We start from the raw sequence: 1,094,526 nt of genomic DNA, 5'->3' as shown, positions 1-1,094,526 counted from the left end.
AGAAATTCTCAACGGGATTGGCTAAAGCCTTTGTTGAGACTGCATCACACCCAAACTCATCCCTCTGCTTAATCACGCTTTCTTTGCCCCCTCAGAGATGTTATTCCCCAAGCACTCCCCATTAAATTTCCTGCACACAAATCATCTCAGAGTCTGGTCCCAAGGAACTCAACCTGCCACAGCGGTGCAACAGCTGGTTGGGAAAATGAAAGGGTAGGTGTTGACAGCAGTTACCCTTCCTTTTGGACTCCATTTTCCAAACTTACACTTGACTTTTCATTTAGCCTCTAGGATAAAGGTAAGACTCTGAGAAGGATTACAAAGCAGGAAAGTGTTCACTGGTACTATCCTCCTCTTTTTGTGCTTCCTCTTTCATATACTGGAATAATCATCTTCCCCACCTTCTAGGGTCCAACATATTCCTACTAACCAGAGAGCCCCAGTTATGGTCCCTTGAAGTGCCTTTAGTTCACCCACAACACTGCAAACTATTTCTCAAGTGTCAAAAAGTTGAATCTGATTAGATTCAACTCATTCATACTAACACACTAATGAAAAGCCACTCCCTTTAATCTTCTCATGGGAATTTACAGGTGAAAAAATCAGATTGTTGGAATTTCCGGTGGGGAATAGTTATAGGAGTGGAATGCCTTCCTGGTTCTCATAAGAGCAAGGAAGTTGCGTCATCTGGACTCAAGTCTTCCCTGCTCTTCAGTTACTCCAGCCAACGCATTCCTATCTCAGTCTTTCCCCTTTAGTTGTGTTCTGCTAGCTTGGAATGATGGTGGGAACAATGACCACAAGGCCAAGTCATTTAATCTAAACTGACACTAAGCCATTCATTCACAAATACTTGAATGCATATGATGTGTCAGGACACATCATATAAATTTTCATATATCACACAACTATACTAACTTTTCAAGATACTGCAGTAGATACAATGAATCCATGACCCTAAGGAATATATAGTCTCACCAAATCTTGAAGTAGGGGTTAGGCAAAAAGTCACAGAACTTCCCATAAGACCAGCCTTGGAAACAATTTCTTTTGCTTGCCTTTTTGCATCTCATCTGAAAAAATGCAGTGCCATCACTTTGTACCAGTCTCCTTAAACTATCTTGAGAGGTATTTGATTACTACAGGGAGTTAAAAAGAGGACATTTTCATCACAGGGTAGCTTAGAAGCAATATTGGGTGGACCCATCCATATGTCTCACCACACTCTCCATACTGTCACTCAGAGAACCTTTCTTGGAGGCACCCCCATTCTCTCCCACATCTGCCCTGTTCTTTCAAATAACTTTGAGAGCACCTTCAACCACACATAAACCTTTCTGGCACCTAGTAAAACACTTCACCTGTAGGTCCTAGATTCTAAGTATAAAGAACTTTTGTTTGCCTAAAGCTTCCTCTGTTTCTAGGAATGCACACTGATTGGAAGTAAAGAACATAGGATACTACAACCCACCACCCCTGGTCATATCCATCAGTGGATCTATGTGCCTGGTCTCCATTTATAAAAAATGGGTAAGGCACAGTCTCTGTCCCCAGGGTAGTTCCTGTTTATGGGGAATCCTTAATCTACTTATTTATTAATGTCCCCAATTCCACCATCCTTTCTCCCTTACCCATAGATCCTTGGAGAATACAAGACTGAAGCATACACACCAGAAGTATTCATGAATGACTCAACTCTATTGGTGTTATTAGTGATGTGGCCATTTTAAGAGAGGAAGAAAATGCTTAAGAATGACATGCATATGCAATTCAATTTATTTGCTGTTTTCCAACTTATAATTCCAAAGGCTTTACAACATCCCGTTTTCTTAACTTGTTTGTAGGTATAATAGCTTTATTAGTTCAAATCAAGAGAGAGATCACATGCTTCAAACCATCACGACAATGCAATATTTAGCTCTTCTTTGTAGGTGGAACTCAGCAATTTGTTTCCTATGAAATAACAACAGAATGATACACTTCCTGATATCTGTTGTATAACAGACTCAAGATACATTATACACAGAATCATTAGGAATCTTTAGTTTCCATCTCTGTAAGATAAAGCTAAAGGTTCTGACATTTTGCCTGAACTTGGTTATCAGTCTTTCCTTTATGACCAATGTATGGCGGGAATAGCCTTTAAAGCACCCTCAAGTGACTGCTCCCTTACCCCCCAGGCCTAGGAGTTGGGGCCGTGGTAGGGATACTCAATGCCAAGACTCTGAAGGAAAGCCAGTCATGCTATCATGCTACTAGCCCCTTGAGGGAGATACTAAGAGTTTCCAGTACCCAGCTTCAAACTGGGACACTTTAAGAGTGAAGCCACCACGGGGCTGGCCCCGTGGCCGAGTGGTTAAGTTCGCGCGCTCCGCTGCAGGCGGCCCAGTGTTTCGTTGGTTCGAATCCTGGGCGCGGACATGGCACTGCTCGTCAAACCACACTGAGGCAGCGTCCCACATGCCACAACTAGAGGAACCCACAACGAAGAATATACAACTATGTACTGGGGGGCTTTGGGGAGAAAAAGGAAAAAAATAAATCTTTAAAAAAAAAAAAAAAAAAGAGTGAAGCCACCAGGGTAACTTACTAAATCCCATATAACCCACAATTTACTATCAGTAGCAACATCAGGAATTAAAAGTGAAAAACCAGGATAAAAATAACATTCCATCAAACTGAAAGGCTTTGGCTCCAATAAATTTATAAGCTAGGGCCTACAGAAATGTCTATTAGCTGGTTAGAATGCTGCCATTTTTCATTGCCCACAGGAAGTATTAGTTTTGGAGGGCAGAAAAGGCACTGAGTAGGAAACCCTAAACAAATTAAATCCGAAAAGCAAATCATAAAACTGGACACAAGATAGATACCCACCTCTATATTTGCTGGGTATTTCCTAAACTTTACTGCATCTGCCTCAAATCTTTGTTTTTACTTGTTAATTTGTAAGGTACCTTGGTTTTCGCTCTCTCACAGTTACCTGAGGGAAGAAGGGATTCATACATTCAATAATCCAAGTTGCTTAAAAACCAGAGAGAAAAACAAATCAAAAACATCTCTTTCAAGAAAATTACCTATTTTTCAAGATACTATTTTATACCATTCTACAATTCTTAGCAGCAAAAAAAATTATTTAGCAAAAATAATAACAAACACAACCTAGAGGAGAGAGCCTTCAGCCTGGAAATTAAAATCCTGACTGTGTAACTTAGAGTAAATTAAAGTTCTCAATATCCGCTTCACACAGCTGTGATAGGACTACCCAAAAAGACTTTCTTTCAGATGTGGTCAAAGGAGAAAGTGCTCAAGCTGATAAACTACAGTATTAAGGTAGGCGAGGGAATAAAGTTAAAACCAATGTCGTTTCCCAAGACAGAAAAAAGGCTTCTACACACTATGATGGGAAATGACAGCAGAGGCAATTAAGACTAAAGGTCAGGTGGCCAGTGTTTGACTATTAATTTTACAATGTTAGTCGTCAGGAACTAGGGCTTACACATCTGGAATGCTCCCATTCATTACGAAGTTTACCCCATGCTTCCATTTACTATGCATGAGGGTTCTGTAAGCACAGTGGCCCAGAACATTCATTCTTGCCCTCCTTTATAAGAAAGGACTAACCATACCAAAGCCAAAAAACTCTGCTCATATCATAAAGTCAGCTTGTTTTTAAAAAAAAAAAACCCTTTCCAAATCACTGGGTATGAATCAAAGTCAAGACAACTAACAGCCAAGAGTGAAGGTTTGACAATACCCCCACTTTTAAAAGAAAAGGTAGGCTTAAATACTTGTTGGGTCTAAAGGTCTTGGGGCTAAGAATGGTACTTAATTAAATTTCCCTGGGGCCCTTATGCCTCCCATTCACTTACCTGCTTTCCTTCATCCTTTGCTCCCCAGATGTGATCATTCCCCAAAGCTCTACTTTGGGCCCTTCCCAGTCCTCCTTGAGCTCCCTCCCACCCCCCCATTCACAGGGTGGTCCAAACTCCAGCTTCAACCAGATGTGGATGATCTGCTAATCCAGTCCCTCAAACTCACCATTTTATACACTCCTCCCACCCACAAGTACGCAACAAAGCAAAACAACGTCTCTTCCCAAACTGTTTCCAGGGATGTTATCATTGTCTCTAGGTATCCTAGTTCAAACCTCAGCATTTTTTTACAGAATCAATTTTGTTAATAAATCCCCTGCGGTGTTTTTACTCCCATGTGAGTTGGGACTCTCATCTCTCCATATCCAACGTTGAATTTAACTTTATACAAGATTTTCAGCCAAATAAGCACTCTCCATTCTAACTCTGCCTAACAATACTGCCAGTTGAAGATTCCTAGAGCACATTTCTTCCTGTCATTTCTCTACTCAATTTGAATTGGCCCCTTATTACCTACAGAATAAAAATAAAAACTAAAGGGTAAATCTATTACTTTAGCCCAATTCTGCTTGGCCTCTCTTCTGTCCCAATTCATCACCAGTCTTCCCTCTGGCAGGATGGTCTCAGGCTGAATCCCTGGAAACTCTTGACCTGCCCTGGCTGCACATCTGAGTTCAAGCTACTGTCTCCATTCCTACTCCAAACTTTCTCTTCTTTCCCACTCCAAACCACAACTCCTAAATCCATATAAAAACTCACTGCCTCGGGGCTGGCCCACTGGTGCAGCGGTTAAGTGCACACGTTCTGCTTCAGTGGCCCAGGGTTCGTCAGTTCGGATCCCGGGTGTAGACCTGGTACCGTGTGGCAAGCTATGCTGTGGCAGGCATCCCACATATAAAATAGAGGAAGATGGGCATGGATGTTAGCTCAAGGCCAGTTTTCCTCATCAAAAAGAGGAGGACTGGCAGCAGATGTTAGCTCAGGCCTAATCTTCCTCAAAAAAAAAAAAAAAAAAAGAATTCACTGCCTCCACATGGATTGCCCATTCTCAGCAACTCCAGCTCCATCTATGTCCATCTCTCTCTCCTTTGCGATCTCAACCCAACTCTTATTTACCAACATCACCTGGTTCTTTATCATCGTCTACTAGAGGTCTTTGTTTCAAATTACATTATAATTTCATAGAAAACAGAAACTCTTAACTAGAGATTCTCTTTGCAAATCCTACAAATATGGCACCTATAGCTTAAGTAAGGACATGCTTTCCAAATGGAGAAATACTACTCATCCATGGCTGCTTCTACATCTAGGACCCAATATGCAACAACCAGAGACAACCAAATGTATAGGAGCCCATTAGTCACTTACATTCCAATGTTTTGTGAGAGGCTCTCTTGGACTCCAATCTCTCCTGCTTGGCCATGGTATGTTTCTTGTGGAGCCTGCCGTAAGTGATTTCACAGCCATCCTGTCTCTTCACCTTGTAAACCATAGGGATGCTCTCATATTCACCACACTTCAACTTGTACCTATATCTGGGCCACACAATAAGTTGGGGAGGGAGAGAGCTCTCAGGTGGCATCCTGATTATCCTGCCAGACTTGCGATACAACCTTCCTATGGAAGATGTCAGAGGGCCCTGTGGACTAACCTCCCCAAAAAGGCATGCTACCTCATACATTTCATCTTCAACTTCCTGTTCCAACTCAGTGTCTTCTGAATCCTCAGGAAGTACAACGTTCAAGGCAGCGTTTTTCTTCAACAAATAGACTGTCTTACCATTTGAGAAGCTGTTCAGCACATTCAGCTTCCTGCCTTTCGCAGTCTTTTTAGTTTTTGCATACTTTGTGAAGTTCTCATTATATACCTCCTCAGTCTTATCATCTATGATCATTTCTTCTTCATCTGTGTTTAATTTCCTATTCCTGATTGACTTTTTCCATGATCCCTTTATTTTGCAGTCTGGTGACAACTCTTCATCTATAGGGGGCATTTGCTCAGTGGATTTCTGGAGCTCTGCATCCTGCCACCAGCTCCTATCACACTGGATGCATTCCCTACTCGTCCCTGACTTGTCTGATCCCTTAGAACTGCAGTCTTGCAATGACTCTTCATCTTCTGAGGAAATTTCCTTAGGGGTTGTTCTGACCTCCTCACTGTGGCACAAGCCCATATTGCACATGATGCCTACATCCACTCGTTTGGACTGGGCCAACAAGGTAGGGGAAGGGACATATTTCTCAGGGTAGCTATTACTCTCTCTCGCTTCACCTTCATCCAGTTTCCTATTCCCGACTGACGTTTTGCCTGTTCCCTTTCTACTGCTTTTTGGTGATGACTCAGGGGATTTCTCCAGCTCTCTATCCTGCCACCAGCTCATGTCACACTGGATGCCTTCATCTACTCGGTTGAGTGGGACCAACCAGGTATGGGAGGGAAGGCACCCTTGGGAGCAGTTATTATTCTCTACCACTTCATCTTCATTCAGTTCCCTACTCCCAACGGACTTTTTCTCTGTTCCCTTTCTACAACTTTCTGGTGATGACTCTGGAGATTTCGCCACCTCTGCATCCAGCCACCAGCTCATATCACACATGATGCTTTCATCCACTCGGTTGAACTCTGCCACCCAGGTAGGGGAGGGAACACACCCCTGGGGGGAGTTATTACTCTCTACCACTTCATCTTCATCCTGTTTCTCCAGGGAGCCATGGCTCCCACTACTGTTGTGGGGCTTTCCTTCCCCAATGCTAAGGGGTGTCTGGGTTTGAGACTGTAGGCTCAGGTCATTAACTGTTTCCATGCTACCGCTGAGTGGGCTTTCCTGCTGGAGTTTGTTGCCATCTCCAGTAGACTGGCACAATTTTGAGATCAAGGTATTCTGGATCTCATCTTCACCTTTTACTTCATCTGGAGATGGCAGGATTTGGGGAACAGCTGAGAATCCCTTCTTTTCTTTATCCAAGTTCACTTCCATGGTTAATCCTGACTTTGACATCTCATTATGCCTTACAATATCAAGATGGTACTCCAACGGAACAGCTCTTTGTTCATCTTCATATGTAATGCCATCTTCATCCTCATGAGGGTTACAGAGCATACCCCTACTTTCACATGAACTCTGTGAAATCTCATTTTGCTGCACCATGTTCTCTGGCACAGCTTCACCGTATGCTAGGTCAAGCAAACGCATGATTTCTTTCAAAGTCTTCCGGAACTGTATTACAGGGGATCCTTCACCCTGTTCTATCCTCATTTTCTCTTTCTCAGATGTAAAGCTTCTGTGAGGCGTGTTTCTATTAACAGCATTATTAGAAGGGCTCTTATCAAGTAGCTCCCTCTTCTGGGCAACAGAAGACAGAGCCCCAACTGCTTTTGCAGGAATGTTGTCAGTTTCGATGTCAACATTAGTAGCAGGGATACTGGTCACCCTACCTGTGTCATGGCCATTGACTTCTGAGTGGATGTCTTGTTTTTTGCTCATGTTTTCAGCCTGCTGAGGTTCAGTTTGAGTCTCTTTTGTTTTCATTTTTTTTCCATAGCCACTATAGTGCCGGAATTGTGCTGGATTACAAAACACAGGGAATATGGGTCTTCGGTTAAGTGTAGTGGGCAATGGGGACTGAGGTACAAGAAAGCCAGGATATTCATTGAGTACCACTGAATATGGGAAATACAGACCTCCATTTCTGAAACCTAGAAAGAGAATACAGTAGCTAGTCATTTTGTCTCTTGCAGCCAATATGCACCTATATGGCTGTACCAATTAAAATGTTGAATTTCTTCCATGCCACTTGGTAACTAATGCCCCCAGTTCCTCCTTGGATATTCCCAGGATTCAACAAATGAAGGGGCAATGACTGTAACAGTGGCCTCTGGGACCCCTCTTCAGCACTAGAGTAGGCATCTGTACTCACTGGTTAGTTCCTAGGCCATATCAGTTAGTCGGCATATCACAAACATCACCCATATTTAGTGACTCTTTTTAAAAGAGACCGACTACCACTAAGCATAATTTAGGTTGTCATCGCTTCAGAAAGGCTAATTCATGTCAGGCCTTACAGAACAAATGGCAACAAAAGTCCTTTGGATTTAAAAACCTTTCTAAATCTACAATTCAGCACTATCCTTTAACACACACATCTTCTCCCATTTGAATTCTTCAGAGGTAATCATTGCAATGGTGTCAATAATTCCAGGCATTTCTCTCATACAAATACATTTTTGGGAAAGCCATTTGGTTTTGCAAGACAGGTTTATATAACTGACAAATGAAGTTAAGATAAAACTTCTACTAAGTTTATAGAAGAAGCAATAGTTATACTCAAATCAGTGCTCATGAGGCGATTTACTCAATATTGTGAGGTTGATCTTACGAACTCAATTTCACTGCTGAGGAATGTATCAAAGTGCCTCCCATACCTGGAATAATATATCTGTACAAGCATTTGGGGTTTTTTTCCTCTAATGAAAGAAAGGAAAGAAGTCTCAGCTTGGATTTCAGCATTGTTTTAAGAGTTTAGAAGCCAAAAGAATGAAATTCATGTAACTACAGTGTCAGATAACTTCCCTGATAAAAATCCCACAATACACATTGTACTGTCTAAGACAGTACGACAAAATACCTTAATAGCAGATCTCTGCCACTAGAAACCATCACAGGACCACTATCCAGTCACCCACTGCAAAAAATAGGTATTAAAGTTGTTTTTTTCTCTCTCCCTAAACAAAACCTATGTCTACTCTTCATAAATGCCTTCCCTCTTCTGTTACCAATGCAAAGGACTTGAAGTCCTCTCCAAGTTTTTACCCATATATTTACTAGTAACTTTCTTGACCCATCCCTGACCATCTCACAGGTCGGTAACCCATACTGCTTCCAGAACAATCTTTCTGACCCAACTTTGATCCCTCACTCCAGTTACAGTATTTGAATGGCTTACCATTGCCTGTCAGGAAATGCGGAACAATGACCATATACCTTAGAATGCCATAAAGACCTTCATTATCTGGTTTCTCACTGTATTCTCTCAATACTCTCCCATTAAGAGTAAGCTGTAGGCTCCAGTCATGTGTGGGTTTCTCCATTATGCCAACTTCTCTTCCCTTTTCTAGGACATCCTCCTTCCCCTGCTCCCTTCCAACTGCTACCAAAACCTAATTCATTTTGTTAGAAAAGGAAATCCTGCCATTTGCAACAACAGATGGACCTTGAGGGCATTTTGATAAGAGAAATCAGCTGGACAGAGAAAGACAAACGCTGTATGATCTTACTTATATGTAAAATCTAGAAAAGATGAACTTATAGAAACAGAGAATAGAACGGTGGTTGCCAGGGGCTGGGTGGTGGCAGAAATGGGGAGATGCTGGCCAATGGCAAAAAACAACCTAATTCATCCTATACAAAGGAGGACACTGAGACAAAAAGAATTTAGTATTTATTCAAATTCAGCCCCCTATTTCAGTTGGACTGCAACGCGTACTGCATGTCCAACTAATATTACAAAGTGGTCGACTTCCTCATTCTGAATATGTATGAAGCTTGGAAGTTACTCATTCCTAATGAAGTAAAAAAAGTTGAACTGAAAAATCAAGAACTCTTCTTAGATCTGTCACAGCAGTGAGGTTACAGGGCAAATTGCTACCCTCAATATTGAAGAGACATGAATACAATCACAGCTCACAGGAGCACAAACCCAAGAGATGAAAACTCCACAGGAACTAGGAGTAGGGTAGGGAAACCTGAAGTCTTACTGACAAATTGTAGGCTCAGGGTCAGCAAGTCCGAGAGTTAAAAATTTCAGGGGACCCAGGCATAGGGGGACCCCCACATGCTTTTCTGAGTTTTACCTGCAGTAGTTCAACCAGTTTCTCACAGTAAACCTAGGGGAAAAAAATCCCCTGTGCTTCTCGCCGAGAGAGGGGAAAAGAAACCACTGCATATACACCAGAAGCACTCTACTCTTCTTAACCAGGTTGGCCCTCAGGAGTAATAGTTAATCAGCTCCTCAGTGACTTGGGGAAAAGGAAATAATTATCTCCAGCCCACTCTAGCACCCTTCCCAACTCAGTGGGTGGGGAGAATTGAAGCATATGTGTAGTTCACAGTCCAAAGGCACAATCTCATTAAAAGACTGAGACCTAATCATAGCCCTTTGATAACCATAGGACTATGATTCCCTTCCCCAGCTCCAAGAACATACCACATTACTAAAGACCTGTTTAGAGCAGTTCCTTTCATCCAGTACAGAAAGACTGGTGATCAAGAAAACACCACAAGGCATACTGAAAGACAAATACTGTTGGGTATAAAAACTCACTTTAAAATTAAGACAGCAATTAAAACTAAGTGGATGGAGAAACATGTACCATGCTAACACTAATCAAAAGAAAGTGGGAGAAGCTGTGTTTATTTCAGACAGAGCAGACTTCAGAGCAAGGTAAGTGATCCGGGATAAAGAGGGGCATTACATAAAAGGTCAATCCTTCACTGAGATTTAACAATCTTTAAACTGTATTCCCCTAACAGACGGTGATACTACATGGGGCAACAAGTGAGAGAACTGCACGGACAAAGAGATTAATCCATTATTATCGTTAAAGACTTAACACTCCCCTATCAGAAATGCACAGATGCAGGAGGTAAAAAAATCAGTCATGACACAGTTGAACTCAACAGCACCATCAGCCAACTTTGACTGACATCTATAGACTACTTCATTCACAAAGAATACACATTGGTCTCATACTCACATGGAACATTTGCCAAGACAGACCACACAGTGGGGCATAAAACACACTTTTACAAATTGAAAAGTATGTTAATTATACAACGTCTGCTCTTAGACCACAACTAAATTAATGTAGAAAACAAAAAGAGCTGGAAAATCCCAAAATACTTGTAGATTAAACACACTACTAAATAACACATGATTGAATGAAGAAATCTCAGGAGAAATTAAAAAGTACTTTGAACTAAATGAAAATACAACTCGTTAAAATTTGTTGAACAGCATGAAAGCAGTGCTTAGAAGGAAATTTACAGCATTGAATGCGTATGCAATCATGCACCACATAACAATGTTTCGGTCAATGATGGACTGCATATATGATGGTAGTCCCATAAGATTAGTACCATGTAGCATAGGTGTGTAATAGGCTATGCCACCTAGGCTTGTGTAAGTACTGTAGGTGAGGAAGAAATTTTCCTCTCCCCTTCTAAATTCTTTTGGCTGGTCTGAGAATTAAATTGACATGAGACAGATTAACAGGAGAAAAACAAACAAAAGATTAATAACATATATACATAGGAGAAACCCAGGAAAACTGAGTAACTCGCCAAAATGGCTGAAGCTCTCACCCTAAATATCATCCTGAGCCAAAGACAAAAGAAGATGTTGGGGGTGGGGAAAGTCAGGGACTCCAAAGGTAAGGAAGGCAATTCACAGGTAGGTGAAAATGAGCAAACATTGGGAAAACAAGTATTTGGCCACAGAGAAACAGGAGAATAGGAGCCCATCAAACAGGCTTTTCTAGGTTCCTCCCTGTCTACCACCTAGTTCATATTATGCTAAAGTGATAGCTCACTTTCTGGGACAGGTTTTTTTAATCTGAATTCTTTTAGGCACTTAAGAATGAAGTAACAAGAAAAACTTCTCTGAGTCTTTAGTTTCTTAAAAATATTCAGCCAAAAATAATCCTCAAGTTAATGAGACACATTTTCACGTGGCAATTTTATTCCCATTCTATGATGTTCGCACAACAATGAAATCATCTAAGATGTGTTTCTCAGAACATAGCCCATCGTTAAGTGATGCATGACTGTCTTAAAAAAGATCAGAAAATCAATCATCTAGCATCTAACTTAGGAAACTAGAAAATGAACAGCAAATTAAATCCAAAGTAAGAAGAAAAGAAATAAAAATTAGAGCAGAATCAACTAAATTGAAAACAAGAAATCTAAAATAGAGACAACAAAACCAAAAGCTGATTCATTGAAAAGATCAATAAAGGTGATTAAGCCTCTAGCCAGGCTAATTAAGTAAAAAAGAGAAGACACAAATTACTAATATCAGAAATGAAAGAGAGTACATCACTACAAATCCCATGGACATTAAAAAGATAAAGGAATACCATGAACTCTATTCCCACAAATTTCATAACCTAGATAAAATGGACCAATTCCTTGGAAGACAAAATTTGCCAAAACTCACACAAGAAGAAATGGACGATCTGTGTAGGCCTATATTAAAGAAATTGAGTCAATAACTAATAAACTTCCAAAATAGAAAGCACCAGGACTGGAGGGGCTCACTGGTGAATTCTACCAAACATTTAAGGAAGAAATTACAAATAGATCAATGGAACCGAACAGAGAGCCCACAAACAGACCCAAATCAGTATAGTCAACTGACCTTTGACAAAGTAGCAAAGGCAATACAATGGAGCAAAGACAGTCTTTCAACAAATGATCCTGGAACAACTGGACATCCACATGCAAACAATGAGTCTAGACACAGACCTTACACCCTTCACAAATATTAACTCACGATGGATCACAGACGCAAATGTAAAACTCAAAACTATAAAACTCCCAGAAGACAACACAAGAGAAAACCTAGATGACCTTGCTATGGTGATGACTTTTTAGATACAACACCAATGGCACAATCCATGCAAAAAATGATAAGCTGGACTTCATTCAAATTAAAACCTCTGCAAAAGACACTGTCAAGTGAATGAGAAGACAACCCACAGACTGGGAGAAAATATTTGCAAAAGACATATCTGATAGAGGACCGTTATCCAAAATATACAAAGAACTCTTAAAACATTAAGAGAACAACTCAAGTAAAAAAGAGGCCAGATCTTAACAGACATCTCACCAAAGATATATAGATGGCAAATAAACATATGAAAAGATGCTCTGCAGAATTATGTCAGTAGGGAATCACAAATTAAAGCAATGAGATACCACTACGTATGTATTAGAGCGGCTAAAAGCCTGAACACTGACAACACCAAATGCTGGAGAGGATGTGGATCAATGAGAACTCTTTGTCATTGCTGGTGGCAAAGCAAAATGGTGCAGCTGCTCTGGACGACAGTTTGGCAGTTTCTTACAAAATTAGATATACTCTTGCCAAAACCTGGAAGCAACCAAGATTAGGTGGGTGAGTAGATATATAAAGTGCAGTACATTCAGAAAATGTAATATTATTCATCAGTAAAAACAAATGAGTTATCAAGTTATGAAAACACATTAAGTGCATATTACTATGTAAAAGAAGCCAAACTGAAAAAGCCACATACTGTATGATTCCAATGATATGACTTTCCAGAACAGGTGAAGTTATGGAGACAGTAAGACTATTGGTGGTTGTCAGGGGTTAGGAAGGATGGAGGCATGAATAGGCAGAGTAGAGGATTTTTAGGGCAGTAAAACTATTCAGTAGACTACTATAATGGTAGACACCTGTCATTATGCATTTATCCAAACCCACAGAAAGTACAGCACCAAGAGTGAACTGTAGTGTAAACTATGGTCTTCAGGTGATCATGTGTCACTGTAGATTCACTGATTGTAACAAACGTACCACTCTGGCGGAGGATGCTGATAATGGGGGAGGCTTTGCGTGGTTGAGGGTATATGGGAAATCTACCTTCTGCTTCATGTTGCTAGGAACCTAAAACTGCTCTAAAAAATAAACCCTAATAAAAAGAGGTAGAGAATATACATAGACTATACATGGAAAAATAACCAAATAACTGGCAACAGCTTTTGCCTCAGGAGGGGGGACTGGGAGACTGGGAAAAGGCATTGTAACGGAAAGACCTCATTCTATGCTTGTACACTATTTTAACTTTTAACCACATGTATTTGGTTACTTTTTCAATAAAAAATAATTTAAGCCAGTTTCAACTGGAAAGATGTTCTGTAATTCAGAGAGCAGTTACATCTCTAATTCTAAATAATTTCTAGTTAAAACAACTAGGTATAAAACAGGCCATGAGAAGCTGACCTGTAGGTTAATACAACCAGAATGCTTTGAGTCCACTTGCTCAACTGAATTCATCTTGTATTCACTCAAGGAACGTCTGTACACCTGGGCCATGACACTGTCATGCTGTTTACTACACAATTTCATCAAGCTATTTAACAACTTCTAATACATTCCTCTCACTTCGTAGCTCACTAACTCTATCCAAAAACGATGTAAATTATCTTCAGTGAATCTATAGTCAACATCTTTTCTGTACCCAGCATCCATTCTATCTCCTTGTGGTAATAGGCTCCCAAGGTCCTCTGAAAAACGACAGACCTTCTCTGTCCAAATGGTATAGGATAGGCTCACACCACCTTCAACATGGGGCAGATAACCTAGACTGGTCTAGAAGACTAGTCCATCTCCCTGGCTTGGTAATTAAAACGGAGGGCATGCGACAAAGCCAGACCAAGGAGAATCAGCTTTGAATTCTTGCTGAAACTACTGGAAGAGAGGGCTCTTCTTTGGGAACACTAGCCATAAAATCATTACAGGCCTGGAAATGCTGTGACCCTGTTTGTCACTTTGAAATGATGGCAGAGAATGAGGCCAACACAGAAAAAGTCAAAACCTAGAGAGAAGGAGATAGAGACTCAAAAATGGTTTATATCCTTTGATTCCCTATCTAGCAGCCTGAAGTGGCTTCACTTTTGGAATTCCAGGTTACACAAGACAATAAATCCTATACATTTATTTTTTCACCAAAATCTGTTAGGTTGCAATAAAAAAAAAAAAATCCCATTCCTGCTGCCAGTACTCACTACTTTAATTCTCCTAAACCCCAACTTTAAAGGACAAATATTTTAAGGGACTCAAACTCCACAAGCTAAACTAGCCTGACCACCAAAGGACAAATATTTTAAACCTTAAGGGGAATGGCGTGGTAAAACCACAGAGGTATAGAATCTCAGCCTTTTAATTCAAAGAATGTTGAAGATACAATATGTATTTCTCTCAGGAATTTCCCACCCTCTGTACTCAAGGGTTTTTCTCATACAATTTCTTCCTCTGCACCACTTCAAAATAGCATTTCAACATCTGTTAGAGCTCTCCAGAGAAAACAGCCAACGGTTTATATAAAGAAAAACTTCTCTAAAGAATTGGCTCACGGGGACATGTACCTCCAAAATCTGCCAGGTAGACAGTCACTCTGGAGACAGAGTGAAGGACTGAAGTCCACAGGCCATATACTGGCAGAATTCCTTCTCGGTCCCACTGCAACTTTGAAATGGCTGCCGCCAACAGCTCTATGGATGAATTAAAGATTCTACCACCCAGCTGGGAGCAGTGACTGATGAACTCAAAAGCGTTCCTCATTACACCTGGTTTTCTACTTGGAAAACAGTTGCATAAGGTACACAGCATGCCTTATCCACAGCAGGGTACACACTATCTTTGCTACTGGAGGTGTGGGAAGGGAGACTCACCCCCTGGAGGCCTCCACCCTGCCTAGAGCCCCTGCCCTTTACAGTAAACCATGTACTCAACGAGATCCCAGATATCCACCTTCCAAACACTTTGAAGTCTTGCTCGGCATTCTTCCCCCAGAGTACTTGTTGACCTCAACATAATAGCTTTTAGAATCTTCAGCTTTGTTGAAAACATTACAGGACTAGGAGCCCTAAAGTACCTCTTCTAATCAGACTAGTCTCCGAACATAAGGACATTTGGAGTTGACTACTGTGTGACCCTGAGCAAGTCACTGACTCTCCAGCCTCAGTGCCGTCATTTGGGAAGCAAGAAGAGCAATAATACGTAGCTCACGGGGCTGCTGACAGGTCTCCGGGAGAATCTATTTCTAGTATTTAGTACAGTACCTGGCCTAGAGCTAGACTCCAAATCTCTCCTAATAACGGGAACTTCAAACACTGCCCCTGTGTGCTACCCCAATCCCTCTTGTGTCAGGACAGGGGCAGGAAAGGGAGGTAATGGAGAAAAGCGGTAGAAAACCTTCAGGCACTGGTTTACAGGGAGGGTTCCCAAGCCCACTAAACCTCTTACCTGCCCCAGGAATAGGGAACGGGCTGTAGGCGAGATTCTGGTACCAGGGACTCGGGCAAGGATGCTGGCCCATGGCGTGTACATAGAAAAAGGGTCTGGTGTTATTGCCCTCAAAAAGTGCGTGGTTTTCCAAAGAAGAGTTCATTTTGTAGGCTGAAAAACACATGTTGGTATTTAGGAAAGGACCGTCGCGCTGAGCTCTGTGAAATGCCGGGAGGGTAGAGACGTCATCCTAGTCTCCCTTGGAACCGCAGCCTGGCCGGCAGGGTCCTCAGCTTCTCTTCCCTCTCGCCCGGGATAGGGGACAGAGGGCTGCACTGCGTTTACGACCAGGGAGCGGCGCCGAGACGCCGGGCCCACGGTCGTGCCTGGACAGGTCGAGGCTCCCGGGGCCGCAGCACCGAGGGATGACTGAGGCCTGGAGGCCCTGGAGGGGACCCGCACGGCGCTGTGCTCGAGGGCGGCTCAGGCCCGGCCCGCACCACGCTGGTCCTCAGCCTCTCCAGCGTGCCCGCCCGTCCCGGGTCCTGAGCACTCCATCCCCGGGGCTCAGCTCTCCTTCCCCACGGCTCACCCCACCCGGCCACCGAGGAGCCCCTCACCTCCCCCGAAAGCCAGGGTGAGCATCACCGCTCACCCCACACGATCCTGTTCCGCGTTCTGCGTCCCGACCTGCTCTAGTTCGACGTCTGCGACTGGGAAGGTCTACGGTAACACACCAAGGCACGCTCGTCTAACCTCTGCAACCGGAGTGTGTACGGCAGCTCTTGCACTGGCGTCTGCCTTTACCTGCGCCGCGGGGCCAGCACGTGCTGCCTGTTGCGCAGGCGCCGCCCGTCACCCTTCGCCCGCGCATGCGCCATGTGCAAGGCCGCCCCGCCTGAAGGCGCGGGAAGTAAACCCTGGTGCGCTGAGACCTGGCAGCGTGGGGTACTGCTCCGTGTGCGCTTAATTCTCTCTTCTGCGCATCCTTCATGCGTTTAGACGCCCTGGTATCTGTTCTTCCAGAGGACGGAGCAGTTCCCTCATGCTGCGGGACTGCCCCCTCCATTTGCGTGTGTTGAGTCGGGGCAGGTTCTCTTCGCTCCTCCGAGCTCCTGGTCTCCTTCCCTCCTGGGACCTAAAGCCGCTGACCGAGCAGAAGGAGAGAGGAAGGAGGAGGCCAACCTGGACAGAGTACAGGCCAGCGAGGAGGAATATTCACACGGGAGGGGCCCTCAAGCATGCTTGATGCTGCTGAGAGTAAAACCTGGGAGAAGGGGCTCTGGCTATTAGGACGCCGTTGATATGGGAAAGTGGTGGGACGGGAAGTTGTCTTCTAGTTGCATGGATGATGGATGGACACTTTGAAAGTGAACCTGGCAAATACAGACTACTCTTTCTTTTCATGTGAGAGAAGGAAAAGACGTAGGGTGGTAGTTAACGGGAGTCGTGGAGTGGTAAGGAGGATTTGGCTTTTTTGTTTTATTTTTCAAAGATAAAGATTTAAGTATTTTATTGCTTGAATGGAGAGACCAGGAGATGTCACAGATGGTGGAGGGAGAAGGGATGTTAGGAGGATATTCTGAGGAGGCAAAAGGGGAGAGTAGGTAAGCCTGGTTACAATGCTTTGCTTGGACAGAACAAAGAGGTTGAGACAGAAGGGAAATGAAGTCCTGAAGGCAGGAATTTAAGTATATTAGCATCTGATGACCTTGATTTTTTTCATTGTAGGAGAGCAGGAATAAGATTTGCAGGGAGCATTGAAAATGTGAGATGACTGACTGCATTAATTAGGTAGCAATTGTGTTTGACCAGAAATAGCAGTGGCTGAAACTAGATAAAAGTTTTTCTTTCACATAAAGAAGTCTGGAGCATGCCATCTACAGCTGGTCTGGTAGCTCCTTGCTGTCACAAAGAACCCAATCTTCTCTCTTTCTACTCTACCATTGTTAGCACTGGCTTTCATCTTCAAATTGCCCCTGTTCCAAAATGCCAGTTCCAAGTATAAAGCAGGGGGATTAGTAGGGAAAGGGTGAAAAAGAGTAGAAAGGGCACACAGCAGCTTCTGCTAAGTTACCAGTTTTGCTCTTAAGGAGACTTACCAGAAGACCCATGCGACTTCAGATTGTACCACATTGACTTCCCCTGGCTGAAATGATTTTTTAGCTGGGCACATTGCCACTTGGAATAAACTGGGATTCTGTGACTAAGGAAGAGAATGGGTATTAACTGAGCAGACAACTACCAATGTCTGCCACATTGCTGTAGGGAATGGAAAAAGCGGTAATCTACAGACAGCAAAAGGGTTGCTGGTAGAATTGAGGGCTGACCTGGGGTGGGGACCAGTAGTTTATATTGGCCCTCATCTGCAGTGATATGTCACTTGCTCAGTCATATTCAGTCTCTTGGGAGAGACACTGAATTGTTAGATGGATCGAGACTGGTTTTGCAAGGCTTATGGGAAGAAAAGTCAAGGTTCAAGAAAGTTCAGTGCAATGGTGAGAAATTAAAGTAATATGTCATAGCACATAATGTATACCCTGCACTTGCATTGCCCCTGAGTGTGAGGGCCTCCTTAAATTTTGCACCGTTGGTGCCTCACCTCACTCTATTTAGTGGCCTAGCATATAGTTAGGAAGAGAAAATAAGTAATGCCAGAAAGGAGCTGATCAAATGAAGAAAAAGTGGTGGCAGTCTTCTACATGAGAATGAAAGAGCTAGAGGAGGGGGATATGGTCAGACAATGGAAATTTTAAGTTTAGGATTTCCGAGTTGGAGCACTTGCTCCACATTGTGGCCTAGTAGTGGTTTGCTGCAGTGCTGTGGGGGTGAAGGTCACTGGTGTTGAGGAAGAATCTGAGAGGCTCAGATTTTGGATGAGTCACCCCCTCCTTCATATTGTAGTCATTTAGAGATTCCCATGTCCTCAACGAATGTGGCAGAGTGACCAGCAAGATGAGAGATAGAACACAAAATGTTTATATTTATAATTTTTTAATGTTTTTCTTAAAAAGAGTCCCCAAATTTTATAATATTCATTCCCCAGAAAACTTGGGCTTGCCACAAGCTAGTGGCCATGTCTCAGCCCTGCAGAGCATAGAGGGTGGGAGAATGAAGAACCTTCTTATGAGGGCAGCTCAGGACAGAAGTGTCCTTGGGAGGGAACAAAGTTCAGTGACTAATCAGTGAATAGGTTGATGGGATATGGTGGCTTGTGCTTGGCCAAACAGGGCTTCCAGGTGGCATAGTTGAGAGGGTTGGCAGATAGAACAGCAGGGAGCAGGACTGGAATGAGAGTGTCTGAGAAAGGCCAGCTAATTGGAAGCTTCGGATTTGAGACATTGCTGGAAGGATCAAGGATGAATCATAGAGTAGATTCCAACTACACCTGTGATGTAAGGATGTTTTTGTGCCAACTGGGGCATTTTCTGTGGTGTGTCTGAGGTTAGATGGTGGTTGCTATTTTTGTGTTAAGATCTAGTTAGTAAACAGTGTGCTCTTTTCTCAGGATTCCAAATGGGTATTATCATCATCATCTCTATTTTAAGATGAGAACACTTGGGGCTGGCCCAATGGCATAGTGGTTAAGTTCGCATGCTCCACTTTGGCGGCCTGGGGTTTGCAGGTTTGGAGCCTGGGCGCAGACCTACACACTGCTCATCAAGCCATGCTGTGACAGCATCCCACATACAAAATAGAGGAAGATTGGCACAGATGTTAGCTCAGGGCCAATCTTCTCACCGAAAAAAAAAATAATAATAAAAGATGAGGGCACTTGAGAGTCAGGGAGTAATCTGCCCGTATGGATGAAGTTGTAATCCTACTAGTTGGAAGGGGAGTAGGCTGAGGTCTTTGGATTCCTAGGCCCAGGGCCTTTTCTAGTGCTTGCATGGTCAGTGTTGCCCTCATTTTAACAGTTTGATAGTCTCTATCTGTCAAAAACAGAGTGATTTTTACTATCCCCTCAGTTGACATGCTGATTTCAGATTGAAATTTGTAAAATGAGTGTAATGATAGTCTTGTTTCCCACACCTTGAGCTTCCTCTCTAACATACTGGTCAGTAATAAAAACATCAAGGATGCTCAGCCTCACTAGTGATTCTTTCTCCACCCATTCCCTCCACAAATATGAGTCCCTACAATTGGATGGGCCCAATTCTAGCCCTGAGGAAACAGCAAGGAAGAAAAACAGTTACAGTTCCTAGGGAGCGTACATTCTTGTGGAATTTGCAATGAGAGGGCATTAATAACCATAGGTTTGGAGGGAAAAATGGAACAAGTGTGACAACACCAAGGGTTAAGGAGGAATTAGAGTGACTAGAACATGTATACACTGCTGGTGAGAGTGTAAATTGGTAAAATCACTTTGGAGAGCAAGTTGACAATATCTAAAAAAGTTGAAAATGTGTCAAAATCCATGCATGAACAATTCTTCTAGAACTATCTTAGAAAAGAATCTTGCATATACACACAAGGAACTACTTATTAAAACTGTTTTGTTGCAGCAGCATTGTTCATAACAGAAAAAAATTGAAAACCATTGAAATGTCCATGAAACAAGAGAATGGATAAATAAATTATACTATCAATAGATTATGGGATACTACATAGGAATTAAGTGAATGAACTAGAATCACATCTGTCTCCATGGATAAATCTTTATTTTGTGTGTGTGAGGAAGATTGGCCCTGAGCTAATTTATGTTGCCAATCTTCTTCTTTTTTTTTTGCTTGAGGAAGATTGTTGCTGAACTAACACCTGTGCAAATCTTCCTCTATTTTGTGTGGGATGCCACCACAGTGTGGCTTAACCAGCAGTGCTAGGTCCACGCCTAGGATCCAAATCTGCAAACCTCAGGCTGCCGAACTGGAGCACACGAGCCTAACCACAATGCCACCAGGCCAGCCCCTCCATGGATAAATCTTAAATACAAGGTTCTGATTTATAATTTCCTTTATAAATACCTTATAGAGTTATAATTTTTCTTGCTATTGAGAACAATTTCTTATATTAATTAGGTTTTCTGAGTGTGTTGGTGGTGTATAGGAATACTATTGATATTTATATACTGATTTTATATTCTAGCAACTTTGCTGAACTCTCACTGGTTTCAATTTTTGGTAGATTTTCCATATGGGTACTCAAATCATCTGCAAATAATGACAATTCTTTTCCTTCCTTTTCAATGAATATCTTTTCATTTCTCTTACTTGTCTTAATCTTCTAAGACCTTCAGCACAATATTCAAATTAAAAAACTGGTAGCAGGGGATTCTGGGGACATGGCAGCAGCGTGGGAAGACTCTGAACTCACATCCTCTCACGGACATAAATCTACAACTACCTGTGGAACAGTTTCCTCTGAGAGACATCTGGAAACTGGATGAAAAGAACCCCCACAACAAGGAACAAAACTGACAAGGGTGGAAGAGGCAGAAATATACCTCTGCTGAGCAAAAAACCACATCCTAGCCATGGCGCTTCACAGCCAGAAGCAATCTTTTTTTTTTTCCCCCAGGAAGATTAGGCCTGAGCTAACATCTGTCAGTCCTCCTCTTTTTTCTGAGGAAGCCTGGCCCTGAGCTAACATCCATGCCCATCTTCCTCTACTTTATATGTGGGACACCTACCACAGCATGGCTTTTGCCAAGCGGTGCCATGTCCACACCCAGGATTCAAACTGGGGAACCCTGGGCCACCAAAGCAGAACGTGCGCACTCAACTGCTGTGCCACTGGGCCGGCCCTGCCAGAAGCAATCTTAAAGGTATGAAGGTTTTCCCAGAGGAGTAGGGGGATCTGAGTGGGATATTTGTGCCCCAATAGGTATCCCAGCCTTTAGATTCAGCAGAGCTGAGACAAGACCCATAATACCTGGCTTTTCTGGCTTTGAAAACCAATGGGGAAGCCCTCCAGAAAAACTATCAAACTTCAGAGAAAGGAAAACTGATAGCAGATACCACCGTCTTGTACTTAATTTCTAGTGATTCACGGTGAAGGATTGTTGTAGGTTATTTTCTAGGTACCCTTTATCAAGTCAGTGGAGTCTCTTTTATTCCAGATTAACTGAGAGGCTTTAAAATTTTGAATGAATGTTGAGTTTTAGCAAATGGTATTTCTGCATTATTGAAATAATCATATTTTTTCTCCTTCTTCACCTTGCTAACAGGGCAGATTCCTTAATAGATTTTTTTTATCATTAAACAATCTTGTATTCCTGATATATACTCAACTCTGTCTTGAAATATTTTAATACACATTTCAGGATTCCATTTGCTGGTATTTTATTTAGAATTTTGGAATCTAAGATTACAAAGGAAATCATTTTATAATTTTCAATTCTTACCTTGACTTTTCTTGCTTTTGAGATATCCTAGCCTCATAAAATAAGTTAGAGAACTTGTCGTCTTTTTCTGTACTCTAGAGCAGTTTGCATGAGAGAAGGATTATCTACTTATTCCTTGAAGGTTTGGTAGAACTTCTCTGAAAGAATATGTTGTGTATTTTGTTTATAGGTAGACTTGGCTACTGATGCAATTTATCTAATGTTCATAAATCTATTTGGTTTTTTAGTTTCTTGATTTAGTTTTTTTTTTTAAAGATTTTATTTTTCCTTTTTCTCCCCAAAGCCCCCTAGTACATAGTTGTATATTTTTAGTTGTGGGTCCTTCTAGTTGTGCCATGTGGGATGTCACCTCAGCATGGCTTGATGAGCGGTGCCATGTCCGCGCCCAGGATCTGAACCAGTGAAACCCTAGGCCACCGAAGTGGAGCGTGCAAACTTAACCACTTGGCCACGGGGCTGGCCCCTGATTTAGTTTTAATAACTTGAATTTTTTTAGGAAATTATCCTTTTTGTCTGAGTTTCCAAATTCACAGGTATAAAATTTTTCATAATTTTTGCTTTTTAAAAATGCTTGTGGGCCAGCCTCGTGGCCTAGTGGTTAAGTTTGGAGTGCTCCTCTTCAGTGGCCTGGGTTCAGTTCCTGGCACGGACCTACACCGCTTGTTGGCAGCCATGCTGTGGTGACAACCCACATACTAAAAAGTAGAGGAATGGGGCTGGCCTTGTGGCTGAGTGGTTAAGTTTGTGCGCTCCACTTCAGCAGCCTAGGGTTTCACCGGTTCATATCCTGGGTGCAGACATGGCACCACTCGTTGGGCCTTGGTGAGGCGGTGTCCTACATGCTGCAGCTAGAAGGACCCACAACTAGAATACGCAACTATGTACTGGGGTCTTTGAGGAGAAGAAGCAAAAATAAAAAAGAATAAAAAGATAAAAATTTTTAAAAATATAGTATATTGACAAGGAGATCTGATCGGTGGTTACCAGGGAAAAGGGGGGTTGGGGGGAGGGTACAAAGGGGGAAGTGGTGTACCCACAACATGACTAACAATAATGTACAACTGAAATCTCACAAGGTTGTAATCTATCATAACATTAATAAAAAAAAAATTTTTTTTTAATAGAGGAAGATTGGTGTGGATGTTAGCTCAGGGCAAATCTTCCTCAGCCAAAAAAAAAAAAAAAAAGCTTCTGATATCTGTATAAATGTCCTCATTTTGAGTCTTACTATTATTTGTCTTTTGTATTTTGTTCTTGATCAGTATGCTTAAAAGTATGTCTGTTTCATTAGTCTTATCAAAGAATCAGCCTTTTCTTTTGTTGTTCCTCTCTTATATTTCCTGTGTAATAAATTACTATCCTTTTATTTCTGTCCTTAAATATCTTTGGGTTTCCTCTGTTGTTTGCTTTTCTAGTTTCTTGAGTTGAACATTTAGCTAATTAATTTAATTTTCCTTGTACATATACATATAGATGTTTAAAGCCATAAATTTCCTTCTAAATAGTTCTTTAGTTGCATTCCACAAGCTTTGTTATGTAGCAGTCTCATGGTCATTTATTTCTAAATATTTTCTAATTTCCATCTTTGCTCCTTTTTCTAATTTACAGTATGCTTTCTTTTATGATCCATGAAACATCAAGAAGTAGGTTTTTTGGGGCCGGCGGGGTGACACAGCAGTTAAGTGCACATGCCCCACTTTGGCGGCCCGGGGTTCACCAGTTCAGATCCCAGGTATGGACATGGCACCACTAGCACACCATGCTGTGGCAAGCATCCCACATATAAAGTAAAGGAAGATGGGAATGGATGTTAGCTCAGGGCCAGTCTTCCTCAGCAAAAAGAGGAGGATTGGCAGCAGTTAGCTCAGGGCTAATCTAAAAACAAAAAAAAAGAAATAGGTTTTTCAATTTACAAACATCAGATTATTTTGGTTAACATTTTATTATTGATTTCTAATTATATTCTATTTTGGTCAAAGAACATGATTTGTAAGCTACCAATAATTTGGTATTTGTTTGGGTTTGTCTTAGGGCCTTATAAGTATCCAAATTTTGTAAATGATTAACATAAACTTGAAAAAAATGTTTATTCACTAATTATTAGATATTCTTAGTTTATAAATGTCCTTTAGATAAAATTTTTGTTCTGTTCAAATTCTCTATCCTCCTGTTAATTTTTGGTCTACATGATCTATAATTTACTGAGAAACATGAGTTTAAAATCTCCCATTATGAGAAAGATTTTTCACTAGTAGAGGAGAGATTTACAAATATAGAAAGGGGGAATGAACCCAGTGGGATTGGATTAAAATTAGAGACATTAGCGCGAACTCATGGTTTTAATAGATATATAGATGGATAGATATAGGTATATATGTAAATTAGTGCATACATGCATGTATGTACATGTATATACTACATCTGTTTTCTGGTTCTGTTTGATGAGAGGGCCTAATGCAACAATACCTCAGGAACAAGGAGCACACCTAACCCTCAGATCTTGGTTTCTAAATACCATCCTGCACTAAAAAGAATCAGAGCTTAGAGAAATGGCTAATTCTAGGAGAGGTGAATACAGAGAATCTCAATACTGGAGCAGAAACCCAAGAGCAGCAACCTCTGTGGGAACCAGCACCAAGTAGGGAAACCTGAACTGTAACTGACAAATTGCTGGAGGCTCAGGGTTGACAAGTCTGAGAAATAAAAACTCTAGGGAGACCCAGTCATTGGCAGGGCCCCCACACCTCTGTGAGCTTTACCTCCTTGAGCTCTACCAGCTTCTCATGGTGCATCCTGGAGAATAATCCTCAAGTGTTTTCAGCAGGGGTTGGGAACAGGAACTGTTTTTAAATATACCAGATTATTCTGTTCTTCTTAACAAGGTCTGCCATCAGGAGAAACTATTTAACCAGAGCCTTACCTGCTGGGGTTTTCTCAGAGCCTAAACTACCTCTGGGAAGGAAAATTCCCAGCTTCAGTCACTCTAGTTATCCTAGCGCACCTAAGGGTTGGGGGATGGGACAGAGACGCATATGTGAGGTTCGCAGTCTAGAGGTACACACTCACTGAAAGACTTAGAACTAATCATGGGACTGTAGAATACTTGCCCTCCCCTATACCTTACCACCACATTGCAAAAAGCCTATTTACAGCAGCTCTTTATCCAGTACCCATGATGTACTTTACCTAGTACCTTACGTCCAACTATCAGGAAAAAATTCCAAGACACACAATAACAGTTTGAAGAGATAGAACAACCATCAAAATCTGTCTCAGATAAGAGAGGGATGTTGGAATTATCAGACCAGAAATTTAAAACAGCTATGATTAATATCCTAAGGGCTTGAACAGATAAAGTAGATAGCGTTCAAGAACAGATGGATAATGTAAGCAAAGAGATAGAAATTCTAAGAAACAATCAAAGCAAAATGCTAGAGATCAAAAATATTGACAAAAATGAAGAATGCCTTCAAGGAGCTCTTTAGTAGACTGGATACAGGTGAGGAAAGAATCTCCGAGCTTGAGGATATGACAACAGAAACGTCAAAAACTGAAAAAGGGAAAAAAGACTGAAAAAAGCAGAACAAAATATTCAAGCACTGTGGGAAAATGACAAAGGGTGTAACATATGCATAATGGGAATACCAGAAGGATAAGAAAAAGAAAATGACAGAAGGAATATTTGAAGCAATAATGACTGAGAATTTCCTTCAAATTAACAGCAGACACCAAAACACACACCCAGGAGTCTCAGAGAACACCAAGCATGATGAATACAACAATAATAATTTAAAAAAGCTACAACTAAGCTTTTCATTTCCTAACTACAGAAAATGAAAGATAAAGAAAAAATCCTGAAAGAAGCCAGAAGAGAAAAACACTTTACCTGTAGTCAAACAAAGATAAGAATTATGCCTGGCTTCTCCTAGGAACCATGCAAGCAAGAAGAGAGTGGGGTAAAATATTTAAAGTGTTGAGAGAAAAAAAACCAACCTAGAAATCTGTACCCTGCAAAATTATCCTTCAAAAGTGAAGGAGAAATAAAGACTTTTTCAGACAGACAAACATTGAGGGAATTTGTTGCCAGCAGACTTGCCTTGCAAGAAATGTTAAAAGAAGTTTTTAGAGAGAGGGAAAATGATGTGTCAGAAACCCAAGGAAGATCATCACAGAAGGGATATGTGATGGTAAAATAAAGACTTTTTTTTTTTAAGATTTTTATTTTTCCTTTTTCTCCCCCAAGTCCCCCAGTACATAGTTGTGTATTTTTAGTTGTGGGTCTTTCTAGTTGTGGCATGTGGGAGGCTGCCTCAGCATGGCTTGATGAGTGGTGCCATGTCTGCACCCAGGATTCGAACCAGCAAAACCCTGGGCCACCAAAGCTGAGCACGGGAACTTAACCAGTCAGCCATGGGGCTGGCCTGTTTTGGGGAGGTTTTTGATTACTGTTTCAACCTCTTTACTTGTGATTTGTCTATTCAGATTCTCTGTTTCTTCTTGATTCTGTTTTGGGAGGTTGTATGAGTCTAAGAATTTAGACTTCTAGGATATCCAATATGTGGGCATATAGTTTTTCATATTATTCTTATAATCCTTTGTATTTCTGTGGTATCCATTGTAATTTCTCCTCTTTCATTTCTAATTTTATTTATTTGAGACTTCTCTCTTTTTTTCTTAGTGAGTCTGACTAAGGGCTTGTCAATTTTGTTTGTCTTCTCAAAGAAACTGCTCTTAGTTTTACCAATCCTTTCTATTGTTTTTTAAGTTTCTATTTCATCTATTTCTGCCCTAATTTTTATTATTTCCCTCCTTCTGCTAACTTTGGGCTTTCTTTATTCTTCTTGTTCTTGTTCTTTTAAGTAAAGTTTAAGATTTCTTATTTGAGACTTTTCTTGTTTGTTGAGCTAGGCCTGTATTGTGGTAAATTTCCCTCTTAGTACCACTTTTGCTGCATTCTGTAAGATGGTATGTTGTGTGTTCATTTTCATTTCTCTCCAGGTATTTCTTGATTTATGCTTTGATTTCTTTTTTTTTTAATTAAATTTTCTATTGAGTTAATGATAGCTTACAATCTGGTGAAATTTCAGTTGTACATTATTATCTGTCAGTTGTGTTGTAGGTGCAACCCTTCACCCTTTGTGCCCATCCTCCAGCCCCCCTTTCCCCTGGTAGCCACTAATGTGTTCTCTTTGTCAACATGTTTAAATTCCTCATATGAGTGGAGTCATACATAGATTGTCCTTCTCTATCTGGCTTATTTCACTTAACATAATTCCCTCAGGGTCCATCCATGTTGTTGCAAATGGAATGATTTTGTTCTTTTTTATGGCTGAGTAGTATTCCACTGTGTATATATATATATATATATATATATACACCACATCTTCTTTATCCAATCATCTGTTGATGGGCACTTAGGTTGCTTCCACATCTTGGCTATTGTAAATAATGCTGCAATGAACATAGTGGTGCATGGGACTTTTGGAATTGCTGACTTCAAGCTCTTTGGATAGATACCCAGTAGTGGGATAGCTGGATCTTATGGTAGTTCTATTTTTAATTTTTTGAGGAATCTCCATACTGTTTTCCATAGTGGCTGCACCCAGTTTGCATTCCCACCAGCAGTGTATGAGGGTTCCTTTTTCTCCACAACCTCTCCACCATTTGTTACTGTTTGTTTTAGTATATTTTGTCATTCTAATGGGTGTAAGGTGATATCTTAGTGTAGTTTTGATTTGCATTTCCATGATGATCAGTCATGATGAACATCTTTTCATGTGCCTATTGACCATCCATATATCTTCTTTGGAGAAATGTCTATTCATGTCTCCTGCCCATTTTTTGATCGGGTTGTTTAATTTTTTGTTGTTGAGTTGTGTGAGTTCTTTATATATTATGGATATTAAGCCTTTCTCAGATGTATTACTTGCAAATATTTTTTCCCAGTTAGTAGGTTTTTTTTGTTTCAATCCTGTTTTCCCTTGCCTTGAAGAAGCTCTTTAGTCTGATGAAGTCCCATTTGTTTATTCTTTCTATTGTTTCCCTTGTCTGAGAAGACATGGTGTCTGAAAAGATCCTTTTAATACTGATGTCAAAGAGTGTACTGCCTACATTTTCTTCTAGAAGGCTTATGGTTTCAGCTTTAAATGTGTAGAGGCTTGCCTTGTTTCCCAACATATGGTCTGTCCTTGAGAATGTTCCATGTGCACTTGAGAAGAATGTGTATTCTGCTGTTTTAGGATGAAGTGATCTATATATGTCTATTAAGTCCAATTGTTTTAGTTTTTCATTTAGCTCCACTATTTCCTTGTTGATTTTCTGTCTGGATGATCTGTCCATTGATGTGAGTGGGGTGTTGAGGTCCCCTAGTATCATTGCGTTGTTTTTAACATCTTCCTTTAGGTCTGTTAATAGTTGCTTTATGAACTTTGGTGCTCCTATGTTGGGTGCATAGGTATTTATAAGCATTATTTCTTCTTGATGAAGTGTCCCTTTGATCATTATATATTGTCCCTCTGTGTCTCTCTTTACCTGGCTTATTTTGAAATCCGTTTTGTCTGATATAAGAATTGCAACACCTGTTTTCTTTTGCTTGCTATTGGCTTGAAGTATTGTCCTCCACCCCTTCCCTCTGAGCCTGTGTTTGTCCTTGGGGCTGAGGTGTGTTTCCTGGAGGCAACAAATTGTTGGATCTTGTTCTTTAATCCATTTTGCCACTCTGTGTCTTTTTGTTGGAGAGTTCAATCCGTTTACATTGAGGGTGATTATTGATGCATGTGGACTTAATGCTGTCAATCTGTCGCTCGTTATCTGGATTTCCTGCTTTACCTTTGTTTCTCGTCCTGTATGTTTTAGCCTACTCATTGACTACTGCAATTTCTTATGCTCGGTTTCTTAGATTTTTCCTTATTTATGTTTTGTGGCTCTGTTCTGTTTTTTAGTTTAGTGGCTACCCTGAAGTTTGTATTTAGAATCTCATGTATAATATAGTCTATTCTCTTGTGGTCTCTTACTTACTTGACCTAGACTGATTTAGTCCCTTTGCTCTTCCCCTCCTAAATTATTATTTTCATTTCTTATTCCAACTCGTGTTATGAATTTGTAGTTAGAGTGATAAGATCGTCCTTGCTTTGGTAGTTTCCTTCCCTTTATCCTAATGCTATAGTTGAATATTTGCTATCCTATTCTGGTTCTATCTATCTGTCTCCCTACTCTGTGGTTTGTGACCCTTTTCTCCCTTTTTCCTTTTTTCAGGTATGAGAGCCTTCTTGAGGATTTCTTGTAGTGGAGGACTTTTGGTTACAAATTCCCTTAACTTTTGTTTGTCTGGAAAAGATTTAATTTCTCCCTCATATCTGAAGGATATTCTTGCTGGATAGATTATTGTTGGCTGAAGATTTTTATCTTTTAAAGTTTTGAATATGTCACTCCATTCTCTCCTAGTTTGTAAGGTTTCTATAGAGAAATCCGCTGAAAGTCTGATAGGAGTTCCTTTCTAGGTTATTTTCTTCTGTCTTGCTGCCCTGAGTATTCTTTCTTTGTCTTTCATTTTTGCCACTTTTACTACTATATGCCTTGCAGTAGGTCTTTTTACATTGACAAATCTATGAGATCTGAAAGCTTCCTCTACAGACATTTCTCCCTCAATCCCTAGATTTGGGAAGTTCTCTTCTATAATTTCATTAAGCACACTTTCTGCTCCATTTTCCTTTTCCACGTTCTCAGGAATTCCTATGATCCTTAAATTCTTTCTCCTCATTGAATCCGCTATCTCTCGGAGATTTTCCTCATTCTTTTTAATTCTTAGTTCTCTTTCTTCCTCTGTCTGGAGCCATTCAGCCTGTCTGTCCTCGATTATGCTAATTTTCTCCTCTATGGTGTCTACATGGGCATTCAGGGAATCCATATTCTGTTTTGTCTGGTCCATTGTGTTTTTCATCTCTAGTAATTGTTTGATTCTTCTTTATAATTTCAATCTCTTTTGTGAAGTAACTCCAGAACTCGTTGGCTTGTTTCTCTATCTTTCTACCTCATTGAGTTTTTTTATTATAGCTACTCTGAACTCATTTTCACTTAGTTTACCTATTTCCAAGTCCTCAGGACTTAATTCTGTGTTTTTATTGTTTTCCTTCTGGTCTGGAGCTTTTATAAATTGCTGGATGGTAGAGGAGTGGTTTTTGCGCATGATGGTAGAATTCGGTTGCAGTTACAGCGTGTCGCCACTAGATGGAGGTCGATAGCCACACATTCTGAGCGCTCCGCCTTCAGGCAAGATGGTGGCACCCAGTGTGGTTTGCCAGGGGGGAGGGGCAGTTTCTCTCTCTCACCAATCTGGATTCGGATCAGCTCTGTTCTCTGGTCTCCCAGGGCCCTGGCTTTATGGGGTCCCCGCGCATGGAAGCTTTCCCCCATCAGTGGGTTTCCACTGTACTGGCGGTGGGAGTCCTGGACAATCCCCCGGTCACGCGGCCCCTCCCCTGCCCCTTTCTGCACCCGCGGCAGCGATCCCAGTCTCTAGGGGAGGGAGCAAAGTTCTCTCTTACCCCGTTCCAGCTCCTCCGAGGCCGGCTGCAGCCTCTCCGTCCTCTGTCTTCTTGGTGCTGTAGGTCTCTTGACGGTCTGGCATTAGGTTTATTAGCTGAAATTCAGTTTTTCCAATCCTTTGTTGTAGTTTGGAGGGGAGGAGTCCCGGGTCAGCTCACCCTGCCATTTTGCTCTGCCTCTTCCTTGTCTGTCTCTTTATCTCCTTGCATAAAGCTTTGTAAACCTTTGCCTTTTTGTTTCAAGCAGGAGGGCTCCCTTCATCATTTCTTGTAAGACAGGTCTAGTGGTGATGAACTCTCTCAGCTTTTGTTTATCTGCAAACGCTTTTATTTCTCCATTGTATCTGAAGGCTGCTGAAGTGGAACGTGCACACTTAACTACTATACCACTGGGCTGGCCCCACAAAGAACTCTTAAAACATGAAGAGAACAACCCATTTAAAAAAGAGGCCTTTTTTTAAAAAAACAGACCTTAACAGACACCTCACCACAGAAGATATACAGATGACAAATGAACATATGAAAAGATGCTTTCCACATCATTATGTCATTAGGGAATCACAAATTAAAACAACAATGAGATACAGCTACACACCTATTAGAATGGCCAAAATCCTGAACACTGACATCACCGAAGTCTGGGGAGAATGTAGTGTTCCCGGAACTCTCATTCTTTGCTGGTGGGAATACAAAATGGTACAGCTGCTTTGGAAGACAGTTTGGCAGTTTCTTACAAAACTAAACATACTCCTACCATGTGATCCAGCCATGACACTTCTTGATATTTACTCAAATGCTTTGAAAACTTATGTCCACACAAAAACCTGCACACAGATGTGTATAGCTGCTTTACTCATAACTGCTAAAACTTGGGAGAAACTAAGATGTCCTTCAGTAGGTGAATGGTTAAAAAAACAAAACAAAACTGTGCTACATCCAGACAATGCAATATTATCCAGCACTAAAAAGAAAGACGCTATCAAGCCATGAAAAGTCATAGGGGAAACAAATACATGCTACTAAGTGAAAGAAGTCAATCTGTGAAAGCTACCTACTGTATGATTCCAAGTATATGATATTCTGGAAAAGGCAAAACTATGGAATAAATAAAAAGATCCGTGGTTTCCAGGGGTTGGTGAGGTGGGTATGAATAGGCAGACCACAGGGGATTTTTAAGGTAGTGAAACACTTCTGTGTGATACCTAAATGGTGGATACATGTCATTAAACATTTTTCCAAACCCAGAGAATGTACAACACCAAGATTAGGATCAGAGATGCTAAATAACTTGCCAGGATTATATAGCCTCTGGATGGCAGATTGACGATAGAATTTACCCCAGTACTCTTCCTGAAGTACACTCTCTTTTACTAAGTTGGTCTCAGGGGTTGATGTCTTTGTGGCAGACATCGTTGGTAGTCTTACTAATAGTCTCACCCACTTCTTGCTTGCTGAGAGATCCAAGATTTTGTCTGGATAAAGAAAAGCAACGTGCTTAGAGAAGGTTAGTCTCTTTGCCCTCTTCCCCATCCAATGACTGGGCACCAATTACAGCAAACTCATTCTCTTGGCCAAAAAGACATAAGAGGAACTTTGCTGAGGATTCTGGCAAATAGTTTTTCTATCTGATAACCCAAGAGAGGGGAGAAGAAAAATCACTTTCTTTTCCTTCTTGCTCATACTACTTTAACCATGTTGCTGAGTTAATCTGGTAGTTCCTAAAATTTGAAGTGATAGAAGAAGCTATTGCCTACAAGGAAAGACGGCAGTAAAACAGAGTGGTTAAGATCATACACTCTGGAGCAAGACAGCCTAGATTTTAATCCTGGCTCTGCTAATTTATTAGTAGTGTGATCTAGAGTGAGTTATTTAAGCTCTCTGTGCCTCAGTCACTTCAACTGTAAAGTGGAGACAACAGCAGCAAACTCATATAGTTGGTGTATGGATTAAATGAGTTAATATGTATACAGTGCCTGGCACATAATAAGTACTCACCAAGTGTTAGGTGTTATTTTTCTTGTTATTATTATTGGTGCAAACAAAGTCCTAGGACACTCAGAGGTTCGTAGACATATAATCCCCAGAGTGGGACCTGCAATTACTAACAACCTAGCTTGCTTTCCTCTGCTAACGCACAAACACTCAGGTTGCGTTTTGACCTTTTGGGACATTGCTACATTTTGCTTCTTCTATACTACTCTTCATGATCTGTATCTGTCTCTTGCCTTCTTCTCCAGATATCTTGTCATTCCCCCACATGCATTCCATGTTCCAGTCATGGCCAGTGACCTCATTCACTCAACAAATACTTATGAGCGCCTAGACATGAACTGTGTAAGGCATTGGAGAGTCAACAAGATGTAAAAGTGGTTTCTGCCTTCATGGAGGTTACATTATAAAAACATTTAATTATAATCTATCTTTTATAAAAGTTAAAAGTACAGTGTGCAGTGAAAACATATAGTAGCTAAACCTACCATAGCTCATTTAAACCTCTATGCCTTGAGCCCTGCTATGTTCCTTTGCTGGTTCCCTTCTTTTTCTACCCTCCTTGCTCCACTTTTTCTATGAAGCCTTTCTTGACTGACTTCTTCTTCTTGTGTATTCTCATAACACCTTGTGCATAATTGCTTTCACAGAATTTATCACACTGTTGGTTTGCTTGGGTCTTTCCCTACAATATTCCCCTTCCTCTATGAGTCTTTTCTCTCCGTATCTCAGGGTATTAAAAGAAATCTTTGGGGGCCGGCTCCGTGGCCAAGTGGTTAAGTTCACACGCTCTGCTTCGGTGGCCCAGGGTTTCGCAGGTTCAGGATCCTGAGTGTGGACATGGCATCGCCCATATGCCACAACTAGAAGGACCCACAACTAAAATATACAACTGTACTGGGGGGATTTGGGAAGAAAAAAGCTTGGAAAAAAAAAAAAAGATTGGCAACAGTTCTTAGCTCAGGTGCCAATCTTAAAAAAAAGAAAAAAGAAATCTGTTGAATGAATGATGTCCACTTTAAAAAAACTTTTTATCTTGAAATAATTATAGACTCAGAAGAAACTGCAGAAATAGTACAGAGAGTTCCTTATACCACAATCGAGATACAGAACTGTTCTGTTACCACAAAGAACTCCCTTGTGTAATAGTGATGTACATTTTAACTAGATTTTCTCTGCATTATTACAGGGAAGAGTGATAGGATCTATAGCATATTAGCTCTGGAATGCAGTGTCTCCCTCAGAGATGGCCTTGGTAACTTCCTTTCCTAAATCCTAGATTTTTAAATAGGTTAAAATGTTAAAATTAAGAATATTTTAGATTATCTTACTATCTTACGTGATTATAACATTCAGAAATGGTTAGGCAAAGAAAAGACTCAACTTTAGAAAATTTGTAGTTGCGTCTTTGTTTTTCCAGGAATCATTTCTGTTTCCTTTGTTTTCTAGAATCAGGGCAATGTTTAAAACGCAGTCTTAAGAGGATTCTGTTTCACAGCCATTGGCACTTAATGAAAAGAAAATGCCTTTTAACTAAAAAGGAATGCTTAAAACAATGTCATGTGCTTAGTTTTGGATATGGATGACATGGGAGCTTGTTATACATTCCAAAAAAGTTAGTTTAAATTGCTAGAAAATACTTATTTATGTTCTCCCTAAACTGGACACTATAACTAGCTGTGACTGTTCAGCTTCCAAGCTGAGAGGCAAGATCCGTAAGGAAATCAAGGCGGTGTTAATACTAATGACGCCAAGCACCCTACAGCTGTTCTACTATAGCACCTGCGGAAGAAAACCTGACTAAATCGGCCCCCTCCGACAGCAGCAGCCCCTTCCTGATTCTTCCAGTGCCCTCTGAGACTTTTTAAGGGGATGGCAACCTTGAGGGAAGGAATGGCAAACAAGTACAAATATTTGAGGATAAATATTCAACCTGTTATTTTCCCAGTTAAGATTAAACACCAAAAAGATTGTCTTCTTTGAAACTCCAGAAACATCGTCAGCCTGCCAGCCCTCAGTGTTTTAAATGTCCCTCAGTGATGCTTTAAGTATTAACTAGCAGACAGCTGTTTGTCTGACCCAACATCCATCCCCAATGCTTTTCTCCCATGTAGCCTTGTGCTAGAGCTTGGAAAAACTAAGTCTTTGCAGCTATAGTTGCCTAAATTACAGTTCTAAAAAATGAGATGTATATGAAAGTCTGCTGAGTTGGGCCTATCAGGTATTGTCCTGGGAAACCTTTTACTTTCCTGAAAAAGGAAAAACATATAGGTGGCTGAAGTCACTCCTTTATCTAATCACTCTAACTAGAAAATTCAGTCATCCTTCACTTCTTATTTTTCCTCATCCTCTTAGTAACCAAGTCTTGTTTATTATACCTAGTTTCAAATCCATCTCTGTTTCACTACCCTCATTGCCACTAAATTAGTGTTGACTCTCTCTCCATCTGTCTGATCTATTTTAACAGTTTCCTGGATAGTATCCCCAGTTTCAGTCTGATCTCCATCGTGCTTCAGAATTTTTTCTAAAATCTTATTGAGATATTCTCCTCCTCAAAAATCTTAAATGGTTCTCTGTTGTCTATAGGGTGAAACACAAACTCTTACCATAAGTATTGTTTGTTGTTTTTGTCTTCTTCTTCAGACTTTACATCTTCAGGATCCAGTCTGGCACTGAGTAGGTGTTGGAGCGTTTGCTAAATGACTGAATCTTTTGTGTGGCTTCTTTGTTATTTAATACCAAAACCACTTAAAACATTTAATCAGACTAAGCAGAGTGATAGCATGCTGGGCAGTCAATAAAGATTTGTTGAATGAATCTAGTTTCTAAATTATACTGTAAAATCCTCTATCAGTAGTCCCAAGTACATACATGTTGGTGTGCAGTCAGTTGATCTAGCCTGCCCTAAAGGAAGACTCTTCAGTACCGTGTATGCTTTTAGTTTACAATTAGTCATGCACACTTCTCCAGACTGGGCTTGTGCCAAGAGTTACCAACTTAGGTGAAGTGTGTGTGGGCATTTCTGACAATTTCTGATCCATGAATAACTTCTATCAAATGAGAGAGCAAATCCACAACTTTCTGCTTGCTAGCAAGCTGCACCAAGTTAACCAAACCAGTGTGGGCCACAGCCATTAGCTGCTACAAAGGCTTCGCTTTGTGAACTGAAGGCGCTCCTTTGGAACTTGCTGACGGGGAGCGGGGAGCCACCGCATTGCAGCACAAAACTATCTGAAGGCTTCTCATGCAGAGGCTCCCCTCCGCCCCCCTAGAACTGCGAGCCCTGGAGTTTTTCCTTGACCTTAAGAGACCAGGGCGTGAAGCCCTTCTTGATGAGATCCGGGAAGCCCAACATGCTCTGGAAAGTGGAGGGCGTGTTCTGGAGAGAACCGGCTGAGGAGACAAAGCCCGCTCAGCCAGCCGATCAACGTCTACCCTCCTTCCCCTGGTCTGGTTTAGCCCTCCTCATTTCCACTCCTCGAACCAGCCTGCAAATTTCCATATTTCAAGGGGGTGAAAAACAGCCTACAGCATAAAACTTGGTGCTTTGCTGTCCACATGTCCTAGCACTGAGTTCCTCGGGCCGCTCCTTTCTCCAGAGTAAGCCTGAAGTCTCCGACCCCACTGGCGCCCCAGGTCCCCACATCTCCGGGGGAGTGGTGGGGACGAACCCTCCGCGGCGCACGCGCTCTTCGCTGACCTTCCCCGGGAAACCCCCTCAAAAGCGCTTCCCCAGCACCTCACGCCGCCCCCACCCTTCCTGCTCTTTCCGCTTCCTTTTTCGCGCCTGCGCGGACCCAATTGTTTTGGTTTTCCGGTGGGATCCGGCAAAGGAAAAAGGGCGGGGGAAGCCAGGGTAAGGGCGGGGGCGCCTCGAGAACCCGGGAAACTGCAAAACTGCCGCTTGGGTCGCTAGGCGCGCGCGAGCGGCGGGAACGAAAACCTGGCGAGGGCCGGCCCACAGTCCCCAGCCCGCGCGTTCCCGGGCCGCGCCAGGGGCCCGCGAAGGGGGCGAGAGCGCGCCGCAGGGGCGGGGCGGGAGCGGCGAGCCGGGCGTCTCGCGGCCCCGGGGCTGACGAGGCGGGGCGGGCGGGCGGCGCGGCTCCCGGGGGAGGAGTCTGGCGGTGGTCGGGCCCTGAGGAGCGTGTGGCGGCGCCCGCAGAGGACGGTGCTTTCCGCGCAGGACGGACCCACCGAAGGAGGGCGCAAGGGAAAACCGGAAGGAAGAGGCGGCGGCGGCGCCAGCCTTCCTCGGCGGGAGGCGGAGGCGAGACCCCGGCCCTGGCCGCGGCGGGAGGGCCACGCCCCCGCCGCCGCGCCCGAGGGGCCCAGTGTCTTTGGGGCGGCCGGCCGCACCGGATCCCAGCCCTCGGGACCGAGGGACGCGGGTGAGCAGGCGTCGCCAGCGCCGGGCCGGCGGGTGGGGGCAGCCCGCGGCGAGCTGTGAGGGAATTGGGGGAGGGCTGCGGCGGGAGGGGGCTCGGCCCTTTGTGGCTCGGCGGGCGGGGGGTGGCGGCATCTTTCAAACCCCAGACGCTTCCGCCGCGGGCGGGGGAGGGGCGCGGGCGGCTGGCGCCGCCCTCCGCAGCCCGCCGCGGCCCCTCTGCGCCCGGCGCCGGGCGGGGGCGCGGGCCCGGGGCGGCGGGGCGCGCCGCTCGCGGGGGCGTTTCCGGCCGCGGGTCTCCGGGCGGCGCCCTGGCCCGGCCCAAAGAAAGCTGTTTCCCGACGCGCTCGCGAGGTGGTGGGCCGGAGCAGGGCCGGCCCTTCCGCGGCTTTTCTTCTCTCCTGGTAGCTCTGAAGTACCCGAGAGATGTCTAGATACGTGGGGGTCCCCTGATGATCTAGGAATGATCTTAAAAAGAAAGCAGAAGCTGCCCTTTGAAGCGGAAAATTGTGTACGTGTTTACTTGAGACTGTGAAATCGTGAACTTATTTGAACTCGACCACCTCCCCCTCCTTATGAATTGAGAAACCGTGGAGTAGAAGGATATCCTTTAGTTGGATGCGGGGCAGTTATTTTGGTTTAAAGTCTTGTTCTTCTGGTTTAGCAATCTCAGATCTCTTATAGCCAGCCGCCTGAAAGGGAGAGGCGTCTCCTCCGCACGAGCCCCAGATCTCTAGAATTGTCCGTTATCAGTGAAAATAGAGAAAGAATCCAGAATGGAAAATTAACTTTGAAAGGGTGTGTTTGTGTGAAATATTTTCTATATCGGTTAGTTTTACGAAAACGTAGGGTGCGGGACTGGTCACGTGTTGTTTATACATGAATCTGTATGTCTGGCTCACCGAGCTTTCAGACATTCAGAAAGAAAACCCTGTCAGCAATGTGGTCTGACCAAAATTATATTTTCTTCTATTGAAGCAACTAATTAACGGGGTGGGGTTTTTTTTCCCCTCTCCTTTGAGTTGCGAATTTTGAATTTGAGTAGTATGAACTTCAAAGTTCTTGCCGTCGTAACTTATTTTAGTTAACCTTTGGTAAGGACTTTTTTTCCTGACGTTGTTTCAGAAGGACTTTTTTTTCCTAACGTAGAGTAAATTGAAAAGTCGAACTATAGTCAGTTGTTTTCTAGGCTTGGTGGTGTGGAATTTTGCTGTTCTTTTCAGCTGGCTGCCAGCTATTGTTAAGCTGACTTTTTCACTTTGATCTTTTGTTGGTCGAGTGCTTAATGAAGCTCTTTTAAATTGGGCCCTGAAATCCTGAAGAGGTGGTTGTGTGTCAGTGAACTCTGCAGGACCGTGGCATTTCTGTTGAGCATGCTTCATGGTCCACGCTTGTCCACATAGTGCTGTGTTCTCTGCACATATTGGGTAGGAAGAGTTTTAAGTGCTGTAACTCTTCTCTTTTTGCTCTCGTTAAGAAGCATTGCCATAAAATTTGTTAACCTTATTCACGGGGCCTGTAAGGAGATGAGCGGGGGTAGAGATGTCGTAGTCCACACACTTTCATAGGTTTTCTTTCTCCTGGTTAATGGAAATAATGAGATGTTTCATAAGATCCAAACATTGAACACTGTGTTTAAGGTGGATCGTAAATTCCTAGAAACTTGAATGTAGTCTTAAAAGCCAAAAGAGACATCGATTTTCCCAAAGATTGTACACAGTTATTTAGAAAAGAGTTGTTTTTCTCCTTGCCCACATTCTGAAGACCAGGAAAAAGGATTGGTCCTGCTGTCATAAAATATGTGAATGAAAATGTCAAAGTCGATTATATCTCAGCCTTGTCGTTTTCAGTTTTGGGGAGTTTAAATAGAACAAGTGGTATTTAAATAACTCATAGTATTAGAAATAACAGTGGATTTCAAATCCACTTTTTAAGTATGTGAAGATTACTCCTGGTTCCCTTGCCAGGAATGTGCAGCACCTAGATTTTTCTGTGTGAGAAGGGATTATTATAGGAGATTTGGGGAAAATATAGTCATTTAATGAGAGATGCTTCTTTTTCTGTGTTCCACTCCCATACCCGTGACAAGTTGTGACATATAACACCTTCCATTGTAGGCCGAGAATTCTAAGTATTCCTCAGTTTACCTTTTTTTTTTTTTTTTAAAGAAACTGAGAAACTTCAGTAGCCCTAATCACTATTAAGTAGCTATACCCTTAATGACCTCATGAGTATGTTTGAACATCTGGGAAATATTTTCTTCTGCTGTTGTGATTGGAAAAAATCATTGACTTGGTGGAAAATGAAATCCCAGTGAAAAAGTTGGGGTCAATTCTGCTTTAGCCTCTATTTCTCCAGCTTTCTTAAGTCACCGTGCAGAGCTGGGAGGAAAAGAAGAAAAGCAATAGCCACATCAAAAGAACATACTACACATGTCTATCACAGATGGCATCTCCTTTATGTTCTTGTTTAATTTTTTAAAAGTGAGATAACTTATTAATAATAATGTAGTACAGAAGCTTATGCTTGTGACCTGAATTTACTTAGGGTAGTGAGCATAATTAACTTGATGGAGCCTTTTCTCTGTGGTTGGAAAGGGGAACACAGGGGAATAGACCATAGCTCTGAATTTGATTAGAGTAGGGGAAGCTATACCGAAATTTATCAAACTTGATAAATTCTTCAAAAGGCAAGGTGTTTGTTTTTTACTTGATGTTTGTCACAACTCCAAAAAATTCTCTGTAGTGGTTGACAGTCAGTCTAAAGACCAAGTGGTTTTCCAAACGTTCCCAACTGTTAGGGTGGTTTTGATAAGTTTGAAAGCAAACTGTTTCTGGCACCAATGTTTTGTTCTCCCAGAGGAGAAACCTGTCTCCTCAGTGAAATGAAGAAAAACCTTGTTTTCTGCACAGGCATCAGCCTTCTCAAGATTAGTGTTTGTTGAACTAGTTTGTTTCATGATTTGTACCATCAAAATACTCCCTAAAAGCCTTGAATGAGTTTGTCTTATCTAAAAAACTATTCTCTCAGGGTATAAGAGAACTGTGTTTGAGTGCTGAGACCTGGTAATTGGGGCCCCTAGACCTGGTATAGGTATGGAGATTCAGAAGTTGGGAAAGTGCTATCAAAAGTATGACTAGTGAACATGTTAATAAAAATAATTGCAGATATTTATGTAGTAGTGCTGTGTGTCGGGCACTGTTCCAAGCTCTTTATGAAACTTGTTTAATCTTTAATCCATTGAACAGAGTTCTACTTTTATCCCCCATTTTACAGATGAGCATACTACAGCACAGAAAGTAAATAGCTTATGAAAGGTCAGGCAACTAATAAATTGCAGAATTGGGCTTTCCACCCAAGTAGTTTGGCCCCACAGTTCAAGATCTTAATTTTTTGGTGATACTTAATTTTTTGGACGTTCAGAATGCCTTGAATCATTTCCAACAAAAGTTTTCAATCTTCTGTATTGAGGTTTGTAGCATTAGAAGATGAGGGGCTGGCCCCATGGCTGAGTGGTTAAGTTCGCACACTCCGCTTCGGTGGCCCAGGGTTTCACCGGTTCAGGTCCTAGGCACAGACATGGCACCGCTCCTCAGGCCATGCTGAGGTGGCATCCCACATGCCACAACTAGAATGATCCACAACTAAAAATATACAACTGTATACTGGGGGGCTTTGGTGAGAAAAAGGAAAAGTAAAATGTTTAAAAACAAAAAAAAAGATGAAGCATCACCTACATTAGTAATATACAACTTGAAAGTGCTTCATGCGGATGATGACCTGTAGCCCACTGCCCTTCTTCTCTATCACTGTTTTATCCCTACTGTATAATTTCTGTGCAATCCTTGTTCACAGCCTCCTCCCCATCGTCTTTTTGTCTGCCTTTCAGTTAATATACACAGCCCAGTTAATTGCTATAATCAGTCTCATTTTCACTTTCAGTAGTTATTTAATCTTTTGTTCTTTCCTTGATCATCCAGGTCTTGCTTGGTTAATGTTGGAAAAGCTTGGTTTGCTGCTTTTGTGTTTCTGTAGCTACTGGAAGAGTGCTACAAATGACACACCTGTGGGATTGAAAACTAGGTTTAAAAGTGAAATTAGACACCTTCCTTTACCCTAGTAAAAACCACTGCCATCAACCCGTGAAACCTTTAAAATTATTCAGTTATTTTTTAAAATTTCAGCCTTTCTCCAATTATTCTTGGTTTCTGTTCTTTTAATATCAATATTCAGAATTTATAAGATGAATGTAAAATTTATTACTAAACTATTATTTCTTTAATTATGAGTGTTACAGTAGTATTTACTTTGTGTAACTTTTCCTTGCAGATATACTTTTGGGCATATTTTGGGTTTTGCGGCCTGAGGGCTTAAACACTTTTTTTATAGTTTTTTTTTTTTTTTTTGAGGAAGATTAGCCCTGAGCTAACTGCTGCCAATCCTTCTCTTTTTGCTGAGGAAGACTGGCCCTGAGCTGACATCTGAGCTGACATCTGTGTCCGTCTTCCTCTACTTTATCCATGGGAACCTTCCACAGCATGGCGTGCCAAGCGGTGCCATGTCTGCACCCGGGATCCGAACCGGCAAACCCTGGGCCACCAAAGCAGAACGTGCGCACTTGACAGCTGCACCACTGGGCTGGCCCCTGCCTTTTTATACTTCTATAAGAAAGTGAAGTGAGGACTTAAACTGCCTGATTACAAGTAATTTGGAAGTTGGGTTTTTCTACATTTCTGATTTTACGTGAAAGTGAAAAATTCGGTTAGCTCTATGAAGATTTACTTTGTAGTCACGTTGACTATTTAAGGGAGGAAAACCTGTTGAAATAGTTTTTCCATAAGGAGTATTTCAGACTTTAAGTAGAATTCTATATATTACTATGGATTGCTGACTGATTTAATCCTGACAATCAGTTAATAACAGTGTTTGTTTTGAAACTATTTTGTGTGGTAGAATTCACCTTGGAGGCTTGGGTATCCTAGAGAAGATGTATTAGAACAAAAACTTTTGTTTTTTGTTTTTTCCTCTCAATCTCAATTAATTTATAAATGTCCTACATTTATAGGAAACCCTTAGATTTAAAAATAAGTTGGTCTTGGGGGCCAGCCTGGTGACGCAGCAGTTAAGTTCCACTTCGGGGTTTGCCAGTTTGGATCCTAGGTGCGGACCTATGCACTGCTTGTCAAGCCATGCTGTGGCAGGCATCCCACATATAAAGTGGAGGGAGATGGGCACAGATGTTAGCTCAGGGCCAGTCTTCCTCAGAAAAAAAAAGGAGAATTGGCAGCAAATGCCAGCTCAGGGCTAATCTTCCTCAAAAAAAAAAAATTTGGTCTTTGTTCCCTATTATTTACAAAAAGTCAGTGGGTAGAGAGAAGAAGATAGGCTCTCATGCTATCCTGCTATTCTCTACCATTAAGCAAATCAATCAAAAACATTGAATTGAGCCCAGAACTTAGAAATAGGAGGAAGAGTATCCATAATTTTTATATCAAAGTACATTGCCCTTTATTAGATTCTGAATTTCATTATATCATGTTTGTATGACTCCCATTTAATTGTTATTTTAGTTGGCATTTTTCACTGTGGAATATGCTCAATGACCAGCTTTAGAAGATAGAACTTTCCTATTAAGCTTGAAGTGCCAGTTACCAGGAATTGTGGCATATAACAGTCATTTCCCAGTCTCTGGCCCTTCATTCATATAATGAATCTGTGTGTCCACTAAATGACTTTACACAAGCATTTTCTTATATACGTGTTTTTCAAATATATCTAGATGTTGCTGTAGTTGAATAGTATTTTTGACTCTATAATAGTCTTTTCTCATTGTGGGTTTTTCCCCAACAAATTATCTTGGAGAGGAATGTCTTTTTTTTTTTTTTTTAAACTTTAATAAAGCATGCTTCAACTAGATAAAAGAAAAAGCGTTTCAGAAGTCCGCTGAACCTCCAGTAGGTGGGGAAAGCAGTTATGTGGTTAGATAAAAGACGTTAGAATATTTCAGTTGAAAAGTAGAATATATACAGGTTAGATCAACGAAGCATGATATTTAATTCAACTTTCAAGCATTTAAGGTTTGTGCTTTTTCCTTGGTTTTGTGATCTGAAAGGAAAACATTCTTCTAGAAAAACAACTTGAGTTAGGCATTTTAGGTCACTGACTTAGTATTTGATCAAGAAGCAGTCTCAAGCAGAGATTGGTACATGTGGCCTGCAGCCTGTTTTTGTAAATAAAGTTTTATTGAAACACAATCATGTCCATTTATTTACATATTGTCTTTTGCTGCTTTCAGACTACAACAGCAAGAGTTAAGCATTTGGGAGAGAGATTTTATGGCTTGCAAAGCCTAAAATATTTTGTCTTTGTAGTATACCTTTTGAAAGATTTTTTTAAATTAGATAATCGTTGCGTATATTAATAAAACCTAGAAGGTTTAAATAGATCTTAACTAAGTTTTCTTCCTCTGCAATGTGAACCACTGTTAGCAGTGAGACCAAGTGCCAACTACCTCTTTTGTTCGTTTTACTTGTACTGCACTTTTTCTTATGGTAAAGAATAAAATTTCTTGGACTTTTATGTCTCTATTGAAAGTTTGGAAATGAAGATCAAGGCAGCTAGATTTCAAGAAAAATGTTTCTTATACCCAACTTGCTTCGCTCATTTGCCTCCCTCTTTTGGCTTTTGAGTTTATCAGAAAAATTAGTTTTTAAAACACCCTGTTTTTAAGTGATAGTCATGGTTTTGGCTGTAGTCTGTATTAAAAGTAAGTGCACTTGGTATTTTGGAGCTCTAGTGGTTGGCAAGCTCTCAGTCTTGAGTACTTAGAGTACAATGACCAGCACTTGATAAATACTCAATAAACATTTGTTAAGTTATCATAGTGATTAATTTATAGTAGAAAATTAAGGAAACAGTTTCCTTGATACCTAATAATCACTCAATCTGAGGATGCTAACTTCTACCGATAATAGGATGTGACTTATTTTGAAGCTAATTTTAGCTGTAATACAGAATGATATATGACGATATATTCATTAGAAAGGGAAATTTGTAAAATGTTTGAAATCACTGGTACAGACTATTTGACATGTTTAAGAGTATTTAGAGTATTGATTTCACGTTTTGTTTTTAGGAGAGAAGGAATCTTGTTACAGAATATGTTCATGTTATGGCCATTTGAAGGTTGTTGGTTGATGATCTTCAACTTTGCAGCTTTTCACATTTTTAGTTAATACATTTTGAAGTCTATGTTCCCAGAGAAATGATAGTTTTGTTTTGGATTGTCCTAGATACAGATCTATTTAAATTATTCATTTATTTACTTATCTGAATGATCTACTTTTTCTGCCTATTTTAATATTAAGATATCCTAAATAAAAATTACCTTATCAGGAAGAAAATGAACCCTAGATTACAAATGAAGGGGTGGGAAATAGGGGTGTATAATTCAGTGATAATGAGGATTACATAAAGTTGGCTCACTGTGTAATTTTCTAAAAGCAGACTTCAGTTGTTTTAATACAGTTTCAGTATATGATTAAAAAAAATCAAATCTAGTAAAACCAACGTAACAAATTAAATGGGGCCCAAAATAGTCATTGCAAACATCCACAGTGAGCCTGTACAGCTAGTCTGCAAGGAATTCTGGGATCTGGCAGTGTGATCCAAATCCATCCTGGTCCCAGCTGCCAAGTCCTGTCACCTGGTTTAAATATGGATGGCGACGATTTTGGGTCCTGCAGCTGAGGTTATGACTTTCAGTTTATTAATGCATGCATTTCTGTAAGATAAATTTCTAGAGGTACAATTGATAGATAGAGGTAGTGAGCATTTACAGTGCCAAATATTGTATCTTCTATAATACTTCACTTGGAATTCTGAAATTCAGAAAGCTAAAATCAAGTTTTTAAAAAAACTTTGCCTGCAAAACCTGACCTGAAGTAACATGAGGCTATTTATAGTATTATTTTTCACACTGTTCATATTTCCTGCCACGAGTATGGTAATATGTTCAATTATGAAGTACTGCTCCAGACTCTTTGAGAGAGTCTTGTAATACATAGTATATGTACCACATTATTTCCGTAAAATCTGAAAAGTTCTAAATTCCAGAATATATCTAGCTCCAAGAGTTTTAAATAAGAGCTTGTAGGTATGTGTTGACTTACACTCCTGTGTAAGAATGTTCATTTTCCTACACCCTCACTAATACTAGGCCTTGCTGCATTATTAATATGTGAAAATAGCCAGTGATACTAGGTATTGTTAGCCTTAGAGGTTGTAGTGGTAGAACTTAGATTTATAGTGTAACTTTCAGATTTGAAGAGCAAAGTCATTACCTTAAATGACCCAAAGTGTCACTCTGCCTTTGCACCTGTTTTAGTTACTTCTGTAGTTAACTTGGCTGGAAATTTGACGGTCTGTATCAAGTTAGCAGTTTGTGTAATAGTATAGTTTGGCAGGAAGTACAATGTGATCTTCTCTTTGACATATGGATGATATTTGGTGAGAAAAAGTATTAGTGGTTCCAATGATGGTCACATTCATATGTTTCATGTCAACAGCACTTTATTGTTATGGGAACTGAGAGTCATTTAATTAGAAAAGAGGTGATAGTTTTTAGCTAACTGTAACTGGCATTCCCTTTGGGTTTTCCCTCTTCCCAATTTGTAATTCCTCTGCCGTATGTTGTAAATACTGATTTCCAAATAACATTTTAAAGTTAAACTTTAATTCAGCTGGAATTTCTTTTGATGAGTGGTATGCAATATGCAGTATGACTAAAACCTAAGTTATTTTTTTTCGAGTATTTAGCCAATTGTTCCAACATCATTTGTTGAAATAAGCTGGTCTTCCTAATTTGAAATACCATGTTTATCATATCTAATTTCTTATGTTTACTTGGGTTTATCTTAGATTTGTAATACATTTTAATATTTGATTAGAGTCATGAGGAAAAACTTGCCCTTTCTTTCCCTCAGATATCTTGGCAACTTTTGTTCATTCTTCCAGATGAATCTTCTGCAAATAGGATTGAGATTGGATTTGCGTTAAATTTACAGATTTTGGAGAACATTCATATTTGTGTAACATGAAGTCTTCCATGTAGGAACACGTCTCTCTATTTTAACATGTTTTATGTTTTTCCCCCCAGTAAAATTGTATGCTCTTATAAAGTTTTCTAGGAGGAAACCACTCTATGAAAAGAATATTGCATATACTTCCCTTACAGGATCGAACGGCAAATTTAAAAAATATGTAGTTTATACTTTGGAAATAGATTGAATCTATTTGCCAAATAGTTTAAGTAATTTAAATTAAATATAAAACCTTTGCTAATACATTTAAAGTATATCCCCAAAATGAGAATCTCCATGCAAGAGAAAGGAATTTTTTTTCCTTTTAAATTGTGGTCATATATTGCTACTAAACAAATAACTAGCAGATATAGTTTTGCTGGTAATTTAAATTATTTTATTTTTAAAGAACTTTAAAAATATATGCTTATTGATGTGCTCCTTATTTTCTAGAATGTTTATATTTTGTTTAGTAGACAAAAAGTTAACTTAAAATTAGAAATGTTAATTTTTTTCAGCCTGTTTTTTGTTTTAAATGTAAGAGATTTTTTAAATGTTGCTTTTCTCATGTTTTATTTTTTTGGTAATGTCTAAAGTTGAACTTCAAATAAATATAATTTATTTATATTTAAGTCTGCCATTTTAAACGTATTCTAAAAATGTATTGGCCTAGATACGCTAACCGAACTTTTTTTCTTTTTAGTTTCTCCGGAGGATCCACAGAACATAAGATGTTGCCACCAAATCTACCTCGTTTGTTACTCTCTTTGACTCATGAGCTGCACAACAATTGCAAATTTGAGCAAGATGTCTGCAGACTGTGTTGAAAAACTCTCAAGAACCTAATTAACACAGGATGACCTAGGAGTGATTCTAAGCCTATAACAAGATACTATTCATTAGTAAATGTGTCAGTCTTGGTTCTGAATGCTGCAGATAACAGCAAGCAGAGTTTCTCCTTTCTTTATTACTGAGGCATTCACTTGACCTTCCATCAGTAAGACTTTTCTAATCTGTGCTGGGAGATTTTAATGGAATACAGTCATGTCCACTCAAGACGAGAGGCAGATCAATACTGAATATGCTGTATCCTTGTTGGAACAGTTAAAACTGTTTTATGAACAGCAGTTGTTTACTGACATAGTGTTAATTGTTGAGGGCACTGAATTCCCTTGTCATAAGATGGTTCTTGCAACATGTAGCTCTTATTTTAGGTAAGTGCTTTAATCTTGGTTAGTTGGTAATTTCAAATGCAGAATGTTACCTTATTTTAATATTTTAATAGGAATTCTTTTAAACATTATTTAAATTAAAAAATAGATATCTTAATGTTTTCCTTAAATTTTTTATTTGCATGATGTGGTATTTACCAAATCACTTCCTTGCCTGTATAAGTAAGGGACAAGTAAAAGAAATTTTACAAGGATTTAAATACAAGAAATTTATTGAAATTAACTAAAATTTTAATGATGGGGAGGCAAAAAGATTCAGAATACTATTTTTCCATTAAAAGAGAAAGAAAAACAAATGGAGTAATTTTCCCCTTGAGATTTTAAAATACTAAATTTAGAAAACTGGTCATTGTTTATAAATTTAAGAGTTACAGTAGGCTCAATAATAACTTTTAGAGGATAATTGGCACTGTATAGACATATTAAGGACTTTCATTTCCTTTGCAAAAATGTGTTTCTTTTTCTCACTCAGTTACTATTATCATTTGATACCCTTTTAGCCTTAGCAGGCTCCTTGTCAGTTTTAAATATTTAATAATTAACAACATTGTAGGTATTCTCTTTGCCTCAGAATGTAGAAGTTGATTTAGTTATTTATTGTTTGCTAATTACAAATAAATGAAGCTTAATTTTACATTTTTATAATATTTTGCAACTTGTAATCTTTTTAAAGTAGATTGCTCTTTATTATGAGTTCCATGAGAGGAGTAGAAGCTAAGGCATAGAAATTCTATTGTTTTATGCCCTTAGGTTGAATTTTTAACGTAATGTTTAAAAGAGAGAGGGTAAATAAAGATGAATTAAGTGTGGACCATTATATTCCTACTACGAATGTTTAGCGGCCATGAATGGAGATCAGTAAAGAAAGTTAGTTTCTTCTGCTCTTTAGTGGCAGCTATAGACAGCTGTAGTCAGGTTTAATCTTGACTTTTCAAGACTAACATATGTGAAGGTGTAGAAACTTCACATTCCTCAATGTAACATATCTTACCATAATTACAGAAGCTAAGGCCCAAATGCCAGTTGTCTTTGCTGTACCTGCAGTTTTTTCAGGTTAAACTGTGGATTTTTTGTGTAGTTTCAGACACTGATTGTCTTATGTTAGAAAGCTTAGCATATTTGCAAACAGTGGTTCAAAAACTTGGTTGATCATCGGAATCCTCTTGGGTGCTTTTACAAATAGAGATTGTTGGATTTCAAACCTAGAAATTTTGATTCGTTGGGTCTGGTTTAGAGTTTCAGAATTTATACATTTAAAAGCTTCCCAAGGGGCCAGCTTGGTGGCATAGTGGCTAAGTGTGTACGTTCCGCTTTGGCAGCCCGGGGTTCTCCAGTTCGGATCCCGGGTGAGGACATGGCACCGCTTGGCAAGCCACGCTGTGGTAGGCGTCCCATATATAAAGTAGAGGAAGATGGACACGGATGTTAGCTCAGGGCCAGTCTTCCTCAGCAAAAAGAGGAAGATTGGCAGCAGATGTTAGCTCAGGGCTAATCTTCCTCAAAAAAAAAAAGCTTCCCAAATGATTGTGATGTTCAGGGTGTTTTTTCAGATCTATTGGCTTAGTAAATGATGTTATGAATTTGAGGTTACAGATTCAGTCAATACCTGGGCCCATTAGCTCTCCCTTTTTAATGGCCATTAATTATAAATTGATTACCCATTATTGGAAAGACTTTGTGCCTTAGTTATGGATTTTCAGATTTACATTTGTAATCAAAGGGTAGAATCTTTTGTGATAATAACCTTAGCAGTCATCTAGTCTAACTTAAAGCTATGCAGAAACTCTGTCGCTTTAAACTCTATCTGTAATATTTTCTGTATTATTGTCTTTATCAGCAAGTAGCACATAGGTTTATTTACGTATCTTCCTTTTTTTCTTTCCTATTTAAGTTTATTTGTGACTATATAGGTAATAACACAGTTCTTTTAAATTCTCTAGCCCTGAGATTATTATTTATCTTAACTGGTTGGGTTGGAGTTGGTTTTCCTGAAGACCAAGAAACTTAAATTTTTCATTAATGTTACAGTCTTAAAGACAATACAACCTTTTATTTTTTTGAGGAAGATTAGCCCTGAGCTCACATCTCCTGCCAATCCTCTTTTTGCTGAGGAAGACTGACCCTGAGCCAACATCTGTGCCCATCTTCCTCTACTTTATACGTGGGACGCCTATCACAGCGTGGCTTCCCAAGCGGTGCCATGTCCTCACCTGGGATCCAAACTGATGAACCCCGGGCCTCGGAAGGGGAATGTGTGAACCTAACTGCTGCGCCACCAGGCAGGCCCCTAATACAACCTTTTTAAGGCTGCTATTATTTCCTTATTACTAGCTAGTTCCCTTCTTTAGCATCCTTGGCCTTCTGAGATAATATATTCTGCATAAAGTGAATCAGGTAATAAGAAGTAGGAATAACAGTAAGTAGAAAGAAGAGTCTCATACATGTCTGAGATTAAAGTCACACTCATCTTTAAAATCCTCTGTCTGGGCTGGTTTTACAATGCACAAAATGAAAGCACTCATAGAGTAGGTTTTTTGTCCCATATATATTTTTTCTCTGGGTTGGGTAAATTATCACATACTCCCACAATAATAATTTGATTTTTTCCTAGATGTTCTTCAACTGGATTCTGCTTTCAGGTTTATAGATTTCATTATCTTTGCATATAATGCTACTAGCAATCTTTACCGTTAGAAATTTACTATTGGAAAATTTGCCTTTTGAACTAGATACGTTCTTCCTTTGAAGTTTGAGTTACCAGTTCCATCCCACCTCTGATATCAATAGAACCTCTGATATCAAAAGAACCTCTGAAATAGTAGTTTCTGCTTCTTAGTAACATTTACAGTTCATTTTAGACCCTAAATGAGAGATTATTTGAGAATTACTGAGCACCTCTTATACTGTGGTACTTCAGCCTGTCATAATATTATGTAATTCAGTATTTGCTGTTTCTTAAAAATGTCTGTTTAAAATTTTCGTGATCAGATTGGCTAGGCTTCTACTGTCTTTGGTCTTCAGGAAGCACAGTTCCTTCCCAGAAGTCCATCATTCTGGTATCATAAACTGTAGTCTAGAATACCCAGTCTCGGTGTCATCTGTATAGTCAGCTGTTTCCTTGCCCTACTCCCTCTTCCAAGTTACTACCTATACTGGAATAGACATAAAACCACTTGACCCCTAAATCTTCCGTTTTTACTTGGAGCTCTTATATTTCTTTTTCAGATTTCTGTTAGTTATCTCCTATTCTCCCGTGTCAAACAGGTAAAGCCAGTAGCAATAGGTGTTTTTTTAAGGGTTTCATGTTATGTCTTGGATGTTTTTCAAGAATACTTCCTGCTCTCCATTGCTGGGTTGGGTTTATTTATAGCCATCCTGTATTCTTCGGGAGATAGTCATCAACTGCCCTGATTGAAGTTGTTTGTGCCTCTCCTCCCCTCCCCAGCTGCGTGAAGTTTAGCTGCTGTCTGCACTGCTCATTCTGAGCTACATCAGAAGTCACCAGTGACAACCTAATTGCTCTTGCAGTGTTTGTTACCCATCACTCCAGTTTTTTTTTTTTTAAAGATTTTATTTTTTTCCTTTTTCTCCCCAAAGCCCCCCGGTACATAGTTGTATATTCTTCGTTGTGGGTCCTTCTAGTTGTGGCATGTGGGACGCTGCCTCAGAGTGGTTTGATGAGCAGTGCCGTGTCCGCGCCCAGGATTTAAACCGATGAAACGCTGGGCCGCCTGCAGTGGAGTGCATGAACTTAAGCACTCGGCCACCGGGCCAGCCCCATCACTCCAGTTTTTGACACCCCACCTCTCTTGCCCTGAGTAGCATGGTACTGGCCTGGTTGGTCTTATTTCTCTGACGAATCTTTCTCAACTTTCTGTCGTTCTTTTCTCTTTTTTATCCTTATTGAACTCTCCCTCAGGTTGATCATTGGGATTCTGGGTGGATTTTTCTTTTAGTTTTTTCACTCTCCTTCAGGTAACTTACTTGGCTTGAACACATCACTTTGTAGATAATTCACAGTCCATTGTGTTAACGCCTTACCTTCTCTGAAGTTCCACTAATACCAAATACTTAACTGATTATTGTATTATTTCCATTTGATTCAACTGTCCTTACCTCAAATTAAATATATCCAAAATTTAACTCACCTTTTTCCCAGCGTTAACTTTCTTCCTTGACCTTGGAATTTTTCAGTAGTTCACAATATTTTTTCAAGTCTTTGCTTGAAAATAAACAGGTAGCTTTGATTTTTATCCCCTACCTATTTCCTACTCTATCCCTTTCCTTATCTTCAGAAAATCACCAGATCTTGTTAGTTGTTTGTAATAGCTTTTGTATCCATTTCTGCCACCCTAGCTTAGGTTCTTCCTTCTGATCTAGATTATTGCAGTAGCTTTGTAACTAGTATTTTGATCTCTAGCCTTTGACCCTTGAGGTCTGTCAGTACAGAGTATTCATCCTAGAATATATTTTATTATGCTAATAATACCATGCTAAAAACTCTTCAGTGTTTTCCACTTATCTACAAGAAAAAGCTCAGACTCCTATGTCTCATTTTAAAAGCCCTCTGTGATTTGAGTGCCACTTATCTTTCCAGTTCACTTTCCAGTCTCCTGCATAAAGCCCTTATGTTCAGCCATGCCCCTGGAGAGAACAGTTCTTATGTTCTACTCTCACTCACTGTTTCATCCATTTTGAGTGCCTTCCTCATCTTGTCCTTGAGGGGCCCAGGCTAGTGACTGTTGTGATAACCACTTTTGATCACTACAGGCTTTTCTCTCCCATGCGTACAATAATATTCTTTGCATTGCGTTTTCGTCCTCCCTTTATATGGGCTTTCTACTTTGTATTCTCCATAATGCTAATTGTCTTTCCAGTATGGTTTCCTATATACAGTAAATTTTTAGGAAACTATTCTGCATGTTTTTAGGAAATCATTTGAGTAAATTAAATTTTTAACCTTTTTTTTGAGGAAGATCAGCCCTGAGCTAACATCTGCCGCCACTCCTCCTCTTTTTTTGCTGAGGAAGACTGGCCCTGAGCTAACATCCATGCCCATCTTCCTCTACTTTATGTGTGGGACACCTACCACAGCATGGCTTGCCAAGTGGTGCTGTGTCTGCACCCAGGATCTGAACCGGCAAACCCTGGGCTGCCAAACGGAACATGCAAACTTAACCACTGTGGCAGTGGGCTGGCCCCACAATTTTTAACTTTATTGAGATATCATTTACATGCCATAAAGTCCACCCATTTTAAGCATACAATTAAAATGAATTTTAGTATATTTAAAGAGATGTACAACCATCTCTGCAATCTAATTTGCAACTTTCCATCACCTTGTACCCATTTAAAGTCACTCATTGTTCTTACAGCCCTATGTAACTACTAATCTCCCTTCTGTCTCTTTATATATTTGTTTTTGGGGGCATTTCATATAAATGGAATCATATAATATGTGATCTTTTGTATCTGGCTTCTTTGAGCATAATTTTTTTTTTGAGGTTCATCTGTGTTGTAGTATGTATCAATACTTAGCTCCTTTTTATCGCTAAATAGTATTCCATTGTATCAATATAAGGAATAAATGAATTTTGATGTTTTCATTCAGGGTGGCAGAGTGGAATAATTTGGTATATATCTTTGGCACTAGATTGTACTTTTCTGTTGTCTCCCTTAAAAGTGTTCCCTTTAAGTTGTCCATCAGTAAATACCCTAAATAAAAATCCCACGTTATGCAGTTTTTCTTTTTAGCTCTACATTTGTTTTATGCTAAACCTGTAAGCTTTGTTTTTCCCCTCCTGTAGAGCCATGTTCATGAGTGGACTAAGTGAAAGCAAACAGACACACGTACACCTGAGGAATGTGGATGCAGCCACCTTACAGATAATAATAACTTACGCATACACGGGTAACTTGGCAATGAATGACAGCACTGTAGAACAGCTTTATGAAACAGCTTGCTTTCTGCAGGTAAGCAGTTTTTTCTTTCAGTAATATATATTTACTGGTTTATTTTCTCAGGAAACATTGTTTCATCAGTGATGTCTTACAGCTATATAGTTTTCTTATTGCAGGAAGGTAAAAATTTTCTTCTGTTTTTAAAATATGCAAGAGAAAACCAGAATAGAATTTGATGAACCAGTAACCTTGTTTAGTTTTATGATGAGAACTTAATTAATAAGGTAGGTGTAAATTTTATACTGGTTTCATATTCTGTCTACCCGAGAATTTAGATTTCAAGTAAAAGCAATTTTTAACAGTGTTTATTAAATTTAAGTGCTTCAAAATTTTTTGCTAAAAGCTTAGATCTACTAATTTTTGATGGTGTTACTTTTCATAGAAAATTTCTAGATTCTCATGGAAATTACCAAATTTGAATATTTGTAGTATCATGTGACCATACTGAGCTATTAAAGTAGTTAAACTAAAATAAAAAGTGATGATTGATATATTTACATCGATAAATTTTTACTCTGTATTTTCCCCTCAAAATTTTTTTCAATTTTAAGAGGAATATAAAGTGTTTTCCCCATTCTTTCCCCTGCTTTGGAATAACACTTTGTATTTCAGAAACCGAAAATTTCTTCAAAGGGAGAGCCTTCAGACTAAAGGTTAAAGTTTGGAAGCACACTTCGTGGTACCTAGTAGGTACTTGATAAATGTGTGCTGAATGGATGTGAATGACACTTGGTTGAACACCAGTATATGAGTGTAACTTTAGGAACCAGAACTCAGTCCTTGCCTTACGTAGCTGTCTTCTTTTTTAGTTCTGTACTGGTTTTTTTCCACATAAAATTGTGCAGTATCCTGCTGTACCCGTAACTCTTGGGAAATTGAGGTCATGGTATCTTCCTGGTGCTTTAAGAGTCAAAGACATTCACATCCTAAATCCAAACTTGAAAGAGGGAAATGCCTACCGTAAGCATTTTCTATAGCCTGTAAGTTTTTATTACCTTTTTAAAAGCCAGGAACTAAAAGCAATGTTTTTTAGAATTACTAAAAAATTGAGGAATTTTAAGAAATTTGAATTCCAGGACACTTTGCTACTGTAAATAGTGGCACTGTACTTTATAATTTTTTTCCAGCATGTTAGTGAAACCCATATGCCTATGCTTGTCCAAATGTAAAACAAGACTGCCACTTGAACTGGGTCACCCTGGCAAACCTGGGATAGGACATTTTGTGACTGCCAACATGAATTTCACTATTAGCCACATGAAATGATAATATTTTTATATGCCAGATACTGTACTAAGGCTTTATATGGCTTCTTATGTGATCTTTACAATAATCATTTGTAAGAATTTCCCCATTTTACACAAGAGAAAACTGAGGCTTAGAGAAGTAAAGCTACTTGTCTGTTGTTTACACACTGAATCCAGGAATCTTGCTTTGCACCTTAAACTGCTTCTAGTTAACCACTATGATGTTGCATAGTATTTATTAGTAGGTAGCATTTCTGATTCAACTGAGATCTACTTTTCCTTCTTAAGAAAAAACAGATCTAGATAACGTAAAAGTGGCTAAGATGGGTCATTTAAATGTAGTAAATTATGACTGCATATAAATGTGTTTATTGTTCCTTTGGTTATCTTATTTCACTAGATAAGAAAGGCAAATAATAACTACTCTTAGTCACTGTGCATGATTTTCTGGTTTTATAGGTCTTGTCCATGTTGAGAAAACTGGATTCTAGCTAGTCCACAATAATCGTTTCTTTTACTATGATGTATTTACATTGTTTTCATTTGGTTCTCTCAATTATGTGTTTTTTAAAGCCTAGAAAAGTATAGAACTTATTCATGAATTTCCTTACTGTTCCTTTAAGGCTATTTGGTTTTTTAAGAGCCTATTTAATGTTATACTACTGGCTCCTAAATAGGGCAGTTAAGTAGGCCAGTGGACAGGAAGAAGAAATGCAAAACTGGGCTCTGTCTTCTGATTTATTACTGGAAGATGACACCTCTTAGCCCAAACATATATATCTAAAAATATAAACTACAGTATAGGGTTCTGATTAATATACCTGAGTCTTACATAAAAATAAAATTTGTCTATCCTGCCTTTTATCAGCCTTTTTTTTCCTTCCCATTTTAGGTAGAAGATGTGTTGCAACGTTGTCGAGAATATTTAATTAAAAAAATTAATGCAGAGAATTGTGTTCGACTGTTGAGTTTTGCTGATCTGTTCAGTTGTGAGGAATTAAAACAAAGTGCTAAAAGAATGGTGGAACACAAGTTCACTGCTGTGTATCACCAGGAAGCGTTCATGCAGCTGTCACATGACCTACTGATAGACATTCTCAGTAGTGACAATTTAAATGTAGAAAAGGAGGAGACAGTTCGCGAAGCTGCTATGCTGTGGCTAGAGTACAACACAGAATCACGATCCCAGTATTTGTCTTCAGTTCTTAGCCAAATCAGAATTGATGCACTTTCAGAAGTAACACAGAGAGCTTGGTTTCAAGGTCTGCCACCCAATGATAAGTCTGTGGTGGTTCAAGGTCTGTATAAGTCCATGCCCAAGTTTTTCAAACCAAGACTTGGAATGACTAAAGAGGAGATGATGATTTTCATTGAAGCATCTTCGGAAAATCCTTGTAGTCTTTACTCTTCTGTCTGTTACAGCCCCCAAGCAGAAAAAGTTTACAAGCTGTGCAGCCCCCCAGCTGATTTGCATAAGGTTGGGACTGTTGTAACTCCCGATAATGATATCTATATAGCAGGTGGTCAAGTTCCTCTGAAAAACACAAAAACAAATCACAGTAAAACAAGCAAACTTCAGACTGCCTTCAGAACTGTGAATTGCTTTTATTGGTTTGATGCACAGCAAAATACTTGGTTTCCAAAGACTCCAATGCTTTTCGTCCGCATAAAGCCATCTTTGGTTTGCTGTGAAGGCTATATCTATGCAATTGGAGGAGATAGTGTAGGTGGAGAACTTAATCGGAGGACCGTAGAAAGATATGACACTGAGAAGGATGAGTGGACAATGGTAAGCCCTTTACCTTGTGCTTGGCAGTGGAGTGCAGCAGTTGTGGTTCATGACTGCATTTATGTGATGACACTGAACCTCATGTACTGTTATTTTCCAAGGTCTGATTCATGGGTAGAAATGGCCATGAGACAGACTAGCAGGTCTTTTGCTTCAGCTGCAGCTTTTGGTGATAAAATTTTCTATATTGGAGGGTTGCACATTGCTACCAATTCTGGCATAAGACTCCCCTCTGGCACTGTAGATGGGTCTTCAGTAACTGTGGAAATTTATGATGTGAATAAAAATGAGTGGAAAATGGCAGCCAACATCCCTGCTAAGAGGTACTCGGACCCCTGTGTTAGAGCTGTTGTAATCTCAAATTCTCTGTGTGTGTTTATGCGAGAAACCCACTTAAATGAGAGAGCTAAGTATGTCACCTACCAATATGATCTGGAACTTGACCGGTGGTCTCTGCGGCAGCATATATCTGAACGTGTACTGTGGGACCTAGGGAGAGATTTTCGATGCACTGTGGGGAAGCTGTATCCATCCTGCCTTGAAGAATCTCCATGGAAACCACCAACGTATCTTTTTTCACCGGATGGGACAGAGGAGTTTGAACTGGATGGAGAAATGGTTGCACTACCACCTGTCTAGTTGGGGAGTTCAGGGGGTGCACACTTGATCTATGTGCTTTGTCATTTTCTTTGCTAAGCAAGAGAGGCTATGAAAGGACTAAATATGAGTACATAAAAATCTATCTTTGATAAATTTTATTTTTATGCCCTACTTAATATTTGCATCAGTATAATATATATCAGTGAGTCTTACAGAAAGATATGCTTCCATAATATGAAATAGATTATCCAATAATTGAGAAACTTTTATGTGTATCATGAGAGCATAAGAATCTGGATTATCTAACATTGATAGCCCTGTGTATGTACAGTTCAGAAAGTTCACTAATTAAAGTAGTTTCCTGTTCCTAGTGTGGTATATCGCAAATTGTGCTGAGGTTATTTTAGTATATGTATTTCATTCCCGTGCTTCTCTTCTGAAGTCCTGGAATACGGTTTTTTCAGTGTAATTAATTCAGCTGCACTTAACACTAATAATGTCCATGTTGGTATAGAAATGCTTTCTAAATCCTATCCTAGAGTTGAGGAAGATCTTCCATTTTATGGTATTGCACAGGGAAGCTATGACTGCAGGATCAGTCTAACTGTACTAGTAGGTGCATGTATTCTCTTTTCACTAACTTATCCTTGTCTATCTAGAATACAGGTCTTCCAATCAGCTGGTCATTTATCAGGTGTGGACTTAAGTTGCTGGGCTTGCAATAAGAATTGCTAGTCCCTCATTGTGCGGGTCTGTGTGGAGCTTTAATCAGTAAATGCCTCCACTTTCTGTATTACATTAACATTGGCTCATGCATATAACTACCTGCTGCTGTTGTATTTCTCCATCTTAAAGATCTAGAGTGGGTTAACCAGGTCATTACATCTTAATTTAATAACAAGCATTACTGTAGAGTGATTGTGTATAGATACCTGTTAGCTGTCAGGGTGTGTTTTTTTTAACCTGTTGTGTGTGGGGGGGGGTAGGATTAGAAAGGTGAACTGTTCAGGAATTCTCTGCACTAGCTGTGCAGAAGAGCAGATAACTAGTGCTGCTCTGGCATTAATCCCAGGAACCACTAGCAGTAGCGGGGTGCCGCCAATCTAACATGAGCACAGGTGCTTCATGACAAACATTACTAGCATGTTCAGCTGCATAATGTTCTGGCACTGTATTTTGAATGACATTAATTTATTAAATAAATTGTATATATTCAATATCTTTTTCTTTTGTGATGAGAATGGTGTAATGGTCTGCTTTTAGTTTTAATTTTACTGGGTCAGGTTAGCTTGTTACAGGTGGTTTTTTCAGAATTTTTGCTTGACATATACATACACATACATAGCAGATGTGGTATAAAATATATGTATTTCCCTTTTTATTGTCTGATTGAGCCTTACCATATCAACAAACTACAGATCAAAGGCGATGCCTTTCAACCCTATTTGCCTAGTAGCTTCATCTGGGTACTTTTAAAAGCTTAGGATGATGCCTGAGCCTCATCCCAAACAAAAGGAACCAGTCTCTGGTGGGTGGACCCAGCAACAGTATCTTTCAAAGCACCGTTGGTGCTGCTTTTCTGCAATCCCATTGAGAACCATTGGTTTAGGCCTTAAATATAAGGATTTGATTCTAGATTACCAGTCTTCCCAGAACACATTATTGATCATGTTTACAAACTTTAACTGCATGAAGTCCAAATTCTTGAGCACATTTAAGGCTCTCTGTAATTTGGCTTTAAATTACCTTTACAGCCTTATCTTAAACTGTTTTCCCACAAACCTTAACTTCTGATCAGGCTTTTGCTATACTTTGCTGCCTTTGCCTGTGCTACTTGCTCTACTCAGAATGGTCTTTTCATCCCAACTCTCCATGTGGCTCTCTGTATTCAAGATCTGCTTAAGGCAATTTTTGAGTGAATGCTTCCCTGATACCCTGTGCTGTAAAGAATGCCTTCTCACATCCTTAGTACCTTGTCCCTTCATCTGTTGATTGTACCGATCATTCTCTTTAGTATTCTTATTGGTCTTAATGCTTTTCTACAAAATGATCAAGTTTTTGAGGGTAAGGACTTTTTTATATATGGCTGCATCCCCCTACAGTGTTGTAGCATAGTTGGTGATAAAAATGTTGAATGAAAGCAGGTATATCCAGATGCGTTTGAGTCAAACCCAATATACCAAATCCTTTGTTCTCGTTAGGAGTTCTATTAGTCACCTTTTTTCTTACCTCTCCATCCAGCTTAGATCTGTCGTCTTAGTACTTCTGCCACTCTCTTGGCAATATCCTAAACTCCTTTGCCTTATTACCATTTTATAACTGTGCGGCAAAACCTGAATCTTAGATGAGTTCAACTCTATCTGCCTTATCTGATTACTGTTGGGTTGCTGAGCACTGCTACGGAAAACCACGTGATGTCACAGATTGGTGCCACTATATAATTTGCAGTCACCATCCTCAACTATGTCCTCAACATTAGCAAGCTGTCCTTCATTCTTCAAAACAACTTGAAACTTCCAGTCTCATTAAATCTTTACCTTCCCCAGCTCTGCTATTAGCAGATTCTATTTCACAAGAGAAACAGTAGAAGGGAAACTTCCTGAGCTATCCATCACCAAATCTGTCTGTACCCGCATCTACTATAGGTTCTCTCCTAATTCAGAAAGAGTAAAAGTATTAAGGATCTGTGTTAAAGATACCATCCTTTCCAACCTTCGTACAAAGTTTGCTCTTTGTGAGACTCTCCTGGCTCCCACACTTGCTTGTGCGCCAGGATCATGTCAGGAACTTAAATACAGATTCCTGGACTCTACCCAAACCTTAAACCTTAGGCCTCCTCCCCAGCTGATTTTTATGCAGTCTTCTCATTCCTTCACTATCTTCAACTTCTCTATTTTGCTTCTTCCTTTAAACATAACCAAACCTTTTTAAATGAAAATCTCCCTCTTCAACTCTTCCCCTCTTTTCCCCTTCACAAACCTGATTTCTTTCCTGAATTGTCTTTTGATGAACTACATGTCACCATTTGCCACGACCCATGTGAGAGTGGTTTCTGCCGCTGTCCACTCGAACTTGAACTTCAATTTTTTTTTTTTTTTAAGTTCTGAGGCAACTTTGTTCATTTTGTTTGCTAAACACTTTATTTGAAAGATTCTACACTGGATTGTGACATGATGCCACCTGGTTTTCTTCTACCTCTGGGGCCTTTCCTCAGACTCTTGCTGATTTCGCCTCTAACCATCTCTTAAGTCTTGGTCTTCTCTTCACCCATGCCCTAAGCAATACTGTTCACTTCAGTGACTTATGTTGACTCCCTTCAGCTTAGACCTTCACCTGAGAGCCACACTGGGAAATTGTCTTAGCTTGGGCTGCTATAACAAAGTACCATGGACTAGGTGGCTTATAAACAACAGAAATTTATTTCTCACAGTTCTGGAGGCTAGAAGTCCAACATCAGGGTGCCAGCATGGTCAGATTCTGATGAGGGCCCCAGTCTGGGTTGCAGACTGCCAACTTATGTCCTCACATGACAGAAAAAGTTTTAGCAAGCTCTCTGGCCTCTTGTAAGGGCACTAATCAGATTTATGAGGGTTCTACTCTCATGACCTAATTCCTTCCCCCATGGCCTCACCTCCCAAACTGTCACATTGGGATTAGAGTTTCAGCATATGAATTTTGGGGGACACAGTCCATAATAGATATCTACCTTGAATATCTCAAAATTATCTCAAATTCAACATCTTAAGATCTTCTCCCACCCCCACCTCACACACCTGCTTCTGGTTCCACTTCTGTCAGTACATGGCTCCATCATCCATCCTGTTGCTTAAGCCAGAATCTTGGAGGTTAAATTTGGCTCTTCCCTATGCTTCACCTCCATATCGTGTCAGTCACCAGGCCTTGTAGGGTAAGTATCTGTTGAATTCATCCTCACTTCTAACACGTTAATGTGGAACCCCTATCATCTCTCACCTGGAGAATTTAACAATTTCCTAAGTCACTTAAAAACAACAACAGCTTTATTGAGCTGTAATTCACATACCTACAATAGAATGGTTTTCAGTGCATTGACAGAGTTGTGCAATCACACAATTGTAGAACTTTCTATGACCCCTGAAACCCTTATCCACTCTCCCTTGCCCCCCTAAGTGATCTCTATTGGTACTGTTCTTTGCTCACACTTTCTCCACACTGCAATCAACTTATCTTTTTCAAACAAATTTAATGTCATTGCTTAGAACTCTTATCGTCCTTGTAATAAAGTCCAAGTTCCTTTCTGATTTACTAGGCCTTTAAAATCTGGTCTCTGCTTGCTTCTCTGGCCTAATTTCCTTCCTTACAATTTACAAACTCACTAAATTGAGATTTTTAATGAACCTTGTCCTTTTTCATATACAGTTTTTTCTGCCTCAAACACTCTCCTGCTTTGACTTGTTAGATCTAAGGTGACCATATGTCCTAGATTCTGTTTTCCCGTTCACTTTGAAGAGTGCCCCTGTCTGGATGGTAAATGATACGGTAACCCTGGTTAAATTCAATTCACAGTTCAGATAACTTCCTCCAAGTAGCTTTTTTTTTTTAATCCTACTACTTTGTGCTTCCTTTATTTAAATCTCACTTGTACCCCATATTGCTAAACACTAATCAAACTGTCTGAGAGTTACTTTTTTTTATTGTCTTCACCACTGCTGAGAGGGCAAGGGCTTGTGTCTTTCCTATTTATTTCTGTACCCTCAACATCTAGCAATGCCTGGCACGTAGTAGGCACACAGTCAAATCTATATAAAGGAGTGTATAGGTCACACGGGGAATTTGAATTACAGTAAAATCACTCAAGCCACTACTTTGTATGGTAGTAATTAGTGCTGGAGTGTCTCTGATACTATGGAAAAAGAATTTGTCAAATTAACATCAGATGAGCTGGCATTAAACTGCAGCATAAAAAGGATTTGACCAAGTATGGTTTATCCCAGGAATGAAAGGCTGGTTTAATATCTGAAGATCACATAATATACCATATTAACAGAATAAAGGAGAAAAATCATATCATCTCAATAGACACAAAATATTTGACAAAATCCAAGACCCATTTATGATAAAAGTAAATTAGAAAGAGAAGGAAATTTCCTTAATCTGACCAAGAATATCAGTGGAAAACCCACAACTAAGATCATACTTAATGGTGAAAGACCGAAAACTTTCCCTGTAAGATTGGGAGCTAGATAGGGATATCTGCTTTTGTCACTTCTATTTGAAACTATACTAGTCAAGGCAAGATGGCAAGAAAATGAAAGGGCATATGGCTTAGAAACAATTTTAGAAGAAAAAAGCTACTAGAACTAATAACTTAGGAAGGTCATAGGATACAAGATCAAAATGTAAAAGTAAAAATCAGTTGTATCTATATATTATCAATTAACCATAAAAATTCCCTAACGATGATATAAAAAAAAACACACTTAGGAATAAATATAACAAAAGATGTGTAAGACCTGTACACTGACAACTACACAACATTGCTGAGGCAGATTGAAGAAGGCCTAAAGAATTGGAGAGATATACCGTGTTTGTGGATTGAAAGAATTAATATCGTTAAGATGGCGAGTCTCCAAATTGATCTACAGATTCAATGCAATCCCTATCAAAATGCCAGTACACTTTTTCCCATAGAAATTGATAAGCTGATTTAAAGATCTATATAGAACTGCAAAGGACCTACAATAGCCAAAACCATTTTTACAAAAAAAAAGTTGAAGGACTTACATCAAAAAAATTTTTAATTTTACTATAAGGAAGACAATGTGGTAAGCCGTAAGGATAAATATAAAAAAGTGGAATAGAATAGACTCTAGAAATAGATTCTCACATGTGTATGGTCAATTTTTTGACAAAAGTGCCAAGGTAATTCAATAGAGAAAGAGAGCCTTCTCAACAAATGGTGCTTGAACAATTTGTTCATATATATTTTTATATGTACGAATATATATATTCACAGAAGCACTAGAGGAAGCATAGATGAATTCTTCTTTAACCAGGGACGAGGGACAACTTTCCTAATAATATCTCAAATTCTAGAAGCAATAAGATAAAATATAACTTTGCTTACAAAAACAAACTTTTGCTTAGAGCAAGACAACATAGGCAAAGTAAAAAGACAAATGACAAAATGGGGAAAAATATTTCCAAGTGTTAGTATTTCTAATATCTTTAAAGAACTTTTAAAAATAAAAAGACCAAGAACTCCAGAGGAAATTGAACTTGTGAGATGAACAATCAACAGGAAAAGAAATAGCTCTAACCATAACACTCACCTCATTCATATTAAGAGAAACATAAAACAATAAAAATAAAACCAACACTGAGATACTAGTTCTCATATATTAAATTGTCAAAAGTCCAAAAGTTTGTTGATGGAGAAACAAGCACGCTTGCTGATGGTCCTGCAAATTATTTTGGGAGTTGTGGGGGATTTGGCAATACTGGTAAAATTACCAATCCCTTTGACGAGCAACCTCATATCTGGTGATCTCTCCCAAAGGTAAACTGGCAAAAATATTTTTTAAACGTATGCGCTATCTTGCCCTGTGGCACATCCATTACATCCCATTTGTCAAACACGTGCACAAGGCTGTTATTTCTTACAACAGTGTTTGTAAAGCAAAAAGACCAGAAAGATCTCCAATGTCCATCAGTAGAGGATTGGTTAAATAATGTCAGATCCCTATATTAGATCTCCAGAGTATATTATTAAACAGCAGAGTGGAGAAAACTCTGCATGTGTGTGTACAGTAAAATGTATACTATATTATCTATAATATCTTTGTTCAAAGTAGAGGATAAATTATAAACATTTTAAAGTGGTTAACTAGAGGGAAAGGGAAGGCACAGGATGAGGGATGAAAATAAAAGTCTTCTTTGAATATACTTTGTTTTGTAAATTTGACTTTGAAACTGTGTAAATATTTTACATAATTATAAAACAAAATTAAATTTTAAAATTTTAAGATGAAGCAAACAAATCTAAATTAGTATCCAGTGGGTGGCATAACCACACAAAAAGGAACTTTTAATCAACTTAAATCAGTAATTTGTGCATCCCTAGCAGAATAAACTCTAAAGAAAAAAGGAAGGAAAAAAAATCTTTAGTTGTGTGATGAGTGGTAGCATCGGTATCAATGTTCTGAGACTATTGTGTGTACTGTGGGTTAAAGCAAATGAGTAATAATCTAACCTGTTATTACTAGAATCTTTTTAGACCTGGGATTCTCTGCACAGGAGAAAGGAGATCCAGATGTAAAATGGGAGAGGATAAGTAAAGCCCTTGTAGTCCTGAATTTTAAGTGCAAGCATCTGTATGAACTCACATTTTATCTTAAAACAAAACGTATTTCCTTCTTTCTATGGAATAGGCCTGGAAAAAATCACAAATCCTCTGGCAATGAGCAGCCTAGACCCTGGATTGTAGTCTTGAAATACTATTTCCCACTAAAGGAACCAAGGATTCTTAGAGAAAAGGCTGATTCCAGTTGCTGGGCAAGAAATATACAAAGGAGGGGCTGGCCCGGTGGCACAGCGGTTAAGTTCGCAGGTTCCGCTTCTCGGCGGCCCCGGGTTCACTGGTTCGGATCCCGGGTGTGGACATGGCACCACTTGGCAAAAAGCCATGCTGTGATAGGCATCCCATGTATAAAGTAGAGGAAGATGGGCATGGATGTTAGCTCAGGGCCAGTCTTCCTCAGCAAAAAGAGGAGGATTGGCAGTAGTTAGCTCAGGGCTAATCTTCCTCAAAAAAAATAAATAAAGTAAAATTAAAAATTAAAAAAAATATACATACAAAAAAGCCTAGAACATTTTATTATACCAGATAGCAAGGAAGCTATCAAAGACTATCAGAGTCATGTGAAACGACTTGGGAACCAACTCGCCAACAAGAACCATTGGCCAGACCTGACCAGGGCTCCGTGGGATGGGAGACACCTAGGATTCATGATTGCCAGACAGGCCCCAGGGCCCATAAGAACAGCAGGACCTTAATGGGGTCTGATGGTTACTACCAGTCAAAACTGTTCATCAGTGGTGTAGTGTGAGAGAACAGCTGAAGTGCAGGAATACGGCCTTGTGGGCTAGGACAGGCCCTGTCCAACAGCTAGGAGGGTCTGATGCCTGAGGGCGGGTGCGGAGGAGCAAACTACACATGCACATGCAGGCCTGACTCAGCATACAAGCTCCCGGGGATCAGTCCCCAGGTCCCTGCCATGTAGGTCTACACTGGGCCACAGGAAAAAAAACAAAAAACAAAAAACCACTGGCCAAAGAGGACCCTATGAGCAACAGCAAGAATAATAACTCCAATAAGAGGAAGACACATACATTAATTATTTGTTGATATTTAAATCTTCTGAATTATAGCACATTTCCCCTTCACTTATTGTGGTTAATTTTCCCTGCCATTTATCATTATACCAGTATTTTTAGAGGGGAAAAACAGTAAAGTGCAAACATTAATATATGTATTTGAAAGTAGACATTTTTCCAGTACCAACCACATGTTGTGTCATATATCTTCCATGTTGAAAATAATCCTTTTTCTGTGCAAGGGTGCCAGCTGTTTAATGAAACATAAAGGAACAACTTTTACCCTTAATCCACTGAACCTGCTAGGGAATACCACTAAAAATATGCCAGTGCTTTTTTCCCTGGAAATGGTCTACTAAATATCTAATGTCTTCTCTTTATCTTCTTCTGAAACTAAAATATTAGCATGAAAAATTTCAAATGTTTTTTAAAAACAATTTTTATTTGGAAAACATGTACCCACCAGAATATTTGAAATATTAAACCCTAAATAAGAGGACCTTATATCAAAAGAAATATCATCACTAATCATCTAATATAATGAATGTCAAGAATTCTATTCATGTGTTTCTGCCAAAATATGGAAACTTATTTTTAAAAACAGAGCTATTACATAAAGCAAGAATAATAACTCCAATAGATTAGAATAAATTAAATACATTTAATCCATGAGTTCATTTTTAAAACCCACAAATAGTTGGTCATTATTAGAGGATGATAATGAGCCAATTCATTTTGAAAAGTAGTAAATAAAGGGAAAGATTCAAGCATTTTAACCTTCCTTTTATATGCAAACTGAATCATGCAGTAACAACATAATTTGGGGCAAATTTTTTCTTTATACCATATTCTAGCTAATAAATAAAGACGAAATTAAACTATCACTACTTCTCATCCCATGAGGGATCTGAGCAATGATCATCAATGGCTGCTAATATCAAAAAAAGAGAGACAACTAGACATTGTGGTGGTAGAATAACAGCCTACCTATAAGGTAATCTTGCCCTCCCCACATCAAGTCTGAATCTGATCAAGCCTCTATACCCAGCCACCCATTTACGCAACTACAGATGTAAGAAGAACATGTTAAATTACACCAGGAGGATGCAATCAACAAAATCCAGATTTTGGAAAACTGTACAGGACAAATGACTCAATTTCTTCAACAAATTGGAAAAAAATATACAGTTGTGGAGGAGAAACCTACAGAGGCTTAAAAGACTTATCAACCAATGGCATTGTTTGGACTTTCTTTTGGTCCTAATTCAAACAAACAAGCTAAAAATAAATATAGCTTCACACAAAAAGTTGTACATAAGTGTCCATAGCAGCATTGTTTGGAATAGCCAAAAAGCAGATAAACAAAAAGTGGTATATCCATACAGTGGAATATTATTCAGCCATAAAAAGGAATGAAGTACTTATTCATGCTACAACATGGATCAACCCTGAAAACTTTATGCTAAGTGAAATAAGCCAGACATAAAAGGCTACATATTGTATTATTCCATTTATATGAATGTTCAGAATAGGCAAACCCATAGAAAGTTTATCAGTTGTTGCCAGCAGCTGAGTGGGAAATAGGAAGTGACGGCTAATAGGTACGGGGTTTCTTTTTTTTTTCCCTTTTCTTCCCAAAGCCCCCTGGTACATAGTTCTGTATTTATTTTTAGGTGTAGGTCCTTCCAGTTGTGGCATGTGGGACGCCGCCTCAGCATGGCTTGATGAGCAGTGCCATGTCTGCGCCCAGGATTCGAACTGGCGAAACCCCAGGGCCGCCAAAGCAGAGTGCACTAACTTAACCAGTCGGCCACGAGGCCGGCCCCGGGTATGGGGTTTCTTTTTGGGGTGATGGAATTAGATAGTGGTGATTACTGTATGACACTGTGAAAATACTGTAAACCGCTGAATTGTACACTTTAAAAGGGTGAATTTTATGGCATGTGAATTGTATCTTAATAAAAAACACAGCATCCCTGGGGCTGGCCCAGTGGCCAAGTGGTTAGGTTCGTGCACTCCGCTTCGGAGGCCCAGGGTTTCGCAGGTTCAGATCCTGGGCATGGACATGGCACCTCTTGTCAGGCCACGCTGAGGTGGTGTCCCATGTACCACAACTAGAAGGTCCCACAACTAAAAATACACAACTGTGTACCGGGGGGCTTTGGGGAGAAAAAGGAAAAATAAAATCTTAAAAAAACCCCACAGCATCCCTGAGACAAAGGGAAATTTAAATACTGATTTGCTAATACTGATAAACTTGATATCAGTTTATAATATTAAAAAATATTTGTCTTTTAGAGATACATTCTTAAATATTCAGATATGACGTGATGCTGAGATTTGCTTCAAAAATAATACAGGATAGTTGGAAAATCATTATTTTGCAGCTATCAGAGTAAAGATTGAAACAGGCAAGAATCATCAGTGGATGCTGTGATGTTCCTAAAATATGTCCACAAATTCTTTAATATTCCCCTTGCAAGAGTTGGAACTTTTTTAGAAAAAAATGTTGGAGCTTAATTCTCCTTCCCTGGAATGTGGGCTGTACTTGGTCACTCACTTCTAATGAGTAGACTGTAGTGGAAGCGACAGTGTGTGACTGCCAAGCCTAGGTCACAAGAGGCATTGCTCTTTGCTCTCTTGAGGGTCACTTGCTCTAGAGGAAGCCGGTGCCATGTCATGAGGACACACAGCAGCCCTAGGGAGAGGTCCATGTGGCAGAGAACTGAGGCCTCCTCAGTTCCAGCACTGACTTGCCAGGCATGTGAATGAAGCGGCTCGGAAGTAGATCCTCCGGCCCCAGACACCCTTCCGACGGCGGCAGCTTCTGGCTGACAGCTAACGGCAATCTCACAAGAGACTCGGAGGCAGAACCATCCAGCTGAGGCACTGCCAATTTCCTGACCCACAGAAACTGTCTGAGATCATAAACATTGTTTTAAACTACTAAATTTTGGCATACTCTATGATTCAGCAATAGGTAACTGAATACAGATGCTGAGTCTAGGGGAAATTTTGATGACAAACAGAATATTTGCATGATCTCAAAGTGTCTCCCCACAGACGGTTTATTATTTGCAAGGGAGGGAAAAAAACTCCAGTAATTGAACGATGATGAAATTGGGCAAGATTAACATCACTAATAACGGGCAGATGGACATCATATTCTCCAGATGTGATACCCCGAAAGAGACACAACATCACCTAGGCAGTATTCCGCACAAAAATGTCTATCTTGAATCTAATCATAAGGAAACAGCAGACAAACCCCAAATGAGGAACATCCTATTAAAAAAAGGAAGAAGGATTTATTTTTCTAAAATGTCAATGTCATAAAAGACAAAGGCTCTGGAAATGCTCCTGATTAAAGGAAGCTGACTAGTAAATGCAATACCTGACCCCAAACTGGGTCTTGTACTGGAGGGGAAAGAAATGAGAGAACACAGTGGACAAACTGGAATACGAAAGGTAGAGTAGTTAAGATGGTGTAATCAACGTTAAATTTACTGAAGTTGATAACAGTAGTATGGTATGTAAGAGAATATCTTTATTCTTAGGAAATACACAATGAAGTATTTAGGGATAAAGGGCCGTCATGTACGTAACTTACCCTCAAATGGGTCAGAAAAAAATGTGTGTGGGGAGGGTGTGTGTGTGTGTGTGTGTCTGAGAATGAGAGAGAGTGCGCAAATAAAGCAAACGGAATAAACGGTTAATAATAGATGAATGTGGGTAAAATGTAACAGGTGTTGCTGTTGTTACTATTTTTATTTTTGCAACTTATATGTATGTTTGAAATTATTTCCAAATAAAAAGTTTAAAAAATAAAAATTCTAGAGATGGAGGAAAATAAGTGAGGGTAAAGATGAAATAAGACTGACTATAAACTGATAATTACTGAAGCGAATGGTTTATTATATTATAAAAGGCAGTTTATTATCCTCTTCTGACTACTTTTGTATGTATTTGAAATTTTCCATAATAATAGAAGGTAAACGACAATGAAGGGGGTGAGCTTGAAGATCCCAAGCGTTTCTTCCAGCTGCACAGTTAGCTCCACGTTCTTTTTGAGTGTGATGGATTACGTGCGATCTCAATTTGAGCTCCACCTTGGTTCAAGTTTTTCCTCCCCAAATTGGGGATAATAATTTCTACTAACGGGATTATTAAATATATGGTACACGTGTTAAAGGGTTTAGCACATTTCCTGGCATGTAGCAGGTGTTCAATATATGTTAGTAATCACCGTTATTATTGGATGAATAAGTGAAACAAAAAGATGAATTTCCACTTGATGCTTAAAAAACAGAGTATTGTCCCATGGAGTTTGCTGGGAAGGAATTACCTGCATAACCACTATCATTATTGGCACAAGGTATTGGAAGAGATTCATTGAAGGTGCTACAGAAAGAATGTTTTTATCATTAATTAGTTTGACTCCTCTGTATTAACATATGTTTCTTTTTTTTAACAGGATGTAACAGAGTCCTCTTTTTACCAAAAATAAGATGTGTAGAGAATAATTTGGATAGTGCCCCCAGTAAAAGTAGAAGGCAGAAAATTAGCGGCTTTCCCATCACTAAAGAAAGGAACTGTGTTATCAAGTCTAGATTTTAAAAAATTGTGGTAAAATACACATAAAACTGGCCATTTTAATCAGTGGCATTAAGTACGTCGACACTGTGTGCAACCATTTCCACCATCCATCTTCAGAACGCTTTTTTATCTTGCAAAACTGAAACTCTGTAGCCATTAAACAACACCTCCCCATCCCCTTGCCTCCCCCCAGCCCCTGGCAACCACCCTTCTACTCTCCATCTCTATGAGTTTGACTACTCTAGGTACCTCCTATAGGCAGAATCATACAGTATTTGTCCTTTGGTGACTGGCTTATTTCACTTAAGATAATGTCTTCAAGGTTCATCCATGTTGTGGTATGGATCAGAATCTCCCTCCTTTTTAAGGTTGAATAATATTCCGCTGTATGTACATACCACATTTTGTTGATCCATTCATCTGTTGACGGACACCTGGGTTGCTTCCATACCTTAACTATTGTGAAAAATGCTGCTGTGAACACAGGCATACATATACCTCTTCAAGTTCTTGCTTTCAATTTCAAGCCTGGATTTTTGCAATTTGTTGGAGAAAGAAAGTGATAGTTTAAATTCCTCTTACGATCTGGGATTTAGTTTGATGTTTTTAGGTGACCTTTAAGGGGACAATGATAATGGTTTTTCTGATAAAACACTAACACGGTCTTGACCTGTTCGCAACAGCTAAGCTTGTTTCATTTCAAAAGAGTTTCTTCACAAGCCACGTTGCTCACACAACTATTTGGAAATTATTTCTATTGGAGGGATTTGATGAGAGAAACCGTGTTTTAGGCTTCGGACACAGGGTGAGCCTGGGGAAAACTGACTGAGGTTGGTCAAGTTCATGAGAAAGGGCACATGAGCCTGGTTTCTCTTCAGTAACAAAGTCCTCTTCTGTGAGGCCTGAGAACTGTTCTTTTCTCACACTTGATTTTCCTCATACACCCCAGTACGATGGCACCTCTTGCCTCTTTCCTAAAGGGTCACATAATTATGCAGATTAGCATCGTGGGCCTTCTTCCCCTTGGACAGTACTTTCTGGAACTGCTAGATTTCCAGATGAGAACTATTTATTCTGGATCAGACTTAATTTGGTCAGCTGAATTCTCTTGGGTACGGAGAGTTTTTCTTACCCTTGGCCTACTTTTTGTGGTACTAAATATCCTTTTACAGTCTCACCAAACACTTTGTAAAAGAGAAAGGGTTGAAAGCACTGCTTTCTTAGTTCCTTTTGCTGTTTCAGGATGTCAGTGACATCGTGCTTCTTGGAAAGCCACAACCACAGAGCCCTGTGTTGGAATGGCTCTGTTTGTGTCACAGTATTCATCAAGTGCCTACTCCTACTATGTGCCAGGCTCCCCGTCCTCATAGTTCATTACAAAACCAGATAGTCCCCTAGAACAGTAAGGAGGGTGAAGGCAATATGCTTAGACCTAACGGGGAAAAAAGGCACCGGCCTAGCTGAAGGCCTGAGAGAATTTTACTCAGAGGCAGTGTCTTCTCCACCTCTGCTTGTGCTTGGATTCCGTCCCCTCCCAGTACAGTAACAGTTCAGAAGCAGAAGATAATCACCATAGTGTCATTGACCTCATAGTCAACTCATTTTTCCACGGTCTCATAGCAACAGGGGAGAAACTGAGAAAAGACACAGGAAGGAGGAAGAAGAAATGCAGAGGGAAGCAAGTTGGACTCTTACCCTCCTGCAATCTGCCTCCCTTTGTAGGATTTTGTATTCTGCGTTTTTCTCTTCTCCACATTACCCCAGTTCTCAGCGATTTTTTTTTTTTTTTTTGGTGAGGAAGTTTGGCCCTGAGCTAACATCTGTTGCCAACCTTCCTTTTTTTTTCCTTCCAAAGCCCCAGTACATAGTTGTATATCCTAGTTGCAGTCTTTCTAGGTCTTCTACGTGGGATGCCGCCTCAGTGTGGCTTGATGAGCGGTGTATAGGTCCCCGCCCAGGATCCGAACTGGCAAAACCCAGGGCCACTTAAACAGAGAGCAGAACTTCACCACTATGCCACCGGGCTGGCCCATTCAGTGATTGTTTTAACAGCTGTCTAATGTTACAATGAGCATCTAAGTGTGATTAGTATTACAACTAAATATCACTCAGTCCTTCTCTGTTGGTTGATCCCAATTTTGCATTATTCATTATAATGAAAAATGCCATGACAGAGAACTCCATGCAGCAAGCTTTTTCTTCGTTTTAGATATTTCTTTGACATCAACTCCCAGAAATGGAATGCTGGTCAGCCTTAGGATGGGATTAAATCCATTTAAAATGAACAGGAGGGGGCTGGCCCAGTGGCACAGTGGTTAAGTTCACACGTTCTGCTTCTCGGCAGCCCAGGGTTCACCAGTTCCAATCCCGGGTGCAGACATGGCACCGCTTGGCAAGCCATGCTGTGGTAGGCGTCCCACATATAAAGTAGAGGAAGACCGGCATGGATGTTAGCCGAGGGCCAGTCTTCCTTAGCAAAAACGAGGCGGACTGGCAGCAGTTAGCTCAGGGTTAATCTTCCTTAAAAAATAAAAAAAATTAAAAAATGAACTAGATGCTCTCCTAATTAAGGTACAGGACCATAAAAATGTTCTCTCCTGCTTTATTGACCAGGGCTTCTTCAAAGCACCTCTCTTTTAAAGCAATGAAACAAGTGTTAGCTTAACATTCAAACACACTCAAAAAAGAACTCCAGTGGAGAGTGAGAGCAGATACAGTACAGGAAGCATTGAGTCATGGAAACCTAAATATGGAAGAATAAATGGTCAAGTGCTGGGGAGGTGCCCACTTCAGTCAGAGCGGCCTTACTCATCATTCATCCGGGGCAGGATATTATTTGAGCAGTTTCCCATCTAAGAGAGTATTTGAAAACCACTAGAAACATCTCCTGTATTTTATTCAGAACATAGGCCCAGAGAGGTCTTTTTTTAACTTGCCCAAGCTCACACAAAAATGTAGCACTGTCTTCTGCCTTCTCCTTTTGGGGTTCTCCGTACACAGAAATCCTCCCGCAGTCAATGAGGGAAACTGAGGTAGTGATTGGACTGGGAGCCCAAGGGAGGAGGTCCATGTGGGAGGAGTCTGACGTGCTTCCCGCTGCCTTTCTTCCCTCTTCTTCCCTTCTCTTTCCTGGCTTAGAGGGGTGAGACACACCATCTAAGTCAGGCGGTGGAGTGTTTATTTTGTTATCCTTTAGACTCTACACGTTAGGTAAAAATTCATTTGAATCTCAATTGTTACTATACAGAATTAAAAATGATAGTAATAGCAAACGTGTATCCAGAGCTAACCATATATCAGATACAAGGCCAGTTTGAGGATGCATAAGTACATTCCTATTTATAGCCAGTTTTGTCATTCATTTCCAGTCCCCGCTCCTTGAACCCCAGGAACTCATACTATCCTCTTCATTCTCCTGTGTTCTGTCAGTTACATAAATCTCCTTTCTCTCCCAGTTACAAATCAGAACTGTCTGTCCATCCATTCATCCAATGTTTGCAAAGTGCTTACTGCATGCCAGGTACTGTTCTAGTCCCTGATGATACAGCAGTGAATGAATTAGACAAAAATCCCTCCTTGCGTCGTATGGGTGAAGATGGACATTAAACAAATAGGAACACAAACGAATGTGTCTACATGTTCGTCATCTAAACCCAGTGCATGCAAGAAAAGCCCAAGGTTCAGAGATGTTAAGTAACCAGCAGGTGTGGGTGCTGGATTTCAAACCCAGGCCTGTCTACCTCCTATTTGTGGGGTCCTAACTTGTAAGTTACAAAGCCCCGAGGAAAAGCATGGGGTGATGCTGATTATCGTCGCCAAAGCCTAGCGAAATGAAAATGCGGGCCGTTTTTTGTAATTCTCTGTCAGAGATGCCAGCCTTTTTGAATTTGCAGTTTTCTTGAAAGATGTGCATGAAAAATGTAAACCATATTCCTTCCATTGACCATGCCTACCTAACTCCAGGAATAAATGACATTTTGAAATGGTTGGGTTTTTTTTACAGTTAAAAAATTTTTAATGTCTTATGTATACAACTTGATTTTAACTATGTGTACTCCTGTGTAACCGCCTAGATCAAGTGAAACAGTTGATTTTAATGAATACTGTGCTTGGTCTGGAAATCTGTCACAGCTTGAAAGTGCATAAAACATCTTTTGGTCCCCAAAGAAAACAAATTGATGTTTCTTTTCAAAATGTTTTGGTTTGTGAAGTTGATATCAAGGTAACTGCAGTTTCCAAACTTTCCGGCTTACTTGATGGAAGGTATTTCGCACTCCTGACCCTGGAAGGCCAGCCACCCGACACAGGTCCTCGATACAGATGACCCCTCACAGGTGCTTCCTCTTCCTCCTGTATCTGCCACTAGGGGTCTCCCCTCCTCACCCTGTTTTGCTTAATCCCTGTGTTCTCACCAAGAGTGACCTCGGAGGTGGTTTCCAGACTTCAGGCTCCTTCTGGCTATAGCATCCCTTGAGAATGTTTTCTTCCTTAACCCTCCTCTGTCATCACTCTTTACTCCCTCCTAGAACTTTCCTCACTCTGACCTCCTCCTCTCCTGCATCACAAGCCATGGCTCCCCATGGGTGGACTGAATATCTGCTCTTATCTTTACTGCTCCTATTCAAAATCTTACCATCTTCACTCAAGGAGCAATGTGAATGACGCTTCCTCCAGGAAGCCTTCTCTGATTATTCCAGCGGAAAGGACTGCCATGGCACTTTACTGGACCTCGCAAGACACTTCACCACTTTCTATATATCAAATTTTTGAGCAGATCTTTTGTTGTCTGGACCCCAGACAACAACTCAACCACAGTAAGCAGTTTTGTGACTGAGTGGATCTTACTCCTGCTAGGGCTGAAGCAGAGGGAAGTATGTTTTTAGCTGTCAGGTTGTAAGTTAACACATTTCTCTGTTGTATGGAGCATTTCGGTTCTCTAGCATCTTCATCCTGTGCTTTGGAATAGACTCTGGCTCTCTGAATGCAGGTTTCTATGAATTGAGACTCAGCTGCCATAAACAACACGTCTGTGAAGGAAACCCCTTCCACATCCCCTGGGAATTGTATCAGAAACTTTGGAAACACAGCCTGCTCTTCAAGGGAGAAGAGTCACAGAATTTAACCTGATCACTTAAAAGGAAACAAAAACCAGGTTTTCCAACCAGAGGAATAGGGACTAGTATCCTTTACTTCCAACAAAGCCCCAAAAGAAAAATTCTAAGGGTTCATTAAGCTCAGATGCTCAAAGGATTGGAATTAATGGCTCTCAAAAATATTTTAAACTTTGAGGCTCAAAATGAGGGATCTATCGATAAAGGAAAAGCACACTTTAATGGTTATAAAATACGTAAGGTTTAAAAATTCCAGTCCTGCTGGCCGTGTGCTTTTAAATGACCATAAAATGAGTGACACACACAAAAACCCTCATTCATCTTCACCTGTTAAAACTTTACCTGGGAATTTCCATTTCGAAGGCATTTAGTGGGAGTGAATGATCTGTTGAGGGCACAGAAGCTTTGGTGTCTAAGGGATGATCGTATACAAAGAACCAATTCAGGAGCACGGCAGCCAAGGACCGGGTAGCTTGACTTCTGTCTCCGTGGTTTCTAGGAAGCGCTGCTGAGTGACTGTTTTCTAGGGCAGAGCCAGGAGGGGCAGGTGGAAAGCCTCCTTTTCAAATTCTCCAACTGTCCTACTTTGCCTTAATCATTCCCCAGAGCACGAGGCTCATCTGGTAAAGTTTATCAGAGAAAAAAATGTCATGGGGTGGATCGAGTATAAATGAAAATCCAGATGTTAACCATAGAACATAAAGCACTCCCTTCCTGCTTGTAAACTACAGGAAGAAAAAGTGAGTTTTACCCAAGTTTAAACACAGCAACACAGCGCTGCTGGCAAGTGTCTCCTGCGTTTCCACTTTGCCCAGAGAGGTACTTAAATAGATGCTAACCTGTTCCCTGTGCTATCCTTGCACCGTTCCCCTGTTATAATTGCTTTTCACTGACAACCCTGCTAATCTAATCTCTGATGAAATCAGAGGAAAACATGTCTTCTCACGGTGGCTGGTTTTTGACAGAGGGCTGTGTCATAGGAGTTTCATTCTTGGGCCTAAGTGTTTGCAGCAAATGTGATTTAAAGTGGGTGGACAACTGTGAGATGGGCCACTCGGTTGTTGAGTTCAGAAAAACAACATTGAATTCACAGGTAAGGGCAGTGTGAAGGCAGCGGTGCCCCAAATCAGAAAGCTTTCTCAAATGCAGCACCCACACTGCCACTTGCCCGTGGGGAAGCCCATCGAGGTTTCCCCTTGCCTTTTAGGTCAAGCCTACACTCCTTTACCAGGCTGACAGGGCTCTCCTCATCCTTACTGGCCTCATTTTCCAGCCTCATCTCTGGCCCAACTCTCCTTGCCATTTAGGTTCCATGACACCAAAGAACATTCGCTCCTTCCAAGTCTTTGCCTGTGCTCTTCTCCCAGGCCCTGGAGCCCGTCATCTTACGACCTCTTCCTCTACCCCCAACTTGCCCCTAAAATTGACACTTAGACTTTGGGTCTCAACTTAGGCTTCCAGGGGAAGAACCATCTACTCAACCCTGTCAAAGAGGAGTTGGCCACCATGATGTACTCAGACCTAGGCTTACCCTCGACCCAGCTGTCTTTACCCTCTCTGGTAACTGCCCATCTCCCCCTGCTGAACAGCAAGCTCTAAGGGGGCCTGGAACTTGGTGTGTGGCATGTACTACGGGTGTACATAGTAGGCACTCAAATACTTGATGCGGAGAAGGCAGGGTTTCAAATGCAGTGTGAGGGACTTGGGTTAGTCTTAAGTGTGACTTCCCAGTGCAAGTAGCCAAAGACATTCAAATCTTGGGTCTCTGGAGGCCAGTGTGGGTCCCTGGTGCAGTGCTAAAAGTCCTTAGGCTTTGTGGCTGCCCAGGACAGGTCTGAAACACTGGACATTTATATGATTGTTAGACTTGGGGAATTTCAATCCTTCAGAGTCAAAAAATAAGGTTCCTTCATGCATCTCCATGAACTGGTGCTGAGGCAAAGCTTTGCATAGGACCTGCAACAAAATGAGAGAAATATGGACAAATTAGTACAACTCAAACAGTTAATTATTTGATTTAAAGGATTCTCCTTTCTTCTGACCCTATGTTCTTCCCATATTTTGGTATTAAAATTTCTTTGTATGAAGCAATAGTGATGAGCGAAGGTAGTTTAATAGAGTCCTTACTTGGCAAAACAAAAAATGCCAAAACATTCTAGCCCTATGGGGGGCGGAATTTGACCCCCACCTCGCACTGTTCTAAAATAGAAATTCCAGGTGGATAAAGCCCTAAATTTGAAAGGCAAAACTGAAAAACTTCTAGATTGGAGAGAATATCCTCATGACCTCAAGGTAGAATAGGGTTTCTTAAATAAGACAAAAAGATATGATTTCCCTTTAATCGTAACAGGAAAGATAAATTTGACTACATTAAGAACTCTATGCATCAAAAGACACCATAACGACTGAAGATATTTGCAAAGTCACAGAATGAGATATTTGCAATACATGTAATTGACAAATAATATTCAAAATACATACATATATATGTACATAAAATACTCAAGGAAATAAAATAAAAACTACACTAATATATCACCTTATACCCATTAGAATGGCAAAAATAACCAAAACAAGAAGTAACAAATGTTGGAGAGGTTGTGGAGAAGAAGGAACCCTCATATACTGCTGGTGGGAATGCAAACTGGTACAGCCACTACGGAAAACACTGGAGATTTCTCAAAAAATTAAAAATAGAAATACCGTATGACCCAGCCATCTCACTACTGGGTATCTATCCAAAGAACCTGAAATCAGCAATTCCAAAAGTCCCATGCACCCCTATGTTCATTGCAGCATTATTTACAATAGCCAAGATGTGGAAGCAAGCTAAGTGCCCATCAACTGATGAATGGATAAAGAAGATATGGTGTATATATATGGTATATATATATATGGTGTATACACACACACACACACACACACACACACACACACACACACACACAATGGAATACTAGTCAGCCATAAAAAAGGACAAAATCGTCCCATTCACAACAACATGGATGGGCCTTGAGGGCATTATGTTAAGTGAAATAAGCCAGACAGAGAAAGACAATCTCTGTATGACTCCACTCATAGGTGGAAGTTAAACATGTTGACAAAGAGAACAGATTAGTGGCTACCAGGGGAAAAGGGGGGTGGGAGGTGGGCACAAAGGGTGAAGTGGGGCACCTACAACATGACTGACAGACAATAATGTACAACTGAAATTTCACAAGGTTGTAAACTATCATAATCTCAATAAAAAGTTTAAAAAAAAAACCTCAAGCAAATAAAACACAGACAACCTAATAGAAAAATGAGTAAAAGATTTGAACAGGCATTTCACAAAAGTGGAAATCTAAATGGTCAATAAATAAATGAAAAGTACTCAACGGTATTAGTACTCAAGAAAACGCAAATTAAAATCCACAATGAGATACCATTTCACACCCACCAGATCAGCAAAACTTTAAATTCCTGGTGATATCAAAGCATTGGAGACAATGGAACAATGACATTCTCATACCTGCTGGTGGGAGGGTAAAATGGTAGCATCACTTCGAAAAACAAGTTGGCATTAACTAAAAAGGTTGAAGATGTACACAGCCCCATGACCCTGCAGTGTCACTCCTACACTTAGACAGGTACGCTGGGATATCAGACTAGAATGATCAGTACAGCACTGCTGTTCACATTAGCCCCAAGCCGGAAACAGCCAATGTCCACCTATAGCATACTGGATACACGGTGGTACAGCCATACAACTAGAAAGCAATGAGAGAGAACGATCTCCTAAAAATAAGCAGAAAAAGATATAATACAAATGGTGTGATTCCATTTGTACAAGTTCTAAAACAGACAAAAAATAAACTATGTTGTTTGGGATACATACACAGGAGGAAGGAAGTCAAATTACAAAGAAATGATTATCATAGCAGTCAGAAGACCAAACACCTCTGTGGGAGGAAGAGTTATGATCCTGGAGAGACAAGGGGGTAGGGCCTTTTAGGTGCTGGCAGTATCCTATTTCTTACTTGGGTCGTGGTTGCTTTGTATTTATTTTAATGTCTATGTTTTTTGCTCTTTTCTGTCTGTGTATTTCACATTTCAGTTGCCCAACTTAAGACAAACAACTTAAGCTGCCCATCCCTCTTCTTAAAAAAGTTTTACTAATTGCAAATCTCTATGACTGGGAAGCACCTATCTATGCAGTGCTCAATAAACACCAGGTCCAGGTACTTTAGAAGAACTCAAAGTAGGCCTGGGGGAGACTTTAAGGAGGAAGAAAGGCTGGAGCTGGGCCTTTGGTTAGAGTCTATTGTCGGTTGTCTCAATAATGCTTCTGCAAGAACTAAAGGGTGGGAAAGCAATAGTCTTAGCAAAGGTTTCCGCTGGGCTTGTGGAGGCCAGGGAGACAGGGGAGGAACTAACAGGGACCGAATGTGTGATGGACCCTGAATGCCTGATTGAGGAATCTGGAATTAATTCTGTAGATAATAATTAGACATTGAGGGTTACCATGCAACGAAATGACAATTAGAAACATCCTAATGTGGGGCTGGCCCTGCGGTGCAGTGGTTAAGTTCAAATGTTCTGCTTTGGTGGCCCAGGGTTTGCGGGTTCGGATCCTGGGTGTGGACCTATATATCACCTGTCAAGCCATGCCATGGCAGGCGTCCCGCATATAAAGTAGAGGAAGATGGGCATGGATGTTGGCTCAGGGCCAGTCTTCCTCTGGGAAAAAAAAAAGAGGATGGTTGGCGGTAGATGTTAGCTCAGGGCTAATCTTTCTCAAAAAAAAAAAAACCACCCAGCAAAACCCTAATGTTTTGGGGAGATGAATCAGGGTGTCGGACGTACGACATATTGGAAATAGGGAAACCAGTTAAGGCTCATGCACAAGACGCTGGAATGATGGAAGTGAAGCTAGAGAGACGTGGAACTGATGTTACCGAGGAAGAACAGTGAGAACTTAGTGACTGAATAACAAAATTTTCCAAAAACTGACTTCCTGTTCTTTTCTAGCCCTTCCATTCTAAAGCTAACTCTAGGGGTACAAAGAAGAACTCAAGATAGATTCTGCTTTACCAGGACAAGTGACTAGAACCACACAAGGTCAGAACAGGACTAGCAGATACACTACACTGATTTGATGCCAAGAGCACAACCTAAGGCTTTAAAATTCCCTGCAACCATTGACGAGAATCGCCTGGGCAGGAATAAGCAGGCAAATTAAAGAGTAGTAGTGGTGGTGGTGTTGGGGCATGGAGCCTTTTCGCCAGCAACAGAGTTGTTCAATGGCTAGTAAGTTTTTAACCTTCATTATGGAAATTCTCAAACATACACAAAACTAGAATAGTCTAACAAACTCCCATGTACTCATCACCTGGCTTCAACAAGGATCCATATTCCATCAAGTGGCTGTCTTCAGTTTCCCACAGTCCCAGTCCACACCCATGTGCTCCAGGAGTGTAGCCGGGTCCAGCGAAGGATAAGACACACACGTTTAAAAATATCTGAATCTTAGTTTTTGTGTCATGTTGAGATGTCTGCAGTTCCAAATGCAGGTGTTCATAGGATCAAGAGCAAGGAGCACAACCATTCTGATCTCTTGCTCCCCTGTTCCTTGGATTCTGACACCATGATCATACAGACTGTTCATGTGTGCTGAGTGGCTGTCAGTTATGCGACTGGAAGGTCACTTGGGGATTTGCTGATTGTGAACTTGGACAGATCGGTCCTGTCCCAGAGCAGTTCCCCAACCCTGTGCAGGTGACCCCAGCAGAGGGAAACCCTTCACGAGGTGCAGTTCTTTGGAAAAAACTGGCTCCATAATCACACTCCTTCTAGATGTTGCCAGATTCAAGAATTGCAATGCCCATCCTATCAGAGTGAAGAACAGGCAGCTCTGCCCTGGGAGATGACGGGGAACCACGCCATCGCCTCACCACCACGCCACAGCCCAAAGCCCAGCCAGAGCAGGTCCTCGGAAAAGAGGAGATGCCAGCGGTGCAGAGTTCTACTGTCCAAGTCACCTCAACAGCCCCAGGGCACTAACGGTCCATGTCAGAGGACACCGGTACCTTAAACTTAAGGCTACACTCAAGGAAGTGTCCTTTCCCAGGGCGCGAAGTTTGTCTGCTTCTTCTGTGAAGCACATCCCAAAGCGCCTGTTCGGTAGAAGAGCTGTATGAAAACTCAGTATGTGGAAATATACATGAAAATGTGCCAGGAGTCCTCGGTGGAAATGTCAAGGCTATTTTGAAGCTTACCAGTCCGGGTGGAAAAACGTCCTATTCCCCTGGGGGGTCTGTCAGTGAGCACGTGATGTTATCAGGACCACCTCTGTTGGGTTGTACTTGGTGCAGCCCTGTGCACTTAGCATTTCACAGAAACTAAGGGGCTCTTCCTGTGGGGTCACCACCTTAAAAACTGAGGCACCACTGTAGGCAATGCCAAATGAGAGCGTAAATGAGAAACAAGCCCTCTAGCTCATTCTGTGTGGTGGGTTCTTGATAAATGAAGCTGGCGCTGCTGTCCAACTGTGAAGCAGGCCAGAAACCACACTGACAACGTGAAGGGTATTTCTAGAAAGACAAGGCAAGTATAACTGTATGCAGGACAAACAGGATAATTTTATTCTCATTTTTCCTTAAAATAAAGACACAGCAGAAGTTTTACAATTCAGTATGATTAGATGTGATTTATAATTTTAACTTTTTTTTAAACAAATGACAACAGAAATAAAGAACCAGTACAAATCATAAAACTACGAGAGCAAAGAGAAACCACCATTCTGATCAAAACGTGTGCCACAGCTAAACTTCCTTAGAAAACTTTCTAAGATTTCTAAGCTAAACTTTCTTAGGGACTGTAGAAAGCCTTTAATCTCAAATATTTAAACTATTTTTGTAACCACTAAATGCCTTAGCCAACTTGTTAATCAAATGCTTCCTAAAGTTAGGAACCAATGACCAAGTGGCCCGAAACACATTAAGTCTTGATCCTATTTTTCCAGCTATAGATTATTACTATTTCAAGAAAACAAAACATTTTCTAAGTACAGAAGCTTTCTAAAAGCTTCAATTACCTTTTCTGGCTCAGTACCTGACTGAAATGTTCAAATGTTTATATTGCACACAAAAAATCTGAGCAGCATACTATGTGTGAGAAGCTGATGAAAGATAAGATTGGGAAAAAACCCTAAATTGTGTCCCACTTACATGATTTAAATATATACTTCCTATATCTTTAATTAATATAAGTAAAAAGGTAAACTTTAGAACAGCACAGAAATACAAATGCATTAGAGTTTTACAAAATATATTCAACCCCTTATCCGTGCACAATCTTTTAATTTTGGAGTTACCATACAAGGGAGCTAGTTTCTTCTCCTTCATACGAAAGCAGGAAGTCATGTGTACAAAGTTATTCATATGAAAAGAATAAAGATCCACATTCCCTTTCTTTGTCCTTGACAAATATTTATGGAGTGTTGGAAATTATGAAAAAATAATTCCAATGTTATGAAGTCCAAAGACTTGGAATGAAAAAACTCTTAGTGGCACACTGTGCTATGTGGAATGACAGTCATCTTCCAGCAACGAGGGCTGCGTTCTGTGTCATGTTTAAAGGCTCCTACGGAACTGGGTAGAAAGGCTGTGAACGCTGTGCCCTCTGGTCAGGGTCAGAGCATGCAAATGTCGATGTTGTCTCAAGAGCCCCAACCAACTCCGCCATAAAACAACAGGCAACAATTGGCAGCTACCATCCTAACGGGCTACCTTCTAGGATCAGGACTCAGGATCAGTCCACCGGCCCCTTACAGAAGCTCACTGCTCCCAAACTCATCACCACGTCTGGAGGGAAAAGGACCACTGGCTATAACTTCCACAAAACATAAAAGAAAAACAAAACCTGTCTGCCAGGGAGATGTTGTAGCTTCAGTTTAAAACTTATTAACTAGCAGATTAGTATTCTAACCCCATTGTAAAAGAACTCTTATAACCTTTAGCATATTAAATACTTTCAAAATACTTTCCATTCAGATTTTAAGTACCTTCTTCCTCAGCCTTGCAACAACTTCTCACTTCTCTCCTTTCCTAATTTGCTTTCTCTTGCCTTTCCAAAATAAATTATTCTAAAAAAAAATTCATTGCTTAATATAGAACTTGAAAAGCAAGGTAAGGTTGAGGAAACATGTCGTATGCTCTGGTTTGCTGCCCAAGGATATTACTGCTGTGTTTCTTAAAGAAAACAAGAGGAGAAGTGTTTTAGGGTTTGGGGGCTAGTAAATCATAGATGGATCTGGGGATAGACTATTCATACTGGTTCTGTGAGCCAAATGCATAAGCAAAATAACTCTATGCCTCACGGTGACAAGCAACTTTTTCTATTCACCGAGCCTAGGACGTGGTAGCTTTAATTTTCTTTTCCTTACCTATGTCATTGTCATCCAGTGCCCAGTAGGAATTAAAGTATGCCACGAACTTTTTCCTACTGTCATTTTTAAGTCACCTAGACAGCAGTGGGGCCACCACTAAGCTACAGATGCAGTCTGTGTGCTTGGCACACCCTGAAATAGCCTGCTGACCTAGCTCCCTCAGGCCTACTTACAGATACTCAGTTCTTAGTCACAAAAGCTCTGGAGCCAGTGTGGCCAACCCTAACACACACCTTTACCTGTGATATGTCCGAAGGTGGCCCAGCGTTGGCTCCTCTGGCTCACAGAGCCAGTGACTGGAGGGAGGCTACTGCTTCTGGGCTGGCCACTCAGCTGGAGTCTGGCACCTAAGCGTGAAGCAGAAGGCTCCCAGGACGAGGGGTCAGGCTTCCTGCCTTCAACTGTGCTGGCTGCCCCTGAGACCCTGTCAACACAATCACCTGTGCTCCCTGAAAACTCCAATCCCTCCCAGAACCTGAAGGAAACAGAGTGATGGTCTTTGACCATTTCTACGACAAAGGTTCTACCTTCTGAGATATTTATTTTACGCTGAAAGTCAGTTAAACGATCACTTTAAGAGTTGAACTCAACTAAAACATTAATAGAAAGTTCAATTGAGGTGTATATTAAAATGGGGAACCAGTGATACGAAAGGAAAGTTAAATTTCATTTAACTATTTTTATTTTAGTGGATTCCAAAGTGTGGATGGGACTCCTTTGAATAGTGAGAGATGGGAGTTTACCCCAATCATCCAGACCAGACAAACTAAAGGAGGAGGCAGCAGCGTGCTGGCCAACCCCTCACAGAGCTCTCAGCGCTGTGAACTTCTGGCAGTTGAGGGAACAATTGCAAACCAATACACTATCACACTCCAACTAATGACTTGGCCTCATGAAACAGCAGGATGTTAGAATGAATTCTTTATAGTTTCAGTGCAAAACTGATTAAAGTACCTTTTAAGGTTTGGTTTGGTATTACTTTCCTCTCTTCAAATAACATTTCCTGAGAAGGTCAGCTTTCCTAGCAGAAGCAGAATTAACGGAGTTCTCCACAATAAGCCCTTTGATTTATCATCACTGAATTCTGGAGTTATTATGCTCAAATGGAAGGATGCTTTTATATTTGCTGGACTTGTGTTAAAACACAACTTGGAAAATTTAGGGATATTTAGATTATGTCCCTCTGTCCATGTCAACATGCCCTGGAAGGATTTACTTTTTACATAAACATTTCTGAAGGGATAAATCAAATATAATCAAGTGTCCTCCTTAATTAGACCCCTCATTTTCCCAATACTCTTTACATCATATGTAGATTATACTCACAATGTATTTTCCAAGTATCCTTTGTTACTGAAAAAGCAGTCTGTCCCCTGTAAGTACTCCCTGAGAACACCCATCCAAAGTCCCCTTGAAAAGCAAGCGGCAGATACGTGAGGTCCAGCTGTGTAGTCTTCAGCAGACAGCACACTCACGCAGGGTCCACGCTGAAACCTGATGTCCTTTATGAAATATGACTGATGTCACGGCTGTAGTTTGCTTCTTTTGCCTCTTGCTTTTCTAAATGTGAGCCAAGATGCGATTTCTTTCCATTATTTACAAATCATCTTGTTTTTCTTTTATAAATACTTTTAGAAGGGGGTAGGGATTGATTATAGGAGGATTTTCCGTCAGGGAAGTAGGAAGGCCAACCGCCTTGAAAAGCTTATGAAGAGTAAGACAGAAAAAACCTGTAGGTCTGTAAACACCCAATGGAAAACTGTTCAAAAGAAGAGATAGAAGGCACAAACTTTGGGTTAAAAAATGCTTGTGAAAGACTAGAGTTGACAAAGCTAACACCTGGGTCTTCTAAAGTCTTGCCCTAAATACACATTCACGGTAAACTGCTTGAACACCGCTGTAACCATCACTATGCTATTTCCTCGCGCATCTACTTGCACAATTAGGAAGAGGAAGAAAGCACAGTGACGTTCCTTCATGCTTCAAAGCAAGTGTGTAGGATTGGGAAAGAATAAATTAAAAACAGAAACAAAATACTCCATCCTCAGAACTACCACCTCTGGCTTTCATGTTTCTGGGAGGAAGTGAATCGATAAATGTGTTTCGTGGGTAGAAAACCAACAAACAAAAAATCATAACTCAGTAAAATAATAACAAAGAGCTGAATTGTATGACCCCTTAACTCTATAAGCACATTTTAGGGCCAATCTTAGAGAAATTAAAATAGTAATATAACTTAATTTTAGCACATACAAATTACAGTGACCACCCTGGATATTCAAACAGTAAAACAAAACAATTTACATAAGTAAAAACTTTTCTAAAGTAAACAAGTGTATAATATCAGAATTCAAAATTCATTACAAGGTTCACTGTGTGTTTTAATCAGGCTCAGATTGAAATAAAAGTAGTCAATTTAAACCCCAACCTGGAAAGCCATCCCTGCTATGGTTGTGATTTCATCTTCTCAGCACCCTGCAACATTCATTTAGACAGAGGGCAACCGTCCATGTAAACAGTTTGATGTAACGGTACCCTGCTGTGGACCAGTGGCTGACGAAGAGGAACAGTCTGGGAGCAGCAGACAGACAGGGAACACTTAAACCAAGAAAGCAACAGCAGCAGACTCTGGACGCCTTGCTCAGGGCTTCCCGTCGGGCGGCTCAGTGAGACTCTGGGGGGTGGAACTGGTGAAAGTAGAAAGCCATGAAGACATAGCTGTCTTTGCACTGGAAAAAGCTCCTCCAACTGACTGGCCTGGATGGAAACGAAAGGAAAAACAAAAGGAAAAATGTCTTCACTTTTGCTAAGAGACAGTGAAAGATCAATGTTAATTAATAAATGTTAATTTTCTATAACACATCAATTTGTTAATAGTTACTAAATTACCATTTAAATTTCTAGTTTCAAAATGATCTCTTTCCTATTTATCCAAAGAAGATGAAATCAATAGTTCAAAAGGTATATGCACCCTTACGTTCATTGCTGCATTATTCAAAATAGCAAAGACATGGAAGCAAACCAAGTGCCCATCAGTGGACGAATGGATAAAGAAGATGTGGTATATATATGCAATGGAATACTACTCAGCCATAAAAAAGACAAAATCATGCCATTTGTGACAACATGGATAGATCTTGAAGGTATTATGTTAAATGAAATAAGTCAGAGAAAGACAAATACTGTATGATTTCACTCATATGTGGAAGATAAACAAACACATAGATAAGAACAGATTGGTAGTTACCAGAGGGGAAGGGGGTGGGGTAGGGTGAAAGGGGTAGAGGGGCACATACGTAAGGTGATTAAAAACTAGACTATTGGTAGTGAACATGATGTACGCTATATAGAAACTGAAGCATAGTGATGCACACTTGAACTTTATGTAATGTTATAAGCCAATATGACCTCAATAAAATAATTTAAAAGCAAACAGACTAAAACAATCTCTTTCCATGGGAATGCCTAAAAGGAAGCCAGATAATTTCTGGGTGTAAGAGCCTGCTCTCCTAAGCATTCTGAAAGTATTTAGCAAATTCTTTCCTCAATACCCACTGTGTGAGGCCCACGGTTCTCAACACTGGCTGTGCATCAGAATCACTTAGAGAGTGAAAAAGTCCTATGTGCTCTCTGTACCCTAAATCCAAGTTGATAAGTGACAACCATCAAGAGAGGGAAGAACGGTTAGGCTGCATTAGGGAAATTTGCTTTTGTCATCTAAATGTTGCATTACTGAAGACACACAAAGCTCTAACTGCCTCAGGTCCGTTTTATTTTTATTTATTTTATTTATTTTTGGTGAGGAAGATGGCCCTAAGCTAACATCTGTTGTCAATCTTCCTCTTTTTGCTTGAGGAAGATCGTCCCTCAGCTAACATCTGCGCCAATCTTCCTCTATTTTGTATGTGGGTTGCCACCACAGCATGGCTTGATGAGTGGTGTGTATGTTTGCACCTGGGATCCGAACCCATGAACGCCAGGCCACCAAAGCAGAGCATGTGAACTTAACCACTGTTCCACCAGGCCGGCCCCAGGTCTGTTTTATTTTAAAGAACATTATCCCCAAAGTTGACGCTAAAGTGAAACTAAGTTGAATCATATACTCCCACTATTCCTGGAGAAGAAAGTGTGGAAGAGAACTGGCCTTAGAATTTAAATAGCAGCAGCGTTGCTAAATATTAAGTAACAATTGACATCATAAATCTATGATGTAGAATTTTTCTATTAAAAAGTAAGAATTCAAAATAAGTCAAATGCATAATATTGTATGGAAATAAATGCTTATATATCAAATTCCATTCCCTTGTAATAAAGCAAACCTAATGAGAGGGCTGTGAGCCCTGTGTTTGTTCTCAGACGAGTCTGTAAAGCAGCACTCTAACGCTGTCTATCTCTAGGCACACAGAATGTTAGAGCTACGAGGACCCCGGCACAGAAATCACCTAGTCCTGGGGCTTCTGAACTGTGTTCAGTAAGGGTCAGTAATCTCTCTCAGGAGCTAAGGAAGGAGGTTGGTCCTATTTTTACATACTGATATGACAAAACAAATGTGGCAAAATGTAAATAATTGGTGAATCTGAGATCATAGGGAGTTCCTTATACACTGCTGCACCATTTCTTTAAGTGTGAAATTATATAAAAATAAAAAGTTAAAAATACAGAAAAGAAGGAATGAGAAATTTCTTTAGAATGGATACGGAATAGCCTTCCAAATATTTTAAGTGAAAAGGCTAGGTGCAGAAGAGGCTATCATTTGTCTGGCTTTGGTATCAGGGTAAACTGGCATCATTAAATGAGCTGAGGGGTATTACCTCATCCACTACTTTCTGAAAGAGGTTGTATAAAATTAGTATTACTCTTTAAACATTTGATAAAACTCATAAGTGGAGCCGTCTGGGCCTGGACTAAATTAAAAACCTTGTGGCCAGGTTTTAAATTTTTAATTCAATTTATTTAACAGGGCTACTCAGATTCTCTATTTCTTATTGCATCAGTTTTGGGCACTTTTAACACTTTAACAGCATTAAGCACAATTTGAGTCTTTCAAAGAATTTGTATATTTCATCTAAGTTGTCAAAAAACTGGCATAAAGTTATTCATAATATCTGCTTACTATTTTTTAAATTTCTGTAAGATCTAGAGTCATGTCCCCTCTTTCATTCCCAAGACTGGCAATTTGTATCTTCTCTCTTTTTCTCTTTATTAGTCTATAAAGGTTTACTAATATTGTTGATCTTTTCAAAAAATGAACTGTTGGTTTCACTGATTTTCTTTATTTTGTGTTGCTCCCTTAGAAGACAGCAGCTCCTAATCCCTCCTTCATCACGGCTCTCTACTGTCTATAAAGACCTGTGGGCAGCTCAGGGATTGGGGAGAAAACTCCCGTGAAGCTTGAATCCTGGGAACAGAACAGTGAACTCAGCAGAAAATTCTGTCACTCTCTATCAGATGTGGCAAATTTGCTGAACTTTGCTTGATATTATCTGGTGCCATAAGAACTTTTTTTAATGAATAAGACAAAAATAAAAAAAACACCTTTGTATTTGACCACCTTGTATTATTATGTGATATACAGATCTCTAAAACTTTATGTTCTTATCAGTGATATATTGAGGACAGAGGAGAAATGTGTTATGATTCCAATCTGTTCCTGGCTAAAGGCACGCCTTACCAACAGCTTTTCCTGTTTGTACGACATTCCGGCTGGTTGTAACCACGACATTTCCAATTTTTTTGCCACGTTCACTGTTTTGAACAGAACTGAGTAAAGGAAAGAAGTGTTAAGTACAATTTTTAAAAATCACACACCCCCTGCATTTTATGACCATCCCCCAAATTAGCATTGAGAAAAGAAGCTAAATTATTATGTTATGATCAATTAATTTACTAACCTTTTAAGCATGCGAATTTTCAGGAAACACTAAAATGTTTAAGATGAACCAAAAAGTGATAAGCACATAAGGATGTATGGTTAATTCTCCCTACAGTCATGATTGCTAAAGTTACTTCACCAGAATAAAAATGGCAAATCCTATTATTAGTTCAAACCATTCTCCATGAAACAGCAGTGTTTTCACTTTGAAACATACACACTGCTGAGCTAGAGAATGTTATGCACATATTTGGTTACTATTTGAAGCACAAGTCTATCAAGTGGAGAAAACAATTCCCAATTAGCAATGAAACACATGGCATAAATTCAGACATAATAATTTTCCTAGTATTTTCACTGAATACTCACTGTGAGAATCTTAACTTCATGTCTGACACTGAGTACTGGCCTTGAAAAGGGTGGCTGCAAAACAAAGTTGGAGTTCAGGTCATGAGTGTTTTCACCAGTAAAGGCACAAATCAGGGTTATCACAAGGAAGTCTCATAAACATCGCAGGATGACTCAGCCGGGCGGCGGTGCTCTGAACGTGATGTCCGGAAGCCAGGCTTTGATCACGGCTCTCCACTTGCAGTTACGGGAGCCTCTCGTGCTTATTTCCTCACTCGTAAAACAGGTGTTTATTTTCTTGGGTGGCAAGGTTTGTGTTAGCGCTACTCTGATGTTCTGATTTATTTGTTCTGGGGTGGGGCAAGCCTCAATATTTTTAAAAAGCGTCCCAGGACAGGTAGGGTTGGAGTTACTAACTTAGCCATGGCCCGGCTTGTATCTTGATTCTGGCTATCTTATAAATGTGTGCTATTGATCATATGAAGATCTGCAGACGGATCAGGAACATCTGTACTTTCTATTAGAAAAAACTCAAAATGCAGGTCTTAAAAATACACAAAAGGGGAAAAAATTATATATATATTAAAAAAATTAGGCAACTTGATCAAAGTTACACTAAAAGAAGTCAACAAATATCCAAATTCTTATCACATACTCTAAGGTCTCTCTGTCAATGTTTAACAAAGAAAGCGACCCTAGTGAAATCTATAGCCACCTATAAAAACAGCAGAATGCTATTTATGGCTTTTCAGATAACATTAAATTTCTTTATTGGCCATATTAAGCATACGTAACAACTTCCCTCTCTTTCTGGATTCCTGAATCACAGGTTGAAAGAGCTGAGAGAGAATTTACCCATTCTCCATATTCCTGGAAATGCTGTGTTTTAAAGGATGAAATATGCCTGCTGTTTAAGGCAAGTTAGAGGACTGCCTTCTCTGATCTTTAAGAGAGGAAGGCAGGCTTTCATAGATCTCAAATCTTACAATTAGTTTGGAATATTTCTAAATTATACCCCTGATAACAAGCAAAGACTATCGTTTCTTGTTTTTAATTTGGTAAAAATATTGAAAATCTGCTGGCTATCATATCTGCATGGTTTCCCTACCTATGTATTTCAGGGCTTTCTTCAGCCTTCTCTTCAATCCAAATAACCTCAATTTACCTACACATTTTTAAAAGTACTGTTTGACAATCCTTGAAAACCCATTCCAGCTAAGCCTCTTATGCACCCGTATGAACATCAGTAGAGCTGGTTCAAGTGAAAGGCACTAGCAGATGCAGAGACTGGCTAGAGAGGTGACCAGGTTCCCTGTGCGCAGCACCGGGGGAAGAGACCGGACGGCCCCGCATGCTGTACTGACGGGTGCCACCCCCTCCACCCCCTCCGCACCACTACAGTAAGTGCCACCAGGCAAACAAGTCACATCTGTTTCTCCTCATCACTCTTTAGAATACAGACCTTGCAGTTAGTGAGGAAAATACTTTGAACTCTTATTAGCCCTTTCATTTAATACTTTTAAAATGTTTTTGCCTTTTAATTCTCTATGTTTTTACCATATTCAAAAGGCAATAAGTTTCTGCTACAGCCCAGTATAATGAATAATTCACTGAAACTAGTGCTAAATAATAAACCCAGTCATTTTTCCTGATAGATACAAAGTTTAACAGACATATTCTCCAAAACCCTGCTACAGTACCTCATCCTTGCAGATGCTTCTCCAAGTTACTATGACATCAACATCTAGATTTTGTGTGTGGGGCGGGAGAGGAGCATTCTTTCCAGGACCGCTTAATTCACATCCCCGGCTAGCTAAGTTGACCTAGCTCCCAAAGAATATGGTAGTCAGTACAAAGTCGATTTTTGTTTAATTCTCATCAAGAAGGAAAAGTTTAAAATACAAATGACAGCATTCAGTGTATGCTTGTATCATAAAAAACCATCATTTTAATCTTTTAATTTCAAAAATAAGTTCCCAGGATGTACACATTGTATCAATTGATTTCCTTAGCCTCTATTCCTTTTCATTCACATAAAGATGGTGTTATTTCATAATGGCCCCACTCCACAGCATGCTTAAATGTCTTTTATGCCCATGTGGGAGAAAGTCTTTGCCCAGAAAACATTCAATATTGTGACAGGTATTAAATTTTGTTGAATTTTAGAATCTGATGTGGAACCTAGGTTTGACCACTTATCCAGGAGTTCAAATATCAACTTTAGTTTTTCACACTTCATGTTTTAAAATAACCTCTCAGTTTTAACCAGTGCTATTTCCTTCAAGATTTCTATCTTGTTTGACCATCCTGCTGAAGTGCAGATCCGGGGAAAGGAAAGAAGAAGTATCACATACTGAGCATTGCCATGTGCCAGAGCTTCCTCTCTCAATTACACCAAGAGCTGGGAGAAATGTGAGTGTTTCCAAAAATGCCTTGTGCTTTTTGTGTAAGAAGTGTGAACGGGGAAGCAGTCTTCAGCTGCTCCTCTGTATTTGGGAGCCCTTTTATAATCTACTTAAGGAGATTCTTGAAGGTACTCACAATATCATCAAAGTTAAGATATTTTCTTTATATTGGGGCACACTTGATAAAACAACCATTTTACGTCTATCCATCTCCAGAGGATGTGCTTACTTTGGATTTATCTCTGCAAGTGCTGGATGCTTGTTGCTGTTCCAGACCCTGTAGTTGTGAGTATTCTTCCATGCTGTAACAAAGGCTGTCCCATAGTCCGACAATATCTTTTCATTATCTGTCAAGCAAATATTTGAAAGTTGAGCTGGACTGTAGTCTGTCAGGGATGTGAAGATTAACAACCAAACAGGGTAAAGGAATGGCTTTATCCCCCCACCTCCTGCTCTTTTGGGGAGACAGCCTACCAGACGTCCGGAAACTTGGGTCTTGTTCCAGAAATCCTGTTAAAAAGCTATGTGGCCTTTGGCAAGTCACATAATCACTCAGAACTTCATTTTCCTAACCAGAAAATAAGAGGGTTGAGGCAGATGTTTTCTACAGTTCCTTACAACTCCAAAATGTTTCCATGTTCTCCTTACCAAAGTTAGAAGGCATAGTATTACTTATTAAACAAAAACTACAGGCTAGGGGCTGGCCCGGGGGCGTAACGGTTAAGTTTGTGTGCTCTCCTTCAGTGGCCCTGGGTTCACTGGTGCAGATAATGGATGCGGACCTGGCACCACTTATCAAGCCATGCTGTGGCAGGCGGACCACATATAAAATAGAGGAAGATGGGCACGGATGTTAGCTCAGGGCCAGTCTTCCTCAGCAAAAAGAGGAGGATTGGCAGCAGATGTTAGCTCAGGGCCAATCTTCCTCAAAAAAACCCCACTGCAGGCTGGACTGAGTATATGTACTGATGTATACATATAAAGTAGGCAATCAGGGTATCTTTCTATCTTTTCACAAATGTCATTTTCTACAAAAAAAGATTAGAAAGAATATGTGAATTGGTTCTATTAGCCATTATTTTTATTTTGTCCTCTCTGGACTTTGTCTATTTAGTGAAACTCACTCTTGAGCTTCCATGCATTTCACTGTCAAAATACTTAAAATAACAAGGTGAATTTTCATATTTAATGTTTAAAACTTTCCCGCTTTATCAGTATCATGGAGAAACTTCAATGCAGAGTGTTTCTTCTAGTTGGAAGAGAAAAAAAGGTTTGGAGAACTGATTCAAATGGCTATTGCTTGCTATATTAATTGCAAGTTACTTGCTTTGAAGGTGAAACGTGACTTTTGCTGCTGGGAAAGGAAGAGAAGGATATACATGGTTCCATATGCACCTTAAGGAAGTTCTTTTACTAACATATTCCTCAAACAACACTTCATTGCGCTGAATTTCCTTTAACAGCACGGGCCTGAGCCAGACTGCTTGGGTTTAAATTCCAGAAGAGCCTCTTACCAGATGGATGGGAAGCTATTTAACCTTTCTGTGCCTCATTTTCTCTTCTGAAAATGAGGATAACAAGGTATCTACCTCCAGGACTGCTGTGAGGATAAAATGAGTTAGATGTAAAGTGGTCCAAACAGGTCCTTGCACATATTAAGTGTTCAGAAAAAAAAAAAAAAAGTTAGCTGTTACTATTATACAGTGCTTACAGGTACCTGGGAAAATATTTTTTTATTTTAATTTTTTAAATTTTTTTGAGGAAGATTAGCTCTGAGCTAACATCCATGCCCATTTTCCTCTACTTTATATGTGGGACGCCTACCACAGCATGGCTTGACAAGCAGTGTGTGGGTCCGCACCCAGGATCCGAACCTGTGAACCCTGGGCAGTTGGAGTGCAACGTGCAAACTTAACCGCTGCACTACTGGGCTGGCCCCAGGGCAAATATTTTTAAAAACTAAATTAATTACTCTTAAAGCTACATGACTGATGGAGACTCAGGTTTTCTTACTAAATTATTGAATGGTTCCAGGTTAAAGGATTTAATTTTGGTGTCTCAGCTGCTACATTTGTAGAAGAGGCAGACATTTAAAAATATCCCACTAACAAATAAGGACTTGCTCCGTAGCTTTCCCTTACAAATGAAGAATATGCCTGAAGCTTGGCTTTCAAACTCCATATATACTATGTCAAGAACCAACCCTGGAGGTGGCAGTGGTGGGGTTGATTAAAAAAGTCTACTGACAGGGCCAGCCCAGGGGCATAGTGGTTAAGTTCATGTGCTCCACTTTGGAGGGCTGGGGTTCAGGGTTCAGATCCTGGGCATGGACCTATACACTACTCACCAACCCATGCTGTGGTGGTGTCCCACATAGAAAAAACAGAGGAAGACTGGCACATATGTTAGCTCAGGGCCAATCTTCCTCAGCAACAAAAACAAAAACCCCCAAAGCAAGAACAACAAAACTACTGACAGAACAATGTGAATGTACTTAATGCCACTGGGAAACTATACACTGATAAATGGTTCAAATGGTAAATTTTTGGTTACGTGTATTTTACCACAATTTAAAAAACCCGAAAAATTGTGGCAGAGATAATGGAAAAAAGGAAAAACAAAAGTTCAACACTCTTTTAACAACAACAACAACAACAACACATCCATTGAACATCTGCTAAACACTACACGTCCAGGGTGGCAGGCATCCCTGGTGGGAAAGCCCACCGCAGAGCTTCGCTTCTCTTTTCATGTATTTTTTTCTCTAGGGAATGAGATAGTTTCAATATAGGAGTGATTCGATGTTTACCTGCTCAATTTTAACCACTTAACGGGAATAATATATCTTAGAATGGGGAATAAATTTCAAGGTTTAATCACGTAGAATGTGATTTCCATTTTTTATATTTCTCTTTTCTCCCTCTTTATATCTTAAAAACATGTAAGTAATGTTTATAAATAGCTCCCAAATACTGATATTCCCTTCCACTTGGTGGAATACTAAGCAGTCATGTAAAAGTGACAAGGATCTGCATTTACTGCCTTGATACATATCTAGGTTTTTTTATTATAAAGAAAAACTAAGTTTCAAAAACACGTATAATGGGACCCATTTTTGTAAAAGAACTACCACAAATATTACAAAACTAAAATCCAAAATACATGCATAGAAAAAGGTCTGGAAGGATATAAACTCAAAATGCTAAGAGTAGTTATCTCTGTATGAGGAAATAACAGGTAATTTTTCTACAATGAAAATGTATTTCTTACGCAATTCAAAACATCAAAATGTTACAAAATGAAACAGTGGCCATGTGCTCCTTACCTAACTGTAGTGTGGCAGCCAGCAGAGCATGGATGTAGACTGCAAACTGGGCTCGGATCCATTCGTCACCTCCCTCCCAGCCCGTGCCATCCAGGAAGACATCATCCCGGTTCTCAGTCACATGCCTCACTAGGTAATCTGCGAACCTTAGGTCTGCAGTGGTTGGGTTAAGCAGCTTCCTGAGTTCTGGATCATGGATCTGGATCAGAGCTTCTTCTACCTAGAGGGTACCCAGGTACAAGTCAGAGTCTGGGCATTCACGCAGATATCCATGCCACACTTTAAAGAGTAACTACTGGGAAGTTGGAGCTGGAAATAAAAAATATGAATAACAGCATTCTCAAAAGGTGAGTCTAAGAAAGAGATAGGTTTTTACACTAAAGTTTTTTTCTTTCTCTATTTAAAAAACGCTCATTTTCTGTTTTTAGAAAACACACACATAAATATTTAATTCTGAATTATAAAATTCATGTGGATTGTAAATATTTTGGAATATATAGAAATGTGTAGTAAAAATCACCTTTATCACACAACCAGAAATGAATACAATAAGTCCTAAGTTTTTCTGTTGAGTGCACAGATATGTTGGAATATTTTTATTATGTAATATTTGATATACAAAGAAATATATGTAACTTACAGGTTAATTTTGCAGTGTAATAACAAATACCCATGAACCCCCAACCAACTTCAGCACTAGAATGTAACTAATAATGTTGAAGCAACTCTGTGGTCCTCCCATTTGTATCCTCTTGTCTTGGAAGGTATATATATATTTTTCTTCCTCAAAATTGGGATCATAATACCTATAGCTTTGAATCCCAGATTTGTCATTTATTATATTATAAACATTTCCCTGGAAGCACGTTTTGGTACTTTCTGTTAGAAACTATAAAAACCTCAGGGTGACTGAAATTTCCCCCCCCTTTTTTTTACACAGTACTTCATTTGTAAAATGGCTTAAATTTCTTATATATTGATAAGATGTCAAATATCTATCTCTAGCTCCTTCCTCTTGATATCAGGAGCTTATTAAACAGGCTACGAGTATTGAGATTATTTAAATGACACATTTTAATTGTGAGATTGTGGTAGGACCAGACTGCCCGGGTCAAAATCCTGGCTCACCCACTTATTAGCTGTTTGATCTCTCTGTTCCTTAGCTTTTGCAGGTGTAAAATACGGACAGTAATAATACCTATCTCACAGGTAGTTATGAGAATTAGATTAGTTAATATACCTAAGGTGCTTAGAACGCCTGGCAGAGAAAGCAATTATTACCATTATTAGTGTTATTACTATGCCCTCACAATTCTATTTAAGAAAGGAAAACACGGACCAGCAGTGTCAAGGACATGCGCTCATACATAAACCTACTTCCACAATGGCATCACTGAGGTGTTTCTGTTGCCGAAAAAGGATGTTAGTAGCTCCAGCAACAAATCCCCGAACGGTGACATCAGAGAGAAGATGATGTTGCTGCAATGCCATGTAAGGCAAACACAGATATCCCTATGAATTACAAGAGCAACAGAAAATATTAGAAGAGCAACGGAAAAGCCACCTCTCTTCAAGCCTAGAGAGCTAGCGGTAGGAAAAGACATCCCCCATCCTCCCCCATCCCCAGGCCATCCCTAACGCAGCTGACCTTTGACTCACTACAATCCGTTCCAGAGGAACCTCAGGTCTTGACTGCGTTAAGTCCAGTTAAGCGCTCGTCTTCTCCACGAATGGTCACATCTTGGCAAAGCGGTCTAAGAGGAACGCTGTGCTACTTGATCACTTTGTTCTCGGGTCAACTTAAAAAAGCCTCCACAGTAACTAATGAACTGGACTTTTTCATTCAGGAAATGAACTTTTGAGCCCATTAAAAAGTATGTTGTTTAGTAGAAAACTGTTAGTTTCTTCCAGTAAAATTTTAAAATGTACGCATCTGCCCATAACCACTGAAGTACCATATGAGAATAGCAAAGCACTGCATAGCATTTGTTTTATTGTCTTTGTTAAAAATCACGCAAAGGCGCCAGACCGGTCACGTAATGGTTAAGTTTGCATGCTTTGCTTTGGCAGCCTGGGCTTCGTAGGTTCGGATCCTGGGTGTGGACCTACACACTGTTCATCAAGCCATGCTGTGGCAGCATCCCACATACAAAAAATATAGGAAGACTGGAGCAGATGTTAGCTCAGTGCCAATCTTCCTCAAGCAAAAAGAAGATCGGCAACAGATGTTAGCTCAGGGCCAACCTTTCTCACCAAAAAAAGACAGACAGAAAGAAAAAAAACCCATGCAAAATACATTTCAAGATATTTGCTACTAAATGTTTAAAGCAAAAATGACACTGGCAGTAGTTGTCTATTTAATTAATTTCCATTTGAATTGTATTTGAAAATACCACTGCCCTGAAAATTATAATTGCTAAACCACAGCAGGCAGTTAAGCATACAAAAAAACAGCATGTTTCCTGAGAATAAAGGTGTTAATGCTGGAATGATGCACTGAAGGAGGAAGTAGAATTTCTGCTGAAAGATTCGAAATCAAGACAGATCTTCAATCAGTGGCACAATTTGTGTACCAAGTCAGGAGGGCAGACTTGTGGAACCCCTGAACTTGTTTTCAATCTCAAGTCCTATGACAGCTTTATTTATTTATTTATACTTCTCATCACTTTTTTAAAAAACACTGAATTATAGTTGTCTGGACGATGTCTTGTTTATATCACAAGATGAATCTCTCTGAGGGCAGAAGATCTCCCTTTTGGTACTTCATGTTCTTTACTGTATCTAGGACATGACTTGTACCTAACAGTGGTTGTTAAATACTTAATACGGGAGAGAAGACTTCCAAAAGTTGGAACATAGGTCTAGCAACTTGTTTTTATTCTTATTCTTCTTCACAATGTCTTCCTCTGCTCGACAAAACACTAACAGAAGTAGCAAAAATAAATCCCTGTCTGCATCAGAGACACTCATCAGTGCTTCTCACCCTATGCCCTCTTGCGACGAAAGGCTGACAGGACCCCTGTTCCTCAGTCAGAATCAGTCAGAACAGCCAGGTCAAGGTTCACGGTTCACGCTTTACTTTGTGTGCTATGTGCTTAAAAACAATAAACTCCTCCCTCCAAACTGTTTCCAAACATAAATATTACAATATTGAATGCTCTTTTAAACTTGATGTGGACCCCAGAACACCCACTCCCCCAACTAAGATTGAGAATCCTTCTTGATAAAGGCACTTTCAGAGCTGCCAATTATTACAAAAGATTTATATTGCAAAATAGTAATAAGAGAATTTAATTGCTGACAGTATTACATTTCATAATTGACTGTTAGGGAAGAAAAGTCTATTGTCAACAATGGAATTCTTGGCCAAGTCTCTAACAGTAGGAAAACTAAGAAGTCTGTTTTAAAAAATAAATAGTTCAAAGCTTTTTAAAAATATGAAAAAATACATTCCTTAAAAAATTATACATGTATATACTCTTTGACCTAGCATTCTACTTCTTGTAGTTTATCCTATGGATATACCTGCTCAGGTGTGAGATTTGTAAAAAGTTTTTTATTGCAGTATTTGTTATAGTTCAAAGACTGGAATCCTAACCATTCACGAACTGAATAAATGATCATCGGAACAACAGGACAGCAATAGAGCAATGAAGCTCATCTCCAAGGAATATTTTGTAAAAAGGAACATAGGCATAAAAATGGGTATAGTCTGCTACCATTTGTGTAAAAAGGAACGGGGAAAAGTATCTATGCATTTTTTTATGCACAAAATACCCGCAAAGTGAAACAGAAGACATTGATAACGGTTGCCACTGGAGACGGCAACTGAATAGAGAGGATGGAATGAGAGGGAGACTTTTTATCACAGACGCTTTGGACTCTTTTGAATATTGAATTCACCATTACATATTTATATAAAAGTATTTAACATAGTTCAAAATAACTTTAAAATGTTGCCTTCATTACTTTTAATGATGATCAATTTAGCCTAAATCTTTTAAAGGTCCTTAATGTAGTGACAGCAAGAGCGTGGGTCCTATCACATAAAGCAGCCTCTAAACTCAAGCCCACCCTGGCTTTCCACTTTTCTAGGGTACTTTAAATTCTATATTTGAAGCTGCAGAATGTAATGGTAAAAAAAAAAATTGAAGAGATATATGCATACTCATGTTCATAGCGGCATTATCGACAATAGCCAAAGTGTGGAAGCAAACCAAATGTCCACCATCAAATGAATGCATAAACAAAATGTGGGATACACATACAGAGGAATACTATCCAGCCTCAACAAGGAAGGAAATCCTGTGATATGCTACAACATGGATGAACCTTGAGGAATTATGTTAAGTGAAATAGGCCAGTCACAAAAAGATAAATATTGTAAGATTCTACTTACACAGGGCATTTAAAGTAGTCAGATTCATGGAAACAGAAAAAATGGTGGTTTCCAGGGGCTGGGGTGAAGGAAGAATGGGGAGAGTGGTTGTTTAGTGGGTACAGAGTTTCAGTTTTGAAAGACGAAAAAGTTGTGGAGATCTGTAGCACAACAATGAATATAACTCAACACTACTCAATATATGCCTAAAAATGATAAAGAGGATACATTTTATGTTTTTACGATTAAAAAACAAACTAACACACCTCAGCTTGCTAAATCTTGTAGAACTATTGTGAGCTGATCTGCTAAAGAGCTGCAAAGGCTTCTCTCTTGCGACTTGGGAAGGCCTACAATATGATCAGGAGCAACTGCCATTTTCTCACCTCTGCAGGGATGTCAGTTCTCTCCAAAATTGATCTAGAGTTTAAAGGTAATCCCTATCAAAATCTCAACCTGTGTGAGAACTAAAGCTGATTCTAAAATTGATGTGGAAATGCAAAGGGCTAAGAAACTCTTGAAGAAACATAACAAGAGGGGAAGACTTTCCCCTGCCTGACATGACATACCTGGTAATTAACACAGTGTGGGAATGCCCCAGGGAGAGACAAATACACCAGCGGAACAACAACAAAAAGTCCAGAAACACACTCTCTCCCCGCAATCTTACACACAAAAATTAAACCTGGTAGATAAAAACCAAAATGTGAAGGTCAAACTATAAAGCTTTGAAAGATGATATAGGAGATTGTCTCCATGACCCTGAAGTAGGGGAGGATTTCTTAAATAAGGCTCCCAAAGTATTAACTATAAAGGAAAAAACTGATAAAGAAAAAAGGTATCCAGGATATATGAAGTTCCACAAATCAAGGAAGACGATCCAGAAGCTCTGAACAGATACTACACAAAGGGAAATCCAAATGGTTACTAACAATATGAAAAGACATTCAACCTTGACGGTTATTACTGAAAAAATTGCAAACTAAGATCCACAAGATATCATCAGATTGGCTAAATATTAAGAAGTCTGACAATATCAAGTGTTGCTGAGAATGTGGACTAATGGGAACTTTTACAACCATGGGAATAGAAACTGTCACAACCACTTTAGAAAACAGTTGGGAATTATTCTAGTAAAGCTGAAGAGACCCATTCCCTGTGATCTAGTATTTCCACTTCTAGGTACTGAATCCTAAAGAAACTCTTGCATGTGTACAGCAAGATTCCTGAGTAAGAATTTCCTAACAGCATTATTTGTAGTAGCCAGAAATTGGTGACAATGTAGATGGTCTATCCACAGAACTGATAAACTGTAGAAGAGCTGAAAATTAAAAACTACACAGGAATAACAATATTCAACTTCATGCAAAAACAAGGAGGAAACTAAAAACAATGTCAAGAGAAAAAAAAAAGTATGGTTCCACTTAAATAAAATTCATAAACACACATCCATGATATTTTAGCTAGTCAATCGTTATTTGTAGGTTCCCTAAATTTGAAAGTGACAATTGGCAAGCAAGTAAACCAAATATAAACTCTAAACTCAGAAGCAATACTTAAAGGAATTTAATATGTGTGGCAGATAAAAAAATTTGGTTTCCGACTACATATCCTTTTAACTCTTTCAAAAATTTGTTTTACTAAAAAAGTTACAACTGAAATTTAAGAGAATTCTAAGTGATCTGGTGGAGGCAATTATGTATGGATAAAAAAAGTACCAGATACATACAATTAAAAAAACTAAAAAGTGGCCGCTGATCTTTTAAAAAAAGCAAAAAACTCACAAAGAGATTTTCTTTAGTGATTGCCTAAAATCATCTTCCCTATTCCTCAACCACTAAAAATCACTTTTTATTCAATTAGAGATTGAGGTAACTTTTCATCGGAGTTCCGTTTATGGTAAGACTCAACTAATTTTACGAAATAATAAATATGATCTCTAACTGGAAAAGAGGAGGGGGACAGACGATTCAGGAGATGAAAACAGGCAGGAATCCTCACTCCCGAGGCTCTAGTCCCTTCTGGCCCGTCCTACTCTTAAGCGCTTTGCTCCAGGGTGTGGCCAATTCCAGAACTCTTTCAGTAGTGAGGTAGGAAGATTTAAAATCAGGGAAAAATGGAAGAAAAGCCCTCAGGACAGTCTTTTGACATCTGAAAACAGCTACTCCAGCTTCCTCCTTGTCTTTTTTCCATCTCCCTCACTCCCCTTCGACTTTCCTCTGGTTATAAAGTGGTGTGGTCCAGCGGAGCATCCCTAGCACACATACATCTTCCAGTTTCCCTCCTTCTCCTTTGGTTCCCCATTCCCTTCCCCTCATCCCATGGATATTCGACCCCAAAGTTGCCTCTAGTCCCATCACCTCTCCCTCAGTATCCCAGTTTCTTCCCTATACTTCTTAAATCAGCTCTCGGGAGAGGTTCAAGCATATTTTACAATCTGGTAGCCACAACATTTATGCAGAAAGTCTTATCTCTTATGATGAACATGAAAGGCATCACCCTCAGGCAATTTCAAGTACCAGAGAAAAGACAGGAAGGCTGGAGAGCTGGGGACTTTCTTCCAGACATAACTGTTTTATTATGTAGAAATTTGTTTCCATGTATTCATATGCTAACTGAATCAGGGGACCAGTCAGCTTATTATTCTCTTCAAAGCTCACTATCCTACTTCAGCAATATTTATTCCCCAGGCATCCAAGCTTCGCTCGGGCTATTTTTGAAATTACTTTTCAAGATGCTTTGCTAACCTAATTTCTTTTGTACAAGCATTTTAAGATTTTCAAGAGAAAAAAACCCTGAAGACAATTCACTTTTAAGAATATTTCATATTCTAAAGTTACTGGCATGAAAAAATCAGCATTTGTATTTAAAATTGTGATTAAACAACAAATTAGATTTTAATCAGGACATCATAGAACATAAAACCAAAAAGAAAAATGTTTTATTTACCATGATGATGGTGGTAAACTCATTTTATATTCAGTACTGGTATAATGCACACAAATAAAATATTCTGCCAAACATGGTTTATTGACAGCACACAAAATACACGTTTACACTGCTTTGTTTAATTCAGCAGCCTCACAGACAAAAACTAAATCCCTCCCCAGTCAATCTCCCTCTTGATATCTCCACAATGATAAAAATTAGAGAGTGGGTGGGTCGGGCCTCCCTCAATTAAGGGTTCCAAAAAGTATATGCAGTCATGTCAACCACATGGAAGTTGAGAGAACCCGCAATTTGTGGCTACTGATTATACCTAGTAGGTTTGAGAGCCCTGAGTTTTCTCCCCAGGTTCCTAAATCCCAGTTTTAAGAAACTGCATTAGTTCAATCATGAAACCAATTAAGACAATTTCAGAATCCCCCAACAGGCCACAAAATGAACAAAGACACATTCTCTGAGACACAGGGCAACTACGAATTTGTAAAGCTGGATAAGCCCAGAAAGAATTTATCACAGACTACAGCGGAGGAAGAAATATACTTTCAAGTCAATATTACCCATCTTTCTTTTCCACATAAAGTTTTATTTCATGCATATAGGATGGTATTTAGAGAAAAACAAATATTTGCTCTAGTTACTAGAAAGATGTATCTGTTTTTCATGGTAGACTACAAGATCGTGGATGTAAGAATTTAGAACCTAGTATGGTGCCTGGCACATAGGAAGGCAATAAATACTTGTTGACTAAGGAGTGAAATGGAATGTCTTTTTTTCTGCTCCATTTTGAAAAATAATTCATGAATGGCAATAAAATAAGTGGTTTTTCCTAAATAGGATGAAAAAACTAAAAAATCCAAATAATGTAGCTTCCAGAATCTTAACATATTACTGGCATTAAGAAACGATATTCTGGGGCAGGGGGGGAAGGCAAAAGGGGTAAAGGGGCACATACGTATGGTGAGTGATGAAAACTAGACTATGGGTGATGAACATGATGAAGTCTATACAGAAAGTGATATATAATAATGTACACCTGAAATCTACACAATGTTATAAAACAATATGACCTCAACAAAATAATCAAAACAAAACCAAAAAGAAACGATATTCTGGGACATAAGATCCTGAATCGAAGATTCAGTTTGATTTACTATGTTGTATTTAAGCTATTAAAAAAAATAACAAATACATTTTAAATGGTTTTTGATTAAAAAAATAGTTTTTAGAGCAAGTTAACCAAAACATTATATCTATGAAGTGTATTAATACTTAAGTCAGCCATCTAAGCATTTTTTCCTTATAAAATTACTTTTAAAAATAGCTTTTGGAATTGTAGTATTTTAATATCTATTCATTAAGTATAAACAAGACTGTTTGAACTTTCTGAATTCATCTTTTTTTCAAAGATAAATGTGAATAATTAAAAAGACCCAACTCAGTGATGGCTGACCTCACACCTACTAAGTTTCCAAACTTTCCAATCAGAACCTCCTGAATTAATTCCCCGTAGCTTACACTATGGCCACAGATGCCACAGCACTACACATCTGCTATGTATTTTACAGTTTTCAAGGAAAATTTTCAGACCTGAAAATGTGCTCAACACTAAAAGTTAAATTCTAAATGGATTTTGTCAGATTCTTGAAGGCCCTCAATAAAGGACATTAAATTTTACCTTTGTGAAGATGGCCAGGGGCATGCCATACTGATCCTCTTCCAAACCGGAAATTAGCCCTGGTATCAGGACAACCTGGCCGGTATTAGCTTGAGGTTGTACAGTAATTGGAGGACTGTCAGAGGGCACAGACTCCTTTGGAAATAAGTTTGTCTGTTCTGACCCGACCTGTTCCCTTTCTTTCAAGGTGGAGTCCTCTAAGACACTAGGATCCAAGGTCTCCCAGTCACTTTCTGAAGACTCTGGAGACGGGCGAGAAGGAGGTTTCAAATATTGATTGGTATCATTGGGTTCCTGTCCTTTGCTGCTGTCATCTTCTATTTGGAACAAAAGTTCTTCAGTCTTGACGGCGGCATCTCCTCCACGGTTTCCTGTCATGCTTTTCTTGACATTTCCCAAGTTGGCATTCGAAAGGTCAGGAGCAGATAGAGAAACAAAGTCATCTGCAGGGGGATTACTTTCTTGAAGCGCAGCATCTTCAGACATACTCTTTCGGGGTCTGTACTGAGAAGAGTCACTGAGACCATGTTCAATCATGCCTAAAACATACAATATTGGAGAAAAGCCTGGCTTATAATAAGGCAGAACAAAATAAGAGTTGTATATTCTGTTCTAAATAGTGGAACTTGCCTGTAAAAATTTTAATAGGCTACGCTTGCACATTGTTTGAATTAAAAGAAAGAAAATTTTAGCCAAAGGGTATTTCCAAAATAAAAATGTCATATTAAAATAGAAATGTTAACCCTAACGAGTTTATCCTTGAAAACTTTTACCCAGTACAAGTTAAACAAAACAAAGAGAGGATACTGCTACCCTCTTACCTGGAAAAAGGGATAACACAGTCATCAGGGCACCCACCAATTTATTCACTGGAGAAATATAAAATAGAACCTGAAATGGATTCAATCAAAATTAAATTAGAAAATCCATTAGTCCACAATGATACTAAAATAAAGGGGGCGGGGGGAAGAGAGGGAAAATTCTTCTTTCCAAAAGAGTTTTCCAGAAAAAAACTAATATATATAGAATTAATGATAGAATTAGAAAATCACCAGGCATACTTCAGGTAAAATTATCAATGGATGCTAAAGCTATTGTGAAAGCTTGTTGGGTAACAGGATATTCACAAAGCTTAAAATTTATCATCCCAGAAATTACCTATCAATTGCAAAGGCAAAACAAGTACCTTAATATGAAGAAATTTGGCAACCACCACCTTAATCAAATGATCAAACTTCCCGTCACCAGTAATACTACAAACAGTTATGGGCTCCTGATGTGATGCCATGAGAAGGACACACCACCACCTGCATTGTATTCTTGCCAAAAAAGCTTAATCTGAAACTAACCACAAGAAAACAATCAGACTAATCCTACACCGCAACTAGTCTGGATTCTTAAAAAATAAAAGCACCAGGGGCTGGCCCAATGGCACAGCGGTTAAGTGCGCACGTTCCACTTCTTGGTGGCCCGGGCTTCACTGGTTCAGATCCCGGGTGTGGACATGGCACCACCCGGCACACTATGCTGTGGTAGGCGTCCCACATATAAAGTAGAGGAAGATGGGCACGGATGTTAGCTCAGGGCCAGGGCGCCTCAAAAAAAAAAAAAAGAAAGAAAAAAGAAAAGCGCCAATGTCATGAAAAAGAAAAAAAGAGCGAGGTAGTGGAATTGTTTGAGATTCAAGAGACCTAACAATGCAATGCATGATCCTTGGTCCCAGACTGAAAAAATAACCAGTTTTAGGACATTGTTATCATGACATCTGGAGAAATTTGAAAATGGACTGTATATTAGATATCATTTATTGTATTACTGTTAAATTTCTTCTTTGTGAAAATGACATTTTGGTTATGAAGCAACATAGCTTATTCTTAAGAAATATATCCTCTTAAGGGGTGAAGTACCATCATGTACAGAATTACTTTAAAATTATTATGATTCAGGGGGGAAAAATGAACATACATAAAGCAATATTAATACAAAAGTGGCAAAATGTTAACAATCGGTAAATACAGACGAAGGGTGTAAACTGTTCATTATATTATTCTATCAACTCTTTTTGTAGGTTTGACATTTCTCAGAGCAAAAATTGAAGGGAAAAAAAAAAAAATGGGGCCAGCCCCGTGGCTGAGTGGTTAAGTTCGAGCGCTCTGCTATGGCGGCCCAGGGTTTTGCCAGTTTGAATCCTGGGTGCGGACATGGCACCACTCATCAGGCCATGCTGAGGCGGCGTCCCATATGCCACAACTAGAAGGACCCACAACTAAGAATATACAACTATGTACCGGGGGGGCTTTGGGGAGAAAAAAGAAAAAAATAAAATCTTCAAAAAAGAAAAAATATTAATCAGAAACAGGATTCAGTTAGATACTGCACTAAAACTAACACTGGCAATAATTAAATGAGTGAAAAAAAAAAAAAACAAGCAAAGACTTGCTTGTGAGCTTTTTTTCTTTTGTAAACAAACCATTTAGTGACATTAAAGTGCTATTTGACAGACCACAATCGTCTGTGTTCTCCTTCTGCTTTGGTCTTATTTAAGGAGTCCCTTGTAAGCACAGAGAAACCAATTGTTGCATTAAAGGATATCCTTATTTTACCAAATCAATATAAAAAGAGTATACCTGTGATTTGCCACATTAAATAAAGTTTATTTGATCATAAATGCCACTGCATGTAGCTAGACTAAATATTATTTTGCAAAACTTTTGTTTCAGATGTGTATATCCATGTGTGCTCTAGGCTGCAAGGTAAAGTATTTTTATTATGAGTTGCAATAAAAATGTTTGAGGGCTGGCCCAGTAGCACAGTGGTTAAGTTCACGTGCTCTGCTTCATTGGCATGGGGTTCACTGGTTCAGATCCCGGGCATGGACGTACATACTACTTATCATGCCATGCTGTGGCAGGCGTTCCACACATAAAATAGAGGCAGATGGGCATGGATGTTAACTCAGGGCCAATCTTCCTCAGGGAAAAATAAAAACCAAACACAGAGGAGGATTGACAGTGGATGTTAGCTCAGGGCTAATCTTCCTCAAAGAATAAAACCAGTTTGAAACCTGCAACTCAACAACAACAAAAAAACCTGATGAAAAAATGAAAAGGACTTTAATAGACATTTCTCCAAGGAAGATATACAAATGGCCAACAGCACATGAAAAGGTGCTCAACATCACTAATCACTAGGGAAATACAAATCAAAACCAGGAGATACCACTTTACAGCTATTGGGATAGCTACTATCAAAAAACTAGAAAATAATGTGTTGGTGAGGCTATGGAGAAACTGGAGAGAGGAATGCAAAATGGTGCAGCCGCTATAGAAAACACTATGGTGGTTCCTCAAAAAACAAACAACAGAATTACCATATGACCCAGCAATACCACTTCTGGGTATATACCCAAAAGAATTGAAAGCAGAGATTCTGTACATCCATGTTCATAGTGGCATTATTCACGAGAGCCAAATAGTAGAAGCAAACTAAGCATCCACTGATGGCTGAAGGGGTAAACAAAATGTGGTATGTACAGACAAGGAAATATTATTCAGCCTTGAAAATGAAGGAAATTCAGACACACGTTGTACATGGATGAACTCTGAGGACATTATGCTAAGGGAAATAAGCCAGTCACAAAAAAACAAATACAGCATGACTCCACTTATATGAGGAACCTAGACAAGCCAAACGCACAGAGAAGGAAGCAGAAGGGTGGTTTCCAGGGAGGACTGGGGGAGGGCAGAATGAGGAGCTATTGTTTAATGGGTTCAGAGTTTCAGTTTTGCACAATGAAAGGAGTTCTGTGGATGGATGGTGATGGTAGCACAACAGTGTGAATGTATTTAACACCATTAAACTCTACACTTAAAAATGATCAAGATGGTAAATTACATGTTACGTATACTTTACAATTAAAAACGTTTTTAAAAAGGTTGAAACATTGCACTGGTATATGTTAGATTCACTTTTTAAAAAATTTACTTTTTTCTCTTTGAAGGAATACATATTCATTGTAGAAAACTAGAGTACAGAAAAGTACTTCCTTCTTAAAAATATAAACTACATTCTCATCAAATAGTTGATGTCTTTCCTTTCAGTCTCTTTCCAATAAGTATACATTTATTTATAGAATTAGGATCATGGGCTTGACACATAGTTGGACAAACGTTTTTTCACTTAACATGCCATGAAACATCTTTACAACAATAAAAAGTCTCAGAATCTTTTTTGTTGTTTGGAATTTACACAAGATAAACCATTTCTTAGTTATTCACTGATAATTCATTATTAAAAATGACTCAGTGATAGAATTTCTTAGAGCTTTGTGTCCAACTTGGATTAACTCTGGAAAATAAACCTCTAAGAGAAGAATTACTGGGTCAAAGGAATAAATATTTTTAAGGTAAAGAGTGATACTGGATGTTATAAATGGTCGACTCTCTAATATCCATATCACCCCTACTCGAGTGAGCACAGTAATATAGTATATAAAACTGGCCCCAGATCCAGGGATGGCTCCTGACTAGTCTAAACCAGAGATCAGCAAACTTTTTCTACAAAGGGTCAGATATAAGTATTTCTCCTTTGCGGGCCACATGGTCTCTGTTGCAACTACTCAACTCTGCCACTGTAGTGTGAAAGCAGCTACAAACAATAAGTTGATGAATGGGTGTAACTGTGTTTCAACAAAACTTTACTTATAAAAATAGGTGGAGGGCCAGATCTGGCCCTGGGGCCTAGTTTGTAGACCTTTGGTCTAAAATCCCTGATCTAAATCTTTGGTCTAAAATCATAGCAATCTTATCCCTTTGTACTAGACAGCGTGGTCTGAAACCCAAGTTTAAGCCAGTCAGTACATTTCTTTGACAACAATTATTGGTTCAGGTAGGCAAAGAATATAACCCAATTACAGTTCGCAGATATCCTAGACTACAATGGAAACCAGGCTCAGAATAAAGCTAACACTGCGGACTGTAGAGCAAAGAGATGCAAAAAATCTACATACTTAATTATACAGTTGAACCAGTTTGTCAACCAATCCTGAAGTCTGAAGTGAGTCAATACATTTCTGTATTATCTAAGTCAGTTTGAATTGGGTTTTCTGTTACCTGTAGTCAAAACCATTCTGATAACTAAATACTATTAAACTGGCCCCAGAAAAGACTGATGAATTTATACGTCTATGGTAGTGAACCAGAATATGGTGCTTTGGCTCACCACAATGTGATAGGCAAAAAGTCTTAATTTATACTTTACCATTAGTTTTAATTTTATATAGTATTTAAGAAATGTCACTAAATGTTAAATATTCGATCCCTTCAAATCTCACCTTTTTTTCAAGAAGAATTAATTTAAACAGGATTAGAACCTGAAGAAAGAAAAAAAAATTGTATTAAAATAAGAAACTCATGTCCATATGCCTTTTCCTTTCTTCAAGCAGAGCCATATATCATTTAACCAATAATATTAAATAATTACAGTGCTTTAAAAAATGCATTGAAAATTACGAACTTATACTGAGAAATATTATCTGTGTCCTCTAAAAAATGTGAGAACCACATAAACCTCTAACAAATTGTGCTTTTTGGAAGGAGTTGTGCCATTTTTGCTTGAACTATTTGAAAGCTCCTTAAAGGGCAGGGACCATTCATTTATTTCTGGATGTCTAGGGCATTCACATAGCACATATTCAATAAATGTTTGTTAAATGAATGATTAATGTGTGTATGTCCTAGTCAACATATGCTTTAATAATAAAGATTACAAGGCAAAACATAGATATTTTATTGGAAAATGTTTCATTCTCAGGGCAGCATATAAAATATTCTGCAAAATTAAAACATGTTTCTCTCCAAATTTCATGATATCTGAAATTACAAAGACAATAGAAAAAAATATCCTATCCTGCATAGAAATAAACAGACATTTCTATACTTTAAAGAAATTTCTATCATACAAGCACTACCAACACTTTCGACTTCATATCATTAAGAGAGCTGTCTTACAAGAACTAAAACACAGTTATGCCACAACCTGCATTAGACCATGTAGCACACGGAATTTGCCCAGTTAAATGAGCACAATTTTCGTACATCATAAATTAAATAAGGTACCATACCTTGTGTCGAAAATGAAGCACAAGATCTCGAGGAGACAGACCTACAATGTTAACAAAAAAGCTAATTTGTGATTACAACCTACTGGTTTTGTCACAGAAAGTTTTTTCCCCCCTCTAAGGAAAGGCAAGTAAAAAAAGAAAGTAGGGATACGCAAATATTAAAATATTTAATATTTGATCACACAAACATATACTCAGAATTTACCAAATTATTGTTAATAGTCAAACACAGCGCTTCCAAGAGAACTTTCTGCAATGATGGAAATGTTCTAAATCTGCACTGTCCAATACAGTAGTCACACGTGGCCACTGAGCACTTAAAGTGTGGCAAGTGTGACTGACAAGCTGACTTTTTGATTTTACTTAATTTTTAGTAATTCTAATCAAAATGTAAATAGTCACACGTGGCTAGTGGCTACTGCTGTGGACAGTGCAGCTCTAATACCTTCTCCCCAATGAATAAACATCTTACCAATTACACAAATCTAGAAATTATGAAGTTTATATTGCAGTGGCAGTCAATCATTTAAACATGGTTTTTGGTCACTATACTCCATAGGCTACTATTTCTCAATCACAGTCTTCTCTGATCATTTGCCACAGGACAAGAGAAAATAATTTAGAGAAAAACATGTTCTCAAGATAGGTGTTTTGTAACCAGTTTACACTACACACAGGACTGCAAAAGTGAACTACCACAGTTTGGCTACTTCAGGCTAAAATAGGAATTGAGTGAGTATAAATCATTATGTAATTAAAACCTTTTTTTAAATCATGTAAAGGATATTTATTGAGTGCTTTCTGAGTACCATGGACACCAATGGACATTCTGGGTTGTCAAAATAGTATAAATTAAACAAAGCCCCCAACTTGGAAAATCTTAGAATAGAAAAGAGCTAAGCAGATCTCCTTCTCTCTTGTTCTCCCTCTCTGTTACGACATGGAATTGACCTGGTCAGCATTAATATAAAGAAAAGAAAAAATTTCCACTAGTATCCTGAAAAAGCATAAATTTGCCTTATATAATAATAGTTGTAAATATTCATATAAGTATGTTATAACCCTTCTCAATATAAATGCTGGTTAAGAAGATATTTAAGGAAGCAGTAGCATCAAACATTGAAGAATTCAGATCCCATTCAGAAATGTAAATCTGATCATGCAGTTTTATATGCAACCCAGGATGCCAAACAAAAAGGCCTGCATTTCTTCTGACTTGTAAAAAAGCTACTTACCCAGATATACTTGGGATCCTTCTAACGAAGTTCCTCCCAAGGAACTATTCATATGTTCATAAAGTTCCTATAAAATACAGATTCAGTTTAGAACATTTTACTATCATTTTAGACACTGAATTAGAAATATGATGATCAGGAAAAAATTGGTTCTTTAATTAAGGCAGTTTGTTTTGCCAGGCCCTAAATTTAGAAACAATCGAGGTCTGTCTGAAACCTTGCCAGTTTCTAGCACCCCTTCCTTCTCTTCCTCTACCTTTTAGAGCTTGACTCATTCACATGGTGGTATGGATTCCTAGGATAAATTCCCTCTACATCCCTGCTAACTACCTAACTGTCCTACTCTCCGTAGAATCCAGGAGAGATCCATGTTCTACACATTCATGACAGCCTGCAGAAAAACATGTTATTCATCTTCAGAAAACAGTCACGTGGTTTTTCTGGTTTTTTGATGTGGGAGTTAGAAACCAAAAGCCTGATATATAAACATACTGTGCAGTGTATTAGCACTGCAAAGATAGGGAAACTCAGAGAAGCAATGCCATAGCAAAAGGGCGATTATCCATTAATAGAAACATTTATGCTAGTTACAGTCACCTGTAGCCATTATTTCCTAATAAAAGACAGTTTGGTTAAATTCTTAAGCTAATAAATGATTACCTTTCACAACATTACTGACAAGATTTACTTGATTTGTGAATCTGTCTTCAGCCAACACATCTAGAGAAGGGTATAAAGTTACCTTTAGAATGGAAATTTGGGAAAAATCCTTTTCTTCAAAATATGCATGTGTGATGAGCTGAAGTTTTGCTTGAAGTAAGCCATAGAGAGGCTTAAAGAAAAAAAGAGATATTACCGCTGGTTTGATAAGAGTAACAAACACACACTCTACAACTTTTTAACTTCAAGCGAACAGGGAGAAAAAAGTTGGTAACTGTCAACTTTAATATCTTACTATTCACAGCTGAAAGCTGTTAAGTGACCTGCTCTGGCTCTTCAGCTGCAGTTGAAAAGTGCCTGACACACTGAGCAAAGTGACTGAGACTGAGCATAGACCTCCTGGGTCTGCTCCATCACTTGGCCACAACACTCTGGACACTTAACCTCTCCAGACCTGCTGACTGATGTGAACATGAGTATGCGAAAAAGTGCATCTTACGGGGCCCACTGAATACCTTGGACACCAATGGAGATTCTGGGTTGTCAAAATAGTATAAATTTAAAAAAAACCCCAACTTGAGGGGCCAGCCTGGTGGCGTAGTGGTTAAGTTCAGTGTGCTCCGCTTTGGTGGCCCAGGTTTGGGGGTTCAGACCCCAGGTGTGAACCTACACCACTCATCAAACCATGCTGTGCTGGTGTCCCATATACAAAAAATAGAAGAAGATTGACACAAATGTTAGCTCAGGGCCAATCTTCCTGAAGCAAAAAGAGGAAGATTGGCACAGATATTAGCTCAGGGCCAATCTTCCTCACCGGAAAAAACCAACACACAAAAAAGTGAAAAAAAAAAAAACCCAACTTGAAAAATCTTAGAATAGAAAAGAGCTTATGGGGTTGTTTTCAGAATTAAATAACACAGGTAAAAGCACTTAGTAGAGTAACTGGCACACGGAAAGCATTTAAACAATAGCTATTATTATCATAACATTTTAAACATTCTAATTCTGCACACTGTTCTGCTGGCTTGTGGCAGCTTTTAATCATCCTGATAGCAGCCAGTTCTTATATCTAATTGCACGTTCATGAGTAAATTTAAGTTCATTTCCCCTTTTTTGTCCTCTGTGGAGGCTTAGAATAACTAATCTGTGTCCTCTACCATAATACTTTTGTATACTTGAGCAAAGTTATTCCTTAATTCTTAACTTCTCCTATTTAAGACCCTCTTCTACCATTTCCCTTCTTGTATTTTTAATGTTCTTTTCTAGATGTTTTCTGATTTAAATTAAATTGATTTAAATCAAATTGAATTAAATTATGATTATTATTATTCATGGTTTTTTTCTTTAAGCTTGGTAATAAAAGCCAAAACAAATCCTATTTTGCAAAACTCAACTTATATTAAGCAAACTACATTTAAATTGTCTGTGGATATAAGAAACTGGACAATTGCAGAAGAAATAATTAAACAAAACCTACATACATTTGGTGACTAGGCTAATGAAGTAGTCTCAATTTTGGTTTAGGTTAACTGCAGAAATGTTTGTATTCAGTAATCATATAGATCTCAGATAATTAATGTGATAGAGGTCTGGATTTTTCCCCACACAGGGTATTTGGGCGACTATATTTTACATGTAGAATTAGGCAGTTGGTGTAACTGGAAAAGGTGTTATTATCCCATTAATAAAAATGGAACACCACAAATGATTTAATGAAGAGAGCTACAAAAAATACAAAATGTTATATATTTTATTTTTAAAAATAAAAAGTTAAAATGATTGTACACTTGCATCTGATCAACTTGTACTGAGAAGGAACAATTTTAAAGTATTGTTATAGTACAATTCATTACGTCATTTCCTTTCCTCAAACATTTCAAGTTTTTAAAGAACAAGTTAAGGCTACAATTTTTCATCGCACAAGAGTCACGCACTTCTATACTGTCAATAAAATCTGAGCAATTATAATATTTGGAATTTTAGTAAAGTATTATTTATCCAAAGTCTTGAGAACAAAACAAAAATGGATAAATGAACTTTATCAGCTATCTCATTTTGGTCGTGTCAACCTCCTTCCCTAAAACCTATCTGTTAGATCTCCTTCCTCTCGTCTAGTTTTGGGCAGAGGAGCAAACGAGAATAAAACTGCTGAAAGGCAAAGAGAAAGAGGAGATGCGAGAGCATAAATAATGAGCTCCGAATTTCAATATATTACTGCTTTCATAAATCTCTCCACATTCTAATAATGCCTTATCCTCAAATAAAAATCTGTCATGAATGTTGAACAAACACATTAACAAGTTATTTGGTCTCTCACCAGCTTGCTTAGAACACAGACACTCTTCTGGACAGTCTCTCTGGTGACATCTGCTTGCCGGACTTTCAATGCCTATTATAAACAAACAGTCATCATTAGAAATATTTCACAGAAATATTTAAAAACCATTATTTTTAAATATAAAACTAGCAATTAGATAGAAAAAATTTCTTGCATTTAGTTAATTTAATTCAAAAAGTATATATTGAGAATCTCAGAAAATATTTATTGAATGAATGGATTCGGCCAGAGCGCTATGCACCAGAATCTGGCAGGCAATGGGAATATAACAGTGAGAGACAATCTCTACTCTCAAAGAACTTACAGTCTGCAGGGGAATACCTTATGTATAAGTTGCCACATCCATAATACAAATCAATGGTCCCTGGTTCTGGTTTTAAAATAGGCAGCCCTCTCAGAGACCACTGTTTCTGGTGAGAAGGGGATAGTTTAAGAGATGACAAAAACAGGTTGTTTCTCCAGATGGAAGAACTGTCAGCAGTTTTGTTAAGCTGATTGTTCTATGGTACCTGGAGTCTATCCTGCTGACTTGTATTGTAGCCCAGACCTGAGCCATAACTCACACCTCAGCATTCTGGGGATGACCATGTGAGATTTCTACAGTTCTCTGCTGGGAGAAAACAAGCCTTGATTTGATCAGCCTCAGGTGAGGCTGCGAGGGGAGTAAGAACGACTCTTCCCCATCTCGTGTACTGCCTGATGTCTCCCTGGATCTGTCCTGAGGACTGAGGGGCCTCAGTGTCTTCAACTGACTGATGATTAGTCATTAAATTAAGCCCAGAATAGAGCTTTTCCTCAATCTGTTTTCTATCTCTCCGCCTTAACTGGATTCATCCATCAGGTCCCACCTTCGTTCAGAGGGAATTAAAGTCTTTCTCCTAGGCTCTAGATCCCTCTGATATCTGGAATATTTGTTTGCTTATCAGATGAGGCTAGACAAACCTGGAGAAATGAGCAAATCCAATATACCGTGGAGTGACCGGGTCAGACCCAGGAAGTGAGAGAGACAGGCAGTACGAAATGCCATTTAAAGCCTTTGCAGAGCATGAGAACTGTTGTTAATGACAACATCTCTAGAGAAATAATTTTACTAGTGCTTATATAACATTTAGGAGAAAAGAGGTAGTAAAAGGAACAGATTTCCAAGAAAAGGCAATAGCTCAATTCATCTCATATAAAAGGATGTAAGGATAACAGTACATGAAGAAATCAAATGCACAAAGCTACCAGACTAACTCTTATTCTCAGGTTTCTTTATCTTTAAATTCAGTTATTCATTCCACAAAGATTTACTGGGTGTGTCCTATGTCCCAGGCCCTGGCATGGAGGGTTCTTTCACGGAAGTTAACTACTTTGGGTATGCTGGAATTTACACCTGCAGTTTACTTTCAAATGCTTCAGGGAAAAACACACACACACAGCAAATATGGTAGAACATTAACAATTGTTACATCTAGACAGTGGGTATACAGGTGTTCATTGTATGATTCTTTCAATTTTCTGCATCTTTGAAATGTTCATTATAAAACGTTAAAAATTTTTCAAAAGATTACTAAGTTAATTATTCACCTGAGGAAGTTTTTAAAATTTATAATTGCCTAGGCTCTACTCCCAGAGAGTCTAATTCAGTCAGTAGAAGGAAAGGCCAGGCAAATATATTAAAAAAAAAAAAAGCCTCCAGGTAATTCTGGTTAAAAACCATTGTTTTGGAGCAGTGGTTTGCGATCTTGGCTATCTATTAAAATCAGCTGGGGAGCTTTCCAGACCATTAAATCAGAATCTCCGGGGTTGGGACCCAGTCATCCCTGGTATTTAAAGCTCCCCAGGTAACTCCAGTGAGCAGCCGAGGCTGAGAAGCACTCACTACTGCAGAGTATTAAATAGTGCTCTCACGAGAAGAAAGAGATTTTTACTCATAAAGCGTATCCTCACCACGAAACAGCGCTGCTCAGAAGCAAACCAAGAAAGGGAGAGCTCCCCATCTTGGTTTATTTGAATTTATTATTTAGAGCTATTATACTAAGTCAGGCATTAAACTAGCAGGTAGTTTCAGAATTATCAAAATCTTAGTTATACATAATTAAGATAACTTGTGAGTAGTTTGAGGCTATTATAAGTATTTTCCAATACTTCTAAAATGCTGCTTTAAAGAAAATACATTACCACTCCATTTTTCTAAATTACATACCAAACATTGGAAATAGGAAATTCAAGGACACCATGAAATTTAAATACAGTATTCTAAAGACATATGGATAATTTAGGTATCACTATCTAAAAATAATGTACCAAATATTATGATACAAGATAATTATAGTCACCAATGTCAACTAAGAAAAACATTCATGTGAATAAACTGGTAATACTGGTAAAACAGCTACAAACTGTTTATAAATTTTTTTGAGGAAGATTGGCCCTGAGCTAATATCCATTGCCAACCTCGCTCTTTTTCGCTTGAGGAAGACTGTCCCTGATCTAAGATCTGTGCCAATCTTCCTCTATTTTGTATGTAGGACACCACCACAGCATGGCTTGATGAGTAGCGTGTAGGTCCACAGCTGGGATCTGAACCCACGAACCCCGGGCTGTGAAAGCAGAGTATGTAAACTTAACCACTACGCCACTGGGTCGGCCCCTATAAAAATTTTAAACAATATCACAAGCACCACATGAAAAATAAGCACTATGTATTTCCCCAAATCTTACATTTTGTTAGAATTTGAATTGGTAAGAAAAGAATTTTGGAGTGTTTCTTTTTTTGTTCATTCTAACTATCGTACCTTGGCTTCAATTTGTCGATAGCAAGAGATACCATATACTGTGGCTCCATTTCCGTTTCTGGGTGGCAAGTGAAAAAACACAGTATCTAAGAGATACACAGAAAAATGTAAGTACCAAAGTGAATTACCCTTTACTAGTAAATAAGGAAATGTGAAGTTATTATAATGCAGTCACTGAAACAAAAATGATAATGTAATAAGGAAACCTGTATTATACTTATTTCTAGCATCACAACCACTAGTTTCTTAGAATTCCTCTCACCGCCTTACAGTGTACACTCATCACAAAAAGCCCAGGAGGCTGACTTATAACAGGTTCAACTGAGACTACAATCACTTATCTCACAAAATACTTTATCTAGGATTATATATAGGATTATTATAATATGTAGAATATAATAGTACAGGATTATTCCAGATTAAAAGTAGAGAATCATAAAACCCAGAGGCAACACATGAATCTCGACTAGATCCAAGAGATTCTTGGGACAACTGGGGTAATTTGAACATAATTAGGCGGTATTATGGGATTACTGCTAAATCCCTTACCTGTGATAACAGTACTACATGTTATCCTGGGGAATGATCTTATTCTTAGGAGATGCATGCTGAAGTATTTAGAGGTAAAGTGTCATGATGTTTACAACTGACTTTCAAATAGTACAGGCAAAATTGTACACATACACAAATAAAAAGAAAATCTGTGGAATATTTGCTGTATTATTCTTTCAAGATTTCTGTATGTTTAAAAGCTTTCATAATAAAACAGAAAAAAGATTTGTGACGTTAAAAATACTATACTTAAATTTTATGTTAAACTGTGTAGTAACATTTGCTTCATTTCATACAAAGATTATTAAATATTAGGAAAACAGTTAATCAAACCAAGTTTAATCTAGTGTTTTCGTAGAGCCTCTCTAAGACTATGATAAAATAGTCCTTGATTAAGCCAGTCAAGCGCTCATTTACAAGGTGGTAGGAGACTCAGTACTAACTTCAGGACACTGGTCTCTTTAAGGGTGTTAGCAAGCTCCGCACGCATGTAAGCAAACTTTCAAGCATAGCACTGTGATAGCAATGGCTCCAGGCCTGGAGAAGCAATCTCAGCTGTTTCCAGGTGGGCACTGGAACACTGACCTAGTAAGTCTGCGGCTAGAGTGCCAGTCAGTCTGCAGCTGGTGCAGGTAAGCCCTTTAGTCTGCCTCTGAGAGGAGTCTCAAGTATAAATGCAGGAAGTGCTATCAGTAGCAGATGTCCTAATCAGGCTCATCACTTACCTTGGCCAGGGCTACTGGCAAGAGTGGACAAGGTTCACCAGCCATTACCAATATAAGCCTGGCACCCCTCTGGAGATCCTCTACTTGATGACAAGTCATCTCCAAACAAGCATTTAAATATTTTATGAATAGTCACAATAGGCCAAAGCCCTTTCATTTATCAACGTACTTAGAATCTAAGATGTCTTGGCAAATTAAATAAAAAAAGGCACCTACCAATTGCTTTGCTGTGTGTTTACATACCTTCCTGGTAGTTGTGTGCGCCATCTGGTAAGGCAAGGAAGGGCAAGTATTTCCACTCTTCAGGTAAAGTGTGACTATCATGTCCCTCTCCTGGAATCAGGGGCGGGTAGGAGAATTCAACCTAAAATGGGAAGAAATGTTAGCCAAAAGGTTGTTGATCAAAGGGCATTTCATCCTGACAGGCAAAAATGCTTTTAAACTCTGAATGAGAGAAGCAAGGATAAGACACTCTTGTTGATGCATTTGACATTATCAGCAAACCTACTGCATAGAATAGGAAAAAGAAAAAAGGAGTAAGAGGAAAGATTTGTAAGCCTTTTTCTCTTTCTAATTTAAAGGTTGTGATTTAAATTTTAACGTGCATAAGAAGGTAGTGGGTAGGCGCTGGACACATGGTCAAGTGGTTGGGTTTGTGCGCTCCACTTCGGCAGCCCAGGGTTTCACCGGTTCAGATCCTGGGCGTGGACATGGCACTGCTCATTAGGCCATGTTGAGGCAGCGTCCCACATACCACAACTAGAAGGACCCACAACTGAAAAATATACAACTATGTACTGGGGGGATTTGGGGAGAAGAAGCAGAAGAAAAAAAAAGAAGACTGGCAACAGTTGTTAGCTCAAGTGCCAATCTTAAAAAAAAAAACAAAAAAAGAAGGTAGTGGTAGTGAGAGGACTGGATATTTACATTTAGGAGTTGCCACCAAACAGATGGTAATTGAAGCCATGGAGCCCTGAGGAAAACCAGCTTTTCATTGAACTGAGTAGAAAGGGTCCAACAAAGGAGCCTGAGAAGTTGAGCCAAGATCCAGGTTTACTTCCCATCAATTGGTTCCCTTGCTCCCAACACTTGCAGCTTTGAGCTTATGGTTTTAGTGGGAGGTTGGTGGGGGGTGAGTGGACATTAACCAACAATTCAGGTTATATTTTTTAAGACAGAATTGATAGATTAAAGTTCAGTGAAGTTCTCTCTCCAACAGTGTGTCTTGTAGAAATAAAGTTTTTAGTATGCGCCCCCAGTTTCTGGCGCTCCCCAGGTTTATTAGGATGTTCTCTGTGCTTCTGGTTTTTTTTCGTTATTTCAATGAGACTCCTGGATAGGAAGGCAGAATTAAATGCATGGTACTTGAGTTAGCAAATTGATGTAGAAGTTTTAGGTGACTTATGTTTAATTTTCTTTCAAAGTATATTTAAGCAGGAATTTCCACTGCATTAGTAATATATACACTAAAGTTGGAACAGCATAGTAAAAGGAATCACTTTTAGATCCCATCTTTAACATGGAAAGATATGATGGCTCATCTTCCCACATCTCAATGGAATCAAACTGCCACATGAATCGCATAAGAGCCAATTATAAAAGGGTTTTAACAATGATGATTATTTTTAATATATGATCTAGTTCCACATTCGAAATGTTTAAAATCACCGGAAGGACTATAGGTACAGTAAAAAGACTCCCTCCCCGCCTTGACACTACCCCCTGGCTACCCAGTCATTTCCCTGGCCCCATCTCCAGATGCAATCAATGCTTTCAGTTTGAAAGGATTTTTTTTCTTTGAGGAAGATTAGCCCTGAGCTAACATCTGCTGCCAGTCCTCGTCTTTTTGCTGAGTAAGACTGTCCATGAGCTAACAACCGTGACCATCTTCCTCTACTTTATATGTGGGACGCCTGCCACAGTATGGCTTGCCAAGCAGTGCCATGTCCGCACCCGGGATCCGAACCAGCGAACCCCGGGCTGCCAAGAATCAGAACGTGTGCAATTAACCCCTGTGCCACCCTGCCGGCCCCTGAAAGGATTTTTAAAAGGTTTGGATTACGGAGTAAAAATGTTCTCTCAGAGATTGGTCATTTAAGATCGATTAACTGAAGGCTGGGCACAAACAAACTCAAACTACATTTTACGTTTCTCTGTTTTCTCTATATATCCATCATAAAGGTTTTATATATCGACAAGTCTTTAAAGTGTGAGGCAAGGAAGAACGTGGCAAAGAGGTAGTAGAGACATTTACAAATTCAAAACTGATGCTATGAAGCTGGTAGTTATAGAGTTAAAAAAAATTTCCCAATTCAGAATTCTTGCTTTAACACCAGAAAAAACAGAAACAAGGAAATAAATTATTGCATTTTATGTAATCAACACCAAAGTCCAATATATATTTACCATAAGAAGTCTTCGTATTACAAAATGATTTTAGAAAACCACTAATTTTAATGTATATTTATTTAAAAAGCATTTAGTATAGAATAAACATGCTTTTAAATAAATATAAACATCATGGACCCAAATTCTCGTGAGTTTATCATTTAGGATCCAAAAAGTTTAATATAGAAAATTCTAAAAGAAAGTAGTACAAAAATGCTCAACCTCACTTTTAATCATGAAAATGCAATCTGAAAAACTGAAAACCTAAATATTCATCAGGAGAGTGGTTAAATAAATTTTACATCAGTTTTATCCAGCTGTTAAAAAGAATTCACGTATATGGATAAAGCAAGATAAGTATGATATACTGTGTGTAGGCAAAATAAGAGCCCCCCAAAACGTCCATGTCCTGATCCCTGGGATCTGTCAATGCTACCCTACAATGCAAGAGGACTCTGCAGATGTGATTAAGGACCTCGAGATGGGGACTGCCCAGGGAGGCCCAAGGTAAGCACAAGGGTCCTTAGAAGAGGCAGAAGAGTCGGACTCAGAGATATTCGAAGACGCTGTGCTTCAAGAGGCTTTGAAGATGGAGGAAAAGACCATGAGCCAAGCAATGCAGGCAACCTCTAGAAGCCAGAAACGACAAGAAAATCCAGTCTCCCCTAGAATATCCTGAAGAAACACAGCCCTGCCAACACCTTGAATTTTTTTTTTTTTTTGGTGAGAAAGGCAGGCCCTGATCTAACATCTGTGTCAATCTTCCTCTATTTTTCGTATGTGGGATGCCACCACAGCATGGCTTGATGAGCATGGTGTGTAGGTCAGCTCCGGGATCTGAACCCCACAAACCCTGGGCCAGTGAAGTGGAGTGCATGAACTTAACTACTACGCCACCAGGCCGGCCCCACCAACACCTTGATTTTAACCCAATGGAACCCAGTTCAGTTTCTGACTTCCAGAACTCTTTAATAAATTTGTGGGGCTGGCTCGGTGGGGAAGAGGTTAAGTTTGCGCGCTCTGCTTTGGTGGTCTGGGGTTCACTGGTTCGGATCCTGGGTATGGACCTATACACCGCTTATCAAGCCATGCTGTGGCAGGCATCCCACATATAAAATAGAGGAAGATGGGCACAGATGTTAGCTCAGGGCCAATCTTCCTCAGCAAAAAGAGGAGGATTGGCGGCAGATGTTAGCTCAGGGCTAATTTTCCTCAAAAAAATTTATAAATAAATAAATTTGTGTTATTCTAAGTCACTAAGTTTGTGGTAATTTGTCTCAGCAGCAATAGAAAACTAACACATACTGTTAAATTTAAAAAGTGGAATATCAGTAAATATAGTATAATCCTACTTAAACTTATTCCATTTATGCAAAAAATTATACTTACATATCTCTGTAAATGGATTAAAAAACACGCTTGAAAACATACAAGCTAGACTGTTAACAGAGGTTTTATCTCTGGAGAGGTGAACAGGGTTGGGGATCGAAGATAAAGGAATATTCTAGTTAAGTTTTTTTAATCCTCTTTTTTTCTTTGAAAATTTCAAACTTACAGAAAAGTTGAAAGAATATGAACATTATAACCTTTATCTATATTCACAAACTGATCATTTTTTTGCCACATTGCTTTAGCTGTGTTGCATGTATGTAACATACACTTTTTCTGAACCACTTTATAGTAAGTTGACAATATTTTCATTCATTTTTAAGTAAACTGGTATTAATTTTTAAATGGATATGTACTGTTTTTAGAGTTCAAAAACAAACCAAAACAAGCAACAGATAACCACAAGCAGTTCCTAACTTCTGAAGGAAATCTTATTTCTACCCTATCCTCTTGGAGGCAAAGGGAGATGCAGAAATCTCTTTTCTGAAGATTCACCTAACAAGTTACCAATGGCTAGAGTTTAATTAATATCTGATGCTATGCTATGTTCAACATATTCTCCCAAGTCCTGATTCTACTGAAGGAAGATCTGTTTTGGGTGACTCTAGTTGGAACTTAGAATTCAATCAACTCATAAAATTGTTCTAAGTTAAGTGCAGAGACACATATACTCCAAGAATTCCATAGGTAAAACTAAGCTGGCTTTTAAGCTGACTTGGACCCAGAGGGTTTATAACATTTCTTTGGGAAAATGTATTCAGAATTTCAAACAGCTAACTTTTGGGACACAAGTTTTTCATAAATTGTACACTGCCTGTATTGTGTTGGCAGCTTTCTAGAATTCTTTTCTTCTCCTGGTATATTTGCTACCAACAAATCCTTGCATTTGGAAACCGCAGAACTTGCTAATCAAGTTCATACAAACTCCTGTGTCTACACATACACAACAATTTTAATGGCTATATAGTATTGTTTCATTATTCAATCAATCTTTATTGTTGAACATTTTTTTCTAGTTTTTTTTAACATTATTATAAACTACTCAGTATTATTCAAGTGTGGTAATAAAAAATATACATATTTTGTCATTGTCTCTGGTCCTGGCCCAGAGCTCCTAAAATCCTTGAAATTTCCTGGGCGATGGGAACATCTTTTGTTATTCATAACAAGACCCTTTCAACCATACCAGGGTTTATGCTAACGAGGTGACTCTCCGTGGTGGTGGTGGTTGGTGGTGGGGCTAAATAGCTTCAAGATGGGGCCGAAGTCACCAGAAGGACCAAGCCTTGATTAGAAGGTTGGAACTTTCAGCTCCACCTCTTGACCTCCAGGGAGAGGAGAGGGGCTGGAGATCGAGTTGAATCACCAATGGCTATTTAATCAATCCTGCCTATATAATGAAACCTCCATAAAAACTCCTAAACTATGGGGTTCAGGGCACTTCCTGGTTGGCCAAGACACTGAGGTGCTGGGAGGGCAGTGCGCCCAGAGAGGGCATGGAAGCTTCATGCCTCTTCCTCCATACCTTGTCCTATGCATCTCTTCCATTTGGCTATTTCAGAGTTGTATCCTTTATAACAAACCAGTAAAGGTAAGCGGTGTTACCCTGAGCTCTGTTAGTTGTTCTAGCAAATTACAGAACCTGAGAGGGAGTCATGGAAACCTCCGAATTTGTAGCTAAGTTGTTCGGAAGTGCAGGTAGCCTGGGGACCCAAGACTGGCATCTAAAGTGAGGGCATCTTGTGGAACTAAGCCCTTAAACTTGTGGAGTCTGATGCTAACTCTGGGTAGTCAGTGCAGAACAGGACTGAACTGTAGGACACTCAGTTGGTGTCTGGGGAAAAACAAAATAAGAATCTGTTATTTCTTAAGCAATGGGACTTTTAAATCTTAAATTGTATATTCTTCATATTTTGAACAGACTAAATATTCTATGTATCTTTTGATACGTCCAAAATAATCCAGACACACAGTTCATGGCACAGAGCCTTAAGAAGAATTCTCTTAGAAGTTACTTGAGACTTTTAAATAATATTCAGTTGAATCAAAAGGCCATTTAAACAATAATGCAATTAAATGAAGCAGTACAACAGAAAGTAAAGTGAGGTATGGTAGGCTGCCTCACTGCACAACTCCAGGGGAACCACCGACTCTGCAGTTTACACGAAGACTCTCCCTGCACAGCGGGGCTGTGCAAAGTCTGTACAGCTGGATACGGCAGCCTAAGCGTATGTGAAAAACCACTGACAAAAATCAAAGTCAATCCCCAGAGATTAAGAAACATTTAGAATGAATTATCATCTGGTAGGGTTGATAATTAAACAGTGAAAGTTCATAGCCTAAAATCTAAGTTAAATTTGGGGATCAAAGACGGTGTCTGGTAGGGCATTAGCACATGTGATGTGTGACAGATACATCAAATGTCTCCCCAAAGGATAAAGTTACTAAAATTATGCAAATTTCAAATCTCTTTATATGTCAACCAATATTCATGTGGCTGAATCTATTTTGATCCCAATTAGTAGTAATAATTGACATACACGATTACAAAAGAAGATAAGAGGGAAAAAGAAGACAATGACTGATTTCTAAAAAGTGAAAGCTGAATAGAGATGCTCTAATCACAAGGAATAAAAAAGCAATTTTTCTAAATGCTAAATGAACCATGTGAGAAATGGTAACCTAAGTCTGTCCTCCAGGAATGGTAAAAATTACCCCTTTTCATAGTTTACAAATCAAACTGGTGTCCTCTCGTCAGATTCCATTTACTTTGTCCTCAGAAACAAAAGAATGAAAAACTACAAAAACAAAACAGTAACATAGTATCCTGTGTGAGCCCTGAGTACTTCAAAAGTACCCTTTGTTTACTTTCTAACAACGCATTCAACATCCATTCCGCTGTTAGAGAACCATACAAGTAACAGAAGACACAAAGCCACAGAGCGCACAAATTAAACACTTCCATGGGCCCCACAGCTACTGATACAAAGGGGCTGACTGAGAGAAGGAGAGTGCTTCCTAGAAATTCCGGCTGCTGCTCTGCCTCTCCGCTCCCTTTCTAGGCACCTCAGGGATGCTGCCCCCTTCACTCAGAAGCATGGGCTATTTGTTTTCTTAAGAGTAAAAACATTTGAGGCATCAAAGTCAAGGCTCTGTTACACTTTAAAGAAAATCCTGGACGTAGAAGACATGTCTTCTCTAAGTTATGTTTTCTCTCCCAAATCTTTTGAAGGATCAATACTACAAAAGAATTGGCACTTTTCCTCTTCACTCTCTTATAAAGCTGGCAGCAAATGACTATATTTGTCAGCTGCTTATTTCTGAACCAGCTTGTGCTTAACACTCTTCTACCTCAGCATGTCACACTATAGTTTCATGAACCCACTAGATGCCCAGAAAAATAAAGTGTACACTGTAAAGCTGCAATGTTCCTATTGAGACTTACCTATTAAAATAAGTTTTATTGTTTTTAAAACTAAATGGAAATAAGTTTAAAACATTTGCTTTCATATATTTAAGTGAACAAAGGCTGCTAGTTCTATTTTTTATCTAGAATTAAAGAGCTATTTTACTATTCCATATTCCTTTACTTAAGATGAGGTACTTGGTTTATGAACAGGAAAATAGATGATGCGTATTTTAATTTAAATATAAAAATTTATTTTTTATATAATTATGAAGCCCACTACAGTGAATCCAGAATCATATCAAGACTCTATTATAGAAGAACATGACATTTTGCTGGTATCAATAAAATTATACGGGGGCCGGCCTGCTGGCGCAGCGGTTAAGTGCACACGTTCCACTTCTCGGCCGCCCGGGGTCCGCCAGTTCGAATCCTGGGTGCAGATATAGTACTGCTTGGCAAGCCATGATGTGGCAGGTGTCCCACATATAAAGTAGAGGAAGATGGGCATGGATGTTAGCTCAGGGCAAGTCTTCCTCAGCAAAAAAAGAGGAGGATTGGCAGATGTTAGCCCAGGGCTAGTCTCCCCAATGCGCCACCCCCCCCCGAAAATATATATATAACTATATGAGGGAAGTTAATTTTCATACTAAAGGTACTTGAGGTATCAAAATTAAGATGTCATCACTCTGTTTTTCTACTTTAAAACCACTGGAACAAACAAACAAAACAAGAGGAAAAAAACCCCACTGGAACTTTACATAGGTATACACGTTCATTAACATGATGTATATACACAGCCAATTAAAATAAGACTTTATAGAGCCATGCTCCTTTTAAATAAATTATTTCTTCTAGGAAGGAAAAATCTTTACTATCTAGATATGAATAGTGAAATAGAGAAATTCTACTAAGTATTCATCTCCATTAATATTAATGATACAAATATATCTGATATGAGAATAAACAGCACTGTTATAAGGATTTGGCATTCATTGAAACATCATTATTTGCAAATTTACAATTCACAAATCAGAAATGCCAACAGATAGAGAGTCAATGCAGTTTGATTTGTAAGTGTTTCAGACAAATAAAGTGTCATTCATTTCCAATAAAATCAGATTAGTTTTGGAGAGCTACTTTATGTAAGCTAGATAGGTTTAAATGTGTTTACTAATTATGAGCTCTTATTTAAAAGTAAAAAATAGTTTTGAAGAATCTTAAACATACTTGACTTACTAGGATCTTTTACATTAAAGAAATCTAGAACTTCTATATTATCCTAGGTTCCAAGTAAAATAAACACTTTGGTCACGTAGCACAAATGTGTATAACTACATGGAAAAAACTCCAACTTTTACAAACTCAAACCTGATTTAAAAAAACAAAAACCAAATAACAACCACCTAAGTTTTAAAGTAAAATGTTTTTTGTTTTATTTGTAATAACCAAAAACTGGGAATAACCCACATGTCCATTAACAGGAAAATGGGTCAATAAATCATGGTATATTTATACAGTGGAATACTATACAGAAACTACCGACATAAGCAACAACACGGATAAATCTCAGACATAATACCGAGTGAAATGAGTCAGACACAAAAGAGACAACACCCACCTACAGCGACATAGGTCAGAACAGTGGGTACCTTCAGGTGGGGGCACATGCGGGATCTTCCGAAGTGCCGGAATTATTCTATATCTTGATCTGGATGGTGGTTAAAAGCATGTATATGCATGTAAAAATTAAACAAGCTGTATCCTTAAGTTTTGTGCACTTTATTCTTGATAAGTTATACCTCAATTTAAGAAAACAAAATATTTAGGGGCTGGCCCAGTGGTACAGCAGTTAAGTGCGCACATTCCGCTTCGGCGGCCTGGGGTTCGCCAGTTTGGATCCCAGATGCGGACATGGCACGGCTTGGCAAGCATGCTGTGGCAGGCGTCCCACATATAAAGTAGAGGAAGATGGGCATGGATGTTAGCTCAGGGCCAGTCTTCCTCAGCAAAAAGAGGAGGATTGGCAGCAGATGTTAGCTCAGGACTAATCTTCCTCAAAAAAATAAATAAATAAATAAATAAATAAAATGCAAATATCTGAAGTGTACAGAGTTCATATGTTTTGAGGATTTATACATCTACGGGCAACCACCCCGTCAAGACACAGAATCTCATCATCCCAGAAAGTGCCTCTGTTCAGACTGCTATGACCAAACATTGGTTCTGCCTGCTGAATTGAAGGGGATGTTTCTGAAGGTAGCATCTAACGCGGGCACTCAGTAAATGTTTGCTGACTTCATCTTAGAATCATGGAAGTGGAGGGAATCTCAGCAGTCATGTATTTAAAAACTCTCATTTTACAGATGAAGAAACTGAAGTCCATAAACATTAGGCAATGTGCTCCAGGTTACACACCTAATAACCATCAGGGTCAAACTGAAACTCAGGTCTCTTGATTACCAGATATACTTTGCTGTTGATCAAGCAGACAGTGGTAAAGGAGAATCTATCACAGCTGAAAGTACGAAGGAATATTAGGAATACTGTATATAAAGTTCCTCTACCAGATGAGACAGAGGACAAGGACTTGTACAAAACATACGGTGGAATGACAAAGACTGGCCTTCTGGATGAGACGATATAAATGGAACATTATTTATTGGTAGGTTACTGAAAATATATACAAACATGATATCAAAGCTACAAAAAATATTTTCTTGCAAGAAAAAAATTAAAAACTTCCTAACAAATGATTTAAGTCAATTTATTTTAATGAACTCTACCCTAGCAATCTTTTATACATTAATTTATTTTTAACATTTCAACACTGAACTTTTTCTTTTTTTTCCTGAGGAAGATTTGCCTGAGCTAACATCTGTGCCGATCTTCCTCTATTTTTCAGAATGTGGGCCATCAGCACAGTGTGGCCACTAACAGAGCAGCGAGTTTTGTGCCCAGGAACAGCGTACTGAACTTAACTACTAGGCCACCAGGACAGGGCCCTCAATACCGAACTTTCACATGGCAAAAAAGATTCCAGTTTCTAGGAGTGCACCAAACCCACCAAGCAGAGCTGACAAATTACTAACATCACCAGTGAAGGCCATGGGTGCAGGAACAGGTTTCATTAACAACCCTGTAGTCATTTCCTTATACATGAATACACAGCATACCTCGTGACCATGAACATCAGTTGGATGAAGAAAATACAAGTGCAGAGGGCCATATTTCAAATCCAACTGGACACCCACACATAATTTATTCAGAAGTCAGACTTTTGATAATTTAGTTACCTAGAACACTGCCAAGAACCAGAAAAAAGTGAGAAAAGCATCTATCAGCCTAACTAGCTATCATGAAGCTCCCAATAATATACCAAAGAGAAATATTTAGGGCGTCTTTCAAAAACTATGAGTAAGTCATTTTATTTCATACACAGTTCTAACGCGTTTAGTAGATGTGGTCTCCCAGTCCATGGAAGAAAGGAGAAATGCAAAATGAGAAAGCAGGGAAGGGAAGCTGGAAACTACAGTGCAGTTTCAGGTCAACACTGAGGAGTAACTGCTAACTGCTCTGTCATCTCCCTCTCTCTGACTGGCTACCCAAAGCCCAGCTGAGGCAGAGGCAGGTGCGAAATGCTCTATGTTAAAATAAACTGAGAATGCCACATTAAGGCAGAATCATCCAGACTAACTTAAACTGTATGTGGTATATTCTGCTCAAAATCCATTTTAACAAGATGTCCATGAAAAAAAGATGGCTTAAAATGAAGTCTCCACACTTAAGAAAAAAGGTGCAAAGATTTAGTCACAAGGATGTTCTTTGCAGCACTATTCAAAATAGTAAAAAATCAAAATGCCACCTAAGTTCTAAAAAGGAAACCAGTTAAATATTTCTATAAAATATTATTTAGCTATTTAAAAATGTTATAATATTTATTAATATGGAAAGATATTAATGGTATATTGTTACATAAAAAGGCAGGTCATAAAACTTGATTACAATATAACACATTTTTGGAAAAAGCTACGTATAGTCATAAAAAATAACTGGAGAACTGGAGGGATATTCATCAAGGTGTTAAGACCAGATTTATCTAGGATACAGGATTTTAAGTGATAGTTTTCTTTATATTTCTTCACTTTTCTTCTACAGTGAGTACACATTACTGCTGATCAAAAGAAGTGTTATTTTTTTAAACAGGTGGAATACAATCTAAAAATTGTCAAAAATATCAATTTAAATAACATCCTCTAAAAATATCCTAGGGAGAAACTGAGTTCTTAATCTGATGGCACCTTAACCAAAGAATATAATAGGACTAGCGCCTCTCAAAATTATTAAGTAAATAAAGACTCCTCTCCCTATATGTCTCCATCTTCCTCCTGTAGCGCCCATCCCTAGTAGACCAGGGCCCTTCTGCGGTCTTCCCTTATCTGGCAAAATCTGTGCTCAGCGAAGGATCTGAATCACCTTAATAACATGGAGGAGAGGGTTACCCTGATACATAAGCATTTTACTAGGGATCAAAGACTTAAGCCAAAGAAAGAAATTTAGGCACTATTCTGCACTTTCTAGCTACCTGGAGGGAATTATAGGAGGACCAAAGAATTTTCCTGATATTTCTAAATTTCCATTACACAGGTTGATACCCACTCTGCTTAGCTGTGAAGCCAAGGCCTAAATGAAAACGATTCCACCGCTCTGTGTTAATGTTGCAGCCCTGCAAAGTCAGAGACTATCATCACTTCAGCATACAAAAGGCATGGCTAACATCAGGAAAAAACCTCCACCACAATATTTAAGTTCAAGAAATAAAAGTGCTGTGGAGGGCCAGAAAATACAATCTTGTTTCAGGACAGTTTCTCTAAGTACCTAAGGAGTCTTTAGATATTATTCTTCCCTAATCGCTAACTCTCCAAAAGTTTGTTCTTTCTGTTTCAAAGGTCTACTTATTCCAACAAGAGTCACAAACAAAACCTCCTCAATGTTTCATCATTGTCATCACAGGATTCCATCAACAGCAGGTGCCAAAACTACATGCTTGTCAGCCAGCCATCTGTCCCCAAAACCTGAATGGGCCAGGGCTTGACACTATCACCCTAACATAAACCAACCCCCTCCCACCATCTCCTCAACCCATCCCTGAATTTGCAATGCAACACCTTGCTACTTAAGGAAACTTTCCTGTGATCAGCTCACTCAGACCAACAGGAAAATATATTGTTTTCTTCACCACTTCTAGTTGCTTTATTCACTGTGAAACTAGTGTAAACATGAGTTCTAATTCTTTCATAATTCTACTTTTTTAAGAAGTACAGTCTGGTAAAGCCAGTTTATTCAAGAATTAAAACTGCTAGCAACGTACTATACAAAGCCATGAACTCAGAACAGTGGTCAAAAATCAAGTAATTCCAACTTTTCATAACATCACTTTGGAAAATAACTATTCCCTATTAACTTGAGTGTTTAAAAAAATTCCAGTCTATGAAAGAACCAAAAAGTTTATTTGATATACACTTGATTATTTTGCCAAAAACTATGCTAATCTGACAAATGCAGTGTATATATTTACTGCTACAAAGCAAATAATAAACAAAAGTCTGGAACACAATCTATAACAAGCAAACTACTACAGAGAAGGTGTCCTTAAATGAGCTCATGTCAAAAAGTCTCACTGCAGGTGAGTTTTTAAGGAAGAAGTGTCTTTTGCTAAAGGCTAACTTTAAAAAAATTTCAGAAAAACAGAATGGATAAATATTTCAAAACTATTTTCAACGTCATGGTAGTACTTTCACTAAAAATGTTCTAAATAAGCATATCAATAAACTAGAATAATCACCATTAGAAACTAACATGTTATTTACAGAAGAATTCATTCCTACAAATTACCCAAATAAAACTGAAAAAATGAAGTGATAAAGTTAATAGATGTTGATTTTAATATAAGTGAAGAAATTTTTCATTTAAAATACATCTGAAGGCCTCAAAGGTGGAAAAAATACAGGAAACAAGATGAATGAATACCTACACGTCTAGTTTGGGGATCTTCAACACAGTTGTATTAGAAGGTGGCTTTATCCTTGTGGTCCACGTGAACTGGCCTGACTGCTTTATCACGCCCTATAGAGCACCTCTGTAGCAGAAGAGTCTAAAAGATTTAGCATATTTTCCCATGTAAAGTTATCGTGCTTAACCCAGTAGACTGATGAAAGGAATTACGTTTAAACAAAGGTTTTACTTTGGTTCACCTGAATCTAAAAATTACAAATTACAACCAAGTATGGGAATTTTCGCTATGAATAATCTCAGTACACGCAAAGAACGGAGACCCACATGACCCGCAGCATTTTGGAGACTTGGAAGAGCAGCCTCACAAAGCACCCTCACACATTCTGAAACAATCTGAAGTCAGTCACAATTCAACGAGCCATGCACTTTGAATCCTTTACACCTGGAAGTAAAATCTTAAACGGAGAGTAAGGCACCTGATTAACCTATCCTGAGGGAAATCGTATATAATTAGAGCCTCTGAAACACTTGATATACTGATTAAAAAAGAAGCGTCTCTAGAACAGTAATTCTAAGACAATGCATGTAACACATGCACTTTCCGGAACATGAAATGTATGTGGATTTTGAAGGGTGAGGAAAGCAGAGTTATAGCACATCTAAAAAGACACTAATTTGCCCAAACGAAGAACATTCTTTAAGAATTAACATAACATATATTTGAAATTTTAGTACACTTTCTTTTATAATACTCCTCTTTACCTGGCGAGATCAACACTGTTCTTGATATTTTACAAAAACTAAGACAAACATGGGAAAAAGCACAGCAACCCAAAACGAAAAAAAACGTAGCTGAATCAACTATTTCCACATCTTTCCCAATACTATTATATATCCATTGAACATCCTGTTCCACCTGCATGAACTACCATGAATTTCTACAAATTATGTCTCCAGCAAAAGTTTCATTGTTTTTGACTAAATTGACCTGTCAATTTCACAACCAACTCAGTGTGAGAGACTTTTTTCATTCATTTGCTCTGTAGTCTGAGTGGACTGGCTGTGTCAGCAGCCCCTAGACACAACCTGGCGAATACCAGAGGGTTTCCAATGAAGGTTTTTCAGATTCTCCACTCACCCAACCTTCACTCTCTTTACAGTCCAGAAATCATAACAACATCTATCCAACCAACCTTCACTAGAGGAATAACAGAAAATTAACAGCATGCTAGTAAGCCAAATTTTTTCTCTGAGAAACAGTAATAGTTCTATTAAAATTATAAATGTTTGACTCACGCAAAAGCTGCAGAATAGACCCGTCTAAAAATCACTTTTTACTCATTTTACATTTTGACTTTGACTAGCTATTACAAATTCTCGTTTGATTTGCAAAACCAGGTTCTTAGCTCTTCGTTTTCTGCTCCAAGAGAGGTTAGGTGTAATTTTAGAAAGCTGCTGTCAGGGCCAGCCCGGTGGCGCAGGGGTTAAGTTTGCACGTTCCACGTCAGCGGCCCGGGGTTCACAGGTTCAGATCCCGGGTGTGCACATGGTACTGCTTGGCGAAGCCATGCTGTGGCAGGCGTCTCACATATAAAAAGTAGAGGAAGATGGGCATGGATGTTAGCTCAGGGCCAGTCTTCCTCAGCAAAAAGAGGAGGATTAGCAGCAGACGTTAGCTCAGGGTTAATGTTCCTCAAAAAAAAAAAAAGTAAAAGAAAGCTGCTTTCTTTCAGTCAGCAATAAGAAAATAATCCATTCTAGGTTTCTCATCTTTCATTGCACTTTGGCAGAACCCTCTGCATTCTCACTCAACAGGTATATTTATTCAAAAATAATTGCCCTTGTCTCTGCAAAGCACCATGTGGATTACAAAAACAAAAAACCAAGCATGCCTTTTTCCTTTTTACTAAGAGCCTACAACTTAAAAGTGTTATTAAAAGAGATGTGGTTATAGAGACTAGGGACATGCAGGTTTCACTGTTAGTGCTGACAGTCTCTCCTGGACCAAACTTCAGTCAGCCTCCTCGGAACTCTCTTCTCAACCAGCTCCTGACTTTTGGGCTTCTGTATCTGTCTCTGCACTGTCCAATTTTAGCAAGAATCCTGTTAGGTGGGTTTAGCCAAAAACCCCCATAACCTGCTGCTGACTCCCACTCTTCTCCTTGGCTATAAATTCCCGATTTTCCTTGTTGTATTTGGAATTGAGCTCAATTCTATACTGAGGTGTCTTTCCCCTATTCCAATAGCTTTTCTGAATAAAATCTGTTTTTACCGCTTTAACTACTGTCCAGCTCTGGTTTTTCTGATAGCATCAAGCTATCTGTGTAAGGATGCTTACGTTACTTCATCTTTCTGGGTTTCAGTTTACTCATCTGTAAATGTAAGGGAGACAGAGTAGATGATCTCTAAGGATCCTCGCCAGGTCTAAAATTCTCATGAAGAAATCTGGTAGAGGAAAACGAGGTACAGAAAAATTAAGCAATTGGGACTTGCTGGAGGTCATGGGAGCTGTGAGGCCAGGATGTCATCCAGGTCTCCTGACTCCCAGCACCGTGTTCATTTTATCAAACCAGTCACCTTTACCTCAGTGCCGAAACCAAAAGCCAGACAAATCCAGAGAGATGCCACAGCGCCCAGGGCGCTACTTCAGCCCAAAGTGCCTCTTTCATCTTACAATCTGTTGCTAAGTTTTCTTTAATCTCCAAGCAGCATTACATTTTTGTTTCCTAAAATAAATAATTTTTCCTTTCTGGAAATACAAATTATATTACTTTTGCCAATAAAACAGGTACAAAACATAATAATTAATCGATTTTAGAGGACAGCAAAAATTAAAAGATTTTATTCTATCTCCTATCAGTATTTCCTTCTTTTTTGTCTTTAAAAGTTCCATTCAGTTTGGTCCAGAAGTGGGCCCCCACTTCTTACTCTACCTAAAAAACTCCTAAATGCCACATGGCTTAGAAGACTGAACACATATGGTGCCAGAAGCAATTCTAAGTCTGACTCCAGGTCTGTTTTGCAGTGTGACCTCAGAAAGATCATTCTACTTCCTCCAAGTTTGTTACTTCACCCATAGCCAAAGTAAGTTATAAAGTGACAATTAAGATCAAAGCTGTGGAGTCTTAAAATATTAAAAATCTAATAATGATGAACACTGTGTTTGCATGCCATGGTACAATCTCAAATATCTATTCTCTTACCTCTAAATATAGGGCCACATTTAAAAAACTTATATTCTACTGCTGCTGCTTGGAGGAGGTGGGGTTTTTCTTTGGTGAGGGAGATTGGCCCCGAGCTAACATCTCTGCCAATCTTCCTCTATGTTGTATGTGGGACGCTGCCACAGCATGGCTTGATGAGCCGTGTGTAGGTCTGTGCCTGGGATCTGAACCTGAGAACCCCAGCTGCCCAAGCAGAGCGTGCAAACAACCACTACACCAACAGGCAGGCCCCTGCAATGTTTTTAATACCACAATGAATAACGCCACTTCCTCCTTGGTATCTTTCTATGCCATTTTTACCCGAGAGACAAGGAATATGATCTTTTGAAGGTAAGCAGTCTTTAAAACACATACAAACACAACCATCTTTTCATTCCCTTCATCACTTTTCTGTTATCATTCTCTAACAAACTTAAATTTTGCCAATAAAAGTCTTCTAAATTGTTACATTTTCTGTGAAGAGCAAGCAACGAAATGCTTCGTTACCCAGTGGTAGCAATCAGTATTTTTAATACCTTAGGCATTTCAAATAACTGTTCACTAACACATTATGACATCATTGCCTTCCAGTGTTTGCTCTCATTAAATAATTCTGTTTCTATTTTGTTCCCTTGCCTTCAATACACAGACTGCAAATGTTCCATTGTTCTCGTTCATCATTTCAGCGAAGCAGCTTAAAAATGACTTTGTATTTGCTCGGTAAATACACTTTCTCTTATTGCAATTACCCTGGAGAGAGGTCACTCTCACCAAAAGGCAAGATCTGGACAGGATCAAATAGCAAAACCGAAGCTCAACTGGAAGGGGGGACAGAGTCAGTACGCCACGCTAATACCCCGAATTCCAGGGCTTCCACAGATAAACAAAGGAAGTTGATTTCCCCACGGCGCCGCGAGTGCTTTAACCAACCTGAGGCATCCGTGTGGAAGCCCACCGAGCTCATCACTTTGGAAACGCAGTCCAAGTGCTGAATTTTTCCAAAGGCTTCCATGATAGGCGGACACCCAGAAAGTCAATGGAAACAGATGGATGGGGAAGAGAGTGGGGCCGATCTTTGATTCCTTCTTCCCACTACATCCAAGAAGCTAAACACCTACCAGCCCCAACATACCAACACTCAGCTCCTCCGCCGCTCAGAATACAATTTCCGGGGGCAGGAGAGAGAAGGGAGTGTGGGGGATGGACTTCAGGGAGGGAGAGTTCGAGGAGCCGGAGAGAGGAGTCCAGTCCGGAGGCGACGAGCCGCGCCGAGGGGAGTGGGCGCGGCGGCGCGCGAGCACCCGACCGGCCAGGGGTGGGCTCGGGCCCTTGCTCACCTGGCAACCCTTCTTGTGGTGGAAGCCGACCACCACGATGTGCAGAACGGGCCCCCGCGGGGCGCCGTCGCCGCCCCGCCCGGCCTTCTCCATGGGCAGCCGCCGCGGGCCCGCACGACGACGACTTTAACCGCCAAGGGCGGCGGGCCGGGCGACCCCGCGGTCCCCAGGAGCACGGCGAGCAGCGGCTTCCAGGTGTCAGCGAGGGCGCCGCATGAGGGCCGCGCAGAGGGCCCGGAGGAGGCCGAGGCTCCCGCAGCTCCGCGCCGCCCCCCGGCGCCGCGGCCACGCTTCCCTCATCCGCTTCCGCTGCTTCCGGGCTGTCACCTGATGCGGCGGCCGCCGCCGGCGAGGCGGGGCTGGGCAGGACCCGGAGGGGACCTGACGGGGCGGGGCCTGGGGAGAGGGGCGGGGTCTCTCGGGGGCGTGGCCTGTGGGCGTGGCCTGTGGGGCCTCCTCGCGCACCTGTCTCCTGGTACCCCGGTGCGGCCTCGACCCGCTTTTGCCCTCTACTTCCTCCTTAAAATCTCCGTCGTTTCCCTCTTCTTTCCTCATATTTTTCCTTTTTTTTTTTTAAAACGTCTTTTCCCCTCACTCTCAGTATCGAATTCCTTCACTTCCTTTCTGTCGCATCTCTGGCCTAGGGTCTCTCTGCCCTTTACTATTAAATATTTGATAAGCCGGAGGCATATTGGTGCGGCTCTGTATCTGTGCATTCAGCCTTTAAATTACTTGCTTACCCACGGTTGCTTCGTTCTGGGTTTTATTTTCTTGTGTAAATATTATGTATAGGAGTTTGGAAGCGTTTTAAGGCCTCAAGCAGTATATCCTTGACAACAAAGGTAGTTTACAGAGAGATCTTTAAAATTATTGTCCAAGTCTTGCTATTTTTAAAAAATATTTTTGGGGGCAGAACGGTGGCGGAGCGGTTAAGTTCTCAGGTCCTGCTTTGCGGCCCTGGGGTCACGGGTTCGGATCCTGGGTGAGGACATTGGCACTGCTTGGCACACCATGCTGTGGGAGGCATCCCACACAGAAAGTAGAGGAAGATGGGCATGGATGTTAGCAGAGGGCCAGTCTTCCTCAGCAAAAAGAGGAGGATTGGCAGCAGTTAGCTCAGGGCTAATCTTCCTCAAAAAAAATTTGTTTTTCATTTTGTCTTTTCCTGGGTTTAGTACTCTCGTCAGCACGAAATATATGGGATCTGTTGGTATCAGGGTTTTTAATTCCTTAAATTCCTTACTCATTGTACTACAATTTTTTTAAAAAAGCATTGAATCTCTTCCTATGTCAATTTAAAGTGAATAGTGGAAATCCTAACAGATTTAATAAGTCTTATCCAGGGCAGTTTTGGGATAAACTAACGGATAGCGGCCTGCTTTAAATAGAATTCCAGATTACTGTAATAACTGACTGTGAAGTTTACCATTGCTAGTTGCACATCCCTTAGTTTAGACAACCTTAGCAGTTATTATTTTCCATTCCTGGTCTTGAAGTTTAATGACCTGCCTTATAATCTAAGTATAGCTGAGAAAAACAGTAGGCTTCCTATAATCAAGTTTAGTTTCTATGATTCAGTGGAACTGTTTTAATGCTAATAAAAATACTGTAAAAATTTTTCAAGATGTTACCATTTCTTTTCTGTATTACAAAATTCTTGGCATAGGCTCAGAACTGTGTGTGAAACTATATTATTCCCTGTATGCAGGATATATTGTTTTTTTCTATCTGCCTTGACATTTTCCACAATAGCCATAGCTAAAATTAAAATCTAAGTGAACATCTTTTAAAAAATATGTTAAGGACAGGGCATCTTAGAATTCTATATCTACAGTGAACACCAATTGCTTAATTCATTGTGCAGGAGACCCAGTAGTAGATTTATAAAAATCTGTGTCACTTTGCATCCTAGAGCTTCCAACTAAGAAGAAATCATTTATTCATAACTATTATGTTGCTTAAATGTTTAAAATATATATCACTTAGGGGCCAGCCTGGTGGTGCAGCGGTTAAGTGCACACGTTCTGCTTCGGAGGCTCAGGGTTCGCCGGTTCAGATCCCGTGTGCAGACATGGCACCACTTGGTAAAGCCATGCTGTGGTAGGCATCCCACATATAAAATAGAGGAAGATGGGCACCAATGTTAGCTCAGGGCCAGTCTTCCTCAGCAAAAAGAGTAGGATTGGCAGCAGATATTAGCTCAGGGCTGATCTTCCTCAAAAAAAAAAAAAAAGATATTGTCTACAAGGACAAATATCTGTTGCGGAAAAAAAATAAATTACTCCTTTATTTTAAAAAGTGTTGAAAGGAGATTATCAAGATTGGAAACAATTTCAGACAACATAATACTTTTGGAACATTATTTTGAAAGGAAAGTTTTATTTGTATTTTTATGATGACATTTGTCTCCCAGGAAAAAATTAGAAATTCTTTTCTGAATATATAATACACTGAAGAGCCTCTTCTAGTTACATGTATTTTATGATGACTTGTAAATTCTATTTCATGTCTGCGCTGTAAGAGCTAAAGGGAGAAAAACCCTGGAGACAGAGCTATGACATATTTTCTAGTTCATTAAAAATGAACTCTCTATCTGGAATTGGCCCCTTGTTTCTTTTTGCATCTTGCCTCAGGAAAGAAAACGATAAAACCACTCCCTTCCTGCAATCCCCATTAACTCTACTGTGTAAATGAACTATATATCTTTTTTCAGAGTATAAAGAGACTTTCTTTATTCTTCATCAATAGTATTGAAAATTGCTACCGTACATTTTGTTTTTGTAATGGAAACCAAAGTACTGACTTTCTTAAAAGCATGTTTTTCTGAACTTTAAACTCTATCAAGTAGCAATAATGCCTTGAATTTGGTCTCTACCCTTATTATGGTATGGAAAAAATAAAACAAGGATAGAAATAGAAAAGAAAAACCAGGAAAAGAAAACAGCTTCACAAACAAATCTGGCATTACTTTGTCTTTAGAATCTTATGAAGATTAAGGAGGATGTTGATGGGTATGAATGAAATAGTAAGAATCAATTTAAAGAACATTCATTAAACCCTACAGTACACCTGGAACTGTGATAGGCACAGAGCAGCAACAACAACAACAAGAATTAAAAAGAAAGAGGAGAGTTGGAGAGAGAGAGAGAGAGAAAGAAAGAAATTGCTCTCTTAAAGTGGCTTATATCTTATTATAAAAATAAGATAAACATGAAACAAGCTAGCAATGCTAGATTTTGTAGCACCTACTCCAAGCCAATCATCATGTTAAGTATTAGGAAACATAGATAAATAAGCAATGACAGCTCACATTTAATGAATAAGCACTATGTGCCAGTCCTCTGCTAACTGCTTTTCATGGATTATCTCATTTAATCTTCGCAACAATCCTATAAGTAGATACTATTATCCAATGGGTAAATTGAGAACTAACAAGGTTAAATAACTTGCCCAAGGTCAAATAACTAGAAGGAAGTGTGGTGGAGATGAGATTTGGACCAAAGTAAATTAACTTCAGAACCAATGGATTTAATCACTATACTGCTTCCCAAAATTCTTGACTTTCAGCAACTCACAGTCTTTTTCAGGGAGAGGTAATCCCCTGGATAGATAATTATAAGAGAATGCCTTGAGAGCATTCTGCGAGCTATTAACATTCTTGCAGGATAATGAGAAAGCTCACCAAGTCTGCAAGTCGGAGAAGCTTCACAAAGATGGTCACATTTGAGCAAGGTCTTGAAAGATGAGCACGATTTATAAGAACTTGGGGGCAGAGCATCCTAAGTGCAATAAAGTAAAATCACTAAGGACGGGAGTTATTAAACAAAAACGTTTGGGAAGGGAAGGGTTTTATGCTAAACTTAGTGCAAGTACGTAAGATTTAAATTAAAGTGCAAGAGATGTTTGGAGGTGAGCACATACCAATTGCATACAGTATTCCCTCTACTTGGAATGCTCCTCCTGCCCCTTTTCTGCCCATCCAATTCTTACTCATGCTCCAAGACTAGACTCCTGTCAATTCTTTGTGAAGTTTCCCAAGCTATCTATGTAGCCAGTGGGCAAATTATTTAACCTCTGAGTATGAGGAACTTCATCCTAACATCTGTCTCAAAGGATAGTCATAAAGATTAGTAATAAGTGTGTTTGTAAATTTCCTGGAACACAGTAGGTGCTCCATTTTTAAATATGCAAAAAAGCCAGGATTGGCTTTGTATTTAGAAGGAGGCTGAATGCTATGGGGCTTCTGAACCTCCTCACTGATGTTTACCTTAAAGCCTAGCTACTTCTCTAGGATTCTTGAAGCAAAAAAAGGTCTTTTTGCTTTATAGATTAAATTTTATGTGCCTTGTACGTAATGTTTATTAGTTGTCTTTCTCTCCCATTCATCCATAAGCTCCTTCAAGGGCAGAAGACCTTTTAGTTCTGTTCTGTACACCGTTTTATACTGAGCAAAATGCCAGACAAACAGTGTGCAATTAATACATACTTGTTCAGTGAGTGAATGATGGGTGCTTTACAACCGTTTGTTGTGTGGATGAATGATGTTCTTTCCGGCCTTTGCTGTTTAGACTCTTTAGCTTTAAGTTCCTAGGATACAAACAGAAAACAGACGATGGAAGAGAATTTGCTTTCTATTCTTTTCAAAACGAAAGTGCCAAAGCATTAAGCTTTCTTAAGTGTGATGACATTAACATAGAGTGACATCTGGTGGTTGCCTGTTAGACAATGTTTGTTGAAGAAATACTGAATACAAAGTCTATAACGGACTCCTAGATATAAGAAGAACGATGAATTAAAGTAGTAGAAAATAAAAAGAAAAGATACTTTATTTTTAAATGCATTTTTATTTTCTTAAAAATTTTTTTTAAAGATTATCACATGAGCTAATCAACTGTTGCCAAACTTTTTTCTTTTTTCTGCTTTTTCTCCCCAAACACCCCCAGTACATAGTTGTATATTTCAGTTGTGGGCCCTTCTAGTTGTGGTATGTGGGACACCGCCTCAACATGGCCTGATGGGTGGTGCCATGTCCACGCCCTCCAAACTGGTGAAACCCTGGGCCGCGCAAGCAGAGCGTGCCAACTTAACCACTCGGCCATGGGGCCAGCCCTAAACAAAATTTTTAATTTATTTTTTTTAATTGAGATTTATAATAGTTCACATCATTGTGAAATTTCAGTTGTACATTATTTCTTGTCTGTCACCATGTTCCCCTTCACCTCCTGTGCCCACCCTCCACCCTCCATCCCCCTGGTAAACACTGAACTGTTTTCCTTGACCATGTGAAGAAAACACACTTTAAATCCCCACCCTGGAAGTTTTAAAAAAATGCTGGTTGTGGATTTTCAATCCACCGGACTTTTAAAAGAAGCTGTAGATTCTTTAAGGAAATGAATGAGTTTTACGAAAATTGCAACACAGGGAATTGGTGGCGGGAAAACCAAATTGACTTACACTGGTCTTAAGAGCGTCTTGCCTTGGGAGAGGACTCACCTCAAATGGGAAAATAAGACAGACTCAAAGTTTTCCTATTTTGCAAAATCTTCCGGGTTAGAGGAAGAATTTATTCACAAGGCAGAATATCTTTAACGTCTCTCGAAAATTGCGAGGGGAGAGTGAGCAACTGTCGAGACAGTACAACGTTCAGCGGACAGAAAGATTCCCCGGGATCTCACTGCCAGGGAAAGAAGCGACTGGGCGCGATCCACGTGGCCTGGCCTGATCGCACGCTCGGCCTCAGATTGGTCGAGCCTGTCCGGACTGCAGAAAAAAGCGGAAGCGCGCTCTTTGAAACTCGCCGTCGTAACGTCGATGGACGCAGGCCACTTCCGGCGTAGCCATGGCGGCTAACGCGACCACTAACCCGTCGCAGCTGCTGCCTCTAGGTAATGGTAGTCCTGTGGGGAGCGGGGACGCGGATCCGAAGCTTGGGGTTGGGGGCCGAGGGGCTGCAGGGAGGCTGCCCCTGGCAGAGTATTAGGAAGATGTGTCGGACCCGCTGCTTTCCACCTCCGCGGCTCGTCTTTGGGTTTCAAGTGTCTGCGGCCGCAGGCTGCCCGTGTCTTCTCGGCGTGGTAGGATTCCTTGAGCCAGGGACTTGTGATTCCTGAAACCAAACCGTCTCCAGAAAAGGTCCACACTTAGTGAATGCGTCGTGGGCCGCCTTTGTTGTGAGCTCACCTCTACAGACGTGGCTAGCCGTCCCGCTCCTCAACCTGGCGTTTAAATTCCCCAGATTGGACCCTGTCGTATATCTGGCCAGTTATTGAGAGAAGCACCGGGGTCTGGAATGAGCCTTAGAAGAAGAATCTGGAACTAGTTCTATTTGTCAGTCATTCATGCAGCAAACAGTTATTGAGCATCTGTGCACCATACGACGTGGCTGGGCACTATTCAAATTTAAATTACGGCCATTGCCTGCCAATAGCACACAAACCAGTGGAGGAGATAGGATACTGGACAAAAACATCATACCAAAGGACGCTAAGGCTGCTAAAAAGATGTTCAAGCTGCTATCAGACAGAGGATAGACTTCTCAGGGTGAGGGAGGTGGTGACAAGAAGGAATCTCTGGTGGCGACAAGTTATGCCTCTCTCTCCCTGAGGTTTTGTAGCTGAAGAGTGAGTTAGCGAATGTGGCCGTGATTGAAAAGTTTTTCCTTCATTCGACAGACTTTTTTTGAATGCCCAGCATATGCCAGGTACTGCCCATTGGGGATACAGTGATCTGCCCTTATGGAGCTTAGAGTCTAGAGGGCGAGTCATATGTTAATCTAAGATAATATAAAAACACAGCCATGATAATTTGCTTGCCAAAGGTAAGTGGAGAACAGGGAAAATTTGTTAATGTAATGATTGAACAGAGATATGTAGTCTAAGATCTAAAGCTTTTGAATAAATTCTTTTCCTGGTTTGTGTTTCTCCGTTTGTGAGTAATAAGTGTCAGTAGGCACTCAAATATTTGTGAAAGTAATGAGTGGGTAAAATAATCTTTTCCGTCTTTCCTCCTTTTCCTTTCTTTAAAAAAATTGTATCTACAGAGCTTGTGGACAAGTGTATAGGATCAAGAATTCACATTGTGATGAAGAGTGATAAGGAAATTGTTGGCACGCTTCTAGGATTTGATGACTTTGTCAGTATCCTTTTAAAAGGTGGTGGTGGCATGGGTTTTTCTTCAGTATTTAAGAACAGAAGAACTATAGACAGTCGGTACTTACTAATTATTACAGTAAGAATCAATTTATTCTCAGGGAAGTTGTAATGTGTTTTAAAAGGTGTTTGTACTGAAAGATTAAGTTCCTACCAATCACAAGCATTTTGAATTTGAGCCATTGTGTTAAATGTTATGATTAAAACTGAACAAAGGCAGAAGCCAGAGTAAATTCAACCTGGTATATTTTCTTAACACCAAATTTCAGATATGGTACTGGAAGATGTCACTGAGTTGTGAGTAGTGTTAAAAATTAAAGAATTGGGGTGGGGGTAACCTCTCGCTTTTTAATTTAAGGCAGTTTTAGTATTATTGAGGCAGTAAAATGATGCATGCAAAAACATTGTCTGTTGGAATTACCTTAAAATAGAAATTTTATCTACTGACACTAGTAATTGGATTGGAGGGTTATTACCTCAATGTAATTATTGCTAAACTGGTAGGGAATTAGTGGAGGCAAAACTTTAAGGTAAAAGATACTGAAAAACAGCCAAGAATCTTAGGGCTCAGGTCACATCAGGGAACTGATAATAAGATCATTTACTGCTTTTAATTAAATTAATTGCTCTGTAATTTATGTATAATATAAAATGTAGATGATGAGTCACTTATATTAGTTATAAAGATCACAACCAATATCTTCACTTTCAGAATTGAATTGAATACAGATTGGGTTTAATGGATTGGAATCAGTAATAAGTAATAGGAAAAAGATTGAGGGAAGTAAGCATTTCATATTTGATCTCCTTGGCAAGTTTCAGCTTTTATGAAGATCAGCCCTAGTAGATGTGAATCTTAGGCAAGGCAGTCCACTCTGTTGCCTTTGGGGAAGAGTATACATCACCCAGTGGATAACCTTTGTCTCTGAAAACTGTTGACCTAATTGCCTGACCTCACATTCATTTATATACAATAATTAATCTTTCCAGGGATCAAAACGTTGGCTTTGATTATCACTGTTTATCCTGACTCTTTTTTATCTATTCATTTAGTGAAATCACACCAGAAGGAAGAAGGATTACTAAATTAGATCAGATTTTGCTAAATGGAAATAATATAACAATGGTAAGACAGTAAACCTAATTTTATTTAGATGTTAAACCATTTTTTGGGTCAGGACTTACAGAACTAACTTGCTGGATGAAATGTTCACGGCCCAGTGGTGCCTGAGATGGGGAAGGGGTGCTCTGGTGGTCAGGCTCTAGAGCTGAGCTGTTGAAGGCGACATTGGGCCTAAAGATTAGTTTGTGCTTTTTAGTATTTCATTTTATTTTTTTTTATTGTTGAGACACTAAATGTTAATTGATTGTGTTGGAATTATAAACAGCAGTGACATGGAGAAAATGGGGATGTGGAGGAGGGGCTGAGGGGCAGAAGTGGCTTTGGTCAATGAGGAGCTCTCAGTAAGGGTTTTTAGAGGATGTAGTGGTGGTGTTATTAAACTTTTTCCTCCTTTGCAGCTGGTTCCTGGAGGAGAAGGCCCTGAAGTATGAATGGATTTCCTTGACTTATGCTGGATTCTGTTTTGTCTTATAAGGACAACAAAATAGAAAAATTTTTTTTAACCTTTTAATGTTTGGATTCTATGAAGCTAAGTTTCCCGTTAAAGGGAAATGCTTTGAAGATGCATTGTAAATGCCCATTTTTTAAGTTAATCATGATTGTCTTGGAGAAAGAAGAACAGTTCGTTCTTTGAAGACTAAAATAAAGGTGTTTTTGGTTAACTGTCAATTTGTTTATTATACTGCAATATCCAGTGGAACAAAGCTTGTAGTTATTTTGTCGCTTGCTTTCCTGTCATTTTACTCCTATTTGCTTCCTGATTTACTTCATCATTCGATTCTCAAACAACAGTTGTTCCAAACAAAATGATGAACTTTGCTTTTGAACAGGTGCATTTAAAAAACCTGTAATAATTACTTAGAAAATTCAGTTCAAACTCTGATGCTTTGAAATGAGGACTTTTCCACTGAACTCAAGTCCCATTAACGCTTATTAAAAACAAACAAGAAAAATACCCAGGTAATGTATACACATTATAGAAGTGAAGATAAGTCAAAAGGAAAATATTCATCACACTCTGCTGTATATCCTCTTAGACTTTCTCAGTACAGTCTTGGTACACATTTTACTTTTACAAAACTTACTCATCCCGAATATACTGTTTTGTAGCCTCCATTTAAGACTTTTTGAATTTGAATGGTGAACATCTTTCCATGTCAAATATTTCAGCAACATTAATACAGGCATAGTATTCCATTAAGTGGATTTATAATAACTTATTTAGCTTATTCTTATGGGTCACTAAGTCCAACTAAGTCTTTATACATTTTTATTTTTCTTAGAATAAGTTCATAAATGTGTCAGGTCAATTATATTGTCATGTTGCCAACAAAAAATCTGTACCAACCTACACTTCGTTGTTGTTGTTGAGGAAGATTGGCCCTGAGCTAGCAACTGTTGCCAGTCTTCCTCTATTTTGTATGTGGGATGCTGCCACAGCATGGCTTGATGAACGGTGTTTAGGTCCATGCCCGGGATCCAAACCCATGAACCCTGGGCCGCCAAAGTGGAGTGTGCAAACTTAAGCACTGTGTCACCGGGTTGGCCCCTCAACCTACACTTGCCGGCAGTTTTTCATAGTACCATTTACATGCTTACCAACATTGGCTATATTCTCTCTTCTCCTGTCTTTGCCATTGTGATAGGCAAAACCTCACATGTTAGAAATTTTCTTTATTAATTTTGAACTCATTTATATTTTGTGAATTAGTTGTGTGAGGCTTTTGCCATTGAGACGTTTGTGTTTTCCTTACTGATTTGTTAGAATTCTTAGTAGGTTACTCTTGAATTTTGCAGATAACTTCCCTAGTATGTAGTTTGCCTGTCAGTGGTACTTTTTTTCACATAAATAATGTATTTTTGTGTAGTCATTGGTTGGTCTCCTCCTTTATGGTTTTTGTCTATGGTACACGTGGATCAGGAAGACCGTCTTTGCTCTGATTCTATGTATTTTTGGTACTATATATTTTGTTTCATATAAATCTTGAATCAGTCTTCAATTTTTGTGTTTCCACATGAAGAAAGGCCTCAACTTTATTTTCCAAAAAACAAAGCACTGATGTATGGTCTTTTTTGACTTTCATGGTGTAAGTACTCCTGTGGCTGGTTTCATGCTGCCAAGGGTATAACAGCTGGCCTGCAAACTTCCTAAAGAGTGAAGAGTTGGTTCTCAGGAGCCAGTAGGAGCCTGTTACTCCAGCCACTGCCTCTGACCCTTGTTGGGGTGGCAGGGGAATGCTTTCCCTCCTCTTGTTTCTTTCCCTTTGGAGGGAGGTTAAATGATGTAATGATACTACACTTTTTCTACCCTTTTACTCATCCTCTGGGAGCTGGGTAGTCATGCTCAGCTCTTACTTTTTTCCATCTAGGAGTTAGTAGCCTGCAGGGAGCACATGTTAATTCCAGCATGCTATGAGTTTTAGAGGAGCCTGACCTCACTTAGGGAGGCGTACAGTTACCTAGTCTGTGGCTGGGTGGATGAGCTCACTCTGGGGTTCAGTAAGAGGAAGTTCACTTGCCTACAGATAAGCTGTCTCTTAATCTGGTCTTTAGCAGTAATAAAGATGATGATATGACTCTCATTTGCTCACACTCTTGCCTTCTCTCACAATTCGTTTAGATTGGGTACTATTCTAAATAAGGGTTTCTCATCCTTGGCACTATTGACATTTTTGTCTGGATAATTCTTAGTTGTGTGGTCCCTCCTGTGCATTGTAGAATGTTTAGCAGCATCTCTGGCCTCTACCCACAAGACGCCGGTGGCATCCTTCCTTTTCTTCCCTGCTTCCCCCAGATATTGCCAAGTGTCCCTTGAAGGCAAAACAATCACCTGTGGTTGAGAACAACTGTTCTAAATAATAGGGATGCTATTTACTGGACCTTCCAAAATCTAATATTTGGTGTATGGGCAAGGAGCATTGGATCTAGACCATGAGTAAAAATTAGGGAGAAAATGCTGCGATTGAGGATTCCAGCAGGGTAATATGGGTGGTTTAAAGTTGAAATGATGTATTTGGTGCTAACCATATAGGGTTTTCACTTTGGCAGGTTGCTGGTGAGTGTCTCTTTATAGAGGTGGTGTTTCATTTCCATAGAGGTAGGGCTGTATGTGCTGGGCCCTAAAGCAAAAGTGTGGCCTCCGGAAAAGTGAGACCAGAAAAGGCAGAAGCTATGCTGGCATTGGTGACTTGATCAGTTTTTCTCAAACTTTGGTTTGAAAACTGGTATCAGAATCACTTGGAGAGCTACTAAAGAATGCAGAGGCCCAGGCCCACTGAAGTAGGATAGGGCCTCCGGCCTTTGTATTTTTAGCAACTTGCCCAGTTCCCCAGGTAATTCTGTTCCTTACCAAAGCCCTAGACCCACCACACTGGAGTGTAGGCTACTGCAGGTGTAGCTTTTTAAAGCAGGTATGACTGAAGCAAGGATTTGATAATAGACATGTGAATCTCTGTATAGATATTTTATACATTAGTGGATGGAACTGTATTTGCCACATTTAAACTGCAAGGCAGCTAAGTTCTGTGTGTGCTGTAGAGCACTAGTGGAGTTCTAGTTTGAATTGTTAGTGCCAGGCCTTGGCAGGCAGTGATGCATCTCCTGCCCCAAGAGCCAGCCTTCGGTGTGGAACAACGAGGGACCCGTTGTGGGGCAACGTTGGATTCACATGGCTTGTCCTTAGGCTTGAGAGTCACTTCCCATCAGTGCAGTCTCAGTTTTGTTCTCGAGGGATGATTTGTTGATTATACAAAGTGTAGTCGTGTCTTTAGATTTCAGGGTCCAAAATTGCACCTTCACCCCTAGAGATGAGGTGGGATTTTGCCAGTAGAGAAAAAAATGTGAGCCCTTATTGTAGAGAGAATATGCCATCTTCTAGAATTGAAGGTGAGAAAAATTTCAGTGAAATTATTGTAAACCAAGGGAGGAAGGCCTGTGCTTGGGGCATTTTATTTTTCAAGTTTTATTTTGTAGCAGTTTCACATTTAATGAAGAAAAGTTGCAAGAATATCAGAAAGAGCTCTTACATACCCTCACAGAGACCCCACTCAAGTTTTTTTGCCCCAGCAATGTCCACAGTGAAAGGATCCAGTCCTGGGTCATGTGCTGTACTCAGTTGTCATGTGTTTCTAGTCTCCTTCAATCTGGAAGAGTTCTTCAGTCTTCCCTTGACCTTCATGACCCCAACATTTCTGAAGATTGCAGACTAGCCATTGTAGAGTGTCCTTCAATTTGGGTTTGCTTGATGTTTCCCCGTGAGTAGGCCCCAGGTTTATCACAGGAGTAAAGCTATTCTTCCCAATGAGTCTCATCGGGTGGCACATAATATCGACGAGTTCCATTTCTGATGGTGTTAACTTTGAGCTTTGATGGGTGATGTTCAGCAGCAGTTTCTGTTCAGGAATCTGCTGGTGTGATTGTTCAGTTGAAACAAATGTAGAAAGGGGAGAAGTCTTACCCAGGAAAGAGATTGCCAGAGTTAAGCCACTTCATCAGCAACAAAAGCAGAAACCATGCAGCAGGACTAGACTAATATTCTGTTGCTGAGTGAGGCCGTGTCACTGGACAAAGCCCACCTTAATGCAGCACTAAGGTACCCAAAACTCAAACTCATTTCCAAGGGTACATAGAAATTGGGAGGTTTAAAATATGTTGGATGAAGAAGACAGGCTGTCTCAAATAAGACCTGGTCTGTACCTGTGCAAATTTCTCAACTCTGCAAGAAGGCAATGTTATTGCGTATGCCAGTTGCTGAGAAAGAGAGGAGACTGTTTTCATAGATGGAATTTCCCCCAGATGTGGGCAACATAGTGCCATAATTAGCCTCTTAAGGTAACTAACCAACTGAATTAAATAAGCAATCCAGTTGAAGTTCTAAGGTCATGGGTTCTGAACAATTGGCAGAGACTGACAGGCATCCTGCAAGGCCTAAACCTTCCCTTAGCTGCTTCTGAGTCTGCCATCATCCTGAGCACTGCCAAGTTTTATGTTATAAGGGTATAATTTTACCTAGGAGAACCTTTTTAGGAGCTGTTGGGTGCACAACTGCATGAATATGCTAAACACCACTGAACTGTATGTTTTAAAACAGTGGATTTTATGGTACATGAATTATATCTCAACTTTTAAAAAAGCAAGACCTACTTGAATCATATCTAATGTAACTTCTAAGGCTTTAAAAGAAATACTGGCTGTGGCTGTTGAAGGGACCCTGCCCTCACCCAAGCGTCAAAGCCCCCTCTGGTTAAGATTGAACACAAGAATTTGGGGAAGGTTGTTTTTGATCTGGACTTTGGTCTTTTAACTCACAAAGACACGGAACTTTAGTTTTGGGTTTTAATTGTAGTGGTCTTTAACATTTTGGATTTTTATTTGCAAGATTTAATTTTTGAACCTTGATTTCTCTCTGTAAATTTAATTATGGGAGGGGATGGTATTTAAATTTGGGTGTCTCTAAGTTGTTGGCGTTTTATTGTCTAAACTTCTTTTGGCTTTGTTTACTTCTACTCAAACTTTAAGAGTAGGTTCTACCACTTCTCAATGCTTATACATGACAGATCATGGAGACCTCAAAGTGCTTTTCCATAATACTGTCTTGAATAGCTGCTCCCTTCTAAAGAAAATAGCCCCAAACAGTTCATGCTGTGCAAAGTTCTGGTTTCCAGGGAAACAAATCCTGTTACACTGTTGGACCAGAAACTAGAGTCTGGGCCGTCACTACCACCATGAGCGCCACCATCATCTGAATGTCTTTTATTTTTTAATTCTATAAACTGATGTTAGGGATATTCAAGGATCTGGTTCTTGAGTTTTTGTGAACATGTGTTTTATTATCAATGAATTAATGATTTAATCAATACAAATGTAGAAACAAATGAAGAAAAAGACACTCAAATGCAGACCAATGGTGAAGACTCGTGACATAGGAGTCATGGATGATGAAAGTACATGTCTGAAACTCTGAGGTCCAGCATGAAGTATTAGTCTTAGTATTAGCAAGGAATTAATCTATTCCTTCTATTGAAACTTTCTACAGAGAGACGCTAGGAGTATTCAAAGATCATATTCTTGTATTGATTTTATAAATATAGATTTGTTATGAATTGAATAATGATAGAACCATTAAACTAATATAAATATATAAAGAAGAACAGACTGAAGCATTGTTTAACTATGAACACGTGTGGTGAGGCAAAAATGTATTTTTGATAAGCATTGAAAACAGTGGTGCCCATTAAGAAATAAGTGGGTAAAGGTCTCACCTCTTCAACTAAGGTTATGGAGATTCTGATAAGGAAGAGTCAATTTTATTGTTCTGTGGCAGTCTCAAGACAGAATTGTTCCTTTTGGGAAGATAAAATTGTATATATTAAGGAAAAATAATAAATGCCTAAATACTGAGTCAAAGAAATGTAGAAAGCCAGGATTAATGCTGATTAGGTGATTCTCTGAATATCTTGAGAGTTTGGCTGGCATGGTCAGTCGACCCTGAGTGCAGTGATGAAACTGGACTCTGGCTGTTAACAGGGAAGCTGGGAGGCAGAAACTCAGGGAGCTCCAGCATGGTCCTGCTGCTCTGTGAGTCTCACTCGTTGACATCTCTAAGTGGTGGAGCTGGCACTTGATCTCAGGTCAGCCTGATGTCCAAATCCATGCTCTGTCTACTCCAGTCATAAGGAGTGTGAGGTCAGTGGGCATGAGGCTGGAGCAGAACATGGCCAGGAAACAGACTTAATCTACTTTATCCAAGGTTGACCCTGGCAGCATCTTTGGTGGTTAAACATTTCACTCCTGAATTTAAGAAGGAAAACCATGCATTATATCAGCTGGCCACCAGAGGGCACTGTGGAACAGGCAGCTAGTTGCTGAAGCCAAGGCTGTTTAGTTTTCCCCAGATCCTGCTTCAAACTCAGATTCTGGTCTTTCCGTCTGCTGCACTTAGTATTGGGTCACACCACAAGGCCAGCTAAAGGTTTGAATCTATACTATTTTACACTTACTTTTGAAAAAGAGAAATCTATTTTTCATGTTTTCTACATAAACTGCCTTTTTTGTGCTGTAAAAAATTGTCTTTAGGGGCCAGCCCGGTGGCTCAGCGCCTAAGTGTGCACCTTCTGCTTCGGCAGCCCGGGGTTCGCCGGTTCTGATCCAGGGTGCAGACGTGGCACCGCTTGGCACGCCATGCTGTGGTAGGTGTCACTCATATAAAGTAGAAGAAGATGGGCACGGATGTTAGCACAGGGCCAGTCTTCCTCAGCAAAAAGAGGAGGATTGGCAGCAGATGTTAGCTCAGGGCTAATCTTCCTCAAAAAAAAAAAATTGTCTTTAAGTATAATGTTGTGAATAAAAACATGGGCTCTAGATTTGGACTTACCTGGACTCTAATCTCAGTCAATCATTTATTAGTTGTGTGAGTTTAGTGGCTACTTAATGTCTCTGGCCTCAATTTCCTCATTTGTAAATTGGGAAAAATAACCATCTCTCAGGTTTGTAACAATTAACTAAGATAATATATGTAAGGCATTGGCATAGTTTCCATCATAGAGTAAGTGCTCAATAAATGGTGATAGTTACTACTACTATTTAAAGAGCCCTAGATCAACTTATTTTTATGGTTTTTCTGTGACTGCAATTCCATTTCAACAACACAAGCTAACTGTCACTTAGTCCGTAACATTTTCCCCAAGAATTGAGTCCCTAGTCTAGTCACCTTTGAATCTTCCATCACAAACTACAGTGCTTAGGCACAGGGGCTCAAATGATATTTGTTGAACTAATTGGTGACAATAGAGTGAGGAGCTTTTTTTTTTAAGATGAGACTGAGAAACTGGGCTTTATTACTCAGAAAATGGCTCAACTTACAAAGCAGTTAGCTTTAAGATTAGAAGGGGGAGTAAAATGAAGAAGCGAGGAGATTTGAAAATACATTCATGGTGATCACTAATAAAGCGATCATTTCTTGAGCACCTACTTTGTGCCTGCCCTCCAGAGGCTCACTGCCTGGCCGGGAGATAGAGATCTCCCTAGTTGTGATACAGTGTGATGAATACGTTAGCTTTTGAAGCATGTGAAGAGGAGAGGATGGATTCTGCTTGTGGTGGGAGTGGGAAGCAGGGAAGGCATCTGTGCCAGTTAGTCTTTTTTTCCCCGCCTCCCCACCCCCAATCCATTCTCTATCCATTCTCTGCCCTGCTCTGTGTCCTGGGATGCTGAATCCTGCATAGGCATGCCAGTGCTCTGTTGCCCTCTGGCATCTGGTTGGGTTCCTCCAAAGGGAAGCAACAGTGGGAGATCAAAGGGTGGGAGGAGAGAGAGGCTGGGGTATTTCTTGCCTGCTTCAGCACCGTCTCTAGCAGTGACTGTGAATGTCTGTGCAGCCCCTCCTTTGTGCCTCTAGCTCTCAAAGGGCTCGTGTAACAATATTTCCTCCTCTTGGCCCATTCAGTCTTGGGGTAGTAATGGCTTCCTACATTTGCTGTTGTCTGGGTGCCACCCTATCCCTCATTTATTTTTTTTATATTGCCCATATCTCTGTAAGTAAGCTTTCCACTTAAGAAAATCTCTTCATCTGGACTTTGCTGGGACCCAGATCAATACAGCATCCTAGAAGAGGAGACACTGGAGCTGGGCCTTGACAAATGAGCAGCATCTTGTCAAGCAGAGAAGAGAGAAAAAGGTATTCCAGACAAAAAGGACAGGCATGGAGATGGGAAAGATTTGTCACTTGGGGCTGCGATGGGTGATGTAGGGTAGCTGGAATACAGGGTGCAGCTGAAAATTGGATCTGGCTGAGACAGAACTGAGCCTGGTAGCATCTGGAGTGTGGAGTTAAGGGATTCCCTTCTCTAAAGGGTCTGTTTGCACCTTCCAGTTTACAAGGAGGATGGTGAGTCTTGGAGGTTGTATGTTCAGACCTGTTCAGGTTTATCTGATGGATTTGGAAGAAAGGTGCTGTGGAAGTCAAGATAAAGGGAGAGATTCCAGAGATCTTGAGATTTCATCACAAGGGAAGAAAGAGTCACAAGTATGAAGTGGCTTCAAAAAGGATCAGAAAGGAGTGATGGTCCCAGGAAAGCATGGTGACTATGCTTGAACTAATCCTAACTCGTCCCCCCAGGGGTGCACATCCTGAGGAGGAAAGGGGTTTTCTAAGAAGGGTTAAGAGCTGTCTCTCTAAGGTCTCTATATCTTCAGGGCCAGGCATTTTCCCTTGGGTACCTTGATAGGAGTCCTGTGTCACCAGGACTATCTCAGTCACACACAGGCCAAGTGGGCAACTGAACAGTTTGGAAAGAGGAGCGGAAAGACAATCAGGAAACCCGAGGTTGTTGCCAAGTGCCCATGTAACCTTGGGCAAATTACTCCCTTTTTTCAGGACTTCAATTTTCTCATCTAGCAAACAAAAGTTGAAATTGGATGTTTGGGTTCCCTTCTAGAATCCACCCTCTACCTTTGGTTGTCTCTACTTCAGTGGAAGAGAAAGTCAGCCAAGGGCCTGAGGTCCAAGTAGGGAGGAGAAGTGGCTGACCATGAGTGGCAGGTCGCATCCTCAAAGCCAGCCATGCTCATTGTTTCCTCCAGCCATCAGTCACCCATCACTGCCAGCTGTGATGTGTTTGGAATCTGTTGAGCATTGGTGGCCATTGAGAACTTGGGGGCACATTCCCACATCTGCTGATTGCCCATGACTTATTGTCCTGTGGGAATCTAGTGGTTTGGATACTGCGGTCAATCTTTTAAAGCTGTGATGCTTCCTGTTCTCCTCCTGCCTCTTCCTTTTCTTTCTTTCTTTTTTTTTTTTTGAGGAAGATTAGCCCTGAGCTAACATCTGCTGCCAATCCTCCTCTTTTTCTTGCTGAGGAAGACTGGCCCTGAGCTAACATCCATGCCCATCTTCCTCTACTTTATATGCGGGACACCTACCACAGCATGGCTTGCCAAACGGTGCCATGTCCACACCCGGGATCCGAACCAGCGAACCCCAGGCTGCCAAAGCAGAACTTGCGCATTTAACCGTTGCACCACAAGGCTGGCCCCTGCCTCTTCCTTTTTTGTTCTGTTTCAATGAGAGTGAACTTGAAAACTATCAGAGTGGAAACCACATACAGACGAATCATGGTCTGATGTAGAAGCCCTGTTGCTTACAGATTGAGTGAGGTCAGGCAAGCCATTTATCCTTTTTGAGTCTTGCTTTCCTCACCTTTTAAACTGAGGCAAAACTCATGCCTTTCTCTTCCACGCAGATATTCTGAAGATGCAGGAGGCTCTCAGATGTGAGATGCTTTAATTTGACCAACTTTCCATATTGACATGAGGGCCGACCTTGGATCCTTATTCATTCATCATTGGATACTGGCCGGTAACTTCCTGGTTGACTTTTGAAGCTATACTCCACCACTTTCCAAAAAGAACTGTGGCATCTACAAAATAATTGGTCATTATATTTCCTATAAAATAGAGAAATATACTAGAATAAAAGACCATGACCATGGGATGTGGTGAACCCCCGTAGATATGTGGGCCATGGGCTCACCTGCTTCCCCTGCTCTCTGGGAAGGAGTCTATTTACTTCCTCTTAAGGATTTCCTTTTGTCTCCTAATTGCTGCTTCTTGTGCCATGGGCCCCATTAACACTTCTTCATAGCAACCCTGTTATTTGTCATTGGTTTTAGCCAGCTTCATGGTCAATGTCTCATGAGGGTAGTAAGAAATGGGAAGGACCTTATTTTTCCCTCTACTGAATTGCCTGGAGATCATCTCTTAGTGACTGCAGCTGGAAGTGTGACATTTAATTAGTGGAGAAAATTGGGTCAGGCAACAGGCAGCCTGTGCCAGTGAGAGGGTAAGAAGAGGCTGGGGAAGAAGTGGCATGCTCAGTAGGGCAGTTTGGCCCAGGTTTTCTCCTAGATCCAGATCGGGTGCTCACATCACCACAGGTGGAGATTGTAGAAGCTTAGGGAATTTTCCATAGTGATGGGAACCACAAACGAGCCCCCACATACACCTAGTTTCTTCTAGTCCACCCTTTATCTATTTGGAAAATAAATGATGAATTCCCGAGAGGTAAGGACCTCACCCAACAAAGCCTGGCCTCCTGCTGGCCTAGTGACTGGTGCTTGAGGATGGCAAAATCTTGCACTGAGATTTGTGGCCTCTCAGATCACAGAACCCAAGATGTGATGAGCTGGGAAGGAGCTTACAGCACCTCTAGACCCAGTCCTGCACTTTATAGAAGAGGAAACCAAGGCCCAGAGAGGGGCCTTGACTTGCCTAAGGGACTCAGGGGCTGAGCTGGAACCAGTGCTTAGATCATTGGAACCTGGTTCGGAGCTCTTGGCTATGTCACTCCACCTCCATGACCAGATGGTGATGGTTGGGTTACCCTGGGTAAAATTACCCTCCTCTGCCCCAGAAGCCAATTGAAATCACTTGTGTCTGAGCTCCTGCTCTTGTCCATGGGTGTCCTAGAGATATGCATTCCCAGTTTATTTCCAAAGAACCATCTTTCTACTTGGAGTGATGCCTCAGCTGCCTTTGGGCTCCTAGCACCTTGAAAAGGCTGATAATCAGCAGCAGGAGCCAAAGGGCGCAGGGGACAGGAGGAGGGGCTTAGATGGAGCAGGAGCCAGAAAGGAAGAGGGCCCAGGAAGGAATTTAAAGGAAGTGTGTGTGTGGGGGGGGGGGGGGGGGGGGGGAGGGAGGGCGGTGGGCGGGGGGGTGGCATGGATCTGGCTTTAATACCTGCTCGTTACTTCTCAGTGCTGTGACCTTGGAGAAGTTACTTAACAACTCCAAGCCTTAGTGCCCTTCTCTGTAAAACGGGAATGAGGACATGTACTTCAGGGTTATATGAGAATTAAAGGAGGTACTGTATGTGATAAATAGATATGTTACATACATGTGTAAGAGATGATGTATGTGAAGTATATGAGATATGAGAGCACCCCACAGTGCTGGCTGTGCAGGAGGTGCTCCACAGGTGGGAGTTTCCTCACTCCCTCTCTGGTAACAGCGGCGGCAGCGCCTGGAGCGCCTCACATCTTTCACCCTTTGTGGAGCTCCCTCCCCTCAGGTCTCCTCCAGCTGTGCGGGTTGCATGTTCTAGTGACAAAGGTCAAAGTGGATAGTGTTTTGTTATTGTTTTTAAGAAAAAAAAGGGGATATTTATTGCGTCACATAATTTAACATTCTGCTTACCACCATGGCTAGATCCGGGCGTTCTAATGACATCAGCAGGATGCAGTCTCCCCATCTCTTAGCTTTGCTCTCCTCTGTGTTACGTCCATTCTCAGGCAAGCTCTTCCTTGATGGAGTTAAGAGCAAGGATGCAGACCCACATTCTGATGTCATCAGAAAGCACAGCAGAAAGAGCACCAGTAGAAGTGATAGAAAGATAATGTTTTTGTAGGGGACCCTGGAAACCTGATTTTTGCTACCCCATTCTAAGTGGTCCCCAGGAGAAACATGTGCCCAGAGGATAATAACGCTTGGGCATGGTAGTGGAAACTGCTGGTTGTCCCCTATTCTTCACTCTCTCCTTGCATGGTTGATCAGCTAAAGACTACATTTCTAAACTTCCCTTTCAGCAAAGTGGAGCCATGTAAGAATCATGCACAAAATTCTGGCCAACGAGATATGAATGAAGTGATAGAGTGTGAGATGGACATTACAGAGTACTCAGAAGAAGTAGTTCCTGGCAATTGTGGAGCTCTTGACCCATTCCTAGACCACCTACCTGGGCATTTGCATGAGTGAGAAAAAAAAAAACTGTCTTATATAACCCACTTGGTTAAGCCTAACCAATACAGGCACAAATGCAAAATACGGTGACCTAGTGAGCTAGATTAGACCATGCAGGGGACTCCTTTTGCCTAGGCTAGAGGCTGTCTTGGGCCTAGATTCAGAGCATATTGAAGACAAGCTAGGATTTTCCAAAGCAAAAGTTAGAACAGCTTTGCCTAGGGGGAGCTCCTGCTCTTAGTTGGTCCAGAGGTATGTGGCCGACAAAGCCCTCAGTGGCTGGTTCTCAGAAGGCTGGGAAAGGCTGCGTGAATGAATTGCATCCAAAGATCATCTGGCATTAATTTACTAAGTCCTTTACATTTCCTTTTCCAGAAACCCTTTTAAAAAACTGTTTTATTATGAAAACATTCAAACATTCACAACGTTAGAGAGAATCTTCATGCCCAGATCCAACAATTATCAACATTAGGCCATATTTACTTAATCTTTGTTTCATCCTCCTTCCTTTCTCCTTCCTTCTTTCTCTCTGACCTTCCTCTCTCTCTTTTATTTTATCTTTTGGATGTAGCCTTTTAAAGCAAATCTCTGTCAATATGTTATTGTGTCCCTAAATGCTTCTGCACATATTTCTTAAAAATTTTCTTACAAAATAATAATAAAATTGTCACACTTAATTAAATTAGAAATAACTATTAATATTATTTAATACTCGATCTGTATTCAGATTTACCATTTGCCTCAAAACTGCCTTTTTACAGTAGATTGTCTGAATTAGGATCTAAACCAGATCCACCCACTGCATTTAGTTGTTACACCCACAAACTTTTTTTTTCCAATAGTTTTATTGAGATCATAACAGTTTATAACATTGTGTCATTTTGGATGTACATTATTATTTATCAATTTCTGAATAGATTTCATTGTGCTCACCACCAGTAGTCTAATTTTTGTCCATCATTGTGTATATGTGCCACCTTACCCCTTTTGCTCACCCCCCAACCCCCTTCTCCTCTGGTAACCACTGGTCTGTTCTCTTTATCCATGTATTTGTTATCTTCCACATATGAGTGAAAGCAAGCAGTATTTGTCTTTCTCTGTCTGGCTTATTTCACTTATTTCATCCCCTCAAGATCCCTCCATGTTGTTGCAAATGGGATGATTTGTCTTTTTTATGGTTGAGTAGTATTCCACTGCAAATATATATACCACATTTTCTTTATCCATTCATCTCTAGAAGGGCATTTGGGTTGCTTCCATGCCTTGGCTATTGTGAATAATGCTGCAGTGAACATAGGGGTGCATAAATCTCTTTGGATCACTCATTTCAAGTTCTTTGCACAAATACCCAGTAGTGGAATAGCTGGATCGTATGGTATTTCTATTTTTAATTTTTTGAGAAATCTCCATAGTGTTTTCCATAGTCGCTACACCAGTTTGCATTCCCACCAGCAGTATATGAGGGTTCCCTTTTCTCCACATCCTCTCCAGCATTTGTTGTTTTTTTGCTTGGTAATTATAGCCATTCTGACTGGTGTAAGGTGATATCTCATTGTAGTTTTGATTTGCATTTCCCTAATAATTAGTGATGTTGAACATATTTTCATGTGTCTGTTGGCCATCTGTATATCTTCTTTAGAAAAATGTCTGTTCATATCCTCTGTCCATTTTTTGATCGGGTTGTTTGTTTTGTTGTTGAGTTATATGAGTTCTTTATATATTTTGGAGATAAACTCCTTGTCAGATAAATGATTTGCAAATATTGTCTCCAGTTTATACCAACAAACTTTTGACCAGAGCTGCTGCAGCCACAGAATCTGACAGACAGCATTATGATAACTCTGCCTGTCCTTAGAGAGTGGCCACTCAGAGGGAGGTAAAGAACAACGGGTGTGAAAGTCGGGTAATCAAATCCACAGGTCCCTGCTTTGCTCAGACAGGCAATTTCTTTAGTTTTTGTGTTTGTAATAGCTCACTGAAGATGAACAATACAAGGGTGAGACACCTGTAGCTCCTGATCCAAATCCAACCCTTGGCTTAGTTTTATACATATGAGTTCATTTGAAATTCACTAATCCATGCCTTCTCATGCCACATATGCTGAGCATGAATTATATGTCATGTACTGTGTTAGGTACAGTACAAAGGGCACAAAGATCCTTAAGAAAAGCTAGCAGGGGCCAGCCCGGTGGCATAGTGATTAAGTTTGCGCACTCTGCTTTGGCAGCCTGAGGTTGGCTGGTTTGGATCCCAGACATGGACCGAGCACCACTCATCAAACCATGCTGTGCTGGCGTCCCACATAAAATAGAGGAAGATCAGCACAGATGTTAGCTCAGCAACAATCTCCCTTAAGCAAAAAGAAGAAGATTGGCAATAGGTGTTAGCTCAGGGCCACTCTTCCTCACATAAAAAAAAAGAGAAAAGCAAGCAAAGAAGCTCTTAATTAGATGGAGGACACAGGTGTGCCCCTTGAGCTGTGGGGTATTATGCAGAGATGGAGCAGAAAGAGGGGCTGTGGGTGTACAAAGGGAAGAGGAGTGTGATCACCTCTACCAGGAGTGGCCAGGAAAGGCTTTCCAGAGAGGTAATTATTGAGCTGAGTTTTGTTGGTTGTTTGCCTGGTAAGAGGAAAAGCATTGTGGGTAGTAGGAACAGAATATGCCAAGGCACTGAAACTTTCTAAAATGCTGCAAAGATCTTGAGCATCATTGTTTTTAAAGTCATGTAATGGATGTTTGGCCTAGGAAAACCATTCATTTTATCTGCAAAATATGCCTTCAGATTTTAAATAGGGGTGAAAATGCTTTTTAGAAAAAATTTGACAATGTTATTTTTTAAAAGTCTACTGGATTATGCACCATTCATCCCTGCCCTGCCTCCATCCCTTCCCAGGCCAAACAAGATTCACTCTTGGCCAGTTCCATTTCTTTCTGAGGCCCCCTTTACCATTTCCCAACCTCTTTTCTCATGCTGATCAAGATAAAACCAAAATAAAATGCTAAAAATGTCCCCATGCTTAAAAAAACCCGAACCTTTAATAAATTACTTGTTACCTTTATGATTTTGATTAGCTATTCATCATGAGTCAATGACACTTGATGGAAAAGTGAAGTCCCCACCTGTGGCTTAAAGCCAAGCCCAGATTGCAGCTTTGAGGGGATTCTTGAGGGAGTCCCATTAATAACCCTAATGCCCTTAGGGAAGAATGAGATGGTCAGATTCTAGTTGCATCTCCATCACCTGAGCAGTGAGACCCAGCCATTTTGTGAATCAACTGATAAAGGAGGTGGCGAGGAACGTAGGAAATGTGTTCTCAGTTCTCACTCGAGTAGCTCTGAAAGGCAGGCCAGATTGGTACAACTCTCTGTGCAGTAGGCAGAGGAAATATGGCGTGTGGTTTAAAGTCTTGACTTTGGGGACTCAGCTCACAGCCACCAGCCAAGTGGTCTTGAGTAGGTGACATTTAGCATGGTCTTTCCCTTGTGTCAGGCACTGTTCAAAGCATGCTCCTTCTCACAGCAACTCTGTGAGTTGGGATGTGTTATTGTCCCCTGTATCAGTCAGGATTCTCCAAAGTAACTGAACCAACAGGAGACATATGTCTGTCTGTTTGTCTATCTATCTATCTGAAGGAATTGCATTATACAATCGTGGGGGCTGGTAAGCCCAAAGTCCATAGGGCAGGCCAGTAGGCTTGGGCAGGAACTGATGTTGCTGGAGGCAGAATCTTCTTCCTCTGGGAAACCTCAGTTTTGGCTCTTGAGGCCTTTCAACTGATTAGATGAAGCCCACCCACGTTATTGAGAGTAAGCTCCCTTGTTTAAAGTTAACTGATGGTAGCTGTCAACTACATCTGCAAAATATCTTTACGGCAACACCTAGATTAGTGTTTGATTAAATAACTGGCCACTATAGCCTACCCTAGTTGACACATAAAACTAACCATCACATCCCCTTTTATAGATGAAGCAACTGAGGCAGAGTGTTAAGAATGCGCAAGGTCTGATGTGGCAGAGTCAGAATTCCAGCCCAGGCTCCACAGCTGTGCCCTTCACCACTGTGTTGCTCCATGGCCTAGCTGGTTGCATTTTCCTCAAGTACAGAAGAGGCTAATAATGCCTGTCTCTTTTTACTCCCAGGATTCCTATGCTTATTGATGTGTTTTTCTTTTGTCTCATTCCAAACTGGATTCGAGGAGGCTCTGAGAAATCAACCAGGCAATTCCCATAAAAGCGTTTTGAAGAACAGTAAGGGAAATGTAAGAAAACTAACATTGACTGGGCACCTATATGTGCCAGACACAACACCAGCATCTGCATATTTGTTGTTTAACACTCAACAAAAATTGCAAATCTTCCATCACTTGAGGTTCTTTGAGGGCAAATAGACCTTGTTCATATGGATATCCTTGATGCTTTTCACAGGGCTGGGAGTAGTGTAGACACCCAATAAGTGCCTATAAATCAACGGAATTATTGCCCAGTGGTGTGATATGAAACCAAGGTGATCGTTGCTAAGAGCTTCTTGGGCGGGCAAAGGATTTTCTGTGGGATCCAATATGTTCCAGGAGGTGAAAGAGTAATCCCAGCTCCTGTTGCCCTGGAGAGGGAAGGAGGAGTCTTCTCCAGAGACTCACTGGGGAAATCATCAGCAGGTGAACTTGCTAAATTTATCTACTCCTTTTATGCAACACACTCCCCAGACTGAAAAACACTGCCACGTACGTCACCTGGACTCTTCAAAACTTGCTCCTCCTGTAGGCAAATCTCTCCATTTAATAGGTACTGAGTTCCTGTAATTCCCAGCCCGGGGAAGTGTCCCCCTGGAGGGAGGTAACATGTGTGGGTTTCTGCCCTGTGGCTTATTCCACATCAATCCCTCTTCACATAAACTCAAAGCAGCAAAATAGCCAGCCCAACATGCAAAGGGCTTTGTGTTAAGCGGATGTATATTAAGGAGTGGTTACACGTAGGCAGGGTTCAGGTACTATTTCAGTATTAGTGAAATATATCCTGCCAGACAATCAGGTTTGTCGTAGGCTCTGGGAGGACTGGAGCTTTCTGAAATTCCTAGGAATTCTTTAAACATGGGTCTCTTGATCTAAGGGAAGTGTTCTTCCTGAGAGGTGAAGAGGCATTGGCCTCTCTTCTTGCGTCAGGAGGAAAGCGTGTGAGGTTTTGGAGTTAACCACCCATGGTGACTGGCTCTGTCACTTCCTAGCCATTTGAGATGGAGCAAGTTACTTTCCTCTCCAGGTCTCGTTTCCCATATGTATATGTACATACATATAGAATTGGGAGATATTATGTACATCATAGGGCTGTTTTGAGCATTACCATGAGATTATATATGTACAGAACCTGGCCTGCAGTAACTACTCAGTACATGTTGGGTCTCATCCTTTCCCAAACCACTGCTGAGGGCTGGCCCAATGCACACTGTGGGAAGGCCACTCTTCCCCCATTGCTGAATGAATCTAGAAGAAATCTAATTAAAATGGACACCAGGAAGATCTGAGAGGGGAGATTGTGGCTGAAGGTGTGGAGGTTGAGGTGTCTGCCTGTGGGGTGGGTTCTGGGAACTATAGCATGTGCTGTCAGTGCCTCCTGCCATATCCTCTTGGCCTACCCTGTAGGTCGTTTGAATCTTGGGTTTCCATGTCACACCAATGACCTCCCTTAAGCACATGATTCTTTCTTTTTAAAGGTCTTCTTTGGTGAGCATGCTATGCTTGGAAGTGCTGGGTAATTAATGCCCCCAGGAGTGACACTCATCTGATGGGGATGGGAGTTGATGGATAAAAATCCCAGAAATTCTGGGATGTGTTCTACAGTCTCTTGGAGCGTCCCTAGTAGTCCATAGCAGCAATGCACTTATTAACACATCTTGTCACACCCTGTAACATACTTCTCTGCTCCCTCACTTGCTTCCTGGGATGACCTCCAAAAGTACTTGTACCCAAATCATTTTCAGTATCTGCTTTTGGGGGAACCTCAACCAAGAGAGAAACCCATAGCCCTGTTGCCTCCTGAGGTGTCAGCCCTGCTTCTTCATCCTGGCCCAGCTCCTAGATATTCTCTTCTTCCTTTCTCATGAACTCCCGCTCCATTTCACAACTGCCATCTTTTTTTTGTGTGTGTGGGGGGGGTAAAGATTTTATTTTTGCTTTTTCTCCCCAAAGCCCCCTGGTACACAGTTGTATATTTTTTAGTTTTGGGTCCTTCCAGTTGTGGCATGTGGGATGCCCCCTCAGCATGGCTTGAGGAGCGGTGCCATGTCTGCGCCCAGGATCTGAACCGGCGAAACCCCGGGCCGCCAAAGGGGAGCGTGCAAACCCAACCACTTGGCCACGGGGCCGGCCGCTGCCATCTTTTTTTGTTGGAGAAGATGACTTCAATTCCCAGGATTGTGGAAAATAACCAGTCTCTGATTCTCTCCTTCTTTCCTGTGTTTGAACCAAGCCAAGAGTGTCCCTCTTTCAGTGAGAAAGAAGGCACTTTCTTTTGCTTTGCCAAACTTGACTGCAATTGTCAGTCTGTTTATTATTTGTAATAATACCTGGGGGGATTTTTCTTAAGAAATATTTTTGCAAATGAAAGAACCCTCCTCTTGGAATGAGAACTCAGTTTATGACACAACTGAGCATAGCTATTGTAGTGGACACTTAGGATTGTCCTCCCAAGACCCCTTTCCTTGGAACTGCCTCTTCATCCATCCACGCAGTTAGAACAGAAGTTCTACTGTTAGTACAAGCTGACTCCCAACTCCTGGCTTCAGCTGATTTATCCAGGGATTGGCATCTAACTCAAGCTCAGCCAATGAAGCCCTTTCCAAAGATTTTTGACTTGGGACCAGATAGACCTTGAATTCAGTTTCTCTACAGTGACTGAAGTTGTGAGATGTAAATTTTGGTTGCTGTCAGCACCCAAGTTTCCTGCTATGTGAAAAAATCCAGTCTGAGTGGGAAAGAGTGACATCAGTATGCAAAGAGGAGCAGAGGTGAGCGAGGGAGGGAGAGTCCTGGCAGCACTCATGGTCCTGTTCCAATCGCAGCCCAGCTGCATCCCTGGACATCCCCTCAGGCTGGAAGTTTAACCTTTTCCTGGATACTGAGAACAACCAGTTCCATTTAGCTAATTGAATTGTATTTCTGTTACTTGCAGCCCCAAAGTCCTAAATAACAGAGAGAGAAGCTTCAAACTCTTAAGGCTATATGTAGGGTTCCAGCATGACTTCTAGTTCTTCCTAACTAAGGAATTGTTGGAAAACTATAGTGGATTTTATGGTATCTCTTAAACATCAATCCTACCCCTCCACCACTCGGGAGCAGTCATGCCGTGGGGGGATTGTCTATAGCTCCAGGCGAGGGTCTGAATTGTTTAAGGCAATAATGATCATCTCAACACCTGTGCAGTGATTGAGTCAGAAGAAGGCATGTGACTCAATTTTGGGATGTTTGCTGGGGGGTTTTGGGGAAAGTTTATCCGTTCTTGAGAGAGACCCAGAGGAAGAGCTGTGCTGTTCTTTCCCAGAGCCTTGTTGTGTGTGGATGTGAGGCTGGCACCCGCTGTAGCTATTTCCGTGCCAGTCTAGGGATGAAACCCAAACTTGGAGGAGGTCAAAGAAATGGAGATAGAGCTACCCTATGTCTGTCTTCCAGTTTAATGGACCAATGTATTTGCTTATAATTTAAGCTAATTTGGGTTGGGTTTTCTGTCTTATTGTTGTTGTTTTGCTGCTGAAAGCATGCTAACCAATACAGAACTCTCAGCCAATGGACCACAGGAATAATCTTGTTCAGATCAAGCCTTCTGTATCAGAATCTATCACCCCTCTTCCATTTGTCCCGTGTTGTTCTCATTCTACTGGGATGAATTCCAGTAGATGGTACCCTCGTATCAAGGCCTGTGATTCAACTTTTGCAATTGTTAGCAAAAAGTTTATGTTTATTCCAATTTTCATCAATCGATTTCTGCAGAGGCTTGTTTTCTCCAATATGTGCTGCAAAATGCTGAGGTCATTCTGTTTTTGCTTTTCTGGGAGTGGCTTTTATCTTTTTGCTTGGCTAAGAAGCTCTCTCTCCATCTGATGCTTTGTCTGGTGCCTGTTTTCAATCTCAATAAACTTTCTCTGCTTTGTTGCTCTAGTCTCTGTGGCAAGAAGAGACACCTTCTGATTGGGGTGTCGGCTGGGCACAGAATTGTACCCCCACCCCACTGCATAGCACAGTGACACTTCCTGTAACATGGTCTACATCCTCTCTGGTAAGAGTAGCACAAGGACATGCCTAATGAACTCAAGGGCTCTTAGTGCCGGGCCACAAAGCACACAGGCCTTTTTTCTTCTAAATGTTTTCCTACTAATCATAGGGAAGGAGCATCCAAAGAAACGCATATTGGGGAAATTACAATGGATCAACAAATCTCAAAAAGTTCTAATTGCAGTCATTTTATAGTCTATACTAAAATATTGGTGGGGTCATTTTCTTTTTATGTGATAGTCCTTTTCTTTGCTCACATGGCAAGAGAGTGGATGAGAAAGATGTGAAGTAATGTGTGGCATAAATAAGAATATCTCTTCAAGGGGCCGGCCCTGTGGCCGAGTGGTTTAGTTTGCATGCTCTGCTGCGGCGGCCCGGGGTTCACTGGTTCGGATCCTGGGTGCAGGCCTACACACCGCTCATCAAACCATGGTGTGGTGGCATCCTACATAGAATAACTAGAGTGACCTGCAACTAGGATGTAGAGCTATTTACTGGGGCTTCAGGGAGGAAAAAAAAAGAGGAAGATTGGCAACAGATGTCAGCTCAGGGCCTGTCTTCCTCACACACACACACACACACACACACACACAAACAAAAGAATCTCTCTTCCAGAGCTGGATTCACTGCCCCAGGCCAGCACCCCCCCCCCCCCCCCCCCCCCCGCTTCCTTCTCCTCTTCCATCGTGAGGGGCAGCTCTTTCCTGCTCCTGCCATTACCACCTTAAGGATCCTCTGGCTCTGCCAATCCCCAGGCATACCCAATATGGTGGTGTTCTGTGGCAGCTCACACCAGGACCTGTCCCAGAAAGTGGTGGATAGACTGGGGCTGGAGCTGGGCAAGGTGGTCACTAAGATGTTCAGCAATCAGATCAGCATAGACATTGGTGAAAGTATGAGAGGCCAAGCTGTCTATATCATTCAGAGTAGCTGTGGAAAAATTGACACCTTGATGAAACTTATTATGATCAACAGTGGTAAAGCCACATGGTCCTCCAGAGAGAAGGTGGTACTCCCATGTTTTTCATCCTCCCGACAAGAAAAAAAGGATGAGAGTCACGCTCCAGTTTCTGAAAAATTTGAAGCCAATCTGCTTAGAGTAGCTGGGCCAGATCACCCCATTCCCATGGATCTGCCTGCTGCTCAGATCCAGGGCTGCTTTGATATCCCAATGGGTGACTTACATGCAGAACCAAGAGAATATTGCTGACTGAAGGAGCTGTGTCATTGTTTCCCCCAAAGCGGATGGCTACATCATTTCCGGACAGACTCAATGTGGAGTTTGCTTTGCTTCATCGAGAGAGAAGGAGAGCCATGGGCGTGAATAGGGTGATTCTGGTTGGTGATGCTGAAGATCAGGTGGCCGTCCTCGTGGACAACATGACTGATACATGCAGCACAAAATACAATGTTGTAGTCAAGCTACTCTATGACAGTGCCAGCAAAGTTTACGCCATTTTTACTCATGGAATCTTCTCTGGGCCAGCTATTTCCAGAATTTATAATGCTCCCTCTGAGGCTGTTGGCGTCACAAACACCGTTCCCCAAGAGGATGAGATGATGCACTCCTTTAAGATTCAAGTTACTGATATTTCAATGATTTTGGCGGAGGCAACCCAAAGAGCAGACAACAGCAACTGTCTCTTACTTGTCAAGCCATGGCCCCCTAGGCCTCCAGAATATTATGACTTCAAACATTGTACCCTGAGTTTAAAAAATTATTTTGACTTTAGAATTCAATAAAATATAGAATGATGAATACTAAAGCATCAGATCTCTGTTGTAAACCTTGGAACATATCTTTATGGTTTTAGGAGACAATGGATAGGGATAGAGGACTGTTTGTTTTTAACTGAACTTGTCTTGAATGAGAAATGTCTGTTATTTTTCCTTGTTGTGATGGATAAGGTTTACCTTTGTTCTTATGATACTTTGAGGCCACAATCATATAATGTAATTGCTTTGCTGTGATGGATTTATACTTCAAGTTAAGGTCTAAAAAACTCCAGCTGTGGAAGCAACATAAATGGATTCTAGACAGTACTTCATCTAAGTTTCCATGCCCAGAGAAGCTAATGTCAACTCATCATGTGATACTCAATTTATACCATAAATTATGAACCTGGGGAAAAAAATAAAATAATGATCCTCAGATAGAAAACATGATTTAAAAATCTGCATTGTCTTTCCCTGGCTTGAGAATTTGTTATTCTATCATTACTTAACATTATGTTTGTATTTTAAAGTATTGTATACACACTTGTGAATTAATTAGGCTGGATTTGGCCATACTAAGCAGCCAAATTTTAATTTAAGGATATTTGAAGGTTGTAATCCAGCCCAGTTGATAAGGATCTTCAGTATGCAGCTGATCCCGGTGCTTGCCCATCTCTGGCTCCTCACTGATCCAGAAGCTGTAAGACCAACCTCATTTTCTGGTCACATCTACCTCTGTTGAACGCAGAAAGATCTAACCTCTATCTAGTCAAATAAAGGAGTCAGGGAAATATGAACATGCAAAAGTCATTGAACCAAAACATAAATTGTATCAACCAACCAAATAACGTGTTCATATTAGACCATATTATATGCTGACAATATCCAGAAATAGTGGTACTGTGGTGTCTATATGGAATAAATGTTCCTCCAGTTCAATGGTAAACATTTTCAATAAAATCATGTAGGAAACTAAAAGCAAAGTGACAAAAAAGAATATCCCTTTCTTCTTAAAGAATGTCTCATTCCTTTTTACTGAGTGTTTCTTGGAAGTTGGTCTAGTCATGAGCTGAAGGAGCAAAGAGGCATATCAAAAATGTCTGGGATCCACAGAAACTTGTACAAGAATGTTCGTAGCAGCATTATTCATGATTACCAAATGGTAGAAATAACCCAAATGTCCACCAATAGATGAACAGACAATTTGTGGTATATCCATACAATGGAATATTTTTCAGCCATAAAAAGGAATGAAGTACTGATACATGCTACCACACGGATGAACCTGGAAAACATTGTGTTAAGTAAAGGAAGCCAGACACAATAGGTCACATAATGTGTGATTCCTTTTCTATGATATATCCAGAATTGGCAAATCCATAGAGACAGAAAGCAGGTTAAAGGTTACCAGGGGATTTGGGTAGGGGAAAATGAAGAGCAATTGCTTAACAGGTACAGAGTGTTTTTATGGGGTGATGAAAAGGTTTTGAAACTAGAGACAGCTGGTGTTTGCACAACATAGTGAATACACTAAATACCACTGAATTGTATACTCTAAAATGGTTAATTGTATGTTATGTGAATTTCACCTCAATTTTAAAAAAGCAGCAGGGAAGGAAAAATCTGAGCCCCTACCCTTTCCCAGCTCCACATTCTGATTTGCCTCCTAGGGAGCAAATTGATGTGCAAGCTCACGTTATAAGGGATGTGAGGTGACTACCTGACTTAGGGTGACTCATCATCATTTATTAAGTAACCTGGAGGCTTAAGAGCAGTGCATTTTGGGCAATTTGCTGATTCCTTTAGGCAATCTTAACACGAAGCCCCGTGGGTAGCAAGAAACAGCATGTGATTAGAACAGAAGCAATTACTCTTAGAAAAGCATCATTAATTTCAAAAGCTCTTGTCCTGAGCTATGTGGCTAAGTGGAGACAAATTAGGATGCTGTCTAGAGGAAGGAAAGTGAAGTTGTTTTCCCCTCTTTAGGACAGAAAGGAAATCTAAAGTTCTCTCTTCCTAGTAGTTATTTCTTCCTCCGAGCGGTGGGAGTGGCGAGTTTGGGAGGGGGCGGTCGCTGGTAGGTTAGTCGTAGGAAGCCTGGCGTTTCTATCAGTTCTACTGCAAGCTCCTTCAGTGATAAAAGGAACTGTGATAAAAAGGAACTGCTCATAGTTCCCATTTGTCTCCATCATAGAGTCTTTCTGGGGTCTAATTAGTAGGATGGAAAGGGCAGTGGTGCCTTCTCAGAAAACCTGGTTTCTGGGGTCTATTCTGGGATCCACTGTGTCCAGCCAAGTCTTGTCCTTTTTTGGGGCCTTGCTCTTCAGTAAAGTAAATCAAAGCAAAGCAAGATCATCTCCCAGGTCCTTATATAGAAACAGATCCTGAAACACAAATTCTTACTGACAGTGTTCGAAGCATTTGGACAGTGTGCTCTTTTACTCTTCAGTTCTGAAACCTGACTCAGACAAGATCTAAATAGAGAACAGAACAAAAACCTCAAATGAATGTCATAGGAGTTTGTCAAGATTATCAGTGGGATTACCCAGGATAGTAGTTGCTCTCTCTCTGAGGCGTAAAATAACATATTGGGCACATAGTATGTGCTAGTCCTTGTGCTATGTCCTTTTATAAAGATTATGTCATTGGATGATATTTTGAGGTATGACTATTCCACTTTACAGATGCAAAAACTAAGGTCCAAAGAGATTGCATAACAAGCCCCAAATCTCGTAACCAGGATTCAAAATGCACGTTTCTGACTCCAAATCCAGTGCTCTTTCCATACAGTATAGCTAACTTTTTTTTTTGAGACTTATCTTAGCAGTTGTACCTACTCTTCCTCTTCCCACCCTTGTCCCCTTTTTAGCTCCATAAGCGAATCCTTATTCCTTCAAAAGAAAAAAACCACATTCAGTTTCTAGAATTCTATACCCCCTATTTCATTTTTTAGCCCAGAGTGATATGACTTCTGCCTCCATCTTTTCACTGAAACACTTTGCAAAAGGTGGTTTCCAAAACACATGGGCATATTTAGTCCATATTCTTACTGGACTTCTCCGTGGTGGTGGCATTGGTGACCAGCCCTCCCTCTTCCTCTGCTTGCCCGTCCTGGTCTCTCCTGGTCCTTCTCCTCCCCTGAATGTTCCTCCTCAGTCCCCTTTGAGGGTTCCGCCTTCACTTGGAATGATCAACAGTGGAAACGCCCATGCACTGCAAGTGAAGCCCCATCGCCTCTCACAGTTGCGCAATGCTTGTGCATTTCCCGAAGTTGGATGATTCCAGGTAAATGGCACCACGCAAAGTATGATTCTCGTTCTAGGCTGGGACCTTCTTCGCTTCTGAATCCTCACTGCTTGGCATATTATTAGTCTAGAGGGAAGTATATACTGAATAAATTCAAAGAATGATGGATAGATCTTCGAAAAAAGGAGTAAGTCCGCTCCATGCAGAGGATGCAGAAAGTGCCCAGGAAGGTGGCCAGAAGGTTGTGGGGCTTTCCTAGGGAACTGTGAGGAGCACAGTGTGGCTACAGTATAAGGTGGAGGGCTGGAGGAACTACTGCTGATGAGGCTGGAAAGTGTAAAAAAATTGTCAAAGACGTTGAAATGGAAAAAAAAGAAAAAGAGAAAAAAGATTACTAGCTGTGTTATTAAATTAAATTAAATTAAAAAGATTACTAGGTGTCTTATAGAATGCTGGGCATTGGGGCTGGCCCTGTGGCCGAGTGGTTAAGTTCGCGCGCTCCGTTGCAGGCAGCCCAGTGTTTCGTTGGTTCGAATCCTGGGCGCGGACATGGCACTGCTCATCAAACCACACTGAGGCAGCGTCCCACATGCCACAACTAGAAGGACCCACAACGAAGAATATGCAACTATGTACCGGGGGGCTTTGGGGAGAAAAAGGAAAAAATAAAATCTTTAAAAAAAAAAAAGAATGCTGGGCATCATCTAGTGCACTCTTCCATGTTATCTGGTTCTACAGTGGTCTGCACCTTTTACTGTCTGAGCTTTTTAAGAACTCTATAAGTTATAAAAATCTGTAAGATTTACAACTCTGAGAGCAATGCAAATGATTCTTGTCTGTAAAAATGAAAATGAATTTTGTCAGGTGGAGGTGCAGTTGCTTCCCCGCCTCCTCCACCCCTGAACTCCGCAGGTGGAAGCATCTAGTTTTGCATCTGTTGGATTCATTTCAGCATTCCTGAGGGCCTGTCTACGTGTCTGCTCTGTGGACACTCCTTTGAACGGGGTTTTAACACCTTACCAGTTCCTCATTAATTAGTATGCTAAATAAAATCTTTGACATGTGTTCATTTTATATTTGTATGAGAGTCATGATTTTACCCTTTATAAAAAATTCTCCTTTAACAGAAAGTAGATGGGAGTTAGGTTCTGAAGGAGCTTAAAAGCTCAGAGGTTTTAAAAGCAGAAACAAAATGGGTTTAGATTTATGTTTTTGAACAAATGCTTTGGAGCACATGTGGTTGGGATGGAGAGACCAGCTATTGTGCAACTGCCAGAGTCCAGGTAGGAGAAGGTGAGAGACGGAATAGGTGCAGCACGAAGCCTGAGCACGTGGAGTGTTGCCTGGTGCTTCATTAACACTAACCGGAGAATAAAGAAGTGGATGAAGTAAGTACTAACTTTAGGAAAGTGTCAGATCAGAGAAGCATGTCTGAAGACAATGCTTCCATTAGGCACACCCACTACCTTCCAGACTTAATAATTTAAGCCTTTCTGATTAAATTATCCGGGTTCACATTTTCACGGACCCTTATATATATATATACACATATATATGCATATTTTTTGGTAGCACCAAGTACCAAGTCTTCTTAACACATATTCTAAAATTCTCTCTAACTCAATCCTATACTCCAGTTGCAGGGTTGTTTCTGTTGATTCAGAGAGTCTTTGGCCCACATGGTCTCACAGTTGTGCTCCTGGCAGAGTATAATGCTCCCCAGAGAGGAAAGTAATGGAACTGGTGCTTTAAGATTGTGATAGACAATGGAACTGGGTCCCCAGTGAACCCACTTGTGTAGTCTCCCCCTACATTGGCCCTGTGATTTTTTTTGGCCAGTGGAACACTAGCAAATATGATAAAAGCCGAGGCTGGACACACACTTGTACATTGTCCTCTGGAACACTCTCTTGGAACCCAACTACCATGCTGTATTGAAGTCCAGGCTATACTGTTGGAGAGAGACCACATGGGGAGAAGCTGGAGTTGGAATAGCATACGGAAAGAAAGAAAGACCATGTGACGGAGAACTGGGGTCCCTGTCTGAGCTCCCAGATAGATGCAAGCTGCATGAGTGACCCCAGACACAATCTCCCACAGACTTAAGTGAAATGATAAATTGTTACAGTTTTAAGCCACTATGTTTTGGTGTGTGAGTGTGTGTGTGTGTGTATGTGTGCTTTTCATAGAGCAATGGAAAGGTGAAGCAAGATGAGAGCAGCTCACCTAGAGGGCAACTTGGAAGGGTACATCTGACCCAAGTTCACTGTTTGACAAAGTCTCAGTCAATGGCCCCAGCGATTCTGTTCAACCACAGTTCGTATCTCCAGTAAGGTAGCAAGTGCCCCCCCTTTGTGAGCTGTCTCAGCCTCAGGTCTCAGCTGACTAAGGTCAGTGGGTCTTTGAGTGCCTCATTTACTCTATCCTCTGCCTGCTCTGCCTGGATCTCACCGGAGGGAAAGATAGCACGGCAAGTCCTCAGGTACAACTGGGATTCTAGAGGGATCCCAATAATTGGCTATGTCAGACAGACGCCTGTAAATTGGTTTCGCCATAGCAAGCGCTCAAGGGATTTTGGGAATTGTTTCCATGTGGTTAATTATCCTTGATATTTAACACACAGACACCTGAATGTAAAATGTTTGAACATGAAAGTAGAGCTAATGAGAATAAGGTATGACAACCTGAAGTGACTTTGCCTTGTTCTTGCTTTGGGTATATTTTTTATCTCACAGAGACAGGAATTTTAATTGTAAAAGTTAACTTCTCTTGGGTGACCTAAAAAACGAATACTTGTCCAAAGATATAACAATGAACACTCTCCTTCTAGTATTCCCTGTCAGAAATTGCTCACTTTAATCTCTACCCTTTATCCCTTGCTCTCCTACTCATTCTACTTATCAACATGCATAATATTGAATGAGAATTTTAATTGCTTTGCTTGAGGAATAATATTTGGTTCTAGACCCAGGAATGGCTGTTGGGCCTTTGGTTGAGTGCATAAAGTAAGCTGAAGGCAAGAGCAGATTACTCAGGACGATTTTTGTAGAGGACGTGTGAAGGAAGGGCAAAGAGGGGAGGTGCGAGTAGTGGAGAGGCAGGTCTGGAAGGGTTATTTAAGGGAGAATTGTTGGGGTGAAGGGCTATGTGCTGATGCTCTCCACTCCTCTGTTTCCATTTCTGTGGAATCTATAGTACACTATCCATGACTAGTAAATTTGCTGTGGAATTGGTTTGTTTTGAGATGTGATGAAGTGCTGAGTCCTTGGATGTGAGGGATAGCAGAGACTTCCCGTGGACACCTACACCATCTGGGTGCCACGGGTAATGTTTGTGGCAAGAACTTCAGTGGTATTATTAGCAGAAACTGGCCCTCACACAAAGAGCCTCCCCACTCACTAAGGACTCTCTTCTTCTGTGAGCAGGCCAAATGGATTTGATTACTCAAGGACTAAGTTCTTGGGGAGGGGGAAGAGGTAATGAGTAGGTTGGGAGTAGGAGATGGAGCCACTGCTGCTTGCCTAATCTTGTTAAAAGACCAATTTTGTTTGGGAGGCCATTCCCAGCCCCAGCCGAGGAATCAGGATTGACTTAAGCTAATCATGGGATCTCATTTCTCTTTGCTAGTGATTGATTTAGGGACCTGCACATATGACCTGGTTCTGGCCAATGAGATGTAAGGGGGGACATTTGCTGGGTGATTTCTAGGGGACAATTTTCTTCCCTAATGAAGGAGAGGTCTGTGCTAAGACAAGGCCCTTTCCTACCAGTCTTTTTCCTTCCTGCTTGGATGTTATTGTGTGAAGATGCAATGCTTGGAGCTTTGGCAGCCATCTCGTGATCATGAGAAAAAAGCCAACATAAGCAGAGAGAGGTTGAACAACCCTGGAACTACCTATCTCCAGATATTTTGTTAGGCTAGATGAATAAATATGCTTGTGGTTAAGCCACTATTGGTCAGGTTATGTGCATCTGATATAGAAACCAAGTATTTTCCCTGTCTTTGGTCATGGGCTAGATGAAGTTGGATGCTTCGGTGTCCTCACCTTAAATGCAGAGTTGGAGTTTCCAAGTTCCAGCCAGAGGCAGCTGCAAAATTGAGGTAGTGATCTGGGGTCATGGAGAGTTTGCTCTGGGTGCTGGGCAGCACACTGGGGTCTGGTCCCTACAGAGCATGCGCTCTCTTTCTCTCTCTCCGCCCCCGCCCCCCCCTCCCTTTTTCATGACTCCTTTACCTTCATCTACACTCCCTCCCTACTTCTTCCAAGAACTGCCTGTGGGGGAGGCAGCCCCTAGCCTGGAGGGAGACCCCAGAGGCAGCTCATGCTCCAATTGGACTTGGGTATGTTCCACTTTCGCTAGGATCCTTTCAACCTAGACAAGGCTCCAAGAGCTCCCCGGAGCTCACGAGTGTAGAGGCAGTGTGCCACCTGCAACCACCTTGGGTGATCTCTGATGAATGCTCTGTTGTTGTGTGATCTTCCCTTCAACAAACACCATCTTCTTCCCCTCCTTGCCCCACACCTTAAGCTCTAATACAAGTCCTGGTTATAGCGTTTACATAAAAGGCAAGTCATTAACCTTTCTATGTCACAGTTTCCACGCTGCTAGATAATTGTACCTATATTTAATTGTTATCATGGAGACCAGGGGAAGTGGAAATGCCCTGGTCTCAGTTGGGTATTGCCGCTTCTCCTGCTCTGACCTCCTGTTCAGGTTAGCTTGCCCCTGGGCTCCCCAGTGGCTGCTGGGACCCAGCCCCTTCCTCATACAGCAGAACTGGTGACTTGTCCTTTGTTTGTCAGGCCATGGCTTGATAGTCTGTTGTGACCTTAGTTCCATTCTGAATAAATGGCCCTTTAGACAAACTAGCAAAAAAGTTTCTCAAAAATTAAAAAATAGAATAAATGCACACAGATCCAAAACAATTCTGTCATTTTCAAAATGCTGCAGATTTGATAAATGGTGGGAGTTTGGCATAGCACAGTGGTTGAGAACATGCGTGGGTCTGAGTCAGAAAGACTTAGATTTGAACTTGCATAAACTTGGACAGGTAGCTTAACCTCCCTGAATCTATTTCCTTGTCCGTAAAATGGGATTAATACTATACTGACCTCACTATGTTGTAGTGATGACATGAGAGGATGTGTGCTAACGTGTTAATATTTACTATGGACCAGCACTTTATATAGAGAGTTCGATGGCAAACTTCTTATTATCTTTCCCCACTTCACAGATGAAGAACCTCAAGAACAGAGAGGTGAGATAATCCCCCAACATCACACACCCAGTAAAGTGGGGAGCTGGGCTTTGAATCTAGAATATCTGTCATCAGAAGCCCTGCTCCAAACAAGAAGCTAAGTGCTGCATTTAACATCCCCCAGCACACAGGAAGTGCTCAAGAAAGACTACCTATGATTGTTATTGTTTATAAATGCCCGGTAAGTCTGAAGTATCATTAGAAGAATTTGTTTAAAATTCCTTGAAATGCTCCAAAGACGGTAAAAGATGAATAATACTAGCCAGCAAATGCAGACACTAAAAGTGTTAAAAATTAGTTTTAGTTTGTAGCATAACTTGTAATAATTTATAAATTATTTAATTATGGGGCCGTCCCCGTGGCCAAGTGGTTAGGTTCGTGCACTCCACTTTGGCGGCCCGGGGTTTCGCAGGTTTGGATCCTGGGCACAGACATGGCACTGCTCGTCAGGCCGTGCTGAGGCGGTGTCCCACATAGCACAACCAGAGGCACTCACAACTAGAATATACAACTATGTACTGGGGGGCTTTGGGGAGAAGAAAAAAAAAATATTGGCAACAATTGTTAGCTCAAGTGCCAATCTGTAAAAAATAAATAAATTAATTAAATTAATTAATTAATTATTCTGAGGAAGAGTCGTCCTAAGCTAACATCTGTTGCCAATCTTCCTCTTTCTGTGTGTGTGAGCCACCACCAGAGCATGGCCACTGACAGATGAGTGGTGTAGGTCCACACCTGCAAACTGGACCCTGGGCCGCAGAAGCAGAGCATGCCTACTTAACCACTAGGCCACCAGGTTTGGCTCTATAAATTATTTTAGACACACTGAGAAGAGCCCCAACTTCCTGTGGCCTGCCTGCTTGTCTTTGTGTATACAACCTTCTCATAGCCTCCCAGTCATCATTTTTGCCTCCTGATGGGCCCGATGAGCCTCCGAGACAGGCCCTGGGTAATACACTCCTCAGGCTGGCTTCTCTCTCTCCCCGGGCTGGTCACTGGGCCTGCCTGCCACTGACCAGGTGTGATGCCTCTCCTAGTTTTGTTTGTTCCACTTCCAGAGTTTCTGTTCTATTGCATAAGTGCACAAATCTTAGTTTGAAATTTTGATAGCCAGTCTCAAATAAGTTATTTGAGTAATATTATGTGTAATTGTTAACTACTTCCCAAGCATTAGTCCATTTAATTTTCTCAATGAGATAGATACTATTATTAATTCTAATCTTAGTATAGACCTTAAAACTCTTTGTTTAAATAGAAAGATCTTGGAGCCGGCCCCAGGGCCGAGTGGTTAAGTTCGAATGCTCTGCTTCAGCAGCCCAGGGTTTCACCAGTTCGAATCCTGGGCGTGGACATAGCACTGCTCATCAAGCCATGCTGAGGCGGCATCCCACATGCCACAATTAGAAGGACCCACAACTGAAAATACACAACTGTGTACTGGGAGGATTTGGGAGAAAAAGGAAAAATAAAATCTTAAAAAAAGAGTCCTAAAATAAATAAATAAATAGAAAAATCATAGGTTTTATTTTAGCTTGTACATGTGAGAGAAAAGGAAAGTGCCATTAATTTTTCCTGGCTTAAAGAAAATTTACAAATATTTATACCTTTCAGAAAACAAAGATATCGATTTAAATATAATTAGCGGGCAATACGTTATTAAGAAAGAAGACCAAGTAAAATTTCAGACTTTAAGAGGTGAAGGCTTACTTTCATAGTCTGGCTGACTTAGAGGAACTCCTTTGTTAGAAAAATCATTTGCAAGGGCAATTTTGTGACATAGGCTCCTTGTTGCTTTTCTGCAGCTGGAGGGGAGGCCTATCTTGTGGAGCTGTCTATGACCAGGTGGTGGGAGGGCATTTCTTTTTCTCAGCCATGCCTGGTATTTTTCACTAGTTAGTAATGAGAGAAATAAAGGCTGGCCAGAGAAGCTCAGAACCAACAACAAGGAAAGGAAAAAGGTAGGATAGGATTTGTTAATACAAAAGGAATATGGGCACTGTGCTGGATAGTCTCATTTCACCCCTCTGGATCCACCCTCCACTCTTCTTTACTCTGTTCTGTGTCCTGGGACATAGATGAAGTACAAGAGGCCCAGGTAAATTTGAACTTGAATTTTAGTAAACAAATACATTTTTAGTATAGGTATGTCTCATGCAATATTTGGACGTACTTATTCTAAAAAAGCATTTGCTGTTTATCTGAAATTTAAATTTATCTGGGCTCCTGTATTTTGATTTGCTAAATCTGGCAGCTCTACCTGGCAGGCTGCTCTGTCTTTGCTGCACCAACAGGTTCCTGTGCCCTGGCTTCTTTTTGGGTGTGATCAATGGGAGGTGCTGACGGGAGGGAGCAGGACAGAAGAGAAGGAGGTCAGGATGTTGTTCTCCTCTGGCTCCCTGCACGTCCCTTGTTAACCCTGAGATACTGCACTATCCATGTTTGGTTTCCCTAGACTCTGCCCACACTTCTGTAGATGAGAGCCTTTATTAAACTCTTGTCAAATTGTCCATTTTGAGAGTGCCATCTGCTTTCTGCTGTACCCCAACTGATAAAGACATATAATATTTTACATCCAAAGAAGATACTGTTAATATCTTATTTTTGCAGATGAAAACAATGAGGATCAGAGAAAGGTTAAGTAACTTGCCCAAGGTTTCAGTGTTGTAAATGCCGAGAAGTAGGTAACAAACCTATGTCTATCTATTCCAAAACTCAGCCTGCTGCTATGCTGTGCTTTATTAATGAGCTTGAGGAGACTTGAGGCTGGAGCTGCAGGACAGATTTCATGAGCTTTATTGTTTATGCTTTTACACCAGCATGCAGAGGCAGAAACAGATGCTGTGAGGTAGACTGTGTCATTGGCCCTGATTCTTTGCTGCTTCCTGTGCTTTGGGCCCACTTCCCTGCCTTCTTGACTTGGGTTTGGTCATGTGGCTTGCTTTGGCCAATAGAATGAGGCAGAAGTGATGCATGTCATTGATAAGCCTCAAGGAGCCCAGAGGACTTGTAAGATCCAAGAAGCACAGATGAGTGGAGCAGCCCCAAGTACAAAAGGGAGTGTGAACTAGGGCTCCAGGTGGAAAATTGGGGATTCTGGCTAATTGGGACAGAGGGGTTCCCATTGCCTAGGGTATAATAATTGCTGATTGGGTGGTGCCATTCAATATTTAAGAATATATTTTTAAGAAATCAACAACCTGGTTGTGAGAAGCTGTTGCACCTTAGTTGAGTCTAATTTTTAGAGTTTTCACTCTTCTGGTTTGTAAGAGTGGAAGCAACAGTGAATCAAAGAAAGTCCTATTGTCAGGACTTAAATTTAGAAAAATGTCAAGTAAAGAAATTTCATGAATTTATCATTTATCTGAGAAGGCTTTGAGAACATTGCCTTAAATGTCAGCAGGACAGATATAAAAACATTTCCTAAATCTAAGGAGCTTGCCTTGTCTTTGAAGGCAGTGGCATCTCTTTTTGGAGGGTTGTAGGTCTACAGCTCTTTTTAGAGAAGGTTTAATTCCATCTCTACACGAGATAAAAGGTTCGACTGCCCTCCTTACAGCTTTTTATGTGCCTGCCTTTCCCACAATGTAGGGTGGCGGTCATGTCACATTCGTCTCTACTCCTAGCATCTGATGCAGTTCCTGGCATATAGCTAGTGACTTTATAAATGTTCATGGAATTGAAGTGAATTTTAGTCTTTTGCATTTGAAAGATGAATATACAAACAGACCATGATGAGACCGTATATAAAAATATAACCCTGACCCGCTATCTGCAGCAACCAGCCCAGGAAGACTTCATTAATAACTGACAGCTTCTCCGATTTTTGCCCTGCTTCCAACTTGGGATCAACTGGAGAAAGCCAAATATGTACCCCTTACAATCATATAAGATGTTCCACTTCTAGTTAGCCTGACTACAGCTCTCCATGCCAACAGCCTCCAACCAGGGCATTCCTAAAGTCTTCCCTTTTCCCACTATAAAGCTTTCCCACTCCTCTGCCTGCCTTTGAGTCTCTGCCAACACAAGTGACATGGTAGTTGATTCCTTTGTTATAGCAAGCTCTGAATAAATAGCCTTTGCTTGTTCTCATTTGGGTAGTCTTCATTTATTTCCACACATTTGGAGTAACTGCTTTGTTTAATGAATTGAAATAGGAAGATTTAAACTATTTCAATTGAATGCAACAAACGTTTATTACGTGCCCAGTATAGACCAGGTGCTATGTTATTTGCTGTTTCCTATTTAAAAAGCAGATAGTTATTGTAATGATTTTTATTGACTAATTTTAAAAACTTAAATTTTTAATTGTTTTTTAATTTTAAAAATATTTAATAATTTTATTACAATAACCATTGTATTTTGATATTTTGTTAAAACATTCAGACTGAGCTATCATTTATTAAATTGTTTTATGTGAAGATCTGTTATAATAAAAGCACATGGGTAAGGACAAACCCCAAGTCACTTGAAATGTTATCTGCTTTTGGATCCAAAATAGAAATTACAATGCTGAATCTGTGAAAGAAACTGTATCCTGGTCATGATCATGGCCACTGTCCCTTAGATCTTTTTCTATGAATGGCTAGATAGTGAATATTTTGGCTTCGTGGGCCATACAGCATCTATCAAAACGACTCAACTCCATGGTTGCGGTGCAAAAGCGACTACAGATAACATGTGAACGAGTGAGCATTGTTCTGTTCTAATAGGTCTTTATTTATGGGCCCTGAAAATTGAATTTCATATACATTTAACATGTCATGAAATATTCTTCTTCATTTAACTTTTTCCCCAACCATTTAAAAATATAAAAAACATTCTTAGCTCACATGCTGTGTAAAAACAGGAGACAGGCCAGATTTGGCTTGGGGGCCATTGTTTGCCTTATAACATAAAAATACACTGACCGTCTTGTAATTTAACAGTAGGAGTACAGAAGATATTGAGATTAGTCCTTGCTTTTCCTATGTATTTCTGCTATGATTTTACATGTCCTTATATATGGTGTATGGTTTAAGGTATATGTAATTAGTGAGGATTGATTCACACACACACACACATTTCATATAAAATTAAAAGAATATTTTCACATACATATGTTTCATATAATATTATGTATAATTAAAAATAACATCTTAATGTTTTCTCTACCCTCTGCTTTCATTTAGAGTTATGTTTCCCGTTTCTAATTTAGACTCTGGCTCAGAACTGGGTGGGTGGGGATGAAACAGAATGATCAGCCCAGCACACGCAGATGTCCTTCAAAGTCTGAGGGGATGACAGACATTAGGTTTCCTTTTCTAGCTTCATTTCCTACTACAGGGTAATGACAATTAAGAGCAAATGAGGCACTCCTGCTAATATCCTTTAGCTTTCAATCATAGGACCTTCAGCAGAAATTCAACCACAGTAAAACCCATAGGGCCTTGCTGGCAAATAGGTTGTACATTTGCTTCTCTCTCTTGCCTCTGTTTTTGACAGATACCTTTCATCTATCACTGTGTCCTTTTGCTCTGCTGGGATGTGGCTCCAGATTCCTGCAGGCAGCTGTTACCAAACTCAGGCACATTGAATGAAGCTGATTTGCCACGTCTGCTGTATTTCGTCTCGGTCTTGGTCTAACAAAAGCTCACTTGTTAAAGTTTGTTACGTGAAGAATAGTCGAAGAAGCTGGCAAGGCAGACTCATGTGACTTTCAGATTTGGTCTTTTTATTTAGACCATGAAATCTAGTGTTTTTCCCTTCTTCTTTGATTCTTGGAAGTGGTTCAATTTAATTTAATTTAACACAGCTGAGGCAAAACATGAACTGAAATAGAATACGAATAAATTAAAAATTCTGCATTTAGGCTCAAAGACCCATGTAACAAATGGGGGAAGCAGCTTCCACAAAATGACCTGGGGTTTTAGTGGATGACGTTCTCACCACACACTGATGGAGGGCCAGGGTCTGCTGGATTATGCAAGGAACAGTCCCAAAGTATTCTATCATATTTAAATCATAATCTTCCATCTGGGAATTCAATTTTAAGAAAAACATTAAACAACAAACAACTAGAGAGTATTAAAAGGAGCACAATGGAGAAAAACAAAGGGTCTGAACAGCCTGTTAAATGGGGAAGAGATGACGAAGCTGCTAATGGTTGGCTTGAAAAAGAGAAGGCTGATGGGAGCACAATGGCTATCTTCATATGCATACAGTTTTATCACCTAGAAGAAGGCACAGCTTCATTCTGTGTTGCTTTGGGCAGTCAGGCTTGCTTTCTTTCCTTTTTTAAAAAATACTTGGATTTAAGAAAAAATTGTGGTAAATTCCACACAGCATAAATTTTACCATCTTAATCATTTGTAAGTGTACAATTCAGTGGTGTTAAATATTTTCACAATGTTGCGCAACCTGTCTCCAGAACTTTTTCATCTTGCAAAACCGAAACTCTTTAACTGTTAAACAACTCCCCTTGCCTTCTTCCTCCCAGCCCCTGGCAACCACTATTCTACTTTCTATTTCTCTAAATTTGAGTATTCCAGGTACCACACCTATGTGAAATTATATAGTATTTGTCTTTTGGTGATAGACTTGTTTCACTTAGCATAATGTCCTCAAGTTTCATCCATATTGTAGCATGTGTCTGAATTTCCTTCCTTTTAAGGCTGAATAATATTTCATTGTATATATATACACCATATTTTCTTTGTCCATTGATCTGTTGATGGACACTTGGGCTGTTTGCACCTTTTGGCTATTGTGAATAATGCTGCTATGAACACGTGTGTACAAATATCTCTTTGAGATCTCGCTTTCAATTCTTTCGGGTATGTATACAGAACTGGTATTGTTGGATCATATGGTAATTCTATGTTTAGTTTTTTGAGGAACTGCCATACTGTTTCTACGGTAGCTGCACCATTTTACATTCTAACTACCAGCATTGCACAAGGGTTCCAATTTTTCCACATCCTTGCCAATGCTTGTTATTTTCCGGTTTTTAAAAAATTTTATTTTATAGAAAGGGCAATTTTATGGGTGTGAGGTGTTATCTCATTGTGGTATGGAGTGTTTCTTAACCCAGGGGAATCCATGCTCCTTTTGAAAAAAAGTAAATATCCCAAGTCCTTTTTAAATGTTGCTTGAAATTTCAAAATAAATAGAATATCTTGTCCCAAAACACATCCAAGCAATAGTAAATTTTAATGTGCTTTCCCGATCACACAGACCCTAAAATGTCACCATGGTGACCATCTTCCTCCCCACAATAAAACTTTCCATTTGAAAATCTAGAGCAGAGGGTGGCAAACTGTAGTCCACAGGTCAAGTCTAGTCTGCTGTTTGCTTTTTCTTTTTTTTTTTCCGCTCTTTTTTTTTATTGTGGTCATAATAGTTTACAACATTGTGAAATTTCAGTTGTACATTGTTATTTATCAGACACCATATAAATGTGTCCCTTCACCCCTTGCGCCCATCACCCACCTGCATCCCCCTGGTAACCACTAAACTGTTCTCTTTGTCTGTAAGTTTGTTTATCTTCCACAAATGAGTGAAATCATATAGTGTTTGTCTTTCTCTGTCTGACTTATTTCACCTAACATAATACCCTCAAGGTCCATCTGTGTGGTTGCAAATGGGATGATTTTGTCTTTCTTATGACTGAGTAATATTCCATTGTATATATATATACCATATCTTCTTTACACAATCATTAGTCAATGGGCACTTGGGTCACTTCCACATCTTGGTTATTGTGAATAATGCTGCAATGAATACAGGGGTGCTTAAGTCTCTTTGTATTGTTGATTTCAAGTTCTTTGGATAAATACCCAATAGTGGGATAGCTGGGTCATATGGTATTTCTATTTTTTTTTTAAAGATTTTATTTTTTCCTTTTTCTCCTCAAAGCCCCCCAGTACATAGTTGTATATTCTTTATTGTGGGTCCTTCTAGTTGTGGCATGTGGGACGCTGCCTCAGAGTGGTTTGATGAGCAGTGCCATGTCCGTGCCCAGGATTCAAACCAAGGAAACACTGGGCCGCCTGCAGCGGAGCGCGTGAACTTAACCACTCGACCAAGCGGCCAGCCCCTGGTATTTCTATTTTTAATTTTTTGAGAAATATCCATCCTGTTTTCCATAGTGGCTGCAGCAGTTTGCATTCTCACCAGCAGTGTATGAGGGTCCCCTTTTCTCCACAACCTCTCCAACATTTGTTATTTTTTAATCTTGGTGATTATAGCCATTCTAATGGGCATAAGGTTCTATCTAAGTGTAGTTTTGATTTGCATCTCCCTGATGATTAGTGATGTCGAATATCTTTTCATGTGCCTATTGGCCATGTATATCTTCTTTGGAAAAATGTCTGTTCATATCCTCTGCCCACTTTTTGATTGAGTTGTTTGTTTTATTGTAGTTCAGTTGTGCGAGCTCTTTATATATTATGGAGATTAACCCCTTGTCGGATATATGATTTGCAAATATTTTCTCCCAATTGGCGGGTTGTTTTTTCATTTTGATCCTGGTTTGCTTTGCCTTACAGAAGCTCTTTAGTCTGATGAAGTCCCACTTGTTTATTTTTTTCTTTTGTTTCCCTCGTCCAAGTAGACATGGTATTTGAAAAGATCCTTTTGAGTCTGATGTCAAAGAGTGTACTGCCTATACTTCTTCCAGAAGTTTTATGGTTTCAGGTCTTTCCTTCAAGTCTTTGATCCATTTTGAGTTAATTTTTGTGTATGGAGAAAGATAGTGGTCTACTTTCATTCTTTTGTATGTGGCTGTGCAGTTTTCCCAGCACCATTTATTGAAGAGGATTTCCTTTCTCCATTGTGTGTTCTTGGCTCCTTTGTTGAAAATTGGCTGTCTGTAGATACGTGTTTTTATTTCTGGGCTTTCAATTCTGTTCCATTGATCTGTGTGCCTGTTTTTGTACCAGTACCATGCTGTTTTGATTACTATAGCTTTGTAATGTATTTTGAAGTCAGGGATTGCAGTGCCACCAGCTTCGTTCTTGTTTCTCAGGATTGCTTTGGCTATTTGGGGACTTTTGTTGCCCCATGTGAATGTTAAGTTTCTTTGTTCTATTTCTGTGAAGAATGTTGTTGGGATTCTGATTGGGATTGCATTGAATCTGTAGATAGCTTTAGGTAGTATGGACATTTAACTATGTTTATTCTTCCAATCCATGTGCATGGAATAGCTTTCCATTTCTTTATGTCATTATCAATTTCTTTTAGTAATGTCTTATAGTTTTCCTTGTATAGGTCTTTCACCTCCTTGGTTAAATTTATTCCTAGATATTTTATTCTTTTTGTTATGATTGTAAATGGGATTGTATTCTTGAGTTCTATTCTGTTAGTTTGTTATTGGAGTATAGAAATGACACTGGTTTTTGTAAGTTGACTTTGTATCCTGCAACTTTGCTGTAGTTGTTGATTATTTCTAATAGTTTTCCAATGGATTCTTTAGGGTTTTCTATACATAAAATCATGTTATCTTCAAACAGCAAGAGTTCTCTGTTCATTGCCTCTTCTTCATTGCCTATCTGGATTCCTTTTACTTCTTTTTATTGCCTAATTGCTCTGGCCAAAACCTCTAGGTCTATGTTGAATAAGAGTGGTGAGAGTGGGCACCCTTGTCTTATTCCTGTTCTCAGAGAGATAGCTTTCAGTTTTTCCCCACTGAATATGGTGTTGGCTGTGGGTTTGTCATATGTGGCCTTTATCATATTGAGGTACTTTCCTTCTATACCCTTTTTATTGAGAGTTTTTATCATGAATGCATGTTGGATATTGTCAAATATTTATCTGTGGAACTTATCATGTGGATTTTCTTCCTCATTTTGTTAATGTGGTGTATCATATTGATTGATTTGCAGATCTTGAACCATCCCTGTGTCTCTGGTATAAATCCTACTTCATCATGGTGTATAATATTTTTAATGTATTGCTACATTTGGTTTACCAATATTTTGTTGAGGATTTTTGCATCTATGTTCATCAGTGATATTGGCCTGTAATTTTTCTTCTTTGTGTTGTCCTTGTCTGTCTCTGGGATCAGGGTGATGTTGGCCTCTTAGAATGTGTTAGGAATTTTTCTGTCTTCCTCAATTTTTTTGGAATAGTTTGAGAAGGATAGGTAATAAATATTCTTTGAATGTTTGGTAGAATTCTCCATAGAAGCTATCTGGTCCTGGACTTTTATTTTTTTGGGAGATTTTTGATTACCATTTCAATCTCTTTACTTGTGATTGATTTATTCAGACTCTTTATTTCTTCTTGTTTCAGTTTTGGGAGGTTGTAAGAGCCTGAGAATTTATCCATTTATTCTAGATTGTCCAGTTTGTTGAGATATAGTTTTGCCTTTTGCCTGCTTTTGTACAGTCCTAGAGCTAAGAATAATTTTCACATTTTTTAAATGGTTGGGGAAAAAACCAAGAGAAGAATAATATTTTGTGACAAGTGAAAATGTAGGAAATTCAAATTTTAGTGTCCTTAAATAAAGTTTTATTGGGACACAATAATGCACGTTCATTTATGTATCATGTGTGGCTGCTTTCATGCTACAACTGCAGAGGTAAGTAATGTGACAGCAACTATATGGCTTACAATGTCAAAAACACTTACTATTTGACCCTTTATAGAAAAAGTTTGCTGACCTCTGCTCTAGAGGAATGTTTTTCAATAAATTTGTGCTACAATCTGGAGTAAGAAATATAATTTATGTTGTGAGGCAGGAAATGGACAAACACCACCCATACACACAGAGTGGATCAAAACATTCACGAAACAGTTCTCCACTTAATGTGTTGCCTTCTGATAGTCTATTCCATTCTTTTATATTTTGTTCTATTCTATTCCATTCCATTCCATCCATATAAAACAAAGGCCAGCAGAGACTTACTAAATTCATTTCATGACCCAACGGAGGGTCACGACCACAGCCTGAGCAATACTGCTCTAGAGAACAGAACTAGAGCACAAAATGAAGCAAGACCATTGTGATTTCAGCCCAATATCAAGAATAGCTCAAAAAAACCATTTTGTTATGGAAAACTTAACACATATACAAAAGTTGAGAGAATGGGGTAAGTAACTTTCAAAGGCCTATTACCATGTTTCAATAGTTATTGATTCATGGCCAATCTTGTTTCATCTCTACACCCCTCATGCCTTTACTCTGGTTAATGTGAAGCAAATCCCAGACATATCATTTCATCTGTAAACATTTCAGTAAGCATCTTTAAAGTCAAAGAATGTTTATAAAAAATTAAGCATAAAATTTATTTCATCTAAAATATTAACAATAATTTCTTAACATCATCAAATATCCAGATAGTTTTTACATTTTTCCAATTATTGTACAAAGTTTTTTGGTAGTAGTTTGCTTGAATCAGGAACCAAATAAAGTTCATACGTTACAATTGGTTGACATGTTTCTTAAATGGCTTTAATGTATAAGATTCTCCCCTGCCTCCACTTGCAATTTATTTGTTGAAGAAATCAGTTGCTTGTCCTGTAAAATTTCACAGTCTAGACTTTGCTGATTGCAACCCTGCGGTGTCATTTGCCACGACCCTCTGTTCTCCATATTTCCTATAAATTGGTAGTAGATCTAGAAGCCTGGTCAAATTCAGGTTTGATTTTTTTTTGGCAAGACACTTCACAGGTGGTGTTATAAACCTCCATCAGGAGGCATGTTCTGGTTGGTGGTCTTGTCTCTCTTGTGATATTAGGGGCCATTGATGATTATTGTCTAGAACCATTAATAAGGACAGCTTTTAAAAACATTTTTTCTGTCTAATTGATAAGTAGACTGCTTTGAAAAGAAATGAGAAGAGTCAATTTATCAAATCTCTTTAGACTAATCTGTAATATTTACTGCATTTCAAATAATATCTCATTTTTTTAGGAGGATGTTCTAAAAAAGTGTCTAGAGGAAAATTTGAGTAAGAATATCCAAGAAGATTTTGGAAAATTTTATTAAAACTTATTATAAAGTTGCAGTGAATAAACTATCACAGGAATAGGCTAGTAGATTAATGTTCATTCCATGTTATTTTTGTAATTCTGAAAAATAGCAACAATCTAAATGACCAACATTGGGGTAGAAGTTAAGTAAGTTATGGTATGTCAAAGAATGAATGAATATATTGTAAACAATTCAAATGTTTTATGGAAATTTTAAATTATATTCTGAAGATGATATATTCAGGGAGAAAATCTGGTCACAAATTAGTAATTAAAGTATGATTCTAATTCTGTAAAATACAGATATATTGGACTGGGTGTATATGATTGGATGGATATATATGATTGGAAGACACTATTCCAAAAAGTAATATAAATCATATCTTGGATATTATCCTGTGTAATACCACTAAAAAATCAACATATACTTCATTTGTATTTTAATAGCAAGTAGAAAATAAAGGATATGTCAATGTGGTGGGATTATGGGTAGTTTACATTTTATTCTTTATGCTTTTCTGTAGTTTCCAAATTTTATGCCATGAGTGTGTATTACTTTAATAATTAGAAAAATAATATATTATAAAAAAGTAATGAACTCTTCATTACTGAGACATTAAGGAGGGGCTATAAATTTTAATTTTACTTTTTTTGTCAGAGCCCTGTGGAAGGAAGTCCTACACTGGTTGGTAAGTTGGAATAAATAGATGGCTCAAAGATTCAACTTAAAAGTTTCTTTTTGATTTTTACAGCAGACAGAACATTGGTTGGAGTCAGAAGACCCGAGATCTGGAGCTAGACTTGTGCGTATCCTTACCCATCACTTAGGTTTGTGCAATCCATTTGAGCTTTTAAGCCCTTGTTTTGTTTGGATACAGAATGAGGGTGAATAATACCTATAACCTTTCTAATTCACCAGGATACTGCAAAGACAAATGAAACAATGGAACGTCTAGCAGGAAAACATCCTGTGTGTCATTGTTTTTAAGAACAGTTTTGGGATGTTTATTCCTCTACCGTACCCAGAGGCTTAGCAATGACGTCACAATGCCAGGGCTCTACATCCCAACCCTTCTCTGACTCTCAGATTTCCCTGGAGCAGGTCACCCTCTGACCTTTCAAGGTTGAGTTAAGTGCATTTTTCCTTTTATTTACCAATGCCTGTGGTACAGATCAGGCTCCCGGCATTATATTATATTCCCGTAGTCCCTACTAGGCAGGACCTATGTCTAATTCTGTGTTTGGTTTACCATAAAAAGCTGCTGGTCCCTAGTTGATGTTAAAGGAGCCCAGCTGAGTTGCTTCTTTGCTCCTGTGTGTTCTGACTGGATTTGAAATCATTTGATTAGAGTAGTTCCCCCTTATCCGTGGTTTTGCTTTTCCTGGTTCCACTTACTTGGGTTCAATCACAGATATCATCTGCTCCTGATATCCAACCATTGCCACCATCATGGCTCCATGATCTTCCTTCTGACATTGTGAGAAGGACAATAGTAGCCTAACAGTATGTCACAAGGCCTACGTCATTCACCTCACTTCATCTCATCACATAGGCATTGTGTCATCTCAAGTCATCACAAGAAGGGGGAGTACAGTACAACAAGATATTTTGAGAGAGAGAAAGAGACCACATTCATATAACTTGTATTACAGTATATTGTTATAGTTGTTCTATTTTATTATTAGTTATTGTTGTTAATCTCTTACTGTGCCTAATTTATAAATTAAACTTTATCATAGGTATGTATGCATAAGAAAAAACATAGCATATATAGGGTTCACTATTTCAGGCATCTACTGGGGGTCTTGGAATGTATTCCCTATGGATAAGGGGGTGATACACTATAGGAGTTTGGGGTCTTCTCTGGAGCCCTCTGAACTCTCTTGGGAATTGTTAGACTCCCTCAGCAGACAGTAGTTAGAAGAAGGCTGAAAATGAGATAGAGCCGTGAAGCTGGTGAAAACGGTAACTGTGGTTGTGCTGGAAGGAGATGGAGCCTGGGGTGGAAGACTTGGACCCTACTCTGGGCTCTGTTGCCACTAACATTCTGGTTGATTCTAGTTTCCCCAACCTGACCAAGGAGTCTGGTTAACAGGCATTTTGTCCAATTGATCAGTGGGGATGAAAATAGTTCAGCTAGTTGCTTATGAGGCAAAGAATGGGAATTTGGGGTGTTAGTGTCTAGCCTTGTCATAGGTAAGCAAAGGGGCATCCTTGAGTCTTTTCCAAGTCGTTTGGGGAAGGGTGGTTTTTTCGTAGTAAGCTGTTTTCCAGAACACAAAAGGGTGAGGATTTCTTCACCTTCACTCTTTTCCAGGAACACAGGCCTCAGATAAAATTCAACATTGTCAATGGTAAAACTTCAGGATCCAAAGTCCTCCAGTTGGTGACAAGCTTACAAGATTTGGCTAGGTGAGTCAGAAGATCTTTCTAATGCCCCTCAGTGCACACTGGGCTGAGCACCCACTGGTGGAAATCCGGAGGGAGCTCTCCTGTGCTTGATGGATGAGGTCAGAGGCCTGGAAGGAGAAAGGCAAGGACCATGAGAACGAAATCGCCTGCAGCTGGCATCTGCTGACAGCTTCCTCTCATCAAGCTCTAGCCGACCGTACACTTTTTTAAAATGCAAGCGGAAGAGGAGACTGGGAGGGTTGTTTTGGTTTTACAGGTTCGTCTCTTCTCACTGACAGGAGAACTGAATCTGATTATCAGCCAACCAAACTCTTAGTTATCTGAGCCTCCCTCCTAGAGGAGGGAGTGTGTGTGTGTGTGTGTGTGTGTGTGTGAGTGTGTGTGTTGTCCTGGGGGAAGGCCTGGGTCAGCCATTGCAGCAGGGGGGATTCTGGGGGCTTAGGGTAGCAGCTCTTTGTTATCGCATTCAGTAGAATTATGTTTATGTATTTTCACAATAGGTACAGGCAAGTGGACTATGTCACTTAGGGTAGGTCCAGAACGTCTTACCTCCATCCACGCCCACCTTTATGTTATTTCTAATGATGTCCAAATCAGCTTTTCAGGAGAATCAAGTGAAGATGTGAGAATAGGAAATGTCTGCCAGGGAGCTCCCTTTCTTAAAAGTCCTTTGCCCAGAGAGAGGATTTACTTGTCCATCAGGTGAGCAAGGGAAGAATAAAAAATGATTAAAAACTTTTAAGGAAATTACTATAGTCATACAAACACATGGGTAGGTGAACCCTGTTGTGTTCCTTTTGCCTGCCCTGAGAAGATGGGTTCCTGATGTTAGCAGACAGGAGAGGACACTGCCCATGGTCCTTGCAGGGTGTGGGGATCATGGTGCCTATTCCCTTAAATGGCAGACAGTCCTCCATGTAATGTTAGCTCAGGGCCTAGGATTTCAGCTTCTGCTCACCTCACAGGAAACACTGCCAAGGACAGAGGAGTGTACTGGACCCACAGATGTCCCATCCCAGTTAATTCTCTGACTTGTCTCTTCTCTAAATACCAGTTGAGGGTTCTTAAACCCTCTTTTTCTCTTTTCCCTTCTTGGGGTTTGTTGATCTGGAAGCTACCTCCATAATACTACTACTTGACACATACTTATTTGTATGCCATTTTACAGATGATAGTGTCAAGAGTCATATTATGCTGTCTAGAAAAAGTACTGGGCTCTGAGTGAGGACAAGGGGAGGTTGAATCCCAGGCTGGCTCAGGAATCCCTGATAAAGTCTCTCTACCTTCATACAGTCCAGCCTTAGATATGCTGTGTATTGCACAGTTGTCTTGCTTCGTAATTCAGTGTCTGAAAACATTTGGAATGGGGTGCAGTGTGGACAGGAGACTGGATCTAGAAAGAGGAGACCCAGCCACAAGACTCAGCTCCACCACTAACCAGCTGGGTGACCTTGGGCAAGAACTAAAACTTCTCTGGGCAATAGGATTTTAGCTGGAACATAATCCCAAGCTACTCTTTTTGCTTCTGGCCCCACATTAGGCGTCGCCACCTTGCAGTCAGAGAAAGCATGGGGCCAGTGGGGCACGTCTATTAATAGGGTCCCTGGCTGCTGTGGCTTCCCGACAGGGGAGCCCCCAGGGCCAGTTGGCGTCTGCCTCCCGCCTCCTGCTTTCCTTCAGAGAACTAGCTGAGCTGCCTTCCCTTGCCCCTCCACCGCCTTGCTCAACCCCTCACAGGAAGGGTGGGCAGTCTCGGTGCCCACCAGAAGGAGGTGCCCAGAGTAAGGGGCACAGGAGGAGGCATGCTGAGGAGGGGAATTGCCAAACCTTCCTCAGGGACAGCAGCGAGCAGGGCTTCTCAGGAAAGCACAGCATATTAGAGTAGTGATATTGGCTGTAAGAAGAGTAATTGAGAAGAAAACAAATCTAGGCTCCTCCTTCGTCCTCAGTAAACCCTCCATCCTCCCCGGGGACAGAGGCAGCCCAGATGTCTCTGGAGGAGCAGGAAGGACGTGCCAAGCCTTTGGCCCCAGGTGAACCAAGTGCAGAAAGTAGATAAGAAAGTATCTTTCACTTCATGCCACGCTCCTTCCTCCCCACACCCCTCAGTAAAGTCTCCGGACAACCTCTGCACACCGTCTCTTCCAAGTGTCCCCGTCCACTCCAGACTGCCAGACAGGCGCGGACACCGCCGAGGTTGTCTCCTGTCCACCCAGGGTGGGCGCGGAGTCCTCCCTGAAGCCTCCGCCGCCTCCTCCTTCGCCAAGGAGGGGCTGTAACCCGCGGGGGCAGAGGCGGAGCAGAAGCCAGGGCGCTCCAGCGCGGAGAGGGACTAAGCATTTGGCAGGCAAGGGGTACGGGTCCCACAGGGAACCGGGCCGCTCACCTGGGCCCAGCCCGGCCCGCTGAGATGGGCTCCATCTCCTCCGCGCTGGCGCGGTCCCGCAGCGCCGTGGTGCAGTCGGGCTCGTCGCCACCGCAGCCCGAGGCGCCACCGGCTGCTCCCGCTGCTCGCCGAGATCTATTTGCGCTCCCGAAGCCCCGGAGGCTCGGACCCGGGCGTAGAGAGCCGACCGCCCCGCCCGCAGCCTGGGAGGCTCAGCCGGCAGCGCCGAGCCCGGAAGGGCGCGCGAAGTTGGCGAGTCCGGAGCTATCCCCGGTGCTGAAGAGTGAGGAGAGTAGTGTGTCCCAGCTCTCCTTGACCCGAAGCCACAGCGCCGGGGGTAAGTCTGCTATCTCGCAGAGGGATCGCGAGGACCAGCTGCTTGGAGACCTTTGGGGGGCTTTTTACCTTAAGGGAGAGAAGTGAAAGCTCTGTCTCCCAATAGGATTTCGCTTTTCTTGTCCTCTCGCCTATAACTTCTTTTACAACTTGACTCATTTGTGGTTCAATAGGGGGTTATTTCAGAAGGACCATCTTTCACAGGGATTTAAACAGGAGCTGGCAAGGTAGTTTACACCCTAAGTATCCCTCTCCCCAGCTTTGTACTGGCGCCAGCATCGTGGGGAGAATGCTTCCTTGTTGTCTTGGAAAGACAAGGATAAAGGAGGCGCTCCTTCCCGTCTCCTCCTAGGGAGATTGGGAAAAGGGCAGGAGAGTCCTGCTTGTCCAAGATTTAGTTCCATCTGTGAAGAAGGAAACCAATATTTGAACCAGTCTCTTCTGAAGGGACTTGGGGTGTGTGGTGGAGGGAAGAAGTTTTTAGGGTAGGTAGCAAGGAAGAAGTGAAAAGAGCACTCAACATTTGGAGTCAGAGGTGGATCTGAGTCTCCATCTGCTGTTTTCATTGTGATCTTGGGCAACATACTCTCCTTGTGCCTCAATTTTATCATTTGTGATACAAGATGACAATATGTATCTCACTAGGTAGCTGGAAAATCTGACCTGACACGGTGCATGTAGAAGTACTTTGCAAACTGTAAAGTGCTATGCAAATATTCAGTATTATGCCTGAGCCAGATCTCCAAACCTCTTCAGCTGAAACTGAAGGGAATGGAGAAACTTTTCAATTTTCAGTTTGAGATGTGCAAAGGCTCCATTTCATTATGGGATGTTGTTTTTTGTAAGTGGGAGGAAAAGTTGGGACATGTAATTTAGAAAAAAATCTCTCACACTAGAAAAGTTACTAATCCCATCAGCTGGCCTTTTAGTCTCATACAGAAATCCCCACTTCATATCGGGCAAGGTTGTGATGCTTACTGCTGTTGTCTGCTGACTTTTCAAGAAGGATTCAGCAGATTCAGTGGGCAATGTTGGTTCCCCTAAAGAGAAAAAGATGAGGTTAGTGCACAGGGGCAGTTGGCGTAGACTTTGACTCACTGAAAGGTAAGGATTCACGTATCCTTATTCCCTTGAGAATTTTAAAAAAAAAATATTGTGACTGTATCCATTAGTTTTTATTTGCTCTTATTTCATTCAAACAGCCTTTAAAAAATTAAAAGATGATACATACATATTGACTTGCAAAGGGGGATGTATCACTGTAAAATATATTAGTTTTTTTCCATCCATTGGACATATCATTGTGGTATTAATAGAAAGAGAACCAGATTTTGAGTCAGGATATCTGGGTGCTGCTAAGCTCTGCGTCCTTGGGCAGGACACCTATATTTTCTAAGCCTGTACTATCTGTTTCTTTAAAATGCCATGAAGCTCAAAGGAAATTATAGAGATAAAAATGGTTTATACTATACAAATGTAAGGCATTATTAAAGTATCTGGAGTCTTAATATTTTCTAATGTGTAGGATGCAAATTTAGTTATGTAATCTTATCAAGGTCTATCTTAGTTACATTGGATGAAACATAGACTTCCTTTGTGAAATTCTTCAATATCAATTTGTGTGTGTGTGTGTAAAACATCAGTTGAATTACAAATTTATGTATCCATGGAAGAATATTACCATATTTCTTTTCTCACACTTTTGATAGTGTGGACAGAAGATTCAGATATTGCAATTAATTCATAGATTTATAATTCCTGAAAACTAGTTTCTAGGAATTTGCATTGAATTATTTTCTGTTCTGGATTTGGTGAATGCACCTTCGAAATACTATTAACTTTTTGGTTGTACAAGAATTAATTTTTTTCCGTTCCTCCCATTTTATTTCATGAAGATTTAACTCCAACTAAAAATGACATTCTGAGTTTGATATCACCTAGGATACTTGGGCAAAGTTATTCAATTTCTATATTTTGCTTTTTAAAAAAGAACAGTATTTGAGCTTAAATCTTTGAGGTGTGGTGGGTTTAGATAGCTGAAATTGCAGATAAGGCTCAGTTTTACCATCAGCAAAAATGAGGTGAGTTGCCCCTACCTGTGAAGCTGAGTGGCCCTTTGTTGGACTAGATTGAATTTCTCCACATATTGGTTAGTACAGCACAGAACTTATGAATCTGTGAGCAAACTAAATCTTGTACTTTATAAGCCTAACTGAATATGTACATGCTATATACCAGATGCTATTTTATGAGATGGTGGGATGGATATTTTCATTATCATTTTACAAATGAAGATATTAAGGCACAGAGAAGTTAAGTAACTAGTCACACAGCTAGTAAATGATAGTCAGAATTTAAGCCCAGGTACTCTAGCTCTAGAACTGTATTATTATCCACCTCTCTATGTTACTTGTCTTAAGAGCTATGTGTTTATTTCTCATTTGGTAGTTCTTTAGTTTAATATTTAGTAATGTACTTTGAAAGTTTCATCTTGTCCCAACTATGGTCAGGGGAACTAAGGGAAAGTGCATTGGTCCTGGGAGGGAGGTGTCAGAGTATTAAGGAAGAAACAGCCATGTTGGATATTACTGTGGTAGTAATTAAAGCCAGAGAACTTTAGGGTGAAAGTAAGACTCAGGGTGCACAGTCAGGGCAGTAAGGTCAGCTGTCTCCCCTCATCTAAATTTAAATGCTTTGAGCCTAGGAGATTTACTTTACTAAGGAGGGTGATGGTTCCCTGTTCCTCTCTCATCATATTGTTATGAAGATTAAATGAGATATGGTGTCAAAACCCAGTGGGGACCTGGAAAATATTAAGCATGGGTAACTTGTATGTTTGTTTCTTTCCAGAGCTTTGGGGCCCCACTCACTGATAGACAGGAGGGAATAGCTTGATCCATTTTCAATAAAAGGGTATCTCAAAATAAACAAACAAAAAAATTACAAGGCAGCTGATTGTTCAGATGTTTTCATCTTAGAGTAAATTTCATACTATTTTGTTAATCCCTTAACCACTATTTGCCTCTAACTCTGTTCCCTCATATGTTAGGATCAGTGGTTTTCAAATTTTGGTGTTTATCACAATCACCTGGAGAGCTAATTCCAGAATCCCAGGCTTTTGGGTACGGAATAGGCCGGAGGTGGGGGGGGGGGGGGTCTTAGTACTTTAACCAAATTTCCCAGGTGATTCTGTTACCCATGAAGTGTGTCTCACAGTCACCTGGAGCCTTGCTAAAACACAGAATCCTGGGCGCTGCCTCCAGAGTTTCTAACTAGTAAGTCTGGCAAGCAACCCCAGAATTTGCATTTCTAAGAAGTTCCCAGATGCTGCTGCTGCTGCTGGTCAAGAGATCACTCTTTGAAAACCCCTCGTCTATGCATAGAAACCACCCAGAAGGGACACTATTCTTAGATGTGTTGTGTTAGCCGTTACTGAGTTCTTGATTGGGATCTTGACAGGTGCTATTGAGGGGAGAGACTCTAGATTCAAGGCAGCTTTCATTTACCTGATCTCTCTGCTTCACCTGCCCAGTCCCTTAGCAACCACTCTCTTGCGGATTTCTAAAATGTCAGGATAATTATGATTCTTTACCAGTGATGCCTTTAATTTGAGATTAAGTTTTCTGGAAATGTTTAGCTGAATTAAAAGGACTAGTTAGTGTGAAAATAAAACAAAACATCATTTTGAAGATCAGAGGATGGTTGGATGAAATGGTGATGCCACCAGTGTCTTAATCTTCAACACTCACAGCATCCTCTAATGTAGGTCCCTGTTCTGAGTTAATTTAAACAGATACATGCAGCCTTCTAAAAGCTTAGGTTAGTGACAGGCAATAAATGTGACGGGCAAGTGCTGGACCCCTGTGGATTTGGCATTACATCCAGAAACTGCCCCCGCTTCATACTGTCTTCCCCCTAGGGAGGCAAGCCAAGGTTCCAGTGTCCTATCAAGACTGAACAGTCTCTGAACCACTTTCCTTTCATTCTGTTTGCTGGCAGTTACTAGAGTCATTGCCGTCAGAGGCAGTCTCAACTTAGGGCAGAGTTGACAAACCTCTTTAGGCCTGAGCCACCAGGCCTAAAAAGCCCCTAGAGAGTCTCTTTATCATTTGTCTTCAGGACATTTTTCTGAGGTGGATAGGACAGATGGCCTTATTGTTCCTCTTTAGTAAAGAGAGGGAATTTAAATCAACTTTTTATTTATTATTGATGACTTGCAGTTAGTTAGACTTTCAGGTGGCCCATTATTGCTTTTTCCAGGAAGCATAGTGCCAGGAAAAGAGGCTCTGGAATCTTAATCCTTGGTCCGGTACTTCCTGGCTATGTGAACTTAACTTCTTGAGACCACTCCCTCATTGGAAATGAAAATGGAAATAGTTTGGACCTCATCTAAATAAGGTACTTTACACAAGGCAGTTAGCACATGCCTGGGACGTGATAATCATTTAGCAAATATTGGTTATCTTTACGAGATCAGAGATGGAGGTGTCTGTCTTGGAGTCCCACAACCAATGGACTGCAGAGTAGGAAAGAGGGCTTTGATTTCTAGAAATCAAAGTTCTCTTTCCACAATGTCATGATGGTACTTCAGCGGAAATAAAACAATTAATGTCATGAGGAAGGTAGGCAAGAGGAGGGTGTACAGCTAGAGAAAGACTGAAAGCAGAGGGGAAGCGAGCAAGAAAACACAAATAGTTCGCTTGGTGTTAGGGGGCTGGGGCCTCACATCACTTGTTTCTGGGGTAAGGACGTGGATCTCATATACGTATGTCGTCTTTGGTGCTATATGGTCTGTAATTTACTCAAACTGTTCAACCTAGATAGTGATGTGTGTGTGTGTATTAGTTTTAATCTGCCTTCTAGGAGTGGGTAGTGAACATTAATACCCTAGTCGGAAATACTCAGGAAGAGGTGTATTCCTACATTCTTCAACTATTCCTCCAACTGTTATGTCTAATTGCCTTAAAACATTTTAAAATCAACATAAAGGTAATTAGAAATAGTTTTTCATTGGTCAAAATGAGTAGTGCTTAGCAGCATCAAGCAGGGTGGGATGGTGACACATTTTGTAAGTGTGAACTTAATTTGTTACCAATTATTAACTCTCAACTTATAGCACTCAACCACTTAATAATACTTTGAATTTGGTGTTAATGACCAGTTTCTCTAAATACTGCTAAATCTGTGTAAGATTCTCCATTGCCATGAAAATACTATTATTATTTGGACCAATAGTTACTATTAGAGAATTTTTGTTTGCAGTTTTATTACAGCTATGATATTTGTGTACAAAAAAAAAGAGTAGTGCTTAAGGTATGTCAATTAGTTAGAAATCTTGTCAGGCACTTCTGCCCTTGCATGAATGGAGCGAGCATAAGAATCTGGTGAGTCCGGAATCTATACCTGCCTGAGTGGCATCTTATTCCTAGGTTTCTGATTTGATCCTATATTCCACCTCTTAGCAGAGGATTTGGAGCTTGGTCCTGCTTGGACTGCAGACAGGTCCTCCTGATATATGGCCCTACCTTTGTGCAAGGGGCTGGAAATGTAGTTTTCCATGTGTCTAGGAAGAGGAACAGAACCATAAATATTGTGAGCACTAGAGATGTTAGCACATTTAGAGTTGATTTTCCTTCTTTTACAGCTGAGGAAACAGGCTCACGAAGATCGTGTGACTTGCCCAAGATCACAGAGCTATTAGGTAGCAAGCCTGGGATTCAAACTTGAAATCGAGTTGGGGAGATGATAAATCTAAGTTAAACAAAGGTGAGCAGTGTAAGATGAACTGTAGTTAATACAGATGCACAGTATGCACCACAGCGGTATTTCTCAAAGTACACGTGGAAGCCGCCCGCCTCAGAATTCCTCTGAGTTTTTGTTAAAATGCACTCTTCTGGGCCCCCTTTTAGGTCTAACTGATTCAGAATCTCTCACAGTGAGGCCCAGAAATCTGCATTTTTTGCAAATAAGATGAATCTTATTCACTCTAACTTTGAAAATTGCCCCCCGCCCCCATGTTGTTCACTAAACATTCTGGAGGATACTAGAAAGTTGTTAATTTGAACAATTTATGAAGTAAATTAGAAGTCCAAATTCAGTAACAGGCACTTTCCTCCAAAAAATTTGACCCCCCTCACTTTCTTCTCCCCGGTGTACAGATTTCAGGAGGATTCTATCACATTGCCATTTTTCCTACCAGCACTACCAGAGTGCTGGGCCCCATTACTGATGTCAGATCTTCCTAACAGCTCTGCATAAAATTGAAGACATAATGGGAAAAAAGGAATTGGATCAGTACCTACATATCTATTTATTTATCCTTCTTGGTATCGTGGTGGGTTTTGCCGGTAGTGCAAATGTTCCAGGAGTTGAGTGGACCTCCTCTTCATGCTCTTTTGAAGGTTGCATGGCAAGGCTGTTTGAAAAAAGGGTTTTCTTTACTTCTCAAGCCCTGTCTGGCTGTTGTTTGGGCGACAGTTGAATTAGTCCCCAGACTTTGATACTCTAACAACTGGGCACCACCAGGAGACAAGAAATGTTACTAATCTGAGGGCATCCACTCCAGAATAAAGCCTCTGTTCTGAAGGCAAAAAATGGATCAGTGTTGAAATACAGGTGCCGCTCTATCTTCCCATGTCTGAATCTTGTTGTGTAATGATACTGTTTGGAAAGGCAGCAGTGTGGTTTTTTTTTTTTTTTCCCAATGATTGGAAAATTGTGGATCAAAAATTAAACCGTTACATTGCGTAGCAACAATAGTAACATTTATTGAGCATTTACTATGTGCTAAGGCACTGTTTTAAGAGTTCTTTATGTATCAGCATTACACTGTGGCATGTTTGTTATCTCCTTTTTATAGAGGAAGCACTGAGGCTTGGAGAAGTATCCCAGGTTACACTCTAGTGAGATCACACATCTAGTAAGTGCTGGTGGTGGGATCTGAACCCAAGTCCTAAGCACTGTGCTGAGCTTCCCTAGACATCAGCAGCTTGAGGCTGATGAAGACATTTGGCCAACTTGCTGTTGCCATGGGAACAAATAGTTTGTGAGGAAGACAACAATGCTGTAAAAGTTTCCAGAAGTATATTTTATAGTTATCATTCATTGTTTTAATGTTGTGGTCTAAACATAACTGGTAAATAAATTGATAGATTGGCTATAGATAATATTCAAAGTATTATGTTGAATCAGATTATTTCTGTTTAAAGTTGAAATAGGAATATATATTTATATAGCATATAGATATAGATATCTATATATCTGCATATATATTTAGATTATAAGATAATATAATTACAATATCAAGAAAAACTTGAGATAAAGGAAAAAGGCTCCTAAAAATATCATCTCCTTAATGAAACAGCTATTTTGGCATTTGAGTATACTTTCCTATTTTTTTGTTTATGTGTGTAATATGATTTTTACCTACTTGGGATTATAGTATTAAAAAAATCAAATTTTGCTCTGGGAGTTAATATTATTTAGCAGTTACAAGGCCAGGTTCTGGAGTGAGACAGATGGAGTTAGAATCCTGGTTCTGCCCATTATTAACTGTGTAGTCTTGGGGAAGTTAAACTCTGAAACTCAGATTCCTCATCTGTAAAAGAGGGATGCAGACAACTGGCTTATTGGGTTATTTTGTGGGCTTAAGGGTTTAACGCAAAGCTCCCAGCATGGGGCTAAGCGCAGAGTCAGTGCTCAATAGGTGTTAACTGTTATTTTTGTTATCAGATATTGTTAAAGGAAAAATTATTCTGACACTTGTTAAAATGGGCATTTTTAGTATAGCTTCCTTAAAACTAGGACTAAGCTGTTGTCATTGCTTAAAAAAAAGGTGTCACTTTCTAAAGGAAATCAGTCAGAACTAGGACTCCCTCCTGCTTTGTACCAGCTTTGCTGGGTGCCTCTGAACTTTTCTTCTTGACGTGGTGCCTGTGACACAGAGCTGGGTATTCCAGCTGGGAGCCGCTCAGCTCAGAAGGGCTTCAAGACAAACTGGGGCAGTAAAAGGCCCTGATGAGCCAGCTGAGGGCCAGGCTTTGCTCCTGGTGGTGTTTGCAGCTCATTAGAGGCCCAGAGCTTTGGTTCTTTGGAACTTTCAGGCCAGGTCAGTCTGCCCTGAGGGCGGACAGCAGCATTTTAAAACATTCTCGTCCTCCTGAGTCTAGGCAGAGTGTGTCGGTTGGCAGAGCAAGGCATGGGGTGGTGTTTAAGGCTAGTTCTGTCTGTGGTTGTTCTCTGGGCCCCTGTAGACTCATGCAGGCGAGCAGATGCCCCTGGGTCTCTCCCTGGGTCACTCCCTCCACAGCTCTTCATGGCTGGCAATTCCTCCTCACTCATCCCCCGCTAGACCTGTTCTGATTTAGAGAAGTGCATTCTGAGTATATCATATTGTGACTTGACCCAAAAAAGAGTTTTTCCAAAGAATATGTACAGACCACTGCCCCAAGCTTGAGCCTCACCCCATCTCTCACCTGGACCCGATGCTTCCTCAATCCCTGACAGTGTCCCTGAGCTCTGGCCTGTCTGTCATCCCATGCCCACCTTTCCTTACACTTTGAAGAGAGTATACACTGGGTGAGGGACAGGAATGGGGGTGGGGGACAAGGGACCAGGCCAGCTGATTAAACTGTGCTTATTGCTTAATAACAAGTTTTAAAAAAACAGTTGGCCACATCAAAACAGCCATGTCAAAATGGCTGTAAAAACGGCCATCAAAATGTCACACATGCTGTGACCTTCTAATGCACAATGTCATCAGTTTTTCAGTAGGGAGCAACCACTTGGCCAAATCCCTGTGAGGTTACATTTTGAGTTTCCTAGAGGAGCAGGGCAGGGATGTCTCGGCATCTCTCTCCCTTGCAGACCACACAGCGAGGTCAGGGAGGGTCCAGGGGCTCTTCTCACCCCTACCCTTTAAATATAAACCTGCAGGCCATTCCCAAGCACGATGGAGCCTCTGCATCCCAGAGGGTTCAGTGAAGACCTTCCGAAGCTAGGCTAAAGAAACTCAGTGCGTCCCGCCAGCGCGGCCTCGGCCCCATGTACTATCAGCGCCCGTCAGCGTGTTTATTTATCCCTGTGCCACCGACGGACTCCAAGGTCCCAGTGGCAGGCATATCAGGTCGCATTACTTTTAAAGGCTGCGGGGGGTGGGGGGTTGGGAGTTGGGGGATGGCGGGGTGGGGGGGGAGGGCGTCCGTCGCCCATCTAGGTCCTCTGCCCTGGGAGGGGGCGAGGATGGGCGGGGCCGACTCAGCTCCCCTTCCCCGCCCGCCCCTCCCCCCCACGCCTTTCGCACTTCTCGGGTCCCTTCCCTAAGAACGGTCCCTGCCCAACTCAGGGGAATACTGTTCTGCAGAGATTTTCACCCACCACGTGGCCTTGGAGATGACTAGCCTATCAATCAGCCAGCAAGAGTTTTTGCTTTTTCCGCTCTGTCACTCTTGCCATAGCCATATTAATTGTGGGCTCCCCAGGGAGAAGGAAAGGAGACGGGAGCTGTGTTCCCAGCCCCTGTCCAGCCTCCAGCCTTTGCTTGGTTATCATCAGTCCTGGGATTCGGCTCCACTGGGTCAGGAAAGGGGGGAAGGGTAAGAGTGTTGGGTAAGGAGGGGCCTCAGACCTCTCACTGCACCCCCACACCGCCTCTCAAGCTGTCCTGTAATGAAATGACCCAAATTCAAGGCAAGTTCTCTTTTTCTTCTTTAAGAAGATTTCTCAAAAAAAAAAAAATTTTTTTTAAATGGCCTACTTGAACATACAAACTTTGAAGGGACTAGAAAAGAGATCACATGTGTACTTTTAATATTTATTTTGTTAGTTTGGTTACACCTATTTAAAAATCTAAAGTTGCAGAAAATACATTAATTTAGAAGATTACTTTCCCCCTTTTACATTTCGTAAAACAATTTTATTTAATCTTTTTACATGCATTTTTATCACTAGTATCATCGCCTTCACTAAGGTCATTTTGGGGTCATCTGACACTCTTCCAGAGCACATCCTTTTCACTTGTGTCTCAGTTGTTTGTATCACAGCGCTTTTGGGATCTGTAATAGTACTTGCACTGGAAATTTACAAGACAAGCATTGACTGAGGTTTGGGTTTCAGCCATTCAGATTTATCTCTCCTCCCCTTTTTGTGAAGTCTGAGTTCTCATCTGCTGGAAAGGAGAGACTTGATGAGAACTCACGTGTAAGTCAGTCCCTCTTCCTGACGGCTAATTTTGTGCACAAACACACACACACACACAAAAATCCTTCTCAATATTTGGGCATACACAGCATTAATGAATCTTTATAACTGCAAGAGACCAAGGAGATCATTTGGTGGTTGATAACAACTCCTTTCAGTATTTCAGTATGCCTTGAAAGTGGTTCTGTTATTTTTATAAAAATAATGAAAGCTTGTGGCAAAAAATGTCAATGTAGAATAGTACAAAGAATAAAGCACTAACGAACTACCAGCCAGAGACAACCACTGTTAACATTTTGGTCAACACCCTTCCGCATATATCTTTAGGCATACATGCACACATACATTTTATATAAATGGGATCATATTGTACATGCTATTTTATAATGTCATGCTTTCCATTCAATAATATTTTGTGAGCATTTTTTTTTTTTTGAGGAAGATTAGCCCTGAGCTAACTGCTGCCAATCCTCCTCTTTTTGCTGAGGAAGACTGGCCCTGAGCTAACATCTGTGCCCATCTTCCTCTATTTTATATGTGGGACGCCTACCACGGCATGGTGTGCCAAGCAATGATGCCATGTCCACACCGGAGATCTGAGCTGGTGAACCCCGGGCTGCTGAGGTGGAATGTGCGAACTTAACCACCGCGCCACTGGACTGGCCACAGTGAGCATTTTTCTATCCATATGGTTATACACGATTATTTTCGATGGGTGATCTTCTGTGTATATAGTATGATTTACCTCTTACTCTCCAACTGATGGATTTTGGGCTGTTTCCAGTTTTCTTTATTATAAGCAATTCCGTAGTAAACATCTCTAGGTTCTGAGTCCTAGTTATAGAGATAAAGGCCTTCTCTAATCTTATCCAAGGTTATAAAGGAGTTCTCCCATGTTTTCTCCTAGTATTTTTTTACTGAACAGATTTATTTTTGTTAACTGTGGTAAAATATACATAACATAAAATTTAGCGTTTTAGCTGTTTTTAAGTGTACAGTTTAGTGGCGTTGAGTACATTCACATTGTTGTCCAACCATCACCACTATTCATCTACAGAACTTTTTCATCTTGTCAAATTGAAACTACACCTGTTAAATCCTGACTCTCCATGGCCCCCTTCCCCAGCCCCTGGCAATCACTCTACTCTCTGTGTCTGTGAATTTGACTACTCTAGGGACCACGTGAAAGTAGAATCGTACAGTATTTGTCCTTTTGTGACTGGCTTGTTTCACTTAGCAAAATATCTTCAAGGTTCTTCCACATTGCGGCATGTGTCAGAATTTTTTACAAAACATGTTATTATTAAAAATTTAAAACATACAGCAAAGTTGAAAGAACTTTATAGCAAACACTCCTATATCCACCACCTAGATACTATGATTAACATGTTTCTATACTTGCTTTATCACATATCTATTTATCTACTCATCCCTTCATTTATCTTATTTTCGGTGCATTTAAAACTAAATTGCTGATACCAGTACACTCCCTCCTGAATTAATCCACATGCATACCACTAACTAGAGTTTGATATTTGTTGACCATTTTTTTTGTTTTGATATAAAATCTATATACATACAAAAAATATGAAAATCTTAATTAAGGGTATATTTGCTGAGTTTTGAGAAATGCATACACTTGTGTGACCCAAACCCCTGTCTAGATACAGAGCATTACCATTATCCCAGAAAGTTCCTTCATGCCCCTTTCCACTCACTCTCCACCCCATTCCCACCCATAGATGCATCTGCGGATTCAGTTATTTGTTCCCCACTCTAGATTAGTCTTACCTCTTCTAGAATTTCCTATAAGTGAAATAAATCATACAGCACAAATTCTTCTGTGTAAATCTTCTGTCATTCCACGTTTTTGAGATTCATCTCTCTTGATGTGTGTATCAATAATTCATTCCTTTATACCACTGAAAATATTCCTTTGTGTGACTATACTACAATTTATCTACTTCTAATCTTTTTATGGTTTTATTTTGTCTTCACTTAATATGATTTGGAGTTATCTTGGTGTACCATGTGAGGTAAGGGTTTAACTTTATATTTTTCCAGATGGCTATTCATTTGTCTCAACAATATTTATTAAAAATGTCCATCCTTACTCCATTGATTTGAGATGCTAACTTTATTATACACTAACTTCCCTGTGTATATTTGAATCTATGGATTGTATATTCTGTTTCGTTAGTCTATATATCAGTCAGGTTCCTGGTAGGAAACAGAATTCCACTCAAATTGTTCAAATGAAGGGACTTTAATGGAGGTGTGGTTAGGGTTCAGGGAACCTATAAGGGATGTTGAAAGATCCAGAGACCAGCAATGGTGGGAAGCCATTACATTCCTGGGTCTGGAGGAGCAAGGAGAGGAAATAGTGTTATCAGGGTCCTATGAGAGCTGGAGTTGTGCAGGAGGGAGCACTGGGTAGGAGCTATAGTATTGAGGGAGCAGAGCCACTCCCTGAAAAGCAGCGAGGTAGCAGGGGGGAAACACCTTCACCTCTCTCTTCTCTCACCCTCTGATCTCCAACCAGGGCCTCCCATTGGCTGAACCCACAGGAAGCCAGAGGGCAAAAATCAACTGATGCCTCAGGGACACAGGGTGGGGCAGAGAAGGGTGGAAAATGATGAGCAGGTAATGGCAAGTGGAGAAAGAAGCAGCACAGTTTACCTCTGTGTTTCATGACAGTACCACACTCTTCTAATTAATGAGGCTTTAGTAAGACTAGTTCCAGCTCATTGCTTTCTTTCCTCCAAGATTTTCTGGCTGTAGTTGCTTATTTAATTCACCATATGAATATTAGAATCAGTTTGTCTAGTTAAAAATGAAACCGAAATAAAACCCAATTTGTTGAAAATTTTGTTTGGATTAAGATAGATTTATAAATTAACTTAGAAGAAAATGGACATCTTGATGATGCTGAATTGTCCTGTCTGTGAACATGTCTTTACAGTTGTTCAGGTGTTTTTCATGTATGTGTGTGCTTCAGTAGTTTCCTACATTCAGGTCTTATATATTTCTTTTCAAGTTTAGTATTTGGCATTTGGTATGGTTGCTATTTTAAATGGGATCCTTCCTTCTCTTACATCATCTAACTGATTTTAGTTAGTATGAAAAAAAGCAGTCAGTTTCTAAAAACTACTTTGTGTTGATTTTATATTTCTGTATCTTACTGAATTTTCCTATTGTTTGTAGTAGTTACTTGTTGATTCTCTTGGGGTTTCCAGATATATAACCACGTTATAGTAACAGTTTTATGTTGCTATTTCCATTTTTTATGTTTCTCATTTCTTTCTCTTGTCTAGTTACATTCACAATTACATTCATATTACCTCCAGGACCAGGTTAAACTGTAATGGTGAGAGTGAGACTTCTTGTTTCTATTAGAATGCCATCTTTAGAATATATGTTATATATACACATATATATGGAAAACAATACATATTATATTAAGGGATGTAATATCATGTTAAAGATACATGTGTGTATACATATTTGGAAATATATATATATATATATACACATGTATATATACACACATATACACATAGAATTATTCAAAGATTCCTATTTTCTTTGGCTTTAAAAAAATCAAGAATAGGGGCTGAGGTTTGTCAAACGCTCTTTCAGCCTCTAAGGAGTCAGGACGGTTTCTCTCCTTAGATCAATAAATATGAATAATCAATAGATTTCCTAATATTGAACCACTCTGCCTTCCTAGAATCAACTTCACTTGGATATGACATATTATTGTGTTAATGTGCTGTTGCATTCTGTTGGTTAATATTTTATTTAGGATTTTTGCATTGATATTCTTAAGTGAGGTTTGTCTATAGTTCTTACTGTTACAGTTTTTAACACGCATGAAATATTTATCAGGTTTTGATATCAATGTAATATCCTCTTTAGAAAAATAACTTGGAAATTTTTCTTGCTATACTCTAGACAAGTTTAAATACCATTGAAATTAGCTGTTCTTTGAAAGTTTGTATAATTCTGCTGGGAAACCTTGGGCCTTGTGCTTTTTAGGGGCAGTTTTTTGTTAACTTCCTCTCTCCTCCAGAAACTGGACCACTTAGATTTTGGGGTTCTTCTGAGGAATCTTTAGGCAAGTTATATTTTGCTAGAAAATTATTTCATTCAGATTTTTTTAAAATGTGTTTATTTAGGGTTGAGTGGTCTCTTATGCTTCTTTGACTTTTATTTAATGTTTAAGCAGGATGGGCTCAAGCTCCCCGACCAATTAGCGGGCTGTGCGCATTTCTCCCAGTGACCCCAAGTTCCTAATTTCTAGATTCTGTGGTGTTGTCCATTTCTCCCCTCTGCATGTCATTGCCTGTCCATCACCCCACCGCAGCCTCCCTGGATACTACTCTGATTCCATCAGTCCCCGAAATCCCACTGACCCAAGATTGGGCGGGGGGTAGCAGTTTATGGAAGTTTAGGGACAGGGAAATGGACAACTTTGAGCTCAGCACAGTAAGCAACTTGAAAGTGTGTGTTAAACTGCTCTGTTCTGTACTTTTCGTCCTCTCTTGGCCTACCTCTTGTTGCTTTGCTCTTTTCTCTTTCCTGCCTGGTATCATCTTCCCTACCCCTTTATCATGAGAGTTTTCTAGTTCTCTTGGTCTTACTCCTTATCCAGTTAATATCCTGGAACTTATCTTTTCACCATTAAATACAATAAACCCCAGCAATAATGGTGCCCTGGGATGACAAAATTCAGACATAACACAACTGACAATATTTCCCTCCCTCTGCCCAGCTGGATTTTAAATTCCAGTCTCACTTGTGGGTGTGGGGAAGTGTGGTGGGGCGAGGAAGTGAATCCTCTGTGATCATGTGGAACTTCTTTGGTTTAAAGTAAAGCGTTTCTGTCTCCCATCAAGACATTCTCTCTCTTCCATGGGGAGGAGGCCACAGTCCTGCCTACACCAGCTGGTCAGGTGCAGAGTCTGAGCCCTGTGCAGTCCTGGCTCTTCCCTTCCTCTTCCCACCCAGGTTACATCCACCCTGTGCAGGGTTTTGACTGGAGGGTGTGTCTCCCTGTCTCCTTGTCTCAGTCAAGAAAACCAAACAGCTCCAAGGAGCACCCCCACAGTCCCATATGCATGCACACTATATAGTAACTGGAAACCTTCCTGAAGAATATTGCTTTTCATTAACCTTTCGATTATGCAACTTTAGCATTTCGTGCATTGGATTTTCTGGATTTTACTTTTTGCGTTACAGAGGAGTTTTATTGTAAACATCAATATGTTTTACTGAACAAGGGGAAGTCTGTAGCATTTGAATAGCATCCTTTTTCTCCCTCATGTACTAGAACTAGAGGTCATCAATGGCCTCTGGGCAAATTCGGTGCTCACCTCCTTATTCTTCTCTCTACAGTTTGTACCTGAGTGTGTTGTATTTGAGGATTTTACTTATTTTCCTCTGCCAACCTAGGAGCCCTTAGGAAGGGCTTTTTATTTCCTTTTGCTTTTTTAATTCCAGTGCCTGATCCTGGGTCTGGCTCAGGGTAGGAGCTCAAGAAGTGTGGTGGAAGAATTCACAGGAGAGGCCAGGGAGTGGATCAGTGTGTCACTATGACGAGAGCCTGATGGTGCAGGTGAAAGACAGTGGGTGAAACCAGGAGGCTACTCCTGGCTGTGCCTCCAGTTTGCTTTTTGTCTGCTGTAGGGTAAGACACTTAGCTTCTCTGGCATCTATTCCTTTTCTATAAAGTGAAGATAATAATACCCATAATGTCTACCTCATGGGGTTGTTGACTTTACCAAAGAATATAATGGACATGAAAGGCACTTTGAAAAGTATGCTGAGCTACACAAGCCTGGTGACTGAACTAATGCACGGGGGACGGGTGTGCACCTAATGGACACACAGCTATACTAATAGGCTTCTGGCTTCCGTCTGATCTTTACAATGGAACAGGTATCCTGAAAACTCTTCTTACAAATTCCTAGAGTAATTGATCAAGCACAGCAAACATCTTTTTGAATGCAGAGCTGAGCTTGCAGCAAATTAAGGGAACCTCTTGGGGGCCGAAGAAGTGAGGTGTGGCTGCAGATCTCGGGCACTGCACTGGAAGACAGGAGACAAGGCCTCAGGCCTGGGTGAACCAGGGAATTGGAACCGAAACCCCTGCATAAAGCTAGCACTCTTGTGAATGAATATGCTAAAAGAAATTTTACCCACCAGCAATAAGAAAGAAATAACAATATGTTATATATCTATTTTATTTTGTGTTTGGGCGAAGGAAAAAAATAAAGACATATCTTTTAAGCCTTGATCTCTGCAGGTCTGCTGTTGCTTGTGTATGAGTTCCTGATTCACACTACCTGTATGACCTGGGACATTATGCAGTAGACTTTATAGTATACAATTTGTCTAATATAAAAGTATGTATATTTCTATAATGTACAATATAAAGTAGACTTGGGTTGGTAGTGCCCGGTGTTCCAAGGAAAGAAAATGTAAACAATTGCTGGAGAGATATATCCTCAACCCAAGACCCACAGGGCTCCCAGAGATAAAGTCCTGCTGAAATAAATGCTCTATCTAAAATTACAAGTACAAACAAGGCACCGTGAGCTGAGGTATTTTTGTTCTTTTTTGAGGAAGATTGGTCCTGAGCTAATATCTGTGCCCATCTTCCTCTATTTTATATGTGGGATGCCTGCCACAGCATGGCTTGATACGTGGTATGGAGATCTGCACCCAAGATCCGAACTGGTGAACCCCTGGCTGCCAAAGCGGAGCACGTGAACTCAACTGCTGCATCACTGGGCTGGCCCTCAGCTGAGATATTTTAAGTGAGGAAAGTAAGATGCATAGAAATGTATTATAGTATGATTCCATTTTTAAGAGAATGAATACTCTTGTCTCCCACACCTACTCACGCATAGCCTTCTCTCTGTAAGTTTACATATGGTTAGATGAGCATCAACAAAGGGCGGGATACCCATCAGTTGTGAACATGGGCCATCTGGAGGTGGGATATTGTAGGATGAGGGACAAGAAGGCAAGCAAAAGTGGAAAAGAGGTCTACCCAATCTTGGCTCCTCCCTTCTTCCTCCCACTACGGCCACGCCACCCAGTGCAGGGTTTTGACTGGAGGGTGTGTCTCGTTGCTTCCCTACCTCAGCCAAGAAAAACCAAATAGCTCAGAGGAGCACCCCCACCCCTGGCATATGGAGCACATGGGCACAAAGAATAAGTAGAGTCAGCAATGCCAGTGAACAGACAAATAACAGCTATTGAAGATTAAGTTAAACACTGGTGTGGATGCCATAATTAACAGCCCCCATTTATTTATTGCTTGCTATGTGGCAGGCACTTTCTAAATGCTTTCCATGTATAACTCCATTGGCTCTCATGACAACCCTATGAGGTAGGGGCCACCCTTGTAATTCCGATTTTACCCACGAGAAAAGGGGAGCACACAGAGTCTAGAGAACTTGTCCAAGTTCTTGGGTCCACCTCCACAATGGGGGGAGGCTACATTCAGCCCCAGCAGGTCACTCTGCAGCCCAGGAGCTTTGTCACTGGGCTAATACGTATGTGTGCAAATGGAAGATTTGATACAATAGTGATGATTTTGGTGTTGAGGGTAGGAACCTGGGTAAGTTTTGAATTGTTATTATTGTAGTCTCATGTTTTCTTAACTTTGCTATGCTTAAAATTAAAAAAAAGGAGAAAGGATGTCTTCTCAATTCTTTGAGTCAGGAGTGTTTTAAAGTTTTCCTCATGTAGGTTTTCCTGGGGATCCTTTTTACTATATCTCTAACAGATTTTGTTATATCTCTAACAAATGTCTCTGGCTGCTACTGGTGATTCCTGGCTTTATAGCTTTAGCTAATTAAAATGTTTTTCCTTAGGGGCCGGCCTGGTGGCGCAGTGGTAAATTTTGCAGGTTCCACTTCTCAGCGGCCTGGGGTTCGCTGGTTCGGATACCGGGTGTGGACATGGCACCGCTTGGCACGCCATGCTGTGGTAGGCGTCCCACATATAAAGTGGAGGAAGATGGGCACGGTGTTAGCTCAGGGCCAGGCTTCCTCCACAAAAAAAGAGGAGGGCTGGCAGAAGTTAGCTCAGGGCTAATCTTCCTCAAAAAAAAAATAAATAAAAAATAAAATGTTTTTCCCTATAATTTATAACTTGACCCCAGGTTTTAGTTTAGCTCCAGTAGAATAAAATATAAGAACTATAATTTCCCTTCCCAGTAGGAGTTTGAGCCCATCCTAACCGGCCTCCGTGCCCCTGTCCACCTCCGCTACCCCTACCTCCCACCCTCACTTTGCACCCCAGCGATATGCAATCACATGTATCCCCACACACCCCATCCCTTTTCATGCCTCTGTGCTTCTGCTCATGCTTCTGCCTGCGGTTCCTTGCCCCTTCGTCTTTCTGGTAAATCCCAGTTTTTCTATGTAAACTCAATTGAAGAGTCGCCTCCTCCAAGAAGCCTCCCTGACTTCCCATGGCACACCTGCTCTCACAGCACACTCCTCCCTATACCTGTTTTGATTCCTGCCCTCATGATGTTGTGAGGTGATGTGTTGTACGTGTCTTTCCTCCTTGGTGCCTGTTTCTCCCCATTCTTGTATTACTAGCATGTAGTACAGCTCCTGGCACATTGTATGTACTCAAATATTTGTTGACTAAATGAGTAGTTACAGGCCGATTTATCACCTTTTCCATATAGCAGCCCTTTGAATAGTTAGCGATCCCTGTCATGCCTGTCCTTCAGCCTCCTTTTCTCAGTTCTTTTAACAGTTTCCCCTATGGTGTACTTTCCAGATAATCCCTTACTGTTTGAAGGAACGTTTAACCAGAGAGACATTTCATAGTTTTCCACATCCTTTGCATCACTAGCAGACTATGCATCTTAGTTACCAAACTCCGGGAGTCCCAATGGAGGGTTAGATAACTCAGAAGCTTTTTGTGTACTTATTTCTCAACAATTCTCAATTTTGCAGTCTTGAGCAATGACAACTCTATATGAGGTTATTTTTGAGTCATTAGTAACCTGCATTTTTTCTTTTATCATTCCTTTTTTTTTTTTAAAGATTGGCACCTGAGCTAATATCTGTTGCCAATCTTTTTTTTACTTTTTCTTCTTCTTCTCCCCAAAGCTCCCCAGTACATAGTTGTATATTCTAGTTGTAGGTCCTTCTGGCTCTGCTATGTGGGACGCCATCTCAGCATGGCTTGATGAGCGGTGCTAGGTCTGTGCCTGGGATCCTAACCGTCAAAGCCCTGGGCTGCTGAAGCGGAGTGTGTGAACTTAACCACTTGGCTACAGGGCCAGCCTCTCTTTTATCATTCTTAAGCAAAGCATAACAGGTATGTATTTCCCATAAATATTGAAACATTTGTGGCATTGGGGAAATATCTCATAAAATGTAGTTAAGGGGGGCTGGCCCCATGGCTGAGTGGTTAAGTTTGCCCACTCCGCTTGGGTGGCCCAGGGTTTCGCCAGTTTGGATCCTGGGTGTGGACATGGCACCACTCATCAAGCCATGCTGAGGCTGCATCCCAGATGCCACAACTAGAAGGACCCACAACTAAAAACACACAACTATGTACCAGGGGGCTTTGGGGAGAAAAAGGAAAAAAATAAAATCTAAAAAAACAAAACAAAACAAAAAAACCAAACATAGTTAAGGGAAGACATAAAATGGGGTATGTGTTAATGATCTCCTGACAACAATAAGACAAAATACATGATTTGAGTGTTGGCACAAATTTAGGCAAAACACTTGGCAGGAAATCTGAAGAAGCCTCCAAATGCAAGTGGCATAAAGTTATGTTTTTAAATTATATGAAGACCAGGTCTATGCTTTCTCAAAATGCTGGGTATTTCAGGCTCCCAGCAGCTGAAGCGAGCATGTTTCCTGGAATTATTCAGGACATAACCACTGAATAGGAGGGCTGATCCATCCTAGGAAAATGGCAATAATTTACAATTGAAATAAGGGCCAATATTGTCCCTTTAAGTCATGGCCTTGTAGATTAACTTAAACAATTAAAGCAATTAAACGATGGACCACAGAATTTTCTTTAGATCTGCAGAGCCTTAAACAGAGTAGACAAGTTAGAAGGAGAAGAAATCTGTAAAATATGTTACATGCTTCTTCTACAGGTTTCTTTAGATTTTCTATTTCTGCTTGAGTCAATTTCAGTAAATTATATCTTTTTGAGAATTTGTCCATTTCAGCTATGTTGTCTAATTTGTTGCTGTAAAGTTGTTTATAGTAGTTCCTTATAATTGTTTTTATTTCTATAGAGTTGGTAATGATGTCCCCTTTTTCATTTCTGATTTTAATAATTTGAGTCTTTGTTATTTTTCTCTTGGTCGGTCTAACTAAAAGTTCGCTAATTTTGTCATTCTTTTTGAAGAACCAACCTTCAGTTTTATCAGCTTTTCTCTATGGTTTTTCAGTTTTCTGTTTTATTGATTTCTGCTCTAATTCTTGTTATTTCTTCCCTTCTGGTTACTTTGGACTTAGTTTGCCTTCTTTTTTTAGTTTCTTAAGGTAGAAGCTTAGGTTATTGATTTGAGACCTTTCTTTTTTTCTAATATAGGCATTTAAAGTGATAGCTTTCTCTCTAAGCACTGTTTTGTCTTTATCCCCACAATTTTGATATGTTCTGTTTTCGTTTCTGTTCAGCTCAAAACATTTTCTTATCGCCCTTGTGATTTCTTCTTTGGCTCAGGGGTTGGTTAGAAGTGTGGTGTTTAATCTCCAAATATTTGCAGATTTCTTATATAATTCCATGATGGTCAGAGAGCATACTTTGTATATTTTCAGTCCTTTTAAATGTATTGAAACTTGCTTTACGCTCTAGCATAGTCTATCCTGGAGAATATTCCACGTGCACTTGAAAAGCATGTGTTCTCTGCTGTTATTCAGTGGAGTGCTCTGCAGACGTCAGTTAAGTTGGTTGGTGGTGTGGCTTGAATCTTCTACTTGCTGCTCATTTTACATCTAGACCTTCTAACCATCACTGAGAGTGGGATTGAGCCTCCTACTACTATTGTCGCGTTGTCAGTTTTTCCCTTGAAATCTGTCAATTTTTCTTCATGTATTTTTGGACTTTGTTGTTAAGTGTGTATATGCTTATAATTGATATATTTTCTTGGTGGATTGATTCTTTTATCATTATAAAATGTCCTTTTTTGGCTCTGGTAATATTTTTTGTCTTACAGTCTATTTTGTCTGACGTTGGTATAACCACTCTGGCTCTCTTACAATTACTGTTTGCAAGGTATATTTTTTTCCTTTTTTCTCTCAGCTTTACTGAGATATAACTGATATAACATTTTGCAAGTTTAAGGTGTATGGTGTCGTGATTTGATATACGTATTTGTGTATACAAGTATATTGCAAAATAATTACTACAATAAGGTTACTTAACACATCCATCACCTCACATAGTTACCTTTTCTTTTTGTGGTAAGAACAATTAAGATCTACTCTCTTAGGGGCCAGCCTGGTGGCACAGCAGTCAAGTTCACACATTCTGCTTTGGCGGCCCAGGGTTTGCTGGTTCGGATCCCGGGTGTGGACATGGCACCACTAGTCAAGCCATGCTGTGGCAGGCATCCCACATATAAAGTAGAGGAAGATGGGCACGGATGTTAGCTCAGGGCCAGTCTTCCTCAGCAAAAAGAGGAGGATTGGCAGCAGATGTTAGCTCAAGGCTAATCTTCCTCAAAAAAAAAAAAAAGAAAGAAAGATCTACTCTCTTAGCAACTTTAAAGTATACAATACAGTATAGTCAACTATAATCACCATACTGTACATTAAATCCCCAGAACTTATTCATTTTATAACTGGAAATTTGTTTCTTTGAATTCCTTCTCCTTTTTTTTTACTTTAAATTTGTGTCTTTGAACCTAAAGTGTGTCTCTTGTAGACTGCAGATAGTTGAATCCTTTTTGTGCAATCTGACAATCTCTGCCCCTTGATTAGAGTATATAATTAATTCACATTTAATGTTATTATTGATGTGATTGGATTTACATCTGCCATTTTGCTATTTGTTTTCTGTATTTCTCATTTGTTTCTGTGTGCCTCTTTTACTGGTTTGTTTTCTATTAAATAGATATTTTTGAATGATCATTTAAGTTCCTTTGATTTTTTTTCACTATAACTTTTTGAGTTATTTCTTCGTGGTTGCTCTAGGGCAGGATTTCTCGACTTCTGCACAGCTGACGTTTTTGGCCAGATAATTCTTTGTTGCCGGAAGATGTCCTGTGTGCTGTAGGATGTTTAGCAGCACTCCTGGCCTCTTCCCATCAGATGCCAGTAGGGCTCCCAAGTTGTGGCAACAAAAATGTCTCCATACATTCCCAAATGTTCTCTTGGGGGCAAAATCCTTCCCAGTTATGAACCATTGCTCTAGGGATTACAATATGCAACTTAATTTATCACAATACACTTGATATTAGTATTAATTTAATTCCGATATAATGTAGAAATTTTGCTCTAGTGTAGTTCCATTCCCTGTGCCCTACTTTGTGCTTCTTTTTTATATGTGTATGTTCTATATAGTCTATATATTCTAATGCCAGCTATACCGTGTTATAACTGTTGCTTTATGCTATGTGTTTTACAAAGTTAAGAGAAGAAAGGAGAAAAATTTATTTACAGAATCTTTTATGTTAACCTGTATATCTATTAACCTAAATATATTAACCTATATTTTCTACGTCTGGTACCCTTCATTCCATCCTGTACATTGAATAATGTTTTGGTGTAATGTCCTTGCTTCAATATAGCTCATTCCTTAGGCTCAGAGAGAGGAGATGAAGAGGAAGTATTTTCAGAGAAACTTTGTATCACTTGGACTTGAACTGTAATCCTGATTCGCTGACGAGCCCTGGAAACTTGGACAAGTTTTCCAACATTTTTAAGGCTCAATTTGCTCATCCCTAAAATGGAGATATAGTAATACCCATTTTTCATGATAGTTTTGAAGATTAAAGAGAAGATGTTTTAAATGCCTGATAAGTTGTATCTACTTAATGAATGTTATTATTAGTATCATCTGGGCTGCCTCCAAATCATTTACAGATATCCCCCAGGTGCGATGGATTAAGTGCTCAGAAAAATGGCAAAACAATCTTCTTTGATGTTAAAGCGGTGTCCTTTGGGACTGCCTTATTGACTCTCCTAGGACTTACAGGGCTGGGGTAGGAGTAGCAGTCAAGGAGGGCTTCACAGAGGATGTCATACCTCTGTAAGCTAGGCTTTGTGGCATGTTGGGATCTTAATGACAAATCACTTTGGAAGGGAAAAGAGCCAGGAACCCATGGGGCCAGGTCCAGATGGCTGCTTGAATATGGCAGGTCCTGCATCCAAATTACAGATACCAATATCTAAGTTGACTGGATTCATGCTTTTACTCACAGCTAAGAAGTTCAGACCAGGTAGACGATCTCCGGCTGCAAGGAATTTTAGACAGTAGTCTGATTCTCTGGGTCTCTCTAGTTTGGAACAGACTCTAAGGGAGAGGCTAGGATGAGCCCAGCAGAGGATCTAAGCCCCAGCTGTGTAGGCAAGAGTTCAAAGCAAGGCTCCAGCTATCGACTAAATCTAGGAAATGCAGGAAGAAGCCTGATCACATGGACTGGGTGAATTTGGTGTGGATAAAGAAAACCCAGGGCTCACATCAGCCAGCAGAATGATTATTCTAATTGCAAATCAGAGATGGAGATGGGGTGCTAGTGTACTGCCAGACTCAGTCAGGGTGAGCTTAGGAGGCAGGAGCTCACTGAGGAGGACATTTGAAGGGCATTGAGGATGAGTATGGGTTTTAAAAAGTGAGGGGACATGGTGGAAAGGACTATTGGCTTGTGACAAGAAGTATTCAATGTGTTTGAAGAACAGTAAACAATGCAGTAGACTGAAGGATACATTGAGGGGTCCTCTGGCAGTGAGATTGAGAAGTTCCCTTAAGAGCCAGTGGTGAAAAGCCTTGAATGAGGTGCTTAGGCACTGGAGGAAGCCACAGGAATACCTGAGGGGGAGAGTGACAATCTCATATGTGTTTTAAGACTGTTGAGGAATAAGTTGGTCATTATACTATTATTCTAAGGATCCAAACATGCATATACACAAATATATAATTTTTGGGGGGGGGGCCTGGGGGGAAGATTAGCCCTGAACTAAATGCTGCCAATCCTCCTCTTTTTGCTGAGGAAGACTGGCCCTGAGCTAACATCCGTGCCCATCTTCCTCTACTTTATATGTGTGACGCCTACTACAGCATGGCTTGCCAAGTGGTGCCATGTCCGCATCTGGGATCCGAACTGGAAAACCCCAGGCTGCCGAAACAGAACAGGCACACTTAACTGCTGTGCCACCGGGCAGGCCCCTACACAAATACATAATTAACACAATTTTTATTACAACATTCCTCATGACAGTGAAAAGTTAGAAACATACAATTCCCATTTCCAAGATTATGGTGGACTAGGTTAATTCAACCAACATTCCCCCTTAAAATAACTAAAAGTACTAGGCACAAAAGTAATGATGTGGCCAGGACTTCAAGACAGGAGTCAAGGAGAGATGAGGCCAGTTCTGGGGAGCTGACTGGGATCTTCCCAGAAAGCCCACTCTCAGAGACCAGCGATGATGTCTATGGATATCTCCAGGGTCGGGACCGGAGAAGATGGGGAGAAAAAAGGAGGAAAGTTGGGCTTCTAAGGGAGGGCTTTCATTTCTTTTTATTAACTCAGACAAGGTAAAGCCACTCTGGGCTCTCCTCAGCTTCATTTGCTTCTGACTGGTTTGTCTTTCTGCTTGCCCACCTTCTTGCTTCCCACTGGGGGAAAAAGAATGAAGATGGGGAAAGAAGCAACAGTTATCGGCTACCTACTAAGTATCAGGCACTATACCGGTGTTTTGTAAACATGGTCTCCTTTAATCTTCAAAAGCGCCCTATGAGGAGGATGTGATTGTCTCCATTTTACAGACTGGGGACCTGATGCCCAGAGTAGAATTGACTTGTTAAAGATGATGAGCCTGGTTCAAGGGTGGCAAATGTATGGTAGAGCTGGGACTTGAATGAAGGCTGTCTGACTTAGGGGCTCGAGCTTTTTCTGTTACCCCTGGGATCTTTTTTTCTTTTCAAATTTCACATTGTGTCCTTTTGCTAAGACAACTGTGTCTTTAATTTTCTGGGTTGCTCTCAGTTTAAAACATTCTGTCCTTTGGTCATCATAACTATCCTCATACTTGTTATACTTATATGCTCTGATGTTTTAAGAATAGAATTGCTTAGGGGTCTGCTCTTCTTGTTTACTCCTTGTTCCAGAATTATGACTGGAGGATCTTAATCTGATTTGCTAGCAATAGATCTTTCCATGGACTGACACCCATAGTTACTGTTATTTTTTATTTTCTGTCTTGAAAAATGTGTGCCTTTTGCACTATCACAGAATAAACTGAATTGTGATATGTTTTGTACTTTATATAGCTGATTTCATGTTACTGGCATGTTTTCAGCTCTATTACACTTTGGATGGTTACAATTTTCTTTTCCTCTGAGGACACCGGAACCTTACGTTGTGCAGGGAATAGAAGAGGAAACTGTAGCTTTTGAGGGAGACGTGGTGATTATACTTCTGAGGGAAAGCATCCAGTAAGAGCCAAATGCAAGTGAAGGGCATGGATAGAAGTGTAAATGAATCTTTCAGACTTGTAAGAGACCTCAGAGCTCTTCAAATTCAGATCTATTTTTTTAATTGAGGGCTCAGAGAGGAGACGTTACTTACATGAAGTCATAAAGCTAAAAAGAAGTGGTGCCAGAACAATGTTCCTTTACTTTCAATATAGTGCGTTTTCCAAAGTGAAATGTGATGAGATGAAGGGCATTTACTCTGCAGGTCTGACAGCCAAATTAGGAATTATCACTGACATTTCTTGGGTTCCTTTTTATGCTGAATGAAATAATATTGGGGGAAAAAGGAAGGTAGTACTCACAGGGCAAGAGAGAAGCAATGGCTCTAAGAGGCTGCTTCCCTGCTCTTCTCCAGGAGGAAATTTGTGCCACATGAAAGCAGGGGAGTAGGCAAATCACTTGGTGGGCCTAGATGGGCCCCAGATTTGTGCATTCCATGCAATTCTGTCATTTTCAACTTCCACTGTTATGAGAGAAGTCAGCTGTCAGTCTAATGGTTGTTTGACTACAGATAATCTGCCTTTTTATTTTGTTTGCTTTTTAAGATTTTATATTTAATGTTTTGAGTTAGAATACAATGCGTTTGATGTGGTTTTCCTTTTGTTCATTCTGCTTGGAATTTACTGGTCAACCCGGGACCACTTTAAACTGAATGTTTGACTTGAGGTTTTTCTGTGCCCACAGGTAGCGTAGATTTTAGTTCTGAATCCATGTGAGTAAAGCCTTGTGGCTCAGAATTCTTTAGGGAGATGTCTCCCCTACTCCCTGCACCCCCTCAACCCCCCCCAATTTTTTATACTCTACTCAAAGTCAAGGTCAAAACACTCAAGCTCTCCACTGTTTGCCCATACTGTGGGGAAAGCTTTTTTAAAAAATCTAGTTTATACTATTGAGGATGGTGCTTTTTGGAGGTCCTAGTTTTTGGTGAGAGCTCTAATGCAGCGTCTTACCTCATTCTGGTTCCAGGCTTTACTTCCTGTCCTCGCATGCTCATGAGGCCCATTAAAATCAGTCCCTAAGCCACCAGGGATTGACAGATGTCTCCAGAGAGAATGCTAGTTTTAGTAGTTGCTCGTCTCTCTGGATTTATGATTTCTCATTGTTCCTAATCTCTGAGCATTTCTTTTATTCTCATGCCAGATGAGCCATGAAAGTGAAAAAACATTTAAAAAATGTTTTACTAGCATTTTAGGTGTCTTGGGCCAGGAGTCTTTTTCCTGGACAACCAATTCTGTCATATTGCTGAAAATAAAGTCAGTCTATTTGTTCAGTGGAATAGCCTGGCTATTACATTTGGACATTATCTTGATGTCACTTTAGTGCAGTAGCCATGTAGAACTCACAATTTATTGAAAGCAGCAGACATTAAACCGTTATACACAATAAATTGATGTAGAGGATAGGATGGTCATCCATACAGGGTAAATGAGGACAGAAAGGCAGGAGTGGAGGGTCCAGGGAAGTCTTCTGGCAAAAGCTGACTTGAGCTGGGTTTTGAAAGGAAAGGGTGGAGAAACAAAGGAAAGAGCGGAGGGAGCTGAGTCAATAAAAGCATGGAGGTGTGAAGCAGCATCTTTCTGCTCCCATAGCCAGAGCTCCTTGGCCATCCTAGTCTCTGGGACAGGTCCAAGTCCTGGTCTTGGGGTTTTTAAGGAGCCCCAGGTCAGTAGCTTGGTGTGTTAGCAAGCAGCAACTTCATGCTTGGTTCTGCTAACCTTGTGCCTTGAGTTCCATAACTAGTCTGATGCACAGGGACAATTTGTCTTATACTTGTTTTTTTAATTGTGATATAATTGACCTATAACGTATGAGTTTAGGGTGTAGAAGATGTTGATTTGATTATACTGCAACATGATTACCACTGTAGTGTTAGCTAACACCTCTATCATGTCACATAATTATTTCTTTTTTGTGGTGAGAACAATTAAGATCTAGTCTCTTAGCAACTTTGAAGCTTATAATACAGTATTGTTGACTATAATCACTAGACTGTGCATTAGATCTCCTTGATTTATTTATCTACTAGTTCCCAGTTTATATTCTTTTTTTTTTTTTAAAGATTTTATTTTTTCATTTTTCTCCCCAAAGCCCCCCGGTACATAGTGTGTATTCTTTGTTGTGGGTTCTTCTAGTTGTGGCGTGTGGGATGCTGCCTCAGCGTGGTTTGATGAGCAGTGCCATGTCCGCGCCCAGGATTCGAACTAACGAAACACTGGGCCGCCTGCAGCGGAGCGCGCGAACTTAACCACTCGGCCACGGGGCCAGCCCCCCCAGTTTATATTCTTAAACAACCTCTCCTCAATTCCCCCCCCCCCCACCTAATCCCTGGTAACCACCATTTTACTCTCTGTTTTTACAAGTTTGGCTTTTTTTCAGAGTCCACATATAAGTGATATCATACAGTAGTTTTCTTTCTCTGTCTGACTTATTTAGCATAATGCCCTTAAAGTGTGTCTGTGTTGCTGCAAATGGTAGGATTTCCTTCTTTCTCATGGCTAAGTAACATTCCATTGTGTGTGTGTGTGTATATATATATGTGTATACATATATATATATATATATGTATGTATATATGTGTGTCACTTCTTCATCCATTCATCCATTGTTGGACACTTGGGCTGTTTCCATATCTTGGCTATTGTGAATAATGCTGCAATGAACATGGGAGTGCAGATATCTTTTTTATATCCCTTTTTCATTTCCTTTGGATATATATCCAGAAGAGGATTGCTGGATCATATGGTAGTTCTATTTTTAATTTTTGAGCAACCTCCATACTGTTTTTCATAGTGGTTGAAGCTATGAAGGAGTTTGAGTTTGAAGTTCAATGGGCAGAAACAAGGTCCCAGGACGAGCTTCCCACTTCCAAGTCTGCCAGAAGGAAGGCAATTGCAGCTCTAGTCTCTTTGGCATTATAGAGAAGGAAAAGTAAGAATCTATCTGCTGATAGCTCCTAGATCTATGCTTCCAATCTAGAACTCTCTTCTGAACTATGGATCTGTACATTCAACTGCTTACTTAGTATTTCTACTTAGAATTTTCAAAGAAACATCAAAAGTGCAGTGTGTACAAAGATGAATTCATCTTCCCTCCCAAACTTGGCTTCTCCTTTTGGGCCTTTGTGTTGGTCAACGTCACCTTGCTTCACTCAGATTTCCAAGCCAGGAACCAGAGCCCCACCTCTGCCTTCTTCTCCCCAGTGACTCCTGTAATATTCCATCTCTGCTCATCTATTTTATTCCATCTCTGCTACTTCCTCAGCCCATTTCCTCACCATCACTCTTCCGATTGGTGCCCCTGCCTCCTTGGTCCTCTTCTCTTCCAATCCATTTTCCAAAATTAGCTAGAGTGACCACTTTAAAACCTTGGTTCTCAAAGTGTGGTCCATGGACCAGCCCCGTTGGCATCACCTGGGAGCTCATTAGAAATGCAGAATCCAAAGCTCCACCTCAGACCTACTGAGTCAGATGTGCATTTAACAAAACCCCTAGGTAATACCTAAGTACATTAAGATTTGAGAAGCATAGCTCTAAAATGAATATCTAATGATGTCTCTGCCTTTTAAAAGCCCTTAAAGGCTCCTTGCTGCCCTCGGGAAAATCCACCCTACTTAACGCCGCAATGCCCTTTAAGCTCTAGTCCCTGTGGACCTCGGCAGATTTGTCTCTTCTCTCACTGCTTGTGACCCCTGAGCAGCAGTCACTGACCGGCTCTCAGTTCGCTGGCAGGCTGAGCTCTGTGTCTTTTCTCCAGGATTTGCATATGATTTTCCCTCTGCCTGGAATATTCTTTCTCTGAAACATTTCTTCCTCCAGGAAGCCCTTGTGACCTTCCATATCTGACTTTGATTTCCCTTCTGTCTCCCACAACACTCTGGATTTCTCTTATCTAGCTAATTAATTCCTTTTTTCACTTCCTCGAATATATTTATATAGCACCTGTGTGCTTTGTGTTGGGATGCAAGCGGCTGAGAATACCCTGGACTGGAGATGTTGTTTTCATGTCCATCTCCCCCTCTAGACTTGAAGCTCGGTGTGGATGGAAACCCTGTTTATTTATTCACTTGTGAGTCCTTAGACCCAGCACAGTACCTGGCACAACACGACACTCAATAAAAGCTTGTTAAATGACTGAGGAGCTCCAGCTATACTGACGGTGCATATGGGATGTACAGGAACTATCTGGGGAATTCGGGGGCTCATTTTGGCTTCTCAGCGGTCCTGTGTGTGTCCAGGCTTCTCGAATGGGTGCGTGATGTATACGCTTCGACCTCCTTTGATCTGACTGTGCTCAAACAGGTCTATTGTGAGTCTTCTGGAGCCTGGGAAATGGAGGCAACGGGGACTGTTATCTCATTTTAAAGATGTAGAAACTGAGATTCAAAGAAGTTAAACAACTTGCCAAGGGTTAAACTGATTGTAAGAGTTGGAGCCGGGACTCCAATCCAGGAGTGGCTGATTCCAAAGCTGGAGACACGTTCCAGGGTCAGGACCTCCGTAAAGTCAGGTTGGCCTTTTCTGTCCTGCATGAATGAATGAGTGCATGCAGGCATTCATCCATCATTCTGATAAGTACTTTAGTATATCAGGCATTTCACATTCAAAAAGCCAACCGTCTCTGACAGAACAATCCTTCCTGGTCTTTTCCATGGACAGCAACTCCCCAAAGAGACTTTCCTTTGGCCCCTGCTGTGTGGGATCTGAGGCCTCTTTGCCTCTCCATAGAATGCCAAATCCAGAAGAGACCTCATTAGAGGCCAATTAGTTCCGTTCTCTCTTTTCACCAAGGCTCAGAGGCACAGAGTGACTTATTCAGGGTCACACAGCAAATAAGTGGTAGAACTGGGGCTCACACCTTGACTGTTGAGTAATCAGTTCAGAGCTCTAGCCCCCAGGCTTTGCTACCTGGTATGCAGTAGGTATTCGAGAAATGCTTGTTGATAATCTTGTGATTGTTACTCACTGCTGGGAACTCTTGCAGTGTGTGTGATGACTCAGACCTCAGTCACAGGCAAACCCTCTGTGATTTTTAGTAGGCATAAGAGAAATGCATGTCTTGAGCTGTGATTATCTGTTCAAATTCCTACAATTAGTGTCAAAGATAATAACTTGATCGTTATTATTAAATGTAAATGTGGAGAGTCCTGAGATGCCCCGATGCAGCTGTCTGTTAATTTTGAACAGAGACATCTGCTGGCTGAGGTCTTGCCTCATGACTCCGTGAGTGTGTCGTGTGTGCGTGTATATGTGTGTTTGAGTCTAACACTCAGACAACCAGGGCAATGTGCTTCAGAATTTTCTATCCCCTGTTGTCTTGGAGATGCAGGAGGAACAAACAGACACAGACTGGGAAGGGGTTGCCTGGTGACAGTGAGGAGGAGTAGAGAGTGCGGGTGCCGGAGTCAGACGGACTGGGCTCTCGTGCCCTCCCTGACCTTTGGCAAGTTTCTAAACTTTTTAAATTTGTGAAGTGGGTTCGATAATACCTATCTCACAGGATTACATAAGGTCGTGTGTGGGAAGTTCTGTACACGGTGCCTGGCACATTGTACGTGACAGGAATGGTTATTGAACTGTGGACTAGCAGCTGGTAAGGTTACCTTGTGGACAGGCTTCTCCCCACGGGCCAGTTTGGGAGGCAGTTATTGGGCTGCCAGCCATGTTCTGAGGGGTGAGCCGGCTGCAGCTCGGCGGCGCTCCTGGGATAGGCTCTCTCCAGATCACCAGATGGTCAGCACCTGAAGGCCTCTTGGCCTGTGGCAGAACTAGAAGCCCTCTTGTCTTTGGGGAGGCCCCTGGCAGGGCCTGGTTCTGGCGACAAGGACTTTAGGCAGGTGGTCTAAGCCAGAGACTTAGGACTCTTTTACCAAAGAGTAAAGCAGAGATGAAGCTACCAGAATTGGGGCTCAGGTGGGGCCCAGCTCTCAGCAGGGCAGACCTAAGGGGCTACATGGTAAGTCTGAGCAGAATGGAGCCTCATAAATTCCTCCAGACTAGACACTGAGCTCCTTAAGGGAGGTGCATTGTGGTGGTGTCAGACAGCAGGTGCTGGGGACAGGCTGCCTGGGTTCAAATCCTGGTTTTGCCATCTACTAGCTATGTGATTCTGGGCAGGACATACCACCTCTCCATGCTTCCACTTCTGTGAAATGGGAATGGTAATCACACCGCTTACCTTGTAGTCTCTTTGGAGGATTAGGAGTTCATTTATATGAAGCACTCTAACCAGTGTTGGCATATGGCAGTGCTCAGCATATGGCAGTGCTCAATAAAGATGTAGAGAGTTCTATGTGCCGGGCACTGTTCCAGGCTCCAGGAGTATGGTAGGAGACCAAAGTTCCTTCTCTCATGGAGCTAACATTCTAGTGGGTTGGGGGGCAGACACATGACAAACAAATACACAGATAAATAAACACTGTTAAAGGGATAATATGTAAGCAGAGCAAAAGAGTTGAAAGGGAGGAGCTATTTTGGATAAAGTGGTCAGGAAAAGCTCTAGCTAGGAGACTTGAAAAGAGGCATGGATAACTGAGAGAATCATGTGGATATTAGAGGAGAGTAGCTTTCCAGGCTGAAAAAAGAGTAACTGGGAGGCCCTGAGGTGGAAGGCTGCGTGGGCATTCAGAGACCGGTAAGGAGGCCAGTATGGCTGGTGGAGGGAGCCAGCAGGATAGTGGGGAGTGAGGTTGGAGAAGTAGTTGGGGCAAGTACACACAGACTCAGGGTGAGCCACAAAGAGGGTACTGGATTTATTATAATGGAGATGGAATGCCATGGAGGCTATGCAGCTGAGCAGAGTGGTGCAATTTCACCCAGGGTGTATTGATAAACAATCTCTCTGGCTGTTGAGTGGAAAATAGACTGGTGGTGGGGAGATGGGACAACATTTGAAGCTATCACCATAGTACAGGCCAGAGAGAGTGGTGGCTTTGACTAGAGAAGAAGTGGTGGGGTGGTAAGGAGTAATCATATTCTGCATGTATTTTTAAGGTGGAGTGGATGTGGAGTAAGAAATAAAGAGTGGAGTCAAAGATGACTACAATATCTTTGGTCTGAGTGACTAGAAAATGGAACTGCCATATCCCCCTGGATGTGATGAAGACCCTGGGAGGAGGTGGTGTTGAAGGGGGAGAACAATCCTGCTTTGAATGTGTTAAGCTTGAGATGTCTATGAGACATCTAATTGAGGTTGTCAGGAAGTTGTTCGGGGGAGAGACTGGAACTGGAGGTGTAGACGGGGCATTGTTAGCATGTGTGTGGGCAAGGTCACCTGGGAGTGAGAATAGATAGAGAAGAAGAGATTTCCAGGAACTCAGCCCTGGAGCCCCCCAAAGCTGGAGGTCAGAAAGAAGAGGACAATTCTCAAAGGAGGCTGGGAAGGAATGGGCAGTGAGGTGGGAGGAAAACCAGGAGCGTGGTGTCTGGAAGCCAATGAGGTGTGTGTTCCAGAAGTGGATAGTGATCAAATCGTTACCGCCCAAGGGGGGATCATCGGCCCTCCACAAGACATGAAAATAGTCAAGAGGTAAGGTGGCAGGAGAGAAAGGAATTTATTACAGCTTGCTAGGAAGAGGGAGGATGCCCGACCAGTACTGGAAAGAACCATCTTACAAACAAAGACTGCAGGCCAGTTATATAGGGGGCTGGTCTCTGAGTGGGGGCATCCATCTGATCTCTGTGGGGGCAGACATCTGGTCTTAGTTCCTGATAGTCTTTTGTTTTACTGGGTATGCTATCAGAGACAGAGCAAAACCCCATACCCTGATCTTTCAGTTGTCCTCGATGATGGCTATCAGCATAGACTCTTTGCCTGGGGGGTCATCACATTCTTAGAGAATTCAAAAGAACAAAGTTATCAACTTATAGCAGCTGACAGGGGCCATAAAATCTACAGAGCATGTCTCGGTTAGTTAATTAGACATCGTTCAAAGTTACAATATGGTTTCTTTTCTACAATATGGCTCCCCTTGTGTCAACCTTGTGCCCGGATCAAAATGTGTCACAGGCTGCCGGAGGCTCAGTAAGGTGAGGATTGAGGATGACCTTTGATTTGGGAACAGAGTCATTGTTGAGCTTGATAAGGGCAGTGCCAATGGAGTGGTAGGGATGAAAGCCCAATAGGGGCAGGTTCAAGAGAGGATGAGAGGAGAGGAAAGAGGGTGATAATTATGGATGCACACTTTGAGGAGTTTTATTATAAAAGGGAGCAGAGAATTGGCACAGCGTCTGGAAGAGTGTGTAGTCAAGTGATAAAGGGTTTTCTTTTATGATGGAAGAAATAACAAATTTCTGTGCTGATGAGCATGATCCAGTAAAAAAGGGGGACACTGATAATGCAAGAGAGAGGGGGCGATGGCAGGAGCCAAGTCCTTGAGTAGACAACAGAGGATGGACCTGAGTGCCCTGGGGATAGGCTGGCCTTAGCAGCTCACACCCCAGTGGAGCGCTAGGTGCCGGCTGGCGGTTCCTGAGGGGAAGGGCGGCAGTGGCATAGTGAGTCCTGCAGAGACTAGAGAAAGGCTTGTTCCAGGGACGAATGCTAACTTCTTTTTATAGTTTCAGATTTCTGGGGGTAGATGTAGAGTGAACTGGATGAATTTATTACCAGAAACCAGAGAGGGCAGTCACTGATAGCAGCTGTAGGAAATTCCTGCCTTCCAAATTATGCAGTTGTCCATCAACAGCTCAATCAAAGCGCTCAGGCAGCAGCAGTTTGTCAGCTGTGTTTGCATTAAAAAGGGTCAGAGAGAAGTCCTCAGGAAGGTTAATGAGAGGAAAGTCCACCAGTGGGCTTATTTTCGATATTCTAGGCAACTCTTGTATGGGTGGAATCTCGGGCTGCTTTATTTCGATGTTGCTGGGAATTGACAATTGAGAGGATGGCCCTTCAAATACCAGACAGCTTCCTGCAGGTCATGGGCAATGGCTTGGCTTTTTCATTCTAGGGCACAGCTTCTTTTTTTTTCAGGAATCTTGGGTTGTAGGAAGTCTTTGTTTGCCAGCCCTAATTATGATTTATAACTTTGCAAACCATCTGAGATAGCTTGTGGCATTGCCCTGAAGCAGGACATCTGGGGATTCTGTTGTGACTGACAGCATCTCTCTGTTTCTGACGTTGGTTCTGTTTTCCTCTCTTGTCGAAAGCCCAAACTTCTCTCTTTGTTGCTTTGGTTTGCATCACAAGTGACCGCCTTGCTTGGTGTCTCTGATCCTTGGGTCCTTGGCTCAAGGAGTCTCTACCCATGGTGTCCTTAGCTGTCTGGACGTGGCCTCTGTGTGTCTTACCTGCACGTCTTGCCCAGTATGGCTGCTGAGTCTCTGGCTGCCAATGTCATGATCTGATGCCCTGGGCCCTACCTGAGCCCTGAGGAGACCCACCTGGCTGTCTGGACCAGCCCCAAACCTATATTGATAGCCTACACTGGGCCAGGCTGTGCATGGCAGTGGGGACTCAGAGATGAATGGGATATGCCCTCAAGGGGCTCACAGTACAGTGGGGAGACCAGCCACAGGGAAGAGGCAGAGAGCACGATCTCTCTCTCAGGGAACTGCACCTCCTTTATTGGGGCTGGAGCTGAAGTGCAATGGAGCTGGAGCTGGGGAGGTAGGCAGACCAGAGTTTGGAGTTAAATACTGAGGGCAGTGGGGAGCCACTGAAGTTTGAAGAAGGTCACTGACTTGTCAGAATTGCATTTGAGATTTGCATGCAAGAATCTCTCTGGATCCAGCTGCTGCTGTGAAGAGTATGGATTGGAGGGGCAGGAAGACCGATGAGGAGGCTTTGTTCATCTTGGCATCTGCCTGAGCCAGGGAGGTGGCAGAGGGGATGCGGGGGCAGACATCAAAGAGGGTAAATGCGCTCAGTTGGCAGGCCTCCCAGCTTGGCTTTAGAACACGATGCCAGTGAAGTACCTTGCACAAATCTGATTCCTTTCAGTCTTCATACAAACCCGTTACTCTCCCCAAGGCATGAGGTTAGCAGTAGTGTGACTTTAAATGCTGCGTCCCGCTCCCACAAATAGTCTCTCTTCCTAGAGATTGGGGGAGGCGTTATCTTGCTTTGTGGACTTCTGTGCTCCAGAAACCACAGTCCCAGTCCATGAGCCATTGAGACAAAACAGAAGAGGGAACTCACATGCTGTTTTCACTTTTCATCCTCTGTTGCCGTTTTGTTTTGCTTGGTGAGAAGCAGTAGATAGGTTACAGTGTTGAAGAGTGTGAATTTTGTAGGAAGACCGCCTGGATTTGAATCCAAGCTCCGCCATTTACTAGTGACTGTGGGAGAGTTACTTAAACTCCCTGTGCCCCAATTTCCCCATCTCTAAAGCAAGCATAATAATAGTAACCTATATTATGATGTTGTTGTGAAAATTGAATGGAATAGCACCTGTAAAGTACTTAGAATAGGGCTTGACCATAGTAAGATTTAATGCACCTTACCTGTTATTGTTGGTGACTTGGAACATTTGAGGACAGGAGGGCAAGGATGAAATGCTTCTCAATGGCAAAGCTACTATAAAGAGACCCAGCAAAATAGCCCCTCCCAACTTGGGTACCAAAGAGGCAGGGATGAGGCCCATAGACTATTTTGAAATAGCCAATAGGAAGTGCACATTAACCTAAGGTTAGCATCACAGGTTAACGATATTGCAACGCAATGTGGTTATAATGGTGATATGAACAAGGTCTTCGGGAAAACTGAGGGCGGCATCAACGCTCCTTTTGGTGGGAGAGATGGGGGTGGGGAAGGAGGTTAATCAGCCTCCTGAACTCCTTCCCAGAGACCTGGCCTTGCACACTTGTGACTAGTTGGACCACCTCTGGGCAGCTTCCACTTTGCTCAGCTATTGAATGTCCTGGGGTCATTGTCTAATCCTTTCCACTTCATTCTCTAGATTGACTGAAGAGTAGAAAGGTAGGGGGAGAGATGGCTGCATGAAAAGACATAGTAATTCTTCCCTGGGTCCATGAGGGGGTGCTCACACTAGATGAATGGCTTACAGGATCTTTGGAAAGAGGAAGTCATCATATTTTTACATTTATACAAAGAGACATGGGTTTAGGAAGCTCGAGAAAACTCTGATTGAGTCCACTAGATTAGCTGCCATGGAGGATGCCCCATGGGAAAGAGATGACCTGAAGGTTAGGGAAAGAGAAAGGACGGAGCAGTCCTTCGCATGGGGGACCTACCAGGAGCAGCAGTCATCCCTTCTCGGGGTGCAGGACTCTGTGGCTAACGACCTTGCCTGACCTTCCCAACGACCCTAGTGAGCAGGGAGGCAGGTGGAGAGGTACTGCATTTTGTGAGAATTTTAAAAAGCCTGATATAAAATATTAATAAAATCTTACTTTATGCATGAAATTAATGTGATTCTCCCAAGTGTAAAAACCTATCAAGAATCACATAATTTCAAAGCTGTCTGGCAGATGGAATTACCAATGGTGTTTATGCTATTGCCACATGGCTGCATGGGTTCAGCTGGTAAACAGAATGACCCGCCACTCCCTGTAAGGATTGGCTTTGAATTATTCAAGGTTTAAGTTATATCTAGTCTTCAAGAATGCATCTTTTACATAAAAAGCAAGGGCCCTATATGATCATAGTCCTAATGTGACAGGTGTGAAGGAGGCTCAGGGAGTGGTGTCACTGGCCCAGGCCGTAAAGCTGTTGGCAGCACAGCAGGGGCTGGGAGCCAAGTTGCATGACCCCAATACCAGGACTTTTCTGAGAGCACCCTTTAGCAGCCTGGGCACTATTGATGTTTTGGGCTGGATTCTGCATTGTGGGGGCTGTCCTGGGCATTGCAGGATGTTTAGCAACATTTCTGGCCTCTGCTCACTAGATGCTGGTAGTCCCCCAACCCCCCAGTCTCTTTGAGCCTTCCTCAAATTATCTTTTTTATTATCTGTTTCCTAAGAGGACTCGGGAAATACAAGGAATCTGGGCAGCCTGGTTCCTGGGAACTCAGTGGTGCTTATCCAGAATCAGAGATGATGTGTGACTCCCAGTTTTGGCCTGGGCCTGAGTGGACTGGGCACCATGGACGTGAGATGGGCTGAGAGCTGGGGTGAATTGAGTTCACATGATGTCAGGGATTCAGAACGTTTCTATTTTGCTCAGAGCCTTAGATCAAGTTTACCTTTTGAGCATCTGTTCTGGTGACAGTCGCTGTATAACAAAGCACTTCCATACTTAGGACTGGTTTAAAACAACAACTGTTTAATGATTCAGTAGGTCAGGAGTTGGGACAGATTCAGCAGGCATGGTTTGTCTCTGCTCCACGGTGTCCAGGGCCTCAGCTGGGAGGACGTGGAGGCTGGGTGCCTCTTGGCTGTGGGCTGGAATCATCTGGAGGGTCATTCACTCACGTGTCTGACACCTGGGCTGGGGTGACTGGAAGACTTAGCCTGCTTCTCCATGTGGCTTGGGCGTCCAGCATGGCAGGCTCGAGGTGGTTGTTGAACATCTTACATAGCGGCTCAGGATACCAGGTGTGAGTGCTCCAGCAGACCATCTTTTATCTAGCCCTGGAGGTCACATAGTGTCACTTCTGACACACTCTGTTGGTTGAAGGAGTCACAAGTCCACCCAGATTCAAAGGGAGAGAACATTGCACTTTTCCATGGAAGGAGTATCAAAGAATTTTGTGGCCATTTAAAAAAACAACTTTATTAAGATATAATTCACATACAATATAATTCACCCATTTAAAGTGTATAATTCAGGGGTTTTCCTGGTATTCAAGAGTTGTACAACCACCGCCACAATCAATATTAGATCATTTTCCTCACCGCGAATAGAAATCCCATATCCATCAGCAGTCACTCTGCATTTCTTCCCCACTCCACCCTAGGCAACCATCACTTTACTTTCTGTCTTTATAGATCTGTCTATTCTGAACATCTCATATAAACGGAATCATATAATCTGTGGTCTTTTGTAACTGGCTTCATTCACAGCATAATGTTTTCAAGGTTCGTCCATGCTGTAGCATAGATCAGTACTTCAACATTTTTTTGGCTGTATAATATTCTATTGTATGTATAGACCTCGTTTTATTTATCCTCTCAGTATCTGTGAGGGTCTGCTTCTTAGTTCATAGATGGCTGTCTTCTCTCTCTGTCCTTATATGAGAAGGGGCAAGAGAACTCTCTGGGGTCTTTTTTGTAAGAGCATTAATCCCATTCACGAGGGCTCCAGCTTCGTGACCTAGTCACCTGCCAAAGTCCTCACCTCCTACTACTATCACATTAAGGGTCAGGATTTCAACATATGAATTTTGGGGGGACACAAGCATTCAGTCTATAGCAGCATCCATCCATGCCATTCGTTCAGTAAACGTTGGCTATGTGTGCACTGTAGTCAGGCACTCTGCCAAGCACCGGAGCACAGTGAACAGCGAAAGCAGGCACAGCACCTGACTTCCTGGATACACAAACCAGGGGAGAACAGACATTAGTCAAATAATGACTCAAACAAATTGTGATTATTCACAAACTGAGAAGTGCCATGAAGGAAACTCTTGGTTGCTTGGAGGGTATGTAACAGGGGGACCCAACCCGGCCTGGGGATCTGGGAAGACTTCCCTGAGGAAGTGATGTTTGAGTGGAGGTTGGAGGGATGCAGAGGAGTTGGGTGGGCAAAAACAAGGGATATTTTTGGCAGGGGGAGAGGGAGAGAGAGAGACAGGGTAAAGGATAGTGTTCAAGGCAGAGGAAGCAGCATAAACAGAGAACCAGAGACTGAAAGGAGCACAGCAAGGGTGACGGCGATGTGAATTAAGGTCCATGGGGGTGGACTGTAGAGCCAGGGGCAGTATGTGCCCTCTGAGATAAGGCTGAGGAGGCGGGCAGAGCCGTGTTAAAGAGGGTGTGGATTTAAGAGTTCAGATGCTAGATTCTTGATGTCACTGATAGGCTCTCTAACCTTGAGCAAATTACTAACCCTCTCTGTGCCTCAGTTTCCTCATTTATGAAATGAGAATGTTATTCTCATGTAGCCAGTAGGGTTGTAATGAGGAATGACTGAGGTAATACATATAAATCACGTAGAGCAAATCCTGGGACACAGTGAGGGGCCAGTAAGTGTTGTCTGTTACAGGTACCGTGGATTTTAAGAGAAATAGGTTTTTAGCAGGGAAGTGCTGATCTCGTCCTCAGCAACTTTTAAGCAGCAGCTAGTTGTGAAAATACAAGTGTGCGTTTGTGTGATGTTTAACATATTTAATGAAACATTTTAAGCACGTTAGAAGCACTCATTTAAATAAGATTGACAGGCCACTGACTCATCATTTTGATCCATTTGTTAAAAGAAGAGCCTCAGATACTCTTCTTGACAATCTTCTCTAAGTGTGGAGAATCATCCAAGTTCATTTCTTTCAACATCCTGTCATTCAGCCTGACTTTACAGCCAGTTCAGATTAATTTAGGGCTCACTTTACAGTCTGGGATTTTTTGTCTCCCAGGGAATATTCTGGATTTTGCTACAACACGGGGCTTTGCAGAAGGCAACAGAGGATCATGGTGGGACGTCCTGGCTTGGAATCCCAGCTCTGCCGGTTACTTGCTGTGTGACGTTGGGCAAGTTGTTTAGCTTCTCTGAGTCTGTTTCCTCTTCTGGAGAAGAAATTAAAATAAAACTTACCTCATGGAGTTAAATGACTTAAACTTATACGTAATGGGATGACCGTATATTTCAGTTTGTTCCAGGGTGTTCCCTGATTTTCCCTGTGGTCCTAATGTAATTAGTCATGGTGCCCCCTTCACTCCCAAAAGTGCTGCTGTCTTAGACAATAAATTATGTGCTCACCATATTTATAAAGAAAGCTGAATGGTACTTGGCACATAGTAAAGCCTATATACGTGTTAGCTATTGTTATTGTGTCTTTGCCCATGAATGGGTTGGTTTTGTGATTGACCTCCTCCTTCTCTCCCCATGGACATGGAAGGACAGAATGATCTGCCACAAAGGTCACACGCACGCAGCCTTCCCCTATCTGCCAGATGCTGCTGGCAACACCCCAGGTACTTTTGTGTTAAGTCCTTCTTTCACCTTTGGGGTTTAGCACATTTGCTCAGAGGAGCTCTGAGGATGTCATGTCACCGAATCAGGGAGTATTGTGGGCTGCTTCGAGCTTGGAAGGTCACCTACTTTAAAATCTGCCCCTCGTCTGCTTTGGGGAAGGGCTGGAGAGGAGGATGAAGAAGAGATGCTTCGGACCCAGGCAGGTCATTGCTGCCTTACCTCTGGGATTGGGGTTTTTGCTTGTGAAATCACCCTCAATGAATATTGTGTGGCTGTGTGTCTTCCCTTTCAGGCTGAACTAAATCTGTTATTAATCGTGTGTTCTAGAACATCCAGCTGAAGTGAGAGATGGAGTGGTCAAAGTGAGGGAGAAGATGGTGGGGATGTTTTCTTCTTGGCGACTCAAGTTCTGAATCAAGTGACCGAAGCCATTGAGAGAGAGACGGGGTTGAGATTCACCCATCGAGGCAGGTGCAGGAGGCATGGGGACTGCCACTTCTAACAGGGCAGCTTGCAGAACACTGTCCCTTGGGACACCCCTGGAAGACAGATATCCAGAGTCTCTCCATGTCTCTCTCACACACACCCACACACCCACACACACCCCTCTGTGACATTGTACACACCTTTCCTCTGGTTAGGATGTCTTTTTTCCCCTCTCCATCTGGCTAGCTCCTACTCACCCTTTGGTCGGACTTGGACATCACCTTGTCTAAGCCTATAATCTTCTCCACCTGGTAGGTGTCCCTGCCCCTTTGAGGGTAGCCCTCACTCTGCTGCATTGAAATTGCATGTGAACTTGCCAGTCTCCATGGGACGGCGCGCGTTCACCCATCTTTGTAACACCACATCTGGCACAAAGCAGGCAGTGTTGAATGCAAGACTTGAGGAACCTAGGTTTGAACCATTTCTAGGTTCTCGTGGAAAGAAGCGCAGACTCATTTAATTTTTCATCCTGTAAACATTTCTGAGGGCCTACACGGTGCCAGGCCAAGACAAGGCGGTTCGGGAGGGGAGACACATTAGTAAAGAAATGACCGTGATGCGCTGTGATTAGTGCTGGGGGTGCACAGACGGGAGGAGTTACTTCCTCTGAGGTGATCAGGGAAGGTGTCATCAGGGGCGTCTGAGGTGGACCTTGAAGGAGGAGGGAGCCTCAGGATTCCCCCAGGGCTGGGAGGGCAGAGGGCGAGACGCGAGCAAAAGCCCTGAGATGTGCAGTACAGCGTGTCTGAGGACTGGGGCAGCTGCATGCAGGGCGCGAGCGGGGGAACTCCTACGCCCCAGAGGGATGAGGCTGTCCTGCCTTGCAGCCACCGTAGGGGCCACAAAAAGGATCTGGAGGCAAAACTGCCCCTGTGAGAACCTGCGCAGTTAACTTCGGCCCCTGGTACAAAGCTGAGAGTGTTAAGTGAGGCCCCGAGGGTGAAGGCGCCCAGCTCAGCGTCTGGTACTTAATAGTTGTTCAGTTAAATAAGTTCTCTCCCCTTCTCCCCTCACCCATCCTTCCTTTATGCCTCTAAAATGGGGTAAAGCTAACGCCTTCCTCATAGAATTGTTTTTAAGATTAAAGGAGTTAATCCCTGGAAAGCTCCAACAGTACGTGTCTGTTGCTGCTGCCGGTATTATAGGTCACCCCACGGGTTTCTGCTGTTGTCTTCTGTCTTCCTATTTTCCAATCCTGAGCCCTGAGTTCAGACAGAGGATTTTACACCTGCAGACAGCAGGAGCAAATGTGCCTTTCTGTCTGTTTCCTGAGGGGTTTCCTCAGGACAGGCTACGTAATTTGCAGGGCTCAGTGCACATCGAAAACCCAGGGCCCCTTGTGTGAAAATTAGTAAGAATTTCAAGCCGGGGACAGTAAGGCATTAAACCAAGAGTGGCCGCTCCTGAGGGCAGAGCCATGTGTGATTGCATGTGTTGCACACCCAGGAAGCCGGCCCTGGGTTCCTCCGCCTGCAGAGCTTTGACTCCACGAGGATCGGAGTAGTGCTGATGCTCTCCTGCCTCCCTTTGAAGTCAGATTACAGTGGTTTTCAAAATAAGACCTGCACGTTTGAGGAAGAGGTGGGGAAAGTGATACTGCATTCGATGTTGTGTTTCGTCCTCTCCAAACCCATTGGATGTGTTTTATTACTGCCCATAATAATGGTAACCACAGCAACAAATAGGATGGTTTTCGTTGGATCTTTCAACTTACTCATCACAGTCCTTGCCCAGACCTTATAGATCACAAATAAAGGTACCATTTACAGGTCATCATAGATGGCCCGTTAGTTGCTCCCTTCATTCCAGATAGGTCAGCCCCCACGTTCCAGCACTGCCAGGCCATGAGGGTGAGCTGAGCAGCTGGTCTCTCCCCTATAAGAGGTGGTCACTGAGCTTCTGATGTCTACCTCCTCCCTGCTGGGCTCTGTCTGGGGTTCAGAGTCAGGGAACACATCATTCTTGTCCTCCCCGCCCCCCGCCCCGCCCAGGGGAATCTCCCATCAAGTACGGGGACTCTACTTGATTTAAAACAATTAAATATCGAACTAAGTCTATTTGTAACGACAGGAGAATTCGGAGGAGAGACAGACATGTGTGGGCCGGAGGGTTGGAGACAGCTTCCTGGAGTGGGTGGGGTTTGAGCTCACTTTGAAGGACAGATAGGATTTGGATGGGCGCTGGGGGGGAGAGCAGGCATTCCAGGCAGAGGGGACTGCGTGAGCAAAGGCTCTCCAATGGGAATGGTACAGTTATGCTGGGACAGTGAGGGAATGGAGCAGAACAGACACAGTGATTTGGGTAAAAAATAAAACACTTAATAACAATCCCTTACATTTATAGTTTACATTTACATAGTGTAAAAAGAACAGCCATTCATAGAGAGGTGGTATGACACGGTGGTTACTTGCCATGCTGTGTTGGCGGCCCACATAGAGAGCTAGAAGTACTTGCAACTAGGACATACAACCATGCACTGGGGGCTTTGGGGAGAATTAAAAAAAAGAGGAAGATTGGCAACAGATGTTAGCTCAAGGTGTATCCTTCACCACCTTAAAAAAAAAAAAGACTAATCTGAGAAAGGGAAAAATTTCTTCCATAATATCATTTCATAGACTCCTGCAAGCTTCAGGTGTTCTAAAGCAAGAAATTTAAGCAATCTAAAAGGCAGCAGATAACATTCAACAAATTAATTGCTTCGAAGAAAAGAATGGAGGTGATACCTACAGACTTTAAGAGATTTAAAGCCATATCAATCAAGTGCTGTGTGCAGACTTTAGTTTCTAACAAACTAAAAACTGTTTGTTGGACCCTGATTCTAACAAACTAAAAAGGAAAACAACAACCATTTTCGGGGATCATTTGGATATTAGAACACTGAATATTTGATGATATTAAGGAATTGTTCTTAACTTGGTTTAGGTATGGTAATGGTATTGTGGTTGTGTTAAAAGAGAAGGACACTTTGTGTTTTAAAGATATGTAAGATGAAATGATGTAAGATGAAGTGATATGATGTCTGGGGTTTGCTTCAAAATGATGCCAGAGGCGGGAGAGGTGGATGGAGGTGCAGAAAGGACAGAACTGATGGTGGATTGATGGTAGTTGGGGCTGGGCAATGGGTACATGGGGGTTCGTTATATTATTTTGTTTACTTTTGGGTATGTCCGAAAAAGACAATACAAAGGAATGCCACAGACAGGACATGATTAAGGATCATGTGATTGTAACAGAGCAGGAATGTGAATACAAAGTAAGGAACTTGTTATTGTTCGTGGAGTAAAGGAACTTAACTTATTGCTACAAGCAGCATATTCTAAACAGAGCTTTCTTGGATCTACTTTTATGAATAGAGGAGACAGCTCTTATTGATAAATGCATTGCTTAAGAGATGTTATAAGGGCCACTTTTGAAAATGCTTTGTTCTAAATGTTCTTAGGAAACAGTTCTCCAGAGAGTGCAAAAGTTAGCTTTAGCCCATGCCTGCCTGACTAAATTTAATTTTGGATCCCCTCTCGGGAACTTGCAGATCTGCCCCCCCCCCCATCCCTTCCTCCCCTCTGCGTCACCCGTCTATGTCTTTATTAGATCAAGCATAGTTGTCCTGTGCCACGGTCTGCCCCACTGCCTTGAGTTCCTTCAGAGCAGGGACGGGCGTCGTCCCACTCTGTGCCCCCACCCACAGCCCAGGGCCTGGAGCACCGTAGGCTCAACAGAGATGAACTGAACTGAATTGAATAACGTTTGGTCCAGTCCGTGAACTTTCTGCCATATCTGAAGAAGTCCCAGGAGGCCATACGTCACCTCTGTGGAGGGACTTGGAAAGGGTCCTTGACATTTGAGAATGAATTTGAAGTGAACCCCTTTGAGGGGATGGTTCATTGTTTCTTTATAGCATGACACCCCCTGGTGGTTCTCTATTAGAATAGCTTCTTCAGGGAGCTATCTTATCCACCGTTTTGGTTGGGTGGGAGGAGGGTTAGGATCCTTCTTTGACATAAGTTTAAGCTGCAACTGGCATCTCTTGGTCACTTATTGTTCTTTATTGTAGGAGTGGCCAGTATGGGTGAGCTCACCTGCATATGAAGGGGCCCATTCGATGGTGCAAATGGGGTGGCCATATCCAGCTCTGTAATAAGGGCTTCAGGGAGTCGCTGGCTTAAGATGCAAACTTGGTGGCCCCCTATGGAGTCCTTCTGCCTCAGATAAGAAAATGAAGCTGGATCGCTTGTCTCTCGAAGGTCACTATTAAAATGCACACTCGCGTTCAGGGGAGAGGGGGTGTCTTCATACGAGCAAAGAGTAAAGTAACATTTGTTGGGCACCTGTTGTGGGCAGGATATTGTTATAGGCTCTTTCACGTACCTTCCCATCTTTAAGCTATGGCCTCCACCCGTTCTGATGTTTGTGGGATAAAATCGATTTCAGCCCCAGTCCCACTGCCCCCATGAAGTCCTTTGCAGTCGTCAGGCTATGGATGCTGATTTTCAGCTCAGTAAACCACACTTACAGTCTACCAGGACAGCAGCTCAGACGCCTGCATTAGATGTAGCGATCTGTCTAGGGTTGGACAAAGTTAAAGATGCCTCTTTTGTGTGGCAAGTGTATAGTTTTCTCTTGTTGTGTAATGAATTACCATAAAACCCCGTAAAACAACATACACTTGGTATCTCTCAGTGTCAGGGGTCTGGAGGTTGGCACAGCTTAGCTGAGTCCTCTGTGAAGGATCTTGTGAGGCTGCGGTTAAGGTGCTGGCTGGACTGCATGCTCATCTGGAGAAGTATCTGCCTCTAAACTCATCCAGGTTATTGGCAGAATTTATTTCCTTACAGCTATTTAACTGGGGGCTCCAGCTGTTTGCTGGCTTTCAGCTAAAGGTGCCCTCAGATCCTAAAGGTTGCCCACAGTTCCTTGTCGTGTGTATTTCTTCAACACAGATGCTTACTTCATCAAGCCAGCAAGGAGAAGCCCTGACCTCAAGGAGGGCTTTCATCTAATTAAGTCAGGCCCACCCTTGATAATCTCCTTTTTGATTAACTCCAAATCAACTGATTTGGAGCCTTAATTACATCTGTAAAATACCTTCACCTGTGCTGTATTCTGTTGGCTAGAAGCAAGTCACAGATGCCACCCACACTCAAGGAGATTACACAGGCCATGACCCTGAGGGGGCAGGGATCCATGGAGGCCATCTTAGAATTCTGCCTACCATGATAAGATTGGTCTTGATTCTTTCTTATTCCAATATCACAGAAACTGTAGGTTCTGTGAAGACAGAAACCGGCCAATAGAGTTCCACTCTTCCTTGATTCCTCAAAAAAATTCAATACTGTGTACTACCCAGGTGTCAGCTGTGCTGTTCCACCTCTTGGCATAGGTGGGGGGCATTCTTTAATTGCCCAGGTGTTCTCAGCCTCAGGGCTCGCAGTGCTTCCTTGGCCATAGCGTGAGGGGTCCCTATGCTGTGCAGCCCTGTGTGTGAGTCTTTGCTGGCCTGACCAGACTATGTTACAAGACTTGGGTGGGTTGTGAGAAATAGGGGTGAGGACTTCAGATTCTTTTTTAAACAACTTCATTGATATATAATTTGCATATCATACAATTTACCCATCTTAAGTGTACAGTTCAACAAGTTTTAGAATATTTATGCATTTAAATCATCACCACAATCCAGGTTTAGCATCCTTCCATTAACTCAGAGTTCCATTGGGCCTATCGCACTCAATCTCTGCTCCCAACCCCCAGCCCCAGATAACCGCTGATCTGCTTTCTGACTCTATAGTTTGCCTTTTCCCCCTAGAAATAGAATATAAATGGAATCATGCAATACGTGGTCTTTGGTGTCTGGCTTTTATCAAGCAGAATGTTTGTGAGGTTCACCCATGTTGTTGTGTGTATCATTACAGGCATGCCTCATTTTATTGTTCTTTGCTTTCTTGTATTTTTAAATATTTTTTTTGTATTGCTGAAGTCTCAGAAGATGGTTAGCTTGTTTTAGCAATAAATTATTTTTTAATTAAGGTATATGCATTTTTTTTAGACATAATGCTATTGGACAGTTAATAGACTACAATATAGTATAAATGTAACTTTTTTTTTTTTTGAGGAAGATTAGCCCTGAGCTGACATCTGCTGTCAATCCTCCTCTTTTTTGCTGAGGAAGACTGGCCCTGAGCTAACATCCGTGTCCATCTTCCTCTACTTTATATGTGGGACACCTACCACACCATGGCTTGCCAAGCAGTGCCATGTCTGCACCCGGGATCCGAACTGGCAAACCCCAGGCCACTGAAGCGGAACGTGCACACTTAACTGCTGCGCCACCAGGCCAGCCCATAAACATAACTTTTATATGCACTGGGAAACCAGAAAATCCATGTGACCTGCTTTATTGTGATATTTGCTTTATTGTGGTGGCCTGGAACTGAACCCACAATAATTCCAAGGTATGCCTGTACTTCATTCCTCTTTATCACTGCATAATATTCCTTTCAGGACTGGCTACGTAATTTGTAGGCTCAGTTCAAAGTGACAATGCCAGTCCCCCTGTTCAAAAAGCAGGAAAAAAGTGCCATTACCCTATTAGAGTGCAAAGCGTTTCCCTTTGTTCTGCAGTCTCTTTCCCAGCTGGTCACATGTTTTATTCACTATTTAGGGTTGTGTTGTGCTCTCCCAGGCATGGGGCTCCTCACTGGGCTCACCATGTGCCCATGGCCCACCAGCTGCTGGGGTGCCTTTCCCATCGGCCGCTGGACCAACATGCTATGGCTTGGCTCTGGGTGGGGAAGTTGAGCCAGGCATCTCTCTTTCGCATGGGCCAAATGCCCCAACCCATGGTGACAGGTGAGCCCCAAGGGCAGTGCCACCTCTACGCTGGGATGCACGAGGTACCTGGATCTGATGCATGTCCTATTCACTTACTTCACTTACCGAATACAAATTTAAAAATAAATTTATTAAGAATTTCAAAACAGCAACTTAAGACATTAAACCTTAAGCGTGGGGCCCTTCTGAGTGTGGGGCCGTATGCAGCCACACTGGCTGCATGCCCATGAAGCTGGCCCTGATTCCATTGTACGAGGCATCATTTTGTTTATCCATTCACCAGATGATGGACATTTAAGTTGTTTCTAGTTTTCGGTCATGATGAACATTCGCTCATGAGAGTCTTCATGTGGACGTGTGTTTTTCTTCCTCTTGGGTGGGTGCCTAGGAGTATAATATCCGGGTTATGTGATAAGCGTGTGTTTAACCTCTTAAGAAATTGTCAAATTGTTTTCCAAGTGGCTGTACCATTTTACATTTCACTAGCAGTTTCTGAGGGTTTCTTCGCATCCTCCCCAACACTTACTATCTGTCTTTTTGATTATAGCCTTTCTGCTGAGGAGTGTGTGGTGGTATCATATTATGGTTTTGATTTATATTTTCTTAATGACCAGTATTAACATCTTTTCATGTGTTTATTTGCTATCCATCTGTTTTCTTTGGGGAAGTATCTATTTAAATCTTTTCCCCATTTGTTTTTAAATTGGGTTGTTAGTTTTATTATTGAGTTGTAAGACTTAAAAAATACGTCCAGATACAAGTTGGTTCAGTTATATGATTTGCAAATATTTTCTCCTGGCCTGTGACTGGTCTTTTCACTTAATGGTGTCTTTTGAAGAGCAAAAGTTTAAATTTTAACGTAGTCTAATTTATCATTTTTTTCTTTTATAGTTCATACTTTTGGTATCAGCTGATTCTTTTTATTACTCTCCTCAGGGAAGAAACTAGGGGCCACGGTGACTATCGTCACTCTTTTACTTGATTTGGGACACTGAGAGACAGATGTCTCTTGATTGTATTGTAGAAACACACAGGGAAAATGAACGTGATTTTTAGATTAACAAGGGCTTTGCGGGCTCTCCCTGCCCCCTCTCCCTCATTGCGGACGTGCAGCCCGTGTCTGGGGAGAGGCCTGGGGGCAGGCTTTGGGACAAGAGAGAAGACTCACAGCCTGACACGTCCACTCTGCGCGTGAAAAGGGAAAACATCACATGGAGATTTCAGGGATCGGGGATCCTCAGACCCTGTCTGAGGGATTTTCCCAGAAGATCTGACCTCACGATCAGGCCAGAAGGGGTTCAAGGCTGAAGCTCTCCTAATTCTTTGTTTCAGAATCGAAGCACCGTTCAAGGTGAACAATGAGCGCCTCAGTTTTAGCTAAAACTGCAAATGGGATGATAGATGCAATACTCATAAATGATGAAGAGATGACTCAGGACATTTTGATATTATGAATACCTTTTTGTTAGTTTAAGAAATATTTATTGAACACCCATTATGTGTGGGCACTGTTCTAGGCCCTATGATTGCTTCAATAGGACAGAGCAGACAAAAATCCTTGCTCTGGTGGAGCTTACATTCTAGGAAGGGAGACAGACAATACATAAAAAGTAAGGAAAATGATACAGTGTGGTTGAGGTGATCACTGTTATAGGAAGAAAAAGCAGGGGATGCTGCTTAGGGATGCTGAAGATGCTTCGTATCATATATGGTGCTCAGGTGAGAACTCACCCAAGGGGTGATATTTGATGTGGCGAAGTGATATCTGAGTAAAGAACGAAAAAGGAAGAGGCCCCAGCCAGTGCAGAAACCCCAGGATGGCGCGCCCGGCAAGTTCAAGGGCTGGTGCAGAGGTCAGGGGAGAATGAGGAAGGAAGAATAAAGCAGGAGACCAGCCAGAGAGGAAACAGGGCACATAAACTAAGACTCTTACATGGAGTGAACTAGAACGAATTTTGTGCAGCTATAATATCTAAATTTCTATTCCATTCAGGTGTTTAATAGTTATATTTTCCTCAAATGATTTCCCAAACAATACAAGGAATTCAGTGTGTCACTGACTAATAGTTGACTTTTTTAAACGGAAAATCATACTGTGCGGATAGTAAAAGATAACAAATGGATCTAAAATGTTATTACAGAGCTGCCAAAAAGATGAAAGTACTGGCCTCTGTGCAAATGAATAAAAATTTAAATACAAAAATGCATCTATTTTCTTTGAAATAGGTTTTCAATGGATTAAATATAGAGACCATGGGAAATTACAAGAGAGAAATTATTACAAAGCAGGCTGTAAACAAGGAACTACAATGTCACAGTGAAGACCTAGATTTCAAGAATGACTCACCAGAGTATGCGCTTCTTAGATACGAGTAAGATATACACCTGAAGCTATTTTTACTCATACCTGAGTAGTATGGAGTAGCGTGGACCATAATTTAAACGGACTATCTCTCTCCTTGTGGCGTGGGCTGGGCCCCCCTGTGGTGGACTGTGAACCCCGGTCACCATCTGCGAGGGAGTGAAAGAGACTTGCAACCGGCTCTACAAGTCCGGGGCAATAGGACTCTGAGAAAAAGCTGTGGGGTATGTGGCTTAATCAGTCATTTAAATCAGAAAGTTCTCCAAGCCAAGGGGTCCTATATTGCCAAAATTGGACCTTTAAATGTAAAGGAAAAAACCTGCCTCCATCTGACTGGAGTAGACTCTGAAGTATTTCTGGTGTAAACTGAGCTGTTTCTGCCTTTCCGGATATTCACCTTGGCACGGCTTTGTCAGAAACCCACTGTTGGCGCCCTCTGGTGGCGGATTCGAGCTGCGAGCTAGCGACTGGCGATACCCTGGAGCCAGCATTTTCTAACAGCCCTTATTTAATGAGAAAGCTTGTACCAACTCATCTCGTGTAAAATCTAGCATTTCCCATTGCTAATGATGCATATTCTAGAGTTTAATAAAATGACTTGAACGCTAATATGGGCTTAAAAAATAAATAAGCACAAAATAAATAAGTATAAAACTTTGGTGGAAATAGCTACTATTTTGGGGGTTCTTACTATTCTAAGTGTTTCACATTTATGAACTCATTTAAGCCATACAACAACTCTATGAGATGCTGTTATATTCCCATTTTACAGAAAGGGAAACTGAGACACAAAGAGGCCTCATTTGCAGAAGGTCAACCAACTAGTAAGTGGGAGAGTTGAGTTTTAAACTCAGGAAGTCTTCCGACTCTGTGCTCTGAACCACGGCACCATACTATCGCTCATGTAGCTGGTTTCACGCAATGCCTGGTTCTCCAGCATTGACTATCATTCTTCAGATGCTTTTGCTTTTTAAAAGCAAAGCAAGATAATGTATTTGTATATATGTATGCACACGCACCTAAACAAAACATATATGAAGTCAGATATATCATTTAAAGACAGGTATGTAAAAAGGAAGAATTATATATATGAAGCAAGATAAATACGTGGTTTCAATTTTAAAAGAAAAATATTTAAAGGTTTTTATGTGGGATGCATATATTCCAATAATAACATTTGCTGTCATTAATTAATTTAAAGCATTCTTCAGATGGGGATTGAAAATGTAAAAAATTCTCCATGTTGGGGCCGGCCCTGTGGCCAAGTGGTTGAATTTGCACACTCCGCTTTGGCAGCCTGGGGTCTCGCTAGTTCGGATCCTGGGCACGGACATGGCACCGCTCATTAAGCCATACTGAGACAGCATCCCACATGCCACAACTAGAAAGACCCACAACTAAAATATACAACTATGTATCGGGGGGCTTTGGGGAGAAAAAAGGAAAAACAAAATCTTAAAAAAAAAATTCTGCATGTCAATCTGTTAGTCTAAGCTTCTTGACAGCAGAATGGGTACAAGTTATCTGAGTGCCAGTACAGTGGGGACTCTAGAATACTTGTGGAATGAATGAATGAACAATGGAATGGATGGGTAAATATGTCAGCTGAACTTTTTTCTAAGTAATGAGCATTCATAATATTGATAGCAAATTCTTGTATGATGTCTATGATTCATTGCTTTCCTAACTACTTTATAAATACAAACTCAATCTACAGCAACCCTATGAGGTAGGTACTGTTATTACTCACCATTTTACAGATAAGGAAACTGAGGCACCAAGGTTAAATAACTTGTTCAGGCTGGTAGGTGGCAGAGCTAAGATTCAAACGAGGAGGTTTGGTTCTGGCCACGAGCCCAGCCATCAGGCCGCCCGGCCTCATGCATGCTGGCTTGAGCCGCCTTGGCTGTGATGAGTGTGTTTACAGAGCTGCAGGGGCGCATGCTGAGGGCTTTTCCTGTGCTTAGTGCTTTTATGGAAAAGGTATTGGGCATGGACTCGCTTCCGCTCTGGGAAAATCAGACTTCACGTGACCACTCAGACTGAACTCACCGTGCTATTCCCCAACCCCCCAGCTCACTCTCATTCTGTGCTCTATGTCCCACCAATGGCAACAGCGGTCTCTTGTCTGGGCTCTCCTTCTCCAGGGTTGCCCCTGTCCCACTCATGCACACAGCACTCCAGAGTGGTTTTAAAAAAATCTTAATTTTAGACTTTATTTTAAGCATAACTCTGCAAAATTGAGCCTAAGGTTCAGAGAGTTTCCATACACCCCCTGCTCCCACACGTGCTCAGCACTCTCAACATCCCGTGCTACAGAGACACATTTATTACGAGCGATGAGCCCACACTGACACAGCCTTATCACGCAAAGTCCATAGTCTACATTAGAGTTCACTGTAAGTGTTCCACATTCTATGGGTTTGGACAAATGTGTAATGACATGCATCCACCTTAACAGTGTCATGCAGAGTAGTTTCACCACCCCAAAGATCCTCTGTGCTTGGCCTGTTCATCCCTCTTTCTCCCCTGACCCCTGGCAACCACTGATCTTTTTACTGTCTCCATAGTTTTGCCTTTTTCAGAAGGTCATATAGTTGGAATCATGCAATATGTAGCCTTTTCAGATTGGCTTCTTTCGTTTAGCAATGTTCCTTTAAGTTTCCTCTATGTGTTTTCATGGCTGTATTGCTCATTTCTTTTTAGCATTGAATAATCTCCATTGTCAGGATGTACCACACTTTGTTTATCAGAGAGATCTTTTAAAAACATAAATCTGATTGTGGTTCTTTCTACTTAAAATCCTTTTTATCCTTAGGATAAAAAAGAAACTCATTAGCATGCATTCCAAATTCTTCACAAAAATGGCCTTGCTATTCCACTCCAGCTTCATCTCTCCCATGGTGCTCTGTTCTGCATCCTTAATGAACTTCAATGTGACATATTCTCACTTACCTCAGGGCCTTTGCACATGCTGTTCCCCCTTGCTTCACATCCTCCCCCTACTCTCTGCCTTAGCTCCCGTTCTCCCCTTCACATAACTTGTTGTTCTTTGGGGTGACTTCAGCATCCATGTTGGTGATCCAATCAATATCCAGAACTCTCATTTCCTTGACCTCCTTAGCTCCAAAGACCTTTCATTCTACCTGATTAAACCACCCACTTACAAAGTTGTCGAAAATAACTGTCCCACTTCTGAACTCTAGATTCCCAGCATCTTGCTCTCTGATGCCTCCCTACTATGAGTCCAGCTCACTTGTTTAGGACTCCCACCCAGGCAAGTCCCAGACCACAATGCAGCCTCTACTTTTCCACCTACCCCTCCTCATACCCTCATTTCTCTCTTTGTGCGGCATAGATTCTATGGCCCCGCATTGCAATCCTTCCCTTGCAAAGTCCTGTAAACCTCTTGTCTCTCTCTTTCCTCTGTTGTCTTTGCCCAGAAAAAACCACAACCTGGTTAAAGCCCTAACTCTGCCCCTGGCCCTGAGCAGCTGTGTGTAGGCCACCACCACGCCAATGAGACTCTGCCAGCCTTGACCCCACGCCCTCCTCCAGCTGTGGCCTCGCCTCATCTGCTTCGGTTCAAAGGTCAAAAGTTCGAAGAAGTTAGTATCCTCACCAGCTCTATTTCCTCACCTCCCGGTCTCTCTCCTCCCTGCATTATTTCCATCCGACGTCTGAAACTCACTCTCCTGAAATGACTTTAACGAAGTCTCTGATGCCATATTTTGTCATAGACAGTTCTGTCCTCATCTTATTCAACCCTTATTCAACCTACAAAATGAACTACTTATTCATTTTCTTATTCTTCAAAAAAATTCTAAAATTGTGGAAAAATACAAATAATGTACACTTTGTCATCTTAACCATTCTTATGTGTACAGTTCAGTGGTGTTAGTACATTCACATTGCTGTGCAACCAATCTCCAGAACTCTTTTTTTCTTGCAAAACTGAAACTCTGTACGATGTTAAATAAGAACTCCTCATTCCCTCTTCCTCCCAGCCCCTGGCAACCACCATTCTACCCTCCGTCTCTGTGAATTTGACTACTCTAGCACCTCATACAGGTGGAATCACACAGTATTTGTCCATTTGTGCCTGACATTTCATTAGCATAATGTCCTCAAGGTTCATCCATATGGTAGCATGAGACAGGATTTCCTTCCTTTTTGAGGTCGAATAATATTCCATTGTATGTATGTAGCACATTTGCCTCATCCATTCATCTGTTGATGGACGTTTAGACTGCCTCCACCTTTAGGCTATTGTCAATAATGCTGCTATGAACATGCGTGTACAAACATCTGTTTGAGTCCCTGCTTTCAAGTCTTTGGGGGCATACACCCAGAAGTGGAATTGCTGGATCATGTGATAATTCTATGTTTAACTCTTTAATGAACCTCCAAACTCTTTTCCATAGTGGTTGCAACATTTTCCTTTCCCCACAAGGTTCCAAGTTCTCCACATCCTCGCCAACACTTGGTATTTTCTGTTTTTTCAATAATAGCTGTCCTAATGAGTGTGAGGTGATATCCCACTGTGGTTTTGATTGGCATTTCCCTAATGATTAGTGATACTGAGCATTTTTTCATGTGCTTATTGGCCATTTGTATTTCTTCCTTGGAGAAACGTGTATTCAAATCCTTTGCCCATTTTTTATTTGGGTTGTTTGTTTTTTGTTGTTGTTGAGTTGTGTGAGTTCTTTATATATTCTAGATATTAACCCCTTATCCGATATATTTTCTCCCATTCCTTAGGTTGCCTTTTCACTGTTGATTGTGTTCTTTGATGCACAGAAATTTAAAATTTTGATATAGCCCAATTTACCTATTTTTTTCTTTGATTGCCTGTGCTTTTGGTGTCATACCCAAGGAATCATTGCCAAATCCAATGTTAGGAAGTTCTCCCCTATGTTTTCTTCTGAGAGTTTTTTAGTTTTAGCTCTAATGTCTAGGTCTTTGATCCATTTTGAGTTAATTTTTATATGTGGTATAAGATAAGGGTCCAACTTTATTTTTCGCATGTGGATATCCAGTTTCCCCAGCACCATTTGTTGAAAAGACTCCAAAAAAAAAACCACTTTCTTTTCTAGTGTGCTGTGAATCCTCATGCACCTGCTTTGCCTCCTCCCTCAATGACTGTTTGTTCTCCTCTTCTTTCTGACCCCTAACAACTGGATCTCCATAGGCTCAGAGCTTTCCCCTCCCCTCCTGCTTCTTCCCTCCCCTCCCTAGAGATCTCCTTCAATCCCATGGCTCTAAATAGTGACGACCCCCAGTTCTCTATCTCCATCCCAGGTCCTGGACTCTGGGCTTACCCATCACTTGCCTTTTTGATATCTTCATTCAGGTGTCTAATAGCCATCTTAACCTCACATTTCTTGATTACCCCATTGAAATCAGCTCATTCTGATGCTTCCTCCATGTGCCTCTTTGCTGATCCTCTCCGAGAAAGAATATGTACAGCAGTCAACATTTTTCAATGGCAATTTCATTTCCTTTTACTGCACTGGTTTGGGTCTCCCGGTTGCCTGCTCTTGTAGCACGTGTTCTCATCTGCCAAAGTGCTCGTGGTACTAGTTTATTGTAATTATTTGTTTCTAGCAACTGGCTCTCGCTCCCACTAGACTGTCACCTCCACGGCGTGTACCTGCTTTGTCAAGGGTGAATCCCCAGGGCTCAGCATAGTGTCTGGCACACAGTATGGGCTCGCTAGATACCTGTTGATTGAACAAATGAATTATCAGGCAGTGGATTTGGGGGGGTTTTAGAGGTGAGATGACCAGAGTCAGGGAGCCCATTTCCGAGTCTAAGTAAAGGTGATGAATGCCTGAGCTAGGAAAGTGGGGCAGCAAGGAAGAGATATATTTAAGAAATGTGAAAGCTGAGTCCATGGATTATGAATGTCTGGGGATGGGGAGGGAGGGGTGTAAGATGACTCGGGACTTGTGCAGAAAGTACGCTTCAATGATGTGGCTAGGGGCTTGTTCAACGGTGCTCGCCAGAGTTGTTTGTTACTATAATTTATGGAAACGCTGTCAGCAAAGAACTGTATTAGGCAGTTCCTTACTTTGCTGTAGAGAATTCACTTCTTTTCTATAGAAAGTTTCCTATAGGCAGTTCCAGAAAAAGTGTGCAAACGTCACATTGCCAGGGAAACTCCATTCTCTGAGATCTAAAACGTGGTTTCAGTCCCAAGTTACATCTCATCTTTTAGGCCCAATCTTTGGTCACCTGGCTTTGGAACTTAGTCTCTGTTCTTTGGCTTTTTTCTTTTTCTTTCGCAGATGTACACACATCGGCTTAAGTTCAGTGAACTCCCAATTGACAGAGTCCCTAATTCAAGCCCACATGATTATTCCCATTTTTGTGTCAATTGTAGTAAGGTTATGAGACTTAACGTTTCCAATCACTAGTTCTAACCTGTCATTTTCCCATTTTCTACACATTTATTTGACATAATAAGGGCAAAATGCAGTAAAATATTCAAACAAGTGCACAAACAATGTCTTTAATGGATACAAGTGAAGGTGCTGCTAAAATTGAGCTATGAGCTGGCAGTTGGCATGACAGCTCCAACGTCTGCTTGTTGGATAATATATGAAAGCTCTCCCCGGCTGAGGGCAGCTTCGTTAAGCAGTGCCCTGATGAAAAGAGGCGTGAAGAAGGTGGAATTCTAGGTTTTAGAAAATTTGTGGGTAGTTCTGTATAGAACTTTCCTCCTTCTATCAGACCCACTCTCTATGTTCATTTCTTTGAGGGGGGTTTGTTATGGGCTGAATTGTGTACCCCTAAAATTCATATGTTAAAGTCCTGACCCCTAGTCCCTCAGAATGTGACTGTATCTGGAGATAAGGTCTTTAAAGAAGGAATTAAGGTAAAATGAGGTCATATGGATGGGCCCCAATCCACAATGACTTATAAGAAGATGAGATTAGGACACAGACTTGCACAGAGGGAGGACCATATGAAGACATAGGGAGGAGACGCCATCTATAAGCCAAGGAGCGAGGCCTCAGAAGGAACCATCTCTGCTGACACCTTGATCTAGGACGTCTAGCCTCCAGAATTGTGAGAAAACGAATTTCTGTTGTTTAAACCACCCAGTCTGTGGACGTCGTAATGGCAGCCCTAGCAAACTAATGCAGAACTCTTTGACGGAACACTACTGGCCTTGCTGAGACCTCTTGGACACCCTCTCAGCCTCGCAGAGTCTCCTGGGCCTTAGAGGGGAGAGGCAGTCTCTTAGGGCCCAAGTGAGGAACAGAGGTTATGAGCAGTTGGACAACTTGTCCAGGTCACAGGCCCAGGGGGAGGCTGGACTGCCGACTTGAGTTTACTGTTCACCACATAGTCTCCTTGAGAGATGTGGACATGTCCATTTTTCAGTCTATTTGAGAAAATGCTGTTCACGGCCTAAAATCTTGAATACATCCATGTAATCACTTGCAAACAGATGCTTATTCTTCTTTAGATCACCTGATAATATTCATAAATGTTTCACATGAATGGCCAAAATGAAAGAAGTTGGAAAGGAGAGAGCAATAATAGGAGAGGTTTGCAAATCTATACTTAGGCTTCTGCCAAGATGTAAAACACATCGAAAAAGTAAAAATCAGGGGCTGGCCCGGTTGCCGAGTGGTTAGGTTCATGCGCTCTGCTATGGTGGCCCAAGGTTTCACCAGTTCAGATCCTGGGTGCGAACCTAGCACCACTCATCAAGCCATGCTGAGGCGGCGTCCCACATGCCACAACTAGAAGGACCCACAACTGAAAATATACAACTATGGACTGGGAGCTTTGGGGAGAAGAAGGAAAAATAAAATCTTTTTTTTTTAAAAAGCAGAAATCAATTGCAGATCATTTCTTAAAAGAAGAATCTTTTCTTATTATGAAAGTAATAAATATTTATGGTGTAAAAATTTTTTTTATAAAGATTTTATTTTTTTTCTTTTTCTCCCCAAAGCCCCCCCGGTACATGGTTGTATATTCTTCGTTGTGGGTCCTTCTAGTTGCGGCATGTGGGACGCTGCCTCAGCGTGGTTTAGATGAGCAGCGCCATGTCCGAGCACAGGATTCGAACCAACGAAACACTGGGCCGCCTGCAGCGGAGCGCGCGAACTTAACCACTTGGCCATGGGGCCAGCCCCCAAGAAAAAAGTTTTTTAAAGGGCATATTGTATCTTCAGTTTCCCCCAAATTAAGGACCTTTATTTTGGCAATTATAACTGAAGTTATTCTTTCTCGGTAATGATGTATTGTCACTGGAGGTAGTTTAGTTTTACCAAAAAAAATCTGATTAAAATAAGAAATTAAAGTAAAATTTATTTTTATGACTTTTTTTGGACCTTCTTTTCATTGAATTGTTAATTGATGGTTTATTTTGTTTTCGCTTTTAGTGTGTGAACCCAAAAAGGTGTTTGTTCCGTGAATTCAAATTTAAGATTCCAATGCCCTTCCTCCTTATATTTGTCATTTTCTTTCTGAAATGACAGCGCCTGGCATATTTTTAAACATTTTCTAAAAATGTCCAGTCTGTGAAGCAAGTTCAAAAGGCCTGGTCTTTTGTCCTCATTAAATTATGAAGGAAATAGAGAATGTTAATGCATTCACTTGAAAACGGATAGAATCGCAAGATAGGGAATCAGATAAATTACTACAACTGTCTAGCATTGGTTAAGGGCTTAGTATGTGCCAGGCACTTCCCTGTAAACTGTTTTATTTAATTCTCACTCTAGTCCCACAATTTAGGTAGTATTTCCTCCATTTTATATGAGCAGACACTGAGTCAAAGAGGTCGAATCGCTCGTCCAGGGGCACATAGATGATAAGTGGTGGGCTCCAAAGCATGTGTTTTTTTCATTATGCAGCACAAGTTTTTAATAACCAGGACAGCTCCTCAAATAGTTTTTGGACTTCTTTAATGGGCATTCAGTGGCAAGGAGCACGCCCACAGACCAGGTGTGATGATAAAGTAATCAGACTCATTTTGTGGGTGGTTATGGAAATCATTCTCATTGTTTTGTAGGCACAGGCTTGCATATGTACAGTACATAGCCTGTGGGTGGATGAGTGTATACAGACACACACGTACAAAAGGCTACCCTGAAAGGGAGACGATAATGCCTTTGCAATCCTCCAAAACACAGCCAAATCCTATAGCCAAAAAAAAGTTGGCAGCCAAATGCTGTAATAACAATATATCAAGGCCCAAAACTTGAAAAATGCTCAGAAAATTAATATTTGAAAGTGCAATGATTTTTACTGTTTATTATTATTTTTTGATCTTCATTCTTTTAACTTGGTGCTTGGCACTGATTGGCCAGGACCTTAGTTTATCTTGACTATGACTTTGGTTATTTACTGCAGCCATATTGCGTCTGGCTGCCATAAGCAAATACTCTTCCTAGATGTCCTTAGAGTACATTGTTTACTGTATAACATAAATATGTTTAAACGTAGACAAACTACAAGGTACAGGTTGATGGATTTTCATGAAATGGACTCACCTGTGTAGCTGGCACTCAGACTAAGAAAAAGAACATTACCAGCCTCAGAGAAACGACCCCATGCCCAGTCTTAGTCACCATGGCCCCCTCCCCAGACGGGAGTTTTATCAACATAGGTTAGTTTTGCCTGTTTTTGAACTTGATATAAATGGAATCATAGAAAATACACTATTTTGCATTTGGTTTCATTTTTCAACAGGATGTTTGTGAGATTATCCTTGTTCTTACATGCAGCATCAGATTATTCAGTTTCATTTCTACATGGAGTTCCTTGGTGTGCATGTCACAATTTATTTTATCTGCTTTCTTGTGGATGGACATGTGAGTTTTCCCCGGTTTTTGATTGTTGTGAATAGTGCCCCTAAAAACATTCTCATACAGATCTTCCGGCACAAATATGTACATATTTCCATTGGATAAATGCCTAGGAGTGGACCGCTGGGTCATAGGGTAAGTGTATGTTCAGCTTTAGTGGATGCTGCAAACACGTTTTTCCGAAGTAGTTGTATCAAGTTAAATTCCCATATATAATACGTGAGAGATCTAGTTGTTCTGAATCTTTCCCAACAGTTGGTATTGTTAGTCTTTTTCATTTTAGCCATTTGGTGGGTCTGCAGTGGTAGCTCCTTATGGTTTTATTTTGTGTTTCTCTAATGACTAATGAAGTTGAACACTTTTTCATATGTTTGTTGTCAGTTTGGATATCCTTTTCTGTGAAATACCGGTTCAGATCTTTTGCCCATTTTCTATTGGGTTGTCTATGTTTTTCTTATTGATTGTAGGAGTTCTTTGTGTGTGTGTGTGTGTGTGTGTGTGTGTGTGTGTGTGTGTATATACGTATCCCAGATAACACAGTGGCAGGAGGCAGTATGAGGGTCCTGGGATCCTGAGGGTGTGGCACAGAGGGGAAGGAACAGAAAGGGAGTTTAGGGATCAAGTAAAACCTCACTTTCTTCTCCTTTCAGCCCCCAAATGGGAAACATGTTTTAGGTAGCAATGCCTTAAGTGCCCCTTGGTGGCTCTCTGCTTCACCAAGGGGTAGACTGGCCCCACCTCTTGGCCTGTTAATCTGGGTTTTGAAGTCCCACAGCCTGGGGATCTATACAGTATTATAAACAATTTCAGATGATCTTGTCCAGTCCCAGATTGGGAGTTGTCTCCCTTCTCCTCACCTCTCCTCCAAGCCCTCCCCTCTCCAGTTCCACCAAGTCCTGTCAGTTCTATGTCCAAAGTACGCATCAGATCACTTCATCCCACTTCCACCACCATCACCCGGTTCAAGGTTCACATCCTCTCTCCCTGAGGCCAATGAGACAGCTTCCAAATGGGCCTCCGACTGCCCCAGTGACCTGATGAAAACATAAATTTGAACTCTACTTAAAGTTCTTTATTCTCCCTTTATTGTTCCTCGCAACCCTCTTTTATAACTCCTTCCTTCATAGCACTTATCACAATTAGTAATTACGGGTTTCTTTCTACCTTTGTTTTCATGTCTGTCTTCTCCCTGGACCTGTCAATTCCATGATGGGATCAGGCCTACTTTGTACACCAGCGTAGCTCAACAGTTGTTGAATTTAACATGAGCGATTGAATGAATGCCTCACGTCAAATCTGAATCTCCAATGCCCCTTCAAGTGGTCATCCAGCCTCTCCTGGGTACTTCAAGGGATGGGGCTCTCACTACCCCCGAGGCCACCTAACCTGTATTTGAAAGGAAAATATCATACCTAATTCAATGTTCAAACAGGAGGCAAAGTGTGTAAGCTAAAGGAAGGCTGGGGCCTCAGCAAGACGGAAAACAGGAAAATCTTCCCAAGGCACCAATTGTTTTAGTTGGAAAATTGTTTTAGTTGGAAAACTCTGTAGTTAGCAGATGCAGTTCCTGGCTCTTTGGCCTTAACTTCCCTCCCACCCATAGTGTTTCTAGGGAACTGGGTGCACTTCTGTTCCAGGGACAAAGCAAGCCTGGGGGGTCGATTCTGTTCCCATGCCCTGCCTCTGACCTTTCCCTCTGGAAGTGAGGTCCAGAGTGGAACAAATCGTGGCCTGGGGCTCCGGAACGGGTCTTGCTCCTCTCTCAACGGCTTAGCTCCTTACCCAAGTGTGGATTATTTAACACAAACTCGTCAAAGGCGGTGGCGGGGAGCTAGACGTCCAAATGCATTCCCCGAAAGAGACAAGACCGCAGTTTGAAGTTCAGGCTGTATGGAGGCCGTGTCCCCAGGGTTTAGCTAGTCTATTAAGTAGTAATCTAACCCTGTGAAGATTTCAATTAATTTGACGTTTTCCCCAGTCCCCTTTAGATAGTCTGCGCTCAGCACTGTGGGTTCACGACAATTTTAAATCCAGTACAGGAAATGTCCTCCTCTTTTCTTCCTCCTTGTGTTCTCACAGTTTGCAGCCAAGGAGAAGTCTATCAGTGTTGCTGAACAAGGCCTTGGAGCCAGAGAGGTCTGGGTTCAAGCTTGATCCAACCACTTACTATGTGAGACCCTGGACGGTTCACTTACTTCGCTGAGCCTCACTGTCCTCATCTGCAAAATGGAGATAATACTTACCTCCAGGGCCATTGTGAAGGTTAAGTAAGCTAGGAAAGCTGTCCAGCACTGTAGCAAGGACAGAGTCAGAGTCCTGAATGGGATGGTTCTTTTTCCAAAAGGAGTCTCCCATCTTCTGGGAAAGATGGCCAAATACGGCTTCTGAATCTATTTGGTTGTTCTAGGAGATACTACATTTACTCTTGATTCCAGGCCAGTGTTTGCTGAATTGCTATAGGTACTGCTGGGCTCTTCAGCATCCCTGATGGGGAGACAAAGGCAAAGTGTGGGAGGTGAATTGAGCAAATGGTCTGGAAACAGGTCCAAACCATGAAGCTTTTAATAATCTATCTCCAATTCATTCTCAATTCATTCCTACCATCGAGGGCATAGAGGACTTTAGTTCCCTCCCGCCCACAGCGCAGGCCTGAATAACTAGAATCCGCCCAATGCCCTACTTTATACAGATGTTCCAGACAGGTCCTCTCCCGAGCCTTTTGAACAACACTGACGATCAAGGAAAAAAGAAAGAGCAGAGACTTGGAGGAGATCCACTGATTTTTCCAGGGTGGTAGAAGTATGGATGGCTATTATTTTTCTCTTATCAATTTCCCACATTTTGTAAGTGATAATTTAGTAGCATTATTATCAGAATCTCCCCCCCCCCCCAACACACACATACAAACTTTCTGAATTAAAACACTGGGCAAATTAGTTTAAATGCTGCTGCATCTCTGAGACAATGGTGAACCTATATAAAGTAGTCAAAGCTCCTATACAAAGTGAGCAGGAGGCCAAAGGCACCTTGAGGTCATCCCTCCTGGATTAAAAGCTTGTTCGCAATTGAGAGGGAGCAGTGATGTGGTTTCTGTTGCAGAGCATGTGGGCCTTACCCCATGCATCGTAGGTACTCAGTAGACAATGGCTAAGTTGATGAATAAATGATGCTTCCTTTGAACATCTCAGAACATTTTGCCTTATCTATTTTCCTCACTGAGAAAGGGCTGCTTAGCTTAGATCCCCCCAGATAGGAGTACTATTTCTTAAACCAATCGGCTGATAAAAATTTATTGAGCTCCTATTATGTGCCAGGTACTGGGTATGCCGTAGTGACCAAGAGAGTCATGTTCTTGCCCCCAAGGACCTCATATGCCAGTGGAGAGTATAGGATATGAACAAGTAAATAAAGAAATAAGATGTGTGTAGACATGTCGGGACTGCAGAGGAAATAACTCCTGATAGGGAGGGAGGGTAAGAGTTCTCACCTGAGGAAGTGACTCGTAAGTTGAGATCTGACGGATTAGTAGTAGTCAGGCATGCAAGAAGTTGGGGTGAGGGATGGGGAGTGGGGTTGTGTTCCAAGCAAAGAGAATAACATATGCAGAGATCCTCAAGTGGGAGAGAGCTTGGCTTGTTGAAGGGGGAGAAGGGGGGCTGGTGTGCCTGGAGCACAGTGAGAGTTGGGGGGTGTGGTTGGTGTGAGATGAGTTGGACAGATGGGTTGAAGCCAGATCATTCAGGCACTTGGAGGCTGTGGTTATGAGTTTGGGTTCACTCTGAGTGCACTGAGAGCCATTGGAATGTTCTGAGAAGGGGAATGGTGTTCTCTGATTTGTGTTTGAAAAATACTTCTCTGGTTTTTATTTGTGGAGTGGTTTGGAGGGAGGCAAAAGTGGAAGCAGGGAGATTGATTAAAAGGCTGTTTTACTAAAACTTCAATGAGGTAGCATTACACTCCATTGGAATGGCTAAAATGAAAACAAGCACAATATCCAGTGTTGTCAAGGCTGTGAGCAATGGAGCCCATCTATACTGTGATGAGAGTGTAAAATGAGGGAACCATTTTGGAAAGCTGTTTGGCATTATCTTCTAAAGCTGAGTGTATATGTCACTTGTGAACTAGCAGTTCCACTCCTGAGGACACGCTGAGCAGAAATGCACTCTTAGGTGCACCGAGAGATAGGAAGGAAAATGTTAATGACAGGTGATTCACAATAGTCTCGAACTGAAAACAATCAAATATTCATTAACAGTAGAATGGATAAATAAATGGTGGCATATTCATCCAAAGGAATACAATACAGCAAAGAGAAAGAATGAACTATTTCTATATGCATACAACATGGGTGAATCTCACAAATATAATTTTGAGTGAAAGAAACCAGACACAAAAGGAGCCAAACTGCATGATTCCATTTATGTACATTTAAAAATAGACAAAAATACTTTATGTTGATAGAAGTCCAGACTTTGGGATGGTGGTGAGTGACTGGGGAAGGGCATGAGAGGGGCTTCTGGGATGCTAGTAATGTCCTACTTCTTGATCTAAGTGGTGGTTACCCTTGATATGGGTGTGTTTACTTTGTGAAAATTGATTAAGCTGTATCCCTATGATTTGGGTACTTTTCTATATGCATGTTATATTTCAATCAAAAGTTTCTCTTAAAAAGGAAGAGTGAGAGACTATTGTAATAGCACATAGAGAAATAAATTTGACTTCGGTCAGAATGATAGTAGAGGAGGCAGTTAGAAATTGTCAGATTTTGGCATTATAGCCAATGGAGATTATTGATGGATTAGGTGTGTGTGTTGTGGGTGGGAGAGGTTAGGTAAATAGGAAAGAAAGGTGACTTGGGTGTTTTGCCCATCTTATTAGATGGATGATGGTGTCATTTGTGGGGCATCTACTTTTGCACTAGATCCCAATCCCTATGGCCTCGTCAAGAACATGCCTCCAATGAGTACCCCTTTCCCTTCTCTGCATCATTCATTTTTCCCCTCTAGATTGTTTCATTCTCATAGCATGCAAACATGCTGTTATTTCTGTCTCCTTAAAAAATGTTCTCTTGATGCCTTTTATCCACCAGCTACCAGCCCACTGATCTGCATCTATGTGGAGAAAAATACCTCCAAACAGGTCTCTATACTCTGTTTCTAATTTCTCTCCCCTCTTTTCTTTTAAACCCCCTCTAATAAAGGTTTTGCCTCTGTCCTCCACAGGAACTGCACTGGTCAAGGCAGCGATGACTTGAACATTGCTAAATCCGGTAGTCAATCATTAGTCCTCCTCTCTGCTTGACCTGTCCTAGGTGTTTGACTGAGTTGGCCACACTTTCCTTCTTCACTTGGTTTTCAGGATACCATATTCTCTTGAGTCCTCACTGGCTGCTCTTTTACTGTCTCCTTAGCAGGTTCTTCCTCTTCTCCCAAATCTCTTGATGTTGAAGTGTGCTAGAGCTTAGTCCTTGGTCTTTTATTCTCTATCTGTGCCCTTGGTTATCTCATTCAGTCTCATGGCTTTAAAAACCATCTATATACCAGTGACTCCCAAGTTTGTACCTCTAGCCCAGACCTCTGACCTGCACCCCAGACTTGTATTCACAACTGCTTGTTCAATGTTGGGTGTCATCTAAATGACAGCCCCAATTGAACAAGTACAAAACAGAACTTCTGCTCTTCTTCCTCCAAATCTACTTCACCTGCAGTTTTTTCCATCTCTGTTTTTGGTAATCCCATCCTTCCAGTTGCTCAGGCCAAAAACTTTGGATTTATTCGTGACTCCATTCTTTTCCTCACACCATATCTGATCTGCTGGAAAATCCTGCTGCCTCTTCCTTTAAGTTACAATAGAGTATCACCACTTCTCACCACCTCCACTCCTCTACTCTGATCCAAGCCACCATCATCTCTTGTCTGAATTACTGCAATTGTTTCCCAGCAGCTTGGGCTAAGAATGCTAAGTCACACGGTGGTGGTATAGTGGTGAGCATAGCTGCCTTCCAAGAAGGCTAAGTCAGGTTATCTCTCTCTTGTGGTCAAAACCTGCCGATGTTTCCCCATCTCACTCAGAGTGAAAGCAAAAGTCCTTGCCATTGTACAATCTGGCCCTTTCCCCGTCACCTCTTAGGCTTTGGATACAATGTTAGTGGGTGAAATACTGGAGGGGGAATCAGTGGCTACAACCATTCATTCTTTCAGTCATTCCTTCAACAAACGGTTATTGAGAGCCTACTATGTGCCAGGCACTCTTCTAGGTGCTTGGGACATGTTGGTGACAAATCAGACAAAAGTTTCTGCCTCATGAAGCTTGCACAATAAATAAGTAAGTTACATAATTTGTTAGAAGGAAATAAGAGTTAGGGGAAAAGGTAGGACAGTAAAGAAAATCCATAATCCTTGCTGGGGGGAGAGTGGGGAGAAATTGTGGTTTTTAAATACGGTGGCCTTGTTGAGAAGGTGATATCTGAGCAAAGCCTTATAGGAGGAGAGGGAGATAGCATTGCAGGTGACAGCAGTAATGGGGTCTTTCAGCAGCGGCCATGCTGGGAGTCGAGCAATGGCTGCTCCTGACAGGGTGTTGCAGGCAGTGGTAGCGGTGGTCATAGTTGGGCCAAATAATTTGGGTCAAAACAGTGAGCTCTCCATGTAGCTTTGATGAAAATATATTTGTTAGATTTCTACTTCCTTTAGAATCAGATTCCCAAAGTGGATTCTGAGCAATAGTTCTCAACAGGTCAAATAAGTCTGGGAAATGTTGCTTGGAGTTTCACAGGAAACATCAGCATCTTAAAGGCTTTGAGGGGTTCGCCGGTAAAGAAGCATGTTTAGCTCAACATTTATTAAGCTTATTTAGTTGTGGAATTCTTTTTTTAAATGGAACTCCTAGTCAAATTCCATAGAACTACAAACTTGGAAATGTTTATGTAGACATATTGGAACCAGCCAAACTGGGAAGATTTGATTGGGTTCTCACTGGGGGCAATGTGCTTAGAGGAGCTAGAAAACAGAGCTAGTTGCTAGGGTGAGTGGGGTCCTCTAACCGGGAAAGTCTGGACAGTCATGAGGTTAAAAAGGGCTGGGGATGGGTCTAGAGTCAAGTAATCATTGATTAAATATTTATTCAATGTTTCCTTTCTTGTGGCATATTATGTGCTGAGAGTTGGCAAACTTTTTCTGGAAAGGACCAGATAGTAAACATTTTAGGCCTGTGGGCCATAAGGTAGTGTGAAAGCACCTATAGACAATATGTTATTGAGAGAGCATGACTGTGTTATAATAAAATGTTGTCTATGGATACTGAAATTTGAATTTCATATAATTTATATCTCTCATAATATGTATTTTTCTTTTGATTTTCTTTCCAATCATCTAAAGATATAAAAACCGTTCTTAGCTTGCATACCCTAAAAAAAGTAGGTGGTGGGCTAGATTCGGCTCCTGGTTGATGTATGCCAACTCCTGCTCTTTGCTATGTGCGTGCAGGAGCTCAGAGCCTAGCGGGAGGCATCTGTGTGGATAATTACAGTGTATTGTGGAAAGGGTTGTGGTCCATGTCAGCACAGGATGCTTTGAGAGCCTGCAGGAGGAGGTCCCAACCCATGCTGGGAGGGCTTTGGGTGGGTTGGGAGGGGAGCTAACTGGTAAGGCCCTCTGGATTTTTTGCTTCGTCTTCAAGAACTGGTTGGGTGTTGCCTTCATGGTGTACCTGCCTGAACTCAAGTGTTTCTTCTTCTGCCTGGGCATCTCTTTCCCTCAGGTCCTGGTCCTGACCCTCAGTGTTCGCCTTGGGTCTCTTTTCTGGTGCTACTATTTTCCTTCTGGCCCCTTGGTTGGGTTCTATGGTTTATATCCTCGTTTGCCCTCAGTTTACTATGGAGGCCTTACGTTTTGAGGATGGGCCCAGCTGCTGCAGCTTTCTCAAGTTTGGGTGTGTTTCCTCCCTCCTGGCCTCTCTCCCTCAGGGGTGGTATTTGCTCTTGGCTCCGTCAGTTTCTGACACTCACTACAAGAACTTCACACAGTGGTGTGCTGGAGCCAGCTCAGCTGGTTCCTGCGACCCAAATGCATGCACCTCATCCCAAGTGAGTTCAGTGATGTCTGGTTGGTAGTTTGAAATCTGCCACGGTGGGAGTATTTACACCACAGAAATTGGCAAAGGAAATCTGCAAATGCAAACCAGGGCTTTTTTTCTTTGTGGTGACTATTCCTGCCCTGGAGAGCAGGTTTACCAGCATAGCACTCTTTATAAGCCCAGGCAAAGTTATTTTATTTTATTTTTGTGAGGAAGATTGTCCCTGCGCTAACATCTGTGCCAATCTGCCTCCATTTTTTGTATGTGGGATGCTACCACAACATGGCCTGATGAGCGGTGTGTACGTTCATGCCTGGGATACGAACTCGCGAACCTCCGGGTCAGGGAAGCAGAATGCACAAACGTAACCATTACACCACCGGGCCAGCCCCCAAAGTTATTTTTTAAGGTATAACACAACCCTACTCATGGATTTATAGAATGGTAGAGCTAGGAGAAATTTGGAGTTAGGTGTAGTGTCCGCTACTAAACTGTCAAAAATGCCTGGGATATCTCCTCACTCCTGTGCCTTCCTGACAAATTCCTATAAGACTCTCCCAGTCGGTGCTGGTCACCCTTCCTTAGTATGTGCAATCATGTCACACTTTTTTGTCATCTTCTGATTCCACGTCTATCTTTTATTCAACTATGAGCTCCTTGAATGTGGGCCAGGAGGGACAACTGTGGGGTAGTGATTAATTGCCAGGGCTCCAGAGCCAGGCTGTCCGAGCCCCAATTCTGGTTCCATTACTTATGATCTGAGTAACTCTGAGCAAGCTACTGAGTAATTCTGTTTACTTCATCTGTAAACTTGGGGTAATGGTAGGACATTCCTCGTAGAGTGCAAGGGTGAAATAACTTAATATACACAAAAGCACCTAGAACAATACCTGCCTTCAAGAGGCATTCAGTGAACTCAGCTCTTATTAGCAATCATTATGTCTTTAATTCCCATCATATTGTCTGGCACATGTCAGATGGGACATATTTAATAGGTACGTGAAAATCTAACCATATGAGCAAAAGTGTAAATGGAGACAGAGAAGGGAGTGATTTTTGTGGGCTGGAGTGAGGGAATTTAAACAACTGATGAGGTTTGAAACAGGACTTGAAGGGTGGGTAGAGCGTGGCCAGATGGGGAAGGTTAATGGTTAATTCAGCAGGCATCCGTAGGAAGAACTCTCCACAAGTGAGGCCATTTGGTAAATATAGAAACTGAATGTGAAAAATAATTAGCATTAAGCTGATTTCATCTCAAGTTAGTAGCAGGCCTGCTATCAAAATTCCATTTCTCTCCTCCCTAGTGTCTGCTGAGGTGTTACTAAGTGTTTTGCTTTAGGAATATAATGGATTTTAATCATTGAACGAAGCACTTGAAGAAAAAGCAGGAGGAAGTCTGGAATGTTCTGTAACTCTAGGCATGTATTTTATGCATGCTGAGAAATTAACACAATATGATAACATTTCTACAACCTTCCAAGAGTGATTTTACGATGACTTAGAGATTGCAACCCCTTGATTCTTCCCTCTCCCACCTCCATTGTCACTTTGCCTTTTGTGAATTATTCTTCCTTTTGGAACTCACCTGTACTTTCTTTTGGCAAATCAAATGCAGACTAATAACGTGAGGCTGGGCCCTGAGATTATGCTAAAAGAGAGACTGCTTCACAAGAGAAGGGAGGAGGGGTATTAATTTATCTTTTTTAGGACCTACACAGTGATTGAGACTGACATAATTCTCTTTGAGGTTTTTATTCCTTTGTCGTTGAGCAATTGTTCTTCAGTTGATAAGAGTAGATCAGACAAGAGAGGGCGACTGCTACATAAGAGAGATCAGGACTGTTGTGAAATTTATCTTTAGTCCTCTCCCCACTCCAGAATTCATGGCTTCTGGGGCAGGACAGATCTGAGTTTGAGTCAGGACTCTGTCATTTTGTAGTGGGTGACCTAGGGCCCATGACACACCTTTTATTTTGAGTCACACTTTCCTCCTCTGTCAACACCTGCATGGCAAGTGATGTAGGTTTCAATGAGGTGGAGCTTGGGGGGGTCAAGGGGGCGGGGACAGTATGAGCCTGAACCCCGGAGGCTTAGGAGACGCTTGAGAAGTGCTTCCTTCCTTGCTCTTGCTTTTCAAAGTTCTTTTCTTCCAGAAGGTGTTATATGTGTTAACGAATGGTGGGATCTTCCTTACACATATTTAAACTGATACAGATATGTGAAAATTAACATCCAGATGGAACTTTTATTTTGTGAATGTGTGCAGGAGTATGAATGTGTGTGTGTGTGTGTGTTCCTGGAGGGCCTGCAGGCACAAGTATGATAATATTCCCACAACAATTCCTTGCATCCTACCCTCAACTCCATTTTTTTCTTCTCTTCCATCAAGAAAGCAAATCTGTTAACCAAGGAATAGAAAAAAGTAGCAGACTGGTCTGAAAATGCATTGGACAAGAAAAACCCATTCTATTCTTGTAAAATCTTGGAGATTTATGACAAACATGATACTTGAAATTCACAATACACAAACAGTTGTCATTCTCAAAATATGCTATATATTGGGTGGTCTCAGTGAAATCCAAACTTTTGTGAACTTTACAAAACGTTACTGCAAACAAGGGTTTGGTGAATCAGTAATGTCAATTAGTAGATTGAAGATTCGCTGTTTGGTAAATTAGCATTCATTGAATTGACCCAAATCACCTTGTCTACCGCCTCCCCAGCTTGCCTGGGTATGGGCAGGAAAGCTTTGCCTTGTGTCCAAGGCCATGGCATTCAGAGGGGTCTTTTATCCACCTCATTCATTTTAGATTTGGGTATAATAAAGCATGTAATTGTGTTTTATTTTCTATGCTCAGGAGGCATAAAAACTAAACAAAGTTAAGAGAAAATACTTTCCGTCATAAAATATATGCAATTAAACAACATCTTAAGAAAAATTTCTGCAGGCCAATTTTCACTTTAGAATGGACTTCTTAACTTTTCAGTCTTCATACCCAGAGGGGGCGCTGTGGAAAGGAAGAAAGTGCACTAGCCCTATTGAAGACCGGTGTTCAAATCCAGACTCTGCCACGTATGAGCTCTGTGACCTCGGGCGTATTACTTCACCTCTCTGAGTTTGTTTTTCCACTCGAAAAATGAGTCATTCTAACTACTCACAGAGTTCTGGCTAATGACATTCTATAGTGGCCTTTAGCCCACTTTTCCTTTCCTGCCTCCTCTGGACCAGCGCTCTCAGGATGCAGGAGTATTTGCCACATGGGGATCATTCCAGGGGTCTGGAGGAAGCCCATCTCACCTTCCCAGCTGATTCCTTTTTCAGTGATGGCTTGCCCATTGCCCAGATGGACTGGTCCCTTCATGTGCTAGCTGGAGAGATAGGAGTCAACAGCACTCAAGGGGATGGATGCCATCCCTTGGAGGGTGAGAGGAGAAAAGGGGCCTGTAACAGAACTCTTGGGAACACCAATGTTTAAGAGACAAGGGGAGGGTAGAAGGCTAGCCCGGAGGGAGCTGGGCATGGGAGAGCGGGAAGATTCAAAGGCAAAATCAGGCAGAGGAGCTAGTCAACTGCATCGGACACAGCGGAGAGGCCACGGAGGACGTGCTCCTCTGGTTATCTTCAGGTGCCTGACAGGGCATGTTTCTTTGCTGCTAGAGGCAGCAGCCAGGAGGACAGCAGCTGCAGAGGAGTGGCGGGGCCGGGGGTGGGGTGGGGCCCGTGGAGGAACTAGAGGGCCCAGGAGAGCAAGGTAAGCCCCGCTGAACGCAACTAACTTCGTCCAAAATCGTCCCAACGCCCTTCTTTCGTCTGCTCTTGCAACAGCTTAAGAGAGCACAGTTCCACTGAAGCACGATCAGTTCCACTGAAATGATGGAAAAACCAAGACTCAGAGGACGAATGCTGTTTTCAGCCATCGTGGAGCTGGGATTCGAATCTAGCTCTCCCGAACCTCAGTCCCGAGCCCTTTGCGTCTTTGGGAGTTTCCTCAGCGTTTCCAGTTCCCAGGGAGCAAAGCCGCGCTTGTGCGGTATCCCGGCAGGACTCCACGCTGGCTCTCTTTGTGGGAGAATATATGGGCAAACGGGGTCCATCGTCCTCATGGCAAATCATGGCATGATTTCCCGCCTTTACTCCGCCGCCTGCGCTCACTGCCTTTCGCCCTGGTCACTTCTGCTAGATAAGTGGGGCGTCCTTACAGCCTGGCGAGGAGAGACCACAGGGCAGCCCAAGAAGGGGCGGTCTTGCCAAACCCACAGGCGCCCTCCAGCGGGGCTGGCGGTAAGCACAGCCGTGTGGACAGCGCCCAGGCGGGCGGGAGTCTGGGAGGAAGGCCTGTGTTATCCAAAGTGAGGTTCCTGGTGCTGGGGGCTGTGGCCATGGTGGGGGATGTCTGGACAAAGGGACCCTGTGAGGCTCTTTGGAATGGGGAGGAATTTTATCACAGTTAGTAGGAGATTGGGTTTGGATTCTGAGAATCCTCAAGTTACCCCTGGGTGTGACAATGTTGCCAGTCACATTGTCACCTAGTGCCATTTCCCTCCTTGTTTTTGTGAAAGGAACACTGGCGTCATTAAGGCTTTTGAAGTGCCTTTCTTCTAAAAGTTCAGGGTTTCTTTTTTTTCCTTTTGAGGAAGATTAGCCCTGAGCTAACATCTGCTGCCAATCCTCCTCTTTTTTGCTGAGGAAGACTGGCCCTGAGCTAACATCCATGCCCATCTTCCTTTACTTTATACGTGGGACGCCTACCACACATGGCTTTTGCCAAGTGGTGCCATGTCCGCACCCGGGATCCGAACCGGCGAACCCTGGGCCGCCAAAGCGGAACGTGTGCACTTAACTGCTGCGCCACCCGGCTGCCACCTAAAAGTTCAGGGTTTTTACATAACTTTATAAAGTGTTGTGGAGCATTGGAAATAACACGGGCAGTCATAAGTTCTGGTGGCAGAATCACACGAACTAGTTTGGGGAATCTATCCCCTTCTCTGACCCTGTCCCTCTCCCTGAACTTCTCACCCTTCACAGCTTGCTATGTCAAAGAGACATGGTGCAAAACTGCCCTGAGATGCATAAGGTGCAAAAAGACAGCAACGACAATGAGAGCAGCAGCTGATGTTTATTGAGCGGTGACTATGTGCCGTACGTTGCTCTAAGCACCATTCATGGATTAAGTCATTCAGTCCTCACAAGAGCCATATGAGGTACCACAATTATCTGTGAAGAAACTGAGGCAGAGCCCAAGGTCATGCAGCCAATAATAGCAGCGCTAGGATTTGACCCTGGCTATGGAGCTTGTGCTGTTTGTCGTGATGTTTTACTGTGTTAACATGAGTGTAGGTAGGATGAAAATGATGTGGGTACTGTTAGGGTGAAAATGACAATAATAATGTCAAAAAAAAAAAAACCCTATCACTTTGGCTCATGTCTTTTTATCACTCTCATCTCAAAAAAGAGACTAGCGTAAATGTTATCTCCTCCAGGAAATTGTGGGTGGAACTAACGGCCCCGTGCTGGGCTCCCCCCACCTCCTGAACTTCTCTCTGTCTTAGAATCATGTGAGATTATCATCTACTCCCTTGTGGGTCGGCCCTCTAGACTGTGAGCTTCCTGAAGGCAGGGACCGTGACCCACAGCCTGGCCCAGGCAGGGTGACCATGGAGCTTGGACCCTGAGCCTCTGGGTACTCTCAGCGTTTTCTCGCCTTCCTCTCTTCCCTCCCACTCCTTTGAGGCAGCTGGATCTCCCTCCCGTCTTCCTAAGAGGGTCTCTGTTGAGACGTTTCAAGATCTATCTGGGAGTCAGGAAGGCAGGTCTGTGGTCCTCTGAGGGGCTGCTGACTAACGGGTGAGTCATCTTGACGACACTAGTGGTTTTCTCATTTCCCTTGGTGCAGCAGGAAGCTGAGGTGGTCAGTGCTGGGGGCCTGTGCCATGTTGTGGATGGGAACCAGGCTCACCTAAGATACCTGGGGGGATAGGGTGGGGGAGAAGCTTGGGAGGTGGCTAAGGGCTCCCTCCCCCAGGGACAGAAACCTTAAGGACAGTTCAAGGGCGGTAAATCTCAGGGCCACCATTCTGTATTCCAGGTGCGGGGATGGGAAAGGACTAGGGCCTCCCCTATGGGCTCTAACTAGCACCTGTCTCCTCTCTGCTTGTTTATTTCTTTGGACTTTATTCAAAAAGGAAGAGGTTGAAAAAGTAAGAGTGGGTGGAAGGCCATCGGATGAGACTGTCTGGAACTTTAGACCCTCTCAGAAGATGGAGAAAGACAGCGTAGGACAGGGCATGGGAGCCTGGAGAGGAGTCGGACTGGTCTCCATTTAGATCTCACGCTCACCTTGCTGTAGCCGGCCTCAGTTTCACCACGTGGGAAATGGGGATTGTTGTGAGGGCTCAAGACGATTCTGTAGGGGACAGGTTCTCGTGCAGTTACCTGGACAAACATGAGTTGAAAATGAAGAAAACTACTAGAAAGATCCACTGACTTTTCTCTCCTTTCAATTTAATCATTGAATTAACACTTCAGTTTTTCCCTTTTCCACTTCTTATTATTTCCAACACGTGGGCTAGCATTTCTAGCTCACTGCCACTGTTCAGTTTTCCTTGTGATTTGCTTCAGTTGTCACACGTTTTGAGTCAATCCCATAACCGTGTGCTGAGTGCAGGCTCTGTGTCAGGGACGATGCTTTGTGGTTTGGAGGATATCTTCAAAATCAGAGGGAGAATTCATGAAGCATCTCAGGTGAAAAGAGGAAATAAAGTTGCCAGCCCATTCTCCCAAATGCCTTTGTTGGCTTGAGAGGCATTTTGTTAAAAATTCAGTTGCCAAATGTACATGGAAGAATTTATCACAATGAAAAAAATACCTTTTGGGAACTTACATACCTGACAAAAGCATCTTAGCATTAAATCGTTAATACTCCCACCTGCTGCCAACTATAACTGCTCTCTTTTGTCATGATAATACAGACTGGCTGATGCTCTGGGAGAGGTTTTGGGCAACAATATAATCAACATCTGGGAAAATTTGCTTGCAATTCTGAGATTTCAGTCATCTTGTCAATGTAGAGTCTTTGTACTTTGCCCACCCATGAAGATTTTTATAATTCATGATTGTAATTTAGAATTCCAACCACACAAGTCTGTAATCTATTTCTTTTGGCATCAGCTTGCCTTGTATGGTGAACATGCCTAATAGTTTATAAGGCACCAATACATAAGGTGTCTCATAACTGATGATGTGGTATCAGGACTTTTCCGTTAGGCTGTGGTTTGATGGAAGAATGAAATCCCTTCAGAAGAGAGGAGCCAGGAGTCTCGAGACAACGAATACGAATTCTTCTTTACTCAATCAGTGGGAAGGATGGACCATCTTAGCCTGATTCATGAGGATGGTTAGAGCACATCCCTGACACAGAAAGCTGACATGCTAATTTCTACATTTCTTCTTAAAGCTACTGCTGTAACCAGAATATTTGTGTATTCATTCAACAAGTATTTGTTAACTGCCTCCTCGGTGCTAGGCAAGTTCTAGGTATTTGGAATACATCAATGAACGAAATAGGATAGCCTTCACGAAGCTAACAGTCTGGAGATGGGTTATTCATCTGGCTCAGGATAATTTAATCTATATTTTACATTATAAAATGGCTTAAACATGAAAAATACGGAAAGTAATTTAGATGCCCATATCTGTATTGACAACTGACTTTTAACATGTTTCTTTTTTTCTAATTATGGGCGCAGTACAAAATTTGGAAGACACATAGAAGAAACTAAACTCCACCAACCTTCCTGGTGGGAGGCCACCCGGAGTGCAGCCAGTTAATGTCCTTAGGAGCTAGGAGAAACCTGAGCTCTCTGGCTCCAGGAAACCAAGTTACCTGTATTCCCAGCCCTGGCATATAATCACTGTTACCATTTTGGTGTGTTTCCTGCCTGTCTTTCTGAAGTGCATTTTTAACATAGTTGCAACCACATTGCATCCTACTTTGTTGTTGCCTCTTATTTCTTAAATGTACTTTATCTTTACTCTTAGTAACTGTGTTATTCTGTGACATATCCTCCAAAACACCAGCATCCTTATCATTATCATCAACAGAGGCCACATCCAGGACACAAGAGTGTGGAGTATGTGTGTGTGTGTAGCTAGCTGTGTGTATTTGTGTGAGTGTGTGTTTGCTGGTGACAAGAACATGTTTGCCGTCCTCGTTTGAGGTGAATCACGAAGCTGGAAGAAAGTCCTAGATGAATTTGGCTACCAGTGAACAACAGATGGAGGAGAATCTCCCTATTACAAGTCATTTTGGCAAATAGTTGCATCCACTCTGGTGTCGGAAATCCCCTTTGGGCTGCCCGTCTGTTCTCTTTGGTTCCAGCGTTCTCGGTGCTCTTGGTAATTCTGTTGCCAAGGTTGCCACTGAGAGGAGTTACCTCCTCCAGGGATTTCAGAGCCATGGTAAGAAAATCTAACTCCGTAATTTTGTTTATGGTTATTGGAGGGCTTGAAATGAGATGCATATGTAAAATACTTAGCATAGAACCTGGCACCTGGTGGCCCGACCCATGTTAGACCCCTAAGAAACCACACTCCCTTCCCCACGTCCAAGTGCAGGTGTGTGCCGACTCTCCCCACAATGCACGATCCATCTGGGACCTATTGCGGTGCAAGTCGTAACCTTGGATGCTCTGTATTTATTCTAATCCCCTATTCCCCAGACCCTCGTCGAACATCTTTGATGTGGCAAATTTTGCTGGCCTACTAAAGATTATTCACTTAATTTCTCTCTGCTCTTCCTCTTGCCTCTTGACACAGTGGCATTTTTGTATTTCTATATATTTATGTTTCCTAATTACAGAAAGAAAAAAAAAACATACGTTAAAAGATGATGTAATTTTCAACTACTAAATGAATTATGTCTTGGCTTGTTTCCTAAAGCCAGAGCCATAACTACTATTAAAATTGTTTATACTCTAAAACCTATAAGTGACAAGAGCAACAACAAACCATATGAAAAAGAGATGTTCTTTCTGGGGCAAATCTTTAATGTATATTATGGTGGTGGGCTTAGGTTCTTCAACTGAGTGAGCCTAGACTTAAGATTGAAATGTTAAACTGTCATTTGGGGACAGATTTTTTTCCTCAGCCCTGCGCACACAGGTGGAAACCGTGTCTGCACCTGGTGAGTTGGAGGTCAAATTGGGTCAAAACAGTGGAGAGGATAGAGTTTCAAAGGATCTATGTTTACCAAACCCTCTTTTCTTTCCTAATTTCATTTCCCCGGCTCTTTCTTGCAGTTTGATGGGGCCGTATGACTAATTTCTGGCTATTGGAATGTGGGAAGAAGGGATATGTGTTTCTCCCACACCTGGTCCCTATAATCCTTCTTCATGGACCTCCACCTTATTTTTCCTCCTTCATCTGTCAGCTAGATGTGGAGCATCCCGTGGAGGACTCTGGGACCTAGGGCTTGGTGCAGCAACAAGATGGAAGGATCTTAGGTCCCTGAATACCTCCAAAGAACGAAACCCAACAGCTCCCTGCTCTGATCTACATTGGGCTTTGTAATGAGCAAGAAATAAACCTTTATTGTGGTGTCAGCCTACGGAGAATTTGTATATTTGTTATGATGTTAGATACCCAAACTAATACAGGATTTGGCACATAGTAGGCCTTCAATAAATATTAGTATTTTTTCCTGTTGGTCCCCAGGAAGCACAGAATGTCAGAACTCTCTCAAGGAAGGCTGAAATGAGAAGAATTGATAGGGTATGTCTCAGCAAAGTCCTTGAGAGAAAGTCAGGAATCAAGTGGGGAAGCCAAATACATTGCCAATGGCACATGGTGGGGTCTGCAATGGAAGATGTGGCCTTGCCTCAGGAGCCGGATAGAAACATGATGGAAACAGGTTGGAAATAGACTTGGAGTATTTGGGATAAATGTTGCAAACCAGTAGTAGTTCTTATCCCTGGTTTCTCACTAGAATCATCTGGTGAGCTTTAAGAAATGCCAATGCTTAGACCCCATCTCCATTCAAGACCAGTGAATCAGAAGCTCTTCTGGTGAGCCTTGATGTCTATATGATTTCCTAGTTCCAGGGGTGAGCTCAGCTTGCTGTGTTGTTGAGAACCTCTGCGTAAATAATATTGAAGCATTTGTGTCTCACCTTTACTTAACAGTGGGTACTTGTGTGAGGCATACTTGGGTACCCAAAGGGACCGAGTAATCTTAAGGTGTGCTAAATAAAGTCCAGAGATAGTTGCAGCCAGAAGAAACTATGGCTCAAATACGCCATTTCCCGAGACATGTGTGACTTTTTTTTCTGCAGAGATGTGGAAGGTCAGACTGTCGGATGGTCCTGATGCCTTTGAGTTCTGTTCCAGTGTTCTGGGTGCTCAGTCAGAGGACTGTCCCAGAGTCCTGGAGCCAAAAGCTCCCCTTCCACAGTTGTCATGAGCCATGTTCCTGCTCTCTTGGGGAATTATGGAGCTTCACGTCTCTGAGGCTGGTTTTGTGTAGAGATGAAAGAGCAAGGAGTTAGTGGCCACTGTGGATAATGGAGCATACTGACAGTGATCGCTAGTAAAATATGATGCTTTTGAGGATGTGGACAAGTTGAATGGGAGTCATATTTCAACTGAGCTTAAATACCTGCTATGATTTTGGAAACCTTATCAAATTCAGTGCCATCTTATTAAAATGACCTAAAGAGGAAGATTGAAAGGCGGTACTGAATCGCCGGCTCTGAGTTGCCTTTTCTTTGAGAGACACTGTACTACGGGAGGTCCGCTCGGCACTGTGACCCCTGTGCACTATTCACCCACTCATTTTTTCAACAACTTCTAATGGGAATTTACGTGCCAGGCATCGTGCAAAGAGCTAAAGAAGTGAATAAGACATGGTCTCTACCTTCAAAGATCTTTTTGAAGGAATTTTCACTTGTAATTTGTGCATTTATTAGGCCCTGCAGGAGAGGCCTGATTACGCCCATTTTACAGAAGAAAATGAGACAGAGCAATTAAGCAACTTGCTGAAGGTCACACATCCTCTGGCACCTGTATCGTCACCCCGGGCTTCTCACTCGGGTTCAGAGGCCTTTCCACAGAGGCCTCCCCAGGGAGAAGAACCAATGGCTGTTGGAAGGTGGAGGGGAGAAAGGTGCTTGCCAAAGCTGATGTTCCTGTCCTGACCTACCAGGGAGGGGCTCTCTGAAACGAAGGCATAAACGTGAATTCAAAACTATTCTAATCATTTCACCACAGGGAAAAGTGTATGAATCTGAAGGTGGATGAGGAAATGGAGGTGGCCAAGAGAGGTCTTCAGGAGTCATCAAGTGCCCCAAGCTTGCTTGGACCAAGGAGCACAGTCAGAATCATGGAGAGAAATGCCTTCCTGAGCCAAGAGAGGTCTCACCACAGACAGTCATTGTGCTGGGGGCTTCTCCAGCTCGTGCTGCCGTTCTCAAACTGGCTATGGCCTTCAAACTTTCCTTGGGGTCTGGAATATGATTTATGCAGATGCTCTGATTCCTGGGTCCTCTCAAGCTGCTTGATGGCCACTTGTATCTATTTCCCATCTTCTCCAGATTCTTTCTTACTACGTTTGTATTAGTCATGGTTCTCCAGAGAAACAGAACCAACAGGAAGTGTGTATGTATGTATGTATGTATGTATGTATGTATGTATCATCTCTCTAGGGAGAGATTGATTTATTTTAAGGAATTAGCTCATGTGATTGTAGAGGCTTGGTGAGTCCAAAGTCTGCATAGTAGGCTGGCAGGCTGGAGATGAAGGGAAGAGTTGCAGTTCAATGGCCATCTGTTGGTAGAATTCCTTCTTGCCTTGAGGAAGTCAGTCTTTTTTCTATCAAGACCTTCAACTGATTGGATGAGGCTCACCCACATTATGGAGGGTAAAGCTTTCCTCAAAGTCCACTGATTTAAATGTTAATCTCATACAAAAAAAATCTTCACAGAAACATCCAGAATAATGTTTGAGCACATAGCTGGATACTGTAGCCTGGCTAAATTGACATAAAATTAGCCAGCATAATCCCCATGCCTCTCACATGTGCTCCCTACCTGTCAGAGTGTGCATGAAAAATGAAACATCCAAATGCTCCTTCTCTGGCTTGTTCTCTGCATCTGCAGTTAGAGTCTTCTTTAAGAAAAGCAAATCTGATGGTATCAGTGTAGCAGATTCTGTAAAGGCCCTGTCCCTATCCTATGCTCTTACTGCTGCATCGGCATTTCTTTGCCTGAGAGCTTCATCTGGCCACCAGATCTTGCTCTGCTGCCATTTCAGCAGGCCAGAAGTGCCAGGGAGTTGGTGCCTTCGGGGAGCAATCCTTAACCAATGACTGACAGGAATGCCCCGGCTCCTTCTCTCCTCGAGGTGATAGCTGAGGCGCGTGCCTTACCCTGGCCCCTGCTGTTCCGCAGAGGATTAAGCTGCGGTTGCCCACAGTGCTAGCCTGTCTTTACTGCTGTTTTTCCTTCCTTGTCTAACTTCCTCACTCCCTTCCTGAGAGTTCCCATTTCCTGTAAAAGCATTTCACTCTCTGTAGGAGACAGTCCAAACTTCCCAGCATGAAAACCAAGGTCCCCCGTGCCTCTCCAAGGATCACCTAGGCTCCCCTGGACCAGTTCCCCCCAAGATTCTGGAGGCCCTATGAGCCAACATAAGGAGTTTTTACTTAATTTTAAGAGTCTACTCTATTAGTTTATTCTAAGAGTTTTTACGTTGTTCTGACAGTTTTTCTAGAGTGATGGGGAGTCACTGAAGGGTTTCAGACAGAGGAAGGACATGACTAAATTTTTATTTAAAAATGTCACTTTGGGGGCTGGCCCCGTGGCCGAGCGGTTAAGTTCGCGCGCTCCGCTGCAGGCGGCCCAGTGTTTCGTTGGTTCGAATCCTGGGCGCGGACATGGCACTGCTCATCAAACCACGCTGAGGCAGCGTCCCACATGCCACAACTAGAAGAACCCACAACGAAGAATACACAACTATGTACCGGGGGGCTTTGGGGAGAAAAAGGAAAAAATAAAATCTTTAAAAAAAAAAAATGTCACTTTGGCTGCTGGGTAGACAATGGCTTGGAGCAAGGATTCAAGCAGCTTGGGGAGTTAGGAGGCTGTTGTGATAGTTCACGTAAGAGATAGTGTAGCCTGGACTAAGGGAAGGAGGGGCATGGAGAGGAGTGGATAGATGCCAGCCATTTAGGTCGTAGTTCTGCCAGGACTTAGTAGCTGTTTAGATGAGAGAGACAGAGGGGACAGTAAGGACTCACAGGTTCTGATCTCATGGTAGTGGTTGGGGGGAACTTTTACAGAGATGGGGCTATTGGAGGTTGAGAGTGAGGCTTTGATGATATTCTGGAAGTATTATGGCTAAGAACCCAAAAACGCCTGTCCATGAGGGGCCATGTGGGAACAAGCCCATGCTCCACTTTCCACACTCTGTGTTTGTCCTCATATGGGCTGCGTCACCAGAAGGGCACCGTTTGCTCATCCTCACAGGGGTGCCATATGGCCTCTCCCCAGCAGAGGACCTTGCCCTAGGAAGTTTGGCTCAAAGAATGCCTTGGAACCCTAATCAGTCAGAGAAAGAAATTCTCCTCCTATAGGGATAGGTGGAAAGAGGGCAGCAAAGGTGGTCCTGGCCTGGGAAGGGGGATGGAAGCACTGTTCCCCTCCTCCAACATCCCAAGTGAACTCTGGAGGGGGGAGTAGGAAGGTGAAGTGTTCAGATTTGGATGAGTTGAGGTTGGGTGCCTACAAGACTTTCTGAAGAAAAAGGAGATAGTCTGTTGCTTGGGAAAGTGATCTGGGTTGTGGAAATAGATACTGGAGAGTCATTAGCAGAGCTATCAAGAGTGAAGAGGCTTGCTCAGGGGAGAGGGCATGGAATGAGAAGATCAGAGTTTCCCTGGTTAACAACAACAGTAAGGGAATTGGCCAAGAAAGCTAGAACGAAAACCAGGAGTGAGTTGTGCCCTGAGGCCCAGGGAACAAAAGACATCCTAACTGATGCACCTGTGGTCCACGGAGTTACATACTGCCAAGAGGCCTAGGAGTTGAGCGCCATGATACATCCACTAAATGTGGCGATGCCTAGGTGACAGAAGTATCATAGAATGGGGATGGGGCTGGAGGCTGGTGGGCGGCAGAGTAACTGAGCACTTCCTGAGGGTGTTTCCTGAGCCAGGTCCTGTCCAAGCTCCGGACTCCAGCTCTAAGAAAGCCCACGAGTGTCTGCAGCTCAGTTGAGTGATGGAGGCCTGGAACCTCTGTCTCGATGGCTCATGGGGGGATTGATATTCCAGGGCTTTGGACTGAGGAGTGAGTGAGCTCTGAGCCTCGTTCTTCTTGCCTCTGAACACGGATTATCTCAAAACTCTATGTAGAAAACAAGCACAAAAGGGACCCAGTGTCCTAGTGATGATGGTGATATTAAAAATAATATTTATTGAAAGTTTACTAAGGGTCAGGTTCAGGATAAGTCTTTAACATAAATTATCAGATATTCCCTATGAGGTAGGTATTACATCTCCATTTTATAGAAGAAAAAACTGAGAGTCAGAGAGGCTAGGAAACTTGCTCAAGTTTACACAGCAAGAAAGTAGAGGAACTTTTTGTCCTTTAAAATTTATTTTTAATGTTGTTAACCTATTTATTATGAACTAGCACCAAAGTTCATTATAGAGGAAGATGGAGAATGAATGGAGAGAGGGAATGACGGAGAATGACCATCCTGCCCCAATCATGTCACCTCCTTGGCAGGCAGCATTGTGTGTTACATCTGTGTTCACTGTTCAGTTCATCAAATGTTTTAGTGAAGGTCTCTCTGTGCCAGGCACCAGGCTGGGGCTGGGATGGAAGACTCACCCCTGTGGCCAGCAGCTCCTATCCTTATGGGGTGACCAGTGCACAACAAGCGGTGTGAGTGTAGCGTGATGATTTTAGGATGGGGATGCAGAATGGGGGCCAGGGGAGGCTTAAAGTGGAGTGGCCACCTCCCTCCAGGAAAGGCAGGAAGGACATGCTTTCTGGAGGACTTGGGACATCAGTGGAGACTTGAAGGATGAGGAGGAGTCTACAGGCAAAGCAAGTGGGCTGTGGGCGAAGAATATTCCAGGCTTGATATTCTGAATTAGGAAAAAGAAATTCAAGACAATCATTTTATCTCCCCCACCCCCAGCACAGAGTGTCTCCAGTTCTCAAAATCTCCTAACTGCAAAAGCTATTGGAACATTCTCCCCAAATTCTTAATGCAAAAAAGAAATTTAATTTACTCTAATTTGCTACCTACTATTATGGCAGAGCATTGGTCTGGGAGCCCCTCAGCTAATATTTTTTGAGATATTGAAGAATTTTTTGAGACACTGAAGGCAAGTACTGAAAAATAGTCAATTTCACAGGTGCACTAATAATATGTAAACAGAAAAAAAATTGAAGAATAGACAGAGGCCATCCCTAACACAAAGAAAAATCACCAGTGTGTGCAAATAGGATTCTGTAATCTGCATCAGGCCTTCCAGGCATTTTTCTGCCACCTGTCTCAGGCCCTCAAGTGTGTAGGCACTTTGCTTTTTACTCTCCCTGTTTATTTAGATGGTCTCTGCCATCCTTGGGCCGAATTAATATGAGAAACAAAGAATGGGCTCTAGGGGTGCAATAAAGTAGAAGCAAGATGAAACAGAAAAGGGCATTAGTGACCACCGAAGAGGAATTGCATCCATAAATACAGACTTTCTGAGACCACTCTCATTCAGACCTCTGGTTCCAGAGGTTGTTCTGGAACTTACTCTTCTTGTAAAGTCCTCAAAGGCAGGGACTGTTTCTTGGTTAGCACGATGCCTAAAACACAGTTGCCACTCAATAATGTTAGTTTAACACTTCCCTTTCTCTGTTCATTTCTTCCTCCTCTCCGCCCCTCCTTGAAGGTAGTGTTTGGTAGATCAGTTAGGATTCTTGGTTGCAAGCAACAGAAACTCACAAGAAGGGAATACAGTCTAAGGTACTAGGGCATCTCATGGAATTTGGGAGGAGTTTATTTTCAGATACTAGCTGAAATGGGGCCTGGAGTGTACTGGAACTTTCTCTTCACTTTTCTCAATTCCTATTTCCAGCAAAGATACTTACCGGCCCTATCTGGATCCTACCTCTTACCACCAGAGGAGCAGACTTGCAGTTCAGAAACTTCATTGCCTGCAGCCGTGTCTGTGATCATGTGAATGCGAGGGGGCCCTTCCCAGAAGTGGGAGTGGTTGTCAGGCAGCCTGTTGGGTGTCCGTGATGAGTATGAACAGCCGCTCTTATTGGAGAAACTTGGGTTTACAATTCTTGGACCATTGGCTGTTGGGAGAATTCCAAATGGTAGATGGCTTCCTACCTGCAAATGGTTGAAATGCATTAATGAACTGCTGAGGAGCTATCTCCTCTTTGGTAAAACAAAAAGTTATTTTCTTAGAAAGCTGGCTTTTTGATAACATATGCTACATATAGTGTCTCACTTTTTTCCAGAGGTTTAAAAACCAAGGAGCAATATTTACTTGCCATCGACACTCTTTCTCTTATGTAGAAACAGGTATCAGCCCCTTTACAGGGAATATTCAAGGACATGATATTAGTGCCTGAGTCAGAGGAGCATCCTGCAGGTTTTTATTTTCCCATATACAATTGTTATGTTTTGAAGGACATTATTTGATCCATGAGCTATGAATTGATTTAGGTACTGAGTTCAGTTCCTACTCTACTTTCTCGGGCTGAAGCCAGAGTCACACATTACATCTTGAGAGAAATTAATCTTGGCTAATGACTAGATCAAACCATTTTATGCATCTTGTTTCTTTCCTTCCTTCCTTCCTTCATTCATCAAACATTTGTTGCTGTGCCTTCCCTGTTAGAATCCATTCCAGTGCTTAAAAAAAGATCAATCCTTTCCAAACTTATTTTAAAGTAAACGTAATAAAACTAGAAGCTATCCAAGCCTGGACAGGTGTGAGATATTTACTATAATCTAGAAGTCAGCAAACCTTTTCTGTAAAGGGTCAGACAATAACTATTTTTGGCTTTATAGGCCATACAGCCTCAGGCACAACTACACAACTCTGCCTTTTGGTTTAAAAGCTGCCATAGACAACAGGTGAATAAATGAACATAGCGATGTTCCAATAAAACTTTATTTGTGGACACTGAAATTTGAATTTCATATAATTTTAACCTGTCACAAGACTAGCTCTTCTTTCGAATTTTTTTCAGTCACTTAAAAATGTTAAACCCATCCTTAGGTGGAAGACTCTGGAGAAACAGGTAGCGGCTGCATTTGACCTGCACGCATCAGTTTGACAACTCCTGCTCTACCAAGACCATCGGATCCTCTCATCTGCCTGGCTGTCCTTGTTTAGTTTTTTTTACTTCACAGGCATCCTTGAAGGAGCATTTCTGAAAGAGCAAGCCAAAGCAATGCTTCTTTTGATCTTAGTCTTGAACTCCTTCCTTCTTGGCTTATGTAATGGTCGCATTCGCCTTCACCCGGTTTGGTATGAGAGCCCCACACTGAGAAGGCTGCTTGAAGACTCTGCACTTGAAGCGATGCCTTTAGTGGTTCTCTAGGTGTGCAGTATCTAAAACCAGGGAGAGAGATAATGATTCTGGGGAGAAGCAGTTTAAAAACAGTTCTAATTGTTCAGGCAGGTTATTTTTACCAGTCTTTAGGCGACAGATCAATGATCACATTGTTATTATTTTTATAGATGATATTTCAAAAAGCTTTTCTGCTAAGAGTGATTAAATACCAAGTTTTAATTTTACTCACTCAAGGAAAAATTTCCATCGCACTAGGATATTTTTTCTTGATAATTTACTATAGGAGACTATCACTTGGAGCTTTCAGGTGACACAAAAGAAGGCATGCGCTGCTGATGAAGGTTTGGGAAAGAGGGAGAAATACAGGGTAATGGGAACTGTAGGAAACTTTTGGTGGTTACTATATGAAAAAATATATAGGGGCCGGTCCTGTGGCCAAGTGGGTAAGTTCGCGCGCTCCGCTTCTGGCGGCCCAGGGTTTTGCTGGTTCGAATCCGGGGTGTGGACATGGCACTGCTCATCAAGCCATGCTGGGCAGCATCCCACATGCCACAACTAGAAGGACCCACAACTAAAAATACACAACTATGTACCAGGGGGCTTTGGGGAGAAAAAGGAAAAATAAAATCTAAAAAAAAAATTTTTACATATAAAGATTTCTTTACTTATAAAATTAATGGTGATAACAATAAGTAAAATATATTATTGCCATGAAGAAGAATTTTCCAGTGTCTGCGTAATGAAACTTGGGAGTCACCTGGTGATTGCAATAACTGAACGCCTACTGCATGCCTAGGTTTCACCCATTTCCTCTCACTTGACCCTCATTGTAAGACAAGGAAAGCCAGACTCAGGGAGATAGAGCTGGTAAGTGGTGGAGGCGGGATTCAGACCCAGGTCTGTCTGTGGAGCCCTTTGCAGGTTTTCACACTGTAACCAGTTCCAGTCTCAAGGAGGACTGCAGGGTTAGAAGCACCCTGACTCCCAAGCTGAGGTGGGCCATTCTGTGTGACATGAGGTCCATGACACCCATTGCCTTTTGGATCAATTAATCTTGCCATGCACGTGTGCAAACTGTCAATGTGACCCTGGTTCTAGACCTTCCCTGAGAGAATTTTTAACTGAAGTTCCAATTACATCTGACATAAAGAAAAAAACATTTCTCTAAAAATATATGGTGAATTGAAGAAGATTTAATTCCTAAGACAATCATTAACCTGGATTCCAGTGGGCTTGAGAATTTTATGGGTCCCCTGAAATTGTATTAGAATATTGCACGTGTGCATACGTGCCTTTTTTTGGAGAGGGTTTCTAATTTTAGATTCTGAAGATGTGTGGACCCACTGTTCCCTAAACTCAGCTGGAACCAGTTAGGGATATACCTGACTGACTATCTTGTTATTGACAAGGGTTTGTCAGTTGTATCAAATTCCATCACAACAAATGAGGTTAAATTAACTGTAGTCCCATAATAGCCTGAATATGGCACTGTCATTCCACGTTACCCTGGGTGGACTCCACCAAGGGTCTCAGCTCTAGTCTCTTCCCATGAGCTGCACAGCCCCTGACACAGAACAATGCAACTGTAGATCCTTAAGAACTGCTTGCTGGTTGGAGGGAATGATTTTCCCTATTAGAAACCTTGCCTAACTCAGTCATTTCAGGTCCTGGAAGGACCAATGATTGACTTGGCGTCATAAAGCGAAACTCCTATGTCCAAACGCTGCCACTTTCCAGCTGAAGGGGCTTAGTCAAGCTCCCCTTGGGCTCAGTTTCCTCTTCTGTAAAAAGGTTAGCTGTAGCATTGGTAAAATCTCTCCCACTTCCACAAATTCCAGGAGTCTGGTATGTGGTACAACCAAATCAGAAAGCGCTGGGACAAGCCATTTGGAACGGGCTACAGCTTGGTCGTGAACTGCACATCTTAGCGCCTCTATATGAAAGCGCTCGGCCACAAATATGGGTTACCTTGATAATTATCTTCTGGCCGGGTCTGCTGAGAGTACAGTAATCTTATCGGGGCTCCAGGCTGGTTAAGGGGACAGCTGCAGGGAGGAAGTGGGCGTGGCGATTTTCCTGACTTCCTTGTTTGGAGTAAACTTTGGCAGCATCTGACCGGCTTAGAGGTTTGCTTTCCCATCTGTTGATGTGCTTTTTGGGAGCTCTCCTGCCTGCCAGAGAAAACATCTAGAAGAAGCACGACGCCAAATCTTAGCCATTCCCTTGGGTCCCCAAACCCCACCAGCCTCCAGAGAGGGGAAGGCGAAGCTGAGATAGAAAACAGACGTGCCTGTAGCGCGCTGGCTTCAGCGGCTCCCAGAGAGCAGATTGGAAAATACAGGGATTTCGGCACCCAGTCACCAGCCCCCATAACACGCACGGGTGCGCGTCGCCTCCCGTTCTTAGCGCTCCTCTGGCCGTATCTGGAACTTGGCATTGGAGATGGGGCAGTTGCGATGCTCGCTGACTCCGCCGTGTGCCTAGAGCATTAGGTGGCTTTGCGGTCCCCGCGCCTGCAGCCGGCGCGCTCCGCTCAGAGCGCGCGGCGGGTCTGCGGGAACAGCGCGCGGCGCGGCGGGGGAGGGGACGCGGCTGAGCGCGGGGCGGGGGCGCAGGGCTGCGCGCTCCGCCGCGGGGGACCCCGGGACGCCACCGGCTGAGCCATGACGGACGCCAGCAACAGGAAAGAGGGCTTCAAAAAATGCCGGAGCGCCACTTTCAGCATCGATGGCTACAGCTTCACCATCGGTGAGAACTTTCCACCCTCTGACCGACTCCTGGCTTGGGCAAACACCCTTTCCGGTGGCGGCGAGGGTCCTTTCTAAGCGAGGGGGCCGGGGGTGGTCAGGGGTCGGGCTGGGCCGCGAGGCGCTCACCACGCGGCCCCGGGGAGAGGCGACAGGGCTGGGAAGTCGCGTGCGTGGCCAGGTCGCCGCGCCCGGGGCTGTCCCCGCGACGCCCCTCCCGCCGCTCTAATCCGGCATCCCGCTGAAGCTGGTTTTCAGGATCTCACCTTTCTGAACTACTCGATTTCTTTGCTGAGATTTTAGTAACGCAAGCCAGAAGAGGACCGATAGAGACTGGGATGAAGGCAGAGAGATGGAGAGTTGGAGACAGAAATATGTAGAGAGGGAAGTCAGAAAGCGACAGCAGACGTGGACGTGATAGACGCTAAGACAGTCACACAGAGAAACAGAATGACAGAGACATCTAGACACGGAGACATTAATGGAAACACCTAGACACAAGGTCAGAAATACACAGACAGAGACGCCAAGACAGAGACTAATAGAGAGACAGAATGACAGAGAAGTGGAGACAGTGAGGGAAATAAGAGAGATGCAGAAGCTGAGAGAGATGGACAGAGATAGATTCAGAGAGAGACTGAATGAAGCTTCTACAAAAGTTGAAACAAGGAGAAAGGAACACATGGAAAGAGAGAAAGAGATGAGAAGGGGAGGGTGAGGAGAGAGAGAGACAGAGAGCGAGAGAGGCAGAATTCAGGGAGGGAGGGATGTACCATGTTACTGAAATATTTGAGAAAAAGCTGTCCTCTGGATTCCCAATGGCTCCCTGTTTTCCTGCCTTCCCAAACTCTTTACTGAAATGGGTACCAGCTTGGGGGCTGGAGCTGTCTTCCCCACTCTGAGAGGGAGCAGGACCACACGGCTGCCCCTCTGGAGGCTGAATGTGAAGAGATCACTTCTTGATGCTTTTACTCCTGGTCCTGTGCTGTGCACTGTTTTGAAGCAACTGGTCCAGGGGTTACCTCCTCATCTTCCCAGGAGTGAGGGCAAAGCTGGGGAGGCTTCCTCTCTTGAATGTTAGAGTTTGGAGAACAGCGGGGCAGAGCCCGGTGCTGAGGAGCTGCTCTAGCATTTCTACTTCTGAGTGTGCTCAGGTCACTATGCCTTTAAGCCTAGACTTCACCCCAAAGCCTTTGAAAATGTGGGGTATATTAACTTGCTTTGTGGTGGGCTGCACCTGCTTGGAGGTATAGCAGGAAATTGCTAGGGACCAGAAGAGACCGACGGAGAGGAGCTCATCTCTGGGCCACTTGTGCTCCTTCTAATGAAGTGGCCCAAGATTTCTGGGGCATGGATTGAACACGTTACTTCCAGAATTGTCTAAACTCCTTAGCCTGCTTCCCAGGGCTCTCCATTCTGGCTTGAGTTTGCCTTTCCTGCCTCCACTGTTACTTCAAACCTGTTTCTTCCACACATTCATCATTGCTTGCCCTTCTCCAAATCCCACCCCTCAGAGACTTTGCTTGGGCAGTTCCCTCGGCCAGGAGTGCCATTCCTCCAATTCTGCATTGAGAGATCTTGTCTATCCTTTGCTCTCCTTCCCCTTCAAAAGGAATTTCGCCCCCTGCACTCCCCTTAGCCTCATAGTCCTCTGGGAGAGCTCACATCCTGCCTTGAATCACTTATTTTGGCACCTCTTGGTTGTCCTCCTTGCATGACAAATTCCTTAAGGATGAGTGTGTTTAATTTATCTTTCACCCTCTAATGGTGATGGTGGCTTCTTGTTGGGAGTTTTTGTAGAAATGAATTAAAGGTTGCCAAGGTCAAAAGTGATTCATTGAAAGGCCGTTGTCATGTTAATTTTAGTTTTCTTGAATCTGGTAAGAGAACTTCCACAAGGGATTTTTATGTTTTACTTGGTAGTTCCTGTGAAATCTTATCTTCCAAAAGAAATGTGGCTTCTACAACCCGGGTTCACAGTGTGATCTTGCCCCTCCCAACCCCTTGCCTCCTTTTGCTCCTATCCTCCCTAGAAGAAATGGTCTGGCATATTGGCATGGTCTGCTGCTCAGAAGGGACCTCAGGAGTGAGCTGATCACTTCCTGGTAAGGGAGCTGCCAGCTTATTTCAGATCTCTGGGCATTTATTCCTTCACTCTTTTCCATCTAGCCTCCTCCTGCCCTCTCTCCTTCAAGGAATACTTATTGAATTTTACTGTATTAAAAGACACAATTTGGCACAATGGCAAGCATTCAATAAATGGTAATTGTTGTAATTATTCAAGGCCTAAGCTAATATTATGGGGAGTTTATGGAGATAAATCAGACTTAAAACCTGCTATCCGAGGAATCTGTATTTTTGGGGTGATGTGATATGTTCATACCATTTTACAAAGAAGAAACTAGTAAGTTCCATTAGCGACATTTTTCAGCCCTTATAGACATTTTATAAAACACAGATAACAAAAAAGAAAGAAGAATATCACTTGTAATTTTGTCACCCAATGCTAAGTATTATTAATATTTCTTGTATATACTTTCAGTACATTTTTGTATATACAAAATTTTTTCAACAAAAATGCAATCATAATGTTTGATAGTCTTTTATTTAATATCTTATTAGTTTACTTTAATATCTTATTTGTTTCATGCTATATATAAAGTCTTTAATCAGTCTCCTATTTGCTGGCTATTTAGGTTGCTTTTAATTTTCACCATAATAAACAATGAGAAAAGACTAAATCTTTGGGTACATCCATGAATACTTTTGAGGATAAATTTCTAGAAGTATAATTGCTTGGTCCAAAAGTATGCATATTTTTAGGGATTTCAAGACATATTGCTCAACTACCTGGAAATACCAACTTTCATGCCCACCAGCAGTGTATAAGGGTGCTCACACATTCTCACGAGTACTGGACACTATAATTAAAAAAAAAAAGGTGCTGCTTTGAGAGGTGGAAGGTGATATCTCAATTCCACATGTTTCACTTGTTTTGTAAAATTGCCTTTTTATGTTCTTTGTGTGTTTTTCCTCCGAGGATTTCATCATTTATTTTTAATTTGCAAGTACTTAATGTATGTAATACATGTTAATTATACATTCAATCAATATATTAATTATACATAATATGTAATTATAATTACTATATATTAACTATAATATACTTTATATTATATAATTACTATATATTAATCACATAATTATATAATTAATGTCTATCAATAATATACATTATATGCACACATATATGTCTCTGTGTATGTAGACATATGTGTGTGTGTGTGCATATATGTGTAATTTGCAAGAGCTGTCTGTCATGTACGTTAGAAATATCTCCTCCGAGCATGAGGACTCACATTCCTGCAACATCAGCGTGTGGCACTTAGGACTTGCTTTGTGAATGTAGACACCTTGTCGCTTACACCCATGGTTGCCAGCTTGTCACATGGCTTCAGCAGGGTGGAGTAGGTGCACAGTCTCCCTCTTACCACGGGAGAGAGGAGTCCTGAGGAGATCCTGGTGGCCCCCAGATCTCTCTTTTGCTCAGGTGTCTGACATTCTGTCATTAGGAATTACCTCCTTTTCTAGTCTGTTAATTTTGCAAAATTTCCGGGTCAAAGGACTTGACTAAAGAAAGTTATATTATGGTATTGGTGACTCAAAAAATTCTTACTGGGGGAGACCTGTGAGGACAATAGGAGTATTGGGGGTTCTGCAGGAGGGGAGCTGTGACCCACCCCTGTGGCAACGTCAAGAATAAAGTTTCCTTAGAGGGCCCCTGACAAAACTTCTCTCTGCTGAGTGGTCATTTCTGGGCTAAGGGGAGGCATCTGCTTCTGGTTTAGACTGGTAGGGAGCAAACTTCAGCTATGGTTCTCCATGAGGGGGGCCACTCCCCAGGCGGTGTTTAGACATGTGCAGTGTACTTTTGGTAGTCGCGTGCTGGGGTTCTGGGGACAGGCTCTGCAGACAGTGAGCAGAGGCCAGAGGAGTTCACTGTTCTGCAGCGTGAGGGACAGTCCTGCACAGTGAGGAATTGTCCTAAACACCAATCACACCCCTGTGGAGAAACCCATGAGAGTTCCCTCAGACATGGAAGCCTGGGGCTTGGGAATGCCCTGCCTGCGGGGACTCTGACAGTCAAAGCTGCACTGCGAACGGTCCTGTGTAGCTGTGGGGTGTGGAGCGGGCACTGAGCTGGGTTCTTCACTCAGCTCATTCGATCACCTTTCACAGCAACTCTGAAAGGTATCTGTTATGACCCTCATTTTAAGAGAAGAAACTTCTAAGACTCTGAGAAGTAATTTGCCAGAAGTCACAAACTAGGAAGTGGCCGAGTTGGGTTCAGACCACGTCTGCCCTGACTCCTCAGCCCAGTGTTTGCCCCACACTCCGCTTCCTCCCACAGTGGACCTTGTTTCTGCCTGAGCTTTGGGACCAGCCATCCTCTCAATGAAGAGTTTGTCAGGTCGGCTGAGTCAGCGCAGGCTGGGTCTACACCAGAAGGAGGGGACTGTTGTCACAGGGGAGCTGGGGCTGCTTGTAGGAGGATAAGGTGGAAGGAACAAGGTTTGTTAATCTGCCTCCCACGGGGGCTGCCTGTTCACTCCCATGCTCCCCCACCTCCCCTGGCAAATGGTTTTGTGTCCTCTTCGTATAATTTTCTCAGATCATGAAATCAGGTATGTGGTCAGGAGGTCTTAGAGACAAGACTATGAGGTTGAACATGTGCCACATCCAGAAAGCGTTGGCTGTCCTTGAGCCTTTGTGATTTGAGAGGTCTATCCCTAGGAAACCATTGAATTTATGATTGTAGCAAATGATTATACTGATTAGCATTAATTGAAGGCCATATGTAGAAGTTCAAGTGTAATTTGACTCTGGTGAGGTACTTGCTAGCTAGTATTTGAATATGAAATGAATGGTTGTGGGGAGAGTTGCAGGATCATTGTTTTCCAGAACTTTCCTTGTCTTCTGCAATTTGGATATCTATTTGGGTTTGTAGTAAGTGGATTCACAGATTCCTACTTTGTCCATGAGGCTGCCTGAAATACAAACACACGTCCACCCCCCCAAAGGTGAAGTATGTCTCCAAAAAACAAAAGCGCTTTCTTTTTTGACCTGAGAGGGCCTCACTCCAACTCTTCTGGTACTCCTTACCACTCACCTTACACAAGAGAAAGCCAGGCTCAGGGAGGGCCCTCATTTCCCCTTCTTCCCTCAGTGATGACCTCCAGGGTGTCAGGAGGAAATGGGTGAAACCAGAGGCGGGGAGGGTGTGAAGTTGGTGGGCTGTATGGCAAAGAAGCTGCTTTCTTCAAAAATGAACCTGGTGGTGGTGTGGAAAATTCAAGGCCTGTAGTGAAGAAGTATTGCTAACAGAGGGATGTGTTTCCTGTAGCAACTACCGCTGGCTCCCTTGCCCCTGTGTTTCTCTCCATGGGGTTGACTCAGAGGAGGAAAAACAGGGGCACCCTAGATAGCAATTGGAGGCCCAGGAGACTGGGAGTGAGGATTTTATGTCCCACCCTTGGACTGCTGGGAGCTGGGAACCCACGCTGACTGCAGGAAGTCTGCTGGCAGATGCTCCTCTCACAGGAGTTCTGGAGTGGGCATGGGTGGCTGAGGCCAGGGGGACTTGGCTTCATGCGCTGGGGGTGTGGCCCCCTCTCCAGCCCAGGCCTAGTGGCCTCTGGCTTCCCTTGGTGCATATGACTGAGGACTTTCTCAGCCCAGACTGGGTCTCGGGGTTCTCTCGGCCGAGTGTCTTGTCTGTCTTCTGTCTGCCTGCTTGTCTGACTAGGAGGAGGCCTCTGGGCATTGTATGCTTGGTTGGAGGCGATGGTGGGGAGCGAAGAACTGAATAAGGATCCAAGGCAAAATACTCTACAGCCACCTCTCCCATTGACCTAATTCTCTCCTGCTCCTCACATCTCTGGGAAGACTGAAGTGGAGTGAGGTGAAGTGGGGTGTGGAACGAGGGGTGGTGCAAACCAGGGCTTGAGGTCTCTGCTCTGGCACTCGTCTCCTCCTCCCTCCGCCCTGCCCCCATTCTGCATCTTGGGCAAATCACTCTTTGAGCCTCAGTTTCCTCATATGTTAAATGGAGGGTGTGATCCTTAGTTACAGAGCTGTGGTGAGGATCAAGTGAAGTTATGCATCAAAGGATTGCTTTGTTAACTCTAAAATGCCGTTAAAACGCTTCTTATCAGGGAAGACAATACCAGTTAAAACTTGCACACCCTTCTTCACAGCATTCTGCTTCAGCAGAGAGACGCCAGTCTTTAGCTTGAGGAAAGGAGCTCTCCCCATGCAGCTGATTCTCAGCCAGTAATTGGAGTGCACGGTTTGGTTTTAGGATGCATGTCAGCTAAGAGGTCGCATTTGTAGAGGGAAACCCTGGGCTTTGGAGTCACACAATGACTTACCGTGCTAGCCAGGCCAGTTGGGTAGCTTCTCTGAGCCTCAATTTCCTTCTCATAAGAAATGGGACTAGTAACACTTTCCTTGTGGGTGAACCATGGCCAGGGGAGTGAAGTGCCATGCACAGTGCCTGGCTGTCACACCTGTGTCTTTGCTCAGTATCACTTTCCTTCACCTGAGATCATACTGTGACTAGAGTCGGCTCTGGCGGGAGTGAGTGAGGGTCAGTGTTGTGATCCTGAGGGTTTGTGGGTGCACTCTGAAGCGGGCTCAGAGATGGGTCAGTATTCACCTGTACTGGTGTGGGAATGGCCACCAGGAAGCCCTGTACAGCTGTCACCAGACAGGAACAAGAGCAAAGTGTGCACTGGGCCCCCTCCTGCCCTCAGCTGGGCTGATCAGCCTCCCAAGGCCACACAGTGCACCTGGCATGTCTACCCAGCCTCCGCAGACCTGGGTGGAGCCCTGGGTAGAGTACACCTGGGGTCATGGGGACATTGAGGGCAGGGGGGAGAATAGCATTGCAGGAATGACCTTCTGAGTCTGGCTTGGGGATCTGGCCTGGGACACAGAAGGAAAGGGAGACCACGATGGTTAAATTGGACTAGTAGAGTCCAGAATATACAAGCTCTGGAGTTAGACACTTGGGGTTCAAATTCTGAATCCTGTCTTCCTTTTGTTGTAATCTGGGAGAGGTGGCATTACATGGCTAAAGTTCAGTGTCCTAAGCTGTAAAATGGACATAATAAACAGTATCTACCCTACTGGGTTGGGAAATTAAACGAGATAATGCAGGTAGGGCTCCTAGCAGGGCTGACTGATCCACTGGGTGCGGTAGGCATAGTGCCCAGGGCCCACAAGATTTTTAGGATCCCAGGACATGATTTTAATTTCTTTTAAAATCAGAATAAAAAATGGACTTTTAGGTTGAATAAAATGTCTCAATTTATAATATTAATATTCTTCAAACCAATGCAATCCTAGAATATATTTAAAATTTTTAAAAATTATTTTTTGTGGAGGAAGGGGCCCACAAAGGCAAAAGTGTCTAGGGCCCTTGAAAGTTAGAATGTGGCTCAAGCTTCTAGGATAATGCATGTACTAGGCATTCAAAATTGTTAGCTATCTGTCTTAGTCTGTTAGGGCTGCTGTAACAAAAATACCATAGCCTGGGTGGCTTATAAACAGCAGGAATTTAGTTCTCCCAGTTCTGGAGGCTGATCAAGATCAAGTCACCAGTAGATTCAGTGTCTGGTGAAGGCTTGCTTCCTGGTTCATAGAATGGCTGTCTTCTCTTTCTCTCACAAGGTGGAAGGAAATAGAGATCTCTCTGGGGTCTCTTCTATAGTGGCACTAATCCCTTTTATAGGGGCTCCACCCTCATGACCTATTCACCTCCCTAAGGCCCTGCCTCCTATTACCATCACATTGGGGATTAGCTTTCAACATATGAATTTTGGGGGGGGGGCACCTTCAGTCTATAACACTATTGTTGTTGGAAGTTAACAAACATTTGCTGAATAGGCCCTCTGGAAAGACGAGAGAACCACAGAGGGGAAAGTGCACAGTGTAGTGGAAAACACATACTAGACTCAAAGTTGAGGGATGGGGTTCACTTCTTACTAACTTGCTATTTAATGCTATTGACTGGGCAAGTCGCTTAACATGGGCCTCAGTTTCTCTATCTGCAAATGAACTGGTTGGGTAAGGAAATCTCTTTGGTGTCTGCCACTCCCGAAGGAGGTGGATTTTGAGCCCTGAAGGCCTCATAGCTTTCCCAGAGAGGGAAGGTGCAGGGGAGTGGCTGAGTGAGGCTCACCTGGGATCTTTGGTGAGCGATGCTTTGCAGAGTTCAGAGCAAAGTGGAGGCAAATTGGATGTAGGACTAGCGAGTTCGAGATTATTCTTGAAGTAGACTAGACTTTGTGTATACAACTTTGTACAGTAATTCTTACTCACAGTGAGAAGTTTGATGATTACTGAGCGAGACTCAAGGAAGGAACCCAAGGCAAGTTAATGTGTAGCTCCCTGGCCTTCCAGCCATTTCATGTTTATGATATCAGATCCCAGTGGGAAATAGGGGAATGGGTGGAGATTTCCAAGCGTTCCTGCTTGCCTGCAGGGTTAATTCCATTCTGATGTGACATGAAGCCTTTATGGCTTCAATTCATGTTACTAGATTTGTTTGTTATGAAGAATAAATGTGATAATAGATAATAGTTATGGAAGCACCTACATGGGTCCTGCTTAATAAATGCTAGCTGGATTTGAGAGACAGTATGTATAGGGTTAAGAGCGTGGATTGTGGAGCTGGACTACCTTAGTTTGAATTTTGGTTCACAGTTTATTAGCTGTGTGATCTTAGACAACTTGTGTAACCTCTCTGTATCTCAATGTGCTCATCTGTAAAATGGAGATAATTATATTACCTGTCTGCTAGAGTGTTGGAGGAGTAAATGAGTTAAGGTATATCAGGCGCTCTGAATAGCACCTGGTACATAGTAAATTCTATATAAATGTTTGTCATAATATTATTTTCATAATATTGTTATATATAATAATAATAAAATTCCATAATATTGTTATTATTAATGTGAAAATAATAATAATAACCAACTCTGAATTCGTCTTGATCAACCACACATATATCTTGTTCCTTGAAAAGCTGTAAGGATGACCTTGGTCTTCTGCATTCCATTGTTCAAAATTGGCATGTCCTTCCAAAAGGCATTCACTTCTGTGTCCTTGGGCGTTGGTGTCCTGATGATGTACGCTAGTCTTGATGAATCCATGGTGGATCTCCAAATGTTCTCATCTTCTCAACCAGTTAATCATCATTTAGGATGGCTTTGTGAAGTGAGTCCCTGGCTGCCAGTCCCTTTTTAGATGGTTAGCTCTCCTAGGCCAGGATGCTAGGTGGAAAGGAAGGTGATGCAGAAGACCTGGGCTCTAGACCCACTTCTGGCCCTTCCTGTCCCTATGACTGTGGAAAAGATTGTTAATCTCTTTGAGCCCCAAGTCCCTCATTTGTAAATGGGATAACACTTCCTTCTTTGTCGTGTTCTTGGGAGAATTCAGTAGGATGAGGAATGGTAAGAACCCAGCACACTCTAGGTGCCCCATAATTGGTAGCTGTTGGCTGTGATGATGGAGAGGCTCTGAAATCAGGGCAAGTCTCCCAGACCCGCAGCTGCTTCCCTAGATGGTGCTCACCAGCCTCCCCCCTGGCTTCCTTCCACAGCCCCCGACCAGCCACTCATGTCAAGTGCTGGCACTGCTGCAAAGCTGTCCTTAGGATTTCTGACCAGGCCCGGGATCTGGCATGGCTGCCTCACCCCAGCCGAGTGCTTCCAGCTGGGTCTGGGTAATTGGTGCCAGCTGCTCTGGGGAGAGCTGGTTGGCACTTCCTGTGCTGTTTGGCAGGCAGGCTCTGGAGTGTGGCATGAGCTTGGCTGGAGAACCAGGCCTTCCCCAAGGGGCCCTGCAAGGGCTTGGAGGCAGAGTTGCTGGAAGTTGGTTTCTACTCGTCAGAGGACAGCATCTGCTGGACAGCGGTCCAAACCACTGAAGTCTGTCTCCATGAATATTAGTCCATGTGTGCTGCTGCCCAAGTTTGTTTCTCTGAGAGGAAATCACGTTGATTTGCTGACTCCTGCCTTTTCTCTCTGCTTCTCCAGACAGCTGTTCTTTCTCTCTTCTTGATAATGGCATATTGTGGCTCAGGTTTGATTCCATGGGCTTGGAGAAGAAAAGAAGAGAAGAATCAGCTATCCTGGACTTGCGTCACTAGTGACTATCAGTGTTTGTTTAGTGTTAGAGAAAGGGCTTTTTGCAGATGGTGCAGTTGAGCTTCTACAAGTGGGGTTACAGGTGGGGCCGTTACCGATGAGTGAGGGTTTCAATGCAGGTCTTCAGAGTTCAGATCCAGTGCTCTTTCCTGTTCTTTTATTTTTACTTTTTGGGTTGGAATGCTATGTTAGACTTGCTGAATCATACGTTGTGTTCATCAGACATCTTGACTATTGGACACCATCTCGAAGAAGTTTTGTGGTGTATGAGGTGGAAAGAGTATTCCTTCTTTACTTTTGGACAAACCAGAAGTTGAGTTGCTGAGCTCTGATGCTAGCCATTTATGAGATCTCGGATCACTCTCTTTACCTTTCTGAATCTTGTAAATAAAGTAAGAGTAATAATATCTATATACAATTACGACAATTATAAAGTGCTGGCCCAGTAATGAGACCATCCAGGTGCTTGTAACTCTTAGTTCCTTCCCCTTCCCTTTTCTCCTTCCTTAGTTCATGCCAAACCTGAAGGTATTTTGGCTGGCTTAGAGGTTCACCCTCTAATCACAAAGTCTGGGAACCCTCCAGCCCTTTGGAAGCCTCATCTGTCTGAGAGGCCTCAGGAGAAAGCTGGCATTGTTTTTGTCTGACTCTTGGGCACAGGGAGCCCAAATGAACACAACAGGATTTAGGTAGCGAGTGGGAAAGTGGATGGATTTCTATTTTAAAGTCATTAGTTTACAATTCCCGAGAAAGGCTCATTGGGTCTAATGACTCACCTTTCTTTAACTGTTGGAAGTTACTTTGGATTTTCAAATTTTGTCAAGTCAGTAAGTATTGAAAGGGAATCCAGCATCTGTGAAACAGGGAGCCAGCAGGACACTGAGCAGAACCACATCCCAACCATATGCTGGGCCCCAGGGAATCCCAACTTGCCAACAAGATCTCTATGCTTCCTTTTTCATCTGGGTCATTCATGAGGTCAACTGTCTAAGACAGTGAAAAAAGTTTTAAAGATGCAGAATTTGGGCCAGTTGTGCAAGACTGTGAGCCTGGTCTTAGTGACTATTTCAAGGAGGCTATTATGTAAGCTGTTGCCCCATATCATGTTGTTGATAATGATAATAAAGTTTTATCATTTGTGGAGCACTTTCCAAACACCAACTCACTTGATTCTGTCAATAACCCTGCAGGAGAACTATGAGCAGCTCCATTTTCCAGGTGGAGAAAAAGTGACTTATTTTAGAACTCGAATCTGGTTTCTACATTTTGGAAAGCTCAGGTAGCTGAGGCAAAAATCTGGGAACCTTCTCAGATTCTCTTTCCTCTGTCTCCACCTCTACCTCATCTAATTAGTCATCAAGTCCTGTGGAGTTTCTTCTCTAAACTCTTTCTATTCAACTTTTCCTCCATCTCCCCTACCTTAGTTCAGAGCCCCCTCTTCTCTCACCGAGTCTATTGCAATATTTCCAGGTGGTCTCTCTACCTCTCAACTTACCTCCCTTCCAAACTCCTCTCAACACGGCAGCTAGAATGTTCTTTTGGAACACACAATTGATCCTGTTGCCCAGACTGTCTAGAAGCTTCCCATTGCTTGCAGGATCAAGCCCACATTCCCAAGTAGGTCTCACAGGCCTTCCATGATCTGGTCTTTGCTTTTCTCAAGACTCATACTTAGCTGTGTCCCTGCCTGCCCATGGATTGTAATTATTCACTTTGCCTTTTGTTTATGGAGTGCCCACCAGATGACAGCTATTGTGTTAGGCACTAGGAATACCATGTGAGTAAACCTGACTAGCCCGGTGGGGCCCATAGACATTAGTGGCATAACTGTGCTTTGTCCTCTGACAGAATGACCAGGGTGCTGTAGGAGTGCCCGGCAGCGGGATGACACCTAGTCTGGGAGATTGGAGTCGGCTTCCCTGATGAAGGAGGTGGTGGGGGAGCATCCAGGTGGAGCAGACAGCCTGTGTAGAGGTCCTGTGGCTGGAGGGTGGGTAGAGGAGGAACATGGATCAAGAAGAGGCTGGAGAGGTGGGCAGAGGTTCTCGGAGGCCAGCTGCAGGGTTTTGATCCTCTCCCCAAGAGCAGTGGAAGGCAACTAATGGTTTTGAGCAGAAGTGACACAATCAGATTGGTGTTCACAAAAGCACACCCTGGCTCTACTGTGATGAATCAGTCTGGGAGTGTTTGTTGATTGGTCTTGCTGTTGTGTGATAACCAGCCACTACTGTGTGTGCGGCATCGTTGCTCTGTTTCTGGGTCTTCCTGCGTGCTTCTGAGTGTTCATTCTCTCTTTGGAACAAATCAGACAAACATTCAGGCTGCCAGAGAGGCAGGTGGTCCGTGGGGGTTGGAGGCTCTCTTCATTTTCCTAATTACTTAATTCATTTTTTGACAAAATGAAGATAGGATTATTAATTTTATTTGCCTGTGATAATGGTTCATATTCCTTTTAGGAACTCAGGAAAGAAAACCTCATTGTCCAGAGATGACCTCTGTTAATATTTAGGTGAACCTACTTCCATGTTCTTCTTTGTCTGAGTTTCACATAATATTCTATTGCAGTTTTACATTTAAATGGGATCATACATGTTGTTCTAGTACCTGCTTTTTAAAACTTAACTGTATGTATAGACATTGAAAGTTACTCAGCTCGCTCTCTCTGACAGTGCCTGGGCCCTCCTCTGTGCTCATCTCGGCTTCCCTAATCCCGATACCCCATGAGCCAGGTGAAACTTCTCTGAGCAATTCACAGCGTGGCCTTTTTGGGCAGTGCTGTCACACCAGTTATACATGCACAGGTTTTATGTACAAACACATGTACTCACACACGCCACGTATACTTGTTCCCTCTCTCTCTGTAATTAAGCATTTGCTATTTGCTGGGCACTGTTCTAAGGGTTTTGAAAGTACTAGCTCATTTAATTCCCCATTTTCTTTTTTTATTTAATTATTTTATTGAGGTCACATTGGTTTATAACATTGTGTGAATTTCAGGTGTGCATCATTATATGTCGGTTTCTGTATAGGCTGCATCATGCTCACCACCAATAGTCTAGTTTCCTTTCGTCACCATACATATATGCCCCTTTACCCATTTTGCCCTCCCCCCACCCCCTTCCTCTCTGGTACCACCCATCTATTCTCCTTATCTGTGTGTTTGTTTGTTTATCTTCCATGTATGAATGAGATAATATGGTGTTTTCTTTGTCCATATGGCTTATTTCACTTAACATAATACCCTCAAGGTCCATCCTTGTTGTTGCAAATGGCACAATTTTGTCTTTTTTATGGCTGAGTAGTGTTCCATTGTATATTTATACCACATCTTCTTTATCCATTCATCCCTTGGTGGGCACTTAGGTTGCTTCCAAGTCTTGGCTATTGTGAATAATGTTGCAGTGAACATAGGTAGTTCCCCATTTTCTAATGAGGAAACAAAGATATTTGCCTGGGGAAGTGGAGAGACCAGGACTTGAATCCAGGGCATCTGAAGCTAAAATGTTTATGTGTGAGCCTGACTCTGCATGGGAGATGTCACAGGAAGGGCTCTTTGTACACCTGTGGGACATGCCTTTGGTAAAAATTCAAAGCACTTTCGGGACGTCCAACATCTCCTCTTAGCATCCCAATGAGAGAGTTTGTCACCCTATATGAAGGAGGCAAACTGAGTATTAAGCTCTTAGGACCAGAATGTTTCTTATAGTTTATTTCACCTGAAAGCTCAGTCAGCCACTCATTCCTTCATTCATTCTCTTACAAACATTTGTGCAAATAAAGAGACATTAGACAATTTTCTCAGTTTTGAAAAGTGTGAAAGCTTGTGGTAAGACTAATATTAAAAAATAATGTCCTTGGGCCAAATGTTGTTTGAAGGATTTATAAAGGATGAGGGTAATAGGGCCAGGAAGGTCGCACTAACTGTGGGAGTCAGCAAAGGCTTGGACTCAGTTTTTTCCCATCTTGTGTCATCTTCTCTTCCCCTCTCTCCTTCGTGCCCATCCTTCAGTTTTATTGAGGTGTAATTTACATACCATAAAATTCACCCATTTAAAAGTACAATTCACAATTTTCACTCAATTGACAGAGTTATGCAGTCGTCACCATGTATAATTACTTCATTGTTTTATTTTGAATAGTGTGCATTACATTGATATATACATTTGTTTATTCACCAGTTGATGGACACGGGTTGTTTCCGTTATTCGGCTGCTATGAATAATGCTGCTATAAACATTCACGTACAAATCTTTGTGTGTACATAGGTTTTCATTCTCTTAGGTAGACTCCTAGGAGTGGAATTGCTGGGTTGTATGGTAAGTTAACTTTTAAGGAACTATCAAAGTGTTTTTTCCAAAGTGGCTGCACCATTTTACAATCCCACCAACAATGTACCTGAGTCTTTGAACTGAGTTTTAAGGAAGTGGGAATTAGCAAGATCAGTAGTTTTCAAATACTGCAGGGGCAGGGCTGGCTTCATAAGGACCAAATGGAGAGCTTGTTAAAGATTTCTGGGCCCACGATTTGGAGATTCTGATGCTAAAGTTATGGGATGGGGCCCAGGTGTGTGCAAATCTCTCTCGGTGACTCTGATCTGCCACTTTGTTTGGGAATCACTGAACTGGATAAGGTTGAGGGTGGGATGGGCGCGGGAGGGATTTTGGGAAAATTCTAGGCAGAGAAAACGGCGTGTATAAGAATAGCATAGTATGCGCTTGTTATGGTTAACAGTAGGAGTGGCTGGAGAGAGAGGCTGATCAAGACCTGAGGTGGGGACAAATTCATTCACTGACCTATCCATCTAGTTGTTTATGAACATTTTTTAGGGGAACTAACTTTTTTTGTGTACCAGGCACTAGGCTCAGAGGTTTATATTTAATTTTCAACAACCCTTTTTACTCATTATTATTGTCAGTTTACAGGTGGGGAAACTGAGGCTCAGGAGATTAAGTAATAGGGCTGGGACTTGAAAGCAGATCTGTCTGGCTCTTTCCATTATATCAGTTTGCATCTACTCTGTGCAGAGCACTGTGGGAACAGGGTCTCGGGATTTCATATTCATTGTAGGAGAATTCGTTATGCATTCTAATATTGCAGTTGATTCTCTGGCTTGCTGTGCAATCACTGCTATTTGCTCTTCTTTTCTGTGCGTTAGAGGTGTATTAGATTTTCTCTAATGGAAGTGACAATATTTCAACATTCTAGGGAGATGCAATGTAAGATCTCTTAGTTAAACGCCTTGAGGCTTTAGTTTCTGTCTGCTTCAGTGAAAGTCTTCTGGCCGCTTCTTCCCTCCTTGTCCTTGTTGATGGAGGTTGCATTTACTGACGGTGTTGACACTTGACCCTGGATCTTGGTGGCTGTCAGTCTGAGCTCTACAGAAGTGGGAGATTAAGGCCCTCTGTGAATCAGGAGTTGGAGTTCTGCGGTAGGGCTGTTTTCAGAGTTGGATGCGTGATGAGGGGAAACTTGTAGTAATTACTGAACAGATGCCCTTAATGAGGTCTCTGCTGGATTTCCAGCTGGCAGTGAGAGCTCTGCACTGGGACGGGAACACGCAGTCACTGGATCATTATGTGACATCACATCCTCCCCCTTGTTGTCATAGCAGCTGTAATCATCCCACTGAAAGTGTCCCTCAGGGTGATGACAAGCCACATCTTTTTCCATTAATGAGAGTCCGTGGTGCTTTCTTCTATGCTAAGGAGAAAAAGAACTAGCATATTAATGATCTCTGAAAGGAGAAAAACTTGATTTTCAGCATGATATTACACCTACTGTTGTTATTATTTTGACAGTTATCATGCAAGTCGTACATGTTGATTGTGGAAAAATTTGTAAAATAAAGATTGGCAAAGAGAACCACAAAATCCTACTTGTGATATCAACATGTACAGAGAATTGCTCTTAACATTTTGGTAAATATGTTTTTTCTGCTTGAATTTTAACACATATGTGTATTCATTATTATTTTTTCAAATATGGGACTATTACTGTATTGTTGTTTCCTTTTTTCTCCTACCTAACAATGTATAATTAATATCATTTCATATCAATAGTCTTCGACAGTGTTTTTAAGGTACCATGGTCCATTTAGTTGGTCTCTACTTTTGGATGTTTAAGTTCTTTCTGCTTTCTTGCTGTCACAAATACAACTTAGTGACCATCATCATTTCTACATCTTTATAAATCCTTTTTGCCTCAGCATAAATTCTTAGACATTTTTGAGTAGAAAGAGCTGAATATTTTTGAAGTATTTGAAATAGTCTTACTCCCTCTCCCAATGTTGAACAAGTTTACAATTCCATAAAGTTGTACATAAAAACATGCAATATGCGTTTACCTGTTGACCCTTACTTACATTGGATCTCAACTTTTAAAAAAGTTGTAAGTTGATAGGTCAAAAAATGGCGTATAACTCTTCTGTTAATTTATTTATTTGTGGGGTTGAGCCTTTTTTTCTCATGTGTTATTTCTTCTATAAAGAGCATCTGTATTTCTTTTATAAATAACATATTTGTTTTTCTATTGGCGTACTCTAATTTATATAAACTTTTTATATATTAAGGCTATTAAACTTTGGTGATATTTGCTGCAAATAATTTTTACCATTTGTAAATACGCCTTTTAACCTTGTTTGATATTTGGACATTAAATTCTAAAATAAACCATTTTTTTCATTTATGGTTCGTGTTTAGAAAAACCTTCTTCATAGAAGAGATTATGAAAATATGCATCACTTTTTTTCTAGTACTTTATAGTTTTATTTTTATAAAATCCTTAGTTGAAATCTTTGAGTTTATCTAAAATTTATTTTGTGATGAGGTAGATGAAGATTTAATTTTGTTTCCCTTCTAAATTTACCCATTTTTCCCTGCGCTGATTGAAAATATTAATTTTGTGATAGTGTCCCACACACGTATGTACAATACATTTACATCTCCTCTTGGAATTTCTACTCCATTCTTCCATCAGTCAGTCTTTTCCTGTGCGGGTGTGATGCTGTTTAATTATTGTAGCTTTATGATAACATTTTAATACCCAATACGATAAGGCTATACTCATACATCTTTTTCATAAAGTTCTTGGCTTTTCCTGCACATTTTTCTTCTTGATGAACTTTAAATCTGTCAATTTGCATTAAAAAGTCCTTAAGGTTTTTGACAGGGTTGTAGCTAAGAACGTGTCTTAGCAACCTCCTGGGTGCTCTCCTTCTAAATCACCTTTTAAAAATGTTCCATGGGCACCTAAAAATAGAGTGTATTTTCAGTTTCGTGTCTGTCATTCAGTATATTTATTAAATTGATTGTGTTTTAATTATATAATCCAGACTAATTATCCAGATTAATAATCATATTATTACTATTATTCAGATCCTTCTCTATTTCTTTTGGCTGCTTGACCTGAAGAAGACTGTTTATTAAAGGCTTCTCATTATTATATTTTGTTCTTGTAAATTTCTCTTTGTATTTCAGTTTTAGCTTTATATATATTTTGGTACACTGTAACTTGTTTACTTGTTTTGTAGGATATATAAAAATTATGTGTTTGCTGTCAATTTTACTCTTTTTCAATATAAATGATTCTTAGTGGCATACATACCACTAGGTGGTGTTTACCATTTTCTTTCTTAAAATTTACAATATCCTTTTTGTGTGTGTGTGTGAGTATATTATATTCTCATTGTTAAAAACTCCAGTTAATCAGACCTCCCCACTCACTTCCCAAAGCGTTAAACTCTCCCTAAATCTACTTCTGACATCTTGGTGAACACCCTTTACTTACTCTATTGGTTGTGTGTGCACGTAAACACACACATTCACAGTTTGCCGTGGGATCATTCTGTACATGCTAGCGTGTACTCTTCATTTTTTTCCTACTTAAAAACATGTCATGGTCATCTTTCTGTTGCAATAAACATAAAAAATCACCGTTTTAAATGAAGTTCTTCGTGGTTCGAAATGTTTATATTTTTCATCAGCTCAAGAAATTAGGCTTCTCATTGTTTTGCCTTCATCCTTTTTGTTTCACTCTGCTTTAGGTACAATATTTTGGTTTTTGCTCCAATTTGATAGTTTTAATTTTTTTAGTTGGGGAGGTTAATATAATTACCATTATAATTGTTATATTTGCTCTTCTTTCTGATATATTAACAATGTTTTCTACTGAAAAAACTGCCACATTTCTCTTTCCTTTTTTGTTTTTTGGTATATTGACTGTATTTTCTTTACCTTTTATCTTTTCTGGTGTTTGGAAGGCACATGTTGTATTAGTAGTTACCTTTCATTTTTCAAAAGCTTCTTTAAAAAGCTCTTTCGGATTGTCAGAATCAAGTGTGAAATGGCATCTTTGGTGATAAGGCATTTAGCACATTTTTACTTGTCTTGCCTACTTCTTAGGCTATATTGATATAACCTTGGGTTTAAAAAGCCAGATGTTTTGATATTATTATTTTTAGCATTGTATAGTTTTCTTTTTGGATACGTTTTTGTCTTTGATTTTGTTTTTTTAAGCACTGATGGTTAATTTTATGTGTCAACTTGACTGGGCTAAGGGGTGCCCAGATAGGTGGTAAAGCATTATTTCTGGGTGTGTCTGTGAGGGTGTTTATGGAATAGGTAGACCGACTATAGATTAGCCTCACCTAAAGCTCGTGGGCGTCGTCCAATTTGTTGCAGGTCATGGAACAACTCACCTCCATAATTGTATGAGCCAATTCCTGTAATAAATCTCTTATATATACCAATATATATCCTATTGGTTCTATTTCTCTTGAGAACTCTGACTAATAGTTTTATTGAGGTATAATTTACCATAAAGTTAACCTACTTTAAGTATACAATTAAATGATTTTTAGTAAATTTACAGAATTGTGCCACTGTCACCACCATCCAATTTTAGCTCATTTCCATCACCCCAAAAAGAACCCTTATGCCCATTCATAGTCCTTGAATTCAGTTTTATAGCCAACTTTCAGCTAATTATTTACTCTTTTAACAAATTTTATTTCTCACCTCCACTCACTGTTGTGCCTTTCTGGAACTCTTGTCTTAATCTTCAGATTGTTGGATTACAAATTAAAGAAACTTTCTAGAAGTTCCTGTGTATCTTAAGAGCTCATGTATCTGAAAATCCCTTTCTAACATGGCAGATAAATGGGTGGCATAAAATGCTGGATGGTAACTTTTTTCATCTTCAAAATTCTATAGGCGTTGATTTAATGTCCCCTTGTATTTAGTCTAGCAGTGGAGAAATCTGAGGCCTGACTGATTTTTCATACTTTCCAGGCAACCTGGTTCATCTGCTTGGGTGCTTATAATGGTTTTTTTTTGTTTATATTTTGCTTTTTTTTGCTGAGGAAGATTTGCCGTGAGCTAACCTCTGTTGCCAATCATCTTCCTCTTTTTTATATGTGAGCTGCTGCCAGCATGGCTACAGATGAGTGGTGTAGGTCTGTGCCCGGGAACTAAACCTGGGCCACCAAAGTGGAGCACTCCAAAGTTAACCACATGGCCACTGGGGCTGGCTCACTTATAATGTTTTTTAAATTAAAATTGATCTTTGTAGTTAAATAGTTTTGCAAACATGTAGGTAGATGGGGTATCTTTTAGGTGACTTTTAAAGAAAGCCAAAGGCCCGTTTGATCTGCTTATGCAGTTTTTCTTCATGTTAGGGATGATTTCTTCTATGATACCTTTGATTATTACTTCTTTCCCATTTGTTCTGAATTCTCTTTCAGGAACACCCCTTATCCCTACATTGACTTTCTTTTTTTTTTTTCCTACATTGACTTTCAATTCTCTATTTTCTACAACTAGAATCACTTTAATTTCTGTTTTCTTCCCCTCTGATTTCCCTTTGCTTTGACCATGAAATAGATTTCGTATACCATTAATTTGATTCTTTAACTGAATTCTTTACTTCCCACATGTATGTTACTTTTGCTATTGCATTTTTATTTTGTTCAGGTCCTTTCTCTCTTGTATTTGTTTTATTTGCAAGTTTAATTGTATTTTAATTTACATCTGCCCATGTTTCTATTTTTTTTGCCATATAGTCTGTGGCAAAGCCTTATTGTGCTCGGGGTGTGTTGGTGTGCACTATTCCCAGCTCAGCTTCCTATTTCCATAGGCTGTTACCCAATGAGTCCTGCTCTACTGAAGTGGCATCTTCTGTCTCCTCCCATTGCCTGATTCTCTGACACTCTGAATGTGAACAAGACACAGTTACCAGTATGCATTGCTATCAGGGTTCATCCTGGTGGTATACTGCCTTTATCTAAGAGGGATGTACTGTGCTACCATCAAGTCTCTTCTCACCCACATCGATGTTGTATTTTCTAGAATTGTGATTTCTGCTTAGATTTGGAAGAGGTAGGGGGTGGAGTTGGGATGAGGATAAGGGAACAGAATCTGAGGCTGAAAGATGAAAGGGGAAGTTTGAAGCATCTTTCTTTGTTTCTCTCAGTCTCTCTTTCTTTGGTTTCATGGTCTCTGTTTCATTCATCAAAGCCAGGCTATGTCAAGAGCTAAAGTCTTCACAGCTATTGTTTTAATCCAGTGCCATCTATTCTATGCTCATCAGTTGCTCCCAGGTTCGGGTATGGGACTGTGATCAGTTTTAATTTTGTTAGGACTTTTTTATCTTTTTCTATGCCTTCTTTGCTGTTAATGAGAACTGAAGAGTATCTGCATTGGGGGCTTGTGACTTTATACCATTTTGGGCTGGCAGCATCATATTTGATTTTCTAAGACTTGTATAAAAGTTTTTAAATGCCTATTGGCAATTTGTGAAGACTTTGTAAAAGTGAGATTTATAGAGGATTAAAAAAATAACTCTTCATATCTGAGTAGTGTCATATGTTGCTTATTGTTGGGAAATTTGGCCTATGTGCGGATTTAAGTGATGTGGAATGTAGAGTTGTTTTTTTTTAAGAATGAGTCCAGGAGCAGAATAGTGAACAACTGTTTTATAAGAGCCAGGATTTTGTTCTTCCTATGCTAAGCGAAGCCTCATTTCCCGGTTTTTTCTTCCTCCACTGGCGGTATTAGTAGTTATAGTAACAGTCACTGATGTCTGTTGAGTGGTGCTTGTGGAGCAGGTACTATGTTAAAGCTTCACATGTAGTAGCTCATTTAATCCTTACAACAAGCCTGTGAGATAATTATTATTATTATTATTTCCACAGAAAGGTTAAGCGATTTGCCTGAGATCCCAGAGCTTACAGGTGGCCTAGCCAGGGTTGGAATCCAGGCTGTGTGGCTCTGGGGCCCTAACTCCTAACCATCACACAGCACCATGTCTCAAAATAGCTGCCTTTTGTGTAGTTACCCAACATCCTTCCCAGATCCTGAGTTCAATTTCACCCCTAACTCTAGGATTTAATGTCTGCTTGCTCTTGAGTTAAAATGCCTCTCATTTGTGTTAACAGAGAGCTGAAGATGATGTTTGGGATGTTTAAACTTCTTCTCTTCCTTGTTTTTTGAGTGATGGTTAGATACGATTTTATCTAGATGGGAAAAGACACATGCTCGTTTAAGTCCTGTTTACACTTGTTTTTATCAGTTCTAATACTTTATTTCTTGTCTTTGCTTCACTTTGCTTTGATGTAAAATGAGGCTGATAATAGTACCTATTTCTTAGGGTTACAGTGAAAATGAAATAGATAAATAATCTATGAGTATAGTAAATAATCTAAGAGTACTTAGAACAGAGCTTGGGACATGGTTAATGGTCAATAAATCTGGTGACTATTGATTTTATTAGTCATGTTATTGTAATAAAATTTTCTACTTTCATTATGACCATTTACACCTCAAGTAAATGAAAATATGTTTGCATTTTCTCAAACTGGATGTCCTGTAGTTCATGGGTAAGGTTTGCCGACTTGGTGAGCTGTCATCTACAATTATGGAGTCTTACTAAGTGAGCATGGTTATGTATCATGTCATTATGTCAATGAATTTGCTGGGTGTTTTTACCCACTGCAAATAATATCTCATCTTAGACGTTCAGTTAAACTCAGGAACAGTGATTTGTCGGCTCTCTGTGGTCATGAGGTTTGAGAGTGCGTGTATAAATGAACCACAGGGAACTCTACACTTAATTTCATTGCTCTCCTGCCACCAAAACCCATTCCAGAAGCTCTTTGCAGGGGCAGTGCAGGAAGACTTGTGACTTTTTTTTGTTTCATTTTCCCCAGCCTTCCTGCCACCTTGCAGGTCGGGAAGTCTTAAGTTAGAGCCTGGGATACAGAAAGGGGGTTTGGAGAATTTTCCTACACCAGATGGCTGTAGCTAAATTGAGCTGTTTTCCTGCTGCTGATATTTCTTTGTTTGGTGCTACACGCTTACCCTGAAATGTGTTTTCAAGTTCACTGGCTTTCTTACTTTTTATTCAGCAAGATTCATTGAGAAGGGACAAAGTATGGGCCATGAAGAGAGAGGCCACTAGTGTGACTGGCTGTGCAGATTATGTGCCTACACGGACTTGCATGAACCTGCTTGGCTCGCTGCACCCACTGACGTCAATGGAGGCTGGGTGTGGGCACCCTGCAGAGAAGTCTTTATTTAGAAGTTGTTTTTTTTTTTTTCGTTTTAAACTTTGAAATATATGTCAAGGTGTTCAAGGTCCCTTCTGATGAAATATGTCAGCTTGCTTTCTTTGCGAGCCATAGAAAGGATGCTAATATAGAAGGGGAACAGCTTTTCTTAGAAGGTGGAGCATGCTCATGGAAGTACCTTGGAACGTGGGGTACAAAGTTCTGGGTTTTAGTCCTAGAGACATACCTTTAACTTTATGACTTTGAGCAATCATCTCCCCAGTCTGGGTTTAAATTCTTCATCTATAAATTTGGGGAATTTAATTTGATCAGTGGTTTTCAAACAGTTCTGTAGAATCCTAGGGCATGGTAGAGGTGCTTTAGGAATCGGGCAAGTGTTTGATTTTCAAGCATCAGTTGGAAAATATATTTTTAACTTTTAAAAAACTATTATACATGTTCACCTGTCTTATCAGATATACAAATTTCTTGAACACATCAGCACTTGTAAACGTGTTAATTTACATTGCAAGATTAGCTATTTTTCTAGTGGAATTTAGGAATAAGCTTCCTCTATTTCGATTTATTTGAAAAGTGTCCTGAGATTGCAGGGTGGATAGCAAAGCTCATCCAGTTCATCCCTACTTAGAAATACCAATCAGAATTTTTTGGACCCTGTGTAAGCAATGCAAGATCAACAAATACATTGGATGCTGAAGCTGATGTAATGCACAACCATCATCCTTTACCCCCAATTTGAAATTTTCATGTCCAGCAAAACAACATCTAAATGATCTCATTGACCCACTTTATAATAAATATAAAAGTTTTCACTTTTAAATAAAATTATGATAATTAAATACCATTATATCTGTATTGGGGTTCTGTGTAAAATTCCATTTGAAGACAAGGTTTACTGCTAACATGTTTGAGATATCATACTAGATGTTTCTAAGTGTCCTTCTAGTCTAAAACCCTCTTAAGAATTGAACCTTAAGCCTTCCTGTTATCTCTTGGTGTATGTTCGTTACTAAACAATTCTCCATTCTGCTCCTCTATAATGAGAATAGTTCTCACGTTGTGTTTTGAGATCTCTAGAGAAGAGGCAGCAGCATGAACTGATATTCTGAGTACATTATTCTCCTCAGGAACCAAATAAGACGGTGATACTAGCAATCAGTGTTTTTAGATTTGGGACACTTTCACATTTGATTTCTGTGAATTAGGCTGCCACCACAATTATGGTGTCGATGCAACCGGTTTTGTTGCTGAATCAGTTGGCTTCCTGCTGACTGTAGACACAGCCATGGTTGTGGTGCCTCCCCACCCCCCCAAATTGGTTGTACTAGTCTTTGAAGGCAAAGTTCAGACTTCTCCCTCTGGTTCTCCAGGATATCCTCCTCTGACCATCACCATGCTCGTCTGTCCTGCTGACTGAGCACGAAAGTGAATTCCGGCTTACTAACAAAGAAATGTGAGGACCCACAAAAGAAATCCGGTGGGTTCTGAAACCAAGTTCCAGTTCTCACTGTGATGACTCTATGTCCACTGTGGCTGAGGAAATAGTTGTGGGATGACCTGTGTCCTTTGGTGTAGCCCCAACATACTTTCAGAAGTACTGTAGTTACAGGAAATTCTTGGTTTATGTTTATACCTTGGATCAAAGCACAGGAGCAAGACTTTATCACTTAATTTTTATGGATGGCTTTGCTTTCCTCTAATATGATTTGCAAAATGCTGGCTGCCTACTTCCCTGGTTCATGGGACTTCCTGTGACAGGCTGTACATTGTAAGCCTCTGACTGGGCACCCTTTGCCTTATGTCTATCATTGCTGCTGCTGTAACTACTGTTGTTGTTTTTTTTTTACAACTAATGTTATTTGAGTGCTGTGCTGGAGGAGTCACTTCCTGGGTATGCTCCAAGCTGAAGATGATTTCTCCGTTGCCAGGTTTAGGGCATTTCTTATTTAGTAACGTGAAACACCCCCACCCCTATCTCCATCTTGAAGCAGATGCTTCAGAGGTTACTGATGAATTATTCCCTACCGAATATAGAGTTAATTAAGCATATAGTAGATGCTTAATAAATACCTGTTAAAATTAGAGCATGGGCCTGTGTCCTTTTGCCCTGTGTATTCTTCTACATTGTCACATTTGACATATATGCCCAATAAAAATAGCTTTATAAGACTGAGCATTTGTTCTCCAGTTTATCACTTAATGGTGGCCATGTGGCTGCCTCAGCAGTTATCCCCTTAAATCTCATTGGCTAGAATGAGGTTATATGCATACTCCTAGACCAATCACTGGCTTTGTGGAAGGGAACTGTCATTATTGACTTAGACCAATCCATGGACTGGGTCCCTTTCACCCAAATGTAATCAGGATTCTGGTCGCTAGTCTTTGAAGGGGGAATGGCTGTTGGTTAGTCAGCCAGGAGTGACTGACCCAGGCAACCTAACACAGAATACTTTGCTGGTTGGAAGTCAGGGTTTTTGCTATATAATAAATCTCACTGTAGGCTTTGAGACCCTATTGATTTGTGCAAATAAGTGTTTAGAATTTTCAGAATTTAGTTAAATGGGAGGATTACGTCTTTGTTGGTTCTGTGCGAAGTAAGTTATTTTCTGAAATTTCCTTGTGAAACAGGTGGGTGTATACGTGTCTGATCTGGTCTGGTGGGATGTTTGGAATGTTTGTCCTGGATGTGTGAGAATTTAATCATTTAATCATTTCTTAGTCCAGCACAGGTCAGTCAAGCTGGGTTATGAGGGCTCCTGCTGAGACTGGGCCTCCCCCTGCTTCGTGGGCCTCATTATTCACTGCTGGCCCTGCTGTTCTTTCAAACCCATCTGGCTAGTCTCCATGCTCCTGGCTGATCACAAGGGGTGGGGAGAGCTCTCCAAATTTCATGGCGCTGCCTTGCTACACTCCCCAATCTACTTGCCCAAGCTAATGAACGTCTTCATTTCTCAGGCATGACCCCTCCCAGGCTGAGATGCTGCTGGGGTGAACTGGTGAGACAAAGTCGAGGCAATTTATTGGCACTTGTTGCAAATAAACCAGTAGAAGAAATGACAGGTCTGCAGCACCCACTCCAGAAGTTCTCTACCAAGAAGCCCCAGTTTATCTCCTCAAATTCTTCCCTCCCTCACTTTGTCCTTTATTTGCCACAAAAAGTCCTCCCAGATGCCTGCCCAGGCATTCTGCAAGGTGGACCTGGAAAGACCACAGGAGGCTTCACCTCTGACCGGTGTTCATTTCATTTGCGAGCATTTTCCCATTTATCATTATTGTAAGGTGGAGGACTGTTACCAAGTCAGGGAGGGATGGGGCACAACCTGCGACAGGTGTGCCAGCTTCTTCCTGTTTTGCCTACTTGTCGGGAAGGTCTTGTGGGACTGTTAATTTTCTAAATTTTCACAAGTAATTTATTTAATTTCAACTAACTGGTCTGATACCATAACTTCCTCCGATGTACTGGATTTCTTTCTGATGAAAACTACCCATTTCACAGCATCATTCCTATTTCAGAAGTGATTTGTTCCTGGGTAAAATATTCTTATGTTTAAACTATTTCTCCCATTTATGTTTCTTTAAAAAAGACATCTCTTATTGTCTATCTATTATAGACTATCATAGCATTCTATCCTCACACGAACTCATTCAAAGGAAGGAATGTGTACCCAGTTTAGCACAATAATATGTGCTGAGGTTAAAAAGAAAAATTCCTTCCATGGGCACCGACCCTGACAAATTGATTAGATTGTCAGAGAGTTTACCACTGAGCAGGCCAGGATTGTGGAAGGGACTTCTCAAAGGCCGTCTCATTTAACAATTCCTCAGAGCCCCGTTTGCACCTCTATTTTGCACGTGAGGAAACTGAGACATGGAGAGGTTAAGGGACTTCTGCTAAATGGCAAAGAAGGAATTTGAATCTGGATCCCACCCTCTCCAAAGCCTGTGCTGTCTGCACTGTGCGTCCCCATGTGCCATAAGATCATGGAACAGGATCTTGAGGGTCATGGCATCCGGCCCCTTGCCTGCAGGCTTGGGGGGCTTCAGGTCTTGAGGCCAGGTGGCATCTTGCTTACTTTTCCTAACTAGCTCCTTATATTTCGACTTGTCACGCATGGAGTTCTTTCCTCAGGTCAAGCCACTGGAAACCAATCTCCTTGTCTAAAGGCCTTGGGGGCACCCTGATGAGTGGCACAGTCAATAATGAAGTTAGCTTGACTTCCCCAGAGGTCTTTCATCTTCTTTGCTTTCTTGACTGTGCCTGTATATATTCTTGTCTGATAATCCAGTGAGAAATCCTTTTCCTGGGCCTCATAAACTCTTACAGATTTCTTTTTTGTTTATTATCCAAATGCCACTTGATTATTGTAAAAAGAAAAAAAATTAGAAAATGCAGTTGCATGAAAAGAACAATTAATTAAAATCACTCAAAATCTACCACCTGGAGATAAATACTGTTACATGTTGTAGTGTATTATTTTAGTTTTTCTTACGTGCAAAATTTGCATATAATATAGAATTGTAATGTATATACTGTTTTGTGTTCTTTTTAATTGTATAGTCTGCTGTTATTGCTTAACAATCCATCCTAAACTCTGTTCTATGTTAATTTATATAGAGCAGCCGCATCATCATTTAACAGGTGCTCATTATGCCAATGTACATTTGTTATAGTTTAACCAAGGTCTTGCTACTCAAAGTGTGATTTATGGGCCAGCAGCATTGTCTTGATCTGGAAGCTTGTTAGAAATGCAGAATCTTGCCCCTAGCCAGACCTACGGACTCTGACTCTGCAGTGTAACACGACCCCTGGGTGATTCATGTCACATGAAAACGTGAGAAGCACTGGTTTAACACAGTCCTCCTTGAACCTGTAGGTTGCTTCCAGTGTTTGAACTGCAAACAACACCGTGGTGAACATTTAACAGGCATTTTTAAGGAGGTCTCTATATACTGCTACTGTCACAGCTGTCCTGGCAACGTGAGTTCAGCAAGTTTGGGTGGCTTGTGTTTTATAGCTTATTGCCTCTTTCAGGGCTCATGGGACAGAATTCACAAGATCTAAGAGGTTCTCTCCAAGTCAGAATAACTGATAATTTATTATCAGGGGTGCTAGCTGGTCCTGCCACCTCTCTGGCCGCCTCCCCGACCAGCAGGCAGCAGTCCTTTCATACGCATGCGTTTGACGATGGGGTTGGGGCGGGGGGAAGCATAGGGAGGGAAGGTCGAGTTCAATGTGATTAATCAGTGAAAAGCTGCATGTTCTTTGAAATGTTACCTATTGTCCTAACTGCATTCAATGCTAGACTCATATTTCCCCCTCTCAGTGAAAGGCTTGAATTCAAATCATTGATATTAAAAACAACCTAATGAATTTCACTGTAGGCAATTTTTCCTCATTTTCTCTTTGAGCCTCTCTGAGGAGATCAAGCTCATTAGTGTCTATTTTACATTTACTCAGCCAACAAGTGTTTACTGTGCACCAGCTGCCTTAACGCTCTGGGGACCAGGCTAGGTAGAAATAAATAAATGTGGAGCTCCTACTTAAAATATCTTTTTCTTTTACTGTAGCACTTCTGGTATCCTCCACGTGCTATGCTTTATATATGTTATTGAATCCCTTCTATCATTCCAGAAAGAGCGGTATCATTAGTCTCATTTTCTGGCAGAGGGACTGAGGCTGGAGAGGTTGGTGATTTGCCCGTAGCCATGGGGTCAGTATGTGGTGGCACCAGAGTTTAAACCCAGGCCCTGTCTCCAAACTCCCCCTCCCCCACCAGTCGCCAGTCCTGCCCCTGCTGTCACCAGGCCATGCTGAGTAACACCTTCCCAAGCCTTTTGGCAAAAGGTAGGGAATGAACCATTCAGAAACTTCGAGACTGAACTGAACTGAAGTTCAAGACATCAGGTCTTCCTTACCTTGAGTATCTCAGGGTCTAGGAATGGACCTCCACAGTTTGAGCTCCGGGTCTGGTGAGGCCCACGTGGCTGGGCTGGCAACCCTGGAGGAGCCTGCTGTTTCTCTCATCTCCCTGTGACCACCACATCTGGCATGCTTGTCTCCGTAGCACTGCCAACCTGACTTTTCCTTTACTGACGGACGCGCGGTGTCATCTTTAGGACAGTCGTCCTCTCTGAGCCTCTGTTTCCACTTCTGTAAAATGGGGAGAATAATCTGTAATTCCTAGAAGTGCTGTGATGATTAAAAATAATAATTTCTGTAAGGTGCCTGAGCGCTCCGTAATTTGGAGGCATCAAAATTGTTGTCTGTGGACGGCCCCTGCTGGGAGATGAGGCAGTGACCAGGAGGAAACGAAGTGATTTTGGATGGGATTTCCTGCCACTTAGACATTATATCCTTTCCCAGTCATTGCCAGGGGCGTGAGAAGAGACCCCACTTCAGGGATGGGGGTGTCATTTGCTGGGATGTTGGGTGGTGGGTAGAAAGAAGGAGAGACAGAGAGAGAGAGAGAAAGAGAGAGAGAGGGAGGGAGGGAGGGGTATTTCTCTGCAGTTTGAGGGGAGAAGGCCCTTCGGCTCCCCCTTCTTCCAGAAGCCTTCCCTGCCTCCAGTGCTTGATAGCTGCCCCTCCTTCTACCTGACTCCCCGTCTTCATCGGCTCCTTACATGGCGGTGCCCAGGTTTGGGCCTCAGTCTCCCCTCCCCCCTTTTCACTGCACCTCCTCTGAGCGTTCCCATTCACTCCAAGGTGTTTGCTGCTGCCTGTGTGCCAGACACCCCTGGAGATCTCTCCCCAGCCCTGAGATCTTTCTCAGACTCCAGAGCCATGCTCCCCACTGCCCACTGGATGTCTCCACCCTAGTGTCCCCTAGACGCATCCTGCTCAGCACGCCCCAAACTGAATGCACCCCTAGCGCTCCCTCTGCCCTTAGATGAAAGTCCCCTAACCGTGGCCTATGACCCGGCCTGTGCATCCCTTGCTGACCTCATCTCCACGCTTGGCCTTGCTCACAGTATTTCGGTGGGAAAGCCCCTCACCAATTTGTAACTAAGGAGTATGATTGACCATGGGCGTCTCTGGAGGCTAGGCCTCCCAGGGCCTCTCCTGGCCATTGACTGGGCGGCGGGAAGACTGAGGCAAGCGGGACTCCTCTGACTGCTGACTCAGGCTCTGTGCTGCCCTGCCACACCTCCTGTAGACTGCTGTGGTCTAGGGTGCTTCCACCCAGCCTTCTCTTCCTCCCTCCTGCCCTCCAGTCAGGCATCTGCTTTGCAGTCACATGGCTCTTCCAGCTCCATCCCCCAGCTCCCGCCCACCCTTTACTCATAGGCCTCTCATCTCATGAAATTCTTGCCCATTTATTCCCATTTTGCATTGAGGATGGAGGCCAACACACTCTTCTTTGAGCTGAATCACACCTCACGGCTTTTGCACTTCTAATTCTCTCTGTTTTGAATCTTCATCCTCGCGGCCAGCTGCATCTCATCATTCAGGTCCCTGCTCAGATGCCATATCCTCATGCCCTGACCATTCTGTCTAAAGAAGTGCCCCCCCATCATCCCAGGCCCTGGATCTTATCTATCACATCATGGATTTTAATTCCTTCCTAGCCTCCTGAATTCTTTTTATTTGCCGAACTTGTATTTTGTTGCTTACTCCCCTCCCCCACCCGTCAATGAGAATGGAAGCTCTAAAAGGACGGGAGTTTCATTTGTCTGGTCCTCAGCGGGGTTCCAGTGTAGGGAATAGCACCTGGAAGGCTCTCAAAAAAATTTCTTGAATTGATTAATTTGTTCTCCTCCAAGTCTCTCTTCTGCTTCTGCTAATGGTGCCACTTGCTCACTCCACCCTTCACTTTCATCGGAAAGTTGGTTTTCATCTTTGATTCCTCTGCTGGAGATCTTCTCTCTTATATATTGTCAAATCCATCCCTCTCTCCACCTCTTTCCTGCATGTGTTTCCACCAGGATCACCACTGGAGCCTCCTAACTTGTCTAGCTTTGGCAGATTTGTCTCTTCTAAATTTTTGAGAGTGATCTTTTCAAAATGTAAATCTGACTGTTCAAACCCTCTGGTGCCTGGCTTGGGTCCTGATTTGAAAAAAACAAATATAAAAATACACTTTGGATACGACTGGAAAATTGAGCGCAGACTGGTTATTAGATATTAAGGCAATGTTGTTTTTGTTGGGTGCAATAAGGATCTTGTGGTTATGTTAAGAAAAGGTCTTTAAAGATAAGTATTGAAGATTTTATTGATGAAATAGTGTCTAGAATTTGCTTTAAAATACTGCATGCCTTTGTTTCTCGTGTTCTTCTGGCTTGGTGCTGTCTTGCGTCTCTCTTACTACTTCCTCCTTGTGTCCCCCCTCAACCCCCAGGGGAGGTTTCCCAGATATTCCTACATATTCATTAGGAACTTGCTCAAGTACTACCTCTTTCATGCAGCCTTCCATGATTGCTCCCTTGGAAGTGATATCTTTTTCTTGTGAATACACCTAACACCATGTGTTCTTAATTTCTCACAGTACCACTCTGGTCCATTTTTTGGTTGTTTGGATATGTATCTATCTCTGTTAGTCAGGATTCCTTTGGTTGTGGCCTGTGAACTCAGCCGACTTCAGTGGAAAACCTTTACATACTGACTCACAAAACAGAAAATACCAGAATTACAGGGTAACCTAGCTTTAGGCATAGCTGCATTCAGTGGCTTGAATTGTGTCCTCAGGCTTGGTCTCTGTCTCTTTCTCTTCATCTCTTGGCTCTACTTTTCTCTGTGTTGGCTTCACTCTCAGACGAACTCTTTCTAGGTGGTGGCTTCCAGTTACATTATCCTTGAAAGAGAAAGCACATTCTTCTCTTTCCCTATTATTCCAGCTTAAAGTCCTGTGATAGAGTGTTGTTTGCTTGGATTGGATCACGTGCCCATGTGCTGAATGAATCCCTGTGTCTAGGGGACAGTTGGATGCACTGATTGGCCAGGCTCACATCAGGTGACCACCCCTAGGGCTGAAGGACGGGGCTGACTTCATTCGGTGTTCCGTGTGCCCTGTCTAGATTTGCTCATTAACCATTAGTAGCAATCTCATTATCTAGGCCAAGGGGTAGTGAGAACAGCACAAGGTGCTGGTGAAATGAGTTTCCTTCTTTCTTGCTAATCTTGCTGTCTCAGGACTGGTTCACCTTTTCTGTTTTGTTAGCTGCTTAAACCCAGTACTACTCTTTTTTTAAAAAAAAAAATTTGTACTCAGGTATAATTGACATAAAATTATATTAGTTTCAGGTGTACAGCATCCATCACTACTCTTAATTTTACATATCTCAGTGAGTTTCATCACAGACTGGACTATTGCCCTTGCTTCTTGGCAAAGCCATCCCAGATTCCAGAGGGAAGTGTAATTGGGATTAAAGAACAATAGGGTAAATTGTAGTGTGAAACTAGAGGAACAAAAAAGCCTCTGTTTGGGCATTTTGGAAAAGTCTACTTGAAAAGGAAGGGAGAAGTGCAGGAGGCTTCCAGGCAGAACTTTCATTAGTGTTATATGGTTGGCTGTTTTCTAGCTCCGTGATAGGCCCAGAGAATGTGGCGCATGGAAGACTCTGGTTCATTAACTTTAGGACAGATAAAAAAAGATAGGATCAATGTGGGCACTGAACCCAGTGGATCCATTTGAATAATTTCTAGTGGGCTTTATCAGCCATTCCTTGAGCATTGCATGTGGGCAGCTGCACCCAACCAAAGTCCTGGATGGCCTGGGGTGTTTCTGCATGAGGTCTCTCATCTAGTGGACACAGTGTGATGAGAGACCTAGCAGCTTGGATCCATTTTGGAGGGAATGAGAAACTAGCCATGAAAGCAGCAGAGTGTAAAAAGTGTGGGCATTTGAGTGAGAGGGACCCATGTTCAAATCTCAGTTCAGTAACTTGGTAGCTGTTTGACTCTGGGCCTTTTAGCTAATCCCTCTGAGCCTCAATTTGTTAATCTGTGAAAGAATAAAAATACCTGCCTCCCAGGGTGGTCAAGAAGGGTCATCGAGATCATGCATACAAAGGGCTTGATTATGGTAGGTGCTTGATAAATGTTGGCTTCCATTCCTGCTTTTTAATTTTTTTTGAGGAAGATTAACCCCTGAGCTAACATCTGCTGCCAATCCTCCTCTTTTTGCTGAGGCAGACTGGCCCTGAGCTAACATCCGTGCCCATCTTCCTCTAATTTATATGTTGGGTGCCTGCCACAGCATGGCTTGCCAAGCGGTGCCATGTTCGCACCCGGGATCCGAACCAGTGAACCCTGGGCTGCTGAAGCGGAATGTGTGAACTTAACTGCTGTGCCACTGGGCTGGCCCCTCCATTCCTGCTTTGATAAACACGAATAACATTATCTTTTATGTCCCCTAGTTTGCACGTTAAATCTTCAACACCTGTCAGTGTTTTAGGGGTTCTCTGTCTAGTGGTTCTCAATTGTTTGGTGTATAGAGAGGTACCCTAGCGACCTGGGGGGCATTCACAAGCAACATTTTGTAAACATCGTAGTAAAGATTGGATCAGGCAAGAATCATCAATGGATCCTAAGTCTAGGGGGTGGGTGGGATTTTGGTGACGAGCAGTATATTTGTTTGGTCCTAAAGCATCTTGCAAGGGAGGAAACAAAACAGTAGGGACATTGTGGAAAAATCTGACATTGCCTTTGTCAGGTGATCAAAATTAAAATGGCTTTTGAGGGACAGAAGGACATTACGCCCCTCCAAATGTGAGACTCTCAGAAGGAAACCACATCGTCCATGCAGTCTTCTGGCCAAGATTACAAAACCTCAACCTAATCATAAGGAAACATCAGACACACACAAAATGAGGAACATTCTCATATAAAAAAACAAAAGTTTCGGGGGCAGGGCTGTACTCTTCAAGAATGTCAATGTCATAAAAGATATCGAAAGGCTATTGGAAATGTTCCAGATTAAGGGAGGCTGAAGAGGCATGACAGTTAAATGCAACACATGATCCTAGACCAGATCCTGTGCTGGAGAGAGAAATGCCTTAAACGATGTATTAGATCAACTGACAGAACTGGAATATGGATGGTAGAGTAGGTAAAAGTGCTGTCAGTGTAAATTTAGGAAGTTGCTAACTGTTTTGTGTTTATCCCTATTCTTAGGAAATACAAACTTAGGTATTTAGAGGTAAAAGGCCATAATGTATGTAACTGACTCCAAAATGGTTCAGAAAAATAAACTTTTTACATATACCCACAACTACACCTATGTCCATATACACATTATGTAAATAGGAACATATACATGTGGAAGGTGGAGAGAGGAGGAGAAAGAGAAAAAGAGAGAAGCAGAGAGAATAAAGCAAATGGGGTAAAATGTTGACAGTAGATGAATCTGGGTAGTGTTTGTGGGTGTTCTTTGTACCACTTTCGCAACTTTTTGTAAATTTGAAATTATTTCCAAAAAGTTAAAGACAATACATTGTGCTCTTCCCCCTTCCCTGCCCCCAAAGACCTGCGTTACTGGGATGTTGAGGTGGTGGTGATGAATAGGTGTGCACTGAGAAAACTTTCATGGTGATTCTGATAAACTCTCAACCATGCCTGACTAGAAGGAGGAAGCTGGCCTCTGTGGTAGGAATCACATTTGACATCTTAATTCTTTAATTACAATTCAAAGGTGGTAAAACCAAGAATCATAATTTTGTAGAATCTAGAATGAAATGATTTTTGTGACTGAGGACTAAAGGATTCAAGAAGGAAAGAGGCAACGAAGGCCTTGTGGGCAAGGAGAGCCTTTATAGGAATTTTCATCCCCACACCTAGGTGTGAAGGACATATTCTCTTTCTAAAAGTCAATTTAAACTTTATTCCAAGCTCCCATTCCAAGTGGTTGGCAGGAAGTTCCAAGAGTCATTACTGGGGCTCCCCCTTCTCAGGTCCTAGGAACGAGAACATCGCTGCTTCATACTGGGGACCGTGGAGCTCCCCAGCCCCAACCTGATTCCCTGCAGGTCTGGTTGGTGGTTTTGCTAATTCTCCACCATGTTCGGTACACAGGAAGTCTTTGGCCAGTCTGGGAACCTGTGTGCCTGGGACACTGCCATGCTGGGGGCCTCTTGCAGTTACCTCTGTGAGGTCTTGCCACCACCACCTGGTGCCTTGCTACATAGAGGGTATGGGCCACTGCTACTCATGGGACCCCTCCCCCAGTCTGGATCTCTTACCATCTGGGGGATTGTCTCCCTTTCCTCCTTCAGAACCTTCAAAGTCACATAGCACCGTCTGTGCCATCCTCCCAGACCACCTGCTCACTCCACCAGCATAATTTTTTCAGTGAGTTTAGGATTTTACAAAAGGTAAGAGAGGCCCACAGACTTAGCTACCTGGTTACTTGCTTGGAATTGGGTGTGAAGTGGAGGTGGGAACCATAGAAAATACAAATTCATGTCAAAAAATACAAATGAATGCCAAAAATTAACCTGACACATAACTTTTTATCTCCTATGTATAGTCCAATTTAGAATTAAAAAAATTAAAAAATACTCCCATCAATATGGGCAAATTAGAAGTTCAACCTGGTTTTTGGCAGCTGTTTTCTCACCAACCACCAGATGTCACATCTGAAAAATAGGGCAGCCACAGGTGTGTACCACCTATTTCAGGATCAGCACACAATTTTTTAAAAAAATTTTTTGAGGAAGACTGGCCCTGAGCTAACATCTCTGCCCATCTTCCTCCACTTTATATGTGGATGCCTACCACAGCATGGCTTGATGAGTGGTGCGTAGGTCTGCACCCGGGATCCGAACTGGTGAACCCTGGGACGCTGAAGTGAGCACGTGAACTATGCTACCAGGCCGGCCTCATCAGTACACAAGTTTTATAAATATTTTGCTGTTCAGAATGGAAGCCTCAGGATAATTTTAGTCCATCAGTGTTTTATTTGTTTAAGAACGATACTTTAGAACTGGTGTCACGTTAAAAGAAAAATCTACAAAGTAGCGATATTGAACTGATGCCAAGAGAATAAATGATTTCAAATTAGTGAATGGTTTACACCCACCAAAATATCTGTCTAGCCCTTCTGATTCCTATTGTCTAGCTGTCACATTAATAGACACTTATGGGCAGGTTCAATGTAGAAATCAACGTTGACTTAAGTCCTGGCTTCTGATCCAAGAGGCCAATAGGGAACTCACAGAGCAGTGGTGGGCACTTTCTGGCTTCTCTCCGTCCCCCAGGGATGAGGAAGTTGAGATCTCCCCACAGAGGAACGCATGGAGGGCTGCTCTCCACGGACTGAGCACTCTGCTCGTGAAACAAGGAATTGGAGTGGATGAACTTTGAGGGAAAAGCGACTCATGTTTCTCTGGAATCTTCTCTGTGTCAGATGTTTTGCACATGCATCGTCCCATAATGCCTACGGCACTCCTGCAAAGTGGACTTAGTTACACCTCCCCAATTTGCAAATGGGAAAGCTAAGGCCCAGAAAGGATGCATAACGTTTCCCAGGTCCTGTAGCTAAGGAGGGCTGGAGCCAGGCTTCCCGACCTCTCCACTGCTGACGGGTTTGTTCATTTACTTTGGGTTGGACTGCGTTCAGTGCTGCTCTTCCCTTCTCTGCCTCCCTCCCTGACTTTGACTGCTTTTCACAGACTTCCTGCTCTGAGTCAGACTTGAAGGCAGAGTCCTGACCACTGAAGTCTCTCCTGTGAGGTGACCCTCGTCAGTGAGCTTGGAAACAGGAAGATCCACGTAGCAGCTCTCTGGAGACTGGTTGGGCCCAGTCCTCAGGGTCTGATGACACTTCTTTGGGAACAGCCCAGTGTTTAGGTGGGACAAAGAATTTCTGGGCGCCCGTCCATGGCTGGTGAAAGGAAGGATGTGCTGTGGGTTGGTGTTGTGTGTTTATGCGGTGACATTGACAGATGCCTCTGACGGAAGCTGTTGAGAAGTGAACACGCAGAATAAATCGACTCATCCTCTGCTTGGAGGCCAGAGGTGCTTGCTGGGGTGACAGGTGGCCTCTGTTGACAGTGTTCTCTTTCTCTAGATTAATCGGGTCTACGTCGGCTACCATAGCGATATGGTAGGGTGGAAAAGTGATGATGTTTGCTCAAGGAATTTCCCTGGGGGTGGGTGAGAGAACAAATAAAGCCTTCCTTAAGAGCAGTGTTTTTGTTTGTTTTGCTTTTTAAAATTTCATCCCAGTGTAGTGAGAAAACCACGAGATTTTAAGTCAGATCCAGAGTCAAGTCCTGGGAATGCCTCTTCATCCCTACGGGGACACATGGAGGACTGGGAACTTTCCCAAGGTCCCCCAGCTGCTGAAAGGTGGAGCCCAATTCCAGTCCACTTGGCCTTCCTCCAAGGCAGTGTCCTGTCTAGAGCAGAGCCTTGCCCCGGGCCCCGAGCACATGAGGCGTTTGTCCTGAACCTTTGGGGCCCTTCTCCAGGTACGCTAACGCATAGGTGGAATGTCATGAAGCGCTGATGAAGGGAGAGAGGAGAAGGAAGAAAAAAGGCAGCAGAAGGAAAGGCCTGGGTTTGGGTCTCAGTGCTGCCCCTCACCAGCCTTGGCCCCCTCTTCCTGCTTGTTTAGAATATGGCAAGGCAGTTTATCAAAACTTCTGTTTGGGAGGAGAAAAATGCTGACTGCATCCCTGGGTCTGAGGAGTTGGGAAACACACTCTATATGAAATATTTAAAAATCAGAACTGTAAAAATATCTTATTCCATTTGATAAGCCCTTACTGACTGCCCACAACGTGCAGTGCTATTGAGGTTCAAACCATGGAGTGACCTCGGGGAACTTTCCGAGGACCTCCCTCGTGCTGGGCGCATGGCAGACGTTCCCTCCTTCCGTCCTCATAATTGCTCCAACAGGTAGATCCTATTGTTTCCAATCACAGATGAGGAACGTGAGGCTCCAAGAGGGTCACTGACTTGGGTCTAGCCAGCCCTTTGAGAGCAAGAGCTGCCCCTGGAAGGAGCTGAGCCTTTTGCAGGATGCTTTGAGGGTACCAGGAAAGATGTTCTTTGGCTTGAGTGAAAAAACCTCAGCAGACTGCAAGCTTGTCCAAAATAAAGTTTTGGGAAGTTGGCTGCCTTGCCCACTGGATTTCCTGGAGCTTCTATGTGTGAGCCAGTTCCTAAATGGAGCCAGGCTAGTTTTTTCATTCACTGGCTGGGCTATTTATTTATTTATTTATTTTTAACATCGTGATCCCTCAGGGACTCCAAAGTCTTGAATTCCCTTGCCTGGCACAGGGTGTGCTGGGCACGCCTACAGCTTGTTAACTGAAAATTCGGGTGTGCCCTTGCCCTTGTCCCTCTGCACACCAGCCCTCCCTAGGTCATGCCCCACGCAGGGGCCCAGCTCTCGAGGGTGAGAAGGGAAGCACATGGAAATGTACTGGTGAGAGAGTCACTGTCAGGCTTTTGTGGTTTGAAGAGGCAGGTGAATAGGCAGGGGCCCATGTGATACCACATCCAGTACAGGCTCCTTTTCACCTCACTATTTGAAACGCCTGCGATGTGCTGGCGCTTGAGCTGGGATATGATTAATTCTGAGAAGTAGGTTTTATTATCCCATTATATAGATGAGGACACATAGATGATAAGGAGGTGAGGGAACTTGCCCAAGGTCCCCCAGCTGGTGGGAGGCAGAGTCTAAATTCAAACCCAGAGGCATTTGTCCTGTACCTTTGGGGCGTTCGCCGGTTCATCTGCCCCTGGAGACTCGGCAGAGGGCCCCGGTGTCTTTGATTCTGCCCGTCTGGCTCCTTGGAGATTATCCAGCTTGCCCGAGCAGATGGATGGAAAAGAAAGCATGTAACCTGGTACCCATCTCCTTGGCTGCTGCACAGCCCCTTTGAGAGCTGGTCTCTGCCTGTCTCTAAAGGAGGCATCGTCAGGATGCAGTGAGGTATTTGATTCTGCCCCCAGAGGCACACTGTGGCCTTGCACAGTCAGAGGGCACCAGGCAGAGCCTTTGCTGGTGTCTGGTTGGCTGGGAGCAGCCCCGCTCTGGAGCTCTAGGCTTGCTAGGAGCCTGTGCTAGGCTTGGGCAATTGAGGTACATGTGAACTTGGGTGCATTGTCTGTCCTGCTGCCTGAGAGATAGCCGCCACCCCTTCTATTTCATGATTGCTCAATATTGATAATAATAATAGTAGTAGTAGTAATAATATAACAATAATGATAATAGCAAATACTGTGGAATGATTACAGGCACTGTTCTAAGCATTTTACAAGTATTAACTCATTTTAATCTTCCCAACACTTAAGAGTAGGTATAATCATTATCTCTTTTATAGATTAAGCTATCAAGGCACGGAGAAGTCATGTAATTTGCCCATGGTCACACAGTAAACGAGGGAGCTGGGACTTGAATTTATGGAGTCGGTTTCTGGGACATCACTTCAACGTCAGTCAGTCTTCATTGAGCCCTCACTCTATTTCAGGCACGTGCTCAGGCCTGGAATAGAGGGGAAGCAGCCGATGCAGCTGGTGGGAGTGCTGACACCTGAAAAGTTGCCATTGCTTTTTCTTGATTGTTTTTCTCCTTTCCCTGACTTTCTCTAGCTTCTCTAAAATCTGTTATTCACCTTTTCGTCATCCTCACTCTTTCCTCGGTTTGCACTGGTGCATGGAGGCTGGTCATCCCGCTTTGGGTGAGCAGCTTATCTGTGAGCCCTGGAGGTCAGGAACTATGTGCCTTATGATCCCAGCAGCCACACAAAGCCCGATGCGTAAAACGTGCTTGCATATGTTTATGGAATGGAGGGATGGATGGACCGATGGACTGATGAATTTCAGCCCTGCCTCCCAGTGATCTACCTCAAAATGATCTTTCTTGGGTGAGCAAAGGAATGGGGAGTGGCTAAAGAAGGTGGAGACAGGGGCTGGCCCCGTGGCCGAGTGGTTAAGTTCGCGCACTCCGCAGCAGGCGGCCCAGTGTTTCGTTGGTTCGAGTCCTGGGTGCGGACACGGCACTGCTCATCAGACCACGCTGAGGCAGCGTCCCACATGCCACAACTAGAAGAACCCACAACGAAGAATACACAACTATGTACCGGGGGGCTTTGGGGAGAAAAAGGAAAAAATAAAATCTTAAAAAAAAAAAAAAAAAAAGAAGGTGGAGACAAAGCAGGAAGCTGAAACTTGGGGACTGGCTTGGAAATAGAAAGAATGGCACTGTATGCTGATTGGCAGTTCGTGAAACATTTTTATATGCCTCGCTGTCTTTAATCCTCACAAGAGCGTGTGTTAGAGATGGGGAAGATGCTATTACTTCCATTTTACAGATGAGAAAACTGAGGCTGGGAGGAGAAGTGACTTGCTCAAGGTCACATTACAGTGTATCTGGTGGTGCTCCCCCTACGCCATGGGATTGGCCAGACCCAGAGCCGGGCACGGGAGCCAGGTGAGCAGCCTTTGTGGAGGTGAGGCTGAGTGGGTGACAGAAGTCCTTTGGCAACTGGCAGAGATGTTGGCAGAAATACAGGCCCCATGGTGAGCTGGCTGCCATTAAGCCCTGACGCTCATGCTTTGGAAGAAGGGGAGCTAGGTTGTGGATGCGGGGCTTTGCCACCAGGCAGCTGTCTCAGCCTCTCTTGGGCCTTCCACCCTGGTCACCTGGCAGGACAGTCATACTGTCAGGGCTGCAGTGGGAGCCCCTTATCTCTAACTCCAAAGAGGATGTCTACACTAAGGTTTTGGCAAACTCTACCAAAAAGCTTCTTTTACCTTATACCTACTTGAGTGGAGCCTCCTGGGAGATGTCCCTTTGTTCAAGTTCAGAGGCTCAGGTCTCTGAGGATTAATTCCTTCTGTGAACCTCGTCTTATGTGAAGTGGTGAAATGCATTGGAATGAGTTTGGGTAATTCTTGTGAAACGTCTGGTGATTTCGTCCCCTCGTTTCCTCCCCTCTGCAATCACTCTGGGTCAGATTCTTAGCATCTCTTGCCTCCTCAATGCGTTCCCTACTTCTAATCTTGGTCCTCCAATGCACAGTGTCCTACCCAAAATACACGTATGGTTGTGTCCCTTATCTGCGTCAGTATTCAATATGTCCTTATTTCCCTCATGGGAGATTTCTCACCCTCCACGTATCCGAACTAGCCTCTGCCTCTCCTGTCCACCCTCTCTGAAGTCTCACAACAGTACAAGCCACTTCTCTTGCAAGCTGGCCATCTGTTGTCCGGCCTCTGTGCTCTTGTTTCTGTTTGGGGTGTCCTTTCTCCTCTTCCTGTGTATCCTTCAAGGCCCATCACAAACGTACCATTCTCAGTGAAGTTTTTCAGGCCGTTTGCTTCCTTGTAGGCAGGACAAATATCCTTTCCTCCTCTGTTTCCGTGGCATTTCATAACGTTTCCAGCGTTATACTTAAAACAATGCATTTTAGTCATTTGCTAGTGTCTGGCTCCCATGATGTTCCCAGGGGCAGGAGGGGAGGCATCTTCAGCTCAGTCCAGGTGCCCAGCACAAACGGTGGCTCCAGCTAATAAATGTTTCATTACTAGATGACAGGGAAGCCAGTGGCCAGGTGTGTGAGTGTGTGTGTGTGCGTGCATGTGTGCACAATACTTTCTTTTTGAGATTTGGGCTTCAAGGCTCAGGATTCTACTTGTATTACTGTCTTGGAACCTCATGGCTGTCTTGGTGCGAAACTCTAGATTCCATTTAAAATTCTGGATTCCATTTATCAAAGGCCTCTTAGGTGCCAGTCACTGAAAAACATGTTCTCTCATGCAATGCCCAAGGTGACTCTCGGAGATGGGTATTCTTATGCTCATTCAAAAGATGAGGAAACTGAGGCCTGGGAAGTAAGGTAACTTGGCAGAGGTCACAGAGGTAGGAAGTGATAGCTCAGAGCTGCTCAAAATGTGGTCCACAGGCTGGCTGCCTTGGCCTCATCTGGAAGCTGGGCAAAATGCAAATTCTCAGGCCTACACCAGCCTCACTGAATCAGAAACTCTGGTGGTGAGGCCCAGGAATTTGTATTTTAACAAGCTCTTCAGGCAGTTCTGATACACACTCAGGTTTAAGAATTTTAAGTATGGTCTGGCCATGTTCAAACTGAGGTCTCCGCTTCTCCAAAGCCCGTGCTCCCCTCCTCCCCTGTGTCTGCTGCTCTCTCAGAGGGAAAGATGGAGGGCAGGAGGGCAGGAGCCCTGTGTCAGAGAACTAAATCTGGGCAGTTTATCCTGGTGTTTTCATCTGAGTGGCCTTGGGCCCCATGAACTCATTAATGCTCTTAACAGCTTTGCAAAGTGACGTCAGCCACCCTGGGTTCATGCTCTGGGCTCTCGCCAACCTCTGGGACCGCTTGTTATCAATGTGGGTGATTTCCAAAACAGAGGGACTTGGGTTTCATAGCTCTTCTGGGAATGGGTTGGTAATGGGGAAAGGGCCAGTGTTTCAGCTGCTTGAGATGGGATGCTTTTGATAGACGCCTAAGAAGAAAGGAAAGATGTTTCTTTGATTTTTTTTCCAAGTCATGTAAGGATGTGCGTTGGGCTTCCTGGGGCAGACATTATCTCCTGAGAGAATTTCAACAGCAGGGAAGGCCTCCTTGGAAGCTTAGAGATGATCGTGGGGTCCTAGGCCCCTCTCTGGGGCAGCCCATCTGGGAAGTAGACAACTCCTCCTAGCAGGGGTCTGAGATCTCCTCTGCCTTCCCCTCCCTCACCTGCACATGCACGCATACACATGTGTTTGCACACACATGCACACATGCATGTGCACCCAGGCACGCGCACAGCACACACACACAACTCAAGTTCACCACTCTGGATGGATTTCTCTAAGTCAGTGCTGTCTCTGATGAATAATAGAGAAAAGTCAGGATCTTTCTCTCTTCATCATCTGCCTAGAAAATAGCGTTTATTTATTGCTTTTGGAATACGGTGATATCATTGGGTGAACAAAGCCATTGGACTTTCTGGCTTCATTTAAAGTTGAGGGGAAGGGAGAGGATTTTTCCCTGCTTTCTCAGGAGATCTGGGAGAGAAAAGTGGTTCTTTTTTACCTGGGACCAACACCTCATCTTGTGCCTTCAAGTGACTGTGCAGAGGACCCAAGTTTCCTGGGCCTGTCAGTACAGGTGAGGTCACAGTAGCAAGTCAGATGTCACTGGCTTTTGTCCCCACTTGCATAACATAGGACTTACAGCCCCCTCAGGCTCTCATTGTTGTTTCTGGAGGTATCCATGGAGTGTCACATGTACACAGCTGCTTTTTTGTTCTCTTTAGCTACAACAATAATGACAACAACCCTCACTCAAATGTACTCTTCTAGTCTAGTCCCAGATCCTCGGACATGCTCCCTATCGTCTCATTTCATTGTTTCACTGGGTCACAAGGCCGGTTGTGATTCCCTGCCCCTGTCCTGCCTTATTCCTTTTCCCTTATTTCCACACATTTTCTCAGTAATGAGCTACCTGTGGTTTCCAAATGCATCATGCCGATCGCTCTCCCTAGGATGGTGTTCTTAGGCTTGTCTGCTTAGGAAATCCCTTTATCTGCTTCGTAAGATCAGCCACCACCTCATCCAGGAGCCCTTCCCCAACCCAGTGTCGCCCTGCCCTCAGAGTGGACACTCCTTCTTCTGGGCACTACTTTGTGTATGTCTGTGGATTGCATCCACTATGCAGTGTTGTCCTTTATTATTCACACCTCGTCTCCCCATGCCACAGTGTTGAGATCAATACCTGGCACATTGCTTGTGCCACAGAAGCACAAGGAATTCACTTGTTTGAATCAAATTGAAAACATCTTTACATTAGCCCTGCGAGTAAGCCAGACCAGAGATTATTGGCTCCATTTTGTAGACAAGATGAGAGGCTGCTCAGTAGGCACCGGGTCTTAAAGCAGATGCACCTTAAAGCAGATGCGCTATTGAGGCAGGTCATAGAAGCCTTCTATCTAAAGGCAAAGGCCTCTGCTCTTGCTTCTGAGCTGAGCTGCCTCTTGGCCTTCCCTGAACCCGGCTGCATAAACTCAATTGTCTCTTAAAAGTCATCAGGACCCTTTGGAAATTCATCACTTTAAGAGAGATGAGAAAATAATGAAAAGAATAGCCTATTATAAGCAGATTCTCTTTATACCTCTTGGGTTTCATTCATTGCAAGGCATTTGCATGAAGAATGGCAGCTGTGTTCTCTGGAAGGCTGGGTAACGCTGATGGATCATCATGGGGTTTCAGTAAAGGCCAGTTGGGCTGTGGATGGCACAGAAAGGCTATTTACAGAGGCAGCAAAAAGGATCTTGTTATAAGGTCACCAGTAAGGTGGCCCTAAGGACTGTATTTAAATAAGGCTTTGGAGAGTCTGCATTTACTAGGTTTTTGGGAATGTGAATCTACTTCTGGAGATGACCTTAAATCTGATTTAATAATGGATGTTGATGACTACGTCATAGCTTGTTGCAGGCATTAAATGTCATTCTCTCCAAGGTATATCATCTCTCACCAAGGCACCTACAGTAGCCCTAGTTGCCCCTTCTACCCCAAACCCATTCCTCATACAACAGCCAGAATGATCTTTAAAATACAGAATTCCGAATTTACCTTACCTGTGCTTAAAGCCCTCTGATGGCTTCCCCATCCACCATGCTACTCAAAGTGTGGTCCGTGGACCGGCTCCTGTTTGTTATTAATAAGCTATGAGAAAGGGCACAAATTGAGAGCAAGCATTTAGAAACCTTTATAGTAACTGGTGGAATAATTTATGCCTGTTAATTCCAATAGTAAAAAATTTGGGCTTGTATTTTATATGTCTTTTAATTTTAATTTTCTAGAAATCCATTTTTGTTGTATTTTACAAAATAATTTTGGATCAGTCCCTGACACATTGGAAATAAATAGTTTGAGCAGCACTGGCCTCCAAGGCCTAAAGGTTCTGGCCCTGCCTGCCTCTCAAGATCTGTTTTTTGGTCCTTTCACATCCTTCTATGTGCCGCAATCACCCTGGCCTCCTCAAACATTCATCTTCCTCCCTAGTGGAGCTTTGCAAATGCTATTCCCTGTGCCTGGAATGCTTCCTCCCTGCCTTTCATCATTGTGAATTTAATTCCTGCTTATCCTTCAGGTCTGAGCTCACACATCAGTTTCTCAAAGTCATCTTCTTTTTTTCTTTTTCCTTCCAGACTAGCTAGTTATATGCTCTCTTTGCACCTGGTTTTTCTTCTTCACAGTACTTTACAAAATCATCATCAAATAATTAATTGTATAATTTGTTGTTTAAAGCCTATTTTCCCACTAGAATATATGTTCCATGAAGGAAGGGGCTGTGCCTGCCTTGTGGTTTATAATCCTGAGATCTTTTACAGTACCAGGCACAGAGTAGATGCTCAATAAACAGTTACTGGATGAGTGAATGAAGAGTCCATTGGAAAAGGCACTTGGTACATTGTTTATATTATTATATTAGATATAATTTTAAAACGAGAGAGCACTTGCCTAAGAATAAGCAAGTCAGAGAGGAGGGGACACAGGTGATCTGTATAACACATAATTAGATCATCATCTTCAAACAATTGAAATTTGCCTAAAATATTCATAAACCCTAAGTATCTGGCTCTATAGGAAAATACAAAATGGAATCCTCCTTGGAGACATTAGCCAACAATTGGGTTGTTTTTACAACCCCGGGGTTGAGATCTAATTGATATGATCAATCAGATGAGATCTCAACTAAAATGATTTCACTTTGCTTGGAGTGAGGAGTGGGATGAGGGAAGCAGCAAATGGCACATCTGGAGAGATGACTATGACCTACCTTTGTAAGCAATCATAAGGAGTTTGGACTTTATTTTAATAGCAGGGGGGAGCCGCAAAAGTTGAAATGAGGGGCAGGGTAGAGGATGGATAATGGGGCTAAGGCAAGAGGTAATGAATATTTTAATAAGATTTTCATTATTCATGGATTGATGATTTAGTGTGTACATTACTCTCCTCTGAGCCAGGCACCTCCTCTGTGCGGGTGCTGGGGAGAGAGCAATTGACAAGACATGTAAGACTCTTGAGGCAGGAGAGTGTTGGAGACTACCACAGTAATCCCAAGAGGATGTCTGGTGGCTAGAATAGGGAACTAGAGTCATCCTGGCAGCGGTGGGCTGGAAAGAGGCAGCCAGACTAGATGTAGAATTGATAGGAGTTGACGATGGATTCGATGTGGAAGGTGAGAGAAAAGGAGTTCAAGAATGATGGAGTTCAGGTGCCTGGACTGGAAAACCGAGTGGATGCTGCTGCTGAGCTGAAGCTTCAGGCTGCTCGTGCTGTGTTTAGATTGGGCCAACCCAGCTTCAAGTGTGGAGGCAGAGGTGGGTTGGAAGAGAGCATAAGGGGCTTAGCCCTCGGCTGCTGACTTAGGCCTACGTCTGCCTGGCCTGTGGACGTGGCAGCTGCAGGTGGGCAAATGCAGAAATATATCCAGCTGTGAGAGGCTGGGGACCCCAGAGGCCAGGGAACAGGAATAGGCTGATGGGGGATCTGCTGCCACAGTTTAAAGAATTGAGCTCTGTGTGTGTGTGTGTGTGTGTGTGTGTGTGTTGATAATCCATCATTTCTTTATCTGCATCATGCTTCACTAAACCTCTTGACTTAATCCGGCTTGACTTGCACAAATGTCACCATCTGGCACTAGATCATGTGCCTTTTCCATCAAAAGGAGTGGAATGATTCCATTCAGAAATGTAAGTCCATGACTGGATGCCTTCGTGGTGTGTTGCAGCCAAAGCTGAACTTGTAATCAGCCTTTGAGGTGTTTTTTAAGTAAGAAGCTTATTTGGATTAACTATGAAACAGATTTCATGCAGGAAAAGGTCTACAGTTTCAGGGGCTTGACTTTGTCCTGAATCATTAAAACAAACCCCGGGTGGCTGGGTGTATTTATCAAGGGACTTGGGGCATGTCGCTCCAGAGATGAGTGGTGAGAGGATGTGGCTATAGCATTATCAGTAATCACCATCAAGCATTTTATTAATAGCCCTCACAGCACTGGCAGACAGTACTGACATGTGATTTTGTAGAAATTACATTAAGTACGGAGTTAGAGCCTACAGCAGGGTTTCTCAAAGTGTGGTCTGTGGACCACCCACATCAGAGTTGACTGGGAGGGGAGGCAGGATTCTGAATCAGTTGGTCAGAGATGGACCTACGAAACTCCATTTTTAACAGGCGTCCTCCCCAGGTGATTCTGGTGCACACCTCATGTGAGCATCATTCCTAAAAGCCCATGTTGGTGAGTCTGACAGAACTCTGGCTCCAGCTCTGCCACTTACTGGCTGTGTGTGTGGCCCACGGTAACTACTCCTCCGCCTCAGATGTGTCACCTATAAAATGGGGATAGTAGCAGTGTTTACCCCATAGACAGAATGGTTGAGAGGATTCAAATAAAGGTCTCCACACAGAGCTTGGCAGGCAGTAAATCCCCGGTAAATGGGAGCTATTGTGTCATTACTCAGGACTGGACAGGCCAGCTGATCTAGGGCAGCTCATCCGTCTTAAAACAGAGCTATAGAGTTTAACACGCTATGCATATGGTGGAGCAGTAGTGTATGCACGCTTGGTTTATAAAAACTTAACTGTATTCCATTTTTCTCTTGTATAATTTAAAATTCTCCAAATTTATATTTTGCGTGTGTTTTCTTTAATAAATACTCTACTGCCTGCATTCATCTTGTGTACTGTTTAGGATTATATATGTAAGATCAAAGAGACTATACCTTACAATTGATTTAAGGGATTTTCAAAGGCAATCCTTGAGCACATGTGATTTTTGCCTTCTGAGCTAACTTTGGAGCCTCACCCCCACAGAAGGTGTGACTCCACTGTACTTAAGACACGATGATTGACTTATTTTTGTGCGTTGATTTTTTTTTTTATCTGCAGAATTGCAATAATCTCATGGGCTGTTGGGTGGATACATGAGATAGCAGTTGTGAAAGGCACTTAGTTCTTAAAAAGAAAAAGTTTTAAATTAGTCCGAAGTAGAATTGATAAAAATAGTCGCTAAGTGTTGGGAAGCCCTTTAAGATCAACTCTTGGAAACTGGTCTGGGGCATCTTTTGTCCTCTTCCCACAGCTGTGAACAGGCTTTTTATTAGGCTCATGTTTAAGAGTACCCTCTCCTTTCCCCCAGCCTCCTATGAAACCACTGAGGGGACACCCTTGTGTGCAGCACCAGGTGCCATTTCCTCAGTCCAAGGAAGCCTTGGGCTTTGTTGCCGAATAGATCCTCTTAACATGTGGTTAAATGCTTGCGTCTGCAGGCTTGCATTTACCCCGCCTCAAGGAAAGGAGAAGACCACCAGTGGTTCTTCCAAACAACTTTTGTAACATTCAGAATCACCACCTTCAGTGAAATGATCTAAATTCTTTACCTAATAACTATAGAACCTTAGAATCTTAGGGACTTTCTGTGCCTTATTTGAATCTGCTCCATAGCATCCTGATAAGAGTTTGTCCAGACCCTGTATGGACAATTCCAGCGAGGAAAGGGAACTTGTTATCCCCCAAGGTGGCCCACTCCCTTCCAGATATCTTTGGCTATTGGACATCTTTCTAATGCTTTATAAAACATTTGACTCCCAAGAGCTCCCATCCCTTGGCACCTTAGAGCATATGTCCCGTCCCTCTTTTGTATGACAGCCCTTCATACATTTGAAGACTATCGTTACTTATCTTCCTTACCATAAACAACTCTGCTGTTACTCCCACCTAACGTGTCGCATGCCTGTTCTTCACATATGCGGTAGCATTTATGTACAATGCACATGAACCAAAGGAAGCTTTCACAGTCTTTTCTCTCTACGTGTTTTGTTTTCCAGGTGTTGGTGACATTTTGCCCATTAGTGTGGTTAGAAGTTAATTTTGGTGCAACACCAGGGTCAGAAGGCATCTGCTGCGGCAGAGGGTCCTGGCGTGTCTGTTTGATGAGAGGTGGTAATGGTTATTTGCAGAGGTTGTATTTTCCTTTTGTAAATCTTACCTATCCTTCTAGGTCTCTACAGAGCTCACCTCCTCTGGAGGTCTTCTGTCAGTCTGTCGTGTCCTCCGACTTTGTATCGATGTGATTCACTGGGTAGGCTTTCCTCCAGGTTCTGGGAAATCCCTTCTGGGGCTGAATCAAGCTGTCGTTTCAGTTTTACATGCTGTTTTACTTCTCCATATGTTTATCTTTTGAATCCCCTGCTATATCATAAGCCCATTTAAGTACATATAAGTATTTAGTACATAAAAGTATTTCTAGTCCAGTGTTTTCTACATTCTTGATGTTCAACGACTATGATATTGATTTGAAGAGGGTTTGCTCTTACCTTCAATGCTAAATTCTCTCCCTTGGGGACCTCACCTATTGCAGTGGTTTCTGTATGGAGTCTCTCACTGTCTATATCAAACTCCAGACCCAAATGTCCCATTGCCAAGTGGATCTCTGTATTTATATTCCACAGGGACCTCAAATGCAACGTGTACAATATTAACTAATTATCTTTTACACCCTCGCCTTGGCCACCTAAGCCTGTTCTGATGGGCAACATGTCTTACTTCAACTGACAGCGAGCCTTGCCTGTGCCCATATAGTATATTCAGTTATTTATTGAGTTGAGTCAATTCAACTTTGGAAAGGTCTGTGAAATCCATTTCCTCCTCTTCGTCCTCACTCTCATGCCTCCTTGGAAGCCCTCACTACTACCATAGTGTCCTAGTACTCACTGTGTCACTTATCCTTCTTCCTCCAGGCCAACTTTCACCCCATTGTTTGAGTGGACCTACTAGGTGATAGGTCCACCTATCATCTATAGGATAAAGTTAATTCATTGACTTAACAATGGTTCTTGAGAGCTTACCATGTGCAAGTCCCTGTTCCGGGCACTGGGGATACAGCAATGCACAAGGCCAAAGCCCCTGTCCTCATAGGGCTAACGTTGTGGTTGGAGAGACAGGCCATAAATCAAAAATCCTGAGGTTGGACAATGGGCCCTTGGCTTTCAAGCCCTTATCTTTGTCTCCTGCTCCATCTTGCACAGCGTCTCTTCTAGTCATTCCCAAACACACTACCCTCATAATCCCTTCTTGGCCTTTGCACATGTTGATACCTTTCTTCGTCTATAAAACTCCTACTCCTCTTTAATAGGTTCAAGTGTCACCTCTTCTGTGGAGCCTTCCTTGGCTTTCCCAAGGAGGTTAGTCACTCCTGGATCTCCACAGCACTAATTTCTGTGCTTTATTATTGACCCTGTAAGGTTATGATTATTTGTTTGCGTGACTGTCTCCCCCACTGCCTTCTTGAAGGCGGGCACTGTGTTTTATTTATCTCCTTAGCTTCAGTGCGTAGTATTGTGCTTGGCACAGGGAAGGCACCCAATACATTTAATAAAAATTATAGTCATCATTTATTGACATCTTATATACCATGCATGGTGACACGAAGTTATTAACATGAGTTAATCTCATTTTATTCTCATAACAGTCTTATGAGGTAGGCACTGTTATTAAACTTATTTATGCCTGAGGAGACTGAGGCTTTGTGAGGTTAACATGCCTAAGGTCACACAGCTGGTCATTAGGAGAACCAGGTTTGAACCCTCATCTCTGGTACTCTGGAGCCCCTGTTCTTCACAAACATGCCTCCCTGCCTCTTGCAGTAGATATTTCTTGAATGTGTCGCTAAAAGAACTTCCTAGGAGTTATAGATTTCCACGTTCCTACACTCCTGTGCAGCCTCACCTTTGCTAAATGCTTCTCTGTGTCCTAAGAAGATCTCATATACATAAATAGTATATAGTATGGCCAATAGCTAATTAGGGTTATGTTCCCTGGTGGAGCACCTGAACATCTAGGTTTTCCTGGCGTTGTGTAGTTGACCTTGGGAACAGAGAGAGTACACACCTCATCCCCTGCTCCTGCCTCTGACCTTCCTCCAAGGGGGCAAAGCCTTTCTTTCATCATGAGTATAAGAAACAATGCCTGATACACTTGGAAGGAACCCAGGAGCACAAAATGCTCAATAGTTGTCATTGGCTGGTATTAGGCCCTCTCCAGAGGGCAGAAGGCGGGATGGGAGGGGATGGTGGTGAAAAGGGGGAAGTGGATGGGGTGGGCTGGAATACGGACAGAAGATGGCATTAGACAGCAAAGCTCCTGCAGAAATGATTTCTGCTTTCTTCATAAATGGACTTACGACCAGCTTTGGGTAATCAAGGAGCTCATTATATTGCATAATTATTTTATAAGTGCATGGTATTTCAGGATTGGAAGGAATCTTAGACATTTTGTTGTTTCAGCTAAAGACAAGCAAAGAGAGGAACTCCCTATCTGTCTGCTTAGGCCTGATGGGATGGCAATGCCAGGTAGGGTTACCATGGCTCCCACCAATTTATGTATTTACAGTGGGAAATTTAACTTCCCAGGGGACAAGCACACGTGTGTTGTTGGCGAGTGCACTTTCTCCCTGGGAAGCACACTTGGCAAAGGAAAGAGCACAGCCTTTGGGGTCCCTCTGACCTTGGCTGGATCCCATCCTGCCACACACTGGTTGTGTAAGCTTGGCCCAGTGACACGCTGTGAGGATTAAGGTGCCTGCCTTGCAGGGCTTTCCTGGGGTCTCTGTGAGCTGACATACGCAGAGCACCCAGCACTGCTCCAATAGGAGGTTGAACTCAAAGAGGTTAGTTCTTTAGTGGGGATGGTTTATGTGAAAAGCCACGTAACCCTCAGAAGTGTGCTTGGTAAGATTAGAGTTCACATTGAAATATGCATGCTTTGAAAGGCTCCTCTTGTCGAGTTGTGACCTGCTGAGGCAGCTCGCTTCCATCTGGGAACGTCCCTGCCAAGGGACTGTAAAAATCCTGGCTGTTGTCAGGGCAGCTTCCGGAACAGTGTTAATGTTCTGGCATGTAACTGACACATTCCATTTCTTGGGCTTCCTTTTTTGTTAGTCACTGTGAGCTCAGTGTCATCAGTTTCTGTTCTTGGTTTCTTCAAGTCATGTCTTTCCCAAAAGCCCTTTGTGAACTCTTTAATAGTTTTGGAAATCCTGGGTTTGGTGGTTTTCAGACATAAGCATGGATCAGAATCATGTGGGGAAGCCTGTTTAAAATGCAGATTCCTGGGGACCCCCGCCCCCGAAATTCTGATCCAGAGGTCTGGGTGGACTTGAGTATTTGCATTTTAGCTAGCTTCTTGGGTGCTTCCAATGCAGGAGGTAGGATGACGACATATTGAGAAATATTTGCCTACTCCCATTAACAACATTTTATGTGATGTTTCTCAATCCATAGATTTGTGGAAACAAATGTCAGTTTGGGGGAACCAGGTATAAAATCCCTATCCTCACAGTCTAAAATAATCTCCAGGTGTTGGTTAGTGGTCCTAGATACTCATGCGACAATAAGAGAGGAGCCTTAAAATAGAGAGGATCTTCACAATGCCTCCTAATATCCTTGGTTCAGCAAAATTGCCAACCTTCCCCTCTTTTCAAGTCCTACAGCATCTTCTTTGTACCTCTTTCATGATGCCAACATCTTAAAAATCTTTGCATTCTCCATGTTTATTTGTGGAATGAAACAATGCAAAGTCTCTTCGCGTTTGCAGACCCCAAGTCTTTAGCTTAGGTCTGTTTAGTGGGTGACTGGGCAATGAAACCATCTGAGCCACATCTTGAGGATTCCCAGGAAAGCATGAGTTCCAGGGGGATGTTTCACGGATGGATGGGAAAAGAGTTGCCTAGTCACATACGTTTTAGAAACACTGTTCATCGGGTTTCTTTACAGCAGAACATCATGAGCCTTTCATATGCCATGTGCCTTGTGCATCTCTGGGATGGGGAGATTGTTTGGAGGGTTGACCAGCATTATCTGATGAGGCACCTTTCCTGCATGGACTGTCTCGTGGTGCTGGTGTTCCACAGACTGCTCATTGGAAAACAACATCCCAGGCCTCGGGAACTTGTGATTAGGTGGAAATAGTAAACACCCACAAAGGAAAAAGAACTAAAGTGGATTCCATTTTCCATGTTCAATGTGAGGGCTCGTTGACACCTGTTCTCAGAATACCGCTTCAGTGCAGGACTGGCTGGGTCAGGGCAGCTGGTTCTGGAATACCCAGAGTGCTCGGGAGGCCAGCTTTCACGTGTCATTTTGCCTGCGTGGCTTCAGGTGTGCGAAAGCTTCAAGAACCAGTCTGGGCTCTTGAGTTGTTTCTTGTTATCCAGCACTACTACTTGTCTCAGCCCAGCGACCAGGTCCCTAACTGCCTCTGTGCTCCCTCCTTGGGCCCCATGTGGCCACTTTTACATGCCCTTCTCCTTTCTCTTCCCCCATCTCTACATGAAGGAAAAACGCAGGCTTTGTTCATTCATTCCGCAAATTGGGTGTAGTGAGTGCTGCCTTTGTATCCTGCTTTTAGGCCTCTTCCTCCTACATTTCTATCATTTGTCAGAACGTAGAAGGAGCTCGCTGAGAGCAGGAGCGTGATGTTATCTTGTTTTTGTAGAGGGAGTGCAGCTTATAGTAGCTTTTGTAAAATCTGTCTCCTTGGAAACCCATTGACGTGTAAGTCCTCATCTTGAAAGGGTTTTGAGCCATGCTTCATTCTGCAGCCAGTTCAGAAACATTTGTGTCTTAGTGTCCTTCCTGGTCAGGAATACCAATACTTACTTGTCCTCTTACTCAGGTCTGTAGGTCCCAGATTTCAGTGTTTCATTCTGGGAAAGGTGATAAAGAAAACTAGCACTGATTTAGTACTAAGAGCTCAACTGACTTTGCTCTTCACAATGACTCTCAAATGCCAATATCATTATCTTCCACGTTTACATGCAGAGAAACTAAGACTTGGATAAATGACTTCCCCAGGAAAAAGGCAGGATTTGAACCCAGGCTTGCTGACTCTTACCTCCAGCTGCTGATCATTAGAAGGGCTCTTCTGGGCCCCACTATCAGCACCTCCCACCCCAGCCACAATGTTCTTGAAGACCTGACTTTCCTTCAGATCTGTGTGATGGAGGGGGACTTGGTTTTGCTGCTTCTGGTGCGTGGTTTGAACCATTTTAAGTCCACCCAGAGCCAGTTCCCATGACAGGTGGGTCAGGCAAAGTGTGAAATTGAAAACCACAGATAATTTCCACACTCTATTTTAAACTAGTGTCATCAGCTTCCTCCCACTTGAAAACGTCACCTCAAGCTGCTGATCTATAAGGCCTGAACGGACTAATCTGAGTTCCCCATTCTTCCTGCCTTGTGAGCAGTTTGTGCGTATCAACCCAGGAAGACAGGCACTGCCTGTGTGTGGAGCCACCTCTTACGGCATTCATTTGTAAAGAGCTCTTTGTCTCAGAGCCATTTCCTTAAAAAATATATCATGCATATGTTCATTGTGCAAGACTGTGTAGTGCCTATATGATCCAGGCAAACCCCATTTTCCCTCTTCCTGACTCTACCTCCTTCCCACCCCAATTGCCTAAGAGACATCTCCTCGTAGCTGTCCACCAGGAGTCACTCATTTGTGTCAGGCACCCCAGGAAGCCAAGACATGGGTCACCCATCACCATCTCCCAGACACTCATCTCCATATGGCTGTTCTATCCTTTAATCAGACTCAATCTCTGTCTTCTCCTGGTTCCCCTAAACTTCCACATGGCCCTATGGAACCCTCATTCTTTCATTGGTGAAATCCCCTGTGTAGCAATCTTTTCTCTGAATTTTCACTTTATTTTTTTGCTCCAACTAAAACTGGACTGTCTGCAGAAGACACTGCTTCCACTGACTGTTTTGCTCTCCTGTGCCCCACCAGGCCCAGAGGCATATGCGTGGACTTCCCACTCCTCATGGTGGCTTCAGGCCATTGTTCTTGCCTCCTCCTGGGAAGCCCCCAGGTCTTTTGAAGCTCCTCTCTCAGTCTGTACCACCCACCATCCCTCTTTGTTATAATCATCTATAAACCATCCCCAATCATTCCTTGAAGACTTTTACACTTGGTTCACTACTCTTGTCACAATTTTTGGTGGTTTTGATATACCAAGTAGATGATTCTCTAAATATCATGCCCTTTCTATTAATTTACTTCCTTACCTTGAATGATCTCGTCCTCTCTTAGCCACTCACTCCCATGGGTCAACTCTACACTTTTTCATTACTGATCACTGTCCCCCTAATCTCCCCATAACCCCATTAACAACATCCCACTTGTTAACTAGTCCTTTCTTCCCTTCCAGATCATTTCTTCTAGAAGCCCACCTCCAACAATTATTTGACCCCCCTAGGAACTCAAAACTATTGAACCTACCTTCTTTTCACTGGCCATCACCCCTGTCATGTCCTCAGTTCCCTTCTTACCCATCTTGTTTCCATGGGCGGCCTTTATAGTCACTCCTTTGCATGCCCTTTCTACTCACCCTCTACTTGCCTAGCAAAAACCCATAGCCAGGTGAACCACCAACTCTCTGCCTCCTCTCTGGCAGCTGAATGTGGCTGAGAAAAACATACAACCATGTTGTCTTATTTAAAAGTTCATGACCATGAATCTCTTATTGGACCTGGCAAATCTTAATCAATACCTTCTCCCACTTTGAGAGACAACTATTTTAGATCCTCTCTTCCCTCCTCAAAATTTTCACAACTCCTACTCCGTCTTCATTCTCTGCTGATGAATTTGCGTCTTCTTTCCCTGAGAAAACAGAAGCAATCAGAAGAGAACCTCCACGTGCTCCTATTGCCACATCTTCCACCCTTCCTGCACCGTACCCATATATTCTGCATTCTTAGCCTACACTTGTTTCTCCCTGCATACTCTCTCATCCTACAGCAGATAGACTATGTCCAAGGCCAACAACTCCACTTTTGCAATGGATCCTATATCCTCTCACCTTCTTAAGAACTTTGCTTGCAATAATTCCCCCTCCACTGAATCCTCAATTTTTCTTTTACGGCTGGATCATTCTCACCAGCATGCAAACATGCTCTAATAGCTTCTATCTTAAAAAAAAAAAAAGAACGAAAAAAATCCTAGATGGACATAACATTCTCCTCCAGTATTGCCCTATTTCTTGGATCTCCTTGGTAGAAAAATTTCTCAACATAATTTTTTATACATGCTGACTCAGTTTTCTCTCTTCAGTCTGTGCCAATCCCACACCCCACCACAGCTTCAGTGGCATTGCTTCTGTCACGATTACCACCTCCACAGTAGCCAAATCCAGCAGCCATCATATTTCACCCTTGGTAGGTTTGACATAGTTGCGCGCTCCCTCCTTCTTCAAACCTTCCTTCACTTGGCTTTGAGATAATGGCCTTGGTTCTTCTTCAGGGGAGGCTCCTTCTAGGTTTGCTGTGCTGCCTCAGGGTTGAGTCTTTGGGTCTCTTTTCTATCTAAATTTTTCTTGTAAGTGATCTAATTCAGTCCATGGCTTTGAATACCAGCTATGTTCTGACCACTGTAGCCCAAACTTCTCCCCTGAACTCCAGACTCATGTGTCTAATTGCCTATTTGATCTCACCACTTGGATTTCTAATAGGCATCTCAGACAGAACATAGCCAAAACCAAACTCCCGATCTAGTCCCCTCCCCCTAATCTGCTCTTCCTTCAGTCTTTTCTATTCAGTTAATGGCATCTCCATTCTTGGCAATTGCTTGGGCCAAATGCTTTATAGTCTTCCTTGACCTGTCTCTTTCCTTAGATTACATATCCAACCCATCAGCAAATTCTGTCACATCCACCAATAATCCTGAATCTGATCATTTCTCACCACCTCCAGTTCTCCCCTTTGACCAAGCCACCATTTTCTCTTGACTGAACTGTAGTTCCTACATAACTGGCCTCCCTGCTTTCACCTAGCCCCTCTTAAAGATTCTCCATGGAGCAGCCTGAATGACTCTTTTAAGACAAATGTCAGACCATATCTGTCTTCTGCTCAAAGCCCTCTGATGGCCTTCCATGGTCTAGATGGCTCTACATCATCTTGTTCTCAGCTCTCTTGTTCAGCTCCAGACGCAAGGGCTCCCTTGCTGTTTTTTGAAGAGACTTCTGCTTAATCCCCTCTCATTTACCCCCCTAAATCTTTGTACCTTGGTCTCTGCTCAGGTAATTCTTTGTCAGAGACTTTCCTGACCACGCTATTTAAACTAATGAGCTTTTACCCTCTATCCCTTAACCCTGCTTTATTTTTCATCATAGCAAATAATGCCATCTGACTTATTACATATGTATTTGTTTCCTGCCTCCCCTCCTTTAAGCTCCACAAAAGCTTTTTGTACTTTTGTAAGCAGTTGAATCCATGGCACCTAGAACAGTGCCTGGCACGTCATAAGCCCTCAATATTTGTAGAACGAAGGCATACATATCCCATACTTAACCTAGGTAACAATTCATTACCGTAAAGCATTCTTTAAAAAATTGTGAAATATTTTAGGCTCACAAAATATAGTGAATAATATAATGAGCGTCCACATGCCTACCACCCAGTGAAAGGAATGAAATGCTCTTCTATTAGAATGGGCTAGTTTGTGCTGCTATAACAAACAGGTCTCAAGACTAAACAAGCAGTTTTACTTCTCACTCGTGCTGCATGTTTATGTAGCTAGTGGAGGGGAGCTCAAATATTTGTGAATAGCTCTAGTCACTGTCACAGTTATGCATATAGTTAAAGCTCTCTGTGAAGCCCTGCCTGGTCCCATTTTTTTCCTTGTCTCTAGAGAACACCACTATACTTAATTTGGTGACATTTCATTGTGGTGTTAGTTTTCATTTTCCTGATTATTAGTGAGGTTGAGCATCTTTTTATGTTTATTCACCATTTCAGTTTCCTCTTTTGAGAGTTGGTTCTTTATATACTTTATTTAATTTTTAAAATTATTATATTATCTCTTGCCTTTGTATTGATTAATTGGAGTTCTTTATGTATTTTAGATACTAGCACTTTATTGATTATATGAGTTATAAATATATTCTTCTGCTCGATGGTTTGTGTCACACTTTATTTATGGAATCTTTTGAAACAGAAGTTTTTTTTTTTTTTTTGAGGAAGATTAACCCTGAGCTAACTACTTCCAGTTCTCCTCTTTTTGCTGAGGAAGCCTGGCCCTGATCTAACATTGGTGCCCATCTTCCTCTACTTTATACGTGGGATGCCTACCACAGCATGGCATGCCAAGCAGTGCCATGTCTGCACCCGGGATCTGAACCGGTGAACCCTGTGCTGCCGAGAAGCAGAACATGTGCACTTAACCGCTGCACCACCGGGCCGGCCCCAGAAAAGTTTTAAAACACTTTCTTGTTTATTTTTTTATCTTTTATTTTATGGTTTACGCTTTTTGCATCTCGCTTAAGAAATCCTTTCCTACCCTGAGGGAATAACTTTTTGTTAGGAAAGTTTTCCTTTTCATATTTAGTCTTCATTCTTCCTGGAGTTGAAAATTATAAATGGCGTGAATTAGGACTTTATTTTTCTCTAGTATGGATAATGAGCAGTTCCAGCATGCACTAATTTGTAATGCCTTTTCTGTTGTAGATTGAGTTTCCATATACCGAATAATTCAGGACTCTTTATTCTATTCATTAGTCTGTGTATCTATTCCTAGGCCAATAAAAACATTTTCTTAATCGTTTCATAATTAAGTGCTGATATCTGATAGAATGAGAATTATCCTTCCTCCCACCTCTGTTCTTCAAGATTGCTTTGGTTATTTTTGGACCATTGTTCTGCCTTAAAAATTTTAGAACAAGTTTGTCAAGTTCTGTGAAAAACCTTGTTGAAATTTTAATTTATTTGTTCAATAACAGTTATATATCACTTACTATATGCCAGGCACTCTTCTAAATGCTTTGCAAATACTTCTTTAGTTGAAACGCATACTTTCATCTGGAGAGAACCGACATCTTCAGGCTGTTCAGTCTTCCCGTTCACGAACATGGCAAAGGTCTGGCCGCCTTTAATATCTCTCGTTAAAATTGTATAATTTTCTCCATAATGGTCTTGGTGTTTTAGCTAGATTTATTCCTTAGCACCTTGTAAGTTTTTATTGCCATTGTTGAAGATCTCGTTTCAAAAATTACACTTTCTAATTGTACATTGCTGTTGTCAAGGAGTCTGTTATATATTTTTATTGTTAAATGTAAATGCAACAACTTTGCTTAACTCTGTTACTAATTATAATTATTTGTCTGTGAATTCTCTTGGATTTCCTGGGTGAAAATTATAGCCTCTGCTGCTTGAGACTCCTGGGTGAACAGAAGTGGTGGTGATGGCTATCCTTATTTCATTCCTGGTTGTAGAAGGAATCCTTCTCATTTTTCACCACTAAGGAGAATGCTTGCTATAGGTGTCTGGTAGATTTTCTTGATCAGATTAAGAAAATTTGCCTTCTATTTTTTCATTGCTGAGAGATGTTTTGGTTTTGTTTTGAATTTTATTTCTTAAATTAACATATAAATTATTTTCTGGTGTAGATAGAGTTCTGTAGATCTTAACGCATGCGTAGGTTTGTGCATGCACCACCACAGTGAGGGTGCAGAACAGTTCCATCACTCCAGAAAACTCCCTCATGCTATCCTGTCCCCACCCCAACCTCTGCCAACTACTGATCTGTTCTCTGTCATTACTATAATTTTATTCTTTTCAAGAATTCCACCTGAATGGAATCGAACAGTATATAGCCTTTTGAGACTGGCCTTTTTCACTCAGCAAAATGCCTATGAGACATCCAAGTTGCATGTAATAGTAGCTTGCTCCTTAGTATTCCATTGTATGGACATACCACAGTCTGTTTATCCATTCACTCACTGAAGGGCCTTTGGGTTGTTTCCAGCTTTTGGTGATTATGAATAGAGGTGCCATAAACATTTGTATACAGGTTTTTGTGTGACATAAATTTTTATTTCTTTAGGATAAATACCTGTGGTAAATGTATATATAACTTTATAAGGAACTGCCAAACTGTTTTCCAGAGGGGCTGTACCATTTTGCATTCTCACCAGCAATGTTTGAGAGTGTCAATTGTTCTCTATCCTCACTAGCACTTGGTATTGTCAAAAGTTTTTATTTTAGTCATCCTACTCATCCTAAGAGGTGTATAGTGGTGGTTTTAATTTGCGTTTCTCTAATGACTTTTGATGTTGACTATCTTTTTCTGTGTTTTTTAAGCCCACTGTACAGCCTTTTTGGTGAAGTGTGTAAGTCTTTGCCCAGTTTTTAATTGTGTTGTTTCATTTCTTATTATTGAGTTTTTAAAACTGTGGTAAAATTTACATAACATAAAATTTACCATTTTAGCCATTTTTAACTTTACAACTCAGTGGCATTGACACTGTTGTGCAACCATCACTACTATTCATTTCTGGAACTTTTTCATCATCCGAAACAGAAACTGTACCCATTAAATAATAACTCCCCATTCCATGCTCTCCCCAGCCCCTGAGAACCTCTATTCTACTCTCTCTCTCTCTATGAATTTTCCTATTCTAGGTATCTCATATAAACAAAATTTTACAACATTTGTCCTTTTGTGTCTGGCTTTATTACTTAGCATAATTATCAGGGCACATAGTTTTCAAGGTACATAAAGGTTGTAGCATGTATCAGAATTTTGTTCCTTTTTATGAATGAATAATATTTACTGTATAGAAATACCATATTTTGTTTATTTATTCATCTGTTGATGAACACTTGAGTTTTTCCCACCTTTGGTTATTGTGAATAATGCTTCTATGAACATTGGTACACAAGTATCTGTTTGAGTTCCTGCTTTCAATTCTTTTGGGTATATACTTGGAAGTGGAATTGCTGGGTCATATGGTAATTTTATGTTTAACTTTTTGTGAGGAACTGCCTAACTGTTTTCCTTAGTGGTTGTACCATTTTACATTCCTGCCAGAAACTTACTGCTGAGTTTTCAGAGTTTTATTTTATTTTATCTTTCGTGAGAAAGATTGGCCCTGAGCTGGCATCTGTTGCCAATCTTCCTCTTTTTGCTTGAGGAAGATTGTCCCTGAGCTAACGTCTGTGCCAGTCTTCCTCTATTTTGTATGTGGGACACCACCACAGCGTGGCTTAATGAGCAGTGTGTAGGTCCGCACCCGGGATCTGAACCCGTGAACCTCAGGCCACCAAGTGGAGCACGTGAACCCAACCACTATGCCACAGGGCCGGCCCCTTGAGAGTTTTTTATGTATTCTGAATATGAGTCTTTTGTTGAATATGTCATTTGTAAATATTTTCTTTCAGGCTGTAGCTTTTCTTTTCTTTCTTTTAACAGTGTCTTTTGCAGAGCAAACGTCTTAAATTTTGGTGAAGTCCAGGTTATCAATTTTTTTTCTTTTATGGATCATACTTTTGGCATCATGTCTAAGAACACTAAGATTTGTGTCTTCCAATCCATGAACATGGCATGTCTCTCATTTATTTAGGTGGTCTTCTAAAGAGTTTTATGGTTTTTATACCTTATACTTAGATCTATGTAATATTTTTAATTGATTTGTGTATAAAGTATGAGGTCTAGGTTGAGGTTCATGTTTTTCTTTTCTTTTTGCATATTGATGTCTTATTGTTCCAACACCATTTGTGGAAAAGATTATCCTTTCTTCATTGAAGAGCTTTTGCAGATTGTCAAAAGCAATTGGCCATGTTTGTGAGTCTGTTTCTGGACTCTCTACTCTGTTCTATTGATTATGGGTCTACCCCTTTGTTAATACCACACTGCCTTAATCACTGTAGCTTAAGTCTTAAAATCAGGTAGTGTGATTCCTCCAAATTTATTCTTCTTCACAGTGTTTTGGTTATTTGAGTTTCTTTGCCTTTCCATATACATGTTAGAATCAGCTTGGACATATCTACCAACGTTTCTGCTGGAGTTTGATTAGAATTGTGTTCCGTCAGTAGTAATTGTGTTCCATTGGTAGTAGTTTGTGGGGAATTGATACCTTTACTATGCCGAGTCTTCCAATCCATGAACACAATATGTCTCTACATTTATTTACACCTTTGTTAATCTCTTACATCAGCATTTTGTAGTTTTCAGAACATAAATCCTGTACATGTTTCACTAAGATGTATAACTAAGTATTTTGTTTTTTGGAGGGGAGTTATTGTAAATGGTATTGTGTTTGAAATTTTAGCTTTTAATTGTTCATTGTTGTTATATATAAGAATGATTGATTTTCGTGTGTCGATTTTGGATGCCGTGATCTTGATAAACTCACTTCTTAGTTCTAGGATACTTTTTGTAGATCCCTTGGGGGTTTTTTACATAAATAATCGTGTTGTTTATGAATAGGACAGTTTTATTTTTTCCTTTCCAAACTGTGTGCCTTTTCTTCCTTCCTTCCTGCCTTCCTTTTTTTCTTCCTTTCTCCCACCTTCCCATTATTTTTTTCTTTAGGCTGTTAATATGGAATCCATTGATTGCTTTTCTAACATTAAGCCATCTTTGTATTCCAAGAATAATTCCCACTTGTTTGTTTATGTGTTGCTATATCTAACTTGCTAATATTTTACAGAGGGATTTGCATCTGCATTCATGAGAGATATTGGCTTGTAGTATTTTTTTTTTCTGTCTTTGCCTGGTTTTGGTGTCAGAGTAATGTTGGCTTCATAAAATGAATTGGGAAGTATTTCCTCCTCCTCCATTTTCTGGAAGAGATTTTGTAGAATTGTGTTTATTTCTTCTTTAAATGTTTGCTGGAATTCACCAGTGAAGCAATCTAGACTTTGGTGTTATTTTTCCCCCTAGAAGGGTTTTAACTACAAATTCAACTTATTACTAGTTGTCAGACTATCCAGGTTATCTATTTCATCTTGAGTGAGTTCTGGTCGTTTGAGGTTTCTAGAGTTGGTCCATTTTATCTAAGTTGTCAATTTTATGTGCATAGATTTATTTATAGTTGGTTTTTAAATTATCTTTTTAATGTTTTGCTGAGTCTGTATTAATATCTCGTTTTTTATTCCTGATGTTGGTAATTTGTGTCTTCTCTCTTATGTTCTCTGTTAGTCTTGCAATAGTTTCATCAATATTATTGGTATCTTCAAAGAACCAGCTTTTGGTTTGACTGATTTTCTCTACTGTTTTTCTGTTTTCCATTTTATTGGTTTTTGTTCTTGTGTTTGTTGTTTCCTTTATTCTGCCTGTTTTGGGTTTAATTTGCTCTTTTCTTCCTAGTTTATTAAGCTTACGTTGTTGATTTTAGACTTTTCTTATTTTCCAATATAGGCATTTAATGTCATAAAGTTTCTTTTAAAGCATTGGCTTTAGTTGCATCCCACAAACTTTGATGTTATATTTTTATTTTCATTCAGTTCAAAATATTTTCTAATTTCCCTTGAGATTTTCTCTTTAACCCATAAGTGTGTTGTTTAATTTCCAAGGGATTGGAGATTTTTCTGCTATGGACTTCCAGCTTAATGCCATTATGACCAGACAACATATTTTATATAATTTTAATTCTTTAAAGTTTGTTAAGCTTTGTTTTATAGTTGAGGATATAGTCTATTCTGATGAATGTTCCATATGCACTTGAAAAGAATGTGTATTCTGCTGTTATTGGTTAGCATCTTCTATAAAGCCAGTTAGATCCAGTTGGTTGATGGCATTGTTGAGTTATTCTATATCCTTACTGATTTTCTGGCTACTAGTTCTACTGATTACTGAGAGGTGAGTATTGAAGTCTCCATATAATTGTGGAGTTGTCCATTTTTCTTTCATTTCTGTTAGTTTGGCTGCATGTATTTTGAACTTCTGTTGTTACGTATACATGCTGCTGTTGATTCTATCTCTTTTCTTTCTTTAAAAAATCAAAACTAACATTTATTGCAAACAATATAATGTCAGGCACTTTTTAAGCTCTATACATGTAATGTCTTGTTTGGTCTTTTTTTAAAAGCAGCTTTGTTGAGTTATAATGATGTACAAAAAAACTTCACCTATTTAATGTATACAATTTGTTGACTTTGAACATATGCATATACCGTGGAACCATCACCAAATCAAGGTAATAGATATATCCATTATCTCCAAAAATTTCCTCTTGTCCTTCCTCCTTTTTTTGTGTGTGTAGTAAGGATACTTAATATGACATCTATCCTCTTAACAATTTCTTAAGTGCACAATACAGTATTGTTAACCATAGGCTTTATGTTATACAGCAGATCTCTAGAATTTATTCATCTTGTACAATTGAAACTTTATACCTGTTGAACAACAACTGCCCGTTTCTTCCTGACTCCAGTCCCTGGAAGCACCTATTCTATTCTCTGCTTTTATGAGTTTGACTATTTTAGGTACCTCATATAAGTAGAATCATGTAGTATATCGCCTTCCGTGACTGGTTTATTTCACTTACCATAATGTCCTTCAGGTTCATCCATGTTGTCACATATGGCAGGATTTCCTTCATTTTTAAGGTTGAATGATATTCCATTGTAGGTATGTACTACATTTTCTTTATAAGTTCATCTGATCTTGGATATATAGGTTGTTCCATATCTTTGCTATTATGAATAATGTTGCAATGAATATGGGAGTGCAGATATGTCTTAGAGATCCTGATTTCAATTCTTTTGGATATATACCCAGAAGTGGGATTTCTGGATCATATAGTAGTTCTATTTTTAAATTTTTTTTTTAAAGATTTTATTTTTTCCTTTTTCTCCCCAAAGACCCCCAGTACATAGTTGTATATTCTTCGTTGTGGATCCTTCTAGTTGTGGCATGTGGGACGCTGCCTCAGCGTGGTCTGATGAGCAGTGCCATGTCTGCGCCCAGGATTCGAACTAACGAAACACTGGGCCGCCTGCAGCGGAGCGTGCGAACTTAACCACTCGGCCACGGGGCCAGCCCCCTCTATTTTTAATTTTTTGAAGAACCTCCATACTGTTTTCTGTAGAGGCTGCCCCATGTTACATTCCCACCAATAGTTTACAAGGGTTCCAACTTCTCCACATCCTCACCAGCACTTGTTTTTTTTTTTTGATAATAGTCATCCTAACAGGTGTAAGGTGACATCTCAGTATAGTTTTGATTTGCATTTTCCTGATGATTAGTAATTTTGAGTATCTTTTCATATGCCTGTTTGCTGTTTGTGTGTCTTCTTTGGAGAAATGTCTATTCAGGTGCTTTGCCCATTTTTTGATAGAGTTATTATTATACATTTTTTGCTATTGATTTCTTTATATATTTTTGGTATTAGCTCCTCATTAGATAAATGGTTTGCAAATATTTTCTCCCATTTTTTAAGCTTGCCTTTTCATTATGCTTATTGTTTCCTTTGCTGTGCAGAAGCTTTTTAGTTTGATGAAGACCCACTTGTCTATTTTTGGTTTTGTTGCCTGTGCTTTTGGTGTCGTGTCAAGCAATCATTGTCAAGACAATGTCAAGAAGCTTTCCTCCTATGTTTTCTTCTAAGAGTTGTGCAGTTTTGGGTCTTAAGTCTAAGTCTTTAATCCATTTTGAGTTGATTTTTTTTGTATGGTATAAGATTAAGGGTCCAGGGGCCGGCTCCGTGGCCAAGTGGTTAAGTTCGCGTGCTCTGCTCCGGCGGCCCAGGGTTCGGATCCTGGGCGCGAACATGGCACTGCTCGTCAGGCCACGTTGAGGTGGTGTCCCACATCCCACAACTAGAAGGACCTGCAACTAAGATATACAACTATGTACGGGGGGTGGTTTTGGGGAGATAAAGCAGGAAAAAAGAAAAAAAAGGAAAGAAGATTGGCAACAGTTGTTAGCTCAGGTGCCAATCTTTAAAAAAAAAAAAAAAGATTAAGGGTCCAATTTCATTCTCCTGCATGTGATTATCTAGTTTTCCCAACACCATTCATTGAAGAGACTATCCTTTCCCCCATTGTGTATTTTTGGCATCCTTGTCAAAGATCAGTTGACTGGTATATGTGTGGGTTTATTTCTGGGCTCTTAATTATGTTCCATGGGTCTATATGTTTGTCTTTATGCTAATGTCCTTCTTTATCCCTGGAAGTTTTCTTTTTTATGTAGTCTACATTGTCCTATATAAATACAGCTATTCCTTTATTTTGATTAGTTTTTTAATGGTATATCTTTTCTCATCCTTTTAATTTTAACTTTCCTATAGCATTGTTTTAAAAATTAGTTTCTTGGGCCAGCCTGGTGGCATAGTAGTTAAGTTTGTGTGTTCTGCTTTGGTGGCCCAGGATTCACAGGTTTGGATCCCAGGTGCAGACCTAGCACTGCTCGTCAGGCTATGCTGTGGCAGCATCCCACATAAAATAGAGGAAGTTTGGCACAGATGTTAGCTCAGCGACAATGTTCCTCAAGCAAAAAGAGGGAGATTGGCAACAGATGTAAGCTCAGGGCCAATCTTCCTCACCAAAAAAAAAAAAAAATTAGTTTCTTGTAGACCTCATATAGTTCGGTCATTTTAAAAATTATTCTAACAATCTCTATCTTTTAATTGGTGTATTTAGACCATTTACATTTAATATATTATTGATGTGTCTGAATTTAAGTCTACTACTTTATTATTTATTTTATGTTCATTCCCTCTGTTTTATCTTTCTATTTCCCATTTCCTGCACCATTTCCTCCCATTTTTGGGTTATCTGAACATTTTTTAGTCTTTCCTTTTATCTGTAGTGTTTTATTGAGACTTTTTATCTTTCCATTATTTCAAGAGTGTTTGCCCTTACTTATTGGAGAATTTTTATAATAGCTACTTTAAAATCTTTGTTAGATAATTCCAACAGCTTGGCATTGCAACATTGATGTCTGTTTATTGCTTTTACCCATACATGGTTCTTCGTACCAGAGTAATTTCGAATTTTATCCTAAACATTTAAAATATGTGTGTTGGGACTTTAGGTCTTATTTAAATCATATGGAGAATGTTGATGTTTTTGTTTTGGCAGCCAGTTGGGTTCAGATGGAAAGTTGGGTTCAGACAGGAAGTTTTGACCCGCCTTCTGTGGGTTATGGTTAGAACATCAGTTCTGTTTTCAAAGCCTTTACAGTGTTATTCAGAGCTGTCTCATGTGTACCACTCAGTAGTCAGTCTGAGATGGGTGCTGGTCTGTCCTTTAGCTCAGTTCTTGAGGCCTATGCTATTCGAGTCAGATTCGTACATGTACTGCTTAGAAGTGAGCCTAATAGTTCATATGACTTTATTGGTTTGCTTTCCTAAACTTCTCCCTCTCTATAACTCCCCTCATACTTTATGATTTTCCTGAGTCTCTCATTTTAGGTCTCTGGCCAGGAAGCTGGAACTTTATTTAAGTTTCTCTGCTACTCACTTCCCATGATTGTACCTGAATCCCAGGCCAAGGGGTAGGAAGACAGAGAGAGAAAAATAATGCATTGGGGGTTTATGTCACTCTCTTGGGACCACAGCTCCTTTGAAAAGAGAGGAAGCTGCACCTCCCTCAGAGTCTTAGGGGCTTGTGGGTTTGTAAGGGCTGAGATGCAAGACAATACACAAAAGAGAAAAAATACATGGATTTCTTCTACTCAGAGCATTAGGAGATCCATTTCCTAATCCTTGTGGTGGATTAGGATCCACCAGGAGCTCTATTTATTCATGCCGATGTCCACTTCATGGTGATATCCACTGTTTATTCATGTAGGTATCCACTTGGACTGCCTTGAGGCAAGGCCAGAGGGTAATAGAGGAAAAAACAGAAAACTTACTACCAGTTTGGTGGTACTTTGAATTTTTTTCCCCTTAAACTGCTTGCTACTGTTTACTTTCCAGCATCTTCAAGTAGGTTCTTCATTTATTCCATCCAGTTTTGTAGCTGCCTTCAGTAGGGGAGATAGGGCGGAGTGTGTTTACTCCATCTTACTTGCAACCAGACTTCTTCCTTTTTGTTTGTTTTCTTTTAAATATGAATAAATCTAGACTTTTTTGAGAGACTCTTCCTATGTCTATTGAGATGATATTTTTATTTCTTCTATGAATCTCTTAGTATGCTAAATTGTATTATGAGATTAATAGATTCTCTAATATTATTCTTACACTTCTGTGATAAGCATAATTTGTTTAAGCTGTATAATAAAAAATGTGTTTTTGTTTTCAGTTTGCTAACTGGTGTTGGCTCTGGTGTCTATTACTATTATTTCACTTATGTTCATGTTCATGTTAGTAATATCATGAAAATATTAAATTTTCCCGTACTCTCTTTCAACATGTTTCTCTTTTCAATAATTATCCCCACATGCTGGCTTTAAGATTTACTTAGCTCCTGTGAAATGATAAGCTGGTCTTCATAGTTTATAAAAATTGGACTCCAAGTGTAATGGAAGAGTGCTAAACTGGAAGATAGCTGTACAGAGAGATCTGTTGGTGGGTCACTCGATCCTTCTTCCAGGAGTGATGTGAAAGCTTCTTCCAGCACCAATTTGCAGGTAATTCAGGAGTCTGTTCTCTCCTGGGCTGTGCAGGGTGTGGAACTGGGAGTCTGGAGTTCTGGATCTTCTCCTTCTGTGGTTTCTAACAAGCTGTGTGCAGGGGCAGTGTCAGTGACTGAAGCTGGAAAATAGGTGGATAGGTTCCTGTAAGGTGGGAGTGACCACTGTAAGTGATGTCATCTCATGATTGCTGTCGAACCAGGAAAGGTAGTCGAGTGATGTCAGGTGGGTCATCCTAACTCCCTGAGCTTCGGTGTCCAGGGGGAGTCTCTGTGGTTCTAGAGGTCTTTAAGGCCATCATGCCTTTAGCCTAACTTGGGCATGCTTGGGCTCCAGTGTCTGGAAAGGAAGCTGCGTGGGTCTTGGGGGGGGGTCCGGAAGGGGCTGTTAATGAGGCAGCCCAACAGGAGCGGGGCTGAGTAGCAGCCCCAGAAGGGTGAAGCTTTTTTTGTTGTTGTTGTTTGGGTGAGGAAGATTGGCCCTGAGCTAACATCCATTGCCAATCTTCCTCTTTTTGCTTGAGGAAGATTGTCTCTGAGCTAACATCTGTGCTAGTCTGCCTCTGTTTTGTATGTGGGATTCTGCCACAGCATAGCTTGATGAATGGTGTGTAGGTCTGTGTCCGGGATCTGAACCTAGGAACCCTGGGCTGCTGAAGCAGAGCGTGCAAACTTAACCACTACGCCACTGGGCTAACCCCTGGGTGAAGGATTTTAATTGGCATCTTCCACGGAACAGCAAATTAAGCGCTCGGATTTCCTCCCTGTGTTCTTTCTCCCTTGGCTCCTATCACCTTGGCTGGAGTCCAGACAGAACTGAGTTGCCGCTTGGGGGCCATCACCATGGTTTCCAGGGGCTCCCAGGGAGGCCTGTGCAGACTCTGAGTCCTCCCTTCAAGGTGGATGCTGACTACCTTGAGAGCCACCAGGGAGGGCCTGGAAGCTTCCACTTAGCAACGGTTTCCCTCCCAGGACCTGAAAGGCCTACAGAGGAATGTACTTCTCGCCTGTTCTGGAGAGCCTTCTGAACTGTGGCCCTTTCAGCTCCCCCTTCCCTCCAGCCTGCTTTGTTTTGAAGCTTGGACTTCAGAAAGTTGTCTGGTGAGGGACGCTCCCTCGAGACCCTTCACTCACTGCCTCCACCTACACTTGAAAAAGTGATTCTGATGCAGAAGAAAGTGAGACTACCGGCCTAGATAACCTAGCTCTGGTCGTCTATGGTTGCGCTTAGAACAATGTTACATCAGGGCTGGACCTGCCTTCACTTGCACAGGATGCAAGTCCCAGCTGTGCCACAGCCAGCTGTGTGATCTTGGGCGGCTTACTTCCCCTCTCTGGACCTTGTATTCTTCCAATGCAGAGGGAAGGTTTTGAGGTATATTATTGATTGCCAACATCTTTTCCAGCTGGGATGATCTAGAGGTCTGTGACTCCGTCTCTGCCAGCTGAACTGGGAAGCACTTGATATGGGAATGCTTGACGTTATCCCAAGCAAGGTGTAGAGGTCTGGTGGAAAGAGCAAGGGCTTCGGAGTCAGACAGACAAAGGGTCAAATCACTACTGACCAGCAGGGTGGTGGTTATCTAGTAGAACCATTATGGACCCATGTGCCTTTGTGCAAATTAGAAAAAGATGCCCCTTCTGAAGTCACTTTCTTATGGAAAATTCTCATGACAGATATGTAAGTCTATGGTGATTATTATGTGACTTGCGCTCCCTAGAATTGTGCAGTACTCAACCTACCCAGCTGTACACAACAGCTGTCTGTGTCCTTGGGCAAGTTACTCGACTTCTTTGAATCTCTGTTTACTCACCTAAACAAAGAGGATAGTGATGCCTATCTCACAGGGTAGTGGTGAGGAGAGAGAGAGGTGGAAAAAGCCCAGGGTCCATACAGAGTAGTTGCTCTGGAAATGGAAATTTCCCTTTTCTTTTTCCAGGAACAGTCTTCCTGGAATATGGCCTTCAGGGCCCAAAGCACTTCCCCCTTCCAAAAGAGCAGCAGTTGGTGGCCTGGTGTTTTTAAGGTGGGTTTGGAACCCGGAATCATACCCTGTCAGCTTGCCTCAGCTTCCGCTGCTGTCTTGGGAGTTCATTCCGAGATGCCTTGGAATGCTGTCTCTGTTTGCCCTGAAGGAGGGAGGGGTGGCCCCTGGGGGCAGGGCAGTCACCTGGGGCATAGAGTGGCGTCACTGTTGCTAGGCAGTGAGGACACTCATGAGAGCCAGGGCTAGCAAGGAAGGGCGGCACAGACTGCGAGGAGTTCTTACCTGGCCGGGGGTGACCCTGGAGAGCCCTCCATGGGATGGAAGCAGAGGCACATGGGCTGTTCATGCCTGGCAGGCAGGGCAGAAGCACTGGGTCACCCACTGAGTCTTGGGAACTGGGATGGAGGCTGCTGTGGCCCCTGGTTGAGGAGTCATGGAGCTCTCCTAACACTGAGGTGTTGTAAAGAGCGCCAGCTCTGATGTTAATTCCTCTTGCCTTTGAATTTCAGGACTGCCGCTTTTGTCTCTCCCAAATTCAGATGTTGAAGCCCTAAGGCGATGGTATTTGGAGGTGGGGCCTTTGGGAGGTGATTATGTCAGGAGAGTGTAGTCCCCGTGTTGGGATCAGTGTCTTTATGAGAAGAGGAAGAGAGCTAGCCCTCTTTCTCTCAGCCATGTATGGATACAGTGAGAAGACAGGCGCCCATGGGCAAATTCCCTAACTTTCTGAGCTTCAGTTGCCTCATTTATAAGATTAAAATAATTATTCCCACGTCTAAAGAGTCCAAATCCTTTAACATAATATTCAAGGACTCTCAGGATGCAGCCCCAACCTCCCTTTTCAGTGCCATTCCTAGTACCTTGTGCTCCAGTCATCTGAGATGCTCTCCCATTTCCCAAACACACAGTCCCCCATGCCCTCTCCATCCCTTTCCTCATATTCCCTCTGCAGGAAATACAGTGTCAGGGCCTGGTGAAATCCTCCTTGTTCTTCAAAGCCCTGTTCTCTGAAGGTTTTCTAGTCCTTTCCTGTATTAGTTGTCCAATGCCGAGTAACAAATCGTCCTGCAGCTTAGCAGCTGAGGGCAACACTGAACACTTATTATCTCACACAGTTGCTGTGGGTCAGGAATCTTGGAGCAGCTTAGCTGGGTGGGTTTTGACTCAGGGTCTCTCATGAGGTCACATTCACGCAGTCAGCTGGGACTGTATTCATCTGGAGGCTTGACTGGGGCTGGAGGAGCTGCTTCAGTAAGGCTCACTCACATGTCTGGCATGTTGATTTGGCTTTTGGTGGGAGGCCTCGGTTCTTCACCATGTCGACCTCTCCACAGGGCTGCTTGAGTGTCCTCACAGCATGGCTGCCTGGTTCCCCTGGAGCAAGGGATCCCAGAGAGAGCAAGGTGTGAGTAGCCATGGTTTTATGACCAAGGCTTGGGAGTCATACACCATCCCTTTCATGTGTTCTGTTGGTCGTGTGGGTCAGTCCTGACTCAGTGTGGGAAGGGAGCACACCAGGGTGTGAGTATTAGGAGGCGAGGCTCACTGGGAACCATCTTGGAGGCCGATATCACATTTCCCCAACAGAATTAAGTGTTTTAGTGTTTAGCAACATTCATTTGTTTACAGTGTCTTTATATGCCCCTGCCTCATGCCAGCCATGTGTTAAGTCCTAGGAATATGGGTGTGAACAAGACAGACAAGGTCCCTGCCTAATGGGCCCAGTCTTATCAGGAGAGACAGATATTAGTCCCACAAATCATTATTCCATTATAGTTTTCATAAATGCTGTGAAAGAAAGGAAGGAAAGGAAGTGGGTACAACGAGAACATATGATGAGGGATCTCAAGTAACCTGTGTGGGGCTGGAGGATGGGCTTCCCTGAGGATGTTCCCTCCTCTGCGTTCCCAGAGCATTTTGTACTGAGGACCACCCTGCTCCTTCTTCTTCTATTTTGACCAGTATTTTCTCCATACCAACCCACCACCACATAGTGAGCTCCTCAAGAGCGAAGATCCCACCTCATGCGGTTCTGTGTTCCCAGTGCCTGGCCCAGAGCTGAACACACACTTAGGGTTCAGCAAATGTGAGCCGAGTGACTGCATGATCTGTCACCTACAGAGACCTCCTTTCCTCAGGAGGTGTGTTTGGGGGAGAGGGAGGTGGCAAATACGGAGGAGGCAGAATCCAATTGACAATGAAATAGAGTGACTTTGCCACCCTCCTGTGCAAGAACTACTTCTTAATGACCTCTGCCCACATGTGGCTGTTTTCTGTAGCAGCGTTAAAAGAACCCCAGAACTGAATTTGGACTTGGAGGCTGTGATCTGAAGGGGCCCTAACTAACATCTGTTGTGATGTATTGGGTTTCCTTGCTTTGGCTTACCTGTGAGTGGAAACTGGCTGTTTTTTTTTTGTTGTTGTTGTTCTGCTTTATCTCCCCAACCCCCCCCCGTACACAGTTGTATATCATAGTTGCAGGTCCTTCTAGTTGTGGGATGTGGGATGCCGCCTCAACATGGCCTGACGAGCAGTGCCATGTCCGCGCCCAGGATCTGGACCCTGGGCTGCCACAGCAGAGCACGCGAACTTAACCACTTGGCCACGGAGCCGGCCCCCTGAAACTGGCTGTTTTGGCAGCAGTGAGAATGGTAATTGTTATCACAGTAGCCCCTGCTTATTGTGTGCTTATTATGTGCTGGGCACTGCACTGTACTTTCTCTCCACTCCATCACTTTCCACCTCAGGCCCTTTGCACTTGCTACCCCCTCAGCCTGCTGTGCTTTTCTCTGGACATCCCCACTCCATGTGGGTGTCGGCTCAGATCTCCTCCTCAGAGGCCCCGCCTGATCCTGCCATCTAAAACTGCACCCCAGGCCCTCTTCATCTTCTCACCTGGCTCCACTTCTCTTCATTGTACTAATCATATCAGCTATTATGTTATTTTAAATACAAACTCTGCCATCTTAGCCTCCTTGGGCTTCTAGAAAGCACCGGAGACTGACAACAAATGTTTATTTCTCACAGTTCTGGAGGCTGGAAGTCTTGGTGAGGGCTCAGTTTCTGGCCAGCCCACAGCCTCCTCCTTATTGTGTGCTCACATGGCTGAGAGACAGAGGGAGGGCTAGCTCCCTTCCTCTTCTTATAAGGCCACTACTCCCATCAAGGAGGCTCCACCCTCCTGACCCAGTTACCCCCCAAGGCCCCACCTCCAAACACCATCACATTAGGGCTTCAACCTGTCAATTTTGGGAAGACACAAACATTTAGTTCATAGCACGTGGGGATAAAGAAAAGGGTCACAGTGTTCATCCAGGGGAGTAAAACATTAAAATTCTTTGTGTTAGTGGAGATATAAAATTTCACAGTGTGACCAGAAGTCCTATTGAAGTCCTCATCACTTTATGTCTACGGAGTGTTTTCTTATAAGGCAGCTCATTTGGCCCTTTGTTAGAACAACACTGCGAGGAAGGCAGGACGGGAATTCTGCCTTTAAAGCCATTTTCTAGGAGGAGCAGCTCAGGCCCAGAGAGGCTAAATGAGGGAGTCAGGGCCAGGCAGAAGGAGGCTGGGATGCAGACCAGGCCCTGGGATTCTAAATCTGGAGCTCTGTCACGGCGCTGTGTTGTACATGATAAACTACAGTGGACATCAAAGTCTGCAGTCATGTGAAAGTAACTCTCATAAGACAGCCTTGCTAACACTCAGTTGCCCAAAGTGAGTAGAAAGAACTGTTTCCATCGGCCTTGCTTATCCTCGGCCTTTCTTTTGAGGTTCTTTTTTGCAGGGCTCCGTGTAAAGGTGAGCTGAGCGAATGTTGGAGATGCAAAGGCAGTGTAGTTTTTAAAATCTCATTGTATGAGCTTGAATTTGATTTCCTCAGAGAGTCCTATTCTGCTCCCCAATCTAAAATACGCACCCCCATGACCTTCCTCTCTCCAAGGGCACCCTGGCCTCTTCTGTCACAGCACTCACTACAATTCTTGGCTGTGAGACTCCAGCCTCATTAGAGGAGAACCCTGTGAGAGAAAATGAAGACGGCTCCGCTAATCCGGGCAGTTGGGGCATGTGAGAGTGTGTGTGCCAAATGCTTGGAGGAAAAAGATGGGCTTGTGTGGAAACTACAAATGGAAACAGAGAAAATCGCATCAGGCGTGTCCCTTGAGCTTTATACCGTGCGCTCCAGAAGCACAGGGGCCGCCTTACCTCCCCTTAACATTATTTAGTTGAAATATGTCTTCTTGGTGGGGATGCTGGAAATTGAACAGATCCAGCCAGGCTGCCAATATATGATGAGGATCCCCCTTCTTTGAAAATGGATAATGATCAGTTTGCTTTTAATGCTTCATTTCTTTCCAGTTCATCAATTGATTGTGGCGTATTTAGGTTTTTTCCTTTAGTGATAGAGAATCAAGTCCATCACCAACGCCGTGTCCCTGGGAGGGCTCTTCCTCTCCAGCTTGTCCCCCTCCACCTCCTCCCAGAGGCAAGAGCCGCTGTTTTTTCTAAACAGTTTTTCTAACATAAGATCAAAGGTGCTGAACACAGTTTTGTCCATCTCTCAATTTTTCCCTTGTTCATAGTAAAACAGAAGGACCAGAGCAAGGTTTTGACTTCCTGCGATCCCAGAGGCATCTGGAACCGGAACCCAAGGCCCCTACTCACCCATTTCTGCAGGGGACGGTCGTTGAGATTTCTGTGTCGTGCACGTGCTGAGCAGGGATGAGACAAAGAGGATTGAGAAGGTGTCCTTCCTTTCATGGAGCACACTTAGTATTGGGAAAATAGACCCTAAAGAAATAATGCTCTCGAGCATCTCATCTTGACTGTGTGCCAAGATGGTGCTGAGTGTTTCACACATTTTGTCTCCCATCCTGACAACCCTGAGAGGGAGGTGTTGTGACTTAATTGTGCACGTGAGGAAAGTGACTCAGAGAGGTCTGGTGACACAGCAGAGCAGCCAGGGTTCCAAGGCCCGTCTGTCTGACTCAAAAGCCAGCAGTCTTTCCACCTGTCATGGTAGGAAACTGGCATCAAGGGACAAGAACAGACCACAGAGGGACTTGTTCTTTGGGACGGTTGCGTTTAGGCCCTGGCGCATGGGTGGGCGTTTGTTAGTTGGAGTTAGTGGAGAAGGACATGAAAGTCAAGGAAAGGGTATGAATAAAGCCTTGGGGTGGGAAAGTGCCCAGACTGGGACATGCAGGGAGAGCGCTCAGGATCCCTGGTGTGCAGGGGTGTGGAGGGAGGGTTGGGGGGATGAGGCCAGAGGGATGGCTGGGGCCACGCTTTGCAGGGCCTCAGCACCCGGGCATGGACTCTCTCATGTAGCGCAGGCCATGGCGTGTCTACAGATAATATTACAAGAGAGACAAGATGGAGGATTGAAAACTTGAATGCCTTCGGGGGTCAGGCGGTAACATCAACCATGTAGTAGGTCTGTTAATGTTTGTTGAGAGGGCTTTGTGCCAGACACTGTCCTGAGTTCTGGGGGTACAGAGAATAAGACTGCTGGGAGCTGCCTTCAGGGAGCTCATATCCTCTTGTGTCAGGTGTTTGTGTTGGAGAAGTGTGTTAATTCCAGATACTGACGGATGCTTGAGACGAGGGTGTTCAGGGAAGGCCTCTGGGGACATGCCATTTGGGTTGAGACCTGAAGGTGAGGAGGCTATTGTGCAAGGGGTGAGACCTGTAAGAGGCAGGGTACTGCAGTGGGTAAGAGCTAGGCCCTGGAACTAGACTGCCTCCATATGAATCTGGCTCTGCCATTTACCAGCTGTGTGGCCTTGGGCAGGTCACCTAACTTCTCTGTGCCTCAGCCGCCTCATCTGTAAGTGGGGACAACAATAGTGCTACCTCCCAGGGTGGTTAAGAGGATTACATGGATTAGCGCACGTGAAGTGCTTAGACTGGGACCTGGCGTGTGGAGGGGCCTGTGAGGGCAGCCACAACCACTCGAGTCCTTCTTCCCAGGAGCCTGGCATTCCCAGCAGGAAAGGCAAGGGAAAAACACTGACATGGGATACGTTTGGTGGCTTTGGGAGAGAGAAAGGTGGCCAAGGTGGCCAGAGCTCGCTCAGCTGGCAGATGAGGCGGGGAGATGAGGTGGGATCAGGGTGGGCTTTGGAGGCAGCCGTGTGAACACAATGCGAGCCCTGGAGGGTTTGAAGTGGGGAAGCGATGCAGTCTGACGGGCTGGCGGCTGTGCGGAGAAGGGGCAAGAGTGGAGCAGGAGACCTGGGAGGATGTTGGGGTCGTCTAAGGAGGGACCCTAGATGCTTGGGCTAGAGTTTTAGGAGAGGAGCTAAAAGGAGTGGTAGGAGTTAGGATATATTTTAGAGATAAAGCCTACACGGTTTGTTGATGGAAGAGCGTGGGTATGAAGGAAGGTAGGGAAATAAGAGTAACTTTGCATTTTTGTCCTGATCAACTGAGGGATAATAGGAGAAGGGTAGAGGGCGAGAGGAGGGTAGAGGAAGATGGTGCCATTTACTGAGGTGGGAAAGCCTGGGGGAAGAGCAGATTTCTGGGAGAAACAGTTCTGCCGTGGCGTGTTTGGTTTGAGAGTCATAATGCACACCCGTGTCTCAGGTAGGCAGCTGGGATGAAGCAGGCCTGGTGTGAGCGGTAGGCATTCATGCAGCTGTGGTGAACAGTTCCTAAGGGAATTCGGATCATTTCCTTTTAAGCACTGTGCTTGCCAAGCTCAATACACCTGCCTGCAATTTGTGACCCTTAGATGATCCCCAAACTTCCATCCAGCTTAGAAGATAAATTACCAAGCTAAGAGTGAGCCTTTAACTGGTTGATAGCAAGGCTCTTTGGCTTCCACAGAGGAGAGTTCCTGGCAGCCTGGCCAGTCTCCATCCCAGGGCCTCTGTGACTTCATGACCGGGCCTGGCTTCCTCCACTCATTCCCCAACCCCTCACTTCGCAGCCCGTGTGTGCCAGGGCCTGTGCTAGGCTGGAAGGAAATAGTAGGAAGAGATGAGGGCTCTGCTGTGGAGAGCTCAGTCTAGTGGGCATGTGAGTTCCTTGCCCAAGGGTACGATGTCCCTTGCCTAGTTTTATTTATTTGATGCATTTGATCTGTTCAGCCTGCAGCCAGTTGGGAACAATGTGATGATTTATGCTGCTGGACGTAACTGTGCTTGCAGTGCATGCTTGAACCACATTTGGGAGGGGGGTGTGTGTGCACCTGTGTGTATGCACGCCAGCTCTCATGAGCTCAAGGTACTGCGAGGAGCGTGGATAAAAATGGAGCAGTTCTAGTTAGTTCTGGCTGGGAGGTTGACTTCTTTCCTTGGAGCTGAGGAGCGCTGTTCGTTTTGGGCTCTGTGCCCGCTGGCAGCTTGCCCGGGGTGGTAGTGATCTTCTAGGTCAGCTCTGTTCTGTTTAATGCCCATGGAGGGGGGTGCGTTTCCCTCTCCCCCTCCACTTGGACTCTCCTTCTCACACGCACACTCTCTCAGTATCTGTCCTTAAGTAGGTTTCAAGGTCGTGCTGTTCACAGTTCTTTCTCACAAAAATTACTGAAAGAAACCAAGGAAATTGGACATTAAATTCCACAGTGTGCATTTTCAAAACTGCCCTGGGGCTTTCCAAGGAGCTCTTAGAAAGGGCGCTTGGCTGTTCCTTTCCAAAGTGGGTTATGTCCTTTAACACCTCACTACTCAAGAGTGTGGTTCCCGGACCAGCACCATCGGCATCACCTGGGAGCTTGTTTGAAATGCAGAAGCTCAGCTCCACCCCAGGCCAGCTGAAGAGAATCTGCATTTTGGCAAGATCCCCAAGTGATTTTTCTGCATAGTAAAGTCTGGGATGCAGTGCTTCAGTCTGGCATCCTTCTGGAAAACGCGCAGTCCCTTTGGATGGCTCCTGAAGATTCAGTGCAGAAGATGGTTCCCAAGTGCCCTTTATGTTTCCTGAGAACCAAACAAAAAGACTGAGAAGACAGAGTTTTGGCTCAGCCTGAAATCATTGTGGAAGTGAATGTTGTTAAGCAGTGGGTCGCTGAAGGTTATTGAAAATAAAACATGTCTTCTCTTCTTTTGGCAATGATTTAAGTGACTTTACTTTTGTGGGTAAAGGCCTAGGGATATTTTTGTCAAATGAGGAGGGAACTGGGCTTGTCAGCATGGAGAAGAGAGGACTCAAAGGGTGAGGCCATGACAGTTGTCCTCGAATGTTGGAGGGGCCCTTAGGAGGAAAGCTAATCAGGCAGAAGGAAGATCTTCAGAAAGATTTCATATCATGAAGAAGAGCTTCCTAAGGTTGGAGAAGTGGTTAAAAGTGAAGGGGCCTGTCTCCAGAGGGGTGAGCTCCCATCCCCAGGGGCAATTCAGGCATGAGCTGAACATCCTCTTATTTGGGATGTCATAGGGGATTCAAGCAGGACATGTGGAGTTGGACCAGACAATTTTTAATGTGTTTTCCAGCTGTGTAAACTATCGAGAAAAGAGCAGGGCGCACAGAACTGGGTTTAAGTCCCAGCTTTCCCATTTACTAGCCCTGATTTGGACAAGTTTCTTAACTCTTCTGAGTCTCAGTTTCATCATCTGAAAACAGGAATAATAATACCTCATGGGATGGGGTGAAAACTAAATAAAAATTATGAGTGTAGAGTTCCTACCAGTGCCTGGCATGAACTAGGGGCTTAATGAATTTTAGCGTCTCTCCTCCCTCTTCTGTATACTTCTTTGCCTTGTCTGGGGTGGACTATAATTAGTTGACAGTTTGAGCTTGATATTGGATTTTAATCTCATACATTTTTGATTCTTGTGAACTACACTCTTGAGAGGGTAGTTGGTGAGTCTTAATCTGCTCTGAGGTTCTAGAATGTACCACACCTCCTCCCTCTTCCTGGAACAGCTTCCATCATCCACTCCACCTCACTGACTCTCACCTGTCCCGGGTCTCCTGGAAGCCTCCTCGTGCTCCTCACTCCAGGCCACCACGATCTCTCCCTTCAATGAACAAGGACCCTTCATTTAGCATTCAACAGAGTTTGGGTCATGTCATGTATTAATATTATGTTTCCGAACTTGGCCTCAGGCTCCTTGAGTTCATGGCTTGGTAGCTTGGCCAGGTGATTTCCACAGAAATGCCAGATACCTTGATAATTTCTTATTGCTCCAACTCCAAAAATCCATGTCAGGAAGCTCAGTACCAGGCATCTGGGTCTCAGCTGGACTCCTGGCCACTCGAGGACCACTTACATCCATCCTTGAATCCAGCACAGCGATGGGTTGGAGGGGGCTGAGGGGGGCCTCAATAGAGGTTACTAGATTATTTGATGGGAGTAACAGGGAGCCATGGAAAGTCACTCTGAAACCTGGCAACTTGGAAAGAGGGATCTGGAAAAGGGAGCTAAGAAGTGATTGAAGTAAGTAAATTTCACTTTTATTAATATCCCACTTTATTCCATAAAGGATTGGTGCATAGAGCAAAACAGAAGTAAAATATAATTTGTGGAATGAGGCAGAATATAGATAAATCAACAAATGTATAAAATCAGCACCAGGGAAGAAAGAAATATATCACATGAGTCTTTCCATATGACCCAAGTTCCTCCAAATTAAAAAAAAAGTAAAGGAAATATGTTTCCCAAGCTGTCTTTTCAGGTTGGCAAGGGCTGATTTGATTTTCCCTCTGTCTGTATTTCATTGCTCCAGGGGCTGAGTGAGCCAGTGGGCCATTCTGTCCTCTGGCAGACAAGCCTTGTCCTCTGTGAGAATTTGCCCATTTCTCTAGGAGAGAAGGGCCTGGAAGGTGCGATGTTCCTGCCACTTTCAAATCATCAGCCCTGATGAGTCATCACTACAAATTGGTTTTATTTTCTTTTGTGCAAGAGCCTGATTCAGAGTAGATTTGACAGCCAAATTGGCCCAGAAGGTATAATGAGGCAACAATGCTGAGCATTTCTGAATAAAGGAGGGGGAAGGAACAGGCTGAGGAGTGGGGATGCTTTTATGTCGCTGGGGCACACCTTCCGGCTGGATGGCAGAGCTCAGTTCTGGTTGAGGAGCAGGAGAGCAGAGCGCATTCCTCTGTGGTGCTCCTGACTTGAGGCTAGTGGAGGGGAGGCCAGGGGCTTTCCCGCCAGGTCTGGGCTTCTTGGCAGTAAGGTGCATCAAACAGTGCCAACATTCGGATATTAAAAATGTGATGGACAGCAAAGGGATTAAGAGCACTGGTTCTGGAATAAGGTGGTGCCGGATTCAGTTTCCAGATCTGCTGCTCACGAGTTGTTTCATCTCAGGCAATTAAGTTCTCAAAGACTCAGTTTCCACACCTGGAAAATGGGGATATAATGGCAATAACTTCAGAAAGTTGCTGTGAAGATGAAATTAGGTAATGAAGGAATGGTACTTAGTCTGGTGCTTAGTTATTAAGTTATATAGCATCTCTCATTTTAAGCAACTCCAATATCATATTTTACATCAAGTATTTAATTAACTCAATTATCTTTGTCAGTTATCCATTTCATGGCCCTGTTCTTTTATGTTCCGTCTAACCTGGCAGGGATTTTCCCATTTACCCATCTTACCTTGCCCCTCCAGCCTCCCCCTCCCCCATCCGTGGCAGGCTTTGGTAATGTGTCACAGACACATCTTGCTAAGCTCAGACTCAGCATCAGAACCCTTGTCGACACAGCACTTGATTCAGCCATCGCCAATCAGTTATACATTTTTATGCTTAAAACAGATCCTGGGTTTGTCAAGCATCAATATTTATCAAACCCAATGGGAGCAGAGGAAGCCAAATTCTTTACTCTACCCTTGACAAACGACTACATGGGAGTTAAAGAGGTAGACTACATCTCCTTCTCTGAGAATGCTGTACCCGGAGCTGGAAGAAATGGAGGACGCTTCTGACTCTGCTGCTTGGCCTTGGTCTGATCTTGGACAAACCACTTGATCTCTTGGAATGTCAGTTTCCTCACCTGTTAAAGAGAATAGATCTTGCCTCCTAGGGGCTGTTTTTATGAGTTGTCCTGCTTTTCATGCTAAGATGAATTTGATTCTTGTTTCTCTTCCCTTGTTACTGTTTTCTACGTGGGGAGGGTGTCATAGGGTTAGGGAGACACCTGGCAGCTGGTAGGGGCTCCTGCATGAACGTGGCAGTGAAGCTCCTCCCTTTGTAACTAGCTTCTCCTCCTCTAGATCCCATTTCTGTGAGTCCTGGACCTCAGGCCCCCCTCACAAAAGGGCCTCTCTCTACTGACAGTCTCCTGGGCTTGTGCCCGGTACAAGGTCCTAGGCAGTTGACCGCGCACTGCCCCCCATTCTCTGCAGGCTGGCATGGGTGCTCACTGGAGCTAGAGGCGTGGGGGACGGGGCCAGGCTCAGCGAGGCTTTTCTCTAGGTGTAGCCCTCTCTGGAGCACGGCTCCTATCTCTCTACCATTCTTAGAAGGCAAAGAGGCTGAATGGAGAGGACACAGGCTTTGGAGCTAGGTACAACTGGGTTTGGATTGGAGTTCTGCCACACAACTGTGTGGTCTTGGAAAAGTTACCTGACCTTTCTGAGCTCCAGTGCCCTGTTTGTCTATGAAATGGGAATGACTGTCTTCCTCAGTATGAAGTCAGCGGGCCATGGTTGTTGGCAGCTTTAGCTGATATCTGCAGGTTAATCAGTGCTTGATAAATATTTCTGAAGGGCTGAATGGATATTTACAGCACGTGTAAGTGCCAGTGCGTGTTAATGTCCTTGCACCTTCCTCCTCCAGCTCTCCTTCCTTCTTGTCCCCCATTGCACTCTGCCTGGTAGATTGGGAGAAGGTTGGTCATTGATTTGTGCAATAAATATTGTGTGCCAGGCATTTAGGCACTGGGGATATAGGAGTTTTTTCACTGGCAGAGAATCCATGCTTGTGTGGGCTTACATTGTAGTGGAAGGAGAAAGGCAATAAACCCGATGAATAAAGTGTAGAGCTTATGAGGAGGGGAGGAATAGGGCAGGGAAGGGGGATAGGCAGAGGAGGAGGGGAGTCGGGGCCTGCAGTCTTAGTAAGGTGGTCATGGAAGGCCTTACTTAGAAGGTGACTGCTAAGCAAAGATAGTTAATGATGACCTTCGACCAACTCTTTCTCCCCAGCATTCCTTCCAGCTTTCCTGGATGTTGCTTGGGTCTTTGCAAGTTGAAGGCAAGGAGAGCTGAGGCCAAACATCTGTGAGAAATTCCACGCTTCAGCTTCTACACTAACTAAGAAGGTGCCTAGAACCTCCTTCGAGGGTTCTCTTTTCTTGGAGTCCCTTGTGCCTGGCTTTCCAGCCACCAGGCTTCCCAAAGGATCTTACCTTGGAAGGTCCCTGGGCCTGCCCCAGAGATCATGGCAAAGCAGCAGGAACCAGCGCGTCAGGCAGATTTCCTTTCAGGAAGCCTGGCTCTGCCCCCGGCTTGCTTGCTCACTCGGTGCTTGCCCTGGCACCTGGCACCCCAGCTGGGTTTATGCTTGCCCAGGTTCCAGGGTGTTCAAAACAAGGGTGGCAGTGTTTTTGGTGCGAGTTTTGGTTACAAAGCAGTGTGCACCTGCCTAGGCCACCACCACAATTATTTGGACCGCCCTTGCCTGTCCTGTTCTGATGGCCTGGATTGTTGTGGCTTAGCTGGGACGTCAAAGCTGCCTTCATTGCCTGGGGTTGGGATGCTCATTGCTCTGAGTTAACTTCCTGCCTCACCTGCTTCCCTCCCACTGATCTCCATGACGTGTCCTTACTTTAAGATTTGTTTCTGGCCAATTTTTGGGGGGGATACGTACAACAGCCATACCAGGGGCCTACTTCACTTAGAATGCCACTTCTCAGATGTGAGTGTAGCTTCTGAGGCAATTGCTTAAAACCTAGACTCCAGTCCCCACTTGCAGGGATTCTCATTCAATGGATCTGGGACCAAGGAATCTGCATCATTGTCATCATCATCTTAAAGTCAGTTCTAAGCTGATCACACTGGGATAAGCCCAGATTGAGAGGCACAGCTTACCTCCCTCACTTACCTGTCTGTCAAGGCTGAGTGGAATCCATTGTTGCAGTAGTCCACCCAGCATCTAACCCAGTGCCGAGCTCCCAGTTGATGCTCCGTACACATGTGTTGGAGGGTGGAGGCAATCCTTTTATAAGGAACCCTTCATCATTTGAAGAGTTGCTCCCTAATTGATCTCCATAGTTATGTTTGTAGTCCTAACAGTTGTATTTTTCTTCAAATAGAGGGATGTCTCCATTCAGGATTTTAATGACTAAACGATAGCATCCTGAAAAGAACTGAAGAGGAGTAATTATTTTGAAAGGACTCTGAGCCACACCTTCCTCCCTGAAGGTTGCTTTGATAAAGATGTGTGAAGTGACATGTCTGTTAGTGCTTCTCAGCCTTAGCTGTTCACTGGAATCACCTGGGAGCTTAAAAAGTACCGGGGCTTGGGTCTCACCCCCTGAGGCCCTGTTTAATTGGTCTGGGGTGTGGCGTGGGTGTCACGATTTTAAAAAATTCCCTAGGTGATTCTAATGTGTGGCCAGGGCTGCAAATCACTGACCTAGAATTTGTGGAACCTCCTGGAAAGCAAAATGGGAGATTCATTGCTTGAGTCTTACAAGGAGTCCTCTTGGACTAGAGTTGGAAAGTCCCCTGGATTCTGTGATCCAAGACTGGTCTGACATCTGAATCCAAAACATAATTTACATAAATAAATAAATAAACATACATATACAGTATCTAAAATTATACATATATATATATAAAATAAGTTAATTGTTTTCTACCCCTTTAATAAAAATAAAAATTTTTCCTGAGTATAAACATAGTGCATGCATATCATGAACTATTGGGTTTATGTAGAAAAGTCTAAAAAGGTTAAAAGTCTCCCCAAATGCCAACACACAGAAGAAATAACTGTTAACGTATCTGGTGCACACCCTTCCACTCGTTTCTCTGTGCATATATGCACATGTAGCCTAGACATGCAATTCAACGTCAATGGAATACATCAATGGATACATAGTGATCTGTGTGTTTTGCCCAACAGTGTGACATGGATAACTTTCCTTAAATCTACATAATCATTTTTATGAGATCTTACCAAATTCAAGCTCTAATTGCATCTAAGTGGAACATCTACTTTATTGTTAAAGCTTGCCATGTATTTTTAAAAATAAAAGGCAAACAGCAATGTGTGAAGGCTCTTTTGCTGGTCAAGAAGCCTGGGTGTGTCCGCACAGTTTGTTGAATGTGTCTGGGCAGTTTGTAGGCTGGGGACGAAGAGCTTAGCACGCTTGGCCACAAACTCTGTCTAGTGCTGGTCTCAGTTGAGTTTTACCTTCGTTCTTTAATCCTTTTAAGAGGTCCTGTTTCACTTGCCTTGCTGAGACTATAGAAAGCCCAGTGCCAGTCAGCAGTTACCTCCTGAACATCCAGCAGGTGGGCCCACCCATAGAGGACATTTCCTTGGTGATCTATTACTGGGCTGTGAGACTGGATAGTCTTTCAGTTATTGAGAGAAGCTGACAATCTTTATTTATATTTGAAATCTCTTGATTTGTAAATGCAGAAAACTAATTGTTTAAAAATGAAAACATTGTGGGACTGAACAAAATATACCTGGGACTTTTTATAGTCCCCTGGAAGCCAGTCTGAGGTCTTGGTCTACTAAGCCATCTGTGGCATTTGGTATTGATTCAGTCTACTTCATTCAGTTCTAAAAATATTGACTGAAGGCATTATTCTGTGTGCCAGTCACTGTTCAAAAGGCTGGAAATACAAAAATGAAAAGTTATGGTCCTTGTCTTGGGTGGGGTAGCTTGTATAGTTTAGAGCAGCTGTCCTCAAAATATGGTCCCCAGACCAGCATCCTCAATATCACCTGGGAACTTGTTAGAAACGCAAATTCTTGAGGTCCACTGCAGACCCACTGAATCAGAATCTGCATTTTAATGAACTCTGCAATCTATTTTAACAAACCTTCCTCATATTTGCCTGACAAAGTTCGAGAACTATTGGTCTGGAAGGGGAGTCAGGCAGATGGGCAGAGATGGATGGGATGGAGAAGGTGTGATGGGAGTCAGGGAAGCTTTTTGGAAATGAATGGCCGCAGCTGAATCTTAAAAGATGAGTAGGAGTTGGTCAGGCAAAGCAGTGGAGAAGGGTGTCTCGGGGGAAGGGGCAACAGGAGCAATAGTAAGGAGGAGAGAGAGTGTAGAGTATGTTGGGGGAGTTGTCAATTTAGAGCGTGTGGCTGGGCACTGAATGATGCTCTAGGAAATACAGTGAGCTAAGACGAATGGATGGGGCTAGGTTTTTGATACCAGGCCAACTTGGCTGGATTGTATCTTTGTAGGCGTTAGGACATCACTGGAGACCTTTTAACAGGGAAGTGTGGCATTGGGTCTTTGTCTAGGAAAATCATACTGGTAGCAGAGTTCAGATTCCTTTAGGGTAGAGACAACTCTCTTGGTACTCCACTGGCCTAGATCTTGATTCTTGCCTCTCCTGGTGTGACTCAGATCTGGGTCAGCTATTCGCATCGTAGGACAGAGTGGAGGGGAGAGGAAGAAAAAGCCAGTGAGTGGGGAAGCAGCCATGGCTGCATGTAAAATAGTGACAGTAGCGTCGTTGCTCCTCTTTCTTCCCATGGGGAAGACGTGCACTCTTCAAGTTGAACATTTTAGTGGTTGCTGGTATTTTCAGCAATTGCAGTGGTCTTTGTAATCCTCCTGTAAAAGCAGCTCATCAGTTTCTGCGGCAAATATTTTGGAAAAAACCTTGGTTTGTTTCTTTCTTTAGAGATCTATGGTGTCTAAAGAGGAAACAATTTGAAGGCAAGGCAAGGGAATCTCACGTCTGTACCTAACTAGGGCTCGCTCCTTTCTCCTTCTCTGCCTCCCTCTCTTCTCTCCATCTCTCTTCTTTTTCCTTTTGAAATGCTGGGGTGTGAGAAAGAATGGAAGCAGGATGCAGTGTCACCTCCCCCTGCTGGTCATTTTGTACAACGTCTTGTTTGTAATACAAAGAGAGCGGGGACAAGTGGGGCAATGCAAATAATATAATGCAAATACAAAAGTAGGTTGAGATTGAATCCCTTAATGTAAAAAAATTGTCCACGTGTAGTCGATTTTAAAGTGTTTACCTTTGTGAGAGGGTGAAAGGAAGTTTTTGACTCCTTCCGTTCTTTGCAAGATATTGTAATGTTTATGAAGTACTTATTTCTTTTGTCCTACGGCTGCAACTTCTCATATATTAATGATTACATCAGCAGCCTCTTTATCCTGCCTGTGTATTGAATGTTTTTTCTAAACTAAAATGAACAGGTTTTTCCAGTTGATTGCTTTGGGTGTTCGTTCAGGTCGATCACAAGTATCATGCTTATTTACGGTGTATATACAAGACAACCAAGGTGTCATCTCTATGTGCGTTGAAAGTGATATTTAAAGAGAGTGAAACTTGTGTCTCTACTTAATAATTTATCTCTTTTTTAGTCACAAAGAGGGTGTCCATAAATATAGGGCATATTAATTATGACTCTGTCGACGTGATAAATTATGTGGAGGCTTTTCAGGGGAGAGTAAACTGCCCTGCTGAGGAACTTTAGGGATAAGCTTTTCTACAGCTGTTCTCGGAACAATTTCCTCCATCCCCCTCTTTGAACTCCTTGTTGATTAGCCTCTAAATTTAAATATCCTTCTTAACAAAAGCCAACTTTGTTGTTATCTTCTGAAATCCCTGCCTTCTCTTTGCCGCTGTCCATCCCAGCAAATCGGACTATGTCAGGTGGTTGGGGTGCATTTGCATGATGAAGGACAGCCCCATGAGAGGAAGCTTGAAGCAGAAGGATATACCTCGACTTGGAAGCCAGGCGTGCAGGCCTCTTACCAAGTGGATGTGAGCCAGTTTACTCCCCCGGGCAGAGTAAACTGAATGTGGTTTAGGTCCTCTTCAACCTTATTTGGATGTTCTAATCAAAATGATTAAGACATTTGACCTCATTTGGGTGTTGAGAGCAGCACTGGAAATATGGAAAGACGGGGAGTGAAATTGCTGTTATTCTCCTACAAAGACTCTCAAACATAGCTTAGTGTCAGATCATCCAGAGGGTTCGCTGTATGTTGGGCATATTCTGTGGACCCACGTGCCCTGTTCTTAATTGCATCTTTTTCTTTTTTCCAGTTGCAAATGAAGCTGGAGACAAGACTGCCAGGCCCCTTGCCCGCTTCTCCCGTGAGTAAATCTTCAGTCCTTTCCTGGGCTCCTTCAGAGGGCTTTTGTTGGCATGCTTCACCCCTGTAGTGCTGCCAGCTGTCAGTAAAACACTGTTAATAAATGAATGATGTAGGAAATGTCTTCAATGGGGAATATTACATTTGAGCCCCATCATGCGGAGCTATTCATTGCTATTTTCTTTTCAGTCCTTAGAACTGTGTTTTATCAAACTCTGCTCTGTGCTTTGCTGCTCAAGTGTGGTCCTGGGAGCTGGAGAGTCGACATTACCTGGCGGCTTTTTAGAAAGGCAGAGCCCCAGGCTCACCCCAGACCTACTGAATCAGAATCTGCCTTTTAATAAATCCCCAGGCGGCTCCTGTGCACTTTTGAGTCTGAGAATTGCTGTGCTGGGGAATCCCCGCTGAGTGCCTGCCATGGGGTGGGCTTTTCATGAAGATAGAAGGAGGGAGAGTATATGAAATGCCTGTAGGTGTCAAGGTTCATACATGTGTGAAAGCATCATCACCACCCAAGATGGATTTATGAGCTGGCTCTGCTGGCTTTACCTCACTTAGGTGACATTTGAGGCCCAGGTAGATTGAATGGTTTTCCTTCGGCACAGGGATGTTTGTCAGGGCCTTGGAGCTTCCCATCAATTTCACTTGATTCCTTTGTCTCCAGGTCTTGATCCTAACGGGAGAGCAGGAGTTGAAAGCCTCTTAGTGTTTTCTATGTCAAATTACACAGCAAGTTAATGCACTCCCTGGAATGAAAACCCAGATCCCAGTGAAGGGAGCAGTAATACCAAGATGGAGCAGGGTTGGGTCGAGATGCTCCCCAAACTGCCCAGGCAGCAAGTGGAGAAATGGTGGAACTGTAAATGAAATAGATGGACTTTTCTTTCCAGCGTCATTGCTACTTGCTGACTTTCACTTAAAGTAATTTCACTTATATTTTCTGGGCCTGAGTTTTCCCATCTGAAAAGTAGGACATTCATACCCATCTTCTCTCCTTTATAAAAATGTTGCCTTTTTTTGAAGTCATGGCTACTACAAATTCCCAGTCACTGCATTGTTCATGTAAGGCCGATCAAGTCTTGAGTGTGGATACTGCTATCATTAAGTCTGAATATGTAGAGTTGAAAGTATACTTTCTCTATTTTGAGGCCTTTTTCTAAATTCTGCCTTCTAGCTCTCTGGAGGAGGCTTCAAAACTTTAGGACTGATTCCTAGAAACGATTTTTATAGAACTGTAATAATATATGATAATGAAAGAGCGTTAAGTGCTCACATTTTAAAAATTGCGTAATAAAACACTTGCCTCTCCCAGGCCCCATTTTTCACTACCCTCCTACCTGGAATCATTATTTCCAAAATAAGTATTTCATCCCACAGCTCAGTGAGGGTGATGAATAGGCTTTTAGTCCCTTTATTTCTCCATCTCTTGAGCAGTAGTGAGGCAAATTAATCAGCTGGAATGGTAACCTGGCCACACTGTGCATGCTGCACTGTAGGCACCTCCACGGGAGTGCCTGGCATTCTGACACTCATCACGAGATGGAAGAAGGGCCTGGGGCCCTTTAACCATGAAGCTAGACTGGACCCTGGGGCAGCTAGTCCCTTCTCAGAGAGAAGACAGTAACTTCTCTTGTGCGTGGCTTCCACAACTTCAAAGTTATGTGATGGGTTGGAAAGATGATGTGTTCCTTGGAAGCTTATTAGTAAAAGATAAGTGAGGGCATGAGGGAAAAAATATCTATATAGGAAAAAAGTAATTAGTGGCAAACCCATTAAGTTGGGCTGATTCTGGGAAAAAGAAAAAAGAAAGGAAAAAAAATTTCCTGACGCAGTGTAACATCCTGGAAAAGGTCAGATGGCACATGAGCTACTGAATCTTTTTGTAACAAATATTAGAGGGAAAAAATTAGATGGCTTTTAGGAAGGAAAAAATAATTCTTAATGTAGTGTTGTCCGATTGTCACTTTCTTCACTTTACCACATTGAAAATGACCTTGATCATGTGGTATGGTGTGAATGAAACGTTCAGTTTGGGAAGATTGGAAGGATCTGGATGATAGACTTTTCTTTGGAGACTGGAAGATGAAGTACTGCAACATTCTCTAATTTTTGCATCCAAGAAGACGTTTGTAAAGCCCTCACAGTGTGGATTACCCAGCATGGAATTAGGTCCCATGGGAGTGGGAGGCAAGAATGTAGGCTAGAAATGCTAGGACCCACCAGGGGGTCAGCAGAAAAGAGCTTGGGGTGGGAAACAAGGGACTGGCCCAGTGGCCCCTAACTAGTCCCAAAGTTTTCACTCTCTTTGGGGTTCTCAATTTCTGATTCCTGATGCCTCTGGAATATGCCGCTAATTTCTATATAGATTTTGCCCACACTTGAATCAATATACTTTTCTGGCTTCCCATATTACAACATACGTGAGCTGCAATGATTAGATTAAGAAATTCTAAAGGAGAACCAAAGGGGAATAGAGTGTAGGAATCATGAAAACGTCTAGCTTTTCAAAGGGCTGGTTTCTGATCCTACTTTGGCCAGCTGGTTTACCAGCCTTGTGGGCCTCATTCTGGTCCACTTCTGAAGAGGATCACTTCCACAACACAACCCCATGCTTGGGGCTTCTTCTTGACACCCCTATCTATAAGTGGCTGACACAACCACCCAGAACCACTGTGCCTTCCTCAAAGAAATCGATGCCAAAGCCCATGGGTCAAGCTCAGTTCCTGTCACCTTTAGACTGGAGACATGGATGTGCCATCAAATGGCAGTGATGCGGTGGTGGACGTTGTGGAATGAGTCTTGTGAGGCTTCAGATCCTGTCAGAGGCCCCTTCACCACCCTGCCCTTATCATTTTAGGCTTAGCAGTGGCTTTTGATCAACCTGACCTTAATCAGAGATCTGTCTAACAATCATGGGCACACACAGCAGCAAGGAAGTCATTCTTCTAGGAGTGGAGGTGGAGAAGGAGATGGAAGGAAGGAGGGAGGAGGGTGAGATTCAAAGGAAGTGGAGAATATTTTCCCCCTTAAAAACCTATAGAAGAATGACAGTGTCTGAGAGAATGAGAAGTTGAGAGTGACCCTGGCTCTAAGGTCCAGTTTATCTATTTCTTCTCGGGTTTGCTTTGGTAGTTTGTGTCTTTCAGGACGTTTCCTATTTCAGCCGAGTTGTGCAGTTTATGGCATCTGGTCGTTCAGCGTTCCCCGTCCCTTCTGTGTCTGTAGGGCAGGTGTGGCCCAAGGCACGTTGGTTTAGAATGGCCAGTGCTCACATTAGTCTTGTTGTGTCTCCATTTTACAAATGAGGACAAGGTTGGGGGAAAACATTGAGAATTGCTCGCTGCTGGAATTCTAGATCTCTCAATTCCAAATCTTGGCTGTTCCCAGTGCACATTACTTTCTCCCTGGTCTAACGGCTGGAGTTTGCCAATTCTGGAGCTTGGGGACTTGGGGGTCTGCCAGCTTAGTAGCAGAGGGGGTCAAGCCTTAGCAGTGGGCAGGCTGTATAGATCCACATTATAATCACCCCACTATAATTGATTCCATTGGGTCGGGAAGACCATTCCTCAAACGTCTCCTTCTAGATTGTAAATTGGCACAGCCACTATGTAAAACAGTATGGAAGATTCTCAAAAAGTTAAAAATAGAACCCGCATATGATCCAGCAATTCCACTTATGGGCATATAAGCCCAGGAGACAAAAACACTGACTTGAAAAGATATCTGCGTCCCATGCTCACAGCAGCATTGTTTACAGTAGCCAATTTGTGGAAACAGCCTAAGGGTCCATCGGTGGACGAATGGATAAAGAAGTTGTGGTATATATACACAATGGAATATAATTCAGCCATAAAAAATGAGGAAATCCTGCCATTTGTGACAATATGGATGGACCTTGAAAGTATTGTGCTAAGTGAAATAAGTCAGGCAGAGAAAGTCAAATACTACACGATCTTATATGTGGAATCTAAAAAATAAACAAACAAAGAACCAAACTGATAGAAAAAAAGATCAGACATGATCAGAGGTTACCCAAGGTGTCAGGTTGGGGGAGGAGGAATTGGAGGAAGGTGGTCAAAAGGTACAAATTTCCACTTAGGAGATAAAGTAAGTCCTAGAGATGAAACGTATATGATGACTATAGTTAACACTGCTGTATGATACATGGGAAAGTTGTTAAGAAAGTAAATCCTAAGAGTTCTCATCAGAAAGAGAAAATTTTCTTCCCTTCTTTTCTTCTTTCTTTTCTTTTTATTATATCTATATGAGATGATAGGTGTTGGCTGAACCTATTGTGATAATCATTTCACAATACATGTAAGTCAAACCATTGTGTTGTATGCCTAAAACTTATACAGTGATATTTGTCAATTATTTCTCAATAAAACAAAACAAAACAAAACAAAAACAACCAAAACCCATCCGCTTCCATCAGCTCCCTGATATCAGAAATCCCTAAAATAAGAGAAAAACTTGAAGACTTGAAAAGCAGATCCCCTTGGGAGTGGAGACACAGGGATCCATTCTTACTGTGGAGAAAATGATTGACAGCAGACCTTTTAACTTTTCCCCGAACACCTGAAAGTTTATTCTCAGCGTATAAACAGAGGGGACAGAGGGGTTGTTTCATGTATTTGTTCGTTTACTCATTCATTTACCAAATAGTTACTAAACACTCACCATGGGCCTGGCACTCTGCTAAATGCTGAGGATACAAATTCAAATTAAAACAAGATCCCTACCTTGCAGGCGTTTAAGGCTTGCTGAGGGGAGACAGAGAAGTTAGTCAGCAGTGTGGAGAGTGCTCTCAGAGGGGCTCAGTGTGGGGCTGGGGGTGTAGGAGGTGGGGTCAGTGGGAACACAGGACAGGGCCACTGAATGAGTTGGATTAGGTTTCCCTGGGAAGGCAATGCTTACATTGAGAGCCGAGGGTACTAGGAGTTACCAGGTGAGGGAGGCGTGGGGAGCACATCCCAGGCAGAGAGAACACATGGGCACAAAAGGGGCTCACATGTTAGGGAAACTGGCTGCAGAGGCAGCCTGGGGTCAAGCCCAGAGGGGTCTTTGTGCTGGCCTAAGGAGGGACTCTCAGTCAGGGGAAGCCTTTGAAGGGTTTCACACCTGGCTGGAATCTCACCCTCCTCCTGGAGCTGGGGGGTGGCCTCTGGGGACCAGGGCTGGGCCATGAGGAGCTGGACCTCCCCAGCCCAGCTCCAGGCTCCAGTCAAGTGAAGAGCTTGTGAGGCCCTCTGAGGCCGGGGCTTCTGACAGACTAGGGCTTTGGGGATGACATCATCTGGCTGTGGGGCTGGGTCCCCTGCTCGTCCAGACATCTGTGATGCTGCTGCCGCTGCCCGCCAGTGCCAGGCTTGGAGAGCCCTCCTCCATGAAGACATCTGTTTTATGTGTATGTTGGTTTCTGCATTAGAAAGCAGTCTCCTGGAGGCCAGGGGCCCCATTTGGATGAGCTGTGTACTAACCGTGCCTGGTGTGCTTGTTGAATGAAGACTGAGTAAACTAGTACCTGCCTGCAGCTGTTCCCCGCTCCTCTTCCTCATCCTGACTTCATAAGCAGGGGCAGGCAGGCTGCCCCACTGCTAGCACACACGCTCCCGGAACCACTGCAGAGTGTGTCCTCGAGGGTCTCCCACACACTAGTGTGAGGGTCCTCAGAAGCCATTAGGGACACAGGCTCTGGTGTTAGGCCTGGATTTGGGTTGTGTGTTCAGGAATTCTGAATTCCATGTGAATTGGAGCAGGTAACTTAACCCCTGGAAGCCACACTTTCTGCATCTGGCTTCTGGGACAATACTAGAAGTTACTTCCATGGTTGTTGTGGATGATCACATGCAGGGGTAAGTGCCAAGATACTTAAAAACGTGTGACATGGTCACCAACCAATTAGAACAGATGTCGACCATGGGAGATGTGAAGGGCCAGGGTCCAGGAGACCCCTGATAAGCCAGTTGCTAGATGAGGCTGGGGCAGCTGAGATGGAGATTTCCCCGATAACGTGTGATGATTTATTTAAAGCACAATGCCTGCACACTGTGAGACCTCAAAAAGCATGGGTGATTGTCATTATATATATTATTACCCATGGGTGATTGTCATTATATATATTATTACCTTGAGTCACCCCTCTCCTTCCCTCCCCACCTTCCTCTCTCCCCACCTTCCTTCCATCCACATATATTTATTGAAGACTTTTCTGCGCCAAGCCCTGAAGACACACAGATGAGTAAGTTTGTCTTCAAAGAGCTCACAGTCTAGTCAGGGAGATGGGGAAGTAAATGGCTACAGAACAGTGTGTGGAGGGAAATGCTAGAGATTGGTACAAGGAGCTGCGTGAGCCAAGACGGGGGAGACCTCATCCGACCTGGAGTGGGAGTGGATTCAAGGGAGTCCTCCTGGAGGAGACGAGCATTAGCTGAAGCTTGGCGAGTGAGTCGGGGTTAACAGGTAGAGAAGGTGACTTCTAATCTTTAAGAAAAAGCCCTCAAGGTCCTTCCATGTTCATTACGCTAAGTTAAATAAGTCAGACAGAGAAAGACAAATACTGTATGATTTCACTTATATGTGGAATCTAAACAAAAACAAAAACAAAAACAAAACCCACCACCACCAAAAAAACAAACTCATAGATACAGAGACTAGATTGATGTTTGCCAGAGTCAGAGGGGGTGAGCGTGGGGAGTAGGCGAAATGGGTGAAGGGGGTCAAAAGGTATAAAATTCCAGTTATAAGATAAGTAGGTCCTGGGCATGTAACGTACAGCATCGTGACCATAGATAATAATACTGTATTGTATATTTGAAACTATCTAGAGACAATAGATCTTAAAGTTCTCATCACAAGAAAAGAATTTATAGGGGCTGGTCCAGTGGCGCAGTGGTTAAGTGCACACGTTCCGCTTCAGCGGCCCGGGTTCCACTGGTTCGGATCCCAGGTGTGGACATGGCACTGCTTGGCAAGCCATGCTGTGGTAGGCGTCCCACATATAAAATAGAGGAAGATGGGCATGGATGTTAGCTCAGGGCCAGTCTTCCTCAGCAAAAAGAGGAGGATTGGCAGCAGATGTTAGCTCAGGGCTAATCTTCCTCGAAAAAAAAAGAAAAAATTTTATAACTGTGTGTGGTGGTGGATAACTGGACTTATCGTCGTGGTCACTTCACAATATATACAAATATTGAATCATTATATTGTATACTTGAAACTAATATAATGCCATATGTTAATTACATCTCAAAAAAAAAAAAAAGTGATACGACTATACAACTTTTCAGGGAAGAAAGGCCACATGTAGTGTTCAGATGTGGCCACAGTGTGGCAGGAAAAGCCCAGAATTTGGTGTGCCTTTCTCCTCCAGGGGACTGAAAAGAGGCTGTATTCCATGTAGTGGACAGAGCATTTTGAAGGGAGTCCAGGGCACTGGAAGAGACTATGCAGAGGGAGACATTGGCCCCAAAGCTTGTGTAGCTGGGCAACTCCAATCTGGAGTTTCGATTGCTTCCCTAACTGAGGAGAGAATAATTTCTCCCCAGAAATGAGCAAAGGTTGAAAAGAAAATCGTGGTATCATAAACAGTAAGAAAATCGAGCCGAATTTGGCCCACTTTTGCTTTGGGAGGTAAAAGTCCAGATAGTGTTGAAAATAGATTATCCTGTTGAAAAGCTGGAGTGATTTGAGTGGATGAATGATGATAAAGCAAAGGGAGGTGACCTGCTATTTTTGTACTGTGTGTGTGATCCAGGTGAGATCCTGGGCAGAGGTGGGGAGGGGCAGATAGGGATGTTCAATGAGCACTGGGGTTGGGACAGAGGGTGAGTCAGTACATATTACATGGTGACGCCCATTGGGGAACCCCAGGGCAAACTCAAAATCATGTCTGAAAAAGTGCTAGAGTGTAGGCAGAGAACTTTTCCAAATTGCTTGTCACAGCTAGGAGGGCCTGCTTCAAGCATTGGGAGCTTGAGTTGGGGGTGGATGGGTTATGGAACCAGGATGATAAGAACGAGGAGAAGATAAAATGGATGCGAGGAGGGGCTGAGAGCTGCCATGAGCAGTGGGCTGTGGCTGGTAGCTGATGGCTGGGTGTTCAGTCTTCTCAGGGGCATGGACAATGGATGGACCACAGCCATATAAGGAGCCCAGGACAGGAACTGGGTCTGGAGAATTTCTGATTTGTCTTAAACAACCCTATTTCTAAAAAGTTCAGATCCTGTGTAGAGCTCTGGGTCCCACCTCAACAATATTCAAGGACTGAGCATCCTCATTTCCCACTGTTCCAGCAGAAAGCTATCTTCAACAATGGCAGCTCTAGAATTTCTATGCATGAACGGCTTAGGGGCAGCAGTCTAGCTCAGTGGTCCTCAAAACTGTTAGGAGTACAAGTACTCAAACCCCTTTCTCTATCTGCTGAATCAGAAATCCTTGGGGTGGGTCCCAGCAATCTATATTTTAAAAAATTCTATTGGTGATTCTCATGCACGCCAAAGTTTGAGAACCACTGCTCTAGTTGTGATGGTGGTGATGGTGATGGAGATAGAGGCAGAAGCCAGGGTGCAGAGCAGTACGATGTTTTTATTTACTTTATATATCACAGAATAATACAATTAACAGTTTTCTATAGCCACTTGTAATTACATATACATAAGACAGAACAAATGTTAATTGTCCTTATCCAAAATGAGTATGTAATTATTTTTCCTGGAGGGGTTTGAGGGGCTAATGGTGATTACGGGAAGATGGTCTAAAGGTTTCCCTACTTGACCCTTGGAACTGGCACTGCTCTGTATCATCTCTTGAAGCTAATCCTTTCTTTCTTTTTCTAAGGTCATCCATTGCCTAGTCTTGGCCTTTCCCCTCCACAATAAGAGCTGCTTGGCCAGCCCACTAGCTTCATGCTTGCTTCTTCAAATCACCCCCTGTGTAGTAACCTATACCATCATCCTCAAACTCTAGTTTTTGTCATGACATGTTTGTGCTTCAGAATCGGAGACTGTTACTTCCCAACTTGTGTTCACCCAAGATTTATCTGCCTGACCACAAGGGGCTCCACTGCTTTATCTTACTTCTTTTCTCCACCCCTTTCATCAAATACAGTTGTTGTCAGCCAAGCAAATCTGCTTGGTTCAGAATAAAAAGATATATCAACCTATCCTCTTAGATACGAAAAATTTCCAGTTAAATGAGAACTTAAAAATGATCTGGTCCAAAGCTCACCACCTCATGTAAAGCTTGCATCCTCTCTGTGGCATCCCTGTCAGGGGATCCTAAACTCTCTGCAGGAATCCATCCAGTGGGGAGAACTCACCTTCGCCTGGAAAGAGTTGATGGCCATGGTCATAATGAAAGACTGGAGCGTGTATGTGTGTCTGGGGAACTGAGACTCACTCTACTTTTCTCTTTTTGAGTGTATGTGATCGAGTTCTGGAACATGTCCACTTTATCACTTGGTCCCCAGTATGTTAACCATTGGTCTACTAGTAGACTGTCTGATGGTGTTATAAGTAGCTTCTAGGAACTTATGGATGACATAACCCAGATGTCAGCTGGAGGCTCCTTGTCCATTGAGATCTAGGCTCAAATCACTATTGTGTGTCGTCTGGAAGTTCAGAGCAGTCCTCAATGTCTCTGTGAATACCTGGGATAACCTAATGTTCTTCTTGCCCTGATTTCCTACCTCTGTTGATTGTTTCCCTCTATGTGCTTCTGGCTATCTTTATATCTGCTCTGACATAGATACAGATATGAGACAAATCCCCTTCTTCTCTTCCGGAGAAACCAAAAGTTATTGGTCAGAGCAGACCTTGACTGAAGATTAGAGATCCACAAGACAGAGCACAATATGCATTTGCATGCAGACAATTTAAATTCATAGTTCTGTTCTCAACAGCCCTTTCGTCCATCTCACCACCAATAATGTTTTTTAAAGACCACTTTGCCTATACAGCTCCTGGCCTACCACCCCTTGATCCTTCTCTCGCCACCCTCCTCCAGTATTTGCGCTTTATTTCCATTTCCCTCTTAGGAATAAAAAGACACTCTTCCCAGTTTCTCATGCAGAGTAGCTTGACCATCACATTAGTTGCATTGGTATCTGCTGACACCTTTGCCCTCAGCATCTCACCTCTACTTCTTTCACATAATTTTTTTTTTACTGCATACAATTTCTTCTTCCATAATGGGAGTTGTGGTCCAACCTGTTGAGATAATAACAAATATTTACACTTTGCTGCATGTGTATGAACTCATACGATTAAAAAATATGATTACAAATTTTTGTGTGTAATGTGACCTCAGGCTGGACAAAGAAGACATGAATTAGCTGCTGCATGCCAAGCACCTCCTCCCTTCCCCCCTCAATGTACACTCCTTTGAATAAAGTTAGGATGAAGTTTCTGGTTCCAGCAAAAGGTGGACTAGGATAATCTAAAACCCTCCCATTTTTTATAAGCACATAGAAATGCTAAGTAAAACATTAAAAAATACTTTAAAATGCATAATTAAACTTGCAATAAAGAAAGAGAACTTTGCAGGTGACAGAAATGAAGGAGGAATTTAATATCAGTACAGCAAGCTGTGAACACGCCTGCTGATTCTGCACCTCTGCTGTGTGGGCTAGTGTGGCTAAGTCCATGGGTTCTAGTAACATATGTTTTAACAGCCACATAGGGAAGGGAATTAAGGCCTTGGGCTGTGCAGGGTGGGGAGCTGAATCTGAGACTTCTGCCTGAACTTGGACTCTTAAAACATATGGCACATTGTGTTTTCCAAAAATATTTGCCATTAAATCTCCTATCCTACATGCTCTTCTTGCAATGTGATGTTGACAAGCCTCTCACTGAGATGTGAAACCTGCGCTCTCTCCCCTGGAATCTGGGTGGCTTGTAACTGTGGCAGAAATGATACTACGTGACTTGGAAAGTTAGATCATCAAAGGTGATGCAGCTTCCACCTGGGGTCGGTTGAGATGCTTGTTCTTGGAACATTGTCATCATGCTGTGAGGAAACAGAGAGACCATATGGAGAGCCCACTGCTGGGCCTGTCCCAAATTGCAGGTTTGTGAGCAAAATAAATGGTGGTTGTTTGAAGACACTAAGTTTGTGGTGATTTGTTATGCAGCAATAGATAACTGGAACAGAGGGCTCTGTCTTCAATGAAAGAGGGATATGGAAAATAAAAGGCAGCCATTAGCATAGGGAGGTAACAACGAAACTTGTTTGCCTCCTTTGGTTCTTGAGGAAAATGTCCTCTGGGCAGGTGAAACTACCTGCATGGTCTAGGAACCCTTTCAAACTAAGAAATTAATGAAAATTGGTTCTAGGCTAGTAATGGCAGAATCAAATGAAGAAAACCTGGCAGAATCAGATGTAAAAATCTTTTGAAATAGAACCTAAGTCATGAGATATTCTCATAGAGAAAACATGACCCACTAAACATAAGCTCACAGTCAAAATTAAAACGAAAATATTTGTAGGAGGCAACAATCCACCGTGATAAGCAAGAGTCAATGAGTGCAACAAATAGAGAATTTGAACCTTAAGACCTTAAGATAAAATAGAGAATTTGAACCTTAAGACCTTGAGATAATATAATGATGAATTGAAAGAAAACAAAGTCTATTTAAAAATGATTAAAGATATAAATAGAATTGAAACTCTAAGAAAGGAAGAAGATATTTTGAAGAACAAAAGTAATACCTTAAAGAGAACCTATAGAACTTCAAGAAATATAAAAGATAGCATAAAAATACCCAAACAAACCTCAGACACAGTTTACCCAATAGCGTTGGATAGGACTAAATAGGAAAATAGTGAACAGAAAGATACATCTGAGGAAATGATCTAGAATGCAGCACTGGTGAACATGAAAGAATAGTTAGGGATTTTGAAAGATGAAATGAGAAGGTCCAACATACATCAAACAGGAATTTTAGAATGAAAGACCAGAGAGAATATGAGAAAATGAATAACTGAGAATCTAATGGCTGAGAATCTTCCAGAATTGATTAGTGATATGAACCATGAGATTGAAGAACTATTCCTAGTTTAAATTAAGACCATGAAAATTAGCCCATTGCTAGAGAGTTTATAATCAAACTGCAGAACACAGATTACCCACTGTGGCTAAAACTGTGAGTTTAGTTCTTATATATTAAAAGAACCTTGATCTTTTAGTTCTTATGTCTCCACACTCCCAAACAGAGTGCATTCTCCAGCTTCTCTTCAAGCTGGGTGTAACCTTCTAACTAAGTTTTGGTCAATAGAATGAAAGCAGAACTGTCAGGGGAAGGTTTCTGGAAACTTTCTGCAGGCTCTTGTGCATCCTTTATTTTTTCTTTCCATCCGGTGGTTTCCACTTTTTGGCTATTGTGAATAATGTTACTATGAATATTTGTGTATCAGTTTTTGTGTGGGTGTATGTTTTCATTTAGCTTGGATATATCCCTGGGAATGGAATTGTTGGATCACGTGGTAACTCTAAATTCAACATTTTGAGGAATTACCAGACTCTTCCAAATTGCCTCCACCATTTTATAGTCCTACCAGCAACATATAAGGGTTTCAATTTCTTCAAATCCTCCGCTACACTTGTTATGGTTATTCTTTTAAATTTTAACCCTAGTGAGTATGAAGTGGTATCATATTGTGGCTTTGATTTGCATTTCTCTAAAAATGTTTAGCATCTTTTCATATTGGCTATTTGTATATCTTCATTGTAGTTAGTTTTTAAGAAAAAGAGCCGCGTCCCATTCTCTGATTTTCTAGTGGAAGGCAGTACACATAAGATGGAAAGCAGCCATCACAAGGAAGCTGCTAAACTTACTTATGAGCCAGAGGTGGAAGAGACCAAAGACCTCAAAAGCAACAGTTCCCAAACTGGACTCATCATCTCTATACAAGTTCCTGCTCCTGTGTTTCCTAACTGAGTTGGTGCTATACGGTTCACTAGACTACATCAACCAGAAACTTAGAAATCACATGCGCATCCTTCTTCTCCCTCGCCAATCACTAAATTCCACCGAAGCTATCTCCTGAATTCTGTCTCCTTCAGATCCTTTCATTGCATTCTCACTGCCATAGCTTTATTTCAGTCCCTTGCCATCTTTTACCTAATGATTCCACTGAGCCTCCATTTTCCTCCGTGAAATCCATTCTCTTCTCTGTCAGAATGATCTTCCAAAAGGTAAATCTGATCATGTAATTTCTCTCCTTAAATGCTTTCAGATGTCTGCTTCTGGGAAGATGGAGTAGACATACTTTTCCCTATTCCTCCAATTAAGTATAATTAAAATCTCTGTCATTGTATATAAAATAAGCAAAAAGAAATACTCTTAAAGGTGGATAGAAGAAGCCAGACCAGTTAGAAATATTGGGACTTGAGGAATGACACAGTGGTGAGTTCTCTGGGTTTTCTTTTTGCCTCAAATATCCCAGATGTGGAGACTGAGAAGCCAGAAACCTGGAAATGCCCACAGAACCAGACAAAAAAAGCCCCAACAAACCTCTGCTTTCTTTATCCAAAGGGGCAGGAAAGGGGCAGACAAAACTTTTAGACAATCACTAGACACTCCACTCCAGCCAAACACAACAGAAAAAGTGGGGCCCCATCCTCACCCATGCCAACAACAGTTGAGTGGGGAAACTGGATGTTCAGACTTATAAGACTATGAGGTAGCTTAACACGCCCACTAGGGTGGTCTCAGAGAAGGCCAGGTATGGGCCTGGGACTTTGATCTCACTGGCCAGTAATGAGGCCTCCTTCCTACCATGGTATCAATGAGAACATGTGGGTAACATGGACTTACACTTCCTATTGGCAGTATCCCTGGTGGGGTGGTGTTAGAGGAGGCCTAGTGGAGAGTCAGGTGTACGTCATTGTCCAATGGTACAGAAGCCATCCTCACCAGGTATCAGTGGAGATCACTTGGGAAGCTGGAATGCTCACTCCCTCCCATCAGTAACAAAGTTACCCCCTCCTCATGTATCAGTGGAGAAATGGAGGCCTAGTGAGTAACCTGGACTTCTCCCTCCTCCTGTCAGTAGTGAGATGGTGCTCTGCCTTCCTCTGCCAGGTCTAGTCAGAGAGAGTCAGTTAAAACAAGATAGACCTCAAACCAAGAAAAGCCCATCTTGAAAACTCAAGAAAAATCTTCAAAGAAGCCAGGGAAAAAAGAAGAAAGAGTAAGAAAACTTAGCTATAGGGGAAAACAATTTGAATGACAGCAAATTTCTCATCAGGAGGCCAGAAGGAAGTCGCACAGTATTTTTCAAGTGCTTAAAATAAAAGAACAGTCAAGTCAGAATCTCACACCCAGTGAAAATAGCCTTCAGGAATGAAGGCAAAATCAAGACTTTCTCAGATGAAGGAAAACTAAGAGAATTTGTTGCCAGCAGACCTGCTCTAAAAGAATGGTTAAAGGAAGTTCTCCAAACAGAAAGGAAATAATAAAGGAACTCTGGAACATGAGGTAGGAAGAAAGAACACATAAGCAAACATATCGGTAAATACAATAGGTTTTCTTTCTCCTCTTGAGTTTTCTAAATTATGTTTGATGACTGAAGCAAAAATTATAATTCTATCTGATTTGGATCTAAATGTATATAGAGGAAATATGTAAGACAATTATATTATAAACAGGGGAAGGTAAAGGGATGTAAAAAGAGGTAAGTTTTCTATATTTCACTGAAACTGGTAAAATGATGACACCAGAAAAGGATGGCAAGTTATGTATATACACTGTAGTATCTGGTGCAAGCACTTGAAAAGCTATGCAAAGAGATACATTATATATAAATCAAAGTAGAAGTCTAAAAAATGTCTGAGTAACCCACAGGAAAGCAAGAAAAAGAACATAGAGAAACAATAAAAAAGAGAGAACAAACAGAAAACAAAAAATGGTAGGACACATTTAAGCCCTGAAAATCAGGGCTTAAATTAAATTAAATTTAAATAGTTTAAATATATCAATTAAAAGACAGATATTGACAGAATGTATTAGAATATGTGACCCAACTATATGCTGTCTACAAGAAGCTTATTTCACATATAACAATATAAGGAGATTGAAAGTAAAAGGATGGAAAAAAGTGTCTCCTGTAAATATGAATCAAAGGAAAGCAGGAGTGGCTAGACTAACATCAGATAAGGTAAACTTCTGAGCAAATAAAATTACAAGAGGGAGGGAGGGAGAGAAAGTGAGAGAGAGGGGCATTATACAATGATAGAAGGGTCAGTCCACCAAGAAGACGTAGCAATCTTGTATGTGCATGCATTAGGCAACAGAGTTGCAAAATCTGATGGAACGAAAAGGAGAAATAGAGAAATCTAAAATTATAGTTGGAGACTTCTCCACTCGCAACAATTGGTAGAACAACTAGGGAGAACATCAGCAAGGTTACAGAAGAACTCAACCACAGCTTCAACCATGAGGATCTAATTGACGTTTACAGACACTTCACTCAACAGCAGCAGAATGCACACTTTTTTAAAAGTACCCAGAGGACATATACCAAGATAGACCATATCCTGGGTCATAAAACAAAACTAAACACATTTAAAACAATTGATATCATATACAATATGTTCTGTGATCACAAGGAATCAAACTAGAAATCAATAAGAGACAAGTAACAGGAAAATCTCCAAACACTTAGAAACTAAACAACATACTTCTAAATGATCCATAGATCAAAGAGCAAGTCTTGAGGAAAATTAAAAGCACACTGAACTGAATGAAAAAGACAATACAACATATCACAATTTGTGGGACTCAGCTCAAATGGATTTGAGAGAGAAATTTATTAATTAAATAATTAAATATATACATTAGAAAAGCATTAAATATATACATTAATATATACATTAGCATTAATATATATACATTAAATATATTTATTAATTAAATATTAATTTATATTAAAATATATAGCATTAAATATATACATTAGAAAAGAGGAAAAGTCTAAAATCAATAATCTAAGGTTTCATCTCAAGAATCTAGAAAAAGAGGAGCCAAATAAACCCAAAACAAACAGCATGAAGGAAATAATAAAGATAGGAGCAGTAACCAATGAAATTGGGAAAAAGAAAACACTAGAGAAAATCAAGGAAACAGAGAACTCATTCCTTGAAAAGGTAAGTAAGATTGATAAGCCTCTAGCAAGACTGAAGAAAAAAAATTGAGAAGATACAAACTACAAATATGGGGTATGAAACAGGGATATTACTACAGATGTTGAAGACGTCAGAAAGGATAATTAGGGAGTGATAGGAACAATACTACACAGATAAATTTGACAACTTAGAGGAAATGGACCACCTCCTTTAAAAACACAAACTACTACAAGTCACCCAATATCATATAGCTAATGGCCCAAGAAAAGTTCACATCAATTTTACACAATCTCTTCCAGAAAATAGGAAGAAGGGAACATTTCCCAATTCATTTTATGAAGTTAGTATTACCTTGATACCAAAACCAGAGAAAGACTACAGACCAATATCCTCATGAATATAGATGTAAAAGTTCTTAGCACGATATTAACTAAAGAATTAAAAATTATGTAAACATAATTATACATCATGCCAAGTGGAGTTGATTCCCTTTTAATATTGAATCAATGTAATTCACCATATTAATAGGCTAAAGAAGAAAAATCACATGATCATATCAATTGATGTGGAAAAAGCATTTGACAACATTCAACATTCATGCTAAAAACTCTCAGGGAAGTAGGAACATCCTCAATTTGATAAAGAGCATTTACAAGAAACCTACAGTGAACATTATACTTAATGTCATCATCAGGTGAAAGACTGATGCTTTCCTTCTAAAATTGGGAACAAGGTAAGGATACCTGCTCACATCTTTTTAGTCAACATAGAGCTGGAAGTTCTAGCTGGTGCAGTAAGGGAAGAAAATGAAATAAAATGCATCTAGATCAGAAAAGAAGAAATAAAATTGTCTCTCTGTTTGCAGAAGACATGATTATTTATGTAGAAAATTCCCAGGAATCTATTAACAAAACTCCTAGAACTAATAAGTGAGTTCAGCAAGGTTACAGGATACAAGATAAACATTAAAAAATCAGTTGTATTCCTACACTAGCAATGAACTCATGGACACCAAAACTAAAAATACAATAGCATTTTCAGTTACTCAAAAAAAGTGAAATGTGTAGATGTAAATCTAACAAAACATGTGTAAGACTTAAATGTGGAAGACCATACAATAGTTTTGAGAGGAATAAAAAAAAAATCTAAATAACTGGAAAGACATACCATGTTCATGGACTGGAGGACTTAACATAGTAAAGATTTCAGTTCTTCCTGAATTGAAATACAGATTTAACACAACTCCTCTCAAAATCCCAGCGAGATTATCTGTAGATATAGACAAGATTATTTTGTAATTTACATGGAAAGTCAAAGGAATTAGAATAGCTAAAACAATTTTGAAAAGGAAGAATAAGGTGCAAGGAATCAGTCTATTCAATTTAAAAATTTAATGTATAGCTGCAATAATAAAGACTAGGTGGTACTGGTGAAAGGATAGATCCATAGATCAATGGAACAGGATACAGAACCCAGAAATGGATCCACACAAATATGCCCAAATGATATTTGACCGAGGTGCAAAAGCAGTTCAATGGAGGTAATATAGCCTTTTCAACAAGTTGTGCTGGAGTATTCGGACATTCATAGGCAAAAATGCAAACCTTGAGGCTGGTCCTGTGACCTAGTGATTAAGTTCAGCCTTCTCTGCTTTGGTGGCCCAGGTTCAAATTCTGGGTATAGACATACACCACTAGTCAGCCACACTGTGGCAGTGACCCACATATAAAGTAGGGGAAGATTGGCACAGATGTCAGCTCAGGGCTAATCTTCTTCAAGCAAAAAAAGAGGAAGATTGGCAACAGATGTTAGCTCAAGGCTAATCTTCCTCAGCAAAAGAAGAAAAAAATACAAACTTCAACCTAAATCTCAAACTTCACACAAAAATTAACTCATAATGGACTATGGACTTAAATGTAAAATGTAATATTACCAAACTTTTAGGGAAAAAATACCAGAGAAAATCTGTGGAATGTAGAGCTAGGAAAGAAAGACTTGTCACCAAAGGCATGATCCATAAAAGGAAAAAATTAATAAATCGGACTTCATCAACATTAAAAACTTTTGTTCTGCAAACGACTTTGTTAAGATGTTGAAAAAGACGAGCTACAGAGTGGGAGAAAATATTTGCAAATAATGCTGCCATTGAAGAAAGTTCTGGTATCTATAATATATAAAGAATTCTCAAAACTCAGAAGTAAAAAAGTAAACAATCCATTTAGCGTATGGCCAAAAGAGATGAAGAGACATTTCACCAAAGTAGATATACAGACGACAAGTAAGCACTTGAAAATATGTCCAGCTTCATTAGCCGCTAGGGAAATGCAAATTACAATGACAATGAGATACTACTACACACCTATCAGCATTGCTAAAATAAAAAGTAGTGACCATACCAAATTCTGGCAAGGATGCAGAGAAACTGCATCATTCATACATTGCTGGTGGTACAGCCAACTCTAAAAATGTTTGGCTGTTTTTAAAAAATTAAACATACAACTACTGTATGACCCAGCAATTGTACTCCTGGGCATTTACCCCAGAGAAATGAAGACTTATGTCCACACAAAAACTGGTACATGTGACCTCACACCTATTAGGATGGCTAGTGTAAAAGAAAAAAAAAAAAACAAAGAATGTAAGTTTGACAAGGATGTGGAGAAACTGGAACCCTTGTGCTCTGTTGGTGGGAATGTAAAACGGTACAGCTGCTGTGGAAGGGAGTTTGGTGGTTCCTCAAAAAATTAAAAACAGAATTGCCATGTGATCCAGCAGTTCCACTTCCGGGTATGTACCCCAAAGAACTGAAAGTATGGGCTTGAACAGATATTTGTATACTCACATTCATAGCAGCGTTGTTTACAATAGCCAAAATGTGGAAGCAACCCAAGTGTCCATTGACAAATGAGTGGGTAAAAAAAAATATGGTATGTTCATACAATGGAATATTATTTAGCCTTAAAAATGAAGGAAATTCTGGCACATGCTACCACATGGATGAATCTTGAGGACATTATTCTAAGTGACATAAGTTAGTCACAGAAAGACAAATACTGTATGATTCTACTTACTTGAGGTAGCTAGAGTAGTCAAATTCATAGAGATAGAAAGTAGAATCATGGTTGCTAGGGGCTGAGAGGAGGAGGAATAGAGTTTAATGGATATACAGCTCAGATTTGCAAGATGAAAAGAGTTCTGAAGGTGGATGGTGGTGATGCTTGCATAACAATATGAATGTACTTAATGCCACTGAACTGTACACTTAAAAATGGTTAAGATGGTAATTTTATATTTAAGATGGTAAAGTTTTATTCACAATAGCCAAAAATTGGGAACAACCCAGATGTATTTATCCAGTGTATGGTTAAACAATCTGTGGTACATTCATACCGTGGAATACTACTTGGCAATGAAAAGAACAAGCTATTGATACATGCAACAACCTGGATGCGTCTCCACAGGATTATGCTCAGAGAAAAAGCCAATCCCAAAAGACTATATACTGTATGATTCCAGGTATACAACACTTCTTAAAATGACAAAATTATAGAAATGGAGAACAGATTGGTGGTCGCTAGGAGTTAAGGAGGGAGTAGGGTGGGAGGGAAGTGGATGTGGTCGTAAACAGGCAACATGAGGGATCCTTGTGATGATGGCAATGCTCTGCCTCAGTGTCAACATCCTGGTTGTGATATTATACTACGGTGTTACAAAATGTTACTACTGGGGAAACTGGGTAAAGTGTACATGAGATCTTTTTATTCTCTCTTACCAAGTGCATGTGAATTTGTAATTTCTTCAAAATAAAAAGTTTAACAAACCAACCAACCAACTTTCAATGACTTCCCATGGCCTACAGAATAAAGTCAAGGTCCTTGGCACACCACACAAGGCTGTTCAAGATCTGGCCCAGCTGACCTCTCTCGTCAGGCCCTACCTCATTATTTAAGCCCCAGAAAAATGAAACTAGTTGCCTTCCCATACTGTTTCTCTCCTTCACGCCTTTGCACATTTGATTCTCTGTGTCTGAAATGTCCTCTCCCTCTGCTAACCACCAGGCCAACCCATTCGTCTCTCAAAACTCTGGTCATAGGCCACCTTCTCTGTAAAGCCACCCTGACCCCAGGGACAAAATGATCGGTCCCTCCTTTGTTCAGCTTCTGTATATTTCTACACAGTTATATTATTACTTGCTTCATAGTGTATTATAAGTATGTCTTTCATGACTGTCTCCCTACTACATTTTGAGTTCCTTGAAAGCAGGAACTGTGCCTTGCCAGTGCGGTTATAATAAGTGTTCGATAAATGTTTGTTCAGTTGGACTGAAAGCAGAGTAATGGAAATGTTCCAGATCTGTAACTATTCCAAAGGGATAAAACCCACTCATTGCCTGGACAGTTCTTAAGGATTCATGCTCAGTTACCTTACTAGAAAGAAGTCGGATGCATTTTAACTTAGGGACTCCCATGATTTACCATCATAACTTCCCGTGATACCTTTCTTTCAACAAATGTTTATAGAGCATTTACTGTGTGCCAAGCACTGTGTCTAAACCCCCTCCCTGGATAGGCAGGTAGACCAAGGTGGTGCCACAGTTCCTGCCATGGTGTGCATGGTGTGGGTTGAATCCCAGGGTGGACACATACAGTCTTTTAGGCTGTGAAATGTGTGACTCCAAGGGCATCATCCTGCAGACTAAGCTATGGCCTCTGCAGGGGTGCAGTCCTGGGAGCTCTGTTGAAATTCTCATGTTTGCAGTTGCAATTCTTGCAACCTGTGGAAGAATTGCCTAGTTTCCAGGCCAGTAAATGTTATGAAGCTAGGTTCCCTAATCCACTAGGGCAAGATAGGAAGGGAGGCCAAGGTGTGAAGCCAGTTGGGTGAGAAACTGAAGAAAACTCATGCGTGATGTAATTGAAGCACACGGAAGGAAGACAAGACTGATAAGATGTTCATCCAAGTTTTTAATGTGGTTTTTACAGCCTCAGAAGCAGATATCTGAGAAGCAGACCAAAAAAGTTAACCTTGAAAGGACATTTTGGGTGCAGGTGTATAAAAATGAGTAAGTCACAGTTCTTTCCCTGAAGGAGCTTACCACCAACAGATGATGTCTTTATTTTATTACTGGTAATGGCTGGTTTGGGCCAAAATTCTTCTCTGTGAACAATGTATTACCCCAAAACTTTTGTTTTTCTGGAGCTCTTGATTAAAACTTCATATCGCCAACCAATTATTTTCAAACACTTTTATTTTTGATCAAGTACACATACCATTTAAACATGTGTGAGATGAATGTGGTACATTCTTCTAAGTCCTCAGAGCTCTTTCATACATACTGCATTACTGAATTCATTCCCACCCAGTTTTTTTTAATGAGGTTAAAAATCAGTCCTCGAACTTCCCAAAGGAATACTAGGCAGATTTACAAATGAATCATCCAGCAGATGGTAAGACTTGGATTTTTGCATGCTTTGCAGACGTGAGCATACTTCAAGGTAGTTATGCATTGAAAAATTTTCACATAATTATGGGGGATGTGATATCTGAATTAGTGAAAGTCTGAATTATGGAAAACTTAAAAAAAAATGCTGTCTTCTAACTCTCAAGTACCTAACTTACACTAACCATTAACAACGTGTTTGTCAAGTAGATTTCACTCTTAGTAGATAAGCTTCTCTTTTAATTAGTCTACTAAATGAGTGCTGTCAATGTTCTTGAAAACAGTCTCGCTTTAATCTTGTCTACATCATTACTCTGCTGAACAGCCTCATTCTTTTGATGTATGACAAAGAGTAATCGAGACCTTTCCTCTTGGAATTGATGATCTCACTATATAGTGAACCACCGCACAAGATGAATTTCTAAATAGACTTTGAAAATTATATAGGAGCTGTGCCCATTAATTGGGTAAAGACAGATGCAAGGTTTTACCTCGAAGCATATTGGGCACCATTTCTCCTGTTCACTCTTTAGGACTGGGTTATGCATTGCTCATTGTGATAACTAGCTGTTTGCGTATAAATGTGAATCTTATGGTTGGTTCTTTCTGCTGAGTTTATCTGGCAGCCCCAGTAGGTAGTGAATGAAATCTAAAGTGACCTACACACCTTGCCCTTTGGAAAATAAGCTCTGTATGAATCTTTTTGCATTCCAGAATGATTAAACTAACATTAAATCCAAAATAAAACTCCAAACAAAATATGAAGAACTATGGAAATGAAACACCATACTAAAGCCTTAGGGGAAAGGTGGGCTTCTGAAAAATGATTTAATATAGAAGCCAAAAGAAAAAATGCAAGTGCTGCTTTGTATTTCCCCTAAGAAGCAAGAAAACATAACCCTTATGAGATAGGAGCAGAAAGCCATAAGAAGAGAAACAGGTTGATTTTGAGTTAAGATGCAAAGAAAGTAAAGATGCAACATAGGACTTAACATCCACACTGAAATATAGAAATGACACTGAAAAAAATTTTACTCAATGAGTGGAAGACAAACTTGAGGAACAGTGTCTCCAACTATAGATGGAAGTGACACAGAATTGAAAAACATGAGAAAAGATAATTGGAGATCAGAGAAGAAAGAACCAACATAAATAAATGAATCATAGATAGTCTGAGACTAAAGCCAACAGTTGGAACAGAAGGAGAAATCAAAGGTGAAGTTGAAGGCAGCTTGCTTGAATAGAAGAAAGTAAGGCCTGAGTTTGCATATCGAAGGGGCTCATTATGTTCCAGAAAAATAAATTTAAGAACCAGTAAAAATAACCCCCAGTTACATATATGCTAGCAAAATTTCTGAAATACAAAGATAAAGAAAAATGTTTGCCTACAGGGGAAAAAAAATCTGTCAGACTTGGTTCCTGATTCTCTTCTACAGCATATAAATAGCAGAAGGTAATTAAGAAAAAACATGGTCGAAGTTTAATGTGAATTCGGTAAATCTGTACCTAAGTTGTTGTTCATGTGTGTCTCATTAATCGTCTTGTCATTCTTGGAAAAATTATTCAAGGATGTACTTCAGCCACTTGAAACATGGATCAGAATAAATTCTGTACAGCCGTGCTATCCCATGCAATGTGACTGTTGAGCACTTGAAATGTGCCTAGTGGTAACTGAAATGTACTGTAAGTGTAAAATACACACTGGGCTTTGAAAAAAAGAATAATATAAAAACCTCACTAATAATTTTTATATTGATTGTTAAAATGATAATATTTTGGATTTATTGACTTCAAGGAACCATAGGGGTGCATGTAACTTTTTGAATTACTGTTTTCATTTTCTTTAGATAAATACCCAGAAGTGGGATTGATGGATCATATGGTAGGCCCATTTTTAATTTTTTGAGGAGCCTCTATACTATTTTCCGTAGTGGCTGCACCAGTGTACCTTCTCACCAACGGTGCACCAGAGTTCCCTTTTCTCCACGTCCTCACCAACACTTGTCGTTTCTTGCCTTTTTGATAGTAGCCATTCTAACTAGTGTGAAGTGATATTTCGTTGTGGTTTTGATTTGCATTTCCCTGATGATTAGTGATGTTGAACATCTTTTCATGTACCTATTGGCCATTTGTATGCCGCCTTTTTGATTAACTGAAATTCGAATTGCCACATAGGCTAGTGGCTACCATATTGGATAGCACAGCTCTAGAAAATAATTAGAGAAGAAAATAAACAAATACTCAAAACTATGAATACATAGATTAAGATTAAAACAGAAAATGCATAGGAATCTATTCTAACAAATTTGAATATCTCTGAAAAATGGCAATTTCTAACAGAAAATACTGACTCCAAAAGAAATAGATAAACTGAATGCAGCAATCGCAAAAGATGACATTGAAAAATTTGTGAAATGATTACTTTGCTAAAAATACTTTGGATCCCAAGAATTTTATAGGCAATTACATTCAAATATCAGGGAATATGTTATTTCTATGATGATGAGTATATAAAAGAAAAAACTAAGGCCTAACCTTTATGAACACAATTACAAAGAGGCTTAAATAGAATTCTAGCAATACAAATGTTTAAGTGTACCAAAATAACAATACAACATGGCCAAATAGAACTTATTTGAGTAATGCAAGGTGGCTTCACTATTATAAAGTGTTTTAACGTATAATCCACATGTCATATAGACATGATGTTTAAGACCTACATATGACTGTCTCAAACCTCACATCCCACATCCAATTCTAATCCTTAAAATTCAATCAGTGAATTTTTCAGAGGTTTCTCTAAGTTTCTTCTTGTTACTTCTGGCCATTGTTGCCTAAGTCTGTTGAATTTTGTCCTACACTTTGGGTCTTGCAGCTGTTTATTTACTTTTTTCCCAGACCACAAACAAAAGATGAGACATGGCCCATTCTTCATAATTTTTAAATCTTCTCTCCAATATCACTTTCATAAACAGCAAGTGTGTAAGACTTTCACTTTTCTAGAGAGGTGATTACATTGCAGTTGCATACAGTATTTAACTTAAACATGGATATCGGCTTATATGTTCTTTGAAAGTTCTTCACTTATTTCTATCAAGCATGGTTCCAGCTTGGAGCTATATTGCTCAACTTTCTCTCTCTCCTCTCTTTTTCCCTTTTCTCTGCTCTTGCCCACCTTTAAATTCTCTTCATTTTGCATACAGAATAGTTTAACTCTTTCTTTGTTGTCTCCTTCAATCAGTGCCTTTAGGGCTCTTCACCCCTTCCTCCCACCATCAATTATTTTTCTAACGAAGTTCCTTAGAGGAAATTTGATTCCATCTGGAAAGTAAGTTTTTTCCGTTTAGCTACCAGTATAACACATCAATAGGTCAAAGAGAGAGAGAGGGAGGGAGGAAGGAGGAAACAATACATGATCATCTCAATAGAAGGTAAAGCCTTTATCATTGAATTTTTTTATTTCTGGAACAGACAGTTAATGAAACTAGATTATAAAATGGAAATAAGGCTACAACAGAAAATTTCATAGACATTTCATAGATAGAAAATGAAGTGAAGCTATCAAAATGATCAGGTTGCTTGCTATTGCCAATATAGTTTAAAATTCTTCTGGAAGTTTTAGCCAATGCAATAAGACATGAAACAGAAATAAGAGGTATAACTATTAGAAAAGAGAAAGGAAAATTATTGTAGATGGTATTTATGCTTAGAAAAATAAAAACGAATAAACAAAGAAATCCTTAAAAAGAGTCAGAGTTTAGTAAGGAGACAGACTGTTAAGCAAATACACTAAATGAATAGCTGTCTTTTATCCCAGCAACAACAATTTAGAATATAATCTAAACCTGTACTCCATTAACACAGGTGGGTTAAGCATGTAAAATGCCCAGGAAAAAACTAAGAATTTCCAGGACAAAAGAAAATTAAAACTATACTGAAGCAAATAAAAGTTTTGAATACATGGGAAGACATTTTGGTTGGCAGGTGACAGAAACCCAATGCAAACTCTTAAGCTTAAAAGGAGCTTTGCTGGAAGGAGACTGTAGCAATTCACAGACCTATAGAAGAGCTATAGATCTCGGGATATGACGGATTAGAACCAGGGACATGCCACTCTCAGGACTCTTCTTTTATCTGCTTTCCTTAGGGTACTAGCTTTGTTTTCTCAGGCTCCTTCATGCATTGGGATGTGGTTGCTAGCACTAGGAATCTAACAGGAAAGAAAAGGCCCTTCCTTTTGGTTTCGGTATGAAAAATACTAGAGAAGAACTGTGATTATCCAAGCTTGAGTCATATACCTACTCCTTGACTTATCACTGAGGCCAGGGCCATAGAGTAACATAACTGAAAGTCCATTAGACTCACATGGAAGGAGTAATGAGCGAGGAGATGTTCTCAAAATAAAGCGAGAAGGGCTATTATAAATAGGGAGGAGAAGGTGCTTGGGTAAATAAATACAACAGACATTCCATACCGAAAAGACCAATCATCTACCTGGATGAGAGCATGATAGGTTGTTAAGATGATAATTCTTCTGCTAAATAATTAAACAATTATATTTTTGTTAAATACTATATTGATATAAATTCAAAAGGGAGATTTCTCTTTAGAAATTACACAACAATTTTAACTAAAGTTTTCTTAGAGACTTAAGCAAGTAAGAATAGCCAAAAAGAGAGAGGAGGAAATCTTGCACTATCAGATATTAGTGGATATTATAAAGCCATAATAAGGGAAATAATGTAATCCAGTTATTAAAAAAAAAAGACAGGTTAATCTAACAGTATAACTCAGAAATAAACCCTAACATATTTGAGAATTTAGAATATGTCATCACAAATCAAGTTGTATTCTTAGACTTTGATAGGGGAGCCCTCCTCACCTTGATGTGTATGATATCTGAAATAAAGTTAGATTGCAAATCTGTTTGAAATTGTGGAAGAGAGAATTTCTTAAAGTTTCTAAAACCAAGAGTTGGCATATTTAAAATAACAGAGCAGTACCTATGTGACTGGTTTAAAGATAGTCAAAACGTTATTGATACTTTTTTTTTGTGCTATCTTTATTGTTTTATTTTTGTGAGCATAAAACTCTTCATCTGGGTCTTTATTAGGTTCATTCCTGACCTCTGTACCCCAGCCCCAATTTTTCTGCCTTTTAGGAATTTTTGGAGCCTTATCCTCCCAGAAGGAGAGGATATCTACAAAGCCATGTCACAGATGTTTTGAGACCAATTGAAGGTTTCCAAGATTTTTTTTTTGACCTTTCAGAGAATTAAATCTCTTCTTTTCTCTGTTCTTTTCAGGACTCTAACTTCTCAGCCTTCTGTCAGCATAATCTTTGTGTATTTTTTATCAGGAACTGAGTTGATAAGTTACTTGTTGGATTTAAATGGGATTACCACATCACCTTGGGCTCCTCCTGCCAACAGTTTATCAGGCTGCCACCATTACACACTTCAAAATGAATCTGTAGTTATTTCTGTTGTAGATTCTTCTTATTTTCTGCTTTCTTGTCTTTTCTCAACCCATTAAACTCACCGTGCATTATTCATCTCCACCTGTAGCCCCAACTTCCTTCTTTAAAGGAAGCTGCAAATTGCTTCATGCAAGAGACTAAGCAACAATAAGGCTCTCCCTAGTTACAGATACAGTGTGTCTTATTTCATACATAAAAGGACGTCTGTTTCGTGCTAAAAAATGCAGAACATTTTGCTTGACGTATACTGTGTATTTGTTTATTTACGTATAAATAAAGTACAAACAGTGTGATGTGTCACTCTGAGCCCTGAATTAGGAGAATGAGAATTTTGGTCAAAGCAGTCTGATCTAGGTTATTTAATCTCCTGGAGCCTTAATGTCTCAGTGTTCAATAATGTTTCAATAATACATTCTTTGAAGGGTTGATTTGATGATCAAATAAGGTAACATAGATGAAGGCATCATGACAGTGCCTAGCACATACTGAACAAATGTTTGTTACATTTGATTTGAGCTCTTGTTCTCTTGATAAATTCAGTAGTATGGATGCTGCTACGAGAGTTTATGACTGTGGAGGATTTATAATCAGTCTGGAGGGTTCAAGGCATACACAAGAAATTGTCCTTCTGAAGAGAAAGGAGTGGATTTATGGCAGGGACAGAGGGGAGATAACAGGAAAGGAGAATGTAAAAGGCATCGAATGAGAGTCAGGAACAAAGGAGAGAGGAGAGCTGGGGTGGGGAGAGGTGGGGGAGTGGGCAGAGCAGATGAGATGGAGTGGGCTGAATGGAGTTTCTCAGCTCCTGCACCTGAGTCACATTATTTTTGGTACCCTGAAGGCTTAGTTTATCTATGATTTCCCTCATGGGGTTTTTGATATTATTGAAGAGAGACCTGTGTGACTCTATCTGTTCCCGTATTTTTACTCCTATTTAGTCATAGACATTTCATGCTTTCAAAATCAGTTTAAAATAAATCAGAACAGGGGAATTTTTATTTTTCATTTTGTCAGAGCAGACCATTCCATTGTCCCTGGAGAGTGCTCTGTCCATGTTTGTGGAGAATCAGAGGAAGAGTTCTTTCTCACTCACTCAGAGTTCAAAGAGGACAGTGCTCCAAAAGGCTCACTCAGGTTGAGTTGGGACGAACCATGGCAGGGGGCCATTGTGATCCTCCAAGGCAGGGATAAGTAGTACGTGGGACTCTGGTTGTATTTTCTAGGATACAAAAACTGTGTGGAAACTCTATATATTGGGTACCTCTTGAGCCCAGCTTCAGATTTTCTTGGCCCGCTTTTTAAGCTCTAGCTATATTGCTTTCTCTTGATTTCTGTCCTGGGGATTCTCTGATGATGTGGGAATTGCCCCACAGTCATGCATAGTAGACCAGAAGGGCTAGGGAATTAATACCCTGTGGGGTTACCCTTGTCCTTGGGATGAGAGCCTGCAGATAAATCTTCCCTCTTCCATTCCTCGGGAGGATAATTCTGAGCATCACCCACAGCTCTGAAGATCTCTGACAGCAATGATACGAGAGATGAGAGGGAGGAATTAGGATTATTTTGTTATTATAAGGTACTCACACTATGTGTAAAGTAGTATAGTGTTATTGGAAACTGAACTTGTATTAGCTGTAAATGTATATTGTGAATTCCAGGGCAACCACTGAAAAAAAAAGATAAAAGAAGAACTGTAACCAGTATGCTAAGAAAGAGAGGAAATGGACTCACATAGGATGCTCAGTTAAAACCCCAAAGGCAGAAAAACAGTGGAAGACAAAAATAGGAGCAAAAAACAAGGGCAACACTAGTAAACAGTAATGAATATGGTAGCTATTAATCCTATATCAATAATCATTTGAATGTCAGTGTTCTAAATGCACCGATTAAAAGACAGAGATTGTCAGAGTGGATCAGAAAACAAGACCCAACTATAGTTGTCTACAAGAATCCTGTTTTAAGTATAAAGACTCATATAGATTAAAAGTAAATTGGTAGAGAAAAATATACCGTGCTAACACTAATCAAAAGAAAGCAGGAGTAGCTGTGTTAATTCAAACACAGCAGACTTCAAAGCAGTGGAAGTTATCAGGGATAAAGAAGCGCATTATATGATAATAAAGGGGTCAGTTCTTCAAGAAGACATAACAATCCTTACAACAGAGTGTCAAACTATGTGAGGCAGGAAATAATAGAATTGCAAAGAGAAATAGATGAATCCGTTATCATAGTTGGAGATTTTCCACACTCTTCTCTCAGAAACGGACAGATCCAGCAGGCAGAAAATCAGTAAGAACATAGCTGAACTCAACACATCATTAATCTGGTAAAATTGGGTTAGAAAACTGTCTCTAAATCACTGGTCCATATATTTTAGTATTTAGTTATGGACCCCTTTGAAGATCTAATAAAAAAATCTGGAATCTTCCCTCAGAAACAAAACCGAAAACGTTTACTTATTGAAAGTTGCTATAAATAAAAATAACAGGTTTTTTTTTACACTATAAAGTTTTCATAACAAATTAATTTTAATTATGATAACACTTATGAATGGATAGTTCTTTAGGTGCTAATTAGGACAACTAACTGGAAATATTGTTTTTCCAAAGTATCATCATAAATCTTTAGAAGTATTTTTCTCTCTCTGGGATTGGGTAGTGAGAGGAGGATGTGCTACAAAGTTATGGGAAGGGGCCTGGGAATCCACATGTGCATCAGGAAGTATCTGTATACTGAACAAATAATAACTCATGTCTGTATGTAGCAATCTTTATATATATAGATGCTGTTTTGATGAATGAAATAAAATTTATTTAAAAGGGAAAAAACCCCACATCATCAATCAACTGAATATAATTGACATCTATAAATTAACTTTATCCAGCAGTAGCAGAATACACATTCTTCTCAAGCTTACTTGAAACATTTACCAAGATAGACCACTTTCTGGGATGTAAAACACACCTTAACCAATTTAAAAGAATAGAAATCGTACAATGTCTCTTCTCAGACCCCAGTGGAATTAAACTAGAGATCAATAACAGAAAGATAACTGGAAAGTCCCCAAGTATGTGGAGATTCAATAGCACACTTCTAAATAATACATGAGTCACAGAAAAAAATCTTGAGAGAAATTAAAAATACCTTGAAGTAAATGAAAATAAAAACATAACATCAAAATTTATGAGATGCAGTGAAAGAAATACTTAGTGAGAAATTTATAGAATTGAATGCATATATTAGAAAAGAAGAAATACCTAAAATCAACAATCTAAGTTTATTGTTTCTACTTTAGGAAACTAGAAAAAGAAAAGTAAATTAAATCCAAAGTATGCAGAAGAAAAGAAATAATAAGAATTAGAGCATAAATCAATGAAATTGAAAGTGGGAAATCAGAGAAAATCATTGAAACCAAAAATTGGTTCTTTGAAAAGTTCAGTAAATTCAATAAATCTCTAGCCAGGTGAACTAAGAATAAAAGAAAGAGGACACAAATTACTAATATCAGAAATGCAAGAGAGGACATCACTACCGATCCTATGGACATTAAAAGGACAATAAAGAAATACTCTGAATAACTCTGTGCCCATGAATTTGATAACCTAGATGAAATGGACCAATTCACAATTGTAAAAAGGGTGCCACTCTGATGGGAGATGTTGATGATGGGGAGGCTATGCATGAGTGGGGGCAGGGGATATATGAGAAACCTATGTACCTTCCCCTCAGTTTTGCTCTGAACCTAAAACTTCTGTAAAAGTTACATTGTTAAAAAATAAAAGATAATTATAATCACAGATTGCAAGAGAAAGGGGTACATCACACCATGGGGGCCAGACAGGGAAGCACCAGTGTTCGTCCCCAGGCAGAGGGAGAGCAGGCACTGTGAGCAAGAGCCTTACTGTGGTTTCCATAGGAAGGAGTGGGTGAGGCAGGGTAAGCAGGTCTAGGATTGGCTACTTTGACTAATTTCAGTGGCCTCTGGAGCATAGGGACTGTCCTTAGTTGTTTGGTACCCGGCTATGGGGTGATTTGGGCAGAAGGATAGTGGCCCAGAGTATGAGAGCCCAATAAAGGAGGTGGTTGGAGATGTAGACTCTGGATTGGTTGGTTTGTATTTTAAAAGCGTGCCCTTGGGAGATGAGTCTCCCTGAAGGGCGGGGTGGGGTAGGGAGGTGAGGGGAGGGGGGCAGCAAAGGAGGCAGGAGGCTAAGACAAGGTGAATCAGGCATATTATGGGGTTGTCCAGAATAAGACATACCTGACACATGCATATAGGACAGATGGTAAAGCATCAAGTTTACCGAAGCCAGAAACGTGGTTAATACACCCAGAGTGGTGATGACTCAATATCATACCTGTGTGTTGGCTTTCCTTTGTTGTTCCCTGATTCATTCTCTGTCCTCCACTCCTGCTTCCTGGAGTCACTTCCAAAATAAACTACTTGCTACAAGCCTTTGTCTCAAGGTCTGCTTTCTAAAAGGAAACTAGGCCAAGACCCTATGTTGGAAGCAATTCACGATGGCCTAAGAAAGGCCTCATTTCTCTGGACATGGTAGTATTCTTTGCTTCACTCTTAGTATATTTCTTGTTGTGTATTTTTTATTTCAAATTGTGGAAACTATTTTTGCTCACCTTTTGCCTTAAAGGTTTATTGTTCTTTTTAATTCATTTTTTTTCTGCCTTATCTCCCAAACCCCCCCGTACACAGTTGTATTTCTTAGTTGCAGGTCCTTCTAGTTGTGGGATGTGGGACGCCGCCTCAACGTGGCCTGACGAGCCGTGCCATATCTGCGCCCAGGATCCCAACCTGGGCCGCCCCAGTGGAGCATGTGAACTTAACCACTCGGCCACGGAGCCGGCCCCAAATTCATTTTTATTTTTATTTTTTTGCTGAAGAAGATTCACCGTGAGCTAACATCTGTGCCAGTCTTCCTCTATTTTGTATGTGGGTTGCCGCCACAGCATGGCTGCCGATGAGTGGTGTAGGTCTGCACCTGGCAACTGAACCCAGGCTGCCAAAGTAGAACATGCTGAACTTAACCACTAGGCCTCAGGGCTGGCCCCTTAAAGGTTTATTTTTTGAAAAAATAGTCTATCATTTATGAATTAATTTATTCAGCAAACATCTCTTCAAGTCCTGGTGAATATGATCATGAGTTCATACTGATTGTTCTAATTCAAATCCAACACCACAGGGTTCTTCTTTGCATTCTTCCATTCCATTGCCTATTTATATTTTCCTTCTCCTGAACTGAGAGCTCTGGAGCCCAAAATCCTTGTTATAGCTGCTCATTTTCTCTATCCTACAATATACGTGACATAGTTTAGATTACTACTTTATGATTACTACTGACTAGAAACCTACTAAGGGAAGTTCAGGATTTCTTTGCAGTGTGTGTGCATGTGCATGCATGCTTAGAATTAATTGCTCTAAGGATGTACAGTTGGAGTACTGTATTCAAAAGATATTTAAATTAATTCTTGTTTTCCATTATGGTTGTGTTACCAACTTGATATACAGTTAGGTTTGTTTGTTCCTGTTTGTATTCAGTTTTAGGATTTCTTTATTCCTTGTTGATTTTATTTTATTTTTGAGTATTAAAACATTTACATAGTTCAAAAGTAAAAAACTATCTATAAATGTGAAGTCTTTCTCTCATCTCTAGCCTATTCTCTCTATTTTCAACCTATCCCCTGTAGGTAACCATTTTCATGGTTTCTAGTCTATTATTCTTGTTTGTCTTTTTGCAAAAGTAAGCAAATACATTTCCTCTTGTTTCTTACTCAAGAGATAGCATAATATACTTATCAGATACTAGATAGCATAGTATGTGACTCATGCATATTGCTTTTTCCCCAGCTTACAATACATATTGGAAATCACTCCTTGTCAGTTTACAGAGATCTTTCTTTGGAAGATATTAGTACCCTATTATAGTTAATTCAACTGGCCTAGATATGGTGAGGTTAATTATAGAACTTTTCAAAGAGGTGCAGCAAATGTTGGTTGTGGACCGCATGAGAACTTTGTTATTGCTAAAGGATAATTTAAGAAAATTTATACAAATACCAAGTGAATATGTGTCAAAGATCTTATTTGTCTCATTAATTGATGAAGAAACCAGTAAGATGTTACAAGTGGTTTGAAGGAGAATCTGGAGAGCAGACAGATATACAGGTCCATCAGGAATGTTGAAGTGAATTTCCTTAATAGTTGTAAAACTGCCTAAACTCATCAGTAACTACAGGCAATAATTAATTGCATTCCGTGGGACACAATTTACATTTCTATAAACAAGAATTATTTGCATGGCTATCGGTTTCCTCCAATTTACAGAAGTGTAAAATAGTTCCAAGATAATGAAAAATGGAAATAACTGAGGTGGGTGAGGTAGACAGCATACCCACTAAACTTTTTTGCCCATTTCAAAGTCTTTAACCATTTTTTGGGCAATGTTTTAGGAGGGGATGGGGATGAGGAGTAGGGGAAAACCAGTTCATTTTTCCATAGACTGGCTCTAATCTGAACCAGTCAGTAGGCGCTTTGCGTTTTTCTGGCTCTCCAAAGCTTCTTGAGGGCAGGGATGGTGTAGTGAGGGTTTCTGTAGGTCTTTAAGCATCCAGCACCGAGCTCTGAAGCACTCAGCACTGTGCTGGAGTGTTGGGGGCACAGACATAGTCCCCTTCTGTTGGTGGTTGGCATGTGTCAGTGGACTTATCCCTCAGGCATACCCAATATTCTTAAATCTTCCCATTTTGTGTTGTGTTCACCTCAAGCAGACTGTCGTCAATGATTTACCTTCTGAAAGAGATTAAAACAGAAATAAGCAAAATTTTCCTCAAAATTTGCCAGCTTCTTGGATTGCTCTGGGGTTTACACCTTCGAGCCAGGTTATAGGTGAGGCTCACTAATGAGCTGTTATAAGTAGATCCTTGTGGCTGGAGCCCAAGTTCTATGTAGTGACAACTTTGATCAAGTCAGAGAACAGCTGGAGCAGTCCAGGACAGGGCTGGGGCTTTGATATTGCCCTTCTTTAAAATGTTTATTATTATTTTAGTTATTAGTTTTTGGATTAGATGAGAACCAAAAATTTTTTTGAAGAAAATTTTTGTTTCACTTTCTCATGCTGCAGAAGTTTTTCTAATCTCAATTGTGATAGATGTGTTTACCGAAATATAGTATTCTCATTTGAGTCATGTGTGCATCAGCTGCATGCTCCCTCTTTATGAATATGGAGAGGATCTTTGTCTGTATTTTCTATCTTGAAATACAGCTTTTCAGAACATAGTTCAACTCTGGGCCCAAAAGCTGCTCTGCCCCCACTATTTTTTAATGGCATCGTTGCCTACCTGGCCGCCTAAACAGAAACCTCAATCTATCTTGACATGCTCTCTTCTTTATCCTCTACATCTCATCAGTTACCAAGTCCTGTTGATTCTGTTTGCTTGTCGCCTAAAATCACCCTCTTATGTCTTCATTATCACCAGGTTTTTCCAGACCCCTCATTTTCTCATGGCTGATTTCCCTTCCAGCTGATTGCCCCAGTTCTAGGCTCATGCACATCTCCCAGCTAGGACATCCTCTGTGTCACTGGTTCCCAACATTTTCTTGAACAGAGATCCCCTCCCCACTTTTTTTTTTTTTTGAGGAAGATTAGCCCTGAGCTAACTACTGCCAATCCTCCTCTTTTTACTGAGGAAGACTGGCCCTGAGCTAACATCCGTGCCCATCTTCCTCTACTTTATATGTGGGACACCTGCCACAGCATGGCTTGCCAAGTGGTGCCATGTCTGCACCCGGGATCGGAACTGGTGAACCCCGGGCTGCAGAAGCAGAACGTGCGAACTTAACCTCTGCGCCACCGGGCCGGCCGCCCTCCCCACTTTTTAACTTAAAAAACAAACAAAACAAAACAAAATCACAGGCCACCCCATGAGAGTAATTATTCTCTTGGCTCTCAAAGGTCAAGAGAAACACAGATCATTTCTATTTTTTGACTTTCCCAGAATCTAAAATAGGTTATAAAAATTCTGCTGTGTTTGTTCACGTTTAACAAATTAACAATTTAACATGAGAAAAGTATGCAATGTAATTATGCCTTTCAGAAGATAGTTGGAGGATTTATTAAGATATCAGTTTCTAGTGCTTTATCGATGGTACCATTTGGATATGGGGAATACCTTTATGTTATGTGATAAGCATACATGTAACATTTAGGAATGCATTTGGTTGCAAACAACCAAAGACCTAAGAATGTACTAAGTGGGTATTTATATGTCTCACAACAAAAAATCTGGAGATGGGAGAGACCAGGGAAGTTGTTCAACTGTGTTGTCAGGAACCCAGGTTCTTTCTACCTTTCCACTTTTCTATATGCAAGATGTCAGCTTTTGTTGTAATGCTTGCCACTTCATGGTCACAAGGTGGCTGCTGTAGCTCTAACACCACGTCCACTTTCCAGTGAGAAGAAGAAAGAAGGGCAAAGGGGAAAAAAGGGGCAAAGTTTAAAGGGACAAAAACGTTTTTGTCCTATTGAGACTTTACTTTTTTACTTGAAAAGAGACTCTAGCCCCAGGAATTTCCACCCACATTTCATCGGCCAGAATTATAACATTGTTAGCCATAGCAGTAAGGGAGGCTGGGAAGTGGAATATATTGTTTTCTTGCCTCTTTAGAAGAGGAATGCAAGTGAACAGGGGATTGGGAATGAATGTTGAGTGAATCCTATTCATAGCTTATAACACAGTCTTCTCTTAAACTTGCCAGTGTCTTTGTAGCTGTTAGTACAACTTCTGGAGGTGCTGTCATGTCCATTTGGGACCTCTAATGAAGAGAAAGCTTAGGTCATGTGATCCTTCTGATTCACTGACTGAGAAAATGTTGAAAAAAACTATTATGAATTCAGTAGCACTTTGACATGAATTTGTAGTTTATTCATCACATCCACATATACTTAAAAGTCAGTCATATATATATATATATGTAAGACTTCGTTATTTTGTCTACAGATGAAATGGGTCCATAGACCCCTTCCTACAGCCCTGCTTTTCCTCACAGGGTCACTGCTCTATGACACACTGGTTTCCTTTCTGAAACACAGATATGCTCATGTCACCACAACCTTGCTTAAAAATCTTTAGTTCTTTTTTGCCTACAGAAGAAATTCTAAAATGATTACCATTTTATTCAAGACACTTTACAACTGGCCCCCTCAGCCTTTGGCCTTATCTCTGCTCACTGCCCCCTCTCCCTTTGCTCCAGCCTTGACAAGCTGCTTTGTTATGCCTCTGAGCCTTTGCACATGCCTTTTGCACTGAATGTTTTTCTCTCTTCCCCACCTGCTGAAGATCTGTTCCTGCTTTAAACCCACGTTGAGGTCATGTCCTCTGCTCAGCTCTCTCCAGGGCCCTAAGGCAGAGTGGGTGAGCTCTCCTCTGCTCACTGTAGCCTTTTATTTGCCCCTTAGATATGGTGCATTGCCCATTTATTGTGATTGCTTATGGGTTGACTGGTTCCCAAGGGGAACATTCTCATTCATCTTTCTATTTCTGGGGTCCAGAATGGAACCTGGCATATTGACGGAATTCAATATGTATATATTGAATGAGTAAATGAAAGAATGAAGGGAAATGGGGAGGAAGTTTATTGTAAGGCCTTCACTTAGATCAAATTTAAGAAAACAGGCTGCTGCTGTTGTTTTTCCTCCTAGAACCAGACCTTGGTTAACATAGAACAGACCTTTGTTAACGTAGAACCAGACTTTCATTAATAGGACCAAATCTTATTAAGATATATGTTTAGGAGTTTAAAAGAGCTGTCTTGCATTTCAGAAGTGGGAGGGGTCTGTTTTCTGCCACTAATGTGCTTTAATTTTCTCTTGATTGACACAAGCAGTTTGGATATGGGACACCCCAAGGGGGTCAGTCATGGCCATGGTCCTTAGACCAAAAGAGTTGTTTGACCCCTGGGTGTCCTTGAAGGTTCAGGGATCCTCGTGAGGGGCTCCCTTTTGTGTGTGAAGTTCTCTTGGTCTTGGTGACAGAGCTGTCCTTCAGGCACAACAAACCACAGTGATTTCTTCTATGGTGGGCTGCAGGCGGCGGGTCAGGGTCTTGGGGAGGTGTCCCCTGTGCATACAAATTAGTCTGTACACACCTGTCACACGCATGTGTGTTAGCTGTCACTGCTCCTTACCCCTCCATGCACACCTCCTTATGCCCCATGAAGAGCCTTTGTGTGAGTTAGAAAAAGGTACTCCTTCTGCATGGATGGGGTAGAAAAAGCCAACCTCTTCTGGGTGGACAGCTCCATGGGTGCATAGCTTGGCAACTGGACAGTATCTTTGTGCAAAGGGAAATGCTTTCTTTCCTCTGGGAAGAGGAAACCCAGCACAAGCCCATGGCAACTGGGTGATGGTGATGAGGCCCTCAGGCTCTACTTTTTAAAAAAAGTTTGCTCATAGACTTCTTTTATAATAATTTTATTTATAGTATTTTATTTATTTGTATTTTTATAATAACTTTTTATTTTAGAACAGTTTTGGATTTACAGAAAATTTGCAAAGATAGTACAAAGAGTTCCCATATACCCCTCACCCAGTTTCCCCTATTATTAACCTCTTATATTGCAATGTATGGGACATTTGTCATAATTAATGAATCAATATTGATACATTCTTATTAAGATGCTTTATTCAGATTTCTTCAGTTTGTACCTAATGTCCTTTCTAAGTTTTAGGATCCCATCAGGATGCCACATTACATTTAGTCATCATATCTTCAAGGCTCCTCTTGGAGGAGTTTCTCAGACTTTCCTTGTTTTTCGATAACCTTGACAGATTTGAAGAGTACTGGTCAGGTGTTTTGTAGAATGTCCTTTAGCTGGGATTTGTCTGATGTTTTCCCCATGACTAGACTGGGTGTTTTAATAGGTTTTATTATTATTTAGCCAGCCCTGGTGGTCTAGTGGTTAAGATTCCGCACTCTCACCGCGATGGCCCAGGTTCTTTTCCCAGTCCAGTCAGGGAATCATATCACTCATCTGTCGGTTGTCATGCTGTGGTGGCTGCCTGTTGCTGTGATGCTGAAAGCTGTTCCACTGGTATTTCTAATACCAGCAGAGTCACCCATGTTGGACAGGTTTCAGCGGAGCTTCTAGATTAAGACAGAGTAGGAAGAAGAACCTGAACACCCATTTCTGAGACAATTTACCGTGAAAACCCTATGAATAGAACCAGAGCATTGTCTGCTACAGCACCGGAAGGTAAGAGGATGGCGCAAAAAGACTGCGCAGGGTTCTGCTCTGCTGTACACAGGGTCCCTAGCATTTGGAATCGACTTGAGGGCACTAACAGCAAATTATTGTTTAGGTATGGTAAGGCCAAGAGATCAGGGGGTGATGGTCATTGAAAAGATAGTTTGTTAATATTCACAGACCCCCAAAGAGGGGTTAGATGTCACACCATGGAGGCCACACTGAGAGGCGCTGGAGTCACTGAAAAGAAGGGGAACTATGGGAAAGAGTCTTTATTGTGGTTTCTGCAGGAAGGAACAGGCGAGGCAGGGTAAGCAGGCTTAGGATTGGCTCGTTTGAATGACTTCAGTGGTCTCTAGAGCATTGGAGCTGTCCCTAGTTGTCTGGTACACAGTCCTGGGATGACTGGGGCAGGTGGATAGTAGCCTGGAGTGTGAAAGCTCGGTGAGGGGGTGTTAGGGATGTAGGCTCTGGATTGGTTGGTTTGTATTTGAAAAGCGTGCCCCTGGGAGGAGGACTCTTCCTGAAGAGTTGGAGGAAGGGAGGAGGTGGAAGATGAGGGAGGCAGGAGGCCAAGGCAAGGTGACTCAGGCATATTATTGGGTTGTCCAGAACAAGGCATGTCTGGGATTCTGGGGTATGTATGTAGGGCCGATCTTAAAGCATCAAGTTTACAGAAGCTAGAAACATGCTTAAAACACTGGAGTTATGTGTTTTGGGGAGGAACACTACAGAGGTAAAGCGCCATTTTTGTCACATCATATGATGGATACATAATATCAGTGTAACTTATCACTGTTGATATTGACCTGGATTACCTGGCTGATCCGGCCCTATTTTGTGACACCGTATCCACTTCGTGTCTGCCTTTAACATTCATCTCATGTGTTTGAGGTATTTGAAGAGTAAGATGTCAGTAAACATGCAGTGTAATTTTCCTTGGATCTTGATCTTCCAGAAGAATGAACTTGTCTGTGGTGAGTTCTGGTTCTTAGAGGTGGGGCCCTCTATGGGATCAGTGTCTCCCAAAGTCTTGAAACTTGGGCCTCACGCAAGCTGAGTTCATAGGGGAGACATGTGTTTGAGCATCTTTACTCTTCTCCAAAGGTAGTCCTTTGTATGCTTCCAATTGCTGAACAAATTCCTAAGTAGATACTTGTGGCTCTATCAGGAGTTTGGGTTGATCACCACTGAAATGAGACAGGATATATATCCGTAAAACTTAGTTATGATTCAAAACAGTCAGAGTGATAGCCTATTTTCTCCACAAAAATTAAAAAATTCCTGGTTACTCCATAAGTTGCCTGACCCATATCTTTTGGAGTCCTCTGATGTTGGTGGAGATCATGAGAAATAGGTAAATTTCCCTGCTCTGCTTTTGAAAATCCTGAGCTGGGCAAGGCGGGACATAGAGTTGATTGGTAATTCACTTGCACACCTTTTTTCCCTCGTTCTTCAGGGTCTAAGTCGCAGAACTGCCTGTGGAACTCCCTCATCGATGGGCTCACAGGGAATGTCAAGGAGAAGCCACGGCCAACGATTGTCCACGACCCCCGGCCACCGGAGGAAATCCTAGCTGATGAACTGCCCCCGCTTGATAGCCCGGAAGCCTTGGTGAAGACATCCTTCAGGTTTGGCGGATCGCAACTCAGTTTGTTCCTTCTTACTTGCTTGTGGAGTTATTTCAATCCAGTTGGATGCATTGTCAGCATGGCCAGCAAATTACCTTGTTTCTTTACACTGAGTAAATTAGAATTGATGGGGAGTGCTGGAATTAATGCTAGCTGGACTTCTGGCTGGATTTCCTGAATGTAGTGAAGATCATATCAGTAGTTAAGTTGCTGTTGGTATTTAATTGGTATTGGCATTTAAATGCTGAGGCAAAGGATTTACTGATGTTGGCAATTTGAATTGGATTAATGAGTCTTTGCTTCAAAGGAGGATGACGCATGGAGATAAGTGCACAGAGAAAAAGCACGTGGTGGGAATTAATTCAGTCCTGTGCCTTTTGAATCTCTTGCTGGGGGAAGGTTTCTAGTTGTAAGAGATGTGAGAGCTGCTGCCTCCTGCAGTGAAGCGAGGATCTTCTCGTGTGGTTCCCAGGTGGCCGTTTACTCTGTTCTTGTTCATCGTTTAGTCTTGCATCTTCCTGTAAAGACCTCTTGCGTTTTCTTTCTGTATTATACTCCACTTTCATCATGATTCTGTCCCTCACTTTCTCACCCTTGTTAAATAAAAATCAATCTGGGTATGGATTTAGTGTATAAAAGTGAGATTTTTTTCTGAATTGGGTCTTTCTAACTCACTTTTGAAATACACAATAGTACTGGTATTAAGATTAAGAAATTAAGATTTGATGATTTTGCCAGCCTGCCTTCCTCCCCCTTTCTCCCTGTTACCCTAATTTTACTTCTTTCAGTTTCCTTTCCATTATATAAGGCTTTCATACTCTCCACATGGCTAGTGGAACATATAAACCTCCCTTTTCTTCCCCATAAACAATTCAGACGACTCTTGGAGTCCATGAAATATATTTGAAAAATGTGCTCTCTTTTGCATCCAGGTGACGTGTGTAATCGCTTGGTAAAAGCCATTTCATTGTGTGAAGGTTCCTAGTGTAGATTGAATTATAGATGAGTTCTGAAAAGAAGTGATGAATAGGGGTTTGGATTTCTTTATAGAATGTGACTGATGCAGTGGCGGGACAAGAATTGCAAGGCAAATGCTTTCTTATTCCTAGTAAGGGTTTGGTTACTGCATTGTGAGGTTTTCTAAAAAAATAAAACCCACTCAAGTAGAGAGAAGAACATTCTCTGAACCTGAGATTCTCTGCAGGTGACTGCGGTGGGAAAGGGGAGGGTGAATGGCTTTCTAGGTCTGGGCGTTCTCATCTTGGCTTCTCTGGTGGAGTCAGCCCCTTCACAGACAGTCTTCTTGTAGCTACTCCTTCTGCTCCAGACCAGGTTCGTCATCTTCTTCAATGAACAGCTAAAGAATTGGTCTCATGAAAAAAACAGCTTATTTGCTAGCCCGACTCCATTACCATCTTCCCTTCTTTTTGCATTCCCTCAGTGCTCTTTAATAGAGAAGAATGTATTGATGGCCATGAACTTCATTTGATCTGCTAGTTGTATTATGTGTCCATATCTTGGTTCCAGAAGGAGATTAAATTATAAGTTCGTTAAGGTCAGGACTTATTTCTGGTTCCTTGTAACACTTGGTGCGGTAGGAAAAACACGGCAGGTGTAAATGTGCCAACACTTCAGCAATTGAAGCTAGAAATCCATTGGCATTGGGTATTCGTTTATTGGTCTCCCTAATACAACTGTGTCCTTTCTTCCACAGAAGATGGTTGATTTCAATGGCAACGCCAGAGGGTAAATATTCTCTAAAGCAGTTGTGGTAGTCACATCAGTTGTGAGATTTGTTGTACATAAATTATTATAAGCAAAGTACTAAAATGTGGGAACAGTTTACTTATCAAGAAATAAATTAGAGCAGAATCAAGGTTACCCTTGTGATAATGCTGCTTGTTATCTATCTGCATTTTGGATTGCAATGAAAGGAATGAATTGTGGCTGAATTTTAAATAATACTGGTAGGAATATATCTCTCATGTCTTCTCTCCCCATTTCACTCAAGGAGTGAAAAAACCTGAGAATTGCTGACTCCCAATGTTAGTGATTCTGGGAAATCTAGGAAGAATGGTATATTATACTCCTATATTTTTAAACTTTGGAGATGTGTCAATGATCAGTGCTCTCGGCTCCTAAGATAACTCCTTTTACCAAGCAGGACAGTCTTCCTTTTACTGAGGTTGAGGTGTTGAGTTCTTTTTTCTGACCCTGAAATTTAGAGCCTCTCAGCCCCCATGCCCTGTGTGTGTGTGCACGTGAACATATTTATACTCGCCCCCTCTGCCCCCACAGTAAGGAATCTGAGCCTGCGATTGTTAACATCCTGTCATTCTCAGTTCTGGAGGGTCTTGTTTCCTGAGGAGGAGCACATGGTTCTCATGAATTGGCATTGTCTGTCCTCAGAGCTCCTCTGTCCGGTGGTTACCACTGAGCAACACAGGGTTAGTGAAAGCTTTGGTTACTCCCTTCTCTTTCTCCTGGTTCATACCGGTCATCAGCTTTCATTGTTCACTAAGATCCAAAATGCAATGACAATAAGCCTAGTGTGCCAAATGATCAGGAAGTCCAGTCTTTTCATGGGGTTCTTCAGCCTAACTCCTCCCAAGGACCCCCAGGCTTACTGACAGTGGTTTGAGAGTCACCCCTCACCCTGCTCTGTCTCCTGCCACCTGCCGGGGAAATGGGGTCTCGCTTTGAAGGTGGACTTTCTGACCTCAGTGAAGTTATGTTTACATCATCAGTCCAGATCTCCTCTTTCTTTGTGATGTCTTCTCCTGCTGGCTTCTGTTGTCCTTCCCTGACACCCGGCCCCAGTTACCACAGTTTCTCAGACAGGTTCTAACAACGTTGATCCTCAAAAGGAAGGGGTCAGATGCTTCATGTCACTTTCCCCAGAAATCTTTTCTAGCTATTTGTGAGTATGCGGAGACAATTATATACACACCGTTCCCAGGACAAAGAGTGTAACTTGTTTTATATATGCATAATATTTTCTTTCAGGTGGTTCTTTCTAGAATCAAAGGAACAGTCTGTCTTAAAGGTAAATTCTATGCTCTATTCCAAAAAGTAGGAAGTGTTTATAAATTTGTAAATGCTAGGTGTTTTACAAAAAAGTTTCTAACGTTTGTATGTTTCCATCTCCCCCAGGCTCCCTGTTTCAACAATAACAATAATAGGTATTCTTAAATTACCAGGCATGATCCTAACAAACCAAAGATTATGTCCATTTTAGAGATGAAGAAACTGGCCCAGAAGTGTAGAGCTTATGGTTCTGATTGAATTCAAACACAAACTAATACGGACCAGTGCTTGTAGACTGGTGGTCACCGATGGCGGAAGCAAGGGGTAGCTTGGGTAGACTTTAGTCCTGCTTGATCTTTCCCAGCCCCTGGAATCCCACCCCAAATAAGCATGTCATCTATAAACTCACATAAAAAGCATGCCTGTGATACAAATGCAGCTTCAAGACGACTCTTCTTCCAACCAAACTGCCACTGGTGGCCAACACTGTCTCTCTGGGTCAGTTAGCAAGAATGCCAGAGGCTATAGGAGAAAGTGAGAACTTGACACATAGATTTAGAAATAAAGATTTTGGAAAATGAGAGGCCTCTTTTATCACCTCTTTCCCCCAAGGCTTATGAGGTGATAGTTGAAGTGTGTGCAAATGCCATCTCAATTCTGAATACGTTCCCCCATAAGCTCCTATCTGGTCCTTCTCCTTGCTGGGCTGTGGTGGTGGGGCACATGTTCCACGTCATGGAGCAGACAGATCAGCAGAGTCTTGGGAGAAGGACACCAGTGCCTAAAGGGAAGGGTCTCCTCATTCCTGTGCAGGGTCCATCCCAGCCAATATCGCTGGAAAGTAACACGGTTTGGTGCTCTGTTGTACTATGGACTTTAGTCTCTACTCCTCAACAAAGGGGCATTCTAAGATACCCAGGTAGGAAAATTCAACTTCTGAAAGCCGCTGTCCTGGGCTTTGGTCTCAGTTCAATTACCACTGGCACATTGCTTCGTCTGTTTGAATTTCTCTTTTAACTGTCACATCTGAGGTTCTCCAACTTGAGTGTGCATCACTATTACCTGGAGGGCTTGTTAAAACAGATTGTTGGGTTCACCTCCAGGTCTGGATGGGGTCCTAGGATGTGCCTTTCGAACAAGCTTCAGTTGGTGCTGACGCTGCTGGTCCAGGGGCCACACTTGGAGAAGCACTGGACTGGATGATATTTAATACCCCTTTGAACTCTGAAATATTTTGCTGTGTTAATTTGAGCAGGTCACTTATCTAATCTGGCCTCAGTTTCTTCATCTTCGAAATAGGGATGAGGATGCCCTCTTCCCAGGGTTGTTGGGAGGATTTGGAGGAGCTAATATAAATCAAAGAGACAAGCACAGTATCTGGCACGCAGAATGTGCTCAGTTAAGTACTACTTCGTATTCCTGCTCAGCACTCGCTGGAAACCTTGCATGCCTTTGAGCGTATACATGCAGGGTAAATAGCATCAGACTTGGGTTTTGTGGCTCCAGGTGCAGATACTGTGGGCTCTGAAAGCTCACTAAGCCTCTGGCATGAAAAGTCTGCTTTCAAAACCTGAGACTTTTGAAAAGAAGAAAGTGGGAACCATAAGTAAATAAAAAGGCTTTGCAGTCTACAAAGTAGATACCCCTGGGAATTGTACCCCGGAATGCCTGTTTGCCTTGTTTCTCATGACCTGTCCCTTTGAACCTATGTTCTGCTCAGGTTTTTCTTAAGAGATGAAAGAGTAAACTGAACCTGGAGCTTCAGGGAGACCCACAACTCCAGTCAGTCTGATTAGTGATGGGAATCTCAGTGCCTGCCACTAGAGGACCCAAGAGAACAGGAGAGAGCTGGGTACTGAGAGCCCTTTCCCCAGCCTCTACTGTGCACCTTTGCACCGGTGAGACCCAGCCCAGACTGCACTTTAAGACAAGAAACCAGTGCTTCTTGAGCACCTGCTTTGTCCAGAAACTGTACATTCATTTGCTCATTTAATCTCCCCAAACCCTGGCAAGGTGAGTATTCTTATCCCAGTTGTAGAGATTAGGAAACTGACGCTCAGAGACTCAATCAAGCAACTTACCCAAAGTCACCCAGAAGGTGGCAGAGGTGGAAATTTCAACCCAGTTCGCCTGGCTCCAGAGCCATGCCCTCTCCACCATGTTCTACTACTGCCACATCAGCTTGGCTTTCACGCTGCTGGGTTCATCGTTGGTGAAATAAGGTAGCATGATTGGTTCTACTCATTTGGGCGTGTACTTTGGATATGTAGTTTGATGCTTCTCCTATGCAACTGACTCTGTTCTATTGCTGTAAATCCTTTTTCTAGTCCAAACTTATGTTTTTAAGCCATCCAGCCTTTTCAGATAGGAGCCCTTTAAGGCAATGCTTCTCAAACTTTATGACCAGTGAATTTCTTGGAGGATGCTACTAAATGCAGATCCAGATTCAGTAGTCTGGGTTGCAGCCTGTTAATCTGCCTTTCTTACAAGCTCCCAGTGCTGTGATGGTTCGAGGACCACTCTCTGAATAGTGAGGCATAGGCTTTGGAATACCATAGGTATGAGTTTGCAAACACTTCTGAACTATGTGATTTGAATCATGGTTTTTATTCACAGTTTCCTCATTTTACAAATGGAAAGAGTGAAATAAAAACACAGGCCTTGGGGGCTGTTACTAGGATAAAGTGGGCTAATGAATGTGACAGCCCCTAATTCCTTCTCTCCCAGCTTTCAAAACCCTATTTAGGAGTGGATTAATCCTCTACACCGTGACCCCTTCTTCTGTGACCCGGTTGTGCACTGAGCCCCAGGCTGGGAAGATAAGCCCCGTGGGTGTTTTGTGAACAAGGCTGGCCACTGGCCTGACCTCCTTGGGCAGCAATGGAAATTCTGAAGCCACCCAGTGCGTCAGCCATCTTGGTGACTTGCCTTGAATTATGTGACTCTCAATATAGGTTGAGCTGCCAGGTTTTGATAATTCTGCATTTGGAAGAGTAGCACGCTCTCTCCATAGAGAATCACTGGGGGCTTGAAGAGCTTCTCTTCCCACGTAGAATGGACTTATTTGGGCTTTGGCAAAAGTGTTCCTGATTCTATACATAGCTTCCTAAGAATATGTTGCAGAGAGCTGAACTGCATTGAGCTAACACACGGCTACAGATGAGATTAAGGCCTTGTCAGATCCCGTTTAATGGATTGTGTTTTCCATGCAGAATTAAATCGTTGAACTCATCCTCATTTTGGCTTTTGGCAGTCATTTTCCCACCAGGGGCTGCAGCCAAGAAGACAGTTTCTGACTTCATTACTTTCAGGAAATGTGCAATCTGGCTGATGATATGGCGTGGCGTGGGTTGGTGTCCCCTGCAGCTTTGGACCCCACCCTGGGATGAGTCATGGGTTAAAATTCTTGATTAGCTCATGGGAAGTCTGGTCGTCACACATCTTTCTCTATCGCCATATGTTGGTCACCCACTGGGAACTTTGGGGGCACCTACTTTCCTGACCCAGTGCTGCCTCCCTCTAGTTGACATTTTTCCACTCTAGTCTCCACTAATCCAGATCAGTAGAGTCTTCCTCAAGGTTGCGAAGGGGAAAAAATGAAAGAGTGATTTCTGAGTATTTTTTTAAAGCTCAGAGGAGTTTCTAGTGCAATGTTGGTTTCCCGTAAGGGAAATATTTAGGCTTCCCTATGTAAGTAAATTTTTATGGACAGATTATCCTATATTGGAAATAGACAAGCATATATCATGCAGACACTGTTCCTCTTGCGTTCTTCCTTGTTCTCCCACAGTATTTTGGGAAAAGGAATTTGTCTCTTATGGTGGCCATGTGCGAGCTGCTATGTGAGTGCTCTCACGTCTCCGACCACAGGGAACATAATTGACCCATGGCCCCAGCTTCTGTGTGAGGAAATTTATCCCTGTCTTGGCTGAGGCTGTGTTTCCCAAGGGTACTCTTAAGCCGATGACTGAGTGTCAGGGATGCTAAGGCTGGCGGTTCCTGGAGACATGGGCCTTCTCTGACATTGGCTCAAGGACTTCCTGATGGCCTTGCTGATCTTTCTTTAGAACTGCACTGTGGTCCACCTCACTTCCACCCAAACTTCCTTTCTTCTCTCCTTCACTGGGAGTCAGACCTGCATCTCGACTCTTCTAGCCTCCATGGCTCCTTCCCCGTTTTCTCTTACAGATGTTTCCCCTGATAAATTTCTGGCATGAGTAATCTTGTCTCAGCATCTGCTTTTCAGAGGACCCAAGCTAATAGTCTCCCACCATGCTGTGATCCTCTGCTGGCCCACCACTGCCAGCTCTGTGTTGTGGACACAGCTCCAAGGCTACTGGCCTAGAAATCCTTGGCCAGTCTTTCTCTATTTGATTTTCTGTTTTACATTTGATGTGTCTTCTCCATGGGCTCTAGTGGTGGGGTTAAACATGGGGCAGGCCATGATTTTTCTCACTGTCTTGTACTTTTATTGCCCTCAAGAGACTTTGCTGAAGCATTGGGATTAACTAAAGTAACTACAACATAAGAGGGAAGCATTTAAAATCATACCCAAAATACGACTGTTTCTCTTGTCCAAGGGAAATGCTCAAAAAATGTTGAACACTGTACAGATGGTTCCAACACTGTACATTCACATTCCAGTTCCCAGCCAGTGGGCCTGTCTCCAGGGATAACTTCCCCTAGAGAGCTCATCCTTCAAACCAGACACATTCTCACCAGGCTATTGGGGAATCCAGGTTTCTACCCATAGGAAAGGAGCTCGTCTGAGGCGTCCTCCACCCCCCAGTATATGCCTAAATCAGAATCACTCCTAGCAGCACATTTGACAAAGTGTGAGTGACTCATCCTGCAATAATCCCACAGGGGAAGAGCAGGGAGCTTCAGTACTGTCAGGCGGGGAAGGAGGGACTGGGATAGTCCTGGAGCCTCCATCGACATCTCCCTGCCCGAGTGAAGTGTGGATCAACTGCCCCATGCTTCCTGATTAGCAACAGGCACTTCTGTCCTAGGCCACACAGAGACCTGAAGTGTGTGGGGAATCCCTGAAGTTCTCTCCAAATGAAGGAAGGCCCCCCGCCCCCAGCCACGCAGACCCCTCCCCCAGCACTGCTCTGGGTCCCATTGAAGTCTGGTCATGATTCTCATATGGTTCTGGATCAGGTGGTCCAGGCTTTATCCTTTGGCTACTTTGTCCCCATGTCAACCTCACTGGCCAAGTCCTCAATCACAGTCCCGGGTTGTTTCTGAGCTTTAGCCTCAGGCGCTTGTGGGAACTTCTGAGGACAATTTGGGAAAGCTAAAATGCATCCTCCCTCTAAGTCTACTGGCCACTGAGTTTACTTGGCTGTAGATCCTCTGGTTTGTAGACAGATGTCCCTCTAGAGAGAGAAGAGGAAGCCTCACTCCTGTTTCTTCTGACCGGGTTTCCCTTCTCCCTATAAACCCCTGAGTCAGAAAAGCTGGACATCTCGCTTTCCACTTCTAGATTATATCCTCCTTGTTCCCCAGTATCAGGCCTTGGGCTAAGTCTTAATGATGGATGAGGTCAAGAGACAGATTGGCCTACTGATATGGGCCCCTACGCTGGGAGATCTCTCAAAAGCACCGTATGTTATCCCCTATAAACTTTTGCGATGAATGACTTTACTGCATTTTTTTTGCTGTAAAATTAAGCTACCCTAAATAAAAATAAAGCAAAACCCTTTAACACTGTGCTGTGCAATAATGCAAATCTGCATATCCCTTGGTTGGTGATCAGTCCCTGGCATCTGCAGCGGGGTCAGAGGGTGGGCCCTGGTTACATTATTAACCTCATGATAATGTGACCCTGTGTTTTACTCTGTGGAAGTTTTTGTTCCCACTTGCAGCATTAGGGCAGGGGTTCTGCCCTTGCTAGAGGAAAGGAGCAGTTTCCTTTTTTATTAGACTCTTTCTAATAACCTATGCTCTCTTCCCATTCAAGTGCACGTTCTGTAGTCACATCCTGTTCCAGGAACTGGAGCCACATGGGATGTACTGGACCATGCCCTGCCTCCCTGGACCTCACATAGATCAATGAATATGTTGAATGGTACTTGGTGTAACTATGAAACGGGCCACACTGGATCATGGTGGACAGAAAAGGGAAGCCACAGAAATATTGTGAGCCAGGGTCGGGAGGCAGGAAGACGTGGCATGTGTTGGAGCAACTGTTGGATTTGCCTCTCAGGCATGTGAGAGGTAAAGTTGGGACCAAATATGGTAGTGTCTTGTTTACCACAACAGTTTTATTCCACAGGCAGAGATCTTTGGAGCTCTTGGAAATCTTTGGAGAAGCAGGAAGAAGACTGCATATTTTTTCATTAAGTTACAGAATTAGGAATTATATTTCCATGCCTCGGTCCCCTACACACAGAGCACTGAAAGTGTTTCCTGGCCTGCAGCAGAGGTAGAATAATGGAGCTGGAGAACAGCCTGGGGTCTGAACACCCATGGTACCGGGAAGAAGTGCATGGGTAATCTTGGGAAGAAACTTGTGAAAATGTTTTTCCTCAAGAAATGGAACAGAGACCAGTTTTTTAAATTTCTTCTAAATGCAGTAGTAGCTAATGGCTATTGAATATACTGTCCCATAACTGTAACCTAGCTGCTCCCCATTTATTGATTACTGTTAAGAGCAGCCAGAAGTGAATTTGCTAGGATGAATTACCTCCAGACCCTGGAGGTCAGCTCTGTTGAGGAAGGATTGTTATTTGAACAAGAGCTGCGGACCTGCTTGTCCTCATTTGAAAGAGGTGATAATTCTGGCTCAGGTGATAGGGCTCAAGTACTTGGAGGCAGGCACATTGTACTGCCTGAGAGTATGACTTGGGCACTCTCTGCCAAGTCAGAAACAGACATACGTGAATCAAATAGCAAACTTGGATTACAGATCCAAAACTTTGATCTATTCATCATTTTCGTTCTTTGAAAACGGTCCAGATTTAGAATTAGAAAAGGATGTCTGAAAGAGGGCTGAATTATATTTATTAAATTATGTGTTTCTTGAATATTCTGCTAATTATTCTGTCTTTGACTATGTCTGGCCATGTCAGGGTTGAGTTTCCTTGGTCATTAAATTTCCCTGGGTAGCCCTGAACTAGGCTGTCGTGTCTGGCTCTAAGCCAACTCATAGGTACCTGTATTTAAGAAATGCCTTTGCATGTGTTTTGTAAAAAACTATTTTGACAATTTTTAAACCTTCAGAAAAGTTGCAAGACTAGTAAAATGAACAACTCTCTTCCACCCAGAGTTGCATTTGCTTGCTTACTATCAAATCTATTCTCTATCTTTTTTTTTTCTGAATCTTTGACCCTAAGTTATGGATATCATGACCTTTCAGCTCCAGCTTGTATCTCTTAACAATGAGACCATTTTCTTACACAGCCACAGTATAATTACCAAATTGAGGATGCTTAACATTGATATAACACTGTTATCTAATATACAGCCCATATTCAGATTTCACCAAATGTTCCAATGATGTCTTTTATGGCAATCTTTTTTTTCTGATCCAAGGACCCATTCCGGAAGCACGCATTACATTTAGTTGTTATGTCTATAGTCTCCTTTACCTTGAAGCAATTTTAACATTTTGAAGCAAACAGGTCATGTGTTTTGTTTTGTAGGACATTCCTCAATTTGGGGTTGTCTGATTGTTGCCTCGTGATTCGATTCAGGTTATTCAGGTTGACAGGGATACTACATAAGTGATGTCATGTCCTTCTCAGTGCAGCAATAAGGGGCAGGATTGCCAGTTGTCTCATTACCGGTGCTGTTAACTTTGATCTTTTGGGTAAGGTTGTTTTCCCCAATCTGTCCACTGTAATGGTGCCTTTCTTCCCGTTGTGGGAAATAAGTTATCTTTGGGGAGATACCTCGAGACTATGTAGATAACCTCTTTCCAACAAACTTTTATGCAATGGTTTTCATGTCACTTAATGGTTCTTGCCTGCACAATGGTAATTTCTAACCCTGTCATTCCTTCTCTGTTTATTAAATGACATCTGACTGCAATAAGAGCTTCCCCTTTTTCTCCCTCTCTCCCTCCCTTTCTAGATTTTAGTATCAGTATGGATTCTGGATTCTTTTTTCATCCAATATTTTATAAGCCATTGTATCTTCATCCTAGCTGGAGCCCAGGGGGGTTATTTGTGAGAGAAAGGACACAAAGGCCAAGCAGGGGGGCAGTATGGGTGGTCTTTCAGTCCAAAATGCATCAACCCTAACAGGCAGAAATAAGCTTGACTTGGAATATGAAGAACTGTGTCAGCAAATCCAGGGACTAATGCCCTTCCCTGCCCGTAGGGGCTCTTTCAGGGTCTTCTAATCTGGTCGAAGGCAGTGTCTTTACCTGGACCTGTTGGTGCCACTGGAATTATGGGAAATTGCAGAGTGGAGAGAGTCACGTGGAGTGGGGGGTGGGGTGGAGTGGGCAGAAGGCCTTACTTAGCTTGAGAAAGGAGTTTGAATGCATCATCTGATTTTTTAGCTGGGTCTCCAAGGCTTTCCTCACTTGCCTCTTTTTGCCGTTTAGCGCTGCTCCCTGCCTGCCACTCCTTCTGGCCAGTGTCTGAGGGCTATGCCAAACACCGTGGTCCAAAGAGTTGTCTATGTGTTATCAGTGAGGGGTATGGTGGGAACACCTGAGCTCTGGTTTTAATCCCAGCTCCACTCCTTGCCTGCTATGTGGCCTTGAGCATGCAGTTTAAACTGAGCCTCAGTTTCGCCATCTATGTAGTGGGATTAGATGTTCTTTTCCTCATGGGATGCCTGTGAGGAGTGAAGGAGGTCATGCATGTCGAGCATGAGCAGTGTCTGGCCTCAGCAGGTGCTTTATGATTAGTAGGTAGTATGATTCAGCATCAGCATCCTGCTTAATGCTCTCGGAAGGTGTACAGTTAGCTCTAGGCTGTGTGAAGGATCAACTTTATCAGGCTTAAACAGCGATGTTCACGTGTCCCTCAGCACTGAATAGCTGCTCTGACACCTGGGACCTTTGAGGTACCCTCTCTCTTTCTTTGGTTTCTAGCATTTTCCTCTTAATCCTTGTCCAGTCACATTGTATATGGTAATAATAGCTAACTTGATTGAAGGTTATGTGTCAGTTGCTTTTCTATGTGTTTTATATGCTATCATTTAATCCTCACAATATTTTTATTACCTTTATTTTACAGATGGAGAAACTGAGGCACAAAGAAGTTAACTTCTCCAAGGTCATACCACCAGTTGGTAGATGTGGGATTCAAAGCCAGGCAGTCTGGCTCCAGAACCCACATTTAACTGCCAGCTATACTTCCTCCTTGGTCTAGCATTGAGGGGAGGATCTCTCTCTTTTGGTTTCGTTGCTGGTGTGGACCTGCTTTCCGGTTAGGATCCTGCTTTCTGCCTGCCTCCCAACCTTCCTGATCCAACGCTGGGTACCAGTATCAGCCTGTTTGCTTCGTTTCCTTCCATTTCCTTATGCCTGGTGTGGTCTGTCACTGCATCACCATCTGACCTGCTCCCTTGGGTTTCATTCCCTGTGTGCCCCTTCCCCCTGCAGTACATTGCTCAGCCTATCAATGCAGCTTTAGCAGCTAGGCTGGAGAACTACAAAGCCTTTCTTAAGATTTACTGCTTTTCTATGAGCTAGTCACCAACATCATGCTGTGGTCTCTCCAGAGCCCTTTCTCTCCAATGGTCGTGAACCATGGTGGGGTGCACCTTTTAGTTTGGGGACCCGGTAGAGGATGGTGTTTTAGAATCAGGACTTGGAATCAGACAAAGCTGAGTTTCTATTCCAACTCTGTCACTAAACCACCTTGGGAAAGTTAGTCAGCTTCTCTTGGCCTCAGTTTTCTTTTCTGCAAAGTGGAAATAGTAATGATGGGAGGATGGAATGAGAAAATATGTGTAAAAACACTTAGCATAAAACTCCATCTAGGTAATTGTATTGTGTCAATGTCAATTTCCTGGTTTTGATAATATACCATAGTTGTATAAGATGTTATTGTAGGTGGAAGCTGGTGATGGGTAAATGGAAACCCTCTCTACTATTTTTGCAACTTGTGTGTCTATAATCATTTCAAAAAAGGTTTAAAAGACATTTATCATAGTACCTAATATCTATTAATTGTAGTTTTTAAATTATAAAATATCACCAAGAATTCTGTTGTTTGGCGCAAGTTCGACTTTTTGTGGTAGATGTGTGTGGGTGTGTGTGTGAAAGAGAGAGAGAGACATCCACTTAAGAGAAAGTAGACCAAACAAATCGTAAAATTATTTCCCTTTTCTGACACATTGAACAACATCGATGGCATCACCAGTAACCACAAGTGAATTCTCTTCATGCTGTAATTTCATCTTCCCCGGTTGAAAACCTTTTGACTTTTACTACACTTAATGGTCTCTATTCTCTTCACATCTATTATCTACCTTCTGTTTCAGTGGTTCTTAATCCAGGCTGCACAAGAGACTCACGAGTGATTAAACCAGCATCCCTGAGGTGGAGCCAGGCAGCTGGATGTTTGAAAGGTTTCTTGGGTTTTGTTGCGTTCAGCAGGCCCGAGAACCGCTGCTCTGCTTGTGCCGCAGGCTCCCCTTTGGCCTTTCGTTGCTTCCCTTCCTTCTCCCACATCTACATCGCCTTGGCGTGTGCTGCTTTCACAGGGCACCATTTTTCTAATGACCATTGAGGCCTTTCCTGACCGTAGTTACCAGATGCAGAGTTTGCTCCCTTCTTGTAGTATTTTTCTGGAATGAGTGTCTAGAGTTTTGGAGCAATCACAGAATGAGCTCTCCCACCTCCCGAGATGCCATATGTCCATGCCATTTTAGATAACTGAAGTGTCACCAAATGTCCCTTCTGTTGTCTTCCTCCAAAAGCCAATTCAATAGAATGCAGGCTAATTGCATGTTTTCTTTTGGGAATGTAATATGTGGAAATTTTCAAAAGCCTGTTAGGCACTGACTATTTTTACTTACTATTTCAACGGCTGACGTGTTTTCACCACCTTCTGGATACAGTGACTTTGAGATGTTGCCTCAGTTTCTTAGTCACCAGTCCTCCGTTTCAAAATGAAATTTTGTCATAAAAATAATGTACTTACCTTGTAGAGCGTTTGATAAATGGTAAAAGAAAAAAAATTTCGAATGTGATTCCTGCTATCATTTTGGCATCTTCCTGAAGTCTTTATATCTATGCATTATTCTTAGAGTTGTAATTATGGTATGGATACAATTTTGTATCCTAATTTTTTTCACTGAACATTTTATCTTAGGCATTTTTCCATGTTGCCCTCTAATGTGTCTGTGTGAATGTATATTGGACATTTAGGTTGTTCCCAGAGTTTCACTCTTTAAGGAATGCTATGATAAAAATCTTCATGCGTCTGGATATTGCCATATTTTAAGCTGCATCTTAAGGGTAGATAACTAGGAGTGCAAACACTGGTTCAAAGAGCATCTTGACTCTTGAGAAAACACATTACAAGAAGAGTCCTGGGTAGCCCCTTTCAGTGGGGCTTCTTCCAGCAATTCCAGTCAGCATCGAACCCCTTAGACTGAGTGTGATGGTTCTCATTTCTCACAGCTTTGAATTGATTATTATTAGTATATTTTTCAAGGTAGCCTGCCTTCCATTAAAGCCATACAATGCCTCTGCTGACAGTTTCTGTGTCTGTTGCTGACATGCTACTCACTGGAGTGAAATAGTCACTTATTGTTCTGCTCCTGGTAGTTGTCAATATCATTCCTCTTTTACATATTAGCAAAGCAAGGTTCAGCAAAATTAAGTGACTTGCCCAAGGGCACACTGAAAACTAGCAGAGCCAAGAGTCAACCCACATCATTTTGACCTCACAGTCTTTGCGCTTTCGACTCCACTTGACTGCCTATTTGGAAACAGGAGCACGGAGAACGGAGTCATAAATGGTTCCTGGGGCGAGGAGTTAGGGGCAAAGAAGAGGAGAAAACACGTGCCCAGAAAAGACTTCAGGAAGGTTCTTGCCCTCAAGGAACTTAGATTTTAGTGGAAGAAATATAAAAGTAAATCAACAATTACTGTATGGTGCAGTAACATTTGTTTTATTTATTAAAATATCAGTTACTTTGTATAATTAATATTAAAATATAACTAAAATAAATGCTATCATAAGAATAAACAGAGGAGCATTTTTACAAACAGCTTTATTAAGATATCGATATAGGGAAAACCTGCACATATTCAAGTATTCAGATGGATAAGTTTGACGTTTGTCATACCTGTGAAATCATCACCGTAATCTAGATAATGAACATATCCGTCACTCTCAAATTTTCCTTGTGCGCTTTTGTAACTCTTCCTTTCAGCCTCTCTGTACTATCCCCAGTCCGTCCCCAGGCATCCACTGATTTGCTTTCTGTCATTATAGATTGTATAGATTAATTTGCATTTTTTAGATTTTTATATGATGCACTCATACAGTATGTATCCTTTTTAAAGAAAAATATGGTGTCTTTCACTTAGTATAACTATTTTAAGAGTCACCCATGTTGTTGCATGTGTCAACAGCTTCTTACTTCTTATTGCTGAGTAGTATTCTATAGTGTGGCTATACCACTATTTATTTATCCATTCAGCTATTGATGGACTTTGGCATTTGCCAATTTCTGTAGTGTAAATATTCCCACTATGGCCAATTTCAAGTTACTACCGTGAAGTCACAGAATGTGGAGCTGGGAAGAGATGCAAGAGACAGTCTGCTCCATATGTGCTAGGAAATTTGTCCTGGGCAGTAAATGGGTATGAAGTGAAGGGGATTGGAGCATCTCATGGGAGCACTTGGTTAATGGAACACCTTCATCTTGGGGAGTTCTTTATCATTCTATTTGTGAGGATGGGGCTGGTTCCCACTTACAAATAGCTGGTTTGGACTTTGCCCATGTGATTACTAAAAAGCACTGCTGTGTTTACAGAGACTCTTTGGTTTGAAGGAAGATTTATTGCTTAGGAAATAACTGTTGAGAATGGGTAGGAGTGAGAACTGTACGATTTTATACAGTTATGATTATTTTAAAGAATGAAAGTGAATATGTGAATCTTTTTTTGAGGGAGAGTTTCTTTAAAACTCTTTATATTACCTGCCTACGCATATTGTTAAGTTGACTTCATTTTAGATGTCATGTGGAATGCAAAAGAGCTAATTTTCAAAGTTAATAGAAAAAAATGTAGAAATGTGCTGCTTTACTTCTTCTTTCAATGTTTTACACATTTTCCTCTCTGGGAATAATAAAGCATGTTTATAGTGTAACAATTTACATTTATAGTAGTGCTTTTTATTCCACAAGTAAATCCCCAAATGTTCCGCTCTGATCTCTTCATTCATCATTGAATAGCAGCCATCACCCAAGAGAAACAACACCAACTGTGTCCACGATGCAGAGGAGGTCTAGTCAGGGAATGTGGTCAGAATGCCAGGAGAGGGGAGGTGGCTTAGAAAAGAGCAGTTTTTTAAAAGTAGGGGAGTTGGGTCAGGCATGGACTTGGGAAATCTTTTGCGTTCATTCATGTGTAATAACCATTTGTTGATCTCCTACTGTGTGCCAGGCATTGGAGTAGGTACTAGGTGTACAACGGAAACAAAACTGACGTGATCCCTGTCCTTGTGGAATTTATACCTCCAGTACATGGCAGGGAGCTCAGGACTTTCTCAAACCTGGACTCAAAGAGGCCTTCCAAAGTGACCATATTTACCCCAATGAAACATCAAAGAAATTATTGGACCAAATGCTAGCTTTTCTGCTCTGAAAAATTTAGGCCCTGTGGTTACTGGGTGTTTGCCCTGTAAAGATGTATCTGGAACTTACAGTTACCAGGCATTCTTTGAAGGTTCAGGTGGATCCTTCACTTCCTTGTCTCACGTTGACTAAAGCAAAATAATGTTGAGGATTTTTTCTTGAGGAGTCTGTCTTGACCAAGGTCTCTGCACCTCGTTGTGGCTCCAGATCTTCAGTGTTTCTTCCTTGGGTTAATGTGGATGGCCAGTGAATGTAGTGTAGGCTCTTAACCTGGGGTCACACATACATGGATGACTTCAGGGGGCCTGGGAATGTCTAAAATGAGGGCCTAGGGTTACATGTTTATTTTTCAGGGAATATGAAACTTTCAACAGATTCCTATGGATTTGTGATTCAAAAAAAGCTTCAGAACCTTCAGTGTGTTGGAAAGAGCGTTGAATTAGTGTCAAGTAACCTGGGCCCTTCTCCAGCTGTATGTCAGGAAGCTTATGAACCTCTTGGTGCCTCAGTTTTATCATCTGTATGACGGGGATAAATAGTTTCCCTTTCTACTCATTGAGAATATTCCAAGGTCAAAGGAGATAATTGTGTATGGAATTGCTTAGGAAATGGCCCAATACCATGCAAAATGAAGTGTGATATCGCTCATATTCTTACGACAGATTATAATGGTGGAGATGGTAGCTAGGGCAGGGGGTGCAAGACAGGGAGAGGAGCCAAAGGATGGATGAGGCATCTTCCTCAATCATCTGATAGAGGATTAGCAATCTTTCCTATCACCTCAGTGTCCTTAAGTTATCCAAGCCCTGGGACTGTTACTGTTGCACCCCAGCTCATCCTTGGATGAGAAACAAAAGTCAGGAGAAGGAGGAGGAAACCTTGTGTGAGTGACAAACACAGAAAACAACAGAACTCCACACCAAAGGGAAAGCACACTTATTAACAGAGTAGGTCAACCTTCTTAACAAGTAAGTATGACAGAGAAATATACCTCTTTCTCCTAAATATGTTTAATCTGAATCTGGCCCTCACCAAGGAAGACATTTTGTTTTTGAAGCCCGAGAGACCTGGGTTTGAATGGGGACTCTGTCACATGTGACCCAGGCAAGCTACTGAACCTCTCTCAGCATTAGTTTCCTCACGTATAGAATTGAAATACTCATAGTTACACTTCATGGCTGTTGTGAGGATTAAAAACAATACAGTATGTAGAGCTCAGCAGGGCTTGGCCTGTGTTGGTGGACTACAAATGTTTGTCCTCTGGTACTAGGAGGCAGTCAACCAATATTTGTAAATGAATCAGCTCCAACCCTTTTGTGGTTCTTACTAAGGGCCTGGACCTAGTCTAAATGCTTTATATACAGTAACTCACTTAATCCTTACAATAATCTTTTGAGATAACTACTACTATTATGCTCGTTTTGCAGATGGGAATACTGAAATATACTTAAATAACTTGTCCACATCATGTAGCTCTCAAGTGGTGGAGCTGGGTTTTGAACCCCTGCAGTCTTTCTCCAGAATCAAAATGATTAGTCGCTGAACTGTGCTTAACCCATCAGTTGAGTTTGAGGGGTTCTGCCTGTCTCTTTGGATGCCCATCGGCAAGATGTGAGATTTTGTCATCCTGGCAGGGATCCTTCTGCATTTTAGCCTCTGCTTACACTTGGGAAATCCTACTGACTTTAGAAGGAAGATGGCCTATTTCACAGGCAAGACCAAAGGGAAGCCTGGGAGGGTTTGGGAGCTGTCTTTGCCAGCCCTTGGCTTTCTGCAAGGACATTTCCTATTCCAGTCACTCTATCAGTGAGGACTTAAAGTGGCTGACTTTCTTGAATAGTGTGAACAACATCTCCCAGAGCTGGGTGGCGATTATCCAGTTGTTTAAGGCCACCCATACTGATGTGGCCCCATATGAAGCGGATCTACTGGAAGCCAGCCAGAGTACTTTGGGAATATGAGCTACTCTGCTGTGACAGTTGAGTTATATCTGTTGTCTGGACTCAATTCTGCAGAGCTGTGAGAGCTTGGACATCAAGTTAGACTGTCACTGAGCAGTTGCCACTTCCTTCCAAAGGGTGATGATGATTCTTGACCCACCCAGTAGCTTAGATCAACAACTCAGGGAAAGGATTATGTCCTTGATTACGAGTGGAAGCCCATTTTCTATACAGAAAGTAAGAGAAGCTTTTCCCTCATGGGGGTTTTGTTACTCATAGTAGGAGGAGGAGGAGGGTGGACATGAGCTGTGTTAGCCTGTTTGGAAATGTTTTTTTAAAAAAGAAATATGTTTCCATTATAAAAGTGATACATGCTCGTAGAAAAGGGAAAAAGGGAAACTATCACTCATTGTTCTTTCTTTTCACATTGTTAAAATTTGATTGATTTCTTCTATGAATGTGTTGTGTTTAACTTCTCTTTAATCACACAGTATTGTGTTCTAAAATTTAACATTATAGCCCACCCAACATTTCCCTGTGTTTAAACTTTCATGAGCATCAAAAAATTTTAAATGTCGCTTGGTGGATGTACCATAATTTAGGCAACCATTTCTTGCTATTTTCCCGTGTTTTTGCAAATGTAATATAAGCAATGCTGTGATGGACATATCTGTGTAAGTAGATTTTTATAGATTTAGGGCAATTTACTTGGGATAGATTCTCATATCCCAGGCAGAATTTGTTGAACTGCCCAGATGAGCAGTGTGGTCTGAGATCAGAGGTACTCTGGCTAATAAGGCCTTTCTTATCCTTTGGACACTGTTCTAACACTCCTTCACTTGGCATTTTCTTATCAAACAGTCATTAACTGCGATCTCTTGGTCCTAGAATGTTTTGCCTTGACCCTTCCCCTAATTGATGCACAAGATCTGTGTAATTTTGGTATTCATGTTACCTGTTGATACAGGAAATTGGGGAGAATCCATTCTCAGCTGTACTCAGCATTCTTTGTGCAGTCTGCAGTGTTTAATTCAATTCCACATGCATTTGTTGATCACTAAAGAACAGTTCTGGATCGGTTGAAGGAACTTAATTGAGATTCAGAAAATCTGGGTTCAAAATCTGGCTCTGCCCTTTACTAGTGACCTTACCCACCGCAACTAAGCTTTCTGATTCTTCTTCTAATTTTATTTTCCACCTGAAAAGTGGAAATAATGTCTTTCTCAGTGGGTATTTGTCAAGATAAATAGATGTTGAGCTTAGTAAACTGTGCAGTAAACTGTGTTATGTAAATAAAAGGTACAATTACTGCCATATATGCAAAATGTTCTACTGGATACTGTGGGTGACACTAAGATGAACAATTCATTCATTTATTTACTCAACAAGCATTTATTGAGTAACTACTACGTGTGAAGCAATGACCTGGATGCTGGGCATGCAGTGGTGAGCAAGGCCCTGTAAGCCCTTGAAGAGTTTACAATCTAGTAGTGTAGACAGCTATGCTGTCCAGTGTGGTAGCTGTTTGCTACATGTGGCTAGTGACACCGAGCAACAGAATTTTTAATTTTATTTAATTTTAATGAATTGAAATATAAACTTTAAAACTGACATCAATTCAATTATTGGAACACTCTAATGTTTTCCATTAAGAGTTATGTCTGGAACAACTTGAGTATGTGAATCTACACATTCAACTGTACATTTTATGAAATCTAAATACAGCTGGATATTTACAATGAAAATTTAGCTTCCAAATTGAGATGTGCTATAAGAGTAAATTACACACTGATTTCTAAGGCTTAATATGTACAAAAAAGTAAAATATCTCATTAATACGTTTATTATTGATTATGTGTTAAAATAATATTTTGGATATATTAGGTTAAATAAAGTATATTATTGATTCATCCATTTCTTTTTACTTTCTTAAATGTGGCTACTGGAAAATTAGATATGTGGCGTGCACTATGTTTCTGTTGGCAGCGCTAACATGAGTAAAGAGATGCGATTCACAGCATGAGGTTTAGTGCAGACGGCCGCTGAGGGGCAAAATGCTCTGGGAATTTTCGGGTTGAGGAGAAGAGAAGCAATCCACCGGCAGGGTTCAGCAAGGCTTCTTGGAACAACATCATTTGACCGGGCCTTGAAGGCAAGATATGGTTATGTGTGTGGTTAGGTTTTGTGAGGGGAGAGCCAGCTCCAGAGAGAGGAAGTAGGTTTTGCAGAAGCACAGGGGTCAGGGAGTTTGGGGCCTGCTATTAGGAAGTATAATGGCTTAAAAAAAACTTGTCATCAGCAAAATTTAACGCCACCAGCTTCAGCTCTGCCTTAGCTGACGTCTCCGGGGTTCAGAGGCCTCTCAGGGTCAGGCTCGGCCCAGGTGTCCTGCAGTATCATCCATCCCCTGGAGGACGATGGAAAATGTGTGGGAATTTTGCTTGTCACAATGCTTAGAGTTGGGAGTTGGGGGAGAATTTAAATTCCTAATAAATGAATGACAGCCCAAGACAAGGAGGAATTGTTTTGCCCCAAATGTTGATAGCAACCCCATTGAGAACCTCATAATATAACCAACCGAATTGCTTTGGGAGCTTTTTCAACACCCCCCAAACTACCTACACCTTCTCATTTCTCCCTATTTAAATTTTCTTCTTGGGAAAATGCGAGTAGCTGAAAATCCAAAAGGTAGATGATAATCCAGTTAGGTTGGGAGCAGTTTTTATTTATTAATTTTTACTGCAAATAATGAAGTGGAAAATCTTGGTCCTAGGAGTCAGAAATCTGGAGTTTCAGCCCTGTCTCAGCCACTTATCTGTTGTATGATTTTGGGCAAGTCACTCAGTCTGATAAAGCTTGTGGAATGGGATCAATAATACATGTTCCAGAATTATTGAGAAAATAAAATAAATGGAGATAAGTGAAAGTGTAAAGTGGTAGAGTGCTATAATACATAAGGCACTGTTTTGAACAGTTATTATAATTATACAATAACTCACAATTACAAGTATTAATAATAATGCCCAATCATTAATAATCACATAAAAATCACCAATTATTATTATAAATTATTTTCTTATACTTTAAAGTACAATTAATAAGCAGTTATGAAGAAACACTCCTTTGAACCTGATAGCAAGATCTTTGCTTAGACAGGAATCCCCATACCTGCCCCCTATCATTTCCTTTTGTTCAGTGTGTATGTCATAACTGGTAGGCAAGTGAAAAGAGTTAATGGGAGGAGGAGGTGAGAAGGGATGGTTTGGAAGCTGTCAGCTAAACCTGAAGCATCTTCTGTTGTTGTTCTCCACTCAATAAATAGTTACATCCTGTGCAATATCTCTGTAATTAGTTTCTTTTTTTCCATTCTCTCCAGCTATTAGTCCTCCGCACCTCTCACCTTTCCACCATAATAGCCTCCCAACTGGCCTGTCTGCCTTTAGAATCTCCTCACCCAATCTCTCCTACTCTTGAAAACCTTCAGTGGCTCCCCATTGCCTACAACATCTGTGCTCAACTGAGGCATTGGGAGATATCGTTGAATCAAAGTAATTTGTTACTACTAATAATTAGAGAGCAGAAGTCTGTGAATAATTTATTCTCTTTTCGTTTTACTCTTTCAAAACCAATTAGAGCAAGGTTCACTGTATCACTGCTGTCTAGTGTGGGAGAATAAGGGTGGAATCAGAGCTAATGCATGGAAAAATCACGACTAACCCCCGGATATGCCTGCAGATGGTGTCATTCATCATTTATGTTGTGGGAGAAAATAGTTGAGAACCAGTAGCCTGAAGAATAAAATCCACGTTTCTTTGCATATTGTAAAAGGGATCCATGATATGGTCCTTATTTCGTTTTGATCCTTCCCTCCCACCACCTCACCACCCTGACATCCCTACCCCCTGTGCTCTTCCCCAGCCTCACCAGTTGTAGTGACACTTGTTTTCTACCCAGCTTGTGTTCTTTCTTCTTGTGGTGACAGCAGACTGGTTCCCTTTGGGGGAGCTCTGTTCCTCTACTTTCAGCCTGCATGGCTGAACCCACCTCCAGCCTCTCCCAGGCTGGGCCCTGTATCCAATGCCTGGCTGGCAGAAGTACAGGAGGCCTCCAGTGGGTATTGGTTGAGATGGGCAGATACCTCTAGCTGGGCCAATCAAAACCAACGTGTAATTTGGCAGAAGTTATTGGGGAAGTGGTGCCAAGCTGGTAGCATGTGTGTCTGGCTGCCAGGGACCATGTTGTCACTATGGGGAAAAGCCTATATGAGTATGAAGCTGACACAGAGAGAGGAACACTGAGAGATAGGTGGACACAAAGTCTTGGTGGCATCATTTGAGCTCTCAGATCTACTTGAAGCTAGATAATGCTTGGTTTTATGAGCTGACATGATGTCTGTCTATCTGTCTCTCTTGCTTAAATCAGTTTGAGTTCACTTTCTCTCACCTCAAACCGAGAGTCCTGATCAGTATACTGGACTCCTTACCATTCTCGACCCTGGCATGCCCTTTACCGTGGTGTGGTTTTGCTTCTGGAGTACCCCTCCCCATCTCTGAACCCAGCACATCCTCTGCTTCTGTCCAGGCCCAGGTCAGATATCCCCACTGCCTTTCCATCCTACCTGGGCAGAATGAGTCTCCTCTCCGTGTTCCTATAGCCCAGGGTCACACACATCATTGCACTTTATCTTGTGGTTAGTTACATGTGCCTTGGAATTTCTGACCCCTTACTTAGGAGATACTTAATTTCAGACACTTATTTACACTTATATCCCTAACATTATATGCAGCTTCTGTGAATAGCCAATAAATATTTGTTGAGCTGAATTTAGTAGAAAAGGAGAAATAATAAAAGGGGAAAATACAGAAAGAAAAGAAAAGAGAAAAAGTGCCTTTTGCCCTTTAAAATGTGAGTCTTGGACTTTGGCTTTGGCTAAAGGAAGATGGGAACAACTTGTTGAGTAACAAGTTCGATCTACTTAAGCTCTTTTTCTGGGAACTGTTTGTACCTGACAGCTGCAAAATATATGGTAGCCTCTAGATGGGAGGAATTTAGCATGCCCATGGGGATGGCAAGAAGAGAGGTTGAAGCAATGATTCTAAGTTACGTAAAGTCACGGTCAGTGACACTGTGTCCTGCGTGGCTGAAAAACTCCTACCAGCTGATGGGATATCAATTCCTGGAATGTCTCAGGATTCTTGCCTGTCACCACCTCCTAGTTCAGGCTGTCCCCACTAGACTACTGCAGTCGGCTTCTCACAGGGATCCCTGCCTGCCCTCATCCTGTATGTTGCGTCAGAGCAGTCCTGTAGATCAGCTCGACTCCTGTCACATTCTTGCTTACAAACCTTAAGTACCTAAGGTATCTCTTTGAGGTGTCACTTAGGACTTGCTATGGTATGGCCTGACCTTTCTTTCACAGACTCATTTTCCAGTATTCCCATTCTTCCCTGTAGAGTTCCAGCTAAAGTGAACCGTATGCCAGTCCCTACTATTGACCGTGCCCAGCCATTTACTATCTCAGTAATTCTCTTAGGGAGATCTCTCCACCTGGAATATTCAGTTTCCACCTCTGCAAGACCCAAAACTGTCATCCTTTGAGGCCACAGACTAATTCTACCACCTCCCCTTTCCTCACTCTGAACTGCCTTAGACTGTTTTAGTCATTAGAGTTATTTGTATATATATTCTTTATTAGGATGGGCTAGTTGCTGCAACAAACAAGCCTCAAATCTCAGTGGCTTAGCACAGTAAAACTTTATTTCTCACTTGGCCACCATCTTATGCAGCTTGAACATCTCTTCTTTGTTGCCGTTGCCAAGCAGGGACTCAGGAATCTGAGCATCTTCCGTAATGTGGCTTTACCATCTCAGAGGCCTTAGCTTCCGCCCGCCTCTCTAGAGAGCTGGAGAGAAAGAGAGAGGGTGATGGATGACATGCGATGTTGTGGAGGCTAGACTGGGAGTGATGCATGTTATGTCCACCTGTACACCACTGGCCAGAACTGAGTCATATGGTACCAGTCTGAAAGCAAGGATGGCTGGGAAATGCGGTTTGCTTGTGGGGCTTGGAAGAGGAAATGGCGTTGGTGAGCCTCTGGCCAGTCACTTCCACCTCCCTACTGGAGAAGTTTGTCTCACCATTTCTGCACCCTTTGACATTTATGGACAAAATACCCTAATCATACCGGACAGCAGTGACATTGATGCCCTTGAGGACTGTGTATGAGCAGCGCTGCCCACACTGTCTTTTGCTACTTTAATTTCATTTTGTTGCTCCTGAGCAGGGACGAAATAAGTGCCTTCACCTCTATACTTTCCTCTTCTCCTTCTTCTCGTCCTCTTCCTTCTTCTCTCTCTATTTTTCCCCCTTATCATCTAAATATTTTCCTTTGCCTTCTCTTAACCTACTATTCATTCTTACCTGAAACCCAATTGCAAAAGGCCGAAGTGCACACAGCGTCAGGGATGGATATGTGTGTGGTCTTGGGCGGGTCGAAAAGAAGGCAGCCATTTGACTTCCTTCTATTCTTTTTTTGGGGAAGGGGGAGGTGTTAAACTTTTTCTGGGATAATTTTAGATTTACAGAAAAGTTGCAAAGATGATACAGGGTGTCTCCATATATCCCTCATCCAGTTTTCGCTACTGTTAACATCTTACATTTCTGTGGTAATTTTTTCAAAACCAAGAAACTAACATTGGTATGTTGCTATTAACTAAACTCCAAACTTTGTTCAGGTTTTACCAGTTTTTCCACCAATGTCCTTTTTCTGTTCCAGGGTTCCATCCAGGGTACCACATTACATTTGGCTTTCATGTCTCCTTAAGTCTTTTCTGGCCTGTGACAGTTTGACAGTCTTTCTTTGTTTTGGATGACGTTGGCAGTTTTGAGGAGTACTGGTCAGATATTGTGTAGAATGTCCCTCAGTTTGGGTTTGTTGGATGTTTTCTTATGATTAGTCTGGGGTTGAGTTCTTGGGAAGAAGACTGCAGAGGTGAAGTTTTCTCCTCATCACAGCATGTCAGGGGGTGCATGACACCCACATAACATCACTCATTATGATAAATTTGATCACTTATTTAAGGTAGTATTTGCCAAATTTCTCCACTGTAAAATTATTTTCCCATTGCTATACTCTCATTCATTGGATACTAGTCACTAAGTCCAGCCCACACTCTAGGAGGATGGGATTAAGCTCTATCTCCTGGAAAGGAGAGTGTCTACTTAATATTATTTGGAGCATCCTAGTCTTTATGCTTCCCCACTTAAATGCTTTCAAAGTCCCTAAAGAGAGTTGTCTCCATGTAGAGAGAAATCATGGCCTCGAAAGCTATCTCCCTGACAGCTAAATGAAGAGCCTTGCAAATTTCTATTCCTCAGGTAAGAGAGAGTCCATCCTGAGGAATCAAAACAGAGCAAGCAAATGAACCTATTAGCATATAATCACTCTGTGAAGTAGCACACCTTGGAGTGGGCTAATAACCCCAAAATGCTGCTTAATTCACTCACTGCCTCCATTGTTCCTGAATGCACATCCTCACTCTTGGGTGGATGTGGGGAAGTGCCTAGGCTTTTCAAAATTACTCCCAGCCTTTGTGGCAGGCCAAGGTGCTCTGGCAGCTGGTGAGGTAAAAGGGCAGGAGGCTGCATTTTGCTGCTGTCACAGCCACTATCACACCCTAGCGGAGAGCATCAGGCGTGTCTGAGTGGAGCTGGGGAATGTCTTATGGGAGGCGGAGTTTCTGGCTTCGACCTGCTTTCTCAGCTGTCGGGAGAAGTGTGAAGGGAATGCTTTGAAATAAAAATTGAAGTGAATCACAGCTCTAATTGTTTTCCGTTTATAATCATAGCTGGGTGAGATAATCTGGGCGGATTCACTTTTTTCTACACGTGAGAAGATGCAGGTGATGTGAAAGTTAATGCAGCTGAGTGCAGGAACCAGGCCACCTCAACTCTTCTCTGCTAATTCACGTGTTCTTCGGGACATGCAGTTCTGAGATGCAGCAGCTGGAAGAGAAGTATGTGGGTTTTGGCATCAGGTACACCTTAGTTTCAGTCTTGACACTACCATTTATTAGTCAGGCGACCTTTACAGCTTCATCTCTTGAGCCCCAGATTTCTCAGCTGCAAGGTGGAGTTAGTGAAATTTGCTTTGGATGGTTGTTGCAAAGATTCGACAAGATAACACCTTTTGAGTGCCTTCCTCTTACTCAGTAGATGGCAGCTGCATCAGAATGCTTTTGGTGCAAGTAACAGAGAGTCCAACCCAAAGTGGCCAAAAGAATTAAAAGAATATTTATGTTATTTCAGATAAATAGAAGTGTAGTAGTAGGATTAATCCCAGATTGGTTGGTTCAGAGGCTAAATATTGTCATCAAGAGCCCAGGTTTTTTCCGTCTTTCTGCTCTGTCATCCTCCGCAGGGTGGGTTAGTCCTCAGACTAGCTTTCCTCACAGTTATGATATGGCTGCTGAAGTTCCAGGCATCACATTCATAGATGAGAAGCTCTAGAGGAAGATGAAGTATCTCTTACAGTGTCTTAAAAGTGATGAACCCATTTTCAAAAGCAGCCCCCCGCTTCCTTCCCCACTTGGCTAGTCTTCATGTCTCATTGACTAGAATTACTTCACAGATTTGTGTCTAAATCATGGGTTGTCATAATTGGCTTAGACCAATCAGGCTCCACTCCTGGGCCACCATAATTGGTTTAGACCAATCAAGATGCACTCCTGAGACAAAGCTTGGTCCAGCCTCCCTGATGCAATGGCCACATTTTTACCTGAAAAACAAGATCTGGATTCTGTTAAGAAGGAGGAGCATTTGAATATGTCAAACCTTTGCAGATTCAGACAACAAGGTTACTGAGTTAATTCATGAGACTGGTCATTGGTCTGATTGATTAAAATGTAGATATCTCTTCCTCCCCTTTAAATTGGTCGTTTGGTTAATTCTTTAATATTGTAGAATCTCTGAGTTTGAAGGAATCTCTCTAAAGCACATCTAAAGAATGATTACTCTTTTCTTGAATTACCACCAGGATAGAGGAGTCTGCCTCTGAAGCATGGCTGAATGGCTTCTGGTGAACCCACCCTGCAGTTACATCTTGTAGTGATTATTTAAATTCAAATTAATTAAAATTAAATTACAAATTTGGTTCTTTAGTTGCACTTGGCATGTTTCAATTTCTCAATAATCATATGTATCTAGGAGCTACTGTATTGGACAGTGCAAATTATGTAACGTTTTCATCATTGCAGAAAGTTCTACTTACTGCTCATGATTATCCTCGAGAACCTTTCAATTTTAAAACTCTGAAGAAGTGAGAGACTCAGGACTACTACTGTTTATGTATGGATTTAATAATTTGATGGATAAATTGATTGGTTAAAAAAATAACTAAAAATTATTTATGGGTCAACATTTAGAAGTTCTTACCATAAGTTATTTGTCAGTTGATCTCTATGAACTGAAGTTAATGATTCTCGATGTGCCTACATTTGCAATATGTTTTAATTAGTATTTAGTTTATTTCGTGCCTACTCATTTATGCCCACAAACCTCAACTCTTCGGTACTCTGACCTTATTATTTCCTCTCTTGTCTTGGTTCGCCCTCTACTCTGCATTTCCCAGCTATTAACACGTTCATCATCCAGAAGATAGGGAAAGGAGAACATATTAAATTCAAATAGTGAAAAATTATAGCTTGCCAGTGTCTTGGGTGAAGGTTTGCTGGGAAAACATTGGTTCAAATAAGGAGTTTGGACCATCTGCTGATTTAATTGTCTACAGATATTACTAATAATAGTACCTTCTATTGGAATATTCCTTTCGTGTTTGTTATTCATTTAATCTAACAAACCTGTGAATTGTTGTGTTATCCTAACTTTCAGACAAGAAAAGAAACTAGATTACCGCTATGTAATGTGATGCATTAGTTGGGGTTAATGTTTTTTAATAAGAATCTGGCTCAGTAAAACTCTCACTGAACATATACAGCATGTATTTCAAAACGTTATAAAGCTAGAACTTGAGCTCAGAACTCCTAAGTCAAAATTCAGTGCTATTCTTATTATCCCTGGCTATCTTTCTTTGTTTTCTTCTATATCTTTGTGCATTTCTCCTTTGCCAGAGATAATTGACAAATGTCCATGCTCAGCTCTCATAGGAAGTTATGAAATACACAATAAATGGACTCAATTCATAAATAATCATGGAAGAGCTTGGGGATCTTGACATAAAAGGTATGCTGAATTATAATTATATAAAGGTATATAAATTAGAATTTTTCTCGACCATCAGAGATGTAAACACTTATGGATTGATGCAAGCCTCTTGTTTGCTATAAATAACCATTTCCTTGTATCCAGTGGGCTCAGAGAGTGGAGGGTAGGAGTATGAGATGGTGAGTTGAATCGACAGATACATCTCTTTTCCCTAATGTATTCTCTGTTAATATTGTTTCTAGAGAGGAAACACTGTTTCAACTGATGTAGACAAAACTTGAATAATAGGTCGAGTGAATTGCATAACAAATATTGAAGTGGAAAATGATTATTGGCTCTTTTCATTATTTTATCTGATGATGAACAACCTTGGTCACCTCCCCTTCTGCTGCATCTTCAGGGGACAGAGGACATAGAACAGCTGGCAATGAGCTCATTGCTCACTTGGTTGATTATTGAGTTTTAGGGTCTTTATTTAACTGTGATTGCTAATCAGCTCTTTTCCAGGCAGTCTCCACATTGCTTTTTGGTAATGGTGACACCCAAGCAAAGCATATGACAGGGATTAATTTGATTGTGTTGTCCAGAAAATGGAGCATGGGCTCAAAGGGTGCTGCAATTGCACAGCCCTTGAAGAATCAGGTGATGCTGACGATTTTCCTAATGGAGAGTGAAGATGGAAAGTGCTGGGGCTGGAGGTGGATCCTACTCTATTTTTAGATTGCTGTGGATTGCTTGCTATGCATCTTTGCTTGCAGCATGAAAGCTGGTTTCTTGAAGCAAACTTCCCTCCACAGTGCATATGATGTTTAGTATTTTGTAGGCTCTTTATTGAACCAGACCCTTACTGTATAAAAACATCATAATATTCTTATGCCCCATCCTCGATTACTATATACAGGACTAAAATGAATGAATGAATGAATGAATGAATGGATACATGACTCTGGGAGTAAGGGGGAACTGCTTAAAGAAAATGCAATCCTTTATAAATGCTAGATTTAAAAAGAAAGGCTTCTGGGTATAATTGTTTCCTTCTTTTCTGTTAAGGACTGCCAAATAAACAACACTAAACTACTTTTAATCAAACAAGTGAACTCTGCATGTCTTTTCACATGCAGGCAATTTTTTGGAAAAAGAGGAAACATTTTAGATTCTGTTAGGCCCAGAGACTTCCTCTGTTTAATTACAATGCAGCAGAGATTTTTTTTTTATTGAGATACAGTTGATATATAACATAATATTAATTTCAGATGTACAACATAATGATTCGATATTTGTATATATTGCAAATGATGCAGTATACATTTATCTTGGGAGCAGAGCTGATCTAAACCTACCTCAAAATGGATCAGCATTTCAGCAACTTTGGCCTTGCTGTTATTGCTACATGCTTGTTTTAGCTCCTCTCTCTTTGTAACTAAATGTGCATTTTTATCAGATACAGTCCATTAATAAGATATAAAATCCAAGGGAAGAGTAACATTCAGCCATTTTGAACCAATTTATTCTTTCAACAAATATTTATTGAGCATTTGCTATGTGCTAGACACTTCTGGGCACAGGGCAAGCAAAAATGGATGAATGAATTAGGGTAAAGTTACTGGGGTTGGTCATAGAGGGCTATTTTTCAAAATATCCCTTGAAAAGTCACACTTCTCACCATCACTGCCCCAAGAGATTTTTCAAAGTTTTATTTCCCAACAACCAACAAGACTCACTATGCGAGGAGTTCTGGTAATGCAGTTTTCTCCGTTGGATTACATTTCCCTTGATGTTTTAGTGTTCCTTCTAGATTGGCATGTTGGGAAGCAATACCCAAGACCCTTAATCCAGTGTGAACTCTTTTTTGAAGACTTAGATCTCTGTATTGGGGTCACTGAGATTCCTCTGAATGGTTTTACTTAGGAGCAGGGCATAATAGGTTTTGCAATTTAGAAAGTTCTCTGTCATCAGAGTGAAGAATGGAAGTCCTTGCCTTTCTTCTTTGCCTTTCTCTCTCAACGTCTTCCTATTATACTGTTTTCTCTACCCCTTCACTGGGACTGCTCTTATCTAGGTTTCCTCTGATTCTCATGTTGCCACATCTGATTGCCACTTCTTTGCCTTCATCTCACTTGATCCATGCTACTACGTGGTACATGGTTAACCATTTCCTTCTTCTTAAAACACTTTTTCTCTGGCTGGGTGATCACCACATTCTCCTGTTTTGTTTTATTTTTTTAAAAATACTTCATTGGCCCTTTTTTTCTCAGTCTCCTTTCCTGACTCTTCATCCTCTACTTGACCGCTCCAATTTCAGGATCCTACGGTTTAGGGCTTCAGTTTCTTCTCTATCCTTACCTTAGGTGATTTTATCTGTCCCAGGTCTTTATCTTTTGTTTTGATACTCATATTATGATGTGCCTAGGTGTGATTTTCTTGAATGTCCTCTTCCTGAATCTGCAAATTTCTGTCTTTTACCAAATTTTGGAAGTTTTGGTCATTCTTTTTTAATAACTTTTTCTGGCCTAATTTCTTTCTCTTCTCCTTCTGGGAGTCCAACTTCCTTTGTGGTAGACCTTTTGAAATTTTCCACAAGTGCCTGAGGCTCTTTTAATTTTTTTCAATATTTTTCCTCTGTTCTTCAGATTAGGTGATTTTTATGAAATCTATCTTAGAATGTACTGAATCTTTCTCTTGTTATCTTATTTATGAGGTGAAATACATCCAGGGACTTTTTAATTTCAGATACAGTATTCTTCAATTATAAATTTCCATTTGGTTCTTTTTTATATTTTCTATTTATTGGCTGAAATTCCCTATCTTTTCATTCATTATGAGCATGTTTTCTTTTACTTCAATGAGAATGATTATAATAGCTGCTTTCAAGTCCTTAGCTGGTAATTCCAACATTTATCTTAAAGTTGGCTTGTTGAGAATGAGTTACATTTTCCTGACTCTTCATGTATATACTGGACATTGTGAGTGTTATGTTGTGGAAACTCTAGATTTTGTTATATTGCCCCACAGAGTGTTGATGTTTTTGATTTAGGAGGCTATTAAACTTGATTTACAGTTTAATTCTAAACTGTCATGCCTGTGTGGCTTAGATCTCATTTCAGTTCTTTTAAATCTTCATTGCAAGGTAAGGGGTCAGCCAGACATTTGTGCTAAATTTATATACTGAATTTGGGTTCTCCCTTACTCTCTGGTAGGACTGGATACCCCAGGCTCCTTCCCTGGTTCCTTCAGCCTGAAAGATGTCAGGCTTTCTATTGGTGTTTAAACTCTTCCCTCTCCCACCGCTATGACATTCCTCAGAGTGAAGCTGCAAAAAAGGGGAAATTCATAATTATCATTTGCCTCCAGTTTCAACTTCCTCCAAAATCTCCCTGCCTTTGTTTAGTCTTCAGAGCCTTCAAGTAGTTGCTTTGTAAATTTTATGGCTGTTTTTTCTTTCCTAAGGATGCATTTGTTAGGTGTGCACTCCCCCATGTCAGAAGCAGATGTGGCCCATATGTTCAAATGTTGTTTATACACCCATGACTGCCAAATTTATATGTTTGTTTTGCCCATTCCACCCCTACCCTCAACTCTGACCTCTGAGCTCCAGACTCAATTGTTCAACTTCTTATTTAATATTACTACTGGATGTCTAATAAAAATCTCAAATTTGATGTATTCAAAGCAGAATTTATAATTTTTCCCCCAACTCTTATTTTCCTTACTATTCCCCATCTTAGTAAATGACACATTATCCACTCCACTTTTTAAAATAAAAAATAAAAAAACCCAGGAGTTATTCTTGATTTTGTTTTCTCATATATCCCACATCTAGCCTAACACCAAATTTTCATTAGTCCCACTTCCAAAACATTCCTTAAATTTGCTCTTCTTTTCACCCTACTGTAAGCCACTCCCATTTTCATCTGGATTATTACATTAGCTTCCTAACTAGACTGGTCTCCTTGATTCTATTTTTGCCCCCTACACTTTATTTTCTGAGTTGCAATTAAACTCATGTTTTTAAAGTCAAAAACATTTTATGTCACTTTCCTGCTTAGAACCTTCCAATGGCTTCCCATCCCACTCTTCTCCATGGTCTAGGAGGCTTCCCATGGTTTGGCTCCTGTGTGTCTTTTCCACCCCACTGGGTTCCCCTCTTCTACTTGCTCACTAGATTTCAGCTCTGCTGGATTTATTACTGGGCTTCAACTCTACCAAGCTTCTTTCTGTCCAAAGCCTTAAATTTACTATTTCCTCTGCCTGAAGTACGTTCATCCAGGCCATGATCTACTGGTTCCTTCTTGTCTTTCATCACTTTGCTCAATGTCATGTCCTGAGACAGGCCTTCCCTACCCACTCAAACTAAGCCAGGCTCTCAGTCATTTTCTATTACATTATCTCCCTGTTTTCCTTGATTGTAAATTATTATTATTATCAGTAGTATTACTATTATTACTATTCCTATTACTGTTATTATTATCTTACTGATTTGTCTGTCTCCCCCTACTATAAACTCCATGAAGTTAGGGTCCATTTCTGTCTTGTTCACTGCTGTCTCTCCACTGTCTAGAACAATGCCTGGCAGTGCTAAGTAAAGAATTGTTGAATGGATGAAGGAAAGAACGTGAAGCCATTTGGAAGGCAATGTCTATGTCTGGAGTGAGGCAAGGAGAAGCTGAACTAGGGCAGTGGCAATTGGGAGGAAGAGAACGTAGACTCAGAAGGATATCTTATCATGAATCATATTATCAGGTGATTGAAATTCAATACAAATAAACTATCCTGGGGCAGGGAGTGAATGAATTAAGCCTAACAGGCCTCATTGACTCTAATGAGATGGCTTCACTGGGGCTTCTAAGGGTCACTAATTCATTAATGGGAACTCAAGTCTCAGCTCTGATGTCCAAGTGACCAAGCATTTGCTTCCTTCTAAGCATCTGAAGATTTAAAATTTTCAATTCATTCATCCAATGAACTAAGCAAGCAACCAACCAACCAGTTATTACCCTCACTGAGAATCTACCATGAACTTGGGCCTGGGCTAGACCCTGGAGATTAGGTATAATCTAGATTAGATGTGATTAGGTATAGACCCTATGTTGTCAGACTAGTAAAGTCAGGCCTTAAAAAAAAATCAGTGCCGTCCAGCATGAGGAAATGCTTGAATAGGGGTATGTGCCAGGAGCTCTCACTCTGAGAATGAGTGTAAAAGGTTCGGGGAGCATTTTGAAAGGAAATGCTTGAGTTGTGACATTTGAAGGATGAATAAATGCTCCTCAGACATCAAGGGAAAGGCTTATGTGCAGATTCATGTAGAGAAACCATCAAGAGGTCCATAACCTGTGGGAAAATCCCAGCACTCTTTACGGTGGAATGTGGCAGTCTTGATGCACTTAGATTTATTCTGTCCTCCTCAACTTGAAAAGACTAAGAATGTGAAACAGGGCTTAGAACACAAAATGCCCAACAAAAGTTAGTGATTATAATGGCACTTATTACCATGATTAGCATAAAGGGAACTGGGCAGAGCAGGAGCTCAGGAGATGCTCTTATACTTCTTGTCATCACTTGCCCAGTTGGAAGGTAATAAGAGGAGAGAGGCTGTTGTCTTTCCAGGGCTTTGCTTTTCTCCTTTTCCTCAATATGAGGTACACGGTGATGCTATTTAAGTACTTCGTTATCTCCTGCACCACAGCTGGTAGAGGTGCAAGGGAATCTGCTTTCCTGCTGGGTAGATTGTGAATGCTGCAACGACAGGAGAGGTTTGGCCAAAAGCAGTTAGGGAAGTAAAGGACTGTGCAGATCCTTTTGCACTTGAGGGACAAGGGGTCTAATGAGACAAATTCATTACGCTAAAGTTACACATATGAACAATGGCCATTCTAGGACAGTAGTACTTGAGCATCCTAACTCCTACTCTGGGACTTTTTCCAGAATAGCACAGGAAAAGGAGGGAGCGAGGAAGGAGGGAAGAGAGGGGGAGGAAAAACGGGAGAAGAGGAAGAAACCCTTAATTAATATTCATATCTTGACCAAGTTTATAATGTATTTTCCTTGTCTTAGTTACCTTCTATATTTTGTAATGGAGAAATGTTAGTTCCCACTTCTTCCAGGAAAAAAAAAATCTATGGTGTTTTTCCCTCAGAGGGTGGGTAGATCGCTTCTGTGATGACAGAGAGAAAGAGTTGTTTTGAATGTGAAAGAGACAGTGTTCCTGTTGGCTCTACCTTTCCTATTTGCATATATTGGCACTATTTTATGAAAATAAAAACAGACAACCATCAGAAAGAAAATCTATATTATGGGAAACACTAATCTGAATAAGCACTTAGCTTGGTTTTTGGACTCGTGTGTTGGAACTGTGCTTCTGTTATTGCGTGAGGTATGTTGTTTCCAGGTGACAGTGAAGAAAAAGCTTGGAAGCTCAGAATCACAACTTTATAATTCTCTAACTTTGTAAGGTACTGTATAAAGGAACTTGAGGCCTAATTATATTGGAACAGTGTGTGCTCTATTTTAATCCTGAGCTGAGATAACAGAGTCATCGGTAAGATTATTTCTTTTAAATCAAAAGAAGAAGAAAAAATAAGCCCATTAAAACAATTTAGGGTCTTTGAATGAAAGCAATAAAGATGTTAAACTATTACAAGACTATTTTTGTATTACTTCAAGTTAACGGGGAGTGACTCAAGGAAGTAAATGCAAAAAGTTTTGAATCTGAGGAAAACTAGTTAATAGAAGGCAATTGAGAAAACAAGAGTGAGTTCATTAGCCTTGTTTTTTCTTCGGATAAATCACTGCCATTGTAACACCTTGATAAAGAGAAACTTGAGAGCTATTATATTTTAAGAAATTAAAAATAATTCTTTTTCCTGTTACAAAAGTATTATGTTACATGTTCATTAATATATTGAATTTGGTAAGCAAATAATATATTGAAATTAGTATAAAAGTAAACAGAGAGGAAAAATTTAAAAATGTAATTCCAATACCCAAATATAACCATTGTAACATCTTTTATATCCTTTTACTATTTGTGTATGTGTTTCTCAAAAACAATTTTATGATTTGAAATTATAATTATATCTAATTTAAATTATAATTATAAAGCAAATTATAATCTGCTCTTGGCATGAACACTCTGTCAGGAACATCCTTCTATGTCAGTAGATGTGCATCTTCAGTGCCATGGTCTCAGCCATTCTTTTACTCCAGCACAACTGAGGAATTAAACACAGTCTTGATAGTGGTATTCTATGTCACTTCTTTTTTTTAATGGTCAAGGAGATAGGGCAGAGAGGAGGGAGGAAAGATGGTCAGTTTATGTCACAAAAAATCCATGTGACAGATACTGATCTGCAACATCACTTTTAATGACTATATAAATTATAGTGTTTTAAAAACAAATTTCCAATTGTTAGCTATTTAGGTTGTTTCTCATTTTTAACCAGAATGTGTAATATTGTGCTAAACTTTTTAATATCAGGCTTCCCCCCCACATCTGATTATTTCCTTATAATAAATTTCTAGGTGTAGAATTACTCTATCAAAGAGCTTTTCCTGCACTAGCAGTACATTGATTTTAGGCCATTGCCAAATTGTTCCCAGAAGTGTCATACCAGTTGACGCTATTGCCAGTAGTTTATGAGATTGTCCATGTTCTACCAGTTAGGCCAAGAGTGTTTAAAAAAATTGCTGCCAATTTGATGGGATAGAAATATTATCATCGTTTCATTTACACTTTAAAACTGAATAATGAAGTTAAACATTGTTATAATCTTACAGACCATTTGAATTTCTTCTTTTTATGTGTCGCTTGATAATATATATTTATTTTATTGAATTCTAAAAATTGTGACATTACTTCATTTGTAGGTCATGCTTGTTACAATTTCTTCCTCATATGTTTGCTTTTAATTTTATGTTGTGTGTTGACACATAGGAATTCTTACAAAGTCAAATTTCTCAATCCTTTGTTTTTCATGCTTAGAAAAATAAATTTTCTACTTCCGTGCCATATAAACAGTTCCTTAAGCTGTAATTTAGCATTCGTATGGCTCTATTTTTTTTCATTTATATCTTTAATACACTGATGTTTATTCTGGTGTCTTGCATACGATAGGCACTAATTTTTTACTGGATTGCTCTATACCTAACACAATGTCAGCTCTTAAAATTCTATTTCCACCAATGTTAAATGCCACCTTTTCATATGCTAAATTCAGAAGTTTACTTCAGTTCTTTCTTAACTTCCAGTTCTAATACATTAGTCTGCGTTATTTTTCCTGCATTAGCATCACATTGTTCTATTTACTGTAACTTTATAAAATATCTATTAGTATCAGGTTGGGTAAGTTTCCCTTCATTGCTGTTCTTTTATTTTTCTCAGAAACATCTTAATCAATGTATACTTTTAATCTTCCAGGAAAAATTTGGAGTATCATTGACATATTGACAAATATCCCATTGAAAGGACATTAAAAGTATAGATTATTTGGGGGATATTTTACATCTTTACAATATTGTGTCTTTCAATACAGGAATTGGTGTGCTCTCTACTTATTTTAGTCTGCTTTTATATTCTTCAAGAGGGTTTTATCAATTTTTTGTTATGGTTCTTGTTATGCTTATTTCTAGATATTTTGTATTTATTATTGCTATTAGGAGACCCCACCTTCCACATTATGTCGTCTTGCTTATTGTTGGTATATGGGAAAGTTATTATTTTTTATAATGTATTTTGTTATTTTTCTTTCTGAGCTCTTATTGGTTCTCTTTTGAGTTTTCATGGTAGATAATCATAGTGTTACCAGACAAAGGTCCCAATCTGCTTGCCTTGAGACTACAGGCAATCATGAAGATGCAAGATGGTAGCAGAGAAAGGACATTTTATTACAGCTTGCTAGCAAGGGGGAAGATGGCTGACTAATGTTCGAAAGAACCATCTTAAGGGGGCACAGAATCTTGAAGCAGTTATACAGGCCAGTGGGTTATAGGGGAGGGGGTTAGGAATGTTGACCCTCTGGTGTTACAGACTGAGATTTGTTACACCAGATCTTTCAGTTTTCATTGATGATGGCTATCAGCATAGACTCTCTGTTCAGGGGTCATCACATTCCTAAGGAACTCAAAATAACGAAGTTATTGTTTTATCATAGCTGGGAGGTACATGCACAAACAGGGGCCCTACAAGCTACAGAGCAGGTGGATCTCCTGGAGGGCACATATCCAGCTGGGTTAGTTAGTCAGAGGTTGTTCAAAGGTACCATATGGTTTCTTTTCTACAATATAGTTTCTTTTCTGCAATATGGCTTCCTTTATGTCAACCTTGTGTTGAGCCAGTATCAATTGCATTTGCAGATCAACCCAGAGATGTTTTCTTCTATTCTCTTTGATTATTACTCTTGTTTCGTTGGTTCTACTCTTTCTTAGGAGCTCCTATTATTCTAAAGTACTCTCTCAGTGTTTTTCTTTGCATTTTGAAGAGCTCTTACATTGGTCTTCCACGTTAATCTCTATATTAATTAGGGTTCGCCAAAGATACAGAACCAATAGGATGTGTGTGTAGATAAAAATAGATTTATTATAAGAAATTGGTTCACATTATTATGGAGGCTGAGTCCCAAGATCTTCAGTTGGCATACTGATCACCCCAGAAAGTCAATGGTGTAGTTCCAGTCCAAATGTAGGCAGGCTTGAGACCCAGAAAGGGCAGTTTGAGTCCCAAGACAGGAAAGAACCAATGTCCCAGCTCAAGGCAGCCAGGCAGGAGTTGTTCTCTCTTGCTCATGAGAGGGTCAGTTTTAGGCTGTTGTGGAAACTGGAGCATTTCCCATTAAGCTGTTGCTTTTCTGAGACCCCTCTGGCAGCTCCGAGTAGAAGACTTAAATGAGGCAAGCTTAAGTTGTATTTAAGATTTTGGATTAAGCTGGGCCTTTTCAATGTCATTCTGCATGGTTCCAGCTGGCAGTTTTGGCTTAGTAGCTTGAGCGTTTGCAGTCTCCCTTTATTTCTTTCAGTTCCCTGGGAATCCTCTTGAGCTTTTTGTAGACTTGGAATTTTGGTATAAACAGAGGATGTCCAAGTATATCCATGATCAATGTGAAAGGCAGGGATTCAGTGGGGGAGGGAGAGAGGAGAAAATAAAAACTCACTTTCAGCTTGCCATTGAAGCTGGGGCCTTTCAGCTTGCCAGTCTCCATGTCTTGAATACCCTCTCACACATTAGCTGGCATTTAGTACTACTCCCCGTCCTGGAGGAGTCTGTCTAGAAGGAATTCTGGGCAGGATCAGAAGTCAGCCATATTACCATAGTATCACAAATAACATAGAGCAACTGCAAAATGCTTTGACCTAGAGGTACGAATAATTTCATGTTTTATTTTTATGTTTTTAAATGAAATCAAACCTGGCTTTAGGCTCACTAGCTATGGTTGGGGAAGAATTCTAATGTTCATTTTTATTGGGGCTCTCTTTATTCTCTACTTTATCATGCAAGGACCTCAGAAATTATGTGTGTCTTGGGAAATGGAGGAAGGACCTGACCTTAAGTCCATGGTGGTCACCATGATTGGTGGCCTTCCACCTGTTCCTAGTCTCCAGTTGAGACTTGGGTCTTTGTATCTGTGGTCATGCACATAGGATTGCTCCCCGCTGATTGCAGGCTTGACCATGGTGATGCTCTGCAACCCTCCCCTCCTCTCCCTCCTCCCTACTATTTACTTCCCAAAACATATTCACATGACTTCCCAGGCTCTGGGAATCCAACCCTTAGAGAAGGGACAAGTCTTCCTCCTATTGCATCAGTGTTCATCCTGTCCTTTCCTTGAACAGTCTCTCCTAAAGTAATGTCTTGTTAACTCTTTCCTGAGGGTAACAGAAACCAGCCCTCAAGAATGCAGAGCCCAGCTCCCTCTTGAGAGGAGAAGGAGAGTATAGCTTTATTTTTTTTGTCTAACAAGTTCAAAACAGTATCTTGCCCGCCAAATTAAAAGCATGGTATCAATTTAATTTCCCAATAACTCACTATATTCCTGAATTTCCTTAGGCATTTAGAGGAAATAGGTGAGCAGCGGATTTTGAACATTCTTAACCACAACCTACCATAAGAAATATAGCCTCTAGCGAGACCAATCAAGAAAATGAGAAGACAAATGACCAGTATTAGGAATGTAAGAGGAGGCATCACTATAGATCCTAGTACACACATGCGTATATGTATCATGTGTGTACCCGCATATGTGGCAGACTCAGCAACTGTTATAATAAGTTTGAAAGACTTGAAGACACAAAGAGGTAAGAGTCCTATGCTGGAATTAGAAGGCTTAGATTCCAGTTGGAGCTCCAATAATAATTTTGAGCAAACCTCTCAGTTACTATGGGCCTGAGTTTTATCATCTATAAAAGAGTATAATAAACCTGCACCCATAGGCCCTGAGGCCCAAAAGGAATCATGTATCTAGAATCACCATACAGACTATAAAGTTCTATTTACATGTGAGATAGTTTTCTTACAGTTATTATTACTATTAGTGGAGTTTGGTCAAATAGTTTGGAAAGCCTAGCCTGCCAACCTATTTGAGATCAATACTTTTCTCTTGACCTTTAAAAGAAACTCTCCCTGAGGCGTTGGCTAGAAAAAGAAGTTGATCCTGTCAAGAGAGGATGTTTTCCCTCTGATGGGCTTCCATCTGCATACCAACTGAAGATTTTGATGTCTAAATGTTGCATCTGCATGCTCCCAGGAGCAGAAAAGCAGAGATTTTCACTTGCATAGTTGCGTAATAACTTGCAAATAAAAATGCTTTTTGCCATATGGCCCAGGAAATCACAGTGGGATGAGGAGTGTTAGCACTCCGTTTTGATGTTTAGTTTACTGCCATAAAATGGGCTATAGGGTGCTGTTAATGAACTTGTCCAGAGATGTGACTGAAGCTCTGGGAAGAAATAACTGTGTGGTTACAAGGGGCACAAGTATTATAATTCTATAGTTTTGTGGTTCAAATCAATAGCAAAAGATGGCACAAATCACCGAATAGGGAGTGTGGACTGAAAGGGCTTCCAGACCGACCTCTCTTCTGGCTTCCTCTCACTCTCTAGCTCACTGCTCCCTCAGCTCCCAGCTTTCCAAGGTTACTGCACCTTCTGCGTTTCCAACAACTCATCATCCCTCTCACCCCAGGTGGTGGAATCAGGAGAAGAAAGTACAGGTGGCAGAAAAATTCTGGCACCTTCTCTTTTGCTGTTTTACATATGTATGTGCCTATTATGAGCAGCCCCCCTGCCATTTGGGGAGGTCATGAAGGTGTTTACTTGGAATAAATCTGACAAACCCCTGCCTGCTTCTTGGTTATTATGATGCATCAGCTTTAATCAGAAGCAGCAAGGACACGCTCCTCCCATCCCCTGAGAATAGCAGGTGTATTATCTTAGGGGGTTTGCACATTAGGAGTGTCCTTTGGCAATGAGGTAGGTACAGCTCTGTGCTAGGAGGAAGAGAAGTGAGTCAAATCTTCCATAAACTGAGTGGCAAATGAGCGCCCCATAGCAGACCTTGGTGCAGAAATATAAGGGGGACTGTGTTGATTAAGGTGATGCTATCAAAACACCACCTGAAGTTTCAAAGCGCTGTATAGTTCCATCCCAGGGAAATGCCACATTTAAAGACATAACTTTCTTGACTCAGACTTCTTTAATGTTCTAGGGATTTTTAAGGGCATGATTTAAGGAAACTCTTTTTAAAAAGTCCCTCATTCTCTCTCTTTTTAACACCCTCATCTCCTGAGATTTTCTCACACTTCTACTTGAGTAGCCCTCCCTCATTCATGCCATTTTGTCCCCACCATTTTTGTCTCTTAGTCATGCGCAGCTTTGCATGATGGGCTGTTGACAAATTGCATCTTTCTACTGTGCAAAGCCTTTTGGGAGGTGTAGTTCTTCCCTCTGGTGGCTGTTCTTTTCAGAATCTGCCCTTGTAGCTTCCATCCTTTCTCTCCTCAGAGAGCTGGGGACAAGGAAGAAGCTAAAAGGGCAAAGGAATTGGGGCAATATGGGAAAGTCTCCTACATTTATAACTGTATCTTATAATGATTAAATTATCACAGTGTTTTTGATCGGCCATTTGGCAGATTGCCCAGACTGGTTGGCCTTTTTCCCTTATCTTTCCTCATTAGGACTACTTAGCCTCACAAAGTTTAGAAATTAAAAGATGCAGTGAGCTCAACGTCACAAATAGTGGTTGTGATTTTTCTTAGAAATTGTACTTCAAAGACAACTACTGGCCAATCTCATTTCTGAATATAGATGCAAAAATTCTAAAAACATTATCAAATCAAATCTAACAGTCTCACAACCAAGTGAAGTCTATGCTAGAAATGCAAGGATAGTTCAGTACTAGAAATTCATTACATTACTAGATAAGTTGATTTAAAAAGGCAATATCCACTTCTTTCCCTTTTTCCCCCTAAATTATTTTATTTTACTGTGGTAAAAACTCTTAACATGAGGTCTACCCTGTTAACAGATTTTTAAGTGGAAGTTTGCAATATCCATTACGAAGCAAATCTCTTAGAAAGGTAGAAATAAAAGGACAATTATTTTTAGAACACAAAGTATAGTGATGAGGAGGGATTTTCACCTTGGAAAAATGTATTATGAAGCTATAATGATTAAAACGCTGTGTACAGACTCAAGTATAGACAAACAGAGATGAAGAAAACTGAGCAAAAAGTCCAGAAATGAACCCAAGTATATATGAGTTTTATAAGTAGTGAAGAAGGTTTTTTAATTGTTGGGTAAAAGATGGCCAATTCAATAAAATCTGTTGGGACTGTTGGGAAAACATTTGTTAATAATTAAGTCCGACCACTTATGTCATTCATACAATAAGCTTTGAAGATTTTATTTTTCTTTTTTCTCTCCAAAGCCCCCTAGTACGTAGTTGTATATTTTTAGTTGTGGGTCCTCCTAGTTGTGGCATGTGGGACGCCACCCCAGCATGGCTTGAGGAGCAGTGCCATGTCCATGCCCAGGATCCGAACTGGCGAAACCCTGGGCCATGGAAGCCGAGCGTGCAAACTCAACCACTCGGCCACGGGGCCGGCCCCCATACAATGAGCTTTAGAAGGAAAAAAATGGAAAAATAGGAAGAGGAAGGAAGAAGATGAAGAAGTATGAGAAGGAGGAGGAGGAAAATGACCTAAGGAAGTGGAAGAAAGCATAGAAAAGACATCATTTTGGAGGTGAGGAAGGCTGTGTGAGCAGCCTGAGGTGATAACCTAAAATTGTGAGACAACCCATGAGAAGACTTGTACCCTCCTTGAGGGAGAGACATACTCTCTTCAATACAGAGAATCCTTTCTGATTCCCAGGGTGTTTAGAAAGTTTAGGTTTCTGATGACCCATCTTTTGGGAACAGAAGATTATGGTTTCTTGACTGAACGGTAATATTATAGCCATGAATGAGTTCAAGCAATATTGGGTGAAGATACCGAAATGAGGTTGGGAGAACATCAAGGCAAACCAGCCTTATTTATTTTCCATCAGTATTTTCCTGTAAAGTGGGCAGGCAGATAACTTACAGGGATTTGTTACTGAATCCTGTTTTGTCTGCCCTTCTTCTGACTCTTCTGCCATTCGTGTGCTGACCCATAAACGTTAGCTTCTAGCTCCCACAGAGTGGTGGTGCACCTCCCCCATTCCCAAGCTGTTCTTGTCCTCATCCTGTCTCCTTAACTCTAAACTTTTTTCCTGCGGTTCTGGCTGCTGCCTGACTGTGATCCAGAGGTCTCTCGGTCTTGGTTTCCCCAACAAACTTTGACTTGGTGGGCTTGTGGCTCCCAACACTTCTGTGCCCCAGAAGAACCCAACTCCCAACTGTGGTTCCACAATCTCAGGCTAATTGTTTGTGACCAAGCATCCTTGCCTGCTGCCTCACTCCACCTCTACTCCCTGCAACATTTCCTATGATGGGGGAAGGGTTCCAACAAGTTTAATGTAACCAACACCTCATACCTCACAGAATTTTGAGTCTTTAAAATGCTATGAATGTGGTGATAATCTTTAGAAGATTTCAGGATCTATAACAAATCTACTATCTTTGGTGTCTCAGAAATATCCTTATCATTACTTCATACCTGCCCTCCTGCTCCAAGCTCAAAAATCTAGGGACTTTGAACTAGTGATATATAATTTTTGTACTTTCTGATTTCATTCGCCTTCAATTCTTCTGACTTTTAAGAGATTTTGTCCTTTTGAGCCTGATTCAGAGAGTGCTCTTGAGTTTGCTGTGGGACAGAGAAGGATGGGAACAGCCCCTCGCTCTCAGAGATCTTGTTTTGCCATCTGGTTGCAAACCCTTTTTCCTGCTGTGGTGTGTGTGAAAGGCCTCACTACGAATTTAATTTGCCTCAGTCCACTGCCTCCCCTCACATCTCCCAACAGCACCCTCCAGCTTTGTTCACTTAATGAAATACATTTGATTAAGATGGTTTATTTCTAGCAAATGTGTAGTTGTGCTTGGAGCCGCTCTGGAGTTTTTGAAATTTCTCTGGGGAGTTTAAGGAGATGTTTAGTTTCTTCTGAGGCAGTGAAAGTCATCTTCTTGTAAGCTCAGTTGTTACTTTCCCCACCTGTTTCTGAGATCTAAAATGCAGTTGTTCAGAAAATATCACCCATGTGTGGGGTTTAATCAGATGGCAGTCTCTGAAAGGCTGCTGGGTTAGTGGCAGCAGCACCATCTTGAGGGACGATGGTTCATTGGCACCGTCATTATGATGGTGTATAAATTGAGGTTAGTCTGTCACTTTAAATTAGGCAGAGAGAGAGAGAGAAAGAGTTGGAGGGAAAGAGGTGATGACATAAACGGCCAGGGGAGTGGCACTTGGTGGGACAAATGTGGAGCTACAGTCTTTTTTTGGTCAATCAAAGGAAAGACCCATTCTTCTTTAATTGTCATGGGTTCTTCGTGCCACGCAGCCAGACTGTAATGAAAATAATGCTGATATATGTATCTCACCATGTGCTAGACCCTGTCCTAAGTTCTTGATAATAGATATCATTTAGTGGAAAGTTCATGGGGTTTGAAGACAGACACACCTAATCTATCACTTGTATATTGTAATCCTGGGTGAGTGGCTTTTTTAAACCTCAGTTTCTTCATCTATAACCTTACTTTGAAGGGTGGTAAAAGAACCTGCTGTAACACTGGCCCATGACAGGCCCTCCCTGGCAGTTTTGTTTCATGATCCTTCATTGATTCCTCTTGGCCTGGGTATGGCATACCTCATCTCAGCTCCAAACATGTCCTCATCTTGCTCCTGTAAAATATACTTCCCCTCCCTTGTGCATGATCTAAACCTGTTACTCTCGTTTCAAGTAATGGCTTAGCAATTCTGTTTGGTTGTCCCTCTGTCTTGTGCACATTCATGTGTCCATTTTGAAATGCAAAGCCCTGCGAGGGGAGTGGTCAGCTCTCTGCCACTCCCCCTCTGCAGGACCAGGCTGTGGCCAGGCGGAGTTAAATAGAAAATGAATACGCTTTGACGACTATCTCAGTGCTTTATGGAGATAGCAGATGAGAATACGTGCACACTTCCCCAGCCAGAATCGGCTTTCCATTGGTTGCCTCAAGAAAGCTAATGCACACACGTGTATGAGTGTATGGGAGGAACATGTGTGCCCATGGTGGTGAGTTTGCATGCTTGGTATTCAGGTGTTTATTTAGAATGTTGGCATGTGCAAGGCACTGTTCTAGGTGCTGGGCATACAGCAGTGAACAAAATAGATGAAAGTCCCTGCTTGTATTTAGCTCACATTCTATAGCTAGTGGTAAATAAGTAAAACATAGAGTGTGTCACATGGAGACAGGGCTATGGGGAAAAAGTCACACAGGGAAAGAGGATAGGTGGGGAATGGGGTAAAATTTCACTTAAGGCCCCCCTGAGAAGGTGAGTTTGAGCAGAGACCTGAAAGAGGTGAGGGAGTGAATCGTGCAGAGCTGTGCGAGAGGATTTCAGACCCAGAGAAGGGCAAGTACAAAGGTCTGAGGAGGGAGTTGGGTGAGGAACATCCAGGAGGGCGGTGGGCTGGAGCAGAGCAGGGTGGGGGTGGGAATGGGAGGTGGGAGAGGAGTGGTGGGTATCCGTGAGGCCAGAGTAGGGCAGGACCTTGTGGGTCCTTGTAAGGACTTTGGCTTCTACTCAGTGAGGGTTGGGAGCTCCTGGATGATTTTGAGCAGAAGAGCAATATGATTTCAGAGGATCACTTTGACCCCTCTTCTGAGGAAAGACTGAGCAGGGATGAAGGCAGAAGCAGGGAGACTGTTGGGAGCCATCGCTAGAGTCAGGGTGGGAGATGCTGTGGTAGAAGCAGTAGAGGTGTGAGAAGTGGTCAAATTCTGGATATATTTCCAAGGTAGAACTAGCAAGATCTGTGGACGTGCAGGGAGAGAAAGGGAGAACGGGAAGCAGAGATAGCTACCTGTTGCTCTCGAAGGCAGAACTGGGGACAAAGGATGTTACAGAGGAGCTGGTTTCAGCTTAGGAATTAAAGAAGCAACAACCCCAAACTAACACTCAAAGCTGTCCAGTGAAGAAATGGGCAGCCCCTCATCGGTGAAGTGCCTGTGCCTGGGAGAGTCTCAGTCTGTTGTCCTGGAGGAGATGCCCATGCTTGGGAGGAGGGGTCAGCAAACGCCTTCTGTAAAGGGTCAGAGGGTAAATATTTTAGGCTTCATGGGCTGGTCTCTGTAGCAGTTGCTCAGTTCAGCCAATGTAGTGTGAAAGCTGCTGTAGACAATACATGTGGCTGAGTTCCAAACAAACTTTATTTACAGAAACAGGTAGTGGGCTGGATTTAGTTCATGACTGTAGCTTGGTTATCCCTGGACTAGAGGGTCACTAGAGGTCCCTTCCACCTCTAAGATTCTGTTATTCCTGGAACTGAAAACTCATCTCTATTTGGTATATATAAGTATGGACATTCAAGGTCCAAGCACAGAAATAGTACATTTCATTTTGGGTTTATTAACAAAGTCCGTTGGCCAAGGCAAGTTCTTTGTTTCAACCTGACGATGCAGTATTTTTAAAATACTAATAACTCCTTAAGAAATACATGTTCATGCTATAGAAATCTGAAGGCACTTCAGAGGACCTCTTCACTCTAAATAGAAGAAAGGACAAATCATTTGTCATTTCACCAAGCAGAGACAGCTATGGTTAAGATTTGCTAAACAGTAAATACCTAACTAAATTTGTGCTGTGTGCCCTTCCAGACTTTTTCATTTAGGCCAGTCATTCTCAACTGGGGATGGTTTTGCGCCCCAGGTACATTTGACAATGTCTAGGAGACATTTTGGGTTGTTAAACTGGGGAGTAGCTATTGGGACCTAGTGGTTAGAGGCCAGGGATGCTGCTAAGCATCCTACAATGCACAGGACAGCCCCCACAACAAAGAACGACCTGGACCAAAATGTCCATAGTGCTGAGGCTGAGAAGCCATCATTTAGACCTATTAGATGTGTTGTCTGTACTTTTTTTGAAAAACACGAATGGACTCAAAGGTATATACTATTCTGTAGTCTTTCTCCCCACTTGGGATAAACATCTATCTGAGTGTATAAACTCATCTCGCTGTTTTTATTAAAGCCTGTGTTGTCTCTTCCTTCATATGGATGTACATACTATGATTTAAATAAGCTCTTCCTTATTTTCAGATACTTCAGTTATTCCCAGTTTTTTGTTTTTGTTTGTGTGATCATAATCAACAGTATGAGGAGAATTCTTATACATAAATATTTATGCACTTTGTTAAATTTTGTACCTCAGTGACTCACACCGTGCCCGGAGTAGGAAGGGTACTTGATAAATGTGCCCCAAGGCGGAGCTTTCATTTCTCTCTCATTCCTCTGCTCCTATGGTATCTATGGCCAATTTCCTGCGTGTTCCTTTGGCAAAGTGGCCTTATTTTACCTCAAGTCCTGGAGTGAGGACCAGATGAATCAGAATATATGTGTGCCAGGGGGAAGGCTGAGCTGAAGGGAAGGCACGAACGTTGGAACAGAAGCAAGTGGTAGCTGGCATACTGCACCGAGTGACTCAGATTCCATTTGAAATCTCCACACTCTGGCACAACCTGCAGGCCTGCTTCTGTGGACATGGACAAGGCCAGAGGGGACCTGGGCTGATATCTGACAATGTGGATGCAGGAAGAAACTTTGGCCAGATTTTCTAAATCATGAACATTGGTGCTGTGTATCCTGTATGCTTATTAGAACAAGGAGGGAGCAATTTGATACAGGTTTGGAGCCAAATGCTGATGTTTGTCATGGTACTGGGAGCGTACACACTTAGGGAAGGACTGAGGTTGTGTATCTTACATCTCTGTAATTTTCTTCTGGAATCACGGTCTGGGCAAACCCTTTGAGCCTTCCCTGTCTCCTGGATTGATCCTCTAATTTTTTTTATCTTTTCTATTTCTCTTTATGTTTTTTTTCTTTTTTGCTCTACTCTATGGAAGAGTTCCTCAACCTATGTTGCAGTGCTTTGATTGAATTTTTAATCTTTTTTATCATATCTTTAATTTCCAAGAGTTATTTCTTATTCCCTTATCTCACTGAAGGTAAATATGATAGTGTTTTCTTGTAGACCACATATAGTTGGGTCTTATTTTTTATCCATTCTGACAGTCTCTGTCTCTTAATTGGTGTATTTAGACCATTCACATTTAAAGTAATTATTTCCATAGCTGCATTAATATCGACCATACTTAACTGTTTTCTATTCATTGCCTTTATTCTTTGTTTCTTTTTTTGTCTTCTACTCTTTTTCTACTTTCTCCAATTTTAATCGAGCATTTTATGTGATTCCATTTTCTCTCTTGTCTTAGTATATCAACTATATTTTTTTCAAATTTTTTTTAGTAGTTGTTCTAGAGTTTCCAATATACATTTACAATTAATCCAAGTTTTCAAATAACACTCTACTGCATCACAGGTAGTGTAGGTACTCTATAACAAAGAATTCCTAATTCCTCCCTTCCATCCCTTTTAACATTGCTGTCATTCATTTCACTTACCCATAAGCTATAATTATTGAATGAATGATTACTATTATTATTTTGTGTTAACTATTACCTGTTAGATCAGTTAAGAATAAGAAAAAAGATTTTATCTCCGTTTATTCCTTCTTTAATGTGTTATCTTTTTCTTTATGTAAGTTCAACTTTGTGACCTATGTCGTTTTTCTTCTCTCTGAGGTATTTCTTTTAACATTTCTTCAAAGGCAGGTCTGTTGGTAACAAGTTTCCTCAATTATTGTTTGTCTCAGAAAGTCTATTTCTCCTTCACTCTTGAAGGATGTTTTTCTGGATAAAGAATTCATATTGGTGGGTTTTTTATTTAACACTTTATATTTCACTCCACTTTCTTCTTGCTTGCATGGCTTCTGAAGAGAAGTCCAATATAGTTCTTATTATTTTTCCTCTGTAGGTAGGTGGGGTTTTTTTCCCCCTCTTTGTTTTCTTTCAAAATTTTCTGCAGTTTGAATATAATACGCCTAGGTGTGGATTTTTGATATTTATACTACTGTATGTTCTCTGAGCTTCTTGGATCTGTGATCTAGTGTCTGTCATTAATTTTGGAAAATTCTCAGTCATTATGACTTCAAATATTTTTCTGTTCCTTTCTCTCTTTCTTCTCCTTCTGATATTCTCATGATGTAAATGTTACACCTTTTATGATCGTCCTACAGTTCTTGAATATTCCATTCTACCTTTTTCATTCTTTTGCATTTCAGTTTTGGAAGTTTCTATTGACAGACATATATTCAAGCTCATTGATTCTCTTCTTAGCCATGTCCAGTCTACTGGTAAGCCCATCAAAGGCATTTTTTATTTCTGTTACAGTGTTTTTAATTTCTAGCATTTGCTTTTGATTCTCTCTTAGAGTTTCCACTTTTCTGCTTATATTATCCATCTGTTCTTTTCTGTTGACCACTTTTTCCATTAGAGCCCTCAGTATATTAATGATAGCTATTTTAAATCCCTGTCTGATAATTCCAAAATCTCTGCCACATCTGAGTCTGGTTCTGATGTTTACTTTTCGTTTTTTGCTTTTTACTATGATTTGTCATTTTTGGTTAAAAGTCGCATGTTATGGGGGCTGGCCCTGTGGCTGAGGGGTTAAGTTTGCGGGCTCTGCTGCGGCGGCCCAGGGTTTCGACGGTTTGGATCCTGGGCGTGGACATGGCACCGCTCATCAGGCCACGTTGAGGTGGCATCCCACATGCCACAACTAGAAGGACCCACAACTAAAAAAATATATGCGACTATGTACTGGGGGGATTTGGGGAGAAAAAGAAAAAAGAAGTCACATGTTATGTAACGGATAAAAGGAACTGAGGTAGATAAGCCTAATTCTTTAGGAGTTAGATTGTGTTTACTGTAGCGTGGCGTCAGAGGGTGGAATTTCCTCGAGTGTCCTTGTTTTTGTCTCTCCTGTTGTCTTTGAGATTTCCTAGAGACTCCTTACATGGGGTCTGAGGTTTGCAGTTCTTTTATCTATAATCCTTTTTTATTATATAGGAGCCCTACTGATGTGGTGGGAAAGTGTGGGTGGTGATAGTTTTTTTTTAATTTAAGTTTTCATCTCTTTACAAAATCCCTCTTTCCTCTCAGTCTTTCTCTCCTCCTCCGTCCTCATCTTTTATGTTAGAGACTAACTTCAGATGTCTGATATTCTTCAATAAGCTGTTTGTATTGAAGAGAAGGGCACTGAAACACCAGTTGTAAGCTCTCTATGTGAGTGGGGAGGCAGAGGTGGGATGGTACTTGTAGATTGTGGACTTTACCATCATCTGGTTGAGTTGTTTTGGGGCAGAATCTCTGCTATCACTATATATATTTTTTTTTCTTGGGCTGGTCCAGATTGCTCAGGAAGACTCTTCCAGTCTCTTACCTGGAAGCTAAATGCTTATCTGCCAACACACTGGGAGGCAAAGGGGAGGAGGGCTGGGTATCCTCTTTCCTTCCAGAGACACTCTGCTTTGCCCTCCCCAAAGATTAAACCTTCAGGCTTGTTGGGATAAAGGAAGTGTCTATATATATGGAGCATGGCAGAGAATCTTGACGTCTGATTCTAACCAGATTTTCAACCCATCTCCTTATTTTCAGCCTTTCCTCTTCCAGAGGAACATGGTACTGCCAATTACCAAGCCTTTAGGGGATTCCTTTTTGGGACTCCTGAGTCAGTTACCACTCATCTCTTTGCTTTCCAGGTTCCAAGATATTGTTGCTATTCTATTTTCTTTGTCTTTGTATGCTTATGCCTTAAAAAACCCATCATGTTCTTTTTAGTGGAAATTTGGGAGAGCGAGGGAGTGAGTGTGTAAGTTTTGTCTACCACCTTTAGCTAGAAGCATGCCTTCCTTCTCTATTTCCTGCCACATCTCATTGGTGATGGCAACTGTGGGGACTTCCAAACAGACACGCTTAGATCTTCCTTTGCAGTTAGACCCTTATTTTCACCAGCTTGGGAGAAGTGGGGTTTTCAACCATAATATGTGTGGGAAGACATTAGAGTGAAAAATATGTTTTTCCCCCAGAACTTTGAAGTAGGAAAACAAATTGAGTTCAGATCTCAAAGAGAAGATGTTTGAAGTATTCTTTCTGCCTTGCATTTGAACTGAATTACTAGTCAGTTATTCTTTTGAAGTGACCAGTCTAAATTCTGTGGTGAGTCTTGGTTAAGTTTTTGGTCTTTTTTCTTTTAAATTAATATTTATTTTTTTGTCAAAATGATACATGCATACAGTACTATTCTTTTTTTCTTATTAACCTCCTGTTCTGGTAGATAAACATTCAGTTTTCTTGGATCACCATTCCCATTTCTACTCTCTCCATCCACTCAGTGTGTTTACATTATCTTTTTGGCTCCATCACCAATATTCATTGTGTTTACAGTATCTTGACATGGGACCCAAGAAACAGGAAATCCAACTCAGGAAAGAAGGCAACTTAAGCCATGGGGGTAGCTTATGCTCTATAGCTGCCTGAGAAAAGGAATACATTTTGTTAGTTTTTTGGTGAACTTTGCACATCTGAAAATTTTTAATTCTACCCTTATAATAAATACCCTTCATTCTACCCTTCTACCCTATACTTGTTTGAACTTTTAGCTAGGCATAGTTTAGGTTGAGGAAGGTATTTTTCTCAAAACAATTAAGATATTGCTCTATTGTCCTTTAGGTTCTTGTGTTATAATTGAGAACTGTGATGCTTCCTGATTCCAGTTCTTATGTGAACTGTGAGCTCCCACCCCCTGAAACTTTTTAGTATTTTCTCTTTAGCTCTGGTTCTCTGAAATTTTATGATGATATACCTTGATATGCATCCTATTTCTCATTATGCTGGGCACTTTGAGGACACTTTTAATCTGGGAATGTGTGTCCAATTCTGGGAAATGTGGCTGTATTATTCCTCTGATAATTTCTTCTCTTCCGTTTTCTCCATCTGGAACTCTTCTCAGTCAGGTGTTGGATTTTCTGGATTGTTCTCTCATTTTTAAAGATCTTTCCTACAATTTGCTATGTCTTTTTGTTTTACTTCATATTAGATTTTTTCAACCTTTTCTTCTATTCTTTGTGTTGAACCTTTTTATTTTTTCTAACATATTTTTCTTTCCTTTTTTTGAGGAAGATTAGCCCTAATATCCACCGCCAATCCTCCTTTTTTTTTTTTAAGATTGACATCTGAGCTAACAACTGTTGCCAATCTTTTTTTTTTCTTTCTGCTTTTTCCCCCCAAATCCCACCAGTACATAGTTGTCTATATTTTGGTTGTGGGTCCTTCTAGTTGTGGCACGTGGGACGCTGCCTCAGCGTGGCCTGATGAGTGGTGGCATGTCTGTGCCCAGGATCCGAACCAGTGAAACCCAGGGCTGCTATAGTGGAGCGCGTGAACTTAACTGCTCAGCCATGGGGCCGGCCCCTAATCCTCCTCTTTTTTTGCTGAGGAAGATTGGCTCTGAGCTAACATCCATTCCTATCCTCCTCCATCTTATATGTGGGATGCTTGGCACACCATGGCTTGATAAATGGTGCACAGGTCCACACCTGGGATCTGAACCAGCGAACCCTGGGCTGCCCAAGCAGAACGTGCAAACTTAACCACTGCACCACTGGGCTGGCCCCTGTACTTTTCATTTTTAATAGCTCTCTTGTTCTCTTTCCTTTTATTTGAGTAGCATCCTATTCTTGTTTTTTTGCCTGCAAAATTTTTCCTTTGAAAGTTTCTTCTCTTCCCTGCATTGGATTGATTTCCCCCAGGTTTCTTTTTGTTCTTTGTTTTTGACTCTTATCATGTTGAAAGATTTTCTTAAATGTATGGCAGTCATTGTCCATTCATATTTAAGAGTGCTAAAGCAGGGCTGGCCCCGTGGACGAGTGGTTAAGTTCACGCGCTCCGCTTCAGTGGCCCAGGATTTCCCGCATTCAGATCCTGAGTGTGGACATGGCACCGCTCATCAGGCCATGCTGAGGGGGCGTCTCACATTGCAAAGCCAGAGGCACTCACAGCTAGAGTATACAACTATGTAGTGGGGGGCTTTGGGGAGAAGAAGAAGAAAAAAAAGAAGATTGGCAACAGATGTTAACTCAGGTGCCAATCTTTCAAAAAAAAAAGCGCTACACCTAATAGCAAGCCCTCTGTACGTGGTTGGGCTTGTCAACTGTTGGGCTTTACTGTAGGGTAATTGGGCAGCTTTCTAGCTGGTTTCTTTTTGGGGAGTCACATGTTAATATCTAGCGGTATTTTCTCTGGAGCTCTTCAATGCCTCAAGAAAGAATCTTACAGTCTCCTCCCTGGGCCAGAGGAGGTGAGAGACTTCTGTCTGGCTGCCAGCATCCTGGGGGATAGGAAGCAGGCTCAGACGCCTGTCCTCGGCTCTATCCTCACCCCTACCTTCCACTGAACTTGACTCCTTCAAGTCTTGGGTTTTCCCAGGGTTGAATCAACTCACTGCTCTTTTGGAAGAGTGTAATCGTTTAGATTGTAGCCTTCTCTGCTCTGTCTGGTGGCATAACCAGACTTCAGCTTCTCTCCTCCCTTCTCTGTTCCTAAGTATCTATTGGAATCTCTCACCCTTTGATGTCTCCTCCACATTCTTTTTGTCTATTTTTATTCTTGTGGGGTATTGAGTGGGAGAGATGAGGTGATAAAACCCAGAACTTAATTGATTATGTTTAACCAGCATCCTCTGAACCTGTGCTTTTAGCTCAAGCAACTCTCCATTACTTGTATGTGGCAACTGAGTTTCAACTGGCCAAGGCAGAAACTGTTTTCCTATTGAATGGTGTGGTTTTATGTGGCTTTTCCTGAGCGCTTCAATCGCCTGGGGAAACCCCTCCATCCTGGCTTCTCTATGTGAAGCAACCCCACAGAGGCAAAGGGAGGGCTGTGAAAGCCCCATGAATGCATGCGCGGAGTGCAACATGCCCATAATGAATCAGCTTCTTCAAGGACTGCCCTTGGCAGCAGGTGAGTGCCCAGTGCTCTGCCAACAGTCTCCAGCAGACCACACCAGAAACACGATGGCTAAATAGCAGTCACCTCGAAAGTCACCCTTTGTCCCTCTGTCTCCCTTTGGCAGCATGCTGTGCTGTGGAAGCAGATGTCACTCCAGATTCCTCAGGAATGAGTGCAACTTTTCCTGGACAGTTTGCCTCCTGCTAGATAGGAAAGGAAGGAGGGAAAGGAGTTGACGTTGACTGAGGCAGGCACCGTGTGAGGCGCTTTGTTATAGGTTTGCTAACTTCATTCTTGCAACCACTCTTGGAGAATAGTGTTATTACCCTCATTTTACAGATGAGAAAGCTGAGATTCAGGGCGTTACATGGCTTGCCCAAGGGCATGATTGGGAAGTGGCAGAATGGGGATTCGAGCCCAGATTTGTCAAGCTCAAAAACTAGTAGACATCCCGTAGATCCATGTGGATGATGATGAAAAAGGGAGCCTACATTCCCAGGATGCCTCAAAGGCACCGTTCTCTGTGTTAATACATAGCCAGGAGGTGATCAATAAATGTGGTCTGAGTGAACAAATGTGATGGAAGGATCCTCCTTTCCTATTCACTTTAAGAGCCTTAAGAATACCTGGAATTGTAGATCATTGTGTAGAAGAATACAGAAATTTAAATACCTAGCCAGGGGGCCCCGTGGCCGAGTGGTTAAGTTTGCATGCTCCATGTCAGTGGCCCGGGGGTTGCTGGTTCAGATCCTGGGTGCTGACCTACTCACTGTTCATCAAGCCATGCTGTGGCAGCATCCCACATAGAAGAACTAGAATGACTTACAACTAGATATACAACTATGTACCAGGGCTTTGGGGAGAAAAAGAATAAAAAGAGGAAGATTGGCAACAGATGTTAGCTCAGGGCCAATCTTCCTCACCAAATAAATAAATAAATAAGTAAATAAATAAATACCTTAAATACCCAGCGAACTTTCAATTGTCCTTGACCAAAAAATATACCTTGGGTATCTGATAATACCCAAACCAAATTTTTATCATTACTTTCAAGTAATTCCCTCTGTGGGGAACCTAATATAAGAATAACTTTGTCAGTTGACATCACATCCATATGTTTGAGAAGTAGGTTGACCTTTTGTGATAATTTTTTTAAAATTAAAAATTTTAAAAAGTAAAAGGGGAAAAAAAAAGATATTCAGAGGACAAGAGAATTTGGATCTGAGTCTTGTTTCTTAATTTCCAGCACTATGGTCCTATGTTTAGCCAGGGGTCCCAGTGTGGGAAGTGATATCACATGTGATCAAAACCTTCAGTTGATTCTATCTACTGTGCCATGTGGAAATCCCATTAGTTAGAATAAGGTGAGGGTGAATCAAATCAATCGCTTCTTAAGGGCATGTTTGTCCAATTCTTTCTTTTTCTCTAGCACATTTGTTCAAGTCCTGGGGAGAACATAGGAGCACCAAGTCTGGCCCCAGGTGGGGATGGGGCTTGGGACTAAGTTGTTCAGCAAAGAGAAAGTCAGGAGCAGGAAAACAAGTGTGTGTATATGTGTGTGTGTGTGTGTGTGTGTGTGTACATACTTGTGTGTGTGGGTGCACGCACGTGTGGTTGTCTCAGGCATTGCTTCAGATACTGTTTGGTGTTTTGGGTCCACCTTTCTTATTCTGGCAAGTAGGTGGGTCATGATGGATCAGTCTAGGTTAAAGAGGAAGGTCAATGCCTGACGCTATAAGGCATTATGTACTGTTTTAGCCAAGACTGAAGTATTTACATGGCTTTCTGAAAAATCCAAGTGAAACATCATCTTCACTTTTTCCTTAATTTAGTAGAGATCGGCAGCTCAAAGCATATGGCTTGGGTGTGTAGTTTAAGGGAAAGTAGATGAATATGCCACCAGGCAGCAGTTTCATTTATGGCATTGGGTGACTAATGGGAGCAACCAGAACTATGGACTTATTTTCCTATCAAACATAGCAGAATTTATGCTACTTATTTCCTCAAATAAGAAATTCGTCTTGGGGCCGGCTCCATGGCCGAGTGGTTAAGTTTACGTGCTCCGCTGCGGCGGCCCAGGGTTCGGATCCTGGGCGCGGACATGGCACCAATCGTCAGGCCACGTTGAGGCGGCGTCCCACATCCCACAACTAGAAGGACTGGCAACTAAGATATACACCTGTGTACGGGGGTGGGTTTGGGGAGATAAAGCAGAAAAAAAAAAAAAGATATTCATCTTTAGGAATGACATAGTAAAACAGCCTGAAGTTTGATGGGACATACAGAAATGTTGCCTGCCTGCCTTCCTCCCTTCCTCCTTCTCCCTCTCCATCTTTCTCTTCCTCCTTCCTACCCTGGCTTTCTTCCTTTCTTTCATTCTGTCCCCAAAAACTGAGAGATGGCTGTTTGCCACCTGCTGTGCTAGGCACTTGGGAGGGGAATGGAGTCTCAGGGGCTGTTCCCTGGCACAGAGTGACTCACCGTGCAGATGGGCATATTAAAAAAAATTGTGCAATGTGAGTACAACTGATAGTGAGATGTAGAAAACAGAGATGCAGAAGGTAGGACAACTGCTTTCATGTTGGTGGTGATGTTGATGAAGGGTGGGGGCGTGTTAAGGGGAAGGTCAGAGAAGACCACACTGAAGAGGTGATAGTTGAGTTGGGTTAAAGGGAGAGTCAGAGTAAACCAGGGGAAAGTGTACCTAGGTTAAGGGTGGGTGTGAGTGGGGGAAGGCAGAGCAAGGACCTCTAGCCAGAGGAGAGAACATACTCAAAGGCGCGGTGGATGGTACCCTTGACAAAGGCGAATGACTATAGCCTGTAAAAGGTAAGCATCATGGGCACTGAGGAGGCTGGAGCTCAGGAGCTCAGGCTGGATTTTATAGACAAGAGGGATCCAGCAGAGGTTTTGTATTTTTTAATCGGTTAACGTAGTATTTATTTAATCATATAATGTACAAGGCCTTTATACAAAACATGCAAAAGAGTCCACATTTCTAAAATGTTTCAGTTGAAAAGGACCTGAGATATCACTTAATCCAAGTTTTTTTTCTAGATGACAGCATTAACACAGTGGAGGTGAAACACATGCGAACACAGCGCTTTGCAGAACAGCACACAGCCAGTTAGTGGAAATTTTTAGAAGCAAAATCAGATTTCCTGATTCAGTCCAGGGTTCTTTATAAGGCCAAAGGTGACATGAAACCAAAGTCTGTGCATAACTTTCTTTTTAAAAAAAGATTAAAGGTTAAAGGTAAAAGGTTAAAGACTTAAACCTATTTTTTTGGCTAAAAATGTATTTTACTTCATTTTTTTCATGTTTATATAAAAATATTTATAAATCTCTTTTTTTGTTTTATTTTTTCTGTGTATTGGCAAGAGCAGTTGTTGTTGCTATAGCACTCTAGCAATTTTTTAGAATAATTCACTGGTTTTCCCAACATTTAATTAATTAATTAATTAGTTAATATGTGATAAGATATACATAATATAAAATTTACCATTTTAACTCTTTTAGAGTGTACAATTCAGTGGCATTCAGTACATTCACATTATTTAGCCACTATTGCTATTTCCATCTCCAGACAGATTTTCACCTGGATCTGATGTTTCATCATTTCAAACTGAAACTCTCTCCCTACCCCCGGCCCCTGGAAGCCATCATTACACTTTCCCTATGAATACTCAATATTTTTAATGGAAAATTTCAAGTATATAGTTAAGATGATAGAATTGTACAGAGAACCTCATATATGCACCACCTTGACTCTAAGATTAACAATTGCTATATTTGCTTTCCCACACATCGGTCATCCATCATTCCATGTTATTTTTTCCCCATGTTACTTTTGATGCATTTCAAAGTAAGTTGCAGACATCAGTATCTTTCCCCTAAAAACTACAACATGTATATGTTACCAAGAGTTAAACATTTGTTTATGACAGAAAGGAAATGTTATTAATTTCAACAACAGGAAACTAATGTGTTTAGATAATTCAGTGCTTTAGAGAAAGAACTCTGGGCCCATTCAGTAGGAGAGAGAAGATGGCAGTGATCGAGAGGAAATTACTCAAACTTCTATTGCAGGCCCCAGATATATAGAACGAGAGTCACCCTAGAAGGTTCTGAAGGATGTGAAAACAGAACAAAATGACAAAACAAAAACCTAGTTCAACTAAATCTCTCCAACTTAATGAAGTAAAAGAAGTAAAAGCTTTGGAATCTGATAAATCTAGATCATCGTTCCAGATGTCCTATGCATCCATCTTTCTACCTATCCTTCTACTTTGATGCATAAAAGATTTGATGTGGCTATAAAAACAAGAGAAAACAGAAATTAAAATCCACGAGTAAGGATTATATTAAGATCATTTGAATTTGAGTTTCCTGGCATCTTTTAACAAAAGGGCAAATACAATCATTTGTATACTTTTCATTGTTCATAAGGAGAGAGGCTATCCAAGGTCTTATAACCTTGCTGTGAACCCCAGTTCTCTCATCCATAAAGTGGGGGAAATAAATGCTTACCTGCCTCAGGATTGTGGTGAGAGGTGTGTGGGTCAGTGTCTTTAAAGGGCTCAGCACAGTGCTTGGCACATCAGTGCTCAGCCATTGTTAGTTCCTCCTTTCATGCCATGTTGCCTTGTGGCCTGTGTTCCTACTAAAAGTGAAGTGTAAAGAGTCCAGCATGATGAAGGTTTTAGTTAGAGTCTCATTAATGGAGATTTTAGTGCTCATGGCAACTGTTCTTCCTGTTTACGCCCTCATTTCCTAGTGGTAGTCTAGTGCATTCTTTAATTGTTCATTTTTTTCAGTGCTGGCAGAAAGTTGCTGGGGTGCCTCATTGTTTTTTTCTTTTAATATGCACCAATAAAGTAGAGCTATATGATTATTAAGAAAAACCACATTGCTGTCAGCATGGGATGCTTTATTTGATGGCTTAGAGCATTTTGTCTTCAATTTATCATTCTCCAAATGTTGGCATGGAAGTTGGAGTGATGATCTGCTGATCTCTGGGGGTCAGTCAGTGGGTAACAGACAAGATTGTTGAATAGTTCAGTCTAGCCAGATTATTAAATGATTCCTCCAGTTTATTTAGCATCTTGGCACTGAAGTTGGGTTGTCATTTGGCATTCCAACTTGCTGCTTGGCTCTCTGGTCTTCCAACAGCCAGCCCCAAATCTTGATTTACCTAACCTAGTTAATTCAGTAGCTGTATTTTGATGTTGTGATGGTTAATTTTATGTGTCAATTTGATTGGGCTATGAGGTGTCCAGATATTTGGCCAAATATTATCCTGGGTGTGCCTGTGAGAGTGTTTCTGGATGAGATTAGCATTTGAATTGGTAGACTGAGTAAAGCAGATTGCCCTTCATAATGTGGGTGGGCCTCATCCAATCAATTGAAGACCTGAATGGAACAAAAAGGCTGAGAAAGAGAGAGCTCTGCCTGCTTGACTGTTGATCTGGGACAGTGTTTTTTTCTGACCTTTGGACTTGAACTGAAACATCCAGTCTTTTTTGGTTCTTAAGTCTGCTGGCTTTCAGACTGGAACTTATACCATTGATTTCCCCTGTCTCCAGTTTGCCCCTTGCAGGTCTTGGGACTTTTCAGCCCCCATAATTGCATGAGCCAATGCCTTGTAATAAATCTCTTTATCTGTGTATGTGTCTGTCTGTCTATCTACTTTATCTATCTATCTATCTATCTATCTATCTATCTATCTATCTATCTATCTATCTGTCTGTCTGTCTGTCTGTCTATCTATCTATCTCCTATTGGTTCTGTTTCTCTGGAGAACCTTTACTAATACAGATTTGTCCTGCACCAGGACATACTCTAGAGCTTGGAATAGAACTATCACTTATCTATAGATAGAGCATAGGTTATTTGCATAAGCCATGGTAGGGTGTTTCCATATCATAGAAAAATAATACTTTTTAAGGCATGTATTAATTGCTTTTTATCATGTGATAGTGTTCGTTGTCTTATTTAATTCTCACAACAGTCCTGCAAGGCAGGTTTAGAGCCAGTGAATAGGAGCATAGCCAAGATTTGCACGCAGGTGTGTCTAATTCCCAAGCCTGTGCTCATTCCACCATGATGAGAATTGATAAGAGGTCAGGGGGGAATGAACAGTTTATTCTCCTGGCAGTATTTGATGCTCTCTCTGTCTCTACAACTGAGGATTAAAAAATTTTGGTTTGGAGATATTTTAATATTTTCTGTTTGATATTCTGTTGTCTGACTTCAGTCTGTATTCCCCTCTGATAAGGGGGGAGTGTTAAAAAAAACATGTTCCCAAACCATTAATGCTTTCTTTCCCTGGCTTTGGTTGAAGTGCGTCGCCTGCTCAGTGATTGAATGAGTTCGTGAGGCTGAAGCTGGATTCCCAAAGTTATGCTGGGAGAGCATTAATGGCTAAAGACCATCCACCAAAGAAGGAGCTGAGTAGGGGTTTCCATGGTCCATTTAGTTTGGGAAACACTGCATATTATACCCATTTAGGAGGTTCATGATACATCTTAGCGTGTTAAAGCTCTCAAATGTCCTCCAATATAGATCCCGCTTCATACTTTGTAACCCAGCATTTCTGTAATTTATTTGACCAAAGGCCATTTTTATGATGCCAGTTAATAATTCCATGCAACATAATATTATGAGAAATGTTGGCCCAGGCATGGGGTAGATGTTTGCACTTGATACCTGTTGAGGCTGGAGAGGGGCCACTTGTGAGGGACATTGTATTGTGCTGTTCTGTAGGCAGTTTACTTACAGCCTAGTTTGTTTAGGTCTTATCTGGGGTGAAGGCCTGGAAGGTATATCCACATTTGCGTAAGGATAGTCAACCTCCTATGCACCCAGTTTCTAAAGTTCAAGAAGCAGAAAGAGATGCTTCCCCAGAAGCAGCCTTCTGATTCTGCATACTGAGTTGATGAACATCCATGGTAGAAGTAACACACTGGGTATATTAGAAAGATGAAGCAAAGTCATAGCTATATTTGAGGTGTGAAATGGGCTATAGAACGATGATAATAAGCACTTGTGTCCTGCTTGGTGTTCCCTGACCTAGGTCAAGGCCAGCGTGATTCTGGCCAAGCGGCATCGCCTCTGCAGCTGTGCACTGTAACACAGCAGCAAAGGGCAGGCCAGTCCCGGCAGAGGAAGCTGCTGGGAGTGACATAGCTCAGATGCTGTTGTCTGGAGGGAAGAAACTGAAGATGAAGGTGGGATTTAATCGTTGGGGGGGGCCTCTGGATCTGTCCATCCTGGAACATAGTCTTTGATTGTTGTAAGACTTCAGCCTCATCAGAAACGCCATCTCTGTTTGGTTTCTTTCCTGAGATGACTAACAGTCTTTGGGCAATCTGAGCACGCAAAAGTCTTTTGGAGCAGCAGGACTGTTTTTCTTAATGAAATAACAAGATGATTTAGCAAGCATTTATTCAACCTTCCCTATATGTTCTGGAGGATAAATTAGCCCAGCTGTTGCCTTCAAAGAATTTATTTAGTATAGAGGGGCAGACTGTCTTTTAAATAAATAAGGACAATAAATTAATAGAACAATATGCAGATCTTAGCTTGGGATGGGAGATGGGCAGAGAGGAGGCATGTCCCGAGTAGTGGTGAGGGGGAAGCTGTGACTCAAGACCAGAGCTGGGAAAGAGCCAGTCATTTCAAGGAAACTCCAAGCAGTGAGGCTGGAGTTTAGACAAGGTTGCAGGTCCAGTGAAGAGAGGTGAACAACGAGAGAGAAAGCTGGAGAGGACGTGGGGGCAGGGCAAAGGTGGCCTCTGTGCCATACTGCATATCTGAGAATTTATCCTGTGAGTAATAGGGAGCCACTGAAAGACTGAATCTGGGGAGCCCCATTATCATACCTACACTGTAGACAGAACCCTTGGGCTCCTCTGTGGAGAGATGTGAACAAAAGAATAAATAATAAATAGGGCTCAGAACTCGGATTTAGTTGTTGGATTGGCAGTCTTACCCACTCTGAGGTGGTCTCCTTATCTCTTTAATAATAACTGCTTCCCTTCTTTCATAGCAGTTTTTTAAGTTGCACTAAAATAATACATGTGAACTTGTTCAGCACTCAAGAAAGAAATTACTTGACTTTTTAAGTAGTAAAAATGCACACACCCTCTACTACAGTCAAGCAAAATGTCATGCGCTTCCTCCATCTGCTTTGTTGTTTGGTTATTCTTACAACAACACAGTTCCCCCACTCCTTCATTCAAGAATTGCAAGAACGTGGAACTGAAGAAGAAGAAGGGGTTGAGTTCTTGGTGTGGGGATTTGAGTGGTGGTGTGCTTGAGGTGGCTCATGAGAGGTGACTGTTAGCATCTCTTCCTAACTCTGTGTTCAGTGACTTCATGTTGGTACCTTGAAATTGGCCACGATGGGAGTATTTACACCATGGAAATCCGCAAATGCTACAAATAAGGGCTCCCTCGCCACCACCAGAGAGCTGGTTGTTAAACACTTACCAGCACACCATTGCAATGGGGGACACTTGCCTGAGCAAGAGAGAGATAGGCAGGGGGCCCACACCCTCCTGCTAGAGAGGGAGGAGTCCCTTTCCATCTATTTCTGCGCCAGAGTGACATGCTCAACCTTCCTGTCCATTTGGGCATTATCCCCGAGATTAAGAGGCGGGCCAGAAGATTGTACCTTCCCGTACTTTCAGCCTGTGGAGAGAGGTGTAGAGGACTTGTCTGCCCCTTGGGTCCACCCTGCCAGCAGTGTCCAAAGCACACAAGCTTGTGTCAAGGCCTCTCACCCCAGGCCCAGCTGGGCTGGCTGCACAAAGACATAGGACCCAGAGCAACAATTCAACTGTTTTGGCTTATTTTTGCCCTTGAGTTTCTTTGAAGTCACTGGATGATAAAGAGAAGGATAATGTCTTCTGTGTCATCTGTCACAGTCTAGGTCCCAGGATATCATATCAGTGAGACTCCTTGAAGAGAGAGCCCTTTGCCAATTGACAAGTCATGTGAAGACAACAACCCTGGGCCTGGCACAAAGTTGGCATTAACGTTTGTGGAATGAATGAGTGAGCAGTACTAGCCAACGGTGCATCCCAGCCTCTGGAGAAGTAACACCGCCTTTCTGAGCAGCTGAATCTTATCCCAAGCAGCTGAATTCATTGATGTCCCCTCAGCAAGATATTGGGCCAGAGACCTGGAGTAAATTAGTCAGGGGTATAAATTATAATGACCAAAGCAAGAGACACAGTTGACATTTTGCAGCAAACAGATGCAAAAGGGAACTGGAGTTTGGAACACACACAACTGGCAAGCTTGCTTTGGGAGTCAGCCGGTGGAAGCAGTCCTGGTGTGGGGTTGATGGGTAGGAAATTGGGGATTAATGTTCTGCAGCAAATTCTCACCAAAGACTCCACTCTTGTGATTGCAGAAGATGACTGGCTATAAACCTGATCTTCTTAAAGGTGAACCCCCAGGAGCCCATATTTACCTTAAATAAGGGTGTACACTTGTAATTTTCTCAACGATGTTTTAAAGACTTCAGTGGTTCTACCGAATTTTCTAGGTATTCTTGAAATGATTGCATTTTATATGTGCATATTTTTGTTTCAAGAAGCAGCTAGAATGACTGTCTTGTCCTGGTTTGCCCGAGACTTTCCTGCATTTAAAATGGAAAGTCCCTCATCCCTGGAACCTTCCAGCCCCAGGCACACGGGGACGGTCGGTCATCGTAGAGGCAGCTGTGCTGAAAGCTGTACTTTGAAGTCGGACATCTGTACTTACTAGCTAGATCACTTTAGGAAGTTGCTTAACCTCCCTAAACTTTCCTTCTCAGAAAAATAGAGAAAATAGTATTGATTTCCTGGGGTGTTGTGTAGATTGAGCAGGACACTAGTGCCATGCACATAGTAGAGGTACAACAATACATTTTTCCTTACAAAAATGTAGTTTTTTCTGTCATCTTGGTTTTTCCATTTTAGCATTTTTAAATTTTTTTGTGTTTGTTTTTTTTTTGAGGAAGATTAGCCCTGAGCTAACTACTGCCAGTCCTCCTCTATTTTGCTGAGGAAGACTGGCCCTGAGCTAACATCCATGCCCATCTTTCTCTACTTTCTATGTGGGATGCCTACCACAGCATGGTGTGCCAAGTGGTGCCATGTCTGCATCTGGGATCCGAACCGGCAAACCCCGGGCCGCCGAGAAGCAGAGCGTGCGAACTTAACTGCTGCGCCACTGGGCCGGCCCCTAAAAGGAAACCCTCAAAGGAAGTAGGTGGGAGACTCCTCCTCCTCAAACCCTTCAGCGCTTCCTGCTTTAACCTCCTGTAGATTACCCTCTGCTGTCTCCTTGCCTGAGCAGTGTGATCTGCAGGGGAGCTCCAGATTCACTCTTGATTGTTTCCAGAACCGATGGCTGGACCTTTGCCCAGCAGCCTAGGCTGACCTGGAACGCCTGTCTTCTTCACAGGGGAGAGGGGACAGCTCTGGCTTCTTACTCTTGGTGTCAGATTTGGGTCACCTGGAAGTCAGCAGCTCTCTAGAGCTCCCAATTTCAGAAAGCTGCTTGAAAGCAGCAGTGTTTGGTGGCCAGCAGGGGTGTGTTCAGGTCCTGACCTGGTATCCAGCAGAGCAGCAGAGAAGAGCATGCAGCCATAGACGTAAAGGCACGGTGTACAACAGAGGAAACGCTTTCCAAAGCTTGCTTTCCAAGACTCAAATCAAGTGAAAACCATGCACTTTTAGGAACCTCTTTCCGTCCTCTTTTCTCGTAAGGCTACATGGAGTAACGTCTCTCTCATGAAAAAAGAAACATCTCTGGAAATTGTAACCATATCATTTCTCTCAGGCTGGTTTTGAGGCCTTGAGAATAAGACAGCAGGCATTCAAGGCTTGTCTTCTTAGAATGCAGGGATGAGTTAAAACAGATGTCACTTTCGTTCCTCGGGCCAAAAACCTTGGAGACATCCGTAACTCCTCTCTTCGCTCACATATCCAGAATACACTTCTCTTCATTGTCGCTTCTACCACCCTCGCCAAGCCACCATTATCTTTTGCCTGAATAACTAGATGTGGCCTCCCACCTGGTCCCCATCCTGGCCTTCATTCCTGCCATGCTCTGTCCTCATGCCAGCAGCTAAAGTGGTCTTTGTAAGATGGGAGTCAGATCATTTCCCTGCCCGGCTCCAAATCTTGCACTGGGTTCCCATCTCACTCAGAGTAAAAGCCAAAGTCCTTGCAATGACTGACACGCGGTCTTTCGCAGCCACCATTACCTCTCCAACCTCACCTCCCTGGCTCTCCCAGCTCCGGCCGCACTAGCTCCTTGTTCCTTGAGCCTCCAGGTGTGCTTCTGCCTCAGAGCCGGGCTGTAGCTGCTGCCCGGCCTCGCATACTCTTTGGCACAGCTTACCCCCTCACTTCCTCTGAGGTTTTGCTCAAAGCTCACCTTCTGATGCCGCCTGCCCTCCCCCTCCACGTACTCCCAGTTCCCTGCTCTTCTCCTGTTTCTCATGCTCTTGCCACCAACATAGCATAGTTTATTTATGTTTATGTCTTTGCTTTCGTCTCAGAGAAGATCAGTCAAATGTCCATCAAGGTGCATGGGAAAGGGCAGAATTTGCATTCAGATTCCTCCTCCACCATCTATTCCCTGTCTGCTTTGTGTAAGTTAGTTACCTAACCTCTGAGAGGCTCAGTTTCCTCATCTACACAATAGTAATAATTAACTCATGTGGCAAGTATTGAATGAGCACCAGCACTGTGAAAGGCACTGGGGATAGAGAGGTGAATGCAGAAGTCACAGTCCTTTTTGTTGTACGATTATAAAGAGGGTTAAGTGCAAGAAGGCGTATCATGTGCCTGGTGGAGGACTTGGCATGTATTTGGTGCCCATTAAATACAGTTCCCTTTTTGAAGAACTTGAACTTCCTTTTTATTAGTTACCATTTCCTTTTAGTTCACATTATTTTATTTTAGTGCTAAGAAGAGCAAACTAGATTAAAACACGTACACACATACCCGTCACTGAGCCACAGAAGGATTTGGGGCAAGGAGGCTGGATGAGGTCCAGGAGGGTCCGAGAGCCTCCTAAAAATTTATGCAAATCATAGTCTACACATTTTATTTAAATAGATAGAGACAAAGTCGGTAACTTTACAGATTCTCAAAGGGTGCCCTTGATCCGTAAAAGTTTAAAACCTTTCCAAAACCCCATGATTGGTCTGCTGTTCCAGGCTTCTCTAAACAAAGATTTGTAATGGAAACTCTGAAATGCTGATTAATTCCAGGGTGGAAGGTGGCTTCTGTCTGGTATTGGTGCTGAGCCCCTGCTTCCTGGGTAGTGAGAGGAAAGCCTGTGTATGTCAAGGTCACTGTCTTTTGAGTCCCTGGTACCACTGGAATTTAGAAGCTTGCTCCCACGCAGATGAAGCCACCCCTGAGATGGCTGGGATGACAGTGCAAGAAGTGTAAGCACAGGTGTTGTGAATGCTTCATTAATCTGGGTTGAGTACAGATCACAGAGGGTAGAGCCCATCGGGCCTTCTGTGTAATTCTGTGTTCTGATTTGGGAAGCCTGAGAAAAAGACTGTTCCAATGGGAGATAAATGCAGAAGTGTTGTAATTCTATTATTATTATTATTATGTTGCTGACAATAAGGCTGCTGACTCATTTAGCTCCATGCATTATTTTCAGCTCTGTAGCATTTCTTCTCAGCTCCTATCTTTCTAGCCAGCCCTGGTGGTCTAGTGGTTAAGATTCATTGCTCTCACCACTGCCTCCCAGGTTTGTTTCCTGGTCAGGGAACCACACCACTTGCCTGTCAGTTGTAATATCGTAGTGGTTGCTGTGATGCTGGAAGCTGTGCCACTGATATTTCAAATACCACCTGGGTCACCCATGGTGGACAGGTTTCAGTGGAGCTTCCAGACTAAGACAGACTAGGAAGAGGGTCCTTCTTTCTAGGAAGAACTGGCCACCCACTTCCGAAAAAAATGGCCATGGATTGCCTGATAAAGCACTGAAAGCGGAGAGGATGGTGCGAAAATATGGCGCAGGGCTCTGCTCTGCTGTACACAGGTCATTAGGAGTCAGCCTTGACCCAACAGCACTAACAACAACCTATTGTTCTGTCTTCATTTTCATTTATCGTTCTGGGAAAACATTTTCTTGCAAGAGAAAAATTAGACAAAAGGAATGAAAGAAGTTTTAAAGGCAAGAAAATGGTATGAAGAAACTACTTGTCCTGCCTTAATGAAGCAAGCAAGTAAAATTTTTACCGTAGTATCCTCGCCTCTTGGAGAGAAGGAAAAATGCTGCCAGTGGCGGGGGGGGGAAAGCAAGAAAATGGAGGGAGCGAAAGAGGAGTTTCCTGGGTATGTGATACGCAGGGCTTCCCATCTGGAGCCCCTAACTCTGCTTCCATTCCAGGCATTGCTCAGCATGCTTGCGTATTCCCTTCATGTTATTTGAAACCCTTGGGAAGACAGCATGCCTCCCTGTGAACCCTGCGTGTACCCACCCCCTGAGGTCTTGGGTACCAGCATGGCCCTGCTGTGGCTTTCTGAGGCTGTGGGTTGATTTGTAGACCCTCAAATGAATGATTGAAGCAGTTCCTATAGTGAAAATTTCAGTCTCCTTTTTTCCCCCAGCCTTGTTGAGGTATAATTGACAAATAAGAGGATGAAAAGACAAGCTACAAAATGGAAGAAAATATTTGCAAACCATGTATCCAACAAACAACTGGTATCTAGAATATATAACAAACCCTCAAAACTCAACGGTAGAAAGACAAACACTCTAATTAGAAAATGGGAAAAAGAAATGAAAAGACATTTCACAGAATAGGAAATACAGATGGCAAATACATGAGAAGGTGTTCAACAAAAGCAATTAGGTAAATGCAGATGAAAACAACAAGGAGATATCACCACACGCCTATTAGAATGGCTAAAATAAAAACTAGTGACAATAGCAAATGCTGATGAGGATGTGGAACAACTGATCACTCATTGCTAGTACAGCCACTCTGGAGAAGAGTTCGGTAGTTTCTTTAAAAAAACTAGACGTGCAACTGTTATACAATTCAGTAATTTATACTACTGGGCATTTATCCCAGAGAAATGAAGAGTTACATTCACAGGAAAACCTGTACATAAATGTTTATAGCAGCTTTATTCATATCAGCTAAAAACTGGAAACAGCCCAGCTGCCCTTCAACCAACTGTGCTCTGTCCGTATCATAGAATACAACTCAGCAATGAGAAAGTGTTGATATATGCAACAGCCTTGTGAAATTTCCAGAGAAATAAGCTGAGAGAAAAAAAAGCCAGTCCCAAAAGGCTATATACTGTATGTTCCCATTTGTAAAACCTTCTTGAAATGACAAAATGATAGAAATGGAGAGCAGATTAGCCATTGCCAGGGGCTGAGGAGAGTGTGTGGGGAATAGGAAATGAGTGTGGCTATAAAAGGGCAGGGTGAAGGATCCTTGTGATGATGGAAATGTTCTGTATTTTGTCTGTCAGTGTATCCTGGTTGCGGTATTGCACCATGGTTTCGCAAGACATCACCATCAGGAGAAACTGGGTAAAGGATACATCAGATCTGTTTGTACCGTTACTTACAACTGCACGTGAATATGAATCTACAATTATCTCAAGTAAAAAGTTTAATTAAAAAAATGTATATATTTAAGGTGTACGAGGCGATGTTTTGATATATGTATACATTGTGAAATGATTATTCATGATCAAGCTAATTAACGTATCCATCACCTCACATAGTTACCATATTTTTTTGTGGTGTGGACACTTATGATTTACTCTCTTAGCAGTTTGATTCATAAAAGCAGGGAGTAGAATAGTGGTTGTGGGGGGGTGGGGGGTGGAGCGAGACGGGAAAATGAAGAGATGCTGGTCAAAGGGTCCCAAGTTTCAGTTATGCAGGATGAATAAGTCTGCAGCTCTGACGTATGGCATGGTGACCCTGGTTAATGATGTTGTATCGTGTTGAGATTTGCTGAGAGAGTAAGTCTGGTGCTGTCACTGCAGCATTGCCACGGTCTGCAAGCGTGGCCTTGGGCTGGTGGTCTCTTCTGTACTCTCCTCGTTCTTATTTTTACAGCTGTTTAAGGATGGCTTGAAGTGGTCGGTCCCTGCGAAGTCATAGCACTGTCATCAGAAAGCTTTGGGTCAGAGGGCCGTTTGTTGATTAGACACGTAGAGTTAGCATCCCAACTTACACAAAACATACCTACATCGGGGAGACATCATAGTGGGGGTAGGGCAGTGACAGGCTTCAGTTCAAATCCAGTTCTGCCACTTACTGCATGACCTTGGGCAAGTTAAGTTTCAGTGTGAGGGTTTCATGGGATCTCATGTTTGTCAAGAGGGTAGTATATACATACATTTAATAAATAGGAACTATCATCATCATCATCGTCATCATCACTATACTACTCATTACTATTACTACTCATGTTGGTAGCAATATTTATGTTTGGGGAAAGGAGAGAGACTGGATATGTCCTCTGGATACCATCCAGGGTTAAACCTGCCCTTTCAGTAACAGTGACGGCTCTGTCCACACGTGGCCTTTTCGAGCTATATTTTGACAACTGCTCAATTACCCAGATAGCTGAAAAATATGTCAGCCACGGGTCCTGATGCGTTATTGATGTTGGCCCTTTTCTTCCAGCTGCATTTCACGGTCCTTGTCTGCTGAGAACAGGAAGGGTATTCTCTCTCTTGTGTCCCTTGGAGTCAGGCCAGTGTGGAATCCTGCTCCAAAATGTTACTTCTCTTCAAAGGTGAAAAGCATGAGTCACATCTGGTCGTCCCCGTGGGTTATTTCCGAGCAGCCTCTCCTCCGCACCGATTCTCTCCTCCATTTCACGGGTGATTAGAGACAGGCAAGCGCTCTGCTGGAGTGAGGTCAGAGCCGGAGGTGCAAAGAGGGATTTTCCTCCGCTTTGCAAACACGCGGCGACGTCACCGAGCCTCGGGGGCGCTATCAGTTGCTGCCGCGAATGCACCGACTGACTGACGGGATATTAGTTGGACGCGATGGTTAGCAGCAGCTGGGACAAATGGGGCCTCCTCTTCGCTGCGGGGCTCCGGCTGCCTTGGCAGACCCGCCCCGACAAGAAAAGCATGGCCCGAATGTTTGCAAATGCCAGGCGAGATGGGCTCAGCCAGCGCCGCGAAGGGACGCAGCGCCAGGCGGCTGCCAGGATGCCCAGAATAATGCGATCACGTGCACTTTTGAAGAGCAAACTCTGATAAGCTCTCAAATTTAAGCACCTGCTTAATTGGTTCAAAAACAGAGAGAGAAAGAGAAAGAAAAGTCCAATCACTACATTTTCAGAAGTCTATCTGCCTTGAAGTATTCAGCAGCTTTTTTCGGAGTGGTTTTCTTTCCTTCCTCTTTTTCCTCCTTTCTTTTCTGTTTTAAATGGTTTATGATGATGCGTTTATTAGTCGTGGTTTCCAGAGCTGCATAGTAACCGTGGGAGGTAGGTTATCACTGAAATTCTAATCAAATTTATAATCAAATTGAATGATGTAAGTCTGCCTGCCAATATTCTGACAAAAACGCATTTTCATTTTGATGAGAATGTTGTTTCTGAAAGCCACAGTTATCAAATAAATCTCCCCAGGTCACCAATAGTCAATGACCAGCCCTCTGTCAATAAATCCTGAACCCAGTTTGACTTTGCTACAGGAGGTGGAGAGGTTTTGAAAGGTCATGCGTTAAAATTTTCTCTCTGACCAGCTGGTTCCAGCACAGAGTTAGAGACACAAAAATTCTGCAATAAATGAATAGGGAAAGTAGTCACAAGTCCCAGGCAATAGTGGCATCTTTAGGAATTGCTTGGAATTGATCTGGCAGAAATGGTTGGCTTGTGGTAAATTGAATCATATGTAGAAGTGTATGTAAAATGATTACTCTGATCATTTAAATTGGAACCTCCATGCAGATGAGACTGATCTGCACTGAGGCTGCAGTGGGTACTTCTGCTATGTTGTATGGATGGATGAGGTGGGGACTGATTTTCACAAATGCTCTTGGTACCCGGGTCGGGGAGGGGAAGTATTAAATGAAATCTTTCTTATTTAGAGACTAATTGATTCAGAAGGCTCTGTTTGGTTTGCCCATAGGGAAAGCAGAATGGCTTCTAACAGGACCTTCACTGACTTGATTGGAGCTATTTTCAAGGACTTAGCACTCTTTCCTTTCAAAGCTTTGGTTAAAATTCTCAAGTGCTTCCTAAATCCCACTGAGGAGAATAATATTCATTTTTCCATTTGCTTTTGGCCCAGGCAGTGGGGAAGCCATGTAGCTGTACGTGTGAGAGTCCACCTGGGTTCCACGGGGGTCCTGGCAGCACGTAGTGCTTTTAGAGTCTCTTGCTGAGATTTGCTTTGCCTGCTAATTACTTTAAATTGTGTCCATAAGTTTCCATTCCTCTCCATAAATCAAGTTCCACTTCCTGCTTATGGGAGTCTGTTTATATCTCCGAAGTAGAGATATAAGCGTATATCAACCTCAGATGGGGCTGTCAGTCTGGACGTGTGAAGGATTATGGGCCAAATCGAGGTGCCTTCAGGGTCTTTTTTATTAGCACGAATCTGTCAAAAGCATGTGAGTGGAATGCACTCATGGAGACGTTATTCTTTTGTTCTCCTGGGTTTTAAAAATCCTTTCACTTCTGAGAACCACAGGGACTTGAATGGACCATTTAGATGTCCCCAAGGACAATTTTGAAAATACTGTCAGGAGTTGTGCCTGTCCCTCATCCCTCTTGTGTGCTGAATCAAGCAAAAAGTAACGTTTCACTTATCTGGAGGCACAGCTGCTAGCTTACTGAAAGTTAATCCTTTATGTACCAAACTGTAACCTGGGCAGGACCTTATTGCCTTTCCCTCAACAACCTCGCATTAACTTATGGTCTAGCTGAAGATTCATTTGTTTCCATGTCAGGTTTGCTCATGAATATAGTTTGTATTGCAGCAATCATCTTGGACCATAAAACAAATAAATTTCATAGTCCTTCTCTGAGAAACTCAGTTGGTCATCAGTCAGTTGGTCTGTTGTGCACTCAGGAGACAGTTAGGGACAAGACATTTATGATCTCTGCCCTCCAGGACACTAGTCTAGTGAATCCTGTGATAATACTATCAACAGGGAAGTTAGTGCATCATCACTGATGAATTTGTTCAGTATGGTCACTGTTGATTTTGGATGCTGGAGCTCATGGGTCTAGAGTCTCTTTTCAGTTCAGGTCACTTCTTGAGATCATTTAGCATCTCTGATTAAGCCAGGGAACATTCTTGCTCCTTTCTAACCATTCTTCGCATAGCAACCAGAACCATCCTTTACAGATATACATCTCTTGAAATCCCTAAACGATTTCCTGTTGCACTTCAAATGAAAGCCCTTAAATCTGCCCTCAGCACTCTTCTATTGCCCCACCCGCCTGCCTCCTCCATCTCATCCCAGGCCTCCATCTCTTCCGTTTGCCTGATCACTCCAGCCACAACTTACCTCCTTCTAATTCCTTGACTATATCAAGCTCCTTCCTGCCTCAGAGTCTTTGCACATGCTATTCCATCTTTTCAGAAATGTTTTCCTCATTCTTGTTACCTGATAACTCCTTTTCCTCCTTTAGGTCTTGGCTCAGATGTCACCTGCTCACAGAGGCCATCCCTGACTACCTAGGTGGATTCAAGATGGCTATAGATCTGTGATACTGCCCCCTCCCTGCCCAACCCTCCCCTCTACCCAATCCTCATCTTGGGAAATGGAGTTTATTTCTCTTGCCCTTGCATCAGAGCTTCAGTGATTGCTTCAACCAACCCAATGCAGTGGAAGTGATGCTGTGCCAGTTCTGGGCTGGCCTTCAGAGGACTGGCAGCTTCCACCTCCTCCCTCTTGGAGCTCTTGCTCTTGCAATCTAGCTGCCTTCTAAAGAAGTCTAAGCCAGCCCTCATATTGAGAGGCCACATGGAGAGATCATGTGGAGAGAGAGAGGTCCCGGCCTTCCAGCCGTCCCTGCCAAGGCCCCAGACACGAGTGAAACCATATTGGATATTCTAGTCCCTGCTGCCATCTGACTACAGCTGCATGAGAGGCCCCAAACAAGACCTGCAGAAGAGCTGCCTGGTTAACCTACAGAGTCATGAGAGACAAAAGGTTGTTGCTGTGTTCTGAGCCACTCAATTTCAGAGAGTGGTTTATTACACAGCAATAGTTGGTGGAAATGCCAACCTACTTATAAATTGGCCCCACTTTCATTGTTCTCTGTACTGGACTTTATTTTCTTTTCAGAACTTTCCACGATTACAATGACACATTTAGTGTTTTACAATCTGTTTAGTATCTGTTTCCTCAATTAGACTGATGCTCCTTGATGCAGGCCCTGAATTTTTTTTATTGACCACTGCAGACCTACTACCACAGAGTGCCTGGCATGTAGTCAGCGGTCAGCAAATGCTTGTTGAGTGAATGAATGAATGAATGAATTTAATAGTTTCTAGTACTTATTTATTTGTGAGAGCCCCCCCACCAATACAGACAAGAATCTGAAAATCTTCTCTGGTTGCAGTTCAAATACCATTTTTGAAAGATTTTTTTTATAAATAAGTCATACTTATTACATCACAGTTTTACTTTGTATCTCCTACACACCTGCTCTGTGGATTTTAATGATTCCTTATTGGAAGGAGCATTAAAAGACTAAGCTTCCATACGGTAGTCCAGGCCCCCCTCAGTCTGCATATGCAACCTGTGCCCATTGTCCCTCTCTTGACCCCCTCAGACCCATCACATCAGGTTCCTTGCTGTTACCTGGGCCACCATGCACATTTCCACTTTCTTGGAGTCTCTCTTCTCTAGTCCTTCCCATTTCCCAAGAGAGCCTTCTCCTGCAGGGAGCTTTGCCAATGGCCTGTGCTTTTAGTGGGCATTTCTTCTTATCTATGACCAAACCATTGAGCCAAATCCTTGGGTGGAAGTGGGAGCCATTCTTGAGAACTGAGAAGGAAGTTAACAGATAATAGAGCCCTGGGCTGGGAGTTTGGGGACAGGGCTTCTGGTCCCAGCTCTGCCACCATTAAGCATTAGGCTTGGGCCCAGTTATCTAACCTGCTTGGGCTGCTCGTTCGTGTCAGTGTAACCAGGCACCTGGGTGAAGGGATTGCTGAGGTCCCTGTCCGCGCTGAGGTTTTTCCACATTCAAATGTGCTTTACAGCAGCGGGAAGAACAACCCACTGATTTATGTGCATTTGGGTCAGAATTTGGCTGACTGTAGCATCAGCAGTTTTACATGAACAAAAATTTCAATTTCATTAGTACAGCCAAGTTAATTTTGCTGGATTGGCAGTGCGTTCTGAGAAGCAGAGTGGCCACTGGGGCCAGGAGTCAGGAATCTTGTGCTGTCGTGCTGCCTGGCTACTAGCTGGAGGGGGAACTAGCCCGAGGGAAGCCCACGGACTCTCGGACACCATCCACTTCATTTCTAAAATGAGAATGATGATAATACGTATTTCAATCACTTCAGGGTCTTTTGGAGGGGCTAATGTGTATAATATAGTAAGGCTTTGCTAGGTCATTATCAAAAGGTTATTGAAACATTATTGATGTATCTATTTATCAAGGTAATAAAGGCTCCTTATATTTACCTTGGATGCTTTGCCCACTCCAAGGTTCCTGTACCATTTTCTAATTTCCTTCCCTTCGTCTCCTGCTGGATGGATGAGTTGAACGAGGACCTGCTATTTTATGAGAGCCTCCAATATTTAAGGCACTGGCCATACGTTGTTTTTCTAACTCCTTATAACAGTCCTCTAAGAGAAGAGTTGAATTAGCCAGTATTATTTTAGTTGTCAATGACAGAAATCTTATTCAAGCTCGTTTAAGTGAAAAAAAAAAACATGATGGGGGGCATTTATTTGGTTCATGTCACTTAAAAGTCCATGGGTAGCTCTAGCTTCAGGCACAGCAGGATCAAGGTGCTTGAAAGATCCTTTCACATTTTTTCTTTGTCTCTCTAGTTCTTTTCTCTGTGTTGGTGTCATTTTTCTGGTATACTCTCTCCACATGGTAAAAAGATAACCCTAGGGCCAAGACAACCTCAAGCTTTATAGCTTCTTATCTCAAAGAAAAGAGAAATAGACCCCCTCTCCCTCTACCAGTGGCCACATCAAGTCTCCCATAAGGAACTAGGATAAGATCTGCTTTAGTCACATCTCACCCTCGGACCAATCACTTTGTTCAGAGATATGGGCTCTGATTGGCCAATCTAGTTAAGTTTATTACAGTTAAGTCTAGCCAGGGTCCAGACTCAGGTTTTGCTACAGCTGTTTTTTTTTGGCCCACAAAAAGCTTGATTAGCTCAGGCCAGGCTGTGGGTTTCAAATCAGGGTATGTGAGGGCTGGAAAGGGATCCAGAAGTCACTGAGCCCAACCCAGCCATGACCAGGGAAGAGAAGTGTCTTGCTCTAGGTCACGTGTAATTCAGTGCTACTCCAAGTCCTTTCCTTTGCCTGCGCCACCTCCACTGGCAGGGTTACATGAGGTTCTCCCATCAGAGCAACTGAAGGTTCTTGCCAGAGTGAGGGGCAAAAACTCTGGGTCACATGCAGGTTACGACGGACCTCTCCTGAGCTGGAACTGCATCCTGTCTCTTCTCCCATCTCCTCTCTCCGCCTCTCTGGGCCACTCTTGGGATAGTTGAGATGTTGGCTACTTGGAACTCCATTTCGTAAGGAGCTGAGAATGGGGGAACTCTGGGCTTAGCCAGTCCACTGCCTCTTCCTGCACCTCTTCTTTCTAGGGGACGTGGTTCCCAGGGCAGAGTCTGCCCCAAAGCGTAAAACCAAACAGAGGAGACATCAAAGAGAAAAGCAGTGTGACTGTCACCAAAAAGGCCCCCTGATGGAAAGGGGAGCCAGTGGGAGAGGAGAGCCTCTGCTGATAATGTGTTATGGGGGCTGGCTCACGTCTAGTGTGGGCAGGAAGGAGGGGCTGCTGTGCCCAGTGGCGCTACTTCAAATATCCTAAATGCTTCTCCAGAACTTCCCTCTCAACAGACTCTCTTGATGATGCCGCTGCCAAGTTGTGAAAAATGTGTCAAGGGCACTGGCTTGCTTCATGGGGGTTGAACCAAGCAGCCATAATCTTGTGGCTGGGAGGTGGGTACTCATGGGAGACAATGCTGTGCTTTTTCTGATTTTGTCTCTTTTCTTTGTCTGATTCTTCCCTCTTTGTAACCTGAGGAGCTTGTTTGCATTCGGTAGCTGGATTCCTCTTATAAGCCCCATAGTTGTTATGTGCCCCTGTGGCAGGTTCCTGGGGAACTGACCTCAGTGTATGATGCATATTCAGGGCAGCAAGTACCCTCCACATGTGACCATGCCTTCCTCTGCCTGGAACCACCCATGGCTGTCTATCTTCTGCAGGAGAGAGCCCACGCTTCTTCCATGACCACAAGGATTTGGCGGGCCCTTCTAGCATTTTCTCCTGCTCTTCTTAGTCATATGTTTCTGTTTGTGGATTGCTGGATACCCCACCCCTTCTCATATTTCTGTGCCTCTTTTCATACAGTGCCCTCTTTCCGGAACCACCTGCCTCCACTCACCTTCCATGTAAGCAACTTCTATTCATCCACCTTTAAGATCCAGTTCAAATGTCACCTCCAGTGTGTAGCCTTCCTAATTTCCCCACAGTCTTAGTGACCCTTCCTCTGAGCTCCTGCAGTCCCCTTTCCCTGTCATTTACCTTTTTACTTGTGTTTTTATATGTCTGTAGGGAGGTGGTGTAAGAAAGGGATAAGAAGATGAGCTTTGCACTCTGGTCTGGGTTTAAAACCTGGCTCTGCCCCTTATTAGCTGTGTGTCTGCAAAAGTGATCTGACCTTCGGGACCCTCTTCTGTCTTTACCTGTAAATGGGCATAATGAACTCTTCAGAAGTATTCTGTTAAGGATGAAATGAACCAACCTATGATGTGCTTAGTGTGGTGCTTGGCACGTGGTGGTTCTCCATACCTGGTGAGGGGAGTGGTTGTGGTTATTGTGATTATCACTGAACCGTGAAATCTTAGAGAAGAAAGGGAACTGAGGGGTCATTCTCATGTCCACAAAGCTTGATTCCTTCTCCCTTGTCAGATAGTCATCCAGCTTCTCCTTGAACTCGGCCAGGGACAGGGAACGATACCTAATGCTGGTGCTGCAGAGGTTTGCTAGTACTTAGGCTAAGTTACTATATGTCTATTTGGGGGACTGTTTTAAATTGGCAGTTATCTGTATGTATGTGTGTGTATATGCATGTCTCTATATATTTAGTGATGTTTCGCCATAGAAGATTTCCTAAAATGTCTTACTAAAAAAGCTGGATTAGCAAGTCACAATGGAAATTCACCTTCAAAGCAAAGTTGTGAATGGCTTTGCATTTTCTTAGATCTTTTGTTTCTGAGTGAGTTTGCATGGTTTTTTGCTTGCTTCTGAGTGGAAGGCCAGTAGAAATTGTGGCATGTAATGTTGCTACAACTCTCAAGCATACCCTTGTCTATGATAGATAAAGACAGAACAAAGCCTGAGCGACACCATAACATGGTCACATGCATTATAACATGCATCTGGAAGTAGTAATGTTTTGTTGGCAGAGAGAAGACACACTTTTCCCACAGTGGTTTGGAAAGAACACTGGATTAGGAGTAAGGAATCCTAAGAATTATATGGTACTTTGGCCTCAATTTTCCCATCTGTGAAGTGGGAGCATTGGTCCCTCGGAGATGGGATATGGAGAAGGCAGAGGTGGACTTTGTCCCTGAGAACTAACTGCCCCCCTTCCCCACTGAACCAGAGCAGCTCCTTCTTTACTTTTTAAATCTGAGGTGTGCGTTGGAGTCCCTTGTAGGATGTTATTTGAAATAAAATATTCTGTTGCTTAAAAAGTTTGGAGACTTCTAAACTAGATTATCTTTAAGGTCCTTCTACCTCCAAAAACGATTATAGCTCTAAAATAAAGCAAAGTCATATCTTTATCAATTTTCTAATACATGTTTAGTTTTGAAAATTTTTGTGAAATGTGACAAAATCATGTTTCAGAAACTTTTTTAAAGACTTTTTTTTCTCCTCCTTCTCTGGTTAGCTTAATTGCAGTGAAAGGCTAGTCCTTTCCTTTTCCTCCAAAATTTGCTTTTCTCTGACTTAATCAAATCCCACTAACACTAGGAGAAAGTCTTAGGGATGGTGTAGGGCAGGAAGGCAGATATCATCGTCTTTATTAATCTCTTCTCTTCTTTCATCCCAGGCTGGCCGTTGGAGAAACCATGACGTAGTTAAAGTCTGTATTCGGCAATATCCATCTCTCTTTTCATCAATTCCTTTCCCCAATTCTGTCTACATGACCTCACAGAATCATAAAGGTGGAACAGATGTAAAAAATCTTTTTGCCTAAATTCTTTCCTTTAAAGATATGGACAGTGGGACCCTGTGAGGGGGACAAATTTGTCCTGGGTAAGGCAATGAGTCATAACTCAACTGGTCTTTTCCAGTTCATTTCTCTTTCAAGTAGGTCTAGATACCCTCCTATTGCTTCAGTTTTCTTACTGTAATATGGAGATGATAATAGTAGTATTTGCTTCATAGAGTGGCTAATATTATGTGAGCGTAGAACCCTTCGAACAGTGAACAGCACAGCGCCTGGAGCATAGAAAGTTTCCGATATGTTTGCAATTACTATCATTACTACGCTTCATATACTGATAGTAGGCTGCCCAAGGTGTACACACTGATGGAAACCCTATTTGAGGACCATCCTCCTGTCTTGCATCCCCAAAGCACGTTGTTAAAATAATCTCTTCTTTTAACATCCCATTCCCCCAGGTGACCATTCCCTGCTGGATGACAGTAGGTGGGTAATTGGTTTTATTCAGATAAATGAATTTCATGTTAGTGTGTTGGCTGCTTAATGCTGGATTTGCCTGGTAGTAATGCCTTAACTCACTGAAAATGTGTGTGCTTCCAGAAAACCCTTGAGGACTGACTTTAATGGGGCAATTTCAGATTGTGTGCCAGGTCAGTGTGTAAGTCCGTGTCAATCAAACAGGTCTGCCATCTCACCTTGAGGCAGGTGCCTTCTCCACTGGAATGTAAGGGGCTAGTCATGCCATCCTCATCACTCTCACCTCTAATTTCTGGAAAGTAAATGCCAGCTACCAAATGGGTGAGCGTTTAGAATTTAGATACTATCATTTTAACCCTTTATGAGGGTTGTATGAATGGAACTTTACTGGAGCAATGCAGAAAAACTAGTTCTTACCTTTGAGTTTATCTTACTTTTGAGAAGCAGGCAAATATCTGATGGATAGAAAAAGAATACTGGGAGCATGACTGAAAGAATCATTACCTGGTAGCGAGGAAAAATATGGTTATAGGGCAAGCTGCATCCTGAATGTCAGGAGCCCTGAGTACCAGGTTTGCAATGGACCCTGGGAAGTGGTGGTGGCTTCATGTAGAAGGGAGTTTGACTACCAGTTCTGTGAGGTCAGGGCTGCGGTCGGTCAACCGGAGCACTTCTCTTTTTCTCTTTATGGTCCCTCTCTTAATGCCGCCTCCCTCCCCCATACTGGGTCCCAGTCTTCCAGAGCATTCTATTTTATTGACATTGTGAATGACCTAGGGGGACAGTGACAGCGAGTTGCAGCTTTGTGGAATAAAAGCTCTTTGCCAGTCTTAACATTCACTCAGCCACCACCATACGGGGACCCCTTGAGGAGTATGTGGCATTAATCAGTGGAAACTAGCACCTTCTCACTGTTGGTTTATATTTTCCTTTTTTCCAACCATTGAAAAAGAGAGAGAGAGGAGCGAGAGGAAGGAGAGGAGAGGGAGAGAGGGAGAGAGGGAGAGGGGGAGAGAGAGAGAGAGAGAGAGGGAGGGAGGGAGAGAGAGAGAGAGAAAGACTCCTATTCCCATTAGCAAGAAGATACCAGGACTTTCTAAGTGTGATGTGTGGTTACTTCAGTGCCTATCAATTGCTTTAATATTTCAAAATGGAACCGGCTCTCTGGCGGGAGTGTAAGTGAGCGCTGTAAATGAAAGCTCAAAGCACCAACTCCGGGAACCTCGCGCTGCTCTTTGCCCCACCAGCCCCCTGGGAGGACACAGACCTCGCTTCCCTCGGATTTCCGTGCCCTGTTATTTATTTTGTGCGGGCTTCGGGAGCCACCGACACACCCGGGCTGGGGGCCCTTCGTGGCGGCAGGCTGCCCTGAAGCGCGGGACGCCCGGGTCGGAGGCTGGAGCCCGGCGAGCGTGTGCCCTGCAGACGGAGGTGCCCGGCGCGCCCCTCCCTCCGCGCCCGCGGGTGCCAGACCAGACGCCAGCCCTGGCGCGCTGACAGACGACTTTTCTCAGTTGTCAGTTTTCTCGCTTGTCAGCAGAGCTGCTGGTAAGTGAAAGAAAACAGAGAGGGGGCTCGAAAGCAGCGAGGCACGGGAGAGAGAGCGCGGGGATGGAGGAGCCGCGAGGCGTTCCAGGGCAGGGGGCGCAGGGCGGAGCTCGGGGGCCTCTGGGTCAGACCACCCCGCCTCGCGCCAGCCCCACCTAGGCTCATCTCTCATCCCCCTCTGGACTCCCCCTTCTCACTTTCTCCCTGCTCGCTTCCTCTCCTCCCCACTCGGTCTTTCCTTTCTCTCCCAAATCGTTTAGCTGCCACACTGATCGCTTCTGCGGCTTTGTCTAAAAAAAAAAAAAAAAAAAAAAAAAAAGACTCTGAATAGATCCGAGGTGCTTTCTTCTTAAGCAGAAGCACAATCTCTATTCCTGGGCATTAGCCCGGGACCATGGCTGGTTACCACAACTACCTCCAGGGGGCACCCGGGCCCGGGGTCGCCCGAAATCCGAGCCCACTTTAAGTCCGGATTTGGGGGGCGCAGGCTGGAGAGCGCACGGAGAAAGTGACAGACTGGCTGGGGGCTCATGCTGGGCCAGGAGGCAGGGAGGGGACAGCCCAAACTCTTTCAGCCTCACTCCCAGTGATAACTTGCAGCTATGGAGTCGCCCACCAAGGAGATTGAAGAATTTGAAAGCAACTCTCTGAAATACCTGCAACCCGAACAGATCGAGAAAATCTGGCTTCGGCTCCGAGGGCTGTAAGTAAATCTATTTACTTCTCTTGCCCCATTTCCCTCTCCCGTCAACATTTTACTACACATCCACACTCACGGCTGCTCACCCCGTTCCTGCACGGCCCTTTGAATACAGCCCTGGAAGTTCCACAACTCCTTCTCTGTTAATTACAGTCACTGCTACCTTCCTTTCAACAGAGATTTGTCTTTCTGACTTAAATTGCCTTGCTATTTCCGAGCTGTGCTTTCTTTGCGGGGAAGGAGAGATGTCTTCAGATTTCAGTTCTAGTAGGTCAATAGCCACAGAGATGTTTCTGGACCTTTTTCCCCCGTGAGAAAAGTTTGGGAGCTCAGGTCACAGACTTTTAATCAAAGGAAGGGTTTTTCTCTGCAAAGTGCTTGCAAACACCTTGGCAGGTGGTCCAAGAACTTACCAATGGCTCAAATTCAACATGCATTCTGGCTGCTAGATTTGTCTCTCCCTTTCCCCAGCCCAGTTCAACTTCTGATATTTTCTTAGGATTCTTTCTAGCAGGAAAATAGTTACTGGAAAGAAGGGCTATTTTTGGAGAAAGTGAGGATCAGAACCAGTATTGGAATTTCCTAGCAATATTTGAACAGTGAAATAGGGCGCTTGCTTTCAATACAGTGGCCTGAATTCTAGTTGGACTGATGCACGGAGATCTCTGAATTTCATTCAGCTCGTTGGGTTCTGTCTGTCTGGGTATAGAGGAGAGGTGACCTGAAAATACAGGGTCTTTTCTGTGAAATGATTTTGTAAACCCCAGTCGGGAAGCTGTAGTGATCGCTGTAGATTTACAGCTTCTCTTCAGTTGACCAGGCAGGTCCCAGATATTTGGCATCAAATATCCAGTACCGTTTAAAAAATAGTTTTTCTCCAAGTATGTTCTTCAGACACTTTGTTTCTACTGAGGACGGTGATGGGGAAACCAGCTCCCTGGCAGTTTGTTTTGCTGAATTTATTGTTTTTGAAAGCACACACACACATACACACAGCACCCAAAAGAAACCAAATCAAAAAGGCACTGATCTAAGTTAGCTTAATCTTAGCTAAGGGAGACCACATCCCAAGCAGGATAGTCAGAGTTTCTAAGGGGAAGCAATAAGGTAGTATGTGTTTCTTTAAGGGGTCCCTATTTAAATTGCAATTTGTAGAAGCCCTTCCATCAATAATCTAAGTGAGCTTCACTGCCATTGATCGCAATGGGAAATCATACCAAAAATATGGTCTTTGAATTGTCTGGGTGCTGCAAGCAGAGGCTGTAAGATTATTTGGAAATTTTGTCTTTCTGGCTGGCAGGTGGTCCTGACGGTGGAGATGTGTGCAACACAACACCTCTCTCAGAGCAGTGTTTCCAGTAAGCCCTTGTCATATGTAATGAACATTGTATCTGATTATATGGTGGCCCATACAGAAAGTTTGTTGCGTCCACAAAGTCTGGGTCCGAGATATACAATGTGAGAGTGTTGTCAGGCTGGTCTCCTTGCCATCCCGGCTAGAGGGACTCCTGTGCACACTCGGGAACTGCTTTTCTCTGGCTGTGCTACAATTCCAACCGGCTCTATAGAGCTGCTCAGGCTAGAGAGAGCGTTTGGGCACTTCAGCAGGGCTGAGGTGGGAGCTTGGGTGAAAAAGCATTTAGCGCTTGCAATACACCGTCTTGTAGCTTTCTTGGCTTCGAATCTGTTAGGCTTCTCTCCCTAAGGTGTTGTGTGTGATGCATCCACGTTTTCGTTTTCCAGTCTGTCGTATCTACCCAGCACCTGGTGCCTTTGAACATAAAAGGTGTGGGTTGATTCTTCTCCAAATGTGTGTTTTGAATTTCTCTCTTTACCCTTCCTACTGAAATACCCCGCTCAACAGCAGTCCCAGGAGATATGTGGCTTCACTTTCTAATTTGAAGAGGACATGCTACTATTGTTATTATGACTTTTTTTTAGTAGTGTTATGGTTTTTACTACCACTTTTTTTTTTACGCAAGACAGTAGTGCTATAATAAGTTGCTAAAGACTCCAGAAACCAAAGCACATGCTTATTTCTACAACTTGGATAACATTTTGCAGTTCACAAAATAGAAACCCGTAGGAGATGGAAGGTTGTGTGTCTATTTATCCACACAACAGACTGTCAGTAGGAGAAATGAAGTTGTTCTTTCAACATTTTGGAAAGACCCAATAGCCACAACTGGATTTTCATATCAATTTATTACCATGACACCCTTAGAGAAAAGGCTTTGTAGATGACCACGGATAGTCAGGAATTCAGTTCAGCTTGTTTGAGAGCCATCTAAGTTCAGGACTTGATCATCTCGTGCCTGGGCTATTCAATGGTATCTGTTGTCTTCTTGTCGGTATCTCCCCTGTTTTATCTATTGTTGAATTTTTCGTCTCCTCCATTGGAATGTACGTTCCTCTAGGACAGACACATGTGTGTCTTGCTTACTGCTGTACCTCCAGTGCCTAGAACAGAGTTTGGCATAAAGTAGACGCTTAATCAGTAGGTGATGAAAGAAGCTTAAAGAACCAAATGTGAACTTTCCAATGTTCAAAATGAAGATAAATATATATTTGGGTCAGCTTATAGGCCACGTGACTCATCAACAGGGTGTTCCATGAGCTGGAGGGGAGGCAGGTTTTATTGACAGGATTACCCAGGTTGGGACACAGAAATCTACACCAAGGTGGGAACTGGACAAAGCCATGACCCAGGGCTGAATCCCACTCTTGTGTTTACCCAGGTGCTCTCTTTCCCTCTCCTTATCTCTCCCCTCTCCTGTGCTGGCCGGGAGTGGTCTTCACCAGCAGGTGATGAGGATTGCTGCGGTGGTCATCTGCCGAGAATCTACAGTGGAGAGAATGCAGAACATGAGCCTCTGTCTATTATAACTCCCGCCCAGCCCCCTGCCATGCTTTCTTTTTTTCTCTTTCTTTTCTTCTTACTGTCTGGATACTATATGTTTTATTTATTATGTTTATTGTCTGACTCCTCCAACTAGAGTATAAGCTCCCTGAGGACAGAGTTTTTTGTTTCTTTTGGTCACTGGTGTCTTCCTGGTGCCTACAATACTACCTGGAATACAGTACATTATCAATATGTATTTGAAACCTAGGGCTGTTTCACGTGTTTCTCTGGGGAAGAATTAGGAAAAATTCTTAACCTGGCCTTGCAGCATCATCAACATACTAATAGTGCATCGAGTATTGGAAATGTGAATTTTAAACACTATCTCCCCTAGCTGAGATTACAAAACCCTGCAAGCCTAGGTGGATGCTGTTATGACGACTCCGTTTCCCCTGAGCTAGGTGCCGCACCGAGGCAGAGAGGCCCGCTGTGATTCGAGGGGTGTGGTGTCCTCAGCCTCCCTCTGCAGCCCTGCCCCCTGCTCAGACACATGTTCACATTCCTGTAAGCCGGAAGGGAACAAATACCACACACTTGAGCTTCCTTAATTCTCTCTCTCAGAGGGATGCTGTCCTCTTACGTTTCTGGGAGGGGCCTTTTCTTTTTCTCATTTCAGTTTCTATAAATCTCCGTTGTCCCCAACGAGCCGAGCCGTCATCATACCTCTTTCCTCTGTAGGAGTGGGTGGAATTTTCAGGAGCCTCTCCCAATGGCTGTTTTGTTGGGGAATCTTCCAATCAGAGAAAATACGTCAATGGCTGTGCTTTATCCCTCTGATGATGTGCGGAGCCTCACGGCTGCATGGCTTTGAGTCATGACTTGTACCTTGGGTCCTAACCAAGAGTTTTTCTATTGCCATCCTGCTCTATGATGACGAAAAGGTACTTTTATGCTTTTTTAAAATTGAAAGTGAGAGAACACTTATTCCTTGGCATTGTCACAATTGTAATTAAGCTGTCATGTGTTTATTTTGGTCACTGGTATATCCCCAGTGAGGTAATCAGTATAATAAATGTTATGCTTATACAACACTGTCTATGAAGATGATGATGCTTTTTTTTTGCATTATCTAAAATAATATTATGAATGTAAAGGGAGGTCAGTGGCTATTAAGGTAACAGACTGGGACTCTTGTTTTTGTCTATCCAGCAAGCTTTCTCATTTTCCTTATTATGTGACAGACCCTGCCCCATTCCCCACCCCCACCTCCCCGCCATAGAGATGGGCTTATGATCTAGGACTGGCCAGTCATACAGTTTCACCTTTCTGGCAACAGTGGTGGGTCTCAAGCACGTCAAAGAACCCAACCAGGAGCATTAGGGTCCTTCACTGAGCTTTCTCTCTTGGCCATGGGAGAGTGCTACTTTCCCTTTTTCTGGGTTTTCCTGGTGGTGGCCAGTGGCTCTATTTCCCACTTTTGGGGGAAGACCTTTTTATGATGGGACACACTGAGGCCAAAGCTCAAGGAGAAGCAGAGGTGAGAAGATGGAGTGGAAATCCCTGGGTCTGCTCCCAGAGGCCCCAGCTCCTGCAGATGTTTCTCTGATTCTGTCTGCTCTTCTGGTCAGGCTCTGTTTCTGCTTAGGCTGCTTTGAGTTTGGTTTCTCTGAAAAAGTCTTCACTAATACCCCACAAAAACACACAGAATGTAAGGGACCCTTCCAAACTACTCAGCCAAGATGGGAGGAAGAAGCCATAGGCGAAGAAGCCTGGATCTTTGGTTTCATATTTCTTATTTAATAAAGCCCTCTCACTCTGTTTTCTTTCTGTTCATCTAAAATTTTTAATGGTATCATTAATGTCGGATCACATGAGTTTACTCAGTTAACGTTTACTGAGTGTCTATTATGTGCCGGGCACTTTGATGAGCTCTGGGTATGCAAAAGTCCGTAAGATGCTTACCTGACCTTCAGCAATTCCCAGGCTAGTGAGAGAGACTGACACGAATAGCTGGAAGTGATGGCTATAGTTAAAGAGGGATGCAAAGGGAGCTACTTCTGCCTGGGAGGGCCAGAGAAGGTGTTGCGGACAAGCAGTGAGCTGAGTATTTATTCTGGGCAGACTCCTTAGAGTCACAGGGAAGAAACTTGCATAGATTCCTTTCACTCATATCAGCCTTTTGCAAAGATGCAAAGAAACCTTTTGCAAAGATGCGAAGAAAACGAGGAGTCACCCAGTCGGCCCAGAATAAATCAGCCCAGAATTCTGAGCTGTTTTTATGGACAACTGGAAAAGCTGCTTATACTTACTAGGGATACAGCCTGAATCCTAGTGTCCTTCTCTGTGCTCACCCCTCATTGTTAATTTCCAAAAGAGAGGGTGTGGTTGAATCTGTTTGCTGTTATTCAACATGGAGCTGTTGGTCAGAAATCTCCCAGATCACCTCAGAAGCAGCTGACCCCCAAATTAGCCCCTGGTCCATCAGCTGTCCGGGTAACAGGGTTACCTTATCCCCTACACATCAATCTCCAAGAGCTCTGGTTACTTTCCTTAAAAGGTCTCTGTGTGTTTTTTGTTTTTTTTTTTTTTGGAGGAAGATTAGCCCTCAGCTAACTACTGCCAGTCCTCCTCTTTTTGCTGAGGAAGCCTGGCTCTGAGCTAACATCCGTGCCCATCTTCCTCTAGTTTATACGTGGGACGCCTACCCCAGCATGGCTGCCAAGCAGTGCCATGTCTGCACCCGGGATCCGAACCAGCGAACCCCGGGCCGCCGAGAAGCGGAACGTGCGAACTTAACTGCTGCGCCACCGGGCCGGCCCCAAATCTAGTGCAATATTGAGGGATAGACAGAAGGTAATGAATGGGGGTAGCAGAGTGTGCAAGGGTACAGAGGCGCGGGAGGCCTTGGCACTTCGAGGAGAAGTGAGAGGTAATGTCGGAAAGGAGGGCAAGGGCCAGGTATGACACATGAAATCAAAAAAAATTTTCTTTTACTCAAAATTATACACATTCATGATTTAAAGAGTCAAGTATTTGAACACATTTTACTACATTGCACACAAAAATATGTTTGAGGTGTTGCCCTTCATATCTTCCAGAGATCCTTTTTTTTTGATACATAAAATTGTAAAGAGTTTGCATTTTATCCTTTAAGTTGTAAGGAATTGTTAAAAGGCTTTAAACTGGAGAGTAACAAAATGAGATTTGAATTTTAGGATGGCTATTCTGGAAGAATTGTGGAGGACGATTGGAGATGACACTTAAGGCCTAGAGACCAGTTGGAGAAGATGCCTAAGTTGGGGTAGTGCCACTGAAGGTGAGAGAAGAGGGGGCGTATTTGACATAAAAATTGACAGAATTTAGTTTTGGAGCAGAAAGAGAGAAGGAGAAGTTGTCTTCCATGTTTGTTTGGCTTGGATGTCTTAGTAAGTTTGGTGTCATTTGCCTTGTTAGGGACCATGGAGAGAAGAGCAGGCTTAGATAGAGCAGAATGATAAACTTGGGTTTGGACATGTTGAAGTGGAGTAAACTCTGGAATGTCCAAGTAGCCGTTGGCAATAGCAGTCAGGAAGTGTGGAGAGACCTCTGGCCTGGAGTGGTGAGTCTGAGAGTCATAGTTCTGAGTTAAAGCCGTGGGAACAGATGACCTATGGAAGAGGAGCTGGACCTGAATCTCAACTAATAAGGCAATTCCAAAAGAATAATTTAAATAATTGTTGATTTCCCCCAGATTACACATTTTAGTGTTATTAATTGGTCTTTTCACTCTCCCATTTAATTGGAAATGTCAGATGGTTCAACATATTTTTATTGGACTCCTATTCTGTGCCAGCTACTGGGAGCTTCAGAAGAGATATGAAAACCTCAGAAGAAAAGCCCTACTCTCAGAAAACTTGGAGCCTAGTTAGGGAGACAGAGAACTCTGTATACGTGTGAAAAGTTAAAAAACAGCAATAAAAGGCTGGGCAATAATTAATTGCTAAATAAGTGATTTTGACACTATGTCCTAGGGATCAGAGAAGGAAGACATTTGCGTATGAGGGATTATTTTTGTCTTTCTTTTCCTGATAAAGATCAATTAAGTCTCGCTGAAGTATGTTCTTAATGTATATTAAAGGGGAGAAACAGGTGAATGTCAAAAAGAATAAGTAGGTTTGGAATGAAATTTTCTTTACTTGAATACTAATGCAGTCTGTTAGTGCATCATCACTTGCTTATCATAATTTGGTTGCGTTTATTAGCTAATTACAACTCAATATTTAGCCGTGAAGTGTTTGTTATTTTGACTAAGCTTTACAGCCTCTGTCGGTTGGGAAGCAGCCCCAAGCAGAGAGATTTGTGCATTTCTAGCCCTGATTTTCTGTCTTTAATTTTCTTTGGCTCATAAAAAACTACTTTCCCTGGTTCCGGTTTCCCCATATGGAGAGAAAGTGCTTGTATGACCTGCCTCATGGCTTTTTGAGAAATGACTAAGAAAAATAATTGTTAAATATGAGGCACATAAAATAGTCTATAACAGCTTTGGGAATGACCATCACAATTTCCCCTTAGTAATAAAAAATGAATTCCAGAACAAATGAAACGCTCTATTTTTGGAGAAAGTATACTGAATCCATGTAAAGCGTTGGTATTCTTCAGGCTTATTGGAGTGTCTTCTTTATTTAAAGACCTCTTGACAGCTGTTACTAAACAAAATAAGTGAGTCTTCATGAGTGTAAGAAAAACCTGTATGTTCCTAGGTTGTGAAATTCTGAAAAAGCTTAAGAGAATAATTTAATCAACAAGACATAATTTATGATTATAGGTAATGACTTTTATTTACATATTTGAATGAATACACACGCACATCTGTATGCAGGAAACTCATCCATGACTCGTTCACTCAGCAAACATTTTTCTAACACTTACCCTGTGTCAGGCGCTATGTTAGGCACCAGGACACAGCGGGAAACAAAACAAAGGCTCCCTCCCTTAGGGGGCATTCAGTCTAGAGGCAGAGGCTCTAATATTAAATATATAATCCCACAAGAAATTATTTACTGTGATGAGTGCTGCAAAGAGGTACAGGGTGCTGTGAAAACATTTAAGAGGGGCCCAAGCCTGGGCCAAAAATCAAGGAAGGCTTCTCTGAAAAAGTGAGATTTAGGCTGAGATCTGAAGAATAAGTAGGTATTAATTACATAAAGAGTTGAAGCAAAGATTCTAGGGTATTCAAGGCCTGGGAAAACACCATGTGAAAAGAGCCAAAGGAACACCTCAGAAAACAAAAGAAGGCCATGTGGGTGCAGCATAGATGCTGTGGAGACAGGAGGCTGAGGGCACTGCTGGAGAGGGGTTAGGTATTGCCTTCTTTTAGACCAGTGTGCCTTAGCAATGGGAAGCCATGGTAGGTCTGTAGGGGTGGATTTGAGAGCTTTTCAGGAGGTCGACTCAACAGGACTTGGACATGGGGGATGAGGAAGAGAATGGAGTCTAGGATAACTCCCAGGTTTGTAGCTTGAGTCTCCAGGTGCTATTCACTGAGATTAAGAACAGTGAGGAGGGAACAAGTTTGCAGGTTTGGTGGTGGGTGGGAGCAGAATGAATGATGTAAGGATCATGAATTCAGTTTTGGACGTATTGAATATGAGGGGCCTATAAGATATCCCTGAGGAGATGTGGTGAATTCATGAGCAGTTGGATAAATGAGATTGGGAGAAAGGTCTGGGTTAGAGATAAAATGTACAGCTCAGCAAAGTAAGAAGAAAAAATATTGTATATTTATATGTGTGTGTGTGTGTGCCTGCATGCATGTTTGTGTCTGAATGATGCTAAATTAATATTCCTATGACTATTACAAGTAGAGAGAACCAAGTTTAGCGTGATCCCCTAAAAAGTCTGACAGAAGGTGCCAGGAAACTATAAGTTTATATTTATTTTCTCATTGGCATTTACTTGTTCATAAATGGGGAAGACCAGCTAGCAGTCAATGCACATAGCTTTGCGTGGAACCCTTGTATTGATTACTTGGTGTCATGCCCACCACAACATGGATTTAGAACAGAGACAGAGGGTGGGTAGGCAGGATGATTCTCAGTATTCCATGGGCAGAAAGAAACCATGACGCAAAAAGTCAAATGGACTGAGGCCCTCATCAGGGACCTTCTGAGAACTATAGGGCATGAGGCCAGGCAGCAAGACCCTAAGCCTAGAGCCCAGCCCACCGCAGAGGGGCCTGGTGAAGCTTGGCTGGGTGGAGGCTCCCTAGACCTTGCAGGAGGCCATGCTATTGTCTAGGCTCCTTCATTGGGCGCAGCCTCCCACTGCTGCTCCAGAGGTGCCCTCCAGTGGACACACCTGGCCTCTGTCTCTTGGGGCAGTGCACAGCCCTGCCATAGTGCTCACTCTCCACACCTCTGCCTCATTCATAGCCCTTTTCCTGCTCTTTAAGGTCTTTCTAAAAAGAGCCTTCCCTCTCTCCACTTCCACTCTTGTCCAAGGCCCTATTGCAGAGACCCAATATTCAATATTCTACTGAAATACAGCTTTCCTTTCTTTTAAGGCCACCAGAAGAGTGAATATTTAGACAATCAACATGAGAGTGCATTGAGTGTTTTGGCTGAAAGTCACTATTGGACATCCAAAGAACATTAAATTCTGTTTGCCCAGATTCCAAACAACCAAAATGCTTAAATAACCAAGTCTTTTCTTACACTCCAGAGACATGCTGAGTAAATCCAGTAGTGAAAGATTAATTTTTGAAAGCTACTTCCAGGTGTTTTAGGAATAGTTCAAATTCAGACTAATCTCTCACCCCTGTTTTCCTCTAGCTCTCTGACTTTACTCTAAGGATGGCTCTGAGGGGTCTTACACTACCTTTAAATTAACCCCCCCCCAAAGTATATTACATTTAGTATACTATTCCAGGGGGTTGTTACTTGGAAAGCCTGTCTGCTAAGGATGAGGAATGTAAACACTGTTGTGAATAGGGTCTTGTGTAGCTCATTTTTGAAATATAAGGATTATGTTGCTGAGAACTGCCATTCTGTCTATAAAACCACTGACCGAAATTAGTCATTCTTAAAAAAATGAAAGAGTTGTTCAAAGCACCTGTTTCTGGCAGTCTTGTCATGGTTTCAGTGAAGGTAACTATAACTGAGGAGAATTTGGCTGGAATGCTCAACTGATTTCACTTGACAGTAGAGCTCAAAATGGTCCCAAGGAATGCGTCTGCTACTTGGGTTTTGTTGTTGTTGTTGTTCTGTACTTTGGATATTGGCCCCATTTTTGCCATATTTAAACTGTTGAAATTTACGGAATCTGTGTCCAGAGAAGAGCCTTATACAGATGATGCTACTGTGAGAGAAAGCTGTAGAGGAAATAAGAAGGACTTCTCTTCCCCACAAGCTCTTGTGTTGACTTAAATTCTCCTGGAATTGGAAATGACCAAGAGCTACTTTCCACCAGGAGTAGATTTTGATAAGAGTTGTGAGGAAGGGAGTGAGAGAGGAGAGAGGGAAAGAATGCTGCTGGAGTAGACAGGAAAGGATTGAAAAAATTAGGCTGGTCACTAAAGTTAAACTTGGCAGAAGATGCAGTTTTGGTTCTGGCTAAATCTGCATGGGGAAAAAATGAAGAAGAGAATTGAAGCAACTCTCTGAGTAATTCAATTCAAAAAAACCTACCCCTCCCCTGATTACAGAGATCTATCTGTGAAGAGTGAGATTTTGTCTTAATCCTTTGGATATATCTCCAGTTGGGCAGTGTTGTCACAGATGTTAAGAAATATGTGTTTTCAGCCTTTCTCATTGATGTTTATCTAAATAGGAGCCAGGATCCCAAGAAGGAGGTCAGAAAAATCTCTTCCATTCCCACCCGCACAGTTTTGCTGTACTTATAACACAGCAAGTGGTTTTAGTAAATATGTGAATAGATGAATAAATCATTTATGCAAATACATACTGCTTGGATTTCTACAAGCGTGACATTTACTTTCTATTTTCTTTCTCTAAAAACCTCTCCATATTTTTTCGTTGGTGCCACTGATTAGCTTATTGCCCAGCTTTTAAGCAGTAGATTTTTAGCTAGAGGGAAATAGTGCTTGGTCTGCTCAAAAACCTTGCTTTCCAGAGGAAGATTTCAGCTTTCTTTGGGGAGGGGTCCCATTTGGGGGCCTGTCCGACAGTAATCTGAGTGCTGGAATTTTTAATCCGGGCCCAGAAGAGAAGCAGGCAGGAACAGGAGATTGGGATCCCTGTGTCTGGCCAGCTGTCTGCAGGGCTGGGGAGAACAATGAAGAGACAGGCCTGGGGAATGTGGGAGCAGCGGGCGAGGTGTGGATTGGCTGTGTGTGAGTTGGGGCCATTCCAGATGGGAGTTGTTTAGTTTGGGTTAAACCTCCTCGAAGATTTCTCTTCTTTCCACTGCCCAGCCAGCACTAGATAGAACCACATTCATTTGCTTCCAGGAGTGAGTTAAAAATTGATCGTCTTATTTACAGCTCTGTTTCAGATTAGCATTCTTTCATTTTTCGAATTCACTCTCCCCAGCCCCAAACTGCACTGTGAAAAGCTTCTTTCATTTGACTTTGATCTTATCATTTTGGGTTAAACATACTGGAATTTTATACTTTGGGAGTTGCTGTCCCTGAATATGACTTTCCTTTTCTAAGAGGGCTGAATGAAAGGGCGTGAGTCTTTAGGATGATTTTCCCCAATAGAAAACCTAGGAGAAAAATTCTCTAGAAAATTTAAAAAAAAAAGCTCTTTCCTGATTATTGAGTTATTCCAGGTAAAAGTGAGTTTATGTCATTTCATTATTTTTTATTTTTTGTCTTGCCTTGGATCTTTAGCCAAGCAGGAGAATAGAATAATTGCCCCCATGGATTTTTCTTCTGTAGCTAATCAGCTAAAAACCTTTGAGCTGGTAAGAGAAGAGAGTCACTTTCTCTGGTATCTCCCACCCGCTCCCGATAGTCTGCCAGAAGGTGCCAGGAGACTGCAACTTATATATATTTTCTCATTGACATTTACTTGTTCAAAATATGGGAAAAGCCACCAAGCAATAATATACATAGCTCTGCAAATCTAGGTTTTAACGTACACATCATGGAAGTGAAATCACTGGTAGGAATGAGAAGAAATGTATAAGGACCCTCGAATCTCAGTAACACATCCAGTAGTTCATACAAATGATTTAAGACAGATTTAGTGGATGTTTCTAGAGATAGCCAGTTCTTTTCAGTCTGCACCCCATGTGCCAATGAAAAATAAAACCAGAGGCTCAGATGACTGTTCAGAGCCTCCCTCATTTCATGGGTATTTGTGGTATTTTATCTCGGTCTTCTTTCCCATGAGTGAGCCGCATGTGACCTGAACTCGTGAGAACTTGTAGTTAACTCCATGAGTCTTGCTGCTAACTTTGTTTTTCTGAGTCTGTCCCCCCATCTCCTCTCCCTTGAGGGAACTGAGAACGGAGGTTTCCACAGCTATCTGTACACTGGCAGTGATGGTGACCTCGGTAGGGAAGGCCAGAGATGGGATCTGATGGGATCTGGAGCAGAGTGAGTCCTCGTTGGCCAGGAACCCCGGAGGACACTGAAGGCAGAAGTGGGATTCTCGTTGTGCCTCTGCAGTTGTTGTCTACTCACCTTTCTTTACCAGAAAACCTTCTTGTGCCCTACTGGGAGGCATCTTGCTGTCAACTTTGAAACTGAGCACAAATTTTGGTTTTTCGAAGCCAGCTTGTTTGAATATTAAGCCTATTTATAAACCTCATTATTCCAGCACCCATATGGCTCTTACTCAAAGACACTCACTTTAAAGAAGTGAAAGCCTGCCAGGCACTTCATAATTTAACATTAGTGCTGAATGGACTCTCGCTGATCCAGGCTATCAGGAATGATTCCCAAATCGTCTGTTTGACTTTGGAGTTTGTGAAACTTACGTTTGATTGCAGGTGTGCTCAGTCTCCGGGAACTCCTAGCCCTCAGAAGGCAAATAAAGCCCCTCACAACCATCCTTGCTCCTGCTTCACTGTTGTCTCTTGCTGTTTCCTAGCTGTCTCTACTCTGCCCCTAGGCAGGTCCATGTTTATTGTGGACAGAATCACCCCTTATGCTTTCTTAGTTTCATCCTTTCTCTCCCTGATTGGGACCAGGAGAGGTAAAATGAAGTTCAGGGGCTAGCAGCTTCTTCTAGATGACACAACTATGAAGAGCTTTGAGGAACCTTTTTAAATATTGGGGGTCAGTGCTCTCTGCTCTTTGATGATGCTCCTGTCTCTGTATCCTCCTGTCAGAATGTGATCAGCTGGATGTAAATGGACTGAAGCCTTCGGGGGGGGGGCGGATTTTCCAGCTCCTCACTCCCCCTGTTGTGTACGCGTGCACACATGCACACGCACACAACATTTGCTACTTCATGGGCAATCCACAGTTCCATAGAAACATTCCAGACTTAAACAGACATTGATTTTCAGTGAAGACCAACGATCTTTTAATTTGCTGAAGAGATAAGTGGATCCGGGTCAATCAGTCATGCCAGTTATAGCACATGGTATCTCTGCATTGAGTTACATCTTCTGGGGATGCTTAGGGATTCTGTGTAAGCAACTCACTGGGCTTCAGTTTTTAGGGAATTATTAATAAAAAAAAATCTTCAGTAAAAGATAATTTCAGATATTTCTGAGAATTATGATGGTCTCTCTCTCTTATATACCTAGTTTTACTTTCTTTTTACCTGCCATCTGAGAGATGGCCCAGGTTTGACATTGGAGGGAAGTGTGTGGTTCTGCTAGGCTAGCTGGGACCCCTGCCGGGTGGGTGTCAGAGAGCACAGCCTGCAGAGCCCTTTGGGTGTGGCGGGGAGGGAACGCTGGGCAGGGTTTCAGCACCCCTTGCTCTTGTCAGGACTGAGATTAGCACCTGCTTTCTTTGTGGTTGAGTCTTCTAAGATAAGGAGAATTGGGAATATTCGATTTTTCTACTTTAGAAAGCAATCTTCAACCTTTTTTCTTTACTTTTTTAATCAATGAAAGGCTTTTTTTTTCCAAACAAAATTTGGAAACCTATTGAATTATAATACCATTATCATTTATGCAGTGCTATTCTTATTCATACAGTAGCTGACTCTTTCTTGAGCATTTACGGGGTGCCCAGCACTGTGCAAAGTGCGGTACATTCAGCATTACATTGAACTCTTACATCACCTTGTGAGGTGGATATTGTTGTTACCTACGTTTCACAGATGAGGAGTCAGGCTGTTGGGAAGGTGATGGAAGTTACTAAAGGTTGCACAGCTTATTGGACACAGTAAGTTAGAGAAGGGATTTGGGCTCAGTCAAGTGATCTGAAGCATTATGCTGTAATTGCTCTCTGTAGAAAAACAAAAACAGACAAACACAGAATATGCTGTGTGTGTGTGTGTGTGTGTGTGTGTGTGTGTGTGTGTGTGGGTGTGTGTGTGAAGGGCAGACCCTGTTCTGGGGAACAGTTTGAAAAACACTGCTCAAGACCTTCATTGAGGTGGCTGCCTTAGCCCCGCCTCGTGAAGAAGACCTGCCTTCTGCCTGAGCATGAAGCCGTGCTCTGTCCATCTCCCATCCTGCCAGCACTGCCAGAGCCCAGAGCACAACAGCTCCTGGTCATTCCCTACTTTCTACATCAGCTCAGTCTAGCTACATGGATCTTGAGATTTGTGATATATTGTTTCAAGTTTGAAAAAATTGTAAATGTTTTGGAAAAAATTTGCAAAAACAAAACAGAACATTTAAAAACATTCCCTTTGTCTTTCAGGTTATGAATCAGGGATAAATTCTGTTGAAGTTCTTAAAAACAAAAGGCCAAGAATAAACTAGATTCTTTTCCAGCTCATTTCCTGGGTTTGGCTGGAAAGAACCTAGTATGTTTTACTGTTGGTTTTGTTTGTTTTGTCTAGTGTCTAAGTTTCCTCCTGGCATCTTTTGACTTCTTTGCATAATTTCCTCACTTTTCTTTGAAGGCTTCAGAGTTTGCTTTCTGTCTCAATCACTTTAAGATTCTGTATCCTTAGACAACTTACTTAGCCTCTCTGAGCCTCACTTCCATCAAGTAAAAAGTGAGGTTAGCCTCCCAGGGTCTGTAGGCAGTCACAGTGAATTAATTTATGTAACAGGCATGAAACAGAGGAGATGCTCAGCAATTGTGAGCCCCGCATCTTCTCTCATTATGTCCCTCCTGTGTGTAGAAAACCATGCCTGTGATTGAAGTCCTCACTGCTTATAGTAAATCATTGCTAAACACAAGGAAAATTACAAACAAAGCAGTGAGCAATTTTTAGATCAGTTTCTTGATAAAAAAAAGTTTCATTCATTCATTTCACAAAAATATATCGAACAGCTGACATTTGCCAAGCACTGTGTTAGGTAAGGGAGAAACACAAGCAAGTAGTGGACAAGCCATCCATCTTGCCATTAGCGTAACAGATCCTACCACTTGGAGTGATAAGTGCAATGATTTGTGTGAACCCTGGCCACCATGGGACACACAAAAGGGACATTTTCCAGTTTGGGAGGCGCTGGAAGGTTTTCAGGAGGAAGTGATGTCTCAGCTGAAGGATGAGTAGGGCTCAGTCAGGTCTCACCGATCTTACCCGTCAAGATGATCTGTGAGTAGGCTCTTGAGGAGGATAATTTCCATGGATCTGCATTTTCTCTTGTGCTTTTAAGTGCAGACTTCCAACTCCATGGTAAGATGACACAATTTGGATTGGGTCTGCCTTGATTTGGGAACTGTCTGTGTCTAAATGGGGTGAGATGGGAAGAGAGAACTTTAGGACTTTGGAAGCCAAAAACCACGTTTATGAAGGTGGGAAGTGAGAGTCAGGAAGGTGAGTTGGACTGAAAGTCAGGTTTTTGGTCTCTGTTTCTTTGGGTCGACCAAACCTATAATCCGTATTTTGATAGGTGTGAGTGGCAGCCTCAAATGATTTATTTATTTTGCCAACAGACATTTGTAATGTGCCAACCATGTGCCAGTCAATGTGCAAGCCCTTGGGAAAGGTGCAAAGATCCATATGACATCTCTGACCTCAAAAAACTTAAAACAATGGACAAAGGCACTTAAAATTTTTAGAATGCCCTTTACACGGCATGCACAGTACCTGGAAAATTCAATAAATTATGTGCTCTGAGATCATTCCTTTCATTTTATAGATGTGGAATCTAAAGCTTGATTTGGTATAGAGCTTGCCTGAGGTCTCACAGCTAGAGATGGGGGAAGTTGGGTTTTGAACCAGGTCTATCACGTTCCAGAGCTCTGTTGTCTTTCACATAATCAGAGATGACACAAAGCAATGCAAGAGGTGAGCCTTTCCTTCAGGTACCATCTTTTTCAAAAAAGTATAAATTTCATTACTTTTCTTGATTAACTCTGTATTGCCTGCTATCTCCCTCCACATCTGGCTGGACTGGGCTTGGCTGGGCTGGTTTGAGGCCACTAGGCATGCCTACCTTACCTACTTGCCTCATACTTACACATTTCTCCTTGTTGAAATCCCACCCATCAATCAAGACTACCTCTTGAGGTCACAAAGCTTCCTGAGCCACCCTTTGTATTGCTTGTTAAAACAAAACAACACTTTAGGTACATGTCTTAACTTCTTTTTTAGAGTTCAAATTCTTTCAGAGAGTGGATCTTACAGTTATTATGAGGATTAGTGGTGTATGTTAAATGTTTGTTACTAGTAGGTGCTGAAAATGGAAGCTATTCTTATTTTTGTTCTTCTTTGATCTTTTTGGTTCTCCCAGCGGTGCCTTTGTGTGGTCCTTGGCAGAAAGCTGGGAGAATTCTATGGAAGCCAATACCAAAGATTTTCTTCTTCTGGCCTCCAAAGACATCCTCTGCTGACAGAACTAGTTGGGCTTCTGGATAGAAGCCAGGGGCACCCATCTGTCCCGCCTACCCCATTGCCTTTGGTCTTCACACACTCTCAGTGGGTTATTTTCCAGTCTTGCCAGAGTTTCCTTAATCTAGCTTATTAGAGTGTGGTGCTAACAAGGGCCAAGGGCATGGGTCCCACCCACAGCTCACTGCGCTCTGTGCCTATAGATGAGACTTATTCCCTTGGCTACTGCCTGGAGAGGGTGAGTTGTCACTGATGATGGGGTCTAGTGAGAGACAGTGGATTGTCAGTGTGCATCCATAACAGCTTTTGAAGGGAGTGAAAGTCAGTGTTTCAGGCACTGGGTTATAGTAGAGAACCACAAGAAGAACCTGCCTGTGGGGAACTGACATTCAGGTGGGTTATCTCATTTATTTCTCACCACGAGGTCTTGAGAGAGGTTCTTTGATTATTCCCACTTTATAGTTGAAGACACTGAGGCTCAGAGGGGTCGAATAACTGGCCCAACACTGTAGAGCTAAGTTCCAGAGCCAAGACTGGAACAAAGGTAGTTTGCTTTAAAGCTCAAGCCTTAACCCACAGTGTTAGTTGACCTTTCTCCCTATATATATGATACATTTCAAGCATGTAGATACCTCTGTATATTCACATGGCCCTATGTATGTGTCTATCTGTAGATGTGACTATGTCCTATATATTGTATATCTATGGATGTGACTATGTATGTATAGGTATATACATATTTTTATACATTTTTTTCTAATTATAATCATAATGCTTATTTTTAAAAGCAAAATTCATAAAAGTAAACATAAAAGAAGTGATCCATTGACCCACCAGCCCGAGACCATGGTTATCATTCTGGTGCATTCCTTTCAGATAAGTAGATATCAGTATGTATCTCATCAAGATCACAGTGTAGGTTCTGTGTGCATGCTCCTTTCTTCACTTGACATCTACCACTGCCGTGTACGTTTTCATCCAAACAGAGATGGGTAACAGGTTTTGGTGATTCTGAATTTGAAACATCTGTGGCTTTTTTTTTTAAACATGTGACATACAGCTCTATTAGCAAATTGGTGGCTTGGCTTCCTGGGTGCAGTGACTGTAATGGGAATGGAAGTGTGGAACTAAGGACACCTGGGAGGCATTGCCCTTCCTGAAGATGCTACCGAGAGATGTAGCTTCCTCTCGCAGCACATCCTTTCCTCTAGGCCCCTCCACTGAAGAGCCTATTAAAACTCTTTTGAGGGTCTTCAAAGTCTATGAAAACTGATACCAACATGAAAAACATTGGGATACTGGGAAAATAAACTTTTATAGCCATTTTCTCCTTGAATGCCACTATGACCTAGGTGAGATAGCTAGGGCAGATGTGATCTCTGTTTGATAGATTAAGAAGCCCTATGCTGGAGGCTAAATGAGGACTGTAAATAGCAGAGATAGACTGGAACTCCAGCCACTTCTCCTTCCTTGGGAAGAGTTCTTTCAGGAGACTGAACCCACAGCTGAGCCATTAGCGAGTTCCTAATGCAGCTCTCGCCACTTTTGCTTCTAGACTCATTGTCTCCTTCCTCACTTTTTCCTTCTCTGGATACCTTATATCTGAGCTTTTGCTTTAGCTGCCTGACTACACATTTACATTTTAAAAGGCACATCTGTAAAGGGACTTCAGAGCTAGATGATGGGGATAATAGTGGCAATAGTGACAGTACAAATAGCTATGAGTTATTGAACATTTAATATATGCCAAACAAAAGAAATGCTTTATAAGCTTCTGCCCATTTACTCCTCCACAATCCCATGAACCTGGTAAATGGAAGGGCTGAGATTTGAAGCTGGATCTTGCTGTCTTTAAAACCTGACCTCAACCAAGAGGCTACAGTGCCCTAAGAGGGGAAAGGGAAGAATGTAGAGGGCAGAACTGTTGAGCTCTTGGGATGCTATTTGTAACTGTTAAGACTATGGTTATACACATCTGACCACAATCTAACACAATAATCCAAAACTTTTAATTGAGCTTTGAGACCCACAAGCTTCACAGAAAGAACCTTCTACGAAGTGTCCATCCCTACTGAAGCTATCTTTTTCTAACCCGCTGCCTGCCACAAACCTTTTCTGATATGTGTTTGTGCTTCTTTTCCTACAGGAGGAAATATAAGAAAACGTCCCAGAGGTAAGAGTGTTTTTCCGAGAAAGGGGAGCTCATTGGTTGAGTTATTTGTGGCACAACTCTTCACATGACTGGCTCATGGTGGACGTTCATTGTAATAAACAGTCTCTTGCTTCCTTCCTAGTGAGTTGTCTGCTTTATCTTACGATTGCTGTTGCTGCTGTAATTAAAAATTAGTTGCAGACATTTAGTGTGGTATTAAGTGTATACTTTCACATGAGAGTGGATCTGGTGGATTAAAAAGCTTGTTACCGCTGAGCTTTCTAGTGATTTTACTAAAACATTGACCAGAGAGGAACTGAGCTAGGGGTGGGGGTGGGGGGGTGGGAGGGTTGTTGAAACTTTATGGATGGGAACACAAAAGGGTCTTTAAATACACTTTTAGTGTTTGAATTCTCCTTTGCCTGAAATTTTCCTCCGCCTGATTCACTGACCCAGTACTGTTGAGCTCAAAGCATAGTTACAAATTCTTTTAAGGGCACTGATGTTTTTTCTGATTTATCTGTGGAAAGGGTAATTTAAAGTAGAATATCCTCCGTCATCACCCTCCATTACTCTGTTTTATTGAGAAGAGTTTGGAAAGCACGTTCCAAAGAAATAGAGTTGCTTGGACATTTTGTTTGCCAAGCATTAGAAGCCCACAGTAAGTCTAAAAGGCTAGTGTCTGCTTTTCATTGATTGTATTTGACTGGTATTATAGCTTTAAACAGATTATATTCAGATAAAAAATCACTAATGCAATTAAAATCTGCCACTAGGTTTCAACAATGGTACTTTCAGATGACCACTTTAGTCTTACCTTTTCTAATGAGCATCATCTCATAGCAGAGATTCCTGTGTCCTATGGTTTCCAAATAAAGTCAATAATTCAAAGTTGTGGTGTTGTAATTTGATATGCAATGTAGAGGTGCACAAATCATTGAGAGAAAATGAACTGAAACTTTAAAGCTTCCTGAGGTTGCTATACTTTTCTAAATATGGTGAGCTTATACAGTTGGGTAAATGATTCTGTCTTGTTCAGGTTCATCGGGTTCATGGTAGTAATTGCATGTGAACCATTGAGCAGAGTGTAAATTATCATTCAGATTAGAGGGTATAGTAGTTATCAGTAATGAAAGGTAATTTATCATTTTCACATGTCGTTAACCTGGGGTATGAGATGTTTCAAAGTTGCTTCAATTTTATTTTAAGGGGAGATAAATAAATAGGTAAGAGGGAGTGAGAGCTGCTCAAACCTGTCAAGTTTCAAATTACTCTGTTGATTATTTTTGAAAGCATGTTTTTGCATATCTGACATGAATGCTGTTGCATTTTTTATTACATTGATGTAATAAAGAAAGACTGTCTTGTACCAGCTTCATTAAAATCATATGAAATGAAAATTAATAGAGCATTGGTTTGACCTCTTCTATTTTTAATCACATACATATTTTCATATGAAATAGATCCATGTCTACTAATCTATCATTCAGTAATAAACCATCCCTAAACTTAGAGCTTGAAACAACCATTTTGTTTTGCTCACAGTTTTATGGGTCAGGAATTCAGGAAGGACTTGGCTGGGGGATTTGTATCTGGCCCACTGCTGTGAGCTGGGGCTGCTGGAGATGGAAGATCCACTTCTGAGATCGCTTCCTCTGTCACATATGGGGAGTGTTGGTACTCCTTGTTTCTTTCTCTCTCTCTCCACATGGCTTTCATCCTCCAGGGTGTCTCCATGGAGCTTGGGCTTCTTAGTGCATGGTGGTCTCAGAGTAGTTGCACTCTCAGCTGGCTTCCTAGCCTGTATCTTCCAAGACAAAAGGCATGGAAGCTTCTAGTCTCTTAATTATGGCCTGGGCCCAGAAACTGGCACAGTGTCACTTCTGCTGTATCATATTAGTTAGGGTATCACAGAACCCACCCAGAGTCAAGAGAAGGGGACATAGATTACATCTCTTGATGGAAGGGTGTTAAAGAATTTGAGGTCTTCTTAATATACCAAATTTCAACATTTTTCAGAATGATTTTGCTTGAGACCTTTACCAGGGATCTGTAAATTTGGATTATGTGATACCTCATTTGATGAATAGTAGATGCTTTTAACTATATCTTGATACTCCTGTCAGATGCTGGTCCGTTTGAATGTATTCTTGTCATTTGGTGATTAATTCGGGCTGGGAGCAGCTGTGATTCCTTTTTCACATTAGGGACAAGCATACTGTGTGGACGCAACTGGTTCGTTGAATTCTATGTGTAGTAGTATGGCTTCAGTTAATAATTAGTCAAACAAAGCTGGTGGCTTCATGTAGGAAAACTAAATGACATAAATGTTCTGTTGAAAAGCTTTAGATCAGATAGGTTTGCTTTGGACATCAGGGAAGAGACATCCAGGATACAAAAATAATCTACCTTTGTTTAAACGTTTTTTTGCTAAGGTCTCATTTCATTTCATTTATGTATTTATTAATCTTTCAAAGCCATGTTAAAGAAAAAAAAATCCGCAAACTTTCAAAGTCATCATCATCCTGCTCTAACTCAACTGAGGCAGATATCTTCCTTTAAATTTTTTATGAAGTGCTGGGCAGACCGGAGTAGTCCGGGAGAATGTTTTGATGTTTGTGGTTCTACTGAGTCTCACTTTTAGCGTTAAGGGAAATGTACTCATCTCTTCCAAGACCAGAATTACAACCCAAAGAGTGATGTTATAAGTACTCTTTACTGGGTTGGCAAGGGCACCAATAGATAGGAGGTACGCTCTCCCTGCACAGAAAACCTTATCGGATTGGGCTTTAAATCAACTCGATTTAGAGGGAGCATCCTTTTGCCTTGTGAATGGTCTTGTTCACGAGGGCCAGTCATTCCAAGAGATTTACTGAAGTAGTGAAATGGTAATTTGACAGCTAGCGAGGATTATACCGGAAACCTGCTTCCCCATAAAATTCCCATCAGGTTGTTTTTAATACAGCTGCAGCTTCAAGTTATCAGGTTTGGCTTTGAAAAGTTTATATCCTTGAGAAAGCAGGCCAGACCATGTACAAAATAATCACAAATGCCTAGAAATAATCTTATACTTCTGGGCTGCCACTGAAGGAAGGAATTGCTGTCAGAAATAATGTTATAAGCTGACTATGTTAGGAGTGTGTCTGACACACACACACATACACATAAACACACTCATCCCTATTTCAGTATGCTAGGGAATGCTGTGATTGATCAGCACAATCAGAGGCAGAGGTCCAAATAAAGACATACGCACAAACCCGAGGGACCTCTGCAGACATACGTCCAGTTTTCATGTCTGGATTGTGGAAATACTTTGGTCAGGATGACCAGGAGTTGGAGTTTTGAGCAAAACCCTCATTAGTATGAAGGTTTTTGTTGATTTATTTGTTGTTAATTCTAGCTCTGTTTAGATAGTTTAAATAGAAGTTCTCATTGTGACTATATCTGATTTACCCATTTTATAAATCTAGACATTTCTTGAGCAATTACTTTAGCCAAAGGCATCTCTCATGTTTTTGATAATCATATTATTTTGGTAGTCATGTGCATAGTACTTTAAAGAAATCTCCCAATTTACCAAAAATTTACTTAATACTATTGCCGTACACTTAAGTAAATACTGGAAATAAGAAGATCTGTAAGAAATAGCCTCTGTGAAGAGGTGCACAGGCTTCTAGGTGAGACACATGAACAAAATAATTATAATAGAAGGTGGTAAGGGCTACAACAGATACAAACATTGAAGGTCGTTGGGAACAGTTAGGTATTTTGGGAGGAACTTACATTATCATACACTCTTCTCTCACTAGATCACAAAGATAGCTTAAAATATTGCTTATTATTCATGGCGTTTGAAAGTTTGGGTTTATTAAAGTCTAATAGGATGGTCCAGAATCTTTTCTCTTAGTTTTCTTTGTCAGATGTATGTTTTGCCAGTTCTTTAGGAATATGGATAATAGATTGGTCTCTGTCTGTTGCAAGGCAAAACAAGGAGTTATTTTTCCCTTAAGTGTCTAATGCCTTCTTTCACTTGGATTTTTATGTGGCTCAGTAATCAGGTTTGATGAGCCCAAAAATTGATTAAATCCAGCAAATGATTTCCTTAGTCAAGTCTGCCCATGTTCCGCCTTAATGAATCAGCATACTTAATGAGTCATCAACAGAACTGCCACCTTTGCTGTTAATAATAGATTGTCGTGTGTAGGGGGTGGGAAGGTGAGTGTATATCACCCTGTGGGAAAGTTGCCTTCTAAGAAGTTGTATCGTCGTGTTAGCAGGTGCATCTTTTGCTTAACTGTGCTCCCATTTCATTCCCAGAACACACTAAGTCTCATTGGTGGATTTTGAAGCTCTTTCAGCATCATTGACGTAGGATCAGTGGACTGTTGTTCTCTACCTTTGCAATGGAAAATGACAGCTAAATAACTTGCTGGGAAAGTTAAAGGGATAATGGGATAAATCAAGGCACATATTTTTGCATACTTATGGATAACCAATCCTGTGTATTACTACTTACTTAGTAGTACTGATATTTAGAGCCCGAGGATTAGTGATGACATTAGGGACAAGAGGATCTTCTAAGAGATAAAATCCTTTAAAAAGTATTTTCCTATTGTGATGACTGATATATTCCTAAAATAGTAAGAACATATGCATCAGCTATGAGAATATGTCCAGTTTACATTCCAAGATTTGCAACTGAATCAGGGCAACTTTACAGTGAATGGTGGCAGGTCCGGGTAGACCAGAAAGAGCAGCAGAGTGGTCTGGTTAGAGCACAGATCACAAATGGACATGAGACTTAGCCCACAAAGGATAATGCCCAAGGCAATTAATATGGGAAAGGCCCTACAAGTACTATAAATTGCAGGTGAAACATAAGGGAGAAAGGAGGATGATGGAGAGTCTACATAGATAGTTTGGTCAGAGTTCAGAGTGGCAGGCAACTGCCACTCACTTATTCCTTACTCACTCAGTCACCCTCCTACTATATCAGCAGGAGTCAGAGGAGCACAGGTGCAAGGATGTAGACCCAGAAAGACCGAGGCAGGAGTTAGGAACTAGGTTTAGTGAGAGAGGGTGCTGAGATATGTAAGTAACTCAAGCACTGAGTCGGGGTAGTATGTCTAGACTTTAGTAGAAGGAATGACCTTGGCATTGAACTTTCATTTTCTGAGTCAAGAGAATCATCTAGACACAATTGAATCTTCTTTTCTTTTCCATCTTCATGTCTGCTAATTACTACCATTCTCCCACTCACTCAGGATCCAAACCTTTGAGTCACTTTATATGTTCTTCTGTTGTATGTGTTTCTTCAACTTTAACTTTTTGTTCTCTCCCTTCACCCATGATAAATGGGTGTCTTACAGGTTGTGGGCTTTTCCTTCTCACTATTTTCATTCCCGTGATCTTGATCCAGTGTCATTACCCATCTCTTAGAGTATTGAATAGCCTGCTAACCTCTCTCTTTATTGTGCTGTCTTTGTCTTTTCCATTCTGCCCACCCATGACTGGTTACTTTTTCTACAGTGTCTCTGATTGTGCCGTATCTGCTTAGAAAATAACAACAGCAACAACAAGCCTCCGCTGGCTTCCTTTTGGCTAATAAAGGCCTATCTTGTCTAGGATTTTAAGGGTTTCTACGTCTGTCTCTACCTCAACGTCCCTGCCTTTTTTCTGTTACTCCCTTCTATTCACCCTGATTTCCAGTCACGTTGAGCTCCTCGCTGACTGTCATATTTGCCTTGTATTTTATATCACCCCTTCTTCATTCATAATCTTTCTAGTATTTTGAGTGTTCTCATTTTTACCTGCTGAAATCCTGTCTTTTCTTCAAAGATCAAATTCAAATGCCATTTCTTTCCCTGGAGCCTTCTTAGATCTTTCCACCTAAAAGAGATCTTGCTCTCCCAGTTACTAATTCCATGTACTACTTCCATGTACAAGAAGTAGTTGGGTGCCTGTCATTCTTCTTGGCATCATTGTGATTTTATTGAGTAGGGAATATGTTCTCCAAAAGTATGGTGCCTTGGACATAATTGTTAAGTGTAGGTTGAATTTATGCGTGAATCAGATTGGGATCCTCCATGTATTTCTACCATGGGCCAGAAATAAAGTTAGAATTACCAGGTGGAACTGTGGGTAAATAAGCTCAGATTGATAAATGACTCATAGTTACAAATGTCTTTGCAGATCACCACGTACTTCCACATTTAGGTCTCTTTGGCCCTCACACTGGCCAGAGTGGAGGCCTATGAGGTCAGCAAGCCAGCTGGCATGCATGAGCAAGAACCAGAAAGTACATAATTGCTTGGATCATTGACTCTGCTTTTCTTTTCGATTTAAGTTCTTTCAACATGAACCTCTAGCTTTGGGTGGCAACTCTGAGAGTATTTTTGCTGTACGTCAGTGCTTCAATCTCCATCTTTCCTCCATTCAAATAATTAATCCTGGAGATGTTCAGAGTAGTGCCACATATATTGGTTTGGGGTGTATTATTCTGAATATTTAATAACTGCATGGTGTGCATCATTTGGCTTTTCTGTGGGGTTTTAGCAAAATGTTTTTGATAATCATTTTCTTAGATTGCCTAATAAGGCCTAAGTACATCTTTAAGACTTTAGCATCACTCATGCTGGGCATATAAAGTTAAACCCAGACTTTAAGTTGCCTGGGTAGGCAAGTCTCTAAATCCCTCCTAATCCCAGTACTCTTAATACTGAAGAGGCAGAATTGACTTGATTGATTCACTCATTGGTGAGAGCTCCCAAATTTGGGCCAAGTCCAACTACCAACAACAGCAGCTTAAGAGGCAGATTTTGGAGGCACTGGGTCCAATAGTGTAGATTAGAGTTTCTTACCCTTGGCACTATCGATGGTTTCATTGTGGGGCTGTCCTTTGCATTGTAGGATGTTTACTAATATTCCTGGCCTCTACTCACTAGATGCCAGCAGCAACCCCACATCCCCTAGTTGTGATGACCAAAAATGTCCGATGGAGGGTTAAATCACCTCTGTTGGAGAACCACTGGTGCAGGTGAAAGATTAAGAATCATATGTGGATTCTGTCACTAAGTTAGCTGTGCCAACTGACTCCTCTGTGGTCTCAGTGTCCTCGTCTATAAAGAGAGGAGGTTGAACATGAGGATTTCTCTGGTTTTTTTTTTTTGGCTCAAAAATGATAGTCTCTGATTCTGATTACTGGGGTCCTCCCACAAGAAAGTCCAGACCACTAAACAACGTTTATTGTGAGGGCAAGCACTCTGTGTCCTGTGGCTGAATCACCGGAGAGGACTGAATCATTGCCGGTTAGCACGGAGGTCCCTGGGCAGGTAACATAATCTGGCCCCATAGTGATGGTCCTTTGGCTACAAGCCAGATCACTCTTGGTTTGGATACTTCTAATTTCACTGAAATAATGTGAACTAATCAGGAGAAGGGTATTTAAAGGACAATTGCCAAAACACACACTTTGGCAGAAACATAGGTATGCCTAAAGGGCACCCTGTTGATTAAACTTATTGTCTGTCCGCTGGGGGCCAGGTGCTTCACACACATTATCTTATTTAATCTTCACAATGATTGTGTTTTACAGATGAGGAACTCAGGGAAAATAAGTAGCTTTACTGAGGTCACAAAGCAGAGAAATGGTTGGGCTAGTGTTTAAAGGGAGGTCTTTGAGATGCTAGAAGCTTCTTGGTTCTTTCCATTTCAGTGGTTTCATAATTTTTTACAGCTGTTGAACCTCCTCCCCTCCCCCCCAACCAGTGCAGCAGCTTAAAGCTGAATAAAATCAAAAGGTCAGAAAGATACGCCTTTTAGAGTTCGTCTCCCCACTCTGCCAATTGCTCTTTTCTCATCAGGACATTTTATATTTGAAAATTTTATGTTTGGCCTCAAACCAAAAGTTGAAGCTCTTAGGAAAGTTTAATGAAGACATAAAAAAACCCCTACAAGCTATATTTAAATAATGTCATTGAAGGGGGAAAATCCTTCACCTCTACCACCAGGTTTTTTTCCAAAATCTTCTATTTTAGTACTTAACATCTTAAAGCGCTTTGAAGGGATGTAATCAGTCATACATGAATATATAACTTTTTATGCATAAAAAGTAAATAACAAAAATAGAATCAGGTAAAAGAAAACCTGTTCTGTACTTTTCTATCCTCTGATTTAATAGATAATACCTTTTTGAAGTTCATGAGGTCGCTGCCTGAATTTTTCCCTTTGCCTCTCTACAAGTGGAATCACTCTCAGCTTTGGATTGTTTATTCTCGTAATTTTGGGATGTCAAGGAGAGGGAACCTGGATGAAAATTTCTAAGCAAGCTGGAGGCGGTAGACTAAGCCCAGAGTGTGTATTGGAAGAGACGTGTCTGTAGTCTCTGCTCATTCACGAAATGAGAAGGGCGTAGGGTTGGGTCAAGAGCAGGGGTTTGGAGTCACCCATCCTTAGGTTGAAATCTGAGTCCTGTCTTGGTCAAATGGAAATAATACTTGCTTCCTAGGGTTCTCGGAACCCAGAAGGAAATAGTCTATGTGCCGCACATAGGAAGTCTTTGGAACCCACAAGGAAATAGTCTATGTGATGCACATAGGAAGTCTTTGGAACCCACAAGGAAATAGTCTATGTGATGCACATAGGAAGTCTTTGGAACCCAGAAGGAAATAGTCTATGTGATGCACATAGGAAGTCTTTGGAACCCAGAAGGAAATAGTCTATGTGATGCACATAGGAAGTCTTTGGAACCCACAAGGAAATAGTCTATGTGATGCACATAGGAAGTCTTTGGAACCCACAAGGAAATAGTCTATGTGATGCACATAGGAAGTCTTTGGAACCCACAAGGAAATAGTCTATGTGATGCACATAGGAAGTCTTTGGAACCCAGAAGGAAATAGTCTATGTGATGCACATAGGAAGTCTTTGGAACCCACAAGGAAATAGTCTATGTGATGCACATAGGAAGTCTTTGGAACCCACAAGGAAATAGTCTATGTGATGCACATAGGAAGTCTTTGGAACCCACAAGGAAATAGTCTATGTGATGCACATAGGAAGTCTTTGGAACCCACAAGGAAATAGTCTATGTGATGCACATAGGAAGTCTTTGGAACCCAGAAGGAAATAGTCTATGTGATGCACATAGGAAGTCTTTGGAACCCAGAAGGAAATAGTCTATGTGATGCACATAGGAAGTCTTTGGAACCCAGAAGGAAATAGTCTATGTGATGCACATAGGAAGTCTTTGGAACCCAGAAGGAAATAGTCTATGTGATGCACATAGGAAGTCTTTGGCACATGGAGAGTGCTCAGTCAGTGAGGGCTTGGGGGATCTTGCAGAGAGAAACCAGAATTCCCTGGCCACCGTGCAAAGGGCTTTGACCTTGAGATGGCGCAGGGTGGAAGTCTTGGGCCCTCTAAGAGAACTGGTCAGAGGCAGATAGGCCCTGCTCTTTAGGTGCTCTGTGAGGGCGGGGCTGTGTGTTATTTACTGAAGAGTAGAATCAGCCTTAACAAGAGATTGGTGACTGTCTTTTGGGGCCTATGTAAAAGGATGGGAAGAAGATTCGGGTAGGTGGGGCAGGAGAGCTAGCTATGCGAGGGCAGTAGTTAGTGGGACATGGGCCTTAACTAAGAAACAGAAGTTTGGAAGGGCCCAGTCTGGTGTGGTTATAGAAGGTCTTTCCACAGAAAGGCACTCACAGTTCATCTTCATTTTTAGTTTTCTGTTTTGTTTTATGTTCTATGTTCTTTAACCTATCACAGGGTGAATAGCGCTATATTTTGTTGGTTGGTAGCATGCATTCTAGAGTCAGAAGGCCTAGCTTCTAATCCCTGTTCTCCTACTTCCTGTGTGTGTGACCTTTCGTAAATTAATTTCTCTAAGCCACTAGTTCTCAAGTGAAGGCAGTTTTGCCCCTAGAGGACATTTGGCAGTGTCTGGAGACATTTTTGGTTATCACATCTGGGAGTGGGGTATACTACTGGCATCTAGTATATAGTGGCCAAGGATCCTGCTAAACGTTCTACGATGCACAGAACATCACCACCATAGCAAAGAATTATCTGGTCCAAACTGTCAGTAGTGTTGAGGTTGAGAAACTTTGCTCTAAGCCTCACTTTCTTCATCTGTGTAAAAGAGAATAATAATAGTACTTACCTCATAGGGTTGTTATAAGGGTTAAATGAGATAAGGATTGAAAGCATTAAGGACACTTCCTGGCTTTTAGTAAGTGTAAAAAGAATTTTAGCTATTATTATTAATGTTACTCTTTTGACCTATGATTCATTGTTTATGTAGTGGATTTATGAATTCTGTTTCATGGTTTATGTAGCTGACATATACGATTTTACAGGTGAATTAGATGCACTTAAATTTTATAAGGAAAAGATTTTAAAGTACTTTATATCATGCATTGAAAGAGATTTTGAAGTTGTCTTGAAGGGATAATATTGTTTGGTTTATGTAAATACAGTGTTCTCTATACTGAAACAAATCAGAAATTATAAGTTCTACATGCTGTTATAGTCTGTTAGCCCTGAAAAAGCGTAAAATCACAGATCTCAGAAGAAATTCTTTGATATTATTGCATATTGTTACATAGGAGGCAATAAAACTAAACAAATTTGCTGGGAAATGAAGTCCCATCCCTTGCATGCAGGGAGTGCAGAAAGTAAATTATCATAATAATTTTAGCGAAAACTAGTAGCTACAATGTAAGTCCCAATATAAATTGGAATGGATTCCTATGTAGTAGATCAGACAACAAAAATATTCCTTGAAAGTGATACTTTCACTCCAGTAACAAGTACAGTACCTCTGAAAACATGGTTCTGTCTGGAATCACCAGACAAGCTCCTCTCTGCTGTTGAGTTTGTGAATTGAGGTGCTCTGCCACTAGGGGATAGACTTGTCCTGGCTGTCTTGTTGCCCTCTGGTAGAAATACAAATGGAGGACTTGTGGGTTGACTTTTCTATAATCAGTTCCTTAATCTTTAAGATATGTTTTATTATTTAGATCATAATCAAGAGTTTATTTTATCATTAGCACAGCAATTAGATAGCTTAAGAAAAGAGCCTGATGTGTGCCATATGGATGGTGAGGTGTGTATCATCCTTCTGCTGTTATGTCAAATTTGTAATTCCAAAAAATTTAGCCATGATTTTGTGATAATTTTACTAGTTCTAGTGTACTATGTTGTTAGTAATAGTAATACATTTAGTAGTCCCTACTGCTTACTCATAACCCGTTATCAAGAGAGAAAGATAGAAAATTAATCCCTTTAGTAATGCAAGCAGTACCTGTTGGATGGGTGAACAGAAGCCTCATTCCTTCAGAATACATAGTGGTCCCCTTTGGAAATGAAGGCGCTTAATAATAACAATAGCAATGATGGTGATGATGGTGGTGACGATGACTGTGATGATGGCAGTGATGGTAGTGGTGGTCCATGAGCACAGCTCTTCACGAAGCCTGTGCTTTATGCTTATTAGATCGCAGTAACTTCGTACTTTCACCTGTTTGTTTTACATCTGCTTTTTCCCCTGCTGATTTTCCTGTATTGAGAAATGTGTTTAGGAGCCTGATTTGGAGGTTTGACAGATGAGGTTCTGATGAAGCCATTGTAAAGCTTAAATCGCTTCCCATTTAGCGTCATTATTTTGAATAGAAAGAAAATTTCTTTACTTAGTCTCTTGTGTGGAAAATGAATTGTGTTTAAAGGGTATTTTGGCCTCCAGATTGGTTCCCCCTCCTTGATATCAGTGACTTACTTCTGCCATTGGTTTGTGTGGGACACTGTAGGGGCATAATTATACCAGAAGTCAATAAATAAGGCAATACAGCACTGGCACTCAGAGCATGGGTTTTGGGGTCTGCGAGACCTAAGTTTAAATCCCATTTCCATCCGTCCTTAACTTCGTGATTTTTCAGCCAGTTAAGCATACGTATTCTCAGAGTATGGGCTACTAATAGTAGCTACCTCATAGGGTTGTTGATAAGGATTAAATGAGACCATGTATGTATGATATATGGCCCAGTTCTAGGTATATAGTAAGTGCTTAATACATATTGGCCATTAATATAATACCCTCCCTCCCAATAAAAATTTATGGCCACAGAATGCCATTCTTCATCATAATTAAGAGTGAGACCTTGCAGAGTCTCTGCAAAACTTAGTCTCCCCCAAGGACTTATTCTGCTTGCACAAAAGATTCATTCTTTAGGATCTCATTTGTCAGGGGAGCAGTTGGAATGGTGCCAGAGAGTTATGGGCAGAGGGGAGAGAAGCTGCTGCCTGGTACTTCAGGCTGATCCACAAAGCTGTGAAGACACAGTATGGGTCTGCAGATAGAGCCTTAAAAAAGGACTCCAACTGTTTTAGCCAAAGATTCTCAGTTTCACTGGTTCACTGCTACTCTCTTGGTACCTATGTTCATCTCTAAGAGGTCCTGCGATTCACAAGTCACTGGGTGGGGACCTAACATATCCACCAGAGATTTAAAAAAAGAGGAGGTCAAATTTACAAAATGAAAGCCAGTCCACATGGTTGGCATTAACAATACTACTGAGAGGTTGAAAGAAGAGCAAATTAAAAGTATTTAGTTTTAAAAATGAGTTCTACTGAAAGTATTGAGTAAAATAGAGTTAAACACATTTTATCTGTGGATGTAGGTTTTGTCTTGTCTGACTCCACTCCCAGACCAGACTCTTCATTTCATTACATGTTTACTGAGTATCAGCTATGTTCTGGTCACGCACCATGAGACATTAAAAAAAAGAAGCAAGATGTAGTTTCTACCCTCAAGGAGCTAATGGCATAATGGGAGAGAGAGGGACCCAGGCAGGTTATTTCAGTCTAAGTTCTTTGATAGAGATGCAGAGATGCAGAGGAGGGGCACTCCGGCTTGGTTTAAAGCTTCAGAAAAGGCTTGGTGGAAATCACACTTGAGCTGAGACTTAAAGAGGAATAAGAAAAGATAGCCACATATGGAAAGGTGGTATAGGTATTTATTTAGAGGAAATAACATGAACAGGTAGTTGATTTTTATCACTGCTTTTGTTACCTGAGTCCCAGTCTCTGCTCTGGCTTGAGTGAGGTTTGGGATGCAAGGGTAGGGCTGCTTCAGTGTGCTCTGGGTATCCTTGAGGGTGAGCTGCGAGCCTTAGTTACCTGCTGCACAGAGAGGTAGATAATCACCCCTGTAAGGGCTGCAAGCAAAGGAAAGAAGACAATTAATAAAGACTGTTCTCTACTTGAGGGCATGCAGGGTGGCCCCCTTGACGCTATGGACTACTTGTCTGTCAGAATGGCTCATCCCAAAGAAACCAGGGATCGCTTCAAGATAGGAATCCAAAGGCAGATGAAAAGAATCTCTTAGACCTTCCATAAGGGAGTAGAGATTAAAAGTGATGGTGAGAAATGTTCCCTCCTCCTTGATTTTCTCAAGGAGTTTTTGTGAGGCTGATATTATTTCTTATATGTTTGATAGAATTCATCAGGGAAACCCTGTGGGCCTGGGTTTCTTGTGGGACGATGTTATTCAAAGAATTCTTAAATGATATCAGAATCACTAGGAAGATGTGTTAAAATGGAGCTTGCTGAGACTCCACCGCCAAAATTCTGATTCTGTCGTCTGGGGTGGGGCCTGAGGATGTGCACTTCAGAAAGTTCCCAGGTGCCACTGGTGTGAGGAACCACACCTGGATAACTACTGCCTTAATAGGGATAGGGCTATTCTGATTTTCTCTTCCTTCTTGTGTCATTCTTGGTGAGTTATGTTTGTCAAGAAATTTGTTTATTTCACCTATGGTGTGGTATTCATCGGTACAATGTTACTTACCATCTTTTTATTGTCTGCAAGATCTGCAGTGACGTCCATTCTTTCCTTCCTGATATTCGTAATTTGTTCTTTCCTTATTTCTTGATCAATCTTGCTACTTATTTATTACTTTTATTAATGTTTTAATAAAACCTAACTTTTGTGTTTAACTTTTTCTATTAATTATTTTATATTTTGTTTCATTTTGCTCTTTATTGTTTCCTTTCTTCTGCTTACTTTGTTTTTTTAAAATTTTTGATGGGGAAGGTTGGCCCAGAACTAATATCTATTGCCAATCTTCCTCTTTTTGCTTGAGGAAGATTGTTGCTGAGCTAACATCCATGCCAGTCTTCCTCTATTTTGTATGTGGGATGCCACCACAGCGTGGGTTAATGAGCAGTGTTTAGGTCCATGCCCGGGATGTGAACTGGCAAACCCTTGGGCCACCAAAGTGGGGCAGGCAAACATAACCACTACGCCACTGGGCTGGCCCCTTACTTTGGGTTTAATTTTCCAACTTCTTAAGGTGAAACTTAGAGCACTGATTTTAAACCTTTCATCTTTTCTAATGTGAGCATCTAAGCAATGCAGTTCTCTGTAAGCACTGTTTCTCCTCTTGTCACTCCCTACTGCCTGCTCCATACCCCTGGTGTTGCACTTGTCACACTTGACTCTTGTTTGCCTCCCCAACAATCCTATAAGCAACTTCATAGAAAAGACCCTTTTCACTCATTTTCATTTCCCAGGTAGACACATAGGATGAGCGTGTTGGAGCAGGTGGATGAGTGAATTTGGCTGACCTGGTGGCTTAGATCCCTCTTCCTTTGTCCTTGTGTCTTGCGTATGTGGTTCTCAGATGAAGGAACACCATTTAAAGGAGGAAACATCATTTCTGAAGCAAACCTTGTGGGAGTGGAGAAATCCTTGTTTTGAAAAAGTATTATGGTAGGTGGCAGTGAGGCTGGGCTGGCACTCAGAGAACCTTATGCCACTGCCTAAGTCAGTTGAATTTTTTCTTAGCTGCCCCCTCTCCAGTGTTTCATTTGGAGGCCAGGTGCCCTTCGTGCTCATGACCAAATGGGGTCAAGATGAAATTTCTCTCCCTTCAAGTTGGATTTCACAACTGACCAGGTGCATGCTAGCTGGAATGAGGAGTTGCTTTTCCCTGTTCCTCAGCAGCAGCTGGCGTCTGTTGCAGTCAGGGGCAAGGACTGCCCTCTGCTAATATACTCCATATACTAGAACAGATAAGAATTCATCCTGTTGGGATTTTGAACTCCTGGATCTTCAGAGATAAAAACTCTCAAATGCATGGATTTTCTGACTTTTGAACAGCTTATTTAAAGGGAGAGGAATTATGGTGTTCATTTCTCCAGGGGAAATTGGAACTTCCCTGGGGAATTTAGTTTGGGGGCTCAGCATTATGTAAATCACTTATAATAAAAATTTATAACAAAATATCACTTCTTTATTCTCATACTTTTAAATCTATACCAGTGGTATAGATCTCCAAATAAACAAACAAAGCTATGCTGAGGAGAAAGTAAACTGCTTTGAAATAATAATGACTATTCTGGTAAAAATAATAATAGCTATAATAATACGTGATGATACATGGTCATCATAGTGTTCCTGGCACTGGGCTAAGTGCTTTCCACGTTTATCTCAGTTGATTTTTATTATACCCTCTGAGCTAGGTGCTATTATTGTCCCTGTTTTATGGGTGAGAACATGAGTAACTTTCTGAAGCTTACAAAATAGTGGGGCTTTGTTTCAATCGAGGCCGGTTTAGCTCTTGACCCCGAGCTCTTCGCTCCTATGCTATCCTGCCTCTCTATCTGACTTTGGGGATGTTGGGAGATAGTGACAGAGTCGGGTTATGACTTCGCGTTTGCCTTAAATTCATCATCAGTGCTGATCACACTCATTCTGTGCAGTTGATCTGGACATCTGCTTCTCTTCTGTTTGGTTTTCCTGTGCATCGAAGCTGAGCATGACTGGGGGCTAGCATGACCATACCTGGGGGAGAAAAGGAAAATAATCTTTGAAGAGAACGAGGACCTTAGTGAAAACTGTGCTAAGGAAAAGGGTCTTCAAATTGCTCAGCCTCTTCTTTCCCTGCTAAGGGGAGTCCACATACCAGATTGGCATCTCTGTGTGAGGCACAAATCTGTGCTGGCACAAATCAGCTTTTCTTCCTTTTTGTGAGATTGATGATGAGCTGCGGCTTCTGATTGAGCCATAATTGGGGGAGGGGAGAAGAGCGGGGGAGGGGACTGTCTAGAAGCTCCAGTCCCATCTGTCAGGCCATAAGAGGACTTGATTTCTTCCTCTTTCGGTTTTTAGAAGCTCATGATGGAAGCCGGCTTTTCCAGTTCTCTTCCCATGAATTCTCCTGGCTTCTCTTTCCATCAAGGCTCTGATTTCCAGGTGCTGTAAAGCAGTAAGTGGCTTTCCTGCTTACTGTGACCTGCAGTAAGAAACACATTTTACACCGTGACTCAGAGCGCACTCACACTCACACACACATGTTCACACATACACACGCCCACATGCTCACAGCTGAAATAAAAGTTTTATCTTACTACGAGTGATTAAGTCTATTTCAAATTGTATTCTATTTTATTAACATAAAAAATGTTGGTTGTGACCCAGTAAACTGATTTTGTTATCCACTGGTGGGTAGCAGCCCATACTTTGAAAATTATTGATGGTGATCAGTGGGAGCTGAGTATAAGAGCATAAACTGTATCCTTTTGTGGATATATTTGAATGTCCAGGTCCAGCCTAAATGCATTAGTAAACCCAGGTGCCATATTTTCCTCTAATCTGAATCAGAAGCGAGTCGTTTGAACATCCCTCTCAGGTCTGTGGGTCAGGCCAAAGGAAATAGCCCACATAAAACAGAACCTGGTGGAGTTTCACGGTGAAGGCCCAGGGCCCTTGACCTTTGCCTGCCTACGTGGTGCAAGGTGAAAGCACTAAGTAACCGGAGCCAACTGTGTCTTGGGAATCACCTCTGGCTCTAAGAAGCCCCAGAGAATCTGTGTTCTTTGGGACTTCACAGTAGATAACAGCAATAATGGAAAGCAGGTTTTTGTTTTTTTCCTTTGCCAAAGTGCCTCTCTTTAATAACAAAGGGAACTGGGCTTCTCCGATGCACAGGGTGGCATGAAATGCTCCCTGCTAATACATTCCATATGCGTTCTTCACCCAGCCTATGAGACTGTAAGTTCATTAAAACTGTTGAATGAATTCCAGGGTGAGGAAGATTAAGCTGTAATTTACTGTATTTCATGGCTCCCTTCTCCCTTTTCTTTAAGCCCATTCATCTGTGGGTGAGTCACAAAGACAGCAAATTCCCCGGAGAGTATCACACATCCTAGGGAACTGACTTTTGATTCTGCTGGGATGCAAACAAGAGAGAGTCTGCCCCTCCCCTCTTGCCTCTCCCTGCCTGTGGATTCAGTCCTCAGTTCACCGTGGGAAGGTCTTAGAGTTGTCAGCTGATCTCAGGTGAAGATGAGTTTGAGAAGTCACCTTCTGAATAAATTGTGTTGGTAGTAGAGCTCATGGTCTCCAGTTATGGACTGGTCTTCCCCATCTCCATCTTTTGGCTCACTTGTGAGTCCTTCTTTGTACGTCCATGCTCTGCTGTTGTGTTATGCCTGGGAACTCTACAAACAGCACTTCTCAAACTTTAATGTGATAACTGGAGGATGTTGCTAAAGTGCAAATTCTGATCCGGCAGGTCTGGAGTGGGGCCTGAAACTCTGCATGCTGATGGGTGATGCTGATGTCTTGGTCCCTGGTGCTTCTTTGAGTAGCATGGCTCCACAGGCTGGTGTGCAGATGGCTGAGAGGACACTCTCTGAATGTTTATCATCTTTGTAATACCTAGTATGCAACCATGGGATGGTAGATTTTAATCTACAGTAAGAGACTCAGGAATCAGCATTCCTTCCGGGTAGAGTTGATCTGTACCCTCCAGACTGATCACTCCTCTAAATGCGCTTGTCTTGTATCTTATGTGCCTTTTGGGAGTAAAGGTCCTGTTTCCTGTCAGCGGCTGTGTTCACATATGCTCAGCAGTGAGTGGATTCACTGTGAACTTGATTCTTGCCTTGGAGTTGTGAGGAGTAGGGTATGCTCAGGTGGCAGAGAGGTGGGAAAACTCTCAGGATGTGAGAAATTCTTGATAGTGGCACATTTAACCAGAAGAAAGCAGTCTGGGCTTGTTGTGAAGTCCCTGCTGATCTGGGACACAGCCTGACAGTCAGTCGAGTGACAGCAAGTAGCTTTGTTTTCCTCTTTAGGCTGTGGGGTCTCCACTCCTCTCCCTAAAAACCCCTTGATGCGGCCTCTTCTCTCCAGGACAGCATGTGGCTTTTCTAACTAGTTGTGGTAGCCTGGATTTCTGTGACACGTGGTTTTAACTTGACACATCACCATGGTTGATTTAAGAGGAAGTATTTGATCGTGCTGTAGCTTTTGGCCCTAGAAAAGTCTTAAGTGTCTTCTTGTTTTGCCTCAGGTGAAGCCAGAAGCTCACATGATGAAGGGTTGTGCCCAAGGTCAGACAGCCTCATGTGTCCTCTCCTGACTTCTGGGAAAGTGGAGAACTCATTTCATAACATCTTGGTATTTCTCCACCAACGAGTATTGCTCCTGGAATACAAACCTATGGCTTCCACTGTCTGGTGCCCCCTGACGATGTCTGGATACAGAGTCTCCTTGCCCCGCCTCCTCCCTCTCCCACACCCCACCTGTGTACAAGCCCTTGGACCCTTGTGCTCAGGGGGCCTCCTCCTGTTCTCCCACCACACATCCACACTGTGTTCTTACCTCTGTTTCCTGTTTATCCATCAAGGCCCTGGTTGAATTCTACCTCTTCCTTGAACTGAAGATCACTAGGCTGGGTGTCAGGAGCCCTGGGTTCTAGCCCCTACCCCAAAATAAGCTATGTGACATGGGCAAGATCTTTATAATTTTGTGCCTCAGTCCCCTCTTCTGACAAAGGAACTGGACCTCGAATTTCTCTAATTTCGTAATACTCCGATTCCGCACTAATCACTGCTTTCTCAGAATGGTTGCCCGTGAGACACTGTGGAAAAGGTGTCAGCTAGACCTGAGTTTAGATTTCCAGCTCTGCTGTTAATCAGTGTGTGGCTTTAAGCAAGTTATTTAATCTCTCTGGGGCTTCATTTCCCATTAGTAAAGGATGAGGTGGTTAGGAGGATTAATTGTATAGTGAAATTATCTAACGTATTAAACACTGTCAGGGTAATTTTTAAAAAAAAAAGTAAAATTATACTCATTCACATGTAAAATGAATCTGTATTAAAGATATTATTTAACTCATTATTAGTGAGGGAACTGGTAAGATGTTACAATTAGTTCAAATGACAACCCAAAGAACAGACGCATTTATAGACGAGGAAAGAGTAAGTGGAAGGCAAAACTTTTCCCACAGTGGACGGGGGAAGTCGACTGACTCTCCACGTGACAGAATCTATTTGCGTGTCTGTAGACAGAAATTATTTTGTGTTGTTATCAGTCATCCACGATTTACAGAGCTGTGAAATAGCTCAATGGCTGTATGGGATGTGCCTATTGGACAAGAATGGCTTACCTTCTTGGGCAGAAGCAAGAGAAAGACAAACCACTTGGTCAACTTTAAAGCTTTTTCTTCCTTCTAGTATATGTCATGACTCATCAATGGGATGGAGGAGCATAGCCCTCCCATAGAGGGAGAAGATGTCCATATTAGCAAGGGACAATGGTACCTACTGCAGTTGGCATTTATTTTGTAAATTACTCAGATTTATTATAAATTCTTAATTAGGTTTATTATAAAGTCAAAGACAATGAGGAGCTGTGAATCGCAGTTGCAGTCTTGCATCAAGCTGAGCATCCAGTTTATTTCTCCATTTTATTTTTATTTCGTAGTATCATCAAGGCCCTGATTCAAACACAGATAAGTAGAAGCATAGTGGTGTGTTCAGTTTCACCTGAGAAGATTTGCAGAGGTCTGAATTTTTTTAAATAAGCAATTCAGGGATTCATCCACATATTCAAATATATACGTAGATATGGAGGGAGAAGCTTTATTCTTAGGACAGCACAAATGGAAGTGAGGTGGGTCCCAATATATTAAATTTTGACTTGGGATAAATGCATTTGAGAGTGTGTGTTGTTGTATTAAATTCTTTTGTTTTTTTTGAGGAAGATTAGCCCTGAGCTAACTGCTGCCAATCCTCCTCTTTTTTTCCGAGGAAGATTGGCCCTGAGCTAACATCCATGCCCATCTTCCTCTGTTTTATATGTGGGATGTCTACCACAGCCTGGCTGGGTACCATGCCCGCATCTGGGATCTGAACCGGTGAACCCCGGGCTGCCGAAGTGGGACGTGTGCACTTAACTGCTGTGCCACTGGGCCGGCCCCTCTTTTTTTTATATAAGGAAAATATGAATATATTCTCTCTATAAAATATTAAAATATGACTGAGAAGGCTAAAGCGTCCATTCCTCTTTGACTCCCGTCTGTCTCCTCACCCATTCTTATCCCAGGTTTCTCCTGAAGTAGTGTAACTGAAGCCAGTTTGGGGTGTGTGCATTTTATATGATATTTATTTTTCTACAACTCACTTTTTCACTCACTCATTTCTTGGAGATTTTCTATGTCAGCTCATAAAAATTTACTGCTTTCTAAAAAATTCATAGTATTTAGGTTGTTTCCAGTTCTTCGCTGTGATAAGTTATGCTGGAATGAAATAAGAAGGCCCGTTACTGTGCTTATTAAGGGGCAGTCTCTAAAATGCACGATGCCGTGACTATCCTCTGTGCGTCCTCGCTCTTTCAGATGTATTGGTGCATGTAATCAATGTTCATTGCTTTGAAAATCCCTTTTATAACATTACACAATTTTTTAAACCTAGATTGCATTACCTGTTTGGGTGAAAGTTATTGAATGTGAAAACCTTGCTCTTAAATTAAACTCTTGATTCCTTGGGTTTGTTTCTATGAAATACTGTGATATCGGCCCCTCCCCTGCCTTCTCTCCTCCACTTCTCCTTTCCTCTCCTCTCACCTCTCACTACATTTACCTTCACTTTTTTTGCAGGCCCCGGAGAGCATTACACGTTTTATTTCATGATTTATTCTGCTTCTTTAACATCTGTAGATGATTGTTAAAGCAGAGCTGGGTGCAGCATCAATTTGAATCACAAAGATAAACTTAAGATGAGAAATTCTTTGCTTTTCCAAACAACGTGGGAAAGATATAAACTGGAAGTAAAATAATAAGAATAACCTGAAGTCGAGCTGGTTTTCACATCAACATAGATCTCCACCTTTGTCTATGGTTTGTGTAGATGGAAGGGTGAATTATGCCGTTCCTGCTGACTCTGGTGAACTTCTAGAAGCAAGAATAGTGAAATGTGTGAAGAGATTTCGTCAGTGCGCTTGAATGAATAAAGAAATATTTGAGAGGGGGAAGCCTGGGCCCTTTTAGATTTACAAGGAAAGTCAAAATCTGCACTTTCTCGTATGGTAACCAATCACGTGGCTATTAACCTTTGAAATGTTGCCACTACTGCCACATGTTAATATGGTAATTATTTGGATGCATCAAGTTAAATCAAATATACCATTAATATTAATTTTACCTGTTTATTTTTTAAGATGTAGCTACTAGAAAATTTAAAACGCAGTATGTGACTGGCAGTGTCTTTCCGTTGGACAGCATGCTCCGGCTGTTAACAGCAAAGAAGGCTGGCCCTGAGCCAGGAATGCTTCTGCCTCACCCTCTCTGTTACGGACGTGCTTAAGTTCTGATCCTACCTTTAGTCACTAAAGGTGATTAAGTCTGAATCCCAAGAAGACTTGCCTGTGCTCTTTTCCTGATTGGTTTTTGTAGATTTAATACGGTTTCAGTGTAAGACTTATTATATCAGGCTTTTGCGACTCTAAAAATGTGAAGTGAAGACTTTAAGGAAATAATAATCCCTACATTAGCCTAACAGATAAAAATTTTTGTTCTTTTTAGTTTTTCTGTAGTAGTTTGTAATGCAGCCCATGGCAGTGAGGCTCATCTTGATAGAAGAGCTGTGATAAAAGAGTTGTGATTTTTATTTTTGGTGAGGAAGATTGGCCCTGAGCTAACATCTGTTGCCAATTTTCTTCTTCTTTTTTTTCTCCCCAAAGCACCCCACTACATAGTTGTACATCCTAGTTGTAGCTTGTTCTGGCTCTGCTATGTGAGACGCCACTTCAGCATGGCTTGACTAGCAGTGCTAGGTCTGCGCCCAGGATCCAAACTGGCGAAATCCCGGACCGCTTGACCACTTGACCACTTGGCCATGGGACCAGCCCCCAGTGTTGTGAGTTTTTGATTGCTAAAAATTCCTTCCTTTTATCTCCTTACCTTTTTTTGGTGGATTTCTTTGCCCTTGCAAAGAAAATCGAAACAGTAGCCTTCATTTGTGGCATATTTGGAGTCTTCTATTTTCCCATATTGGTAAAGATGCATTCCTTTAGAATGCTGTAACTTGGTCTCTATTTAAACACACACATAAGCTTACACACAAACACACATGCAAATATAACACACAATACACCATTAATTTTGCTTGTCAATTTTTTTGGTTTGGGTGCTTTGTCAGTCTCTGAAGTTTTTTTTTAATCAATAAGCTTTATTTTTTTAGAGCAGTTTTGTCCACCTTTGTCTATGGTGGACACAGCAAAATTGAGTGGAAATTACAGAGAGTTCTTGTATAACCCTGCCCCCCTCCCATCCAGCCTCCCCCACTATTAGCATATCAAAACAGAGTGTACAATTGTTACAGTTGGTGAACCTGCATTGACATATCCTTATCACCCAAAGCTCATAGTTTACTTTCAAGTTCACTTTAAGTGTTGTACTTTCTGTGGGTTGGGACAAATATATAGGACATGTATCCATCATTATGGTATCATATAGAGTAATTTCACTACTCTGAAAACCCTTTGTGCTCTCTCTGTCCCTCCCCAAACCTCTGGTAGCTCCTGATCTTTTTATTGTCTCCATAGTTTTGCTTTTTCCATGTCATATAGTTGGAATCATACAGTATGTGGTCTTCTCACATAGGCTTCTTTCACTTAGTAATATTGCATTTAAGTTTCCTCCATGTCTCTTCATGGCTTGATAGCTCATTTCTTTTTAGCACTGAATAATATTCCATTGTTTGGATGTACCAAAGTTTATTTATCCATTTACCTACTGAAGGACATCTTGGTTGTTTCCAAGTTTTGTCAATGATGAATAAAACTGCTGTAAACATCTGTGTGCAGGTTTTTGTGTAGACATAAGTTTTCAATTCATTTGGGTAAATACCAAGGAATGTGATTCTTGGATCATATGTTAAGAGTATGTTTAATTTTGTAAGAAACCTCCAAACTGTCTTCCAAAGTGGCTGTACCATTTTGCGTTCCCACCAGCAAGGGATGAGGGTTCCTGTTGCTCCACATCCTCACCAGCATTTCATATTGTCAGTGTTCTGGATTTTGGCCGTTCTCATAGATGTATAGTGGTGACTCTTGCTTTAATATGGTCAGTGAGCAGTTCAGCTGGAATTCTCTTGTCCTGACAGAGTGTTGTTCTTAGAGGACAGAGGTATGTTCTTGATGTTCTGAGATGGACAGTGAGTCCCTTCAGTGGTGGCTTTCGAGGAGTAAGAGAAGATGGCAGACCAGCGATGAGGCACCAGCATTTCATCTAAAACTGTGAGCCGTGGCCAGCTCTGCTGTATGGGTGAACATAAATTTGGTGCAGGCTGTGGACTTGGCAAAGGAAAAGTGGGAGTGCTGAGTCTAAGCTGGAGGCAGCCTTTGTTCCATTTGGTGCTGGATTCATTCTAACCACGGTTTCTGAATTGTATTGGGGGAGAGTGTGTGTGTGTGTGTGTGTGCGTGTGCACGTGTGTGTATGGGAGAATATTGGTTACCTCAACATGCAGCTTTTGTTTTCTGAGAACAGCTTGTGTAACTAGCTGTCAGATGGAGGGGCCTCATTAGCAGAGCAAATTCTTGGGAAGGTATTACAAGGAAACAGAAGCTGCCAGAACTTGGTTGGCCTGAAAAGGCACCGCTAGTTCTGATCCTCCTCCTTATGATCAAAAAGAGAATGTGCTCCCTCCTGATCAGAACAGTGTGGTGGGGGCCTGTATCCTCACCGTGTGACCTTTGGCTGTAAATATGGTTTAGAAACTGCATCCATAACGTGGGTGCTGAATAAGTAATTATGGGCAAGCCAGTCTGAGTCAGCCAATAATTGACCTCAATCGTCCTCTCCCTGCTGCGGTGAAATCCCACCCATGGTGAACCTACTGCGTGGCTCTGCCTCACTCAGAGCTGCTGTTCCCACTTTTCCCGCACTGCTCGCTTTTGCAGGCATCTTTGGTTGCCTGTCCTAGCTTAGAAGCCTCGGCCAGCCGTGCTGGGATCAGCAACTCATGTTCTGAGTGGTAGCAGGCAGCTGTTTCAGTCATGTCTTCAAGCAGTGAATACATACATGCTCCTAATTACTGTCATATGCCCTGTTGCCCACTGGTTTCTGCTGACTCCCCTCTTCCCATTTTCTTCCATCGCTGCCTCCTCTCCACTCTGACCTGGACCCTGGCCTTGGGTTTAAGGCTGTCCTTGTGCCTGACCTCTCTCTTATTACTATCTTTTTGGTGTCTGGCATATAAGTTAATAAATGAGTAGGCACATTTAGAGATGGGAAAGTGTATTCTGGAAAGATGGTATCTCTATGTGAAGATGATTCTTAACATGCTGCCCCTTTTCTGCACTGTCTGCTTTGACCCTTGATGCCAGCAAGGACTCATTGCAGTCTGGGATATTTGCCTCTTCTGTCAGCTGATTCTGGGACAATTTCCTGCTTTGCTGGTCCTCAATTCTTCCATTTTAAGCCCCCTGGATGGATTCTCTCATTGGGCTGGTACTTGAAGACAGCACTTTTCTAGTGTTCTGCTTGCCATCTGTCCAGGTCATTACAATTCACTAAAAGGAAAACAAAGGGGGGATTATATTCACCGAGAGAAGTGGAATTGCAATTACCTCAGGAAGGAGACAGAGGTAGAGAGCTTAGGTGTTAAATGTTCAAAGCATGACTCTTGTTAAAGTGCTACATTTCAGCCCTGTGGCTGAACTGTGTGTGGGATTCTGTGCTTCTGAGAGCTTACAGAACTGTGACTCAGTGGTTCAGTGATTCAACCTAGGCCTACTTACAACAAATGTGCCTGGATGAAATGAGCTCTGACTTTAGTCTTTGCTATCTCTGATAGTTGTTGAAGGAGGGAGAAATAACCATCAGAAGTAAGGTCATGCAATAAGGGAGAAAGGAAAAAAGCATAAAATGGTGGAGAGTTTTCTTTTCCTTTTTTTGTTTACTGGAAGAGAATTAGTACTTCTTGAGTCCCAGGCTCTTACTAAATGCCATATATGTTTCTTCAATTTGCACAACTACCTTAGAAAGTTGGTGTTAGTGTCCGCATCGTATGAAGCTATATTGAAAGCTTAAGACAACTTTATAACTTGTTCCCCAAATCGGGTTTTCATCAATTTTAGATCTAGTAGGGATGGTTGTACATCTTCCTCTCTTCTGCCTCTCTCCCTTCTTTTCAAAAAAGTATTTATTTTGTACCTTAGTCTTCATTCAGTACTGTATTTACTACTGTTCACCTTAGTAGAGATAAACCTCATGACACATCTTGATATGAATTGACCATATATTTTTAAAACTTTTTTATTTTTAAATAATGATAGACTCATAGGAGTTTATGGAGAAATGTACAGAGAAGTCTCACGCATTCATCCCCCAGCCTCCCCCTGTGTTAACATCTTATATGATAGTAGTAGGATATCAAAACCAAGAAATTAACATTGGTACAATTTGTAGAGCTTATTCAGATTTCATCAGTTACATCTGCACTCATTCACAGGTGTGTGTAGCTCTGTGCAATTTTATCACATGTGTAGCCCTGTGTAATGCCCCCACAATCAAAAGACTGTACTGTACCATTACTATAAGACTCCTTCATGTTATTCCTTTATAGCCACACCCATCCCCTCTCCTCCATCCCTTATCCCTGGCAACTACTGATCTGTTCTTCAACTCTCTAATTTTATTATTTCATGGTTGTTGCATAAATGGAGTCATACAGTGTGGATCCTTTTAGGACTGGCTTTTTATTCACTCAGCCCAATTTCCTCAAGGTTCATCCAAGTTCTTATGCATTTCAATACTTCATTCCTTTTTATTGTTGAGTAGCTCATAGTATGAATGTACCACAGTTTGTATAATCATTCACTCACTGAAGGATGGTTAGGTAGTTTCCGGTTTGGGGCTATTACAAATAAAGCCGCTACAAACATTTGTGTACAAGTTCCTTCGTGAAAGAGATTAAATTCTTCTGATGTGTGTTTCAAAAGTCATTTGAGCTTAAGCATGAAAAAAATCATCATGTCGTATGGAAGTTTCATAGCTATAGAGTGAAAGCTCAGGCAGAACTTAATGATAGTGGTTGGGGTTGTTTTCAGCAAATATAATCTTTAACAAACATCATGGGTCAGAAGAGATTTCAACCATTGCAAGCTGTATGTTAAAGCTTTCACTAATCCCACAGGCTTTTATACTGATTTTGTTTTATCTATCTTATTCTAGAGTGAACGTTTCTGCCGGGACCAGTTATGTGGCAGTATGTCCTATTTCTTTGTTCTTTAATAGAAATAACTCAGCCATAAAAGCCAGCAGGAGAGAACTTCGTTGACAAATTGGTTGGCGAGTCTTTAATGTGGATGTGTATTAAATGGTGGGGAGCAAATAGGCAACAAGAAGAACCGGAACAAAGCCTTTTTTTGTTTGCTTTTAAATGTTAAAAAATATCAGAAGTAAAAAGAAAGGCAAGAAAAGCAAACTCACACTGGATTATTGTGTTGGTAATAGGAAAATAACAATCTATTTCATATTGATTTCCTATTTCCCTGGGGTTAAAATAAAATGACATGTAAACATTGGAAAACAATTAAAATTCCTTCATTCATTTTTTTACTCAAGTAGATCCAATTTGATGAAGAAGGCTTTCCCACAAGATCCTTTGCAGAGAGGTAGAGGTGTAATTTGCAAGTGGCATCAGCAAATGGATAGTAGAAATCATATTCGTATTCTTTTAAGTGCCAGGTCTAAGCTAATTCATTTGTTTGCTTATTCCTTTATTTATTCATTTATTCAAATGATCTCCTAAATCATTAGTAATACTTCTGCTCTGTCATTGTAAGCCTGGATACTAAAAGGGCTCCATTCCATATTCTACACTCCCCTTAAACCACTTTATTTCCCATCCTCCCATGATTGCTCACATTCATGACTTCTTGGAATTACATTTGTCCCTTATGATCACTTGTCTGAATTCCACCTGTTCTTCAAGGCCCGCCTCAAACATCTTCTCTATTGACTTGCTGTTGATTTCTAGCTAGAAATTACATAACTTTTTTCTGATTTCCCCCAACATTTTATCTGTAGTGCTTTAATATTTTCTACTTTGTATTATGGTTATTTATGTACACTTCTCATCTTTGCTTCTCTATTGTTAATTTCTTGGGTGCCAAATTCATGCTTGATTCTTCTTTGTACTTTTTGTTCTCTCCTTCTCTCTCTTTCCTTTCTTCCTTCATCCCTCTCACTCTTTCTACAGCCTTTTTTCTGACTGTCCCTCCGTTCATTTTTTTTCTCTTGTAGGTATTCACTGAATATTCATTGACCACCTACTGTGTGTCAGACATTGTAACAGGGCCTTTGGGTAGAGAGAATTAAAACACATACTAGGCCCCTGGGTTAACTTGATTATGTTCCTAAGTTAAACATTAAGAAATAAAACCAAAATTTCTCTGATTGTTAGATTGAGATACCAGAGATATCCTAAGAGAGAGCGTATTAAATATTCCTCTTCAGAATTTTAAAGGAGTAAACTGTTTTTTTCCTGAGAAAAGGGTGTGTAAATGTAGTCTTCCTTAACGGCAGTTGACTGAATAGGACCCTTTTCACTCCCAGATCTAGGATTCTGTGAACTTAAGAAAAATTATTGTGTCCCTAAGCTTTGGTGACAGACATCCACTCAGTGTCAGCTGATGATATAAACTGAAAATGTCAAAGTAATACATGAATGGAATTCAAATTATGTGTTAAAATAACTTTTATTGGTACACAAAATGCTTCCGCCAAGCATTTTGGAAGCTCTGAAAATATAAAGAAGACAAGTAGAAGTAGAGATTAAGCATTTGGTTTTCTTATCACTTACCTGTGCGATATCTAATTTTGTAACTTGTCCTGTGACTGAGGTGCTTGATAAATGATAAACAGGAATTGTGTCTATAAAAGACAGGATGCGTTTTCCTTGTGCCATCCTCTAACGCTTCTCTGCTTTTCTCCCTTCTCAAAAAACGCTATTGTGGAAAGAACATGCTCAAAGCTGAGAACTTCCGCTGAGCACAGTTTGGTTCAAGAGAAGTCGGCAAAGTAGGGATTTGTAGGGAAAAGCCTGCAAAGCTGTCAGAAGTAGGGTGCCCTGGATTTTAAGAAAAAAAAGTAAAGAGACTTAAGGAGTCCATTTCCAAACAACAAAATCTCTGGGAAACCTTCTTTTTAATGAAATGTGAGGAAGACCTGTGGAACCCTGAATGTGGGGATATCAAAGAGACTGGCCGAGAGTACAGAGTCAGGGCAGCCATTAACGACTAGCTTAACTTGGGATAAAATCAACAGTGACCGCACCAGTAAAGTTGGATCCTAATGTAAATTAGGGAAGAATGTGGAGGGATGAATTGAGGAGCACTTCACTGATATATCCTTCTCAGACATTCGTTTTATGGAGTTTCTCTCCTCTGTATAGTTCATTTCTTTCTGGAGCAAAGCATTTGGCAGCAGAGAAATACAGCTGCCCCACCTGTGTCATGGGTCATAAAAGCTTACCAGACTGAGAGTATAGAAATTACAGCAGTGCAAAACATGGCTTTGAATTTTGTGTTCCTGGCATTTGTGGTGAAAACAAATGCTATGTCATCTGTACTTTGTCAGGAAGATTTTGATTTGCTCCCCAGAGTAAAATTTTAGATTTGTGTGAAATTTGTCTGACACAGACTGAACTTTTTTGGGCCTTGTTTGAATATGGTTTGAATTCGTGTACAAATTGCCAGAATTTGTGGCTCCAGTGTGCTTTTCAGAAAATGTAACAGCAGTTTTACAGTAAATGCTTTTACTCTGTAAAAGCAAGAATCTCTGGTTTTTTTTCTATCTTGATTTTAAAGGATCTCCAAATTTCTGTCCTTCAGATCTATGGAATTTGGCTTAAGTGTCCAAATTTGAGAAAAAGACCTTTAAAATTTTGATACTTTGGAAGTCCTTGTATCATTTTCTGTGCTTATTATTTAAGAAAAACAAAATCAGAATTTGTAAGTTTAAATTACCATCCTTTATTTTTTGTTTACACACGCAAAATAGTAATACGTAAAGGAGGAAAAAATACAGAGAATTTCTGTATGTTTAGTTTTGGTTATTTTTCAGGTGTAATGAAGAGATAGAGGAATTGCAGGTACATTACGTGGAGCTGTTGGTCCCCTGTTGGCCAGCACAATTGCTCCTCCAGTTATCAGTATTTGCTACGAGTATATTAACATATAGCAAAATGATTATAAGCTAACATTTGTGTTGCACTTTTGAAAGGCACCCTGGGGAGTGGGACCTGGGGTCTGGCTCCTGGGTTAGAATTTTCTTTTTACTGTTTGCTTTTTTAAAACGCAAACCTCATCAAAGCACTCTCCAACTCAGAGTCCTTCAGTGATTCCCCTGCTCTGGAAATAAAAGGATTTCTTCATTTGCACTTTGAGCTACAGCCATTCTGAAATACTTACATCCCCTAAACGTTTGATTTCTTCTCTTCCTTTGAAACTCACACCCTGGAGGCACTCTCTGCTCGGGCCTGCCCACACTTCCTGAGAAGTGTGCTCCTCTTGTGGCTATGGCCCTCTCTAGTACCGCTTGGCACATGGTCCTGATGTCACTTGCATTCTTTTTTGTCTTCTGGCCCAACTAGGCTTTCCTAGGGCAGAGGGTTTGTCGGCTTCTTTATACCCAGCACCCAGGACAGCTCTTGGCACATGGCATTCCCTTAGTATTCTTGGGATAAAGTTCACTGAAGTTGCACAAAGGGACTGGTGTGTAGGGGCGAAGGAAGGAAGACCAAGTTCTTCAGTGGTCTGGCCCTAAGTGCCCGTGCCAACCAAGCTGACCACTGAGGGCAGCTGTGGGAGGGAGACCTGTGGGAGGCTGAGGGAGCCTAGATTGGGGCTCCCATGGCCTGGATGCTCATTGCTTCTTGGAGTCTGCCCCACGCCCTCTTCATTTTCTTTCTTGACAGCTCACCTACTCCCAGAGCTTCATCTAGTCTCCTCAGACTCACGAATGACAAATCTGTACCCCTTGGTCAGCACTCTTCCCTAAACTTCAAACCTATATATCCAACCTGACATCTTCACTTAGAAGTCTCGTAGACACCTTAATTTAGCAAGTCCAAATGGAATATGTTTAATATCTTTCATTCCAAATTTGCTGTTCTTGCATGTTCCCTATTTCTGCAAGCGGCATCATCGTCCATCCAGTTGCCACAAATCTGGGGATCATCCTTCCTTCCTCTTGTTCCTCCATCCGATATGCAAAATTGTGTCCCACCTGTGTGTGAAATACCTCTTGAATCCAAATGCCTTTCTCCATCTGTACCATCAAAAGCACAAGTTGTCATTTTTTAACTGGTGGATTCCAAATTCAGATATTTGCTTCTTGTTGTATTCCCTTCAAATCATGTGTAGGTATATTGAAGCCAGAATAATCTTTCTAAAGCGTCAACCATCAATGTTACTGTGTAAGTTTTCTGTTTGATGGTTCTGCATTGTTTTCAGATTAATATCTCTACTCCCTAACATAGTGTACCTGGCCTTTTCTGAGGAACCCTACTTGCCTTTCATCACCATAGTGCACACTGTCTATTCCACCCATATTGTATGTGTTTTAATTCCTCAAACAATATATGCGTCTCCAGGCCCTTGAATATGTTCCTTCTACCCAGAAGCAGTTGATTCTTTCTTTCTCCAATATGCTTGCTTGCTTACTCTAATTTGTCCTTCAGTTCTCAACTTAGACATCGCTGCTTCCACAATGCTTCCTTTCACCAGCCTACCGCGTGCTGTCAAGTCCTTATACTTTGCCCCTCTTGGCATTAGTGTGACTTGTGGTGCTCCTCCACTCAATGCTAAACTTGATTAGTTGATCATCTTTGTGTCCCATTAAATCCTAGCACTATGCCTGGCTTATCACGGGTACTCAGTAAAGAGCTAATGAGTGAGTCATAGAGGAGTGAGTCATGGGTGAAAATGAAAAGGAAGTGTCTGGAGCCTCAATAGTACAGTAGGAGATTTTTCAAACTGTGTTCTTTTGCTTCCCTTATAAACTGCTGACTCTTCCTAGGATGTTCTTAGGAAGTCCAGCTCAGAATTGTTAGGGAATTACAAAAAAAAATTTCAACATCTTTATTGAGATGTAATTCAATACCAAAAAATTCACCCAAAGTATACAATTCATTGGTTTCATATATTCAGAATTGCATGACCATTACCAAAATTTACGTTCAGAACATTTTTGTCACTCAAAAGAGAAACCCCATACCCATTAGTATTCATTCCCCTTTCTTGTCTCCCATTCCCCTTCAGCTCTAGGCAACTACTAATCTACTTTCTATCTCTATATATTTGCCTATTTTGGACATTTCATGTAAGTGGAATCATATAATGTGTAGTCTTTTGTGTTTGGCTTCTTTCTCTTAGCATAATGTTTTCAAGATTCATCCATGTTGTGGCACGAATCAGTATTTTACTCCTTACCAGGATGATAATAATCCAAAAGACAGATAATAACAAGTGTCATTGACGATGTGGAGAAATTGAAACCCTCATTCATGTGCTTATAGGCCATTTGTGTATTTTCTTTGGAAAAATGTCTATTCTGATCCTTTGCCCATTTTTCATTGGGTTATTTGTTTTTTTAATTATTAAGTTTTAAGAGTTCTTTATTATATTCTCGGTACTAGTTCTTTATCAAATATATGATTTGGAAATATTTTCTCTCATTCTGTATGTCATTTTGTCAATTTCTTGATAGTACTTTCTGAAGCACAAAGATTTTTAATTTTGATGTAATTTTATTTATTTTTTCTTTTGTCAAATTTTTTTTTGGTGTTACATTTGGTGTTACATTTAAGAAAATATTGTCTAATCCAGCTTCATGAGATTTACTCTTATGTTTTTCTCTAAGTGTTCTGTAGTTTTAACTCTTACATTTAGGTCTATAATCCACCTGCATTAATTTTTGTGTATGATGTAAGGTAGCAGTCCAATTTCATTCTTTTGTGTGCAAGTATCCAGTTGTCCCAGAACTATTTGTTGAAAAGACTATTATTTTCTCTTTTAATTCCTTTGGCATCCTTCTCAATGTCAAGGTATTTTTGTCTTAATTGTTCTCAATATTTTTATTATTTATCATATAAGTAATACATGGTGGAAAAAATAATAATTAGCATTTTTGAGTCTTTAGTAAGTGTCAGGCACTGTTGTAAGAGATCTACCATTTGGTACACATAATAACTTTATGGGATAAGCACTGTTATTATCCCCATGTTATAGATAAGGAAGCAGAGGCATGGAAAGGTTAAATAACTTGAAAAAGATTACGCAACTGATAAGTGTTGGAGCCAGGATTTGAACCCAGGTAGGCTGACTCTACAGCCTATGTTCTTAACCATTAAACTATGCCTGACTGTGTCTTGTTCACAGGAAACATAAAAATTTAAAACAGCCAAAATTCTACTCTCCAGAGAACTGCTGTCGACATTTTCATACACATCCTTTCAAACTTTGTTCAATGCAAAAAATGTTATAGCAATAGGATTAGACCACATAAACATTCTCAAAGTGGTTTATTCACTTTATTGATATATTATTACTGAACTTCCTTGTCCATAAATCTGTACCTAAAACATTAGTTTTTTTAATTGAAGTATAGTTGACATACAATATTATATTTGTTTCAAGTGTACAACATAGTGATTCAACATTTATATACATTATGAGTGATCACCACCATAAATCTAGTAACCATCTGTCACCATGCAAAGTTATCACAATATTATTGACTATATTACTATCTGTACATTACATCTCCATGGATTATTTATTTTATAACTGGAAGTTTGTCCCTCTTAATCTCTTCACCTGTTTGCCTATCTCCCCATTCCCTTCCCCTCTGGCGACCACCAGTTTGTTCTTTATACCTGTGAGTTTGTTGCTATTTTGTTTTGTTTGTTTGTTTTGTTTTTTAGATTTCACATATAAGTGAAATCATGTAGTATTTGTCTTTTTCCGTCCGACTTATTTCACTTAGCATAATACACTCCAGGTCCATCCATGTTGTCAGATTTGGCAAGATTTCATTCTTTTTTATGGCCGCGTAATATTCTATCGATGGGTTCTTAGATTACTTCCATATCTTGGCTATCATAAATAATGCTGCAAAGAACATAGGCATGCATACATATTTTTGAATTAGTGTATTTGTTTTCTTTGGGTAAATACCCAGAAGTGGAATTGCTGGAATGTATAGTAGTTCTATTTTATAATTTTTTGAGGACCCTCCATACTGTTTTCCATAGTGGCTGCACCGATTTACAGTCTATCAACAGTGCCTGAGTGCTCCTTGTTCTGCATATCCTCACTAACACTTGTTATTTGTTGCCTTTTGATAATAGCCACTCTGGTAGGTGTGAGGTGATATCTCATTGTGATTTTGATTTCCATTTCCCTGATGATTAGTGATGTTGAACAGCTTTTGATGTGTCTGTTTGTTATGCCATCTATATGTCTTCTTTGGAAAAATGTCTTTTCAGGTCCTCTGCCCATTTTTTAATCAGATTGTTTTTTTGATATTGAGTTTTGTGAATTCTTTTTGTATTTTAGATATTAACCCTTTTTTTAGATACGCCATTTACAAATATATTCTCCTATTCAGTAGATTGCCTTTTCATTTTGTTGGTGGTTTCCTTTTACTATGCAAAAGGTTTTTAGTTTGATGTAATCCCATTTGTTCATTTTTGCTTTTGTTGCCCTTGTCTGAGGAGACACATCCAAAAATATATTGCTAAGATTGATGTTAAAGAGTTTATTGCCTATGTTTTCTTCTAGGAGTTTTATGGTTTTAGGTCTTACATCTAAGTCTTTAATCTATTTTGAGTTTATTTTTGTATGTGGTGTAATGAAGTGGTCCAGTTTCATTCTTTTGCATGTAGCTGTTCAGTTGTCCCAAAACCATTTATTGAAGAGACTATCTTTTCCCCTGTCTTGTCTCTGGCATCAATTAATTGACCATATAGGCATGGGTTTGTTTGTGGGCTTTCTATTCTGTTCCATTGATCTATGTGTCTGTTTTTGTGCAAGTACCATACTGTTTTGATTACTATAGCTTTGTAGCACAGTTTGAAATCAGGGAGCATGATATCTCCAGCTTTCTTCTTCTTTTTCAAGATTGCTTTGGCTATTTTAGGTCTTTTGTTGTTCCATACAAATTTTAGGATTAGTTTTTCTAGTTTTGTGAAAAATGCCATTGGTATTTTGACAGAGATTGCATTGAATCTGTAGATTGCTTTGTGTAGTATGGACATTTTAACAATATTAATTCTTCCAATCCGTGAGCATGGTATAGCTTTTCATTTACTTTTGCTATTTTCTGTTTTTTTCATCAGTGTCTTATAGTTTTCACAATACAGGCCTTTCACATCCTTGGTTAAGTTTATTCATAGATATTTTATTCTTTTTGATGCAATTTTAAATGGGATTTTTTTCTTAATTTCCTTTTCTGATAGTTTGTTGTTAGCGTATAGAAATGTAACTGATTTCCATATGTTGATTTTATACCTGCAACTTTACTGAATTCATTTATTCTAATTTTTTTTGGTGGAGTCTTTCGGGTTTTTCATATGTAGTATCATGTCATCTGCGAATAGTAACAGTTTTACTTCTTTCTTTCCAATTTGCTTGCCTTTTCTTTCTTTCTTTTTTTCTCATTGCTGTGGCTAGGACTTCAATACCATGTTGAATAAAAGTGGCAAGATTGGGCATCTTTGTCTTATTCCTGATCTTAGAGGAAAAACTTTAAGCTTTTCACCATTAAGTATGATGTTAGTTGTGGGTTTGTCGTATATGGTCTTTATTATGTTGAGGTACGTTCCTTCTGTACCCACTTTGTTGAAAATTTTTATCATAAATGGATGTTAAATTTTGTCAGATGCTTTTTCTGCATCTATTGAGATGATCACATGATTTTTATTCTTTGTTTTGTTACTGTGATGTATCACATTGATTGATTTGTGGATATTGAACAATCCTTGCATCCCTGGGATAAATCCAACTTGATCATGGTATATGATCTTTTTAATGTATTGTTGAGTTTGGTTTGCTAATATTTTTGTTGAGGATTTCTGTATTCACGTTCATCAGGGATATTAGCCTATAATTTTATTTTTTTGTAGTGTCTTTGTTTTTGGTATCAGGTTAATGCTAGTCTCATAGAATGAGTTTGGAAGTGCTCCTTTCTCTTCAATTTTTTTGGAGTAGTTTGAGAAGTATAGATATTAACTCTTCCTTAAATGTTTGGTAGAATTCACCTGTGGAGCCATCTGCTTCTGGACTTTTTTTCTTGGGAATTTTTTGATTACCAATTCAATTTTGTTACTAGTAATTGGTCTGTTCAGATTTTCTATTTCTTCTTGACTTGCTCTTGGGAGATTGTATGTTTCAAGGAATTTATTTCTTCTAGGTTACTACAATTATATGTCCAATTTGTTGGCACATAATTGTAGTAATCTCTTATGATCCTTTGTATTTCTGTGATGTTTATCATAAAGCATCATTCTTAATGGCTACATTATATTCTACCACATGTCTGCACCATCATTGATTTGACCAACCGACTAATGTTGTACATTTATGTTGGTTTCAATTTTTCATTTCACAAACGTTATTCTGATACATGTATTCTTTTATATACTTTTCCACTTTTTTCCTTAGGATAGGGGAAAAAAATGCCTTTAGCGGGATTTTAAGGAGTATGAAATGTCTTTAACGCTTCTAATGCATATTCTTCAGGAAGTTTCTATATGTTTACCATTGATATTTTATATTTTATATCTAATAGATGACTCTGATCCTACATTGCCTTAGTGAGCATCTTTTTGATTATCAGTGAGGTTGAACATGTATTAGTAATGATTATAATTTTTCTTTTGTGAATTACCTAGTCATATTTTACTCATTTCTATGTAAGAGCTCTTTATATACTGAAAAATATTAATCCTATCTCTTTTTTTTTTGCGTTTTCCTCTAGTTTATCATTGTTTTAAAAATTTTTCTCATTTTTTTTGGATATATAGAAAATTGAACTTCTCAGCAAAATATACTAGCAAAAAATATATCAGTCTTTTCCTTTATGGCATCTTTGTATTTAAAAATAAAAGGTCAAAGTATTGTTTCTAGTGCCTGGCTTCCATGAGCTGGGGGAGGATATAAGAAATCATAGTAGTTTTTCTTTATATTTCTCTGGCTTGTTTTATCTTAAACAATGGTCATCTGTATTGCTTTAGCTTACAGAGAAATAAAGCATTAATTTAACCATTTGGCATTAAAACCTTTGGTGGTGAGACAGGCTGGGATGGACAACTGGGGTCTCCTCTAGGTTGTATGATTTTCAGCAGCATTTTCCTCCTCATGGTTCGTGCTCATTTAAGTTTGCTCCTAGCATTTAGACATGTTGTCTTAAATCTCAAACAACTTAATTTGTATGAGATAGTATGGACTTCTATAGCAACATTGGTTAGAAAAGTCACATACTATCCAATCATGAACTTACTCAAGTGCCATCTCAGTTAACATAACATGGAGATTTGGGATTTTCTGCCTGAGTAAACTGGTTAAACTGGTTATTCCTTAACCAGTGGACAAATTTCTCCCCTCCTAATCTGATTTGTTGTTAAGATGATGATGGCAACCAGACCAATTTCACACAATTGATTTAGAAAATGGATTTTTTTTCATTTTAATCTGGTTTTCCCATATGTATGAAGTACATTTCTCATTTTGACTCCAGCTCAATTTCAGTTTTATTCTTTTTCAAAGAGGCTAGGCAGAGGGCTAGAAATGTGCCTGCCTTAATTAGAAGCTAATTCTAAGAACTGTCTTTTGCAAAACACTGTACTGAACACTTTATAAGCTTTATCTCATTTAGTCCTCACAATAAAATCTACTATTCTTATGCCTATTTTACATAGGAGGAAACTGAGACTGAGTGAAGTTAAGTACGTTGTTCAAGATCAAAGAGCTAGGAAATAGTTCTGCAGATTCAAACCTTGGTCTCAGGCGGTAGGGCTGTACCATAACACATTGCTCAGGAGGAGAAGGAGTTAGTTAGATAACTTTATTGACTTTAAGTATAGTTGAAACCTTACACATATAGAGATAAACCTTAGTTCCTGTACATGTTGGAAACCATTTTTATTATAAGTATTACTACATTAGTAAAGATCTACAAACTAGAGGGCCTCCATTTGTATTGTCAACTGAGCATTTGATTCCTCATTTTTGGTTATTTGTTCAGCAATGTCTGTTTTGCCTCTGAAAATTCACACCTAGAAAATTAGAGTTTCAGCAACATCCTATATATAGTTGAGATTTCCATGTAGAACTGTGGACCCTGTCTCTTTCTTTGAACTTGGAAAATATGTGCTAGGGATACATGAGTAGTTTGTAATCTCAGAGTTACAAAAAAAATGATATTTCTTAAAAATACAGTAAATAGAAGTTCTTGAAGGTATTTGCGCCTAAAACAAACCAGCTCTGTAGGCATTAAAACTATGACACTTTTTCAGGAAGGATTGCTGTGAAGGTGCGATCTTTTAAGTCAGATTACACCAGAAGTTTTTTGTTTGGTTTATTGTATAGGTTTTAAATGTTTTCAAACTCTCTTTTTACTGACGACATCTAATGCCTTTTGCATGTGAATTTTCCTTATTTCATTTTCTGAAATCTTAGCAAAGTGCTTGTGTATCTTGCCTTTTTACTAAATATTGCGGTATTTACGGACCCAGGCTTGGTCTTCCATCCACATATTATGAGGATGCTACTCAGACTTGTCTGTTCTCTTGCCCAATCACACAGGCCCAGCCATGTGGTCTATGGGAGGAGACAAAAATCATTCCTATTTTCTTTCTCGAGGGTCTAAACCACACATGTGTGAAAAGATCTTTAAGTTGAAAATTTTGAGATGCATGTATGTGTGTGTTACAACTTGAAATATGGTTTTGCCAACTGCAGTTGAGGAAGGATTACATATAAAACAGTGTTATTTTTCTGACACTGTATGACTATTTAAACCCATTGTGTTTATAACAGGGTAGGTCACAATTCACATTTGAAGATATGATTTTAAAGGATCAAAAAAACACACTTTTGACTTTCTGCAAAGCACTTTTTGACTTAGCAAAACTTATTTACATTAGCACTATCTGAAACACTGAATAAGAAAGTGGAGAAGACTCAGCCATCTAGGTTCTAAAAATATGGGCTGTATGTCTTGTCTTTCAAGTTAGCTTTCATAGGAAGTTAAAAAGTAAGAATAACTATTATTGTAATTAGTAATAATAGCTACAAATTATTGAGTCTCTCTTATGTGTCAGATGCTGATCTAGTTATCAGTTGCTATCCACAATAATCCTGGGAAATGAGTGTTATGAGTTACCTTTTTACGGTTGGAGAATCTGAGGCTTGTTAGCTTCCTTAAGATAACAAAGCTCAAAAGAGATAGAGCCAGGTCTTGAAATAGGAGGTCATCTGAATGTGAAATGCATCCTTTAAAATCAGCTTTATTGAGTATAATTCACATACAATAAATTGCACTTCTTTAAAGTGTACAATATAAGTTTTGACATGTGCATACACCCATGAAACCATTACCATTTTCAAGATAAAGAACATATCCATCACCTTCAAAACTTTGCTCATGATCGCTTTTAATGCCTCCCTCCAGCTTCATCCTGCCCTTCTCTCCCTATATGCTCATTCCCAGGCAATCGATTATCTGCTTTCTAGCACTGTAGATTATTTTGCTTTTTCTAGAATTTTACCAATTTGGATTCATACAGTATGTACTCTTTTTAAACTGGCTTCTTTCTCTTAATTTTACTGTTTTGAGAGTCATTCATGTTCATGTATCAGTGGTTCACTCCTTGTATTGTGAAATATTATTCCATGGTATGGATTATATGCCACAATGTTTTTATTCATTCACTGTTGATGGGCATTTGAGTTGTTTTCAGTGTGGTGCTGTTGCAAATAATGTTGCCGAGAATATTCATAGGCAAGTTTGGGTGCACATAGACTTTTACTTCTCTGGAGTAAATACCTAAGAGTGGAATGGCTAAATCATGTGCTGGCTACATGTTTAAAGTTTTAAGAAACTGCCAAACTGTTTTCCAAATTTGTGCCATTTTACATTCCCACCAGCAGAGTATAAGAGTTCCAGTTGCTCCACATCCTTGGAGCACTTGGTGTGGTCAGTCTTTTTAATTTCAACTGTTCTAATGGGTGAGCGGTGGTATCTCATGGTTTTAATTTGTATTTCTGTAACATCTAATGATGTTGAACATTTTTTCGTGTGCTTTTTTTTTGCCATCTCTACATCTTGTTTGGTAAGATCGTTGCTCAAATCTTTTCCTTATTTTAAAAGTTGTTAATTTATTATTGAATTTTGAGAGTCTTTGTGTATTTTAGATACAAATTGTTTACCAGACATGTGATCTGGAAATGTTTTCTTGCAGTCTGTGGCTTGCTTTTCATTTTCTTAACAGTGTCTTTTGAAGAGCAGGCATTCTTAATTTTCATGAAGTCAAGTTTGTCAATTTGTTCTTTTTATGGATTGTGCTTGTGGTGTCTGTTGTGGCTTGCATTGGTGTCACTCCAAAAAAGACATGTTGGAATCCTAAACCTTTGTACCTCAGAGTGCGATCTTCTTTTATACTTGTTGGAGATAGGGTCTTTGCAGACATAGTGAAGTTAAGATGAGGTCATTAGGGTGGTCCTGATCCAACATGATTGGTGTCCTCGTAAAATGGGGAAATTTGGATACAGAGACAGACAGACATAGAGGAAAGAGAATGTAAGGAAACACACGGTGTTGCTGACCATCTACAAGCCAAGGGGAGAGGACTAGAACAGTCTCTCTCTCAGCCCTCACAAGGAACCCATCTGCCAACACCTTGAGCTTCCAGCCTCCAGAACTGTGAGACAATAAATTTCTGTTATTTAAACCACCAAGTTTGTGGCATATCATAGCAAACTAATACAGTGTCACAAAGATTTTATTCTGTATTTTCGTTTGGAGGTTTTATAATTTTAGGATTTATATTTAGGTCCTTTGATCCATTTTGAGTTGATTTTGGTATGTGGTGGGAAGTATGGATTGAACCTTAATTTTTGGCATATGAATGTCTTTTAGTTCCAGCCCTATTTGTTGAAAAGACTATACTGTCTCCACTGAACTTCTGTTACATCTTCGTTGAAAATCAGTTTTCTGTGTATTTGTGTGTCTGTTTCAAGACTCTTATTCTGTTCCGTTGCTCTTTCTTGATGCTAATAGCAAACTGTCTTTAAAATAAGACTGGAAATCAGACATCAGTCCTCCGTATTTGTTCTCTTTCAAAGAAAAAGAATTGCTTTGGCTAATGTAGGACCTTTACATTTGCATAGGAATTTTAGAATCTGTTAATTTGTACAAAAAATTCCTCTGTGATTTTGATTTGGATTGTATTGAATCTATAGATAAATTTGGGAAGACTTGACATCTGAATATCGAATCTTCTGACCCATAAGCACAGTTTATCTCACCAATATTTTAGGTTTTCTTTAATTTCTCTCAGCAACATTTTGTAGTTTTCAGTATTTAGGTCTTGACAATCTCTTGTCAGATTTATTAAAATTTCATATTTTTGATATAATTATAAATGGTATTATTTTAAAATGGCAACTTCTGATTGTTCATTTATAGCATATAAAAATACAATTGATTGTCGTATAATGATTTTGTATTCTGCAAGCTTGCTAAACTGATTGAGTAGCTCTAGTAGCTTTTTTGGTAGATTCCATCAGGTTTTCAACATAAAAGATCATGTTGTCTCTAAATAAAGAGAGTTTTACTTCTTCCCTTCCAGTCTGTATGCCTTTTTCTCCTTTCTCTTGCCTTAAGGCACTGGATAGAAGCTCCAGAACAGTGTTGAATAGACGTAGTGAGAGGGGACATCCTTGTCTTCTTCCTGATCTTAGGAGGAAAGCATTTGGTCTTTTATCATTAAGTGTGATGTTAGTCAGGAGTTGGCAATTGTTTTCTGTAAAGAGCCAAATAGTAAATTTTTGGCTTTGAGGGCCATGTGGTCTCTGTTGTAACTGCCCAACTCTGCTGTTAGAGTAGAAGAGCAGCCGTGTCTCCCCTCACACACGCACTTGGTTGCGTGTACTCAGGTGGGATTCTCCGCAGATCTCTGCTGTTTGCTCTCTGCGCAGATCTTCTTTCTCAGGTAGTCTGTCCTGCATATCCTAGCTGCCTTGCTCTCTCTGGAATCTCAACTTTGTCTCCTAACTCAGGGAGTCCACTGGGCTTCACCTGGATTATCCCTCCCTGCACTGAGCTCTGTCAACTGCCCCAAGGCGGTGTGCCGTGGCAATCATAGAGCTTCCCTCATTTATTTCTCATGACTCAGAGGCCACTCTTCATTTCCTGTTTGTTGCCTTGATGTCCAGTGTCTTGGAAACCATTTTTCTATATATTTGGCCTGTTTTCAGTTTGTTTCTCGCGAGAGGGTAAACCTGGTCACTGATACCAGGTTTGATCAGAAACGTAATTCCCCATGTTTTTTCTCATAAACTTACATTGTTAGGTTATGCATCTTTGTGGAGAGTCTATTCATCATTATCCAACTTGGCGGAATCTACAGCCATGGAATAAAATAGCAACTGGTTGACAGCTAAGCCAGTAGAGTAGGGACTTGGGCCAGTGGTTCAGATGGCATTAGAATATCCATAGCTGCCATTTTTTATGTCTGACAGGTTGTACATAGGTGAGTGAGACCTGCATAGCCCTAGAATTGTAGAAGACATCTGGAAAGCTTTTTTTTTGCTAAATGTTTATTGAAGGAATGTTGGAAAACAAGACTAAAAACCATACTTTAATTGCTATGAGAAGATTTTATTTGTAAAGAACATGTTTCTACCATTTATCTTGGAAGCTTCTCTGATACCCATTATTTAGTATTTCCATATTATATTAGCTTTTACTTTGCATGGCATTCTTTTTAGAGAGAAGGTCTCAAAGAAATATTAGACCTGACTATTTATTCAACAAATACTTTTGAGCGCCTGCTCTGTGCCAGGTACTGCTTTAGGTATTGAGGGTGTGGAAGTGAAAACAAACAAATTGATGATTTCTTCCAGCCTCCATTCTAGTAGAATGATACATGAAATGAAGAAAGTAACTGAGTAAAGTATATGAAGCCACCAGTGCTGTGGAGAAAAATAAGGCTAGTGGGGACTGTGATGGTGGTATTAGTGGTGTTGGTGTGCAAATAAAAATAGCGAGGACAGAAAAGGCAAAGATCTGAAGTGGGTGATCATTATTTATATTATTAGCTATTTTGATTATTTATCTTGTGGTAAACCTCCATGATATATTATAAATAACCATTACAGTCATTTTACAACCTCAATTCCTTTTAGTGACCTCCTGTACTCATATTTCTGATCCTAGCCAAGAAAATTAGTGATACCACCCATCTGATTTACAGTGTTCTAAAAGCCAGTGGCTGAGGCTTTGTTAGAAACAAAATAGAGCCAGGAGGCCAGCATGGTAGGTGTGCTGAGGTGTCTGTCTGTGGGAAAAGAGTTAATGGTGCATATGTAAGGGTAAGGCTTGTTTCTTAGGACACAAGGTCTATGTACAGACAGAAGTATTGAACAGACAACAGCACACAATTAACTCTGACACAGTTAAGTGATTCTACTTTTAAGACTTCTCTAGGTCCTAACAGAGTTAATTAGGCTAATTTAATGAAAAATAGGTTGCTTATGGGATTCCAAATTCTATACTGACTATTTTAGTCATGGAACGTGCATTTGAATAGCATCAAAAATGAGGTAAATTTTGGAAGACGTGTGGGGCTTTGATTACACCTAAGGCCGTCATAGAAAGTGAGTGGGGAGAAGAGAATGGGAGACCACTACCATTGAAGTGTTGGTGTGCTAGGTGCAGGACTCTTCGTATTCTTGTCTTGCTACGTGGCAGTGAAGCTGGAGACTGGCCGAGCTGGGATTTACACCTGCCCTGGCTGACTCCATAGATAGAGCACTTTGCATCATGGCGGCCCTTTTTCTGACTATATTTGGTGGCTCCAAGGGCTGTGGCATCTTCCTCTTTCTCATGTCTGTTGGCCGTAAGTCCACCTCATTGCCAGTGTCAACCATATTTCTCTTCTATACCCAACTTATCCATTGATGGAATTTCATCATGTTTTTGTTTCTTGCTGTGCCTATAAGTAGAAGGAGAATGTTCCAACATTGAGCTCTTATGTTCCTATGGAAAATGGCACCAATCTGTCTTGTACTGCCAGCACCAGCAGTAAGTGATGGGCCTGGCAGTGGAGCCCTCCTTGAACACAGGACTTGTGATCTGGGACAACCATCTACTGGTGGTTTCTGAAGGATTTGGGACCCAAGCCATGGTTTACTTCCCTGTAAACCTTCACTACAGTGGAAGCATTTCTTTTCTTTTACACTTATATCCTCCACCCTCTTGAATTGTATAGTGTGGGAGAGGATTTTGTATTTTAAGGTGAATAAGACAATTTTTCTAAATTGATCTGCCAATGCAGAAAATGTTAATTCTTCTGAAAGCATCTTCTCTATAAAGTGAAACTGCTTCACCAATTTAACGTGCCAGGAGAACAAGAGGAGAGTCATTTCAGGCAAAGAAGTAGAAATCAGTTACCTGAAAAAATTTAAAAATTCTTCTTTTGGGTGAATTTATTTCTAGATTAAATAAATGAAATTTGTTACCTGATTGGCTTCTTCAGTCAGAAACGGTGGAACCAAGAAAGGGACAACAGACTTATTATTGATCTGCAAAAAGAAAATGCTACTAAAAAGGCAGTAATGACATTTTAAAGAAGTGACTTAAAAATTTTTTTTCATGGATATGTTAGGCTATTTCCTACTTTGCACTGGAAAAATCTAATTTAAGTCTGGCTTGAATATTCAGCGTTGTCTGTAGGTACCAACAGAATTTGTGCAAAATTTCTTTAAAATAACCACCTTCAAAGCTGCCAAATCAGCAATGGTCTAGAAGCAATCTCATAAACTCTGGCTCTGTGCTTAGTGGTGAAGTGTCTGTTCTGAACCACGCTTTCAAATATACCAGCTAGTTCAGTGTGGCTCCTTGCTGGTGTGATTGGAGGAACTCCTTCTTTTATACTTTTATGAACACGCCAATGAGGGAGAGTGGGAAGAATACAGTTAAAATTCTGGACCTGTCACTCCCTAGTTGTGAGGTTTGGGAGATTTCTCAAAATCTTGACTTCCTTGTTCAATTGTGAAGATGCAATGAGATGATGTAGTAGGAGATTGGTGGGTACTTAGTAAAGAGGGCCACGGATGGGGCAGTGATGAGAATTCATAAACCAAGGATTTTGACTTATCTAGTCTGATTCTATTCACCTGAAATTCCATGTTTTAAAAGTGCTCTGTAACCTATAAAGCTCTATGGATTAGTAAAGCATTAGTCGTAGTGATAGATTGTAGGATATGCACTTTGAAGGCAGGAAAGCAATGTTTTATACATTTTCACCCTCCACAGGAGCTGGGACCAATGTGAACACATAATATGTGCCAAATAAAGAATTACTGATTAATGGAAATAGGAAGAAACCTCATTTTTCTCTTGTAACAATCTAGAATTCTTTACAAATGGCTCTTTGGATATATCGAGAAGTGTGTTCTGTTCTCTATAGTTTATTATTAAGGATAACTTACCCATGGTATGTGTTTGGACTTTTTCTATGGCATATGATAGAAAACCCATATTAACCTAGTATAAGGGAAAAAAAGATAATTTATTAACCAATGAATTTGAGAATCTGAGAATATATTAGATTTAGGTGTAACTTGATCCAGGCGCTCAGATGAAGGCATGTAGGCCCAGTGTCTCACTCCATCTTCCCGTATTCCTGCTCTGCGTGGGCTCTGTTCTTTGCTAGGCTTACCAGTTGCAGTTAGGCCTCACATGCCTCTAGCTTCAATACAGCAAAAAAAAGCTGTCTTTAGTAACTCTTGCACAAATCCCAGGACTCTCTTGGACCAGAGAAGTGTGGGCCACATGCCCATCCCTTACCAGTTCCTGTGGAGAGGGAGCAGATTCATTGTACACACTGGCCAGGTCTGGGTCAGGCATTCCCTCTTGGAGCTGGGAGTAAGATCCTTTCAAAGCAGGCGACTTGAGAATGGGGGATGAAATGAGTGTGCTGCTGCCAAAACAAATGGAGGAATGGACACTAGGTGGCCAGTATACACTAAGTGTCCACTCCATCTATGGACCCCTTGGTTGTCTTCTCCAGGCCTTTGTAACTCACTCCTCCTCAGATGAAGATTAGAGAAGGGATACTATCCTTAATGAGGTAATGAAAATTCTAAATAAGCTATTTTGTTGCATGATTCCTACCTGTTTTTAGGTGTCTTGGGGGCCATTTTGTGCTCACAGGCGATAAAAGAACAGAGGCTTTCCCCAAGTGTCTCAACTATACTCAAGGGTCTGACAAGATCTCTCTAGGGATCTAGAGATTTTGGTGCATGGAGCTGAGTTCAAATTCTCGTGGTCCATCTTAGCTGTGACTTTCTGGCAAACTGAACAATATGGTTCTTCCATAAGGCTCCACAGAAATATGAACTGGTCAGCCATTTTAAATTCTGTGCAGAGGACAATCTTTCCATGGACCCTCCTTTCTCATCATCCATATTTCACCTCATCAGCACGGCCTTCCTGATTCTTCTTAACAATATATCATTATCTGAAATTAGCTTTTGTTTAATTTTTTTGTCTGTTGTCTCTCAATAGCATTAAACTCCATGAGAGCGAAATTTGTTTTGTATCTCGTTTTCTTCAGTAGCTGCAGCACCTGGAGTAGTGTAGGGCACAGAGTGGGCACTCAGCAAGCAGTTACTAGGGCATGAATGAGGGGCTCCTAGAACTGTTCTTCTACTGGCTCTCTAGGCACAAACTGTCCTTTGTAAATGAGATGGGCTTGAGAACCTACATTAGCTGAATCCAGCCACAGCGATGTTGTTATAATGGATGAGCCATGTACTGTAATGAAGTTATTAACTCCCCAAGTTTATACTTCATCCAAAAGACATATTACTGGCTTTGGGCGAGGAATGAGTCTGGCTTCCATGATGGATGGGGCTTACACTTAAAGACAATAAGCCCTGTACTATAGAGTGTTTTATCTTGAACCGCACAATTGCATCAGAGGACAGACGTGATTGCGCTATACAGAAATGCAATAAGGTTTGTTGTTAATCTGTTCCTGGATCTCAGAGTCTACTTGGGGGAGATATAGAAGTAGTTACCCCACTCACAGAATTTTACCGTCGTACCTGGAAGCGAGTTAGAATTTCCCATTGTCACTTCCTCCACACATGCCTCCCCCCTCCCACTGAGCTGTGAGAAAGAGGACTGATTCCAGTGACTGCACTTGTTAAAGGGAGTCTGCGTTTCCCCATTCCAGGAGAACACGTTGATTGGATCTCTGTGTAGGTCTTTGGCAGTCTGGGCTCCTTAACAGATTGGATTCATTTGGTCAAATGTGTTGGCTTAAACTTTGCGGAAATGAAGGTGAATGAAATCAGGAGAAGCTACGGGGCTGATGGTTTAGCACATTAGTGGACCTCAGAGTACAAGTTAGCTTTATTTATAGATATTGCATTTATGGTGAGCTATCCAAAAAGACATCAACACAATGAAAAGAAACTGCATTTCAATTTTCAGAATATTGCTTGCAGTTATCACTCTGTGAGTCTAAATGATTCAAAATTTTTCATTCCATTTTGACATTTTTAACAAACATATGTGAGCACTTTCTAAGTACTAAGCATTGAGGAAATAAAATTGAATAAGATACAACCTGTGCTGGTTTCAGAAAACACTCAGTCTAGAAAGCAGAGACAGATCTGTACACAACTAATTTTAGTATCTGTGATAACTAGTATGACAGGAGTCTGTGTAAAATACCATAGGAGGTGGGAAATAATTTTTCCTGGGGTACAGTATGTGTGTGTGTGTGTGTGTGTGGTGTTTATACTTTGGCTATGGCTTTTTATCTCTAATAATAATAGGAACAGTAGACACACAGTACTTTATATGTCAGGCACTGTTCTAATTACTTTATATCTATTCTTTTATTTGACCCTTGCAGTACGCCCTGTGGGATAGGTACCTGGATCATCCTCATTTTACAAGTGAGGAAAATGAGGCTCACAGAGGATCAGTAACTTGCCCAAGGTCACGTGGCAGTGCCTGTATTCAAGGAGGTGACTCTTGTCAGCTGTGGCTGCCCAGCACCACTGGGCTTCCGGCTTCCATACCGATTGGCACAACTCTTCTGGGAGTGCTCTCTGTGGATCTTAAGGGGTTGTTTTCTATGAGTTACTCTCTTCCTGTTTAGAATCTATGCACATGTGTGTACCTCTAAGGTGGCTTTGCTAGTGTGATGGTTAATTTTATGCTTGGCTGGCCACATGTGCCCAGATTAAACATTATTTCTGGGTGTGTCTCTGAGGATGTTTCTGGATGAGATTAGCATTTGAATCAATGGACTCAGTAAAGTAAATTGCCCTCCCCAATGTGGGTAGATATCACCCAGTCCACGGAGGGCCTGAATAGAACAAAGAGTGGAGAAAGGAGGAGTTCACCCCTTTTTTCCAACTGTGGTTCTCACTGGATTCTTAGTATTAGTCTCCAGCACTGAATCTGATTGTGTTTTAATGCGTCCACTGCTGCTGGTGGAAAGTTCTGACTAGGAGTCTTGGGGACCTGGATTTTGTTGGAGCTCATCCCCTGACTTTTTGACTTTTGGTCACTCGCATGACCTACTGGAACACAGTTTTCACATATGCAGAATCGAGATAAGACTGCATTTGTTCCCTCACCCATGGGTCATTGGGCAGGGCATTTATTCCTCTGTGTTGGTTCAGTCAGTTAGTCTGCGACAGTGATCTGCTCTGTGGGAGGCGCTGTGTGTGCTAAAGCAAAGGCCAGTCCAGACAGGAGCTGTCCTCGTGGAGCTCATGGCCTCGCTGGGAGATCTGATGCACAGTTATAAGCTGGAGCACACTTATTACCATGCACCTAGTTATTCTTATACAAATAATTAATACAACTATTAATTATATAATATACAAATAGTAGGAGTAGTGGCAATAGGTAACTGCCATTTACCAACAACTTACGATATACCAGGAAAACGTACTTTTGTTTAGGCATTAGAATCAACTTCTGACATGGGATTTCTTGTTTATTTTTTAAACTCACTTAAAAATTTCTTTTCAAAGTAGTACATACGCATGGTATAAAATCAAGACATACAAAAGTGCATTAAATGAAAAGTTAGTCTCTTTTTCCAGGGAGATTGCTCAGTCTTACTCTCCAAAGAAAACATTCTTTTGTATCCTTCAAGAATTTTTATTCACCTACTGGCAATATGCTCATGTCCGTTCTTTCACACAGACACCATCATATTATATACAGCTCTACACCTTGTTTTTTCACTTGTTGCACTTTGTCTGTCTCTCTCTACACATATGTGTGCACACACACACTGAGAGAGAGAGAAAGATGAATCCCTACCTCATTATTTTTGATAGCAATTAGTACTCTTTCTCAGGGAATCAGTAGGTAAAAAAACATCTTATCATGTGCAAGTGTACTGTAAAAGTAAAAATATAAAAAGTAAATCTAACCCATGAGAACTGGGTGGAGTATTGGAGCCTGAGGTAAGTGGCTTCAGGAAAGGACTCTGGTTCTGGGCCTCCTTGGCCATTTAATGGAGGCTGAAATGTGGCTTTCTGGGTGACGGGCGTGTGTGGAGAGTCTTATTGGGCGTGTGCCTGTTCGGGGCTCATCATGGGCACCTGCTGTGTGATGACAGCACTGATTCCCACGCCTCTGCCTGGTATCAGAGGCTGGTGAGAGGCTGCTGTGATGGTTGAGGAACTGGCTCGGGAACTGGGTGGGACAGAAACAGCTGATGACAGGGACCTGAGGCGGTAAGGGCTGCCATCTTAGGTCCCAAGCCTCCCAGACCCCTTTCCTGGTCTCTGTTTTTTTTTCTCCTTTCTACATTTCCACCCGTCCCACCCGACCCGTGCTCCCACCAACCTTTCCTGGTGAAATCCTACTCTTCCTTCAAAACCTTCCCCAACATGCTCCCTGCTCCTTCTCATATAGCAGCATCAGGAGGATGGCAGTACCGTGAGCTAACTTCGGTTCTCACTACATTCCAGACACTGTTCTAAGTTCTTGGCTTGAGTTTCCTCATTGAATCCTCACCACCACCTGGTAAGAGCCTGTTCCCCTCCCCATTTACAGATGAGGAAGGTTGAGGCACAGAAAAGTCACACCTTTACTGGTAAAGCTCAGTGTCAAATTCTGGGAGTCTGACTGAACTGTCTGACCTCATAAGCACAGTTGCTGTCATTTAGTCCTGCAGTAGTAAGCAGCAGAAGTGTGTTTTCTGTCTTATTCTCACGTTCTTTCCTGACTTGCTGCCTCTGCACATACACCTTTGGCACTGAAGGCCCTTGTGCCCTATCTATCTACCACTGCTGGGGTCTCCTTTTCTCCCCCAGCACTGGCCATGCGTGGCATTGCTCCTGGCATAGAGCAGGCACTCAGTCAATAATTGTTGCATGGTCCATCTCTCTCTTGGCTGGTCTCTGAGGGTTCCTCACCTTACCTAAACCTAAAGGCATGCCTCACTCTAATCATTTTGAAATTATATATGGAAAAGTGTAAAAACTTGTGATGGCTTAATGTTGACATGTCACCTTGAGTTTATCCGTGTTCTTGCCTAAAGGTATTTTCCTATCCATGCAGGAGCGCCTTTCCCTCTAAGCTCCTGACCTGGCATGCGATCAACAGATTTAATAATTTATCAGTGTCACATGGGGCTTTTCCTGAACTGAGCTTGAAGTGGCTGCAGGGTCCGATTGCTGGGGAATCGCAGGGATTCCTGGGGCTCCTTCCAGGTTCTGCTGTGTTCTACCGAGCATGGTGTGCACAGCTTCCCTCACCAAGCCCACGCCAGCTGTGCAGACCCTGAGATGGGTGTTTGGATGGAGTTGTCATAGAGTGTGGCAGTGACATTGGATCATTTTCCCAAGTGCAATTTGAGCGTGTTGAACAGATGATGTGCCCTATGAAGAGCATATTTGCATATTGATTTGCCTGCATTTTGATTCGAAGCCCTCTACTTCCATAGGACTGTGCCCCAGGAGATTGTACTTAGGTCTGAGAATTTCTGCAAATTCTAGCAGGGCCATCCCTGTGTCCGATGTGACTCTGTCCCCTAGCACAGTACCTAGCACACGGTGAGCAGCCATAAAAAGGGAGAGAATGAATGGTTGTGTCTTTAGTGAGGTGACAAAGGTTCTGGGTAGGAAAGAGCATCTGAAAATGCACCAAGTATATTGGTTCCTATGTTACTGAACCCCGACATTTCCTTCCTGTTTCAGTACTTGCAAATGCTTTGTGATGTTTCTGACAGCATAGCCATTAGGAGGTGGCACACTAACCTTGCCTGTGACCTTCTTGGTTGCAGCGGCTTCTGCACAGAGAGTTGCTAAAACTAAACTGTTGCTTTGGCTTAGTGCTGTTAACTTCCTTTCATCGTTTCAGAAAATGTGCAGACATTAGAAAATTTGCCAGGGGCTGGAATTTGGCTGTGGCAATGACTGTTGGTTAATTCCTCCTTTAGCTAAAGAATTTCTAGTATTAGAATTTGTGTGTGTTAACCAAATCATCTATTATGCTCAAAGCAATGTATGTGGGGACTACATTACCATAATTTTGCTGCTAATGGTCAGTTTCTGCTTCAGTCCCTTTAATTGTATTATGGACCATATACGTGATCACATAGCATTCTTTAATTTAGTTTAATAGTTCTTTGTGCATCACTAATAAAAACTTACATTTGTACCTAGATGTGTACAAGAGTAATTGATGATGATAATCCAATGTATTATCTTTGTTTTCCTCTTGCTGGAATTAATTGAAATAATATACACGCAAAGGCCTAGCACAGAGTCAGACATATGGTAAAGGATTGCTTAGTATTTAGTCATCCATCCAACATGGGTACATCCATTTTTCCATCTGGTGATAGTGCTATTAAAAATAAGATTTTTTTAGCAGCCATATAGAAGCATTTTATTCTTTGGTGTTTTTTCTTTTTTCAGTAGGTGACATTTATTCTTTAAATATTCCAAGTTCAAATTATTGCTCCTTTGCTCTATGATGCAGAGTTGTGGAATTCAAATTCGTTCTTGTTGAAGCATTTGAGAGGTTCACAGTGTATGTTTTCTTTGAAACAAAGAATTGGCTTTGTCTATATTCGTGCTTATAGCCAACCCTCTATGTGGAGGTCGGATGACCTATTATCTGGGTGAGACAGTCAAAAAGATGTTAATCCTATCACTTGGCAATGAGTGTCTCAAACAGCCAGCTCTCTTGTCAGCAACAGAGTATCTGCATTTTAGGTGCTTACCAGACAGCTGAGTCTTGACACTCCTGTAGCAGCTCCCTGATTGTGGTTGTGACCACTGTCAATCTAAGAGACCGGCCAGCCACCATTCCTTGAGCTTCTCCAAGCTCTGTTGTTGCATTTGGCTAGCAAGTTATTCAGAGCATTGTAATATCTATACTCTCAGTGGAAATGCCTTCAAGAGCATAAGGCTCCATCTACGCAAAGACCTGAATCCAGCCACTGTGAGTGGGGTCAAAGGATGGAAGATGGACCCAGAATTTCTTGTGCACCTGCCAGTTAGTTACTGTGCGAGAGCATTGACCTGTGTCATCTCGTTTAATCCTCAGGACAACCTTAAGAGGCTGGGAACATCACCTCCATTTTCGAGATGAGGAATCAGAAGCTTCAAGGGCTTATGTAGCTCGCCTGGTGTCCTGATTACTAATTCGAACCCAGGGCTGTCTACTGCAAAACCCATACTCAAAACTTCTGTGCTGACTTGCTTCATGCTGCACTATTTGTAGTTATTTAATGTTTTGTTAATATTTGTCAATCTATCAATCCATCTCTCTACATTTTCATGCAATAAATTCCTTCTAAATTCAGTGCCAGAAAGGTCTATTTTTCTGTAAGCTCATAATGTTTCTTTTTATTACATTGTGAGGGTTATTTCGCTTCTCATGATTTTCTTTTTGCTTGACTGGAGAGCCAGACTGAGTGTTCAATTGCAATATTCTCATCTCTGATTTTTGGTCCTATCTCCCTCTTTCTGTCTAGAATTTCCTACTACTCTCTTTTCTCTTATTTTAACTGCCTCTTAAGCTTCTTAATTATTTCTTAAAGTAAGGTATATGTTATAAAATCGTCATAACATTTTTCAAACAGTTAAACAGCTTTCTTTGACATCAGCCTAACCATATGCGACAATAGAGAGATGGTAGATTCATTTAATCAATAGCTTTGTGTCTTGTCCTTCCACACACGTGTATATACAAGCATGTGCATGTGCGTGCACACACAAATATTAGTAGGTCATGCCCTTTGAGTCTCTTGCCCATGGCCGGCATCTGCTTGTCTTGTGTGACATTAGTCACATTAGTCACACTGACCCTATTCTGATCTGACCAACCACGTAGTGTAATTAAAGGTCATCCATCCAAAGGACACTTTCCCTCCCACTCCTCTAACTCCCCATATGAAGCTGTTTTAAAAGGGATATTTTATGAGCGTTTGAAGACTTTATAATAGATTTATGACCTTGACATTTTGTTTTGAGCATCATCTTAGATGATCTTTATTAAGTCTTTCAGGCTATAAATTTCTGTTCTAGGGGCTGGGGCTGGAGTGGGGCATATTTTCCTCCTATATAGGAACAAGTCCATGCAGTAATCATGATGGTTCTTCATTGTGTGTTTCTTCAGCCTTTGCTGGGAGGTAGACGTTTTATGTTGCCAGCTTCTCTCTCTGACTTTGGTTTCATACCCAGTTAATGCACGGAGGAGTGTGTGTGTATGTGTGTGTGTGTGTCCCCTGAAGCATAAAGAGGCAGATGGTTCTGAAGCCTGGCAGAGAGTGGGAGCTTCCTGCTGAACAGATGTCCCTCTTGGGGTAATGCCGGCTTCCCAATAAACCTATGTTTTCTGGCACCTGCATCCATTGCCAGGGGTCCTTCTGAATAGGCAACCTGAACCTCAAGTAGGCCTTTAATCTTCAAGAGGGAACATGGGCCAACCAGAAACATGAACAGATACAAAGGCATTTCTTTGGCTTGGATGCTGGTGACAGTTCAGAATTGATGCTTTTTTTTCTTTTCTGTTTTGGTCCTAAGATTTGGTGCCTTTTGCTAGGAGGCCAGTTGGCTCATCAGCTATAAGGAGCTTTAGCTCTGTATAGATGTAAAACTCTATGAGGTTCTTTGGGCAATTTTAAAGTGGAGTAGAAAATCTATTCTTGCTCACAAGAAACTGACGATCCAATCGATTTTTCCAATGCCAAAATCTACAGGGAATGAGAATTAAAAAACACCAAAGAAACTCCTCGGTGCAAAATTAGGAATATAATATGATGATTATGTTATAATTTTAAACGTAATTTTAAAAACGGCTTACTATGAAATGGATTTAGATGCTTTTAGATGCAGAGTTGGAAAAGTGTTGGAGAAACAAATTCTGCTGTAGAGCAGGGCTTCTGGGCATTGGAGGTGTGGTGGAGAACAAGTCATTGCAGGTGGGTGTATAAGTTTATCTTTTGGGTCTTCAAAAATTGAAGAATGGACTTTCTTGTCGCATTAAGTACTTTTCAAAATAGACCTCAAATCAAGAGGGGCCTCACTGGCTCTCTTCCTTCCCCTTCCCCTTCCCACTATAATTTTAGGAGGTCCTTGGATAGTAGCTATACCTGTAATTAAAGGTAATACAGGGGGTACTCAGGGGAAAGAAAAAGCTGTCTTTCTGAATAACAAAAAATATCCAAAATAGTATCTGGAAACAAGCATGTTAATGAAACGAGCAAAGATCATCTGGAATTATTTGTGCGTCTCTGCAGGGTGGTCCTGTCTGGGATGCAGGATGGAAAGCATTTCTTGAGAGTGTTACTGTGGTCCAGTTAGTCCAGACGATGTGGGTTTTTGTTCCATAGGTGAAGACCCAGATCATTATAGACTGGCTTTTACTACATTTTGAGTGGGACCAGGGGTTTTGCTGCAATATAGACTTGTTGCTAAACAAGCATTTGTGGATATTTTGCTTTTGTTGTTTTGTTGTTTGACAAACCAATGAAGAATGATGGTTAAACAGGTTCTAACAATTATCAGTCTTCCCAGATTTGCATAAAGCTGTGACCCTTAGGTTGAATCCACATTTTTGTAGATGTTCTTGCACCTTTTGGGGATTCTGAAGTTCCCTGATTCACAGGTGCTGGACCTGTGAAACAATGCTGAGGGAGAGTGGAAAAATGGCCCCTGGCTTACTTCTGATTGCGATGAGGCTATCAAGAACTCACTTTTTATCGCCCTCTGTAGTTTAAGGAATGACACACAATGGATAATCTCATTTGAAGACTTAAAAAATTTTCATCCTTTTTATGACAAACATAGTTTAGATAATGTCAATTACATACCCAGATGGGAGAACTGAGGCTTAAGAAAATTTGGGGCTTACTCAGGGCCATAAAAGGAAATTAGAGCTAGAGCATCATGAGAATTGTGGCCCTGTCCACCCCATGTTGTGATTGCCGTTTGTCTTCGTATCCGGCTTCCACAGGCTTAGAGTGCCTGCTGCTGCTTATGATACTGAAGAAACACAGGAAGATGGGAGTTGGTATTGTGGGGACCTGGAAATGGCCACCCCAAGATACGTGTCTTTGGCATCAGGATTATTTGAGGCTGATTGCTTTTGATAAACTGGGACAGGGAAGGAGGCTCTGAGGAATGGAACTTGCCCTTTGTTAGGACACGTTTAGATTTGTAAGGTAAATCTCTATCTGTAAAAGGTGCCTCCCTCTCTGTACCAGGAAGAAGAAAGGAGATGACCTTCTCTCTAAAAACTCTTAATCAATACCAAAGGCAAGGACTTAAATCTGCATTTTATTGTGGTAGTCTGGTAACCTCCTGTAACTGACTTCCCTCCCCCTCCCAACTTCGGCATTTCTTTAAGGATTAAGCATCTTTCCTTAGGCTAGGAACTGATTGCTGCGCTCACCTGTGACCGCCCAGCTCCAGACAATCCACTTGCCTCCTGCTACGCCCACCGAGATAGCAGACCACTACCTGCTGTGTCCATCAAGCCCTGTTCTGACAGGGCAATCTTGTGACTATTGTGGGAGGGATATTTCAATCACATGTGAAACACCCCGTTTGGGGGTATGTAACCACTATGTGCACCCCACTTCTTCGGTGCCCTTTCTTCCTTTGGGAAGAAAGGCCCCGGGCCATGGTTCCTCATAAAGCTTTGTTTAATTTTCTCTTGCTATTCTGTCTCATGTGAATTTAATTCGTTCTCCGGCCAGACGAACCCCCATTTGGGGAGAGGAAATGTCCTCCTCCCCTACAGTTTCACACACTCACAGTGATTCGGCAACATTGTGGAATTTCCTCTTTCTATTTTCTCTTCCTTGAGGGTTAATGATTAATTCTGTCTTCTACACGGGGCAATTGAGAAGAACACTGGTAAGTGGGCTGTATGCTTCTTAACATAAATATATTCAAAGAGGGAAAACTCAGGACTATTGCATTTGTCCAGTTATAAAAGTTTTTCTTGTTTGTTTTTAAGAAATCACTTTCTTTCATCATTTTCTTTTTACTTATGAGGAAAGAGACTGAGGGAGATGAAAAGATTTGTCAAGGTCACAAAGTAGGTTAGTGTAAGCGTTAGGATGAGAACTCAGGCCTTCTAATTGTCTGTTCCATTCATTTTTTACTCTATTTTGTCTTTTGCATATCTTGGGATTCAAACCATTTGTTATTTAATGTTTCCTGCTGTTTTTAAGATTTTATAGACTTCCCACTCCAAAATGTCTTCCTTTGATTTCCCATATCCAAAGTTTTTATGTCTATAACCTGTTATTTAGTGCAATAGGAAAAACATTAGACTTCTAGAGGATATCTATCCGCCCTCCTGATTTCTAGTTGATCACTTAGGGTATTTAAAAATATCTGTCCTGGGTTCCTGTGTCTCACTTTCTTGTTTCTCCTAAGTTACAGTTCTGAACACCTGCCAACCAGGCTCCCCTGCCCTCGGTGTTTGCCCCCCTCCCCCCAGTCTAGCTCAGACTATGATCCTTTGAATATTCCAAGATCCTTTGCAATATCCTGAAATCGGCTGATTCAAGTGTTAGTCTGGAAAATAGCAATGATCGATTGGGTCAGAAATTCATATTGAAAGTTCAGGAATGATTGTGTCATGGTTCAGGTAGAGAGTAATGCCACAGCTGTTCTCTATCTTAGACATGGCTGAGACATAGTCAGAAAATTGCTTTATATTATCTCAGTGTGAAACCACTTAAATATGAACCGGTACATATTGGCACGTATTAGAAGACACCAACAGCATAATTACTGGATAAGAAAAGCCCCTATAAGAAATGATCTCAGAGCAACCGGCATACACTAATCAGAGTTTAACTTTTAAGTAGGTACTGATTGTATGGTGTGAGGATTAGAGATCAAAACTTCATTATATTACATATAAAATTGTTGAGTGGAAAAGAGTAAAACTTCAACTGACTATAATTTGCATTTATACAGTGTCTTCCTCCCAAGATCCTGAGAAGTGCTAGCAAGCCATCATTATCTGTCACCTCTATGTGTCAATGAACAGTAAGGGTTCAGCATATGTTTGTTTAAAAAAAGATTCGTGCTTATGAACATTGGTGTTATGATTTTTAGAAACTATATTACTTACACAGCTACAATGTAGCCATTTATTCTGTTCTGACATCGAGCCCCTGAAACTTAGCTCCCCCCATTGACTGTGAGCACTGCTGCAGACACCCCTGACTTAAGGGCTGGACTCCCTCCTTAGATGTACCCTCTCTCTGCACCCCTCCTCCGACCTTCTTAGCCTACAGATGCAAAATGAATCTCATCGAGGGAATTCCAATTTTCCTGGCTTGCATCACCTGCCACTGAAGTCTTAGTACCACCTCCCTGCCCCCCAACAAAATCTTTTCCTAGTTGCTTGGGCGTTCCTAGGGGTGTGTCATATGTGATCATGAAACTGGAGCTGGTGGAAAAATAAACCAATATTTATTGAGTTCTTACTATTCCTTGGGCCACATACTTAATATTTACTGATTTTATACACACACATACACATAATAAATGAGCACACATATATACATGCATTTCATTTAATTCTTTGTTTTCAGCCCTACAACAGAGGTCATTTTCTCCGTAGGCTAGAACAGATAACAGGTTCAGAAGGCAGAGGAAGGAATGGAAGGGAACCACTATTTCCTGGGTGCCTGCTCTGTGTCGGGCATGGTGGAAGTAGACTGTGCATCTTACCTTCCTTAATCCTCACAGCCATTCCCATTTTGTAGGTAAGGGCATGAAGACACAGAGAACGTAATTTGTCGATGGCCACAAAGTTAGTAACTGATGAATCTGAGGTTCCAGTCCTGGTCTATTTGAGTTCAAAGCCTTAATTCTTTCCTTTGTACAGCACAAGAGCCCCAGAGACCCCACTAAACTCTGTACCCACCACCCCACTTCCAATCTTTGCCTGAGAGGCCCTAACCTCATTTACTGCATCAGAATCGGGACTCAAGGCCTCTGAATTTGACCATTACCCTTATTTTCTCCATAGAGATGTTGTTTGATGTGGTGACCACATACTATAGTGTAATAGACTCTTGAGGGCTAGCCTGGGAACCCAAGCACTATTAAATATCATTTCTATGGGAAAATGCATGTCACATTCCAGTTAAACGGCTTAGGAGTAAACTTTGAATATGTAATACATATTCAAATACATATATATGTAATAAATAAACTTTGAAAATTTGTAAGTTGAGTTATTCATAGCATTAATAGAGTTAAATTTATTAAAAAATAAAAATATTTTCACTAGTCTCCATAACCATCTTTCTTAGTCAAGTGAGAGGACTCTAGGAGCCAGGAGCCTCACTTGCTGTCTGGAGGCAGCTCCGAGTTGCTGGTGAAAATCATGTAAGAAGCTCTTTGATATCAGGAGAAAATTGTAGTAGTTTAAACATGAAATAAATATTGTAGTAAGATCACACTGATATATTGAACTTTTAAGTATCATTTTAGTTTAAATTAATTTTTTCCTACATCTTGCTGCTCTAAGCGAATCTCCAGCAGAGGAATAATTTAATTTTGAAGCTGAATTAAGTTCAGTAGTCAGACTCAACAAAGCACATCATTTCTCTTTACACATAGTAGAGTTCAAATAAATTTGTGTTTCAGATGTGAAAAGCATCCTTCTGCTGTTGCAACTGTGACTGATATGGTTTCCATAATTCTCAAAATCAACCAAATATAGAAGGTGTTTCTTTACTGTGTAACTCTGTCTAACTCCGACTTAGAAATAGGGGCTTGGTTTAGTGGTCCCTTTCTGGGAAGTCTTCCTTCATCCCTTGCCACCAACCAACTGGACTGGCCCCCCTCCTGTGTGCTCCCACAGGCCCTGCACCAACACCCGTCACTTCCCCATACCTCATGCACACACACACTGTAGTTGCCTCTCTGCTCTTCTGTGCCCCCACCAGACTGTGAGCTCCTTGTGGGAGGGGCTGCTTCAGATTCCCCCTGTCCCCTGTACCCAGCACAGTGCCTGATCCTCAACAAGTGGTTACTGCATAATTGAATCAATGAATGACTAAATTATTCCCATTTTTTCTAGTTGAGGGAAGTGAAGCTCAGACAGGATAGATAATTAAATATGATTATATAACTAATAAGTTAGGGAGCAAGCAGGAGAAAGTGGCTGCCCAGAAGAAGGCCAGAGGCAAAGACACAGCTGGTCTCTGGAGTTATGATAGCCAGGAAGAGTGAAAGACAGTTCACCCATCAGGATCCCAGCAGCTGTAATGGGAGCTCATTAAAGGGAAATGGGAACAAGGGAGAAAGTAAATTTTCTCTGGGTTAGCAGAGACACTGGAGAATAAGAATGTACATACTGTTTGGAAAACTACTTGACCAATAGTGAAAACTCATTTTATATCTATATCTATATCTATATCTATATCTATATCTATATCTATACCTGTACCTGTATCTATATCTATCGATATCAAAATGGAAGAGGAAAAGTTGGCTTATCAAGAAAATTTCAGTGTAGGGTATGTATGTAGGTATATAATATATAATGTATGTAATATATAAAAACTTGATATGCGTGTTTATGGAAATGTTCTTGGTTTATTTATTTATCAATTAAAAAAATGTTTTTTTGAGGAAGATTAGCCCTGAGCTAACATCTGCTGCCAATCCTCCTCTTTTTGCTGAAGAAGACTGGCCCTGAGCTAACATCTGTGCCCGTCTTCCTCTACTTTATATGTGGGATGCCTGTCATAGCATGACTTGCCAAGCAGTGCCACATTTGCACCCGGGATCCTAACCGGCAAACCTCTGGCCGCCAAAGCAGAACGTGCGCACTTAACCACTGCGCCACCGGGCTGGCCCCTTGGTTTTATGATGGGAAAATAATTGAAAATACCTACCCGGCTAGAGCTTACAGCAGCAGCACACATTTACTGAGTGTATATACTGGCACTGAACTAGTTTCTTGGTTGGGAGGAGAGAGAAAAATTAGTACCATTCTGTTGTTGACCTTAAGGAGTTATTAGCCAGAGAAGTAAGATATGAGCTGAACACAAATGAAAATAAAGCAGAATGAGAAAAATGACATGTGTATAGCCCCAAATAATAAAATTTAAAAATTATATAGTGGCTCAAATGTGGAAGAAACTGTATGCAACTAGAAAGTATGTTAAAGGAACCAGCTGGTGGTGCAGCAGTTAAGTTTGCACATTCCACTTCCACGGCCTGGGGTTCGCTAGTTCGGATCCCAGGTGCAGACCTATGCACCACTCATCAAGCCATGCTGTGGTAGGCATCCCACATATAAAGTAGAGGAAGATGGGCACGGATGTTAGCTCAGGGCCAGTCTTCCTCAGCAAAAAGAGGAGGGTTGGTGGCAGATATTAGCTCAGAGCTAATGTTCCTCAAAAACAAAAAAAAAAAGTATGTTAAAGATGGTTCTTGAAGAGTAGGCAGAATTTCAACAGGTAAAGGTGGAATGGAGAGAAGGTAGGTAAGGTAAAGCCATCTTACGAGTTGTGATTATTTGTGCAAATTACATGAACATATTTAAAATTGACTTACAGATGTTGGCATTATTACTTATGAGTCATGGTTTTGGCTAGAAACCAGTGGCGACCCAAAGGCTTCCCTCGGGGCCGTTTAATGAAGGTGCTCTTCACAGACACATGGGCAGAGTTAACAGAACCAAAAGGTATGGTGAGGCACCCAGGGGCTGTCAGTAGCAGGAAGCTGTGACTGCCTGGGCTGATGGGGCATGGGAGGGGTAGAGTAACTGGGGGCTGGAGACAGCTCAGAGCTGTATGAAAGGAACTGCCCCAGTGTCACTGTCTGAACAACCGTGATCTCAGGGTGGGTCATGTCATAAGTACACCATCCACACCAGCTTCCCTCTCTTTCCACTCTCTGATCTGCTGGTGCCTCCAACAGAAACAAAAGGGAGCAGAGGGCCAGAGTGACGCACAGTCATGGGAGTCACCCCCATGGGAGGCACACAGAGAAGGGTGGAGAATGGATCTGAGTTGGCAGAAGATAGCCAACACAGATACGTAATATTTTCTACTGATTCCAGCTTTATACTGAAAGTTCATTATAGAATTCTTCACATCAGAGAAGAATTCAGTAAAAGATAGCTTCATATTAGATCTCAATTAAAGGGATTTTATTACTCAAGGTACCAGAAATAACCCCTTTTAAGTCTGCTTTGTATCCTAATGAGGCTATAGCATAGTTCTCTAGGGGAAAAAAATTGTAATGATGCTTCAGTAAGTTAGTTTTATTAGGGAAGAGATGTTTTATTATCCAAGACCCTGCCCCTTCATATCATCCAGGTGCTTTGCAGAGATGGAACTCGAGAGAACAAAGCCCTCTGAGGAGGTTGTAGCTGGAGACATCTTCTTAGTTTTCCAGTGAATTCTTCTCCCTTTAGGCTTGGGTGTGGTTTTCTCTTTAGGAAATTTTAGAAGTTCCAGATCTCTGTAGTGTTTTCCATGGCTCCTGAGAAGGGACTGGGGAACAATTTAATTTAGAGCCATTCTGGAAGAGTGAGGTGGAGGCAAGATGGGCTCAGCTCCATGGGCCCACCCTGTCCTGTTCGTAAATGCCATGGGGAATAAATGCTTTGAATTGCACATCCCATTTGCATCTCTCTGTTTACTTTTCTTAATGTCCCCAAGAATCCTTGGTTTATCAAGAGCTGGTGTTTCTTTAGCAGAGATTTCCTGATAAGCAGTTTAAAGGTCTCTCTTTTCTAAGAACTCCACTGAATAAATAAATACATGAATGAATAAATAAATAAAGGAAATATCTAGTAGCTTCATCCCAGTCCGTCCAAGAATGTTTTCTTTCATACAGCTGTTTAAGGCACAGAGTCAATAAAATTTAAATGGTTCTGACATAGCTGGGAAGATGATGGCATAGAAGGACTCTGAACTTACCTCCTCCCGTGGACACAGCAAATTTACAACTACTCTTGGAACAATTACCTCTGAGAGAGAACTGGAAACTGGATAAAAATAACGCCCACAACAAGGGACAGTGCTGCCTGAGGTGGAAGAGGCAGAAATTCGTTTCTGGAGAGGAAAAAAGTCTCCTTCTAGCTGTGGCGCTTCAATGCCGGGAGCAATCTTAAGGTACAAAGCTTTCCCTGGAGGACTAGGGGATCCAAGTGGAAGAGATTTGCCACAATAAGCTGCTTTTGAACTCAACACCGCTGAGATGAGTGTCATACTATCTGGCTATGCTGGCCATTAACAACAATGTGAAATATCCCCAGTAAAGCTATCAGACATAAGGAGAAGAAAAGCCTGTTCTTAAAGGGCCCATGCACAAATTTACCTGTTTCGGAAAGTAACAAAATCACTGGAAAGAAATGTTCACAGCCCTTTGGTGAAAGAGACTCACTTGATTGGCTCTGGGCGCATCATAGGGAGGCAGGAGGTGGCTGGCACCATGTCCTGAGGGACTGAGACATTGGTGGCAGCCATTATTATCACCTAGTACAGGCGTGCTGACACAGATGCTGGCAGATGCCATTGGGGTTCTTCCCCTGGCCTGTTAGTGCAGGGGTTTGCCTCCCCCACTATAGCATCCATTTAATCCAGCTCTTCCAGGGCAGGCAGCCCGCCCCGGGGATGGGCCCCACTCACCAGCAAGCCCTCAGGCAACTTGGGGGCTGAATATGCAGGATGTATGGGACCTCTGCGGCGGGTGGGTGGGTCTGCCTTTGTGGGGCAGGGTGTGAGCAAGGGACAGGCCTGCCTTGGTGGAGTGTGTGGGGCCTCTTCAGCAGGGTGAGTGGGTCTGCGTCAGTGGGGCAGGGCCTGTATGTGGTGCGGGACTGCATGGATTGGGTGTGTGGGCCTGTGGGCAGTGGGGCTTGTCAATGGCAGCAGACTTGTGCTTCTCAAACAGCTATATAGGGGATCTCCCCCACCTTAGATCTCCTGAAACAATTGTGTGCTGTCACACCTGGGGCTGGCCCCACCCAGCTGCTCTACTAAGGGAGCCGACGACAGCCTTGCAGTCTGGAGGCCTACAGCCATTGTGACCCCTTGAGCCTAGCAATGAGCCATGCTGGGAGGCTACTCAGTTAACAGAAAAACTGCAGCAGGAATACGCTATTAGACCTTGCAGCCAACTGTGGTGGGCCTCCCCTCTCCCAATAAAGTGACTGAAGGGACTGAGCCTTCAACTAACTGGCCAGGGGGACAGGCTAGCCTTCCTGTGCACCTGCAGTAAGAACAACTCTGCCAAAACAGTGGGACACACATAGCCCACACAGGGGACACTCCTGGAACATTTGGAACTGGTGATGAGTGGGAAGCACATTGCTGGGCCTCATAAGGCATCTCTTACATAAGGCCACTTCTCTAAGATCAGGAGATGTAGCTGATCTACCTAACACATGTAAGCACAGAGAAAGAGGCAAAATGAGGGACAAAGGAATATGTTCCAAATAAGGGAACAGGACAAATCCTCAGAAAAAGAACTAAATGAAACAGAGATGAACAATCTACCTGATAAAGAGTACACCCTAATAGTCATAAGCATGCTCACTGATCTTGGGAGAAGAGTAGATGAATATAGTGAGAACTTCAACAAAGAATTCAAAAATAGAAAAAAGAACTAATCAGAAATGAAGAATACAATAATGGAAATGAAAAGTTCACTAGAGGGAATCAATAGCAGAGTAGATGATACAGAAGAACAGATCAGTGAGCTGGATGAAAGACTAGAGGGAATCAACCAAGCTGAACAGACAAAAGCAAAAAGTACTAAAAAGAAGAAGGACAATCTAAGGAACCTCTGGGACATCAAGCACACTAATATCCATATTATAGGTGTCCCAGAAGGAGAAGAGAGAGGCAAAGGGGCAGAGAATCTATTTGAAGAAATAATAGCTGAAAACTTTCCTGACCTAAGGAAGGAAACAGACATCCAGGCACAGGAAGCACAGAGAGCACCAAACAAGATGAACCAAAGAGGCCCACACCAAGACATGTTATAATTAAAACATCAAAAACTAAAGATAAAAATAAAATCCTAAAAGCTGCAAGAGGAAGGCAACAAGTTACATACAACAGAAACCCCATAAGGCTATCAACTGACTTCTCAGCAGAAACCTTAGAGGCTAGAAGGGAGTGGCAAGATATATTTAAAGTGCTGAAATGAAAAAACTGCAGCCAAGAATACTCTACAAGGTTATCAATCCAGAATGGAAGGAGAGATAAAGAGTTTCTTAGACAAACATAAACTAAAGGAGTTTATCACCAATAAACCATTATTACAAGAAATGCTAAAGGGACTTATTTAAGTGGAAAAGAAAAGACCACGAATAAGAATAACAAAATTATTAAAAAAAAATCACTGGTAAAGGCAAAAATACATTAAAGGTAGCAGATCAACCACCTGTGAATCTAATAAGAAGGTCAAAAGACAAAAGTACTAAAATCATCTGCTTCCAAGATAAGAGGTTAATGGATACACATACACAAAATAGAGGTTAAATATGATATCAAAAACATAAAATGTGGGAGGAGGAGAGTAAAAGAGTAGAACTTTGAGCAAGAGGTCAAGCTTAAGAAACCATCAACTTAATATAGATTACTATTTATGTAGGTTATTATATATGCACCTCTCATGGTAAACACAAACCAGAAACCTATAATAACTACACAAAAAATTAAGAGAAAGAAACCCAAACATATTCCTAAGGAAAGCCACCAAACTACAAGGGAAGAGAGCAGGAGAAGAAGAAAGGAACAGAGAACTAGTAAAACACCCAGAAGAAAAGCAACAAAATGGCAACAAATACCTACTGCTCAATAGCCACTTTAAATGTCAATGGACCAAATGCTCCAATAAAGAGACATAGGCTGGCTGATTGGATAAAAACCAAGACCCGTAATATGCTGCATACAAGAGACACACTTTAAACCTAAAGACACTGACAAACTGAAAGTGAAGGGATGGAAAGATACTCTTTGCAAATAGCAATGAAAAGAAAGCTGGGGTAGCAATACTTATATCAGACAAAGTAGGCTTTAAAACAAAAACTGTACCAAGAGACAAAGAAGGGAACTACATAATGGTAAAGAGAACAATCCAACAAGAGGATATAACACTTGTAAATATTTATGCACTCAACATAGGGGCACCTAAATATATAAAGCAATTATTAACAGACACAAAAGGAGAAATAGACAGTAACTCAATAATAGCAGGGGACTTTAACACTCTGCTTACATCAATGGATAGATCATCCAAACAGAAGATCAATAAGGAAACATTGGCCTTAAAGGACACATTAGAACAGATGGACTTAGTAGACGTATACAGAACATTCCATCCAGAAACCACAGAATGCACATTCTTTTCCAATGCACAGGGAACATTCTCCAAGATAGATCACATACTAGGCCACAAAAAAAATCTCAATAAATTTAAGAAGATTGAAATAATACCAAGCATCTTTTATGACCACAATGGTATGAAACTAGAAATTAACTACAGGAAGAAAACTGGAAAAGCCACAAATATGTGGAGATTAAACAAAATGCTGAACAGTGACTGGGTCAATGATGAAATCAAAAAATTCCTGGAGACAAATGAAAATGAAAATACAACATGCCAAAATTTATGGAATATCACAAAAGTGGTTCTAAGAGGGAAGTTTATAGCAATACAAGCCTACTTCAACAAACAAGAAAAATCTCAAATAATCTAAGAGTGCACTAAAGGAACTAGAAAAAGAAGAACAAACAAATCTGAAAATCAGTAGAAGGAAGGAAATAATAAAAATCAGAGTGGAAATAATTGAAATAGAGACTAAAAAAATAGAAAAAAATTAATGAAATGAAGAACTCGTTCTTTGAAAAAATAAACAAAACTGACAAATGTTTAGCTACATTCACCTAGAAAAAAGAGAGAAGGCTCAAATAAATAAAATCAGAAATGAGAGAAGAGAATTACAATGGGCACCTCAGAAATACAAAAGATTGTTAGAGAATACCATGAAAAACTATATGCCAACAAATTGGATAATCTAGAAGAAATGGATAAATTCTTAGAATCATACAACGTTCCAAAACTGAGTCAAGAAGAGAGAGAATTTGAATAGACCAATCACCAATAAGGAGATCGAAACAGTAATCAAAAACCTCCAAAAAAATAAAAGTCCAGGGCAGACAGCTTCCCTGGTGAATTCTACCAAACATTCAAAGAAGACTTAATACCTCTCCTTCTCAAATTCTTCCAAAACATTGAAGAGGATGGGCAGCTTCTTAACTCATACTGTAAGGCCAACATTACCCTAATACCAAAATCAGACAAGGACAATGCAAAAAAATGAAAAGTATAGGCCAGTATCACTGATGAACATTGATGCAAAAAACCTCAACAAAATACTAGCAAATTAAATACAACAATACATTACAAAGATCATCCACCATGATCAAGTGGGATTTATTCCAGGGATGCAGGGATGGCTCAACATCAATCAATGTGTTACATCACATTAACAAAATAAGGAACAAAAATCACATGATCATCTCAATAGATACAGAGAAAGCATTTGACAGGATACAGCATCCATTTATGGTAAAAACTCTGAACAAAATGGATATAGAAGGAAAATACCTCGACATAATAAAGGTCATATATGACAAACCCACGGCTAATATCATACTCAATGGAGACAAACTGAAAGCTATCCTTTTAAGAACAGGAACCAGACCAGGATGCCCACTTCCTCTCCTCTTATTCAACATAGTATTGGAAGTCATAGACAGAGCCATCAGGCAAGAAAAAGAAACAAAAGGGATCCAAATTGGAAAGGAAGAAGTGAAACTGTCACTAATTGGAGATTACATGATTTTATATATAGAAAACACTAAGGAATCCACCAAAAAACTTTTAGAAATAATAAATGAAGTAGCAGAAAGAGAAGTTAAGAATACACTCCCATTTTCAATTGCAACAAAAAGAATAAAATACCTAGGAATAAATTTAACCAAGAGATGAAAAACCTCTACACTAAAAACTATAAAACGTTTTTGAAAGAAAATGAAGAAGACACAAAGAAATGGAAAGATCTTCCATGCTCTTGGAGTGGAAGAATTAATATAGTTAAAATGTCCATACTTCCTAATGCAATCCACAGATTCAATGCTATTTCCATCAAAGTTCCAATGAATTTTTTCACAGAAATAGAATAAATAATCCTAAAATTTATATGGAACAACAAAAGACCCCAAATAACCAAAGGAATCCTGAGAAAAAGAACTAAGCCGGAGGTATTGCACTCCCTGATTTCAAAATAAACTACAAAGCTATAGTAACCAAAACAGCATGGTACTGGAAAACAGACATGTAGATCAGTGGAACAGAATTGAGATCCCAGAAATAAACCTATACATTTATGGATAGCTAATTTTTGACAAAGGAACCAAAAATATACAATGGAGAAAGGAATAAATGGTGCTGGGAAAACTGGACAGCCACATGTGAAAGTATGAAAGTAGACCGTTATCCTACAAAATACTTGAAAATTAACTCAAAATGGATTAAAGGCTTGAATATAAGTCCTGAAACTATAAAACATCTAAGAGAAAACATAGGCAGTATGCTCTTTGATATTGGTCTTAGCAGCATATTTTCAGATACCATGTCTGACCAGGCAAGGGAAACAAAAGAAAAAATAAACAAATGGGACTACATAAAACTAAAAAGCTTCTGCACAGCAGAGGAAACCATCAAAAAAACTAAAAGACAGCCTAAAAATTGAGAGAAGATCTTTTCAAACCATGTATCTGATAAGGGGTTAACATGCAAAATATATAAAGAACTCATGCATCTCAACAACAGAAAAACAAACAACCCAATTAAAAAATGGGCAAAAGATCTGAACAGACACTTTTTCAAAGAAGATATACAGATGGCCAACAGGCACATAAAAAGATGTTGAATACAACTAATTATCAGGGAAATGCAAATCAAACTACAATGAGATATCACCTCACTCCTGTCAATGGCCATAGTTAACCAGACAAGAAATAACAAGTGTTGGAGAGGATGTGGAGAAAACGGAACTCTCATATACTGCTGGTGGGAATGCAAAGTGGTATAGCCACTATGGAAAACAGTATGGAGATTTCTCAAAAAATTAAGAATAGAACTACTATATAGCTATCCCACTGGTGGGTATTTATCCAAAGAAACTGAAAACATGAATGTGTAAAGATATATGCACCCCTATCTTCATTGTGGTATGACTGACAATAACCAAGACTTGGAAACAACCTAGGTGACCATCAAAGGATGAATAGATAAAGAAGATGTGGTATATATACACAAAGGAATACTACTCAGCTATAAAAAATGTTGAAACCTTGCTGTTAGCAACAAGATGGATGGACCTTGAGGGTATTATTCTGAGTGAAATAAGTCAGATGGAGAAAGTCAAATACCATATGATCTTACTCATAAATAGAAGATAAAAACAATAACAAGAACAACACACAAACACATAGATACAGAGATTAGATTGGTGGTTACCAGAGGGGAAGGAGGGACAGAGGAGGGCAAAAGGAGTGACTGGGCACATGTACATGGTGATGGATGGTAATTAGGCTTTGGTTGTGACCATGGTATAGCCTACACAGAAATCAAAATATGATGAAGTACACCTGAAATTTATATAATGTTATAAACCAGTGTTACCTGAATTTTAAAAAAAAATAAAGACAATCGTATAAAATATCTTTTAATCAAAATATTATTTTCATGAATACACACTTAAGTAATATAAATTTGTTACTTGTTTGAATTTGTGCAGTTCTATTAATGTAATTATATTATGTTACGTACAAACTCTTAGGAACAAAAAACACAGTTCTGACTCTTATAGTATTCCTTTGATTTAATAGATGTTGACATTAAATTACATACATTTGGAGTTTGTCTTCAAACAGATACGTTTCTTCCTAGTTTCTTTCCTTCCTTTTTTTTTTTTGAAAATGGAAGTTCATGTATGTGTTGCAATCATTCATCTTCATTAACTCTTCGTCCCTCACCTGTCTCGTTAGTTTCTAGGGCTGCTGCCACAAATCACCACAAACTTGGTGGTTTAAAAGAGTAGGAATTTATGCTCTCACGGTTCTGTCGGCTGGAAGTCCAGAATCAAGGTGTTGGTGTGCCACATCCCTGTGATGACTCTAGGGAAGAATCTTTCCTTGACACTTCCAGCTTCTGCTTGCTCCACACACCCCTTGATTTGGGGCTGCACGGCTCCAATCTCTGTCTCAGTCTTCACTCTGTGTACTGTCCTCTTCTTCTAAGGACATCAGCCATTGGATTAGGATACACCCTCATCCAGCATGATCTCACTTTGATCCTTAATTAATTACATCTTCAAAGACCCTATTTCCAAGTAGGGTTACTGTAGTGGGTTTGAACAATGTCCTCCAAAATTCATGTCTTCCTGGAAACTCAGGATATGACTTTAGTTGGAAATAGAGTCTTTGCACATGTGGTTAGTTACATTAACATGAGATCGTATTGGATTAGCTTGGGCTCTAAATCCAGTGACTGGTGTCTTTACAAGAAGGAGAGAAGATCCAGCAGGAGGAAGGCCTGTGAAGTAGGAGGAAGAGATTGGAGTTACACAGCTACAAGACAAGGAATGTGAAGGATTGTTGGGAACCAGCAGAAGCTGGGAAAAGACTAGGAAGGATTCTTCTCAAAGTCTGTGGAGAGTGCGGCCCTGCTAACACCTTGATTTTGGATTTCTGGGCTCCAGAATTGTGAGAGAATAAATTTATGTTGTTTTAAACCACTGAGTTTGTGGTAGTTTTTTACTCTAGGGAGCTAAGAGTCACCTTCTTGGTTTCCAGGAATTTTGGGCGTCACTGTTCCATCTACTACACCCCTTCCCCTACTCCTCTTCTTTGCCATTTTTCAAACATTTACTGCATGCCAGCTCTTGCCACACACTGTGCCAAGTGAAGGGTCCAGAAAAATTATATAGTAATCACAGCCTCTGCCTTCAAGGAGCTCCCTGTATAGAGAGGGAAAGAAGGACATCTGAAGGAAACTATTACAATGTGCTGTACCAAGTGCTGTGATAGGATTGAATGTGGAGTGGGATGCGAGAATGCAGGAATGCCATTGCATCAGAAGTGGGGTCAGTCATTAATTTAATTTATCCACAGGAGCCCTGCTGTTTTAAAATGTGATCTAGGGCCCTTTTATGCTTTAGTGGAGCGAATGAGAATCCTGGGGAAGCTCATCCCTTCCCTGTGAGGATGTGGTGTTATTTCATGACCCGTATGGTACCTATTGATAGTTTGCTCTCAGTCCTTGTTCCTGGGCTGATGGGTCTTTCCTCAGAAGAGAAATTATGCACTCATGGCTTGATGGTGTCTCAACAGTGGTCTCCCAGTATTTTTTCTTTAAGCATCGATTTTCGATCATCGCTTCTCTTTCTCCTCTACTATTTTGAAGTAAGGGTCATCTTTCTTTCAGAGGAGCTGAGGAGTGGACTGGGGGTAGGAGCTTTAATGAATGGCTGCTCTGAAGGATGATGTCTTGTTAACTTCCTGGATTTCCCATCAGAGGCTTCTGTATTGCAATTTGTTGATTTATTGGAATTTCTCAGAGAGAAAAAGAGTCTGTATTTTCTCACGACAATATCCATTTACGTCAACATTTAATTTAACAGTCAATTTTTTTTTTCATAAACCAAGGTTATAGAGAATTCGCAAACTGAATCAATTTTTAAAAGTCGTTATACCAGAGGTGACCTTCCTCAGGAATTGTTTGCCAGGACTTTCCATCTAGACTTGTGAATCCCTAAATCTTCTAGGCAGGATCAGCTACATAATTTGCAGGACTCAGCACAAAATGAAAACACGGGGGCCCCTTGTTCAAAAATTAAGAATTTCAAGACAGCAACATCAGTCCATTAAATCAAATGCAGGTGTCCTTCTGAGCATGGGCCAATGAATCTGGCCATGCTTCCATGACAGTGACCCAGGATGAAATGGGAGAGTGGAGGGTACAGGTTGGGTAGGGTGGGTCAATGATGCTGAAAGCTACCTAGAAGGAACAAGCAAAGAATAAGGCAAAAAAAAAAAAAAAAAAGACAAGAAAATAAAGGGGTGGGAGAAGACAGTCAAAAAAGAAGGAGAAGGGGCTGGCCCCGTGACCGAGTGGTTAAGTTTGCACGCTCGGCTGCAGTGTTTCGTCGGTTTGAATCCTGGGCGTGGACATGGCACTGCTCATCGAACCATGCTGAGGCGGCGTCCCACATGCCACAACTAGAAGGACCCACAACTAAGAATATACAACTATGTACTGGGGGGCTTTGGGGAGACAAAGGAAAAACAATAAAATCTTAAAAAAAAAAAAAAAAAGAAGGAGAAGGAAGAGTAACTGAAAGGCGGAATGGGAGAGAAGGAGAGAGAGAGGGTTAGATCATCTGGATGCAGTTTTCCCCCGACACTGCTTCAAAGTTGTTGCCCTTATTTTCTCTTTCCTTAGGATCCTCGCACCATCTCCCAACCTGAGTGTTGCTTTCTCTGCCTTGAAGAGTCAGTGCAGTGTCCCTCCTCTTGGAGACTTTCTTGAAGTCCCAGGATGAGTGTGGGAGAGCAAGCAGCTTTCAAGACATAGCAGATAATTCAGGATTTGTGCTTTGACTTTCAGTTATGCTGTACTTAGCTAGACTTCTCCACCCTCCCCGCCCTCATACTGGGTTGCATCCTGAATGCTTCTCTGCTGGAAGGTTTAGTGCTTCTCCAGCCTGGAAGAATGATTCTGGAAAACAGACTCTGGGGATTGGTCACTTCTTTTCTTCCATAGCAACCAGAAGATACCTTGGTTGTATAGTCACATGTCTCTTAATGATGGGGACATGTTCTGAGAAATGTGTCATTCAGCAGTTTCATCCTTTCAACATCATGGAATGTACTTACACAAATCTAGATGGTATAGCCTACTGCACACCTAGGCTAAATGGGACTAATCTTATGGGACCACCATTTAATATGCAGTCCGTCATCAATTGAAACATCATTATGTGGTGCATGACTGTAGTTCTTACCAATTGACTGGAAACTCTGTCAGGTCAGGCTAGCGTCCATGTTTTTCATTCCTCTATGTCTAGTACCTAGCGTCATGCTAGGTACATAGTAGATATTCAATTAAATATCTGTTTATTCCATGACTGAGCATTCCAGATTATTATTCTTGGCTTGCTCATATATTTATACTCTAGACTTTGAGTTTTTTTCTTGTGACTAGATCTTATTTATCTCCAAATTCCCAGTGAATGAATGAGTGATTGACTGATTAATTCATTGATAAGGGCCACCAGAATGTGAGAGGGAAATAGTCCAACTGTGTGGAAGAAGTGCATTTGGCTCATCCTGGGTGAAAATATTCCCCAAGAGATACAGCAAGTTGGAGTGTATGGAAGGGAAAGCTGCTTCCTGAACAGAGTTTCTCCACCTTGGCTGCACTTAGGGAGCTTCTAAGAATCCCAATGCCTAGGTCATACCGCAGAACTCTTAAGTAAGAATCTCAGGAATCAGGATTTTTTAAGACTCCCCAGGAGATTCAAACATGAAGTCAACTTTGGGAACCGCTAGTGTTGACAATGACTCTGATGTCTCCAGAGAGAGAGGGGCTGCAAATTCATCTGTCCACGTTGTTGTAAAGGATGGATGAGACAGCATAGGCAAAACACTTTTCACAATGCCTGGTATTCTATAACTCACCTGTGTATTATTTTCTTACTGAATGTATCATATGGGCCCTTTTATGCATGCTCTCATATTTCCTCTTGCTCTCTTAGAGAGGTGTCACCATCTCCTCACTACAGATGAAATAACAAAACTCAGAAAGGTGTAATAACTTTTCCAAGATTTCCCAGCTGGGTGGTGGCCCAGATCTGTGTATTCCAAAGTCCCTGTCTTTCTATGACAAAAGTCCCTGTCTTTCTTTGCCACTCAAAAGTTGTTAATCCTCAATTGATGTTTTTGCTGAATACCTTCTTCAGCTGGACTTGGTTGGGTTAGACAGTTACGGAAGATTTCATCTGCTCGTTAAAGGTTTGCTTACAAAGGGTAAGCAGGCCTCTTCTTATTCTTTCTTTACAATTTTCTGCATAGTTTGTTCATGAATTCTATGTAGTTTAGTCACTGATTTCTTTTTTTTTAAAGATTTTATTTTTCCTTTTTCTCCCAAAACCCCCCTGGACATAGTTGTGTATTTTTAGTTGTGCATCCTTCTAGTTGTGGCTTGTGGGACGCCACCTCAGCATGGCCTGACGAGCAGTGCCTTGTCCGCGCCCAGGATTCGAACCGGCGAAACCCTGGGCCACTGAAGCACAGCACACGAACCCAACCACTCGGCCACGGGGCCGGCCCCATAGTCACTGATTTCTAAAACGACTTTATGTGGTTCAGTCACTAATTCCTGCCGGTGTTATTTCTTTAGCCCTGACTACAGCCATCTGGGGTGGCCAAGTGCTGGGAGCTACAGGTTGCCTAAAGGGAGCAGGCAAAATAGAAAGATGAAAATGGAGAGGAAATGCTGGAATAGGGGGTTGCTGAAGCAGCCAGAAGAGAAGGTAGTGTATCTGAGAGGTGGGATGGGAGAGAAGGAAGAGGGAGGGGGCATGAGGTGTGTGGAGAATGAAGTTTGCCACCCATAGTAACTCGGAGAATTTCTTTGCGTTTCTGCTGAGAATTGCTCATTTTTTTTTGCTGAGTTGGTTTTACAAGCAAAATAAGTAAGGTGTTGGAATTATAAATCAGAGGGCTTTCTAACAGTTAAATTAACACTCGTGTATAGTGAAAGGAATAAAGAGGCATTTTCACAATGCTTTGGGACATTAAAGTTCTGTGTGATGGTGGTAGTGTTCTTCCCTGTAAACCATGGCACTTTCTGATGCTCATTTCACTTTTTCAGGAGCACTAGTCTCACTTTCTAATAACAACAAAATGTTTGGGATTATCAGCTGTGACGGTAAATAGAATTCATGATTTGGTGCATTTGCTCTTGTACCAGATTTTCTGTGGTGTGTTAGGGAGTCATCCGTAAATTGGTCTTAAGTAAAACCTCTCTGTGTATCTCCCTCCTCCTGGACACCCCCCTCTCCCCGGCTTTCATTTCCTTTCTCTGTGTAGAAGCTTCTGTAAGACTCTTTTTTGATTATTCATCGTTTAGGGAGATTTAAATTCACTGAGGAGTGTGTAAGGCGTTAGAATGTTCATTGTACCCATCTTTGAGTCTGCGTAACTAGGAGCAACTGGGAGATGCTTCTGTCATTGCTTAGCTCTGGGGCAGTTTGTACTCTGACTTAAAAACAGTGTGACAGGGGCAGTTACCTGAAGAGAGGGGCGGGTTTGTAATATTTTAATTGCCGTCTGAGTACGTGTCAATATGACATGATCCGCAAAAGGAAATTCCTCTAAAGAATTTAGCTCTGTACCAGTTGCATTTTGTTCATTCGGAAGAGGTATAAAGTAATGTGGATTTCCATTTTCTCAGGTGGTAGATTTTATGTAAATTTTTTGGGGAGTGGTGGGGCTGTATAGGGAGAGATGAATCAACTGGTTTGTCTGAATATGCCTCAAATTTACACAAATTTCTCAAAGTCCAAATGTTTCAAAAATATCTTATGAATGATTTCCTTTTCTATTTTACTTTTTTATTTCCAACTTTTGATTTTGAATTTTTTTCAAACATAAAGGAAAGTTAAAAGGTTAATATAATGAACACCCTTACACCCACCACTTAGATTCAATTGTTATAGTAGAGTGGGTTATTAACTCCAGTTAGACAATTTTGTTGTGTTACTCACAGGACCCTTTCAAATTATGTTGGTTTGGCTTATCACTCAGAATTTTCCAAACTAAGTGAGACCCATTGACTTTTGCCTATATGCAAGGAAAAAAAAGGAAGCCTAGAACCTTCTCTAATAGTGTCTTTAATGATAGGAAATTGTTATACCTATTGGTTCCAATGAAGTATAAACTTTATTTATTTTTATTCTATCTTCTTTTTTTTTTTTTTAGATTGGCACCTGAGCTAACAACTGTTGCCAATCTTTTTTTTTTTTGGCAAAAAAATCCCGGCAGTACATAGTTGTATATTTCAGTTGTGGGACCCTCCAGTTGTGGTATGTGGGATGCTGCCTCAGCGTGGCCTAATGAGTGGTGCCATGGTCTGCGCCCAGGATCCAACCGGTGAAACCCTGGGCCGCCAAAGTGGAGCTTGCGAACTTAACCACTCGGCCACGGGGCCAGCCCCTATCTTCTTTTTTATAGGCTACTGAGAGTTGACTATTATGCCTAGCTGAACACAGAGGTTTGACGTTAAATTCCTGTTTTGTAACTTACCATAGCTGCTCCCAGGACAAAACAATCAGATGAATATTATATGGGACTATTTTTCATTCTTTTGTATTCATACTGATGTGCTCATTGAGAGAGAGAAATGTCTGAAAAGCAGGAACCTCAGTGTGACCTCTGCTGGCAGTGCCGCCTGTCTAGGGCACCATGACCAAATGGCTGCCACGTCAGGGGTCCAGGTGAGAGCCATTCCCTGGTTGACTTTTGTTCCTTGGAGGAGACATTTCACCTCCACAAAACTCTGTTTGTATATTAGCAAATGGAAAGGATAGTGCCTCACGCTGCATTTAAGGTGGGACATCAGGCAAGACAGTGAATGAATTGTGTTGTACAGCTTAGAAGGGAGTTATTTAAGGTAATACGAGGCTATTTTTAAGGCACAGACAAAAAATATGATATATTTGAGACTTTGTTTCAGTAGAGCATCTAGAACAAAACATCCCATAAAATGTGCTCAGAAAATGCTCTATTTCCATTTCCAAGGCATCAATTTCATCTGTAAGGAAACTGTCTTTTTTCTATCTCATATTTAACTTTCAGATATAAAACTTTCTAAATTGCTTTGATATCATCAAAAGATATAATATATGCAGTTAACACTTTCCCTGTTATCTCCTCTTTTCTTTTATGTGTATTGACACATGCAACTATATATAGTGGTATGTAAGTGTCATCTACTTAAGCTAGGAAAGTAGGCATGGCTGTCTAGAAAAAGTGCTTATACGCAGACATACTTTTAAAACTAAAGCAGTGATAAAATTTTGTCATTTGAAGTAGTGGGGTAAACTGTAGAAAATAGTTTGTAAAATCTTTATTTTTCATTAAAAATATTTTTCATCAAAATCCAGAGAGGGGACTTTGTTTGGCCTGATGGATCTATTGGAACATTTGAGTAGGAAGCAAATTAATTTAATTTGAATTATTTTTAACAAAGAGTTTTATAATTAAAATATGTTAAATGGACCAATTAGAGACAAATGATATATTATGTTGTTAAAATTTACTTATAACCTTATCTACCAAATCTCAATTATCTTTGAATACATAGATATATAAATGCACAAAAGCAGAACTTAAAATTTAAAAATTTTTTACCATACTTTTTGTCCCTGGTTTTATGTAGGTGATATTATAATGCCAATATTCTTGGCTATAGTGTGACGTAACTTATTATTAGGAGGTCTACTTACTAGATATAGACAAGGTAGTATATAGTTGCAAAAATAACTTAAAATTCAGTATTTTTGACATTTAGTGATATAGAGTAGGAGAAAAGACTTAGAGAATTAGAATCTTAAGGATCACTGTGGTAGGTAGAATAATGTGTCCCCACCCCCCCAATCCTAACCTCTGAAATCTGTGAATATATTACCTTGTGTGGCAAAAAGGACTTTGTAGACATGATTAAGTTAGGGATCTTGAGATGGGAAGATTATCCTGGATTATCCAGGTGGGTTTAATGTAGTCACAAGGCTACTCATAAGGGGGAGGCGGGAGTGTCCGAGATCAAGAGAGTTTTCAAGGCACTACGGTGACTGACTTTAAGATGGAGGAAGAGGCCATAAGCCATGGAAGGCAGGCAGTTTCTAGAAGATGAAAAAGGCAAGGAAACGGCTTCTCCACTAAAGCCACCAGAAAGAACACAACCACACTGATGTCTTCAAACCCATGTTAGCTGTCTGATGTCCAGAACTGCAAGATGAGATATGTGTGTTGTTTTAAGCCACTAAGTTTTTGATCGTTTGTTACGGCAGCAGTAGGAAACTAATATAGTCAGGAAGCAAGTTGGTCGTAATTATAAATATGTTTTTGATCAGGAAGGTGATCAGAAACACATGCTTGTAGCTCATTTCCTAAAGTATCAACCCCAAGATCTTATGAAGGTCAGAAAAAATTAGTAATCTTGCTGCCCAGGATTTCCTGAGGCCCTTGGAAAGCATCATCTAGGAGATGTTAGGCAAATTCAAAGTACTTTTATCAAGATTAATCATCATCATTATATTAGTAGGTGGCAATTAATCCAGAATTTAAATCATTCTTCACAGGGTAAAACTTTAATTTCCATATTTCTTAAAATTAAATATTATTTCTGAAGAAATAATTACTTCCCGAAATTTTAATCCCTGGTACTTAAGGACTCACTTTTTATCCGTGACTCAACCTGAACCCTTGTGATGAAGTGGATCTGCCCAGCTTTGTGCTGAGGTACCAGGACAATGCTAGATTGAATTGCTAGAAGAAGCCAGCATTTGCTGACTGGAAGGCTCATCCTCTGCAGAGCAGAGAAGTGCTGACACCCATGGGTGCCTCCTTCCTGAGTCTGCTCTGGTGTGAAGAAGGCTACTTTTTGCTAAAGGAGCTCTCGCCTGGAACATTTACTTAGGCCTCCATCTCCTGATGGTGATTTTTATGTTATTTCTCCTTTGCCATCAGAGTAAGATGAGTATTTTCAGGTCTTATGATTTGAGGAGTGTTGGTACTACTTGTCACCTGTCAGGAGGATGGAGACTACCGTGTGCTGTAGTTGTCAACCTATAGCAAAATAACCATACAGTCAGTCCTGCTGCTTCTATTTCTCCTTGGCTGGTGCTTGGAAGAATAAAGTAATTCTATGTATTTTTTTTAGCAGCTTTCACATAGAGATTTCAAAGCAAAGCCTGCAAATATCATTTACTTACTTTCATGAAGCCCTAGCAAATTACTAAAGCAAAAAGCTAATAAGCATGGGAATTGTCTTCTTAATAGTGCAGTGCTTGCACATGCACACTCTGGCTCACATGGCCGAGGTTTGACTCCTTGGCTCTGCTACTTACTGGTTGTGTGATTTTGGGCAAGTTACTTCACCTCTCTGTGTGCCTGTTTCCTTAAGATGGGGATATTAACACTTTTTATTTTATAAGATTATTTGAAGATTAGATGAGTTAATATGTGAAAAGCACCCAGGCTAGTGCTCAGCTCATGTTTATAAGATAATGACTATATCTTTATTTGAATCATTTAATCCTTATAACCTCCATATGATGAGTTAGGGAGTATTTTTATTCTATTTTAAAAGAGGAAACCATGGTATGAATAATTTGTCCAATGTCACACTGTTGGTAAGTGAAAAAGCCAAGATGTGAACCTCTATCTGTCTGACTCCAGAGTGGAGCTCTTAGCTGTCAATCTACGCTGCCTCATATACTTTATTTCCATACGATGACTCATGATTGGGGAGACACAATATTTTTGAGTGCTAATTCTGCTTGGTGAAAAGAGGATTCTAAGGCTGTGATTTATTAATGAGGTCTGCCGTGAGTCCTGGAGTCGGGAAGGTGAAGGCTCAGCATATTCTCCTACGTGTGATAAAATGTCTTTCCCTGAGAGTTTATTGTTCCCACAGAGTCTTATAAGCAGGTATGACTTGGCATGTAGCATCATTTATAGACCAACAAATACATTCTAAAAGGAATTTTGAGAATGAGACTTCATAATGAGGAAATATACCCAATTTTTCTGAATAAAATGAAACCAATGAATGAAAATAAAGGCACAATTTGATTAAAAAAACCTCAGAGGCCATTGCCTCCTCTGGAAACCTGTAGAAGGATGATATGAGCATGTCCTTTAAAGAGTAGGATCTCATTCATTTCTTCCAATGATCTCTATTGAAAATGTGGATTTCCAAGACAGTCTCAACATCTCCAGCATCAGATTAATGGCTAAGAAAGCTTTCCAAATTTTCTTCCTTTTTAAGCTGAATAACATAGCATTGTATGTATCTACCACATTTTCTTTATCCATTCATTTGTGCATGGATGTTTGGGTTGCTTCCACATTTTGGCTATTGTGAATAATGCTGCAGTGAACATGGAAGTGCTTATCTCTCTTAAAGATCCTGATTTCAATTCTTTTGGATATGAACCCAGAAGTGAGTTCTACTTTTCATTTTTTGAGGAACCTCCATACTGTTTTCCATAGCAGCTACTCCATTCTACATTCCTGCCAACAGTGTGCAAAGGTTCCAGTTTCAATCATGCAAGATGAAAATCTGCATGTGCAACATTGTGCTTATAGTAATAATATACTACACACTTAAAAATTTAAGACCTTGTGTTATATATATTTTTTTAACCACAAAAATAAAGAGAAAACACTCCGTTGTCCTGTATTCCAGTGCTGCATCTACCAGCTGCTGAACAGTCTTGGCAGGAGAATCCACCCTCCTTTCAACCCATCTGAAAGCCTTTAGCTCAGTCCTTCAGCCCCAGGCTTCAGGCCTTTTACTCTGTCTCACCCTCCGGCAGATCTGGGCTCCCCTCCCTGGTTTCAGAGTTGGAGGACCACCTCTGAATAACCTCGCCTGCTTAGCAAGCATGCATTTCTCCCATCCTGACCCAGCTACCCAAAAAGACCAATTTGGTCTGCCTTAATGTCTGCTTAATGCTTCCTAATTTGATGCTAATCTTCTAAACATCTGTTCTCAATTTGAGAGTCTTCTGAAATGTACATTCTCTAAGTACCCATCAGTTAACGTCATAATTTTGTGAGGCTCGGATGAAAGAATTGGCCACCCCTCTGCCTAGCTTCCATCTGTAGGTGATCCGACTTGGGAAGACTGCTTCCTCCCTGGGGCATCCATTCAGAGAGATGACAGAAATCCATTTGAAAACATCTGGGCAGATGCCTTTTTCAGCAGAGGCACGATAGGGAGGTGGTGAAGACTATAAACTTTGGAGCTGGACAGCCTGGGTTTGAACCCTGGCTCTGCAAATACTGGCTCTGTAGTCTCAGGCAATTTATTGAACTTCTCTACATCTCAGTGTCTTCATCTCTAAAGTGGGGATGATGATACTTCTGCCTCATTGAGCTCTAGGGAGAATTAAAGGAGAAAGTACCAGGAAAGATTTAACTCAGGGACTGGCCCATAAGAAGCAGGCAATTTGGATAATTGTTATAAGTCAGGAATGAGTCTTTATCACTATGATTATTCTAACCTTATGTTAAATGGGTGTATTTTTAAATTTATTTAGTAGTTGTTGAACAACTGTGGTGTGTAACCATTGGGGCACGCAGTGGGTGGTAAGACAGACAAGTTCTTTGTCCCAAGGAGGTGGTGTTTTAATGGACAGGCAGAAAATGAACACACACGCCAAATAAACAAGGCAAAATCAGCTTGGACTGAGTGTTCTGATGGAAATGAATAGTGTGATATGGTAGAGAGTGACTAGGGTCGGATGCAGTTTTTACGTAGTTGATGGGAAAGGGCAGTTAAGGCAGTAGTGTGGAGTGGGCACGTTCTAGGCAAAGCTACAATAATGCAACGGCCCTGAGATGGAAAAGAGGTTGGAATTTTCTAGCAATAGAAAGAAGGCTAATGAATCTAAAGCAGAAATTCTCACATTCTGTTTTCTGAATCATTGAGGGGCTTCTTAAAACTGCTTTATGGGTCTCAAACCCAGAGTCTCTGATTCAGCAGGTCTGAAATGGGGTCTGAGAGTCTGTATTTCTGAAAAAGGTCTCAAGTAATGTTGATGCTGCTGGTTCCGCGATCACATTTTGAGAGCAGCTGGCTGGTGAGTGGTAGATGATGATGAAGAGTCAGGCAGGGGCCAGGGTATGAGTGTCATGGGGTTAATGAGACAGGATTTGCTTATTATTCTAAGTATGGTGGAAAGCCTTTGATAAGTGTTAATCTGGGTCATGATATAATTTTTTTCTTTTTGAGGAAGATTAGCCCTGAGCTGACATCCACAGCCAATCCTCCTCTTTTTGCTGAGGAAGACTGGCCCTGAGCTAACATCTGTGCCCATCTTCCTCTACTTTATATGTGGGACGCCTACCACAGCATGGCGTGCCAAGTGGTGCCATGTCCGTACCTGGGATCCGAACCGGCGAACCCTGGGCCGCTGAAGCGAAACATCTGAACTTACCCGCTGCACTACTGGGCTGACCCCTGGGTCATGATATAATTTGAAGTATGTTTTCAAAGGTTCACTCTGACTGCTGTAGGGGAGACTGGTTAGGAGGTTACTGGAATTGTCTGCATGAGGGACTGCAGTGGCGTAGATCAGATTGGTGGCAGTGGGGTACACAGATTCAACATGCATTTTGGAGGTAGACTTTCCAATGCTTGCTGGCAGTTTGGATATGGCTAGAGGAAAAAGTGCCAGTCAAGGATTACTTAACTAATATTGCATAGTTAATGGAAGCCCCATATCTGCTAAGAGATGTTCATCTTCAATTATAATCGTACTGGTTGGTCTTTCACACAGCCATTATGAATTTAGTGATCACTGACCCTGAATCTTTCATTAACTTTCTGAAACTAAGGGCCCAGGAGTCTTCCTCTTATGCTCCTTTGTAAGGTACATTCCACTTGCAGATCACAGGTTGCCACTTCCTAGACTGGTTCTTTCATCCTTTCATTCATCTGTTGTTCAACAAATGTTTGAATGGTTGTTGAATGAAGAAATTTCTTCCCTAGTCTAGATTCCAAATAGAGATCCTATAATTCTTCATCTACTGCGGGATCATGCAGTTACATATTATTTAATTTCCCTGATTGTATGTTAATTCTTTGTGTTAAGATGTTAACCTTCCTTTGAAGGAAACCCGCCTATAGTCCATATAAATTTCCCTGCCTTCTTATACAACATTCCAAGCAGAGTTTATTATTTTCTTGATGGCTTATGGCATGATAACAAACATCGTTTATTGGAATAAGCTCTACAGATGTGTGATTTTAAAAGCAGATGGAGATGCTATGGGACATGAGACTGAATACTTATCAATCTCAGTTGTGATGCTTTTTTGGTTGGCCACTTCTGGGTCAACTATGGAAGAGAGTATAAGTCAGTGATGTGGTTCTTAGCACATCTGGTTTTCAGTAATGTAACAGTCACGTGTCGCTTAACGATGAGGAGATGCGTCATTAAATGATTTCGTCATTGTGCGAACATCATAGAATGTACTTACATAAGCTTAGATGGTATAGCCTACTACACACCTAGACCATATGGTATTAATCTTATGAGACAATCATCATATATGCGATCTGTTGTTGGCTGAAACATCATTATGTGGCGTGTGACTGTAGTTATTGACTCCATAACTAAATAAGGAGGGTAAGTGGAAGTGAAATGATGTATATTGAGTGGCACAACTGTTCCTTACAATAACCTGTGAGGTGGGTATATCTCCAATTTACAGATGAGAAAATTACATGCTTGTCTTAGTTAAGGCTGCTATAAAAAAGTACTACAGACTGGGCGGCTTATGAACAACAGAAATTTATTTCTCAGTTCTGGAGGCTGGAAGTCTGAGCCAGCATGGTTGGGTTCTGATGAGAGCCCTCTTCTGGGTTGCAGACTGCCAGCTTCTCGTCATATCCTCACATGGCGGAGAGCACAGAGAGTAAGCTAGTTTTCTGACTTCTTATAAGGCCACCTTCACGACCTAATTACCTCCCAAAGGCCCCACCTCCTACTGTTACATTGGGGATTAGATTTCAACATATGGATTTTATGAGGACACAAATATTCACTCCAAAGCAGTGTTCCTTGGGGAGGTTAACTAGTGTTGTCATATAACTGGTAAGTGGTGGAGCAGGGTTTGAACTCAGGTCTCTGACTCCAAGGCTTATGTTCTTTCTACTAGATATGGCTGTAATATAAATAAACAAAAAATCTAGGAGCTGGCCTGGTGGTGCAGTGATTAGGTTCATGCACTCCACTTTGGCGGCCCAGGGTTCACAGGTTCCGATCCCAGGCATGGACCTACACACCACTCATCAAGCCATGCTGTGACAGCATCCTGCATACAAAATGGAGGAAGATTGACACAGATGTTAGCTCAGGGACAATCTTCTTCAAGCAAAAAGAGGAAGACTGGCAAGGGATGTTAGCTCAGGGCCAGTCTTCCTCATACACACATACACAAAATACTTACATAGTAAAATTTTTATTTTTTTTAACCCATTCTTTTCATTCCTGCTAATGTAGTTCTTTGACTTGTGTACTTCTGGCAGAATATAAACTTTATTCTTTTGACTCCCTTCCACACAGTGGAGCACCTTCTTTTTAGCCCCAATATATCTTGCTCATTATCTTTATAAGTCTGAGGAGGAAAGGATTGGTGCTACCTGGCTATTTTGATAGAATTGCAAATGTCTTTGTCAGCTTTAAGGAAAAAAGTGTTTACAGACAGTGAATTCCTGGGCGCTTTGGGGGCACACAAGAAGAAATGGCTGATTCTACCAAGAGGGTCAGGAAGCTTTCCCAAAACAGGGATTAGGTTGAGCTGTGTCTTTTACCCCCATTCGGTGTTTGTCAAGCAGCTGCAGTGAGGAAGGCTCGAAGGCAGATGGCAAAGGAGCAAGGGGAGCGGATGCATGGGGTGTAAAACCAACTCAGATTTTCTGGAAACTGCAGGTGGTTCAGTAGAGAGAAGATAAGTGGAGTGGTGGATCAGAGGGTTGGGGGAACACAGGTGGCAAAAAAGATAAGATGTGAGATAAGCAGGAGACTTATCATCAAGGATCTTACATGCTTTCATAAGCCTGAGCTTGATTCTGAAGGCAATGGGGAGATTAAAAAAAAATAGCTTTATTGAGGTGTAATTTCCATTTCATAAAATTCACCTAAGCGTACAATTCAATAATTTTTAGTAAATTTACAGAGTTGTGAAACCATCACCACAACAGTTTTAGAAAATTTCTGTCACCCCGAAAAGATCTTTCATGCCCATTTACAGTCAATTCCCACTCTGCCGATTTTTTAAGGCATTGGTTTTGCATCTCATTGAAGAACTCCAGGAGTGAGGTAAGAAGAGGTTTGAGGGAGATAAGCCCAGAGTCTGGGTCTCTCTCCCTCCCTTTCTTCCTCCCTTTTATCCATCAAACTGGTATTGGACACTCAGTATGTCCCAGGATGCCCAAGTGGCCTCCTGTAGTCCCAGAGTAAACGTCAATCATCAACAATGCTGTCATCTACAGTGAGTGGCAGTGTAGTCTAGTGTGACAAAACACTTCAGATTCCTTTTAGTCTACAGGAGATGACATATCTGGAAATGGTTACACATTAGAACAAAAAGATAATATTGGCCTGGCAACCCTAAAGAGGACAATTTAATCTTGAGACCTGTGCCATTTCCAATTTGACAAAAGATTTTCATTGGTCAGTGTGCCTGTATTGTTTAGCTGTCTAATTTCTTTTTTTAAATATTTCCCTTTTAATTAATAGAATAATGAAAAGACCTGCTGTCCATATTTGAGTATATCTGTCTTAATAAAAACCTTTAGGACGTTGGTATGTGGAAAAAGACATTAGCATTGATGTTTAGTGAAAGCATTAAGCCAAGAAGACTACTGCTTAAGTGCAACTTTAAAAAAAATCACGGATGTCTTTTACTGTATGATTCTGGCAGAAAAAGTTATTATCCTCATCAAGTACAGCTTCAGTTTAGACTTGGTGCTGAACAATGAAAGTTATTAATATTCAGGGCTGCATGAGCTGGCAATGTCCTAGTAATAAAGTCCTAATATATTTTAAAGAAAATCTTTAAAACAAACAAACAAAAAAACACCTGTAACCAAGTCCTGCATTATTCCTTGTCTCACTGTGTAGTTTATAAAGACTTGTCCTTTTTGACTCTTGGTTATAATACTCCTTACATGCATAGTAGTTAACAGTACAGATTCTGGAGCCAGACTGCCTGAGTTTGAATCCTGGGCTCTGCCCCTCACTAGCTGTGTGACCCTGGTCAAGTTAATGAGGATAAAAATACTTACCTAGTAGGATTGTTCTGAGAATTGAATGAGTTAATATTTGTCAAAGGGCTCACGAGTACCTGACACATTGTAAATGCTGTATTGCATTATATTTATATCTATGTCTGTGTATTTATTTGGCAGAAATCTGTTTACATTTTCAGTATGCAAAGGCTTCCTGGAGCATGATCTTATCAAACTTCGGCTTTTCTTATATTATTCCTGTTCCTTTTTTTTGTCATTAGTTTTCAGAAGTTTAATTATGATGTGTCTTAGTGTGGATTTCTTTGAGTTCTTCCTGTTTGAGGTTCTCTGAGCTTCTTGAATCCATAGGTTTGTCTTTCACTCAATTTGGGAAGTTTTCAGTAATTATTTCTTTGAATATGTTTTCAGCCCTTCTCTCTTTCTCTCCTCTTTCTGGGACTTTGATGATACAACTGTCAGAGCTTTTGTTCTTGTGGTTCTGTCTTCAAGCTCACTCATCTTTTCCTCTGTCTTATTCTTTCCGCTGTTCAGTCCTGCCAGTGAGTTTTTAATTTGTTATCGCATTTTTAAGTTCTATGATTTCCCTTTGCTTTTTTAAAATATCTTATATTTTTAATGAGATTTTCTATGTTTCATTTGTTTCAAAGGCATTTGTAATTCCTTTATTAAATAAAAATTGAAGCATTTCTATGACAACTACCTTAAAAGCCTTGTCAGATATTTCTAACATCAGATTCACCTCAGTGTTGACCTCTGATTGCCTTTTCTCATCCACATTGTGACTTTCCTGATCCTTGGTATGATCTGTGATTTTTAAAATTATATCCTGGATATTTGGGTATTGTGTTAGGAGACTGTGGATCCTATTTTATCTTCTATTTTAGCAGGCAGTCGCCCTGGTTAGATTTAGCACACAGGTCCTGGCCTACTTTTGTGAGCTATATAGTCTCAGTGATAATTTTGCCTTCGGAGCCTTTGCAGTGTGCTATTCGGGTCAGCTTTGTTAGCATAATGCTGCTGAAGCTTCTACTCAGTCCCTGCTGGTGTCACCTATGGAGGTGGAAGGCACGTCCCGGGGTCCACCTGGGACCACCTGGAGGGGGAACGGGAGATACCAGGCCTGCAGAAGTGGAAACTTCTCTCTTGAGCTCAGGCTGGCCAGTGCTGGCAGAGCTCTCACTCAATACTTGCTTGTGCTGGCCACGAGGTCAGAAGGTGCTTCTCTTGGTCTTTTTCCTGGCAGTGCTAGATTGAGGAATAGAAGACGCTAGACCTGTAGGGGCAGAGTGCTTCCTATGGCTGCCCATGCTGGCTGGGCTCCCTCTGTCTTTCTGTGCTGTGTGCAGGGGAAGATAGCACCTACCTTGGCTGTCTTCTGCCTCTGGGCTGGGGGTCATGGGGGAGATACCAGGCCATGGTGCTGTTCCTTAGGTCTTGAGGTCCCTAGCCAGCTGTCTTCCTCTTTCCACCTTTTGGAATCCTCTTATGATTGTCTGTCGTATACTTATAAGGTTTTTACTTGTACTTAGTGGGGAGGAGCAGGAAGTGGAGTCTGTGCCATCTTGTCTGAAACTAGGCAATCCCGTTACTTTTTCTCAAATATCCTGCAACTGAGACCTTGGGATTGCAGTTGGACTTCTCCCGCACATGACAGGAACAGTAAGAATTACTCTACTATCTAAAATGTTTGTAGCACTTTCTCGACATTATCATTTTATTTGATCCCCAAAACAGGTCTGTGAGGTAGCCAAGGCGAGTACTGTCTAGAGCATCCACTCATATCACAGAGGGTGACACTGAGACCCATGGAGGAGAAGGGAATTTTGTTCAGTCTCACAGCCTGTAGGAGGAGGCGGCAGAGCTGGGGCTGGAGCTAGGATTTTGATTGTAATCTGGTCCTGGCCCAGTGGGTTTATTTGGACTACCTCCCTCTTTATCTCCATTGTTCCGTAGTACTGGAGCCTTTTGAAGTGGAGGATCTGCGGGTGTGTTAGTCAGCTGAGCTGCTATGAGAAAATACCACACAGACTAGGTGGCTTACACAACTGAAAGTTATTTTTCTCACAGTTCTGGAGGCTAGAAGTCCAAGATCAAGGTGCTGGTAAGGTTGATTTCCCCTGAGAACTCTCTCCTTGGCTTGTAGATGGCCGTCTTCTTGCTGCCTCTTCTCCCTGTGCAAGGTGCCCCTGGTGTCTCTGTGTGTCCTAATCTCCTCTTCTTATAAGGACGCCAGTCAGACTGGTTGAGGGCCCAGGGTAACCACCTCATTTTAACTTAGTTGCCTCTTTAAAGACCTTATCTCCAAATATAGTCACGTTCTGAGGTACTGGGTATTGGGATTTCAATGTATAAATTTTGAGGGGACACCATTCAGACCATGATGGAGGGGTGTCATGAGCACTTTGACAGACTCTGAACTCAGGTCACCGCATACTCATCCAGGAAAGGATACTCTGCAGAAGGAATTGGTAGGAGGGGAACGTCGATTTTAAAGGTGTTGTTACTTTCTCATTTCCTCCTTTGACCATGAAGTGATTCAACCTGACTTCACTTTGGTTTTGCTCGTCATCTGTTCTTCCTCCCCTACCCTCTTTCCCAGTCTAGGGAGCTGGAAGCTCAATGTCTGGCCCAGACTGCTGTTAATTAGCTCTGTGACTTTTGCTTAGGAGCATCACCTCCTGATGGGCCTGAGTTTCTTTAGTTTTAGAAAAGAAGGGGCTTAATGAACTCCATGCCCTATACTTTCCTTTCAAATGGAAACAATTCCATGATTTTATTGACATCTCCATGCCAAATTTGCTGTTTTTCTCCCTGTGTTTTGGCTTGGTACCATTGCTTAACTTTATTTGCTGTTCTTTCCAAAATGTAAACGACTTCTGTGAAAAAGATATGGGTAAAAACTGACAGGTGCATTTTAAGTCACAAATGTAGCACTCGGGTGAGGGTACAGCATTTTTTTAAATTGTTCATACTGATGATAATGAGCATTTATTGAGGAATTACTATATGCCAGGTATAGTTCCTCCTGTAGTGGCTGATTACAATGGATCTGTTCTGGCTACTGCAAAGGTACCCAGGAAGGGGAGCTCCATGAGGACAGGGTGGAGTCCCATGTGTGATTTTTTGAATGGATCAATAGAAAACTGACGTAGCAGCTGGGGTTGGGGCAAGACAGGAGCCAAGCTTGTTGCTCTGGTTGAAGCAGCAAGAGTGCCAATTGAAGCCACAGGCTGGGTTCTCCAGGTGTGTACAAACCAGGTAGGGTCTGATGGGTGTAGGATGCCCATGATATTTGGTGTGAAACAGTGAGTGAGGGGTATTAATTAATCCCCTCCTTCATTTATCAAGTACTTATTTTTGTCTACTATGTGCTAGGCAATAACCCTAGAGCTAAATAAGGGTTGGCAACTGGAGAGATGAAAGTAAATACAGGGACATCCTGGCATAAAGGATGGATAGGTCTGGATGAACAGAGTGCATGCAAGGAGGCCCAGATGACAAGGAAGTGTGGCTGAGCCTGCCTCTTTCTTCCTGAACTCATTTAACTCCAAGTTATTCTTAGGGCACTTCTCTCTAATAGGAAGAACTTTTATAAGCCATCGCTTAATCCATGGTAGAATGCCCTAGCTTCTGGGGCAAAACCCAGCAGCTGTGTGGCTGTGTGGTACAGTGTACAGGGCAGGAAGTGGGTAGAATCTGTATCCAGCTGACATTGCAGCTGGGAATTAAGATTGGCAGAATATAATTATTGAAAGTGGCAAGCCGCCAGTTCTCAGAGCTCATACTCTGTGCCTGCCTTGCCAGCTTGATGCTTGTTGATGGCCAGCAATTGTCAAGAGCACTATTTTATCGCTCCATTCCAAAACGGGAAATTTGCAATGTTTCACTAATAATGTGGGGTCACTTATAAAATTGCTTCAAATCATCAAAACTGATTACAGTCATGTGAAGCACCGTGGTGCATTACTTTGAACATTTCATCTAACACGCCTAACTTCACACAGCAAAACTGAGCACCAACACAAAAACTATAAAAAGATCCGCAAAAACAGCAAAAAGGAAACACTGAAGCAAACACAAATTGGAGTCTTTGAAAACATACAGTACGCCTCTTTTGGATAGTGTATCCAATATCCCTTGAGCTTGGAGGGTACAAATAAATGGCCATATAATTACTCTTTAACTGAGTAATTACATGCTTATTCATGCCCCGTGGATTGATTAGCAATTATGCTTGCAATTGCTAGGGAAAAAATGAGACCAGCTAAAGTGACTTCTGTCAAGTGCTAACTGAACACCGTTGAAAATGATGGTTTGCAAAGTGGTTCTAGTGGTATTTCAATAACAGTGGTTTCAAGAGTTTGAAGTTTGTGATAAACAGTTTTCAGATGCACTGAGAAAAAACTGCTGGCTACAGTTTGGGAGTTTTTCTCCAAGATTCTATGAAGAATCTTGGTCTTCCTTTTTCTCAGAATGAAGTCAGTTTGGCATTTCTCAGAAAGAAAGTTGAGTTGTAGTGGGTGCTCTGTGCAGGAGTGGGTTTGGACGAACCTGTATGGTTAGGGCCTTTGGAATGAGATAGAGAACGTTTCCAGTATCGTCAACATAAATCACCAAATGGGTTTTTTGGTAATTGCCATCTGTACTTTAACAATGCTCCTCTCCCTTCTAAGAATGGTTACTTAGTAACATTTGGTTGTAAAAGTTTTTGTACTCTAGTTTAAATTACCATTGGCAAGTGAGGGAGCTCTGCTAATGCATCTTTAAGAGAAAGCTCAGGTCCTAGAGCAGAGCAGAGTAGGCGGGAGGATAAGCCAGAGTCCGGGGTGGAGGCAAACAGAAAAATCAGTGCAGATTGTGATAATAATGGCTGCCATCTGCTGGATTCTTACTATATGCCAAGCACTGTGCTAAGTGCTCTACATACATGATCCTCAGTGACCCTAGATCCTGATAGCGCTCTACATGCATAGTCCTCACAGTGACCCTAGATCCTGATAGCGCTCTACATACATAGTCCTCACAGTGACCCTAGATCCTGATAGCGCTCTACATGCATAGTCCTCACAGTGACCCTAGATCCTGATAGCGCTCTACATGCATAGTCCTCACAGTGACCCTAGATCCTGATAGCGCTCTACATGCATAGTCCTCACAGTGACCCTAGATCCTGATAGCGCTCTACATACATAGTCCTCACAGTGACCCTAGATCCTGATAGCGCTCTACATGCATAATCCTCACAGTGACCCTAGATCCTGATAGCGCTCTACATGCATAGTCCTCACAGTGACCCTAGATCCTGATAGCGCTCTACATACATAGTCCTCACAGTGACCCTAGATCCTGATAGCGCTCTACATACATAGTCCTCACAGTGACCCTAGATCCTGATAGCGCTCTACATACATAGTCCTCACAGTGACCCTAGATCCTGATAGCGCTCTACATGCATAATCCTCACAGTGACCCTAGATCCTGATAGCGCTCTACATACATAGTCCTCACAGTGACCCTAGATCCTGATAGCGCTCTACATGCATAGTCCTCACAGTGACCCTAGATCCTGATAGCGCTCTACATGCATAGTCCTCACAGTGACCCTAGATCCTGATAGCGCTCTACATGCATAGTCCTCACAGTGACCCTAGATCCTGATAGCGCTCTACATGCATAGTCCTCACAGTGACCCTAGATCCTGATAGCGCTCTACATACATAGTCCTCACAGTGACCCTAGATCCTGATAGTGCTCTGCATGCATAATCCTCACAGTGACCCTAGATCCTGATAGCGCTCTACATGCATAGTCCTCACAGTGACCCTAGATCCTGATAGTGCTCTGCATGCATAATCCTCACAGTGACCCTAGATCCTGATAGCGCTCTACATACATATCCTCACAGTGACCCTAGATCCTGATAGCACTCTACATACATAGTCCTCACAGTGACCCTAGATCCTGATAGCGCTCTACATGCATAATCCTCACAGTGACCCTAGATCCTGATAGCACTCTACATACATAGTCCTCACAGTGACCCTAGATCCTGATAGTGCTCTGCATGCATAATCCTCACAGTGACCCTAGATCCTGATAGCGCTCTACATGCATAGTCCTCACAGTGACCCTAGATCCTGATAGTGCTCTGCATGCATAATCCTCACAGTGACCCTAGATCCTGATAGCGCTCTACATACATATCCTCACAGTGACCCTAGATCCTGATAGCACTCTACATACATAGTCCTCACAGTGACCCTAGATCCTGATAGCGCTCTACATGCATAATCCTCACAGTGACCCTAGATCCTGATAGCACTCTACATACATACCCTCACAGTGACCCTAGATCCTGATAGCACTCTACATACATAGTCCTCACAGTGACCCTAGCCCCTCATGGTGCTCTACATACATAATCCTCGGTGACTCTAGACCCGCATAGTGTTCTCCATACATAATCCTCATAGCAACCCTGAGGCTTAGAGTAGTTTACAGCATAACTGAGGCGTATGCACACAGGCTTGGAACATAAAGCTAGAGTTGAAATACCAGCTCTGCTGTTTACTATCAAAAAAAGATCCCCACCCCCAACCTATTTTATTGATGAAGAAATGAAACCTCAACGTGTTTAAATAAGTCACTCGAGATCACACAGCGAGTAAGCAGCAGAGGTGGTATTTGAACCTCAGCCTTATGTTCCAGAGCCTGTGTGGATACACCGCAGTTACGCTACAACTACTCCAAGCCTTGGTTTTCAAGATGGAAAATAAGGGTAATATTCCTACCTCAGAAGGTCATTGCCAGGGAAACCCTGTAAAATGTTGAGCACAGTGCCAGGCACATAGGAAATGCTCAACAGTGATTCATTTCCTCCAAATCCCCCCTTTAGTCATTTTCTTTCCAGATCAAAATTGGAAAAAAAGTGTGGCCTGCAGCCCCGCGTGGCCAGGATGCTTTCCTTCCCGGTGGAGGTGGAGTGCTTTAAAAAGTCTTTGTCCCTTGTTCCTTCACAGATTCTAATCAAGACATCAGTTTAGATCTAGTGATGTGTTGAGAGAAGTGACTAAATAGAAATTCAGTGCAGGAAGCAAAGGTACTTAATAAGGGTCAGTGAAGATAGATAGCTTTACACGTTGTTTGTTCGATGTCGCAATTTTCATTTCTTAAGAAAGATGAAACTGCGATAAATTCTTAACCAAAAAAGAGATTTGTGTCCAAGATAATTGAATAAATTAGGACTCAAGGAAGAAGGCAGCCTCATGCTTTTTGACTTTCCTGTGTCTTAGAAACAAGTTCCAACTTTGAGAAGCAATTTCATAGATCTCTTCCCCTTTCCCTCTTTGCCCCAAGATTTTTGAGTAAGAGTATTGTTTTTTTTTAAAGATTGGCACCTGAGCTAACAACTGTTGCCAATCTTCTTTTTTTTTTTCCTGCTTTTTCTCCCCAAATCCCCCAAGTATGTAGTTGTATATTTTAGTTGTGGGTCCTTCTAGTTGTGGCATGTGGGATGCCGCCTCAATGTGCTCTGACGAGCAGTGTGATGTCCGCGCCCAGGATCTGAACCAGTGAAACCCGGGTCACCGAAGCGGAGCGTGCGAACTTAACCACTCGGCTACAGGGCCATTCCCAAGAGTGTTGTTAATTGTTTTCACTGTTTGAGGAACTACAGTGTTAGAGTTTAGTGGATAATTGGGGCTCACCATAAAGATGTTATTCTGGTTTTATATTAAAAAAATCTGTGTTTATGTGTTTATGTCTTATCTGCCAACTGTCTACTGACTCAATGATAATTTAAGCTTGTTTGTTTTAGTGGGATCTTCTTCCGCCATCTCAACTCTCTAGACACTTTGTTTCTTAACAGCTGGCATGGAGGAAGTCATGTTACACAATTTGGTATTTACTATCTCGGCAGGCACTAGCTGATTTTCATTCGTGAACTTCCAACCTCTCAACCATTTTGTAAACTCTTTCATGTCAAGGTCAGTGGTTATAAATTCTTGTATAACCCTCCAGTGCCTGATTCAATGTCAGACCAAGTCAATGAGTACAGGTGCTGACTGATGTTTAATGTCTGCTGCATTTATTTATGTCCCTTGCAAGGAAATTGATTGAAATTACTTTCTAGTTACCCCTCCCTTCATCTGGCCCTGGCTTTTAATCCTTATTAGAAAATCCCTTTTGGTCCCTTTCTCAAATGTTACAGATTACTCTCAAAACTACAGGGAATCCAGAAGAAATAGACGAGCAATAATATAACCGAGAGAAAAGGATCCTAGTCATAACTGCATCAAAATTAAAGAATAAACTCAACAAGATATGGGCAGAACTTATATGAAGAACACTGTAGTTCTTTCCTGAGAGAAGCTCTGAATAGATTGGGAAATATCCCATGTTTGTGAATGGGAAGATTTAAGATTTTAAGATGGAAATCATTTCATCACTAAATAAATGCATAAGTACATAACAAATAAACAAACAAGCAGATGTATGCTGAGCAATATAACCTAGTGACTCAGCATGACATTTGGTCTCAAACATCTGAGTTTCACACCTTTTATCGTTCATTTTCATTTTTTTTTCAAGTTTTACTTTGAGGATTAAACAGGATAATATTGTAAAATGCTTAGTAGAGTAAGTGGCATATAGTGATTGATCAGTCAATATAGGCAGTTATTCTTATTTTGTTTTCATTATTACCCTTGCTATATACCTAGTGGCTAATAATGCTTATTTCTGTGGTGAGCATCTGGTTTGTTTTTTTCTTATTTGTATTTTCTAATTTTCCTAAAGCATTGCTTTTGTAGTAAGAAGTTAAGAAAGTTGCTTTTAGTCAGAAGTGAAAAGGACAACCCAAGGACACCATAAGCAAGATAATCTTTGAAAGGGCTGAACTTAACCAGGAGGTTGAGCTGGTGGTGGGCTGTCGTCCCAGTGGACCTGTCTTTTTAGAGTCCCTTGATGTGTTCATGTTCAACTTGTGGCTTGTCTTGGTTCCCACATTATTCCTGCTGACCTCTTATCTAGCCCGCTCCTGACCCATATGTGTGGGTCTTGTCTGGAATAAAGATGGAGGGAACTGAGATGTCAAACTCAGATGTGCGGGAGCTGAATACACTGGACATCTGGACCCCTCATGTTGGTTTGCTGACCTCTCATGCCCGTTTCCTTTCTGTCAGCCATCTTCCTTAGGATCCATTGAAAGTAGCCATGTCATCTCCTCTTTCTTCTCTCTCCTACTGAAGCCTTCTCTAGATTCTCCGATCAGAGAATTTTCAGGCCGCTTTGCTTTAATTCTAATTCTGTACCTCCTCCATCTTTCCTCTGACTCCCTCCTGCCCAGCCCCACTCCTCTCTAGCCCTTTGGAAATAGCAGTTGAAGCAGAAGTGAGTCACTGCTCTTTGAATGGAAAAATGTGGCTCTTAAACCTATTCATTTCGGGATGTATTTTCTGTCTCAACAGCCTGACGTATATCGAACTGAAAATCTTTGGTTTTCGATGGTTGCAAACAGCAGCAAAGGACTCACTTTTCTGTGCAGGCTCTTGGGGGTTGTTGACACTTACCAGCTGAGGTGAACTTGCTTTGAAAGATGTTTGCACTTAGTACTTCCAAGGTAGAGAGATTTTAGGAGTAGCAACACTTTTGAAATATTATCTAAGCTCCTCTAGTTAGAATTGATTTGCTTTCAGTAAAAGTCCTGAGAGGTCAGTGGAAACAAGGTTCTTCTTAATTTTGTGCTATTTTGATGAAAAGGTGCTGGAAGGTTTTGAACATTTAGAAGCCAGAGTTTGATTTCTAATTATGAAACTCTGAGTGTCCTGGACAGACAGTATATCAGAAATTTTCTTTTGACATTTATTCCAGATATTATAGAGATCGCTGGCTCTTTTATCATATAAAATACAAGTTTTGTCTTTTGAAATTTGAAGTGTGGCTTAAGGATTACTCAGCAGCCTAAGGCAGGATTTTTTTTTGCAAATATCTTCTTTCTTTTATTCATGTATTCATTAATTCCTTTTATTGATAAGGGCATAAAGAAAAAGAATGGTTTCTGGAGATACTTTTATTGGTATTGGTTCTTGCCTGGGTTTAGGTGAAATGATTTACATGTTTATATATTCATGTGTGTATATTCATACACGTGTATATATGCAGCATATATGCATATGTGTAGTTGTACACTTATATGTGTCTATGTATGGGAAGTGGAAAAATTCCAGCAGATCCCAGCATGAGCCAGTGTGGAACAATAGACGGACAATTGGGAGGGCTCATTTGTCACTCTAAGTGACCAATCTCTCTACCTCTCATTTTGTACGGTACAAGTCCCTTGTCCCATTTTGCTCCAGTGTTCTTTTCTGTCAAGTGGGATTATTTGCTAGCTATTTTCTTCAGAAGAATGGAGTAGAGATAAATCAGAGTGTTTTTACCACACGCTCCAAGACCACATATAAAACAAATATGAAATATGCATTTAGAGTCACTTTAGTCCTTTTAAAGAGAAATTTCTATGTTGTACTTTATAAATTTTACTAGATACACACAAAGCCACTTTATTCATATACTCTGAACTCAATTTATATATGTGAACAGTCATATACCTCATAATGATATTTCAGTCAATGACAGATCGCATATGTGATGGTGGTCCTACAAGATCAGTACCATATAGTCTAGGTATGTAGCGGACTATACCACCTAGGTTTGTGTAAGTGCACTCTGTGATGTTCGCACAAGGATGAAATCACCTAGTGATGCATTTCTCAGAACACATCCCCATCTAGTAACTCACGACTGTGTGTGTATACTGTGTATACTATATGGTATATATGAAATATCGTATCTATAGGCTATAGATACAGGTGATCTAAAAGTAGTGAATAGTTTTGGATACATTTTGTTTTCCACTGGAAAGCTTTTTTTTTTTCCATATGCTGACAATGTAAACTCAGCTACATTAATTTAGATCATTCATCTTTTAGTTTAATTAATTCCTTCTTTTCTAGGCAAAGCAGTTTATGCTTGTCAAATAGAAAGTGACACTTTCTTTAGTATTTCTTAAGAGGATGGCAGACAGAGTGTCAATTCGTTAGACAAAATTGAGAAAGAAGATGATAAAATTGAACATACAGATCTTGTTGCTGGAAAATATGTGAACAGGAGGAGCTGAGGAGAGTGGAAATTGTATGACTGACAAGGATCCTGAAAAGATAAAGAAACAATCCAGAATTTGCTGCTTTTTGCAACGCTTTGATCAGTATACCTGATAAGATTTTGGAAAATTATGTAGTCACTCTATATTTTAATTTGACATGCAGATTTTATTGTATTTACTTTTTATTTTGAAGTAATTGCAAACTCACAGAGAATTATAAGAACAGAACAGAGAACTCCCATATACCCTTCACCCAGATTCATGAATTGTTAATATTTTGCCAGTTTTGCTTTATCATTCATTATCTCTTGTCTATTTGTCCATCTCTTTATCTAGTTTTTTCTATGAACCATTTGAACATAAGTACTCTCTTACTCTTACATACTTCAGTGTATATTTCCTAAGAACAATGACATTTTCTAACATAATCACAGTACAGTTATCAAAATCAAGAAGCTTAACTGATAAAGCACTATTATCTAATTTACAGTTTTATACTCAAATTTCACCACTTGTTTTTATGCATAACATTTTTCCTCCAGTTCAGGATCACCTGTGCACGATTCCCAAACACTTCCTCCACCTTCCTTTACCTCAATGACCTTGACATTTTGAAGAGTCAAGACCAGTTATTTTGTAGAATAGTCCTCAATTTGGATTTGTCAGAAATTTCCTCATGATTAGATTAAGGTTATGTTTCTTTGGCAGGAATAACCCAGAAGTGAAGCTGTGTCATCACTGTGACACATCAGGAGGCACAGAACACCAGTTGTCCCATTCTTGGTCTGTTAACTTTGATCACTGGATTAGATAGCGTCCTCCACACTTCTCCACTGTAAAGTTATGATTTTAATTTTAGCACATTGAAAATTATGTTATTTCTGGTGTATTGTAAATATTGATAATGTAAAATGAAACTCTTACATCACTCCTTAAAGTGTATGCAGCAGAATATCTGATATGATACCTAATATCATCTTTAAAAAAAATTTACAGGAACAAGTTCTTCTTTAACAGTTGGAAACTGTTTTCATTCCACTTCTCTTAGATACTACTATGTTTGAACATCTCTTATTGATCACTCTATCATGGTGTCCTGAAAAAATATGAATGTTAATCAAATTGTATTTATTTTCAATTTCCTGTGACTGTAAGTCCTTAAGTGTTAAATTTTTTTCCTCTGGATAGAGTTGTCTTTACATTATTGTTAGTATAAAATTGATCAAAACTACGTGAGTGAATTATAATTTTTTATAAATAATTGTCAACCGTGAATAGTAAAGCTAGCAATATGTTTCTTAATAAAATAGCTGAAGGTGGTTATGGTGCCTTGATTAGCTAGATATTGAGGACTCCTATTTTATCTTGTCTTTTTTTTTTTGAGGAAGATTAGCCCTAAGCTAACATCCGCTGCCGATCCTCCTCTTTTTGCTGAGGAAGACTGGCCCTGAGCTAACATTGATGCCCATCTTCCTCTATTTTATATGTGGAACACCTGCCACAGACACCTGCTACAGCATGGCTTGGTAAGCGGTGTGTAGGTCCATGACCAGGATCCAAAGCAGTGAACTCCAGGCTGCTGAAGCCAAGTGCACAAACTTAACTGCTACACCCCCAGGCTGGCCCCTTCTCTTCTCTTTTTGTTGCCACTCTGAGGTTTTTACATGCAGGAAAGGGGTGGTAGGAAGAAGAACTGGCAGTAAGCCTTGGCTTCAGGAAGATCACTTCTGGGAAAACTACACATAGAAGTTGAGGATCTGGAAATTTATTTCCCAGGGGAATGCCTCTCTGTTAGTTAACCCATTCCAAAGATTTCTCTAGAATTAAAAAATTCCATAGAGTCATCTAATACTTAAAAGAGAATTAATATGCCCAAATTATTCCCAGATCATAAACTTCTACGTAGTTTTTGAAATATGTCTGGGTGCACTGTGATATATTGTATATGATTTTGTGAGTTTCCTGAAACTGCAGCAAGATCACTAAACCAGTACATTTACTGAATAACTACTATCTGTCAGGCACTGTGATAGGGACTTTTTTGATATGCTTGATATATGAAGGTTGGGAGTTAGATAAATCAGGGCTGGATGTTCAGATTGCAGAAGGGAACTTTGCAAAAGGATTAGTCACAGGGTTTCTGTAGATAATGAGTACTCTCTACTGCATGTTTAAATTGCTCAATTTACCAAAAAAAAAAAAAATCAATTTACAGACAGTTCCTTGGGAATATTTTGACCGTATATGTCAGATGCACCTCTATGCCTGAAGCAAGTGTTCACAAAAGCTAAAACCTGTCTAGATGTGAGTGTAATTTTTAAAGGAAGCAATTACAGATGTTAGTTGGAGGCTTATCAGGGTAAACTGATGAGACCTGGAAAAATGCATGACCCTGAATGGGGAAACTGAGGTCAAGCCCGTCATGTCTCTGTCACTTCATTTGGCTGTAGCATGAATGCAAGGTAATTAACCCTGCAGATGCCTGGATAAGAACACATTGTACAATGTTAGCTTTAAAACAATTTGTAAACCAGAAAAGGCATTTCATTTAATCATGCAGTGTATTCAAGGTTAACGCCTCAGTGAGTGGAAATCCAACAACTCGCTGGCACTCAGCATTCCATGTGGGTCAAACTGGAGATCTGTGGCTGGAAACAGTGCTTTTAATATAAGCCAGTTGATTTTCAGAGTCATTGAGCATTTGGATGGCAACTTATTAAAAAATATAAAGTGCGTCAGGTCCTGGTTGTTGCTTGGTGTCTCGATGGGGATGATGTTTTCTACCTGCCCTGCCCTCACCCCCCACCGCCACCAGTGTAACTGAAGCCGTGTCTGGGAAGCAAACTGATGAGAAAATGCATTTTTGCTGAGCTCCTCAGGAAGAGAAGACCAGTGTATGTAATGCTGCGTGAAAGCTGTGCTAATGTGGCCAACGTTTCCCATTTTAAAGAATGACAGTGCTAATAGCAAAAGGAAGAATTTTCTTGTTATATCTTACAGAGAACCAATCTGAATTTGGCAGGGATGGCACAGTTCCCAAAGGCCGAGTCACTTCCCATTGTCCTCTTGCTCTGCATCTTGATTGTGAGAACCAGGTGTGTCAGTGGGGGGTTAGATAGTTTGTTCTGTCCATAGGGAATGAATTACCCAGATTCTGCTGAGGTCTAGTCTGCAGCCATTTTCAAGGACCACGTAGAAACTTCTGAAAGAAAGAATTAGGTGATACCAGGGTTATAGGAAAAGACTTATATTTGTGCCTAATAGCCACAGGCTAGCTAATGTTCACAGTAGAACAACAAATGGAAAACTGACACATTATCCTTAGGCTTGAAATGCCAGATTTTGGGTTGCATAAACCTTCTTTATGTCTACATCTGAAGGGCTTGCTGACCTGGCTGTCTAGTATGAAGTGTAAGACTGGGGAAAATCATGTGTATTTTAAAACTTCTATTTTAACAGCACCGTGGTTTTAATATGGAGAAATTTTTTTTTTGCCTCCTTAAAAAGGATCATTAATGAATTTTCCAATTTTTATTCCTTAGTGCACATGTTTAGCAATCTTGCCTCTGGCACTGGCATATATTTAGATTATGATCTCTTTGTAGAGAAATTTAGGTAGGTTTATTAAGAAGAATATTTGCGCTCCTGGAGAAAAATCTCTTCTGCAGAGTTGGACATGCCAGTTTATAAATGGGTGGCAGAGACCTGTGCAAGTACAAATTGGTTCCGTTGTTTATCTGCCCATGATTTTGACCAATTGGTGTTCAATTTTCTGTGGATATTTTGAAGGACTCTTACAGTTGTGATAAAGGTTAGGAATTTTGGCTTGGTTGTCAAGTCTTTGATTCTTGGAAAACAAGTGAGTTAGATTTTAATTCAAATTTTGCTTGATTAACTCATTCTGAATTTTCTTGTCCCTTGGTGGCTACAGGTGACGTGGATAGGTAGGTTAAACAGAAGTGAATTTTAGGACTGGGTTCACCAAAGGGCGAGCTGAGATGACTCTCAAGTTGACACTGTGGTGAGAGAGAGAGAAACTTATTAATTACAAATAACTTCAACTCAAACCTCAGTTAACAAATTTTCACTTCTCTTAACTTGTCTCTACCTACCGAGAGATTTAAATAGCACCTTCTCCCCAACAAGAAAGTTCACGCACACACGTGGAAGCTCACTTTGTAAATGTGTTATTGAGCACATTCTGAACATACATTAACTCTAGGTTTTAAATATTGAAATGTTAAAAATGTAAATATTGGAAGTTTGAAAGTCTTTCCTCCTTCATGACTTGCCCTCAAAGTCAAATTGATCATCTTCATCTCTGAGCTGCCAAGGGACAAGCGCAGATAGGGAGGATCTGAAGTCATTCATGTGAGGAGATTTCCTGAAGCCCTCAAACTCACATCTCCAAAAGTGGGAAGAGGAATTTTCTTCTTCCAGGAGTTGGCCTCTTCTGTTTGCTTATGGGCACTTCTCTCTATATGTAAGTTGCACCATTAAAAAAAACAAACCAGAATCCACTTAATAATGGTTAAAGAAATAGATCGGTCAGGAGGGGCTTGCCCTACTATTATGGACTGTCTGACTCGATGTCCAGTCAGGAAAAAAATGGTAGACACTTGCTGAAGCCACATTCAGTGCCAGGACAGAGGGCTCTGCGAGTTCCCACCACAGCCCTTCCACATGGGCACTGTTATGAATTCCACTTTACTGGCAAGGAATCTGAACCTCAATGAAGGTAAGTGACTGAGTGGAGGTCATTCGGCTCACAGTCAGGTCTGCATATCCCTAAATCTTAGCGTAGGCATATTGCCTCGAAAGAAAGGCAGTGCAGACAGAAGAGGAAGTCTATAGTGAACTTCTGACACCAGGGTGATGTCGAGCCAGGCAAGCGGGAATCTCTGGACTGTTACATGGCGAATTAATATGTGCCTTTAGTGACCATGGGAAAGTCCCTTAATCTCTTGGGGCCTCAGTTTCCTTACTTTTGAAATGAGACAGCTGGGCAGGAAGCTATAAGGACCTCATCATATTCTTTAAGTGCCCAAATATGTACTTCCATGAGTTAAATATCCAACCCAAAGTACTGCAGCTACTTATTGAGAATGGGGGACTTTTCAATTTTGAGACAATTAATCAATATACTTCGTATTGACCCACCCCATTTTGGGTACAAGGAAATTCATGTCTTTAAACCTACTCTCTGGGAATTGCCTACTGAACACCAAACTTATTGACTTCTCTGTTAGACTCTCTCTTATTTAACTGATGGTTTTGGCATTTTGCTTTGATTTGATGGTAAATAGCTTTACCAGTGAGTGTAAAACTTTAGCCTTATTTCCTTAACTGCCAGAATAAGGAGGAGGAAAACACTTACGCTGGGTGTCCATGAGTGTTCCGTTTCAGCAGAAAGGATTTAATGAAATGCACATCGCATCGTAGATATCAGTTTAACAAATCATACAAATTTATGTGACAAGTGAGCGCCACATCAAATTGTACATAATGTAATCCAAATTGGGGGCAGGGAAGATCGTCAAGATAAACTGTCCCGCTGCAGATGACGTTGTGGCTGCTTCCAGATGTGCTTCTTATTTGTTACGTAAATAAGATTCCTTATCCCGGCACTATTGCCAGGTCTTTTGGGCAGTGATTCAAAGTGTGCAGAAAGATATGTATGAAACTGTTTGGGACTGAGTGAAAAGTTCTCTCTTCATGTTTTGAGATGAGAGAATGAAATGTGAAAGCAGAGGTCAAATGTGTCATTGTCGTTTTACAAAGGAGGAAACTGAGGCTTGGTGAAAGTAAATAATTTGTCTAGATATTACCAAAATCAATATTCAAACTTAACGTCTATACACTGCACTACAGCTCTGTTCTAATCACTTCCATCAAATAGTAGTAGTTTGGTATAAGCCAAGCTGCTACAGATAAATAGAGAAAAAAATAGGTAGATAACTATTTCAGTGAGCCAGAGGGACAGATTCTTGGCAGTCTTCACAGTACATAAAAGCCAGGAATAGATCAGAGAATCAAACTGTTATAGAGTAAGATACCTATTAAAAGACACATCAAAATGAAAAGCTATATAACAGAGAGAAAATTAAAATAGCAAATTGGATAAGTTAAGGTAACGCCAGCTCCCATAACAAACATCAGACTCTCAGTGACTTAGCATTCCTGAAATTTACTTCTTGCTCTCAAGTTCATGGTCAAGTGGGTGACCAGCCCTCCAACTGGTGATTTGGGTACCCTGGCTCCTTGTATTTTGTGGCACAGCCTGTAAACCTCTGTGGCCTCTGAAACCTCTGCATTCAGCCAGAGAATGGGAAAAAAGAGTGAAGAAGGAACAGTTGCTCCTTAAGGCTCTTGGTCCTGAAGTGACATACATCACTTCCACTCAAGAACTGGTGCTGTGGCCTCACCTAGGTGCAAGGAGGTTGAGAAACATAGCCCCTGGCTGTTCAACTCTTCCTGGCAACACCTCTACCCTATGAGTCGGTGGGAGAGCATCAGCCACTGGACTACACAAATAGGACCTTCTTTAACCTTCTAGGCCTCACATGAATAAGTTCTGCTTACTTATCATAGCAGAGGATTGAATTGGAGAATATAGTTGGTGGAAGGAGTGGGGTGGTGCTTAACTGCCAATGGCAAAGTTTTAAATCATCACAGTTTAAAATAGTCTCATCAAAATATTGTATGCCAAGGTACTAAAGGCACCCTATTTCTTTATTTCAATTCCTCCTGGGTTTTTTTATTGACTTTTTTTCTTTTTTGCTTAACATTTTACAAACAAAAAAGAACAGGACTTATTGCCTTTTTTTTCTTCCTCCTTTCTGTTTACTGTTTCATGTAAGAAGCCATGAAGCAGTCTGAGTTGTAGCTCCCAAAACACAGAGGCTTGCCAAGACCCTTTTTAATGGCATCATCTGAGACAGTTTCTACTACTATGCTGATGTGTCAAAACGTGTTTCTGTTAGCATGGAACTCCTGGATCAAAGTACCTGGTGGGCTGAATAGATATTTTCTCTAGAGAGACTGGTTTGAAATGAAAGTAAAATCTGAGTTTACCGAGGAAATCCAGCACACACAGCCTTCCTAGTGAAGATGCTCTTATACTGAGCCATCAAGTACCCTGATTGTTATCTATTTCTAGTTTTAGTTCCTGTAATTTCAGTAATTTCATATCAAACTTACATAGTGGGGCAAATAGTTTTGCATTTACTTGGAGACTAAAGAATCAAAGCCTCCCTCTTCTCTTCCAAGATTCCCCCCGCCTTCAGAATGGAGCGTGGGTTCTCTTAGCTGTGGAAATAGGATAGAAATGGTGGAGTCCAGTAATCTGAGTGATGGGGAGAACCTGCAGCAATTACTAACTGAAACATCCCAACTGCTAACCTCTGTGCTTATCGGTCCAAACAGATTCAGGCAGATTGGTCAAAGATACAGCTAGTAAACATTCAGTTAATTGTGAAATAACTTTAATCTCTTATTTTAAATGACTATCAATTAGTGCCAGCTCTTTGGCAGTAAGAGTGGACAATCCAACAGCTTGATATTTTTTGAATACCTACTGTATGAAAAAACATGCAGGACAGTATAGGAAATATTAGGAATAATGAACATAATCTCCAAAATCGAGGTACTTGGAGGCTCATCCATGTTTCTAGATAGATGCATGTAAAAAACTTAATAATACTAGTTGTAGTGTATGTTTCAGGGCCACGAGAGTGAAACAAACTGAGTCCTTAGAGGAGTTTGCAGGAAGGAGGGAACTTGGATGGCTGGGATTGTCATGTCGAGGGAGATATCATGGAGAATTGTATTCTTCCTTGAATTTGGACTAATATAAATAATTTATGTTTATTTAACTTTTTTATTGATGTTATTATTTGTTGATTTTTCTCAAAATTCATTCACATGCAGCATCTCATTTCTTTTTTCAACTCCGTGCACTGTTAAGAGCAGGTATTTTGGTTCATTTTCCAGATGTGGAACTTGAAGCACAGAGAGGCACAGCCGTAGCCCCCCTGGGAGATAAAGACTGTATGAAATCCAAGACTAAAACAGAGGTAGTGTTTTTTCCATGAGACCTCTCTAGTTCCTAATATAGGTACATTCTTTAAGTTGAACAGGAAATTTGTGCTTGGGTAAGTAGGAAAAGATAGTAGATAAAACTTTTGAGAGTTGGAAATAGAGAGATTAGGATATTAACTCTGCCATTTACTAGTTGTATGACCCTGGGGGAGTTACTTAACCACTTTGAGGCTCAATTCTCCCTTCTGTAAATACATGAGTTTGTTGAGAGGATTTATGAAACAATGAAAGGAAAACACTAAGCACTGTCCCTAGCACACAGTAAGCACTCACTAACTAGTACCTATTATTTTATTTTAATATTTGAAATTATTTATGGATTTCATAACAGTGTTGGGGCAATTGGGACTGTAAAGTTGGTATTTCCTTGTGGAAGACCGAAAGGAGGGTAAGAGTTGAAACCCGAACCAGCCTTTCTATGGAAGGCAGAGGGAGTGAGGCCAAGATTCTGCTCCAAGTGGGTGAGGAGAGTCCAGCTCTCTCACACACATGGATTAGGCTGAGGTGGCTTTGAAGGCCAAGAGGAGATTTAGCTGAGCTTGGGCTCAGGTGTTGGGTCAAGCAAAACAAAAACTACTCACCAAGGGAATGCTGGATAAAGGAAGGCCTGCCAATGTGTGGTTAACTAAGAGAGGGAAATCTCAGCGTCCTGAGTGATGCCCACAGCTGGGAAGAGAGCCTGAGAACTGTGCAGTAGCAAGTGAAGTAACTGTTAGTTTCACCATTTCTCCTTTGCCTCATTGTTCAGACCTACTTGGCCACCAACACCTGCTGATAGCAAACTGTAGTGAGAAAGAGAGTGAACTTGAGGAGGGGAGACAGCTCAGCTGAGGGCTGAGCCAGGAGCTGGTAGCTGACCTACCTCACATGCCTCGATAGGTGTGGAGCTTACTCTTTTTTGATTCTATTTATGGACAATTTCTGGGTCAGATGGTTCTTATTTTAATAGGAATGATAGCTAAACTCTTGGAGGTTACCTTGCAATCAGTATACTCTGTACCTTGGTGAAGATACTGACATTTATATCCTTCTCTAATACTATTCAAGTTTAAATTTCATCATTCTGATTTAACATGTAGAATTTACACTAGATTAGATTCTCTGGGTAATGTCCACTGTGGATTGGTCTTGTGGGGTTTCACAAGTGGTTTGTTACTAATAATAAAACAACAAAGTTTGTGAATGATTCACTTAAGTTAAAGAGTGGACTCAAGGCTATTTGTATAACTCTTACTTTCCTTCAAATATGCGTTTCATGAGTGAGAAGGGAAAGGAGTAGAGTGATAATAAGAACATAGACACACGTGTGTGCATGCTTACACTCGCACTCTCACATACTGAAAATCTCTGCCAGAGAGATCCCTTATCTGATCTGTGGGTATCAATGTTGGTTACAACTATTGATTCATTCTGTTCTACTCTGCATCCTTTTGAGGGCGTTATGGAAATTGGGTTGAACTATGAGAGTGTGCTTCAGTTTATTGAACTTGGGGTAGCTATAAAAGTGTGTTTTAGTTTAGCAAAGTTGGGCTGGGCTACAGGAGTGTGTTTCACATGACTTATATTGATTAATGATCAACCCTTCATTAGACCTCTGTTTTTTCTGTCAACACTCTCTCGAATCCCTTGGGAGTAGAACTTCCCTCTTCTTTATCTTTGCATGTAATGCTGCTTGATCACAGTGCCAGTCAGATACAGGGGTTTATAGATATTTAAATGGAATTTCAATTTTTTAACTTGTGGAGGGATAGCTTGGGGACTAGGTTAGTTAACTGTCACCAAAATAAAGCAAGAGAAACGGCCAAGAAACACTGTCTTCTCAAGCATATAGCTTTTCTTTATTAAGTGAGAATTGAAAGATGTATACTTTTTTTAAATTTAGAAGCTGAAAAATTATACTTTGAAGCATATGAAGCCTCCACACTTCACTGGAGCAGGTCTTTAAGGAAGTAGGGAAGTCAAATACCAGTTAATCAGGAAAAAAGAAAACCTACTTAGAAAGTAAACTAGCAACTGTGATAACAGTTGGCTGTTATTTGGGGAGCTCCATCTGCATAACTATATAGTTCATTCATCACGCATCATTGGGGAATGTAGTGCTCCACAAAATTTTCCAGATTACCCCTTTAAGTCAAATTAAGAGATGAAAATGCTTTATTTTGGGTGAAAACTTTTGTAAAATGTTGAAAGCTCTTACAAAGGCAGTGAACCCAAGTCAACCTCTTTATGCATATTAATTACCTAGTTTCTTCTATTCCAGATTGTGATATACCATTACTGAATTTCATTAAAGAAAAGGAACTTTTACATTAAAGGAACACCTCAGTTCTAAGATTGATTTCAATTTCAGAAATATTAAAAAGTGAAAACATACATCTAAGAATAGAGAAAAAATGGTAGTAATGTTTTTTAGACCAATCTGGATGGGGCTGTTGAATATAGTTCATCAGTTTAAAAGCCCCCAGACTTCACTGTGTGGGCAGCAATTCTGTCTGTCATTGGAGGTTTTCTCTTGTCCAGTATGACCTCTCACTGGAGACAGCTTGTCAGCCTTTTGTCCTTGCTCATGCCTTAAGGTTTTCAATTTCTAGTATGTTGGGAGTGGTAAACCAGTTTGTTACACAAAGTTAGGGCTATCTGTCAAATTAGGGACTTTCCAGCAAACTGTCCGAATTTGGGTGCATCGACTTTGAGGAGCTCTCTTTTTGCTTTGTTCCAGTTTGGGGCTTGTCGTGGATCTTGGTTGCCAGATTTGTGATTGCTATTAAGCTGCGATCTGTAACTTTAAGAAAATATCCCTCACCCGGATGATCAGGAAAGAGTACTAGGTGTTAGGATGATAATAAAAAAAAGCAACTCAAAACTTAAAAATCTTCCCCCTCAAACACCTATCTCCCTTCCTCCGAAAAGGATGAGTAAGACTAAAACATCAAGGACAAGGACAAGTGAGGAAAGAAAGTTGGGAGAAAGAAAAAGTTCTGGAGAAGATGTCAAGAAGTAGTAATTTTGAATACTACTTTATTTTATGCTTAAAATCAAAAAAGTACTGGTTATATACAACTGTCATGGAGCTAAGTGACTGTAAAAGAATGAACCATTTCTAAGTGGTATTAATACAATAGACTTCAATTCTCACTTTAAATAATTAACTGTTTTTAAACTTCAGATGATATTCTCTTTGGCCAATATCTAATCTGTTGTCTTAAAGGGAAACTGAACTACACCTGTGCAGAGTTTATCATTTACAGCTCCTTTTTCTGGTTGCCAATCAGCTAAGATATCTATGTTTACTGAGTTAGAGAGTTCCTATTAGTCAGGTCCAAAGTACACATAACTGTATTGATAAGGGAGGAACTCTCAAATGAGTCACTGAAACTGGCATCACTGGAGAAATTGGAATGTATTTTTATGTGAGTGTTTGAAAAGATGTCAGGTTGTTGGCTGGTGAACTGAGTTTTTAAAATGTCCCAGAGAGAAGTCATGATTGAGGACTAGCAGTGTTTCAGATGCTGTGCAAGTGGACAGGACCTCATCACTGATCTGCTTAGTATTGAGTTTAGTCTCTCAATCTTTGATGTGATCCTGAAAATAGAGCTAAATCTCTTAACACTGTCCATCACATTTTACCACTGTCAGCTGTGCATCTCACTGAATTTTCTTTAGACTGGTAATATAGCTAGAGTGGACTTTCCCAGGTAAATATATCTAGTATCTGGACTCGACCTCTCCTTAAGGATGTATGTTGGAGTGGTGCATTGTATCTTGTCTCTGCAACTACATTTTAAGCTCCTTTAGGTGTTTACTACTATGTATCTCCTACAAAGACTTAATTGCAATAGTTGTTCAATAAATATTTTGAGTTAATGCTGAATTAATTTTCTAAAAGCTGCTTTGGGACAGAGACTATGAGAATATTTACCATTGGTGACCCTACATTTGTGAAGATCACCGACACAGCTCAATAAAATGATACTTGGAGTTCTTTGCTTAGCACTGGTGAATATTTGGGGGCTTCCCCTATGGTGAATGGAGTACTGTGAAGGCCTGACTGACTTTGTAGGGGTGCAGTGATGCCTTTGGAAGTGAAAAAGATCCAGCCTAACTTGGCCTTAAAGGCCTGCCAGTTGTTAAAGGTTAATTTTTTTTAATAGAGGTAAATCATGGCTCTCATTCAAATATAGCATGAACATATATTATGATGTTTAATGTTGTGTGTCAACTTGGCTAGACCGTGGGACTCAGACATTTGACCAAACATTATTCTAAATGTTGCTGTGAAGGCACTTTTTTAGGTGAGATTAACATTTAAATCAGTAGACTTTGAGTAAAGCAGATTGCCCTTTACACCATGGGTGGGCCTCATCCAGTCAGTTGATGCAATCAATTGAAGGCCTTAATAGAAAAAAATACTGACTTCCCTGGAGGAAGAGGGAATTCTGCCAGCCATTGCCTTTGGCCTCCAGCTACAACATTAACTCTTCCATGGATATCCAGCCTGCTGGCCCATCCTGCAGATTTTGGACTTGCCAGAGTCCACAATGACATGAGCCAATTCCTTAAAATCTCTCTCTCTCTGTGTATATTTATCATATATATATATATATATATATATATATATAATTATATATGTATGTATGCATTTCTTATTGATTCTGTTTCTCTGGAGGAATCTAGTACAAGTCAAATGTTTTATTTAACTCATTATTAATGAGAGAACTAGTAAGATGTTGCAACTAGTTCAGAGGAGAATTTAAAGTACCGACACTTTAATAAAGAATATTTTAAGAAAAATGACACAATTATTTACGGATAATCTGGGGCTTGGAAAATGGTAACATCAGTCATCCAATTTGAGAGATTTTATTTTTAAACAAATTCCATTTGTGAGAGTGAGTGTGAATGTATGTTGTTGAAACAGATTTCGCGACTGAGTAAAACTGTTTATTAAATTTCCTTAATGCCAAGTCTCTCCCGACATTGCTGAGATGGCCCCTGGGGCTATCTCACTTGAAGGAATTTAAAACTTTCACATCCTCAAATTTGATTTTTCCATATTTAGGCAATCAAATCTATTTAGCATTACTAGAACTTAGTATGATATTTATACGGCTAAAGAATGTACTTATTTAAATGGCTTGGGGATGGAGGATTATGATTTTTCTGTTAGAAACTTTTTTCCTAATCAATTGATCAGGTAGTGGATTTCTAAACCCAGTTATACAAGAGATTATAAATCATAAATTTGAAATCTTAATTTCAAAATATCAAATAGTAGTGAAAATGTTAAAAGCAATAAAATGGTAAAATAATAAGCTAGTAAAATTCTTGTTTTATGAAAATAATTCACAAAGAGCCCACAAAAGCCTGTAGTAAATATGAACGAAAAGCAATGTATTACCTGTTAATACTGATAAATGACCACTTTATTAGTTTTCTACTGTTGCCCTAACAAATTACCCGAAACCTAGCAGCTGAAGACAACAAACTCTTTCTTGCTGACTGTTGACCAGGGCTGGGTCTCAGCTTCTAGAGGCCACCACGTGCCTGAGCTTGCGGTCCCCTTCTTCTGTCTTCAAAGCCAGCAGTGGTGGGTGAATCCCTCTCCTGCTTTGAATCTCTCCTGCCTCTTCTTCCACCTCATCTTTCTGACTGCAGCAGGGGAAGCTCTCAGCTTTCAAAGGCTCATCTGATTAGATTTGATCCACTTGGATAATCCAGGATACTCTCCATTCTGATTCATAACCTTAATTATATCTGCGAATTCTCTTTTGTTATGTATTCACAGGTCCTGGGGATTAGCATGTAGACATCTTTGGGAGGCCCTTGTTCTGCCAACTCCTAGCCTTGTTGTGACTCATGTGCTATGTACTTGTTGACCTTGACTTAGGTGAATGCTTGAGCATGGCAGTGATGGGGAGAGAAAACTTGGAAAGAGCAGAGTAAGATGAGGAAGCCTCAAAAGAGTTTGAAAGTGGTAAAGGATACCTTTTGGTGGGTCTTGTGCTGTGATTTGAAAAGTGGAGTTTGGCATACGTGAAGTTTAAATACAAGGTAAGGAGGAGTTCATTTTAGTGGAGAGGAGGCCATTAGTACAGGGACAGGAGGGCAGGGAATGGTGCTGAGAATGATGTGGGCAGCTTCTGCTTGACCACAGGATGAATGGGGGTGAGGTCACTTCTGAACATTAGAAGAGATTTAACAAATATGAATTTTGTCCTAATTGATGGGATTCTTTATTTTTTGTCTAGCTATCCTACTACAGTTTTTTTGAACTTACTGTTCTTTCACTGGTGGGAATTCAACAAAGTCCCCTAGTTGGTTTTGATCCCCAAATCTGAAATTCTGATCCTATTCCAATGGAATGCATAGTTTCCCTTTACCTGAGAGGAAATCTTCATGCACATGCCTCCAGAAAGAAGACCCTGTGTATACAGAAATTCTGGAGAGAATGAATTAGGTATCTTGAAAGAGTTAGTCGTTATTTAGGGGTTATCCTCCTGGTCATTGATGTTTATGAGACTACTATTGGTGGACTTGCTCTCACCTTGAGATTTGAGTACTAATTTGGGGTCAGCAGAAAATGAGGACTCTGATACCTCCAGCTGTTTTACCCTGGGTAATACAATCAGCTTGCTTATCCATTGCAATTTTGCAATACAAAATTAATCAACAATCAATATAGGTTTATGTTGAACAAGATTTCCCTTGGAACAAATTCCGTGAAGCAACTCCCCTAGGCTTCTGACCCTCAGATGTCTGGCGAGCATTGATGGCGGGGCAGAGATCAAATCTCGTGTGTTCTGAGTCTCACTGGGCTAGACGTCATGTATCCTTTTGAGGTTGAGAGAGAGATCATAGGCATATGGCTCTTAATTGTTACCTTACATGGAACTAACCCAGCAGCATTTGTGCCGCGTTTATACTTCTTCCACATGCATCCTGTATCCCAAAGTTCAAAGGTTTCCAAACTGCTGAAGGACGGTCTTTTTTAGGGGTAGCCTAACCAGAGGGCACACCTTGCATAGGGAATGTGCATGCTTACAGGCATCAGGAATTGTCTTTATACTAGGGGCCTGGCCTTGGCCCACCTCAGTGGCTACAGCTATTCATTCTCCACCAATCATGGCCATTTGTATTTTTGAGCATTACTGACACCTTGCTCCTTTGATAGCCCACATGGTACTATTTTTTTCTTTTGTTCATGTGCCTTTATTTTATTTTTAATTTTTAAATTTTTTGTAACAGCTTTATTGAGATATGTTTTCATGGGTTTATGCATATATCCAGACTCACCAAATTGTGTACATTAAGAATGTGCAGTTTTTGTATATCAACAACAACAACAATAACGAAACCCATGGTACCTTTAGAAAAAGCATCGTTGTGACAGGAACAAGATTTTTAGATGTATCAGCAAAAAAAATTTCCCTGAGTGAATGAAGAATATTGTTACCACTTGTGAGGATCAGCTCCTACTGGATGAAATTTAAGTGAGGACAATACAGATTGTGTTTGCTTTTTACACTTGGACATGTCTTAAGGATAGCTGTCAGCCATCATGATAGATTTAATCCAGGCGAGACCATTCTTTCTTGTTATGCCTCTAGACAGTAACTATCACTCACCTCTTGAAATAAGTGGCTTCCAAGAAGAGTGATCTCAAGTTACTATCTCAAATCCTTCTAATATTTTGCATTACCTCTTACTTGTACAGCATCCTTTATTACCTATGAGACAAAGGGCAGCACACATCCATTTTAATACCCCTTGGATCAATTTCAATTCATGCCATTTCTAGGGTGTATTTCTACTGGGAATTCAAATGACTGACATCATTCTGCCAGGTTCATAAATTATGGAGAGTCATAACTTTAAAATGCATTGTTTTCTGGTACAACTCAGGCAGCCTGAGGGAACTGGGTTATGATAAAAGTCTAGTTTAAGGGCATAATTTGGGAGCTAGCAACCCTGAAACTGATGCCATTCCTGGAGGGGTTTGGAGGAGTTCATGATTCAGACTGACACAAAACACAATGCTTGATATGGCTTATGATTTCCCTCCTGAGCTTTGAAGCGAGGTATTCACAGACTCTTCAGCTGGTGTCTGTCACACAGAGGGCTCTTATTAGTGTGGTTTCCTCAGGCTCTTGAAGGGAAAAATGGGCTGTTCTTTTCTCTTCTTAGGAAGATGTTTAGCTACTGTCTTAAGAGGTGAATGTAGAAAGAAAACCCAGAAAGATTATCTACTTCCGCCGTATACATTCATGTGAGTGGATATCTGTTTCACAGATATCTGATTATCTGTGTTGCTGGAAGTATTGTTCCTGGTTTTGTACATCTTTGGTTTCTTGATCTTAGGTATCAATACTATTTATTGCTTGATTTTATCAAACAAAATCACTCAAAATATCACTAAATTGTGACTAACAGTTTTCAAAGCACTTTCATACCTCATCTTATTTGACCAACATAGGAATGCTGAGAGTCTCACATTGTCATCATAAAATCACGAATGACAAACTCCTTGATGTAAGAAGGTAAAGGATGTGCCCAGGTCATTGGATTGAAGAGCAATAGACATAAAATTAGAAGCCAAATTCCCTGACTTTAGCCCAATGCCCTTTTCCAAAAATGTCCAAAAGACTTTGATTAGGAGTGACTAACAGAAAGGGATGTTGAGAAGACAACTCCTTGATATTTACATATTAATTTAGAGTACAGACATTACTCTGTACCTTATCCTGGATCTGTCAAAGATCTCAGGAACACATACACTCTTTGATTCAATTCTGGAAGCCAGGAGTGTAGTAAGGGTGACAGAGTGACTGCGGAAGAACGTTCCGAAGAAAGGATAGATTCCCTTTCTGGACTGTCCAAAGAAATTTCTTCTTTGACTTCAGCAAAGAGATCTTCTGTGTCATCATCTAGCACAGTTTCTCTGCAGATTTTGGATCATTGAATTTGTACTGATATCTTCTGAAGGAAGATTCGCTGATTCTAGAGACAATGGATTTGACTTTAGGGTGGAGACAGTGCTGGTGAGCAGGTCTTCTCCGTTCTTCAGCTCCTCAAAGTCAGTGGGCTTCCCATCCTCTAGTAGAGGCGGCTCCTCTCAGCTGCCATTGTCACTTGCCACCATCATTGCTTTTCAGTGTTATTGCCTCCTTAGGACCTAGTTTCCAAAGGTTCAGAGCAGCCAGAGTTCAGATCACCTTTGCTCTACTGTGGAATACTTTGGTAACCTCGTGTCTTGGGAAGCTGCTCTGTACTTGAGTGGACAGCTTAGGGAGGTGGCTACTTAGTATTTTGAAACATCTCTGTTTCCACTTAGAAGACTGACATTTTGCTTATTATCTGTCGTATGCAGAAATAGGGCTTTAGCTGGAATTAATTTCATATTTGAATTTAACCCTGAATTTCAGTGAGGATGTATGATGTGGAAGGTGTATTCATGGTCTGTTCTTATAAGGTGTAGGATGAGCAGGGCAAAGGGACCTGGAGAGAGGGGATGTGGGGGGAATGACTTGGTGGGTCTATGTGTCTAGAGGAAGAGGACCCAGTTAGATTGTTCAGAGTGAAACTCTGGATTTACCAGCCCACAGAGAGTGACTAGGTTTCAGTCATCTTGTCATCCTCAATTCCTCGCCAGAGTAAGGAATGAATAAGCTCAGTAAATGAGTAAATGAGGACCAGTGAGGGAGCAAGTGTGCACATAAAGCAGGTTCCTGCTCAGGTTACTGGACACAGGCCTTGTTGCCCTCCAGGGAAGCTCTGAGTCATGACCCCTCTTCTGAGTGCCTCAGGGCCTCCATCTCCCTGGGTTCTGGAGAGTTCTCTAGACTCCTTGGCCCCTCTCATTTCTCCTGCCCCCCCCCCCCTTTCCTCAGCTGAATAGACCAGCAATACTGGACTATTTGCATTCTTCTAGGGCTCCATTCTTTGCTTTGACTTCAAGCTTTTGCACATATTTTCTTCTGATCCAGAAGAGAATGAATCCACAAATCTACTGTGTGTAGAAGAACTGGAAAATCATTCAGGCGAAAACCCAACATGGGTCTCTCCCATATGCTCTCCCAATTACTGCCTCTGCTTTCATCTCAGGCAACAAGTCTGCATTTACCTGAGAGTTTCTCAGAGGAGAAAATACAGCACAGGCAACTCCACCTCTCTAGTATAGTGTGGTTGGTCAGGGCTAAGAGGAGGCAGAAAGATTCTGGGATTTGAGGTAAGATAGATGTGAGTTCAGATCTGTCTCTGCTACTCACTAGAGGGAGACTTGGACAAATAAGCCCACCCTTCTGACCCCCATTTTGTTCTGTGAAGTAGGGGTAATAATACTTACCTTAGAAGGTGGTTATGACAATCAGAGAGAATATAGATGTAAAAATCCCTGACACAGAGTGTTTGATAAATAAATGGTAGCTAGGACAATCATGATTAATAGTAACCTCTCACCTTCCTCTAAGCCTGTTTTCTTTCATGGCCCTTGGATCTATTTGGCCCCATTTATGATTTGAATCTGAGAATCAGAACCGCATCCCAGCTCTCGGATCAGATATAGCAGGGTTATGGAGACCTCGGCCAAGTCACCTAGAATGCTCAGTCTTCTCTATGATCCACCAAGGAGCATGAGAACGTGGGAATTACACAAACAATGTGTAATTCAACTGCTTCCTTTTGGGGGTTTAGAAATTCAGACTAGTGCTTTCCCTGACCAACAGCTGGAGATATCCCAGAGAGTGCTGGGAACTCAGGCTGAGACTCTGCACTGAAATTGAAAGAACCCCAGAAATGGTTACTAGCCGCCTTCCTAGGAGCTCCTCATGGACTGGGATCTTATTTCAGTCTTCTGTGCTTCTCTGGGGCCAAGCAAAGAAGGTGGAGAGAGCAGGAACTCAGTGAATGTTTGTTGACATTGGAGCTGCCAGTGAATAGCAGAGAGATGAAACATAATTTTTGTTTTTCACAGCTGTTTCCTTAAAGAGTGTGTTGGTTTGCAAAGCACAGGTTTGAAGAAGCTAAAGATCAGTTCTTTGAGAAAGTGTAGGCATACTTTTCACCCCTTGACAGATGAGGAGCTCAAGGCCTAGAGAGGACAGATGCAGACTTGGGAGAAGGACAGTTGTTTGCTGATTCTTATTTCTAAGCTCTCCTCCTAGAACCCAGTATCTAGTCTTCCAGACAAACGTGCCCCTGGGAGTAGCTCCATCCTGCCCATGCACCGTTTGCCTGCCTGGTGCATTCTGGGATGAGCAGTTCCCCAGTGCAGACATTGCTTTGAAAAGCTGGGCTTCCCACCCACAGGGCCACAGCCATACGCTGAGGGCAGTGTCCTGCCTGAGGACTTTCCTACCTGGAAGACCCGGAGCCTCTTGTCCAGCGTTCTTCCTTCCCCTGCTCTGCTCATTGTACTGTACGTCTTCCTCTTTCTTAGATTCATTCCTTTTTCCAATCTGAGAATTCTGAGGGATGGTCTGTAGATATAAAGTCTCTGAATGCTAGAATTATGAAAAAATCTCTTTTTGCCTTTCTACTTGAATGCTAGTTTGATGAGGTACCAATTCAAAATAATATTCTGTCAATATTCAAAGAGAGTGGTCCTTTCTCTCCTAGCATCCAGTGTTGCCATGAAAAATTTGATGTCAGTCGGTGCATTTGTAGGAAGTCTATTGCTTCTCTTTTGAAGCTTGTGTTATTCTATTCCTTGCTAACTTTGATGTTCTGAAATTTCACTACAATAGACAAGGTATGGCTCTTCTTCAATTCATCCTGCTTGACACTTGGTGGGCCCTTTCAATTTGAGACTGTGTTTTTAGCTCTGGGATTTTTTCCCCTAAAATTCCTTCACTTCTTCCTCTCTGTTGTTGTTGTTGTTGTTTCCCTCCTTCTGAACACCTATTAGACATATTGAACTATCTGGATCAGTCTTCCATGTCTCTTAACTTTTCTTCATATTTTGGAATGCTGTATTTTTGTTCTGCATTCTAGGAGAGTTCCTTGATTCCTTCTTTCAGTTTCCTAAGTTCCTATTTAGTTGAATACAATCAACTTTTTAACCTCTCCATTCAGTTTTTTGTCCCATGATCAAAATTTTAATTGAAAAGATCTCTAGTTGATCTATTTATAGATATAATGTCAAATCCTATCTCTTGAAAATAGTAAGTATATTCATTCTAAATTTATCTTTTCTTTGCTCTATTTCCTCAGGTGTTAGTTCAGTTGAGTTTGGTGTTGGGTTTCCTAGAACAGCTGGTGATCCATTTTTATCTCTTCATCTTTGTATTTGAAAATCCCCGTTTTCCTCTGTTTTGCCTCCAGTTAATAGGAAAGCTCCAGTTAATGTGGAGGGGATCAGGGCATCCTCTGGGAGATGTTAGCTGGTAGCTTGTCTTCTGGGGATTAGGGGATTGCTGTCCTTCCTAGTGTTCAGTAGCCCCCCACCTCTCTGATCCTAGCCCCACTCTCATGTGTTAGCCAATGGGCAATGTTCCTGCTGTCTGTTAATTAGCACAAGAAGGACAGTGGTGAAGGGTTAAATGGTAAGGAACTTCAAATCTAGCTCCCTAATGGATGGATACCCTGATGGCTACCCCAGGGGCTTCTCCTGTGTCCTGCCTCAGTTGATTTGGGTTTGGCTTTCCCCAGATGCTTCTACTTTATAAGCAGTTTTTGCCTCTGTGGGTTTTGGGATGTGGTTTCTTTCTGGTTTTGCTTCTGAGTTGAGCTGATCCTGTCTGTTTAGGATCTCCCTTAAACTTTCTGTTTCACCAGGGGACCTTTTTTGGTTTGCAAGAATGTTTTACACATTTGAAAGTATATTTTTAGTTATTTCATGAGATTTTAGGTAGGATAAAGGGAAGATCTCTGTGCTCAGGCAGTCATCAACCTCCACCCCCCCACCCACCCCCATTCCATTTTTCTATTTCTGATGCATGGAACAAACAGACTTTTAAAAATTTCTCTTTGGTTGTTTACATCACATGTTGTAACATCAGTGAGAAATCTTATCAGAGCCAGAGGCTTATCACAGTTTGGCAGAGCAAACTCTTTTGTGGTGGGCAGTGGTAGAGGGTCCTCTGAGGTAGCAGAATATGTATCTGATGGTAATGTCCCTCAGTCTCACCCTCTAGTGCAAGGATTGGCAAATACTTTCTGCAAATGGCCAGATAGCAAATACTTTTAAGCTTTATTAACCATATAGTCTCTGTTGCAAGTACTCACCTCTGCTGTTGTGGAGTGAAAGCAGCCACAGACAGTATACAAATGAGTCAGTGTGGCTGTGTGCAAATAAAACTTAATTTTCAACAACAGTCTAGTGGTCTAGATCTGACTCAAGCCATAGTTTGCTGACTTCTGTTCTAGTGTAACCTTGCTGATTCAATTTGGGGTCTAGAGTATTATTTAGAATGTAAAATACTTGTATGGACCAAGATTTTATGACAGTTGATCCATCAGGTAGACCTCTTGTATAGAAGTTCAATATCAACATAATATTAAAAATGTCATTTATCTTCTTGTTTATGCCTTCAGTTATCCTCAGAGTCAAACATTATTGGAGAGCTTTAAAAACATTGTGGCCTGGGTCAAATCTGGAAATATTATCTTCTGGTGAAGAATTTATAGATGTTAGAGGAAGCCCTCTCATGAGTACTCGGCTATGAGTTTCTGAAATGAAGAAAGAAGAGCCTTCTTCATGTCTCATGAATAAACTTGGTGTAGAGAGAAGAGTGGGTATCAGCTGATGGTGATGCAGAGATGACAGTGATGTGAATCTTCTGGTGACTCAAAAGACTTTGGTAGCGGCAGTGAAGAAGAAGAGAGGACACTTAGGAGGAAGTGACTTTAGCAAGAAAATGGCCTCTCTACACTGCAGAGGAGTTTGTCTAACTACCTGACTCTTCACTTTATCCTTATGGAGTAGAAAGCTTGCCTGAGGTGCTGTAGGTGAATCAGGACTTGGAGCAAGACCTCTGGTTTGCCTGTTTGTTGCCTAGTCTGTGACATATGTTGTCAAGAGATATCCTTTTCCTAAAGAAAATGTCAGAAAATTGTTGGAGAAGATGTTTATGATCTGTTTATGATCTCTCCTTAAACTTTTTGTGTCTGTGGTTTTTCTCTGTCAAACGATTGGAGGAGAAATTGTGGTTCTCATCCTTGACTATCTATTAGAATCACTTGGACGGCTTTAAAATAATTTCTATACACAGATCCAACCTGAATCAGATGAATCAGTCACTCCAGATAGGGCTGGGGCATTGGTGTTTTTTAAAGTTCTCCTGGTCATTCTAAAGTGCAGCTGGAGCTGGACACCATTGGTCTGACCTTTCTCCCATTTACAGCCCCCAGTTTGGGGGAATCTCCTGGTTTCACGGTTTCTATGTTGTACATCTCTTTGGGATGATGGGTGATTCATCCTCTCCCCAGGCTGTGGACAGCCGAACCTGTTTCCTCTTATGAATCTCAATTGGTCCTGAGCGGACTGTTCTTTGAGAATTGCAAATACTTTTTATCTTTCTAGATGACTTCTTTTCCTTATGCATCGACCTTTGTCACATACTCTCTTGCGTCTTCCTTCTCCCTTCCTTTCTATTATTTTGATCAGTTTGTGGTCATATTTCATTAGTCCATTTGGTAGAGAAGAGATAATTACCATTTTCTGTCCTAACCATGGCCTGATGAGTCAAGCAGAGTGAGAAATGCTCTTGTATGTGTTGAAGCTGCTGTTTGAAATCTCTATTTATACTCTTTATCCCCCTACCAATTCTTTCCTCTTAAACATCTTTTGTGGGGCCGGCCCAATGGGACAGCAGTTAAGTGCACATGTTCCGCTTCTGCAGCCTGGTGTTCACCAGTTCAGATCCTGGGTGCGGACATGGCACCGCTTGGCACACCATGCTGTGGTAGTCATCCCACATATAAAATAGAGGAAGATGGGCATGGATGTTAGCTCAGGGCCAGTCTTCCTCAGTGAAAAGAGGAGGATTGGCCTCAGTTAGCTCATGGCTAATCTTCCTCAAAAAAAAAATCTTTCATTTTTCTCAACTCTCAGATTTATTTCTTATTTGTCTAATATAAGATGCTTGTCAATGTCTCTTCAGTGTTTTCTGGCATTATGGCAATAGAGTGATCATAGTACTAAATATTAAAGAAGATCATATCACTAAATATTAAAAACAAAGCAAGGGTTTACCTTTAACACTTGTTTTCCTTTTAACTCTTGTCAAGCTCTGTCAACTCTATGGATAGCAATCTCAAAGAATCCGTGAAGTTGTCTACTCATTGTGTAGCCAGGTCAATTATGCATAACTGAAATCTAATAATATTGTAATAGTGTAATGTAAATGTAAATAATTAGCTACTTTCTTTAGTCTGTGTATGTGACTTGAAAATATAGAAAGTAGTCTATCCACCTAAATAGTTTTATTCCCATAATGCTAGAGTAATAACTTTAAATTAAAAGTTTTGCTGGTGCTTGGGTTTGTTTAATTTGGATTCTCCTGAAGGACTTGGATTATGTGTCTTAACTTTTCTGTGCAATGTCTAGAACATGCCACTAGGAGCCGTGGTGCTGGTGGTAGTAGTGTTGCTGAGGCCTTGACAATGATGCTGTGTGCACAGTGCACTGTAATCATCATTAAGGTTAGAAATATACCATTTGCCATTGTGTCACTGAGACCTGTAAGATAAACCACTCATTCAATTACTCATACAACAAAAATTTTAAATTATTGAATATTTGTATGTGCCAGGAGCTAATATGATGTATGAAAATGACTCAAAGTGGACCTAGAGTAAACTTTTGTCAATATTTTTGGCATTAGTGAGGTAGAGGCAGATAATTATAGCACCAAACACATGATTAAAAGGAAAGTATTCTAAGGGTAAATATTATATTAGGTTTAAAGGCCTTTTCACCAGTGAAATTGATTCTGGCTTTAAGCTCTCAGGTCTGTTGACACTCACTTTGTCCAGCTGGCCTGCTCCTTTTTGAGATCTTTTACAAGACAAAAGCCACATGGAAACTCTTTGGGATGACCAAAATTTGTGAATAGTTTTGAAAATTGCCAGTTCTAGACCTCTACAAACCCATTTTAAATGTGTTAGATAGCTACTGTTTTTTTCCAGGATACTAGGTTAATAACCATTGTTGAATCACAAACAGATCCATCTTCCAAAATGACATTCTTGCAAGAATTTCAAAATTGCTTTCAAGTCCTATAATAGGTGTTAGATTGTATGTACGCAATATGAAATGTGTGGTGAGTAATTAGGCAGAGGGCTCAATCAATATAGATCTCCAATCTGGATGATTAAAGATAAAAAAGTCCAAGATGATGATTTTTCTTCATCATAAGGGGCTTTATTTTAAATGAGTATGAAACATCTTTATAAATAAGACAGGTTTTTTTTTTTGAGGCAACATAGAGAAATGCTCTATTTATCTTGCGTTGTCTGGGAATGGCGTGCCCCATGTTAATGAATTTTATGAACAACTGAAATTTGCTACTGCAAAAACCACCTGCAAAACCTAACTATTTCCTATTGGACAATCTGGAAGTGCATAGTTCACGTCCATTCTGGAGCATAATATGCTGAAGAAAATTTGAGTTTCTTAATGGTCAGTATCATCAGCATTGGCAAATAGTAGTAAGCATAACTGATGTGTATAAAAACTTATAGGGGCAATAAACAGTTCTGGGGGGTCTTCTTAAAAAGATTTTTAACTGTAGTAAAAACATGTAACATAAATCTTACCATCTTAACCATTCTTAAATGTGTAGTTCAGTAAAGTATATTCACATTGTGCAACAAATCTCTAGAACTTTTTCATCTTACAAAACTGAAACTCTGTATCCATTAAACAACAACTTCTCATTTCCCCCTAGCTCCAGCCCCTGGCAAATACCACTCTCCTTTCCATGGCAAATACCACTCCCCTTTCCGTCTCTATGAATTTGACTACTCTGGGAGACTTATATGAGTCTTATATGACTCATATGAATCAGACAGTATTTGTCTTTTTGTGACTGGCTTATTTCACTTAGTATGATGTCCTCTGTGTTCATCCATGTTGTAGCATGTGACAGGATTTTCCTCCTTTTTTACCCCAGTTTTATTCCGAAATAATTGACATACATCACTGTGTAAGTTTAAGGCATATCACATAATGGTTTGATTTACGTATGTTGTGAAATGATTATCACAATAGGTTCAGCTAACATCCATCATGTCATGTAGATGGAATAAAAAGAAAAGAAAAAAGACAAAAATTTTTCTCCCTGTAGTGAGCACTGTTAGGATGTACTCTCTTAATGACCTTCCTGTGTATCATACAGCAGTGTTAACTACAGCCGTCGTGTTGTACGTTACATCCCTACTACTTATTGATCTTATAACTAGAAGTTTGGACCTTTTGACTACCTTTTTCCAATTCTTCCTCTCCCCACCCTCGACCTCTGGTAACCACAAGTCTGATCTCTTTTTCTATGAGTTCGTTTTCTTTTTTTCGATTCCACATATAAGTGAGATCATACAGTATTTGTCTTTCTCTGTCTGACTTATTTCACTTAACGTAATGCCTTCAAGGTCCATCCAGGTTGTTGCAACCCAACACATGCAATGAGTTTTATGGGCCATTCCCTAATTTGTAAAGGCTACTTGTCAAGTATATAGCCATATGTGGTTCAGTCTTTAGGTCTTTAAAACTGTTTATACAAATCTATCTAGCTTTTAATTTGAAAAAACTTATCCTTTGTCAGAACACCTGTCTCAGTTTTTGGTTTGCAGAGTACGGTCACTGTAGAAGTAGATAATGGGAAATGGTTGAAACCTGGCTTTATTACCTGGAAGGTATTCTCTCCTATGCTTCCTATAGGCAGTAGAGTGAAGACCCTCCCTCTATCAAAATGTGAGAAGTGAAGGTAATAGGCCTTATTTGCCCCCACCTCTCCCCGACCCGTGCTCAATGTAATGAATATTGTGAAAGGTGCCATTACTGCTAGAATTGTCTTTCTTCCCTACCAGCTGCCCCTTGGTGGTGGTGTGGTCTGATAAATCGGAGGCCGCAGAGGCAATGAACCTTCAAGGCAAAGATCCCAGAACCCTGTTCTTGGGACTACTATATCATTTTATTAATACTTCTCTTAGCACATGTACCTTAACTTTAATTTATTTTGTTCGCCCCTGACCAGATTTTAAACACCTTAAGACAAGGAATTAAGTCAGATTTGTCGTTATATCTGTCTCCAGGGCCTAGCACTGGGCCTGCCACCGAGTGGGTGCTCGTGAACAAATAAATATATGAACGAATGTGCTCTTGTATCATTGGAACGTTTCTCTGACCTTGGCATGACTGGCTTTTCATTTGTTCTGAGAGCTGAATTATAGGATTTCTTTTCAGGAATATGAACTTCAGTGTCAAAAGCGAGAGCCGGAGGAGAATGAGCTTGTGCCCTGAAATCAGTGAGAGGGATATTCTATAACAGAGTGAAGTAGGGGCATGGGAAATGGGTTAGGGGGCAGAGCTGAAACGACTGACTTGATTTGTTAAGGAAATGGAGAATGCCCAGGGCTCTGGGTTGTCAGCCAAACGTTTTTTTAAAGTATTGATTTCAGTTAAAAGAAGGAGTTTTGTGTCAATTTGTGAAATATTTTCTTCCTCTCCATCTACCTAGGATGCCTTCTATTCACTATTTCAATGTCTTGACATTTTAGAATTTATAGACCATGCATAGTGGTAGCTTTATTCATTGGCCCTTATTAAAGAAGGCATTTGAGCTTTTGCTGCTGTTATCATAAGAGAAGGTTGTATGATAAAACAAATCCATTAACTTGACCTTTTTATTCTTACATGTGTGTTCCACAAATGAGATTTTTAGTTTAAAAATCCAGCATCATCATTACATTTAAAAAATGAAATTGGACATAATGACTCACTTTCTTCCATTTTTTTCCCCTGAAATCAAGTGATTGTATTATTGGAAAGTGAATCCAGTTTTGAGGACGTCACTTCTTCCAGAACCACACTTTCCTGGTCTTCCGGCCCACAGTGATCCTACAGAGAATGGAAGGCAAACCTGGCCATCAGTCCGCCCAGAATGATAAGTGCTACAAGTGACTTTAGGAAAAGTTCTGGTCACAAACAGGCTCTTAAGAGAATGATGGCATAAGAAGAAATTACTCTCCCTCCTCTGTACTACAAATTAGATAACTTTAGAGTATTTTTACTATTAACTTTTAGAGTACGAGGCAAGAGTCAGACAGTTTTATCGTATAAACCCGACTGGCATCACCTCACTCAAGCTAATGTGATTTTTTATCAGTTGTGCTCATTGAATTTGCTGGAGATTTTTACATCACAAACTTTCTGCTTCAGGGATGTTGTGCTGCGAACATAAACTAGTTTCAATGAAAAGCAGGTTACACAGGGAAAGGTGCCACTGGAATACATGGCAGGGGTTACAGTAATTATTATGTTGTTTTCTGAATTGTACTTATCAGAACGATGTTACTGAGGAACTGAGGCTCACAGTCTTAGAGATCTACACCATAAACATTTGATTCTAGTAGGTGCACTTAAAAAAAATGGAATCATTTTTGGAGTTGGTGTAATTCTCACAGCAGAGATATGTATCAAATATAGCATCCCTTTTCGTGCTCTGAAAAGCTGCTCTGAAATCAGGGGAACCCTGCACTTGGTGGTGTCTTAGCATTGTGGCAACGAGAAGGTAGAGGGTATGGGGGTCTCCTGCTAGAGAGCTGGGAGGGCGCTCTTAACATTCTTGAGACAACTCTCTATTTCCTCCCATAAACTGGAACAGTGCATGTACAAATGCCTTGAAAAAGTTAAATTAATTCTTTGGGTGCTATTTATTTAAGTTTCATCCTAAAACTGTTATACACTTTTTTTTTTTAACATAATGGGCCCTATTGGCTGTGCTTGGCACAAAAACTAGTTGTTTAGGTAGAAAGTTTCTTTTAATATGGTAGTTGCTGTTAACAAGCAAAAGACTCCTCAGTGCTGGAAAATTAATTGGAAGCTGTTCCTCAATGTCAGCATTTACTGTAGCATCACTTCCAGAAATAAATACTTGGGTGTTTACCCCTATCCATGTTGTAATAAGTTGAAAATACTGTATTTATTTATTGATATGTTTACTGTTTTATCTAATCAAAGAGCAAAACATCTAGTAAAGTATTCAGATTTTTAATTTTCTAACATAACTCTATCTTCTAAAAGTTCTTATCTAAAATGTTCGTAGGTCTGCATTCACTTTCAACACACGTGTTCAACGCACTCATATTCCACAAACCTTTATCGAGTGACTCCTTTGTGCTCGGATCTGAGGGGCTCTCCCATGCTTCAATTTATCTAGTTCTCATGACAATACCATATATGTAGGCTTGAACATTAGCCTTATAAATCTCTGAGTAGAAAAACATTTTGTATCATAGGCCAGTAAATGACTCACTGAAAAAGAAAAATCATTTGAGGACCCACAATTAAAAAATACATGAATGTCAGGCTGCATTTGTGTGTATATTTTTGTGTGTGTGTGTGTATGCACAGGCATGTATGTTGGGTAAATATAATGTATTCTATTAATACACCGTGAATATGAAACACTGCTCTGTTTCCACACTGCAATGTGTAATAGCAGATATACCTGTGTCTTACATCACAGCCAGTTTGAGAGGAATGGCGGCCTTGTGTGGGAGTGGGCTGGGCGGGCAGGAAGAGAGCGATTTAGCAGAGTGTGCACACATGCACACAAGGAAATCGGGTTTGGGGGTGCTGACAGATGTAACTGCACGTTTGCCAACCTCTAATCATTTATTGAATACTAATTTTAGTTGAAAATTTATAGTCCTAAGGTTTAAAATAATTGAGCACTAGGTAAAATTATGAAAACTTATAGTTCTCTGAAATCAGTTGTTTCATTATTGGTGAAAATGGTGTCTATTCTAGAAAATGGTGCTGTGGCTTTTCTTTTTAATTATGAAATATGAAATATAGATGTATATGGTAAAAAAAGTTGTGAACACTGTGATGGAAATTGAGTTTCCCTTGCACCCCAAAGGCACCCCGCCAATCCCCAGAGATTGTCAATGGCTTCTTGTGTATTGTACCAGAAGTTTTCCGTGTAATTATGTGCTCATACAAATACAAATACAAATAATTTTTAAAAATACAAATGAAAGATACTATGCCATGGTCATCTTTCTTTCTTTTTTTTTGAGTTTTCCTCAAGTAGCTTGTATAGATTTTCCCCATTCTTTTTAGACTGTGTGGAATCTTGTTGTATGGATGACCCAGCGTCTTAACTAGTCCCTCACACCTGATAGAAACCCTATAATTTGGTGACGTAATAACTCAAGTAATTTATTTAACTATTCCTCCCATTGATGGAGAGGGGCATCTGACTGGTAACAGATATTCAAGGAAAAAAAAAAAACCCTACAATGAGTAAAACTAATACTGAGGTTGAAGTCAGCGTTACAGACCTTTATCCCCAGGAGTCCAGTTAGTGGTGGGGCTCTGTGCTCTGTTTAAAGAAGTTCTTCGGCTCTGATCTCGGTAGTAATGAATCTCTCTCTCTCTCTTTCTCTCTTTCTCTCTCTCTCACACACACACGTAAAGAAATGTCTGTTCTTAGCTGCTTCAAGCATATGGAAGAAATTTTCTACCAGGTAATTTCTATATATCTAGCAGATTGAGCCGTATATTTGGGGTTTTACATTGGTATTTGAATTAAGGCCTTCATTTTCTGCTCTGCAGTAAAAGCTGCTTGATTACTATAGTTTGGTTGGGGTTGATTGAACACTGAAGTTCCATGTTCTTTTCACATCTCACAAGGGTATGATTCTTAGATCCATCTTTCTTAGATATCATCCTTCACTCATTCGTTTCCCATCTTGAATATATTTTGGCATTAGGTGGTGTGTTTATCAGCTGACCTGGCAAATGTAATCTGAATAAATACACTTCAGAAAGTGTACTCTTGGCTTATAAAATAGTTATGGGAGTCTAAGACTCTTCTCATTCTTTGCTGATGGTTCTGTGTTTGAACATCACTCTTTGGGATCCTAAAATTATTTTAATAAGAAGACCATGTTGTCTCCGTAAGGCATCAACATTTCCTCCTGGAGAAAGCGCAATGCTTTGGTCTTTCCACTTGGTTCCAGCAGCAGAACAGCCTGTGAACCATTGCCCCATGTCCTTGAAGGAGGAAGGCATCAGAGGATACACTTTCAGTATCCTCTTTCTGAACCTTGTCTATATATAAATGCGAGGTCCGCAGTAGGAAGGAGCAGTTGCTGGATCAGAGAAAGAAATTAAAAGGCTCTTTACATGGGCCAGGTGCCTGTGCCTCTTGTTGATTTGTTGATCAAATTGTCTGAAATGCTGCGAGGCAGGGATTTATTGGTCAGTCATGTGCCTGCAGGCAACAAGCAAGTCCTTTCTCTTCCTTAGGTTAGAATCCAAAGCTGATCACAAGGAGGAATGGGAAATGCTTGTCAGCTCAGAGGAATCTTCTACTGAGCTATGTTGCAGATTAAAATAGCTTCTTTACTCATTTTGGGGAGACCCTATATTGCCCTCCTCTACTGAAAGTACCCAAAACAAATAGTGCCAGCCAAGGTGATAGGAATGCTCACATTTGGCTTATTTTATTTTTTTGCTGAGGAAGATTTGCCCTGAGCTAATATCTGTTGCCAATCTTCCTCTTTTTTACTGAGGAAGATTCACCCTGAGCTAACATCTATGGCCAATCTTCCTCTATTTTGTGTGTAGGTCACTGCCACAGTGTGGCTGCTGACGAGTGGTGGAGGTCTTGCACCTGGGACCTGAACCTGGGCTGCCAAAGTGGAGCACGCCAAACTTAACCACTAGGCCGCGGGGTGGCCCCACATACTTGGATTTTAAAACTCAGTTTTCTATTGACTTAAAACCAGAGCAAGGTCATAATGAGACCCTGTGTAATAGAAAAAGCTCACCTTAGGAAGTCAGGACTATTATACTTACTACTAGAGATACCCTTGGTGTAAGTGCTGGACTTGGGTGGAACTCACCTTGGCCAAATCCCACTTTTGATATCTTGCAGGTTTCTAACTTTTCTGGGCCTAAGCCTTTTGCAAGTATGCTGTGGGACACAGACATACATAATTGACAAAATATTTTCAATTATTCATAAGCAAAGTTTTATTTTATGCATGTATGTATTGAAGTATAGTTAACATACAATATTGTATTAGTTTCAGGTGTACAACATAGTGATTCAACATTTATTTACATTACAAAATGATCACCCTGATAAGGATAAACGATTTCATTCCTTTTTATGGCTGAGTAATATTCCGCTGTGTGTATACACCACATCTTCTTTATTCATTCCTCTACTGACAGACACTCGAGTTGCTTCCATATCTTGGCTATTGTAAATAATGCTGCAGTGAACATAGGGGTGATGTATCTTTTCAAATTAGTGTTTTCATTTTTTCTTTGGATAAATACCCAGAAGTAGTATTGCTGGATCATATGGTAGTTCTATTTTTAATTTTTTTAGGAATTTCTGTATTGCTTCCCATAGTCTTGATGTGGGCCTCTTTAGATTCACCTTCTTTGGTGCTCTCTGTTCTTCCTGTACCTAGGAGTCTCTTTCCTTCCCCAGGTTAGGGAATTTTTCAGCTATTATTTCTTGCTATATGTTGTCTGCCCCTTTGTCACTCTCTTCTCCTTCTGGGACACCTATAACACAGATGTTAGTATGCTTGATGTTGTCCCAGAGATCCCTCAGACTGTCCTCATTTTTTAAATTATTTTTTTTTCTGTTCATCTTGGGCGAGTTCCTCCACTCTGTTATCCAGACCACTGACCCGTTCTTCTGTCTCATCTACTATGCTGTTGATTTCCTCTAGTGAATTTTTCATTTCAATTATTGTATTCTTCAGCTCTGAATTGTTCTTTTTTTTGTGGTGAGGAAGATTGGCCCTGAGCTAACATCTGTGACAGTCTTCCTCTATTTTGTATGTGGGACACCGCCACAGCATGGCTTGATGAGCAGTGTATAGGTCTGTGCCTGGGATGTGAACCCACAAATCCCAGGCCACTAAAGCAGAGCACATGAACTTAATCACTATGCCACTGGGCCAGCACCTGAATTGTTCTTTTTTATATTTTCTAACTCTGTTGAAATTCTCACTGTATTTATCTATTCCTTTCTTGAGCTCAGTGAGCATCCTTATGACCATTGGTTTTACTCTTTATCAAGTAGATTGCTTATCTCTGTTTCACTTAGTTCTTTTTCTGAGGATTTGTCTTGCTCTTTCATTTGGAACATATTCCTTTATCCCCTCATTTTGCCTACTTTTCTGTGTTTATTTCTCTGTATTAGGTAGATCAGCTATGTCTCCAAATCTTGGAAAAGTGGGCATATGTAGGAGATGTCTCGTGAGGCCCAGCAGTGCACTCTCCTCTGGTCATCCATGCCAAATGCTCCAGGGGTGTCCCTGGTGTGAGTTGTGTGTGCCCATTGTTGTGATGGGGCTGTGATTGCTACACGTGTGCTGGTAGATGGGGCTGGCCCCTGGGCTGGCTGGCTGCAAGGCCTGGCCACGTGCAGCTGCTATGGGTGTACTACTGGATGGGGAGACCCCCAGTGTGGCTGGTTGCCAGGTCTGGCAGTACGTGACTGCTGTGAGCTTGCTGGTGGGTGAGGGGGCCCCTGTGGGTTGCCTGTGCTGCCTGGCTGCTCACAACTGCCTCAGGTGCACTAGTGGGTAGGGAGGCCCCCTGCTAGACTAGAGGGAAGATTCCAAAATGGCACCTGCCAGGTGTTGGCATCAGCGTGGCTGAACTAGGTGACCAAAATGGCTGCTGCCAGTTTCTCAGTCCTTGGGGGCAGCCCTAACTGCTTCCTGCCTCTCTGGGTGGTTCTCCAAGCTTAGTAAGCGAGTCTCTTTTACCTATAGACCATGCACTTTTCTATCTGGTGTTTTTGCACTGGTTTCCGGGTTGAGTGAGTCTGTGCGTGAGCCCTTTGAGCTCAAGTTTTCCTTTCCCTGAATTTCTGTGGTTTTCCTGAGTGTATTCCTTGTTGGTTTTCAAAGCCAAGTGTTTTGGGGTCTTATCTCTCCTGTGCTGGATCTAAGGGCTGAGGTGCCTGATGTAGAGCTCGAATTCCTTGCCCCTCTGGGAAAAGCTCCATACCTTTGAGATCACTCCTGACCATGAAATGCCGTGGCTAGGGTTTGGTTTTCCTCAGCGGGACTGTATCACAGTCTCTTCCACCCCTCTTGGTTTTGCCCCTTGTTGTGGAGGTTCTTTTCATCCAGTTTCCAGATCTCCCTCAGAGGAAATTATTTCATATGTAGTTGCAGATTTGTGTTCGTGGGAGAAGATGAGCTCAGGATCCTCCTGCACCGCCATCTTCCAAACTCCACAAAGTGTTATTTTAATTTTGTTTAATACTAGCTGACCTCTTCCATGTTACTTAGGAGAGAATTATTAACCACCATTAAATAAATTCTGGCTGTGCTCACCCAGAATCAGTGGTTCTCAGCTCTGGTTCCCTTTTAGAATCACCTGGGGAGCTTTAAAAAGGCTGGTGCCTTGGGACCGCTTGTCCATTTCCCTCGCCACCCTCCCATAGATTCCAATTTAACTAGTGTGGCTGGGACCTGGGTACCCATAGTGTTTAAAAGCCCTCCAAATGGTGCTAACATGCAGCCACTGTGCCTGAATCATGCTGTATGGCTCAGGTCAGAAGGAGCTCAATCCAAAACCAGAAGAGCCATTCAGAGCATCTGCCATTGGAATGACTGATTTGGGGGCTCACGTTTAAAATCTCTGTAGACTGGGGCCAGCCCAGTGGCATAGTGGTTAAGTTTGCATGCTCTGCTTCAGTGGCCCAGGATTTTCTGGTTCAGATCCTGGGCACAGACCTATGTACTGCTCGTCAAGCCATGCTGTGGCAGCATCCCACATAGAAGAACTAGAAGGACTTACAACTAGGATGTACAACTATCTACTGGGGCTTTGGGGAGAAAATAAAAGAGGAAGATTAGCAACAGATGTTAGCTCAGGGCCAATCTTCCTCACCAAAAAAAAAGGAACTCTTTCTAAAAAATAAAATAAAATAAAATAAAATCTCTGTAGGCTTTCTCTATTTAGAGAATCCCTGCATGTTGCAGGGAGCTCCCTACTGTGCTTCAGCATCAGCTGCTCTCAGTACCCCCACCTCTCTCTGCCCAAGTCACTTCAGCATATGTCATTGGTCTATGTTTAGTTATATCTTCCCAAATGTATGCTCCAAATTTGATGAAAATGTACCCAAGCTGACAGAAATGTCTTAATATAGAGAGAGACACAGAAAGAAAGAAGGACAGAGGCTTCTGCTTTTGGAACACAGGATCCACTTTCCCAATAGTCATTATAAATTGTGTTGTCTTTTACATTCTTTCAAGGACTTCTGTAATGAATTTTTTTTTTATAAAACTCATTCTTGACTCCATGCTTTTGTCTTGAAGATTAACGTTCTTTTTACCCTTTTGCTTATAAACCACTGAGTGAATAATTTTATTTGCTTCTTCAACTGTTTCTCTAAGCATAGCTGTCAGCCTTACTATTGTAAAAGTATTCCATAAACAGGATGCAGTTCACACATTTCGTCCACCCAAATCACTTTGTTATATCCTCATTTGCTTCAAATACCCAAATGTAATTTGGTTAACCGTAAGAGAAAGATATGCCAGGGAAGTTTTATGACAGCCTGTGCTTAGATTAAAGCCTTTGGAATACATTTTACCTCTGAAATATACTGCTTAAAGAAAATAAACATTTATACGTATTCCGAAAAATAGGCATACAGAAAAGTCAGTAGGATTACAGCCTCCAGATTGACATTTTTGGAATATAAATTCAGAATTAAAACACTATAAAAGCTGCATCACTATGCAAATGATGGAGAAAAGGAAACTATTTAATTATAAGCAAAATCTGGCTCTAATTTCAGAGAGCATTCTTGCTCAGGGCAATGAGATTTTATATTTTAAGAGCTCGATTCCATTGGTGTTTACAGAGCATTTCCCTAAGATTGTTAAATAGAGTCTACCCAAAATAATCTGAAGTATTTGTAAGAGGAACCAAGGACATTGTACAAGAAGATATTTAAAGAAAAGTTAAATATTGTCAATGCAGACTCCCCTTTCCCTCTTTGTATCCTGGAATTTCACAGCATTTTAAGGTGGTCTAATAAAGAGGTTAAGGATGAACTTTGGGGGCTGACAGGCTTCAGACTGTAGGTGTTTCACTTATCAGCTGTGCAACTTTGGTAAATTATTTCTTAATCTCTCTTAATTCCAATTTTGTCAGCTTTACAATGGTACTAATAATATGTGTCTCATACGGTTGTGAGGATTAAATGAGTGAATGTACATTAAACCCTTGGCCTAGTGCCTGATAACAAAACAAATGGTCGACAAGTAGTTATTACTTAAGTAGTTAAATATTATAATTATTAATAATAGAAGCAGTATTGATTCTGTTGATCCCATTGAGGAACGAAGACTAACCTTTCACCAAGAAAAAAATAAAACTCAAGACTCCAGACCAAGATGGTGACATAGGAGGCTCCTGAAGTTATTTCTTCCCATGGGTGCCCTGAATATATGGCTACACACAGAACAATTCCCCTTGAGAGAAATCCAGAAACTAGTTGAGTGACTCCTACACATCAGGCGAGTGAGAAAATACCCACATCAAATTGGGTAGTAAAGGCTGAGACACTCTCACCATAAACCCCACCAGTGGCGCAGCATCATATAATTGAGAGGGAACCCCCAGCTCCCAGCTTCTCCCTGAAGAGCGAAGGGTTTGGGCCACACGTCTAGCACCCAACTTTTAAGGCTACTACGAGAGGGACAGGCCCCCAAATCACATAGCTCTGAAAGCCAATGGGGCTTGCATTCATGAGTCCCACAAGACTGTAGCAAACGAAGAAGCAGTTGTTAACAGCTCGTGAGCACTCACTGTGTCTCTCTCCCCAGGGCTCGGTACCGAGGGAGCAGATAAAAATGCCCATCTCCCAGTCTTTCTCTGGAAGAGGTTTGACTGCATACTTTACAAGCCGCTGTCTGAGGGTCCACCTTCTAATTAGCATGCTTCTAGGTGTTAACTGAAATTTTCCTTGGAACCCAAAAGAGCTGGTGGGCAGTTCCCTCACCTTTGGCCGGTAGCTCACTCCAACAATAAAACCAAGTTGCCAGCATCTCTCTGGAAGGAGCTTGTCCACACATCTTGCTCCCCAACTTCTGTGGTTGCCACCCAAGGGACGGGCCCCCAAATCACCTAGCTCTGATAGCTAACAGGGCTTGCATTTATGAATCCCACAGGACTGTAGCCAACAAAGAAGCAGTTTTTAAATGGGCACAGCAGCACCCCCTGTGGCTATACACGTGGGCTCAGTGCAGAGGGAGAAGGCAAAAATGCACTTCTCCCAGTTTGTCCCTAAAAGGGGTTTGACTGCATAATTTCCCAACTGCTGCCTGAGTGTCTGGCTTCTGATCAGCCTGCATCTAGGTGCTGTCTGGGATCCTCCCCTTTGGGACACTGATGAGTCTTGGCACAGCCTCAAGTGCTTGGAGCCGCTAAGAACAAAGATGATGGCTTGAACAGTCACAAAGATTTGAGAGGCAAATAGGAGCTCAGCTGGGCTGATGGACGAGGTTCATCTCTTACACGAGACCACTCTGTCAAGACTGAGAGAGGTGACTGATCTAATGCACAGAAACACCACACAGAGCCGAGGAAAATGAAGAAACAAGGGAATATGTTCCAAACAAGACAACAAGATTAATCTCCAGAAACCTAGCTTAATGAAACGGAGATAAGTGATTTACGGAGTAGAGAGTTCAAAATAATGATAATAAAGATGCTTACTGAGGTAAGAAAAGCAATGTGCAAACAAGGTGAGAAATGCAGCAGAGATAGAAAATGTATGAAAGTACTAAACAGAGATCATAGATGAAGAAGATAATTGAACTGAAAAATTGAATAGAGGACTTCAACAGCAGATTATGTCAAGCAGGAGAAAGAAAGTGGTGTTCTTTAATCGTGTCATCTTTGCTCCATCAACCTCACTCTTATTACTCTACCTACAACTGCACTGTCTATTCAGGGTTGTATGGGTTATGCCCTGACACCAAGACTCACTATTTCTGTTGTTCTGAGCATTATTCCCTATTTTAAATATCTTAATAAGGTAGTAAGTAATTAGCCAGATATTCATATTGGAACTTTGGCATTATTCTATAAGCACCACCCTGATAGATTTATTCATAGCAGTGCTGCTGCCCATTATTATTTGCATATAACCTGATTATAGAAACAGGAGCAGGAAAGAAGAAAAAGAATGTCATTCGCTTTATTTTATGTTAGCCTGTCCCACCTTGGGTCAAATAGATTTAGATCTGAGTGGTACACTATTGTACCGTGGAGACTTCTGGCTAAATATGGCAGATTAAACACGTGTGTTTAGCTCTGCTCCTTTATAAAACTCTCACATGTAAAAGCAATGAAGTAAAGCAGTGAAGAAGGCAGACATGTGCAAGAACAAACAGGGAGAGGAAAGGACACAAGAAAAGAGAAGTCAACAAAAATTTGAAAGCTGGAAATTGCATGAAGTAGTGCTAACTGTCTTAGCAGACTGGACACAGTGGAAAAACCTTCAGAGAGGGAAGGAGACAAGAGGCAAGCTCATTTGTGCTACAGGACAGGAGGCTCAGGAACCAGGGCCATGAAGAAGCTCTGAATGACTGGTTCACAGTCTTCACAGGAATAGTTAGATCTCCAGGTCCCCTCTGCCGCATGCACAGCTAAGCGACTCTCTCTCTCTTTACTCTGGGATGAAGGACAAGTCACTTGGGTTTTCATGAGTCTATAGAGCTGGCCTGAGTGTACACGCATGACATATACATATACACAAATGAATAATATTTTACCTCAGAGTTGGCACTTTAGTGCAGATTTTGTTTGTTGACTATTTCCAAAACTCTGAGGCCAGTATAGGTTAAAATTGTGACATGAAATGTCCCTGTCTTGCTTAACTTAAGCCAAGGACACTGAAACCACAGGTGAGGGAGGGATTCTGATGAATAATTAATTGTTATCTGTCATTGAAATAGAAAATGAACGTGTTAAAAAGATCAGTAGCTGCTCATGGATCTGTTTGATACAATAAATCAATAATGAATTTATATTCTAATTAAGGAGTTCTAATCACTTTGACCTCTTGAACATCTCCTGGGGCGTAGTATTGGAAAGGCCTTCAATAATAAATATCTTTGACGGTCTTTGATGTATGGGGTTGTGGGTAGCACTCAATATTATTTACTATGATATTATTATTTCCACAGGGTTTAAATCAGGGCAATGGTTTGAATTTAAACTATTCAATATATCATTTCTAACAGAGGCTTTCCCACAGCAGAGGTATAGATATTTTTAACAAGTCGTTTGGCAAGGCAAGTTGATTATCAAACATCGTGACTGAAGAGTAATATCTTCCTGAGGAGTGTGGTTATTGTGAAGAAACATAAAGAATTATAAAGAGTAGACCAATAGCTTGCCAGGTCCTTAATGCAGGTTTAATGTAGTAATTTTGGGAAAAAGAACATTATTGACTGATTTCTATATATCAAGAAATTAATGTCATTAAGTAAAATATTTCTTCAGCAGGCTTATTCACAGAGCCAGAGAACTAAAGCTGCTCTGCAAAGGCTCGGTTTCGGCAGTGTAATGAACCGTCATGCTCAGAGACTCATAGGTCTGACTCATTTATACTTAGGTTGACATTAATTTGCTTTAAAGAGCAATACCCATCTGTGATTGTTGCATTGGTAAAAGGTCATAATATCTTGAAGATGCCTCAAAAACCTTAAAATGAAATTGATTACTATAAAAATCTTACTTTTCTTTAAAAGATTATTTTCTTTAAAATAATCCCTGGGATCTTACAGCACATAATCTAACATAACATTGCATATTTTCTATTTGTAAAAAGGGAATTATCCTTACCAAGAGAATTGGTAATTTCTGTTTATCTTGTGGTTGTATTTGAGGTGGAACCTGGGTCAGGGTTGGGGCCGTTTATTTCTCGACCTGTGGCTGCATGGAAGTGATGCCTTTCCCGTCCAGAAGAGCTGCCCCACTTTGAGCTGCCGGACCTTCTTAGGGCCACTTAAGCTTCTGTCCATACCTGGTAGTAGGATTCTTCCCCAGGTAGGCTGTGAAGTATGTACTTTGGTACAGGGATTATCACAGAATAACAACGTCATACCCCTCTTAGCATCAAATCAGTACGTTTCCCTTCGCTGACCAAGTGTTGGAGAAACTGGTCCCGTGGCTTCTAGAAAGGGATATGAATAAATGGGGCAGCAGCTGATATTGTCATTACGGGTGATATGATGGAGCAACCTCTCAATATTATGCTTCACAATTTAATCTAATGTTTTGTTTATTGTCTAGAACCTACCACTCTCCCCGAAAATGTAAGCTCCATGAGGCAATGCTTTTTGTCTGTTTGGTTTATTGTAGTCGCTTTACACATAAAACAGGGTCTGGGACAGGGCTGCTCAATAAATATATGAATGAACAGACAACGTCTAAGCCACCCCATGCCCCTGCTGTTGCCCAAGGAGAAGCACATTTATGTAAAACTTAACGTCGGAATAAATGCACTGGTCCTCGTATCAGGAGAGCAGTGTGCTGTGAAGTTGGTGCGTGGAACCAGCAGTATGAGCTTATGACTGTCTTGCATTCCTGGCTCTTTTTGTGACTTTATGTCCGTAAGTAGGTAATTTGATTTCTATGGTCTTACTTTCTACTGCTATATAATAGACACAATATTTCTAAATATCTTTATAAACTACTCAGTAATTTGATTTTATTTGATAACTACAGTTGTCCCTCCTTATCCTTGGGGTATATGTTCCAAGACCTCCAGTGGATGCCTGAAACTGCGTATAGTACTGAACCTTATTTATACTGTTTTTTCCTACACATACATATTTGAGGTACGACAGCAAAACTAGCATGAATTTCTTTTTCCTTCCTCACAATTTCACTGATAGAAGATTTGTTCTTACCGTAGATCTTAGCAACCTCAGCATATGATTTTTTTCTTTCCTTATTAAGTCAAGAACTTTCCCCTTTTCACTTAAAGGAAGCACTTTAGAGCTTTTCTTTGGCATATCTGAATTGCCACCATCACTACTCTTGTGCTTTGGAGCAGTTATTAAGTAAAATAAGGGTGACTTGAACACAAGCACTGCGATACTGCCACAGTAGGTCTGATAACCAAGCTGGCTACTAAGTGACTAATGGGCAGGTAGTGTATCCAGTGTGGACATGCTGGACAAAGGGCTGAGTCACGTCCGAAGCAGGATGGAGCTGGATGGCACAAGATTTCATCACGCTACTCAGAACAATGTGCAATTTAAAGCTTATGAACTGTTTATTTCTGGAATTTTCCATTTAATATTTTCAAACTGTGATTGACTGCGGGTAACTGAAACCATGGAAGGCAAAACTGTGTATAAGGGGGGACTACTGTACTTATTGCCCGATATATGCAAATCACCCTTTAGTTCTGAAGAGTTTTAGGAGTGAAAGACTTAGTCTCCATCTTCAGGGATCCTACAGTTTACTGGAGGAGGTCAACAATAACAGTAATAATGTTAACAATAACACTTAGCATGTATTATCTGCCAGGCACTGTTTTGAGTTTGTAAGTTTCATATGCTTATAAAACTTATAAAATATGTATGTTTTATATACTTATGAAATACAAATAATTTAATCTTCATAGTGTTCTCTGTGGTGGGTACTAACATTTTTCCCCTTTTACAGATAAGGAAACCAAAACAGAGAAGTTACTGTAGACAGTTTAGGCTAAGCAAGCCCAGAGAAAAATTCTTTAGATTCAATGAAATGTGAAGTATACATAGATATCATTAATCCCAAAAACGCCTAAGTAGCATCAGTCTAGGCCAATTTTGCCAATGTGAAGCTGGTGATTTGGGAGATTTTCATGGTGAGATAATTTGGCAGCAGACAACAGGTCTAGTGGGCAGGCAGGGAGTTTTAGGAAGATGTAGTCATGTCCAGCCAAGACCTAGGTGGAAGGACCGTAACTTGGTTGCTGAACCTTGAGTGTTGGAACCACTAGAAAGCAAGGCCAAGCCTGGATCCGGGGCTGCTGGGAGCATCTAGGTTGGGCTGTTATGACAGAGGTTGGACATGAAAGGACAGCTCTCATTTGGTAAAGCAGGACTTTATTAAAGGACACAGGTTCAGAGCCCACAGATCAGAGTCTACATAGCAATAAGGCTGACTTTTGCTTGGATTCTCGGGGGACCCTAAATCCCATCCTGGATAGCAGTGGATTGGTTCCAGGATAACGGAATGAGTGAATATTTGAATGAATGAATGAACATCGTCTTGGTGAGCCTAAGTAAATAGAGCTAAATGAATTGGAAATATTTAGGGCAGACAGACACATCATTGTCCCCAAGTGGTTTTTCTCTGATAATGGATTTATTCTCGAGCAAACCCTCTCATAGCTTCAAATGAATAGTGACTGTCTTTCATAATTAAAACAGAGTCTTCTCTTCCAAACTCTTTACAACTGGACAGCAATTTTTTTGTTATTATAGATGCTAAAGGCAGCATTTAAAGTAGAAGGAAAAACTTGATATGACCATAAATTATGTTTGTCTAAGTGACATGAACATCTTTGCCAAAGTTGTTCTTGAGGCAATGTCTTTTTATGTATTTGGTAGCTTAGTATTCAACCTTTGTGATGAGTGAAGAAGACAATTGATAATGGGAATAAAGGAATCAATTTGCTTAATTCACATATCCTTGCCTTGAAAACATGTAAAAGAGTGAGTTGACTACAGTTAAAGTGAGAGGTGTTATGATAAGTTTGCTATTTGCTTTCACTACATTCCTTTTATTATAATAGCCAGGGTAAACATTCATATTTTATACACGAATAGAAAAAGCAAGGTATAGGTTGACATTTGAATGTAGATGGATCAAGTTGCATGTAGAATTGCTGACTTCTTCCCTGAACTCCTTGTCGTAAAGCTTTTTCTTCCAGCCTGTGTTTATTTTTACACATATAGTTCAAACTATTATATTTGTCTTGATGTGATAGAGTTTTCCAATGATAATCTTCACCTTCTCTAAAGTAAACTGTATTTTAATTAAGATCTTGGCCTTTGACTCCTTTTATAGTTGTTAGGGAAATATTTATGTAATTGATTCATACTTGATATAGAACTGGCTTTGGAATCTGACCAGTAAATCAGATGGGGTCTGCTTGAAAATCATCTGAAGTAGATTTTGAGCCAATCTGAGTTATGTTTGTGTGAATTTATTTTAGCTAGGATATGCTTTTCTTCTTTTTGCCTTGGACCTAAACCAGACCAACTGTATGGAGTGTCAATGAGAAGGACTGAGGATAATTACTGGTTTAAAAATATAACTGTTGTGGATTTAACTGGCATACAACCCTGACATGTAGGTGGAAGGTAGCAAGCTGAGGGCAACTAACGAAGTGGACTGTGTGGTTCTTTTTGAAAAACTGTTCTTTGTGCTCATGAACAGACATGATAAACCAGCACATAAATGCTGCTCAATAGCCACAGCTGAACCAGTTTTGTAAGGCTAGGATTGGAGAACTCTGTGTAAGGCCGAATACCAGTTTGCACTTGGTCCTTCAGAAGGGGTTCCAATGCTATCTCTTGAAATTACTCCAGACTATTCTTGTCTTGGTCCCAGACACCACAAATCTAGCAGACTTGATTTGATCACTTGTGTTGCCTTTAAACCTCAAATCACCGCACTACTTGCCCTATTCAGATTCTGGTGTCTTTTGTCTGCTATTCCCTTGCTCATCCGTAGTCACGTCTCTAATTGGACACGTGCTGCATGACTCCTGCCCTTCTGACTCCAGGTTTTGGATTTGTCTTTCTGGTCCAATGTTTTCTGTTCCCATTAACCTCTCTCCTGCTGCATGATCCAAGTTGGCCACAACTCATTATTTATGTTTTTTTCCCTCCAATTCACTCCCTAATAAAATGGAGCTGGACACAACTGTTTCAAATCATTGCCTTATACCCTGGGGATTGCTTTTCTTTTGAGTAGCATCAAAATTGCATCGAAAAATTTTCATTGAAAATTCACATGACTGGCATTGTACCCCATAGAGAGCTAAAGTGATAGTTGAAAACAGGGCTTATTAATTGTAAATAATGTGGGGCAGACTGTAGCCCCAAAGATATGCATCTTTTCACTGTGATGATAATAATAAGCCCTTCCCGCCACCCCTTTTCAGAGGAGAAAGCTGAGGTCCAGGATGTTTGTGTCTGCAGATTTACATGGTAAATCAGCAGAGCTGGGAAGGCATCTTGGTTCCTGAGCCCTAGCCTCTCTTGATCACCAAAACCACAGGTTGAAATATGAAACACTTGGTCTAGCCAACCGTTTGGGGCCAAGAAGATAAAAATCAAGTTCAACTACGTGGGCAAACATTGGAGTAACAATCTATGAAACACAGTCATCTTCAGTGATTACCTGTTAGACATGTTTCTGTGTGCAAAAAATAATGTATATTTTCCTTAGAATTTCTAGCCAGCTGACTCTGTTGTGTTTCTGAAAAACAGCCCTGTTGGATGCATTCTGCTGTTTTATAGGGAGCTACCTATCTCAAAGGCCAAAATAATTTTTTTAATTATCTATGTTTTAATACACTATGATGTGAAAATAGTACTTCCTCTCCCAAAGTAAATTTTATTTCAGAAATACATGTTTACCCAAGTGGAAAGACCTCTTTATGTCAAGTCAAAATATTCTGAATATTTATGGTAATAACCAAGTGGCTATAAGACCATAAGACTAACTAGATTTGAGATAGAGTTCTTTCTCCTCATCTGTTGTTTCAGAATTGATTTTTATCCTCCATCCTGATCATGGTGGCTTGTATGTATATGTATCTCTCGGTCTGTTAACGTTACTTCTACCTCTGTAGAGTAACTCTTTGCTCCCTGGAAGCCAATGAATTTAACTTTTGTTTAAAAGGAAATGAATACATTGAATTTAATGCCACCTGGCTGACAGGGACAACAGAGGAGACAACAGCTCTTGTGACACTTTGAATAGAAGGACATGGAGTGGTGGTCCTGAGAAGGGGAACAGAGAGGTGAAACCAATTTTGCTTCCTCAGGAGGTGTAGAGAAGAGGCAGCACACTTTGAAAGGCAGCACAAGGAATCTCAGTGGCTGGATTGAGATACAGGCACTAGGGTTTTCACATGGCTTTCTTAGTTGACTTGAGGGAAAGTTAGTTACCTTCTCTCCGTGTTGGTTTTTTTCACTTGTAAAATGGGCATAAGAAAAGCACCTAACTCGCAGATTGCTGTGAGAGTTTTCAATGACATGAGCACACCTCGCTCATGGTAGATGAAAATGATGTTTACTATTTTAGAGGAAACCAAAGGGAGGCCTCCCCGGCTGCACAACTAATAGAATGGGTGGAAGTGGAGTTCCAGGGTGAGTCAGGGAAGCTGATGCAGGAATGGTGTTGGGGAGATTCACAGCAAGGACCACCTTCTTTGGAGATGAGCTAACAGGACGAGGTTTGCTTTCCCAGTTATGGTGACTAATAAAAATACTGTAATAAATGTGGAGAGCTCTGAGGGCCAACTTAGAGCTTCCGTGATTACTCGGCTCCTTGAGATTGTCCTGTTCCTGGTTACACACCGGGCAGAAAGGCCACAGGTAGCACCATAGATACCATATAGGGCTCTCTCATTTTCAAAAGATTAAGTCTTAGTAAAATATACTGATAATTAAGCTGAAACGTCCCAACTGTTATTTCATTTTTATGATTCAGAAGGTACTTCATGATTTAAGGTCATTGTTTTATATCTATATCTCTATCTCTTATAATAACAGGCAAGTGCCATTGTATAGTGTATCAGATGTTTCAGAAATGATTGTTCATAAAATACTGATAATTTTACCATTTCTGGAATTTTGCTAGTTTGTGTATAAACTAAATCTAAAATGATAGCCTAATTCTGTCACCCTGCTCTGAATATATATAAGCAATATGCTTATATATTTTTGCGGGTTTTGGGCTTATTATTTTGACCTGAGTATTCTATTAAAGAATTAGGCTGACAGATTGGAAATCACACTATCAAGCTAAGCAAAAGTGCACCTGAATTGTTTTTAGAATGAGGTCACTAATAATCACAAATGCTTCTCCTGGTGTTTGCACAGGCCAGGCCCTCTCCCAAGTGCTTTGCTCACTTATTCTTCACAGCAACTGCATGAGATGGAGGCTGTTATTTTCCCGTTTGACAGGGGAAAAGACTGAGGTGGAGAAGCTGAAGCTCGCAGTTACTGAGCAGCAGAGCTGGGATCGAAACCCAGGCCTTTCAGCTGTAGGGGCAGTGCACTCACCTACCTCTCAACTTACAGGCTCCTGAGAACAGATGGCTTCTCGCGTCAGAATATATTACAGTCAGATCCTCTTCTTTCTTTGCCTGGGTTTCACCATACTACCAGCTTTTGAAAAACGTCTGCTTGGTTTCCTCATTTGGCCAAAGCTGGAGCAAGCAGGTGGTTCCTGTCACCTATTCTGGGGTGTGGAGTGGAGCTGGTACAAGGCAGCAACAAGGGAGCATGGAGGGCTTCACCAAGATGGTCCCTGCCTGTGAAAGGCAGGTGCCGGGGACAGGGGAGCAAATGCTGTCAGCACCTCCAGAGTGGTCCCTTCCAAACAGAAAGTGAAAACTAAGTGAACTGAAATGGACATGGGAAGAAGATGGAAAAAATACCGCCTGCAGGGTTGTGCCAAGTTAAAAATGGGGAGGACAGTAAGAGCAGGGTAAGAATAAAAGAAGAAATCAGGGAAAAGGACCATCGTAAGGGGGAAAAGTTACGCAAAGCAGTGTTCCTGATTTCTGGGGAGGACCTGACTTGTTTCTGGCTGTAGTGCAAGTCATGCTGGGTATGTCTTCATTTTTAGGGAAAAAAATATATTGCATAGTGATTAAACATACTCTAGAGCAGTGGTTCTTATTCAGGAGTGATTTTGCCCCCAGGGGACATTGGGTGATGTCTGGAGACAATTTAGGTTCTCACAGCTTGGCAATGGATGCCACTGTCCTCTAGTCGGTAGAGACCAGAGATACTATTAAACATCCTACAGAGCACAGGCAGCCCTCCACAGCAAAGAATGATGCAGCCCAAAATGTTACAAGCGCCAATTTTGAGAAACCGTACTCTAGCGTCAGACTGCCTCAGTTCAAATCCTGCCTCTGCCACTTGCTATTTGTGTGACCTTGGGAAAGTGATGATAACCACATTTTTATATTTCAGTGAGCCTCTGTGCCTCATGGGATAATGATAAGACCCTGTTTCATTTAAAATAAGATCCTGTCAAACATAAGTACGCCTTCATTTTATGGAAGAGAAACCATTGCCAAATAAGTCATGATATTCTATGGATTGTACAGTGCGTCTCTATTTTAGAGATATTAAAATGTGAAAATAAATGTATCTTAGAATTGATAACATATAGTGTAACCTGATTAATAGGGTTTTGGAAAGGTTAAATGGATGTGTGTTCTTAGTTCTTGGCACAGACAAGGTGCTATATGAGCTTTAAGAGCAATGGGGAATGAAGAAGGGAAGTTTCTTTTTCCTTCTTCCCTCTCAGTACTTTCTTTGGTGCTAATGAACCTAGAAGAGCCAGTGCCCTGTAGGCTTTATTTATACCAGAGCACGTGTTCTGAATCATGGTTATCAGCTCCAAGTGGAACAAAATGAGGGAGCCAAATTTGAGGGCCAAGAGAGTCCAGGCGGTTGATGGTGAAAGGCTTGATAGAAAGGGTGACTGGAGTCATTCCTCAGATGAGAGGGCATGGAGCCTTATTTAGAGAGTTCCAGTGGCTTGTTTATGATATGAGAGGACATCCAGGGAGCTGTCTTGTTCTCTGACAATGATTTGACTAAGTCACTTGATCACCAGTGTGTAGAAATAGCTATGATGGCCCAAACCATCTACTTACTTAGTTATAATTGGAAACTGACATCTCTGTAACTAACTATGAGGACTTAGGCCTCATTTTTAGAAGTTGTCTTTGACTGGCTCATTTTCCTATTTCTCAGTGATGATAACCACATTTTTATATTTCAGTGATTATTCCAGTGGGATTCGGGGTGAGAGAGTTAGACAACTTGTGGGTGCAAAGTACTATCTTAAAAATGGGAATTCATTGGGCCAGCCCCATGGCCAAGTGGTTAAGTTCACACACTCTGCTTCAGATCTCACCAGTTCGGATCCTGGGCGCGGACATGGCACTGCTCATCAAGCCATGCTGGGGTGGCATCCCACATGCCACAACTAGAAGGACCCACAACTAAAAATATACAACTAGGTACCGGGGGGGCTTTGGGGAGAAAAAAGGAAAAATAAAATCTTTAAAAAAAAAAGGGGGAATTCATGTGGGACTTCTGAAGAATGAAAGCTCTCAAGCAATTATTTATCAGAAGTTTCTGTTCTGGGGTCTTGCATCCTTTTGTACTCCAAACATGGCAATGAAGAATCTGAGAGGTAAAGCACAACAGAACTGCCAGCCAAATCAAGTCATTTATTCACTCAATTGTTCATTCACTCATTTATTCACTTATAAGACATTTGTGAGTGCCTATTGTGTGATAGAGACTAGAGTTATAAAGATGAGTAAGAGTTCAGGGTCTTTATTAAAAATCCACATATCTTGTCTTGTTCTTTTTTAAAATTTGTTTTTCATTAAAATGGTGGTAGGAACTGCTAGCTGTTGCTCAGCTTTATATTACTTACAAAGCCTGTGTGTTTCTTTTTTTTTTTTGAGGAAGACTAGCCCTGAGCTAACTACTGCCAATTCTCCTCTTTTTGCTGAGGAAGACTGGCCCTGAGCTAACATCCATGCCCATCTTCCTCTACTTTATATGTGGGATGACTACCACAGCATGGTGTGCCAAGTGGTGCCATGTCTGTACCCTGGATCTGAACCAGCGAACCCTGGGCCTCCGAGAAGCAGAACATGCAAACTTAACCACTTCGCCACCAGGCCGGCCCCACCTGTGTGTTTCTTGAGTAGAGGCTGATAAACTCTTCAGAATCACTACACTCTTTGCCATGTGAGAGTGCAAGAGTAATTGTATCAGTCAGGGCTTAACCAGAAAAGTGAAGCCAGTAGGAAATACATATCAAGAAAGTTATTGCAAGGAGCAGGCTTACTCAATTCTGGGGGCTGGCTAGGTATGTCCGAAATCTGCAGGGAAGGCCGTCAGGAGGGCAGCCTGGATCTCTCAGGCACGGTTGAAGCTGTGGTCCATAGTCAGAATTTCTTCTTCTAGGAAGCCTCCGTTCTGCTTTTAAAGCCTTTCAACTGGTCCATTAAATTGTCTACTATAATCTCCTTTATTTAAAGTCAACTGATTATGGACTTTAATCACATGTACAAAATATCTTCACAGCAACACCAGATCAGTGTTTGATTTAATAACTGGGCTTAGCCAAGTTGACACATCAGAAAGACCATCAAAGTAATGTTTGAAAGAAATTTATTTTAAACTGTATGTTTTAATGGGTAAAGTAGTCCACTATTAATTTTCTAATAGTACTCTGTCATTATTACGTTATCTGGGCTGTATTTATAAAACATCACAACAGGTAGTTGATGGAACCAATGAAATGGAAAAAAATAGTTGCATTTTTGCACCAATTTGGTCAATTTATAAGCTAAGGTTTAAAATGTATAACTAGTTGTATCAGCATTTTGAGGACACAGTCTCTGGCTACTAATATTTCTCTTCATCACTTCAGCTCGCTCATTGGATAGCCGGGTTCATAATACTGAGCATGGTCTTTGGCATCTAATTCCCTTGACTTGGGAAATTTACAAACTTAAATTTAAGAATATTCTATTGCAAAGAAACTTGAGAGGCCGAATAAGAATATGATAATGGTGTTTAATTCATTTTAGTATGTATTATTCATTTGTTTAGTCATTTGTTGAAACATCTAATTTATATTGTTTGTTGAATAACGTAATGGTTAAAAACACAGGCTCTGGAGTCAAATGCCATCACTTTCTAGGTGTGTGACCCTGGAAAAATTACATAAACTAAGCCATTTGTTTCATTGTGAAATAAGAATAATAATATTAACCGCTTCATAGATTTGTTTTGAGGACTAAATGAGGTTATTCGATAAAGACAAACTATTTACTTCTTCAGGCCATGGACCTGACTTTCAGTCTTTATATGTCTTGATATGGCACATGGACTGACAAAGGCATACAGACCAACTATTGCAGCATACTGTGACGTTCCCATTAATGGTGGATATCCAGAGCGTGGTGGAAGCACACTGGAGTGAGAATACCTGCATACTCTCCCGGTGGCAGGGTGTTTTGGCCGTCCACTACCCACACAGACAGTGAACCTTAGCACCATCATCAAAACTTGGCGTTGAGATTAATGATGTGGTAAAAGAGGGACTGTTCCACCCAGAAACAACAATAAAAGAAAGAAAGCTATATTGAATCTTTTCATGAAAAGTCAGGTCCACGACCTCAAGAAGTAAATTTAAAGATCCTAAAGAAATTTCTAGGTTATAGAGAAATATTACTAAATGATTGCATATCACTTTCTTAGAGATTTACCTACTGAGAGTTGTCAAATGAAATCAAGATTATAGGTATTCCATAGTTCAATCATTATGTGATTACTAGGTCCATTTTAACTTTGTCTTTCTATTACTGTTTTACGTCTTTCTCTCTTCTCTGCGTAACACCCTGCCCCCCCCCCCCCCATGGCTTTTTTTCAGTGTACTCATCTATTTCTCCCATAAGGTTTTATTTTGCTCTGGTTTTTAGGCTGCATATAAATACTTCTTGACTTGTAGGGTAATTTTCACCTGTACCCAGGTGATTTCTGACATTGCAAGTAAATGACTCTGTCAAGTATATTTCCAAAGAGAACTTCTGCACGGATAAGTTAATTCACTTTATGAATGCCTTCATATGAGAGATGTATTTTCCAGCCATGTATAATAAATCTAGTTATATCTTAGGGATATTTTTTCACATTCATAGATTTCATTGTTTTTTATTAGATTACTTTTCACTCTAAAATAAATTGCCTGCCAATGAGTTGCAATACATTAACTTTGAATGAAGAATGAATTGAAAGGGAGGAATGTAAAATTATAAATAGATGTATAAGGGGCATTACCGTAACAACAGGAGACTTGTCACAGTCTAGTTTTTGGGGCATGTGGTTGCATTCCCATCATTGTTCACAGGCAGAACAACCTCAATAGTTCATATAACCCTTTTTGTTAGGCTCATGTTCTGTAAAATGGGACTCAAACACCTGCTTCCCATAAAGTTTTACAGGTTCCAATTTATTAAATACCTGTTGTGCTTGCCGATTTTTCTCGGAGATAGTCTCTGTATAGAGTGAGTTATGAGTCACAGTCAATCCTATCTATGGAGGCCTGTACGTTTTGGGAAGGGAGGAATCATGCACAGGAATGCAGATAATGAGGCTGGATTCCCATATCATATGATTTAGATGCCACTTTTCTTGCACTTTGTTTCCTTGGACAAGAATATTTATCCTGCTTCTTCCTATAGGCTTGGAACTTCCCATCCTCTGAGGTTAGTTCTGAGTCTCCACAGACACTCTCGTGCACTCACTCACACACACACACACACACACGTACGCTCGCATGCATGTACTGTGCATCAGGAGGCACTTGGCTCATTCTTCAGTTTAACTCCTTTTTTTCTCATCCTTGCTTGCATCATAGTTATTTATATACCTAGCAGAGTACCTGGCACAAAGTAGACACGCACACAGACACCTACACACACATTCTTGTGCACACAAAACAGCTACTGAGGGTTTAAAAGCATTATGTTAACCTCTCTATGTAACGTTATTTTGTGTAATCATCACCAAACCTATGAAGTAGATACTCTCATCATTCCTATTTTACCAAATAAGAAATGGAAATAATGGGAGTTTGAAAGACTTGTTCAAGGTCATACAACTAGTATGATGTGAAAAAGCCAGGCTTTAGAATGGAAGGCTCTGTATTCTACAGGCCATGCTAGACTGCTGGGCTATCCCTTCTCTTGTCCACTCACTGTTGCATGAATGGATGCCTGTCTCCCTCACTCAACTGGAAGCTTCTTGCCTCTTTTCTTTCTATAGCCCATCTGGCACCTGCCAGGATTGACTCAACAGCACAGTTGGCCAAGGGCATGGGGATTTCTGATCTACATGTCTTCCTATATCAAGACCAACCAAAAGAAAGTCTATTTCACTGTACAGCTAATTTATTTAAAGCAAAAACAAAGAGGGGATTCACAGATTGACTGTCATCCAAGTGTAAACTTATACTGTAATATAAAAAGTTAACATGATCTTGGGAATTATTAAGAGAGCTGACATTTTAGAGATAATGACTAATTAGAATCTCATGATACTAACACTTTAAAAAGAGCCTGGAGGAACTGGAAGAGTCATATAAGAATGAGTGAGATGATTAAAGGTGTTAAGTGTGGTGTTTGTGAGGATATGACTTGGAAATATTTAACATAAAGAGGAGAAGGTTATGGTTAGATAGTAACTTCAAACTTGAAGATTCTGGGAGAAACTGATAGTGACCCATTTTGTATTCAATTTATGCATGAGAGAAAATATACTTAAAGTAAAATGTTGGTTTGGCTTTTATCATTTATCCAACATATTTATTTAATGCCCACTATGATCATAGCGCTATAAAGGAAATTTCAACCACAAGGTCTTTAAAAGAAGACAAAAGTTTGTGCACATTAAGTTATATCGTTCCCACTGTCCAGTTGAAGTGGCAGATTGTTTCCTGGCCCTAAAGTGTAGAAGGAATTTATTTTACAGATCTTTGCATAGAGTAATTTTGCAAGAAAAGCATAATCTTTTCAAATAGACATTTTTGTCTCTAAAAGCTTTCTAGAAATAGGTGGTATAACATTTTATCTTAATTGAATTTTTTCAGGAAGTCAGGATAACAAAGTCCAGTCTACTGATATCTGGTCATGTAATATAGCGATAATACTTAGCTAATCTATAACAATAGAGATGTTCCCTCTTATCTGTATGCCTGAAACCAAGTAGAATATTGTCACTTTGTGACACATTTGCTTTTGTTTCCTTAGGTCTGTAATAATATATACCACATTGGCAGTCTTTGAATGTTTATTAAATTAAGTGGAAGCAATCATTTAATATTTTGTATTGAACTTGTACTACTAGGCTATGAGCCATATGAGACCAAGGTCCATGTCAGATTCCTCTGTTGTTTTCCACAGAGTCTAACATAGTGTCTAGCCTACAGTAAGTATGTTCACCTGATAAATAAAAGAATAAAATAAACAAAAGTCTTAGCCAAATTTTTACCAAGTTTTTCAATTGAATAATAATTAAGTAGGGGCCGGCCCTGTGGCCGAGTGGTTAAGGAAGAAGGAAAAGCAAAATAAGATGAAAAAAAGAAGATTGGCAACAGATGTTAGCTCAGGTGCCAATCTTAAAAAAAAGTAATTAAGTAATACATTCAACTGTTCGTTAAGATGCTCCTAGTTTATGACGATAAAATCATCTCATCAACAAATATGGTCAGTTGACAGAGCATCCAAACCATTTCTACAAGCCATTTAAAGATAATTAGTTATAAATATGAACCATAGAGGGTGGGATGTATAATTTACTGTTGAGATAGTAATTTTACTCACTTCGATTGAGATGAGAGGTCTTTATTGAGTTGGTTTTTTCTTAGAGGAATGATGGAAGGTCAGCGAATGGTGGAAAAAATTTTGAACTCATTTCTGTAGTGAGTTGAAGCACTACTTAGCAGTGACCTGTAGGAGAATAATTATGCATAAAACCTGCTTGTGGGGGCCTTCCCGATGGCTGAGTGGTTCAGTTCGTGTGCTCCGCTTCCGTGGCCCAGGGTGGCACCGGTTTGGATCCTGGGTGCGGACATGGCATCGCTCATCAGGCCACGCTGAAGCGGTGTCCCACATAGCACAACCAGAGGAACTCACAACTATGCACTGGGGGACTTTGGGGAGAAGAAGAAGAAGAAGAAAAAAAAGGATTGGCAACAGAAGAAAAAAAAGGATCAGGCACCAATCTTTAAGCAAACCCCCCCCCTTGTTTCATATTTAGGTATTTGGACACATTGGATTTAGATTTTTTTAAAAAGTGAGTAGAGATGTGATGTCTCCATTCAGGAGAATCTGAAGAATCTGCAAAATTAATTGTCACAGGGCCCTAAATTTTAGAGAAATTTCTTTAATCGTATATAAATTTTTTTCACTTTGAGTGATTTTGCTTGCAAATTTCATGTTGTAAAAGCAATGCCTCCAAGTCCAGATTCATTGTTACCCCTAAGGAGAAATACGAAAGTCTTCCATTGAGATCTGTTTTAATCCATTTTTGCTTGTGAATGTTGTCTTTCAAACAATTTGAACTAAAATATATATATATATATATATATACATGATTTCATGAAGGTTTCCTCAGAATTATTAGCACATTAAAGTTTAGAGTTGTTCCTCTTAGCTTTTTTCATTTTGTTCTGTGTTTCTGTTTGGCACTTATCAAACCAAGAGGTGAAATGATTTATTTCCTGTTGCCAAGTCCCGAGTCAATCCAGGCTGAACTCAGCTTGTGCCCTGGGTTGGTGTAGAGCTGGAAGGACAGGCATTTCCCAAAAGCTGGAATGTGGAGCCCTGTATGTTCTTGTGTACTCAGAAGAATGCTCATGAAATTGAGAAAATTCTCACTGTCTGAATTTTCTTGTGAGTGTAAGTTTACTGCTCTACTCACGTGTGTGAGTATAAATAGGGAAACCGAGATTAAGGGTCAGGGTAAGTTTAAGAAGGAAATCACCACTTCCTATCTTGTCTCAATCTTATTTGTCTCAATGATAGAGATAACCAAAGAAGAACTGATTATTAAATAAACATTAATGCTGGTCCTTTGATTAAAGTTGTAAATATAATTTTCTCAATGTCCCATGGGCAGCTGTAAAACCTGATTAGATTGTAATAGTAAATGAGTTTGACCAGTTGTTTTCCTGTTTGGCTCAGGCTGCTGTCTTTGGAGAAATCTCCCTTAAGGAAACAGTCTTCTCATTCCACGCGCTTATTTTGAAGCTTTGGCAAAAGAATGGACTATCCTGGTATTTAAATTCTTAGAATTATTACGTTATCTACAGGCTGACTAGAGTATCTAGTGCTCACAGATCGACAAGTTGTACAATAAATATTAATGCAAGAATTGATCTAAGAACCTGGCCTTGTGGTATCTGAGTGCCATTTAGACTAGGGTACAAGTATGAAAAGTTCAATCCTTACCAGTTGAATTAACTTATTTTATCAGTGGTGTCCGCAAGAGATTTTCTTTTTCCTTGTATTTTATGGCGTATTTGTAAAAATAGGGTATCTCTTGACTCTGGTGCCCAGCAGGGTATTAAATTACAGTTTATTAAAAGTTTTAATCATTGCATGTATTTTTCCATTTTCTATGGAAAAATTTATTTTAGTATTTTAAAACAATTTCTTTTTAGCATCTCATCACCCTAATAGTTGCAAAGGCTTTATTTTCCTTTTAAAAGTTCCTTTTTCTTGAAATTTTAAAAATATTTTCATTAGGAATGGAATGGTTTTATATAAGTCACTGTTCCTTATCAGTGCCTTAATTGCTAGTGAATGATTATATCCTTAAAAAAAGCTTAGTATGGCTGTGGCCTTCTTACATGTTAGTACATGACATTTATTTGTTTAAATGAAATATGAAGTTATAAAATATTCCAATATGTAACAGAAACAAAAGGTAACATTCTGATTTCAGGATTAAGACATACTTGTTGAGTATTTTCAGCATTTCATTTGGGAAGGCTAAGAAAGAGCTCTTATTATGTGGTCGCTATAAGATAACTGACTTACCCGTTTTACTTAATATATTATGAACATCTTTCAACGTCAATAAATGTTAAAAATAATTATACTATATGTATATTATAATGGAAAGAGAGCTTGATTAAAAGTACATTTATAGTGGAAAATTTAAATACATCTCTTTTCAAATCAGACGGAGACCTAAGAGCAAGAAACAAAAGACATAGAGAAATTGAAAAGTATAACCAACAAATAATTAAAAATACATAGCTTGTGTGTCTCAAATGGAGAACCTAACATCCCTCTACAGTCTAGCTCAGTATCATCTCATTAGTGGGAGAGATGAGCGTGTAAGCATGACCTGGCAACTCTCTCTGACATCCTAAGGCAGGATGGAGGGAGGGGACAGAGAGAGAAAGAGACAGGAGAGAGAGGAGAAGAAGGAGGGCAGGGAGGAGGGAAGGAGAGAGAGAGAGAGAAAAAGAGAAAGAGAAGAGGGTGAAGAGCCAGAAGGAGATGGAGAGAGAGAGCAACCAAAAATTATACTGTATGTTATATAATTGTAAGTTACATGTTTATAATTATAATACAGAGCAATAAAACTTGAAGATTTCTCATTGTATGGAATTACAATGATATAGTTAGTTATTTCCCTATTAGTGGAAACTCCGTTACTTCCCATTTTTGTGGTTATAAGCAGCACACTGATGAGCGTCCCTATGGATGAGTGTTTCAGAATATCCTTATTTATTTTATTAGGGTGAATAACTAGAAGAGAAATTGTTAAGTTAAAGGATACCTACATTTTTCAAGTTTCTGATAAACCTGGGCAATTGCCCAGTTGCCCCCTGAGAAAATCATACTAATTTGCACACCCGTCAGTGACTTCTGAGAGAAATCATTTTCTCCTGTGCTTCTCTACACTGAGTCTTGTCGTTGTTTATGATTCTAGCCAAATTAATAAATAAAATGGAAGCTCAGTGAAATTTTAATTGCATTTCTGAGGCTCGTCAACTTTTCTAGGCTTATTGGACATTTATGTTTCGTCCTTTGTGAATTATTTTTGTTCATTTTCTTTGTGTATTCTCCCTAAAAATCGTGTTTGTGTTTTTTTATTGATTTCAAAAACCTTTTACAAATAATCCTTTGTTATAATATGTTGAAAATAGATCTTCCTCATTTTATAATACAAATGGAAACCTTTTGCAATGGTAAGTTTTTTTTTTTTTTTTTGAGGAAGATTAGCTCTGAGCTAACTGCTACCAATCCTCCTCTTTTTGCTAAGGAAGACTGGCCCTGAGCTAACATCCATGCCAATCTTCCACTACTTTCTATGTGGGGTGCCTACCACAGCATGGCTTTTGCCAAGTGGTGCCATGTCCGCAACTGGGATCCTAACTGGTGAACCCCGGGCTGCCAAGAAGCAGAATGTGTGCACTTAACCACTGTGCCACCGGGCTGGCCCCACAATGATAAGTTTTTAATTGTTTGTGTGATCTATTGGTCTAATACTTTTATGCTTACGAGCTTTGATGCCTAGCTTCAAAAAGCCTATTCCTACTCCCAAATTAGTCAGATATATACTTTTTGCTTATTTTGAGCATTTGTATGGGTTAGTTGTTTTTTGTTGGTTTTTTTTGGTGAGGAAGATTGGCCCTGAGCTAACATCTGTTGCCAATCTTCCTCTTTTTCCTTGAGGAAGATTATTGCTGAGCTAACATCTGTGCCACTTTTCTTCTACTTTGTATGTGAGATGCCACCACAACATGGCTTGACGAACAGTGCATAGGTCTGTGCCTGGGATCCGAATCTGTGAACCCTGGGCCGCCGAAGCAGAGCATGTGAACTTAACTACTACAACACTGGGCCAGTCCCATAAGTTTGATTTTTAGATTTTTAAAGCTGAAAATCAGACCATGAAACAGGAATTCTAAGAAATTCGTGATGTCAATAGAGCTCCATAGACAACATTCCTATTTTGTTGTGATAGATCTGCAAAACATGGATATATATAATATATATGATATAATATATAGATATATTGATATATATTTATGTACATGTATACTACTGTGCTTTTGTCTCTTTCACATAAATATTACATGGAATGTTGGACACAGTACATTCTTGACATGTTTTATTTACATATTTATTAACTAATAGTTGTCGTGTTTGTATAGTAAGTTTTAGCTTACCATTAATATAAAAAATGAACTAGTTATAACTTAATCTTTTGCTAGTACTTTAACAACTTCCAGTAAAAGGTTATATACTATAGTAAAGAAATAACCAGGAAGAGAAAGCTCATGAATGTTACTTGGTTCTTTTTCTTATTTTCAAGAAGATGTAACCTTAAGAATGGCAATTTCAGACAAGAAAGAATGAGCACTTGATAAGAAAGTTTGCTGCATATGTATGATTAATACGACAGATGTTTAATATGAATGGGTTGATAAATAGTGTGATGAGAGAGAAAATGAAATCAAATTTGAAATAGATATATGTTGTTATTGTTATATGTGTAGTTTATAAATAAAACAATTGTTTGATGGGTAAAATGTTTCAGTTATGCTAAATGAACAAGTTCTAGAGACCTGCTGTAAAACATGGTGCCTATCGCTCACATGTGCGCTTCAAAATCTGGGAAGAGGGTAGATTTCATGGTAAGTGTTCTTACCACTTAAAACAAAACAAAACAAAAACAAAGGATTACAAGGAAACTCTAGGAGGTGCTGCATCTGTTACCTTGATGTGGTGTTTGGATAGGTCCAAATTCATCAAAATTATACACATGAAATATGTGCAGTTCCTGTATATCAATTATACATCAATAAAGCTGTAAAAAATAAAAGAAACGAAAACAATTAATTATGTAAATAGGATATCTGTGATCTGCTAGAGATTTTTCTTTTTCTTTTTTTTAACTTATTTCATATGTTGGGTTTTTTTTTATTGAAGAGACAGCCAATGACATGGCTTTTCTCCAATAAGAACAGATAATCAAACTTTCGTTTTCCTTGGAACGAAGTTTCTTGGCATTATTAACCTTTTCAGACAGATAATCGTTGGTTGTGGGCTGCTGTCCTGTGCATCATGGGATGTTTAGCAGCATCCCTGGCCTCTAATATACTACATGCCGGTAACAGACTCCTGTTATTACAACCAGAATGTCTCCAGACGTTGCTAAATGTCTTGTGGGGGACAGAAGCGCCCCCGCTTGAGAACCGCTGCCTGAGGATGAGACAGAGATGATGAACACATTCAAGAGTCAGTTTAATCTAATGGAAGCCTTTGGGTGAAATGAAATAGGTGGCAGATTAATTGGCTTCCTTTCCCTTACTGGGGGAAACACAGGATGCTCTTTCCAAGGGTTTATCTATTTTTTCATCACTCCTTTCTCCTTTGCCTCTGGCCTTCTTTGCCCCTCCAGCCCCTCTCTCTTTCTTTCTCTCCTCACCTCTCTCTTTTCTGTCTCTTTTTCTTCTCTTGATCCCAGCACTTTTCTCACACATGGCATAAAATATGTTTGTTTTTTTTTTAAAAAAAAAAAACCCACTTCTGTTAATTACTGGATATTTGAGGATCTTCTGGGGCTTACGGTATCAGTTGCCACTGCTTGATGCACTGTTACCTACAGTCAAGACTTACTGGTATGAATGAATGTTCCTGGTAAAGACTAGAACTCGCAGCAGCGCTATGCTGGGGACACAGTGGCGGGAGGCTAGATTGCGTGAGTGATGGAAAGCTTCAGCGTTGCCAGGCAGAGGAGCAGGGAGGACCGAAGGTGACTTCGTTACTGTTTTATATTAGAAACATAAATAACTCCCTTCAGTTAAAATCTAGTTGGGATGGAGGGAGCCATTCCAGTGAAAGATGATCATTTAATCTCAGTCCTTTATTTCCCCCCTTCCTAAAATTTCCATTGAAAATCCAAGGAATACAAAAATGAAACAAAACAAATATCTATGCAAATATATTTCCATTGCCTTTCAAACAGTCTTACTAAGTATTTGTGAAGATTTGGAGAAGTGGGCATGCTTGTGTTCTGCTGGTAAAAATGACGAGACTGCTATAAATTTTTTAGTGGCAGATTTTAGCAATAACTGTCAAAAAATTTAAAAATATTCCTTTCTTTAATCCTGATATTGGACTTCTAAATTTTGTCCTAATCAAAAGTAAGTGCACAAGAAATGTAGTTATAAAAATTTCATTTAAATATAGTTCATAATACCAAAAATTAGAAACAATCTAAATGACCTACAGTAATGGATTGATTGTATAAATTATGATATATTTAGTGGCAAACAATGTTGTTTTTAGAGTTATGTTGGAGAAACACATTCAATAACACGGGAAGAGATTTACAATATATTAAGTATAAAAGCATTCTACGAAATAATTTGTGTAGGGAAGGTTAAAAAATCATGATTAAAAAATCTATCTATAGATGTATGATAAAATACTAATAATTATTATTCCTAAGTGGAACAATTTGCTGTCATTTTTATTTTCTCTTATTCTCTAATTAGTATTTTACAAATTTCCTGCAATGGCCTCGTATTCCTTTTGAAATACAAATAAAACAAAGGTTTGTAAAATTTAAGAAAATCTAGCAGACGAGTACATGGGGAAATGCCAATGACAAATGTGTTGATCATTTGTGAAATACTAATTTCATGTGGAATCTTCTCTGATATTTTTTAAAGAACATAAACTAAAGAAAACTTTATTTTTATCTCACATTTTTGCATGTGTTACAGTAAAACAAAACCCGACAAAACAAACAGTTACTTAGAAGAATGTTAGAAAAAGTGTTAAATAAAATTCAAGAAAAATTAAACACCACCGTTGTAATTGAGAATATTCTATGGTAGATAAACAACTTATTGTTTGTTTTCTGACTGCTGGAAAGGTGAAGAAGTAAAAATTAATATGTCAGGTCACTTTTAGTCTTGACTAGAAATTCTTATAACCAAAAGCATTGAATGTGGAAGAATAAATAGATTGTGGTGGTTTTTGTGCTTAATTCAGGGACAATATTCCAAATACAGAACAGTACACTTGAGAATTGGCAATCATAGTGATATGCCCATTTGTCCTCCCCATAGCTTTGACCCAGTGATAGTGTAAACCGTTTGAAATGACCAACAGAGAGAATCACTCTCCAAAGCAAGGACAGTCCTTCTGACCAACATTTGCTCTCGAGATTCGGTTAGGATAGCAAGACGAAACTCACTACAAGAGCTCCCATATTTACTGGTGTTTCTGTCCCTTGGGAATCCCTTCCCTTCCTTACAGACCATATGTTGGAGTGGAGAAAACCTAACTTTTTCTTTCCTCCCCTTATGTTGTCTGTCTGAGGCAGGGACTACTGCTGCCCATAGGAAGCCTCTTAAGTGGGCGGTCTCTCCTTGCCTGCCTCCTCCCTCCCTCTCAGTTTGTGTTTATTGTTCTTTCACCCTCTCTGGAACAGGGCTGTTGGCTGGCAGATGCACTGTTAATGCTCTAGGGAGACATAAGCAGGATACTGGACTCATATTTGCCTCCTTCTTCAGTGGGACCAAAGGTATTAAATTCCCAAATCTGAAGGGAAGACGTTCAGGAAATCACTTGGAAATAGTCTCATATTTCTCCCCTTACACACACCCCTTCTTGTAATATCTCTTTTAAAGTACTCTTCACACCTAAGCAGGAAGTAGAGGGTCCAATGAACTTTGGCGCTGATGGCTTTCAACTTTGGGTTTCTTGGCGTTCTTTAGAAATTGAAATCGTCGAGTTCAAACTAGGTGACTTCTTCCAAAATGCACAGTGCAGTCTGTTTTGAGACTTAATACATTATACGGAATTTATCTGTTTGCGTTCGCCTCTCCTACCAGATGTACCCTCAAGATGCATGGACCTAGCACAGCGGCAGATGTGTTCTGGGTACCTAGGAAATATTCGTTAAATTAAACTCTTGAATCCCACTTACATGTCACAGCCTTGTCCTATCGTGACTAAGAGTAATTTCCCTCTTCTCTGTGCTTGAATAATATTTGGTTACCATTCTGCCACAGGATTTGACATAGAAATCTATGGTAGTTTTTGCATTTGCCTCTAACGCCAGGTGTGAGTGCCTTGGGAGCAGGCATGGCATTGCGTACATCTCTGCTTCCTGTGCACCCTACCTGCCGCTGAGGAGCTGTTTGATGCTGTGGATACAGCAGGGCCAGTCATTTATTCACAGCACCCTAATGATGTGCAAAGCAGTGGTGGTTTCTTTACTTCCTGTGTATGATCTGATCTTTTTCATGAGCCCTACCCTGCTGGGTTGTAGTAGGGCATTTTGTGTGTGTGTGGGGAGGGGGGGGAGAGAGAGAGAGAGAGAAAAGAGGGAAACTCATTATAATCCCATTCATGAAACTCCACCCAATTTAATAATTTAGTCTTTTTAGGTAGCTCACTTTTTAAAGAATTTAAATACTTACACTTCCAGATTTCCTATTCCTCTCCCCATTCCTCTCCAAGACAGCACAGGTCTATGTGTTCTTGTGTTGTCCCTGGCATCTCTTGTCTCCATGGTGATGTCTCTCATCCACTTGGTCACTGCAAGTCTTAGTGACATCTCTAGCCAAGATCTGTGACTGTGTTCCTCCCCACCAGCTTGGCTCTGCTCAGCTCCTATGGCACTGTGATCCTGCTGAGGTCTGGCTGTAACTCCCACTTGGTCCCTGGCGTGGGAAGACATCCCTGTCACCCTCTGCCATGGCAGCACCCCTGCCAGTTAGTGCTATCAGCTGCTTCCCGTGTCCCTTTGTAGGGCAGAGGGACCTGACACACTTCTCCTCCTTGCCCAGGAGCCAGGGGAGACTTGAGGGGTCTAAACTGTGGCCTCCCTCTGTCTAACTGTCATACAGTAGCTGCTTTTACTCTGATGTCACCATCCTTGGTTGGTGTGAGGATGCCCTTGGAGTCACCTTGGAGGTCATTTCCTTGCTGAGTCCAAAAAAGGAAGTGAGGCTAAATACCTCAGCTCTCAGCTTTGCCCTGACCCACCCAACAACCTCCCATCTCAAGACTTTGGACTAGGACTCTACCCACTTCATAGACTCCTCTTCACGCAGACTCCTGTTTCCTCCGCTTGGCGGGGAGCTTATCACGGTGGGAGTGGCTGTTGGCAGCGGTTGTGGGGGTGGAATGAAAACACAAAATACTCTTTTCCATTACATCCCAATGGACTCAAGTGGTGGAAATCCCTGCACTAGGCAGAACTAGGGTTTTAGGTGAAGGAAGTCTAAAGCGACAGGTCACTAAGGCCACAGGTTTTAGCTTTTCACTTCCAATTCTAATGGCATCTTTGTTCAGAGAAATGTGAGAGTGGAGGGGCTGAGGAAGAAGGGTAGGAAGGGATCTACACCTGGTCCACAGCAAGCAATAGTAAATAGCCCAAAGACAAGGGCACACGCTGAGGTGGCTCGGGCTGTTCATCAAGCCATATGTGTGACTAAATTTTAAAGACCAGTCCCAACTCCAGTAAAGATACTCATGCTGTTCTTGTTTCATAGCAGTGCTGGACCAAGCTCAGCCACTTCTCAGCCTCCGTGGGGAGATCCATAATCAGATGTCATACCTGCGCTGGCTGGCCTTTGGCTCTGCCAGCTTGTAGGCAGAGTAGATGCCCCCTGTGCTGCTAGGCCAGGTCAGGGACGTCACTGATCCCCCAGGTGTTTGTGTTTGTAGCCTGGTAACAAGAAAGGAAAATTCCCCCTAGGAACACTCGCTAGCATAGGTGTGAACACACCACTCCTTTTCCAAATCTTGTGTACACTTCCAAAGAGTCAATATCAAGTTTTGAACATTTTGTGATTCCCTCTCTGTCTCGTTTTCTTTTAATAGAGAATCAGCTAATGGGATTGTTTCTTCCTCTTTCCAGTCCCTGAGACAGAGTCTAAAGCTCAAGAAAGTTCTTCTGAAAAAAACCCTTCGTTTTGCATTCACTAATAAAACATATTATGACACCATGTAGGTTCAGATGTCATTAAAAAGAATCTTGCAGACTATGTGCTGAGATTTAGGAGGTTTTAAAAAAGCTAAATGAGGAGGTCCTAGTACAGTGGGGGCCCACACTGCTCCTAGGGGAGAAACTCCAGAGCACTAGATAACATTTTTAAATGGCAAAAATTACCATTGCGAACATCGAGGAATCGTCTGCTTGGGGCAAGCAGAGTGCTTTATCCACATTGATCCATCAGTGTTTGCTATGATTGCTGCTATTTCCTTAGAAAATCAACTCTCTTTGTGAATTCTGTCAGAAAATAGCTAACACGGGTGAGTTTTGTTCCTGAATAGTTATGGGAGTTGGGTCCTGTCTGAGCATTTACCTAGTTTAGCTACCTGACTGTATCAAGCTTGCGTTTCTAACCACAGGGGGAGACGGGAGTGCCATTTTAATAGAAGGGAAAGTGAAACAGGTCCCAGCCCTTATATACAAGGAGAGGGAGGCAATGCTGGTGAGTGAGATGGTAACTCCTGCCTAAAAAGTCTCAACTCTTATTTTTCTGTAACATGTAGAGAAAAAATGGAAAAGCTTTTGGCTTTTGACACAATCACTTCTGAGAATGCTCTAGAGCAGACAGACAATGAATGATCATGCACCACAGGTCCAGATCCCTACCCGCCCCCCCACCCTAAAGCTGTTACAAAATGATTTATGGTTGGCAGGAAATTGAATGGTAATTATGTTGAGAACAAACTTGAAATGTTAATAATATGCAAATTGTTTTCCTATTTGATTGGAAACACTCTACAGTACAACACAATCACCATGACAGCTTCTTTCACACCCCTACCTCCCCCACTCCATTAGCCTCATCCTTAGCTTTGGGTTTCCTTTTTTACACACGCTTCATGGTCAGCCTGTCCTAGTGAAATTACCCTCAAAATGAAACAAACTTCTGAGGATGAACTGAAAATGGGGAGGGAAAATGCAAGGAGGGAAAGTGCCTAATTCCTTAGTGGTCCCAAGGGATTGTGGCCAGTCAAGGTGGAGTTGGTGACCCTTCGGTAAAGCCGCTGGGGTTCTTCTTCTCTCATCTTGTTAGTGTGCTGACCATTTGCTAGCATCTCAGTTTCTCTGGTTGATCTTGGGAACCTCGAGCATGAAATAGCCTCAAGTCTTACTCAGGTTCTCACCAAGCTCTAAACATCACTAATGGTTGTAAGCCCTCCTTGGATCCTCTCCAAAGGCATCAGACATGATTAACAGCTCACCCATGAGCATTACTCCCTTCTTCTGTACTGCTGCTGAAGCCAAGCAGAAGGATCTGGGAGATAGATACTAAATAGGCCACATAAGCAGAGAGGCCCTTACGAAGCCAAGGTGAGGACAACTTAAGTTGAGCCTATTATCATCAATATTCTAATGAGTTGGAGGGCTGTGTCCTGTTTTTGTAAATTAAACTTTTTATTTTGAGATAATTATAGATTCACATTATTATGATAAATAGTACAGAAAGATTCCCTATGGACCCCTTTCCCAATTTTCCCCAATGGAAGCATCTTGCAAAACTACAGCAGAACCAGGATGCTGACATTAGCACAATCCCCATATCTTCCTTAGGTCCCCCAGTTTTATTGTACCCGTGTGCATGTGTGTATGCAAATGTTTAGTTCTATGCAATTTTATCATGTGTGTAGGTTTGTGCATCCAATACCACAGTCAAGATAGTCAAAAAGTCCCCTTTTTACACCCATCTTTTTCCACTTTCCTGTCCGTCTAACCCATGGCAACTACTAATCTGTCCTTCATTTCATAATTCTGTTATTTCGAGAATATTATATAAATGGAATTACATAGTATATAACCTTTTGGGACTGGCTTTTTTCGCTCAGGATAATTCCCTTGAGAACTATCTCATTGTTATCAGAATGTTTGGGAGGTTATCTCATAATCAGGATGATTATATCTCTCCATTCAGTAGAATTGTAAAGTTAACTAGCCACTTTTTATACAGTATTCCATTTGATCCCCTCAACAGGGTAGAAACAAAGGGCTTAAAAGAAAAAACAAGTATAAAGGACAGGATTCCATTTTCTAGCTGTGATAGAGATTACCTGGCTTGCCACCAAACCTGCTTCCTTGTCCTTCAGCGCATACAACTGGGCTACATCTTCCAATTTCTCCCTTGGAAAGGTGTGGCCATGTGACTGGATTCTGGACAACGGGAAGTGACGAGAGGTGATGAGTTCCAACTTCAGCCTGGTTCATAAAAACTTCCCACACATGTCTTTCCACATTCTTTTTCCTTCCGTGGCAATCTTGGAAACCTGTGTTGAACTTAGTGAAGCCACATGGTGGGACAAACAACCCTGATTAACTCTCCAAGATCTCTTGACCTTTAGAGTTCTGAGTCACCCGAGGCATGGGGCCACTGTGTATCTGGAGGCAGTGGAGAGAAGAGAAACAACAGCAGACTCCGACACTTCCTTTCCTATCATTTCCTCCCTGGGTCTGGTGGGGCTGCCTCCTGTCCTAGACCAAGGACACACACTGCACTGTCCTCACATATTCAAAGCAGTGCCCTCAAGTCCCCGTAGGAGTTTCTCACAGTTTTCTTTGAGTTTTTTTTTTTTTTTAATTTCTATAATTCTTCTGGAGTGAATCTTAAGGAGGGGAGCTATGCTAATTCAGCATCTAGTTAGCCATTCTTTGTAGGTTTTTATTCATGAATTAATTTTATTTATTTTTTAATTACAAAAGAAAGAAAAGCCAAAAGTAGGGGGAAAAGGTAATCTTGGGTTTATCTTACTGAAACATACTATGTTTCTAGTATGGTAGAATTCCTGTGATTTTGCTGGGTGACTGACATTTAGCTTCTCTGTATGATCATACCAACACAATGCAATTCAGATTGAACAGGAAACTGAATTCAGGGAAGGAAAATGAGGGAGCCATGGGGCTGGGTTAACTCTTAAGATGTAGAGAAATGTGTCTATGCATGGTTTCAACTTCCTAAATCTTCCTGCAAACTCTCTTCTGATTTCTGCTCATCTTCCTTTTCTCATTACTACCATTCAAAGATGTTTTTAGTTCTCATTTCTTTGGTCTCTTGAAACAGATGTTTTTGAAGTGGCATGTTTATCAGCAGAGAAAAGTGATGGTGATTCTTTCCATATGAATAGCTGCAAATGAAAAATGGCTTCTGGAACTTACCTTTTGGCAGCCTAGTGGGAATTCATCTCCTTCCCTTCCTATGGTCCCCAGCATGGCCTGTGGTAGATTCTGAATGATGCTCTGGGTTTTCTTTTCCATCTTTTAATTTCTTTTTCCTGAAGAACAATGGCCAGTATAGTGGGTCCTTATGTTAGCATCCTTTCCCCATAAGCTCTGCCCTCCTAGAGCCATACTTTAGAGAAACAATGTTTTCCTTCAGGAATAAAGATTTTCGTAGCATAATTGTGAATCTTGCACTTCCTTTTTGCAATATTTCCTTTTAACAAAATCTATGAGTCAAGTGATGGTAAAAACAAGGGATAAACTGTCTTTTAAGAAGTATTTATAAGACCAAGAATGACTGGGTGGAGGGACCCCTTTCTAAATTACTGTGTTATGTTACTATGAGAACTCCAAAGGAACAAAATCAATATTATAAACTCCAAATGAATTGAAACTTTAACTCTGAGTCATAATACCTCCTAGAATACCATAAAAATATAAGGCTGTACTTGGACCAGCCAGTGCTCTCTGACTAGCGTTCACAGTCAGTGAGCTTGCATATGTGTAGAAGCACAGTCACTCAATCACTCGCACACCCACGAACACGCATCCTGAAAGGAGATTTGCTCTATAGAACAGAAACTAGCAGAAGACTGAATGTGCAGGGCTGCTCCTTGGCATAACTTCATGAAAACAAAGGGAATGCAAATATTTATCAGAAAATCCTCAGCAATCAAGCGAGTGTGTAATGATACCATCGAGTGGGCATCCAAAGAATGGGTCTATGCTAATGGAATAGAATAATCACATGTGGAATAGGATAATTCTAAAAAAATTTATATTTGGTTGTTATATTTTTTCTTGTAGCAGATTTCCTTGCTTACTTATGTTGTACTTATATTAACATGAAGGCACACGTGTACATCCTTACACTTACCAGCTGGCTGTCGAAAGGAGAAGGCTGGAATAATGAGGTGGTCAAGGGACGCAGGCCCAGAATTGAATGCTTTATAATGTCTTGATATATGGGAGTGTAAGTCCTTCAGCTTTGTTCTTTTTTATCAAAATCATATTGGGTATATTTGGTTGTTTGCATTTCCAAATGAATTTTATAATCAGTCTGTCGATTTCCACCAAATGACCTGTGGAGAATTTGTTTGGGATTACATTGAATCTATAGATGAACTTAGGGAGAATTCATATTTCTAAAATACTCAGTTTTAAATTTACGAACATGGATTATGTTTCCGTTTCTTTAGGCCATTTAAACTTCTCTCAATAATATCTTATAGTTTTCTATGTTGAGTGCTTTTTTGTCTTTTGTAAGATTTATTCCTAGATACTTTTTATTTTGATGCTTTTGTAGATAGTACCATTTTCTAGTTATTTATTGCTGTTTATCCAGTGACCTTGTTAAATTCTCCTTTTAATTATAATAATTTATTTGCAAGTTCTTTTAGATACCCTGTCTATGCATTATTTCATCTGTAGTGACAGTTTCAATTCTTCTTTCCGGTCTTTCTATCTTTTATTTCTTCTTCTCTCCTTATTGAACTGGTGAAAACTTCCCATACAATCTTGAAGTGAAGGAGTGGTAGGAGGTATTTTCATATTATTAGCTAGTTCAACAATGAAGCTTTCCATATTTCAGTATTATGTATGATGTTTGCTCTATCTTTGTTTTAAAGAAACAGTATCAGATTTAGGAAATTCATTTCTATTCCTTGATTGCTAAAATACTTGTCATGAATAGGTGTTTTCTCAAATGCTTTTTCTAAATCTATCATGATGGTCATATGATTTTTCTCTTTTATTTCTGTTGAAATATTGAATAACATTTTTCATTGATTTAAAATGTTAAACCAACCTTGCATTCTTGCAAATTTGCGTGGTGTTTCCTTTTCTTTTTATTTATCACTGGATTTAATCTGTTAAAACTTTGTTTAGGATTTTTGCATCCATGTTCCTGAGAGAGAATGGCCTGTAATTCTTTTCTTATAATGTCTTTGTTTGGTTTTGGAATCAAGGGTATGCTGACCTGATAAAATCAGTTGTAAAGTGTTCCCTCTTTTGCTTTTCTCTGGAAGACTGTGTTATTTCCTCTTTGAACGTTTAGATGAATTCATTGGTAAAGTGATTTAACACTGTAGTTTTCTTTGTGGGAAAATACTAAACTATAGATTCAATTTCTTCAATAGATACAGAAGTATTCATATTTTATCTTTTTTCTTGTGTCAGTTTTGATAAATTAAGTTTTTATGGAATTTTTCCAATTTATCTAAATTTTTAAATGTATCTGCAGAAACGTATTTATGATATCCTCTTATTATTTTTTGAAATGTCTGTGGGATCTGTGGTAATATTCTCTTTTTTATTCTTGATTTTGGTTGTTTGTGCCTTTTCTATTTTTTCTTGATCAGTCTTGCTTGAATTATCAATTTTATTAAGCTTTTCAAAGACCCAACTTTTGGCTTTGTTGATTATTTCTGTTCTGTTTGTTTTATATTTGTTTGGGGTTTTTTTGTTTATTTTTTGCTATCTTTTCCTTTCTTTGAATTAGCCTCTTCTTTTTTAAATATCTTGAGATGGATAATGAAATCACTTATTTTCAGAATTTTTCCTTTTCTAATATATTCATTTAAGGCTACACATTTCCCTTTAAGCACTGCTTTACCTACACGCCACAAGTTTTGATGTGTCATATTTTCACTAACATTTGAAATTATTTTCTGATTTAATCTTTGATTCATGGTTATTTAGAAGCATATTCCTAACTTTCCAAACATTTGGACTATTTCTAGTCATTTTTTTTGTTATTGATTGCAAGCTGAGTTCCACTGTTGTCAGAGAACATTATCTGTATGATTTCAGTTATTTGAAATTTGTTGAGATTTTCGCTATGATCCAGCATATGGTCAGTTTTTTAAACTGTTAACTTGTGCACTTGAAGAGAGTGTTATACGCTGCAACTGGGTGTAGTGTTCAGTACATGTTCAATTAGGTCAATTTTGTTAATCATGTTGTTTAAAATCTTCCATAACTTTACTAATTTTTTCTACTAGTTAATAACATATAAAGAGAGATGTAAAAATATAGATAGGAACCTAGGCACCAAATTTTTTTTAAGTGAAAAAGTAATTAGAGCTCAATAATTTATTTAAATCTATTTGTACATCTGCTTTAAGCATGTGTAATTGGGAACCACGGAAGCAAAATTCTCTTAATCTATGGCATTAACAAAAGGCAAAGGTTACATAACTGGGCTGTTCTTGCCAGTCATTATCTTGTTGCTGTTCTTGATTTTGGTTTGGAGGTCGCTAGATCAGGAAACCACATGTGCAAAACAAGTCCTTTCCCAGAAATTATTAAAATCAAAGCTTCATACTACCACCAAACTCATGTAAGACCCTAACAAAGTGCCGTCACATGAGAGAGAATATTGATGCTGCGCTGTTCAGAGTACCAGACAAGACTAAATACAACAAAAACATGTAGAATTTTCCCTCTCACTAAGCGCCTGTGCTCGTCTACTTTGCTGCTAGATTGATCTTCCTAAAATCGAAATCCTACCATACCACCCAGACCCCATTTAAAAATTCTCCAGTGGCTCCACATTCTCTCCAGGAGAAAATTAAATTTCTTTCGTTTGGCATTCTGAGCCCACCGGGATCTGGCTCCTGCCTTCTTCTGAAGTTGTATCTCTTCACATACCCCTGAGTTCCAGCCACCCATGTTATTCCCTGAATGGGTCAGTCCTCAGCTGCTCCCTCAGTCCAGAGTCCGCCATTTCTCCATTCTGTCTTGCTTGCCTGGCTGATGTCTACGGAGGGCCCTGTTATTTGGAGGAGCCTCTCCACAGCGCTTTTTAGCACCCTTGTTGCACGTCTGCCATCACACTTGCTATACTGCACAGTAGGTGCCGGTTAGCTGTCTGTCTTCCCTAATTGAGGGAAGGCACTGCATTTTCTCTTTTGTATTCCTAGAGGCTGTCGCAGTCCCTGCACACAGAAAACCCCCAGTAAATGTTGAATGAGTGTTTCAAGTGCAGCCATCTTAATTAATTATAGAAACAAACAAATTGCCAGAAAAATACTCAGATGGCGTCAACGGATGACATTAAAGCATAAGCTTGACAGTCAGGCTTCAGGCATCCCATTTGGAGGAGTTGTTTTAATTTACTTTCCGTGGCATTTAGGTAAGTGGCAGGGGATGGGAGTGATGGGGGAAGCAGGTGTGTGAAAAGTACACAAAGACGCCTTTGCCTTACAAACACGGATGTGATCCACTGAAATGGTGATTTTTTTCATTCAAATGAGTCTTTAAGACTCCTGAGTCATTGAGACATGTATGGGAAGTGCTGTAAAACATCCGGTTCCCTTTCACATTCTTTCAAACTAAACAGAGCCTGTCTGAGACAACAGCCATTGGTCGCCACACTGGCATTTTAGGAACTGCTTATTCATTCTCAGAGGGAATAACCTTGGGCAGAATGGACAGATATAAGAAAGTGTGTTTCATAGCTTTTTATTCCAGTTAATGTTTGCTTGTGCTTTTCTGATGATTTCATTTTAGTAGTGTCTATAGTTAAACAAATGTATATGCTCTCAAGGCGCAGTATTGTAGGGTTTTCTGGACCTCACTTGGGTAGGGAATAGTGCCTGGTCCATGGTAGGTCAGTTTTCTAAGTTATGAAGTTGAGTCAAAAAGTTACTTCCTAATAAAGTCAACCCCATTGGTCCTAGAAATTATCTTTGTAGAAAAAAAAAGGTTTTTTTCTCTTCTACTTTGACAGCTTTTCAAATTCCAAAGTATAGTGTTCAGGCCTTCCCTTATTTCGTCTCTCTCTTCCAACACTTTTATGGATCTCAAATATGACGTGGTCTCAAGATACCTCAGCATCCAGGACTTGCTCCAGACTTGAGGGCACAGAGAGCTGAAGTGATACAGCATTTCTTCCTAAGTCTTGTAGCAAAGAAGCACATAGAAAGCAAAGAGTTTATGTGGTGAAATGAAAGACTCACGTAAAGGCCCATGGCTCGTAAACAATGAAATTATACACTATCTTAACAGAAAGGCATCTTGCCAAAGTTTGAAAGCATAAGCTATTCCTAAAATGGTGTGGCGCTTCTATACTGGAACTATCATCTGGCAACCACAGTGACATAAATGGATGGAGTGCTGGGAACTAGGAACATTCACTCAGAAGAGAAACTTTATTATTGTTGTATATTTCCTTTTCCCCTCCCTCCCCCTCTCCCTGTCTCCCTTCCTTTAGATGCCCAGACCAAAAATCCTTTTGAATAGCTTTAAAAAGCTGCATATACAGACTACAGCTTATTATGGGACCCATCCTTGGGAACATTGACCTTTTCGGTAAAATGAATTCACATGGAAAAACATCCAGACTTTGTTTTACTAGGAAAACAAAGGATGGCATCTGAGCCTTCCTGCCTTAGCTAGTTGTCTCCAAGTTTAACAAAAATGCTTTATAAAATGGGTATGAAAGATCTTGGCTACTTTTAGACAATCCCTCTGAAGATGGATTCAGATCTAGGGCAAACCTGTACTGCGATGGAAAATAGGGAAGGCTACCTCATTATTCCCAAAAACTTCAGGAAATTTTTCAGTTTTTGGCACTAGTTGGTGACCAGTGGGCAAAGAGCTAATTTGAAACTCCTCTGCCCACAAAGCAGCAATGTGATCAAGAGGGAGATGGTAGGTAGGAGAGGGCAGGGCAGTGTTCCAAGAAGGATAAAGAACTGGAGAAGGTGGACTGACAGACAGGCCAATGGAACAGCGCCCACCAGAAAGCTCTCCTAGAGCTCAGCAATAGCTGAAAATAGGGACATTTGGCATTTCCTAGGGTTTGTGCGGCAGCTAAATAGAGCAGAAAGCTGGCAGCTATGTGGACAAGGACAGCTATAGCTTGTGTCTGACGGGTGCTAGTCCAAATAGGAGCTGGGTATATAGAAAGTTGGTCACCATTTACTCGTTTTAAAACAGAGTTCTTATAGTGTTTGTATTGTCATGTTTTGTTTCTTTTTAATTTCTTCTCTCAATATGTTCACGTTTTTATTACATAATTATTTCAACTTTCCTCTTCATTTCACAGATCTATGTTTTCTTGAATTTTATTGAACACACAGCAGATGCTCCCTAAAATTTACTTTTGTTTCCATTAGTGAATTTTCTTTTCAAAAGTGAGTTCTTTCTCTGCATTTTGGGTGCTGTATTCTTTGCTTGCTTTATTGCTGAATCTTTTTGTAGATTTTTTTTTTCTGTTTAGTCATCCATGAACAAAAAGAGGTGAATGTTGATTAGGTGTTTTCCATAAACACAGTGAGTGTGTTGTCCTAAGTTCCCTTCGTGTCAGCCAAGGTAGAATCTTCTTGGTAGAATTGGTAGAATCTTCTACTCATCTTGTAAGCTAGAAAGATGGGAGTAGATGTGAATTTCTGGTACCTCTTATGCATCCTAAAGGTACTCTATTCTGTGTCATTTCTTCTCTGAGTTTGTTGAAGCCACTGGGCTAAGGGTTTACTTCTGTTTACAGCTTTCTGTCAGGTCAGACCTTCATACGGGACACATCACTGTGGCTGTGCCTAATGTCAGTCTGGCACTACTGGTGACTTTAGCAGGGGAAAGCCCCACACTGCTGATTTCCTGCTAACTGTGGCGCTAAGCCTGGGACTTTCCAGGGGAGATGATTTTCAGGGCTGCTGATCTGAACTGCTGAGTGGGATTCCAAGTGATGCTTCCTCTGGGAGCACGTCTCCTGGTCTAGCCTGGAGTTCTGGCTACCAGATGGCAAGACGATATGATGCTCTTCATGACTTGATTCCCCTGATATTGTGCTTTCTCAGGAGTAGGAATTATTAACAATAGTGGATATAAAGTAATATTCTGTATAATGTTCTTAATAATTTCAATTGTTTTTTGGCTGATTATAATTAATTTTTAGTTCATAAAAGTGACATAGGAAGCATTTATACTAGGAATAGGATTTGTCTTAGGAAAGGAGCGTCAGTCATTTTCGTGTTTAGTTGTCTTTGTATAATTAGCATTTTAGACTACTTGTCTATTTTGTAAGGGTTGGCCAAGTTAAATCTAGGTCATAAATCCACAATCCACTTAATTGGAGATCTATGAATCTACCCCTTTTGAAAGACCACTGTCCTAGAGTATTCGTTAAAGTTTTTTGTTTCTGTTTTCTGGAAGAGTATATTAATGGTGAAATTTTGGACTTGCCCATACCTGAGAATATATTTGTTGTCTTCACATATACATGGTAATTCTACTAAATATAGATATAGATATTTTGAATTATATCATATTCGTCTCAAAAACTGGTATTGTTGTTAAATTACCTTCTGGTATTTAACATGGTAGAAGTCTATGGCCAGCTTGAAATTTTGTTGCTTTGTAAGTAATATATTTTATTTTCTCAAACATTTTCAAGTTCTTTTCTTTATTCTTTGAAATAAAAAATTACAACAGCGTATGTTGGATATTTTTGTTTATTTTTTTTCTGGTTTTATTTGATCCCTTTTCATCTGCTTATAAAGGTTTTTCTTCAGTCTAGGAACACTTCTTTGCTTAAAGCTGCTTCCGTTTGTTTCTTTCGAATGGAAGCCTTATTATCGGTAGGATCACCTGGTTCTTACTTCTATTAGTCTTGTATTTTCCCTCATCATGTTTTACGTTTCGCCCTTACTTCTTAGGTTTTGAGAATGGTGATGGATCCTATTAGAGATTCATGTCACGTCCTGGTAGAATCTTTAAACCCCTAATGATGGGAGAAACATAAAAAACATTTAAATTTACCCCCGTTTTACTTTGTCAGTTGAGAGTCCAAACGGTCTAGCGGGTATTTGGGCCCCTGGAGGTGAGAGTCAAAATTAGAGGCAGACTTAGCCAGGAATGTGTTCTGCTCAAGAGCTTCCATTCCTTATTTGGACCAGCTCTCAGGGCTCGCTGCTGCAGTCTCCCCATTCTTTGGCAGGCTGGCTGTCCACTGTGTGCGAGTGACTGTTGAGCCCTTCCGTGCCAACTGCCAGTCCTGTTGCTGCCTCTGAAACCCAGAACACTTCCTAGTGCTGCTAATGGGAGCCACGAGGCTTACCCTCACCTCCAAGCCTGCAGAGAGGCCTCTGCTGATTTCCTTTGTATATTTCTCTTTTGCATGTTGGAGATTCACAAGTCAGGTCGTGACTGCCCTCAATCTGATTTCCCCTGTCTTTTACATCATTGAAATTCCTGGAGAATTTCTTATATATGACTGACCCTCTTGCCTACTTTTTAAGGTCGATCCAGAGTTTTTCCTCATTCTCTATTGCTGATCATTTTTGCCTAGATCTGGAGGGGAGTGGTTTATACCTTGCCAAGGAGTCGACCTATTCTCTCTTATGAATGCAAGTCTGAGGATGTTTTGAAGTCAGGAAGGTGGGAACAGCCTTGGGAAATGGAAACTTGATAATAATCTCAAGTATCCTGCTAGAATGTTTCTTATCTGGTTACCTCTGATGATCAAGATCACTGAATAACCACAAAGACAATAATGATAACAATTGCCTTTTTAAAAAACAACTGGGAAAAAGAGGATGTTGGTCCAAGAGTACAACCTTCCAATTATAAGATGAATAAGTTTTGGGTATCTAATGTACAACATGGTGATTATAATTAGCAAGTATTAATTTCAAGTATTGTACACTTGAAAGTTGTGAAGAGAGTAAATCTTAAACGTTCTCACCACACATATGAAAAATTGTGATTGTATGAGGTGATGGATATGTTAACTAACCTTATTATAGTAATCATTTTGCAAAATATATGTGTATCAAATCATCATGTTGTACACCTTAAACTTACACAATATTCTATATCAATTATATTTCTGTAAAGTTGGAGGAAAAAACCCCACATGATGGATGTGGCTATATCAATATCAATTTGATTTAATCTTTATATCAACCTAGGAAATTTGGTGGTTGGATCTCTACTTTCTAGATGATACAGAGAAGTTTAATAACTTGCCAGGTATTGCATAGCTAATGCATTGTGAAGTGGGATTCACACCCAAAGTTATCCTCAAAGTTTTTGCTCTTTTCTTTGCTGGTTGTCAGACAGCCCAAAGAGTTGTCCAATCTCCAAATCTCTGTGGCATTTACAGTGTTCCCAGTTATTAGACTTCAATCGTCTGTTGGCATTTTATCGCTTTCATATATACTACATCCTTCTCTGTGGGGATAATGTTGATATAAATAAGAGGAGAGCATGTTTTACCATTTTTTTGTACTCTCTGGAACTCTTGACTAGCAATGGAGAAGAGCTTGTCCTCAGTACCTTGGTTTGTCATTCTTCCTCATTTTTTTAAAAAAATTAAGGTATTTATCTGCTTCTAGGGGAATTCCTCCTGTCCAGTAAAATAGTTTGCCTTCGTGTATCCCTTATGTAGCCCTCTGTGGTGATTTTGGTGGTCTAAACCTCCTCACCTGTCTTGGAACACCCGTGAGCCATGAGGCTGCTCTTCTCTATGGTCACTGCTGCTGAGCCAAGTACCTTCAACAGCAGAATGTCGGGTGGTGTTTGGTGATGCTGTTGCTGGCCATGCTTTACTACATCCAATTAGAACAAAAAAATTCAATCATAGAAGAAGCAAAATCCCTGGCAATTTAGAGAACTCTTAGAAAGATCAAGGGTAGCTAGAAAGTGCTGGGGGTGGTTAGTGCCTGGTGGATGAGAACATATTTGTTCTTGCTTCACAATGGCAAAAATGTATGCATTTATTCTATAACTTGTTCCTTTGAGAAATACTGGTCGACTCCATCATTAGATTTATATTTTCGTTTCAGATATATTGGAATAAATAAAAACAGTCAATGGCTGTAAAATGTGTCACTACAATTGTAGGATTATTCTTTGTTTTCTCTATTGCAATTGAATCCTATCTTTTTTCCCTAGGTTACGGTCTTTGGTCAAACAATTAGAGAGAGGGGAGGCTTCAGTGGTAGATCTTAAGAAGAATTTGGAATATGCAGCCACAGTGCTTGAATCTGTGTACATCGATGAAACCAGGTAAGCTAAAAATGACAAGAAGTCAGTGCAGTGATGGTAAATTTTCTGTTATATGGCTTTTCTGAAATGTCCCCATGGCACGTATGGGGTAGCATTCAAATGACTGGTCTAGGAGCTTGTTTCCACAGCCAAATGGGGTAGATTTGGACATTACATATCCTCTGTACCTCCTTATCTATGAAAGAGTATAAAGATAAGTTAATAGAACTTATCTTACATAGGCGTTTTGACAATGGAGTGAGACAATGTAAGAGGAGAAAGAGTAATTTTTTAAAATCTTGTAAGATTTTAATCAAATGTAGAGTTCCACTGTAATTATTGCATGTTGTTAGCCTCAGTCTATACATTATGTTCATGTTTTAATTCACAATATCTATCTGTAAATGGAGGCTCCTGAAGAGACAAATGGAGAAGCATTTGTCCTCTTAAGCACCCAGTGTTCCTCCTTCAATCTTAGATATGGTACGGATTTTCTTAGCAGACTCTTTCCACTTGAATTATCTAAAGTATTAAAGCATTTCCAGTTACTGAATGCATCTGAAAGTAACAAAATTTACTTTTGAAAAATGTTGAAATAGTGTACATGAAAGGCGTTTCTTCTTTTTTCTTGTGCAGACAGGCTCTTCTGTCAGTATTTGTGATGTCTGACTTTTCTATGTCAAATTCCAATCTGAAAGGATTTCCTGGTAATCTGAGAAATGTGTGGCTTAGTTTTTGGTGACGTGCTTGGTTCCTTATTTAAGAATATTTGATATCATGGTTTTTTCCCAAACGTTACGTTTTCTCCTCTTCCCCCCCCATTCATGTGTTTAAAGGAAAAAAAGAACCAAACTTTTTCGTTGACACCTGTTTTTATTGCTTATTTTTAGTAGACCTTAATATAAGTATAAAATACAATTTTAAGTCTTATTGTAACTTATTACTATTTATGTTTTGTTCTCGTTTTCTGATCTATGAACAAGTTTGAAAAATTAGCTAAGCACACCTGACAGGTGACTGAAATCACTGTGCTCAAATAAAGAACTGCGTTATTTTAGAATTTTTGCTTGAATTTAGACATTTAAATTTCTGTAACGTCCTATCAAACTAGAAGGTATGTCAGTTGCCATCAATTGGGTTCATTACTTCAGGGGAGTGGGTTGATGTGATTTGGGCAATCCTTTGCCAAGTCTTTATTTCTTTTTCTTTTTCTTTTTAACTTATTTTTATTAAGATATAAGTGACGTATAACACTGTGTAAGTTTAAAGCGTATAAAGCATTGACTTTATGCATTTATATATTGCAATATGATTACCATCATTGCGTTAGCTAACACCTCTATCATGTCACATTATTATTATTTTTTTTGCGGTAGGAACAAACTAGTCTTTTAGCAACTTTGAAGTTTATAATACAGTATTGTTGTCTATAGCAAAGTCTTTAAATTTTTTTTTTTAAAAAAAAACAAATAATGCCACATGGTCTATCTATGAAGTAAACATCCCTATGAATGCATTTTTAAATGTTAGGTGCAGAATCCATTCAAATTCCACAAACCTTCTAGGAATAAAGATACTGGGTACTCCTGAGTGCAATGGTTCTGAGACCCACAGAGCCTGAGGAGTGTATTTGACTTTCCCTGACTCCGTTGTTCCCGTGTCCAGTCTGGTAGAGAGAGCCATCCTGAAACATAAATGATGGGAAAGACCATTCTGGAACACAAATGATGTGCTTTCACAAGCTTACCATAAAGGTGCTGTATTTTTTGTGGCCAGTTTAATTTGGTTTCCTTGTGCCTGTGTATGCAGGTCGGGTGGAGAGAAGGAGCAGCTGTTTTGAACAGAAAGTTCTAACTTCAGATTTAATCTCAGTGTCCTGATTGTGTTTCTTGTGTTCAGGCGACTCCTGGATACAGAGGATGAGCTCAGTGACATTCAGTCAGATGCGGTGCCTTCTGAGGTCCGAGACTGGCTGGCCTCCACCTTCACGCGGCAGATGGGGATGATGCTCAGAAGGAGTGAGGAGAAGCCGCGGTTCAAGAGCATCGTCCATGCAGTACAGGCTGGGATATTTGTGGAGAGGTAAAGAGAGCTGTCATTCAATGACCAAAGCAGCAAAGGACCACCAGTTTGCAATAAATAGAAGCTTTGCTTTGATGTGTTCTGGTATCTTTACAAATACTGTAAATTCTGAGTGGAAACAGATAGTCTTGAATGAGAGATGACAAAAACATATCTATTTTAATCTCTATAGCATCATTAGGACAAGCTTTTGCTTTTGCTCAGAATTCTTTTTGTTAACTAGAGAAGATTTAATGAGTTCAGTCTCTAATTTTTAAAGAAGGACATCATCTAATCCATCCTCCTTTGACGTATGTGGATGGTATCTGCATTTGTAACGGGTTAGGCTGCCTTGAGGTCGTTGACCCAGAGAGGACAGTTTACTTAAGGGGTGTGAGTTCTTCACAACATTTTCCAATTTTGTTAGCCATTTTGTGCATTGAAATTGATTTGCTTCGCTTCCCCAGAAATAGATTCCAGAAATCGATGTATTCTTTCTATAATCCTTCTTGCACAAATTGATTTATTCTTCCTTTGACCCTTATTGCACCATTATGGCTTTTCGAAGGGCCATAGTCAGTTCAAACTTCACCCGGGACATTTTTCATCTTGTTTTTGACGGTTCTGACGAACAAGCTCTTCTCAATGGGTTGCCCATAGGCGTTCTCTGTTGAGGTTAAAGTGCTCCTGTGCATGGTGTCCGTGCTGTGCTGTAATTCACTTCTGCTGGAAGAGGTGGTACACTTTAGTAATTTAATTTCCACTGTGGGGCACATAGATTAATTTTTGTTTGTTTGTATCCAACAGTTCCTTAGTTTAGGACTGCTTTAATTTCTTTAGAATTTAAAACAGGCCACTTCAGAGCCTATGAAAAAGGATATAAAAGAAATTTTAAGTTTCTTGGGTCTCCGGACAACATTACTTCTCATTGTTTGTCACTACTTGGTATAAGTCTGTGGCCTGCTCATTCTTCTTTGTAAGATATAATATGGCATTTTTCCCCTCTGACTTTGCCAGAATGTATAGACGGACATCAAACATGGTTGGACTGAGCTACCCAGCAGCTGTTATTGAAGCATTAAAGGTAATACCCATGAAAAGATCTCACAATGTACACGCTACCCCATAGAAAGTTCAGTTAAATTTGTTGTTAGAAAATAAGAGCCTTTTATTTACAGCTCATTTATGGGTTTCCCAGTCATTCCTGACTTTTGTCTTTCATTATCTTTTACTTACTTATTCTAACAATATCACTATCTTTTTCACCTTCGTCTTGCTAGTTTTTTAAAAGTCAAGCTCTGTGAGGGTTTCATTTCGTTCTACTCCCTTGGAGCAGTTTAGTGATCTGTGCAGTGATCTGGCCTATGAGACTCAGTTTGACTTTGGCCATAGGAGATCAAATTTGTTCTGGTTGTAAATATTCGACATCAGGAGGATCTTTGGTGATCATAACTGTGTCATTATCCGATTACCTACTCTATGTCCATTTTATAGAAGAAGAAACTAAGACTCAGCAAGATTAAAAAAAAGGACACAGTTAATTAGAGACAGAACTAAGGTTTGATGCCAGAGTTCCAGGCACATAGGCAGCTCTCAGTAACATGTTACAGCATCAATGGATGCCCCAGAGCCCATGGTCTCTCCGTATCTCCTACTGTTTTCCTGAGACTCACTGAGCCCAGAAGTTCTATGGGAAGTCATGCATATATTTGAGTTTAAATGGGCTAAATCCTGCAGAATTAATCCCAATCAGGCAAACTCTCGGAATTATCTAGAATGTCTCTAAGCGCCCCAAAGCAGATGTATTCCTCTAGGTGTGTGTTGATTCAGATCTGCTGGGCTGAGGGGGTCCCGGCTATGCTGAAGCTGACTTGGCTTTTGGATTTGAGGGGGGTACTACGCTAATGTCCAGGATCACTATGCTGGTTGACATTGTGTGGTACCTACACATGGAGTCACGTCCACTTGCTCAGGGATGTCCCACCATTCTGACTATTGTTAAAACTATTACTGTCTTTGAAACCTGAAAAATGTACTATGTGATGATATTTTCAGAAGAGAACCTAAATTACCTATTCATGAATCAGGGGTGAGAGTGCTTCTTGATGAATTTAATGTCAAGAAAGAGCTCTATAGGGTCATGTTGATTGTATATTTCATAGTCCCTTTCTCTTGTCTCAGAGACATTCACTCACTGAATTTGTGAGACCCTATATATTCAGATTCTCGGTTCTCCATTTTCTGTCTCTTCTTAACTCATTTTAAGAACAAGAAGGATACTCAAGAAGAGTATTGCAAGAAGACACGTTTTCTCTCCCTCCTCTTTACCCCCACTCTAATGCCCAATACCTCAGTGTAATTTACTGTGATATTTCCCACTTAATCAGTGAAATCACTTCATGAGATCCAATGTTTCATAACATCTGCTACGAAGTTACGTTGATTTTTCTAACTGAACCTGAAACATTCAGTGAAAGTCTTAGGAACATTAAAAACATCTTTTATCTTTAATTTCTTCCTTTATTCTGAACATAAATACAGGTGGTTGTACCTGTACTAAGAAATTTATGAAAATATTTCCAAATTAGAGCATCTTTTCTATGCAGAATAACTGAAGAAAATGTGGAACACCTTGTGATGTGCATGAATTGTTATTTTATGCTTAGGGAAAAGTAATTCTCAGATGCACACATGTTGTCTTTCCGAGGGGAAAGTTACCTAGCGACTCAGACGAAGAGTAAGTACTCACTCTCTGAATTACCACCCTTCTCCACCAGTATTGCTGATACGTGCATAAGGCTAAAGCTGCTATTTCTCTTGGTCCTGTCCCATGTTTACTGGGCAAGTTTAAGGCCTTTATACAATGTAATATTTTTCCTCCTCCCTAGACTCTGTTTTTATTTGCAGTGAGTTGGAGGTGAGTTGGAGAGATCACACAGATAAATTCTTTTTTTTTTCTTTTTTTTATGTAGTACCTGTTCGAAAAAGGTTATTTCCACTTCACTGCCTGCAGTGTATATGGAACCACTATTATTTTCTTCTATTGCAGAAAGTTTCCCCAAAGGCGGAGAGAGTACAATTCAATAAAATAGCCAACATGCTAGTGTTGTGTTAACCTTTGTGATTAATGTAAGAATGTGGCATAAAATTGCATTTAAGTAAGAGAATAATTGACCACTGCCAATCTCTAAATATGAGATAGGTTGCATTTTTGTTCTTTTTATTTTTTCCATGTGATATATGCTAGCTTCTCATTTGGGATGTTTTCTCTCTAATCTTCTGGGGTGGGGGTTATTGGAAATGGAGAAGTGTGCTGTTCTTTAGAAGGGCATCTGCTGGGTGACTCAGGAAGAGACACCGTGGATGGACTCCAGGTTTAAAGTGGGAGGAAATGAGGAGGTTCCAGGCTTCCTTTAGGTTAGACTAATAGGAAGTTCATGCAGTTTCTTCATGGGAATGGTCCTTGGTCTGAGTTTGTAAAAGAAGAAGAAAAGTTTAAGGCAGTTAAATTAGGTGCTTGTTAAGATGCAGATTCCAGACCCCACACCAGGATTCTGCAGAGTCCTCCACCGGAGGATGAGCATTTTTTCCAAGCATCCCAGGTAGTTCTGAAGAAGACTAAAATTTGAGAATCACAGCTAAGTCCTCCCAAAAATAAGGGGCTGGAGAAGACACCCATCTTACTGTCTCTGTGGGAGTAACTATTTATAGATAAATAAGACTTTGAACTTCAAGAAGGAGTGTAAAGAGTGTGTTCAGCTTAGCTCTTAGTTTTACTTTTTTCAGTAAAATAACTTACAGATTTTAGGACCACGTCCGCAGATCAGTGATTCCAGAAGTGGTAGCTTTTTTCTGTCCTATGAAATGAAAGCTTTCTCCTTGGTTTCAGCTCAGCGGTTTGGATTGAAGTAACACATTATTTTGTATTCTCTATCATGCATGTTTCTGAAACTTTTACGTGGGTTAACATTCTGAACTGTGGACTAAGAGGAGGTTAGTATCAAGGGGCTGGGGAGAAGTTTAGAGTAAGGAAGCAGCCTTGGTTGTTGTGAAGTGAATTGAATATTTGAAATTTGGCGGAAGTAGTTGAAGGGCTTAATGGAAAGCACCTGAGTTTACGCATCAGTTGAACGTGTGTGTGTGTTCTGGTCCCACTTGTGTCCCTAGCACTTAGTTTCCATGTGTCTTAGGGAAACTAGGTAACTTCTCAGTTTTCTCATCTGTAGAATGTAACTTATAATACCCATCACTAAGAGTTGGTTTTAGGGTAAATTCCATATTTATCACTGATCACAATGCCTAGAGCATATGGTAGGCACTCATTAAATTATAGCTGTTTTTAATGATAATAAGACTGTTTAATATTTTATCAGTAAATGCTAGGTAGGACTGCCAGATTGGAAAAGTTTGAGAGTGGAAAGGGTGTTAGAGTCTTAGGCTTTGAAATCCCAGGTGAGGGCTGCAGGCTAGCACCAAAGTAGGGAGGTTGGTAGCTGTGTAAGTGACTGTGGACTAATGCATTCTTTCTCTCTGTTCTGTCCTGCAGGATGTGGACAAGTGGTCCTTTGATGTCTTTTCCCTCAATGAAGCCAGTGGGGATCATGCACTGAAATTCATTTTCTATGAATTACTCACACGCTATGATCTGATCAGCCGTTTCAAGGTCAGTGCCTAATTAAAAAAAAAAAAAAAAAACTACACACATTCTTCCATGACTTTTGGGCTAAGAGCAAGAGAATCTTTTACTGTAGACCCAAAACTGCTCTGGATAACTCAGGAAGCATCGTTGGGACAGCCACTGCCATGAACTCCTCTGTGGTGGGAACTTTTCATGACTCCCTTGCCTGGTGGTCTCACCGGCAGGGGAGGAATAGAGCCGCCCAGTTAGATCCCAGTCTTCCTACAGGTACAACTAGAAGCCTGAACTAGCAGAGCTCCCCATCGGGCTCTGCCTGCAGACCTCATTTCAGCCTAGCTTGGTGTACTATCGAGCACCGCCGGCAAGGAGACGGGAATAAAGACAGAGCGCGCATCTGCTGTCTCTGCAAACTTCTTTTTCCACCACTTGGTTCAAATTCAGATAAATACTCTCACTTATCATCTGTGACAGATCATTGGTATTTCCCAGCCATTCACGCTTCAAATTAATTCTTCAACTTTAAGTAAAGAGCATGACTTGTCTCCAGAGTTCAACCACCTCAGCCTTCTAATACCTCTGGAGATCGGGCCAGGTTTTCCAGGAACCTGTGCATTCATCTGCTGACAGCCACTGTATCCCACTCCTCAGACTTCTCTCATCATATGGATGAGGTTCTGAAAAATGTAGGTCTTTCTCTGTGTAACATACTGATTTCTCTGAGCAGCTCCATTCTATGTTGCTTTTCTAAGGACAGTTTATTTGGCGGTGTGTTTCTTACATAGCCGTAAGTACTTTATGGCAGTGGTCCTTAATTTCTTTTGCGTGAGAAACCTGCTTGAAAATCTGGTGGATGCCTGAGACTGTTTCCTCAGAACAAATCTCCCATGCACATACACACCCCTTTATCTAGCATTTCAGTAGCTCATAGAGCTCCAGAGAAGTGTCCAAAGAACCCGGGTACATTGGGTCTTCATTTTTAAAAATGGTAATGAATCAATCTCTCACATCTAAAAGGCAATATTTAAATGTTTAAAAATCCTCAAATGGTAGGGGCTGGCCCCATGGTCGAGTGGTTAAGTTCGCGCGCTCTGCTGCAGGTGGCCCAGTGTTTCGTTGGTTCGAATCCTGGGTGCAGACATGGCACTGCTCGTCAGACCACGCTGAGGCAGCGTCCCACATACCACAACTAGAAGGACCCACAACGAAGAATATACAACTATGTACCGGAGGGGCTTTGGGGAGAAAAAGGAAAAAGTAAAATCTTTAAAAAAAAAAAAAAATCCACAAATGGTGAATATGGAAGAATGTGCCCAAGGTATTAAGGACTCTCACGAGGTACTATTGTGGTGTTTTCTTTATTTTTTCTTATGAGTGTGACTTTTAGTCTCCTAGAACAGACACTCTCTCCTTTTCCCCCAGCCTTGTACTAGATAATTTATCCTAACCAATAAATTGATCCAGAAAACTAATACAGTGAATGTTTCCAGTGTCTCCTTATTTTGTACAAGCTTCTTGCAATTGTTCACTTTCTGCCACATAGAAAAAGAAGATATGTATATTATACATATTGGAGATAGAAAGCAATTAGGCTAATTGGAAATTGCAAGTCACCAATAATAAGTTGCCAAGTAATAAACCTAAGAACACAACCTGTTTCTGTGTTTCAGAACAGACTGTCACGTGTTTGTTTTTCCCGTCCGTCCAGTGTATATAATCACTCCTTCTAAAGGGTCCAGTCTTCAGGAGGGGGCAGCTCTTGTTTGTTTTGCAGTCATTTTATTACTTGAGATCTTTGTGTACTTTATGTTTTCCCACAGATAAATGAGACATGCTGCGTAGTATGTGTTCATTTATTTCTCAAGAAATAAAAGACTTAAGCCTTTGCCTGGGAGATAAATGAACACATACCCTTCTTCCCTGAATGTCTCTGAGATGATCCTGTGTCATTTCCCTGGGCCTCTGGACTAGAGAACAATGAACAATTTGCAAGGCAGACCAGGCATTTCCTGTTAGAGAGTAAAATTATCTGATAATTTCTTCTGTGATTTATTTTTTACTAGCTTTGAAAGGTTCTAATTTCCTCATGTGATATGTTATGCCTCCAGAAAGAGGCAGCTAGAGCACCTTAGACTTTTGTGTCCTCACTTAAAGCCACTAAATCACTAACCAAATAACCTTGCTGCTCCCTTTCAGATCCCTATTTCTGCACTTGTCTCATTTGTGGAGGCCCTGGAAGTGGGATACAGCAAACATAAAAATCCTTACCACAATTTGATGCATGCTGCTGATGTTACACAGACCGTGCATTACCTCCTCTATAAGACAGGAGTAGCGGTAAGTACAGATAGATTACATAAAAGATATGATGATGATTTTTTATTGGAGTCTGGTCCCATTTTGAGGAGGCAGAGCCCACACGTGCACTATTTTGTGGACTTCCGGTTCCCCAAGAATTATCTAACCAATCATGGAAAGTCTTGGGGTTCCTTATTGTTTCTGAAATTTTCTTCATCGTGGACTTGATGAAATAATAGCTAGTAGTGCCAGGCATCCTTACTAAGCTATGACCAAATTAAATATAATTTCTAGAACTAAATATGTATTTCCAGAAATGGAGAGTGATACTATTAACCTCTTGCTATGGTCAATCACAATGATATTCAAGCATCGTGAAATCGTATTGGTTATACTTGGCAAAGATATTGGAAAAAGTTAGCTTTTGGTTTAAACTGCTGGTTCTTTTTCACAAGATAATTCTCATCCTATTTATATGTGTTTGATTTTCTTTGAACCTAAGGGTCAATCTTTACCTCTAACTGTTTGAAACTTTTCATGCTTGTTTCGGCCCAACATTTCATCTCTTTAGATGTTTTTGAGTCCCTGTTCTGTAATCCATTGTATTAACTGACCTCTTCAACCTGATTTTGCCTTTGTCCTCTTTGCTTTAATGTAAGCTATTATTTTACAAGATATAGCTTTAGTGACAAACAGCTAGGTTTCTATGACTTTTTACCTTGAAATCTTCTTCAGAATTGACATTAAGGTAGCCATTCTTTGGGTATGGTTGTTAATTAGCCCATAAACTCAGTACACATTTATCTTTTCCACTAGGACATGTTGAAAGATTTGGTGTAATAACTCACTGAATTAAATAATGGAATACAGTGGGAGGAGTGTGGGCTCTGGAGCTAGATAAAATTGGATATAAATCCTTGCTTAATTACTTATTAGATTTTTTGACCTGCAATAAATTGCTTGACTCTCTGAGTCAGGATTTCCTGACTTCTAAATTTCAATTCTTCCTTACTGTAAAACGTATTTCTTAAAAATATTATTATGATTTATTATTTAAAAAGCTATTTTTAAAATTATATAAACATCACAAAGGGAACCTGTTTAATGTGACCAGAGGTTTCTACCATAAACTTAGAGCAAACATCATAGTTACTAGAGGTTCAGTGAAAGCATGGAGCACAACAGGGATGCCCACATTAATATCGCTATTGAGTGTTTTTCCGGAGGTCTCAGCCAATGCAATATAGTATCTGAAAAAGATGAAGAAGCATTCTGTGAAAATAATTTGGTCATCTCCCTTAAAAAATCAAGAGAACTAACTACAAATTATTAGATCAAATAAAAGACCTCAGTAAGATCTGGATAAAATAGCTGTCCTATACACTGGAAATTAACAAATGTAATAGAAAAACATACATTCCCAATGATTTGAAAATATCAATAAATTACCTATGAAGAACTTCAAAACTGATAAAAAGGAAACTGTAAAATCTAAATTAAAGGGCACAAAAATAATGTTTCAATAATTGAAGACATATACCATGTTTTTAATGCAAAGCCTCAGTATTATATAGATGTCAAATTTCCTCAAACTAATCTATAAATTCAAAGCAATACTAATAAAAATTTCAAAAGGATTTTCCATGAAACATGATAAACTGAATCTGAAATTTATGTAAAATACAGTTTTGAAAAAGACAATATGTGTGGTGGGTAGTTCTCACTCTACTAGATGTTAATATATTTACTGAAGCTATTGTGATAAAAAAACAGTGTGATATTTGTGCAAAAATAGACAAATATTTCCATGGAATTTATTAGAGTTTCAAAAACTAAGCTCAAATATTTGTTGAGCACTTATTGTGTGCCAGGTACTTTTTTGCAGGATGAGGATGCATTGGTGCTCTTACAGAGCTTGCATTCTAGTGGGAGGTTGTAGATAGAAGACCAGTGAAAAAGTAAAGAAGAAAATATCACTAGTGTTCTGCAGAGATTGAATATAGGGCACCCACATTGGGAAAACAGGGGGTTTTATTAGATGGTCAGCAAAGGCCTCTCTCTGGAGGTAATCTTTAATCTGAGATAGTTGAGCTTTTAGGCTTGAGCCATGCTAAGAACTGAAGAAGGATATGGCAGCAGAGTTAGAGTAGGATTAGTACAAAGTCCCTCATGAGAAAGCAGCTTTGTGTAGTCAAGGAGCAGAAATAAAGCAAGCATGGTGAGAACAGCACGTGACGGGGTCAGTAGTGCAAGAGAAGGTTGGAGAAGAAGGCAGGAGCCAGACCAAGGTCTGGGTAATGAATTCCAGTTTTATCTAAGTGCAGTTTGAGACGACTAAAGTGCTTTAGACAGCCAGCAGAATGATGTGATCTGATGAAGATAAGAAGAGTGTTAGTGTGGAGCATGGCTTTTGAGGCAGCCTGTTGGAAGAGTAATATAGAAGTCTACTGGAGACATAGTGGTAGTTTGGACTAGGAAGGACATTGCTGAGATATAGAGACAAAAAAAAAATTGTTTCTCAGTGATGTATGGCAATTGCTTCTCAATAAAACTGGGAAAAAATTCTGTTTCTGAGATAGAGTTAAAAGGATTGGGTGGTGAAAAGGATTTAGAACATTAAAGTGAGGAAGATTTTTGGTTTGGTAAACAGGGTTGGTGAGACAGCCTGGTGGCAAAGCAGGCTTTGGGGAAGGGGAATCAAGAGTTTTGATTTACACATGCTAAGTTTAAGATCTTTGTTAGACATCAATGTGGAGATGTCAAGCAGGAAGAAAACTAAAGGAGTCCAGTGTTCTGAGAAGAGGTCAGGGATGGACGTAGAGATTAGACAATCGTGGGCATATCAATATTATATAAAGACATGGAACCAGATGAGATTATCTAAAGAGAGTGTGAACAGAGAAGTAGAGGGGCTCAGAAGTGAGTCCTGGAGCAGTCCAGAGTTGACAGTGAAGGTAAAGAATTAGAGCCAACAATAGTAACTAGAAAGGAGTGGCCAGTGACATTAGGACAAAAACTAAGAGAATGTGGGGTCCTGGAAGCCAGTGAAAGAAAGTGCTTCAAAAGAGAATGGTGAATTGTGTGGGACATGCCAACAAGTCAAGAAGGCTGAGGATAAAGAAGTGACCACTGCCTTTGACAACATGAAAGTCATTCCTGCCCTTGACTGAGCAGTCTAAGGAGTTTCGTGAGGATGGAACACTGACTAGAGTATAACGAAGAAAGAATTGCAGATGAAAAGCTGAGGACACATCTGTAGACAACAACATTACAGGGAGAATTCCTCAGTTCAAAAAATGTTTGGGGGACAGTTGTTCATTTGGAGAAAGATGAGTGTTTTTGTCCTACTTCAAATCATTCACCACATATTGGACAAATGAATGAAAGATGTGAGTACAAAAATAAAAATTTGATCATATTAGAAGAAACTATGAGAATATATTTATAGGCTTGAAAAAGGAACTTCTTTCTTAAATAAGCCTCAAAACACAAAAGTTATATGGCAAAATATTGACTGAGTATATTAAAATTGAAATCTTCTGTAGGATAAAAACCATTGTTATTATGAAGTGCTTAAGGAAAATACAGAGAGAGCAAAGATTAAGATCGAGATTATATGAATAAATCAACAAGAAGAGAACAGAAATTCAGTAGACAAATAGGAGGAAATTTATTCACAGCGTTAAGATTGCCCTGTCATAAAGTCTCTGTCATGGGCTAAATTTTGTCCCCCCCTTAATTTCATATGTTGAAGTCCCAATCTCTAGTGCCTCAGATCATGAGTGTATTCGGAGATAGGGTCTTCAAAGAGGTGATTAAGGTAAAATGAGGTCTTATGGGTGGGCCTAATATGATATGACTGGTGCCTCCTATGAAGAGGAGATTAAGATGCAGACGTGCATGTGCACAGAGGAAGGACCATGTGAGGACACAGTGAGGAGGTGGCGTCTGCAATCTGGGAAGAGAGCTCTCACTGCAGATACCCATACCTTGATCTTGGGCTTCTAGCCTCCAGAACTGTGAGGAAATGACTTTCTGTTGTTTAATCTGCTTAGTTGGTGGCATTTTGTTATGGCAGCCTTAGCAAAACAATAGAGTAGCAGAGCCAGGATTAGGTCCCGGATCTGTCGTCTGAGGCCATGCATTGAAATATTTAGCCATGCTTCTACAATGCCTGTGGCAAAAAAATAGCCCCTGATATTCTTACACTTCAGTATCCTCACGTGCTTCTTCAAAATATTGTGGTGAGGATCAAAATAGATGTGAAAAGGTACTCTGGACTCATCTATTCAACATAATGTTTGGTTGGTACCTAGTAGGTACAATGTACCATGGAGATATAAAGGAGAATTATGCACAGCTTTCTTAGCTCTCAAGAAAAACTCCCAAACGTTTATACTAATGCAAGTTATCATTAATATAAATGTTATATCATAGCAGCCAATGATCATGATGTACTGCATACAGTTCTTAAATGAGCTCATTTGCCATTTGTCACTGAATTTGCATTATCAATTCAGGCTATATTCAAAAGCATTCTTAAATATAGAAACTACTTCCCACCCACTCTCTCTTGGAAATACAACTCAAAACGAACTTCTTTCATTGCCAGCTTACAAAAACAGTGGGGAGCATTCTGATGAATGGAGAACATATTGTTACTCTAACCTTTCATTACAAACCAAAAGGGAGAAAATGCTTTAAATTATTTCAGTTTTGTAAACTGTGAGACACATGGGGAATCAAAACATCCCATTGATAAAGTGATGTCTGGGCCTCAGCATCAACAGTATTACTCATTGTAATGTGTTTATATTACTCATTATAGCTTAACTTAGATGCCAAGAAGATGCTTGAATCCGTTCAGAATTGTTTTGCTCACTCCTAAGAGAAAATCCTTGAACAGAATTAGATTGAAGAGTTGTTGATTGAATAGATATGAATCAGACTCTGAGCTCTAGTCTGCTTTTCATTCAGGTCAAAAAATTCCAAACTTCAAAGCGGTTTCTTGGGCCCTTTCATTGCTTTGTCAGGCAAGGTGCCATTAGTTTCCCTTTTGCTTACTTTTTTAGAAGAGAGAAGCTGTGTCTTGTTCTTTTGATTATATGTGTCATCATCATATTTGTAAGGGAAACACTACGGACATCTAAATGGCATCCTGGTTAATGAGTGCTGAGTAATTTTATTAGGGTTTGTGGTCAGCAGAATTTCGGCCCCCATTGTCCTTTGCCCCCTGGTTTCACACTTGTTAATATGTTACATAGATGGCAAAAAGGACTTTGTAGATACAATAAAGGTTACTAATCAGAGGGCCTTAAAATAGAGAGATTAGCCTGGATTCTCCAGGTAGGCCCAATGTAATCACATGAGTCGTTAAAAGTCAAGAGGTGTAGGGGCCGGTCCCGTGGCGCAGCGGTTAAGTTTGAACGTTGCGGTTAAGTTTGAACTTTGTGCTTCAGCGGCCCAGGGTTCACTGGTTCAGATCCCAGGTGTGGACATGACACCGCTTGTCAAGCCATGCTGTGGTAGGCATCCCACATATAAAGTAGAGGAAGATGGGCACGGATGTTAGCTCAGGGCCAGCCTTCCTCAGCGAAAAGAGGAGGGTTGGCAGCAGGTCTTAGCTCAGGGCTAATCTTCAAAAAAAAAAAAAAAAGTCAAGAGGTGGAGCAGAAGTGTGAAAAGGATGCAACCAGCCATCACTAGCTTCAAGATGGAGGGGACCAAGTGGGAACGTTGAGAAGGAAATGCATTCTGCAAGTGCCCTGAATGCACCAGGAAACAGGTTTTTCCACAGAGCTTCCAGAAAGGAATGCAGACCTGCCAACACTTTGATTTTAGCCTGGTGAGATCCTGACCAGAACATCCAGCCACACTGAGCTGACTTCTGACCCACTGAGCCGTGTGCTGATAAATGGGGCACAATAATGGGTGTTCTTTATGCCTTTAGTTTGTGATAATTTGTGAAGGTAGAATAGAAAACTAATATAGGGGTGGAAACAGATTTCTAAGGAAATTCTATCATTTACATATCAAAGTCAGGAGTGACTAATAATGTCTTCTCTGGCAATGGGAAATCGCCCCTGTCCTTTTCCTTCAGGTTTCCACTGCCCCCATTAACTCCTTCCCCACCAGCCCCCCATGGCTTGCTTTCCTGAGTCACACACAGCAGAATTCAGAACCCACTGTTACCAGCTGTCAGGGCCTCCCTGTCATTGAACTAGTTGTGACACTCATATTTTGTAGATAGTGAGGTACTGATAGGATCTATGGCTTGTACCTTGTCACATTTTGATAAATCTGGAATAAAATTCACATGGGACTTAAATTTCTGACTTCTTATGAGTTATAAAACTCATAAAAAAAAAGCTATGTCACGGGTACTTCAAATAGCGGCAGGGTCACTGTAGTGGACAGGTTTCATTAGCGCTTCCAGACTAAGACAGACTCGGAAGAAGGACCTGGCCTTCCACTTGCAAAAACATTGACCATGAAAACCCTATAAACAGCAGCAGAGCATTGTCTGAAAAAGTGCCAGAAGGTGAGAGGGTGGCACAGAAAAGAGCAGGCAGGGTTCCGCTCTACTGTCACTAGGAGTCAGAATCGACTCAATGACACTAACAACAAAAATAGCCACCCAGGATGGCTTTTGCCACCCAGGCCAGGAATGTTGGGGTCCTCTTTAATTTGTTCTCCTTCACTACAACCCCTCCTACCCCCCTCTGCCTCAGCAGGCATGAGGCATGAGGCCAGGCGTTATCTTTCCATCTGTCTCTGTCTAATAGACATTAGGTTTTCTGTTACTCTTAGTTCTTGGTATTGTGTTGAAATTTTTAAATTTTTTTTCTCTGTCTACCTGGCAACCTCATTCGGAATTTGAGAAAGGGTACCTTGAGGACTTTTAGAGTCTTCATGTTCTTTGTTTTTTGCTGGAAAAAAATAAAACTACTAGTTAGCTTTTTCAACCTTGCTGGGCATGCTGTTTTCAAATCACGTGTTCCTTGGTCTCCTCACAGAAAAAAAAAGATTCTGTCTGCCAGAAAATGTGTATTTGGCAATAGCTTGCCAGCTGCAGGGTGGAAAGGCAGCAATGTTCGTGTGTTGTCAGCAAGCTGAAGACTTTGTCTGAGAAAGAGACAGATTATCTGATTGCTCTGTAATCTCCCTTTCAGAACTGGCTGACGGAGCTGGAGATCTTTGCTATCATCTTCTCAGCTGCCATCCATGACTATGAGCATACTGGAACCACCAACAATTTCCACATTCAGACCCGGTGAGGATGTTGAAATGCTTGCCGAAGAGGCCAGAGGGGGCTGGGATGGAGTTTGGGAAGTCAGAAAGATGCGGTCATTTAGACTTTCTGAAAAAATGAACTCACAAACAGGAGATCAGCCTGGTCCACTTTGATGAAGACTTAGAGTTTAAGAAGCCATCTGCTCCTAATTCTCGTATTTTATTCACGTCTGATAAGGATCTCCTTTTCTTCTCTATTCAAATGCTATTTGTGTATGTATGTACTATGCACACTGTACCTATTTCTAACAGGAGGTAGAACAGTCCACGTAGAGGCACAGGTGCCATGGGGACTGACTCTGTGAGGATGGGCGGGGACTGCAGTGTTCATGTTGGCATAGCGGTAGCTGAGCCTTCCCACCCTCTGCTCTCTGGGAGTCTGGTGATAGTGTTCTCATCCTCCCTGACTTCATCTCTGCTGTGTCAGTGCTTGCATCGCTCCCTGGCACAGGGCTTGGGGAGCCAGGTTGTCTCCTGGAGGCCACCTTCACCAGGGCAACCTGTGCACCCTCTGTGATGAACTGCACAGGTAATCGCAAACCTCTGTAGGAGATATTGAAAAGGGGTCCAAGTGCCCCACTCTGAACTTCTTGACTATGACAGACATCACTAATCAATTTGGGGACTTTTTTCTTACCCAGCTGCATATTATGCTTCATATTCCACTCAGCACAGAATTCTAGGCGAGCAGTACAGTCAGTTGTCAATTCCGTTTAGGATGAAACCTTATCTGCCCTCTCCTGACCTAAGAACTTATCTTCTCTTAGAAAGCAATGTGGAACTGGAGAGACTGTGACAGTAGGGTTAATTGGGTCTTGACATAGGAATCAAAAGAAGCTAGAATTTGGGGAAAGATGGCAAGGCAAAGAGAATGGGTATAGCAGGAGGGGCTGGCCCAGAGGCATAGTGGTTAAGTTTGTGTGCTCCACTTTGGTGGCCTGGGCTTCCCCAGTTCATATCTTGGGCACAGACCTACACGCCACTCATCAAGCCATGCTGTGGAGGCATCTCACATACAGAATAGAGGAAGACTGGCACAGATGTTAGCTTAGCAACAAATATTCCTCCAGCAAAAAGAGGACGTTTGGCAACAGATGTTAGCCCAGGGCCAAGCTTCCTCACACACACACACAAAAAGAACATAACAGGAGGGACGAGAGTTAAACACCAAATAAATACTCACTGATTTCACTTGAAAAAGCAGGTGCACACTTCAGATAGGTTTGTATTCATTAAACCAATCTACATGTGTTTAATGAAGCCAACATTTAATTATGGGGGACACAAAAGAAGACAGTATCATCTGATCTCTCTTCAGAAGGGGAATTTCAATAGAATGGCAGCGGACAAAAGGACTTCAGCCGTTCGCTTCATTTTCTGCCTCCTGTCTCCTCACATGGAGTAGTCTCAGCTGCTGGGGAACCGCCTTTTGTAGTTGTGTTGCGAGGTCTTCAAACACAGGGAATTCTATAGAGCAGCTCTGTTTAGTGGATATCTGCGAGTGTCGCCTTTGCTCTGAGGACAGAGACGGCAGTGAATAGTGCCTGCTGGAGGAAGAGCTCTGGGTGGGACAACTGTACCTAGATCTTGGCTGGAGATCAACATCAAAACCAGTCACAACTCAGAGGGAAATGCCTTGATTACAGGAGGTGGAAAATAGCTCGTTGTCACAAAATACACACCAGTTGGTGCCTTCCTAACCTAAAAGATGGAAGATCAGCTCTTTCACCTCAGGATTTGCGTGTTTCATGTTATCTCTGTAGGAGTGGGGAAATTCCAGTGGGTTCAGTTAAGCTTGGTTTGGAGTGAAATTTAAACATTGGCCTTCTTTAACAGAACTTTATCTAGAGCATCTCAGCCTGTAGGCTCCCTGTTCAGAAAACTAAGTCTGTGACCGGGTTCTGTGTCCTTTGATAGACAAAATATTACCCCTAACACTTTAAAGGTGTGCTAGATACATCCCAAGGTTTGACCAATGACAGGCAGAAGTTATCTTGGGGAAGAATGACCCAGCTGTGAGAAGACCTTGCCTTCATCCCAACCCTGCTACTCAGCCGCTGTGGGGCTCTGTGAAGTCACTTTACATCTCTGGGACTCATCTTCCTTGATGAGAAACAAGCTCTAATCACTAAGGTTTCATTAAATTAAAGATATTAAAATAGCATACAGCTCTGTGTCTGTTGTCATTTAGCTGTGGAATGGTCTTTGAGAAAGTGACTGACAGTTGTCATATAATCCTTATATTCTTTATTCTCAATTTTCCACAAATGGCTTCTGCATGGTAAAATTTTAAGATCAAGCTACAGCCAGAGAAACTTGCAAACTGTACCTCCCGGGTGGTCTGTGTTCAGTGAATTGCAGTTAAAATAGATAAATTCTCTCATTGAACAAAGTAAAAATAAAAAATTAAGTAGTTCCAGAAAATATAAGGAAGTTTGAATTGACCCACATCTCAAATCATCTTTGCCGCTGGTACAGATAAGTGAGATATGGTTAGAGGAGCAGTTTTCAGAGAGTTCTCAGCTTGCATATCCACACGTTGCACATTCACACAGTGACATTAAAATACCCTGTGTACAACTGACGATAATTTGTAGTGTTGGTTTTCGCTTTATGGTTGATAGAAAGGGCATGGGGGCAAGGATAGTTGCTAAACCTAAGAGAAAGAGATGGTGCGTTCTAGCCTGGGAGAGCGACGTGTGAAATCTCAACTGTTTAATATCCTCAGTTATTTTGCTTGGCTTTCTGTTCAGGTCTGACCCGGCTATTCTGTACAACGATAGATCTGTATTGGAAAATCACCATTTAAGTGCAGCCTATCGCCTTCTGCAAGAGGATGAGGAAATGAATATATTGATCAACCTCTCAAAGGATGACTGGAGGTAAGGATGAGGCAAGAGAGAGGTTTGCAGGCCAGGAATGGAGCTGTGAGGAGCGATGAAGTGTGCAGCTTTTGAAGAAATAATATTCTGTTTGAAATGTTTATGGCTGTGTCTCTCTGTCTTTTTCCCCCCTCCTTCCTTTGCTCCCTCCGTTCCCTTTATCATTCTCTCTCTCTGTTTTTTCTCTTTGACACCAATATTCAAGTATATTGTAGGCACCTTGTAAATGTTTGCTGTTTGTTATTTTAGGAAACTTAGGTTGTTTTTATCTCAGCTTCTTAAATCTGAATTTTATCATTTAACATGTTTTCACCTTATATTTGACTGGACTTCTTAAAAAATATTTCAAAATGTGCTAAAGAAATTATTTTGAGACTTCAAAAAACTCATGAGGGGGCTGGCCCCATGGCGTAGTGGTTAAGTTTGGTGTGCTCTGCTTTGGTAGACAGGATTCACAGGTTCCGATCCTGGACACAGACTTACACCACTTGTCAGCCATACTGTGGTGGTGATCCACATATAAAATTAGCTCAGAGCTAATCTTCCTCAGCATAAATAAATAAATAAATAAATAAATAAATAAATCATGAGTACTTAATCCTGTTGTCTAAATGACATAATCTCCCTGCTTTTTTTTGTGGTGAGGAAGATTGGCCCTGAACTAGCATCTTTTGCCAATCTTCTTTATTTATTTGCTTGAGGAAGATTGTCGTTGAGCTAACATCTATACCAATCTTCCTCTATTTTGTATGTAGGATGCCACCATAGTGTGGCTTGATGAGTGGTGTGTAGGTCCAAGCCCAGGATCTGAATGGTGAACCCTGGGCCACCGAAGTGGAGCACGGGAACCCAGCCACTTTGCCATTGGGCTGGCCTCGACTGTGTGTCTTTTGATTTAGGCATGGCTGAGTTTGAATGTGGACACAGTCATTTACTAGCTGGATGATATTTAGGAAGTTAACCCCTTTACACCTTTTTAAAATTTAATTTCTAGAAAACAGATAATAACATTTACCCTGTGATTTGGTTAGGGTTATAATAAATGAGACAATCCATTTAAAATGCTTAGCACACTTTATGACATATATAGCAAGGCTAAAAATCATTGCAGCTGTAAATACAGGTCAAGGTGTTTCAAAGCTTATAGGCGAAACCATTTAAATCATTACAAAGTCCTGAATCTACCGTGATGCAAATAGTACTTATATTTTAATTAAATGATCAGCTGTTTATTGAGTGGTATCTCTGTGCCATTATGCAAGGATTCAGAGAAATAAGCTATAGGAAACAATAAATCCGAAACAGATTTTCAGTAAGAGCTGGCTATTAGTTTCCATGCAGCTCTAGTTTATTAAAACATAGAGGAACATTTGGCTTGAATTTTATTGTAAAATGCTAGATTCAGCCAGCATCTGAAAAATGCAGAGCATTTCAGTTAATCAATGTAAATCTTCTGGAAAAAAAGGAACCCTCTATCCAATTTAAATGTCTGTAAAAGTGTAATGAAAGATTTGAATATGGCTGAGAACAGCTTCACGCATCTTCAGATACATCACGGTTTTGAAGGATTTGTGTGAGGGCTTGTTTAGATGGGGTGTATTCCTGGCCTCATGACAATCTAATCAAGTGATACAAAGCTTGAGTAATTGCCTCTTTTTTTTTGAATCTCAGGGGAAGGAGAAAGGGGAGGAAACTTGAGTAGAAGCAGCCTAGATCTCCATGCAGTCTAAGGAAAGTTTAGCAAGGCTGGGCAGCGTGGGACGCCAATGATGGGGATACTTTCTGAGAAATGCATCATTACGCGGTTTCGTTATTGTGCAAACATCATAGAGTGACTTACACAAACCTAGATGGTATAGCCTGCAGTACCCCTAGGCTCTATGGTACAAATCTTTTGGGACCACCATTGTATATGCGGTTCATTGTTGACCAAAATGTCATTGTGTGGTGCATGATTGTATTGTTTTATTATTTATTTATTTTTTAAAGATTGACACCTGAGCTAACAACTGTTGCCAATCTTTTTTTTTTCTTTCTGCTTTTTCTCCCCAAATGCCCCCAGTACATAGTTGCATATTTTAGTTGTGGGTCCTTCCAGTTGTGGTATGTGGGATGCCACCTCAGCATGGCCTGATAAGCAGTGCCATGTCCATGCCCAGGATTTGAACCAGTGAAACCCTGGGCTGCTGAAGCAGAGCACGTGAACCCAACCACTTGGCCATGGGGGCGGCCCCTGTATTGTTTTATTATTTTGTCACATTTTATTAATGTTTAGATACAGTGCCCCAGGACAATGGTATTATCGTATAAATAAAATATTAAATTATTGGGGCTGGCCCCATGGCCGAGTGGTTAAGTGCGCACGCTCCGCTGCAGGCGGCCCAGTATTTCGTTGGTTCGAATCCTGGGCGCGGACATGGCACTGCTCATCAAACCATGCTGAGGCAGCGTCCCACATGCCGCAACTAGAAGAACCCACAACGAAGAATATACAACTATGTACGGGGGCGGGGGGCTTTGGGGAGAAAAAGGAAAAAAATAAAATCTTAAAAAAAAATTAAATTATTGTTTAGGGCTCTCAGTAAATCACATTAACCCAAAGATAACATGTTTAATCTCCTATATCTTTCTAGGAAAGCAGTTTTACTATCTGATAGATTCTGTTTGGATACACAAGTGCATTAGGCTTTTTGGGGCCTTTGTAAGTGAATGTATTACCAGATATTTGCTGCATTTCACAGTGGAATAACATGGAATTCCACTTTTGGCAGCCCAAATTAGCTGCTAATAAACCAGTCCTCCCGCAAATAACAACTCTAAACTTTGGACAAAATACAAACAATCACAACTCCCCATGACTTGAGGGCTCTAGAGAATGAACAAAATCAAGCAAATTTTGAAGGCATGTCAAAATTTGGAGACAATGACAGGATGAGGAGAGTCTGACATTTTTGTTACTTTACCCTGAAGGCAGCCTCAGTCAAGGCAACAACAGTAGATGGTGAAAACCATATGTATACAGAAACTGCCACTGTTTTTCTGGGTAGAGAAACCAGGGTAGGAACAAACAGAGCTGAGCAAGTTAGAATCCCAGCCAAGAGAAAGCCAAATAAGGAGAAACTCAAATTCTGTGACAATCTAAATGACATACAAAGAAAATGTGACTTATTTTCAAGGGAAAAGGCAATCAATAGATGCAGGCTTCAAGATGAACTATTGTTGGAATTATCAGACAAGGACTTTTAAAGCATTAATATATTTATGCTCAGTGAAGTAAAGGAAAATATGCTTGTAATAAATAAAATACAGTATAATTTAACCAGGGAAATTAAAATGAAAGCAAGAGGAAACAAATTTTAGAACTGAAAAATAAGATATCTAAACTGAAAATTCACTACATTGGCTTAGTAGCAAGTTGGAGAAGATAGAGGAAGGCATCAGTGAACTTGAAAAGATCAGTCAAAATTATCCCTTTTGAAGAAGTAGGAAAAAATTATTTACAAAATGAACAGAGACTTAAAGACCTGTAAGACAATTTCAGGTGGTCAAACATAAGGAGAGTTGGAATCTCAGAAAGAGAGGAGAGAGAAAGTATGGGGCAGAAGAAATATTTAAAGAAATAATGGCTCAACATTTCCCAAATAAAGTGAAAGATATAAATCTATAGATTCAAGAAGCTTAGCAACCTAAAAGAGGATAAATTCAAAGAAAAACACACCTACACACATATTATAGGCAAACTGCCAAGAGTCAAAGATAAAATTAGAGAAAAACGACACATTACATTCAGTGGAACAACTCAAATTACTGTAGAGGCCAAAAGACACTGGAATAACATCTTTAAGGTGGTAAAAGAAAAAAATGTTGACACAGAATGCTATATCTTGTGGACACATCCTTGAAAATGAAGGTGACATGACGTTATTTTCAGATAATGGAAAACCTCAGAAATTTGTCACCAACAGAGCTGCATTATAAGAAATGCTGAAGAAAGTTCTTTAGGTGGAAGGAAAATGATACCAGGGGAAATCAGACTTTTAGGAAAGAATAAAATGGTAAATATCTGGGTACGTATAAAAGGCTATTTTTCTTAATTTCTTTCAGTGCATATAACAGTTAAAAACAAAAAATACAATATAGTCTCATGAGTTTATAATGTAGGGAAGTGTAATACATGTAAAAGCTATAACATAAAGACAGCTAGTCATGTGCTGCATAATGACATTTCAGTTAACGATGGATCGCATATATGACAGTGGTCCCGTAAGAGTACTGCGATATAGCCTAGGTAGGTAGTAGACTATACCATCTAGGTTTGTGTGAGTGATGTCTATGATGTTCACACAATGATGAAATTGCCTAACCACGCATTTCTCAGAACGTATCCCTGTCATTAAGCAATGCATGATTGTATAACATAAAGACTGGTAGTAAGTAAATGGACCTATACTGTTACAAAGTTTTTACATTCAGGCTGGAACTACACTCCCGATTCTCCTGGTTCTCAGGCCTTTGGACTTGGACTAGATCTACACCATTAGCTCTCCTGGGTCTCTAGCTTGCCAGCTCACCTTGAGACTAGTTAGCTTCCATAATTACATAAGCCAATGCTTCATAATAAGTCTCTTTCTGTATATATATGTACATTCTATTGGTTCTGTTTTTCTGGAGAATTCTGACTAGTACATAAGGTTTATTCCTGGAATGCAAGGTTAGCTCATTACTTAAGAATCAATTCAAATAATTCACCATATTAAAAAAAAACAACAGAAAAGTGTATGGTCGTTTCAATAGATGCATAAAAAGCATTTGACAAAATTCAACACTCATTCATGATAAAAATTCTCTGCAAGCTAGGAACAGAAGAGAACTTCCTCAACTTGATAAAGGGCACCTGTGAAAAAACCTATAGCTAACGTCATGCTTAATAGTGAAGAATTGGATACTTTTCCTTCAGATTGGGAACAGGACAACAATACCTGATCTTACTCTTGTCAACACTGTAAGATGTCTGTATTAGCAGATGACCTGATTGTCTGAGTAGAATATCCTAAGAATCTGTAAAGCAGCTACTAGAACTAATAATGAGTTTTGCAAGGTCACAGAATACAAATTTAATGTAAAAAAAAGTGTGTGTATATATATATATATATATATGCATATATGTACAGCAAACCATTAGAAAACGGAATAAAAATAATTTATTTTACAATAGCACAAAAATATAAAATACTTAGTATTAACTTTAAAAAACAAGTGTAGCTCCTGCCCTCTGAAAACTACAGAACATTGCTGATTAAAGAGGATCTAAATGAATTGAGAGAGATATTTTCCTCATGTAGTGGAATAAGCAGTATTATAAAGATGTCAGGTCTTTCCAAATTTATCGATAGATTCAACACAATCTCAATCAAAATTCCAGCAGAATTATGTTAGAAATTGGCAAGGATATTCTAAGATTTATGTAGAAATGCAAACAAAACAATTTGAAAGAAGAACAGTTAGAGGGTCCACACTACCTGATGTCAAGATACACTATAAAGCTACAGTAATCAAGACAGTGTTTTATTAGTGAAAGGCTAGACGCAAAGACTCGTGGAACAGAATTAAGAGCTCAGAAATTGATTCATCATTTATTTATGACATAGGTTCCGAGGTAATTCAATGGGGAAAGGAGAATGTTTTTACCAAATGGTGTTAGAACAAATGGATATCCATATGGAAAAAAAATAACTTTGACCCTTACCTCACACCATACTCAAAACTCAACTCAAAATTGATCATAGACTTAACTGCAAAAGCTTAAAATGGTAAGGCTTCCAGAGGAAAACGTATCAGTCTTTGGAGTAGGTAGAGTTTTCTTAGATAGGACCCAAAAAGCATGAAGCATTAAAAATTTTGATAAGTTGAACTTTATCAAAATTAAAAACTTTGGAAGACACTAAAAAAGAAAAAATCAAGCCAAGAAGTAGGAGAAATTATTCACAACATATATGTTTTACATAGGATTTGTATCTAGAATATATAAAGTACCTTCAACTCAATAATAAGACAAACAACCCACTTTTGAAATGGGAAAGGTTTGAAACAGACATTTGTCTAAAAAAAAGATACAAATGGCCTTGTAAGTACGTGAAAAAGGGCTTGACATCATTAGTCGTAATAATGTCATGCAATAAAGAGTACAAATTAAATACAATAATAAAAAAATATAAATTGAAACCACAATGAGATACCACTAGACATCCCTTAGAATGGCTGAAATTAAGACTGACAGTAGTAAGAGTAGACAAAGATATAAAAAACTGGAACTTTCATACACTGATGGTCAAAATGTAAAGTGATACAACTACTTTGAAAAATGTTTGGCAGTTTCTTATAAAGTTAAATACTGAGTTGTTATAAACCAGCCATTCTACTCCTAGTTATTTACCCTAGAGAAATGAAAACATATATCCACACAAAGACTTGTATATGAATACTGATAGCAGCTTTATTCATAATAGCTCCAAAATATAATCCAGTAGCCCAGATGTCCCTCAGCTGGTGCATGGATAAATAGTGGTGTACTTGTATGATGGAATACCACCCTGCAGTAAAAACAAATGAACTATTGGGGCCGGCCTGGTGGCCTAGTGGTTGTTTGCCCACTTGGCTTTGGTGACCCAGGGTTTGCAGGTTTGGATCCCAGGCGCAGACCTAGCAGTGTTTGTCAGGCCATGTTCTGGTGGTATCCCACATAAAGTAGGGAAGATTGGCACAGATGTTAGCTCAGCAACAATATTCCTCAAGCAAAAAGAGGAAGATTGGCAATAGATGTTAGCTCAGGGCCAGTTTTCCTCACACACTCAAAAACCCAGAAACAAATGAACTATTTACCACTACATGGACGAATCGCAAATCATTATGCTGAGTAAAGGAGGCAAGAAGTGAAAGAATACATTTTGTGTTGTGTGTGTGGGTGTACATACGTGGTACATGTGCATATATCTAGTTTAATATAATATATGTGTGTATATATATATGCACACTATCCATTTTTATACACATACACATATATATCTGCATTATGTCTCTCTAGATCATTTGTATTTTCTAGTTTTGTATGTACAGTTATGCATTGCATACCAATGTTTCAGTCAACGATGGACCACATATATGATGCTGGTTCCATAAGATTAGTATAGTATAGCCTAGGTGCGTAATAGGCTATACCATCTAGATTTGTGTAAACACACTCTATGATGTTTGCATGATGACAAAATTGCCTAACAACTCATTTCTCAGAACATATCCCCATCATTAAGTGACACATGGCTGTATGTTTGTATATAAATATGCACTACACACACACACACACACACATATACATAAAACTCGAAAATGCAAATGATGTAGAGGTGGAAAGCAGATCGAAAGTTGCCTGTGGCAGAGGGAGCGGTGAACTGCCGAGGGGTTTGAGGGTGGTGGAAGTGTTTAGTATCAGGATTGTGGTGGTGTTTTCACAAGCTTATTCAACTATTAAAACTCATAAAAGTATTCAACTTACATGGGAGCAGTTGATTCTATGCAAATTCTACCCTGGTAAAGTTGTTAGAGAGGTAAAAAGATGAGTGTTTGGCAGGTCTCGGGGGAAGGGCAAAGGGAGTGGATAGGTGGGGCACCGGGGATGTTAAGGTGTTGACACACCTTTATCAAAAGTGTAATATGGATGATCAGTTTGCCTCCTAGGCTTATCTTCAAATTAATTTTCTCTTAAAACTTTGAATTCTGTTGAGAGAGGAATGATTTACTACACTTTCACTTTCATTGGAATTTTTCTTGTGAGTTAATTTTCCAAATGATGTGTGGATTCCACATGTCATATTCCTAATGAACAATTTCCTTAACGCTTAACCTTCATTTATTCCTCATAAAAAAGTCCACCTAAAAGGCTCGACTTAGATTAGAAATGTCACAACTTATTAACTGATTTTGATTGGAAGTGGCAAAAAATAAACTAATTTTTACTTTTCATTTTTTACTTCCATCCTTTTTTCTCCATGGTGTGGCCCTGAAAGGGAGTTTCGGACTTTAGTAATTGAGATGGTCATGGCCACGGATATGTCCTGTCATTTCCAACAAATCAAAGCGATGAAGACTGCTCTGCAGCAGCCGGAAGCGTGAGTGGGCCTGTGACACCGTGTGTTTTTATTGCTGTTTGAACTGGCACCTGTCCATGTTGTTGCACCTTTAAAGTGTACTTTTTTCAGAGAACTTTATCGAATGGTCTCATAAAGTGAGGCTGGTTGGAGGAGAGAGCATGAGCATTGTATATATCACAGATGGGTTCTCATCAGGGTTGAAATAAATAATAGGGCCAGGGACAATTTGCCCCAATTAGAATTTAAAATATTTCCCTGTGGGAAACTAAATCATCAAAGATCCCCTCAATGAGGAGGCAACAAATAGAAGTCAGTGAGGGCTCTTGGCTTCTTGTTGTCTTGTTGAATGATGCGGTCCTTCCAGAAATAGTTTTGAGGTGTCTAGCTCAATAAACATGGAGACCAAGCTTTTAAATATCCCAGTTGTGGGATGAAACAGTGCCTTTCCCGTAATTCAGCTGAAATGGGGTTTGAGAGGGGAGAATGGAAGGGACTCAAAAATTAATGATTTTTTAAAATTCTTACTGAGGTTCTGAAAGTTTGGTCATCCTGTGTTTGGGTTCACAGAATTGAAAAACCGAAAGCATTATCCCTGATGTTGCACACAGCAGACATTAGCCACCCAGCAAAAGCATGGGAGCTCCATCATCGCTGGACAATGTCACTCCTGGAGGAGTTCTTCAGACAGGTACCTTGTTTTTATGCTACCGCTAAGGCTGTCATCCCTGGATAGTTTCTTCGTTTTAAATTTCAGCAATGCTATGATAAGGACTATTGAGATTACAGTGATTTTCATCAAGGAGGGAGCCTCCGCAGCTTTTTTTTTTTGCCTCTGGTCATGTGATGTGTGACTCTTACCTAATTTCTGATTCTCAGAGCGTTATGGTATTTCTATCTTATACATTTCTGTGTGGAAAAAAGTATTTCCTTTTGGCAGTCTTTTGTCAAAATATCATCTGGTTACTTTCCCTCTTACATTTTTTCTAGTGGGTTGACCAGATAATGGTTGCTTTGGCATTGCCTGCTTTAAGATATTAATCTTTAACTCATGTTTCTGTTGTAATTGTTTGGGTTGTTTCTTTTGAGCAGATAAGCCGTGTTGTCAAATTCCAAAGCCAGGTGTAGCAGTTTGGGGTCAGGAAATCACTAGAAGCTACTCTTCCAATTATATGTAAACCTACTACCTCCTAAGACATAGGGTTGTTTTCTACAAGAATAGCCAGAGTCTTTGATGAATATGCAGTGCTTTAATATAAAATTTTAAAAAAGTATACGGAAATAAATGTGTAGCACTAAGACTGATGTTTTCTCAAGAAGAGCTGCCACTAAAACATGTGTTTCAAGACATGAGGTCCTGAGGTTGAGGGCAAGATGACCTGTAGATTGTGGAACCGAAATCACTGTTAATTCAAGTTAATGTAGTTAATTCAGTTAATTCTTGTTAATTCAAGAAGAAGATTCACATCATGGATTCAGAGACCTCTGAGATTCCATAAAACACTGCTTATTAGCACCAGTCTCAGCTTTGTCCTCAAACTAGCAAAAGATATACTCTTGTACTGGTTATTTGGATTTTTGGAAGCAAATTACACCTATGATTACTCTGATTCTCATGATTTTAGTTTGAATGGACAGATTGTAGAAGACGTCTATGTGTGTTTGTTTTTTCTTCTGAAGCTGTACACAATATCTGGTAATGAGGTGGGACTAGAGTTAACAGTGTGTTAAAGGAAGTCCTGAAGGCCCTTTATCAGAGTTTTTATTTTACCTGGTTTGTGGCCTGAGACTAATCAGATCATCCTCTAGTTCCCAATGGTCCTATCTGTGATTTGTTTTTTGGGAGCTTGGGGGGTTTCAGGGGAAGGTTGGACCAGCTGTTTTCTTAGGGTCTTTCTGACATGAAATATTGTACCTTCCTTCCTTCTATCCACGTCAACACATGCACAGACACGTACCTCGAAGCTGTTAGATGAGTACCCCAGCAGGTACCCTACTCAGCATATGGCTGTTTCCTCTTGCAAGGTCATTGCTTGGCCTTACAGAGTAGTTCTCAAGGAACCCAATGGTATGAGAAGAACTAGAGCTTTACTGGGGTGGCCCTGTTGTATATACAAGAATGACGATCTAAATTCATCCTTAACTGAAGCCTAATTTTGAGCCATTTTTTCAGAAGTTATTTTTCTAATATTAGTGAGAAGATGTTCTCCAAATATCCACTCCCCTTATCATATGCTTTCTTTGATACCACTTTTGCAATCACACCCCCTACAGCTAGGAGTATTTAATCTATTGCCAAAGGTGGATCATAGCTAACTCATACGAGTTTGAAGTATTGAAGTGTTCCCCTCTCTAGTTGTGAGAGTGAATGTGAGAAATTATTTAATATGTCAACATTTTTCCCCATAAAAGAAATCTTGTTTGCATATACATATGCTTGAATTGAATGGAAATGTGCTAGAGGCGTTGTGAAAATAACCATATTGAATTTCTTGCGTATTGGGAATGGAATGTTAGCTCACTGGACTGGAACTATTTTTTAGTAATTATGATTCAGTAAATTATTTTTATTGACTTAATATTTTAATCCAGATGCCATAAGCCATTGTAAGTAACCCATGCAGGAGAAATTTTGCCTCGGCTCTTAGCTATAGATTTTAAATTGGACAGTTCAAATGGGAAATCTCGATGGGACTGTAGAGTCTGAAAAAATTATGTTTGGAATAGTTGGGTTATATTTCAAAATATGGGCATAGCCTCAGTGCTAATAGACCAGACCTCCCATGCTTTGCTAAAAGAGCAAATACATCTTCAGTTTTATAACCATATTTTACAAAATCCAAGCCACTGCCTCAGGGTGATTTTCAATGAAATATTGACTTTAAAGAAATATAGATTTGACTCTTTGATAAATTCACGTTGTAAAAGTCTTGAGGTTCATTTCCTTTGTATTGCTGTATATTTTCATATTTTGCAATTTTTTAAATTTCCTCTGTGTTTTTGGTTATTTTCCCATTTTTATTTCTCATTTCATATATTAGTGTTTTTTCCCTTTCTTCTCTATGAAATTAGCTAATCGTTTGGTTATTTTATTGTTTCTTTTTTATTTTATAATGCCTTAATTGGTGCTTTCATTTTTATTCATTTCTCTGCTTGAGTTTATTTTGTTCTTTTGCTAACGGGATGCTCAATTCGTTTATTTTCATTCTGCCTCTTTAATATTAGAAAATATAAGGCTAGGAGTTTTTCTTTTTCTTATCATGAATCTCATAGGTTCTGATATGCAGTGTGTTCACAATTATTCTTTTCTAAATATTACGTAATTTTGGTTTAGATTTTTTTCTTTTGCCCAAGAGTTGCTTCAGATAGAGGTGTTTTTTTTAATGTAATTTTCCAGTGGCAGCTTCCTTTGCTTTCTAATTTTGTAATTAATTTGTGGCATACTGAAATTTGATCAAAGACTTGTTTCATTGCTTGGATTTTACTGTGAAATTTGTTTGTCACCTACTATGTAATTAACTTTTGTGAATGTTCATGGCTCTTGAAAAGTATATTTATCTTCTACTTGCAGAGTACAGAATTCAAAGCACGCTATATACATCTACCTTATTAATTATCTTATTTAGGTGATTTATATATCATTTAAAAAATTTGATTGATCATGGGTTGCAAATATTGACCTCTTTAATGAAGAGGAAAGTGTATGAATAATTTCACAAGGGCCAGTAGTTATAAGGGCATACAATACTGTATCAATCAAGTTGGATTCACCTGTAGAAGTACCTTCTTCCACATTACTTTTTTTGTTGTTTTTTGGTGAGGAAGATTGGCCCTGAGCTAACATCTGTTGCCAATCTTCCTCTGTTTGCTTGAGGAAGATCTGCCCTAAGCTAACATCTGTGCCAATATTCCTCTATTTTATATGTGGGATGCCACCACAGCACAGCTTGATGAGTGGTATGTAGATCCATGCCGGGGATCCAAACCCGTGAACCCTGGGCCGCTGAAGCAGAACATGCGAAATTAACCACTACACCCCTGGTTCGGCCCCTCTTGCACATTACTTTTTGTGCATATCTTTCCAATTCATAAATGTATCTGTCCTCCAAAGGGAATTCAGTGGCTGCTGTTTTAAAATAAGCTTTTAATAGTTAAGTCCACTCAGCTCAATTAAATCCAAAAGATGTAAGTGATGTGCAGATGTGGGTATGACAAGACCATAGGATAAGAAGTTGTTTAATATCGTACACTTTTTCAGTAATAAAATCCAAATTAACGCTTACATCTTACTAGTCAAGTGGTTAGTGTTCACCGCCTCTTCTACCCCATCTCCATTAAAATGTGCCAAGAAAACAACTTGTATCACTGCTTGGTAGGGAATAAGAGTGGGGTTTTTTTTTGTTTTGGCTGAGCTATCCCACTAAACCATCAACACAACTACAATTTATGTGATAAATACTCTCCCTTCTCTTCATACTACCCAAGTGGAAATAGCTAGGGAGTAAATTATTTTTGTCATGCTACTTGAGCAGTAAAGCAGCCCTCAGCAAAGCAAATTCGGAAACAGAGGCGCCATTGTGTCCCACGGGGTGGCTATACAGGAAGGGGCGCAGAAGGAACCAAGCCACTTCAGGACTGTTCCTGAGACCGTTGGATGTCCTCAGTGCCTTTTGTGGCCCCACTCTTCAGCTTCCTCAGACGCCCATTCCTTTTCCTTCCTTTCAATAGACATGAAATGTGTGCATGTTCTAGCATCCTTTTTCTTTGGTAACACGCCTTAGAAAGAAAAAGCTTTCAGTTTTTGAACTAGACCTGGTTTTGAGCCAGGTTGTTGTTACTCTTTATTTACTATCAATTTATTAGTTATATTTATTATAATCAGAGTGTGTTAGATGTAAGAAATTCCTAAATGTTTCTCAAATCTTGACTTAAATATTAGAGATGCCTATTGGAAAACGATAACAGTTCTTCTTATTTATTTACATACATTTTCTCATTTAGTCCTATCATAACCTGATGATATAGGGATTATTATCCCATATTTTATAGATCATGAAACTGAAATTTATAGAGGGAAAATAAACTTCCTGTGATCACAGAGCTAGATGCCAGCCCAAGGCAGTAGCCATTAACCTAAGATTCTTTCCTGGTAAAATGAATCAGCACAGCTTCACTGCTGTAAGAAAGGTGACATATTTCCCCTTTCCTCTAGGTGTATGGCTGAAGTATTAAGGTCTGGTTCAGGTTTTTAAAATTCATCTCCATCATTATTTAGACTTTCCATAGCACTTGATTATTATCGTGATATTTTTTGCTGAGATTGAAAACGTATTGGCTAGAGAACCTTGTTTTATTATTGACTAACTTGATAAATGCAAGCAATTATTTGCTGCTTTTTTGATCTACTTTTCACTGTGGACTGAGCCCTGTGGTTAAGACCCCAAAAGCACTTACTCTTGTGGTATGTGGCTTTAGGTGGCACTTCAGAGAATAAATCCAAATCAGTCCAGTTTGAATTTGCTTCTTGGAAACTGCCCACAGCTGGGAGGGGTTCACTGGCTCAAGAAAGACCACAGGTTGACACAGGACAGCTCAAAAACACACAGAAATTCTGACTGCAGTGTTGGCTCTAGGCCACAGAACGTGTTGCTTTTCTTATTTTCGTCGGGGGACCTATTGCTGCCTGATGAGGCTTTCTATACAACAGCATGAGCCTTTGCAGTTGGCTGGAATGATTGGACCCCAGAGGCTTCAGCCTCTTGGTGTCTTTTCTGCAGAAAAGCAGGCCCCATAAGGACTTATTACATAATGTAATTGTAATAATTAAAATGAAGACCAGGGGCCTTCGTGGCAGCTGAAGTTGTTAAATAAAATCTGGGCAACTTAGCCTACTGTTCTTAATTTACTGTGACCTTCTGTTTTTCTAGGGTGACAGAGAAGCAGAGCTGGGGCTGCCTTTTTCTCCTCTGTGTGACCGAAAGTCAACCATGGTTGCTCAGTCGCAAGTAGGTACGTGTTTGCCAGCCCTTTGGATGGAAGGAAAAACCAGAAAGAGATGTCTGGAAGTCAGCTCCGATGCTCCCGGTGGTTCTCTGGCTGGGAACCTGGGTCTGTTCTGCTATGCTGTGCTCACGGCCTTGGTTGGTTGGGTTGATGGAACCACTCTTCCCGTCCTTCTCCCTGGAATGTGGCTGGTTCATGGGAATGTTAAACAGTGACTCTCTGCTGTCTCCATCATTTCCTGCCAAGAGAAAGAGAGGCCTCAACTTTCCAAGGCGATGACAAAAATCAGTGGCAGGAAGCCCATTCTATTTTAGCCTCTCCATTCTGTGTGCAATACTGGAAGTCTCCATGGCATTTCTCCTCAGCAATTCTTTCCCCAGCTCTGTTTCCAGGACAAGCCCCATTTCCTGAATTATCCTACTCCCATGAATGACTCTTTTTAAGTGTTTCTTTCCTTCTTTCCTTTTAAAAAACTTTTTAGCACCTTTTTAAAATTTTTTTGGTAAGAATAACTTTTGTACTGTTAATAACCATAATATATGTACATTACAAAACTCCTCAGATATGCAAGAGGGTACTGGTGCCATATAGAAATGAAATGTCATCAGTGACCTCCACCTTGGAAGAGTCTGAAGTCGTTCAAAAAATAAATTCAACAAAGATTTATTGATTTCTTTTCCACTTGTGTTTTGAGTACTTAGTGATTTTTGTCGTAATAATGTATTGAGTCTCTGTTAAGTGTAGGGCACTGCTAGGCACTATAACAGATGTTATAAAAAAAACAAAGACAAATTTGACATGTTACCTGCTCTCAAAGACATTGAGCCAGTTTTGGGTGGTGGGCAAGACATTATGAAAACAAAATCTATTAAAGTGTTACGGTGCTAAGGTGGAGGTTTTGTACGTGGTGCGACCGAGTATGTGAACCGTTAGACCCAGAAAGACTTGTTGAAGGGTAATATTTGAGGTGAGTCCTAAGAGAAAAGTAGGCAATATTTGTGCAAATGGTGATATGTGTTAGAGGTATGTTAAGGGTAGGTGGAAGGGCATTCCAGACAAAGGATTAGCATATACTAAGCAGGGAAATTTAAAACAGCCTTGTATGGTGGGGGAATTACAGACAATTCCATGACTGGCATAGTGTGAATAGAATGAAGTGAGGGACGTGTTTAGAGAGAAAATCAGACCTAGATTATATATTATATTAAGAATAGTTTATGATTTCCTGTAGGAAATGAGGGCATATCGAAAGAATTTTAAGTAAGGTTTTAAAATGTATAAATCAATGTTTTAGAATAAGAATCAGCAACTATAGCCTGTGGGATAAATCTGACTGACCACTTGATCTTGTAAATAAAGTTTTATTACAACACAGCTAAGCTCAGTCATTTGCATATTGTCTGTGGCTACTTTTGTACCACAGTGGCAGAGTGAAGGATTTGTCATAGATATGGCCCAAGAAGCCTAAAATATTTACTATCTGGCCCTATACAGAAAAAGTTTGCCGGCCCCCATGTTAGAAAGATGTCTCTATCAGTAGCTTGGAGGATTTTGACTAAGACTAGAGGCAAGGAAACCAGCTGGGTGCCTCCTGCAGGATTACAGGGGAGAGATGCTAAGTGTGGGAACTAAGGTAGTACAGAGACTCTCCAGAAAAGAGATGGCATATAAGATATTCTGGATTCAGCTGGATGCAAAGGTAAGGTAAAGGCAGCAATTTAGATTAAGTGGTTGGACCATGGTCCCTTTTGTAAGGGTTGGAGGGAAAGCTGATGAGTTAGTTCTGGTTCGCACACGTTGAGTTTAACTTGCGAGAAACAAAATGTGAAAATAGTGTCATCAAACACTTCACTTTCAGCTTAAAATTATACTGCAATTTACTAGAATACAAATTTGGCTATCAGTGTTTCCTTATCAGGACACTATGGGTATTTGATTGGGACAATTCTTATTTTGCCAATTACATTATAGGACTTTTAGCATCTGTCATTACTGGGCATTAAAGGCCAGTATCACCCCCACCTGAGTCATTGTGAAAACCAAATAGGCATTTGTACATTTCCAAACACCATATTTCCTTCGATTGATATTTCATTTCCTTCCAGCTTTCATGTGGCTTTGTAAGGAATTACTACCAGTAGTTCCAGATCATATATTTTCTCCTGATGAGTCACAGAACATTTGGGTATTTTTGAGCTGTTGAGACAGTCACTCTAGCTCAATGTGGCAATCTCTCAAAGGTATCATTCCAGAATGACTCCTTTCCCAGTTTCTAACCCTGTTTCTTCCCACTCTGCCCTCTCCCATTCAGATGTGTCCCTGTATCTCAAAGTCAGCAGATCTAAGACTGATCCCATCGTTTTTCTCCCCAGCCACATTCTCCCTCATCATCTCTGTGTTCTCTGCTTTGCTGTTGGAGTCTCTGACAGATCCAACCTAGAGGCAGTACCACTTCCTGCTGTGCATGTATCTGTGCCTCCATTGTATTCCCACCTTACAACAGAATGGGATCCCACCTTCTTTATCTTGCCTTTCAACTATTGTAACAGCTTGTGAAATGATTCTCCCAGCCTCAGGCCCTGCTGTTCTCTCCTATCCATCGTACCAGGTTAATTTTCCCAAAGAACATTAAAAAAATCTTATTACAATGCTGCCCAAACATCTTGAGGGGCTTCTAGTGCCCATCTAAGTCCCAACCCTTTATCCTGACACTTAGAAGCCTTCCTCCCTGAGCTGGTGATGACCTGAATTCTCAAGCTTTCCCTCCCCAGCTCCAAAAGAATCTCTAAGCCCCAGTCATTCTTCAGACACATCCTGCACTTCTTCCCATCCTTGACACCTTGCTTATTCCACCTGCTCCACCTAGAGTGAAGAGCCGTAGGGCTCCACTCAAACATCACAACCTCTATAAAACTGTTCACAGCTCTTTCCACGGGAGGGAAAATATCCTCCCTCCTTCCCTTCCCAGGGGCATTTATTTGGGCTTCTCATTTGGCCCTTTCCATATACTCAAGAGGTCATTTTTGAGCTCAATTGGTCTCTCCTATAAACTCCTTGAGGGCAGGCAGGTTGTGTTATGCATCTTTGTCTTTCATTCAGCACCCATCACAGCGTTTATTCCACAGTGGATGTTGAATATGTATTTCTTAAGCACTTTATTGGGCTATCTACTGAAAAGTCATAGGAAAGTTATATAGGAGAAATGGAACTGACTCATAGTATTCAAATCAAAGAATATATTAAATGAATAAGACCAATCCATTCTCTCCTAATCTGATGTGGAGCTCCTATGTAGATGAATTTTAAAAGAAAAATATGACTCATCAGTTTCCATGGGAAAATATGGAAAGGCCCATGTTAATATGTAGTTCCTCTGAAGCACTGCTGTTTCTCTTCAGGTTTTATTGATTTCATTGTGGAACCCACCTTCACTGTGCTCACGGACATGACCGAGAAGATCGTGAGTCCGTTAATTGATGAAACCTCTCAAACTGGTGGGACAGCACAGAGGCGTTCGAGGTCAGTGGAGAAACTTGTCAGATTGGCCTGTCCTTGAGGGCAGAATTCTTCTTTTGGAAGGGGTAGGGATGGTGTTTCATAATGATGTTTGCCCTACCTCCTTATAAGAGAGATGTCTGCCTCTTTCTTCTTTTCAGAGGAGTTGAAGTTGTACTCTCTGTACTTTCCAGGCTGGCCTGGAAAGGAGTGACCAAGGTCCAAATCATGACCGGCAGGTCCTCGGTACAGACCCCTGTCCCATTCTCTCTCGGTGCCTTTGCTCATGGCAACACCAATAACTCTGCTTTTACCTGCTGTGCCCAGACAGTCCTCGCTCCAATACTCCAAAAAGAAAGTACCACTGATCAGAATTATCACAAGAAATGAAAATGATTTTCCTTTCTAGGTTCTGGAAGAAAATGATGTAGAGAAAAAAACGGTGAAATTTTAAATTGCCTTCTGCCACAGCATCATTATATTGAGCATAGATTAGTAGTTAAAGAGTATAGGCTCTGGGGCCAGCCCCATGGCTTAGTGGTTAAGTCCAGTGCACTCCACTTCAGCGGCCCGGGTTCACGGGTTCAGATCCTGGGTGTAGACCTACACCGCTTGTCAAGCCATGCTCACATACAAGATAAAGGAAGATTTGCACAGTTGTTAACTCAGGGCTAATCTTCCTCAAGCAAAAAAAGAGGAAGATTGGCAACAGATGTTAACTTAGAGTGAGTCTTCCTCACCAAAACAAAAGAAAAACATGTAACCTCTGGAGTCAGATTGCTGGGGTTAAACATCCTGATCCCATTGCTTCTTAGCTGTACAATCTCAGGCAAGTTGCCTCAGTTTCCTCATCTGAGAAAATGTGGATTATAATACCCATAGGTTTCAGGGAGGATTAAATGAGTTATTCAGTCTATGTAAAGCCCTTAAGACAAGGTCCAGCACAGAGGAAGTGCTAGTATGATAAAGCTGACACTTAGTCTTTATTCATGGTACTACTGTTAGTGGTACCTGGGCTTTGACATGAGAAAGGAAAGAAATAAAGCAAATAGAAAAAAGAGAAGAAACGAGCAAGAGAAGGAATAAATAGGGAAAAGAGAAGGCAAGAGGAATATTAAGACAGTGGGACCCTAGAGATGCTCAAGGTAGATGGATTCAGTCAAGGCTGCTAACAAGGAGGACTGACGCCCCCTGCTGAGTCCCACAGCCCCACAGCTCTGCAGCACTGGGCTGAAACGTCCTCTACTTATCTGCTCAGCCTTAGTTGTCATTCGGTGGGTTTCCATTCATGTCAGTCACTGCTTTAGCCACCTAGAAGTGTGTGGTACTTCTTTAAATTTACCCAGAAGGATGACACTTTCCCTATTTGCAAAGTTGCCTATGTTAAAGATTACAGTAATGTTCATATTTACAAAAGGTCTCTTGCACAACTGATCTCCCACAATCTCCAAGCCATCTGTGCCTCTCCACCTCCCCCTAGGAACGTAAGGAAATCACCTTCCCCTGGCCTTGGGGATCCTGGAATCAGAGGCACCCAAGTACAGGGGGAAGTGGAGCTGGAGAGAAAGAGGACCAAGTGGTTGGGTAACTTGGAATCATGGTCATTGTGGAAGCGGGTGGGTGAACTGTGGAACCAAGTAGAAGTCTAAGTTCAAATTAGTTAATTTCATAGAGTAGAGAACAAAAAATTCATGTGAGTGGATCCTAGTCATATTGAAAAAGAGAAGAGACCAAGCAACAGAAAAGAAATATGGAAATATTTCATGAGGCCAAAATCTTGATTTTTTTCCTGCTGAAGATACAGAATTTCCCACCGGTCACATATGGAAAATAAGATAATCACAAGCCTCAGGACCCAGGAATTTCACAGCAATAACTTGACGAGCACTAACTGCTCCTCTCATGGGCTTCCTCGTTGGCATACATTGTCAAACATTAACCTTCCTCTTTGGTGTGATATTTTTGTCCTCCAGTTTGAACAACATCAGTTCGGCAGATGCCAAGCGATCAGGCGTCAAGAGCTCTGGCTCAGAAGGAAGTGCCCCGATCAACAATTCTGTCATCCCTGTTGACTATAAGAGTTTTAAAGCCACGTGGACTGAGGTGGTGCACATCAACCGGGAGCGATGGAGGGCCAAGGTGCCCAAAGGTAACATGCCCCCGGGTTATCTTCCAGGAGACCTGTCCAAACCACTCAGCACCCACTCCAAAACAAGCTTTGCCACCCCTGATTTTAGGTGTTGCAAATGAATCACAACCTTAGGATATAGATTCAAATTGCTGAAAGTTAGAAGCTACTATCTTTTGCTCTTCATTCTATCTGAAACTCAAGGATGATAGAATGGTGCACACGGCCAAGCTTTTTGACAGCATGACCTTTGTGCTACATGACTGAACTCCTTTTCTTGGGATGAAGATTCTACAGAGGATGGGTGTTGTTATTTCTTGGTTTCTGCTGAACCATCTTGTCACTATCATTTCATGTCATGTGGCACAATTATGAGGCTTTTATTCCTTTTTTTATTTAAGTAAAGCCTGGCTGGCAGCCACCTCGGCCATTATACTCGGATAGAAGGAGCTTTCATTTCCTCACATGCATTTGTATCTTCCGTTCATGTTCACAATGTCCCTTCAGTCATCTCAGACTTGTCTTCTGAGATGAAGGTAACTTGCAGGTGAATGGAAATTCACTGAAGCAAACATCATCAAAATTCAGATCAGAAAAGTCGTGACTCTTGGTACTATACACAAGATACGATTGAAGTGCATTTGTTTCTTGAAAGCTGACGTTCCTTTGTTCACGTGTGCGTTTGTGTTTATTGAGCATGTGTTACACGATCAACACACCCTACATGCTCGTGCTATCGTCTAGGTCAGGACACATACCTGGGAGAAGGGATATGAAGCTGTGAGGCCTGATTCCAGGGAGGGACACAGTCCTGGATGGCTCTTGGTGCCCAGTGAGGGGCTGATCCCAGTGGATTTTGTGGAGGTGAGCTTTCAACAACGGTTTTTGGTAACATCTATCAAGTGCCTACTGTGTGTCAGGCTCTGTGCTCCAAGAAGGGTGCAGAGATGAGTAATATACATCCTTGTTCTCAAAGCTGCTAGTCTCTTGTGGGGAGGGAACGTTACTATAGAGTTTCTGTCAAAGGAATAAGAGGAGTTCGGTCAAGGCCTTGCACTCATCGCCAGCACCCACGGGCTCTGAGCCCCAGATCCTTATAGCAACAGGCAAGGAGAATTTTAGCCCCAGACACAACACCCCACACTTTTATCCACCCTGTGTCCATGGAAGTGAGAAAAAGGGTGGGAGTAGCCAGGCAGAGCATGTTCTGGCAGTCTTGATCCCTCATATATTGGGGGGCTACTTCTAGAGTGGGAGAGAAGAGACCTCACTGTTGGAATTATTCAAAGGCCAATTATTCAACCACTGTGACTTGTCCACAAAATCCTATCCAAGTGGCTGCTCATTTCAGGTAGGGCAAAGGGTTTATATTTATGGCACTTTTGAGGCATAATTGGGCCTTATCATTTTGGGACAGATGTTGCACCCTGAGCTGTGGAGGGAGCCCACGCCTCTTCCGTATTTTAATTTTAGCCTCTCAGTCTATTCATATACTTTAGACATTGAAATCCTCCTTGTTGGCAGGCATTGCAAGCAGCGACGGCAGCTACTGCATCGTCTCAAAAGAAGCACACTCATAATCAATTACACTCATTACACTTGAAAATCCAATTCCTGACAACACGCAATTTGAAGAGGTACTTCAAAATAATTTGTTTGCAATTATCTGGCTTCCTAAAATTACCCTCTGAAACTGATCACCTTGGGGAGCATTAAACAGTTTCTTTTCCAAGGGAAAACTGGCCCTTTAAAAATAACTGATAAATAAGTGCTAATGATTCTAAACTCTGTTAGGTATGCTGATAGAGATATGCTTAAGCTATTTTGGAAGAACAAAGGGGCTTATTGCTAATCCTGCTTGGAGTGTGTGGGAAGGCATCTTGTAACCAGGCCTTGAAGGATGCCTGGGGTTAAGCCCTGAAGGAGGGATTGTATTTGGAAACGGGGAATAAGGAGAAAGGGGATGGATGAAGGCACAGAGACTGAGTTATTTGTATTTTGTGAGAGGATGGTTTAGGTATCAAAGCAAATTTCCATCAGTGGGGAAAGGGGAGAATTGAATCTCTATTTGCCCTGTGTGCTCCTTGACCAATTCAGGTAGATTCTTTGAGAAAATTCCCTTTTGGGGATGATAATACGTATCATGGAGTTGATGCAAACAATGGAAATAATGCACATAAAGCACTGAAAACAAAACCTGCATGTGGTTAGTGCCTGATACTTGGTAGCTGTTATTTTAACACATTGGAAAAGAAAGTTAGAGGTGCAAGTGCAAAGTTGAGATGACGTGTTAAGAAAAAAAACTATAATATTTTATATCATTTTCAGCCTCCTTAGTAATGCTGTCGGCTGGTTGGCAGGTTTTAAGAAATTCAGTTGGCATCTGTTTTTCTGCTGGTGTCCAGTTTGTACTAGATTATTCCAGGCTGTTCTACTCATTGTTCTTTTTTTTTTTTTAAAGATTGGCACCTGGGCTAACAACTGTTGCCAATCTTCCTTTTTTTTTTTCCCCCAAAGATTGGCACCTGGGCTAACAACTATTGCCAATCTTTTTTTTTTTGTTTTTATCTCCTCAAACCCCTCTTGTACACAGTTGTATATCTTAGTTGCACATCCTTCTAGTTGTGGGATGTGGGACGCTGCCTCAACGTGGCCTCACGAGCAGTGCCATGTCCGCGCCCAGGATCCGAACCCTGGGCCACTGCAGTGGAGCGCGCAAACTTAACCACTCGGCCATGGAGCCGGCCCATACTCATTGTTCTTTTTCACCAGAAAACTCTGATTTCAAGAGAGCCTGCCCTGCACGGGGCACTTGAACATATGTTGTTATTGAATTGATGAGAAATGGGATTGGATCTAAAATCTTGGTTTTATTAACCTACTTGATTTGCAAAGCTAGTTGTTAGGAAAGATTAAACCAACATTTTTTTACAGCTCTTATGGCTGAAAATCATTATTCCGTTACAAAGATGTGTAGGAATAACAATTTGCAAGACTGATCAATATTGATCAATTTGCATGCAGTATTTAATACTTTTCAAACATTTTTTTCTGGTATAAGAATAATATGTGTTTAGGTTACAGGGCTGAAATATAAGTAAAATATATAAAGAAGAAAATAAAAGTCACTCATAACCTCTCCAGCCAGATAAAACTATTGTTGAAATTCTGACATAATTCTTTTTGATTTATTATGCATATATATAAGTAAAAATTTTCCCCATAAATTGAGATCATAGTATAATATTGTCTTGTATTTTACTCTTCTATTTCTATTTTGAGCATTTTATTCTGATACTGAATATTCTTAGAAAGTATGATTTTTTTTTTTTAAAGATTGGCTCCTAAGCTAACAACTGTTGCCCATCTTTTCTTTCGTTTTCTACATTTTCTCCCCAAATCACCCCAGTATATAGTTGTGTATTTTACTTGTGGGTCCTTTTAGTTGTGGCATGTGGGACACCGCCTCAGCATGGCCTGACGAGTGGTGCCCTGTCTGCGCCCAGGATCCGAACCAGTGAAACCCTGGGTCACCGAAGCGGAGTGCGCAAACTTAACCACTCAGCCATGGGGCCAGCCCCAGAAAGTGTGATTTAAATAGTTACATTGTGCATAATATCGTAGTTGAACCACTCGGTTTTTACCGAGCATTTTGGTTTTCAGGTCTTCATTATTGTATACAGATGGTCCCTGACTTACAATGATTTGACTTAATTTTTCAGCTTTACAATGATGCAAAAGTGATAAGCAGTCATTAGAAACCATACTTCGAATTTTGGTCTTTTCCCGGCTCACGATATGCGATACAGTACTATCTTGTGATGCAAGGCAGCAGCAGTGAGCCACAGCTCCCAGTCAGCAACGGGATCACGAGAGTGAACAACGAAAGCACTTACAACCATCTGTCCCCATTCGACCATTCTGTTTTCACTTTCAGTACAGTATGCAATAAATTACATAAGATTCAACACTTTATTATAAAATAGGCTTTGTGTTAGATGACTTTGCCCAACTGGAAGCTAATGTAAGTATTCTGAGCATGTAGGCTAGGCTATGATGTTTGGTAGGTTAGTTGTGTTAAATGCATTTTTGACTCACAATATTTTCAAGTTACAATGGGTTTATAGGGACGTAACCCCATCATAAGTCGAGGAAGATCTGTACAACATTGTTATGAACATACAAGTTCAAAAGTCTTTGAGCCTACCTCTATTTATCTGGGATAAATTTCTAGATGTTGAATTCCTCTGTCAAAGTAGATGAAAAATTTTAAAGCTTTTGATATAAGTTATCAAATTCCGCTTTGGAAATTTTTTTTTTTTAACCAGTGTTTTCTCCCAGTAGAAGTATAGGGAGAGTACCTATTTCCCTATATTTTTCCTTTCTTCATGTTTCCCATTAGGATGTTTATATTTTTATTATTGATTCATAATAACTCTTTATACATTAAGGATGGTAATTCTTCAGTTGACAAAATATCTTTCAATTTCTGCCCTACCTCAGTTTTTCATATGCCTTTTAAGTTTGCTTATAATCTGTTTTTATACATCCTATTTTTATTTCACTAAAGATTACCTTTACATTTATTATTGAGTTATGTCTCTATCAATGTAGATGTCAAATAGTATATAATGATACTCCTTTGCAAATACTGAGAAATTTATTGGATTTTTACTTTATTTCCTCTGTCATTACTCAGTTTTTATTGAAATGATATGAGATTTCAATCTAGGTGATTATAAGCAAATTGTTATTTTATAATTAACTTATCCTTTAATATTATTTTTAATATTTGCATCAAGTTTTATATCTACCTTAACAATTATTTTTATTTAACACTAAGATTTACTGGTTTTATTGTACTTCATTAACATGTTTTCTCGTTCTTGAGTTTTTAATATTGATTGAATTTTTCTGTCAGTTGGAGCACTTCTTTGGCTGAAACTTTCAGAAAGGTCTTGTCGGAATACCTTCTGAGTCCTGAGAAGCATAGAAATACCTTTCTGTTGTTCTTATATATAATTGAGAGTTGTCTATTCAAAATTCATATAGTATTTTGGTTGTTTTTTTTTCATGAGTCAATTTCTCTCGTTTTCTTTTTCTCTCCTTGTTTGTGGGTAGTTTAAATAGGCATTTCAGAAAATTATATCAAGGGACAACTAGCCCAATACCATTTTTATCCAGGAGCCTATGGTATCATTATTCCAAAAGACAAATTAAATGGAGAAATCAATGTATTTCTCCAAGACTGCGCAGACATTCAAGGTGGGGTAGAACCAGCTCTCAGGAAGAATGTAGCTTGTGGATCCTGAGGGCTCTGCTCTACCTTAACTCTATAGCTGCCTGCTTTTGGCCACTTTCATAATGAGTCAGTCACATCATCACAGATGGTCTAAAATGGAAATAAAGAAGAAGTGGGATCAAGCTACGATGTTTGGTTCCTGCTAGTCTAGAAGCCTATGAGTACCAGAGGTGTTAGATCTAAGACCTGAAAGTTAATCCTCTCTCTATATGTCATCATTGGAACCTGTTAGCACGTACAAATTAATTGTGCTCTTCCCTCCTTTTTCCCGTCGTAGGAAAGTTTTACGTGTCTTAATAATTTCACTCAGAAAATATAAAGGAATCTGGTACAGCAGAGCAGTTGTACCTCCTGTAAATTTGTTTTCTTTTTTCTATGTTTGCTTGTTTTTGTCTACTTATTTTAAGTAGTACCACTGGGCGCTGATGGCTGATCACACTGATATCAGATATTTCATAGATACAAGAAAGAGACAGAAGTAGAGTAGAGAAGTTGAAGAACATTGGGGAGTCACCGTTGGGAACACAATTGCTGCAGGAAAAGGAATCATGTAGCGGGGCAGGCTCATACTGGATCTGACTATGATGTCAGAAGAGCTACCATTCGTTAATCTAAACGTGAATTGCCTGCTGTCAGCTGTAGTTGAGCAAAAATGGATTTGTTTCTGAGATGTACCCCCCCGCACCAGTTTTTTTTTGCTAGAGTTTCCATAGAAAATTGGTCTGACTCAGTTGTCAGATGAATTTTTCTTGCCCAGATAATATTTTATGCTCTGTTGTAGCAAACCGCAGTTTAACACCTTCAGCTTTTATCAAAATTACTTTTAACTTGGGGATATTTTGAATGTTGAAAGTTTGCTACCGATTCACTGGAGGTTCTGGGAGGGGATTATAAATCATTTTACCTGATGCCTGAGTATGAGTGAATTCTCCTCCCCTTTGCCTCAGTTTCCCTCTCTATAGTAAGCACAGTCATCTTTTTACTCACTGAATTAGTGGTTAGGGAAATTAACATTTGTCAAATGACTAACTCCTCTGGATAGGACTTCAGACTGTGTACACTTTCCATATTTTACACCAGTCTAGATTGCTGACAATGGAATATGTGCAAGTCAGGTTCATTGGCAGATAAGGTGAATCACACCCGTTGTGTGCTTCATTTAGTCAACGAATACTCCATGAGCATCTGATATGTTCCAGGCACTGTACCAAGCATTGGGAATTCAGTGATGGAGATGACGTTTGACCTTTGTCCTTGGGACACTACAGAAGGATGGGGGAAGTCTGGATGAACTTTCTAGGGGCCCACAGTCTGCTGAGAATGCCGTCTCACCATCTTTTTCTTCAAGGGCATTCTTTTACTCTTTGGTTGTATCTTTCTTGTATCTTTCTGTAAAAGTCAGAAGACATTATACTATATATGCACATAATTATGTTATTTTGTAGAAACATCTTTCCTTATCTTTTCATTGTAAATTATAAATACATCCTGTTGGAAAGTAGAATGTCACAAAACACTGAATGGCAAACATTTAAAATTTAAATCAATGCTTGACAACACAATCAATGCTTGTGTGTTAGAATCATCTGGAGAGCATTTAAAATATCCTATTCTTGCCCCTTTCCCTCCAGCATCTGATTTAATTTGTCTGGAGTGAGGCCAGGGCATTGGTTTGGTTGTGTGGATGGATAAATCAATGAAAGGATGAATAAAAACTTCATAATATAGTAAGGAGGACATCTGAGCCAGGGAACTATAGGGACAGGAAAAGTAAAATGAACCCAGAGATCACAGACAGCCACAAAATGCAATGCCATACAGCCCAGGAACATGTGTACCTGGGCCACGTTTCGGCTTTGTACCCTTTAGCAGCCAAAACAAAGAGAAACGAACACATGCATAACCACTCTGGTGCCCATTAGGTTAAAAACAAAACTTTTTGTCTGTGAAAGCCAGCTTTTTTCAGGGCCAAGACTAACCAAGGGAAGTAAAGAGGACCCCTGATAATGAGGTGTGGGACATTTTGAACACATCTAAGGACAAAATGCAATAATGCTTTTCATAATGGAGATTGATGGCTCAGTCTGGAAGGCCTTTTAAGTGAATTAAATGCTAAATGGGATGAATCTTTAGACTGAAGGCAGGACTGGTCTGTTAGGTGCCTTCCATTTATGTCACTTCCTACAACGCAGCTCCACTTTATTGCCTCCAAGGCCCTGAATGATGTCAACCCTGCCTATCCTTGGTCATTTGACCACATCGTCTGTTACTAACTAACTTTGCTAAATTTATGTTAGCCTTACTGGCTAACTCAATGTCTCTTGAATATACCAAGCTCATTCCCACCCCATGGTCTTATGTTTTTTCTTTCCTCTGCCTAGAATTTCCTCTGATTACTGCATGGCTAGCAATTCATCATTTAGGATTTGGTCAAATGTCACCTTCTTCAGCTCCTTATGTAATGCCACCTCCCTCCCTATCCTGATCACGTTCCATCATATTACTCTGCTTTACTTTTTTGCAAAGCCCTTTCACCATCTAAAATTATCTCAGTGGTTTGTTTGCTTAATAACGGTCTTCTCTGCTCCATAAGTCTTATTGCTTGCTGCTATCTTCCCAGTGCCTAAAATGTGTTCGACATGTAGCTGCTCAATAAATATTAGTTGAATGAATGAACCAATTTTTTCATGAATGCTTGGCCATAGGCACTTATGCTGTGTTTTTGGTTAAACATAAAGCCAGACCCTTTCATAGTCAACTGAATTGGAAATAAGGCTGACATTGTCTCAGTAGGGAAGAAAACACAGACCAGGGTAGCAGGCCAAACTAAAGGCCACCTCTCATCTTGTGGACGGTTTGAAGACCGTGTTTTTGTCAGCCTTAATTATCCTCTTCCTACTTTTCAATTCACAAACAGTGGCCTGAAAGTGTATTGTTCTCATGGTGTTTATTTTCCCTTTTTTTTTTGTAATCAATTGTTTATGTTTAAACTCCAGATCCGAAGCAAATGCACATGAAACTCCAATTTTTACTGTGGCTGTGGGCAATTTTCATAATGTCTCTGAGCCTCGATTCCACATTTGTAAATTAGGGTTACCATATTAGTAGCTGCCACATAAAGTTGTTTCGAGAATGAGAGGAAGTAACCTTGAAAAGCACTTAGCTTAATCCCTGATATGGAGGACACACTCAAGAGAAGCTATTGATCATAATAATAATATTAATAATGCCAGTTACAATATTGGTTTATTAATTATTATTATCCTTATTATTACTTCTTCCCTGCTTCTTCTTCTAATCCACTGTTTTCACAAATGACATCAGTATGAACTGGTTTTATTGGTTTTCTGTATATACATACCAATCTGACTTGAATTAACCAAAAATATATCCCAAACACTCAGTAAACACCTTGGGTCATTTTAGTGTATTAATTCCCAGTGCAAATACTTGCTTTTGTTCAAAGAGGCAATTCTCCTAATGTCCTGACCTCTTTTTATCTTTTCTATGCCTTTCCTAACTTGCCACGGCTGCAGAGGAGAAGGCCAAGAAGGAAGCGGAGGAAAAGGATCGCCTGGCCGCAGAGGAGAAGCAGAAGGAAATGGAAGCCAAAAGCCAGGCTGAAGAAGGCGCAGCTGGCAAAGCTGAGAGAAAGACGTCTGGTGAAACTAAGAATCAAGTCAGTGGAACCCGCACAAACAAAAGCGACAACCCTCGTGGGAAAAATTCCAAAGCGGAGAAGTCTTCAGGAGAAAAGCAACAGAATGGTGAGTGGAACTGTGCTGGTGAAAGGCTCTTTTTGGGCTGTTAAGGACATGATGAATGGAAACTGGCAAACAACTGCCCCTCTGAGGACGGTTCACTGGGCGGGGCTTCCCTGATCAGCCAGCTGCTGCTGATTCACCTCACGGGGCTGTGGATCCCGTTAGGATCCCAGCAAAAGCAGCCAGAAGCTTGCTTGGGCCATTCTCTCCGGGGAGATTAATTCCTTTCGGGCCCTTCCCAGCTGTCCTGGAGACTCTAGCCAGTGTCTGTCTACCCACTGGGTAAATTAGTATTAACAATCCCAGCACATTCCTGAGTGCTTACTGCCAAAATGGGTGAGTGGAAAGTCAGGCTTCCCTTATGCACCATTCCCCTAGCAGGGCCGGGCTGCAGGTCTGCCTAAGGTCTCTTCCTGCAGTAGATGTCTACACATCTGTAGGTGAATAAATGCACATTAGGGTCACCTTGGACTGAAGGGTTTCCTCGGATGCAGGGCTTTCAGTTTTAAAACCAGAAAAGTTCCAGGCGAACTGGGATGAGCTGCTCACCATCTTGTGCATACAGTTGATGATTTCTTATATTTAATGAAACAAATATGTCCTGGTTAACAACTGTGTGCCAAGCACTGTGGTTGGCACTGAGATTTTAGAAATAGAAAGGCCACAAGAAGTCCACAGTCTCACAGGGGATATGGACATCCTCAGAAATAATGCTGAGCAAGTAATGGTGGTGGCATGGCACATAAAATGCCCAAAGGACAGGTGCAAAAAAGAGGCATTGGCTTTGTTGTGTCTGGAGGTTGCAGGATGGAGTAAATGTCAAAGGAAGCTTCAAGAGGAGGTGATTGATGTCTGAGCTGGCTTTTAAATGCTGAGCAGAGCAGATGGGAGGCAGGGACTTCTCACCAGAGAGAGCAAGAAGAGCGAAGGCGCAGGGGCGTGGAGTTGGTTACCCTGTTTTCAGAAGAACAAGAAGTTCAGAGTCTCTGGAGCTTTCAATTGCCAGGTTGTGGCAAGGTAATTCAGCAGCCCAGCAGACCTGGAGTCAAGTCACAGCTATGCCTCTCACTTCTTGGTGGCGTGGGCCAAATTCCTTACTTTCCACTGCCTCTGTAAAATGTGCATAATAATACCTGCTCACAGCAGGGGCCACTTGTGAACTTCTAATGATAATGATGATGGCAAAAACAACAAAGACAATAAAATGACTAGAATAGCATTTATTGACTATCCATCAGATGCTGTTTTAAGTTCTCTCTTTACATCTTCATTCTCTTACCTGCCTGGCAGGGCCAGGTGATCTACTCTGAACCATGCTCTACTATTATCCTAGATAGCCTGGGTAATTAGAAATGCGGAGAAAGTGCTATAGCGCGACACTCTCCCATTATTTTTTACAGTTAATATATATAGCATGTAGAGTCAGAAAACAATATTCTAATACACATAATAATGATAATGGCTCCTATCATGTTCTAAGAACTTTGCATAAATTCCCTCAGATAACCCCCGTGACACCCCAGGAGACAGGGAAGGCTGTCATCTGACTTGTCCAGCCCCTCAGCAGCCTGGTTCTAGAGACTGTTGATAACTAGTTTGCTTTGTATTCAAGTGCATCGTAGTCCAGAAAATACGTTCAGTTCAATACGAATTTATGATACACCTGCTGGAGTTTTAGAGGGCAGTGCAAAACACCCCACTGCCCCTCCTGAGGTCAAAACCAACTGAGAAGGGGGTGCTGGAATCAGAGAGTCAGTGATCAAAATGTCAGCTCCACTGCACCTGGAGCTGAACTGGAAAATGCGGACCTGGTCAGCTGAGCATGGGCCTCTTCACACGTCTGCCCTGAACTGAGCTGAGCAAACCAGACGCTGACAGAGCAGCGGGCTCAGGAGGTGTCCCCTCACCTCCATCCTAGCACCCAGCAGGCTACTTCTGCAGGGACAGAAAAGGTGTGTGTCTCGTGGAAAACACATCTCAAAGACGGCTGGGGACTGGAGAAATGGGCTGAGCTGTGCATACTCAACTCCTCCTTCTATATGAGTCTCTCCTTCCCACGGGAGCACTATGTAAGGGCTGGTGAGAGAAGCAAGATGTGTTTCTTCCCTACTTTTTTCTTTTAGGAAAGTGGGTTAAAAATGTCTTTCCTTTAATAAAAACAGCCATTATAATATCATTAACATTTATTGAATGCGTGACAGGTGCCAGACAGTGTACATGAAATTTTACCTACATTAAATCATTTAAAAATCCTAATAAAGGGCCCGTCCATTGGCATAGTGCTTAAGTTCATGCATTCCGCTTTGGCGACCCAGGGTTTGCTAGTGTGGATCCTGGGCGTGAACCTATGCAACACTTATCAAACCATGCTGTGACAGGCATCCCACATATAAAATAGAGTAAGGTGGGCATGGATGTTAGCTCAGGGCCACTCTTCCTCAGCAAAAAAAAAAAAAAAAAAAAGAGGATTGGCAGTGGGTGTTAGCTTAGGAACAACTCTGTGAGGTAGATAGACTCCTTTACGTTTTCTGATGTGGAAACTGACTCAGAGAGGTTATGTCACTTGTTTGAGGTCAAGCAACCACCAAGTAGAGATTTCAGGTCAAATTCAGGTCTATATGAGTCCAAATTCTATATTCCATAACCAGCATGTCCCTATTATTTGCAAGTTTCCTACTCTCTCCTATTGAGGAGAGTAGGAAATCAGAGAAATATTGAAACTTAGCTCCTGTCCACAAGAAGCTTATAATCTGTTTATTCCAGGGGATGTCACACCTTTTCTGTAAAGGACCAGGTAGTAAATATTTTAGGCTCTGTGGACCATTCAGTGTCTGTTGCAACTACTTCACACTGCCATTTTCTCACAAAAGCAGCCGCAGATCGTATGTAAACAAATGAGCGTGGCTGTGTTCTAATGAAACTTTATTTATGAAAATTCAAATATGAATTCTATATAATTTTCATGTCATTAAATATTCTTCTCTCTTTTTTTTTAGCCATTTAATAATATAAAAAGCATTCTTAGTTTATGGGCCACATAGGACCAGGCATTGGGGCCAGGTTTGGCCCATGGGCCATAGTATGCCACCCCCTGGTCTGGTCAAGGAGAGAAACCATTGAAACCAAGGCCGGTCACGAAGAAGCTCATCAATTCTACAAGAGAGGTTTAAATGAACACCCAGAGAGGGCAGAGGTGGCAATAAGTTATTTTGAAGACAATTAGGGGGAAAGCCTGAAAGAAACAAACAGAAGCCTCAGTCTTCAACTAGGTTGGGTTGATTTCACAGCTGTGTTTATTTCCCAAAGTGAGCGATAATGTACCATTTCTCTTAAAAATTAAGTATTAAATAAGAAGTGGGAAAAGAAATCAATTTAGAGCAATAATAAGAAAGGCTAATGGTGGTGCAGGACTGTGTTACAGCAGCCTAATTAAAATGATTTATAACTGCCCAGAAAGACTCTCTTGTTTCCCCCTGTTTATTGAATAACAGCTCACATTGGCCATTACTCCATATATAACCCGTGGGAAATTACCTAATGGATTGTGTTCAGGGAACATCATCAGACAAACATGTGTCACTTTCCCAGCACCCCTCTTTGTGGTCGCCTAAAATACTTCCAGGATAGAGCTGAAGAACATTGGTTAAGTGGAGTTCTATAGGTTTAGTCTCCTATCAGCAATTATGGGATCCCCTAAGCTTTGTTCTCCATCAAGGCACATCCTCTCTCAGCCTCCCCAACACTGACTGAGGAGAAGGCATTCTGCCATGGGCTGCTGGCTAGCATCCAGCAAATAAAACTGCTCCTGCTGACTCCTGGAAAACATCCTGTTCTTGCTGCAGCTGTGGGTAAAGCTCCAGTCCAGGGAAACGTTGAAGGTTTGAAGTATTGTGAAGGTTCATTTAGGAAAGAAAGATCCTTTTCCTGCAGGGAATTAATTTGACAAGAGGGCTTAAGATCCTTGAGTCTGTCTCTGGCGTCCTTGAAACAGGAAAAGCCAGTAGTTTCTGAACTGATTCGTGGGCCCTCCAAAGGAATCCATCTGTTGGCCAGTGGTGGTGGTGAAAAGTGATGATCACGTCCTTCACTTAAGCTCCTCCTGCTTGTGCCCTGGCCAGAGTCAACTCCGCTTCTCCTTAGTTCCTCCGGCCAGTTCATCTCATTTCAGAATCAACAAAAAGAGGAAACTTGGAGCCTTTATTGACTCCTGACTTAGCTTGGGCTTTGTCAAATCCCATTAAAAGTATTTGCTTTGTAGAATACATCACAACCCAGAATGGTCTTGAATTATCCATAGGTAATCATTTCGTTGTAAGTGTGTAGGCCAAAGGCATTTAGGAGATGGCAATGGTAAACAGAAGCCTGAAATCTAAAATTTACGCTTCATCAGGAAGCTGCAAAATATAATAGTTGGGAGGTTAGCCTTGAGAACCAGCCTCATCTGTGTATACTGTAGTAGATTACTCTCTCTGTGCCTCAGGTTCCATAGCCGTACAATGGAGATGATGATACGAGTTTCACATCTATTCTCCGCAAGTTGCTTTAAGCAGAATCACTTTGTCGAAAGATCAGTTGGCCATTTGTCCAAAAACTGTCAGACAGATGTCTTAAACCAGATCTGCAGTGGCCAACCAGAGCAGTTTTGCTGCTAGAGGGAGATGCACATGCAAGGTTAGGGGCAGTGGTGGGGCCCAGGTGGTGTGAGAAACAGGCGGGCGGGCAGGCCACTGCACTCAGTGCAGCTGGACTGACCAATGTGTGACAGAGTGGCTGCAGGGAAGTCGAGGAAAAACTCAAACTTGAAAAACATCTACAATCATTTGATGAGATTGTTATTCAGCAAATTGATCATTTAGTGAATTAATCTTTGATGAATCTGCCCACTATCAGTAATACTACCTCCAAAATGGGGTTGTTATAAGAATTTAATGAAATGATGCACGCAGCATTTAGCATGCTGCCTGGCACAAGGAAAACAAAAAAGATACTGTCTTGCTCCTACCTTGGAGCACTGCTCACTCCTTCCTGGTTGCAACATTGTTAGGGTCTTTTTGCTTCACTAAGTTCCAGTATTTTAGTAGCTAATGTATTTCTTGGCTTTATGCAGGCTAAAAAGAAAGCTGCTGTTAGTAAGATTGGTGAGAAAAATATTCAAAACTTGAGAATGAGGCTAGGGGAGGGGGTACCATGACCTTTCAAGGTCACACTGGCATACAGTTGAACAGACCTGCCCGAGAATTATTTAATTGTCTATCTTAGACAAGGGTCAGCAAAGTTTTTCTGTGTAGGCTCAGGTAGTAAATATTCGTGGCCTTGCACATCTCTGTTGTAACTATTCACCTCTACTGTTATAGCATGAAAGCAGCCACAGACAAGGTATAAATGAACATGTGTGGCTATGTTCCAATAGAACTTTATTTCCAAAAACAGATAGCAAGCCAGATTAGCCCACGCGCCATAATTTGCTGACCCCCTTTTTAGGAGAACATGACTGTATTTAACTTTGTCATTTACTGTTTGAATCAAGCCTAGATACTGTGAAGTTATGTGCCAACTTGTAGATTTTTGACTGGTAGAGGCGATAACCCCAAAGGTTGTGGTTTTATTGCCCTGTGGAACATAACCAATTTTGTCTCTAACCTAGTAATGTTATTTGAACATATTTCTAAAATGCCTCTAAAAACCCATTTCCTTGAAGGCTCTTGGGACCATCCTAACTATCTCCCTGGTTCCATCATAAATGAATTAAGTAAGTTTTTGACACATGTTCATTCTATATTTGTATGCATGGTGTTTATTAACTTTTACAAATTGCATTTTGACCAGCTCATTAGTTAGAATATCATTTATAGCTCCGTTTTATAGTAACGACTGTCACTGCCAGATTTCACATTCAATACCTTAAATAAAGTTGTCCTTATCTTAAGCCTGTAAAGTAGGTATTATTACCCACATTTTGCAGATAAGAAGACTGCAGCACATAGAGGCTAAAGAGCAATTAATTGATATAACTTACATTTCACCCAAGTTTTTCCTCACTCCACAGCCTAATCATAAAGCTGAATTGCCTTTCTTGGAAAATAAACACTATTGACTTAAGTACAACCCTGTTTAATGGGAAGTTTCAGTCTTAATTTCTGGGTCATAATCCAATTTCCAGGCCCTAATATGTGGTGAAAAGAGATATTTATACTCAGACATGTACCCCCTCATGACTAAAATTATACTGTACTTCTTTTTTTCCCTTCACAGGTTTAAAGATATTTATAACTTCCCCCTTAGCTGTATGCATATACTGTTTCTCATGTTTGTTACTTTCAGGTGACTTGAAAGATGGTAAAAATAAGACGGAAAAGAAGGATCAATCAAATGTCGGAAATGATTCAAAGAAAACAGATGGTAAGAGCAAAATTCCCATTACATTTTTCAATTAATTGTGCAATTTAATGCAATCTTGTTATAATTACACCTATAATTGAAATTGTGGTTGTTAATATATTCTTATCTTATACCCTGAAAAAACACTTCACTACATTTAAAGAGTACTATTCTCCCTTTTTCAATAATTTACGAATTATTGTTGTCTCTCCACCATACTTTCTCCATCACAAATGCATTCTATACCCTTTTTTTTCCCACTTGCCATTTTTCACTTTGAACTTTATAAAAAGTTGATTCTGGACTTGCTGACTATAATGGAATGAAATACGAATCTTTGATAGTGAATTGTGCAGCATAAATGGGAAATGGTCCACGTTTTTCCTTTTCACATTTTTTACCTTTAATAGATTATTACTTTTGGCAAAAACAAAAACAGAAATCTGTTCCGTGTCATCATTATGTTGAGAGGCCTACGTACTGGGGAACATGCATAGCTATAGAATATTGTTTGATCAGCAAGAGTAAGTCTTAAAGGCAAGCTTTGAATGACAATCCCAAACCAGTTAGAGTGAACCTGCATTGTAATGCGCTTCATGAGCACTGCTTGTACTTTTCATAAACAGCATTCCACTCTTTCTAAAACCTGAAGATTCAAATTATATTACCTTCTAAACGTTGAGCTATCAGATTGAGAAAACTACTTTCACCTTTTATATAAATCTGTTTCAGTTGTAACATGGGTTCGTTCCTAGTTATTCCTTCATTCATGTATATAATATTAAACTAAAAATGAAAGTTTCTTGGGAGTGGTTTTTGTTAGAGTCCCAGACTCGCTTTGAATCGTATCTCCCTGGAGACATTGTATTGGATGCTAAGCTGTTTGAATGGTTTGGTTATGATGCCATTGAAGAACGAATGCTGGGTAGTCAGGTCAAGGAATCAGAAGAAATGTGAACACACTCCTCACACATCTGTTAATAGAGGAAACAGCCCCTTTAGCTTTTATCTCTAAACCTTTGTGATATGCTCTCTTTACTCGTATGCATGAAATCCGTTCTCAAACTTTCCTTTAAGATCATTCAAATAATTCACTCCACGTGTCTTATCACATAATATTTGGGTAACACACGTGTAGATTTTCAGGAAATTTTTTATGCCATCAGAAACCACTTACCTAATAAGTATACCCTCTTTGAATGATTGTGACTAAGATGTGAGGTACACAGAGATAAAATAGAATTCAAAATGACAGTCTCTTAGCCAGACTCTGTTAGGGGTAACATTTGTTCAAATACCAGAGGCTTTTTGCCAGATATCATTCGACACAAGTCAAGGTACCACAAACAAGAACATATACAGTAGGGGAGAACGATGTTGACTATAACCCCAATACCTGGACACCTGGACCATCCTATATCCAGTGACTAACCCATCTGAATTCCTACAGCATAAAAGCCCAGAATAAACTGAATCTCAAATCTTTAGCATGGGGTCTTGAATCTTGTTGAGTTTTGTACTGTGCTGCAAGTATCTGTTATAACGTCATGTGGGCATTGTGGATTGAATTTTATTGTCTTCATTAAGTCTTTTTGTTTTGTATTTTTTTAACTGACTTTTCCCCAAGTATTTAAAATAATTAAATGGTTTGTGGCAAGGGGTGATGAAATAGATATTATGTTCTATTATACAAGTAAGTGTAAAGCTTGATTATTTAACGAGCAGGATTCTTGATCCCATAGGGCAGTGAACAGAATGCAGTAAATAAAGAAGAGATATTTTCTGATGTCTATCCCTTTTTCCCTCCGTAACACCAACCTTCCACTTCTTCAAATGGGGTCTGGTGTGTCCACATACTTGCAAGTTTGTACACAAACTTGGGCATGAGCAACTTTGTATTTTAATTTCGTTGATGGACTAACATGACATCAGTCATTATCATTGCTTTGATCTCATCAGGACTTAGATAATTGGGCTTTAGCTACTTGTGCTATCTCTGCCCCAAATCTTTCCTAGAACTAAAGGTAATTCTTGGTTACATGAAGTGGAAAAGAATTTGATCAGTCTCACCTACCCCTTCACACCGTGGTCGTTAAAACTCTTTATTTTAGAAAATTTTTAAAAGGATACATATGTAGATCTGTGGATATATTGATTTTTAAAAACTAGGAACAACCAGAGACACATTTTGAGCATTTCTTTTTAATGGATCCTATTACATCTTATGACCAGAGGGAGTCAATTTAACTGTTTTTAATGTCCTTACCTCTGATCCAACCCTTGGGAACCAATGGTGACCAGCTCTGTCTAATTTTTGAGAGGGAATATCCAAACATAATTCAGTGCCCAGTGTGATCAAACCCACTATGGTTTTAAGTTTCAACATTGTATGCGTTCAGAAAGAAACCCATTGGAAACTGGACTGCAGTTGGTTATTCTCAAACACCAATGAGCTTAGGCATGCACAGAGGGAAGGAGCATGTGCTGAAGAGTAAATTATATTCTGGCATAATGAACACATTGCAGTTGTACATTATCTCTGTCAGGCTACTGAGGTACTCTTTGGTACCTGCAGCACTAATTTTCTAACTGACTTCAAAGAATGAATGTCCTTTGAAAATACCTTGTTTAGGGAGAAATGTACTAACATGAAAAAATTGGGTCTGTGAGCCAAGAGTCTCTCAGGGCCTAGACTTTTATTGTGTCATTGGGAGACTTATGGGGTACCATATTAAAGATCATTTTCAGTGTGTTTAGTCATGTTTGAAACAGTATAACCTCTTGGGCATGCCGTAATTTTTTTATAGTTGTCCAGAAGTATGAACTTGTCCTTAACTTTACTTGACTACATTAGCAGAGATATAAGAGATAGCCACTGTTTGTGTCACTCAAAAGATTGATTATAATTAGGTCCTGCAGGGTTATTTGCCAAGTCCCAGGAAGGGAGTTCAGCAGGAACTTCTCCTTCATTGAATGTTCTGGGAATTGGGTTGTATAAAGATTTTGGTTCATAAAATTTAAAAGTCAGTCGTGAAGAGTGGCAAGAGTGGGCAAAAGACAATGTATGGGACATCTGCTTCTGCCAAAGAGGATTAACAAGAATTAGATTTAGCCATCCACCTGAAACAACAAACAGAAAAGACAAGATGTGTGGAGGAATAGTTTTCAAGATACTGGACATCAAGAAATGAAGGACAGTGATCTCTGAGAGACAGGAAACCAATGAAGTGAGCCCTACAACTGCCCCAGCTTGCTGCCTTAAGAGGGTTCCCAGGCAGCAGAGGGAGGGGAAACCCAGGCAAACCTGATGGACTCCTTGAGTTTAGGAGTTGAATAAGGATCCAGGGAGACCAAGGTGGCTAGAGTTAACAGGATAAAGTACCAGAGAGGAGAAAGCTGCAGGGAGATAAATATCCAGAGATCTTAAGAGTGTTCTTCAGAGTACTGATTGACCCATACAATGAGGAAACTACGTGAGACCAGGAAAGGACCACTAGAGGGAATAATCCAGATGTTCACACTTCACACAGGACAATAAAACTGCCTATTCCCACCAGCCAGACTTGAATACTTCATAATTTAAAAGAAATTGGGTAGAATACTCATATTATCTTGCCTTAGTAGTAAGGAATAATTAGCTTAGGCTAAATGCTGCTTTTGTCCCACCTAACAAATCTTAAAAGCAAGACATAAAAAGATCAAAGTGTTTCCATGTAACTGCATCCCAAAATAAATCTCATACGTATATATATGAATACAAAAGTATCCAGTACCTTCACAGTGTCTAACATCGAACCAAGAATTACTGGAAATGCAAAGAAGCAAGAAAATACTATTCAATAAAAGGAAAAAACCAACCAATTGAAACTAACCCAGAACTGAGATAGATGTCAAAATTAGCAGAGGAAAATGTTAAAGCAGTCTGATAACTGCAGTCCGTATATTTGGAAGTTGAATAAAGTTGAATAGAAACATAAAAGATATAAAAAAGCCAGAATAAAACTTATAGAGATAAAAACTATAATATCTGATATGAAAAATACACTGGGTGGTATTAAGCAAATAACATTGTCCAGGATTAATGATAAATACACTGGATGAGATTAGACGTTGTAGAAGAAAAGAGTAGTGAAAAATTAGCAATAGAAACTACTCAAAATGAAACACAGAAAAAAAGACCAGAAATTATTGTAAAGAGCATCAGTGAGTTTTAGGACACCTTTAAGCAGCCTAATGTATATGTAATGGGAGTCTGTAAAGTAAAGAAGAGAGAGAGGAGGAAAGAAAAATATTTGATGAAATAATGACTAAAACTTTGCCAAATCATGAAAACTGTAAATCCATAGACTCAAGAATCTCAATAATGCACAAGCACAAGAAATATGAAGAAAATTACACCAAAGCATATCGTAATCAAATTACTCAAAACCAGTGATGGAGAGAAAAAAATTACAATAGCTAGAGAAAAAACCCACACATATGTATAGATGAACAAAGATTAGGGTAGCCATAGATTTCTCATCAGCAACAATGCAAGTGAGAAGACAGCAGAGCAACATCTTTAAAGTGCTTAAAAAAAATTTCAACTAAGAATTCTATACCCAGCAAAAATATCTTTCAGCTATAAAAGCTGAAAGAATTCAGCACCAGTAGACTCACGCTACAAGAAATGTTAAAGAAAGGCAGAAAGATAACTATGCCAGATGGAAAAAAGGATCTGCACAAAGGAATTAGGAGCACTAAAAATGGTAACTAGATGGCTAACTGTACAAGATTTTTTCTTATTATTTAAATCTCTTAAAGATAATTGACTGAACAAAATATTATATTGTTGTGTTTATAACATATAAAAATGTATGACAACAATAGCACAAAAGATGGAGGGGAGAAATGGAAGAATACTATTGTAAAGTTCTAATATTATACATGAAGTGGTATAATATCATTTTCAGGTAAATTAAGATAAATTAAGAGCATGTACTGTAAACTCTAGAGCAATTACTGAAATAACAAAACAAATACGTATAACTAATAAGCCAACAAGAGAGAGAAAATAGTATCATAAAAATAATTAATCCAAAGGAAGGTAGAAAAAGAATAAGAAGGGAACAAAGAACAGATGAGACAAATAGGAAACAAATAGCAAGATCATAGACTCAAAACTAAGCATAGCGCTTATCACATTAAATGTATATGACAGAAACATTTCAATTAAAAGGCAAAAATTTTCAGATTGTAAGACCTAAGTCTATTCTGCCTTTATCTAAAAAGACACAAGCAGGTCAAAAGTAAAAGGATAGAAATTGGGATACCAAGCCAACAGTATCAAAAGAAAGCTTGAATGGCTATATTAATATCTGACAATGTAGATTTTATAGCAAACACTATCACCAGAAGTAAAGAAGTTCATTTTATGATAAAATTGTCCATTTATAAAGAGGACATGATAATCCTTTACATTTATACACCAAAATACATGAAGTGAATGTAAAAAAAATTTTAATCTACAGTTTCATTTGGAAACATGAATATGCCCCTCTCAATTATTGATAGAATAAGTAGATGTAAAATCAGCAAGGAATAGCTGACTTGAACCACACTGTCAACCAACTTGACCTAATTGGTACCCCACAGCACCCAACAGTAAGAGAATACACATTTTTTTTCAGTTGCACACAGAACATTTATCAGTATAGACTAGATTCAGGGACATAAAACAAGTCCCAATAAACTGAAAAGGATTCAAGTCATACAAAGTATGTTCATAGGTCACAATAGGATTAAATTGGCATAAAGATGTTTATATTATTTTATTATCCTTTTAATAGCTATAGAATCTGTAGTGATATTATCATTTTTCATACTTATAATTTGTGTTTTCTCTCTTTTTTCCTAGACCAGTCTGGCTAGAGGTTAAGAAATTTTATTAATCATTGTCATTGATATTTTCCATTGCTTTTCTGTTTCTGTTGCATTGATTTCTGATCTGATCTTTATTATTTCCTTTTGTCTGCTACTTTTGGGTTTGGTTTGCCTTATTTTTCTAGTTTTGTAAGGTGGAAGTTAATGTCATCGCTTTGAGATCTTTTTCCCTTTTCTAATATAAGCATTTAGTGCTGTAAATTCCCTCTTAAGTACTGCTTTATAGCATGCCACAAATTTGGGTATATTGTATTTTTATTCACATTCAGCTCAAAATACTTTATCATTTACATTTTTATTTCTACATTCACCCAAGGGTTATTTAGAAGTTTATTGTTTAGTTTCCAAATATTTGAGGGTTTTCTAGTGATAGTTGAAATTTAAGTTCTCTTTAAATTGATGTATAGATTCCATGCAATCCCAGTTAAAATTCTAGCAGGGTTTTGGTAGAAATTGACAAAGTGATTCTAAAGTTTAATATGGAAATGCAAAACACCCAAAATAGATGAAGAAACTTGAAAAAAGAAGGAAAAAGGTGGCCTGATTTCAAGACTTACAAGGCTATAGTAGTCAGGGAAGTATGGTGTTAATATCAATATAGACAAATGGGTCAATGGAATAGAATAGAGAGTCTATAAATAGATCCACATGTATATAGACGTCTTGTTTTTGATGAAGAACAATCCATGGAGAAAGGATAGTCATCAACACATGGTGATGGAACAACTGGATATCCGTACTCAAAATGGTGAACTTCTATCTTTACTTCACATCAGATACAAACATTACCTTCAAATAGATTATAAAATAGATCATTAACTTAAAATGATCATAAAATAGACCATAAACCTCATTTTAAAATGTAAAACTATAAAACTTCTAGTTAAGACAACAGGAGAAACTCTTTGTGATCTCAGGTTAGGCAAAGACTTCCTAGATATGATGTTAAAGGTACAAACCATAAAGGGACAAATTGAAAAATTATACTTTATCAAAATTAAAAACTTCTGCAAATTCAAAAGCATCTATATAAGATAATGAAAAGACAGCCTACACCCTGAGAAAGAATGTTTGCAAAGCATGTATCTGTTAAATGACTTTTATCCAGACTATATCAAGAAATCTCAATATTCAATAATCTGAAAACAAATAACCCAAGTTAAAAATATGCAAAAGAGTTAAATAAACATTTCACCAAGGAAGATGTACAGCTAGCGAATAAGAACATTAAAAGATCATTGACATCATTAGGGAAATGTAAATTAAAAGCCAAATTAAGAACCATATTGAGAGAAAACAAAACAAAACGAAGCTTATCCAGGGGGAGATGATTTTACTCTTGTGTGTTATATTCACCTAGTAATTTCTTAGCTCTCTACTTTGCATGTCAGGACGCTTTGTCACCTCGTTTTCTCAGTAAGGAAATGGTGTTACTTCTAGCCACTCGTTCTGAATATTTCTCAAGTTGCTCGTGTTCTCCTCATTAGGATCTCAATACAGGAAAGATGGAAGAGGCAGGAGAGCCTATGTTCTTGTTAGTCTGCCTAGAACAACTAATCGTGATTTAAAAGTTTGTTGTGTGTGTTAGAGGAATTTGCCTGTGATGTGATTCTTCACAAGACTGATGTCTCATGACCTTGACTTGCTACAGGGCTCACAGGAGTCACCTAAAGCAATGAATGTGTTTTTCCTGTTTTCTTTCTAACTGATCCCTACCAAGTTAGTTTGGAATGGAGTAAATAAATGCAATGGATGACTTGAGTTTTTTAGATGACTTTCATTCTATTATAATAGATGTAACAAGTTATTAATAAAAACAGTGGAAGGATGTAGTCTGAACCTTTACGCTTGAGTTGTACTTAAAATTCTTATTTTTCAAGTCAAGTTGAAAAGTTTCTGTTCGTTACTTAAAGGGCAGGCATCATGACTTGCTCTTCGCTGGTGTTGGCAGTGAGAGATAGCTGGGGCCTGTACAGGCCTGGAGGTGTGCCCTGCTCTGCAAATCCTAGGCAGGAACAGTCCAACAGCAGGGGACAGGGAGAGCTGACACACATGTGTATCTTTACAACAGAGTTTGTTTCTGCCTTAGGTTCATGTCTAGAGATATGAGGAACAACAAAGGCACTGGCACATTTACCACTGTTCAAGAGGCTTGCGTTTGTTGAGGCCGTCATCAGTTTTTGTATCTGCATTGGCACCTGTATCCCAGTATTCTCAGAGAATCATACTCACCTCATTCTTCCTTCCAAATGTTTTCCCCCATACTACTTAGGACAATGGCAGTAGGCTATCTATACACCAGAATAAAGAACTGTCCTATTTCAGACCCATCAAAACCTTGGCTTGTAGTTGATGCCTCCTTTTATCACCTCATTGTTCCAATCCATGCTATTTCTCCTACAGGGCTCATTGTTATCACTTGTAGCTGATGCTGGCTTTGTATTGGTCCATGCAGAGCCAAAGAAACACTTGAACACGTTTACTCATTTTCAGCACACTGATATTTGAATCAATTCCACATACCCTAGGCATGGGGACAGCACAGGACATTTTGTATTCATTTAATGTTTTTCCCAATTTTGGAAAGATTTGTTTCTAAGCAACTGTCAATTTGATTTTACCCAGAATTCTAATGGATTCACAAGTCTTAGAGGACTGTGTTCTTAATGGCCATCTTAGTTCAAATTTTGGTGCAATTTGTGTTGCATAAGCCAGCCATAAGACAGTTTAGTAATAGAAGAGACTATGGAATCTTGAGAATTCTTGACATAGGAGTTTTGAAGTCAAAGTCACTTTGTGATTCTTCATTCTGGTCTCTATGTAAGAACTGTCTCATCTGGGAACCTTCATCTGGGAACATACAATGTATGTGAGAATATAAAAAGAGGCCTGCTGATTTGCAAGAAGGTCTCTACACAATGGCAGACAAAGGAGTTTCATATTGATAGTAAATGAAGAGTTGGTTATGCTGCAGAAGACTTGTTGACACTTAAATGAATACTTGTGACCAGTGCCTAGCTTTGACTTCCAATTCACTCATGTACAATGTGAAGTCTATCCTCCATGTATGCTGCCATGCTTGTGTTAACTGGCCAATCAGTGGTTTCTTTGTCCTAAAGGAAAACCTATTTGGGAAGACAAACCACATCAGAAAGTTGCTTGGTCAGCTGAGAATGCAAGGGGAGTTAGTTGATGAATTGTGACCTCGGGTAAAAGATCCTGATACATCTGCTTCCACCGTTTGGATAGGGACCATCTTGTGTACCCTATATCCTGACAGTGCAAGAGGCACTCCTCCATGACACCCCTTTTTCTAGTTTCCTTTTCGACCACACATTCAGCCATTAGACACGTTGATATCTTGGAGTAAATTATCATACTTATTCACTTTCAGTTATCCTTCATTGCATTTTTGGACCTTAATTTTGAGGAGAATTCTTTGTTTTTAAGGCAGATGTTCTCAAACTTTTTCTTTCTCATTTTTTTTTGACCTTAGCCCCCATATTTCATAGGCTTTATACACCACTGAAGGTATGCCCAGATCATGAGCTGTGGTGGGTAAAATAGGCCAAGGATGGTGAACAGCTCTGGGAACACCAGCTATTACCCTGTCCTTTTCTCTCACACCCAAGACAGTGCTACTATGAGAGCAACCTTGAATCCTTTCTCATTTACTTTAAAAATTAAACCTGTAAAACTTCACTGCTTAGCTGTTTTTAGCAATGAATGGTTTTCAATACACCTTGCCATTGATCATGCCACTGAAGTAAACGTGCTGCCTTGAGGTAGTTCCTACAAATAGTTAATCTCATCCTTTGGGTTTTTTTACTTGTTTCCTTCTCAGTGGAAAACCTTATTCTCAGTTCTGGGAGAATATCTCACTGTAACCATCTATGTATTGACAAAAAGTAGGCCTATCTTTTTTAATGAAGAAATTGCCCTCAACATGAGAATCCAGCATCCTTGTCAGTTATTTTCCATGAGTGTACAGGGACAAACATCTGGAGCACCCTGGGTCCCAAGTGAGATAAGTCATCATAACAACACATGTTCTGATTAAGATCCCATTTCCCTTAGCCATTTGTCCATGAGAACTCTTGTGACCCATTTACTTAATGTACTAACACATGGAACATCATCAGTAAACACTGTGGTTTAGCAAGAAGAGTCATGCAATATTTGTTTTTCAAAACAGTTTACATCCTTATTTTCTCAAGTAGTGTAATAATCCAGGTGTCTAACCCTCTAGTCCAATGTCCCTGTCAAAGGAAAACAACAAAAAGTTAATAAATGGAGGAGATAATTGCAAAATTATTTTTAGATACTTGTTATTCTCATGCATCTGGATAAGACCTCACTAATTAGATTCTAAAAGATTTTCTTGCTTAAACATTTGATTGATATACCTCAGTGTCATTTTCTAGTTAGTTTTAGAAGCTGTACTATAGGCTGATGAGTTCAGTGTAAGAGTTATTGTGAGTTCAGTGATGCTGAAACCCTACATAATTGTTGCTTGGAAGGATTTGGGGGAAAACTATTAACTAATCCATGATATGTGGGTGGTAAGTGGTCAAATGGGGTGAACTCAAAAAATTTCCTTGCTCCTTTTTGCTACAGACTTATACTCTCGAGAGTCTGGAAGAACAAAGGCTATTACTTACACATGGTTCTAGCATCGAGGAGTCACAGTGAATCAGAACAGTTACCTCTTGTGGTTACAAACAGCCCTTTCAAACCAATGTATTTTTTATATAGTTTTAGGTTCAGTGAATATCCTTGTACTTTTCAAGGAGGGTATATAATAGATATCCTCATGGTGGATTATAAAGGAACAAGATGACATGCTACTACTATTATCCTCCTTAGGTTTTTGTGTTATTAATATTCACATTTGTACCATCAAAACAGCAACCGAAATTGTATAATATGTGTATATATATATATATAGTATATAAGTATATACATATATGAATATATGTATATTGTGTGTATATATGCACTATATCTGTATAGCATGCTGTAAGATTGATGAGTTTAGAAAAAAATTGTGTTATATTAAAGGAAGCTTCTAAAGTCAATTCATGCTTTTCACCTAGCCATTTAGATTTCAGTCTCTTACCAAATAACTACATAGTAGAAATGTCAAATAAAAGTATATTATGTACTCTTTGTTAGTGACAAAATTAATCTTTTAAAGCAAGTTTTCCCTTGAAATTATTGATATATAAGCTTTCATTATTTCACTCTATCTTCTAGACATTTCGTTACATTCTTAATGTACCATTGTATTTTTAAAGGAACTCTGTTTGACAGAGAGGATTATAATTTGGGGACTACTGGGGAAAAATGTGATCTTTCTTTTTGTTATTAATACATGTTCAGGATTAAAAATATCTTCTTAGTATTCATGAAATGAATATTTATCTGTTTTCCCCCGAGAAAAATTATATTTTGTCAGATTCTGTGCAAGGGATTGGAGAAACACAGTTAACAATGCATTTGTCAAAAGAGACTCTATCAACCTTTAAAAAACTTCTTTAAAATAACAGCTGCCTTTTTAACTCAATAAGAATTAAAAAAAATAAAATAAAATTACCCATTAAAAAATACGTAAAAAAAAAAAAAAAAACAGCTGCCTTTGAAATGAATATATGGCAAAGTGAGGAGCCAGCGCTGTCTGCATTGTTAGTGCCATTTCTTTTCTAGGCACCCGCATGCTAGAAGAGCTGTTGAAAAGGCAATATCAACAGAGTATTGAAGCTCCCTCTGTATTTATTCTTAGCATTCTCCACAGACGGGCACCATGATCTCTAGGTGACGACATCTATATTTCCTAAGTATTAGCCCTCTATGATATATGCTATTTTTATTCTATACCCTGGAGCCACAATGAAAACATGAGAAAAAATGTTTGTTTTTCTTTCATTCATTCTGAATCTCTTATTGCTTTTTGAAACTAACAAAATTGGGAAAAACATAAAGAGCAATCAGAATGATTCAGGTCTAAAATCTCATCTCATCCTCACTTAACTTTCTCTGAAGACTTCCTTAGTCTGTATGGTCTCTGGCTTCTTGTTGGCTTCAAAAATAGCTGATTCAAAGACTGATCGGAAACAAATCTCTTGTGTGCAGACCGCTCTACCCTCACCTGCACCAGAGGAGTGGTAGGAGCTGTTGATAGCTGACTTTTTTTACTTACTTCTTAAGAGTGGACCAGGCCCTGGGGCACTTGGAAAATTGAGTGTTTTCACTGTTTCCTTGGGTGTTAAAGTACCAGGTTCTTAATACAGAGAGTAATAGCAGTAAAATGCTTGGGCAGTGTGGGGCAGAAGAACAGAGACAGTTAATCACGTATTTTAAATTTGGAAAGAAAGACCAGGCTATATAAAGGAAGAGAGAAGGCAGCAAAGTTAGGGAATAAAAGTTTAACACCGTCATTATTCTCAGTGATAGCACAGATGCCATGGATCAAAAAGACAAAGAAAGAGCACAACAGTTGGACTTAAGAACAACCATCCTTTCCACTGTTCTTATACTGTGTATGTGGATCAAATGGGTAAATTTTAGGAGATGATGGCATGAGCAAGGTTTCAGGAAGTTATATTCCCACAGGTTTACTCACTGTCTATCTATCTATCTGTCTGTCTATCTATCTACTCTATTTTTCCATCCATCCCTCTCTCTTAGCAGGGCTGTTGCATTGGTATTATATCCAGTGAAATCATAGAGAATGTTTGTTCTATAATCACATCCTCTATCATTTGGGGCAAGGAGAAAGCCTGCATACATGCTTTTAGGTATTTGGTGATAATCATTTCAAATCATTTAAAATAGCTGTCTTTCACTCATGACCTAGAATGGTGAACTCCTTGCCTGAATAATCCTAAAAGCTGTCTCTAAAATAATGTTTGTTTGTTTGTCTTTAGTATTTCCCTATTATTAAAAGACAAAACAAAGCCAGCACCACTTATAAGCCCCACAGAAATTCTCCTAGACATTTAAAATTGTTTGGTTTTACAATATTTATTTTTCCCCAGTTTTTTCCCCTCTATTTAGTCTTTTACAACTCTTTCTGTTGCTTACAGTATCACTTTGTTGTTTTTGTAGAAAGTTGACTCCATAGGGAGGGAGCTATGGAAGACTTTCTGGGACTTGAAAATTTGGTTTGAATCCCAGCTTTGTACTCAGTTTACATCTTTGAGCTTGGGTGATAGTTGAATCAGGCTGTAAAATAATCAGACCCAAGAAAAATGAAAAAGAGAAGTGTTTACAGATGTTTTCTAAGCCCAGTGCTAGATTGTTATGAGGCCTGCCTCACAGATGCTCACCTTGTGATCTAGGAGTGAAAATTATGAGTGATAAACACATTTTTAATCAAATCATGTTAACTTGAACTTTAATCCACTTCTTAAAACAATTATCTTTAAACCAAATGGTTTTATGCAGCATCTCCACTTACCTACACGAGTGGCACAAGAAGGCTGGAATAAACAAGGCCACGTTGTTGTAAATATCCATCTTCTATCTCTCTAAATGAAGTTGCCTAAAGATTCTTCGTTATTCATTCCCTTAGAGTAAATACACTTCTGTGAATTTATGCACCACGTGCTTCAGCCTTCAGAGCCCCCTGGCTGCACCTTTGTGAGATGTAAGAAGTCTTTGGTCAAGGGTCGGGGGAGGGGATGACACTTGCTCAGATATTTTCTTGAATTATCCCAAGTTGGGTGGAGATATTTTCTATTTCAGTTCATCCATCACTCTTAAAAAGCTGGGTGAAATTAAGTACTTTTTGTGGCCTCAAAAAAGGCAACATGGATTTACAATCAATGGAGGTCAAAGCAGCTATAACAAAAATGGTCACGTATCTCAGTTAAATAGAGTGGCTTCTTACACTTTGTCTTTAGGCCCTCATTTTCATATACTTTGTAATCTTACCCAATTTTAGTTTAAAATGATTTTGCTATTTTAGCTTAAATTGGAAAGAAATAGACAAAATGGAAACAAAACAAAGCAAGGATAGGGCATTTGAAGTTCAGGAGAGGAAGTGTGGAGTGAGGAGAGGAGCTGACCTGATTCACAAACCATGTCAAAGTGGCCTGGACAGCAAGTGCTCTTCCCCTGGGAGATTAGTGCCACAACTGGCCATCCAGTGTGGGGCTATTTCTCCATAGGGTATATAAATTTTGACATATCATACCTTGCTAGTGAATAAAATATAAAATAAAAGTACTTGTGTTTCCTTTTTAATTTTTATTTCACGCTATGAAAGTCAAGATTAGAAAAGGGTGGAGAGAGATTTCCTACTCATCATTATACCTTTATCTGTCCCATCCACCTCATGCTTATTCAATTCACATCCTTTCAATTGAAAATTAATAATTTGTTGAACATATGCTATGTGTCAGGCATGGCACTACGTGAAAGAAGAATTATAAAGATAAATAAGGTGTATTTTCTCCTGTCCTCAAGGAGTCTACAGTTTCAGGTGGAGCATCTTCCAGCAGACAGCTGGATACTAGGTACCTTAGGGTAAGTGCCCTAAGAGGTTCGTAAATGGAAGTTACTTTAGAAAGAGCTTGTGTTTGGGAAGGCTGGGGACCGTCACTCAGGTCACAGACCCAGCTACACAATATATGCCTCTTTTTCTTTTACTGTTGGTTGTCCTTAATGACAATGAACACAGGCACAGCTCACACATACAAGCTTCCCTTATTTACCCCTTCCCTCTGCTCCTTGATCAGCTCCTTCCCTCTATCTCTTGACCGGAAGGTTAAGGAGGGGTGAGTGGAGACCTGTAGCCAGCCACCCCACCATCTGACTCATAAGCAGTGACTAGAAAGGGAGGCAGATCTCCTCTCAGGGGTCTTTGGGTTCCATTAACACCCTGGATGGGCCTTTTTCCATCCCTGGGACCCAGCAGTTTGGACAGCAGGCCTCTGCTGACTCAGGCTGCATGAAAGAGGAGGTGCAGCACTTTCCTTGTTGGCCAGTTGAGGTTCACTGTGTGTAACAGGGGTCCTTGTCAGCCATCTCCAGCTATCTGTCCCTAGCTTCCTTCCAACCAATTGGTCATTTGTTAAAAAATGAAACCTAACCTTATATCATCATAACAAAATTTGGCGTTGTATTTGAGGGCCTCAGGCTATCTCTTAGGGTGGTTAATACTATGAACCATCTGAAAGGAGTCTCATTACATATGAACTCAAACTAGTAGTGACGGGACCAGAGCACTAAGGAGGCGTGTCTTATAACTTCCATGTGGACCACACTGCACATAGACTATCACAACAAGGGAGAATTTCCAGTTCCTGATTTCAGTTTTTATTTCGACTCCTTCCCTCATGGGCAAGTCCCAGAGAGGTCCCTGGCAACGTCCCTCACTGGTAGCATTAGCCTCAAAGTAAAGTGATTGGTCAGAAGTTTTTCTTTTTTCTGTGATTTCTCCCAGATGGGTGAAGGTGCCAATGGAGGGTATAAACATATTCAAGACCAGAATGAAGAAAGAGGAACAGTGGGAGGCCTGGATCAATGCTCCCTGGAAAACTGAGAATTGACTGTAATTACAAGGGTTCAGAAAGGGGGCTCGCCTGTCTCTCAACTAGTTTGTTGTCAATTTTCCACTAAATCTTATTTAGGAAAATATATTAGTCTTTAAAGTTGAAGGAAAATGTTCTTTGTCTTCTGATGACTCCTGACATCTCTGTAGATGATGGTGTTATCCTTCTTAACACTCCTGTCCCTTTGGAGTCGTGCACAGGAGGGAACCCTCTCTGACTATAAGGCGTGATGACTTGCAGAGCATGCAGCACTTATGGGAAGCAATAAAATAGTGGGTTTTTGTTTGTTTGCTTGCTTTTTTGCAATTCTGTCCAAGCCCATTGAGGTTACGCGTTGTAGAGTTGGCCAGGTGATAAAAATCCAATATTGTGTATTTCCATTAACTTAGTCCTGTTTCCATCTTTGTCTTTTTCTCCCTCCACCTCACTCTGGGTCCAGTAGAGAATTCAGATGATTTACTCATCTGCACAATGATTTCAGTTGGGACATGTCTTGCTTTAAATCTTTGAGAAGCTTCTGAGGGTGGGGCAAGAATTCTGATAGAGGAACATTGCTTTTGGTGTGGAAATGGTTGGGATTAGATGAAACTGATTTCTTCCAATCCACTGACCCCTGAGGCAAATTGACCAGACCTGACAGTCACTATCATCCTGATTGCAAAATAAGGTGTCTTAATATCCTTCTTGCATGAACCAAATGTCTGATAATCTAGTTTAAAGCAACTATTAAGGTTTCAAATGTAACTGGTGTTTAAAATTCTCCACTGAGATTTTTCCTGAATGAATAGAATGATTGTGTTACAAAGGAGACAGCAATGACTAGTGTTGAAGTGTGTAATTGATCTCCCTTTTTTTTGTCCCTCAGATTTTCTTCTCAGACCTGGAGGGTGGAGAAGGGGGGGAAAGGCAGCATTGACACTTTTCTTTTTCTTCTTCTTTTTTTCAGATTCAGAAGAGTAAAAAACACCTCATATACAATAAAAGAGGCTGCCAATGTCTTGCATCATTTTAGCTGAGCTTCTTCATTCTCCTTCTTCCACAAAGACCCATATCTGGGGAAGGTGTACAACTCTCAAAAACAAGCCCCCACACTTGGCCTTCTCTCATGCCATCTCCTCGCAGGAGATGACTGTCTGGGAGCTGGTTTGAAGTCTTAGAACTCTGGGGAATTTCCCCCCAAGCAAACAAAACAGCTTCAGATTTTTGCACAAACAGAACAAAACATGAAGGGACTTCCTCAAAATCCTTTGCTAATGCCCTGACTTTCAAGGCACCTGTCTGGCCTCATGAGAATGGACATCCTGGATTTGCTGAGAGAGGCTTGAAAAAGCCACACACATAATAATTGCCATTTTATTACTGTCAATGCTTTTACTTTAAATGTTATTTTTGCACTGGCTGCTGATGGTGGATACAGCCATGCTGGCCTTTATCGCGGCTAAGATGATGATTCCAGCCTCTGGTTGTTCCTTTCCTGAGTCAGGAATATTCTTTTTCTCCAGTTTCCTTTCAGACTTAAAAATTGTTCTTATGCTTTTCTTTCCATTTATATACTATGAAATTCTTTTTGTTTTATAAAAAAGGAGATTTTCCTATAGGAATCTTTGTTTGATGCTTAATTTATCTGTGCATTCATTAACATAAACCTGGATGTTTCAGCTGATGACCACATTGTTCAGGTGGGGAACCCAGTGTTTTCATTGGGTAACATCCATAACTAAGTGGTTACTGAAATTTTTACCACTGGCTGGTCCTCCTCTTTTGGATATCTGTGCTTTGATGTAATCACTCTTCTTTTTCTTCAGGGAAGTGCCAAGGGAATCAGTATCAGAGAGATATGCCAGATAATTATTTTCCTTTTAAGGAGCCTTTAGAAATACCAGATAGGAGATGATTAATAGCACAAATCAAAAATAAGAATAGTGAAACCAAGTCAAAAATGGGATCCAACGGAGTGCAAGTAAAGTAATTTTATGGGTCTAACTGGTGTGATTTGAATGAAACTAATTTTTAGAGTGTGGTTTTGGTTCACAAAGGAATCTTTGAGTCCTTCCCAAGGGTAAATCACATGAAAATGCTGGTGATGGAGTGGGATTAGTAACACGAAGAGGGAGAGCTGGATGCTAGGCTTAAGTGCATTCCCCATTTCAGATTTAATTTCTACATTAAAACAGCACAAAAATAAACATTTTAAAAATCCTCTCCTTCCTAAGGCAAAATGTCGGTATTTCTTCAGACAGAAAGGAGGAGAGTATGTGTATAGTCTATAAGGCCTTTGCCTTGCTGAAATATTCCCCAGCAGAAAGATCTCTGTTGTGTAGAATGCACAGTGATACGCTGATATTTGAACATGGTTCTTTACTCAGCTTTACATTTTGCCTGGTAATAACATGTATTTTTCTGTTGCTTCCCATGCTTTCCTAACAGTCATCACAGTAAATAATGTGGTCACACATTCAAATCAGGGGCCAACCAGGTCAAGTAAATGAGCAAAGCAAGCCATGGAATATCATAATTATTGGGATAAATGGCGATTCATAATAGGCCTTGGCATCAGTGAGGCAGTAGGGAGAGTGGGGACGCTGAGGAATTGGAGAGGGCGTGTGCTGTTGAAAAGGGGCAGTTGCTGATCAGCTACAGGATTAGGGCTCTGTAGGAATGGGGGTCCTAGATCTCTAGGATTTTATCTAAACTTTCTCCAAATTTTTTAAATGTTGGAGACTAGTTCAGAAATTTACAAACGCTGTACTAGTCAAAGAAAACATGCCTTTGACCTGCTTTCAATGCATGGGACATCAGTTTGCAAACTATGTACTGTGAGGTGGTATGGTTTTGTATAGGAATGAAATACAACCAGTCCATGTCAGTTCTTGACCTTGGAACCAGAACATTTTACCTCATTTCTATTCTGTATTTTTTTATGTAGAGCTTTGCAGCCAGTCAAAATAAAAAGTCTACAGCTTCCCTTTTGTACTCTAACAAGCAAGACTAAACAATATTTTGAAAAGAAACAGGACTATAGCCATTTTTTTCCAGCACTAATAAAGATGGAAGTGTTTTTCATTTGCTTCAAGTCATTAATTAACTGAAAAAAAACAGGCAGAAAATTTCATTCAGTACCCAACTCTGCTTGGAACTTTCAGTGTGGAAAAACACGTAACTTATTTTTAAATTCTTAAAAAGTGTTTCGAAGGGACATTGAGTAAAAATGCAAAATTACTTTTTAACAATATAAAACAATGTATTATTATGTTATAAATCGATGCTGGAGTTGATGAACATTAAAATGATGATTCCAAGTCAGTAGTGACTGGAAGAACAATATTTCCAAAGCTCCAGCTCACTTGCTATGGTCTTTTTATTCTCTTGAAATAGCTCTTCCAAGTTGAGCAGCAATACGGGACACACTTTCTTCCACTGCACGGATTACGGCATCTCACTCTGTGTTACATTGTCAAAAGAAAGCAAGGGCTTATGCATCTGAATTAAGAATTGACCCGTATGTGGGGAAAGCAGTAGGGACATTCCCACTATTGACAAACCGCAAGTTCTACATGTCCCCAAGTAGAAAGTGACAAATGGAGTTGACTCTTGAGTTTGGGTCCCCATGTCATCAAATAGCTCTACATCCAAGTTTTGTTGATGTGGTATGTTTTGGTTCTATAATGACCCTTCCATTGGGAGGTGTTCCATTTTTATTCACACCAACCTTTCTTGAGCTGTGAGCCATAATAGCTTATATCAGCAGACAAGAGGCTGATTTCTAACCCATTAAATTCAAATAGATTTTCTTCCATTCTCTACTTCATTCTTGGAGCTTTTAAAAACTATTGAAAACATCTGCCAGGATCCCACTAAGGACCTAATATACTTAAACAATAAAATGATATCTAAACATCCGAAAGCCAAAGAATAATCTAGTGCACCTGTTCATTTCATTTGCAGAATTAAAGCCATTAATATTATATTTTCCATCTGGAAGCATGCTTTTACTCAATGTGAAAAGTAAAAAGTAGAGAGCAACTTTATCACAGGATCTGAGGCAGAGAGCAGACAAAATGATGGGACCAATTTTGTAATCCATATTTTGGGAGTAAGGATATGATCTCTTAGCATCACTTCTGTCATGAATCACTTTTCTTTATATAGATGACAGAAAGAAAGAATATATAGTATATTTTCTTCTATTCTTAACCTTTGAGCAGAGACTTACATGATAGAAATGACTTCATAACATTCCCCATGGGGTATGGGGGAAAACAAAAGAAAAAAAGCACAAAATCATTTTTTCATAACGAGATAGACAAGATTCTGAGTTTAAGCTTCTATATGTAGTATTAGGTCCAAAATAAAGGGGATTTAGGGAACTTTTTCTTTCCAATTGGAAATTTTATTCTGATTCCGAGATCCCAACACATCCCAACAGGAGTTGCGGCACTGGCTCACCACAGTGCCTGGCGCACAGTCGGCATTCAGGAAGCACATGCAGAATTGTCCGACTGAATTCCACCATCCACCTGTGAGTGCAAACAAGAAGTTCAAACTTACCTGAAAATATATTCAACATCTCCTGTAAGCCAAGCATATGGCTAAAGGCTTACGTTCTGTGTACCCGTGACACAAATAGTTTATCATAAGAGAGGGGAAATTGCAGGTAGTTTGGGGAAAATTGTCAGAGCCAAGCTTTTGAAAAATTAAAAAATTAAAATTTCTCTATAGCCTTTAGATTTAAGAAAAACTAAAAACCTCCCAAAACAAAACAGGATTTACCTGAAAATGCTCTTCCAACAGCGACGATGACATTAATCTATATGAAGTACCAATGGATTTGTTTATAATCCAAGTTGAAACATTTAGAATCCAAAATGGACTCTCTTGGAGCAAATAGTGCAGTGTGGGGAGTCATTGCTCCATTTTTCTCTTCCAGTATTATGGTCGGTATAGCTTTGAACCACGGCAAAATTGGACATTAAAGAACATAATGTTGCAATAATGATGTTAGAGTGGATCTTATGTGGTGAATAAATGGAAAGTAATACTTGTAATTCATCAACGGTCATCCATGGTTTATGGCCTCATTATCACTTAGAAAATGAACTTAATGAAAAAATTCTAATGAACAGCTCAATATTTCTAAGAAATATCTCTCTGAGGACCAAAAGACACATTGCCTGCCAAGACCAGATTTCAGTTGTTAAGATTTCTGCTCATCAAAGACACTGATGGGCACAGAGGTGACACTAGAATTGGAATGGTAATAGACCGCTCTGGGACATTAGACAGAGTTCATCTGATAAGTAAATTTGGGTCCGAGGAGGTTAGAAAAATGGGAAGCCATGCTCTGGATATCCTCATTGGACATTTGTAGAAGACTGGATGCTCTTCCAGGAAAGTCAGCTCTAAGCCAGTAGTGTTTCATTGAAAGAACATCTTCTTTTTACATTAAACAAGAGTGGGGTGCAGTGAAAGACTTGGACTAATAGATTCATGTAGTCAATTTAAAAATTATTAATTTATGGTTGTTTTAACTAATGTCCCCACCTAACCTATTTTGTTTTTAATATTGGCAGACATATTTGAAATGAATTTACAGTTATTCTGGCTTCTGTTCTCAGGCGGAAGTAGATTGACACTGGCAATGACTGGCTTCACTAAATCTGGGCAATCAGCCTGGATTGCCATCCGCTGAACCAGGGAAAGCAGGGGGTGGTGTGTGGGCCCTTTCACCTCATTCAGGGCACGCTTACTCAGTCTCCCTTGGGGAGACCTCTCCTTCTCTGGGGTTAAATGCTGGCTGTAGTAGCCCAGCCAGTGCCATCATGGAGGCCCTCAGCTCTCGTCAGCCTCAGCCATGATTGAAGCTCACCCATGTATCTTCATGGGAGCTGGCTTCTGAACCAGGAGAAACATTTCTCTGTCAGGTGATGGTGCAGGATAACTCATTTAAAATAAAGCCTGCTAAAACTTAATGTCTAAGGAATGGCTTTTAAATAGATTGCCCTGGAGGCACATCATTGTATAGCCTTTGCTTCTGTGTCACGATCTGTCTTGGAGTAGGTGTTTGTGTATTAGAGTCCTTGTCTTTGAGTGAGTATATGTGTACAGAAATATAGTTACACACCAGTATACATAGGTTTATAGTAAAAACCTACAGCCATAGGTAACATCCAGTAACTGATTCTAGAGATAGAACTGTAGTGTATACGTTTTCATTTCTTCTTGCTTTGATGATATTTTTATACAATTTTATATGCTGTAAAAATTTTTTAAAAAATATTTGCTATTTTCATTTGTAGAGCTTGGTTAGGTTTTTATCACCTCTGGTGCCCACTTTACAGCCAGATTCCTCTCCCCACCTAATTTAAGAATCCTCTCCCTTTTTCATACCTTTTCTTTTGCCTTTCCCTTCTTTTTTTCTCGTTTTTGTACCTTTCACAAATCCCTTCCTTTGCCTCTGTTCAGGCAAGCCATTCTGCTTGCGGTATTATTTTAGCACCTGGAAACACAAGATAATGGAAAAAACAAGAACACATTGTTCCAGTATAATCCACATGAGGAGATGTTGGGTGCCAAGGGTGGGGTATGGGTAGTTGGGGAGAAGGGAATGGATTAGGGAAAGGAGGCAAGCCAAAGGAAATCCTCATGGGAGATCAATTACCCAAAGCAAAGTGAATCACTTCGAGGCTAGTATAATGCTGTCATTATCTTCCTTCAGTGCAGAGCACAATTTTGCTGTCGCAGGGTTTTTCTCCTTAGGGTGCTGTGCCCTCACCACGGGTCTGTAGACTCTCTCCTAATAAGGGCACTGGCCATATGTCAATGGATAACTCAGCTTATCTCCTCAGCCTTAGATTTTGCTGCTGTTCAGGTGGATTTGGGGGAGATTTCTGGATTAATATAAAAAATGTTTAACAAGACTCAAAAGAGGGACAAGCAGAACCAAAATCCCAAATCTCAGTGCAAATCATACCGAATAAGTAGTGTTTTGGAGGAATAAGGATGGAATTTCTGGATATGTTCTAAGAATGCTCTTCCAAAAGGGAAGATGGTAAAATGGACTTGTCTGTATTTCATGGCAGTGATAGAATGTACCTCCATGATGTGAAATATGTTTCTAGCAGATAAAATGCAGGTTGCAATTTGCATTTGTATATCATAGGGCAAGAGAATGACCATCCCTTCTGAAGAAGAGTGCTTGTTCCCTATGACGCTGATTTGTCCTAAAAGAAACTATTCAAATGCCATAGCATCACATCTCCAAATGCAAGAATAAATCATAGGAATTCGTGTAAAACAATATGCTAAACTGCTCTCAATAAATTACATATTTGTTGTAAATCTTTATTGCACAGATGAGGCTGACAGTGCCTCAATGTAATAATTTTCCCCCAGCATCTACTAATGAATAAGTACATGTATGTTCTTCTGATTACCAAATAAAAACAATGAATTAACCTCACTATTGGAATTTGAAAAATGAAAAGGCTGCTTTTTCTTTCTTTTAATGTTTTTCGTTGTCGTCTATGTTCTGTCCCAAATATGGGGCGTCCAAACTCACTTGACCATGTGTCTCTCTCGTGTTCCTCCAAATGCCACATAATATCCAGGCACCAAGTGCCTTTGCCTGCACCTTGAAGATATACATGATGTATCGCGTCACATATAGTCTTTTCTGAGGGATGAGGTAGATGGGTTATTGGAAGCTCCTTAGAGGCATAAGAAATGTCAGTCTTATCATGGAACTTGACTGCCTTCCATATGTTCACTTTTCTTCTGGGTACCGTGATATTACAGTTTTACAGTCCCGCAAGGTTAGTTTTCAAATTCCAAACGTTTTTTTCCTTCTCCTGCTCTCGAAAGGGCTACAGCAATATTTTCTCTCTCTCTAGCCTCGAACATAAGGAGTCTGACTAAGGAATAGTCATTCCCCCTGTTTGTGGGCACACAAGCAGTTGACTTACTGGATGGCACCCAGCCGGCCTCCTTCAAACCAGCCGCTAAGAGGGCCTCCCCTAGTGGCGATGATGCATATTACACAAATACCACCCTCTTATCCGGGCCACCTCTGTGTACTGTTCCTATGTAGTAACTCCACTGGATTATTACTCCGACAAAGGGGGCTGTGATGTTCCTCCCAAGCAGCTGTGTTTGCCATGCATTGAAACATGTTTTTTTAATTTTGTTTTTTTCTGAAAGCAAAGACTGAACTTACTCATTTTGAAAAATACAGAGAGGTATAATAAAATTAAAATCACTTATAACAGCCCATCTAATGATTATTCACTGCCAGTTCTTTACTGTATTTATTATGGTCTTTTGCTATGTATTTTTACACAGTTGAGGCCATACAGTACAGTAATTTAATTTTGCATTATGGTTTGTTCACATAACGTTGGATTGTAAGCATTGTCCCATTTTTTTAAAAAAAACTTTATTAATATAATTTCAGTACCAACATAATATTTTATTTTGTGGCTTTAGCACAGTTTACTTAACCACCTCTCTGCTGTTGGACAATTAAGTTACACACTTTTATTTTATTTTTTGCAGTTGCAAATAGCATAGGCCTGGAGCTCTTTGTACATAAGGCTTTGTCACATTTCTGAATACCTCCCCTGGAAAAATTCTTAGTTGTAGAATTACTGGGTCAAAGGTTGTGAACAGCATTTCGGACTCCTTGTTTATATGCCCAATTCCAAAGCATATTCAAATGTGAAAACAGCCATATTTAAATAGCATATAGTGTTGCATGTCTGAATAGCTCTTGTCTTTGTGATCATTGTTCTTTGATAAACAGAGGTCAAGTCACAGAATAGCAAGCTTATTATTGATGGTAGTTGCGTTGTGGGGAAAAGTGTTATTAAACACTCTGAATACGCCACTCTAATTTAGCTGCTTTTGGGAAACAACACTGAGGGAAGTCCGGGTGGGTCTGAAGCCCTCCAAACTTTCAGTGATTCCACAGCCCCAAGCAGAATGTGAACTTCTTTGGATGCTCTTTTTTCAAGGCTGTAAAGAGGCAGAAATGATGATTTGTTCTGAGGCATCAGGCAAAAGATTGTTGATCTCTGCCACACCCCAATCGAGACATAGAGAAGATGTTGGTAGAGGTGCTTAGCAGTCGTGATCAGAGGTTGTGGAGCTCATAAAGTCAGACGTTGCAATGTGCTAAAAGAAAGAGTGGAAAATGCCCAGTAGGGTGACAGACGCTTTCCCTACTTCACTCGTTCAGCTCTCATCTCTGCCTGTGGGATCTGCTTGTGTTATAACAGCATTGCTGTTGTTGGACCATTTCTAATGATGACACTTGGTCTCAAGGGCTCTTAAATCACCCTTTCCCAGTGGCTTGGGCTTGGCCATGGTAACCTTATGTTGCAGAAGGGAAATTATTTGTTTGAGGTCGAGCTGCAAATGACTTGGGTTTAGTGCTAACCTCACATCCTGAGTCTTCAGTGTGTGTATTTGCCCCAAGGTGGGCAGCTTTGGCTGTCGCCTCCATCACTGTCCTCTTCTCCAGACTCCTGATGAATTGGATTCATTGCCCTTTAGCTGAACCAACCAAGGATGTTAATTTGAAATATCTGAAAGCTATTCTTTTGTGAAAATATACTTCTAGTCACACAAGCTGCCGGGATGACATTTCTGCCCCGAGCTGACTGATTGGGTTGTTTCCTCTTTGAGTATTCCCATGCCGTGGGTCAAGGACGATGTAATTTGTGACCTTAAAATGCTTTTCTGCCAGGGATGACATATTAACTACTTTACACACACACACTCACATCACTTTCTTTTGAATATAAACTAACAAACACTTAGTTGCACTGCACAGTGTGCTAAGCACTTCCACATGTGCACTCTGACTTGATCCTCACAATTACGTCCTAAAACGAATGTTTTTAGACGTGAAGAAAACGGAGCTTAGCAATGTCAGCACTGAGGTAGTTGTTTATTGATGTTCTCATTTTCCCTTCCTCGTGTATAAAATATTTCCAAATTCCAAAATCACATACATTTAATCAATTTGTTTTTAAAAAATTAAGAAAGCAGGATAAAACCAGAGGCAGAAAGTAGAGCTGGTGTAGACAGAGCAAACCAGGGCAAATGTCACGCAGGCTCAACAGGCCTTCGTTGTCCCCGGTGTTAAGTCATAAATTGCTTCTGAGTTCCCTGGAAGCCTAAGTAAAAACAAAAAGAAAGTATTTACAAGATTCACGTCATCCAGGAGGATAAAGCACACCAGTGGCTCGGAAGAAAGGTCACTTCCCCCGATGCTGGAAGAAACGTCTTCTACAGGCATTCACGGAGGGCGGTGCCTCTCACGCGTGGCTGCAGGTCACGTGTACCCGGGAACTTGAAAAATCCCCAGGCCTGGGCCCCACCCAGACAAATTAAACAGCAATTTTGGGGGAAGGGCCCAGGTATCAGCGTCGTTTCTTTAAAACTCCCCAGATGATCCTAATGTGCAGCCAGGATTGAAAAGCACTGACAGAGTGAATTCAGAGTCACTCACAGAGCAGCATCCCCCGTCAAGTTCTACAGTAAGTCCCAGAGCGAGTTATGTGTACCCGTAGGCGATCTGCCACATGAAACAGTAGGGGACAGTTTGGAAACTGATCCCGAGCTGGATCTTCCAGCTCAGTTTCTGATGTTTTCCCTGAGAATGGGAGCAAGGAAGGGGTAGGGTTTTAGAAAATGAAACTTGGGGGGCTGGCCCCATGGCCGAGTGGTTAAGTTCTTGCGCTCCGCTGCAGGCGGCCCGGTGTTTCGTTGGTTTGAATCCTGGGCGTGAACATGGCACTGCTTATCAAACAACGCTGAGGCAGCGTCCCACATGCCACAACTAGAAGGACCCACAGTGAAGAATATACAACTATGTACTGGGGGGCTTTGGGGAGAAAAAGGAAAAAAAATAAAATCTTAAAAAAAAAAAAAGAAAATGACACTTGGATTAAGTTGAATATTATTCCCAAGAATGGAACTTTGAGTACAGTAATAGGTAATTTGGTGGCTGCGGAGTGGAAAATGATTTCAGGAACACCTCCTCAGTTAACAGGAGCCAGTGAGTGGCTGGCTGACTCAGAACCCCACCACCCCCAATGGTCCATGGTGCCGCCCGAAGGTCTGAGAAATCACAAACAGGTTTATTTTATGTGTCTCCACCTGCTACCTGTTTGTGACACGATTAGGAGCGGCGTGGGTGGTTTCTCTTTGTCCTGAAATATTGGGCATTTCACCAAGCATACAGAGAAAATGACGGCATTTCTAGAGGGGCTCGTGGTTCTGTTCTTCCACTGACCCAATGGCGCCAGAAGTTCCTATCTCACTCAGTGTCTGCAGAGAAGATACCAAGGGGATGAAAAGCTGCCCCAAGGAAAAGCCATCAAGCTGCAGGCTTTTGGAAGATCATAGTAGGTGATTTTTTAAAAAATTGCACCAAGCCTTCCTGTGAAATGGGCTGGCACTAGTGAATGTTTCTGCAGGTGATGACACTGAAAGCTTGTAGTCATTGGGTCCTCTGCAGGTTTTAAGTGCTCGCATAGGCAACGTTAAAGTGATCGCTCAACTTCACAAGAGTATCCATGGAAAGCAGAGTGCCAGGTTTTCCAATAGTTAGACAAGAAGAAGCAGATCTCTGTCACACGAGGTTTGCCAAGCCCGTCTGAAGGTCAGGATCAGCTGGGGCCCTTGTGAAACATCCAGGCCCCTCCGGAGATGCTGGCTCACGGGGCCTTGGCCAGGCCTGGGGATCTGGTTTTGTTTTTCCTTTTTGTTAAAATAATTGTTCCAGGTTTTTCTTATCTTCAGGCAAGATGAAGCAGACCTGGATAATGGGTTGGTCAAGAAACAGCAAGAGTCATTGGGAAAAGTTTCTCTAGGTTTAAACTCTGAAGGATCTTGGCTTAAATTTTGCCCCCCAACACTCAGTAAGTTTGTGCAAATTACTTAAGCTCTCTTTGTCTACAAATTTTGTAAAATAGGAATAATTTTATCATCAGATAGTATCAGAAAATATAACTGATGTACATTTAATTGTCCATCCCTAACAAGGTGCCTATAAAACATAGTAACTGCTTGATGTGTGACAGTGGCTATTACTAATGACCAAGCAGTCAAATTGTGAATCACAGCTCTGAATGAAAAACTTAAACCCTACATCCATCCTAAAGTGATGGTTCTCAACTGCGGGCAATTTTGCTCCTAGGGGACATTTATCATTGTCTGGAGGACATTTTTGATTATCACAACAGGGAAGGTGCTACTGATGCTGAGTCGGTAGAAGCCAGGGATGCTGCTAAACATCCTACTATGCTCAGGACAGCCATCACAACAAAGAGTTATGTGGCCTAAATGTCACTGTGCTGCTGTTGAGAAACCCTATCCCCCAAAGGGACAGTGAGAGAAGTAAAAAGTCTTGAGGGATAAACACTTTGAGTCACTGGCGTCCCCACAGTGGAGGTGGATCCAGTGGGACACAGAGGCATTTCTGGTGGATCAGGAGTGGCTCTGAATAAGAAGGTCAGGGGCGTGGATTTGCTTTCTGGTAATGCCTCTGATCAGGCCCAACTTGTTACACACTCAGGCTCACTATTCCTTGTGTAGGATTCAGTGTGAATGGCACTCCCTGGAGTTGAGCAGTGAGGCAGCCCTGACCCTGACCCAAAGTATCACTTTGAGTAAATCTTTTCACCTTGGGGTGTCTGAGACACCTCATTTAACTGACGATCATTAGACTTACTGAGGAACTCCTTGACATGCAAACTTCTGGCTCCATTCCCTTGAGATTCCGCTTTGCTAGGCTCAGGAAAGGACCCTGGAGGCCATATTTCTAAAAATCACCTCAGGGGATTCTGAATCAAAGTTACAGCTGGGTTTAGACCTTCTAAGTTCCCCACCAACTCTGACATTCAGGGCATCTACGAGACCTGGAAAATGGAGACATAAGGTTCTGCCAGATACAGCTTCTCTCACCTCATGCAAATTAACAGTTTTTGTGGGTTTGAGGTGTTTGGATTTTGCGTTTTCCATTTTCACTATTACTCCTTCTACTGCTAATAATAATAATAATAATAATTAACAATAACACAGAATGTTAAGGCTAGTACCCTGTTCTTTAAGACTGAAATGAAACTGTCTCAAACACCATCCCAAAGGTCTCTCTCCACGTGTCACCAGGGCTTCTGGGGCAGGGAATGCTGACCCACTCGCCTCCAACCCCCAAGTTCCTGCTTCCTCTGATGTCGATCAGTCGATGGTCCTCTTGCTATCTTTGCCCATGACTGTGTTGACTCTGACAGAGTTTTCTCAACCAACACAACCTTCACTCACACCCATCCTCTGCATGTAAAGTAGACTTTACAAAAAGTTTGGGTCGGTTCAGGGGACTTGTAACAGAAAGAACTTAACACTGAAACATGTATGTCCTCTGCTTAAGATTCTCTCTGCGTTTCTGCCAACTCAGACTGAGTATCTGCCGTGTTACTGGATTCTGGCCTGCAGGCCTCTTTTGCCCCACTCTGGATGGCAAAATAAAGGAATGAGTGAATAAATAAATAATATTTATATTTATTTATAAAATGTACATGTATATAGGTATGTGTGTACATATCTAAGTACAAAATAAAATACATATGTAGTGTATGTATGTATACATATGTATGTGCAGGATTACTGACTCAATGAACACAAAATAAGCCCATGTATATACATACACACACACAAACATATATATAAATATATGTTCTTTTGCAGAACTATTCAGCCCTCCCTTCATTTTGCTCTCTTTCCTGATCCCCACCCAAGGGGCTGCCTTTTCATTCCCTCGTGGCCCACTAAACCGTTTATATGAACAGAGATAATCCCTTTCCTAGTAAGAATTCTTCTGCCAGCTGCAGAGACGTCACAGAGCCCGCTGACGCAGCATTCGTGGAGTCTCCCACATTCCTGAGCACTCACACACTGGGTCTTTGAATCTTCGCCAGAACACTTGGATGCGATTGTTGTCGTTTCTCTCACTTTGCGGATGAAGACCTGAGCTGCAGACAGATCAATTTAATTGTTTGAGGTCCAAAAGCAAGTAAAGGCTGTAGGGACAAAGCAGGAACAAACCCCTGGTTCCTCGATTCTAAACCCAGAACTTTCCCTTCCACAGCAGTAGTTCTCCATCCTGGAGGCACATTAGAATCATCTGGGGGACTTGAAAATATACTGATACTGGGGGCCGGCCCGGTGGCGCAGCGGGTTAAGTTGGCACGTTCCGCTTCTCGGCGGCCCGGGGTTCGCCGGTTCGGATCCCGGATGCGGACATGGCACAACTTGGCAAGCCATGCTGTGGTAGGCATCCAACATATAGAGTAGAGGAAGGTGGGCACGGATGTTAGCTCAGGGCCAGTCTTCTTCAGCAGAAAGAGGAGGATTGGCAGCAGTTAGCTCAGGGCTAATCTTCCTCAAAAAAAAAAAAAATACTGATACTAGAGCTCCACCCTAGTACAGTGAAAAGAATTTCTGGGAGTGTCCTCAGGCAACTGCATATTTAGAAAGTTCCCTGGTGATGCTAAGGTGCAGCCTTGCCCAGTCCTGCGCTGGTTGCCAACATGCCAACCTCCACCCAGGAGACTGAGAACCATCATGCGCACAGAGGTAAAGGCTGTGCTCCTGGCTCTTGTGGATCATGGAATATGTACTGCGCCCACAACCTCACCCAACCATCCTCTAAACATTGTTTTCAAACCCAGATTTTGGCTCATTTGGTTACAGGTGAGCATTTACCTGTCCCAAGAAGTCTGTGCACAGCCCTACTTTTCCTTCTCCTCTTTTTCCTCTTCACAGGCACAAAGAAGCGTTCTCAAGGCTCACCAGCCCCAAGCACCAGCTCCGCGAGTCGCCTCACCTTGCCAGGTGGGTAAATAGCATTGCGCCATAATCTGAGCACTTACAGACAACAGAAAGGACTGGTTTCTCAGGAGTCGAGGTTAGCAGCTGGTAAACTGGCAATCTGGCCCCTTAGTTATCCAGGCTACCCCATGTTATCAGAGAGCTTTGTCTCTGTCATCCACATTTGTAAGGTTCCTCCGGGAATGGACGTGATATAGCCATAGCTGGTTCACAATGCCTCCTGTTCACTGATGGAAAGAATAGAATTTTGATCTTTCTTAATGTTCATCTAGACACACTATGGAAATGTTTCCTTGAGAGACAGATGATGCAGGGGAAAGAGTATGAGGCTTCAGTGTGAGAGAGAGACTTGGGTTCAAATCTCAGCTTTGCCATGTTCAAATTGTGCAAGCTCACTGTACTTATTCAGCTTCTTGGAGCTTCTGTTTTCTCATCTGTTTGCATGACAGGAATTAGAAATAATACTTGTAGGGGGCCGGCCCCGTGGCCGAGTGGTTAAGTTCGCACTCTCCGCCTTCGGCCACCTAGGGTTTTATTGGTTCGGATCCTGGGCGTGGACATCGCACCGCTCATCAGGCCACATTGAGGCAGCGTCCCACATGCCACAACTAGAAGGACCCACAACTAAGAATATACAGCTATGTACTGGGGGGATTGGGGGAGAAAAAGCAGGGAAAAAAGAAAAGAAGATTGGCAACAGTTGTTAGCTCAGGTGCCAATCTTTAAAAAAAATAATGTAAATTAGCATAGTACCAACTCATGGTGAGTGCTCATAGCTAATCTCTACCATTGAGAAATATGGAAGTCATGAACAATCTATATTTGATCCCATCTAACATTTACTAAAAATGTTAAGCGTTCATGCTGATCCTATGTGATAACTATGTAATATGAAAGGCACCTAGTGGTCATTCTGTCTCCATGCATAGACTTACAATCTCTACCACGATTTAATTTTTACAAGGAGATCTTGGAAAAACACATTTGTTTGGGAGGAAGGAGAGGTTATAAAAGGTAAATATGGACATTATAGAAAAATTGAAAAATAATTCAAATTATAAGAAGGAAAAATGTTGCCAATAATGCTACTACTCAGAGCCAACCAAGATTACCCCTCCCTCCGGTCTTTATTAAATAATTTTTTCCCTAGTTTGGAATTATACTCTACATGGAATTTTGTTTCCTCTCTTTTAAAATTTACCATTGCATTATGAGATTTCCCCCATGTTATTAAATATTAAAAAAATTTCGGTGATGGACTAACATTTCATATGATTATACCACAACTTATTTATATATTTGTTGATAATTTGGCATTTATATAGCTTCCACTTTTGTTATTGTAAATAACCTTACATTCTTGTACATAAATCTTCTTCTGAGTCTGTAAGTATGGGTTTAGGACAGGTTTCTGTAGGTAGGGTTACTGGCTTAAAGAATGTGTACATATTTAGATTCTTGAGACATTATTATCAAAGTGATTTCCAGAAAAGGAGTATTATTTCTTACTTTTAGCAGTATTTGCCATTTCACTATCCTCTTGCTAATGCTAACATTAATACTTTACCAATTTGATAAGAAAAAATTATGTCCGTGTTTCGTTTGCATTTATTTTATCTTTTTTTGAAAAAAATCTGTTTTCTAATGTTAATTTATCTTTTATGTTTCTTCTTTTGGGAATTGCCACATTGCATCCATTCTGAGAGGGACAGTGCCTTGCATTTTAGCCCCTCTGAAACAGGAAAGTTTTGCAGTCAATGGTGTGTTGTAATTTAATTAGCAGCATTTTTTCTTGGTTGTACATCAAATAATAGTTCCTTAAGAATCAGTGGCATCTTAGATTAGATGAAATATAATCTGTATCTATCTGCTTTGTCAACCTCAACTTCTGTAGCTTCCCTACCCTAGTCCAGCAACTTGACTCACTGTCCACTGAATAGCCCTTGAACTTTCTTGCCTCTGTCACCCTGCCTGGAACATTCCTTTCCCTTTTCTCACCCTGGCTAGTTTCTCTTCGCAGTCCCTCTAAATCAGCTGGGTAGAATTAGTACTGACTTATAGTGAATTGCTTATAAGTCTCTTTACCCATTGACGGGTGGCTTTTTCAGGGGTGGAGACTGTCTTATCCTTTCTACCCCAGTGCCTGGCAAGGTGACAAGCACATATTGGGTGCTCATTAATGATATAAGTCTGGGAGCATGAGTGTGTGAGTAAGCACTGTCCAATTTAATGTATGACCATCCTCTGCAAAAGGCTCATTTTCAATGTTGGATTTCATCAACTATACTAACTAGCCTTTTAGTATTGAGTAGTCTTTGCTCTGCAGTCTCTGTAAGCCACCTTCATCTTGTCCCTGCTTGTGATTATTGTGCTCCTAGGAGTATAAACATTAGGAGGAAAACAGCTCTGAACCAAGCAACCCTAGTGTGCAGTGATGGTGTTTGCTCTTCTTTGTAAGGTTATAACATTCCTGGGTCAGGTGGGACCTCTGAAGCCATCCTGGACATCTGCAAGAATATGCAAAGCTGACCTAGTTCCCCCCAGCTGTGCTGGGGGCCTATTGCTGGCCTGCTGTGTTTCCAAGGCCTCTGACTCAGAGTCTCAGCCACCTTGTGTTTGGGCTCAGTCTGACAGTTTGGAGTGGTCCCAAACTGGTGTTGTAGGCTTTGAGTTATGACCACTACAAAGCCTACAGAGATGGAGTTGGTACTTCTCACAACACTTGATATACTTAACCATGGTTTGTCTAGCAAACACCCTCCACCTCCACCTTAATACAATGGCCAGCTCACTACTTCTCCTACCTACCTCAGGAATACCATGTGTTGCCTCCCTCTGATGCAAATGCCTCTCCTGCAAGCTCTTGGTGCTGTCAAACAATCTAACTATCATGTTTTAGGATACTCAAAGAGCCAAATGGAGGAATAATCCTTAAAAAACAATAAAGTAAAATTGTACAGAAACAAAACAAGAACAGAGATATGCAAAAGAAGCAATTCAAAATCTGAAATTTTAAAAAGCAAACATATAGTTATTGGAATTTTTAAAAGAAATAAAAACACAGTTGATGGGATAAACTCAAGATAGAACACAACTGGAAAAACAATCTTGGAAGATAGTCCTGAGGATTTCACACCAAAACAGTCTAGAGAGGGAACCATATGAAAAATGAAAGAGCATGAGCCATAAAACTCTTAAGAGAAAACATAGGGGTAAATATTTGTGACCTTGGATTAGGCAGTAGTTTCTTAGGTATGATACTTGAAGGCCAAGCAACCATAGAAAAATAGATAGAACAACTTCATCAAAATTAGAAATTTTTGTGCTTCAAAGGATGTTATGAAGAAAACGGAAAGAAAATCCACAGAATGGAAGAAAATATTTGCAAATCTTATATCTAATAAGGATCCAGAATATGTAAAGAATTCTTACAATTCAACAATAAAAACACAAATAGCCTAATTAAAAAGTGAGCAAAGGATTTGAATAAACACTTATCCAAAGACAATAGACAAATAGAACGTGAAAAGATGCTCAATATCATTAGTCATTAGGGAAAGGCAAATCAAAACCACAATAGATACCATTTCAAATGCACTAGAATGGCGAGAATAAAAAAGATGGATAATAACAAGTGTTGATGATGATGTGGAGCAATTAGTACCATCATACACTGCTGAAGGAAATGTAAAATGGTGCAGCCACTTTGGAAAACAGTTTGGCAGTTCCTCCAAAAATTAGACATAGAGTGACCATATTACCCAGTAATTCCACTCCTAGGTATATTCCTGAGAGAACTGAAAACATATGTTCACACAAAAACTTGTCCACAAATATTCATAGCAACATTAGTCATAATAGCCAAAAAGTTGAGATAACCTAAATGTCCATTAACTGATGAATATATAAACAAAATGTGGTATATCCATACAATAGAGTATTACTTGGCCAAATTAAAGGAAAAAAGTACTATGCATTCTACAGCATGGATGAACCTTGAAAATATTTACTAAGTGAAAGAAGCCAGACACAAAGGGCCACATATTGTATAATTCCATTTATATGAAATATGCAGAATTGGCAAATCCATAGAGACAGAAAGTAGATCAGTGGTTGCTGAGGAGAAAAGAGACTGGGGAGTGAATTCTCATGGGTGTGAGCTTGTATAATGGTGGTCATGAAAATGTTTTGGAATTAAATGTTGGTGATGGCTGCACAACCTTGTGAAAATACTAAAAGCCACTGAACTGTACACTTCGAATGGTGAATTATGTCTCAATTAAAAAAATGAAAGAGGCTGGAAGATAGATAAGTGGCTCTCAAGACTCCAAATCTTAGATGGAAAATGTACCTCAATTGCCCTACTTAAATAAAACCAAATACATACCTAAAGCTGTTGTGTAAGATTGCTCAAAATTACGTCAAGGGTGAGAAAATCATAAAATGGTTTGAAGCTGGTTACGTTCAGGGGAGCTGCAAGCAGGTTACCTATAATAAAATGACAACCAACTGACAGCAAAATTTGTGCTGGCAACGGTAGATGCCAGAAAATAATGAAGATATATCTTCGATATGCTGAGGGAAAATAAACCAATATATAATAGCTGAATTACTAGTTATGAGTGAAGGCAAAGTAAAAACATTTTCAGGTACACGATGACATAATTTACCACTCACAGACTTCAATAAAGAAGCAGTAAGGGATATACTTCAACAAGAAGAAAAGTGAACCCAAAAGCAAAGTGTGAGATATAGGAATTAATGATGAGCACATGAGTAAATAAAACATGTTGCTAAAGTTGAGTAATGACCATAAAAATAATGTCCAGGGGCTGGCCCCGTGGCCGAGTGGTTAAGTTCGCGCGCTCCGCTGCAGGCGGCCCAGTGTTTCGTCGGTTCGAATCCTGGGCGCGGACATGGCACTGCTCGTCAGACCACGCTGAGGCAGCGTCCCACATGCCACAACTAGAGGAACCCACAACGAAGAATACACAACTATGTACCGGGGGGCTTTGGGGAGAAAAAGGAAAAAATAAAATCTTTAAAAAAAAAAAAAATGTCCAATTTTTGTGTTAAAATAGGAAACAGAATCTATAGATGGAAGGAGGGATATTCAGTAGTTAAGGAGTGCTAAGATCTATTTGTCTTTGGGCAGAACTTGGTAATTTGTACTTTTTAACACAAAGAATCATCAGTAAAATATTGAAATATAACATATACCATCTAAATCAGCAAGCAAACAACAAAAAAGAAAAGGAATATAGAAAATGGATCTGCTTAAAAGAAGGCAGAAAGGAAGAAAAAGAAGGAAGGAATAAAAAAGGATTAAAAAATTAGATAGTAGGATCAAGTCCAAAAATATCAGTGATAACAATAATTGCAAATGGCTTAAACTCCAGTATTAAAATAGAGAGATTATCTGATTAGATAAGAAAAGCAAAATCCAGCTCTATTCTGCTTTTAAGAGACAGTTTGCTAACGTAGGGTAAAAGAAATTCTATGCAAAATATAAAACGTCATCCATTTTAACATCTGTATAGCAGTCTATTATACAAATGTGCCACAGGATATTTAATTATTCTCCTATTGATGGTTGTTTTCCATTTTTTGATATTACAAACGATGCTTAACATAATGTTGAACAAGAAAAGCGAGTTGCAACAAGATATATGCCATCTAACACAATTTATATTATCTTTTAAAAAAACCAAAAACATTAAATATTTTTATGGATACATACAAATGCAATAATAGAATGAATATATGCTCAGGAATAATAAACACCAAATTCTGGATGATGATTTTTTGCAGGGGAGAAAGAAGAATCATGGAAGGGTATGCTAGGTACTTCAACTCTACTTGTGATTTTCAATCTCTTTAAATAAACTTTTTGAGCAAATATACAGAATGTTAAGATTTGATTAAACCGTATTGAGTGGGTATCTGTTATATTATTATTTATAATTTTCTGTATGCTCAAAGTATCATATATCGAAGAATCTTTTTAAGTGAAAAATCTATGGCTGTCCTCCAAGACTGCTTTGTTTGGTTTCATCCCTGCAGACATGATTTTACATATATTTCAGAGTAATTTAATGCTTTCCGTTTCTAACCTTTAGGGAGAGATGGGTGTTGGGGTGTTAGAATTCAGATATGAAGAAAGTTCTGCAAATAACATGCTTCAATCCAGAAGCCACCAGAGATCACTTCGCTAAAGAACTGCTTATGTGGTTTCCAAAATTATCAAGGGGTCCTCCTGAAGCTCCAGCACCAAAGAACTGTTCTGGGGACATCACTTTGATTCCTTGCACATCTATAGCAAAGTGACTCTTATATGGTAATATAAGAATAATATGGTAAAATAATAGCACCTGCAGTCAATTTTTTTCTAGAGTCAACTTCAGCTATGCCCCATGTTCTTTGTGAACCCAGTCAAGCTCCATGGGTGGGCCATAAGTGATGGAGAGTTGAGGGAATGTTGGCTCTCGCTGGAGGAGTGGCCCAGAGCTTCACCACCACTTACAGGCATGACCGCTAATGATGGAGACTAGTCAGTGACTTACTTCTGAGCAGATTCCCCAGGGCACCTCCGTCACATCACTTTCCTGAAGTGGTCCTTAGACGGAAAGGTACAGTACCGTAGCCATTCGCTGATGCAGATAGCTGACTGCTCCTCTGTGTGTGTAGCTGCTGGCGTGCACGGTAGTGTTGGCAGTAGCTGCGACTCTGCTTCTAATCTCCATTGCCTGATGTAGAAAGAGTTTTGTGTGTTGAGATACTGGCTGGCTTACAATGACATTGTTATGTGTCCTTTTCTAGGGGACTACGGCTAAAACATCTTCTCCAGAGGATTCCTCAGATGAGACCTGACCGGCTCTGAGGTCTGAAGACATTTTAGGAAGCTTATGTTTCTTTTACCAAAACAAAATATTATGTGTATTTTAAGTTATTGAGTGATTAACTTCAAAAAATGATAACTTCCGATCTCCCAAATACAGGTTTTTAAAAATAAATACTTTTACATGTATTACACATCTATTAAATATCAGGGACAATGCTAGGTGGTTAACATGTATTATCTCATGTAATCCTCACAACAACCCTCTAAGGAAGGTACAGTTATCTCCATTTCATAAATTAGGAAACTGAGGCACAATCAGGTGAATAGCTGCCCAAAGTTAGCAGGCTGCAAGCCTGTGTTCTTTGCTTGAGTTTTGTTGCCAGTGGATAAAGACTGATGTCAAAGAGTCCCTACTGTAACCACCTTTCTTTCACACTTGTACTCTGCCTGGAGATTAGATCAATTACCCATGTACCAATTTCACGCACAGTGGGGTGCTGAGGGACCTTGCACTGTCTTTTAAGTGAAGATTCCAATGAGTACTCTTTTTGCAATTGTCTTTTATCTTGAGTTCCATTGGAGGGTTGGCAGTTGTCGTTTGTACTGTGGACTAGAGCAAAGCTCATTTGTTATACGTTGACCTAGCACTTCAGAGCTCTAGAACCCTGAAGAAATTTATCTTTCCAGGCTTCTTCTGGCGTAGGTCATGGTTGGTGTGAACAAATCACAGAGCTACCGATTGAGCCTTACACTTCCCGTCTTCATATGCACACGTGGAAAAACGCACACGTTGATGAAAAAAATCAAGCAAAAGACGTAGCTTTCATAATCTCCCAGATATTTTTCTCCTTTGAAACAGCATGCCTTGTGTACTGTGTGCTTTCCAGGGCAAACGAAATAAAAACAAAGAACCAAATTAAAGTAGGTCATCTCCTTGAGAGAGGACTTTCTTATTCTTTTTTATTAAAATAATTTTATTAAACTAAATCGTTAATCATTAAATCATAAGGTTGCAGGGCATTTAATAGCTGGCACTTGTTTGAGTAAGAAAAGAGCTTGTTTACCAGCCTTCCTCAATTGCACCCCCTCCTTCACCTGTTTGTCAGAAGGAGCGGGGCGTGTTGAAACTATGCCTCAGTGCCTCTCCATACTGTAAGAAGACCTATAGAAATGAGTTGAGATTGTAGCATTTGGGTAAAGCAAAAGGCCTCAACTTGCAACTGCAAAGGGAAGCAATTGCTGACATTCTTCTTTGAGCAAACATGGCCAGCAAATCTAGGTATCAAGACATTGCTAAAGCAAGGGAGGAATAGTAGGTTCTGTAGATTCTGATTAACTTTGCCAGCTGGTATGTATTCCAAGTGATTCATTTACTCTTTAGAAAATGGGAGATTTATGAAGGTTACTGAGTGTGATGCAGAGTAGTTTCCTTATTCATTGTATATTTCTCAGCACCGACTGTTATTGGTGCTGTGATTAAGCTCTGGGGATCCAGGTGTGCATAACACCCTGTCCCTGGCCTCATGAAGTTGATAGCCAGGATTAGTTATCTGTGGGAGAAAGCACAAAGAAGAAGCATCTAAAAGACCAAAGTATCAGTGGTTCAAGAATGGCTTCCAATGAAGGGGACTCAAAGAATTATTATGGCTCAGCATAATAATGCAAAGAATCTTAAGAATCAGAAGTGCCCTTGTCATTTTCCTAATTACATCAAGATTATAATTCAGGGACTGAAACTTCTTCTCTCCTGGTTGGTTGTCTCAGCCTCACTTCCCATCCAGGATTTCCAGCACTGCTTTACACTCCTGGTTAGGCATTGCCCAGAGTGATCCCTATCTGTACATTGTATAAATAGTTGAGGATGTGGGCTAGAAGTTTCTGCTTTGCTTAGGATGGCACTTGGTTTCAGCAAAGTGGTTTCCTCAGGTAGCTGAATGGAAAAAAATACGTACATATATATTTTTTCACAATGCACATTTTGGATAATTAGTCTTTTGTGAATCAGAGTGGTGTGTTCTCTGCCAAATATTCACAAATAAATTCATTAAGTTAATCTCTTCATTGTGTGCTGAGTTCTTTCATGGAGTAAAATCCAGTTGCATGGGGAATTACATGACTTTTCTCTACTACAATGAGAAATCCACCAGAGAGGGCACGGTTAAAAGGCCCCTAGTGATGACCTTTCATCTTCTGTGCTATGTAATAATGGTAGCCATGTACCGAGTACCTATGACTTACTGGCGTTCTGCAAGTTTGCAAGGTACTATGCATACATTATCTCATTTATATCCCCATTAAAATCCTCACAACATACAAGGCAGTGACTATTTTCCCCATTTTACAGAAAAAACCCCAAAAACCAGAGTCCCAGAACAGATTATCTCCTTAGGATTTCACAGCTAGTAATAGCTTAAGCTAGGTATGTGTTGCCCCAAACCCATGCTTTGCTCATAATACCATACCACGTCTCCCCAAAGTAAATTTTCATGGATCAATTTTTGTCACAGATCTTAGCACATGGCCAAGGGTTGGTCACTCCTGTATGTGATGACCAGACCCCTTGTCAGCTACCCCAAGTGTCCTTTGAAACCTAAGTATAAGCCAACTTATTCTCAAAACAAACTTAGCACGTAAGCCAGTGGTTCTCAACCTGGCTGCACATGAGAATCACTGGGCATTAAAAACATACTGATGCTTGGGCTCCACCTTAAAATAATGACTTATTTCACAGACTCTTTAAGGTAGGGCTTGGGCACCAGTAAATTTTAAAGTTCTCCAGGTGATCCGATGTGCGTCCAGAGTTGGGAACCTCAGGTGGAAGAAAACAGCTTCAGGTTGAATGAAGGGCAACAAAAATATGTGGTTTACCTTTTCCCTGTGGACATGCATTCCTCTGGGTACCTGGAAATGTTGGTCAGGTAATCTTTCCATACTAGATAGTCGTTTGGTTCAGGCAGTGTCAACTCAACTTCTTCTGGATAGCTTCCCAGAGAGCAAGCTTCCTGTCCCCTGCACTCTTTGCTCTGTGAACTTAAAATATGGAACCAGTAGATTATTTAGCATTCTCATTTTGTTGAGGTAAAATCCTTGGAGTTTTTAAAAATGTAGGTGATGTGTTTAATTATTCTAGTTTCAACATAAAATCCACCTTGAAGAGGTTAAGAATAGATCGTCACCTTAGACAGCACCACATTTAGTGTGCGTGGTTTGAGTAATTTTCCAGCTGGGTTAATGTGGCTAAATTGTGTTTCTACATAAGGAAGGGTCACCTATCATTGTGGCCTCAGTATAATGCTTTTGTGTCTTAAGGAAACAAATGTGTTCTCTAGCTGGGAAGGTATGCTGCTACTGAATTTTCCTGGCAATTGCAAATCTTCCAGATAATTCCTGAAATGTAGGACCCTCCTCTGAGGAAAGGGATGGAAACTGATATTGAGTGAGCACCTGCTAAGTGTTAGGGCCTTGCTGACTGTTTCACACACATGATTTCTTCTCATCCTCACTACGGCCCTCTGCAATGAGTGTTATTATCTCTGTTTTTACAATGGGAATCTGAAATCATGTGCCCAAGTCATATGGGGGCACAGACAGAACTGAATCTGGCCCCCTTCCAAGGATGGTGGAAGAAGGGGCTACAAATGAGATAATGGATGTGAAAACACTGAATGGTACAGAAGAGGAAAGCCAGGCTACTGGACTCCTTAAACAGCACAGCCCTGGGTTTATAAAAGGTAGTTACATTTCACTTTCATTTTTTAAGAAATCTCATGGGAAGCTTAGATAATGAACAAGGACAAAGTCTCCCTTTCTGGTGAAACAAATTAATATCTTCCACCTGCCCCATAAGGAAAAGACCAGCTTTGAGAGCCAATTCAGCCAAACTGCTAGAGGTTTGAAGGGTGTGTTTCTGTTTTTGGGATTGGGGTCAACCCTTCTTGATTCAGTCCTGCCTGGAGCTGATGTTGACATTGAGAGGAGTCTTTTAGCTGATTTTGTGTCTTCTCATGAGCTCATCTTCAAAACGCAATTGGTTCATACCAAATTAGCTAATGTGTCTGATGATCAGAATCAGGCATAAGCCAGGTTTGGAATTCTAGATACTCTAAAAATATGCCACAGAAAGAAGCTAGGAAGAGTCCAGAGAGAAGACCAGTTGGAGACCTAAGCTGATATCAGGCAGATTATCTCGAAAGGGCCAAATGAGCTGAGCAACACCCTATCTGCCAGCGTGAAGTCAGTACTGCACAAAATGGCGGTGCCTGTCCTAGGAGTCTTTCTGGCATTCTGTCTATTCAGGGTTTTATTTTCACCTTATCCACCAGTATTTCCTGTCAGACATGATCATTATCACAACAATAATGATAATAGAAGTTGCCACTAACCAAAGGCATTCTTTTTGCCAGACCCTGTGGTAAATCCTCTACATGCCCAATCTCACTGAGTCCTCCCAACAGCCCTGTTGGTTACGTAATATTGTTATACCGGGTTACAGAGCAGAAAGTGAAGCTCAGAGAGGTGCAGGGGCTTGCCCAAGATAAAACAACTGGAAGTGGTGAAGGAGGCTTGGAAACCAGAGCTCTCATTCTTTCCCCTGAGTCAGATATCAGGAAGTCCCTCTTTGGTCTTATTCTTTCCTCTCCCAAGTGTTGGATTTATTTAGCAAAGATTGGTGACTCTCAGTGTTGGCTCTTCTTGCTGTGGACTTTCTCACAGTCCTCAAATGACAACATCCAAGTTGCTTTGTCCAGCAAAAGAATGCCTTTTCGTTTCTCAGAGCTTTTGTCTTCATGGTAGACTCAACAGGAAGCAAAAATATAATGGACAGGAGAGAGAGAGGAAAAAGCAGAATTCTGAAGACCACAAGTAATTGCTGCCTAAAGGACTCCTCCCCAGCCAGGCAGTTTGTTGTGAGAAAATACAGCAACAGCGTTGGCTAGCCATTTATAGTTGACAGAACATTTTCAGGGTGTGCAAAACACGACTATTGTTTCTTTTGTGAACATAAGGAAGGAGAGGATTGACTCTGCTTTAATTGGTCTGGGGTGCAACCTGAGCACGGGATTTTCAAAAGCTCCCTGGGTGGTTCTCATATGCAGCCAGGGGTGAGAACCAAGGAGTTAAAAATTGCACCCCCAGGCTCCTGGAGCTCACCTGGCTTGACTGCTTATCTCCCACAAACTAGACTTTCGGAATTCCTGTTAACATTCCAACTTGGCATAGGTGAGAGAAGAGCGGGAAGCACTTATATAAGAGACCTGTTAGCCAGTACCTTTATGTCCTTCCTTCCTGAGCCATTGCCAGTAATTGTGTTAAGCAGGGCGATTTGCTTTTGCTTTGGGGAAGCTTGATTATAGCTACTAACAAGAGTATTCCAGAATCCTGTATATAACACAGATACATACTCAAATATTGACAGTATAGATGAGGTACAATTGTGGTGTTTACTTGACTCTTTTAACTTATCATGGAAGTTATTAAAACCCACTGTGAACTTTGGTCCAAGGTTGTTTCAAATATCAGAGAAAGGCTCTTGAAGTCAGACTGCTTGGATGTGAATGCAGAATCTAGACTTCTTGCACACTAGCGTGTAAACCTGGGCAAGTTACTTAAGCTCTTTCAAGCCTCAGTTTCCTCACCCAAAAAGGGGTGATAATATGCTTGCCTCCTAGGACGGTAGTGAAGATTAAAGGCTAATTCATATTGCATTCTTAGCATTGTGCCTAGTATACAATGTATGTCAGATATTATGATTATTTTATCACAGCGGATCCTGGAATGGAAATCACAGGCTCAGTTCTTATATCGTTCCGTCCTCAATGGAGCTGATGTTAACATTCCAATCTCTTGCAATTCAAAACTCCTGGATGGTTTTTGTAAGGACTTTCCATCAGATTTCAGATAGACATCCCAAAAAGACACCGATTTCAGAAACGGAATGTAAGGCAGTGGGATTTTGTTCTTCCTGTAAAACAGCATTTAAGAGGCAATAAATGATTATTTTTTATCTTGTTAGTTTAGTGTCTATGTTGTGTGTGTGTGTGTAAATGCAGATAAAAAATGTCTATAGATGGAAACGTTTATCCTAAGATCATATCATGGAATTATCTTTGAAAGAGGAGAAAACACATGTTCAATCATTCTTTTTTAAAAAAGGTTCCAATATTAGAATTTATTCAGAAGCTAAGAGTGCCAAGTTGCTGCTTTTGGAGGTGGTGCTCTGCAACAGAGTTTCAGAAATTCTCCCTATGGAGTTGCCACTGCTGCTGTGTGGTGGTCCCAAAAGATCACACTGAAGCCATAGGGGATTGAAAGAACAGAGACGGCTTCTAATGCAGCTTGTTGTTTAACTCACAGGAATTAGGCTGGCCCTAGATTAGATGAGGACTGGTGACCATTCTGCTCTCATTCAGCGCAATACGACGGAGTGTACTGAATTCAGAGCTACGATGTGATATGATATGATAGTGAATTAACCCAGTCTTTCTGAAAGTGTTTTATGCTACGCACTCTGTGAGATGCTCCTGATGAAAAGGGTTCCTTAGCTTAACAGAATTGGGAAAAACTACATGCTATCGACTGTTTTAGGGATTTGTGCTACACGTTACCCTTGTTTAGGTCTCTGAGCTGTCCTGCCATGAAAATACTAGTTTAACTTTAACCCAGTTAAGTTTGGCTGAGGAACCCCTGCCTCCTCCAACAAGAACTATTATATTCACAATTTTAGTGAGGGTACTTTGAGAAACAGTAGATTAAATAAATAATCAAACAAGGAGCTTTAAAAACCTCATTTGTATTTCAATACCTGAATCCAACTAACAGCTATGTTAATTTGATATATGAATAAACCTCAATCTATCTTCTGAAGAAGAATAATTCTATGCAGTAGTCTCCCACACCAAAAAAAAAAAAAAAGTAACCACCAAGCAAAAAGTTCTCAGAGAGAAAGAGACAGAGAGAGAGAATAAAAGATGGGCTGGTGGTGACAGAGGAAAGGGAGAAAGTCATAGACACCTTTGGGAGGAATGGTGTTTATGAAAAAGATGAAATTTAAACAAATGAGTATTAAAACTTCTAAAAGAGCATCACTTTTATGCAAAACAAACATTGCGTGTAATTGTAAAATAAAGGATGATGTGTGTATTTTTGTCTTGAACTTTTCTTTTCCTAAGCACGTTTGAAAGTAATAGAGATAATGACTTTCTCAAGTTCAGGCTCTGTGCAGAGATATGTGCCTTTGTCAAATCTTCATTAGCTAATTAGATTGTTTTCTCGAAGTAAATTACTCTATGAGGTGAGGAAGTAAATTACTCTAAGAAGTGAGAGTAGACTTTGTGAATGCGTCCCTAAGAGGAAAAGGGTCCAAGTTTCTTACAATCAAGCATATGGAGAGGAGGGGCTTCTGTTCCCAGTTTGGTTCTTCTCTACCTGGGGAGGATTGTGTCGCTGCTGCTTGGGTTCAGCTGTGGGAAGTACCTGGTCATTGAAAGGAGAAGGGTCAGACCCCCTTCCAGGAATATCTCAGGGATAGCCGGAAGACGAATAAGAGTCCTCAGGAGGCCACACCAGCACCCCAGAAGAAAGGTTCCCATTCAACTCAGGATGGTGCCCTCATGCCAGGCTCCACTGTTTTGCCCTGTCATCAAATCGTGTTCCCCTGCAGAGGGGAAAGGCAATCAATGCATACAAAATAGCCCTGTATGAATTTTCCTTTTTTTCCCATATTTTGAGTGAGGGTGACAGCAGGCATACGAGTATTTCCACAACCTCGGTGGGGAGCCGATCTCTATCAGCGGGCTCAACTCTTTTTGCAACGACTCCGGTGGCAAGGAAAGTTTTTGCTGTGACAATCAGAATCCCGGCAAACGGTAAATGTTTCTGCATGCTGAGAAGTGGGAAATTCAATAATACTTTGGCTGAGTTCATGCTGAGCAGCGAAAATAGAATGAATATGGAGAGGGACTGTGGCTTGAAGAGCAGTAAATCAGTTAGCCCAGACATTTGCAACAATCAGTTTTGATCTGAAGCCCTCTCCTGTCTCTACTCCATTCTCCAGGGTAACAACCACTGTTTTTATGTTTGTTCCTAGAGTGTTTTGTGCTGCAATCCTTGTTTACCCTAAGAAACAGAACTGAGCACTCTGAGATCTTAACAACAACAAAATCTCTGTTCTTCTGTATATGTCTTGTTACGTCACTATAGGACCATTTGCTGGAAGTCTTTACTATGGGTTAGGATAACTCAAAAGACGAAGTCGGTGTAGGTATTATGGAGATTATAGTAACAGCATCACTTATTTTATTTGAACATGTTTTTCTTCTGTAAGCCAGTCACAAGTTTCAGAGGGGGTTACTGGAATGGAAGCCCAGCGAGGGCAGGGTTTTCTGTCTGTTTTGTCCATCGTTATATCAGCAGGACACGAGTAGGAGCTCTAAGAAGTTGATGAATGAATATTAATCTATAGGCTGTGAAATGTACACTCAGCTCTGAGCTTTCTGAGATGTCTAGTACCAAAGCCTAAAATAAACTCAATTTTACTCACTTTCTATTACATATGATTTTCTAGAATAGCTCTGATATATGATTCTATAGAAGAAATTTTTAGTAGTATTTTTATTTTTCAAAAGTTACATCTCTAAGACCTGATCATCGTAGAAAAAGATAAAAAGTGTAAATGATCAAAAAGAAATAAAATAGCCATGTTTATACTGCTCAGAGATAAGCGCTGCCATGGTTTAAATGTGTGTTCTTCCAGATTTTCCTATGCACATATTTGTATGTTTTTATAGTAATGAGATTAGATTATATATACTACTTTTTTCATTTGACAGTATTACATGAACCTCTATTTTTATTAATAGACAGGTATATCATTTTTCCATAGTATCACAGTAGTGTATTTTAAGAATGTACCATAACTTAACCAGTTCCCTATGGTTGTATATGTAAGTTGTTTCTAATCTTTTGCTTGATCATAATGTCATGTGTTTTCCTGGTATTGGAAGAGATTTGCAAAGCTGGTTTTTCACAAGGATAACTTGTATAATAGATCTGTCCCCCAATCTTAGCCCTTCAAGCTGACCCACCTGTGTATCACACTTCTAGCTGGCCCTTTCAGTGAGAGTGGAGGAGCCTCAGTGACAGCTGCTGTTTGAGGCAATGGCTCAGCACCAGCTCTGCTCCTTCACACCTCTTGTCTCTTTATTATGTCTCATCTGTCTGTGGTTATCATTTAACCTGGTCTCACCTTTATTCACTTGTACCTTGTCTCACCAACTAAACACTTTCCACAGGACCAAGGAGGGAAAGGGATGGGGTAGGTGGTGGGAGGCTGGAGCAGAGGGGAGTAGAGAGAGGAAGAATCAATTAGTGCTTTACCTTCTTCTGTTTACAGATCTGCAGGTTAGGTGATGTACTTTTATTATTGTCTACAGTCCATATTTTGTTCATATGTCATTAGTTGTCACCTAGTGTCTTTTTTCTGTTCCAGGATCCCATCCAGGATAACACAGTACATTTAGTCATCCTGTCTCCTTAGGCTCCTCTTGGCTGTGATGGTTTCTCAGATTTCTTGTTTTTGATGATCTTGAAAGTTTTGAGGAATATTGGTCGAATATTTTGTGGAATGTCCTTCAATTGGGACTTGTCTGATGCTTTTTCATCATTAGAATGGGGTTATATATTTTGGGGAGGAGGACCATGGAAGCAAAGTGCTAGTTTTATCGTATAATATCCATTTTTCATCTTGTGAAATCAAAGGTGCATACTACCAACATAACATCACTATTGGTGTTAACCTTGATGTCCTGGCTGAGGTTGTGTTTATTAGATTTCTCCACCATAAAGTTACTCTTTTGTCCCCTTCCTAGACTGTCCTCTCTGGAAGGATGTCACTATATCCAACCCACTCTAAAGGCTCCTCCTCCTTCAGAGAGGTGTATCTACATAAATTATTTGGAATTCTTCTGCATGAGAGATGTGTCTATTCTCCCACAATTATTTATTCAAACATTTATTTATAATGAGCATGGACTCATGGATATGTATTTCATACCTTGGATTATAATTCAATACTGCTATATTTATTTTGTTGCTCAAATTGTTCCAACATGGCCATTTGGGAGCTCTTTCATTTGAGGGCTCCTTTGTCCTATCGTGTGTGTGTGTGTGTGTGTGAGTGTGTGTATGTTTAGCACTTTCTTACTTTCTGGTACTATAGATGTTCCAGGTTCATCCTGTATATTTTGTTCTCTGGTCCTAGAATCAGCTATTTCTACAAAGAGCCCTGGTTCCTTTTATTGGAGAATGGTATTAGGAACCAAGATCTGGACACTAGAAGTGCTCATTGCTAGTGAGGCTTCTAGGCTAGTAGCTACTTCATTGCTTCTAGGTCCTGTCAGCTAATAGAGCAAGGAAATATATGGGGGTGTACCAACACACATATGTGTATGTGTGTAACCATCTGTATCTATATTAAGTTAAACATGAATTCATACTGATGTCTTCAACTCTAATCTATTACCACGTGGATCATTTCTAGCCTTCTCCTTTTGCTTCTCTGTAAACTCCCACTCCAACAGTGTGAAACTTGGCTCTCATCATCCACTATCCATTTACATAATTGTTCAATTCTAGTAGACATATAGAGTAGTATTAGAATTGTTAATCTTTACCCCCATGGGAAACAACTTTATCAACTTGTATACAGTACTTGTGTATGATTTCATTGGCATTTAGTCTAACAGAATCCACTAGAATTCAAAGTTACTTAGGTGAGCATCTTTTCCCCCTACACTATTTTGTGAGGCTATTTCCTGCATTTGTAATGCCGTTAGATTGTTTTGTTACATTATGCATGTCATTCTGTGATTCCCCTGACCTCTTAAATTATTTTAAAAATTTGCGTACATTAAGGTTCACTCCTTGTGCTGCAAAGTTCTATGGGTTTTAACAAATGCACAGTGTCACATATCCAGCACTACAGTACCATACGGAATAGCTTCGTTGCCCTAAAAATCCCCTATGCTTCACCTATTTAACCCTACCTCCTCCCTCTGAGCCCCTGGCAATCATTGATCTTTTTGTCATTTCTGTTGCTTTGATCTTTCAAGAATGTCATATAAATGGAATCATACAGTATGTAGCCTTTTCAGACTGGCTTCTTTCATTTAGCAATACACATTTAAGATTCCACTATGTCTATATATGGCCTGACTGCTCATTTCTTTTTATTACTGAATAATAGTCCATTGTATGACTGTTCTGTGACTTGTTTATCCATTTAACTGTTGAAGGACATCTTGGTTGCTTCCAGTTTTTGGCAATTGTGAATAAATTTCTATAAAAAGCATGTACAGGTTTTTATGTGGACATAAATTTTCAGGTAAGTTGAGTAAATATTGGAGCACAATTGCTGGATCGTATGGTAAGACTGTGTCTAGCTTCATGAGAAACTGTCAAACTGTCTTCCAAAATGGCTGTAACGTTTTACATTGCCGCTAGCAAGAATGAGAGCTCCTGTTACTCTGGATTCTCTCCAGCAAATGGTATCATCATATTTCTTTTTTGGATTTTATCCATCCTAACAGGTATGTAGTGTGTACCATTGTTGTTTTAATTTGCAGTTCTCTAATGCAAAAATTGTTGAGCATCTTTTCCTATGCTTTTTTGCTACATGTATATCTTATTAAGTGAAGAGTCTGTTCATATCTTTTGCTTGTATTTAGATTCAGTTGTTTTTTGTTGTTGTTGAATTTTCAGAATTCTTTTTATATTTTGGATACAAGACCTTCATAGATATGTTTTGCAAATATCTTCTGAATGATGTACTTTTTATTAGCACTTCAGGATTGTGTGCTACTTTGCAACCTTGAAAGCTTACGTATAATGCTAAATGCTGGTTAACAATATGCCTCTGCTCACCTGTGTTTGCTTTGCTCTTCCCAAAAGTGACCGCACTGCTCTCTCTCACCTCCTTAACCCCACCCATTCACTATGAACCTTTAAATTCTGGGCTCGTCACTGCCTATCTCTAGGAACTTATTTATTTTAAGTGAATGATCAAGGTGATAATGTGCTTATTCATCTATCTCCAATAAGATTCCCAGTGAGAGTGAGAGTTCAATCTCCTTTGGTTCCTGCTTTTAAAGAAAATGAACAGATCTAGGGACAAGGAAGTTGCCCACAGTGTTTAGTTGTGCCATGTTATTGGTGAGGCTAATGGTTGTCTGTCTTCCTTTGCATGGCCTCCAGTCATCAAGCCTGCTCTACGTCATTTTAAACGCCCTGCTTATGCATCTAGCTCCTATGCACCTTCGGTCCCAAAGAAAACTGATGAGCATCCTGCAAGGTACAAGATGCTGGATCAGAGGATCAAAATGAAAAAGATTCAGAACATCTCACGTACCTGGAATAGAAAATAGGTCAAGGGGAAGTGAGGGAGTGAAGGAGAGGCCCACCTATCTGCCTCTCAGCACTCACCAGCCACAGTGAAACATGCTGCCAAGACTCTTGGAGGACTTTGGGGCTGGTGCTTTCGTGGTTGATTCCACCAGGGCAAAGGGAAGGCTGTCTGTTATATTCCCCTTTGTTGTTCTGTTGTGGACTCATCAGTTGCTGGACTTGGGGGTCCATGCGGACTCCAACAGCAAACCAGTAAGAAGAGTGTCTCATGTGGCTTTTATTGGTATAGATCTTTCAACGTCTACATTGGACCCAAATTAAAATGGTGCAATATGTTCATAAAAAATGAAATTCCTCCCATTGACACTATTTTCATCCCTGGAAGTTGATTTCCCTCAATAAGAATATTGGTTTAATAATCACCGTATTTAAGAAATGCACTTCTAAAAACATCTTTTTCAATTTTAAATATAATATTTAAAATTCGAGTAGACATATAACTTTCAAAGTAAATGCATTCAAAACAAAAGTTGTGCTTCTGAGTGTAACAATCTTGGAAAAGAAGACTGATGAATTGCATTCCTACATATTTCTGGACTCGGGCTTCACAAAGCAGATCCAAGTGAAAAACAAAGACCCTTGTTTTGGTTCTTATTGCATGCCTCACACCAAATAGTCTCATTGTGTCTTTAAGGATATGAGAGTTTGCAGGAGATACATTTTGGCTCTGCTTTCCTCTAATCCTTTACTTTCAGTCACAGTAGACAATACTAGAAATCAATGAGATGCCCATGTCTTGGATATTCACCCCAGGAGATGTCCATTTCATCTTGTGGTCTTAGGGCAGGAGGGTGTAAAATGCTGAACCTAATTTGAATTCCTTATTTGCAAACTTTTTTCCATAAGTTTGGAGATGACTTTAAGTTAAATTTCAGATTATCTTCCTAACAGACTACATGTCTGAGTCCCTTTGGGGGCCCAATTACTCTCACAGCTGCTGGTGGGATGGAAGTCTGTAACTCACCTCTCTTCATGGTGGCATTTTTAGCCCTTTTATGTCTCTCCCTAGAGTTTTTACTTTGGGACTAAATTCACAGAAATGGTAAGAAAAGGTTCAAATTCAGAGATAGCGTTGGATCCCTTCAGAAGTGGTCCGGTGCACTGGAAAGCTTGAGGTTTGTTGTCAGACAGGTCTGATCTTCTGTCTTGTCCTGTCTATAACCAGTTGCAGGTCCTCAGTCTAATGGCATAATCCTTACAATCCTCAGTTTGCTTAACTAGAAACTAAGATTCATAATACCCACTCTGCCTTTTGTGATGAAGCTTAAGGATAATGTAAGTTCTGATTGCTATTGCTGAACCTGGAGACTAACAGGTGCACAACAGATGTAGCTATGAGAATTACACATCCAGGAAAAACTCTCCAGGAGACCCCTGCAAGGAAGGAGCTGTGCCCCGATGCCCCAGCCTTTAGGGTCTGATTAGAAAGGGTTTAGTGTCTTCTCCTTCTCTCATTCTCACAGTTCATTTCCAATAAATTATAGTTATGCGAGTGAGCCAGCTCCAGAGTTTAGTGCCCGTCATGCTATTGAGGAATTTATTTGTAATGTGCTTTATGATGGTTATTTCAGGGAAATTTAGTTACTATACAAAAAGAAAAATCACTGTGACTTTTTTTTAAGGGAAGCAGTTGTAATTCTTAGCTCCCTGCTTGGTGCCTGAGCAAGAGGACCCTTCTGCAGGCTGGTAGTGTCTCTTCTACCTGAATTAGGTTGACTCAACAGGTAATTCCTACCTGTGTGTAGGATGCCTTAGTGCACAAAGACATTTGGCCACACAATAAAACTGCCCGCGGGGTAATGGTCTCCTTCCTACCCCATGGATCAACTCACAAGTGATGTTTCTCAGCCATAGCTATTGCTCAATGCCTTCAGTCTCAGGTACTGAGAGTTCAGTGTGGCTATGCTTTCTTGACTCTGCTTTTTGACATTGGAAGCCATGAGCCAAGGGAAGAAAATTGGCTCCTTCTGTATTCTTTCATCCTAAGACATTATTTTTCAACCTTTGCTAATATTTTAATTGAGCAAGTGTACAGATATTGAGAGTCTGCATTGCTTTTAAAATGCCTACCATGTTTTATGCATAATGGATTGTGTAGAAATTCCAGATGATATTCTTACAGCAAATAAAAAGATGCTTTTAAAGGACTTTCTTGTATGTGAGTCATCTTTTTTCTTCTCTAGAATTCTGAGATACTTTTGAAAATCCCTATGCTTGGTCCTATTCAGTCCTGAATATCTTGTCAAGACGCATAGCATATCTTACTCAATTTGCTTCCTGATTGTATAGGCAATAGCTATTTTTAGAAAACTGCCTCCTCCCTACATCCCAATATATTCATTTTTTAATATGAGTAACTCTTAATAGCAGCTGGTCGATAGGTAAATACTCGTGTTATCAACTCAGTTTACATCATTCCAGGCTGAGCCACATAGCAAGTGGTTAAGAACTGGGACTTGGGAGTTAGGAAAACCTATCATCAAATCTTGGCTCTGTCTTTTGTTTGCCCTGTGAGCTTTGCCAAGTATCATAGTCTCTCTGAACTTTAGTTTCCTCAGCTGTAAAATGAGGCTAATAAAGCCTGACTCACCATAGAAAAGGGCTGAGCACATAGTAAGGACTCAATAAATATTAGCTAATATTTCTTGGAGAAAGAGTGGAGTGTAGGAAAAAGAAGTTAGACTTTTGAGTTTGAGAGCAACATCCTTACTAGTTCTATGACACCAGGTAGGTTGTTAATATTCTTCAACTTCAGTGACAAGGAGTGCATAATTTACATATTACCCACTCAACTGTTCCCACAGGCACCAGTTTCTACATCACACTGCACTTGAGTCTTTAGTGTGTATTCCTACATTCAGCAGGAAACTCAAAGTCCCCACTCTCAATCCCTTCATCCATGTCTCTGCACCCATAAAGTTCTTGGGCTTCCATTTATCATCCATTATGGCCACCTCTGCTCTCATGTTCCACTTCCTCTGAACCCCTGACCACATCCCTGAATCTTACTTCCTACAACTGCTGCCTTCATTCTGTTCCTATTCACCCCATTCATCTCCCACATTCAATTCCTTTATTTTCCCAAAGTTCCACCAACATAAGTCTACTGTGTAGAACAGACTTTACCTGAAGGTTTAGGATGATGGAACAGCAGAAGCAACTACTTAAATTAAAAATTCAACAAGAACAGCAACAATATCAGCTAGTCTCCCCTTGGGGAGGATTTTCCACTGGCTGTGTCTTCCTTAGAACTGGATTAGCCTCTCTCTTCTTGGATTTCTCCTTCTACCAAGACCTTTCTCTCCTCTTGAATTTCAAATTCCTGTGAATGCACAAAGGAGTCCATTTCTTAGTGCCTACACCACACAAGTTCTGGACATTTTTAAAGATTATGAACTCACTCTGCCAAACAAAAGGCATTTACTCTGGGTCCTGCTCCTGTAAGCACAAAGAACAGACAGAATCTTCAAAATGACATTTTTTCTCTTTAGTATAATTCAACTCTTAGGCAGGACCAGTCCTTGTTAAGAAAAGAACAGTAAATTTGTCTCTCCCTCTTCCACCACCACCCTTCTAGCAGAATAAGCCCCCAGGAGTTCTGGTCGTCATTTTTCCCATCTAGTTATAATACCAACATCACATGGGTAGGGCAGTGATGTCACTAACAGCTGCTCAGAAAATGCTAATTCCTTTTTCTTCCTACCTCCTCCTACCACAAGCCTATTAAGCCTTATCCTGAGCACATCCACTGAGCTTTTGAAATAGGGAAGGCACTCCAACACTCCCATTGTCATTTCTAACCCCCTGTGAGACAGAGGGAAAGGGTGGAGATGATTGACAATCACTATTTTTTAAGTTTAGGATTTTCATTCAAATCCTTGTTCCTAAGACAGATGGAAGGCCACTTATTCACTTATTCATCTGCAAGATTTGAGTTAATTTTCCCATTGGCTGTCAACTTCATTTGATCAATTATATTGTCTTTGATCCATTTCCAATTAAAAAAAATCCTATTGGGCCAACATCTTGATTTATTGGGAGTCTGTGAAGTTAGATTAGAAGTGAGGATGCCTAAGGGCTAGGAGTTGGGGGTTGTTGAAGGATTAATGACTTGGCTTCTAGACATAGCCCCACATGCCCACAGCAAGGCCAACTGAGGTAAGAAAAGGCCGTGCAGTATCACAGATGGAGAAAGTGGGCCTTTGTTGGTGGTAAATATTGTTTTCAAGACTTTCTAGGAGATTTGTGAGCATTCATTATGCTTTTGTTAAATTCAAAGAACATGAAAAATGGCTTTTGGAGAATAATAAGTGATAACTATGGAATACTGTATTCACTTATGTATTTTAGTGTTCAGCTTGGATCCTCTGTGGACATTCTATGGTATGCTTTGTTATGAACATCTGAGTAAGAGGTTCAGCTGACCTGTGCTTATGGAAGCACCTTGTCTGGGAAGCAGCCATTGTAGAAACAATTCATGTATGATCAGTGCCCTTTTAGCAGCATCTCTGATGACTCTCTGGGTAAAAGAAGATTCCAAACTTTAAGACACAAAGGTAAGATGATACTAAGTAATGTAATGGCAGAGACAAATATGTCCAATCAGAGCTCCTGAAAAACTGAAATTATACAACCCTACTCTAGCACAATAGATTTTAAAATCTATTTGGTTATTTTTTGAGAACCCACTAGGTCCCAAGCACTTTAATACAGTCATGTGTTACTTAACGACAGGGATAGAGCTGTTCTCTGGTGATGTTGTCATTGTGTGCACATCGGAGAGTGCACTCACAAACCTAAATGGTAGAGCCTACTGCACACCTAGGCTATATGGTACTCAGCTTATGGGACCATTCTCATATATGTGGTCCATCATGGATGGAAACGTTGTTATGTGGTACATGACCATATGTACTAATATATCTAACTCTTTTAATAAACCTGTGTGGGAGATTTATTGTCCTTGTTGATAATCAACAAATTGAGACTCAGAAGGGGTGAATTTTTGTAGAAAGTTTGTAGAGTTCATTGCCTCCTTGTTCCCCAACCATATTCAGTATAAAAGAGGTCAAACGCATGCCGAAATATTTCAATGCAAGCATTCTAAGCCATAGAGGCATGCAGATATCACTGAGTGATTCTGCTTAATTAATAAATATATAGGGAATATATTAATGTGCCTTTTCCAGAGGACAAGATTCCTCACGGAGTGGCATCTGTCACCTTCAGCACCATTTTGTACTACTCACTTTCACACAGAGCTGTTCACTGACTGAACCAGGCCTGTTCTCATTTGTGTTCACATCACGCTGTTTTTATGGAATTTCTTCTACATCTAGGCTCTTTGTGGAAACCTTGATTATTCTTTACCACCCAGCAGAAAATTTCACCTTCTTTGGGACATATGCTCTGATCTCCTTGACTAGAGGAGATATAATTCTGGTCAACCCTCAGAATGCTCTATTTTTACTTTTTAATGAATCTTTAGTGATTCTGCCTCAAATTACATAAATCTTAATTTTTCCCTACTATACTATCGTCTCTGGGAGAGCAGGGACCATCCAATTTTTTTTCTTATTTGTATCCTCTATAACAACCAACAGTGCTTTATATAAAACAGATCCTCAAAAATGTAATAGTTGGAGATGGTGCCAAACCGGAGTAAGATAGAGATAGAAAACGTGAAACACGTGACAAATGCATCACCACACCTCATCTCTTCACTTATGCGGACATCACCAATCAATCAGTGCACCTCGTCTCACCAAGTCCAGACACAACCTCAAAAGCCATCCCAACACAGAGCTCCATGCAATTGGTTCTAATCCATTGGAGTTTCTATTCTGTTAAAATCAATGTGTCATCTCTGAATGAAGATATAACCTAGTTTTGCCTTTACCCTAATTCTCTGCTGATTCAACATGTCTTCATGTGTCAAAATCTCAGTTGATTCAGAAAAAGGAATATATGTTTAAAGATTAAAGTGTCATTATACTTTTCGGGGTAAAAAAAAATCTACTTTACTGCTCATATGTGTCTCTATTGCATCTTAGGCTCAAAATTCCTAGAGAAGAAAGGAATACAGCTTCAACCCTTAGAGCTTCACCCTTTAAAGTAGGTAGTTTGCCTAAAACATTTTGTCTCACAAACTTCTACCCATGGAGGTCCCATGTGACCCAGAATTTTGTAAGCAAATATCAGGATGTGATCTCATCATTTCCAAAAATAGGCTAAAAATGCCTTGGGTGATGTTGCATTAGACAACACAGTTGTGTTTTCAGTAAACAGTCTCCCATCTGAAAAGAATTTGAATATTAACAAGCCAAATGAAATGTGTGTCACTGAAAGGGCATCATGTGTGGCTCATTTCTGGAAATGAGGTTGAAATCATGATGAACTGGTGGCACAAGGACTTGGCTAAGACACACACTTAAAAATTATGTTGGTTTATTTAGTTTGGTGGAATCAAGTTAAATCTTGATTCTAAGCTAAATCTACTCACTTCTTATGCTGCACTGCCACCTGGTGACTTTCAGAGGCACGAGTTGTTTGCTGAGTTCCAGGGGATCCTCAACGACGATAGTTTTTAGGTGCATGAATGTTGAATCTTAGAATTCAAAAGGGCAGGCAGCTGTGGAGAATATCATTCTCATTCTGATGATAGTGCAGCTACATTTCTGCACAGGTTTATTCTGTTTTCAAACTCAGGGCTTAGGTCCGTGAATAGACATTATCAAAAATACATATATATACACACACACGCACATACAAAGAAATCTTAATTTATGGAGAAAATAGAATTGGGAGAAATATTGGGAGACAAATTGTAGAAATCCTGATAAATACAATAAAAACAGAACTCTAAATAAAAGGCGATAACTGTGACATTTTAAATATGGAAATAAATTATTTATTTCCAGCACCATTTAATTATGTTAATTACCACTTAATTACAGTGCTATTAATTTCTATTTATTATCCATAGTATGCTAACATGCTGGCCCAACCTCTGTCCCTAAACATTTTCCCTTTTGTCTGTCTCTTATAAAGAAGCTGTAAAAGTTAACATTCTGTGGCTCAGTTTCCTTACATTTAGGGGCAACCATGTGATGCCGTGTTGGCTAATGAGATATAACACTACCTTTTCCAGTTCTCCTTCCTGCCTGGAATACAGACTTTAGCCTGGATGTGAAGCAGCTATGTTGGGTCTGTGAGGTGAGGACGAGCATGGAAATGAACTCCAATATGCTGAATGTAGTGGGGCAGGAAGATAGAAAGGGCCTGTGTCCCTGATTATATCACTGGACCACTATACCATCCCTGGACTGACTTCTTAACACTAAATAAACTCCTATTTCTTTGAGTTACTGTTAAGTTCTTATTTCTCTTGCTGCCTCTGAAGCTTATTCCTAACTAAGTAAAAGACCCTGCTCCCCTGACGTTTCATTAAGATGCTCACACTGCATTCTCCAGTCAGTTGTCCACTGCTGATGGGATCTTATGACTTTAGTTGTGGACGCCATTGGAAGCACAAGCTGCCATTTCTGCTTATGCTCCTGTTTCTTCCCTTTATCTCAGTTGCTGTAGGAGGGCATCTGAAAAATAGGTAGGAATGAAGAAACTGAAGAGTGGGTAGAGGAACAGTCTAAGGAGCAGGGAGAGTGTGAACAGAAAGCATACACTTGATGAACTGAAAAAGACTCATGTTGTAAGAGCACAGTGACCAACTGGGAGGCTGGTATGAGCTGAACCTCTCTAGATAAGCCAGGCTTGACTGGGTTTTGGTTGTAGAGGAATATTGAGGATCGTGGACTTGATTTTAAATGTAAGGGAAAGGTTAAAAAAATTTTAATAAGTTTCCAGCAGGATAAAATTCATATTTCACAAAGATCATTGTGGCCACCCGATGGAGAATGGGTTAGAAGGGGTAAAGAGAGAAATCTAAGAAGCCAATAAGGAGACTGTAGATGTAGGAAGGAATCGAGGCCAGACTAGGAGTGGCGTTGGAAAGAGAGAGGAAAAGTTGACATGAACTTGGAAAGTAGAATCAACAGAACTCGGGCAGGGCTTGAGGGAGGAGTGTCCACATGAGTGAGGGTAAATGAAGGCAGTGGTTACCGAGATGGAGAGCACGGGGGCGTGATGGAGGGGGAGTGAAGAGGGAGCTTATGGGAACAGAATGGAAATCAGTTATTCTGCTTTGCACTTGTAGTGTTTATAAGACACACAATTACAGTTTGTTTTGCTGGTTGGGAGCTCAGAAGAAGGTTTGCATTAGAACTAAAAATTTCAAGAGGACCACAGCACACAGTTTCCGAATGTTCATGGTCCATTTGCCCTCGCCCCGAACTGCGCTTAACATTCCTTTCGGTGGTCTAGGTGGGTTCTGTGAAACCAAGCTTTGAGAATGTGGAAAGCAAAGACTGCAGAGAGGATCAATGCAGTGTTTCATGAAGGAAGATTAGGAAGCGCATCTTGAATTCAGTTAAAATGTAATCTTAATGCCCTGATTCATAAGAAACTTGTGGTTATTAAAAGAACAGAAACTATGGAGTCTATAGATCTATCATCAAACAAGACCTTAGGAAGGTGTTAGCCTATTAGTTTATGTTGAAAACTGATTGACAGCAGCAGAGCACAGGGTCTTAGGGTTTTCTCAAGCAAATAGAAGTCTTGTGGGATGTTCGTTCTTTATTGTTTTCTTAGTTCCATGTTTAGGACGTGTGCTCTCATTGTCCACGAGTGTATGTACATGCCATGCCATTGTTTTCTTTATTCATGCCTCTTGTTCTTGGCTTTGAGTAACACTCACTCGTTGCTTTATTGAGCAATATGGACTGAATTCCTTCACTGTGTTGTGTGCTGGAGTATGACTAAGATGCAATTCTTGTTCTCAAGGAGCTCTCATCCAGTAGGGAGGAATTTTTATAAACAAATAAGGAAGATAAACCGTGCTGGTCAAAGTCAGGTAGGATGCAAGCTGGTGTAAAAATGGCCACCTGGTTAGAAGAATCTTAAAGATGAAAACGGTAACAATAACTGAAGGTAAACTTGAAGGTAAAAATTCAAAATAAGATACACAGTAGTTAAAAACAAGTAGAATAAACTTGAGAGAAAAACAAAATAAGAACATGAGAGACCTTATTAATAAAGGAAGAAGAAAAATAATAATACTGAAAATAAATAAAAGATAAATTTAGTCTTAGAGCATGAAAGGCTAAAACTTAAAGGTAAAAAAATATGAGTTTAAAATATGGTAAAAGACTGAAAAATGGTCAGGTAAGATATATATTATGAAACAGACGTAAAATTAAGATAAAACCACTTAATCTAGTTACCATCACCTCATATAACTCTCCAGATTTCTCATAGATAATACCCAGGAAAGATAAAAAATAAAGAAAGAAAAAGCAAAAGATAAGTCACAGAACGACAAAATCTGAGACTAAAAGGTATTCAGTCACAAAATCTAGTAGGGACTATGCACAATTTTGATGGAAATGTGTTTCTTAACGAGATGGTGAGGCTGTTTTCCTCAATTAGTTCATGGATCCATTGATGGATGTTATTTATTGCTAGAGTGATACAGTGTTTCATTTTTACCATTGAAATTTTTGAGAAAACTTGTTCATATAAATAAGGATATGGAAATGGATGCAGTTTTCCTACAGAAATATTCCTTAAATCTTTTAACTCTTTGTGGATAATGTGCCAAAAAGAAGCACAAGTAATCTGGCATCAAATATTTTATCTGACAGCTCAAATAGGTCCTATTTCAATTTTGTTTTAAGTGAAGAATTGGAAGAGACCGGAGTTGCAAAAGGATTTATAATCCAGGCATTTGAGTTACTGACTTTCTCAAATTTTTCAAATATACCAAAAAGTTCTATGAAGGCTCATGAGTGATGAGTCTGCATGTTCGTCATTCACCACTTGGGAAAACAGAAACACTAATTATAGTATGCCTTTCCCGAAACCATTTTTTTCTTTTGCCACAGTAGAGAGCGAGGTGGTGGGTGACTTCATTGCTTCCATTCCCCAAAGAAAGGAGTTCCATGAGAAAAACACAAGGGAGCTCACACACACGTTCTAACCCTTCACATCAAAACAGTCAAGACAGTGCTTCGATCGACCCTTCCTCAAACGAGGCTTCCACGCTGACTGGTGATTTGGGTCATGCCTTCCTTTCGGAGAGTGGAGTAAAGTGGGATAGGAAATGAAAACCCACACAAGCATGCAGATCAGACCTCAGGCAGCTCAGCTTCAGGAGAGAGAGTAAAGTTAAAAGTCAAGAAATGGAGTCATTGAAAGTGTCCTGTGTCCATGTGCCCCTTGGACAGTCTTCATGAGACACATGGTTGGTATGTCCCATTTGAGGACTGCTGTTTGAGACTCCTTCCGCTGGTACTTTGTCCTTTTTGGGTGAGGATATTAATTCTAGGGTTTTATGTATTTTGGTGGTAGGGTTTGAGGGGGCTGATACTGAGAGTTCACCAAACTGGTTCCCTTTCCTGCTGTCCAGAGGCTTAGACTTCCTTTCTCAGAACTCCTCACAATTAGGCGTGCCATGTGCCTGATTTCTATCTAAAGGGATATAGGGAAAGTGATGCTTGTGTCTTCCAGCTCTGGTCCCCAAGCCTCCTCTATAATCCTCAACAATTTCTCTATGACTGCATCAGCCGCTGGATGCAGTGGGTGCAGTGGAAGGTACTGAGGCCCTAGGGGTTGGTGGAACCATGGGGTGGAAGGTGCCTCAATGACTAAGTAGAGGAAAACATCTTCTCCCCCATTGATCCTCTCCAGTGCTCCCAACCCACACTGGACTGTGACATGATGGGAAACAACCATTTCCTGGGATGACCCACTGAGATTTGAGGCTCTTTATTTCAGAAGTTACCCTGCTTGATGAGCAATGTTTTCTTCCAAATTTCTGCAAACTGTATAATCAAAGTCCTGCAAAGTTTTACTTTGCTTTATATCTTATGGACTCTAGTTGGTGATAAATTGCCCTACATGTATTCTTAATGTCCTTGAGCTTTAGGTTTTATATTTTGGGGTTGAGGGTAGGGGCAAGCCTGTTGGTCTTAAGATTGCTGAGCTGGATATGTTTATTTTTAAAATACTGCTAGTTATTTTTATGTTTGTGTGTGTGTGAGGAAGAACGGTCCTGAGCTAACATCTGTGCCAGTCTTCCTCTATTTTATGTGTGGGACGCCTCCACAGCATCGCTTGATGAGCAGTGTGTAGGTCTGTGCCCAAGATCCAAACCTGTGAACCCCAGGCTGCTGAAGCAGAGTGTGCGAACTTAACCACTATGCCACTGGGCTGGCCCTTATTTTTATGTTTTTTTAGTGTTTTATTTTACTTCCCATCTTTACCTGGGTAAAGCTTTATGTATATATAAAGACTTTACAATTCTAGGGTTTTATGTATTTTGGCAGGCAGCGCAGTATATATATATATATTTATATATTTATATCACTCATATCACTCATATATATATTTATATCACTCATACATATATCACTCATATATATATTTATATATTTATATAGATATATATTGTATTTTTTCCTCCAAATCTTTGTGGATGCTGTTGTAAATAATATAACAAATCCTCCTTGGATATTGTTGAATTCATAGTGACTTTTCTGCGTTATGTGTATTTTTTCAAATAATGTTTTCCAAAAGTCTAACAACTCTCATATGAGGGTGGGACATTTTTAACACTGATACAGAGACCCATCAACTTAGAAAATCTCTAACGTTTGTTCCCATTTCTTGAATTCCATGATTTCAGGTAACTTTGTTCTTTTACTTAGAGGTAAACTTATTACTGTCCATTCTATGACAATCCAGATGGAGAACCCACAAGGCTGAACAAAGAGGAGAATATTTTTGTTTTTAAGTCAACTCACAAGTTGAGTTTCATTTTCGAGGATGAATGTCATTTGTAGTTCACTATAGATTTTGTTAGACACCTGGAAACAGACTACTGGATTGTGAAACAAAAGTACAGGTTGGTGGATGAACGCAAAGTCATAGCCACTAAAACTACCAGAGTGCTATTTTCATTACAAAGTTGACCAAGTCACTTCTGCTTAAAAACTCCAGTGGCTTCCCACCGCTTTCAGAACATAGCCTGAGTGCTCAGTGACGGGTTAGGTGCCCAATGTGGTCTGCGCTGCCTGCCTTGCCTTCATTCCTTGCCCCTCCCACACATGTTCCATGACCTTCAGTTGCTGGAAGTACCAGAAGTCTGGGGTTCACAGACTTTGCATGCCCTGTTCTCTCTGCTTGGTCCTGAGGGTTTCTCACCCTTGGGTGAGGTGGGGCAGGGACCCGGCAGGTAAGGGCAGCATCCGGGCATGGTCCTGAGCATGCTGAGCTGGTTGGGATCTCACAGCCTGGGCAGAGACTTGTAGTCACTGTAAGCCAAGGTTGCAATCCAAGAGGACCAGCAACACTGCTCAGTGAGAAGAGGGAGATGAGATAGGGTGGTCAGAGGGCTCAGGAACCATGTTACACTGGGAGGGTGCTCTTAGATGCCCCTCAGGAAGCCAACTGGAGTGCCGTGGGCTCCCTAGCACACCAACATTATCGCATTGACTTCACAGCTCCATAGCTTACCAGCTGTATGACCTTGGACTAGTGATTAAATCCTGCAAGCAAGCACTTCCTTATCGATTAAGTGCACATAACAGTAGCTGAAATATACATTATAAAATGCACATAGAGCTCGAAGCACAGTGCCTGGAACATAGTCAGTGCTCAATAACTGGTTATTTATTTTCCCATCGAGACCAGAGTGCTTCCAGGAACCTTCTTAAAGTCAGGGCATTATCTCTCACCCATGGCGAGAAATGGCATAGATTTCTAGGGGCCCTGGGAAGGCTCTCTTGCCCCCTACCCTCTCCATAAGTTTTCCTGAGCTGGCTGATGCCAGAGTGAAGCTTTATCTCATTCACTTAAAGGTGTCATCACCGTTAAAATTCCCGCTAGAAAAGCTGGTTTGTGTGTGTGTGTGTGTGTATCTATAAGTTATTGCTGATGTCAGTCAATGGTGTCTTAGTAAACAGGAAATCTCCTAGAATCCTAAGAGAGCTCAATAGGTGACTGTACAGCTTGGGCAGAAAGTTATCCCTGATTTTGGAAGCCAAGGATTTGAGGATGGGGGCTGACAGGTGGAGGCATCTATAGGGATGTGGGATGAGGTGTGTGGTGGGAGGGGGGTGAGACCAGGAGCGGCATCTGGTGTTCTCCAAAGGAACAAACACATTTTGAGAATTTCCTATGAGAAGATCTCTATGGGACAGGCTTTCACAAGTTAGTTCATTATATCTCTACTATGTCGCGAGTACGAATTATCATTCCTGCTCAGTACCCTGCATGGGGCCACCCATCTAGTGACTGGTGAAGCTTGTGTTTGAGCGCTGGTCCTCCTGAGTCCAAAGCCCCGGCTTCTCCGCCAGCTCACCATCTCCCCAAGGAATTGATGGGTTTGCTGCTGTCCTGGCCTCCTGAAGGCTTCTTTGGAAGTGCTTGGTGCTGTGGAAATAAGCCCCCTTCTGAGGCCTCTCAGAAACACCTCCTCTCCTAGCCATCTTTCTTTTAAGGCAACGCCTGTTTCAGATGAGAATGTGTTCATGCCAGCTTTTCCTTACCCCTTCTCAACTCACATGATCCCTCTTCCTGGTCTGCTTGGCTGAGTGGCTAGAAGGAGGTGTGAACTATAACCCCCTAGGATCCACCCCATCACCCAGGGGAGGAGGTGGGGCACAGATGGAGGCTGGGGAGAGAAACCACAGCCCCTTGAGAAAGCAAATACATTTCTATTGAGCAGCTACTATGGTATTTAGGCTTTATATTATCTTATTTAACATATATAACAGGCCTTTGAGGCAAGCAAGGCTTAAATCTCCTGTTCCTTCCTTTCCTTATTAACGATAACCAAAATCAGAGTATTTCAGAATGGTTACTGCAGAAGAAATAGATGCGAGTTTAGGCTTTAGACTTATTGTGCTCACTATGATATCTTTGGATTGGGGATGATATTTCACATGTGAGAAAATGAATTCAGACTATTATTATGGGGAGGTCAGTTTGAACCACTGAAAAGCTAAATTCTTGGTTCTAGGTTTCAAAAGGAACAGTTTTATTGTATGTGAAGGCAAAGAGACCAAACTAGGTTAAATGGTGGTGGTGGTCATCATTTATTTTTCTCCTGCAGCTACAGTTAGAGTTAGAGGAGTTGTTATAATGAACAAATAGTTTGTAATCAGAAAATTAACTGCATTAAGCGGCTACTTTTAAAACACCTCAAGGCTGGCCTGGTCTGGCCTCAGCCTCCTGCTCCTGCATCCTTTCATACCATGGTCACACGTTGCCATGCTCCATCTCTTCACAGAACCCCCCTTAGCACATGCTATTCTCACAATTTGGAATGTCACCCATTTCTCACACACACACACACACACACACACACACACAGTTTTCTCGTGTACCCATAATCTTAACTCTATTACATTTTCATCTCTGAGAAAAAACTTTATAAGTAAAAATTAATCTCAACCTTGTCTAAATGATTGCAAAAATCTGAACATGTGAGTTCCAAATGGATGCTTGCTGAGTATTCAAGGGACTAACTTTAGCCTAGCAACTGCAAGGTGGCAATTTCTCCAGCAGGTGGCGGTGGTGTGCAGGAAGAAAAGCTATACTCTAGGACGACGGTCCTCAGGATAGAGAAGAATGGAGGGACATTCCATTTAAATAAGTAAACATGTTTTGAACCCTTCTAGGCTTCATGCACTGCCCTAGGTGTGCAGTGGATCCAACGGGAGTGAGTCAAGGTCTCTCAGCTTGGAGACCTCACTGTTTTAGGGGAGAAAGTGTCCTTGTCTATCAGGCGGGGTCATTCGTTCACGCTGCCCCTGGAAAATAGCTTATAAACACACCCCATATCCTACTACTGCTAGTGGGAATGTAAAATGGTACAGCTGCTATGGGAAGCAATATAGTGGTTCCTCAAAAAATTAAAAATAGAATTATCATATGATCCAGCAATTTCACTTCTGGCTATTTACCTGAAGAATTGAAAGCAGGGTCTCAAAGAGATAATTGTGCAGCATGTTCATAGCAGCATTAATCACAATAGCTAAAATGTGGATGCAACCCAAGTGTCCACAGGTGGATGAACGGATAAGCAACATGTGGTGTATCCATATGATGGATGATTATTCAGCCTTAAAAAGGAAGGAAATTCTGTCACGTGCTACAACATGGGTGAACCTTGAGGACATTATGATAAGTGAAATAAGCCAGTCACAGAAAGACAACCACTGTGTGCTTCCACTTATATGAAGTACTTAGAGTAGTCAAACTTATAGTGACAGAAAATAGAATGGTGGTTGCCAGGGGCTGGGGGAGGGAAGCTATTGTTTAATGGGTACAGAGTTTCAGTTTTACAAGATGAGAAGAGTTATGGAGATGGATGGTGGTGATGGTTGCAGGACAGTATGAATGTATTTAATACCACTGAACTAGACACTTAAAAATTGTTAAGATGTTAATTGTTATGCTATGTATATTTTACCACACACATACGACAAAACCCCACAGCAAGTTCTTCTCTGCTGGGGCCTGCCTGCAGTGTTTGCCCTTATTTCAGAGACACAAGGAGGTCCCTAAGACAAACCCACACACATTTGCAGGCAGCACCCCTTGGTACCAGAGTTGGAAAGAGAGTGTATGTTTGCTTTTGCTTGGCTATTGTTGTAGGTCTGATCAGCAACCCGAAGATTGTATATGAAATTTGATTTCTCCTGCAATTGCGACCTTCCTGCAATTGTCTTTGAAGACAAATCACCTGCTCTAGCACTACAGACCCAGGAAGCAAAAGGAAACAATTGTTTATTCACCATCGACTCTGGGCCAGGCCTTCTACTTTGTAAGAATTATCTCATTTAACCTTTATTATCACCTTGAAGAGACAAATCAACCATTATTCTCACTTGACAAGTACGGAAACTGAGGCTCAAAGTTCACAATATTACCCAAGATCCATAGCCTGTAAGTGTCAGGGGCAGGACCCGAATTCTGACTCTAGCGGATACTCTCTGTGTGGTCTGATGAGGTGATAGCAGATCTGGGACGTTGGCTTGTGCAGTCCTTGTGACACTCACATGCGGTGCCTTTCAAATGTCAATCAAGTGTGTAAGGATCACCTGGGGCCTTTGTAAGAAATGAAATTCTGGGGTCGGCCCGGTGGTGCAGTAGTTAAGTTCACACATTCCGCTCTGGTGGCCCAAGGTTCCTGGGTTTGGATCCTGGGTGTGGACCTACGCACTGTTCATCAAGCCATGCTATGGCGGCATCCCACATACAGAATAGAGGAAGATTGGCACAGATGTTAACTCAAGGACAATCTTCCTCAAGAAAAAGAGGAAGATTGGCAATGGATGTTAGCTTAGGGACAGTCTCCTCACCAAAAAAAGTAAATAAATAAAAAAGAAAAGAAAAGAAAAGAAATTCTGAGTTGGGTTTGGCAGGAGATTCTGCGTTTCTAATGAGCTCCTGGTGATGCCAAAGGTGTCGGCTGGTTGCAAGGCTTAGTCTTCAGGGGTTTGTCACTGTTGCAACCACTTTCCTCAGGACAAAAGAAATTCCTATTCCACTTTTTAAGTTATTATGTCCAAACAACTTATTAAATATTATATTTTAACAACTAAGAAGCCATTTGAAAAATTTATATATATAAATTGGGAGAAAATAATATTCTTATTTTATCCTTAAATAACCAGTTACTTAAGAAATTATTTTCTAATGGGATATATGCATCTCCGGACTGTGCACAACTTCTGGAACCTTGGATCAGTTGGATTCACCACCCTCATTTCTTGTTCCATATTGATTTTTTGTGATACTTGCTCTTTAAAACAGCAACAGATGAAAACCTAGCTTCAGAAAGATATGGCATTATCAAAAACCATTTAGTGCATGTTGAACTTGTGAACTACCTGGAATTAATAGTTCACATAGAATCTGACAGATATCAAGCATAGCTGTATTTTCCTTGGAAATGTGAACTATCCCGTGGTACCGCAGGGCTCCTCAGTGCACAGTTTGGCTACTGTGGCTTTAATGTGCTCTGACTTGTTTTGGAGGACGCAGTGTGGAGATCTGGGGAGAACTTTGGACTAGGAGCCAAGAGACTCTTCCACTAAACTACTTTGTGTCTTCAGCATGTTGCCAAGGTCTTGGGGTCCTTTTCTGACTAGAGAGGGGACCACGTGATCATTTGGATGCCACATCTATGATTCTAATGATCTGTACACACGTCTCAGCTCCTCCATAAGATTACGCTCTTAGAGGATGGGGGCTGGGTCTTGTTCAGCATCACACCCCACAGGCTCTTCCTCATAGTAGTTGCTCAGTAAAGAGCTGTGCTGTAAATGCCTTTTGAAAGCATCTTAATCGGTTTCCGAGGGGGTGGGGTGGGTGGAGATTTTATTATTTCTTTAATATTGACAACATTTTTATGTACGGAAGAAGCACGTTAGTGGCCAGTGTTTTAGTGGTAATTATAAAAAGATAAATACATAGTGGAGACATGTACATGGAATTCCAGAAGGGCAGGAATATAAATAGCAATGGACAAAGACTCAACGGCAGACCTGGATTCCACTCTAGGACAATGGCTTACTACCTGGGCAGAATAGGGCAAGACACTTGATTCTCTGTACCTCAGTTTCTTTATCTGCTTCATGGAAATCACAATAGCTGCTCTCTGCTGGTACAGTAATTAATAATATTTTAAAAGGTACCACATGTGAGAGACCTTTGTGAGTTCGGAATGCTAGTCACCACCACCATAGTCCTCTCACCTACCCCTCCAGAGAGGTGGGACTGCAACTGTGCCCTAAGACAGCAAATGCCATCAGCTTCCTAAAACCATAAGCAGGAGTGGAGATCCCTGCCCTGTGTCATTGCTTTAATTATGGGGATCAGATGTTATACAGGTAATTGGAAAGGAGCCATTAGGAGAAGACAAGGAGACACTCAATCTCTATCCATTTGAGAGGTAACAAATTAGGTATCATAAGTCAATTTATCTCATACATATTTATGTGTCCTTTGGGACAGAACCTTTCACCTTCATTTAGGGAACAAAAGAAAATGGACATGGGCAGAATGCCATTCTTATTCTTTCCCTGGGACAACGCTAGGGAATGGCTTTCCCTTAAGAATCAAAATTCCAAGCTCAGAGCCCGACAGTTTTCACTAAAGCAATGGAACCACCTTCCAATCTCACCACAATATCAAGGTGAGTCACGTTTTCCATCACCTCCCTCAGCAGTCCTCCTCTCCCTGACTGATGAGGCCTCAGGGCTCTACCCACCCTCTCTTTGGAGAATCAGATCCAAAAACATTCACCAGCTAATCCCCAAGGTGCCCCTTGGGTTTACGGTCCACTATTATTGATTTTAGCAGGGTAACTGTTAAATACAAGATAGACCAAGCACAAATTGTGAGAATGAAGAACTCTATGTCAGAATTTTTCAGAGAAACAGAGTCAATAACAGAGAGAGAGAGAGAGAGAGAGAAATTTTGAGGAATTGGTTCATGTGATTGTGGGGTTTGGCAAGTATGAAATCTGCAGGGCAGGTTGGAAAGTCAGGCAGGGTTCTACGTTGCAGTCTTGAGGCCAAATTTCTTCTTCTTTGGGAAACGTCCGTCTTTGTTTTTAAGGCCTTCAAATGATTGGATGAGGCCCATCCACATTGTGCTTTACTCAAAGTCTACTGATTTAAGTCTTAATCACATCTAAAAAATAGCTTCACAGCAACATCTAGACTAGTGTTTGACCAAAGAGGTGAACACCACGCCCTACCCAAGTTGACACATAAAATTAAGCATCACAATTGATGCTAAAACACCTAAACTCAGCCATTTATCATAATTCAACTCCTACCACCATAAGATGAATAAAACCAAGTGGGAGAAAAGATTCAGGATGGAGGAACTTCCCCAGGTAAATGTCTTAGGAAAATGAAATACTAAAGTTCCTCCTCCAATACTCCAAGTCTGGGCTTCCTGGCTGTTCACAAAGAGTGGGAACACCTGAGTGGGTGTGGGACCATCTGCATGTATGTGCTCCCTACAAGGCAATCAATCTTTGGGTCGACGTACGCTTTTCATCAATATTTCCTCCTCCACCGGAATGAGTCCCTTCCACATAACACTACTTTATCAGGTTCAGAATTGGAGGAGATACGGAGTTCTGGGAAAATAAACAGTGTAAGAGAGTCACAGGAAAATAATGTCCTCCCTCCCCACCTCTTCCGTCTTGCTTATCCAGAATATGTGTCAGATCAGCCTTATGGCAAGAGGTTAACCTGATGCAAGGTTGGCGCCATGTGTACAATATTGTGAAAAAGATGTTCCTGGAGGTATTTGCCTCCTTATTGAAAAGTGCCATTTTCCCCCCAAATGTTGTGCTTAGTTGTATTAGGAGGTCATTTCTAGCCAGCAATTGTTTGGAGCTTCTGAGAAGAGCTAAACTAACCCACCCGTTGATCCTTGGGCTCCCTTCCCATCCTTAGGGGTCCCGCAGGTTCCTGTGAGCTTCTGAGGTGTGGTTCCTGATGCCCCTGCTTGTCTCCCTCAGGGACTGAGTTCCAATCCAGCCCCACCGTGCAGCGGAACACAAACTACACAGTGTCACTTCCTCCTGTAATGACATTCAAAGGCTTCCCATCGATGGATGATAAAGGTCTGTGTGCTGTGCGTGGCCATCAATCTTTGTGATTGATTGGCCCTCTTTGATCTCCCTACCTGTAATTTTCTAGTTTTATTTCCCCCAATCTCCTTGCATTTTCTGCTCTAGTCATTAGATTGTCTGACCTACCAGGCTGTGTGAGGTCTCTTCCATTTATTTGCTGCTTCCTCTCTCTGTAATGGATTTCCTCTTTTGTCCACACTTCCTATCCTTTTTCATCTGTCATCTCATCCTTAAGCTTTTTCTGGTCCATTCAGTTCTGTCTAAGCAGAGTAAACCCCGCTTTCTCATGTGTGACCTCTGTCCCTTGAATGTGCATCCGTTATTGCAATTATTGTGGTGAATCAATTCTATTTATTTATGTGTGTTTTCTCTCGTTCACCAAGGACAGAAACAATTCTGCAGCAGCTAATAAAGTGCTGGGCACAGAGTAGATGCTCACTCTTCAATTGGAAATTGAAATATTTCCAATTCCAAAATAGTAAATGCTTATTTAACTGAGTTGACCTGGAAACCCAGTTTTTCTTTCCTACACTGCAGAGGGGCATTTCCAGATTGGAAGGACTCACAGACAGAAACAATGCCCCCTAGTCAGTTTACAGCTCAGAGATTAGAGGTGATGGCATGGCAGTAGGATGGGAAGGGGGGCTGGCACTGAGGAGGAATGGGGGCCCTGGGTGCCAGCTGGAAGCCTGGTGAAGGGGATGAGGAGGAAGTAGAGTGGAGGGAACAAAAGTTGAACTCAAGAACAGAGATTGGAGGTCAGCGATCCTGAAATATTTCTGTTGAGCTGAAAGGATGACATCAGCATGTGCGTGAGTGCGTGTGTTGGGTTTGTGCTGTTGTGCATGCACACGCATGTGTGAGTTTGTGCAGCACGGTATCTGTTGGTGAACCACCTAATTGGTGTAAACAATGCCACAGATATCAAGAGGAAAGTGGTGGAGAAGAGGGGTGACCTAAGACTGAATTAGCATCTGGAGGAGCCAGAGGCTTTGTGACTGGGCTATCAGCCATACCCAGGGCTCTAGTCCCCAGCTCCCCGTTGTACTGTGTGTCCTCGCCAGGTGTTATCTGTGCTCTCAGATTATGTTTATGTGCTCTCTGTACAGAGGGTCCTGAGGACAGTTTAAAATATTTTACTTCTCAAAATGGACTCAACCACAAAAATTTGTCTCACGTAGCTATGGATCCTGGATTAAAAGGAGAAGATTTCCTGAAATCCTCTCCTGAGCCCAAGCATACCTCACTTGCCTGATCCTGTTTTCCTTCTAGACTAAGCTTACCATTTAGAGCCGGCCTCCAGCCACCATGCTGGGTGGGAATCATGTGGGTTATAGCCCTGACTTTCTCCAGTACCCTTGGTGTGAGCAGTTCATCCTTGATGTGAAACAGGGAAGTCACCTGCTGGTTACTCTAGATTCAAAACTTGTGGGCACTGCTGAGGTTAAATTTACTGCTATTGTTAAATTTAGAAAGTGTCACACAACATGTAAAAATGTTCAAAAATGCAAAACCTATTTTCCTCACCAAGTGCCTACTCTGTGCGGGCTTGTGGTGTATTAGGGGTTGAGTTCTTGTCATTTGAATTTTGTCATTCCTGCCAGAGCAAAGACTTTGACAAGGAGCAAATGGAATCCATTCAACCCAAGCAAACCCCAGACCAGACCCATCACAGCGGTCTCCTGGCAGGGCAGCCATTTCCGAGAAAGGCCCATTCAGAAGATTACCTTTGTCCAGTGGAATGGAAACAGAAAATTAACTTTTACTAAAAAGCTTCTATTGTTTATTCTGAGCCCCCTTCATGCCAGGCCCCATGTTAGAAACTTTCACATACGTTTTTACATTTAACCCTCACAAGAGCCTAGCAAAGTCTGCATTTATCATTTATTTGTTATGATGAGAAAGCAAGAGTCCAAAGAGGTAAAGACATAGGTATAAGGCAAATCCCAAGTCAGTGGTTGGAGCCTGAAACTGGGCCAGGTCTGCCTGACCACAAAGAACCCAATCCAGGCTCTAGACTGGAAGAGTTAGACAGAGGACGTGGAATATATTCCTTTGCCTCCACCCCTCTTTGCTTTCACTCAGGCGTCCTTTGGTCTGAAATGCTCTCTTTCCTTTCTATTCTCTCTTTTTCAAAGCAAGCTCAAATTTCACCTCTTCTGTGAATTCTTCTAAGACTTCCCTGGCAGCACTTAACCTCTCCCCATCCCCCCCAACTCATCTGGGTTCCAGAACTGACGTTGATTTAGCACTGGACATAGCAGGTCATGGGTATTTGCTGACAGCTTCCTGCAGGATGGTGTGAGCTCAGGGAAGACTGGGGCTATGTCTTATTTTTTTTCTGAGCCCTCAGTGCTCAGAATACAGTGGAAGATCCATATCTGAGAAATGAGGGAACAAAAACATGAATGAATTAATATAAATTCTGGAACTTCAGAATAGGACTGTAAGGACTATGAAATAACTTCCACACACAGATCACTGGAACAAAATTGAGAGCCCAGAAGTAAACCCACACGTTTATGGACAGCTAACATTTGACAAGGGAGCCAAGAGCATACGATGGAGAAAGGAGGGTCTCTTCAATAAATAGTGTTGGGAAAACTGGACAGCCACATGCAAAAGAATGAAAGTAGACCATTCCCTTACACCATGCACAAAAATCAACTCACAATGGATTAAAGACTTGAATGTAAGACCCAGAACTATGAGACTTCTAGAAGAAAACGTAGGCAGTACGCTCTATGACATTGGTCTGAACAGCATATTTTCAAGTCCCATGTCTGACCGGGCAAGGGAAACAGAAGAAAAAAGGAACAAATGGGACTACATCAAACCAAAAAGTTTCTGCACAGCAAAGGAAACCATCAACAAAACAAAAAGACAACCTAACAATTGGGAGAAGATATTTGCAAACCATATATCAGATAAGGGGTTAATATCCAAAATATACAAAGAACTCATACAGCTCAACAACAAAAAAACCAACAATCCAATTAGAAAATGGGCAAAAGATCTGAACAGAGATTTCTCCAAAGAAGGTATACAGATGGCCAACAGGCATATGAAAAGATGCTCAACATCATTAGCTATCAGGGAAATGCAAATCAAAACTACAATGAGGTATCACCTCACTCTGGTCAGAATGGCTATAATTAACAAGACAGGAAACGACAAATGTTGGAGAGGGTGTGGAGAGAAGGGAACCCTTGTTCACTGCTGGTGGCAGTGCAAACTGGTGCAGCCACTATGGAAAGCAGTTTGGAGTATCCTCAGAAAATTAAGGATAGATCTACCATATGATCTAGCTATTCCACTGCTGGGTATTTATCCAAAGAACTTGAAAACACAAAGGCATAAAGATACTTGCACCTCTATGTTCATTGTGGCATTATACACAATATCCAAGGCATGGAAGCAACCTAGGTGCCCATAAAGGGACGAATGGATAAAGAAGATGTGGTATTTATACACGATGGACTACTGCTCAGCCATAAGAAATGACGAAATCCGGCCATTTGTGACAACATGGATGGACCTTGAGGGCCTTATGCTGAGTGAAATAAGTCAGAGGGAGAAAGTCAAATACCATATGATCTCACTCATAAGTAGAAGATAAAAACGACACACAAAAAAACACATAGCATTGGAGATTGGACTGGTGGTTACCTTTGGGGAAGTGGGGAGGGGGGCAAAAGGGGTGATTAGGCTCACATGTGAGGGGATGCACTATAATTAGTGTTTGGGTGGTGAACATGATGTAATGTATACAGAATTCGAAATATGATGTACATCTGAAAAAAGTAAAAATTAAAAAAAAATAACTTCCAAAATAACATAGTCAAAAACAGAGCCAGATAAGACTAATGCTGCATTACTCATGCTTTGGGGATTTGGTTAGCCTAGAATGACTGCTGTTAGCCAATGTGAGAAACAGCCTAGTGGCCCCTGGGGTCAATGAGGTGTACCTTAGGAGGCCCCATTGTTTTCACCCTAGTGAGAATTGCTGGCTTATTTTCTTGCCCAGAGGACAGATGGCAGCTCCAGGCTCCCCTGGGCCTGCTGGCTATAGGATTAGTACCTAAAGGGCACTTAGAAAAGATTCTTATCCAAGTGGCCTAAAAGCATGAAGCACAAGGCCATTCCAGAAGACCTCAGCATGACTGAGGACTGCTCATGGATTTTAACCCTGTGCTGAGTCGTTACAATTTCAGTGATTATGAATCAAGGAAAATGGACACAATATTAATTTTTTATTTGATTGATTTATATGCACATATTCCAATTGTAGTTTCAAAAAATTTAAAAGTCTGCACTTATAGGCATCCTGTGTCTTGAATCTGTTAGTAGATGGTATTGATTTAGGACAAGTCACTTTCCATCTCTGACCTTCAGTTTCCTCCTCTGTAGAATGAAGAGATGGACGAAATGCATGGAGGACCTTAAAAATATGCACACTATTGGTCTCAGGAATTTTCCTTCCATGAATCTTACCTGAGTAAATAAACCAGAAATACTTACGTAACAAAGTGCACATCACAGTATTATTTACAATATGGAGAACCTGAAAAATAACTAAGGGTCCATCATTAGGGTCAAATGAATTATGATACCTTTATTGAATGGAATATATGCAACTATTAAAAAGGAGAATTGAAAAGCATATGTGATAGCGTAGTCAAGTACTCATAATCCAGTGTATCAATGCCCTCCAGCAAAAGACTACCAGAAACACCAGAAACACTGCTATAGTTGAACAAGTTTGGTTTGTTCCTCATTGTGGTGAGGGAGACACACAGTTTGATTTTGAAATATTTTCCCATCTCAGTTTGGACTGGGGCTCCATATACTAAGCATAAAACACTGGATGTCATATACCCTCGCATTCCAAAGTGCTAATTCACCAAGATAGGGCTTTCTAAGGGGGTGGTCAAAAAACAGTTTTGCAACCCTTAGCCTGTCATCCATCTTACAGGCATATGAAAGAGTGAATTTGGAGAGGCCAAGAGAGAAAGTCTTTGGAAAACATTGCTGGGGAAAAAGAAAAAGTTTTTTTATTTTTTGTTTTTGGTGAGAAAAAGATTGCCACTGAGCTAACATCTGTGCCAATCTTCCTCTATTTTTGTGTGTGGGATACTGCCACAGCGTGGCTTGATGTAGGTCTGTGTGAGCCAGGGATCTGGGCCCGTGAACTCTGGGCCACCATAGCGGAATGCCCAACTTAACCACTATGCCACTGGGCCATCTGCAAGAAAAAGTTCTTTGAAGCTGGTATTGTGCTCCTTGGATGTGACAGAGGTTTAAAGCTGCTATTTCTTATCATAAGTCACTTTAGCAGATTTCTCAGAGATGTTCCTACAGGAAACTTTCAATTATAATTCCCATGAAGAATCAAAGCCCAGCTGTGGTGCATGGAGGAAAGGGGAGAATGATCAATAAGTTTGAAAGAACTGCCCAGACCCTTCACCCTAGGGAGCTGGCGGGGGGTGGGGTGGGTGTGGGGGATGGGAGATTGCAGGTGGGGCACTTTTGATTGGCTGTCAGATTGGAATTTTGACTTGTGTTGGATAAACATTTTAATAGCTGAAAGTGAGTCTTAATTACCACATTGAGAATGTCCTATAAGTAGAAATGACTGGAGAGCTTACAGCATCTTTTCAAGTTGACATCAAGAAGGGAGGACATAGATAAGGCAGAGCATATTGGAAAGCAAAAGTAGGAGAAACATCAAGTTTCTTCTGTCTGTACCCATTGGGTTCAGACTGGTCACTCAGCCTGTTACATGTGGAAAAGTAAATAGTGGTAAATGGCAATTCAACATGGGAATTTGGCTGCTTCTCCTAAACCTGACACTGAAGATGCTGCAGAAGTAGGAAGGAGGTAGAAGGATCTGAGAAAGCAATGTAAGCATAGTGAGAACCCCTTAGAGACACGGAGGGGTAGGTGCCTGGCGAGTGTGTGGATTTGGGTTTACGTGTTTAGGGGTTGGGAGTGGACAGGAGCAGCTAGAGAGGCCAGGAAGCAGTGGAGGAGCATAAGCCAAAGAAAAGCCTCTAAATAGTACCCCTTTTTCTCCCACCCCCCATTATCCTCTATGAATAATTACTTGCTCCATTACCGTTTTTGTAGTCGAGAAACAGCTGATGTGGTGAGGAAGCAAGAGCTCTGTGCTCAGGTCTGACTGGGATGGGAGGCAGAAAAAAACAGGTATACACTGACCTGCTTGACCCTGATAGTCCTCCTTTCCCAGGTGTGTCCACCCATCATCAACGTGAGAGGCTCTTTACACACAGGGCGGCCCACAGTTCCTGGAGATGAGGGAGTTTCCCTGAGGCACAGAGTCACTCGGGAAGGGCTAGCTCTCAGAAATCAACATTGGAGGACTGCCCGCTGCCCTCCCAGGCAGGTCCTCCCCGTTCCCTAAGTCATTAGGAGGGGAGCAAACTAGGCTTAGGTTTAAGTTGTTCCCCAGGTACAAAGTCTCCGCTTAGGTAGCTGGTATACCACAGGGAATATGAGCTCATACACAGAAATAGAGGACGATACCAGAGGAGCACAAACAAACAGGTCAGGCTGGGAAACTCACACAAGTGAAGGAAATCTAATGGACAAGGAGGAACACGATTTTAAAATAAGCATAATAAATATGCTCAAAGAGGAAAGAGGATATTGGTAGCATGAAGCAGGAGCAAGCAGCTACAGTGTTTGGGTAAGAAAAATATAATAGTTGATACAAAAAACTCAGCAGGTGAGTCGAAGAGCAGAATGGATAAAGGCAAAGAGCAAATGAATGAACTAAAAAACGAGGTTGAGGAATTCTCCCAGAAGGGATGAGAAAAGGAGATAGGAGAAAACGTATTACATGAAAGCGATGTGTAGGAGAGAAGAACTGCCAACACCTCTGTAATAGGAGGCCCAGAAGGAGAGACAAAAGTAAATGCAGGGGATAAGAGCTTGAAAAAAAAAAAAGGATTTAGAAATTTTCTGGATTCAAAGGGTGCTCAGCTCATCTCACAGATCCCCTCTGCGATCAGCACTCCACTTGCACTGGCTCACTCTGGATTCCTCTAACAACCTCGATCCTTCCTAGGGGTTTAACACCTGCTCTTCCCGCTGCCTGGAACTCTTCTTCTCGCCCACCTCTCCCAATTTTTCACCTGGTTAACTCATGCATTCTTTAGATCTCAGTCTGAATATCATTCCTTCAAGGAAGATTTTCCTGACTGCCCCTCCACCTCCAAGACTAGGCCAGGCTCCCTTCTTAGAAGCTAAAAATAACCCCAGTGTATTCAATATAATTGTAATAAAATATCGATTGAATTATTTCCTGCTTGATACCTATCCTACCGGTGGACTGTGAACTCCCTGGAGGCAAGGTCTGTATCTACCTTTTCACCACTGCGTCTGGTGTGTGTCTACTCCTATGTTCAATAAGTATTTGTTGGAGGAATGTGGTTATTAAATTTTACACCAGTAGAAGAACATAGAACTTTGACTCAAAGACCATAAAAGCAGTTAGGTTGTTGAGACCTTGGGTTCAGAACTGACATGTGGAGAGTAAAGTGAGAGCAAGATGCCTACAATAACTATTGAAGATGTGGGGACTGGAGCTTGCAGAAGGGCTGAAGAGAAAAGGAGGGTAGCCAAGCTCATAGAGGATGAAACTGAGGCACATTGCGAGGGGATGGGAAATCCAAGAGCAAGAGTTGAGAGAGAGAAGAGAGGAAAATGCATAAGTCATCTGCTAGAGGAAGGCCTTGTCAGCAGAGAAACACAACACTTTCCAAGGGGTTTTGGTGCAAATATGACCAGGGTTCAAATCCCAGGAGTTATCTTTACTAATTGTGTGAGCCTTGGGCATTTGCTTTCCTGAGACTTTTCTCCTTCTTAGCCTCTGTGAGTGGGATTGGTGTGAGGATGAGATGAAGGTCCATTGGAGACAGCATCTGACACAGGGTAGTTATTCAGACAATATTCTCTCCCTTCATTCCCTCCGCTTTAAATTTAGCCCTCTTTGTCCAACTATGGAAGTGGCTTGACATTCCACCTGTCTCTCTCAAGACCAAAAGCATGTCAGGAGGTGTTTCTTTATGGGTTGGAGTTTCCTCACGAGAGCTTTTTCCAAGCATTTCTGTAAATCTAGCAATTTCCATTATTGTGGTTATTTAACCTCTAGCATTTAACATGAAGTTCCTAAACCCTACCATGTCTGCCATATGAGGATGCTAAGGTATCTTCTAACTTGAAATCCCGTCCTTCTACATACTCACCTGGACTGCTTGAATGGTTGATTCTATTTCCAACCACGGCCTCCCAAATTAGATATCTTAACATTCCACATCCGCATCGCCCAATACAGTCGCCGTTACCCATATGTGGCTATTTAAATTGAAATTAATCAAAATTAAATATCGAGTTCTCAGTCTTGCTAGCCACATTTCAGGTGCTTAGGAGCCACAAGGCAGCTAGTGCCTACCGTATTGGACAGCACAGATGTAGAACATTTCCATCATTGCAGGGACTTCCTTTTTTTGGCGATAAAGGGCCATTTATTATTCATAGCAGTAGTAGTAGTAGTAGTAGCAGTAATACTCATAGCCAGAATATCAGCATTTGCACAGCGTTTCTCCAATCCCCAGTACCCACAGGGCAATGTGAAGAGGACCAGATGGCACCTGCACACATAATGGGTTGTTTTAGAAGAGAAGAGCCCTAAGCTTAGGGAACCCAAATCTTTTATGATTAGAAAGCCAGCCTGATTTCTTCCCTGGAGAGAGACGTTATCTTTAACTTACTGGATAGTAAACAAACCTTTGCTCCAGAGAAGACACTATCTCTATCTTCCAAGGCTGTTTGTTATGCAAACATCCTTGGAAAGACAGCCTGGAACCAAGACAATCAGTACCTTTGCTCATAAGACATTGCAGGGAGTTCTATTGCTCAGCACTGTTCCAAATAATTGGATGGCATTTCCTCATTTAAGCTCTGTGACAAAGGAGTTCTGTTGGTGAGAACCAATCATCTCTGAATGGCAAACATATTCTCTGTTCTAGAATTCTCTTTCTGTTGACTTCTCTTATTACTCCTGGTCAGGGTTAAGCTTGAAATGAAATGGACCCCAGAATGTCCTGCCTTTTGCCAAGCAATGTATGCTTGACATTGGCTCAAAAGAACATTTTGGGTTGAGATTTATGTGAATAAACTCATGGATATGAGCATGGAACTGAGGATTTGGTTATGGGGCCTGTGTCTTTAAACCTTTTGTGATAAATCAAGAACACTTTATTTTTTCCTCTAAAATTAATATCTGTGGCTGATAGAAATTTTATTGCAGAGGCAGTGATTGGTAAAATCAGGCATTGCTTCTCTATAACTCCACTGTATCTGAAGTAATGCTTTGAAGAACTAAAAGGGATAAATATTTGTACTGTTGGCAAATGTACATTGCTCCTTCACCAAATACCCAAATGGAGAAAAAAATAAAAGCTTCCTCTCTGTTTTGGGTCGTTAGAGCAAAGCTCTAGGAGGGGATTTATAACTACACAGTTACAAATTATGAATGTGCATTTGTTCAAGAACTACACCCTGTTGATTTGCTATTTAGTTTTTTTATTGCTGGCTTTTTGCTTTGCTCTATAGGAGACCGGCTGCAGATTTGGCTGCAGCTCAGACTGAGGAATCGCCAGGGATGTTGTTCCTATTCAGAAATGCACGGTGTATGTCAAAGATGGAGCTTTCAAACGTGCATATTAAAACTCATACATTACCTATACAATGAAAACCCTCATCCCACTCAGCACAGGAGGCTTGGGGCTAAGTGTGAACTGAGGACTCTCATGTTGGAGGCAGCTGGAGGGATGCCGGGCCTCCCTTATACCTGGTTATGGTGCTTTCTCACCTCTTTGGCAAAGTCCTGATGGTTTCCTTAAAGGTGACCAAAGGAGGTGATGGGAATGAAAGGGGAAGGGGGGAAACATGGGGCTTCCCGCCATACTCCCACCTGGCACCTCTGCTTCTGTGTGTTCTACATAGTAGACTTTCCAGTATCATTTCCTATCAGCAAAAAAGATCCCCTAAGCCCTTGTCAATGGAAACAAGAAGCTTTCTTAGGGGATTAAGGGGCTTAGGGGGCAGCAGAGTTGGCCATGGTGCTGGTTTTCTCTCTGACTAGAAGCCTTAGAACAAAGGGTACTGACCAGTACACCTCAAGCCCTTTATATGTCTGATAGCTCATTTCAATGAATGTGTGGAATTCATTTTTGTTCCAAGTACTGTCTGTCAGATGGAACACAGAGCCACATGGTCATTTAGTGGAATGGGGCGGGAAGGCGATGTGTGGCTGGGAGAGGATGGAGGGATCATGTCAAGAAAAGAACTGAAGAGCTGTAGTTTCTGGAACACATGAGACTTGGCACCAAGAAATTATAATAGCATTGACCAGGGCATATAAAGAGTTGTGTCAGTCACTCAGTGTTGAAGAAGAACTTGGTCAGCACTATAGGAACTGTGGGAAGAGTTCTTTTTTAAATTTCCTGAAATGGTACTCTTGTCTTACTAATGTTCACCTTTCAATTCCATCAATCATGCTGCTAAAATATCTGAGCAGTAAAAGTGCGTGGAGAACATATGATATTTGAGAACCGCTGCACAAAAGGGTGAAAGAAACAGGTGCTCAGACTTGCTCAGGCTCATAGCAAGCAGATCCCTTCCCTTTACAGTACAGGCAGCCATCTGTCTTTTGGACCCACTTAGGGGCAAATTTGCCAGGAAGTTAGTGAAGCTTAAACTTTAGGGCCCCTCGTTCGCATGGGACCTCTTAAGCCAGAGAGTGTTCAGGGAGGAAGGAAAGCCAGGATGCTATCAGGAAGCATTTCTGGTAAGCTGCTAAAGGAATCACAGGAGAAAAAGATCCCAGATATTCAAGATTCCAGAACCTGGATCTACCACTGGGCTCATCCTCTCCTCCATCCCACATCCTCCCCACCCCCTCTCCAAGTCTCAACACTCCTGTCTCTCAACCTACCTTTGCCTGCATCACTGTTGCTGCTTGTTGGCCCCATGCTGGTAAACCAGGGTCAGTTTGGTATTAAGGTTCTGGTTCCAGAACCCCAGGAGGGGTCACAACCTTAACTCTACTTACCATAAAGGAGTTTTAGACACTTTCCCCCTTAGGTGATCCCAGGACCCATGACAAGTCCATAGGAGCTGTCTAGGGTGCCCAGCAGCAGCTAGGAGCTGTAGAAGTCTGTACACAGTGGTCATTCCTCCATACCCAGCTTCCAGGATCACAGCACCAAGGTGGACAATTGGTCTTTGGCTGTACAAAACTATCAGAGGATCAGGACTTTTTATAACAGGATGTCCCAGGAAAACTCAAGGCAAATGTGAATTCTTCCAACCCAGGCACTGGTGGGCATGGGCTCTTGGGGTCTTCGATACCACACGACAAGCTGAATCATCTACAAGTCACTTGGAAGAGCAGGAATGATTTGGGCCTTGGTGAGTCTCCATCAGAAGTGTTCTGTTTACTCTGCTTGTTAAGGCATTTGATACATAAGGGGATTCATATTCTCAGGACCATGACACACAGGACTTTGGGCCTTAGCCAATGACATGGACCAAAACTCTGCAGTGCCAAAGTCAAGGATTATGGAAAGTATGTCTACCAGCTCAGGGATCCCTAGCCTAACCTGTGAGCATCTGTGCTATATAATCAACAGACTGGAAAGATGGAGTCAAAGTACAGAAAGGTTCCTTCTATGATTAGAAAACTATAGAACAAAGATGCCTTCACACATACCTAGTGAGGAACTTAATTGCTATTGCAATAACAGTAACAGGTCTCACAAATAATAAACTGTTCCTGCAAATGACTATAATGGAAATTGTTGTAATATTGTTACATGGTCAAATCAATATCTTAGGTTTTTCTCTTGTCATTTTGTTAGTTCTCAAATGTCAGTGATGATTGCCATTTTTCTCCTCATACTATATAACCACTGGGGTGAACACATAGGGTGATAATGTAGCATCTTAAAAAGCAGAAGCCTTAGCTGTTGACCCCTTCCCTACCCTCCATGCTGGGACTCCCCAACTCCAGCATCTGTGAGTCCTCACCTTGGTTGGCCATGACACTCACACCCGCAGGTTCTTGGGCAACTGCCCTTTTCTCTCTCTGACTTCACCGTTGATTCCTGAGGGAGGAGGACTTGATAACAGGAAACTGTTCTTCATGAGGTGGGCTGCTAATTGAGAGAACTCCCTGGTGCTAAAGGGAAGACCTGGGGTCCAATAAGGAGATCAGCTTGCTGTGGCTGATGTTTGCCTTCAGCCTAGTAGTGACTAGCTGGTCTACTGCAGGAGTTTGTAACTTTGTGTTCCTCCAGTTAGGCAGATGGCATGGCAACCCTGCAGTATCAGGCTTGGCTTCTTACAAAGTTCGTTCACCCACTTACTCACTCACTCACTCACTCACTCACTGGTGTTTCTTGAGCACTTACATCATGCTAAACTCTATGCCAGGTATAGGGGATAGGTGGTACAAAACCAGACACGGTCCTGGTATTTATGGGTCTTACACAAGAGTGAGGAGACAGACATTAATCAGTTTCACAAATGGATGATCACAAAAAGAGAGGACTTTGGAGGAAAGAGCAGTGTGGTTAGAGAACATGCAATTAATGGAGAGAACCTGACCTGATCAAAAAGGCAAGGAAGAGTTTTCCCAGGAAGTGATGTTTTGCTGGGCTCTGAAGGATGAGCAGGACTTCCCTGGGGGTCATGGGGCCAGAGGTGGGGCTGTGGGTGGGAAGGAAGGGAGAGGAGCATCCCTGGCGGTGGCAGGATGCTATGGTAGAAGGGAACACGCACAGTTAGGTACTGTCAGGAGGCCAATGTCCCTGGAGCAGAGGAGGGTAGAGGGAGCAGGCCCAGGCTTGAGATCCTTGCCTTTATTCTAAGCAATGAGAAGACCTTAAGGAGGGTCCAACATGGGCAGATTTGTTTTTGGAAAAAGGTCACTCCAGCTACAAAGTGAGAATGGATAATATGTGGGATGGAGTAAAGTGGGAAGACAAAATGATCTGATCACCTCTCTAAAGCATAGGCTCTGTTAGCAATGATTAAATTTTGGGTGTCTGGAAGTAGAACATATTTATTTAAGTACTTACTCATTCAAAAATTAATCTCCACAGAGAGGGCAGAGAAAAGTCACTAAGAGGAGCCACTTATATTATTCACTCCTTTCTGGATCACTGGAAAACCTCTCTCTTTAAGCTTCTCTCTACACTGGACCTGCTTTAAAGGGGATTTTCAGAACTGTTCCCTACTATATAAACAGCACTGCTGGGAATTTGAGACCTGAGTTCCCCTCCTGGCTTCTCTTCCCACTCAATTTCCCTATTTAGCTTTCTAACGGTTGCTTTTGAAGAACAATGAGATGATAGAGGAGAAAGATTGGACAAACACAAGGGCTCAGAGTGATGCGAGCTCGATGAGCCAAAGAGACGAAAGAAAGATTTCTTAGACTCTCAAAGTCTGGTAGTAGTGCTCCGTTATTCAGAGAACAGCATGGGCACGGGACCCACGAGCAGTGAAGGGCTGTAACGTGTTGAATATTAGGGCTAAATTTAGAAGGCATGGTTATGTGACTTATTTTTACTAGACAAAGGAAAGATGATGTAAAAAGTCCTTAAATGGTATGAGTGCAGGTGGGGTCTGGTTATTGTGTGGTCGTATAACTCTAGATATGAATCTGGTCATATAGATCAGCACGTAGGCCAGGAAACCTTGGGCTTCTCTCCCTGGGGCAGCCTTGATCCACCTCAAGAACACACTGTTCCTTTCATGAAGGGCATTACTTAAGTAGTGATTAAGTGGTAAATTTTCAATATAGTTTATATATGATTTCGTTGATAAATATTAAAGTGTATGTTGTTTTTCTGGAGCTCTAACATATAATTTTAAGGCCATGAAAACTTGTAGTTTACTGCTTTTATTCAACCCTCCAAGTTCACATTTGGCATCCAGTTGAGGAGCAACATTGGTTGGGATGAGCACAGTTGTCCTCCATTTTGTTTCTCCTTCTTAGCAAGTCTCCTGCAATTTCCTTTTCCAATCTCATCTTGCTGGAAGAACCTGATACTGTGGGTTAGGAAATACCTATCTTTTTCTTCTTGAGAAAGGTAAGCTGATACTTGGAGTTTCCGTGGCAGAGCTCATTTCAAATAGTACATTTCTTTCCCCATAAATACACTTACTTGTGGAGAGTATCCTGCCCTGATTTTTGGGTCAGGAATTATGGTCATTGCAGTGCTCTGAACCTCTGTACATGTAATCTAGTAAAGCCGGTTCAGGAGACTGGGAGGAAGATATTCTCAGTTCATCCATTTCCTGCGCATTCATTCACTGCCTTGGGAAGTTTTCTGAGCAACACTTTCACACTTACAAATTGCAAGCAGCAAGGGAGCCTCATTTACACAAGATGACAGAGATCCTACAACATCTATCATGTAACTAGCCGCTTATTCTCAGCTAGGAAAAATAATTTGCTTGACTAACTTATTTTCACAACCACATGCTATCTCAGTTTATCCTTGTTTTAAGAAAACAACCTGGACAACACAGGCCTGGGAGGGAAATTCACTTAATTTCATTTAAAAGGAAACACTGCTTGAGTCCTTTGTGGTCCTACCCTGATCCTTCAGCACCAGCTTCTGCTTCTCCAAGTGATAATTAAGCATTAGAAGTTGGCTGTGTGATCTCAGGCAGCAGCTTTAAAAAGGGTCTGGATTTAAATGAAGGCATCTATCCTGTGTGGGGCTTTGAAAAAGAGCTGAGTGTCTCATGTCTAGGGCCTGCTCATCTCAGGTAGTCTCCGGTTGGGGTAGATACCTTCAGAATGAACAAATGGCCAACTGATTTGCTGGTCCTGTTGGAATATCTTCAATTTGCTCCGTCTTTCTGTGAATGGGCTACCATGTAATGCTTTAATTTTCTTAATATAACTATTATTTGGTTGGAGGCAAGTTATTCACAATGTGTTGAGAACTATTTTAATCAGAATGTAATCCTAATTATTAAACCTCACTTTACCTGCTTGGAGAAGAGCCACGTGGGTCAAGGGAAGTGAGGGAGATTTGGCTTCAAGCCAAATCAGCCCAGTGATGCCCCAGGTTGGTGAGATGTTTTCACTGGCTTTGCCCCTCACCATTCTGTGAGCACTCGTTGGTGGCCGGGATTATTGGGAAGACCATCTTCCTGGAAAGAGCAGGGCTAGGCTCTCAGTTAAGGCTACACAAGTGATGGATCTCCCCACTTGAAGTTCTTCTTCAGATGCTGTGATAAAGTCCACACAGTTGCCACCCATTTAATACCCAGGCAATGGGGATTTGACAATAAAAAAGGTGCAGTCCATACTCTGATAGTTTCTTAAAATTATCCTTTGTTATAGTTGGATAGGGCTTTTTAGCCTACAAAGCCCTTTGCCGTATATTATCTAATTCTCAAACTGTGAAGAAGGCAAAGTAGGGATTATTATCCTCATTTTCAAGATAAAGAAACAGACGCAGAGAGTTCCAGGGGCTCACTCAGCGTCACACAGTTGATGCTAGAACCCAGAGCCTTTGTCACTGCAACAGCCAGTCTACTTTCCACCCCACCCCAGGAAGTCGGAAATAAGGAAGGCTTTTCTGAGCAGCCTGCAAGCTTATTGTGCACACTGGGGATGGCTGCAGGAGTACACAGTGCTTGTATACAAATCTGAAGGGACGAGAGTTCATCAGTGTTTTCTTAGAGAGAATTCTTTAGTAAAATTGCTGCTGATGGTGATAGAATCTTATTATCCACATACCTGTAACTGCTTTTGGCTTCATAAAGACTTCATGGTGGCCTGTTTCACCACATATACCTCAACCAGCGGCTTGATCACAATCTTCTTCCCTTCTACCCAAAGCTGTGATTGGGGCCATAAGGAGCGAAAGTGGAGCACTGGGACCAAGGAGGTAAGAAATCATTAGGAACACAAGGTGTAGATCTTCACCAGGGGCTCCAAACTCAACATGAAGGCTGGAGGGTGAAGTCAGTGGGTGAAATGTACCCTCTGGGGCAGATGGAGAGCTGGAGAATGTGTTTTCCTTTGAAAAGGGCATCCAGTGCTCAGAGCCAGCTGACAGTGGCCATGTTTCTAGTCAAGTCTAAGGTTGCCAGATCTTGAGGTGTTTTCCAAGAGAATCTAGAATTTTATGAATATTCCCCTGATTAGATTATAAAGCATTAACAGCTAGTTCAAACATTTTTAAACATCTGTGGGTCAAAAATAAATAAACAACCTTTGTGAGTCTCTTTTGCAACCTCTGGTCTTTATAATTGTAAATAAATAGTATATTTTTAGGAGAAATGCGCCAAGACACAGAGATGTAGTTAGAAGCATCTTTATTACCAGCAGGATCCTGCATCTTTTCCACTGTTGCGAAGAGTACAGAAAGACAGAGGGATTAACAAACTGCTGGAGCCGGGGTATAGCCAGAGTTTCCCAATGACAACTTTTAGGCAGATCTGTTCAAATATCCACCTTTCTACCTTTGAACAATAGTCTTCACTTTTCCCCATGTCCATTACCTGGTGGATGAGGCCTTCATGCAAAACCTTCCCGTGGCGCTGACAGACTGCAGACTGGGGCAGGGTTATATATAGCCTCTTGCTCACTAGCTCACCCCACGTCTTTCTTTCCCTCCCATCCAAGAAAGGGTATTGGGGCCAAGTAAGTGGGAATGCTAAAAATACAGGAATGGCCTTCCATCGACTTTAATTAACTTTTTAAAAAGTAAATTCAACACAAATATTGGTATTTTACCTATCATTAGTAATAGTTCACTTGTGACACAACTCATAAATATCAGGACAACATGTTTGAGAACTGTTTAAAAAAAATAACAATAAATAAGATACATTATTAAGCTTCCCATATAAACCAGCACTTTCTACCTCTGGTATTTTCAGCCAAGATGGGTTGGCTGAGTTGACTTTCCCAGTTCATGTATTCATCTTTAGGGTGTTAGTTACAAGGATCTTAGAAATGTCACCACAGACACTTGGACTCTTGAGATAGAATAAAAGAAAAAGTCCATGTTCTCCAAAGCAGTCAGTGGTTCGAACCCAAACATTCTCACCTCCCTAACTGGTAACAGGGAGCCCCCACTGAACTGGTGTTCGGATAATGTTAAGTCAAGTCCTCCCCGGCAGCATAAGCCAAGAAATAAAAGATCCCCATCATATCCATGTTCTTTGCTCCATGAATTGATCTAGAAGAGGAACAAGCTAAACACTAAAGCTTTCCCTCTTACCTCCTAGTTTCGGATGATCTGCTTCTTTTCCACTGCACTGGAAAGTGAAAATTTAAGAGGTTGGAATAGAAACCAGATTCAAGGAAGAAGAGAGAGACAAAAGAGGTGACTGGCAATCTGATACACTATGCCCCCTGGGGAAAAGGTGTCTGGATCTTAAAGGCAGACTATGACAAAATGAGAGCAGAAACAAGTCTATTTTTTTCTAGGCCACCATAGGGAACCAATCTAACCTATTTACAAGTGGTCTCAGGGGAAATATCTTTAAATAACTATCTTATCACCATCCTTTTCGTCATCTTCCATGATCATTTTGGGTCTCTCGTCCCTGAGCAGTGTCAAACCTGCAAAACAAAGCACAAATCTGCAATTAAGTGCCTCTAAATAAAATATTAAACAACCTCACAGCATAGACACAGTACACAGGAGCATGGCAACCCAGAAACTTTTAGTGTCTACAAAGCTAACTGCTAAAGGTGCCGACAGAGAGAGAGGGAGCTGGGTGGCCTCATTTGGCCTTCCCAGAGGAGCTGTGGCTCAATGAGGACACCACTCTGGTAACAAGTGGATGTTCAACCTGGGAGTCAGAGGCAACCTTCATCCTCTTCTCTGTGTTCTGCTCCTCAGCTTGCAGCACTATGAGATAGAAAGCATACGGATTTTGGAGTCCAATTGCTCATGCCCCGCCACTCAATCTGCGTTGGGTCAGTTAACACCTTCACACCTAAATATTCTCCTATGTAAAATGAGGGCACTAATACTTATATAAAGGGTTACTGTGACAATGAAATAAGAAGTATGTAACAATGCTTAGCATAGTGCCACATCCACGAGCAAATAGAAGTCAATTATTCCTTTTCTTTCACAATTTTCTAGTTTATTTTCCCTTTGAAAAGAACTGGTAAGCCTCATGAAGTCAGATTTAAACGCATTTTACTAACTCCTGGGGAAAATATTGAGCTGAGGTTCTCAACATGCCATTTCTAAATGTCAGTACTGGTAGATGATAACTTTTACGTGATTCAGAGCAAAAAGAGAAAATAAGGAAGGTGCAGTGAGTTTTTCATACAGCTCTGTGGCTACAGTTTAAAAAGCTGTTCTTTATTTTGAGATGATTGTTGTTCTTCTGGGGGGATTAAAATATTCTATCTTTTATGAAATTTTAGGGCTGTCAGGTGATTGTTTTTTAGCATCCTTACTAGGAAAAATTCAAAGATGCTATCCCTATGGTGGTCTCCACACTATTTTGCTTTAAAAAATTTACTGGTCTTTGAAATTCAGAAGCCTGAGCTCAATTTTCTGGACTCATCAGCCCAGGAAAGAGCTTCCAAAGAGGTCTGGGTGGTTCTGCTCACCCCGTAAATTGTGAAGAAGGGCCATTTTAATCAAAAGACAAAGAAAGCTCTGATTCAGCGCCAGTTCTCCGTGATTTCTGTCATCCCACTCCAGCCAGCCAGGTTTGTTTCCCCACCACTGCCTTGCACCGCCTCCCACCCTTCTCGTAATTAGAGACCTTTCAGCTCATGAAGCATTTCATAAAGATCTCAACTTGAGGGAGGAGAGCTGTGCACCGCAAGAGGCCTTTCTACAGCACCAGACTCTATTCAGCAGCGGCAAATTAATGAAAACTCTGTGTTGATCTTAATGACTATTCATTTGATTCGGTTCCTAGTTTGTTCATATTGGTTTTTTACCAATTAGCTGATATTTATTAGAGGAGAAAAACAATTTCAAGAGTCTGGCTGAAACTAAGGTTTTTGCATAAATCACTTACGAAACACAGTGGGAGACATTTTCTCTTATACCAGCTGCGTAAAGGTTTGGATTTTTATTTGGAATTAAGGCTATCATGATAAGAGAACTCCCAAACTTTCGATCCCTTCCTTGATATCTTTTCACATTAAATCAAATTTGGGTAGATTCAAAGTGGACAAGAGCCTTTAAATTCTCAGATCCCTGTCAATTTTCTGGTTATTTTGGGTATCCTTGAAACCCAGTCATACAAGCATTTGGACCAAAAACAAAAAGAAAGTCCTGGGATTTCAGGGAAGGGAGGAGCCTCTTAAATCATCAAGGTCAGCTCTTCCCAAAGCGGGCTAGGCTTTCCCTGGGGACGCAAGAGATAATTTCAAGCGGAAAGCAAACGAGCATTTGTGTTACTACAGGTAAGCATGAATTTTAATGTTTTATGATGAAAAAATAGATGGTAGCTCATCAAAATCTTGATTTCATGATCACTGTTTAGGATGAGGCTTAAGTCAGTATTGTCTATGTGTCGTCACTGCATTCTTGTTCTTGATGCTTCATATGTTAGCCCTGGTCATTTGAAGATGAACAAGGTTTGATAAACACTAGTCTGCCTGGTTTAACCCAGTTCTGATCCTCATGCTCTCCTGTGGGGAGCAGACATGTGTCCTTGAAAGAATGTACTCTAGAGCCAGAAAGCTTTCTGTCAGTGGTCATTCAACTTTGAGCAGGTCACTTAATCTATCTGAGCCTCAGTTTTTTCATCTCCTAAAATTATAGAAAAAATAATTTGTATCTCCCATAGAGGATGTTGCTGCTAGAGAGATTTAGGCCAACATTCTTTTCTGCTTCAACCACACCTTACCTGAACCTCTGTTAAAGCACTTTTCATGTTGTAGGAATCACTGGACAATACATCCGTCTCCCCTACTAAACTGTGAGGTTCTCAAAGGATATTCTAACATCAGGACAGGACTTGGAATACAGGAGGGATTTAGAAAATGTCGGTTTCTTCGCTTCCACTCTCTATGTAGGAGGGTTTAGAGAACTTGGCCGCTTGTTGGAGCTTGGTGTGTTTTTAAGGCCAAAGCTGTTAGTCCAATATCTCTAAGGGCCAATTAGCCTCAGAGCAAGCTGTTTGAGGCCATGATCCCACCCAGAGCACTGTCTAAAGCTGGTCTCCTGTTTACAGAAGTGTGCCTCTGATCTGAGGGAGCCAGGGCTAAGACACTCCCTCTCCCGGTAAACCACACCAGAGAGAATGCTCTATTCCCAGCAGGTCAGAAGAAGTGTCACTTTTGGAAGACATATCAATCTCCTTCTTTCAAGTACATTATTGAGCTTTCATCTCCAAACGTTTACTGCTCATGGGCCAATTTTCCGGAGGCTTCTCTTCAATGCTTCCAGCCTCATTATTCTTTAGTTTCCCTGGTTCTTTTTGCCACAGACCTCAACTAAAAGCTTCTCTCCTTCTTAAGCATGTCTAAGCTACTCAGATCTGACCAATCACAGCCCAATGCTCCCTGCCATGCAGTCACCAAGATGGGGGGCCCTGGTAACTGTGGGCCAAGTTGGGAGCAAACCTTGGGCTGGGAAGAAAGCCTGCATGACTCCTCACTGAGGAGTTGTCTGGCAGTTGGAACCTGTCAAGTAAGCTCATTAACCTAGGGGAATGAAGGTAGTTAGCAAGAGATTTAAAAGGGAGAGCAGATCCTTGTCCAGTCTTTACTTGCCAAGGGCTAATGAGAGGAGATGTCTCTAGAGTGTATTTGTCTGAGTTTCTCTCCACACCCTTAATAGAACCAGTCTGACTGTCTGTGCACATCTGCTGAAGGCTCTATCCTTATCAGCTTAACTAGCATTTCGATTACTGCCAAATCTTTAGATACTAAAAGACTCTTCAAAAATAAAGTGCTTCAGCTAATATGCTAATAAAAGTTAGAATCATAGAACACTATCTCTAATTGCAAATACTCACAACACAGAGATTTGCTGATTCAAGGAATTCCATAATGTGTTTAGTCTATGGATATACAGCCCCCCCTCTCCAGCTCTGTGTACTTTGCACTGTCTGATAAACACTTTTGTTCAACTTGGGAGCTGCTCGCTTAGGATGTAGATGTTAGGATGTAGGCAGTATCCATTGCCAGATAAACAACGCGCAACATTTTAGGAGATTCCTTGAATCAGCAGGTTTGTATGGAGAGGTAAAACACAGTGGCTAGGAAAATCCTCACCTTCAGAAACGGTTTGACTTATCTCAAAGAATATAAGGTTGAGCAGAGAACGGAAGGGAATTGACATTTATTGAGGACTTTCCAATAAGCCAGGAGCTATGCTGAGTGCTTTATATACTTTATGTAATTGTGTTAACAATCCTGGGAGACAGATTTTATGGTCTTCCTTTCAGAGATGGATGAAACGAAGGAGGCTCTTACAGTTTGTGCTGGATGCCCAGAGTCACAAAGCTAGAATGGAGCAGAACCGGAGATCAAACCTAGACCTTTCTGACTCCCATGCTCATGTCCAATGCTGTGTACTAAGGTGGCTTTCTGCTCAGAAATATTTTTGCTCCTCTACCAAGTCTTCTCCTAGAAGGACTTAATAAAAGCAAACCCAAGAATGGGTAGAAAATAATCAGTCTCCTAATGGAGAACTTGGAACCGCAGAACTGTGATTGCCAAATAAAATATCAAATCAATAGATACTTATTGAGCACTGCTATGTAGAAGGGACTGGACTAGACATGAAGGTCAATAACACAACATATGGCTATCACAGGCCAGTTCCCATGAATTCATCAAACAAGTCATTAATATGAATCAATTTAAATAACAGCTACAATAACAGCAACAAGAACAATAAGGAAAATACAAAAAGAGACGACATTGTCTTGGAATTTGCATATTCATGTATAATACACAGGTAATTCAGAATAGAAACAATTCATCCGGGACTTGCAGGGTTCTGTTAGTAGAGACTTTGAGCTGGCTGAGTCTTGAAAGGTGACTGCAACCCTGACAGAGGCAGAGCTTGGGGCAAAATGTGTGATGAGTTGGAGAATCAGTGTATGTAGGAACGTATGTAACCTATGAGAATCATAGCTGAGACAGGTTCAGACCCTCCCCTTTGGCCCTTGATCCATTTCTCCAGAGAAGTGGCTCCCCGTGCTCCATGCCTCCTTGCCTGCCTCCACTCCTCGGAAATCAGTGACCCTGTCTGCACCCCTGACTGCCTTTTCAAGATGTCTTTTTCTGAACCGTCTTTCAATTTTTTTTCTTTGTTAAATGAAATAAATGGGGAAACATGGTTTTGTAATAACAACCAAATCTCATCTCCTCCCAAAAGTGTCCCTTCTAGGCTGATATAAGGCTAAAAGTCTAAACCAAAGCCAAGTACAATGAAAAACTGCCCACAGGCGAGACAGACCTGGGTTAGAGCCCAGGCTCTGCCACGTCATAGTGCTTGATCTGGAGTATAATTTGATTCATTCATCCATCCATCTAATCATCTGATCATCAACCTAACCAATTAGCCAATCAGCTATCCATCCATCAATTTCATCCACATAAGACTTTAGAGTGGCTAAATTATTTAAATTCTCTATTAATTTCTTTACCTGTAAAGAGAGATAATAGCTACTTTGTTGTATCATTCAGTTGACTTTTAAAAATCCACGAGACATGTCAAACTCAGTACCTAACATTTAGTAGAGACTCAATAAACATTAGTACATTTCCTCCTCTGCCACTCCCCACCCCTGCCCCGCCAACCATCTGTATAAAACACTCACACACACACACACACACACACACACACTGCCTTATACTCTAATCATGAATGTACCTGTCTTATTCTCCAATTATGCAGAACTTTCTCAAGGACAAGACTATTCTTCACACACTGACTACCATATAGTCTGGGGTTGTGCACAGAGGTCAGCAAGATTTTTTGGTTTTATTTGGCACACAATACGATAGTTATTATTATTTCTGCATCTCTCTTTCTCCCCCTCTCCCTCTCCCTTTCTCTTTCCCTTGTTTTGAGGATTTGGTCAAGATATCTAGGCATCTTGGGAGAATCAGCCATCGGCCATAGGATACGTGATCCATGGAAGACTGGGGAGGAAGGTATTTCCACTCTTCTCAAGGACCCACTGACATTTCTATTTCATTGGCTCAGTGAATTTGACAAGTTCTGCTGAAGCATGAGTCATGCTCTGACCTTCCCCCATCTCCAAGTCAGTCCCAGGGGAAGTTCCAAGGAAGGTAAACGTGAAAGACAGCAGTAAATGCTGCTCCTCCCCAGAGCATTTCTGTGCAGCACAGATTGCTGGGCCAGGACAAAGGCCATGCTGGTGGTACTTCCAGACGGTGAGGCTCTTGACCTGTTCCCATTACCCCCTGCAAATGCCCTGCACCAGTTCTTTTACCTGCTGCAAAGGGGGGCGTGTGGAGGGCGGGTGTGTCTTTTCTCCTTGGCTTTTTCTGTTCCAGGTCAGTGTTATGAAGAGCTGGACTCATTTTGCCCTTTGGATGTCTCTCTTGGACATCATATCTTTTAATTAACTGCTCTGAAAACACACCTGCATGGTTAGGGGAACAGAGGGAGAAACAGGATCAAACCCATATATCCTAATACACAAGCACTGTGCATCCATATTTGCAAATATACCTGGTGATGGTAGTCAATATATCTTTTCAAACTTATTTTAATAAAAGTTTATTTTGTAATAAGAATTAGTGTCTATGGAGGCCACACTAGAGAACATCTTCTGTGCAAAGGGTTTTACGTGACTGATTTCATTTTAGCCTCACAAAACCCTGAGCAATTAAATATTATTATCACCCTCACATATTTGAGGAGAGTGAGACAAAGAAATGTGCCCATAATAAAGCAGCTCATAGGTGTCAGAGCCAGGAGCTGAACCCAGGTTTGTCAGCCTCCAAAGTCCATCCTCGCCAGGGCGATGGATCATTTGCTGTTCTGCAAGCCACGTGATGCACTCTTCGATGATTAAGTCAAGTCAAACTGATTAGTTCTCTAACTCTACCCTCTCACCTCTGAGAGGTGCCTTCTCACCTCTCTTATACATGTGAAATTTTTCTCCATTATTTACAAACTCTCTAAAAACAGCTTCCTCTATAAAACTTTCCACAATTTACTGCCCAGACTGAGCTCCTGGGGTCCTTATCTAAGGACCTCCACTACGATGTTACTTCTTACTGCATATTTCACCTATTTATGTGCTTCTGTAATTTCTTATAAAACTAAAAGTTCCTTCCTAGAAAGCTCTGTGTTCTATTTGTTTTGTATCCCCCTGAGTGGACTGTGAATAGAGAGGATGTTGCATAAATGATCTGGAGGGAAGGAGAAAAGGAAGTAAGACAAAATAAAACTTCTGGGAACAAGAGAGTGTCACATGTCACTTGCAAGGTTGTTATAGAGACAAGTTAGCTGTTCACCAAACTGGTTCGCTTTCCTCCTGGGCACACAGCTGGGCTCCATATCTCAGCCTCCCTGGTAGTCAGGTGAGGCCTGTGACTGAAGGAAGGGAGGTGTGACACTTGTACATCCGTCAATCCTCCAGTCTACCTCCCCTCCCTTCCCCTGATGCTTGAGATGCTGGATGTTGATGATGCTCATGGTGACTTTGGAAGGCATGTGCTGCTGATGTCCCAACCTCCATCAGTCTCAGTCCCTGAATGACTGTTTAGAGGAGAGCCCGTCCCCCCTCACCCCCAACTTCCACTATTGGTAAGTGAAAAATAAACTTGTACTGTATTCTGCCACTAATAATCTGTTATAGCAGCTGGCCGTATTGTAACTAAGACATATGCAGAAATTGTACCAATGATTAAAAAAACACCCCACTATTTAAGGAAAAAATTTTAAGACCAATATGATCTAGTGACAAGCGGTTCTCCTTTACAGATGTGAAAACTGACATCATTGTTGTTACCTGGTATAAAAGGCGGGATGTGCAGGGCGGGGGTATCTTTTCTTCTTGGCTTTTTTTGGTCTGACTCAACGTTCAGGGTGACCTGTACATTTTTTCCCTTTCTTGGCTGCTTTTTGAGATCACAGTCCTGAATGAACTGGTCTGAAAGATCATCTGATTTTGACAGGATGCAAAGAAAGAAAAGAATAAGACATGAGTAAGGGCCAGTGACAAACTGGTTGATTTCCAATTAGATCTGATGATGGGGCAGAAGACGTTGGGTGTGAAAAGGAAAAGCATTGATTTACTTTGGCTTCTTTGACAGAGGAGTTTCGTAGCCCTGCAAGAATACATATAATAAAAAGGAAAACTAGAATTCTGTAAAACTCCAAAGGAAGAGAACTCAAATGGGATGGATAATCAAGGCAAGGAGGAACGTTAAAATGGAGTTAGGCAAGCCACAGAGTGGGTGTGAGTTAAATTTCTGTGGAGAGAACAGGTTCTCTGGGCTAAATGCTCCCTCTCAATTTCCTTTGATCAAGGCTTGCTCTTTTTAGAGACCCTGAGGGCAGTACAGAACCTTATGCTCTCTTCGTTCTTGTAGAAGGCTCTTGGTGAATTCCTCACCCGCCAGCTGAGTCACACTTGCACTTCAACATCGGTCTTCTTGCTGCCGCCCTGCTTTGCAAGTCTCTTTGTCCATCCTAATCTCAGGTCCTCTTGCCTTCTTATTCATCTCTTTGCTTTCTTCAGTCTCCTGCATTCCCTCAGGAGAGCTTTTGAAGCCTGGAGTCTGCATCATGTCCGTCAGATGATCTGATCACTCCTTGCCCTTTGAAGTATTTTCTCTGCTCCATCTTACACCTTTACACTTTTGTTTACACTGCTCTCCTTTGAGCTTTGTCACTGTTCTGGCACTTGGTCATTCTATAAGGATTTATCTCCTGTTCTAGACAGAGCCTTCTTGGAGATGAAGGATCATATCCTGTCAATAATTTTATTTTTGATTTCCTCTCTCTCCAATAGATGCATATTGAATGGGTGAGTAAGGAGAGTTAGACTGATCTGAGTCCAAATCCTGACTCTGTAACACATTAATTCTGAGAACTTGGGTCTTAATTTCTAGAAACTTTAATATTCTCTCAACTTTTAAAGCGGGGATAATATTAAATCAGTGTGTGTGTATGTGATTGTGTGCACACGTGTGTGTGTGTGTGTACAAGAGATAGAGAGACAGAACTAAATTTGTCAACGTTGATAAAGCACTTGATACATTTGATGTATTTCAGATCCTCAAAAAATGTCCACTCTGGCCGTTGCTCACCCTGTAACACCTTCCACAAGGCCCAGAGGAAAGTCCCCCATCTCATAAGTCTTTTTTAACTAACCCCAGTCCTAGGTGTCGGTTCTCACTTTCTGAATATCCATAACATTTTTGCTGATGTAACACCTTTGAAGGATGATCTAGTTATTATTTCTGCACATGTCTTCTCTGCCCCCTTTGATGAGAGGTATCTTGTCTTTTATCTCCTTAGCACCAATGAATAAATATTTGTTGAAAGTATGCTTAATGAATAAACTCAAACATATTATGTACAAGGAGCTATTCCGTTGGGATTCAAAGGAGCCACAAGGCAATGAAGCTATTTGTCTTCTCCGGAAATTCACTATGGCCTGGATGCAATCTGGCTAGATTTATAACTATGAATGAATTTGGGGGAAATGCAGAAATTAATTTGATCTTTTCCCTTCCTTCTTTCTTCCTTCCTTTCTCTCTTCCCTCCTTCCTTCCTTTTTCCCTTCTTCCCTTCTTCCCTCCCTCCCTCCTTCTTTCGTTGCTTTCTCTCTTTTTTTTAAATGAAAATATTCAGGTCAATTTCTTTAAAACATTGAAGATTAAGTGCGTCAAACTTTTTCACTTCAGTTTTGTACATCTAGACATAGCCTGTTCATTCATTAATTCATTTATTTAGTCAATAAATCTTGATTAAGCTCCTACTGTATGCAGGACTTGAGCTAGATTCTAGGAGCAAAAAGGCAAGTAAGAAATGGTCCTTGCTTTCAAGTTGCTTCTGGTCTGTTGGACTTGTGTCTGAATGATTCTTTGTTTTAGAAAACTCAATATGCATGAGGAATCCACCATTAGAAATGTTTAGTGACCATACATCATTATGCCTACATCATCAAAAGATCATTATGCATAACCAAAAACATCAAATAGTTTCATTCTCTTTAGCCTTATTTAATAATAACATATTTTCTTTCACCTAAAGGATTTTAATAATTTCACTGAATCATTTCAATTTACTAAACATTTATTGAGATCATACTTTGTGTAAAGCATTGGAATATACGCTTTTAAGTTTACACACACATGCAAAGGAGGTGAGAAGGGGACTTTATGAGTACCTCTTATATACTAGGTGATTTCACATCATCCTAGTGCGTAGGGTGGACCAACACCATTTCTGGCTTGTCAATGCCCGTGTTTTACTGGTTGTTAAATATTCATATCAGCACTGAACACATTATCTCATTCAGTTCTCACCCAAGCCCACAAGGAAGGTATACTATTATCCTCAATCTGCAGATGAGAGCATTGAGGTATGGAAGGCCAGCTGAAAGGCTGGAGCTTACACGCCTGGTGGGTTGTGAGATTAGGATTAAACCCAGGCTCTTGAGACTATGTATCTTAATGCATGGCTGAAAAAGCAATTATAAAAATTTGTTACCACATAACACAGTTAATTTTCCTCCATATTATACATACCACAGACATTTGTTGAATAAATGAACGTTGTTGAGAATGGGTGCTTCCCAGCTGAGCGGTTTCTGGAGGTACTGGCTGGATATTGACCAATCGTGGGTCACCATTTGACCCCAGGATGCAACTCAGTGTACAGTACAGAGAGCAAAGCATTTGCTTCAATTCTGACTTTTACTTCAATTGCACTTTTTCCCATTTTTGGAGAAATCCCAAACATAAAATATCTTGATGGCAAATGGGGAGAGGGGAGAGGCAAAGGGGGGGCAAGTCATAACCAGGAGAGGCATAAACAAAGGCTATGAATATGCAAAAGGCCCATCCATCAAAAGTCTGAGTGTCTCATTTTTAGAAATGGGTAAAGGCAGAAATGTTTCTGGTATTTTCATTACAAAGGTTATGCAAAAAGTCAGTTCTGGAAAGGAAACAGATTGACAATAAAGCAGAAAAAGGCTATTTAAAATTCTGTCTTGATAGGCAAAGAGAGATATTTGAAATATTTTATTGGCACTGCACATGGGGTGTAAGTGTGCCGGGAAATACTGGAAACAAGCTACAGCACCACATTCCATTTACTGCCTCAAAAACGCTCTGTCTGGGACTCTGACAGACCCAGAAAAGAGGACAATGCCTTTTCTCTCTTTTTTAACTCTAATGAACTTCTCTCCAGTGCTTCAGCTAATATTTACATGGCAGAGCCCACAGACCTGTGGCTGTTTGCCTGTCCATCTGGCGTTGGCTGTAACCAGAAGGCAGAAACTATCAGGTTTCAGGAGACCTCCTTCTGACTCGCCTGCAAACCAAATGGCAGAGACACTCTCTGACTTCCTCTACTGAATTCACCCTCAAGCATTTACCTAAGTGGTTGCAGTGAGGGTCAAGCTTGTCCAGTCTGTCTTCCGAGAGCTCCAGTGGCTGCATTTGCTCAGTGGACATCATCAAAGGAGGGTTGTTGTTTGTATTTCTTCTCCAGCACTACAGAAGAATGAGAAACAAGTCCATTTGTGTGTCTTCTGTTCATTCACTCACTTACTAAATAAATATATTTATTGAGCATTGAGCAATTCAATTCTAATTTTTAAGTCTGCTTCTTACACTTAGCCACTAGAAAATCTAACAAGATTTAAGCCAAAATAAATGAACCACATGCACACACACACACATGCACACATGCACATGGATTTATCAGTAATTGTCATGTATCAAATGTTCAATATTTGTCCTCTCTCAGAAGCACTGTGGGAGTTTCGGAGTGAACACCTGTCAAGTCTGAATTAGAAATGAGTTAGCTAAGAGTTACTAGAAATCTTGATTAAACTTTGTCTCCATTTTCTCTGTTGATTTCTGCAAAGCAGCATTATGCCTATTTTACAGATGAGGAAACTGAAGCTCAGAAAATCGAATTAACTTATTTAGTCACACTTCTATTAAATAGCCAACCCTGAATCCAAATTTAGTCCTGCAGACTTCCATTAGTTACCCAAGACTCTTAAGGCAGTTAATCCTTTGAAGCCAAACTGAACCAGGCTTCTGGTTTTCTACCATTACATGCTGTAACCATAAAGTAATGAGACTTCCTCTCTCTCCTCATTACAATGGTGGTAAAGATGTGGTAGGAAAGAAATCTAGGTCTTGAAATGGATCTTTATTACTTTTTCCCCTAGAGAATTCTGACATCAGAGCAAGTCTGTTTCCCTTTCACCTCCCCTCATCACCCGTCTTTCCTAAACCACAAATCCATTGAACTTTTCAGAGCTATTAGTTGTAGCCATTGTGCAGGAGGAGTGGAAATCCAGAATGGACATATGTCAGGTCTGAATGAGAAATGCATTAGATGAGATTTATAGGAAATCTTCATTAGCGTCTGCTTCTTTCAGATAATTTATTACTTATGTCCTACCACAGCAAGAATGGTTGGAGAGGAATTTGATTAAAATGACCCAACTGATCCTCTTTTCTTGAGATTCTTGGATCACTGGCAGGCAGATGAATACACAGACCAGTTGCGTTAACATTTCAAGCTCACAGAATTAGTTCAACTCAGTTGTCTTCTGAGGAATAAGCCAGTTTTCTCCAAGAAGGCTGGAGGGCCTCTCCCCCTATAAGCTGAGATCATTGCATAGCAGATGGAGCCATTAACAGATTACTTGAGCCCGGCTTTTAGTGTCACTCTGAGCAGACTGATTGTACTGAGTGACTTCAGCAGAAATCAATTTAGACCATTGTTTTTAGTGTTTGTATAGAGACTGCCAACTCCCTGGGACCATAAGGAAGTACGCTGTTAACCTGAGTTGCCAGCCCTCACCTGCTTGAGACCCCCGGTGGGGATGAGTGGGCTCGGTGCTGAGGTCTAGAGGCAAAGGTACAGCCTCGAATATGGCCTGTGCACCTCCTTAACGAGTCTTCCTCCTCTTTGGGCAGAAAGTCATGGATGTGTCATAGACTTTGTGTTGAAAATCAACCCATGGAGGATCTAGTCAAAACATCCATTCTCCAGAAGAGGAAACTGAGGGTCAAAGAGGTTAAAATGACCTGCCATTAGTAATACACTTAGAGTCAAAGTCATGGTTTGAACTCAGGCCTCCTGCCTTATACTCTAGGTCCTGGATGGCAATAGTACGCGTCTCCTTCTCTCCAACCTAAGGTAAGCTGTTCTTTAAACTTGGGCCACATGGCTACTCCTATGTGTTCAAAAGCTGGTTATTTAATTTGAATCTGAGCTTTCAAGTCAAAGAGATCCAGGTTAAATCTCAGCTCTTAAACTAAAAAGCCATGTGACATTAATGAAGTAGCTAAATCTCAATGATATAAGGAAGGTAAATGGAGCCCAAGTGAAACATAATAATTTTTGACCTTTTCCCCTACAAGCTATGGCTGCTATGATAGAATCTGCAAAGGCCAGCACCTTTATGGTGCGTCCATAGATGGGCACTAGGGACATGTGTCCCTCTCTGCCCTGCCTTCGTACCTTCAGTTTTCTTATCTGTAAAATAGGGATAATAGTATCTACCTCATAGAATTTAGCATCATCTCATTCACAACTGTCATTTCGCCTGCCTGTTGAATACTGGTGTGAGATGACCCCATTCTCTATCCACCCCCCATTTCTATCCTCAGTGTGAAGGGGTGCTGTCTGATTGAGCCATTGTAAGACATGAGCCGGTCTAATTCTTGAACTAAGAAATGGAATATTTCTGCTTCCTATTCCTGACTCTGCCCATGCACTCTTCCCTTTAGTTCAGTCTCCCCCAGCATTAGCGAAGGGACTCTGCTCTTGTCAGCTGTCCCGGGGAAGTTTCATCATCTCCCTCAACAGCTCGCTGTAATTTGGGAACTTTCTAAAGCACCAGCTCTTCCTTTCATACCTGGATGCCCAGCCCCTGGGTCTTCAGATTCCAACCAAAGGACGAGGGCCTTCAGGGATGCTTTGGGCCTGCTTTATACACTGTTCTCTAGTACAAAGATGTGTGGCCCTTTACAATTATCTTGCTGCTTATTTGTTCCATGTGGTCTCTGAATTTTAACCCTCACACAGTCAGTCTTGGATCGCCCCTGTGATGGTCCATATCAGACTGCCCACCCTCACCTGAAAAGCTAGGGCCACACGGGCTGTGGAAATCAGGAAATTTTTATTATGTAACATCTCCAGAAGGGTCTCAGGCATTACTTCTGCAGCAAAAATATGAACCCTTGCACTAAATGATGTAAATAAAGACTATAGAAAGATTCATATCCTTCCAGGTCAGGTTTTGCTACCAAATGAATTTACGTTGAACTTAACAACAACAAAAAACTTTCCTTTTTCAGACTTTTTCAGTTTTCTGAGTCAGAAAATGAAGAATTGTGGGTCTGTATTATTTTTCTCATCGTTTAACTGATGTCACAATTCTCCGGGGCTATTGATGTCAAAAGGTCAACTTCTCTTTTGAGAACAGGAAGTGAAAGGTTCAGAGAACTGGGTGCTGGGAAGGGAAACCCACTAAGTTGCAGGAGGACAGACATACCAGAGCAGCCTGCTGAAGCTGGGGTCATGTTTCGGGAAGGCTGCCTCCACTAGCTCTCAGCTAGGTCCTATTTCAGGAGGACAATAGTGCTATTTCTGCAGCTAAAAAAGATTGGTCAGTTCAGTTTGAGGTTGTAAACTGGTCTGGGCATTTTGTCCCTTCTCTTAACACTGAGTAGCTTTCTCAGTTGGCGGTTAAACATTGCGGTTTAACTCATAGACAAGAAATTCCTCACTGAATAAGCATTTGGTGCTGTGACGCGATAAGAGGTAGAAACAAATGTTCGGTTGCTTGTACCACTCTCTAGCTGGATGAACTTGGGAAAGCTATATGTCCTCTTGGAAACTTAGTTTCCACATCTGTAAAATGGGTATGATAGTGGCTCTACTCCAGGGTTGTTGATGGTATTAACAATACAATGTGTGTAAAGCTCCCAGCCCAGATCCTAGCTCATGCTAACACTTCAAGAAATGTGAGTTGCCTTCTTTGCTCGTTCAGTCTTCCCCTTTTGATTATAACACGTATATCTAAATTGAACTACTGGGATCATTTCCTCGTCCCATCTCTAGGCTTTTCTGAAGCAAATGATGAGATTAGAATAATCTAAGGTACAAACCAACTGCAGAATACCCATTTCTGAGTCTTTGGAACATAGTAATACTGCTTCTCAGGAGACAGCTGACATTTAGCTTAGTCCTACGGCATTCTAAAGAATTTCTCCTAAGGAATCAGGCCAGGATTCACTGGATGGAATAAAAACTTAGAAGGTTATGTCGACAGCCCAATGTGGTGTCTGGGTCAAGGATCCTCTGCTTACATAAAATTCATATCCTTTCTCAAATCTCTTTATAACCTGAGGATTGAATTCAGGTCAAAAAGCACCACGTTTTAAAATCAGCTTTGTTCATTTAGAAGACCTCAGTTTGCAGTATTCCTGGAGGAGGGCTCTTCCTTGAAGAGGGGCATGGAGGGGTGTTTTTGATAAGCACACTTTCCCCAGGCTTGGATTACAAGCCTCTCCACGCGGTGGTGCAAATATACAGATACACCAATGTTCGTCTTGAAACTTTGCCATTCAATTTGCGAGGACTCTGGCTCTTACAGAACTCAGGACTCCACCTCCTTTGGAAAAATGACTTAAAAGTGGTGACTTTTCCTGCTCTCCATCCAGCCCTAGCCTTGCTCCAGAAGGCACACCCCCATCCCCCAACTCTGTGCCCCACACGTCACCAGCTGCAGCCTTCCTTGTCCCAGTAACCATAAAGAAGCTGCAACTTATTGGAAACTCGCTTTTCTCACTACAAAAGTTCTTGGAGTAAAAATCTGAATCACTTACCAATCAATGTAAGCACTGGGATGAGAAGGCGAGAGATGGGAGCGTGCGCTTCCTCCCTGAAGCTGGGCTGGCTCCTCTGTGCAGTGGCTGCTGCTGCCGGGCTCCAGCTCCTCTTATCAAGGGACCAGCTGCCGCTGTTGCCATGGGGATGCTCTGTTTCTCAGGCGCCAGGGCAAGGGGGATGGAGAGGGAAGGAGGACTAATCTCTCTGCCACTACTCTCAACTGCAATAACCGTCCACTACAAAAACACAATACACAGAGTTGTGCTTTGAGTATCTAGTGTGCAAGGCCAGAGAAATCCAGACAAACCAGCTAGATCCTTTAATCCCTATAACAACAAGCCTATGCAGTAGGTTTTTTAGGCCTGACTTTGCAAATATAGACACTGAGGCAAAGAGAGGTTAACTGGCTTGCCTAAAAGGTGCCACTGCTAATTTTAACCCTCAAATCTATTTGAGTTTAAACTCAGAGGAATTCCACTCACCGCTGCTGCCTCTCAGAGCAGTATCATGATGAGAAGAAGAATAGTAGCAATTGCTGACGTTTACATTAGGCTTCCCATGTGCCAGGCACTCTTCTTGGCACATAGTGACTCATTTAATAAGCATGACAGCCTTGCCAGATAAACTACTGTCTTCATGCCAATTTCACTGATGGGGAACCTGGGGCCCAAGGTTTCACCACTAGTAAATGGTGGTAAGGTTAGGGTTTTAACTGGACAAATGAAGGCTAGATTTCATGCTCTTAACCACTTTGCAGTGCTGCTCACTAAAGAGAGTATTCAGAGAGAAATAGCACGTAGCAAAGAAAGCAACCCTCACTACATAGGTTGGGGCCTGGAGGCCGGGAAAAGTTTACTCCTTCAAAGGAACTAAACCAAATGTTCCAGTATGAGGCATCCATTTGCACTCCAGGAAGGGCGTGGGGCCAAAGGATGTTGAAGCAATGGTCGGGGGTTTGATATGCTGTCGGATGGAGAAGAAGGGTCTGTGTTCTGGGTAAGCTCGCTGGAAGAGACGTCCTGTGCTGACTAGAAAAGCAGCTGTTTGTAGTCACTGGTTTGGGCATCAAGAGCAGGGAGGTCAGTCTAGGGGATCAGGAAAGGATCAGCACAGACTGGAAGGGCTTGAGACCTCTGAGGGCAGCCAGGAGGCCACCTGCCAATGACACTCAAGAGACAGATTCTCACAGAAGAGGTATGAGCGCCATCCTTGCGTGTTGTTTTGTTTCCTTCCTGAGGTCACATGCAGTGTAGGTCCCGAGAAGCCCCTCATTGGCTTCAGCTACCTGGTAGTCACTGCTTTTGAGTTAGTCGATGCCTCCTTTCCCCTTGCCAGCATCCCAAATAATAGGGCTAGAACCATAATAAACCAATTCTGAGGTTGACTCCTAGGGTTAGAATTTCTTCAGAGGCCTTGATAACAAATCAGTAGAGAGCAGGCTTCCTTGATTGCTCCAGTTTGTCTTGGTCCTTATTGGAATCTCCTGGATAGAGATGGAAGCAGCCAAAAGGTGATGCTCCTGGCTGGAAAGGGAGACACCCAGATGTTGAGGGAAAGTCCCTAGAAGCAGCTCTCTGTTCCAAACTGCCTCTTTTGTCTTCTTATTAACAACCTTGTTGGCCAAGGGGTTAGCACCATCTTCATTTCCAAACTTGAGTGAAAAAAATAAGCTTTCTTCTTAAACTCTTCAACTCTTTTTTTAAATTAAGCTTTTTTTGAGCTAATTGTAGATTCACATGCAGTCATAAGAAATAATACAAAGAAATCTCCTGTGCCCTTTAAGCAATTTCCTCCAATGGTACCATCTTGCAAAACTATAGTACAGTACCTCAACCAGTATATGACATGGGTACAGTCAAGATACAGAACAGTTCCATTACCACAAGGATCTCTCATGTTGTTCTTACATAGCCATTCCCACCTCCCTCCCCTTCCCCTCCTCACTGTCCCTGCCCCTACCCACTCTTTAACTCCTGCCAACCACTAATCTGTTCTCCATTTTTTACAATTTTGTCATTCCAAAAATATTACACAAATGGAATCTTACAGTATGTAACCTCTTGGGTTTGGCTTTTTTTTCTCACTCAGCATTATTCCTGGAGATTTATCCAAGTCATTTCATGCATCAATAATTTGTTCCTTTTTATTGCTGAGTAATATTCCATGGTATGTACTGAAGTTTAACCACTTATCTGTTGTAGGACATCTGACTTGTTCCTAGCATTTGGCTATTGCAAATAAAGCTATTTTGAAAATTCATGTACAGGCATTTGTGAGAACATAGGTATTCTTTTCTCTGGGATAAATGCTCAGGAGTGCATTGCTGGCTTATATGGTAATTACATGTTTAATTTTGTAAGAAACTACCCAGCTGTTTTCCAGAATGGCTCCACAACTTCATATGTCCACCAGTCATTTATGAGTAACCCAGGTTCTCCACGTATTTGCCAACATTCAGTGTTGTTACAACCTTTTTAAGTCATTCTCATAGGTGTGTGGTGTTATTCATGGTTTTAATTTGCATTCCTCTGTTGAGTAATAAACATCTCTTCACGTGCTTATTTGCCATCTGTAGGTTTCTTTGGTGAACTATCTCTTCATGCCTTTCACCCATTTTCTAATTGGATTGTTTGAGTTTTTTGCTGTTGAGTTTTGAAAATTCTTTGTATATTCTGGATACTAGTCCTTTATTAGAAATAGAGTTTTGCAAATATTTTTTCCCAGTTTATAGCTTGTCTTTGCAAACTCTTAACAGAATCTTTCACAGAGCTAAAGTTTTACATTTTTATCAAGTCCCATTTATAATTAAATTGATTTTAAAGCATATATTTTGCTCTTAGTGCCATTGAGTTGATTCTGACTCCTAGCGACCCTGTGCAGCAGAGCAGGACCCTACCAGATCTTTTTGCACCATCTTCTCACCTTCCAGCGCTAGAGCAGACAATGCTCTGCTGTTATTTGTAGAGTTTTCATGGCCAGTTTTTTGGAACTGAGTGGCCATGCCCTTCTTATTAGTCCGTCTTAGTCTGGAAGCTCCACCGAAACCTGTCCACCGTGGGTGACCCTGCTGGTATTTGAAACACCGGTGGCATAGCTTTCAGTATCACAGCAACACACAGCTGCCACAGTATGACAACCAACAGAAGGGTGGTGTGGTTCCCTGACCAAGAAATGAACCTGCCGCAGTTGTGAGAGCACCAAATCTTAAACACTAGACCACCAGGACTGGCTTAATATATATATATATTAATATATATATATATATATATATATATATATATATATAGTTGAGATTATTTCTGAGTCTCTTCAGAGAAGCTGAACCATGTTAGGAATTTTAAAACACTCTTTTGTCACTTAATTTTCCAAGTTCAAAGGAAATGTTTTCAAAGAGAGAAGAAAGTACGAATGCCTTATTTCCCCTTTGGATAGACGTGTACCTCTCCCAAGTTCAGGTTGTTGTTGTGGTTGGTTCTTTCAGGGCTTTCTATGCACACTTTAATTGATTACGCCCACCCCCACTTTTAAGGCAAATGTAAACAGCAACTGAGATGGCAGATGGTAATGTAAACCTATACCTCGGAGAGTTCTAAATAACAGCCACATATGTGCAGTGTTGAAGTCATAGACCCTTGGCCTACAGCATTCCCAGTGTAAATGCAAGGAGCCATTGTGTCCATGACATGATTTGTAGGTGCAAGAGCTCTCTGATGTGTGGCAGACTGGCCTTCTGGCTTCATTCCTGATGGATGCCTAATGGTAACTAGTTTTAAATAAACATATTTTCATTTTAATCACAAATATTCAAACTTTATGAATAAGAGTGATCACAGTGGTGAATATTTCCAGGCAATTTATTTCAGTTAATAACCTATAAAATGTGCACTTGAAATATTTATTCCAAAATCAGTGTAAGGCAGTTTCTGTGTTGATGGGTGATGGGGCTATAGCTACGCAATCAAGAATGAGAGAGAGAGAGAAAAAGAGAGAGAGCACTGCATATTTCCAGGCTGGTTTTATCCCAGAGATCTTGCTAGATCTCTTTGGGTGTCTCCTTCAGCCCTTAGAGAGGATTAACTGATTCACATCAATATCTTCTGGTAAATACGTGTCTACGTCTTTGTTTTGGGCAGATTTGAATACATTTTAGCTCTTTATAACAGAGGACTATTTGAGTTAATCTGTAACAAACTCTGATATCATTTATTCTCCTCTGATTGAAATAAAAATATAAACGTTTACTCTTTCAGAAATCAATTGTCACATAATAACTACTTGTTGAAATGAGGTAATATTAATTCATTTGTGATAATTGTAGATTCACATGCAATTATAAGAAATAATATGCAGAGATAGATCTCTTCTATGTTGTGTTCAGTTTCCCCAATGGGGGCATTTTGTAAGACTATGGTACAATATTACAACCAGATTCTGAGATCAATACAGTTCACCTATCTTATTCAGATTTCTCCAGTTTTGTGTATGTGTTTGTGTGTATATTAAGTTCCATGTAATTTTGTCACCTGTGTATATCCATGTATCCACCACCACAGTCAAAATAGTGAACATTTCCACCACTGTGAGGATCCCTTGTGTTCTTCTTTTATAACCACACCCACCTCCTCCCCCCCCCTCCCCCCCCCCACACCTATTCTCTCTGCCCCATCATAACCCTGGGCAGCCACTAATCTGGTCTCCATTTCTATAATTTTGTCATTTCCAGAATGTTATATAAATGGAATCATATAGTGTATAGCCCTTGGTATTGGCTTTTTCACTCAGCGTAGTTCTCTGGAGATTGTCACAGGTATCCATAATTCATTTTTTTATTGTTGTATTCTATGGTATGGATATACCACAATTTGTTTAACCATTCACCTGTTGAAGGATGTGTGAGCTGATTTCAGTTCTCATCTATTACAAATGAAGCTGCTATGTACACTTGTGCACAGGCTTTTGTGTGAGTGTAAGTTTTTATTTCTCTGGAATAAATGCAAGGAATGCAATTGCTGTCCTGTATGGCCATTGTATGTTTATTTTTTTTTCACATGCACCACTTTTCTTACCAGCTCTTAGTTAGTATCAGCCCTGATATCGGTTCCCCTACAGTGAATCCAGCATGTATGGGGTTAAAACCAAAAGCACACATTCCCAGTTTCCTGTTTCTTCAGTTACACTCATGTGTAAATATTTGTTTGTTTAACCTCCGACTCCCTGGCTATACAACCAAATAGAAGTTACAAATTGTTAAAGTCCAGATGGCCTCACGCTGGGCTTCCACCAAAGCTGTGGCTAATCCCTGGAACTTGAAGTTCTTTTACAGAGAAACTAATGTCCAGAGAACATCAAGAAACCAAAGCTTCCCAGGCCCAACTCCTCGGCTTCCTGACGTCAGAGTCTACCTTCTACCATGGAGATAAAGAGCTAAGGACACTCATCTGAGAAATCCTTTGTCTCTTCCGCTGGAAACAGTCCCAAAGACAGGCCAATGGGAAAACACTGACCAAGAAGGCCACGGCCCCCTTCCCCGACCTAAAACCCTAAATAAAAACCCCTACCCATGTCTTAACAGGGAGTTTGCAATTTTTGAGACACTAGCCCTTGCTTTGCTCCCTCTGCCTGGCAAAGTAAAGCTTTGCCTTTTCTCTCAAGACTCTGTTCTCGTTATTTGGATTGACATCAGGATCAGAGATCAGAGACCGAACTTTTAATAACATTTTTATTCCAATCACCCCTCAAAACAGGTTTCAACATGATGACAACTAAGAGAACATATACACATGGGAACAAGGCAACACGTTGTTTAATTTTGTAAGAAACCACCAACCTATTCTCTAGAGTGGCTGTATCAGTTTGCATTCCCATATATTGTTCTGGAGAAACAGCAAAGGGTGAGTGATCCAGTTTCTCTGCATCCTCACTAGCATTTGACGTTGTCACTACTTTTTATTTTAGCCATTCTGATAAGTGTGCAGCAATATCTTGCTGAAGTCTAAATTTGCATTTCACTGATGACTAATTACATTGAACATCTTTTCATGTCCTTAATTTTCTATCTATATATCCTCTTCAGTGAAATGTCTCTTCGCGTCTTTTGCCTGTTGTCTAATAAACTTGTTTTATATTTGCCATCAGTTTTGATAGCCATTTATATATTCTAAATGTTAGTGCTTTGTTAGTTTGAAGAGATATTTTCCTCATCTGTAGCTTATCTTTTCACATTTTTACATGGGTTTTACAGAGCAAAAGTTTTTAATTTGATGAGGTTGAATTTATCAATTTTTCCTTTTATGGATCATGCTTTTGATGTCAAGTCTATGAACGTTTTGCCTAGCCCTAAATCCCAAAAATTTTCTCCTCTTTTTTCTCTAAAAGTTTATAGTTTTATATTTTACATTTTATTTTACATTTATGTTTTACGTCAAATTTATGTTTTACATTTAAATCTGTTGCATTTTGAGTTCATTTTGTGAGGTTTAGGTCAAGGTTAATAATTTTTTCCCAGCATCATTTGTTAAAAGTTTAAACTTCCTCCATTGAATGGTTTGCTTCTTTGTCAAAAATCAGTTGGGCATAACTGTGTGAATCTGCCTCTGGTTCTCTATTCTGCTTGGTTTACCTGTATTTCTATGTCTCTGTCAATACCACACTGTCTTGATTACTGCAGTTATGTAGAAATCATTAATATCCAGTAGCGATTCCTCCCATTTTTCTCCATCTTTGTCTAGATTGTTTCAGCTGTTCTAGGACCTGTGCCTTCCATACAAATTTTAGAATAAGCTTGTCTATGTTGATGAAAAAACTTGCTTGGATTTTGATAAGAATTTCATTAAGCCTATAGACAATTTTGGAGAGGAATCTACCTCTATGAACATAGTATGTATTTCCATTTATTTAGTTATTCTTTGATTTCTTCATCAATATTTTATAACTTTTGGAATACAAATCCCATGCATGCTTTATTAAATATATACCTAAACACTTTATTTTCTTTGGAGAAGCATAAATGACACCATGTTTTAGACTTTGGATTCTGTGTGTTCATTTTTAGTATATAGAGAGGCAGTTGATTTTCGTGTTATTCTTTTATCCTGCAACTTTGTCAAACTCATATATTAGATCTAAGAGGGTTTTTTTTTTATAGTTTTTTTTGGATTTTCTACATAGACAATTGTGTCATGTGCAAGTAGAGGTCATTTTAATTTGTATTTTTCCGATCTGTATGTCTTTTATTTCTCTTTCTTGGCTCACTGTGCCTGCTAGAACTCCCAGTACCATGTTGTATGAGTGATGACAGCAGACATCTTTGCCTAAGATTTTGGGGGAAAAGCATTCAGACTTTCACCATTAGGCATGATGTTAGCTGTAGGTTTTGTGTAGATGCTCTTTATCAAGTTGAAATAACTCCTGTCTATTCCTAACTTGCTGAGAGTTTTTTAAATCAAGAATTGGTGTTGGATTTTGTCAAGTGCTTTTCTGCATCAATTGATATGATCATATGATTGCACTTTTTTAACTTGTTGATAAGGTCGGTTGCATTGATTGATTTTCAAATGTGGAGCCAGTCTCACATACCTGGAATAAATCCCACTTGGCCATGGTGTATAATTCTTTTTACACATTGTTAGATTTGGTTTGCTAATATTTTGTTGAGAACTTTTGCATCTAAGTTCTTGAGAGATAGTGACCTGTAATTCTCTTTTTTTGTACTGTCTTTTGTTGGTTTTGCTATCAAGTTAATGCTGGCCTCATAAAACGAGTTGGGAAGTATTCCTTCATCTTCTGTTTTCTGGAAGAAACTGTAGTAAACTGGTGTAAGTCTTGTTTAAACGTTTAGTAGAATTCTCCACTGAAAGCACTTGGGCCTGGAAATTTCTTTTGAGAGCTTTCAAATTACAAATTCAATTTCTTTTCTGGTTCTAGGGCTATTCAGATGGCTTATTTCATCTTGGTTAGATTGGTAGTTAGTGGTTTTCAAGGACTGGTCCATTTCTTCTAAGTTAGTGAATTTATGAGAATAAAGTTTTTTTCTGTATTATCTTTTCAATGGCTGTAGGCTATATAGTGATATTCCCTATTTTGTTCTTGATATTGGTGAGTTGTGTCTTCTATTTTTGCTGGAGTATATCAGTTTTATTGATTTTTTCCAAAGAACTGGTTTTTTGTTTCATTGATTATCTCTATTTTTTCCTATTTTCAGTTTCTGTGATTTCTGCTCTTATCTGTATTATTTCCTTTTTTCTGCTTTCTTTGGATTTATTTTTTCCTACTTTTACTAGTGTCTTGAGGTAGGAACTTAGGTTACTGATTTGAGATTTTTATTCATTTAAAATGTAAGCATTAATGATGTAAACTTCCCTCTCAGCCCTGCTTTAGCTGCATTCCGCATATTTTCATGTGTTGTATTTTCATTTTCATTTACTTCTAGATACTTTCAAATTTCCTTTGAGACTTCCTTTTTGACCAATAGATTATTTAGATGTGTGTTTAATTTCCCCATGTTTACAGATTTGTCTGTAGTCTTTCTGTTGTTGATTTCTAGCTTGATTCTATTGTGGTTGGAGAACACAATTTTTATAACCTCAATTCTTCTAAATTTGTTAAGGCTTTCTTTATGGCCCAAGGTATGGTCTATCTTTGGTGAATGTCTCATGGTTACTTGAAAAGAAAATGTGTCCTCTGCTGTTGTTGGGTGGAGCGTTTTACCATATTCTCCCCTTATCTGCGGAGGATACATTCCAGGACCCCCAGGGGATGCTTGAAACTGAGGATAGTACCAAACCCTATATGTACTGTGTTTTTCCTCTACATTTATACCTATGATAAAGTTTAATTTATAAATTAGGTACAGTAGGAGATTAACAATAACTAATAGTAAAATAGAGCAAGTATAACAACATACTGTAGTAAAAGTTAAGTCTCTCTCTCTCAAACAGTCTTACTGTACTCTACTCACCTTCTTCTTGTGATGATGTGAGACGATGCAATGCCTACGTGATGAGATGAAGTGAGATGAATGATGTAGGCCTTGGGACATAGCAGTATTTTCAGACCTCAGTCAACCGTGGGTAGTTAAAACCATGGGTAACTGCAGCCACAGAAAATGAAACTGCGGATAAGGGGGAACTACTGTATATATTTCATTTAGATGTGGTTGGTTGATTGTGTTTTTCAGCTCTTCCATAAACTTGATAATTTTCTGTCTAGTTGCAGAGACTAGGGTGTTGAAGTCCTGAGCTATAATTGTGTATTTGTCTAATTCTCCTTTCAACTCTATTAGTTTTTGCTTTATCTGTTTGAGATTCTGTCATTTGGTGCTTAGACACTTAGGATGATTGTGTCTTCCTGGTACAGTGATCCTCTTATCGTTTGTGATGCTCATCTTTGATTCTAGTACATTTTTTTGCTCTGACGTCTACTTCGTCATATATTAATATAGACACTCCTGCTTTTAAAAGAATATTAATGTTTTCAATGTATGTCTTTTTCCATCCTTTTACTTTCAGCCTATCCATTGTTGAATTTGAAGTGAGCTTCTTGTAAGCAGCATAGAATTGGGTAGTATTTTTTGTCCATTCTGCAGATCTCTGTCATTTGCTATATTTAGATCATTTACATTTAAGATAATTATTTCTATATTAGCACTTTAATCTGTCATTTTATTACTTGTTTTTTATTTGTGTCCTCTGATTCTTATTTCTCTGTTTCTTTTTTCTTGCCTTCGTTAAGGTCATTCGAACATTTTTTAGGATTCTATCTCCATTTATTTATATGTCTTTTGAGTGTATCTCTGCATTAGTCACAGTTCTCCAAAGAAACAGAACAAATAGGACATGTATACATATAGAAAGATATTTCTTTTAAGGAATTGGCTCATGTGATTATCGAGGCTGGTGTGTCCAAAATATTCAGGGTAGGCCGGCAGGCTAGAGACCCAGGCAGTTCAAGTCTCAAGGTCATCCACTGGTAGAATTCACTCTTGCTTGGGGGCGGTCAGTCTTCTGCTTGATTTAGGCCTTCAACTGATTGGATGCAGCCCATTCACATTATGGAAGGCAGTCTGATTTAGTCAAAGTCCACTGATTTAAACGTTAATCTCACCCACAAACACATCCAGAAAGATCCAGAATATACTAGTTTCCTGGTATCAACACTTAATATTTCAAGTGAAGTGTGGAAACCTGAATTCCCTTACCTTCCTCATGTTTAAACATAATTGTCTTGAATATCAGATGGTGTTGCGTAATTTTTGTTTTAATCGTCAAATGTTATTTATAAAACTCATAAGGAAGAGCTTAGGCTGTTGTAAGTGCCTGTATTTCTACCCTTTCGTTGTTCTTTCCTCTTTCCTGATGCTCTGATATTCTTCCTTTTATCATTGCCTTTCTGTTAGAAGAACTTCCTTTAGTTCATTTTTAAGAGTTAGTTTGCTAGCAACACGTTCTTGTAGTTTCCCATTGTCTGGAAAGTTTTTATTTCCCTTTAATTCCTGAAGGATAATTTCACCAGATATAGAATTTTTAATTGATAGTTCTTTTAGTTCAGTACTTGAAGAATATTATGCTACTCCCCCTGGTTTCAGATGAGAAATTTGCTGTCCTTTCAATCAGTGTTCCTCTATACATAATGTGTCATTTCTCTTTGGCTGCTTTCAAGAGTTCTCCTATGCCTTTAGTTTGCAAAAGTTCAGTTATAACTTGGCGTCATGACTGTTGTTAAGTTTACTCCCAGTTAGGGAGTTAAACATGCAAAAGATGTGCACTTTACATTTGGGGGCTCAAAATCTGGTAGAAATGAGGGGGGAGACGGACACTGAAAAAATTATAAGATACACTGCGTGCTCTAGCAGAAATATGAGCCAAGTGCTCTGGGATCACCAGAAAAGAAAGAAGGGCCTGTTTCTGGGAATATAAGTTGGGATGTTTGAAGAGAGGGATGACTTTGAATGGAAGGCAGGAAAAGATAATCCAGACTGAGAAATAATAACATATTCAACCATCCATCCATCCACCCATCCAACTAAACTTTGAGGAATTATGTGCAGCCAATGCATTAGATATTGTAGGTGCAATGGTGAATAAAATATAGTCTCAACACAATCTCAAAGTCCCTTGCATAGAATACCGCAGGTGGAGATGGCCAAAGACTGCTGAATTTCAAAAGTTGGAAGACTGTAGCAGCTATTAACCTACCGTTCTGAAAAGGAGCAAAAAGTTCCAATCTTTCTGTAGAGATAGCATTACATGGTTTCAAGAACCGTCAAATTTCAAATAAAACCTAGAATTATGTCTTATATTTTGGTCTCAATGATAACATCTCCCCAGGAATGTGGGTGAATTTCCTTTAAATGATGTGAGCTGGTCCCTACTTTCTGACGTCAGTTGGCCAGCCTGAATGTCTTGGAGGATGTGCCACTCACCTGTCAGGACCTGACATGGAGCTTTCTGATGTACATATCCCATATTTTATCTCAGCTTTATCTCTGTCTTGATTTTCTCTCATTCCCTGCAGCTGATTCAGTTCCAGGGCTTGCCCCACTTGGCATTTCTATCTAGTCTCCAGGTCCTCACCTATGCTTATTTGTGTCACCCGATGGAGATTTAGATCCATGAGGTCCTTAAGCGTCATTCTGACCAAAGGGGCCATAGTCCCACTCACCTAGAGTGTCATTTTGACCCAATGGGTCATAATCACACAGACTGATCTTAAGCACCACTCTGATCCAGATGGCCATGGTTGTTCTGACCCCGCTAACTTTAGTATGATCCCACTTCAATCTCCTAACTATAATCTGGTTGATTCTTATCACAACCCTATCAAGTATATATTATTTTATGCTACAGGTTTAAAACCTGATTTCAGAGACCTAGGTCACTTGTCATTGCTGAATAGCTACTAAAGAGCAAGAGAATAATTTGAACCCAGGGCTCTCTTCTCTACTTCACTGTGTAATGAGTGTGACACTTACCTCAGCTGCGTTGGTAGTCTCTACAGTGGTGGTCTTCCCATGCTTCATGCTCTTTTATTCTCCTGCATCAATGAAACAGACAGATCTGACCCCTCATTTTCTCCCTCGTGAAAACCAAGCTGATTTTATTCTTTTCGAGTAACACGCTCTCAAAGCTGGACATCTGGCTACTGTATAAAACGGTGATCACCACTCAGCAGAAACAGCAAGGGAGCCATGTGGCTTTTACTTGGCTACTAATCCAAAGCTTTGCCTGAATATTAATTCTGTCACAGCTTCTCTGATGCTCGATTAAGTGAGTGTACTAAAGATGAGGAACAAGCTGAAAATATGCTGACTAACGGAGCTCTAGGTCATTAAGGGCACCCGAATGCTCTCTAGTCACTGGTCACCTCTCCCTGCACATTAGAATGGATAGGCCTGTGGAGAATTAATTCATTGCCCTTTCTTAGGCTTGCTTCCTTCCAGCTAAACTATTAGAATTTTCCAAATCTGAGACTTGCCTGGATTCTGAGAAATCTCCACCAGAGAGGCAGCACAATAAAGGAACTGAGCCTAATCCCCACTGCGTCACCAAAGCCTGTCAAATGTTGCTGCAAGCGTTCATATAAGGCTGCCTTGTTGGAGAACACTAGCGAGGGAATTGATGTCAGCTACCAGATGGTAATAGCGGCAGACACGACACACTGTTTATGGGGGCTTCTAAACACAGAGGGAGCAAGCACGTTTATTTTCCCGAAGGGCACATAGAATTTTAAGGTACGTGCAATGTAGTTTAAAGCTTCTGTTGCTCAGAGAGAAGTAGTTAAATGAGGGGTTATCACATTTGAATTGTTCTACAAAAATATTAATGAGTAAGTTCATTAACTCTCTATAAGCATACGGAAAAATGTTGACTAAGGTTTTTATGATGTGGAAAAAAATCTTTTAAAGTTTTAGGACTTTGCCTCTTTGGTTTCAACTGCATGAAAAATGACACACAATTTAGGAATATGTGAAAGCAAATTTTAAACCCAGCATGTATTTAAAATAGCGGCTATAACTCCTGCACTTGATTTCAGGGAAATTACATGCCTCATATTACTACACTCATAAAGCCCAGTGGGAAACTCTCTTGTCTTTTGCCCATGAGAAGGTCAGCTACCCAGTTTCTGGCAAAGGCCTCTATGCAGAGCTCTGGCCCCTGGTCCTGTCTGTTCAGTACCCCCGAGGCTGGCAGTGCAAGCTCTAGAGTGTCCACATAGGAGCAGGCCCGGGTGCACTCTGGTCCAAAGGGGAGGTTAGAGAACGTGCTTCTAAGCTGCATTTGCAAAGCAAGCACGTGGTTATTACTAGGTTGTATGTTCATTCGGGTTTGGGTTGGTGGTGCACACTATGGGGAGGCTAAGTCGACCAGCCTTTGTCTCTGCCAGTGCTTCCAGAAGAATTTTTCTTACATTCCCTAGGAATCTAGGATATTGAAATGATACCAATGGCCTTTGAGGTCAATTGTGAACATCTACATCTAGAATCAAGGCTCACTTGATCTGATCCCACCTTACCTCTCCAACCTGGTCACCCACTAACGCCTAAATGATTTCCTCCCTGTGCCCCACATGCATTCTTGTCTCAAGAATATAATATACTTGGAAAGAAAGCACAAGATTTGAAATCATAGAGAACTAGGCTTAGATCCTATCACATCTAGTTACACTCTGGGTGACCACAGACAATTTATTCTCTGAGACCTTGCTTTCCCATCTGTAAAATGGAGATAGTAACATCTGTCTCACAGAGTTGTGAAGAGTATTAAGAGAGGTAATGCCGTATAAGTATCTGGTAGAGTACTTAGCTCGTAGTAGGCACCTAACCAGTATGCATCCTCTTCCCTTTTCCTTTGCCTCACCTTTTATTTTTACATTCTCATTAATGATAAAATCAAATTTAATTTTATCAAATAGGAACTTCCTAGATCAACTTACACAAAATCTATATTTGGAGGTTAAGTAAAACTTTGAAAATCATGTGTGAGAACATATATTAAGAGGTTATAGCTCCATGACCATTCAAAGCGTGCTCCTTAAAAATCAAAGATGGAGAGAAACTTCTGCTACCAGCTAGAATATAGAAAGTTGCAAGATCCTAACAATAAGGACAAGCAAGATAAGCCAAAAACTCATAGTTTTTAATTTTTTAAACCCATCAGAGAGGTGAGGATGCAAAGAAAGTTAAATGAGCTAAAAACTAGACAAAGTGATGAACCTTTTCTAAGAGACAATAGACTTACAGCTGTCTTTATTGCTGGGGAAGGGAGGGGAAAAATAAGAATCCATCGTAGATAGAAATAAAGGGAAATCTTAATGGCTGGGTATGAAAGATGGAGTAGAATCCTGAAGATCTCTGTTCAGAGTGAAACTACACCTAACTGCTATCACTTTCTCAGTGGTTTTCATTGCGTGCAAGGGGGTAGGTAGTGTGCTGAAGGCTCCGCCAAGGCAAGAGGGCTGGAAGAAGGTAGAGATATCCTCCTCGAGGCTCATGACACCTTTCCAAGTCAAATGTACTGACGCATCCCTCTGAAAGCTGCTTGCAGGGTATGACAGCTAAGGGAGATTCATTCTCCTTGAGGCACTTCAAGACTTCACTGAGTGCAAGACAGGAACCTACTGAACATGAGAAGCAGAGCGGGAAAATCAAGAGAAATCACTTAAAGGCAGTACAAGCCATTACCAAGTACACTTTAGAGACTGTCAAAGGCTAGGCAACAGGATGGAGCGAGATCTTCCAGAAATGCACAAAACCAGAAGAGGGACTGAAGAGCAAAGAGAAGACCTCAATGACTCAAAAGACTGAAAGCTGGGCTGTTAAGCAGAGAGAGATATCCTGTGGTTCTGAAAGCGGGCAGCTGGGCAGCGAATTTTAAAGAGATCTTGAAATCATTGATGCATAAAGCCTAAGCCCTGCTTAAGGGAAAGTCCTTACCCCACCCTGAAAATATTTAGAGTCAGTGGTGATTTGAACCTAATGAAAGTTATGACAAAGCCCCAGTTCAGCTTAACCTCAGATCACATTTATTCAGGGCCCCATGCTAGTGCCTGATAGAAGAATACACGTGTCCTTTTCTGGGGGTAAATATTATTTATCTCAGTCTCTACTGTTTTTACCCGTGATAACTGGCATACAATAAAAAATTGTGAGATATACAAAGAAGCAAGGAAATATGACCCATGGAAATGGTAAACATGAGAATAAACATAAAATGCCTTTATTTTTCTCATTTCTCAATTTTCAAAGTGATAATTGGATGCTAAAAGCATAAAGAATAATAATTTATTGTCAAGACTATATCACATAGAAGTAAAACGTATGCCAGCAAGGCAACAAAGGTTGGAAGGAGGGTAAAAGGAAGCACACTGTTGTAAGGTTCTAACATTATATGTAAAATGGCGTAATATCACTTGAAGGCAGACTATAACATGTTAAAGTTGCATGTTATAAACCATAGAGCAGCAACTTAAAAAAGAAAAGAAACTGGTATGTCTAATAAATCAAGAGCAGTGATAAAAAGGAATCCTAAGAAATAATTAATTCTAAATAAAAGCAGAAACTGAGAAACAATGGAATGAATAATGTATGGGATACATAAAATATTGATTGTAGAATTAACGCAGATAATATTTGTGATTACATTAAATGTAAATAGAATAAATATTCAAATTAAAACGTTGTCCAGTTGCAAGGTCAAACTACATACTGTTTATAAGATACAGACTTTAACTATAAAGACACAATAGGATAAAAGCAGAAAATTGGGGAAAAATGTCAGGCAAACAGTAAGCTTAAGAAAGCTCAAGTTAGAATATTAATATCAGACAAAGTAGACTTCAGGACAAGAAGCATTACCAGAGATAAAGAGGGACATTTCAGAATGACAAAAGGGTCAATTAATCAGGAATATGTGTAAGTCATAAGTGTGTATGTACGTAACAACAGGATTTAATGAAACAATAACTGACAGACTAAAGGAAGAAATAAAGAAATCCACAATTATAGTTAGAGATTTTAACACTCCTCTCTCAGTAATTGATAGTACACGTAGGAAAACAATCAATAGCAATGTAGAAGATTTGAATAACATTATAACCAAATTAAATTAACTGATATTTTAGAACATTCCACTCAACAACACATTTCTTTTCAAGGGCCTATGGAACAGTACTAATATCGATTGTATGCTGGACCATAAAGAATACATACATCCTCAATTAATTTCTAAAGATTGAAATGATACAGAGTATATTTTCTGGCCACAGTGGAATAAAATTAGAAATAAAAAACAAAAATGTTTGGAAAATTCTCAAGTACTTGATAATTAAGGCACACATTTCAAAATTGCCCATCAGTTAAGAAATAAAAATGAAGGATAAGTATTTTGAACTGAATGATAATAAAAATACAACATAGCAAAATTTGTAGGATATCATTAAAGCAATGCTTAGAGTACACAAATTATCAAAATGGGTATAAAAAATAGAAAATCTGAATAGTCTTTCATCTATAAGGAAATTTAATTCATAATTGAAATCTTGCACAAAGAAAACTGCCAGCCCAGATGGCTTCACTGCTAAATTTACCAACATGAAAGATGGAAATAATACTAAGTTTAGATAAAATCTTTCAGAAAATAGAGAGAAGGGAACACTTCCCCAAACATTCTATAGGGCCAGCATTATTTTCATACCAAAACCAGGCAAGAACATTACAAGAAAAGACAACTGTCAATCAATATCCGTCCTTAAAATAAAATCCTTAAGAATATGAGAAAATCAAATCCATTAATATGTAAAAGGGATGATACATCATAACAAACTAAAGTTTATGTCAAGAATTCAAGTTTCACATTCAAAAATCAATTAATGTAATTCACTACATTATCAGAATAAAGGAGAAAATATGTATGATCATCTCGTTAGATGTAGAAATGGCATTTCATAAAATTTAAAATCCATTCATGGTAAAATCTATCATTAAGCTAGAAATTTCTACAACTGATAATGAATATCTAAAATAAAACTACAACTAACAAAATGCTTATTAGTAAAAACTTAAGCTTTTTCTTCCCTAAGATCAGGAATAAAGAGATACTGGAAAGGAAGATGTAAAACATCTTTATTTGCAGATAGGAAATCTACAAAAAATACCAGGAAAAATAAGTTTCACAAAGTTGCACAGTACAAGGACAATATAATTGAGTTACATTTCTGTAATAGCATGCACATTTGGAAAATAAAACTAAAAATGCAATTTACATAGAATCAAACAACCTGAAAAATTTTGGGGATAAATTTAACAAAATATTTGCAAAACCTCTACAGTGAACTCTCCAAAGCATTGCTGAGAGAAAGTGAAGAAGACCTAAATAAATGGAGGCTATAGCATGTTCATGGATTGGATGACTTTTAGTATTGTTAAGTCCATTTTCCCCCATTTATCTAACCTAAAGAGTCAATGCAATTCTCATTCAAAATTCCAAAATTTGAGAGGTCAGCTGGTGGCGCAGTGGTTAAATTCACATGCTCCACTTTGATGGCCCAGGGTTTGTGGCTTTGGATCCTGGGCACAGACCTAGCATCACTTGTCAAACCACACTATGGTGGCATCCCACATAGAATAGAGGAATATTGGCACAGATATTAGCTCAGCAACAATCTTCCTCAAGCAAAAAGAGGAAGATTGGCAACAGATGTTAGCTCAGGACCAATCTTCCCCCAAAAAATAAATAAATGAAAAATAAAAATTCCAAAATTTGGATAAAAAAGACAATCTTGAAAAAGAAGAACAAAATTGGAGAGCTTACACTACCTGATTTCCAGACTTACTATAAATCTACCATAGTCAAATCAGTGTTATGTTGAGACAGAGCAGGGTTTCTCAACCTTGGCACTTTGAGCTGACTGATTCTTTGTTGTGAGGATTGTCCTGCACACTGTAGGATGTTAAGCAGCATCCCTGGCCACTATCCACTAGATGCCAGTAGCAGCCCCCTCTCTAACCTGTGACAAACAAAAAATATGTCTAGATATTGCCAAATGCCTCCCTCCACCTGCAACCCAGGGGTGGGGCAAAATCACCCTGGTTGAGAACTACTGGCATAGAGATAATAGAAATAGATAAATTGACCAATGAAACAGACCAGAGAGACCAACACTCATATTATTAACTGATTTTTGACAACGCTGTCAAAGCAATTCACTGAGGAAAGGGAAATCTTTTCAACAAATAATACTGGCTACAACTGGCTAGCCAGACAGAAAAAAGTAAACTTCAATCCGTACCTCACATCATACACAAACATTAGAGATGTATCGTAGACCTAAACAAAAAATGCTAACTCTATAAAGCTTCTAGAACAAAACAAAATAGGGCCTTCCATAAACTTGAGGAAGAGAAATATTTTTAGACAAGACCAAAAAGCACTAACCATAATCTATATTTGATAAATCGTACTTCCTCAAAAGCAAAATCTTTTGCTCATCAAAAGATAAGATCAAGAAAATGAATAGGCAAGTCACAAACTGGGAAGATATATTCACAAGACTTACATATGGCAAAAGACTTATATCTAGATAATAAAAAGAACTTTTATAAATCAACAAAATGACAAATAATCCAATAAAATTGGGAAAGGATTTGAGTGGATCCTTTACAAAAAAAAGATAAACAAATGACCAATGAGCATATGAGAATTTGCTCAATGCAAATTAAACCCACAATAAAATATCACTACACATACTCAAATGGCTAAAATAAAAAAAACTAACGATACCAGAGTTGACAATGATGGGGGGGCAAATGGAAATTTCATGTACTATTGGCGGGAATATAAAATGATGCATTTACTCTGGAGAATATTTGGTAGTTTCCTATAAAGTAAAATATTAATCTACTCTTTAACCATACAATTCCATTTTTAAGTATTTACCTAAAAGAAATGAAAATAAGAATTTTCAATTATATTATTCATACTAGACCCAAACTGGAAACAACCCAAATGTCCATCAACAGGAAAATAGATAAACAAATTGTGGCATCATTATATAGTGGGATGCTACATTGTAATGAAAAGCAGCAAACAACTATTACAACAAACAATATAAATGAATGTCGAAACATTTTGTTGAGCAAAAAACCAGATCAATACTGTATGATTATATTTATGTGAAATTCAAGAATAGACAAATTTAATTTATGGTGAAAGAAAATCAGAAGAGTGGTTGTATTGGATTCTATTGGCTAATAGTTTAAGATTTTTACATGGATACGCATAAATGAGAATGTTTTATAGTTTTCTTTTGAGTGCAATCTTTTTCAAATTGTAGTGTCAATTCACGCTGCTCACAAACTAAATTTGGGTTTTCCTTCTTTTACTGTGCTCTGGAATAGTGTAAGTAACATTAGTATCATTTGATCTTTAAAAAGTTTTGTAGAATTTCCCTGTGAAACTTTCTTGTCCTGGTGCTTATTTTGTGGGGAATCTATAACTATTTCCTCTATGGTAATTGTCCTGTTTAGACTTTCTGTCTCTGCTGTGGTTAATTTTGCTGCTGCATTTTTCTGCAAGATTATTCATTTCAATTTAGGTTTCCAAATTTATATACAGAGTTGTGCAAAGTTAGGGTGAGCATAAAATTCCTTTTCCAATTAAGAGTTAAAGTGTGTGATAACTGGATGGGGTGCTGGGACAGCAGGCATGAACTGCCCTGGGGATGTGGGACTAATGGTCAACCTATGCAAAGTAGTTTCTTATGATTTGTTAAAAGTTCTTGATTGGGGTTTTTTCTACTTCATTGTTTCTCCATCTTGCCTTTTTTTCTTTAATTAGTTGGCTAACAGTTCATCTATTTCATTTATTTTATTCAAAGAAATAGCGTTTGTATTTTTCCAATAATTCTAGTATTTTTCTGTTTTTTAACTCATTAAATTCTGCTTTTGTCTTGTTAGTTCCTTTGTTTGTCTTTATTTTGATTTACTTTGGTTTTTTTCTAGTTTTTGGAGTTGGAAGTTAATTCATGTAACGTTATACTTACGTATGTATATGCACTTGTGTATGCATGTGTACATTTAAACAGCGTACTCATTTTCATTGTTGTATACTATTTCATTGAGTGACTATCCCACAGTTCATTTGTCTGTTCTACTGTTGATGAATATTTGGATTACTTTTGATTTTTTCCTATGGAAGCATTGCTCCCAGAAACACTCCTAGTCTTACCTCCTGGTTCATATGTACAAGAGTTTCTCAAAATTATACTCCTGGAAGAGGAATGTCTGTGTGGCAGAGTACTGTATGTCCATGTTGAACTTTTCTAGGTAACTCCAGCCTCCCTTCGAAAGTGGTGTCACAGAATATATTCTTGTTTGTGGTATTTTAGAATTCTAGTTTTTCCCTATCCTAATATCACTTTGTATCATCCGCTTTTTAAATGTTTACCAATTTGATGGGTGTGGAATTTTATTTTGTTGTTTCAACTTGCATTTTCTTGATCACTGGTGAGATTAAGTATAATTTCATATATTTATGGGACATTCACACCTCCTCTTCTTCACGTATTTTGCCAATTTTTTTTTACTTCTCCCTCTCTTTTTGTTATCGATTCATATTAGTTTTTTAAAAAAATCCATTTTGGATTCTAATCTGTACCAAGCATATGTGTAGCAAATATTGTCAACTATTTTGTGAGTTTTTTTCTCTGTTATTGTTGAACAGAAGTCAAATGTAAATTACTTGGATTTATGACTTGCCTAATATGTGTCATGTTTAAGAAATGCTTTCTTACAACAAGAGCATAAGGATAATTTCTAATATTTTATGCTGTGTCAATCAGGGTTGAATGCCACCTACTAAATCTCATGTGAGTGCACCTATTTGATGAGTCCTAATTTGTATCCTGGTCCTTAGCTACTGGGAGTTTGAGAAATTCCTTTTTTTTTTTTTTTAAAGATTTCTGCAGTGCAGGGATACACATCAGAAGAAAGTGCAAATGGGTGCTGAGCATCCGTCAACTACATCTCACTCGTCTTCTAAAACTTTCACACTTTTGCCTTCCCATTCAAGTCCTTAACTCATCTGGTGTTGTGCTATCAGGAAGGAATCTTATTTTATTTTATTTTTCCCTGTGGATAACCAAACGTCCAAGTACCATTTCTTTAAAAGGTCGTTCTTCCTCCACTGACCTGCAATGCTATTTCCATGATAAATGAAGTTTCTGCATACGTGTGGGTTTGTTTCTGGGTTCTCTATTCTGTTCTCTTGTACATAGTTGTATATTTTTGTCATAAGTCCTTCTAGTTATTCTATTGTGAGAACCGCCACAGCATGGCAACTGACAGATGGGTGGTGTGGTTCCACGCCTGGGAACCGAACCTGGGCTGCCAAAGCAGAGTGCGCTGAACTTTAACCACTAGGCCATCAGGGCTGGTTCTATATTTTTCTTGCTATCTAGCAATATTCCCCTGACCTTGATCTTCTTCAGAAGTGTTTTAGCTGTTCTTTGGGTTTTGCTTTTCTTTGTCTTTCTTATCATTTTCTTATGTAAATTTCCAGACATATGAAAAGTTGAACACATTTTACAGAGAATAAACATACACTTACTACCTAGATTTTATCATTAATGTTTTACTATATTTGCTTAATTGTATAGCCAGCCATCTATTCATCCCTCTATCCTTCCATCAATGCATATTATTTTTGATGCATTTCAAAATATGTTGTAGACAAAAAGAGGCAAAACTAACGTATGATGGAAAAAAAATCACAACAGTGATTGCCTCTATGGGGGGGGGCAGGGCTAAGTGAGAAAGAACATGAGGGAACTTCTGAAATGATTGTGATGTTCATTATCTCGGTAATAGCTTGAGTTGCACAGGTATATCCATTTGCCAAAAGTCTTTGAATGGGATGTTTAAGATGTATGCGTTTTGTCAGATGTTTAAAAGAAAAGCTGGAAACACATAATAAGCTCTTGTGAATGACAGGCATCATTCTACTTCAACAAGTAGTTCTGGATTTTCTTTTAACTGTCCACAATGATGTTTACTCCTTGCCTTTCCCCCACATTGGATTCTTACCATTTAAAGCTCTGTGAGGCATTTCATAAGCTTAGACTTTACTTAAAAATTCACACGCTGATATTATAGTCTCATCAGAACCAAAACTGTTGGTGAGAATCTATTGACGGGCAATGGATAGATCTGTTAATAAGCGATGTTGAGGCAGCTGCATATCAGCTTGGATTAAAAGAAAACTAGTCTTCCACCACCCACCTTATACCAAGATGAGTTCCAAATATGTTAAAACTGAAAAAAAATAGTACAAGTATCAGAAGCAAATACAGGTGAATATTTTATAATATTTGAATGTGAAAAATCTTTCCAAGCTAACTAAAGCAGAGGCTATGAAAATTAACAGTTTATATAAAATTTAAAAACTGATATAACATAAACACATTTAAACAAATTCACAACTCAGGATCAATTTGCAACATAAATGTCAAAGATTGAATCTCCTTACCCTATACGCACTTCTTACCTGTCAAAGAGAAAGAGATTATCTTTCCCCTCCTAAAAGACTGAATATGTAAATTGACAATGGCTAGTCCATGAATAAAAAATCTCTGACCCACAGTCTCTCTAGCAATCAGCCCCAAATGGCCATGACTTGGTCATTACTGCCACCTTCCCTAAGTTTTGACACAGCTCCAACTCAAGACCAACCAGAGATAGTCAAATATGCTCCCCTAACAAATCATATGGGATGACCCACTTCTAGTTAGTTCATTTCCAGCTTCCCCATGCCAACAGCTTCCAATCAGAGCATACTTGAAGCCTTCCCTTTACTTCACTATAAAGCTTTCCCACTTCCCTGCCTTAAGTCACTGCCAAAAGCAAGTGATGATGGCTGACTCCTTTGTTATGGTGAGCTCTGAAATGAGTAGTCTCTGCTTGCTCTTGTCTGAGTGCTCTTCATCTATTTCCACACTCCCAAACATGTACAAAGAATATGACTAGGTAGTTAAAAACCAAAAAAGAAAAAAGAGAAAAAAATAAAAAGGAGTCAAAGGTATATGTACATATGTTTGATCTCACTAATATTTAGGTAGATGCAAACCAAATTACCAGATCAGTAAAGAGTTAAATGGATGATAATGACCCACCATGAAGAGGCCTGGAGTATGCACCATTGTCGGCGAGTTTACCTTTATGGTGAGAAGGGGATACTTTGGCAACATGTATCTAAAGCCTTAAAAATGTTCATATTTTGATCCTGAAATTCCACTTTTATTACCTTAATCTACCAAACTGACTGACCTAGCCTCAAAGATATCTATTGTTGATAAGAAGGAAACATGCGAAAATACCTATACATCAACATGGGGAATTAGCAGTATTGAAAAACAATTTATAACAGACTGTGATGCAGCCATGAAACAATGTCCGTGTGGTGAAGGAACAGACTGTGATGCAGCCATGAAACATGACGAAGGCCCCTGTCGGCTCCCCTGCTGCGGTACTGTACGTCTTTGCAACAGTGTAATTTTTTGAAAGATCATACAATGTATATTGCCTCTTGGTAAAGTATACCTCCCTCCCCTTTGCCAAGCAGTTTTTTTTTTTTAACATTTGGCTATGAGTCTTAGGCTTCTTGCCCCAGGAGAGAGGAAGACTGATAATGCCTAGAACAAGGAAGTCCTCACTCAGCTTTGAGCATTTTAAAGTCTCTGTCTAGATGAAAATCATAAAAACATGCTTTTAAAAAGAAAAGTAATTTTCCAAAAAATTTCCAAACTGGGTTTTCACAAATCAAGAATCAATCCTTGGAACATGAAAGAATAGAGGTTATGATAAAAGGAAAATTCCTATCACATAAGTGCCAAAGCCCTTGTGGGGTTAGGGGTGGGAGGAACTAGGAGAGAGATAAGAGGGGGTAGGGTGGGTTTTGTGCCCTACTTCCGGTGTCCTGTTCAATCTCTAGGATTCCCTGCAGAGGTTTGGGAAACTCAGAGTTCAGGGGACTTATGGCTTGCTTCCCATCTGAGCTTCTGGTTGACTACCTATGTGTCTGTCCCAGGGCTGTATGTTTACATGTCCCATGGCTATACGAGGTGGGCAGAACAGGAATGCCAGCATGGTGGACTTAGGTGGAGAGTGGGTCTGAGACAGGGTCCCAGGATTCCCCATAGCTTGGGCATGAGGTTGGAGAGAGCCAGACGTTCCAGGGTGTCCCCATTTGGTATGGGGGGTGGTATGGAGTGGGGAATGCACAGCAGGTTGAGAGCCAGTGGACCTGAGAGGCTATCACCATGGCACAAAGCAACGAGCGGCCAGTGAGATAAAATGGGACTTTGTAACAAAGGTGGTCAGATAGTCTCGTAGCAGCTTATACACAGAGCTTGGGCATGCAGTTCTACAGTTACCTGCAAGTGTACTTTAAAGCATAGCTTGATCTCTCTAACAGGACAATCGTTATCAGTTAGAGAAATCAGGGTCAAAACAAAGTTCACAGGGAGACATGCAGGATCATAAAGAAAAGAACCTGGAAGAAAATTGCACTGAAGCAGGGGCAGGTTTAGAATGGATAAACAGGCTCTGAAATGATCGTTACACTCATCAGTGCGTGAGTGTAGCTCAATTTTATGGAGTAGTGGGCATATGGCATGTGAATGTTTGGAGCTGGCTGAGAGACAAGGAGTCAGATCACTCATACGTTCAAGGTTGATTGGCTCCTGACATAGAAATATCTGGGTCAACTGGAGAGTTACCTTGGGACCTGTCACGGGACGGGAGGAGGGCTGGAGGAGCCCCAGGTGAGAGTCAGGCGTTGCAAGCTTGAGCACAGGACTCTGCTGAGCAAACCTCCTCCAGGAGATAAACTGATGAATGCGAAAGGAGGGGAGCTGGAGACAAAAAGAGGCATTTTGTATTCTTTTATTTTTAAATTATATTTGATAATCAAAATGTCTGTAGGCAGCAATTTAGCCCTCGGGAAAGCGCCCATTGAAAATTGTGTTGAATAGCAGACCTCAAATCTCATTACATTAGCAATGGTCTAACAAAGCCTTCCTATTTTCTGCCACCCACTTGAGCTTGCACGATGGAAATAACCCCTTAGGCAAGAGGAGGGCTCTAATGCAAATGATATTTCTCTACAGATACCTTATTGTTCCTTCTCCAAATATAGCACTGAAGACTGTAGTTTGTTTGTGATGTAGGAAAATCATCTGGCTGCTGCAAGCCAGGAAATTGGTGTGGAAAGAGTTGTCATAGATGAATAAAGTGGCCTATGTCTTACTTTGACAGTGCTATTTGGAGTGAAAAGCAGGTTTTGATACTAAATTGGGATAATATCTTCTTTATAAGGACTAATTATATAAGAGTAGTTTAAAATTTTCATTATTAATAGATTGTTCTCTTGTGACCAGCAATGTACGGTTTGTTGGAGGTACTAAAGGTTAATAGTGGGTCAAATATTCTGGCTAGTGTCTTTTTCTGGGACAACTCATGAGAACTGTTCTGCTAAATATAAAGTGACCTTGTTTTTTGTTTATGATAATGAGAACAGAAGTAAAGAGAAGAAGAGAAAAAAGAAATCTACCACATTTCTGAGTGCTGCCCAATCTACTATAATAGGTCCTGGCTGGTCTCCCTGCTTTTTTTCATGCTCCCTGGGTCAATTACCCACGAGGTAGCCAGACTAATCTTAATAAGCAAAACATCCTGTCACTATCCTACTTCAAACCTTGCAATGGCTTCTCATTACATTCAAAATAAACTCCAAACTCCCTCTCATGGCTTAAAAGACCCTATATGGCCTGGACCTTTCATACTTACCCTTCCTCAACTGGCTCCAGCCTTACTTTCTCTCTGTTCATTAAATAGCGCAAATTCACTCCCAGCTCAGAGGGTGTACTTGCTATTCCCTCCCTGGAAACACTCTGCCTCAGGTATTTGCATGATTGCCTTATTATCTTTTATAATATTTTATTGAGATATAATTTACATACTATACAATTAAAGTGAACAATTTGATGATTTTTAGTAAATTTACAAAATTGTGCAACCACCACCATAATCTAATTTCAGGGTATTTTCATCACCCCAAAAGAAATTTTGTGCCTATTAGCAGTCACTTCCATTCCCCCACCTCATTCTCCAGCCCTAGGTAACTGCTAATCTACGCTCTGTCTCTACAGATTTAATTATTCTGGACATTTTATATTCTGGGGATCATAAAATACATGGTTTTCTGTGGCTGGCTTCTTTCACTTAGTATAATGTTTCTGAGGTATATCCATGTCACAGCATGTATCAGTACTTCATACTTTTTTTATTGCTGAAGAGTATTCCTTTGTTTTGATATACCACATTTTGTCTATCCTTTCATCAGTTGATGGAAATTGCTGTTGTTTTTATTTTATGGCTATTATGAACAATGCCCCCACGAACTTTCATGTGCAAGTCTTTGCGTGGACACACACTTTCGTTTTTTGGGGGTAGATAAGAGTGGTATTGCTGAGTCAAATGGTAACTGTTTAGCATTTTGAGCTACTGACAAATTCTTTCCTACAGTGGCTGCACCATTTTACATTCCCACCAACAATGTGAGAGAGTTCCAATTTCTCCACATCCTCACCAACATTTGTTATCTGATTGGCTTTATCCCATTAGTTAGACGTGTACTTCCAATGACAGAGCTGGTCCACCTTAATGACCCAGTACAATGCAACCTCTACAATCAGGATCATATTGATTACGTAAAAGCCCTTATTATTATTTGAAATTGCATTTGTTTTTGCACGTTTGTTTACTGGTCTATTGTCTATTCATATCCTGCTCTTAACCATTAGAATGTAAGCCACATTAAAAAAAACTTATCTATCTTGTCTTGTAAGTTTGAGACCCTACAACAGTGCCCGGTATATAGTATGTACTCAATAGTTATTTATTGAATAAGCCAGCCACCTAAATTAGTAAAGCAACATATAATTATCAAAGCAAGTTTGGGAAGAACTCCTTGAAATATACATTCATACAGGACAGAGACTCTGCCTCTGACATTGTCTGTGGAATTCCACAAGGGCTTGAGTGCTCCTCATTTTCTTCTTCCCAAGGATCCATTGGCCCCGCAGATCTTGAGCCTGATCCCAGTCATTCACAAGAAAGGGGAATTCAAAGAGCTCTAGGCCAATAGGTCAACCAGACATCAGTCACTATTTGCATCTAATGTGTCCACGCCTTGTGTCCCCACCTTCTGTACTCCTGTAACCAGGTTCTGCCTCAGACTCCTGTCCCAGTGTCCATGTCCCTAATGTATCTCCCTTCACCCACATGCCTTTCCCGACTGCTTGTCTCTTATCTCTACTAAAGCTAGGGTGTTTTCTTTTCTGGTCCTTTCAGTGAATGGAGCTATTCCAAACCCCAGCCCTTATACCTAGAGCCCTAAAACCCACTAGTGGACCTTTGCTATGTCAATATCTGTTGCTTCACTCTACACACGTCCTCTCTACTGCTGGTACTTCCTACACTTTGCCAGAACTAGTCTGGCCTTTCCTGTTGCAAACTGGGACTCTTGACACCCACTCATACTTCTGCTCTTTGGCTATATAAAGCCAGTGGCTCAAATAGGGATAAGTTCTCAGTGGAAGGCCTTTAGGAAAACTTCTAAAAGGCACATACTCCCACTCAGGAAGCCCTTTCTTTTGACGTATATAGATAAACATACTCTGCAATCCCAGGGCGTTGAGCAGGAGGAACAGTGTAAATCTGACAAATAACTTACCTCTATGGAGGACTCAGGTAAATCCGCAGGCTCAGATGAGAATCCTTTTCCATCACCCCCACTATTGTATGCAGTGGGAAAATCTAAAGGTTAGGGGAGAACCACTTGGGCTGCATGCCTCTTTTTTGCACTTGTTAGGACCTTTTTTGTCATGCTAGTGTGTTGCTTACCAAACCCATAAAAGGGCCATCTGTCTCCTGGAAGTACACCTGCTTGATGTAGTATTAATTAGGGCCAACGGATCTAACAATGCTCTACAGTTAGAGGTTAGTTTGTCAAAATCTGATAAAATACAAATGATTTTATATCCAACAACAAATGCAAATAATATTTATTCAGTAGAGAAAATAACCCCAAAGGATACAATTTATTGCCCTGTAAGAAATTAACCAGTCTTTTATTTACAGTAGTAATTTTATCAAGTATTTGTCTTATATTCATTATATAAGCAAATCCTTCTTGTGTTGTCTTTTAAATTAACTTTGTCATCTTACTGGTTCCTTCATTAACGAGTCTGATAAAATTTTGACTAGTTCTCACTATGTATTGGAATGCAATGTCTTTTTCCTACAGTCATTTTGAAAATTATACATTTCACACAATTAAGATTGTATTTTGTATGGATGAATTTGATTACTTGAATAGAAAAATATTTGGCATACAGACCTGATCGGGTTCTTTGGAAGGAAATGAATTGCTTTTTAAAGTCAGGTTCTTGAGGTGTAATTTACAGACAGTAAATTCACCCTTTTATGGTGTGCAATTCTGTGAATTTTGACAAATACGCTTAGTCTATGCCATCACCACAGGTCAAAATATAGAACATTTCTATCACCCCAAAAGGCCCCCAGGCCCCTTTTTGTATCCAATGTCCAGCTCTCAATCCAGCCCCTCACAACCACAGATCTGTTTCTCTCCCTATAGTTTTGCCTTTTCTAGAATGTTACGTAAATAAAGTCACAGTGTATGTAGCTTTTTCAGTCTGGCTTCTTTCACAAACATAATGCATTTGAGACTCCTCCATATTCCTTTTCATTGCTGAGTGGTATCCATTGAATGTATACACAGCATTTTGCTTTCCTATTTACCAGTTGATGGACATTTGCCTTTTTTCCCCTAGTTTTGAGTGATTATTAATAAAACTGCTATAAACATTGATGGATAGGTTTTCGTTTGTACATTTGTTTTCATTTCTCTTGGGTAAATAACTGAGTGATTTTTCTTGGTTATGTGGTAAGTGTATATTTAATGTTATACAAAACTGCTACATTCTTTTCAAAGTGGCTGTACCAGTTTGCGTTCCCATCAGAAAAGTATGAGAGTTCCAGCTGCTTTGCATCTTTGCCAGTAATTGTCATTGTCGGTTTTTTATTACTATCATTGTTATTATTATTAACACCATTCAGATAGGTGTGTTGTGGTACGTTATTGTAGGTTTTTTTCCATTGTGGTTTTAATTTGCTTTTCTTACTGGCTAATGATTTGTCTCTTTTCATGTGCTTATTGGCCATCCACATATTATTTTACTTAAAGTATCTGTTTAAATCTTATGTCTTTTTTTTTTCAATTTGGCTGTTTGTTTTCTTATTATTGAGTTATGACAATGCTTTATATATTCTGGATATCAGTTCTTTATCACATACGTTTTCTAAATATTTTCTCCCAGTCTCTGGTAAGACTTTATTTTCTTAACATTTCCTGTCTTCCTTTTTCATATTTAGTTCTTTTTGTTTTTTAAATTTCTTTTTTAGTTGGGTGTTGGTATTATTCTTTCTCTCTTTTTTAAAAATAAACTTTATTGTTTAGAAACAGTTTCGATTTATAGAAAAATTGTGAAGATAGTACAGAAAGTTCCTACCTGCCTGGATCCAGTTTCAGTTTCCTCTATTAGTAACAGCTTGTATTAGTAGGGTACATTTCTTACAGTTAATGAACCATGTTAATACAGTATTATTAACTGAAGTCTATACTTTATTCAGATTTCCTTAGTGTTTACCTGCTGTTCTTTTTCTGTTCCAGCATCCTATCAGTCTACCACATTATATTTAGTCATCATATTTCCATAGGCTCGTCTTCCCTGTGGCATTTTCTCAGACTTTCTTTGTTTTGATGTCCTTGACAGTTTTGAGAAATACTGGTCAGATATTTTGTAGAATTTTCCTAAATTGGCATTTTTCTGATGTTTTCCTCACGATTAGACTGGGGATTAAAAGGAAGATCATAGAAAAGTAACGTGTTTCTTTCATCACATTATTTAAGCATATGTAATATCAACATGGTTTCTCATTGTTGATGCTGACCTTGATCACCTGGCTGCGGCAGTATTTGCCGTGTTTTTCTGCTGTAAGCTCTCTCTCTTTGCCTCCTTTCTGCTATTTGGAAGGATTTTACTACATGTGGCCCACACGGAGCACCGCGGGGGTTATGGTCCACTTCCTTGAAGATGGAGTGTCTACATAAATTATTTGAAATTCTTTTGCATAGAAGATTTGTCTCTTCTCCCCATTTACATATTCATTCTAATCATTCACTTATATCAATGTGGACACACGCATACTTATTTTATACCTAGAATTATAATCCAAGATGACTTTCTTTTTTTGCTCAAATTGTCCCATCTTTTGCCATTGAGAGCTCTTTCAGTTGGCGCCTGTGTCCCTTTGACATGCCCCCATTGGATTGTTTTTGAAGATTTTTTCCTTTCTGGCATTATAAGATGCTCCAGGTTAATCTTGTGTATTTCCTCTCCTGGTCCTAAAATCAGCCATTTCTCCAAGCAGACTTATTTTCTCTATTGGAGAATGATGTAAGAAACTAAGGTCTGAGAGCCAGGTGTGATTGTTGTTCTTGGAGTGTCCTTGCTTCTCAGTCCTTTCAGCTGATGGGGCAAGAAAATATGTCTATTTGCATTTACATTTATGAGGGACATTGATTGGTAGTATTTCTCTTGGAATATCTGTTTAAAATTTTGATATCAGGTTATAAAATCAATACACAAAAATTAATAGCCTTCATATGTCAAAGGAAAGTCATTTTCCTCCCAAGCTCTGTCACAGGGGAGACATTCCTGTCTTTCTTTGGGGTGAGATGGGAGGTTGTCTCTCCTTGAATTTCAAGTTACTCTGTTGCCTCGTGAGCTTGGCTCTCTGATGGCTTTACAAATATTATCCTTTTTATCTGGCTTTCTTCATTGTTAAGAGTGATCCAGCTTTTTACATTCTAGGGGAGCTCTCAAAAATTAACCTCTAGTGTAGCTAGTTATTTTTGAATTTAGACATTTCATGGGAAAATGAGTCACAGTGCAGGGAATAAGTTCCTCCACATTCCCACTCTCCTCCATCCACAAGACTACAGCAGAGGTCTGAAGGTTTTGGGGAACCCTAGGATGCAGGTCAAGACTGAATAATGCAGACTTAGAGAGGAGGGTGGATCGGGGGTGATATCAACATCTGTAGGTGAGGAATGTGGTTTCTTGAAAAAATTAGTGCTAGTTCTTATGGAAAAGTTTTGAATGAGACACCTTGTGACACAAAGTCAAAGCCTGAGGGCAGCTGTGCAAGGACACCACTATCACTTATTTGGCAGGTGTCCAGTGAAGGGACATCCAAAGAAGGGCTTAACTTGTGAGGTGTTTCTCCTTTGGACTAGAAGAAAAGCCAAATTTAGCATACATGTTTAGAATTATTTCCCTATAAATATAGTTCCCTATAGATTACTTATACCAACAGTTCTCAACTGTGTGTACATATTAAAATTACTTGGAGCACTTTTATAAAGCGCCAATGCCCGGGCCCCATCCTAGACCAATTATATAAAAATTTCTGGGTGTTTTTTTCTAAGCCATGACAACTTTTTGAAACTTCTTAGATTATTTTAATAGGCAGTCAGATTTGAGAATCACTGACGTAGATGCTTTCCTATAATCTGAAAACCCATATAGGCATGGGGGTCCTAGATGTAAAGGAAACCCGTCCATACTAAATCCTGCTTCAAAGCAGGTCCTTGGGAGGAAGTAGCTTTACAGTAAAGGGGTCTTCAGATAGCAAGTTACATGTGCTGGTGAAGCAAGCAGGGGCCTAGAGTACAGGAGAAATCCTTGACGTGGATCATATAATTTAGAGTCGGGTTAGTGATGCTGCAACCAAGACAACTCCTTGAACATGAAAGGAGGTGTAATCCTGAAGCAAGAGGAAGAACACTGCTGCTTGGCTTGCATTAACTTTATTAATTGTTGCCATGTTGTCCTAATATTTTTTTATCCACTTGTCCACTGCATGATGAAAATTATGATTCCAGGCTTGGAGACTTTACTATTGATGGGGAGTTTTTGAAATGTATAAACAAAGAAGTAATATGGACAGATTATTAGCTATATGTGTTTTCCTTCCCAAACTAAAAATTCCTTGATAGATTAGGCTGTATGTTATTTATGTATATCCAACGTTAATTAGTGTTGGTATATTGATTAATTAATTAGTTAATTAATTTTCTTATCCACTCACTCATCAAATTCTTCTATGAACTTATGTGCCAGGCAGTGTTTTTGGCTTGGGGATAAAATATGGAAAGATGACAGACAAATCTCTTCCCCCTAAAGCTTCCATTTAGTAAGGGAGACAGCAAACAAATAAACAAATAAAGTAAAAAAATCCATAAATGATTTGAAGAAAACAGTAGGATAAGTGGTAGAGAGTATACAGAGATGTGTGTAGGAAGAAGCCCTATTTTGGACAGGCTTGTCAAGGGAAGGTTTTCTGAAGAGGAAGCATCTGAATGTTAGATTAGAGATCTAGATGAGAAGGTACCAGCAACATGAATATCTGGGGAAAGTAGAATAGGGTATGCAGTGAAGGAACAGCAAGGGAAATGGCCCTGAAGTGAGAATGAATTTAATGTGTTCAGGAATTAGCAAAAAGATCCATGAAGATGGATCATGGTGACAGAGGGAAAGAGTGGTACAAAATGAGGTCATAGAGGAATGCAGGGCTGGGTCACATGGAACTTTGTAGACCATGGTAAGGATTCTAGCACATTATAAATGTGCTAGAAAGCCATTGGTGATCCTTATGCAAGAGAGCAATGTACCTGATTTATGTTTTCAAGAAGACCACTTTGGCTACTGGGTGGCAAGTGGATAAGTGAAAGAAAAAATTAAATATTATTATGAGCATAAATGTCTTGGTTAGGTGAGATAGACTGAGTGTTCCACGATAAAGAATGGAAAAATATTCTATTCAACCATATCTCCAGGATACCATCATGATCTAAAAGGACTCAATTAATCTCTCTGAAGGGAAAAGTTCTTTTGAGAGATAATTCCTGTTGGATGCTGTCCCAGGCTGTTGGCAAGAGCTTATAAAAGACCTTTCCTTCAGACCATGTCAGACACAGTAATCCAGGAGGATTCAGGTACTGCATCTTAATTGCTGTCATCATAAACAGTTGCATCTGGTTGCTGGAGAGCCAGACACATGAGTCTGTGTTCCATACCTATGGTAACCAGAACATCATTTTCTATTATGTTCTATTTTGTTCTGACAGACAAATGATTAATTAGCACAATCAGCATCTCTCCTTGAAAATGGCCATGGATCAGTGTGTTCCCCTCCATCATGTAATTGAATCAGGGCCCACACACCTGTTTCCACTTCCTTTAAACAAACATCTGCCCAATAACCAACACAAAGCAATATTAAATCTCAACCTGCCTTGTGCATAAGTACATCTTTCAACTTGACCTAATCAATGCTGAAATCTAGGAAAACATGGGTCTCAGAGAAGACTGCTGCCTGGTCCTCACATGTAATCAGAATGTCTGCAGATCTGCCCCACTCAGGCTGCATGACAGAGCTCATCATGGCTATATTGCAGGGTGATTCAGAGTTTGGCTCTGGAGTCAGACCAGCCTAGGGTCATACCTGGTTTCCCAGTTGTGTGACACTGGGCAGTTCACCGAACCCCTTTAAGTCTCTGTTTCCTCATTTTTAAAATGGGGATAATGATGTTTACCAAATATGTTTGTTATTTTTCTATGTGTAACTCATACATATAAAAGGTTTAGCACAGTGTTTAGCACATAGTAAGCAAGTATTAGTATTTTTAACTGTAACAGAATACTAAAAACAATTAGGTTGGCAAATTTCAGTTCTGGTTAAGATAGAGTAAGAGCATGCCACGCTATCTTTTCTATAGATTACAACTAAAAGTCCTGAGCAGAATATATGAAGCAACTATCTGAGGAATTATATGAAGTCCTCATATAATGAAAAGGATATAATAGCAAGTCAACTGGGGAAGCGAATAAAAAACTCAAAGAACAATACCTATAGAGATGAGTTTCTGCTGCTTCTTTCCTTCCATATTTCCCAGTATAGATTCTAGGGCAGCCTGCATCTTGAAAGTATGCAACAAGTGCTAACAGAAAAAGCGGAAGAAAAATCTTCTCTCTGGCCTGAGGACTGGGAAAGGAGCCCCAGGGAAAGAGCAACCTTTTACTTCTCTAAGCCCTACCTCAGGCAGGCCCAAGTAAGGAAGTGGCATTCCCATGGCAGTGGCAATAGCAGAAGCAGTGGTGGTATCAGCAGTAGCAGCTACAGCAGCAGATTCTTTGCAGTCTCTTTTCTCTTGCTACTTTTCCCTGAAGTAGACACAGTTTCGGGAAATTCATTATCGTGCATGGATGATAAAACCATGGTTTTTAGGAAAAGCCATGAAAAGAAGCCCACAGGAGTCAGAGACTATGGGGAGATTCACAGAAAGTGGTAGCTGGATCCTTTAAATCTATATGTAAAATCTTGGGTTCATCATGAGCTGTGCATGCATAGAACTCGATCATAAGCAACATAGCATAGGCTTTGAGAATTAAAATACAGTGTAGACCCCCATTCAGGCCTCAGACTGAGCCCTGGATGATGCATGCACAGAGTAGGCCAGATAATACAGAAAGTCAGTGAAAGCTAAGTTGACTTTGAAGCCACAGCCTGCAGGTAGCTCAGGGTTGTGATCTAAACCTAACTGGGTTGATTGCCTCCTAAAGCAAACAAAAAAAACCCACTCTCCAGAAAATTTTTAACAGAGTTTCATGTATATGAAAACATCTAGGATACAATAAAAAATTGCTCAGCATACAAAGAACCTGGAAAATGTTAATAACCTTCAAGGACAAAAGTAATCAACAAATGCAAACTCCAAGATAACCCAAATGTGGAAATTATTAGACAAAGATTGTAAAGCACCTCTTGATGATTCATGAAGTAAGGATGAACACTTTTGAAATGAATGGAAAGACAGACATTCTCAGCAAAGAAATAGAAGGTATACCAAGAACCAAATGAAAATTTTAGAACTCATATATACAATAACAAAAATATAAAATCCATTGAAGGATCTCAAAAGTAGAATGGAGATGAGAAAGAAAAGAGGCAATGAGCTTGAAGATAGGTCAATAAAAATTATCTAATCTGGAAAACACAGAAAAGGAAAGTTTGATAAAAAGTGAACAGAACTTCAAAGAACTAAGGGACAATAGCAAAAGTTCTTATACTAGTGTTATTGCAGTCCTGGAAGGAGAGGAGAAAGAAATTGGTGCAGAAAGATATTTGAAGAAATAATGGCTGGAAATTTCCCAAATTTGGTAAAAGACGTATATTTGCAGATGCAAGAAGTTCAGCAAACTTCACATAGGATAAACTCAAAGAAACCATGCTCTGACTCATCATAATCAAAGAAAAGAAAACAAAACAAAGCAAAAAATCTTGAAAAGGCCAGAGAAAAATAATACGTTACGTATAAATTATCAATGATTCAAATGATGGCAGGTTTCTCATCAGAAACCACAGAGGTAACCAAAAGACAAAAACAAACAAACAAACAAACAAAAAACCAGTGGACTAAAATTTGTAAAGTATTGAAAGAAAAATAGTGTCAAGGCAATTTCTATACCTAGTGAAAATAGCGCTCCAGAATTTAGTCCTGAGATCAGGTCTGGTATTTATCTTTTTTCCCACCAAATGCCTCTTGCTCAATACAAGTGATTCCAGAAAGATAAGAATTCAAAACCTCCCAAGAGACTTACTCTGAAGTCCAGGGGAAGGTGGAAATGTGAGCAATTAAGTGGAAGGTAGACATAAGTATTAAGGGTGGAGTCCATGTAGGGTACTCTGGAGACACAAAGGATGAGGTAGTTGTTTCTCTATTCAGGTAAAAAGAGGGAACCAGATACAGTTTCAAGAGGAGATTATGATTGACTTGAATATTCAAAGGTATATCTCAATGGGTAGAGAAGCTAGTGCCATGGAGTAGGCACTCTAGTAAGAGGGAGAAACTTGAATACAATCTGCAGTGGTTTCTTGGTGTGTTTGGGCAAATTTAAGTCTTTTAGTTATTATAGCACATATAGCTCTGGGCACTTTTTCTTTTTACTCTGGTCAAATTTCCAACTGCCAGTCTTTTTATTTATTTATTTATTTACGGTAAGGAAGATTGGCCCTGAGCTAAAATCTACGCCAACTTTCCTCTATTTTGCATGTAGGATGCTACAACAGCATGGCTTGATGAGCTGTATGTAAGTCTGAGCCTGGGATCCGAATCCATGAACCCCAGGCCACTGAAGCAGAGTGTGCAAACTTAACCATTAAGACACCAGACCAGCTGCCAAACTGCCAGTCTTTACAGCCCATTAACTGAGGGCTGGATCCAATTCTCCCTGCACACAGAGAAATCTGATAATCCTGGGGAATTAATATTCCTCGAGCAACTTTCAACCAAGGACTGACGGGAGTTGATAGATAAATACGCCGGCTCCCACATCCCTTGGACAGGATAACTCTGAAGCATGTTCTCCACTGGGTCTGAGATTTCCCCAGTGAAATTAAGTTATATTTGCCCACTGTTGTTAACTTGCTTGACAATGTGTATATTATTGATTTTCATCCCATCTCTCTCCTACTTCCCCACTGCTTTACTAGTATTTTTAGAGATCACTTCTCAAACATGCTACTTGAACTTGTGTCCTTGTTTCAGGGTCCACTTCTGAGAAAACTCAAAATAAAATAGTTTCACAGATTAGGTTTCCAAGGAAGCAGATTCTGAGATGAAGGTTTAGTTTATTAAGGACTACTCTCGGAATGAACATCTGTGACAGGAGAGAAGGAAGCAGGATTGGGCAGAGGGAGAGGTTGGGCTGTAGTCACAACAAAGGTCTCAGGTAACCCCATGGGGAGTTCTGAAGCAGGAGTGGCCCTTGGGAGCTGTCCCAAGTTGAGGTGAGGGAGCGTGGCTTACATATCCTCATATCAACAAGTCATTACATGCAAGCTGCCCTGAGGAAGGGGACACGACCGTGAGCAAAATAGTTCTGTTTACGTGCATGTTAGTAAAAGCTTAGATTGTCTTGAAGGGAGTTTTGGTATATACATGGTAAAGGCGTCTCTGGTGAGGGCTCAGCAAGAAAAGCAGAGAAAGCTTCTATTGTCTCAGAGAATATATATATATATCATCATGAGCAGAGCGCTGGTAGAAAGATGAACATTAAAAGCAATTCTGGTGAGATCTCAGCCAGAAATGAGGAGTATGCTATTGGCAGCTGGAGGAAATATGATCTTTGTTATAAAGTGGCAAAGAACTTGGCTGAATTGTGTTCCAGTGTTTTGTGGAAGCCAGAACATGCAAGCAATGAAATCAGATATTTAATCAAGGAGATTTCTAGGCAAAGTATTGAAGGCTCATCCTGGTTTCTCCTTACTGCGTATAGTAAAATGAAAGAAGAGAAAGACAAATTGAAGGAATTGTTAAGCAAAAAAGACTTAAAGATTGGGGAAATTCTCAGCCTATCCATATTGCAAAAAATGAGAAAGCTTGTTCTGAGAAGTACATGCACCTCAAAACACTGCCAGCCTCTGCCCATCACCCAGTTCCAAAGCCAGTCCCATACTTTTAGATAATTTGCTACAGCAGCACCCCACTCCAAAATCTGTATCAGTCTGCTTGGGCTGTTATAACAAAATATCACAGACTTCATGGCTTAAACAACAGAAATTTTTTCAGAGTTCTGGAGGCTAGGAGTCCAAGATCAAGGTGCCGTCAGGGTTGGTTTCTAGTGAGGACCTTCTTCTTGGCTTGTAGATGGCTTTCTTTTCCCTGTTTCTTTACATGCCCTTTCTCCTGTGTACATGCGAGGAGATACGAAGAGCTCCCTGGTGTCTCTTACTCTTCTTATAAGGACATCAGTCCTGTTGGATGAGAGTCCCATCCTTGTGACCACACTTAACCAAAATCACCTCCTTAAATCCTCTATCTCCAAATGCAGTCACATTGGACGTTAGGGGTTCAAGATATGAATTTTGTCTATAATATGTGTCTTTTTATATAAAAAGAATATTATATGATGCAGTGTACTATGACTTTACATAGATATACGTATAAATATGTCTCACTTTGAGCATAAATGAAGAGAAATTTCAAAACATTATTTTATACAAAGCAAAGCAGTTCTCTTTAATTTATTTCAAGAAGCATTAATAGAGAAGTGACTATGAACAAGAGAATGCTGTCAGATGTTGTGAAAGATACAAAGGTGTTCAAGATTGAACAAGGTTCTGTTGTAATTCTAAATGACTTGAATGTGTTGCAAAAGGACACACAAAGTATCCTGGCAATCTACAGTTTTTTTTTTTCAGAAAGCAGACCACCCAACTACAAAAAGGTAAACCTATTACCTTCCTAAATTTCAAAGAACATCCCTATTTTAATAAAGAGTTTTCAGAGACAGAAAATGTATGACTTATTGCTCTACATTTATCCAGATTAAATGGATAGTAGGAAGTTGTTTTATGAAACAAAATACAAAAGCAAACACATAAAGTGACCAAAAAAATATCCTGGTCTACCATTTGCGTTACCTAGTTCTGGAGCCTCTGAGGAAGAAGCAGAGGGGTTGGTGGAGCTTGAGGCTGAGTGGAAGGAGAAGACAAGTGGTGAGACTGAGAACGAATGAAAGTGGTGGAGTTGAACAGAGCAGGGAGCCTCACCTCTAATGCATCAGTGTTAATGCATCATTAAAGCAACGCGAAGTTCAAAACGTTCAACAGTTTTCAACAGTTCAAGAAAACTGTGTCAGTGGATAATACAAATTGGAAGTAATATTTTATTTTATTCATAGGAACTGCTAACAGAGCAATGCATTTGACAACCGCCTACCCATCTTCACAGAAGAATATAGATGGTCCAAACTAGAAACATGTAACTTTTTAAAATAGTTAAATACTTGGTTTTTGGGAGAGAAAATGCCAGACACCCACTATATTTCTTAAATCTTATAAACTATACACTTGTAAAATATCCCCAAATACTTTAATTTAAAAAACAAGACAAGATGGGCTGGCCCCTTGGCCGAGTGGTTAAGTTCTTGCACTCCACTGCAGGCGGCCCAGTGTTTCGTTGGTTCGAATCCTGGGCGCGGACATGGCACTGCTCATCAAACCACACTGAGGCAGCGTCCCACATGCCACAACTAGAGGGACCCACAACGAAGAATATACAACTATGTACCGGGGGGCTTTGGGGAGAAAAAGGAAAAAATAAAATCTTTTAAAAAAACCAAGATTTGAAAGACAAGAAAAATATAGATGTCCTGTGACTCTGGTACATTGTCATGAGCAAAGAAACAATTGCAGAATGATAATGGGAATGAAGGCAGCGTAGGTGCATTTGGGAAGTGTTTTCTTTCATTTCCGTTTTCCTTGTGGATGAATAAGGGAAGGATTGGCTCTGAGTGTTAGAGGGGATTACCAGCCTTGGATAGTGCTGAGTTCTTCAAGTACCCAAAAGGAAGTCTTCAATTTGATTCTAATGATAAGAAATCTTTTTTGACATGGAGAGCTCTTTCTTTACTAACTGGGGACAGATTCAGAGAGAGAGAGCAGTCCATACTAAGTTCCTGATCTATTAATGTTTTAAAATTAGACTGTTAAAGACTGAGTTTGCGTTAGAGAAAGGTGCCATCCATATTTTGGCTTCTGTTAACACTCTCTCAATTTTCAAGAAAGGCAATTTGACATCATTTTTAATAACCTACAATTCCTGAAAACTGTGGCTGCTTTTTGTTGTTCGAATTACAATTTGAAATTAGATATGCAACCCACCATCCCATAATAAAACTCTCAGAAATTTTTCTTCTCAAAAGGAAAGTACTTTTATCCTTTAACCTCTGCACAAATGTCCTATTTTATTTGATTGTGTTACACCACAGAAACCGATTATTTTCTCAACAAAGAAAAAACAGTTATAATAGACCAGATTTTCATGTCATTAGGAAGTGTTCTGATTTCATTTTTTCCTTTTCCTCAGAATTATTTCCTTTTGAAGAAAAAATAGCTCTTGCTCTGCAGACAAAAATCCACACATAAGGGAATATTTGTTAAACAAAATCTAATGGGGCCCTTTTCTGGGGCACGTCTTTCTGTGGGCTGAAAAACAGATTTCCTTATACAGATCTACACGGCCTATGCATGTGCTGTGGCTCAGAGCAGGCTTCAAGGTTTTATCTTTTTGTCTCCATCATGCAACCTGGGTCTTCATTCATGCATAACAAAACCAATGAACATATGTGACTTGAGTTTCCAAGTATTGTTTCTCAAGTCAGTGTTGTCTATTCAAAGCTTTTGGCTTTGAATACTCAAATGGAATCTGGGTGGAATGAAATTAATACAGGGAAGGGACCCCTGCCCTTTGATGCAGAAGAGGTTAAATTGTTCCCTTGCCGATTTCTAAATTTGAAAATTATCAGGGAGTATGATTTTACATTTTTCTTCTTTTTCATTGAAATGAAATGAAATGATTCCAACCCCAACTTGGGGTCATAATTAAAGGGTTTGCTACCCGTTATCAACTTTCTACAAATATTTATTGCAATGATCTCCTCTGTTTTCAAATACGTAGTCTGATTTTCCTGAATATAGCAAACTTGAATATGGTCAACTTTTTTTGGGGGGGTGGTGGTGAGGAAGATTTGTCCTGAGCATCTGTTGCCAATCTTCCTTTTTAATTTTCTCCCCAGAGCCCCAGCACATAGTTGTATATCCTAGTTGTAGGTCATTCTAGTTCTTCTATTTGGGATGCTGCCACAGCATGGCCTGATGAGCAGTATGTAGGTCTCTGACCAGGAACCAAACCAGCAAACCCCAGGCTGTGGAAGCAGAGTGTGAGAACTTAACGACTCAGCTATGGGGCTGGCCCCTGGTCAACTTTTAAAGAAAGAGAATGCAGGCTTTGGGGATTTGATGATAGAACAATAAGATTCCCCAGAAAATCATTCAGGGACTGAAAAGGAACTCTTGCCATTATTCTTGGCAGGGGACAAGTGGCAGTAAGCCAAGTGTTGCTAGGATGGTAGGTTCTTGAGGATTCCTATGCAGTGGAAGTCATCTTCTTGTATGAAAGTAACTCAGAACCTGTATCTGACTGCAGTAGTCACATGACATTAGCGGAGTACAGTGCTTTTCTAACTTTTTTATGTTAATGAGATTTTATTTTTTAAATAAAGGAAAATCTCTGCTAAAGCCCAATACATAATGCAGAAAGAAGCAGGGTACTCTGGTCGATTTGGACTCATCAATGGGCTCCACATAAGCTCCAAGGCTTGGCAGAGCCATAATGGTGAACCATTGGTGAAATGGAATCAGAGTCAACTCAATCCCTTCCTAGTTGCCAGAACTTAGACAATTTACAGTCTTTGCTTGTGTGTGTGTGTGTGTGTGTGTGTGTGTGTGTGTGTGTGTATTAATTCTTGCCTCTCTGGAGTGTTGTAGAGATAAGTGATAATGCACATAAAGTGTTTAGCCCAGTACCTTGCATGTAAGTAGATATGCAAAAATTGGTTTTACTCTTGTTATTATCATCATCATCATCCTAGTCATACTGATGCATACTCAGTATGGAATCATCCTGGAACCGTGTTGCAGGCTTGCTCTAAAGGCCTACATATGCGTTGACTGTTAATTTACAGATGATGCCACTGAGGCTTAGGGGCATTAAGTAGTTTATCCAACACAGATAGTAAGGAGTGGAGTTGGAGTTAAGCGTCCAACTCTGGATTTAACTCCAGAGCTTGAGCCTTCAACCCCAGCCCGCAGTGGCTTCTCATTAATAATAAAGTGCAGGACTCAGTGTGCACCACCATAGGTCAATCTCTCTGTATCCTAGCTTCCTCACTGTTCAAATGCGGAGCACTTCCATTAGCATTGTGAGGCTCAAATGAGGTAAAGTTTGTCATATGCAAAAGACGCCCATTTTTGTATAAGCAAATGGTGACTTACATAGTCAATCCATTTTATCAAGTTTGATCATGTGAACTAACCACCAACAAATCTTCATTTTAATCTATTTTGTATGGAAGCAACTCAGGTCAAAAACATGTCTGAACTTTGTCAAAACACATCTGAACTCCAAAATGGAATCTAATTTAGTTTTAAGCTAGGTTCTCAGAAACCAAAAAAAAGTTTCCCAAGCCTAATGAGCAGTTTTGCTGTGGGCCTGTTTTAGAGAACAAGAGATTGTCATACAAGCACTTGGCAAGGGATGTTGTTTGTGTATCACACGGAAATAAAAAGATAGGCCAGCAAGGCATGCCTGAAGATCCGAGGTGGGAGGCATTTACTTGGCTGGGTAACTGCAGAGAATGCTTTGACTTTCTGTCCATAACCATAATGTTTTATGATGTTTTAAGTTGAGTTAATTGATATTGGAGTGAAACACTGTGGCTGCTATTGATACTACGATATATGCATGATCTTTTGAAGTTTATTTATGGAAAAGGTGGATGAACAAAAGGTAGGGGGCATTATAAGATTAATGTTAGAGTTACCTGAGGGCTCGTTGTAGATTCTATCTTTGAGAGACTTGCTTCACATTCTTGTGGGCTAAAAATAATACTCAAAACACCCAGTTTCTGACCTTTTAATGTTTACCTTCTAAAGGAAAATTGTCTAATCTCTCACCTTCCTAGACCACTTGTGCCTTATCCCAGTGGTGGAACATCTATAGACATTTAAAAGACTGTTCGCATTTCCATAATTTTTGAAATCGGCTATTTTATACATACCTAGTCTGCAAGGGAAGGAAGGTGTTAAAATGAGAAGACAAATAATCCTTTCCCTGACCTACCTAATCAAATATGTATATTTAATTTGGTTTATCAAATTTGGAATAGGACTTTTGGGAAAGAAATGAAAACAGACCAAAATCATCTGTCTCATTACTTCTCTCTAAATAAAGATGAAATGTAGGAAGTGATGAGCAAGGAGGAAGTCAATGCTGTAAAAAACTGAGGTAAAGCCCACAAGTCATTTTTTTCTTTCTCCTGTCTATCAATTTTGTTATTTGGTGCTTGTCATTACCATTGTTAAAACACTTCTTTAGCTGGGGGTCGGGGAGGGATAGGGAGAAGAAGGGGAAACAAAAGAGAGTCTTTAGAACGAAGTACAGAAAAAATTGAACTGTAAGGTAGCCTCTTCATCCAGAACAATAATTCTCAATTTTAACGGCACATCAGAATCACTTGGGGAGCTTTTAAAATTTCTAGATACTTGGACCTCATCTTATTTAATTGGTCTGGGGTGGGGCTCAGTATCAGTATTTTTTAAAACCCCCTGAGTCTACAAGTATTCAGGATTGAGAACCGCTGGGTAGACTAGCAGTTAATCCACAGATCGCCAGGTGGGCTGGGCCTGGAGAGCTCTCACACCTATGAGAGGAAGGGCGTGAACTACAGAAGATGGTGTTTGGAAGTAGCACTGGCAATCAGTTCATCATGGACTGAAGACAGCAAAGGTGAGATGGGCAGCCTCTCTGCATCTTGTTTCCCTTTTGTGCTCTTTGTTGGAGAGTTAGAAGACTAAACCAGGCAATATCATGTGATGCCTAGTGATCCTTGGGGATTCCACATACTATCCTTCATCTGAAAGCAATGGATCTCCTTTTACTCCTTCACCATATCTGAAGTTGTCTGCCTGATTTTCAAAGCCACCCATAAACAAGCCCCCGTTTTGAATTTAAACTTAGCTCCTACTACCACCTAAAAGAGTGTTTCTACCATAGCCAGATCATTCTTTTCTCTGTTTCCGAAGACTATTGAGTGTATTTCCCTCTCATTCAGTCATCAAGCACGTGTTAATATTCTATATGTATAAAGTACTTTGCTAATAGAATACTTTTCAACAGAAGGAAGATAATAATACGAGCTTGCATTTATTGAGTTCTTGGTATGTGCACTTGTAATAATAGCCAACATACATTGAACACTTACAATGTGATAGGCATTGGGTTAAACCCTGCACGTGATTTACTGCATTTATTCTGCTCAACGACACTATGTTGTTTTTCTTATTCCTATATTACAGAGGAGGAAACTGGGGCAAGGAGAGCAAGGTGCAGGGCACATGTGGTAAAGGTGGGAGCACTAACTTTCATCCTGATAGTCTCTCTTAAACACAAAGGTAGAGGGTGCTACACAGCCCTCCAGTAGCTTTAAGTTTAGTGGAGAAGATATGACCTACACAGATGATGGTAACACAAAGCAGTAGGCAGTGGGTTACAAGTGTCCTAATAAAAGCACGAAGTACTATAGGAGTACCCAAAAAGAGAAAAAATAGCTTCTGCAGGGGGTCTAACCCCGGACTTCTGGAGAGGTAATTCATGTGTCTTAGCAATTGAAAGGGAGCAGGAAAGCATGAGGGGATTTAGGGGAGTAGCAGTTAAGATTCATACTAGGGCTGAACAAGATATGAGACCTGTAACGTAGACGGCTGCTGGGTTAGGGAGGGCTCAGAGTTGGGTGTCCCTCTTCGTTCAAGAGGTGTTGTGAGGAAGGAGCAAGGCAGAAACCACAGGCAAGCTTTTCAAAGTCTGCATTGAAGAAATGGAGGTCAACCGTCTGACCCAGGGGAAGAACTTAAGGAGTTTAGAAAGGGAAGCAATTTGGGGCTACAAATGCAGTACAGCAGGAGCCAAGTTGGGGCTGGAAGCTGAGCCATGAGGTAGGAGCCAAAATAGGGATGAGGTAAAGGGAAATGAGGCAGCAAGACACAAGGAGGGGGGCAGAGTAATTCCAGGGCACAGAGGTTTTGGGGCAAGACTGCTCTGGGAAGTGTGATCTTGTGACTTCTCTCTAATTCTCTGGGGTATCCAAAAAGTACTCCCTGGGTACTCACCCTAGGCCAGGGAAATATGACCCAGCGGTGCCTGAGCGAGACAATCTGGCAGAGGCCAGCGTAGTTCAGAGAGCAGGAAGCTCCGGGCAGTGAGGAGGCCCCCTAGCTGTGCCCTCACCGGGTAACTGCTTCTAAAGGGACTTCTGGGAACTAAATTGTGGCAGTAGACTCAGTGATGATGTGATAATTGACTGATTCAGAGGGAAAAGGGTGAAGGAGAATGAGGAGACAATGCAAATTTGTGGCTTTGAGTCTGCATGGCAAGGAGAATGGCAACGATATTGACAGAAGTACCAGCAAGATGAACTGATTCAGGGAAATCATGGGATCAGTTTTAGATACTGAGTGAGGCATAAAGGCGAGCCTTCAAGGTGAAAAATATCTTGCAGAGAAGAGAAAATTCTGGACAGAAATTCTGGAGAGAGCTGGGAGCTGGGGGTATGCACGCCTATCGAGTGACTGTGTCTATTTAGGAAGACCGTGTGGAGAGAGAAAGAGAATTAAGGACAGAGGAAGGATGTCTACCTTCTGAGGAAGGACAGTCAACAAAGGAAACTGTGGGATGGTCTGAAGGGAAGGAGGGCTCCACTGAAGCCAAAAGCTTCCAGAAAACAAGGAGGACGAAGAACGGAAATAGGCTATGAGCTTGGTTCGGGGAATGGGTAGTTTCAAAAGAAATAGCTTCTTGGCTTCCTTGCTGGGAAGTGACCTCCACTTGCCCATCTTCTTATGCAAATGATGAACTTCCCTCGAGGCATTACTTTTTCTGTGGAGTTTTTCTGACTATTCCATCCTTCACGTATTCCCCATTCCTTAGAATTCCTGCGGTACTTAGAGACTGCAAGTATATTCAGCCTTTGTGGACACGTCCCTGCATTTCACTTCAGGCGGCGCCTCGCAAGCCTCCCAGCTGGATGGAGGCAGCTTGACAGCTTTGCTCCTCACCTCAGGGATTACACCAACAGTCTCCTAACTGGGAGCTCTGCCCAGCTGGAAGTCCCCAGTGCTGTGTTCTCCTCAAGGGATCAGCATGATTTTTAAATGTAAATCACATCATATGACAACCCTGCTTCAAACTGCCATGGCTTTCCATTACACTTGGAAACATAATCCCTGCTCTCAGATTCCGGCCGGCAGTCAGCCCTGAGCCCTCCTCCCAGGCCTTTCTCTCCCTCCACTCCCCCATCACTCACACACTCAGCAACTCTGGCTGTTTCTGTCTCAGGGTCTTCAAACTTTCCATACCTTATTCTTTAAATGTTCTTTCCCCAGAATTTCACACGGCTTCCTCTTCCTCACCATTCAGGTCTTACCCAAACAGCTGTCCTTTCACAAGGCTTTCCTCAACCCCCCTGTGCTTTTCATCCCACATCACCCATAACAGTATTATCACGCTGTCTTCGCCACCGCACTTGTCAGTATTGAAATTATTTTATTTGTTGTGGCGGTGGTTGTTGTTTTTCACCCTTGGTCCACTTCTTTGTGAGTAGACATTTTGTCTGTCTTGTTCACAACTCTGTCTCCAGCACAGGAAGAGTTCCTGGCACATGACGGGTGCTTCATCCATACTGCTGGCTGGCCCACTGACTCCAGGCTTTTGGACAGTGTGCTACCTCTGAGACCTGGATCTTCTTTCCCTCTTCTGTTGTCACTCCCTCAACCAGGCCCTCCTGATACCCTGATGTAAATCAGACTCTCTGCTATGCTCTCTTTCATAAAACTCTGTTATTTCCTTCAAAGCACTTTCATAGCTTTCAAATTCATGTTTACATTCTATCTCCCCCAGGAGGCTGTAAGGTTCAGCCGGGCAAAGACTGTACACCACGTATACCTTGAGATATGTATTTCTCGGCCACCCCATATTCCCTACGCCAGGAACATAGCAGATACTCACTGATTCCACATTGAATGAGTATTAAAATATTCTGAGTTCCTCCTGGGTTTAACCATAGAGGAGAATATTAAAAATAATAGCTGATGAAGGATTGACAGATACTTCTCCTTGGGGAAAACTTAGATATCCTTGCTCTGGCTAGAATGTGCTCTTACATTTTGCAGGAAGATCATCAAACCCACTCTGATCTAGAGGAAGACATTTGTATGTTTTTCTTCAACAGGACGATTTGACAAAGGGACCGGACCTAACTCTGCCAGAGCTGGAGGAGGCATCCTGGGGCTGCTCTCCAAGGTGGGTGGAGAAAAGGCAGCCAAATGGGTCACACCTGGGCGGGAAGCCTGGTGGCTATCATCAGGAGGACAGGCAGCCCCAGGGGCCATGCTTTGGTGGATGTCAGCACATGAAGTCTGGGCATTCTTTTCTTCTGTCCAGTTATATTGATGCAGATCTGTATAGTGTTCACGGGGTTCCCCTGTGAGAAGCTCAAGTTGCTAAAAGGAAAACAAGAACAAGAAGAGTGGACAATTTACCATATTTACACCCAACAGCTAACTCAGAATTGTGGGAAAGGCATTTACGGGCGGTGAATTCTCCAGAGTGGGCTCTGTGAGCTGGAAGCTGATTCTGGCGGTGACTTAGCCCAGATTAGGTCAAAAGCTGAGTTTCTTGTTCTCATTTGGAAGATGGGCTAGTAATACTTATCTCTTATAGACAGGGCAGGGGGAAAGATTGGCATGACAGTTAGCTGACCTGAGTTCTAATCTTGAATCACCATCAGCTAGCCATGTGGCCTTGAGCAAACCAATGTACTGCTCTGGGCTTGAGTTTCTTTATACCTAAAGTGAAGATGTTGGCATGGAATCCTAGAATCTGAAGTGATTGCACAATCAGGTTTCTCACTGAATGCAGCCCGCCTATCGTGGACAGGATTGAGTCAAACTCCGCACCCCATCGCCCGTACCGACAGAATCCCTTCTCTGAGTTGCTGGGCCCGGTCTCCTAGTTGAAACTCTAGCTCTTCCAGCTGCTGCCGCAGGGCCTCCCGTAAACTTTGCAGTTCCTTGGCCTCCTCCCTGCAGGGAAATAATAGAAAACAACCAAGTTTCACAGTCGCCTCCAGGTGCAGTCTTCTATGGGCCCTCCCCAAATGTAGATCACTCCTTTGACATTTCTTAAAAGAGATTGTCACCTTTTTTATGTGCATCAGTTGCAGGCATAGATATGTTACTTGGCAGGTTTTCTTTTTTTCCGATTTCTTTTAGACAACTCTATAGCAAAATAATTTACGTACCATAAAGTTTACCTATTTTAAGAGTACAATTCAATGATTTTTAGTAAATTTGCTAAGTTGTGTAACTATCACCACCATCCGGTTTTGGAATACTTCCATCTCCCTAGTAAGAACCCTAGTGCCCCTTGACACTTAATCCCTATTCCCAACCCTCAACCCCAGGCAATCTACATTTGGGACAAAGACTTTTAATCTACGTGAAAATAATGCAGATTTTCAAAACTCTTATAACCTCCAACATTTGTATTTGCTGGAGCCCCATTCATGTTGATTAAAGATATCCTGCTGGCTGTCCTCCTCTTCACAGCTGGCTGCCCATCTTCTGAACTCTAATAGCCCTGGCCTTAAAGAGTAAGTGTTGCTATCTAGCAAATGGCTCTCACAGATGCCCACTGAGAAAGCAAGAACAAGAACAGGAAAGCAAAGGAAAAGCTGGCCAACTTCTCATTAGCCCTCCTCCCTGGTGCTCATCTGTCCTGCCCTGATTACCTTTCCTTGCTCCAGGTGTATGGGCTGGTACTTAGTTTTATGGCTCCAGTCAATAATTACCTGTCCTCCTCTGACATGTCCCAGGAAAAGAGTGCCTGCTGTCCTGTAAGGTGCTGTTCAATTTCCTCTAAATGCTGCCGGAAACTCTGGCATACCATCTTCATTGCTTCCATCTCGTGGACTGTGCACTGAGAACAATTAGAAAGAGCTGAGAAGGAAGTCCTTTCTGATTCACTGCAAGGGCTTACTAGGGTGGAGCCTGCCTTCCCACTTGGGCTCAGCAGTTGGCAATGAAGCCCTGCTGCTAATAATTGGGGAAGAGAAGAGGGGAAGCCCAGACTTTGGCTGCTCCAACCAGCGAGAGGCTGGGACAGGAGGGCAGCGGTTGTTGGATGGCCCTGGGGGACAGGAAGGCAGTCTGGAGGACCAGGTGATGTAGGGGTGCAAGGATATAAACAGAGGAGAGGAGGGGGGAGGGCCAGAGTATGGGCTTGTGCTTAGAAAAGTTGGTTCTTATTTAATCTCGTTTAACTTTGGTGCTGAGTACTGCCTCATGCTGAATCTCAATAGCATTGAACACATCTGTTTGGATGGTATGTGTTTGATTAAAGAAAGTCTGCTTAGAATATTTTTTATTAGTCTTAGCTCTGCTTAACCACAGTCCCTGGTGGTTGAAACCTGCAGATCAGCTGCACCCAGCAAACAAACCCATCCAGAGTAAGGCAGGCACAGATTAGATATCCCATCCCTCCATGAACTGGAATCTAGAACTGAACTGTCTATCCTCTCAGTCCTGCTTTCCATTGCTCCTGATGTGAATCATTCTTTAAATCTTATTTTCTCTGTATGACATAGCTTTTGCCTTGGTTTCCTTATTTCAATATCTTCTTGTAACCACCAAGCCCAGTCCATTTGTCAGGCACTCTGCTATTTGCTGACCTCTTACTAGCTATCCCCCTTGTTTTCCAGCCCAGATTGGATCATGCTTTGAATAGATCATGATCCAGAACCACAGCATCTCTACCCATCTGACTCTCAGTGATGTTAGTGCTAGTTGGACCCTAATGCTATCTCTACCAGGCCCATGGGTTTGGACACCCTCCCTGATTAATGTGGCAGAGGCTGCTAGTTGCCTAATCAATGTCTTTCTCCTCTTTATTCCTAATAACAGAGTTCTAATATCTTAGGGCAGCAAGATGTCTAACTAAAAAACTACATTTCCCAGCATCCCTTGCAGATAGGATGGCAATGATGTGAAAGTGGAGAGATGGAGTTGGGCTTCTGGGAAACTCTTTAGAGGAAACTGATTTTGTAGGCAGGCCTCTTTTAACCTTTCCTCCTTCCTCCTTCCATGGAGACAAATCTTACAGCTATGTTAATTCCTCCAAGCCCTGTTTCTAAGAAGTCGCAGATTTCTTACCCTTCTCATCAAAACCACATGGCCAAGATCCTGGAGGCCTAGTGGCGATTTTTACCAGAATTGTCATATGGACACACTTGCCCAAGAGTGATATTTTTATATTGAAAACTCTCTATCCTTCTGCTTGGAGAGTTTGGTTTTGATTCTGTCCTCTAATTTTTATACCGAATAACACATTCTGCATAGAAAAACCATCCAATTACTTTTGCTTCAGTACGAGTGCATATGAACCAGTTAGAGGAGTGCTTGAAGCATTATTGATGTTGGCAAGGTTGCTTGAAAGGCGACTACAATTATGGCTCTTAAACCCAGAAAAGATCTTAGAGACCATGAAGGGCTTCTTTTATACATTAGTGTTCTGACTCACAATGGTTAACTAACTTGTCCAAGGTCAAAAAACGGCAGTCAGATTTCAAACTGAAGTCTCTTGGTTAATTTCTTTTCTTCTGAGTCACAGCAGGGACTACAGTGTGGCTGGACACATGGAAAAGTTACTCGTCCCTTAAGAGGGAGCTGATTGGGGGGTCCTAGCGGATTCCTACATGGTGACCAGGTTCTAGGGACATGGAAATACGGTGCTCAAGCAGGCTGAACATCATAAACATTGAACTACAGGCTTTCTCTACTTATTGTGGGGTAAGCTTTTGTGATTGGAAGGTATGGGACCTGGATTTAGGAATCACTGATGGCGTGTGGCTCCCTGTGAAGGGAGTAATATAGAAGATTCTGAAACGCTGCCATCTTCTGGTCATTTGGAAACACTAGAAATCCTCTAGACAGATATAGAAGTAGTTTCAGGAAAAAGGAAATGTTGGGCAAGGAAAAAAAAACACAAGGAGACTGTTTTGAATTCTTTTTTTTCCAACATAAAGGCCAGGTTATAACCCAATGTAACGCAAGATCTGCTCTGCTGACCAAAACCCATTAAAACAAACTAACTTCAATAGTAAGAGCGACAATGAACTTTTGAATTCCTCCTATTACCTTTTAAACTTTGTATGTTTTTTGTTTTCTTTAAATCTAAATCATAAACATTATAGAAGAATTTTCTAATATCCAAAAATCTTATTTCTGATACATCTTATTGTCTTTTTTGGAAATATTTTTTCAAAATTAACAAATCACTGTGAAGAATTCACCTATATATAAGAATTTAATCATATCAACAAACCATTATCTTTTCTTTTTTTTTTTGTTTTTGAGGAAGGTTATCCCTCAGCTAACATCTGCCACCAATCCTCCTCTTTTTGCTGAGGAAGACTGGCCCCGAGGTAACATCTGTGCTCATCTTCCACTATTTTATAGGTGGGGCGCCTGCCACAGCATGGCTTGATAAGCAGTGCATAGGTCCACACCCGGGATCTGAACTGGAAAATCCCTGGCTGCCAAAGTGGAGCACGTGAACTTAGCGGCTGTGCCTTCATGCCAGCCCGGAAACCATTATCTTTTTAACCCATAAGACCACAAAAATGGTGTTTACCAATTAGTCAAGTGTTTGCACTGTTACATACTGCCATGTGAGGAGGGTGAGGTGGGGATGTTTTTCTGAGTCTTTAACCTAAAAATGTTCTTAGTTTGAACACCTGCTCGGAACTCCCATTGTCATGTAAGAGATGGTATCTGTCTCTGCCTGTAATCTTCACTTGGTCCAAGACCTATTTTCTAGATAATTTTTTCATAAATAATTTTTCTAACACTAGCTAGCACCTAGCATCTGACCCAGAGCCATTTTTCTCCAGGATATTTTCAGGCCTTACAAACCCAGGCTCACTCACCATAGATGCTTTTTCTTTTTGTTCTCGAGTTTATTTAAGTAACCTCCTCTCATGAATGAATGAAACCCCTTATTTTCATAAATGTGCACGTGTATGTTTGTGTGTTTTGATTGTTTCCTTTGAGTATACGTTTGTGGCTCCTTGGATCTAAATAAAGAGGAATTCATTGTTTTCTAGTAAAACCCTATAAAGCATGTCTTTCCGCAGCTGTATGATGCCAAAGCAATTTGATATAAAAGTACCATGTTGTTGGGCTTTTTAAATATAATTGCAAATTCTAAGAGGAGAGAAGGCTAAGGCAATGTGAGACAAGGTATTAGAAGACAAGGGATGGTGGTGTGCACACTCATCCAGACTCTTATTCATTTGGAACTTACACATGAGTCTGAAGATGGCCATTGTGCATAATGGGCCACAAAACCCCTGTATTTTCTGCAAAATTGCTGTATGTCCTAGGGTCCAATCAGGAAGAATGTCTTTTCCCAGTTGCCATGTCTCTCCACACAGCTGGGGCGATTCAGGCCTAAGGCATTCTCTTGACACCAGGTAGGAGGAATGGGGAGAGCTCTGCTCTACACACAGGGTCACTCACCCCTGGAGCTGGCCCAGGTTTAATCTTCTGTCCCCCTTCTACACACTGTCCTTCTACCCAGCTCCCAGATCCAGTCCTTCTCTTGTACCTGGCTCTGAGTTCCTGTGCTGGAGCTTTCCCACGCCATCTCTTACTCTTCCCAGTCTGCCTTTCTCCCAGAAGCTGCAATCCTTCTGCCTGTTACTAGGGTCCTTGGTGCTGCAGACCCACTTACTGTTTCAGTCCCTAGAACCACGCTCCTACAAATTCATAGGATCCCCCAATACCTTATAAACCCTCTTTACCTTACATAAAACCTTTCATCTTCATAGTTTAATTGGGTGGTACTAATTGATCAGCCATCCTCTCTGGATGTTATGGTTTGTCTGATGGACTAGACATCTTCCTGGAACCTGGAGGCAGGCCCGCCCTTCAAATGGCTAAGCCACTCTAGACCCTGGTGTCTCCTTTCTCTGCATAGATTTGTCACAGTCACCTCAAACATGGCAAATAACTTCATTAGGTAGGCTGTGTTTTCAGTCTGTGTCATAGGAGATGGAATTACCCTTTTCTCTTTTTTCATTTGTGGTCATCTAACTGAATAAACGATAGGCTCAGTATCAATATAAAGCTGTTGCCATAGATCCTTGATTATAATTTAATTAATTATATTTATTATAATATTGATTGTAATATAGTAAAACTTGGTCATAATATTAATGAATAATATTAATAAATTAAGTGATAGCGCTTCCCAAAGACAATTTGATGTAATAGTCTTCTGGCTTCTTAGTCTATGGATACATGTTTGTTATTTCTCTTCTTCCCAAATTCAATAAATGACTTATATTGTTTTTAAGAATGGTGATGTGAACAGAAACTAGATGGTATCTTATTGTGGAATAAATATCTGCAGCATTTACCCTAAAAGAATGACATTGCATGTGTCTAGAAGGACCATTTCTTCCAGAGTTTTTAATGTAATTTTGATGTTTTTATATTTTATTTTTAACAAAATATAAAACTAAATATGGTTTAATTTATATATCACTATAAAACATCTTAAAAATGTAAATTAGAAAAATAATCTATTTTTCAAGATACGTTAGATCAACAACCTGGTTTTCATCATGGAAACTAGAGTACCTCGTTGTGGGACTTAATGTTTTTCCCCTACAGCCTCTGGAAATGTCACCTTCTCCAGCTATGTTTCATCTCTAACATAGTGCATCTGCGTGAACTATATGGTCAAGTCAATGTTTATTCCCTTAGAGCTGAGTTTTTCAATCTTGACACTGTTGATATTTTGGGCCAGATAATTCTTTGTTGTGGGGGACTGTCCTGTGTATTGTAGGATGTTTAGCAGCACCCTTGACCTCTACCTGCTAAAGACAGTAGCATGTAGCATGTACCCCAGCTGTTGTGACAACCAAAAATGTCTGCAAACATTGCCAAATGTCACTGGGTAAGGGCAGGGGGAGGTGTATATACACTAGCCTTTATTCTTTTCCCTCATTGAAATTTTGGATAATATTATACCTAGAATTGATCTCAATGCCTCCTTTTACTAGTTCAATGCTCACTAATGACTGATTTTAAAATAGTCCAAATGCCTGGGAGTCTTGCAATTTGAAAAAATTGTAGTAAATTATTTTATCTTTCGTATAATCACTTTCTATGTTTATGTTACATTTATGTAGATTTCTATATGTTGAAGGACCATGTAGTAATTTGCCTTATCTTTCAAACAATCACTTTCTCATGTTAGTATCACACTTATACAGATTTAGATATTTTACAGCTGGACACGTCTTTGCCTGGACTGTATTGTCCAAGAATTTGGTGTCTGCTAAGTTTGAATTTGAATCTAGACTTACCACTCAGCAGGGGGGGAAGTTAGAAAAACTACTTAAACTCTCTCAATTCTAGTTTCCTCATCTGTAAAAGAGGGAGGACTTTGCATGTGTTAGAGACTCAATAAATATTTATGGCATGGATGGAAATGAGAGTTACTTGCCGGAACTTGCATAAATAAAGTGGTTAACATAGACACCCAATAAATATTTGTGGAATTAAAAGAATGAAAAGGTAACTCAGCAGGCACTAAACAGCAGGGACTCAGTATGTTGTAGCTGCCCTCCACTCTCCTTTGAACAGCTGTAGTCCTACCTTGTCTGTGCCACCTTTTTCTTTTTCTTTTTTCACTCTCTACACATGTAGTTTCGTGTGTGATACTCTTAGGTTTTTAATCAACAGCTAACCTTGACAGCCTAGATCATTTCTCACCTTGAGAATTGCTGAAGAGGGGGCACTGGAAGGACTCATTAAATGCTGGTTGATTTATCAGGGGCTGAACAGGGATGGGGGTCATTCAGTTCTCAGTAACCCCAATGTCCGCTTTTAAATGAGCTTAGCAAAGGTAGACCAGAAGTCCCTCTATTTGACATGGGAAGCTCTAGGTTCAAGACCTGAACAATAATAAAATAGTGACAAAAATTGATAATAAGTGTAACAACCATAGAGTTAGCTGTCTAGAGCATTCTATGTGCTGGACACTGTGCTGAGCATCTGAGTGCGCTGAGTGCCTTATAAGCTTTCTCTCATTTAATCCTAACACAATCCTGTGTCAGAGGCATGAATAATCTCCCTATTTTACAAAATAGGAACCAGGTTCAGAGAGATTAAATAGTTTGTGCAAGATTATACAGGTGAGTGAACTAAAGACAGAGAATTGCTCAGTTAGGCTGAACTGGAGATGAGGTACGGATGCGTTAATATTTATAATCTTACATCTGAATTTATTGTTCTATAGTCCTCTGTAAAGTGGGGATTAATAATAAAATTTACCTTCCTTACTTCACAAGGTGATTGGAAGCATCAAACAAATAGGAATTTGTAAGAATATCTGGAAGAATAAAGCACTCTATGACTCATGACTTGAAATGGAAAGACATGCCTCGAGAGAGCTTGCATCTGGAAAGGAAGGCTGAGCATTATCCCTGAGATGTCTGCTGTTGCTGAGTGTGCCTTCCCATCTTTGCAGAGGCAAATACTTACAGAACACAGCTCCCTCACTGTAGCGTCCTGAAGGACTTTCAAAGTCTTCATGAACTGGGCTTCCAGGTCACGAGAGCACGGGCAATGCCTGCAGGCTGAGGTGCCAGGCCCAGGGCTTTGCCTCTCTCGGTGGCAGTGGGGATGTTGATGATGGCAGAGGCAGCAGTGGGCAGGTACGGAGTGGCAGATGCCCACGGGGTAGATACCAGGGTAGCCTGTGTCTAGAGAGACAGATTTGGTGAAGGGCTGGGCCTTGTTGCTTGGAGCTGAGCAGCAATGCCAGGGCCTGGGCTCACATATACAAGTCTGAACGGAAACATCATTGAACTGTTTTGCCTCTGTCCCCAGTCCTGTGGTAACAGGGTCACACATAGTGCATTGTAAAGTTGTTTCTCTAGAATCAGTCCCCAAGGCCACAGCATTCTGAATAGCCGATGTCAGACAGGAAGACATCTGGATTGTCACAGACTTGGAGCTAACAGTGTTTGAGTCAGCATTTGGAGGAAGGTTTCCCGTCTCAGGTTCTGCCCTCAGTGGTATCTGACCCAGAGCACTACACTTTGGATTTGCCTGGGGGGTGTCTCTAGCCAGTTTATCTAGGTGGGGAATGGACTTTTCAGACGTTTGGATAAGGTCAACTGTATCGGGTGTGACTTCCTTGGGCTTGGGGACACGCTGTGGTGGACTTTCCTGTCTCAGTAAGGTGTTGTTGCTATCAAGACAGACTTTACTGCTCTCTACTCCTCTCGGGGCCTCAGAGTCAACGCAAAGGAACTTGTCTTGAACATGATCAATTCCAGGTGACCTTTGAGACTCGCCGTGGTGGCTTTGCACATACACTTCCCCAGCTCCCTCAGGCCTCAGAGACCTATCCTTGGCTTCCATGATGTGAGTCACCATAAACCCCACAGGGCAATCACATTTGGAGGTAACTGTGCCTCCAACGGCCTCATGTTCAGTTTGGGGTATGGGTGGCTGCTGCCTCAGGTGGCTGTCTTTCCTTGGGTATGCTCCCCCCGGGGTGGTCTTGTCAAGGGCCATATCTTGTTTCAACAGCTCTGGTGGCCCCTCCATGGCCTCAAACTGAGACTCTTTCTCTGCCACAGATGTTGAGGCCTTTTCTTCCAAGGCACTCCAGTCTTGACTTGAAAAAGATGTGCTCAACATGCTCTTGGAATCAGACTCATCTGACTCTTGCTGGCAGTCCAGGTATGACACTAAGTGCTGGCTCTGATCCCTTGGCTTTCTACATTCATTCTCAGCAGGACTCTGGCTGCCTGGCAAGGAAGGCATCTGTGGGAGAAACCGGGATAAAGGCAAATGAGTCAGGAGGGGAGGGGAGGCACTAGGTTTAAGAAGTGTTCTGTTGTTTTCCTTCCATTGACTTAGGAGGCAGGAGACAAGGTTTAAAACTCGAGTTTCCTTCAGTTTACTGCTTTATCTGGGACCTTCTTTCTATGGGCTCAGCTTCCTTGTTTAGTAAAATCAAAAGAAAATAAAAAGGAAAGGAAGGCTGAGCTTCCTGGCACTTTGTCCAGCATGACTCCATCATCCTGCATCCCTTGGGTGCCTGTGGAGTGTGTCTTCTAAGCATCGGTTGCCCTTTCTAATTGTGGTGGGACACTTTAAACTTATCTTTCCTTCTGTTCGTATTTCAACCCGGAAGTGGCCCTTTACCTGCAGGGGCGGGGGTTCCAGTGGTTCCTCTAGGAACCCGCTGCTGTCAGAGTGGCAGCTGTTTACTCTGTTCACAGTGGCACCTGCGGAAAGAAAGAAAGAGGCCTGAGGTTAGTAAAGTGAAAACAGGCTGCCAACAGGTCAGGGATCAAACCCTCTATGTGCCTGACATATTGTAGCTCCTGAATAAACGCCCACTGCTTGGAAACAAAAATGAAAGAGGGAATTCCAAGGATTTGTTTTCTTAATTGTCAGAAGGTCTGTGTAAAAATTGCATCACTAATACAGGAGTAAAATGTGGAATGAAGGAAGAGGAACTAACATCTCTTAGAACTAAATAACAATATGATTGTGAGATGCACCTTTGTAAAGGGAAGAAAATCCAGAAGGAAATGCGTATGCCTTAAATGCCATACTAATAAAACAATAAAAATCCAAATTTATATATCTGTGTGTGTATACATATGTACACACATATACGTGTAAGATATATGTGTGTGTATATATATATATGTGTGTGTGTGTGTGTAAATGGACTGAAGGTTATGTCCTCTCTAAATTCCCTTGTTGAAATCTTAGTGCCCAAGGTGATGATGGTACCTTCGGGATCATACCTTTGGGAGGTGATGGAGCCTTTGGGAGGTGATTGTGTCATGAGAGCAGAGCCCTCAAAAAGGGAAGTAGTGCCCTTATAAAAGAGACCCCAGAGAGCTCCCTTGCCCCTTCCACTGTGTGAGGACACAGAGAGAGGATGACCATCTATGATCCAGGAAGTGGGTTGAGCTTGGACTTCTAGCCTTCAGAACTGTGAGAAATAAATTTCTGTTATTTATAAGCCATCCAGTCTATGCTATTGTGTTACAGCAGCAGGAATGGACTAAGACTTTTTCTTCTTACTAAATTTTGGATAAGAACCCTCTACTAGCTTCATTTGTGCTCTATTTATATGACTACAAGTCCGTGCTCATGATTTAGATGGTTGCTCCTGTCATAATGAGAGGCTGGAAGGGACAGAGAAAGAACAATGTTGAGTGTGAGCAGGTAACAACTCTGTAAACATGAGCATCTTGAAATCCTAATCTATCTGTGACTTACATAAATATTATGTTGTGTTAATGGGGGTAGGGGAAATAGGTGGCTACTAGAGGGTCAACCTGCTAGAAATTAAATTGTAGTATATTTTTCTCTTCTTTAATGAGAAACACTCCCAGCTACCCTACAATATAGACTAGGATAGGAAGTCTTCTGGGAGGAGTGTGGTTGGAGTGTAGCCTTCTTATAATACAAGAAGCAGAGAGAAGAGCCTTATTTGTCCTCAGAGAAAAGACTGGATATGGGTCTGAAGAGTGGGTTGAAAGGAGAAAGCTGACTGTTGGTGGACGTACCGCTTGGATATCTAGAACCTATGTGAAAAATAGGCAATCTGTCTTTCCTTGAAGAACTAGCTGCTGCAGAAGAGTTCAAAGGAAAAAATAAACAAACAATCCACCTTCTTCTTAGGTGTTTTAGATCCAACCTTCAAGGACAGCTCAAGAGGGGCAGCAGCACCTCATCTCCTTGTAGAACTGTCTTCCACCAGCCTTAACTGTGCATGTGTCTGAGCAAAGACAGCCAGTAGAGACATGGTTCCAGAGGTGGTCCACCCAGCTCAAATTCCAACTACCTCGCCCGGAGGTCAAAGTAAAGAAAATGAAGTTTAGCTTTGTAGAATTATAATTTATGAACTTGATATTCATTGTCAGCCTCAAATAAAATGAAAGCTTAAAAATCAGAGGATATAAGTTTTTAATAGCTGAATCCTAGACAGATGGAGGAAAGTTTTGAGGAAATAACATCTTTGACCTAGCTGTTACTTCTTGTCACATACTTAAGGGTGAAGTATGGAAAATACTTACTAGTCACAGACCTGAATAAGACTTCTGCTTCTGGCAAGCTGTAGTAGTAGGAACTAGATTTTTCCTCCCCCCTGAAAAACTAAAAAACTGAACAAAGTATGTAAAAAACTGATTTCAAGAAAGTGGACATGAGGTGTTTAAAGATAGCAGTCCCTGAGAGGCAGGAACAAATAATGTGAGCCCTTTGATTACCCAGCTTCCTTTCTTGAGAGAGTTTACAGGCCTTAGTGTAGGGAGGGTGAAGCCAGGCTGACTCCTTAAGTCAAGGAGACAGAACTAAGAGCTGGAAATGCTGAGCCAGCTAGAGTTCACAGGGGAGAGTAGAAAGAGAAGAGAGTTGCACAAAGACAGAATTCTAGAGGGTCCCTCTGAGTATTCGGCTGAGTACTGATCAGCTTATGCCTGTGAGAAAACACTAAAGACTGGAGAAAGAACCACTGGAAAAGACTAGAAGGCGCAGTAGCCAACACTCACTCAGGCCTGGAATAGTGCAGGTTGCCACCAGCCAGATTCCAAAACTTCCCAGTTCACAGAGCATTGGCAGGGTAGAGTACTCAGAAGGGTCTTGCCTCAGGAGCGAGGGATAATTAGCCCTAGAATGAGCATTGTTCCTGCCTAACAAATATTAAAAGCAAGATGTGAAAGGATCAAACTGTTTCCAAGTAACACAACCGTGTCCCAGACGTAAGCTCAAGAATATTTATAAGAATACAGTAATATCTAGCACCCATAAGGTAAAATCCACAATATCTGCATTAGAAATATCAAGCATGCAAAGAAGCAGGAAAATATGACTCACAGTGAGGAGAAAAATCAATCAATTGGAACCAATCTAAAACTGACACAGATGTTAGAATTAGCAAACAAGGACATTAAAACACTTATTATGACTACAGCCCATATGTTCAAGAAGCTAGGAGAAAGTTTAAATAGATTAAGGGGAGATTGCAAGATATTAAAAAATATCCATATTGAAATTCTAAAGATGAAAACTACGCCTCAAGTAAAATTTATACCGGATGGGATTAATAGCATTTTAGAGATTGCAAAAGAAAAGATTAGTGAAATTGAAGACATAGCCATAGAAACTATCTCAAATAAAAGATAGAGATGAACAAAAAAGAATTTAAGGGGCTGACCCAGTGGAGCAGCAGTTAAGTTTGCATGTTCCACTTCAACGGCCTGGGGATCACCAGTTTGGATCCCAGGCATGGACCTAGGCACCACTCATCAAGCCATGCTGTGGCAGGCGTCCCACATATAAAATAGAGGAAGATGGGCACAGATGTTAGCTCATGGCTAATCTTCCTCAAAAAAAAAAAAAATCAAAAGAGCATCACTGAGCAGTGGGGCAACTCTAAATAGCTGCATATATAAGAAATTGGAATATTCCAAAGAAGAGGGGAGCATTGGAAAAAATATTTCAAAGAAAAGTTTGCTTCAAGAAGCTCAACAAACCCCCACCACAAGAAATATGAAGAAAACTATACCAAGGTACATCAAAATGAAATTACCCAACACCGATGATACAGAGAAAAATCTTAAAATCAGTCAGAGAAAAAAGACACATTACCCACAGAGATGATAAGGGTAAGGAAGACAGCAGAATTCCCATTAGAAATATTCTGAGCAAGAAGACATCTTTAGAAGCAGTAACATCTTTAAAGTAATGAAAAAACAAACCTATGGGTAAGTTTTAAAGATTTTATAATCTAAATCTTTCTAAAAGATAATTGACTATTTAAACAAAAATAATAACAATGTAGTGTGGGATTTCTAACAAAGACTTAGTAAAAAACAAAAACAAAAAGAACCTATTATAAAATTGAATGGTTTGTATGGAAGGAACTGCCTGTGAGATTTTCCTTTAATTAGGATACAAAATTTTTTTTTTTTTTTTTTTTGGTGAGGAAGATTCACCCAGAGCTAACATCCATTGCCAATTGTCCTCTTTTTTTTTTTTTTTTCGCTTGAGGAAGATTTGCCCTGAGCTAACATCTGTGCCAATCTTCCTCTACTTTGTATGTGGGATGCCTCCACAACAAGGTTGTTGAGTGGAGCAGGTCCACACCCTGGATCCGAACCCGAGAACCTGGGCTGCCAAAGCGGAGCACGTGGAACTTTAAACACCTGGCCCTGGGGCCAGCTCCTGATGCACAATTTTTATACAGTCTTTAATCTGGGTAACAGAATGCTTGCTTACTTGTTGTCAAAGGAAATAGTGTATACTCCTTATATATTTATTATAGGAAATTTAGTTGTATAATATTTAAATTGTGTAATATTTACAGAATATTGTGTAACATTTAAAACTTCGTTGCTCTTGTTATAATCAACTCAGCCAACATTAGAACTCTTCAGATCCTTTTAGAGTTAGAAAAAAAAATCACCTATTTTCCTCTGTATCTCAACTATGGGTACAAAATAAATGATAATTATGGCAGAAACCTCTCAAAAGCACAATGCAGAATTTCAAATATTTTTTTCAGTACTATGCAAAGGGGCTTAGCCCCTTTGGCTGAAGCCCCTAGAACACTGGTAACCCTATACAGTGGGCAGCCCATCCTCAAGAATTTTCCACACAAACCTCCTGCTCCAAGTTCCCTTTACATGCTTCAGGTCCCACCAGAGCCTGTTTCTACTCAGCCCCCAGAGCCGTCTGCAGTAGACAGAGCACATGGATAGGAAAGAGCAAGACAGGACTAACTTCCACCCTCACTCCCCATCCCAATACCATATAAACATTAGGGAACCCAAAGATACTCAACAGGAGGCCTGAACCTTGCTGAAGGATAGACAAAACAGACTCTGGAAGCTTTTGCTCTTTCTATATGTTTCAGTGCAAGATTTGCACCACAAGCTGTGAAGGACTCCTGGTCTATCATTGTTCTTTAAACTTTCCAGATAATCTCTAAGCAATTACTATTCTGGAATATAAACTGTCTATAAAATGGTTGCTATTCCTCTCCTTACAACTCTAAGATGAAATTCTATGTTAGAGTACTAGAACCAAATTGTATGTCAGAGCCCATTCGTCCATATGCTGGTTGGTCCATATCAATATGGTCCAAATGAAAATAAACCACCACACACATAAAAGGTCCCTAAAGGTATAAATAGTAACTTAATCTAAAAGGGGTCTATTTGTATTCGAGTTGTTACTTTTAGTTACCTGCACTTGTGTAAAACACAAAAAAATGAAAACAAAGAAAAATAACCTCTGAAACTCATTTAAGAGAATTTGTGAAACAACTGGATTTTGAGAGCCTCTCTGATGGTGAGATCAGATGGTGGAATTGGGCAGCGTTCTCTCAGGAGTAAAGGCTTATTTATCCTGTGTGTTAGAAGTCAAACACTTGCAATTGAACCACTTTGAGAGTCACCAAGCAAAATGTGGGCCCATTTACAGAGGTTTTATTTTCTTCAGGAGGCTAAAAATCTCTCCTGCCTATAAACCACTTTTTCAGCAACTAGATGATAAACATCTTGAAATTGGGTTTGCAAATTCTAAATATTCTCTTAGGGATGTAGGAATTAAATGATACGAGGACCAGAAATTGCCTAGCCCAGGATAGCTATGATAGATGATTAAAAAACAGACAAGTACAAATGTGCATTGTTTATCGTCACTCCCATGCCCTCATACCTAATATGTGATATGAGGGAGAGCTTGACCTAGAGGAAGACAAGATGGCATCTGGAAAGAGTAATGGAGGTAGTACCGGCACTGCCAGGCCAAGTCAACCCAGTTCCTGAAACTATCTAGGCCAAGACTAAGGGAACTTTAGAGCCTCATCACCTCCAATGGGATTTTCCCTAGGCACTTAATACGCCCAAGGAGCCATATCTCTTCCTTACTCCACTGGATTGGGGCCTTGACTTCCCACCTTACCCTTACCATCCTTTTCCCTTAGCTACATCTTAGCATGCAAACTCTCCACTACATGGTGGATCTTTTTCCAAACCACCACCAATCCCTACATGACTCTGTTGTGCTCCTTTAGACTGCTGGTTTCCCTACTCTGTCAATCCTATAGCTAGAGGGGACTAACTGGTCTACAACGTACGTTACTGAGAACCAATTAGGCCTCATAACTGAGTCTTCTTGATAACTGGAGCCAGATCTACTGGGTTCAGATTCTGACTCTCCTACTTACTAGTTGGTGATCTTGGGCATGCGACTTATCCTCTCTGAGTCTGTTTCCTCGTGGGAAAAAGAATGAGTACGGTCATATGCTACTTGTGGGGTTGCAATGAAGATAATGTCCAATAATATATACATGAAGACTTTACACACTTGTAAAAGATGATACAATTATCTATACAATTTTTGTTGCAGAACATCATCTTAATATTGTTACCTATTAGAACTCCATCACTATTAATATCATTATTAAATATGATCAATGAGTATGATTAACAGACATTTGGTCCTATCCAAAACATCCATAAGACATTTGGTCTATGCCCAAAGGTTCTTGATATTTTCTCCTATCCAAAACATTTGTAAGCCATTTGGTCAAAAGACATTTGGTACAGAAGACATTTGGTCCATTAGACATTTGGTCCATGCCAAAATGTCCTTGACATTTGGTCTTGTCTCAAATGTCCATGAGCATATTTGGCCCATGCCAAATGGTTTTCAACAGGACCAAATATCAAGGACCTTTTGGCCCGGACCAAATGTCTCCATGAACGTTTTGGACAGAACCGAAGATGACCAGATCCTAAGGACCTTTGGCATGGACCAAATGTCTGATGGATGTTTTGGACAGGACCAAATGTCCTGCAAGAATGCGGATCACTATTAATATTTATTAGAAATTACCTTTTATAGCCCATGTCTGTCTTCACAGAGTTAGACGTTACCCTCCCAATTAGGTAGACCCCCCGTGGGCAGGACTTCTCCACTGTCTTATAGGTTTGAAACATTTCTGCCTGGAAGAGAGATGCCTCAGGCATTTTGTCCTAACAATCGCCAGGTGGCAGCATTACACCAACCACAGCACAAAGGAGCCAGGGGCCTGCCAAGAGTCTCTGGAATGGCTAAAAACAGAAAAAGTCAACCTTCTCAAGGGCTGCTTTTCTGAGCCGGGTTGGTAATCAAAGTTTCTGAATCCTAAGTGGTAAGTTTTATGTAGTTAAAGTGGAAAGTTAAGTATGCAGTCGGAGTTCCTACAGGTTCAGGGAAAATAAAGGGCTGTGGAATTGAAACATAAATGAAGGGAGGGCAAAAAAGAAAAGGAGTCTTTAGGGGCATGATGTAAGCTAGAGTTGTATAGAGCAAAAGAAATGGTTCAACCTCAGACTGTTGGGATTTGCCATCTTCATTGATCTATTCTACTTTACCTATTTCTTTGCCAAGTTCTTCTCTCTTCTGTCCCCCAATGGTAGACAATGCTGTGACAGCCCTGTGGTGAAGTTGAGTCATAGGACTAAATTATCTTCGAAGTGGACTGAACATTACAGGTTATGCAAACTCAAACGCCTTTACGAGCTGGGTGGGTAGCATGGGCCTGTGAAGCAGCCAGGATTTAGACAATAGGGAGCAGTGTGGATTGTTTGGACTTGAGAGTGTGTGTTCCCCAAAGACATTTAAAAAAATTAATTTTAAATATTTGATAGAACAAACAAAACCGCTCTATGGGCCACAGTCAGTTCACAGGCCCTCAGGTTGGAAGTCAGGGTGATGCCACCTACCATCCAATGCAGAAATCCCTTCCAGAATATTCCTTATAGATGGCCATCTAGCTAGTGTTTATACACTTGTGGTGACAGAGATCTACTCCTATGTAGTCAGAATATCATACTGTTTAGAAAATGCTTCTTTATGTTGAGCCAAATCTCCTTAGCATTTTCCATTTGTTGGTCATAGTTCTGCTCTGTGGGGTAATAGAGAACATATCTATCCCCTTTTCCTCAAGACAACTCTCTGGGCCTCTCCAGGCCTTTTCTCCTCAGCTGAAATTTCCCCAGATCCTTTAAATCAGCCCTCACAGAGTAGGGTCTCCAGGCCACTTGTGTCTTGTACTTTTGAATAAGTTTTACTTAATGTTTGCTGTAACCCAGCACCCAGAGCCAGATTCAGTAGTTGACACATCCTCTGACCAGCATGGAACAGAGGAGGGCAGCTCTTTTCCTGCTTCTGGATATTTCACTTCTATACACACAGTTTAAGTTCGCATTAGTCCGGTCAGAAGTCATTCCCAGTGTTAGGTTACACTGACGGCAGTGTCTATTTTGACATCAAGAAACAGATGTTTTTAACCTAAATGAATGATTTAATTTGCATCCTTTGAAACTTGATCTAGCTAATTCGGGATCACAGTTCCATCCTGTCAAGGATAATTTTGAGCTTTGTTCTGAAATCTATTTGTATTGTCTATGGCTTTGAAACACATTCTTTCTGCGGGCCAAGTCACTGTGAATATTCTGAAGAGAACAGGCGAGTGAGGTAGACCCTAGGGGTGCTCTGCTGCAAACCTCCACTCTTTCCTTTAAGAAACGTTCACTGGGCCCCTGCGGGGTCCTACACTGTTCTAGAAACTCCATGGACAGCGTCAACAAAGGCACCTGCCCTCGCAGAACTTATATTTATCTTGACTTGGATCCTAGAACTGAAGAAAGCCTGGGAAACTTCATGACTGTGGCAGAGATTCCTGAAGCCATTTGATTCTTCCTTCTGTGTCAGAAGCCTTGGGCAGAGGAGTTTCTGTCCTATAGAGTTGTCTACATAATGATTTGATAACTTCCATTAGTGCCCTGCTGACATTTTGGTCTCAATCTCTTTCTTACAACCTGAGAAGTCTTCCTTTTTTTCTTTTTTTTACTGCTCCAGCTTTAGCAGTTTCTCCCTTGCTCTTTAGTCAGAATAACCCTTTTTCATCATAAAAACAAAAAGCAGCTGCTTCTCTAAAATTAACTTCTCTTTGGCTTAATACCATTAACGGGTTTTCCCCATTATAGATGTAATACATGGTGGTGAATAAAATTTGGAAAATGAAAAAATATAAATAAGAAAATAAAAATCATATAAAATCTAACCAAACAGGAAAACTACTATATATTTCAATCCAGTACATTCTCTCTGTGCATATGTGTGTGTTTTTTAAACTAATAATCACAACACACACAATTTATATTCTGCTTCTTTTCACATAATATATTATGAATTTTTCTCCATCAAAAATTTCTTTGATTTGTTTGTGTGTGCACGTGTGTGTGTTTGTGAGCACATACATTTCCCTTTCAGATTTTTGTATCATGATTATGCTGCTGTGTAAAAAATAACTGGATAGGTTTTTCTCTTTTTTTCTATGCTCTCAAGTAGCTTGTAAAACTTAGGTAGTATTACTTTCTTAAACTTTTAAAAGAACTCAGCCTTACAACTACCAACCATGTATATTTTAAAAGATAAAATTCTTCAGCAACATTTAATTTCTTCAATAGTTACAGATATTTTAGGATTCCTACTTTTTGATTTAACAGTAATACTTTTTTTACACTTATTTTCTAGTCATCAGTAAAATAATTCATTTATTTTTATTCCATATTCTCTAAAAAGAGAAAAGACTATGTCTCTGCCTCTTATTATAGCTTTGGCCTTATTTCATAAATTTTTGTGTGTACTTCTTTTTTTGAGTTTCACTAATAGAAATATTGTAATTCTGTTTTCTTTTTGTTAGCATACTTTTTGTTATATTTTTGCTCATTCATTCTACTTTTAACTTTTCTTTGATTCTTTTAAATGTGGATAACATTTTAAAATAACTTTTGAGTCTTTTTCATTGTTAGATGCATTTATTCCATCTATAACTATTTTCATAAGATATGCATTTGGTTTTATTGTTTTTATTTTTACAACTGTGACTGATGTAATAAATATGCGGAATACTTGAAAGTCCTCCCCCTTGTTCTGAAAATAGGCTTCACTAATAGTCCATGACAGTCTTTTCTGCTGAGCTGGGATTCAGCTTCAGAATATTTATCAGTTCAACATTACTAATGGCTAACACCAACCAATGAGAATTGGGACACAAGTTATAATCTATATTTGCTATCCTACTGTTACATTAATAAAGACCATAACTTCGCATTTAAGCAGAGGAACTGATTTTGAAATGCATCATAAATAGCTATCTCAGAGACTTAAATGAGGATTAAAGGAGATAATGTAAATACTTAGCATAGTGCCTGGCCTCAATATTTGGCAGAATTATTAATATAATTAATTTCTAATATTTATTCTTTCATCAAGTGGACTATATTTTCTTTGATTGCTTTTTTTTCTTCTGGTAATTCAGAAGGCATACAGTGTGTTTTAAAATGTAATTAGTGGTAACTTGAAAAATACAAACATATTTCAAACTGCAATTATCAACATCAAGAATTAAGCTATCTATTGACTCCCCAATTAATCAATATTGGTCCACAATTTTATTTCCTTGTACATTCTGCTTTCTATGATATGATCTAGGATTTTAGATCCAGAATGTTGTTGTTAAATTATTTTTTCCTGTTTCCTTTCTTTTAAGAATTTTCATGATATTTGTATCATGCCCATATAATTTACGATTCCTGAAACTTTGCCTTGCCTGTCCTCTTAAATAGAACTTCCTCATTCGCTAAGCTGGTGTACATCTTTGACATTTCTTTTTCAGAAAGAAAATATGAGTGCTCTACTTTCTGAGACTTTGCTTATCTGAATTGTTGCTTCACAAATATGTGACAAGCTGAAAGGGAAAAGAATTTTTGAGCTGCAAAATTTCCACTTTAAAATGATGCTGATGTGCACCCACTATCTTCTGGCATCTAATAAGAGGATGTTTGTTGAGAGGTAAGTGAGCATGAAAAACCATCTCTATTGGTCCCATGGTCTGACCGTTGTATTTTTAAATATGCAAGTCACATTGCTTCCTCTGACATCTTTTCAATACCATTTTCTTAAAAATTGTCATATCAACATACAACCTTAACAATTATTGAAAAGGACACTGTAGAGTAACATATTCACAGGGAGTGACTTAGTGGTATCTCTCTCTGCTCCTTCCTCTCCTACAGGCTATGTTTCTACCCACAGGAGAAAAGAGGCCAGTGTGCCTAGAGCTAAGTGGCATGAAGTATCAGGGGTTTGGCCATTCAGAATCTTGGAATGAAACAAGTTTAATCCAATTAAATAGTTCTAAAACAGAACATTTATATGAATCTATAAAGATTGTATTGTTTCAATACACGTATCTTCCTTGTCCACATCGACACTTATTTATTAGATATTCCTGAGACAAAAAGAAAGGGCAGAGATCCAATTTTTAATAGCAAACCTGCATTCGTTGTCTTGGAAGAATGTAGTGACAAATTTTAATTTAGATCCAGCACTTATCTCATATTTAAAATAGAAGAATAGAAGTTTCCGGGGTGAAATGAACAATGATTCCACCACCATTTGAGACAATAGATGGATTGCAAATTTTGTAATACTAATTTCTTTGGAGCTTTTAATTTCTGTACTGATTTCTATAAGTTCTACAGACAAGGAGTCCAAGTGTTTTTTCTCTTGTGAAGCTGTCTGGGAGCAAACGTTATTTTTGCTTGACTATCCTTGCTTAACTAGTTAATTGGTAGGTTACGTCAAATGCTCAGAGAGTAGGAGGCAGTCGTCCTTTTACATGGCAGCCTACTTCATCAAAAGTAACACTCCAGGATGGAAAAGGAAAAAAAGAAAATTTGGAATCACCAAGCTGGAGAACTAATATTTTGGCAAAGAATCAGGCTTATGATTTTCCTCCAGCTGCATTCTAGGGGACAGCCGTGGGCCTCACGGCTGCGTGAGAGACAAAGGGGAACTCTCAGCGAAGCCAGGTGTTTGTTAGTTGTTCTCCACGTGCCCTTCCTTGCCTCCAGTGCCCCTACTCCAGTCATTCTCTGCTCTGTCTGCTCCAGGCTTTTGCTTGTGTTCAGTCAATGGGAGGCGCCAGTAGGAGAAGCAGATTGAAGGGCAGGAGAAAGAGCATGGAGTGTTTATTGACCACCACCTCCTTCTGGGTACCTTTTGAAAATGACTGCATTCCTTTAAGTTAAGAGCTCCTAGTGAGGCATTTTTCCTCTAAGGCTTCAACTTTTACCAGGCTCCAGTAACATGACTCTTCCCCTCTGTTTTTCAGACCTATTGGTGATCATGGCTTTCCACTCTTGCTAGCCTTCGGGTGCTTCCCCATCACTGGATTCATTCCTTGAATCCAGCCAACTTCAGTAAATGGTCCCTTTTCAAAACTCTTTTCATTTCAACCCTTTGAATATGCTGTCTCTTTCCTGCCTGAGTGATATCCAGTATAATCAACCAGACAACTAAAAATGACCCGCCATGTTTAACCTAGTTTTCACATAGCATTGTATCTTGTCATTTTAATTCTGATTAATCTGTTTTTCAATATAAAGGAGGTTTGAGTTTTAGGGACTGCAACTCACTCAAACTTGGAGGAAAGATGGACAGAGGATGGAGGCATTGTCCTCCATATCTGTCATATTTAACCACTTTCATCACTTTGTCCTGTTCATGTTGATGATTCTCTAATGAGTATATTTTGTGCCACATTTTGGGTTTTCTTTGCACGACTAACGTTATTTTTTACTGCTTCCAAGTTATTTTAAATTCTGATAAAAGTTATTCAATATATAGGCTCATTCATTTGACAACAACCATTTGCTGATTGGCTACTCTGTGCCAGGCACCGGATGGACAACAGGGAGACTCAAAAGCCACAGACGAGGCTTTGAGGAGCTAGGCTAGTGGACAAGTCACAGATTAAAGATAAAATAAATGGTAAAGAAAAGTACTAAGACTGCCTTTTAATTTAATTTGATAGCAATGAAAAATACTCCAGAACATCTTCCCCAATATATGTGTTTTAGAAACAAATAATTCACAAGGTATGCCTCGTAAGCAATGAGATAACATAAAATAATCCTAAAACCAATGACTAGCCACTCTCTAGAAGAAAGCTCGCTATATGTATTTGTTCATTCCACAAATATGTATCTACTGAGAGCTTATTGTGTGTTAGGCAACGTGCTAGATTCAGGCGACACATGGTGAATAAGACAATGACTCTCTTCTCCAAAAGTTCACAGTCTCATGTCCTGAGAATGAACTTGGAGGATGTCAGTAGCCTTTACAAAGAGTAAAACTGCCTTGTAACACAAGTCTTTGGGCACATTTAAAACTAAGTCCCTTTATCTGGGGCTCCAGCAGCATTGTCTTCTCCTGGTTTCACAGACATGTGAAAACTGTTTGGATTCAAATGCTAAAAACTATTCAGAAGAGAAATCTTAAATACCTACTACAGGGGAAAAAATCAGATCAAGCTGTTGTATCCATCTTTGTGATATTCATGACAGCAAAGGGAAGTGTGATGGCAAAGGAAAAGGACAATCATGGATCTATGAATAGCAAAACACAAACAAAAGTATATTAGAACGGATTTCTACCTATTAGACCAGATTAGTGATGGCAATTTAAAATGTTATCAGTGGCAGTGGTCAGAACATAAGGTAATACACCCAAACTTACAGCGTGATCGTGGGCATAAGATGGCATATTTCAAGTTGACTTTTCAAAAGGAGTTATACGGTTGGCCTAATTTCAAACAAGCAATTTTAATATCTTTAGTCACACAAAATATACTCCATTGCTTTATGCGATGTTATGATTCTTTTTTCTGGACTTTGCTCTTACAAAAGGAAAACCAGAAGATGCATGCACAGTAACAGATTTTGAGGCTGAATTCTTTTTTCTTAGTAGAACATGTTTTTGCCAAGTTTACAACCCACTTGAACTTCTGTCTGTTCTTTGATTTTAGAATCAACTTGGGCCCCTTTTAACATTGGAAAAATCACAGATTTAGCATAGAAAAAGAAGTCTTCACAAAGTTTACTGAAATTTGTATAATCACCAAATATCCGTTAATAAGAAGGTTCTTCACCTTCTTATTGACATTCAGTGTAGCTAAATCTGAAAGTTAGTGTTTTAATTTTAGATGAGATCATTTTATTTTGATTAAACATTTATAACATAACTTTATAAAGGAAAATATTTTTTTTAACTGTTTAAAGAACATGCTTTTAAAAAAGTCTACTTGATCATTTGTGTCCTCAACATACATATATGTGAGTGTTTGCTATGTGCCAGGTACTGAGGTAAATTCTGGGGATTGAAGAGAAATCAGACATTAGTGATAACTTCAAAATGCTTTGTGTAGTGGAGTTACCTGCTTAAACTTAGCTTTATACATATAGTTTAAACGAAGAATAAGCTAGGAACATGTTACACAGAGAATTGGTTAATCATAAAATAACCAGAATTGGAGATTCAGAACTGAGAATCTCCAGAATGGGTCTGGATTTGTCACTAATTATCATTGGCACTTGGAGCAAATCACTAACCTCATGGGCCTTTCTTTCCTCATATGTAAAGCATGAGGGTTAGCGTAGAATGTAGTCATTAAGCCTTCCATTTTACAATGACAAGAATTTGATCACCTGAAAATAACCATAAACCCACTCCCACCCCTAAATATCTAACACAAGTATGCATACTGGCTCAACATGGTTCACCAAAGCCTACGGAGACATAGAAAGAAAACCTTGCCTGTATTTACAAAGAAAAGGAAGGGGGACTAAATCTATTTTAAAAAACTAATAAAATATTATGTCAATATATACAGAATAAAGGTAATATGAGTATATTTTAGAAATTTGAAGATGACAAAGATAAACACAGAATCAGGGAAGAGAGAAGAAAGGTATTTCCTCCCTCAGACATCCTATAAGGTGAGAGCAATCAGGTCTTAGAGAGTGAGTTCTGAAATGCTTTGTGTCACCCACGTCCTCATGATATGTGTGATAAGCTGTATTATCAATTTTGGCTTCTAACAGAATGCAATCTGCATCAGAAAAGCACATTTTATAATAAAGATGTATCCATTAGGTTGTTTGCAGCATGGAACTTGGGCAGGACACGCCATTTGGAGGCAGAGAGATCTGGGTTTTTGTCCTGATGCCAGCACTTGCCAGCTGGATGAACTTGAGCAAGTTAGTTAACTTTTGAGTCTTGGCTTCCTCATTCACAAATTAGAAATAATTGTAGGTAACTCTTAATACTCAACTATAATTATGGCATTCTACATTGCAACCCAATTAAGGAAGGGAAATTTCTAAAATCTGCTTTTCACCCTCTTTGGTTCCTTTTTGCTTTCTTGGCTCAAGACTTTTCTAACATAATCTCTACATTTTCTAAGGAGAAGAGCCTCCTGGAGGCATTTGTCTTGGGATTGGGCTACGGATCAGCAAAGAAACATTCTGTACCTTCCATTTCTTGGTGAAAAGATTTGTGAAACTTAGATACCAACACCCAGATACCTCTAGCAGCGTTATGTAGCAGAAGAAATGGACATGAGAGGGATCCCCCAAAGAATAATGTAAACTGGCCCTCTTTGCATTTTCCCATGAACAGCCTTAATTCTTTGTTACGGGGTATTCGTCATATTGCGGGGGAGAGGGGCAGACGGGGTGGTGATTGAAGAGCTATACATACAGTAGAAAGGATCTTAATTTTGGAGAAATGGTTACACTTTTGATCTGGGTACAGACTTTACAGTCCTTGCTCCCTTAACACTAATGGGTACCAATAGGGCATAACATTGCCTCAGAGTCTATGTAGATGGGCTTCTGTCTTCTCCAGGCTCCCTTAGGATCTCACAGAGGCCACAACTATCAGGAAATGTCTGAAGAGTGTGTACGACTTCTCTAACAAGAATAAATATGTGTGCTTCTGGAATTCTTTCCCTACTGTTTCCCTTGCTACAAATAGGACAGAGACTTTATTTTATTTTATTTTTTTTGCTGCAGTGATTTGCAGCATTAGAAGTAAATTTAAGCACCTTTCTTAGGAAGAAGTAAAATATTCTCTTCTGAAATTAAAATATTTTGTCTCCATTCTCTCAATCAAATTTACTGAACTTGTTTTAGGTAGAGTAGTGGCCCCAAAGTGCTGTGGGAGCTGAAGGGGGGCACAAATATAAACCAGAAAATTACAAGAGAGAATGGGGTTTTTTTCCGTTAAAAGATGGGACATTGAGTTGTCTGGAAGGGAAGGAACTTGTCTAAAGAGCAACTGTTAATGGAGAAGACCAATCAGAATGTGTTTCCTCTGAAGTCTCTCTATCTGAACTCTGTGATTTCCACTTAGAAGGAAGTTTTCTTCACAAAAAGCAAGATGGTTTTGATTTTATCCTGATACACATTTTCTGTTAATTATACTGTTGGAGATATTTGGTTACTATTTCAATATCCCTCCTGCCTAACTTAGAAATGCTTTATACTGCATAGAGGTAGGATATCTTTGCCAATCTAAAACTTAAAGCTAATTTTATTATAGGTTATCAGTGAAATACTTGACATTGAGAAACTCCTTTACATTAATCACTCTCTCTGCAAAGGTCTATCACTTTTTAATTGTTGGTGTTATCTCCATTCTAATTAGAGCAGTGCTTCGAATCTACTGAGGTTATAGGATTAATCATAGGATCTTCCCTTCTCCAGGAGTTTCTTCCTGAAAGATGCCGATGTTTTAAAAATTGAATAAGTTGATAGACAAATCGTGCTGGGACAAGCACACCTACCCCTGATGTGCAGCCATCTCTGGGGTAGCTCCCTCCAGCTGTTTACCACCTCACAGTGGTGCCTAGGAGCAGTTGGTTAAAAAGGAAAGAAGAATGCCACTTGAAATATAAGCAACAGGGGGTTTGAGGAAGAGAAGATATAATTATCTAGATTGGAATATGACCAGGACAACCACACCATATATGCAAACCACCAAGATTAAAATCATCCCTTTTATAAACGGAGCACTCAGCTTTGGAAAGGCAAAAAGAAGGCAAGAGACTTTTGGGAGTCTGACAATTGTTTGAAAGACAAGCTAATGTTTTTATTCTGCCAACATATGCATTTTAGAAAACTTTTTGGTCTTGGGTTTTTTTGTCTCATTCACTTGTGCATAATCTTCATGCTGTTTCTTGCTTTGGGCACAGAGGAAATCAGAAAAAAAGCCATTGAAAACTATTCTTCCAGCTATCTGGGGAATCTACTGTGTGATTTAAGATACTCACTATTTTCAAAGCTAAAATAACAGAGAGAGCCTGTGGAATCAACGAGATGATGAAAAAGTTAGATCTTTGTTGGTGCACGGAAGGATGTGTTCAAAAGTGTATTCCTTCCTCCTCTTTGTGGTCCCACTCACTACTCCCTTATTGTTTTTCTTGAGAATGCTTCCTAATAAATCACTTTAACACGAACCTTTTCCCTAGGTCCATTTCTGGGGAACCCAATCTAAGACAAATGGTAAGGATGATTCATAACTGAACTCTAGAACTTACATGTTAAAAAATCTAATTATGAAAAGCAAAAGGCCCAAATATGTAAATATTCATCACTAGGCCCTGAAGGGCTAGCCATAAATAGGATAAATGAAAAAAAAAGTAAATTAGTAAATTAACAATAATTTACATTTAAAAAATCAAGAAGAGCCACGATGAAACCATGACCAATTCAAGATAATGTTATTAATATATTGATAACAAACCATAATTCTTGAAAATGACAAGAATTCCAACAGTCCACATGTTTGTATGTATAGTAGGCATCTTGTAACATTATCAAAGCATGGTATAGCAGCCAGACCTCTTAAAAGAAAACTGAATTAGAATTCTCAGTAGCCTCTAACACTACTTGTATTAGTCCTTAATTAGTCACTTAGTATTACTAGTAGGAGTATTGATCATATCTGAAAATTAAAGTCTATACAATTACACATACTTTGCTCATAAGAATCAAAGATTTCTAGTTTTTTAATCAATCAATTTCTCATTTTGCTTGAAAGAGTACTAAGGACAATACATTGATAATCACTGATCATGCCTTCATGTCTTTGAAGACATGAAATGACAGAAGAGAATTTGCAAATGACTTTCAAAATGAATCCATAGTAATAACAGTAGTACTAATAGCTACTATTTACTGCTCACCATTATTGTCATGATGTTTTGTACATATTGACTCTAATCCTTACAACTGCCAAGTTGGGTAGATTTTATCATGCCCACGATGAAAATGGAAATATTGAGGTTTGTGGGCCTTAACTTACTGTAGGTCACACAAATAATACATGTGACCTGACCTTATGTTCATCCCTTTTCCATTAAAGTGCAAACATCAAATCTTTGGTTTTTCACCAGTCAGTCCTTTACCATGTCCAGGAAAAAATGAGAACATATTGGCAGAATGTGTTTAATGAACCTATATCACTTTATTTTCTAACGACTAAATTCTGGATTATGGTAACCTCTACAATTTTGTTAATCAGTATATACTTTCAAGAAGCCACCCATAGTCTCCTTAAGAAAATTAATATAAAATTAACCTTAACTAAGTTACATTATCAAGCCTACAGCTTATAGCTTACAAAGAAATACCCATCTAGTCCCTTGGTTGACGGTGATGGAAAACAGTAGCAATAGACCCCCAGTGAGGTGTAGTGTTAATTTCTGTCATTCTATTCCAGAGAACAAGAAAGGAAATTCCAGGATGCCTTGCAATTTGAAAGTATAAATGAACCTGTTGAGTTAGGAAATTATCTGACATTATCTTATTAGTTAATTAATTAATGCCATAAATATTTATCGAACACCCATTATGTACATTGGATGGTATAGGGAAGAAGTCTCTAAACTTTAAAATAGATGACTTCTGTGGCAAGTCACTTAACTCCTCTGAGCCAAAGTTCAGTATCTGAAACAAATGGATAAACCTGACTGTGCTATTTGAGCTATTGCACAGGTGACTGTAAGGAAAAGCATGTGAGCTAGAAAATGTTGAAGCTCCTATTAGTGGCAAGAATAATACAAGTGTAACTTAATGTCATCATGTTGTACAAAGAGCAATAAAGAGTTTGAAATAATGTCTGCATTTCTGAGAAGGCATCTTTCAAATTCAGGAAGCTCCAGAGTACTGTTAGTACATAGCAAAAATATAGACGTAACCACTGGAAATGAAACAGACTGCTGATCATATGGGATTTAAAAGAAAGTTGGCCTTAACCAAGAATATCTTTCCTCCTGGTGTGTCTTACTATCTGATATTCTATTAGTAAAAAATTTTTAATCCCTTGTTACTGAATAACAAAACAAATGTAGACTCTGGACTAAAATGATAGAATGAACATATATAATTTTTCCTTGCAAATATTCCACTAAAGCTGCAGTAAACGAGTGTGTTTTATTACAAAAGAGGTAAAGGAAGAGAGGTACTTTGGAAATAGTGGAAAAATAAACTCCCAGACTCCCTTACTCCATAAAAGCAACAAGAACACTGACAACAATTGTAGAAATTAACTTTTTCGGGACTCTAGAAATTAACCAAAGGCTTGCAACAATCTAAGGAACACTTATTTTTTTAAAAATAGCTAGATATAAATAAGAACAGTGAACCTTGTGTCATTTTGTCTTACCCTAATCCCATCATTCTTTCTCCAGCTTTGCATTAGCCTTAAAAGCCAGCAGCCTTGGAGCAATGATAGCTGTGAAAGTCAGCAGTCTTAGCAGTTACTGGAGGAAGCATAAAGGGTTTTAAAGTCCCAGGAAAGCCCTAGAGTCCAAGAAGGAGAACTGTCACTATTTGACCTGTCTGGAAGCTCTGTGGCAAAGCCCCATTCATTAGGCCTGTCTTTTTATAACCTGAATCACAGCTCCTTAACTGAGGAAAGCCATATCATCAGGGTATTTGTCAAAAACAATCAGTGGTAATTGTTTAACATTGCAGCTTCCTAAGATGGCAATATCAGTTGGGGCAAACCAGAAGCTGGCTAACACCCATAGAAGACTTGGAAAAGCTCTAATATATTCCTGTGTATCTAGAAGGCTGTACACATGTGCTGAGCTGTGTGCATGACCAGGAAAGATCTGAGAGGATCCTAATCTGTCACCTCTGGCTGACCTTGAGGCTCTGCAAAAGCAAGAAGTGAAGACTAATCTGAGTTATAAATAGTTGGATCATTGAAGGCATGCTCCAATATATGCACAGAAACCATCTGCAAAGGGTAGAAGACTTATTTATTCAAGGCACTTAAGGAAATCTCTGTCCAATCATTAACTGACCACTAAGCTATTAGAGACTTTAGTCTCAGTATCCAGAGACTTCACTGGCTACACATGACAGAGAATATAGACTTTGCAGAATTAACCCAGGAAAATCACTTTAAAACAAACAAAAAAGGCCCACAAAAAATAGAAACAATAACAGCAACAATAAATCACTATAAGAACAAACTATAGGGGGACAACTGAGTTCAAGAATTACCTTATTATATTATTTAAAATGTTCAGTTTAAAACAAAAAATTACAAGACATGCAAAGAAATATGAAAGTGTATTCCATACACAGGGAAAAAAGTCAATAAAAAGTGTTCTTCAGGAAGTTCAGATGTTGGATTCATTAGACAAAAACAATAAATCAGTCATTATAAGTGTATTCAAAGAGTTAAATGGTAGAGTAAATAATTAAGGGACTATAAGAACAATGTCTTATCAAATACAAAACATTAATAAAGGTAGCCATTATAAAAAGAACCAATAAAATTTGGAGGTTGAAGAGCACAAGAACTGAAATGAAAAATTCAGTGCAGGAACTCAACATCAAATTTGAGCTGGCAGAAAAAAGAATTAGCATCCATGAAAATAGGTTGATTGAAATTATCCAAGTTGGAAGAACAGATAGGAAAAAAATAAATAAAAATGAAAAAGCCTCAGAGACCTATGGAATAGATCAAAGGTACCAGCATACATAATGGGAGGCCTAGAAGAAGAAGATAAAAGGCATAAAGAATATTTCAAAAAATAATGGCCCAAAGCTTGCCAAATTTGATGAAAAACATTAATCTCCATAACTGAAAAGCTCAATGAACTCCAGGTCAGATAAGCTCAAGAGATCCACACTTAGAAACATGATAGTCAAACCATCAAAAGACAAACAAAGCGTCTTGAAACCAGCAAGAGAAAAATGACTCATCATATACAAGGGAAATTCAATAAAATTACCGCTAACTTCTCATGAGAAACCATGGAGACCAGAAGGCTATAGGATGACATATTCAAAGTACTGACAAAAAAAAAATGTCAAACAGGAATTCTATATCCAGTAAAACTATCCTTCAAAGATGAAAGACAATTAAGACATTCCCAGAAAAACAAAACTGAGAAAATTCATCACTACAGACCTGTCCTATAAGAAAAACTAATGCAAATCCTTCAGACTGTGAAAGAACATTAGCCAGTAACTCAGATCCATGTGAAGAAATAAACAACACCAGTAAAAGTAACTACATAGGTAAATATAAAGACAACAAAAGTGTATTTTTGCTTACAATAATTTTCTTTTCTTATCTGATTTAAAAGATAACAATAAAGCAATAATTATAAAACTGGGTTAATGGAATTATAATGTGTAAAGATGCAACTTGCATCTCAATAATACCACAAAGGAGGGAGGAGGGAATGGAACTATATCTGAGCAAAGTTTTTATATACTACTGAAATTAAGTTGATATTAATCCTAGCAGGAATGTTTTAAGATATTGCTGTCCTCAGGGCAACCACTGAGAAAGTAATTTAAAATATAATAAAAGAAACAAAGAGATAGCTAAAATGGCACACTAGAAAATACTATCTAACTAAAAAGAATGCAGTAATGAAGGAATAGAGGAATAAAAAAGATATAAGGCATATAAAACATATAGCAAAATGGCAGACATAAATCCTACCTTATCAATAATTACATTAAACTTAAATTGATTAAACACTTGAAACAAAAGAGATTGGAAAAATGGGAAAAATATAACCCAACTGTATGCAGTCTATATGAGATAGACTTTAGATTAAAGAAACAAATAGGTTGAAAGTAAAATGATGAAAAAAACTATACCATGCAAATAGTAACCACAGAGAGCTAGAGTGGCTATATATTATGTTATGTTTATGTTAAGACAAAAACTTTTACTAAAGATCTTTTATAATGGTAAAAGAGTCAATCCATCAGGAAGACAAAACAATTAAAAACACATATGTACCTAAAAACAGAGCCCTAAAATATATGAAACAAAAATTGACAGAATTGAACAGAGAAATAGACAATCCAACAATAATAGTTAGAGACTTCAACACTCTACCTTAAATAATGGATAGAACAGATACAAAACAGAAGACTTGAAAAACACTATGAACCAACTAGACCTTTGAAATATTTATAGAATACCACATTCTACAAAAGAATACACATTCTTTTCAAGTGTACATGGAACATTCTTCATGATAGACCATATGTTAGTCCATAAAATAAGCCACAATAAATTTAAAAAGATTGAAATCATATAAAATATATTTTCTGATTGCAATGGAATGAAATTAGAAATAAATAAGAGAAGGGTATTTGGGAAGTTTACAAATATGTGGAAATTAAATAACACACTCCTAAATAAGCAGTGGGTCAAAGAAGATATCACAGGGAAATTAGAATATACTACAAGGTGAATGAAAACCAAAACATTACATATCAAAATTTATGCGATAGAGCTAAAGCAGTTCTTCAAGGGAAATTTATATCTGTAAATGTCTATATTGAAAGAAAAAGTATCTCAAATCATTGACCTAATCTTACACCTTAAAACCCTGCAAAAAAGAAGAGCAAACAAAATGCAAAACAAATAGAAGCAAGAAAATACTAAAAATTAGAGATAAATGAAATAGGCAATAGAAAAACAATAGCAAGATAAAAACAAGTTGGTACTTTGAAAATTTCAACAAAACTGACAAACTTTAGCCAGACTGATCAAGAAAAAAGGGAGAAGACTCAATAAACCACAAATGAAAGAGGAGACATTATTATTAACCTTCCAGAAATAAAAAGGATTATATGGAAATACAATGAATGACAAATGAGATGACTTAGATGAAGTGGATAAATTCCTACAAAGGCACAAACTACTAAAACTTACTCTAGAAGAAATAGAAAATCTGAATAGAACCACATGCACATACATAGTCATCTCAATTGATTCATAAAAAAGCATTTGACAAAATCTAACACTTTTTCTTGATAAAAACATCCAAGAAACTAGGAATAGAACTGAATATCCTGTAACAGGTAAGGGGCATCTGCAAAACACCACAACTAACATCATATTACTTTGTGGTAAAAGACTGAATGCTTTGCCTCTAAGATCAAGAACAAGACAAGGATGTCCACTCTCTTCACTTCTTTTTCCAGGAAAATAAGACAAGAAAAAGAAATAAAAGTCATCCTGGTTGAAAAGGAAAAAATACAACTATCTCTATTTGCAGATGACATGATCTTATATATGGAAAATCCTAAGATGGCCACTAAAAAAAGCATTAGAACTAAAAAATGAGTTCAGCAAAGTTGCAGGATACAAGCTCAATATATAAAAATCAATGTTGTTTCTATACACTACCAATGAGGAGTCCAAAATTGAAATTAAGAAAAAAATTCCATTTGTAATATCATAAAAAAGGATAAAATTCTTAGAATAAATTTAACCAAAGTACTGTAACTTGTGCCATGGAAAACTACAAAACATTGTTGAATGAAATTTAAAAAGACCAAATAAATGGAAAGATATTCCATGTTATGGATCAGGAGACTTAATATTGTTAAGATAGCAATAGTACCCAAATTGATTTGAAGATTCAATACAATTTCTATCAAAATCCCGACTGCGTTTTTTTTTTTTTTTCACAGAAATTGACAATCTGATTCTAAGGACTCAGAGTAGCCAAAACAATTTTGAAAAAGAAAAACGAAGTTGGAGGACTTATTCTTCCTGATTTAAACCTAGTACAAAGCTACAGTAATGATGACGGTATGGTACTGGCATAAGGATAGACACATAGATCAATGGAATATAATTGAGAGGGCTTACAAATAAACCCTTACTCTTAAAGTCAATTGATTTTCAATAAGATTACTAGAAATAGTCTTTACAACAAATGGTGCTGAGATAGCTAAATATTCACATGTAAAAGAATAACGTTGGACCTCCTACCTCACACCATATACAAAAATTAACTCAAATGGATCATAAACAGTTTTTAAACAGCTAAAGTATAAAGTTCTTAGAAGTAAACATAGGAATAAATGTTTGTGACCTTGTGTCATGCAGTGGTTTCTTAGATATGACACCAAAAGCACAAGCAGCAAGAGAAAAATAGATACGTCGGACTTCATCCAAATTTAAAACTGAGCTTCAAATGACACTATCAAGACAATGAAAAGACAATCCACAGAATAGGAGAACATATTGAAATCACGAATGTGATAAGGGACTTCTATACAGAATATTTAAATAACACTTACAACTCAACAACAAAAAGACAACCCAATTTAAAAATGGGCAAAGAATTTGAAAACATTTCTCAAAAAGATGGTTACAAATGGCTGTTAAGGACATGAAAAGATTCTCAACATCATTAGTCATCAGGGAAATGCAAATAAGATACCAATATGGCTAAAACAAAAAAGACAGGTGATAAATGTTGATAAGGGTGAGGAGAATTGGAACCCTCATTCATTGCCAGTAGGATTGTAAAATGGTTTAGCTGCTTTGGAAAACAATTTGACAGTTGCTCAGAATGTTGAGCAGAGAGCTCCCATGTGACCCAGCAATCCTGCTCCTAAGTATATGCCCAAGAGGAGCAAAAGCGTGTGTCTACACAAAAACTTACACAGAAATGTTCAAAGCAACACAATTCATAACAGCCACAATGTGGAAACTACTCAAATGTCTATTAACTGGTGAATGAATAAGTACAATGTGGCATATCATATAACAGAACATTATTCATCAAAAAAAGGAATAAAGTACTAATATGTGCTACAACACGGATGAATCTCAAAAATGATATGCTAAGTGAAAGAAACCAGTCACAAAAGGCCACACATTGTACAATTCCATTTATACGAAATGTCCACAGTAGGCATTCAGACAAAAAGCAGACAGCGATTGTCATAGGATAGTGGGAGGGAGCATCAGAAATGAAGAAGTGACTGATAATGGGTATGCGGTTTATTTTGGGGTGATGAAAATCTTCCAAAATTAGTGATGATGGTTACACAACTGTGAATATACTAAAAACCATTGAGTTATGCACATGAAAAGGATGAATTTTATGATATATAACTTATACCTCAATAAAATTATCAAAAATAAATAAAAGAATAAACAAAATCATAAGAGAAAACTGGAAGGATATGAAGATACCGAATTATAAGAACTAGAAAGCAGATGGAAGAGAGTAACTGACTTATTAGACAGAGGAAGCTGAAGCATAAAACAACAACAATAATGAGAACCAATCCTGTTTATAACTCAGAACCATCAAAAGATACAAAAGCCCTCTGTAGCAAGGACTTCTGGAACTGGAGGTAAAAGTGGACAAGAAAGTAGCAGGGATTGGACGAGAGCTGTTTGAGAAGCTGATAGACCCTAGATTCCCCTCCTCCCAAGCCCACAATATGGAGTGCCTGCCCACCCCCAGCCCAGCAAAATAATGAAAGTTTATTCACTGAATCTGGGAAAATAGGATCCAATCGCCTTCAGCTGATGGTATGGGTACCATATTATAGACGTGTATACATTGAAAACTGAATACCAAAATTTCTAAGCTCTTCTTGACTAGGTTCTCAGATCACTTACTGTCTGGTTGTTATTCTAGGCAGGAGATTAGAAGAATATTCTCTGAGGACCCTGATCAGTCTAAGAGAAATGATCCAAGTATATCAACACAGAAGATCCTCCCCAAACTGTCTGGTCTGCATCAACCTACAGTTCAGTTCAAACTGAACAAGCCTCTCCTCCCCATATTCAGAACTTCTAATGAACTTTTTAAGAATGTCTTTCATTCTTAATCATAAGCACTCAACCAAGGATTGCTGGGTATCTAAGGATAACTTCTCATATGAAAGATAGAGACCACAATAAGCAACTGGATGGAATCAACTGGGAGGAAACAGGAACTATTTGGTGAGAAGAAAACTTCACAAATACATACAGCCCTGTATACACACAAACTATCACTGATTCCTTCAAAGAGATAAGAGAAACCATTGCAACCATGATAGAAGAATAAGATGCTATAGGAGAAAATCCATTCTGACAACATAAACCTCAAATAAGGTAGATATATGAAAACATAAATGAATTCTATGGAAGTGTTGGAAGGTAAACTGAGAAAGCCTTCCAGAAATTAGAGCTAAAAAATAAGGAAATGGAAACCAGGAGAGCAAATTTGAAAAAATTAGAGGACCAGTTCATTAGTGCCAATATGCAAATTACAGAATTTCCAGAAAGAGAAAAAGAGAAAACCAGTGTTAAAAAATTATTAACAAATAATTTAAAACTGAAGGCCACGAACTTGTGATTGAAATAGACCCTGAACACCCAGTCCAATACATAGAAATAGGCCCACACTTATCATTATGAAATTTCAGAACACTAGAGACAATGAGAAAACCTCTAAGCTTCTAAAGAGAGAGAAAAATAAAACTGTTCACCATAGCTTTAGACTTCTTAAGAGTATAACATTGGAAGCGAGAAGACAATTGAGCAAACCCTTCAGAATTCTGAAGGAAATGAACGTAGAATTTGATGCTGAGCCGATATATCAATCAAGTGTGAGGGCAAGATGAAGACATTTTGAGATACGCAAGGTCTTAAAAAATTTACTTCTTTTGCATACTTCTTAGGAAGCTACTGGAGATAGTCCTTCAACAAAGTGAAGGCATCAGTCAAGATAGAGAAGTACCGAAAAAAAAGGAGATCCAAAGAAAGATCCATTCCAAGGGAATCTCCAAGTTGATGATGCTAAGATATCCTAGAATGACAACTGTGCACCGGGCATTAAGGGCCACCGTCTAGTTGATGGGAAAGGCATGCTGAGGACAGACCTTTGTTTTCTGATTCTATGTCCTTTTTATCTCATGAAATCAGTAGCAGATCGTCTCTGAAAAAACAACAACAAAAAAGGAGATCCCAAAGAAAGAAGACACAAGATCTAGGAAAGAGAGAATCTAACCCAAGAAACAGGCCAAGCAAAACCCCCAAGAATGACTGCTTCATAGCAGGCTTGGAAATCATCCCATTCAGAGGAAAAAAAGAGTAAAAATTACCACAAGTGTAGATGCCAAGAGTAAATTGAAATTATTAGATTTGCTAGCTTACCTGATGTTAAAATTTACTTTGTGAAAAAATATATTGAGACCGTATTGAAAAGTGTAGAATGAATTGGCAATATACACAAATGAAAATAAACAAAAAGAAAAAAATGCTTTGCCAGAAATATCTTGGTCCATATCTTTTATTCAGTATGCCCATGTAAACTCTCAGTTCCTTCTCCCATTTCCCTGAGAAAATCCCCAGCTGATACAATATTTGATATTAATATTTGAAAATGGTAGTCTGGCGGACACAAAAAATACGTTATTCCTCTAAATTCAAAGCTCTTTTTCCATATTAAGTCAGAGCAACAGAAATCTATGACAGTGGATTACATTACCTTTGCAACTTTCTATCTAAGTGACCTTGGTTTCATTTAAGACTTTGGGGTTTGACCATCATGAGTTTCTCTCTGTCTGTCTGTCTCTCTCAGTTGTCTTATGTCGTTGCACTCTGCAGACATTTAAGGAGGGGCTTGATTTTGTTGTCTTTTTATCATAGGCAGAAATACAGCCCCTGAGAAATCTTTCTTGATCTCATTCACCCATTGAACAAATGCTTTTTGAGTTTCCAATAGATGTCAGGTCTCCCACAAGGTTACAAGGGTACGCACGTCAGGGTCTTTGGACTGCTAGGAAATCATAATTTGTTTACAGTCAACAAAGAGAAAGTACTGGTTTTTAAAATAGTCTTATTTCTCAGGAGGTGAGAATTTACACTATTAATATAATGTATAATATAATAGAAACAATAATGATAAAAACAGAAATTTGAAACTCCCTGCAGACCAATGCTACATTTTTTTTTTTTTGAGGAAGATTAGCCCTGAGCTAACACCTGCCGCTAATCCTCCTTTTTTTGCTGAGGAACACTGGCCCTGAGCTAACATCCATGCCCATCTTCCTCTACTTTACATGTGGGACACCTGCCACAGCATGGCTTGACAAGCGGTACGTAGGTCTGCACCCAGGATCTGCACCGGTGAACCCTGGGCCACCAAAGTGGAACGTTGAACTTAACTGCTGCGCCACTGTGCTGGCCCCCCAACTCTACACATTTTTTTAAAGAAAGTCATTTAACGAAAATACAATATCTACAAGTTCGTATCATTGCTATACTTTAGAAAAGAAATTTTAAATCCTATTGGTTAACACATCAAACCCTGATCAAGGTTAAACCTGTGCAATTGCCATGCAGGTGGGCAAATTGCACATACTGAAGGAAACAGACCATGTCGGATATCATCACTGATGTCTGTGTGGGCACCAGAAGCTGACTAGAGTTGGCAGCAGAAGAAACCAATCAAGATCTCAGCTGCTCTGGCTCTGAGCCCCTCTGTAACCTATCTTCTCAGGAAGGAGAACCAGCCTCACCTCTGGCTTCAACTTTCCCAGGGAAGGTCCGGAGGGGGAAATGCCAACTCTCTTTCCAAAGCGAGGAGAACAGACAGAATAAGATGAGTTAAGGAAGCAAGAGCCCGAATATTTAGCGCCTCTTCTAGCTCCAGTTTCCTTTTCATGGGGATACCTTGTTTGCTTAATCTTTTCTAGAGCCTCGTGCTTATCATTCAGGATGATGTTTGCTACATGAGGCAAGAACTGGGAGCTTCCTGCTAACAGATCCTGGAAAAGGAGACAGAAAGCTGTGGTTTTCCCCTTGCTCTCCCCCAACTTATTATCTTCACATTGCTTTCATACTATCTGGAACTTTTGGCAAAACAACAACTCCTTAATTAATGGCCTAGTTTCTTGATGCAATATTTGCCCTGAGGGGTTTTATACTAGTGCTTGCCCAGTTATTAAAGGGACCTAGAAAGTGAGAGCAAAGTGGTGGGGCTGAGCTGGAGCAAGAAGAGGGGATAAAATGTGAGATAAAGAGCATCTGACGCACACCCACTTTACCTCCCCTTCCTTCCTCTGGTGGCTTCTATCAGCTGTCTTGACCTCACTCTTCCTTTTTTTCGTAATCACAAATCCAGGCTCAAAAAGACCTGTGAGAGACTGATTTTCTAATCCCCTACCAAAACAACTTCTCAGGCTAAAACAAAATAAAGGATTCTTGGTTTCATATGTGACATAAACTATCTTCTGAAAAAACTGTGAAACACATCTCTTGTTAAACAAAAAAATTAACTTTTATAAGGAGATTATAATTTTTATAACAGTTCTGTAGGGGATTGAATAATAATAATACTGATTATTATTATTACTGTCTGAATTTAAATAAACTCAACCCTTGGATAAATCATAAACTTTGGTTTGTTCCCTTTTTTGATGTGGACCATTTCAACCATATTAATATACTTTGATTTCAATATTTTCTTAGAATACAGCAGTGTTTTCTCTGTTTAACTATAAACCTAGTTCTCCTACATTTTTATATTAGGGTGATATCTAGACAGTTCTAACATAACATTAAAATTTTTGCCAGGGAAATAGAGGAATGTTTTAGTAAGAATAAAATCTTTGGGATCAGACAGATCCGTGAGTCCTAGCTCAGTCACTCACTAGCTGGGTTAGCTTGATCCAATTATTTATCCTCTCTGAGCCTCAGTTTCCACATCTATAAAATGGAAGTAAAATCTCTTCACCCCCCATGATTGTTTTGAGAATGAATTAAAATTGTAAAGTGATTTGTGTAGTGTCCAGCACACAGAATGCTCAGTAAGGTTTATTTCCATTCCTTAAACCCATTCCTCATGCTAACCCCACTGGAGTTGTGATGCCAACCCCTACCTGAGAGATGACTACAAGGGATGTATGCAAAGAATCCTCGAAAGAAGTAAGAATTTAGTTACGGACATATGTTTTGCATTATCTCATTATAATTCCAGGTAAACTGCATTAAGGCCTATGGTAAAGGACATATCTAAATTCATGTGAGCACAGAAGGAGATGTATCCTCAGGGAACAGGGTTTTTGGAGGAGAAGACGGAAGAAGCAATAGCTGAACTGCGACTTTGAAGGATGGATGACTTTTGGCATGTGGAAAAGGAGACTGGAAGTGGATTCCATGAAAAGGGAGCAATGTAACTGGAGATGTAAAAGCGGGAATGCTGGAGGACACCGACCAAGCAAATATATGTGGAGCTTAGGCTGTGGGAGGGCAAGTGAGATTGTCAGGATGGACTAAGGCCAGAACGGAAAAGGCCTTGAATTCAATCCTACGGAGATTCACATTTATATATAGTCAATTAAGAGAAATGAATTTTTAGAAAAAAAATTATGAATGAACACTAGACCACTCTTATGAAAGTAAAAGCTCCCAGACTAGTGTGGGATGTTGTATCTACAGAGCTTAGCATCAAGCAACTGCCCCTTTCATTCGATAATGGGTAATACCAGGCTTCATGCTATTGGAACATACTCAGTCAATTAAGAAAAGTACTGATTGCCTGCTGCAAAATATCCCCATGGTGCCAAAATGTCTGTGGAGTGGGGGGGGAGGGGGAGGGAAGGTGTGATAATTAAAAGAATTGTTACTTGTGATGTCACAGGAGCCAATGTGTTAACTCTGCATGCTGGGAAGCTAGAGTGCTCCCAGCTGCCACGGGAGGGAGGATGTGGTTTGATCCCTGGCACCACTCGTTGGGACAAGATGAATCACAAATGTGTTAATAGTGAGGTTCCATGTCATAATGTGCCAGATGGAGGTGGTTACATCTCTGATTGATTGCCTCCTGGCCAAGACAGGGGTTTTCCAGAAGGCAAACGTCTCCAAATTGGCATTGGAGCTCTAGGGATCAGCAGGTCTTTATTTCGGTCAACATGGGCCTGACATTCTTGACTTTATGAAGTGTGGCTACCCCCAAGACACGGGCAGCCAGAAACAGTATGTGGATGAGGAAAGATGTGATGAGGCTGTGATATATGGAAGAAATAGTTTTGCACCGGGCAGAGCTCCTCCAGCTACGTGCGCCTGTCAACGAATTTACAGAAGTACCGGAAATAAGGAGCTAGGGTGGGGGTGGGGAGATGCAATAGACACCCTGCTTGTGAGCAAATTAAATAACTGGAGAGAGAAAAAGAAACGGAAAGAGGAGAAAGAGCAGGAAGGAAATGCTTCCCAGCCTCAGACACCAAATCCCCACAGCAGATGAGTCTGGATGCCAGGCTGAGGCCACCGGGCAGAACTAGAGAGCACAGCACTACGGCGTGACCTTCCCACCTGCTCCCTTTCACTCACCTCGATGGTAACCACCCAGCCCTTTGTTGTTGTCGATTTTTCCCCCAATGCCAGCTTCCAACTATAAATAGCCAACTACAAGGGCAATAACTGTGGCGTCCTACTGGGAACTAACGCAGCCTCGCGTGCAGGCACTGGGTCCTAATACAGGACAGTGAATAAAGCTTCATTACAGAACAATGGAGTTAGCTGCCAGAGCCTACAGATTTGAATAAACAACAAATAAGCAACATCTGCTCCAGCATATGTGTATGGTAAAAAAAAAAAGTCACAAAATAAAAGAATTTGTAAATGCCAAAAGCAACACTAAACTGCCAGTGCTACTGTAGAGCGAATTTTTAATTGCACATGCAAAGAGGCAGGCTGTGGGTATTAGTCTCACATATGTCTTGTTGCTGCCAACCTGGGAGTATAGATGAATTTAATTAAATAAGGATTATCCCTTCTCCCCAGTACAATTACTTATTTATAACAATGATAAAATTGCCTAATAAAAAAATTGTAATATTTCAAAAACAAGCCTAGAAAACACCCTGCTTTCTGTGTAAGTCGTTCAGGGCTGTTTGAGTTTGAGTGTGTCTTTTAAAATTAAGTCTTTGCCTACTGCCAAGGAAGAAAAAAACAAACAACCCTTATCATAAAGGCTGCTGCAGTTAAACAGCCAGAGACTGCATTATGGAGAAATATAAAGAAGACACACAGTAGCCTGGGGATTGGCTTTCATGGGGTGTGCAGAAAATTAAGCAATTGGACTCAAATGGAGGCCAGGCGACTAAGCCAAGGGACAGTGACACTGAGACTTGTGCTCCACCATTGTCCTGGTCTTAATCTGTCCTTTGAACAGGCAGTCACCGGCAATCAGTTCCCCTCATTTTGGCCATGTCTCTTTCCTGTGTGCTAATTCCCTGAAAACAAATACCACCACCCAAACCAAACAACAGAAGAGATGGGTGCCCCGGCCCCTCTTCTCAGTGCCAGCAGAGTCCATTTTTACCATCACATTAGCAGCCCACAGCATCAGGGAAGGCCAGTGGTGATAAAGCAGGTATGAAACCGTTGATGTCAAAAGATTCATGTGTAGAAGGTTACTACAGAAATCAGTATCTTCTGAGTCTCATGGTCTATGTTTGTTTTATCTTTGAGCAATTTAGTTACCTTAGTAGCTTTTCTGCACTAGATTTAAGGCAAGCGCTAAGAGCTATGACCAGGGGCACTGTCTCAAGGTCAATTCAGAAGGCAACCAGAAACAAAAGGCAGTTAGGGGCTCTGAAGTGTGTGGCCATGGGTAGTCACAAAATCTGTCTACCTCAGTTTCCTCATCTGTGCAGTAAGGATGGTGATGATGGAACTCACCTCCAAGCGAGGATTCAAGAATTTAATGCATGTAAAGTGCCTGGAACTGCACCTGGCACAGAGTCGGCGCTCAATAAAAGCTGCCAAGAATTTAAAGGAATGCTTTAGCAAGGCATTCAAATCTGTACTTGGCTCTTTCCTGGATGTTAGCAGCTTTCGATTCATCTTTTCCTTATTCTTCATGACAGTTATCACAATTGTAGTTCAATAATTAATTGGTTTCTCCTGATACTTACAAGCTCCATGAGACTAGGTTCTGCTTTGCTTCCATTTGTAGCCCGAGCACCTCGAACAGGTTCTTGTATGCATAAGTGCTTATTAAATATTCGTTGACTGAATGAATTCGCTATGAAAGGAGGATTAGATTTGAATTCAAAAGATTCTGGCTTGAATTTTGGTCCTTCCCTTTGCCAGCTATGCAAACTTAGACAAGTTATTTAGTTTGCTGATGTCTTATCTCTAAAGAGAAAAGAATAGCGTGATGATTACAGTAAGTAACGTGATTGAAACTGCTCAGGACACTGCAAATCTGTGTATTGATGTAAATTGTTAACTAACAGTGAACTGCTCCCTAATAGTAATTGTAACTGATTGGTATATAATTAAGCAACAGATCCCACGTACATTCAGGTAAACCAGCTTTCTGAGAGATGTTGCCGGAATGTGTGCAAAACTGAAATGAGTTAAGTCTATATTACTTAGCACTAAATGCAACATGCAAAAATAAACGACCAACTCATAGATTTGAAAGAAGTATGCAAATTCGATACATTCCTAATTTATAAATACCGAAATCTACGCCAGTAAAATCATTAAAAATACCATGTACTACCTTTTAAGACAGTCATTATACTCTGCCCATAATGCACTGCTGCAACGTTAACTCACCATTGGTGAATTAGAATGGGAACACTTCTAGCTAAGACAATAGAAGCCCAGATGGTGACATGGCCAATGTGGGGAGCCAACGAGTATGTACAGGGTTCCCTGATGGGTCAGGCACTGTGGTAGGCCTGTGGATACCATGTAAATAAGACAAGATTCCTACCCACAAGCAGAACACAATTTAGCATAAGAGAGAAAATGGCTCCAGTTTCTCCAGATTAGTCTTGTATAGGTGTCATTTACCAAGGGAAGAGGTAACAGGCAGAGAAAATGGTGAGGAAGAGTAGCAGGGACTGTGGAATTTGTTGGCTTAAGAAAGGAGAAGGGGTCATTTTTGGTGTTCTAAATTAGTATACCAGCTTCTTTGAAATAACAGAAAGATGAGAGAGAGAAAGAGAAAAGGTGAAAGAGCATAAACAGAATCTAGTTTAGTGGTAACTGATGAAGAAGAAGCCCAACCAGGAGACAAGATATAAAAGGTACCTCTTCAAAGTTGCCTTTTCCAAATCTGCTTCGGAGCAAAAATCCTATTAGGAAAACCTTAATAATTTAGCTCTCACTAAATCCCCAAATATACCCAATCTAGACACATAACAGTTTTGGTTTTTTATTCTCAAAAGTAGTTTTTGGTAAGTTTTAATTTTTGTTTATTTGTTTCTCTCCCTATGGTGTTAGTTTCCTTTGCCTTTCTATTATGTTATTTTGTTATTATTTTTGTTTTAAATATAATGTATACATAAATATTGGTAATATAATACCCATATGAAATTTGGTAATATAAATATATATTTTTTCTAAAATATCCTTCATATTAATTATCTCTAGTTTTAACTACACTAGTTGTACTAGGCTTCCTTTATAATTTAAAAATGGGTTTTGTACATTATATAATTTCTTTTCTATATCAATGGTATGTCTTTTCTCTAATTTTATTTTGATTATCTAATTTTTTAATATGCATTTTCTCTCTTTTACTGTTTGATAGCTTTGTTTTTTTCTCACAAAAAAACTACTGCTTGGATTTTACTTATCAAATCACTTGTTTTCTGCTTCCTACATTGTTAATTTCTACTTCTTTATTAATCTCTATCTTATTATGTTTATTTTATTGTTGTTACGATTTCGTGAAGCAAACACTTTATTTATTTTAGTTTTTTCTTATTTGATAGTGAAATTACTGCTATGAATTTGCCTCAGATTATTGCTACTGTTTCAGTTCTCCAATTTTATATGAGACGTTCATCATTATTTAAATGATCTGAATTTATAGTTTTAGCTTAGCATTTTCTGCACTTTAGGATGGAAGATTCAGTCCTCAAGCCCTGAATTTGGTGTTTTGTTTTGTTTGTTGGGAGGAGGAAACTGTCGCTTATATTTTTATTATTGAATTCAAATATTACTGCCTTTATATCTATGAAAAGTGGCTTATACATTATGTATGAGTGTGTGTGTATAAGAAATCTTGTGAAATAATCTTTGCATCTACAAATTGTTAGATATTTTAATAAATATCCCAATATTCCAAGAATACTGGCAAAAAAGACTTATTTCAAGATTTTTCTATTAAGTGCATGTTATCAATTATAATATTACTATATTTTCTATCATCTTTTATTATTTCATGCTTGCTCTGTAAAAGATGAGAGGAATATTAAAATCTCCCGATGTGGAGGAAGATGTTGGTCCAAGAGTACAAAGCTGCAGTAATGCAAGATGAGTGAGTCTTGAGATCTAACGTACAGCATGATGACTGCAGTCAATAATACTGTACTGAATATTGGAAATTTACTAACAGATTTCATGTTCACTCATCACACACACAAAAAAAGATAACTATATGAAGAGATGATATGCTAATTAACATGAATATAGTAATCATTTCACTGTGTATATGTACATCAAATCATCACATTGTACACCTTAAATATAGACAATATTTACTTAAAAATTAAAAAAATAAAAAGAGCACAAAAGTTTTGGACTAGTGATGGGGAATGGAGCAGGGAATTAACAACAAAATCTCCCATTTTTATTGTGTCAACTTCCTATAGTATTGCCAGAATTTTTTGCTAAGTAATGTTATGAAAATAACATATGCACATGGTAACAAAAGAAAAGCAAAAAATGCCAGTTAATTTAAAATATTAGTCCCCCTTCTGGTGAGGCTCTGCCACTACCAGTTCCTTATACATTCTTACAGAAGCATTCTATGCATACTTTTCCTCTCAGTAGAAATAGATATACTCTTTTAACACAAAGAGGTGTCTATAGAGAAGTTTTTGCACATATTGTTCTTCCCTCATTTCACAACTGTATATCTCAGAGACCTTTCCATATCAACACATAAATATCTGCCTCATTTTTCAAAATAATTTCTGAATAGATTTTGTAATGTAAGGATATACAATAATTGTTTAAAGCAAACATATTTTGGAACACAGCCTGCCTCGAGTTGTTATAAACATTTTTGCAGTAAAAATCCTTGTAGGTATATTTGGGTCTCTTGATAGGTCAAGTTCCAGAACTGTAATAGTTGCATCAAAGTTGCATACATTTAAAATTGTGCGACATTGACAGATTATACTTCAAGTAATTTTGATTTAACTTCCAACCAACACTGGGTGAGTGTTTGTTTTATATTTTTATTATCACTGGGTATTATTAAACCTTTAAATGTATGCTAATTTGATAAGTGAAACACGTTATCATTATGGTTTAAATTTGCATTTCTTTAGTTTCAGAGACATCGATCATGTTTTACCATTTTTATGGAGCTTGTATATTTCTTCCTTGGACTGTCTATGTATTTTCTTTCCTTATTAATCTAATAAGATTTTGTTGTTGTTGTTCTCATTGATTTATAGGGACTTTTTACAAATTCATAAAATCAGCCTTGATATATTGGATGTTAATTCCTTGGAATACAATGATTCATGATTGTTAAATCTTAAATGAGGTATAAAATTTTGATTAATTTTTAAAAGTCTCCTCATTTTAATATTTTCTTTTACCTTGAAGTATACTTTATTAGATTTTAATATTATAAACTCTGATTAGTTTTTGTCTTTACTTCTCTTTCATCCTGTGTCCCACCTTTCACAGTAGTTTGTTGTAACAAAATAGAATGTAAGCAAATGATTATTGTAAATTTTATTTTTTATTCCAACTTATTTTGTAATTATTTACTTATTTCAAAAGTTTTAACAATAATTAACTGACTTTAGCGGTATGTTTTATTGGCTTTTTCACTTGAGTTCATTTTTTCCATACCCTATTTTAATTATTCTAGAGTACTTTATTTTGAGTAACATTGTAATCAGTCAGGACATTGTCCCGGAAGGGTAGTGAAAAATATACTTCATGAGTCCTCCTTTGAGAATGACTTTATGCTGCCCTTCCATATAGAAAAGAGTATGGATGGGTATAAAATCATTGGTTCACATTTTTCTACTTCTATATTGTATGTATATTTGTTTATTCCCATCTGCCATTGAGTATTGCTAATGAGAAGTTTAAATTTTTTCACTTTGTAAGCAATCTGTATTTTTCTTCCTGGAAATTTGTGGGTTACCCCTCTCCCTGCCTTATCCTTCTACTTAATACATTTTACCATGACGTTTAGGTGTTCTTATTTCATTAATGTGCCTGGACTTAATAAAAACTATTTTTGTGGCAATATTTATTTATTTTTTTATTAAATCAAAGTATTACATACACATAAGAAAAATAAGATAATACTTGAAGACCATATAATGAAAAGAAATTCCCTGAAGGTAATTGCTTTTAATCCCTTCCACTTGTGATTCTTTTGGTTATATAGTTTATTTCTAAATAATATACTTTCATCTCTATTTTTTGACTTATTAGCAACAACAATAATATGTTCCAGATACTCTTCTAATCCCCTTACATGAATTAACTCTTCTGATCTTCACAACAACATTATAAATTATGTTGCTATTTTTTTACGAATGAGGAAATTGAGGCCTGGAGAAGTTGACTTGCACTAGGTCAAGTTTTTTAAGCAGTGAAACTAGCCAGAATTTGAATCTGGATCCATCTGATTCCATTATAAGGATAAGATTTAGCTAATTTACACTGCTACTCCCCTCCGTTTGTCCCTATCATCCATCTATCTATCATCTCTCTCTTTCTCTCTCTCATCTACCTATCTATCGATCATCTATCTATACTTTTCGCTCTTTCTCGGTTCATCCGTTTTAATCAGTATTCTGCCTGTCTTCTATCTAAGGTGAAGACACTAGTGCCCTGTGCTGAATATTTTCTATTTTCTTCTCCAGATCCACTCTTCTTTCTTCTCCACCCTGCTCTGTGTGTGTCCCCTATGGACTCTCAATGAGCTTCCTTGATCTCTGGCTTCAGCTTGGGTTTGGCCCCTGGAGATTGGAGGACAGGAAGAAAGGGCATTTGGAGCATTTATTTTCCTACCTGTCTCACTGCTAGGTCATCCACAGCTTGGCCACTTACCTCTCCAGACAGTCACAGTTTTGTAGACAGCTATTCACTCCAGGTTCCAGGCACTATTCCCTCCCTTGCCCCTACACGGTCCTAAAGTGGTAATTTCTCCCTAACATTTCTAAACCTAAGATTTGACACCACTCGTTGGTTTTGCTAAAGCTTGCTCATACTTTTGTGGAAACCACTCCCTGGTCACCCAGGTTGGGTGCTGTCAGTTTTCTTTTTGGAGGAAAGTCCCTATCCTTTTCTCTGACTTTTCTTCAGACTTGCCATCTACCACTTCTCAACAGCTATATTTCTACCCTCAAAGTGTTAAGTTTCATGATAGTCCCAATTTATGTGACCAGAATTAAGTCTCCCTACTTGTCTCTGTTAATTCTCAAAGCTGAAAACCAGTCAACAGCGTTTACATTGTCATGGCTGTGCAAATATGATTCCCTGCAGGGTCAGGAGTTTTGTCAGGTGTCATTACCTTTTCTTTATGTCCATTGTCATCAAATGGTGTTGGATATCATCAATTTTAAGACTCTCCCTATTTATGTACCACTAAAAAAGAGAAAGAAACCTCTGCCAATTAAATTATGACCTGCCATCAATTGTAAGATGTATTTTGATTTCAGGGAAAAATTGCTCATCTTATAATTGACAGTATACTGTGATCAACTCTTCTCTTGCCTTCTTGACCCGCTCTTGAGCAGTTCTCAACCTGGAGTCATAGTCCATTCTACAGGCTGCATTATTGTTCTCATGCATGAACCATATGTCTTCCCGCTGTGGAGGAGTCATTTCAAAGTTGTTCAGTGCAGTACTTAAGAGTGCAGACTCTGGTGCTAGATGGGCCAAATTTGAAACTTGGAACCGCTTTTTACTATCTGTGAGACTATGGAAAGTTATTTAACCTTTCTGTGCTTCAGTGTCCTCATCTAATAAATAGCGATAATAATAACACCTATCTCAAAGGTTTATTTTGAGTATTAAACAATATAATGCATGTGAAATGCTTAGAACAGTCCCTGTCACACTGTGACTATGTTTGTTAAATTTAATAAGTTGCTCTGTGAGTGGTCTCCGTAAAGACTTCTTACTGCTCAGGGTAAGAATGTTAGCATCCCCAATCCTCCTCCAAATGATGGAATGGGGACACAGCAGGGCATTAGTGTTGGCCAATGAAATAACGTTTATCAGTCTTTTCTCTCTCTCTGCAACTCGTCCCCTCTTCATATACATGGTGGGCTGAAAGTTTCAGGAGTAGTGGAACTGGTTCCTATAATTTCCTTAGAAAAGTTGCCTATATAGATTTGTCACACATTGACTTTGTATCTGATATCTATCTTTACAACCTCAGTCAAAACTAAGACAAGAAGAGTCCAAATCTAACCACCTGTTACATCTATGTGCTATTCCTTGGCTCTGTCTTCCTTGACATTTTGTTTATTATATTCATTTCTTTTTCCACTCAATTCTTAAATAATTTCTCACACATGTCTCCTACTTTTATAATTCAGTTGTTTTCCTGCAGTATTCAATCTGTCACTTACTGTCTTCATTGTATTTTTTTGAATTATATTTCAATTTTTCTATTAGCATTTTGGTATACCTCTGTAATTTTTTAGTGGTTGTTCTATGTCCTTAAAATTTCAGTCTACTTAAATATGATATTGTACCACTTCATGTAAAATGTAGAAATCTTGCACCTGTATTGGTCCTTTACCAATCTCCCCATCCTCCATGCTATAATTGTCATATGTATTACACTGACTTATGGTACAAACACCACAATTCACTGTCCATCTTTAGTCTGAACAACTTCCTTTAGCATTGCTTGCAGTGCAAGTATGCTGATAATGGTTTTGTTTTCTTTTATCTGAAAATATCTTTATTTTATCTTCATTCTTGAAGGATACTTTTGCTGCATATAGAATCTAGTCCATCATTACTGTCTTCTGGTCTCCATTGTTTCTATTGAGAAGTCTTTAGTTATTCAAATCTTTATTCCTTTGCACGCAACATGTAATTTTTTTGTACCTGCTTTAAATATTTTCTTTTTATCTTTGATTTTTATCAGTTTGACCATAACACAGTTCAAGTGTGGTTTTCTGTGTATTTTCCTACTTGGAAATTGCAGAGCTTCCTGAATCTGAAAATGTAAATCTTTGAGCAAATTTGGGAAATTTTCCACCATTATTTCTTCACAATTTTTGTTGTGCCCAGTTCTCTCTATCCTTTCCTTCTCTGACTGCAACTGCATGTATATTTGATCTTTTGATATTGTCCCACAGGTTCTTGAGACTCAGATAATTTTTTTCATATAATTCTTATTTTTTATTTTTTAATTTTTATTTTTGAGAAAGATTGGCCCTGAGCTAACATCTGTTCCCATTTCCCTCTATTTTATATGTGGGACGCCTGCCACAGCATGGCTTCATAAGTGGTGCATAGGTCCATCCCTGGAATCTGAACCAGTGAGCCCCAGGCCACTGAAGAGGAGTGCGCAAACCTAACCACTGTGCCACCGGACTAGCCCCGTCATATAATTTTTAATGTCTTTTTTTTTCCTGTTCTTCAGACTCTGGGGTAATTTCTACTGAGATATATCAAAGTTCAGCAAGTCTTTCTTTTCCCATTTTCTATATGCTGTTAAGCTCACCCAATAAATTTGGTGTTTTAGAAACTATAGTTTTCATTTATAGAATTTCTATTTCACTCTTTATTATAATTTCTATTTTGCTTTTGAGATTTTCTATTGTTACATTCGTTGTGAGCATATTTTCCTTTACATCCTTCAGTATGATTATAATAAGCTTATCTGTTCATTCCAACATCTGAGTTTTCTCATGGTTTGTCTCTATTAATTGTATTGTAGTTTTTCCCTGGGTATAGTATATATTTTCTTGTTTCTTCATACTCCAGTAATTTTTTATTGCACCTGGACATGGTGAATGGTATGCTATTTTAACAGGCAGGAAAACTGGCTGGAATTGAATTCCAATTGGAAATACCAGTCCACTTCTTTTAGCCTTAGCTGAGATTCTTGACGTCTTCTCCATGTATGTTTAGTCTAAGAATTGGCTAGAGACTTGGGCAGATTTCACACTCAGACCTTGAGGTTTTTCCTCTCTGGCTCTCTTCTAGCTGAGATTTCTCCACTCACTTTCAAGCTGTTATGATTGTGCCAAACCCTGTCTTCTGATTTTTTATAGCCAGTAAGACTACTAATTTCTATAAAAATTTTAGAATGGGGTCAATTAGATCCTGCCCTCAGGCTAAAAGACTTAAACAGGAAACCCACCCAGTGTCATTTTTCCAAGTATTGATGGCTTCGCCACTATCTACCTGCTTTTGGTCACTCTCCAGTGCCTTTAGGTAGGAGTTTTTAAACTATTTTGTCCAGAGTTTAGTTATCTGTGAGAGGGTTGGCCTGTTAGGGGTTACTCTGCTATTATAAGAAACAGAATGAAACATTGTGTATTTTATCTGCAAGGAATGTTTACTCATGGAGATTCTTCTCTTACATAGACACAACGTCTTCATACATCTCATTGAGAATATTCATTTCTGAGGATTTCTAATGATTCTTTGTAGTCATTCTTTTATTGGTAAGCATTTCTTCTGAATAGCCTCTGAGTGTGAACTGCTAGATCTTATTGTGGTAATTTTGCTGTGTTCGCTGATTTTATAAAGTGACAGGTAATGTATGTCTTGTCCAATTTGAGAGTTAAGTGAGATTCTTTTGGAAACTATCACCTTAATGTGTTAGTACAGTTCTACAGTGGAGTTGTCTCCTTAATCCTTAAGTGAGCCTTTCCTATAGAGTTGTTTGCAAATTCACCCACAATATGTCCCACACAAATTCCTCAAGGCTTTTGGAATGTGGATAGTTGACTCCCCCTACACCCTTTTAAAAGGCACTGTTATATATTTCCTCTTTATATTTATATTCCTTTGTCATTTCAGTGATAATTTTTCAGGAGTGAAGGGAGGATGGTATATTTGTGACCTTTGGTCCCTACCTTTTATAAGAGGTGGTTTTGCTCAAAATCATTAGAAAAATGTTTAAATACACTTCTTAAGCTAATATTCAAAGTATTGTGCATGAGTAGATAAAATATAGTCTTTAAAATTTCTTTTAACAAAGTTTTAAAGGTATTTGAGGAGTTCATCACATGCCTTTGTCTATTTGTGTATATATATGTGGCTTAAAATCAAATTTATTATTATGTTTTATGGTTCTGTGGGTTGATCCAGCTCAGCTATGCAGTTGCCACTTGGATTTCTTCATGCAGTTGCATTCAAATGGCATCTGGGTTGGAGTCATCTGAAAATATGACTGGGCTGGACATCTAAGATGGCTTATTCACATGGGAGTTCATTCAAGACTGTCCACCAGAGTGCCTGCATGTGTCATCTCCATGTGGTTTGGGCTTTTCACAACATGGGTGCTGAGTTTCCAGAGGCAATGTTCCAAGAGCAGGTATCTTAAGAGCCAGGAAGAAGCCAGGTGGGTTAAGGGCTATGCTCTGGAAATAGGACAGCATCACTTTTTGCCATATCCTATAGGTCAAAACAGTCCATGTGCCTTCTTCTTTTGAATGAAGTCATCTTTTGAACTTTGAGTCAAAAATTCATTCATGAATATATATGAATATATATTTATTTATATATATATATTCATTCATATATATATATATCAAAGTAATAATTTCTCCCTTTCTCTGTTAATTGAACTAGTTTTGCTTATTTTTTCTCAGTCCTCGTTTTTCTTGGTTTACCAATAATGTTTTTGAAAGTAATAAAATCAAATTTTCTTTACTATAATTTAGATTTTCTTCATTAGGCTAACCTTCAACTATCTTACTTTGCTCTCTGAATTTAAGATTAAATGTAGATGAGTGCTTTTGCATAACTTCTCAAATCATTTTGTGGAATGATTGGCATGACTTACATGATATCAGCAGACCTCTTAATTGAATGTCAAGGAAGGCAGTTCCTATTGGCAAGGGGACCTCCAGCTTCATTGAGAAGCATTCAATTAAATGGAAAACAGATGCTTATTTTTGTCTTATAAACCTCAATGCAGGTTATGTGGTAATTACTTCAAAGAGCAGGATAACAATTTATGTAATCAGCAGGACCCTATAATTACTAATGCATAATTTCTAAACAGCATTTAGCAAAATGAGACCCATACATACACTTTGTAATGAAAAAGATGTGTTTGACACCACACTAAATTAAATTAAAAATTTGCATATTTTCTTCCAGGAAATGCACTAGCTTCATCTGCTTTATTTTGCTTCACTAATCCCTGCCTACTTTTAGCTCTGTTATAGGATCACGGAAATGCTGAATCACAACGATGGCTGAATGGGCACATAAGAACCCAGAGTAGAAAAAGACTTTCTTCCCTGTTGTCTGGGATAATATAACATTCTAGGAGATGATTTGCAAAGTTACATCTAGGCAGTTTGTTTCCACTGAAAGTCACTTAATTTAAAATATGTGCTGGCAGAGAACTTAAAAACTATCTGCACTTATCTCTTTATTACAGATGGAAAAACTGAGGCCCAGTAAAATGATATGACTTGTGCAACATCAAGCAGTTGGCAGAAGGAGCCAGAAAGTATTCACGCAGTTAATCCCAGTCCTATGTGACATCCATTCCACTATCCTGGTCGGATCATATAGAGTTAATGTTAGGCAAACCACATACTACATTAGCCCCAGGGATACTGAACATTTCTGTAGTAAGTATGTTGAAATTTACGTGTACACTGCTAGTAGGTTGTTAATATAGTAGGTAGAAACAGTAGTAGTAGTAGTAGATATGGCATCTCTTGGAGGTAATTTAAGTTCTACCTATTAAGAAAGTTGAGTACCAGTTATTTACATTCTATTTCCCAAAGACCACTCATGAATTTGCACTTCTTGATGAATTCTTACCTACAGTTCCTGAAGTCGCGTCAAGAGGATTACCAGTCTCTTCTTCAAAGCTCTGGACCTGAGGCACCAAAATGTATCAATCTCATTAAAAATGTTTTCATAATAAATTCACTTCATTTATTGAATCAACATATAATAAGTGCCTACTGGCTACTGCTAAGAGGATCAAACACGATTTCTGAACTCAAATAGCTTACAGTGTGCTACAGGCAGGTGGCATGTAGAAGGCACTCACAAAGATTCAAACAACTAAAGGAGTTCCGGAGAGGCCAAGGGAAAGATCACTTCCAAATGGGAGGAATAGAGGTGTTGCCTGGAAGACGTGGCATTTGAACTGAACTTAAATAATAATATTATCATTCTAGATTTGTTTTGTTGTTCCTAAGGAGCTTTAAATATATTTGGAGAAAGCAAGTTATTTAAGCTCTTTAAGGAATTTATTTACAACTTGGTAAATTTAGGGAGAGCAATTCAGAAAATTCACAACTTAGACAGCTTAGACATATAAAGCTTAGACAGCTCCAAGAAACTTGATTTCTCAATTGATAGAGCAGAATTTACTTCTAAAATTCTTTTAAGAAATGAATAAATATTACTAATTTAATAAGAATAATTAAAATTATTGTCAAAACAAAAACTTTTCTTCAAAAATAATAATATAGTTTACTATAGAAATTTCATAAATATAAAAAGTTAAAGAAGATAAAACAGCTACTGTTAATATTTTGGACTGTGCCTTTGCAGGTTTTCTTTTTAATACATTTATTATGGATGTAGTTGTGTCATCAAATTTTTTCACTCACAGTTTGGAGGAGGAACTTTTTTCTCACATGATAAATTTCTTTGAAAACACCATCTTTAATGACTGCACAATTGGCCATATTTTGAAGGTACATTAATTTACTTAACAATTCTCCCAATATTGGAATGTTTTCTAAATTTTGCAAACTGAAATAATGCTGAAATAAGTATCCTTGTACTTAAATCTATTTCTACATGTCATATTATTTATTTGAGGTTGATGTGTGAATATTGAAAACTGAATCAAAGGACATAAATGTTTTAAACCTTGTGGTACATGTGGCCAAAAATGACGTTTAACCAAGGAATAAACAGAGAACCATGAGGATAAAGCTCAGCAATGTAAGAAAAATATTTATTCCCTCCTTTTAATCCTTCATCTCTTTTCTTCAAAGAAGTTACTTTATACTTGTAATTAATTGGACATAATTCTTAACATTATTTTTATTGGTTTTGTAACGCAACTCAAACCAGTCTGTATCATATAAATTTTCAAGTACAAGAAGAAAATTCTTTTTCTGTGACCATCATCATGGAGAAAAATCCAGTCAGTGCAATGTAAAGTACATATTCTTTATTGAAAAAGAACAAAACTAAAAAAAGTCCCAATAATTTAAAATGCAAACCAGGTGTATTCCTGGGTTTTTCACCTGACTCACATTTATCAATAAATTTAAAAACAAAGAAATAGTTATAACTTTTGAAACATTTCCCTCCTAATCAAGATGCCAACTGACACTGTTTAACAATATGGGTAACATTCTTACATGTGAGTCCTGGAGAGCAGGATCTCCATATGCAAGAGAGAGGGCAGGTTAAAGATGTTTTACTGTAGATATAAAGGAGCTTCCTGCCTTGAGTTTACATTTGCAGAAGTTTCATAAGTATTAAATTCTCTTAATATGTTTTGAAATTAAAAAAAAGGAAGAGACTCAGTTTGACTAAGTAAAATTAAACACCAAAAATATGTTGATTTAAAAAATCTATGCCCAATTTTTGTTGGAATCATAATTCTGAGACATGAGCCAAATATTGCCAAATTCGGCCTTTAGGAAGACTTTAGGGAAAACACCATAAATTGATCTGGAGGCAAAATTAGGCCAATCATAGTTGAAATTCTGATAGCTAGATATTTAAGTACATTGGCTCATGTTTTAAATGCCATGAAAATCTACCAATTTCACACATATTTTGCATTTCTTGTAATTGAGCTTTTAAATTTGCCATTGAAAAATGACTATTAAATCTGGCATTAGCTCCCATTTAAGATGCAACCCACCCAAGCTTCAGTTACTCATCCATTTTTATTGAGCGAAACAAATATTTTTCCCCCAGTCTGTGTGATGAGGATGTAGTATTTTAAATATATTTTTTAGAAAAACAAAAAATTAAAGTGGGAAATTTCTTTTATATAATTTTGAGGGCTCTCTCTGCCTTAGATACACATACAGCCTCTCACACACACAATCTGAGTGGATGTTCAGGAAGCAACATAAGTGAAGTTGGCCATGAAGTTCAACAGAATATTCCATTTTTCTATGAAAGCCACCCACAGACTAAATTAATATTATCAGGTACTTTTAATGTTAATTTTCTTACAAGCATTTACTGAGTACCTACTATGTGGCAAAAAACATGTGAGTTTGTATTATTTTGGTATCTCTGTTCCTCCTTCCCATCCCCATAAGTACTAACAAAGGTTGTCCTTGAATAATTGTCATTTAAGAATATTTGAAAGTATATCATACAAGGACTGACTATCTCTTCCTAGTTCTTTATGTTGAATATGATGTTTACCTCTCCCTGTATTCTCACATATGGATGACATACAATGAACATTATTTTCCTCTAAGTCAGTCTAGTCTGAAGCAGAAAAAACTTAGTAAGGGGACAGAAGAGTCTAACGAGCCTTGCCGATGGGCTGGAGTTTGGTGAAATTTCTTGTTTGCATCCTGGGTAATAGGGCAGCCTGACTAATGAATTGCAGATTTTCTTGATACTCTTTACAGTAATTTAACTATTAGTTTGGTAATTAACTATCTTTGCAAGAGTGAATGAAAAGAAAATACTCTTTTTTAGTGCCATCTCAGTTTATCTTCAAATCAGGGCACTTGACCAAAGGTCTGTTCATTTCCTCTATTTATAATTTTTATTCATTTTTAAGCTACTGCTTTAAATTTGCATTAACATTTTAAGGTTCTTAAAATAATTTTTGACATACGACATATGCGCATATAAACATATATACAGAGACATGAAGATCATTAATAGCTATATATTTTGAGGAAACTTTTATCTTTGTGGGTGGGGAGGGCTATCAATAGACACAGTCATCTAACTCTTGTTCTTCTTTTAAGGTTCTGGTTAAGCCTTCCTTCCTATTAGTTCCGTAATCCTTTCAGCCCCCTGGCTGGTTAAGAACCACTTTTCTTGCTCCCCAGATATCCCAAACACGTGTCTATAGTGACATAAAAATTTATCAGTAAAGCTGTCACTGTCCTTACCATGTTATTGGTTGCTGTGCCCATCCCTGCCACTGCACTGTGGTTCCCTCGAGGGCAGAGTCTGTGCCCCCCAGCCCATCAGAGTGCTTTGCATGTAGAGGGCTCAAAGGAGAGGTGCCTATATTGCATATAAATATCCTGCCACACTTCTGGATAATTTACCTGGAAAGAGGGGAAAAGCCTTTCTCTTCTGTACTTCCTGGTAATTATATTTAAGCATAGAGAAATGAGTGAAAATGTGTATACATTTTTTTTAAAAGATTGAGAAGTACAGATAAAGATGTCATCTAAATGAGGGTGAAAATTAGCATGAGTGAGTGAAGAAGATGGGGATGAAGGAGCAGAGAACATATGAAATGGAGGTCAAGCTATGTAAATATCAATAAATCTCAAAGCTAACAAACAAGATACTAATCTCATAAAATCAAAACCAAACCCCAGTCCCCATGTCTTTGTCAGAGGTTCTGCATTAGGCATCGCAGGGGAAATATTTCTAAGACACACCCCTTGAGAGCAAAATCTGGTCCTCAAGGAGGTGACAGTCTTGTGGGGGAGATGTCATAACATACACACACAACATACACACACAGTCTCTTCCAGAACAAGCTGTCCCTGCCAAGCCTATGAGAACACAGAGGGGGAGTGGCGGGCAAGTTTCACTGAGTGGGAAGTAGTTGAACTGACCCTCAAAGAAGGTGAAACATGGAAAGTTAGAGAGAAGATAAAAACATGAGATGCATAGTTAAACACTGAGCAAAAGCAAAGTCAGAAATAACCCACGGATTCAATTGTGAACAATAAAAGGAAAAGGAATAGTTGAAAACAAAGGCTGGTTTCATACTAGTGTAGTTCTGACTGAAGAAACTAGAATGACCTTAGATATCCTAGACTAAAGAGGAGTTTGGAACAATGAGATGTAATGCTGAGGAGATGGAAGATGAAGTTAAATGAGGGCTGGAAGGCAAAAGATGCATTGGCAAGGGTTATTTTCCTTAGAAGTTGAGCACATAGGGACAACACTGACCTCTTCCATCTCAAAGGAGTCTGGTGCTTTGCCCGCAAGACAAGACAAGCTCTTAAGCTTGTTAGTCTGAATTGAGTTCTCCTTTGGAGTTCTGTCCTTGACTGACCTCTCAGACACATTGGAAGGAAGAGCATTCTTGGCCAACATGGATGAGTGAGTCTTGCTCAGAAGAGCTTGGGGAGGATGATGAGGTACCAAGTCAACACAGGTTTGGGGAGACTGATGCTCTGCGGAAGGAGACAAATGACTGTGGTCATAGCTGTTTGTCGCAGCTGGTAACTCTGTTCCACACTCTCCTGGTTTTGCAGAGGGAATGGAAAATCTGTCCCTCATGTTCAATGACTCTGATTCTTCTGGGCTACAATCCCTCCTAAGGTTTTGCTTTGAAGCTCTCCTGAAAAGTTCACCCATTCTTCTCTGATGCTCTTTAGCTCCACTCACTGAGGTTCTTTGCACACTTTTTCCTTCATCTTTCTCTTCAGTTTTGTTTTGCAGAATGTTAACATCATTCAGCAAAGATGAAAAGGCATTGGCCACATGGTCCAGAATTTCCAACTGTCGGAAACGGCCTGAACAACACAAGGAATACACAATTTTTAGACTGGGTCTTTTCAGTGAAATTGCATTAATGTAGTCAAAACTCCAGAAGTTCATTAACGTGTGATTTTCAAGACGGGAAGGACTTTAAGCTTTTGGAACTCCAGTTGTTCTCAGTACATGCCACTGGTTATTATGGAGGTATTTCCCCTGCATAATGAGATATCACTATGTTATGGGGAAAGGAAATACCTTTTATATTTTGTTGAATATGCATAACTATATAGACTTATATATACCTATAGTTGTTACATATGAATCCATAAAAACTATAGGCAAGGATGAATCTTGAATTTAATCTTGTGTATTAAACTAAACATCAAAGAGTGAGCCCAGCTCTTTCATATGAGTTGAACTCGAGTATTCTTCCACAGTTTTAGGTGGTAGATATCCTCATCATTGCCTCCATCATCTCCATCCATACTGTCACCAGGGAGTGCGGAAAGGTCATGGCGTATGGAGTCAGAAGGCATGACTCCAAATCCCAGGTCAACCATTCACTGGAAGTGTGACCACAAAGTAAATGAATTAATAGATATACGATGGTCAGCCCTTTGTCAGGAATACGGTAAATGGTCAGTTTCTTCATGTGGAGAATGAGGGTAACAATACCTGTCTTACGTATCTCACATTTGTTGTGAAAAACAAAATGCTATATAAATATCATTTGTTAAAATTATAAATGTGCAAGACTCAGGACAGGAATATAATGTCCTCAGTCTTCCAAGAGAAGATAGTCATTAATGTGAAAACCCATTCTCTGTGAAACCAGCTCTTCAGCTTGTATGTCTTTCTGGATGGTCTGGTCTCAATCTTTTAGGCAATATGCAAGTATTGACAATTAGCATACTGGGGGTACCTAATGCAGCAAGAGCTAATGTGGGGACACATTGTCACTTTGAAAAAAAGTGGTGAAAAACATTTTTGGTATCTCTAGATAATAAAACCAAAGTAATGGAAAAAGAATATTTTGTTTTTATTACACAGCCTTCTCTCAACTCCAGCGATAACATGAAGGGTTGCATAATTCAGCAACGGTAAAGGCCACATTGGTGGGTAAGGATGCTGTCCTCTATCCTGTTGTTTGCACCATCACGGCAATGCTACTGACTCTTCCATGATCCTATATTGGTATTTGTTTCCTTCACTTGAAAGGGAAAAATATTGACTATTCATCCTTCTACTCCAAAAAATGTGATGGGCTTCTCACAGAGGACTGTGATATTCTCTCAATACCTGGAGGAACTCTCACGTTCTGGATGCTTTCAGAAGCATTCTCATTACGTTTCCCCCTAAATTCAGCTTTAGTTGAGGCTAAATCTCTTTTGCCCAAAGTTATGACTCAACACAAGTCTACTTTTACGATTGTCTTAACATCCATCCTTTAGCAGATTTTTGTACTTAGACTAAGAGAAAACCTATCAATTTAATTGGTTCAGTCAATTCAGAGAACACAATAATGTGAAGCATTGGATGAGTGGGATTTTTTTTTTGCCTTTGGGTAGATTGAACAATGAACCAATTGATTCCCATCCTCTCAAGTTTGAAACTTTTGTATTGACTTTGAATAAGATATTTTTCCATTCTGTCTTTAGAACAACCAACGAATTTTATTATTTTTTGTTTTACATTTGACCCTCTCAGGTTTCTTGAATCAAAAGTGTCCTGGTAAGTATTGAGTGAGAATAGTTACTATGCACAGTGTTAGTGCTGGTTAGAGCAGTGTTAAGTGGTGGGAATAAGCAAGGGCCCATAATCACCGGATTGGGGGCCAACTCTTGCTTCCTCCATATCCGTATGTCAATTTCATCTGTAAAATGTTTACTTCACAGATCAGCTCAAATGCTCCTCAAATATTGACAAGTGTTGTTTTTCTCCCCAAATGAAGAACTGATCAAAGAACTTGCATCTCCCTGTGGCTTGAAGGAGAAGACAACAAAAAATAATAGTAATTTATTCTAAAAGGTAAAGAAATGTTACAATGCAGCACCTCCAAATTTATATACTCTTTTTAAAAATTCTCATTGTTGAGATTTTTTAGACCCATTTTATCTAGCTGAAAGCAGAGGAATCAGAAACTAAAAGAAAAAAATCTAAGATATTTGTTTGAGGGAAATACTTTATCTCATTTGACTTTCCTTTTGGTGAATTGACTTATTTAAAGGAACCTATTTCAGAAATAGAATTTTGCCATTTTCCCTAGTCCAGAATTCTGCAACCTCTATTCCACAGAAGAGATGTTCCTCAATGCTCCTCCAAGAGGGGTTCTTTATTTCAGAGGTTTTGAAAACACTGCACTGCATCCCCTCTAGGAGACTGAGAGAGCACCTCAGCATATTGAACAAATCCTGCAAGACATCTTTCCCTCAAATTATTTGAGCATAGTACACATACCCCAAGAATATCCATAGTAATGTCCTAGAGAAAAGTATTCCATTGACCACCAGTTGGGGAAAAAACAGCAGCATGCATGATAAATAAAAGGTTTAGGCATAATTAATCCAAAAATCTGGAGATAGGACAGATTAATAGCTCATGGTGGTTCTAAGTCTCACAGATGAGGAATCTAAGTTTTCCCCTAGTGACTCTTGATAAGCCTTGTCAGATCCTGGTTTCTCTGCCTCCTGGGCATGTGACTATGGTATACGTTAGTGCTGTTCACCAGTCTTGTCAGTTTTCTTCCTTCTGGACGTATGGTAGGATTGCACATTCTCACCCCTTTAGCGTTAAATGTGGCCACATGACTTCTATTGGACAACAAAATCTGAGCAGACCTGACGTGCATAAAATCTGAGCAGAAGGATTTAAGAGTCAAATGTAGTTCTCCATTTCCACCTTTTCTCTGCTATTGCAACCAGCGATGTTCCAGATGGTGGGGCCAAGTCCATGAATGAAAACAACATGGAGCAGATACACACACCTTCCCTAATGCACACACCAATCTGCAGTGGACATGTCAAGTGATCAAAACATCAACTTTGCTCTTTTAAGCCACAGTGATAGAAGGGTTGATTGCTACTGCACATATCTCCCGGACCATCCCTCCTCATATTGAGGCTCATCGGCCCGCTCAGTGCCATTGCCGAGATTCGGATGCCACGGGGTCCTCACTTACTGTACAAGTTAGGGTTCTCAATGTCCATTCGCTGCTTTTGAGCTTCAAGAAAAACATGGATATTGATTCCTCTGGCTGCTGAGCCACGACCCAGGAATCTGGCTGGGATTCGTGTGCAGATGTCCGGCTCGTCAGCACCAAACCCCAGATCCAAGAGAATCTCCACTGGATCTTTTTCCCAAAATTCCAGCCATTCAGGAACGCTGTGGTAAAAATATGAATATCTTTATCTGGTTACAGTTCACTTCACCAAAAGCCATTTTTTTCTAGTCACCTCAACCACCCAACCTTCCAGAAATTAAGTGGAAGAGGAATCTGAATAGGCAAACAGACGGGGCATTTACTAGAGCTCATATATACTTACTTAAAGGACAGTTTTAGGGATTGCTTGCCTGTATCTTACGTGCGATACTAGTGAATTTGCTTATTCTGCTTTCCATTTCACAATAGGCAAATGTTAAATTAGATATGTCAGGGAGATTGTGGGGCAGAAGCCAGAGGCAGTGCACTGACAACCACAACGAGATGGTAATTGATGGCAATACGAAACAGAAAACAAACTGTAAACAGCAGACTCAAAGCAGAATATTTTCAAAGAGTATCAGTCTGGGACATCCTTGGCTACATAAGACTGTTGAAGATATCACTAAATGCAGACTACAAGGTCTGACGTTTACAAATAATGATTTGAAGTTCCTAGGTAGGGTTAAAATATGTTCTGTATTTTTTTGGACTTGGCTGAGAAGGAAGAAGTGCTTTCATCAAATTGTTTTGTCCAGCTTTGGCAGTTAAAATGACAATCTTCAGTTACCTGGAAATTATATTTATGTATATCAACTCACTTCCCAATTACTCAACTTCTCAGTGACTTGCTATGGGCTTTTTCAGACTCATGGACTCTGTGGGAATCAGAGTTTCTGAGGAGGTTTTCCTGGGTTTGCTGGGTTCTTTTGTTGAAGTTTGTTCGCCTTTACATTGCATGCAACACTAAGGAGCTTATTTGAGATAGTTTGGATAATTTTCCTTTCATGACTCCATCATTTAAATTGGATTCATTACAATTCATTTATTTAGCCATTCACACATTCAACAATGGCCGCCTATAGTCTCACTGGCAGGCCCACTTACAGGACATCACCCAACATCATGTTCACACGCTCTAATGTGACGGAGGTATCTAGTGCTTTGCCTCTTGATTCCATCAAGGAAGAAAAGATAAACCAAGAACACTTACAGTGGACCTTAAAGGGCTCAGCTAGGATATCTTAATCATTGGAAAAAATATAAGAACTGGGGGTACAAATCACTTGATATCATAATATAGGAGGTTCAAGGGAGAAAGGAATTCTTGTAAGAAATCTGAATTGTACGTGAAATATTTCATCTATCTTATGGAACTTGTAGAAATTTTATCTTATATCAATATTTATTGAACATCTATCATGTTCTAAGTTCTCTGCTAGGCACCCAAGGCATACAAGGAACGAAGACATAGTCCTGCCTTGCAAAGGCTTACAGTCTTATGGCCAAGAATGTAATTATTGATTGATTTGTTGTTAAACGTGTTTTCAATATCATTAACTCTTTTTTATTTATATTTAATTCTGCAAGAAATACAGAAAATACCCTCATCTTGTTAAAAAATTATAATATTACACATAAGGCTCTCTCTCTCCCTGGCCATTACTCCCACCAATCTTGACCTCCTTCCTGCTAAATTTATGTGTATCCTGCCAGACATTTTTCTACATAGTTACATGCATACTGCATAGTTTTCACTTGTTTGCTTTATAAATAGTGACATACTCTATGTGTCTTTCTGCATCTTGCTTTTTTCCCTTAAAAATATGAATTACTAAATTAGTGTACATATCACTACCTATTCCTTTTATCACTGTATTGAATTCCATACAATGAGTGGGCCAATGGTTTATTTGGCCTCCCCATTGACAGATATTTAGTCTAATTTCACTGACTATTTTATATTGTGTCTTGTTCTGTTTTATGAACAGGTCCTTATTGTTGGAGCTTAGAAATCCTTTATTCATTCTCTCATCCATCCATTCAACAAGTATTTCTCAAGTGCTTATTTATAATTTCATGGAATCCATTGTTGCACAGAATGATTTCTCTGGATGAAAAGTGCCTGGAAATCACATACCTTTGTGGTATACTTGCAGCAGAATGGCAAGAGTTGAAGCTGGTCCCTCTGGATAGAGTGGGAGTTTCTGAAAACTGATGCAAAGATCTACAGTGGGGTGGGAGGGAGGGAAATACCAAGGACGAGATGAGATGTGTCGATTTAGATCGTGCCCCGGGAGGTCATTGTGAATCTTTCCCTTCCAGAGCAAACATCTGCATTTCCTCTTCATTTCTAATAATCTCATAACGGCCATGCCTTTGAAGAAGAGAGAGCACACAACAAGGAGCTGCTCCTCTTTTCAAGAGCGTTGTGTTACAGAAGGTGTGAGAATTTAAGTGTTAGGTGCCCGCTAGTGCTCATTATAAAGGTGACAGAATGTCTCACTTTTGACAGATGGCAAATCTTTGGGGAACCTTTCAGGAACACAGCTTCGCTAGGCACCAACTTTCAGGAAGAAGTTAAAATTATGCGATGAAACAGGTACAGCAAGCAGCCACTGAAGCGACTCTGCATTAATTCTCATAATGGTGAAGGATTTCATATTGCATGGTTAACAGTCTCTCAGTGCTGTCTCCAGGGCTCCTACAGCCATCCATATGCAACAGTTACAAACTCCTTTACTCCCCAAAACTGAGTGTCACTCTATCTAAATAGGCTTGCATTGCAAGTCATTTGAGAGTGCTTCTAAACAGAATGGAACCCTGTTATAATGTGGTTCAATTTTATACAGCTCAGATACATGATAGACACATCTAGCCTTGTCAAATATAACAGCCAGTTGGCACAAAATTGGAATTTATCAAAGAATGCAATATAGATACCAGTTTTCCCAAGGAGACCGAGTTATCCTATTCGGGCTGCTGAATTTGCTTTAGTCCTGTCCACATGTAGTAAGAATAGCTTGGCCCTGCCTCTTCTTTGTTCAATTGCTGCTCTGCATTAAGGCCAAGAAAGTGCATGTTTTGGCATAATAAAGACTGTTTTTATGGTGAACTTGCTGGAAGCCTTGAAGGCAGGCAGAATAGAGCCTTTCACTTACTGCCTCACCTCGGTCTGTATTAGGCCTGCCAGGATTTCTGTTTCACTCCGGGATTGTGGCTCAGACTTTGTTTTGTAAGGTTCAGCAGAGCTACCCAGAAACTGCCCTAGTTTTGAATCCGGAAGAATCCATGTGTATAACAGTTCTAATCAAGCCATGTGAGCACAAGTAAGTCACTGACCTTTCTTCTCATTTTCCTTTTCAACAAACTGAGAGAGTTGGTTGAGAGATTTCTGTGGTGCCTCATGGCTCTATGATTCTGTGAGAAGCAAAAACAGCTAATTCTTTAAGAGGGAAAAACTGTGAAAAAGTAGCCTTTTAGGTGTGAGTCGGTAGGAGTTGGAGGGGTACAATATTGAATATTTGGTTTTCAACTAGTTGGAATTATCCTGAAAAGGCAAGGGTGGCTGAAGCATGGGAAGCAGAGTTCCCAGTCTCAGAAAGGTCACAGTCTATTCCAGTGGTTCTTAAACTAGAGTATGCCTTAGAATCACCCGAAGGGCTTGCAAAAACACGGATTTCTTCTGAACCTTACCTCTGGGCTTTCTGATTCAGAGTGTGTGGGATGGGGCTTGGAAACGTACAATTCTGTTAAGTTCCCAGGTGATGCTGATGTTGCTGTTTGGGACCACTTTGAGACCTAGTCTATCCTCATCTTAAGAGACCCTCACTGCTTTCTACCTAGCATTGGGAATTGTTCAACAAATAACATGATAATTAATAACGTTGATAATGTGAAAATATGAATGTAACTCTTATGAACAGGTCTTTATGAACAGTTGAATTGTAGTAGAATGCCATTTATGCATATGTCTAAATTAAATTCCCCTCCCACATCAGCATTTGTTGATTTAATTTGCTTTCTCCTTTTTGACATTTAATGAACCTCTGTTTCTCATAAGGCTAATGAAAACATTCTAGGCACTGGGGCTAAAGCAGCGACAAGATCCCAACATTCATGGCATTCTTAAGAAACTTCCTTACTTCCATTTCCTTTTTGAAAGAGGTGGCTGTGAAACACTGGAGTGAAGTAACACTGATTCATTCTACCACCTACCTCATATAGTCTTTCACGGTCATTTGAACCATTCCTTGTTCATACAAAGAAACTGCAACAAAAAAAGGGGAGATGAGCTTAATTTCCTTTTATCTCATGGAAGATTTTCTCATTCTCAAATGAACCAATGGGGGATTTATTTCCATATTTGAGACTGTATAGGCCTGGCATACAACACAGCGCTGCAGTGAACAAGGCAGAATGTAGTCAATGGTTAAATAGTTTGACCAGCACTTGAAGAAAGCTGGTACTTGCTGAGTGAAGAGGGAAGTCAGTGGCAAATGAGATAGCCAGCAAAGGTTTCATGGAGGAAGCACAGTACTTATCTAGGATTTTCAAGAAAGGGGATAATTTGATGGATGGAAAAGAGGTGTTGCTGTGAAAGCAGAGTGTCTATAGCAAGTGTCTAAAGGACAGTAACAGGGCTAGTCTGATTAGATCATAGAGCATTTTGAAATACTCTCTCATGGTATAAAAGGATGAGGAGTAAGGATGGGGACCAACAAAAGAATACATGAAAGACCCAGCATTTATTGAGCATCTTCTATTCATGATTTTAATCCATATCATCCAATCCCTATAACAACCTTATAATTTAGGATCTATCCTTATTTTTCAGGTGGGAAAACTGAGATTCATAAAGGAATGAATCCATGATCGCACAGTCAAAAGTAGCAGATCCGGAAATTTATCATTGCCTTTATTATTGATTATAGCAATAATAGTTACTATTTATTTATCATTAAATTTGTGTAAGGCAATGTGCCGAGCATGTTACATGCAGAATCTCTTTTAATTCTCACAACAAATCCAATAAATAGGTATTATTAATCCCCACTTAACAGAGGGTCAAACTGAGGCTCAGAGAGGTTAAATAAATTTCCTATGACCAGCAGGATGCCACAGCTTATTTTATTTTGTTGCTGCTGTTTCTTTTCAAAACACCATACTGCCAACAGAATGTCTTGTAGCTTATTTGAAAACCAGAAAGAGGAGTTTATATGTATGTGTCAGGACAAGGGAAACCATGAAAGGTTTTTGAGCAAACAAATAAATGTGAGAAGGACAGTGTTGAAGGTCCATTTGCCTGCTTAGTGTGGCTGGGGACAGAATGTAAGAGCTAAATATTGGATGTCAGAGAGGCCCATTCGGGGGCCATTGTAGTATTCAGAACCTGTATCATGACATAGCATTGCGGAAGACAGCGGCAGAAGGAAATGTCCAGAATGTGGGCCAATTCCTCAGAAGGTTCACCAGTCTCCCCATTTCCTCTCCCTTGTGGCTCTCCTGGGTGCAAATGTTTGACCTAAACAAACTGGGAAGAGTGGCGACCCTACACTTCTATGAGAATGCGAAGTTTTCCACCATAAGAAAGATAATACAGGTTGGGAGAAATTTTGGAAAAACAAATCTGAATGACTGAAACATATGTAAGAAGGCTGAAAATAGTAAACGGCTCTCCAGTCTGGAGCCAGAGTTCTTGTCTGAGTAGGGGTCTATGAATAGATCTCAAGGTATCTGTGAACTTGTCTCTGAATGCCAAATTTTTGGAGTGGAGATAAGAATACCCATAGTTTTCAGCTGTTTTTTCAAAGGCTCAGTGACCCTGCCAAATGGAAAAGGAACACTAGTCTAGAAGAAAAAAGACTAGAGGTGTCTTATGGAGGGAGGTGTGAGCAAATAGTGGACTCTTTGCTAAGCCCAGAAATGCATGACTATGTTTTAAAGAGGTAGCGAGACAACAGATACAATTAATGCCCTACAAAACAAGTGGAACTTTATCATCACAAGAGTCACAAAGGGTGAAAAATATAAATATGTGATAAAGCTTTAAAAACAGAGTAGAGATATAAATGGTATTTGTGCTTTTCTCCTCATCCTGCTCCCACAGCAGACATCATTAATCAATTTCTCATGGAGCCTAGCTAGGCTCTCAAAATTGCCAGGAAAGCCACTAACAGTTGATTGAATGAGACGAAGCTCATTTGCCATCCTTTGTTTAGAATAAACTTTATGAGTGGGTTTTTGAGAAAAACAGTAAGTTGGGGGTGCATACCTAAACTTTTGAAATCGCTAACTTGAAGAAAATATATAACTGCTTTATAAAACATTCTAGGGAGCCACTGCCAAGGATGGAATATCAAGGTGAATGATCATTATTATAATACAAATCTGCCATCTCTTCAATGTCTTATGTGACATCTGGTGACAAATATTCATGGAAGTAAAAATATCTGACTCAAACCTATGGACCAAGTTAGAAATGAATTTAGAACCAAAACTCCAGTCTCTTTTTTTGTCCATTACATCAGTGGTTTTAAAACTCTGGGTTTTAGCAGAGGAATCCTTTTGCAAAGTTCTAATACTCTAAATAGATAAAAAGGAGGCTATTCTGACAGTGTTCTCCCATCCAGCTCTTCCTTCTCCCTATGAGGCACCTCCAAGATGCAGAGCTTGAAAAATATAATCTACTCAGGACCAAATCTCTCACCTAGGCAGACATTGCTAATCCACTGCAGCACTGTGACTCAACTCACTCAGTCTCGGAGTGTCTCAAACTATAAAGCCACTGCCAACTGATTGAAGTTGTCACATGAGAGAAAGCCTATTTGTCACTTTATTAATCACATTATAGATGCAAGCACAGTATAATTTCTTGACAGTCCTATGGTAATGACTTGATGCCATAATGAATCAAGTAATGTTGCCCAAAATGGAAGGTAAAATAAATATTTATTATTGTAAGCAAATTTTTTCTATTTTTCCCTGCCCCTCCTTCCTACCACCACCACCTCCATGTACTGCTCTCACAAAGGCAGGCTCCTTCCTGTGCCTGGCTGGCTCATCCAGAGAATTCTGGAGTTCTGAGCACCTCTTCTCTCCAAAATGTTCCATGGTCCTAGGACATTTGGCTGCATATTCTGCCAGTACCACCACTCTTGCCACTGCCTCAGTCTTTTCTGGTTGTCCACTATTGCTCTGGATTTCGTAGAAGGTATGAATGAAGGTGTATATTCAGGCCAGAGGTCTGGCACTGTGGCCACAGTGAATTGCTCAAACTGTCAGAGAGGAAATGATCCATTTTCAGATATTGATGAGAAGAGTTAGCCCAGCCTTGCTGAGTTTTCAAAAACCCTAGCCCTGCAGAAAATCTAGTTATCCAGAAAAATCTGTAGCCCTTCACCAAGGGCATCTTCATGAGATTCTAGTACCCACGCAGATCCAGGAGCCACATTCCATGGACCACATCCTGCAGCCCTGCCATTGATGTTCGGGAGCAATCTGGTTGCCAGGAAACCTAAGGCCACATGTTTTCTAGGGAATGTGCGAAGCGGACCGGGCTAGGTCACAGCAGGGAGTTTTCTTGTCTGACGAGACATAGAAAGCCTTACACAGTTTTAGTACCAGCTGAGGAAAGGGCTTTCTCATCTTCTACCTTACAGCGCCTCATAAGGCCTGGCCATTCCTGACAATAGGGATGGGTGCGATGTTTGAACCCCTACCTGAATCCCATCCTCACTAATGTACAGATACAGCATTTACATCCTTTGTTGGGCTCCTATACTCTTCTTGATTTTGTTTAAAATGGCTCAAATGTCTGTCTCCATCCAATACATTCAGACACATAGCCTTCTCTACTGCCAAGCTTAGATTCTGGAGAAAACCAAGCCGGGGAAAATCGATATAATTTTTTAAACTCACAGAATAAGGTTGTTTTTTAAAAGTTGTAATAAAATTATTAAAAATTAATTAGGTTCACTGCTTGATTTCCTTTTTGCAATCCTGGCTCCCTGGGTCCTTGGAGACCAAGGAGCATTCTCCTGTCACTATGTTCACTTCCTGGGATGTGGTGACCGGGGGAGCAGTGATAGGCCTTGCCAGATTTGGACCCAGGCAGTTGAGAGTCTTGCACAGGACAATGTAAAACTGTGATTCCTTGCTTGTCGGATAGTTCTTTTCGTTTTAGTTTAGTTTTTGGTTTTTTCCACTTTTCTAATTTGTAAGGTAAACTTCCTGGAGCCTGAGGACGTGCTAGTCAGGGTCAGGTCTTTGCTTCCCTTTGCCTGTTTTCAATAATGAACCTGAACCAAGAGGCACAAGCTGGTGGCCCAGTTTCCCAAGCACTGGGATTCCTAGAATTTCCTTAGACCTCAGAAAGTCCAGCAGCACCAGCCCAGGTCTCTTCAAGCGGAGAGCAACATGCTCTGCAAATCTCTGCAGTCTCTGTTCTGACTGCTTGGTCTGTTAGTGGTTCCCTGCCTGGCTCCTGGGTCTGCTACCTCTGATCACAGCAAAAATTTGACACCTAGGGAATGCCACAAGGGGACAAACCAACTGCTCCTGTTACCCTGGATTTCCTCAAGCTTCTGCAGGCACCAGGCTTGAGGCTGCCCCAGGTAGAATTGGTAGACGGCCTCTATTCACCGCATAAAACCATACTTGCTACGGCCTCTCTAATTCCTCACTCACTTCTCTAGTTGCTTGCTTTCAATATTTTCTCCAACTTTTTCCCCTTCCAAGATACCCTTATTAGGTCTTTGAAACCAGATTTTACTCTCTAAAAGCATTGAGGGATGAAAAGAGAAAAAAAATTAAGGTCCTACTATTCCTGAGTTTCAGAAGGGTTGATTTGGAGAATTAAAGCAAGAAAAAACTGTTCCTTGCTCTACTCAATACAGCCCATTGCACGGGTTAACATGCCAGTTCTGATTCCCTTTTATGTACTTGAGTCTCCAGCCACCCTCCCTACTGTTAGGTGGACTTCTGCCATCTGAAGCAGCAGACACCGCACTTAACCCTGCAAAATGTATTACTGGAGAAGATGTAGTGAGATATGCAGAAGGCACTAATTAGCACCTTTATTGGCTTAGAAAGCATTTTTTATTTTGGTTTTCCTAAGCATTTCTGACTGATTCATGGAAGACATTTGGTTCTTTGGAATATCGTCCAATAGACTAATCAAATTACATTTTCACAGGGCTCTAAAATAATAGCATTCTGTAGCTTTCTGTACATTTAACTCTTGCATGACCAAGGCAAGAGGCCGTCAGCAGGGTTTGTCTCAGTTGGGAAATTATTAACCTTTATTTTTACAAAAAAAGAGACGCTTCATTCTCCCTGACGCTCAGGCTCAAAACTTGAAAGCCAATTGTAATGCTTTGCTCTTCTGCACCCACACATCTGTTTATTTCCCAGACGCTGTTGACTCCTCTCCATCCTACTGCTGACACCCAGGCCAAGCCCTCGTCACCTCAAGCCTGAGATCACGAGAGCTTCTTCCCAAGGTGTGGACCTTCTTTCCATTGCCAGGATAAACACTGGAATCTGTCCTTTCTCTTCTCAGAAACCATTCATAACTCACTACGAATAGAGATGGCAAACGTGTAACACGCCTGCTTCAATTCCCCGATGCTGTGCAGATGGCAGCTATCACTTATTATTCATGACCCTGTATTCAGATGAACAAAGATATGGCTTCAAAATCTTACTCAACACAAATCCTGGTTACAACTACCTATCTTTTTACCGGAAGCCGAGATGACACTTCTTTGCCGTCCCTGTTCTAAGACATCAAGTACGATTCCCTCTTTCTGGGATTTTAAGGCATTTATAACCTGACCACACCCTATTTAACAAAAAAAATTTCTACCTTTGCTCTCTAGCATGAAACCATCTCTCCAGTCTTACCATTTTCTGTTTGCTTTCCTGCACAAATTTAGTTTTCCTCTTTTTCTGTGCCTTTATTCAAGCTCTATCACTTCCACCAAATGACGTTGTCTTGCTTTGCCTCTTGTTTTTCAAAATCATATCTCTCTTTGATTGACTAGCTCAAGTCTCACCTCTTCTTTAAAGATTTCCCAATCTGACTACATCATCTTCACTGTGGACCAGTTTTACTGAGATCCTTGTGCTGATTAACTTTGGGGAGATCAGATGTGTTAGATACGATTCCTACCTCAGGGACATTTACAGTTTTGTTAGGGAGGCCGATCATATCTCAAGTAATTTGAGGCAGCACAGACCAAGCGCCATCTGGGTAGAACCCATAATGGATGTAACATGTTCAAAAGAGAGATTGAGTCTCTTAGTGAAGATGTCAGAATATTCTTTACAGAGAATATGGGACTTGAGTCAGGACTCAAAAGAAGAGCAAAAGGTGAACAGAACAGGAATGACTTTAAGACAGGAAGAATTGGAGGAAGAAAGAGAAAGAACTAGGGATGTAATGAGAGAGAATAAGACCAGAGGGTCTTGTAGAAAATTGGTATAGGCTATATTCAGATTGTAAAGGATCCAAAAATTCAGAGTGATATTCTTGAGAGCTGGAGGCATACCTTCTACATCTTTGTATCCTCCACCCATCTCAGTTCTGTTCTCTGAATGCTTTAGTTTGATAAGCATTAAGGAACATCTAGTATGTTTAACTGGATTTACTTTGACCTTTTCTTATGATATAGACCACAAAACCTAGAATTTGATTTTGTAAGTTCTTATTAATCAATAAATTCCTTCTGGAAAGAGATAAGTTTACTCTTCAGGACCCTCTCTGGGAATTGGAGAAGAAATATCTAAATATTAAAAAGGACAAATGAATTAACCACCCATCAAGTAACTGATGGCACCAGGCAGATCTTTGACAGAAACGATCTTTCTGCTGCAGGAGTTAGTTCTAGTTTTTTCACTCACAGTTATGCTTGAATGTGTTGTTAAATAAGGACACATTATATAAACCTACACACTGACACATGCATTTGCTGCATGTGTCTGTCCTTGTAGCGGGGATGGGTTTGCCACCAACTCCCTCCAGGAGTTCTTATACACAACTTTACTATGGAATCTGGGATGAAAAATGAGTCAGCAGCCTGAGAAGAGAGACCTTGGCATCCATGACCATGGTCCGTTTAGCACCATGATTGACCCCCAAAGAGGCTCAGAATGTCCTATTGTGTTTGAGGTTATAGGAAGGCCCGTGGATCCTCACTGAATCTAAACTGAGAATCAGATTTGTTTGCTTGTGCAGTTGGTGACCACTATGGGGGTTATCTGCACTCAGTGGTGCTGGTTCTCAGAAAGGGAAAAGAGTAAGAAATTGAAGGCTGCCCAGAGGCTTTGTCCTGTAAGTCATCCATGTATGCTGAGCAAACGATGTCCTGAAGATACTTAAAAGGAAATTGTCAGACCACTCAGCTAAGATGCCCTAATGTTTGGCAGAAGACGGGGCAGATGGGTGAGAGACCATCCTTTGTGAGGTGCTTCAGTGAGTCTCAGGATGCAGGCAGCATGGGCAGTTGTCCACCCTTTTGTAGTTATTGAAGTTAATATGGTAAGAAGGAGCGAGGGAAGGTATTTGTCATAAAGGGAGAAGCCCAAATAATTTCTATCAGTAAATAAGCTCAAGTAGGTAATATTTCAGGGGAAGAGACGTCAAAACTTCAAGAGGAGAGGACTTGGAGGCGGGTCCAGGCTCTGCCTACCGCTTCAGGAAAGCCAGGGGAAGGTGCCCCAGCTACCTCAGTACATCTCAGCCACTGGCTCATTCCCGTCAGCTGACACACCTTACTGCAGGAGCTCTCACCTCCAAAGAGAAAATCCTCCTTTGTCTCCACCTTTCTCCCAGCTGTCATTTTAATTAACTGTTGCCTTTTACCTAACAACTCCTTCTGATACTTTTCTGTTTCCACTTCCTCTATTCCCATTTCCACTTGAAAACAGTATAACCAGGCTTTCTCCTCTACCATTCCTCTGAAACAGTTCTTCTCAAGGTCACCTATGACCTCCATTGCCAAAACTAATGGCCAATTCTCATTCCTCCATTATATGCAACCCATTAACAACAGTTGACAGTGTTGATCACTCCCTTGTCGTACCCTAACTTCACTGCTTTCCCGACACTTCTGTCTCAGTTCTCTTTTTACCTCATGACCTACCCCTTCTCCTTTGCTGGTCTCCCTATCTTCCTGGCCTCTCCTCTATCCATATGCATTTGCTTGGTGATCTTATCTGGTTTTCTGGTTTTAAACACCATCTATCTGCCAACTAGTCCCAGACATATATATCTGTTCCTGGACTTTCCCCTTGAACTCTAGATTTGTATTTCCAATTTCTATTAATAGATATCTACTCCATAGTATCTCTTCGGGTATCTATTAAACATTTAAATTATAACATGCACATAATTAAATTTCCCATCTCTTGCCTCAGGCTTGATCCTTCTATGTTCTTCCCATCCCAGTAAATAGACGCTCATTCTCCCAGATGCTTGGGCAAAATCCATTGTAGTCATCCTTGACGTCTCTCTTCTTTTCATTTTCTACATCCAAATCCATAAGCATATCCTGTCCTGTCCACATTTCAAACATATCCAGAATCCAACACTTCTCTCTATAACAACTTCTATTACCCTGATTTAAGCCCCCATTCTCTCCTCTGAATTATTTCATTAGCTTCTTAACTGGGCTCCCTGCTTCCATGAACCTCCCCCCAGATAGTTTATCTTTTAAGTAGCAGCCCCTGCTGTCCTGTTAAAAAGATCCAAGATTATGCCATTCCTTTGTATAAAACACTTTAAAAGACTTGCTTTTCATTCAGGGTGAAAGTCAGAGAACTTACAGGAATATGTATGGCCCTAAATTATTTGGTCTCTGGATAATTCTTGAACGCGTAGGTCTCTACTCTCTTCCTTGCTCACTTAGCAATCATTCAGGCCTCCTAGCTATTCTTGTAATACATGGGGCACATTCCCATCCCAGTACCTTTGCACATGCTGTCTCATTTGTCTGGAACAGTTCACCCTGCAGGTAAGCAAATGTCCTTCTCCTTCATGTCTTTCAAGTAGCTGCTCAGGTAACTTGTCTGAGATGCCTTCCCTGACCGTCTATGCTCCCAGCATAGCACATATTTGTTTCTTGTCTCTGTCTCCACTAAATCTATTTTCTTTAGTATCCCCAACCCTAAAGAAGTGCCTGGTTTATAGGAGGCACTCAATATGCATTTGTTAACTGAAGCACAGAACACAAGGTAATCTGTCAGAAGTTTTGTGTGCTCATGGGCAAGGACGTGGAGTTGATAGAATGTTTGTTCTCCAGTCTCCAGCTTAAGTCCAAGGCTTAAGGGGTGATATGGGCTGCAGGAAGAAGCTGAAAGATTATTTCCATCATGGGTTTTGTGTGACACAGAACACTAGTAATGCTGCCTCGATCGCCACATGCAGTATAATGGAAATGAGTGTTTCTATAAACTCTGCAAGAAATAGAGTGCCACAGGACTCAAAGGCAGTGATGGCAGTGCCCAGAGGAGCAGAAGGAAAATCGACGCTCAGGAAGTGAGGAAACATGAATTGTCTATATGGGGACACGCAGGGGACTCTCTTGGAACAGCAGCAGTGCCAGTGGAGGTCGATTCATTCATGAAAACATGTGAGGCATCTCCTGCTGACTCTCCGAAACACTTACGGGGGATACTTTGCAATAGACTCTGTGTCACCAAGGTGGAGGCAATAACCCATCAAAATTGGTGTACTGATTTTATTAAAACTTAATTTGTATCCACAGACTGGTGAAACCTTGGGTAAATTTGAGTTGCAGGAGTCATTTATAGGTTAATTTCACAACAGCCTTGCACCTATTTCTTTCACAATTGTCTTTAATGAATAATTTTTGAATCTTTGTGTACCTCAGGTTTAAATGGAATAAGTTTTGGCGTATGTCTCAACATCAAAAACCTTAAAGCTAGGAAATGTCCCTTTCTGCCATCCAAGCTTGGCTCAGAGACACAAGGGAAAGTTGGAGATAAAATTGATGACAGTGGAGTTGCACCAGCGTGCAGTCCTTAAAGGTATACTAGTTTCTGGTAGAAAGACCATGAACTTTGAGATCAGACAGATTTGAATTCAAATCACGTCTCCATCTCTTATTGGCTATGTGGTTTTAGGAAAATTTCTTATCTTTCCTGGGTCTCTGTCTCTTCAATATTTAATGAGGTTAATTAATCACCTTGCTATTTTGTTGGAGGAGTACTCTGCACTAGCTTTTAAATATGCAATAGCCACCTGATATGATAATTACAATTACAATTAGTTTTATTACCATGACTTTGGGGCTGACATGTACAGAGAGCAGCAATCTAGCGAGTCTCAGAAAAAACACAATAACCGGGGGACTGTCCAACTATTAAGAGTTAGTTTCTCAGTTATGTCAATTTTCTAAGGATTTAGTTCTTGTAATTTAAAATTTCTGGAATTGAGGTAGAATGGCTTCTTATGGCTTTCCAGGAACTTATTTGATGTGTCCTTTTGATTTTAAGATCCAGATGTGGCCATTTTGCATTTCCATAGACACTTGCTTGACATAAAAAGAAAAATTAGTATTGTCCCACCTCAAAAAATTTAAATTCAAGAGGACTGTGTTGTGGCCCTGACGGCTGGTGCGCAAGAGTCAGAAGGAATACCTGTTGGGAGAAGTAAATGCCAGTGAACTTAGCTACTTTGTTCATGCCTTGACATTCTTAGCAGGGATGTTGACGCACAGCTTTCTTTCTAAGGGTTTCAATGCATAGCATGGATAGTTATCCATACTCATCCTCCAGAGAGCCAAGGTGGCTAGAGAGTCAGACAGAGCCAAGCTCAAATCTCAACTTTCTTACTGAGTAGCTGGGCTACTTTGGGCAGGTTACTTAACCTTTCTGAGCCACATTTTCCTTCTCGTGAAAGTTAATAATGGCAATATCCATGTTAGATGATGATTCTGGTAAACGAGATAATATATGTAAATTACCTAGCCTGTGTGCCCTCGATATGTACTAATTTCTTTCCTCTCCAAGTTCTACTGACAAAAAGGCTGAAGTAACACAGGTTATGGGCTTTACCTAGCAGAATGGTGGTAAATGAGATGAGAAAAGGGCCACTCAGATTCCAGTGTAATAAAAATGAGACTTTAGGTAGCCACGGAGTAGCATGAAATCCAGAGAATCACCATAAAAGGCCAAGACCCCACCTTGACCATCTCAAGATTCAGGAGGGAATCAGCAACAGGACCACGGCGGCCTTATCCCACCTCTCCGCTTTATTTGGGGCACAGTCCAAGGCTGGGAGGCCCACGAGAAGGCTTTCTGGGGGAGGTATTGGGTCACCGTAAGATGAACGGGCACTTGGATCTTGTTGCTGCTTCAATGTATAAAGCCTCAGAAGTGATCACTGAGGGAAACCAGCCTCAGAATGATTTCCACTTATAGTGGGTTGAACAGCATATCCCCAAATTTTATTTCTGCATCTGAAATTTCATTTTTGAAAGCATCCTTTATTTGGAAATGGGGTCTTTGAGGACGTAATTAGTAAAGGTAAGGTCATAGTGGATTAGAGTGAGTCCTAAATCCTAAATTCAATGACTGGTGTCCTTATAAGAAAAGGAGAAGACCCTCAGGGAAAAGACTCTGAAGGGAAAGGTAGAGAATAGAATGATGCAGCTACAAGGCAAGGAATGCCAAGGGTTGACGGGAGCCACAAGAAGCTAGAAAGAGACAAGGAAGGATTCTTCCCTAGAGCCTTCAGAGAGGGAATGATCTTGCTGAGGTCTTGATTTCAGACTTCCAGCCTCAGAACTGAGAGAGAATAAACTCCTGTTTTAAGCCACCAAGTTTGCAGTAATTTATGACTACTGTCCTAGAATCAGATGTGCTACTCTGTGTCATACTAGGATGTATGTGTCTTTACAGGATTTTCCCTCCTGTAGTGACTACTTTCCCTTCTCCTTTTTTTGGTTCCTTTTCATTTCACAGTTTTCCTCCCTGCCACACTCCCTACCACCTTCAGGTCACCAGTCTTTGGTACTGTTCTAGCTTCCACACTTCCCAGTGTGGCTCTTGGCTTCACTGAATTCATAGTGCACGGATCTTATTGCAGCTAAAACTATCACACAGAGGGCCTAACAGAATGCAGACTTCGAGTTCCTCCGACCGCCTCTAACCAGCTGTGACCAAAACTCACAGCACTTGACCACTCCGTGCCCCAGATTCTTCACCTGCAAAGCACAAATGAACACCAGCCTCGCTAGCACACCAGTTACAGAGTTTAAAATATGATAGATGAGAAAGGGCCTTGTAACAGTGAGGCTCAATTAAACTTGTAAGAAGCTATTCCATTATTATTAAAAACCTCACTGAACATACAGGACCTGGCAGTGGGAACTCTGCATTCCTGATCTCAGAGCCATTTAGACACCCCTTGTTTCCTCTAGCTCTTCGCCTCCTGTCTGTGCCTTCACACTTCATTTACTTGATTCAGAAGAGGAAGGGCCATGATTTGTCTTTAATATTTGGGAAGTGAAGCTTTTAATATAGTTACTGACCACCCCAGACCTGGCGCCAGGCCTCCCACTGTGACCTGGGCCAGATGACACATCAGAGGGACAGGAAATGCTGGCTATCTTTCTGAAGTTCTTGCCTTTTCTTGAGTCTGAACTATTATGAACAGAGGTACTTCAATTCAACTTATTGGCAAACATCTTCATAGATTTTGGCATCGTGGAACTTTTACATTTAAAAAAATAAAGAAGCTTGGAGAAGGAGGAAATTTCAGTGATACACCTAGTTTGTGGTTGCTTTTTAAACATATATATATATGTATATATATATATTTTAAAGATTTTATTTTTCCTTTTTCTCCCAAAGCCGCCCCACCTCCAACCCCAGTACATAGTTGCATATTTTTAGTTGTGGGTCCTTCCAGTTGTGGCATGTGGGACACCACCTCAACGTGGCCTGATGAGCAGTGCCATGTCGGCGCCCAGGATCCGAACAGACAAAACCCTGGGCCACCGAAGCAGAGCACGTGAACTTAACCACTGGGCCACGGGGCCGGCCCCTGTTTTTTTTTTAAGTAAAAAAAATCCCAGATTTAAAGTGGTTTGTAGCCAGTGGTGAATCTTAATTTAAATGTCACTGGAGGAGGTAAAATAATTAAAACCAGCCAAGTAAGTAACAATTAGACTGATAACATTTCCCTCTAATCCTTAAAGTCCTAATTTATGACATTTTTTTACATACATTACTTATGACATTTCATCAGTTTTAAAACACTCTTTTCACATTTTAACATCTATGAAATCGGGATGTGTCTTGTAGTCAATGTCACCCTTCATTTATAACTGCCAGGGCTTGTTGGGTTATTTGGGTTATTTTCCTATACGAGTGGTGCTTCGAATGTGAGTACATTTTATGACCGGAGGGGTCTTAGATCCTATAAAACACGATATTTCATTTAATGAAGATGGAAACTGTGAGACCTGTAATTAAATTCCCTTTTCTTTTTATAATGTTTTTATCAAATCTCACTGTAACAGGTGTGACACATTTTCCGCCCCAGAAACACATACTTGCACTCTCTGCTTCGGAATTCAGTCATTTGTTCTTTTTGAGGATGAATGCATGATTAGAAAGAGAGAATGTAATTTTGAGATGGAAGAATAGAAAAGAAACTAGATTTGGAAATAAAAGTACAATACGGTGTGAGGAAAAATTCAACAATTTCATTTCCGTGATTACATCCTTGCAAAATGTCTTCATAGAACCCAGTGAGTTTTCTGCTGCAGCCGGAGCTAATGATACAGCTAGAGTCCTGGTTCCTAGCCCCCGACCTGCTGCTGGATGACACCCCTCCTCTCTCTGAGCCTCGGTCTTATACATCAAACAAAGCAATTGGGCTGGATGGTTTCTGAGATCTATTTCATTTCCGGGAACCTCTGATAATTCTCATTTTTAAGAAGATTTATTGGCATAGACATTTTCACACATCTCCTACTCAGGTCCACAAAGCATAAGGGCTCCTGGGTTCCCTTGTCTTACCAGCGTGGTCGATGACTTGCTGAGGGTTTTCATTTACAGAGACACTATAAAGAAACAAAAGTAGTGCAAGTCAAACAATGAATGCAAATAAGTTATACTAAATTGCTTTTTAATTAAACAGACAAGAGTAAATGCGGAGTTAGGCTTGATTATGAGAGGACTTTTCGAAACCAATGAACAGCCAGGGACTGAACTAGTATTCTATTTCATACTTTTAAACTGATAGGTAACTTTTGCAAAGACAGAGTAATTCTTCAAGTACCCGGTTAAAATGAACATCCCTACGGGTCACACCTTGGCCCAATGGGGTTACTCAAACTGTTTTCACGGATCTTTGCAAGAGAAATGTATAAAGGCACAAAGGCACACTTACAAGAATCCAGAGTCCAGCCACTGCTGAATACTTTCTTGTTTGAAATCTTCTACAAATGAGAAAGAAACAGGTCAGTCACTCAAAGCACAACCAGTTAAAACCACTCTACCCTGTTACTCAGCCACCACCCGGTAGCACAACTTCCTACATATTGAGTCACGTGTTTCTACCAGCATATTCATTTTTCTCCCCAAGGCAAAACTTCCTGTTTTCCATAACCAGCCCTTCCTGAGAATGAAGCGTAAACTTGCCAAAAGAGTGTAACTTAAAAAAAAAAGAAGAAAAGAGAATGTGAAACAGAAGAAAAATAAATCACCAAAAAGTGAGATGTTAGAATGATTTTTAAATTACCTGTATGAATAGGAAGGGTGAAAAACCATATCAGACTTTTGTCTTTCTCTTGTTGGATACCAATGGCCGTGGAGCTTCTCCTTACTGAATCACGACATTTCCCTAAGGCAGCTAGCCAGTGGTGTTTATTTGCAGAGACTTCGCTGCCAGGTTAGAAACCACATTTGCATTCATTTCAGGGACAAATTGCACTAGAGTCCCAGGGTTGCTTAAGGCTCTGTGTTAAAAGGCACCAATCTTTTAAGGTGGATCTTTATCCCTGGCTCAACAAACAGTCAACAGGCAAAAAGAAAAGGACATCGAGGCAGCATTTCCTGTGAAATGTTTGTTTCCATTCTCGTTGGCTACAGGCTACCCTGGGTTGATTTTCCTTGACTTTATCCTACCAAACAATGAGGTACCTGAGTTCCTCCCTCACAAGTATCTGCTGAAGCAGAAAGGCCTGGTGGAGATGGGAGATGCTTATTCCTCAGTTGAGGTACTGTGAAGGGATAGAAGGAATTCAGTGGTGGGCAAAGAAGAAAAACCATCAAACAGTTACATCATCGTGGAGGTGCAAGTGTTTTCTTACTTTTTACTCTTTAAGCGATTAAAATTATTATGGATGCCTCGTGCAAGATCCAGCAAATAAGAGCCTTTCGATAAAATGTTTGATGTCCTGAAGGAAGCCTCATGTCTCCGACATGCACTCCACACAGCTTCAGGGTCCTGGGGGACTTAGGTTGAAATGACAGTGCAGCGGGGAAGGGGGCAGTGTTCATTCTTTAGTTGGTCAATTTCTATCAAGAAGGTCTGTGTTTCAAATGTCTGTGGGGGAAGTCAGAAGTGCTCATTTCATAGAAGTTTCAGAAGTTTCTGGCATTATGCCAGGAACACTGTTGTCTTCAAAGGCAAGTTCTAGCTCTAAAATCACTTGCCCACAGCCAAAAGCCCCCACATCCCACACCAGCCACAGCAGGACGTTTTCAAATAGTCCTGAGGGCCCGTTCTCACCCAGCGTGGGGATGGCGCGACTCTGGCTTCCCTCCTCAGAGCCAGGTGGCAGCTGCTCATCCAGGGGAGCCCATGCCCTCTTGGTGGACCTCAGGATCTCTCTCCTGCTCTTTTCTTGGCCTCCACGGGGGTTGTCGGAGCCATATGACTTCTCCGCCATCATCAGAGAGTAATTTGGCAAGCTAATTTAAAACACACACACAAACAAATCAGACACAATGAGCTCAGCTTTCGGGCTTGCCTCAGTGAGAGGGAGAAGGCCAGAGTGCTCACAGTCCAGTGAGCAGGTCCAGCTTCACAATCTCTGGGGGCCTGGCTGGTCCACCTGAGCCGAGTTCCCTGTTTCAATGCAGTGAAGTGGTTCTCTTAGTGGAGAGGCAGCTGGAGACCAGGGACTAACGTCCTTATCTGTCCCTCCCTATCTGTCACCAGGCCATAGCCACACTCTGGTAGATTCTAGCTGGTGGGCTGGGATGTGGACTGAGATCAACAAAATTGGACTGGAGGACATACCCAGCCAAGGAGAAAGTTTAAAAGCATTGATTAACATAATAAGTATCCTTCAAATTTATCCAGCAGTTACATACATAAAAATATTTTTGGAGGCCCCAAAATGTAAAAAATAAGGGTTTTGGCAACAGATCAACCTGGCTGAGTCTCATCTTTGCAACTATTGTGTGGCCTTGTATAAATTATATAACTCTCCACATTCTCTTATTTTTTAATTGGGGGAAAATTGTACTTTTAACAACCGTTAACCTCAGTGAAGTACTTATTATGTGCTAGATTCTGTGCTGAATTCTATATATCCGTTATTTAATTTAATTGTCAGTGAAGGAAATAATCTAATTGTCATGATTTTATAGTAAATTGAAGAGCAGAGAGGTTAAGTTGCATACCCAAAGCCACACAGCAGCCAGGATTCAAACCAAGGCGCTGGACTCAGAGTATGTTCCCATGGCTATTAAGCTGTACTATCTACCCTATAGGGTGGGTGGGACAATTAGAATATTGATAAATATATTATGCACATGGCGCAAGAAAAATCAGCTGCCCCCATTGTCTTATTTGAACATTAGTGACATCTTTATGAGGCTCACAGAGAAAGAGGAGGAGACAGAGTACATAGAGTACATTGTTCAAACTCCCCAGACTATCAGCACGTTGAGAACAAGGGCCTCCCTTCCCCTCATTTATGTGTCTCTAGTATTTGACTGAATTCTCAGCACACAGTAGATGCTAAATAAATATGCACAAAACTGAAGTAGCAAAGCTAGGGCTCAAAATCACACTCTCTGACTAAATTCTTTCCATGGTATCTACTTGAATTTTCATTAGCTTTTTCTTTAAGTTTGAAGAAATAATCAACTACCTACTCCAGCAGCATGTCTTGAAACCCTAAACTTATGCATAATCACCAATCACGTGACACATAGACCATCATTTCTAACCAGTATTTCAACAAGGCAAGTCATTCAGATTTATTACAGACATTTGATTACAGATGAATATCCTTGGTGCAACTGGCAGTAAGGATCTCCTTACACACTTCATATATTAAAATTCTATCATTCAATTGAAGCATAAATATACATTCATTGTTGCAAGAGTAAATTACCACAAAAATTAATGATAATTGTGATGCTTGTTAATTTTGCATAAACGAAAGATTACTAAGAAATTTCAATAAGTTAAAAATTAGAGCAAAGAGTGGACAGTTAATATCTGTATTAGTGGTGAGAATTTTAGTCAGCTAACTTTAGAAATTTAACTTTAGGAATATCCTCTGGGAGCAAACAAATGTTTATAAAAATTTTGATGACATAAGATAAAAGTAATACACAGAAGATTATATTTCTAAACTTTTTAGAACTGTTTGGTATACTAGAATTCATAACACTAGACAAAATAACCTTTAGGAACTGTATTTAAATTTTAGTTATTTAATTCTACCTAGGCTTTGGGTCTTTTGAGTAAAGCAAAGTTCTCTTTGGCAACGTCTTGTATCTTGCGCATGTGAATTGTAATCAGAGCATCAACTCTGACAGTGCAAAACGTCAATGGAGGAAACACTCCAAAATCATGCTCAACGACATTCATGCAATATCAGACTCAACAAAGGCTCAGGGTTTGAAGAAAAGAGTAACGTACTACTGAAAAATGAGATCCCCAAAATAATTTTGCTTCTTCGCTGACCTCGGCTGCAACTGAGCCTCTACTTAGCATGGAAGCTTCTGCTCTGTAGTGGAACAGGAGCTGCCAAGCAGCTCAGTCCTCAAATTGCTATTTCTGTACTATAATGTCAAATTTTAACCTAGTTACTACCCTTTCAAATATAACACTGTAAAAATCATCAAAATTTTAGATAAAGGTGCAGCTTTATTCGTCTGTTCCCAAACTTCCACTTGACAATGGCATATGTGACTTCAGCCACCAGCCTTGCACAACCAGTGAGGATGTGCTCCCTGCCAGCTCAGTTGTACTTGGCTGTAGAGCAGGAAAAGCTTGCCAAGGAAAGTGGGAACCCTTACTCAAGGCAAGGGTCAGAGACCGGTTTGTAAAGAAAAACTCTTTTGTTCCCTCTGCTTTGGTGGCTGCCTTCCCAGTTAGTAAACAAATCTGCTTCTGGAAATGGATTCTCTGATGCTTGAATGACGTGCCTTTGGCATCCACTGGCTTGACCCGCAGAGCAGCCCTTTGGAAAGGACACAGATCAGGTGGCAGTCCTGAACTGCCTAGTCACTGACAGGGCAGAAGTCATGGCCTGCAGCCTCTGCTGACTCCTCTAGTTAACCCTTTGTTCCCAGGACCACTTGGAACCAAATTCTTGCCAACTCTAACTTGGCCCAAAGTGAATCCTCATCCTGGATTACGTTGTCCCCTGTCCCTGAGGGTCCTTTCTCTCATTTCAGACCCCTTCTATTCTGATTACTATGTCATTAATCTTTATGTCTATAAAGAACTCCCATTAATGCAGGAAATGTCTTATATTATCATGTTTAATTTAAAAAAAGGAGAATGCAAAACTATATATGCACCAAGAACTCCATTTTGTAAAAAGAAAACAAAACATAAAACAATGTATTGAAAAGACAACAACAAAAAAAGAAATATACTAAAATGTTATCAAGTTTTCAAATTTTTAAAATAATCACAATAAGAAAAATTGGCTTTGTTACATTAATTTTGCATCACATTTTCTTTCACTTGAGCAAATTCAAAAACCATACATGCCCCTTTTCACTATGAAGCCTTCAGCCCACAGTGAAATATAGAATTTGACGCTTAGAGCAATGACAATTATTACATTCTTGTCCACTGGGGTTATTTAACATTTTTGCACCTCCATGCAAGCAGGTTGTCTTGCCAAACAGGTTGTTCATATTAGAAGAATAGGGGCTGTGCTTTATTTCTCTCTGTGTTCCCCACCAATCCCGGCACAGCACTCTGCCCAGCGCAGATAATCTGTAACTATTAGTTGATCACCTGGTTATTTGGAAAGGGAACACCCAGTGGGCTTAGCCGTATTCTTGGTTCTTATGTGGTTAAAAGAGCAAGTGCTTTCAGGTCAGACAACTCCAGATTGTAATCTCAGCTCTGCTGCTTTTCTGATATCTCCTTGGGGGAATTTTAAAACTCCTCTGATAATCTATTTTCTCATCTCTGTAATGAGTATGAAATAATCACTTCATAGGGTTATTGGGAAAATTTAATGAAAAATGTATACAAAACAATCAATGCCCATATTGGTCAGTGTTTTTTTCTTTTCCCTTCTCTTCTCTATGTTGCTTCCTGTCATTGTCCTGGTAAGAACTGTCACGTAAAGGAGAAGAATCACCAATCAATGCACTAGTTTTTCTCACGGGAGATAAATTTGACACACTTCGTTTGTGGATAGCATGTGTCATCTTGAAATTACTTTGAATAATTGGGACATAGCTATATTTGGTGAGTGTGAGAATAAAATATTTCTGTGATTGTGAGAAAGCAGATTTCCCTGAGACTAGTTAGACCAGCTATATCAGAGCTTGGAAATCACCTTAACTATGGACTTAATTTCAATGTTATAATTATGAGCTGTAGCTCTAGGCTTGGCCACCACTTCTCAATGAGCCCTGTGGTCAGGAAGAGAACAGCATAATGGGCGAACAGCTCGGAGGCATTTTAGGTCCACAAAGGACCACCATCTTTATGACTCCACTAGGGATCCTCATTATCACAGCCTCTGTTCAAACCTTCATAATATCTCAAGTAGCGTCCAGATTTGCCTTGCCCCTCTCCATCCTCAATATACAGTGACTTCTCCAATAGCAGGATGGAAGAGAACTCTACATAGAGCCATGTGCTTTACTAAGACCTGCCCCTTTTGCAGCTGTAATGCCCACAGAAGTTTAAAAGGAAAGCCTTCAGAGTCCCTCATGCTCTTACCAAGAAACTCACTACCACTTACCTCACTGCCACAAACTAATAGACCAGTCCTGAGAGCCTGACACTCTAAGAGAACTGATTCATGCTTCCTAGTCTAGAAGACCACAGGACCAATCCCATCAGGCCCTAGAGCCGAGCTCACATGGCAGTGAACATAGCCTCACCTGGCCCAATCTCCTACTCTTTGCAGACTCTCCCAATCCCTGTGCCTTCTGGAATTCACGGACTGTCACCTACTAAATCCCCTTTATCCTGAGCTCTTCACTGAATGTTCCTTCCCCTCCTTTCTCTAATTGAAACGTGGATACGGTTTCCTTTGCCACTCTCTCAAGCTATGGCTTTTTCTTTTTCACCCATTGAATTAAGACCATAGTCTTGGAGATGTTGTAAATTTCCTCCATATTCTTCATGCTGCTGTAGGGGAGGAAGAGAAATCCACTACCCTCTGGGTCCTTCTGGCTGGACTACAAATTAAATCAACATGAGACAGAATAACAGGAGAAAATCAAACAAAGATTTATAACATGTATACATGGGAGTTACTCAGGAAAACTGAGCAACTCTCCAAAATGGCAGAGGCTCTCATCTTAAATACCATCTTTAGCTAAGGACAAAGGTGGATATTGGGGGTGGTGGGAGTCAGTTATGGCAGATTAGCAGAAAAGCACAGTAAACTGAAGTTATTATGCAGATTTAAGTCCTTGCCTTCTGCATTGATTAAGAGTTTCTAGAGATAAAGTCATCCCCCCTATTCATGGTACAGAGAGGGAGATACATTTACAGATGGAGATCTCCCTTACAAATATAAATGTCTCTTACAAAGGGTAAATTCTACTTTTCAGAGCTTCTCCCATGTCTGCAGTTTTTAAAAGTACACAGTCCAAAATAATACTCACGCCAAAGAGACATATTTTGGGGTGACTTATTCTGATCCCTCACACTGCTTTCAGACCTTGTTTCCTCTGTCCTTTGAAGCATATACCATCAGATTGCATAGGCATCAACATCTAGGACATTTGCCCTTACTTACTGAAAATTATAGGATGGTATTCCTGTCGTCTTCCTGAAAGATTTCATATCAATCTAGATGACCTATCAACATCTGACCACTCAGTTCAATAAGCTGCCCCCTTTCAACAAATCTTCCCTCTACTCAATTCCCATGGTCATACTTCACCACTGTAAGTGAACACCCTCCAAAATCCCTATTTCAAGCATCTCTGTCACCTCTATTCCACTCACTGACTTTGACGGGCACCGTTTTTCCTCTCTACTGGATCACTCCCTTCAGTTTACAACATGATGTAATCTTAAAGTTATATAATCTCCCATCTTAAAATAATCCTCCATTAATCTTCTCAATCTCTCTCAACTCCTACTCTAGTGTTCTATTCAACCTATGATGATTCCCAAATTTACATTTCCAAATCTGGTCCAGAGCTTCAGAATAGAGTCCCTGAGCTCCAGAATGGGGTATTCCCAGTTACTTGACGTCTCCACCTGGAAACTTATAGATATCTTTAACTTAAGATGTACCATGTATCTTTATTCTTTCCTTGACTTCTACTTGACCCCCTGCCCCCACATACCTGTCCCTATTGCAATGCTCCCAATCTCAATAAATGGCACCACTATTCAGGCAGTTGCTCAGGCCAAGAACTTACGAGTCTTCCTGGTTTCTTCTATTCATTTCACACCTTACATCAAGCCATTGGAAAAAAAAGAGTGAGGGGCCCTTACAATATACGTCAGACCAACCACCTCTGCAGCTGTCAACTTGATGTGAATCAGAACTTGTAGTCTCACTTGGATGATAGCGAAAGGCTCCCATTTATAGCACCATCCACACCTTCCATTCTCGTTATAACCCACCCAAATCAGTAGGCTAATGGTTAACTATCAGTTCTTATCATTTTAGAATTTTCAGCAGTTGACCACTTCCTCTTAATGGAAACAAACGTTTCAACTCTTTTTTAATACCACACTCCTCCAGCTTTTCTTGTATCCCACTCAAAGCTTTTTTCTGGTTTTCTCCTCTCCAGCCTCTAAATTTTGATACAGAATTTTCCAGCCTCTAAATTTTGATACAGAATGAACAAGTCATGGTCATGAGACTTAAGTTAATAGTACTTATAATAGGACTTATACTTAGAAGTCATGACACTTAAGTTAATAGTACTTACGAACTTTATACTTCAGTCCTCAGCCCCCTCTTATCCTCTCTATCTACATGCTGTCCCTGTATGAATTTGGCTTTAATTGCTCCTCTGTAACCCCATAATTCAGTATTTTCACACTGTTTTATAAGTCTGTCTTTACATGTCTATTTAATCATCTTACGATTTTCTTCGGGACAGAGATCTTAGCTCTCATATCATAATTGCTTGGAAAATGTACTCAGTGTATGTTTTTTGAATGAATGACTATTTAAATGAATGCCAACAAGGAATTGAGAAATATCAAAGCAAATTTGGTTATAAAATTATTAAAGATGGTTTGGTATTTAGCAGTTAAACAACTTATCAGAAGGCGCAACTTGCCAGGAATAGGTATACAGCATCAGGGAATAAGGCATTGTAGATCTGACTTAGAAAAATGATAAGATTATAAATATATATGTATATACACACACAAACACATACACATACATAGACATATGTACACACATATACTTAATGTCCACTTCTGCCATTTTGACCAATGCTATCTGAGTAAACACCTTCTTTTACCTCCTCTTTTGTGCCTTCCAACAGCTAACAAGCAAATGAAGATCTTAAATCATTGCCAGGGGGAAGAAAAAGTAAATTATTTTAATTAATTAACAAATAGCTGTATGGTTGTATGACATTGGGCATGTAGTTTCAAGTTGTCTTGAAATGTAATTTCCTCTTGCATAATATGAAGAATGGGAAGAGACGAGATAATTCCACAAGTTGATTATTCTATTTCTAGCCTCACATAGACTGTTTAATAGTTCACCAATGGAGCTCACATTATTAAAATATTTTAAAGCCATGTTCATCAGAACTATAAAAATGAGAAGAATAAAACAGCGTTCCTATTACTCACAGGTTTGGAAGACTACTCAAAAACTCAAGCAACAAAGCCAAGCCAGGAATGCCCTTCTGCTCATCCTCTCTATCCAAGTATCAAAGTCCCACAAACACTTGTAAAGATTTCCAAATGATTCAGTGAAGTAGAGGCAGATCCTGGGGAAGAGAGTGTTCTGTCAACACTCCGCTGGGAGGAACACGCAGTCTGTGATGACTTGTTTTGTGGGTGGCTTCCTCCCACCATGAAATATGGTGAAGGGTGCTCACTCCTGCCATTTAGGAGCAAGCTGGATTTAAAGACAAGGCAATTGTGCCCAAGTTGGAACCAAAAGTCAGTTCTCTTGGACTTGGAGTTTTCATCTTTTGCTGGTGAAAATAAGCGAAAGATTATTAATTCAGGAACCATACATACGGCTTCCTGGAAACTTGAAATGCCTTCGAGGCTAATAGAGTTGGATCAACTGATTCATCTACTGCTAGCCCTGTTCCAGTCTTCTTCCAACTTTAAAGAGATTTTTTTCTTTTTAATTATTGCCTCTTTTCGAACCATTCCTTCTCTTGTCTTCTCAACATTTGCCTTGCCTCATCGTAGGGAGGGAGACCGAGAGGATGTGGGGGCATCTATGATCTACCTCTGGCCTCCCATTCCCACATCATTGCAATCCAAGCTCCTTCATGTACATCTTATTCTGGATGCACAGACCTTGTTGTTCTCAAACGCTCCCTCCTTTCTGATCCCACTGGATGCAGATCCCCCCACCAGCCTCGCCCCTCTCTTTACTGGATACCATTTCATTGAGTTCAAATAGAACTTATTCTATAGAACTTTTTCTCCTCTCCACTCCCACCCTGGCCTGCTTCTGGCACTCACACAACCTATGCAACCCCTTATTGTAGCATTCTTCCCACTCAAGTGACTTATTTACACTTCTGTCTTTTCCACTCAACTAAATGGACTCCTTGGGGACAAAGACCATGATTTATTCATTTCTGTATCTGTGGCACTTAGTCTAGGATGTGGATAATAATAGGTGATCAGCAATAACTGTTCAATGAATGAATGACTACTTCTGACTCTGGATTCTCTTTGCTCTCAGTAGGCGGGAATTGTGACTTACTCATCTTTGTTGTCTCTATCATGTCAGGCATAGTACCATGCACTAGTAGTTGCTCATGAAAGCACATTGTATAAATGAACTATTCTATAAATAAATTCAATAATTATATCTACTAATTCAATTCAATATTTTACTGTCTACTGTGTACAAAGAAACTTTGAGGAGTTTACAGTTGCTTACGAGAAATAGTACTTACTGACTTTATATTGTGAGGCAGAATATAATATGCATTTTAAGAGAAGTACGAAACAACTGTTCTCAAATACTAAAGGAGGAAGATGTGCATTTAAGGGCATAAACAAAGGCTTCTAGGAAGGCGGAGTATTGGCTCTGGCTCTTGAAGACTCGGTAGTAGATAAGCAAACATTCCAGACAAGGGGATTAAAATTCATGTGAGCAATTATAGCATAAATTTCACCGAAGGGCTATCCAGCAGTGGCTTGCAACAATTAAACAGATGTTCTTTAATGTTAGGCTACTGAAATCATAAGTCATCTTATCGGACGGCGTGATGATTAATTTTGTGTCCACTTGACTGGGCCATGGAGTGCTCAGATATCCGGCTCATCATTATTTCTGGGTGTGTCTATGAGGGTGTTTCCAGAAGAGATTAGCATTTGAATCAGTAGACTGAGTAAAGCAGATCGCTTTCCCCACTGTGAATGGGCATCATTCAATCTGACGAGGGCCTGAATAGAAGAAAAAGGTAGAGGAAAAATTCTTTTTCTCTGCCTGATTGATTGAGCTGGGACATCAGTCTCCTCCTGCTCTGGAACTGGGATTTACGCCACTGATGTTCCTGGTTCTTAAGCTTCAGACTCTCAGACTAGAGCCACACCACCAGCTTTTCTGATTCTCCAGCTCGCAGATGACAGACCATGGAACTTAGTTTCCAAAATTGTGTGAGTTGATAGATAGATACATAGATAAATATATAGATAGATACAGATATGTCTCTCTTTGTATATAGATATCTAAACATACAGATAGAGGCATACCACGGAGATATTGTGGGCTTGGTTCCAGACCACCTGCAATAAAGTGAATATCATAAAAGTTTTTTGGTTTCCCAGCGTATATAAAAGTTATGTTTACATTAAACTGTAGTTTATTAAGTGTGCAATACCATTGAGTCTAGAAAAATGCACATACCTTAACTAAATTATGCTTTATTGATTAAAAATGTTAACCATCATCTGAGACTTCAGCAAGTTGTAATCTTTTTTGCTGGTGGAGGGTTTTATAAAAATGCAATATCTGTGAAGGATAGTAAAACGAAGTATGCCTGTATGTGTATTCTATTTCATTTCTCTGGAGAACTTTGACAATGCAGGTGGCTATTTCTCTCAAGAATAGTTTTAGTTGGGCTCTATCACACCTTCCTTCTACCTTTCCTAAATCCTTTCAAAGAATGACTGGTCACGCAATTTGTTTTAAGATCTTCAGGTGCACGCATCTGAAGTTTTAAAATACATTGTTATACTATAAAAATTGCATCGTATTTCAGTCCAAAAGAAAGATATCATGATGGTAAAGTTCTTAACTACAAAAATGAGAAGTGTTCTATCCAAGAATATGAAGAAATAGCTGGTAGTGAGGAGATGAGATCAAAATTTAAGCCAGCTCCTGTGTCTAAATCCCCTTTCCTACCTGGATTATTTACAGAGGCAGATTCTAATGGTGTTCTTTGCTCCTCTGACATGGGAGATGTCATCATCTTGTGATCATAACCACAAAATCTCAGGGAATGTAGAGAAGGGAACAGATATTATTACTTATAAATGATCATAAGAAACTATCATGATATTATATCTTTGTACCCATTGATTATGTTGGGAAGACAAAGCTTGTCCTAGATAAAAACCTGCATATGCAGAAATAGGTTACTTACACATTGTTGAAAAGTTTCCTGCATTAAGGCAGGTGGACTTTCTATTATTTCTTACTACTTCATGTGAAACCTACCATTATTTCTAAATTTAAAATTTAGTTAAAAAAATACAAAACAAAACAAAAAATAGAGTAAGTCCTAAACAATTCAACAAAATAAATTTCAATAGGATTAAAGAACTTAATGTGAAAAAATAAAATAAAAATAGTCCTGGAAAAAAATATTGGTGAACATTTTTCTAATCTTGAGGTGGTGAAAGCTTGCAGAGAAACAATACCAAAGGCAGTGAAGGGAAATGAATTTAACCAGATAAGAATTTAAAATTTCCTGTGGCAAAAGTAATAAATGTCAAAATGTTAAAAAAAAACTGTAAAAATATTTGCAGCATATGTGACATTAGAAGTTTTCATATCCTTAATGTGTGATATGCAATTACAAATCAATAACAAAAATATATACAGAAATAGAAGCAATGTAATGATCAGGCAATTCAAAAACAGAACATCTATGAATGACTAGAAAATGTAAAAGTAATGAACCTTATTAACATTCGAGGAATAAAAACTAAAAAGACAATAAGTTACCATATTAGATTCTCAGATAGAAATTCATTAGAGTGAGAACACCTAGAAGGTGGGGAAATTGACACTAATCATTGTTTGTGGAAATATTAATTAGCAAAACCTTACTGGAGAGCAGTTAGGTAATATGTGCCAATGTCTAAAGCTACAGACTATGGAGAGAAGGAAAAGCTGTTTTTTAGAGAAGAATTCCCGCAAATAATCGTTGAAGGAATGATGGAGTGAGAAAATCATCAACTGAAACACATCATAGTAATAAACAATTTTGGTAAGTGGGTACAAAAACTAGTGGGTGAAAGTTGTATGAGGAATATGATATCTAAATTCTCAAAATATCTCCTCAAGAAATACAAAGGGAGAAATAGTAACTTTGCAGGGGAGAAACTTGGCAGACATCATCTTAACCAAGTGATCGACATCCACATACCAGTTAATGGGACATAGCAATATCATGGTCCTCCTGATGTGATGCCCAGAGAAGGACACACCATCGTTTCTGTGGTACTCCTGTCAAAAATGATAAACTGAATCTAATCATAAAGAAATATCCAACAAATCTAAATTGAGGGACATTTTACAAAATGACTAGCTTGTTCCATTTTAAAAATGTCAATGTCATGAAAGACAACGAAAGGCTGAAGAACTATTATAGATTAAAGCAAACTAAAATGATATGATAATTAGATTGGACCCTAGGACCCTATTTTTTATGTTTGTTTTAAGGATCTTATTGAGACAGTGGGCCAAAGATGAACACAGTCTGTAGTTAGATAATAGTATTGTGTCCATGTAAATCTTCTGATTTTCATAGTTGTACTGTGACTATGTAGAAAACTGGCCTTGTTTCATGTATGTGTGTGTGTTTGTGGAGAGAGAGGGAGAGACAATAATAAAGAAAGTGAGGTAAAATGTTAACAATTAAGAAATCCGATTGAGGGGCCAGCCCGGCGGCGCAGCGGTTAAGTTCGCACGTTCTGCTTCTCGGTGGCCCGGGGTTCGCCGGTTCGGATCCCGGTGCGGACATGGCACCGCTTGGCACACCGTGCTATGGTAGGCGTCCCACATGTAAAGTAGAGGAAGATGGGCACGATGTTAGCTCAGGGCCAGGCTTCCTCAGCAGAAAGAGGAGGACTGGCAGTAGTTAGCTCAGGGCTAATCTTCCTCAAAAAAAAAAAAAAAGAAAGAAAGAAAGAAAGAAATCCGATTGAAGGGTGTATGGAGTCTTGTACTGTATATCTTTATACCCCAAAATTCTACTTCAAATAATTTCTTCTAAGGAAATAGTCAAAAACACTTCTGACAATCAGTCCAGTCTTGCCTATAACAGCAGAAGCTTAGAAAAGACCTAAATGGACGTGAATGGTGAATTGATTATATAATTTATGGATTGTCACCTAATGGACATTAAGAATGATTATGAAAATGCATAATTGTTGATGTAGGAAGATGTCTGAAATATTTTGCTAAACGAAAAATTGTCACAGGAAAATATGTATAGTATGATGTCACTTTGGTGGGGAGGACAACAATCAATACCTATATAGAAAGACACTAACTCAAAAGGCTAAATGTGCTTATCTTTCAATGAATGGCTTTATGGGGGATTTTCATAATGATTTTGGAAATTTTTATTTGTCTGAATCTTCTTTAATGGCCATGAATTATTTTTATTATGAGGAAACAATGTTATTTCCATTTTTTCAAAGCTAAGGAATAAATAACAATGGAAAACATTAAAATTTAGAATAAAAAACAAATATTCTCTAAATATAATGTATCATAAAACAAAGTGTTAAATGTCTAATTCCGTTTGGAAGGTGGAAAGTCACAAGAGAATGCTAATCCCAACCTAATAATAAAAAAGCCACATAAACCTTAAAAAAATCATAGATATTCAAGTTAATTTTTGCAGGAAAAATCCTAACAAATTAAAACCTGGAAAGTGACAAATATCTTGTAGCAGAGAAAAGATCCATGTTTGTTTTCAATCTTTGTAGAGCACTAAAGATGGAGAAAAACCTTATGTGGAAGAAAAAACAGTGTAAGTTTCAAACAAAATGTGTGTAAAAGCCAATTGTGGACGGATCTAACATTTTAGAATCTCTAGGGGTCCCAGACAAAGAGAGTCTGCTGCAACCCACAACCTCTTTTCCACAGGTCCTCAGGAAATGCTCATTAAAGGCAGTGCTCACTAAAGGAGTGAGCTCAATATAGGATGTGCTCACTAAAGGAAGTAGGATAAAGGAAATAACAAAAATAAACACAAAGATCCATGAATTGGAAAACAGATAATAAAGAAAAATTTAAAAGTCACTGTTAGTTCTTTGAAAAGTTTAAAAAGTTTTGATAAACCCCTCTCCCCCAAAAAAGATGGAAAGTAGACATCACAACAGATGCTATAGACATTAAAAATATGAGGATATATTATGAAGAAACTTTATGCCAATACATTTGACAAAATAGACGAAATGGAAAATTTTTTGAAAAACACAATTGACTAAAATTGACATAAGAAAAATAAAGATTTTTAATAGCTCTATATCTACCAAAGAAATTTAGCTTGTAATTAAAATTCTTCTTACAGAGAAACCTTGGGCCCAGATGTTTTTACTGGTGAATTTTACCAAACATTTAAGGAAGAAATAACACCAATGTTATACAAACTACTTCTGAATATATGAAGCCAGTATAACTCTGATATTAAAACCTGATAGGATATTATGAGAAACAATATTATAGGCCAATATCTTTAATAAACTTAAATGTAAAAATCTTTAACAAAATATTAACAAATAAATCTACAATATGTACAATGGACAATACATCAGGACCAAATGGGGTTTATCCCAAGAATGCAAGGTTGGTTTATTATTAGAAAATCAGTCCAGAGTTATCCTGAATGGCTGAACATCTAGCACATGTCTGGAAGAACAGCCAGCTTGCTAAAGTATCACTTGTATTTGCTTCCCATCCTTCTCTACCTCACTGTTCGTTTCCCTCACCCTTCCTGCCCCGCAACTGCACCTGCTAATAAATCAAAAAGCACTCAAAAATTAATCAATCGACATAATTCACCACATTAATTTAATAAAGGAGAAAAATCAGATCATTTAACAGATGCAGAAAAGCATTTGAGAAAATTCACATCCCATTCATAATAAAAATCCTGAGCAAACTAGGAATAGAAGTGAAACTCCTCAAACTAAAAGGGCATCTTTGAAAAACCTACAGCTAATATCACACCTAGCAGTTAAAGACTGGGCACTTTTCCCCTCAAATTGTAAACAAGGCAAGGATGTCTGCTCTCATTGCTTCCATTCAACCTTGTTCCGGATGTCCCAGTCAGTTCAATAAAGCAAGAAAAGAAGGAAAACTAGAAAGGAAGAAAGAAAACTGTCCATATTTACAGACAACATGACAAAGAGAAAAGAAAGCTCTTTCGAACGTGACGCAGAATTATTCAACATTAAATGTTCAATATTAAAACTGTTGCTACCATAAACTTTGATGTCATCATAAAATGTCTGTGGTAAAATAAACATGCATACAACCAAATAAAAGAAACATTATAAAATTACATACATCTAGATATATATTGATACATATCTATAGATAGATAGATAGATAGATAGATATTCTCTCAAAATGGAATGGAATAGTCCAGAATGCCAATAGGGAACCTTCCTTGGTAGATCAGAATAATGGCTATTTTCTTCCTCTTACTTCTCCTTATTTCTTAATCTTCTATCATGATCATGAATTATTTTCACCATCAGAAAAAATATGTACACTTTAAAATATTTTCTTTTGCACTCTGTGGTATAATTACAAGTATTATCAGAAAGAATGCTTATTTTCTCCATGTCAATTTCCTTCTTCCTAAAAAATTCATTGACTTCTTTGTAGTGTACAGAGATCATCTTGTGACTGCAAAAACTGCAGAATTCCCACCAGGCCTAGAATGTGCTCTGAGAAGTTGGGCAGCACTTTCCAGCTTTCTGGACACTCAGAGCACCTCTGCACCCAGCTCCCCTTGGGCTCCCTCTAGAGTCCTGGAGGAGCCTGCTCTGGGACATGACCAGCCCGGGAGTTCTCCCAGTCCTGCCCTGAAGGGCAGCCCCAAGAGACAGGGGGGTCAATGTCTCCCAGCACACTGGACACCCCCTTGGGCACACTGGTAGAGAAGCTCTGAGGAAGGCTACTCAGTGGACTCTGGTATCTTAACTGTCAAACAGGCATAAATCCTACATACGATCATGATCATAATCATTTTCAATATCTAGTTGGGAAACTAATAAAAAAAATCTCGTGTTAACATTATGAGGCATGTATCATTGAACTCTGCACTCATTATGATTATTTTGACTGTTGCTTCCTCTTTAAGGTTTAATACTCCCAGTACTAAATCATTTCCTGATATGATATAATAAGAGAATGATAATTAAGTGATATTTCAATGGAAAATTATAGTGAGAAAATGGATGCTTTTATTTTCTTACAACCATCTTAAATTTTCCATGAATCAAGCTGTCTGTTTAGCACCTAAAAATACAGGACATTCAGGTACATTTGAATTTCAGATCAAAACCAAATAACTTTTAGCACATGGCCCATGTATTATTTGGGATATATTTATACCCCTCCCAAAAATTTGTGTTTACCAAAACTTCAAATGTAAATATAAATTCAAATTTATATTTATCGGGCAAGCCTATCCCTAAATCAGCTTTCTCCACTCTTTGAAAAGGAGCAGTCTCACTTCTACAGGAGGTTCCACCTTTACCAAAAGATCCCACAGGGCCCGAGCACATCAAACTCAGTTTCCATAGTTAGCGAATTCACTAAATTCATAAAGTCTATGAAAAAAAGTTATGAATTTGTAAAGTTTAGCTCTTTTACTTCATCTTAATGAATTAGACCTCCCTCAGATAGTAAGGAAAAAATAATTAGTGAAAATGACACGAAAGTCCCAAGACGCAAAGAATAGCTACAAAAGGAAGGAAAATGTCATTTCTACATCTCACCTGAGAAACATTGCTTGAAATAGGACTCATAATATAGAGGAAATAAGCTAACAATTTTGAGCCTAGAGCCTTCCCATCCCCTCTGTTTAGACTTTTCCCTGTTAACAGCGGCCCCCAGCAGTCACGGGGGGCTCAACTCGTCCAGGCCAGAATAAAGAACAACAAGATTGCTTACCTTATCGCTAACACTCTGTCTTCTTAGGAATCCCCAGTCACACCGCAGCAGGTAAAAAAGTTTTAGAACGTGCCACAGGGAGAAAATGAGAACAGAGAACCAGTATCCCCTCCCCCACAAGCTGGAAACAAACAAATAATAAGAGTTTCTGTACCAGAAGGAAGGAGTCTCAGCAGAGAGATGGCCTTGCAGCTTGCTGTAGTTATTCCCAAAAAGTGTTTGTAGAGGTCTTGGAGGCATTCCTGTCTCCTCGAACATCACAGCTGCTAACACTAAAATGTCTTTGTGACCACAGAATTGGAACCCAAGTTTCTATCTGCTCCTATTTAACTTAGTCATAGAAAGCCAGGACAATCTGCTTGCCAAAATCCATGGTCAAGTTGGGGATAAAGATACACAGTGGTTCTCTCTACCCTCCGCTCGACAGGAAAGAGAGCTGTAAGAAAGTAGTTAGAAATGGTAGGCATTATTAGTAACAAGTCCTGAACTTAGAGGAAGATGGTGTGGGGAATGAACACAATGGTTCCAGTTGTGTTTTTATTTCTGTGAACCCTCTTGCTGTTCCTTTAATGCCCTTTGGCCTGCTGGCAGTGGCATCAGGGCTGAATGCAGGACTGGAAAGTACTTTACTGAGGAAGTAAAGCAAACGTCTTCATTTGATTACCATGGTTATGGTACTGTGTGTTACCAACCTGACAATTTGCATTGCAAACCATCACTGGAAATGAGGACAGTAGAACTTGATATTCAAGCTAGAGAGATCCAATTTGCAGGAAGGTCTATTGGAAAGTTCAGGGAGAATAAAACATAAATATACACACATCCTCCCAAACCAGTAAAGAAGGAGACCAAGATGCAAGGGCTGACAACTCTATCCTCCATGGGACTTCAGTATCTGTGAAGTAAGTGTCTTAGTTGAAAGATCAGACAGTTTCACATCAGAAAGGTAAATAAGCACATTATCAGGCTCATTTTTTAAAATTAAATTTCACAGTTGCATTCAGTATGTGTCCTTGTAAAGAACATAATGTTAAAGCGCTACCTGAAAATCATTATGCATGCCAACAATACTCTTCATTTTGATAAGCTGTACTATCAGAGTTTGAAATGATGGGAAAGACCACACGAATTTTAAATTATTTTTAACTTCAGGCAAAGAGGAATGACAATATATAAAAGGGAAGTGCTGAGGTTGTCTTTAAGGGGAGCGAGAGGAGCGGACCTCACCGAATCTTCTCTCTCCCTCTGTGACAGCTAGTGGAGCTCCTCTGCAGAGCGCCTAGAGTCAGCGAGCAAGATATAAATAGTCCTATAAACTGGCCCTGAACCTATCCTGGGAGATCTCCCTTGTTTCAGGGTTTCTCCACCCCTCCACCACCCCCATCCGAGACCTTTACTCTCAGGAGCTCAGGAGTTCCCTGAGGCCCTAGATAACACCGCAGCCGCCTGTTCTTCCTGTTGCATCCACTACCTACTCAGCCCTAAGAAGACGAGAACATTTGCACCATCCGTCAGACTCTGATGATCTTGGACAAAGGCTAATTGATAAAGCATACTTTAACTGAAATATCATGTCCAGAACTACACTTGGAAAATATTTTGTTTTTATTTCTGAAGATTTTAATAAAAGTGATTTTTTAAATGCATCCAAATGCATATCATAAGATTAAGTGACCCCAAATAGCTTTATGTTCCACTAGATGGACCTTAAGATAGTGTTTCATTTTAGGAAGACATTTGACAAAACTTATTCTATTTTATCCCTCAAAGTTAAATTTGACACATCATGCATGCCCAGCAAGTATTTGGTATTTATTCTCATCATGAAAAATGCTGCTAGGTCAATTCAATCTTTCTACAAGAAAGACCCAAATCAAATGCTGCCTCCACTGTGAAGGGAACCCCCTATTTTTCCCTCATTTTGCCTATGCTTGTCCCAGAGCACTTACCACATTGTGCTTGCTATTAGACCATTGATTCTCAACTGGAACTGATTTTGCCCTCAAAGAGTCCTTTGGCAATATCTGGGGACATTTTTTGGTTGTCGCAGTGGGGTGAAGGAGAAGATGCTGCCAGTATCTAATGAGTAGAGGCCAAGCATATTGTTAAACATGCTGTAATCCACAGAATGGCCACCCTCCCCAAACAACAAAAAGTTTTTCAGTTCCAAATATGGAGAGTGTTGAGATTGAAAAATCCTGTATTAGACAAAAGAAAGGCATAAATTGCTTAGGACTTAGAGCCAGAAATGCTTAGTTCCAGCTCTGGCTCTAACACTTACTACCTGTGAGACATTGGGCAGGTTTCAATTTCTGAGTCTCAATATTCTCATCAGTAAAATGCAGATACTTATCTAAAAGATGCTCCCCTCACAGAATTGTTATAGGGAGTCACTGCAACAATGCATGAGAGTCGGCCTGTAAACCTAATACCATCGTCATTAGATGTATTGTGACTATATGTATAATGATGACTATAATAATAATAATTGAGCAGGCACCTTGAATACATAGATCTAGAGCTCAGTAATGAAATATAGGCTGGAATTCAAGTCTGAATATGAATTGTACTCATTTTATTTTCATCTCAACAAGTATTTATTGAGCAGCAGCATATCTGGACTAGCATTCTTATAGGTACTATAGATGTAAAAAATAAGATATTCTCCCTGAATTAAGGAGCTCTATTTTTAGGATAGAGATAGAATCATAAAGAAAAACTTGTAATACTATGTAAAGTAACCTAAGATAATAGAAGATAGTGAATAAAGTTTTTTAGAAGCAGAGCAATTCAAGACGTATTCTAAAAGTTTATGGGCTGCATCACGACTGGTAACTTTCTTTACTACCTCACTTAACTGATTCCCATGGCGGAAAATGTACACTCTTATGACTTAGATTACCCACACTACAGAATACATGAAAGTCAATAAGAAAACTGAAATAGCTTTTTAACAATTAGTGTGTTAAATCTGACCACATAGAAAAGTAGCAAAATGGAGGCAGCTCTTTAATCTTTAATCCTAAAATGGGACCACTAACTGTGGTTCAAAATAGCTGCATATGCTGTGAACTGCTCATCACTATAACTGAGTATAAAATGTTTTCAGAAAGCACTTGGATAGTATTTGGGGGAAATTTTCTAGGACAATCCAGGCAACTGGACAGTATTCTCATTCACTTTGCCCATAGGAAATAAATGACTGCTCATTGAATGTCCGATAAACTGACCTGAATTGACATGACACAGTAATAGAGAAAGTGAGCATTAATTTGGCCCCTTTCCATACCAAGCCACCACATGTTTGTTTGGAAGGGAGAATACCAAAAATCCAGGGACATTTCATGAAAACAGTGAGTAGACTCATCTTGCCTACACATTATCTTGGGTACTCAACAATATCAGCATCATTGAATAGTTGTTATATTACTGACCTATATCCTATACTGTCCATTGTCATATTCCCTTTCACAGATTTCCTGACCTAGAACGTACTCAGCATTGCCTAGGCTAGTGGTTCCAAGCCATTTTAATCCAAAGAGCTCTTTGGTGGTTCAAGAAGAACCAACAACCTTACAACTACCATTTATGTCAACAAACCTCAAACAGCTAGTAAGAAAAAAACCCAGGTTTCTGATACGATCCTAATGAGGTACAGCTTACGTGTTACTATTCCACACCATAAACATAGTGAATATGTTTGACACTGTTTGAGAGCCCCTAAGATCTCTCACAGATGCAGTCCACAGTCCAGGAGAATCTCTCATATTTTTGTGGGCTTTACCTCCAGGAAACTCACCCAGTCCCAAAATCAGTAGAAGGAAGGAAATAATAAAAATCAGAGTAGAAATAAATGAAATAGAGACCAAAAGAACAATAGAAAAAATCAAAGAAACCAAGAGCTGGCTCTTTGAAAACATAAACAAAATTGACAAACCTTTAACTAGACTCTCCAAGAAAAAAAAGAGAGAAGACTCAAACAAATAAAATCAGAAATAAAAGAAGAGAAATTACAAAGGACACCTTAGAAATACAAAAGATTATAAGAGAATACCATGAAAAGCTATATGCCAACAAATTGGATAATTTAGAAGAAATGGATAAATTCTTAAAATCATGCAACATTCCAAAACTAAATAAAAAAGACATAGAGAATTTGAATAGACCAATTACCAGTAAGGAGATTGAAAGAGGAATCAAAAACCTTCCAAAAAATAAAATTCCAGGACCAGACAACTTCCCTGGTGAATTCTACCAAACATTCAAAGAAGACTGAATACCTATTCTTCTCCAACTCTTTCAAAAAATTGAAGAGGAGGGGAAGCTTCTGAACTCATTCAAAAAAACCAACATTACCCTGATACCAAAACCAGACAAGAACAACATTAAAAAAGAAAATTACAGGCCAATATCACTGATGAACATCAATGCAAAAATCCTCAAGAAAATACTAGCAAATCTAATATAACAATATATTAAAAATATCATACACCATGATCAAGTGAGATTTATTTCAGGGATGCAAGATGGGTCAACATCCAGAAATCAACCAACATGATACACCACATAAACAAAGTGAGGAATAAAAATCACATAATCATCTCAATAGATGCAGAGAAAGCATTTGACAAGATACAGCTTCTACTTATCATAAGAACTTTGAATAAAATGAGTATAGAGGGAAAGTACTTCAACATGATAAAGTCCATTTATGACAAACTCACAGCTAGTGTCATTCTCAATGGAGAAAAACTGAAAGCTATCCTTCCAAGAATAGGAACCAGACACAGATGCCCACTTTCACTACTCTTCTTTCACGTAGTATTGGAAGTCCTAGCCAGAGCCATCAGGCAAGAAAAAGAAATAAAAGGGAGCCAAATTGGAAAGGAAGAAGTGAAACTGTCACTATTTGCAGGTGACATGATTTTATATTTAGAAAACCCTAAAAGATCCATCAAAAAACCTTTAGAAATAATAAATGAATACGGTGAAGTTGCAGGATACAAAATCAACATACAAAAATCTGTTGTGCTCCTATACACTAATAATGGAGTAGTGGAAAGACAAATTAATAATACAATCCCATCTACAATTGCAACAAAAAGAGCAAATTACCTAGGAATAAACTTGACCAAATAGGTGAAAGATCTGTACACTGAAAACTATAAAATATTGTTAAAAGAAATTGAGGAAGACACAAAGAAGTGGAAAGATATTCCATGCTCTTGGAATGGAAGAATTAACATAGTTAAAATGTCCCTACTTCCTAAAGCAATCTACAGATTCAATGCAACCCTTATCCAAGTTCCAACAACATTTTTCACAGAAATAGAAGAAAGAATCCTAAAATTTATATGGAACAACAAAAGACCTCGAACAGCCAAAGGATTCCTGAGAAAAAAGAACAAAGCTGGAGGTATCACACACCCTGATTTCAAAGTATACTGCAGAGCTATAGTAATCAAAACAGCATGGTACTGGCACAAAAACAGACAAAAAGATCAATGGAACAGAATCAAAAGTTCAGAAATAAACCCACACATCAGTGGGCAGCTAATTTTCAACAAGGGAACCAAGAACATACAATAGAGAAAGGAAAATCTCTTCAATAAATGGTGTTAGGAAAACTGGACAGCCACATGCAAAAGAATGAAAGTAGACCATTATCTTACACCATACACAAAAATTATCTCAAAGTGGTTTAAGGCTTGAATGTAAGACCTGAAACCATGAAACTTCTAGAAGAAAACATAGGCAGTATGCTCTTTGACATTGGCCTTAGCAGCATATTTTCAAGTACCATGTCTGTTGGGCAAGGGAAACAATAGAAAACATAAACAAATGGGACTATATCAAACTAAAAAGCTTCTGCACAGCAAAGGAAACCACCAACAAAATGAAAAGACAACCTAACAATTGGGAGGAGATATTTGCAAACCATATATCTGATAAGGAGTTAATATCTAAAGTGTATAAAGAACTCATACATCTCAACAACAAAAAAACAACCCAATTAAAAAATGAGCAAAAGATCTGAACAGACATTTCTCCAAAGAAGATATACGGCTGGCCAATAGGCACATGAAGCAATGTTCAACATCACTATCAGGGAAATGCAAATCAAAACTGCAATGAGATATCACCTCACTCCTGTCAGAATGGCTATAAACAACAAGACAGGAAATAACGAGTTTTGGAGAGGATGTGGAGAAAAGGGAACTTTCATACACTTTTGGTGGGAGTGAAAACTGATACAGCCACAATAGAATACAGTATGGAGATTCCTAAAAAAGGTAAGAATAGAACTACCATACGATCCAGCTATTCCACTGCTGGGTATTTAACCCAAAGAACCTGAAAACACAAATGTGTAAAGATACATGCACCTCTATGTTCATTGCGGCATTATTCACAATAGCCAAGACTTGGAAGCAACCTAGGTGCCCATCAAGGGACAAATGGATAAAGAAGATGTGGTGTACATACACAATGGAATACTCAGCCATAAAAAATGGTGAAATCTGGCCATTTGTGACAACATGGATGGAACTTGAGGGTACTATGCTAAGCGAAATAAGTCAGAGGGAGAAAGTCAAATACTGTGTGATCTCACTCATAATTAGAAGATAAAAGCAATGACAAGCAAACACATGGAGACAGATTGGATTGGTGGTTACCAGGAGGAAAGTGGGGAGGAAAGAGGATGAAAGGGGTAATTGGACACATGCGTGTGATGATGGATTGTAATTAGTCTCTGGGTGGTGAACATGATGTCATCTACACAGAAAGCAAAATATAATGATGTACACCTGAAATTTATGTGATGTTATAAACCAACCTTACTGCAGTGAAAAAAAAAAAAGAACTAACAAAAAAAAACAAAGAAAAAGAAATGGAAAATCTCAAAATATTTGGAGATTCAAACAACACAACTCTAAATAACACATGAGTTAAAGAAGAAATCTCAAGATAAATTTTAAAATATTTTGAACTAAATCAAAATGAAAATACATCTTATCAAAATTTGTAAGATGCAGCAAAAGCAGTTCTTAGAAGGAAACATAGCATTAAATGCATATTTTAAAAAAGAATAAAGATCTAAAATCTATAATGTAAGCTTCTACCTTAGGAAACTAGAGAAAGAAGAGCAACATATGCCAAAAGCGAGCAGAAGAAAAGAAATAATAAAAATGAGAGCAAATATCAATGAAATTGAAAACAGGAAAATAATAGGGAAAAAAATGAATGAAATCAAAAGCTGGTTCTTTGAAAAGATCAATGAAAGGGATAACTCTCTAACCAGGCTAACTGAGGATAAAAGGGAAAAGAAGCAAATGTAACATATGAGCCAGGTTTCTCACAGTTGGAGTGGAAATTTACAAATAAGCAAGGGGCAGAGGCTAGAATGATCCAGGTGGTAAAGTATTAGAGTTGGGGACATCAGTATAAACTCATGATTAGCTTAATACAAGTACAGATGGTTACATATGGAAATATTTATAGATATATTTATACACACGGGTTAGCACACGCATGTATATTTCTTCCCTCTGTCGGCTGAGAAGGCCTAAAAGCAAAACACTCCACTAGTAATAAGATACCTAGTACCCAGATCTTGGTTTCTAATACCATTCTCCAATAAAAGCAATCAATGTTCCTCGAGAGATCACTAATTCTAGGTCTAGGACAGGAAATATAACAGATGAACTTGTAACATCTTATAGTGCCGGAAAGTAAGGAAGCTAAACATGCACATACGCACAATGACACGATATGTCAAAGAAATACAAACGCCAGCTCAAAAAGCTCCTAATGGCCAAAGCTGGTACAAGTTGAGCACGCAATCAATAAAGCAGTAGTAGATTATAACCTGAAGTTTAAAATAAATATCCATGAGCCCATACTGTTATAAATAAATGGTTGAATAAAGAAACAATTGGGAGAATAAACAACTTTCTTGTGCAGAAGAATTTCAAACAATTTGTGCAGATACTCCACTTACTAACTTCCTACTCCTTGGGTGTGCGCTATGTACTGTGACTTTCTTCCAAAAAATAAGGTATGGAAAGAGGGAGAAAAAAGTAACTTTACAGTGGAGAAACCTGACAAACACGAGCTGAGCCCGGTGATCTAGGGCAACACCAGCAGTGATGTCATGTTGACAGCAGGTACCCTTGATATGGTATGATGAGAACCACTTTACCTCTGTGATCTTCCTCCCCAACACCTAGAACCCCCAGTCTAATCATGAGAAAAATGGCGGACAAATCTCAACTGAGGGACAGTCTACAAAACACCTGATGAGTATTCTTCAAAATTGTCAAAGTCGTCAAAAACGAAGAAAGTCTGAGAAACGGTGACCGTCAAGAGAAGCCTAAGATGTGACAACTAAATATAACATGGTACCCTGGATGGGATGATGGAACAGAAAAAGAACATTAGGGAAAAACTAAGGAAATTTCAATCAAGTATGGACTTTAGTTAATAATGATGTATCAGTATTGGTTTATTAATTATAATAAATGTTCCATACTACTGTAAGATGTTAATAACAGGGAAAGTGGATATTGGGAACTCTTTTTGCAATTTTTCTGTAAATGTAAACCATTCAAAATAAAAGTTTATTTATTTGTCATTTGAACTAAATTACATTAGTATATCCACTCCAATTCTGAGATTTAATGATTTTAAAATAAGATATTTGTGGTGGTGTGCTAAGTGACAAATAGCAGTAGGATATATACGTATACGTGCACATATTCATTAAAATTATACGTATATTGAGAGAGAATGGAAATATATACTTACATGCATGTGTGTATATCTCTGGATGGTATGATTATGGACATTTTTAAATTTTCTTCGACAGTACTTTAAAAACAATTGACCAAGGACACAATTACTTTTGTAAAACACAAAGAAGTTGACAAAAGGGTATTTTTAATCAGTGAGTGTCCATGATGAGTGATGCCTGTCTGGGCTACGTGCCCCTCCTCCAAGCCCAACTGATACCCAGTGCTTGCCTCTGTCATTGTATTTTCAAGAAACCATTTTATACATTTATGTTGTCTATTTTCCTTCCTAGAGTATAAAATTCTTAAGGACAAAAAAAAATCTTTCACTTCCTCATCTCTACTATCCTATACAGAGCCTGGTATATTGTGCATTTGGGGGCACAGGCAGAGGGCAGGGCAGTGCAGTGTGAAATCTTGGACAAGTAACTGCTCCAGTTTTCTCATATACAAAATGAGAAATTTGGGCTACTGCCATTTCTGGGGTTCCTTCCAGATCTAAGATTCAAAATTATCTAAGATTGAGAATGAATTGAGCATATTTCACAAAATAGGAATTCCAGAGAAATTCCAACTTCTTTTGCATCTTCTGGAAGGTAGTGGAAGATTGAGATTCAGGAAATGTCTGCTTTGTGGAAATTGGTTGAGAAAGCCTTTTTCTGTGGGTTTTAAATAATTTATTATTTGTGGTTAAATTTGTCCTTGAAAACTCACAAAGTTCTAAATGAATCAGAATAGTTAAAATATGGAAGGATTACATGCGAGGACAATTATTTTATAAGACTTCAGAGAAAGTATTTTTCGCTTGTTTGTTTTTTTAAAGATTGGCACCTGAGCTAACAACTGTTGCCAATCTTCTTCTTTTTTTTCTTTCTGCTTTTTCTCCCCAAATCCCCCATTACATAATGTACATTTTAGTCGTGGGTCCTTCTAGTTGTGGCACGTGGGATGCCACCTCAGCATGGCCTATGAGTAGTGCCATGTCTGCAGCCAGGATCCGAACCAGCAAAACCCTGGGCCACTGAAGTGGAGCCCACGAACTTAACCACTCGGCCACGAGGCCAGCCCCTGAAAGTGCTTTTTAAATTTTTTTCTGCGATATGTGGAAAATACCCTGTGTGATGAAGTGACAATATTGCCATATGTGTGTCATTCTAATTATGCAGCTTTTTCCCTGGACCTGAGATTAAGGAAGAAGGATGGAAAAGCAAAATTCACCATCTACACATCTCAAAGTCAAGCTCTGAGGCGCTTCCAACACCAGTGATTCTGCCATCTCTTAATCAGTGACATTCTCCACTCCTCTCCCCACTGACACTGATCTCCTGAAACATCAGATTCACGTAGAAGAGCCTATTACTGTTTATTGAGTAAATAATTTGAGCTGTAACAAATTACCACAAATTTAGTAGTTGAGACAAAACAATTTATCGTCTTGTGTTTCTGGAGGTCAGAACCCCAAAATGGGTCTCACTGGGCTAAAATCAAGGTGTCAGCAAGGCTGCATTCCTCTCTCGGGGCTCTGAGGGAGAATCCATTTCCTTGTCTTTTCCAGCTTCCAGAGGCTGCCCACATTCCTTGGCTCATGCTTCCTTAGGCCATCTTCAAAGCTAGCAGTGTAGCATCTTCAAATCTCTCTCAGACACTGAGCCTCTGCTTCAATCATCTCCTTCTCTGACTCTCACTCTCCTGCCTCCCTCTAATAAGGATCTTTGGGACTACGTTGGGCCTATCCAGGTCATCCAGGAGAGCCTCCATATTGCAAGATCCTTAACTTAATCGTATCTACAAAGTCCCTTTTGATATGCAAGGTAAGATATTGACATCTTTAGGATTGGAGCAGTTATTCCATCTACCACATATCCCTCTTTCTCCTTTATCCAGTGGGGTGAATGCCTCTTATGTGGAACTCTATTTTCACAGCCATCTCTGAGCCAGGCACCTTTGGTACAAGTCACGTCTTGTTGCATAGAAGTCACTGCTTTGTCAGTTCTATAAAGACTGCCCTTTTAGAAGTGTAAACGGATATGTGAGGCTCTAATTACAGCTACTTGAGCATGTGATACTTTTGTATTCAGACCAAATTTGTTTTTTTCCTTAAAAATACAGCTTTGGTGAGACAGACTTAGATTTAAATCTGGGCTTCACCATCTATTGTCTGTCATGTAGAGTAAGCTACTTTCTTTTTCTGAGTTTTGCCATCTCTAACTCAGCCACGTTTTCTACCCACCATCCCTGAGATTTCTCTATGTGAGATTTGAAGAATATCCAGGGTGTCTTAAAGTATACAGTAAGAGTCATGACTGAGGGGCCAGCCTGGTGGCAAAGTGGTTAAGTGCACATGTTCTGCTTCAGCAGCCCCGGGTTCGCTGGTTCGCATCCTGGGCGTAGACATGGCACCACTTGGCACGCCATGCTGTGGTAGGCATCCCACATATAAGGTAGAGGAAAATGGGCACGGATGTTAGCTCAGGGCCAGCCTTCCTCAAGAAAAAAAAAAAAAGAGGAGGAGTGACAGCAGTTAGCTCAGGGCTAATCTTGCTCAAAAAAACCCAAAAAAACCAAAAACGAACAAAAAAAAGAGTCATGATTGAAGTACATAGATTTAATAGAAATAAACAAGTAGAACGCAAATAAGATCATATAATTTGGGTGAGCTTTTTATATGAAAACCTAAGATTTGGTATATTAGTTGTCTTCTCTGAAAATATTTTTAATATTTATTTTCTAGAACCTATAAGCACAATCCAGAAAAATCTTTGAAAAACTACCTGAATGCCCAGTAAGATATGCAAGTAATGAAATATTAGGCACATTATAAAATAAGATGTTTATAAAATGGGTTTTTTTTTGCTAATCTCCTGGTCCCTCCATTTTCCTGCCCAACTTTTGTGTTTCTGTGGTTCTCTGAAACTTGTCTAAGTTGTTCTGTGTGTCCTATGGTTCTGGGAGTCCAGCTCTTTTTCACTTTTTAAAATTACATTAGGTGGCCAAATGTACTTACCCTCCTTCCCCAATGCCCCTTATTATTAATATTATATTAAATTTGCTGAAACGTTAATGTTTAATTAGGAAACTAGCATACTGTCAGCAACATAATCTATTAAGGATGATTCAAAATATATAGACTATTTCTTTTCTTAATGCAATATCTATGGCATCTTATAACATGAAACAGAAAATCATTAGTCTCACCCACAAAATAGCTTCACACCTTGATCACCTTCTTGAGATCTGTGCCCTGGTTCCTTCATTCTCTTTTCTCATTCACATTCCCTCCTTCAGTCATTCTTTCTTTGTATAAGAAATACATCAGTTTGGCTCATTGCAAACATTTTAAACAATACAATGTGTATAAATGAAATGAGAGATTTTTCCCACCTTCTCAATCTTGTGAAGTACGTAAAAAGTGTTGTTAATCATTGTCCCCCAGGATTTTTCACTTTTGGACACTTGCTGGACATCATGCCATGTCCAAGTACATGGGTCGGACTTATTTTTTGGTGGTCACGTAGTAGTCCATTGTATGGACATACCATGGTTTGTTTCTCTCTAGTTCTCTTTTGGCTGTTGCTTAAGAAAGAAGAGTGTTTAACTCATTGGATTTGTCCCTCCATGTATTTTTTAGTGGAGAAGTACTAAAAAGGAATGAAAAAACAGACCTACAACAGTTTACTTTAAAAAAAATCCTTTCCCCTGAACTCCCTCACTTCTTGATCTCTTGTTTTGGAGGAGATGGGGGAGTGGTCCGGTGAAGTTATTATGTAGCATGTTATCGAACACGAATAGACAATTAATAGAGCACCAGTTCTTCTCTCCTGACAGTTCCCCAGGGATGGTGAATGTAACACGCTGGCCTCATGTCAGAACCAGGAGAAGTGAGAAGAAGCCCTAGGCTAACTTAAGAAAAGTATCTGCTGAAAATATAATTGCTTTTATTATATAGGGGGGCAGACAGACAGACGGACACACATGCACACATATGCATATATATAAATAAAAGCAATTGGATGTATATGTTAATATGTGAATATATATTAAAATATGTTCTATTGTCTGATTGGAACATTCAATTTCATTTGTATTTACTATGTTTCACTAATTAACAACTTATATCTGTTCAAGATAAGGTATCAAAATACCATTCTGATTATGGCATTTTGAACATTGTTCTGAATGACATCCTCTCACAAAAATATCACCATCTGGAAACCAGAAATGGAGCATCATGCTTATAAGCAGTTCTTACCTCCTGGACTTTTGTCTCTCTCTTTCTCTCTCTCTCTGTGTCTCTCTCTCTGTCTCTCTCTCTCTCTCTCCCTCTCTGCTTCCCTGGAACCAGCTAGCTCTCATGACCACATCACTTATTTGTCAATTCTAAACTACAGCTCTAGAGTATCAGTAATTTTGATGAGCCCCTATTCACAGAGAGACTCAGACTTAATTCTCCTTATTCTGTCTCTTCCTCAGTGAACTCTTCAACCCCTTCATCACCAACAGCATTTGACATCTTTCTCATTGTTTTATCAATTTCACCTGCATTCAACCCAGCCTGTTAGCTTGTTACAGTCGAAAGATTCTCACCAATAAGAAGCAGAAAGGAAGGCGAGTTTCTGTGTCTCCCCTTTCAGTGATCAGGGCGAACATTTAGGTTGCTGTGGCACGAAGCAAAGTCCTTGATAAGCAGTCTTACCTCCCTCAGTTGGTGTAGAGTTCAGAGGACAAGCAAAGTCCACCCCCTCAAGAAGCTGATGGTCACAGCCCCTCCACTGGCCCCCATCCACCTGCACAAAAGCTCCACTCCTGAACTGTCCGAAAGGTGTGTACCTGGACAGTTCCTGAAGGAAACAGGGCTGCATTTGACTAATCTTGCATAATATTTTCATACTCCCCGCCCATTTGTCCTAAGGAAAAACCTGTTTTCCTGATCTTTTTGTCTCAGGAAACAGTCCAAACAGGGGACTGAGACAATGAGGCTCCTTCAGACGGATGCGCCAGATTGGAGGAGACCTCCGGCATGCACAGGCCCCACAAGAGTTTTGGAGGTCTACCTTGTGCCAGACCCGGGCTGGGAAAAGGAGATGTGAAGATGAACACGTCATTCTCCTCTCCCCTTAGGAGATTGCAGCCTTTTCAGGGCCACAGCTAGTTATCACTAGTACCTCCCATGGAGGAGTGTGGACACAGAGGGAGAGGGGATGTGTTATCTAATGGGAATTTGGGAAGGCTTCGCCAACGAGATAATGCCTGCAGTGAATTTTGAAGCCTGGGTAAGAGCTTTCCTGATGAATGAGGGTTGAGCAGGCTTGGGGCTGTGGGGAGGATGTTGAAAGCAGAGAAAGCAGCATATACAAAGGCACAACATTAGTGAACAGGATGATACATTTGGGGAAATGCAAAGTCGTCTGTCTGGCTGAAAGAGTCTATGGAAGCACAGGGGAGAGATAAGGTTGAAGAAGTAGGAAGCCTCACCTGGTGAGCTGACTTACGACTTAGCAAACAATAATTGTGAATGTGGGTACTATAATAATTCTGCACTTTAGTCTGAACTCAGCATATTATTTGTAATTGTGAGAGAGAAGCTTTGAAGGGAAGAGTTCAATGTATATTTAGTTACTCTGCGTGCTCAGAAAATGGGTGGTCTGGTTGGTCAAATGACCCAACTTGAATTAGGGCGCTGAATACCAACTTCTAAATAATTAGAATAATTAAAGTACATTAAGCATTAAAGCTGTTGTTAGCACCCGTGAATATTCCTTTGACACTTCTGAAGGATCTTCCAGGCTCCAGAAAGGGTCAGGACTGTGATCAGCACGAATACCACTCTGGGTGAGGTCCGATGTGATTGACAACACGTCTGCCAGGGAGGAGGTGAGCTTAGGGTTCTGCTATTTTAAACATCACTTACATTTAGAGTATTTTTATACTTTCATGTGCTGTGAAGTCTCCTGACAGAATGAATTTGGGCCAGCGTCATAAATGAAGCACTGCACTTACAATGTTAATACAAACAAATAATCAGAATAAACCGCATTTCCCCACGTGATGTAGCGAACATATGGTCTTGTGGTTGAAACTTGGCAAGTTAATTGTCATAAGAACCCTGAAAGGAAGGTGGAATGAATTGGTAATTTTATCCCTGGGTCAGACCTCCGTCCTTGATATTTCCCTGTTCCCACAGACTGGCAAACCCTTGAAATACCAAGTAAGTTCTATTGTTAACGTTTCCTCCCCGAGTGAAATTGCCTTAATGATTATAATTTGCTCTATTAGTATTGGCTTTACAGCTTCATTAAGTGCTTTCACGTCCATTCTTTTCCTTTGTTTCTAAAGACCTGTAGGATACTCAGGGCAGGAAAGTTGCTTTTTTTCCCCTCTGACATTTAACATGCAGGAAGCTAAGACTCAGAAAGGAGACTTGCTTTGTCCAAGGTCACATGACCTGAACTACAAAGTATGTTTCTGTCTCCAAGTCTGAATTCCCTTTTTGCGGTATCATAATGGCCAGAGAACATTTTCTTAAAAGGGAGTTGTCCACAGTCAGTACATTGTACTGTTGAGAGGGTCTCCAGGAACTCCTGACCATTTTCCATAGTGCCCAAGTGACTTGAGACGGCTCAGCATCCATCTTCCCTAGCTCTCTCTAATCACCTTATAAGTCATCACCTTATAAAACTGGCTTATTTCCTTCAGCCTTGACTTTGACCTCTCTTACACTCACCTGGTTTTTCCAGGTTCTGTCTCCTGCCTCTACTTGGACTTTCCCTCTCTGTTTAGCATCCTAAAGTTTCATATCTCTTTTGAATGGCCTGTCTGTCCTCAATTTATTTCTTTCATCAATACTGCTTTTTGATTGTTTCTGTGAAGACTATGGACTGCAGATGATGAAACAAGTGAAGTCTCAATCTTATGTTTGGCCCAACCCAGCATCCCAGGCTTCCAGTTACCTGTCAGACAGGACGAGTCACTGGGAGGTGGGGGGAGGGGTATAGGCATAAAGCTAACTGCCCCTAAAGAACAAGGGTAGGGTACAGGTCTCCCCCATTCCACATCAGAACCAAGATAGGCATTTTGGGCAGGTCAGTCCAAAAGTGTTACTTACCTGAGGTAGACTGGGTGGATGGCATAAGAATATAAATCTGGTCAAGAGGAAACCAAGGCCATATCTAGGAATATAATACAGAATGTCAAGTCTAAGGATCAATGAGTTTTCAAGAGTAAAGTCCTGAGCAATGTGGGGTCTGATATGGTGACAGAGGTGAGATCTGCTGATGATACAACATCTGGGTAGGGCTGGACAGCAAATGTATAAGCAATAAGAAATAGCTTGCTTTTGCCTTTAAGATTAGTTACAGGATGCAGGCATGACTACAGAAGGGCAAAGTCTTAACCAAATACATAGATCCGTGAATAGCCATCTGTGAGACCAAGACAGAAAGAAGGAAAAGGAAAGGAAGTGCCAGAGAGAGGAGGTAGTAGGGAGTGAGAAGGAGAATGAAAAAGAGCAGCAGAGTCTGCTTTATTAATCCAGGGCTCCATAGGGTCCCTTTCAGCACCGTCTATCCTTACTACCAGACAGAGAGTACCCCCAGCCACGCTGAGCTAGTCAAATCTCCCCAGATCCTCTGCTCTATCTCACCTCCACAACTTTGCATATGCACTTTCTCCTCTGCCTGTTATCTTCTTCCTGGTCAGTCCACTTGAAAAACCTAAGTACCTAAGTACTTGTCAGAGCTGGGCTCACAGATGATCTACATAAATCTCTCTTTGATGCCTCACTCACCAATTTATTTAAGCACTGTCTATGTTAATTTTTCTAATGTTTAATTAGAACAACACTGTTCTAATTAAAACCTCACATCTATTCTATGGTATAGGTGCTACTGTTATTCCCATTTTGCAGATGAGGAACCTGAGACATAGAAAGCTTAAGGAACACAACCTCTAAGAGGAAGAATTAGGATTCAAACCCTAGTAGTCAGCTCCAGAGACCGTACTCTTAACTATCAGCGATATGCCCCCGCACCAAGGCAGCTAATCTCCCCTCCCTGATGTCATTACTATACCTTGCACATATTACTATAATATTGCTTGTCTAGGGGACTTTCTTACCCACTCAACTTGAAGATTCCGGACAGCGGAGCCAATGACAATTATTTTTGTTCATAGCCTTGTACTTGTTAACTCCAGAAAATAATCCCCTGTATTTCTGATCTCAATTAATGACATAGCCATTCACTCAGAATCCAAGCCAGAAATGTGGGGATTATTTTAGATTTATCCCTTCTTCCTCATTCTCATCACAACCAAGCCTTGTCAATTCCTCTTCCTAAATCCCTCTCAAATTTGTCCCTTCTTCTCTCTCTCCACCGTTACTACTTGTTTAAGCCTGGACATTTCTTATCTGAGTTATATCAGCCACCTTGCTGGTCTTCTTGCCTCCTCACTTCCTCTCACTCCAATATATCCTCACAGCTAGTAGTGATCTGACCATATCACTCACTTACTCACCACTGTAATTGTTTTAAGTACCCCAAAGGTCTTTTTTTTTTTCCCACCACACATCGCACCCATGTAAATACTGCTTCCTCTTTTGGGATAAATTTCCCCTTACTTTGCTTATATAGTTCCTATTCATCATAAGACTAAATTCAGTCACCTTGTTTTACTTCCATTCCACTGTTGATAGCAACTCAGCTGGGCTCCAATGCTACCCAATCCCCATAGTGAAATTTGAACATTCATCTTCATGTCTTTCATGACTAGTCTTTCACGACTTTGCATATGAGTTTATCTGGGATATACACTTAATAGTCAGATTTCAGGATCGGGGTCAGCTAGTCAAACTCACAAAGGCTGATCCAGAGTCAAGGATGGGTAAGAATGATGACTCTGATATAGCTAAGCTTACATTTTTACTTTGTTTTTGTATAAATGATATACTTAAGATCAAGGATCTGTGGTGTTTTGAATGATCACAGTGCCCCAGGGTCTCTTTTCAACTCAAAGGGACACCTCCAAAGATAAGAGGTCTCATCTAACCTCAAAAAGTGAGCGTCATGCCATAGCCGAGAGGCCCAGAGTCTTGGGCAGTCTTCTTTGCTGTTCTGGGTGGGAGTATAGGGTGGGTATGGGTAGCATCAGCATCAATGGTCCACCTTATTGCCACAAAGGGAATTTTACGCCATAGCAGAAGTGAATGATTTGATCATTTTTCTGTTTGTTTTTGCCTTATGGCATCACTGTTCCTACTCATCTCCATAGGTCAGGCCATTACCTACCCTACAAAGTTTATGCATTCCTAATTTTACCCAGTTCTGGGACGCTGCTCTCCAGAAGGGTGTTGTATTGTCCAATACTCTCACCAATGGTTCAGGAGAGATCCCATTTCCCAAGCCCTTGCTAACTCTGGGTGTTAGCTGATTGTCATTAAGATGAGTATAAACCAGTGTGTCTACATTGTTTTAATTTTGATTTCTCTTATTACACTTTCACTACCAAGGTTGAGAATCTCTTCATATACTTGTTATCCTTCCGTGCTCTCCTTTCTTTGAATTGTATAGTTATAACCTTTGCCTATTTTTCTATTGTGTTCATTTTTGTTTCTGGTTGATTCATAAGAGTCCCTTGTATTTTCTAGATTAATCCCTTGTTGGTTTTTGAAGTTGCAAATATGTTCTCCTAATCTGCCACCCATATGTTAACGTAATCTATAGAGCAGTTCATTGAACAGAGGTCTTTAATTTTGATGTTGTCAAATCCAATTTTTGCCTTATGGTTTGTGCTTTGGGGTTCTTATTTAAGAAGTACTTCCCCACCTAACGATTAAAAAAATTATCATGTTTTCCCCCATTCGTTTTATAGCTTTGCCTTTTATTTATAGGTCTTTTAAACCTCTGGAGTTCACTCTTATATATGGTATAAAATGTGGACCCAAACATTTCTTATGCATATGGTGAGCCGGTTTTCTAAGTACTATCTAATAAATAATCTTCAGTGAATCCATTTCCCCTTAGTCCTGTTTGTGGTGCCATTTCTTAATATATCAAATCTCTCTCTCTGTCTCTCTCTTTGTCTCTCTCTGTCCCTTTCTCTATATGTGTGTATATACAAATATATGTTGGGATATCTTTCTACATAGATATCTATCTATATAGAGAGAGAAAGATGTATATCCCCAGGTACATACACACATACACATATACACACATATCCTGTTAGTTCTGTTTCTCTGAAGAACTCTGACTCATACACTGGTATAAAAGAATGATATTTATACATAGTACCTATGTTTGTATCTAACGATCTTGCTGAACTCTCTTATTTGTTGCCATATTTTGAAAATCTGTTAATCTTTCTATGCAGATGATCATATAATTCACAGTAATATCTATATTGTCCCTTTCCTTTCCCTATTCATACTTTTTCTTTCTTCTTCTTTTATTTATTTGTTTGTCTTATTGCTTTGACCAGAACTTCTAACACTGTTTTAAACTCTGCAGTGGTGCTGATAGTGGGCATATCCTTGTCCTCTTCCCATCATTAAAAGGATCAAGTCTATACGTCTCTGTTGCATATGATGTTTTCAGGATGCCTTTAATATGTAGATTTTATCAAGTTAAGAAGACTGTCTTCTAGTCCCAGTTTTCTAATAATTTTTCTGAGTACATAAAAGTACCACTTTCCTGAGGTAAATCCTCATCGCTTATGGGGTATTATTTTTTAAATATACTAAGTATTCCATTAGGTAATATCTAATTTGACTTTTTTATCTGTTTTTATGTGAAATGTTCATATAATTTCCATTTCTTGTCTTTATCTAGCTTTGAAATTACAAATATACTAGCCTCATGAGATAAGTCAATCAGCTTTCCTTCTTTTTTTAAAAAAAATTATTTAAAAATGGATGGAACTCTCCTTTAAAACCACCTGGGCTGGGGCCTTTATGTTGATGAAAGCAGCGTGGGGGGAGGTCTTTAATTGTTTCTTTGATGATACGGTTTATTCATGTTTTCTATTTCTTCTTGTGCCCATTTTGCATTTAATTTATTTCTAGAAATGTATGCAATTGGCTCAAGCTTTCTAAATTGTTGCCTGTAGTTGTTCATGATATTCTTTTAAACTTTAAAAGCTTTCCATTTTGTCCACAGTTATTTCTCAACTTTCTGAAATATGTTGCAGATAAACATTTTTAATTTTCTTGATTGGTCTTACCAAATGCCCAAACTATAAGTATTTGTAAAGACCCAAGTTTTGGTTTTGCTCATCTTCTGTCTTGCTCTTATGTTGTCTGTTCCATTTATTTCTGCTCTAAACTTTATTATTTCCTCCCTTCTTATTTTTTAACCCTACTTTCTTGCTTTGAATTTACCTTCTTGAATTATGTATTAGATCATTTGTTTTGAGTCTACCTTGTTGCTTGAATATATACTTAAAATTATAAACTTTCTTTTAAGTAATTATAAACTTCTTTTTAGTTTGTGTGATGCTGATGATCTGAAATGAATTGATGGCTAGTGCTTCAATTTTTGTGAATGCTCCATGTATTATTATAAATAATGTGAACTTCTCTTTTGTGGGTTCTCTGTATAGCTATAAGTTCTGACATTCCTTACATTCTTGATCATATCTTTTTCAAAGTTCAAATTTAAATGAGAAATTAGCTGGATATAAAATTCTAGATTCAATTGTTCTTTTCCTTCAATCTTTTGAAATTGCATTCCATTGTATGCTTGCATCCAGTGTTGCTAGTGAGAAATTGGATGTCTTCTGATCATCATTCCTCTGTAGGCGACCTTTTACTGCTCAGAACCTTTCAGAACTTTCTCTTTTCTTTCATGTTCTTAAATGTCATCATAATATAACTGCAATATATTTTATACCCGGTAACTCCCTAAAGTTCTTTATGAATTCTTGTTCCAGCTTTATTTTTCCAATATCCTCCCTTAAGAACATTCATTGAATAGTTATTACACATTTATTTGTTATATTGGCAGTTGTTATGTGCCGGGTACTATTCTCCATGGTGGGAATACAGCTGAGACAAAACATGTCTCCATTACAATATAAATGGAGGGAGAGAGACAAGCAAATAACCAAATAAATAAAATAAATATATGTTAGAGAGTAATATGCACAGAAAAGAAATGTAAATCAAAGAAAGGGACAAGAAATGTGTGCGGAAGTCATATTTTTAAACTTTTATTTTGACATAATTTCATTCTTAGAGAAAAGTTACAAAAGTAGTACAAAGGGTATGTACGTGTCATTCACCCCAATTCCTTACTCTTAACACTTTACCACATTTGTTCTCTCTCTTTAACTCTCTTTGTGTGTATCTTTATCTATTTATGTATCTATCTATGGGTATAGATAAATCTATCTATAGATACAGATATATAGGTCTGAATCATCTGGGAGCAAGTTACACACATGACACCACCTTATCCTTAAAGACTTCAATGTTTAATGTTTAAAAACAAGAACAATCTCTTACGTATGACTATACAGTGATCAAAATAAGGAAATTAACATTGATAGAAGACTATTTTCTAATCTACAGACCTTATTCAGAATTCACCAATTGTTCCAAAAATGTTCTTTATAACAAAAGAAAATCTTGGATCTTGAGTTGCATTCAGATGTCATGTCTTTTTATTCCTCTTTAATCTAGAACATTCCTAAATCCTTTGAATATAATGACAGCAACATTTTGAAGCATTATCTTGCAGAACATCTCTCAATTTGAGTTTGTCTAATGTTTCCCTGTGATTAGATTCAGGTCATGCATTTTTGGAGAAATACCACTAAAGTGATTCCGTGTTCTCTGTTCTTCTGAGTGCATCATATAAAGAGTCATATGAAGTCCATTTCTTCCATTACTAGTGACGTTAGCTATGATGATTTTGTTAAGGTGGTGCCTTGCCAGATAGAGTAATGTAAATTTTTTCCCTGGTCTGTTAATATTCCTTTGTCCAGTATAGGCTGTTCAAGTTGTTTACTTCTTCATGTGGTTTGCTCCTTAGCTATCTTGCTGTTTTTCCCTCTGAGCTCATATTTCCCTGGATACAATAGAGGTCTTAGCTGGTGATATGAACCTGTGAGAAAAAGCTAAAGCCTGGATCCTTCCTTATGTCCGTAGGAGTTTAGATAGGGGGTGGAGATGAAGAAGCATGGCTTGGGCAGGAGCTACATTCTACCTGTGTGCTGGATCTGCTCTTTTATAGTACCTGTCTCACTCATTTGTCATCACCTAACCACCCCATTGGGGTAGGGAAGGGTGACGATTAAGGAGGAAAAGCTCAATTACTGTTGGGTGCAGTTGTCCTGTGTCTGTTGCTATTGGTTCTGACTGTGGCCTGCCTCCAGCCCTACCCTGACCACTATCTCCCAGCCTCGCTGGGTTAGCTGTTGATTTTGACTTTCAGAGGTAATAAAGTATGCAGTAGCCTGCCTGGGGTAATGAGGGGAGGAAAAAAGAACCCATGTAAAATCCCCTCCCCAATCATTCACCTGTGCTGCTTGTCCTTCTGTTTTCCAGGAATGTCTCGAGTTTTATGCAGGTTGGGGCTGTCTTTGTCTTCCTTTATCATCTAGGATAGTTCCAGGGTTGGGCCTCAGAAAGGGCCCCACAAGCCATGTTAGTTTTTCATCCTGTCTAGTGTTTTTAGGAGGATTAAATGAACTAACTACACAAAAGCATCTGGGGAGCAGTGTGTGACCAGTAAATGGTATCAACTGCTAGTATTATTATATGATTACTAATATTGTTATCATTAACAATAACCTTTTCATTTTTCATAATAATAAGTATTCTCATTCACACAGTTTAAGCCTCTTCTACATTTGCGACTGCATTCTGGTTGGATACAAAATGTATTCCACATGGGCCAAGCTCTGTAGGTGACACAAACTACTGAGTATTTTCAGTGTGCACAGTTGCGGGGGCACTCAACTGTTAGGGACAGAGAGGCTGTCTGTGAAGTCTCAGAAAAGAAAGGGTTTCTAAAATCTTTGTGAGTTTGCCAACAGCTCTTACTAGGTTTGGCAGAGACACAACTGACAGTCATGAACATCAGTCTTCAGGAGATCCAGGGCCAGGGCCGTGCCCAGAGAGCCTGCTGAACACCCAAACTGACACTGATGCTGGGCCTGAGGATAGCACATTATGGAGGGAAGACACTGGGTTGAAGACAAGGAGTCTGGAACATAGTACGAACTCCATAAATTTGGATTCTATTTGATGTTCTGGATTTAAGAACTGGACCAGCCACTCACTAGCTGTGTGATATTGGCAAGCTGTCTAACTTTTTTTGATCCTCAGTTTCCTTATCTGTCAAATAAGGATAATGATGTCATACCTGTCTGACTCAGAAGACGGTTTTGAGGTGCAAAAGAATTGATAGATATTCATTTGCTTTGAAAATAGTCCAAATTCATTGTATTAATAGCTTAGCACCTGCATTAGAAAGATTTTACTGTGGAAAGGAGACCCACGGTGTGCTGTAGACCAGCTTAGGGTATCTCTAAATCCTGAACGTGGTCAGACTGCATAATTGGATCTGGCACTTTATTTTTCAATTACTGATGAATCCCTGATCACTGGGCTCAAGGTCATTTGCTGATTTCTTCTTCAGGGCTGGAAACAAGTGCTGTAACTATTACAACCTCTACCCCTTCCCCCCGCCAAAGGGAGTTTCGTTTACCCTGAGTTTAGAGGTGAGTTAATCACACCAGTTACTCACAGTCTAATTTCCCTTCTCTGCAGCCAAGTATTTCAGGCCACTGGCCAAACATTGTGGTGTGAGAATGGCACAGGTGGAATTCAGCTATGATGCTGTTATTCCAACATAGTGAAATAGGGAGCAGCTCTGCCTAATGATAGAATGCATTATATTTCCACCAGAAAAAGAAAAAAATGTTAGTACAATTAAACAAAAAGATCGTCTCAGGGCTTTCGTTATCCTGGGATTTTACTCGTGAAAGGTTTTCCCATATGCAACAGTCTTTCCTTCTCCCCTTCCATGCCCTCACCAAACTGGACTGAATCCACAACCTTGGCACAGTGATGTCGAGTAAAATATTTCTTTACAACTTAAGAATCATAGACCACTCTGCAAATATCCTGCTGGGTCTGTTGAAAGAGTGGGAGTGGCAGTAAACAATTCTTTTCCCAGATAAAAGGTATTGAGGCGTTACTGAATTCCCTTCTCCCTCCCAGTAGTTTTAGGATGACAAGTTGCCAACCTGGCCCTTTTTGGGGAAGCAGAGTTGGAGGCACAGAGCTGACTGTGAAGACCGTGTGTACACTATTAAGGCAATGAAGACTTTCTGGCTTTCAGTCCCAGGAAATATGACCTCATTTTATCTCTCCCTCTCCACTCCCCAAATTTCCTCCATGATGGTGGCCATGAGAACATCAGTTCTTCCACCACAATACATAACCTTACAACAACCTTGCCCACAGCCATACGAGTAACATGTGGTGAAGCTGAGGTACAAACCCAGGTGTTTCTGACTCCAACGCTGAGAGACTTTCCATGATGTCATTGTACTAAGCATTTTGTGTGTGCTGTCTCACACAGGTCCACACCATGACCAAAGCTTCTCTTCCTTTGACTTCCTGAAGCCCAGAGCAAAGGGATCGCATTTCTTCGATCAATAATCAAGGCAAAATTATATCCCTATATGCAAGGAGGCAGAATGTTTAAAATGAAGAAGGTTCTGGAAAAACCTAGTAAGCATTTTCATCACATACACTCTAATATTTTCAGTAAATATTTAATAAATATCTACTATCTTCCTCAGTCTGTGTTAGGAGAGAAGTAAATTCAAAATATAAGCAATTAGAGCCAGTCACAGGCAAAAAGTGTGGTTTTTGCTTCTTGCTTTAGGAGTTCCAGCACCCCTCTTACCACATCCCAGCAAAGGGGCCCAGAAACAGAACCTACACGATAATTCAAGCCCAAATTAAAATTTTCATTTTCACTGTGTGAATCACTAAACTTTATGGTTCAACAAAGCAAGATCTCTAGAACTTTCAATGGCAGAGATGTATCAGCATTGTGCTCCAGGGCAGTTAAAGAATCAAATACACCTTTCTGTTTTGAAAAACTCTGTGGAGTTACTCCCTTGAGGCTTGTAAGCTGTGGAGCAACACACCAAAACCAGAACATAAAGCTGATGGACACCTGAGCCGTGGAAGGGAGCAAAGTCACCCCACACCGCCAGGCCTGAGCACAGCCAAGGGGCCGTCAGTGGCAGTGCCAGGCCCCACAGGCCTGTGACCCATACCTCAGGCAGCTCCTCCATGCAGGGCTTGGAGAAGAGCCAGAAGTGAGGGGCTGAACTTCTGGGAAGACTCTATGGTCCTCAGGGACTGGTTTTTCAACTTAAGCAAAGAACAATAAATATTTCAGGTAAGTTTGTTAAAGGCAGGCCAAGGAAGGGGAAGAAAGGGGCTTGGTGACCCATGTTTTCCTTGTTAGTGAAGACTTACCCCCTGAGGGCAGAATGGAAAGTTCATAAAATAGGTGGCAGGTAGGCGCTGGCCCTGTGGCCGAGTGGTTAAGTTGGCGAGCTCCGCTTCAGCAGCCGAGGATTTCGCTGGTTCGGGTCCTGAGCGCGAACATGGCACCCCTTGTCAGGCCATGCTGAGGCGGCGTCCCACATGCCACAACCAGAAGGTTCTACAGTTGGAATATACAACTATGTACTGGGGGACTCAAGGGGAGAAGAAGAATAAAAAAAAAGAAAAGAAGACTGACAACAGATGCTAGTCGAGGTGCCAATCTTTAAAAAATAAAAAAAAAGATAGGTGGCAAGTGACTGGGCACAGACTTAATTTGACAAGTGTTTCCTGTTTTTCTCATTCTCTATAGGACACTTTTAGTTTGTTTAAAGTCAAATTTCCTGTCAAGTTTGTAAAATGCTTTACATTTCTTGCAAAGGCCGTTTCATCTGAAGGGTTAGGTGCCACTTGGTAATGAGAGTTATTAAGAAAAAATCCAGTCTTCTCTAAATTCACAACTAACCTTTCCTTCAGGTAGTAATGTGAGATCTTCTTCAACACCTATCCACGTCTGAGACCAAAACTAACAGAAACAGTCATCTTCCTGGGCCAGCCCAGTGGTGTGATAGTTAAGTTCGCCTGCTTCAGTGGCCTGAGGTTCCCGGGTTCGGATCCCAGACACAGACCTGCATCGCTCATCAAACCATGCTGTGGTGGAGGCCCACATATAAAATAGAGGAAGATTGCCACAGATGTTAGCTCAGGGCCGATCTTCCTCACCAAAAACAAACAAACAAAAGTCATCTTCCAAAGACTTCCAAAACTTAGGGTTTAAGCCGAAAAACAAAAATACAAAAACTCAACCTAGTTAATTTAGAAATTTTGCTTTTCATGTACTGATGCTTTCATAGATCAACTTTTTACTATTAATTTCTAGTATTACTGCATTAGGCAAAGATCAAGACACTGAGGCTTGTACTGTTGCTTCTTTGGAATTATTGATACTGCCTATATGAGTTAACATATAGCTGATTTGTGGACATGTTTTATGGGGACAAGAAATTTAGATTCTCAGTTTGTAAGGATGTAGATGTGATATATATATATATATTTTAAATCATATGTATTAATTGTCTTATCCACATCACCTATCATCTTGCTTACCATTATATATGTATGTATGCATATGTGTACCGTGCATTTGTTCTTACAAAAACTTGCTAAATAGCCCAGCCTACACTCAAACTCAGTCCTTTTATATTTTGACTTCTTCATTCTTGAGCTCTGGAGCCCCTAATTTGGCTTCACCTCTGGTTAATTGGCACGGATCTGCAAATAATTTTGTCAGGTTTGTCACAGGCGTATTTTATGAGCTTCTGTTTATCAGGAAATATATTTCTATTGCCTTCTCACAATTGATGGAGTATAAAATTCTTGGGTCTGAAAACTCCTCCTCGAGAGAGAAAAAAACATTGCTTTATTGTTTTCTGGCATTTAAGGTTATAAATGAGAAACTGAGCTAAATTAATGTTTGTTTCTTTGCAGAAAATCTGTTTTTCTTATTTGGATCATAATTGATTTTTATCTTTATCCTAGTTGTTTGTCTTTATCCAAATGTCTAGATGTATGTGCTATTTCTTTGACTTCACAAGAAATTTGTAGAAAATGTTCTTTTATCATAACTTTATGTCTTTTCTACTTTTTCCTGGGTTTCATTCAGAAATAATAATTATTTGCAAGTTGGCTATCCATATTTATCTTTAGTGTTTATCATCTTTTTTTCTCGGAGTTATTCTATTCTACTCTCCTCCAATATAAACTTTAATGCTGCTATCGTCTTTTAAGATTCCTTGAAATTGCATATTATCTCATTTAAGTCTATTTTAATCCCACACTCCAACCTTTTAATCTCAATCTGTTCTCTCTCGATGGCTGTCTGCTCATGTTTGTTCTGTGCTGAATATCCCAAATCACTTCCCCAAATTTTCTTTGGGATCATGAATGATAATTTGTAGAAATATCTTTCTTTTTAAATTTTCTCCAATGATATGCCAAGTGTCCTATTTGGAGGTTATTTTCTCTCGTGGTCACGATGCTGTTTGCTTACTGTTCCTGTCCATCCTTAAAGAAAGGTGAGATACAGTTATTCTCCCTATTTATTTTCAGGAAGGTGAAAGCATAGCCCTTTTTCTGCTCTGTTTCCACTGTTGATTTCCCTTCTCAAATCTAAAGTGTGAGAGCAGATTAATGAGCAAATCTCCCGGATCCATGACCAGTCTCTAGCAAGATTTCAACTAGTGTATACTCTTCCTGCTCCTTCCTGCCTTAGTTCTCTCGTGTTATGACCCAAACAATATATGAATATTAATCATGCCAAGCTTGCTGTGCTTTGTAGCTTTTCCTTCCTCAGCCTCAGGTTTTCCTGTTTTCTTTATAGGATGGAACTTTCCAGAATACATTCTGCCCAAGTCCTGCCCTCTGCATCTCCTAGTTGAGTTCTAAGTTTTATAGTCTCTATCTTAGGGTTAAAAAAGTGGGAAGTGAAGGATTAGGGGATAAACATACTGCTAATCTTGTGGGTACAGGTCCTAGTTCTCAAGTCTGCAGGAGATGATGTGGAAGGAAGAAAACATCTATCATTTCTTTAATGATTCTGTTTCATGACATTAACCCAGGTCATGACACAAACTGCAGGTTCTTTAATTTTTTTCCTAAAATGATTCCATTTGTGTTTTACTTAGTGACAAGGTGTTCCAAATCCTGATAATGAGGTGTCTATACATCTCAATTTCTAATCTTTGGCTTTTCTCTTGTTCTGCTGCGTGGTGAGTATTTGAGTAAGAACCTGGGAGACCCTGCGCTGGGGCTACTTACCAAGCAGCATTCTGACCAAGAATTTTGCAATGATCAATTTTTAGTAACTCTTTTGTAAAGGTGGTTAAAATCATCATCATCGGACATTAATCCATTAGAAGCCTTAAATATTATCCAGTCCAGTCTCATCTATGTGAGATATGGAACTGTGGTAGAATTTATGTTTAGGCAGACTCTCCAAAATCTGCAATTCCATCAGAGGAGATCCTAAAATTTTCCTGACAGTCTCTCTCTCTACCCCTGGTAATAGGTCAGGGGCATATATACAACGGCTCAGAGAAGCTGGGTCCTAATCGTCTTGCCAGATTTCCTAAGAGAAGCTGGTATGTTCTGTCACATCCCAGACTTTAGCATCATCTGTCCCTACCAGGAAGTGGAATCATGTCTCTACTTTCCTTTCATTCCCTCCCAAACCCCTTGATTTCCACCACTCTCAGCAAAACATGCTAATCTCTGACAAAATTATTTCCCATTAAATTCTTATTTGCAATATTCACATGATAAAGGGTAGGAAGAAAAGTTGGGGTAATCATTGAGCCCACTTGTAGGGAAAGCAAGTGACGTGGCAGAATTTGTCTGTGTTTACCTGTTCCCTCTTCCCTATTAGACATGGTGACAGTGCTCAGGCTCTCTTGCGCATGCTCACTTGGGTTCTCGCTCTCTCTCTCTCTCTCTCTGCTTCTCTTATGACACTCGCACACACACACAAGTACGCAACACATGCATACATACATAGACACAAAGAGAGTATTAATGATTGCCTGTTCCTGCCATGACCTTGACTCTCTCATAAGAGCAAAATAAACCAGGGTTTCACAAAGTATAATCGAAGGTCCATGGAATGTTAATACATATTACATGGAAACAGAGAACAATCTCCCAAACAGCAGCAACAGCAACAAACAGGCGGGGAGAGGCTGGGTGGTCACACACGTTTGGGAAATGCTGATTAAGCACAAACAGTCCTGTAGCGGAAATTCTCAGGATCTTTACTGAGCAAACGTGCAATGAGAACCTCCCAAACCAGAATGGAGTGAGCAGTGTTTCCCGCCTTACTGAACCATGAATATCTCACAGCGATTGGAGCTTTCATCCAGAGCAAGTTTTAGAAGCAGTAGACTAAACATCTTCCCCAATTTTTCTCAAGCTTTCCAGATTTAGGCACTTTGGAAGGATAAAGGCCTATATTTAAAACCAGATTCCTCTACTTGCCTCTGTTAAGTTGGTAAACCATTCTGAGCTGGAGTTTCCTTTTCTACAAGAATTTAAATAATAATACGTGTTTCCCTGCATCGATGTGAGGACTAAATGATAATTCCACTCGAGTGCCTAGCAGGATGCCTGTCTCCTTTCCCCTGAAGACTCACTTCTGGTAAAACATTTTCAAATATGGTAAGAAACTTGGTTGACACTACCCCAAAGGCACAGATCTCCAACAAGTTACTAGTGGCTGGGGAAAATCTCTCCTGCTCCCTCAACCTCCGTGAGGTTGCCGAGGGGCCCAAGCACTTCATACACCGAACATTTGTGTTAAAGTACTGAAGACGCTGTTAAAATGTAGAGGCCCTTGTGAAGCCAGTAAGAGCACTTAGGACCACGTGAGTTGGCTTCTCAGATTAACGTCTACCGACCAATAAGGCTCCTAAAGAGAGCAGTGGTTGGGAGACATTGTGCACAAGGGCCAACATTAGGGGGACAGATTCTGAATCTCTGCTCTATAACTCACCCGTTGGGGATAAGACTGAATGATGTGTGAATCTTCAGCACATTATCTAGTACATCGCAGGTACTTGATTTAAAAAGTATGTATGTTATTGTTAGTGCCGTGGAGTCAATTCTGACTCCTAGCGACCCTGGGTACAGCAGAGCGCAACCCTGCTTAGTATTTAAAATAACCAGTGGCATAGCTTTCAGAATCTCAGCAACACACAGCTGCCACAGTATGACAGCTGACAGATGGGTGGTGTGATTCCCTGACCAGAAATGAACCTTGGCTGTGGCAGTGGGAGTGCCGAATCTTAACCACTAGATCACCAGGGCTGGCCAAGTATGTATGCACATATTATTATTATTATTGTACACTCATTAATTAAGCAATTATTCTGTGCCAGTCACTGGGGATACAATTCTTGCTCTCATTATATGGATGCATTCACTGAGAAGCCCATGCAGAGTTTAAATAATGCTAGATCACCCAAGCCCTGAAGGTCACTCTAATCTACTCCCTACCATCAGTGATTGAACCACTCCACATAGTCCCCTAATGGACACTCAGGCTCTGCTGGACACGTGAATGGAAATGAGGATCTCCCCATTTTCCTGGGAATCCCCGATTCCAATTTCAGAGGCTCTGGCAGTGGAGCCCCTTCTCTTGCAGTGAATCCAGGCCTCCAGCACTGCTGATTTTCCTTCATGAGAATAACTGCCATTTCAAATAACCTTGACCCACGTTAAAATCACAGCCAGCATATTTTCCCCTTTCTTTTTTAAACAGTAGTAACTCATAGCTAAACCACGGTACCTTTTTGCCTGGTACCACTAGTGACCTCTGCCCTTCTTTTGTTTTGAATAGAGCTGATGCCACAATATCTGACATGATTAACTACAACGTCTACTCGGCTGCTTGATTAACTGCAAAGTCCACTTGCCCTCCTGAGCAGCAAGGACTCCCTTCCCGTTGTCATCATGGGATGCAGCCCGAGCAGTTTATGCTCACATCAGCGGTGAGATCCGCTTCCCTTGAGGACAGGTGGCTGTTTATTGCTGTGGAGCGCGAACAGCAGAAGGAGAGCTGCCCGTCCTTTGCTTTATCTGGGTCCCCACGGCCTGCATCAAAGGAACCACAGGCTTTCTATTTTCCCCTTAGTGAGAGCACTAAAAAGCGAAGGGAGGGGGATGGGCTAGGCATGCTAAGGATCTTGGAACATTCTTTCTTTTATATTTGAAAGGGACAGACTCGAGTCCTGGATTATTCAAGATAAATTTTCTATTGCGATGAATGTGGGTGGATGCTCTGCCTCAGCTCCTATCTTCTGCTTTCTTTATGTTCAGACTCAACATCTGATGGAGGTCAAGTCATTATATCGAGTCTCTTTTCCCTCTCACTCCTCCTCCTTTCTTCTAACAATATGTGGGCAAATCACTGGGCTTGGCTGATTGGGAAATGAGATTTAGGAGGATTTGGGAATTTCCAGTCTTATTTTCAATGTTATTGTTTCACAGGGAAAACTCTAGCATCAGTGACTGGGCTCAAATTCTGGCTTTGTCCTTTGCTTATGGTGCGACTTGGGGCAAGTTAATTCTCAAGCGACTTTGGAAGACGTGTTAATAACCCATTTGGAAGAGAAAACTGTGACTCAGAGAGAAGTGACTGACCTAAAATCAAAAGCAAACGTAGTCCACGGTAAGGTCTGAGTCCAAAATCCGTATCTTTGTTATTTGACCAAAGCTCCCTGATCAACCAACAGATGCTGAATGAATCCGTGTCAGTTGCTAGGCAAGACTCTTCCAGGTCTCCCAGTGATGGATTTTCCTTGTCAGTAACAGGTTTTGCCTGTAGAGTTCTACATTCTTTTTAGTGAAATTGATATAAGAAACTGCTCCAAGGGGACTGAGTTTGAGACCAAACTGCATTTTGTCTACGGGGCAACTTACCTAACATCTCAGCTTACTAATCTAAGAAACAAGAAAATAACACCTCTCTCATACGGTAGTGTCAGGATTAAAAGACAATGATCATAAAAGTACTTTTTAATCCTTAAAGCACTTTTTACAGGTATAAGGGATTGCTGAAATTATTGCCATTGACGTGACACATTTAGGACTCTGGAGGCAGGAGCTTCTGTACAACAACATAAGCTCCCCTTTTGCCAAAATGATAAGGAATACGGAGAGGAAATAGTAGCGTCCCCACTTCCAGGTGCAAATAGACAGTGAGTGGCCTTGGTTCTTCCTGAGGCTTCATCATGAAAAAGCTATTCCTGCTGCAGTGTGCAAGGAACGATGAGGGAACAAAGAGTCTTTGAGGCAACTCTTTAATGAACATGCCCCAGGCCCTGGCAGGAGTAGGCAGTCTGAGTTCTTTAGGATGGGAAAATTTGACTGGCGATTCAGCCCGGGGTCAGGAGCAAAGATTATTTCTGCCCAGATAGTTGCAACTCACGTATTCATTTGATGGCATCTTTGATCATACTACCTCTTCCTCCATTGCTCTCTAATTTGTATTCATTCAGCAAGTATTAAACAAACATTGATTGCGTTCCAGGCTCTAGAGTTAGAGTAGTGAACAAAACCAACAAGGACGCTCATCTCGTGGAATGGACCTTCTAGCGGGGGGGAGAAAAACAATAAATAACCAAGCAAATAAATGGAAAAATGATTTCCAGTGGTTAATAAGTGTTATGAAGAAAATACAACAAGGCAATGGGGTTGAAAAAGACTGGCAAAAGGTGTTTTAGATTGGGAGGTAAGGAAAGGCATTCTGAGGAGATGGGAACTGAAAAACGAGAAGGAATTAGCTGGGGGAACGGACGATTCTCCACTTGCCCCTTCCACGCTCCCCTCTTCCCTACTCTGACTCCCCTTCCAGCTGGTTTCCAAGCATTTTTACACGTATAATCTCATTTAAGTCCCCTGACAACAAAGAGAGTTTGGGCCGTATTATTCTCATTTTACAAATGAGAAACCTGAAGCTCTGAGAAATAAAGAAATGACTTGCCAAAGTGACATGGATGGTCAATCCTAGAGCCTGATCTCAAACATAGGTTTCTGGTTCCAAGCCCAGGCCCCCCTGACCCCATCACCTAGCAGGCAGGTGGTAAAGAGAAGCCAGGGACATCTCTCAGGGACTAGCTTACCACCTTCCGTACCAGCTCACAAAATCTGTCACACTTAACTAATTGCCAACTAGAATCTTGATTTCAGTCATAGAGTCACATGAAACTTCAGAAGTGCAAAAGCTCTGCCCAAGATCAAAAGTGACCAAGACAATCATCAAATTTTATTATGGGGGAACCATGTACTTATAATGCTGCCCTTAGGAGCAATGTAGGATGAATCTAGGACTAACGGTAGAATTTATTCTTGAAAGTGGAGGGAGTCAAAGAAAAATTCAATTTCCAGCAGTAGATCATCCGTTCCAAGACTCCCACAAGCCACCTTCCTCATTAACTTATCATTTGCAGTTTAAAATATCTACATGCACCTTTGCGATACAACAATAGTTAGTCCTCTGGGGATTTCCAAGCCAGATTGAACATCTGGAATTTGCAGTGAATCCTAAAGGTCACCAGATTCAGAGTGGTAGAAGTAGATGGATAGATGGGCATACGACAATGTTCAGCCACCAAGACAAACTGCTCCTGCTGGCCCAGGCCAGCCTCTGAAAGCTTAGACACATTAAGACCACATGGGTATCTGCGGAAGGATGAATTGTTATATGGCTTTGGAAAAAGTCAGTGTTTCCATTTCTCTCTCTCCCACTTGGCATTTTGGAGCCCTGCTGTCAGGATTCACACTGATTTTTGGCTTGATTTCTAGAGGCTTTTTTCCCCCTACTACAGTTGAGCTTAAAGAAAAATAGCACAAAGAAATTGTTAAGAGGAAAGGAAATCATGCTCCAGACGGTTTTGAAGAACTCTAAACTGACCTAGAGCCCAAGAAAAGGCCTTTTATTTGTAGGACATTGAGGAAAACGGTCTTCCTTTTATTTGGTTATGAAAGCAATAAGCTGAAACTGCCTTGAACATTCAGAGGAAGGCACTCTGGCGTGTGCGCGTGTGTGTCTGTGTGTGTGTGTGCATGCATGTATATCTATGAAGAGATGAGGTGTGTGTCCTGTCATAGGGACCTCATAAAATGCGTGGAGAATACTGACTTATGATCTTCCAATTCCCTAACTGCCGCAATGACGAAGGGCATCTCAAAAAACTGAGAAACAGTCAAACTCAGTTTCCCAATGGTAGAAAGTTTTGACAAACCCTCTTTGGGAAACATGGACTTTCCCTCACTGTATTTAAAATATGTCTGGGAAGATGCAGGCCTGGGCCACGTGGGAAATGTGGGAAAGGACCCGCCCAGCAGGAAGTGAGGAGCCGAGGGGGCTGCAGTGGTCTTTCTAGTTACAGGTCATGGAAACTGTACTCAAGCAAGCTTAGGCAAAATGATAAGAAAGAAGAATTTATTAGAAGGCTTCCAGGGCAGTGTGTAGGGTTGGGGCCTGGGACCTGTGAGTCAGCACCTTCCCACCTCTATCCCTCCATCCTTTATATCAGCCTGCCTGTTTTTGATTCCATTTGCTCCTAGAGCAGACAACTTTTCTCCTTGAGGCAGAGAATGTGGTCACAGGCAGTTGGAGTCCAACCACAAAAGGCACATGATCTTTCTTGTTGGCTGTGGTTAGAATAAGCCTCAGAGCAGTAATCTGATGAGTTCAACTTGGGTCACACCTTCTTCCCTTGACCAGCTACTGAGTCCAAGCAGATCATGTCTTCCCAGCCTGGTTGCCCACGATCCAAGTCTATACAAAAATAAGTGACAGTGAAAGGAGAAGTAGCCATGGAGGGTGGCGGTGGAAGTGGCCTGCACAGACAAAAACAACAGCCCCCACAGCAGCAGAAGGAAGCTAAACAGGTTGAGTTGTTTTGTGTTAATCACACTTAATTTCCAAAACAACACACAATTCAAAGATGGGGTGCAAGTTTTAAAGTTGGGGACAGATTTCTCATTGCATTTAGAGTGGAGTGCAAACAGCTCACCATGGCTGACAGATGCTGTACGATGTGGCACGCCACCTCCCAGCCTCATCTGCTGTCCTCTCCATCTAATCACACTGCTCTCCTTTCAGGGCCTGGAGCACAGCAGGGTCTTTCCCTCCTCTGGATTTAATGCATTTTATTCCCTCTGTCTAAAAAGGTTTCTCCCTTGCTATTCACATGGCTTAGATCTTGTCAAACTTCAGAGGTCTTGTTCTCAGAAAGAGTTTCACAGAACACCCTGTTTAAGTAAGCCTTGCTCTCTACTTCTTTATCAGAGCATTCTGTTTAGTTTTTGGTACTTCACCAGTTTGTAATTGATGTGTTTGTTTGTGGAATCCCTCATCTGGCCTCTCTAGTAAACTGTAAGTTCGGTAAGGATAGGTACCATGCCTGATTCTTTCATCACTATATTCCCAGCGTCTGTAAATGTGCCCCACCCATAGTAGGGGCTCAATGAGTAATCACTGAATGAATGGATAGATGGATGGATACATTGTCCAGATGACTGCAGCAGCGAGGAATAAAAAGGGAAATGAAACCCAACCTAAAATGTAGGAAGGGAGATAGAAAGAATGGATCCCAGTGGGCAGGGCAGGACCCACACAGGGCTGCTGCTATGCTCCTAACACCAGGGGGCGCCATTTACATAGAGTACAATGATTCTCGGGGGGCCCTGGAGTTAGCAGTCCAGACCGCATCCTCCCACAGTTTGGTATGTCTCCATGTTAGGAACAAATGAATCAATTCTAGAAAACCACAGACCTTTCGGGCTGTCTCAATCTGGAGATCAGTGTTTAAATCATCTGTGGTAAAGGATCAGTTTTGTAAAATTATTTCTAAACCTTTGCTCACTAAAACTTTTGTAAACTACAATAAAAATGAATTGCTAAAAAAGAAAAGAAGACATACAAAACAAAAGCCCAAATTTGTAAATATATTGGACAGACAAAATCACTCTGTCCATTTACTATTAAAATTTAAAGTCTATACTTAGCTCTTTGTGGATCAACCACGGTTTATAGATCAACTGCCATCTCTGAGCCACACTCAGGGCGTCACTGCCTTAGAGAGACCTCAAGTCAGAGCAAAAGACCAGCTACCAGGCTAGGCGGTTGTTAACACCCTGCGCCGAGTTCTCACGGTAATCCCATGAGAAGGGCGAGATGCAGTGAGCGAGATGAGTCTGGTAAGTGCAGGACCAGATCCTGTTTTTATTTAAAATTTTGAAATTGTTTTCATCATGGATTTTTTGCATTCATTCTTATTTTCAAAAAATACCGTATCAAAATAATATTTTCTTGATTACTGAGTTTTTTGGTGCCTCTTTAAATTCTGCATCCAAAGTGACTCCCTCATTCACCTCTCCCTACTCCCTGCCCTGGGGAAGGGCATCAGATTTACCATTACATAGAGAGAAAGTTAGGCTAAGAGAGGTTAATTACTCAATATGTGAATAAGTGGCTGAGGACTGAACACAGGTCTAACCCAAACTCTATATCCTTTGTAATGTACTGCACTACTGCCTGTGCTGAGCATTCACCATCCATTCATTCATTCATTCACTCATTCATTCACTAGTAACGCCATACAAGATCAACATTAAGTTGTGTGCTACACGCGTAGCTGGAAATGAGTAATTCAGCGTCAGTTAATGAGGGCCGGGTGATAGACGACCTTGAACGTGAAGTTGAGGAATATAGATTTTACCTGGAGTTACCGGGGCCTTCTGGAAGTGACGTAGTCAGATTTAATATCTAGAAAGTTCACTCTGAGTGCAGTGGGGTGACTTGGTAGACTGGAGTGGGCAGAACTGGAGGCAGATACCCGGCTAATGGAAGGATGCAGAAATCCAGTGAAAAGATGAAAAAGAAGTGAAGACGTGGTCACATTTGAAAGGATTCTTATCGTCGGCATTTTGAAGAAAACGGGTGCAAGGAGACATGGAAACACAAGAAACTGGTAAAGGAGAGAGCAGAAGGCAGGCAGCATCTGCGTGCTCAAGGACAGGAGGAAGGAGGAAGGCGGCAGTGGGCGGAAACAGCAGTCGGATTCTCAGCAGCACTAAAATTGTCCCTGCCACTTGGCAGGAGTCAGTTCAAATGTCCCGGATCCAAGAGCCAGGGCCTTCTCCTCATTCATACAACTGCGCAAGGAGCAAATTGGTGAGATGCACGGCCCCGAGGATCCCCTGGCAAATGTCAGTTCTATCCTCGGGAGTGTTCTAAACCCTCAAAGCCTTGTTTGTCGAAGTGACAACAATGACAACGAGTTATTTCTGCCAGAGGGAACTATAAGAAATTTAGTCTGGCTGATAAAAAACGTTTGTAAAGCACAATTCAAACATGAACAATGCCTTTTAGGAAAAATTAATTTAGAATCTAAATCAATACATAATGAATACTGTGCCTCGATCTTTAGAGACCCTAAATGGTACTCTTTCCATTCTTGGCCATTTTTATAATGAAAAAGACAGATCCACGAGACTGTGGATGACTCTACAATCCTCTAAGCTTTCTCACTCACGTTATGCATTTATTTTTGCCGTTGTTTTGCATGTGCATTATGCACTTGTTGATTCTTTCAACAATTCTATAAAGTGGGAAGGGAAGGAATTATTATTCTCATTTTGCAGAAGTGAAAGGTGAGGTCAGAGCAGTGCAGAGATTTGCCCAAGGTCACGCATAGGCAGAGCTTTAGAGCTGACCCTGAGACCCAGCTCTCTTGACTAACAGTATTCTTTCCACTAATTTCCACCATTCTGCTTAAGCAGCCTGTGCTGTGTGGCTTTTCTGGAAGTGCAGCATGATGATCATTTCATCATCTTCTCTCAAAGATCTGCTGGAGGCCGATCGTGAAGGAGGATCGCCTACTTCTCATAGGAGGCAGCTGCAGAGCCACTGACTTGGAGTCGAAGACTGAGACACCCCCCCTCCCCCGACTCTGCAACTCACCTTGCCTGTGACCTTGGGCAAGACATTAACCCCCGGAAGCCTCAGTTTTCCCAGCTGAAACATGGCAGCAGTTTTCTGTATTTTACTAGGTTGTTATAAAGTGGTGTTGTCCTGCAGAAAGGAGAGGAATAAAGAGATGAGACACTGTGTCCATTAAATGTAATTGGAGGAAAAAAAAGAAGAACCTCAGGGTATTTAGGGCCCCAAAGGCCTCACAAGGATGTGTGAGTGGGAAAGAGGGCTTGGAGAAATGTGTTAGAAATCACATGAATCCTGTAAGAATCCGGAAGACAGAAGAAACGTTCACTCTTTGAGCACCTGCTGTGTGCCAGGGACTGTGCTGGACACTTGTAAGTACATTATTAATTCGGTGACTGCTTTTTGACCACCTACTATGTGCTGAGCACTGTTGGAGGTCTTGGGGAGCCCTAGGTGAGGAGAGACACAGCTGATGCTCTGGAGACCCATCCCCTCCCTTCCCATGACTTAGCCAGGAGAGTTAGCTCACCGGGACAGGGCCCAAAGCAGAGGGTTGTAGGGCTCTGAGGCTCCACCTTTCTAAGAGGACACTTCCAGGAGGTTTCTACTGCTATGTGGTTGCCCCTCCTCACCATTATAAATATGTAGACCTTCCAGGGAGTGGAAGCTTTCTGTCTACTAGAGCTGTTTTTATGGTGCACCTGACCTAGGCAACCTTCTCTGGGATAATGAATCTTGAAAGACCGTGTACACTCAACTGCCCTTCTGCTTGTGATATTTCCCCAATGCGCTCCAGTTTATATTTATACCACATGATACCGGTGGCATGTGTGTCTACGTCTTTGCTGCAGAACACAAAGACGCTATTGTCATCAAGCGAACATTTCCGTGGATGAGGCAGACAATGAAGAATTAAACAAAAGGTTCTCTGTCATTGATTCCTCCCAGCTTTACCATAACTGTTCAGGTTTGAACCCCTGCAGGCGATCTGTGACTTTCATCCAACTATGGCTGAAACCCTCACGTGGGTGTTCCAAGCTACTCTTGTGGCTTCGACTATCATCTAAGGGCTTGATGAATCCCCTAAACCTTTATCCCCAGTTTAGATCTCTCTTCTCAGCACCAGACTCATCCTTTCAGCTGCTTCCCAGATGTCTCCATACGTGTTCCAGAGGCACTGCAACCTCCATCTTCTCCTCCACTTTCAGTCTTCAGTTACATAGTCCCCATCGATCCTGCCACCCAGGCCAAGAAACAAGACTCAATCAGCCTCCATCTTTCCGTCACCTTTTCTTCCTACAATCTGTCACCACACCCTGTTTGCATTTCTGGCCTCTTAATCTTTCTCTCCACACCCTCTCTCCTTTAGGTCCAGCCATAAAGTCTGAGCTCATGCTTTCAGTAGTTTGCTGACTGTCTACCCCCTGCAATTACCCCTCCCTCTTGTGCTCCCTCCACCTTGTACCACTGTGATCTTAGTGGAGTATACGTTTAAGCAGATTACTCTCCCATTTCCAAAAGCTTGAAGGAAAAGGGCCAAACGCCCATGGATGGCTCGACTCTCTCCCACCTCCTCTCCAGCTCCTCTCCCTGGAAGCGGCCTATGCTCTTGCCCCACTAAACTTGTCACCCGTCTCCAGATGTAACTTGCCACTTGAGACTATTTAAGTCTAAAGCCTTTCTCGAATGCCCTGCCTAAAGGACCTGGGTGAGGGTCTCAGCCACAGTTGGGTGAGTCACAGATCGCCTTCAGGGATTCAAACCCAAACAGTCACGGTAAAGTTGGGAGAAATCATAAGCTGGAAGAACCCCAAATGTCTATCAAGATCCAGCCTCATGCCACCTCTATTTAAAATACTTCCCCAACATCCTCTAGCAAGAGAGTCTCGGTTCTCAAAACAGTTGGAAGGATATATCTTAACGTATCTTCTTTACACCCCTAGTTTCCTACTAGACTGTAAACTCCTTAAAGAGCTCTTTGCATCCTTAGGACGTAAGAATTCACATATCATAGGAACAACAATATTGATGAAAATAAATAATGATAACATCTATCTTTACTTAGCGCTTACTGTGTTCCCAGCAGTAAGCTGTGTATGTGAGTGTGTGTTCACACGTGTATATATGCAAATAATCTTCACAAGAATCCTGTGAGGTAAATGCTATCATGCTTCCCATCTTACAGACAAAGAAACTGAGGTAAATATGTTAACTGACTAAGTAAATATCACACAGCTAGTACATGGCAAAACTGAGTTTCAAACTCAGGACCAGAATCCTTGGTCTATACCACTGAGCTTTCCTGCATCACACAGGGCACTCTGCAAATTTTGGTGGTGGGTGGGATGACTGACTGAATGATTAAAACACATGACAAAAGGTGATGAGGATGATGAGAATGATCACAAGTAAGAGACCGAGGGCCACGATGCAATTTAACAAAGGCACAGAGGTAGGTGACATGAGAGTGTTTGCCTCGTGGAGAAGATGGTATATACAGAGGGAATGGTATAGACAGTGGGAACAGCGTAAGCAGAGAAGACTCTGGAAAGACTGCAGCACTTTTAGGAGAACACTGGGGAGTCCAGCATGGCTGCAGAACTACAGAGCAGTATTTAATCCAAGTGAATGTAAAGCTTCTCTTGGAAGCTAAAAGTATTTTCATTACTCGTTGCTTTTCTCAGGCCTGCATCATGACCTCTGTGGGCCCAAGGCACTTCTGCCTTTGTGGGCTCCCTCCTTCATAAAGTCTTAAAAATTATACTTTGTAACTGCATTTGTATAAAGATGAACATATTCATATTATATATTAAAATATTTTATTTGACCTAAAAGTTATTTTTTTTCTTCTGATCTTACAAGAAATTAAAAATGGGCCCTGAAAGTCTGGTGGGCCCTAGATATCACACCTTCTGTGCCTAACGAATAAATTAGCCCTGACTTCTCTCTTAATTGTGCAAATCAATAAGGCCCTCAGCTGTTCTCTCTCAGGGATGAATTGAAGGTGACTCAGGCAGGGTTAGTCCTCAAAGATCATTGTTTATTATCAATTTCTTTATTTGCAAATTGAGAGAAATAGTCTCGATCATCTCTGAGGGGCTTTCTGACTAAAATCTATGTGCTCTCTGTTGTTTTTAGTTACTTAACAGCTCACAAATCTCTTTCAAGTTTATCATCCAATTTAATTCTCATGAATTCCCATTATTCGTAGAAGGAAAGTGAGGCTGGGGGAGGCAGCCTGCCTGGTTTCACAGCTTCCTTGTGGAAGAGGGTGAGGCAAGCCCAAGTCTTTTAACTTCCATGCACTGCTCGACATCAGTGGCTTGTTCCAGGAAATAACCCCTGGGGTAAAGAGCTGCCTACACAGCGTCCATGTGCAGTTTACACAGTCATGCGTGGTGGGTCATGAAGAGCCGGCCACATGCTGTAGTGGAAATTCTCCTGGGCTTGGAGTCAGAGATGTGAGTTCTTGTCTCAGCTTTACCGTTGCACAGCTTTGTGCCCTTGGGCATGGTGTTTAGCCATTCTGAGCATCACTTCTTTTATTCATCAGCTCGGCTGCCATAACAAAATTACCATAGACTGGATGGTTTAAAGATCAGAAATTAATTTTTCATCATTCTGGAGGCTAGAAGTCCTAGATAAAGGTGTCAATTAACTCAGTTCCTGATGAGAACTCTCTTTCTGGCTTGCAGATGGCCGCCATCTCACTGGGTCTTCACATGGCCTGTCCTCCGGGCATGCACATGGACAGAGAGGTTCTCTCTCCCTCTTCTTGTAAGGTCATTAATCTCATCATGAAGACCCACCCTCCTGATCTCATCTAACACTAATTACCTCTCAAAGTCCTATCTCCAAATAGTATCACATTGGGGGATAGGGCCTCAACATATGAATTTGGAGGGTACATAATTCAGTCCATAATACTTCTTTAATTTAAGAAGTGGGCATAATAGAATATTTGGGAGAACAAACTATAATTCAATAAGGAAATACATATGTATGTATATTTTAAGACACCTTCATAAAGAGTAAATTTTTGGCTTTAAAGGGATTAATTTCTTAGATTTTGTCTCTGTTCCTGCTTGTGTGGCCTGTCTACTAGCAGATGCCAAACTGTACTCAGGACCAATGCAGAGTTATTGGTCAGTGTGAGGGGTCCGGCCTATCCAAGTCCACAAATATTTTACTTTTCAATATCTACAGTGTTCCAGGCATGGTGCTGGACCTGAGCATGGCTGGGAAAGGAGACACAGGTACACAGCCACACACTAACACCAGTGTCCATTTTATGGTGTTCAGTCTCAGTGGAATACAGGTCTAATAAGAAGAAAATGACCAAAATAACATAGGATGCCAGGAGCCAAACAGAGTAAGGAGGAAGGAAGGGCAGTTGAGAAGAAAAGCAGGAAATCTCCCCTCCCCTCTTTGGGGCTGGTCTGTTCTCCCCCTCTTGCTTCTGCACGCCACAAAAAGAGAAATCCGGAAGAAAACCACCTAACAGGCAAAGGAAGATTTGTTTGTATAATTTCCTAATAAAACTATAAAAGTTGGCCTGATTCTTCTTAGCTGAGTGTTCTCTCCTCTATTGTCGGCCAGGCTAATAAGAAAAGCATTGTATTGAGGAAGTTTGGGCGTGAATTTTATGACTCCCTGAACACTTCTGAGCAAGCGAAGGGGAGGCATTACTGTGAAGTTTTAAAACTCCTACTACTTTGAAATTATCACCAAGAATTGTCACAGGGGAACGCAGCAAGACGGCGATTTCTCCTTGTTTTACGCCACAGGACTGAAAAGGGAGTTGAAGGAGATTAATTACATTCCTTGCTAATCAATGCGAAGACATATTTTTCTGCTTCTCCATCTCATAATTTTTATTTCATCTAGTTTGGGCTTTTTTAGGGTTGCCAGATGTCCCAGTTTCAGTGGGACAATCCTGCGTTTTGAAGGTACGTCCCATCTGCTCTTGAAAATATTCCTGTTCACTGCTCTCTCGTGGACTGTAGGGTTTTTAGCGCTGCCAGCCAGAGTACGGCTGCTGGAGAGAAGATGATAAATTATTGTAACACTATGAAAAAAAATCACTCACATCCACCACCACCCCACCTCAGCAATGCTGTGAATTAATTCTGCAAGAATCTTTGTCATGAAAGATGACTCTCCAAGTCTCCATATGGGAATTTGAAACGCTTTCCACAATGGCTTTGAGAAGACAGAAGACGTAGGCAGGGCAGGAAAGAACATGTGGAATGGTTTCTGGACTTGCTGCCAGAACACCTGGCTCTGCCATTTTCCAGAAGAGTAACTTTGGGCCAGATAGTTAAGACAAGAAATTGTTTTCTGAGCACCTACTGTTTACCTCACTTGATGCTAGGTGCTTTAGATAAAGTATCTGATTGATTTTTACAATAACGTTGGATAGCATAGGTTTTATTCCCATTTTATAGATAAGGATGTTGAGGCTCAGATCCACTGAATCCAGAACTCCTTGGTGTCAAACGCCCTGTTCTTTTCACTACCAATAACTCACTTTCTTCATCTATCAAGCAAGAATAATAATAATCTATACCTTGCAAGATTTGAAACAGAAGTTGAACAGATTCTCTAAAGGTTCCTTCCAGGGCTCCAATAATGGGGGTGGGGGAACTTGTCGGTTAAGGTCCTGTCTGTGGGAGGTTTTAAAAGGACGAGTTCCACTGAACAAACATTCTTAGTGCTGGTCTAAGTACTTTTTAACATGGCCTCAGACTAGATGTCAAGGCCAGCACCGTCCAAGATAAGCTACATGATTTTAGGGCCATGCAACCAAGTTATCTTCAACCTTTGTATTCTTACAGTCCTCATTTCTCCTAGTGGAAGCATTGAAACTGCTGCATCAGTTCAGCTGTCCTCTGAATTGGGCCACTCATTACATCATGAACAGCCATCCTAACTTATTGAGAGTAGGTTTATAATATTTATTTTAACGAAACAAGGCCCTAACAGCAGAGACATGGTGGTTGCTGTCCCAGGCAATGGGGTAATGTCTGGGAGAGAGAAATTGCAGATGAAGCTGTGTCACCAAGAGGCAGATAAGAATGTTCTGGAATCCTGTGGGAAAGGCACTGAATGATTTCATTAATACACATTGCATGGTTTTCATCACACCCATAGCTTGATTTTTTTTTTTCCAGGCCCATAGCTTTTTTACTGTCATGCCTCGATAGAAAAGCCTCAATGGAAAGAAACTCGCTAATCTCCAACGTGGGCCTTTGTCAGCATGTCTAAGGAACAAATGTGCGAGTGGTGGAGGGATCCCAAAATACTGCTAGCACGTCAGCTGTCATCGCTTTGGATGTTTTGCTGGCAGCGCAGCCTACTCATTTTGTTGTTTTCCCCCTGCCCTTCTCGAAGGCATTTTCTCCCCATAACGATGAAAATCTTTTTCTTAGATTTCAGTTCCTTGCACTCCTACCCTGCCCCACCTCTCTCTGTCCTTTACTGGGGGTTGGGAGTTTTATCGTGTGAACTGTAGAAGTGCTTCAGGGGGTCAATAAACTCCTCGCCATTTTTCCAAAGTGTGCAGGTGTATGTACATTCCATCAGGCTCTCAAAGGGTGCATCAAAATAATTAAGGACTAATACATCAAAATATCCCTTTCTCTGGGGTTGTAAGGCCAAATATAGCAATCTGGATGGGAGGTAGGAAGCCCAGCCAATGTTCTTCTGGTGGAGAAATGAGAAGTTATTTCTAATCCCGATTCCCCATATCATCACAAGCAAATTACTTTAGCTCCAAATTCCTCTTTTCTCAGCTTAAAATGGGTTCAATCTGTGTCTCACTGACTCACCAGCCCTTGGTTTTCCCTGCAGCCCATGCTCCGGGCACATGGATTTTCTTACCAGTTCTGAAGACTCCACCCCCTCAGGGCCTGAGATGATGCCCCATGTTGGTTTCTCCACTTCTGACCTCTAATAGTTCTCCTACCACATTCTACAATAAGTAGGCATTGACCCGCCCACATCCCCTCTATTTGGAATATCCTGGGCAGTGGTGGCCCTGGCTTATTCACTTACCACCAGCGTCCAGCACCGGGAATGAAAGCAGGTGTTCATCAAGTTGTTGATGAGATTCAGCTTGTCTGAATTCCCACACGCCCTGCCACCCTGCTATAGAGAAAAAGAAGAAATGAGCTTAGCAGCCATGAGTTTCTAAGGGCGAAGAGAGGGTGGGTGTGTGGGGGCAACCTAACCGCCTCCCTGCGTTTATTGTGCAGAGTGGAATTCTGTGCTGGTTACTAAAATACAGATTCCTAGGCTCTGCCGGCAGAGATTCTGACCCCGTTTGGGATGGGGCACCGAAAGTGCACTTTTAACATGTTCCCAGGTGGTCTTGCAAGGCTTGGTTTGGTCAAGGTAGGTGGAGACTCGACATTAGTGGACTGAAAGGCAGCTGTAGCCTCTTTTCCTAAGATCAGATGAGCGTCTGAGGAGCTGAGGGAACCATTGGATTTCCTCGACTGCCCTCTAGGTGGCGCTGTGCAGAAGCGTCAGCGATACAGAAAGTGGCCCACCTCTGGGCTCTCGAATATTCGTTCCTCAGGGCGGGCCCCCAGGTGGGGCTTTCTGCTGTGTGCTCGGGTTTGCCAACGCCCGGTGTGTGGCAAGTATGAGGTTCTTCTCCAGATTTCTGTGCTCATCCTGATTTGGAGAGAGAGCATTGTTTCAAAGACAGGAAGATGTGTCTGGTTTCCAATGGTGCTTCTCACTTGTCACACAAAACAATGAGTTCAGAAGGGTGGGGGTTCAGTTACTCAACTACGTACTTTCCTCCTTGACTGTTGTTTTTAATTACAGAGTAATGGCATGTTTTCGTAGATGATTTCAAAAAAAGCATATAAACAAAAATAATTTTTAAAAGTCACCTGAAATCACACCACCCACAGATAAACAGTTAACATTTAGAGCATATCCTTAAAAGGATACTATTTGGTAACCTGTTTTTTCTTACTTAACAATATAACAGGAACATTTCCAGGCTAGTAGCCACGTTTAAATCATTTTTAAAAGTTACATCATATTATTGTAGTTCATTTATAGATGGACCATGGTTTGTTTGTCCAATTCCATATTGTGGAGCATTAAAGATCTCTCTCTCTCCCTCTCCTTCCTCTCTCCACCCTTCCTTCCTCCCTCTTTCAGGGTCTTTGGCTTTTATGGCCAACTCTGCCACCAGCATTCTTGTAGTTGCCCCTTGGTACACTTGTCCAATAATTTCCTAAAGTATAAATTCCTCAAAATAGAATGTCTGAGACAAAGGATATATAATTACAGTTTGTAGTTCTTACTGCTTTCTGGAAAGGTTGCCTACTTTACTTGCACCCCCAGTGAATGACCTCCCTGAAGCGATGCTCTGAAATCTTCCAGGACAATTTGTCCTGCTGATGGTCTGGCAGAATTCAGTGGTAAGTTAGCTTACCAGCTCTCCATCCTAGCGAGTTAGAGAATCCTGGCTGTAGAACACCTTCACAAGGGGGCCGGTTGAATCTACCTTGTTCTAACAGAGCAGTCTGGATGGCAAGCCTACTCATCCTCTCCATCCTCGCCCTTTAGGCTTGGAGGCCTGGAAATTTACTGGAACTACCCTAGAATTACTCCCAGAGAAGAAATATGGTCAAGGTGGTGGTGACACTACAAGCAGCGGCTAGCATAAATTCAGTGTCAGCCCCACTGTCTCCTCCTCTCTCTTTGGGACAGTGATCGTGGCTGTCTTTCTTCCTTCCATGCTGAATTCCCCAAGTACGGGCAGTGGGAGAGTGACTGGGACTACATGCTTTGCCCCAGGGTAGGTTACGAGCGACCCAACAACACTCAAAGGCAAAATGTTGGAACCCACTTCATCCCAACAGGAGAAAGGGAGAAGAGGCACACGATGGCTAGAGTGGAAATTCCCCTCTGGCCATGAGAGCAGGATGGAGTAAACCCACATGGTAACAGAGAACACTGAAAGCTATAGGTGTGAACCAGCCAAAGACTGAGAAGTAAAAAGAGGCAGGAAAGTTACCAAAGGATATCAGAGGCAGCAATCCAAGTAGGATACAGAGTCCAGATCCTGGAGCCATGAGTCCATTTTTAGAGCAAGGACAGGTGGTTGGAGGGCCTGAGCGCAGTCTAGGGCGTCTCCTTGCTTTGAGTTTGCTTTTATCAGCCTATGTGGATGAGGCTTTTGGATGGATCACATGCAGCCTCCCCTCCCCCACACACATACAAACTCACAAATCTCCTGCCAAAGACCTAAGGGCAGAACAAACTGGCCACACAGCCAGATCTTCCAATATTACAGTCATTATAAAATGACCAAGCAGTGGAAATGACCTTCGGCAGCCAGGGTGGGAGAAAGTATTTCATAGAGTTAGACAAAAACTAGAAAGAAAGAAATGTCCCTGGCTAGGCATCCAGAGAAGAGTTGTACAAACACCCCCATCCTATTTCTGCAGCTCAGCTACAGCGACAGTCAGGGAGGGACTGATAGCCAGCAGCCTGGCAGGCATTTTAGCCCAGCGTGCTGGGGGTGAGATAGGACTGGATGTGGTAGGGAGAGACCGCACCCTGGTACACCCCTGAGTGGTCTATCATATGAATATATTTGTTTCCAAATTTTAAAAAAACTAATTAAATTTGTTTCCCAAATTGTTTTCATAGAACTCTGCATACTGTTAACAATACAATGTTGAGTGAAAAGAAAGCATAATATAAAGTTTTGCTCATAGTACAATTTCGACTCTGCAAAAATGTTTCTACATATACATAGAAAGGTATTAGAAGGAAATAAACCAGTGTTTTGACAGTGTGGGGAAATTTTGAACTTTGATCTGTTGTATCAGCTGAGACTGGCCATTCTCCGTTGGTTGTAATCTCCAGGTTAAAGAAGCAGGAAGCAACCACGGCTGTACTGCCTACCAGCCTGTGATAAGAACGGCCTGGAGCCCCGTGGGGAGCGTTAGTGGGTTCAGGAAATGGAAGGAGAGGCCACAGAGCCAAGCAGAGCAGTCACGTCCCTCGCAAGTCTAATGAGAACTGCTCTCCTTTCCACAGCTTTTCTCATTTCTGATTTCTCTCTGCTTTCCTCTAATTTTTAACCTGTTAAACTCGTTGTGCCCTTTCATTACCAAGGTAGATATCAGTCAATTAACCAATTGATTACAAGGAGGCAGGTATGGCAAACAATGTCAACAGGAATATAATGATTACACTCCGGTTAAGTAAAGAGTAATCTGCATAGTTCTTATCCCGTGATGCACATTCAGCCTTTTTAATGTAACCTGTGTTTGTAATTCACCGGTTAAAAAACACCTCCAAGCACTGTTAGAAAGAGATATCCAAACCAGGGGGGACTCGACTGCGTGATGAGAGGCGGCGTGGACGGAGCAGAAAAGAACATGCATGATAAGGAATGATATGGGGTTTGATCCCAGCACCCAGCCACCCCTGCCATAGTGCCAGCTGTGTGACCTGGGATAAGTCACATACCCTCTCTGAGCCTTAGGTTTCTCCTTTGTTAAGTGAGAATGTAATACCCATCCTTTAGGTAAATAAATATATAAAGCGATGCTAGAGGACCCAGCACCAAGAAGAGAGTGCCATTTTCTCTTCCCCTCCATGTCTCCTAAACCTCCAAATCAGGTTAATGCAGTTAAGATTATCCTTAAGATGCTCTCTGTCTAAGTGGAGCCCCATGGCCCAAAGCCTCACAATGTGAGCCACTCTTGCCTTCCTTCACGGCCTCTACCTGCACCTGGGTCTAGATTTCTCTCTGTGGAATTCGCTGTGGACCAGTCTTTCTCCCTCCCAGGCTGAAGCTTTAGCTTTGCTAGGTAACCTTTTTATTCCCTCATTAGTCCGAGGTAGGTGCCAAGACAATCATATCTTTCAGATATTTAGAGTGTCTTTTAGAAGAAATTAATTGGTGCTCAGAAATACCATCACTTAATGTGAAAATTTTCTTTACTTGACAATAGTAAAAAGTAGCAAAGCTGTTTTTGCTCTTAAAATATTATTTCATGAATTCTGAATTTCCAAAGATTAATTCATCTAGTTTGAATAACCGTGTCCAATAATTAATCTTTTAGTAATTCTTTTCTTCCACGAAAAGTAAGAATTTTCTGCCTGATCATCAAGCTAGATGAGGCAAGCTTTTTTTCTTCCTTTTTTTCCGGAGACTCCAGCCTCTAGAAAGCTCTAAATCTGTTTGATAACCACCTGAAACTTTAATATCCCCATGAGCTACAGTCCTATTCATTAATTTTTGATGTAACAGTTCAGAAAACAATCGTCAGCAGTTTCATCTGCCTACCGACATGCTAAGAGCTGGCCTTGCCTACAGGGTCAGGTGTTCAAAGACTGTTTTCCAACTGGAACTGGCCATTTGAATAACAATGACTTTGACAACAGCGGTGGCAGCACCGGTCATTCCGTCACCATATCTAGTGCCTTTTAAAGAACAATAGAGGCTGAGAATTCAAGAGATCTCTTGCAATTATGAAGACAGAGACGGAGTCCCCATCGCCACTTTCTCCCACGTTCAGTTTCCGTATGCAATTCCTCTTTAGCCATCATTGTCAAGTCCGCTCAGCAGTGGAGAATAACCCAAAACACTTAGATTGGTTTAAGGCTCCAGTATATTAAAAAAAATTACAAATGTCAAAACAGGATCCCAAAAATGATGCTTTAAAAAATATTTACATTTAACAAATTAATATTTCATACCAGAAATACGATGTAAACAATCATGCTGTTCACAAGCGTCTGGTAGTATTAAAAATAATAACAGCTTACATTTGTCAAATTACTATGTGCTTGCTATATGCTATGTATGCATTGCTCAAAGCTCTTTTCATATCTTATGTCATTTAATTTTTCCAACAACCTTATGAAATAGATTCCATTATCGATATTTCAAAAACAAAGAAATTGGGGGCACAGAGATGTTCAGTCGCTTGCCCGAGGTGAAAGGGGATGGAGACAGACTTATAGTTTTCAGCTGTCTTCCTTCCAGTCCTTTTAGTGTATTTCTGGGACTGTGTGTGCTGCCTCAGTTAGAGCCCAGGACATAAGTCTAATCTGAGATCTTTGTGAATGTGACCTCTGGTCATTTGCACTAATCAAGAGGACACTTTGCCCTAATTCCAGGACTCCACACAGTGCTCATGATGCACATGGCCTCACAGGGGTGTACCCTGGCTCCACGCTTCCTTTTGGCTGGGTCTCGGCTTAGACACAGAGTTAGTCTTCCTCTGTAAGACAATGAATACTACGCTAATCTCTTTGTCTTCTGAAAGGAGGAATTAAGTCCACTTGCTCAACAACTTCTCCAGCTTCAAACATCACTCTGAGACTAAGACATGGAGCAGAGCCGGAAGTCCACGGAAGTCACCTTTGCTGCCCTGCCTTTGTCCTCAAACCCTGGAAAAATGGGCTCTTCCTGGACACCTTCAGTATATCTTAGCAAAGTGAGTGAGCAGGAGGAGAATCATATGGCTTGATTCTTTGCATCCTTGGACAAGAGAAGGAGTGAGAGAGTGAGACAAAGGGCAACAGCAAGAGTGTGCATTTTCACCATTATTATCCCATCCCCTTCTTGAGCCATCCCAGTCTGGCTCTGTCTCCTGGACAGCTCTGTTAGTGATGCTGGTAGCGTCTGTGTTACTTAATCTAACGGATACGGTTCTGTTCTCAACCTTAGTGCACCTGCTAGTAGTTTTTGGTACCACTGACCATTTCCTCTTCCTGAAATGATCTCTTCCCTTGGTGTCTGTTCTCAACACAGTGCAGGTTTTCCTCCCACCTCTGTGGCCCCCTTCTCCATCACATAAGCAGGCCTATCCATTCTGCAAAGATTGGCCGCTGGCCTCTTCTCCTCTCTCCCATTTTTCTTTGCTTTGTCTGTGGCCAAGACTTCAATCACCAATTACACACAGGTGACTTTCAAATTCATTTCTTCAGACCAGACATTTCTTTTGATCTCCAAATGCATGTATCCCAAAGGTTACTTATTATAGCTCCTTTTAGATTTCTCAAAGGCACTTTGGGTTCAACTTTTCATCTACTTCCGAAATCAAACTTATGATCTTCCCACTATTAACCTGGTCCTTTTTCAGTGTTTCCTTTGTCAGTGAATGGCCATAATTTACCATGTTCCTTCTCTTCCCAAGGTGCTTGGCACACGATGCTCCTTTTCCATATTAATAAATGACAGACATATATATGTGTAAACAGATGTACATATATACAGAATGGCAAATATGTAGAAATGAATCCCATTTTACCACTCGCTAAATTTCAGAGTCTTAATGACCATTTTCATTTATGTACCGATGTAAATAAAAATCACTTATTACAAAAAAAGATGAACCTAGTGTTAAATTCTGCACAAATAAAATATTTAACTTAGCGCACACTATAATTCTTTCTATCACAATTACTGTAATTACAACCTAAGTTGTAATCTGCTGTTACAAACAACTGATTGAGTTTTCTTTTTCTATTTCTTGTTCTCCCACTCAGTAGACAGCTGCTTACATTGATGTTTGGGGCCCTTCCAAGCATGGGTCACACACCCATGAAGCAGACTGTACCTATAACTTTTACAGAGTTTTCTTTCAATTCTTTGTACTCCAAACACTATGTCTCCAATTCTTCTGAAATTTTTATTCCTTCTTCAACTTTTTCCTACATTGTTGTTCCCACATTTTATTCATTCACTCATCAGACACGGAGAGCATGGCTCCCACATACCAGACCTGGGTTAAATACTGGAGATGCAGAGATAAATAAGTGATGAATCTTACCCTTAGGGGCTCCGAGTCATTCTCCAGAGGACTTCCGGGATCAGCCTTTGAGTTGAAGTCTCTTCATGAGATAATAAAAGTGTTGCCACTCTTTGCCCTTTGATGGTCAACAAATGTGTGATATGAAGCTCAAACGCATTCAGAATAAAAAGCAAATTATATCACATGAGATATCACTGCTCATGAACCATATCAGTAGAAATTAGATAGAAATTATAATTCCCGGGATAGTCAAGAGTGATTTCTCATTCACATTTTGGGATGCAATTTGACAACATTTATGAAAAAAAATTTAGAAGTACTATTTAATTATACCTCCTTCTTTTAATTTCCCACACAGATATATTAACACAAATGCATAAAGACCTGTACAGATGAATATAGAGATGGAAGAGAGAGAAGGCATTTGTTACAGTATTTTTTGTAATCAGGGAAAAACCTAGAAACAACATAATTGTCCATTAATTATTTATTTAGTTAAATAAATTATAGTTCATACAAGCAGAGGAATATTATGCAGCTAATAAGAAGAGTGATGTAGCTTTCTTTCTGTTGACAGGATGCCCAAGGCATCATTGTGAAGTGACAAAAGCAAATTACAGAATAGTTTGTAGAGTATGATACTATCTGTGTTTTGAAAAAGAAAATCAAATATACCAGTTAACATATCCATAACTCTATCATATCTGATATAAACATCAAGAATGTCTAGAAGACAAGGACATTGTAACAGTAATGCTTCTGAGGAATGGAATTGGGGAAATTGGGGCAGAGAATTTTGCTTTTTACTTCATTTCCTATTGAATGGTTTAAACTGAAATGAAGTTTTACTTCTTTCATAGTTAAAAAATATCCAATTAAAAACGACTCTGAGTCACTAATTCTATTTTTCCTTTCCACCCTTTACCTCTAATATCATTTCGGAAAAGACAGGGAGAAAGTAGTTAACAAACTTTAGGAATCCAAAAAGTAGTGACATCTTCTACAATCAAGAGGACAGGATGTGGCACAGCCTATCCCCTAACAGCCAGGATCACTTTCACCCTATAGTCACACAATCCTTATTCATTGCCCTGCCTGCCTTTAACGACCTTGTGACTCTAGCTACATGATGCAGAAGTAGTCTCTTTATTCCTGAGAAGAAAAACTCAACCCAACCATTCTTGTCTTAAAGAGGACTCTTTAGCATTGAAAATTCTTTACTCTCCCTCTGGCCCTGGTGAAAAATCATTTAGATGGGATATTTTTTGTCAAGTCCACATAAACGTCTATAAGGAATAAAAATTGCCTCCCTGCTCTCCAGCCCAGCTTCTTCTTCTTCCCCTTTCCTTCCTCCTGCCTTCCCCCAAATTCATGAACACTGAGGACCAGTTTATGCTGCAATAACAAATGACTCCTAAAGCTTGATGGCATCCATCGTCAGTGGCTACAGCTTGCTCTGATCATCTTCACTCTAGGTCCCAGATGTTGGAACAGTCTCTCTCTGGGACATTCTAGCCTCAACCCGGCTTCATGGCAGAAAGAAAAGAAAATATGTTAAGGCCACACAGCTCTACAGCTTTCGTCCACAGGTGATAGACATCGCCTTTGTTCAGATTTCACTGATCAAAACTCTTATGCCTGAGTTCAAGAGGTGGAGATGTCTAATTCTCCTGCATGGAGGAGTGGTGAATTTGGTAAATAATAATATAAAGAAATAAAGAATCACTATTATCAGGCCCATGCTGAGAGCAAGATCAAGATTTAAAGTAAAGGACCAACAATAGAGAATAGCCAATATAGCAAAGCGGAGGGTCTAAAACAGCCAGATAGTGTTTTTTTTCTATTTTTAACAATTTTTTTCATTACGGTAAAATACACATAACATGAAATTTACCATCTTAGCCATTTTAAGTGTACCATTCAGTGGTATTAAATATGTTCACAATATTGTGTAACCATCACCACCATCCATCTCTATAACTCTTTTCATCTTGTAAAACTGAAACTCTATACCCATTAAACAATAACTTCCCAATCCCCACTACCTCCACCCACGGGCCATCACCATTCTATTTTCTGTCTCTATGATATTGGCTACTCTAAGTACCTCATATAAGTAGAGTCATACAGTATTTGTCTTTTTACAACTAGATTGTTTCACATAGCACAGTATTCTCAACCTTCATCTATGTTGTAGCATTATGTCAGAATTTCCTTCCTTTTTAAGGCTAAATAATATTCCATTGTATGTATATACCATGTATTTTCCTTATCCATTCATTCATCAGTGCACACTGGGCTTGCTTCCATGTTTAGCTATTGTGAATAATGCTACTATGAATATAGGTCTACAAATATCTCTTCAAAATCCTGCTTTCAATTCTTTTGGGTATATATCCAGAAGCAGAATTGCCGGATCTTATGATAATTCCATTTTTCATTTTTTGAGCAACCATCTTACTGTTTTACACAGGGGCTATACCATTTTTCATTTCTACTAGCACTGCACAAAGTTTGGAGATTTTTCTAAAGTTATTTTCCAAGAGCATCAAGAATGATTGACCCTGCCTGATAGACAAGAACACATTCTCCCTTAAGACTCTGAGCTCCCCAAGCTGGGGGATCCTGCCTCGCAGTAAGCAATCTCTTTACTGGTTATGTCTATTTGGATTTTCTAGTTCTTCATGATTTAATCTTGATAAGTTTTGTGTTTCTAGCAGTTTGTTCATTTCATGTAGGTTATCTGATTTGTTGGCATGTAATGATTCATAGTACTCTCTTATAATCTGCTTTATTTCTATTGAATCAGTAGTAATGTCCACTTTCATTTCTGATTTTAGTAATTTGAGTCTTCTTTCTTTTTTTCATAATTCATCTAGCTAATAAGTTTGGTTTGTCAATTTTGTTGATTTTTTCAAAGAACCAACTTTTCATTTCACTGATTTTCTCTATTGGTTTTCTATACTCTATTTCATTTATCTCTGCTCTAATCTTTGTTATTTCCTTCTGCTAGCTTTGGGTTTAGTTTTTCTTCTTTATCTAGTTCCTTAAGTTGTATAGTTATATTGTTGATTTGAAATCTTTTTTGTCTTTTAATGTAAGCATTTATAACTATAAATTTTCCCCCTGGCCTTGACACTGCTTTTGCTGCATCCATAAGTTTTGGTATGTTGTGTTTTCATTTCCCTTCTTGTTTAAGTAGTTACTAATTTCCCTTGTGATTTCTTCCTTGATCCATTGATTGTTGAAGAGTATGTTGTTTAATTTCCACAAATCTGTGAATTTTCCAGTTTTATTTCTGTTATCAATTTCTAACTTCATCCAGTTGTGGTTGGAGAAGATATTTTGTATAATATAAATGTTTTAAAATTATTGACACTTAGTTTGTGGCCTAACATATGTTCTATCATGGAAAGTGTTCCATCACTTAGGAAGAATGTGTAAGATTTTGTTGTTTGGTACAGTATTCTGTATGTCTGTTTGTTAGATCTAGTTTATTTATTGTGTTGTATAAGTCCTCTATTTCCTTACTTATCTTCTGTATGGTTGTTCTATCCATTATTGAGAGTGGATATGGGAGTCTCCAATTATTACTGTAGAACGGTATTTCTCCCATCAACACTGCCAGTTTTTGCTTCATGTATTTTGATAGTCTGTTGTTAGGTACATAAATGTTTGTAATTGTTATATCTTCTTTCTGTATTGAAACTTTTATTAATATATAATGTCCTTCTTTGTCTCTTGTAATTTTTTTAATTTAAAGTCTAGTCTTTCTAATATTAGTATAGTCACCTCTGCTCTCTTTTGGTTACTATTTGCGTGGAATATCTTTTCCCATCTGTTCACTTTCAATCTATTTGTGTCTCTTGTAGACAGCATATAATCAGATCACATTTTTTTATCCATTCTGCATGTATCTGTCTGTTTAGTGGAGAGTTTAATCTATTTACATTTAAAGTAATTACTGGTAAGGAGAGACTTAATTCTGTCAATTTGTTATTTGTTTTCTGTACTCCTTTTTGCTTTTTTGTCTTTCATTTCCTACACATTGTCTTCTTTTGCACTTAGTTGAATTTTTGTAGTGAAATGTTTAAGTTTCTTTCTCATTTCCTTTTGTGTATATTCTATAGCTATTTTTTGTGGTTACTGTGGGGATTGCATTTGACATCCTAAAGTTACAGCACACTAATTTGAATTTACGCTTGCTTTAATTTCAATAGCGTACAAAACCACTGCTCCTTTACAGCCTCATCCTCATCTCTTTTAGTTTGTGATGTCACAAAATTACGTCTTTATACACTGTGTGCCCTAAAACATAAACTAATAATTACTTTAAATGTATTAGCCTCTTAAATCATGTAGAAAAAAAATTGAAGTTACAAACCATTTACAATAGTACTGGCTTCTATAATTGCCCATGTTTTTGCCTTTATTAATATCTCTGTTTTTTCCATACAGCTTGGAGTTACTGTCTAATGTCCTTTCATTTCACCCAGAAGGACTCTCTTGAGCATTTCTTGTAGGGCAAGTCTAGTGTCAATGGACTTCCTCAGCTTCTGTCTATCTGAGAAATCTTCATTTCTCTCTCATCTTTGAAGGATAGTTTTGCTGTATATAGTATTCTTGGTTGATAAGTTTTTTACTTTTAGTGCTTTCAATATATCTGCCCATTGCCTTTGGACTTCTAAAGTTTCTGTAAAGAAATCTGCTGAAAATCTTATTGAGGAGCCTTTGTGATGAGTTGTTTCTCTCTTGCTGCTTTCAAGATTCTCTCTTTGTCTTTGTCTTTTGAAAACTTGATTATACTATGTCTCAGTGTGAGTCTTTTTGAGCTCATCTTATGTATACCTCATTGAACTATTTGGATGTTTATATTCATGTACTTCATCAAATTTGGGAAGTTTTGAGCCATTATTTCTTCAAATATGCTCTCTTCTTTTTTCTCTCTCTCTCTACTACTCCTTATACTCCAACAATGCATATGTAGTTCTACTTAACAGTGTCCTACAGGTTCATTAGATTTTGTTCATTTTTCTGCAATCTTTTTCTTTTCTGTCTCTCGGACTTGATAATTTCCATTGTTCTGTTTTCAACTTCACCAATTCCTTCTTCTATCTCCTAAAATCTCTATTTGAATCCTTCTAGTGAATTTTTCATTTCAGTTATTGTACTTTTCAGCTTTATAATTTCATTTTGGCTTCATTTTAGGTTTTCTATCTCTTTCTTGATATTTCCATTTTGTCCATTCATTATTTTCTTGACTTTGTCCACATCCTCTTTAGTTCTTTGAACATCTTCAAGGCAGCTATTTTAAAGTCTTTGTCTAGCAGATCTGCCATCAGGTCTTTTCCAGGGATAGTTTCTGTTAATTTAATTTTTTATCCTTTGAATAGGCTATACTTTTCTGTTTCTTTCTATGCTTTGTGATTTTTTTCTTGAAAATTAGACATTTGAATCTAACAATGTGGTAACTCTGGAAATCAGATTCTCCTCCTTCTCCAGAGTTTTCTGTTTTTTGTTACTGTATTTGTTTATTATTGTAGGCCATCTCTGTACCAAGTATCAAGAATCAGCCTGAGGTGTAAACTTGAGGTCGTCTCAGGTCTTTTCTAAGCCTGAGTCTTTCCCTGGATGCGTATGCTCACTTTCCGTATATGCATTTGCTTTTGAATGTCCTTGTCTTTAATGTCAGGCTTCCAAAATGGGAAAAGAGAAAAATGAAGTTGGGGGGGGGGGGGAGACACTGGCCCTTTAAATCCCCTGAAAGTCACTTCAGCAAGAGGAGAGGGGCTCACAACAATGGGAAGAGTCATGTTGCTGCAACAACACAGGCCACCTCCTCTTTGCCTCCACCTTTGGGATCAGCAGCAGCAATTAGTAACCACAGCACAGATCCCTGATATTCGAAGAATAGAGTGCTTTTTGCCCACCCTGGCTCCTCTAAGCTGTGTGTAGGCTGCTTCAGGAGCACTTGCCCAGCTGCCTGCCATGGGAGTGAGGGTGGGGGATGGGTAGCTGTTACTGTGCTAAGAGCTGAAGTTGACTGAAATTAACTCCAATTTACCTTCCAAGGCTTCTCCCAGAACTTGCAAACCTTGAATAGACTCCATAACTCCAAAAGAGTTATATCAGGCAGATTTTGCCAGTGCAATTGTTGTCTAGGTGGGGAGACAAATTCCTGGTACTTCCTGCTCCACCAACTTCCCAGAATGCTCTCTTCAGCCAGATAGGTTTTTTTAGTCTTATTTTAACTTTTGTTGAAAACCTACATACCAGCTTTTGCAAAGATAATGGAAGAGAGAAGAAAATGTCCTAAAGAGGCAGCATAGTTCAGTCGAAAGATCAAGCAACCAAGAATCAAAAAACTAGATTTGCAGTCTTGTTTGTTTTATCCTCTAGAGCAGCACTCTCCAATAGAAATATAATGTGAGCCACATCTGTCATTAAATTTTTAGCAGCCACATTAAAACAAAGAAACAGGTAAAATTAATTTTAATAGATTTAATTTAATTTACTATTTCCAAAATGTTATTTCAACATAAAATCAATATAAAAATTATTGATGAAATATTTGCATTTTTTCATACTAAGTCTTTGAAATCCGATGTGTATTTTACACTTAAACAGCACATCTTGATTTAAATGCTAAATTTCCCTCAGAAGTAGTTGTTATGTGTTTAAATTTCATCAAAAGTAGATTAACATAGCCAAGTTGTGCCAGACATACTTAATTTTTTCTATAACTGAACCAAATATCAATTTTTAAATTTATATTAATTAAAATGAAATAATATTAAGGTTCAGTTTTTCAGTTTCTCTAGTCACATTTTAAGTGCTCAATAGCTGTGTGTGACTAATGTCTACCATACAGGAGAGGACAGATTGAAAGTGTGACCTTGGAGAGGTCAGTTACCATCTTGAAAATCAAGTTTACCATGTTGCTCATGAGATGATTGGACTAATTTATCTCTTATGCCACTTGGGGTTCTATCACTTAGTAATTCAACATGACAAAAAAAAAAGGAACAGAGCATCTGAGAATTTCTACTTCACATCCTTGAACAATTTCTGGGCTGGGTTTTAGACATTTCTGAGGGTATTTCAAAACCTTAGTATGCTGATCATAAGTGAACAGACCCTACAAAAATTTTTTAAAAAATATTTGCTAAATTAACCTTGAAGTTATACTATCACATTTCTCAAATGCCTTTGCTCTTTTTGTTATATATTTAAGTGTTTGCGCCTAAATTTTTGGAAAGGTGCAAGCTGACTGTGCCAGAATCAGTAAGGCCTGGGAACATAACACAACTCACTGCCAACTGCTTCCCTCTATCATTATTCATCTGCTCAAGGATGGTTCTTTTCCATCTCCACATGAGCTGTTTTCTACTTCACCTACCTGTCCATAGGAGTTAAAGTCAACTTCTAATTTTCTATATTACCTAGGGAGCCAAGAAAGTAAGTTGAGAACAGTATGTATGCTACTTTCATTTTAGGTAACTACATACAATAACAACCTATATATGGGTCATACTCTATAAATTTAAAAATTTTTTATGTAAATAATCTCACTTGAACATTCATCATTCATATCAATATGAATAAAAGGAAAAGAGGAGTCTAAAATCATGCAGCCAATAAATAAAACACCTGTATTACAGAAACAGTTTTCTAAGTCTTAATCAAGTACCCTTTCTAACGCATCACTCTGAACCTTCCAGATCAGATTTCTGCTGGGGCCAATGTGACATTAATTCCACTTAGTTTATCATCAGCTCTCAACATAGGCACTTTTCCAATGTGCTCAGGCTGTTTCGTGATTCAAAGTGCAGCCTTATAGAAAAGTAGGATATCATTCCACTTTTTCAGAGGTCAGACTTCTGGCAACTTCTTTCAACTCTCTAGAATACAGCCCTGAATTCAAAATCAAGAAGAAATAAACCAAAAAATTCCATTACTTGATACTGAGCAATAAATGATGAAGTGGGTTGTCAAGTGCCAATGTTTCCAGGGAGATGTGACTTGAAAGTTTCCCTGGTGCAAAACAACAGGGGCTCATTTTCTAGGTCAGATTCCCAATAGGAACGTCATTCTTCCTCCTGATGGATGCTTCCCCACAAAAAAAGAACATGGGAAGGAACAGTGCACAGAGGTACCATCAAGGACTACAAGTGGTCTTTTCTGAGCAAAAGGAGCAGGATGAGATGAGGTTAGCCAGAGGTCATGGAGTGATCTTGAGTGGAGAGACTGACCATTCAGACCAAGCTGTCAGCATACCTACAAATAAGTGATGCAACAGTCAACAGAAGAATAACAGCAACAGTGTCATCCCATTGTCACAGTCACTGGAGAGAACACGGACTTAGAAAATTCAGGTTAACGAGATGGAGAACCACAGCTTCTCCCTGCCATTTCAGAGCAATGAAGCACACTAAACTTGCATTAATAATAATGCCTTGAAGCAAGACAGGGATATTACAAAAAAAATGATAATTACAATAAAATTAACAATGTCAGTGATGATGATGATGATGATGATAATGATGACACCAGTGATAGTGAAATGTTGATTTACTCTCTTCTTTGTTTTACTTACTTGCAGTTAGTGAACTAAGACAAGCCTGAGAGGGAAGGTCTGGCGCAGGTCATTGTGACCACTCTGGCCTAGACATTGAGACAAAGTCTTGCTCTTATGGCTCCATGGCTCATCTTCAGACTTGCCTTTCCTAGCCCTCGGAGCAGGAAGACACTGAGGACTTGAGATTCAAGGGCTTAGGAGGAAGGAGCAAAGGAGGTTACTCAAGTCTCTTTATTCTAGGCCAAGATCTTCTGCATGGTCCAGTCTAACTCCCCAGAGGAGTAGACTGTGATTTGGATCCCAAACAAGTCACTCTACAATATAGTAACCAATACAAATGCCAGCTTGCCTTAAGGTGTTCCCTTTCCCGGCCTTGTCCTTGGTTCGGATGGTGTACTTGGGAGCAGTGCTCTGGCAGAACAAACCTGGGTGATGGGTTCCTGGAACCTTTGGTGAATCTCCAGCAGACCCAAGCAGTATATATGCACAGGGAACTAGCATGTGGGCAGCCACTACCACATTGTGGCAGGTACAACTGGCATTAGGAGAGGCCTCCAGTGCCCTGTTTCCCTGACATTATCCATCCATTAGGATTCCCTAAAGAACTACCCAGGAAAAGGGACAGACAGGCTGTGTATTCAAGTCTCTGGGCCAAAAATCCTTGTTTCAACCAGAGCAGCTCTCAATTAACTACTTTATATATTGGTCATCTAAGTGAGGTTGTTTCTTTTTTTTTTTTTTTTGAATAAAGGATTCTGTAGCATAAAACCAATGTACAAGAAGATCTGAGAACCACTACTTCCATGTTTACATCCCCAGTGGCAAACTGTATCAACCATGTCTTTTTATTTTCTGTGTTCTGATGCTTTGACATCTGGGACCTTGTTGACCCTGGATGGACTGTAGCACCCAGGCCTAGCCAATTCCTGGAGACAGTAAACAATTCCGCCAGGAGCATGCCTTTCATGTACAAACCAAACAATACCCCAATCAGAGTCTTTATTAGGTTCCTGCACATTCTAAGCTACTATTCCCCTGCCCTAATCACAGAGTCAGTACCAGACCACTAGGTGCAGCCCCTATGCCCAGAGCCAGCTGAAATTATTCAAACTAACCAATCCTAAACCTGTTTACCCTGCCTTGCCTCTTCTTTCCCACAGAAACCACAAGAAAGGCTCTTGTTCACATTTCCACACCTCCCACCTCCTCTCTCTGCCTTCTCTCTGAACCTGATGCTTCTCCGTGTTGCCCCGCATGGTACGCCAAGCTTCCTGTTTCCAGGGAACTGACAAACTTCTTAGCTTCATCACAATCATTTCTGTGACGGCATGTCTTGCGACACTTGATTGAAACAAATCCCAGTTACTCTTAAAACACAAATACAGCTCTTCCTAACCAGCAGAGCTCTGACCTGCAGCTTTGCACCTTTTGGTATTGAAAGAGTCAGACCCAGGTGGGTGGCATGGTGCTAGCTACTGTAGGCTGTTTTTCCTTTCTCCTACCTCTCAGCCATGGTCAAGAGGGTGATGTGCTCCTTTACAGATATAGAGTCAAGTAACATTAGAAATGGATGTTTCTTTTGCAATTAGATTAGTAGGGTTATCCAAGGTAATGGAATTTAAATACAGCACTGGAGATGTTTGGGGACAGGGCAAATGACAAAGGACACAGCTTTGCATTATTATTCTCCTCTGTGTTTTTATTTTCTGCTAGAATTAGAGGCTGTGCCATGGATGGACAGGGTGAGGTTCAATAATGCTGGTATTGCATTTTTGGACCATATTGCTCTTTGATGTACAATATACTTTCTGCTGAATTTGGTTGAAAATTATAACTGATTATAATTCAAAATTGGAAACAAAATGCAAGTGACTTTTCAGATCTGATTAATTGTAAATTCTCTGATTTGGCATACATTTTATTAATATCCAGGACAAATCTGTTTCAATGCTGGAAGCATCATTTAAGAAACATTGATAGAGTCTTTAGGAGTTCAGCCATTTACCCCATAGACCCAAAGGAGACAGGGAATAAAGGTGAGGATTTAGAAGAAGGGAAGAAGATTTCCTAAGGATGCTCCGTAGATTTCCACTCCTTGAGAGGAAAGTTGCATCTCTATTTGGCCGTAGGCCTGAACAATAAGGTCATTGAGAGTGAGGAAAGAATAAGAAGTGGAGAAATGCTATCTTCTATAGAGGTTCAAGGCTCCTCTTGGCTCCCTTCTGCCCCTTCTGACCCCATCACTAGAAGAGTGATGCAGAACTAAAATCTGGGGCATTTTTATTAGGTCACAGTTCTAGGGATAGAAATTTTCACTGGCATAAGCAAAAGAGAGAAAGGTTTGATCTCACGCAAGAATTGAATCTTGGTCATTTGTCTCACTACCATCTCTTTGCTCCTCTCAGGAGGTAAGAAGAGACCTCAGGAAGCAGCACTGCCCTAAGCCAGCCTAGGATGGGCAGCCCAGACTAACCATGCTCTAGACATCAACATAAACACAATCTCACTCTCACTTCACCTTGTTGACTTGTCTGCCTTTCCTTTAATTTGACTTTTCACCACGGGATGGTGCATTCATTAGGTCTATTTGGTCATAAGTGACTTGAACTTAACTTATATGAACTCATTATAAAGAAGAGTGTAATGCTCATGGAGGCAAACCATACGTCTTAGGGCAGATAGCACGAGATGCTCAACTGCCACCAGATTTTTTTCCATGTTATCTCTGCCTCTTAATTTGACTCCCTTAGAGAAGCTATGGCTATGGCTGGTTGCATGGCCACCAACACCCCCCAGGCTCAGGATGTCCAGATTTGCACCTGGAAGAAAGTGAGAGCCTCCCTCGTCCAAAAATGCTCTGATTGCAGCAGCTCAAATCGGGCTTCCAGCCTCAGTAACATTTTGGCCAAGAAGCAGTGGAAGGGGGAGGAGTTACATGAGACCCAGAAGCCCCCATCAAGGTCACACCATAACACTGGAGTAGAGAAATGAGCACTTACTGGAAGAAGTGTATCTGTGTGTTTGGGTTAGAGCAGGGCTTCTCAGCTGGGATGATTTAGCCCCCATCCCAAGAGGACATTTGGCAATGTCTGCAGACATTTTTAATTGTCACAACTGGTATGTGTGTGGGGGGGTGGGGGGAGAGTGCTACTGGTATCTAGTGTATTGAGGTCAATGATGCTGATAAAAATCCTACAAAGTAGAGAACAGTAGTAGAGAAAGATATATCTAGCCTAAAATGTCAATAGTTCTGAGGTTGAGAAACCCTAGGCTAGAAGGTAGGGAAGTGGTGGGGAGAATCTTGCATTTATTAGAAGGGGACAGCAGTACTGGGCTGATTTGACAGTAGAAGTCCCCACAAATGTGAGCTATGGAGGCTGCAATTTGAGCCTGGGAATAAAGGACAAGAAGGTCCAGGGGCCACTTGATTAGCTCTGCTTCTCACATTTTATCTGCCTGAATCTGGGCAGGAACCTTCTGCATGGTGCAGGCTAGTTAGCAGGCATTTCATTCTTTTGAGGCAGCAAAATCCTCACATTATTAAAGGTTTTATCTTACTTACTAGTGTTTCCGTACCCACAGCTCTTGGTAGCACATCAGGTGGCTGACTATGCTGCTTACACAGTCTGTCTGGCCACCACCCTCTCATGACCTCCCTCACAAACTGTGCACATCACTGCATGAGCCTTTCTCTCACCTCTGTGCCTCTATATAGGCTGGACCCTTTTCCTCTGACTGGCTTATTACTCTTTATCCTTCAGGGCTTGGCTTATGGGTCACTCCTCCATGAAGACTTCCATGAATCCTGCACACACACACACACACAATTTCCCAGGAGAGATGTCCCACGCCTGTGCTCCTATGACATTCTAGGCTCACCTCCACCATCACAAGAATCACACAACACCAGAGTGAGATTTTTGGTCTCATGTCTCCAAAAACCAGCAGTCTCATTGAGTAAAGTGACTGTTTTAGTCCCTTCTGGATCTCCAGCACCTAGGACAGTGTCTAGCAAAGTGAGTATGACTTGACCTGCCTGAAGGCTGGCGACTGGATAACATAACCTTGAAAGGCTCCCTACTACCTCGAGATTTTTGGCAACATAATAAATTGGAAAGGTCAGAGGTCAAAGTAGATTTTAATCTATTTCTGCACAATACAAATGAGAGACTCTCCTATAAAAGAAGAACCAGAATGGCAGTAAAGAGAAGGACAAGCCCTATCTTTGCCCTACCTAGAAAGGTCTCAATCCAAAATAACAGCCTGAAACCCTTTTTTTCCTGGTGATGTGTTAAGAGCCCTTGTTTCCATCCTGGCACCAACGTAGTTAAAGCTGCGCCATTTGCTGTGTGAGGCTTTGATTCTGCTGACTTTATTTCAAGCAATCAAAAATATCTAATTTGCATTCACATTCACATCAGTGGCCCATATGTTAGCCCTGTTTAAAAGCTATAGGCTTGCATTCATTATGAAAGACTTGGCTCCCCTTCCTTATCTTTTCACTTGAAAATTATTGAGATACTGTCGCTACAAAGGGTTATATTTAGCGAAGACACAGCATTTCCGTGTGCGTATGTGTCTCTGCCCATGTCTGTGTGTCTGAAACGGATCTGGTATTTGTATCTTCCTCCAAAATATCTGATAACTTTCATAATGGGAAGAGGAAGATCTGTATCTTTCTCTAGCCGTTTCATATGTGACAGCGCTGCCTCCTACCTAAGGCATCGTTACAACACCACGTTGCAATATGTCGGTGCACATGATTCTAGACCACACACTGAGCCCCGATAAGCAGGCCCCTCTGGAGAGCTGCAGTGAGAAATTCAGTTTCTTGAGAAGGAGCCCAGCCAGGGTTTGCTCCTGGGATTCAATCACATCTCAATTAGATTCCACTCACCAGTGGGAAGGGCCTGTCTCTTGTCTTCTTCTTTTATTTATCAAAAATTTACCGAGCCCCTACTATGTGATAAGCACTCTTCTATGCAAAGTCACAGAGATTTGTAATGAAGGGTTTCTGCCGTCAAGGAGCTTACAGGGAGCAAGGACAGAGGAGGGAGAGCATTCCAACAATTATGACTCTGTTGGAAAAATGCTAGAGTGCTGGTACGTGCTAAGTGCTGAGGGTGAGTTCAAAGGGGAGGATGGGTTATTCCTGGAGAGACGAGCAGCCAGCACGACGAGGTGGGGAGAGAGGTCATCACGGAGCTGGGCACATTTGACCAGATGTTCATGAAGGAACTCATGGTGTGGAGAAGCAGGGAAAGGACAGGACAGCAGGAGCGAGAGGAGGGTGTGAGTTCGGGAAGCACATCTGTACCACTCCCTGACAGATTCTGATGCTGTGCGCACCCCACCTCCAACTGTGGCATAAATAAAAGCTGCAGTGGCTGGGGTGTGACAACCAACTACAGTAGCTTCTTTGTTGTCTAGAAGGATATAGAAGAAACTGGCAAAGGAGTTGCCTAATGGGGAGAAACCCAGGGACAGAAGTCAGGAGACAGAAATCCTTAGGGACAGAAGTCAGGAGAAGCTTGTGGCCTCTTGACCTGCTTGGATTTCTTTTTCCTGCTCTGCATAGGGGTTACTATTTAAATAAAAATTAGGGACATATTTGAATTTATGAATTCTAAATAACATTCCATTTTAAATTTTTATCATTAGAGAAGATAATCAGAGAAGTCATATCATGACATTAAGTTAGAAAGACAAAAGAAAGTGAAAGGATTCAATAGCATGTGTGTGTATCCAATACTTTAGTTATTGGTAGCAACAACTCTGGACCAGAGACTCCCTAGAAATTTGAGACACGTGGTTGAGAAGCCCAGAGCTGGAGGATGTGGCTCACCAGAGGGTGCGGTGCAGACAGCAGTGAGAAATGAGGCAGGCGGGCAGCGTGGCTCCAGTGTGGTGATGGGAGGCATCCTTTTTAAAAGGTTGGCGAATAAAAACCTACTCTCCTAAAGATGGATCAGAAACCCTCACAATGCGATGTAAATTGCTAAGACTTGCTCATTTCAATAGGAGTGCGGGCTGAAAGAGAAAGGAAGCTGGACCACTTCAAGGCCTGGTCTGGAATGTCATTCACCTCATGGTAATGGGGAATGAGGTCCCCTCCAGTTATGCAGGGCAAACCTGTGCAGCAGCCCTGGAAAAGGGTATGGGAGTGGCAAGCTTCTAACATCGTTTGGAGGGTGGACATTTCGGGGAGGCGTAGGACAGAATTCTCTTTTGGAATTCCTGAAAATCATGTTTCCTAAGTGGCCAACTGTGTACAAGTGTCTCCTGATGCTCGTTAGCATTTTCTTCTTTTTAATAATAATAAGAACATTTTAACCCGTTATGTGGCCATCCAATAGAAAGCACGTTTCCCTGCTACTCTTCGTGGTGTTAGGATACTGAGGCACGAATGCAAGAGGCTGGGTAACTTCTGGGTCATCTCCTTAAAGACGAGCTGCTTGTCCTGGATCCCTCTTTTCCTCTCCAGCTGTCTGGGAAACGGTGACGCTGGAGGCAACCTTGGAGGAGGATGGCAAAGTCAAGTGAGAGAGTTACTGCATTTTGGAGTCTCTTCGTTACAACAGCTTGGCATGTACACTTCCCAAGACAACAGGACCACGTAAAATTTGTGTAAATAATCCGTGCTCAGTGTAAAAAAAACTAGAAAATACAGAAAAGCACTCTCTCTGTCTCTACATATATATATATATCCCAGATCTTAATATTAAAAGATAATAGTCATTAACATTTTGATGTATATGCTTCCAGGTTTTTCTACATATAATATATATGTGTCTAATATGTATTTCTAATATATTTGTGCGTATTTTAAATAAATACATATGTACATATATTTAATCCATGCATACTATGCTACAACTTATTATTCTCACCTAACAATGTATCATGAATTTCCAGATCATGAAATAGAGAACTACAATATCATTTCAGGACTGCATGAGAGTCCACGGTCTGGGTGTTTCATAAATGATTTAGACAGACCTTCGGGACTGCACATTCATATATTACAATGCAGTTACTAAGAGAATTGGCTTTGGAGTCAGAGAGACATGAGATGAGTCTTTGGACTTTGAACAAGTCAATCTAAGCTTCAGTTTTCAGTTTTGTCAAATGAGAATGATAATGATACCTACCTGATGAAGTTGCTGTGAAATTAAATGATCTAATGCGTATAAATATGCCAATGCATATAAAGGGCTTAGCTGGTACCAGGTACATAGTAAACATCTAGTAAGTATTAGCTGTAACTGTTAATAATATTCACCATGTTTGCTACTATAGAATACACCGTGGTACTCATCTTTGTATGTTTATCTTTATGCACCTGTTGTTTCTTCCAAACCCTTAACAATAAAAGTGCCTACCCCTTGCATTTTCTCATTCAGTAACTTTACAAGGGCTAGGCAGCTGGTACATTAGATAGCTTGTCATAAGGTTGCTGTTAGGAGGCCAATTCAACCCACATGTTGTTAAGTGAAGGGCGGTGCTGGTGTGTTTTCTCTATTTCCTTCCATTTATGTCATCTCAAGCCCAGGGTCCAATCAAGGTTTCTGAACTCACTTTGCTCTTCTCCTACCTTTGTGTCACTGTCCTCCCTTGTTGAAAGAAGTCCTATTCATCCTTCAGCACCCTGTTTGAATGACTTCTTTCCTCCCTCCTGCATTCTGCATCCCTTTGATGACAACCATCTCAGCCTGCTTTGGCTGAAGTGAAGAGCAAGAAATGACAGGCAATTTGCCAGGTGTGCTCCGATTGCCTGCGAACCCTGGTTTTACCATTTACTGTTTGACTTTGGGTAAGTTACTTAGCCTGAGTTTTCAGCTTTGTCAAATGAGGATGATAATGGTACCTACCTTATGAAGTTTCTGTGAAATTAAATGATCTAATGCCTCACTTTCCTCATCTGTAAAACAGGGACAATAGTATTATCTCATAGGTTTCTGTGTGAAGCAAATGGGACAATGTTTGCAAAGTGCTTGGTATAGTCTTTGGAACACAGTAAGCATTAAATAAGTGTTAATTAGTAGTAGTAGTGGTAATGTATTAAGTGGTAGTTCCCACTGCCCCTGCTCAGAGAAACAGCCCTGGGCTGCTATTTGCATTGGGATGGCCACTAAGATTGAATAAGCTATTAGACCCAGCAAGTGGCCTATACATGGACTTGGCATGGACAAAAGGCCTGTGTGGCCTGGTTCAAAATAGTGATGTATATGAATTACATACTCTTTTTAAATCTGAACAGAATTACAAATGGAAGTTGCCAGCGATAGAAAGGCAACTTTATCTCACATCATACAGGTGAATTGGAGGAGTTAAGAAGAAGTAGAGAGCAGAGAGTGAAACAGATGCCAAGAGAAAATCAGGGAGAGAGAAAGCAAGTACAACCTTGCAGCCTCTGTGAAAGGTAGCCCAGGTTCCTGGCCACTTTCCAGTCCCCAGGAGTCCTGGCTGTACTTTGGTTTCTATCCTTTGATTTCGGTGTGTGTCCTTTGTGTGACTTTATAATAAATGTCCCTTTTTTGAAGCTGTATTGAGGGACTTTCTGTTCCAGTCATCAAAAAAATTCCAAATACAAATTAGTTGCAGGCATGTCACACCCCACCTCCAAACTGTAGGCTGTGAACATCTTCCAGTGAAGGGCTAAATCACTTTTTTTACTTATAAAATATTTCAAACATATAGAAAAAATAAGAAATAATTAAGGTGCACCTGTGAACCTAATCACTAGTTTTAACAATTGTTGAATTACATAGTTTTGCCACATTTACCTCATAAGTTTTTTAAAAGAAATGGAACATTTCAGTACAGATAAAATCTCTCAGATTCTCATCCTCAATCCTATTCCCCATCCTTCTCAAGAGTAGCCACTATCTTGACTTTTGTGTTTATCATTCATACATAACTATGTATTATTTAAACTTTACAAAAATGACATCATTCTGCAACTTCAATATATTATGTTTTGAAAGTTATCCATGTATGTATTTAAGACTCAATTCCATTTAGTATGACTAAATCATAATCTGCCTCTTCTGTTGATCATTTGGGTTTTTCCTAGATTTTTTGCTGCTGTAGTCAGTGCTTCTGTGAACATTCTTGGACATGTCTTCTCATAGAGATATTGAAAATTTCTCTAGGATAATTACATACATGTAGATATTGAGTCCTACCATCCATGAACGTGGTTTACATCTCCACGTCTTTTTTTGGATCTTTTATGTCATTCAGAAGTATTTTATCATTTTAGTAAGGATTTTTCACATTGTGACACTACATGAATAGGCTACTGAAAACTATTCAGACCCCTCTCCTTCCCTGCTTTCCTGTGTCTTGGAAGATGAAAACTAAAAATACTCATCTACCCAGTCTTCTTTATGTCAGAATAACCAAAAGACATAGTTCCGGTCCTTGAGAGGAGAAGCCTCTGAAAGTGTTGAAAACAGGAAAGACAGATCTGACTTAGATTTTTTTTTTTTTATTAATGTTATGATAGATTACAAGCTTGTGAAATTTCAGTTGTACATTTTTGTTAGTCATGTTGTGGGTACACCACTTCCCCCTCCGTACCCTCCCCCCACCCCCCCTTTTCCCTGGTAACCACCAATCAGATCTCCTTCTCAATATACTAATTTCCACCTATGAGTGGAGTCATATAGAGTTCGTCTTTCTCTGACTGACTTATTTCGCTTAACATGATGCCCTCGAGGTCCATCCACGTTGTTGTGAATGGGCCAATTTCGTCTTTTTTTATGGCTGAGTAGTATTCCATTGTGTATATATACCACATCTTCTTTATCCAATCATCAGTTTCTGGGCATGTAGGCTGGTTCCACGTCTTGGCTATTGTAAATAATGCTGCGATGAACATAGGGGTGCAACGGACTCTTGAGATATCTGATATCAGGTTCTTAGGATAGATACCCAGTAATGGGATGGCTGGGTCATAGGGTATTTCTATTTTTAAACTTTTTGAGAAATCTCCATACTGTTTTCCATAGTGGCTGTACCAGTTTGCATTCCCACCAACAGTGTATGAGGGTTCCTCTTTCTCCACAACCTCTCCAACATTTGTCGTTCTTGGTTTTGGATGTTTTTGCCAATCTAACGGGGGTAAGGTGATATCTTAGTGTAGTTTTGATTTGCATTTCCCTGATGATTAGCGATGATGAACATCTTTTCATGTGTCTATTGGCCATATTCATATCTTCTTTTGAGAAATGTCTGTTCATGTCCTCTGCCCATTTTTTGATCGGGTTGTTTGTTTTTTTGTTGTTAAGCAGTGTGAGTTCTTTGTATATTATGGAGATTAACCCTTTGTCGGATAAGTGGCTTGTAAATATTTTTTCCCAATTAGTGAGCTGTTTTTTTGTTTCAATTCTGTTTTCCCTTGCCTTGAAGAAGCTCTTTAGTCTGATGAAGTCCCATTTGTTTATTCTTTCTATTGTTTCCCTCAACTGAGGAGTTACAGTGTCCGAAAAGATTCTTTTGAAACTGATGTCAAAGAGTGTACTGCCTATATTCTCTTCCAAAAGACTTATTGTCTCAGGCCTAATCTTTAGGTCTTTGATCCATTTTGAGTTTATTTTGGTGTGTGGTGAAAAAGAATGGTCAATTTTCAATCTTTTGCATGTGGCTGTCCAGTTTTCCCAGCACCATTTGTTGAAGAGACTTTCTTTTCTCCATTGTAGGCCCTCTGCTCCTTTGTCGAAGATTAGCTGTCCATAGATGTGTGGTTTTATCTCTGGGCTTTCAATTCTGTTCCATTGATCTGTGGACCTGTTTTTGTACCAGTACCATGCTGTTTTGATCACTGTAGCTTTGTAGTATGTTTTGAAATCGGGGATTGTGATTCCGCCGGCTTTGTTTTTCTTGCTCAGGATTGCTTTAGCAATGTGCGGTCTTTTGTTCCCCCATATGAATTTTAGGATTATTTGTTCAATTTCTGTGAAGAATGTTCTTGGGATTCTGATTGGGATAGCATTGAATCTGTATATTGCTTTAGGTAGTATGGACATTTTAACTATGTTTATTCTTCCAATCCATGTGCAAGGAATGTTTTTCCATCTCTTTATGTCATCGCCTATTTCTTTCAAGAAAGTCTTGTAGTTTTCATTGTATAGATCCTTCACTTCCTTGGTTAAGTTTATCCCAAGGTATTTTATTCTTTTCGTTGCGATTGTGAATGGGATAGAGTTCTTGAGTTCTTTTTCTGTTAGTTTATTGTTAGTGTATAGAAATGCTACTGATTTATGCACGTTAATTTTATACCCTGCTACTTTGCTGTAGTTGTTGATTATTTCTAATAGTTTTTCTGCGGATTCTTTGGGGTTTTCTATGTATAAGATCATGTCGTCTGCAAACAACGAGAGTTTTACTTCTTCGTTACCTATTTGGATTCCTTTTATTTCTTTTTCCTGCCGAATTGCTCTGGCCAGCACCTCCAGTACTATGTTGAATAGGAGTGGTGAAAGTGGGCACCCTTGTCTTGTTCCTGTCCTCAGAGGGATGGCTTTCAGCTTTTGTCCATTGAGTATGATGTTGGCTGTGGGTCTATCATATATGGCCTTTATTATGTTGAGGTACTTTCCTTCTATACCCATTTTACTGAGGGTTTTTATCATAAATGGGTGTTGGATCTTGTCGAATGCTTTCTCTGCGTCTATTGAGATGGTCATGTGGTTTTTGTTTTTCATTTTGTTGATGTAGTGTATCACGTTGATTGACTTGCGGATGTTGAACCATCCCTGTGTCCCTGGTATAAATCCCACTTGATCCTGGTGTATAATCTTTTTGATGTATTGCTGTAATCGGTTTGCCAAAATTTTGTTGAGGATTTTTGCATCTATGTTCATCAGTGATATCGGCCTGTAGTTCTCCTTCTTTGTGTTGTCCTTGTCAGGTTTGGGGATCAGAGTGATGTTGGCTTCATAGAATGTGTTAGGGAGTTCTCCATCTTTCTCAATTTTCTGGAACAGTTTGAGGAGAATAGGTATTAAGTCTTCTTTGAATGTTTGGTAGAATTCTCCAGAGAAGCCGTCTGGTCCTGGACTCTTGTTTTTGGGGAGGTTTTTGATTACCGTTTCTATTTCCTTACTTGTGATTGGTCTATTCAGATTCTCCATTTCTTCCTGATTCAGTTTGGGGAGATTGTAGGAGTCTAGGAATTTGTCCATTTCTTCCAAGTTGTTCAATTTGTTGGCATATAGTTTTTCATAGTATTCTCTTATGATCTCTTGTATTTCATTGGTATCTGTTGTGATTTCTCCTCTGTCATTCCTGATTTTATTAATTTGCGATTTCTCTCTTCTTTTCTTGGTGAGTCTGGCTAGGGGTTTGTCAATTTTGTTAATTCTTTCGAAGAACCAACTCTTTGTTTCATTGATCCTTTCTATTGTCTTTTTTGTTTCAATATCGTTTATTTCTGCTCTTATTTTTATTATTTCCCTCCTTCTACTGACTCTGGGCTTTGTTTGTTCTTCTTTTTCTAGTTCTGTTAGGTGTCGTTTGAGGTTGCTTACGTGAGCTTTTTCTTGTTTAGTGAGGTGAGCCTGTATTGCGATGAATTTCCCTCTTAGGACTGCTTTTGCTGCATCCCAAATGATTTGGTATGTTGTGTTCTCATTTTCATTTGTCTCCAGATAATATTTGATTTCTTCTTTAATTTCTTCAATGATCCATTGTTTGTTGAGAAGCGTGTTGTTTAGTCTCCACATTTTTGCACCTTTCTCTGCTTTTTTCTTGTAGTTGATTTCTAGTTTAATAGCGTTATGATCAGAAAAGATGCTTGATATTATTTCAACTCTCTTGTATTTATTGATGTTTGCTTTGGTTCCCAAAATATGGTCAATCCTTGAGAATGTTCCACGTGCACTTGAGAAGAATGTGTAACCTGCTGTTTTTGGATGAAGTGTTCTATATATATCTATTAAGTCCATCTGGTCTAATTTTTCATTTAATTCTATTATTTCCTTGTTGATTTTCTGTCTGGATGTTCTGTCCATTGGTGTTAATGGTGTGTTGAGGTCCCCTACTATTATTGTATTGTTGTTGATGTCTTCTTTTAGTTCTATTAAGAGTTGCTTTACAAATTTTGGTGCTCCTGTGTTGGGTGCGTATATATTTATAAGTGTTATGTCTTCTTGGTGGAGAGTCCCTTTTATCATTATATACTGTCCCTCTTTATCTTTCTTTATCTGTTTTGCTTTGAAATCTACCTTGTCTGATATTAGTATAGCGACACCTGCTTTCTTTTGTTCATTATTAGCTTGGAGTATTGTTCTCCATCCCTTCACTCTGAGTCTGTGTTTGTCTTTGGGGCTGAGGTGTGTTTCCTGGAGGCAGCATATTGTTGGATCTTGTTCTTTGATCCATCCTGCCACTCTGTGTCTTTTGATTGGGGAGTTCAATCCATTTACATTTAGAGTGATTATTGAGACGTGGGGGCCTACCACTCCCATTTTGTGTCTTGTTTTCCGGTTTTCTTCAGTTTCCTTTGTTTCTCGTCCCATGGTTTAATCTGCTCTGATGTAGAGCTGCTACTCTCTGTTGTTGTCCTTCTACTTATCTCCTCTGCTCTTGGTTTTGTAGCCCCTTTCCTTTTTTGGATTTTTCAGGAATGAGGGTTTTCCTGAGGATTTCCTGAAGAGGAGGTTTTGTGGCAATGAACTCCCTTAATTTTTGTTTATCTGGGAAGGTTTTTATTTCTCCATCGTATTTGAAGGATATTTTCGCTGGGTAGAGAATTCTCGGCTGTAGATTTTTGTCCTTCAGATTTTTGAATATATCATTCCACTCTCTTTTAGCCTGTAAAGTTTCTGCTGAGAAATCTGCTGATAGCCTGATGGGGGTTCCTTTGTAGGTTAGTTTCTTTTGCCTGGCTGTCCTTAATATTTTCTCCTTGTCGTTGACTTTTGCTAGCTTCACTACTATATGCCGCATTGATAAAGTTTGGAGATCTATTGGCTTCTGTCACCTGAAGATCCATCTCCCTCACCAGATTTGGGAAGTTCTCAGCCATTATTTCTTTGAATAGGTTTTCTGCCCCTTTCTCCTTCTCTTCTCCCTCTGGTATACCTATAATCCTTACGTTGCATCTCCTAATTGTGTCTGATAATTCTCGGAGAGTTTCTTCATTTCTTTTAAGTCTTGCTTCTCTCTCCTCCTCTGCCTGCAACAATTCTATATTGCCATCTTCCAAATTGCTAATTCTTTCCTCCATATTATCGGCCCTACTGTTCAGAGCATCTAGATTTTTCTTAATCTCCTCTATTGTGTTCTTCATTTCCAATATTTCTGTTTGGTTCTTCTTTATCGTATCAAACTCTTTTGTGACATAGCTCCTGAACTCGTTGAGTTGTCGGTCAGAATTCTCTCTTAACTCATTGAGAATCTTAATGATGGCTGTTTTGAAGTCATCGTCATTTAGGTTATATATCTCATTTTCTTTGGGATTGTTTTCTGTGTATTTGTTACTTTCTTTCTGTTCTGGAGATTTAATGTATTTTTTCATATTGCTTGATGTTGTTGATTTGTGCCTCCACATGGAGATAGAGTTTAGTTGCTCCTTTCACTTGTTTCAGCTGCTGCGGTGGGGGGAGCAGCTGTTTATACTTCACCAACCAAGAACCCTGTCAGTAGTTGCTAACTGGGCCTGGGCCCCTCTTCGTAGCCACAGTGGCCCTTTGGATTCCCTCCTCTGCCGTGGGGGCCGTCACAGGGGGGCTTCAGGCTGCAGGTGCCTACTGTTGCAGCCCACCTAGATGTGCTCTCTCCTTGGGGTCTGCAACGGTGTTATGGGCTTTTCCAGTGGCCAGGGGTGGGATCACTTATATTTGTCGCTCCGTTGCTGTCGGCACCCACCAAATCTCACTTGTCCTCTATGGGTCGCAGGAGAGCTATTGGCATCTTCTACAGTCTGTGGTTAGTACACCTAGCTATGCTGCTTTTGCCCTGGGGTCTTCCAGCCTTGTGGCTGGCGGCTGGGTGCCTTCTACTGGTGCTGTGCAGAGGCTTTCCCTAAGGCTGCTGTGAGCCTGTAGGGTTTCCCCCTAGGCTACTAAGCTGGGTCTCTGGAACTCTCTCCAGCCCCAGTCCTCTCCGAAATCTCCGGCAATCCCTAGCCTCACGGGGTGGGCAACGGCAGCTGGGGGTCGCCCCGCCCTCTGGGATTCTCTCCGGGCCTCTCCCGGAGCCGTGAATGCTCAGCGTGGCCCCTCTGCTAACGGCACACAGAGAGTTTTGTCTGCTGCCCGGGCGGAGCTCCAGCGCTTCCCCTCCGGGTCGCAGAACCGGCCTTTGAAAGTTCCCCCAGCCCCGGTCCTCTCCGAGATCTCTGGCAATCCCTAGTCCCACGGGGCGGGCAACGGCAGCTGGGGGTCGCCCCGCCCTCTGGGCTTCTCTCCGGGCCTCTGCCGGGAGCCCTGAATAATGGGCGTGGCCCCTCTGCTAATGGCAGACAGAGAGTTTTGTCTGCTGCCTGGCGGAGCTCCGGCGCTTCCCCTCCAGGTCACAGAACCGGCCTTTGAAAGTTCCCCCCGCCCCGGTCCTCTCCGAGAACTCTGGCAATCCCTAGCCCCACGGGGCGGGCAACGGCAGCTGGGAGACCTCCATGCCCTCTGTGATTCTCTCTGGGACCCTCCGGGCGCCCTGAGCACCAGGCTGGGTCTCCCCGCCAATGGCGGGGAGAGACTCTCCCCGCGGGCTCAGGTGTGCAACTCCAAAGTTTCCCTCTGCGTTTAGGAGTAATTGCAGGGGGTTTAGGTAGGGTTCTGGTCACCTGTTTCCACCGTCGCTCCTCTGTTGTGTTCTCGCTCCTGCCCTAGATGTGTGTGGATCCTCTGGGGGCGTCCGTTGGAAGAAAGCCGCTTGCGGGTACTAGGCTGCCTGTCGGGGTCGGAGAGTTTTCACCTATTTCCACATCCTCCCGGAGGAAAGTCCATCCGCCTTCCGATGTATAGTCGCGTGGGTGTCTCAGACGTCCTGAGATGCTGTCTGGATATCCTTTGTCAAGCGATAAGTGTCCAAATAATTGTAGACTCGAAGGGCGAGAGACAAAGAGGACTACTCACGGCGCCATCTTGGCTCTTCTCCACCTGACTTAGATTTTTAAAGGGTTATTCTGGATGCTGTGTTGAGAGTAGACTGTATGTAGGACACAAGGCATAGAACAAGGACAATACTTCAGAGGTTTTAGCAATACTTTAGAGCAGAGCTAATTGTGGGGTTGACCAAAGCATATTAATATAGGTGGTGATAAGTAGTCAGACTCTCAATATATTTTGAAGACAGACCTGATAGGATTGGCTTATTGGCTTGCTGGATGTGGGATGTGAGCATGTGAAAGGAGACAGTGACAGATGCCAAGGCTTATGTCTTGAGTAACTGGAAGGGTGGAGTCATCATTTACTAGAATGGGAAAAACTGTAAGGGAAGCCAATTTGGAGGGAATTTAGGAGTTTTGTCTTGTACATATTATGTTTGGGAGGTGTCAGACATGTAAGTTAGAAGTCAAGTAAAAAGTTGGGTTTATAGGTCTAAAATGTAAAGAAGAGATCCATAATGGAGATGCAAATTTGACATTCATAAACATATGGTTGATATTTAAAGCCACAATACATCAGTCAGGGCATGGGTGTAGACAGAGAAGAAAAGAGGTTCCAGGACTGAGTGCTGGTGCACCCTACATTAAGAGGTCAAAGAGATGTGGAGGAACCAGCAAGGAAACAGGATTGGCCAATGAGATGAGAGGAAAGGCAAGGTAGTGATGTATCCTGGAGGTAAAGTGAAGAAAGTATCTCCAGGAAGAGAAAGTGATTGTGTCAAAAGCTGTTACTGGGACAAGTACAGTGAGAATGGAGAACAGATCATTGGATTTAGCAACGAGAAAGTCACAGGTGATGTTGATAAGAGCAGTTTTGGTGGAGTGGTGTTGGCAAAAGTTTGATTTAAATGAATTCAAGAAAAAATGACAGGTGAGAAATTGAAGAGAGTAAGTACAGACAAGTCTTCTAAGGTGTTTTTTTGTTTAAAGAGAAGCAGATAAATGTCCAGGTAGCTGAAAAGGGATGTGGGTTGAAGAGAGAATTCTTTTTGATGTGGTAGAAATAAGAGCACTTTGATAAGCCAATGGAGATGATCCAGGAGAAAGGAGAAAGTGATGATAAAGGATATGGAAGGGGGAGTAGGGGGTGATCACTGGAGCAAGGATAAAGGGAGGGAATCTAGGGTGCATGCAGAAGGGTTAGCTTTAGCTGGAAGCATGAGCAGAAGAGGCAGCGTGAGAGGCGGATCGTATAGGCACTGATGGACATAGGTGAGTAGGTGTGAGAAGAGTTAAACTTCTCTTTTGATTGCTTATATTTTCTCTGTGGAATAGGAAGTAAGGTCAGCAATTAAGGGAGTGGGGGATGATGATGTGTTAGAGTTTTGAGGATTGAGCACGCCTAGTGGCTTCAATAAGTGATCTAAAATCAATTGCCACCCTCTTCTTTTGATCTGATAACGCTTTGGAAATGGAAGGCCAAAGTGAACCAAGGAAAACGTTCTTATTGTTCTGACATGACCTGTGATTTAGGATACTGGGAAGGTTAAAACAGCTTCTCAGTTAATTAAGAATTGTTTTACTGATTTGTAAATTCACTATTCCCATAAGGCTATTTCTATAACCCATCATTCATCTCCTTCCCACGGCTTTCACTCCCATACCTCCATAATCCATCTCTTACCTTGCAGTCAGGTCTTTTTTAAAAAACATGTGACCATTTTATCCCAATATTTGCTGGGTGGATGAAAGATCTATATCCTCAAGAGACAATATACCCTTAAGCTTGAGCTTTGTAGTCAATAGGCCTGAATTCAAATACCACTGCAACCATTTATTAGCTAAGTGAATCAGAAGAATTTACTCAAGGTCATCAAGACCCAGTTTTCTCATCTATAAAGTGGGAATAATACTCACTTCATAAGGTATCAACTAATTGAGTGTTATGCAGGAAAAGTCTTAGCACACTTCCAAACACAAAGCAGGTGTTAATAACTGGTAGGTATTACTAATCTTGCCCTGTCTCATCATACCTTTCAAGCCACACAACCTCTAGTCACACAGAACTACTTGCCAGTTTTGAAACATGCTGTTTTCTAAAACCCTACCTTTGATCATGCCTTGAAACAGCACATCCTCTTCTCCACCTAGTAGATAATCATTTGCACATGCATAAACTTAAATGTCACTGCTATGAAGTCCTCACTAAACAGACTCCCATCTCTCCCAGCCAGAGTTGGATTACTCTTCCTCTGAGCTTCCATAATACTTTGTGCATACAGCCACTGTGGTGCTTATCACATGGTATTTAAATTATCTGTGTGTCTATTTCACAAACTAGACTCTGACATCTTCAAGAGCAGCTGTTCACAGTGTTTGTCACAAAGTATATATGGACTGAATACCTGTTGAACAAATAAGGAGTGGGGAACTATGTTAAAACCGTCCACCAATAACTTTGCAGAGCTCCTGGGTGAAAATGTGCTAAATCTAAGTGTCATGCTTGCTCCTGAAAAGCATATGTGTAGATTTAAGGCCGTCTCAGTATGTGCCCATGTGGCAGCCAGCAAAGAGTTTTGGAGGGAATAAAGCTCCAGGGCATGCACCTACTACCCTCATTTTTCCTGCTCTTTGGTGCTTTCAGGACAAAGTCCAGGTTCTGAGGAAAAGTTCAAGATAAATGTTCTCATTGGCTGGTAAGTGATCAAGTTTGCGCTTTATTTCATTTGTAACATTCTCTCCAGCAGCACACAATGAAGAGGGGAGAGACAACTGTAGTCAAAGTTAGTACATTTTACGAACCAGTTATTCAAATAATCAATGTTTATTGAGTGCCTATTTTGTGCCTTGAACTATGTCAGCTACAAAGATAGTATCCTTTAGCCATTGGATGTCCTGTGGGCAATTTTAAGCACATGGGCACTGGAGTAAGACAGACTTTGGTTCAAAGGCTGGTTATCGCTCTTCGGTAGCTATGTGAACTTGGACAAGTGCCTTAAGGCCACTCAGCATTAGTTCTCTCATTTGCGAAATGGAGTGTTGTAAGATGTAAATGACAGGATGTGCATAAGGGACCCTGCACAGTGAAAAACTCTTATGGTAGCAAAAAAAAGGTCAAACAGAAAATACTTTTAATCTCTGTTGAAGTTTGAAAGGCAAAAGTGAATTTAGGGTATCACCATCAAGAGTCAATTGATTGTCCCAGACTCTTACAAGGTAGAATTTTAACCTGAGTGAATTTATATGGCACAGAAATTTGCTTTTGTCAGTGCAAAGCATCTCTTATCTCAAGGAAGAATTTACATGGTCTCAACTTACAAGAGTCTAAATAAATCTAGATGAAGTTTATTAATTTGTACTGAGAAGTATAACCATTAGATGGACGTTAATACTTCATATCATCAGTTCATCCTCCCCATAGATTAAAAAGTCTAGGGAAACTGAGTTTTTCTTAATAAAACTAAATTTTTCTTAATAGCTTATCTGTTCTTCAGATAAACTAGTTTGAGACATTCTGTTCTAGTTATATATTGCTGTCTAACAAATGACCCCAAAGCTTAATAGTTTAAAACAACAATCACTTTATATTATCTCATGATTTTACGGGTCAAGAATGTGGGCAGGGCTGGATGGGTGATTCTTCTGTTCCAAGTGGTGGTGTTGGAGGTCAACCAGTGGTATTTCGCTTGCAGATATCTGGTCTGGAGGGTCCAAGATGATTTCTCTCACGCATCTAGCGCCTTGATGAGTATGGCTGCAAGGCTTGTCTCAGTGGGACTATCAACCAGAAACCTTCAATGTAGGCTCCCCTACCTGGTCTCAGGATACTCAGACTTCTTACATGGCAGCTTAGGGTTCTCAGATAGAGTCCTCCCAAGCCCTGCACTCAATTTCCAGAATATTTACTCTGCTGCATTTACTAGGGCCAGCCTAGATTTAAGGGGAGAGAAATTAGACGCCAGCCTGCGATGGGAAAAGGAGTAAATAATTTGTGACCATTTTTGTTCAACCACACATTCTTTCCCAGCACAAAAATTGCTTGTCAGTGGCCCCAAATTACCCAATGTCTCTTGGTATGAAGCTCTTTTCCTTGGACGGTGCTTTGATGGGCATTGCTCACATTTGCTTTAGAACTTAAATTTTGCCTGTGTGTTTCTGGAACTGACCTTCTGACCAACACATTACATCTGTGCAGCTGTTAACAGCTGAAGGTTTGTCTTGCTTTGGCCAAATGGCCTATCTGTCTCTTTCAGGTGAATTAACTTACCTATAGATTTCCACAAATTCATTCAGCGCTTTAATCAACTTCTCTCTTCTATGTTGTGCCCACTTTGCATTTCCATGGCTGAATGAATGGAGAGGAAAGGTAACAAGAACAGAGAGAGGGAACAATATTACCGTTCTATAGTTCTGAAAAATAGCAATAAAAAGAAGCAAAAGCATGTGGAACAGATCCCAAGGCATTGTAATATACGAAATTAGGAAAGGCTTGATGAAGTCATGATGTCCTCATGGAAAATGTAAGATTTCAAGCTGTCTTGAAGGATGGATAAGATTTGAATAGGCCAAAATAGTCTTTTGGGAGAGAAAGAAATTGAATTTACATCCTGAATTGAGAAGTTTTAAATCAGGAAGTGACTAAGTGATCCTTCTAAATGGTAAACCTGTTCGTTTCACCCCTTGCCTTTCAGTGACTTAGGTCTATGGGCCTGAAATACACTGTCCAGAAGAGCACTCAGGAACTTTCAAGACTCTGCATCTCAGTTGTCTTATCTCTTATCTTTCTATTTTATGTGGTCTACTCTCCAGATATGCAGACACTTTCTCTCCTTCCCCAAATCATGCCTTTTTCTCTCCTGTCCTCAGAACTTTGGCACGACGTTCTAGTGCCTTCCCCATGTGATCCAAATGTTGAACATCTCTTCACCTTCCATAGAACCCAAACATTGCACTTCAGATACATTTTCTAGTAGGAGCTTTATCCTCTCCTGCTGTTGTCTCTTGTGTCTGCTGCCACTAAATTAGTCAACTAAATATATTGTAATTGACTGTTTGCATGTCTATTACACTCACTAAATGTTGAAATCTTGGAAAAGGGGTCAGCAAACTTTTTCTGTAAAGGGCAAGATAGTAAATATTTTAGGCTTTGTGGGCCATAAAATCTCTGCCACAACTCCTCAGCTCTGCTGCTGTGGCAGAAAATCAGCTGTAGACAGTACCTTAGGCGATTCTTGGGGAATTTCTGGGAAAGAGTGTGTGGTTGAATACAAACGGCCACAAAATTATACTATTTTTCCCATTGCAGGCTAGCATCTAATTTCTCTCACATTGAATCTACACAGTACCCAGTAACAAATGGGCATGTCTGTGTTCTCATAAAACTTTATCAACACTGAAAATCGAGTTTCATATATTCTTCTTCTGATTTTTTCTAACTATTTAAATACATAAAAACAATTCTTCCTTCACAGGCTGCATAAAAATACACAGTGAGCTGGATTTGCCCCTGGGTCATAATTTGCCAGCCCCTGTCTCAGAATGCTGGGATCATATGTTTCCAGATTTGCATCTATATTGCCCATCCTGGTGCCTCACACAGTGTATGCTCATTAACCTTTATTCAAATAGATGAATAAGTAGAGGAAAGAGAAAGCACAATAGGAGTGAAAAAGCATGTCTGTTCTCTCCACGCAATGGTTTAGGGCCGAGGACTTTCAGCCTGTGGGGTTATGAGAATACGAACAGAGCATACATAGGGCCTATGACTAGCACCCTCTAGTGTTCTCTTCTCCACAGGGCCGATAGACTAACTGACAACTGTTCAGAATCAGGTTAGCATTCCCAAAAGTGTCAAAACAAGTAGGCAATGCCAAGTTGTGGAGCTGAGCTGGATGGAGAAAGAGGGAAGCCACCGGAGCTGGACATGAACCGGCTCAGAGAGGTCCAATGTAAGGTTAAGCCTGGGAGGTTAATCTGCTGCTGCATCAGCAGCTGCTACAACCTTTCTGTCTCTCCTACAGCTGCAGGCAGTGGTGTCCTGAGTCCTTGAGAGAAGAACTTGGGAGATGAAGCTTCTGTGAGATGACAGGAAGAGTCACTGTAACAGAGGGAAGGGACAAAGTAGAGAAAAAATGTGAGATGGCTGACAGAGTGCCAGATTGACAGGAGTTTTATAAACCAGGCAGAGGGTGTTAGACATGAAATACAATCAGAGAGTTGGAGCCATGAATGTTTTTTATTGGGGTGAAGATAGGATTTAAGAAATTCCTTTCCTAAAAAAAGTTATTTTTTGTTGCCATTTATAAGATTGGGAGAGACAGAAGTAAAAAAAGCAAGTTGAGAGTCTCTTGAGTAAATTCAGGGGTGACACGATGAAGGTTGGAAAGGGAAATGAAGAAAAATGGTGGTTTTAAGAGAAATCAAAGGGACAGCCATTAAGACTCTGCGTATCCTCAGTGGGTGGAGAGAGAGAAAACAAAGATGATACCAAGATTTTATGCATTGCTGATTGAAAAATACGTAGTTCCCTTCTCAAAAGAGACAGAGATAGAGAAGATGAAGGGGACAAATCTAAGACTCAAGTTTTAGTTTTTGCAGGTAGAGTTTGAGATGGCCATGGAAAATTGAAGCAGCCATCTCTGTCAGGCTGAAAGTTAGAATTGAGCTTGAGAGAGATATAGTGGTGAACTGATAAATGTTTAACAATTATCTCTCCGGAATAAAAGCCTCTGACTTATTGTATTTGCCAATTTCTGTGGTGTAAATGCTCCTGCTATGTCTGATTTCAGGCTACCAATCTGACGTCAGTGAATGCAGAGTTGGGAAGAGCTGCCAGTGGGGACCCACGGGAACTGACCCCAGCATGCCACTTGAAAATGGTTGGGATAGAGACTTGAAAATCAGAGAAAAAACAGAGCTAGGTGAGCCCTTAGAAATCTCAGGAGAGTCCTTTATTTTACAAAGATGAAACTCTGAGTAGAAATGGGACACAGAGGAGAGCTGAATTCTTGAAAGTAGTAGGATGGTTTAGAGGTGGAAGAGCAAAGTGTCATGGGGTTAGCCTTTATCTACATGGACAGAGCATGGTGTTGCAAAAACACTCCATTTGAAGATGAAGAAAATTAGGACATCTACTGTAAGAGAAATATAATTCCCAATGATTATCAGGAGACAGAAAAAGGATAACGCGCATAGGGTTGGCCGTAGTTTTCTATTCTAAGTCCTGATTTGCCTATTGTCTGTTTTCCTTAGCTACCAGCACAAATTACTTCAGGTGCTAAGGCTTAATTTGCATGCACATTCAATTTGACTTATTCCTACAATAAATCAAAAGAAGGAAATGGTCTGTGTGGGTGTGTACCTGGGTATTGTAAGAGAAGGCTACAAACCCACTACCTCTCAGATCCCATTGAGAGCATCAGAGCATCCAGAAGCATGAGGAGAGCTCATCTATTGTCTTTGGGTGGTGGGGGCCATCTTCTTATTTCCTCACTATGACTCATGCATAACCACTTTATGTGGCACAGCTTTGTCTGCTGAGACAAGAAAGGAACCTCTTAGACATGCAGGGGGTACAGGTCTCATCTCAAGTTCAAGGGAAGCTCAATAAATATTTTTCTCTGGATAACTTAAGCTTCAGTGATGTTACCGTTCTCAATAATCTCAACACATTGAGTATGGTCAGCTCTGGTCCCAGGGAAACATAGGCTCATTCAATCTCATGGTGTGTTGTTTGATTTTCCCAAAAAAGTCTCATTGAAATGTTGCTTCTGCCTCCCTTCATATCCTAAGGTTTTTTTAATCAATTGAAATCCTGTAAGAACTTAATTTTATGGAGGAGGAGTGTCCTCCTATCTATAAATATTCTATAGATCTCTTTCAATTTTGTGGAAATGAAGAAAATCATGTTTCTCTTTAAGACTTTGACCTAGGTGAGATCAGAATTTGTAGTTCACTGATAGATCTCAGAAGCCAATATTGATATTATTGATAGTGCCTTCAGAAATTTACAAGGCCATTTTAAATTTTTAAATCGGCAAAGACCTCATGGTTCACCAGACCCACTTTGATCTTGCTGAGAAAATGTTTATAGGCAAACATTTGCAGTCTTGCTTGCAAATACTTACGAGTGTAAATCAGATGTTTGTAATCCACTTGTAATTTACTCATTCTTCCTAATGGATGACTCCCTCAAATTCTCAATCAGCAAAGAGTCAACTTATTAGTTAAGGCTGTTATTTCACTTTACTTCTGTAATCCAAATTAAACTGGTCCTTTGGCTGCAGCCTTAAGGTCCATTTCACCACATGCAACATACACACATGTCCACAAAAGCTTTAAAAGGTAATATAGCACTTTTCTAAAGATTTTCTTAGAGTTGGGTAGTATGTCGAGGGAGGAATTATACTATATTTGATATATCCAAATTTTATAAAAACCTTCTTCACTACAGAGCAGGTTTTCCAGTCTCCTTTTCTTCTTAAACTTTCTCTGCCCACTCTTTCTCCTCTCCTCTCTCCCTTCTGGCCTCCTTTCTGTTCATTTCCCTCTCTTCCTGCTGTGATCTGAATGTTTGTGCCCCCCACAATTCACATGTTGGAATCCTAGTGCCCAATGTGATGGTGTTAGGAGGTTGGGCCTTTGGGAATTGATTAGGTCATGAGGGTAGAGCCGTCATGAATGAGATCAGAGCTCTTATAAAAGAGACCCCACAGAACTCCCTTGCCCCTTCTATCATGTGAGGACACAGTGAGAAGTCTGAGATTCAGAAGAGCGCCCTCGCCCGACCATGCTGACACCCTGATCTGGGACTTCCAGCTTCCAGAATGGTGGAAAACAACTTTCTGTCGTTTATAAGCCACCAGTCTGTGGTATTTTGTTATAGCAGCCCAAATGGACCAAGACAGTGACCATCTTTTTTGTTAACGAAAGCAATCTGGCCCTCCCTTAAATCCTCTTAAAACCTTCACATAAAGCCCATGTGAGAGAAAATATGGTAAATATTTTTACTCTAATTTTTTGTCCTGTTATAAAAATACTTTGGCATGACTAGTGCAAACAAATAGCTTGCTCTTATCCACCAAATCACTGGTGTAACCTATGTGGTAGTTGTGACTGTTGCTCCTTTTTCTCATTTCTTCTCTTCCACAGAATGTGTCTTCCATGTTCCCTAGAGAGGGAGGAGAGCAGAACCACTGTGCCATCTGTGGACTCTTGTCTACAAACCAATCAGGTGTCTACACTGAAGACAAATAGTCCTGATCTCATTGAAGACCAGGGAGGAAGGGGGTCCCCATCTTAACTTGTCCCCTTTTTCCCCCAAGTGAAAATAGATTGCGTTAGTGTATTTCCCACTGTAGGTCATTACCCGTTGGTAGATCATGAAATCATGTTAGTAAGTCACCCTGGTATTTTTTTAAAAATAGAATATGATAGAATAGAATAAAATATCAGAATGCATTAGATAGGAGGGTGAATATAGTTTTATGAAATATTTATTTCACTTATAACTAATGTAAAATCTATTTCTTACTGTGAATGGGAAGTGAAAAATGTTTGAAAGTTTGAAAGCCACTACTTTAGGTAATATTTTACTTGGGAGGTCAAAGATTGTTACCAACCCTGCAGAGCAGACAGGGGTGGGGGAGTTAGGCATTATCCTACTCTGGCTCTTGTGTGCCCTTTACCAAAGCAAAGCTTCCCCTTGGATCTTTGGGGCAAGGATTTCTCAGATATTCTCTCCCAGGCCTTCAGAGAATGTCCCACCTGGGTTTTTCTCATTGCCAAGCTTTCTTTTCTGCATTTGCAGCCCTCTCCCTTTAAACCCTGCCCCATATAGAGTTCAGTTCTGCCTCCAATTTTGTTAAACCAGAACTCACTGTTCCTACCTACAAAACTGATTAAAGCTCAGCCATCCTTAAAACCTTCAAGTAGATTACATTTTTAATAGACTCAGGTGTTGAATATCTGCTTCTCAGGAGTCCATTAGCTCTGGGGTCCCTGATGGTATATGCATGTGTTTGCCTGGTAGAAAACTCTCCCAAGGCTGTGCTTCTCAGACTTTAATGAAGATGCTGTTATATGCAGATTCTGATTCTGTGCATCTAGGGTGGCCCCTGAGATTCTGCATTTCTCTCATGCTCCCAGGTGGTGTCAGTTTTTGGACTAAGCTTTGAGTAGCAAGACTTAGAGTACTCAATATCAAACATATTTGGCCACCATTAGAATTAACTTCCCACTAATACCCTCTTCTTCTCTAGTGTACATAGGAAATCCAAATCCCTCATATTAACATAGCTTTGATTCTTTCTTAAGAACTAATACCTTGACCTTATCATAAGAAGACATAGACATCTTCCCTATTCTTCACTCTCTCTCACAGGACTAACACATCTCCAATAATTTAATAATGAAGAGCTTTTGTGCTCAATCCTCTTCTTTCTATGCCCTAGGGTTGGAAGCTGGGGAGAAGTCTGGGTTTGTCATGCCACATTTATGACCGCTGTTCTACTTAGCACCAGTACGTTAAAGTGTCTTATTAGGCTGCTTTTTAGGCCAATGTTTACAATATGCACTCACACACACATACATTTTAAAATTTCTGAAAACTTGGTGTCTTCCAATTATTGTTGGCCAGGTGGTAAGCTTGAAATGGTTGTGATTGCCTGTGCATAAGAAAACACGTTATTACTGGTAGGATAATCAAAAAACTTCAGTTCTTGGACCTCTCAGTCAACAAAGCATTTGAGGGAGGACTGTCAGTTTTAGTAATTGTCTGAAAACCACCAGTTGACACATTCTGGTGAGACAAAGAAACTTTCAGTGTTAAAACTTGCAGGATGGACGTCAGTAGCTTAGAAAGTAAAGGCCAGAATCCCAAGAGGAATGCTCTTTCAAAGAAGCTCACATCACCAGCATTCTTAACGATTCATAAAATGATACTGAGAGAAAAGCATAGGCGTTGACAACAGCTGAAAACTGACTCAGAAGATTCCAACTCCGAAGAAGTTTTATTTTCTTTTGGTGTCTACAAAAAAAGACATACAATTTTAGAAATCTATGTTTAAATAAGTCTAGAGGAACTATTTCAGTATATAAAAATAAAAAATCCAATTGGATAAGACAGTGTTTTATCATAATTTAGAGAGCAGTTTTTGATTTTTCTTAGTAGTACATAAAATAACGTTCATCTTACACTTGATGGCATCTTAAATTGATGAAACATGGAATTATATTTTGAAGCATGTTTCCTCAGTTATGACATGTCCAGGGTCATAAAATATGACTAATCCAGGACCATAATGCACCTTTCCTAATTCTTGGCCTACTCCATCCCCTACCACATATATCAGAGTTCTTGTGCTAAGCCTTCAAACCCTTAGAGGTGGATTCTGCCTTTTATCAGAATCCAGCAGAGCGTCTGGCATGAAATGCCATTCAACTAGCATTTATATTCTGAATAAAGGAATAAATGAATGACACTGTGGACATGTAAGCATTCGAAGTGACATGTTTTTTGCTTTATGAGAAAATGAAGACCAGTAAGTACCCAACTCAATTTCAGAAAAAGGCGAATGTCTCCCTTCTTCCACAACAATAGAATGTAACCAAAGTGTCGGTCAAGAGACAGAGTGATTCATCTTTCATGAAGACATCATTGCTTCATGCCATTTGAACGCTGAAGATGAGGAAGAAAAAATAACCCATTCTTCAGCAAACCCATCTAAATATAATTAGCATAGCAAAAAGAAAGGTACTTTATTTATGAAGGATTATTACTCTTTTCTACATGGAGCAGTGCATTTTTTCTTTAATTTGTGCATGGAATCTCTAAAGATGACAGGATGTACAACCCCGGCTTTAGATACATTCAAGCCAGACCCAAGACACTGAATCTTTCAGGAGGCTCATCAGTGATGGAAATGTGTCACTTTCGCCTAAGGCGATAGCATTGCTCAGGGGAAAGCAAACTACAAGTGTTAGGTCAAGGGAGTTGTATACACAGAACACCCACGGACATAAGAGGTTTCTTCAAAGAAAAGTGGCAGGAGAACTATGAGAGAAAGTATGCAAATTGCCTTGAAAATGAGATGAGAAAGTCTTTGAGAACTATGTGAAGCCCTTGATAAACCCATAGCTCCAATACCTCATTTACATGCCAATTAATTAGAGCACCCTTCTAAGGAAGACAGAAACCTTGGATTGAAAACAAAATTGCAGCAGTAATTGAGCCCTAACCTGTAAATAATCAATAAGATGTACGACAGACCAACATTTTGCAGAAGATATTTTGTCTTCAGATTTGGGGAAAATTGTTTTTATGGAAAAAGAGAAAACACTGAAAGTCATCAGTTGAAGAAAACAGAATACCCAACTCAAGAAGAGACCTTTGGTCAAGGCCTACCTTCTTACCAAAAGTAGTCAGCTGGCCATTCACTCAATCAAATTTGAGAATTGTCTTGTCCTAGAGTCCAGGGGGACAATTTTTACCAGTCTATTATACCTTCTTTTCCAAATGGTTGAATCATCAGTAGGTGAGGGTAAGAGACTGATAAGGGAGGGGGTGAGGAGAGAGAAGAACAATAGTTTACTGGTTTACAATAAATGAAAATGGCCTAAGAAAGACTCCACAAAGTAGCAGCAATACCTACTCAACACTTATAAAGCTCATATTTCAAGTCCCAAACTCCTACCCCACTGGCTTCTGATGAAGGAGAGTCTGGGACAGAGAATTCAAGGAGAAAGCCTGTAGTGACTCATCCACTCCCATTGGTATGAACCAATGGAGAAAGTTATCAGAAAATCCAATCCCAGGCCTAGCTCTGCCTCCAACTAAACAGAAGACCCTGGAGAACCAGTTCACATCTCTGGGTCTCAGTTTCTTTATATTTAAAGCGAAGATGCATGAGTAGATTATAAGACCTTTCAGAGCCATCATGCTATAGGTCACTCCTGGTCTCAAGAAATTCAATTTTAGGCAATACAAAGAAATCATCAACACAAAGTTCAATGGCAAATTAGAAAGTGATGCGTTCCAAAATGGAGAAATAATAAGTTCTATAAGTATGCAGTAGAAGAAGAAATACTTCAGTAAGAAGGTTCAAGTAAAATTTCATGGCCTGAGTGTCATTTAGAATGAGTAGGGTTTGAACTTTTAGAGAAGTAGGGAAAAGCACTTCAGGTAGAAGGTAGAACAGCAAGAACAGTTCTGGAAAAGGGAGAGGATTCCTGTGGAAAATAGGAAGGAAAGAGGGAAGCAGAGTAAGAAGGAAGGAGAAAACTAAGATTTATTAATTTCCTTCTGTGAATAGATCTTATGTTAGGAACTTTATATATGTTAATCACTTAATCTATAGAACCATAGTAAGTATCTGTTATTAGGCTTATTTTATAAATGAAGAAATAAAGGCTCAGAAAAATTAATAATACACCTTGAGTCACATAGCAAGTAAATATGAAAGTAATGATATGAACTCATGTCTGCCCAGCTCAAACCTTCAAGGATGGGCTGGAAGCTGAGTGGAGTCCTAAAGAGTGCCCAGGAGTTGAATGGGTTGAGAGAGGAGAGGAATTAGACTCATGAGTAAGATCTTCATGTTGATGATGTACCAATTTGGAGACTGTGAGTTGGGCTTCACTGGAGATGGGTCTGGTCTGTCTTACCATGACACACACCTGTGACAGCATCACAAATTCCCAGTGGGTCCTGTCGTATGAGGGGCTAGGGAGTATGGAGCAGAGGAAAAGGTCCCAATGTGGAAATGATAAATTTTTGCATACACACTGTGCTTTTTCACGTGTCAGCAGTGCTTGTATCTTTCACCTCACTTCTTCCTAACTACCCTGGGCAATAGTACAAGAAGCTGTTATAATCCATTTAATGGAAAAGAGTCTTTGTCACTGACCTAGACCACTGCTATAGTTAATGATACAGCTGGCATGCTCTGATTACCTCTCTTCTCCCTCCTTTCCCACTGTCTCTTATAATCCTCTCATGACTTCCACTCTTTCGCATTTGTGTTCAGATTATAAAAGACATCTACGTACAATGTCATACTAAACGTAGTCCTCCCAACAATTTATTCCCATTCTGCACATGAGAAAACTGAAGTTTAGAGAGGCTAATCTCAGAACAAGTGATAAATGATGTACAAGATTCTCTATGAGGAGCTGTGGAAGAGACACAGATGATTTCTTTTCTTGGGAGCTTGAAAGGCAGAGCGACATGGAATCACAGGAAAACCTAAAATTCCTGACTGGCAGATCTCTTCAAATATTTGAGGGCTGTCCCAGATAAAAGGGGGTAAATTTGCTCACTTTTTCATCTCTATAAAAGGACAACAAGAACCAGTTGACTTGATAAGAGTGAGACAGATTTCAGCTCAGTTTCAGAAACAATTATTTCTAATGTTTTCTGTTTATAGAGGAAATACATGATAATGTAAAATTCAAAGAACAAAGGAAAAATAATAATAACTATTCATAACCCTATAACCTACAGGTTGTATTACTATTTCAGCATATTTCTTTCCAGCACATTTCAACGAGTATGTATGATTAAATAATTGAGATCATACTGTACATAAAATTTTGCATGCTGTTTTTTTCATTCAACATTATATCATTTTTTAGGCATTTTTTTCAGATCATTAAAAGCTCTTCATAAATATAATTTACTGGCTACATAATATTCAATTGTATGACTGTATCACAATTTATTTAACTAATGCCCTACTTTTGGACATTTATGTTCTACATAATTTTTGCCTATTATGAAATAATGCTTCAATGAAAATCTCCTGTGCATAAATCTTGTTGCACAGTTTTTAGAATTTTATAGGCTAGATTTTTAGGAGTTGAATTACTTAATAAAAAATGTGATTACCTTTAAGACACTGATACATATTGCCATTTTCCCTCCATAAAATTTATATTAATTAATCTCTGCATCCTCACTTTTTTTCTTTTGGTATTTAAGACTCCACATACTTCTGTTTTTATTTTCCTTCTTCACTGACTACTCCTTCTCAATCCATTTTGCTTGCCTTTTCTTTTCTGTTTAGCCCCTAAATGCTGGAGGGTCACAGGACTCTCTCTGACCCTCTCTTCTCTTCATTATTAATATATGTTCCTTATACTAATTAAAACGGTCCCTTGGTTTCAAAAACCATATAAAACTCCCAAATTTATGTTTCCACCATGACCTTTCCTTGCAAACTAGAACCTAGTACATCCAATTGCTTACATGATAACTGCACCTGGATGTCTAATAGATATCTCAAACTTATTGTGTCCAGACTTTTGGCTTTCCTCCCAACTGGCTTCTCCACAAGCCTTTCCCATCTCAGTAAACAGAAATACTATCCACTCAGCTGTTGATCATGAGAGTTATCCTTGACTCTCCTCTATCCTTCACCCACCAAATCAAATCTACCAGTAAATCCTATCAAACTCTTCTCCAAAACCTATCTTCACATGATTCTCCCATCTCATTTCTCCAACTTAATCCAAGTTACACGATCTCTTGCCTCCTCACAGATCTAGCTTCCTAAATGAAGTCCTAGTTTTCAATCTTGCTATGGCTGCAATTCATTGTCCACTCAATAGCCATCTCTTTTCATTTATGCATTCTTTCCACAAATATTTTTGGGCACCTGCTACATATTGGGTACTCTTCTAGACACTGGGGGTATAACAGGAAACAAAATAAAGTGTTGACCTCAAGTAATTTACAGCCTAGCTGGGGAATACAGATAATAAACAAATAAAACAGACTATAAAAGGAAAGCTGGGGGCTGACCAAATCCCTATTTCATTTTGGGTGGTCAGGGAAGGGCTTTGTAATGAGGAGACATTTTAGCAGAGACCAGGAGGAAATGAAAGAATGTGCTGTAAACAAGTCTTGGGAAAGAATATTACAGGCAGAATACATACCAAGTGCAAAGGCAGGAGCACATTGGGAATATCCAAGGGCCACACACGTTGAATATCTTTGTGCTGATATGGGATTATCTGGCTGGGCTCAGGGTAAATTCTACAACATCCCACAAAATGCATAAGGAACAGGCTTTATTGGGGAATCATGCAAATGAGAGATTAATGGGATTAGAAGAGGCACGCAACTGCCTACCCTCTTTTCATCTCACAGTGAGGTGTGCTGGGGCTGGACACACAGTGGGTTTGTGCTCCAGTGGAAGGACCTAACTCTCTGTGAAAGTGACCTTCTCAGTGGGGTAATAAACATGGCTTGGAGTCAGGCAGGTGGGATTTGAGGTGCCAGGTGTTTATAGAAGTTATTTGGGGATCTTGAGTTCCATGAGAATTTGTAGCCCCTCCTGCCAGGGGAAGGAAGCCATCAGCCCCGTGTGGAGCTAAGTTTTGGGACAACCCCTCCTGCCAGAACCAGCGTGGTCCCAATTAACTCACTGTCCAGGTAACCCAAAGTGAACATCCAGGATCATTTTTGAAGATTTCTGCTTAACAAAGCATATCAAAGAACAGAAGGAGGCCAATGGTTTTGGAGCTGGAAGGGTGAGGGGGAGAGTAGTAGTAGATGAGGACAGAATGGCAGGAGGAGGGGTGGCAGGAGCCCTGTGCCACATATGCTGCCTTCACTATGGATTACAAGTCTATGCTGCTTTCTAAGGCTTCTCATGAATGTCTTCATCTCTCCTGAATTTTCAGTTGTCTTTCTCTCCCCACTACATCATGCAAACGTGATTTTTTTCCAATTTTCAAAATCCCTCCTTTTAACTCCAGAGCCCCTGTCTCTACCCAGTTCCATGCCCTGAAAAGTTTAATGGACTGAAACTCTTACTACCCCTTCCTTCTGGCCTCTAGTTAAGTTTGCGCATGGGGATAGAGTTGCCAGATCTAACAGCAACAAAATACAGGACACCCAGTTTGAATTTCAGGAATAATTTTTTAGTAAAGTATGTCCAAACATTGCACTTATACTAAAAAGAAATTTATTGTTTATCTGAAATTCAAATTTAACTGGCTGCCCTATATTTTATTTGGCAGCCCCACATGGGAGCCACTGAGGAGACTGGAGGGGAAGGCAGAGAGCACTCCATCCCTGCAGGGCCCCTGTGTAGCCATCTCTGGCGCTCTCCATCCGAGGCCACAGCTCCTGTCAGGCTGCCCTTCTCCCAGGGCTACAGCTCTCCCTGTTTCTGTACTGGCTCCATGACCTGCCCCTTCGGGCTCAGGGTGGGGAAGAGCTTCCTGTTCTTGCTAATTCCTGGGGGCCTCACGTGATTCCGTGAACCCTACCCACACCACTGTAAATAGTCTCCCTTAATCTTTCTTCAATTTCCCACTCTGAGTACCCCAACTATTTTCTACTGGCACACTTATCCACACGGTCACCTATTTATCCTCCCCATTTGAATGTTTCTTCCTGAGGCCCAGGATGGTGTCTGACTTGTGTACTGCACCTGGCACTAGTACACGCTTAGTATTTGTTGACTAATTGATTGAATACAATTCTTTCATTCACACATATTTATTGGATCCGTGGTTCTCATAGTGTGATCTTTGGACCTCTGCTAATTCAAGAAGCATCATCTGTGAACTTGTTAGAACTACAAATTCTCAGGTCCATGCTGTTCTATTGAATCAGAGACTCTTGAGGTGAACCTGGCAATCTTTGTTTCAACAAACCCTCCCAGTCATTCTGATGTCTATTAAATTTGAGAACCATTGGGCTGAGAAATGGGAATATAGTAGAGAAAAAAATGACAAGGTCCTCAGACTCATGGTAATTTTCAACATAGCAGACACATCTGTACACTGATGTGATATAACTGACTTTAACAGACAGCACATGAATACATCCAACCTATTCATACCTGTGCACGGTTGCCCCGTGTGATTCATGGCCTAGGCTTGTCCTCTGCAATCCCTGGAAACTTCCAACGGGCCTTTCTGACCCTGACCTGAACATACGCTGAGCTTTGCCAGTTTAGAGAAACTGAATTCTCTACCTCAAACTAGATTTAGTGCTGGCTGACATGGGAGGCAGGAGATTTGACAGCAAATAAGGGACAGTCTGCAGAGTTGTCCCACAATCCTGCACCACTTTAAAGTACCCTACCTGATATTCACAATTTGAAAGCTAAAACCTGAATCAGATGTACAACCTGTTTATAATTATATACTCCTAAAAACCAAACTCCATTTTACATGTAAACACAAGGTATTTTTGCATCATTTATTATGCTCTGTGTTTTCCAGGAATGCAGCTATTATGCAAATTGAGGGCACATTGTACTTTGTTTTCTTCTTGTCTCAAGTGTTGCTCATCAAAAACCATAACACCGATGGATACCTGAGTTGCCAACACAACATGTCTCTATCAGTCACATTTGTGGCTGTCATATTCACCATGATTCTACAAATTGGGGGAAACATCTGACTATATTGTGTCCTCTAGCGCAGTATGCCTCAAACTCACCAGTCACCTGGGGATGGTGTTACAATGCAGATTCTCACTCAGTAAGTCTTGGCTGGGGCCTGAGATTCTGCTTTCCTAACGAGATCCCAGGTGGTACTGATGCTGCTGGCCCATGGACCACACTTTGAGGATGGAGGTTCTAATGTAACTGTGCCCCGCCAAGTGCATATTGAAATACATGTTATTTTATTACTAACTCCTTTCATTTCTCTTTTACATTATAATTAAAAGTTATATCAATTAAGTGTTTAGTTACATTTAATTATCTATGGATTTTATTTCATGACAATAAAAGGAGCAATACAAAAATTCAGTATTAAAAAAGGAAGTGCAAAATCTGACAGAGCTGAGAATATTGGTCTAAGCTCTCCAAGGTCATCCCATAGGCTTGTCTCATGAGTAATTTAGGGCTAAGGAGGCTAAACCAAGCCTCGCATGGGAACTGTCCTGGAAGGAAGGGTCAGGAATCGGCATGTCCCAGTTTAAACCAAGGAAACTTGAAGAAAGTTTTCCAGGGATTTTTGGGAAAGAAGCTGCCTCATCTTATGAGAGTGGATCCAGGAAGCATCCTTCTCTCTTCTTCTGGACATTGTGGAGTGAGGGCCTAAGGTCTGAAACTGCAGGTGCCATCTCACTGCTGGCGGGAAGACAAAGCTGGCACATGGTGCAGGCAGGGGAGAGAGAAGAGAAGCACAGACTAATGGAGTCATAGCCTCCAGGTTAAGCCAACCCTGGGGTCCACCTGCTATTGTTTGTATGTGATGTGTAAGCCAACAAATGTCCTTTGGTTTAAATCATTTAGAGGTGAGTTTTCTGTGTTGATGGGACATCAAAGTAGAGTGTCAATGAGATGGAAAGCAAGGGAGTTATCTGGGCTAAAGATGTGAATTTGGGAGACAGCAACACAAAGATGGTTTTAAATCCACAGCATAAAATGAACTCACTTAAGGAGACACAATCACTAGAGAATAGAAGAGGCTCAGGACTCAAATCCAGGGAAACACAAACTTGAGACTCTGGATAGAGCATGATAAGGAAAGAGTGGCCAGCAATGGGCCAGGAGGACCAGCAACTTACTGCCGTTCACAGCAAGGAAAACGAGTATGAGCATACTTGTCTCCCCAAGCTCCTGCCAACGTAGTGCAATGTTTGGTTTCATTTTTTCCCCACTACTGTTTATAACATCTTCCCCAGACTCAAAACTTGCCAAAGCTCTCATGCAAATGGGAATTGTTTTCATGTAAAAATTAATTAATATGCATGAAATGGATTATTTTAGTGTTTGAATTGTATCCCCCCAAAACACATTTTAGAACTCTACAAAGCAGTGTGAATACAAATTCCTCTTTCTTTCTCTCACATGAGGAAAGTCCCTGTTGAACACTAAAAAAACCAAGTGCGTCTAGTACATACCAAGAATTCACTAAATATGTGTGTAGGATGCTTGCTCCTTTCCAGTCTGCATGTATAAAAAGGTGATGGGCCGAAATGAGCTTGTGGCCAGGATCCAGAGGGGTGGGGCCGTGATGAGCTTGAGGAGTCTTCTCTATCCTTCTCTAGGAGCATAAGAAAGTGGGGAGCATGATGGACAGCGAGGGTGAGAACAGCAATCAGCAGCTGCTAGGGAGGGGGGCAAGGAAAAGCCTTGGAACGTTGGGTTTTTTTTTTCCAATCAACTTCTTTGTGGCCTAACCTGAACAGAAATGCCCTGTTTAACATTTGTTGATATTAAAAAACCACCTCCAAAAGTAGTTCATCTTTGATAGGTCGCTGTCTCACCAAGACTTGGTACCCTTCACCTGGACTATCATTCTTTCTCATGCCGTGGAGTTTTCCCTGGGAGCCCCACTCAGTCCTCAGTGATGGAACCATAGTACCCTTTCCCATATGGTGTGGTGGTGTGGTGGCTTCCACGCTGCTTCCTTCCACACTTTCTCCAAACGCAAGCCTTTGATCCTCAACATTCCATCACAAAAATGTGAGGTACTTTGTATCATGTCCCACTCACCAAATAGATTTCCAACAGCTTGCCATCTACACAGACACACACACAGATACACACACACAGACACACACACACACACCCCCATGCGCGGCATCTCACATTTCTCTTGAATGATTAGCAATTCATTCTGGAAAGGAGCTAGTCTTCACATCAGACATATCACTGAAATTGCTTGCCCTTAACTTTTTTGTGGTATTTTTTTCCAAAGCAGCAATTGCAAACTTGTAGTCCTTTAGCTGAATTTGATTGGCAGTCATGTTTTATTTGTCTCATAGATTGTTTTTAAAAAGATGTATTTTAAAACTTAGGACATTTCAACATAAAAATCCAGGCTACTAATTTCCCTTGCAAACTCAAAAGACCTGGCAACTCTAGGCTTCATTCCACATGGCAACAATTGGACATACTCTGAGGTTCACCATAGCCCTCACCATTCTCTACTGTCTCCATGGCCGAAAGCTCACATCACATATGCCATTTCTCATTATGCTTGCACTGTTTCTTTTCTGTCAGTAGAGGAATGTTTCTCTCTACCTAGGTCTCTATCAAAAATGGTAAACAATGGACCCCATATTTAAAGAAAAATAAGCTTGGGCCTCTTTCTTTGTGGATGTGAAAACTATTCCAACGTGTTTGAAAGCAAATGCAATGTCACTTCACTTGTTTTTTCAATCACCTCGGTGTCCATTTGAATTTGCAACCCTTGTATACAAGACACTGACTTTCAGCCCCACCTCTAATTATTACAAAGGAAGCCATAAAATCCCTCAAAACAAAGCATTTCTTTAGCTTAAATAGTAAATATACTGTTTGCGAAGGATGGGTAGAAACAAAGAGAGTCACAAAATCACACAACAATATTCAAGATTATTCCTGTTGTAGCTCTGAGACAAGATAACTTCTCTCGTGGTTTCACAACTGCATACCTAAATTTACTTGTAAGTCAAATTCTAAGGGTAGAAGAAATGTATGGGGCTGGCCTGGTGGCTCAGCGGTTAAGTTCGCACGTTCTGCTTCTCGGCGGCCCGGGGTTCACTGGTTCAGATCCTGGGTGCGGACATGGCACTGCTTGGCACGCCATGCTGTGGTAGGCATCCCACATATAAAGTGGAGGAAGATGGGCACGGATGTTAGCTCAGGGCTAGTCTTCCTCAGCAAAAAGAGGAGGACGGGCAGTAGTTAGCTCAGGGCTAAACTTCCTCAAAAAAAAAAAAAAAAAGAAATGTATGTCTACTTACTTTTGTGCAGAAAAGAAATTCTACTACTATAAAATATTTTAGAGGAATGGGTTTCTTTTTAAAACAATAAATCTAAACCTTTACCTGTACTTAAAGTGATATTTTTCTAAATGGGCAAATGACCTGCAATTAAAAAAAAATTGGTGGTAAACATTTTTGTCTTTAGTTTCTTTGCAATTCACAGACTTCAGTTTAAAAGAAAAAATATTAAGGAAAGAAAAAAATAGGAAAGTAATTGCTATGTTTCATTAGGAATTTTAGTAGCAATTCTTCCGTTCAAAACTTACTCATTTGAATTAAGATTATGAAGAACACATTACTTCTTAATGGTGGCATGTGACAGTTATCTCTCTAAAAGAATGATTTCACTCAGGCACATGCTTTCCATTAAATATTTGTTTGTATATTGTTCCTTGTAGTCTCCTCAAATCTCTTATAGGAGAAGGAAGGGTATCAATTATAGGAAAGGATATATTGCAACTTCTTTCTAAATGGAGATGGAAGGAAGGAAACTAAGATTCGAGTTTCCATAAAATGGAAGAAATTCTGTTACGTATACTTATTTGACTAGTTTAACTCTTTCAACACATTGAACAACCATGTAAAGTAAATATAATCCCGGCTTTTTTATATAAAGAAAAACCTTGCCCTTTAACACACAGCTATTATTTAGGAGACAAGATTCAATTCCAGGGTCATGTGGATTTCAAACTCCCTACTTTCCACTCCACAGAAATAAGATGCTTAAAGAGAAAATTTGAAACTTCCCTTACAACACGATGAATTTGGACATGAAAAGTAGTGACAGAAAGAAATGGAGATGTGGATTGAGGCATTTAAGGAACAAGACACAGTAGATTCAGTCTATAATTCATCTTTTTTTAAGTTAAAAAAAATCTGTTATTTAAAATGTTTACTCTCTAAGTTATATTTTAAAATATAATCTTAAATTAGGGAGTTTCTAAAAGAACCCTGTCTGATAAAGGATTCCAACAGGGGGACTTTCAAGGGGCTGGTAGCAGAAATAGTTTTGAAAAAATAACCTTGAGAGCTCTGGCTGGATGCTGGGCTGGCCCGGCCCCTCCTGCTCCTCAGGAGAGTCCACTGGGAGGGCAAGATTCTCCATAAAACAGGTCAAAGGAACCACTTCTCTCCCTCCTTGTAAGGCAGTGATTCTCAGTATTGCCTGCACTTTGGAATCACCTAGGAAACTAAAATATTCTTGAAGGCCTGCCCCAAGAAATTCTGACTTAATTGGGCTGGAATGTGGCTTGGGTCTAGGGATTTTTTTTGTAATATATTTTTTATTGTACTAACATTGCTTTATAACATATAAATTTCAGGTGCATATCATTATATTTTGATTTCTGTGTAGATTACATCATGTTCGCCACCCAGAGACTAATTACAACCCATCCCCACACACATGTGCCCGATTACCCCTTTCGCCCTGCTCCCTCCCCTCTTCCCCACTGGCAACCACCAATCCAGTCTCTGTCTCTATGTGTTTTTTTGTCGTTGTTTTTATTTTCTATTTATGAGTGAGATCATACAGTATTTGACTTTCTCCCTCTGACTTATTTCACTTAGCATAGAACCCTCAAGGTCCACAAATGGCCAGATTTCATCGTTTTTTTGTGGCTGAGTAGTAGTCCATTGTGTATATATACCACATCTTCTTTACCCATTCATCCCTTGATGGGCACCTAGGTTGCTTCCAAGTCTTAGCTATTGTGAATAAGGCTGCAATGAACATAAGGGTGCATATATCTTTACACATTCATGTTTTCACATTCTTTGGAAAAATACCCAGCAATGGAATAGCTGGATCATATAGTATTTCTATTCTTAATTTTTTGAGGAATCTGCATATTGTTTTCCATAGCGGCTGCACCACTTTGCACTTCCACCAGCAGTGTATGAGAGCTCCCTTTTCTCCACATCCTCTCCAACTCGTTATTTCCTGTCTTGTTAATTACAGCCATCCTGATGGGCATGAGGTAATATCTCATTGTAGAAATAAACCCACACATCTATGGATAGCTAATTTTCGACAAGGGAGCCAAGAACATACAATGGAGAAAGGAAACTCTCTTCAATAAATAGTGTTGGGAAAACTGGACAGCCACATGAAAAGAATGAAAGCAGACCATTATCTTACACCGTACACAAAAATTAAGTCAAAATGGATCAAAGGTGGGGCTAGCCCGGCGGTGCAGCAGTTAAGTTCGCATGTTCTGCTTTGGCGGCCCGGGGTTCACTGGTTTGGATCCTGGGTGCGGACCTGCGCACCGCTTGTCAAGCCATGCTGTGGCAGGCATCCCACACATAGGGTGGAGGAAGATGGGCACGAATGTTAGCTCAGGGCTAATCTTCCTCAAAAAAAAAATGTATTAAAGACTTGAATGTAGGATCTGAAACCATGAAACTTCTAGAAGAAAACATAGGCAGTACACACTTCAACATCAGTCTTAGTAATATGTTTTCAAGTACCATATCTGACCGGGCAAGGGAAACAATAGAAAAAATAAACAAATGGGACTACATCAAACTAAAAAGCTTCTGCACAGCAAAGGAAACCATCAACAAAAGGAAAAGACAACCTAACAATTGGGAGAAGAAATTTGCAACCCTTCTGTCTGATAAGCGGTTCATATCCAAAATATATAAAGAACTCATACATCTCAACAACAAAAAAACTAACAACCCAATTAAAAAATTGAGCAAAAGACCTGAACAGACATTTCTTCAAAGATATACGGACGGCCAACAGGCACATGAAAGGATCCCTAATCTATCAACATCACTAATTATCAGGGAAATGCAAACCAAAACTACAATGGGTCTAGGGAATTTTAAAAGCCCCTCAGGCAATTCTAATGTGCAGCCAGGGTTGAGACCTCTATCAGAAAGGAGGAACATCTTCAGGACCTGGACAGTCCTCCTTGATCAGAAAAGCCTGAGTCCTGGCTGTGGGAGGTGGCTGAAATCAGATCACACCCAAGGACACCTGTGTTTCCCAGATATACCTAAAGCTACAGAAAATGTGTGAGCTGTCATCAGTGATTCTCAGCCTACTATGGGCATCTCTTTCTTCTCTGGGGAGGCACGAAGGTCCGATTGTGCAGTCTTCTCATCTGGGGTGAAGAGCCTTGCATCTCCAAGTGTGGTCCTGGATCAGCAGCAGCATCGGCTTCACCTGGGAGCTGGTTAGAGCAGCCTAGCTCAGGCCCCACCCAGACCTATTGACTGAGAACTTGCATTTAAACAAGATCCCATGTGATTCGGGTGCACATTAAAGTTCGAAAAGCATTGCGTAATAGAAATAGCATGTATTCATTTATTTTTTATTGGTAAATTATTTAAGGTTAGCTATAAAACCTGCCTGCATTAACATGATACGTAGGAATAAATACTTAAAAATCAAAATACGAAAATTACAAATTAGAAGAGGATATTAAGAAAAGGAGCAAAAAATAGTATATAATTAATTAAATCACATGGAAGTTTTGAGTTAAATTGTTAAGCACGAACTTGAATCTAAGTTTCCTAGAGTCCAAAGAGAAAAATATATTGTTCATATTGTCCAAGGGAAGAAGGAGCTATTTCTCATGGGGCTTCATGAGGAGCATTGAGTGACCTGGTGGAGAATATCTTTGGTAAGCACCACACTTGAAGTGAAAAGATTCTGCACATGCCACTTTCTAAATGTCTTAATACAGACAAGTTACCTAACACCAGCAACTCCTAGTTTCATCATCTCCAAGATGGGAATAATACTTTCAAGCCCACAAGATTGTTTCGAGGACTAATTATAGACATTATATGATACGTCCTACTTCTTTGGGGTCAGAGTAAATTCACACCTTGCTTTCAATTCAAATAAAGTTACTCAAAGCCCAATCTCACTATCTAAATCATGGCTTTCTAACTTTGAAGAGGAAAGATGTGGGTCTTACCTTATCAGACATCAAATCTAAGTCCATAATAATTAAAAGAATATTGTATTGGCTCAGAGACAGAGACATAGATTAATGGACTACTCGAGTGGTCAAAACCAGAGCTATAGGTATACTAAGGCTTGAAACAGAAAACAGGGGGCATGACAAAGAATAAAATAAAAGATGTTCTAGTCCATAAGTGACACTGTGATGTGGAAATCCTACCCCACACATTATACAAAAATAAATTCTGATTTAATTTAAAAATTAAATGTGACAATGTGAGAAGTTAGAAACAAACTGAACTTCCTTTAACAGAAAATGGATAAATTAAAATATATGAATATAACATAAAATGCTATAGAGAGAGAAAGAAAGCGAGAGAGAGAAATTAAAACAAATGAACTAGATCTAGTTTTGCATCAAATGGATAACCTTAAAAAGTTGGATTTTGGTTTAAATTGAAGAACACATAGAATATGATAACAGCTACATACATTTTAAACGCATCTCTGCTTTGTATCGTTTATGGACACACCTACGTGTAATAAACATGTAAAAACACGGATGAGAAGGTTCATGGCATCTGTAGAAGAGCAGAATGGAAAGGAGAAGGGAACGGAACAAAAATGGAATCAAAACGGACTTTAGGATGAGCAACTTTTTGTTTTTAATCTGAAGTAAATATGACACAACCTCACTGTTTGTTAAATCTGGGCATTGGGTATATAATTATTTATTACTTCATTCTCTGCACTTTTGTATATTTGAAATGGTTCTTAATATTTTTTTAAAGCCTCTTCCATAGGCCTGCTATTCTTGCAATAAGTCCAAAAACTTTGGAGCCTTACCTCTTTCCAGAACAGTCCGATTAAATCACCCCAAGGAGAGGAAGCAGGCAGGCGTGCGTCCTCCCTATGCAAACTCCATGTGAAAGTTGCCACGGTTGCAGCCACATAGTATCCCTAACAGGCCATCGGGCCGATTCAGAGTAGTTCCTGCAAGGCCCAAGGCCCAGCAAGTCTGAAATTCAGGCTCTGCTTCAGCATAGGAGTCCACCACCCAGCCACAGCCACTGCCGCCAGCCCATCACCTGCCACATGCATGCAGAGGCTGATGGACCCCGAGTTGCAGAGAAAGAACAAGTGCCAGTTCCTCAAGTTGCCCCTCGCTCCCAGGCACAGCTCACTGGCCTGCACACACATGCACAGACCTGTCCCCAGCATAGGCCCGCATAGCCCCAAGATGTGTCCCTTGGGGAGGGTGGGTGTTCTAGTCTGTCTGTCCATCTCTTTATCTAAGTATGGGCCCATCTCTCTGTCCATCCCTCCCTGCATATCCAGATACCTCAATGGAAGCCCCTGCTTCTGTGTCTCAAGCCCTGTCTCAAGGTCTGCTTCCATTTCTTGTCCTACAAGAGGTGACATCTCCTTCGCGAAAAATCCTAGTGGATTACAGTTTGCTAAATGAGAAATCTAAATATTCTCCCAAACTCGAAGGGGGTACATTAGCTTCCTAATTGTGAAAGTGGTCATTACATATGATGACAAAACCTGTCAAAAATGAGAATATACAGAACCATAGAATCAGATCTAGAGCCACAGACTCAGTGTCACCCAGCTGTTATGGGCTCCCCAGGCCTGTTTCGGGGGCCCTCAGCCTCTAATCATCTGTTCACTTCAGCCTTTTTTCACCTGAAAGCTAAAGTGAGTTGGAATCTTAATTAAAGGAAGCTTTGGACTGGCCCACAGACAGCTTTAGTGACATGCTCGGAAGGTACACCCCGGTGGCAGCTGGGTGGAAGGCTCTCAACTTATCTGTCCATAGTCCCCTGTCACTCAACAGTGGTCCAGGCAGCTCTTCCTCCAGTCTCAGCCCCTCGAATCAGGGAATCATGACCCTTCCGAGCCCCTGGTGCTGCCCCCAAAGAAGGAGGCAGTTCTGCGATGAAGTGGAGGTTTCTGGGCTTCTGCCCAGTGGAGTATTTGTCACTTTAATCTATTCCTTTCTTTCCTGTTTATCTTTCCCAAGGCATGTCCACCATAAGGTAGTTTTATGATTGTATTAGCTGCCATGTGGCCTCTGAGTGGGCACCACAGACCTGAGCTTCCAGCCTCAGTCCAGCCTTGTGTGTGAATAGACTTCTCATCTCTTCTGGGGCTCAGAGCTTGTGACCCAGGCTGAGCCACCTACGGAATTCGCTTTTCTAATTTGATGACTGCCTCTTATTCACAGTTCATTTGCAAAGAAAGCCAGTTCTAGTTCTGACTGCAGCTCCTTCCCCATCTCAGATTCCCTTGGATGACTTCCCGCAGCTAACCTCTAGGGTGAAATGATTAAGGATCTTCTCACCACCATCTCACAACAGAACAAGACTTTGCACACATAACCATAGGTGTATATGTTTCTTATCAAAGCCTCTTACTCGTTTACATATTGTTGAAAATATATCAAGTGCTAAGCACATAAAAGCCTGCCATTCCTTGATAACTGGCTAATACTGGAACCATCAGTATCAATAACATGTATGAATTTCATTAACATGACTGAATATTAATGATTCACATATGAATATAAGTCATGATGTGGTTGTTGATACTTTGATAGGAAAATATCAGTATGTGTAAGAATATGGCGTAAGATTGTAATTAGAATCCAATCACTAAACAGCATTTGTATATCAAGTAGCGTAAATGTGTTCTAAAATATAATTTAAATGTAGAAAGTACCACTGAAGTGTCAGGAGACTGGAACCTAAATTTTACATTAACCACAACAATTTCTAGGTTACATGATAAACTGGAAGCCAAAGTAATTTTTCATAAATCAATTTACCTGGAAGCTATTGTGTTCATCTCAAGCATTTTAAAAGTTTGGTTCCTTAAACCATTTGCAATGCTATTTGACTTCACAGCACATCATTATGGTTAATCTTACTGACTTTGGGTAAGCATCCGACTTTGCCACTTTCTAGCTACGTGACCTTAGGTAAGTCACTTAACCATTCTCTACCTCATTTCCTCATCTGGAAAATGAGGAAAACAATAGACCTTCCTCCTAGGGTGCTGGGAGGGCAGGTAGTACAAATAAAAACACTTAGTATAGTGCTGGCAAATAGCACTCAATAAATCACTGTATTCATCACCATCACTGAGATTTTCATTTAAAAGGAAATTACCTAGCCTCACTGTGCTCCCTTCGGTACAAGGATCAGGAATCCAAGCCCTGGAGGAAGGGGACTGGTGAGAACAGGGAGGAATCTCTCCAGCCCCAGATAGTGGGCTGGCATTCAGGGAAGAGCTCCAAGCGTGGTGGGGACCCGGCAGGTTGGGCCAGGAAAGGAGGCAGAGTTCTCGCCCAGAGGAGGAGCCGCAGGTAAGCGTCATTACACATGGAAGGCTGCCACCTGGAAGGGACACAGGCCTCCAAGGGTCATCCATGACATAGCAGACATTGGCTCTACAGGTAGCAAGACCAATTTCAAGCCTCACTGGATGGTAGCCCTGAGGTTTCTGCTCTATCTTCCACCTTGACTCTGGAGCTGGGCTAAGCCTAACCCAGAGACAGGGACCCAGTTGTAGACAAAACTGTAAGAGTGATAGAATAACATCATGGACGAAAATCACAAACCCTGGTGCCAGACAGATGGGAGTGTGAGTTGAAGCTCAGCCACTTTCTAATGGATGGCTTTTAAAATCATTGTTGCGAAGATTAAATGAGACAATCTATGGAAAGGCCTTGGCCTTGTATTTGGTTTATGGGATTGATCAGAGCTAGTGGGCTGGCTATTATTATGATTAGTATTAAGATGGTCTGATGATGATGGTGATGATAACGACGATGAGATGAGGCGATGAAGATGACAATGGAGGAGAAGACCAAGAGAGGGGAAACAAGGAAAAGACTGTCCCTGGTGATGGAAAAAGAGGTAAAGATCTAATCAATTTTTTTAATCAAGTAAAATGAACCCCCAAAAGAGGCAATTATACTTAAATTGTAATGGGACTCAGCTAGTTCGTCTTGCACAAGCCATCTCTTCCAGACACAGGAGTCTCATCTTTCTAAATTGGTTTGTGGGGCACGTTTCTTCCCACAACCGTTTAAAGACCTGTTTAGCCACAATAGGATAAAAACCCACATCAGACTCTGTGCACTCAGGAAACAGAATTTAAAACCCAAGGAACAAAGGTTTAAATAACAGAGCTGACAGCAGAGAGTTACATTCCCACACCTTTAGCAGTGTGTGCAGATCTCTGACATTTCACCAAAGCTAAATGTTCCGTCTCTAGAACCTGACTTGTTCTTTACTATTTTTATTGTGTTGCAGCTTAAAAAAAATTGCCAATTAAGTTAAACTAAACTGTCGCACAATCAGCTTCTATAATTACCAGCAATGGTTTATGATAGGTTCAAGCAAACAGAGGGTCTGATTTTTTTTTGCCAGAGTTGTAGTTTCTTTTTGTAGAAACAATTATCATGGCAGTGCTTCCCAGCAAAGGGAGAACGTAGCCCGAAGCCATTGCATATTTCATTTTCAGTCCAGCAGTTTTAGTGTTCTTGCTTTTCCCAGTGACTATTCAATGGGAGGAAAAGACAGCCAAAGGCTCTGGGTAAAACATGGTCTCTCACAAAGCAGGCAGCAAGGCCCCCAGAAGCTGGATAGAAAGAACACTGCCCTGTTCTTGTGCTCCCAGCTTCTGACCATGCATGTTCGTCCACAGGATGGAGAATGAAGGGGTTGGGATCACATGTCACAACCAAACTAATGTGCTGTCTCTCCAGCAACAGATGTCATGATGCATAAGGATACAAATCTAAAGTTAGATTTATTAACAATCAATAAATGGTGAAGACATGTAATAACTAGTTGGTAGGTGGCGCAGGAATGTGTTTTGGTTTAATCCCCTGATTCCATCATCTACTGGTTGAGCAAGTAACTTACCTTGTTCATTCTCAGTTTTCTTATGTATCAAATAGGGTTACCAGTAGCGTTTAGTCAGAGAGCTGTTTCGAAGATTAGGTAAGCTAATAATGGGTTCACTTATTTATTCAACAAATATTTATCGAGGAGTCACAATGTGTCTGACACTGTCCTCTGTGCTGGGGATACAATCATGAACAAGACAGACGAAACAGTCCAAGGAGCTCAGAAGAGAATTGTCTGGTACAGTGCTCGGGACATATAAGCACCCGCAAAATGTCAGCTATAGTTTTTATGTTTGTATTATTTTATTCTCAGATGTGGTTTTTGTTTTTGTCATGGCTAGCCGTTACATTTTATACTCACAATGGTATAATATTTTATTAACCCCCCTTCACAAGGGGAAAACAGTTCAGAGAGCCTAAGTAATTTACACAAGGTCATATAACCAGTATGTTAAAGAGCCAAGTTTCAAACCTGAATTTATGGGTCTTGGGTCCAATTTCTACCTAAACTCAGGGCACAGTGTTATTTCTAGTGAGTCCAGGAATCTTGCCGTCTGCTCTGGGATTGGGCCATGGATTCAGCATTCCCCTTGCCTTTAGATCGTAGTATGATCCTAAATCTTCATTATACACGATGATGGATGGCTTAATGTTGTGGGCATGGTCCTTTCCCCGGAGAGGAAATAAGGACAGCGGGTAGAACTGAAGAAAAGATAAGATTCAGTTAATCATAAGGAAGAATATTTCAATAATTAAGGTGATCGCCCTTTGGTATGGGTTACGGTGTGGGCAACCATGAGAAGTGGTGAGCTTCTTGTCTTCGGAGTGTTCAAGTAGAAGCTGAAGGAACTCTGAATGAGAACACAGCCCTCGCGGATTTAAATATCCATTAGGGAGTTGGTCCAGATTTCCTACTTCCCAAATCTGACCTATTTTAAGAATCTCTCAAAGAGCTTGATAAAAACAGATTCTCTGGGCTCCCTCCCAAAGTTTTACAATATCTGGGGTATTTAGTATTTAGCTCAGAGAGCTGTCTTGAAGATTAGATAAGCTAATAACATTCATAATATTTATCATGTAGTTAGTATGTGCCAAGCCCTGTGCTGGGAGCTGGGAATATTACTGTGAATAAAACAAACAAAATGGTCCTTCACTTAAAGGAGCCTAGAGGAAAATTGTCTAGCATGGTGCTCGGCACATGTGATATATGGTAGCTATGATTTTTACGATTGTATTGTCGTCTTATACAGACTCCTGAGTCAGCCCTGGTCTTCTAAGGTAGCCTGTCTTTAGATAGGCTGGACTGGAGAATCAGCTCTGAGATGCGACCATTTTGGGTCACAGGAACGGTGTCTTGCACAAACACTCCACAAGCATTTCTTGACCGGCTGATTATTGAATACACCACTAGTGCTTATTTGTCTGCAGCACTGAGTTGTAGAAAAGCACAAGACAAAAGGATGAACTGGCAGCTTTCTGGAGGTGCCACAAGCTTCTCCTAGACTGTAGACTCTAGAGGGCAGGATCTGTATTTATTCCTTCTCTGTCCCCACAGTCTCTAAGACACCACCTTGTAGAAAATTTCTTATCAATAGGAGTTTATTTAGAGAATGGATAAATAAAATAGGGCAGTGTTTTCTGACTTGCCTGATCATAAGGTTCATTCAGAACCACTTCTTAAAATATAGATTTTTATTATCCTCCCCAGACTAAGTCAAAATTTCTAAGTGAAAGCTCTCCTGGAATCAGCATCTTTAACAACCCCCTTCTCCTGGGCACCTGTGACATCAGGAAAGCCAGGGATACAATGATGTAAGCTAACCTTCCCTGACACAGCTAGACCTGAGACTTTCCTGGAATTCAGGCTCAGGGGACTCTCAAATGGGTTGAGCATCAGAGACACTGGCCTGGAGACGAATTCTCATGTTTGATTTTCCCCGGGTCACTTTTGAAACTGCCCTCCACGTGAAGACTGGGGGCGGCAGTGGCTCATGCTGGATTAGGCACTTGAGGTTAATTCACCTCACTTTTCTGCCTCCTTCTCCCCTGTGCTAAGCAACTATTTCAGAAGGATTTCCAAAGAGGCCTTCCAAATGCTCATTTTATGGAGAGATGAGAAGCTACAAGAAGTGCACCTTTTTTTTTTTTTTGCTTGCTGAAATCAAAACCTGCACTTTCTTCTTCTCCCACTGATTAGAATCTCAGCATTCCACCAAGACAATCTCCAAAAAAGGAAAAGCAAATGAGCAGAGCTGTTTCTGAGGATATGAAATACTTTACAATTAAATAAGGTACGGTCGGGCTCGGGGCTGATCACTGGTGATGGGTGGGTTTCTGCGAGGCTGCAAATGAATTCAGCGCGGGACAGCGTTCCAAATGGCTCCTACAAGCTTTCCCTTTATTATTTTTATTTGGTTATGTGCTGACTCTCATCCAGAATTGCACTTAATGCCCTAGTCTGAAGTTGTTGAAATGGCCCCCCATGGCATAGTGTGACAGTGAAAGGATATTGCCTTTGGAAGCTGCTAATGGTCCATGAAAAGGAAACAGCAGCAAACAGGAAAGCAATGCTCCAAAATAATGTCAGATAAAAATATTCACGTCTTCACTTTCATGTCCATTTATTGAGAGGGAGGCGTGATCACAGGAAAGGCGAGGATTTCCAAAACAGGCAAAGGTAGAAAGAATACAGGCATCCAAGGTTAAAAATATACCCACATTCACACAT

The 1,094,526-nt window shown here is 40.6% G+C and overlaps 7 protein-coding genes, 1 long non-coding RNA gene, 1 other non-coding gene and 1 pseudogene across 27 annotated transcripts; 5 read left to right on the top strand and 5 right to left on the bottom strand.

Annotated features, from left to right (window-relative positions):
• Positions 1-1,758: 1,758 nt before the first annotated feature.
• On the bottom strand, positions 1,759-7,720 carry LOC106829557 (uncharacterized). 2 transcript variants are annotated; one of them, XM_044765146.2, is made up of 3 exons: positions 5,241-7,720; positions 2,875-2,980; positions 1,759-1,953 (listed from the first exon to the last, which is right to left on the bottom strand). In XM_044765146.2, exons 1-2 carry the CDS (start codon positions 7,594-7,596, stop codon positions 2,904-2,906), a joined length of 2,433 nt encoding a protein of 810 aa, XP_044621081.2. In that variant the 5' UTR covers positions 7,597-7,720; the 3' UTR covers positions 1,759-1,953; positions 2,875-2,903. The 2 variants fall into 2 exon arrangements, with proteins under 2 accessions (XP_044621081.2, XP_070367731.1); XM_070511630.1 differs by lacking the exon at positions 2,875-2,980.
• A 28,799-nt stretch (positions 7,721-36,519) lies between these two features.
• KBTBD2 (kelch repeat and BTB domain containing 2) lies at positions 36,520-58,290 on the top strand. 3 transcript variants are annotated; one of them, XM_044765179.2, is made up of 4 exons: positions 36,520-36,632; positions 46,944-47,454; positions 53,280-53,445; positions 55,573-58,290. In XM_044765179.2, the coding sequence occupies exons 2-4, from the start codon at positions 47,285-47,287 to the stop codon at positions 57,106-57,108; spliced, it is 1,872 nt and encodes a 623-aa protein (XP_044621114.1). In that variant the 5' UTR covers positions 36,520-36,632; positions 46,944-47,284; the 3' UTR covers positions 57,109-58,290. The 3 variants fall into 3 exon arrangements, with proteins under 3 accessions (XP_044621114.1, XP_044621108.1, XP_014696571.1); XM_044765173.2 differs by lacking the exon at positions 36,520-36,632 and adding an exon at positions 36,705-37,164; XM_014841085.3 differs by lacking the exon at positions 36,520-36,632 and adding an exon at positions 37,444-37,671.
• Positions 58,291-81,723: 23,433 nt separating this feature from the next.
• On the bottom strand, positions 81,724-136,998 carry AVL9 (AVL9 cell migration associated). Of its 3 annotated transcripts, none has more exons than XM_014841084.3 (16): positions 136,658-136,998; positions 119,163-119,283; positions 117,643-117,728; positions 114,842-114,913; positions 112,607-112,696; positions 111,865-111,931; positions 110,630-110,670; positions 109,841-109,879; positions 105,330-105,399; positions 104,509-105,047; positions 96,887-97,021; positions 95,510-95,729; positions 92,414-92,531; positions 89,801-89,854; positions 89,231-89,319; positions 81,724-86,316 (listed from the first exon to the last, which is right to left on the bottom strand). In XM_014841084.3, exons 1-16 carry the CDS (start codon positions 136,748-136,750, stop codon positions 86,201-86,203), a joined length of 1,950 nt encoding a protein of 649 aa, XP_014696570.1. In that variant the 5' UTR covers positions 136,751-136,998; the 3' UTR covers positions 81,724-86,200. The 3 variants fall into 3 exon arrangements, with proteins under 3 accessions (XP_014696570.1, XP_044621124.1, XP_070367681.1); XM_044765189.2 differs by lacking the exon at positions 136,658-136,998 and adding an exon at positions 136,251-136,476; XM_070511580.1 differs by lacking the exon at positions 96,887-97,021 and having other exon boundaries at positions 136,658-136,965.
• A 5,265-nt stretch (positions 136,999-142,263) lies between these two features.
• On the top strand, positions 142,264-145,597 carry LSM5 (LSM5 homolog, U6 small nuclear RNA and mRNA degradation associated). 2 transcript variants are annotated; one of them, XM_014841083.3, is made up of 5 exons: positions 142,264-142,542; positions 143,697-143,792; positions 144,075-144,102; positions 144,859-144,931; positions 145,327-145,597. In XM_014841083.3, exons 1-5 carry the CDS (start codon positions 142,497-142,499, stop codon positions 145,357-145,359), a joined length of 276 nt encoding a protein of 91 aa, XP_014696569.1. In that variant the 5' UTR covers positions 142,264-142,496; the 3' UTR covers positions 145,360-145,597. The 2 variants fall into 2 exon arrangements, with proteins under 2 accessions (XP_014696569.1, XP_044621137.1); XM_044765202.2 differs by having other exon boundaries at positions 142,460-143,357.
• Positions 145,598-150,823: 5,226 nt separating this feature from the next.
• Positions 150,824-150,897, top strand: LOC123288380 (small nucleolar RNA SNORD113/SNORD114 family). The gene has a single exon (XR_006532055.1). It is a non-coding gene; the product is annotated as a small nucleolar RNA SNORD113/SNORD114 family (small nucleolar RNA).
• Positions 150,898-166,742: 15,845 nt separating this feature from the next.
• On the top strand, positions 166,743-168,222 carry LOC106830981 (ribose-phosphate pyrophosphokinase 2 pseudogene; annotated as a pseudogene).
• Positions 168,223-192,725: 24,503 nt separating this feature from the next.
• PDE1C (phosphodiesterase 1C) lies at positions 192,726-788,823 on the top strand. 13 transcript variants are annotated; one of them, XM_070511514.1, is made up of 19 exons: positions 192,726-193,239; positions 369,306-369,356; positions 409,113-409,284; positions 682,533-682,646; positions 684,525-684,707; positions 685,704-685,770; positions 689,233-689,349; positions 691,519-691,659; positions 698,793-698,893; positions 701,667-701,795; positions 709,856-709,957; positions 710,507-710,627; positions 715,864-715,945; positions 719,338-719,458; positions 721,408-721,583; positions 730,401-730,631; positions 736,950-737,027; positions 767,312-767,380; positions 774,197-776,271. In XM_070511514.1, the coding sequence occupies exons 1-19, from the start codon at positions 192,927-192,929 to the stop codon at positions 774,208-774,210; spliced, it is 2,382 nt and encodes a 793-aa protein (XP_070367615.1). In that variant the 5' UTR covers positions 192,726-192,926; the 3' UTR covers positions 774,211-776,271. The 13 variants fall into 13 exon arrangements, with proteins under 13 accessions (XP_070367615.1, XP_070367610.1, XP_070367617.1 ...); XM_070511509.1 differs by lacking the exon at positions 774,197-776,271 and adding an exon at positions 786,468-788,823 and having other exon boundaries at positions 192,912-193,239; XM_070511518.1 differs by lacking the exons at positions 192,726-193,239; positions 774,197-776,271 and adding exons at positions 281,860-282,073; positions 786,468-788,823.
• A 34,048-nt stretch (positions 788,824-822,871) lies between these two features.
• On the bottom strand, positions 822,872-840,037 carry PPP1R17 (protein phosphatase 1 regulatory subunit 17). Its single transcript, XM_014841077.3, has 5 exons — positions 839,591-840,037; positions 835,108-835,225; positions 831,508-831,660; positions 829,978-830,130; positions 822,872-824,143 (listed from the first exon to the last, which is right to left on the bottom strand). Exons 2-5 carry the CDS (start codon positions 835,187-835,189, stop codon positions 824,064-824,066), a joined length of 468 nt encoding a protein of 155 aa, XP_014696563.1. The 5' UTR covers positions 835,190-835,225; positions 839,591-840,037; the 3' UTR covers positions 822,872-824,063.
• Positions 840,038-883,601: 43,564 nt separating this feature from the next.
• Positions 883,602-998,549, bottom strand: ITPRID1 (ITPR interacting domain containing 1). Its single transcript, XM_070511492.1, has 14 exons — positions 998,413-998,549; positions 968,658-968,839; positions 967,314-967,362; positions 966,941-966,984; positions 953,105-953,156; positions 951,027-951,113; positions 948,866-949,068; positions 945,154-945,722; positions 940,825-940,882; positions 896,758-896,840; positions 895,081-896,373; positions 888,318-888,445; positions 887,439-887,550; positions 883,602-886,968 (listed from the first exon to the last, which is right to left on the bottom strand). The coding sequence occupies exons 2-14, from the start codon at positions 968,818-968,820 to the stop codon at positions 886,663-886,665; spliced, it is 3,147 nt and encodes a 1,048-aa protein (XP_070367593.1). The 5' UTR covers positions 968,821-968,839; positions 998,413-998,549; the 3' UTR covers positions 883,602-886,662.
• A 29,056-nt stretch (positions 998,550-1,027,605) lies between these two features.
• Positions 1,027,606-1,031,944, bottom strand: LOC106831088 (uncharacterized). The gene is made up of 3 exons (XR_001398074.3): positions 1,031,832-1,031,944; positions 1,029,845-1,029,937; positions 1,027,606-1,027,826 (listed from the first exon to the last, which is right to left on the bottom strand). It is a non-coding gene; the product is annotated as an uncharacterized lncRNA (long non-coding RNA).
• Between the last annotated feature and the right edge of the window lie 62,582 nt (positions 1,031,945-1,094,526).

This window comes from Equus asinus, chromosome 1 (assembly GCF_041296235.1).
Source record: "Equus asinus isolate D_3611 breed Donkey chromosome 1, EquAss-T2T_v2, whole genome shotgun sequence".
NCBI lineage: Eukaryota > Metazoa > Chordata > Mammalia > Perissodactyla > Equidae > Equus > Equus asinus.
Note: the sequence above shows the minus strand (reverse complement) of the source record. Positions and strands in the feature narration are given on the sequence as shown.

Excerpts from the sequence above, each read along its gene's own strand:
- LOC106829557 (XM_044765146.2), bottom strand. The coding sequence starts at position 7,596 with ATGACTAGCTACTGTATTCTCTTTCTAGGTTTCAGAAATGGAGGTCTG. Across the intron at positions 2,981-5,240 it reads CTCTCACAAAACATTGGAAT|GTAACTGTGAGAGAGCGAAA; the intron begins GTAAGTGACTAA and ends TTCTTCCCTCAG.
- AVL9 (XM_014841084.3), bottom strand. The coding sequence starts at position 136,750 with ATGGAGAAGGCCGGGCGGGGCGGCGACGGCGCCCCGCGGGGGCCCGTT. Across the intron at positions 95,730-96,886 it reads TCAGTGATGCCATTGTGGAA|GTAGAAGAAGCTCTGATCCA; the intron begins GTAGGTTTATGT and ends GGTACCCTCTAG. Across the intron at positions 86,317-89,230 it reads ACAAACAGGAAAAGCTGTTG|GCCAGTCAGTTGGAGGAGCT; the intron begins GTAAGGCGTGCC and ends GTTTCCATCCAG.
- PDE1C (XM_070511509.1), top strand. The coding sequence starts at position 192,927 with ATGGGCTCCATCTCCTCCGCGCTGGCGCGGTCCCGCAGCGCCGTGGTG. Across the intron at positions 721,584-730,400 it reads GAGGGCCAAGGTGCCCAAAG|AGGAGAAGGCCAAGAAGGAA; the intron begins GTAACATGCCCC and ends CCACGGCTGCAG. Across the intron at positions 767,381-786,467 it reads GAGTCGCCTCACCTTGCCAG|TCATCAAGCCTGCTCTACGT; the intron begins GTGGGTAAATAG and ends CATGGCCTCCAG.
- LSM5 (XM_014841083.3), top strand. The coding sequence starts at position 142,497 with ATGGCGGCTAACGCGACCACTAACCCGTCGCAGCTGCTGCCTCTAG. Across the intron at positions 144,103-144,858 it reads CTGGAAGATGTCACTGAGTT|TGAAATCACACCAGAAGGAA; the intron begins GTGAGTAGTGTT and ends CTATTCATTTAG. Across the intron at positions 144,932-145,326 it reads ATGGAAATAATATAACAATG|CTGGTTCCTGGAGGAGAAGG; the intron begins GTAAGACAGTAA and ends CCTCCTTTGCAG.
- KBTBD2 (XM_044765179.2), top strand. The coding sequence starts at position 47,285 with ATGTCCACTCAAGACGAGAGGCAGATCAATACTGAATATGCTGTATCC. Across the intron at positions 47,455-53,279 it reads ACATGTAGCTCTTATTTTAG|AGCCATGTTCATGAGTGGAC; the intron begins GTAAGTGCTTTA and ends CCCCTCCTGTAG. Across the intron at positions 53,446-55,572 it reads AAACAGCTTGCTTTCTGCAG|GTAGAAGATGTGTTGCAACG; the intron begins GTAAGCAGTTTT and ends TTCCCATTTTAG.
- PPP1R17 (XM_014841077.3), bottom strand. The coding sequence starts at position 835,189 with ATGATGTCCACTGAGCAAATGCAGCCACTGGAGCTCTCGGAAGACAGA. Across the intron at positions 830,131-831,507 it reads CATCCCGCCTTTTATACCAG|GTGTGTTTTCAGAGCAGTTA; the intron begins GTAACAACAATG and ends CTAACCATGCAG. Across the intron at positions 824,144-829,977 it reads CACGCCCCCCTTTGCAGCAG|GTTTGACACTGCTCAGGGAC; the intron begins GTAAAAGAACTG and ends TTTGTTTTGCAG.
- ITPRID1 (XM_070511492.1), bottom strand. The coding sequence starts at position 968,820 with ATGATGGCGGAGAAGTCATATGGCTCCGACAACCCCCGTGGAGGCCAA. Across the intron at positions 966,985-967,313 it reads TGGCTGGACTCTGGATTCTT|TGTCTCTGTAAATGAAAACC; the intron begins GTAAGTGTGCCT and ends GTTTCTTTATAG. Across the intron at positions 953,157-966,940 it reads GCAAGTCATCGACCACGCTG|TTTCTTTGTATGAACAAGGA; the intron begins GTAAGACAAGGG and ends TTTTTGTTGCAG.